The following is a 1084785-nucleotide window of genomic DNA, read 5'->3' on the forward strand; positions in this document are numbered from 1 at the left end:
GACTGGTCTTATTTAATCTAATTTACTGTGCACTAGGATGTCGTTCAGATTTTTATTTTTAGAATATGCAATTATAAGTTTCTGTGTGAATATTTTCGGGTGATTTTCTTGGAGACCAGTAAAGTGTTTTCTGATGATTTTGGATGCACTTGCTGCTGTTGCGCTAAATGGAACTACAAAAGGAGCTATTGCGCTCCTTAGTGACGAATCTCGATTCACTTTGAGATTTGCCGATGGCAGGGCCTGAGTGTACCGCAGACGAGGTGAACGTTACGCTCAAGTATGCGGCAGCGTCATGGTTTGGGGTTCTTTTTGTGCACATGGACGTTCTCCTCTTGTTGTTGTCCAAGGGAACTTAAATGCTGTCCAGTACAGGGATCAGATTTTGCAACCCGTTCCTCTTCCGTTTATGCAGAGACATGGGCCTGGACTAACGTTTCAACAAGACAATGCTCGACCCCATACAGCAATTGCTACCCAGAATTTTTTAAGAAATGCCGGTGTCCAAGTCCTGGATTGGCCGTCGCTTAGCCCCGACCTTAATCCTATTGAGCACATCTGGGACGAACTGGGTCGACGTGTTCGTCAGCAAGTGACTCCACCACTGACGTTGCAGGACCTTCAACATGCTCTTGCTGAGCAGTGGCGACGTCTTCCTCGGGTAGTGTTTACTAGTGTTCTGAGATCCATGAGAAGACGTTGTGTGGCAGTACGAGACGCTAGAGGAGGCCACAACCGTTACTAAACACTTTATTCCGGTTGTTCTCCAAGTCTGTTAATTTCATTTTGGGGGGTACTGTGACATCACGAACGTTATCAATGTCAAGGACTTTCGGCGAGACGTATTCTTGCTTTCTGTTGTTGTCAAGGTCGTCTGTGCACAACATAACACTAAAATAGTTGCCTTAAACCAAATATTAAAAATCTAGTCCCAAAAATCCCGAGTGTCAAGTTTTTAATTTGGCTGAGTATATATCTTTAATAACACAATAATATAGTATGATGATATATCTATCTGTCATTCATATAATAACACGTACACTACTATTACATCATTATACTAGCTAACATATCTATAATAACAATGATACAAATATATACATAGATATTGCTGTAACAATGAAACAAATATATGCATAGGTATGGCTGTAACTCACACCAAGAGTGTACAATAAAAGGACTGAAGCTGAAAAGAGCACGTGAATGTAAATAACACACGTGTTTTTAAAACAACGATTTATTTGCCATGTGAACATATCACATTAATTTGTTACATATTTAAACTCCTCCGATGACAAGTGGTGTCGGGTGTTTTTGATAGAGTATACATACATTGTCTCATGCACTACACCTGCCACAGTCTATAGCTAGCTTACTGTAGCATTGGTAAACCACGCAGTCCAACCGCGGTTGCTATTGACACAGGCTTCATTACCAAACTCATTACAGCGAACAGTTTAACAACAATTTGTTAGTTATTTAAATTCATCTGAAAGTGATGTAGAGTGTTCTAGAAAGAGTAGGCATACATTCTTTTCTGCACCACACCTGTCAAAGCCTATAGCAGTGCAACCGCGGTTGCTTATTGACACATGCTTCATTACCAAACTCAGTAAATCGTCCAAATTATCCTACGTGGCCATTTTTAGAATATTTGAACAAGATTACTTCTAGATAGTGTATCTCAAGAATTTCGACTTTCGATCAACAGCTAGAATGAAAATAAATGAAATGAAGTGGGGTTTAACGTATCAATATTCTGCAACTGGGATAGTGAGAGTTCGTGCCACGAGGGAGATATTGCTCAGACAGCAGTGTTGCCACCTACTCTGCCAAGTCGTTTTTGACGTACATGTCCACGTGTTAACGGCAAAACAGGAATGAAATGAAATGGGATTGAACGTCCTACTGTTCTGCTCCGACTCGGCTAATGGAGACGGGAATACCCCATACAGTTTGATATGAGGGAAATTTTGCCTGTGCAGCGGCACTATGGTCTACTCTTTTATAAAATTCTGACTGTCAAAGGATCTTTAACGTGTACGCCAATGTACACACAGGACCTCGGTTTTTTGTCCAATCCGAATGACTAGGCCCTCCTGATGATCGGTTTCACACCATCCACTGATGATCTACCGTGGATCTGAATGTGGTAACGGACTATTTATACTGAGTGGGAACCGGCTACTGTCCAATGCAACTTTCCCAGCGAATCATCTTTCGTGTTGTAAGTGGCGATATGCGCGGACATTCGCAGATGAAACTGGCGTATAGACAGACGATTTGACCATGTATGCCTCCTGACTTCACTATCTGGTTGGCTAATGAAAAACTTTCGCCCTGGGAAGAAATTTTTGAAATGTCTAATATTTTGTGGTGAAAATCACCAAAGACCGAAAATTCGGTATCAAAATTATTTTGTGGTCCAATATTTTGTCATAAATCACAACAGGTCCCGCGTAAGACTTGTGGGCACTGTGGGTGGGTCATGGGTCAGGCTAGGCCACCTCTAAAATTTGTAGCGCACTGTAGGCAGGTCATGGGTTAGGGTTTTTTTTTCAGACGGTAATAACTCCCGCTTACACCATCAGCACGGCATTTTTTATGAACTAGTTACAAAACATCCCAATGCAGGTTGTAAGCATTCTTCGAAGGCTTTTGTTCTTTTAATTTTTGGTGTTCAGCATTCCACCGACCGTCGATATGCCAGGTCTGAAAGTAACAAAGAAAAGGAGAGAAAAGTTCATCAAGTAAATTCCAGTATCCCCCCTGATGGTAAAAGTAAAAAAAAAACTGTTTTAAGCTGTAGCACGATTTACCCAAATTTCATCCAATTCTACCCAAAACCACCCAAAGCTACCCAAACCCACCAAGTACACCATTATTTCAACTGATATCACAATAATTTATATCGATATTTGATAATATACCGTTCTTTCTGTCAAATTGTCATTTTTAATTTAAAATCGTAGCGTTTTTGTGTCAGAATGTGATTTCCAAGTAACTTTGGAAGTCGTAACCAAGGACATAACTCCTCTAATACACAACTCTAACCAAAACAACAATATTATATCAACTCATATCACAATAATTATATCGACTTTTGATAATCTATCGTTCCTTTTGCCAAATTGTCATTTAAATTATCACGTTTTTGTGTCAAATTTGATTTCTAAGGAAATTTGGAAGTCGTAACAAAGTGACAAAACTCATGTTAAACACAAATCTACCCAAATTCACCATCATTTCGACAGTTTAAAATAGTTTAAAATCATAGCCTTTTTGTGTCAAAATCCGTTCTTGTTTGGGCAGAGTACGAAAGGGAAATAACTCGGGGACCGCATAACTCTATCCATAATTCTGAATGATATATGCCTTAACAGGGTGCGTTCTTCTTAAGCAAAAGTCATTTTACAATACATATATATGCATAGACCTAGTCATGCTTGCTTTGTAGGGCAAAGGTTGGCTCGTGGAAGAAGGGTAAAGTGTAGAAGGGGGGGGGGGGTAAGGGATCAATACTGCATTCATTGCAATAACTGGAAACGTTGGTTTCATTCCTCGTGTGCACATATTGCAGATCTACTACCTGGGGAAAGACAGGTTGTTTTTTGTCTGGACTCTGTGCCTTTAGTGGTGTCTTTACTTTCAACTACTTTCATTTGAAACTTTAGCTCTTGTAATCACCGAGTGAAAGTATCATGTATTAGCCATAACATTTAACGGTTCTGTGTCAAAATCTTATAGAGCAGCCCAAAAGACATATATGGCCGTTTCCGCGTTGATAGGAGGCACAGCTGTGGAAATATGTACTTTTAAAGTTACCCTACTCACCCTGATTTGAATTTTGGGCTCAATATTCAGGCGAATTGATCAACTTTCAAAATCAGCTTTGGCCTTAGTACATTGGATTATATGCAATAAGCTTATACCTCAAATTATTTATTTTTCTAATTTCTTCTGGAAGCGATTACACAATCGACAATCATTGGTGGACTGGGTTACACAGACCATCTGTGGTGAATTGGGAAACAGACCGTCAGATGTGGACTATGGCACAATAGGCCCTCAGTAGTAGAATAGATCACCTTCGGAAAGTGTTTACTAGGCTGCCGTTTAATAAACTGAAAATGTTTATTTCGTGTGTATGTGTATGAAGAAGGATGTAAAACGGGTTATATACGGATTACAAAATAGTGTACTGATAATATGGCGGCAATTCGGATCAGAGATCATTCTCATAGTATATAGTTCTCTGTGTGCATAATGGTTGTCATAACAACAATATCCACTATAATGTTACACACGTGTTGTGACTTACTGCAGCATTGAAATACATGATGTGCTAAAACATCATGTGTCGGTCGACCTTGGCACAGAGAGCAACTGGCGTTGCGGCAATTGAAAATGGGTCGACCTGAGCACCCATTACTAGGGTGACCCACCATAAATAAATATCTCCATATATCTCGACAATTACGCCACAATATTTATATATATGCCAAGCCTCAAATCAGTTTCACACAATTATAGTCACTAAAAAAACGATCATGTTGTACTTAATAAGCTATGACCATTAATCGTGTATAAATAATAGACTGAAAACTGGTTCCAAGAGTCGTCCATAACATCCAGACACTTTTGAGTAAAAGATAGGTTACGTGCCCTTGTTTTGAAATTAGTCCCGCTTAACCAGCCTATCGACCATTCTACGTCTGACTGACAGGTCGGGATAATCAAGACTACTTTTTTACGAAACATAACAGAAAGCTAGAACAAGAAATTGAATTTAGAAATAAGCACGTTAGGTAGCTCAACAATCGTTTTAAGAAGCTTGTAAAAGTAAAATGAAACTACTGCTAGTATCATGTTCCTGTCTAACCCGAGTGATTCAGAGATATTATTTGTACTAAACCAAAAGATGCCGCTCTTAACGGTACAGTTAATGATAAAGCGATTTAAAAAAATGAAACTAACGTAATTTCTAAATCTGCTGTAATAACCAAGAAGCTTAATTTTACTGCTATTCAAAATCGTCAACAATAAATTTTTTATGGCTGTAATAGTTGATAGATTTGTAGAGAATTGCACGTACCATGGCTATTTATAGTATCATACTGTCAGAAAGTGGGTCTCGGCACGGCGAATGTGCACGCTTCAGTGGTAGTCTCGAACTATCAGCGGTAGACTGTATTTCTGTGAGTACATGGGTCACCCTACCATTACAACTCGAAGCAACTAGTTGCTGTCCGTTGAAGCCTAGTTGTCCAGGTTAAAAGAGAGGGAGGGAGAGGTGGTTTGACGTCCACACCACACAAACTAGGTCATTTCGGGTTTGTCGTTAAATATTTGTATATCAGAGTCCAATTATTTGACATCGCAAAACAGAACATTTTTATCGCTCCCACTTTTAAACTTCACTAAGACCCCTTTATCTTTCAATAAATATCATTTCTCAACATCGATAGATCGCTCAATTTTTAATGTCTCTTTAAACATTTTTGTAACAACCGTGTCACATTTTTTCTCTGTTCTTCAAAATTATCGATGACATTAACTTTTAATCCGCGAATTATCACATCGGGTTGTTTTTGTTTTTTTGTTGGTTTTTTTTTGGACTCGTTCTCGAAATTATTAAATTTCTGTTGTAAATCAACAATCTGATCCGCTTACTTCTGATTTATTCTTTTGAATTCAACGATAGATTTTCTTAAAGCTTCTTGCCTTTTCTGTAAACAATTGACTTGATCGACTATGTTTTTAATCTCCTTCACGCCATTTTTCACTTCTTTCATGTCATCATACAGCGCTTTCACCATGTCAGCAATACTACAATCGTCAATCTAATTAACTTCATCCAAATCGTCCTTTCCTCTCCCCATACTTGCCCTACTGGGTCCAGGGTTACTTTCCTCGTCTCCGCACAGTAAAATTAATACCATAATATAAAATATTACGCTCATTTTGGAATATTTTGTGGAGACAACTTTCTTTCCGTCCACACTTGCCGCCATCTTGTCCGCCTCTTCATACACAGGACCTCGGATTTTCGTCGCATCCGAAAGACTGGACAGCTGTACTTGTCAGACCCTCCGTCCTGTACCAATGACAAGGGGAAACAACGCCTGAAAATCCCGATGAACTTTCTCGGCCAACACTGGGATCGAACCCGCGACCTCCAGAATAACGAACCGGCGTCTTACTCACTTAGTCACAGAGAGCAACTGGCGTTGCTGCAATTGAAAATGGCTCGACCTGAGCGCCTCTTACAACTCAAAGCAATTGAAACCTCCCCACTTGACTCAACGACAGACCTTATGATGTAACGCGCACCGGTTAACCATTCCGCCACCCAACCCGCTGATAATCTGAAGTGCACGCGTTGGACCGCTAGACATTGAGAGAGTGTTGATATTTTTTGATATCAAAAAAGACGAGTAGGAGATTTTATGTATCACCCAATCCTTTCTTACATGCACAAATAAATAAATATAATTCTTTGCTATAGATTTCACCACGGTGTAGTGATACATCATTTTTTGACAGCAATTCAACCATTGCAAAGTCCTTTATATTGACCCAATGTTTCCATCAAGGTCAATTAAATAAAAAATAATTCATTTTTTAATAAAATAAAACAAACGAAGTTACTTTTAATAAAACATGAACTGTTCTTTGAAAATAAAAAAAAAGTAGTTCCTTTTAACTGACCAATCAAATCCATGCAAATCGATATCTCCTAAGGGGAGTAGATTATGAAATTTATCACACTTGAGAACGACAAGAGGAACTTGTTGAAACGTAGTGTGAAACCCAGTGATTGTTTTTCATATAAATTTGTGTTTTATATCAAGCGATATCTACTGTAGAATGTATTATTTGAAAATAACAAAACGTAGTTCCTTTTTAATTGACCAATCAAATTCATGCAAAGCGATATCTCCTAGATAGATTATGAAATGTATCACACAAGCGAGATCTATTGTAGAATGTATTATTGGGTGATAAACAACGATATGATGAATTTGTCAATATTTGACATCCTCTGCATGTTATATATATATATAGACAAAAAACAGCACTAGCTTTTATCATAGCTACAGTCGTTTGATGGTCATTGGCCGAGAAAGTTCATCTAGATTTTCCGGCGTGGTTTTCCCTTGTCAGTGATGCAGGACGGATGGCCTGACAAGGGACGAAAATCCGAGGTCCCGTGTACACATTGGCGTGCACGTAAAAGATCCCTTGGCAGTTGGAATTCGATATAAGAGTAGGCCGTAGCGCCGCTGCCCGGGTAAAATTTCCCTTCTAGCACACTGAATGGCGTATGCCGTCTTCATTAGCCCAGTTTAGGAGCAGAACAGTAGGACGTTAAACCCCATTTCATTTCGTTTGATGGACCTCAGTTTAATCTCATTGGATCCAGAGAGAGGGAGAGAAATGGGGTTTAACGTCCTCTCGACACAAACTAGGTCATTTCGGGACTAACATATGGTTTTAATTTTATTTCAATAATTTGCTTGCGCGTAGGGGTCTTTAGCAGCGGGAGGACCCGGAGAAAACCCACGAGGCTGGACAGGCGACCCTACTCCTTGTCACGTACAACCGGGGATACTCATTGGATCCAAGCTAGGAGATTAATATACTGTGATATAAGATATCCATCACTTTGTGGCTTGACTTTTGGTTTACTAATTACCAGTTCTCAACAAAAGGCGTCATTAGTTGATTTTGCATTGCATAGTCGCAAGAGTTAATGCTCTTGCCAGATGTATTCTTCGTCTGCAGTAAAGGTTATATTTTCTCTTAATAATTTAGAAAATAGTTTTAGAATTTAGTTCGAAAATGAAAACAGTTTCAATTGAAAGCTACGGAAGCGTATAAGGGTCATGGAAATTTGTGTAGAAGTTCTCGAGATCCTGCCATCTTGTGATACTTTCTCGAATTCCATGATCACCTGGTAATTTTCTCGAGATCTCAAAATAATGTTCTCGAAATCCCCTAATAATTTTCTTCAGATAGTTCCATCCGCACTTAATGATCTCGAGAATTCGAGTAAATTTTCTCGATATTGACATCCTGTGTACATTTTCTCGAGTTAATATTGTCAAGATCCTGACGACATATATATCAACGCAGATAATAAAATGTTTTTGTTTGTGTTGATATATGCTTGGTACCGACTTTTAAAATCTTGTTGCAGTGAAATAATCAATAGTATTTGTTACCCATCAATATTATTTTATTTAATTTCTATTGTTCTTACTGTTGTCGGACATGTAAATCTAGACTACAAGCCCCATTCGGCAAACTTAGTTTGATTCTTTTGTCGTTATCATCGAGATTAATTTACAAAATTCAAAATCAATTTACAAAATTCAAAATTATTTTACAAAATTCAAAATTATTTTTCAAAATTATTTTACAAAAATTTAAAATTGATCTACAAAATTCAAAATCAATTTACAAAATTCAAAACTGATTTACAAAATTCAAAATTGATTTACAAAATTCAAAATTGATTTACAAACTTCGAAATTGATTTACAAAGTTCGAAATTAAAAACGGTGTTTTTGAGTAGTCATTAGAATCAATAACTAACATCATTATTTCTACAGTGGTTAAAGGACAATATTGGTGTCAGTCATTATTACATATGTGATAGAACTGGTTAAATACATTCCAAATATAATTTTAACACAGAGATCATTGCTACGGGAGATGTGTAACAAACACTCGAACAAACAGGAAGTGACGACAAACATGATGGATTGTTTCGACATAAAACATGGTTTTTTTTCTGATGGAATCTTCGATAGAAAAGACATTAACCGTGTTTTTTAGTTTTTTTTAAAGCCCTGTGGTATTTTTGATTAACATCATTATTGATATAATTGATCAATTAAATTATATTTATTACTGAACTTCCGTGTCCTTTTGTTCATAATTCAAGTCAATAAACACAGGAGTTTGTTTGAATAGTTCTGGGTTATTCGCAGAAAAAACCCCAACAACCAAGTAATTACTATAGCTATGTGTAAACCCATACGGAAGCGTATAGGGGTCATGCAAAATTTTGTAGAAGGTCTCGAGATCCTGCGATCCTGTGATACTTTCTCGAAATCCCGTGATCACCTGGTAATTTTCTCGAGATCTCAATTTAATGTTCTCGAAATCCCCTGATAATTTTCCTGAGATACTGACGTCCTGTGTAAATTTTCTCGAGAATTCGAGTTAATTTTCTCGAGATATTGACATCCTATGTAAATTTTCTTGAGATCCCGAGTTAATATGAAAACTTATATGATAGTGTCTCCACGTTGTGAAGCAACCATTGTCCCAATACTTTGCACCAAATTTGATAAAAAAAAAATACTCTAACATTTGTTACAAAGGCAAACTGCTAACTAATGAAAGAATATACGGACAATCGATAGGACACCCATGATTTACATTAAATTTGAAATATGATTAAAATCGATTGGGTTCATCGTCTTATGGCCCCAATACTTCACATCAAATATGAAATTCAAAACCCTACCACGTTAGCTTTAATGTGTAAAGCTTTGAATTACAGACTTGCTTGTTAAATTATTTCAATTGAATGTGTGGGCGACGTTTAATTGAAAATGTCATTTTTGTATGGTTTTCGGACCATATTTTGTTTTAGAATAAAGCTAGATATAGTGTTTATTGTCTTGTGGCACAAATGCTTCGGAGCAGATTTTAATAAAAAAAAATTGAAAAACTCTGGGCTCTAACGCGTTCACAAGGTTTACCGGAAAATAGGAATAACGCCATAACAAAATTTCAGGGAGCGCTGCAAATCAATAAGGTTCATTGTTCCGCCGAAAATAAATAGGGTTCCTCTGCTTGTGACACTAATGATTCAAGAGGAATTTGAACGATAGTCACGCAAAGTGTGGAGATACGCCCACGCAGCATCTATGCATCAACAGCAGATTATTCGTGTTCGCCTGCTTGTTATCTCTCTGGGACAGAAATCTTATATTGCTGAAAATTAACAGGGGTCATCCTTGTCGCGAAACACTGAATATCGAAAATCCGATAAAACACAAAATTTGAAACAAAACCGTTAAAACATGTAGGCTCTATCGTGCTATTAAGGTTTTCGGGAAAGTGTGTGTGGGGGGGGGGGGGTAAACTCCGAAACAACAGTTTGTGGGGCGCGGAGAATACGTTAAAACTACGCGCACACATAAAAATACCCGAGATCTCGAGAAAATTTACACAGGATGGCAAGATCCCGAGAACATTAACTCGAATTCTCGAGATCGTTAACGCAGGATGGGAGATTCTCGAGAAATTTATTAGGGGATTTCGAGAACATTAAATTGAGATCCCGAGAAAGTATCACAGGATCGCAGGATCTCGAGGCCTTCTACAAAATTTTGCATAACCCCTATACGCTTCCGTAAACCCAGACTCTTAACGTATTAAAGATGCATTATGTAAGATTTAGGTAATGAGCTGACAGTTTTCGCTATAATAGTTCAAAACAATGGAATATCTTGAAAATTGGTCAACAACAGATAATGCAAAATGAATATGTTCAAAGGTTCATTCAAATTACTTTATTCTGAATTTTTAACTACATAGTCTCGACCGTCAAGTACCCTTGCAACGATAATGCACAAATTATCTTATAAACCATTGTATGGATAACTTTTATATGGCGAGAGGGTTCTAATCCATTACATAAAATAGAGAGTTGATCATGGGCGTCGAGTGAATAAATGTTTACATAATAAATTTTATAACATTTGGAGACAGACAAAAGATCTTCAATAAGCAGATTTATCTGGTCCATAATGCATCTTTATAGGGCGTTTAACTCTATTCTTGGGAACCTTAGCATAGATGAAAATGACTCTAAAAGCACATATTAATGTTATATGGATGTATACATAAAGTAATTTATATTCAATTTTTAAAAACATAATTGTAATGGCCGAATGGTTAGCGCGTGCGCGTTTGGTCATAACGTCTGCCATTGAGTAGTCAAGTGGCGTATGTTTGATTCTCCACTTGTACGTGGCAAGGAATTGAGTCGCCTGTCCAAATTCGTGGGATTTCTCCGGGTCCTCCCACTGCTAAAAATCCCTACGCGCTAGCGAATTATTGAAATAAAGTTGGACCATATGTTAGTCCCGAAAAGACTTAGTTTGTGTCGAATGAACTTTAAACCAGATCTCTCCCCCTCCCTCTCTCCCTCTCTCTTTGTTCGTTATAAATGACACCCGAAATCATAGTCTACAAGACTCGTGTAGATATTGATTAACATGGACGAATCTTGAATTCTTACTAATTTCTGTTATTTATTTCGGATATGATGAACAATATTGAGTTACAGGTTTAGCTCCTTTAACGAAATGTCTATAGATATTTATTGTAGCCTGAAATGTCTCTTTTGTGATGATTATACGATCAATGCCGATTCCAGTAAAATGATGTAAACTAGACAATCCGATTATGTGCTGATAAACAAGACATATGTTTATCTGTTGCTGGGATTTAAAACTAGATTTAGGACCACGCTCTTAAACTTAAATACATAGTTAGAACACTGATATCTTCAAGAGCTCTTGAGTCAGAGATTGAAATGGCGGCTCAGTGGTGGCTTCAGTTTATTTGTATAATATGTGGTGTCTATTTGTCCAATTGTGAAATAATCTCTATAGGGGCAGGTTCGTCTTACAGAGAACTCAGGAACATTGAACATAAGCAATCGGAATTATTATGGATAAAGGGCAGCAAGGATGCAGTAATAGGATTATTTGAATCTACAAATATCTCTCGTGTGGTGTTTGAGTTGGTGATTGGGGGCTTCAATAACCAACGCACCATGGTGAGAGCAGCAGTTGGTACTGGCATCAAGGCAATAACGTTTGATACGCAATTCTTATTAATTCCTAACCAATATACACCATTTTGGATACAATGGACAAGTACTACTGTGCTTCTCAGACCGGGTACTATGGACTACTACGGACCTGTGCTACAATGGACACGTGACGATACTGTATCCGTCCGCTATATAGCATTTCGTACTGGATTTTACTCGGCCGTTAAGTATGCGATGAACTTGTCGTGCGCAAAGACTGATATTAATATTTAATTGAACGTTATAAGCAGACACCGTGCACACTAGGTTGGGGGCGTAGGAAACCCCAACAACACACATTCGCACACAGACACACACTTTCTTGACCAAATAACTATTTTTCCTGAATTATTTGAATAGATGAAAAACACGTTTTAAAAATGTCTTATGTCGTGTTAATCAAGTGCCGAGTTGAATAAAGTTCCGAGGGAAGGTGCTCCCTAAAATGCTCAGCCTCCTCAACTTTCTTTTTACACATCGTGATTTCACATCACGGAGGGGCCAAACTGATTACACAGCATGGGGGAGCCTAACTGATTACACATCATGGCGGAGCCAAATTGATTACACATCACGGAGGAGCCACACTGATTACACATCACGGAGGAGCCACACTGATTACACATCATGGAGAAGCCAAACTGTTTACACAGAGCGGAGGACCCAAACTGATTACACTTTATGAACGAGCCAAACTATTTAACGTCATGGAGGGGTCAAACTGTTTACACAGAGCGGAGGAGCCAAACTGATTACACAGCGCGCAGGGCTGCACTCATTACACAGCATGGCGGCGCCAAAATTAACCCAAATCGTGAAGGGGCTAAACTTATTACACATCGTGAAGGAGCTAAACTGATCACACATCGTGAAGGAGCTAAACTGATCACACATCATGGAGGAGCTAAACTGATTATACAGCATGGAGGGGCTAAACTGATTACACATCGTGTATCCGAAACGCGGTTTGACACGTAGGTTTTTCAAATAAAAGTGTCAAAATGTATCTTTGTGCATTGAGAACTTTGTTAATATTCGAACCTTTACAAATACACTAAGCAAATGTAATGAAATGAAATGAAATGGGGTTTAACGTCCTACTATTCGGGACTAACACATGGTTCAATTTAATTTCAATAATTCGCTGCGCGTAGGGGTCTTTAACAGTGGGTGGAAACCGGAGCACCCGGAGAAAATCCACGAGGTTGAACAGGCGACCCTACTACTTGTCACGTACAACCATCGATTCGAAATCACGCCAGTTGATTCAATGACAGACCTTATGATACAGCACGCACGTGCTAACCATTCGGCTATCCCCCCCATTACTTCAATGGGGGGGGGGGGGGTGGATGGCTGAATGGTTAGCGTGCCCGCGCTGTATCATAAAGTCTGTCATTGAGTCGACTGGCGTGGTTTCGAATACCCGGTTGTACGTGACAAGGAGTAGGGTCGCCTGTCCAACCTCGTGGGTTTTCTCCGGGTCCTCCGGTTTCTCCCACTGTTAAAGACCCCTACGCGCCAGCGAATTGCAAGCGAATTATTGAAATAAAATTAAACCATATGTTAGTCCCGAAATGACCTAGTTTGTGCCGAGTGGACGTTAAACCCCATTTCTCTCTCTCTCTCTCTCTCAATGACATTTAATAAAATATATAATTTATTATGTACATAAGTTTAGTATACTAATGAATAATTCATTGGTGACGGCCATTTGGAAGAGATACGTCGTCTTTAGTGATTTCTTTAAAATATCTTGAGATTTAGAGGCTTTTTTATACTGTCGGGTACATCATTATATTGTCCGCAAATGTTTTTCCTTTTGTAGGTAGGGCGAATAATGAATCGTGTCTAATATCGGTTAGAATTGACTTTAACTTTAGCAAATCAAGTACTGGGGAGCGAGATCGTAAATGCTATAGTTTATATAATCAGACTTAAAGATGCATTACGTAAGATATAGGTAACAGTTGAAAAACAGATAATGAAAATTAATATATAGAAAATTTCAGTCAGATTTACTTAGTTCTGACCAAAGTTATCGGTGTTTGAAGATTTAACTACAGTCTCGATTGTCTCGAGTATCATCGCTACTATAGTGAACAAAGACTTAATTATTCAATTTCGAATTAAATTATTAAGTATCAACACATCATATATAATGATTTAATATTATATTAGGGAGAATAAAGAAAAAGGGACCTACACAACCACTATTTTACTAATTATATGACAGTCATACATCTGAATGATTTGTGTTTAAAGGTCTGAAAATCTGATTAAAATACAGATCTGTATTTCGTTTCGTTTTTTTTTATATACTTTCGATGGAATCTTCTACATGAAGATCTGACCTGTTGTAATGGGAGGTCGCGTCAGGGGTTATACGAGCGGCTTTTGGCCCCATGACGTCAGACATTGATTAATCAATCAGTGTTGATGTTTTTAGTGGTTTACCCACAAAGCACATCAAGGGCGTCTTAATTGACCCTTGGAGACTTTTTGTCTGAAAGCATTAAGATATCTGATAAGTAAATAAGTAAATATTTATTAAGTTTTACTGTCAAATATTTTGCAACAAATTTCATTCAATATTTATTCACACTCAACACAGTGTACAACCTATGTTTGATTTTACAATCGTAATCCACTAATCAATGTGGAAACCTGCAAGTTAATGATTTATTGGAAAATACGTTGTATTGCATATGGTACTCCATAGAAAAGAATTTACCCTACAAAAAAATATATATTTATCAAACCCTCCAAATACTTATTATTCTAACATAAATGAATAATATTCTATCCATACTATAGAAACAGCCTTTTTTATAACATATACTCTTCAAAAAAAGTAGGGGATGTTCAGAAATAATACAAAACTGCGGAAATGCACTGCTGTGTATGTTGATAACAGGCCAATTGCCTACACATGAACATAAACAGTTCATATGGGCGGCTTATCTGACGGCTCCATTTCACTCGCAAAAAGATACACTGTCAAAAGTGAAAATGGGCGTTTTTGATTTTTGTCTTAATAATGAGTAATTCTCAGACATTCAGCAATTCGTCCTGGCTTGCTCCTAATCAACTGTCCAATCACGATTTGGGGTAATATGACCCACTTCTCTTGCAGTGCCACGGCCAATTCTTGCAGTGTTGTCCGTTGACGTTGACGTCGACGAACACGTCTCCCGATCAAATTAAACGTAACACACTAAAGCAAAGATACGCTAAACAGTAAATCTTATGCAAGAACCGATAGGAAAGCAAACATGGATAGATAAACCAGCACGTGGCAGTTTTCATCAACCCTTCCTTGAAGTGTCAAATTTGACAATGACCCCCCCCCCTCCGCCCCCACGTGTATGGCGCTATTGCGTGTCGCATGTGCAGCTAAGTTCTTCATCTGTGAACATACTCTCAAAGCATGTCAAGTGTCCATGACTATTTATCATACCACAACCTGCATAGGTATTTGCATTTCAGTATCCCCTACTTTTGTTTAAGGGAATATTTACCAACACTTGACAACTTGACTTAGATTTTGCAGTTCAGTTTTCAACAACCCCGCGAAACATGTAGGATACGTTGGTATCCGCCCAGGTTTCACAATTTCGATCGTGGTTACTACGATAAAAATGAAAACTAAGGTATTTCGATCGTGGTTACTACGATAAAAATGAAAACTAAGGTATTTCGATCGTGGTTACTACGATAAAAAATGAAAACTAAGGTATTTCGATCGTGGTTACTACGATAAAAATGAAAACTAAGGTATTTCGATCGTGGTTACTACGATAAAAATGAAAACTAAGGTATTTCGATCATGGTTACTACGATAAAAATGAAAACTAACGTATTGTGAAATATATTTCACGAGAGCAAATACAAAATTGCTGTATTCATTGATTATGAGGAGATCGCCAAGATAGCAGTCTACAGTTGCAATAGGTCCGTATAATTTCATTATTTTCAATAGTTAATATACTGTTTAGGATTTTTTTTTAAAAAAAACCATTTGAAATAATGTTTATGCAAAATACATGATGATGATATGAAATTGTAAAATTTGTATATATTGCATGAAGATAACTAATATCCATCCAGTTATTTGGTACAAAACTGAATACGAATTATTCGTCGTTGATCATAGGTTCACACTGTACAGTTGCTCTGAGTATGGCATCTTTTTAGATTCTGGCACAAGTTAGGGTTCCGTATGTTAAGAAACCATTGTATTGTGTAATATTAGTTTTAAACTAGTAATATACCCAAGGATTAAAACTCGTCCCTCCGTGTATGCTGAATAAAGTAAAACGTGAGGAAAGAAATCCGACAGATCTGGGCCGTACACCGACATCTGTTTGTTCTTATAATTACTTCACGAGGTTTTAATTTCAGTTAGGGCTGTACGATATTCTCAAAATAGTCATTTATCGCGATATGGTATTTTCAGACCCAACTACGATATCATGTAGCCAGGAACTGTTTTACATCATAAGATAAACTATCTTTAAGTCTTATATAATTTCAAGTTATGTGTTTACTATGTAACAAGATCCATCAATTAACTCTATGTACATTATGTAATACCATTTCATGTCACTATGCAAATAAGTTCCTATATGAATATCATAACAATTAAGGTGTTTTTTCAACACTCACTTTAAGCTCTTTGATGTCCAGAGACATATCTTATGGCTTCACCCATCACCTATGTTTTATGTTTTCATTAATTCCTCTTTACCCTTTGTCCGCTGTTGTTACTATACTATGTAGGGAGTTGGGGGTGCGTCATTTGCATACTTTGGCAGCAATATGTATCTCTTCAATGGTGCACTTCTTCAACAGTATCTTTATTCTGCTTTACTTGCCAATAATTACCTTTAATTTGCAGCTTCTGGGATTATTACTACTGTCATGTGTATTATTATGGCGTGTTCTACCAGGTTTTAAATCGAATTTCGACATTCTGATTACAGTATGTTTATATCGTCTGTTCACGTTTATTAAATATATATTTATTAACGTTATTGTTAACCAAACAATGAAGTACAAATGCAACCTGGTTTAAATGTAACACTAAAGCTACTGTCTGAACCTTCCTATTTTATAAACGGATTTCTTCGAATATGAACCAACTATTCAACTTACCTGTGTCTTTGAAATCAACTCCGGTTAATTAAAATCCATTGCACAATTAAATATCCCAATGAATACAAAAATTCTCTCTTGAAAAGTTTGACGTGTTTACTTATATTTTCTACAAAGTGGAAGAAAACATGGCTTTCGTCACGTATTGGGCGAAACCAATGAAGCTGTTGTGGGGGTGTTTAACTTTGACAGAGAGTTTGACAACCACGTGTTGCAATAAAAACAAACCGCAATTACATAGAAGATATAAATTGAAACCATCCACATGATGCCTCAGATGATACTTAAACAAAATGGATAGTACATGAATGTATTGAGGAATGCCCATTTGTAATATAGTCATTTGTGTATTGTTGTTTTCAGATAGAATGGAACCACAAATCAGAACTCGACCACGGCCAAGAAAACTTTACGCCTACAACCTATGATCTGCTTACCATCTAATCGGGAACGCCGTTTACCTCCTTCACGCTGATGTACCCCCTTCTAGCACAGTTAGTTACACACCTGCTAATTAACGACTGCTGTTTAACCTTTTTCTCCAACCTCGTGGGTTTCTTCCGGGTCCTCCCACTCCTAAAGACCCCTACGCCCAATTTCAACATTTAATTTAAATATACCACACCGAAACTGACATTTTATATTTAGATAATTGTTATCAGTAGATGAACTTAGGTAAATTTCATGTTAATGTACAGTTTTGGACATTTATGGCAGGGTTTGGGAGCTTTTGTGTGGAACTTTTCACCACCCTCAAACAGAAAGAAGGAACCAAAACATGTGAAAACCTGACAACTCTATACCACTATCTGATCACGGAACCACCGAACACGCAAGAGTCATCGAACCGGATCACTCAGTGACCCATGTCAACGCAAGTGACAAAATACATTGGACAGCCATTACTGCTGACAGACAATTCAACCACTGGCTTAGAGTTCTCTCTCTCTCTCTCTCTCTCTCTCTCTCTCTACAGCAGCTTAATACTTGATTATGAAATCGAATCTTCACACGGATTCAAATGTAACATGTGTTTATCATGTTTAGTTTAGATTGGTTCATTTTATTGACATATGACCCCACTGTATGACGCTAAAACAGTTAGGTGCTTACTTTAATTCTTCTATTGTTTTAATATCAATTTTTGGATTTAAATTTCGTTGTCTCACATTGTGCTGTTGAAATTGTATTTTCTAACAGCCAAAATATGTCTACCGTTCAAAATAAATTACGTATGTCACAATTTCCTGACAGCCAAAAATATGTTTACCGTTCAAAATGAATTATATGTGTTGCAATTTCCTGACAGCCAAACTATGTTAACCGTTTAAAATGAATTAAGTGTAATGACTGGACGAACGAGGCTAAACATATTCCACAAGGGAATACTAGTTTAGTAGACGGGCATAACCAGACGCCAAAGATTGCTATTCAATTTGCACTCTTCGTTTATATTAGAAACTACATTAAAAACAGAAACGATTAAATATTAATCAGTTATATATATTCATATTACATTATTATACGCTCTGAGATGCAGCATTTATGTCCATTGGTAGGTGCCAAAGTCGTACAATATGCCCGTTCTATTGTTCTTGTTGTTAATATGTCCGTTCTATCATTCTTGTTAATATGCCCGTTCTATTGTTCTTGATGATAATATGCCCGTTCTATTGTTCTTGTTGTTAATATGCCCGTTCTATTGTTCTTGTTGTTAATATGCCCGTTCTATTGTTCTTGTTGTTAATATGCCCGTTCTATTGTTCTTGTTGTTAATATGCCCGTTCTGTTGTTCTTGTTGTTAATATGCCCGTTCTGTTGTTCTTGATGATAATATGCCCGTTCTATCGCCATTGTTGATAAAAACAATAACAATGGCGTCGAATTTTCAGTTCAATTTGTCGACATAAATCTTTGTACTTTCACATTTCTTAAGTGAAAGGAACAGTGGGAAGTTAAACACCAATTCATTTCATTTCTTAAAGGGGAAGACCAACGATTTACAGCACTGTTTCCGTAAATTTGAAATATGTATTAAGATATAACCCCCGCCCCCTGTAACACAAGCAAAGAAAGTTTGTGAAAGCGAGAAATTCATGTAGCACAAAAAACATACAAAGTATACAAGCAGACAGCACACACCAATCTGTACGCTTACAAAAACTTCATTCTGAACATCTGAGACACGCTACCTGCGGAGAAGTATCTCAGACACAGTCAATAGCCATCTTATCCATATCACGTGATCTACACATCACAGGTCATGACATTGAGGTCAATTGGTCATGAGGTCAACAACACCTTACATTGTAAACAATAGGTTTATCTTCAGCATTGTGTCCTATATAATTCGTTCAGTCCCAACATGTTCTCTCTTCTTTCAATGATTTTTCACAAAAATAACATCTACAACTCATGGAATTGACGTCGTCTTCAGTGAAAGCGTCTGCGAATGGTTGTTCATAGAGGCTGCCATCTTGGCACTATTTTGTGCGTCGGTCGTGTCTATTTCAGATATAAACAATCAATTCTGTTGATGTTTTTAGCGTTGGGATTGACTAATAGTTAATTTATTTCAGTTCTAAAACAAATATTTTAAACTTTAACGTAAATTTAGAAAATAGCCAAATTCTGGCTGGGATTACTGAGCAAAATGGCCATTCACTGTATACGTGCGAAAATTAAAGCTAGCCACCAATTAATTTTCGTACGTTAGTTACGTACGACAAAAACTTATTTGCTTGTGTTAAAGGGGACGATTATTTCTAAATAAATATGTAAAATTGAAGGCATGGTTGTTGAACATCGTTGATCTTCCTCGTTAATAGTTGAATACTACATGCTGCGTTTAAAGCGAGAATTTCGTATTTTCTAAGAAAGTCAAAACATAATTCTATGTCTTTTGCTCAATAGGTTGTCAACTCAGTATTATACGATCATAGGTATCATTCTCACACTTAAAAATCATTCACACCGGAAATAATAACACAATTCCTATGTCAGTAAGCAGAACGCCGTTAAAGTTGCAATTTCATATTTTTAAGTTATATTTTTAAAATTTATTAAAATAAAGCCTTAAAATAGAGGCCTAAAGAAAGACCTGCAATAGACAGATTTGGCTCTTCCATAATGTATGTTTAATGGGATCCCAGACTGAAAATGTCACTGGCGTCCTTAAATCAACAGTGAAAAGTGGAAATATTCTGGTCATTGTCTGCGTCCCTCACATAAATGTAACTTGTAATATCAGTATTGTAGAAAGATAGATTTATGTGGCAAAAACATATTTTCAACAAAACGAGATTATCTGCTTTTTATTAAACAAAAGTTTAGAACTAATAGCCCGTTCATGCGCTTAAAAACCCCGGGGATCGTTAAACCAGTTTAACTTAAAGTTACAATTTCATATTTTTAAGTTATATTTTTAAAATGTATTAAAATAAAGTCCTAAAATAGATGATATCTATAAACAGTCCTACCTTGTTAAAGAATAATCCTATTAATCCTATAATGCACTATTGCCAGTTGAGTAATTGGCAAAAATATCATTTTCATCTTCAAATTCAAACGTTTGAAGATAACTACTCCATGGTGGAGAATAGAAAACAAGGGAGGTAATTGGGAGGTGATTGTGTTATTATTTCCGGTGTAAATGAGTTTTAAGTGTGAGAATGACACGCATGATCGTATAATAGCGAGTTGACAACCTATTGAGCAAAAGACATAGAAATAATTATATTTTGACTTTCTTTAGCAGTGGGGGAAAACCGGAGTACCCGGAGATAATCCACGAACATGGACAGGCAACCCTTCTTCTTGTAACATATAACAGGGGAATTTAACCCATGTAGTTGACTGAATGACAGACCTAATGACACAAGGCACACGCGCTAGCCATTCGCCCCCCCCCCCCCCTGCCTTTCCACATCGAGAGAGAGAGAAATGGGGTTTAACGTCCACTCGACACAAACTAGGTCATTTCGGGACTAACATATGGTTTAATTTTAATTCAATAATTCGCTTCGCGTAGGGGTCTTTAGCAGTGGGAGGAAACCGGAGGACCCGGAGAAAACCCACGAGGTTAGACAGGCGACCCTTCTCCTTGTCACGTACAACCGGGGATTCGAAACCACGCCAGTTGACTCAATGACAGGCTTTATGATACAGCACGCACGTGCTAACCATTCGGCCATCCAACCCCCCTTTTCCACATCGAGATTGAGTCTCTATTTGTTACAACTTTACATAACACTTATTGTGTCTTGTCCAGTTACAGACCCAGTCAGATTACTATGCTCAAATGGGTCAGAAGTCAGAAATAATGTCTTGAAATTTGGGACTAAATTCTAAAAATGGGTCAGCTATTCACCCGGATCATAGGTCATGTATTGTGTCTCTAAATCCAGATTCCCTACTACATCACAGCAGCGCCTATTTACTTGGCAATGTCTAATTATTTTTTGGCACATTCATATTCTATTTCCATCGACAATAATTTGGATATTACCTTGTAAAATCTATTGAAATCTATTTGAAAAGTAAAATAAGGTCCATCGTTTTTATACTGCTATTTATTGGAACAATACACATATACAGTAACGTCATATATATTTTTTGTTTTCTCGCAAGCAAAGACTACAATCTTACTTCTCTCTAAATTCAGGATATTGCATTGGATCCATCTTTGAATTTTCACGTAACATTTCCAAACTTGAAGAAAATCAATGGATGTGATTGTCAAAAAACAAGCATGCCAAGTACTTGAAATAACAGAGTCCTAGGCATTGCCCCAAGAAGAAGAATTAAACTACCAAGTGTATAGAACCAGTTCCTGATTAAAATAACAAATACTCGTATGTATGGTTCTTACATCTTGCCTGATTATCAAGTTCTGTGAGAAAAAGTTTCCACAATATCAATAGCCATTTTCAACTGTCTTGATCTTTCCGATGTAGGTTACTGAAAATGACTAACGACTAAGCTAATGAAGATGGGTATATGCCATAGTGTGCTGTGCTGTGCTATGAGGTAAATTTTGTCGGATACCGCGGCGCTAAGGCCTACACTTATATTGTGTTTCAACTGCCAGGGGATCTTTTTCGTCTTCCATTTTGTTGCTTTTTCACTTCTTTCATTATATGATCTTTCCCTGGTTGATATGCTATGGCATTATATAGTGAAACTGGAAAAAAATAAATACATGACATGTAATTAACTGATAAGGATACCTTACCATAAATACAAACTGTGGGATATGAAATTCAAACTAAAATATCTATCAAAAGTTTGTTTGTCATGTGACTGGACTGCCACGATTTACCCAATACTACCCAATACCACCCGAATACCACTCCAATATCACCACATACTACCCAATACAACAACATAATGGTGCAAAATGGGCATACTACTTGAGGTGATAATAATAAAATAAACCAAGTACGAACAATCCAAACCATTAGTCCTTAAAAAACGGTATAGGCAAAAGAGTGTAATAAGGCAAAATAGTGTAATCAATCAGCATATGGACTGTTCACCGTGTACAAAATACACGACAAACAGTGGTAACAGGTGTCCGGAAGAGTAAGCTTACCCTGCCTGACGCCACACCCGCCATAGCTGCATCCAAACTATTAGGCGAAATCCCGGTAAAATAGCGTGATTGGCCAATGGACTATGGGTGAGGTATATCGTGTGAAATGTACTTCAAATGTGATTACCGATGTCTGGCTGTTCCATTTGCCTCCCTATATCACTCAAATCAAGCAAATAATAACCCAATACTACCAAATACTTATCCAATATTATCCAATATAATACTGCCCAATATTATCAAATAACAACCTAATATCATCAATTAGCAGCACATTAGTATAATAATGGCAAAGCATATTCGATAAATTTGCAGAAAATTGAAATATTTACGCAGTTATCTCCCTTTACAACCGATAAATAGATTAATCATCTCATAGGGCTTTGCAGTTTGTTTCCAAGATGACGAAGTTAAAATTAGGAAAACAAGTTGTTATAGAGGCCCCCGCTATAGTTTATTCATAAAATATTACACGTTTAAAGCATATCAATATATAACATAACATAAAATAAAAAGAGGTTTAAAAGAAATTAACAAAGATTTAAAAATGCATTAAAATAAAATTAGTTTCTAAAATAAACAGCCAAACATCCAAATAAAAGAGTATTTAGAGGTTGATTTACAAATGTTTATTTAACGGTCTCGTGGCCTACTGTAAAAAAATCATTTGGGTATAATGTGTTAGGAAAGCACACGAATTTATCGTTATATCTGTGTTTTAATGACTTATTAACGCGTTTCCTTTGAACACCATAGACGCTGTAGTTTTTAATGGATCTTTTTCAAATTTGGTGCAAAGCACTGGAGTCTAGAGAAATATCGATATTCAGCGTTCAGCGTTTCTCCATTTCAGAGTTAACTTCAATTCCATCAATACCTTGAGCAAACGAGATAGGGGCTGTAGTTTTTGGGCCAAATGTAGTCAACGTTTGAAATAAGTCCTGCTACACCAGTCTACCGACCGTTCTCCGTCTTTTTTGACAGGTCAGGACAATCAAGACTATTTTCCTCATTCGTTAGACAACTCAACAATTATTTTGAGAGACTGGTAAAAACAAAAGGAAAAATACTATTAGTATTCTATTCGTGACCAACGAAGGAGCTTCGGTCATATTAATTATACTAAACCAACAAATGCCGCTTCTGACGGTACAGTTAATAATAAAGCAAATTTTAAAAAAAAAAAACAAGAAAACAAGTGTAATTTTCTATAGCTGCGCTAACAATCAAAAAGCAAAAAACTACTGTTATTCAGAATCGTTAACAGTAGATTTTTTTAACGGCTTTAATAGTTGATAGATGTGTAGAAAATTTATAGCCATATAGATTATTCTCGTGTCCCGCGTCTAGTATGTAATCACTTCGCAACTTGCCCTGCGGTGAGTCTAACTTTTAATAGAGCCCATTTTTGCGGGGCACCCTAGACGACAAGAGATTGGTGTGTTTTACAATAATCTACAACACAAATAACTATACGTCTTATCTATTTTAATACTAATTACATTGTAGGCCTGGAGCACACATATTTAGTACACAGTGTCACGTTCTTATGGAAGTCTATTGCGGGCATTTTATCATCTCGACTACTGTCTGCGAGACGTCGAGTATGGGGGAGTGAGAACCTGAGGTCGAGGGCATTAGAGTGCGTTGAAACAGGACTTCCCGCTCCCTCGTTCCTAGACTTCCCGTTTTAACGCGTTTCAAAATCCTGGATTTCTCACCCCACCGACATCTTGCTCCTTCTATGCACTTCTGCTCATTTATACTCCTAATGTTTACGAAACTTCGTTCGCGTCATTATATAATTTAAAACATAACCAGAACTTATTTCAAATTGATAAAAAGCAATGAAATTGGGTTGTTTAACGTCCTACTGTTCTGCACTGGTCCAGTGAAGACGGACGTACAATATGCAGTGTGCTATGAGGGAAATTGTGCCCGGACAGGGGCGATACGGCCTAATCTTATTTTTATAATCCCAACGGTCAATGGTATGTGTACATGGGATCCTGGGTTTTTATACTACCCATATGTGAACATATGTGGTTTGGAGATAGGGCGCCTTCTAAACCACAGAAAAGACTCATGAGTGCGCGCTAAGGACAATAAAATAAGACAACTTGTCTGCGATATCAGCCCCGGTGGAAACGGATGTTAAACACTAATACTGAATAGAAGAAAAAGAAGCGGGATTTATTTCACCCACACTCTCTTCTCGAGACAGCGAATTGTAACACCGTGTTTTAAAGTTACATTTTGATATACAAGAACTTTTTATGTTTTACCCATATTTTATTACTCCTTCGTATGTAAATAATTTAAAGATACATTATGTAAGATTTAGATTAAGAGCTGGCCATTCTTACTATAATAGTTCGAAAATAGATAATGCAAAATTAATTTATTTAAAATTTCATTCAAATTGCTCCATTGTGAGCGAGGATATTAGCTTTTGAAGGTTTGACAAGATGCGTGCATTAATTGCAACCACCGCACTGAGCCTCGCTTAACCACTTTAGATTAAATCAAAACATGGCTGAACCGTTTTAATCTACTTAATATCAGAGATATCCGATGATATCGAGAGTTGATTATGGTCTTGTCATGTTAATACAATGTTAATTAATAGTTTACATAACATTTCAGGCCTAAAGAAAGACCTCCAATAGGCAGATTGTATGTTTAATTAAACCAACCTGCCCATAATATCATGTATACTGTATTGGACTTTAAATTTGTAAAAAATAACCCAACATATCGACAATTGTATTTAATTCACATAAACAGCATAATCTGTGTTCAAAATCTACATTCATCCATCTCCCGTTGATATATTCTATGTCCCATACAAGTATATTTAAAATTATTCGGCAATTAAATATGACAGGTTATGATTTGAATTTCGTCTGATAAATTCTAAAATTAAGTGATTTATTCGATTTCTGAATATCAGATATATTGATCTTAAAGACGCTGTATCAATTCATATTTCAGTTTAACTGGATTTCTCGCCTGTTGGGAGTTCTAGACATAACTATATCCACATTCGTTAAGAGTATTTTTGACAGTTATTAGCTATTTAAAAGTACATACATCATTAATTAACAGTATATGAAAATACAAATATACATGTATTTAAATAGTTTAATAGTACATTGTCATAATATTCTGCTTGGGGGCATTTACGGTAGTTTGTTATCTGAAAAGCTTCAAAGCCATTTAACCATAGCGCAAATTAAAGATGGAACAGTTTTTAATAGAAAGGAATCTCCTATTGAATGTGTCATTGGGTGATAAATGTCAGTTTTACCGCTTATGTTGTTTTATCCAGAAACTCTGTGCTTAATATAAATACTTAAGTTTCGCTGTACAACACATTTAAAGGAGTTCTTTTTTAGGTTTCAAAAATATTATTTCTTAAGAAATTGTTACGGACAGTTTCTACGGGGGATAACTCTCTAAATCCTTATATTTCACAAAGGCATAATAATATCGGCAGTATAGTATAATGAAATAATGAAAAAGGTTAAGCTGATTGCATTGTGCTATGAGGAACATTTAGCCCGGACAGCGGCACCATGTCCTACTACTTCGAATTCCAGCTGTCCAGGGTTATTTTACGTGCATGCTAATATCCACCTCGTTGTTTTTTTTCAATCAGTTCTACAACACTGACAGGGGGTGGAGGACAAGCCTGAAAATCCCTATGTAGTTTCTCGGCCAACGCAGGGATCGAACACGGGACCTCCAGGTTAGCGAGATGTAACTAGCGTTCTGGTACAATCGTATTTTCATAATTCAAATCCAATAAATATCACACTATTAAAGGGGTATTCAAGTAAAAATACTGGTCTAAATACGAAATTCCAGATACCATGTTACGTATCACTGAACTAAACTAACCTTAAGATACGGGGCTTAATCAAAAATTCTCTATGTCCATACTAAAAATTGTATAGTCATTCCTCTCTTTAAATATATTATTTATTTGTTGGGCACAATGCTTATAGATGTATATTGGTTTTTTTAATGGATCAATATTAGTTAGGCTGTACTTAACTCTGTTTATAGAGAGACCGGAAAGAGTAGGGAGTTTAAAATATCAAAATACGGGTATTGTGTTATAAATTACTGGAAGGTATGTTTCTTTGGCTGTTTTAATCTATGAATTATTTCCTGGCACATTCAGGATCAATGGAAACGACATTGTCGCAGAGCATTTAATATTGGCAGCGATACCCTTCCATACTATATCTATATATATATATTTGTGACTGTCGTTTGTCTGTCTGTCTTTCTGTCTGTCTGTCTGTTCGGGGTTGGCGGCTACACTAGGTCTGCCCCGAGTCTGAAATTTGGGGTATAAGGTTATCTCGGACCGGGGAGTAACATAGGCCAGGGGGCGTTAGTCTACCACTTCCGGTTTCGGAATTATGACCCCCGAGCGAAGCCGGTCTGTTCGGGGTTGGCGGCTACACTAGGTCTGCCCCGAGTCTGAAATTTGGGGTATAGGGGTAGCTCGGATCGGGGAGTAGCATAGGACAGGTGGCGTTAGTCTACCACTTCCGGTTTCGGAGTTATGACCCCCGAGCGAAGTCTGTCTGTTCGGGGTTGGCGGCTACATCTGCCCCGAGTCTGAAATTTGGGGTATAGGGGTAACTCGGACCGGGGAGTAACATAGGCCAGGTGGCGTTAGTCTACCACTTCCGGTTTCGGAGTTATGACCCCCGAGCGAAGCCGGTCTGTTCGGGGTTGGCGGCTACACTAGGTCTGGCCCGAGTCTGAAATTTGGGGTATAGGGGTAGCTCGGACCGGGGAGTAATATAGGATAGGTGGCGTTAGTCTACCACTTCCGGTTTTGGAGTTATGACCCCCGAGCGACGCCGGTCTGTTCGGGGTTGGCGGCTACACTAGGTCTGGCCCGAGTCAGAAATTTAGGGTAAAGAGGTAGCTCGGACCGAGGAGTAACATAGGCCAGGTGGCGTTAGTGTACTACTTCCGGTTTAGGAGTTATAACCCCCGAGCGAAGTCTGTCTGTTCGGGGTTGGCGGCTACATTTGCCCCGAGTCTGAAATTAGGGCTATAGGGATAGCTCGGACCGGGGAGTAACATAGGCCAGGTGGTGTTAGTCTACCACTTTCGGTTTCGGAGTTATGAACCCCGAGCGAAGCCGGTCTGTTCGGGGTTGGCGGCTACACTAGGTCTGCCCCGAGTCCGAAATTTGGGGTATAGTGGTAGCACGGACCGGGGAGTAACATAGGCTAGGTGGCGTTAGTCTACCACTTCCGGTTTCGGAGTTATGACCCCGAGCGAAGTCTGTCTGTTAGGGGTTGGCGGCTACACTAGGTCTGCCCCGAGTCTGAAATTTGGGGTATAGGGGTAGCTCGGACCGGGGAGTAACATAGGCCAGGTGGCGTTAGTCTACCACTTCCGGTTTCGGAGTTATGACCCCCGAGCGAAGCCGGTCTGTTCGGGGTTGGCGGCTACACTAAGTCTGCCCCGAGTCTGAAATTTGGGGTATAGGGGTAGCTCGGATCGGGGAGTAACATAGGACAGGTGGCGTTAGTCTACCACTTCCAGTTTCGGAGTTATGACCCCCGGGCTGTTCGGGGTTGGCGGCTACTCTAGGTCTGCCCCGAGTCTGAAATTTGGGGTATAGGGGTAGCTCGGACCGGGGAGTAACATAGGCCAGGTGGCGTTAGTCTACCACTTCCGGTTTCGGGGTTATGACCCCCGAGCAAAGCCGGGCATTCTGCTAGTATATATATATAAATATAGTTTGAAAACCATGCAAAAAATGGCATTGTCAATAAAACGTCGCCTACACATTTAATTGAAATAATCTAACAAGCAAGTAGGATTTTGATTTTCAAATTTAATGTGAAGCATAGGGGCATAAGAGAATGAATGAGCCCTATCGATTGTTCGTTTATCCGTTTATTAGTTAGCAGTTTTTCCTTTGTAACAAATGCTCCAAATTATTTTACAAAATTCCAAATTATTTTACAAAATTTAAAACTGATTAACAAAATTTAAAATTAATTTACATAATTTAAAATTAATTTACATAATTTAAAATTAATTTACAAAATTTACAAAATTCTAAATTAATTTACAAAATTTACAAAATTCTAAATTAATTTACAAAATTCTAAATTAATTTACAAAATTTTAAATTAATTTACAAAATTCTAAATTAATTTACAAAATTCAAAATCAATTAACAAAATCAATTTACAAAATTATAGATTAATTCACAAAATTCAAAATCAATTTACAAAATTCAAAATTAATTTACAAAATTCAAAATTAATTTACAAAGTTCAAAATTAAAAATAAAACAACAATAACTTACAAAATTCAAAATAGAATTGAGAAATTATTTTACAAAATTCCAAAAAAAGAAATTGGAAATAAAAAATAAATTAGTTTCTTTATAGTAGGGTGAATTTGGACTCACTAGTAAATGTTTAATACGTCATGCTAATCCGCACAGTATTACATAATTCAGTCAATTATATTTTAATGGATCTTAATCCACCTTAATTACCCACCATTTATATCTACTTCATATTGTCTTATATATTTCATTAATCACCTGTCTCCAGTATTCTTTGTTTTAATCTTTAAATTGAGCTTATAAATTATAATTAACGTCAACGGGCTATAGCGTTTAGTTACCAGGGTATATTGTTTGTAGATTTATAGGATTAATGCCCTAGGCGATGCATGGGGATATATAGACCCAAAATGACAGAATTTGGGGAGAGCTGGCTACACACGTGTCTTGGGAGATCAACTTAGATCACATACCTAAGGACAGACGTTATTTACCTGTATTTGGAGACATAAGTTTATGTCAATTCCCATATCCACATTGGAGCTTATTTACTATTAAGCATTGGACCAATAATTGTTATATTAATTGTCTGTTGTGATATTTGTTGATTACTGTTTACCAAAGAATATAGAGAACTATTAACAACCATCAACAGTCTTGTCTTCTTTTAATCAACAACGAAGATTCCAGAGAATACACTAAAAGTGCACTTGTACAAATGGGGAGATTGCTTTGAGTGGCAAGATTTCGTTCGTACCTCAAACAGCCAAGCGAGAAGTTTAGAACGAGCTAGAACACCTTCCAACAATATAAATATGCAAGAAAGCAGAATTGGAAACCAACAGTCCCGAGGAAGAAGAAACCACAGCTACACTAACCCTAGATAAGCAAAAGCGGGAAGAAGTCGAAAATGTTTCTGTCATCTAATCCAAGATATCCAGACCATGGTGGAAATTCGTACAGTCAAGACTTTGGAATATTCAAGCCGACGTCATCAAATGGAGCTTTAGATAACAGAAGACAAAAAGGTATGTGGTCTTTTTATCAGGGTAATCGCCATGCGCCATCGAGTTATTGTCAGTTTAATTATCAAAATCATAGTCCTCGTGCTCTTGCTCCTAAACATGAGTATAAAGTCAAACGATCTGTTTCTTTAAATGTTCAAAGAAATAAAAATAAAACATCGGCTAAAACCGATCGCGACTCTAAAAGAAAACATGAATATGAAACGCGGAAATTCTTTATGAGGCAACTTCCATTTTCGCAAATTGGCATACGAGCATTTCATGAAATGCAAAATTTAAATGGCGTGATAAAGCAACAGTTAAAAGAAGTGATGAAAAAATTAGACGTTGCCCATACTATTAGGAACACGCCTGTTCAAAATCTAAGCCATGATAAATGTAACATTGAAGCTAATAAATTAAATAGGAAAATCTCTGAATTGACCTCGGAACTTGAAAGCGCGCATAAACATAAACTTGAGATGCACCTTGATCTCGACGAATTGTTACGGTCTAAAGAACAATTAGAAAAGACCCATGAAAACGCTATGCTCGAAATTGAAAGATTGGGCGTGAGGGAAAACTTTTTAGAGTCGAGTAAGAGTGACGTAATATGCGAGCTTATTGAACATCAGAAACAGATCGAAGACCTTAAAGAAGAAAATGAACATTTAAAACAAGATTTGGACGAATATTACGACTATGATGAAAACGATTTTTATGATGGTCCACCCAATACTTGGCCCTGTAATAACGGGGACGATTTTTATGATGGCCCACCCAATACTGGTCCATATGATAATGGTGGCAACGATTTTAATGATGGACCACCCAATACTTGGAAGTATAATAATGGAGATGATTTTTATGGGGGTCCATCGAATATGCCTCCATATGATAATGGAGTAAATTATTTTAATAATGGCCCACCAAATAATTGGCGAAATAACAGTGGACCAGTACATAAAAATAAATTTAGAAACAAATCTTTTAACAAGCGATTTTAATTATTTTATTTACGTGATAAAGACTGACAATACAATTACCTTGATAAGCCACATACCTATTCCAATTTATATTTATTAATATTTGTATTCTATATACTTAGTGTGTGTTTCATTATGATTTTTTATATTTCTGTTTTATAATTTTTATTAAACCGGGTGAGGGCACCCATATCCACTATATGTCGACTCCCATCCGCTTTACAGAATTTGTTAATTTTTATATTTGTACTTATATATGTTGATATTGATATGATGTATTATGATTGTTTTTATATGTTGCCGATTAATATTCGGGACGAATATTTTTTTTAAAATCTGGGAGTATTATAGTAGGGTGAATTTGGACTCAATAGTAAATGTTTAATACGTCATGCTAATCCGCACAGTATTACATAATTCAGTCAATTATATTTTAATGGATCTTAATCCACCTTAATTACCCACCATTTATATCTACTTCATATTGTCTTATATATTTCATTAATCACCTGTCTCCAGTATTCTTTGTTTTAAACTTTAAATTGAGCTTATAAATTATAATTAACGTCAACGGGCTATAGCGTTTAGTTACCAGGGTATATTGTTTGTAGATTTATAGGATTAATGCCCTAGGCGATGCATGGGGATATATAGACCCAAAATGACAGAATTTGGGGAGAGCTGGCTACACACGTGTCTTGGGAGATCAACTTAGATCACATACCTAAGGACAGACCTTATTTACCTGTATTTGGAGACATAAGTTTATGTCAATTCCCATATCCACATTGGAGCTTATTTACTATTAAGCATTGGACCAATAATTGTTATATTAATTGTCTGTTGTGATATTTGTTGATTACTGTTTACCAAAGAATATAGAGAACTATTAACAACCATCAACAGTCTTGTCTTCTTTTAATCAACAACGAAGATTCCAGAGAATACACTAAAAGTGCATAGACTACGGTGATGTTGAGTTATCAATAGACTTCATGACTGACATCATTATTTCTACAGTTGTTTATTTTTTGAGACCTAAAACATGTTTTTTTTTCTGATGGATTCTTCGATAGAAGAGACATATACCGTGTTTTTTGTTTTGTTTTGTTTTTTTTGTTTTGTTTTTTTTTTTGGGGGGGGGGGGGTTAAAGCAATGTGGTATTTTTGCTTAACATCATTAATGATATAATTGATCAATTAATTTGTATTTATCACTGAACTTCCGTGTTCTTTTGTTCACAACGCAATTCAATAAACACGGGAGTTTGTTTGAACAGCGCGTAGTGTTCTGGGTTATTCGCAACAAAAAAAACCAAGTAATTACTATAGCTATGTGTAAACCCAGACTCTTAACATATTAAAGATGCATTATGTAAGATTTAGATAATGAGCTGACAGTTTTCGCTATAATAGTTCAAAACAAGGGGATATCTTGAAAATTGGTCAACAACAGATAATGCAAAATGAATATATTTAAAGGTTCATTCAAATTACTTTATTCTGAAGTTTTAACTACATAGTCTCGACCGTCAAGTACCCTTGCAACGATAATGTACAAATTATCTTATAAACCATTGTATGGATAACTTTTAAATGGCGAGAGGGTTCTAATCCATTACATAACCTAGAGAGTTTATTATGGGCGTCGAGTGAATAAATGTCTAAATAATAAATTTTATAACATTTGGAGACAGACAAAGGATCTTCACTAAGCAGATTTATCTGGTACATAATGCATCTTTATAGGGCGTTTAACTCGATTCTTGAGAACCTTAGCATAGATGAAAATGACTGTAAAAGCACATTTATATTCAATTTTTTAAAAACATAATTGTAATGTTCAATCAATTAGGGAGGCTGGATAGCTGAATGGTTAGCGCGTGCGCGTTTGGTCATAAAGTCCATCATTGAAAAACCCTTATGCGCTAGCGAATTATTGAAATAAAGTTGAACAATATGTTAGTCCCGAAATGACCTAGTTTGTGTGGAGTGGGCGTTAAACAACGACAGATGTTTACGCCTACTTATTATTTTGTCGTTTCGTTATAAATGGCACCCAAAATCATAGACTACAAGACTCGTGTACATACTGATTTAAAATGTTCACTGTATCGGAAATATTGAATATTAGAATCGCATGTTTTATCGGCAAAAAAAATACCATCAATAGACCTATTGATTAAATTGGACAAATCTTGAATTCATACTAATTTCTGTTGTTTATTTCGGATATCATGAACAATATTGAGTTACAGGTTTAGCTCCTTTAAGGAAATGTCTATAGATATTTATTGTAGTCTGAATTGTCTCTGATGATAATACGATCAATGCCGATTCCAGTAAAATGCTGTAAACAAGACAATCCGGTTATGTGCTGATAAACAAGACATATGTTTATCTGTTGCTGGGATTTAAAACTGGATTTAGGACCCCGCTCTTAAACATAAATACATAGTTAGAATTTCAACACTGATATCTTCAAGCGCTCTTGAGTCAGAGATTGAAATGGCGGCTCAGTGGTGGCTTCAGTTTATTTGTATAATATGTGGTGTCTATTTGTGCAATTGTGAAATAATTTCTCTTGGAGCAGGTTCATCTTACAGAGAATTCAGGAACATTGAACATAAGCAATCAGAATTAGTGTGGATAAAGGGCAACAAGGATGCAGTAATAGGATTATTTGAATCTACAAATATTTCTAGTTTGGTTTTTGAGTTGGTGATTGGTGGCTTCAATAACCAACGCACCATGGTGAGAGCAGCAGTTGGTACTAGCCTCAAGGCAATAACGGTTGATACGCAATTCTTGTTAATTCCTAACCAATATACACCATTTTGGATACAATGGACAAGTACTACGGTGTATCTCAGACCAGGTACTATGGACTACAATGGACCTGTGCTAACATGGACACGTGACGATACTGTATCCGTCCGATATATGGCATTTCGTACCGGATTCTACTCGGCCGTTAAGTATGCGATGAACTTGTCGTGCGCAAAGATTGATATTGCTGTTTAATAGAATGTTAGCAGACAGCATGCACACGTGGAATTGCGGTGTGTGGGGGGGGGGGGGTAGGAAACCTCAACAACACACACTCGCACACAGACACAAACTTTCTTGACCAAATAACTTTTTTCCTAAATTATATGAGTAGAAGAGAAACACATTCTAAAAATGTCTTATGTCGTGTTAATCAAAACGTTAAAGTGCCGATTTGAATAAAGTTTCGAGGGAAGATGCTCCCTAGAATGCTCAGCCTCCACAACTTTCTTTTTACACATCATGGAGGAGCAAAACTGATTACACATCATGGAGGAGCAAAACTGTTTACACATCATGGAGGAGCCAAACTGATTACACACCATGGGGGAGCCTAACTGATTACACATCATGGAGAAGCAAAACTGATTACACGGCATGGAGGAGCCAAACTGATTACACATCATGGAGGAGCCCAACTGATTACACATCATGGGGGAGCAAAACTGATTACACGGCATGGAGGAGCCAAACTGATTACACGGCGCGGGGGAGCCAAACTGATTACACATCATGGAGGAGCCAAACTGATTACACATCATAGAGGAGCCAAACTGATTACACATCATGGAGGAGCCAAACTGATTATACATCGTGAAGGGGCTAAACTGATTATACATCGTGTATCCGGAACACGGCTTGACACGTAGGTTTTTCAAATAAAAGTGTCAAAATGTATCTTTGTGCATTGAGAACTTTGTTAATATTCGAACCTTTACAGAAACATTTAAGGAAATGAAATGAAATGTAATGAAATGAAATGAAATGGGGTTTAACGTCCTACTATCCCGACTAGCTTAATGAAGACGGGCGTATGTCATATACTGAGGGAAATTGTGCTACGACCTACCCCTATATCCAACTGCAAAAGGGGTCTTTTACATGCACGCCAGCGAATATACGTTGTCCCTTGATAGACCTTCGGTCCTGCAAAACTGACAAGGAGGAACTTTGCCGGAAAATCCCGATGAACTTTCTCGGTCAACGCAGGGATCGAACACGGGACCTCTAGGTTAGCGAGCCATCGTCTTACTCACTGAGCCACCGTGGTTCCCACACGTTTAAGACACAAATGGAAAAGTACAATAGGAGCAAACGAGAATATATCGTAAATCCAAACATTCATGTATAAATGTGAGCAAAAATTATGATCAGTATCTACAAGTCGATTTTGTAATCTGTGTTCCCGTTTGCCTCTGCTGCTACAGTTGCTAGCAAGGGCGTACATAACGATTTTGTTTGGGGGGGGGGGGGGTGTTAAGCGAAATTGCGACCGACTGATGCCCATACCTGTGACAAAGTGATTTATATTTCTCACCAAATTGAACAGTATCATTTAGGTACATAGAACTTAATGAACTCTGCTAGTTTTAACAATATATGAATTTTGACTTTCACCTCTATATAAACTTCTGTTAAGCATGAACTTATTAAACATCTAATTGATTCAGTATGATCTTTACAAACTACGTGTGGTCTTTGCGCACGCTCCGCTTTACTTCAAAGGAATATGCATTGGTCAGTAGGCATGCCGTGGCGAGATAAAATAGACAATTGTATGTATTACCATGTGTGCAAGGGTATATATTGAGGAGTTCACTGACAGTTAGCAGAGAGGAGCCGGGCGGAGAAGAAAGGCTTGGACGAGTGTATGGACTCACCTGAGTTCAGCCGCTGCCTTGGCAGACGGGCGGAATGGTAGATTCAATATGGTTAGATGTATTCCTGTCGTAGTAAAAGTTCCAGTATAGTCTAGTTTTTGTAGTGTTGATGTATTTATGTAGACGTTTGATATTCTGTTCCCGTTGTAAATAAACCATATATTTACGAAACTAACCTCTGTTTTCACTAAGAAAGTGTTACAGTGATTAGTAATTGGTGCCATCGACCAACAAGACCCCTGGGTGTGTTGTCGTGATAAAGAAGAAAATCCCGCGTGGCAGACAATGGATGTTTCACCGCTAGACAAATTTACAAAAATGCAGGACTGCAACGTTTATCTGTGAAACCGTGGGTGGCAGACGCGGTTTCAATAGAAAATAGTGTTACAGATGGACATTAAGAAAGAACCAAGAAATCATAAAAAAAAAGACTTTCAGATCAATGGCGGCGGAACTGCGGGGATCAGAAAAATGTGTGTGATTGTTGTTTTACAGTGAGTCATTTTGTTTTTAAAAGAATATAAATTATAATTGTTTGTTTTTGAACACATATTTTGGTTTTTAAAATTAGTGGTAACAAAGTAAGAGGTTTATGTTGAAAAGTAAAATATTTTGTGATTGTTTGGCTGGAATTGAGTTAAGTTCCTAATTAGGAAATTCTTGAATAGACGGTTGAATAGATATTTCATCGTCCATCGCTATATTTGTGGTGAAGATATTAACTCACAAACATTCACATAGTATTCACGGTTTTATCTCCTATGTTATTAAATGTGTGTTTTGTATATACCCCGACGTAACGGGTAGGGTTTTAAAGGGTTTTACCTCGTAAATTCGAGAGTTTTGTGTATTTTTGCCTCGTAAATTCGAGAGTTTTGTGTATTTCTATTAAGAGGAATCGGTTTTTATACCCTCAAGGAAGAAGGGTCGCGCTTAGGTTAGAAGCGTATGTGGTGTTTTGTTTTATTTAAGAAATAGAGAGATAAACCGTTGTTAATTTTGATAAGTTCTTTGAAAAATATCTTATTTAAGATTGGTAAAATGTGTTCAATTCATTCAATATCATTTATCTCAAGTAAAAAACAATATGACAAAATCCTATGCTAATTTTATTTTTCTATATATGTACATTTTCTATTTTATAAAATGTTTGCTATTTTTTTCTTCAAATTATATTTTGATTGTATGGGTTTCCTTCTAATAATGTTTAGAAATGACGTTTATATAATGAGTGCCGTTCTTATATCGTGTGTGATGTCACTTTCTTGTGTGTACCATCACGTAATACAGATGAAGCGGTGTCCCGCCTGTGGGAATTGTGTTAGTTATTTTAGTAAATAACTCAAGGGTGAGAAAGGAATGTGACAAAGTGATATATATTTCTCACCAAATTAAACAGTATCATTTAGGTACATAGAACTTAATGAACTCTGCTAGTTTTAACAATATATGAATTTTGACTTTCACCTCTATATAAACTTCTGTTAAGCACGAACTTATTAAACATCTAATTGATTCAGTATGATCTTTACAAACTACGTGTGGTCTTTGCGCACGCTCCGCTTTACTTCAAAGGAATATGCATTGGTCAGTAGGCATGCCGTGACGAGATAAAATAGACAATTGCATGTATGACCATGTGTGCAAGGGTATATATTGAGGAGTTCACTGACAGTTAGCAGAGAGGAGCCGGGCGGAGAAGAAAGGCTTGGACGAGTGTATGGACTCACCTGAGTTCAGCGGCTGCCTTGGCAGACGGGCGGAATGGTAGATTCAATATGGTTAGATGTAGTCCTGTCGTAGTAAAAGTTCCAGTATAGTCTAGTTTTTGTAGTGTTGATGTATTTATGTAGACGTTTGATATTCTGTTCCCGTTGTAAATAAACCATATATTTACGAAACTAACCTCTGTTTTCACTAAGAAAGTGTTACATACCCTAGTACGAGTGACGCAGTCAGGAACCGAGCACCACAGGTGCGAGTTTTGTAGGGGCCATGTGAAGTAGCGGATCTAGATAGGGGTGGGGGGGGTATAAAATCTAGGGCGCCACCTCAGCCATAATCCCACCCCAAAATGAAAGTCAACAAAATACTGGCTATAACATTGAGCGTCCCGGTAGAACATAGATGGTTTTGTATAATTATATAGTTGTTTGCCGATCGTTGTCTCGCTGGAAAGTAGTTTTATTTAAGTTGACATAAAGTTTATGTCATATATGATTGTGCCTATAACACTGAGCAACCTGAGAAAATTTTGAAAAATTGAGCCAATATCTTGGCATTTGAGGTCATTGCTGGGAGAAATTCTTGTGGACGAGGGGGCCAGAAATGTGAGTCATTTAGACAAAATCTCGAGATCTGCCCCTGTCAATTCCGCCTGTTTTGCAAGAGTTGACAGAACTTTTGTATAGTCTGACGCCCCACGACCCACACACCAGTGCCAGTGGTACTACTAACATAACTAGGCAGTTCAGTATAACCGTGAATATGATAGTGCTGAGACAGTATAAGACAACAGAGGAGTGGAAGAATGATGTTATAATGGAATAAAGCGCCGCAGCTGCGAAAAAATTTAAGATGTGTAACCGAGCTTTTAAGTTTTGGGACTGGGCCTGACAATTTTAGTCAATGTCATGGCAAATGGATCCAAATTCTCGTTAACGAGAGGATAAGGAATGGGACAGAATCTTGAGGCCTATCTGTCAATGTCGCCTGTTTTGTGAGAGTAGAACTAACAATTCTACAGTCTTTTGACCCACGACTCACTCACTAGTGGTACTACTAACTGGGCGATTCACTGAAAGTAAATATGATAGTGATGAGATAGAAAAAGTCAGAGAAGAAGTTGAAGAATGATGGCATAATGAAATTGAGCGCCGATATGTAACTGAGCTTTTAATTTTTGAGGACTGGGCCTGAGGGCACTTTACCTCAATGGGGCGCTTACTTGGTCTTTGAAATGCCCTGGACTTTGGGGAGAGATTTTGCAGAATTCTGATGGTCAGAAAACACCCCATTAATTCATTTAGTCTGAGACCAACTGCGGTGAGCACTTTTTTTTGAGACCGACTATTTTTTTGCCATGGGGTGTAGGTTATTTTATACTAAAGTTTTGCGTGAGTAGAGTGACGTGTGCAGTGAGCATTTATTTTGATACCGACTGCTCATATTTTGCGACCGACTTTGGGATCTATTCTGGCATTATTTGTTTACCTCATTAATTCAGTAAGACGGCGATGCATAATTTTGAGACCGACTGCAGTGACTGCACTTAATTTGAGACCGACTATTTTTCTCCCTGGGGGAAATTTTGTTCTTAGACCTACATACTCACAACAGAATAAGAGTGAAACACATTAAGTTGACAAGGTTTTTTTATACTAAAGTTTTACGGGAGTAGCGTGGCGTGTGCAGTCAGCAACCGACTGCACTGATTTTGCGACTGTACCACCCCCCCACACCCCCTCACATTTACGCCCCTGGTTGCTAGTAATAGAGTGTGGTCGTGGCCTATATTCACGTAAACCGACGAATCTGACCTGTTTAAATATTGAGAATTATACGTTTGAAATTTGCGCCATGTTGCTATCTCTGTGGCCATCAAATAATAACATTTATTTGTGATTTAATATTTCATACGTATAGATTAGGACACAGAACGCCATTTACATAAATGTTATTATTTGATGGCCAAAGAACGCAAATTTCAAACAAATAATTAAACTCTGCCCTGTTCACGTCGATAGCCATTGCTGATAATCAACTTTATACCTGGTAGTATTTGTTGATACAGTGGAAGATCGTACACTTTACCTTTCACAATCACCTGTTGATCGGGTTAAGTAATGAGACAGTTTGGTTGCTACCTTGCGCAATCAGGCCAGGAGCTAGATAACAACTGGGACAGTTGTGTTGTGTATTGTATTGAACAAATTGATCATTTATCGCTTTCAAATACAGAGGCAGCACAACTTTCACGGGTGAATCCAGTGACATTTGGATAGGATCCGTCGGATTTGCAATCATACATAAACTTATAATATTATGGTGATAATGTATGATGCTATATATATGTATGGCTGAATGGTTAGCACGTGCGCGCTGTATCATAAGGTCTGTCATTTAGTCAACAGGCGTGGTTTCGATTCCCCGGTTGTACGTGACAAGAAGTAGGGACGCGTGTACAACCTCGTGGGTTATCTCTGGGTCGCCCGGTTTCGTCCCACTGCTTAAGCCTCTACGCGCAAGTGACAGTCAATTCTATTTTTGAATTGTGAGATACCCTCTCACCGTCCGGTATAATAACTTTTCAACTTCAACGGAATTATCAGTGAAATGAAATTCGATCGTTTGTCTGTGATCGCTCGTTACTTCAGTCAGCTATATAGAAGGACAACTCGTGTTTGTCATGTTTGGCGTCACTTCCCGTTTCTTCGCGTGCTTGTTACACGTCTCCCGTAGCAATGATCTCTGTGTTAAAATTATATTTGGAATGTATTTAACCAGTTCTATCACATATGTAATAATGACTGACACCACCAATATTGTCCTTTAACTACAGTCTCGATTGTCGAGTAAACAAAGGCTTGATTATCCAATTTCGAATTAAATTATTAAGTGGCGATCGTGTTTCTGTCCATTAAAAATGACCTCATCACATGTACCATCAATTATAATATTAACATATCATATATAATGATTTATTTAATATTATATTAAGGGAAAACAGAACCATTATTTTACTAATATTGACAGTCATACATCTGTATAATTTGTGTTTAAAGGTCTGACAATCTGATTAAAATACAGATCTGTATTTCGTTTCGTTTTTTATACTTTCGATGGCCTCAACTACATGAAGATCTGACCAGTTGTAATGGGAGGTCGCGCTAGGGGTCATACGAGCAGCTTTTGACCCTATGACGTCAGACATTGATTAAGCAATCAGCTTTGATGCTTCTAGTGGTTTACCCACAGCTCCGCGCAGAGCACACCAAACGAGTGTGTAATGTGCAAAATAGCTCATACATGTCTCTCTTATAGTGTATTTTGTATTATTGAAAAGTGTATTCTGTATTTTAACACTATGACATTGGTATAGTACCTTTAGTGAAGCAATGGAAATTACAAATTGTAAAACATGACATAAGTATTTTAAACTGCTGACATATGCATTTTGGACCGTGGATATTGAAATAATAATGACAACGTTGTTCTTCCATAGTAAACAATATAACATGGAAAATCACCAAGTCTCACAGATATGCCTGAATATATACACAACAACCAATATATACACTGGAACCAACAAGGCTTCGAATTTTGAAAACTGTGTTTGTTTTAGCAAACCAAGCCCAGCATATAATCAAATTATTTTTTTCTTATATCTGACAAGTAAACAAGTAAATATTTATAAAGTTTTACAGTAAAATATTTTGCAACAAATTTTATTGAATATTTATTCACACCCCTCACAGCGTACAGCCAAAGTTTGATTTTACACTCGTAATCCACTAATCAATGTTTAAACCTGCAAGTTAATGATTTATTGGAAAATACGTTGTATTGCAAATATCGTTTCGTTCTTATAGTTCAAAATTTCGTTTTACATATCTTTACTACACTAGGATCTGGAAGAGTTGTTATCATTGACGTGTTCTGAATGGTGTGAGGAGTTAGCCAATGAAACGGTCTGTTACGGCGAGCTTTAGGCGTGTTTTGCACGGAACTGTGGGTAATCCACTAGTAACATCAATGCTGATTAGTTAATCAAAAGTCTGACGTCATAGGTCAAAAGTCGATCGTATGACCTCTGACGCGGCCTATCGCTACAACTTGTCAGATCTTTATGCAGTGTAGGCCATCGAAAGTATAAAAAAACGAAACGAAATATAGATCTGTATTTTAATTAGATTGTGACCCTACAAAAAAAATATATTTAGGTAACAAATAGTACTCCATAGAATAGAATTTGTCCTATGAACAAATGATATTTAGGTAACAAACTCTATATCAAACCTCTAAATACTTATTATTCTAACATAAATGAATAATAATCTATCCGCACTTTAGAAACAGCCTTCTTTATAACATATTTACCAACATTTGACAACTTGACTTGACAGTTCAGTTTTCAACAACCCCGTGAAACATGTAGGACACATTGGTATCCACCCAGGTTTCACAATTTCGATCGTGGTTACTACGATAAAATGAAAACTAAAGTATTGCGAAATATATATCACGAGAGCAAATACAAAATTGCTGTATTCATTGATTACGAGGGGATCGCCAAGATAGCAGTCTACAGTTGCAATAGGTCCGTATAATTTCTTTATTTTCATTATTTAATGTACATGTACACGGTAAATGAAATTGTGAAATTGGTATATAATGCATGAAGATAACTAATATCCATCCAGTTATTTGGTAAATATTCAGTCAAAACTCAATTCGAATTATTCGTCGTTGATCATGACTCCATACTGTACAGCTGCTCTGAGTATGGCTACTATTGAGATTCTGGCACTAGTTAGGGTTCCGTATGCTAAGAAACCATTCCAGAAAAAGTAAAAATATTAACATACTAATATTGTGTTGTGTAATATTAGTCTTAAACTAGCAATATACCTAAGGATTAAAACACGTTCCTCCGTGTATGCTGAATAAAGTAAAACGTGAGGAAAGAAATCCGACAGATCTGGGCCGTACACCGACATCAGTTTGTTCTTAGGATTACTTCACGAGGTTTTAATTTCAGTTAGGGCTGTACGATATTCTCAAAATAGTCATTTATCGCGATATGGTATTTTCAGACCCAACTACGATATCATGTAGCCAAAAATCGTCGATATAGTGGTTTATCGAATATCGTCAAAAACTTCAAATATCGAAAAAAATTATCATAAAAATAGATAATAAATACACTATACAGCAGTGGAAATTAGCCGACGGCAATGAATAAACTATAATAAAACTAATGTTTTGAGAATCGTTAAATATTGAAAACACTTGCGCAGTGTACGCAGCCGTTTTTTACTGCATCGTGTATGTGTTAGTTTTACTTTGTTTTTAGTCGACAATAATTTGTCAGTTGTTACTACATGTAAAGCTTAGGCCTACTAAACGCCTGAAATTTCCCACTACCGTGGCTAATTACCAGGCTATAAATAGATTGTCATATTTTTAAAAAACGAATATTTTTAGAAAACTCTACGAAACTTAATTTCTGAAAGCAAGAATAAAACGATCTATAAATAGATTACTGTCACGGTTCGGCCAAGAATACCGCAGTCGATCGAATGCTTGAATGGGAGATAGTCCGGATCATTTAGTATTTGTTAAACTGTTTGAACTTGAAATACAAGACTTGAAGGACGCATCTACTAACGTGATATTTGAGAATTTCTTTACACAAGGTCACAAGCAGACGCTTTTTAAACATCAGCGGTTGTATTTAATTAATTATTTGTACAGGCACAAGTAATGTCTCCTATTATTGTGTTAAAAAGCATTGAAACGTTTTTATCCAAAAAGGATGTTGTTTTGTTCATTTTAATAAATCTATATTATAAAAAAAGCAAAGTTTAAAGTGTATGAATAAAGCAATTCTTACCCAAAATTCTTAGTCACGCTGTAGTCAGCTTTAATGCATTTATATTTAATTTATTTAATAGCAAAGTGACATTATTATTAAATATCACGATATTTAACTATATCGTTGAAAAAAATGCCAATATCGATATCGTCCCTTTTTTCAATATCGTACAGCCCTAATTTCAGTGTACACAAAAGGGCCTCTTTGACCTTAAAACTGCTCAATAACTGGACCCATTTTCGGCTGTAAATTATTTAATGAACATATCAAACCGTGTTATTATGTAGAACATCAGACTAGTATTATATATGGAAGCCTTTAACTACCATTCATAATTTCTACTTTTCGCCTCTTCAGAACACGAAAGTCGAAAAGTAGAAGTTACGACAAAATGTGGGGCGACAAGACGGTATACAAGCCAAAATCAACTCGAAAATAGGAAATTAAGAAATAACACACCGCGATAATAGCGCCCCCCGTTTTTTCTTAATTTCTACTTTTCGACTTGCATTTTGGCTTGTATACCGTCTTGTCGACTTTCGACTTAGTCATATTTTTGTATTTATTGATGTCAGTAAGAAGGCGCCAACACGCTATACAAGCCAAAATGTAACTCGAAAAGTAGAAATTAGGAAATTAGCACACTGCGCTATTAGCGACCTATGTTCTGTTTTTGTAATGTTGGGTAGATCATTATATTGTCGTGAACTAGGTAGGATGAATAGTGAATCGTGTCGAATATCGGTTAGGATTAACTATAAGCAAATAAAGTACTGGGGAGCGATATCGTAGACGCTATAGTTTATATATTCAGACTTAAAGATACATTACTAGAGGAGCGATATCGTAGAAGCTATAGTTTATATATTGATATCGTAGAAGTCATAGTTTATATATTCAGACTTAATGATACATTACTTAAGATATAGATAACAGTTGAAAAACAGATATCGGTGTTTGAAGATTTAACTACAGTCTCGATTACCGAGTAAACAAAGACTTGATTATCCAATTTCGAATTAAATTATTAAGTGGCGATCGTGTTTCTGTCCATTAAAAATTACCTCACCATTAATATTATATTAAGGGAAAACAGAAACAGGGACCTACACAACCATTATTTTACTAATTATATGACAGTCATACATCTGTATAATTTGTGTTTAAAGGTCTGACAATCTGATTAAAATACAGATCTGTATTTCGTTTCGTTTTTTTATACTTTCGATGACCTCTACTACATGAAGATCTGACCTGTTGTAATGGGAGGTCGCGTCGGGGTTATACGAGCGGCTTTTGACCCTATGACGTCAGACATTGACTAATCAATCAGCGTCGATGTTTATAGTGGTTTACCCACAGCTCCGCGCAGAGCACACCAAACGAAATCTGTAATGCGCAAAATAGCTTATACATGACTCTCTTGTACTGTATTTTGTATTATTGAAAAGTGTATTCTGTATTTTAACACTATGACATTGTTATAGTACCTTGAGTAGAGCAATGGAAATTACAAATTGTAAAACTAAAATAAGTATTTTAAACTGCTGACATATGCATTTTGGACTGTGAACATTGAAATAATGATGACAACGTTACTCTTCCATAGAAAAACAACACAGCATGGAAAATCACCAAGTCTCACGGATATGCCTGAATATAAACACAACAACCATTAAGACTTCGAATTTTGAAAACTATTTTTATTTTAGCACACCAAGTCCAGCATATAATCCAGCTTTTGGGGTTTTTTTTCTTATATCCACCATTTTTTTCAAGGGACTACTTTTAGATTTGTTGTATGAAGTACCATCACAAACATCATCTGGATTCAATATTCAGGTTCTATATGGAAACTAGTAAATACAGCATCAAAATTTTCTTAAAACTGATTTTGTGTTCAGCTATTTTTGCATTGAATACACATTGTTAACATTTTGTGACTTCGTAATTGACCCTTGGAAACTTTTTGTCTGAAAGCATTATGATATCTGACAAGTAAACAAGTAAATATTTATTAAGTTTTACAGTAAAATATTTTGCAACAAATTTCATTCACTATTTATTCACACTCAACACAGCGTACAACCTATGACAGGCCTTTTGATACAGCGCGCACGTGCTAACCATTCGGACCACCCCCCCCCCCCATTGCAAATGTACTCCATAGAAAAGAATTTACCCGTCAAAAAAGTTATTATTTAGGTAACAAATTCTATATACTTATCAAATACTTATTATTCTAACATAAATGAATAATAATCTATCCACACTTTAGAAACAGCCTTCTTTATAACATATTTACCAACATTTAACAACTTGACTTGACAGTTCAGTTTTCAACAATCCCGTGAAACATGTAGGACACATTGGTATACGCCCAGATTTCACAATTTCGATCGTGGTTACTACGATAAAATGAAAACTAAAGTATTGCGAAATATATATCACGAGAACAAATACAAAACTGTTGTATTCATTGATTACGAGGGGATCGCCAAGATAGCAGTCTACTGTTGCAATAGGTCCGTATAATTTCTTTATTTTCATTTATTAATATACCGTTTTGGATTTTTAAAAGACATTTTAAATAATGTACATGTACATGATGAGATGAAATTGTGAACTTTGTATATAATGCATGAAGATAACTAATATCCATCCAGTTATTTGGTAAATATTCAGGCAAAACTCAATTCGAATTATTCGTCGTTGATCATGACTCCATACTGTACAGCTGCTCTGAGTATGGCTACTGTTGAGATTCTGGCACAAGTTAGGGTTCCGTATGTTAAGAAATCATTCCGGAAAAAGTAAAAATATTAACATACTAACATTGTATTGTGTTATATTTGTTTCAAATTGGTAATATACAGGACCGTAACTAGCTCAGAGCAACCTAGGGGACGGGAAGTGTTCTCGCCTCCCCACCTGCGCCCCCGCCCTTAAAACACGTCCCTCCGTGTATGCTGAATAAAGTAAAACGTGAGGAAAGAAATCAGACAGATCTGGGCCGTACACCGACATCTTTTTTGTTCTCAGGATTACTTCACTAGGTTTTAATTTCTTCAGCATACACGACATGGCCTGTTTTACCTTAAAACTGCTCAATAACTGGACCCATTTTCGGCTGTAAATTATTTAAAGAACATACCAAACCGTGTTATTATGTAGAACGTTAGACTAGTATTATAACCTATCGACCAAGTTTGCGCAATCTTACTTGTAACCCGATGCCGTTAGTAAATATTATGATACACTCCCAGTATTAATATGAGAACAGACAGCTAGCTTATATGATTGATTTAATGCGGAGGGCCTGACAAGGACAGCTATCTAGTCGTTCGGATGGGACGAAAAACCGAGGTCCCGTGTACACATTGGTGTGCACGTAAAAGATCCCTTGCCAGCTGGAATTCGATAAAAGAGTAGGTCGTAGTGCCGCTGTCCGGGCCAAATTACACTCATATCACACTGTATGTATGGCGTATGCCCGTCTTCATTAGCCCAGGTCCCGAGTTGACAAAGCATTCTCAGACTTAAGTTAAGAATTTACTCAACTTTCAATCACTGTTTATGAGAAATATCTTTGATTCAGAAACACAAAACTTTGCACATAGTTTCTTATTGATGTATTTGATACATTAAAACAACAAACGTTTTATAAAGGGCTATATTTTGGATAAAATAAGGGGAACAATTTTGAGTAAATTCTTAACTTAAGTCTGAGAATGCTTTATGAACTCTGGGCCTGTTCGGAGCAAAACAGTAGGACGTTAATGGCCTGGATAAGTTAATTCATGTCTACTTAATAATTTAAATAACATTTCGGGCCTAAAGATAGAACTGCAATAGGCAGATTTAGCTCTTTCATAGTGTATGTTTAGATACAAATTTAACAGCCTTCTGTCAACCGAGGCCCCGATAAAGAACCCTTGACAGTTGGAATTCGAAATAATAGACCGTAACGCCGCTGTCCGGACAAAGTTTCCATCATAGCCAGGTCGGGGCAGAACTATAGGACGTTAAGCCCTATCTCATTTTATTTGTCACAGTGTCTCTAAAAGTAGAACGTTGACTTTCAGAAGAAATAAACCCTGCTATGCACTATACTGATCCCTGGGTTAAGAGCCTCATTTGCAAGGGTCGCGATTAGTTAACTGAGAAGTCGATCTTAAATATTTCACTCCATCTGATTTCCGTTGTATCTCTGACAGATTGGGTGATTAAAACATGACTTGAAAGAGTTTTTCTAACATTCTATAGCAGTGGGTATAGCTCTAGAATGGAAGGCCTGATGCCTACCAAAGGGAAACCCATCCAGGAATTTTTGATCCTTAACACTTTGTTTAATTTTTATCGGACAAAAACTGTTGCCTCTGGATGATTCACCAACTCCATTCATATTTCCCATTTTGCGCGAAAGGCAGGGGGATAACCGGGCATAACCCCCAGAAAGGATCCCCACCAAACTTGAACTCATCCATGAACTAGTGATACTTAACACGTATTTTAAGTTTCATCGCAATCAGAAATCTAGAGGTACACAACCTTTGTATTACATACTTCAACACTATTAACGTAAAGGGTAGCGGCCATTCGACGGTAAGTTTCGATCGGACTTTCATGAACATTATGGTGTAACGGTTATATATTTGGACGGTTTTTACAATCATTAATAATTGTGACCTCTAGATGGTACCACAGACTGAAATAAGGGATTTTTCGTACTATCAGGGGCCATAATCCAAGACGTTACGGTCCGATATGGGCCAATATCGAAATGAATCGAGATCTTTTGGTTTTAAACATACATTGTAAGTTTCATCAAAATCGGATATAAATTGTGGTCTCTATAGGGTCCACAACCTTAGTAGTATTATGCATATATTTGTCCAGTTCAGCATCACAGGAAAGCACGATCGACTGTGGTGCTTTCATGGTAAGGGATTTAAAAAATAATTAAAACTTCACTTCATTGCTGAGTAATTTTACTTGCCAGAAATCGCTTAGATAGCGTCTCCGACGCCGGCCCTGGCACCACACACAACAGCTGTAAATATGCATGTACTTATTCAATCTGATTAAAACACAGATCCTATTTCGTTTCGTATTTTATAGTTCAAAATTTCGTATTACTTGTCTTTACAACACTAGGATCTGGAAGACTTGTTATCATTGACGTGTTCTGAATAGTGTGAGGTATTAGCCAATGAGACGGTCTGTTACGGCGAGCTTTAGGCGTGTTTTGCACGGAACTGTGGGTAATCCACTAGTAACACTAATGCTGATTGGTTAATCAAATGTCTGACGTCATAGGCTCACTTGCCGCGCGTATGACCTCTGACGTGACCTATCGCAACAACCGGCCAGATCTTCATGTAGTGTAGGCCATCGAAAGTAAAAAAAAACGAAACGAAATATAGATCTGTATGTTAATCAGTTTGGTACTTATTATTTAAAAATCTTTGTTTGAAGAGACGACTCCGTGATATGGAGAGAAGAGAGAGAGAGAGAGAGAGAGAGAGAGAGAGATGGGGTTTAACGTTCACTAGACACTAACTAGGTCATTTCGGGACTAACATATGGTTTAATTTTATTTCAATAATTCGCTTGCGCGTAGGGGTCTTTAGCTGTGGGACGTCATAGGTTGATGCAGACTGCTTTATCCCACTCAGAGATATAGAGTTCCTATATGTTAATAATACATTTATAGGGTCTAACATTGATAGTTTTTGAGATATTGACTGTTTTGTTCTGACTGGATCATTTTCTTGTGGGTTGTTGTAATTTTACGTACAACAGTAGCTGTATTTCCCATGCTATTAAAGAAATTGAATGAAAATTGTTTTGTGAATGATGGTATGTTAAAATTATGTGACCCGGGCCATTTGCAATATTATCATTATTCCAAATATATCTATATGTCGCAACAGATCTAATCAATGTTTGTTAATGTCGTGATTTCAAGTTAGGAGAGCTTGGCGGCTAGCCTAAGTTAAAATTGATTTTAGTTAAAATTGTTCCCAAAATGGTTTTGTGAAATGCCATTATTTTAAGTTAAGATAAACTTTTTACTTAAAAGAGTTAAATCGCTGATATTTGGGACCTAGAAATTGACACAAATGGTTGGCAACGCATATAATAATGTAATATGAATATTATTTTCGGCGAAATACGCCAGAGGTCTCAATCGAATGACAACCTCTAGCGTCTGGTTATTCCAGTCTACACTGATAGTATTTATTGTGCATGTTATCCAGATAAGAATATGAAGTCATCTTTTGACATGACTTGTGGAATATCTAGCCTCGTTCTTCGAGTCCCTTGTTAGAAATGGCACAGAAACGCATTTGTCTTAAATATTGGATGATCAGAAGCCTATCTTTTCCCGGTTAGATCGTGTTTTCAATGTCGACGATTTTGAGTGATATTGAGATAGAGACTTAGCTACTTTGAAATATTATTTTAGTCTATTTTATCTAAAAAATAATGCTTGAAATCGTTTTGTGAAACTCATCTATCTTAAGTTACGATGACATTTAATTTAAAACGATTTTAAGGACATTTAAATTTTTGTGAAGTAGGGCCCAGTATGTATCAATATATTTTATGTTTTATAATCTTATGTTATTTTCTAGCGATATTCACTAGTATGTATCGATACATTTCATGTTTTATAATATTATGTTATTTTCTACAGATATTCAACAGTATGTACAAACATGTTATATTTATAACATTCCTTCTGGTTTGCTTCATTTCACACACATTTACAGCTGATGGTGAGTTTTACACGTACATGGGTTATTTTGAATACATGTTAAAGGACAGTGTTGGTGTCGACCGTGTTAAAACTGTGTGGGAATCGTTGTCGTAGGCTTTGATATGTATCCATTTAGGTCAAAACATGTAACACGGTAGTCGGAAGAGAAATGGAAATGTTTTAGATGATGTAGACTGTATAACACGTGGTTTTCAGAAGCGTGAATAATCGCCTTTTAAAGGACGTATTGGCTTGGTCACATGGCATAAATATCAGCTATTCTGAAAGATGTCCTACTGATTAATAACTATCTCGACAGTTTCAACAGACGACAAATAATGACAGTTGGACCGAGAAGATACTTCAGTTGACAGGCTGACGCCCCCTGCGATGCTAACAACGAAAGTGTTCAAATTTTGCGGATCGTCTAGTCATGTACATATTTTGCTCGCGACTCGAAAGTTGAAAGAAAATAAATCCGAATTGTGATTTTTGACCATCAAGTACATGCAACTCCAGCATGCAAGCAGTACATAGTCTACTCTAGAAGAAAGTCTGAACACGAGAGCAATAAGCGGACGACTCTATAACACAGTCTGAACACGAAAGTACTAATTGGGTGCTGCGCAACACCTCAAGCCTCGAGGATGAGAAACAATATATCTTAAAGGCTGTTTTCTGTAGTAGAAACAAATTCATTTAACTGCAACAACTGTCCTGTAGGTTGCAAATCTTTTGACGTAGCTGAAATGAAAATTAATTGAAATGGGGTTTAGCGTCCTACTGTTCTGCTCCTACTCGAAAAATGAAGACGGACATATGCTTCACATTGTGCTATGAGGGAAATTGTGCCTGGACAGCGGCCGTATGGTCTACTTATATTTCGAATTCCAACTGTCTGGGGTTCTTTTACGTGCACGCCAATTTGGACACTGGACCCATCCGAACGACTATGCATTATCCCTAGCCAGGCCTTCCGTCCTACACCACTGGGGGAACCACGCCAGAACATCCCGATGAACTTCCACGCACAACACGGGATCTCTAGGCTATCGAGCGAAGGTCCTACTCACTGAGCCACCGTAGCTCCATGTGGCTTACCTAAGAACTGAAAGATCCCTATTAATGCCGTACTCCAGCACCCCTTACCGAGTAACGGATTTGTCTTAGATGGGCCAATCCGCTAGCGAAATTATCCATTTATTTCGCCTGTCCAACCTCGTGGGTTTTCTCCGGGGTCTCCGGTTTCCTCCCACTGCTAAAGACCCCTACGCGCAAGCGAATTATTGAAATAAAATTAAACCATATGTTAGTCCCGAAATGACCTAGTTTGTGTCGAGTGGACGTTAAACCCCATCTCTCTCTCTCTCTCTCTCTCTCTCTCTCTCTCTCTCTCTCCATTTATTTTCAGCGTTATATGTCAATTATTTACTTAACATTTTAGTCCGCTTAACAGACGGAAAGACAAAACATGACGGGGCAGTACAGGTGAAAATTGGAGGTGTCTGGAGGTATTTGTGTTCGTATATCACTACGGATGAGGAAGATTTAATCTGTCAAGAACTGGGATACATATCGGCGGGAAACCTTGTTTACAGGGTACAGACAGACAGTACATTGGGATATTGGAACACGATCTTCACTTGTGGTTCAAACGACACGGAACTATTAAAATGTAGTAATACAGGATTGTCACATTCAACCAGTTGTCCTAGCCACAGACTCAATGATGCTATTTACTGTCACGGAGAAGGTGAGGTTATGTTAAATTTGATAACAGAAAGACCCACTTGACACAAACTAGGCCATTTCGGGACTAACATGGTTAAATTTTGTGTCAATAATTCGATAGCTTGTAGGGGATTTTGTATAGGTGGGGGGGGGGGGGGGCGGGGGACCAGCAGAAAACCAAGGGGATGTACACGTGCTAAACCATTCACCCCCACAGCTGGTGTGGTTGGCGGTGTGGTTGGCGACTTTTTAGTTTTTAGTCTCGATCACTCCATTCAACCACTAAAGCCTCGATCATTATTACAAAATGGTCTCTGCTTCAATTTTTCAGCATCGACTGTGATCTATATATATATATATATATATGTGACTGTCGTTTGTCTGTCTGTCTGTCTGTTCGGGGTTGGCGGCTACACTAGGTCTGCCCCGAGTCTGAAATTTGGGGTATAGGGGTAGCTCGGACAGGGGAGTAACATAGGCCAGGTGGCGTTAGTCTACCACTTCCGGTTTCGGAGTTATACCCCCGAGCGAAGCCGGGTATCCTGCTAGTGATACTTATTTTCAATTTTAATTTTCATGGGGGGTTCTTTTACGTGCGCGACCATCGTTAACCATTGCACCACTGACAAGGGGGGGGAACGGCACTGGAAAATCCCGATAAACTTTCTCGGCCAACACTGGGATTGAACACTCACTACGTTTTTCGTCCCATCCGATCGACTAGAGGCACCACTGACATGGGGAAAATTCGGTTGGTGAATTCGGATGTCCTAGAAACAGTCTGAAAATGCATTCACTTCACACTGGGATGATTAATTTTGTTTAGCTCCATTTTAGATATTGCTGGAATCTGTATATTTTAATGAAATAATGTGCTTATGTAACTATTTGAGTTTTCTTATTTTATTGTTTCAGTGAAATTCGACGGCACATTTCGTCACTCAAGCGGTGTAATGTTGGTGTATGGTCACGACTCTGGATATGAGAAACTGTGTGGTGAGGACCTCACGAAGACAACAGCACAAGTGTTCTGTAGACAGTTGGGATTCCTATCAGGGGCTCCACATCAATCTGACTTTGTTTTAGATGACACCGGAGTCCGAAATGCGAAAATGAAGAACGTTTCTTATAATTGCATGGGTAGTGAGTCTCATCTTAGTGAATGCACAACAGTTCAAGCAAGTTCAAACTGTATGAATTCGTCGTCGGTGGCTAAAGTTTCTTGTGAGCAAGACCTGGAAGAGGCTGGTCATGGTGAGTATCGGGAATGAAATGAAATCAAATGGGGTTTAAAGCACTTCCTTTTTGCACCGACTGGCTTAATGGAGTCGGGCATAGTGTGCTATGAGGTACTACGGCCTAGTATTATTTCGAATTCCAACAGTCAGTGGGTTTTTCGTCCCATTCGAACCACTGTGGGCTGTCTCTCGCCAGACCCTCCGTCCTGTAATGTGGAACCTCGTCAGTAAAACATCGTCAGTATTCATCTACACTCATTCGACCCTCCTCCTTTTCCAAATATCCAATATAAAGAAATGAAATGAAATGGGGTTTAACGTCTTACTGTCCTGCTCCTAACTGAGCTAACGAAGCCGGGCATACGCCTAAAAGCGTGCTATGAGGGAAATTTTACCCGGACAGCGGCACTACTCTTATATCGAATTATAACTGCCAAGGGATCTTTTACGTGCACGCCAATGTGTACACGGGACCCCGGTTTTTCGTCAGACCCGAACGACTAGACAGTTGTCCTTGTCAGGCTCTCAATCCTGCATCACTGACAAGGGGGAACCACACCGAAAAATCTGGATGAACTTTCTCGGCCAATGCAGGGATCGAACACCCGACTTCCAAGCTAGCGAGCAAGCGTCTTACGCACTTAGCCACCGTGACCCCCCAATATAAAGGAAGTAAAGCCCGTTTTCCATTAACGCGTGTTCGCGTCGTTTCCACGTTACATGGAACGATGACACTGCATCTGCATTAGAATTAGAGCGAGCATCTCTATGGCGAAAACGCATACATCTAAAATGGGCTTTACGTTCGGCTTTAAATGAGTTTGTAAATAAACCAGCGTTACTTTGTTAATTCGGTTGAGCTGGAAGCCAAAAAGGGCAAGTTAGGATTTTACTCAAAAACAACTCTGAAATGCCTCATTAACTTCTAGGGATCACCCATCTCTATAGACCTAATCCTTGTATAGACATAATAAATATGAATATATACGCATTTGGTGGCCAAATTGTTTAGATCCCCTGCTTGTACGTGACAATGAGTAGGATCGACTGTCCTACCGCGTGACTTTTCTCCGGGTCCTCCGGTATCCTCTCATTCCTAAAGACCCCCTACGCACAAGCGAATTATTGAAATGAAATTACTTAGTTTGTGTCGAATGGACGTTAACCCCATTTCTCTCTCTCTCACTTTAGTTAAAAAATTGTATCTTGGATACGGTAAGGTTTGGGTTTATGACGACCAAGCTAATGAGAGGAATCTATGTGCTGATGGTTTTGATGACAATGTGGCGAAAGTGGTTTGTCGTGAACTGGGGTTTGGAGAGAATGGACGACGTCTACCCTCCACAGCGTATCCATACTATTCATTCACTGTATGGAACAAAACCTTCAGCTGTTCTGGTTCTGAGAAACGATTAAGCGACTGCAGTTCCTCTAACAGCTCAGCTTGTGAAACCCGAGAAGTGGCAGCTGTGGCTTGTGAGATCAGCACAGACTCTTCAGGTAGGAGAACTTAGACATTTCTTCACAACATGGTCACCATCGAGAACATAGTGCAAAAGGTATAACACATCTTTGGTGTCATGTGCTCTAAAAGCATACCCGGCCACGTACACGACATCTATTACTATTGATCTTTAACTGCAGCATCCCCGGATTTAGACCGATAATCTTTTATTCAAAGGTCACCAACAGGGAAAATGGTTTAATTACGACAAAATGTTACGGAATGCATAACAAAACGGAAATTTCATTTTTGATACTTTATCTGCAATAAATAATATATCAGGCGCGTGTCCAGGGGCGGGGGGGGGGCACTCCCCTCTCCCCCCCCCCCTGCCCATGCGGAGCTTATAGAGAAGAGACCCAGGAGGGGCCCTATTGGACAGCCTATAAAGGAGATACCGCTGATGACTGAGAAATGGCCTCAAATGCATGGAAATCGACTTCATATTTTCAAAAATACCACCCTCAAGGCTCCGCGCGGTCAGATACGCCGAAAAAGGGACTAAGAACCATGTTTCTGCAAACGCCCATGTATACGTAGGTTCCCTATAAAACCCACAAAATGTTGATGATATACCAGTTCCCCATTCAACTTTATTTTATTTTTCAGACGCCCATGTATACGTAGGTTCCCTATAAAACCCACAAAATGTTGATGATATACAACTTCCCCATTCAACTTTATTTTATTTTTCAGACGAAGGGGCAACAAGAATCTCTGCATCCCATCAAGTTGAAGTTTTCTACCATGGTATTTGGGGTTCTGTTTGTGGAACACACTGGAATGATAATGCGGCTAGAGTTGTTTGTGGAAATACGACTTACGCCAAGGCGGCGGTAGACGACAGCTTCACTGTGTCGCCCGTGTGGATATTTGATGTCAATTGCGCTGGTGATGAAGACAGTTTGACGTCTTGTCAGATTACTAAAGATGATTCGAATTTTAAATGTGATCAATTTAAACGCACATTGGCTTACTGTATTGATGACTGTAAGTCTAAAAATAAGATGTGACGCAATCCTTGGACGTTGACGTACAATTATTTCAAATAATGGCACGGGCAATGTGCTAAGTGTACATTATTTATACTAGTTGAAATATTGGACCCGCGTGACGTATTTCATTGAAATGCACGTGCTGGATAGTGTCTGTGGTTTAATGTGTAACGCAATATCAATATAATTAATTAAGGATACATTATGTAAGATTTAGATACAGAGAGCAGACCATTCTTGCTATAATGGTTCAAAAATAGATAATGTAAAATAAAATTATTGAAAATTTCATTCAAATTACTTTTATCACTGTTTGTAGTTTTGACAAGATGTGTGCATAATGGTAACCAGGGAACTGGTATATTCGAGGTTTAGCCTGGCTTTTTCATTTTTAAATTAAATTTTTAATTAATTAATGTCTAATTAATAATTTAGATAGTATATCAGGCCTAAAGAAAGACCTGTAATAAGCAGATTTAGCGCTTGTATAAAGTAGGGTTAATGTCTCGCCCTCGACCATTAAACTACATTTAAAATACAGACGTGAAGTCATTCTATGATTTTAGCGTACCATTATTTGAAATAATGATAATGACAACGTGCTAATCGTACATTATTTTATACTAGATGAATTATTGGACTCGCGTGACGATTTCGTTGAAATGCACGTGCCCGGATAGTTTCTATATTTGAAGCTGTTATGTCCCCTTGCAGTATTAATCTACTACTACTATCTAATTAATTGCCTATTGCAGATCTTTAGTTCTTCCTCAAATCTTATATACATGTAAATCATAAATAAGATATTTTATTTACATGTCTAGCCCATAATCAACTCTCTAGATCATCGGATGATTTTGATTTTCAACGGATTTACAAATGATTGCCAGTTAATAATTCAATTAAAAATAGCAATCCGTACTACACTGTTCTTCGAATGGAAATTACTCCGCCCGGAATGGAGTAATTTGACTGACAAATTCAATACGTTCTCTTTTCCCGTTTCATTATCTATTTGTTAACTATATTATAGAACACTGTCAGCTTTTTATCTAAATCTTACATACCGGTAATAATATTTAATGCCTCCATCTCAATCTGGGGCCGGATTCTCAAAACTAAGTTATTTTAACGATCCGTTAAACTCTAGCGGAACGTTATCTTGCTAATGTGTCTTTTGTTAACGGTCCGTTAAATTTCTGTTGCTGGAAAGTCAATTTCATTATCCGTTAGCTAACGGACTGATTAAAGTTAATCCATGAAAAGATTGTTTGTTCAATGTGCATGTATAATAACCTCATAGAAATTAGTATTAACATGAAACTGAAGATAGATGGACTGGGCAATCTGTTAACAAACTTGATTAATGATAAAAAGATAACTGTAGAATTTACTACAGAAAACACTATCCCATTGTATTTTAGAAAACAACACTGCAAAAACAACATAGCAAAAACACATATACATGTAGTTGACAAATGCGATTTCCGATACCTTCATATTTTTGCTTCAAAATGTCATGCATTTGCCATTCTATTATCGCAACACCAACAGTGTTAAATGCTATTTAAATAATTTTTTTAGCCAGTGGTGATAAATATGAATATTCTCTTGCTGGTGGTGGCTCAAACTATGGTTATGTTCAATTGACCAAGAATGGTGAAACAGGCTATGCAATAAGCTTGAAGCAAGAATCAAAGGGGAAGATAGCCGAAGCTGCGTGCAATAGCCTAGGGTTTCATGGAGGTGAACCTTATGACATGCCAGCTCTCGTGTCTAGACGTTGGTGGGACGTATCAATCAATACAGATTTTAAAGAGTTTCCACGCCTTCAACCATTAAACACACGAGCTTATTATTCAGGCAGTCAACAGAAATATATTTCTGTGTCTTGTTTCGGTGAAGGTAAGCAAAAGCACAATTCTAGTTTTATTTTATGATCGTTATATAGTACTGATGATAGTTATATAGTACTGATGATAGTTATATAATACTGATGATAGTTATATAATACTGATGATGGTTATGTAATACTGATGATAGTTATATAATACTGATGATGGTTATATAGTACTGATGATGGTTATGTAATACTGATGATAGTTATATAATACTGATGATGGTTATACAGTATTGATGATGGTTATATAATACTGATGATGGTTAAATAGTACTGATGATGGTTATGTAATACTGATGATGATTATATGATGCTGATGATAGTTATATAATACTGATGATGGTTATAAAGTACTGATGATGGTTATGTAATACTGATGATGGTTATATGATGATGATGATGGTTATATATTACTGATGATGGTTATATAATACTGATGATGGTTTTATAATACTAATGATGGTTATATAGTACTGGGGGGGTTGGATGGCTGAATGGTTAGCACGTGTGCGCACGTGTCATTGAGTCAACTGGCGTGGTTTCGAATCCCCGGTTGTACGTGACAAGGAGTAGGTCGCCTGTCCAACCTCGTGGGTTTTCTCCGGGTCCTCCGGTTTCCTCCCACTGCTAAAGACCCCTACGTGCAAGCGAATTATTGAAATAAAATTAAAAACCATATGTTAGTCCCGAAATGACATAGTTTGTGTCGAGTGGACGTTAAACCCCATTTCTCTCTCTATATATATATATAGTACTGATGGTGGTTTTATTGTATGGTGGTTATATAGTACTGATGGTGGTTTTGGTTATATAGTACTGATGATGGTTATATAGTACTGATGATAGTTATATAGTACTGATGATAGTTATATAGTACTGATGATAGTTATATAATACTGATGATGGTTATATAATACTGATGATGGTTATATAATACTGATGATGATTATATAGTATTGATGATGGTTATATAATACTGATGATGGTTATATAGTACTGATGCGGTACAGTGATTTAAAGCCATGTCAAGTTTTCTTAGTTGAGGAATGGAGGTTGGTCTAACTAGTTCGCTGTGGATCATACAACATTTTATCTCTGCAAGTCTGGGGTTCGAACTCACGAACAAGTAAGGTTTCATGTCCAACCACATGTCCTCCAGACACAACTTTGTATTGCCCATCCGTTTTTTGTTTCTTTTTCAGTGCGGCTTGCTGGAGGAACTAGTCGAAGTTCTGGCAATGTGTTGGGGTTTAAGTACAACAAATATTATGCTTATTGTGCTGATGGGTTCACCGACAGGGAACGAGACGCAGTGTGTAGAGAGTTGGGATTTGATTACCACGTAGATCTCGTCGGTCAATTTTTCTTTGATCTATCATATGTTGGATTTAACAATCTAAAATGTCCAGAGAAGGCTGAATCAACAGACAACTGTACTGCGGTTTTTACTGGGAGTGAAACTGGATGTTTATATGGAAAAGCGAGCGTATCCTGTCATGTTAATGCTGATAATGATAGTATTGATAAAAATGATAATAGTGGTAGTTATCAAGCAATTAAAGGTTTGTCAAATTTATTATTTGTCAATCAATCATACACATATAAAAATAGTTTAGGAATGCAATCCTTTCATTGACTTTGTACAAAATCTGTGCTCTGATTTTAAGACGGGTTAATTAAACATACATTATGCAAGAGCTAAACCTGCCCATTGCAGATCTTTCTTTATGCCTTAAATGTTATATAAAGTATTGATATGAAAAGAGCATAATCAACTCTGCATTCCATCTTATGTGTCCGATAGTCATTGGATTTGAATCGCCCATTAACTGCGAAAATGGATAATCGAGACATTGTTAATTTTCGTGATAGCGGTAACAATGACAATCGAGGCTACAGTGATTTTAAAATAAGGATTTCTCGGCTTAGAGTGAAGCAATTTGACTGAAATTTTCATTATATTCCCTTTACATTATCTAAGTTTTAACTATTATAGTGAGAACTACCAGCTCTTTATCTAATCTTCCATAATGTATGTTTAATTATTAAGTTGGTTGTTTTGCTGTGGTTTTTTTAGGGAGGTGGGGTGGGGGTGCGTCATTCGCATACTTTGGCAGCAATATGTCTCTCTTCAATGGTGCACTTCTTCAATACTATCTTGATTCTGCTTTACTGACCAATAATTATCTTTATTTTTCAGCTTCTGGGATTATTACTACTATCATGTGTATTATTATGGCGTGTTCTACCAGGTTTTAAAATTACAGTATGTATTTATCTTCTGTTCACTTTTATCACACGTATATTCCAAATAATGGAGTCCAAATTCAACTTGTTTTAAATGTAAAACCAAAGCTGTTTATTTTTTGTTTCCGTTTTTATTTTATTCAAATTTCTCGATTATCAAAGCATTTGAAAAGGTTTTGCGAAATGTTCTCTGTCATAGGTTTTGATTGGTATGTTGACCTGGCATCGACCAATCATAATTTGCGTATTACCCAACGTGCCTTTATATAGAAACTACTTTAGACTAAGTGGTGCAAAGAACGGTAAATTAAAGCTGAGAGAACTTGACTATAATTGTATTTCCACTTATACACGATATGCATAACATTCAAAGTCTAATGCTTCGATCCCTACATTGGCCGAGAAAGTTCATTCAGATTTTCCGGCGTGGTTTCCCCTTGTCAGTGATGCAGGATGGAGGGCCTGACAAGGACAGCTGTCTAGTCGTTGGGATGGGACAAAAAACCGAGTTCCCGTGTACACATTGGCGGGCACGTAAAAGATCCCTTGGCAGTTGGAATTCGATATAAGAGTAGGCCGTAGCGCCGCTGCCCGGGCAAAATTTCCCTCATAGCACACTGTATGGCGTATGCCCGTCTTCATTAGCCCAGACTAGGAGCAGAACAGTAGGACGTTAAACCCCATTTCATTTCATTTTCAAAGCTTAATGCACTATGCTGGTGTTTACTTCCCGTTGTGGTTTATGACTGGATGATCCACAATAAGGCCTACTTGCTGACAAGGAACTAAACAATCTGTGCTGGCGTCATAATTCGATGATAAAGTTCGGTTATTTTCTTTACTACGATTAGCTTTAATCCTTGAGTGGCATTTAGCGATTGGAGACATATCAAAACTAACACGGTAATGATACTTATCGAAACGTCGTGCTTGTGTATAATAAACCAGTGGTTGTTTTCCCATATAACCGTGTTAGTTCTGATACGATTAGATTTGCTTTACACACGTTTTGTTTTTTATATAAACAATATTTTATTTAACTTTAGGATTGTGAACCAGGCAAAGCCTATATAATATCCCTTCCCAAGATTTGAACATGTGAAGAAATAAGACAAAAGAAATGTGTACACAATTTACAATATAATACATAGTTATAACTACATTCAATCAATCAATCGAACGCACCTGTATTCAAAGTGGGCTAATAATATAAATATTACACACGTTAGATATCGACTTATCATAGATCAAATAATATATATATAGTGGTGTGTCAACAGTGGGTATTTAGTAGTGTGAGGAAATCGGGGGGATCCGGAGAAAACCCACGAGGTTGGACAGGCACCCTACTCCTTGTCATGTTCAAGTGGGCAATTGAAACCACTCAATTTTTACTTAATGACAGACCTCATGCTGCAACACGCACGCGTTAACCATTTGGCCACCTACCCCCACCCCTAATAACGGAAATAACCGGAATGTATCGATTGGTGCTGTTATTAATATACTCCATCCACATGATGCCTCAGAGGATATTTAAACAAAACGGGTAGTATCGGAATTTATCGAGGAATGCCCATTTGTAATATAGTCATTTGTTTATTGTTGTTTTCAGATAGAATGGAACCACAAATCAGAACTCGACCACGGCCAAGAAAACTTTACGCCTACAACCTATGATCTGCTTACCATTTAATCGGGAACGCCGTTAACCTCCTTCACGCTGATGTACCCCCTTCTAGCACAGTTAGTTACACACCTGCTAATTAACGACTACTGTTTAACCACTTTCTCCAACCTCGTGGGTTTTCTCCGGGTCCTCCCACTGCTAAAGACCCCTACGCCCACAACAAAATTGAAGCGTGCGTATTACATAGCGAGCCTGGGTGGTCAGCATTAACCAAAGATTGTTGTGTACATGTATATATTGTCTTGTCATATTTTCATATTTTATCATTGCTTGATATCGACTAGAGAAGCCTAGTCGAAACGTCGCTCAGTAATAAGCAGTAATTGTATTCCATAGAATTGTGACCCGTATAATATGTACTCAGGTTGATATTGTAAAATTTAATTAAGAAACTTAAGAAAACAAAATCAAATTGAACCATTTTTGGACCGATTTCCCTATTGCGGTAAGATGACGCAAAGAGACTTTAAATTATGTCTAATTTGATATATTATAATTATAAGTAGTATACGATGACGCAACGAGACTTTAAGTTATGTCTATTATATGGTATATTATAATTATAAGTAGCATACAACCAGACATAGCCATATGGCATAGAGGCAGTGGCGGCGCAAGCCGCTTGTGGTAGGCGGGGTAAAGCTGGGGCCTAAGTCCAAGGTTAAGGGTGCAAAGGCTCGAGCTTCAACAAGTAGAATAGGGGGCCTTCCCAGAAATTTTTGAAAAATTTACTTCCGGAAATGCAGCCTGGCAGTATTTCAGACACTGATCGTCGAGATAAATAGAGCTTAACTTACGACAAATCACTAGTTTATTCGACCAGAGAGGAAAGTGTCAAACGAACGGAGTGAGTGAATCAAGGTGAATGGATATTTTCGCGACGATATTTTCAGAAATAGATTGCCGGAAATGGAGCCTGGAAGTATTTCAAACACTGGTCGTCGAGATAAATAGAGCTGACCAGATACTGTCAGTTGCATCACCAGCTTATCCGAACAGAGAGGAAAGTGTCAAATGAATGGGGTGAGCGAATCAAAGCGAATCAATAGTGTTGCCGCGTTGAACCTATACCCCAAAATTTTACTGATTGGCACTCCTTTACGTATCACTACAAATTACAAAAAGTTCAAAATTCAGCAGCAAGGCTCATCACCGGAAGTAAATATGATGACCATATTACTCCTATTTTACACAAACTCCATTGGTTACCGATTATTTTTAGAATTGAATTTAAAATCCTCCTTTTAACTTTTAAATGTATAAATGATATGTCACCTTCTTATGTATCTTAACTTTTAGAAATGTACACACCGAGTCGCACTCTGCGCTCTTCATCTGATCAACAAGATTTTTATCTTTTGGAGATCGATCTTTTACCGGCCAGATACCCAAATTATGGAATTCTTTACCTTTTATCATAAGATGCTGCACAAATGTATTCTCTTTTAAGTCACTTCTTAAAAAAATTTGTTTAAGAAAGCCTTTAACTTATAATTCTTTTAAAACCTATTTGTGATATGAGATTTGATTCTACGCTACCATGTTATGTTTTACTTCTATAGTTGTATTTAGTTTTCCTAGATATATATTTCATTGTTATTACATGTTTTATTAAATTGTATTGTACAGCGCATCTGAACACGTTTTGTGGAAGATAGCGCTCTATAAATGTTAATAATAATAAAACGCACTTTTTAAGTGGTTCACGTGTCATTGTTTATATAGAGAATCTTCTACGAGTCATTTTTGATATCAAAAAATATCAACACAAGTTGATAAAGTGACAAAAACGAGGCTCTGACGAGTTGTTTTTACTTTATCAACGAGTGTTGATATTTTTTGATATCAAAAAAGACGAGTAGAAAATTTTATTTATCACCCAATCTTTTCTTACGGGCACAAATAAATAAATATAATTCTTTGCTATAGACTTCACTTTTACTGAACCTGATCACATTACGGAGTAGTGATAAATCATTTTTTGATAGCAATTCAACCACTGCAAAGTCCTTTATATTGACCCGGTGTTTCCATCAAAGTCAATTAAATAAAAATAATTCATTTTTATTAAAAAAAAAAAGGAGATACTTTTAATAAAAAATGTACTGTTCTTTGAAAATACAAAAAAGTAGTTCCTTTTTAACTGACCAATCAAATTTAAATTCAGTAGATTATGAAATTTATCACACAAGTGATATCTACTGTAGAATTTATTATTGGGTGATAAAATAGGTTTACAACAGTATGGGTTGGGCAAGAAATCGCTCGGACTCTACTCTAAATTATTGGGGGGGGGTGGGTGGTCAAACTGAGGACAAAGCTGATTTGGCGCCGCCACCGCATAGACGTCACTCGTATCATAAGAACACTTAAATGGTAACTTTACTTTCTTTTAAATCATCCTTACTTTATTGTAAAATGTGTTATGTAAATACTTCGCCCCGCCGCCACTAATTCTTTTAACCTGAACGGGTAAAATGTACATCTGACTATATATATTATATTTGTATCAATGCATATTATATATTATTTAATAAATTCTACTTAAAAACCACCCTGACTTTACTAACCTGGAAGGCTGGAGATCGATTACGGTGTTGGCCGAGAAATTCATCGGCGTATAAAGTCATGGATACTTCTTGTCGGTGGTGCAGGACGAATGGTCTGGCAAGGAACGGTGTCAAGTCGTTTGGATGGTACGAAAAATCGATTTGGCCTGCACGTAATAAAATTATTGATAGTTGGGGTCAAAATAAGAGAAGGTCACTATCCGGGAAAACTTTCCTCCTTTATTGTATGGTGACGTATTGTATGCAAGGTTGATTTCCGCTCATGTCGTCATAATACGCTCGTATTCCGGTTCGATGGATTCCGAGAAATGTTTTTGGAGAAATGTTTTTGGAGAAATGTTATTGAAGAAATGTTTTGCAAGATTTGTATTTGGCGATTTGTGTTTAGAAATTTGTTGTTCCAGATTTGTTTTTCGTTGTATTTCTCCGATGAAATGTGAATGTAGATTTTTTTTTTCGATTTACTAAAATAAATTTTATCCTTATATTAAAATAAAATTAAATTAAACAAAAATATATTTTACAAATCTGATATTACAAATGTCTGATTTGTAAATCAAATATTTATTTTGAACATACAAATGTTAATTTTAGTGCACAAATGTCGAAATACGACAACAAATGAAGAAATAAAAATTAAAGACTATGAATTAAGAAATAAGGACTAAGAACACTGAATAATGAGCTGTTTGGTTTTCCATATATATCGACATAAAATAACTCGGTGTATTTACTTAGATCAGTAAGGTCTGGCAAGGAACGGTGTCAAGTCGTTTGGATGGTACGAAAAATCGATTTGGCCTGCACGTAATAAAATTATTGATAGTTGGGGTCAAAATAAGAGAAGGTCACTATCCGGGAAAACTTTCCTCCTTTATTGTATGGTGACGTATTGTATGCAAGGTTGATTTCCGCTCATGTCGTCATAATACGCTCGTATTCCGGTTCGATGGATTCCGAGAAATGTTTTTGGAGAAATGTTATTGAAGAAATGTTTTGCAAGATTTGTATTTGGCGATTTGTGTTTAGAAATTTGTTGTTCCAGATTTGTTTTTCGTTGTATTTCTCCGATGAAATGTGAATGTAGATTTTTTTTTCGATTTACTAAAATAAATTTTATCCTTATATTAAAATAAAATTAAATTAAACAAAAATATATTTTACAAATCTGATATTACAAATGTCTGATTTGTAAATCAAATATTTATTTTGAACATACAAATGTTAATTTTAGTGCACAAATGTCGAAATACGACAACAAATGAAGAAATAAAAATTAAAGACTATGAATTAAGAAATAAGGACTAAGAACACTGAATAATGAGCTGTTTGGTTTTCCATATATATCGACATAAAATAACTCGGTGTATTTACTTAGATCAGTAAGTAAGACCGCCATTTATAGTGGCACGTTAAGTATATAAAGTATCAATTTACATTTATTTGAACATAATTTTATATTGTGAAACACGTACATATACTTGTGGTTTACAAACGCCGTGGGCGAGACATTGCGAAATCTACACTGCATGAGTGTTGTATGAAGGTTGCTATCTCTTGGTCGAGAATAAGCGACGTGATTTCGATTCCCTGCTTGTTTGTGACAAGGGCTAGATTCTCCTGTCCCCAACTTCGTGGGTTTCCTCCGGTTTTCTCCCACAGCTAAAGATACTTGCGCGCAATCGAAATAAAATTGAACCATCTATTAGTCGCAAAAATGATCTGGTTTGTGTCGAGTGGACGATGTACCCGACTGGAAGGAACGAAATCGGCTGAGTTAAAAATTTTCCTCCATTCTGTGTAAATAATGTATGGTTTAATCGACGTGAGCTTCGAACTGGAATAGGGTCTCCTGTCCAGCCTCGTGTGTTTCTATAGGTCTTACGGTTTCCTCCGTTAACGCTCTCTCTCTCTCAATCGGGTATACTATGTAAAACGTGAAACACTGCAATCATCTTAGAAAACTCTCAATATCGGAAGTTATTTGTTAAAGTCACTTGGGAATTCGGGGACTTGCTTCCTTAGCGTAAGGTATAATATAATAACCGATCTATTTGTAAGCCAATCTAGGCTATGGCGTATAAATCGAACCTATTTGTCTAAAATTATGATTCCAGCCTAATTCAGCTATATAAATATATGGTTTAAACAGTATTTTATTCAGGAGAACATTAGTATTTACAATTTATCATTTAAGAGAATATAAGTGAACAGGATGCAGTAACAAGCAAAACTGTTTATATAAAACTGTATATAACTGTACATAAAACTATACATAAGTCTATAGTTACACCACGATCAATTGACCAAGTAGGATCTCCAAAATTGCTGCACTGGCATTAATAATTGTTCATTAATCGTTGGTCGTTTAATTTTATAAACAATAGTTTTTATTCATATATGAATGGGATTTGTAATGAAATGGGGTTTAACGTCCTACTGTCCTGTTCCTACTGCTCTAGGGAACCACGGTGGCTAGGTGGTTAAAACACTGGCTCGTTAGCCTGGAGGTCGGGTGTTCAAGATTGCTGCTGCTATGAAAACTGCTGTTAATAGGGTGTGGTCGTGGCCTATCTAACCCCTCTCCTGTCCAGGTTGATACGTCATTGCTAATAATCAGCTTTATAAACTGATAATATTTGTTTACACAGTGAAAAATGATATAGGTATCACGTGATGTTTATAATTTACCTTGCGCAATCTCCTGTTGATAAGGCCAGGTAATGGGCAGTTTTTTTGCTACCTTACGCAGTCAGGTCAGGCGCTACATAATGACATGAACAGAAGGTTTTAAATCTAGAAACAGCACCTTTCTCCCAGGTAAATCCAGTGATAATTAGTGTCAGGTATTTATTGACTCGGATCTATCAGGTAAATCCAGTGATAATTAGTGTCAGGTATTTATTGACTCGGATCTATCAGGTAAGCAATCATACAATTAAATTACTGGGGGACGTTTCAGTAGTGATTGAGGGAGGTTGTATGGCCGAATGGTTAGCTGAATGGTTAGCACGTGCGCGCTGTATCATAAGGTCTGTCACTGAGTCAACTGGCGTGGTTTCGATTCCCTGGTTGTACGTGATAAGGAGTAGAGTCCTCCGGTGTCCTCCCACAGCTAAAGACCCCTATGTTAGTCCCGAAATAATCTAGCTTTTGTCGAGTGGACCTTAACACCCCCTCTCTCTCTAGGTCATTTCGGGACAAACATATAGTTTAATTTTATTTCAATAATTCGTTTGCGCGGGGGGTCTTTAGCAGTTAGAGGAAAGCGTCCTATTGTTCTGCTCCTAACCTGGGCTAATGAAGACGGGCATACGCCATATAGTGTGCTATGAGGGAAATATTTCCCGGGCAGCGGCGATACGGCCTACTCTTATATCGAATTCCAACTGCCAAGGGATCTTTTACGTGCACGCCAATGTGTTCACGGGACCTCGGTTTTTACTAGAAAATGATATCATACTATAATTAACGGTGGTGTCGGGGAGGGAGTGAGAAAGATCTTGGACTTTGTTATTTTGTTGTTGTTTTTGTTTTTGGCTTGTTTTTTTTTAATGTGTGATATTTATAAGTTTATTTATTATTTCGATAAATAAAACATCAGATCAAACTACAAAAATATTGATTTTTGTAACATTCCAAAAGTCTTCTCATATCAGACTTTTAAAATATTTAGACTAAATAAGTGACTTTAAACATCTGTCAATTTTCATCTAGATCGATTAAGATTTCTAAATTAAACAGTCGTGCTGATGGCACGAAACACCGAGGTCCCGTGTATACATTGGCATGCACGTAAAAGACCCCTTGGCAGTTGGAATTCGATATAAGAGTTGTTCGTAGTACCGCTATCCGGTACGGAAGACCGTTAGGGTCAATCAAATGAAAAAAAAATATTCTGAGTAGCTATCTTGTAATTACAAGATAACAAGATAACCATTTATATACCTATCTTGTAATTACAATATAAACATTTTATATAACTATCTTGTAATTACAATATAAACATTTATATAACAAGATAACCATTTTGTATAACTATCTTGTAATTGCAATATAACCATTTATATAACAAGATAACCATTTTATATAACTATCTTGTAATTGCAATATAACCATCTTGTAATTACAATATAACCATTTATATAACAAGATAACCATTTTGTATAACTATCTTGTAATTACAAGATAACCATTTATATAACTATCTTGTAATTACAATATAATCATTTAATATAACTATCTTGTAATTGCAATATAACCATTTTATATAACTATCTTGTGCCTAATATAGCCTAATTACAAGATAGTTACAAGAAAATTATCTTGTAATTACAAAATAGGCTATCTTGTAACTATTTTTTATTACAAGATACGGAGAAACCCATTAGGGTCAATCACGTGAAAAAAAAAGTGTTCTAACAAATTTATTTTCAAGGTCGCCCTACACTGATATATCGGATAGCTAGGCCAACGAAGAACTTTTTTATGTTACGGGATTGGCACTTTCAGGTCATGCTCTCATTAATATTATTAGTTATTTCATGCCCTCATGAAAAACCACTCATTAAGTTCATACTCACATTAACTTCATAGTCCCACCAACTTCATTACCCTCATTGATATCATTTATTAATGATTCATTGATTTCATGCTCTCCTTAAAGATACTTTTCCACGTACAAACTGTGTGATTTGATGATATATTTGGACTAAAAACATATTAAAACTAATTAATCAATCAAAAATATGCTTCACATCCCTCTCAAAACTTTATATTTGTCGGGAGACCGCAAGCTATAAATAAACTGTTGTTAGACGCCATGTCAGTCAGCTCATTTCATTAAGGGAGGGTCCATTTTTCTGACAAGGGACAGCGTATAGTCGTTCAGATGAGACGAAACAGACATTGGCGTGGACGTAAAAGATCCCTTGGCAGTTGGAAGTCGATATAAGAGTAGGCCGTAGCGGTGCTGTCCGGGCTAACTTTGCCTGATTGCACACTGCATTACGTATGCCCATTTTCATTAACCCAATGGGAGCAGAATAGTATGAGCTTAAACCCCATTTCATTGTAGCCCGTGGGTCATCTTACAAGAAGCCCCATCATGTAGTCTCGATTGTTCCACCCTAGCTTCAATATAAACTATAGGGGGTCGAATTGGATGTATCGATATATTTTTATTTTAATCTTATGTCATTTCATGTTTTATAATATTATGTTATTTTCTAGCGATATTCACCAGTATGTACAAACATGTTATATTTATAACATTCCTTCTGGTTTGCTTCATTTCACAAACATTTACAACTGATGGTGAGTTTAACACGTACATGGGTTATTTTGAATACAAAGGACAGTGTTGGTGTCGACCAATTTTACTGGTTAAACTCATTCGGAAGCCACAGTTGCTCAGTGAGTAAGGTCGTTGGCTCGCAAAGAGATACTGTCAAAAGTGAAAATTGGCGTTTTTGATTTTTGTCTTAAAAATGAGTAATTGCTCCACCAATCCTCAGACATTCAGCAATTCGTCGTGGCATGCTCCTAATCAACCGTCCAAACACGATTTGGGGCAATCTGACCCACTCCTCTTGCAGTGCCACGGCCAATTCTTGCAGTGCTGTCGGTGACGTTGACGTCGACGAACACGTCTCCCGATCAAATCAAACGTAACACACTAAGGCAAAGATACGCTAAGCAGTAAATCTTATGCAAGAACCGATAGGAAAGCAAACATGGATAGGATAAACCAGCAAGCGGCAGTTTTCATCAACCCTTCCTTGAAGTGTCAAATTTGACAATGAACCCCTCCCACGTGTATGGGTATTGCGTGTCGCACATGTAGCTCAGTGGTTCTGTTGGGGCGATAAGTTCTTCATCTTTGAACATACTCTCAAAGCATGTCAAGTGTCCATAACTATTTATCATATCACAGCCTGCATCATTATTTGCATTTCAATATCCCCAACGTTTTTTGAAGAGTATATTATAACTGCAAAATTTGTCCTGTAGATTACTAATGTTTTGGATTACGTATGAAACTTAAAGAACAGAACATTCATTAACAATGTTCTACACCCCAGCACCCCTTCTTCTCAAACAAGCTGACTTCGAATTCAGCCAGACAGGACCAGAGTAAGGGATTTTTCTTAAAGGTCCAATCCGCTAGCGTGACTCTTCGTTCAGAAATATTTGTCTTTTATTTATTTACATTTTAGTTCGTTTAACAGACGGTAAGAGAGAAAATGAAGGGGCAGTACAGGTGAAAATTGAAGGTGTCTGGAGGTATTTGTGTGCGTATATGACTTCGGGTAAGAGAGATTTAATCTGTCAAGAACTAGGATACATATCGTCTGGACGCCTTTATGGCATATTACAGAGAAACAATACAGTAAAATATTGGAGAACAGACCTCACTTGTGATTCAAACGACGCTGAACTATTAAAATGTAATAATACAGGATGGACATTATCCAACTATTGTCCAATACCCGTTGCTGTTTATTGTCACAGAGAAGGTGAGGTTATATTACATTTGGGGGGTTGGGTGGTCGAATGGTTAGCACGTGCGTGCTGTATCATAAGGCCTGTCATTGCGTGACAAGGAGTAGGCTCGCCTGTCCAACCTTGTGGGTTTTCTCCGGGTCCTCCGGTTTCCTCCCACTGCTAAAGACCCCTAAGCGCAAGCGAATTATAGACATAAAATTAAACCATATGTTAGTCTCGAAATGACCTGGTTTGTGTCGAGTAGACGTTAAACCCAATTTATCTCTATATATATATATATATATATATATTACATTTGACACTACTAATATCACGTGCAAGCGGAAAATGGAAACTCGCCATTGACAGGTCTTGTGATCTAACCCGCACGCGTAATCCATTTTGCCGCCAACCCGGCTACCTTTAATAAAAACACACTGCTAAATAAATAGTGTATCTCAACACGAAACAACGAAATTATTTGTTACACGTTTTGCCATCCTTTCTTCTACTCACAATTGGTCGTTTTTATTAATGATTTTTTTTTATTTCGTATTTTTCTTAGTGATGTATGTTCCGAAATTTCAGTCAACCTAACTCTAGTTAGCATATCTAGTTAATGAATGAATAACTTCGACACTGAATAGCATCAGCTGGTAAAGTTGGTGATTTTTTGTGTCAATCATTCCAGTCAAACACGATATCCTCGACCATTCCAACATGGTCTCTGCTTACATTTTTCTGCATCCACTGGACTAATAAAGACGGACAATTCCGCCTACTCTTATTTCGAATTTTTAACTGTCATGGGTTCTTTTCCGTGCAAAAGATATGCGTTGTCCCTTGCCTGGCCCACCGATCTGAACCACTGAATATCTGGATGAACTTTCTCGGCCAACACCGGGATGGAACACGGGACCTCCAGTTTAACAAGCCAGTGTCTTACTAGCCGAACCGCCGCGACGCCTAGTCTGGTCGAAAACCCGATAACTCGTGTACTTCTTAGCGCGTACCTAAAAGATCCCTTGACAGTTGGAATTAGAACAATGGCGCTGTCTGGGCTAAATTCTCTTATAGCATACTGCATTGTGTATAGGATGTCCAAGACACAGTCTGCTCATATGATTAATGTTTAGCTTCATTTTAGATATTGCTGGAATCTGTATTTTGGGATGGGATAATGTGCTTATAAAACTGTTTGAGTTTGTATGTCTTATTGTTTCAGTGAAATTCGACGCTTCATCTCATACCTCAGTGGGTGCCATATTTGTGTATGATAAAGAATATGGATATCAGAAACTGTGTGGTGAAGACCTCACGGAGGCAACGGCACAAGTGTTCTGTTGGCAGTTGGGATTCGCAACAGGCGATCCACGTTTTAACCGTATTATAGATGACACTGCAGTCCGAAATGCTAAAATGAAGAATGTTTCTTATTATTGTGTCGGTAATGAGTCTCGTCTGAGTGAATGCACGACAGTAAAAGCAAGTTCAAACTGTACGAATTATTCTGCACCTGCAGCTTCAGTTTCCTGTTACAATGAACTAGACAGGATTGGCAATCGTGAGTAGACTAAATGTAACGAAATGGAGGTTTAACGACCTATGCACCGACTGGGATAATGAAGAAGTGCACTGTGATATGAAAGAAAGTTTGCCTTGACAATTGGGGGGCCACTCGAGAACAATATCGTCAATGTTCATACACCCCTTCACTCCTCCGTTTCTAGCCCCCCCCCCCCTTCCGCCCTGGATAAAGAAATTAAAGCTAGTTCTCCATGTACCGACCTTTTTGCTGCGAACACGCTTTTAATAATCTGCTTTAATAAGTTTGTAAATAGACTTGCCTTATAGGGCTAATGAAAATGAAATGAAATGGTGTTTAACGTCCCAACTAATCTGCTCCGACTGGGCTAATGAAGACGGGCATACGCCATACAGTGTGCTATGAGGGAAATTTTGCCCGGACAGAGGCACTACGGCCTACTCTTATATCGAATTCTAACTGCCAAGGGATCTGTATACTCGGGTCCTCGGTTTTTCGTCCCATCCGAACGACTAGACAACTTTCCTTGTCAGGCCCTTCCTCCTTTTGACAAGGGGGAAACCACGTCGAAAAATCAGATGAACTTTCTCGGCGAATGCAGGAAGCGAACAGTCTAGCGCCAGCATCTTACCCACTCAGCCAACGTGGCTCCTACATGGTTAATCCGAATGAGCTAGTAGCAACACAAGTTAAGTCAAGGCTATTACTAAAAAAGCTCTTAAATACGTATGACCAATGTACTCTTTTGTTTCTTCACTTCCACATCAATGACAACTTCACGTTGTGGTTAAATATACTGCATCTTAAATGGTATGGTTAACCGGAACAACAAATACAACAGTCTCTTGACTACAGTTTTATATTAAGCACCCAACACATATGCTACAAGCATAGATTACAATACTATGCTTATTAAAACTAATTTGTCTTTCTCTCCACCACAAGGGGGGTTGGATGGCCGAATGGCTAGCACGTGCGCGCTGTATCATAAGGCCTGTCATTGAGTCATCTGGCGTGGTTTCGAATCTCCGGTTATACGTGACAAGGAGTAGGGTCGCCTGTCCAACCTCGTGGGTTTTCACCGGGTCCTCCGGTTTCCTCCCACTGCTAAAGACCCTTACGCGCAAGCGAATTATTGAAATAAAATTAAACCATATGTTAGTCCCGAAATGACCTGGTTTGTGTCGAGTGGACGTTAAACCCCATTTCTCACTCTCTCCCTCTCCACCACAACTCCTGTAAAAGTCTTACCAATCGTAGCTAGAATCAGGAAACCGCTAAAGAACCCAGGTGATGTCTAACACTAAGTCATTTTCATGATGTCTGTCGATCGGCCAGGTTTTCTACCCTTGGGTTTCGGCTTTCAATTATCTAATTGGTCAACTATGACGTAATTAATTATAATGATTGATTATTAAGCCAAATGATCGAATAGGAATTTGCCACCACGAGTGAGCTGGTGATATTTTGTTTTTCACATAGAACCAAAAACTTTTTTCACAAAAAACTACCGACTGTTCGCTCGCAGTTAAACAGTGGATGAAAGCGAACAAACTAAAGTTGAACGACGATAAAACCGAAGCTCTTTTAGTAGGCTCGTCACTACAACTAAAGTTACTAAAGTTAAAATCACCATTGGTAATTCAGAAATAATTTCTCCATTAGTGTATAAATGTCGCAATAATGCAGCTCCTCAAAACTTATTTGAACTATTATATGACTACAACCCTTTTATATGGGTATAGGTCTTTCAGTTCAGCTGGTCCTAGATTATGGAACGAACTTCCACAACAGATCAAGAATCAACAAACTTTTAATCAATTCAAATCCGCACTAAAGACTTTCCTGTTTCGACGGTTTTACCAGTAGATCCATTACTAGAAGCGTTTTGAGCATGTGTCAACATGGAGAAGACGCTATATAAAACCTCATTATTATTAATATTATTATTAACCAGCTATGTTTTTGTTTTATAAATCTATTTATGCGTCAATCCATCACTCATTCATTTGAGATATGACTTCTATACAATACATGTATGTGAACCCAATAATGTTATTAATTTAAAGAGCAGTAGTCTTACATTCCTCACTTTCTTAAGACGTTTTGTTCTGTATTAGGTAAAATATCCCTTGAAACCTTTACAAAGCCCATACCAACGTCTATGGGATTATATAAGTATACATGTAGCACACATTTCGCCATCGATATTATAACATCTTTGGGTCTTACATGAACTAATTTGACTGAAATTTTCAACATATTCCCCTTTCATTATCTAGGCTTTATCTGTCAACTCTTTATCTAAATCTTACATATTACATCTTTAAATACGAAAGTACAAAATTTAACTGGCAATTTGTTTTCGTTATCATATACGTAGGTTTAAAGGACTTTTATTTCCCTATAGAACATACACAATTTTGAAAATATACGGGTGGGACGATTTACCCAGTACTATCCAATACTACCCAATACCACCCAGTACCACCCAATACCATCTCAATACCATCTCAATATCACCACATACTACCCAATACTACAACATATAATGTAAAATAGAGATATCATTTGATTTTTGTTCAATAATAGAGAGTTATATCGAGGGAAATGTGCTTCAAATGCGATACCGATGTCTGGCTGTTCCATTTGCCTCCCTATACCACCCAAAATAAGCCATTGGAGCCATTCAACTTTATTTTATTTTTCAGACGAAGGGGAAACAAGAATCTCTGCTTCCCATCAAGTTGAAGTTTTCTACCATGGTATTTGGGGTTCTGTTTGTGGAACACACTGGGATGATAATGCAGCTAGAGTTGTTTGTGGAAATACGACTTACGCCAAGGCGGCGGAAGCCTACCGTTCACTGCCAGTGTGAATATTTGATGTAAAATGCGCTGGTGATGAACACAGTTTGACGTCTTGTCAGATTACTAAAGATGATTTACAAAAGTTAAAATGTGGTAAATCTAAACGCGCATTGGCTTACTGTATTGATGACTGTAAGTCTAATAATATCGTTTTATTATTTGATGATAGCATACAATTATTTTATACTAATTCATTGAAATGCGCGTGCGGGATAGTTTCTATATTTGAAGTTGTTATGTCCCCTTGCGGTATCTATATATTACTTGAAGATCCATTATGTAAGAGTTAAATCTACCTAATGCGGATATTTCGTTTCGCCTCAAATGTTATATAAATCACAAATGACATATTTACATGTCAAGCCCATACACACGATGTCCATGACTTTGTTTATTATCGTAACAACGGTGACAATAGCAATCGAGACTACACTGTTCTTTAACTGGAAATAATGCAGCCCAGAATGAAGTAATTTGACTGAATTTCTCAACATATTCCCTAGTCATTATCTATTTTTTAGCAATTTATGTTGTCCAGATTTTACCATTTTTCGTTGTCTCTAACTTTTGAGTCTGCACGTTTTAGGGCTATTTTGTCACCTCTACAGGTGCAACAATTGTGGTTCTGTCGCGCTTCCTTGTCCGTGCAATTGTATTTTAGAAAAGAAAACGCCACTGCAAAAACGCGAAAGTTAACAAATGCTTCAAAATGTCATCCATTTTCCATTCTATTATCGCACCGAATTTACGCTACACTCACAGTGTTGAATGCTATTTAATTCTAAGAATTTTAAATACTTGGTTTTTTTAGCCAGTGACTCTGAATATTCTCTTGTTGGTGGTGGCTCAAACTATGGTTATGTTCAGTTGACAATGAATGGTGAAACGGGCTATGCAATAAGCTTGAAGACAGAATCAATGGAGAAGATAGCCGAAGCTGCGTGCAATAGCCTAGGGTTTCATGGGGGTGAACCTTACGACATGCCAGCTCTTGTGTCTAAACGTTGGTGGGACGTATCCATCAATACACATTTTGAGGAGTTTCCACGCCTTCAACCATTAAACACACGAGCTTATTATGCAGGCAGTCAACAGAAATATATTTCCGTGTCTTGTTTCGGTGAAGGTAAGCACAATTCTAGTTTTATTCAATGATGGTTATATAATACTGATGATGGTTATACAGTATTGATGGTGGTTATATAGTACTGATGATGGTTATATAGTACTGATGATGGTTATATAATACTGATGATGATGGTTATATAATACTGATGATGGTTATATAATACTGATGATGGTTATATAGTACTGATGATGGTTATGTAATACTGATGATGATTATATGATGCTGATGATGGTTATATAATACTGATGATGGTTATAAAGTACTGATGATGGTTATGTAATACTGATGATGGTTATATGATGATGATGATGGTTATATATTACTGATGATGGTTATATAATACTGATGATGGTTTTATAATACTAATGATGGTTATATAGTACTGGGGGGGGGGGGGTTGGATGGCTGAATGGTTAGCACATGCGCGCTTTATCATAAAGCCTGTCATTGAGTCAACTGGCGTGGTTTCGAATCCCCGGTTGTACGTGACAAGGAGTAGGTCGCCTGTCCAACCTCGTGGGTTTTCTCCGGGTCCTCCGGTTTCCTCCCACTGCTAAAGACCCCTACGTGCAAGCGAATTATTGAAATAAAATTAAACCATGTGTTAGTCCCGAAATGACCTAGTTTGTGTCGAGTGGACGTTAAACCCCATTTCTCTCTATATATATATAGTACTGATGGTGGTTTTATTGTATGGTGGTTATATAGTACTGATGGTGGTTTTGGTTATATAGTACTGATGATGGTTATATAGTACTGATGATGGTTATATAGTACTGATGATGGTTACATAATACTGATGATGGTTATATAATACTGATGATGGTTATATAGTACTGACGATGGTTATATAATACTAATGATGGTTATATAGTACTGATGATGGTTATATAGTACTGATGATGGTTATATAATACTGATGATGGTTATATAATACTGATGACGGTTATATAGTACTGATGATGGTTATATAATACTGATGATGGTTATATAATACTGATGACGGTTATATAGTACTGATGATGGTTATATGATACTGATGGTGGTTATATAGTACTGATGATGGTTATATAGTACTGATGATGGTTATATAGTACTGATGATGGTTATATAATAATAATAATGGTTTCAAACCATATCTCCAATTAGCTATCAGTAGTGTTTCCTCGCTATAGAGCCTGATACAACCTACATATACCTAATATTTGCACATTACGTTATAACAATTCCTGAGTAGTAGTTAGTAGTATTGGCCATCCCCTCACTATCTCTGACATGTGTTTTTGTTTCTTTTTCAGTGCGGCTTGCTGGAGGAACTAGTCGAAGTTCTGGCAATGTCTTGGGGTTTAAGTACAACAAATATTATGCTTATTGTGCTGATGGGTTCACTGACAGGGAACGAGACGCAGTGTGTAGAGAGTTGGGGTTTGATGGCCAGGTAGATATCTTCCGTTCACGTTTCCTTGATGTAACATATATTGGATTTAATAATCTAACATGTCCAGAGAAGGCTAAATCAACAGACAACTGTACTGCAGTTTTTACTGGGAGTGAAACTGGATGTTTATATGGAAAAGCGACCGTATCCTGTGGTTTTTATGATAATAATAAAAATAATAGTGGTAGTGATCAAGCAATTAAAGGTTTGTCGAATTTATTATTTGTCGACCAATCATACACATATAAAAATAGTTTACGAATGCAACCCTTTCGTTGGCTTTGCACGAAATCCGTGCTCTGATTTTAAGGCAGTTTCAATAAACATACATTATGCAAGAGCTAAACCTGTCCATTGCAGGTCTTTATTTATGCCTTAAATGTTATATAAATTATTAATATGAAACGACCATAATCAACTCTGGATGCCATCTTATGTGTCCGATTTTCATTTGATTTGATTCCGATCTGCTGTTCAACGCTCATTGATGATTGACCGCAAAAATGAATAATCGAGACTTTGTTAATTTTCGTGACAGCGGTAACAGTGGCCAGCGAGCCTAAAATAAGTTTTTCACGGCTTAGAATGAAGCAATTTGACTGAATTTTTTTTAGCATATTCCCTTTACATTATCTAGGTTTTAACTATTATAGTGAGAACTGCCAGCTCTTTATCTAATCGTTCACAATGTATCTTTAATTATTACAGTTTGTTGGTTGTTTTGTTGTGGGTTTTTAGGCAGGTGGGTGGGGTGTGGGGTGCGCCATTTGCCTGATTTAATTTCACATAATTAAGTCAAAATATAGAGGGAAATTGGCAGCAATATGTCTCTCTTCAATGGTGCACTTCTTCAACAGTATTTTTATTATTACTACTGCAATCCGATGTTCTACAGAGTAAATATTATATTATTTGGCACCAAATAGGAAGAAAAAAAAAGCAGATTAAAAAATTTGAAAAATATTAAGAAGAAACCCCAGAAAATCATGAAAATATTTTGAAAAAATCACATAGGTGCACCATATAAAGGCGTGCCTGTCCCCATGTACCTGTGCTTTACTGACAAATAATTATCTTTAATTTTCAGCTTCTGGGATTATTACTAGTATCATGTGTATTATTATGGTGTGTTCTACCAGGTTTTAAAATTCACAGTATGTATTTATCTTCTCTTCATGTCTGAATAATTACACGTAATTTACATGTCTGAATAATTACACGCACTTTACGTGTACTTTTATTATACGTACATTTATTTACGTTAATGTTAACCAAACATTGGATTCTGGTCTAAATATTTATTTTTTTGGTTCACTTTCTGTCATTGAAATGTCGCGATTATCAAAGGAATGGAAAAAAATTCGCAAAATGTTTTGGTGGCGGCGAACCATAATTTGCAAGTTACCTAACGTCGCTATATATTGAAATGGCTATATTGAGCAGGATACCACTCAAATGTAACAGTTTATAAAAGCTATGCTAAAGCTTAAGCATTTTAAGTCATAAATAATACAGTTTCGGCCTCCTTCAACTTCGCTTAGCCACTGCAGCTAGCTTCTAAAAACGCTACATATTGTTCCTCTAAGGAACACCGAATGGTATCTGATTATACTACCTTCTTCCTCTTCTATTAGTGTTTAACATCCGCTTCTACCGAGGGTGATATCTTAGCGCATGCGCAGGGACCTTTCATGTAGGAGGAAACCGGAGTAGGCGGTGTAAACCCACGAGGTTGAGAAGGCACCCCTATCTCCATGCCACATACGCTCACACCAGGCAGGGAAACAATGACTGCAAGTCAGAGGTGACCGACCAGCTAGAGGTCAAAGCGTGATACTCTAGATCACTAGAATGTCCATTGGTACTCATCTAATAGTCATTTGTATTGTTATTGATTTCAGATTGAATGGGACGACAAATCAGAACTCAAGCACTACCTAGGAAACGTCGACAGACTAAGAACAGCTTACCTTTTAATTACAAATCCCTTCAAAATAACGTCCACTTCCACCGAAGGTGATATCGCAGACAAGCCTTATTTTTCATTTTTATTATCTTAGCGCACGCACAGAGGTCTGCCCTGTCGGAGGAAACCGGAGTACCCGGAGCAAACCCACGGGGTTGACACGGCGACCTTATCTCCAAACCACATATGCTCACACCAGGGATCGAAACCACAACCGCAGGCCAGAGGTGACCGGCCAGCTAGAGGTCAAAGCGCGGCACCTATAGACAACTCCCCCCCCCCCCCATACACGGCGTCTAGTACAGCTATTTATAGACCTGCTAATTAACGACTACAGTTCGTTTGTTTCGTTGGTTCGTGGAGTTTTACGCCCGCTTGCACCTAGAGTGATATCACAGATAGAACGACGACTATTGTTTAACCACTTTCTATATATACTAAATATTAGAGTAATGATAACGTATATTTACCAAATCTTGTATATGTAGAAGAAAATGAAGTTAAAGTTACAATTTCATATTTTTAAAATGTATTAAAATAAAGCCTTAAAATAGATTGTATCTATAAACAGTCCTACCTTGTTAAAGAATAATCCTATTAATCCTATAATTCACTATTGCCAGTTGAGAAATTGGCAAAAATATAATTTTCAAATTCAAATTCAAACGTTTGAAGATAGCTATTCCATGGTGGGGAATAGGAAAACAAGGGAGGTAATTGGGGGGTAATTGTGTTATTAGTTCCGGTGTGAAGATTTTTAACCTATGTGAGAAAGATAACCTATGATCGTATCTTAGTGAGTTTACAACCCATTGAGCAAAAGACATAGAAATAATTATGTTTTGACTTTCTTAGAAAATATGAAATTGTAACTTTAAAGTACTGATGCGTCATTTGCAGTGTTCACTAAAATTTCAAATTCCTCGCGGCTTCATGCACGTAATATGTACTTAAGTTGATTATCTAACATTTAATTAAGAAATCTAAATCAAAATAGGCCAATCATTTTTGTTTGTCCACAACAAAATGGCCGCGTGCTTATTACATGTACATAGCGAGCCGCATAGATCATTGAAATTTCAATTTAACCATCCATGATTTAACATGTAAGTACTGAACAGACCTGAACCATTTTGGGCGATATTTCTATTATAGATTTACCTATCACTATATTGCCGGTATTCCTATTGTGATAAAATGACGCAATGAAACTTTAAATTATGTTTAATTCTATATGTTATAATTATTATCAGTATTTAACCAATTGTAGCTATATGCCATAGATGTCACCCCTATCATAAGAACCCTTAAAGGGTAACGTTCTTTACTTTCTTTTAAATTATTGTAAATTCACATGCTATGCATATAATGCAATCACATTAAACTTTTAACAAGCATGACAAGGACTTTAACAATGTATTCATAAACAACATCGTCTTAAATGATAATGATAGTGCAGTTAAAGGGGAATAACTCTAATTAACGAAGGGCACCCGGGCTAAGTAGTGCGAGTTATAAATGGACAATTTTTTTCTCCACTCTTCCTGCCTTTTGGGTTGACTTTTTGGTCTAGAATTGGAGAAAAGGGGTCAAATTTTCAATTTCATAGCAGTTTTGGTAATGCAGATGATTTTACAGCGGAGGAATGGGGGTGTAAAGTGTCTGTCTGTAGACCAATCATTGTGTCGAAAGTGAGATTTTCACCGCAGTCAACATCAACTCCCCGTAGCAAAAAATCTAAACGGTCAACCCCCTACAAAATTATGATGAGATGAAGAGATTGCCAAATGTGGTCCCCAATGTGCCTATAAAGATTGGAACCAACGGAATGTTGAGCAAAACGTTACAGCCTGTGATGTTACAGCCATTTAACATTGAAGTCAATGGGCAAATAATTGCTAGTCTGTGCCCGGTTAAGTCTTGACAAACGTCTTTTGGGGACTAACATACATGTATGGTACAATTTCATTTTAAATAATTCGCTTGGGCATAAGAGTCTTTAATAGTGGGAAAAAACCGGAGGGCCCTGAGATTACCCACGATGTCAGGTAAGCGACCCTACTCACTTACAAATGTGGGGTCGAAACAATGCCACTTGACAGACCTTATGATCTAAAGTCCACAGGTTAGACCCTTCATCAAATAATCACCTCCCCCGAGTCATGTTTATAAAACCAATAGAGTTATCCGAGTCGATCATTTCGCTAGAATATTTCTATTTTTACAGTTATAAAGTTGTTCAGCTGAATTAATCCCAAATAATCAAGGATGTGTTTGCCTTGAAAACAAAAGAAAATAAACCTGCTTTAAATGGTTCAATGAATCTCTCTGAGATGTCATTACCCAAACTGAATTATAAATTAAACTCAACATATATTTTTTTTTTTTATTTCACATTTGTTACAATGAAGGACATTTAAAGGAAGAAAGAATAAAAATTGTATATGTTTATATTTATAATAAATGCAATCAGACTCTACAAAAAGCTAGAAGAAAAAAAATATAACAATAAAACATCATAACTTGATTTTAAAGAAGCTGATCTTAATACAATCAACATACAGGATATTTCTCTATTTCTCTTTACTTTAATAACCACCGATTCTTCTACAGTATACAGCACTAATAAACACAATTGTAATTAAAGAGACACTTCCATGAGAATTATCTCAACCTTAGCAAGCAATACACAAAAACACATACTTACGGAAAAAAACGGCTACTTATTTATTTGCACGATGTTTCGAAGAGCATTCTCTCGGTGTTATCAAGATCCTCTTCGAAACGTCCCCCAAATAATAAGTAGCTGGGGTTTTTTCCATAAGTATGTGTGTTTGTGCATTGCTCTATCCAGTTACTAAATGCCCCTAAAAGATTATTCTTATCAAGCAAATGCAAAATCTCAACGAAACGTCACTTAAATTAAAATAGTAATTGTGTTCCATATTATGTTTTTGTGTTTATTACGTGTGTCAGTTGCTAAATGTCACTCCAAAAAGCTGCCCAAAGAGTAAATAACACTGCTATACTAAATTAAACACACGAGTTCTATTGAAAACAATTACTGTAATTTTGATCGGAGCATGGAAACGACAAGAGATTAAAAATACAGTAATAATTTTCCATACAATTCTTGTGTTTAATTTAATGTGTTTAATTACTAAATGCTCTTTAAACAGAACACTGTTGTACAATTGTCAGTGCTAGACAATCCCGTGACAGGTGGTCGCCAGTTTTCCGATTTTCGATTCGAATTCCAAATACAATAGATTTTGTTTCCTTAACACCACCGAATAAATAACTGCATATTTATCATTAAACAATACATTCAAATCAGACACTATCGATAATGTGAACTCAACGTTCAAATAATAGATAATAATTGGTCTAACCTATAAACAATACTGAATACAGACAAGTTAAATATACAAACAGAGGACAATTTATAAACAAAATATTGTATTAAAGTTTGTTCATTCCAAAACCTTATTTTAAATTTCTCTCCATGAACTCTCTCAACACTTTTCCTTACAGAATTAAAATTTTCTGTATCTTTTATTTTTTTTCTTATAAATAGACAATTTTTCCCTTAATTTTTTTCTCCCCTCTTCCTGCATTTTTGGGTTGACTTTTATTTTTTTATTTTTTTTAAAGACAACATCAAAAAGCTAAAGATATCAAATATAATACATTAAAATACAAGTTAGACAATCGCCACACAATAAAACCTACCTCTACAATATATTGTATATCTGGAATGTCTACACATTAAAAGACAACTCACGTAATCTACGTGAGTTTAAGGAATCGGACACTTTTCCCGCGTACTAAAACCCAAATAAACTAAGCAGATACGCTCGACATTCTGCTTGTAATTTTGTTATCAATATATAAATATATAATGAAAAAGTGGAAGGGTTACCATAGTTACAAATAAAGCTTGAGTTATTATGAATATTATCTAAGAATAATAAAAACCCAAATATTCATGATTTTTTTTTTAATGGTACCCTAAAACTAGTACTAAATAAAATATTGGATATATATACAGAATAAAATTACCCTTAAAATTAATCATTATAATACCACAATATCATGCAAATTGTCATGGTCAAGCTTAAAAATAATATTCAAAATATCAAATAGAATATTCCTGATTTTCATCTAACAGAGTTATCTACCCTTGTCGATAGGCCTGCGGGCGTCTAGTTAGCCTCTTAACTCGCGGATGATTTTGTAACATGGGTCATAACTCTGCATTTTGAAAAGACTGACTATATAATTGTCAATAAACGATATTAAAAGACGCAATGCAAGAAATCAATGGTGCTCTTAACATGGAATTAAAACAAATGGGTACAATAAAATTAACTCTTAGCGTAGATAAGATTGGCGTCAGTATGATAAGAGAATTATTGATGGTGTACAACACAAAAGGGTTGGTATATAAAAATTGAGCAAACAATATAGCAAAAATATATATTTAAAAATGAAAACGATCTTAGAAAATGAAATCTGGTGATATTTAGGATTCCAGCAGACGACCTCATCTTGATCTTATTATATTTTATCTTTATTCAAAATCAAAATTCATTACAAACTTAATTATTAATATTACTTATTTTTATTTCTATTTAAAGGTGTCCATTTCTGTTCTCAAACAACTCATTACAGGGAGTAATTTTATTTAGAATACGAAATGTTAACAACAGTTGTGTATTACAGAATAAGCTGTTTATTACTTAATAAACATCAGTTGTGTGTTACATAATCAATAACAGTTGTGTATTACATAATAAATATGAATTGTGTATTACATAATCAACATCTGTTTATTACGTAATAAACACCAATTGTGTATTACACAATAAACACCAATTGTGTATTACACAATAAATACTAATTGTGTATTACATAATAAACACCAGTTGTGTGTTACACAATAAATACTAGTTGTGTATTACATAATAAACACCAGTTGTGTGTTACACAATAAATACTAGCTGTGTATTACATAATAAACACCAGTTGTGTGTTACACAATAAATACTAGTTGTGTATTACATAATAAACACAAGTTGTGTATTACATAATAAAAATCAGTTGTGTTTAATATAATAAACGTGTGTTTCATACTAAAATTGTATTGAAAATATGCTGATTTAAACTTTAGTAAGCTTAAAAACCTTTTTTGGAGATAACCACGCTGCTTTGAATTTGTACTACAATTACTACAATATCACCTATCACGGGACAAATTATAATGTATTATTAGGTTTGCCACCAACAGGAAAACCATGTCATTGCTATTCTGGCAAATGAAATAATTAACTCGTTATCATTAAAACTTTCCCCATAGTGTGTTTAATATTATCTTTACTATTGCATTACTTGTGACTGTGACCTTCACTTAACAAACTGTGTTTTCTCTGAATTAACAAATTATTTTGCTACTAAGCAACAGTGTAATATCACAATCTACCAGGTTACAATTCATAATAACCCATGGTTTTCTTCATAGGATAATTAAAACAATTCCTAAATTTTAAATCTATCCCACCAGAGACTAGACTAGTTAAAGCATGATTACCAGCATGTCTTACAACCAAAACAAACAAAACAAAAAAATAACCAGATGGATAATTGATAAAGCCAAATACACACTAAACCCGGTTTCCCATTGAAACGATCAATCGTCTAAAATTCAAACAAAAGGCACCAATAGATGGAAAAGGAGTGAATAAATTTGGATTATTGCTGCCTGATTTGTTGATATTTATAAGACATGATATGGTTCATTGCTCTCAGCTACTAATAATATGTGACATATTTGGAGTTTGCAAACCAACTCAAACATTTTGATGTAAAATTCAGATGCGACATTGAAATTGAAGTGTGTACCTGGCTTTACATGTATTCATCTTCAAATAAAATCATAAATTAAATATATGGTCTAAAGAACTGGTTGACCGAGACTAGCCACATCCAACAGGTCTTGTTATAAGGGACATATGTGTATTTCAAAACTTCTTGTTAACAAAATGCAGCATAAAATAATACTTATGTAAAAATAATATGGCACGCTTCTCCAGGTACAAATATAATAGGCAAACAGTTCCGGTTGCATATCCAGTACAGCCCACAGTTGTTTCTTGAGACAGCACTAATAATTATACCTGTAGACCCAGTTACATCCAGATAAAACAAACCCTTCAACTCAACATAAAATATATGGAATAATAGTACTCAAATGAACATTTATTGCTAAGACTAATTTGTGTCCTAAAAATAGTATCATTAATAACCCAAATACTCAAACCAAAATAAAAAATAAACTTCATAAAATATTTGGAAAACCCCAAAACAATGACTTAGCAAAGCTGTGCGCTAAGATTACTAACATGGCAAGATAAGGAACAAATAATACCCCAAAAAATAAATTAAAAATGGTCCCAAATATCATTAATTATGTATGTTTCTGTGGAAACAATGATGTGGAGCTTAAAATATATTGGTTGGTTTAAATAAACAATATTTTTTGCGAGATGATCCAGAAGTCGAGATGTAAACTGAACACCAATAGTTAAATATTGACTTGTAATATAAATATTTGTCTTTAGGCCAAGGGAGGGGGGTTGGGCGAGGGAGGGGGGGGGATTTTAGACACTATTTATGTACATAAAATTGGACAATGCATTATAATAATAATAAAAAAGAAAAACAAGCTCGGGTCTTCTTTAAACACCAATCCAATGCTATTTTTACTTCTAACCAGCGATAATTAGTCTTCGTCGCTCTCTCATGCTACAGGTTTATCGTCATGAGATTCAGCTTCCGGTGTTGCCGGGTTTACTATTATAGTAGCTTCTGATTGGGGGACCTGTCAATCGAAATAAAACGTAATAATCATTACAAAAATTCAACGACAATCCATAGAAAAAAAGTTTGCATACATCATTAGCGGTGACAATAAAGATATCAGAATAAACCCATTTTTAAGGACCCCTTGCGTTATTATAGCGCAATAGAAATCCCTTCCAAACCACAATATTGTCAAAGATGAATGGTTCAATTTCGTTCAGCATTTTAAAAGATATGTTGATCTAAAATATCACCAATCTATGCTGCTTGCTATGTAATAAGTCCGTCGTTTCTCTTTTTATTGCAAGAGCATCTTTATTGACCATTTTCGGCATTACAAGTTGGCATGTATATAATAAATTCATTTATGGCTTGACGCAGCCGAAGAGGGACAGTGTTGACTAAATATGATAAATACGCTTTGTGGGAACTCTAAATATATATTGTGGACCTATGCCATGTGTTGTGATGAATCTTCCCCCTGCAATAGAGACGTTGGGTGTCGCATGGTGTTTGCATGAGGGGTGAACAAAAACTCAAGAGAGCGCAAAAACTCAAAACCATGACGCAAAGCTCGTCATTGCGCCCTTCTCACTTAGCCCCTGCCTTGGTTAGAAAGAGTTTAGCAATAGACAATTAACAACAAAACTTACAATGGGGCTATCAGGTTTAATGGGCGAAGTGTCCGCCATTTCTGCGAATTGTTTCGCTTCTTTTTCATCTGGACTCATTTCTTCCATCACACCTTCTAGGGCCTCATTTTTCTTCTCTGGTACTTCCCTATGTAATATAATCAACATTAACTCATTTCATTTATACACCGTGTTATCAAACTGGTAAGCGAGAGAGAGAGAGAGAGAGAGATTCCGGAGAGAGGGACTAAAACAAGATATATCTGTCTTGAATATCATTACCTATCTGATGGAAGGGCAATTGAGAGAGAGAGAGAGAGAGAGAGAGAGAGAGAGAGAGAGAGGGAGAGAGAGAGAGAGAGATTCCGGAGAGAGGGACTAAAACATGATATATCTGTGAAGGGCAATTGAGAGAGAGAGAGAGAGAGAGAGAGAGAGAGAGAGAGAGAGAGAGAGAGAGAGAGATGGGGTTTAACGTCCACTCGACACAAACTAGGTCATTTCGGGACTAACACATGGTTCAATTTTATTTAAATAATTCGCTTGCGCGTTGGGGTATTTAGCAGTGGGAGGAAACCGGAGGACCCGACAAAACCCACGAGGTTGGACAGGCGACCCTACTGTCACCCTACATCTTGCCACGTACAACCGGGGATTCGAAACCACGCCAGTTGACTCAATGATAGACGTGATACAGCGCGCACGTGCTAACCATTCGGCCACCCAACCCCCCTCAAACTGGTTAGCAGTAAATATTCGCTTGGTCACTATCACTGAGAGGGTTGACATCTGGGTGAGTTACGTAGACCAATACTACACGTGACGTGAGTCGTGACCTTTAAGTTAACACTAAACTTAGGCTGCCTGTCTACAGTTACGTCCGCTTGAGAACAGGCACTAAGCTAGTTGACCGACATTTTGAGTCCTAAATCGATGATTTTAGTTTGAGTAATTACTCCGCTTCCATTTAATTAAACTGAAAATGTTTATTTAATCGCCGTGTTTATGACAGATGTGAAACGGAGTAGAGCCGCATTACAAAACATTATACTAATTTTTGGATATGGCGGCCATTCAGGGCAGAGATTTATTCTCGGAGTATGTTCTGGATTGTATAAAATATCTTTTTACCGGTATCTGAAATGATATTATCATGTTACATAATTGTCATTTTTATTTGAATTGCAAAAGTTCCAAATGCGTTAGTTGCTTTGTTATGATAGAAGTATAGACTAAAAATATTAAACAAAACAGGATGGGGTTAAATTTACTTTCGAACAGTAAACCATCTTTAATAGAAGGCTTGATCTCGCTTTAACTCCGTACATCTTATCAAGTCCTTTACGTAATATCCTGCATATTTCGGCACTAATTTCGATTGGGTGCTGACCCAGCTTGAGAGCTTATCAGTGTCCTCGATCATCGCGAATACCAAGTCTCGCGCTTTCCAACTAAAATGTCTACCTGTGATAATCGAGTTGCAAAGTTCAAGATTCGTTCAATGTCAAGGTTTCCATGTTTGATTTGAGTGTGTTTGTGTCACGTGTCTGTGGTAACGGGAGATAACGTAGCTATAAGTTCAGGAATTGCACAGCAGTGTAGCAACGTCTAGATGCTGTAAAACTCGCGGTCGTTGCTTTAGGGTCATGGGGGTAAACTAGACAAGCATAAATTAATTGTGCATCCATAAAACTGCACCTTGTGTTAATATGTTCAATTACTAAATGTCTATCAAAGAAGTTAGACAAACAATGTTGTTACAGACCCAACATACGACTTCTGAGAAAATGATGTAAGCCTATACTTACTCCTCGTTAACTTCCTCGGCCTTAGCTTCTGTTAACAATGGTTGTTTATTCTCCCTGAGATAAAAAATAAATAAATAAACGCATTTAATTTTAAATGTCATATTACATATTTAACTATATAATACTAATTGTGTAACGGCTATGAAGAATATACAGGTCACAATTCTATGGAATACAATTACTGCTTATTACTGAGAGACGTTTCGACTAGTCTTCTCTAGTCATTATCAAGCAATGATAAAATATGAATATATGACAAGACTAGTCGAAACGTCGCTCAGTAATAAGCAGTAATTGTATTCCATAGAATTGTGACCTGTATATTCCAGTTCAATTGTATGGAATACAATTACTGCTTACTACTGGGAGACGTTTCGACTAGGCTTCTCTAGTCATTATCAAGCAATGATAAAATATGAATATATGACAAGACTAGTCGAAACGTCGCTCAGTAATAAGCAGTAATTGTATTCCATAGAATTGTGACCTGTGTATTCCAATTCAATTACTAAATGACATTGAAACAATTTATCAAAGAAACGGTTTCAGAAAAACTGACAACCCTATTCCGATTTAATACGTTTTAACTTTTATTAAGCACTAGTAAAATGTCTATTTCATTAATAGAACTTTGTTTTTGGCTACATTGGGTTTATATGCATCTTATTTATATTTTAGCTCACGTTTTTAAGCTACATAAACTCAAGCCAGTTTAACTATTCTAATCTCCTCTGTTAGGGGTAACCCAGCATGGACACGTGCCGCAATTTTCAAAGGAAGATAACTCAGTGTCCATGTCCAAAGCTGACCGGTAAGGACAAAAACAAGATCTAGCTCTACATAAAACGAAATAAACTAGCATCCTTACTTGTCGCCTTCTTCCATGTCACGTGCACCATCACTTTCTCCCGGTGGTTTTCCCGCCAGTTTTTGTTGGAGAGTCCACAACACACCACACTGCTTGTTGAAGTAGAACGATACGTCGATAATGATGAACAGGATAATTAGAATAGCGATGATGGTTCCAATTATCGCCCCTGTTGCCATGCCAGCACCAGATACTGAATATGTGGAGTAAGAACGTTATATTATAATTTGTTATTCATTACTTATAGATGAATGTTAATAATCATAAATAGCATAATATAATGAAATGTATCCTTTTTTTATTTATATAAAGAGTGTTTTAGTTAAAAATGTTGAAAAAAGATCGAGGAACAGGCATGGCCGATACTACCCGTCTCCTCTTGCATATAGACGTTAATAATGAAAACATTTTTTAATAAGATAATATTGTACAAATCATGCAGTTACATTAAACAGTACAGAAGAGTTTTAAAGTTTTAAAATGTTTCTATACACAAACACATTTTTAAGCCGTTAAGCATGCGTCAAACTGTCTGCCGAAAAGGAGGGGGGGGGTATAAATATGAAGAAAAGAAAATATTTCATGGATTTGGAATTACAAGATTTTGTCTATAACTGTTTAGTTTAGGTGGATTGAAAATCTTACTGAAAACAAGTATTTTGAACAGGCCCGTAACTAGAGGGGCGCAGGGGGGGGGGGGGGGGGCTTTGCCCCCCTGCAAAAAGTTTCGCCCCCCCCCCCCCCCCCCCTGTGAAAAAATTTTCAACCATAAAAAAAATAGATATACATTGTCCCTCAATATTACAGCACCCCCGAGAACACTTCCCGCCCCCCTCGTTGCTCTGAGCTAGTTACGGCCCTGATTTTGAAGGTAATTACAATATTCTTAAGAGTAAATAACTTGAACTAAGAAAATTAATCTGATTAAAATACAGATGTTTACTTCGTTTCAGTTTTTTTTCGATGGTCTCTACATATTTCTATGGTGCAGACCACTCGGCAAACCTCGGCAGATTCCGGAACCTTACATCTAGCCTCGGATGTATGACAGTAAGTGATATGCACCTACGCCTATACATTTGCGATGCGGCACCGGTTTACTTATAAGGGAAACTTGACCGCGTCTAGAAAGAAGTTCTCAAAATTGCGTCGTTCGAAGAGTGTGAAGAATTTTCAGTGCAAATTTGTCCTTGTCTAAAGAAAATCGGATAAACTTGAAAGAAAAACAGCTTCAAACTTTGAAAATTTTGTATGATAAAACATTCTTCAAATACGTCGTCATCAATGACGTCATTAGTCGTCATGGACAACGCCATTGTAATCCGGGAACTTGAAAGTAGGTCTAATGGCGGACTTGGTCATACAGCCGAGATTAGATGTAGGGTACTGGAATCTGCTGAGGTTTGCCGAGTGTGGTGCAGACAAGCAAAACGAAATATTTGAACTATAAAAAAACGAAACGAAATAGGATCTGTATTTCAATCATATTGAATAAAAAGTCATGTATATCTTTGTATTTATGTGTTTATAAATTCAGTGAACAGAATCGTGTAATTCCCATACATAATCATTAATACATAGATGCTGATAAAGGGAAAATAGCCATGAAAGATCAGCGATACTTATAGCGGATGCATGGGCCCGTTTTGCGGTTTACTCGTGTCAAAAAATAGATAGCTTTGTGGTCTACAGAAATTCAATGAGAACATGCTAAGCGTTACCAACAATATTAGCAGGAAAATAGACAAAAAGAAGTGAGGAGAATTTAGAAAATTAATTTCATGCTTTTAGTTCAAAAAGAAAAATATGTTATATTTATTTTTTTTTAAAAAATCTAATAAAAACGGAAGAAAAACAAAGGGAAACACTAACTATACAATATGTTATATCTATTTTATTTTTTCTAAAAAAAAAAAAAAAAAAAAACAAACAAAAAACAAAATGGCAAAACCACCAATAAAATACCTACTTACAATTCAATCAGGTTAAAGGTTCATTAGCCAATCAGTAAAGCACATGAATTCCATTTGATCAATCACAGAGGATGATGCTAAATGTAACTTTGAGTGACCAATGGCAATAAAGCATAAATATAATACAGTAAACGGTCAAACGGAGAAGCGGAAGCACGGTTTTGCAAGCTGGTATAATTTGCAATCTTAGCAGCAATTTGCCTGTTGTTATTTTATCAATAGCATCGAATAAAATCATCGTCGGCGAAATGTGGTTCATAAAGGGGGTATACAAATAACAGTCCAACCGTCCAAATTCTTTGGATTTTAATAAAATATATATATATATATAAATATATAAAAAAAAATCTGAATGTTTTAATAGTATATAAAACATTTGTATATTTACAAGTTTGCTAGCTCGGTTTTAAATTGACAAATTTACAAACTACATGTAGCTCGGTTTTATATTTACTAGTTAGCTATGTTTTATATTTACTAGTTAGTTATGTTTTATATTTCCAAATTAGATATGTTTTATATTTATAGGTTAGCTCGGTTTTATATCTACTAGTTAGTTGTGTTTTATATTTACTAGTTAGCTATGTTTTATATTTACTAGCTATGTTTTATATTCATAGGTTGTTAGCTCGGTTTTATATTTATAGGTTAGCTATGTTTTGTATTTACAAGTTAGTTATGTTTTATATTTACTAGTTAACTATGTTTTATATTCATAGGTTAGCTATGTTTTATATTTATAGGATAGCTATGCTTTGTATTCACTAGTTAGCTATGTTTTATATTCATAGGTTAGCTATGTTTTATATTTACTAGTTAACTATGTTTTATATTCATAGGTTAGCTATGTTTTATATTTATAGGATAGCTATGTTTTGTATTCACTAGTTAGCTCTGTTTTATATTTACTAGTTAGCTATGTTTTATATTCATAGGTTATCTCTGTTTTATATTTACTAGTTAGCTATATTTATAGGTTAGTTCGGTTTTATATTAACAAGTCAGCTTTGTTTTATATTTAAAATTAGCTTGTTACAAGTTACCCATGTTTGATATTTATAAATTACCCATGTTTGATATTTACAAGTTACTCCATGTTTGATATTTACAAGTTACCCCATGTTTGATATTTATGTTAGTAGTGTTTTTATTTATTTACACCCCGTTCTTTTTTATATTTATTTACACCCTGTCCCTTTCGACATTTAAACCCGTGTAGGTTTTGTATTTAAACCCTGTCCCGTTCTACATTCACACCAGGGTAGGTTTTGTATATACACCCTGTTCCGTTTCACATCCTGATCTGTTTTCTATTTGCATTTGCGCCCTAGCCTGTTTTGTATTTACACCCGATATGTTTTAAATTAACACCCCCTCCTATTTTGTCCGTTTCGTACTTATAAACCCCCGAAATGTTTGATATTTACATCGATCAGTTGTGTAATTCATAAAAGAAACATCAAGGCGATTATTCTAAAGTAGTAAATATAAAGTGTATTGTGTATGTTTAGACAAAGCAGAATCATTATCATCTATAAAGTAGCGAATGGTTCAATATAAAAGAATACGATATGTTGCTAATAAATAAAGATATATCCATCCCACTGCAGTTTGTCTTCTTCAGTTTTATCTTGCGCCACCTGATCCTTCACGCTTGATTTCCTAAGTGAGTCTGGGCTAGAAAAGTACCACTCACACCATCACCCCAAACATGAATTATATATATTGTTACATTGAAATAAATCCATCTAATACAATATACGAATCACCCTAATAAACTTACATCTCTACCAGTCCATGTTTGTCTTGTGGGCTGATCAACTTCATCTGTACAAACATCAGTACTACCCAATTCAACATACCAAGATAAATTGGTTGAATTATAACCATTTTAGGAAAATAAATTTAAAATATGTAATCAGGTCTACATTTGTCCCTCACTTCTGGAGAATCGCCTTAGCTAAAATGGCTTGTAAGGTAGCCCATGCTCTTCACCCTAGCTATGCCAGTTCTATCAACATCTTAAACACTCTAATGTGCTAATTCAAATAAAGGAGAAAATCGTATGTTTATCGACCACAAACATTTCTAATTATAATATCTACCATTATGTTCTAACATGGGTTCAATGCAATATTGTAGCTAAACAAAACTCTCCAGCTTAGTCATGGCAGATCCATTAACATCTGAAACAACCCGGAGTGGTATTCATTCCAAACGCAATCGAAACTTTCAACATTACAAGTATGTATGATTATAATATTTTGAATGTTTCATGCACGACGAATATCACGTATGGTCACGTATGCGGTTACATCAGTGTCAATTGCAATGTAGCAGCACTTCTAGTAAAGAATGCAACAACGTTTGAATAAAAATGGATATTTATTTAAAACAGATGAGAAATGTAATAAAAACAGACAAACGACCAGTCAATGTATAAACACACAATGAAAATTATGACTAATTATATCCATCGAACAAATTTACATAATACCTAAATATTAGCACAAGTTAAATATCTTACAATAATAAATATTACTCTTTAATCTCGATCGTTGCTCTCTTTAATCTCATCTCACACCTACACAACATGCTGTATCTATAACAACACATAATATATTACAATATATCAAGTATGTGCACCAACTTCTATAGATATTCCAGCCAGTTTTCCATGAGAAACATTCAGTTGGCTTTTAAAATAATTATAGAATTCTATTCATTATCATGGTTGGAAAAATTGTGCGCAGTTTGCCTTTAACCTAAAATTCAATACCTTCTACACGTTTAAGGCAAGCTTTTTTCGCCCCTTCATCTTCCTAAAAGAATTGCAATTTTCACAAACTACTAATTGATATTTGGTAAAGTCTCTTCGAAGTATCGATCTAATTCAACTTTATGGAGTGTTTAATAACTGATGTTTGAGGTTAAAGTCGTGAGAACTGGGGCCTTTATTATATTTAACTTTGTGTTAATATTTCTAACTTCAAGTGAACACAAATTTTTTTTAGTGTCTAACAACAACATTAATATTTATACATAAATAGACATCGAACTACAAATAGGTCACAAGGTCAATTACTTTTTACATCCATATTACTCCGCCACATTATATCTAGCTAACTATTCAGGAGGATTGGCAATCAATATTCCACAAACACCATAAGACTAAAGGTTGTATTTAAAATTTACACCAGAAGCATTGATGTCTTGCAATTTACATACATTCAACAATATATATTTAAACAACGGCAAGTGAACAAAGCCTCGTACTGCATAATATAATATGTCAACATGAATTAACAAGACTGGATTTTATTTTTTCAAAAACAAAGTTTTCTTTGAAATATCCAATTAACTGCCTGTTAAATTGCAATAAAAACTAAGGAGCACTTGATTCAATGATACTAATTTTAAATCCGTTATTTTATTTAAAAAATCTGCAAGAGTGAACCTGATTTATTTTTCGTGCAACTCTTTTGCATAGGATTCGTATTAGGAACAAAACTTGTCACATATTTTTTTTTAACCTGAGAGTTAAAGTAATATTAGCTAGACACCAACTCCAACAACACCCTAGTTTATTTACCATTTGTTTCGAACTGAATATTATCTATAATCGCACAATTTTAAATCTATAATTTTAAGGGTTAATATCTGGTGAAACAAATCCTTTTTTTTTCTTTTCTAAATATGGAGTAAACATGATGATAAAATTAGCAACCTACCATGACGATTTAGAGCGGAGAGGGATAATAACTATTTAGGCGCCAAATTAGTTTGTAAAAATATACAATCGGTTGTGAAGCTTTATCTGTGGAGCATTTCTTTCCTTTGCATATTTCCACGAAGACATGCTTCAAAAGAAAGTTTAGCATGCTTCTTACACCGAAGGACAGGATTACAATCGTCTAACCATGGCTCCACGATCTTACAAGCCGTATTATTAAACGCCTGGTCCTATAGCTGTGCGGAATAGTAATTCTGCAATTCCTTTTTTTAAAAGGTATTATTCCAGTCTTTGCCCCACAGATATATTCTAATTTGACTACCTGGAGTGGATATAATGTAACAAGCACTATTAAACGAAGAAAGATGATGAAAAAAACTAAAACTACAATATACACATATATTACAGATTACATCATGCCTTATACATCATATACATGATATACAGACAGATGTTAATTAGACTAGATCATTGGGGAGGGTTACTCCTAGACACAATGTTATATCAGTATCACAATATCCCACGTATTCCCTTTATTACTCACTGTCCCTAAAACCCTAATATTAGTTGTTAGGATTGGACGTTAGCTCCCTAAAACACTAATATACACTATATATTTTAGGATTGGATGTCCCTAAAACCCCAATATACAATATTTCTGTTGGGATTGGATGTTATTTCCCAAAAAACTTAATATACATTACATTTTAGGATTGGATGTTAAAATAACTCACTGTCCCTAAAACCCTAATATACAATATTTCTATTGGAATTGGATGTTAGTTCCCGAAAAACTATATACTATATTTTAGGATTGGATGTTAGAATAACTCACTGTCCCTAAAATACAATATTTCTGTTGGGATTGGATATTAGTTCCCGAAAAACTACACACTATATATGGACTGAGTGTTAGGATATCTCACTTTCCCTAAACCCTAATATATACTGTTATGTTAAGAGTTGCTTCATTTTCATTCAGGTAGAGGACACGGGTATTAAACATCACTTGATCCATAGAAAAATGGTCAAGTTATTCATTCTTAATATATATATTAATATTTCCAAATGAGCATATCTTAGTAATGAGGGGTTGTGTTATATGGGAATACATAAATAAATGAGTCTTCAGGGACTTCTTTTCTTTATCATTCTAAAGTTTGATGGAAAATGTGAGTGTTGGAGAAAAAATTATTTGATCATGTTTAGTATTATGCTTAGGATTATTACATGATAAATTAATAAAGTAAAAAAAAAAAAATACAAAAAATACACCATTTTATGAAAGATTAAATCGGAATTCTTAGATGGACAGAATTTATAATATAACCTTGAATCCTTTCGGGGTCATTTCTTAACTTTTGAAGGGTTTAAGTGATTTTTCATTGATTATAAAAGTTAGACAGGTTCGCCCTTAGGATCATTTCTCAACTTTTGAAGGGTTTGAGTGATTTTTGAAGGGTTTGGGCGATTTTTGAAGGGTTTGAGTGAGTTTTCATTGATTATCTATGTTAGATAGTTTAGGCCTTGTGATCATTTCTCAACTTAGTAAGGGCTTAAAAGGTTTTTCATTGATTATCGATGTAGGTTATTAATTTGAGAGTGAAGGAGTATTAGTAAGGGAGACAGAAAGGTGTTAGTCTTTATACAAATGATATACATACAATTATAATAATAGAACTAATATACACAAAATAATCATAACTTTACACACAATTAGAATTTCCAATTCAACAGAAATAAAACAAAACTACGCTATTTTCATGTCAACTAAAATGATAATTTATAAAATTAGGAATAATATATTCTTGAATCAAATTCTTTGATTACTTGTCAAAAATTTCAGACAATAAAAACAGCACAAATTGGTAGCATGATTTCATAATTGATAACTAAACGAAACGATAACACAACCAATCTTTGGTCAAATAGAAATAAAAAACAAAACACAAATCGATGACTTTGCAGTAGCACCAAATCATTAGCAAAAGAAAACAATTACCTATTCAATTTCACAACCTAATCTTTAAATCTGATATTCCCAAATGTTCTGGATCTTTTTATTTAATTCAACTGTGGCAGTCTTAGTCAATGAAATATACCTTTGTTTGTTTTTGGTAAGAAATGTTAAAATAATAAAATGACACAAAAGCTATTCAGTTGGCACTATATATGTTACTAATGATGAGGTAAATATCAAACTACATGATTGCAGATAGCAAGTTATTATGACAATATCTAAAGCAATAATACATTTTTTTTTGATTTTAAGCTTTTCATGTCTAAAAATACAAAAAAGTTGATTATCGCCACAAAAAAAAAAAATATTGAATGATTAAGTCAAATGGAAGGGAGATAATTTGAACCATAAGGGGGAGATAATTTGGTCCCTATAAATTGTTATTTTCTCTTTACATTAGAGAGCCTATTTTCAAGATGACAAACGTTATGTTCAAATTAAGAGTATTGTGAGTAAACAGTGCTATAGTGTTATATATATAATTCAGACTCTTCAATATTTAAGTAGATTAAAGTTCGTGTCAAAAGGCTTTCATTAAAAAGGTACAGGAATTTTACTGGCTAATAGCTTCAAACTCCGGAATGACAAAATTACACAGGAATTTCACTTAAATAGACCTAAACAGAATATTCAATTGGTCACATTTTGTCTACTTTTACTTTAATATATAAACCATAAACCAAGATAGAACCATAGTGATTGGTCACATCTTGTCTACTTTTACTTTCACATAATATAGACTAAGATAGGGCCATTTTAATTGGTCACTTTTTGTTTTGTCTACTTTTACTTTCTTACCTGATCATACAAAACATATTGAAGTACTAAGCTTAATTCACGATCATGAGATTCACACATATTGTTCAAATATAAACACAAATTATGATTGATTAAAATCAATAGTATCAACAGATTGTTTGGAATGGTGTGGCTATTCTTCATAATAAAAACAAATCCTGGCAATATTTTCAATAAGGATATTTCAAATCACATAACTGAATCAATTAAATGCGTGAACTTGGTCAAAATATCCTACATATTCCTCGATACATTTGTAGATATTTTCGCGAAATTCATGAAAGTGTATATTCCTTCTTCCGTGTCTACGTAAAGTTCACAATTCAAACACTATCTGGTTATGTTCAACACAATTTGAGTCTTTGTTTTTAAAACACACATAAAAAGTTTAATATAGATAACACATTTAATGTTGACCAGGAACGTAAAACTTCCATCGTGCACCAGCCAATCAACCAATCAAACAGCAACACAGAAAATACTGAAGCGTAGTCTTCAACAGGGATATCATGACGATCACCAAATGAAGCATGCCATAGATACGATCACAGCAAGAATTATTGAAGAAACGGAGGCAGAGAGTGCAGGGGAAATGTTACCGCTAGTACTGCGATCCACTGAAAAGAGCGAAAAAGAAAATTTTGGTGAGTGATGACAAAAAAATTACAGTGAAATTTCTCAATTAAATTTTGACAAAAATATCAAGGTTGTGAAATAAATGTAAATAATAAACACTGATGAAATTATATTTAAGATTTTCATTTTTACCCTTATGAAAATCTTAAATAGAATTTCCATCAGGTTTGCTGTTTTCTCACGTAAAATGAGTATTTATGAAAAGTACAGGAGATGTTGTTAGCAAGGCACCCACTTTCTCGTATTCTCTTTCGCTGATCAATAAATTCATTCTTATTTTTTTTTTTCGATCTTCATAAAACCAAATATTTTGTAAATGTCTACAAAAATCCAATATTTGTAAACATCTACAAAAATTCAATATTTGTAAAGTCTACAAAAATCCAATATTTGTAAATGTCTACAAAAAATTTTATGAAGAGAATATTTCCAGACATCAAAACAAATTTTTGTTGAGGTCACAAGGTCACATTTGCAACAAGGTTTCACGAGGAAGTGGGACACAATTAAGGATGATGTAGCATATGAATAATAATAATAATAAAAAAAAAAGCTGTTGAAAAATGAAACAAAATTTTCTAAAAACAAAAACAAAGCATGCGAAGACAAAAAAAACCAAAACAAAAAAAACCAACAAAATAAACAGGATAAGTGTTACGTCATACATGCAAGTGCATACATTTATACATATAACATGCCAATTTGATGTTCCTGTTCCTGGTCAAATTATTCATTCTGAAATAAATTTCTTTAAAATTATTTATCTCTCTAAAAAAGAAAACTGCTACAAAAAAGATTTCAATAAAAAAAATCAATTCAATAGAAGACTTCAGTTTCAACATTTCAAAAATATTGAGAAAATAAAACTTTGATCATCCCAACAAATATCAACTTAAGATCAGACCAACCAAAAAAGAAAACACTTCATTCAATCATTCATCGACTACCGAACTAGACAGATTGTCAAGCTTATAGAAACAAAACCAAACCATAGAAACCATTTTAATACTTTTATCTGATATATTTTCTGTTTTTAAAAACAGAAGTACATGTACAACAAAAACTATTCAGCTATTGATCACCTCCATGAGAAGTGGTATCAGGCATTCTAGAGAGAGAGAGAGAGAGAGAGAGAGAGCTTGCCTTATGAACCACATCAAGTATAAGAAAACTGCTGAAGCAAATCTATTTTAAAAACTTGTAAACCACTGTATGAATTTGGATACTGAATGTTGTATTTTGTGTTTTTTAATGGCCGGAGTAAATGGTGCGGACTCACTAACAATTAACCTGGGGCCTTTTACACGTATAACTCCAATGGTTAAGATGTCAGCATTGAATCATTTTGATTCTCCGCTCCCTGTCCAACCTCGTGGGTTTTCTACCGGTACTCCGGTTTCTTCCCACTGCTAAAGACCCCTCACCTTCCCCTCGTCATTGGTTGAGCTTTAAAAATCCTAGTACAAATTTTAGCTCATGATCAATGAAACGAATAAATTCTTGAACTTTTTCCGACGTTGTTTCCCCTCGTCAGTAGTCCATGACGGAGGGCCTGTCAAGGGACAACGAATAGTCGTTCCGATGGACGTAAAACCGAGGTCCTGAGTACATATTGGCATGAATGTAAGAGAACCTGTGACAGTTGGAATTCGAATAAAAAGGGGGACGTGTTCTGACCAAATTTACCTTAACATACACTGCATGACGTATACCCATCTTCATTAGCACGGATGGAGTAGAAATGTAGGATGTTAAACCCTATTTTCATTTCATTTATGGTAATCAATTACATTTAAAGGACAATATTGGTGCCAGTCATTGTCACATATGTGATGGAACTGGTTAAACACGTTCCAGATATTATTTTATCACAGAGATCATTGCTACGATAGATGCATAATCAATGCTTCAACAGTCGGAATGCTTCAACAGTCGGAAGTGACGAACGCAAAAGGAAAACAAGAGTTATCCCTCTATATAACTGACTGAAATGATGAGTGATAACATACACAAGAGTATATATGACAATTCAAAAAAGTAATTGAATGTCATTATAAAAGAGAACATGAATAAAATAGCAATTAAATAGACTGGCATACGATGAGAATAAAATAAATTCAACAACCAACTAAAGTGGAAGGTTGGCTGGAGATCAGTTATAGAGACCACATTGGTTTCGTCTGTTTAAAAATACAGTATCAGTATAGTTATAAATTACAGTTTGTATTGCTAGTTGAATTTATTGTGATAAGGTGCTAAATAAGTAAAAATTAACAAGGTTTATAATCGGGTGCTACATGTAAATTGTAACAAGTTTCATAATCAAGTGCTTAATAACGAACTTCTGATTGGCCCGAATTGTAACAAATTTCATAATCATGTGCTTAATAACAAACTTCTGATTGGCCCAAATTGTAACAAATTTCATAATCATGTGCTTAATAATAAAATTCTGATTGGCCCAAATTATAACAAGTCTTAAAATTGGGTGCTTAATAACAAAATTCTGATTGGCCCAAATGTTAATAAGTTTTATAATCATGTGCTTAGTAACAAAATTCTGAATTGTAACAAGTTTTATAATTGGGTGCTATTCTGTAAACATGTTTTAAAAGATTAATCTATTTTATGTTTATTTGGGTGCTGTTTAACTATTATACCTCTACTTTCCGTATCAACAACATATTTCCCTAAAAAAATGAAAACATTATTGGAATTACATGTTGATGGGTGTATGTACATGTATACTATACAATGTATTAATATATACTGTTACAAAATTTTATTTCCTGTGATTAAAATATGATTGTGAGTCGTTTAATGTAGAAGGATTAGTGGGTATGCAATATGAATGTATTACATGAATAAATGAATGAATGGAAATGAGTTTTATGGTACATCACATGTATTATATCATTTTAATATGTTGTCCAGCGGGTTTTGTTAAAATAACACAAAGGAGTGTGTCGAATTATATTATGTTTAAAAAAAAAAAATGCAAGGACACATGGTAGGGTGACCCACCATAAATAAATATCTCCAAATATCTCGACAATTACGCCACAATATTTATATATATGCCAAGCCTCAAATCAGTTTCACACAATTATAGTCACTAAATAAACGATCATGTTGTACTTAATAAGCTATGACCATTAATCATCTATAAATAATAGACTGAAAACTGGTTCCAAGTTGCGTCTATAACATCCAGACACTTTTGAGTAAAAGATAGGTTACCTGCCCTTGTTTTGAAATTAGTCTCGCTTAACCAGTCTATCGACCATTCTACGTTTGATTGACAGGTCGGGATAATCAAGACTACTTTTTTACGAAACATAACAGAAAGCTAGAACAAGAAATTGAATTTAGAAATAAGCACTTTAGACAACTCAACAATTGTTTTAAAAAACTTGTAAAAGTAAAATGAAACTACTGCTAGTATCATGTTCCTGCTAAAGAAAGTGATTCAGAGATAGTATTTGTACTAAACCAAAAGATGCCGCTCTTAACGGTACAGTTAATGATAAAGCAATTTAAAAAATAAAACAAACGTAATTACTAAAGCTGCTGTAATAACCAAGAAGCTAAATTTTACTGCTATTCAAAATCGTCAACAATAGTTTTTTTACGGCTTTAATAGTTGATATATTTGTAGAGAATTGCACGTGCCATGGCTATTTATCGACTCAAAGCGAGTGCGGGGTAGTCAGAAATCAGTTCGAGACACGCAACTGAAGCGTGCACATTTAGCCGTGTCGAGACCAACTTTCTGTAAAGTGCACGGGTCATCCTACACATGGGGAAGATCTGTGTCTACATGTGTTATATTATTTTCATGTATTATACTATTTTAATATATCGTCTACCTTTCTTGTTAAAATAATACGAAGGGTGTCTGGTGAAGATCAGTGTGTAAACATGTATTATACTATTTTAATATGTTGAAAAAATAATACAAATGAACCTGGTGAATATAATATTTGCTGATAATTAAATATTTAAATATAAAAGGGAGATAACTCTATTTTATTTTTGAGAAAGTAAACCTGCTACTATTAAGGTCATGTATATCATAATGTACAAGGCATTCGAAGAAAAATTTATCTTAATTCTGAAAAAAAATTTAATGCTGACGAAAAGATGATGCAAACACTTGACCTCAGAAAGTATAGGCGGTAATTTTATGATAAGCAGAATCGCTTTGAGCTAGCGAACAGCTGAAGACAAGCAATAATCATAAAAATATAACGAAATAAAAATGAAAATAAAGCTGCTCGCTTTACAAACTGTCGAATTGTAGACAGAAACAAAAAGTAAAGATTAATTTTTTTTGTTTAAACTTTTCAAACTAAACAGTATACCTTCAGCCGGTTTTGTATCGGTATTGGGTGGGGCTGGGACTTCTTCGCTCAGTGGTTCTCCTTAAAAACATGTTAAAAATTTAGATATATGATGCTCCACATCTATACCTTATTCATACAGGTACTAACAGCACACTTTACCTTATTATTACAGGCACTTTTAAAAGTTTCCATTCGTTAATTGTAAAGTTATGTTAGTAATGAAACTCGAGAAATAAATGAATCATTTTAATTAATAATCCCTTGATTATTATTAATGAAAAATGATAACACTAGTTAATGAAAAAGAAGATAAAAATTGAATATAAAATTTCTATTTCAAAGAAATTTGATAAAGTTTAACAGACCATTAAAAAAAATATGAGGACAGTTTGGTTCCTGTTTTTGTATAAGATTAACAGATTTCTTTTTAGCAAACATTTTAAAATAAGGAAAGCATTGAGTCATAATATTCTGTCAAAAAACATTCCATTAATTGGTAAAAATTTAAAAATAAAGCTTTAAAGTTTTTGTCATTCATTTATTGAATTTGAGAATAAGAGATTAAGCATAGTCTGTAAAATGAGGGTGTGAATTTGTAGTAAGAATTGTCATTTAAATTAGCTTTTTTTTCTTTTTTTTGCACTGAACAAGTCTGAACTGACTTTGAATGGAGTCAATTATATAAAGTCTGTCATTAAGTCGAGTGTTGTAGGTTTCAATCCATGCTATGTTTTTATTCTTTACTGACTCTGGGTAGTCAATTATAAGGTCTGTCATCGAGTCAAGTATTGTGGTTTCAATCCAAGGCTGGTGGTCCGTAACAGCGAGTATTGAAATTGCGAAACACCATACGACAAGCCTGAAATGACAGTACGTTTCCTGGGCTTTAAATCTTTTTTCTTGGAATAAAATCTGTATACCGTAATTTTTCACCGACGCATGTCAAACTTTTGACAAAGTGAGAAATTATGACAATGAACATCAGATTGTGGACATGCTCGTCCAGTGTCTTTATATTGCAGACAGTATCATCCAGTGTCTTTAGATTGTGGATAGTCTTGTCCATTGTCATAAGATTGCAGACATGCTCATCCTTTGTCCTTAGATAGGCAACATGCTTGTCATGTGTCTTTAAATTGCAAACAGTCCTGTCCAATGTTTTTGGTTTGTAGACAGCATCATCCAGTGATCTGAGATTGTAGATAGTCTCGTCCAGTGTCATTAGATTTCTAAGAACAGTGCTAGTTAACGAGTACATCACAATTAAATCTGTGTGCTGGAGTTAAATCTATGATCAATTTCAACCAAAACATCTTTAGAATGTTAGCTTAATAAATAAAAAAACGTGAAATTTCTTGTCAAAGTTACGATAAGGAGAGCCTACTATAAGTATTGAATTGTAAGAAAGAGTATTTTATTTGTAGTTACAGCAGCCATTGTAAACATGCCCAGGTGACAGTTTATTAAAGTACGGTCTAGTCTTACCAGTTATAGGTTGATACGTTCCATCTGAAAATTTGTGATTTTTTTTAAAAAAAGAAAGAAATAAATATTGTCAAACAATGAGCAACATGAAATGAAAGAAAAAAGATAAAATGCCATAAGACTGTTTGTGACATGTTTTACAAATATTAAAAACAACAGCAAAATTACAAACAGTTTTTACAAGAAACCACCCCAAAAAAAAAAAAATCAAAAAAAAATCAGGTCTAGGATTAATTAGATGTTTCCACCCTTCTCAAAAACAACTTTTGAAAAAGCCTCTAGTGTATGCAATACAATCATTTCAAACATCTGAAATAGCCCCCAAGAACCCTCTTCTTCCAACCAAACCAAAATTTAACTTTGAAGAAATAAAATTGATAAAAAGAAATCTTTTGACATGAATCAAAATCCATTACCGAAAATTTGCTTAGAAATTACAAACATACAAAGAATCCGATTTAAATCAAATCTTCGTGACATTTTGTTTAAATCTAAAGTTTTGATATTCTACCATAATGACAGTCCTCCATCAAAGATCAACATGTTTGAAGAGGGTCTGTTGGGGTAAATTAATGCCCCAGGGTAATATTGACTCTCAAACCAGCTTTATAATGTTGTAACAGTATCCTATTGAACCCCCATCTGGACATAGCGTAACACCTGAAATTACCTTTGAACGGTAGCTTCGTGGCAATATATACGTAACCGAAGGGGATTTAGACTAGAGTTTCTACTTCAAAGGAGTTAATACAATTGTTTAGCGTTTTATATTGATATCAGACAAACTTATCTTTGAGATGGGAGGAGATTACTGGAAGATGGACTTAACAGTGACTGATTGGCTTTGGCCTACCAATGTAATTATTTTCCTGCCTTCATTAGCCCAGTTGCAGCAGAACAGTTGGACATTAAACCCCATTTCATTTCATAATAACTTAACCAAAATAAATAAAACTCTTTGGGTTGATAGAGGGTCAACAAAAATTTCAATTTAAAAAAAAAGAAGAGCGAAACTCTAATCTAATATTAAAAAGATTGCGTATTATATTTGGGTCGCTCCAGATCAAATTAAATAAAATAAAAAAAATTTGAAAAGTATGTGTTGTAAAATCATCTGAAACTAAATATATAAAGAAAAATAAAATTCACACACAACATACAAGATAAGTATTAGTTTATAACACCACGCTCTCAGAAATCAGCAACCTTTGTATCTCAGAAATCATGATTAATTTTAAACATTCAAATTTGTCAAATATTCTTTGCTTACATATTCACTAAACTTCAAATAATTAAGTCTCTGCTTTAGAAGAGACTTTTCAAAGTATTTGTAAAATAATTAGTTCCTGTTAACGGCATTTTTCTGAGCATTTAGAATATTCAGCATTTGTCTCAAGAAAGTAGTTATAGTGTCTACTAAAGACATAGTTACTTAAACATTGGATACATTTCTTTAATTACTGACAACTTTCAAGGAGACAGTTTTCAAATGGATCAAGAATTATTATCGCTACTGACATCTTTCATATAGCCTAAAATCACAAATACAATTTTCAAGTATCAAGAATCATCATCCTAAAAATTATATTTATTGTGATCTGGTTGGTCTCATCAATTTATTGATTAAGATTTGGGAAAATATTTAAAATCAACCTACCTCCTTTAGAAGTTTTAAAGATTTTTCCACGAGACTCTGATGCCCCGAGTTGATTAACTGCAGTAACTTCAACCTGATAGAATGTGTTTGGTACAAGTCCTGTTATTTTATAACTTGTCACATCTCTAGGGGCGTTTCTATTTTCCGGATCATACATTCGAACAACTTCCCAGCTATTCTCATCTTCACCTTTCACTTCCACCTGATCAAAACAAAATCAAATATCAACACACCATGAAATATTTCACATCAGCATCAGAGAGAGAGAGAGAGAGAGAGAGAGAGAGAGAGAGAGAGAGAGTAATGGGGTTTAAGGTCCATTCAACACAGATGAGGTCATTTCGGGACTAACACATGGTTCAATTTTATTTCCATAAATCACTTGTCATTTTCAGCAAATTGCCTTTACATTATCTAGTTTTTAACTATTATAGTGAGAACTGCCAACTCGTTATCGAATCTCCCATCATGTATCTTTAAGATTTACTGTCTCCATAGGGTGTTAATACATACCTTTCTATAAACAATCTTGTAACCAGTGAGAGGTTTACCACCAGTTAATGGTTTCTCCCAACTAACCATGTACGAATCACCATTATCTCCATATCCCTTAGAGTTGAAGGTCACAGGGTCGGGTTTACCTGTTATAGAAACAAATAAATCATATGAATTTGTTTGATTTTTGGGGTTTTTTTTAAAATTTATTAATACTGGTACTACAAAACTTTTATAGCACATGTGAACTGGACTACAATTCAACATCAATTTATCAAAACTTTTGTGTGTCTAATTGTGACCAGACAACATTCCAGACTAACATGGCAAACGCCAATACAGTAGAATCTGAATTAAGCAGTCAATCAAGGAAATTTTCATGACTGACCACTTAACAGGGGTTACCTCTTAATAAAATCTCAGTGTTTGTTAGCGCTGACATCAATTAAATTTTACGCTTGGCTGCATTGGGAGCAAACTTCAATATTTGCATCGGCAATTAAACTTGCTTGGAATGAAAATTCTTGGGACTCAAATCTCTGATATAACTTCAGTAAACGTGTCATTTTGTACCAACAATGATACTACTGTCTACCACTGTGATGTGTTCGATAATATCTATCCATTTTTGTGAAGAAAATCCTTGAATTAATTTTATTTTATCAAAAAAGTACATGTCCAAAAAACCATCACTAAATTTGTCACCGTTTTTTTGGGGGGTGTAACTCTGTAATACAGGAGGCGTTAAAACTTATTTAGCAACAAAGTGGCAAAGGAAAATAGATACTTTATTCAATCAGTATCAAATAATGTTTCATTACATATGAAAACAATGACCAGGGTTTATTGTTATTTTCACAGTTCTTTTTACCAGATGTGTGGGTGGCCAGATAATAAGCTATTAATCACAGGATTAGCAGAGGTGCTACGGAGAAGGACAAGATGGCATCATTCAACAATGGCTGTTACAGCGCTATTTTTCTAAATTTATTAGCAAAATAGTGACCGCTGGCCGCGTTAGGAGTGGCCTTTGATTACAGAGATGAAACAATAGAATTTCTAGGGGGGGGGGGGGGGAATTTATTGAGTGTGACTGCTTACAAGGAGATGTCGCTGTATAGGAGTGGCTGCTCGTACAGATTCTACTATACTATTATATTACTTATATTACTATACTTACGAACTTTAGGTGTTTGATCTGTCATAGTTTGAGGCTGTCCGTACCCAACTGCGTTTCTAGCACGCACTGTTACCATATAAACACTATCAGCCATTAAATCTGTTAATCTAGCTTTCGTTCTCTGATCCTGGGCATCTTGACCCGCTACAAATAAACAATCAAACAGTATCAATAAATGAACAAAGTTATCGTGGGACTAATAAACAGACCTCTTAATGACAAATATTCAAAAAATTTTGATGTTTAAATCAAAACCCAAATCAATAGCTAAATATTTGACAGCCAATTTTATTGTCTGAGTTATACAGACTGATTGCTTTTTTAATGCTTTATCAATCTGATTAAACCCATAGATACTATTTAGCTTATAGTTCAAAATTTCATTTTACTTGTCTTGACTACACTAGGATCTGGAAGAGTTGTTATATAACCCGCGTTCTGGTTGAAGTGAGGGATTAGCCTTACGAGTTCTTGGCGTGCGATGCACGGAAGTGTGGGTAAACCACTAGACATGTCAATGCTGACAGATTAATCAATGTCTGATATCATAGGGTCAAACGCCGCGTCTTACCCACTTAGCCACTGTGGCTCCTAGCCCTTGATGATTTGCTTATGTCTTTGAGTGTATGTAGTAACACGATTTGAGTTATATGACGGACTCATAACAATATCAACAGTTTACTTACGTCGTTGAGCGTAGGTAGTTTTAATGTCGGTGCTGCCTTGTAGATTATATTCTATCTTATAGTCAATAACGGGTTGTCCACCATCGTTACTGGGCGGGGTGATCAATACTTCGATAGATGTTGGTGTCGTTTTATCGGTAGACAGTAATACTGTACCAGGGGTTACTATAAAAATAGAAATAAAACATTTTGGTATTTTCAAATATATAATACTGTGTGTGCTTCTTATAAAATTATACATTTTGGTATTTTTAAATATATAATATTGTTTGTGCTACTTATAAAAATTATACATTTTGGTATTTTTAAATAGAAGAAGCTTGAATTTATTCTAAATTATTCCAGTTATTTCCCTTCTGAGGAAGTATGCTACAACTACCATTTGCAGCTCACCAAGTCATGAAGTCAAAATTTGCAGCTCACTACATGCAGCTGGTTTGTAGCTGACCAAGTTTCTAAGTGATGATTTGTAGTCCACCAAGTTATGAAGTCATGGTTCGGAGCTCACCAAGTCATGGTTCGTAGCTCACTGTGTCATGAAGTCATGGTTTGGAGATCACAAAGTCATAGTTTGAAGCTCACTGTGTCATGAAGCCATGGTTCGTAGCTCACTGTGTCATGAAGTCATGGTTTGGAGATCACAAAGTCATAGTTTGAAGCTCACTATGTCATGAAGTCACAGTTTTGAGGTAATAATCTTACCTGCTTTAGCCAGAGAGATAACTTGTGTTGACGCACCACGACCATTTTTAGCAGTGCACAGAAAATCTCCATAAATCCAATCCTCGTTTTCATTCTCAACAGAAACCTGGAAATATACCGGTATAAGAAAATTCAAACACAAGTACTTGAAATATTTATTTCATTTAACAGTTAATTTCTGTTTAAATGTCACAAGGCAAGGGAAGTGTCAAAAATGTGCTGCTTGGTAACTTTGGAGAGAATTTAACCATCCTGGGATAGTGTAGTTTGTGGGTGATTTTGTCATTGAAGAATTCATTTAAATAAACTGGGCGATATCTGGGCGATATCTCGGTATATTCGGTTTTTTTTATATATTTTTCCTGAAGACAGTATTTTTTTTTTTGACAGCTTTTATTTCTGTGACGTTTTTATATCAAAAAACAGACATATCGCCCAGCTCTAACCTGGTGTGGCAGAGAGAGGGAAAGGCTGTCATTTTGGGACTAACATATGGTTCAATTTTATTTCGATTATCCGCTTGCCTGTAGGGGTCTTTAGCAGTGGGAGGAAACCGGAGGACCAAGAGAAAGCCCACGAGGTTGGACAGGCGACCTTACTCCTTGTCATGAACAACCAAGGAATCGAACCCACGTCAGTTAACCTTTAATAATGGTGATTGTTTATTACTGGATATAAACAAATATTATTTTGGTAGTCAACCAATTTAAGAATTAAGAGTTTTCAAAAGTTGTATTTGACAAATATGGAAGTTTGTAAATAAAATGAGGTTTAACGTCCTACTGTTCTGATCTGACTGGGCTAATGAAAGACTTGATATGGCTGTTTTCAACCCCACAGAAAGACTGGACGTGGTTGTTTTTTACCCCAAGAAAAGACTGGACATGGTTGATTTTAACCTAACGGAAAGACTGGACATGGTTGATTTTAACCCCATTGAAAGACTTGACATGGTTGTTTTTAACCCAACGGAAAGACTGGACATGGTTGATTTTAACCCCATGGAAAGACTGGACATGGTTGATTTTTACCCCATGGAAAGACTGGACATCGTTGTTTTTTACCCCATGTAAAGACTGGACATCGCTGTTTTTTTACCCCAAGAAAAGACTGGACATGGTTGATTTTAACCCAATGGAAAGACTGGACATGGTTGATTTTAACCCCATGGAAAGACTGGACATGGTTGATTTTAACCCCATGGAAAGACTGGACATGGTTGATTTTAACCCCATGGAAAGACTGGACATGGTTGATTTTAACCCCATGGAAAGACTGGACATCGTTTTTTACCCTATGGAAAGACTGGACATGGTTGTTTTTTTACCACAAGAAAAGACTGGATGTGGTTGATTTTAACACCATGTTAAAAGACTGGACGTGGTTGTGGGTTTTTTTTGTTAATACTTCTAACTTACCATTAAATAACTAGCTACATATCCTTTGCCTAACTTGGACGATATTGTGTATGTTGCATTGTTTTCGGCGATAACTTCATCATTACGGCTCCATTCGATATAGGCTTGTGGTTCACCATTAGCTAAACATGTTACGTTAGTCTTGTGTGAGGCCCAGCCGTAGGTCTTGGTGTACGGCGTATTATCGAAGTTGGGTTTGACTGAAAACATAACAGATATTTCTAAAGTAAAAACATAGGTTGCCAGGCAATTAAAGATACAGCCACAGCAGTTGACAATGGGCATCCTCGCTAGAGATAAAAGTGCATAGTTTATAGGTGACACCCCAAGGAGACGGTCCCACGTGACCTCATTGTTTACCTTACAGCATTGTTCTCCTGTACATCCATTACGAACTGGTGAGCTGACAAACGTTATTTTATGTCGTTAATATGGAATTGAATCCCGATACTCCGAAATACGGTTCTCTTACCATAGGTCATGTGTAAATGAGTTCATACCAACGACACTTGGTGGGAATCAATTCATCGAGGACGCCAATTGCATCTAGCAACATATTTATGGTACACATAAGTTGACATAAACAGATGTTTAAAAAGCACCCTCAACAGTAGCATAAAAAACAGATGTTTTTTTACTACTGTTGAACAGGATTTTTAAATATCTATTATGTCTACTCTCTTTGCCGACCGGCATCCTAATTTGATCCAGCAGCTTTAATAGAGGGCTGCCACCCGAAAACACGTCCTGGAATAAATACTTTTAGACCATCTACACAGTCTTGTCAGTGTGTTGCTGCTGGCATCGTTTGTTCCAGTAGCTTTGATCAGAACATTTCTGGTTAAAAGACCTGCTATCAAATGATAAACTTACGAAGTTGACTAAATCACCTCCGAAACGTGTCCTGGAATAAATACTTTTAGACCATTGACACAGTCTTGTCAGTGTGTTGCTAGGGGATTTTATTTTAGTTTCAATTATTTAACTACTTACATTCTACAGTAAGTGTTGCATTCTCCATGGCAGTACCAGCTGTGTTGATAGCAGTACAAATATATGCGCCGGTATCACTGGGTTTCAGAGACGTAAACACGTATTTAGATGTGACTCTCTTATTACCAGACGGTAGTTCTTCAACAGTTGATTCTGCTACAGCATTCTGGGTGAGCTGGAAAAACAAGTCTACTGTTAACCATAATGTTTGGATAGTGGCTAGAAAGAGCCACTGGAAAGCTTGTGCATGAGAAAAAAGAGAGAATGGGGTTTAACGTCCACTCGACAAAAACTAGGTCATTTTGGGACTAACACATGGTTCAATTTTATTTCAATAATACACTTGTGCGTAGGGGTATTTGGCAGTGGGAGGAAACCAGAAGACCCAGAGAAAACCCACAAGGTTGGACAGGCGACCCTACTGCATGTACAAACGGGGAATCAAAACAACGCCAGTTGACTCAATGACAGACCTTATGATACAGCGCTAACCATTTGGCCATCCAACCCCCCTTGCCCATGTGAAACTTCAGAGAATGGATAAAAAGCTTGTCCTATGTCCCGATTCGGAACTTGCTACCGAATCCAGATAGCTTCCTATGTACAACCAGGTGAAGTTGTGGACGGGAGGGGCAGTGACTTAAGCCTAGAAAAGCGGGCAGGGAGACTGGGCTAAAGACCAGTCATTTTTTTGGGGGAAAATTTATGTTGGCGTCTTTTAATGTCAAAATAGGACGCGTTGATGTCATCTGACATCATGGAGTTGATTTTTGATATTTCTGACATGAATGAGACAGGTTTCTGTTGGCAATACATTTATAAGGCCCGAAAGTTCCAGAAAATGATCCGACAATCAATGGTACCAAGAAACCTTGTTGCAATTTGTTTACGGTTCCCCTAAATTTACTGTAGATTGCCTGGACTATATTAGGGTCACAACTCATGAAAATGAAAGTGTTCACAAGAATCAACAAAAGTAAAACAGGAAGCAAAAATGTGGAAGTGACCAGGCTTCGATGTTCGATGGACGCAATGGCAACATAAAATTCACTAACTGTTGAATCTACAGCAAATTTGGAATCTGTGCTAAATTTTTTCCATGTCACATCTGGTGCTGGATTGCCTTCAGCGACACATGTCAACTCTGCCTGGGTATCCATTAAACCAGATGCATCTTTGACACTCTGGATTTTTGAGGGAACTGAAAATAAACAGAAAACATAACATGGTCATTGCGGGACTAACACAAGAAATATCTGTCTTGAATATCTTTACCTATCTGATGGAAGGGCAATTGAGAGAGAGAGAAATGGGGTTTAATGTCCACTCGATACAAATTAGGTCATTTTGGGACTAACATATGGTTCAATTTTATTTCAATAATTCGTTTGTGCGTACGGGTCTTTAACAGTGGGAGGAAACCGGAGGACCCGGAGAAAACCCATGAGGTTGGACAGGCAACCCTACTTCTTGTCATGTACAACCGGGGAATCGAAACCATGCCAGTTGACTCAATGACAGACTTTACAGCGCGCACATGCTAACCATTTGGCCATGCAACCCCCCAAAGTGCAATTGAGGCACAGCATTTGATTATCTTGAGCTCTGTCACGACATTTCATTAAATTTGAATTCTTACTGATAAAAAGGGGAGTGAGAGAGAGAGAGAGAGAGAGGGGGGGGGGGTAAAATCCACTCTATGCAAACCAGGCCAGTTCGTGACTGACAAATGGTTCAGTTTTATTTTATTTGTCTTGAGCAGTGGGAGGAAACTGGGGGACAAGCGCCCCCTGTTCCATGTTACGTACAAGCGGGGAAACAAACCGGAGACAGGCTAGGAAAGGAAACAATGCCACCGGACGCAATGACAGACCTTATAATCATACATATGCATAAGACTATACAACCACCGAATACGCTGTATATAAATATCTATTCAACATACTTGTAATTAAATAATTTTCATTTCTTTTAACCCCATTATATGTGACATGCTTCCACGAAACAAGGGCACAAAAGCATAAACTGTATGCCTTCTTGTTGCCGTGAATGAGCTTAAAGCTCAACTCCAGATGATATGACAAATTTAAAACAAATTGTATTTTTGGAAAGCTTAGGCAGTGGACTATTCAAATATGTTGCCAGCTCTATTTTTATAAAAATGACCAAAAGCCTGGTTTTGTGGGAGCAACTCACATATTATTTCTGATACTGAACTTACTTTTGACGACAATATCCAACGTCTGTTGTTTTTGTCCACCGGTTGTTGTTCCTCGAACACCTTCAGCCTCGTTACTCGCCACACATTTATACTTTCCAGAATCAGTCTCTTCCATCAGCTCGGCTTCCATTTTACCGTTTGTTTTATCAACTTTAAACTTAGGCATATCCAGTGGGTTGGGATTATCATCCTGAAACAATACAAACAAAATATTGTATTAAAACCGGAGAGAGAGCAAGAGTCCAACTGTCCAGGATTCTTTTGATTTTGATACTGTTCCTGCAAGAACTCCCCTCACCCCCGACCAGGGAGATACCATGATAAAAAAATCTTGAGGGACTTTATCCCAACAGTGGGATAGAACAATAAAGCCTCTGGTTAATGAGCTAGTGCCTTACGCACAGAGCCACCGGGACCTTAGCTAGTGCCTTACTAATCGCCCAGGATCTCAGTTAGCTAGTGCCTTATGCACTGAGATATCGGCACCTCAGTTAGCTAGTGCCTTACGCACTGAGACATCGGCACCTCAGTTAGTTAGTGCCTTACGCACTGAGACATCGGCACCTCAGTTAGCTAGTGGCTTACGCACTGAGACATCGGCACCTCAGTTGGCTAGTGCCTTACGCACTGAAATGCTGAGACCTCAGTTAGCTAGTGCCTTACGCACTGAGAAACCGGCACCTCAATTAGCTAGTGTCTTACACACTGATCCACAAGGACCACAGTTAGCTAGTGCCTTACTCACTGATCCACCAGGACCTCAGTTAGCTAGTGCCTTACTAATCGCCCAGGACCTCAGCTAGTGCCTTACTCACTGATCCACCAGGACCTCAATTAGCTAGTGCCTTACTAATCGCCCAGGATCTCAGTTAGCTAGTGCCTTACACACTGAGACACCGGCACCTCAGTTAGCTAGTGCCTTATTTATCGAGCCACAGGGACCTCAGTTAGCTAGTGCCTTACGCACTGAGCCACTGGGACCTCAAATAGTGCCTTACGCACTGAGCCACAGGGACCTCCGTTAGCTAGTCGCATAATCACTGAGTCACTTGCGAAATATGATCTATCATACCTTTTGTTATAGCCACATGTTACAGACACTGTTCATAACGTAACTAGGGTCAACCTTCCTCCATGTGGTCACACTGGAAGTGCGGGTCTATCTGTCAAATCAACTTCCATTTCTGTTGTTTCCGATAGACCCCATTAATAAGCCTGTTCAAGTATTTCACAATAACAACAGGAAGCACATTTCATCGTCCCTTCCAAACCACTAGATGCTGTGCAGGCAAAGAAATAAATATACAAACCTTGAAGAACGTGAAGACTGGTGGAGGATTACCAGAAGCGTAACAACTCATTTCAAATCTTTTACCAACAATAGCATCTGTTGATGTAGCTGGTCGATCAAATTTAGGTGGAACTATTGAAAAAATAAAATAAACACAAATTACCTTGTAACCATGGTGTTTCAAATTCACAACCTGATTAGAGGTCGCCATTTTTTAAAAATACCATATTATTATAATTGTTAAATTTCTTGACATTCTAATTTATGTTGTTAATTGCCTTTCTTGACTATTAGAAACTTACTTGTGACTATTTTATTAGAAACTTACTTGTGACTATTCTAATAGAAACTTGTGACTATTTTATTTGAAACTTACTTGTGACTTGTACTGTAATATTATATTGTCTAAAATCACCCATTTCACCAACATTAATCAAACAATAATATATTCCGTTATCCTCTTCTGATATATTCTTTATGATCAAACCTTCCTTCTGTTGAACGAAACGACCTCCTGTAATATAAAACATGGCATTATTTATCATTATTTTAAAGAGAGAGAGAAATGGGGTTTAACTTCCACTTGACACAAAACTAAACATTTCGGAACTAACATGGTTCAATTTTACTTGTACATAGGTAGGGGTCTTTCGCAGTGTGAGGAAACCGGATGACACAGAGAAAACAAATGAGGTTGGACAGGCCACCCCACTCCTTGTCACGTACAAGTGGGGAAACCACACCATTAGACGCAATGACAGACTTTACTAAGCAACAAGCCCCCATGCTACCACTAGCACTGAAACCACCTAAGCCATGTGACTAACTGTGAACAATTTAAGTGAAATGAATTGAAAAGGGGTTTAAAATCCTTACTGTTCTGCTCTAATGAAGAATAACATACATGTATGCCAAAGAGAGTGCTATGAGGGAAATTTTGCCCAGGCAGTGGCACTACGCTTATATCAAATTCTAACTGCCAAGCGATCTTTTACATGCCCGCCAATGTGTACACAGGAACTCGTTTTTTTTCATAATATTCGAACGACTAGACAGCGGTCCTTGTCAGGCCCTCCGTCTTGCACCACTGACAAAGGGGGAACCACGCCGGGAAATCCTGATGAACTTTCTCAGCCAACACCAAGATCGAACCCGCGACCTCCAGAGTAGCGAGCCAACTTCTTACTCACTTAGAAATGAAATGAGGTTTAACGTCCTACTGTTCTGCTCCTATACTGGGCTAATGAAGGCGGGCATACACCATACAGTGTGCTATGAGGGAAATTTTGCCCGGGCAGTGGCACTATCACCTACTCTTATATCGAATTCCAACTGCCAAGGGATCTTTTACGTGCATTCCAATGTATACACAGGACCTCGGTTTTTCGCATCATCCGAAGGACTAGACAGTTGTCCTTGTCAGGCCCTCCGTCCTGCATCACTGACAAGGGGGAACCACGCCGGGAAATCTGGATGAACTTTCTCGGCCAATGCAGGGATCGAACACCGGACCTTCAGGCTAGCGATCCAGTGTCTTACCCACGTGATCCCCCCTTACTCACTTAGCCACCGTGCCTACCCCATTTCATTTCAGATAGTTCCGTTAGTGGATTCGTATCATACTAACCTGACGGAATGGGATCTTCATTAGCAAATGTCCAATGAACAGTGGGTACAGGATTAGCATCAGCATCACATTCAATAAAGGCATCAGTATTAACATTTGGTCGTTGGAGATGCGGAGATCCCTTTATGGTTATTCCCCCTAGAAACAAAAACAAAATACGTAATTAACCATTTTTACATTTAACGGACAACACAAATTTTTATTCATCTAACTCAAAGATAACCATATATTTCAGACATCAATTGACCCACAGACATCAATTGACCAGCATTAAGCAGTGCCAAAATCCCATGCCGGATTATACAAGGAGTAGTGTTGCCTGTCCAACCATTTTGAGGTTCCTCCCGGTTTCCTCCTACAGTTGAAGACCCCAACATGCAAGCAAATTATTGAAATATAATTCAACCATTTTAGTCCCAATATGACCTAGTTTGTGTTCAGTGGACTCTCTCTCGCCCCCCCCCCCCCCCCGAATTTCTAGTCTATTCCAGAGCCCTACCACCTGTCGATAACTACCCTCCTACATTGTCATGTAGGGTTGGGTAGTAGCACAGATATAAAAGGATAACGTGTATTTCAATACTAGAGACTATTTGATCACTGTCTTGGTTGTTTCAGAATATTCAATAGGGGAGAGAGAGAAATGGGGTTTAACGTCCACTCAACACAAACTAGGTCATTTCGGGACTAATATATTTCACTAATTTGCTTGCGCGTATTGGTCTTTAGCAGTGGGAGGAAACCAGAAGACCCAGAGAAAACCCACGAGGTTGGACTGGCGACCCTACTCCTTGTTATGTACAACCGGGGAATCGAAACCACGCCAGTTGATTCAAAGACAGGCCTTATGATACAGTGCACACTTGCTAACCATTCGGCCATCCAACCACCCCTAAATGTTTATTAATTGTTACCATTACAAGTACTTACTATATAATTGTATCTCTATATTTTTTTCTATGGGGTTACCACTAATAGTAGCTTTACAAGTATACTGGCCTTCGTCACCATCAATTAATTTACGGATTAATAATGTTAATTCATTGCTTGAAAATGACATAATTCTCAATCTGAAACAAACAATAAATTATTATTTTTACATGTACATGTATGAAGTCCAATAGGAAAGGTAGGTAATATACATGGATTAAAACATATACTACGTCCAATTCAACAACGTCATTATATACAGTACCCTGTGTGTATGTATGTACAGGTCACAATTCTATGGAATACAATTGCTGTCTATTATTGAGTCGAGCAGCTTCGACTAGAATTTTTTCGTCTTTATCAAGCAATACAATTACTACTTATTACTGAGCGAAGTTTCATCTAGACTTCTTTTGTCTTCATCAAGCCATGTCGATACCTCACTCAGTGATAAGCAACAATTTTAATCCATAGAATCGTGACCTGCATATTCCAGGCCCATGGTTTCACAAAACATTCTCAGACTTAATTTTAGAATTAACTCAAAATTGTTCGCCTTATTTTAGCTAAAATATAGTCCTTTGTAAAACTTTAGTTGTATGAATGGATCAAATACATGTACATCAAGATAATGTAACAATCTAATAATCCTTGTTCACCTAAATTTACGATGGCTGGCAGTTGGGAAGGAATGGCATATTAACATCCACTCGACACAAACTAGGTCATATCAGACAAACCTATGCTACAACTTTTATTTAGTGCAGTGAGAGGAAGCCACAAACTACATGTAGGTCATTTCGGGACTGACATGGTTCAATTTTATTTCAATAAGGAGCCGGAGAAAACTCACAAGGTTGGACAGGCACCCCACTCCTTGTCACGTACCACTGGGGAATCCAAACCATAATAATAATAATGCATAGCTCACCTTCCTGTTTTTGATGTTATCTGTTCACCAGTAGCTGAGAACCACTGTATACTTGGTGTCTCTGATTCCGTTAATCCCTCTACTGTACATTTTAATGACAACCCTTCATCAACTTTTTTTACTAACGTATCTTGTTTAGGTGATATAACTAATTCTTGACACGCTGAAAATATACAACAAACAGACCATTAAAGATACATTATGGGAGAATAGATAAAGAGTTGACAGTTCTCACTATAATAGTTAAAAACTAGATAATGTAAAGGCAATTTACTGAAAATTTCATTCAAATTGATCCACTATGAACCGAGATTTAAGCGATTGAAATTTCCGCCTAGTCTCGATCATCATTACTAAAGTCAGTATGATAAACAGCATACATGTAGTTTCGATTATCCATTTAATCATTAAATCGTGAAGGAAAGTTATGCAGTAAATCTGCTCATAATCCACTAAAGAACGCAGGCTAGTGATGCCATCCAGAGTTGATTATGTTCTGAATACATTAATTAATAGTGTATACATGTATAACATTTCAGGCCTAAAGAAAGACCTGCAATAGACAGATTTAGCTCTTGCATAATGTATGTTTAAATAAAACACATAAAATAAAACACATAGATCCATTGAATATACAACACACCCATCCATTTAATACAACTATACAAACAGACTGGGGAGCAATGGTGGCCAAGTGGATAAGGAGCTGGCTCGCTAGCCTAGAGGTTGCGTCTTCGATCCATGCATTGGGCGAGAAAGTTCATCATGTACAACCGGGTAATCAAAACCACGCAAGTTTACTAAATGAAAGACTTTACAGCGCGCACATGCTAACCATTCGGGCAGGGGTCACGGTGGCTAAGTGGGTAAGGAGCTGGCTCGCTAGCCTAGAGGTTGCGTGTTCGATCCATGCATTGGCCGAGAAAGTTCATCATGTACAACTGGGTAATCAAACCACGCAAGTTTACTAAATGAAAGACTTTACAGCGCGCACATGCTAACCATTTGGGCAGGGGTCACGGTGGCTAAGTGGGTAAGGAGCTGGCTCGCTAGCCTAGAAGTTGCGTCTTCAATCCATGCATTGGCCGAGAAAGTTCATCATGTACAACCAGGTAATCAAAACCACGCAAGTTTACTAAATGAAAGACTTTACAGCGCGCACATTCAGGCAGGGGTCACGGTGGCTAAGTGGGTAAGGAGCTGGCTAGCTAGCCTGGAGGTCGGGTGTTCGATCCCTGCATTGGTCCGAGAAAGTTCATCAGGATTTTCCTACGTAGTTTCCCCTTGTCAGTGGTGCAGGACGAAGGGCCTGACAAGGACAGCTGTCTAGTCGTTTGGATGGGACAAAAAGCTGAGGTTCCGTATATACATTGGCCAGCACGTAAAAGATCCCTTCACAAGCAGACAGTTTAAAAATACTCCTATGTAATAGTCAGACAAACTAAATTGGAAAACAATCTTTGTTCAGCGGCAATATGAAAACTTTATGACTTTGATCAGTAATTATAATATAATGTCCAAATTAGATAATTTCAATGCAATAAAATCAAAAACCATAAAAACATAAACAAAATTTGAAAATCTTTGTCCTGTTCTGTTCATAATGCCCAAATTAGACAATTCGGTCAAATCAAATACATTTATTTTATCAAATAGTCTCATGTTCCTAATATATATTCCCATCGCTATATTTTACGCAGCTTATTTTTATGTCAGTGTTTGTGTCTATCTAATATGGCAGAGGGAACCAATGTTTATCAATGATAGAAATTTACTATGAAATATTAAGGGGAGGCGACTCTGCCATCACTGTACGGTAGACGACCAACAAGTAGACTAAAATTAAATCAATTTAATGATTTTGTTTGTCCTTGGTTTTGTAATTCTATCAATATAAATATTTACTCGAGAGACTAGTATTGATATTATATTTATCTACAGGTAAATAGTCTCTTGACTTTATGTTTAATGTGTCTGGAAGTATAATAATATAATGATTTCATACAATCAAAATGTTTTCATGGTATTCTATCAATAAATATAACAAATAATGACCATAGAAAAGGTTCCGTATTTCTATTAAATGCTTTTATTTTTTTGTCAAGTTAATGATCATTTTGACGGCCATTTTGTTCTAGTAAATGCTATTATTTTTTTGTCAAGTTAATGATTATTCTGACGACCATTTTGTTCTGAATTTTTAGTAATGCTTTTATTTTTTTGTCAAGTTAATGATCCTTTTATGGCCATTTTGTTCTGTATTTTTAGTAATGCTTTTATTTTTTTGTCGAGTTATTAGTTTCACGACCTTTGTCATATAGTGATGTAGCAACAGATATTCAATTTGCTAAGAAATGAAATGGGGTTTCAGAACCAATTGGACTAAATAAGATGGGAGCAATGTGCTATGAGGAACATTTTGCCTGGACAGCTGCATTTCTGTCAACCAGCAGATCTTGTGGATTTTTTGTGTCCCATTCAAATGATGTTTTCCATGCTAGCATTGCCAGTTCCTCTGCCCTACCCCACGGCTAAATCTATTTGTCTGTGACCATTGACCAAACTTGAAATTGGCCTATCATAGACCTAACCCTACACCACTGGTATTGGAGAAACCTGGACGGAAAATGATGAGGATCGAACCAGACACTTCCTGGTAACAAAAGTCACGAGCCACTGATAAAACAGACGAATAGCATAAACATGACCGAATATAACCTGTGTTTTTACTGGTTAGTTACAAATATTGATTTCAAACCTCCAGACACATTAAATAGGTTTTATTGGTATTTTTATTCTCGTCACATGTATAAATGGGTTTATTGGTATTTTTTATAATTAGTCACACGTATATATACTGAACTAAATCGCATAATAATAATGTGTATACCACACAGCTGTTTAATTCAAATATTCAGACCTAGTCAAGCTCACCAATAATGAATGATGAGGACGTTAAAGGCCTGACTTAACAAAATACTTCAGTTTAATTTCAGTTTGTAAATTTTTCTAGGAAATGACATTAAATGCTTGACTCAACATAAGGATGTAATTCATTTTCAACTTGCAATGAAAGGGAGTTTATTGTCCTACTGTTCAACACCAACCTCGCTAATGAAGACGGGTATCTAAACTGTATGACAACTCCGGAACACATATCTATTGACGATTTTGTAATCAAATCAGGGATCACGGTGGCTTGGTTTGGTATGACGCTTGGTCGAGAGTTCGATCCCTGCATTGGCCAAGAAAGATCATCCAGATTTTCCAGCGTGGTTTCCTCCTTGTCAGTGATGCAGGACGGAGGGCCTGACAAAGACAGCTGTCTAGTCTTTCGAATGGGACGAAAAACAAAGGTCCCGTGTACACATTGGCGTGCACGTAAAAGATCCCTTGACAGTTGGAATTCGATATAAGAGTAAGCCATAGTGCCGCTGTCCGGGCAAAATTTCCATCATAGCACACTGTATGGCGTATGCCCGTCTTCGTTAGCCCAGTATAGGAGCAGAACAGTAGGACGTTAAACCCAATTTCATTTGTAATCTAATCAATGTCTACTACAAAATCTTATAAAAGCACTTAGACCAAATTTCAAAACTTGAGCCCAAAGGAGTAAGAAAATGTGGACAAATATTCGTCCACGATTCAATATTAAAATAACCAACATTTATATATCATTTATGTATGGTATCATTTTCTGTCCGCAATGTCATTTAACCCACCAACACTTACAATATGTATACCCGGTTGAGAGATTGAGAGTTATCCATGTTTTATTCGTTTGGATGTAAGGGATGAAAATTTAGGACAGTCCGTGAAGGTTATTCTATGTAAATGAACAAGATTAAAAGAATAAATAAAACTATAGGACGACAGGTTTGTCTAATGTTTTTGATGAACTGTGACCTTATGTGACCTAAAATGACCTTTTTGATGGGAGATTAATATATCAGTATGACTAGATAGTATTTAATCCTTGAATCGTTAAAAGATTGGTGTATAAGCAGGTCCATAAACCCTGGATCATACCAGTTTGGACTATTCTGGTTGATATAACCATTTACATGTATTTTATACAATAGTCTTGTCGACCAAGGGGCCTGTTTCACGAAATTTAAACTAAGATAAAATCCAAATTTTAGTAATTTGATTGGATAATATTAGATTGATTTTAGTGCTTAGCCAATCAAAATTGAAGTATCTACTAAAATCTGGATGTTATCTTTAGTTAAGATTTCGAGAAACTGGGCCCAGGTACATAAACCCTGGATGATACCACTATGGATTATTCTGATTGATATTATATTTTATATACAACAGTCTTGTAGACCAGACAGTCATCTTATAATACATGTATAGTCGAGGGACTATCTCTACATACAAAAATACAATCTGACAAAATCTGAATTTGTGCCCGACATTATCATTTACAGGCTTGAATAGAAGGATATCATTATTAAGGAGTCCAAAAATCTTTACAAATCTTCAAAGAGAGAGAGAGAGAGAGAGAGAGAGAAATGGGGTTTAATGTCCACTCGACACAAACTAGGTCATTTCGGGACTAACACAACGTTCAACTTTATTTCAAAAATTTGCTTGCGCGTAGTAGTCTTTAGCAGTGGGAGGAAACCGGAGGACCGGGTGAAAACCCACCAGGTTGGACAGGCGACCCTACTCCTTGTCAACAGGGGAATCGAAACCACGCCAGTTGACTCAATGAGATCTTATAATACAGCACGCACATGCTAACCATTCAGCCATCCAACCCCTAAATTCATCAAAACATCATTGTAACAAATATTGGTATGTACATATATTATCAATGTAATTGACCATACATGTAGCTTAACAACAAGTAAATATACATGTATATGTATACTACTCTATGGATATGGCTGCCATTCAGAGTATACACTGCATAAAAAAATAGAAATCTTCAAAACACATGGTGCTTATAGATAACTTAACATATCATAAATCATAGAAATCTTCAAAGCTCAAAACATTGTGTCAAATATTGGTATACACATAATAGATCAATATACATTCTAACATTTAATGAAATGAAATAAAATAAAATGGGGTTTATTAACGTCCTACTCCGACTTAGTCTCTATCATCCAGAAAAATATTCTACAAATATAACTCTGGACAGGTTGTCAACATTTGAGAAAAATTGGCTAGATAATCCGGTCTTTCACATTATCATAAACAATGTCCAAGGGGGGGTTACTCCTCTTAAACCAAGATGTTTACGCCCATGAAATTAATTTAAGAATGCCATTTCATAAAATCAATTTGATTGCATGCGAGTTCAATATCTAACACTCTTAATTTTTTTATTGTAAAATTTTTCTCTTCATGGGCCATATCTACATGTATGCTTTTGAAATTAATCCTAATTCGTCATCACGATTCATGTTTGTTTATATTAATGCAAGAATTATGGGATATATTGTGGAAAGGGGGCGCAACTCTTACGTGACTTGGCTAAAGAGACTGGATAATCAACCACATTAAAAACCAAACTCCCGGTTACGAATGGGCAATGGACTTTACGTCAAATATTGACAACCTTCCCAGACCCTCTGGGTGACCGAGACTAACTCCGACTGGGATACTAACAAGGCGAAGGCCGGGCGGACCCGAGTGAAATAGGAAAGCAGGAGTCCTCCAATAAATCAGTTGGACCAACGTTTGTGTCGAACACTGTATGAATGTAGAAGGTTTTGGTCACATTGATCTGATGATATTAAACTTTAATGACATTTCAACTAGAGTCTGGTATTTATATAGTTACTACTTTAATAAGAATTATATCTACAGATAACATTCCTTCATTTAATTCTCAACCCCAAACAACACTAGTTCAAACTGTGTAGAATTTCACAACACATAAAAAAATGTATATTACATGTACATGTAGTCTAGCTGAATAAATTCCTAAGATTCCAGTCAGGATATTAAAAATAAAAAAAACATTGAAAAATGAACAGACAATCAATAAGAAACACCAGTCTGAAGAATATGTTTTTTTGAAAGTTTGAAAAGTGAAATTGAAAATCTGGGCTTCTTCATTCCGACTCTTCCTCTCTCCCCCCCCCCCCACCCACACTGTCAACAAAAAGATTATTCAATCTGTTACCAGAGTGTACCAATTTCATTCTTAAGATGAGATTATCATTTTTAAAATCTTGGTTTGATCTGCATGAATCTAATTTCTACGAATTTAAACCTCCAACAAAGAAACGTTGTAAATGACCGACAAGTAACATATGATATGCATGTTTCTTTCATCAGGTCACCAGCTGTACAGATGACGAATTCATCTTTTTTTTACTCTTTAATCAATCAATAATATAAACCAATAGGACATGAAGTAATCTATTGATCTCCATCAATAACTTGTTAAAATTACATCATCAATCAATAACAAACAATCAACTTTTATTTTCTACATTCAAATCTCTTAATAACTTTTTATTTTATTTTGTTTGAGAAACATCTGTGATGTTGAATCAATTCTACTTATAAAAGACTCAAGCTGTTTCATTGGACAGTTTTTATTAAATTACATAATTTCCATACCTGCTTCCTCCATCTGACACGCAATTTTATTATTACTGTTTTAAGCCGTTATTTAATCATAATGATTTAGCCTTGGTTGAAAATAATATGATAGGACCTTAGTTTGAAATTAGAGAAAATAATGAATACAAAAATGAAATCATCAGGGCACACAACCTGTATTTATGTAGCTCTGTTCAAACCAACATCGTGGTTTGACTCAGTCATTACATAGGTTGAGAAAGTATCATTCAATTTGAGGTTTTGTTTTCACACGAAACCTATTTTCATTGTCTAACTATAACTACATGTACATGTAGGTACCTCTCGTTTGGACTGGTTCACTGGAAATCAAACGAAAAAGCATTATTTATGTATACTATTGCCTCTTTGTTTTCATAATGAATCTATTTTCATTGTCTTTATTACACTCTCAGCTGGAAGCCTGAGTTGTTTTCGAATTTACCAAACAAACCGGTTTAGTTCTTCTATAGACTCTGTAATGATGTCATCTACAGAACATCAAACCATCTGTCAATCAAAGTTTCCAAATAACATCTATCTCTATACAGTATAACGGGTCACAATTCTATGGAATACAATTACTGAGCGACATTTTGTCTAAGCTTCTCTAGTCATTATCAATCAATGATAAAATATAACGAGATAATATTTTCATTTTCAGTGCTCTGAGACCAGAATCCAGTTCTAAAATAATCAATTATACATGTAATGTGACTTTTTCAGTCAGAAATCCAGATGTGGAAGGAACGTGCGCCAGGTGCCCCCCCTCCCCAAACTAGATCCTCCCTTGTATATTATAACAGTTGACCTTTCATGTGTGTCTATTGTCTATATTATAATAAGATGAGTCATGATTTAGACAGAGAGAGAGATGATGATATAACATGCTATAACAAGAAGATCAGTAATCTGACTAGAACCGTGGGTTATAAACATATTCCACTGCATTCAGATCAATACACTTATAGCTACCATGTTCTTATTACTCTGTATCTCACTTGCTACCATTTACATGGCTACACACTTCAACAATTATAGCCTACTCCAAGCTGGCAGCAGTATCAGACATGCTAACTGCCACCAGCATTACATGCATCACTCTCAGTATAGTATCACCCTGGGCTGATCTGGCCTAAGATCGAACAATAATATTGGGACCAATTTTCGGACTGGGATAATCTGGTCTACGATGGTACAATAATACTGTAACCAATTCTCGGACTGGGATAATCTGGCCTACGATCATACAATAATACTGTAACCAATTCTCGGACTGGGATAATCTTGCCTACGATCGAACTATAATACTTTAACCAATTCTCGCACTGTGATAATCTGGCCTACGATCGTACAATAATACTGTAACCAATTTTCGCACTGGGATAATCTTGCCTACGATCGAACAATAATACTTTACCCAATTCTCACACTGGGATAATCTGGCCTATGATCGTATAATAATACTGTAACTAATTTTCGAATGGGATAATCTGGTCTACGATGCTACATGTACAATTATACTGTAACTAATTTTCGGAATGGGATAATCTGGCCTACGATAGAACAATAATACTGTAACAGATATTTCATCACATTGATCGACATCACTACTAAATCAATTTGGGTGTTTGGGTGTCCAAATGGTTTAACGTCCTACTGTTCTGCTCCTAAACTGGGCTAATGAAGACGGGCATACGCCATACAGTGTGCTATGAGGGAAATTTTACCCAGGCAGCGGCGCAACGGCCTATTATTATATCGAATTCCAACTGCCAAGGGATCTTTTACGTGCATTCTAATGTATACACGGGACCTCGTTTTTTTGTCTCATCCGAAGGACTAGATAGCTGTCCTTGTCAGGCCCTCCGTTCTGCACCGTTAGATAATAAGGTCTATCATTGAGTCAAGTGGCATGTAACACACAAGGAGAAGGGCTGCCTGTCCAAACTCATCAATTTTTTCCCGCGTACTCCAGTTTCCCCTCCCACAGCTAAAGACCCCTGAAATATATTTAAACCAAGTGTTAGTCTCGAAATGATCTAGTTTACGTCATGTGGAAGTTTTAAAAGCCCCATTCTTTCTTGCTCTCTGTTTGTTTACGGTAATATCAGATTGATGAACACTGCCTTACACTTGAGTTAAACTCTCCAGGCCATCATCCATGTCTGAGTCAAACTTTAACACAATACCATCCACACCCCTCCAGCAGTTAGACCTGCTTGGAAGAATATCAACAGGCTTTGATTAGTATCATCTTCTCCACTCAAACATTTTCCATATCTAACACGTTCAAACCCTTGACATTTTACTACTAGTATAACGATTATCACACCAAAAACCATCTAACTTCCAACTCTGGGCTCTATTTTTTATGCGACACGATATGCTGGGTTTGCAGAGAGTGAGAGAGAGAAATGTCCACTCGACACAAACTAGGTCATTTTGGGACTAACATATAGTTTTATTTTATTTCAATAATTTGCATGCTTGTAGGGGTCTTTATTAGTTGGAGGAAACCAGAGGAGAGGACCCAGAGAAAACCCACGAGGTTTGACAGGTGATTCTAATCCTTGTCACGTACAACCTGGGAATCGAAGCCATGCTGGACGTTTTTTTTAATAATAGTTTTAAAATAGATCATAAAAAAAATAAAAATATGACCTGCTATATGAATTGAAAATTTCATTCAAATTACTTTCTTCTGGGTGATGGTATGACTGTGGAAATTACCTAATACTAACAATTCAGGGTTTCCACAAATACATTGATATAGGCTACAGGACAACTATATCCTTGATACTAGTCTAGCCATTTATCACAGCCAACTCCCACTTAGAATAATTACTTAATTAATAGTCAATCATACTTAATCACCTCTAATTACATGCACTGAGGTTAAAGGTTAAATAAATATCACTTGACATGATTGGTCATTGATTAACTAGTGGCTCCCCCTAGTGTTGGTATAATTACTGTATGCAAGTGTAGTAGTAAGAAGTAGTGGGTGGGGATGAGGGTGGTTTAAATGTGTAATTTATATAACAATCATTATATCATATACTTGAGATATAATTATTAACAGTTAACTGTGTATACAATCTGTTTAATGGGCTTACATGTACAGATATATCAGTGTTGGGAGCTAGTGTTGAAGGGGGGAGAGAGAGAGAGAGAGAGAGAGAGAAATGGGGTTTAACGTCCACTCAACACAAACTAGGTCATTTCGGGACTAACATATGGTTTAACTTTATTTACATAATTCGCTTGCGCGTAGGGGTCTTTAGCAGTGGGAGGAAACCGGAGGCCCCGGAGAAAACCCACGAGGTTGGACAGGCGACCCTACTCCTTGCCACGTAGAACCGGGGATTCGAAACCACGCCAGTAGACTCAATGATACAGCGCGCGCTAACCATTCAGCCATCCAACCCCCCGGGGGGAGAGGGAGGGGTAACATCCATTTGACACAAACTAAGTCATTTTGAGACTAACAGTGTTGGTAGCTAGTGTTGAGAGAGAGAGAGAGAGAGAGAGTGTAACATCCCCTCAACACAAACTATGTCATTTCGGGACTAACATATGATTCAATTTTATTTCTATAAGTCACTTTTACCTTTAGCAGTGGGAGAAAATCGGAGGACCCAGAGAAAACCCATGAGGTTGGACAGGCGATCCTATTCTTTGTCATGTAGAAGTGGGGAATCGAAACCCTGTCACTTGACTCAAGTCAATGACAGACCTTATGATACAACGCATACGCGTTAACCATTAAGTCACCCAACCCTCCTGAGGCGCAATAGACGATGAATAATAATAAAGAATTAATCCGAGTAAATTTCAGTATGAATTAACAGGGTTCCCGCGGCTTCGTCAAACATTTTTTTAAGGATATTTAAGGATAAATATACGTCAAATTCAAGGATTTTCAAGGACATTTCTTAGCCTAAAGTTACAATTTTTCATCTTAAAAATAACCAAAACATTACCAACTATCGTTTTAATCTCATATTTAAAAGGAATTGAAGACATTTGAAACAAAATTAAGGATCTCAACTGAAATTCAAGGATATTTTCCTATTTCTGCAAAATTCAAGGATATTCAAGACCTTGAAAATGAAATTTTAAATTTAAGGATATTCAAGGATTTTCAAGGACCGCGGGAACCCTGATTAAGCTGGATTGCCTGAAAAACTGAAAATGACGATCAAAGCCAAGGCATAAGTCTACCATGATGATTAATATAAAATCTCGCAATCCTGTAACAACAGTTTTCAATCATGATCAGTTGGAAATGATAAAAACCGGACGCCAAAATAGAGGAATAAAAATATCAATAACTGCGGCTATACAGCGATATGAATAGCGCTAGTTAGTCTGATATAACTCGGTATTAATAATAACAGTACAGCACAACTATCGACCAATTATCTTGTATCGATCAGCGTTTGTCTGACTGTAGGAGCTGGGTTACCACATATTTAACGCTTATTTGTCTTAATTTGTGGGTGAAATGTGGTAGGTTTGTTCCAGGCCACGGTCAAATTAGATATCACAGTTAAAAAATCTAATAAAAAAGACTTCAATTCAATGATCATATGATCCAAGAAATAACAGAATGCTTTTACAATACAGTCTTTTTAACTGACATATGCCTTACTAGTACACAAGAGAATAGTGGTTGGTGGGGCTGTCTGGATATTGCCTTTAGATCTTCGTTAATGGGATGATCTAGCTCAAATGAAGCTTACAGATTTTACTGCACTACTGGTACTGGCAGACAGGCTTTAAACAAATTACTTGTACTTGCAGACAGCCTTGAAAATTGTGATTTTAGTTTTAAATGTATCAGACATTTTAATTTTATTTCTTTTAACTCCACATTCTTTTAAAATATGATATATCATTAAAAAAAAAACAGAAAAGAATTTATTACCGCCCTCTTTATAAACTTTAAATAACTTTAACTTTTCAGGAAAAACTTTTTTACCTTAAATCTACTCCAAACATTATCCTAAAAAAGCACCACAACCCTGGCCCCCACCCCATATTTAATATTATATGCATGCAGTGCGTCTCCATATTATAAGCATGTACATATTGTATATTTGTTAAAACATGTTACATCTATGTATTCAAACTTTCTGTTTTATGAATTTGCATATACTGTCAATACTGTATATAATCTTTTTAACTGATTTTGTATATTTTCCCCCCTCTTTTGTAAATTATATCTATTGTATATCTTATGTATTTTATGAGGGACGAGCTATTAGAAAGGCAATTATAGTCTAATTATCAACCATCTTAAATAAACTCATTATCATTATTTAATCTGAAATTGAGCCAATGTCAGAGTTCATACTTAACATTGTCAGTGACAAGTGGCATACATCCATGCTTGTAATGACGGCATTCAAGGATGCTGTCAAATATGTCTTTACAAACGTTAAAAAAACCCTAAAATTTGAAACTTAAAGCAAGACATCATTGGGTGCCATCGAACACATGCTGGCAAGAATCTGGGGGGAAAAACTTCAACCAGACATATTTCAATGACTTTAATACCTAAACAAAAACCATTCAGGATGTGATTGTATTCCACCAGGCCTGGGAACCTTTTTAATGTGGTATTTGTTTAAAAAGTCTGTGAGAAAAACTTTGTCCTGGCATTTTTACCCTAATTTGTATTAGGCCATTTACCCAATCTGATTAAAACACAAATCCTATTTCATTTCGTTTTTTATAGTTCAAAATTTCATTTTACTTGTCTTTACTACACTAGGATCTGCCAGAGTTGTTATATAAGCCGTGAGGGATTAGCCAATGAAACGGTCTGTTACAGCGAGTTCTTAGTGCGTGGTGCATGGAACTGTGGGTATCCCACTAGAAACATCTATGCTGATTGGTTAAACAACTGTATGAAGTCATAAGGTGAAAAGCCGCTCGTATGACCACTGACATGACCTCCCGCTACAATTGAACTTGTCAGATCTTCATTTAGTTCAGGCCATCGAAAGTATAAAAAAAAAACCCCGAGAAATATAGATCTGTATTTTAATCAGATTGGCCATGTCCGTGTACCATGCATAACAACATCCCTCAAAATTAAAAACATTTTTTCAACTACAGTACTTCATGTATAATGACCACATGAAACATACGCCATACAGTGTGCTATAACTTATAGTATAAGGGAAATTTTGCCCAGGCAGCGACACTATGGCCTACTCTTATATTGAATTCCAGTTGCCAAGGGATCTTTTACGTGCACATAAATGTATACATCAGGCTAGAGAGCCAGCGTCGTACCCACTTTGCCACCGTGGCTCCCCAAAATGCTGGTAGTTTATATTCTGATTTATTGACGTTTAGTTACTTATAGAAAAAAAACAAACTTAAAATTTCTACACCTCAAGTTTCCGCTACTTCCTATTCGTTTTACTAAATTATAAAATATGATTTAATTAATTTTCTACCCGAAGAATTTTCTAAGAACAACATTAATCAATTTTATAATTAATTTTTTTTAATAAATCACACCTTAATAGATCATCAAAAAAATAGTAAATACAGGGTAGCTGCCAGCCCTAGTCACTTCTTGATTCAATCTTAGAAGTATAATTATACCCAGAGCATTTTCGAAACAATTTTGAACTACGGGATAACTTACGGTAAATCAATTTTATAATTAATCAACAAATTTTTTTTTTTAAATAAACTAATCACACCTTAATGGATCATCAAAAAATTAGGAACATAGAGTAGCTGCTGGTCCTATCTGTTTTCTTGGTTTAACTTAAGGAGTGTAATTAATTTATACCCAAAGCATTTTCTTAAATTTAATGATTTAAACTTAGGGCAACTTCAATTAATTTCTTCATAATTAATGATCAAATTATATAAACTAATCACCCCCTTTATTGATCATCAAAAACAATAGTGATACAGAGGAAGATGCCTTGTTGGTTTAATATGAAGGAGTGTAATTATAACATCAAATGTTAAATCAACAAGATACTAATTGGTACTCAGAATCCGCGGAGAAATTCAGTTAAAAACCCTTTTTTTTTTCTCTATGGTTATTATCTTCAGTCTTTCTTTCCCCAGCATAACCTCAATCTCATGCTTTATCCTACACTTAATGTATAGAGATACATGTATATTTGTGTGAATAAAATTAGTCAATTTTTCAGAATGAAATGTAAACAGAGTTCAATGTCCTACTCTTCTGGACCAATAGGGTAATATACATGTAGACAGAGAGAGGGAGAAATGGGGTTTAATGTCCACTTGACACAAACTAGGTCATTTCGGGACTAACACATGGTTCAATTTATTTCAATAATTCACTTGCACGTAGGGGTTTTTAGCAGTCGAAGGAAACCGGAGGACCCAGAGAAAACCCACAAGGTTGGACAGACGACCCTACTCCTTGTCACTTACAACTGGGGAATCGAAACCCCGCCAGTTGACTCAATGACAGACCGTATGATACAGCGCACACATGCTAACCATCAGCCATCCAATCCCCCACATGTGGACAGACACAGGGTTTACAAGGGGGTTGTAGGAATATTATCTCTAGATAGGGGCTGTGTATCGAATTATACCAGTACTCTAACATTTACCAGTATAACACAAATACCCTGATTTATTTATCATATTCTTTTTTAATATTATCTGTTATTCTACCTTTTTCTAATCAACAATACAAAAATATAATAGCCTTGACTTTTGGGTTATTTGAATGTAAACACTGTAGACTTTTATAAACATGTATTATCACAAAATAAACAAAGTTTACATTTAATTTTTAATAGGACATAACAAATTTACACAAACTAAACAAATTTAACATTTAGCTTTTAGCTGACATTTTATACAAAATAAATGAATTTTTCATTAAACTTTTAATATGACATAACAAATTTAAACAATATATGTACAGTGTACATGTATATACATGTATAGATGTTGGAGTCTATTGTTTGCCGACTCTCTCTATACATTACACATTTAACTAATATACAATGTATCTATGAACAATATTGGTATAAGGTCAGGCATTGGACTAAGCTTATTGAAGCTACTACATCTAGGTTACTGTACTATCATCTTCTTGGCTGAAACGGTTTTCGAATTACATCACACAATAAAGAGACTATTTCAATCCAATCCACAAAAAGATAAAATCTCCTTAAATGAATAGAAACTCATGTACAATATAACTTTGAAATGTTTCTTTCAGTGAATTAGCCATTGTCAAAAACAAATTTCTGACTGTCGGAAAAAGTCTGGAAACTATGAACAATGTCATGTGTGGAATACAAGTGAAAAATTTCAAGTGCAACTTCAGCCGTGTCCGTCAGTTTGTCAAGTACAGACGTTAATAGAAGAGACAAAAGACTGGATGATTGTTCTACTACAGGTCTACAATCTTCCGTGAGATACGATCAACACATCAATATTTACCTATCCATTGTTTTATACTATATAAGGACATGTTTAATTGGCGTTTTAACGAGGACGTGGGAACAATGGTGTTACTTGTAGTCATTCCTAAAACGTAACAGAAACACTAACAAACTATCTACAAACCATCAGACAAGTGGTGCTACAGAAATACTTTTCATGTTTGCGTACAATCTCCCGGGTTAACGGCGTATTGATTTTCTACTCACATGAGTAAATAGATACATGCTGCCATGTTAGAAGTAGTTCTGACACAGGATCAATGTAAAATAGATGAGTTTCTGGTCATTAAAGGAGATTTTTTTTTTTTGTGGATTGGATTGAAAAGATCTCTCTATTGTCTGATGTAATTTGAAAAATGCTTCAGCCAAGAAGATCATAGTACAGTAACCTAGACTTGGTTAGATGTAGTATTAGCTTCACTCTGATTGTCCATTGTCTGACCTTATACCAATAAACATGATCAGGATAACAGAACATTAAAGGCCACAGATCATCACTTGGGCTTTTCAGACGATATCTCATTAATTAAGGCTTAATCCATAGCAAAAATGTACTTAATTTGAATATTTGACATTTAATTAAGAAAAACCTAACCAAAACATATCAACCATACAGAATCTCACTGCATGGATGTAATCATCAATGTACCATTTAAAGTCTTATTTACCATCTCTGTAAATACTTAACGGAAATTAGCTATTTTGGACCAATATTCCTTTTAACTTTTAGATTCCAGATTCCACATAAAAGAACCCTTGGCAGTTGGAATTTGATAAACATAGTAAGAGTAGGCTGTAGGACCGTAGTCCTGACAAAATTTCCCTCATAGCACAATGTACATCGAAACTACAACCGCAAACCAGAGGTGACCGGTCAGCTAGAGCTCAAAGCGAGACAATCTAGACAACTAGGCCATCCCCACAATGTATGGCATATGCCCGTCTTAAATAGCCCAGTTGGGGCCGAACAGTAGGATGTTAAACCCCATTTCATTTTCAGAGATTCTACTTTCACAATACTGTAGTTTGGAAGAGATTAAAAATCCCTCAATTGACATCATCAACCTGGAAATAAGGCACCTGTCACAGACAATGTCAGGCACAGATTCAGGCTTTGTCAGGCACTAAACCGCTGGTGCCTGTCATTTTGTCCGGCACTGATTTGTCTTTTTTTTTCTTCAATATTATTAATACATGTCTGGCACTAAGTTGAAAATGTAGGGACTATTTCATTAGTGCCTGACATTTTGTCAGGTAGATCTAAAACTGTTATTTCCAGGCCTGAACATCATATACTTTATTCAGAGATAATAACAGTTATGTACTAAATTTAATGATTGACCCCATGCTAATATTATGGTACAACCTATAAACACCACTATGTGTATGATAGAAATAGAATGACAATATAAACTGTTGATCTGAACTCTATATATTAAGTTACAACATATTATATCAACATGCACCATAAATCACAGTGTAAATTATATCTTTTTATATAGGCCAATAAATTTATTATATATATAATTAAAGTATTAATATATATAATTATTGTTAAATGTTTTTGTTTGACAATATGATTAATATCAGATTAAATAATCAATTTATCATTTTGTTTGATGCTGTTGCACATGTGCAAATGTAGTTCTACATGTATATTATATAATGGTTTCAGCATCTGCATTAGTCATGGAGACTCTGTGTTCGGCGCAGGCTCGCAAACCAGGCCTCAGGGTTTAATCCAGGCGTTGGGTTGGTTGAGAAGGTTCCTCAGGATTTTTCAGCTGGCAAGGACGGTGTCTAGTCGTCTGTATGGGACGAAAACAAAGGCCTCGTGTACACAATGACATGAACGTAAAAGAACCCTTGACAGTTGGAATTCATAAAAAGAGTTGGAAAGACAGAAAACTGGGGCATTTCAGGAGTAACCCATAGTTTAAATTTTATTTCAATAATTCGCTTAGCAGTGGGCAGAAACTGGAAGACCTGGAAAAAACCCATGAGGTTCGACAGGTATACAGTGTGGCATCAAAACCAGGCCACTTAATTAAAAAAAAACAACTTATGATCTAAATAAAAGAAAAGTGCTAGACCACCCAACCTCCCATTTATTGTAAAAATAGAGAGAGTGAGAGAGAGAGAGATCTGGTTTTCAGGACTAACATGTGGTTCAATTTTATTTCAATAATTCGCTTGCAGTGGGCCGAAACCAGAGGATCCAGAGAAAACCCACACAGGTTGGAAAGGTGACCCTACTCTTTGTCACAACCGGGGAATCAAAACCATGGCAGTTGACTCAATGACAGACCTTACGATACAGCGCACCCATGCTAACCATTCGGCCATCCCCTTCCCCCTAATGTTACCCCCCCCCCCCCCACATAATTGTTGAACGTTAAACCCCATTTCATTTAATGCACATTATTGCATGTTATTACAGTGAACAGAATGTTATTTCATCTAGCCATCAGTCATTATATATTATATATATATATATATTATCTACATATACATGTATAAAACAAAGGATGATTTTATTGGCTTTCTGTCAATCGATAATTCCAGGCCAGTAAAATAAAAATGGTTTATTTCTTCATCAGCACTTTTATACCAGGCTTCGATTAACAAATGCCTTAAATGCTGCATTTAGTGGTGGCAGTCTCGACAAGATCAAACCGACCTTATGTAACATCGACACGTTTTTTTTTTATCTACTAATTGATTTTAATTATCGCTTTACTGAACAACAATAAAATTACATTATCTGTGTACCAAATTACTTCACAATATATCCGTACACAACCTTTATGCTTGGTACATTTTTTACCTAGGAATCAATCGATTGAAACGTTAAACAGGGATTACGTCAAAACTAGTCTGGTTGCCGAGCGATCTCTGTTTCACATTCCTTCTTAACAATAGAAAGTGGCAGCCAACCATGCAGCAAGTTAGAAACGCATTTAAATTATTGAAATTCTATTCCGTACGTTTCTGGTTCATTTCAATTTTAAGTGCCTTATATCTTTACTGGTATTTTGAAATGATGAATTATGCACACGAACTACATCATGTGTGTGTTTTGTTTTTTTTAATAAACAACATTTTATTTTTAAGTTTAGGATTGGGAAACAGGCAAAGCCTATATAATCCCTCTCATGTTTTTTCTCATTTAAAATTTTACATGTACTGGTACAACGTAGATTAAGGGTTTAACGTCCTTATGTTCTGCTCCAACTTGGCTAATGAAGATGGGTATACGCCATACAGTGTGCTATGAGAGGAAATTTTGCTTGGACAGCGGCGCTACGGCCTACTCTTATATATTAAGTTTCAACTCCCCAGAATCTTTCATGAACACTTTAGTGTGTACACGGGACCTCGGTTTTTCGGCTCATCCGAATGACTAGACAGCTGTTCTCGTCAGGCACCACTGACAAGGGAAACCGTGCCAGAAAATTCAGTGAAAAAGAAGCAGGTTCACTTGGCAGAATTAAGTTGAGTTATGTCCCCTCACCGTGACTCATCTCCTTAGGTCTTCAAGTTGTCATAACTGCTGTGTTCGAGTCAAGTTTCGATAAATATTTTAAGTCAAGTTGCAAGTTGGGTCTTATGTCAGATTCGAGTTCACACCCCACCTTTGGATTCACGTTTACGCCTCTGATCTAGTGTTACATTTTTCATTTGAAGTGCCAGGGCTACATTGTACCTATGTAGTGTCGCATTTTCTCAATATTACGAATAATTTTAATCAATTACAGAACAATTTTTAATCAATGCAGACAAGTTTTTAATCAATGAAAACTCATGTTTAAAGAGAATTAAATATTTACTGAAGTTTTATTGACAGAGGTAACTAAATAAACGGAAATATAAATTAACGTATACTTTGAACACTGATGACAAGAAAATCGTATAATAAATCGTCCTAGTTACCAACATTCTAACCAATCATTAAGTAGTCATGTTAAATCAATAACCATGGTAACTTGTCCTACACATTGTGGGTCATATCTTTACCATAGAATGATTGACTATACACAATGTTGGACCACCATGGTTTATCCTGCAGTCATCTTCCACCACATCATCATGGTTATTCAAATAGACTGATACAAGTATTATGAATAATCATACATGATTTAAATGGACATCCTCAAGAGAGAGATAATCAGAAAATAACAGTAATTTGGGGATTTCTATATCATAGTATATAGATTTAATGTCCAATTGTAAAAATGTTTATCTTTAACACATTATTTTTTGAAATGAGATACATGTCCATTGGAAATAACTAGTATTCAAAGTTCATAATATGTGTTATCTTGTCAATGAAAGAGTTTCTCAATGCTACCATATAAATCTACTATGGTCATAAATAATCCCACAGACAGTCAAATTTTAAAATGTTATCTTTCATTCCTTCTGCAAGAGAGGTGGGGTTTTAACGTCCACTTCACACAAACTATTGAGTGTTTTAAGACAAACAGGTATATATTTATTTGATGCACTGACCATGCTATAAGTCTAGAATTAGAAATGAAATGAAATGGAGTTTAACGTCTTACTGTTTTGCTCCGAACTGGGCTAATGAAGATGGGCATACGCCATACAGTAGTATGAGGGAATACATGTATATCAAATTCCAACTGTCAAGGGATCTTTTACGTGCACTCAAATGTGTACAGGGGAACTCCGTTTATTGTCCCATACAAAAGTCTAGACAGCTGTATCTAGAATTAGAGCATAGCAGAAAAGTTGGGCGTTAAACACATTTTTTTTCATAAATGTACAAGTGTTGATATATTTTTATTTATTAGATCACATACAGAAAACTCTTCCAATTCAGAACCAGAGATGATTTCAGTTTTAAAAGTGGTTGCGGTACCTAGATGTATAGATGTTTTACAATAGAGTATTTAGAGGGGAAATCTACTACTATATTATAGTATATGTTTTATCACTATGAAACAGGAAATGAGTTTACAGTGAGTATAGAAACCCAACTACCAGATTTAATTAACATTTAATAAAAGGTCAAACAGTTAAACTTTGTCAACCATCTTTCATAGTCGTTTTTACTTCACATTTTGACTATGTTAACAGTAACTGTATTAACAAACTCTGTTCTACATTTTGACTATGTTAACAGTAACTGTATTAAACCCTGTTCTACATTTTACTACGCTAACAGTAACGGTACATGTAACAAACTCTGTTCTCCATTTTTACTAGATGTATGCTAAAAGAAATGGAATTAACAATTTCCGTGAGAGTACTCCATTTTTACAATCATCTTCCAAGAAATTAAATACATGTAGGCAGGGTATGCACCATTCCTTTCAAAAGGGCACTGATTAAGCTTTTCTCAATATTATAGTTTATGTCAAACAGAATCCCCAATTTACCATATACTGGGAACCATAGTAACGGTTAATGATCTGATAATGCTTGTGACTATTACTTGAGGAATACGACTCAATGATTACATGCACATGATCGTAAAGGACTATAGAATCACATTAAAAGTTTCTTCTTTGTTCTTAAAAACAACGTCCAGTGTACACAAATCTTTTCAAAATTCTATAAAACCGTTTTACTAAAACTAATAATACACGTGCAGGTGAAAGAGTGTAACCTACATAAAGGAAAAGTTCAAATTCAAAAATAATAGGTGGTATCGGGTGTGAGCGTATGTTGCTTGGAGATAGGGTCGCCTTCTCAACCTCGTTGGTTTACTCCGGGTACTCTGGTTTCCTCACACAGGAAAGACCCCCGCGCTTGCACTAAGATAATGAAAATGAAAAATAAGACCTGTCTGCGATATCGGTGGAAGCGGACGTTAAACACTAAGGACAATAACAAGTTCTAAAACTAATAATGTGCGCAACCTTATTATACATGTCATGTAGGTGAAAGAGTGTAACCTAGATAACACAAAAGTTCAACTTTGAAAATAACAGAATCAGAACACTCTCAGTCTGCCGCATGTACAACATGCAACTGTATCAATAATTCATTGTATTAAACAAGATCATTATGCTTGACCTTCAATGATTCTACAATCTCAAGTTTATAACTTGATGTAATCACCAGGCTTTGTAACCTGTCTAACCACAGGATTTTATAACAAGTTTGTTTAATACTACTAGAACTTGGTGCCAAATATAACTTTTTTCCTCTCTGTATGTATGACTCCTCGTTCTACAGATCAATATAACAGACCGGTTGTCTTCAAGTTAGTCTACCGACCATTTAACGCACCAATACCACCATCTATTATTCAGTATGAACTTTAGATTAAACACAACCATCTACATGTTTTAAATATTACCACTTAACGTTCTCGCTCCCAAATAGCTTTAAAGTGGCTAAGTCTCTAACTCAATATCATCCAAAGTCTTACACGTTGAAAACACGATTTGTCAATTCAAATCAACATTGATGTTGTGATCTTACCGGGAAAAGGTAGGCTTCTGATATCCAATATTTAAGACAAAATAAAGATTTTATCATTGGTACACGAATCGTGTACCATATCTTATCTGGAGAGCATGCGCAATAGACTGGAATAACCAGATGCTAGAAATTGTAACACCCGATACCATTTCTTATGTAAGGCGTACCATTGTGTATGTATACACAGAGAAACTTCTTTTGTACTTTTGTTTATGTATACATTGAGAAAGCCTGGACATACATGTAAGACACCTGTCACAGACCGGTGTTGTGATAATTTGTCTATGACAGGTACCTTACGTCCACGCTGAGAAACTGCTCTTGTACTTTCATGTGTAGGTCTACCATACATAAACAATAACAAACTTTTGTTGTACTTTCGTGTTTGTTTACACTACTAAGCTTAAAGTAGCTAAGTCTCTAACTCAATATCATCCAAAATCTTCGACATTGAAAACACGATTTATTTGTCGGTTGAAATCAACATTGATGTTGTGATCTTACCGGGAAAAGATGGCCTTCTGATATCCAATATTTAAGACAAAATAAACATTTTACAATTGGTACACGAATTGTGTACCATAATGCATTTCACTCAGCGCTATTTGTAATAAGGGACTCGAAAAACGAGGCTAGGTATATTCCACAAGTCATGTCAAACAGTGACGCTATATTCTTATGTTAGCGACTTAGCTCCTTTAAATATTGAGAATGAGGACACGTTTTTGAAAATAAAGAAATTTGAAAAATTTATCTAAGGCCATATGACTAAGATAGTCTTTGGCATCCCTTCCTGTATTTTTGAAACCTAACTAATGTTGACATTTAGCTAAACTTAACCCTGTATTCGTATATATTTCGCAATAAAAGAAATTTGTAACATGTACATGAGGGCATATGACTAAAATGGTTTATGACATTTAGTATAGCTTACATCTGTATTTTGAAAACTAATGTTATCATTAAGCAAAACCTACATCTGTATTTGTATACGTAATTAACGTTACGTAACCCAACAGCATCGGAAACGAAGATTTTAAATTCTAGACATATAGCACATTAAACTCAGAATTAAATAACTTACAACTGAATGAATTATTCTAAATATTGGCATCACGCAATCACCGTCTCAACGGGACACGGACATGAGACCTAATATCATAAAGACCTGAAGTTCTATGATTACGTTGAAGTCAAGATGATCCAGACATTTAAAGCAGTAATCATGCTTGACATGACATCTATATCTTCGAACAAATTAGTTAATCAATTTTGACATCAATGACTACTAAGAACATAGATCCATCTTGTAAGTACAAGAACCCATGACAGTTAAAACTGGATGTAGATTAGGCGAAAACACTGCATGACTTACATGTCTGCGTACTTTCAACAAAGTTGGAGCTTAATCAATCTAATTAAAATAAGATCTATATTTCGTTTCGTTTTTTATACTTTCGATGGCCTACACTACATGTAGATCTAACAAGTTATAGTGGGAGTTCACGTTCTATGACGTCAGGTACCAAGCAAGCGACATTTGACCCGATTACGTCAGTCATTCGATTAACCAATTAGCGACCGCCATGTATTTTTTATCTACTTTTGCTTTGTTTTGATTTCTATTGCCGCTACCCACAGTTTCGCGCAAAAAAGGTCAATCGCTCGATTCGACAGATCATTTGATATAACATTTCAGGCCTAAAGAAAGACCTGCAATAGGCAGATTTAGCTTTTGCATAATGCATGTTTAATGTATCAGATACATCAACAAGAAACTATGTGCAAAGTTTTGCGTTTCTGAATCAAAGATATTTCTCATAAACAGTGATTGAAAGCCGAGTTTGAGAATGCTTTGTTAACTCTGGGCCAGGTCCGTAGTACAGTGGTACTAGTTATACTCAGATGTGATCAATTACAAAATAACAAATGAATATTTTTGACTTTAAAATGATATGGAACGATCTGGTTTGTTGACGATGAGCGGTTTTAATCCACGGAAAACACACCTGTTCCATCCAATAAATCATCTTTCATTTCACCCAGAAAATCTGCGTATTATTTGATTATCCCCAGGTTACATTAACGTTGTCTGATGGAATTTGTAACACAAGATTAACTCCTCCAGTTTCTATTCAATCGATCATCAAATCCTTAAGGCATTCTTTTTATTTAATCACATCACAGCCTAACCTTCAAACGTTCCCATTGTTTCAAGGTCATATGAGACCGATCTCTCTTTATATAATCCATAGCGAACTCAATCAATGAATTCCTACCTCGTGTCCTCAGATCATTTTTTAACACAGCGATCAACTTTTTACATTATGGTATAATTCATTTTATGTCACACTGTGAATTGATAAATTGATAAATTGAAGCAAACATTTTATTTTTGGTGAAATTAATTTCATAGAGAGAAAAAGAATCAGTGAAAGATTTATTGGATATTGTATTAAAGTGTCCTGGACTTTATTTTATGTATAATTATTGAAAACCTGCTTCTTTTATCCAATCACTGTATATTCCCCCTGGGTTTTGATTTTAGTTCCAGTACGTGTAGGAGAGAAAAATAAGGTTTACATCCACTCGACACAAACTAGGTCATTTTGGGACTAACATACAGTTCAATTGTATTTCGATAATTCCCTTGCGTGTAGCAGTGGGAGGAAACATGACCCACGATGTAGGAGAAGTGACCTTACTCCTTGTCACATACAAGCAGGAAATCGAAACCACAAACTAGGTCATTTCGGGACTAACATACGGTTCAACTGTATTTCAATAATTCGCTTGCATGTAGGGGTCTTTAGGAGTGGGAGAAAACCCCTGAGGTAGAAGTGACCCTACTTCTTGTCACATACAAGTGGGGGATCAAAACCACGGCACTTGACTAAATGACAAGACCTTGTGATCCTGCGCACATGTGTTAAATCATTCGAATTTGTTTAACCAATCAGCCACCCAATCTCCAGTACATGTAGGAGCAACTTTATGTCCCATCTGCACTCCACAGTGATATTGGCCTGAAGTCAGAGCACTACACAATGCCGATAAGAAGATGAATGATGTTAAATTGAAAGTAGACATCTGAATTCTGACATCTGTTGTTATTCAATCTCCTCCTGTATCCTCTCCATTCCCCCCTCCGGGCTTTAAGTACCTCTAACATTCCTTCTCCATCTTATTCTATAGTAGAATTGTTTAAATCTCTTGTTGTGTTTGTCACATTCGATTGTTTTAATATAAACATACGAAACAAATCATTAATAATAGTGTTAGCCAGTGTGGGAAACAGAAAGATTGTCAAGCACCCGTATCTTTCTCACAACCATGTAATTTGAATTAAAAATCACCACCCGACTTGATCTCGAAAAATTTGTTGTGTAGTTTTTTTAACTCATAGCGTGCAATATTAAACAATGCCATTACATGTACTTTTCTATCTTTGTTTTGAAAATAAAAGAACAAGTCAGGCTTTGTCTTTTTACTTGAAGTCCACAACCATGTAATTTGAATTAAAAATCACCATCGGTTTTTAGCATGATCAACTCATCTTGTTCAAATTACCTTGCATGATAATCCTTTAGTAGCATTTAGCAATTGTAAAGCTAACAGAACTAACACAGTTTGTATACGAGACAACAATCACTGGTTTATTATACACAAGCACAACGTTTCGATAAATTGGCATTACCAAGCACAATGACATTTAGTAAATTGGAAGGTCTATTGTACTTAATTACAGATGATTTGAGGGGTTCATACATTTAACAAACATATTTAGGATACTTATCAAAATGTGGTGCTTGTGTTTAATAAAGTTAAAATTAAAGTTAAAGATTGAAGTGTTTTAATAATAAGCACAAGGAGGTTATTTCATGTGCACATGTATTTATCTCAGCATGATTCCATGCACCAGACTCAGCAAGAATCATAATTAGTGGTACACAAGATATTTTAACCCAGTCCACTCGACACAAACTAGGTCATTTCGGTACTAACATATGGTTCTAGGTCTTTAGCAGTGGGAGGAAACCGGAGGACCGGAAGAAAACCACCCCCCTCCCCCAACTAATGAAGACAAGCCTAGTAAATGCCATCTCAAATGTTACGAATGAAATGAAATAGTGAAATTTTTTAACATTCTACTTTTCTGCTCCAACCAGTCTAATGAAGATGCAGTGTGCTATGCCTAAAATTTCTGCCGGACAGCAATTAAATTCTAACGATTAAAAAAAAAAATCATTTACTGTACATGGACGCCAAGGTGTACACAGGACTTGTGTTTTTTCCGTCAAATCCCCGATATACTCGTAGTAGCACCATCTCAAGCAATACATGATACACAGAAACAAAGACCTGTCTTTATTAAGCTCATAGCATGCAACATTAAACAACATTAAACAACGCCATTACATGTATTTTTCTATCTTTGTTTTGATTATAAGAGAACAAGTCTGGCTTTGTCTTTTTATTTCAAGTTCAGACATTTTACACTGTAAGTCTGTTATGATAAACTTTGTACATGTGTAACATGTGTGTACGCGTGCGTGCTACATGCATCACATGATACTTCTATATGTTGTAATGTTTTATCTACATCACGATATAATGATTTACAGGTGTAACAGTTTTTACCTGATTTAAATACAGGTGACAATTTTACCTGTTAGTGTCAATTTCAGCCAGATATTTTATAATTACCTTTTAAATTACTTAATTTTTAAAATGAAAACTGAAATGAAATGAGGTTTAATATCCTACTTTTCTGCACGGACTAGGCCAATGAAGGCGGAAAAGAAAACAGAGTGGAAAAATACATTTTTACGGGAGGCTTGAAAGAAAACATTGGTACATTGGTATTTAAATGGAAGATTAAGATCTACAAGGTCTTCACAATGAACCAGTGGAAAAGAATATAATATCAATATGTACATGGGAGGTTACTGGAGAATGTAATGTGAAAAAAAGATTGTTTAACACAACTTTCCTGTAAAGTCATTCTGTCAAGCCTTTTTCCTGTAAAGTCATTCTGTCAAGCCTTTTTCCTCGTATACATGTTTCAGTGCTTGTTGGAAACCCATTACATTTGCAAACAGTTCCATTAAATTTGCACAAGATCAAATTTTTCACCAGTGAAAACACCTACATGTACATAGAGAGAGAATGGACCTTACATACATGTTAGTACACTGTATTGTTGTTCAAAAAGTTTACTACAATGCATTTCCCTGTGTAATTTTCTATTTCATGAGTATACATGTAACCGAGGTCATTCACATTAATAATAACTTTCCTTCTTACAAATATTTCTTATTATGTGCAGTAAATGCAACAAATTCCAGACTTTCTTAATTCCAGGTTTGCACAGTAGGTTGTTATTACTTGAGAATTTCTAATGCAAGAATTGTAGAGTAGATGTTGAGAGTAGATGTTGAGAATTGGGTATGGATAGGACATAGTTTATTTATCTAAACATCTAATATTTCATCATTTATTGCCAATAAACATTGTTTACAAAATCTCTACAAGTTTTCTACAGAAGGGCTTCCAGTCGAGTTGTTGGCAAGACAACAGACAAAATATTAAATAGGCAAAAGATGAAATCATCAAGTTTCTTACCTACATGTATGCGTAGGTCATTTCACATGTTATTACATGTATGATTCAATATAAGTCTAACAATAGGGGTTTTCATGGAGATCTAAATATGCCCATGACAAAGGAGATCTACATGTAAATACATTCCATGAAAAATATTAAATAGGCTAAAACAAGGTCTTACCTACACATAGGGTAATTTTTTATACATGTTATAACACATGCACATTATTAGATTCAATACTAAGCTAACAATACTGGTTTTTATGACAAAGGAGATCTAAATATGCTCACAAAAAATATTAAATAGGCTAAAACATGATATCATCCAGTAAAACATTACATTATCAAGGCCTCAACTACACATAGTTCTTTTTAATATATATATTATTAGATATTTAGATTAATCTAGCGATACTGGTTTTCGTGGAGTTCAAAATACATGTACACACATGAAAAATATCCAACTCTTAAAGATGTGTTATGTAAGATTTAAATAAAGAGCTGAGTTCTTGCTATAATAGTTAAAAAATATTTTTTTAAAAATCGATAATTGAAAGATAAGTTGAAAATTTCAGTCAAATTATTTCAGTTTGGGCGGAGTTATTCTCCTTAGAAGAACAGTGTAGTCTTGATTGTCATTGCAACTGTTGTTACAATAATAAACAAAGTCTTGATTATACATTTTTTAATTAAATTATTAACCTGCAATCATGTTTAAATCTGTTGAAGATCAAACGCATCTGATGGTCTAGAGCGTTAATTATGGGCTTGGCACGTGAATAAATGTCTAATTAATGACTTATAAAACATCTACTATGGTAGTCGAGAGTTAAAAAGTCTAAAAGTGGTTATTATCAATATGATTATGAACAGGGGTTTTGTATAATTACTGACATTTTATGTCTTTACTGAAATTGATCATGCCTCCTTGAAAAGGCTATATGTTTTGAACTTCTACATGTATATAGATGACAACTTGTATCAATGTGTGTTGCGACTAATTTGTGTCCATTTCTAAGTGATAAAGAATAGGGATTTAGCTCCTTTAAATCCTCAAATGACCTAGTTTGTGTCTCGTGGATGTTAAACTCCAACTCTCTCTGCATCTATCTCTCTAAAAGTCAAAATGCAACATTAAACCGTCTAATATTTTGTATTTCTATAGAGATGAGAACTATTACATGTAAATAGTGTCGATATTATTACACATGTAGGTATGAATCATCATGTGTTATTATATATTGATATTATAGGTAACATTCTTTGTATATAGCTCTATAAAACATGCCAATATCACCACAAATAGAATTGATTTCATCCTGCAACAACTGCTGCAGGTTATAACACCAGAATTGATCCATTGCTGTGAATAAAATGGCTTGAATACCAGTACATTTAATCTTCTAAATCCATGAAGCGTCTCAAATTAAATTATATGTGAAACTTAATTTGTTTATATTCAACTCAAATTATACTTTAAACTCAATGTTTTTTTCAATATTAAATCAAATTATTTTCAAACTCAATATTTGCAACATTTAAAAGATGAATACAGCAGATAAAAGTTAATCAGATGGCCTTCACACAAATCTCAATAAGACCAATGCTTCATAGCACTTTAAGTACATGTGCAAGGTAGTAGGCCTACATAAATTTACAACATTGAAACGGTTGCAGAAGCTAACCAAATGTTATTGATTGACTATTGGGCTGTTGTACTGGTACACCCAGTACAAGGTTGAAACTGGTTCTACATGTAGAAGTTAACCAAACTTTTGCCCCACCAGTTTAAAGATGGTACATTGTACTAAACAGGTTGAAATTGGTTTCAAAAGCCAAACTATTGCCCCACAAGTTGAAAGAAGGTACTTCACAGTGTTACAAGGTTAAAACTGGTTCCAGGAGCTAACCAAACTCTTGCCCCACCAGTTGAAAGATGAGACTATAAAGAAGTAAATCAAAGGTAGTTTTAGAAACCATGTGGAGATAAAGATTATATACCGACATATTTCAGTTACTACAAGACAAATTGTAAGTACATGTTGTACTCAAGATAACGTCTATTTTAATAAAATTCTTCAATTTGTTATCACTTAAAATTTTTATTTAAACACTATATTATAGGTGAGTAGGGAATAAAGAACAAAAGTACGTCACAGTCCTGACATTATCACATACAATGTGTTTGAACAAAACCTAAACATGTTTAACACTTATCATTATCAAGCACAAATGACAATTTAGTCAAGTGAAACTGAAAGATCCACATGTATAAATGCAGTTAACAATATTATTCAGAGGCATCATGTTTGGATAAGTATTGGCCTATTGTTGTTATCAAGCACAAAAGGACAATTAAGTAAATTAAACGGTCTACATGTTGTTCCCAATATTGGAACAAAGTACATGTTACAAGCCACCTGTCCTGTACTTTATGTATAGTGTATGTAGTTACATGTTCAACATGGGGCAATTGAACCCAGTTATTTTTATAATATACGATATGTCAGAACTAATACGTTATATGGGATACCAATCACTGGTTTATACATATAATTAAGATCATGGTCAATATAAAATTCATGTATGTACAATGTATCATGTATGTACAATGTATCATGTATATCATGTATGTACAATGTATCATGTATGTACAATGTATCATGTATGTACTATATGTGTGTACTATGTATCATGTACATGTTGATTGTTCAGTATGTACAATATGTCATGTATGCACAAAGGATCATGTACATGTATGTACAATGTGTCATGTACATGTATGCACAAAGGATCATGTACATGTATGTACAATTTGTCATGTATGCACAATGTGTCATGTGTGTACAATGTATCATGTGTGTACAATGTATTATGCATGTTAATAATAATATTTAAAGTAGCTAAGTCTCTAACTCAAAATCATACAAAGTATCACACGTTGAAAACACGAATTATTTGTCAATTCAAATCAACATTGATGCTGTAATCTTACCGGGAAAAGGTAGGCTTCTGATATCTAATATTTAAGACAAAATAAACATTTTACCATTGGTACACGAATCGTGTACCATAGTGCGTTTCATCGTCATTTGAAACAAGTGACCAGAAAGAGCGAGGCTAGACATATTCCACAAATCATATCATACGGCATGCAGAATAGACTGGAATAACCAGACGCTAGAAATTTCTATTCGGTTGAGACTCATACCGTATTTACATTCAATTGTTTCCGTTTTGACTCTAATTTCAAAACAGTTAGATCCAGCGAATGTAAATCAGTTCATATACAATCAGATTACATTATTATATGCGACCAATTTGGGTCAATTTCTAGGTCCCAAATATTAGCGATTTAGCTCCTTTAAATATAAAATTGTGTTTTAAGTTCAACTGTAAAAACATTAAAATCAGTTAATATCTTGGACTAAAATTTATAAAAGCCAACAAAGAGGCTAATGTAAAGTTCAGATATAACACTGACTCTGTACATGGCCTCCATAATATTCTATTTTTAAAGATTTTTTTGTGTCTTTTTTCATATAAATTACTAAACGACAAACAATTTAAATCTTAATTTAAATTTACGATATTGTTTGGGTTATTTTCCTTCCAATTTTATCATAAAACACAAGGCAATCTATTTTCCAATAACTAAATTTAGTAGAAGAGCGAATAAATGTAAAATGTATCGGCTTTTTATTCAAGTTATAATTTACATCCTATAATATAATGAATATTAGTAGCTCTCGACTAGGCAATTATCTGGTCTATTGTGAGATCACAGAACACCGCGGCGGAATACACTACATTAACGGAAGTAAAAATAGTTCAATCATTATTTCATAGATTGGTCTACTCATATTATAGTAGTCACATACACCAGGGTCAGTTGGCCAGTAACAAAAATCAATACATTGTACGCATTAATCATAGTCTTGAGCAATTAGTCCATTTGATTGTATATTTCATTATCGCTACATGTTGCCCTTTTATTAATTCAATGCAAGCCATTGTCAGGTATTCTTTGTTGTCCACTGCTGTTTAATTGGGTCAATCAGAATGTATTGTTTTCATATTCATCATCACATCTGACAGCTTATCATAAATTCTATAGGACAGATAGAATCCCATTAATAATGTTTCTGAGTTTTTCAATTGTCCTCATTAAAGCCCCAACATGCTAGAATAAAGGAAAGATGTTGTGTTCAAAATGACAACATTTTGGTCCCAAAATTATTGGTCATTTAAAGTCCTGATGGGCCAATTAAAGCAATCCAAATTGCTTGCAAACTACAATTTTGTGGAAGGACGAATTGGCTTTATTTAGTCTGTGCATTATCATTCTTTCAAACGTAGAAAAAAGATTAATTTCTAACTAACGTGATCTCGTAATGGATATTTACGAAATAGAACCAAGAAATTTATCTCACAAAAACAATAATTTCATCCCATTTCTTTGTGATGTAGATTCTACTCTGGTGTGTTTGTAATTTTATTAAATCAAAGTTTGATCCCAGTGGTTTTAATTAAACAAGTAAATTCGGTTATTTCTAGGAAAGTGGTTTCTATTATTATAATATGGATTCTACTAAACTCCCTGGTGTCTTGAACAATATCTATTGTCTTCGGGGAACTCCACCAACCCTTAGAATAGTCTGAAGACAGAAAGATAACGATATCTATTGTCTATAAGGATTCTTCCGACTCTATGGAATAGTTTGAAGACAGAAATATATCGATAGCTATTGTCTATAAGGGTTCTTTCCCCTCCCCTATCATTACCAACTGAGAGTACATTGATAAATTATTAGTATAATTATAACCTAGCAATAAATTAGGTCATTTGAGATGAGCAGAATAAAGGGAAGCAGAGTTTGTGATCTAGACAGATGGATGGCATCACAGTCATCTACAAATGTTCTCACATCCCTTGGGAGTTGTTGAGAACTCTGGCTATTTACAGATGAATTCAACCATGACAATTTATTTCTCTGTGCATCTGACAAGTCAAATTAGTTAGTATTAATGGCTGTACATTGGCCGATATTTTTTTGATTTTATCTCCTTGATAGTCCTCTAGAAATTATTGATTCTTTTTTTTTTCTTTTTAGAGAAAGCGTTTTTGGTTTGCAAATTACTATTTTTTGTATTGACCAGAAATTCACAATGGCTATAAAATTTACAAAGGGAAGAATTGTTTGCCTGACAAAGAGACAGGAACTAGATTACCATACAATGTACTAGTACTACAAGGAATAATTAGTCTAGAATTTTCTCTGAAAACAAACAAGACTTGACTGGACTGACTTTGTCTCGAAATATAATACATTGTATGACTGACTCTAAATCTTTTACACGGAAGCAAGTCAAATATTATATTCTTGTGATCGAACAAATAAATTCTCAGCTCGGAAGACGTAGGTCAAGGTTGTCAGATATTCTTGTGTTTGGATGGAAAGTTCAAATTATCCAAACTGTAAATCGTGTTCGGTTGCCCAGTAGCATCAGAGAGAGAGAGAGAGAGACAGAGAGAGAGAGACAGGGAGAGAGAGAGAGAGAGAGAGGGGGACTGAAAACTGAGGTCCCTTGTGTGCATGTACATTAAAAGAACTCTCCGACAGTTTGAATTCAAGATAAGAGCTGACTGTAGTACACAAAATTTCCCTCATAGCAGTAGCAAGAGAGAGAGAGAGAAATGTGGTTTTATGTCCAATCGACACAAACTAGGTCATTTCGGGACTAACACATGGTTCTTTAGCAGTGGAAGGAAACCGGAGGCCCCGGAGAAAACCCACGAGGTTGGACAGGCGACCCTACTCCTTGTCACGTACAACCGGGGAATCGAAACCCCGCCAGTTGACTCAATGACATACCGTATGATACAGCGCGTGCATGGTAAACATCCAACCCCCCCCCCCCCCCCAGTAGCAAGAGAGAAATGGGGTTTAAGTCCACTGGACAGAGTAGGTCATTCCGGGACTAACATATGATTCTTTTTTTTTTCAATAATTTGCATGCGTGTAGGGATCTTTAGCAGTGGGAGGAAACTAGAGGAGCCGGAGAAAACCCACAAAGTTGGACATTTGACCATCCAACTCCCCCCTAATTATCCAGACTGTAAATCATGAACCGTGTTATTTGGCCTGAAGCATCAGAAACCACATCAAGTATAGTACAAACTTATAACAATAGGTGCAGAAATATAGGACCCCTTATAGCCTTTAGACCCATTTTATAACAATAGGGCTAGACGTCATTAGACTATGGTGGGAGTAAATATCTGTATGTGACAGACAACTATGGTTAGACTATGTTTTTATTTACAATCATTGACCCGTAAACAGTTCACATAGAACACCCAGAATACAGGTACATGTAGTAGACCGGTTAAATGAGGTCTCTGTGTATTTGTTAGATATATTTCATGTATAATAATATTGTATCATTACCCCTTCATGACCCTTTAAATGACAATTTATAATCTCACGCCCTGTGGTCTGGACCTCTGATTTACAAATTCTCATTATGTATGACCTTATAGCAGGAATACACATGCAATAATTGACTTACTACACATCTTCAATAGTTACTAGCATTCGTTTATCATTCTGCAATGTACAGTTACAATCATGTACATGTATGAGAGAAAACGCTATACAATGTATGTAAATCTGTACTACATCCCTAAAAGAACATATGCAGCAAGTTAGAGAGAGATATACATGTAGAAAGAAATGGGGTTTAATGTCCATTCAAAACAAACTGTCATTGCAGGACTAACATATGATTCAATTTTATTTCAATAAATCGATCGCGCGTCAGCGTCTTTTGCAGCGAGAGGAAACCAGGGGACCAGGAGAAAACCCACGAGGTTGAACAGACGACCTACTCTTTGTCACGTACATGTACAAGCAGGGAATCGAAACCACGCCAGTTGACTCAATGATAGACCTTGTGATGTAAGGAACAAGTGTTGAACCATTCGGCCATATAACACCCCTCAGTAAGAACTGGGGGGTAGTACATGTAGGTATTTTTCGGTTATCCGTCAAGTCTGAAATAATGTTAGTGTTTACCAGTGAGTAAAGCCACCATACATGTTACAAAATGTGTTTACTATTCATTCACACCATGAAATAATTCAAGTATTTAATATAATAGTTTAAACGTCCTGACACACGACCAACAGCTACACAGTACTTGACATGTATAACTCATATCCTCATATCGGAACTACTTAAATACACCACAAGCAGATAATATCTCTTTCATTCAATAAACAATACAGTAAATACATGTAGAAATAACTTAATGTACCTTAATGTCTTTCATCACAAACACATGTATGTTGGTTAAAAAAAACTTGAAAAGGACAAGAACTGAGGAAGAGAGAAATAAAAGGAATGGGGACTTCAATTGAGGTTCTGCATTTACTGGGGCTAATAAAGAATGATGTTGGGTATAGAGTGTACTACGAGGAAAATTTTCTGCTGACAGCACTACAGCCAGCTCTTATACAGAATTCAAACTGTTGAAGAGTTCTTTTAATGTACGTATATGTGAACAGTGTACAAGTATACAAGAGACCTCAGTTTTCCATCTCATCCAAACAACTACATTGTATGTATAACATTGTCCATTGCCAGGATCTCTGTACTACCCAATGAACACCGGACCTCCGGGTTAGCGAGCCAACATCTCAAGTGAAGCTTATGTCGACCTTACAACTGAGAGCAACTGGCGTTTCCACAACTGGGAGCAACTAGCTTTGAACAACTGAATGCAACTGAAAATGGTCGACCTGAGCACCTGTTACAACTCAAAGCATCTTGTTCGTTCCAGTCAGAAGAAGCCAGTTGTCCATGTTTAACTTTCTGCAACTCGCTTCAACTTTACCCACCGAGCCACCGTGGCTCCTGTGATAAAGAATTTCAACAGGACAAGTGAAAGAGAGGAGAATCGAAAGATGACCACCAAAGTTCGGCTGTTACAATTATAATCTTTATTTCAGGGCCACACAAGACAAAATTTTCTTAAAATGTTTGATTTTGAGTTAATTAAGATATCATGCATGTGTCATGTATTTTATAACAAAATTCTCCATCAACATAAATTAACCTTCCTCAAACTCTGCAAGGAAGCGTTACACTAGAATTTCCACAGAATTTTTATGAAGACAAAACTGAAACAAGTAACACCATTTTCATAGAAAACAGATGATTCATGTATGGAACCCAGAAATGATTCAATAGTTTTCAATAGTTTTTACTTCCTGTTAAATGTCAGACTATATACCATGTTTCATCCTTTTGTTTGCAGAGAAGATACTTCTAGAAAATGAAATGAAATGGGTTTTAACGTCCTACTATTCTTCTCCGACTGGGCTAACAAGACGGGCATATGCTATACAGTGCACTATGAGGGATATTTTGCCCGACAGCCTACTCTTATATCGAATTCCAACTGCCATCCAAATGACAATGTTGTCCCTTGCCAGGCCCTCAGGTACTGACAGTTGGAATTCTAATATCGAGAGCAGACAGAAACAAAATTTCTCTCATATTCATAACCCAGTTTCTAGAGAAATGGGGTAAACATAATCTCAACCCAAATTGGTCATTCTGGGACTAACATATGGCTCAATTCTGTTTCAATAATTCGCTCGCAAGTAGGAATCTTTAGCCGTAGAAGGACCCCGGGGAAAATCCACGATGTTGGACAGGAGAACCTACTACTGGAAATCGAAACCACACTCAATGACCGATCTTATGATCTAACAAGCACTGGATGAATCAGATTCAAATGATTCATGTGTTTTACTTCCTTTTTCATCTCAATTTAAAACCAAGCGGAACCAAGCCTTCCCTTTACATGTATATCACCAATTGAAACAATTTCATTTTAATTGTTAATTTCTGGTTAGTATCATCATTTCTACAGGAAATAAATTCATAATGCACATTGAAACCTGGGTTGGAAGTAATTCACATATTAATATCATCATCCGACTCATTCTGTACATACATGTACATGTACTTTATATATGTAAGCTTATCTATTACTGGTTTCATGAATATTCATTTAAATTTATTGATTAGAACTCACACAGCGATCTAGATATAACTGAAATAGATACATGTATAAAGCTCCAACTTTTATTAGATCATTATCATTATAAATAAGCCAATATATTGATATTTCAGCATGGTTCATTAAATATTATTATTATTTTTGTTACTAACTATTCACCTACGGTGCTAAATAACAAGTTATAATACCCATTTCAAAGAGATTTTATCATAGACTCCATTATATCAGGTTTCTATTAACCATTCCATTATTTAATTACAATGTACATGTACATGTACATCATTAATACATTTACCAGCTGGTTAACAGATTTTTGTTGTCTTGTTTTTAGAAACATCATTATAATACGGGCCTGGCAAGGACAGCTGTCTAGTCCTTCGGATGACACGAAAAACCGAGGTCCCACGTATACATTAGAATGCACGTAAAAGATCCCTTGGAAGTTGGAATTCCATATAAGAGTAGGCGATAGTGCCGCTGCCTGGGCAAAATTTCCCTCATAGCACACTGTATGGCGTATGCCCGTCTTCAGTAGCCCAGCATAGGAGCAGAACAGTAGGACGTTATACCCCATTTCATTATAAAACACATTCTACACACCTAACATTACCACAAAACGACTAGACACTAAAAATAAGATGGTTGATTTCCTTACATTTCACATGTTTATTTTGTGGGGTGACAATCCCTTAAAATTATGCCTCTACAACTGTAGTACTGTACAGTAGTACTAGACAATGCCAGTGATGAGGAACAGGGTTCCACTATAAACTTACAGAGTGGAATGTACCCTACATGTATGTTAAAATTTACACTCAAAATTTGTAACCGAGCAGGCTTTCGACTTGATTGTTCAGCACAAATTTAATTGTACATTATATACATGTATGTATAGAGCTTGCCAAATCACTAATCGAAATAACACATCATTTGGTTCAGAGAAATCCACTTAATAATTTTAATTGTATATTTATAATGTAAATGTGGATCTTGTCATATTACAATTTTAAATAACACATCTGGGCCCTTATTCACGAAAACTTAAACTAAGATACAATCGAAATTTTAAGAAATACTGCAATTCGATTGGCTGACCAGTAAAATCAATTTGCATATATCCAATGAAGTTGCAGTATTTCTTAAAATTTTGGTTGTAACTTAGTTTAAGTTTTCGTGAATAAGGGCCCTGATTAACATGATTCTAATCGTAATTACTAACATAAATAATACAGATTCACCTATTTCAATACTATATTTTGACTTGAATCAAAAGCCATTAGGTCCTTTTTAAAATACCAATGTTAGATAGAACCAAAAAATAAATTGTCATCCACAGAAAAGAAGATTATCGATAATATTAATGTTTTATAGGAGGAGTTGGGTAAAGTCGCAAAATTTGAACACTTTTGTCCAAATGAATTACATGTACCTGCGGCGCGATCTCGACCCAAGCACCCCCAGAGTAAGAAAATGTTCAAATATATATTTCTGTTCATAATTCAACATTTAATATATTAACTTTCTATTCAAATCATCCAGTTTCTATGGTTATTCGTTACGATGCAGATGTTGAAATTTTGCCATGGTACCATATCTGATAATAGACTGTGATAACAGATTAACATACCTTCACAGGTATGTAATATTGACCTATAAATAATAAACCTTGACCTATGACCTGTACTACTCCTAAATATCTTACGCTCTACTAGATGTTATTCAGTATTATGTTATCAACTTTATCATAAACTATTTATAAACACGGGAATAACTAGGATAGAAGTGGGATAATTTATAAAAACAAACAATACAGAGTAAACTGGGGCAACAAGTAGGGCTGCAAGGATATACCTGTTCGGTTCACGGTACTTTAAGTTTCGTACCTCAGTTCAGTAAATATGATACAGAATTTTTAAACCGTCGATTTTCTTCCAAAACTCCACTATCATACAGAGTTACAATGTATATCCCCCTGTAGTTCATGTGACAAGGAGGCAAGATTGATCCACAGTATGGAACATTTTGAATTAAAAACGCCAGATAGAAAAACGTGGTTAATAATGTGATGTGTTGCCATTACATACATGTACCATGTACTTGTTTTTATTCTTTAGTATACAATTTGGAAAGAAAAAGTACCATGATATGTATAATTTTGTGGGGTCCATACCGTCATACGTATCGCATCATGAGGTTAGCGTATCTTTGCATCCCTAGTGACACGGGACACATCTGGCAAGAAATTAGACAATTGTTTCAACATAAACAGTAGCAGTACCGGTACACTATCATTATATTCATTTTGATCTCACTTTTACCATAAAATAATTTTTAGTTTCTTATTTCAACAGATTTCTAATAAGAAAGGTGAAAGCCAATTTCACCAAAACATAAGGAGAATTGTTGGGCAATTAAATTTTAAAATAAACTTTTCGCTTTTGTATGTCCCAACAAAGAATTTAAACTTGTTAGAGAAGCGACTGTTACTACATGTACATGGGACAAAAATCACTGGTTTACTATACACAAGCACGACGTTTCGATAAGTATCCTCTTCTCGTTAATATAATAAACCAGTGATTGTAATCCCATATAACTGTGTTAGTTCTGTAATGTTTCCAATCATTACAGGGGATCACGTGGCCAAGACGCTGGCTCGCTAGTCTGGAGGTCGGGTGTTCGATCCCTGCATTGGCCGAGAAAGTGCATACAGATTTTCCGGCGTGGTTCCCCCTTGTCAGTGATGCAGGACGGAGGGGCTGACAAGGACAGCTGTCTAGTCCTTCGGATGAGATGGAAAAACAAAGTCCCTTGTATACATTGGAATGCACGTAAAAGATCCCTTGGCAGTTGGAATTCGATATAAGAGTAGGCCGTAGTGCCGCTGCCCGCGCAAAATTTCCCTCATAGCACACTGTGTGGCGTATGCCCGTCTTCATTAGCCTAGGTTAGGAGCAGAACAGTAGGACGTTAAACCCCATTTCATTTCATTTCATTTCCAATCGTTTAAAGCCACTAAAGGATCATAGACTGTTACTATGAGGTGTGTCATACATGTAGACGACAGGAAGATTGAGTAATAATAATATTGATTAAGATAATAACAATAACTCTGATAAATCATCATCCATCAATCATACTATTGTTATTATTACATCATACAATGACATCATCACTGTCTCAACAACTAAATACTGTGCATCAATGTTTTTTTAATATAAAAAAAAAAACGCACACATTAACCGCTTATGTAAGCTTACGAGTACACTGGTGTCGCAGGTTTCAAAATATTTAATTTTCTCATCTAAATTTGTTATTTAAATTCTTAACATGATTTGTGTTTTTTTGTGGGTTTAAAACCCTGGAAATATAAGCAATGTATTTGAAATGCGGTCTGATAGTTTTACAGTGTTTGAATTTCACACAATTTTTGTTTTATTAACTGCTACATGTACATGTATAACAATCTGATCCAAAAAAAGAATAGATAATATTAAAATCCAAGATCGAAAACAAAAAACAGAGAGAACAAATTAAACTAAAATGGTTTCACCTCACACAACAATCATTTACAATGTATCTACATGTACATTGGACAACGTAAAGTTGTTTTATTTTTAAAATGGAATCATGTAAGCTTAAGACTGAAGAATTTCATTTGAAGGAGTATGAATCCACTGACAACTACGATATTATGTACATTTTTTCTCTAAATGGAATGTCAGTCTAAAATGGATCAATTCCGTTCAGTACCAGAAAAATACAATGTACATGTAAATGCATCTACCATTTAATTTTTGGTTTTGTTTTTTTAAAAATTAAATGCTTATCTACATGTATAATCCATTTTAGTGGAAATTAAGATGTGAAAAATTATGATAATCAGCCGCTGTAATGATGCTTACATGGTGTATACATGTACATGTTGAATTAAATTAAATGTTTAAATAATCAATTTTAGTGAGAATTACAGGTAAGCGGTGGAAAATGATAGTGATCAGAAGCAACTTTAATGAAGCTTATGTGTCAAGTCCAAGCTCCAAATTACAGGTATATGATACATGATGTAACAAGAGTTTCTACATGAGCAGTGTCAATACAGGTACCTGTTGGGTTACGGCTAGCATATGTTATATAGTTTACTGTACATGAGATAAGAACATCTCACTACACCGCAACAAAAAAACATGGTTCTCTTCTCTCATCCAACCCATTTTTTTTGGCAACCATTACCTATCTACAAATTCCATTATTTACCCTAATTACCTGTATGACAGAATTTTGGTAAAAGGCCACAAATTGGTTGGTACATTGTGTATTCCCTTCACATCAGTACATATACAGTACATGTATGTGAACTTACATGATGTCTAGTCTACAGAACAAAAGCAAGGAATCTTATATATTAATACATGTAGCTTACATGAACTGACAGACATGTCATGGGAAGTGTTAAAACTACATGTACGTGTACTTAAAACTATGCCATTGTTAGACCCAATCTGATCACCAGTAAATAATACATGTAGCTCGATCGCCAATATCACTTGACAGGGGTGTGACATCGGGGTGAGTTAATCAGCTCTCGATATACATGTAACCTTTATTTTTTTTTCTGCAAATTATATCAATTTTTTTAAATTATGGAGGAAAAAAAAGTCTATTTATATATGGATGGACTGGATGTGTAAAATGTGCAGATACTGTTCAAATCAAATTGTATTACTACGCCAGATGTAAACAATACACCGGTTATCAATGCTGTATTGCACAGTGTTAAAAGAAAGAAAATTAAATGGGGTTTAACGTTCTACTGTTCTGCTCCGACTGGGCTAATGAAGACGGGCATACACCATCCATCGTGCCATGAGGGAAATTTTGCCCTGACAGCGACGCTACGGCCTACTCTCATATCGAATTCCAACTGCCAAGGGATCTTTTACGTGCATATCATTGTGTACATGAGACCTCCAGTTTTTCACACCATCCAAAAGACTTCTAAAGACCACTGTCCTTGTCAGACCCTCCGCCCTGCACCACTGACAAGGGGAAACCACACCAGAAAATCCTGATGAAGTGTAAAAGAAGGCTTCCGCATGACCACTGTGAAACAATTTGTGAGACTTTGCTCCACTTGATTTCAATATTTTTGGGCTACAATTTGTTTTATTTTATTTTTCTACCTGAGGCAGATGATTTGCTTTCACTTCATATACGTACAATGTATTTGATTTCATATTTTCACACTTCTTATTTCATAACAGTATTTGATTTCATATTTTCACACTTCTTATTTCATAACAGCTGCATCCATCGTTTCATCCATTTCATAGTGTTTTTTTGTATTTTCTGATTTAAATATCAGAGTTCAGTAGATGGGGTGATATTGGTTTATGTTTAGGTTAGTAAAGTGCTTGAAACAAGTCTGTGAGAATTGCTAAAATCAAATTCGGGAGAGCTTTCTCTCAATGACCTTTCTTTATCACTCTCCTAATCTCGTGAGCTTGCATGGTTTTAATTTAATTAGCAAACAACTTTGTCCTAAAAAAGTATGGGATGTAATTCTGCAAGAGTCCTCAATAGAATAGCAATAGCATTATAGTAATGGAGTAATATACAAAATTATCACATGAAATTGACAGCCTTTTCAAGAGTGTGGTCTCATATCTGTGATGTTTTTTTTGTTTGTTTAGTTCTCCTGTCATTTATTCATTTCAAACATTGGATGAAGATGTCAACTGTGCACATCAAATTAATTTGTAGGCCATTTGAATTGCGTGATGGTACATGTATTACATGTATATACATACATGTATATTTTATTAGGATACTGATGACTGACATGGATCTTTACAGAGTGTTCAACCTAGATGAGTCAACTGGGGGATAGACTGGTTTTGGGGCCATGTTTTGTGCATTACCGGCGAATAAAAAAAATATACTGTAGGCCTACATGTATATTACAAGTATTAGGCAAAGATACAGAACTAGGATTTAACCAAATTGATAACCACTGGCTTTGGGGCCCATGTTTTATCCTATCCCTTGACAGTTGGAATTCGTGTAGTGCCACTGTCCGGGCAAAATGTCTCTCATCATAGCACTCTGTGTATGGCATATGCCCGTCTTCATTAGCCCAGTTCGAGGCAGAACAGTTGCTTGAGTAGGACGTTAAAACCCCCATTTCATTTCATTTTTTTATTTCAACAAAATAAACCAATATTCAGTAAAATTCTGTTTATTACTCATAATTTTTGTCTCTAACATGTACATGTTTTCATTAAATCATTCATTAATTTAACTTCGTAAAAACTGTACCAGGCATTACCGTATGCAAAATTTATCAGGAATAATTATGCCCATAATAATTACGTCTACAGTACAATATATAATGCAACACGTTTTTAACCATGTTCCAGGTCTAGTCACTAGTGTCGATGTCACTTTTAGGAAACAAAAGGGGTTTGTTAGTTAGGGGCCTGTCTGTGGGAGTTGGAATGAGTCAGAATTTATAATAATAGGAAATAATAAACGCCGTGTAGCAAGTAACACTAGTGTAATGCTGTATGACTGTGTGTAATGGCGCTGTTCGTTCAGCTTCTGCTCGCTAATAAACATAATGAGACGCTGTGTATTACCCCCACTTACTGTTCACCGTTTATAATGTCATCGCTAACAATTCTACATAATCTAGAGACAGTCCTACATTCAAATTTCATAGACACATTCGCGAAATTGCACGAGCCCTAAAAACATAAAATCGTCTGCATAATGAACGAATGAAATCACGTTGGCTAACAACGATAGGAAATGTTATTCGAACAAATTGAACGATCGACGCACTGACTTCGATGAATAATTTTATACTTACAGACGAATCCCAGTAAAGATACAGCTAGAATTAAATAGTTTAATCTCTCGTCCATGTTGACTAATCCAAAACAGTGTAAAAACACAGCCAGTTACAGTAAATTAGGTTTGTAAAACTTGAAGCATACGACAATTTCTTCTTCTCTTCAGCTTCGCTTTCAACTCGTTCAAATTGATCATTCAGTGAACAGGTGCCCTGTATCACTACGCTGAGAAAAATAGTTCATCATGTCACCGATCATTTTAGTTGAATGCCACGAACAATGATATATTAGGGTTAAATTACTTATTTTGCGACCTCTGAACTTTTAGTTTGATACTTTATGTAATTTTGGTAACCTATTTCTGTTTTTAGATTGGATACGCGCTGGCGGAAGGATTTGGGTAAAAGACACGGTATTATTAAGCTCGAGATGAGCGCGTGAGCATCAGTTCTTTGTATAATCAGAAAAGATGACAATTTGAGATGAATCCTGAAAATGTTGTGCGTCATTTTAATTTTCTCAATATCGGCAATCTGTAGTTAATTTTAGTGTCAGATAATCGGACTATTGGGCAAACATTGAAAAGCTTGCAGTGCGGAAATTGGACTTTTTATTACAGTTTACTGCCCATTTAGAAGTGGAATTAGCCAGAAATATTTTGATGAAATTCTATCGATCTCTGCTCAATAGGAATTCAAGTTGATTTGTTAGTTTGTGAATAAGATATAATTTGTGTTCAATAGATCAGTTTTTATTTACAACTCGACTAGAAACCAAAATTCAATACTTCAAAATTTATTTCACAATTAGTCTTTACGGAAATACCTCTTAATTTCCATTTTAAAAATATTTCACAAGTAACCGGCATTAAAGATTTTTTTCTTTAAAAAAAATTGTTGGGTTTTTTTTAGAAATAAAGTAAATTCATCATTCAAAAAAACAAAAAAAAAACAGCCCGCATTACTGAAATTGCTTGTTATCGATTTCATGATAATGGCGTGTTAGAAGTTTGCGCGGGAAAAGGCACGAGACATAATAATTATTATGTAAGCTTACAAAATTATGAAATTTATCCAGAGCCTTCGCAAAGCAAAAACAAAAAAAAACAAAACCAACTGTTTATTAGATTTACTACTTTTCGAAGGGGGGTGTTTTACGATTTCTTTTATCTGTTTTTCTTAGAATTTCAAATCTTTTTTCTCTATCTCTCGATTGTTATTGACCCGGGTTGTAGCGTAGCTAAATTAAAATCAATAATAAATAATTTGTGAGAATGGGTATTGCCTGGAGGTTGAATGGTTGGCTAGTGTTTATTGAGTCTAATAGTAAAATAATTATTAGCGTGTTTTATCAATTAATGTGCATTATGAATATTTTAGGAGCGGGGACTAATTTAGAAAACTATAGAAGCCATTTTGTCTTTGTGACTGGCCTGGAACTTTTATTGTTTCAACGTTTCTGTTAACCTATGTTTAGTGAATTGTCAGTGATGCAGGACGGAGGGCCTGACAAGGACAGCTGTCTAGTCGTTCAGATGGGTCCCGGGTACACATTGGCGTGCACGTAAAATATCCCTTGGCAGTTGGAATTCGATATAAGAGTAGGCCGTAGTGCCGCTGCCCGGGCGAAATTTTCCTCATAGCACACTGTATGGCCGTCTTCATTAGCCCAGTTTAGGAGCAGAACAGTAGGACGTTAAACCCCATTTCATTTCATTTCATTTCTTACAGTCAGGGGTTCTTGTACGTACACACCAGCGAGTACATGGGTTTTGTGTCCCATCCGAAAGACTAAACCTTTTCCTTGCCAGGTCGTCCGTGCTGCACTTCACAGTGTTAAGTGACGGGTCCAGGTAGGGATTCTATGTGCGAGCCCCAATCCGAAATAACAGTAATAAAATATTCATTTATTATTTTGATATGAAACGTATGAATTTTAGCTTTTTGTTGGTTGGGTGGTGTAAATGTAGCTGATGCAACTGAATGTTTTATTCGGGTTGAGAAATACGCAGCAAATCATCGATGACACTGCGATTATTGAAAATATCCTGCGTCCGCCATTGGATCCAAAGCTTTTAGTGTAGATGTATAAATATTTATAATATAAAACACCCATATATTTTACCGCAGTATATATAATCAGTGTATAACTCTCTAATGTTTTAATATCAACAAATCAAAATATTTTAAAGCAACGCTGTATACTTCTACCGTTCATTACACCTCTTTAAGGGGGGGGGGGCTGAATGGTTTAGACCATAAGGTCTGTCACTGACTTAGCTGATGTGGTTTCCAATCCTAGTTTGTACGTGACAAGAAGATAATTAATGTATAATATAAAATACAGCTTTTACGCAAGACTCCGATTAACACCAGGGGGTGTAATGCGTAAGATTCTTTAAAATGAAATGAAACGAAACGGGGTATAACGTTCTACTTGCTCTATCCCCATGTGCAGGACGAGGGGTCTGGCAAGGAAAGGTGTCTAGTTCTACGGGTGGAGCGACAATCTCAGATCCACCAGTAGAGCCCCTGGCGTTTGGAATTCGATGCAATGACATGAAATAGGGACTTACATCCTACTGTTTTACTCCGACTGGGCTAATGAAGACGGACATACGCCATACAGTGTGCTATGACGGAAATTTATGCCTACTCTTATATCGAATTCCAACTGCCAAGGGATCATTTATGTGCACGGGACCTCGGTTTTTCGTCCCATCCGAACGACTAGACAGCTTTCCTTGTCAGACCCCTTGTCATGCACATTCTCGGCCAACACCGGGAGCGAATTCGATGAAGAATAGACGGAAACGCAGCTCTCCAGACCCCAATAGCACCTTTTTTTTAAACCCTGTTTGTGCAGAAAAGTAAGTCCTTAAACTCATTTTATTTCATTCAGTTAGATATGGATTTATCCTGTAAACCACCCGCGACATTATCCGCAGATGTTTAATTCAATTTATTTGGTTGCACGTGATCTACATAAACTGTTTATTATGCATGGGGTATTATAACAATTATTTTATATTTTAACGGTAAAATATCTGCCTAGATACAATCTATATACATGTATTGTATGCGTAAATAATGAGAACAAAATTATTGATTGAGGAATAAAAAATATAGATAAACGTAATGCACATCATATGATTGTATAAAAATATGAACTTAATTATTTTATAAATGATAAAGAATTGTACACAATTCTCATGATGGCCTGCATATCAAAATCTATACATGTATTATGTGTTTAAATAATGACCAAATCATTGATTTGATGAATAAAAAATATAGATATACATATGATTGTATAAATATACGAACTTAATTATTTTATTATGATAAATAAATTCAAGTTTAAGTTCTTTTGCTACTTTGAGTATAAAACTCATCAGTATATAATTACGATATTTCCATAATCTACAGTATGTACGATATAAGAAAGTAAATAAGTGGAGGGTGAGAAATTAAGCTATAATACAAAAAGGGAATTTCTTAAATATCCACTATAATGTCATCAAAATTAGTGATTTGATATTACTGTTCAAATACAATATATATATATATATATATATATATATATATATATATATATATATATATATATATATATATATATATATAAAAATTAAAAAAAACATAATTGTACACAATGCTCATGATGGTCTACATATTTCACAATAATGAATATACTGGTCTAGATTTCAATTATTGTTGACAGATATGATTTTCCCATAGATTAATTGATTAATTATTTTCTCCTATCTCTTGACTTATCAAATCGTAAATCTAAATCTATTTGATTTGCCACTTGAGTTAATAGGTTTAAATTGGATCAATTATTAACACGGTTCACTGAACGTCATGTCGTCACCACGGTTCATGGACCACATTACACCCACTTGCATAATATGACGTCATGGATGTTTTATATGACACTTATATGACGTGTTAATAAAGTTAAGTAGAGGTCTTCCAGTACTTTCACTTTCATTAAGAAATCGTCCAGACATACCATGATCCCGTTCTTGTGTTAAACACCCAGATATTAAGTTATAATCGCAGACTTGACGAAACAATGCCTTACTTGTCTTGACAGGGAGTGAGACGGGAAAGAGCTTAACGTGTGTGTCGGCAAGTGAAATGAAAAGAAATGAGGTTTAACTTCCTACTTTTCGGCACCGACTGGGATAATGAAGACGGGCATACACCATGCATGCAGTGTGCCAAGAGGGGAATTTAGTCAGGAAAGCAGTGCCACGCCCTACTTTAATACCGGATTCCAACTGCCAAGGGTTCTTTTACGTGCACGCATTTGTGGCCTGGAGCCACGGTGGCCCACTAATCAGGCGTTCCGGGTTCGAACCCGGTGTTGCCCGAGAAAGTTCCTGGGGATTTTCCGTCGTGGTTTCCTGTAGTACATGAGGGAGGGCCAAGATAATGGTCTACAACCACAAACCACAAACCGGGCGTCGACCATCTTGTTTCTTTACAACTGAACGTGACACATCTGTTAAAAGCGTGGATTCAGCGAATCGACACAAACAAACGAACTTTAAATGTAACAAATTGTTTCACAGCAGCAATATTACGTGCTTCATATATATATATTATATTGGTTCAGAAACAGGATATACCCACAGAACATTCCTAAAACATAAATTGTCTTTTTTAAATAAACAGTTATTTCTTCATTCACAAAAGAGTCCTAACCTAACCGATACGGTAATATAAGAGAATAGAGTTACCTTTGCCAGGAAAGTGCCGTTTCGTCAGCTATTAAAGAATTAACATTTCTAATATACATTCGGCCACTGTGACGTCATTGGCGGGTTTGTAGGGGTTTTTTTTTTGGGGGGGGGGGGGTAAGAGTGTTTTCGATAAGTTGTTTTTACGAGAGGTCTATATTTCCGACTTTTAGTGAAGATGGCTCAATTAATTTTAATCAGATTAGTGTGAATTTGCCGCAAAGTGTATATAGTAACCACTGGCTGTTAGTACATAAAATTTTTCATGGCCATTTTATGTGCCCTTTTTAAGTGAGTTTGATTTGAGTGGCTTTAATCTAAAGTAGGTCAGTTCTAGAATTTTCTGTATAATTAGGACAGTTTAATGTCACATTGAATATGATATTATTCAAAATTAATTAGATACAATTGATAATTCCTCTTTATAAATGTTAAAACCTGATAATCAGGTCCGGATTAGGCGGTGGTCGGGGGGTCGGCTGTCTGAGCTGCAGCCAGGACCACCAACTTAGATCTAAACTTTTCTTTAATAAAAAAAGCGGATAATCTCCGAATTTTATGATTTTATTTATTTTGTTGAAAATATGTTTTTGCCACATAAATCTATCTTTCTACAATACTGATATTACAAGTTATATTATATTATTACATTTGTGTGAGGGACACAGACAATGACCAGAATATTTCCACTTGTCACTGTTGATTTAAGGACGCCAGTGACATTTTCAGTCTGGGATTCCATTAAACAAACATTATGCAAGAGCCAAATCTGCCTATTGCAGGTCTTTCTTTATTCCTGAAATGTTATCTAAATTATTAATTAGACATTTATTAACTGATCCAGACCATAATCAACTCTCGATGCCATCGATAGCCCGCGATATTTACTGGATTTGAATATAGTTTGTGATGGATGATTTAACGTCAAAATGGATAATCAAGACTTTGTTTTTTATCGTACCGACTTTAGTAATGATGATCGAGGCTAGACCTAAAATTCAATCGCTAATATCTCGGTTCAGAGTGGAGCAATTTGACTAAAATTTTCAACATATTATCTATTTTTTAACTATTACAGAGAGAACCGTCAGCTCTGTATCTAATCTCCCATAATGCCCTATTAAAACGTAATCCGACTCTGATGATAATGATAACGACAATAAACCATAAATAACGCACACAATACATATTTATACATCTGTCATAATGATATATAAATTATTGATTCTCGTGCAGTCAACAAAATTAATACCGTTAGTCGAATACCACAAATAGATCGTTTTGAATTATATTTTCAGGGACCGATAAAGGATATAAATACAGAACAAACGTCCCGGTAAACTGAGTTTACCTAGAAGAGCTCTTCTACAATAAACCAGGTTATATTGAAACTATGAGCCATGGTGACTCGGTGAGTAAGGCGTGAGGGAAGGAAATAGGTTTTACCGTTCACTCGACACAAACTAGGTCATTTCGTGACTAACATTGTTTAATTCTATTTCGATAATTTGCTTGTGCGTAGGGATCTTTAGAAGTGGGGGGACACCGGGGAACTGCGAAAAACCCACGAGGTTAGAAATGCGACCCCCCCCCCCCAAATGTCACGTACAAGTTTGAGCTTGAATCCCCGCCACTTGACTCAGTGAGAGACCATATGATTCACCCCACCCACCCAGGGTGCAAACACGGTGTTTATCGGGGAAAATTCCCTGGCTTTGGTGCAGGACAGACAGCCGTTACAAGGAACAATTCGTCTAGTCGTTTGGATGTTTAGAAAAACAGAGGTCCCGTGTACACGTTGGTGTGCACGTAAAAAATCCCTTGACAGACTGAATTAGTCTTGTCAGATAGAAGGCACGAAAACTGGAATATCCTAGAACATGGCGAATGTCCATCTTGATGCCCAAACGTATGACACCGAAGGTTATATCGTCGACAAGTTTTCTTAAAGTTGCAATTTCATATTTTTAAGTTATATTTTTAAAATTTATTAAAATAAAGCTTTAAAATAGACGGTATCTATAAACAGTCCTACCTTGTTAAAGAATAATCCTATTTATCCTATAATTCACTATTGCCAGTTGAGTAATTGGCAAAAATATCATTTTCATCTTCAAATTCCAACGTTTGAAGATAACTACTCCATGGTGGAGAATAAAAAACAAGGGACGTAATTGGGAGGTAATTGTGTTATTATTTCCGATGTAAATGAGTTTTAAGTGTGAGAATGACACCTATGATCGTATAATAGTGAGTTGACAACCTATTGAGCAAAAGACATAGAAATAATTATGTTTTGACTTTCTTAAAAAATATGAAATTGTAACTTTAAATTAGTATATTTAACACAAAGTGAAGTACCCCAGAGTAAATCCACAAAACCACGACCGCAGGACATTGGTGACCGGCGGCTAAATTTATTTGTTAAGGCCAGCTCAATTTTCGTCAAGGTCGCTAAGATGTAAATAAGGGTAGGGCACGTGATTGTTGGCGAGATGGTAGGCTAGAGTTAGAGTAAGCATTAGGGCTTGGTCCATGGTTAGGGGTAGGGTTCGAAAAATTGAGCTGGCCTTGTCATTTAGCACTAACCGTGACCGACCAGCTAGAGCTCAAAGCACGATACACTAGACCACGCAAACTCCTTATCATGAGACATTAAAGCCCATTTTATCTTATATTATAAATCAACATGCATGTATAAGCTGTACGGTAATTACTATCTTAATTAACCTAAAGCAGCTGATTTAACAAACAAACATACGGGTGTTGACTATTCAACTGATGCTGCGTGTACAATAGTCGACTCCACCCTCGTTTAAATCACGGAAATATGTAAACCAATATATTATCATAAAACACAGGGAAGTATCAACACTATACATCTGTTCATTTAAATATTATATTTCTATAGCATCTCTGTCTCTCTACTACAGGTCAGGTCATTATCTTATACTTGTAGCATCTTTTAAACACTGCATGCGCCAGTTGTTGCACTCTCACGCGTTTCTTCGTAGAGTTTGCACCTGCGATCGGGTTTAAATTCCGCTTCTATTACACATGATATCGCTGGGTTGGGGAACTAGTAAAACTTAAACTATCAAGAAGTTGACCCTCTGGTGAGAGACAAATAAAATTAATTGAAAATACAATATGATATTCCTATCAAAATCTTCCTAGCTTTACATAATTCAAGAGTAACTCTTATCTGACCGATTCCTTAAATTCCGTAATAAAATAAAATGATTAACTATGGAATAATGTTATTACATATAAAATGAGCGAGTCAAATTAGCATAGCTTAAAAACGTGAGTTTATTTAATCTTGTGTCATTTCTTTCAGTAATAATATGTAAAGAAACAACCACCCATGATCTCCGATAACTTGTTAAATTGCTGTGACATGTAGCTATTAACCTCAAAAGTTTTAATCTCTGCATTCAGGCCATTTCGCGAGATTGTGAAATTTCTGGTCGAACCAAACTGTGCTGTTGATATACTGCATTTCTATACAACGTTTCAAAGAGGATACTCTCGTTTTTATCAAGCAAATGACAAAATGATACAAATATTTGGATGGTATACAAATCTATACAAAGAACTTCTCACATGTATTCCGTATATTGTATATTGTGTATAATAATATGTTATTACTAAGTTAGCCTTTTTGGTCACAAAAGAGACGCATGGACCCGAGCCAAACGTTTGAAACTAGCCTTTATCTTCAGTGGAAACGCTATTATATGACTGCTAGAGAGTTTTTCAACCTCTCAACAATCCATCCAACTGGTGTATTATTTGTATAAATCTTTGATTTATTTATTTATATATCATTTCTTTGGTCTACTTATTTCTATTGAGTAATAATGGTAATAAAATATATTCTTAGGTCTATTGTATCAAAAGATATCATTAGGTATTTTCAGTAGTGTATATATTTTGTATGCAAATAAAAACAAGGTAAGGTCACCTTTTTTGTTATAGATAGAAATTTGGAACCCAGCCAAACCGCCAAACCGGAACTAGTGTAAAGTTAGCATTTGTCACTCTGTTCAGGTTTCTTTCAACGTTATCAAGCAAATATGAACCCTCAACGAAATGACGCTTTAATTAAAATAGTAATGGGTTCAATATTATGTTTTTAGCGAGAAACCACAACAAAATATCGATTTAATTAGGACAGCAATATTGTGTTTCATATTATGTTTTTAGAGAGAAATGTAGCTTTAATTAGGACAGTAATATTATGTTCTATATTATGATTTTGTGTTTATTTAGATGGATATAGTTTAAGCAGGCGCGGATCCAGAGGGGGGGGGGGGCTGCTCAGCTACATAAAATGTTTTGTAAAACAACCTTTTTTATGAGAAAATTGTCATACTTGTGCTTTATCCTTTAGCGTCAGAGGGTGCGACAGGATGGGCACTCAAAGCGCGAGATAATGATATAGACATATGTTATATCACAATTAATGCTTTGCATCAATAAAATTGAATCACAATGTCATCGTATTAATTCATAATAAAAATTGACGTCAAACAGGATGTTGGATTTCTCTGTTTAAAAAGCTCAATGCGTATGTATATACGCCAAAATGACGATAGAGACCATGTATTTCTCAAAAAATTTCAAGCCGAGGGGGGGGGGGGATACATTTTCTCAGGAACCTGGCAAAGCCCCGCCTGCAAAAATTCCTGGATCCGCCCCTGTTTAAGTGTATTGTAGAAGACGTTGGATGTGTTTGATGTGTTTGAATCAATATATAGAAGAGAGTGAGAGAGAGTATGTATTGATGTAGATGTATATTGCTGTAGGCTATATACACCTATAGAACGAGTAATAAGTAGTTTATATAGGAGCTGGTGTCAATAGATTAAACATCAGTTAATGATTCTCTCCTAGTGTTGATGACGGCACTACTTTCTTTCTCCCCTTTATAGTTCCATAAACAAAGAGATTTTAATAAAATCCACCGTGTTAATGTTCCATTTGTTTCTGTTGAATACGGTGGTCGTTGTAAACATAACTTACTTATATAGCATCAAAATGCTCTAATCCCCAAGTAGAGCAAAATTCCCTCTCTCTTTTTCGCCCCCCCCCCCCTCTCTCTCTCTCCCACTGTAACACTGGACTAATGAAAATGGGCGTACGCCATGGATCAGTGTGGTATGAGGGAAATTCTGCACAGACAGCGGCACCACGAACGAGTCTTATATCGAATTCCAACTGTCAAGTGTTCTTTATTATATGCCCACCAGCGTGTACACGGAACTTCGGTTTTTGAAGACTAGACGCTTTACTTGCTAGTCCTTTTGATCTGTGCAACGGACAAGATAAAACTTCGCTGGAAAATCCTGAACCTCTTGGTTCGTGGGCTAGCTTCTTACTCGATGCCCCCCCCCCTTTGCCCCCCCCCCCCCCCGTCTTCCTGGCATAAAAAAATAAATATAAAATCTCAAATGAATACTTAATATACATAATTCAATTTTATAATCAATGTTTTCCGATTCAACCTGACATTGCGTTGTTTATCGATATTTACAAATATTTGTGGGTTTTTTTTTAAAGTTATTCCGGTTTTGATATTAATTTCGCATATAAAATGTCTAAAAATGAATTCTATATACGGGAATCGTGGGATTTATAATTAAAAATTTCTATCAAATGAATTCTATATAAGGAAACTATGACGCTATATAGTATCATTCTTTGACAAAAGATATTATGAAGATCGGTTAATTACTTTTCAGTTACAATGACGTCTGTTGTTTTCTATTTTTAGCTCTTGTGTTTATACAAAACGTGTTAAATGTGTTATTATTGAATTGTCCAATCAGATGTCCCTATTTAAACAAGGCGTCTTTCATCGGCTTCTTTTGTTTGAGAAAATTATCTGGGGTTGGAACCTGATACTAGGAGACATGAAGAACGAGACTACTAATTAATAGTCGCGATCTCTGTGAACGAATAGCCATTAATTCGTGAAGTAGGGTACTGTGATTAGATGACATCATGGTAGTACCAATACTGAACAGATGTCGGAACTATAGACAAGTTGACCATGACCTTGTGTCACGTGATTTATAATATTGATCATGTGACAAGATGAGTGATGAGGCGTGCGATATGGAGGACAGTGGGACAAACAACTCATAATTATTCTTCGTTTTCTCGTTACAGCTAACATTTGTCATAATTTCTCCTGACATCTTAAAGATAGTAATCAAACAGTGGAACAGATGACAATGTCCCTTTAAAACAGAAATATTTTATATTCAACAGACATTATATTAAAATATATTCAATAATAATATAAATATTTCAAGTGAAATGAAATGGGGTTTAACGTCCTACTGTTCTGCTCCGAACTGGGCTAATGAAGACGGGCATACGCCATAGTGTGCTATGAGGGAAATTTTGCCCGGACAGCGGCACTGCGGCCTTCCTTTATATCGAATTCCAACTGTCAAGGGATCTTTTACGCGCACACCAATGTGTACACGGGGCCTTGGTTTTTCGTCCCATCCGAACGACTAGACAGCTGTCCTTGTCAGGCCCTCCATCCTGCATCACCGACAAGGGAGAACCACGCCGGATATTTCAAGTAAAGCCAGCTTATTATTGATATTTTACATAATTATAACAAAGACAATGTCGCTTTAAACATAAATATTTTATATTTTATAGAACTATTTCAAGTAACGCGAGCTTATTGATAATTTACATATTCATAAAAAAAGACATTATATTAAAATAATATTCAACAGAAATATTTCAAGTGAAGCCAGCTTATTAATATTTTACATAATTTATAACACAGACATTAATATATTTCATCAAAACAATATAATACCGATAAAACAATGGTTTACAACAATGGTGGACCAGAGCTCATATTCTTCGTTGTGTTTATTGTTACTCACCACGAGCTAATACTCTGACGTGAAATGAAATGGGGGTTGGATGGCTGAATGGTTAGCACGTGCTGTATCATAAGGTCTGGCGTGGTTTCCATTCCCCGTTTGTACGTGACAAGGAGTAGGGTGTCCAACCTCGTGGGTTTTCTCCGGGTCCTCCGGTTCCCTCCCACTGCTAAAGACCCCTACGCGCAAGCGAATTATTGAAATGAAATTGAACGATATGTTAGTCACGAAATGACCTAGTTTGTGTCGAGTGGACGTTAAAATCCATTTCTCCCTCTTCTCGGTCTGAAATGAAATGAAATGGAGTTTAACGTCCTACTGTTCTGCCCCGACTGGTCTAATGAAGACGGGCATGCGCCATACCGTGTGCTATGAGGGCAATTTTGCCCAGACAGCGACCCTACGGTCTACTCTTATATCGAATTCCAACTGTCAAGGGATCTTTCAACGTGCACGCAAATGTGTTTATGGGACCTCGGTTAATCTTCGTCCCATCCGAACGACTAGACAGCTGTCTATGTCAGGCCCTCCGTCCTGCACCACTGACAAGGAGAAACTACGTCGGAAAATTCCCGATGAACTTTCTCAGCCAACACCGGGAGTGAACCCGCGAGGCAGCGCCTTACTCACTTAGCCACCGTGGCTCCCCCCCCCCCCATACTCAGACAGAGTTTGATTATTAAACTAGCATCATCACAGCTCTCACCACCAAGAAAATGAAATGGGGGTTTAAGAAAGAAGTTTTGCCCTGACATCAGCGCTGCACTCCGCTCTCTTTTCAATTTCGAACTCTCGGGGGATCTTTAATATGCTGTCAATCGTACATGGCCTCTGTTTTTTTTTCGACTAGACGTTTTTCTTTAGCAAGCCTTCTGACAAATGCTTACAGACTGACAAATCCCAAGGACCCGTTTCGGTCAGCATCGTGATCAAATACTTGACTTCCGGGTTAGTCAGTCAGCACCTTATCCATCGAGCCACCCTGGCCCCAAAATAAATGTTATATATTGTCTGTAATGTACACGATAACCCTTTAGTGATAGAATTACTAAAATGTCTTTACAATGACCGACTTGGAGAAGGTTTTATTCACGAGCAATCGTTACAATGATTGAAACCCATTTAAAACCATGTACGACTTGTTAATTGAATCAGAGACTCGGTGGAAGATTTGTCTCGGGAATTCTGCATTCTATTTGATTGGAACACAAATTGAAATACCCAAGTGATGAGAGAGAGAGAGAGAGAGAGAGAGAGAGAACCTGGTCACGCCCATACCCACTGGATTCGTACGTGGAGCATACCTGCTGGAGAAATAGTAGTATACTGTTTGATATTCTTCGACTTAGATTTACTGTCGCAAATAACTTATATATATACTGTCGCAAATAAATTGCTGCTTATACTGTCACAAATAACTTACTGCTAATAAACACTGTCGAAATAACTTACTGCTAATAAACACTGTCGAAATAACCTACGACGTATTAATAATAACATTTACTCTTTTTTTATAAATAATTTAACCACAAACACCTGCTATGTTTATTAACCCACCTCGGTAATCCAGTCGGTTTAAAGAATGTATGACGTTAAACCACATTTCATTTCCCGGATATAAACCACTTAAAGGTTATTAATCTAATATTCTAAAATATAAAATTTCAGCTCTCCCCAACGGATACGTTCGCCCAACCCTTCCTCTCGAATTCCAGCCCCCCGATGTAGCCGACAGCGAAAACGAAGTTGCCATGTCGACCGGACCATATTGATAAGGGAATATTGTTAATGAAATGTTTCAGAGCTCACAGAAGAATGAATATGGGGTTAAAATTTGAAATGTGAACTCTTTTTATTTCGTTTAATCTTGACATATCCCTGTCGAAATTCCAGTCCCTAAAGAAGTGAATTTTCTCACGTAGTTTTGGTCCCCTTTTTAGCCTTGAGTTTACGTCTTTTTTGATGAACTGGCACGATAGCCATAGGCTAAATTTGCACATAAGCTGGAATCAGGGTTCTTTGGCCCCAAGGTCCGTCCCTGCACTGAGTTAACGTTTTCATTATTTCTAGAGTAAAACAACCACTGCCCTTAATCAGCATTCAAGAAGATGGCAGCTGTCTCAGATAACGATCAGCTGTAAAATTGGTTTCTAAAAATGTTTCTCCAGCAATCTTTTATAATATTTTTGGTTCTAATTGACGGACAAGTATTTGACATGCTATAATTTAACCTTTAAAAATGACAAGTTATTTATGTCCGACTAATAGATCGTATCTACTATAGAGTAAGTGGTATATTAGTAGGTAGTCTGGTAGACCGTGTCTATATAAAGTAGTCGAGCAGATGGTGAGTTGAGATTGACCAGTGGTCATGTGTGTATCAACATCTATAAACAAACACTTGTTATATTTTACACCTTACAGCTGGTTAATACACCACACACACCTTGTCTCAATTAGCAACAAATACAGACAATATCTTTACAAGTTTATAAGCCTTTTCACGCTATTATTTGTCTGAGAGGAATGTGTGAAGCAGCAGCTACTGCAAAGCCCCATACTTTCAAGCCCGGTTCTCACTTCTCAGGCGTGACGCTTGTGGAGCTAACACGTGTGCCTAGTCGTTCAGATAGGACGATAAACCGCGGGTTACCCGTGTACACATTGGCGTGCAGCTAAAGAACCCCTGGCAGTTGGAATACGAAGAAGTGTACGCGTAAACGCCACTGCCCGGACAAAACTCCCCACTCGCATTGCAAACGTGACCATAGAAATGTGTGTGTGTGTGTGGGGGGGGGGGGAATGGTTAACGGGTGCGCGTTAGATCATAGGGCCTTTCATTGAGTCAAGTAGAATGGTTTCCATTCTCCGCTCGTACGTGACAAGGAGTAGGATTGCCTGTCTAACCTCGTGGGGTTTCTCCGGGTCCTCTGGCTTCCTCCTACAGCTAACGAATTATTAAAATAAAATTAAATCATATATTAGTCCCGAAATGACATAGTTTGTGTCAAGTGGACGTTACCCCCCCCCCCTCTCTTTCTGTCAAAATGAACGAAGTATTGTGTTGGCGAGACGTTAAACCCTGTTCCAATCCACGTTAAAAGTGGCTGGAACAGAACACAATAGATAAGATATGGTAAAATGTTAACAAGGGTTGAGTCGTGACGAGACGATGTATTGTTGACGATAAAGATCATTATATTATGATCCTATTGTCGGTATACAGTAGTCAGTGACTTTCACTAACAATATAACACTCGATCTTCGTTTACCTTCCATTGATCAAATCTTCACATTTATTTATACAACGTGTTATCCCGACTTTATGATACAGTTTATTGTAGTCTTCTGATACATGACGCAATCTATTGTTATACATATCTAGACTGTCATACCCCAACATAAACAGTTGTAACATAGCGCTACACTGCCATACCTAACACAAACAGTTGTTATACATGTCTACATTTCCATACCCCGAAACAAATGTTATACACGCCTAGACTGTCATAGACCACACAGACTATTGTTATACGCTGTCACCCTTCACACAAACAGTTGTTATACACATATACACTGTCATACACCATACAAACAGTTGTTATACACATATATACACTGTCATACAACATACAAACAGTTGTTATACACTGTCATACTCCACACAAACAGTTGTTATACACTGTCATACACCACACAAACAGTTGTTATACACTGTCATACACCACACAAACAACTGTTATACACCTATACGCTGTCATACACCACACAAACAAGTGTTATACGCCTATACACTGTCACACACCACACAAACAATTGCTATACATCTATACACTGTCATACACCACACAAACAGTTGTTATACACACCTACATTGTCATACACAACACATAGAGTGGTTATACACATTTAGATTGTCATACACAACACATACAGTTGTTATTGTATTCTGTAAATACTGATTTCGCCCTTTGACTTCGGAGAGCAAAATCAAGTATACTCCTTTCATTACGTCTCATATCACATCCCCACTGAGCTGTCTGAGAGGGTTTTGGGATATCTGATATCGCTTTTATTGACCAAAGCAGCAGTTTGTGATTATATCTAGATAAAACAACACGAACTGATGGAGTTCCCACTGACCTATCTATTCTCTAGAGGTAAACTAAGAATCAATTTGTAAATGACCGGTGTGGTCAGTTACTTATACAGATGACCAATGGTCAGTATTCTACATTCAGTCAATAACAACTCAGAATAGCCACTTCTGTACTTCTTGTCTTGGATTACAACCATCGTCGTTTGAGATTTTGCGTGATGATGAACTGAATATCTATAATTTGCCTACTATGATTTATTGAAAACAAATTCTAGAGGTTTGATATTTGTAGGTAGTGGAATGTCATTTTGGTTTTGATACTTGTCAGACTTATAAACTTATTTAATGAAAACTGTGGTGTTTAACGTCCGCTTCCTCAATAGGGGGGTGCGGGTGGATGGCCGAATGGTTAACACGTGCACGCTGTATCACAAGGCCTGTCACTGAGTCAACTGGCGTGGTGTCGAATCCCCGGTTGTACGTGATAAGGAGTAGGATCGCCTGTCCAACCTCGTGGGTTTTCCCCGGGTCCTCCGGTTTCCTCCCGCTGCTAAAGACCCCTACGCGCAAGAGAATTATTGCAATAAAATTAAACCATATGTTAGTCCCGAAATGACCTAGTTTGTGTCGAGTGGACGTTAAACCTAATTTCTCTCTCTCACTTCCACAATAGTAATATCGCAGACAATGATTAACTGTGTATTATACGTATGAATAGATATATTTATTGCCAGCGTCCTCGGGGTTGATATCACAGACTGTACGTTGTCTGAATATTAAGATTTTATTAATGACCAATGTTAATCTGGAATATAAGTCATTTGATTATTTATTTGAATATGATGTCATTTCCAAATTGGACAAGTATCGAAGCATAAAATTAGTGTTATCGTGGGTTTGTATTGTGGAGAAAGTTAACCAAGGCTCAATCCCTGCGTTGGCCGAAAAAGTTCATCGGAGTTTTCCTGCGTGGTTCCCTCTTGTCAGTGGTGCAGGGCGGAGGGCCTGGCAAGGGACAACATGTTCGCATGGGATGTGAAACCGAGGTTCCGTGTACACGTGTGCGTGCATGCGCAAGTAAAAGATGCATTAGCAGTTAGTAATTCGATATAAGAGTAGGCCGTAGCGCCGCTGTTTGGGCAAAATTTCCCTTATAGCACACTGTATGGCGTATGCCCGTCTTCATTAGCCCAGTTGGAGCAGAACAGTAGGACGTTAAATCCCCAATTCATTTTATTTCTGTCTTACGAAAGTTAACCACGGCCCGTACCTTTAACTAAATCTAGCAATATATATTAACCCTCTACTCTATCTAATCAACGTATTGGTGTTTAATGTTTTATTGTGTTCACCCTGTAGACACGATTTCTTCCATTCTCGTTCTTAAAACTAGTTTCTATGGTTGTTATTTCAAGGCTGTAGACAACTACAGTAGTTGGGTTGTTGGGTGGTGGGCTGCTGATATCTGAATAGAATATTACCCGGGTAGTGGCAAACTGTAGGCCTACATAAAGGATGATGTCAATGTGAGAGAGAGAGAGAGAGAGAGAGAGAGAAATGGGGTTTAACGTCCACTCGACACAAACTAGGTCATTTCGGGACTAACACATGGTTCAACTTTTTATTTCAATAATTCGCTTGTGCGCAGAGGTCTTTAGCAGTGGGAGGAAACCGGAGGACCCGGAGAAAACCCACGAGGTTGGATGATGTCAATGATAGGAAATGAAATGAAATGCGTTTTAACGTCTGCTCTAATGTTTATTATTTCATCAAAAGGACTAGACATTATTCTGTAATTGTTATATTTGTTTTCATTGTACATCTGACCATCTTGTAATTAATGAGAATACTGAATGGACGGAGTCATTGCTTATGATCTTGTATTCTTGTATATATGGCTGGATAACCATTGCTATATTCTTGTATGTATGGGTGAATAACCATGGCTGTGGTATTGTATGTATGGCTGAATAACCATTGCTATGGTATTGTATGTATGCCAGAATAACCATTGCTATGGTATTCTATGCCTGGATGAATAACCATTGCTATGGTATGGCTGAATAACCATTGCTTACTAAAACGAAATGAAATGGAGTTTAACGCCCTACTGTTTTGCTCCGAACTGGGCTAATGAAGACGGGCATACAGTGTGCTATGAGGGAAATTTTGCCCGGACTGCAGCGGCACTACGGCCTACTCTTATATCGAATTCCAACTGTCAAGGGATCTTTTACGTGCACGCCAGTGTGCTAACTAAAACACTGACATTGTATATAACTATAGTTGTTTCAAGGTAACAATAAATGAATGTCTTTTAACAATGTCTGATATTAAATCAGGACCTGGAGAAGACACAGACCAATAACGGATATCCGATAAAGCTGTAATGATCGCATTTTGTAATTTATTTTAAAACTAAATTAAATCGCGCTCTTTCCGGTTTTTAAAATGAGTTTTTGTGGTTGGTATTTTAGTTGTTAAATTAAAGATTAAGAGACCAGACATCGAGCAATATAAAAGTTGTTACTTATTTATTTGGGCGATGGTTCGAATTTATTTGGGTGAAGAGAATTCTCACAATGTTTCCAGGGGATTTATACCACATATTTTATGGAAGAACAGTTGCCAGAATACTCTTCGCCCAAATAAATTCGTAACTGTTCTTCGATAAGTATGTGTTATTGTGTCCTTGAATATGTTGAATACCCTTCGAAACCCCGTGGGGGTGGGTTGGATGGCCGAATGGTTAGCGCGTGCGCGTTGTATCATAAGGGCTGTCATTGAGTCAACTGGCGTGGTTTCGATTCCCCGGTTGTTCGTGGCAAGGAGTAGGATCGCCTGTCCAACCTCGTGGGTTTTCTCCGGGTCCTCCGGTTTCCCCCCACTGCTAAAGACCCCTACGCGCAAAAGAATTATTGAAATAAAATTAAACTATGTGTTAGTCCCGAAATGACCTAGTTTGTGCAAGTGGACTTTAAACCCCATCTCTCTCCCCCCCCTCCCTCTCTCTCTCTGTCTCTCTTTGAACCTCGTGCTGAGAAAAACGTGTTGTCAGATGGGACGAAAATCTGAGGTGTGCACGTAACAGAACCCCTGGCAGTAACAATTCGATATAAAAATAGTCTCCGTTGGCCGAAAAGTACCACGTCTTCATTAGCTCAGTCGAAACAGAACAGCAGGACGTTAAACCCCCATTTCATTTCATTTTTCAGAAAAGTAGGGCGTTAAACCCATTTCATTTTCATTTCCTAATAAATTAGGACCTAACTTGTTATAAGATATTGCTCCATCCAGTTACTCAATGTCTCCAGAGGGTTAATGTAAATGTTGCCATTTAATAAAATAACGGACAAAGAGGTGGATTCTCTATGGAAACTTCCCGTGTTGTCTAATTGGGGGTCTTTTTTTTATTTTCTGCAACTTCCCTAAACTAATTTTACAGATTGCCATTCAATCAACATAATTGAATCACGTGTCTTAATTCCAGGGTCGTTATTCAAAATCTGCTCAGCCTTCTCTAAGAATTTCCATTATTAATTCCGTAAACCGGAAGTTATCGAGGATTCCGTTACGATGTCAAATCTCGTGTGATTTATCGGGAAATTAAGTTAACATGCAGATCTATAGATGTCAAGTTTCTGTGAACAAATGGATTAAAAGAACGCGGAAAGAACGTGACACATTCTTTTATCTTCTGACATCAGACGCACGAGTCCTGACGAGATTCAACGTCAAGGTGCCGCGAGGTCCCTGAACACGTGTCAAAACCCATAACTGAATAATCGCGGCTTTATACTCGATTAACCATTTGTAGATGATTGAGAATGTTAGCATATTTTCATGAAGATATCTGTATTAGGAATATTCATTTGATTGATGTCAGTCTTGTAAAACTTACCATGGTTACACGACGTGTCTGGAAGTTCCGACAATAGTGCGGTATAAACGTCTGGTTAATCAACACGAGTCTCCGGGGAACCTACTTCCGATGTAGGACTGGATGGTTTTTACATTGATTTCAGAGAGTAAGACGGATGAAGAATAAATTAATGAAAGACTTGTCGGAGCTGTTTTTATCGGCAGAAACATTAGTATTAAAGAAAAGATGCGTGAGTTGTATTTTTTGGAAAATATCAGATTGATTATTTAACATTTAATTAAGAAAACAAAATCAAAATACCAATGCTAGATAATCTCCCGACTGTAAAACAGACCCATCAATTTGGTTCAAGGCAAATAATAATGGTGGCGGATTTGTTACATTGGGAGCTGCATAGATCGATGGAATTTTCATATCTTTGTAAACACTAATAGAAGAAGAAATGAAATGGGGTTTAACGTTCTACTGTTCTGCTCCGACAGGGCTAATAAAGACGGGCATACGCCATACAGCGTGCTATGAGGGAAATTTTGCCCGGACAGCGGCATACTCTTATATCGAATTCCAACTGTCAAGTGATCTTTGACGAGCGCGCCAATGTGTACAAGGGACTTCGGTTTTTCGTCCTATCCGAACGACTAGACAGCTGTTCTTGTCAGGCCCTGAATCCTGCATCACTGACAAGAGGATACCACGCTTGAAAATCTGGATGCACTTTCTCGGCCAATGCAGGGATCGAACACCCGACCTCCAGGCTAGCGAGCTAGCGTCTTACCTACTTAGCCACCGTGACTCCCTCGTTAAATAGAAAAAAGCGCACTACTTCTAAGAGAGCAGATATAGTCTTTAAGGAGATCGACTCTAGACCCGAATTAAGTGGGCAGATGATTGTATGGTAGATTCAGATGTAGCTTCTGGTGTCTTGGACAATAATTGTTTATTTCGCTAATTAAATCAAAACAAAATGGACACGGAGCATTATTCTACATTAATTAAACATGTCTATGTTGAAAAAATAATGTATTATAAATAATATCGTTTTAGAAAGACACATCTCGATACATATATATTGCATCTTATTGTATATACTAGAGTTTTCCTTTCAATGTATAAAACACGTTCATTCTATGTGATTGGTAAGTTCTTAGAACGTTCTAATTGAGATATGTTAATCTTCTTTTGACGATCAAACGGGCCATTTCCATTCATTTTGACATTTTATTTGCATAGTTGGAATGTCTTTAAGAGACAAGGAGAGAGAGAGAGAGAGATAGAGAGAGATGGGGGAGAAATGCAGTGCCTGATTCACCTCGGCAGACTGAAGCATAGGCCGTGAAAAGCTAAGGTGCACCCGGCCAAGGTGTATAATATTTTAACACTTTTATCAGCCTTTATTATACGCACTGCAGTCTTAAACATCCAGACATCGTCTTCGGTTTTGGTCATTAGTGTTTAACACATACTTTCATCTCCCTCTGGTCGCGAGGGTGGGGGAATTGGGGTTATCTAAATCCGGCACTGGAGAAATGAAGTTTAACGTCCACTCAACACAAACCAGGTCAGTTTGGGACTAGCATATAAGGTACAATTTTATTTCAATATTTCGCAGGCGCGTATGATGTATTCAACAGTGAAAAGAACGTGAAGGACCCGGAGAAACCCACGAGGTCTGACAGGCGACCATAATCCCGGTCACATATAAGCTTAGGATCAGAACCAAGCCAACTGACTCAATCGCACGCGTTAATCTGCTCCAACTTCCTCCCATTTCTTTTAACAACACCCAAACAACACGTGCAGTCAAGTCACGTTTCTAGGAACCTGTTCTTATTTGTATAAAGATTTATAATGGTTTGCTTATATAATCTTTTATAGCCAATTAAAGTATTATAAACTGTAATACAAGATACCTGCATGACGTGTCATCATCCATCATATTTAGCTGCCAACAGAATCAGTTGTTAAGGTTAGAACCAATCAAACAAATTGGTTTGATATTCTTGCTTAATGATATCTGAAGCCAGTGGCTCGCTAACCAGGGGGTCTCAGGATTTCCCGGCGCGGTTTCCCCATGTCAGTGTCTAGTCGTTCAGATGGGACTAAAAATCGAGGTCCCGTGTACAACTGTCTTATTTAATTTGAATACAAAGATTATTTCGTCTATACTAATATTTGTGACTGTCGTTTGTTTGTCTGTCTGTTCATGGTTGACCGTTATACTAGGGCTGTCCTGAGGCTGAAATTTGGTTTATAGGGGTAGCTCGGACCGGGGAGTGATATAGGCCTGGTGGCGACGGACTACCACTTGGCTTATGCCCGTCTTCATTAGCCCAGTTTAGGAGCAGAACAGTAGGACGTTAAACCCCATTTCATTTCATTTTCCTTTTCGGGGATTAAGTGGGCAGATCATTGTCTGGCAGATTCAGATGTAGCTTCTGGTGTCTTGGACAACAATTGTTTATTTCGCTAATTAAATCAAAACAAAACGGACACGGGGCCTTATTCTACATTAATTAAATATGTCTATGTTGATAAAATAATGTATTATTAATAATATCGTTTTAGAAAGTTTCCCCCTTGTCAGTGATGCAGGATGGATGGCCTGACAAGGACAGCTGTCTAGTCGTTCGGATGGGACGAAAAACTGAGGTCCCGTGTACAGTAGGACGTTAAACCCCATTTCATTTCATTTCCCTTTTCGGAGTAATGTTACTTCCTTTTCATGCCTACACCCGTGGTAGACCGGGTCAACCGCTAGTCTGTAAAAATCTAAAATTTCTTCACCTCACACAACTCGGGTACTACTAGGCCCTATACTTGAATATTAAGAGGAATACAATCAAGTAGTTGGTCTTGTTCATCACCAAACGTCATTGTACACGCACAGAACTATCTACTTAGATAGACAGACAGCGTAAGTTTAGTATGTACCAAACCTCTGCATGCTATTGTTGGTACTATAACAATTATCTAGTACAGTAATTAGATAGCACTTGATGTTCGTGACATGTAATTATTTATTGAAGATGAGATTAATGAGTCATAATGATGTTTATGTTATTGAGTGTAGAAGATGATTTTATGTAAATAATATAAACATATTGATTGGATGATTCATGGTGTATCAGTATGAACTGTATACTATAAATACTCGTCACACAACTCGAAGGTACTTGGTCTCTTGTTTAACGGTTAAAAGCGACTATAGTCAGTTTGTAAATGAGACTATAGTCAGTTTGTAAATGAGACCATAGTTAGTTTGTAAATGAGACTATAGCCAGTTTGTAAATGAGACTATAGCCAGTTTGTAAATAAGACTATAGTTAGTTTGTAAATGAGACTATAGCCAGTTTGTAAATGAGACTATAGTCAGTTTGTAAATGAGTCGATAGTCAGTTTGTAAATGAGACTATAGCCAGTTTGTAAATGAGACGATAGTTAGTTTGTAAATGAGACGATAGTTAGTTTGTAAATGAGGCGATAGTTAGTTTGTAAAGGAGACTATAGTCAGTTTGTAAATGAGAATATAGTTAGTTTGTAAATGACACAATAGTTAGTTTGTAAATCAGACTACAGTCAGTTTGTAAATGAGAATATATTTAGTTTGTAAATGGGGCTATAGTTAGTTTGTAAATGGGGCTATAGTTAGTTTGTAAATGAGACTACAGTTTGTTTGTAAATGACACAATAGTTAGTTAGTAAATCAGACTACAGTTAGTTTGTAAATAAGGCTATAGTTAGTTTGTAAATGAGAATATAGTTAGTTTGTAAATGACACAATAGTTAGTTTGTAAATCAGACTACAGTCAGTTTGTAAATGAGAATATATTTAATTTGTAAATGGGGCTATAGTTAGTTTGTAAATGGGGCTATAGTTAGTTTGTAAATGAGACTACAGTTAGTTTGTAAATGGGGCAATAGTTAGTTTGTAAATCAGACTACAGTTAGTTTGTAAATGGGCTATAATTAGTTTGTAAATGAAACTTTAGATAGTTTGTAAATGCGACTACAGCCAGTTTGTAAATGGGACGATAGTTAGTTTGTAAATGAGACTATAGTTAGTTTGTAAAGGAGACGATAGTAAGTTTGTAAATGAGACTATAGCCAGTTTGTAAATGAGAATATAGTTAGTTTGTAAATAAGACGATAGTTAGTTTGTAAATGGGCTACAATTAGTTTGTAAATGAGACCATAGTTAGTTTGTAAATGAGACTATTGCCAGTTTGTAAATGTGACTATAATTAGTTTGTACATGGGACTAAAGTTAATTTGTAAATGTGACTATAATTAGTTTGTAAATGTGACTATAGTTAGTTAGTAAATGAGGCTATAAACAGTTTGTAAATCAGACTATAATCAGTTTGTAAATGAAGCTATAGTTTGTAAATGAGATTATAGTTAGTTTGTAAATGAGAGTTTTAAAATCAGACTACAGTTAAAGTAGCTAAGTCTCTAACTCAATATCATCCAAAATCTTCAATATTGAAAACACAAATTATTTGTCAATTTAAATCAACACTGATGCCGTGATCTTAACGGAAAAAGATGGGCTTCTGATATCCAATATTTAAGACAAAATAAACATTTTGTCATTGGTACACGAATCGTGTACCATAATGCGTTTCAGCCCCAGTTCTAGCAAGAGACTCGAGGAACGAGGCTAGACATATTGCACCAAACCAAACGGCGTATGTAGACTGGAATAACCAGGCCCTAGAAATTTGCATTCGATTAAGACTGCGGGCTTATTTCGCGGAACATAACTGATTTGAAATTAGAGTAAAGACGGAAACCATTGAATGTATATCAGTTTATATACATTCATATTACAGTATTATATGAGTTGCGACCCACTTGTGACAATTTCTAGGTCCCAAATGTTAGCGATTTAGCTCCTTTAATTTGTAAATCAGAGTACAGCTAGTTTGTAAATCAAAGTAGGCCCTATAGTTAATTTGTTAATGAGACTATAGTTAAATTCTAAATCAGACCATAGTTTGTAAAGGACAGTTACAGAGTTATGTAAAGACGCTTTAAAGAGAGAGAGAGAGAAATGGGGTTTAACGTCCACTCGATACAAACTAGGTCATTTCGGGACTAACATATGGTTTTTATTTTTATTTCAATAATTCGCTTGTGCATAGGGGTCTTTAGCAGTGGGAGGAAACCGGAGGACCCGGAGAAAACCCACGAGGTTGGACAGGCGACCCTACTCCTTGTCCCGTACAACCGGGGATTCGAAACCACGCTAGTCGACTCAATGACAGACTTTATGATACAGCGCGCGCACGCTAACCATTCAGCTATCCAACCCCCTAAGGACGCTTTAAAGCCAATACTAGGAATCAATATATATTTATGAATAAAAGGTTCGGGTATCTTTACTTCTATTCCTTTAGTCGACGGTTTACGGAAAATAATCATTTAGATTGGTAATCGTACGTGTCATCAACTGTCATTAACAATTACTGGATGCAACCTTTCAACATAGACGTTTGATGCAATAACCCTCTCCTTTGTTTACAAGGATTTCAACTTTGTGACCTTATCCAATAAAATCTCATTTTGATAATAGTCCATGGTCACGTGTTGTATAATAAAGGCTACAATAACATGGTTGTGTTGACGGTTGGTGCTAAATGACAAGGCCACCTCAAGAGATGTAAACAGGGCTAGTGCTAATCCCAACCCTAACACTACCTCTGGACTTAGACCCGGTGCTTACCATAACCCTAATCTACAATCTCGCCAACTATCACGTGCCCTAACCTTATTTACATCTCAACGACCGTAACAAAATTTGAGCTGGCCTTAACAAATAGATTAAGCCCTGTTTTTCGGACATGTGAGAAGGACTGCGTGGGTGGACATGCATCCGTGAAATGCTAAGTAGCATTTTCTCGGCCAACACCGGGATCCAACACGGGCATCCCGGTCTAACTCCCTGAGCCACCACGGCCCTCCGCTGTGTTATCATTAACGCACAATGAGTTTGATTACAATATTCTATAAGCAGGGTAAAATTAGCCAGCGTGTATGGTTTATATAAAACAATATGTATTATATTACAACCTAAACATCCACTAGTGTTCTTTATTAGCCGTTTATTTACTTTAAAAACAATCCTCGCACAGCTTTACCCAGATAACACACATACGTTACTCATGACGTTGGAGGTGAATGATATGAAACGTCCTACACAGGTCCACCCAGATAACACTCAAACGTTGCTCATGACGTTGGAGGAGAATGATATGAAACGTCACAGCTTTGTGCACCATCCGAGCTAATGAACACGAGAATACTCCATGCCGTGAGCTATCAGAGAGATTTTATCAGGACAGCGGCCATTCCAACCGCTCTCCATCTAATTCCAGTTGGTAAGCGTCATAGGCGTACGGGCTCGATGACAGTTAGGGGGGCAGAACCCGAAATGCCCGAAAAAAATTTGAGGTTTACAGACAGCGACGCAGGTCTTCCTCGAGAGGCGAAGAAGCGGAGCTTACCTTATATGCACCCCCCTCTCCCCCCAAAGACAATTTTGGAATATTTGACGGCCGCAAACGCGTTTTACTGCCATTCAAGCCCGTAAAATTAGTGTTTTATAGATTTCGGGTACTTTATTTTGCCAAGTACTGAGTAGATGAAATATTTTTTTTCACTTTACTCGTCTGCCCGAAAAGTCAGCTTGACCGAAAGTTAGAGGGGCAGCTGCCCCCCCCCCCCCTGGCTCGTACGCCTTATTTTCACTGCATGACCACGGGTACACGGGAATTAGAATTTCGTCCGAGTCAAACGAGACCCCTTCTTACTCAGTAAACAACCACGATTTCACCTTGAAGAGAACAGAATAGGGTTCTAGGTTTGTCGACAGTTTATCAAGGTCATTACGGGGTACGTTAGAAAAAACACCATAGAACGAAAACATTTCACTCCATCCAACTAGGTCATTTCGGAACTGGCTTCTTTTAACTTTTGATTTCCTTCAGAAATCTTTTGTAATGGAAAAAATCTACAATTTAGCGAAGAGCGTAGATCAATGAATTTTTAATTTGACGTATCCTTGTAATTACTGAACGGAATTGAACAATTTTTAGACAAATATTTCTATTCACTGTAGTTTACAAATGGTTCTATAGCCTAAAATGGTGTCTGAACGGCATATTATTACACTAAACTTACACGTAGTCTAGTTCTGTGAAATTCCTCCGATCGCCGAAACCGTTACTAATTATTGTTTATAAACTTACACGTAGTCTAGTTCTGTGAAATTTCTCCGATCGCCGAAACCGTTACTACTTATTGTTTATAAACTTACACGTAGTCTAGTTCTGTGAAATTTTTCCGATTATTTTAACCGTTACTTATTGTTGACACGGAACTGTTATTTGAACGGCTTACCACAATAATTCTATTGATGTTTTGCGTGCCTGATACAATCCTGTATGAAGAAGAAGAAGAAACTTTATTGCATAAAACAACCGTACAAGGTTATGTACATATACAAATAAACATAATAGAAAGATACATGAAACAAACAAAGGATACATACATTGACATAATTATACAAAGATACACAGCTTTACAAAGACATAAACGAATTGTATGATATAAAAGTAATTCTACTGATATGTATGATATAACGGTAATCTGGAGTAAGCTGTTTACCGTGTTATATTGGTGATTAGTTGATTAGTTGATGAGATGATGTCTATATTATACACAGATATATCATTATGTTAATTGAGGGTAATCATATCTACATGTATTATATTATATAAAACTATTAAACCAGTAGACGTATAATAACACTTCACTTTGAATTCAAGGAAGAGTGGGCGGAATTAACCCCTGACATTCGAAGAGTAGGGAGAACGCCGTTGTTCGGGCAATTACTCTCGTACTACACGACCCATCTTCATTAATCCGAATGGCGTGTACTTTCGAACCTTTTGACAGTTAGTATTCGAATTGTCGGGGCAATATTTCCCTCATAGCCCCATGTATGGCGTGTGCCCGTCTTCATTAGCCCGGTCGATGCAGAAAAGTAGGACGTTAAACCCCATTTTCTTTTATTTATCTATACTAATATTTGTGACTGTCGTTTGTCTGTCTGTTCAGGGTTGACGGCTATAATAGGGTTGTAGGTGGCGTTGCACTTTCGGTTTCGGAGTTATACTACTTTCAACTCGTACAGCGCCGGGTTATCCGCTAGTCTTATATAAAGTTATTTAAACAGTTTACTGACACTGTACCAGACCGACCTGTTTAACTATAAAACCAGTACAGTATTGTATATCTACAGTATATACATGTATTATATAAACTAGTATTAAAACAGGATAATAACACCAGATCGATTTAATGTAACTAATGCTGTGTGCAGAATGAGTTACAGAACGATATATTTAACTAATGTTCTAATGATGTCCGTACACCTGTCATAATCAGATAAATTACGTTTATTATAAACATCAGGTGTTAAACGAGATACACGATTTATTACTCTGGCATCCGATAATTATACCTGGATGGAAAGGAGAATGTAATTATCTACCTTGTTTCTCTGAAAATATATATCTGACCGGTTCCAATCTGATTAATATATATAGATCTAGATTTCGTTTCGTTTTTTTTTTACACTTTCGATGGCCTCCACTACCTGGTGAAATGACGACAGGTAAAACAAAATTTTGCAATATAAAAACGAAACGAAATAGGATATGTTTTAGCCAGAACAGATTATATTTCAAATTTAAAAGAAATACCGTGATTTTAAGAAATATATTGACAAATGATTGAGTTGATTGAGAAAAGGGTAATATTGCCAATAAGTTTTTTTTGTTATCTTAGCTCACACGCAGGGGTCTTTCACGTGAGAGAAAACCAGAGCCCACGGTGTAGACCCAGGAGGATGAGAAGGCGCTCCATTCTCCCAGACACATACGCTCACCCTACAACCGAAAGCCAGAAAGCCACAGGTGACCGGCTAGCTAGAGTTCGAAGTAACATTTCGTTCTCTTTTAGTACTCCTCGTGCAGACATTTCTTTAATATTTGCGACGTTCAGTTTAAAGCAGGTTAGGAATGTGGACTCCAAGCAACTTACCAACTAAAAAAAAACAGTGATGCAGAAAATGTCGTAATATCTTTTGAAAGATTTTTGTAATCCAGACTTTAATTTCCCGTCTAATCAAGATCATTCTGTTTACAAGGGGTTTTAGATGTCAATAAACAAATCGAAAAGTGATGATGTTGAGAAAATTATTGGTGGGTTTATTTGTGGGATTGTTTTCTCTTCACTTAATTTCAGCTTTTATAGTCTGTGCATTTCAGATTTATGTCATGAATAAACAATTGTAGGTTATCAGTGATGCTGGATTCGAACGGAACAGAACCTAACACAGGCCCTTGTGGAACTCCACATTTTGACACATTCTTAGTTTAGGATACGGATTTCGTTTGATATGCGTGAATCGAACCTCCTTTAGTGGTTACCGCTCATAGCATTCCAAAGTAGTAGATCTTATCCCTTTCGGTCGACAAATAGAGAGGCAGTGTCAGCCTTATTCGGTTGCAAATGGCCAGTACATTTCACGGGGTCCGCAACAAGGTAATAATTTATCAGAGACCGTTTGTGTAACACTCAGAAAATACAATAAACGTCCGCTTCCACTTAGTATGATATCGCAGACAGATGTATTCAAAGAACAATCGGCTGATGGGCCAGTCATGGTTGAGAAGCTAATCTGACATAGGATAGGAACATGGCAAGGGACCTAGTTGGCAAGAGACCTAGTACAGACCCTTAGGGGGAACGGGTTGAAAATGACATATCGATTACACCAAAGCGTTAAAATAAAGCTAGAAGAAGGTGTGGGTGGACTATTGTCTCTATATTGACACTCATAGTAAGAGTATTGACAACACAATTCAAAATTGTCTGTATACAATGTCTACGTTGATTTGGTTGATTTAGATGTTCAAACAGATTTATCTTTACTGCTTTTTCCAGAATTACTGTGTAGAAAGGAAGGTTTAAACCATATAAAAGTAAGGGTATTGAGATAGTCTGGAAATTTTAACTCCAATATTGAGCCGTACGCGTCGCCAGCTTTGTGTAACATTGTTATATAGCTCAGATCTGAATTCTGAGCCGAGTATTGGGGGTTGGGAGGCCAAACGTGGTCTATCATTGAGTCAAGTGGCGTGGTTTCGATTCTCTGCGTGTACGTAACAAGAGGCAAGACCGCCTGTCCAACCTTGTGGTTTTTCTCTGGTTCCTCCGATTTTGTCCCACAGCTAAAGACCCCTACGAAATAAAATTGAACCATACTTTAGTCCCGAAATCTCTCTCCCCCTTCTGTTATTTAGTAATAAATCGTATCCTTGCGTATCAATATTTTATCCCGATCCGTCACCTTCCAGAGTTTTTTGAGATGCGGATAAAAATAAAATGCAACTTACATAAGGAATGTGTACATTCAGCAACTTAATATTTAAACAGTTTCCCGTATCCAGAAAGGGGGCCACGGTGGCTCAGTAAGCAAAACTCTCTGGATTTCGTCGGGATTTCCCAGCACGGTTTCTCATTGTCAGTAGTGCAGGATGGACGGCATGGCAATTGGCAAGTGGGACAAAAAAAAGGAGCTGGCTGTAGCGCCGCTATCCGGTAAAATTCTCCCTCATTGCACAATACATGACGTATGGCCGTCTTCATTAGCTCAGTGGGTGCTGAGAAGCCAAAACATCGAAGTTGAGGACAATGGTCTTGTAAGTCATAAATCAAGGTGTTTTAAGTTTTTTTATTCCCTTGACTCTAAGCAAGGCCGCCATGACACACACGTGCTGTAATTGTGGGTGTGTTGATTTAGATAAGACTATAATATATATCATTCTCTCACGATATACAACAATATACCACAGTAATTAACATCTAACTTATCTTGTTATACCCCACCCACTAAATATACACCAACTAAAAACCTTTACCAATCTATAGTTTACTTCTGGAACCCGCGGTGGCTCAGTGAGTAAGGAGTTGACTCACTAACCAGGTGGTCTGGGGTTGGATTCCGGTTTTGGTCGAGAAAGTTCCTTTGAATTTTCTGTGTAAAAATTAGCGTGCACGTAAAAGAACACTGGATAGTTGGAATCCGATATAAGAGTAGGCCGTAGTGGCGCTGTCCGGGCAAACCTTCCCTCATAGCACACTGTATGTCGTATGCCTGTCTTCATTATCCCAGTTCTGTGCAGAAACAAAAAATAAATTAGGACGTTAAACCCCATTGCAAATTTTTTCACGTAAAAGAAATGAAGTGAAATGGGGTTTAATTTCCTATTGTTCTGACCGGGCAAATGAAGATGGGCATACGCGATAGGGCCTACAGTGTGTTATGAGGGGAGTTTTGCCCGGGCAGCGGCACTATGGCCTGCTCTGATATCTGCCAAGGGATCTTTTACGTGCCCGCCAATGTATACACGGGACCTCGGTTTTTCGTCCCATCCGAACGACTAGACAACTGTCCTTGTCAGGCCCTTAATTCGTCCTGCACGTCGGAAATTCCGATGAACTTTCTCGGCCAATGCAGGGATCAAACACTCGACCTCCAGGCTAGCGAGCCAGCGTCTTACCCACTTAGCCACCAAGGCTCCCGTGAACGTAAAAGAACCCCTGATGGTATACTATCGAAGAGGAGTAGGTGGAACAGCCACTCTCCGGGCAAACTTTTCATCCCTTTTGCACACTTGACCATACAGTAATAAAGCGTTCCCTCTCCACCCTCATCGGATCTATAAGCGAGCGAGAGAGATAAATGGGGTTTAACGTCCACTCGACACAACTAGGTCATTTCGGGACTAAAACATGGTTCAATTCTATTTCAATAATTAGCTTGCGATTTGGAGTCTTTAGCAGTGGGAGGAAACCGGAGAACCTGAAGAAAACCCACGAGGTTGGGCAGCCGACCCTACTCGTTGTCACGTACAACCGGGGAATCGAAACCACGCAAGTCGACTCAACGACAGACCTTATGATACAACACCCACGCGCTAACCACACGGCCATCGAACCCGTAATAAACGTCGTAATAAATAAATGTTGTGTCAGTCACCGCGGACTTGGCCATCCATATGCAGCCTTTGATTAAACATTCAAATGGCGCATTCATCTGTTCTGAAACGGCAGTAAAGCAACCATAAATAGTTCAGTTTGTTAATTTAAATGATTAGTTTGTATTCAAATCATGGAAACTTAAATTGCAGAAGGAAATCGGTTCGTGTAAATGTGTTTTTTTTGTAAATTAGATGAGATGTTTTAGTATCAATCTGATACTAGAAATAAAAACAAGAGATTATATGTCGAACTAACCTCCATGTTGACTGTAACCAATAACAACACAATCTGATGACCACATTTTATCAAAAGAACAATATCACGTGATCCGAAAATTTCAGTACCTAGAAATGGGGTTATATTTTCAGGGTTTGTAGCGAATATATAAGGGTTTATTTAATGCAAAAAATGAAATCAAATGGGGTTCTAATGGCCTACCTTGTTGTACCAACAATGTGCCATGCAGTGGGGTATTGCCCTGACAGGGGCGTTCCCGCCTACCCTATCTAAAATTCAAAATGTCATACCAACGAGTATACGATGGACCTCGGTTCTCTAGACCCATGTCTATATGGAATGGTTGTTTGTACACTGACACCACACCACACCCACCCAAACCACAACATAACCCTCGATGGATAGGATGGGTAGTGTACAAGATCTGTACTCGATAGATTACTTAAAGTAGCTAAGTCTCTAACTCAATATCATCCAAAGTCTTCGACATTGAAAACACAAATTATTTGTCAATTTAAATCAAAATTGATGTTGCGATCTTACCGGGGAATAATGGGCTTCTGATATCCAATATTTAAGACAAAATAAACATTTTACCAATGGTACATCGTGTACCATAATGCGTTTCAGCGTCATTTGAAACAAGGGACTCGAAGAATGAGGCTAGGCATATTCCATAATTCATTTCAAACGGTGACGTCATATTCTTATCTGAAGAGCATGGGCAATAAATACTACCGGTGTATACTGGAATAGCATAAAGCTAAAGATTGACATTCGATGATCGAGACTTCTGGCGTATTTCGCCGAATATAACTAATTAGAAGACAATAAAAACAGAAACGATTGAATGTAAATCAGTTTTTATACATACAGATAACATTATTATATGTGTTTCGACCCATTTTTATCATTTTCTAGATCCCAAATATTAGCGACTTAGCTTCTGTAAATTCACGGAACAACAACTAGAAAGAAAATCTTTAATTGTGCCAATTGATGATGATATTATTTTCACGTTTGGGCAATTTTTTGACGAATTTAATGTCTTTTTAATGCTGGATTTACCTCAAAAAGCTTGGCAATCTGAAGCTTCCGGACAAGGTGTATGATATTTTTGACACTGTCATAAGGCCTTCTTATCCTAAACACCATCATCATCCTCGGTTTTACTCAATTTTCTTGTGGTGCTCGGGGTGGGAGAATGGGAGGGGCCTAGCCCCACTTTTTATCATAAATCTGACACTGCATGTGTTCTGGTATCCAATCGGATGTTTCCGGTCTTGCCGTGTTATGCTCCAATCTGCTGAGTAAGTGAAAATTAGTGTTTCAATCTAAAACCCATCCATCATCCTCTAGTCCTCGGGGTAGGGGATTGGGAAGGGCCTAGGACCATGCTTCATCATAAATCTGACACTACTAGTGTTCTAGTATGTAACCGGATGTTCCCGGCCCTGTCGTGTTATGCTTCAATCTCTTGAGTAAGTGAGAATTATTGTTTTAATCTAAAACTCCACTGACTCTGGTTAGTTCCTTTACCTTTAGAAATCACGATCTCTGATCTGGTTAATCACGAAGCGAAACCTACTTCTATTCCAAACATGTGTGCTATGTCAATGATGTCACGGGTTACGGGGTTATCTATATGACGTATTGCACAGAGAACGCTCGAGTGACACCAAGTTTGTGGAATGCATTGTTTTTAACTGGAAACCAATTAATCTTCTGTCTTTCAACCAAGCATGGGTCAAAGTCGGGCGTTTTATTTCAAAAGAAAAACAGATTATTGCACTCTACAGAACAATGAAAACATTTATGTGTTTTTAAAACCCGACCAACTCCCTGTTGACTTTTTGTATGTATATATATTATATATGTATGTACTTTTAGTACAATGCCAGGTCAAATTAACCTGCCGTCAAAACAAATCATGTTATTCAACTGGACAAAGTATCGCCCACACCATTTAGCCGGAACTATTTTCCTGTCCATTTTGATGCCGGGGTGTTGGATGGCCTGTCATTGAGTCAACTGGCGTGACAAGGAGTAGGGTGCCTGTCCAACCTTGTGGGTTTTCTCTGGGTCCTCCGGTTTCTTCCAACTGTTAAAGTCCCCTACACGCAAGCGAATTATTAAAATAAAATTGAACCATATGTTAGTCCCGAAATGACCTAGTTTGTGTCGAGTGGACGTTAGGTCCCACCTCTCTCTCGGGGTTGCTGCAATTATCTCTGGGGCCTGTTTCACGAAATTTTAACTAAGATGAAATCCAAATGTTAGTAATTTGATTGAATAATATTAGATTGATTTTAGTGCTTAGCCAATCAAAATTGAAGTATCTACTAAAATTATGATTTTATCTTTAGCTAAGATATCGAGAAACAGGGCCCTGTTGTATTAGTGTATGCCATGAACGCATTTACCACCTACTTCGAAGCACTAGAAAAAACATTTTATCTCTATGGTTATGTGTGTACAATGCGAGCAAGAAGTCAGTCGGTGTCAATGGTTCTTGTGCGTGCATCTCCATGTGTAAACGGGTGGGTCGCGGAATTACACCCCACCCTACACATCCCTTGCCATTCCTTGTCAGCATTGGCGTACGGGGAAATTTTTGACTGGGGGGGGGGGGGGCGGTGGTGGTTGGTGCCCAAAAAATGTAGTTAGGTTCTTAGTATGTTACATAATAATAATAAATTCGCTGTTAAATTGGACACATTCAAGAACACAATATCTTTTTTTAAAACAACTTTTACAAAATACAATTGTGTGCCCAAATTTTCCCAGCATTTGGTGCCCAAAATGGGGGGGCGGCCGCCCCCTGCCCCCCCCCCAGCTCGTACGCCTATGCTTGTCAGCCAGGTGGGCGCCACCCCAGAATACCTTCTGGGCTAGAAAAATCCCGAGAATTCTTCTTGGCCTGTACCATGTGCCAAGCCCGCCCAGAGGGACGTAATGACGACCATTGCGTCATGGTTTAGAGTTTCTGCGCCCCCTTGAGTTTTTGGACCCCTCGCAAATGTTAAATAATCACGCGGTTTCAATGTGGTTTTCAATATTATAATCATAATCATAATGCTCAACCAGTGTCAAACATATACCGTGGGTCAGATATGTTACAAATGAAATCTAGCATGTTTCACACAGGTCAATATTACCAAGTGGCACTGGGCGGGGGGACTGCCACCCCGCCCCCTCCCTCGCACACACATATAAATATTGTTTTTTGAAGGTGGGGGCGGTATCTTGTTCCTCATGCAAAATCATGGGGCACCACGCCTCTGACCCGATTCAATGCTGACGGTAAACATTACCGTTTATATTACCTAATCCAGTGTATGTGACTTAATCCAGTATATATTACATAATCCGGTGTATAGCGGTGTATTTTATTTAATCCAGTTTATATTACTTAATCCAGTTTATATTACTTAATCCAGTTTATATTACTTAATCCAGTTTATATTACTTAATCCAGTTTATATTACTTAATCCATTTTGTTTTACTTAATCCGGTGTATTTTATTTAATCCTGTCTATATTACTTAACCCAGTGTATATTACTTAATCCGGTATTACTTAATCCAGTGTATATTACTTAATCCCGTGTATATTACTTAATCCCGTGTATATTATCTAATCCAATATATATATATCCAGTGTATATTACTTAATCCAGTGTATATTACTTATTCCAGTTTATAATACCTAATCCGGTGTATATTACCTAATCCAGTGTATATTACCTAATCCGGTGTACATTACCTAATCCAGTGCATATTACCTAATCCAGTGTATAATACTTAATCCCGTGTATAATACCTAATCCAGTGCATATTACCTAATCCCGTGTATAATACCTAATCCAGTGTATAATACCTAATCCAGTGTATATTACTTAATCCAGTGTATATAACTTATTCCAGTTTATAATGCCTAATCCAGTGTATAATACCTAATCCAGTGTATAAAACCTAATCCGGTGTATATTACTTAGTATATTACTTAATCCAGTGCATATAACTTAATCCAGTGCGGACAGTATGTATTACAATATGTTATTTGTTTGAATGCTTTCTGCTTTTAAGTAACCTCCATATACATATATAAAGAAACAATCCATTTTGTAGAGCCCTTCACGGCTCAGACATTATTATAGCTTACACTGTTTTTTATAATTAAAACATGACAGCCTAGAAAACTCCATTAAACTCAATTCACTTCATATCGATATGAAGAACACGAAAGCTGAAACTTTCAATCAATTTCATTCGATATTTTTAATACGTTCTTTGCATGGAATCGTCTCATATAGCTATGACATGTATAATTCGCGTCCGTTTGTGAATACCTCTCCAGATTTTATATTGATCCAAGGCTCACAAAGCGAAGCGAATAATAAAAATTACATAACTGGGAAACGGTTCTAGTTTACTTGAAATCGATCCGAGCCGGTGTTCGTCTGCTACTTAGTTAAATCCCGGTGTTGCTCGTTTTTATTCCACGACCATGGCGGACCGGCTAGCTGTTGATAGGTAAATTGATAGAATGGTTTTTAAAATGGCGTGTGTTTGACATGCTCGTAAATCTGTTGACATAAAAACCCTGCCTGCTAATAAAATATCGGTCTGGATAGAATAAAATTCGCGAGGAATCGGATTGGAATAAATTGAGGTTTGTAGTTTTATTGAGAAGTTGACAAGCCGCCATCTTGATGTAGAAAGTAATTGCGTTTTATTTACAGCTTGTGACGTCATTAAATACGGATAAAAGTAAAGCATCCCGCGTCTGAAAAAAAACGACAATTTCAAGGAAAATTTTGCTGGGAGAGAGGCGTTCCGACGAATTCAATTTGCGCGGGACCTCATTTGTCCTCGTCCCACCCGAACTACTAGACTTTGGGCGCCGGTCATTGCCAGAAGCTCCGTCCTGCACCACTGATAAGGGATACCACGCCGAAAAATACCTATCTGGTTGATGAATCAACAGCTTTCACACTGAGGGGATGGGGGGGGGCGAATGGCTTTATGTGTGCGCGTTAGATCATAAGGTGTGGTTTCGATTCCTTGCTTGTACGTGACAAGGAGTAAGGTCGCCTGTCCAAACTTGACAGGCGAATTATTGAAATAAAATTGAACCATGTGTTAGTCCCGAAATGACACAATTTAAGCCGAGTGGACGTTAAACCCCATTTCTCTCTCCCTTTCTCACTGAGCCACCATGGCTATCTATATAAACCAGAAGAAGTGAATACTAACCAGTAATGTACATACACTGTAAATAATTTATTATTAAGAGGCGAACTTGACGGTGGGTCAATATAACTGTTCATTGAGTATAATGAGTTAAGACGTGTTGTTTATAAAGAAATAAAAAACATTAAAACAAAATGAAATGAAATGAGGTCTAACGTCCTACCGTTCTGGACTAATGAAGACGGTCATGCGCCATACAGTGTGCTATGAGGGAAATGTTTCCAGCACAGTGGCACTGCGGTCTACTTTTATTTTGAATGCGGTTTTTCGTCCTATAAGAACGACTATACTTTGTCGTCCTGCATCACTGACAAGGGGGAATCACGGCCAACACCGGGATCGAACAAGGGACCCCCAAGGTTAACGAGTCCACGTCTTACTCACTGCTCCACCGTGGCTCACAGATTAAAACAGTATGGGTTAGATGATCCTATGACGTCCATATTAGCGGATGATACAAATCAAATATATTTCAAAAGATTGATCTTAAATTATATGTTGGTCTTTTATTTTGACTTAATTGTTTCGCCTATATCCTAAGGGGGAGGGGTGAGGCAGTTGGCGTACGTCTCAGTGGCACTTCTAAGGAGTGACACGTTTGGACCTGCTGCTTTGACAAAAACAAAACCGCTTGTGGTTTTGTTTCCTTGACACCTGATCCAATTTTATATTTCCATGGATATTTTCGACAATGGCGAGGATTGTGCTGTCTTGTATTTTTCACGAGGGTGGGGCAAATTCAATGATCACACAGGACAACATAAACTCTAGCTACGTGTTCATTGATAACGCATCTAATGTATTTCAAGTCAATAATCAAGATCATGTTGTTAGTCTAAATGATAAGGCCAGCTCAATTTTTCGTCATAGGTCACAAGATGTAAACAAGGCTAGCGCTAATCCCAACCACCATAACCCTAAACCCAATGATTACCCAAACCCTAACCCACAATCTCGCCAACAATCACGTGCCCTAACCTTATTTACATCTCAGCAACTTTGACAAAAACTGAGCCGGCCTTAACAAATAGATTTAGCCAAGATCATGTTATTTTGGAAGCTCCATAGACCATATAAATTTTGCATCCGTTATTAATGGAACACCAATTGAATTTAATTGAAGCAAATATAATGTTTATTATAGTCTGTCTATATAATCTATTAATATTTATTATAGTGAATATTCATACATATAAACTGAGTGTTTATTGATGTTTATTATAGTCTATAGAAGAATTATGTGGATATCAACTGAGTGTCTATTAATAAAGATCAGATTTACTCGATATAAATCAAGTACTCTTGAGAGAGAGAGAGAGAGAGAGAGAGAGATGGAGGTTAACGTCCACTCAACACAAAACAGGTCATTTCAGGACTAACACATGGTTGCGCGTAGGGGTCTTTAGCAGTGGGAGGAAACCGGAGGACCCGGAGAAAACCCACGAGGTTGGACTGGCGAGATTGTCCTTGTCACGTAAAACCGGGGAATCGAAACAACGCCAGTTGACTCAATGACAGACCTTATGATACAGCGCGCATGCGCTAACCATTCGGCCATCCACCCCGCTTGATACAGATTAAACTGGTTTTTATTTAAAACGATTTATCGGGTGATATCAAAGATCGATTACATGGAAAATAGTACACAAACTGATTGCTTTTATATTTCTCGTTCTCTTTCTGTCTCATTATTTCTGGATTAAAAACAAATCCACAACTTTAACCATAATTCTTCCAGCCACAATTCTTCTCCAACCACAGTGATCGAAAAACAAATCGTCTAGTCAAATATTAGCCCGTTAAAAACATGACCTCTACCTTTAGAATCCCAGCTCCATTTGGTTATTTTTATTTATCATATGACGAATTTAGAATCCCAGTTCTGTTTGGTTGTTTTTATTTATTGTTTTAATATCTCTGGTCATCATATGGCGGATTTAGTATCCCTTGAAATTTTAATCTCTAACGGGAATATCGGTCCAAACACAGTTTTAAGGGAGTTAAATCACTAATATTTGGTATCTAGAAATGGACATAGGTGGGTCGTAACGCATATAATAATGTATTATGAATGTATATAAACTGATTTACATTCAATCGTTTCTGTTTTTACTGTAAAATCTATGTTGTTCTTGACAATGATTACCTTGAAGTATGTGTTTTACTACACAATGAAATGATTATCTTGAAATCTGTGTTGTTCTAGACAATGATTATCTTAAAATCTATGTTTTCTAGACAATGATTATCTTAAAATCTGTGTTGTTCTAGACAATGATTATCTTGAAATCTGTGTTGTTCTAGACAATGATTATCTTAAAATCTGTGGTTGTTCATAGACATAATGAAATCTATGTTTTCTAGACAATTATTATCTTGAAATTTCTACAAATGTTAAGATGAATTAAATCTATTAAAATGGCCGACCGTGAACTATCTACAAAACACTAATAGCTGAATCGTTTACATCTTCAAAATAAAAAATAGACCTCGTTCAGAAAAAAAATGGGTTAATTCTGGTCATTTATCGCATTTGAAAAATCGATAACAATTAACGGCTAGAGGAAGACCAATTATTAAATTTCCCTTACGATTACCTCGACCCTTCTCTATTTCAATCGGTATGAACAGACAGATTACATGCTGAGAGGCGTGTTTAAATTAAATGGGTTTTAAAGACCTACTGTTTTGCTCCGACTGGGCTAATGAAGACGGGCATACGCAATACAGTGTGGAGTGACATAAATTTTTCCCGGCAAGTGGTGCTACGGCTTACTCGTGGATAGAATTCCAACTGTCAATGGTTCTGTTACGTGTACACCAATGTGTACGCGGGACATAGGTTTTTGTACCATCCGAACGACTATACGTTGTCCATTGCCAGGTACTCTGTCCTGCACCACTGACAATAGGGAACCACACCCTTTTAAGACAAGTTTATTCAACAAGAATATTAGTACAAATTCTCAAATAGCTTTAGAAATTAAATGGGGTTTAACGTCTGACTTTTCTGCACCAACCGGGATCATGAAGACGGACGTACATGCAATGTGTTTTGGACATTTAGTCCGGACAGCGACGTTTGCCCCTACTCTATATCGAATTCGAACTGGCAAGGAGTCCTTTAAACCCAGGTGTACATGGAGCCTTGGTTTATCGTCCCGTCCGGACGACAAGACGTTGTTCTTTGCCAACCATAGGAAACACGACCGGCTTAACAATCCCGCGGTAATTTGGCGGCCGGGGGGTTGGGTGGCCGAACAGTTAGCGTGCGTGCTGCATCATAAGGTCTGTCATTGAGTCAAGTGGTGTGGTTTCGATTCTCCGCTTGTACGTGGCAGGGAGTATGACCGCTCGTCCAACCGAGTCCTCCAGTTTCCTCCCACTGCTAAAGACCATTATGTTAGTCCTAAAATAACCTAGTTTGTGTCGAGTGGACGTTACCCCACCCCCACTCTCTCTCTCCCACTCTCTCCCTCTCTCTCTCTCTCTCTCGGTCAACACTTTGATAAATCCCGAGAATTGCTTGCCAGCGCCTTGCTCACTGAGTCACCGAGGCTCCCAAAATAGCCGATATATATTCAGCCCCCACCCCCTCTGTGTGACGCCCATGAACACGACATCAATTGCCTGTTATCAAACAGTTTGGGGGGTTTTGGTTTTTTTTCGTTAGTTTGTAAATCTGATTAATTCGCGAGGAGATCAGGTGTTTCTCATTAGCCGTTACGTTCATTAATTAAACAAAGGGCGATAATTAATTTGTAAAAACTATGATAGAAACATCGCCATTGCCACAGATGACATAATAAATTATATTTAATACTGGATAATCTGACAAATATCAGACATTGTGACTAGAACGTGATGACATCTAATATTGATAATCATTTATAGGCGTCTGATGAATTCGTCACTATATTCTGGTTATATAATTCACGTGGCCATGGTGGCTGGCTCGCTAGCCTGGAGGTCGGGTGTTCGATCCCTGCGTGATTCCCCCTTTTCAGTGATGCAGGACGTAGGGACGGACAAGGACAGCTGTCTAGTCGTTCGGATAGGACGAAAAACCGAGGTCCCGTGTACACATTGGCGTGCACGTAAAAGATCCCTTGACAGTTTGAATTCGATAAAAGAGTAGGCCGTAGTTCCGCTGTTAGGGCAAAATGTCCCTCATAGCATACTGTATGGCGTATGCCCTTCTTCATTAGGACAGTAGGACGTTAAACCCCATTTCATTTCATTTGGTTATATAATTCAAAGTTCATCGAGAATTTCAGGCGCGGTCGCCCCCTTGTCAGTGGCGTAGCACGTGCGCACTGTATCATAAGATCTGTCATTGAATGAACTGGCGTGGTTTCAATTCCCCGGTTGTACGTGACGAGGAGTAGGGTTGCCTGTCCAACCTCGTGGGTTTTCTCCGGGTCCTCCGGTTTCTTCCACTGCTAAAGACCCCTACGCGCAAGCGAATTATTGAAATAAAATTGAACCATATGTTAGTCCGGAAATGACCTAGTTTGTGTCGAGTGGATGTTAAACCCATCTCTCTCTCTCTCTCTCTCTCTCTCTCTCCACCTGGGCCCACCGCTGATTAAATATTTTGTTACTGTCTGAACATTGTTTTTATACGTTTTCGTAGTTTTACATTGGCCGTTCTGTTTCCTATTAAATCCTCTACTATGGAAGGTATTTATATGTCATCTGAGATATTGTCTGTGGTGGAAACTAACCTGAATAATATTCCATTTTCCCCGTAAAATTTGTCTCACATGACTCCCACGCTACTGATCATTTAGACATGCTAAATTGACCGTCTGTAACTCGCCTGGAAACGCGCCAAATTTAATGGAGCGATGCTTTACTACGATACGTATCGTAAAGACATCATATTTTACTTTATCAGGAACGATAGGAATTTTTACTATGGTAACACGTGCATCGTGTATCAGTATCGCTAGATACAGGTCACGGGTTATGGCTACTTAAACTTAATTGTTTTCACTTGTAACACAACATTTCTCAAACACCAGCATGGTCATTTCAAGATTTGTTGTTTCAAGACGGAGGTCAAAGGTTTTCAATGACACCATTTTAATGTCCATATTTAATCGAATTTATTGGTTTAAGGCACGTGGAGGCCATTAACGGAAGTTGTATGCGAAGATCGCGCCGACGATAAATCGCTATAGGTTCTTATAAACGACACATTTCTATTCAATAAGCTAATTAACCAGTGTAGCATTCAGACTGTCTTTTACAAAGCTCCAGGTTAACAGACGCGTGTTTATTATGACCTTATCAGATGCCATATTGTGGCGCCAAAAAGAAGCCAGGCGCGAGACTTTTGGCGGGTTTTTAAAGAGTTTTCTATTGTATTATCTTGTGCCGGCATCAACCCAGCATCAAACTACTTGTAAGAATATTGATTTGAAACAAGCCATAGTAAAAATCATTTATTTACATCAATGCGTGACTAATACAAACGTGCACCCTTATTTCTATTAAATTATCGATAGTGACGTAATATATGCAGTATCTGTCACATTCCCATTCAAGTCCATGACGTGATTAATGCTCCAGTACATGTTTTCTAAATAATACTTTCATTCTGATTGACCTTTTAGCCTACCCGAGATACGAAATAGAGAGCCCTTTGATAAAAATATTTCTCGGTGTCAAGATAGTCGACTACGTTCCACGATCTATTCCCAAATGACATTACCTTGACTTTCAGCGAAATATGCAGAATTATGCCATTAGTTTTTGGCCATTCCTGGTAAAAATATAATTGATGGCCAAAACAGTTGAGGTTTGGGAATATCAATTTAAGTACTTTACAGGACAGGATTAAGGCAGGGACTTTATAGGGGCTGTTGCTCTGGGACACCTAGAAAGTAATTTTAATCCATCAAAATAAAGACTAAATACAGATTTCAGTTTCATTAAATGGAAGCAGAATAAATACTTCTCAGAATTCTAGTATTTTTTTCGTCTAAACTCGTCGGTGCCGGAATTACAATGTCGGTCAACCAGTTTCGCGTCTGTTCTCAAGCGTAGACAAGCAGCGTGAGTTTCGTATGGTGTTAGTACTGACCATGTAAAACATTATAAATCTGGTCAGTATCCGCACACATCATTCTAATCTACGCATCGCGCGTATAAAGCATCTAATCACATGCCACCTGTCTATACTAAAGGTCACACGCTCACAAAGGTCAATTGATATACAAACCGGAAGTCATGGCTATCTTCTTACCACGCCCCCTTGTTATTGACCAATTAGATATCAATTAACGCTAGTGATTGACAGCTGGGTCAATTAGTTAGGACCATGTCTAGTAAATCAAGTCAGTCTGAAGATACTGGAAACCGACATTTAGTCACAGGGCCAGCCAGTTGGTCGTTCAGCCAGACAGTCTAAAGATAAGAGAGGTTAACATAATTAATTATGGTTCAGTTTTATTTAGGTGTCTTTGCAGTGGACAGGTGAATCGAAACCACGTCACTTGGCTCTATGACAGACCTTATGATCTAAAGCGCACGCGTTAGACCATTCGCCCCCCCCCCCCCACCCACCCTCACCCACCCACGATTAGTCGATTAGACGACACCAAGAACAGCTTACCTCATGGAATTTAAAAGAAGTGGTGGCGGTCATCACTTGACATAGTATACCCACTCTTCTCAGAATGTCTAATACCAAAAGAACTAAAGGGGGGGGGGGGCGTTCCTAGTTATCTAGATTTTCGCGCTTCCGCCTCAAGCTGGCCGGTCACCTCTGGTTTGCGGTTGTTGTTGTTTCGATTTTTTTTGTGATCGTATGTGCCTAGGAGGTAGGAGCGCCTTCTCAACCTCGTGGGTTTACTCCGGGTACACTGGTTTCCTTCGACAGTAAAGTTCCTGCGCGTGCGCTAAGGTATTAAAATGAAAATGAAACAACTTATCTATCACTAAGAACAACAACTACAGGAACTACATCCGGTCCTTCAGACAGGTAAACGAGGTTCCGTTTACCACGTTTGCGTGCAAATAACAGAACCCTTGGCATTTGGAATTCCATGATAGGTAGGCATTATCACCGCTGCCCAGGCAAAATTTCCGCCATCACGCTGGATGGCATATGTCCGTTTCCAGTAGCTAGGTTGTTGGAGCACTGTAGGATATTAAACCCCGTTTCACTACATTCTAAATGAAACTATACTACGCCTAGAGAGACTATTGAATACAAATCCTTTGGAAATTCAAATTGGTACAGGTTTTAATTCGTCCAACAAATGGTTCAATTTGTGCGATGTATTTATCCACCGTTTCATTATTCAAATTATAACCAAGGGGTCCGGGGTTCGACCCCAGTGTTGGTCGAGAAAGTTATCCGGGATTTCCCAGCGCGGTTTCCACTTTGTCAGTGGTGCCGGACAGAGGACCTTGATAAGGACATCTAATCGTTCGGATAGGACAAAAAAAAAAACGAGATCCCGTGTACAGGCTGGCGTGCATGTAAAGGAACCCTCATAGCACACTGTATGGCGTATGCTCAGCTTCATTAGCCCACTCAGAGCAGAACAGTAGGACGTTGAACCCCATTTTAATTCTTTTATTTTATTTTATTTAGCTTGGATAAAGCCTCTGGCATCTTACACTATATTATCACTTTAAATTGTATCCGTCATTATTTTAATAAAGAGAGGAAAATATATGCAAAACCAATCGATATCGTACTGAAATCTCTTTTGTATCGGCATTATTTATATTCATTTATTCAGCTTCTAGCATGATGCAATAAGTTCCTACTATACTGCTGGCAACATGATGTATTTACAAGTGGGTCTTGTAGAAAGAGACTAAGGCGATAAAGTTGATAACACGACGTTAACGACAACAATCACGCAATAATATCGTACATTTAGATTGCTGGGTCTCCGCCCGGATATTGTTGCGGTATAGGGTTATGGAATGGCTGTGACTGTTGTACATGACCACTATAAGTCACGATGTATCTACGCTTCTATGATGTAATGGTTTAATGCGTGGGGTTAGATCACAAGGTCCGTCATGGCTTGGTTTCGATTTCCCACTTGTACGTGTCAAGGAGTAGGGCCCCTGTCCAACCTCGTGGGTGTTCTCCGTGTCATCCGGTTTCCTCCCATACTGACAAGTGAATTATTGAAATAAAATTGAACCATGTTATTCCCGAAATAACCTAGTTTGTGTCGAGTGAACGCTAAAATCCCTCTCCTTTTCTCTTTCTTTCTATAGGACGGTTTGGGGAGGGGGGTGGCCGAATGGTTAGCAGGACGTGCGCGCTGTATCACAAGGTCTGTCAGTGACTCAACTGGCGTGGTTTCGATTCTCCGGTTGTACTTGACTAGGAGTATAATAGGGTCGCCTGTCCAACCTCATGGGGTTTCACCGGGTCCCTCGGTTACCTCCCACTGCTAAAGACCCCTACGCGCAAGCGATTTATTGAAATAAAATTGAACCATGTGTTAGTCCTGAAATAACTTAGTTTGTGTCGAGTGGACGGTAATACCATCTCTCTCTCTCTCTCTCTCTCTCTCTCTCTCTCAATTTATTCTATTGCATAATTGTATACGTCATCAGTTTCTTCGTAGTCATCTTCATTAATTTATCGTTCTTCAATTATTTTTAGATTAGTCGTCCCGATGGGACTAAAAACCAAGTCCCGTGTACAAATGTGCGTGCATGTAAAAGAACTCCTGACATTTCGAATTTGAAATAATAGAAGACCGCCCAATTTCCTTAATAGCACACCGTACGGCTCATTAGCCCAGTTGGAGCAGAACAGTTTTTATTCGGTTTAAAATAAGGTCGCCTTTCTGTATGGTATCTGATCAGTCATTGTCGCAGTATGTTTACATATTTGCCCGTATTAAAGAATTGAAGACGTGTTCGTTGAATATCCGGAGTTTTGCACTGCTAAATTACAATTCTACATGTAATTTAAGAGTGAAAGGAAATTCCTGTATAAATATTATTGTATAAACCTGCTTGACGTGCTTGGATCGAATGTTAATGTAATAACAATACAACTGTGTAATAAAATGTTGAATAAATGAGTTTGTACTGGTCAGGAGATTAATGTGAACCTAAACCCTGGGTTAAATAATCATTCGTTTATTGTCGCGTAGCGTAGCATGGTGTAACAGGATATAGTCCCGAAATGACATAGTTTGTGTCGAGTGGACACCCCCCCTCCTCTCTCTCTCTCTCTCTAACAGGGCAGTCATGGCTTCTGATTTTACATGAGGAGCAATATACAGCTGACAATGCATGATGCCATCATCGTCTCCACTCCAAATTACGTAAACATACACAATGAGATTTTTATAGAGAGGAATGGAATCCAACACCCCGTTTTATAATGAATTAATTCATTGATACAAAGCATTAATTGTGAAATCACATATGTCTATATAAATTATCTCGCACTTTGAATGCCCATCCCATCCCACCATCTGATGATTAAGAATAAAGTATACAACCGTGACACCTTTCTCGTAAAAAGTGTTGTTTTACTTTTTTTTTCTGTGGCTGAGCGAGGAGGTGGGGGCGTATCCCCCACCCCCTCCTTTATCCGGCCCTGTAAGGGTCACTCTCCCTGGCAATGAGAAATTTTGGGCTCTGTGGAACACGTAAGGGTCGATTTGTATTATTGTGAGCCACGATATACGATATAGACATGGGTTGAGAAATATGATTATAATTATGAATATAGCGATAGAGAGAGAGAGAGAGAGAGAGAGAGAGAGAGAGAGAGCTGGGGTTTAACGTCCACTCGAAACAAACTAGGTCATTTCGGAACTAACATATGGTTTAATTTTTTTATTTCAATAGTTCGCTTGCGCGTAGGGGTCTTTAGCAGTGGGAGGAAACCGGAGGACCCGGAGAAAACACACGAGGTTGGACAGGCGAGCCTATTCCTTGTCACGTACAACCGGGGAATCGAAACCCCGCCAGTTGACTCAATGACAGATCGTATGATACAGCGCGCGCGTGCTAACCATTCGGCCATCCAAACCCCCATGAATATAGCAATTCTCTAAAGATGGAGTTGAATTGAGTAGACCAAACAGACTGACTTCCGCTTGATATTAAAATTTGGAAACGAAATTTTCATCGAATAGACCTGGTGTCCATTACACGTCAGGTCAACTCAATTCAATACTTTATAAAAATCAAGACAACCATTGTATCCCGGTCCGTATATATTGAATTGTAACGGAAGCCGTGATTGGTGCGATTAGTAAACAACCATTGATTGGTGGAAAACAAAATGGATACAAAAATCAATTGCCATGACAGCAAGATTGATGACGTATGGAGCACAAATTACATGATTTAAATACCCTTCAGTCAGATGATATATCGTCTGGATGACATGGAAATTCATAACTGGGCAAATCTTGGAGTTTCATAACATGATTATGTTACTGTCGTTGATGGCACCACTCATAATTCACTAGATCATTTTTAGGATTCTAATAAGCCTCCATTACAACCATTTTACTGTTTCCTATCTTATCAGGATTTCATTCTCCGTTACTGGAACACAAGTTAGCTGTCTCTATACGCCGTGTTTAATTCTCCTGTATCGGGAACAGTTGTGTGTCTACGAAAGACAAGGGAGGGTGGGGAGGTCCCTTCAAATCTTATACCATTACTTTATTTCAATAAATGCAATTTGTGCAACGATCTTAGATCGCTTACTAGAAAGTATTCTCGCCATTCGGGAACACCATTCTGGTTCGGACATTCTGAAACCACATACGGGGTCTAATCTTGGCTCGCGCACTTTCATCCTCTTCTTTCTTTTATGTGCAGTTCGTTTGTCCCCAGGATCGATTGTTCATGGTCGTAACTTGACCTGTCACCGGAAACAACCTTTCATGACCACAATTTGATCAATTTCCCTAGAAACCACGGGGTTGTTCGTCTGGGTTATATAGCTACCACAACAAGGCCATCCAAGGCAGAAAAATGAGACAGTTAAACCCCATTTCATTTCATTTGTGAACACTGTCCGACAACTGTTGCAAAAAAGTTGGACGCTAAACCCCTGTTCATGCGGCGTGTTTATATTGATATCCCTACAACCAGATATAGGATCAGATCAGATCAACGTTTGTATTCACAAAGAAAGGGCTAGGCATAAACAGTCGAAGTCCACCGGGTAGCACAGTCCGTGTGATGTGCTACTGCTAAATATTAAATGATCTCTGACGAGACTAATATATAACGGTGTTGAAATACTATGTCAGCGAGAAGCCGGATGCCCATCAACATGGATTAAGGAATTGTTGCATAAACCCAAACTCTGGATCAAAATCCATCGTTTTACCATGAAGTTACCGTGAAATGAAACGGGGTTTAACGTCCTGCCCCATAATGTAAGCCCTGTCGCATAATCAATAACAATAGTACTAACGGTACTATTGTAGGATAGACTAGCCCAGCCTCATAATCAGTAACAATACTTTTGTAGGCTAGATTAGTCCAGCTTCCTAATCAGTAACAGTACAAAGTGAGAATAGCCCAGTCCCAGAACCAGTAACGGTACTATTGTAGGTTAGATTAGCCAAGCCTCACAATCAGTAACAGTACTATTGTAGGCTAGCCCAGCCCAGTCTCATAATCAGTAACAGTGCTATTGTAGACGTGATTAGCCCAGGTCAAGAATCAGTTTACGATACTATTATAGGCGAGCTTCACCCAGCCAAGGAATCGGTAACATAGGCGAAAAACCCCCAGTCTCAGAATCACTAAGGGTCACATTGTAGGCTAGATTAATCCAGCTTCGGAATCGCTTGCTGTACTATTGTAATGTAATTGTAATGCTGTAATGTAACGTCTGTTACTAACCTCGGTTGTGAACGCAATATCAGGCAGTTTACATCATACGCTAGATGCGTCAATATGACCTAATCAAATAAATAGATTGACTTTCATGGAAAAATACAATATAAAATGTATAACAGTATATAAAATAAATTGCAAACCTATACAGAATATGTCTCTAGACAATTCGTATATTGTTATACAATTGTTTTAACGTGTTTATAACCTCACTCGTTCCATTGCAGCTCCTCTATTCAGTCTATACAAGCCGTGTTTAATGTTGTCAATATCTACCATGATGCAATAGACCTGATTGATTCCCTGGTGTATATAGCACGCACTATAAACAATGATTTCATCCAACCTGTGTAATGTATATGATGAATGATTTATTCTCATAGAAAATGAAATGGGGTTTAAAGTTGCACTTTTGTGCACCAACCGGGCTGATATTGACTGACATACGCCATGCAGGGTGTTATGACGGGGATTTTGTCCATGCAGTGGTGTTTACGCCTGCATTACATTGAATTCCCAATCTGATTTAACACAGATCATATTTCGTTTCGTTTTTTTATAGTTCAAAATTTCGTTTTACTTGTCTGGGCCCTTATTCACGAAAACTTAAACTAAGATACAATCGAAATTTTAAGAAATACTGCAATTCGATTGGCTGACCAATATGCAAATTGGATATATGCAAATTGATTTTACTGGTCAGCCAATCGAATTGCAGTATTTCTTAAAATTTCGATTGTATCTTAGTTTAAGTTTTCGTGAATAAGGACCCTAGCAGAGTAGTTATATAACAGGCTTTCTGGTAGATGTGAGGATCTAGCCAATGAAACGTTCTGTTACGGCGAGTTCTTGGCATTCTGTGCACGGAACTGTGGGTAAACGACTAGAAACGTCAATGCTGATTGATTAATCAGAGTCATAGGGTCAAAAGCCGCTCGTGTGACCCCTGACACGACCTCCTACTACAACTAGTCAGATCGTCACGTAGTTACCAATGATCAGTCATGGTAAGTAACAAATGATAAGACAGTAGTTACCAATGATCAGCCATAATAAGTAACAAATGATAAGACAGTAGTTACCAATGATCAGTCATGGTAAGTAACAAATGATAAGACAGTAGTTACCAATGATCAGTCATGGTAAGTAACAAATGATAAGACAGTAGTTACCAATGATCCCGCTACAGCCATAACAAGTAAAAAATGATAAGACAGTAGTTAGCAATGATCAGCCATAATAAGTAACAAATGATAAAACAGTAGTTACCAATGATCAGCCATGGTAAATTGGTGGGTAACAAATTGCCAGAGATGATAACAAATGATTAGACAGTGGTTAGAAATATTTTCACGAGGTAACCAATCGCAACAAAATGATCAAACAGTAATAAATGATCGAGCATGACTGAATTCGATAGCTGGTCACAATAACATGATTGAAATACACAGAAGAATATTTTGCGTCGATATCCAACACTGTGACCTTCTAACAGATTAAGTGGGAGTATAAAATAATATTTGTTGTCACTGAAACTGTCATGTTGATATACAAATGCAAGTACATGATATCTCATAAGAGCTCTTAGTATTTAGTGCATGGAGACCATTAAGACAGTTTATTGCTCATCGAACCGGCCAATAAATCTGCCAGAACCTTCTCCATTGTAACACTGTCTGACCCATGAAATAAATTTTTAGAACTGTCATTGTACAATATAACTTCAGAACACTGGGTGTAAAGAATCCTTTGACATTTGTAATACGATGAAGAGAGTGTGTGTGTGTGTGTGTGTGGGGGGGGGGGGGGTAGGGTCGCTGTCTGGGCTAAATTCCCCTGGTAGCACGCCACCATCCTTCATTAGCCTAATTTGTGCCTAAAACATGGAAGTTAAACATACATTATGCAAGAGCTAAATCTGCCTATTGCAGTGATCTCTTTAGGTCTGAAATGTTTTCTAAAATTATACATTAATTAATTTATCCAGGCCATAATCAAATCTCGATGGCATCAGATTTATCCGATATTAAATTGATTAGAACGGTTTAGCCGTATTTTGATTTAAGCTAAAAACGGAGGAGCGAGACTTAGCTTCGAACAACCAGTACGGTGGTTGAAATTATTGCACACGTCGTGTCAAACCTTCAAAGACTAATATCTTCGCTCGCAATAGAGTAATTTTGATGAAATTTTCAAATTATTCATTTTACATTATCTTTTTTCGAACTATTATAGCAACTATTATCTAAATCTTACATAATGTATCTTTAAAGATGGGTTCCCAGAAAAGTATTTATCAGGTGGTTATTTCCAATACAAGTATGGCAATTTTGGTATATATGGAAAGTAGAGATATCCAATCTTACTAGAAAAATACTGGATTCCCCGAAAAACACTCATAGAGCGTATACAGGACAAAAATGTAAGGGTTCCCCTAATGAACAGCCCGACGATTAAGAACTTCTGCACGCGTGATGTCAAAGGTCACAAGCGAACATTGAGCGCTTGATGTACAAGTTGATAAAAGTTATGAAGAGTTAGACGTACAACACTTTCTGAGAAAAAAATGACGGAAAAAGACGCGGATAGTGGATAATCCGAGAATTTAATTAGGATTCGATATTTGTAATAAATAGTAAGCGATTAAAGACAACATCGTCTTATGTATGCAATGAATTCTCCTGTGATTTCCAAGACGTGACGTAAACATGACCTGGTTTGATCGAATTTTAATAGCAGGGCATTCCTTCGCAATTACAATGTTTGAGAAGGATTTGAAGCATAATTATGACAAATTAATTAGTTTGAATATGTTTTTAGTCCATAATATATATACCATTAAATCACCCAGTTTGTACGCGGGAACCCATCTTTAAGCCATATTTTATTTTGTATTGGGTAGGTATAAGATACTGTGAGACATGGTGTTTATATATAATGTGGGTGTGACTATTATACAAGATCAATATACTGGTCTAACATAATATACATTATACATGTATAATCACCTACATAGTCGCACACAGTCTATCACTGTCGGCTTCGTTCAGTAGCAGGGGGAGGTGGGGGGATCTCGAGACCCCAACCCTGGGTTATTGCGACCCCACCCCCATTCCCTTTAAATCCGAGCACCCCTTCAGATAGTGTTCCAAATTACGAAATTATGAAATGAAATGGGGTTTAACGTCCAACTGCTCTGCTAATGAAGATATGCCATACAGCACCCCTTCAGATAGTGTTCCAAATTACGAAATTATGAAATGAAATGGGGTTTAACGTCCAACTGCTCTGCTAATGAAGATATGCCATACAGCAGCCCTTCAGATAGTGTTCCAAATTATGAAATTATGAAATGGGGTTTAACGTCCAACTGCTCTGCTAATGAAGATATGCCATACAGCACCCCTTCAGATAGTGTTCCAAATTACGAAATTATGAAATGAAATGGGGTTTAACGTCCTACTGCTCTGCTAATGAAGATATGCCATACAGCAGCCCTTCAGATAGTGTTCCAAATTACGAAATTATGAAATGGGGTTTAACGTCCAACTGCTCTGCTAATGAAGATATGCCATACAGCACCCCTTCAGATAGTGTTCCAAATTATGAAATTATGAAATGAAATGGGGTTTAACGTCCAACTGCTCTGCTAATGAAGATATGCCATACAGCAGCCCTTCAGATAGTGTTCCAAATTACGAAATTATGAAATGGGGTTTAACGCCCAACTGCTCTGCTAATGAAGATATGCCATACAGCACCCCTTCAGATAGTGTTCCAAATTATGAAATTATGAAATGGGGTTTAACGTCCAACTGCTCTGCTAATGAAGATATGCCATACAGCACCCCTTCAGATAGTGTTCCAAATTACGAAATTATGAAATGAAATGGGGTTTAACGTCCTACTGCTCTGCTAATGAAGATACGCCATACAGTGTGCTATGGGAGACATATCCTACTCTTATATCGAGTTACAACTGCCAAGGGACCATTTACGTGCACGCCAATGTGCACACGGGACCTTGAGTTTTTGTCCCACCCGAATGACTAGACAGCTGTCCTTGTCAGGCTCTCTCCATCCTGCACCTCTGACAAGCCGGACAATCCCGGTCAACTTTCTCGGCCAACTCTAGGATGGAACCCGCGACCTTCAGACTAGCGAGCCAACTTCTTACTCACTTGGGGATCACGTGGCTAAGTGGGTAAGACGCTGGCTCGCTAGCCTGGAGGTCGGGTGTTCGATCCCTGCATTGGCCGAGAAAAGTTCATCCAGATTTTCCGGCGTGGTTCCCCCTTGTCAGTGATGCAGGACGGAGGGCCTGACAAGGACAGCTGTCTAGTCCTTCGGATGAGACGAAAAACCGAGGTCCCGTGTATACATTGGAATGCACGTAAAAGATCCTTTGGCAGTTGGAATTCGATATAAGAGTAGGCGATAGTACCGCTGCCCGGCAAAATTTCCCTCATAGCACACTGTATGGCGTATGCCCGTCTTCATTAGCCCAGTATAGGAGCAGAACAGTAGGACGTTAAACCCCATTTCATTTCATTTCTTACTCACTTAACCACCGTGGCTTCCCCCAAGTTATAATAACATTATCAGGGGTATTCCACCACAACCTATCAATAAGGCAGGATTTTTTGTGTGGGTTTCTTTGCCCAGGCGAACATGCATGCCTTCGATGGGAAGTCTAATGAGAGGGTTTGGGCACATGGGACCAAAACCCAGCAACACCCGTGGCCGGAGGAAAAATGTCCGTAATAATGTTACAGAATCATTTTGATGGTATCCGTAGCTACCTGCGACTATGGAGGTGTAGGTCTATTCCCAATGTATAAAATACTATTAGCCACCAATCGAAACCTGTCTTGATATCTAGCCTAGCCTACGCAGCCACCCTCAACCTTTGCATGATGAAAGTCTGCTCGACTGTGTCATATTTTGGTCTCCGGAGTCCATTGCCGAATTTACAGGGTAGGCTATCCCGTCTACAGTTGCAACATTTACAAAGGTACCATGGCAACCGACAATACAAACACCACTTACATTATACGGCCATATTTATGCATCAATATATATGTACAGGTGTTCTGTATCAAACCGCCGTACTCCTTTAATTCTACACAATTATTTCATTGAATTCGTGAAATCTCAGTTTCAACTACCCGGTATGGTATTTAATATATTATATAAAACAGATTATACGACAATGGACGTCCATGACAACAGTATCTGCTGTGAGTGTGCTTGACAACAGATTCTATGAATAGAAACATAATTCATTCAAGTTAATATATTTATTACTGCATATTCATTTGCATATTCACCTTCCGTGCAAATAGAGGCAGATACAATACAGGGGAGGTAATACAGTTTTATCACTAGAAAAAACTCGGTTGTTTCCCTTTAACCCATAACATCTCGCATTTTTATCTTTCGAAAAGATTATTTTTTCTCTCCGACGCCAAAATTGCATTCAGCTTCTACCCATGGCCTAAAGCACACATATTTCTGGGTATGTTCCAGAATTTTTATTTATATGATGAGCAACGTGAGGAAGTAGAATTCTCTCGGGGCGACAGTGTTTACCCCTCCTCCGGTTAGTACTAAATGATAAGGCCAGCTAAATTTTTCGTCATCTAGGTCACGCGATGTGAACAGGACTAGTGCTAATCCTAAACCTAACCCTGCACCTGGCCCCAATGCTTATACTTATACCCTAACCTATAATCTCGCCAACAATCACTGCCCAAACCTTATTTACACCTTAACGACCTTCACAAAAATTGAGCCGGCCTTAACAAATAGATTTAGCTTCCTCCTAGGCCTACTCTTCCTTCGATTGCCAACTGTCAATTGTTATATTTATATCTATAACCTAAGCCAATGATTGGCCTACACGGTAACACGATTTACCCAAACCTACCATTATTTCAACGTATTATAATTTATATCCGTATTTGATAATATACTGTTCTTTATGCCAAATTGTCATTTTTAATTTAAATTTTGTCCCTCATAATAAAATTTCCAAAGAAGCAATTTCGTACAATACACGAGTCATGCCCCTTGGTTACAATTTCCAAACCTGCTTCGAAATTGCATTTTGCGAGGCATTTTCAACAAACTAAAAAACGCTACAATTTTCAGTTAAATATGACAATTTAGCATAAATTACGGTATATTATAAAATATCGATATAAATTATTGTAATGGGAGTTAAATAATAGTGGATTTGGTTACAAGTTTCAAACTTCCCTGGAAATACCATTTTGAGGGGCATTTTGACACAAAAACCTTAAGGTTGTAAATTAAAATTGCCAATTTGGAATAAAGAACGGTATATCATCAAATATAGATTGATATATATACGAGTTGAAATAATGGTGGATTTGGGGGAGATTTGGGTAAATCATTCTACCCTTAATAATATCCATTAAAATCACTGAAAAAACAACCTCAGATCTGTGCCAGACAAGATGACCCGGGGAGAGGGAGGGGGGGTACCTGACAACAGTCTGCATTTATGCCTGACATTGTCGACATTAGAATTAAAATAACACAAAACAAAAACATTAACAACATCAATTTATCTGATATATAAAGATTACACAAACTTATTCTATACCCAGATAATAATAAACAATCACATGATCTGGTGTATTTCACTCTAGCACTACTCACATTTGAAGAGTCCCAGGGAAGAACGATCTAAGTCACTTTTTCAACGAACCCCAGTTAATGGCGCCATCTGGTAACAAATTGTATAAATTTTCTGTGGAACAATCAATTTCAGAGTCACATCGAACCAAAGCCCTTCAGAAATGGCCTCCCGGACAAATACGTCCATCGTACCCTTTATTTGACCTTAATTTGGCTGAAAAGTGGAAGTCAGTTGTTGTACTGGTAATTATGATTCGTATTAAACATCATTTTGAAGTTGTAATTAAACCCATTCGTTGTTCTGTTCGCATCAAGTATTCTCGTCTAAAAGTCTGTTTTGCCTTTTATGCGAAAAGACAAAAATGTGACTTATACCGTTCTTCCCCTGGACTCTTCATTTGTCTTACAGATAATAATAAACAATCACATGGTCTGGGATATTTCATTCTAGCACTACTCACTTTTGTCTTAAACATAATAATAATGGTCTAAGGTACATGTATTTCACTCTAGCGCTACTCACATATATCTTACAGATAGGAAGGTTGTATACAACTTGTACATTGTGGAAACATGGCATGTAAATACATTAATATAATTCGAATGAAATAACCATCTCAGGTTGACAATTTAGACAAGCCAACAGTAAATCTGACATACCCTGTCTCAATCCTAAAATAAATAGATGACATTCATTAAATACTTGCACATTTTCCTCTTTATAAAGTATAATAACGGTAGCAATTAACCTTGTCTGCGATAACACCTCGGCGGAAGCGGGCATTAAATAAAGCTATTTCACACACAGCAATTAACCTAAGCAGAAAATTCTCATCGTTCCAAGCACTGCTTTCTACAGTAAAGAGAGAGAGCAAAATGGGGTTTAACGTCCACTCTACACAAACTAAGTCATTTGGGACTAACATTTGTTCAATTTAGCAGTGGGAGAAAACCGAAGGACCCAGAGAAAATCCACAAGGTTGGACAGCCGACCCTAATCCTTGTCATGTACAACCAGGGAATTGAAACCCCGCCAGTTGATCCAAAGACAGACTTTATGATGCAGTGTGCACGCGTTAACCATTCGGCCACAGTAAAACAAGATAACCAACCGTATAGACCCAGTAACAAACAGTTACATACATTAACTATATCCATACATACATGTACATAACAGTATTTATCTCAGGCATGCAAATAAACAGACAGGTAGACAGGTACTAATCTCAATAGGGCAGGTGTTTTATATCTATCATGTGTAGATACCTCAAATCTTAAAATGGGGATAACTAGCAATTAAACAAAAATATTTACATCAACAATGAACAAACTATAATTAATACTGTTAATTATATATATATATATATATATATATATATATATATATATATATATATATATATATATATATATATATATATACCGGTATCTGCAATATACCATAGGTGGGAACTTGACTCCCACAACTTGGAGTCTAGTCTGACTTAAGACTCTAACTGGCCTTATTCGCCATGAATTGCAGACTGATTTGATGAACGTGACTTTGTGAAGACTTGCAACTCAACTCAGTACTAAAATTAGCAACTAGGACTCTACTCTGCCTCCTGGTCCGCTACTTGTTTCCAACTCTGTAATATACATGTTTACAATAATTGACAAACAGTTGTCTCTATCTATAATAATTAACAGTTGTCTCTGTTTACAATAATTGAAATGATTAACAGTTGTCTCTGTTTACAATAATTGAAATGATTAACAGTTGTCTGTTTACAATAATTAACAGTTGTCTGTTTACAATAATTAACAGTTGTCTCTGTTTACAATAACTGAAATGATTAACAGTTGTCTCTGTTTACAATAATTGAAATGATTAACAGTTGTCTCTGTTTACAATAATTAACAGTTGTCTCTGTTTACAATAATTAACAGTTGTCTCTATTTACAATAATCGAAATGATTAACAGTTGTCTCTGTTTACAATAATTGATTAACATCTGTCTCTATTAACAATAATTGACTAACATTTGTCTCTATTTACAATAATTGATTAACAGTTGTCTCCATTTACAATAATTGATTAACAATTGTCTCTGTCTCTATTTTTCCGTTACACAATTTTAAATGTTGTTTACGAGTCACATTGTGAGCAAATTTTTTACCACATTTTTCACATGAAAATGGTTTATCGCCTGTGTGAGTCCTCATGTGTATCCTGATATTGGAAGCCTGTCGAGACTGATGGCCGCATATTTCACACGTATACTGATTATCCTCACGATGTGTGGTCTTGTGACGTTTTAAATGACTCGGTCGTGCAAAGCGGGCAGGACATACATCACAGCCGAACAGTTTTTCAGTCACATGACATAGAAGATGTACCCGTAAACCACCAGGGCGGGGAAACTTTTTTCCGCAATGTTCACACTGATATTTACGGTCTTTTGAATGCATGATCAAAAAATGAGATCGCATGCTGGACTTTCTACAACATTTATAATCACAGAACTCACACGCTATGTTTTTGACGCCCGTATGTTTAAATAAATGTGATCTTAAACAGCCAGGATCCTTAAAAACTGATCCGCAATATTCACACACATATTGTCGCCTGTCTCCCGTGTGGATTTGCCGATGCTTCCTTAAACATTTCTGTGTCATGACTTTATTACAAATATCGCATTTGGTCTTCTCTCCTTTCAGGTGTGTCTTTTCGTGTCGGTTTAATAGGGCTTCGGTTTTAAATGGCTTGGAACAGGTAGAGCAGGAATATTTGAATTCTTTATTTCTATGGAATTCTTCATCGATTGTTGACCAATCACAATTCCAATGTTTGGCGTTTAAGTGTACTCTGTAAACTTTGACGGATTTAAATTTTCTCGTACAAAATTGACACTGTATTTCTTTACGACCTGATGGTCTTTCTGAAGTGATTTTCTTTTTTTTCGATGTTTCTTTTGGTTCTTTCACTTCTATCCAATCTGGATCATCATCTGCGTCATCATCAACATCATCAACCTCACTTCCCTGTGTTTCATCGTCATTTTTCAATTCTGTAAAATCATTTGTTGGAGAGTTATGTCCCTTATCATTGCAAGTTTCTTCGTTTGATTCACAGATATTTTTATGAATGTCTCTGGTAATTTCACTGGATGAAAGAGACATATCTGTTGATTGATTAACCAGTACTGGTAAGGACATCGTATTTGGTATAAATTCATCAGGTTCAAGGTTACATTTCATTGGAAGAGATTTTCGTGACCTCTTCTTCGCGATTTTCTGTGCATTGATTAAGTTATTCTGTGGTATTGTAACTTGAAATGGCTTTGAATCATTAGTTTGTTCTACCTCGCTATCCAAACTCGTTGTTGAACTGGCAAAAGATGGTTCAAGTCGTATATCGTCAACTTTGATTGGTGCAGGAATTTTATTTTCTTCACATTCTTGCCGTGTCTCTGATAAATCCAGGTGCGAAAATGACTGACAGATGTTGATGATAGCGTTACCACTGTTCAAGGAATCAGACAGAATCTGATGACAAAAAGACACTATTTGATTACAGTAAAATTCATATCCAAATATTTTAGAACAAAGGGAAACAATTTGTTCCACCGACTTATTTTGACCAGAAATGTAATTTTCACAAATATCAATAATCTTCATCAATCTGTCTTCAGAATGTCCTTCACTTTTGATTAATGTTTGAGCAGACAAATTTCTAGATAAAACTGAAATAGTTGCAGTTGAATCCATGGTCTATACTGTCAGCATTTGACTAGCTGTTTCATCTCAATAAAAACTGAAAATACGAAAACATAAATTTATTGCTTTTCTAGAAATTTGATGTCATTAATTTAAACGATCTTCTGGATATAGTGAATTAAGAATACTGTAATAAATAGATAGAACTCAATGACCATTGAATACTGCTCAGGTTATTCAATTGTTCATGAGAATGTATCCCTGCGCAAGTATTCCACAAGTGATACAATCGAGTATGGCTCACTCTTATTTCAAATTCCAGCTGTCAAGGGTTCTTTTACGTGCAGAGATTTATCATACCATCCGAACAACTAGACACTGTTGCTATGTGGCTCCTGGTTAGCAAGCTAGCTCCTTATACACTGAGCCAGCTGCAGAGCTCCAAATATTTTTAATGAATGAAAGAATTCCACGCACATGCTTAAGTATAAGTAATTTTCACAAATTACATTTCGGTGGAATTAGGTCATTTTGGACTAACAATAAGATATAACATACGATTACTATTTTTTCTATAGTTGAATGCTAGTTCAATACGAGAGAGAGAAAGAGAAAGAGAGAGAGAGAGTTTAACGTCCACTTGACACACACTAGGTCATTTCGGGACTAACATATGGTTCAACTTTATTTATAGGGGTCTTTAGCAGTGGGAGGAAAATGGAGGACCTACTCCTTGTCACATACAGCCAGGGAATTGAAACCACGCCAGTTGACTCATTGTCAATGACAGACCTTGCAGCTTATGATACACTGCGCTAATCGTTCGGCCATTCTCCCCCCCCCATCCCATCCGACCCCCCCTGCCTGAAATGCTAGAAGAGGACCACTTAGTGTACTACAGTGTTACCATGTTTATTTTTTGTCTCATCTGAGCGACTAGGCAACACTTTTCTTGACGATGCAGTAAAATAAGTTTAAAACCCAAACAGTTTTAATAAACAGTTGGGGGAGCCACAGTGGCTAAGTCAAGTGATAGTCTGGAGGTTGCGTGTTCAATCCCTGCATTGGGCGAGAAAATTCATCCAGGTTTTACAACGTGGTTTTCCCTTGTCAGTGGTGCAGGACGGAGGGCCTGACAAGGCCAGCTGTCTAGTCATTCGGATAAGATGAAAAGGCGATGTCCCGTGTAGGCCTAGGCAGGCCTATACATTGGCGTGCACGTAAAAGATCCCTTGGCAGTTGGAATTTGATATAAGAGTAAGACATAGTGCCGCTGCCCGGGCAAAATCTCCTTCATAGCACACTGTATGGCGTATTCCCGTCTTCATTAGCCTAGTCTGTTAAACCCCATTTCATTTCAATTAATTTCATTTAGTTTAGTTTGTCCGGTAGCAGACCAGACAAAGAAAGGGAAAGAATAAAGCACTCGGTAATTAGTGCAAGTCAACATAGGCAGCTAGAGTCTATAGTCAAGAATAAGTTCAGGATTTCTAAGATAATTTTTTATTTCTGAAAGACAGGTATCCATCAATAACAGTGCAATAAAAACAAATTTCCTCACCTTCGGTGAATTTCTAAGACTTGCACGCCATTGAATGCCGGATTATCCAGGTAGGTTGATAAAATGGTTTGCGTTTTTTGTGACCAGTTAGTCTAGTCTATATTTACCCAAGGGCAAATGACTCTATCCAGACTAAGAAAAATTACTTCAGGAAAGCACCGCCAATTAATGTCGAGAACTGTTTTATTTAGACGAATTGGATTTCATCGGTGGACATTTTTAGTACCGTACCTGATTTGTCCAAATTTCATAAAAAAAACTGCAGTAAGTGAAATAATTTGATTTTTTTTTTATTACGAATTTTACTTCATATAACCTACACAGGATAGAGAAAGAGAGAAATGGGGTTTAACATCCACTCTACACAAACTAGGTCATTTCGGGACTAACATATGGATCAATTTCATTTCAATAATTCGCTTGCATGTAGAGGTCTCTTAGACGTGTGAGGAACCTGGAGGACAGGTTGCACAGATGACCCTACTCCTTGTCAGACTTTGACTCAATGACACCCCTTATGATACAGCGAGCACGCTAACCATACGACCATCCTACCCCCCTCTGTTGGATAGAGGATCTAAATTATCATTTCTCTTGCCACTCCTAACAGTAAGAGCAAGTCAACAGCTCTGCATCTCAACCCGATTACATGTCATTTCAGTCCTGCGTCATTTCGGACTCCAAAAAATATGTCCTCGACATTTCGGACTCGGGTAGGTGACGTTTCGGACTCGGTCAGGCGACTTTTCGGACTCGAATATATTTGTATATTCTATGTATATATTTGTAATAACTGTTTTTTCTTTCGTTTCAGGTGAGGCTGAAAACAGACCATTCACAATAATAAAGAAATTAAACATTGTTAGTTGTGTTTTATTTATCCCATACAGACCTTAAGCCTGTCGTACACGAGCAAATTTTCTTTGACAAATGGAGATTTGTCAAATAAATTTGCTCGTGTACGAGAGGGAATTTGCCATATGAGATTTGACAAAAGCTGGCATGCATAGCTTTTCGTCAAATAAATGTGTCAAAGATTTGGAACTTATGCTCGTGTACGATAGGCCGTCAAATAAATTTGCCACAAATCTATGCACGCATCTAAATCTATTGATTTCACTTTCATTTTTCGACGCAGGGGCAAATTTATTTGCTGGCTTCGTACACGGTCAAAGAAAATTTGAAGAGACCGTCAAATAAAATTTGTTAAATTTTCTTTGATCGTGTACGACCAGCTTATTACGCACGTTATTTATCCCATACAGACCATACATTAATAACAACGGGAATATTTATTTGATGAAATAATAGCTTCAGTCGGGTATTCATTTATCTTATAAAATATACTTTTTTTCATTACGTACCGGAATCACAGGTACGATGTTGCCATAAATGACAAGCATCACACCGGAGGCCTTCTGACCGAGTCAGACCGAGTCCGAAATGACCGGGACCGAAATGACGGGCTACCCTCAACCCAAGTAACAATTAATGTTTTCTCATCTCATCTTTTCAACCGTGACCATCAATCAAATAGTTAATCCTGATCCATCTAGTCAGGGCAGCAGCGTTCCATTTTTCCAAATTTTCGGGTGGGGGGTCTAGAACCCTGTTGTGTGTGCTCTAGAGAGAGCTGAACCCATTTAAATTAAGAGAACATGGATCTAGTCTGAACCTTCTGTCTCAGAAGCAAGAGTTATTGTGTCCCAAAAAGTATGACAGGCAGAACCCATTTTAAGTCCCCCTCTTTCCCCAAATGGGGTTTAACATTCACTTGTCTGCACCGACTAGGCTAATGAAGATGGGTGTACACTGTACTATGAGGGGAGATGGTGCTCGGACAGTGGCGCTACGGCCTACTCTTATGAGAAGAGAGAGAAAAATGGGGTTTAACGTCCACTCAACACTAACTAGGTCATTTCGGGACTAACATGGTTCAATTTTATTTCAATAATTTGCTTGCGCGTAGGGGTCTTTAGCAGTGGGAGGAAACCAGAGAAAACCCACGAGGTTGGACAGGCGACCCTACTCCTTGTCACGTACAACCTGGGAATCGAAACCACGCCAGTTGACTCAGCGATAGACCTAATGCGCACACGCTAACCATTCGGCCATCCACGCTACTCTTATGGAGTATTCTGACTGTTATGGGTTCTTTACGTACACGCCATCGTGTAATGGGACCTCCTTTTTAAGACAATCAGAATGACTAGACACTGTGCTTGCTAGGCCCTCCATCTTACACCCACTGACAAGGAGAAACCATGCTGGAAAACTCCAGGAAACTTTCTCGACCACCAGCGTGATCAAATCCCATATCTGCTGGTTAGTGAGCCAGCACTTAACCACTGCAGCACCAGCAGGATATAAAACACAAAAAAACAACAACAAATATTTAAATGTTTTCATTATATGTGACTAATAATTAATAGTAATATCCTGTATATATTAAACATACATTATGCAAGAGCTAAATCTGCCTATTGCAGGTCTTTCTTTAGGCCTGAAATGTTATCTAAATTATTAATTAGACATTAATTTATATGACAAGCTCAAAATCAACTCTGTAGACCCTTGGATGGCTTGGATACAGCTTGGATTTAAACAGTCGCCCATTTAAAATTAAATCAATAAATGTCCGAGTAATCTAACATTCACCGTTCAGAATAAAGTAATTTGACTGAAATTTTCAATATTTTTCCTTTAAAACATCAATATTTTAATTATTATAGCAAGAATGGCCAACTTTTTAAGTAGTGTATCTTTAATATTGAATAAATCAAGTATAATCGATAAATAAGCATCAAATCATTTACACCTATATGTAATGATATTATTAACAAAGCGACAAGATCTTGACCTGTAATAATATCATTAACTAAACAACAAAATCTTGACCCCTAATAATATTACAACAAAATCTTGACCAGTAATAATTTTATTAACAAAACACCAAGATCTTGACTTGTAATAATATTATTAACAAAACAACAAGATCTTGACTTGTAATAATATTATTAACAAAACAACAAGATCTTTATCTTTTTTTGACCTGTAATAATATTATTAATAAAGCAACAAGATCTTGACCTCTAATAATATTTTTAATAAAGCAACAAGATCTTGACCTCTAATAATATTTTTTGACAAGTAATAATATTATTAACAAAACAACAAGATCTTGGCCTGTAATAATTGTATTAACAAAATAATTTTTTTTTGGACCTGTAATAATATTATTAACAAAGCAACAAGATCTTGACCTGTGACCTGTAATAATATTATTAACAAAACAACAAAATCTTGACCCTAGAAAAAACTACTGGCATTTTACACTACATAACAACATTTAAACATTCGTCTTATTGTGAAACAAGCAAATTATTGCAAAAAAAATGATCATGTTTCATTATTATTAAATGCAAATAAAGTTAATGAAAAACAACATGCCTAAATAAATAGATGACACATATTAATTGCACATTTATCTTTTAATAAGCATCAAGCTATCAAACTTAGCCTAAAACAAAAAATGCTCACGATAGAACTTGATCCAGGTCTGCTATTGTGAAATTGCACAAAATTTAATTGAAATGAGGTTTAATGTCCTACTATTCTGCTTCGACTGGGTTAATGAAGACGGACCTACACCATACAGTGTGCACTGAGGGAAATTTTGCCCGGACAGCGGCACTACGGCCTACTCTTATATCGAATTCTACCTGCCAAAGATTCTTTTACATATGCACGCCAATTTGTACATGTACATGAGACCTCATATTTTCATCCCAGATCAACAAATAAGAAGCGCTCTTTATGTCACTCAAGAAGACAGGCTGCCAGTTAGTGACACCCTTATATTTTGGTCTTGTGAGTGCCCCATGAGTGTTTTCCAGGAAATCCAGTATTTTTGTTGTGACATATAGTGTCTCAACTTTCCATACCAAATATGCCATACTTTATTGGAAATAACTACCCTATAAACACTTTAGTGGGAATGGGAGAGAGAGAGAGAGAGAGAGAGAGAGAGAGAGAGATGGGTTCAATGTCCACTTGGGACTAACATATATTTCAATTTTATTTCAGTGGGAGGAAACCGGAGGACTCGGAGAAAACCCACAATGTTGTACAGGCGACACTACTCCTTGTTACGTACGACCGGGGAATCAAAACCACGCCTGAGAAAACATTTATGTACATGCATCTAAGTCGGTACACATGTACATTATTACATAGTACATATACGAGGCTAGATTAATCTTAAGGGGAGGAGGGGGACAAGTCAATGGAGATGGGGAGGCTGAATTAAGATTTGGTGCATGCTGAGGTATCTTCTGGGTGAGTAGCAAAAGTTAAATATAGAAATATTCAATTCTCTCGATCATTTAATGGAACTTGTAATCTTGTACTCAACCCACCATGTAGAAATGAAATAAAATGGGGTTTAACGTCCTACTCCTAAACTGGGCTAATGAAGATGGGCATATGCCATACAATATGCTATGAGGGAAAATTTGCCCGGGCAGCGGCACTACGGCCTACTCTTATATCGAATTCCAACTGCCAAGGGATCTTTTACGGGCACACCAATGGTTTTTCGTCCCATCCGAATGACTAGACAGCTGTCCTTGTCAGGCCCTCCGTCCTGCATCACTGACAAGGGGAAACCACGCCGGAAAATCTGGATGAACTTTCTCGGCAAATGCAGGGATCGAACACCCGACCTCCAGGCTAGCGAGCCAGCGTCTTACCCACTTAGCCACGTGATCCCCCCACCATGTAGAGGGCCTGGTGTAGGTCGGTACTGGACATGTATTTAAAATGTAGGTTGAATCCTAAGTAAATATACTGTAATAAAAAAGCCATAAATGAATGGAAAAAAAAACAAGCACTGAGGGTTTTAACCAATATTATGTATCAATTGATTCATGAAGACCAGAACACCGTCGTCAAAACATTGAACGTTAATAATGTTATTCCATACATCTATATGTATGTAAATAAAATAAGGTCTATTACGTCATGCTTAAAAAGTTTGTTACAGCCTCTGTGTCGATTCTCTCTGTACAGTTGATTTTATGTTGCCGTAGTGATACATTATGAGCGAATTGTTTGCCACATTTTTCACAAGAGAAAGGTTTATGCCCTGTATGGGTTCGCATATGAACCACAATATTATATGGTTGATGCGATCGTTTACCACAGATTTCACAAGAATATGGCATTTCTTCCGTGTGAATTTTCCTGTGCTGAACCATGTGACTTCTCCTCGCAAAGCGTTTATCACACTGATCACAGGCGTGAGGTTTTGCCCCAGTATGAGAATTCATATGAATATTTAATGAGGTGCTGCGAGCGTACCTATTTCCGCATTCTGCGCATTGGTATTTCTTCTCGCTAGAATGACAGACCATGTGAAGTTTTAATCGTCGTTTACTCAGACAAGTATAGTCACAAAGTTCGCACGCCACCGATTTTGTGCCTATATGAATCAACTGATGAGATTTAAGACTTCCACTCTGAGCGAAACCTTTTCCACACAGTTCACAGATATAGGGCTTTTCGCCTGTATGGGTTCGTATATGTTCCGTGAGAGCTTTCTTAGTCACGGTTAAACGACCGCAATATTCACACGTCAACTCTTCTGCCGTAACTGGTATTTTACTACTCAGTCTGTTCACCCGATCCTTTTTCTCAAATTTTAAATCTTCAACGCTCACACCATGACCCTCCATGTGTTTTATGAACATTTTCTTCGTTTTATATGTCTTTTCACAAATGCTACACTTGTGAATTGTACGCCGAGTTATCTTTTCTTTGGGTTTAAATTCAGGATCGTCCGATTCTTGTGATTCGCCTTGATCGTGATCATCATCTTCATCTTCATCGTCCGAGTCAATTTTATCATCCACCTCCAGGAAATCTTCAGTATCGTGATGAGATGATTCAAGATCAGGAACTTTCTTGATCTTTGCATTTGAAAGTTTTACAGGGAAAGATTTTCTTGGTTTCTTTTTCAGATTTTTCGTCCCAGGGGATATTTCATCTTTTAATTCATTTATGGCAGAAACTGACGAAATATCAGAACATTTCTTTGGAACACAACTATCAGTTGAAGTGGACGGTTGAACGGTTTTAACCCTAATGTTAGTTTCTGCGGGATGTTTTAGGGTTAACGATTGTGTGTCACTTATATTCACTGATGCCTCCTTTGCCAGGTCAATATCTGTGAATGACTTACAAAGTTTTATTATTGTGTGGCTACTGTTTAAAGTCTCCGCAAAAATCTGATTACAAAAGGCCACGATCTGATTACAGTAAAATTCATAACCTGTTATTTTGGAACAAAGGGAGACAATTTCTTGAACAGATTTGGTTTGTCCTAAAATATGATTTTCACAAATATCCATTATATTTTTAAAACAAATTTCTGACACTTGAGTTGTCTTTTGTGTTTGATTTTCAGACAAATTTGAATTTGAAGAAGTCTGGGTATTTTTACGATCCAGATTAAATTTAACTGATAAACCTTCAAATTCATCCATTTTGTCCTGCACTTGAAATTAATTAAAATATACGGTCAGCTAAGCTAGGAAATGAAATGGGGTTGACAGTCCTACTTTTCTATACCGACTGTGCTAATGAGGACAGGCATACACCATGCAGTGTGCTATAAGGGAACTTTTGCTAAGGCCTACTCTTAATTCCAACTGTCAAGAGTTCTTTTACGGGCATGCCAATGTTTACACAGGAAGCTGAGCTAGGCCACATCTGTTTATAACAATTACAAGATCATCATTTCCTCCATTAATCACTAACAATTACTCAAGTCCTGAAATAAGAATGCACTAATTATAAAATCAATTTTAATTTTGTCATTAATTTCTTTTATACAAATTGTGTGTATGCTATGTGACATCACACTGATCAGCAGTGAATATTCGCTAGGCCGCTACAATCACTGATAAGGATGACATCGATGCGACTTAATAAGCCACAAATATTAACTTTTTCCTCCAACAAATTAAATTCTAAAACATTTTTTTTGATGTATTAGAAAAATAAAGACGTTTTAAGTACATGTATTTCTAGGTAAAAATTATTTCCTATTTGGTGTAAATGGGTATCAAAATGAGTAAAAGGCACCATTCTGCCCGAACTAGAACGTCTTACTAAACAATGATTGACGCCGTGTGATGAGACTTCATGTGTAGAAGGTAGTCATCTTTTACAGAGATATTAGAAGACTTCCATAATACTCTGTCTGAATTTAAAGAAGCTAAATCCCTTGGCACCTAGAAATGGACACAAATGGGTCGCAACATAATAATGTAATATGAATGTATAAAAACGCAAAGAGTCCAAATTGAATGGCAGTCCTTGGCGTCTGGTTATTCCTGTCTACACCAGTAGTATTCTCCTGTGAGATATGTTTGGCCGCGTTCATCGAGTCGTTTCATTATAAATGACACTCGAAAGTATTCTGGCACGTGATTCGGGTGCCAATTTTAAAATTTTCGTTATGTCTTAAATATTGGATATCAGAAGACCGGCCATCTTTTCACGGTAAGATAACAACATCAATGTTGATTTATATTGACCAATAAGTCGTGTTTGCAATGTCGAAGACTGTGTATGATATTGAGTTAAATATTTGCAGCTAGTGCTGGCACGATGAATGATATATCGTTGAAAAAATGTATCACGATTCACCTTCTCACCATTCGCGTATTCAATTGCGAGGTCCTGTTCGATGTATCACCATTTTTTTTTTATGTTTTTTTTTTTTGTTGCTTCAGAAAGTAAGCTGTCACTCTTAGTTATTCACGTCACACATTATCCATTGTTTTGGTCCTTATTATGATCCACATAATATCATGACTAAAATATCAATTATTCATTTATCCTGTTGTTTTCTTGGTAAATATTGACCTGGTTACGAACAGTGATACAGATCATATTATTGCACGTGAAACGCTATACGTACCTGTACATGTACTACATGTATCGTATCTTGACTGCAGTGGCAATAACCAGCACCCAGGGTAGCTAAAAGTTATTTTTATTGCCTCAAATTGAGCAAAATAGTGATAAACGTATTCTTATATATACTTCTGTTCAATAGTTAATAGTTGTGGTTTATCATTCACTTAATTTTTTATTTGTCATTTAATCATATATAATGTCAATAATTAAATGATGTGGAAATGCCATTAGTCCTTCAAGCTCTATATCTGACCCTGCCAACAACCAAATGCTTAATAAATTCACATGTCACTTTAAGGGGTTCGTGAACCCTTACTAAAATAAACTTAGAAATAAAATTGAGTTTGCTGAACTGTCAATTTTTTTATATCATTATTGTCTGTTCTTTTTTCGGAGCCACTCACTTTGACTTTGCTGAATTAGCTAGCAAGATACAAGCAATAAAAGATAATTGGTCTAGGTCTATAAAATTACCTAAACCCAGCCTCGTCATGTGAAGATATTAAACTAGCTTGCAGACAGAACTGTCAATTATATGGTCTCAATCTCAATAAATTATTTTATAAATTCTTCAATCAACTTCCGGTCTATGTAGACGTAATTATCCAGCTCGCATGATCCAATTAAAGGGAAGTAACTTCTGTATTTTAAGGAACACATCCACAATTCATATATTAAAAGATGTGACTGGGAATATTTTTTGTTATATCCATGCGAGATTTATCAGTTCTTGTATTTGATATAAACCACCAAGATACTATATCATGTGGATTGATTGGTGTAAAATCAAACCAGGGATATAACCTGTTGATTGATTGGTTTGAAATCCAAAAGGGATATAACCTGGTGATTGATTGGTGTGAAATCCAACAAGGGATATAACATGTTGATTGATTGGTGTGAAATCCAACAGGGGATATAACCTAGCTGTTGATTGATTGGTGTGAAACCCAACCAGAGATATAAGGTGTTGATTGATTGGTGTAAAACCAAACCAGGGAAATAAATGAAATGGGGTTTAACGTCCTACTGCTTTGCTCCGAACTGGGCTAATGAAGATGGGCATACGCCATACAGTGTGCTATGAGGGTAATTTTGCCCAGACAGCAGCACTATGGTCTACTCTTATATCTAATTCCAACTGTCAAGGGATCTTTTACGTGCATGCCAATGTGTACACGGGACCTCGGTTTTCCGTACCATCCGAATGACTAGACACTGACAAGGGGGAACCAGGCCGGAAAATCTGGATGAACTTTCCTGGATCAAACACCTGACCTCCATGCTAGCGAGCCAGCGTCTTACCCACTTAGCCACCGTGACCCCCACAAGGGATATAACCTGTTGATTGATTGGTGTGAATGGTGTTAAACCCAACAAGGGATATAACCTCTTGATTGATTGGTGTAAAACCCCTAGAGAGATTTAACATGTTGATTGATTGGTGTAAAACCCAACAAGCAGAGGCGTAGTCGTGAAATATATATTGGGGGGGTCCGCAAATGAAATTATATAAAATGTTGACAATCTGTGAAGCCGGAGGCACAAGGCTGCACAGCAGCCGATGTAGCGCGATAGGGAGAGTGTGGGAGGGTCACCCTCCCACTGGGGGGGGGGGGGGGGGTGCGCACCCCTATCAAAATTTTTTAAAGTTTAAGTCTTCTGTAAACACTGTTTTGACATATTTTACGGGGTTAAACTAAAACATTACACCAACATATTGGGATATGTACAGGTTTTATACAGATACATGTAGAATCTTAACTAATCCTAATAATTGTTGTAAATAAATAGGAGTTAGGGCCTACTATGTAAATTTTGGGTGGGTCCAAGTATATTTAGACCTGTTGATTGATTGGTTTAAAACCCAATGAGGGATATAACCTGTTGATTGATTGGTGTGAAACCCAACTAGGGATGTTAGCTCGCGATTGATTGGATTAAAATGCTTTCCTGCCTTTAAATAAAGAATGATCAAATTCCTATCCCAAAAAGGGTTGGGGGAGGGGGGGGCGATTTTCATTCTTCACTTATCCGTTCCCGCTTCAATCACAACTGGCTTCTCAGACAAGTTTCCTAGGAAGCATTGTCTGAGGTAGGACTCTAGGTTGAAGTGGAATTAAGCTGAGTGAATGAACAAACCTGCCTAACCATTGAATTTCATTTACCCACAGCACAATGTATTCTACACCAACTCCATGTTGATAAGATGTAAAATTGTTACTTTTACATGTCATAAATTACATGAATAATTTTATTGTGCATGATAAATAAACAATATCAACAATAAATATATCAAACTTTTTAAAGACCTGATTTTAAAATAAAATACCATCTATCAAAATTCAGTATTTTATACTGCAATATAAAACGTTTTGTCTGATTATTTATGGATGAGGGACTGGTTGCTACTCATCTTGTTGTTGTTCTTGAGGTGACGCTCTTCGAAAAAGCCTAAGGCTCTGTCAATTCAACTCCAATCGCCATGAAAATTGCCATGTTTTTTCTTTGAACAATTCTGCATCAATTTGGTGAATAAGATTTTTAAATTTCATCCAACAACATGGTCAGTGGTCAGTTCCTGGTCCATAGTACGATCGTACTTGTTTTATAAAGAATTCCTAGAGTATAATAAAGATAGATTGCCAGGCGACAAAACATGCTCACAGCAACTAAGGCATCTGAGCAATCCACATGGGTTGTCACATACATTTATTGTTTTGTAACAAAGTGGAGCAGGTAAACATCACTAAAAACTGAACAAGAATAACAATTCATTAAGTAATTAGAAGAAATAGTTGAAAAATTTGATTGGCTTCTAGTTCTTCAAGATCCTAACATTCATTATCCAAAACATTTAACGGTAACAATACTAAAAGTTTGAGTTCTCTGAAATCTTTGAAAATTCATATATGTAGGTTTTGGCACATGAAACACTGCATTAATTTCGATTCAAATCAATCAGAAAACAAGTTGAACCCTGAGAAGGTTCACAAGATTTTTTTTAAAGAGAATAAGATTGTTTAAAGTTATCAAGGGCAATAACCCTGACAGCAATTATTTGAAATCTTTGAAAATCAATAGATGTGTTAGCCGAGAAAGTTCATCAGAATTTTCCAGCTTGGTTTCTCCTTATCAGTGGTGCAGGACGGAGGGCCTGACAAAGACAGCTGTCTAGTCGTTAGGATGGGATAAAAAACTGAGGTCCTGTGTACACGTGGGCGTGCACCTAAAAGATCCCTTAGCAGTCAAAATTTGATATAGGAGTAAGCCGCTTCGCCGCTGTCTAGGCAAAATTTCCCAAATGCCATATGCCCGTCTTCATTAATCCAGTCGGAGCAGAACAGTAGGATGTTAACCCCTATTTCATTTCGTCTTATGACCTTAAACACTGTGTATCAATTTCATGTCCGATGTAAACTTTAACTTCTAACAGGTCAACAAAATTTTTCAAAATAATCAAGGGCCATAACTCTGGCAGTCATTATTGGAAATATACTTCTTTGTCTCATAACCGTAAACATTATGTCTAAATTTGAAGTCGATCGGATAATAATTTAACCTCTAGACCATCCACAAGCAATTGTGGATGTCGGACCTACGGATTGTTATCAAAATTTATAGTTTAAATGTTTACACTCGACACAAACTAGGTCATTTTGGGACTAAAATATGGTTCTATTTTATTTCAATAGTTTGGAGTCTATATCAGTGGGAGGAAACCAGAGGACCCAGAGAAAACCCATGAGGTTGGACAGGTGACCCTTTTCCTTGTCACATACAATCGGGGAATCAAAACCACACCAGTTGACTCAATGACAGACTTTATGATACAACGTGCACACATTAACCATTCGGCCGTCGAACCCCCGCATATTAAAAGAGTAGAAGCTTGAAACAATGATGATTGAACTAATAAATCTTGTGTATATAAATAAAAGTACAATAATGATAACATTTATACCCTTAACAAACAAATAGTTAATAATGCCCAATATTAGACATGTGCCCGGAATTTGGTAGACTTAATTGTCCAGGATTGCTTAAAGTTCCACTACTGGGTAAGTACTCTGTAACAACTTTACCAGTACATGTGTCTTTATGTGTGCGTAGTGATACGCTATGAGCAAACGTTTTACCACATGTTTCACAGGAGTAGGGTTTTTGGCCTGTGTGAGTTCGCATGTGCACGACGATGTTATACGACTGATGAGATCGTTTCCCACAAATCTCACATGAATATTTCATTTCATCCGTGTGAACTAATTTATGTTTGATCATGTGACATTTTCTAACGAATCGTTTATCACATTGATCACATGCCCACGGTTTGATACCCAAGTGTGTGTTCATATGAATACGCAAGGAGCCCCTGCGAGGATATCGTTTTCCGCACTCTGCACACTGATATTTCTTCTCATTTGAATGAACGACCATGTGACGTGTCAAGCGATCTTTACTCTGACATGTGTAATCGCAGAGTTCACAAGCTACATCCCTCGTCGTCATGTGAGTCAGCTGATGAGCTTTCAGGTGATAATTCTGACTGAATGTATTTCCGCAAACTTCACAAACGTAAGGCCGCTCCCCCGTATGAATTCTACGATGTTCACGAAGAATTGTTTTAGTTTTACAGATTTTCCCACAGAATTCACACGTTAAATCTGACGAAGTTGATGATTTTACGGGACTAGAATCAGGCGTCTCTGTTTGCTTTTTTGATGATTTTTTTGTTTTCTGCTTCAAAGGTTTTGCAACTTTCCATTCAGGGTCACTAGAATCTCCCAAGTCATCTTCAATCTCACTAACTTCTTCTTCTTCTTCTTCTTCTTCAATATCATAATCATCGAATGTATCATCATTGAGCAAAGTCTCTGATTCCTCGTTGTCTGATTCATCTTCATCAGTAAAGCCCAGATCTTCAGTTTCCTTGGCCTTGTGATTTGATCTTTTAACTGGACGTGACTTTCTTGATTTTTTTTTTACCTTTTTGTCATCTTTGTTTTTATTTTCACTTTTTGCACGACTTTCAGAGTTTTTGCTTTGATCCACTCTTTCATTTGATGGTAAAGGCAACTCATTTTTAATGGTAACAGTATCATCAGTTTTGGCAGTAGAAGGCGGTGTTGTTTTATTTAGGTCTGAGTTATCTTTCCCTTGTTTACTTGAATCATCAACCACTGACTTCAAATCTAATTTTTTGAATGATTTACACAGGTTTATAATGGTGTGACTGCTGTTGAGAGTCTCTGAAAAAATTTGATTACAAAACGTCACAATCTGATTACAGTAAAATTCATAACCTGTTATTTTTGAACAAAGGGTGACAATTTCTTGAACTGATTTTGTTTGCCCTACAACATGATTTTCACAAATGTCAACAATATTTTTCAACCCAATCTCAGCTACTCTAATGAACTGCTGATTCTCCGATGATGAATTATTTGAATATGATTGCTGATGATAATTGACTGGCAACCGCTCTTCCAAATCCATACTTTCTTGGATCACGTTAACATGTATCAATCTTCATCTGAAAAAACATTATAATACTTAATATATTAGGTCTAGTGGTTGCTAAATACCCATACGAAGTTCTGAGATTACTGGCAGATATACAGAAAGATAGGTAGCAGGTGCAATGCTCATACCAAAGGTGCAAGTTGTAGGTCAAATCATCAGTTTGTTAATTGGCAGGGTTTTGGGTTTGGAATCAGACTTTGACCGTACACTTGCTCCTAGTATTGACAGCTATTATTATGATTAAAATTCAGAATCTGCCCACCACAGAGCAATTCATTATTGAATATATAGCTAGCTGAGTTCTGGTTAGAAAAAAATTCTAGAATCGAAAATCATTGTAAATCTAAAAAGATTCTGTTCTCTTGATTTTTTTTAGATTATTTTCATCCACGATTGTTTGTTAGGTAATGTTCGTGTTACTGTTGTATGAGCCGTGGGTGATATGTCATCCAACATCCAAACAAGAAGACGTTGCCTTTTAAGACATGTTTCAATATTAATATCTGTTTTATATTTATTTGCGTTAAAAATTTACACATTCTATATTGTTGTATTTTAAATTAAACTGTATAATATTTATTATATATATATATATTATCTACCCGACGAGTCCCGACAAAGGGCAGCTCAATTCGATATTATCAACTTCCTCTGTAGATGAGATTAACCAGTCGATCGATTAGCGAAACAGAACTCATATATGAAGGTAATAACTTAAGAAAAAGTAAATTTAAACCTATCAATTACTGTTTCTTTATTTCTTATCGCTCAAGTGAATTCAAAATCTTAGTGTTAATGGGATTTTGTCAACACGGGATCGCATGTATAGGAAACACAAATAGAATGAAAAATAAAAGTAGACTACATTTAACCTCCTGTCTACCTATACATTTAAATAACTTAAAACTTGAAGGGCCATTCCCCTTATTGAGTATTCTATTTCCATGATCTAACCATATATATCAAAAACACACCTGAACATTCCAAATTTCAAAACTGACACAATTATATTTTTTTATGTGGTCTGAACCCAGATACCCACCTCTACACAAATTAGAGTTACGCCCCTTCGATATAAGATCCTGTAGAGATAACAACGTCGGTATTTGTGCGTTATTTATTTGGTATAACTATTTATTTATTTATCTGTATACGCTCTTTCATTTGGAAACATAATCACTTTTAGCGGTTGAACCAATCTGCTTTCATTTAAAACCGTAGGAAGTTTATTTCGATGTAAAATCTTTTTAGTTGTCGCCACCAATCCCCACCATGTTATCTTATCAATAATTATAATGCTAGACGCGATTGTCATGACATTACTATCTTTTTCAAAGTGACAGTCCTTCGAAAAGCTAAAATGTTAATTTGTTGATAGACTTAATTTTACCCGGAATTAAACTAAGGAAATTGCTGCTTGTGATTTAATTATCTTTCCACAACTGACCCAGCCCAAAATACTGGTAATAGCCTACAGGCTACAGGTAATTTGATTGGATATTGCCATTGCCAATTTCACTTCTAAAATCAAGTTCTGAAAAAGTGAAACCAAAGATCATACATAACGAGCTTATTACTTAGCAAAGTTTGAATCCTAATAACTTCCCATAACGGTACTAAGATTTCTTTAAAACATTTTTTTTATATGGAAATAGGGTTGCAGCAATATCTCAATTATGACATGGACCCTAATCATACTTTCAAATTGCATTGACACCATATGGCTCCAATTTATGACAATGTTATTATGTGTAATGTCATAATAGCTGTATCTGTATCAGTAGATATAGCAATAATGAGAATAATTTCTGATCAGTACATGCTCTTAACACTATCCTAATATGGCAACCTTGTAAACCTAGTTAATGTGATAGAGATGTGATAGAGGCAATAGTTTTTAACAAAATATTTCTGCTATAGTTTCTCACAGTAAGTTCTGGTGAAATATTTTGGATCTATTGTCATATAGAATCTCATACTATACCTTGTCATAAGGGGCCCCCCCCCACCAACCCCCATGTTTCAATGTTGTTTCAATGCCCCTGCAAAAAATTCACCCCCTCCGGTGAAAAAATTGTCGACCACAAAAACAATAGATATACAGCATGCCCTGAGAACACTTCCTGTCCCCCCCCCCCCCAACTCGTTGCTCTGAGCTAGTTACGGCCCTGTGTGCCCATGACCATTAAACAACTTAAAATACAATCAAAGTTCTGCATTTTCATTTCAATGAAATCATCACACGAGCCAGATAATTCATCTAGATAAATAATGTACAATTGGCACATTGCCACTACCATTATTTAAAATAATGGTACGTCGACATCAAGGGATGGCGTCACACATTGGTATTTTAATTCACATTAATAGATTTAGATAAACCATGATCTTTTTTCATACCTGATAAGCTTCTTAGATTATTTAAAGGAGCTAATTCTTTAATCTTTGGCACCTAGAAATGGATACAAATTGGTTGCAACGCATATAATAATGTAATGCGAATGTATATAAACTGATTTACATTCAATTGTTTCTGTTATTACTGTAATTCCTAATCAGTTATACTTTTCGGCAAAATACGCGAAGTGTCCGAATTGAGTAGCATTCTTTGACATCTGGCTATTTCAGCCTCATTCATCGAGTCGCATCATTACAAATGGCACTCAAAAGCATTCTGGCGCACGATTCGCGTGCCAATTGTAAAATGTTCAAAGTGTCTTAAATATTGAGTTTCAGAAGCCCATCTTTCCACGATAAGGTAACAACATCAATGCGGATCTAAATTGACTAATAAGTCATGTTTGCAATGTCGAAAACTGTGGATGATATTATGTTAAAGTCTTAGCTACATGTACATTAACGTTCTAATTTTTAAATTTTTTAGGTGAATGGAGAAAAAACATGGAACCGTTAGACAATATGGAAAACACCAGTTTGGCAGACCCAGTCAATATTTTGCTGTCGTTGCGACATGGCAACAATACATGTACAAACGACGGCAGTAACCTAATCAATAATCAGGCAGCTTTAAGCCATGCAGGTGGTATTAGCTATACCAGTCACAGTATGGCCAATCCTTTAAACAGCTCCATCACTTTAAGCCAAGCAGATAATTCTAATTTTACTGAGAACTCCTTGAGAAGTGCAATGAACAGTCCCCTATCTCCACTACATGCAGATAGAAGTTTTCATGGACAAAGTATGAGGGACCCATTGAACAGTCCCATGACGTTGCCTCCACCGGACAATGTAGCTTTTACTCCGAGAGACCAATTGAACAGTCCACTGCCTCAAAGACATTTGGATACAGATTTTGGCAGGCATAGCATGAGAGAGTCAATGAATAACCCATTAACATTAAGGCATCCAGACAGTGTGGCTGTAATGAACGCTAGAAATCATATGAACAGCCCAACATTGCCGCTAAGAAATACTGATGTTAGAAATTATGGTAACCCAATGAACACCGTCATGCCGTTGCATGAAACAAACTTCACCCAATCAAATGTCCAGGACCAAAACAACAGGCAGATGAGAGATGGAAGTTATGCTGAGTCGAGAGTTCGCGATCTTTTAACTAGACAGAAAGTCGATATTAGTTCCCTAGATTTGAATAAAAGACAAATTGGGGATGGAAGTTTCGCAGATCCAAGCATAAAGGACCAAATAGACCGAGCTTTGAGTGACTCGACTATCAGAGACCTGGTAAACAGACACAGAACTGATACAAGTTTTACAGATCAACTTGATCGAACCTCGACTGATATGACTTTCGCCACTACTAGTATCACGAAACATCAGGCAGCTAATGCTAATTACACAAATTTGCAGACCCAATCAAATATCTCAAAAGCTCATAAACTGTCAGGAAATCCGTTATCTTCATCGATACTTTCAGATAAAAAAACGGTGAGAGTTTCGGAAATTGGCTTGAAGAATATTGTAGAATTGTGTGAAAATCATGTCGTAGGTCAAACAAAATCAGTTCAAGAAATCGTTGAAATTTGTGCTAAAATGGTGGGTTGTGAATATTATTGTAATCAAATCGTGTCTTTCTGTAACCAGATTATATCCGAGACTTTGAACAGTAGTCACACGATTATAAATCTGTGTTCGTCATTTAAACAACTAGATTTAACCTGGAACCAGAAGGATGTCTCTGAGAAACCCAAGTACGTTGATAAAGGTACATCGACGTCGTCTCATGATATTCCTTCATCTGATAATCAACAAAAATCAACAGAAACGTTAAAAATTACACTGTCTACTAAAAAGCCCAAGACGCGGCGAAAATCTCATCCAGTCAAAATAGAACCAATAGTGGATCAGGCTACAAACGATGATGATGATGATGACGATGCAAATCTCGAGGAGGAAGATGTCGCTGATTTCGATTCCTCGTTTGAATCTAGAGACGAAGAAAAATTGGAAGAGACGTTTGATAAAGATCCAGAAGAGGAGCCTGAAAGTGAACCGGATTCCGAACCAGATTCTGAACCCGAAACGAAAACGAAGAAAAAATCACCGAAAAAGCGATTAAAGGGAAAAATAACATCGGTCAAAAAACGTCAGAAGAAAACATTTATTAAACCCTTTACTTGTTCCATTTGTAACAAGAATTACAAATCCAAAAAGTTATTCGTCAAACACGAGAAATTACATTCGGAGGAAGGTCGAGTCACGTGTAAAAAGACGCAGAAGATTGGTAAAAAATGTGAATTGTGCGACGTAGTGTGTTATCACCCGAGTGATATTAAACGTCACATGAGGAAACACACGGGGGAAAAACCCTACGTGTGTGAAGTCTGTGGTAAGGGTTTCTCGATATCACATAGTTTAAAGACACACCTTATGATACACAATGACTATAAACCCTTCTCCTGCGATCTCTGTGATTACGTTTGTCGTACAGAGAAAGTTCTAAAGCTACATTCCGTCATTCATTCAGGAGAGAAGAAATTCCAGTGTGACGAATGTGGCAAACAATTCGGGCGGAACGATTCACTGATTAATCATCTCAAAATTCACTCGGACGTCAAACCCTTCGCTTGTGATCATTGTCCCAAAAGATTCTCTCGGAAGTGGCATCTTAAGCAGCATGAAAAGATACACACAGATGTCATGCCATACTCCTGTGAAATTTGCGGCAAGCAATCACGACAGGCCTATAATATCGTGGTTCATATGAGGACACATACAAGACATAAACCTTTTACCTGTGAAGTTTGTGGTAAACAGTTTGCACATAGCGTGTCTCTACGGCAACATAGTAACATATGCAGAGATAATGGAGGAAACTTGAAAATGGTGCCCAGTTACACCAATAATATGCCCAGTTATAGTAAAAGTGTTTACTAAACTTTTGAATTTGAAAAGTTTTTTTTGTGAATTTGTCAAGAATTATGCAGCCAATAAAATGAAGGATTGAATATTGGGTTTTAATTTTAAGATGAAAAAATCTTTCCAGGACTTCACATAACAAGTCAACATACTTTTGGTATAATTTCATGTACATTTCCTCTAATGTAGAATGTACACTCAATGATTCATATTCCCGAACACATTATAAATTATTAAATATTTTGTCCATTGATGTTTTTTGATTTTTATAAACCATTTTGCTTTGTATTTAGATAGTATTTTCCAGATAGTATGCTCCATGCGGTTTTCCAGATACAGGCAGTATGCACTTTGTTGATTTACAGATATGCCCCATGCTGTTTTACAGATAATATGCATGCTTCATGCTGTTTTACAGATAGTACAAATAGTATGCTCCATACTGTTTTACAGAATATATGCTCCATACTGTGTTACATATAGTATGCTGCATGCTGTTTTACAGATAGTACAAATAGTATGCTCCATGCTGTTTTACAGAATATATGCTCCATGCTATTTTTATACGTCCACATTCATAATGTGAACGTATTATGCCGTCGCCCCTGTCTGTGTGTGTGTGTGTGTGTATGTATGTATGTGTGTGTGTGTGTGTGTGTGTGTGTGTGTGTGTGTGTCTGTGGTTCGCCTACAGGGCGCAATTCTTCATGGATTTTCTTCAAACTGGGTATACTTATTCCTTATACCCCAAGGAAGATCCCTATTGTTTTTGGTGCATGCCCGACCCCCCGGGGCAGAGCCACGCCCATTTCTAGTATTTGTTTGTTTGTCGTCTACAGGCCACATTTCTTAACTAATAATCTTGAAACTTTGCATACACATTCTTTGTACCCTAAGGAACATCCCTATCGTTTGGGGTGCATGCCCAACCCCCAGGGGCAGAGCCACGCCCATTTTCTTTTCGTGTGTCTTTGTGTCGCCTACAGGGCGCAATTCTTACTGGATTTTCTTCAAACTTGGTATACTTATTCCTTATACCCCAAGGAAGATCCCTATTGTTTTTGGTGCATGCCCGACCCCCAGGGGCAGAGCCACGCCCATTTCTAGTATTTGTTTGTTTGTCGTCTACAGGCCACATTTCTTAACTTATAATCTTGCATACACATTCTTTGTACCCTAAGGAACATCCCTATCGTTTGGGGTACATGCCCAACCCCCAGGGGCAGAGCCACGCCCATTTCCCATTTTCTTTTCGTGTGTCTTTGTGTCGCCTACAGGGCGCAATTCTTACTGGATTTTCTTCAAACTTGGTATACTTATTCCTTATACCCCAAGGAAGATCCCTATTGTTTTTGGTGCATGCCCGACCCCCAGGGGCAGAGCCACGCCCATTCCTTATATTTATTTATTTGTTTGTCATCTACAGACCGCATTTCTTAACGTATCAACTTTACATATTTATTCCTTATACCCTAAGGATGATCCCTATTGTTTTTAGTGCATGCTCGCCTCCCCGGGGCAGAGCCACGCCCATTTTTGTATTTGTTTGTTTGTCGTCTACAGGCCGCATTTCTTAACGTATCATCTTGAAACTTTGCATACTTATTCTTTGTACCCTCAGGAACATCCCTATCGTTTTGGGTGCATGCCCACCCCCCAGGGGCAAAGCCACGCCCATTTTCTTTTTCTATGTGTGTGTGTCGCCTACAGACCACAATTCTTAATCAATTGTCTTGAAATTTTTTCATATGAATTGCTTATACCCTAACGATGACCCCTATTGTTTTTTTACCCCCAGGGGCAGAGCCACGCCCATTTTCTTTTCTTTTTATGTCTGTGTGTCACCTACAGGCCACAATTCTTAATCAATCGTCTTGAAAATTTTTCATATGAATTGCTTATACCCTAAGTATGATCCCTATTGTTTTTGGTGCATGCCCGACCACCAGGGGTAGAGCCACGCCCATCCCTTATATTTATTTATTTGTTTGTCATCTACAGATCGCATTTCTTATCGTATCACCTTGAAACTTAGCATACATATTCCTTCTATCCTAAGGAACATCCCTATTAGTTGTGGTGAATACCCAACCCCCAGGGGCAGAGCTACGCCCATTTTCTTTTTTTATGTCTGTGTGTCACTTGCAGACCGCATTTCTTAATCGATCATCTTGAAATTTTTTTTAGACTTATTCCTTATAGCCTAAGGCTACGTTTTTACACTTATTCCTTAATCCTAAGGCTGGCCTCTATTATTATTTTTGGTGCATGCTCAACCCCTTGGGACAGAGTCACGCCTAATGTTTGTGTGTCTTGTGTTTTGCCTACAGGCCGCAATTCTTAACCGATCCTTTTGAAATGGGGATACCTATTCTAAACGTCATGCTTTTAGAATAAAGACATCGATTGTTTTAAAATAAAAATTGTGTTCTGTTAATGTGAACGAAACGTTAAACTGATAGCAGTCCTACAACCCAGTTTTATTTCACAGACCCTCAATGCAAACTGGACCATATCAAACAAAACAGGAATGTGGACGTATATTGCTGCGTTAGCGATGCTCTTGTACAAATAGTGTACTCCATACTGTGTTACATATAGTATGCTGCATGCTGTTTTACAGATAGTACAAATAGTATGCTCCACGCTGTTTTACAGAATATATGCTCCATACTGTGTTACAAATAGTATGCTCCATGCTGTTTTACAGATAGTATGCTGCTTGCTGTTGTACAGATAGTATGCTGCATGCTGTTTTACAGATAGTACATATAGTATGCTCCATGATGTTTTCTATTACATATAGTTATTGGGATCTTTTATTATTATTTATGTTATACGATTAGAATTTTTACCCATGATGCATTTTAAAACAGTGTTTGATAACCTTTGTACACAATATTGTTCCGGATGTGATTTTATGATTTTTTAAACTTTACATAGAATTATAATGTTGATAGAACATATAGTTTTATATACCAGTACACGTTTGTATGTTTTGGCATTAATGTTTATTTGAATCCTGGTTTTATTTCATATATATTTTAATATATATACTGGAGTTAAATGTATATATTGACTTATATAATATATATAGTATTAGAAGATTGTTGTAAGAATATGTTAAGATTATTGTTGTTAAAACTGAAATGGTGAAATACTGGTTAAAGCTATTCCTGCTCTCTAGGTTAAACAATGTTGAAAGCTGTTGCTGTCTTCTAGGTTAAACATTGTTTAAAGCTGTTCCTATCTTCTAGGTTAAACATTGTTTAAAACTGTTCCTGTCTTCTAGGTTAAACATTATTTAAAACCCCCACCCCATACCCCAAGTCTTTAGGTTAAACATTGTTTAAGGCCTCCCCCTGCCCTCTAGGCTATACACTGTAAAGGAATGACAAGCAGTTAATCACAATATACTTTATGTAAGAATCAGACCTAGCACTGAAATAAATCATGTTGCTCTGACATGTAATTAAATTAAAAACAATACTAACCTGTCAAAGAATTTTTTTTATTTCTGCAATGAAACAAAAGTGCTGACATCAAAATGTAATTTTTCTAGATTTTCTTAGTGTATTATATAGATATGATTTTATTTTTGTTACCAGTATGTATTTATTAAAGGGCCCCTTTTTGTGAGCCGTGCGGCATTATTTACACCATGGTAAATACAAACTTTATAGTGTATCATTTGGTTGCACGATGCCCTAAACCCATGCTTTATTTTACTTAATAGTTCATCTAGGGCTAGTGAAAATGTCATATGTTTAGGGCAAAGGTGGGAACGGGGGCAAGTTACCGTCCAAAGGAATGTTTTGAAGGTGGAGGGAGAGCAAAATGAGTCACTTCTTGTCCAAAATAAGCTCATCTATTGCAATAATCAAAGATATTTCTGTGATGTTACAAGCAATATTTAAAGGTAAAATTTCAGAATCCATCTGAACTTGATGGGCCCTTACACCAATGGAGACATTGTCATAAATGTTGGAAAATTTAAATTGTATCATTAAAAATTGTTGTTTGTGATGACCTGGTGGCCATCTAGTAGGTTGACAGTTTGATTTGTAACTCTGGTCATGTGAGCCATGTGTCCTTGTTATTAGCAGTGGTTAATGGGGGTTTAACTTCCTACTTTTCTGCACCGACTGGACTAATGAAGACCAGCATACGCCATACAGTGTGAAATAAGGGAAATTTTGCCCATACAGCGGCACTACAGCCTACTCTTATATTGAATTCCAACTGTCAAGGGTTCTTTTACATGTACACCAATGTGTACACAGGACTTTAATTTGAATTTTCGTCCGGTCTGAAAACTATATTGAAAACTTTCTTTCATATTGATGAATATGTTACATAATATGTTTTAATAGAATGACAATGTGAATAATTCATAAAGCTATAAAGAATAATTAATGAAGCTAAGAATAACTATTGAAGCTAAGAATAACTATTGAAGTTGTGAATAATTAATAATGATTTGTAAAATGAAAGTAGTATAACAGCTCAAGTACTATTTATTTAAATGTGATTTTAATTGTTTTTATGTTTATCATGTTTATTTTATGTTTTGTTTTTGTTAAGAACAGCTCTCGTTTGGTTAACCTCATCTTTATTAAAGGGAATGAAAAAGAAATCCCTATTGGAATCGGTCTCATCTCATAATATGAAATACCTTTACTGCATAAATGGACTTTGCTTGTTGCATTTTATATTTTATCATTGCTTGATATATATTGAGAAGTATCGCTCAGTAGTAAACAGTAATTGTATTCCATAGAATTTCACCTGTGTAACATTTAAAATATACCTGAATTTTAGGCTGGGCCAATAGCCTTATTTACCTAGTAATTTGGGCTTTTTGTGACATTATGTGAAGTATTTCAAAAGTCAACTAATGCTGCAATTCATTGGTGAACAAATGATTTCTGAGATGGCCGTGCAAATTGATATTAGACATATTGTTTGCAATTAAAGCCCCTTGCCAACAATTTTTCGGGAGTTAAAATGTAAATACAGTATACAAAAATTAATTATGGTGGTTGAGTTATCCATTTATCATAATATTTTGACATTCAGAAGATGACTATTGTATTAGCAAACAAGAAACTAAATTTGTTTCTTTTATTTAAGAAAGAGGTAATTGTTGTAAAAAAACTTAAATTAATATATTTCCTTTTATGTTATCATACTATTTAATTAATATATTCCTTATTATGTTATACTATTTCTAAGGTGTGGTTGTTGAAACTTTCTAAAATATCAGTGAAATGAAATGGGGTTAAACGTCCTACTGTGGAACATCGATTGGACATTCGCCATGCCCTGCGCTATGAGAGAAATTTTGCCCAGACAGTGGGGTACAACCTACACTTTATTTGATTTCCAGCTGTCAAGGGCTGGCATCCATCCCAAGACCTCCTGGTTGGTGAGCTAATGCCTTACCCACCTGTTTTTTTTTAAATAATATAATTTTTTTTGTTATTTACAAGATGATGATTTGATGAATAAATAATGATGCAATTCAGATGGTTGTTTTATTGTCCCTAAACTTGTCTTATACCCCCTGACATGCATCGTGTACCCCTTTTCCCACTTTTTCTTATACTCATTACCCCTTGTTACACTCATTACCCCTTGTTTTTACACCATCTTTACTTCTTCATGTCATGCTCGACATCATACCCATTCACATGCATTTACACCTTGACATGCATCTAAACATCTTTGACGCCCATGTGTCTTGTACCCCTTCATGCCATCATGTACCCCTCGACATCATACCCATTCACATGCATTTACACCTGCCTTGTACCCCTTGACATGCATCTAAACATCTTTGACACCCATATTTGACCCCTTCATGCCCTTCTTGTACCCCTTGACATGTTTACACCTTGCTTATAGCCTTGACATGCCTCTTGTACCTCTTGAGATGTGTCTAAACATCTTTGACACCCATCTAGTACCACTTCACGCTTTTCTTGTACCCTTGACATGTGTCTTGTACCCCTTGACATTGTACCCATTGACACGCATTTACACCTGCCTTGTACCCCATGACATGTGTCTAAACATCCTTCACGCCCCTCTAGACAACTTTGATGCCCATTTTATAACTTTGAGACCTGGGTACCTGATCACGCCCACCACACATTTGATGATTATTACTAAATATACCCTCGCCTCACTCTACCATCGCCTCGTTGCAACACGAACCGCGACTCATCGCTGAACCAACCTATCCTCCAGCATTGCTGTGTCCATACCCTGTGTGTCAGAACCCACTGAAGTCGGATTTGACGGTGAGGGCGTATGTCTGGCTAGAAATTGGGTTTCACGTAGGCGTTTACGGACTGTTTGGTCTGAGATCCTACGCCATCCAGTATAGGTCGCTGTTGTGAACCGTTTCCGCAAATGACGCAACCGGATGTGACGACCCAGAAACATTCAGCAGCCTGGCTACATCTGCCTCGGATTCACCGACTTGTGACCAACCGATAGCGATGTTCTTCGTTCAGATGTGGCATCACTTTGCTAGTTGAGTGTTTACATGTGCAACTGATTTTGAAACCGATTTACATTTCATGCGAAAAGCTTGCGAGGTTGTTAAACTCATGTGTCTTGGTGCAATCAAACGAAAACAAATTTCGGCAAAAATGATGACTAGTCACAATTAGTGACACACTAACACTATTTTATGGAATAACAATCACTGGTTTATTAACATGCAACGTTTCCACGATGATACTCTCGTCTTTATCATCATTTGCTTGATAAAAACGAGAGTATCATCGTCGAAACGTTCAATGTTAATAAACCAGTGATTGTTATTCCATAAATAGTGTTAGTGTGTTACTGTTCAATTACTAAATGACACTGAAAGAAGAACAATTAGTGACCTTACATTTAAAACCAATAATGAATTTCTTTTATCCTTACATAATGACATTAAAAAAAGTAAGATTTATGGAAACCACGATTCCATTCAAATAAAAAACCCAATGAAAACGGGATGCATTTCTTTTTTTGAAGAGTATATGTAAGTCACAAATAAAAATATTCAATGTATCAGAAAAAGTTTTATTCATCTTTCATAATAAACAATATTATTTTATAAATAAAGTCAATAACCACTGTATCCCCATCTTTAACACCTCAGCCATAAACATCATTAAATATACATTATACAAGAGCTAAATCTGCCTATTGCAGGTCTTTCTTTAGGCCGAATGGTTAGCACGTTCGCGTCTGTCATTGAGTCAACTGGTGTGGTTTTGATTCCCTGTAGGTGTCTTTAGCAGTAGGAGGACCCAGAGAAAACCCACGAGGTTGGACCGGAGAATCAAAACCACGCCAGTTGACTCAATGACAGACCTTATAATACAATACGCACGTGCTAACGATTCGGTCATCCAAACCCCCGAAATCTTACATAATTATTATTATTATTATTATTATTACAGCATATTTATAGTGCACCCTTTCATATAACATGTTCAGGGACACTTTACAAAGTCACAATGTAATCATAAATAAACAACAAGATTATGGACATGTTAACGATTGTATACAGAGTCAGTTAAAAGCATGATTAAATAAATGTGTTTTAAGTTGTTTTTTAAAAGAATATAGCGATGTACAACATCTTAAACTAAATGGTAGATTATTCCATAAAACAGGTGCTTGATAACTAAAAGAGCGCTGACCATAAGAGACTAGTTGAACAGTTTTGGGTTTTAAAAGTAGTTTATCTGATGTACGTAAAGTTCAGCCAGGTGTATAAAGTTCTAAAAGATCTGAGAGGTAAACAGGAGCTAAATTATTTAAACATTTAAAAGTAAGTAATAAAATCTTAAAATCAATTCGATATTTAACAGGTAACCAGTGTAAATTATATAAAACAGGAGTTATGTGGTCACATTTCTTAGTTAAAGTAACAAGTCTAGCCGCAGTAGTCTGTACTTTTTGTAATTTATCTATAGGCTTTAAAGGTAAACCAACTAAAAGTGAATTAGTTATCTAATCGAGAAGTGACCAGAGAATTAACAAGTGACCTCTACAGTTACACATTTACGTATTTTACCTATATTTCTAATATTAAAATAGCACAATTTACAAATATTATTTACTTGAGCTCTCATAAGCATAAAACTATCAAAGATAGCGCCAATATTACGAGCAGAATAAGATGAAAATACATGTATATCACAATTACCAATTACAACAGGCGGGTTATCATGTGCAGATTTACTTAATTGATGCCTTGAGCCTAATAACAAATATTCGGTTTTATCATCATTCAATTTTAGAAAGTTCTTTGACATCCATTTTCTAATTTCACTTTTGATAAATTGAAAGAAGATGGACAATTAGGTGTAAATGAAATATATAATTGAGTATCATCGGCATACAAATGAAAGCTGAGACCATATTTCCTGACAATATCGCCTAATGGTGATGTATAGAGGGTAAATAAAATCGGACCAAGAACAGAACCTTGGGGAACCCCAATGACAAAACAGATTCAGACGACGATTTACAATTAACTAAAATACACTGTTTTCTACCCACAAGATAGCTCTCTAAAAGATTTAATGCAGAGCCACAAATACCAAATTTAAATTGAAGTCTACGTAGAAGAATGGAAGGGTCCACCGTGTCGAAAGCAGCAGATAAATCTAATAAAATTAAAAATGTACATTTTCTATTATCAATTTCCATTAAAATATCATTTGAAACCCGGGTTAAAGCTGTTTGGGTACTGTGAAATTGTTTATAAGCACTTTGAAATGGTTCATACAAACAGTTATCATCTAGATGGGCCTTTATTTCTCCAATATTTTAGAAATAAAACTTAAGTTAGAGACTGGCCTGTAATTTTTAAAAAAATTAGGATCCAGTGTAGACTTTTTAATTAAAGGGGTAACATAAGCTCGTTTGAAAACGTTAGGAATAGTAGCGGATGATATACAAGAATTAATAATATTGGTAAAAACTGGAATAACTTCGTCTAGACAGTCCTTAAGAACAGAAGTCGGAACAGGATCTAATGAACAAGATTTAGGAGCAGACGATTTAATTAGCTTTAAAACAAAAGATTCACTAACCAAGTTAAAATTTTCTAAATAAACAGAATTTTCTAACTTATCAAAGTCATGAGCGTTAAAGTCAATAGTTTTATTTAAATCATCAAGTTCAGTTCGTATTTTCTGTATTTTTATTTGAAAGAAATCAGAGAATAAATTTGCAAGTTCAGTGTCATTATCATTGTCCGGGAGAATAGTAAGGCATCTTTAAAGTTATAAAGTACCAAAATCCAAAAGAACTAACGTCAGTAGCTCCTGGTTAGCTAGCCAACGCCTCATATAAAATAAATTCATCAGCAACATTATTGAGAGTTGTTCTTGCACTATTTATATACATGTATCTGTTCTATCATTACAGTCTTGTCCTTATTCGTCCAGAATTCACTGTTCCCATTTAAGCCACTTATCCAATACTAAGCAAGTACTACTGAACCTGATTCTTGTCAAAAATTGACAAAAACTGGGTCCTTTAGGGACTTACGTATGGTACCCAAAACCTTGTCACATACACATTTGTGATCGAAAACATAGCACTTGACTCAATGACAGACCTAATAATCTAAAGCAATCATACTTGTAAGACTACTCAACTACCGGTACTTCTATGTATGCACGATTCTTGTGTCAAGAGAGAGAAAAAAAGGAGTTTAACGTCCACTAGACACAAATTAGGTCATTTCGGGACTAACATATGGTTCAATTTTATTTCAATAATGTGCTTGCGAATAGGAGTCTTTAGCATTGGGAGAAAACCCACGAGGTTGGACAGGCAACCCTATCCCTTGACTCAATGACAAGCCTTATGATACAGAGCGCACGGGCTAACCATTTGGACATCCAACTCCCCTCTTATGTCAAGATGACTTCTTCTATGATCAGTGTACATTATTGTTGAGCCGATTTATTTTTATTTGTTGTATTGTTAATTCTCACTTGAATTCAAGACATTACAGGATACATGAGACATAACTCGTGTTAGATTCACCATTTTACTGAGTAAGCCATTTGAAGTTGATCTGTTGCCATCAACTGAAAATTAAAAATTGAAATTTAGTTTAAAAAAATTAGTAAATAGGCCTATCCCCAAAATAGAAGACTTAATGTCCCTTTATACAATGGTGGACTGTTTTAAAGTTCAAAATACTGTACGGAATTATTCCTATTGTGTGTTCGTTGAAAGAACGAAAAAATATAGATTGAGATACATGTACCATATTTCTAAAAATTCTGATATTTGTAAGATAAAGGTAGCTCAGTGTGCAAGGCTCTGGTTCATCAAACAGGAGGTCCCAGGTTCGTTCCTAGCATTAACCGATAAACTTCCTTGTCAGTGGTGCAGAACGGACGGGTCGGACAAGGAATAGTATCCAATCTGATTTAAATACAGATCTATATTTCGTTTCGTTTATTTATACATGTACTTTCAATGGCCTCTACTACATGAATATCTGACCAGTTGTAGTGGGAGGTTGTGTCAGGTGGTCATACAAACAAGCGGCTTTTGATCCTATGACATCAGACATTTGATTAACCAATCAGCATTGATGTTTCTACTTCTAGTGGGTTACCCACAGTTCCGTGCACCTCAAGCTAAAACCTTGCTGTAACAGATCGTCCTGGTGTAGTAAAGACAAGTAAAATGAAATTTTGAACTATAAAAACAAAACGAAATACATGTAGAATCTGTGTTTCAATCAGATTGAATAGTATACATGTAGATCTAGATATTCATTAGGATGGACGAAAACCAAGGTTCTACATGTATGTACATGTCAAAATGCACACCAAAGAACCTTTAGCAGTCGGAAATGAAATGAAATGGGGTTTGAAAGTCCTACTGTTTTGCTCCTACTGGGCTAATGAAGACGGGCTACGCCATACAGTATGCTACAAGGGAAATTTTGCCAGGGCAGCAGCACTACCGCCTACTCTTATATTGAATGACTAGACAGCTGTCCTTATAAGGCCCTCCCCGTCCTGCACCACTAACAAGAGGAAACCACATCGGAAATCCTGATGAACTTTCTCGGCCAATGCAGGTATCGAACACCTGACCTCCAGACTAATGAGCCAGCTTCTTTCCCACTTAGCCACGGTGGCTCCCCTTTAGCAGTTGGAAATGCTACCGACAGGGCAATGTTTCCCTTATAACACACTGCATGGCATATGTCCCTTTTCATCAGCCCCTGTTAGTGCAGAAACGTTTAGCCGGGAACCCTGTTTCATTCCTGAGATAATGTGAAAAAAAAAAGTGCTAAACAGTGTTTACATTACTCAAGAGATAAATTGTTGATAGTAGGCCTACTTGAGATAAATTGTTGTTAGTAGGCCTAATTGAGATAAATTGTTGATAGTGGGCCTAATTGAGAAAAATTGTTGATAGTAGGCCTACTTGAGATAAACTGTTGATGGTAAGCCTACTTGAGTGATAAATTGTTGATAGTGGGCCCAATTGAGAAAAATTGTTGATGGTAGGCCTACTTGAGTGATAAATTGTTGATAGTGGGCCTAATTGAGAAAAATTGTTGAATGATAGTGGGCCTAATTGAGATAAATTGTTAATAGTAGGCCTAATTGAGATAAATTGTTGAATGATAGTTGGCCTAATTAAGACAAATTGTTGATAGTGGGGCTAATTGAGTTAAATTGTTAATAGTAGGACTACTTGAGATAAATTGTTGATAGTAAACCTACTTGAGAACTGTTTAATCTTCTTCTTCGGAGTCATCCAACGATTCTTCCTCTTCTTCTTTCCCATCACATTTTTTACTGTGGGCATATTTCGCTGATTTATGTCGATATTTTTTTCCACAAGTTTCACAAGCGAATGGTTTTTCTCCCGTGTGGCGCCTCATGTGTGAATTTACGGCATCTTTTCTTTTGAAGACCTGGCCACAAACCATACACGAAAATCTCTTCGATTCACGATGCATTTCACTTTTATGATTATACAACGCACTCCGTTGTAAAAAGCGCTTTGGGCACATGTTACAGGCAAAGTGTTTTTCGGGGAATTGATGGATGAAAGAATGGCTTCGTAGGGTTTCTATTCGATTAAAACACTTTCCACACTCCTCGCACTGATGAATTCTCTCGCCAACATGTTTAATCAGGTGACTCTTCATGTAATTTTTTTTTACGCACCTGTAATCGCAGTATGGACAAGCCACGGGTTTATGATCCAGGTGGATTAACTTATGGTCCCGTAATCGGTCAAGTTTCTTGAAAATCTTCCCGCAAGTTTCACAGATAAAAGTTTGATTTTGTTTCCTGACCAATCGAGCAGCTTTATTTTCGTGTGATTTGTTGTGTCGTAGTAAAAAAGCTTTATGATCAAATGTTTTCGGGCAGAGATCACATTTATAACGTACGTGTGATTTGTTGTGTCGTAGTAAACCAGCTTTACTTTCAAATGATTTCGGACAGAGATCACAATTATATAGTATAATTTCATTGGTCTTTCTTGAATTATTTGGTGTAATTATAATCTCCTCGTATGCACTGTTATCGGCCGTTTTCAAATTGTCGAACAGATCTTTGGCATCAATACATACGACAGGGGGCTGATCTTTGGCATCAATACATACGACAGGGGGCTGACTTTCCTTGTATAGATTGGTAACATCGTTAAATTCCAATGACTCATCTCCATGCAAAACTAGTACAATATTACCTTCACCTCCCAAAGCAGTTAGGTCAAGGTCATTTTCTATTCTGATCTCAATGAGTGAGCTCTGACTCGATGTTCCATTGGTTTGACACATTGTATCATCTGATATAACAGACACATCATTACAAACTGTATCACTTGATGGAAGAGATACATCTCTATAAATTATATCACTGGATGGAAGAGATACATCTCTATAAATTACATCATCAACGGATGCAAGTTGCACAGAGTTATTTATAGGAACAGATACTGATGATGTCTTGAGAATGGTACACTCTGTATCACTGGATAAAAGAGGCACACCTTTAGACACTGTATCACTGGATGGCAAAGTAGCACCTTTACACACAGTTTCACTGGATAAAAGAGTCACACCTTTGCACATAGCATCACTGGATGTAAGAGACACATCAGAAGTATCTCCTGTAAAACAAACAGATGAAGTTGCCATTGGCAACTGGCCTGATGTTTCAAGGATTTGTGACTTCACGCTTGTGCACACTGTATTACTGGATGTAGGAGGCACAGTTTTACACACTGTATCATTGGATAAAAGAGGCACACTAGGAGAAGTGTTTACTAGTGGAGGTAATGATTCACTAAGCTCCTTATTTCTTTTGCGTTTTGGTCTTAAATTACACTGTAGCAAGTTGAAATCGGGTATATTGGCAGTGGCGTAGTTCTGGGGAAGGCCTATATTACTGATGGCTTCATCTGTTACTGTTTTAGTAGAAGTTCTCTGTGCTGGTTTAATGGATCCACTGGTTGCAATAGAAACTTTCTCTTGACTGGCTGCTATAGATAATTTCTGCTGACTGGTTGCTATGGGTAGTTCAAGATTACTTGTGGCTATTGGTATTTTTGGCTCCTTTGTTGCTTTGGGTAACGATGTGTTACTAGTTACCGTAGGCAATTCAGGTTTACTCACTTTTAACACAGATTTACTTGTTGTTACATGTATGGGTAATTCAGTTTTACTTGTTGCCATGGTTAATTTCGGCTTTGTTGCTACGGGTAACTGTAAATTTGATGGTGGCAAACTGTTCTTAAATATTTGACTGGCTTCAATCGCTTTTGTGATCATTTCCAAGGTAAGCGGATTACTTTGTCCGGTTGAGGTCGAACCTTTAGTAGCGTCATCATGATCGACCACCATGTAAACATCTTTTGGTTTTATTGAGTTACACACTGTTAATATCGTGTTGCTAGTGGTTACTGTGTCATGCAGGATCTGATTACAACAGTTCACAATCTGTTTACAGAAAAAATTATAACCCTTTATCTTGGAAAAAATGGAGATAATTTTTTGAACTGAAATCTTTTGTCTTATGATGAGGGTTTCACATGATTCTGTGATCGTTGTTAGGTCATTGTCTGAGATTGACAGATGAGCTTCTCCACCTTGGTTTACTGCAGATGTTGAACTCATGGTAGTTTATCCAAGATCTACCAAGTTCATCACCTATTGTAATTGGAGTATTCTGTTGTTGGTCGATGTCGTCTATAATGAACTGAAAATAACAAATACCGGTAGTAAAGATAAATAGTGGAACAAATTACAATTATTTTAAAAAGAGAGAAATCGGGTTTGACATCCACTCAATACAAACTACGTCCTTTCTGGACTAACATATAGATATATGGTACAATGTTATTTCAATAATTGGCTTGTGTGTAGGGCTCAGCTGAAAGAAACCAGAGGATCTGACGAAATTGAAATGAAATGAAGTTTAATGTCCTACATGGGCTAATGAGGACAGGCATATGTCATACAGTGCGCTACGAGGGAAATTTTGCCCAGGCAGCGGCACTAGGGCCTACTCTTATATCAAATTCTAACTGCCAAGGGATCGTTTACGTTCACGCCAATTTTTATACTTGAACTCGGTTTTTCATCCTATCTGAATGACGAAACAGCTGTCCTTGTAAGGTCTTCCGGCCTGCATCACAGTGGCTAAGATGCTGGCATGCTAGCCTGCAGGTTGGGAGTTCGATCCCTGCATTGACCGAGAAAATTCATCCAGAGTTTCGGGCGTGTTTCCCCCGTGTCTGTGATGCGGGTTGGAAGGCCTGACCCGGACAGCTGTCTTGTTGTTAGGATGGTATAAAAAACCAAAGTCCCATGTACACATTGACATAGACAAGAGCTATCGAGCTCATTTTTAAACAAATTGACACATTATTTATCACAAATTACTTAGAGGAGCTAAATCGCTAATATTTTGGGCCTAGAAATTGGCAGAAATGGGTCGCAACACATATAATAATGTAATATGAATTTATATAAACTGTTTTACATTCAATCGTTTCCGTTTTACTGTGAATTGTCATCAGTTATGTTCGGCGAAATACGCCAGCAGTCTCAACCGAAAGACAGTTTCTAGCATCTGGTTATTCCAGTCAACACAGATAGTATATATTGCGCACGCTCTCCAAATAAGAATATGGCATCACCGTTTGACATGATTTGTGGGATATGTCTAGCCTCATTCTTTGAGCACCTTGCTACAAATGGCGCTGAAACGCATTATGGTACACGATTTGTGTACCAATGGTAAAATGTTTATTTTGTCTTAAATATTGGATATCAGAAGCCCATATTTTCCAGGTAAGACCACAACACCAATGCTGATTTAAATTGCAAAAAAATTCGTGTTTTCAATGTCGAATATTTTGGGCGATATTGAGTTACGGACTTAGCTACTTTAAAATCAACAGATCATGTAAAGTCAGATAACTGTCTATTTGTTGTCGAGTAGACCAAGCTTCATTTTTCTGACGTGGCTAAACTTAGTTATCGTCTATCGTGGTGTTCAGACATTTCGCTTCGGTTCCGTTTTATTTACACCACTCAGTCTCAGTCACTGGCTAGGCCTACACAACTCACAAAACGCCCACGATCCTTTCTCCCATTTACTCATTGTTTAAGGGTGTCTCAAGACCACTGTCCTTATTAAAGTATACAAATTTACCTCTTTTTTTAATTGTAAAACCAATCTATGCCTTTGGTTAGTCCCAACATTTAATACAAAATTCCTGTTATGTTTATGGATAGTTGCATTTTCAGATTAACCAGTCTCTAATTAAAGGGAGCCTACTCGCATTGGTTACACTATAAAGAGGTCAGCCCACAATATCAACTGATTTTGAATTTTATGTTAAATTTTTAATCTTTTCATTTGTATGGAGTTTGAAGCTTTATATCATACATTTAATGTTCACCCATCCATTGGGTTACACCTTGAAAATACATCAGTGATCTGGAAGTAAATTCTATATGAATTTGAAATATACCATATTATTATGGCATAGGCTACACTCATACTCATATTAAGTCATATGTTCGTAGACTAATTATGAATAGTTATGTTATATCTGCCAGATTTGTTCCGCTACAGCGTAGCTTCTCCTTATGCCTTGTTTATCAAGGCAAAGTTTTGAAAATAAAGATGTGATTTAACCCATGCCCCATCTCTTGGAACGGGGGCAGTGGTGGCGTTGTACTGGCTCACTAGCCACTCCCAAAAAATTTAATAAAAAAGGGTTTAATGTCCTCTTGAGTCTTGTTCTGCTCCGACTGGGCTAATGAAGGTGGGCATACGTCATACAATTAGCTATGAGGGAAATTTTTCCCGGGCAGCAGCATTGTGGCCTAATCTTATATCGAATTCCATCTGCCAACGTGCATGCTAATGCATACACGGGTCCTCATGCCATCCGAATGACTAGACAGCTGTGCTTGTCAGGCCCTCCGTTCTGCACCACTGACAAGGGGAAACCACACTCAAAATCCCAATGAACTTCCTTGGCCAATGCTGGGATCGAACATGCAACCTCCAGGCTAGCAAGCCAGCATCTTACCCACTTTGCCACCATGGCTACCCCCACCCTTCGCTCTCATTTTTAACTGAGAAAGTTCCTCAGGAACTTCTGGCGTGGTTTCTTCTGGTCTGATGGTGAGACAAGGAACATTGTCTAGTTATTTCGATGACAAGAAAAAACAAGATCTCAAACAAACATTGACGTGCATGTAAAAGAACCCATAGAAGGCTGTAGTCCCCAAGACTACACTGTATAGGGATGCCTGTCTTTATTAAACCGGGTGCAGAAAAGTTGGATGTTGAAAACTCATTTAATTTTTAACCCTAACCCTTGACACGTACAATGGGGGAATCGAAAACCAGGCCAGTTGACTCAATGGCAGACCTTATGATACAACGCTCACATTCTCGTAAGCTATCTGCTTCAGTGACTTGGATTATCAGAACATTTGAGTTTTTGAGTTTGCAACAATTATTTGACAATCTTAGTTGCAATAAAATGCAAGTTACTTCCCTTCGTTTTGCTTTAAAAAAATTTATGATTGGTCAATAACATTAGTACAGTTATCAAGTGCAGATAATTTGATTATCTGTCTACCCTGTGAATGAACCCAGGGGGTTTGTGGAGTATAACGGAACTGGGAATACAGAGGATGGTAAGCTATCTGCTTCATGACAGATTATTTGACATAAAGATTTTTTTTTTTGTATATGGGAGGGAGGGACACGTTTAATTAATTGACGTTAATGATTACAATTCAACATTAAACTCAAACACTTTATTCATTAAATGCCTATAAATCTTCACCCAACATCGTCATCAGGCCCCGAGTTCACAAAGCATTCCCAGACTTAAGTTAAGAATTTACTCAACTTTCAATCCCTGTTTATTAAAAATATTTTTGATCCAGAAACACAAAAAGATAGGTTGCCAAGCAACCAAACATACTGTTGTGTTGGGATCTAAATCGTCCGGGCAGTCAACAAGTGTTGTCACATATTTTTACTTTTTTTGGTAATGAAACATTTATAATACACTAAAATCTGATTAAGAGTAACAACTCATGAAGTAATTATCAATCCACGTCAATCGGATGATAACTTTAGCCTCTAGAGCGTCACAAGATTTTTCAAAGTGATCAAGGGCCATAACTTGGGCAGTAATTATCGGAAATAGTTGAAAATCCATAGGATTCTTTGTCTCATAACCTCAAACACTGTGTATAAATTTAAAGTCAATCAAATATTAACTTTAGCCTCTAGAGCATCCACAAGATTTTTTTAAGAATCAAGGGCCATTACTCTGGCAGTAATTATCAGAATTTGCTGAAAATCAATAGGCTTCTTCGTCTTATGACCGTAAACACTGTGTATAAATTTAAAGTCAATCGAATATTGACTTTGGCCTCTAGAGCATCCACAAGATTTTTTGAAGTGATCAAGGGCCATAACTCTGGCAGTAATTATCAAAAGTCGCTGAAAATGAATAGACTTCTTCGTCTCATGACCTTAAACACTGTATAAATTTAAAGTCAATCGGATATTAACTTTAGCCTACAAGATTTTTCAAAGTGATCAAGGGCCATAATTCTGGCAGTAATTATCGGAAATCGCTGAAAATCAATAGGCTTCTTCGTCTCATGACATTAAACACTGTGTATAAATTTAAAGTCAATCGAATATTAACTTTAGCCTCGAGAGCGTAATCTAGAGCATCCAGCGCGTGGGGTCTTTAGCACTGGGAGGAAACTAGAGAAAACGACCCTACTCCTTGTCACATACAACCGGGGAATCGAAACCACACCATTTGCCTCAATGACAGACCTTGTGATACAATGTGCACATGCTAACCATTAGGGCATCTACCCCCCCCCCCCCTTCCCAGATACATTAAAACAACAAGAGTTTTATAAGGGCTATATTTTAGTTAAAATAAAGTGAACAATTTTGAGTAAATTCTTAACTTAAGTCTGAGAATGCTTCGTGAACTCCAGGCCTGAATTGTATAATTTTCCTTTCTCCACCATCATAGTTTTACTATGTTTTGGTTGCGACTTATTATGTTTATATTTTCTACCACAAATTTCACAAGTAAATCATATCTATGGTGTCGAATTGTGTTTTCTTATTTTTGCTTCTTATGGCAATGCACTTGATATTTTTGCACAAAGCAACCATATGACACAAAGAAAGTTTTATTCAGGGACATTGTGAATCAATTCATGAAACCTCAATGTGCGCAAGTGTGTAAAACATTTACCACATTGCGCACACTGCTGTTTTTTCTCTCCACTATGTTTTACCATGTGAATAGCTAAATAACGTTTACTAACACACCTATAGTCACAGTATCGACAGGCAACAGGCTTGTGACCTAGATGAATATGTTTATGTTCTCTCAAACGGTCACGTTTTTTCAATATTTTCCCACAAATTTCACAAATATATGTCAATCTACCCTCTCTACAGGCATGAAAGTTTGTATGTCGTATCAGAGATGAGTTGCGGTCAAATGATTTTGGACACAAGGAACATTGAAATCGATAACACCTTTTGGTGAATTTCTTATTTTGTTTGCTTGTTTGTAATGAATGAAGTACATCGGCATTGACGGCATTGTTTTGTAGTATATTATTGATGGCTGCAGTTTTTTCATTTTCAGTTGACTTTTTTAGTATTGGTGGAACAATTGTTGATGATTTAGTGTTGTTTTGGTTTGGTGATGTTGCTGTAGGTAAATCATGTTTACTTGTTGCTATGGGTAACTCGGTCATATTGGTTACTGTGGGGAATTCAGATTTACTTGTTGATATGAATAACTCAGGATCAGTTGCTATGGGCAACTCGGGCTTATCCGTTTCATTGAATTCAGATTTACTTGTTGATATAAATAACTGTGGTTTCCTTGTTACCAGATTTACATTGGGTTTATCTCTTATATATAATCTAGATTTACTTGTTGCTATGGATTTGTTGGGTTTACTCATTGGTATGGTTAGATCATTGTATAGATTTGTAACCTCATTAAATTCCAATGTCTCATCTCCCTCAATGATTACTAAAACCTGACCTTCACCTTCCAAAGCACTCAGGTTAAGGTCATCAACAGCTTGAAAGGTTTCTATTTTAGCCGCATGTTTTAGTGTTGGTTCAGGTTTCATTTGTGTTGATGTTTTCACATGTATGGGTAATTTCGTCTTTGCTGTCACTAACTCTGGCCTGTTGGTTACTATGGGGAATTCAGATATACTTCCTCCTACAGATAATTCAGGTGTCCTGGTTACTAGGGTGCAATTAGGATTATCGGCTGAATTGGGAAAATCAGGTAATTTACGCTCATTTGGAGCTATGTTTATTTGAGATTTATTATTTGTTATCAACAGATCAGTTTTGTCTTTTGCTATGGGTGATTTTAGTAGACTGGTTGCAATTTGTAATTTACCTTGACTGCTTGGCGGTTGAAATTTTAGATTACTTGATACTATGGATAATCCAGATTTACTTGTTGCCATGGGTAACATAGGGTTTCTTGTTACTGTTGGTAAATCAGGATTATTCATTGCTATGGGTGATTTTAGTAGACTGTGTTTACTTCTTTTTAGGGGCTGTCTTCTTGCTATATGTTGTTTTAAAATAGAAGGTAAAACATTATTTTGGTATAAACTAGTGACTTCACATGTCTTTGAAATTGTATTCTTGGCAATCTGGTTACTAGGTTTGACAGCTGTTGAACTTCCAGGACCTTCGCCATTACCGGCTGTCAAATCTATAGGTTTTAACGATTTACACACCTTTACTACAGTGTTGCTACTTGATACTGTCTTAGACAAGATCTGGTTACATAACAACACAATCTGTTCACAGTAAGAATCATAACCAGATATTTTAGAGAAAAGGGAGATAAGTTGTTTGATGGTTGTATTATGATTTATGACCAGACTGTCACAGGTTTGTATAATACTGTTTACATCTATCTTGGATATTAATAGATGAGTTTGTACCACTTGATTCATCATACATGTTGAAGTCATCTGACTCATCGAGAGAGAGAGAGAGAAATGGGGTTTAACGTCCACTCGACACAAACTAGGTGTGACTCATCGAGGCAACAGGGTCCACAACTGACCAGATGATCCGTCTTCTGTGTAGCTTATCCTGAAGAAAAAAATAGTAGAAATAATTTGGGTTAAATAAAAGATGTAGTTATGTCAAAAGCTTTCATACCTCTACAACATCTCGATATAAGGAAAGATTAGAAGAAAGGGGGGGGGGTGAGATTTATGGGTCGTGACTCGTCTGTCATCAACTAGTATATATGAATGAGGAAAGATTAGAAGAGTGGGGTGTGAGATTTATGGGTCGATTGTCGTGAACTAGTATATTAAACATGGAATCTGACAGGACATCGGAATAAAGAGAGAGCGACAAATGGGGTTTAACCTCGAATCGACACAAAGTAGGTTATTTCGGGACAACACATGGTTCAATTTTATTTCAATAATTCACTTGCGCGTAGGGGTTTTTAGCAGTGGGAGGAAACCGGAGGACCCGGAGAAAACCCCTGAGGTTGGACAGAAGACACTACTTCTTGTCACGTACAACCGGGGAACTCCCTGCTAGTGACTCAATGACAGGCCGTATGATACAGCGCGCACGTGCTAACCATTCGGCCATACACCCACCCACCCCCTCCCAAAATCGGAATAATAGATTGTCATACTAAGAGACAATCAAAACTACTGTCAATTAAACACAAGCAATACGGGAACATTTGGTTATCGAACTGTACCAATAAGGGGCGGTCCATCTGATTAAAATACTGATATTCCAGAAATAGCAAGCGAAATAGTCCATACATTCCCTTGTTTTTATTCATTCTATATGGTACTTAATAAAAACATGGTAATGAACAGACTTTTTTTTATTTTTTCCGTTTTCTCTTATCTAGTGACAGTCAATTTTTTTTATGAATTGTCAGATATCCTCCCAGTGTCATATCACAACTTTGGGTCTTCCAAGGAATTATGAATATGAGTGAGCAGAAATTTGCCCATGTATCCTTCACTTCAGTCAGTTACATAGAAGCGGCATTTCCGTTATTTTAAAATCTTCATTATGCATTTATCATGGCAATGATTTCTGTGTTAAAATTATATTTGGAACATGTCAGACCAGTTCTATCACATACAGTATGTGATAATGGCTGACACCAATATTGTCCTTTAAGTAGTTTAAGCATTTTAATCCTACCTGACACGAGTACAAATCATCTCTTATAAATTGTAGCGATAAATGGTTGGCTTTACCCGGGATTTTAAATTTGACATCTTTACGTCATGTGCACAGTCTTGATTAATGGCGGATCAATTCTCAAACGAATCTTATTCGTGTTTTTCAAAAGTTTTGGGATCGTTAAGTTCTACATGAAAATAACATTAGAATTGGATTATTATATAAATTTGTGGCAAGGATTCCTTTTGGCGAACAATGAAGAATCACACAGAAAAATAGGGGGTAAAGATTCCAAAATAGCTTTAGAACCTAGGTAGGGGAAAAGCCTTATTATTTTCATATTACTAATATTAGAAATAAGAATTAGGATCCGGCAGTGACGAGCATATGACAGAGTCTGATAAGAATCCGTTGCTAAAAAGTAACTATAGCGCATTAGTGAACATCGCTCGATATTATTGCCCTCTGTATATTGGGGTTGTTAACAATATAATCGGTGTTTTACCTAGTAAAGCAATAACAACAAACCCTTATGGGCCCAATAGGTTTGAAGTTTTACCGATGTACGGCGTTTCTTCAGGACGAGTTTCTCCTCAAAAACAGGTTGCAGTTTTAAGGTAACCAAATCTTTGTCAACGGTAAATACAAATTTTTACAATCGGCGATATAGACACGAAACGAAATAGTAAAATATATTTAAAACTAACTATTCAGAAAACTAATTTATGACGTTTGTTGTGAAAAGGGTTTACCTAAATAAAACATTAACCATGGTAATGCCAAAACCATTCCTGACACAATAAAATTATTCTTGCATAAATCAACTGTGAGTATTTAAAGGGACAATAACACTCTTGCTGGCTAATTGGCAGCTCCAGAAAATAAATAATAGCCTTATTCTAAGTATTAGATGTTTAAGTGTCCTACCTGTTGTGTAAATTATCCATTACATCCTATTTTACTTGTCCAGAGGGTTTGAAAATATTTTTAAATCCAAGTCAGATTTGTAAAGGTTTACGTTAGGCTTTTCAAATCATTTAGTTGAATTTTTCCAATTTTTTAAATTAGGTGTGTTAAGATGAAATTTGTATTATCAATTAATTGGAATATTGTAAAATAGTACAATTTCTTGACTAGAATAAAGATTGGGACATATTATTCAGTTACAACAAGAGTGGTATTGAGCCTTTAAAAGAAAATATTAGTGACCAATGTCACATCTTATTAAACAATGGTGATTTTTGTGTGATCTCCAACTATTACTTCCAAAAATTACAACCTAGTGCCAGATTTAACCACAGTAGCGCCACATCCATAATTACATAGAAGATAACCAATTTGAATAACCATTTTTTTTTTTAAAGATGATAATTTAAATTTTATGATAAAGTTGTCTATTTCTGTGCTTCCAAATCTATTGATAGAAAATATTAACATCTGGAGTGGAAATTAGCAACGGCAGCACCAAAATCCTATGCAAAGTTCTCTTCACGTGATCCAGTAAAGAACAAATATTTACTTTACAGAAAATTTTAATTGATATGTGATTTTTTGTTTATTTGTATTTTAAATATACATAAAGTTCAGTGATATTTGTTTTTAATTGTAAATTTCCTGTGATATTTGTTTTTACTGATGTGGGCAGTCGATTAGGGGAACCCTTACATTTTTGTCCTGTATATGCTCCACGAGTGTTTTTCGGGGAATCCAGTATTTTTTTCTAGTAAGATTGGATATCTCTACTTTCCATATATACCAAAATTGCCATACTTTTATTGGAAATAACCACTCGATAAATATTTTTCCGGGAACCCATCTTTAAAAGTTTTTTGGGTTTTTTTGTCCTGTATATGCTCCATGAGTGTTTTTCGGGGAATCCAGTATTTTTTTCTAGTAAGATTGGATATCTCTACTTTACATATATACCAAAATTGCCATACTTTTATGGGAAATAACCACCCGATAAATACTTTTCCGGGAACCCATCTTTAAAAGTTTTTTGGGTTTTTTTTTTACGATTTTAATGCAATTGGATCTATTGTGATAGATGAAAAATGAAGCCATGTATAAAGATACGATAATGCCCCCACCCCCTTTGGTAATGTTTAATTCCACGTTGCAGGCCATAGGCTCTTTTATTTATTGGCAAATTCTATCCGGAGAACAGGACAGTGTCGAAATTTCAGATTTAAGAGAAAGTCAATTTCAGTTTCAAGGGAAAGTCAATTTCAGTTTCAAGAGAAAGTCAATTTCAGTTTCAAAAGAAAGTCAATTCCAGATCATTTCCCTGTTTTATATCACATTGTACAAAAGAGAGCATGGGTCTAAGCTATTTTCGGACAAACAAACGGTTGTTTTATTTCAAGTCTTCAATCGGAGGACTTTTATTCTTGAAATGAAATGAAATGAAATGGGGCTTAACGTCCTACTGTTCTGCTCCTACACTGGGCTAATGAAGACGGGCATATGCCATACAGTGTGCTATGAGGGAAATTTTGCCCGGGCAGCGGCACTATCACCTACTCTTATATCGAATTCCAACTGCCAGGGGATCTTTTACGTGCATTCCAATATATACCGGTACACGGGACCTCGGTTTTTCGTATCATCCACAGGACTAGACAGCTGTCCTTGTCAGGCCCTCCGTCCTGCATCACTGACAAGGGGAAACCACGCCGGAAAATCTGGATGAACTTTCTTGGCCAATGCAGGGATCGAACACCCGACCTCTGGGCTAGCGAGTTAGCGTCTTACCCACTTAGCCCAGTGATCCCCCTTTTATTCTTGAAAACTTCAACTAATATATGTTAAGAATAAAGCCTTTTCATTGGCTTAGAACTAAAATTTGTACTAGGATTGTATCTCTCAACCAATGAAAAGACTGGATCCTTAAAGTATTTTTGTTTATGTTTTTAGTACAAGGTCCCTAGAGAAACTGACGAGGTTGGACAGACAACCCTTCTCCTTGTTACGTACAAGCAGTGAATCAAAACCATGCCACTAAACTCAATGACAGAATTCATGATCTAAGGCGCAACTGTTAAGCCATTCTGCCACCCACCCCCTTAGATTGTAAAAAGACTGATTACCACATCATACTATACACACCCAGAAAGTTTAAGCAATAAAATCGTAGAATTTTAATTGTTAAGTCATATAATCATATGAAATCAAAGACTTTATTCATTACATGACTATAAATGTTTGCCTGATTCGTCAGCGGAAGTCTTCATTTTTCATCTCACATATTGTACTATGTCTCACCATGAGCACATGTTGTACAATGTCTCACCACCGTCACATGAACTAGTCTCACCACCATCACATGTTGTACTATCTCTCACCAGCATCATATGTTATACAATGTCTCCCCAGCATCATATGTTGTACTATGTCTCACCACCATCACATGTTGTACAATGTCTCACCACCATCATATGTTATACTATGTCTCACCACCATCACATGTTGTACTATGTCTCACCACCATCATGTTTTGTACAATGTCTCACCAGCATCACATGTTGTACTACATGTATGTCTCACCAGCATCATATGTTACACTATGTCTCACCACCTTCACATGTTTTACTATGTTTTTTTTTCTTCTAGGCTGTGACCCATCGAGTGCTTATCCAAACAGTATTTTCGGCTTAAAGTTTTACCTCACACAGCCATTGAATTGTCTTATCGTGTGTATACAGTTTATGCTAATACCCATGTCCCAAAAGGATCACAGAGATATTTTTGTTTTTTAGTGACAGTGTGAGTCAATTCATGACGTCTCAGATTGGCCGTTCGAGTATAACATTTACCACATTTCTCACACTGGTAATTTTTCTCTCTGTTGTGTCTCTGCAGGTGAGCCGTCAAATAATTCTTACTAACACACCTGTAATCACAGTACGGACAGGCAACAGGTTTGTGATCCAGATGAGTGAGTTTATGTTTTTTCAAACTGCCACGTGTAAAGATTTTCTCACAAATATCACAAATAAATCTCTCGTATGGCTTTGGGTGACGCTCACTGATAAATACTTTATGCGAGCTTGTTGGTACTAAATGCTTGCTTTTTGGTACTAAATGCTTTCTTTTTGATACCAAATGAGATTGCAGTAAATTGGCATTGTTTTGGATTAATTTGTCAATGGCTTCAATTGTTTCACTATCAGTTGCATTTTTTAACGTTGGAACAATTGTTGATGATTTCCTGTTGGTTTGGTTTGATGATGTTGCTTTGGGTAACTCAGGCGTATTCTTTACTATGGGGAATTCAGATTTACTCGTTGATGTGGGTATTTCAGGATTACTCGTTGATGTGGCTATTTCAGGTTCACTTGTTGCCACGGTTATGTTGGATTTACTTCTCGTTAAAATGCTTGTTTTGGATTGGCTTGTTGCTATGAGTAATTCAGGTTCACTTGCTTCTATGAATATGTTGGGTTTACTTGGTTTGGTTTGACTTGTTTCTATGGGTAAATCATGCTGACCTGTTGCTATGAGTAATTCAGGTTGACTTGTTTCCATGGGTAATTCATGTTGCTGTGTGGCTATGGGTAATTCAGGTTGACTTGTTGCTATGGCTATGTTGGGTTGACTTGTTGCTACATGTATGGGTAATTCAGGTTGACCTATTTCTATGAATATTTCGGGTTGACTTGTTTCTATGGGTAATTCAGGTTGACCTGTTTCTATGATGAGTATCTCGGGTTGACTTGTTGCTATGGGTAATTCAAGTTGACCTGTTTCTATGATGAGTATCTCGGGTTGACTTGTTTCTATGGGTAATTCAGGTTGACCTGTTTCTATGAGTAATTCAGGTTGACTTGTTTCTATGGGTAATTCATGTTGATCTGTTGCTATGAGTAATTCAGGTTGACTTGTTGCTGTCATTATTTTGGGTTTATTTGTTGCTATGGGTAATTCAGGTTGACCTGTTTCTAGGAGTATCTTGGGTTGACTTGTTTCTATGGATAATTCATCTTGACTTGTTGCTATGAGTAATTCAGGTCTTGTTGTTGCTATGGGTAATTCAGGTTGACTTGTTGCTATGGTTATGCTGGGTTTACTTGTTGCTATGGTTATGCTGGGTTTACTTATTTTTAATATGGATGGTTTGTGTTTTCTTCTTGCTACATGTTGTTTTAAAATAGAAGGTGAGACATTGTTTTGGAAAAAACTTGTGGCTTCACATGCCTTTGAAATGGTTTCGTTAGCGATATGGTTACTAGGTTCAACAAATGTTGAACTTCCAGGAACTTTGCCATGATCGACTGCCAAATAAGTATCTGGCGACAAATCTATAGGTTTTAACGATTTACAGACATTTACTACAGTGTTGCAACTGTTTACCGTATCAGACAAGCTCTGGTTACATAAAGACACAATCTGTTCACAGTAAGAATCATAACCAGATATTTTAGAGAAAAGGGAGATAAGTTGTTTGATGGTTGTATTATGATTTATGACCAGACTGTCACAGGTTTGTATAATACTGTTTACATCTATCTTGGATATTAATAGATGAGTTTGTACCACTTGATTCATCACACATGTTGAACTCATTTTGACTCATAGAGGAAACAAGGTCCACAACCTATTTTTTGACTTGATATTCCTTCTTCTGTGTAGCTTATCCTGAAGAAAAAAATAGTAGAAATAATTTGGGTTAATAAAAAAATGTAATTATGTCAAAACAGTGAGGAAATGAGGAAAGATTAGAAGAACGGGGAACAGGGGCGGGGATTTATGGGTCGATTGTCATGACAGGATATCGGAATAATGGATTGTCGTACTAAGGAACAATCAGAACAACTACAGCTTGGTTATGTTTTCTGTGTTGTTTACTGTCAATCAAACACTCAGAATACAGGACCATTTGATTATCGACTCGTCACGTACTAAGGGGCCATCAGAGACTGTCAGACCACCCATCAAACAAACAATGGATGGTTTAAAGTGCCGACTCTAATGAAGTTATTATTGTTGGCAAGAAAGCTCAATGTGTAGGAAGTCGTCTTAGGTTCTTGATGTCCAAATCTAAGTAAAAAAGCAAAATGACAATCTGGGTCACAGGTGAAATCTTGGCAAAATATGAAAAATTAAAGGTCTGTAAAATAAGATCGAATCGGCTGAAATTTGGTGTGTGGCCATCATTTGACACATCCTCTAGTGCCATGCTGTTTAGTAGTTGGTCCAATTCCTACATCGTTTCCAAGCATAACTTTGTATGAAAATCAAAGAAGTGAATGACATAAAAATTGTTCTTTCCTGTGGCTGTAACATCCATAACTAAAAGGCTCAATACCACTCTTGTTGTAACTGAATAATATGTCCCAATCTTTATTCTGGTCAACAAATTGTACTATTTTAGAATATTTCAATTAATTGATGATACAAATTTCATCTTAACACACCTTATTTAAAAATTTTGAAAAATTCAACATAATGGTTTGAAACGTCTAACGTAAACCTTTCCAAATGAAACTTCGATTTAAAAATATTTTCGAACCCTCTGGACAAGTAAAATAGGATGTAATGGATAATTTACACAACATGTAGGACACTTAAACATCTAGTACTTAGATAGAGATATTATTTATTTTCTGGAGCTTTCAAGCCAGCAAGAGTGTTATTGTCCCTTTAATATGTAGGACTAGCCTGGAACATTGGATTGAACGTTCCAGAATTGAATTCTGTCAAACCCCAAAATAGTGACAATCGAGTGACAATGGTGATTTTGGGCTAGAATGCATGCACCGACTGCATGAGAAAATATCTCGACCATCCATGACAGCTGAAACATATTCGTTGTGTTTAATTACGTCACAATTCTACTCACACTACCTCCGTTGTCAGGACTGACAGAACTGTGACAGGACCGAATTCCGTGTCACTCGATGATTCCATCAATCATCGATTTGTCTTGTTTGTAAATATATATATTATTTGTATATTTTATAATATGTACCGGTAGGCCTACATGTTTATATTGTATGCAGTCATCAATGGATATTTCGATATTAATATAATCTTATCTTATAACATTCCGGTGTGATAGTTTGAGTTGACTCCTGGTGTGTGTTTTCTCCTGGGCACTTGCGCATGTCCGAAACTGATGTTTGCCTTAACAACGAAACTATATCTACTTCCTGCGGTGCGAGTTTGTTCCTGGTCAGTACAGGAAAAAGTATATCATGTACTTGATTAAGAGTTTTGTCATTAATAAACATACTTGTTATCGTGATTAGCTGTTGTTTTTGATAGATAGATAGATAGATTTTATTACATAAAACACCCTTTTCGGGCAGCATGTAAATTATACATTACAGTCAGCATGCTAAATACATTATAAAGTGGATGAAAAATAGTGATGAGTAGTTACACGATCAACGGATCTAAGTTGATTGGCTTGAAATTGATACTTCTATCGTTCGTGATTTGTTGCCGTTGTTTTTTTTTTAGTGATTAGTCGTTCTTCACACGTACGATCAGTGGAAACCATACAAATTGATGATTGGCTTGAAATTATCAATTAATTCACCTCCAAAGGAAGATTAAGGCCTTTGATATTTCGTGGCTTCATTTATCACAAATATAAAAGTATGGAATTTCTTATTCCGATTTCTTGAACATAAATATAAATTTATTATACCATCCCATACATGTACATTCAAACATGCATGTAGACAGCCCAAATACAAGAGAGAATATTCGCATTGTGGACGGGTATAATATATACTAAATAATAATAATAAAGATCGTCAATTTGCATCCTCTCGTGGTGGTAATACTGTAAATATTGGTACATAATAGTCTATATATTGATTTGACCGTAAGAAAATCTTAGGGGAAATCCTATCACGAGGAGTCAATGCACACCGCGACTGTAACGGTGTGAGTTGACTCCTACAACTACGCATGCGCCAAACGGTAATCACACACCAGGAACCATCTGAAACTGCCACACCGGACTGACAATCGCGCATCCCCAATTTGTTAGCATCATTCGGTGATAAAGACAGATTATAACTGAAATGGCAAGACACTGACCATCACATTTACATACCTACTACAGTACTAGTACTAACTGCTAGTAGCTAGGGCTGCATTTTTTGAAAGTTTTCTGGCCTGCTAACTCAATCTATTGTTTTGCATTTCTACTTCTAGGGCCTATCAGTTTTTCATAATTGGTACGGTGCGCCATTGGATAAATCGTCCTACCCTCCGTATATTGGATTGTTAACAATATAATAATGCGTGAAGTTGTAACAACAAACCCTTGTAAAGCATTGGTCCAGTAGGTTTAAAGTTTTACCGACGTACGGCGTTTCTTTAGGACGAGTTTATTCCCGCGGTCGGTTGTAATTTTACAGTTGCCGTATCTGGTCATACGGTAATTACAAATTTTGAACTTCAGCGATATAAACAAGAAACGAAATAGTAAAATATCAAAAATCTATTTAATAATTTATGACGTTCACGCCTGCTAAATTCCTATTTTTTGGCACCTAGAAATGGAAATGAAATGAAGTTTAACGTCCTACTGTTCTGCTCCTAACCTGGGCTAATGAAGACGGGCATACGCCATACAGTGTGCTATGAGGGAAATTTTGCCCGGACAGCGGCACTACGGCCTACTCTTATATCGAATTCCAACTGCCAAGGGATCTTTTACGTGCACGCCAATGTGTACACGGGACCTCGGTTTTTCATCCCATCCGAACGACTAGACAGCTTTCCTTGTCAGCCCCTCCGTCCTGCATCACTGACAAGGGAGAATCACGCCGGAAAATCTGGATGAACTTTCTCGGCCAATGCAGGGATCGAACACCCGACCTCCAGGCTAGACCTAGAAATGGACACAAATGTGTAGGAGCTGCAATATCTGTGAGCCGTGATAATTATTTGATGTAAGGCTACAATAATTATGGTTACAATACTCGAGGCTTTGCGCAAGTAAAATTAGGTTCAATTGCAAAATATTTTGAACACAGATCACCATTTAAATAGTGTATCAATTTCAGCCGTGGATAAGAATTGCCACGGCTTCAAATTGCAGCTAGTTGTAAGCCTTGCAGTCGTTGCTTCAACGACATAATTTTTATGCACCATTTCGCTCATTTAAAAGTATAATAATATTAAATATCATAAGAGTTGTCTTCGTGTGATCCAGCAAACGACACATTGTTACACAAAATTTGAATTGATATAATGTGATATAATTGATGGCAAATATTAACATCTCGAGTGGAAATTAACAACGGCAGCACCAAAATCCTATGCAGAGTTCTCTTCACGTGATCCAGCCAAGAACAAATATTTACAGAAATTTTTAACTGATACGTGATTTTTTTGTTCATTTGTATTTTAAATATATATACATAAAGTTTTGTGATATTTTTTTAAAATTTAAATTTACTGTAATATTTGTTTTTATTCATGTATTTTTTATATGTGTTTTTATTCATGTGATTATTTATATGTATTTTGTCTTGTATAAAACACCATATCTTTGGTTGAAGCTTATAATGTGATTGTTTTTAATTTTAAATTTACTGCTGTGGAGAAAAAGACAGGAAGGTCTGTCATTGAGTCAGTGACAATATGACACCCTAAAAAAATGAGGGGGGGGGGAGTTCTCCCGAGAAATGTTTTGAAATTCCCAAACTGAAATGGGAAATGGTGGTCTGTGGAGTATATCCCGGGCGGAAAGTCATATATTTAGTTCTAATAAGCAGTTAGTGTCGATCTAGATTAGTAATCAGAACGAAGTTGATGCAGATCATATTTCAAAATAGTGCAGAATTTGTTTCTTCAGGAATATACTCGGAGAATCCATTCAGGGTTCTGTTTCAGACCGAAGCCCCTTCAGGTCTCCCAACATAATAATTTTAAAACTCATCGAAAAAAGAGCACTGTGTTTCATGATTTTGGGTGGAAATGAGTCTTTATTATTTTTTTCTACAAGATAAAAAAAAAATTTGCCTCAGTTGTCCTTGCCGTGATCTGTCACTGCCATATTGAGTGCGCCTCAGATCATGAATTCTGTCATTGAGTCAATTGGCGTAGCTTTGATTCCCCGCCTGTCCAACCTGGTAGATTTTCACCGAGTTCAACCCACTGCTAAAGTCCCCGACATGCAAGCGAATTATTGAAATGAAATTGAACCAAATGCTAATCCCGAAATGACCTAGTTTGATGACCTAGTTTGTATCGAGTAACTTTGACCCCCCCCCCCCCCCGTCTCCCTCTCGCTTTACGTATAGATGTTTTTATGTGTCGAATTATCACTTAGTTTGTATCGCTAATATTTGGGACCCAAAAATTGACACAATTGGGTAGCAACGCATATAATAATGCAATATGAATGTATACATATAAACTGATTTACATTCAATCGTTTCTGTTTTTACTGTAATTTCTAATCAGTTATGTACAACGAAATACGTGACGAGTGCAAATTGAATGGCAGTCTTTGGCATCTGGTTATTCCAGTCTACTACAGTAGTCTTGCCTTGTGGGGTATTTTTAACATCGTTTATCCAGTCACCTCAATACAAATGGCAGGATATTCGTGCGCTAAGTTTAAAATTTTCGTTGTGTCTTAAATATTCGATAATCAAATGATTCTCTGTTCCTATTTTGATAGACAGTAAACGGCTGGTAAACGTTCAAACTTTAGTTGCTGAGATTTTCTTTTAGTACAACAATCCATTGTTCCGATGTCCTGTTTGAAATGAAATGGGGTTTAACATCCTACTGTTCTGCTCCTGACCGGGCTATTGAAGACAGGCATACGCCATACAGTGTGCGGGAGACTATGGCCAACTCATATATCGAATTCCAACTGCCAAGGGATCTTTTACGTGCACGCCAATGTGTACACGGGACCTCATTTTTTCGTCCCATCCAAACGACTATACATTGTCCCTTGCCAGGCCCTCTGTTCTGTACCACTGACATGAGAGAACCACGCAGGAAAATCCGGATGAACTTTCTCCGCTAATGCAGGGATCGAACACCAGACCTCCAGGTTAGCGAGCCTACGTCTTACCTGCCTAGCCACCGTGCCTCCCGTCCTGTCTGATATACTAGTTCATGACAGTCAACACATAAATCTTGCAGTCAAATTTTTTTCGGGCATTTCAGATCTGCCCCCTAACATTCATCGAGCCTGTACGCCTATGCTCGTTACTTCAGTCAGTTACATAGAAGGATAACTCGTGTTTGTCATTTTTTTTGCGTCACTTCCCGTTTCTTCAAATGTTCGTAACACTACTACCATAGCAATGATCTCGGTGTTAAATAATTATATTTGGAATGTGTTTAACCACTTGTCACATATGTAATAATGGCTGACACCAATAATATTGTCTTTTAAACTAGCGTAATAAAATTGCAGAATTTTAATTTTTAAGTCCTATAATCATATGGACTCAAAGACTTTATTCATAACATGACTATAAATGTTCGCTGATATGTCATGGGAATTCTTCATATTTCATCTCAAATATTTTACTGTCTCACCACCATCACATGTCTTAGTCTTACCATCACATGTACTAATTAAAGCCCAAACAACATCACATGTTGTACTATATCTCACCACCATCACATGTTGTTCTGTCTCACCACCATCACATGTTGTACAATGTCTCACCACATGTTGTACAATCTCTCACCACCATCACATGTTGTACTATGTCTCACCACCATCACATTTTGTACTATATCTTACCACCATCACATGTTGTACAAGGTCTCACTACTCACCACCATCACATGTTGTACAATGTCTCACCACATGTTGTACAATGTCTCACCACCATCACATGTTGTACTATGTCTCCCCACCATCACCTTTTGTACTATATCTCACCACCATTACATATTTTACTATCTCTCACCACTATCACATTTTTCTTTTGGTCACCACCATCACACGTTTTACTATGTTTCCGTTGAGAATCTTTCAGTTTATATTTTCTACCACAAATTTCACAAGTGAATCTTTCTTCTGCGTTGTGACGCATCGAGTGCATATCTAAACAGTGTTTTCGGCTAAAAGTCTTACTGCATACTGAACACGGCCATTGAATTGTTTTATCGTGTACGTATCTTTTATGGCTATATAACGTACCCTTGTCCCAAAAGCGGGATGGACATACGTCGCAGAGGTATTTTTTTTCAGTGACAGTGTGAGTCAAGTCATGAATTGTCAGATTGTTCTTTCGAAGAAAACATTTACCACATTTCGCACACTGGTAGTTTCTCTCGTTGCTATGTATTTTTAGATGATGTTTCAAATAACTGTTAGTGACACACCTGTAATCACAGTGCGGACAGGCAAACGGTTTCTGACCCAGATGTAAAAGTTTATGTCTATTCAAGCTGCCACGTGTTTTTGAAATTTTCCCACAGATTTCACAAATCAATTTCTCACATGGCTTTGGGTGTTTCTCACTCACAAATACTTTAGGCAAGCTTTTTGGATGACTCTCACTGACAGATACTTTATGCGAATCTGCTGTAACATTATCCATGAGATGAGAGCCTCTAACAACATCGTACACATCTGTAATATCGACAAATTCCAGAATCTCATCTCCCCCATCGGCATTGCTCTCTAGTAAATTATTGATGGCCTCCATTGTTTCAATATCAGTTGCATTTCTTTGCCTTGGTTTAACAATTGTTGATGAGTTAATGTTGTTTTCGATTGGTGATGTTGCTGTTGGTAAATCAGGTTTACTTGTTGCTATGGATAACTCGGTCATATTAGTTACTATGGAGAATTCAGATTTACTTGTTGATATCAATAATTCAGGTTCACTCGTTACTATAGATATGTCAGGTTTATCTGTTGTTAACTCAGGCTTGTTGGTTACTTTGGGCAATACTTGTTTCCTTGTACCTACATATGATTTAGGATAGATAGTTACTATGTTGCATTTGAGATTATTGTTTGATTTTGGAAATGCAGAGTTACTTCTACCCGTTCCTTTGAGTGTTTCTGGTTTACTTGTTGCTATAGGCAATTCACACTCATCTGTTGCTATGGTTTCTATACATACTTCAGATTTACTTGGTGCTTTAGGTGATTTTAATATACTGGTTGCTAATGGTAATTTACCGTGACTGCTTTGTGGGTGTAATTGTAGATTATTTGTTACTTTGAATGATTCAGATTTACTTGTTGCTATGGGTAACATAGGTTTATTTGTTACTATTGGTAAATCAGGATTAATCATTGCTATGGGTGGTTTCGGTAGAATGCAATGACTGCTTAGCAGATTTAATTGTGGATTACTTGTTATTTTGGATGACTCCGATTTACTTGTTACTACAGGCAATTTAGGATTACTGGTTGCTATAGGTATTTTTGGTTCACTTGATGCTATTTTTATGTTGGGTTTACTTCTTGTTAAAAGTTTTGGTTTGGATTGTCTTGTTGCTATGGGTAATTGAGGTTGACTTGTGGCTACGGATAATTGAGGTTGACTTGTTGCTATGGGTAAATCCGATTGACTTGTTGCTATGGGTAATTGAGGTTGACTTGTTTCCAAGAGTTGAGTTGTTGCTATGGTTATGTTGGGTTTACTTGTTGTTATGGGTTGTTCAGGTTGACCGGTTTCTAAGAGTAATTCAGGTTGACTTTTTTCTGTGGGTAATTTATGTTGACTTGTTGCTATGAGTAATTCAGGATGACTTGTTGCTATGAGTAACCCAGGATGACTTGCTGCTGTCATTATTTGGCGTTTATTTGTTGCTACGGGTAATTCAGGCCTTGTTGTTAGTATCGGTAATTCAGGTTGACTTGTTGCTATGGTTATGCTGGGTTTATTTGTTGCTATGGTTATTTTGGGTTTACTTTTTTTTAATATGGAAGATTTGTTTTTTCTTGTTGCTACATATTGTTTTAAAATAGAAGGTGAGACATTTTTTTGGTACAATCTGGTGGCTTGACATGCCTTAGAAATCGTTTCCTTAGCATTCTGGTTACTAGGTTTGAAAAATGTTGAACTTCCAGGACCTTCACCATTACCGACTGCCAAATAAGTATCTGGCTTATCTGGCGACAAAACTATAGGTCTTGACGATTTACAGACATTTATTACATCATTGCTACTGGTTACCGTATCAGGCAAGATCTGGTTACATAACGACACAATCTGTTCACAGTAAGAATCATAACCAGATATTTTACAGACATTTACTACAGTGTTGCAACTGGTTACCGTATCAGACAAGCTCTGGTTACATAAAGACACAATCTGTTCACAGTAAGAATCATAACCAGATATTTTAGAGAAAAGGGAGATAAGTTGTTTGATCGTTGTATTATGATTTATGACCAGACTGTGACAGGTTTGTATTATACTGTTGACATCTATCTTGGATATTAATAGATGAGTTTGTACCACTTGATTCATCACACATGTTGAGGTCATTGAAGTTTGAAGTAGGGTGTCCACAAATTATTCTTTGACTTGATAATTCTTCTTCCTTGCAGATTATCCTGGAGAAACAAATTGTAGAAATAATTTGGGTAAGTTAAAAGATGTAATTGTGTCATGAACTAGTATATCAAACACAGCATCTGACAGGACATCGGAATAATGGATTGTCGTACTAAGGAACAATCAGAACAACTACAGCTTGGTTAAGTTTTCTGTGTCAATCAAACACAAGGAATACAGGACCATTTGATTATCAACCTGTCACGTACTAAGCGGTCATCAGAGACTGTCAGACCACCCATCAAACAAACAAACAATGGATGGAATAAAGGGCCGACCCTAATGGAACTTATTATTATTTATTTTTATCTGTCCAGTGTTGGCAAGAAAGCCCAGTGTGTTGGAAGCCATCTTATGTTCTTGATGTCCAAATCTAAGTAAAAAAGCAAAATGACAATCTGGGTCACAAGTGAAATCTTGGCGAAATATGCAAAATGAAAAGTCTGTAAAATAAGATCGAATCGGCTGAAATTTGGTGTGTGGCCATCATTTGTCTCATCCTCTAGTGCCATGCTGTTTAGTAGTTGGTCCAATTCCTACATCGTTTCCAAGTGAATGACATAAAATTTGTTCTTTCCCGTGACTGTAACATCATAACTTAATATGTAGCCTGGAACGTTGGATTGAACGTTCCAGAAATAAATTCTGTCAAACCCAAAAATAGTGACAATCAAGTGACAATAAGGATTTTGGGCTAGGTACGTAGAACGCATGCATCGACTGCATGAGAAAATATCTCAACCATCCATGACAGCTGAAACATATTCATTGTGTTTAATTACGCCACGATTCTACTCACACCACCTTCGTTGTCGGGACTGACAGAACTGTGACAATTGTAATTCCATCAATTCGGAACGTTCTGAAATGGCAAGACATTGACCCTCATATTTACCATCTATACTATCTTGGGCTACATTTTTTGAAAGTTTTCTGCTAAATAACTCAATTTTGTTTTAAAAGTTTTCTGCTGTTTTGCATTTCTAGGGCCTATCAGTTTTTTATACAATGTCACAACAATGTAGTGTACGGTGCCCCATTGGCCATTGCCACATTGGATAAATCGTCCTATCCTCCGAATATTGGATTGTTAACAATATAATAATGCGTAAAGTTCTAACAACAAACCCCTGTAAAGCATTGGTCCAGTAGATTTGAAGTTTTACCGTTGAACGGCGTTTCTTTGGGACGAGTTTCTTCCCACGATCGGTTGCAGTTGCAATTTACAGTTGCCGTATCTGTGTCATACGGTAATTACAAATTTTGAGCTTCGGCGATATATACACGAAACGAAGTAGTAAAATATCAAACGTCTATTTAACAATTAATTTATGACGTTCACGCCTGCTAAATTCCTATTCATTGGCACCTAGAAATGGACACAAATGGGTAGGCCCATGATATTTGTGAGCTGTGATAATTGTCTTATTAACGGTTACACTTTTCGAGGATATCATATGCAAGTAAAATTAAATTCAATTGCAAAATTTTGAACACGTATATCATCATGGTCGCTATTTAACTCTCTAGCCCACATCTTCTCAAGCTAGATGCTGTAAACCACGCAGTCATTGCTTCAGGAACATATGCCCCATTTCACTCATTTAAAGATACATTATGTAAGATTTAGATAAAGAGCTAGACATTCTTGCTATAGTAGTCGAAAATAAATAATGTAAAATGAATAATTTAAAAATTTTATTCAAATCACTCTATCGCGAACAAAGATATTAGCCTTTGAAGGTTTGACAAGACGTGTGCAATAATTTCAACCACTGTACTGGTTGTTCGAAGCGAAGTCTCGCTCCTTCATTTTTAGCTTAAATCAAAATATGGCTAAACTGTTCTAATCTATTTAGTATCGGAGAAATCCGATGCCATTGAGAGTTTATTATGGCCTGGATAAGTTAATTAATGTCTAATTAATAATTTAGAAAACATTTCAGGCCTAAAGAAAGACCTGCAATAGACAGATTTAGCTCTTGCATAATGTATGTTTAAAAGTATAATAATGTTAAATTTCATACGAGTTGTCTTCATCATATATTTAAAATATACGTAAAGTTTTGTGATATTTGTTTTTATTTTAAATTAACTGCGATATTTGTTTTTATTCATGTGATTATTTATAGGTAGTTTGTCTTGTATAAAACATCATATCTTTGGTTGAAGCTTAATGTGATTGTTTTTAATTTAAAATTTACTGTGGAGAAAGAAACAAGAAGGTCTGTCATTGAGTCAGTGGTCTGTGGAGTATATGGTCTGTGGGAAGTCATATACTAATTAGTATCACATTGTACAAACACTGACTACTATATTGTACAAAAGAGAGAGAATGTGGTCTAACTAGGCCACTTCTGGAAAAACAAATGGTTCATTTTTATTTCAATTGGAGGTCCTGGGGTTTTATTCATGAAAACTTCAACTAAAATATTTTAAGAATGCAGCCTTTTCATTTGCTGAGAGCTAAAATTTGTACTAGGATTTTAGCTCTTAACCAATGAAAAGGCTAGACTCAATGACATAATGCATGATCTAAAGCGCATGTGTTAAGCCATTCCCCCACCAAACCCACCGCATATTGTATAAATAATTATTAACATATTGTACAACCAATGAAATGAAATGAAATGGGGTTTAACGTCCTACTGTTTTGCTCCGAACTGGGCTAACGAAGACGGGCATACGCCATACAGTGTGCTATGAGGGAAATTTTGCCCGGACAGCGGCACTACGGCCTACTCTTATATCGAATTGCAACTGTCAAGGGATCTTTTACGTGCACGCCAATGTGTACACGGGACCTTGGTTTTTCGTCTCATCTGAATGACTAGACAGCTGTCCTTGTCAGGCCCTCCATCCTGCATCACTGACAAGGGAGAATATCGCCGGAAAATCTGGGTGAACTTTCTCGGCCAATGCTGGGATCGAACACCCGACCTCTAGGCTAGCGAGCCAGCGTCTTACCCACCTGGCCACCGTAATCACCCATACAACCAATGACGACCACATTGTACAACAACTGAATAACATATATTGTTGACAATGACGACCACACTGTGCCACCATTGAATACCGTATTGTAAAAACACTTGACATAATTCAAGAATTTTAATTGTTAAGTCATATAATCATATGAACTAAAAGACTTTATTCATTACATGAGTATGACTATAAATGTTTGCCTGATTTGTCATGGGAATTCTTCATATTTCATCTCAAATATTTTACTCCCACCACCATCACATACAGAGGTCGCAGTGGATCAATTTCGAGTTGCGTAAAAATATGCAGACATTCCAAAATTTTGCATTTTTGCCCTCTACATCTGCGTGACTTAGAGCCTCTCAAAATACTCAATATAGAAGCATGTAAAGTCGTTTTGTGAACAACCCTATTTTAAGCGTCCTTTTTTCATTGATATGCCTACTGTATTTAGTCTAATGACGACTGGAGATTAACGGCATGTCTATGGTTGACAGCACAGTCATTTGAATCTTTCACTTCGACAGGACGTAAAGAGAAAATTATCGCTATGAAAGCCAACATTTAATTAGCTGAATGTAAACAGTATATTGTGTTCTAGCCAATCCCAAGTCTTGTATGAAATTTGCTTTATTGCTTCCAATAGGATAGTTATGTAGGCTTACTGCCATGAACTTATGAATGAAATAAGAGGAAATATAAAAAACTACGGAGACTACGTGCAGTAGGGGTGTGTAAATGCAGGGTGAAGCCCATAAATTGTATAAACTACGACATAGAATAATCTAATTATTCTCACGTCGGGGAAATTTTCTTTGTGTAAATTACGCAGCGTCCGTCAATATTTGCGTTTATTTTGAAACAAATGCGTGAAATACGCAGATTTTTGCGTGACTGCGACCTCTGATCACATATTTTACTATGTCTCACCATGAACACATGTTGTACTATGTCTCACCACCATCACATGTTGTACTATGTCTCACCACCATCACATGTTGTACTATGTCTCACCATCATCACATGTTGTACTATGTCTCACCATGACCACACGTTGTACTATGTCTCACCACGAGCACATGTTGTACCATGTCTCACCACCATCACATGTACTATGTCTCACCATCACATATTTTACTATATCTCACCACTATCACATGTTTTACTGTATCTCACCACCATCACGTTTTACTATCTCTCACCAATATCACATTTTTCTTTCGGTCACCACCATCACATGTTTTACTATGTTTCCGTTGAGAACCTTTCAGTTTATATTTTCTACCACATGTTGTACAATGTCTCACCACCATCACATGTTGTACTATGTCTCCCCACCATCACCTTTTGTACTATATCTCACCACCATTACATATTTTACTATCTCTCACCTATCACATTTTTCTTTTGGTCACCACCATCACACGTTTTACTATGTTTCCGTTGAGAATCTTTCAGTTTATATTTTCTACCACAAATTTTACAAGTGAATCTTTCTTCTGCGTTGTGACGCATCGAGTGCATATCTAAACAGTGTTTTCGGCTAAAAGTCTTACCGCATACTGAACACGGCCATTGAATTGTTTTATCGTGTACGTATCTTTTATGGCTATATAACGTACCCCTGTCCCAAAAGCGGGATGGACATACATCGCAGAGGTAGTTTTTTTCAGTGACAGTGTGTGTCAATTCATGAATTGTCAGATTTTTCTTTCGGATAAAACATTTACCACATTTCGCACACTGGTGGTTTCTCTCCTTGCTATGTATTTTTAGATGCTCTTTTAAATAACTGTTAGTGACACACCTGTAATCACAGTGCGGACAGGCAATCGGTTTCTGATCCAGATGTAAAAGTTTATGTATTTTCAAGATGCAACGTGTTTTATAAATTTTCCCACAGATTTCACAAATCAATTTCTCATATGGCTTTGGGTGTTTCTCACTCACAAATACTTTAGGCAAGCTTTTTGGATGACTCTCACTGACAGATACTTTATGCGAATCTGCTGTAACATTATCCATGAGATGAGAGCCTCTAACAACATCGTACACATCTGTAATATCGACAAATTCCAGAATCTCATCCCCCCCATCTGCATTGCTCTCTAGTAAATTATTGATGGCCTCCATTGTTTCAATATCAGTTGCATTTCTTTGCCTTGGTTTAACAATTGTTGATGAGTTAATGTTGTTTTCGATTGGTGATGTTGTTGTTGGTAAATCAGGTTTACTTGTTGCTATGGATAACTCGGTCATATTAGTTACTATGGAGAATTCAGATTTACTTGTTGATATCAATAATTCAGGTTCACTCGTTACTATAGATATGTCAGGTTTATCTGTTGTTAACTCAGGCTTGTTGGTTACTTTGGGCAATACTTGTTTCCTTGTACCTACATATGATTCAGGATAGATAGTTACTATGTTGCATTTGGGATTATTGTTTGATTTGGGAAATGCAGATTTACTTCTACTCGTTCCTTTGAGTGTTTCTGGTTTACTTGTTGCTATAGGCAATTCACACTCATCTGTTGCTATGGTTTCTATACATACTTCAGATTTACTTGGTGCTTTAGGTGATTGTAATATACTGGTTGCTAATGGTAATTTACCTTGACTGCTTTGTGGGTGTAATTGTAGATTATTTGTTACTTTGAATGATTCAGATTCACTTGTTCCTATGGGTAACATAGGTTTATTTGTTACTATTGGTAAATCAGGATTAATCGTTGCTATGGGTGGTTTCGGTAGAATGCAATGATTGCTTAGCAGATTTAATTGTGGATTACTTGTTATTTTGGATGACTCAGATTTACGTGTTACTACAAGTAATTTAGGATTACTGGTTGCTATGGGTATTTTTGGTTCACTTGATGCTATTGTTATGTTGGGTTTACTTCTTGTTAAAAGTTTTGGTTTGGATTGACTTGTTGCTATGGGTAATTGAGGTTGACTTGTGGCTATGGGTAATTGAGGTTGACTTGTTGCTATGGGTAATTCAAGTTGACTTGTTTCTATGGGTTGAGTTGTTGCTATGGTTATGATGGGTTTACTTCTTGTTAAAAGTTTTGGTTTGGATTGACTTGTTGCTATGGGTAATTGAGGTTGACTTGTGGCTACGGATAATTGAGGATTACTTGTTGCTATGGGTAAATCCGATTGACTTGTTGCTATGGGTAATTGAGGTTGACTTGTTTCCATGAGTTGAGTTGTTGCTATGGTTATGTTGGGTTTACTTGTTGTTCTGGGTCGTTCAGGTTGACCGGTTTTTAAGAGTAATTCAGGTTGACTTTTTTCTGTGGGTAATTTATGTTGACTTGTTGCTATGAGTAATTCAGGATGACTTGTTGCTATGAGTAACCCAGGATGACTTGCTGCTGTCATTATTTGGGGTTTATTTGTTGCTATGGGTAATTCAGGCCTTGTTGTTAGTATCGGTAATTCAGGTTGACTTGTTGCTATGGTTATGCTGGGTTTATTTGTTGCTATGGTTATTTTGGGTTTACTTTTTTTTAATATGGAAGGTTTGTTTTTTCTTGTTGCTACATATTGTTTTAAAATAGAAGGTGAGACATTGTTTTGGTACAATCCGGTGGCTTGACATGCCTTTGAACTCGTTTCCTTAGAGATCTGGTTACAAGGTTTGAAAAATGTTGAACTTCCAGGACCTTCGCCATTACCGACTTCCAAAAAAGTATCTGGCTTATCTGGCGACAAAACTATAGGTTTTAACGATTTACAGACATTTATTACATCGTTGCTACTGGTTACCGTATCAGACAAGATCTGGTTACATAACGAGACAATCTGTTCACAGTAAGAATCATAACCAGATATTTTTGTGAAAAGGGAGATAAGTTGTTTGATGGTTGTATGGTGATTCATGACCAGACTGTCACAGGTTTGTATAATACTGTTGACATCTATCTTGGAAATTAATAGATGAGTTTGTACCACTTGATTCATCACACATGTTGAGGTCATTGAAGTTTGAAGTAGGGTGCCCACAAATTATTCTTTGACTTGATAATTCTTCTTCTGTGTAGCTTATCCTGAAGAAACAAATTGTAGAAATAATTTGGGTTAGTTAAAAGATGTAATTGTGTCAGGAACCAGTATATCAAACACAGCATCTGACAGGACATCTGAATAATGGATTGTCGTACTAAGGAACAATCAGAACAACTACAGCTTGGAAGTATTCTGTGTCATTTACTATCAATTAAACACACAGAATACAGGACCTTTTGATTATCGACCTGTCACGTACTAAGGGGTCATCAGAGACTGTCAGACTACCCATCAAACAAACAAGCCATGGATGGAATAAATGGCCGACCCTAACGGAACTTATAATTTTTTTTTATCTGTACAGTGTTGGCAAGATAGCTCAGTGCGTAGGAAGCCATCTTATGTTCTTGATGTCCAAATCTAAGTAAAAAAGCAAAATGACAATCTGGGTCACAAGTGAAATCTTGACGAAATATGCAAAATGAAAAGTCTGTAAAATAAGATCGAATCGGCTGAAATTTGGTGTGTGGCCATCATTTGTCACATCCTCTAGTGCCATGCTGTTTAGTAGTTGGTCCAATTCCTACATCTTTTCCAAGCATAAATTTGTATGAAAACCAAAGAAGCGAATGACATAAAATTTGTTCTTTCCCGTGACTGTAACATCCATAACTTAATATGTAGCCTGGAATGTTGGATTGAACGTTCCAGAAATGAATTCTGTCAAACCCAAAAATAGTGACAATCAAGTGACAATAAGGATTTTGGGCTAGAACACATGCACCGACTGCATGAGAAAATATATCAACCATCCATTACAGCTGAAACATATTCGTTGTGTTTAATTATGCCACGATTCTACTCACACCACCTCCGTTGTCGGGACTGACAGAACTGTGACAATTGTAATTCCGTCAATTCGGAACGTTCTGAACGGTTAATCACGCGTCCCCTATTTCAATTTGTTAGTATTCGGTTATCAATAGAGATAACTGAAATGACAAGACATTGACCCTCACATTTACGATCTATACTATCTTGGGCTACATTTTTTGAAAGTTTTCTACTAAATAACTCAATTTTTTAAAAAAGTTTTCTGCTGTTTTGCATTTCTCGGGCCTATAATTGGTTTTTCATAACAATGTCACAATATGTGAAGGCGCTATTGCACTTTCGTACCTCTATCAGTTCCCGTGGTCGTAGGCACTTGAAATTATTAGAGGATGTTACGGGGGACTAGCAATGACCACACACCAAATTTCAGCCGAATCGATCAATAACTTTTTATTTTACCGACCTTTTAATTTCTAACGAGAGAGAACTTTATCTGTTTGACGCCATTTGCTTTGTTTACTATTTAGACTCGAATAACAAGACACTAAGACGGAAACCGACACACTGCACTAGCTGCCTATCTCTGCAGTTCATAAAAATTAATATAATTTTCGTATACTTTAATTTTTGCGCGAAGCCACCATGTTCTATAAAATACTATTTGGTGTTGATCAGTGGATTGGCCTTTAGGTGTGAATATTGCCGTGACCTTGATTTTGACCTTGAGTCTTAACTTCTCATCCATATCAGGGCCTTTGCGTTTATGATTGCCGTGGCCTTATTTCTTACTGTATTTTCAAAGTTAATGTTCGAGGTGAAAGCAGAGACGACGTCCTTCGGAAAAGATGATTGGGTCAAAGTCGTAGGTCAAGGTCATGTTACAGAAAACTAAACTCAAACTTTTCAATGTCATTTTTTGGACATTTGACCTTGACTTACGACCTTGACCCCTTGACCCCGTAACCATTTTCGAAGGCTATCACCATGGCTTGAACCATCGACGTTTACCCTGGCCCTGTCCCAAAAATGAAATATGGTCACGGCACGCATAAACGCAAAGGGTCCGAGATGGATGGGAAGTTCGGACTCTAGGTCAGGGTCAAGGTCACGGATGGTTAACGGTGACTAGTGGAGGTCACTACGACCTTTCACATTGACCACGCCCATTGACTTCCTTTCGGACACGGGCCCCTCTCCGTTTGACCCTTTTCTGACCGAGCAGTGTGTGACAGAACCAAGGTAAACGTCCATGATAATACAGTAAGAAATAGGGTCACGGCAAGCATAAACGAAAAGGGCCCGAGATTGATGGGAAGTTTGGACTCAAGGTCGAAGTCAAGGTCACGGATGGTTAAAGGTGACTAGTGGAGGTCACCACGAACTTTCACATTGACCACGCCCTTTGACGTTCTTTCGGACACGGGCCCCTCTGCGTTTGACCGTTTTCTGACCGAGCAGTGTGCGACAGGGCCAGGGTAAACGTCGATGGTTCAAGCCAAGATTATGGGCTTTGAAAATGGTTATGGGATCAAGGTCGTAAGTCAAGGTCAAATGTCCCATAACTGACTTTGAAAAGTTTGAGTTCAGTTTTCTGTAACATGACCTTGACCTACGACTTTGACCCATTTATCTTTTCTGAAGGACGTTGTCTCTGCTTTCACCTCAAGCATTACCTTTGATAATACAGTAAGAAATAGGGTCACGGCAAGCATAAACGAAAAGGGCCCGAGATGGATGGGAAGTTTGGACTCAAGGTCGAAGTCGAGGTCACGGATGGTTAAAGGTGACTAGTGAAGGTCACCACGAACTTTCACATTGACCACGCCCTTGACTTCCTTTCGGGCACGGGCCCCTCTGCGTTTGACCGTTTTCTGATCGAGCAGTGTGCCACAGGACCAAGGTAAACGCCCATGATTCAAGCCAAGTTGATAGCCTTCGAAAATGGTTACGGGGTCAAGGTCGTAAGTCAAGGTCAAATGTCCCAAAACTGACTTTGAAAGTTTGAGTTTAGTTTTCTGTAACATGACCTTGACCTACGACTTTGACCTTTTAACTTTTCTGAAGGACGTTGTCTCTGCTTTCACCTCAAGCATTAACTTTGATAATACAGTAAGAAATAGGGTCACGGCAAGCATAAACGAAAAGGGCCCGAGATGGATAGGAAGTTTGGACTCAAGGTCAAAGTCAAGGTCACAGATGGTTAAAGGTGACTAGTGGAGGTCACCACGACCTTTCACATTGACCACGCCCATTGACTTCCTTTCGGACACGGGCCCTTTGCGTTTGACCCTTTTCTGACCGAACAGTGTGCGACAGGACCAAAGTAAACGTCGATGGTTCAAGTCAAGGTGATAGCCTTCGAAAATGGTTACGAGGTCAAGGTCGTAAGTCAAGGTCAAATGTCCCAAAACTGACTTTGAAAAGTCCGAGTTTAGTTTTCTGTAAGATGACCTTGACCTACGACTTTGACCCAATTATCTTTTCTGGAGGACGTCGTCTCTGCTTTCACCTCGAACATTAACTTTGATAATACAGTAGGAAATAAGGTCACGGCAAGCATAAACGCAAAGGCCCCGATATGGATGGGAAGTTTGGCCTCAAGGTCAAAATCAAGGTCACGGCAATATTCACACCTAAAGGCCAATCCACTGATCAACACCAAATAGTATTTTATAGAAAATGGTGGCTTCGCGCAAAAATTAAAGTATACGAAAATTATATTAATTTTTATGAACTGCAGTGTTAGGCAGCTAGTGCAGTGTGTCGGTTTCCGTCTAAGTGTCTTGTTATTCGAGTCGGTTTCCGTCTTAGTGTCTTGTTATTCAAGTCTAATTAGTAAACAAAGCAAATGGCGTCAAACGGATGAAGTTCTCTCTCGTTAGAAATTAAAAGGTCGGTAAAATAAAAAGTTATTTATCGATTCGGCTGAAATTTGGTGTGTGGTCATTGCTAGCCCCCCTTAACATCCTCTGAAAATTTCAAGTGCCTACGACCACGGGAACTGGTAGAGGTACGAAAGTGCAATAGCGCCCAATGTGAATGTGGTGTGTACGGTACCGCATTGGCCATTGCCACATTGGATAAATTGTCCTATCCTCCGAATATTGGATTGTTAACAATATAATAATGCGTAAAGTTGTAACGACAAACCTTGTAAAGCATTGATCCAGTAGATTTGAAGTTTTACCGTTGTACGGCGTTTCTTTGGGATGAGTTTCTTCCCGCGATCGGTTGCAATTTACAGTTGCCGTATCTGTGTCATACGGTAATTACAAATTTTGAGCTTCGGCGATATATACACGAAACGAATTAGTAAAATATCAAACGTCTATTTAACAATTAATTTATGACGTTCACGCCTGCTAAATTCCTATTTATTGGCACCTAGAAATGGACACAAATGGGTTGGCCTATGATATTTGTGAGCTGTGATAATTGTCTTATTAACGGCTACAATTGTTACACTTTTGGAGGATATGATGCAAGTAAAATTAGGTTCAATTGCAAAATTTTGAACACGTATATTATCATGGTCTCTATTTAACTCTCTAGCCCACATCTTCTCAAGCTAGATGCTGTAAACCACGCAGTCATTGCTTCAGGAACATATGCCCCATTTCACTCATTTACAGATACATTATTTATGTAAGATTTATATAAAGAGCTAGCCATTCTTGCTATAGTAGTCGAAAATAGATAATGTAAAATGAATAATTTAAAAATTTCATTCAAATTACTCTATTGCGAACAAAGATATTAGCCTTTGAAGGTTTGACTAGACGTGTGCAATAATTTCAACCACTGTACTGGTTGTTCGAAGCTAAGTCTCGCTCCTCCATTTTTAGCTTAAATCAAAATATGGCTAAACTGTTCTAATCTATTTAGTATCGGAGAAATCCGATGCCATCGAGAGTTTATTATGACCTGGATAAGTTAATTAATGTCTAATTAATAATTTAGAAAAGATTTCAGGCCTAAAGAAAGACCTGCAATAGACAGATTTAGCTCTTGCATAATGCATGTTTAAAAGTATAATAATGTTAAATTTCACAAGAGTTGTCTTCATCATACATTTCAAATATACATAAAATTTTGTGATTTTTTTTTAAAGTTTTATTCATGTGATTATTTATATGTAGTTTGTCTTGTATAAAACACCATATCTTTGGTTGAAGCTTAATGTGATTCTTTTTAATTTTAAATTTACTGTGGAGAAAGAGACAGGAAGGTCTGTCATTGAGTCAGTGATGGATCATAAGGTAGTCTGTGGAGTATATCCCGGGCGGGAAGTCATATACTAATTAGTATCACATTGTACAAACACTGACTACTGTATTGTACAAAAGAGAGAGAATGTGGTCGAACTAGGAAATTTCTGGACAAACAAATGGTTCATTTTTATTTCAATTGGAGGTCCTGGGGTTTTATTCATGAAAACTTCAACTAAAATATTTTAAGAATGCAGCCTTGTCATTGGCTGAGAGCTAAAATTTGTACTAGGATTTTAGCTCTTAACCAATGAAATGGCTAGACTCAATGACATAATGCATAATCTAAAGCGCATGTGTTAAGCCATTCCACCACTAAAACCAACCACATATTGTATAAATAATTATTAACATTTTGTACAACCAATGAAATGAAATGGGGTTTAAAGTCCTAAATGTTTTGCTAAGAACTGGGCTAACGAAGACGGACATACGATATACAGTGTGCTATGAGGGAAATTTTGCCCGGACAGCGGCACTACGGCCTACACTCTTATATCGAATTCCAACTGTCCAGGGATCTTTTACTTGCACGCCAATGTGCATCACTGATAAGGTAGAACCACGCCGGAAAATCTGGGTGAATTTTCTCGGCCAGCGTCTTACCCACTTAGCCACCATAATCACCAATACAACCAATGACGACCACATTGTACAACAACTGAATACCATATATTTTTGACAATGACGACCACACTGTGCCACCATTGAATACCATATTGTAGAAACACTTGACAGAATTCAAGAATTTTAATTGTTAAGTCATATAATCATATGGACTCAAAGACTTTATTCATTACATGACTATAAATGTTTGCCTGATTCGTCATAAGAATTCTTCATATTTCATCTCACATATTTTACTATGTCTCACCATGAGCACATGTTGTACAATGTCTCACAACCATCACATGTTGTACTATGCCTCACCATCATCACATGTTGTACTATGTCTCACCATGAGCACATGTTGTACTATGTCTCACCACTATCACCATCACATGTTGTACTATGTCTCTACATCACATGTTGTACTATATCTAACTACTAGCACATGTTTTACGATAATCCTTATAAGACATATAGAAGTAGATTTCACATTTTAAAAACACTTATATGGACATACAGATATCGTTATCAAGCAAATAATATCTGTATCTGTATCAAAACGTAGCATTTTAATAAACTTAGAAGTAGTATATCCATATAAGTGTTTTTAGTTTTTAATATGATTTAAGATGTTTCCGTACATTTTCTACCACAGATTTCACAAGAAATTTCTTCTGCGTTGTGATGCACCAAGTGCTTATCCAAATACTGTTTTCGGCTAAAAGTCTTACCGCAGACCGGACAGGGCCATTGAATTGTCTTATCGTATATATTCTTTTTATGGCTAGATAACATACTCATGTCTTAAAAGCGTGACAGACATAAGTCACAGGCATATTTTTTTTCAATGACAGTGTCGGGGAATGTTCACTAGTCCGCAGGTTCACTAGTCAGCGGATTCATTAGTCCACTTTGAGAATAGATCTCTGCCCTAAATGGCCACCATATTCAAAAATTAGTATACTGTTTTGCAATGTGGTTCTGCTTTGTTTCACAACTGTCACACAAAAAGACAAAATAAACTTTTTCAATTTTATTAAATGGAAGCAGAATAAAAACGTCTCAAAGTTTACTCAGTGTTTTCTACTAAAATCGTCGATTTAGGACTTAAATGTCGGTCAGTTAGCTTAGCATCTGTTCTCAAGCGGAGCTAACTGTAGACAGGCAACCTAAGTTTAGTGTGTGTCAATGTGAGTCAATTCATGATTTCTCAGAGTGGTCTTTCGAGAAAAACATTTACCACATTTCGCACACTGGTGTTTTTTCTCTCTCTTGTGAGTCTGTAGGTGAACGTTCAGATAACTGTTATTAACACACCTGTAATCACAGTACGGACACTCAACAGGTTTGTGACCTAGATGAGTAATTTGATGTGATTTCAAACATTCACGTCTTTTCAAAAGTATCCCACAAATTTCACAAATAACCTTCTGGTATAGCCTTGGGCGTCTCTTTCTGACAAATACTTTATGCTTGCTTTTTGGTACTAAATGCTTGCTCTTTGGTACTGAATGAGATTGCAGTAAATTGGCATTGTTTTGGAGTATATTATTGATGGCTTCAATTCTTTCACTAGCAGTTGCATCTTTTAGCGTTGGAACAATTGTTGATGATTTTTTTGGGTTTGATGATGTTGCTATGGGTAACTCAGACTGGTTCGTTACTATGGGCAATCCATGTTTACTTGCTGCTACAGATGATTTAGGATAGATGGTTACTGTATCACTATCACCTTCTTTTTTTAGCACTGGTTTAACATTTGTTGATGATTTACTGTTGGTTTGGTTTGATGATGTTGCTATGGGTAACTCAGGCTGGTTCGTTACTATGGGCAATCCATGTTTACTTGCTGCTACAGATGATTTAGGATAGATGGTTACTGTATCACTATCACCTTCTTTTTTTAGCATTGGTTTAACATTTGTTGATGATTTACTGTTGGTTTGGTTTGATGATGTTGCTATGGGTAACTCAGGCTGGTTCGTTATTATGGGCAATCCATGTTTACTTGCTGCTACAGATGATTTAGGATAGATGGTTACTGTATCACTATCACCTTCTTTTTTTAGCATTGGTTTAACATTTGTTGATGATTTACTGTTGGTTTGGTTTGATGATGTTGCTATGGGTAACTCCGGCTTGTTCATTACTATGGGCAATTCATTTTCACTTGCTGCTACAAATGATTTAGGATAGATGGTTACTGTGTTGCATTTGGGATTGGTTGATTTGAGAAAAGCAGAATTACTTCCACTTCTTACAAAGAGTATTTCTGATTTACATGTTGCTATAGGCAATTCACACTCATCTGTTGCTAGGGTTGTTTGGAATTTAATATTTCCTTCATATAGTTCCGATTTACTTGTTGCTATAGGTGATTTTAATACATTTATTGCTAATTTACCTTGACTGCTTGGTAGGTGTAATTGTAGATTATTTGTTACTTTCAATGATTCAGATTTACTTGTTGCTATGGGTAACATAGCTATAGGTTTACTTGTTACAATTGGTAAATCAGGATTAATTGTTGTTATGGGTGATTTTGGAAGACTACATTGACTGCTAGTTACTATGGATTTACTTGCTGCTATGGATAACATACATGTAGGGTTACTTGTTACTACAGCTAATTTAGGATTACTTGTTGATATGGTTATTTTGGGTTGACTTGTTGCGATGGGTAATTCAGGTTGACTTGTTTTGGTGGTTATTTTGGGTTGACTTGTTGCTATGGGTAATTTACGTTGACCTGTTTCTATGAGTTGACTTGTTTCTTTGGGTAATTTATGTTGACTTGTTGCTATGAGAAACTCAGGTTGACTTGTTTGTATGGATAATCCATGTTTTGTTGTTGCTATTATAATTTTTGGTTTATTTGTTGTTGTGGGTAATTCAGAGCTTGGCAAATAAGTATATGGCTTATCTGGCGACAAATCTATAGGTTTTAACGATTTACACACATTTACTACAGCGTTGTTACTGGTTACTGTATTAAACAAGATCTGGTTACATAACGACACAATCTGTTTACAGTAAGAATCATAACCAGATATTTTAGAGAAAAGGGAGATAAGTTGTTTGATGGTTGTATTGTGATTCATGACCAGACTGTGACAGGTTTGTATAATACTGTTGACATCTATCTTGGATATTAATAGATGATTTTGTACCACTTGATTCAACACACTTGTTGAAGTCATTGTGACTCAACGAGGAAACAGGGTCCACAATCTTTTTTTTTGACTTGATATTCCTTCTTCTTTTCTTTATGACGAGATTGTCACATGTTTGTCTTGGATATTAATAGATGGGTGTGGACCACTTCATTCATCACACACTCTTCTAAATATGTAGCTTATCCTGAAAAAAAAAAATAGATTTGGTTAATTGTAATTTTATCAATGTCAAAGAAACTATTGTCTCTTCTTCAAGCCCTTTCGCACCTCTACAACATTCGTAACAAGGAAACATTTTTGACGAATGGACTGTGTTATGGGTAAACTGTGATTAAGTATTATTAATACTGATAGGTAACCAATGAAATTCTGAACTGCGAATCCTCAAAATGTATTCGAGATCTGCCAAGGGTGAAGAGAAGGGAAGCGAATCGTAACCCTTGGCTAGCGAAGATGCGGTATAATACATGCTAATATCGAAAGGAACTAAGACGTTTTGGAGAGAAACCTATATTTCAAGTTTCGTCACAATCGGAGAAATGGGGTTTAACGTCCACTCAACACAAACCAGGTCAGTTCGGCTTGCGCGTAGGCCGTAGGGGTCTATAGCAGTGGGAGGACTGGCGACCCTACTCCTTGTCACGTACACCCAGGGAATCGAAAACACACCAGTTGACTCAATGACAGATCTTATGATACAGTGTGCATGTTCTAATGAAGACGGGCAAATGCCATACAGTGTGCTATGAGGTAAATTTTGCCTGGGCATCGGCGCTACGCCTACGACCTACTCTTATATCAAATTCCAACTGCCAAGGGATCTTTTACGTGCACGCCAATATGTACACGCGACCTCGTTTTTTGTCCCATCCGAATGACTAGACAGCTGCCCTTGTCGGGCCTTCCATCTTACATTACTGGCAAGGGGAAACCATGCTGGAAAATCTGGATGAACTTTCTCGGCCAATGCAGGGATCGAACACCTGACCTCAAGGCTAGCGAGCCAGCATCTTACCCACTTAGCCACGTGATCCCCCAAAACTGTTGAATCTGGAAGTAATTTACGCTTTTAACAAGGTCTTACATTTTTCTTAGGCTTATAAATGCACCCAATATGCACTGTCATATTACAGTATTATATGTGTTGCGACCCACTTTTGTGAATTTCTAGGTCCCAAATGTTAGCGATTTAGCTCCTTAAAATGATCGAAATGGGTTGCGCTTTGTTTTGAATCTTATTGTATAACACTGATCTGTCAATGTTAAACCACCCAATTCCAAGCAACAACTTGATCATTGGTTTCAGCCTCGAGGTCGGGTGTTCGATCCCTGCATTGGCCGAGAAAGTTCATTCAGATTTTCCGGCGTGGTTCTCCCTTGTCAGTGATGCAGGACGGAGGGGCTGACAAGGAAAGCTGTCTAGTTGTTCGGATGGGACGAAAAACCGAGGTCCCGTGTACACATTGGCGTGCACGTAAAAGATCCCTTGGCAGTTGGAATTCGATATAAGAGTAGGCCGTAGTGCTGCTGTCCGGGCAAAATTTCCCTCATAGCACACTGTATGGCGTATGCCTGTCTTCATTAGCCCAGGTTAGGAGCAGAACAGTAGGACTTAAACTCCATTTCATTTCATTTCATTTGATGATCATTGGTTTCGCCCAAGTAAATACTAATAATAGTCAAATGTTTCAAGAGAGAACTTTTTTATTGGTTGGTATATTTAATTCAAATTGTGCAATGGATTTACGGTTCAGACAGTAGGCTAGGACTATAAAAGCTGTTCACAATAATAAGGGCCTGTCCTTCGTCTATGGGATTATACACAATATAATAATTAATTGGTGTTTTATCAAGTAAAGTGTTCGATCCCTGCATTGGCCGAGAAAGTTCATCCAGATTTTCCGGCGTGGTTATCCCTTGTCAGTGATGCAGGACGGAGGGGCTGACAAGAAAAGCTGTCTAGTCGTTTGGATGGGACGAAAAACCGAGGTCCCGTGTACACATTGGCGTGCACGTAAAAGATCCCTTGGCAGTTGGAATTCGATATAAGAGTAGGCCGTAGTGCCGCTGTCCGGGCAAAAATTTCCCTCATAGCACACTGTATGGCGTATGCCCGTCTTCATTAGCCCAGGTTAGGAGCAGAACAGTAGGACGTTAAACTCAATTTCATTTCATTTTATCAAGTAAAGCTATAATAACAAACCCTTGTATTGTATGAGTAGATTTGAAGTTGTGCCCTGTGCACGGCGTTTCTTTAGGACGAGTTTCTGCCTACGACAGTAAATACAAATTTTTACCATCGGCAATATAGTCACGAAACGAAATAGTAAAATATTTAAAAATCTATTCACCAACTAATACAAACAAATTGATGACGTTCACCCCTACATCAAAATTACTCATGGCAATGCCAAAATCATCTAACCTCATTTTAAAAAATTTATATTTCGTATAATGTATGATTTCAAAGTGTTAGGAAAAGCGTAGACCGTCATAGTCGTATATGTGGTGTTCCACATTTTTGGATCTCATTTTCATTTCTGACAATGTCATAATGGCATGTAATAATGGGACAATCAAATAAGACAATATATATGGATAACAATTATTATGTGAAGTTTAATGGCCGAGACATTAAATAATATATTGATATATCTATATATTACGCGATGTCTTGCATGAGACCATTAAAGAACTTAAAATACAGATCCTATCCAGCACGTGCATTTCAATGAAATACGTCACGCTGGTCTAATATACGTAACTTCCTGTAAATTAAGGGTGAGTGGTATTCAAAGGCAGTGTTAAGTATCGAAATTTCCCTTAAAGTTAAGCGATATTTAGAACAAAATGAAAAGTTTAAAATTAGCACACGAATCGTGTGCCAGAATGCTTTTGAGCGCCTGTTGTATGAAGCGACTTGATGAACGAGACTAAACATATAACACGTAGGAGAATACTACAGGTGTAAGACAGGAATAACCGGATGCCAAAGACTGCCATTCAATTCAGACCCTTCGCGTATTTCGCTGAACATAACAGATTAGAAATTACATTTAAAACAGAAACGACTGAATGTAAATTAAATCAATTTATGTACATTCATAAATTTCCTACCAACCGATATTTTGACTAAACTATACAATGCTATTGTTAAACAAATTGCAATCACATCTGATATATTATGGGGTTCTCAAATTGTTCAAAGCAAAAAATCGGATCTGAAAAAATCGGATAAATAAGACATAAATAAAATGACCATAAAAAATTGTAAAACCATTTTAGTGCAACCTACAAAGGCATCAAATATTGGTTGCTTAGCCGAAGCTCAAAATAATATTTCCTCTACAAGTTGATGTTTATCGTAGAATGCTATTATTTTTAAACATCTATCCATCCCACAACTCAGTACAACAATAACCCAATTCTTTTTGCTTTCTTTAAAAAAGATAGCACTTTAGCGTCCATTAACCCTAAACAATCATTAACCATTGCAGAATTGTTAAATACTTTTAATATATCATCTTTCATTCCACCATTAGATCAAATAACTAAATGCTTTGAAGGAATGTTCAATGAAGTTTATGCCAATCTATGCTCTTGAGCTAACCAGAAACTAAGAACATTTTATAGGTTTAAACAGAATATCTACGCTATGGTGTCATACCTGCGAAATTAAGTTGTTTAAAATCTTAAAACTAAAACCGCGATGTTCCGCCTTAGACTAAGCATACATTCCCTTGAAATAGAGAGAGGGAGACAAGAATATACCTGCAGATCTCCGTTTTTGCACAAACTGCACTCAACAGCAAGTTGAAAATGAGTATCATTTTCTCATTGAGTGCAACGGAGGAACACCGCAAGACAATTATTTATGGGGCATTTGAGATCCAAAACTATCCATTTTCTCTCGAAAACATGTTAAACCCGCCGTTTGCTGTGGCATTAAAAACAGTGTGCGTCCACTAATATATATAAGCCAAAAGAATATAAAATAATTCAAAGACTTCACGTTTAGTTCAAGCGACTATGACATATATTCAAAAACTTTGGTTTATATTTTGTAAATACTCCCTCAATGTATATAAATGTTTACTTCATCCACTTTTTATGTAATTTTCATTCGCTTTTTATGTATTTTTCATCCAATTTTCTTTATGTATTTATCAGGTATACCTAAAAGGGTGTTTTATGTAATAAAATACATTACTATATGCGTTGCAACCCATTTGTATCAATTTCTAGGTGCCAAAAAATAGCGATTTAGCTCCTTTAATATACACATAGATAACCACTCGTAAAATATTTTACAGACGTCACCGCAGGTAATTGTTAATCATAGATTATAGATGGAGCTTTATCTTGCATCTGCTATGTGTGGCCAGTATTGTTTTAGTACATTTTTCTACAAGAACCGTTCTTTACAAAAATAATATTTTTTTTTATTGAATTCGATGCATATTTCTCACTTTTTAGAAGTATGTGCCTCTAGTCTATGTTGTAGTGTATTCTGGTACATTCAGGTAATTGTTACTTTCGATTTTGATAAAACGTTCCCAACCCAATGTACTTAGAACTAGTGAGAAGATGACGTGTGTACGCCACAATTTGTATTTAAATCATTTTTGAATAATTTCGTTTCGTGTTATATCACCGGTGTAATAATTTGTATTTACCGTCTGGCACACATTCAGGTAACCTCTCGCAGGGCCCAAGAAATGGCGTACGGCATAGTCTTGCTGACGATCTGAAATCGAAGTATGTAAGGCCCACCAATCTTTTTTTACAGGGGATGCCATTGGAATTATTGTTAATAGCACAGTAGGAGATAAAGCATAGATTATTATAGTTAACATAAAATAGCAATACATCGGTCTGGTTAAATGAAAACTAGAGCTACCGTATCCATGACCACTCGGACCAAAGACAACTCGGACCAACTGATAGACCACTCGGACCAAACAAAGAGACTACTCGGACCATACAAAAAGACTACTCAAACCAATAATAAAGTGTAGCTAAAATAAATAGCTGCAATATTTGTATCTGGAAGACATCACTAGTGGAACCATTATGAAGCACATCAAAGAAAAACAATTAAATTGTTGATGTAATAAAGATGTCTATTTGCTAATATGTACTTACAAATCCGTAATGCACATCTAGTAACGAAGACATTGTTAAATTTACCTATAAATTATTCGCCTCTTTGTATTGTGATTTAATAATAAATAACATATTGTCTGTATTTTATTTTTAAAATAAATGTCAAGCCTTATAATATAATTTAATTGGTCCGAATGGTCTTACAATATGAATTAATTGGTTCGAGTGGTCTTTTCGTTTGGTCCGAGTAGTCTTTTGGGTTGGTCCGAGTGGTCTCTGTTTTGATCTGACTGATCTTTTTTTTGGTCCGATTGGTCTTGGTCCGAGTGGTCTTTGGTCCGACTGGTCTGGATACCGCCAAGAACTAGAAGGCGAATTTATATGTTTGTTTTCCCGTCTTCATTACTATTAGCCCAGTATAGGAGTAGGACGTTAAACCCCATTTCATTTCATTTCATTTATATGTTTGTTTTGTTAGTTATTTTATTGTTCATACAAATTTAAGATGAATGCTTGGTTTAGGATACAGATATTTCCATTTCTTACCCAAGAGAGAGAGAGAGAAATGGGGTTTAACATGGTTTAATTTTATTTCAATAATTCGCTTGCACATAGGTGTCTTTAGCAGTGGGAGGAAACCGGAGGACCCAGAGAAAACCCATGAGATTGGACAGGCAACCCTACTTGTCACGTACAACCGGGGATTCGAAACCACGCCAGTTGACTCAATGACAGGCCTTATGATACAGCATGCATGTGCTAACCATTCGACCAACCAACCCCCCTCTTTACCAACAACTTTATCTGTAAACAATTTTTTTGTTTCTTCAGGAGAAAGCCAGATTAAGAGGAAGAAATATCAAGTCAAAGACTAATTTGTGGACATTCTACTTCAATGAGTTCAACATGTGTGTTGAATCAAGTGGTACAAACTCATCTATTAATATCCAAGATAGATGTCAACAGTATTATACAAACCTGTCACAGTCTGGTCATAAATCATAATACAACCATCAAACAACTTATCTCCCTTTTCTCTAAAATATCTGGTATAAATGATTCTTACTGTGAACAGATTGTGTCGTTATGTAACCAGATCTTGTCTGATACGGTAACCAGTAGCAACACTGTAGTAAATGTGTGTAAATCATTAAAACCAATAGATTTGACACCAGATACTTATTTGGCAGGTGATCATGGTGAAGGTCATGGAAGTTCAACATGATCTGTCAACCAGATCGCTAAGGAAACGATTTCAAAGGCATGTGAAGCCACCAGATTATACCACAACAATGTCTCACCTTCTTTTTTAAAACAACCTGTAGCAAGCAGCAAACACGAACCATCCATATTAAAAATAAATAAAACCAAAATAACCATAACAAGTAAACCCCACATAACCATAGCAACAAGTCAACCTGAATTACCGATACTAACAACAAGACCTGAATTACCCATAGCAACAAGTAAATCTGAATCATCCAAAGTAACAAGTAATCTACAATTACACCCACCAAGCAGTCAAGGTGAATTACCATTAGCAACCAGTGTATTAAAATCACTTATAGCAACAAGGAAATCTGAACTTTGTATCAGGAGTATTAAATTACAAATAGCCCTAGCAACAGGTGAGTGTGAATTGCCTATAGCAACAAGTAAACAAGAAATACTCAAAGTAACAAGTAGTAGTAAATCTGCATTTCCCAAATCAACCAATAATCCTGATTGCAACACAGTAACCATCAATCCTAAATCATCTGTAACAGCAAGTAAACATGAATTGCCCATAGTAACGAATAATACGGAGTTATGCATAGCAACATCATCAAACCAAAACAGCCAAACCCTAAAAAATGCAGCAAATATTGAAACAGTTGAAGCCACCAATAATTTTCCCCCAAAACAAAGCCAGTTTTATGCTAACTCAGTCAGTACCAAAAAGTAAGCATTTAGTACCAAAATGCTCACATAAAGTAGCAACAAGCAATCAAAATAAGGTATTAACAATCAGGGATTATCCATTTCTATGTACCATGTGTCCAAAATCATTTGACCGCAACATATCTGTGAAAAAACTTACCAGACTCACTAAGAAGCCATGCGAGAGGGTTAATTGTGAAATTTGTGGGAAAAGTTTTAAAAACATTTACATATTGAAAAAACATAAACTTACTCATCTGGATCAGAAACCTTTTGCCTGTCTGCACTGTAATTACAGGTGTGCCTCTAACAGTTATTTGAAAGAACACCTGCAAATACATAGCAACGAGAGAAACTACCAGTGTGCGAAATGTGGTAAATGTTATAATCAAATCGGCCAAACTGAAAATTCATGAAAGGACTCACACTCGACGCACTGTCACTGAAAAAAAGTTTGTCTGTGACGTATGTCCGTCCCGCTTTCGAGAAAAGACTGCGTTATCTAGACATAAAAAGTACGTACATGATAAGACAATTCAATGGCTGTGCTCTGTGTGCGGTAAGACTTTTAGCCGAAAACACTGTTTAGATATGCACTCGATGTGTCACAATGCAGAAGAAAGATTTGTGGAAGAAAATATAAACTGAGGAATTCTCAACTGAAACATAGTAAAACATGTGATGGTGGTGAGGGAAAGAAAAACGTGATAGTGGTGCGAGATAGTAAAATATGTGATGGTGGTGAGACTTAGTAAAGTATGTGATGATGGAGGTAAGCGAATGTAAATTGTGATCGTAGTGAGACATAGTACAACATGTGATGATGGTGGTGAGACATTGTACAACATGTGATGGTGGTGAGACATAGTACAACATGTGGTGGTGAGACATTGTACATGTGATGGTGGTGAGACATAGTACAACATGTGATGGTGGTGAGACAATACAATATGTGATGGTGATGAGTAAATACAACAAATGGCATTGAGACAATACAACATGAGATGGTGTTTGTGCATAGTAAAATGTGTTGTGGTGAGACATAATATGTGATGATGGAGGTGAGACATGTTACAAGATGTATTGGGAGACATAGTACAACATGTGATGGTGGTGAGACATTGTACAACATGTGATGGCGATAGTGGTTAGACATAGTACAACATGTGGTGGTGAGACATAGTACAGCATGTGATGGTAGTGAGACAATACAACATGTGGTGGTGAGACAGTACAACATGTGATGGTAGTGAGGCATAGTACAACATGTGATGGTGGTGAGGCATAGTACAACATGTGATGCTGGTGAGACATAGAACAACATGTGCTAGTGGTGAGACATAGTAAATATGTGAGATGAAATATGAAGAATTCCCATGACTAATCAGGTGAACATTTATAGTCATGTAATGAATAAAGTCTTTGAGTTCATATGATTATATGACTTAACAATTAAAATTCTTGAATTCTGTCAAGAATTCCCATGACGAATCAGGCGAACATTTATAGTCATGTAATGAATAAAGTCTTTGAGTCTATTCAATTATATGATTTTTATTGTTTTAATTTCTAAAATCTATATCAGTGTTTGTACAGTATGAAGGGGGCGAGGGGGGGCAAATGGTTCAGCTTGTGCGCTTCAGATCGTGAGTCCTTTCATTGAGTCAAGGGGCATGATTTCAATTCCCTGCTTTGCTTGTACGTTACAAAGAGTAGATTCACCTGTCCAAACTGTGGTGTGACGCGTATACTATCTGCCTGATAATGTCTGTCTACTACATCGTTAACACTGTTCATCACGTGCATTTTGCATACGGATAGTTCATTGGCCAATCACGCTATTTTACCGAGATTTCGCCTAATAGTTTGGATCCAGCTATGGCGGGTGTGGCGCCAGGCAGGGTAAGCTTACTCTTCCGGACACCTGTTACCACTGTTTGTCGTGTATTTTGTACACAGTGAACAGTCCATATGCTGATTACACTATTTTGCCTTATTACACTATTTTGCCTATACCGTTTTTTTAGTACTTCGAATTTTGTCTAATGGTTTGGATTGTTCGTACTTGGTTTTATTTTATTTCCAGATCCTTCTGAATTCTTCCCACAGCTAAAGATTATTTGAGTAAATTGAATCATAGACCCCATTTTTCTCTCGTTTGTACAATATGGTAGTCGGTGTTTGTACAATGTGATATTAAACCGGGAAATAAAAAGATCAATTAAAAACTAAAGGTTTTCGGGAAAAGGGATCGACGTTGAATATTGATAGGATTCGTCCTCTCATGGCTCCAATGCGTCCCACCAAATTTGAAAGACGTCCGTTAAAAATTACAGCCTCCATTGTGTTCACGAGATTTTTAGCCTCTGCTGTACTAAGAACAGAAATTTGGGTCTTTGATAGTGTCTATCTTTATTGTTAAATCAAATCTCTCTCCAGTGGCGGCAGATACCGTTCGTCGCCTGATCACTAGTTTATCCGACTAGAGAACAAAATGTCAAACGAACGGACTTGCGAACCTCAAAGAATTCCCCTTGTGAGCGCCAAAGTAGCGAGTCCATTGGGGACCTCGCCAAGAAAATTTTCAAAAATAGACTGTCGGAAATGCTCTACAACATGCAAGTTTATGACTGAGTGGGGATGTGGGATTTATTCACCGTAGAAGGTATTGATTACCGAAACGTATCGCAAATACTTTTTTTTATTTTCTAAAATTATTGGGGGGGGGGGGCAAACAGAGGGCAGACCAGATTAATGGGGGGGGGGGAATGCCCCCCCCCCCCTGGCACCGCCACTGCTCTCCTCTCTCTTCCATCGTTGGAAGTCGTAGTCGGATTCTATTCAGTTTGTTGCAACAACAGATACATGCGTAACATGCCAGTCCAGAGCTTTATCTGAGGAATTCTCTAAAACGTCAGACAGTTGATTAAATATAAGAAAGATGGTGAAAATATTGTTCGTGTTCTGTGTGGTCCAAAATAGATTAACAGATTCTACGTCGGGTTTTCAACAATAACTCCGCTACGGAAAGTCGAAAAACACTGACTATCGATAGGGTTCATCCTTTCATGACCACGATGCTTCTTACATGTGTTTTATATACTGAGAGCCATGGAAAACGCATCACTTAGTTTTTCGTATAACAAAATGATCCTGTGAACATATCTTATTTATTTTGCTTCTTATTGTGAACAATGTTCAAATGGGAACACAGCAATAACAACACATTTGTACACTTATGGATGGTTAATCTGTAATCAAGGGTACAAAGTCAGAGGGGTCAAAACCAAAAGTATGACACAGATGTCAGTAGCGCGTGTGTCCTCCACGGGCCATCATCACGGTAGGCTACAGCATTAACGTGACACTATGGCTATGCTCATCTTCATCAAATGGTGCAGAAAAGTGGTATGATAAAGTAATAACGGAAAAGGCTATCAGGTGGTTTCACATAGGCCTAGATTTATTTTCACTGAAACGTCATCAACCCAAAAAATCAACAACAAAAAAATCCACGGGCCTGTATATTAAACCCCATATATAATAATATATGAGAATACAGTGGAATTAATATACTATTCAAAAAAAGTAGGGGATATTTGATTTTGGGGGCATAATACTAAAATATGCAAATGACTACGAAAAAAGTCACTATAGAACCTAACAGAAGAAACATTTCCAGTTACATGTGACGCCCAAACGCACCAATAGCTACCGCATGGAATGCAGGTGATGCTTGGGATCATCATGGGGGTCCAACCCAAGATTTGCACGACTCTGACTTTGAATGTTACAGTCATTGTGGCATTGAATTCCAGGGTGGAAACATCAGTTTAATTGTTTTAGTGACCAGAAAACAAATTTTGATATGCGTCGGCTTACCCAAAATGAAAGGTTACGTGCCCTTGGCATGCTACAGATCGGCACAACACAGGCGGTTGTGGCGCGGACGATGAATGTTTCTCAGTCTGTCATAAGCAGGCTATGGTCCAGATACCGTGATACACAATCTGTACAGGACAGACCACGCTCAGGTCGACCAAGGGCGACAACTCAAGCCCAGGATCGATTTATCCGTACCTTGGCCTTGAGAAATCGTGTCATCACAGCAAATCAGATCAGCGCTCGTCTTCAAACAGACACTGGTGTGAGAGTGAGTGGCCAGACGATTCGGAATCGACTGCATAGGGGTCACCTTCGCGCCCGACGTCCTCGCGTGATCCCTTGTTTGAGAGATCATCACATTCAGGCAAGACGTCGTTGGTGTAGGGATCGTCAACACTGGGATAATCGACGCTGGAGCAATGTGATGTTTTCAGATGAGTCAAGGTTCACTGTTGATTTTTTGGACAGACGTAGGAGGGTGCGGCGTCGTCGAAACGAGCGCTTCCAAGACGTTAACGTCATCAGACATGATCGATTTGGGGGTGGTTCTGTTATGGTGTGGGGAGGCATCACTGTTGCTGGAAGAACGGCTTTACATGTTGTTGCAGGGCGTGTTACAGGCCAGTACTACCGGGACAACATCTTGGCAGTCCATGTTGTGCCGTTCGCACGACGTCATGGCCGCCGTTTCATCTTCCAGGATGACAACGCAAGATGTCACAGGGCCAGGATCGTTACAGGTTACCTCCAACAACAGAACATCACCACATTACCTTTGCCAGCACTGAGTCCCGACCTCACCCCCATCGAGCATGTCTGGGACATGCTTGGACAGAGGTTACGTCAACGTCAACAACGTCCTGCCAATGTCCAAGAACTTGCTGCTGCGTTGCAACAGGAATGGGACAATCTGGACCAAAATGACCTTAGACGTCTCATTAGGAGTATGCCACGTCGGATCAATGCTTGTTTGGCAAACAGAGGAGGATTTACCCGTTACTGACTTGGTTGTGATGCTGTGGTAACTTTGCTGTTTGACCCCGGGTATCATTTTACCCTTATAATGGTCAGTCTGTGCCTTACTTAGTCTAATGATCATTTGGAATAAATCGATGAATGTGAACTTCATTTCATTTTGTCATTTGTTTCTTCGTCAGTTTCATTAGGTGACTTTAATAACACTTAAAAATCAAATATCCCCTACTTTTTTTGAATAGTATATTACTCCGTTTACAACAAGTTGTATGTTCAATTAACGTTTAGGTTTAAGAAAGATATAATTATTACAATTCACATAAAATATTCACAATACTACACAAGCCGAAATGAAATTGTTTTGCTTTTAATCAAATTAGCACGTGGGTCAATCAATAAACAAACCACCAGCCATTGTGCAAGAAGAAAATACGAGGTGAGAAGAGGAAAACTCTCCAAATGTGTTTGATGAAGGTGGGTACCACCGATTACAAAATGTGCAATGTATACACGTCTGATATTGTCAATTCTGTAACAGCAAAATGTTTAAATTGTAATACCGGTAATTGCGGTGTTCTATTTCAGCCACTTTCAGCGTCGCGTCGCTTTTTTTTCAACGTTAATAAGCTAAAGAGAAAAAAAATGACGTAGACCTTTTAGTAGTAAGTGCAGGAGGACCGCACTACACGCAAAACAAAAATCTACACGATAAATCTGTGGACAAGACAGAAAATAGACATCGCACCAAATAAACAAATATCAAATCAAGTGAATGGATGGCCAGCCGTAAGCGTCCACTGCGCTTTACATGACGTCGCGCTTCAAAAAGCAACGCGGGCCCTTGGCGTCGCTTTTCACAAAGCCGACTCTTAATAATAATAATAATAAGAAGAAGAATATCTTTATTAGGCTGACCTTAAAAATATCTTTGTTTCACCAAACCCGACCAACAATCGAGGAGAAGGGTCGGTAGGTCGGTTTTTTTTTCAGATTTTTTTTTTTAAAGTTAGAGAAATCAATACAGAAAACTTATTAGCTGTATACTACAGATTCATTAATTTTGTTTAATGAATTTGGGGTCTGACGTAAAAAGTAACGAACTGAAAGTCTTTTTATTAAACTTAAGAGCTAATTTGACAGCTTAATATAGAGCGAAGCTCTAAAGCACCGGATACACTGGGCAAAACAGGCAATGCGCATGTCAACTTACCAAATCTCGTCCAAGCGAGATCACGTAACTAACAAAAATAATTCTATCCACCAAATCTCGCCGAAGCGAGATTACGCGCCTCATAGAACTATTTCTATGACGCGTCTAATCAATGACGTCACATATTTTTTACGTCAATGAAAATAATTCTCACACTTTTTTGTTCTTTTTTTAAAAACAAAATTAATGTATAAAATTTAGATCTCAATAAAAACTAAATTATTTAATATTTTTTGTATCACTTGAGAAAATTAATTATGAATGAAGGTTTTATATTTGACAATAATCAGCTTCGCTCTACTCAGGCAATGCCTGTTACATATTAATTTTCCGGGTGGAAACATTCGTCTTCTTTATTCAATTGGCAAAAAAATCAATGACATCGGGAATTTTTCGTGATGCCCGACTCGCAAACGATTTGCCACGAACTTGAAGTGTGAAACTCCTTCAACACGTTTTTAAAGATAGTGCGGGTTGTGCCTTCATTTTTCTCGAAAACGGATATTGAAAATATCGTCGTTATGTTTAAAACTACGCACCACAGACATAGAAGCAGAATCATTTCGTGGGGATGGACGTGTATTCGTCTGCAACCATTTTGTTGAGAAGCGACACCTATGACGATTTCGTCTTGATCAACCAGTTTCAATAATGAATCAAACCATAGCCATAGTAAAGGGAAATAACTCTCGTGATATATTTCAGGTTGACACACAAAATAAAATAAAAAGATCGTGGAAAAGTGCAATAAAATAATTTAAGTCGGGGGTGGTTTTAGTTAGTCGGTCGCGTTAGGCGAAACAAAGATATTTTTAAGGTCAGCCTTAGGGTAAGAAATTAGGCCAGGCCTTTTTACAACGCGAGAAGTGGTCGTTTTAGAACACCAGGCATAATTCACGATTTCCGTATAAATTGTGGGCTATTTAAATACAAAATCTGCAAAGACTGCGGTTCACATTTAACCAAGTGGCTGGCATTGCTATGGGTACCGGTTATGCTTCTTATATCACCAATGTAGTTTTACCTGAAGTTATCCAAGGAATGGAAATTTATTTATTCAAGACAATCATTATCAATTAATCAACACGGGTTCATTTTTGACAAATTATTATTAGCTCTAACTTATGGGGCGCCGTTTGTAAATTAATTATTTAGCTTTTTATATAGCAAAAAAACCACTAGATTTAATTTATATATACAGTTAAATCTCGACTTTTGTGCAAATTTTTCACTTTTAATATTTAAACTAAAAATACAACAAAAACTCAATATTTAACATAATATATATAAATATTTCTTGATTTGTCTCTATTTTCATATTTAACATTTAGCATTGAATATTAAGACCAAAACAAGAGATTTGATGATATATAAATATTTAGCTAAATATTTAGTGAAATGTTTAAACATTTAGCTAAATATATATTTAGTGAAATGTTAAAATATTTAGTTAAACATTTATATATTTAGTTAAACATTTATATATTTAGCTAAATAAAATATATTTAGCTAAATAATATATATTTAGCAAAATATTTATATATTTAACTAAATAATTATATATTTAGCTAAATAATTATATATTTAGCTAAACATATAGTTAAATTTACAAAGAGCAACCGTACCACGCCGTTTGTAAAATAATTATTGTTCGTGGTCAGCTTCCATTTCTAATTGCTAGTAGGCCGATTGTGCCAAGGCTCACGTGTCGGGTACACGTCATCATTTTTTGTGTCGCTTACGATAATAGAAGTATTGGCGGGACCACAAATATATATTTAGTTAAATATTTATACATTTAGCTAAACATATATATTTAGCATGATATTTATATATTGAGTTAACTGTTTATATATTTAACTAAATATATTTAGTTAAATGTTTATATATTTAGTTAAATGTTTATATATTTAGTTAAATGTTTATATATTTAGTTAAATGTTTATATATTTAACTAAATATATTTATTTAGCTAAATGTTTATATATTTAGCTAAATGTTTATATATTTAGCTAAATGTTTATATATTTAGCTAAATGTTTATATATTTAGCTAAATATTTAACTTTAGATTTTTCAGTGATTTAGTATTTAGCATTTATACCTACAAAAAACAGCACCTTTAGCTATATATTTAACTAAGGATGTGAAATCAAGATATAACATTTAAAGTTTTTCATAGACCAAAAACTCGACTTTTAGCTACAATATTTTTTGATATTTACATATATGCCATTTTTGTTCTAATATTTATCTAAATATATATATTCGGAGTTAAATCTAATGTTTTTTGCTATAAAAAAAATTAAATAATTATTTTACAAACGGCGCCCCATACTAACTAGTCTAAATATATTATGTCCGTATTGAATATGCGTTTTATTTTTATTTTGACTTTGTGTTATGTTCCTTTGAGACTCGTCTTTGGGATCGAATTATACATATAATCCAGCTCCTCCCGTTTAAAATTATATTTCGTAAGGTGATAATCAGTTTTGTCCCTGTAAATAAATACGAAACCGTGGTAGTAGATGGAAGAAGGCTGGCTCTCGTCGATTGGTCGGAGTTACTTCCCTTGAATGGGTTGTAAATTTTGATGAAATTTATTTTGAGCAAACTGTGGATTAAGATCAATATTGCACATATTAGATTTAAAAGGGTGGAAACATATTGTTTTATACAGATGAACGTAATACATCTGCAACCAGATTATTGAAGAAATCACAGGTTTGTTTTGCGAACGGTCGCTGCCAGCGGAGTCAATTATATGCGCCCTTGTTGATGCCTATCACTTTATGTTTGAGAATCGGTGACTTCAGACCTCAGACATCTGTACCTATAACGTTCATTTAGACTTAAACATATATTATGGAAGAGCTAAATCTTCCTATTTCAGGTCTTTCTTTAGGACAGAAAAGTTATCTAAATTATTAATTAGACATTAATTAACTTATCCAGACCATAATCAACTCTACTCTAGATGGCAGTGCTAGCCTGCGATCTTTAGTGGATTGTAAGCCGATTTACTGCATAACTTTCCTTCTCGATTAAACGATTAAATGGATAATCGAGACTAGGCTGTTTTTCGTACTGACTTTAGTAATGATGACCGAGGCTTATTTGAATTTCAGTCGCTTAGTTCTCGGTTCATAGTGGATCAATTTGAATGAAATTTTCACCAAATCGCCTTTACATGTACATTATCTAGTTTTTAACTATTATAGTGAGAACTGCCAACTCGTTACCGAATCTCCCATAATGTATCTTTAAAATAATAAATTTAATTGTATGGTATTGATTTTGAGAAGATCTATAGATTCGGTGTCAAAAGCATCAATTTATCAAAAATTTATTAGCTGACCTACTTCTAGGACGTGCAGATCTTGTGTCAGAGGAGAGTGTAGTCTAGTTGTGTATTTCTTATTGCGTGGTTTCGATCCAACATTTATACGTGACAAAGAGTAGAACCACCGACAGCTGCCTAACCTTCTGGGTTTTCTCAGGGTCCTAAAGATTCCTATGCAGTAGGCACAAGTGAATTATTGAAATGAAATTGTATCATATCACAATCACAGTAACATACATGTATAGTCTGTGGGTGTCATTTAATTTTGCGTATTTAGTCTCTTTCACATTCATTCAATATCAAATCTTTTTTTGAAAATTCATAAAAATCCTTTAATTTTTACCAGTGGTCATTTTAATGCTGACTCTTTAATTTTGATTATGAGTGTCCAATTTACAAGTGTTTAATTTCATGATGCACTGCTCAAAAATAAAAAAAATAAACAACCCAATTAATTGGGACGTTTTATTTTGAGGTCCCGTGTACACATAACCGTTGACAGTTGCAATTCGAAGTAATAGCAGGCTATAGCAAGGCTCTCCGGGCAAAACTTCCTTCATAGCAAATGGTCTTACGTGTGCACTTTAAATCATAAGGTCTGTGAAGTGGTGTAGTTTTGATTCCTAGCTTGTACGTGACATGGAGTAGGGCTGTCTTTCAAACTTTGAGTTTGCTCCAGGTCTTCAAAATTCCTCCTGCTTCTAATGACTCCTATGTTCAAGGGAATTACTGACATAGAATTGTACCATCAGGGTTCCCCCGGTCCTTGAAAATCCTTGAATATCCTTAAATTTAAAATTTCATTATCAAGGTCTTGACTATCCTTGAATTTCGCGGAAATAGGAAAATATCCTTGAATTTCAGTTGAGATCCTTAATTTTGTTTCAAATGTCTTCAATTCCTTTTAAATATGAGATTATAACGATAGTTAGTAATGTTTTGGTTATTTTTAAGATGAAAAATTGTAACTTAGGCTAAAATATGTCCTTGAAAATCCTTGAATTTGACGTATATTTATCCTTGAATATCCTTGAAAAAATGTTTGACGAAGCCGCGGGAACCCTGACCATATATAAGTTACGAAATAATCTAGTGTATGTTGAGTCAACGTTAAGCCCCATTTCTCTTTTTAAGTTACTCTCTGTTTTTGTATTCTAGCAAGATGGAGAACATGCAGTTTCAAGAGAGTGGAATGATTGTTCCGGAAGGCAACAACCAAATGATGAGTTATGATTCCTACAATTATAAAAAATATCCTGATTTCTCTAAATTACATCATATTAAATCTTCCCAATCACAGAGTTCAGCCCACTACAAAATATCACACATGGGACTTAATAACATCATAGAAATCTGTGAAAATCATGTCATAGGTCAAACAAATTCTGTTCAAGAAATTGTCACACTCTGTTCAAAGATTTCTGGCTATGAATATTACTGTAATCAGATCGTGGCTTTTTGTAATCAGATTTTTTCTGAGACGCTAAACAGTAGCCACACCATAATTAGTCTGTGTAAATCCGTTTCACAAATAGATTCTTCTTCAGCTTCAACGTTGACAGATCCTGTGTATTCTAGTAGTAATAGTGGTCATAGTGCCGATACCTATAACAATAGTCAAATCATCTACGACGAACCAAGCACAAGCAGTCAAATTCAAACTACAGAAGACAAGGAGATATTCATAGGAAACATAGATTTAAAAACTGGTAAAACAAACATTAAAAAGAAGAGTCCGGTTTTAGATGAGAGTAAAACCGTTTCGACAGAGGTAAAGGAGGAAGACAGTCCCGTTCCCGTTCCTGATCCTGATCCAGTTGATCTGGAGAGTGATCTAGAGTTCCCGGATGATGACCTGAATGATCCGGATTTTGAAGAGGAACCCGTAAAGAAGCCACCGCTTGTAAAATTATCAATCTTCAAATGTCGCACATGTTCAAAGACATTTAAAACAGATAAAAAACTTGAAAAACACAAACAGTCACATGATAAGAAAAACAAAATTTGTCATTATTGTAGTCAGCAGTTTAAAGATTGTAAAACTCTTAAAGAACATCTGGCAACTCATGACTCTAAAAACCTCACTTGTGAAATTTGTGGAAAGACGTTAAAAAATAGTTACAGCTTAAAAAATCATGTGTTAACACACGGTGATAACAAACCGTTTGCATGTCCGCAGTGTGATTTTAAAGGTATTAATAAAGCGCGGTTGTCCCTTCACATGGTCATCCATTCTAACGAAAAGAAGTTCCAGTGCGATAAATGTGGTAATCAGTTCGCCCGTAAGAGTGATCTAAGAAGTCATATGCTGCAACATGTAACAGTCAAAGCTTTTCCGTGTGAATTATGTGAGTATCGAGGTCTGAGTCAGAAACATTTGGATAAACACATGGTGCGTCACTCGGATGAGAAGAACTATCAGTGCGACGAATGTGGTAAACGTTTTCCTCGTCCGGCATCATTGAGAAACCATCTTCGATCTCATGCTGGTATTAAATCGTATCATTGCGACCAGTGTCCGAAAACGTTTACACTTAGTCGTCATTTAGCTCGTCATAGAAAAGTTCATAAAGAGGACATGCCTTACGCGTGTGAAGTTTGTGGGAAACGATCGCGACAAGCATATAATATAACTGTTCACATGAGAACGCATAACGGACATAAACCATTCTCTTGTGAAATATGCGGCAAAAAATTTGCACATAATGTATCATTAAGACAGCACAGGAATTTGTGTGCGAATAAGATTGAAAATACTTCAAGGGTTGTTAGTGATTTTTTAAACATGAATTATTAAAGAAGAGATGCATTTATACTGAGTATTAGCCATTAGGTACAGCAACAAACGTTGACACTGGTGTTAAAGAAAGTATGGGAGGTAGGCTCCATTTATACTGAGTATTAGCCATTAGGTACAGCAACAAATGTTGACACTGGTGTTAAAGAAAGTATGGGAGGTAGGCTCCATTTATACTGAGTATTAGCCATTAGGTACAGCAACAAACATTGACACTGTGTTAAAGAAAGTATGGGAGGTAGGCTCCATTTATACTGAGTATTAGCCATTAGGTACAGCAACAAACGTTGACACTGGTGTTAAAGAAAGTATGGGAGGTAGGCTCCATTTATACTGAGTATTAGCCATTAGGTACAGCAACAAACGTTGACACTGGTTTTAAAGAAAGTATGGGAAGTAGGCTCCATTTATACTGAGTATTAGCCATTAGGTACAGCAACAAACATTGACACTGGTGTTAAAGAAAGTATGGGAAGTAGGCACCATTTGTGATATTTGTAGAAATATAAAACCTACGCATGTCGGTGTGTTCATAAAGGGGCAATGGAAACTGTAAATCTTTATTTGGAAATGTCATTGCTGTAAACACAAAATATATGGCACAGAATAAGCTTGAGCTCTGTGTAAATTCTAGGACTGCAACGATATACCGTGAGATAGTATACTGCGATATACATGCCACGGTTCGGTTTACAGTACTTAAAGTTTCGTATCATGGTTCGATAAAACGGTACAGATTTTTTTAACCGTCCATATTCTTCAGATACTCAACTATCATGCAGAGTTATGTCCCCCTGTAGTTCATGTAACAAAAGGAAGGATGGCTTCCGGCAATGAAACATTTGCCTCAAGCGAACCACAAATCACGAATATGGGAACATTTTGTATTAAAAACGCTAGATGGAAAAGCTGTGGCTACTTAAGTGGAATGTCGGCATTAAATATCAAGTACTTGTTTTCATTTTTTAAGTTAACTTAAATCACGGATATGGGAACATTTTGTATTAAAAACGCTAGATGGAAAAGCTGTGGCTAATTAAGTGGAATGTCGGCATTAAATATCAAGTACTTGTTTTCATTTTTAAGTAAACTTGGAAAGAAAAGGTCTGTGATGCATATCGTATCGTGAGGTCAATACCATGATACGTATCATGAGGTCCATACCGTGATACGTATCGTGAGGTCCATGCTGTGATACGTATCATGAGGTCCATACCATGATACATATCGTGAGGTCCATGCCGTGATGCGTATCGTGATTCGTGAGGTGCATATAGTGATACGTATCGTGAGGTCCATACCATGATACGTAACATGATTTCCATATCGTGATACGTATTGTGAGATCCATATCGTGATACATATCATATCGTGAGGTCCATACCGTGATACATGCAAATATTGTATCATGAATTTGGCGTATCGTAGCAGCCCTAGTAAATGCAGCAAATTTTATTGAAATTATAAATTATAGTATATGTGTAGTTTAAACTTAACACTAGAAGTGAGTTAACAGTATAACTCATATATACATCACCCATTATCTTACAATCAGCACATTCAAAAGTTTTTGTTAAAAGCATAATGAATTATTATTTAAACATTTATTAACATGACAAGCTTATGATCAAGCATCCTGATCATCGGATGGCTTTGATTAATTCAGTAGATTAAAACACAATCATCGCCATTTAATTAATTTATAAATGGATAATCAAGACTTTATTGTAGTGACAATACTTGACAATTGAGACTATTTTGTGAAAACTTCAAGCACTCATACCGGTAACTTTGCTAATAACTGCCAGCTCTTTATATCTTACAGAATGCATCTCTAAAAATTGTCAATGAATTATTGTTTGACACAAGGTACTATTTTATGGATACACAATTAATGAGTTTAATACTAAGCGATGTGGGGATCACGGTGGCTACGTGGGTAAGGCGCTGGCTCGCTAGCCTGGAGGTCGGGTGTTCGATCCCTGCATTGGCCGAGAAAGTTCATCCCGATTTTCCGGCGTGGTTCTCCCTTGTCAGTGATGCAGGACGGAGGGGCTGACAAGGACAGCTGTCTAGTCGTTCGGATGGGACGAAAAACCGAGGTCCCGTGTACTCATTGGCGTGCACGTAAAAGATCCCTTGACAGTTGGAATTCGATATAAGAGTAGGCCGTAGTGCCGCTGTCCGGGCAAAATTTCCCTCATAGCACACTGTATGGCGTATGCCCGTCTTCATTAGCCCAGTTCGGAGCAAAACAGTAGGACGTTAAACCCCATTTCATTTCATTTCATTTCACTAAGCGATGTTTCGACGAGGATACTCTCGGATGCTCTCGTCTTTATTAAGCAAATGATACAGATATGTGAATAGTAGGCCTATATATACAGAATATGTAACAAAGATAAGAATCAAATACAATTAAATCTTAACACCTAATTGTATTTGATTCTTATCTTTGTTACATATTCTGTATATATTTGCCTACTATTCACATACCTGTATCATTTGCTTGATAAAGAGGAGCGTATGTTCGTCAAAATGTCTCTTAGTATTAAACTCAGTGACTGTGTATCCATAAAATTGTACCTTGTGTTAATATGTTCAATTACTAAATGCCAATCAAAGAAGAATTATTGTTTGATGATTATTGAAGCTGGTATATAATTTTGTTTAGAAAACTGTAATTGTATGTACATGTACATGTATTATTTTTTGGAAATAGTTAGGTGTACTTGAAGTGGTTGTGTCAGGTAGTAGTACATCTAGGGTATTTCTTACCAAAATTCCAATTAAATTATGTTTAAGAATGCAGACTTCTCATTGGTTGAGAGTTGAAATCCTGGTACAAATTTGATCATATAGCCAATGAAAAGGCTTCATACTTAAAGTTTGTGAACAAAGTACCAGTTTGTGTTTGTATTACTGTTTGTATATGTACATGTATTTGTTTCTTCATCCCTGAAGCAGTTAGTATTTTTACTGGATAAAACAATGTTTTTTGATATTGTATTCTATTTATTATTGTATATTACTTTGAAATGTGATTGTATATTATTGTCACCCTCGTCTGTCATCCACAATTGGTTTTGGAACCCCTAGAGACTTACTTTAATATTCGATTGACTTTAGTTTACCGGGGTATATACAGAGTTTAAGATCATGTGACAAGGAAGCCTATTGATTGTCAACAATTTCCTATAATAACTGTGAGAGTTATGCCCCTTGATCACTTTGAAAAACCTTGTGGATTCCCTAGAGACGAAAGTTATCATCCGATTGACTTGAAATTTAACACAGTGTTTAAGATCATGAGGTGGAGAAACCTATTGATTTTCAATGATTTCCAATAAATTCAAATGATATTATTACTTAATGGGTTGTTACCCTTAATTAGTGTCTTGTTAATGCTTTCATAAGCCCTGTTTACACTTCACTTCAGTCGGCCAGATTGGCACCGTACCAGGCGCGACGTGCTTACGTTTGACCCGTTTACACTACAAAGAAGCGAAGCATGCCGTACCTGGTACGCTTAAAATTTGTAATGTATACAGGGTTATAAAAGTTGATGACAACCCTTGTAGACTGCTTGGACGACTTGGCTACTATTGGCATATGCTCGTTGCCTGGCATCCTATCTATTAATAATTTACGAAATCGCCAATATATAGTCAATAATATCAGAATCAAACGTAGATAAGGTATATGGATTAAATTTATAGATAGAAATGAAATGAAATGAAATGGGGTTTAACGTCCTACTGTTCTGCTCCTAAACTGGGCTAATGAAGACGGGCATACACCATACAGTGTGCTATGAGGGAAATTTTGCCCGGGCAGCGGCACTATCGCCTACTCTTATATCGAATTCCAACTGCCAAGGGATCTTTTACGTGCATTCCAATGTATACACGGGACCTCGGTTTTTCGTCTCATCCGTCCTGCATCACTGACAAGGGGGAACCACGCCGGATTTATAGATAAGAGTATTTAGATTGAATGTTAAATTGGAATAATAACAACCATATGTAACACACCCAGGGGTCAAATTTCCATGTCAATTACAACAGAAAAGGAGTTATATCCATATATATACATTATCTTGTGTTTTATTGTTGTGAATAAGTAATCATACTTCTAGTTGTTAACGAAGGCATTGAATCCAGGCCCTGAGTTAACAAAGCATTCTCAGACTTAAGTCAAGAATTTACTCAAAATTGCTCACCTTATTGTAACCAAAATATAGCCCATTATAAAACTGTTGTTGTTTTAATGTATCAAATAAGAAACTATGTGCAAAGTTTTGTGTTTCTGGATCAAAGATATTTCTTATGAACAGTGATTGAAAGTTGAGTAAATTTTCAACTTAAGTCTGAGAATGCTTTGTGAACTTGGGGCCAGGGCTATATTCAATATAAGGCCATATAATAAAAATATTATGGTTCTCAGACACTCTTGCGTCATTTAAAAAGAGACACATGACCTGTTTTTGTTTAAAGAAATAGAAATTAAAAACGGTCTGATTAATTATTACCGTTTTCTGGCGATGTTCCCTTTTGTCAGTGGTGCAGGACGGAGGAGGGCCTGACAAGGACAGCTGTGTAGTCGTTCCGATGGGATAAAAAACTGTGGTCCCGTGTGCACATTGGTATGCATGTTAAAGATCTTTCGGTAGTTGGAATTTGATATAAGAGTAGGCCATAGTGCTGCTGTCCCGGGCAAAATTTCCCTCGTAGCACACTATGGCGTATGTCTGTCTTCATTAGACCAGTCTGAGCAGAACAGTAGGACGTTAACCCCATTTCATTTTATTTCATTATTTACTGCTCGTAATTGTCTTCTCCTGGATACAGGGAGTAGCTCTTTTTAAAAAAATTAAAATCAATCGAGAAATGTACCGTAGGCTCAATGTTGTTCCATGTAATGAGATATTTATGAGAAGTCATTTATTTAGTCGAGTAGTGATCCTTTGACAAAATAAAAACAATAACCTCCCCCCCCCCCCCCCCACACACACAGCATATTTTTAGGAAGGACTGTCTAACAATCACATTTATTTTCTTGTTGAATGTTCTACTGCTTTTGTAAAAAACATGTTTAATATTGAATAATAAATGGGTTTTTTTTATATCTTGACAATATAATATAATGTATTTCATCTATAATTTATATACATTAATACTTTTGTAGTTTGTTAAAATGATATTTATATGAAACTTAATTGTAAATAGACTCTTTATGGTTTTAATTTATCTCATTTTGTTGGCAGTAATATGTTAATATTTTTAAATATTCTTTTATACGTAATATATTATTTATATCTAATATTTTACATACATGTAGTGTAGTGTATCGGTTAGTGAGTAATTGAAATATATAGGCCTATACAGTATATGTATGGTTTAATGATCGAGAGCGAGACATTAAGTAATATATTGATACTGCACAAGGCATTAGCCGAGTGTTGTTTCAATATATTACGAAATGTCTTAAGCTCGAGACCATTAAACAACTTAAAATACAGACACTATCCCGCACGTGCTTTTCAATGAAATACATCACGTGAGTCCAATATTTCATCTAGTATAGATAATGTATGATTGGCAAGTTGCCCGTACATTATTGGAAATAATGGTACTCCAACATCAAAAGATGACGTCACATATGTATATGAAAGCATTTTCATAATCTCTTTTTCACAATTTCTGAAATTATTAGGTATTGTTATATTCTGACTTTGAACCGCATTTTATCAGTGTAAAGTTTTTGTGAGTTATAGGATTGTTGTTGGAAACCACAAAAATGTACATGCCTGTATCTATAGGGGAAGGCTAGGTGGCGTGCAGATCAAAATAAAAGTACCGGTAGACAGTAGTGTCGCTGTTTGGAGCAAATGTCCCTCACTGTACGGTGTATGCCTGTCTTCCTGTCTTCATTAGCCTAGTCACTAGCAGTGTAGAAAAGTAGGATGTTAAAACCCATTTCATTTCAGTTTAGTTAGCCTGTATAGTTTTGATTTTCAGTAAAGAATTTGCAATAAAAAGAAAGATCAATCCCTGAAGTGATGGTAATGGACCATGTAGTCTAGAAATGTGTGGTATGTTCTAGAATGTTTCCTCATAGCATCCATAGTAACACATTTTTATCCAACCTCGTGGGTTTTCTCCGGGTCCTCCGGTTTCCTCCCACTGCTAAAGACCCCTACGCGCAAGCGAATTATTGAAATAAAATTAAAACCATATGTTAGTCCCGAAATGACCTAGTTTGTTTCGAGTGGACGTTAAACCCCATTTCTCTCTCTCTCTCTAACACATTTTTATACGCCCACATTAAAATGTGGTCGTATATTGTTGTCGCACCCGTCCGTCCCTTCTACTGTTCTGCTCCGATTGGGCTAATGGAGACAGGCACACATCATACAGTGTGATCTGAGGGAAATTTTGCCCAGACAGCGGCACTACAGCCCACTCTTATATCGAATTCCAACTGTCAAGGGATCTTTTATGCGCACGCCAATGTGTACACAGGACCTTGTTTTTTGGTCTTATCCGAACAACTATACATTGTTCCTTGCCAGTCCTGCTGTCCTGCACTCAAGACAAGGGGTAACCACCCTGGATAATCCGCCAGTTTAGCAATTCAACATCTTACTCACTGAGCGCCCCTTTTCCAATAGGGAACCCACAAAAACAACTCTCTTCTATATACCGGTATTTATATTAAATTAAATGTTAATGTATAGATATTTAATTAATATAACTTTTTAATTAAACTTTATATTTATAGATATATATATAGTTACCCAGTATTGGCTATGTGTGACTTTTGTTAGAAATATGTTTCTTTTAAAACTTTGTTATAGCTGTTATTGGTATTATTATTATTATGTGTAAATATATATATATAGCTGCTCAAATCAATGTGTGATTTAATAAAAATAGAATATCCTAATCTCTATTTGTTCACAATGTTTGTGGTATTGATAGGGGGGTGGGGGAGGGGGGTCGCCGAATGGTCAACGTATGCATGTTGGATCATAAGGTCTGTCATTGAATTAATTGGCGTCTGGCGTGGTTTTGATTCCTCACTTATCCGTGACAAGGAGTAGGGTCGCCTGTCTAACCTTGTGTGTTTTCTCCGGATCCTCCTGTTTCCTCCCACTGCTAAAGACCACCACGAACAAGCGAATTATTGAAATACCAGTGGTTTCCAGGCAAGATACACCCACATTTTGTAGGAGATGGATAGAGAACAAGCTAAAAACAAAAGCGATTTTGCGTACAATCAGGGGCCATAATCCAGAAAGTTATGGTCTGAAATGCGCAAATATCGAAAGGAACTGAGATCTTTGGGATATAAAGGCATATTTTAAGTTTTATCAAAATCAGATAAAAATTGTAACCTACAACCTTTGTATTGCATACTTTTACACAATTTGCGTACAAAGAGCGGTAATTTTGTCGGGCAGTTTTGTTCCGATTTTCCCGAAATTCAAATTCAACCTTCAGTTTCCTCCAACTGCTAAAGATCCCTACGGGCAAGCAAATTATTGAAATAAAATTGAACCATATGTTAGTCCCAAATTGACCTAGTTTGTGTCAGTGGACATCATTAAACTTCATTTCTCTCTCTCTCTCTCTTGGTCATGAGAGAGGGTGGACGGAGTGGGAGAAGCTTCACATTATTTGACAAGCTCGTAGCATGGAAAGCTTGCCAATCAAATCAATTATAGAAGGTTCTAATCAGGATTTGATTTCTACTGTTATGACCCGGTTTAAGAAAGCTGATCAAGAAAGACTGATTGACAAATATTGTGAATAAATGGCAGGTGAGTCTATAGCTCTATACCCAGTAGGCTACTCTATGCCTATGCTATTTTCAATTGATACTCTGCTACTTGTGAGAAGGTAAAAAGATAAATGGCATTCCTCATGGATAATGATTATAACCCCCCCCCCCCCCCCCCCCCCCGCCAACCAAGATAATGAAACGAAATGACCTTAGGTTTAACATCCCTTTTTTCTGCACCTACCGGATTAATGTGCTACTAGGGATATTTTGCCATAACAGCAATTAAAATCAAACTGTTAACACTGGCCCTTGTTTTTTTTTTTGTCCCATCTGAATGACTAAACACTTTCCTTGCCAGGCCCTCTGTCTTCCACTGCTAATAAATCCAGATGAATTTTCTTGATAAACACTGGGATAGAACATGGGACATCCACATTAGCATACCAGCATCAAACTCACTGAGCCAGCGTGGCTCCCAATTTGTCAGGAGAGAGAGAGGGAGAAATGGGGTTTAACCTCCACTCGACACAAACTAGGTCATTTCGGGATTAACATGGTTCAATTTTATTTCCATAATTCACTTGTGCGTAGGGGTTTTTAGCAGTGGAATAACTGGAGGGCCCGAGAGAAAACCCACAGGCGACCCTACTCCTTGTCACGTACAACCGGGAATCGAAACCACGCCAGTTGACTCCATGACCGACTTTATGATACAGCACGTGTGCTAATCATTCAGCCCCCCCACACACACACACACACCCAATTTGTCAGGAATAACGATGGTATACGACCATGAAGACAATGAATATCATTGTTTGCTTTCAGTGAATAAAAAGATTTAAACACAGCAAGAAATCAAATACCTAGTATTGGATTATTTTATTTTAAAATAATACAGGCCGAGTCCAAATTATAGATTTTAAAATCTGATTTTGATTAGAAAATTGGTTTTGGGAAAATTGTTGGTAATACAAAATTCGCCTCCTGAAGAATACATTTGGGTTGCTAGAAGGGCGTGACAGGATTACAAAACGGTCTTCCTTTAAGGAAAAATAAGATGCCCATCTGTTTTGGTTTACGACCGAAGGGAAATACCCAGATAAAGTCGGTCACTGGGTCAATATTACGTCATTTCATGCGGTAGTCTCCGGTATATTGCCATCTATTCGGGACTCTTCCGTTTTCAAAATGAAATGACTTTTGGATTGAATGGAAACAATTTCTATACATAACTATTACCAAAGGTGGCTATTTATCAAAATGCAGACCCCATTATTATATTATATTATGCAGGTGAATACGAAACTATGCAGACAACAAAAATAAACCGAGTTACGTCCCCTGAAGTTATTACATTTTTTTTATTAACCGAATCTACAGAAATAAATCTGTTTATGGAAGCTAACCCAACAAGATAAGGATCGTGACTTAGTACCAGAAGAAAATAAAAACAAGATAGAAAAGGTACCACCAACAGCCCACATGTAGAAGGTAAATTCATGCTTCTTGTTGGTTACATCATTAACTATTTATAATAATTCTAATCAACTCGCTCAAGCTTGAATCGCTACTTGAAATGAATGAGAGAGAGAAATGGGATTTTTAACGTCCACTGGACATAAACTAGGTCATTTCAGGACTAACAATTGGTTCACTTTTATTTCAATAATTCACTTGCGCGTAGGGGTCTTTAGCAGTGGGAGGTACCCGGAGAAAACCCACGAGGTTGGACAGGCGACCCTAGTCCTAATTGTCACGTTAGAATGGAAACCAGACCACTTAGTCTTAACTCAATGACAGATCTTAAGATGCAGAAATGAAATGAAATAGGGTTTAATGTCCTACTGTTCTGCTCCTAACCTGGGCTAATGAAGACGGGCATATACGCCATACAGTGTGCTATGAGGGAAATTTTGCCCGGGCAGCGGCGCTACGGCCTAATCTTATATCGAATTCCAACTGCCATTGGGCCAAGGGATCTTTTACGTGCACGCCAATGTGTACACGGGACCTCGGTTTTTCGTCCCATCCAAACGACTAGACAGCCAAGCCTGGAAATAAGGTACCTGTCACAGACAATGTCAGGCACAGTTTCAGGCTTTGTCAGGCACAAAACCTCTGGTGCCTTTCATTTTGTCCGGCACTGATTTGTCTTTTTTATTGATATTATTAATACATGTCCGGCACTTAGTTGAAAGTGTCAGGTAATATTTCATTTTGTCAGGTACATCTAAAACTGTTATTTCCAGGCATGTAGACAGCTGTCCTTGTCAGGCCCTCCATCCTGCATCACTGACAAGGGGAAACCACGCCGGAAAATCCGAATGAACTTTCTCGGCCAATGCAGGGATCGAACACCCGCGACCTCCAGGCTAGCGAGCCAGCGTCTTATCTACTTAGATGCAACACGCACACGTTAACCATTCGGCCACCCAACCCCCCTCAGCTTCAATGAAGGTGCTCATTATATTAAGTCATTTGTGAACATTTAGAAGTCTGTTTTATTTTATAATTTCTCCATACTGAAGACGAATATAATCCTTGAGTGGCATTTAGTGATTGAGCACATTGAAATATAACCGACCGACGATTTGATGACATTTTGGTCCTGCATAACACCGACAACATTTTGGATTAACATCATTTAAGGCTCAATGTCCTTGACATTTTCGTCCTCGGGTACACAACAATTAAGGTACCCGGTACGTGAATATTGCTAAAAGGAAAAAGAGAGAGAGAGAAATGGGGTTTAACGTCCACTCGACACAAACTAGGTCATTTCGGGACTAACATATGGTTTAATTTTATTTCAATGTTTCGCTTGCGCGTATGGGGTCTTTAGCAGTGGGAGGAAACCGGAGGACCCAGAGAAAACCCACGAGGTTGGACAGGCGACCCTACTCCTTGTCACGTACAACCGGGGATTTGAAACCACGCCAGTCGACTCAATGACAGACTTTATGATACAGCACGCGCACGCTATCCATTCAGCCATCCAACCCCCCGCTAAAAGGAAAAGTTGAAAACAAAAGTCGTATCAGTTTATAATAGCCCCCAAACGATTTTATAAAAATAACATGTAGATAAAATTTACTGTTCATAATTAGGTCAACCGAAACATCATGATACCCAACCAATGGCAGAAAAAGGGACACCAATGAAATATATAAACAATAATTGAACAGCTAGTCATTCTTGTAATCAAAATAATTTGTTTTTCTTTTTTAGTTACCGTACAGAAAATATTTGGGTAATGCCACCTTCCATTCGAAAATTTGAAACATTGTCTATCCTCAAATCAAGTGTGAAAACCTGGCTGTTTAGTGACTATAATTAACCAACGTGAACACTTTCATGCACCTAGAGCATCCCCAAGTGGAATGGATTGATGTACAATATAAATTGTGTTTTTATTATTATTATTATTATAAAATGGAGGATAAATGTTTCGATATCGTCTCACCTTTTCCATCTATCAATCAGGAAATTAGGGGATCGGCTAATACAAAAGCTATATCGCAGGAGTACCAAATGCCAGTAGGCCTTATGAATATTGTGGAAATTTGTGAAAATCATATAATCGGTCAAACCAAATCTGTTCAAGAAATCGTCACCGTTTGTTCGAAAATAACAGGTTATGAATTTTACTGTAATCAGATCGTGGCTTTTTGTAATCAGATTTTTGCGGAAACTTTAAACAGTAGCCACACCATTATCAGTTTGTGTAAATCTTTCAAACAAATAGATTTAACTACAACAAAATCAGTCAATCAAGATACAGCTATAAATGAATCTACTATTCAGACTACAGGAAGTTCTGTGGAACCAAATTTTAATGAAAACAAAGGACTAATCAAGGCGATTGAAAAGACAAAGAAAAAAAATAATTGTGTGTCTAAAAATAATGAAAGTGCATGTAGAAGGAAAGGTAAATCTAATTTACAGTATGATTCAATCCGAATAAAAGTAGATCCTGATGGCCATGGTAACCATAACGATCCTCATAACCTTGATAATCATAGGAACCATGGTAACCTAAACAAAACTGACAAATTTGATGACCTTGGTGATTATAGTAACCCAAACAACACTGATGACCATGGTAACCTAAGCAACACTGACGACCTTGAGGATCATGGTATCATAAGCAACACTGATGACCTTGAAGACCATGGTAACCTAAGCAACACTACTGATGAGCTCAATGACGAGCACAATGACCTGGATGATCCAGAATGGGAAGAAGACTTCGAAGAAAGAAAAAAATCGAGTCACATTTGCTCAGTTTGTTCAAAGATGTTTAAAACCAAAAAGCAACTGCAGAAACACAAACATTCACATGGCGTCGTGAACTGTGCATGTCCCTATTGCTGTCAAGAGTTTAAGAGTAAGTCAGATCTAAAAGAACACATGAAAACCCATGATAGTAAAGATATTGTTTGTGAAATATGTGGCAAAACTCTCAAAACTAAACTTAGTCTAAAAAATCATGTGTTGACCCATGGAAATAATAAACCTTTTGAATGTACATTGTGCGATTTTAAGGGAATAACCAAAGGACGATTAATTCGTCACATGGTCAGTCATTCTCCAGAGAAAAAATTTCAGTGCGATAAATGTGGCAATCGTTATTCTAGAACTGGTGACCTTCGAATTCATATGAAACAGCACAGCGGTGTGAAGGCCTTCCCATGCGAACTGTGTGATTATAAAGGCTACACAAAGAAACATTTAGATCGTCACATGGTTAGGCACTCGACAGAGAAAAAATACCAGTGTGAAGAGTGCGGAAAACGTTTCCCGCGACCAACAGCACTTAAAAACCATCTGCGATCACACGCTGGCATTCGCTCATATACATGTGATAAATGCCCGAAACGTTTCACACACAGCTGTCACTTAGCTCGTCATCTGAAAACACATAAGGATGAAATGCAGTATGCGTGTGAAGTTTGTGGAAAACGATCTCGACAAGCGTATAATATAACGGTACACATGAGAACGCATAACGGACATAAACCATTCTCTTGTGAAATATGCGGCAAAAAATTTGCCCATAATGTATCATTGAGACAACATAAAAGTATTTGTGGGGGTAAAATTGAAAGAGGACCCGTTACTGATTATTTTTGAATGACTCACACAAATGTACAATTGTGAAATCAAGACAAATGCACAATTATCAAATCAAGACAAATGCACTATTGTGAAATCTAATGCACTATTATCAAATTTATACAAATTCGTGCAAAATTAAAAATATATTATAAATATCAAGTAAATTATAATTGTTATTTTATTACAATTACATGTATATGTTGTGTTAGAATATTTATTATTAATTACATTATGTATGTAATATTTTCAAAAATAAATGAGTGTATTCCATGTTCATGTTCGATCCCTGCATTGGCCGAGAAAGTTCATCCAGATTTTCCCATGTGGTTCCCCCTTGTCAGTGATGCAGGACGGAGGGCATGACAAGGATAGCTGTCTAGTCGTTTGGATGGGACGAAAAAACAAGGTCCCGTGTACACATTGGCATGCACGTAAAAGATCCCTTGACAGTTGGAATTCGATCTAAGAGTAGGCCGTAGTGCCGCTGTCCGGGCAAAATTTCCCTCAAAGCACACTGTATGGCGTATGCCTGTCTTCATTAGCCCAGTTCGGAGCAGAACAGTAAGACGTTAAACCCCATTTCATTTCATTTCCATGTTCATGTAGACTCTAACATCATCAGTCTATTGAATTTAGTGGTGGTGGAGTACCTGAGTGACTGAGTAGTCTGTCATAATATAGAGAGAGAAATAGAAACATGGGTTTAACTAGGTCATTTTGAGACTAACATATGGTTTAATTTAGCAGTGGGAGGAAACCGGAGGACCTGGAGAAAACCTACCAGGTTGGACAGGCAACCCTTCTCCTTGTCACCTACAAGTAGGGCATCAAAATCACGGCACTTATAACTCAATGACAGACATTATGATTTTGTTAAAACACTAGACCCCCTCCCCCTGCTTGTTAAAGTCTGAACAGTAAGTAGTCCAGCAGCCCAGAGCATTTTGGTAAACGATTAACCTTGAGTATCGGAAAGTTTACTGAGGATCCTAACATATTCAGATATGAATGTCTGTCGGGGCCTAGTTGCTGCGTATGGCGCATTAAGCCAAAAAGAGGGTGCCCAAAAAATGGGCTGTGTTAATAAAGTCTGCCATTGATGCTTGTTTCACTAGTATGATATCTTGCTTATAGGCTTTCCTGAAATCTCTTGTTTCCTGTCACTACTACTACAGTCGAATTTCTGAAATAAAATATACATGTTAGTCCCAAAATGACCTATGTTTGGCTGTTGACTCTTATAGACTTATACAACCATACATACGAGAATTCAAAGCCATAACTAGCTCAGAGCAGCAAGGGGGCGGGAAGTGTTCCTGGGGGGGGGGGGGAGGCTGTAAAATTGACAGACAATGTATGTCTATGGTCAACAATTTTTTCACTGGGCGGGGGGCAAAATTTTGCATGGGGGGGGGGGGTGAGGCTGCGCCCCCCCCCCAGTTGTGGGCCTGCAAGAATTACTCCATTTAAATGTAAAGATACAATTCCAGGTGAACACTTTACACTGTCTACAGACTACATATAAATAATGAGGGGGGGGGGGTGGATGGACGAATGGTTAGCATGTGCATGCTGTATCATAAGGTCTGTCATTGAGTCAACTGGAATTGGATCGCCTGTCCAACCTCATGGGTTTTCTCCGGATCCTTCAGTTTCATCCCACTGCTAAAGACCCTAATAACATTACAAAATAAACATCGAGGATATTGATTAAAATTAATTACGATATGAATCCATCAAAGGGCTAATAAACAGAGCAGTAATAACATAACAAGATGAACATCAAAAATATTGATTAAGGATTAATTAATTAAGATATGAATCCATCTAAGGGGTAATAAACAGAGAAGTAATAACATTACAAAATAAACATCGAGGATATTGATTAAAAATTAATTAAAATTAATTAAGATATGAATCCTTCTAGGGGCTAATAAACAGAGCAGTAATAACATTACAAAATGAACATCAAAGTTATTAATTAAGGATTAATTAAGATATCATATCTCCTTGGGAGATACATGTATAATCCCTCGTCTCTGTTCAGTTCAGGTTTAAATCTTCTGATTTGAATGGCTTCTTGTTTTTTTTCAGACAACTAGTATCATTGTGTATAGCAGTCGTTGTAAAACTAACTCGGAGAGATTTTGATTTAACAGTTTTTGTGTATTTTTGAAACAGGCTTCGAAGCGTTTTGGTTCTGTTATGCAAGATCATTTTCGACGTTCGACCAACGGTGAATTTAGCAAGTTTACATTTTTATAATTTCTCCAAATTTCAAAATTTAATACCAAGTGACATTGTCCTTGTGATCAGTTTGGTGAAGCCTCATTTATTTTTGAGGATCAATTGATCAGAGATGGCTTCAAGCAAAGGGGTTCAAACTAGTTGTAATAAATTTATTTTAAATGCCATAGATAATTTGAATGCTCGTTTTGAAGAGAAGGGAGATGCTGTTGTATTAAGTAATTTTTGTAAAATATATGATGTAAATAGTAAGATAGATGTAGGATTTGTTGCTAATATTGAAGATTATGTGAATTTGTTGAAACTCGATACTTTTACCTTACCCGAAGAAGTTAATGGCATTTCGAAATTATGTTCAGTGTTCAATTGTCTGACTTAGGCGATGTTACTATTACTGCCATTTTTAAATTTGCCTTAACTAAAGATGATATATTCTCAAGTGTTTGTGATAACAGTAAGCGCTTGCTTACAATTCCTGTGGCAACTGCGGAGTGTGAAAGGGGATTTAGTAGGCAAAATATTATAAAAAAACAAGGGGAATTCGTTGATGTTCGCAAGTCCGTTCGTTTGACATTTTGTTCTCTAGTCGGATAAACTAGTGATCAGGCGACGGACGGTATCTGGTCAGATCTATTTATCTCGACGATCGGTGCCTGACACGATCGGTGGCGCCGCCACTGTGTGCGTATTGGAAAAGTGGTTATTCCTGACAGAATACTGACACTTTACCTCATCGATCAGTGCCTGTTTTTCAAAATGTTCTGGGGGAGGCCCCCTACCCCTAGTTAAAGCTTGTGCCTTTGCCCCCTTAACCTTTGACTTTGCCCCAGCTTTGCCCCTCCAATCACCGACGGCTGGCGCCGCCACTGTGTGCGTATTGGAAAAGTGGTTATTCCTGATTTAGAAAAAAGCTTTCAAAGAATGGGCCTCTGCAAAGCAGAGAAGAATATTGTAAATTGTAATATGTATATTGTATGTATTTATGTAGATAACCAGCGGCTGCCAGGCAGGATACGCCCACATTTTCGAGAGATGGATAGAAAACAAGCTAAAACGAAAGTGATTTTTCCTACAATCAAGGGCCATAATTCAGGAAATTACAATTCGATATGCGCAAATATCGCAAGGAACCGAGATCTTTGGGTTATAAACTTACATTTCAAGTTTCAACAAAATCGGATAAAAATTGTGACCTCTACAGTGTTCACAATCCAAAAACGTGATTTTTCGTACAATCAGGGGCCATAATCCATGAAGTTATGGTCCGATAGATGCCAATATCGAAATGAACCGATATCTTAGGGTGATAAACCTATATTTCAAGTTTCATTGAAATCGGATAAAAATTGTGATCTGTAGACTGTTCACAAACAATTGTGGACGGACGGACGGATGGACGGACAGGGGCGACGACAATATACGTCCACATGAAAATGTTTTAACAAATTTTTGGCGGAAGAATTATATATGGCTAATAAATTAAATTGAAAAATTGGCGGGAAAAAAAATGGAACCCAGAGTGAGCACTGATAAAAACCTATATAATTTTCACGATAATTTTTGTTACCTTACTGGCCACGCAGAAAAGGGTACGCCCATTTTGCATAAAAAATTATTCAAACCAGCTTTGGTGGCAAAATGTTTTTATTTCACAGAACCAATTGATGAATGAACTACTTGAATGCAAAATTCCAGAAGCCTCCTATTTTGGCTTTTCGAGATAATAACTCGGCCATATAAGATGAAACGAAATTTAGGTAAGTCTGGTGCGAAAAAATTGGCATTTTTGAAAGAATTTGATTGTAAATTATTGTAATTTAGCTAGGCAAAGCAATAAATCACTGAAGATTCTCAACATTTCAAAGATTTCATTTTTTTTTCTCCCAGGCTTACCTAAATTTCGTTTCATCTTATATGGCCGAGTTCTTAAATTTCTGCGTTACCCTTTCAATGATGTCCGCCAAGTCAGTTAGAAGACGGAGACGTATTTTTTAACAGCGTGTTGTGTCGCTCATACTGACTCTAGCCAGGTAAGCAAGGTCTTATTTTCTCCCTAAGATGTTCATTTATATTGTTCAGGCGTTCACAGGGACTGACACGCGACCGGTTAGCAGTAAAAAGTTGCCCAGTAAAATTGACTGGGAAGCGATTAGATTTTCGACAAGGATCCAATAGGACAGTCCCTGAACGTAGAGATCGAGTGTAAAATGAGACCTACGTTCAGAGCTGAACTAGGGCAGACTGGGCAATTTGACGCCTAAACGTTTTTTTTTGTTTCCTGGCCAACTTAACGCATGCATAGACTGGAGAGTTGGGCTCTTTATCTGTTTTGTTTGTCTTGGTTCCTACGCCAACTTAATGCATGGGCAAGCTGGGAATTTGACTCCTTAACCGGTTTGCCTTGCTTCCGAGGGCCAATTTAACGCATATGCAGTCTGGGCAGATTGACTCGTTATCTGATTTGTCTTGATTGTATGTGGTATTTTAAGCATGTCATGGCTCCTGGCTAGCCATGACTGAACCGGTGTCGCAGTTTGATTCCTTAACCGGTTACTAAAACCATGTGGGTCCGAAAATGTTCTAGTTGACATACCACATTCAGAAACTGATCAAAGCATTCGTGCTATTCTAAACACGACTGTGTCTGATCCTGTTCGGAACCTCCACTCTACAGAAATGGTTGGACAACTTGACTGTAAATGGGGTACTTTAAATTATGAACAAATTATCATGTGGCAATCTTACCAATTCATCAATCCAAATTCAAAACTAAAAAGAGTCTCAAAACTACGAGGGAACGTTATATTCTTTATGGGCCCTGGAGCCTACCATAGTCGCTGACCCCTTCCTTGAACTGGAGCCTGCCATTTTCGTTGACCCCTTCCCTGAACACATCCATGGTTTATAGATAGGCAAGACTGGAGCCTACCATACACTACCCCTTCCCTGAACACGTTCATAGTTTATAGATAGGCATGACTGGACCGGTGTAGCCTGGTTCATTACGCACGAGACTCGGATAAAACAGGATCCGTTACTTTGCTGTTTGGTTTCCGGTTTATAAAAACAATCGACCTGGTAGATAAACGGCATCAGATAATGTGGTCGATAAATGTTTTCTCTTTCATTTCGACATAGCCCATTCTTAATTCCTACGCTGGTTACCCTGGTGATATACCCATTAGAGTAGAGCAAAAATTGTTTGTAGTTTTTCTCTCCCTTTTGAATGACGATTTATGTTGACATTTTGGTGTATAATCGAAGAAAAGGGTGTGAAGATACATCCTCTGCCATGTTTTGGTGAATTTTCATGATTTCGAGGCGGACGGGTAAAAGAGGTTTGTGGCATTGAAATGTAGGGCGGACAGTTCCTTGTTTACTCTGTAATTAAGCATACTGCTCGCTTCAGGAATATGGAAGCTACTTCAAATTTGTGTATATCAAGATTTGCATGGTGAACTCGTACATGCTTTTCAGCAAGAGGTCGCCACAGGTTGCTCCGTTTGTGGTAGGACACGTTCAACCCAACGAAAATTTGGTGAAGAGCTGGAGCCAGGCAACGGACCAGAATTAACATTAAAGTCAATTGGGAAATTAATGGTTGTCTGCCTCATAGACATAATAATAATATAGACTGCTTCATCCAATGACGTCAATATGGACAATAGTGACGCCACAGGAAGTAGAAAATCCGCCATCTTCCGCTACCCCACATGACGCCATTGTTCAACGTTGCCGTATGTAGGTTTGCCGATAATGCCGTGTTATGTTGCATTCAAAAGCAGTTACAAACTTTCCATTGTGATTTTATCATTTCATACGTGAGTAAGTGGAGTAACAATCATATTTAGTCGAAAATATGGTGAGTTTAGCCACGTTTCACGTATTATTATTTGCTCACAAGACAAGACCGACGTTCACGTTGATTTAGAATTTAGGCCTACATCCGATTCCCAGCTTTTACAATTATTACATCGTAGAGCACAGGAATCTGACATTCTATCCGTATTATATACTATTCAAAAAAAGTAGGGGATATTTGATTTTGGGGGCATAATATTAAAATATGCAAATGACTACGAAAAAAGTCACTATAGAACCTAACAGAAGAAACATTTCCAGTTACATGTGACGCCCAAACGCACCAATAGCTACCGCATGGAATGCAGGTGATGCTTGGGATCATCATGGGGGTCCAACCCAAGATTTGCACGACTCTTGACTTTGAATGTTACAGTCATTGTGGCATTGAATTCCAGGGTGGAAACATCAGTTTAATTGTTTTAGTGACCAGAAAACAAATTTTGATATGCGTCGGCTTACCCAAAATGAAAGGTTACGTGCCCTTGGCATGCTACAGATCGGCACAACACAGGCGGTTGTGGCGCGGACGATGAATGTTTCTCAGTCTGTCATAAGCAGGCTATGGTCCAGATACCGTGATACACAATCTGTACAGGACAGACCACGCTCAGGTCGACCAAGGGCGACAACTCAAGCCCAGGATCGATTTATCCGTACCTTGGCCTTGAGAAATCGTGTCATCACAGCAAATCAGATCAGCGCTCGTCTTCAAACAGACACTGGTGTGAGAGTGAGTGGCCAGACGATTCGGAATCGACTGCACAGGGGTCACCTTCGCGCCCGACGTCCTCGCGTGATCCCTTGTTTGAGAGATCATCACATTCAGGCAAGACGTCGTTGGTGTAGGGATCGTCAACACTGGGATAATCGACGCTGGAGCAATGTGATGTTTTCAGATGAGTCAAGGTTCACTGTTGATTTTTTGGACAGACGTAGGAGGGTGTGGCGTCGTCGAAACGAGCGCTTCCAAGACGTTAACGTCATCAGACATGATCGATTTGGGGGTGGTTCTGTTATGGTGTGGGGAGGCATCACTGTTGCTGGAAGAACGGCTTTACATGTTGTTGCAGGGCGTGTTACAGGCCAGTACTACCGGGACAACATCTTGGCAGTCCATGTTGTGCCGTTCGCACGACGTCATGGCCGCCGTTTCATCTTCCAGGATGACAACGCAAGATGTCACAGGGCCAGGATCGTTACAGGTTACCTCCAACAACAGAACATCACCACAGTACCTTGGCCAGCACTGAGTCCCGACCTCTCCCCCATCGAGCATGTCTGGGACATGCTTGGACAGAGGTTACGTCAACGTCAACAACGTCCTGCCAATGTCCAAGAACTTGCTGCTGCGTTGCAACAGGAATGGGACAATCTGGACCAAAATGACCTTAGACGTCTCATTAGGAGTATGCCACGTCGGATCAATGCTTGTTTGGCAAACAGAGGAGGATTTACCCGTTACTGACTTGGTTGTGATGCTGTGGTAACTTTGCTGTTTGACCCCGGGTATCATTTTACCCTTATACTGGTCAGTCTATGCCTTACTTAGTCTAACGATCATTTGGAATAAATCGATGAATGTGAACTTCATTTCATTTTGTCATTTGTTTCTTCGTCAGTTTCATTAGGTGACTTTAATAACACTTAAAAATCAAATATCCCCTACTTTTTTTGAATAGTATATATGCATACACCACACTGAACTAGACAATATATAATTTATTATATATATATTGTCTAGTTCATTATGGTGTATGCATATATATACGATTAGAAGGTCAGGTTCCTGTGCGTAGAGGAAGAAATAAAGGAGAAAGAAATTAATGAATGAAAGGAATAGTCAAGGAAAACATACTTTACAGATTAAGGCCAAGCATAAAGCCATAGGCCTATTCTACTAAAAACCTATATGATGTTTGTGATGTATTTCTTGTACACGCCTATGTAAATGGCCTAAAATTAGGAAAACAAATGCTATAAAATTACAGACATAACAACCAGGGGCGTGCTGGCAGGGAGCTTAGGAGGACGGTGTCCTCCCAGGCCCCCATTAAACAATAAGTCCACCCGTATAAGCGGGCCCCCCTGAGAGCTCTAATTTTCACGCGGAATCCCCTCAAAAAATTGAGAGTGCGCACGCGACGTGCAAATGTCTGTCACCTTAAGGTGAAATGATCTTTGATACATGTATTCATGCCTCGATATGTATAAGATGCAATTTATTATTTGGATAGAAATACATTGTATTAGCATTATATTAAGCAGACCTGTCATGAGTGTCTTGTGTAGTACAGTAGTATGTCTTATAGTCAAAATAGCAGCATAAATTTGGAAAATATGATACCTAGATTTCTCCCAGAAGTGCTTGCAAAACGCGTTTCCCGTTGTCAAATTTCAAAAATTTTCGGTGGGGAGAACCCCCCCCCCAGACCCCCCTACCAGCGGCGCCCGACGGGCCTCTTCGGGGCCCGTCCCCCCGGGCCCCTTCGGTCGCCAGCACGCCCCTGATAACAACAATGTGCATTTTTCTCTTAAACAGAATTGGATTTAAGCCTAAATGTAAATATCGATAAGCTTATACATATGGATAGGAAAATTTGTCGATTATTTTGATCCGACAGCCTTTTTCCAACTTTTGATTTGTTTATCCCCCATTTATGATCAGGGTTAGGATTATATAGTGGAAATAGCGCTGATGAAAAAAGGTAGTCGGATCAAAGATAATCGCCAAAACTTGCATAGGATTATGTCAAATTTTCCTAGGCTCCCGGACCTATTCTCATATGTATAAGATTATCCATAGTTACAGTTTATTGCCGGTACTTTTTTATATAGATTAACGGCTCTAAATTATTTTACACTATGAGGTGACATGGAGTCACATACAATAAATGGCCTACATATATGTTTCTAAAAACAATTTGACATGGCCCTATATAAGGCCTAATTTAAAAAAAAAACCATTTAAAATAATATTGAAGAGATCATAACCAGCCTCCATATCTTGTGCTGTTGATACGTTAGAGATCATAATTTTTTATCCGATTTTGCTGAAAATTAAAATGTATGTTTATATCCCATAGATCTCGGGCCTGTCAATATTCGCGCATATCGGACCTTAACTTTATAGATTTAATATGGAAATCACGTTTTTAGCTTGTGGACCTTCTAGGTCACAATTTTTATTTGATTTTAAAAACCGTTCAAATATATCACTGTTGCCCGATAATGACTGTTGAGTTTGAATTTCGTGAAAATCGGGCCAAGACTGACAAATAGACCGCGCCCCATGTGATGATGCTAAGGGTGTGAACTCTCGATATTCATTGGTATGTACCGGACCGTAACTTTATGGATTATAGCCCCGGATTTTACGAAAGTTCACATTTTTAGCCTGTATAGATTCTCTAGAGGTCACAATTTTTATTCCATTTTGATGAAACTTAAAATATAATTTTATGTTTATACTCCAAAGACCTCCGTTGCTTTCTACATTGAAGCATGTCGGACCCTAACATCCTGGAGTGGATTATGACTCCTGACTGTACGAAAAATCACCTTATTAGGGTTTCACACTGCGTAGCCAGTGTGAAACACTATTGTTTTTATTAACTTCGCAGTGTGAAACACTATTGTTTTTGTTAAGATTATTAGGGTTTCACACTTCTTCTTCTTCTTCTTCTTCGTCTTCTTATTAAGCTTTCATATTACATATGAAAGCTTATTGTTTCTGTTAAGATTATTATTGTTATTTTTTTTTTGTGTTTTGTCCACAAATCGGATTTCTCAGAATATAACCATAGGATCGTTCTGAAACTTTTACCTATCCCCCCAAAAATGGGTGGTGGCTGTTGATTAAATATATTTTCAAAACGTTTTACGAATCCGAAATCACCGAATTTTACGAAGGAATGCATTTGACCTACAATGCTGTAACTCTGTGACTATTTGACCTATTTTACTAATTCTTTTTTCTTTGAGTATCTTGAAAAATTAACTTCAAATCTGCAATTTCGGATTTTGGCATTTCGAAAATTCGTCGCTGTCATTTCAAACCGGAAGTTATTACCAATTTGACAACTTCTTTAATAGTTGTGCGATTTTCGTGAAATTTAGAATGTTAGTAGATCTTGCCAATGCGACTTCAATGATGTCCTTGGAAATTTTCTAAATTATCTCCCCTTGGTGAAATTAAGGATCAAAGTTTTCAAAAAAATCGACGAAATATAGGTCAGATTGCCTTGAAATTTTTTTTCTGTACTAGCTAAGACAGTACTGATGAGTACACAAAATATGGAGTTTGTCGAGCAAACCGGAAGTGCCACCATCTCAAAATGTGAAAAGTCCATACGGCTTTTGCAATATTTTACTTAAAGACATAAGAGTTACATTTTCTGAATGCTTGAAGGAAAGCCTAAAAATCTATTGGTTTAGAATTTTGATTTAGGTCAACTGATGGACGCCATTTTGAAATGAAAATGAAAATTAGTGAAAAATCCACATTTATGGGCTTGAAAACATACACAATTGGTCGTGGCTTAGAGAATCTGTCTCCTATTACCGAAATTAATACATTTGAGGATAGCCTGGATCATGGTCAAATGTTTGGTATTTGAATATTTCAAAAATTCGAATTTCTCCTTTGATGTTTTCCGTGCCGACAAGGTTGTTTTCGAGTTTAGCTGGTTTTGATTTCGCGCATGCGCTACACAGGAACCAACGGTACCATGAGTACTAAATTCCGGCGAGCAACTTTTCACGTTGGTACCTAGGCACCCTGAAAATTTCAAGGTGATACCTGCATTCGTTCAAGTCGTTTGTTCTTGTCAATTTACGGCTTCCATGAGGGGAAAAAAGTGGAATTTCGCCGTGACACCGGCACCGATTGTCCGAAAACCATGAAATTTGGACACAATACGCCCATTACCACCCCGGACTCTGTGCTTTACCCCCATTTTGATCCCATTAAAAAAAAAGAGTTTTAGCAAAAAAACGATTTTCGGAATTTAATATTGGTTTTAACCCTGTAATACCCAGACATGATATATTATTATAATCCCTATGAAATATTTTAATTATTTACTGCTATAATATGAATTATCACTTATTCCCCGTTAAATAAATATCGGTCACCTGGTGCCGCTGTACAACTTAAAGGACACTGGCCTCAAGTCAATTTACGGAGAGAGAGAGAGAGAGAGAAATGGGGTTTAACGTCCACTCGACACAAACTAGGTCATTTCGGGACCAACATATGGTTTAATTTTATTTCAATAATTCGCTTGCGCGTAGGGGTCTTTAGCAGTGGGAGGAAACCGGAGGACCCGGAGAAAACCCACAAGGTTGGACAGGCGACCCTACTCCTTGCGTCAATTTACGGCTTCCATGAGGGGAAAAAAGTGGAATTTCGCCGTGACACCGGCACCGATTGTCCGAAAACCATGAAATTAGGACACAATACGCCCATTACCACCCCCGACTCTGTGCTTTACCCCCATTTTGATCACATTAAAAAGAAAAAAGTTTTAGCAAAAAAACGATTTTCGGAATTTAATATTGGTTTTAATTAATTTTGAAATTGGAAATGCAAAGAGATTTTATCGCCTCTTCCGTATGTGATAGGTATTGGTACTATACACATTATCCTTAAAAGACAATTTTTTAAACTGACCGTAACGATGCATCGACACTAGAAACCGAAATCGCCTATTTTGACCTATTTTGACTGCTGGGGTATCTTTCCGTACGTGACAAGGAGTGGGTCGCCCGTCCAACCTGTGTATTTTTTCAGGATCACCCGGTTTCCCCCCACTGCTAGACCCCTACGCGCAAGCGAATTATTGAAATAAAATTGAACCATACGTTAGTCCCGAAATGACCTAGTTTGTGTCGAGTGGTCGATCAACCCCATTTCGCTCTCTCAATTTTAGCACTCCTAACTCTAAAACTAAATGCAAGGAACGGGCCTATTTACAGAGGTCACAATTTTAACCTACATGCACACCTACATGATATACATATTATTATAATCCCTATGGGATATTTTAATTATTTACTGTTATAATATGAATTATCACTTATTCCCCGTTAAATAAATATCGGTCACCGGGTGCAGCTGTACAACTTCAAGGACCTTGGCCTCAAGTGCATGGGACCAACTCTACATTTTCTGAAATGTCAATAAAAGCCCTGGAATGATTTCATTTAAAAAAAATAATCAGAAAGTAAATCTAGTTTTATTTATATGCTATTTGTTGCCAGAAAATATATTTTGTTACGAGTCTAATTCAAATTTAAAAATAAACAATGGGTCTGAGGCATATTTTATTGATATATAGAAATTAATGCAGTGTTCTCATTATGTGATAAAAGAGTGCCAGAAATGTCTCGAAATTCAGCCATTTGTGTATTTAGTATATCAAGTATATGCGTGTATTACAAAGCTCTGATTTGTGTGATTTGTGTACACCCCGCTCCCCCCCCCCTCCTCGTGTCACTATCATGTACATATCAATTCTGCTGCCAACCCACCCACGCGAACATGACTAAATTATGAAACATTTTCTAGTCGTTTGTATGTTACGACAAAACGAGGCCAGCGTGGCTCATTTGCTGCAGAACGGAAGGCCTTGCAAGGATTAGTGTCTAGTCGTTTGGATGGTACGAAAACCCGAGGTCAAAGTGGTTCCCCGTTGGCAGTGGTGAAGTATGGAAGGCCTAGCAAGGATCTGTGTCTAGTCGTTTCGATGGGACGAAAAACGCCCGTCCCCTCGTCCATGGTACAAGGATAAGTGCCTAGTCGCTTGGATGGTATGCAAAACAGAGGTCCCCGTTCTCTCCCTTTGTCTGTGGTTCTTGACCGAAGGCCCGACAACTAACTTTGCGTGCAGTTTTTTTTAGGTAGGACGAAAAATCGAAATCCTGTGTGCATATTGGCGTGCACGAAAAATAACCCTTTGCATTTGGAATTTTATGCACCCACCCCACCCTCGAACAACGCTTAACATAACATTTTGTTTTCACTACCTACATTGTAAAATTTGTTTGATTTCAGATGACTTTGCCCCGGTTTTTCACAGTGAAAGATTTTGATGAAACTTGACATGCATGTTTATAACCCAAAGATATGGTTCCTTTCGATATTTGCGCATATCGAATCGTAACTTCATGAATTATGGTCCCTGATTGTAAGAAAAATCACTTTATATTTCGCGTGTTCTCTATCTCTCGGAAATGGAATATGGAAATACACAAGCTAGCTAGTGTATTACAGGTTGGTGGTGGTGGGGATGAGGTCTTCTATTTGCAATGATTTTTTGACTACAAAATATACGCTCTAACTCATTACTCAAACTACAGCAAAAAAAAAAGCGGAACGGAAACCCGATTTTATATATTCTTACAATAGCAACGCACTTCGGGATTAACTTAGAAATGGTTCCACTACTGATGTCTTCCGCCTTACTCCTGCCACAGTAGTGGCTTGTCCTACGGAGTTCCTTTCCGCAAGTTTTTTTTAGTCAAATGACTACAAAAAGGTTACTGGCCTATGTATAGCTCCCTTAATTTACACATAAACTGACCTAAAACTGCACTGCACATATAATAAACCAATTCCCATTGAAATAAAGGTGAAGCCGTACCGCATAATTATATGATTTGATGAAACCCAACTGCTACCTGAAGTTTCTCGCCTATCGAAGTTATAATATCCGCCGGTGTCATGGCGGCTCGCACATTATAAGAATCATTGCTTTGAAAATGTAGAACGCATTAACACAAAGAAAAACTGATGGGTAACTAGTTTAGTGGTCCAGTCTTCACTATAATTTGTGATAGAATTACTTATTTAAAAAAAACTGAATGATGTAAAAATAAAAATGGTTGGAGTGCCCAAGTTTAGATTTGTCGTTGATTTCATAAAGATGTTAGGATATAGAACGTTAAATACTGTGTGATTCAACATGGCGGCCGAGGGGTTTAATATGATATAAGTACGAAATACATGTACATGTAGTACCAAATGGTTTATATGTATGAGAGTCAAGGTTTGGACTAAATGTCTTGGGGAAGTAGGGGGCGACTAGCATGTGCCTCTCTTTAGTGGACCGATGTGAGATTGCCCATTGTATTAACTGGACGGGTAGGCCTATTCACCTTCAGTTATGTGTCAATGTCAAATAAGCGGCTTCGTATCAACACGGTCGGCTCTGGGCCGGTTTAATTCTACGTATCTCTCGTAGCTGAGAGAAAAAAGATTTTTTAGCCCAGAGAATATCTTCCGTCAGAGTGGTTGTTGATTCATAGATTCTAATAACCCCTTTTGAAGTTTATATGAAAGCTTTGATATCTGCTATGCAGATCTAGTTATTATTATTATTATTATTATTATTTTTCCATTTGAGCATATCTCAGAAACTACTTGTCGGATCGATTCGATGTCTTCGGTTTTATTGGGAACGTGGGTTTGACTTAAATTTTAAAGCTATTTCCAACGTTCTGCGACAATGCGAAATGTCCGAAATCACCGAAGTTGTCGTTTTTCGATATTTTGCCGTAATATTATCAATAATTGTCAGATTGTAATATTTGATACAATTTGACATAGCCAGAGACAAGGCACATAGCTAAGTTACTTTGGATTTTTTATTTTCGACGAATCTTCGGAGATATTAGGCGCCAAATTTTGAAAATTTAAATTTTTACAAAAAAATTTTTTATTAATGAATATTTTTATGTGGTATTTTACCAAGGGTTAAAGGGTCATCTGATTTGACAAAAAATGTCAACATTTTTTGTCACCGTATTTTTCCTTGACCCCCATTGGCTAATTCAGTTTTTCAGTCCTGGATTAATTATTTATTGCTCGATTTGTATAAAACAAAGTTCATATGCTCCGTAATAATAATAATAATAATAATAATAAAAACTTTATTTAATGAGGCAACGTATTTAGTTTGCAAAAAAAAAAAAAACTAATCTTCCATAGGTCCCTCCTAAACTACAAAGACATATATACATGTAATATCAGGATAAATTTAAAATCATTAGAAATGCAATAGCATTTTAAAGTGGGAAGTTTGATAAGTCACTCCCAAACTACAAAACATATACATTATACAAGTAGAATATAGGAAGAACACTATAATTACACACAAAATAAAATAGAATGCAGTTGCAAGTTAAAAATAATAAGTATGTCATCAGTTGAATATTATGGTTCCTTCAGTGTGCAAAATAAATGAGTTTTCAGTTTAATCTTAAAATTTTCAACATTTTTACACATCTTTATATCAAAAGGCAGATTGTTCCATAAAAGACATGCAGAATAATGAAAAGTACGTTTCATGGATTCCGTTTTGCATTTTTGAAGAAAAAGAGATTTACTGGTCTATGAACGGAGCAAGATATCCGTTTTGGAAACAAGAGATTTTTCAATAAAATGGAAATTTAGATAAAGTGGAGTATTAAATGTAATAATTTTGAATGATAAGACAATTTTATTGTAAAGAATCCTCTGTGTAAGGGTAAGCCAACCGAGTTTAGTAAATAAAGAGGTGGACGGAGTTTCAATCGGTGCATCAAGAATAGCTCTTGCTGCCCTCTTTTGTAATTTTAAAAGAATGTCTAATCTACTTTTGGTAGCATTTCCCCAAATAATAGAGCAATAATCAAATATTGGTAGTATGTAACTGTTATAAAACAAAATTCTTGTCTCGTAAGGTAAATGATCTTTTATCTTATTTAGGAGAAATATTTTTGATGCAAGTTTTTTAGACATATCTGCTATCTGTGTCTCCCAATTAAGGTCTTGGTCAATTTGAATTCCAAGTAATTTTGCGGTAGTAACCGTCTCAATTTTCTCACCATGGAGTGATAAAGTTAGGTTTTTCTGATTTCTTTTGTGTTTTGTTGAAATCAGCATTGATTTTGTTTTCGAAGGATTGATTACCATCCCATTGTTTTCACACCATTCAGCAACCAAATAGAGATCATTTTGGAGATGTTTGGCGATGGATAAAATATCTTTGTGTGAACAATGCAGGGTACTGTCATCAGCAAACAAATCTATCTGACTTGATTCAATATTGAGTGGGAGATCATTTATAAAAATTAGGAATAGGAGAGGACCCAGGATCGAACCTTGTGGAACCCCGCATTTGACTGTAGTAATTGAGGAGGTAATTGATCCTAAACATACTTTTTGCTTCCGTGAGTCAAGATATGATTCAATCAAAATTTGTGAATTATTATCAAATCGATAAAGATGTAGTTTTTCAATAATAAGCTTATGATCAATGAGATCAAATGCTTTGCTAAAATCAAGATACACTATACCACTCATCGCACCATTATCGATAGCATCAAGCCAATTATCTGTCATTCGGATCAGTACAGTAGCACATGAATGATTTGATCTAAATCCAGATTGGTAAGCATAAAGAACATTGAAGGTTTCCAAATAAGTTTGAATTTGAGTGCTCAAGTGCCTTTCGAATATTTTTGAAATTGTGGGGAGAATTGAGATTGGCCTATAATTGTTCGGCTCATCTTTAGCTCCCTTCTTATGTATAGGAATAATTTTAGCCAGTTTAAGGGCACTGGGGAACATGTTTTGAGAAATACAAAGATTAATGATATATGTCAAACTGCTACAAATTGTATACGCAGACAATTTTAAAATTTTGGGTCCAATACCATCACACCCAATGGCTTTGTTACTATTTAAACTCAATAAATGTTTTAATACCTCTGTGGTAGTAATACAATTAATAGAAAAGTTGTTATTTGGGGGAATCTTATCATTTACGTAATCTGATATCTTTCGTTTGCACTCTTGAGAAAGTGGTGTATAGGGGGGCTTAATGTCATCAGTTAAATTAGTGAAGTAATCATTCATCACATTAGCAATAGCATTTAGATCATTAACTGTTGTTTTTCCATATTTAATACTATTGGGATAAGGGCAATTATTGGGTTTATTTTGTATGTCACTAAAATATCTCCATATGTTTTTAGATTGCTCTTCCAAAATGTCATTTTTTTTTTACCGGTAAAGTTACCTTTCGATAACGGAAATGACGTAAATTTAGCAAAAACTACAATTTTGACAGTTCGGTACCACTTTTTGAAAGCAAATATTATTTTTTTCAAATCTGGTAAGACTGAAAGGGTGTGCCCTGATAAGGCGCAGAAATCATCGCGCTCAGTTTTTTTAATTTTTATTTCGTTTTCGGATCATTTCGTTTTAAAGGCGAAAAAAGGTGAAAAAATGAGCTATTCACAACCCATTCAGACTTTTCATATTTTAATATATTTTTTCGAAACTTTCATAAACTAGTAGCAATAATCCATACGAAGAGAATGTATGTGAAAATTAGTTTGTAATATGAGCAGTTGCCGAGAAATTGACAATTTTGCATGAGTCACCCTTTACGCTAGTTTGCCTTTAAAAGAGTCAATTATTATTCGATTTTCATAAAAGTGACACCATTTGATGCGTAATGTAAATTTTAACAAGGTCAAACCAATTTAACATTTCCAATGTCACCGGAAATGACGTAATTTGGGCAAAAATTGTATTTATAGCCTTCAAAACCAGTATTTTATTCAAATGAGTCGTATTTGTTATTTGTTTAAAATTTTGATATTTGATCCCAATCAACCAATAGAATGAACCCATACGATCATATAGGTATCACAAAATGGTTTCTAACTTGTTCAGTTGCGAAGAAATAGACGATTTTCAACAGGTAACTTTTCAAGGTTTTTGGTCCATAAAAGTGTCAATTATTATTCGATTTTCATAAATTTTCACCGTGTGATACCTAATGCCATTTACGATTTCATACCAGTAATTTAACACTTTTACTGTCACCGGAAGTAATGTCATTTTGGCAAAAACTGTATTTTTAGCCTTAAAAACAGATATTTTATTGAAATGAGTCTAATTTGTAATGTTTTTAAAATTATGATATTTGATTCTTATCAACAAATAGATGGAACCCATACGATCATACAGATACCCAAAAATGGTTTCTAACTTGTACGGTTTAGCAAAAACTACAATTTTGTCAGTTCGGTACCACTTTTTGAAAGCAAATATTATTTTTTTCAAATCTGGTATGACTGAAAGTGTGTGCCCTGTAAAGGCGCAGAAAACATCGGGCTCGTTTTCGGGTCATTTTGATTTAAAGGTGAAAAAAGGTGAAATAATGAGCTATTTACAACCCATTCAGGCTTTTCATATTTTAAAATATTTCTTCGCAACTTTCATAAACTTGTAGCATTAATCCATACGAAGAGAATCTATCTCAAAATTAGTTTGTAATATGAGCAGTTGCCGAGAAATGGTCAATTTTGCATGAGTCACTCTTTACGCTATTGTGTCTGTAAAAGAGTCAATTATTATTGGATTTTCATAAAAGTGACACCATTTGATGCATAATGTCAATTGTGACTAGTTCAACTCAATTTAACATTTTCCATGTCACCGGAAATGACGAAATTTGGGTAAAAACTGTATTTATAGCCTTAGAAACAAATAATTTATTGAAATGAGTCGTATTTGTTGTTTAATATTTTGATATTTGATTCTAATCAACTAATAGAATGAACCCATACGATCATATAGGTATCACAAAATGGTTTCTAACTTGTTCAGTTGTAGAGAAATAGGTAATTTTCAACAGGTCACTTTTCAAAGTTTTTTGTCCATAAAAGTGTCAATTATTATTCGATTTTCATGAAATTTTCACTATGTGATACCTAATGCCATTTACGATTTCATACAAGTAATTTAAGATTTTCATTATCATCGGAAGTAACGTCATTTTGGCAAAAACTGTATTTTTAGCTTTCAAAACAGATATTTTATTCAAATGAGTCTGAGTTGTTATGTTTTTAAAATTATGATATTTGATTCCAATCAACAAATAGAATAAACCCATACGATCATACAGATTCCAGAAAATGGTTTCTAACTTGTATGGTTGCAGAGGAATTGACGGTTTTCTACAAGTAACTTTTTAAGGTTTTTGGTCTATAAAAGTGGCAATTATTATTCGATTTACATAAAATTTTCACCATGTGATGCCTTATGCCATTTCTGATTTCACAAAACTAATTGAATATTTTCATTATCACCGGAAGTACTGTACACTTACATGTAACAAATATATAAAATGAATTGATATTGCTGGATTTGGTTGATTCGGCGTCCATTTTATTTGATGTGTGCAATGATGAGGTGGAAACCTGTTTAATGGTTTCATTGGTACCGGAAGTGACATATGTTTAGGGTAACGTGGCACCAGTGAAACCCGTCATTACTGCATCGCAGTTCTAGGGATGATTGTTTTTACCAAAAAAAACAATCATCCAACACGTTGGCCGTTTTATTTTCCACTTGAGCATATCTCAGAAACTACCCTTCGGATTGATCCGATATCTTTGGTTTTTCAAGAAAGATGGCATGACTTAGAGATTAAATATATTTCGAAAATTCTGCGAAAATGCGAAATGTTCGAAATCACCGAAGTTGCTTTTTTTTTTAAATATTGCCGTAATATTAACAATAATTCCCGGATTTTAAGGTTTGATACATTTTGACATAGCCAGAGACAAGGCAAATAGCTACGGTTCTTTAGATTTTTTATTTTCGATGAATCTTCTGAGATATTAAGCGCCAAATTTTGAAAATTTAAATTTTTACAAAAATTTTTTTATTAAAGAATATTTCGTTATGGTATTTTGTCCAAGGCTAAAGGGTCGTCTGATTTGAGCAAAAATGTCAACAATTTTTGTCTAGATAATTTTGCTTGACGTCCATTGGCTAATTCAGTTTTTCGCTCGTAGATTGATTTTTTATTGTTCAATTTGTTTAAAACCAAGTTCATATGCTCCTTTTTCCAAAATGTCATTTTTTTTGTTACCGATATAGTTATCTGTCGGCACCGGAAGTGGCATAATTTTAACAAAAACTATAATTTTGACAGTTCGGTACCAATTTTTGAAAGCAAATATAATTTTTTCAAAATTTGATATTACCAAAAGGATGCGCCATGCAAAGGCGCACAAAACATCGGACTCAGTTTTTTTAATTTCGATTTCGTTTTTGGGCTATTTCGATTAAAAGGTCAAAAACGGTGAAAAATTAAGCTATTTACAACCCATTCAGCGTCTTCATATTTTAAAATATGTCTTCGTAACTTTCATAAACTCGTAGCAATAATGCATACGAAGAGAATGTATGTGAAAATTAGTTTGTAATATGAGCAGTTGCCGAGAAATAGGCAATTTTGTACGCGTCACTTTTCACATTTGATGACTTTTGCCAATTTTGACTTGGTCAAACCAATTTAACATTTTCGCTGTCACCGGAAATGACATCATTTGGGCAAAAACTGTATTTTTAGCCTTAAAAAGCAATATTTTATTCAAATGATTCTCTTTTTGTAATGTTTTTAAAATTATTATATTTGATTCAAATAAACAAACAGCATAAACCCATTCGATCATACAAATACCACAAAATGGTTTCTAACTTGTACGGTAGTAGAGAAATAGACGATTTTCTACAAGTCACCATTCATGGTTTTTGGTCCATAAAAGTGTCAATTATTATCCGATTTTCATAAAATTTTCACCATGTGATACCTTAGGCCATTTATGATTTTATAGAACTAATTTAACATTTTCATTATCACTGAAATTAATGTCATTTTTGCAAAAGCTGTATTTTTAGCCTTCAAAACAAATATTTTTTTGTAGTGGGTTATGTTTATTATTTGTTTAACAATATGATATTTGACTCCAATGGACATATAGATTGAATCAATACGATCATATAGTTGTCTAAAAATTGCTTCTAGCATCTTCCCTTGTCGAGAAATAACCAATTTTGTCAGGATCAATTTTTCAGATTTTTTTCGCATTTTAATTTCCCATTAGAAAGTCAGCTTACTTAGCGGCAGGTCAGTAACAATTTTTGTCAGAATCACATTTTTGACTCATGTAACACATGGCAACAAATGTATAACTAGAACTGCGACGCAGTAATGACGGGTTTCACCGGTGCCACATTACCTTTGAACTTGCTCTATGCCAAATAGCCGATTATTACTTACAATATTATTATAAAACATTTGGGAAATATTCCTTATTGTATGTCTGTTTTTCATTTTGAGTAAGGGGGATGGATCATAAGGTCTGTAACTGAGTCAACTGGCGTGGTTTTGATTCCCCGGTTGTACCGTGATAAGGAGTAGCGTCGCCTGTCCAACCCCTTGAATTATTGAAATAAAATTGAACCATATTAGTCCCGAAATGACCTAGTTTGTGTCGAGTCGACGTTACACCCCCCTCTCTCTCTCTCTCTCTCTCTCTCTCTCATTTTTAGAAAAGTATTGGACTGGTGTGTATAACGTTTTTGTTCTTTGCACGTGTATGTGCTTATGTTAGGTATTTAAAGATCAACCTATGTGAATTCTGCCCTCTTATCCTTTAGTATAGATCATTATACTGTATATTATTATAATACATTGGATTGCTTCTTTAACTTTCTCCGGGTCCTCCGGTTTCCCCCCACTGCTAAAGACCCCTACGCGCAAGCGAATTATAGAAATAAAATTGAACAATATGTTAGTCCCAAAATGACCTAGTTTGTGTCGAGTGGACGTTAACCCCCATTTCTCTCTCTCTCTCTCTGCTTCTTTAACCTGAGACTGTATGTATAATACGTCCAATAGCTTGTTTTACCCGTGACTGTGTGATTTGGATTGTTGTTGGTAGCTCCAAGGACCTTTTTATCTGGAATTGGTGAATATTTGGTGAAAATTTGAATTCTTCGAAAATAGTTTAAAATACGACACATCAAAAATATTCAAACTTTTATCTTGGTAGAAACATTTGACGTGGATTCATTTAATAATAAATTTTACATGGCTTGAAATTGATTTTGTTTATTTGTACATATTTCTAGAGAATCAAACAATACACCAAATGTTTTAAAAACATGACAAACAAGCAACACTACAACATTTCTTTCACCATCCAACAAGTTATTGTATGACAGATATCTAGAAAACAATACATTTCTAACCAATAGCAATATCAATTCCATTTATACATGTGTTACCATGTGTTACATATGTCAAAAAAGTGATCCTGACAAAATTTGTTACTAACTTACCACTAAGTTAGCTGACTTTCTAATGGAAATTTCTCGACAAGGGAAGATGCTAGAAGCAATTTTTGGACATCTATATGATCTTATTGATCCAATCTATACGTCCAATGGAATAAAATATCATAATGTTAAACGAATGATAAATATAACTCACTTCAAGAAAATATTAGTTTTGAAGGCTAAAAAACAGATTTTACCAAAATGTCATTACTTCCGGTGATAATGAAAATGTTAAATTAGTTCTATAAAATCATAAATGGCATAAGGCATCACATGGTGACAATTTATGAAAATCTGATAATAATTGACATTTTTATGGGCCAAAAACCATGAAAACTGACTTGTAGAAAATCGTCTATTTCTCTGCAACCGTTCAAGTTAGAAACCATTTTGTGGTATCTGTATGATCGTATAGGTCTTTTCTATTTGTTGATTTTATCAAATATCATAATTTTAAAAACATTACAAATAATAATCATTTGAATAAAATATCTCTTTTTAAGACTAAAAATACAGTTTTTGCCCAAATGATGTCATTTCCGGTGACAGCGAAAATGTTAGATTGGTTTGACCTAGTCAAAATTGGCATAAGGCATCAAATAGTAAAAAAAACCCATGAAAGTCGAATAATAGTTAACTCCTTTACAGGCAAAATAACGTGAAAAGGGACGCATGCAAAATTGCCTACTTCTCTGCAACTGCTCATATTACAGACCAATTTTCACATACATTCTCTTCGTATGGATTATTGCTACGAGTTTATGATAGTTACGAAGAAATATTTTAAAATATGAAGACACTGAATGAGTTATAAATAGCTTAAGTTTACACCTTTTTTCACCTTTTAATCGAAATAGCCCGAAAACGAAATCGATGTTTTATGCGCCTTTGCATGGCGCATCCTTTTGTTAATATCAAATTTTGAAAAAATAATATTTGCTTTCAAAAAGTGGTACCGAACTGTCAAAATTATAGTTTTTGTTAAAATTATATCACTTCCGGTGCCAACGGATAACTCTATCGGTAAAAAAAAAATGACATTTTGGAAAAAGGAGCATATGAACTTTGTTTTAAACAAATTATTATTATTATTTTTCCATTTGAGCATATCTCATAAACTACTTGTCGGATCGATTTGATCTTTTCGGTTTTTCTGGGAAAGCGGGTTTGACTTAGATTTTAAAGCTATTTCTAACGTTCTGCGACAATGCAAAATGTCCGAAATCACCGAAGTTGTCGTTTTTCGAAATTTTGCCGTAATGTTATCAATAATTGTCGGATTGTAATATTTGATACATTTTGACATAGCTGGAGACAAGGCACATAGCTACAAGTCTTTAGATTTTTTTATTTTCGACGAATCTTCGGAGATATTAGGCGCCAAATTTTGAAAATTTAAATTTTTACGAAAAACTTTTTTATTAATGAATATTTTTATGTGGTATTTTACCTAGTGTTAGAGAGTCATCTGATTTGACCAAAAATGGCAACATTTGTTGTCACCGTATTTTTCCTTGGCCCCCATTGGCTAATTCAGTTTTTCAGTCCTGGATTAATTATTTATTGTTCGATTTGTATAAAACAAAGTTCATATGCTCCGTGGTCCAAAATGTCATTTATTTTGCTACCGGTACATTTTCTTTTCGGCAACGGAAGTGACGTAAATTTAGCAAAAACTGCAATTTTGACAGTTCGGTACCACTTTTTGAAAGCAAATATTATTTTTTTCAAATCTGGTATGACTGAAAGGGGTTGTCCTGTTAAGGCGCAGAAATCAACGCGCTCAGTTTTGTTAATTTTTATTTCGTTTTCGGATCATTTCAATTTAAAGGTGAAAAAAGGTGAAAAAATGAGCTATTCACAACCTATTCAGGCTTTTCATATTTTAAAATATTTCTTCGCAACTTTCATAAACTAGTAGCAATAATCCATACGAAGAGAATGTATGTGAAAAGTAGTTTGTAATATGAGCAGTTGCCGAGAAATGGTCAATTTTGCATGAGTCACTTTTTACGGTAGTTTGCCTGTAAAAGAGTCAATTATTCTTCGATTTTCATAAAAGTGACCCCATTTGATGCCTAATTTCAATTTTAACTAGGTCAAACCAATTAAACATTTTCAATGTCACCGGAAATGACGTAATTTGGGCAAAAATTGTATTTATAGCCTTCAGAACCAGTAATTTATTCAAATGAGTCGTATTTGTTATTTGTTTAAAATGTTGATATTTGATTCGAATCAACTAATAAAATGAACCCAAACGATCATATAGATATCACAAAATGGTTTCTAACTTGTTCAGTTGCGGAGAAATAGACTTTTTTTCAACAGGTCACTTTTCAAGGTTTTTGGTCCAAAAAAGTGTCAATTATTATTCGATTCTCATAAAATTTTCACTGTGTGATACCTAATGCTATTTACGATTTCATCGGAAGTAACGTCATTTTGGCAAAAACTGTATTTTTAGCCTTCAAAACAGATACTTTATTAAAATGAATCTGATTTGTAATGTTTTTGAAATTGATATTTGATTCCAATCAACTATCCAACACGATCAGGTCGGGTGTTCGATCCCTGCATTGGCCGAGAAAGTTCATCCAGATTTTCCGGCGTGGTTCTCCTTTGTCAGTGATGCAGGACGGAGGGGCTGACAAGGAAAGCTGTCTAGTCGTTCGGATGGGACGAAAAACCGAGGTCCCGTTTACACATTGGCGTGCACGTAAAAGATCCCTTGGCAGTTGGAATTCGATATAAGAGTAAGCCGTAGTGCCGCTGTCCGGGCAAAATTTCCCTCATAGCACACTGTATGGCGTATGCCCGTCTTCATTAGCCCAGGTTAGGAGCAGAACAGTAGGACGTTAAACTCCATTTCATTTCATTTCATTTTCCAACACGATCAAACAGATACGAAAAAAATGGTTTCTAACTTGTACGGTTGCAGAGAAATAGACGATTTTCTACAAGTCACTTTTCAAGTTTTTTGGTCTATAAAAGTGGCAATTATTATTCGATATACATAAAATTTTCACCATGTGATGCCTTATGCCATTTCTGATTTCATAAAACTAATTGAAAATTTTCATTATCACCGGAAGTAGTGTTCACTTACATGTAACAAATGTATAAAATGAATTGATTGCGCTGGATTTGGTTAATTCGGCGTCCATTTTATTTGATGTGTGCAATGCTTATGTGGAAACCTGTTTAATGGTTTCATTGGTACCGGAAGTGACATATGTTTAGGGTAACGTGGCACCGGTGAAACCCGTCATTACTGCTTCGCAGTTCTAGTTCTTCTTCTTATTATTTTTTTTTTCCAATTTGATTGTATCTCAGTAACTACGTGTCGGATCGATACGATTTCTTCGGTTTTATTGGGAAAGTGGGTGTGACTTAGAGATTAAAGCTATTTTGGGCATTTTGAGACAATGCGAAATGTCCGAAATCACCGAAGTTGTCGTTTTTTAATAAAATGCCATAGTATTAACAATAATCATTGAATTTTAACATATGATGCATTTTGACATAGCCGGAGACCAGGCACATAGCTGTGCTACTTTTGATTTTTGATTGTCGACGAATCTTCGAAGATATTAAGCGCCAAATTTCGAAAATTTAAAATTTTACAAAAAACTTTTTTATTTATAAATATTTTTATATGGCATTTTAACCAGGGTTGAAGAGTTATCCGATTTGACTAAAAATGTCAACATTTTTTGTGTCCGTAATTTTCCTTGGCCGCCATTGGCTAATTCAGTTTTTCAGTCCTAGATTAATTATTTATTATTCGATTTGTACAAAAGAAAGTTAATATGCTGCGTGGTCCAAAATGTCATTTTTTCTGTTACCGCTAAAGATTCGTGTCGGCACTGGAAGTGAAGTAAAATCAGCAAAAACTACAATTTTGACAGATTTTGACAGTTCGGTACAACTTTTTGAAAGCAAATATTATTTTTTCAAAATTTGATATTACCAAAAGTATACGCCATGCAAAGGCGCACAATTCATCGGACTCAGTTTTTTTAATTTCGATTTCGTTTTCGGGCTATTTCGATTAAAAGGTGAAAAAAGGTGTAAAATTAAGATACTTACAACCCATCCACCATCTTCATATTTTAAAATATTTCATCGTAACTTTCATAACCTCGTAGCAATAACCCATACAAAGAGAATGTATGTCAAAATTAGTTTGTAATATCAGCAGTTGTCGAGAAATAGGCAATTTTGCATGAGTCACATTTCGTGCTATGTTGCCTGTACAAGAATCAATTATTATTCAATTTTCTTTCACCATTTGATGCCGAATGCCACGTTTGACTAGATTAAACCATTTTAACACCTTTACTGTGACCGGAAGTGATGTCATTTGGGCCAAAACTGAATTTTAGCCTTCAAAACCGATATTTTTTTTCAAATGAGTCGTATATGTTATTTGTTTAAAAGTATGATATTTAATTTCAATCAACAAATGGAATGAACCCATACGACCATATAGATACCACAAAATGGGTTCTAACTTGTAAGGTTTCAGAGAAATAGACGATTTTCTACTAGTCACTTTTCAAGGTTTTTGGTCTATAACAGTGTTAAATATTATTCGATGTTAAATATTATGTCATTTCTGATTTCATAAAACTTATTTAACATTTTCATTATCACCGGAAGTAATGTCATTTTAGCAAAAACTGTATTTTTAGCCTTCAAAACAAATAATTTTTTAAGTGAGTTATATTTAGTATTCGTTTACCATTATGATATTTCATTCCAATGATAATATAGATTGGATCAATACGATCATAAATATGTCAAAAAATAGCTTCTAGCATCTTCTCTTGCAAAGAAATAACCAATTTCATCAGGATCACTTTTTAAGACTTTTCGCATTTTTTTTACAGTTTATGGGTTCTAAATTAATTATTTATTGCCTGATTTGTATAAAACAAAAGCTCATATACTCATTGGTGCAAATTCTCAACTTGTTTCTACCTATAAAGTTTTCTGTCGGCACCGGAAGTGACGTAATTTGACGGGTCGGGAGGTCTTTTCCTAAGGAAAAATCTTACTTTCTACAAATCTTATCAATGAAGATGAATGCTCCTACTACAGGCGCAAAATATGTCGGGCTTAGTTGTTTTTTTTTTGGGGGGGGGGGTATCAGTTTTGTATTTGCGCCTTTTGGATTTAAGGTTCTAAAAAGGAGTAAAAATCAGCTATTTACAACCCATTCATCGTCTTCATATTTTAAATTATTTCTACGCAACTTTCATAATTTTGTAGCATTAATCCATACAAGGACAATGTATGTCAAAATTAGATTGTAATATGCGCAGTTGCAAAGAAATAGGCAATTTTGCATGCGTCACTTTTCACGTTATTTTGCATGTAAAAGAGTCAATTATCGTTCGATTTTCAATTTTTGTTACCATGTGATGCCGCATGCCACCTTTGACTAGGTCAATCCAATTTAACATTTTCACTTTCACTGAAAATGACGACATTTGGGCAAAAACCCATACGACCATACAGATATCACAAAATGGTTTCTAATTTGTTCGGTTGCAGAGATATAGGTTTTGGTCTATAAAAGTGTCAATTATTAGTCGATTATCATAAAATTTTCACCATGTGAGGCCTTATGCCATTTATATTTTCATAGAATTAATGTAAAATTTGTATTATCACCGGAAGTAATGTAATTTTGGCAAAAACTGTATTATTAGCCTTCAAATTGTTTTGAAGTGAGTTATATTTATCATTCGTTTAACATTATGGTATTTGATTCCAATGGACATATAGATTGGATCAATACGATCATATAGCTGTCCAAAAATTGCTTCTAGCATCTTCCCTTGTCGAGAAATTTCCCATTAAAAAGTCTGCTAACTTAGCGGTAAGTTAGCAACAAATTTTGTAAGGATCACTTTTTTGACATATGTAACACATGGTAACAAATGTATAAATGGAATTGATGTCCTTGGATTTGGATGATTCTCTGTCTATTTTGTAACACGTATGCAATGCTTATGTGGAAACATGTTTAACGGTTTCATTGTTGCCGGAAGTGACATAACCCTAACCCTTTACTTCACTTTGTCTTATTAGCTGGAACACTCCTATACAAATTGATTATTATTATTATTAAATGTTAGGACAAATAACGTGGGAAGTCTTCTCTTTAAAACAAACGTATTGCTAAATGCCACTCCTATTGTACGGTGTATGTGAAGCTTGTAATGTATTACCAACTTCAAATCATTTCTAAAAACAATATATATTTTTTTAATTACAACGGTCCAATAGGCTTAGATGACTTTGACCAATTTTATATAATATGCAGATTTCGTTCTAAGTATAAGATGTTTAACACATAAGTATAAGTAAGTAAGTAGGCTTATCATCAAATATTGCGATCATTAGACGTGGTATATTGTCGATAGTTCATAAAAACTGCTTCTACTTTGATATATTAACCAGTTTTCGATTCTACGGGGTGATTGGATACATTACCCCGAATAAACTCCATATATATTTATTTATGTAAACAATAAAAACATAAAAACACACGAGAAAATCAATACAGCTGAGCACATGATAAATCAAAGATTTGGAAACCTTTTTTCACAATCTATTCTCTATCTTTTTGGTAAGTTTATTTTGAGGTTTAAATAAAATATTCACTGATTCGACATTATCATCGATTAACTATTTCAGTAATTCATAGGCTGGGTGGGAGGGGGGCGGGGGGGGGGGGGCTTGAGCGCTACTCAAAGTGTGAGACCATTATGCCATATTATTTAATGATTGATGCATTCTGAAAATTTGGGTCACAAAAGTGGCAATTATTATTCGATTTACATACAATTTTCACCATGTGATGTCTTATGTCATTTCTGATTACACAAAAATAATTTAAAATTTTCATTATCACCGGAAGTACTGTGAACTTACATGTAACAAATGTATAAAATGAATTGATATTGCTGGATTTGTTTGATTCTGCGTCCATTTTATTTGATGTGTGCAATGCTTATGTGGAAACCTGTTTAATGGTATCATTGGTACCGGAAGTGACATATGTTTAAGGGTAACGTGGCACCGGTGAAACCCGTCATCACTGCATCGCAGTTCTAGTTTACTTTCTTATCTGTCCATCTTTTGCTTGCGCGGAGGGGTCTTTAACAGTGGGAGGAGACCGGAGGACCGTGAGAAAATCCACGAGGTTGGACAGGCGACCCTACTCCTTGTCACGCACAACCGGGGAATCGAAACTACGCCAGTTGACTCAATGAACGACCTTATGATACAGCTCGCACGTGCTAACCATTCGGCCACCCCCCCACCCCCAACATGGCGGCAACATGTAGCACGATAGCCATTAATGTTACAATCTCCACCCAATACCTTGTTCAGGCAACTCTAGACAACAACCGATTTAATAAAATATGCAAATGATAATGGGACAAATGAGTATCAGTGCGAGTAAAACAGCGTTTTCATGGTTTCTAGAAGTTTCAAAATGACGATCGCGTAATGCTGCTGACATTGTAGTCGAATGATTCAACCAGGTATTGGGGTGAACAGCACGTGCAGCATGAAAATCATGGAGAACACATTGCCATCTCAGAAGTCAGGTTGCGTTTTTGAGAACATTTCCTGGGTTCAATTCTGTGTTGGGAAAGAAGCCTTGTTGCTCAGGTAAAGTTAAAGATGTGGTCACAAATATACAATAAAAACATTTGGCAATTTTTATGCAATGCGTCTATTCAGGGTAACATACCAACCTGACGTTTCTTTTGCTGCTTAGTATATATATTAGGCGTTTTTGTGAACCGATTAGATTGGACCGATTAGCTATTATACGCATTTGTGAAGCAAGTTGATTATGCTAATCGTTACATTTGTGAGACGATTTAACTCAACTGATTAGGCAAATCGACCTAATCGTCCCAGGAGGTGTTTAGGCGATTAGATTTGACGTTTTCAAAATGGCAGAATGTTCGACATCGCAAGTAATTTTTAATGCTTATTGTTGTTTTTCTCCATAAAAAATGTTTTTTTTAAAACGCATTTGATGTGTTTAAAGTAGCTAAGTCTCTAACTCAATATCATCCAAAATCTTCAACATTGAAAACACGATTTATTTGTCAAATTATATCAACATTCATGTTGTAATCTTAACGGGAAAAGATGGGCTTTTAAGACAAAATAAACATTTTACCATTGGTACACGAATCGTGTACCATAATGCGCTTCAGCCCTAGTTGTATCAAGAGACTCGAGGGACGAGGCTAGACACATTGCACCAAATCAAACGGCGTATGTAAACTGGAATAACCAGACGTGACGCTAGAAATTTGCACTCGCTTGAGACTGCTGGCTTATTTCGCCGAACATAACGGATTTGAAATTGGAGTAAAAACGGAAACCATTGAATGTAAATCAGTTTATATACATTCATATTACAGTATTATATGCATTGCGACCCACTTTTGTCAATTTCTAGGTCCCAAATGTAAGCGATTAAGCTCCTTTAATGTTAACTTTATAGTCCACAAGAATGTTAGATCACCTCTGGCTCTAAGCAATTTTAGGCCCTCTGGGTGCCAGCAGTGTCACTGTAATCTGTAGGTAACTTGGACTACACGTGAAACACACGCCCCCCTCGTCATGTTAGCAGAGACAATTTTTTTTCTGATCGGTGTCCCTGATGGCAGCCATCTTACCAAATCGTAATTATCTAATTTCACATTTGTGGACCATAGCTAATCAAATCGAAATCATACCAAATCGTACTAGCAAATCAAAACCTAATCAAATCGACTCACAAAAACGCCTTTTAAGTATCGCCAAAATCAAAACGTTTTTTGTACGAATTCAAACTTATAAAATTTACAACGATAATAAAAGGTCTATATTTCCTTGTAATAAGGAAGGCCCAACAAGAAATAAATTTTATGATCAAAGTTAAATCATATAATATCAGACATTATCGACAACACGTGTATCAAATTACGGAAGCTCGAACACGAAATATTTTTTTTTATTTCCTATTTTTATTTTTAATTTTATAAATAATTTTATAAATTAGTTTTAATTTGTCAAATAAGTTTTAATTTTGTGAAATAAGTTTTAATTTTGTAAAATAAGTTTTAATTTTGTGCTTATCCGGTTTTCACAGTCTAATTATACATATCTTGACTTTCCAATTTTACAGTCTGATAATATATGTCACATGTATTGATTTTCAGTTTATTAAATGAATATATTTACGGTTTCTCTCGTCCAGGTTTAGAGTCTAATTACATGTGTCATCTCTCATGATTTTCAGAATTAGCACATTTCAGTGCTTATCCAGTTTCATGGTCTAGTTATATATTTTACATATCTTGGTTCTCAGTTCTTATCCAGTTTTACAATCATATAATATATTTTATTGACTTTCAATTCATAGAATTAATATATTTACGGATCCCCCCGTCCAATTTTACAGTCTAATAATAAGTTATCTTTTATGATTTTCTGTTTATTGAATTAATATATTTTATATTTTTATTTTTTATTTATTATTAATTTTTCTTTACACCTGCATCAGCGATCACTCTTGTTCACTCATATTCCAATACGTACATACTTCTCTTTATATTATTGTTTATCTATAGCTCAGGTTAATTGGTTTCCCATTTTGTAAAATAATTGTTAATTTTGAAAATTTATACACTTACATCTTCCACAGTAATAGACCTAGTATTACTACTACTGGAATGGCCCGTCGCCATGGGAACGTCTTACTCACTTAACCACTGGCTCGCTAGCCTGGAGGTAGCTAGCTGCCGGTGGTGGCTGAGATAGTTCATCTCCCCTGTCGCCATTTTGTAAATACCAGACGCTTGTACATTCGGCAATGATATTTCCATTTGACCTCGGCTGCACACCTTCAAACGTTTCAATAATTCGCTTGCGCGTAGGGGTCTTTAGCAGTGGGAGGAAATCGGAGGACCCGGGGAAAACCCACGAGGTTAAACAGGTCAGTTGGCTCAATGACAGGCCTTATGATACAGACAGCACGTGCTAACCGTTCGGCCATCCAACCACCCATCCAAACTGGGGTTTGGGTTGTCTAGTGATTAAACACGTGTTTGTTAATTCATATGGTCTGTCATTGAGTTAGGTGGCGTGGTTTCGATTCTCCGCTTGTACGTGACAAATAGTAGGACCGCCTAACCAATTTCGTGGGTTTTCGTCCCACTGCTAAAGCGAATTATGGAACCATATATCTGTTAATAACCGTTAATAACTTCTCACTGTTGTTTTATAGGTATTGATTGAAAGCTTTCATTTTATTCCTAATTTTTATTTGATGTGTACCCTTTGTTATTGTATTTGCGCTATCGAGTAGATTTTAGGCACCTAATAAATGAATAAATTGATATTAATATTAATAAATACATATTTATTGTTACCTTACCAGTAATTTCTACGGAACCCGGTAAGGGACGCAAAAAAAAAAAAAAAAAAAAAATAATAATAACGGACGCGCGCCGGATAATAACGGGCGCGCGCCGGATAAATAACGGGCGCGCGCCGGATAAATAACGGGCGCGCGCCGGATAATTAACTGGCGCGCGCCGAATAAATAACTGGCGCGCGCCGAATAAATAACGGGCGCGCGCCGGATAATAACGGGCGCGCGCCGGATAAATAACGTGCGCGCGCCGAATAAATAACTGGCGCGCGCCGGATAATTTCCAATAAGAATTAGAATGAAATGGGGTTTAAAGTCTTACTGTTCTGCTCCTACTGGACTAATCAAGACGGGCATACGCCATATATAGTGCGTACTATGAGAAAAAGTTTGCCCTGGCAGCGGTACTACGGCTTACTCTTATATCATAATGAGTATATTTATAATGCGTTATATCCATAAACCAAGTTTATGCTCAAAGCGCTACACAATTTTTATCCCGGTCTCTAGGATACAGGTAAAGCCTGATTACCTCCCTTTACCCCTGAACTCTTAGAAAGAGCCCCAACATATGCTGCTTCAAGGAGCGCAACAGTTTTTTGTATAATACATACACCATCCTACCGGTACCCATTTACAGCTGGGTAGACTGGAATACAGGGATAAAGTGTCTTATCCAAGGACACAAGAACTCGGCGCACAATTCGGGTCTCGAACCTGCAACCATTCGGTCACAAATCCTACTCTCTAACCATTGCGCCAAATCCCTATCGAATTCCAAATGCCAGGGGATCATTTACGTGCATGCCAATGTGGACACCAGACCTCGGTATTTCGTCCCATCCCAACTACTGTACGTTGACCGCAGGCTCGCTATCCGGGAGACCCCTTGTTCCATCACTGCTTTGGCCGAGGAAGTTCATCGGCATTTTCCAGCGTGGTCCCTCCTGCACCATAGATTGACAAGGAGGAACCAAGCCGGAAAAACCCGAGGAACTTTCTCGGCCAACGCAGGGATGGAACACGGGATTCGAAACCACGTCAGTTGACTCAATGACAGGCTTTATGATACAGCACGCACGTGCTAACCATTCGCCTTTATGATACAGGCTTTATGATTCAGGCTTTATGATACAGCACGCACGTGCTAACCATTCCCCCCCCCCCCCCCTCCACAATTTTCAGTTGTAGTTTGAGTTGAAAAGCAATGTTTTGAGTTTTGACTTCGTGAGAAAAAACCGGATGAACCGGAGAAAACCTACATGTACAGCACAATTCCACCAACAGACAGGTGGGGTTTAACGTCTTCTCGACACAAACTAGGTCATTTCGGGACTAACATATGCTTCCAATGTATTTTGATAATTCTCTTGTGCGTAGGGGGATTAGCAGTGGGAGGAAACCGGAACACCCGAAAGAAAACGGTTGAACAGGCGACCCGACACCCCTCCTCCCCTTTTGTCACGTACAAGGCCGGAAGCAAAACCACGTCACTTGATTCAATGTCAGACCTTATTTGGCTACCCAACTCTTGTTATTGGAAAGGGGGCCACGTGGTTCAGTTAATAAGACGTTGGCTCGCTATCTGGGGGTCCCGTGTTCCATCCCTGCGTTGGTCGAGAAAGTTCATCATGATTATCCGGCGTGGTTCCTCCTTGTCAATCAATGGTGCAGGGGGAACTGAAATCCCGATAAACTTTCTCGGCCAAGGCAGGGATGGAACAAGCGGCCTCCTGGATAGCGAGCCTACGGTCAACGTACAGACGTTGGGGTGGGACGAAATACCTATGTCCGGTATACACATTGGCATGCACGTAAAAGATCCCTTGGCATTTGGAATTCGATATAAGAGTAGGCCGTAGTACCGCTGTCCGGACAAAATTTCCCTCATAGCACGCACTATATGGCGTATGCCCGTCTTCATTAGTACAGTCGGGGCAGAACAGTAGGACTTTAAACCCCATTTCATTCTATTTCTTATTGGAAATTATCCGGCGCGCGTCAGTTATTTGTCCGGCGCGCGCCAGTTATTTATCCGGCGCGCGCCAGTTATTATCCGGTGCGCGCCCGTTATTATCCGGCGCGCGCCGGTTATTATTATTATATTTATTTTTTTTTGCGTCCCTTACCGGGCTCCGTAAATTTCTCTCTTTACAATAAAACTAAAGATGTCATTCTTGGTTCCGATAAATCACTATCTAAATTTCTTTCTGAATCTGATAAAAATTGATTTAATACTCTAGCCCCGTCGAATCATGCTTGCAATAAAGGTGATATCATCGACAGCCAAATGACCATGATATTGGACAACTACGTAAATATATTTCAGTGATTCAGCAAAGTGTTTAGTACATGATCTGGTTACATCCCGTCTCGACAACCTTATCTCTTTTGACCGGTATTCCTGGTCGCGTATTGCATAAACTATACACAGAAAGGTCAGCGTTAGACCAAAACTTAACGAGACAGAACCCCAGGATGATTTATATACGAGATAGACCCCCACCCCCAATCGCTCCGGGTGATTCATAAACGAGGTAGACCCCTCCCACCCCCCACACACACCCCAGGGTGATTCATAAACGAGGTAGATTCCCCCCCCCCCCACACACACCCCAGGGTAATTCATAAACGAGGTAGAACCCCAGGGTGATTCATAGAGCCACGGAAAACAAAGGTGATGCGACGGGATTAATGAATTCTCAAATTATTTCCACTTAAAAAAAAAAGAATTCAATAGCTCACCCAAGTCCCAGTGCACACGAAACCGGTTAGGGCAGAAACCGGTTAGAGCAGAAAACGTAAAGCCACGAGAACACACCACAAGCTCAAACTATCTTAACAAAATCGATAAATGACGTGGATGTTTTTGTGTAAATTGTCAACGTGTATACATTCCAAAAACTTGTAACTGTTTTATTTCCGTAAAATATATTAGCAGCTGTCTACCTGTGAATTGTATATAAACACATATATCTCTGAATTAATCACTTAACATTCTGATTTCTCTACTCTGTGAAGTCGTGAGTCTGAAAATTTTTCAACATGCGTTTTTTGCTGACAGTTGTTCTCCTGGTTGCTGTAGTTATGACTGTTGTCGATGCACGTAGGCATGGTCGTCGTTGGCATAATCGTAATCATCGGCGTTATGGGAGACAAGGAGGAATGGTGTTGAGGAACGTCAGCTGTCGAAGGGTAAAGAATGCGGATGTTTGTGAGAGATGCTGTGGTAAGACATTTTTTATCCATATTATTAAAAACCACGAGAGTCCTGAAATATTATAGTTGTCTTACCACATTCTGGAGGTGGTCAGTTGTCGATTCGTACTATTCTTAAAACCTCAATGGTTTCTGGCGAGTCATGACTGATTCGGTGTCGCAGTTTGACTCTACAATCGGTTTGTCTTGCTTCCATTGACATCTTAACGAAGTGACAAGCTTGACAGGTTAACGCGTTATCCGGTTCTTCTTGGTTCCAGTTTCCGGCGTGATTTCCCCTTGTCAGTGATGCAGAAAGGAGGGCCTGACAAGGACAGCTGCTTAGTCGTTCGGATGGGACGAAAAACCGAGGTCCTGTGTACACATTGGCGTGCACGTAAAAGATCCCTTGGCAGTTGGAATTCGATATAAGAGTAGGCCGTAGCGCCGCTGCCCGGGCAACATTTCCCTCATAGCACACTGTATGGCCTATGCCCGTCTTCAATTAGCCCAGGTTAGGTGCAGAAGAGTAGGATGTTAAACCCCATTTCATTTCATTTCTTGGTTCCAGATTATATCCATCTGATTAAACTACAGATCTATATTTCGTTTCGTTTTTGTTCTACTTCGATGACCTACACTACATGAAGATCTGACCAGCTGTAGTGGGAGGTCGCGTCAGGGGTAATACGAGCGACTTCTGACCCTATGCCGTCAGTCATTGATTAATCAATCAGCGGTGACGTTTCTATGGGTTTACCCACAGTTCCGTGCAGAGCACACCAAGAACTCGCCGTAACTAGGACATCTGTTATATAATAACTCTTCCACAACCCAGTGTAGTAAACACAACCAGAAATGGTTGGACAACCTCTCTGTCAATTGGGTACTTTAGCTTATGAACAAATTTATCATGTGACCATCTTAAAAATTTATCATTCCAAAACTGAAAAGAGCATGACTTTTATAGATCCTACCATAGTCGATAACCCCTTCCCTGTTCATGGTTTATAAATAGGCATGACTAGATCCTTCCATAGTCGCTGACCCCTTCCCTGAACACATCCATGGTTTATAAATAGGCATGACTGGAGTCTTCCATACACGCTGACCCCTGCAAGGTTTTCGGCGAATATTCATGATTTTGAGGCGGATGGATAAGAGAGCTGGTTATGTTGAAAATGTAGTGCGGACATTTACATGCTTATTTGTAAGCTACTCCCAATTTGTGTATCTCCAAAGTCCTATGGTGAACCTCATACATGCTTTTGAGCAAGAGGTTGCCACATGTTGCTCTATTTGTGGTAGAAAGCGTCCAACCTAATGAACATTTGGGGAAATGTTGGAGCTAGGCAACGGATCAGAATTAACATTAAAGTCAACTGGGAAATTAATGGCGGCCTGCCTTCATTTAGTCAACAATCCGTAAGCGTTATCCACCAGAATACATTTCAAGAGGTTTGGGTTTTTATTTCACGCGACTTGTCACTTGAGAGCGCAAAATCAGTGGGGATGTTCGATTGTCCGCCCGGAACGTGCCGAATAAATACAGCTGCAATCGAGTAACGTGAAATTTAGTCATGCGTTGTAGCCGGAAATCCCCCGTTTAACTCGATTGTCGCTATTTTGGGGATTGTGAGAATCCAATTTCTGAACGTTCAATCGAGTATCCGTATTAAGTGTGTATCATGGTGGAAAGTCATGGTAAAACCAATTTATTTAAATGGTTATCATTCATTATAGAAGTTCATCCATCTATTTTTTAAAAACAAATTATATTTTAGATCCATGTAGAAACGTCGAGTGTACTGCGCCCCTAACCTGTGATGAGGGAGAGTGTAAATGCAACGGCAACGTCTGTGGCGATTATCAAACCTGCACTGAAACTGGTGGTGTTGCCAGTTGTATAGAAGGTAAGTACTATGTGTTAAAGACAGAGATTAGGGTCCACTTGAAAAGAGCTAGGTCATATCGGAACTAACATATATTTCAATAATTCGCTTGCGCGTACGGGAAATCACACGAAGTTGTACATGTGACCCAACTCCTTGTTATGTACAACTGTGTGATCGAAAATACACCACTTGACTCTGGCCTATTAAATTAAATTTTAAATTTTCTTTTTATATTTTAGAATGTCAGGAAATCGATTGTGTTCAGTTGGAATCGTGTTTTGAGGGAGAGTGTAGATGTAACGGCGTCACCTGTGTCAATGGGGAAAACTGCAGCTTTCTCTCTATAATCGGTCCAAAGTGTAGTGTAAGTAATTTGTTTGACATAGGGAGAGTGAATGGGTGAGAGAGAGGGACAGAAAGAGGGGTGGAGGTGGAGAAGGCGGGCGGAGGGAGAGAGAGAGAGAGAGAGAGAGAGATACTCGACCGCCCAGCCCACAAGGTTTTTTTGAGTAGGGATCAGTAAGCATATTCTTAAACACTATTGATGCCTACGAAAGGAACAAATACACATGGCGATTTATCTTTAACAACTATAAAATCTTTGGAAATGGCGGTTTTATTTGTTTCCTTCTTTGAACCCCTTGGGAGGTAACCCCACCTTTCTCTAGTCCTATACGTTAAACATACATTATGCAAGAGCTAAATTTTCCTATTGCAGGACTTTCTTTATTCCTGAAGTGTTATCATTCAGTCAACTGGCGTGGTTTCGAATCCCCGGTTGTACGTGACAAGGAGTAGGGTCGCCTGTCCAACCTCGTGGGTTTTCTGCGGGTCCTCCGGTTTCCTCCCACTGCTAAAGACCGCTACGCGCAAGCGAATTATTAAAATAAAATGAAACCATATGTTAGTCCCGAAATGACCTAGTTTGTGTCGAGTGGACGTTAAACCCAATTTCTCTCTCTCTCCTGAAGTGTTATCTAATTTATTAATTAGACATTAATTAACTCATCCAAACCATAATCAACTCTCGATGTCAACGCTAACCTGTGATATTTATTGGATTATGATCCAATTTGCTGCTGAACTTTCATTCATGATTTAATCATGTTTTTTTTTATCGTTCCGACTTTAGTATTGATGATCGAGACTAGTGGATCATATTAGATTAATTTGACTGAAATTTTCAGCAAATCGACTTTACATTATCTAGTTTTTAACTATTATAGTGAGAACTGCCAACTCTTTATCTAATCTCTCATAATGTATCTTTAAACAACCATTTTATTCTCCTCGGGGGGGGGGGGGGGGGCGAATTGTTAGCACGTGCGCGCTGTCATTGAGTCAACTGGAGTTGATGGGTCGCCTGTCCAACCTCGTTGGTTTTCTCCGGGTCCTTCGATTTCCCCCCACTGCTAAAGACCCTTACGCACAAGCGAATTGTTGAAATAAAACTGAACCTGTTTTAGTCCCGAAATGACCTAGTTTGTGTCGAGTGGACGTTCAGAGGCGGATCCAAGTGGGGGCGCGAGACGCCCCCCCCCCCCCCCCCAAAAAAAAAAAAAAAAATTTTTTTTTCGACAGTGCCCTTTTTTACTGCTGAAAGTGCCTTTTCTCAGACCCAAATATGTCCGTTCCCAACCCGTTGCAGGGATCCCAAATGACTCAAACCATCGACTCAAACACACCAGTCTGGTCTAATTAATGCTTCCACTTTCAAACGAATTATTGTTGTTTAGCTGACGGTGCCCTAATCCTATAGAGTGACTATAGACAGACATCAATGATAGCATCTTGTGGAATCGGCGGCGTATACACTCATGCCCATCACCGACGCGCATGAATGCAACTTGATGCAGCATTGTTTCATGTGTGGACAGTACACAGTACAAGTTACAAGACTTAAATAGATTCGTCTTTTTTCCCATCATAATGCCTCGCTCGCCTTGAAAATTTTCGAGTCGCATGCTCGATTTTAAGGCTCTTTTTCAACGATTTCCGAACGTTTACTTAGACGAAATTATCAGCCAAATAGCTCTTGGAATGGCTACAGATGCAAGGAAATGACGGATAATTTTCTTGGGGGGGGGGGTCTCAGCGGCGTGCGCCGTCTCCGCGGTCAGTGCCCTCATTTTTCGGCGCACTCCCCCCTTTTCAAAATTCCTAGATCCGCCAATGACGTTAACCACCATTTCTCCATCTCTCTTCTCCTCAGAGTTGATGAATAAAATAGATCGGAAAAACTAACTTTACGACCAACACCAGCTAGCATAGCTTATTCGGCCAATCAGGATTCATATGTAAATTGTTAATTATAATCAACTTTTTTATTCTCTTTCAGACTTGATGAATAAAATACATCGGAAAAACTAAAGTTTACGGCCAACAGCAGCTAGCGTAGCTTCTTCAGCCAAACTCGATTCAGAATTTACTTTACAATACTGTCTTGAAATAAACATGATGTATAATAAATCTTATTTTAATGTTTGTCTGTTGTTCCATTTTCTCAGAATTCCTATGTCAAATTCCAGCTGTCAAGGGTTCTTTTCCGTGCACAGAGATATATATACAGGGCCGTTTTTCTTCCTATCCGAACGACTATGCATGAAGTTGAAATCACCGGGACTTGGTTTAATTTGTGTATTAACATAATGATATTTAGATGTTTGGGCCGAACTGGCTCAGACCGTAAGGTGCTAGCCCTTCAACCACGACTTCACGGGTTCGGTGCGGATGTTGTCCGAAAAATTACTTTGGATTGTCCAACAGTATGCCCCTCCCCACTATAATATTAAACTAAAATTGAACCATTATGTTAATCCTAAAATGACCCACTTCGTATTGAGTGAACGTTACAACCTCCCCTCCCCTCCCCGAGGGGCAATGGATTTTCCCAACGACTCACGGAGAACGGCAGAAATCGCTAACGTTGAAATTTACCTGTGGCAGGTAATATTGACATTCGGGATCCTGTTATACTTATAGAAATGATATTTTGACATAATTACTTGCATTATTTAAACGATTTATGAAGCCTTTTCCGGTGACCTTTAAACGAAATACACGTTTTAAGACTTCTTGTAAATGCATGTCAGCGGACCTTCGTTTTTTCGTCTTATCCGAACGAATATTGGCACCCATGGGGAGTGAAGATTGGAAAACATAATACACTGTTTATGAATAGAAGAGAAATAAATTGTGGTTCAACATCCCCCACTTTTCTGCACCTTAGGGGCTAAAGATGACGGACGTGTGCCATTTTGCTTGGACAGTGGCGCTACGACCAACTGTTATATCGAATTCCAGTATTATTTTCCGTGCACCAATGTGTACACGTGACTTCGATTATTCGTCTCACCGAACGACTACCCGTTGGCCTTTGCCTGCTGGGCTAAAGACGGCTGACATACGCCATACAGTGTTCTGAGGGACAGCGCAGCTGCGGCCTACCCTTATATGGACAAGCGACCCTACCACTTGTCACGTACCAGCTGAGAATCGAAACCACTCCACTTGACCCAAATGACAGACCTTACGATCTAAAGCGCACGCGTTGAAAGATAATATAATTAGTTTTATCAGGAGTTTATTGGAAATAACTTATTATCCGCGAAAGATAAAGCATGAGACTGAGGTTATGCTAGGGAAAGGACTGAAGAAAATAACCCGAAAAAAAGAAAAACCGAGAAACATAGTTTGTTTCAGAAATACGTAAACAAATCTTTAAATTATGAAATGTTAAGGCAATCTATTGAACTTCTTGCATATGTCATCCCAGTAGAAATAAAAACGTATTTTCTGACCATCAGAATTCTGCAAAACCTTTCCCCAGACCCCGAAGTCCAGTAAATGGCATTTCAGAGACCAAATAAGCGCCCCAGTGTGACAAAGTCCCCTCAGGCCCAGTCCCCAAAAATTAAAAGCGCAGTTACATAATCTAATATCTGAAATTTTTTCGGGCCTGTGCCTCTAGATTCCATTATGACATCATTCTTCCACTCCTCTGTGGTCTTATACAGCCTCAACACATAATCTAATATCTGAAATTTTTTCGGACCTGTGCCACTAGATTCCATTATGACATCATTCTTCCACTCCTCTGTGGTCTTATACAGCTCAGTTACATAATCTAATATCTGAAATTTTTTCGGGCATGTGCCACTAGATTCCATTATGACATCATTCTTCCACTCCTCTGTGGTCTTATACAGCCTCAACACTATCATATTCACGGTTATAGTGAACTGCCCAGTTAGTAGTACCGCTGGTGCGTGGGTTGTGGGGCGTTGACTGTACAAATGTTCTGTCGACAACTCTTGCAAAACAGGCGGAATTGACAGGGGCAGATTTCGAGATTCTGTCCCGTTGACAGCTATTTCTGGTTCTCTTGTTCACAAGAATTTGCTCCCAGCAATGACCACAAATGCCAGGATATTGATTCAATTTTTCAAAAGTTTCTCAGTGTTATAGTTACTGCCCCTAAGGTTCACATAAATTTAATAACAAAATCAATAACAATCATCATATATTATATGTCATAAAGTTTATGTCAACTTGAATAACCGCTTTCCGACGAAAAAACAATCGCTGAACAACTATTATATAGGCAATACGATCTATGCTCTACCGGCCGGGACGCCCAGGGCCCTTATTCACGAAAACTTAACTGAGATAAAATCAAAATTTTAGTAATTTGATTGGATAATATTAGATTGATTTTAGTGCTTAGCCAATCAAAATTAAGGTATCTACTAAAATTTGGATTTTATCTTAAGTTAAAATTTCGTGAATCAGGGCCCAGTGTTATAATCATTATTTTGTTGACATTCATTGTGGGGTGTGATTTTGTCCGGTGTTCCATCCCTGCATTGGCCGAGAAAGTTCATCCAGATTTTCCGGCGTGGTTTCCCCCTGTCAGTGATGCAGGACGGAAGGCCTGACAAGGACAGCTGTCTAGTCGTTTGGATGGGGCGAAAAATCAAGATCCTGTGTACATATTGGCGTGCTTATAAAAGATCCCTTGGCAGTTGGAATTCGATATAAGAGTAGGCCGTAGCGCCGCTGCCCGGGCAAAATTTCCCTCATACTCATAGCTCACTGTATGGCGTATGCCCGTCTTCATTAGCCCATGCAGTTTAGGAGCAGAACAGTAGGACGTTAAACCCCATTTCATTTCATTTTCATTTGTGGATGGCAACCTAGATTTGGAACCAACCCCACACCCACACCCTATTCCCAGCTTCCAGATCAGCTACTGGCCCCTAGAAAACTATCATCTGTGGTGCTCGGCCCCTGACTGCGCCACTCGTTATCGTATTATTAGGGACATGTGCATCAGTCGTTCGCATTTTTGCTAAACAAAATCTTTATGTACGCACACCCCTGCGCTCATCACAGGACACGAGTCCGATTAGACATCGTTGCTAAATTCTAAAGTAAATATAGAATTCCCAGTTGCAGTATCGGTATTTTCAGTACTAGAATCCGAAGTATCAGAACTTTCAGAAGTGATCTTGCGAAATCTGCAACTGGCCTTTTGAAATAGATTTAACCGGTAGTAAATACGAAACTAAAATATATACTTCAAAATTGTTTTGGAGTTACTTCCCTTGTTCCTTTGTAAGATTTATTTCTTACAGTATCGATTGATTGAACCATAGATCGTTTATATTTACTGTTCTATGATTGAACGAATAATTTTATTACATGCATAAAGTTTTCAATTGAAATTGGTCTGTCCGGAGGGCCATTTTTATTGAGAAGAGTGAAGAACAAAGACAAAACATTATTATACGTCAAGTCAATACGGAACTTGTCAAATTGAAAAATGGCCGATGGCGATACTGATACTCATACATTTACATGTACTGTCACTGATCCACAACAGCAACAGCAACTTCCTAAACAACAAACGTCAAAACGTAAACGAAATGAACGAAGAAAACTTGTAAGCGACTGGGCGATTGAAAAGAAGAAAGAATATGACAAACAATACAATAAAAAAAGAAGAAAATCATCGATCAACATTGTGTCAGAAATTGATCGTTGGAACAGATTTAAATTGGAGACTAGTACATTGAATGATGAGGAGATGGCCCAAATACTGTTGGATCATTATGAACGGTAAGAAGAAAACGTTGTGTTCCACGAATTAAATTCATGATCTAACATTTACTATTTATGGATATGAACGGTTATGGGGGAGGGGTATGTATGCATATTCTCAAGGATAAATTATGCCAATTATATATGGGATTGATGTTTATAATTTGTGGTTTTTTTTATTATATTACAGAACACCCAGTATGCTGAATGGGACACCTGTATACGCAACACAGTTTACCAGTTTAAATAATGTCATTGAAATTTCTAAAAAACTGATTGAATCACAAACTAAATCAGCGAATGAAATTTCATCTCACTGTTCTGAAATATCTGGTTATGAATTTCACTGCAATAAAATTTTAGAATCTTGTAATCAGATTGTTTCAGAAACATTGAACACTAGCTATACTGTGATAAATCTCTGCCAGTTAGTTATTGCGGAAGCAGGCGTGTCGCCATCCTCCTTGAAAAACATAAATAATATTTCGGAAATTGCGAAAAGACAAGTTGGCGCTCCCACGAATAAACTATCAACCATGATCGATACAGCTTCCTTGATGAATCTTTACATTGATAATGCTGAAAGGGTGTCAACTTCTGCTGGAACTGTATCTGAAAATCGTGTAGAAGGAAATGATGTAGATGTAGATCTATCTAAAGTAAAAGTAGAAAAAGATGCTGTATCCTGTTCTGTTGACATGGCAACAGGACATTATAAAGAAGCAAGTGAGATGGAAAATCAAAATGAAATAGAAGAGAGACAGATCAGTTCAGAAGTAGAAGACCATACTGAGAACAAGACTGAAGATCATGACAATAGAGATGAGGAAAGTGAAAGTAGTGTTGAATTGTCTGATAATGATGCTTTAGAATATGATGATAATATAAATAATGATCCTGACTGGGACGTGGTAAAACAGTTAGAAGAAAATAAAGTTTGTACCGACCCCTTTAAAAAAGAGAAATCGTATAAAAGACGCAAACGATCGCATCAAAATGATTTTCTTTGTGAAGTTTGTGACAAACATTTTGACTTGAAAAAAGAACTGAGAAAACACATCTTTTCTCAAACTGATGAAAACCATCTTAAACTTCATAAGATGATGAGTCCGGTGAAAAAAAAAAGACAGTGTGAACTTTGTGGTCAAGTCTTTTCTTATGCTCATAATTTCAAAACTCATATGTTACGTCATAGCGGAGAAAAAAACTTTGCCTGTGATCAATGTGATTACAAAGGCTATACCAATAAACATTTAGCAAAACATATGATTTGCCACAAAGCAGTGAGGGAATATATATGTTATCATTGTGGCAAACAATTTTTGCGTAATGCAGGATTGACGAGACATCTCATATATCATACAGGTGTTAAATCATATCAATGCAATCTGTGCCCTAAAAAGTTTGTACAAAGTAGTCATTTGGCTCGTCATAAAAAAACTCATAAAGAGGACCTGCCATACGCGTGTGAAATTTGTGGAAAGCGTTCTCGTCAAGCGTATAATATAACTGTACATATGAGAACACACAATGGCCACAAACCATTTTCTTGTGAAATTTGTGGTAACAAGTTTGCACATAATGTTTCATTGAGACAACATAAGAAATCATGTCACGGTGAGATAATCAATAAGGCTGGTGGAGATGATTCAAATACTCTAAAAATATAATGTTAAATTTGTACAGACACACACATCTAATGTTGAAAGAACATAAAAAAAACCTTGGTGAAATAGTCAGCAAGACTGGTTAAGACTATGTGAAATAATTTAGAATAATTTTAAAATTTAAAGCTTAATGTGCACATGTGTATGTAGGCCTATTTTACATTAGAAAATTGTTGTCACTGTGAAATAGTCAGCATGGCTGGTGGAGATAATTTATAATAATCAGAAAATTTAAATTAAACATCATTGAATGAAATCGATTTATTTTTTCAAATTCATCAAATTCACAGCTCTGTCTATGGATAAAAAGAGTGGATGGTCGAATGGTCCTATGCATGGGCTTTAGGTAATAAGGTCTGTCATAGAGTTTCATGCCCACATGTATGTGATCAGGAGTGGGGTTGCTCCAAAGGTACCAAACTCGTGTTTTTGTTCCGATCTCCCAGTTGCCTCCCACAGCTATAGACCCCTACATATACTTTCAAGCGAATTATTGAAATACAATTTAACCATAATAATAGTAAATAAAATTTATATATAACATTGACAATTCAACTCAGCGAGCTGCTCTCCAGCGCTTCACATGTACATAACTACACCTTGTTTAAAAAATGACCTAGTTTGTGTTAAGTGGATGTTAAACCCAATTTCTCTGTGTATAAAACTTAAAAAATATTTACCTATTTAAAATGGAAATTATAAGACTAAAATCAAAGATTTTTAGATAAATTGAAATTCTTCATCTCTTATCATCTTAATTTAAAATTGATTGAAATGGTGTAGACTGGTGCTGAAGAATATAGGGGGGGGGGGGTTGGATGGCCGAATGGTTAGCGTCTGCACATTGTATCATAAGGGGTTGTACGTGACAAGGAGTAGGGTCACCTGTCAAGCCTCATGGGTTTTCTCCGGGTCCTCCGGTTTCCTCCCACTGCTAAAGACCCCTATGCGCAAGCGAATGATTGAAATAAAATTAAAGCATGTGTTAGTCTCGAAATGACCTAGTTTGTGTCGAGTGGACGTTAAACCCCATCTCTCTCTCTCTCTGTATCATAAGGTCTGTCACTGAGTCGACTGGCGTGGTTTCGATGCCCAAGTTGTACGTGACAAGGAGTAGGGTCGCCTGTCCAACCTTGTGAGTTTTCTCCGGTTTCCTTCCACTGCTAAAGACACCTACGTGCAAGCAAATTTGAAAATTAAATTGAACCATATGTTAGTGTCGAAATGACTTAGTTTAGGTCTAGTGGATGTTAAACCCCCTTTCTCTCTCTCTCTCGCTGTAGAAAATGGCTGTTCAACTTTCTTGAGAAAGATTTTGTTTAAGCTACAAGTACAACTACAGGCCCATCCATACACTGTTACGACCGAGTCAGTAGTCTATCATTATCTTTTCTGTCATGTATTTTTTTACTTGTAGTTTCACAACAGAGATATATAACAATTGGTACAAATTGTATCGTGACCTAGGACAATTTTAGAATACGAAACTAAAATATATCCTCCAAGACAATTTTGGAGTTACTCCCCTTCTTTTCTTCAAAGTTACTACCTTACTGATTGAATGAAAGTTGTCAAATGAAAGTGGTCCGTCGGGAGTAACTTTTAGTTGAGGATAGTTGATGAACAACAAAGCAAAACAAATCCCACAAGCACAGGTCTATGAAGAAGTAATTAAATATGGATGCCTCACAACAATCTCCAAAAAAAAGGAATAGAAGTAAAATGTCGGTTGAGAAAAAAAGGGAAAAAAGGATTCAATATCAGAAAAAATATAGAGAAAGATTAAAACAATCAATGATCAACATTCCGTCTGAAATAGATCGGTGGAATCGATTTAAACAGGAGACGTGTGCACTGAATGATGAGGTGATGGCCCGAAGGTTACTGGATAATTATGAACGGTAAGAAAATATTAATTTGGCGCTGTTTGGAGTGACTGAGGAGAGAGTAAAAACGTTGACTCCTAAACTGGAGATACATGTACCACATTTGATCCCAGAGTTGGCCTCGAAATTTTATTGGTTTCGTGGTGTGGTTCCCCCTTATCATTAGTTTAGCTCTGAATGTACGCTGTGTCTGTACATATGTAACATAATGTAAGTGTTGTTGTCACACTGACACTTGTCCTATTACTTTGTTAAAATTAAAATGTTTTGACCTACTAGTAAATTTTGCTGGGCCAACTTTTTACTTGTAAATGGTCACATGTCAGTCCCTGTGAACGCCTGTGCAATGTAAAGGAACATTTTAGTGAGAAAATTAGACCTCCTTGCTTGTATTTTTAACAGTGTGTTGTGTCACACATGGAGCCATGGTGGGTAAGATTTTCCTAAGTAGTTTCTGCTTGCCAGTGGTGCAGGATGGAGGGCCTGACAAGACAACTGTCTAGTCATTCGGATGGGAAGAACAACTACCACATGGTTCAGTTTCATTTCCATAATTTGCTTGCGTGTAGGGGTCTTTAGCAGTGGGGGGTACTCAAAGAAAACGGGATGTAGTCATAACGGCCCTATGCCATAAAGGCCAAAAACAGGTTTGGTCAAAACGACCCTACTTTAGTCATAACGGCCAAACTGTTTGGTTTTAACGGCCAAAAAATTTGGTCACAACGGCCAAAAAATTTGGTGATAACGGCCAAACATTTTTAATTTAATGAAAAACAATATATCTGAGCAAATATTGTTGTTGTTTGTTGTTGTTTATTAAAGATTTAACGTCCAATAATGATATTATGGACAGGTTGATTTAATTAAATTATTTACACTTAATTGGTTTAAAATTGGTAAAAACATACAATACAAACGTCCGTGTATATCAAAAGTCTCCTTAAAATTGGTTAACACACAAAATAAAAGGTCCTTGTATATTAAAAAGTCAATTTAAAGCACACTTATAAAATCACTGTTGTGAGAAGAGAGGGCGGGTCATCTTCTCCCTTTGTCATAATGAAAACACGTTAAAACAGGAGGTTCAGCTGAATGATGTTTGGCGCCATCAGTGCGTATAGAAAAAACCCTGTGGGGAAAAAGAATCCGCTTGCGTTACGTGGATGACATACATGTACATGTAAGCCACTCAAGAGCTGTGGATATTGCCTTTAATTCTACGGTATGGATGGAGCATCCTCCATCTGGTAGTCTTTTTGATATAACATTAAATTCAGGAATAACTACACCATCTTGGCCTCACCAGAATATGTATGGTGTGTGAACCAAGTTCAGGTACAACTGTACCAGAGTTTACAGTGGTATATATAGTGGGTCGCACAAAGGAAAAAATAAATTAGTAGATCAAAATGGATATACATACATGTATATGTCAAGAAGTCTTCAACTGAGAGACATGACAACAAAACATCAATGTGGTGCTACTGTTATACAAACCATGTGTCCTGAAGAATTTGTCAGGGGAAAAATAGCCCATTTAACCTCCCCATGCTGTAATTCAAAGGAAAGAGGTGGGTACTAATTAATCAACTGATTGGATAATCCCTAATTAGGTACTTCACACCCTCTGATCTGATTAGGTAATATGAGATAAACATTAACCATTTATTTTTTATCAAATAAAAGTAAAAGACATGGCCATCTCCAATCCATTAGTCCAGCCAGAGTAATATTTGAAGAAGTAGTGAATAAAATTTTAGAAGAAGATCAGCCAATTTACTTATGCCACTCCAATCTGCTCAAACAGGTATTTGATAAAAAAAAAAAAAAATTGAACAGAAAGACAAGATGAAATTTTCAATTCGTGGAACGAGTACAAAGAAGGTAGTATCAGTGTGTCGATACTGCTAGGGATATGTACCAGAGTTCATGGTCCAGTAGTGTAAATGAGATTTACAATGTAATATCTATATGAAATTTTTTTTTTAATGTATTAAATTAATGTTTACATGTATGTAATGTATGTATTTATATTATCTATTATGCAATAAATGTTTTTTTTATGTATTAAATTAATGTTTATGTAATGTTTGTATTTATATTATCTATTAGTATTACGCAATGTTTTTATACGCCCACATTTTCATGTGGACGTATATTGTCGTCGCCCCCGTCCGTCCACAATTGTTTGTGAACAGTCTACAGGTCACAATTTTTATCCGATTTCAATGAAACTTAAAATATAGGTTTATCACCCTAAGATCTCGGTTCCTTTCGTTATTGGCATGTATCGGACTGTAACTTCATGGATTATGGCCCCTGATTTTACGAAAAATCACGTTTTTAGCTTGTGAACACTGTAGAGGTCACATTTTTATCCGATTTATTTTAAACTTAAAATGTATGATTATAACCCAAAGATCTCGGTTCCTTTCGATATTCGCGCATATCTGAACATAACTTCCTGAATTATGGCCCCTAATTGTACGAAAAATCACGTTTTTAGCTTGTGGACCCTAATGAGGTCATAATTTTTATCCGATTTAAAAAAACGTATTATTATATCACCGTTAAACCCTAAGGACGGTTGAGTTTGAATTTCGTGAAAATCGGCCCAAAACTGACAGACAAAATGGCCGCCCCTCGTTCTCAAATAGCGTTAAAATATGGTATATGAAAAGACCATACATGTACATAATCAACTCTCGATGCCACCTTATGTGTCCGATTTTCATTGGTTTTTATAATGGAGACTGTTAATTATCGTGACGACTTTAACAATAACAATCGAGGCTACCATGATTTTAAAATAAGATTTTCTCTTTACACCATCTTGTTTTTAGCTATTACAGAGAGAGAACTGCCAGCTCTTTATCTGATCTTCCATAATGTATCTTTAATTTCTAATTCTTAAGCATGGAAATGTAGCCCTATGGGGACTAGAGGGTAAGAGGGGTACACACATGTACGTACAGTACATGTACACCTAATGTATGCACTTAGAGGGCTTGGATGGCTGAATGGTTAGCCTGCGCCATCTGTATCATAAAGTCTGTCATTGAGTCGACTGGCGTGGTTTCGAATCCCCGGTTGTATGTGACAAGGAGTAGGGTCGCCTGTCTAACCTCGTGGGTTTTCTCGGGTCCTCCAGTTTCCTCCCACTGCTAAAGACCCCTATGCACAAGCGAATTATTGAAATTCAAAATTAAACCATATGTTAGTCCCAAAATGACCTAGTTTGTGTGTGTGGAGGTTAAACCCCATTTCTCTCTCTCTCTCTTGTATGCACTTAAGGATAAATTAAGATAATGAAATTTTTCTTTTTTAAATTACAGAGGACCCGGTGATACAAAAATTATACAGAATGGGACAGACGTGACTAGATTAAATAAAATCATTGAAATATCTGAAAATTTGATGAAATCACAAACTAATTTGGTGAATAAAATTACCTCTCATTGTTCTGAAATATCTGATTACGAATTTCACTGCATTAAAATTTTAGAATCTTGTACTAAGATTGTTTCAGAAACGTTGAACAGTAGCTATACAGTGATAAATCTCTGTCAGTTAGTTATTGCGGAAGCGAACATGTCGCCATCGTCATCAAAAAACATAAATAAGATTTCCGAAATTGCGAAAAAACAAGTTTGCACTCCCTCGAATAATCTATCAACCGTAATCGATACAGCTTCCTTGATGAATCTTTACATTGATAATGCTGAAACGGTGTCAACTTCTGCTGGAATTGTGTCTGAAAATTGTGTAGAAGGAAATGATGTAAATTTGGATATAACTAAAGTAAAAGTAGAAAAAGATGCTGAATCCTGTTCTGTTGACAGGGCAACAGGACATTTTGAAGATGCGAGTGAGATGGAAAATCAAAATGAAATAGAAGGGAGACAGATCAGTTCAGAAGTTGAAGACAAGACTGAAGATCATGGTAATAGAGATGAGGAAAGTGAAAGTAGCTTTGAATTGTCTGATAATGATGCCTTTGAATATGATGATAATGTAGATGATGATCCTGATTGGGACGTGGTAAAACAGGTAGAAGAAACAAAAGATCATGATAATAGAGATGAGGAAAGTGAAAGTAGCCTTGAGTTGTCTGATAATGATATAGAATATAATGATAATGTAAATAATGATCCAGATTGGGGCGTGGATAAACAGTATAAAAAAAAGAAAGTTGATAACAAGCCATTTAAGAAAAAGAAATCATTTAAAATACGCGAAAGATCAAATCAAATGCAAACAAATGATTTTGTGTGTAATATTTGTGACGAACATTTTAACGCGAAACATCAACTGAGAAAACATGTCTTGGCTCAGACTGATGAAAATCATGTTAAACTTCATGCGAGGATGACTTTGGTAAAAAAAAAAAGCCAGTGTGAACTTTGTGGTAAATTCTTTAAATATTTTAGTTGTTTTAAAGTTCATATGTTACGCCATAGGGGAGAAAAGAACTTCGCATGTGATCAATGTGATTACAAAGGCTATACGAAAAGACACTTAGCAAAACATATGTTTTGTCACAAGACAGTGAAGGAATATACATGTTACCAATGTGGCAAACAATTTTTGCGAAATGAAGATTTGACGAAACATCTCATATTTCATACAGGTGTTAAATCATATCAATGCAACCTGTGCCCGAAAAAGTTTGTAGTTAGTAGTCTTTTGCACCGTCATAAAAAAACTCATAAACAGGACATGCCGCACGTGTGTGAAATTTGTGGAAAAGGATCTCGACAAAAATATAATATAACGGTTCATATGAGAACACACACCGGTCATAAACCGTTCTCTTGTGAAATTTGTGGTAACAAGTTTGCACATAATGTTTCATTGAGACAACATAAAAAATCTTGTCACGGTGAAATGGTCAACAAAGCTGGTGGAGATAATTCAAATAATTCAAATACTGGGTGCTCATAAAACTCAAAGTTAAATTTGGCAGGGCTGGGAATGGTAATGAATTGTAATCATTACACTTTTTAAGTAATGGCCATATAATGAGTAATGGAAGATTTCAAAAGTAATGAGTAATGGAAATGTAATTAATTAAATTTCAAAAATCATGTAAATGGTCAATTACATGTACATTTCAATTACTTTTCAATTACATTTTAAGGCCCATATAAATATTTCCAATATGACAAGCCTCTAGTCTTATACATGTACATGTAGCACCAAAAAAGTAAATTAAGTGTATATGACACAAAAATCCAATTCATTATAGATGTAATTATAGCTTTAAAAAAAGATTTAAATCAGTTTTAACAAATTATAATAAGAAGGCATTAAACATTTTCTTTTATTACTTTTTTATGTAGGGCCCTTTTTTTTTTTAGAAAAGTGGATTTCTGAAAAGATGTATGATTTGTGCTAATTTGCAGCAAATCACTCAATCATTCTATCAGTTACATGTAGATTAAAAAACAATAGTCTTAATATTGGTTTTAGAGTCATGTTGAAATACCAGTCATACCATGTATATTATAGACAGACTATTTGGACTGATTAAGAATTCTATAAAATTACTTAAAAGAAAATACAGAGTTACTTAACTATACTTTCGATTCATTTTTCAAGTTATACAGTGAAAACATCAGTTTTTAACACTCACCGCCCATCACTTGAAAATTTGCACGGATGTTATAATTTATAGAAATAACAATTTAATTTGCACACACATACACACACATATAAAATCTTGTCATGGTGATATAGTCAGCAAGGCTGGATGAGACTATGTATGTGAAATAATTTGTAATCATCTTAACTGCAACAGTTACTATGACGACAGTTAATTTTGAATTTAGTTTGTTCTCACACAAAAATTCCCACTTAATCCGAGAAATTTCTGAACATGGGTCAAATTTCTGTTCGTCCAGTCTCTGACTTCCAGGAACACCAGTTCATGATCAGATATCTCCAGGTTGAGAGTGAGACTACATGTATGTGAAATAATTTAGAATAATCTTCAAATTTAAAGTTAAATGTCATGTACACATACACAAGGGCGAATCCAGGATTTTCAGAAAGAGGGGGGGGGGCGTGCGAAGCCCGGCACTTGGTGGGCGAACTGACGGGCAATTAACCAACTCACCAACCGGCTTGTTTCGGAGTAAATTACGATTTCCAACTTAAACTGACTGTTAATTCGTTTAGCAACATGAGCATATGAGACAAAGGCGTACGCCGCCAAGTCTGCTTTAGATCTTCCCATATCACAATTTTTAACGCCTTACAAAGATTTTAAATCTGTTATAAATAATTTCATTTATGACCGCTGGCAACGGTCTTGGGATCTTGCAGGCTCCTATAGAACCAACAGGAGGGATGAAGTTGTTTTGTGTCGCTCTCGCATTGGTCATACTTTTTTAACTCACATTTTCATCTTGAAGCGAGAGCCTCAACCGGAATGTGAACACTGTCATGTTCCTTTGACAGTGAAGCACATCTTGATTGAGTGCAATCATCTCAAGAACATAAGATCGAAATATTACCGTTGCCAGTCTCTACGTCATCTGTTTGCCCAACCGGGTTTATATTGTAACATACTAGACTTTTTAAAAGAGACATGTTTTTATAATAAATTTTAATTGTATATTTATCATTTCATTTTTGTATTTTAAATATTAATATGCATAAAAGGTTTATTTCATTTTTAATTTTATTTACTGTTTTTATTTGTGCATATATTATTTTTTCTGTGATATTTATTTAACTTGTCTCACACGAATCACCATATGTTTGGCGCAATATAGCCCGGTGGGTGCTGACGTGCCATAAAACCACATTTCATTTCATTTCACCTTTTCTATGTCCCGTGATCAGATTTTCAAGGTAATGACTATGGCGTGCTTGCTCTGTGCTTTGGGTGCAGTTGTACAAAACCATCAGAGTCAGATTATGAACTCATTGATAAATTCTCTTGTCTTGGCAGATAGACATTTCTGGCAAACGGAAGGGCCACAAGGCCTATTGCTTTTAAATTACATGCAATAAACAAAGATCCGTGAGAGATTGTATGAGAGAAAAGACTCTCAGAATGCTTCTGTAAGATTTGATAGCTCCCTATTTCCATTGATCGAGGGGAACATTACACTAAATCTGATTATGTATTTTTCAGTGCATTCATTGAGAACATGAAATCAATCAATGGAATGTGTCCGCAAATCACGAACCTCTAATTTTAGGAAAATTCAGTTTTCATCTGACCAATGTATCTAATGTCTCTGCATCACGATTCAAGACATTTTCACTTAAACAACATGTTAATTGTTCCACTTTACAATCATGACCATACCCTGGACCTCGGTATAACAAGAGAGGATAGTGAATTCTCTCCTGCATAGCCTCCATGTTAAGAATAAATTAACATCTGATCATTTCCCTATATAACCTTCAACATACAGATTCCTAAACCTACTTATGACTCCAAAACAGGGATCTAAATAAAAATGTTTTTCTCTGTGCTCTTCCTAATCGTGGCTTCTGATATTCTGTTGAATGGTTAAGCGGCTGTTAGATGCCAAACGTCTCTGAGCATGTATGGTGTGAGTCGAATCTAACTGATCAAAATATATTAATAAACCTTACAGTCAAATTAAAAATATAATTCAAGATTTTAAGGAAAAATCATATTCTGACAAAATCGATTCCACTCAAAATCGCTACTCTCTGTTGAATCCTTCTCATGGTTAAACTGCACTTCCTGATACTGATTCAGTAGTAATAGCTATCCAAAAAATATTCCTACTATTACACTGATAAAATTGTTGATATTGTGAGATAACCCGTCGTTCGGCAAAATCATTATATTGCAGCTTTCGTCGAATTATTCAACTGAAGAAGTCTCAAAAGTTATTTTAAAGTCAGCAATGTGAACAAAAACTATCGGCCAGTATCAAACCGCATCTTCTTCTCGAAAATATTGGAGAGCATTTTTGCTGCACAAGTAACATCGTGTGTCGGTGAAAATAACTTCATGGAGGAATTTCATAGCACCCCAACTGCACTAGTACGTGTTCACTACGATGTCAATCTGTGCCTAGACAAACGTGAATGTGGCCTTCTGATCATTCTCGACCTGGGCAGTACCGGATCTAGTCCCGGGGGGGGGGGGGCACATTGGGACAAATGTCCCGGGACCCCACATTTAGGGGTCCCCCACAATTCTGGGTCATACTAATATTTTATCCCGGACGCCCCGGAGCCAACCAGTACCTGGGCTGAGGGGGCGAGGATTGGGTCCCTGGGCAGTAAGGGATATTGGGGGCCCCAGGCACTCAAGGGGGAGGAATACATACTAGTACGATCCGCGGTCAGTACAAACAATTTGAACAAACGACAATGGGCCCCCGCACAGTTGGTTTGTCCCGGGCCCCCCACAAGGTTAATCCGGCACTGGACCTGGGATCTGCATTCAATACTTTATTTTACTTAGACTTAGACGGTTGAATCTGGAATTGGGCATAACCGACACTGCATTGAAACTATTAGAATGTTACATCACTGATAGGAAACATAGTGTTTCTGTGAATGGCACTTTGTTGTCACAAAGATCCCTGGTGTTCCCCAAGGTTTCCATTCTCAGTTCTCCAATATTTAGTTTATATGCAAAACCACAGGGTGTAATTGTCATAAACTGCGATCTATACCATTCCACTTATTTGCGGAGGACATGCAACTTTATATTTAATAATATTGATCCAACAAAGTTGAAGCTATAGCGAAGCGTATTTTCGAGATTAAATCCAGAATGACATAACTTTTTAAAACTCAATGACGAAGAAACGAAATTCCTAGTTATTGGTTCAAAAATTAATTTACCGATATGCAATAATCTGTCTTATCAGTGTTGATAGCAGTTCAAGCCATTCTGTAGGCTACATACAGTTATAGGAACATAGCTGCCATATTTGATTCCAATGTTATGTCAATGGAAAGTCATTTCAATAATATTTGCAAATTAGCTGTTATCGTAATCTTCGAAATATTAGTAAAAAGGGAAATATATAACCACTAATGCTACTAGGACACTTGCCAATTTCATTGTCATTTCTCGTTTTGATAATTTTAATTCGCTGTAAAACACATTGGTAAACACCAAAAACTTCAAAATCATGCTGCTACAGATTGATAACAGGAGCTTTTTTTTAAGTGATCATATTACTCCTATCCTTTTTAATTTACACTGCATGGTTTCCTTCCATTTCAGAATTCAAAATAAGATTTTACTCTTAACTTTTAAATATATTCATAATCTAGCGCCATTGCATTCAGGGGCGTCGTGCAAAAAATTTTTTTAGGGGGGCCCAACTTTCTGCAAGTGTGTTCATGGTAAATTAAATTTACTGGCTGCGGAGAGTGTTGGCGGTAGCGCCGCCCACATCGAATGCAGTAGGCATGAGCATGCAAGGGGGGTACGGAAAATTTTTAAAATTAGAAGCCGGAAACGCCATTTCGATGGATTAGAGACAATAAAGTTATGATTGAAAAATGGTCGTTTTTTTTTAGTGATAATTATAATTTATCACTCGAAAACTGAATTTTATTCATCTCAACTTCGATTTAATTATTGAATGGACATTTCGAACAACTTCATGCATGGTCAAATACGTATTTAGATGTATTTGTATTTTAATAAAAAATACTTTCAGTCTTTATTTTTGACACCCGTATACATGTATGGATATTTTATCAAATACAACATACAATCATAAATAGGGATTTCCACAACAAGCACAAAATCAACTCTGTACGTAAACCCCCGGATGGCTTGGATTCGGCTTGGATTTAAACAGGATTTCATTGATTGATTAAATTTTTAAATGGCGACGAGAGCGGAGATTAACCGTTACGTTGACGTCATACTCCCGGAAATTTTAGATCGAGGCTAAATGATAGAGTGTACGAAGCGAGTTATATAGAAATAGCTCTATGGCGAGGCCTTAACAAATGATATCTACTAAACTAAAGTGCAATAAACTAAACACGGATAATGACAAATTATACAATTCCTGGAGACCATGTGATGACTAAAACAGACGGACAGGTCTTCTGTCTTAATAATATCAATAAAAATATTTTTATTTCCCTGAGAATTTGGGGGGGCCCAGCCCCCCCCCCCCCCAGGCCCCAATGGGCACGACGCCACTGATTGCATTATAATTATATCCCTTTTTTGGTAAATTTGGTTGTTTACGCTTCCATTCCCCATCTAGAAACTTACGGTCGATAGATTCTCAGTCCTATAATAAAGCTTTAATTTTTTAATTATCATATTTATTTAGACTTCTTATGGACCATACGTTTGTTTCTTTTAATAAATTCAAATAAATTATCAGGAAAATTTTAGAATACGAAACTAAAATAATTATATCCTTCAAGACAATTTCGGAGTTATCCCCCTTCCTCTTTTGTAAGAAATTGTTTAGAATTTTATTGATTAGATATAATAAGTTTATTAATTGTAAGCTGTCAAGTAAAAGGGGCGCGTCCGAGGTACCTTTTTGTAATGAGAAGAGTCCATGATCAAGATCAAAACAAAACATATCCCATAAATCAACGCAGAAGTAATTATAATGTCTGATCCACAACAAACGCCAAAAAGTAAAAGTAAATGCAATGCCGCGAGAAGAGAATATGATCGTAAATATCAGAAACAATATAGAAAAAAAATAAAACAATCAACGATCAACATTCCGTCTGAAATAGATCGGTGGAATCGATTTAAACAGGAGACGTGTGCATTAAATGATGAGGAGATGGCCCGGAGGTTACTGGATCATTATGAACGGTAAAAATGGTTTGGCACAAGCAATGAAGCATAGGCTACTACTAGTAGTACTGATACATGTACATGTAGCTCAGTCAGTCAGTGTGTAAGGTGTTGACTCACTTGACGTCCCATTTTCTATCCTGGTGTTGACCCAGAAAGTTCATTGCTTTCCAATAATGTGGTTCCCCCTTGTCAGTTGTCATTGTTACAGAATTCAAAATAGGTGTAGGCCTCAATGCCGCTGTCCAGACAAAATGTATTGAATTGCAGGACTGTCACCAAGGATAAATGGATAGTTGATTAGATGGGACAAAAAAATAAACAGTGCCCATACATGTATTGTGGGCCTACATTATGTTGCACAATGAAGAATTTTTGGAATAGCAGATGTATTGGCAAAAATTTCCCTCCAACATGTAGCACACTACCTGTCAAATTTCCTGTTTTGATTAACCATGGTGGTGCAAACAAGTAGGTCTACATTGTAGGACATTAAAGCTGAATTCACGCAATCGCCATGTTTGTTCTACAAATTGAAAACATGTACGATGATTGTTTATGGTGTTATCTTTTTTTCAATTATTTTTGTAGTCTTGTGATCAAAGTTCAGCTTTAAGTTACATACTAACTTAAACCCTGTAGTTTCACTCCAGTTGGTCAGAAAATCATATTTTAAAAACTCATGGATGCTAATTTGTCAAATAATTGGCTTCCTTAAATTATAAGAGAGCTACATGTACAACTAATGCTCTCAAAGATAAATTAAAATAATGAAAGTTTTTTTTTTAATTACAGAAGAACCGGTGATAACAGAAGTATACAGAATGGGACTGATGTGACTAGATTAAATACTGTTATTGAAATATCTGAAAATTTGATGGAATCACAAACTAATTTGGTGAATGAAATTACCTCTCATTGTTCTGAAATATCTGGTTACGAATTTCACTGCATTCAAATTTTAGAATCTTGTAATCAGATTGTTTCAGAAACGTTGAACAGTAGCTATACAGTGATAAATCTCTGCCAGTTAGTTATTGCGGAAGCGAACATGTCGCCATCCTCATCAAAAAACATAAATAAGATTTCGAAAATTGCGAAAAGACAAGTTTGTTCTCCCACAAATAAACTATCAGCTATGATCGATACAGCTTCGTTGGTGAATCTTTACATTGATAATGCTGAAAGGGTGTCAACTTCTGCTGGAATTGTATCTGAAAATCGTGTAGAAGGAAATGATGTAAATTTGGATATAACTAAAGTAAAAGTAGAAAAAGATGCTGAATCCTGTTCTGTTGACACGGCAACAAGACATTTTGAAGATGCGAGTGAGATGGAAAATCAAAATGAAGTAGAAGAGAGACAGATCAGTTCAGAAGTAGAAGACCATTCTGAAGACAAGACTGAAGATCATGGTAATAGAGATGAGGAAAGTGAAAGTAGCCTTGAATTGTCTGATAATGATGCTTTAGAATATGATGATAATGTAGATGATGATCCTGATTGGGACGTGGTAAAACAGTTAGAAGAAACAAAAGATCATGATAATAGAGATGAGGAAAGTGAAAGTAGCCTTGAGTTGTCTGATAATGATATAGAATATAATGATAATGTAAATAATGATCCAGATTGGGGCGTGGATAAACAGTATAAAAAAAAGAAAGTTGAAACCAAGCCATTTAAGAAAAAGAAATCATTTAAAATACGCGAACGATCAAATCAAATGCAAACAAATGATTTTGTGTGTAAAATTTGTGACGAACATTTTAACGCGAAACATCAACTGAGAAAACATGTCTTGGCTCAGACTGATGAAAATCATCTTAAACTTCATGAGAGGATGAATTTGATAAAGAAAAAAAGACAGTGTGAACTTTGTGGTAAATTCTTTAAATATTTTAGTGATTTTAAAGTTCATATGTTACGTCATAGGGGAGAAAAGAACTTCGCATGTGATCAATGTGATTATAAAGGCTATACGAAGAAACATTTAGCAAAACATATGTTTTGTCACAAGACAGTGAAGGATTATATATGTAATCATTGTGGCAAACAATTTTTGCGAAATGGAGAGTTGAAGAACCATCTCATATATCATAGTGGTGTTAAATCATTTCAATGCAACCTGTGCCCGAAAAGTTTTGCACTGAAAGGTCATTTGGACCGCCATAAAAAAACTCATAAAGCTGGGGATATGCCGTATGTGTGTGAAATTTGTGGAAAACGATCTCGACAGTCGTATAATATAACGGTTCATATGAGAACGCATACCGGTCATAAACCGTTCTCTTGTGAAATTTGTGGTAACAAGTTTGCACATAATGTATCATTGAGACAACATAAAAAATCTTGTCACGGTGTAATCGTCAAAAAAGTTGAAAAAGGAGTTGAAGTAGTGAATAAAGTTTGAAGATATAATGGGTTTTTTTATATCCCCATTTTTGAAGTAGGAATATTGTCATTAATTCATTTAGACAAACCACATCAAGCTTTGCATGGAGTTAAAACACACTATAATTATGGTCATCTACAAAGAAGACACTGGCTCGATAGTCTGGAAGTCTTGTTTTCGATCGCTGCATTGGCCGAGCAGGTTCATTTGGGTCAAGGTACAATTTTATGGATACACAATTACTGAGTTTAATACTAAGCGACGTTACGACAAGGATACTTTGATAATAACAGACAGCTTTATGGATGACATTCACTAGGTTTATTAACTGCAACGTTTCAACGAGGTCACTCTCACCGTTATCAATCTCACCGTTATCAATCAATGATACAATCAACATGTTACAGAAGGTTATATACAAACAGATAACAATAAACTAATTAACAAAATAAGGCCGAAGCCATTCAGATGAAATGAAATGAAATGATGAAATGAAATGGGGTTTAACGTCCTACTGTTCTGCTCCTATACTGGGCTAGTATTAAACTCAGTAATTGTGTATCCATAAAATTGTACCTTGAATAATATGTTCAATTATTAAATACTAATCAAAGAAGGTTCATTTGGATTTTCCGACATGGTTTCCCTTTGTCAGTGGTGATTAGTTGCGTGTATGGGAAATGGTTCTGAAGGGTTCATTCCTGGTTCCAGAAATGATGATAAACCCCCCTCCATTTTAAGGGGAGGAAGAAAAACCTCCCCTTGGTCGACATTGACTGAAGAATTTCTATAAGTTTCATTCAACTGTCATTAAGAAACATTGTAAGAAAATGAAATGAAATGGGGTTTAACATCCTACTGTTTTGCTCCAAACTGGGATAATGAGGACAGGCATACGGCATACAGTGTGCTATGAGGGAAATTTTGCCTGGACAGTGACACTATGGCCTACTCTTATATTGAATTCCAACTGTCAAGGGATCTTTTACGTGCACGCAAATGTGTACACGGGACCTTGGTTTATCGTCTCATCCGAACGACTAGACAGCTGTCCTTGTCAGGCCCTCCGTCCTGCATCACTGACAAGGGGTGAACTTTCTCGGCCAATGCAGGGATCGAACACCCCACCTCCAGGCCAGCGAGTCAGCGTGTTACTCTTAGCCACCGTGATTCCAAAGGTCTTGGTTATCAATTTTGATATTAAATTACTAAATGACGCTTAGGTTTTAATTCATTCAATATCACAGCCATCCAATGATTGAGAGATGATTGTTGGGTTGTCATGAAACCAAAAGCAAGACTTACATTAACAGATTTAGTACAGTATGATAAAAGGCTGACTGATTTCAACAAATCATTGTCACTTTGATGTCACCAATGTCGGTTTGTCTGTTATCCACAATTCGTGTTAACCCTCTGAATGTCTCATTTGTTACAGAAATTTAAATATTGTGTTTCACAACACAATATGGTTACAAAAGGCCATCACAAGACCAAATTAAATGGTACTACTACATGTACTTAAAAAGGTACCAGTCATGCAATTTTGGATAAAACTGACAGCCACATGTAACACTAGCTGAAGATCATTTACAGAGGCTAGCCCATGTATCACTATGATGAGGCTAGCCCATGTATCACTATGATGAGGCTAGTCAATGCATCACTATCACACACAGACTGGCCAATGTATCACTATGAGGAGGCTATAACATGTACCACTATGTACACACAAAGACTGGCCCACGTATCAATATGATACACAGATGTTAGTCTAGTAGTACACCTAATCGCTATAATCCCACAATGTATCACTATGACTCAGAAAGACTAGTAGTACACCTACAATGTAATGGCTATAATTCCCACAATGTGTCACTATGACTCAGAAAGACTGGCCCACTTATCACTATGGCACACTGAGTGAGGGTAGCCCATGTATCATTCTGACAAACGGAGGTTTGCCTCATAGTACATCTAGGCTATAATTCCCACAATGTATCACTATGACACACTGAAGTTAACCTAGTAGTACACCTGAATGGTTATAATTCCCACAATGAAATAGAGACACAATATCAACTCTTGACAAGGCTCCAAGAAAAAAACAATGTCACATGGTTTATAATTAACTCAAAGATATCTGGAATTGTTACCTAACTCTGTCTACTCAGTCGACAATTTTTTCACATGCGGGGTTGGGGGGTGAAACTTTTTGCAGCTCCCTGCGACCCCGCCCCCTAGTTACAGCCATGTTCCAAATAGCAAAATCCCTTGCAATGACCTTATTATAAAATTCTGCCTCCCTTGCTGCTATCGTTCCACCTTGCCAAGTCTCCCCTCCCCCATCCCCACTCTGGTGTGAACTATTTGTGTATATCAACTAGAGAATATTATGGAAATTGATGCAATTGCTAAATTTATCATAGCAATGCAGTATTTTACAAGTCACTTGATGTCCATGGCATGGTCAAAAGTGGTCTACATTTCACGTCAATACAAGTTTAAAGCAGGCCCGTAGCCAGCGGAGGGGTAGTTAAGTTTTAAAGGGGGGGGGGCACAGTCTACATGCAGTAGGTATTTTATGGACGTCAAATTTTTTTTTTGCAAAACATTTTTTCAGGGGGGCATTGCCCCCCCCCCCCTTGGCCCCCGCTGGCTACGGGCCTGGTTTGTAGATTAATGGGTGTATTGAATTACAGTCGCTTACGCCGACTTAGTCCATTCTACGTGATTTTTTAAATTATTTTGTCATTGGTGAATAAACTATTACTAATGACTCCTGTATTGTCTTGTGTTTTTCTGTGTTCATTACTACTAATATAAAAATATACAACTCGTATACTGATCTTAAAATGTTCATATTAGGATCCTACGTTTTCACAGCCAGATAACAACATCAATATTTATTGAAATGAACCAATATTGGGTTTTATGGAATATTGTGTTAGAGGTTTAGCTCCTTTAATTTTTCAGTTTTAAGACAAATATGGCTGTTCAGTAATACAGAGAAAGTTTGCTTGTGCGCTACTGTATTTATTATAAGTTTATTTGAGCCGTATGACAGAAACCGCATTTCCTCGATTTATGTCGTGCAGTTATAATGCAATATAATAGAGTTCTAATTTCACAAAAAATACCATAATTTACTATCTCTGTAATTATAGATCATCTTCAACAAATTTAGCAGCCAATCTATAAATACGAAACTAAACAATATCCTTCAAAATTTAGTTCTAGTTATCTCCCCTTCATATATCGGGAGAATTGTATTAATTTTATAATAAAATACTGCCTGCCTCAAGCTCTGCATGTCAGTCTGGGACATCAAACCAGATTTATATTTTATTTTGACATCCCCTGGATGTCAGACGGCAACTTAGGATTCCCACGCGTTATTTACACTGATCGGTCTATTGGCGTTGTCATCGCAGTTTGACAGGTAAAGAAAGAATGAATTATGCTGTACCGCGCGAATAGGTTTGCGACTGAGTTTGGGCGATTATGTTTGATCCGACTCCCTTTTTTCATTAACGATATTTCAACAGAGGCTTTTGTGACATGAACATCTATCTCATTCACTTTGATAACTATAATCCAAATAGGGAAATTATAACCTAACCCCTACTAATCTATTAGCAGTGGCGGATCAAGGTGTGGTGTCTGGAGGGGTCCCCAACCCCTGCTCAGCTACATGAAAAATTGTAAGATGTCCTCTCAACGTTACTGTTCGACCCTATTGAACTGCAATATGAAAATACTGCCCCCCCCCCCCCAAATCTGTTCTACAGCTATTTTGGAACCCTAACCTTCAATATTTCACTGTGAATTAATCTTCTTTGATCATCAAAAGCAATTATTTCTTGCCACATCTGGCACAAATTTATAATAATTCAACACTATTTTCAAGTAGAATTTTATTAAAAAACATAAAACAAACATGTTTGAACTGGTCGAACATGCGCAGATCACATGTTATTTTAAACACAAAATTCTATTTTAAGAAGTGTTGAATTATTGTAAATTTGTGTCAGATGTGGCGGTGAAAAATAGAGGTTAAGGATTCCAAAATAACCTTAGAACAGAGGTGGGGGGTAGAGTGGTATTTTCATATTGCAGTTTAATAGGAACGGTGAGAAGACATCATCTGATCCGAGACCATTCGTAAAGGAGCGAGCATGCATGACATTAGATAACAAACCTTAATCTCTCAACCCTCCGTGTTTCGAGTTAAGAACTGAGGCCATGACCTATAACGTTGCAGCTCCGGGAGCGATTCACACCCAGCATTTTTAAACAAAATTGACAATAGTTTTAATCAAAACAACGATTGATTATTGTTATTTATAATATTTCTACAACACCCAACTACAGTTAAGCATATAATCCTACCTGAAACGGGTACAAATCGTTGTATTTAAAATCAAGGCGTTAAGCCGTTACTAAGACCGCCATCTTTTTAAACAGCATATAGACCGTATAATATGTCATTTTGAAGGCGGGGCTAAATTAGGCTTTTATAACAGCCAATCAAAAAGGCAATTTTGGACCTGATAATAAATTGCAGACCTCAGGATATGGTAAAAAGGGCGTGTACTAAAGGAGTTTGCCACGTCAAACTGAAGGCTGCCAATCATAGCTAAAAACAAACACATCAGTATATCTCAACGTTTTTAGCTACGTTCTCGTAGCTAGCATGACATGTTAACTCGTCTTCATTAGTCTGGTTGGTGTAGGGGGGTTGGATGGCTGAATGGTTAGCATGAACGCGCTGTATCATAAAGTCTGTCATTGAGTCAACTGGCGTGGTTTCGATTCCCCGGTTGTAGGTGAAAAGGAATAGGGTTGCCTGTTCATCCTCGTGGGTTTTCTCCGGGTCCTCCGGTTAACTCCCACTGCTAAAGACCCCTATGCGCAAGCGAATTATGGAAATAAAATTGAACCATATGTTAGTCCCGAAATTACCTAGTTTGTGTTGAGTGGACATTAAACCCCATTTGTCTCTCTCTGGTTGGTGTAGAAAAGTAGGATGTTAAATCCCATTCCATTCATGACCAGTCCATTCATGACTGTCTCTCAGGCTTGTCTACATAAAGGAAAAAAAAATACATGTCTATTTAATTGTGTTTATCCTTTGAAATTGCATTTTTTTTTAGAGATTATGAGAACTTCTGTCTGTAGATAGAACCAACAAAATGAAGAAGTCTTCACCACATTCAAATCGGTCAGTACAAATATCTTTGTATAGATTGTAATGTAAAACTGGATTCCAGAAATTGTAAATCTTTCAAAGCAATGTAATTTCTTAAATCTTATTAAACATACATTATGCAAGAGCTAAATCTGCCTATTGCAGGTCTTTCTTTAGGCCTGAAATGTTTTCTAAATTATTAGACATTAATTAACTTATCCAGGCCATAATCAACTCTAGATGGCATCGGATTTCTCCGATATAAAATAGATTAGAACAGTTCAGCCATATTTTGATTTAAGCTAAAAATGGAGGAACGAGACTTAGCTTTGAACAACCAGTACGGTGGTTGAAATTATGCCACACGTCTTGTCAAACCTTCAAATGCTAATATTTTTGCTCGCAATAGAGTAATTTGAATGAAATTTTCAAATTATTCATTTTACATTATCTATTTTCGAACTATTATAGCACGAATGGCTAGCTCTTTATCTAAATCTTACATAATGTATCTTTAATATCACTAAATTCTGGTATATCGATCAGGTAAAGTGGGTTGACTTGACCACCATTGACATTTCATTTTCCTTAATGTATTATAAGGCCCATGGTTAAACCAATTAAAGATGGGTTCCCATAAAAGTATTTATCGGGTATTTATTTCCAATAAAAGTATGGCAGTTTTGGTATAAGGAAAGTAGAGATATCCAATCTTACTAGAAAAATACTGGATTCCCCGAAAAACACTCATGGAGCGTATACAGGACAAAAATGTAAGGGTTCCCCTAATCGACAGCCCAATGATTAGGAATTTCTGCACGCGTGATCTCAAAGGTCACACGCAAACATTGAGCGCTTGATGTACAAGTTGATAAACTTTATGAAGAGTTAGATGTACAACACTTTCTGAGATAAAAATAATGGAAAAAGACGCGGGTAGTGGATAATCTGAGAATTTAATTAGGATTCGATATTTGTAATAAATAGTAAGCGATTAAAGACAACATCGTCTTATGTATGCAATGAATTCTACTCTGACTTCCAAGAGAGGTAAGTCACGTGACGTAAACATGACCTGGTTTGATCAAATTTTTATAGCAGGGCATTCCTTCGCAATTACAATGTTTGAGAAGTATTTGAAGCAAAATTATGACAAATTAATTAGTTTGAATATTTTTTTAGTCCATATATACCATTAAATCACCCAGTTTGTACGTGGCAATATATCTTTAAATATCTAGGAGCCTTACAAAAATAAACAACAATAGTTGTGTTATTCTTTGATTAAAATATTAAAAAAATTTTTAAATGAGTAAAAATACTGTTTGCACCAGAAACTGTTCCCCAACCCTACTCATCTTGATGATATTGTTCTTGGGGCGGGCGAGGGGTTGGGGCTGAATGGTTAACATGTGCGTGTTGCATCATAAAGTCTCTCAATCGGTCAAGTGGTGTGGTTTCGATATTCCCCGCTTGTACATGACAAGCATAGTAGGGTCACCAGTCCAACCTCATGGGTTTTCTCCAGGTGCTCCAGTTTCCTGCCAGTGCTAAGACCGCTACGCGCAAGCGAATTATTGAAATAAAATTGAACCCTATTTTAGTCCCAAAATGACCTAGTTTGTGTCCAGTGGACTTAAACCCCACCTCTCTCTCTCTCTCTCTCTCTCCCTCTCTCTCTAGCTCTCTCTTTCTCTTGAGGGTAACATTCTTCGAAAAAAGCCCCAAGGCTCTGTGAATTCAAGTATGATGGACATTAAACTTGTACATCAATTGGCAGAATTTGATATTTGTTATGACATCATGCTAGATTTATCGTCGATAGTACGCTCATACAGTCGTATTTACACCCATACAGTCGTATTTACGTATTTATTTAATGAGATTAAATGTTGTTACAGGGTAACTTGACCATAAAACTATCCTTGTAACATGGTTAAATTTGTGATTTTTTTTACAAATTTAATTTCAGAACACCCAACGATACTTCAAGTTTACAGAATGTGACACCTATATACAGAACACACCTGACCAAACTAAATACTATTATTGAAATTTCTGAAAGACTGATCGAGTCACAAACCAAATCAATTAATGACATTGTCTCTAATTGTTCTAAGATATGCAGTGGTTGTGAATTTCACTGCATGAAAATCTTAGATACTTGTAATCAGATGGTGTCAGATACTTTAAATAGTAGCTACACTGTTATAAACATGTGTCAGGCGTTTAATATAGAATCAGACATGTCATCGTCTTCATCAAGAGACATAGATAATATTCCTAAGAGAGGAAGAAAACCTAAACCTGCTAAAAGGCATGTCAAGACTTCTGCAGCAAATCCATCGGTTTTAATAAACCCTGGTTCTGTGGTGGAACTTGGCAGGAATTCTGCTAGAATGGCATTTGATGTATGTGAACAAAATGTAATAATTGAACCAACTAAAATAAAAGTAGAAAAAAATGTAACTGAAGTAAAAGTAGACCAGAATGTAGCTAAAGTAAAAGTAGAAGACAATTTAACTAAAGTAAAAGTAGAAAAAGATCATTGTCCATCAAGTGAGGATGAAATCATTGATGTGGTGTCCGAAGAACCTCATTTAATGATGGAGAGAAATGAAATAGAAGGAAGACAGATCAGTTCAGAAGTGGAAAACCATTCTGAAGACAAGACTGAAGATCATGAAAATAGAGATGAGGAAAGTGAAAGTAGCTTTGAATTGTCTGATAGTGATGCTTTAGAATATGATGATAATGTAGATGATGATCCTGATTGGGACGCGGAAAAACAAGTAGAAGATGAAAATGATTCAGAGTTTACATGTTCAGTTTGTACCAAGACGTTTAACAATAAGAAATCGTATAAAAGACACAGACTGTCGCATCAAATACAAAACAATACCAAAGATTATGTATGTGAGGTTTGTGATGAACGTTTTGACATGAAACATAAACTGAAAACCCACATCTTGTCCGAAACAGATAAAGATCATTTTAAACTTCATGTGGCAAAGAATTCAGTGAAAGTTAAAAGACAGTGTGAAATATGCGGTAAGCAATACGGAGACATGCGTTATCTAGAACGACATCTAAAAATCCACAGCGGAGTGAAAGAATTTGCATGTGAACTCTGTGATTACAAGGGTTATTCGAATGAACACCTGTCGAAACATATGATCCGTCACACAGGGATAAAAAAATACATATGTCATCATTGTGGAAAGCGATTTCCCAGAAATGGAGAATTAATCAAACATCTTCGATCTCATACTGGTATTAGGGCCTTTAAGTGCGATCAGTGTCCGAAAAGTTTTGTTCAAAGTAACTATTTAGCCCGTCATAGAAAGGTTCATATTGTGGAGATGCCATACGCATGTGAAATTTGTGGGAAACGTTCTCGTCAAGCGTATAATATAACGGTTCATATGAGAACACATAATGGTCATAAACCGTTCTCTTGTGAACTTTGTGGTAACAAGTTTGCACATAATGTTTCATTGAGACAACATAAAAAATCTTGTCATGGTGAAATGGTCAACAAAGCTGGTGGAGACGTGTGAAATTTGTAGAAAGTGTATAATATAACTATATACACAAGAACACATACTTGTCATAAACCATTCTCTTGTGGACTTTGTGGTAATGTACCATTGTGACATGTGAATATTACACATCGTAACATAATATTAGGGATAGACATAAACATAAATTACACTCTTGACAGACATATGATATAACTGTTCATATGATAAAACATCATGAACATAAACCATGCTTTTTTGATATTTGTGGTAAAAAAATCTTGTCACGATGAAATAGTCAGCAAGGCTGGTTGAGCCCTTGGCATGTTGAAACAACATAAAAACCTTGTCATGGTGAAATAGTTAGCAAGGCTGGTGGAGACCTTGTCATTGTGAAATAGTCAGCAAGGCTGGTGGAGACGATGTGAAATAATTTGTATTCATCATAACTGCAACAGTTACTATGACGATAGTTAATTTGAATTTAGTTTGATCTCACACAAAAATTCCCACTTAATCCGAGAAATTTCTAAACATGGGTCAAATTTCTGTACTTCCAGGAAAACCGTTTCATGATCAGATATCTCCTGGGGCATCCTCTCTGGTTTTGTTTCTTTATTTACCAAGTTAGAGTATAGCAACCTTATCCCCTTCACCACCTATTTATTTTCCAAGTTGGAGTATAGTAACTCTTGCTATTTGCTTTTGCAGCATATGGTACTAAGATTCAGCAAATTTTCTAGACTGTATGTGATATTTATAGCAACTCTACCATCTTCAGCTTGCTATTTGTGCAGCATATGGTACTAAGATAATAAGCTTCAGATAGATTCAGCAAATTTTCAGGCCTGTAAACAATGACTTTAGTTATTTCTACTGACGTTTAAAAATTTCTGCAGGATGTGTAATCAAAATATCAATAAAAATATGAGAAAACAAAAACAATTTAGTGGTAGACAATTAAAAGGACAATCCCCAGAGGATGTCTCACCCCAATTGCAAACAAATATTATAGGATTTTGAAGATCGCAAATATAGGTGACACCAAAATATGGCCTTTTTAAAAACCGCAAAGTGTCATATTCCCACTTTCTTTTGGGCATTTAAAAAAATTTAAAGGACATTATGGGAGATTAGATAAAGAGCTGACAGTTCTCGCTATAATAGTTAAAAAATAGATACCGTAAAGAGAATATTCTGAAAATTTCAGTCAAATTACTTCAGTCTCAGCCGAGAAAACCGAATTTTAAAAACATTGTAGCCTCGGTTTTCATTGTTACCATTGTTACGATAATAAACAAAGTCTTGATTATCCATTTTTACGGTTAATCATGAAAAGCTGTTTGGATTCATAAGGAATTGCGGTTAATGATTTAAATAATAAATGGATACTGGAGACTTTCTTTACTATCGTAATGGTAGCAATTCAATTGAGACTCCGCTATTCTCCAAACAGCCTTAACATCGCTCAGAATGAAGTAATTTGACTGGAATTTTCAAGATATTCCCTTTTCATTATTTAGATTTTAAATATTATAGTGAGAACTGTCAGCTCTTTATCTAATCTTATACGTAATTCATCTTTAATAATGGTATTATTCAGATCAGTGCTAGTAGTAGTACCGGTAGTATTATATACATTATGTTGTATTAAAGAAATTTTTTGTTTTGTTACTTTTTTTTTTCAAGCAATCTTTACGTGAATGGTTAGCCCATGCATGTTGAATCATAAGGTCTGTCAAATGATGTAGTTTGAATTCCCTGGTTGTATGTCACCAGGAGTAGGGTTGCCTGTCCTACCTTGTGGGTTTTCTCCAGATCCTCGGGTTTCCTCCCACTGCTAAAAAAGCCCTACACGCAACCATATGTTAGTCCTGAAATGACCTAGTTTGTGTCGAGTGGACGTTAAACCCCATTCTCATCCATGTCTTGGGAGCCGCTGTGGGTCAGGTTCGCTCCCGTTGTTGGCCGAGAAAATTCCCCAGGACATTCCGGCATGGTTTCCCCTTGTCAGTTGTGTACGTAGGACAGAATGCCTCATAATGAACAGTCATTAGTTTTTCGGAAGGAATGAAAAACCAAGGTCCTGTGTGCTCATTGCGTGCATATATTATAAGAACCCTTGACACTTGGAATTCTAAATAAGAAAAAGCCGTAACACAGTTTTCCAGACAAATTGTCTCTCATACCATGCTTCATAGCGTATGCCCGTATTCATTAGCACACGGCACATCACCAATCAGAGGTACCGGTAGTTCACCATGGCAGTCAAATCGAAATCTCACCGATTTAGTTTAACAACAATTGTTATACATAATGAAATCATTTGTCTAAAAATCAATTGAATAGTTTCATGATTGGACTCCAATCCCAATCTGAGAAAACCGATGTTAATATGTGACCGGAAAACACGTATCTGACGACGTGATTAAAAGTTTGCAAATTTGTTTATGAGTTTTCACGAATTTCGCCGGAACATGGACACAGATAAAACCAACGGATGCATTGTACATCATAGCTCACGGTATATAAATGTATTGGTAAATGTTACCGGGGAAAAGTTTGGTATAATAATATAGGCTTCGTGACGCGGTCTGCAGGCTGGAGTCCAGCCATGAAACTATTTAATTGTTTTTTCAGACAACTAGTTTCATTATGTATAACAATCGCTGTGAAACTAAATCGGATAGATTTTGATTTGACAGTTTTTACGTATTTGTTAAACAGGTTTCGAAGTGTTTTGGTTCTGTTATGCGAGATCTTTTTCGACGTTCCAAAGTAAAAGTTTGGTGCTAAGACCACCTAAAGATAAATTTTAAATGTTCCTATTATTAATTAGAACAGGTTTGACTTTAGTTTTTATATTTTACTCTAACATTTATTGCTTTAAATCTTCCTAGTGCAAAAACGGAAAATTTGATCTTTTGACCTTCGGGGTCACAAAAGGTGAATTTAGCAAATTTACATTTTTATTGAAAGGGTGGTTACTTTCGATCACTTTCAGCTTGTTTTAATGATACAAGAATGGCTGCGTATCCACTTTCAGTGCAATTGACCTTTGACCCCGAATATCTCGAAAACGCCCCAACGGCGGACTAATTACCCCCCCCCCCCCCCCGCACTGAGCCTTCAGACTAATAATATTAATACAAGTTCCTCTAATGTTTACACGCGCCCTCATTGTTTTTTTGTCCCACCCGAAAAACTAAACACTACCCCACTGACAAGAGAAAACAGGTATCGAAAGCTGGATCTTCTGGTTAGTGAGCCACAGGATTGACTTCTCCCAACGAATACTAAAAAAAAAACAGGATGAAAAAAAAATGGTCCGCTTTGTGAACCTCCTACAAAAAATCATCTCTATCACAGATGTGAGAAGTGGTACCAGGTGTTAACAAAATAATCTACATTGTATTTATATAAAGCGCCGAATATCCAACTACAGAGTTGCTCAGTAGGGTGAATGCTCACTAGTCCGCGGGTTCATTAGTACACAGATATCTATTAGTAGGGGTTGGGTTAGGGTTAAGGTGCACTAGTACGCGAGTTCATTAGTCCACCGATATCTATTTTTAGGGTCAGTGTTCGGATTGGGTTTTTTGATACCCATATTTATAGTATTTCTTATAGCGGCGGACTAGTGAACTCCTCTCCTCAGGAGTATTCTCTACGGTAAAATTTTAAAAAAATAATATATCAAACACAACACATAATACAATTGAAATTCAAGGGATGTTCTACATAGAATAAAAATGAAATGAAATGGGGTTTAATGTCCCACTTTTCTGCACTGACTGGACTAATGAAAATGGGCTTGCACCTTACAGTGTGCCATAAGGGAAATTTTGCCCAGGCATCGGCACTTACAGCCTACTCTTATATTGAAATCCAGTTATCTACAGATATTTTAAGTGCACGCCAAAGTATACACATGACCTCGGTTTATCGTCCATCATAGAACAAAGAGTCTGGGTGTATAAAAGATAAACAAGGTAATAACAGATTTTAAAAGTTCAGACTTCAAAGATATCTTAAACATAGAAATGTTTGTTGAGTCTTTAATCCAGTTTGGAAATCTACTTGCATTACAGGAACCATGTCCCAAAGTCATCTCCCTACTTACAGTCAGTACCGAATCTCAGGAAGGCAAACTGTGACAAATGTCCGGTCCCCCTGCACTTTGAGTTGAGCGCAAGATCAAAAGTTCCATTAGATAACCAAGCCAGTTTTTTTTAGCAAATGTAAGTTACATTAGTGACCATTTGTCTTTAAAAAGGACTGGCTTGGAATTACATGTATACTTTAATTGAAATGAAATGGAATGGGGTTTAATGTTCAACTGTTACCTTGATTGAAGTTTACATCTTGTGTTGTAAAACCCCAAAAGTGTTAATTATTTCTAAATTATTTAACTTGTGTTACTCGCCCAGTATATACCCCAGAATGCACCAAATCAAATCTATTTTTTTAAAAACGTTCAAGGGGCTTCATGACTCACTGGACCCTACACTTTACTCTTAAATCCTCCACAAGTTTAATCCAGCCCTGCTTAAAGTTTTCACTTGAGGAAGCAATCACAGCCTCATGCACATTCACAGAAAAGATCGGTAATCAATAATCATGGTAAGCATCATAGCTATTGATCTAATTAATACAAACGCGAAACTCTTGTATAAACGTTTTTGGTGAAAGGTTTGAGCCAAGCCAAGAAATAGAAGTCAATTCCTGAAAATGTGGTGGTCTGATCCCATTTGAAGCGATGCTGGAGTTGTTTCCCCTGATTTTGGTGACTACATGTGCTCTTTTTCTTTAGAAATGTTTCATGGTTTTGTACAGCAATATTTGACAGGTATTGAGCAGCAGCTATTGTACAGGGTTTGTAACCCAGTGGTCAACATCTATCACAAAGTTAGTTGTATATGAGCAAGGTTTGATAAAGTAGATGGAAACACGTAGTACAGTAATAGCTATAATCTCTGTCAGCGTCATTGTTCTGGCACTGCAGTCCACCCGTCACCCTAACCTTGTCTGGCAACATTGGCATCAAACAGTCGTACGAGGAAAATAAGTGTAAAATCGACGATTATGTTTGGAGAGAGAAATGGGGTTTAACGTCCACTCGACACAAACTAGGTCATTTCGAGACTAACATATGGTTTAATTTTATTCAATAGGGGTCTTTAGCAGTGGGAGGAAACGAGAGGACCCAGAGAAAACTCACGAGGTTGGACAGGTGACCCTACTCCTTGTCAAGTACAACCGGGGATTTGAAACTGCGCCAGTTGACTCAATGACAGACCTTATGATACAGCGCGCACATGCTAACCATTCGCGCCAACCCCCATCCCTGATTATGTTTGGCCTGACTCCCTTTCCCTTTAATCCCCGCAAAATAAAGAACTTCCACTTGAACTTATATGCCCCCCCACCCCCCACAAAAAAAAAAAATATTCAGGAGGGTTAACATCCTACCGACCATTCTGCTGCGACTGGGCTGAAGAGGAGCATACACCATAGAGTGTGCTATGTGGGGAAACTTTGCCAGGCACTCCTTCCAGCACCACTGACAACGGGAAACCACGGGAGGAAATGTCCTGATGAACTTTCTTGGCCAACACTGGAAGCGAATCAGAGTCTTCCAGGCTAGTAAGCCAGGGTCTTACCCACTTAGCCACCATGGCTCCTGGTTAGAGTTCTAGTTACGTCACTCTTAAAACAGTCATTGTTTTTTAAGGCGAGTGATCGCTCTCGAGCGCCTGCTGCTCACCTGAATGTCGACGTAGGGGCCAGAAAAAAAGCCCTGCAATAGGCAGATTTAGCTTTTACATAATGCATCTTAATATAATGTGCAATAATTCCACCAACTCTTTTAATCAATAAATGATTAGGCCTATTCAGTTCAAACCCTAACTTTGTACATGGCACCTCAGTTTCCATCCCATCCAAAGGACTATACATTGTCCCTTGCCAGGCCCTTCGTGTTGGAAAATCCTGATGTACTTTCTCGGTCAAAACAGGGATCGAACACAAGACCTCCTGGTTAGCGTGCTAACGTCTTACTCACCGAGCCACCGTGACTCCCTACTCTTAAATGATAATCTATGAAAAAAATACTAAACATGATCAAAATTCTAGCACAGAAGATATAAAAAACCTCTAACAACTTCCAAGATGTTTTCTTCCTTGTAAACCTCTCATATCAGTGGAAGATAAAATTATGGCCTGCGTCTTCCAGCTAAATTAACATTAATGTCCATAATAAACGATGGAACTTTATTCTCAGTAACTTGTTGAAAATTAAATTCTTTTGATTATTTATGATTAAAGATTATACAAGAAATTCCATGTGGCATGCAAATATTTCTAGTTAATTTATTTTGTAACTTTCAAGACAAAAATTTGTCAGTTTCATGACAAGAAAACTCTATCTATATTTTCAGGAACAGAGAAGAACCAGCTTTATGCAAGAACAATCAAAATTATAAAATGGATGGTGCAATACCGGTAGACCTATACATACCACCAGGTAGGGAGCCTGAAATCCAGGGGATGACATATAGTATGACAGCACAAGCAAGAAAATTACCACTGGAACCAGGATTATCTTTTTATGGAATAAAAGACGAAGATAAAAACACTATTATTAAAATTTCAGAAAAACTGATCGAATCACATACTAAATCAGTGAATGAAATTGTGTCACATTGTTCTGAAATATCTGGTTATGGATTTCACAGCAATAAAATATTAGACCATTGTAATCAAATTGTTTCTGAAACTTTGAACTGTAGCTATATGGTGATAAGTCTGTGTCAGTCGTTTACAAAAATAGATTTAACATCATCACAGTTGGCTTCATTGATGAACAGAGAAAAATCTGACAATTTTTCGACAGAAGAGGATTTGTTGATATCCAAAGTAAAAGTAGAAAAGTGTATTTCCTCTTCAGCTGACGATGCACAGAATTCTATTGGCATGACAACCGTACAAAGTGATAAATTAAGTGATCCATACATGCGCTGTGTGTCTGTAAAAAAGAATCCTTTAACAATTTCAAGTTATAACAGACAGACATGTAACATTGTTAAAGAAAAGACCGAACCGTTTGATAATATGGCCGTAGAAGATTCTTCATCATCGAATGATGATCAATCAAGTATTGCTGGCATGGCAGAACCATCTTCACAAACTAATTCTGGTTCGGAACTTACGTGTTCAGTTTGTTCAAAGACATTTAAAACAGAAACGACATTTAAAAAACACAAACAATATCATAACAGGTACAACTTTGTATGTGAAGTCTGCAACGGACGTTTTGCAGGTAAATTAAAACTGAGAAAACATGTGTTGAGTCAAACAGATGAAGGACATGTCAAATTACGTATGACGCAGAATTCTTTTAGTCAAGTCGAGTCTTCAGATTTTATAAACCCAGGTTCTGTGGTGAAACTTGGCATGAATAATGGTGAAATGTTGTCAAGCTCTGCTGGAATGGCATTTAATGTATTGGAAGAAAATGAAACATTTGAACCAACTAAAGTAAAACTAGAAGACAATTTAACTAAAATAAAAGTAGAAAAAGACGATTGTCCATCGAGTGATGATGAAATCATTGATGTGGTGTCAGAAGAACCTGATAGAAGACAGATCAGTTCTGAGGTAGAAAACCATTCTGAAGACAAGACTGAAGATCATGATGGAAGTGATGAGGGAAGCCTTGCATTATCTGATAATGATGGTTTAGAATATAATGATAATGTAAATAATGATCCAGATTGGGATGAGGTTAAACAGGTAGATGATGAAAAAGTTTGTACGAACACAATTAAAAAAGACAAATCATATAAAAGACACAAACTGTCGCATCAAATACAAAACAATACCAAGGATTTTGTATGTGAGGTTTGTGACAAACGTTTTGACATGAAACATAAATTGAAAACCCACATCTTTTCCGAAACAGATAAAGAACATATTAAACTTCATGTGGGGAAGAATCCAGTGAAAGTTAAAAGACAGTGTGAAATATGCGGGAAGCAGTACGGAGACATGCGTTATCTAGAACGACATCTAAAAATACACAGCGGAGTGAAAGAATTCGCATGTGAACTCTGTGATTACAAGAGTTATTCGAATGAACACCTGAGGAAACACATGATCCGTCACACAGGGATAAAAAAATATATATGTCATCATTGTGGAAAGGGATTTCCCCGAAAGGGGGATTTAATCAAACATTTTCGGTCTCATACTGGTATTAGGGCCTTTCATTGTGATCAGTGTCCAAAAAGTTTTGTTCTAAGTACTAATTTAGCCCGTCATAGGAAAGTTCATATTGAGGAGCTGCCGTACGCGTGTGAAATTTGTGGAAAACGATCTCGACAAGCGTATAATATAACGGTTCATATGAGAACGCATAACGGACATAAACCATTCGCCTGTGAAATTTGTGGTAACAAGTTTGCACATAATGTTTCATTGAGACAACATAAAAAATCTTGTCATGGTGAAATGGTCAACAAGGCTGGTGGAGACGTGTGAAATTTGCGGAAAGCGTTCTCAATAAGCGTATATCAACTGTTAATATGAGAACACATAACAGACACAAACCATTTTGTTGTGATATTTGTAGTAAAAAATCTTGTCATGGTGAAATAGTCAGTAAGGCTGGTTGAGACAGTGTCATGGTGAAATAGTCAGCAAGGCTGGTTGAGACAGTGTCATGGTGAAATAGTCAGCAAGGCTGGTTGAGACAGTGTCATGGTGAAATAGTCAACAAGGCTGGTTAAGACAGTGTCATGGTGAAATAGTCAGCAAGGCTGGTTGAGACTATGTGAAATAATTTGTAAATATCTTAACACTGCAACCGTTACTATGACAACAGTTAATTTTGAATTGGGCCCTGTGCAAATTTCGGCCCCGGGAGGAGTTGAGTATCCTGCTAGTACTCTATAAATGTTAATACTTAGTATGTGTTTATCAAATTGATTAATAATAGTATAAATTATTCAAATCAGTGTACTGGTGGCACCGTTTCGCCTCCTTTCTACAGATGTGAGATCTGGAGTGAAAATATGTTGGAATTACTGTAGAAAGAAAGCGAAATTATCAAAAGGGGTAAAGCGTGGCGGGGCCAAAAAAAAAAGAAAAAAAACCCCAAAAACATACAACCGAAAACCTGAATATGCAATAGTTACTTTATAATCTACCCTCGCTTTATGGCTGTTGATGAATGGCGCATCCTGAAGATCCCGTGTTCCCATCTTCCGATCAGGGTTCAAAGGTACGAACAGTGCTAATAGTATATACACTATGTTGTATTAAAGAACTTTTTTGTTTTGTTATATTTTTTTTTTTCAACCAATCTTTACTGTCATATGAATATTTGGAAGTGTTTTATACATTGTACATTGTTGTCATCCAGGTCTTGAGAGCCGTGGTGACTCTAGGAGTAAGGTGCTGGCTCGCAAATCAGGAAGTCTTGGATTCGCTCCTGGTGTTTGCCGCAAATGTTCCTCAGTATTTTTCAGCATGTTTTCCCCTTTTCAGTGGTGCTGATAGGGAACAGTGTATAGTTTTTTGGAAGAGACAAAAAACTCAAGTCCTCCGTACTTTACAAAAAAAAACCCAAATGTACTATTATTAAAGATGCGTTATTTAAGAGCTAAATCTGCTTAATGCAGGTCTTTATTTTGGCTTCAGATGTTGAGAAAACTATTCTTTAGACATTTATTCACATGACAAGTCTATAATCTGATGGTGGAGATTTAAATGGATTGAAACATGATCACCATTTAATGATTCAATTTAAAAATGGTGAACCAAGGCTTAATCTCGATTAACAAGTACTGTCAGGATGATGATGAACAATCTATGCTACATCTTGTCAAAACATCAATAGTCCAACCGGCGCAAAAAAGTAGAATGTTAAACCCCATTCCATGATGCAGATCCCTTGACAGTTGGAATTTGATATAAGAGTAGGCTGTAGTGCTGCTGTCCGGGCAAAATATCCCTCCTGGCACACTGTATGGCGTATGCCCATCTTCATTAGCCCAGTTCGGAGCAGAACAGTAGGACGTCAAACCCTATTTCATTTCATTTAAAAACTTTCAAACAGTGGTAACATCGCTCAAAATAAAGTAGTTGGCATGAAATTTTTCAATATACATGTATTAAATATTTTGCATTATCTATTTTTGAACTATTATTGCAAGAATGGTCAGCTCTTTATCTAAATCTTATATTATGTATCTTTAAATGATATGTGAGATTGAGTCCGGGGATCATAAGCCTCACTGTCAGCTTGTTTTTGTTAAGAGTTAACTTGACTGAAATTTAAGGTTTTGCATTAATTATTTGTGGAGGTGTTTTCCTTGTCATCAAAACTGAACAGGTTAGTGATATTTTTCCGAAATCTGCTGGAAAATTCTGTGACTTAATTGCCTGTGGTCATATGTTTCGTTGCCTGGCAACCGTTCGTTATGATGGGAAATGAAATGAAATTGGTTTTAACGTCCTACTGTTCTGCTCCGAACTGGGCTAATGAAGAGGGGCATACGCCATACAGTGTGCTATGAGGGAAATTTTGCCCAGACAACGGCTCTACGGCCTACCCTTATATCGAATTCCAACTTTCAAGGGATCCTTTACGTACACACCAATCGTACACAGGACTTGGGTTTTCCATACCATCAAAAAGAACTAGACAGCTGTCCTTGTCAGGCCCTCCGTCCTGCATCGCTGACAAGGGCAAACCACGCCGGAAAATCTGGATGAACTTTCTCGGCCAATGCAGGGATCAAACACCTAACCAGCTTCTTACCCACTTAGCCACTGTGACTCCCTTCGGGAAATAAGATGACATTTAATCATGAAAATTATTTATAAGAAAAAATATTTCATTTTTGTGCAATTGTGGATATGTTTTTATACATAGATATGGCAATATTATTGATTATTTCATAGATGATTTAATTCTTTTGTTTATTGATCACCTTTGTTGGGATCAGCTGAAATTTTCTCAGCCTAATTAAACTGTTCTTTTGTTTCTTTTTGTTTTGTCACTGTGTTCAAATTGACACTACATGGCACAATACAAAATTAAAACACAAATTTGTTAGCTATGTAAACTTCACAACTGAAAACACAGAACACCACAGACAATCCAAAATATATCTATATAAATAAAATCAAAGTATGTATATATTATATGTGTGTATGGGTGTGTGTGCATGTATGTATGTATGTATGTATGTATGTTCGCCTGTCATGCTTAGTTGCTGCGATCCACCCCCACTCCGTGAAAGTTTTATACCATGGGCAAATTTGGGTCCTGGGCGAATTATCCCCTCTGTGAATTTGGGCCCTGGGCAAATTGGGCCCCAGTCTAATTTGGGCCACAGGCAAAGCCAGGTATCCTGCATGTTCCTGAAGCAATGACTGCGTGGTTTACAACATCTGGCCGTTGCTAGATTACTTCACAATTCCCGAACTTATAGCTACATTATCTACCGACACGTGAACAGTAGCGTCCAATCAGAGGAAACCATGACATTGAATGAACCTTGACCTTTGCAACTCGATTATCACATGTAGACATTTAGCTTAAAAGCGTGAGACTTGGTATTCACGAAGATCGAGGACTTTGATAGGCTCAAAAGCTGGGCATGTACCCATACGAAATTAGTGCCGAAATATGCAGGGTATTACGTGAAGGCCTTGATAAGATGTACGTAGTTAAAGCGAGATCAAGCCTTCTATTGAAGATGGGTATCCTGCTAGTAAGCAAATATTACAGAACAACAAAGATATAATGCACCAAGCAAATACAAATAAAATTGGGTTTTATATCCTACATTTCTCTACTAACTGGGCTAATGAAGATGTGTATATACCTTGCAGTGTGATTTAAGGAGAATTTTGCCCAGGCAGCGGCACTACTATTGCTTACTCTTAATTTTGAATTCCATCTCTCATGGGTTCTTTTATGTGCACGTCAATGGCATTTATTCGTTCCCATCCCAACAACTAAACACCGCACCCCTGACAACAGGAAACGGGTATCAAAAGCTCTGGTTAGAGCACCAGAGGTTTGGCTCCTCTCAACCAATACTCAAAAACTAAAAAACCAGGATGAAAACAAAATGCTCAGCTATGTGAACCTTCCACAAGACATCTTCTCTATCAAAGATGTGATACCAGGTGTTCATAAAATAATCTATAAAGCGCTGAATATATAAAATATTTAAAGATACATTATGGGAGATTAGATAAAGAGCTGGCAGTTCTCACTATAATAGTTAAAAACTACATAATGTAAAGGCATTTTGCTGAAAATTTCAGTCAGATTTTAGCAATTGGGTTTTACCTCCTACTTTTCTGCACCGACTGGGATCATGAAGATGGGCTTGCGTCATACAGTGTAGTGTGCTGTGAGGGACATTTGGCCTGGACAGCTGCAGTACAGTCTAGTCTTATCTTAAATTCCAAGAGATCTTTCAAGTGCACAGAACAAAGAGTCTGGGTGTATACTGGGCTAATGAAGACGGGCATACACCATACAGTGTGCTATGAGGGAAATTTTGCCCGGGCAGCGGCACTATCGCCTACTCTTATATCGAATTCCAACTGCCAGGGGATCTTTTACGTGCATTCCAATATATACACGGGACCTCGGTTTTTCGTCTCATCTGAAGGACTAGACAGCTGTCCTTGTCAGGCCCTCCGTCCTGCATGACTGACAAGGGGAAACCACGCCGGAAAATCTGGATGAACTTTCTTGGCCAATGCCGGGATCGAACACCCGACCTCCAGGCTAGCGAAACAGCGCCTTACCCACTTAGCCATGTGATCCCCTGGGTGTATAAAAGATAGACAAGGTAATAATAGATTTTAAAAGTTGAGACTTTAAAGATATCTTAAACGTATAAATGTTTGTTGAGTCTATAATCCAGTTTGGAAGTATATTATGTGCAAAAGTTATCTCGCCACTTATAGGTTCATTTCACTTCAGGTAGCAATCACAGCATCAAGAGCATTCACAGAAAAGATCGGTAATCAATAATCATGGTAAGCATCATAGCTATTGATCAAATTAATATACACGCGAAGTATTGTGTAAACGTTTTGAGGGAAAAGTTGGAGCCTAGGAAAGAAATAAAAGTCAAATCCTGAAAATTTAGTGGTTTGATTCCAGTTGAATCGATATTGGAGTTGTTTCCCCTGACTGAGGACTGTCGGTGCTCTTTTTCTTTAGAAATGGTTCATGTAGGCCTAATGGTTCATGGTTTTGTACAGCAATGTTTGACAGGTCTTGGACCTCGGCCCATGGACAGGGTTTGTAACACAGTGGACAACATCGATCACAAAGTTAGTTGTTTTTGACAAAGGTTGGGTAAGGGAGGAAGATGGAAACACTAGCCTACTGTCTGATAGCTAGTCTGCTGCTAATCGCTGTCACTACGTCTACTGTCAGTGTCATTCTGTCGCTGTCTAGTATGATACTATCACAACATATTTTATATTAAAAAAAAATTATCAAACTGGCCATTCATGATAATGTTAAAAAAATGAATAGGCCTCGACTCCTAATTAATAATAATATATTGAAATTTTCAGTAAAATCACTTTATTCTGTTCAAATGTTATGAGTGTTTGAAGTTTTGGCAACATATGTAGCAACGGTAGGCCTACTTAACAATCAGGGTGCCGTGTTCTAATAAACTTAAAATCAGAAGCATCCCATGGCCCACAGAGTTGATTATGGGCTTGTCATTAATAAATGTTTAATGATAATTTATATAACATTTGAAGCCAGAAAAAAGACCTGCAAAATTAACAGTAATGTCAACAAAAAAAAACCGATGGAACTTATATAATTCTCAATAACTTGTTGAAAATTAAAGGAGCTAAATCGCTAACATTTGGGACCTAGAAATTGACAAAAGTGGGTCGCAACGCATATAATACTGTAGTATGAATGTATATAAACTGATTTACATTCAATGGTTTCCGTTTTTACTCCAATTTCAAATCAGTTATGTTCGGCGAAATAAGCCAGCAGTCTCAAGCGAGTGCAAATTTCTAGCGTCTGGTTATTCCAGTCTATATACGCCGTTTGATTTGGTGCAATGTGTCTAGCCTCAGCCCTCGAGTCTCTCGATACAACTGGGGCTGAAGAGCATTATGGTACACGATTCGTGTACCAATGGTAAAATGTTTATTTTGTCTTAAATATTGGATATCAAAAGTCCATCTTTTTCCGGTAAGATCACAACATGAATGTTGATTTAATTTGACAAATAAATCGAGTTTTCAATGTTGAAGATTTTGGATGATATTGAGTTAGAGACTTAGCTACTTTAAATTCTTTTATAAACTTAAGCTTATACAAGTAATTGCATGTGGCATGCAAATATTTGTAGTACTGGTATGTAGGGCCTACATTAATTTTTTTTGTAACTTCCACGATAACAATTTGGCAGTTTTATTAAGAAATGAAATGGGGTTTAGCTTTCTACATTTCTGCACCAACATGGCTAATGAAGGCAGGCATATCCCAGGCAGTGTGTTATAAGGAAAATTTTGCCAGGACAATAGCATTTATTGCCTACTTGTCATCAATTCCAACTGTCAAGGGATCTTTTACATGCATGCAAACGTGTAGGCTACAAAGGACCTCAGCTCGGGGGGGGGGGGGGGGTGTGTCATGGTCGCTAAGCGGGTATATAGACGCTGGCTCGCTAGCCTGGATGGCGGGTATTCGATCCCTGGCAAAATTCGATCCCTGGCAAAATTTCCCTCATAGAACACTGTATGGTGTATGCCCGTCGTCATTAGCCCAGTTCGAAGCAGAACAGTAGGACGTTAAACCCCATTTCATTTCAGGACCTCAGGTTTTTCACCCCATCCAAATAGCTAGTCACAGTTTCTTGCTAGGTCCTCCATCCTGCAACACTGGCAAGGGAAAAGTAAGCAGAAAATTCTGACTAATATTCTCAGGCAATAACGAGATCAAATCTCAGATCTCCTGGTTAGTGAGGCACTATGGCTCCCTTCTTAAGAAAGAAAGAACAAGAGAGATCTAATTTGATCTCATGTCATTGCTTCAAAGTTTACCAGAATCAGATCTGATGACAAGACAACTCTGTCTTTTTTTTCAGGAACATTGCAGTACTGGTATCAGCGTTATGCAAGAACAATAGAAATTATAAAATGGATGAAGCAGGATCATCTTATTATGGAATAAAAGACAAAGATTTAAACACTATTATTAAAATTTCAGAAAAACTGATCGAATCACATACTAAATCAGTGAATGAAATTGTGTCACATTGTTCTGAAATATCTGGTTATGGATTTCATAGCAATAAAATATTAGACCATTGTAATCAAATTGTTTCTGAAACTTTGAACTGTAGCTATATGGTGATAAGTCTGTGTCAGTCGTTTACAAAAATAGATTTAACATCATCACAGTTGGCTTCATTGATGAACAGAGAAAAATCAGGCAGTTTTTCGACAGAAGAGGATATGTTGATATCCAAAGTGAAAGAAGAAAACAATTATTGCTCTTCAACTAATGATGCACAGCATTCTGTTGGCATGATAACCGTACAAAGTGATAAATTAAGTGATTCGTACATGCGTCATGTTTCTATAAAAAAGAATCCTTTAACAATTTCAAGTTATAACAGGCAGACTTGTAAAATTGTCAAAGAAAAGACCAAACCGTTGTATAATTTAGCAGTAGAAGGGTCATCATCGACTGATGATCCAGCAAGTATTGTTGACATGGCAACAGGACCTCATGAAGTAGTACTTGTCAGATATTCAGATCAGATTTCCAACACAATTAGAAATGACAAAGGAAAAAGCAGTACCGATTTACACGAAGTTAACACTTTAAAAATGGACGACATCTGCTCAAAGGACCCAGATTTTCCAGTTGAAGGTGAATGTAGGGGTGAATCTTCTAATAGTCTGGAAATAAATGTTCTGGATTGGGACAAAGGGATATCAGGACCATCTTCACAAACTAATTCTGGTTCAGAATTTACGTGTTCAGTTTGTTCAAAGACATTTAAAACAGAAACAACATTTAAAAAACATAAACAATATCATAACAGGTACAACTTTGTATGTGAAGTCTGCAACGGACGTTTTGCAGGTAAATTAAAACTGAGAAAACATGTGTTGAGTCAAACAGATGAAGGACATGTCAAATTACGTATGTCTTCAGTTTTCATACAGACAGGCTCTGCTGGAATGGTGTTTGATGTATTTGAAGAAAATGAAAGTTTCGAACCCACTAAAGTAAAATTAGAAGAAAATTTAACTAAAGGAAAAGTAGAAAAAGATGAGCGTCCTAATGATGATGAAATTATCGATGTGGTATCAGAAGAACCTGATTTCATGCTAAAGAGAAATGAAATAGAAGGAAGACAGACCAGTCCAGAAGTAGAAAACCAGACTTATTCTGATACTGATGCATTAGAATATGATGATAATGTAAATAATGATCCAGATTGGCACGAAGTTAAAGAGTTAGAAGATGAACAAGTTTGTACTAACACATTTAAAAAAGACAAACCATTTAAAAGACACAAACTATCACATCAAATACAAACAAATGATTTTGGTTGTGAAGTTTGTGACAAACATTTTGACACGAAAAATAAACTGAAAACCCACATTTCTAAATGCCATTCAAAGAATATCAAAACCAAAATCTTGACTGAAACAAATAAAGATCATGTTGTTAAACTTCCTGTGATGAAGAATTCAGTGAGGGTGAAACGACAGTGTGAAATATGCGGTAAGCAATACAAAAACTTGTGTCATTTAAGACATCATCTAAAAACTCACAGTGGAGTTAAAAGTTTCTCGTGTGAACTCTGCGATTACAAAGGTTATACTAATCAGCATCTGAGCAGACATATGAAATCTCATTCAACAGATAAAAACTACCAGTGCGATCAATGTGGAAAGAGATTCGCCACAAATAACAATCTGAAAAAACACATCACAACACATAATAACGTCAGATCATTTTCGTGTCATATGTGTTCCAAACGTTTTAATGACCATGGGGCTTTAACCCGTCACAGTAAAATACATAAACATGAACAACAGCATGTGTGTGAAATTTGTGGAAAGCGTTCTCGACAAGCGTATAACATAACTGTTCACATGAGAACACATAACGGGCATAAACCATTCTCTTGTGAAATATGCGGCAAAAAATTTGCACATAATGTGTCTCTAAGACAACATAAAAATTCGTGTGTAGGTAAAATTGAAAAGATTTAACAGAAGTGATCAATCAGATTTGTTTCATTTTTGACGATAATAAAGTTTTAAGGGTGATAGGTATCGGGAATCGAATCCGCGACTTAAGGCATGGAATCCACACACCTCTACCAAGTGAGCCATAGGGAATCAGGGGCGGATTGGGGCCTGGAACTGACCCGGGCTCCCGTATCGGAGCGGCCCCTTATACTGACAGTGGAGCCCAAACGGGGGGTCCGGGGGGGCTCTCCCCCATGAAAATTTTGAAAAATGAACCCCAAATATGCGATTTGGTGACCTATCTGATTATAGTCTCTGTCAAATTCAGCCAGCAGACCAGCTATCATCAAATTTTGCTGAGGCCTGTAGGGAATTCCCAATGACCAAGTCAATAGGAAGTAAATTGAAACAGGAGACAATGTGTATACTATACTAACTATAGAAGACATTTAAGAGTGCCTCGGAATCAATCACCACTTTCACGGAAAATATTCCCTAGGCTAAAAAATCTTTGTTCTCTCAGCTACGAGAGATACGTAGAATCAAACCGGTCCAGAGCCGACCAGGTTGATAAGAAGCCGCTCATTCAACATTGACACAGAACCGAAGGTGAACAGGCCTAACCGTCTAGTTAATACAACGGACAATCTCACTTCGGTCCACAAAAGAGAGACACATTTCCAAGGCATAGTCCAAACCTTGACTCTCATATAAATAAACCATTTGGTACTAATTCGTACCAACATCATATTAAACCCTTCGGGCGCCATGTTTCAATCCTAACTACTTTATGGAATCAACGACAAATCTAAACTTGGGCACTCCAACCATTTTTATTTTGGTTTTACAATACTATACTAACTAGTTAATAGGGGTATTTGTTAATGTTATTAGTAAAACTGATATCAGATACTGTTAGTAAATCTATCGGCCAGTACTGATAATGTGTATACTATACTAAATAGTTAATATGATTGTCATAATGTTATTAGTAAAACCGATATCAGATACTGTTAGTAAATCTATCGGCGGTACTGATAATGTGTATACTATACCCCCGTCAGACCTGGGTGGCGTCATTATTGCGCTGCTACGGCGACGAAAATTGGTCTCAGAGCGCGTCAACATCGCCATATGCACGGTAAAAAGCGTGGTGTAAATACCAGATATTGTGCTATGGTCTCTATGGTCGCCAATGATCGCCGAGTCACGGCGTTTGTTCAAAGCAAACGCCAAGGTTATGCGATCTGGCCTGGAAAGCTGTAAGAACTCGACTTTTTTCAAGTTTGTAATTTTTCGAAACATTTACTCGCGTTGTGTTCACGTTTGCCGGCGACCTTGTGCATTTTCTAGTCGCCATACGATCGCAGCAGTGCAGTAAGGACGCCACCCCCACCCGGTCTGATGGGGTTATAACTAGTTAATATGGTTGTTATAATGTTTGAAGCCGTGTCTGTAGTTCATACTTCGTACTGGTTGCGGAACCTTTTTACTGATAATATTTATACTCTATAATTGTTATTTAGTCATATTATATGTACCTTGTATAACATTCTTAATGTAACTTTTAGTAGCCTACTGTTGCATAGAGGTTCTTGTTCCATTAAATTCATAATGAAACTACAGTAGGTCTATTGTTATATTATGGTTATTGTATTGTCCCTTTAACTTAATAATTAAAATTTTATTACATGGTGGTATATTGTCCTTTATAAATTACAGTGACAAGGAGTAGGTTGTTATATTATGGTTATTGTATTGTCCCTTTAACTTAATAATTAAAATTTTATTACATGGTGGTATATTGTCCTTTATAAATTACAGTGACAAGGAGTAGGTTCGCCAGACTAACCTCTTGGGTTTTCTTCGCGTTCTCTGGTTTCCTCCCACTGCTAAAAAAACCCTATTCACAAGTGAATTATTGATATAAAATTGAACCATGTTAGTCCTAAAATGAACTAGTTTGTGTAAAGTGGATGTTAAACCCCAGTTCTCTCTCTTTCCTTTATACTCAGAAGTTAAAATAAAGAGGGTTATCAATTGTCCTTTAAACCTATACTTGAAAAACAGTCACCTACTTTAACAGGGGGTTATTTCCATGTTTTAACTTAAAATTAAACTACAGTTTGTTACATGGTAGTATATTGTGTCTTTAAAGGGCATATGGCTCTATTTTTTGGAATCATAAATGGGTCTAAAAGCACATATTAATGTAATTAATTGGGTGTATATCAAGTGATTTATATTCAATTTATAATTTAACTTCAGTACGTTACATGGTGTTATATTGTCCCTTTAATAATATTATGGGGGGGGGGGGGACACTCCCTAAGCCCCCTTACAAGAGTAGCAGAGGCTGGACAGGCTGGTAGATCTGTGCAGGGAGAGAGCAGGCATTGATAGATACATAAAAAGGGTCTGTTAAAATGAAATGAAATGGGGTTTAACGTCCTACTGTTCTGCTCTGAACTGGGCTAATAAAAACGGCCATATGCCATACAGTGTGCTATGATGGAAATCTTGCCCGGACAGCGGCACTACAGGCTACTCTTCTATCGATTTCCAATTGTCGGGGGATATTTTACGTGCACGCCAATGTGTACACAGGACCTTGGTTTTTTGTCCCATCCGAAACTAGACAGCTGTCCTTGTCAGGCCCACCGTCCTGCATCACTGACAAGGGGGAACCACGCAGGGAAATCTGGATGAACGTTCTTGGCCAATGCAGGGATCGAACACCCGACCTCAAGGCTAGCGAGCCAGCGTCTTACCCACTTAGCCACCATGATCCCCCTGTTAACTAGAAACGTTATGAAGGTGAATAAACCAACTCATTTCAACCCAAGTCTATTTTTGTATTGCTGTTGTACGGAGATTATTTTAAATATATATGATAATTAAAACACAGTATGTTACATAGTGGTATACATTGGTGCTTTAAATATATAATTGAAACACAGTATGTTGTATTTTCCCTTTTCAATTAATAATTGAACACAGTACGTTTACATGGTGGTATATTGTCCCTTTTAATTAATGATTATAGGGTAATGTGTTTGTGATGTTCTTTTCGGCAGATTTGTCTTCTGGTTTGTGTGTGTGTGTTGCGGTTTTCCTGCAATTATTATTGAAAATTGGCAGAGCAGTTACCACCTCCCCATATAAGATGTACATAATAATAGAATGTTAGAAAAACTCTGTTTTAATTAGCCAATCAGTCATAGATACAATATTTAAGATCGACTGCTCAGTGAAGTTAACTAATCGCGACCCTCGCAACTGGGGGGCGGGGGGTCTTTACCCAGGGATCAGTATAGAGCATATCAGGGTTTTTTTCTTCTGAAAGTCTACGTTTTACTTCTAGAAGTCTCACCTCTATGTTAAAAAATGGGGCCTGTTTCATGAAATTTTATCTTTAGTTAAGATTTCGTGAAATGGGGCCCAGGTCTCTTCCAGTTACGTCACTGTATCGAACTGAATAGTTACTTGCGCGCAATAACCTGGAGAAAAAGGTACTTGCGGGCCTGGTTTAGATGGTTAACGGGTGGGATTTCGGTTTCCCTATATAATGTTCAATACCCGTGTACTTTTTTTTATATACCCTGCTGACAACTTACCGGAGATGTGCCTTATATAGGGAAAATGCACCCATTCGACATCAAAAATATCAAAAAGATCGAGCGTGTTTTATGTGCTAGTTTTGTAAAAATTTAAGAAAATAGTTATTGGCTCACCATCGAAAAGGCCCTCAAAAGGCGATTTTCCTTTTTTGATATTTTTTATGACTAATGGGTGTACTTTCCCTATATAATGTTCAATACCCGTGTACCTGTTTTATACTCTCACCGGTGATGTGAAGGCTATATTAGAACACTTTTAAGTTGCTGTACTAAGGGCTGGAAAAAAACCCAGGAAAACGCGTTTGTGGTAGGCTGATGTTCAAATTTGTCTCGAGGAGCCTCTCATACATTCCGACCTAGCGTTTTGCATCTTCGGCGCCCGAGGGATACCGGCTTCGTAGGCCATGATGCCGTGTACTCTAATCGGGACTTTTTTCGGCATTTCATTTATATCCCTTCCTCCAAAAGTTGCTGTTTACTCACGGCTAATTTTAAATTGGACTTCGCTGGCGGACGACTCCAATGGAATTTATCGTCGGTCATTTCATCCCACCCCCCTTCCCCGCCCCTCTACCCTCCCAAAACTCATCGGGCTCGTTTGCCAATGTAAATATGTAAATGACGTCTCTAATATGGTTTAAAACCAATACCTTTTTAATGCTTCCAGTTCTTGCAAATCGTGTTAGATCAGGTCCAGCTATTAACAGCACTATATAGTGCACTGCTTTTCCCTGGGGCAACTACCTGCACAACCACTCACATGAATAAAATTATAATTCTATTTATTGTATTGGTACTTTCAACAGAATCAGCAGGTCACAACATATATAGATTATCATGGAGCCCTTATTATACTCGTGCCCCCTTCCCCGGGCCCCTACCTTGCCTGATAAGGCTTTCAGACAATCTGATTAAAATACAGATCTATATTTCGTTTCGTTTTGGGTTTTTTTATACTTTCGATGGTCTCCACTACATGAAGATCTGACCAGTTGTACTAGGAGGTCGCGTCAGGGGTCATAGCGCGGCTTTTGACCCTATGACGTCTGACGTTGATTAATCAATCAGCGTTGACGTTTCTTGGGGTTTACCCACAGTTTCGTGCAGAGTAAGCCAAGAACTCGCCGTGACAGACCGTTTCATTGGCTAATTCCTCACATCGACTAGAACTCCTGTTCTATAACAAGTCTTCCAGATCCTAGTGTTGTGAAGAAATTTTGAACTATAAAAAAAGAAACGAAATAGGATCTGTGTTTTAATCAGATTGGCGTTCAGATGGCCCTGTGTACGGTGGGGTCAATTGCCTGTATCCAAAGACCAACGATATCTCGTAAATAGCTTTCATACTATAGCGTCGACGTGTAATTGTAGTCAAATGCGTAAGTTATCAGTGGTAGCTCGTATGTGATTCAGAGGATCTTCTAAGTTCTACACTATAGTTCGGATGACATTGCTCTAAACAAACATTTTTTTTTCGACAAAATACTTTGCCATTATTTATATTGCCATATTGACTATATTACTTAAAACATCACATTTTTAAGGTGCCGATCGGGGTGCGGGGGAGGGGGGCGAAAACACCCACCACCCGTCACCCCTTACCACCGTCACACAGACCTCCACCCCACACATACACACACTGATCACGCTCAATAGTCGCAAATGGCACAAAAAGCTCCTCCGTCTTGCACCACTGACATGGGGAAACCGCACCGACTAGTTAAACAAAGAACCTTATTATTCGTTTCGATGTGTAAGAAAAGAGATGAGGTCAGTGACAGTGTGTTAAACTACGGCTGATATAGGTTTAATTAACAGGTAGATATGCCAATAAATATTTTATTGTTTTATAACAAGAAAATCTGATTGATTTCACAGTAATTTTATTTTTTTTACATAAAATGTTTACAGTATAAACACCTGTCTACTCGTAAATTAGTATAATAGACAGAGGTGTTTCTGAATTAATCAACTACCTTTCTGATTTCTCTATACTTAAAAGGTGAAAGATTTACCAATATGCGCTTCTTGTTAACGTCTGTTCTCTTGGTTGCTGTAGTTTTGATTGCTGTCGAGGCTCGCTGGGGTGGCAGGCACAGGTATGGACGTTACAGAAGAGCCAACAGACCAGCGCGGTATCCCTTACCCCTATTCTGGAACTTCAGACCTTTGCAGCAGAACTTGAACTGTCGTAGGGTAAGAGAATATGGTATTTGCGACAGATGCTGTGGTAAGATATGATTCTGTTTTTTCGTCCTAAACAGCGTGGTTCTAGAGGCGTCCTGGGTGGGTGCCCTCGAATTCCCGCATTAATGTCATCATATTCTCATTGCCCCAATGACAAAATTGTGCCCTCGGTTTTTTGCTGCCCTTCTTTTGTTCCAGCCAGAACCAGCGATACTACAATCCAATCGCGCTGAATGTACATACATGCACCATTAATAACTCCTTGCTGCTCGTTGGCTCCCAGCCATAGTGGGTCAGGAAGCCGGTCAGTGCTGCTGATGATCGACTGATAGTGGCTGGTATTCAATTTTCTCTGATTTCGGTTTCCATTTTTCAAAGTTCCCAGTTTGTACCCATTTTTGGTCCAATTTCTCAAAAAGATTGAGTAGTAATCCATCAACCAAGTGCCAAAGTATGGTATGCCACATCTTCAACAGAAGGCTTTTTAACCTCGCACATATTATCAAGCCCTTAGCGTAATACCCTACATTTGTCGTCACTTATTGGCCCAGATGGGGACCTCTCAGATTCATCGGTAGAAAATATTATCGAGAATACTAGGTCGCGCAGTTTCCAGCTGAAATGTCTAGCTGTGATAATCGAGATGCACAGTTCAAAGTTCGTTCAATGTCAAGTTTGTTGGAACATTCCGCTTTTTGGCTAATATTATTCTATTCTATGGCCTATTTCACATCTTAGTCCATTCCCCGTCTTCTTTAGCCCAGCCGGTTCAGAACAGTATAAACCCTACTTCGTTTTATTTTATTTCATTTTTTTTTCGTTCTTCCATTATGCTAGTAAGGTTAACTTAACTTAAAAAAGTTTTCAACGGCTGTAAGCGAATCTATTCCTCTAATTTGTTTGTATCACATGTCTGTGGTCAAGGGAGATAACGTACTTAAAAGTTTGGGAATTTCAAACCAATTTAGCAACGGCTAGATCGCAGTCGTTGCTTCAGGAACATGGGTATGCCATGGCTGAGATGTACGCCAAGTCGATCCTAGCATGTGCCACAGAGCCAAACATTGCTCGGCACCACCTAAAGTGCCCTAAGTTTGATCTGCCTACCCTACGTCGGAGGAGAGAGAGAGAAATGGGGTTTAACGTCCACTCGACACAAACCAGGTCATTTCGGAACTAACATATGGTTCAAATTTATTTCAATAATTAGCTTGCACGTAGGGGTCTTTAGCAGTGGAAGGAAACCGGAGGACTCGGAGAAAACCCACGAGGTTGGACAAGCGACACTACTCCTTGTCACGTACAACCGGGGAATCGAAACCAGGCCAGTTGACTCAATGACAGACCTTATGATTTAACCATTCGGCCACCCAACCCACCCTACGCCGGAGGCCCTTGTGGGTATCTGCATGGTTTCTCAAATATCACAGCTGTTCTGTCATATCAAATTCAAGACCTGGTCAGTTTATTGGGACTACTCTACACAAGGGCATGGATATGGCTAGAAAACCGAGTTTGCCTCGGTTCAACAGACATGGGATTCCGTTAAAATATGAATTGCCACCACCGTATAGCCTGTACTTGCCGTTTTTGTTGGCGATATCACTTCTGGAGAAATGTGAGAAAGGGAGACAATTTGATTATGTGAAAGCATTTGAAATAAACTTTGTTTTTAAAATTAAATAGAAATCAGCCACATTAATCGGTTCCGAAAATTCTTGATCGGACAATTTACACTAGTTCTTCACAGGCCGACTTACAGCAGTTCTTCATCCACCAATTCTCTTACGTTTTTTTTAAAAATTATATTCTAGATCCGTGTAGAAACGTTGATTGTTGTGCACCTCTAACATGTGATTGGGGTGTGTGTAAATGCAACGGCAACGTCTGCAGAGAGAATCAAACCTGCACCAAAACTGGTGGTGTTGCCCGCTGTGTCGACAAGTAAGTAAACTGATTTTTGGGGAAAAAGTAAAGATCGAAATTTCGAAGATAGGTTTCACATAGGGCTTGGCAATAATTTCAATAAATCAATATATCCCAATATGTAGCCTAAATTCTATTGACAGTAATATTTTGACCATTAAAAATGCGGCAATAATACAATATATCGATTGAGCCGATCACCGTTTCCCTAATAATATTCTTTGAAATATTATTGTATTTTATTGAAACTAGTAATTAAAATTTACATGCTTCTCTCTAGGATCTATTTAAGGGCATTTCCAACCTCTCTGAATTTGCTTTCTTGAAGTGCTATAATATTGGAATAATGGCAAAACAGAAATGGGGTTTAGCGTCCGACTGTTCTGCTTCGACTGTGCTAATAAGACAGGCGTACACCATACAGTGTGCCATGAGGGAAATGTTGCCGGACAGCGGGACTAAGGCCTACTCTTATATCGAATTTCAATTGTCAAAGGATCTTTAACCAGTGTGTACGGGGACCTCGGTTTTCACATTCCAATGACGATACGCTGTCCCTTGCCAGGCCACCTGTCCTGGACAATCATGACAAGCCTTCACATGGAATCCATACATAATGCTATCTTGTTAACGAATGGTCCTATAATTCAGTATGTTGTCAGTTGCGAAACTGCCAAGTTGAAACCAAAACCGCGCCCGTCTATAGCCTTACTATCGAGTTCATGAAACTGTGATCTTGAACGTAGATCAATTTTCCTGAAACGAAATGTTTTTATTTGATCATATTTTGAAAATCTTGAATTTTTATTTTGTTGGGTTAAGGTCAATGTGCCAAGCTGGTCAAGACTCATTTGTTAACCAGGTTCAGTAGTGGAGAAATTATTAAATTCTTGTGATGGAGGAGTTGTATTCGTATTAGTAAAGATGCATTATACAAGAGCTAAAGGTGCCCATTGCGGGTCTTTCTTTAAGCCTTAAAACATTTATTAACTTGCCAAGTTCATAGCTAACTCCCGATACCATCGGATACTTGAGATTTTCAACCTATTTAAATAAGATTGGCGGTTAAAGGTGCCCATTGCAGGTCTCTCTCTAAGCCTTAAAACATTTATTAACTTGCCAAGTTCATAACCAACTCGAGATTTTCAACCTATTTAAACAAGACTGGCGGTTAAAGATTTAATTAAAAAATGGATATTCGATACTTTGTTTACTATCATAACAATGGTAGCAAAGACAACCGAAACTCCGTTATTCCCCGAACGACCATAATGAAGCTCAGAAAGAAGTAATTTGACTGATATTTTCAAGATATTTTAGCTATTATATCAAGATCTATCAGTTCTTTATCTAAAAACTTACATAATACATCTTTAATACAAAACATGACATTTGTTAGTACTCTAACTAGTGGTGCCAAATTCCTGAAATAATTTGCCACCGAAATGGATTAAAGACTTGTACTAAACATTGTTTCTTTCAGCCCCGAAGCAACTTCTACAACTGCAGCACCCGGCACAACTGTGGCACCCGGCACGACTGCAGCACCCGTCACAACCGCGTCACCCGGCACAACTGCAGCGCCCGGCACAACTGCAGCACCCACGACAACTGTAGAACCCGGCACAACTGCAGCACCCGACACAACTGTAGCAACCGGCACAACTGCGGCACCCATGACAACTGCAGCACCCGACACAACTGCAGCACCCGCGACAACTGCAGCACCCGGCACAACTGTGGCACCCGGCACGACTGCAGCACCCGTCACAACCGCGTCACCCGGCACAACTGCAGCGCCCGGCACAACTGCAGCACCCACGACAACTGTAGAACCCGGCACAACTGCAGCACCCGACACAACTGTAGCAACCGGCACAACTGCGGCACCCATGACAACTGCAGCACCCGACACAACTGCAGCACCCGCGACAACTGCAGCACCCGGCACAACTGTGGCACCCGGCACGACTGCAGCACCCGTCACAACCGCGTCACCCGGCACAACTGCAGCGCCCGGCACAACTGCAGCACCCACGACAACTGTAGAACCCGGCACAACTGCAGCACCCGACACAACTGTAGCAACCGGCACAACTGCGGCACCCATGACAACTGCAGCACCCGACACAACTGCAGCACCCGCGACAACTGTCGCAACCGGCACAACTGCAGCAACAGCGACAACTGTGGCACCCGGCACAACTGCAGCACCCGCGACAACTGCAGCACCCGGCACAACTGTGGCACCCGGCACGACTGCAGCACCCGTCACAACTGCGGCACCCATGACAACTGCAGCACCCGACACAACTGCAGCACCCGCGACAACTGCAGCACCCGGCACAACTGTGGCACCCGGCACGACTGCAGCACCCGTCACAACCGCGTCACCCGGCACAACTGCAGCGCCCGGCACAACTGCAGCACCCACGACAACTGTAGAACCCGGCACAACTGCAGCACCCGACACAACTGTAGCAACCGGCACAACTGCGGCACCCATGACAACTGCAGCACCCGACACAACTGCAGCACCCGCGACAACTGCAGCACCCGGCACAACTGTGGCACCCGACACAACTGTAGCAACCGGCACAACTGCGGCACCCATGACAACTGCAGCACCCGACACAACTGCAGCACCCGCGACAACTGCAGCACCCCCGACAACTGTAGCCCCCGCGACAACTGCAGCACCCGCGACAACTGTAGCACCCGCGACAACTGCAGCACCCGCGACAACTGTAGCACCCGCGACAACTGTAGCACCCGGCACAACTGTAGCACCCGACACAACTGTAGCAACCGGCACAACTGCGGCACCCATGACAACTGCAGCACCCGACACAACTGCAGCACCCGCGACAACTGTCGCAACCGGCACAACTGCAGCAACAGCGACAACTGTGGCACCCGGCACGACTGCAGCACCCGTCACAACCGCGTCACCCGGCACAACTGCAGCACCCACGACAACTGTAGAACCCGGCACAACTGCAGCACCCGACACAACTGTAGCAACCGGCACAACTGCGGCACCCATGACAACTGCAGCACCCGACACAACTGCAGCACCCGCGACAACTGTAGCACCGGGCACAACTGCAGCTGAAGACGGGGACAACGATAGCAGCGGGAGCGGGGTTAGTGGCGATAGCAACGGGGGCGGCGATAGTGACGATAGCAACGGGAGCGGCGATAATGGTGATAGCAACGAGAGCGACGATAGTGGCGATAGCAATGGGAGCGACGATAGTGGCGTTAGCTACGGAAGCAGCGACAGTGGCGATAGCAATGGGGGCGACGATAGTGGCGATAGCAACGGGAGCGACGATAGTGGCGATAGCAATGGGGGCGACGATAGTGGCGATAGCAACGGGAGCAGCGATAGTGGCGATAGCAACGGGGGCGGTGAGAGTGGCGATAGCAACGGCAGCGGCGATAGTGGCGATAGCAACGGGAATGACGATAGTGGCGATACCAACGGGAGTGGTGATAGCAACGGGAGCGGCGATAGCAGCGGGAGCGGTGATAGCAACGGGAGCGACGATAGTGGCGATAGCAATGGGAGCGACGATAGTGGCGATAGCAACGGGAGCGGCGATAGCAACGGGAGCGACAATAGTGGCGATAGCAATGGGAGCGACGATAGTGGCGATAGCAACGGGAGCAGCGATAGTGGCGATAGCAACGGGGGCGGTGAGAGTGGCGATAGCAACGGGAGCGACGGGAATGACGATAGTGGCGATAGCAACGGGAGTGGTGATAGCAACGGGAGCGGCGATAGCAGCGGGAGCGGCGATAGCAACGGGGGTGACGATAGTGGCGATAGCAATGGGAGCGACGATAGTGGCGATAGCAACGGGGGCGGTGAGAGTGGCGATAGCAACGGGAGCGGCGATAGTGGCGATAGCAACGGGGGCGGTGATAGTGGCGATAGCCATGGGAGCGGCGATAGTGGCGATAGCAACGGGAATGACGATAGTGGCGATAGCAACGGGAGTGGTGATAGCAACGGGAGCGGCGATAGTGGCGATAGTGGCGATAGCAACGGGGGCGGTGATAGTGACGATAGTAACGGGAGCGGCGATAGTGGCGATAGCAACGGGAGCGGCGATAGTGGCGATAGCAACGGGAGCGGCGATAGTGGCGATAGCAACGGGAATGACGATAGTGGCGATAGCAACGGGAGTGGTGATAGCAACGGGAGTGGCGATAGCAATGGGAGCGACGATAGTGGCGATAGCAGTGGGAGTGACGATAGTGGCGATAGCAACGGGAGCAGCGATAGTGGCGATAGCAACGGGAGCAGCGATAGTGGCGATAGCAATGGGAGCGGCGATAGTGGCGATAGCAACGGGAGCGGCGATAGCAACGGGAATGACGATAGTGGTGATAGCAACGGGAGCGGCGATAGTGGCGATAGCAATGGGAGCGACGATAGTGGCGATAGCAATGGGGGCGACGATAGTGGCGATAGCAACGGGAGCAGCGATAGTGGTGATAGCAACGGGGGCGGTGAGAGTGGCGATAGCAACGGGAGCGGCGATAGTGGTGATAGCAACGGGAGTGGCGATAGCAACGAGAGCGACGATATTGGCGATAGCAACAATGACAACGATAGCAACGGGAGCAGCGATAGTGGCAATAACGACGATAGCAACGACAACAATAGCAACGGGAGTGTGGACGATAGCAACAAGAGCGACGATAGTGGCGATAGCAACGAAAACAATGATAGCAACGGTGGCAACAAGAGTGACGATGACTAGGACAACATTAGCAGCATTTCATAAATATTCAATACTGCAAACAATCCTTGCTTATATTAACATGTATTAAATAAGAGAACATGTAATTAAACGAAATTCACATTTTTAAAAAAACACTATTGCGGATGTTCGCTCGATTATGAGAAAGGTTGCAAAAAAAGATGTCCTAAAACATCTATTTTATTTTTTTGATTGGTCGAAAAAATGGCACAGTTATCAAGGGCAGATAATTTGAATACGTGTTTCCCCCCATGAATTAAACCAGGGGTTAGTAGAGTGGTGCGCAATGAGACCAGTGGGATACCGAGGGATGGGGACGTCGTGGAGGGCATTAATAGATAGAGTGGGCTCTCGTATCTCCTGAATAGTTTACGAAAATTGGATTCAAAATGGTGGTTGCATATCGCTATAAACAATTCAAAATGTTAAGGAACATGGGTCTCTCAGTCATTTTTAGTCTATCAATATAAATTAACAAAATGGAGAGGACTATTTGGAAAGCATTGATTAAGCTTTCAGAAAAACTCTATGGGAATCCAAACATGATCCGTCAAGAAATAATCGAGATATGGGCAATTTGAGATGTTTTCTCCTATACATAAAACAGAGCCTCGTCAAAGGATTTGGTCGTGCGCGGCAATGTCGGGCGAAGCCCCACCCACGAGCACCGTAGGTGCGAGCCGCGCGAACACCACAGGTGTGAGTTCGCGCGGGGGGTCTGGGGGGCCCTCGCCCAGAAAATTTTGAAAATTGACTCCCTTAGACTCGATTTCTGAGCACTTAAAAAATAGTTTCGAGGATTTGATACACATATTAGTTTTGGCATCTTGTTAACCCATGGATTGATTCTGTAGAATCGAGATCAAAACACTGCTGCGGCTGACCCGCCGACAGAAATATACCCATAAAACAATCAGAAAGACGATTTTGTAAACCTACTTTGTCCGGTGGACCGTTACCATCAGCCATACTGCCTAGCGAGGTCACATAAGAGGTAAAAACTATGTAAATACGATAAAAATACGATAGAAATATCGAAATAAAATTTTTTCCAAACTTCTGCTTTCATTTTCACTATTGATCGGATACCAGACATGAAACTGACAGGACACTCGTTCCAAAGTGAGGCCACGGGAACCTCGCTGCGCCGGCTGCTGACTGGTTCGGCCAGCCAGGGACATGACAGATTAACAGCCCTCATGCATGCTTGGCACATGGAAAAAACCTTGTCAGCGATTTTCACAACGTATGTACGTATGTTGCCGCCCAGTCTTCAACTTTTGGGCTCAGTAGGCGGCACAGTTTGGTCAGTGCGCGACGCCGGCGCCTTCTAGTGACCATGTTAAACGAGGCTCTGCCATAAAACATTTAGGAAATAGTTCAGCTGGGGCCAACAATATCTGCACTGTAACTTCTGACTACCCCCCCCCCCCCAAAAAAAAACAGTGTTTATTTGTAAGTTACATTAATAGCCATATAATTATGTACTAAACAAGAAAAACACGTCAGTACGATTTCAAAATCAGAGAGGCACTTTTAATCAAATCATTCTAGAAAACGACTTACTATATGGATCAAAGCAATTTTGAGCTAGTGATTAATTCTTCACAATTCCAAGACATTACGAGAACGTTTAGAATCTGTACACAGTCTATACATCAGTATGCGGTGTGTCCACCGCGAGTGTCAATAACAGCAGTGCAGCGTCTATACATGGAGTGGAAAAAATGAAATGAAATGGGGTTTAACGTCTTACTGGTCTGCTCCAACTGGGCTAATAAAGACGGGCATACGCCATACAGTGTGCTATGATTAAATATTTGCCCGGAGAGCGGCACTATGGCCTACTCTTAGATCGAATTCCAACTGTCAAGGGGTCTTTTACGTGCACGCCATTCTCAGCCCACTAGTGGGCGTTTGCGATTTCGATTAACCAATCTCGAAAGTTGAGCCAAGATGGTCAAACCTATTGAAGCACCTGACGAATTTATTTCACAAAATGATTCAAATGCGGAGACACAGACGGAAACAGTATTGTCTGTTTGTCAGATATGCAGTGAACCATTTGAATGACGAAAAAATAACGGGTTTTGGAGGCCGACAATAATGAGCCGATTGCGATACCAATTTTAATGGCAGAGAATTAAGGACAGAGTAAAACTTGGTGTAGAATCATGCCTAAGTTTGACAATGAGCCAAAGGCTTGCTAGGTCCTCCGAATGAGGGTAGGCAGACCAAAGTTAGGGCACTTTAGGAAGGGGGGGGGGGCAGTATAGGGATTTGACGTTTATGTGAATCATGACATACCATACATTGACACTTGGTTAAGGGACTATGAATAAGTTCTAAGGATCTGAAAATGAACATAGCTGCAGTCAAGAACTAAACGACCTGTGAGTAAAGAAAAACAAGCATCCAAAGGGACTTGTATTCCTGACAAAGGGTACCTGCCAAGATTCGTTCGATTAAGTTCCCTAATGAGCAGATGGTTAACGGGGGGGGGGGGGGGTAGAATTGAAAGTAGATTGACAACCACAAGAACAAGAAGATGGTCAAGATACACTTTAAGCCAAACCAAGGGAGTTACTGGTGACAGTTTAAATGTCAATTTCGTGGTGACGTATTGGCCCTGAGTATGCTAACCGACAAAAACTTTCCCGTTGCCCATGTTGAAATTTTCCTAAATTCATTTAGATAAATAAATAGAATTAAGACAAATTAGTTAATTCTGAATATTATGGAAATACTAATCCGGCTGTGAACCTGGCAAAACCACTCCTGCAAAAATTCCTGGATCCGCCCCTGTGTTTTCATTAGGGTGGGCCTCTCCTTGAGTATTTAAGGTAACTCTTGTCGAAATTCGAGGGCACATTTTCGGAAGAGAGGGCACATAGCCACCCCCGCTTCCTCCCCTATACTTTGGTCGGAAATCTCATCGAGCATTATCAACCATTTTCAATTTCTTTTGTTTTTGCATTTATGGGGGGGCAGGCGATTGACTACCTGTCCAGCGCGCCTCTGCAATGAGATTTTTTGCTTATGTTGATTTGTTAAATACAACTAGATTTATAATGTCCAGTCATCATTTGTCCTGTCTTGGCATGTCCAAAAAAATAGGTGTTGCGAGTTCTACTGTTTACTGTTGTAACAGAGTGCTAGTCATTCCTAAAGACCATGTAAAAGACAACAGTCCGCAAAAGTGAATTTTGGTACCGCAGACCGTCTAGACCTTGATACAGGCCCCTCCACTTCAATAACGTTACAACATTGTGCAATAACGGCGGGCTGTTCATTATCAAATTGTTCACTGCATATCTGATAAACAGACGATACTGTATCCATCTGTGTCTCAACATTTGAAGCATTCTGTGAAATAAATTCGCCACGGACGTGCTTCAAAAGGCGCGACCAGCCTCCGCAGTGACCTGGGAGTGGCCCAAGTGGACATACCCATACGCCGCTACCGCAGTGAGCTGGATGAATGTCGTTGTATTAGGTCTAAGGTAGGAGAATCATTAATCTCCAATCGGAAATCTAAATCCCTAATTGGAATTTCTCCTATATTGACACAGGGGAATTACTTAATCACCAAAATATGTACAAAAATGGATTCAGCTACCTCGAAAACATACGTGAATATTTTAACACCAAACTTGATCCTTGTGTAAAATTTGAATTTTCCCGCCAAAACTGACATCTTGAATATCCCCCAATATTGACTCAGGGATCATGGTGGCTAAGTGGGTAAGATGCTGGCTTGCTAGCCTGGAGGTCGGGTCGTCGATCCCTGCATTGGCCGAAAAAGTTCATCCAGATTTTCTGGTGTGCTTCCCCATTGTCAGTGATGCAGGACGGAGGGCTTGACAAGAACAGCTGTCTAGTTGTTTCGATGGGATGAAAAACCGAGGTCCCTGTGTACACATTGGGGTGCATGTAAAAGATCCCTTGACAGTTGGAATTCGATATAAGAGTAGTGCCACTGTTCAGGCAAAATTTCCCTCATAGCTCATAGCGTATGCCCGTCTCCATTAGCCCAGTTCGGAGCTGAACAGTAGGACGTTAAACCTCATTTCATTCATTTTATTTCATCCCATCCTAACCACTAGAGACTGTCCTGGGGAACAAATAACGGGAGCGAACATGAGACCGTCTGGTTAGCGAGCGAGCATCTTACTAACTTACCCACTACGACTGCCTTGAAATGTTGTGTCTTTATACAGGCATAATGAAAGAGCTAAATCTGCCCAGTGCCAGGTTTTCTTTAGGCCTGAAATGTTCTATAAACTATTAATTAGACCATAATCAACTCCTGATGCCATTGGGTAGTCTAGATTTTAAATAGATTTCAATACGATTTAACAGAAAAATGGATAATCGAGACATTGTTTATTATCATAACAACGGTAGCAATAACAATGCAGTCTACACTGTAATTTTATTGGTGATAACTCGGCTCAGAGTGAAGAACCGGTAAATTGACTGAAATTTTCAACATATTCCCTTTTCATTATCTATTTTCTAACTATTATAGCGATAACTGTCAGATCGTTATCTAATCTTAAATATAACGCCCCTTTAAATATTTACTGAATAAATAGTTAGGAAAGGAAAAATGGCCTCTGCCAAATGAAAATTTAACCATAAAGCTGGCTTTATCATAATAGAGAGAGAGAGAGAGAGAGAGAGAAAGAGAGAGAAATGGGGTTTAACGTCCACTCCACACAAACCAGGTCATTTCGGGACTAACATATGGTTCAATTTTATTTTCATAATTCGCTTGCGCGTAGGGGTCTTTAGCAGTGGGAGGAAACCGGAGGATCCGGTGAAAACCCACGAAGTTGGACAGGCGACCCTACTCCTTGTCACGTACAACCGAGGCTATCATAATAACAGTTTAAAATTTTGAAAGAAGTGATAGAAAATGCAATTGGGTTTAACGTCCTACTCTTCTGCTCAGATTCCTTTAATGAAGATGGACATATGCCATACAGTGTGCAATGAGGGAAAATTGGTCTGGACAGCGGCCATACGGTCTACGCTTATTATCTAATTCCAACTGTCAAGGCTTCTTTTACATGTATGCCAATGTGTACACGGGACCTTGATTTTTCGTCCCATTCAAACAAATATATACTGTCCTTTGCCAGGCCCTCCGCCCAGCACCTCTGGCAAGGGAGAACAACATCTGAAAATCCAGATTAACTTTCTCGACCATGGGACCTCAAGATTAGCGAACCAACGCCTTACTCACCGAGCCGCTGCGCTTCCATCCTGGCGATAGAGTTTCTTTATATATAATTATATCGTAACTACCAGTCCATGTGGCCATAGGGCTACTTTATATACACAAAGAAAAAAAGTTCAGCACCATATGTGTATTTTTCACAATCTCGGAGAAACATATAGAGTTTTTACAGTTTTGAGATTTTTATCATGATATTGAAAATAATTCCAAGATGGAGTCAGAATAAGTATGAAGGTACAGAGTCAGAAACATAATTCAACATTGCAATTGAAGATGAAAAATGTCATTGTAAAAAATACATAGGGTGCTTAACTTTTTTCTTTGTGTATATATAATAAATGTACTAATATCGGAACTACCAGTCCATATGGCGATAGGGTTTCTTTATATATATATGTACTAATATCGTAACTACCAGTCCATGTGGCCATAGGGCTTGTTTATATTTAATATATGTACTAATATCGTAACTACCAGTCCATGTGGCCATAGGGCTTGTTTATATTTAATATATGTACTAATATCGTAACTACCAGTCCATGTGGCCATAGGGCTTGTTTATATTTAATATATGTACTAATATCCTAACTACCAGTCCATGTGGCCATAGGGCTTGTTTACATTTAATATATGTACTAATATATCGTAACTACCAGTCCATGTGGCCATAGGGCTTGTTTATATTTAATATATGTACTAATATCGTAAGTACCAGTCCATGTGGCCATAGGGCTTGTTTATATTTAATATATGTACTAATATCGTAACTACCAGTCCATGTAGCCATAGGGCTTGTTTATATTTAATATATGTACTAATATCGTAACTACCAGTCCATGTGGCCATAGGGCTTGTTTATATTTAATATATGTACTAATATATCGTAACTACTAGTTCATGTGGTTAAGAAATAAATAAATTGATAAAATAAATAATACTACAAACTATGTGATACATGTATAACAGGGTCATATTAAATATATGTAATATAATGTTAAATATATCATTTTAAATGTTTTAAATATATTTTGTAATAGATTAAGACTAGAGAAACCACGCCCCAACCCTGCCCAGTAATAAACAGTAATTGTACGGTATTTCACAGAAATGTGTCCTGTCTAATAGTAAGTACAGGAAGATTGCACCACACATAAAGACAAACCCACGGACAAGCCTGCTTCAGACAAGACCGACAAAATACACAGACATTGCAAGTAATAAACAACAAACGGATATACATGTATATCAAATCAAATGAATGGATTTGGAGCCAAGTGGAAGCGTCCACTGCAATGTACAGTCCATGACCTATACGGATAAAGGCTTCACTCAAAATGAAAACTACAACCCATTTAAAACCTTCTCGGTCAGCGCCATGATTGAACCAGTGAACCAGTGTCTTACACACTGAGTCACAGCGGCTCCCCGACGAAATATATTTTTAAGTTTAACTTCCACCAAAAGAAGTAGAGGTTAATCACTAGTCTATTAGAAATGATAACTATGATGAATATTGCCACACCCACAACAGTAAATAAATTCAAAATATATAAACAAAACAAGTAAAATAACAACCATGGTATCTGAAGAGCTCTTGTACAAAATGTGATAAATACCATGTGATGCTCTTCAAAGCTATATTCCTGCTCTTTAATTAAACCTAGATCACATCATACTCATTAATTAATATCGGATCTGGGTTTAATTAATACTCCCTAATTAAAATGAAATGCAATGGTGTTTAACATCCTACTGTTCTGCACCAACTTATGAAGAGGGGCATACACTATACTATGAGGGAGTGATAAATAGCCCAGACAGCAATGCTTCAGCCTATTCCTATATCAGTTTTCATCCCATCCAAACGACTATATGTTGTCCCTTGCCAGACCCTCAGTCCTGCACCACTGACAAGGAGGAACCACGCAGGAAAATCCCAATGAACTTTCTTGGCCAATGCAGGGATCGAACATGTGACCTCTCCAGGTTATTCAGCCAACGTCGTACCCACTGAGCCATCGTGGCTACTGCTCCCTAATTAAACCTAGATCAAATATTTCATACTCCTTAATTAAACCAATATCAGATATTTTATACTCATTAACTAAACCCAGATCAGATATTTTATACTCATTACTTAAATCAACACCATATATTTTATACTCGTTAATTAAACCTAGATCAGTATTCTATACTTATGAATTAAACCAAGATCAGATATTTTATACTCATTAATTAAACCTACCGGTACACATGTAGATCAAGACATAGTATTCTATGATCATTAATTAAAACTAGATCACATATTTGATACTCATTAATTAAACCTAGATCACATTTTTTATACTTATTAATTAAACCTAGATCACATATTTCATACTTCTTAATTAAACCTAGATCACCTATTTTATACTCATTAATTAAACATAAATTAGATCAGATATCACATACTCATTACTTAAATCAACACCATATATTTTATACTCATTAATTACAATTAAACCTAGATCAAATATTTTAAACATAATAAATAAGTATTTATTTATAACTGCGCAAATGGAATATTGTTTTAACGTAATTGACATACAATTTAATAATTTTGCATTTGATATTTTCAATAACAGACAGCTTCAAGATGGGTTCCCGCGTACAAACTGGGTGATTTAATGGTATATATGGACTAAAAACATATTCAAACTAATTAATTTGTCATAATTATGCTTCAAATCCTTCTCAAACATTGTAATTGCGAAGGAATGCCCTGCTATTAAAACTCGATCAAACCAGGTCATGTTTACGTCACGTCTTGGAAATCAGAGGAGAATTCATTGCATACATAAGACGATGTTGTCTTTAATCGCTTACTATTTATTACAAATATCGAATCCTAATTAAATTCTCGGATTATCCACTACCCGCGTCTTTTTCTGTCATTTTTATCTCAGAAAGTGTTGTACGTCTAACTCTTCATAAAGTTTATCAACTTGTACATCAAGCGCTCAATGTTCGCGTGTGACCTTTGACATTACGCATGCAGAAATTCTTAATCGTCGGGCTGTTGATTAGGGGAACCCTTACATTTTTGTCCTGTATACGCTCCATGAGTGTTTTTCGGGGAATCCATTATTTTTCTAGTAAGATTGGATATCTCTCCTTTCCATATATACAGGGCTGCCGACAACCAGTATCGCAGCGCAATTTGCGATACATATGTTGTCCGTTGCTAACCAAAAATTAAAATCTAACGTTTTTCATTCGCAGTAACTGCGAATCATTAATATGCCTGTCAATTTTGATATTGACACAAGAATAATCCACATTTTGAAGACTAGAAGGCTTACTCAACACTTTCAACGTGTATAAAATGTTGAATAAAATTTTATAAACAAAACTGAATTCTCCGTGTGACATTTTCTTCTCGAACTACCCAGACACAATACTATATAACACAGGGACATAACTCTATGAATAGGGACTATTAAACCGGAAATAGGGAATCAAGTAGTACCACTCACATTGCGAGACATCAAGTAATTATATCATATTCATTTTGAAAGAAATAAATCCAGTGTATCCCCCACGCATTGTAAATAAAATATAAAAAAAAAAATACATGTTAACGTATTTTAAAATGATAAATCAAAGTAAAAATTCCCGTAAAATATTATTGTTTATAATGCGTGTGTCTAGTTAATCGAGGTGCGCCCGATTGAACAAAAATAGTAAACTAATACACGATAAAAAGCAGACAAATTGTTTTCTAACGAAGATTTCTAACGTGACAAAAAATAACAATTAAATTGAGTGGAGCTTCGGAAGTCACTGTCAAGAATTGGCTTCAGACATAAGACCTAACTAAATGTCTACATCACATTCACAAACTGTCACAAGTACTTGTGGCAGTGCTAAAAAATCTAAGAATTTAAAGAATAGTCAGAATGGAATCTAATCATATTTGTTATGAATTAAAGTAATATCTTGTTATTTAGGTGTTTTACGTTGAAACTGAAAAACTGCTAATCAAATTTGGCAAAATTGGACTTTTTGATTAGCAGTGCTGCTAATCAACTGTGAAAAATTACCGACAGCCCTGCATATATACCAAAATTGCCATACTTTTATTGGAAATAACCACCCGATAAATACTTTTCTGGGAACCCATCTTTAATGGATAAAATTTTATATTTTCATTTTAAAAAGTTCTTTTTACCATACAACTTGGGAATGGAGTATATTACATTTAGGAAAAGAGTTCCTTATACATGTACAAAGAAAAGCCTGGATATAAGGCACCCGTCACAGCCTTTGTCAGGCACAAATTATTGCACAAATTATTTGTGTCTGACGAAGTCTGTGACAGGTGCTTTGGGTCCAGTCTTGTATATAGGCCTACAAGAAACCTGACAGTAATAGAAATATAAATACCTTTTACATATAATATTTAACAACAAGGGATCACAAGTATAGGGGGAATACATAACTTATTATAGGTCAATCCAATTCAATTTTTAGTTTCTTTGAGATCTTCATAACTAGCCACTGACAAACTGTGAGAGATGTTTGTTGGATTTTTTTTCTTAAAATTTAAAAATTGATGCCAAGAATTTAGAAAAGAGCAAGTAAATGTTATTAATTGATCCTGAAGAACTGAAAACTGAAATTGGTGAGGCCTTTATCCATTAAAATCATACTTTATCATAACAAAAATATATATAGTAACAATTGTTAAGTGTAAAAAATTAAAAATCAGTGAATCGAAGTTTAGTTTTAGATATTTAAATTACATGTAATTTTTAGGGGTATACATTTACAATGTAACATCCTAATATACAACAAACAAATATTAATAAAGTTTATAAAGAAGGAATATTTCCATATAAATAATTTAAAGGGTTAAATGTAGACGATGGTCCATCTCCTCTTCCTGGTTGTCCTGACAACAAGTCTAATTTATCCTCTTGCTGTCCAGCAGGCAATCTCACTATTTTACTTGGTTGTCCAGTCATGATGTCTATATTTCTTGATTGACCAGTCAACATGTCCATTTTTCCTTGTAATCTGGACCCAGTATGTTGCCTTGGTAAATCAACTTTTGTTTGTTGTTGTCCTGACAACATATCACTACCTGGGCAGGTGTTCCGATGTTGCCGTAGTGATACATTATGGGCAAACTTTTTCCCGCACTTTTCACATGCAAACGGTTTGTGCCCAGTGTGTGTTCTCATATGTACAACAATATTATACGCTTGTCGCGACTGCTTTCCGCAAATCTCACATGAATACGGCATCTCGTCGTTGTGAATTGCTCGATGTTCTTTCAGATGATTATTTCGAGCAAAGCGCTTGCCACATTGTTCGCAAGCATAGTTTTTAACGCCAGAGTGGCCTAGTTTATGTCGTTTTAGATCGTCATTACGTGCGAATTGTTTGCCACATTCATCACACTGATATTTCTTCTCGTTAGAATGAACGATCATGTGATGCTTTAATTGTTTTTTACTTCGACATCTGTACGAACAAAGTTCACAAGCAACCGGTTTATTATCAGAATGAGTCAACTGGTGATTTTTCAGACTCTGGTTATCGGCGTAGGCGCTTCCACACACTTCACACACGAAAGGCTTCTCCCCCGTGTGTGAACGCATGTGACGTAAAAACGCTGCATTATACGGACAAACGAGACCACAGAGTTCACATTTATATTCTTTCTTTTCTGTCTTTTTACGAGGAAAATCTTGTTTCTCGTGAAGTAATTTATGTCGAAGCATGTTGTGTTTTAATCTGAATTTCTTGGAACAGAATGAACAATTGTACACCGGTTTGTCAGATTTTTTCTTTGGAATTGAGGATTTCTTTATAGACAGAACTATCGGATCACAAACATTTTTATTTGTTTTCTTGGTCGAGCTTAATCGTTTTGGGGATTTCTTTTCTGGGCTGGCAGTTGAACTGAGATCGGTCGTCCAGTCCGGATCACTGCTGTAATGTTCTGATTCCGATTCTTGGTCACTTAGTTCTTCAGCAGACGTCTCCTGTTCTACCGTCTGTAATTTCACGGGGTGAGATTTTCGTGGCTTTTTCTTAGAATTAGAACTCGTAAATGTCTTTTCAGAATCTAAAAAATCTGTGACAGATGTTTCTAACGATCCAAAAGGCTCAGCTATTTCTGAATTGTTACCTTCCTGTTCCACAACACTGTCCAATTTTTCTTCTGATGTCGAAGGTGCTTCTTCCTTGATATTACGGAGAACCAAGTCATTTTTTGAGACAGAATCTTTTACAGTTACAGTTAGATCTAAATGTGTAAATGATTTACACAAGTTAATTATTGTGTGACTAGAGGTTAGTGTCTCAGAGAAAATCTGGTTACAAAACGCCACGATTTGGTTACAGTAATATTCATAGCCGGCCATTTTTGAACAAATATTGACGATTTCTTGAACAGATCGTGTCTGACCTATCACATGATTTTCACAAATTTCCATAATTTTCTTTATGCCATTCTCAGATATGAGCGATGGTTGGGATATATCTGGTGATATTTCTACACTTGTGCAAGTTTTTCCAAAGGGAGGTAATCCTGGTAAAGGTGGAGGATGAACTGAGTCTGTTGTTAGGGATGGTGATTTGGTGTAAAACTCAAAATCCTCAGAACTCATATTTGAATGATGATTATTCATACTGTCTCAATTTATTTTCCTTTGTCGACTGAAACTAAATATAAAAGAAAGAAAAAGTATTAATTTAAGTTTGATGAATTACTTTACCCTACTAACAGGGTAGAAAAATAAGCTCATGTATTAAATTATAAACATTAAAGGACTTTAAATCCAGGCAAAAGACAGGCATACATCCATTCTTCACACAGATATTCATCTACTTCCTATTTCGAGAATAGATCTCTGACCAAAATGGCTGCCATATCCAAAAATTAGTATACTACTCCGTTTCACATCTGTCATATACAAAGACTAAATAAACTTTTTCAATTTCATTAAATGGTTCCAAGCAGAACAAATATTTAACAAGGGAGTTACTTCCCTTATAAGCAGACGAATTTGTTATCTTCTTGTTTGACAGATTAAAATTGTACTGTTTCTTCTTGAAATATTAGAGAAACTTGTGATTCTATACTAATTTGTGGCATGAAATTACTATTTATGAAAATGATATTCTATCTAAATCATTTCATATATGTATTGTATGGTGTATCTTCAGAGTTGTTTTTTAATGAGATGACTTTAAAATATAATTAAATGTGTACCAATATTTAACATACTGACGTGGATTTTTATGACGCTATTACGTCAAACATCTGAGTCACTCAAGAGTTGAAATGGATGGACCACCACGGCATCGGATAGGAACGGTCAGACTCATGCACAGGACTTAACTTCCATTCAAGGACCGTTCCAATAGGAACAAATGGATAATTATGAACAAATATGAAAATGGCCATTACTTAATTTGAAATCAATGAGCTGACAGACATTTGGGGCAAATTCTGGTTATGGATGAATTAGGCTTTGTCATGTCAAAAACAGGAATGGACCTTTACATGTTAAACCTAAAATTGAAAATAAGTGTCCTTGTTGATCGAGACTATAACATTTACCAGACAGACATTTAGAGAATTTCACCTTAGAATCGACTCCTTATTCATCAAATTGAAGTTATTGCTGTGCCCATGTAGCCGAATTGCAATGGGGAACTATGCATTCCATGCAATATCCATAAATACTCGATATTTGATGCAAAATTAACAATATTTCATCGCCTGTCAAAAAATAGAACCAACTTCCTGTCTGCTTTAGGGTACGGTTAACCAGACTTACTGTATTTCTGTGTACGGAGCATTTCAATGAATCAAGTTGCTCTTGTGGACAAATTTTTAGTTAAAGGGAGGTAAATCCAATAAATTGTTCGACATAATTTGGAGTCGGTCCAGTAATTACTTTACCGTCTAATCCTGTCAGTAATCATTCACGAGTTTGGAATTGATGAAAAGAGTTTGAATATTTATGTTGCGGCAATTTTATGTGAATATTATTAAAATGATTAGGGGTGAAGAATTAGATGGTAAACAGATGTCCATTTTCAGAATTCCCAATGGAAACTAATATTAGACCCCAATGTGAATGAAAAATACCATTAGACCCGCTCTTGGGGACCGGAGGATTACCCATGTGGTTACACAGTCGACCCTACTTCTTGTCATGTACAAGTGTGCGATCGAAACCATGCAACTTGACTCAATGATCTAAAGCTTAGACCACTCAACCTGCAACCATCCAACCACCCTTTTCTTGATTAGACTAACAGGCTGTAAAGGTCTACCGTTATGGGATTGTTTTATTCTTTTGAAATTCTCAACTAGACTCTATAGCTGGCTATATAAGGTGTGGGGGTTAGCTAAATCCTATAGCTAGCTATATAATGAGTGAGAGGTAACTAAAGCCTATAGCTGGCTATATTACGACACATTGATCAGCAGTGAATATTCGCTAGGCCGCTAAAATCACTGATAAAGATGACATCAACTAGACTCTATAGCTGGCTATATAAGGTGTGGGGGTTAGCTAAATCCTATAGCTAGCTATATAATGAGTGAGAGGTAACTAAAGCCTATAGCTGGCTATATAACGACACATTGATCAGCAGTGAATATTCGCTAGGCCGCTAAAATCACTGATAAAGATGACATCAATGCAACTTAATGAGTCTCAAATATTAACTTTTTTCCACCGACAAATTAAATTCTAAAACATTTTTTTGATGTATTCAAAAAATAAATAAAGACGTTTGACGTATTTGTAGGTAAAAATTATTTCCTATTTAGTGTAAATGGGTATTAAAATGACTTAAGTATACAATGCACGCGCCATTCAGCCAATGATTGACGCCGCGTGCTGTGACAACACGTGTTAAAGGCAGTCGTCTTTTACAGAGATATTAGAGAAGACTCGTAATTCTCTGTGAAACAGATTGATATAACGAGTGGGAGGTAGTTAAACCCTATAGTTGGCTATATAAGGAGAGAGAGAGAAATGGGGTTTAACGTCCACTCAACAAAAACTAGGTCATTTAGGGACTAACACATGGTTCAATTTTATTTCAATAATTCGCTTGCGCGTAGGGGTCTTTAGCAGTGGGAGGAAACCGGAGGACCCGAGGAAAACCCACGAGGTTGGACAGGCGACCCTACTCCTTGTCACGTACAAATGGGGAATCGAAACCCCGCCAGTTGACTCAATGACAGACCGTATGATACAGCGCAGCACTCACGTGCTAACCATTCCGCCATCCAAACCCCCTGAAGTAGTTAACCGCTAGAGCTGGCTATATAATGAGTGCGAGGTAGCTAAACCCTATAGCTGGCTATATAAGGAGTGGGAGGTAACTGCAACCTATAGCTGGCTATATAAACATACATTATGCAAGAGCTAAATCTGCCAATTGACAGTCTTTATTTAGGCTTGAAATGTTTTCTAAATTATTAAATAGACATTAATTAACTTATCCAGGCCAAAATCAGTTCTCGATGGAACAACCAGTACAGTGGTTGAAATTATTGCACAGGTCTTGTCAAACCTTCAGTCTTGTCAAAACTTCAAAGGCTAATATCTTCACTCGCAATAGAGTAATTTGAATGAAATTTTCAAATTATTCATTTTACATTATCTATTTTGGAACTATTATAGCAAGAATGGCTAGCTCTTTATCTAATTCTAACATAATGTATCTTAAGGAGTTGGAGGTAACTACATCCTATAGCTGGCTATATATCGAGTGGGAGGTAACTACATAAATTATATCAATTAATAATACACATTTTATAATACACATTTGAGTTTTATTCAACAGCAAATAAAATAAAACAGATATAATATATAGAGGATACACATAGCTAAGAATATAATATAATTTACAATATCCGCCATTTAATATCTTATGTAAAATGATTAGATCATTTTTACCGTTCTTGCAGTGAAATTTGCAAATACACCTGTCAGTTAAATTAAATGCAATAAAATTTGGTGTTTTAATGAATTCAACCATAAAACACAATAAATACAGTTAAATTGATAGTTTTTATACAGGTAAAAAAAAACAAAATTTGATTTATAAATTGAGATAATGCTCAAAATTGTTATATTCTTTGGAAAAAATGTCTTACTGGTCTAAAATAAACAAAATACACAACAAACAGACCCTAATATACAAAACGTATCACAATCTGATTAAAATACAGGTCCATATTTCATTTCGATTTTTTATACTTTCCATGAAGATCTGACCAGTTGTAGTGGAAGGTCGCGTCAGAGGTTATATGAACGGCTTTTGACCCTATCATGTAAGACAATTGATTAACCAATCAACGCTGATGTTTCTAGTGGGTTACCCACAGTTCCGAGCACCTCACGCCAAAAACTCACCGTAACAGACTGTTTCGTAGGCTAATCCCTCACATCATCCAGAATGCGGGTTATATAACAACTCTTCCAGATCCTAGTGTAGTAAAGACAAGTAAAATGAAAATTTGAAATATAAAAAACGAAAGAAATAGGATTTGTGTTTTAATCTGATTGAACGTATAAAATATAGGTAGTAAACGACAACGTCTTTATATATTTCTAGAGAAACTAACATGCAATAACTGGTAAATATAATGTATAAGCTTAATTATATATCAATATTGATCCATGACAACAAGTTGACTAAACTATATAAAATATAATAACAAATCTTTCACAAAACAAATACCAGTCAAATAACATCATGCTATATCCATTCAAACTATAGCTTCATTTAGTTATTTATATAAGTAGAAATGCGTTACACGCTTACTATTTCCAGAACACCTAATGACACTTTCCTGGAGTTCAATAGAAGTCAATGTAATGTTATGTTACATGTACCGAAAGACTGAAATTGGATTTAACATCCTATGTTTCCTAACCAACCGGGGAGTTGGGTAGCCGATTGGTTAAACGTGTGTGCTTTAGATCACAAGACCTGTCTTTGAGTGGGGGAGCCATGGTGGCTAGATGGTTATGACGCGGGCTCGCTAGCCTGGAGGTCGGATGTTCGATCCCTGCATTGGCCGAGAAAGTTCATGGAGATTTTCCGACGTGGCATTTTGGGGCGTGTCTATTAGGGGTAACCCATCGCACAAACTGTCTGGCAGTGGTCATTCATGATTCCTGTGGTCGTGCTGAACAACTCCAAAGCTGTTTTAGGTGGTACAGATTTCAGCTAATCTAGCCTAGCTGTGGACTGGAAATTACATAACTCTTGTCAGGGATACTCTACCACTACAAATGTCTGACAATTACATAGCTCTGTCAGGGGTAACCCACTTCTAGAAATGTCTGTTACAGTGTTTCTATAACATCTGAAGATGTACGGTACACTGCTGTACCATTTTCATGTGGTACACTTTTGAGCTAATCTAGCCTAGTTGGTGTGCATGACATTTTGGGCGTGGAATACCACACCCACCACCAGAAACCCGGTAGACTTACATTCTGATGATACCAGATATACATGCACTGATAACATAGGAAAAAATTGGTACACTTTTCAGCTAGGTTGGTCCCCTGGGCTCCCGGTCTAATCCTACTGGTCTGCTCCAACTGGGCTAATGAAAACGGGCATGTGCCATACAGTGTGCTATGAGGAAAATTTTGCCTGGGCAGCGGCACTACGGCCTACTCTTATATCGAATTCCACTTGCCAAGGGATCTTTTATGTGCATGCCAATGTTTTACGTCCCATCTGAACGACTAGACGGCTGTCCTTGTCAGGCATTCCGTCCTGCATCACTGACAAGAGGAAACCATGTCTGAAAAAATACAGGGATCGAACCAGGGACCTCCTGATTAGTGAACCAGCACCATCATGTACTTCACCAGGGCTTTACTCTTGAAATAAAATTTGCAACCTTCAGAAATGTTTATAATTGCTGAAAATTGAAATTTTGTTGAACGTTATAAGGTACAAAAGTTGGTTTTTGTACTTGTTTTAAACAATGCACAGTATGTTGTTGGGCACTTTGTTTATATGCAAAACATCGTCCGCAATTTTTACAATCAAACGGCTTATCCCCAGTGTGGACACGCATGTGGATCTTCTTGTTGTATTCTTGTCGAAACATTTTACCGCAAACTTCACACGAGAACGGCATCTCGCCTGAATGAAGCAGACGGTGTCGTTTAACATGCTTACGACACGAGAACCGTTTTCCGCATTCCTTACACAAGTACGGTTTAATGCCTGTGTGAGATCTCTCGTGGTATTTTAAACTCTGGGAACGAGCGAAACATCGTCCGCATTCTTTACACATATAGTTTTTTTCTCCCGTGTGAATTGTCATATGTTTGCGGAGCGAAGCGCGACACGAGAAAGCACTTTCACATAACGTACATTTATGTGGTTTATACCCCGTATGGATACGTTTATGCATGTTTAAGATGCTGCTCTGACTAAAAGCTTTACCACATGTGTCACAGACGTACGGCTTCTCACCCGTATGTGTTCGATGATGGGACGTCAGCGTACTCTTCTGACGAAATTGCTGACCGCAGAAATCGCACTGGAAGTTTTTCTCCGGTAAATGTAACAGATTATGTTTTTTCAGACTGTATGGTGTCTTGAACTTTTTGTCACAGAGTGTACATGGGTAGGGTTTTTCATCCGAGTGCGTTAACTCATGTTTATCGCGAACAGATATCGTCACAAATTTCTTATCGCACTGTGAACAAGCATACGGCAAATTTCCCGAATGACACATCTGATGATACTTCAATGATGTTTCGTTCTTAAACGTTTTGTCGCATTCCGTGCATTCGTATCTCTGATTTGCACTGTGACTTAATACATTGTGTTTGTTTAAGCTTGTCTCGGTTCGAAACATTTTAGGACAAGTTGGACATTTGAAAGGTCTTGTAATGTCGTGAGATCGCATGTGCAAGGAGTAGCGAAACTTTCGTCTGAACGAAAGTCCACATGTTTCACAAGTATAGATCTCCTCAGATACGGACGGACGCTGAGGAGATGTTTTTTGAGTTGCTGATTGGCTAGTTGAAGAAGGTTTGGTGGTCTGTGATTGGCTAACTGAACTGTGTGGAATAGGTTTTGACGATTTCGAGGATCTGACATGGAACGCTATATGTTGTTGTAAGCCATTGTTAGAATTAAAGGATCGATTACAAACATCGCACGTAAACTCTGGTATTTTATGATGAATTCGTTTGTGAAGAACCAAGAGACGCTGCGTTTTAAAAACCTTTTCACAAACTTCGCAACTCAACTGAGAGTTTTCTTTGAATGGCACAAAGTCTTCGTCATCCAGATCGGATTTACTTTCCGATGGAAGATCGCAATCTTCCTCTTCTGAAGTTTGATCAATATCTGAAAGATTGAGACTGTCTTTATATACTCTTGATTTCGATCGGCAACTTCTGAGGGATCTTTCTGATACTGCTGAGGGAGATTTATTTGTATCTTTTGAACCGTCTCGTCTCGATGGTGTATACGCTGAATCATCGGATTGACTGGATTTTTGCGGATTTGATTTGTTTCTAGAACTAGTACCAGAAAATCGCTTCAGCCATTCACTCTTTATGTCAAGAAAACTACCTTCAGATTTTTTACCCGAAGAAATGTCGTTAACTGATGATTGATTGCTGAAATGGATGTCCAGATTTGGGACAATATTATCGTATGTTGAATCGTGCTGCAGAGCGGCCATATTCATCATCTCCTCATCTTCGAAACTCAGTTTACCAGTCTTTCGTCTTTGTATCATATTTTTCTTCCAGACGTTAAGAAGTGCTTCAAACGGTCCCGACTGAGTGTTAGCTTGTTGGGATGTCATACTGTTCTTACATATTTCCGATATTGTGTGATTTAAATGTAACATTTCGCTGATCAGTCTATTACAAATATTCGAGAAATTCTCCTGTATTTCTCCATCTTCGGATAAATTCTGATTTAAATTCAACAAATCTTGGATCAGTTGTATATTCGAAGGGAAATTTTTTTCACACAAATTAAGAATTTGTTCATAACCAGATTTTTTATTTCTGATGGACTTCGCCAGAATATACTCTGGTTGGTTTTCTACACCTGTACCAGTTTTGATTTGTTCTATTGAGTCAACCAGGGTGGAATCCGCTTTAAGGTCAGATGCTTGTGGCACAGTCACGACATCAGTTTCTTCATCTAGATTAGAATCACTGTTTAGTTGAGTCGTATTACAGTCCGTTAAATGTACGTTTTGTATCGTAGCTGAAACTACTGGTCGTGGTTCCATTTGTCCCGAGCTTTCATTCAGCATAAACTCTTCATTTGAATGTGGTAAAATGTCTGTTTTTTGTTGAAGCATGATTTTATTATTATCTTTAATCAAATGAGAATTAGTATCAGTTGTAGGTTGAAGATCACAGGCATCTTTCACTGATGTACCGGGCAGAGTATTTCCAGTTGACGTTATATTTGAAACTGTGTTAAACGGAATCTCTTGATCTTGTTGGAGACTAGCGGGTGTGCTTGAATTATTTGACATCTTCCCCAGCTCTACGGCAAAATTTTGGATTGAGAAAACTTAAAACATGTATCCAGTTTATTTCCTTGAAGAAAAGCCTGTAAAAATAAAAACATTCATTATAATCTTAGAATTCGATACCACAATATATTATTAGCAATCTGGCTCTGTGATCTTAAAGAGAGAGAGAGAGAGAGAGAGAGATGGGGTATAACCTCCACTCCACACAAAGTAGTAGGTCATATGGTTCAATTTTATTTCAATAGGTCGATTGAGTGTAAGGGACTTTAGCAGTGGGAGGAAACCCACGAGGTTGGAAAGGCCACCCTACTCCATGTCATGTACAAGTGTGGAATTGAAACCACACATTAACGATTCAGCCACCCAATGCCCTAAAGAACAAGAAAAGTTGTGTCAGGTGTTCTGAAATAGTAAATTAAAGTTATTACTACCCACATTTGAAGTTATAGTTTGGATTTAGATTTGGGAGATCAGAAGCTAGGTGCTAGGAAGAATGTGAAAGAAAAATATGGTTTAACATTCGCTCAGCACAAACTGGGTCATTTCATGGACCTTATAATACAATGGTCATTTCAGGCCAGACATTGTGCAATTTATACATGTATTTCAATAATTTGCTTGTGCTTAGAGGAGATTATCAGTCTGAGGAAACTCACGAGGTTGGGCGGAGACTCTACTTCCAGTCAAGTACAAACCTGGGATCGGAACCACCCCGCTTGACTCAATGGCAGACATTCTGTGTGTGTGTGTGTGGCACCCTGGACCTTTTAATATTATAAGGTCCACAGCACCATAGATAATATCCTGTCATTTAAAGGACAATATTTGTGTCAGTCATTATCACATATGATAGAACTAATTAAACACGTTCCAAATATAATTTTAACACAGAGATCATTGCTACGATAGCTGAGTAATACAGGTTTCCTGAATCGGAAGTGACGAACGCCAAAGGAAAACACGAGTCATACCTCTATATAACTGACTGAAGTGATGAGTGATAACAGATACATGGGCAAATTTCTGCTCACTAATAATTCCTTCCAAGACCTAAAGTTGTTGTGTGAGACTGTGAGAGAATATCTGACAATTCATAAAAAGAATTGACTGCCACTAGATAAGAGAACACGAAAGAAAAACAGAAAAAGGTCTGTACATTACCATGTTTTTATAAGGTATAGAATGAATATAAACAAGGGAATGTACAAATATTTCTATATTTTTCTTGTGTTCTCTAATGACATTCATATACAGTCCCATATAACAACTTTTGGTCTTCGAAGGAATTATTAGTGAGCAGAAATTCGGCTTTGTATCTTTTATCACTCGTCACACCAGTCAGTTATAGAGGTATGACTCGTGTTTTCCTTTGGCATTCGTCACTTCCAGCTATCGTAGCAATGATCTCTGTGTTAAAATTATATTAGGAACGTGTTTAATTAGTTCTATCACATGTGATAATGACTGACACCAATATTGTCCTTTAAGTTTCAGAAGATGGTCTATTTTAAGGTCCATGGTATGGTGTCATTCAAGTTTCAGAAAATGGTGGAATTTGGTTAACTGAGTATTTTAATTTGCAATCTCCAGACCAGTAAGCGCCTACAGATGAAATTCCTGGAACCCAAAGAGGTGTCAACATGCAACTGTGATTGCAGAATCGTTTCATGAATTTTCTTTCCTCAATCATCAGAGCCATGATATATAGGCCTATAGGCCTAATGTAAAGGTAGGCTTCGTAGTCAACCAATAATTAATTAAAAGATAATTTATTTATTATTAAAACATGCTTAGCTGTACAACGGTAGCAATGCCAATGATGAAAGATTCTTGAAAATAATACATTTTTGTTTTGCGCAAGCAGAAGCTATTAATCCTGCTCAAATTATGTTCGGCTAATTACCTAGTGCCTGCACAAGAGAAATTATTATGCATGAATGAGTTTAATAATAATCAAAACGCGAGACGTTCTTCTGTTTTGTCTGGGCTCCACTTCCTGTTGACAATCGTGGTGTAAGGGGAATAACTCTTGTTTACGGCGGTTACCTCCCTTTCACAAAAAGTCCGGACATGCGCTCTGAAAAATCGTCAGTCCGACCTTGAATATCAACATGGCTCAAGCAGCACAGAAAGCCGGCGGTTTGGCCACGAGATTAGTGAACACAGCGAAAGGTATACGTCTAAATTCAACCAGAAATCTTTCTTGTTAAATGGTTCACTTTATAAGATGGGCATTTTGTAATTTCCGTGCGTGTTCTAAAAAAATTTTTCAAGAAGAAAGGCGTCTTGTTGTTGACACTAGGCTATTGAATGATACTACTTCAGTACTTGTGTAACTTAGTAGAAACCATTTTATGATTTATGATTTATTATTATATTTAATATTATTTATAACCATTAACCACTGCAGCACTGCATGCTACTACTGAGTGACAATGCCTATTCTACCCTAATAAAGATTTTGTTATTATTATTACCTGGCAACGGTACCTATTCTGTCGACAATCTGTGATTCGAGAAGACGTTTGGAGCTTCTGGTTCTATCTGCCAATAGCTACGGTATAATGTTTGTATCGTAAACTCGTGGACACATTAGCTGAATGATTCGGCCGAAGCAATCGCAAGATTGTAGGATTCATTAGCACATCACCACTCATATTGATGTCGCGTGTTCGATCCCTGCATTGGCAGAGAAAGTTCATCAGGATTTCCCGACGTGGTTTCCTGACAAGGACAGCTGTCTAGTTATGTGGATGGAACAAAGACCGAGATCCTGTGTATACATTGGCGTGTACGTAAAAGATCCATTGGCAGTTGGAATTCGATATAAGAGTAGACCAAAGTGTCGCTGCCAGGGCAAGATTTTCCTCATTGAACACTGCATGGCGTATGCCTGTCTTCATTAGCCCAGTCGGAGCAGAACAGTAGAACGTTAAACCCCATTTCATTTCATTTGTATATTGATCTGAATGAGCATGATAAATATTATAAGGTTGTGACTGTGATATTAGGTTGTTTTTGTTGGGGCAATAATACAGAAAAGTTGTTGGGTTTTTTCAGGGATTCAAAGTTACAGTACACCCAGATTACAGACATTCTGGAAATATGCTAAAGTAGAACTTCGACCACCAACTTTATCTGAAATGCCACAAGTTCAAGAGGGAATCAATAATATTATTGTATCAGCTAGGACTGGAAAGTGGAAGAAATTTACTGTTAAGGTATTATAAATAAAACTATAAATTTAATATTATCAGAGAATTAAGTTGCCCATTAAAATATTCTACTGAACAATTTCACAATGAATCTGTCCATTAAAGATACATTATGTAAGATTTAGATAAAGAGCTGACCATTCTTGCTATAATAGCTTAAAAATAGATAATGTAAAATGAAAATATTGAAATCACTTCATTCTGAGCCAAGTTATCACCGTTCACTTTCCCATTTTTAAGTTAAATTTTTAAATGGAGAACCTTTCTAACCTAGTTAAAATCTTGAGTATTCGATGCAATCGAGAGTTGATTATGGTTTGAATAAGTTAATTGATGTCTAATTAATAACTGAGATAACATTTCAGGGCTAAAGAAAGACCTGCAATAGGCAGATTTAGCTCTTGCATAATGTATGTTTAAATCTGTACTGCACCAAAGGCTCGATTTTAGAACGAATCTGTCTATAAAACCTGTAGGCCTACCTCCATCTACCAAGGGTTCTATTTCAATGTATACAGGAAGTTACATATACATGTATGTCTACATGATCAGCCCTGGTAAATAATGATTTTAGTACTTGTCATTTTATACTTGGTGTCAGATGTTTATTAAAAACACAGGAAATAGATAAGATGACAAGCAGCAGAGGGAATGTACCAGACAGCATGAAATTGTGCTTGACAATGTAACAGGTGCTTTTGTTTGGTTTCATGTGCTACGGTGACTAAGTGAGTAAGACGCTGACTCGTTAGCCTGGAGGTTCAATCCCGGTCTTTGCCGAGTGTTCCATTGGGATTTTCTGGTGTTGTTTCCCCTTGTCAGTTGTGCAGGACAGAGTGCCTGACAAGGACAGCTGTCTAGTCGTTTGCATGCAATGATAAACTGAAATCCTGTGTACGCATTGGCTTGCATGTCAAAGATCTATTGGCAGTTGGAATTCTGGATGTAAGAGTAGGCTGTAGCGCTGCTGTCCAGGAAAAAATTTCTATCCTTGCACACTCAATGGCATATACCCGTCTTCATTAGCCCAATCGGAGCATAACAGTAGGACGTTAAACCCCATTTCATTTCATGGGGCCCAGCTTTCTGACCTTTTGTTTATGGCATGTGCTTTATGATAAGTTTGAAAAAGTTAAAATTTGCCATACTACAGGGTACTACAGGGTATCTGTAACACTGGAGTCAACTTATCAATGAACATTCGAAAAGTAAATTCATTACTAAAAATCTGAAGTGGCAGCTGTAACTTCAGATAAGAGTGTTACCATAGTTACCACCCAGCAGTCTGCCCCTTTAAATTCATAGATTTTTGTACTGTACTGTAATATAAAGATTTCGTGAATGAGTGTATTTTACCTGTTCATTAACTAAGAGTTGCTCCCCTTGTATCATGGACTGACAGTGTTAAAAGACAAGCAAATGAAATGTGGATTAACGTCCTACCACTCTGCACTGACTTGGCTAATGAATATGGGGATACAACAGGTGAAACGTTAAACCCAATCTCTTGTCCCAGAAATTACGACTAGACACTTTTTTCCCTTCATTCTCCACCACCAACCAGGGCAAAGCTGGAAGAAAATGCCAAGTAATTTTCACTGTAAACACTGAAAGGTTATAGTAGTACAGAATAGGGTTAACTTGAAAAAATTAACAGAATGCTGATTAATGTCGGGATTATTTTGTATTTTTCAGTAATCCTTTATCAGAACTGTGATTTTCTAAAAGTTATTTTCTGTTTGATATTTTTCAGGAATCCCTCATCAACACTGTGATAGTTCTAGAATGCATTTTCTGTTTTACTCTGGGAGAAATCATTGGTAAACGTAGTGTGGTTGGTTATAATATACCCGGAGCTTTCTATCCATAAAACAACCAATCAGCAGACACCAACAACAAACACCATACCATTTTCGTTTCGCGGACTTTATCTATATATAGACTGTGTGGTGGAAAGAAAATCGTCAAATAGTCCGTTATATTGTACTGAATATTAGATTATAAAATAACTTAAACATATATCTCTTGGTTTGTATTCATTATAGAGTAGCAGTGGTTGAGTTGTATGGGCACTGCACCCCGAGTCGGATGTCTTGCGGGGGGGGGGGGATCTTGGGTCATGGATGGACTGAGAAGCAGCGTAACACCTGTATTGCTGACAAATAAAGTATTACACGAAGCCCGCCAAACTTTTCTCCGGTAACATATACCAATACGACATTTATATCCAGTGAGCTATTGCGTACGATGCATCCGTCGGTTTTATCTGTGTCCATGTTCGGGTCAAATTCATGAAAACTCATACAAAAATTTGCAATCAGGTTGTCTTATACATGTTTTCCGGTCACAGATTAACGTCGGTTTTCCCAGATTGGGCTTACCAGAAATCCACGCGGCATGTAGGCTGAAGTCCATCCATGAAACTATTTAATTGTTTTTCGGACAATTAGTTTCATTATATATAGCAATCATTGTGAAACTAAATCGGAGAGATTTTGTTATTCGGACAATTAGTTTCATTGTATATAGCAATCGTTGTGAAACTAAATCGGAGAGATTTTGATTTGACAGTTTTTATACACCCACATTTTCATGTGGACGTATATTGTCGTCGCCCTTGTCCCGGACGTCCGTCCGCCCACAATTTGTTTGTGGACTCTCTACAGGTCACAATTCTTGTCCGATTTTGACGAAACTTGAAATATAGGTTTATCCCCAAAAGATCTCGACTGCTTTCGATTTTGGCATGTATCGGATCGAAACATCATGGATTATGGCCGATGTTTTTACGAAAAATCACGTTTTTAGCTTGTGGACCCTATAGAGTTCACAATTTTTATCCGATTTTGTTGAAACTTGAAATATAAGTTTATAACCCAAAGATCTCGGTTCTTTTCGATATTCGCGCATATCAGACCGTAACTTCCTGAATTATGGCCCCTGATTGTACGAAAAATCGCGTTTTTAGCTTGTGGACCCTATAGAGGTCATAATTTTTATCCGATTTAAAAATAAAAACGTATTACATCACCGTTACACCCTAAGGACGGCCGAGTTTGAATTTCGTGAAAATCGGCCCAAAATTGACAGACAAATGGCCGCCGTTCGTTCTCAAACTGAAAAATATAGTATATCAAGGTTGTGGACCCTATCGAGGTCACAATTTTTATCCGATTTTGATGAAACTTGAAATACATATTTATAATCCAAAGATCTTGGCTCCTTTCGATATTCGCAGTAGGACGTTAAACCCCATTTCATTTCCTTTCGATATTCGCACATATTGGATCATAACTTCCTGAATTATGGGCCTTGGTTGTGCGAAAAGTCGCGATTTTAGGATGTGATCCCTCTAGATGTCACAATTTTTATCCGATTTAAAAAACGTTTGAATATATCACTGTTACACCCTTATGATGGATGAGTCTGAATTTCGTACAAATCGGACCAAAACTGCCGGACAAAATGGCAGCCCCTCGTACGCAAATATTGTAAATATATGGTATATCAAGGTTTTGGACCCTCTAGAGAGAGGACACAATTTTGATCCGATTTTGATGAAACTTGAAATACATCTTTATAACCCAAAGATCTTGGTTCCTTTCAATATTCATGCATATCGGATTGTAACTTCCTGAATTATGGTCCTTGATTTTACGAAAAATCACTTTTTTTTAGCTTGTTCTTTGTCCATCTCTTGCAAAATGTGGTCGTATCTTGCATGGCAACCGCTTGTTACATATTTTTGAAACAGTTTTTGAAGCGTTTTGGTCCTGTTCGACGTTTCAAAGTAAACGTACGGTGCCAAGACCACCTAAAGATAAATAATTTTAAATGTTCCTATTATTAATTAGAACAGATTTGGCTTTAGTTTTTATATTTTACACTGACAATTATTTCTTTAAATCTTCCTAGTGCAAAAACGGAAAATTTGACATTTTGAACTCCGGGTCATTTCTTATATCTATATTTTCTGGGGAACTTCTCAAATAATAATTTTAATTTTTCTATGAACGAACGGCGTAATAGGACTTCATTTGGGTTTTCAATTAGGATAACGAAATTAAATAAAATGGGGTTTAACGTCCTACTGTTCTGTTCCGACTGGGCTAATGAATACGGGCATACGCCATACAGTGTGCTATGGGGGGAATTTTGCCTGGAGAGCGGCGCTACGTCTTACTCTTATATCGCATTCCAACTGCCAATGGCTATTTTACGTGCACGTCAATGTGTACACGGAACCTCGTTTTTTTTTATCCCATCCGAACGACTAGACGTTGTCCCTTGCCAGGCCCTCTGTCCTGCATCGCTGATAGGAGGAACCACACAGGAAAATCCCGATGAACTTTCTCGGCCAACCCAGGGATCGAACACGGAATCTCAATGTTAGAGAGCCAGCGGCTTACACACTGAGCCACCGTAGATTCCAATTAGGATAACGCCCACTATAAATGGCGGAAACAATTGCGAGAAAGCTATCTTTGAAATAATTAGAAACAAATTTGTCTATTTTAATCGAACGGAATTGTGAATTGTTCAGGAAGATTACTGAGACATATTTATAATTATCTAATTAAAATTGGCGTATTGTTACACGCTTTCTGATTGGATCTGATTAAATTTTAATGAGGGATTCGTCTGGGTATTTATTTTCACGGAAACACGTCCATTAGCTTTTTGTTGTGGTAATAAAAACCTCCACAATATCTTGTCCACAATCTAGGTATAATTTAGCCGACGGGTTTTGTTTCACAGCTCGGGAAGTTATCGAAGAAGTAATTGCTCTAAATGTTATTAATGGCGTATTAGCTGTAAATGTTATTCATGACGTAACAACTCTAAATGTTATTCATGACGTAACAGTTGTAAATGTTATTAATGACGTAATGCGATAGACGGTTAATAGATGTTTTCCGTAATTTATATTTAACATAATTAATAAGTAAGGATTAAAAAGATGTTTCATTAGTCACGTGTAAAAATATTTACAATGCAAGGTCTTTATTATCAATTCTAATCTAAGGTACTAATATCAATTTTAACCTAAGATACTGATATCAATTTTAACCCAAGATACTGATATCAATTTTAACCTAAGATAAGAATATCAATTTTAACCTAAGATAATAATATCAATTTTAGACCTTAGATACTGTTATCAATTTTAACCTAAGATTCTAATATCAATTTAACTTAAGATACTGATACCAGTTTTGACCTACGATACTGATATCAATTTTAGACCTAAGATACTGATATCAATTTTAACCTAAGATTCTAATATCAATTTTAACCTAAGATACTAATATCAATTTTAACCTAAGATACTGATATCAATTTTAACCTAAGATTCTAATATCAATTTTAACTTAAGATACTAATATCAATTTTAATAAAAGATACTAATATCAATTTTAAGATACTAATATCAATTTTTAAGATACTAATATCAATTTTAAGATACTAATATCAATTTTTAAGATACTGATATCAATTTTAACCTAAGATACTGATATCAATTTTAAACCTAAACTACTAATCAATTTTAACTTCAGATACTAAAATGGACATTAGCCTGAAATATTATTATTATCAATTTTAATCTATTTAAGATATTTATAGCAATTTTAACCTAAGATATCAGTTATAATCTAGGATATTAACTTTTTGGTTACCATTTTAGTTCGAAATGAACTGCTGGGAAAGACAACTCTGCTTTGAGAGAATGCATAAGTATATAAATCAAATTTCAGCAAAATCGATGGAGGCCGGAGCGCAACTGTCCGAGCAAAATGTTCCTCATATATATAGCACACTGTATTGCGTACGCCAGTCTTCATTCGCCCGGCCGGTGCAGAAAAGTAGAAAATGAAATGGGGTTTAACGTCCAACTTTTCTGCTCCGAACTGGGCTAATGAAGACGGACATACGTCATACAGTGTGCTATGGGGGAAATTTTGCCCGAACAGCGGCACTGCGGCCTACTGTTATATCGAATTCCAACTGTCAATGGATCTTTTATGTGCACGCCAATAAGACCTCGGTTTTCGTCCCATCCGAATGACTAGACAGCTGTCCTTGTCAGGCTCTCCGTCCTGCATCACTGACCAATGGGAACCACGCCGGGAAATCTGGATGAGGAAAGTAGGACGTTAAACTCCATTTTATTTCATTTCACGTGTATCATATTTATAAACAGCACGATACAGTGTGGAAATATTAGAAGGGAGTTATGGATAAAGGTTGTTAGAAGATTTTATAATAGAAAGTTTTCATATATTTACAAAGACATAGATCTACACGACCTTAAAGGCTCAATACCACTCTTGTTGTAACTGAATAATATGTCCCAATCTTTATTCTGGTCAACAAATTGTACTCTTTTACAATATTCCAATTAATTGATGATACAAATTTCATCTTAACACACCTAATTTAAAAAATTGGAAAAATTCAACTAAATGATTTGAAAAGCCTGACGTAAAGCTTTTCAAATGTGACTTGGATTTAAAAATATTTTTGAACCCTTTGGACAAGTAAAATAGGATTTAATGGATAATTTACACAACAGGTAGGACACTAACACATCTAGTACTTAGAATAAGGCTATTTTTTTATTTTCTGGAGCTGTCAAGCCAACAGGAGTGTTATTGTCCCTTTAATGTATAAAAACACCCACACGTTCTACATTCGCCGGAGTCCATCATATAATATCATATTAATGACATTGTAGCACTTTGATGCTTTCATTGTCTTCTTTCAGAAATATAAGATCCTTGGATTCTTTTCGGTTTTAAAGATCTTTGTAAATTTCCAGATTGAGCTTTGGTAGCCATTGTGACTCGGTGAGTATGCCAGAGGAGAAAAGATATCTATACTTAATGGCCGCCATATCTAAATAATAGTATACTAATCGGTAATGCGGTTCTGCCGCGTTTTATATTTGTCATACACACAAAGACTAAATAAACTTTTTTTTTAATTTGATGGATGCGGAATAAATACTTCTCAAAATTCTCGAAATGTACTTAGTGTATTAGTTGATTTAAAAAATAAAATGTCGGTCTCATGGGGGGGGGGGGGCGGTGTCACGGTGGCTGAGCGGGTAAGACGCTGGCTCGCTAGCCTGCAGGTCGGGTGTTCGATCTCTGCATTGGCCGAGAAAGTTCATCCAGATTTTCCGGCGTGGTTCCCCCTTGTCAGTGATGTAGGACGGAGGGCCTGACAAGCACAGCTGTCTAGTCGTTCGGATGGGACGAACAACTGAGGTCCCGTGATCACATTGGCGTGCACATAAAAGATCCCTTGACAGTTGGAATTCGATATAAGAGTAGGCCGTAGTGCCGTTAGCCCAGTTCAGAGCAGAACAGTAGGAAGTTAAACCCCATTTCATTTCTTTTCATTTTCGCTCCATATAGGAAGTAGCATTGCAACTAGGGTGAAGAAGTGTCCACACAAGCATTCAGAGGCTTATCTGCTCCACGCGACAACGTTACACACCGTTCACTGTCAATATCGACCCTAAAGATAAGTTTACCCTTTGTTTAAATCTCCGGGATTCAGATTGGTTCACTGTATGATTGCCAGAGGTGGTGGACAACACGTTTTTAAGCCTTAATTGTTCCTGCGTTTCGCTGTAAAGTTGTTATAGCCTGCGTGGGATGTTGTTGTTGACATTTATTGTATCGGTTAATGACCATTCTACACTCATTTGAGATTTCCTTGTGTCTATGTATATTAGCTTGAAAGAAAAAAAGAAAAAGAACGCATTTATCAGCGAAATTAGCTCCCAATCGAATTCTGTGAAATTCAAATCGCCATGTTTTGACAAAGTTCGCAATAAAATATCGAACGTTTACTGAGTGTTTATTTTAGCGGGTTTTATATTTCAAAAACTGAAACTGTTTGTCCAGATTTTCACGGATAGAAGACCTGCGTCACTTACTTATAAGAGGTTCGTGAAACCGGAAGTACTATATCTCTGCGAAACGTGAAATGGCAGTGCAACGCCAACAGACCCACGTCTCTTAATATTTTCACGTGTATTGCTAATTTTGGTAATACCTACTGCTAATTTTGAATGCTCGTGTGCATGACTATCTTTTATCGTTCGTAAATTTGTTATTTGAGATTCAGTGTTGAGATAAGTAATATCAACTTAAAGGCCCGGTCCCACTGCACTTACGGATGCAAAGAGGATGTAAAACAGGGAAAAAACGTGCCCTCCGTTTGAAAACGCCATGCATCCGTTGTGTACTCATTGCATACGTGTTTCATACGCTCTATGCGTATGAGGGACATTTCTATGAGGGACATTTTGAACGGGCAGTGGTGCTACGGACTACTCTCATATGAAGACATTCCCTATGCAGTGTGCTTGGATGGGGGGCAGGTGTGGGCTGCTGCGCTACGGCCCACGATCAATCTGATTAAAATACACATCTATATTTCGTTTCGTTTTTTATACTTTTGATGGCCTCTACTACACGAAGATCTGACCGGTTTTAGTGGGAGGTCACGTCAGAGGTCAAACGAGCGATTTTTGACCCTATGACGTAAGACAGTTGATTAACCAATCTGTAGGATACCCACAAAAAATTCACCGTAACAGACCGTTTCATTGGCTAATCCCTGACATCAACCACAACGCGAAGTATATAACACCTCTTCCAGATCCTAGTGTAGTATAACGAAATTTTGAACTAAAGAAAACGAAACGAAATAGGATTTGTGTTTTAATCAGATTGGGCCCACGATTATTCCGAATTTCAACTGCCAAAGGTTCTTTTACGTGCACGCCAATGTGTACACGGGACCTCGGTATTTCGTCCCACCCGAACAACTATACGTTATCCCTTGTCAGAGCCTCTGTCCTGCATCACTGACAAGCAATAATTAACCAACTCCCACATGCAGGTTGACATTAGCTGTTCTCGAGCTTTGTACATACTCACGCAATAAAACTAAAAACTAAATGTCAAATCCATATCATTGGCGCAGTGGCAGAAGTTTTGTATAATAATTAACGAGTGTGTAGGAGTTCGGTCTGAACGTTTTTACTAAAGAAAACAAGCTGTTTCAAAATGATAGCCATAATAGCTTAACGACATTACGTAACTATGGTAAAATAAATTTTATTTTTGTTTACTGATATCCTAAGTGACCTAATAATCCCAACAATTACAAAGCGACTGGGGAAAACGCTTCTAAGAGTTTCTACCATAGAATTAACCCATTACACTCACGACCGGCGTTGGATCAGGCGGTCTGTCATTGAGCCAAGTGGCGTAGTTTGGAATCCTCGCTCGTACGTGACAAAGAGTAGGGTCGCCTGTCCAACTTCGTGGGTTTTCTCCGGGCCCTCCGGTTTCCGACTGAAGCACCCCTACGCACAAGCGAGTTATTGGAAAAAAATAGAACCATACGTTAGCTCAGAAGTGACCTAGTTTGTGTCGCGTGGACACAAATGGTTCCAAAAGTCCGGTTAACTTTCGCGTGGCTTGCAAGCCAGCGTTTACTTACTGAGCCACCGCGACTCCCCATATTAATCTGAACGCTAAGTAATGGACAACGTAAACGCAAGAGGGATCGAGGAAGAACGTATCGGTTAATGTTGTTTTAATTTATTGACTTGATGTGGAGTAGCTAATAATTCTGTATTGGGGAACCTTATTATAATATCCCGTCTTCATTAGCCCAATCGGAGTAGAACAGTAAGGACGTTCAACCCCATTTCATCCCACTTCATTATTATAAGATATCATAATAAGTAGGGGATATTGAAATGCAAATACCTATGCAGGTTGTCATATGATAAATAGTCATGGACACTTGACATGCTTTGAGAGTATGTTCACAGATGAAGAACTTATCTTCCCAACAGAACCACTGAGCTGCACATGCGACACGCAATAGCACCTATTCGTGGGAGGGGTTCATTGTCAAATTGGACACTTCAAGGAAGGGTTGATGAAAACTTCCGCTTGCTGGTTTATCCTATCCATGTTTGCTTTCCTATCGGTTCTTGCATAAGATTTACTGTTTAGCGTATATTTGCTTTAGTGTGTTACGTTTAATTTGATCGGGAGACCGTGGCACTGCAAGTGGAGTGGGTCAGATTGCCCCAAATCATGATTGGACGGTTGATTAGGAGGATGCCACGACGAATTGCTGAATGTTTGAGGACAAAAAACAAAAACGTCCATTTTCACTTTTGACATTTTCACTTGTATCTCTTTGCGAGTGAAATGGGGCTGTCAGATAAGCCGCCCATATGAACTGTTTATGTTCATGTGTAGGCAATTGGCCTGTTATTAACATACACTGGTTACCTCTAATAAAAACAGCAGTGCATTTCCGCAGTTTTGTATTGTTTCTGAATATCCCCTACTTTTTTTTTGAAGAATATATTATGTCCCGTCTTAATTAGCACAATCGGACCAGAACAGCAGGACGTTAAACCCCATCTCATTTCATATATATATATATATATATATATATATATATATATATATATATATATATATATATAAATGTCTAGTATTAGTTACAATCGGTGACAATCAACGTGTTCCTGATATTTGTCATACTAGTATTTTATGACATATTGCCTGAAGTAAAATAATACAAATTACCTACATCACAAACATATTAGACCGGCCTACATCAGGGCCCTTTTGGACTATATACCCATCCGTGCCACCAGACGATCAAAGCAAGGGCTATATTTGCTCTTCTTTGGATAGATTTTTTTGAATCTGGAAGTGGGCACCAAGCGCTACCCATCTTGTTGTTGTTGTCCTTTTTCTTCTTCTTCTGCGAAAAACGTCTAAGGCTCCGCCAATTCAAGAAGTACGATCGACATGGCATGTTGGTTGATCAATCGGTAAGTTATTGAGAAAGCACGGCCGGGTTAAAACCCATAGAGGCCCTTAGCAACGAAAAGACTATGGTGGGACTCCTGTGTCCTTGAGGCCATTAACACGTGCTTATAATTATTTTGCTTAAACATACATTATGCAAGAGCTAAATCTGCCGATTGCTGGTCTTTCTTTAGGCCTGAAATGTTATCTAAGTTAACTTACATGTACCAAGACCATTATCAACCCTCGATGTCATCGTTTACTCTAGATTTTTAACACTAACAGATGTAAATACGATTTGGGTTAAAATTTAATAAATTTTTTATTATCGTAACAACGGTAGCAATGAGGCACACTGTTATTGTAACGACAATAACCTGACCCAGAGTAAGGTAATTTGACGGAAATTTCAATATATTCCCTTTTTGTTATCTATTTTGTAACTATTATAGCGAGAACTGTCGGCTCTTTATCTAATCTTACATAATGTATCTTTAAATACTCCCAATGGGCATATTATATCGTGGATTAAGTCCGAGAAATGCAAACGACTACTTATTTAATATTCATAGACATAAGCCAAAGGTATCCATATTTAAATATATGTTAGATCACGATATTAATCTCCTGAACCTAGAAATGCACTGACCCCTAAAGGGCTGCGCACACTGAAAGGAACTAGTTTAGACTAACAAGGACTGGTTTAGAATGATGCTCAAAGCTCGGTACACACTGACCAAGAGTGGTTCAGAATTGCTCTTACTGGTGTGCGCGAGCACACTAAGGATTATTGGTCGCTGCTGGATTAACACTCAGTGCACGCTAAACCAATTTTCGCCACCGACGATTGTTCGTCGGAAGTAGCCTACGTTGTGCAAGAGAATTCCTCATGCCAAAAATTGCGTTTTTTTTTTCTTGGCTGCAGTAAAGGTCCCATGGCATAATGTATACTGTGTACGAGCCTATGTATCGCATGTGTACTACAATCGCGGTAAATGTAACATAAATGAGCCTTGAAGAGGTTGAATAGATAAAATAACTTGCCAAATTGCATAAAACTGACGAACAACATTCTTTTCTTTGAATATGACGTCAAAGTTTCAGCCAACCAGCGGCCGAATAGAAGTGCAATGGCTGTCAGTTGGAAAAAAAATTGCATATCGGGCAGTGTTCATCACTCAACATTTTATCAGTACATTAACCTGCGGAGGGATAAAACATCACAGGTAAGTTATTTCCTTTCGGGTCCAACAAAGGGAAATGAAATGGGCTTTAAATAACGTCCCGCATTCCCATTTTCCTTTACCAACCCTGCTAATGGGTGGCCTAGGTGCCAGTCACCATGGTTATAGATCTTAATGTTAAGGTCAACTGCAGATTTCGTCAAGCGTTAACCCTAACCCTAACACAAGACTTAGCCCTAAGAAACAATCGCCGGCAAACAAATCACGTGCCCTATAGCCCTGTTTCGTCCCACCCGTATGACTAGACGCAATTCCTTGTCAGCGATAAAGGCTTTTCCTCTTAAACAAACATTATACAAGAGCTAAATCTGCCTATTGCAGGTCTTTCTTTAGACCTGAAATGTTATCTAAATTATTAATTAGACATTAATTAACTTATCCAGACCATAATCAACCCTCGATCGCATCGCTAGCCTGCGATTTTTATTGGATTAGGTTCCAATTTTCTGCTCGACTTTCATTCATGATTTAATCATGAAATGGATAATCGAGACTATGTTTCTATCGTACCGACTTTGGTAATGATGATCGAGGCTAGGCCGAAAATTCAATCGCTAAAATCTCGGTTCAGAGTGGATCAATTTAATTGACATTTTCAGCAAATTCCCTTTACATTATCTAGTTTTTAACTATTATAGTGTAACTGACAGCTCTTTATCTAATCTCCCATAATACTAATATATCTTTAATTTACTCATCACCGAATTGTGATTGACAGTTTATAGTTATTAACCCATCTCGTGTATGTATTTATTTTTTTCGTGTTATTGAAAATATCATGCTATCGGACAAAACAAAAGATTTGTGGGTCGAACATGTGACCTAATTATTTAAAAAATTATTTAAAAAGAATACATTTTTATAATTAATATATGAACATAATAATTATTTAAGGGGATTAAATCTTTATAATCAACACAAAAAAGAATACATCTTTATAATCAACACGTGACCTAATTATTTAAGAAAAAGAATACGTCTTTTCTTATAATAAACTATAAATTAAAAGGTCGGTCATCGTCTGACTGTACTGTAACAAACAGACCCATCACATTATACTGTAAATCTATATCGGTTGACTGGAACACTTAAAATTAATGTACTGGAATTTTACCTGAATAGATACTTAAAAATAATCGCCCACCCTTTTGAATTTAATTACTCGTCATTTAAACCGAACCATTAACCATGTTCATTAACCATGTTAATTCAAGAATAGAATAAACTCAATTTCATTTATATTCAGCTTCAGTCGACTTAAATTTAAAGAGACCGGCTATAATTTCAATATATATACTTTCACACGCTTAATTTTTGCTCCTTCAAATTTATATCTACATCAGGCAAGTAGATCTACCAAGTATTTATTTATTTATTTATTTTTTTATTTATTTATTTATTTAATACTAAGGAATACTAATCAAATCTACAATATATTTGTCACTATCGTTTGTCCATTTCTTTATTTCTTAGTAGCTACACTAGGGCTGCCCCGATATTAAGATTTTGAGTATTACGGCTGTTCGAAACTGGGAAAAACATAGGCCTTGTGACGTTGCACTATCACTTCCGTTTTCGGAGTTACACTAGGATCGGTTTTACGAATTTCCACGAGGAAGCGTCACAGAACTCCACCCGTGCAACAGCTTAAAGAGGCTTCACAGTGTCCCACCGTGCAATATCCTATAAAGAATTTTCACGGGGCACGACCATGTAACATCCTATATAGACGCACAACGCTGTATAAATAGCTAATGTTTAATAATGATTAAAATGTATTTTCCAGATCTATACGACTCCGTAAATTTAAACATCGTGTGAAAGAGTCAACGAAGCCATGAAGGACTGGAATTGTATATCGAGGGGTCACGTCATTGATGTTCTTATTACGTATATTTTACATACACCGTTTGTTGTACTTTTTTGGCGAGGAACCTGGATGCTAGAGACCTACTATATATACCCTTCTAATGCCGAACTGAGTTGTTTGATCTGTATTGTTACTGGACTGATTATAAACGTCGTCATGTATGCAACCCAGTCTCTACAAGAGAGGTATTTCACGGGCTTGTCACCAGTACCGTATGTGATTACGTCACGTTTATATACGTACGTATTTGCCGTCTCTATCGTTAGTCATTGGCGCGGATTATGGACTCTTTTAGATCTGCATACAGAAATCAACTGGTTAAACGATGCGATAATTACTGGTGTCGCTGCCTTGGCTCTATTCCTACTTCGATCATATATCAATGTTTTGTGTGTTCCGATTATGATTGATGTAGATTTTTACAGATCACGATATTTCAAGGTTTCTACGCGATTCCATTCTAAAGTAAGTAAAATGACTTCTTTATGGTTTAATTATTAGCGACAGCCATCAATTTCAAATCATATCGTCGTGGTCACCATTGTCGCTATCATCATCATCATAGTCAACGTCTAAACAAATCACCCTTTTCATCAACTGACCGAATTCTTACACGAGATGATCAAATATAACATTCTCACATTCACGCTAATATACCGCCATGTCTGCGAAAGGGTAATGCAAAGTTCACTCATATATTTTATTTTTGTAGGCAGCAATCGATAAAGTTTTTGGACTGGCCTGGGTATGGTCTGTTGGAATAATTCAAAGACCATATTACAGTAATTTACAGAAAAACCCCAACTGTGGTCATTGTAGAAGAGTCACTGATCTCAGAAACATGTATGCTGGGGTGCCACAAGGATCGGTCTCCGGGACTTTATTCTTCTGTAACATTAGGATAGATGGTATGATATCTGGATACAAACCATCACGTAGTTTAGCTAAAACTAGCAATATGACGAGAAGAATGACGTAGTAAAATGATACCCCGTTTAACGCGTGCGTGTGCATTAGATCATAAAGTAATAGTATATCATTGTGGCGTGACCCCTACCAACAAGCGTGTTATTGAAATAAAACTGAACCACATGTTAGTCCCGAAATGACCTAGTTTGCGTGTCTTCCTCGACCCCTTTGTTCCTGAAGCAACTTTGCGCAATTCCCGAACTTATGGCTACGTTATCACCCGTTATAGCGGTCAAATGAACAGTAGCGTACAAGCAGAGAATGTGACACAAACCCGCTCAGATCAAACATGGCGACCTCCACGGAAACCTTGACATTGAAGATGCCCCCCCCTCCACCCCCGCCCCTATCTCTCTGTACAAGATACGTCCTGTACAAGATACTTATATTTGTGTATTACAGGTGAACATGCCATGGTTCGTATTAGATTCCATTTTTACAGCCACCATTATTCATTCTCTGATTATCGTCGTATGGAGAGGATTGTGGCATTTTCTAGATCTCGGTTTATTTCCGGATCAAATGTCAACCACTGCACTTTATTCTCTGGTGATAGGCTATGGCGTCGCGATAGCAACGATGAGTGTTCAGAATTATATAGCAAGGATCTCAAAATATGTAGAAAATCAGACTCTATGTAAAATTATTATGGAAGATTTGTTTATATTGATTGTTTGTGTGGCACCTGTGTCTTGTTGGCGTGGACTCTGGCTTCTCCAAGATCTGTATTTATTCCCTTCCTACGAACAGCTTAGTTACTGGACATCCCACGCTACGGGATTTTTAGGTCTGGTTATTCTAGGCTCGTCGAACTCTCTGTTGGTCCGGGGGTGCAAGCTAGACGGTGAGATGGAGGATGGCGAGGGTGTGAAAGCTGACCTCGAGTATTTTGCCCACTTCAAAATGCAGAAGACACCACAGACTGAGTCGCTTATCCAAAAAATAAAGGTAATAAAATCAAGCATACACAAATTTGGAGCCGTGGTGGCACAGTGAGAAAGACGCTGGCTCGTTCACCAGGAGGTCCCATGTACACATTGCGTGCACGTAAAAGAAACCTATATACAGTTGACCGTAGTCCAAGTGACCAGGCATTGCGTATGCCCGTCTTCTTTATCCGAGTCGGTGCAGACAAGTAGGACGTTAAACCCAATTTCATTTCATTTATATCAAGTCAGTTAACGACATTGGTTAAGCGTCAAATCTAATTGTTTTATAAGACGAGTCTGGTTGAGTCCAAGAACTCAGCGAACGATAATTACCTGTGTCATCTGTATAAGTAGGTCAGCGGGATGTTAATTAACATTTAAGCTGAGGTCTTGTCGTAGAAGTGCTGATATGAATAAAATAGAGAAGTTTTGGTGGTTTAGTAATTTTGGGTGGTCGCGGGTGGTAGGGGGCAGGAGGAGTGTATATTAATGTTCATTTGTAAAAGTTGGCGTAAAGCGTTTCTATTTTTAGAAAAGAATTGTCTTTTGTAATTAAACAAATTGAGTGAGATCTGAACAAAAAATTAGTGGTAGTGTTAGAGTTTGTGTCAGTAAAAGAAATAACCTGCCTGCTGCATTTAATCTGATATTCACCTTAGAAAAAAGATAAAAAGATTACTATGGAAAATATATTTATTTGAAATTAAAAATAGTGGTCATTTATAATAATTAGTTTGTTCTGTCTACATATCAGTAGATTATCAGTGGATATGATATAGGTGAGACACGCAGTTATAACTTAATTTTTATACGTTATACGCTCAGATTTTCATGTGGACGTATATTGTACGAAAAATCACGTGTTTAGCTTGTGGACCCTCTAGAAGTCATAATTTTGATCCGATTTTGATGAAACTTAAAATACATGTTTATAACCCAAAGATCCTGGCTCCCTTCGATATCTGAATTATGGCCCTTTATTGTACGCAAAATCGCGTTTTTAACTTGTGGTCCTCTAGAGCTAACAATTTTTATCTGTTTTAAAAAAAACCAAAAAAACGTTTGAATATATCACCGTTAAATTGTAATGAAAATCGGACTAAAAATGCCGGACAAAATGGCCGCCCCTCGTACGCAAATAGTGTAAATATCTGGTATATCAAGGTTGTGGGCCCTCTAGAGGCCATAATTTTGATCCGATTTTGATGAAACTTAAAGTACATGTTTATAACTCAAAGATCTTGGTTCCTATCGATATTCACGCATATCGGATCGTAATTTCCTGAATTATGGCCCTTCATTGTACGAAAAAACGCGTTTTTAGCACGTGGTCACTCTAGAGTCACATTTTTTATGGTTGAGTTCGAAACCGTAACCCTAACTCACGTTTCACCCGACCAGATTTACAACTTTCTTTTAGCGTTTAATTACTCAAGTGAAATGAACCCAACACTAATGTCACTCTAGTATTTCCCTAACCTCAGCTCTTAAAACTTTTCCTATTTTTTAAAACATGGAAAATAGTGTTATATAATTTTCACAAAATGCAATAATTGTTTTCTTCTATATAATATCATTTTAAAAGTACTTCAAAATTTATACAAAACACGCAAACTCTGAGATTTCATGGGATCAATTCTATGGAAATAAAGCAAGAAATTATCGAAGCTGGACAAGCGGAAGCCATGTTTAAATTTGTTACGGGTAACACTAATATGTTCTATTGTAATTTTCAGGATATAAATGGCGGCATAAATGATGATATAAATGGCGGCATAAATGATGATATAAATGGCGGCATAGGAGATAAACAGAAAGATAAAGCTTGTATAGAAATCGAACAGAAAATGATGATATTATAAATATGTATTTTTACTAGCATTTTATATTTTTTGAGAATACAATTCTGAGGGATACTTTTCATCACGTAAGAAACTGTAAATATATATTCAATCAATAATCCATACCACCGGTTGCCAGTCTTTCGTCCACTCGTGGACCCCTTGTGACATTTTACAAATCTCTGGGGACCCAAATGCTTTTCTGTTCTATCAGAATGGGGACGTACCATCAGGTTTCACATAAACCCTAACTAACATGGTTCATCGTAATCTGAAAACTTTAAGGATGCATTATCCTACAGCTAAATCTGATTATTGCAAGTCTTTGTTTATATATAGTTTATTAATTAGACTTTTATTAACTTGACAAGATCATAATCAACTCCGTATGCCATCGGATGCTCGTGATTGTCAACGGATTTAAGCACGATTGGTGGTTAATGCTTTATTTAAAAATTATATAATCGAGACTTTGTTTTCTATGTTAATAACGATAGTAATGGCAATCGAGACCCCGCTATTCTCCAAACAGCCCTAACTTCACTCAGAATAAAGTAATTTGTTTGAGATTTTCAAGATGTTCACTTTTCATTGTCTAGTTTTTAGCTATTATAGCAATCTATCTTTAATTATGAAACAAATATGCATTTCCTGCTGTTTGTGCACAATTCGCAATTCTGACCAATTACATATAGCACTATGCAGCGCAGTGCGTCGCTAGTCAGATGTGGAAAGCTAATAGGCCAAAAACTCCCGACATCTAACGTGTGACGCATACTTTTTTGAGCCTTGTGATCGTCTAGTATTTGTAATTCTCTTCTTACGGCTAGGACCAATTTTCAAGTTGTGTATTTTCTTCTTACTATTTCAGTGGTTTTAAGACGTTTATCTACCGGGAATAACACTGCAGCAGTTCGTTTCTACATTTTATATCAAGCATTGGATACATAGGTTACAAGCTCGGATTACATTACAAGACTTAAAATTAAGATGTCTTGCTCTCCACCCTTAATTCGCAGAACGAGTTTACTGACGGAAAGACAATATCATACGACTCTCCTACGACTTAACGGGGCATTCTGATCCAGATGGAGTCTCTTGAACCTCAACGGTATCTACATGGTATCTCCTCTCTCAATGCATATCTAGCGGCTGTCTAAAATCCATCGGACCTAAATTAGTCTTATATCATTCACGGTGTCCTTGAGACACCTGTCAATTATTTAATTATAATGATTGGTTACTAAGCTAATCATCCTATCACAAGTGTCCTGGTGATATTTTGTTTTCACATAGAACCAGCAATGTTTACCAAATTATAAATCTTTGTATGTGTCAACCCATCACTCATTCAATAAGTGCGTGAGATAATTATGACAACTCTACAATCTTTGAATCCAATAATTAGTTCAAGATACAATAATATTATTTAAAACATAGATATGACGTCACCCTTTGATGTTTTTAACCATTATATAGTAGAATGTACGCTTTTCTTAAACAATCGTCTATTATTTATAAAACTGTCCATTATTTTCAATAAATAATGGACAGTTTTATAGATAATGGACAGTTGTATAAATAATAGACGATTGTTTAAGAAAATAATACTAGACACGTATCTGAAAAATGAACATGTATTTTGTGATAATTTATTCTCTGAACAAATTAAATTACAGAACATGAAATTACTTTAAAACCTCATAGTTACCGAAATGTCACATGACCGAATGTTGATTTCACGTGTTTGTCTACATAAAGAATTCCACTTATCCGTTTAATAGTACGTTCGGCACTAGATCGATGATACGTTTTTATACGCCCACATTTTCACATCTTCTTTGTGGACACTCTACAGGTCATAACTTGAAATATATGTATATATCCCAAAGATCTCGGTTCCTTTCGATATTGGCTTGTATGGGACCGTAACTTCGTGGATTACGGCCCCTGACTGTACACACTAGAGGTCACAATTATTAGCCCATTAAGGTGAAACTGAACATGTGTGTTTATAATCCAAAGATATCGATTCCTTGCGATATTGGCGCATCGGACCGTAACTTCCTGGATTGCGGCCCCGGATTGAACAAAAAAAAACGTGTTTTGAGCCTGTGGAACCTATGCAGGTCACAATTTTTATCCGATTATAAAAAACGTTCAAATATATCACCATTACTAGGGTGACCCACCATAAATAAATATCTCCATATATCTCGAGAATTACGCCACAATATTTATATATATGCCAAGCCTCAAATCAGTTTCACACAATTATAGTCACTAAATAAACGATCATGTTGTACTTAATAAGCTATGACCATTAATCATGTATAAATAATAGACTGAAAACTGGTTCCAAGAGTCGTCTATAACATCCAGACACTTTTGAGTAAAAGATAGGTTACGTGCCCTTGTTTTGAAATTAGTCTCGCTTAACCAGTCTATCGACCATTCTACGTCTGATTGACAGGTCGGGATAATCAAGACTACTTTTTTACGAAACATAACAGTAAGCTAGAACAAGAAATTGAAATTAGAAATAAGCACGTTAGGTAGCTCAACAATCGTTTTAAGACGCTTGTAAAAGTAAAATGAAACTACTGCTAGTATCATGTTCCTGCCTAACCCGAGTGATTCAGAGATACTATTTGTACTAAACCAAAAGATGCCGCTCTTAACGGTACAGTTAATGATAAAGCGATTTAAAAAATGAAACGAACGTAATTTCTAAATCTGCTGTAATAACCAAGAAGCTTAATTTTACTGCTATTCAAAATCGACAACAATAATTTTTTTACGGCTGTAATAGTTGATAGATTTGTAGAGAATTGCACGTGCCATGGCTATTTATAGTATCATACTGTCAGAAAGTTGGTCTCGGCACGGCGAATGTGCACGCTTCAGTGGTAGTCTCGAACTATCAGCGGTGGACTGTATTTCTGTGAGTACATGGGCCACCCTACCATTACACCATAATGACAGTTGAGTTTGAATTTCGTGAATTGGTTTGTGCCTTTGATCCTGTGTCCTGTCACTTATATCAGAGTATATATTAAATTTTAAATCAAAATTGGGACGGCTAGTACCCTCCATAAAAACTACAGTATTAAGAAAATTATCAATATCTAAATCATTCTCTGAGCAGCCTTTCCATCACAACTTTTCCGGCTATTATCCCCACATCAAGAACATCACAATTGTTACGGCTATTATCTTCCATATCGAGTACATTACCAATGTAATCGGTATCCAAATGCTTATCACATAATATATTCTCATTATTAATATTTGTTTTCGACTGTGTTGTAAACATGTCGTCTCCATGTAGAATATTTTGGACTGTCTGTGTATGCTTGCTTTGTATGACTGGAGTGTTTTGTCACATGCATTCATGAGCATGTGCATGTTGTTTTAAGAATATATCCATTATTTTATGGCTTGTTGTTTTAGAAAACTATCCATTATTTGTATCTCTATGGTGCTATGTTTTAAGTTTGATAATAGCCTCAGACTGTCCATTATGTAAATACAAAGAAAAAATTTGGGGCTAACGCCCCTCAGTTGTTCTTTATATTTACATAATGGACAATCTTCGGCCATTATCCATCACACACAAGGCGCGGGGGAGGGGGTAAAGAGGGATAAATGGGGTTTAACATCATTAGGGGACTAACATATTTTATTTCAATAGTTCGCCCCCCCCCCCTCACATTCCTACGCTGGACCTACCTGCCTCTCAAACACTACTGGTTTATTTAGAAAGCTTCTTAAAAAAACATATGTCTGCGATATCACCCTCTGCGGAAGTTAAGGTCAATTTTTATTGGGTTCATAGGACTCGCACACGATTGACGGGGGGTTGATGTAAATTATGTAAATTGACAAGGCGAATTTTAAAGTCACGGGGATATTGATGTCAGTCACAGAAAGGCTTGAAATCAAGGGCGTGGATTTGTCATAACTTTGGGGGGGGGGGGGGCGGCACACACTGGAACCTGGAACATTTCATTACCAAACGAAATAAATAATTACGAACAGTTTACTGTACCAATTTTATTTCGATGAAGCCTGTAACTAGGGGTAATATGACGACACTATGGAAAAATTGACTACCTACATCAAAGCTGCATAAATATTAATTGTTCATGAAGTTAAGTGAATCGTCCAAAAACGTTCGTTCTACGATCAGGACTGTTCTTTTTGAATATCTTGGGGTTCATTATGCACCGCATACGCCATCAAGTGTTTCAGTCGGGTTTGCGTCATGGAGTTGTGCAGCCAAGATTTGATACGGCGCAGAGTGCTGAAGGATCGCTCGGCTGAGCAGGAACTAGCAGGTTTCAGCAGTGTGAGACGAGAAGAGATTCGACAGAAAGGAACATCTGCCTCACTTCAGGTGACATAATGAGGAACGCTTAGTGCACAAGTGAAATAGATTTGGCCGAAAACTGGCGCTTGAAGAATGGCAATTCTTGTTCCAAGTCCCGATTCAGTTCCAGATACCCCAAAACAAGCTCACCATCATGTGAATATAAACCTGAAAATCTGTCCTGGCGATCAAAATCATAAGGGGGGGGGGCAGAGACCTATTCGTCCCCCCTTCCGATTCTAAGGGGGGATGCGTCCCCCCTCGTCCCCCTAAATCTACGCCCATGCTTGAAATGGTCTGAGACTAGTAATGTAGTGCGAGTTATAAATAGATAATTTTTCCCTTAATTTTTTCTCCCCTCTTCCTGCATATTTTGGTTGACTTTTTGGTCTAGAATTAGAGAAAATGGATCAAATTTGCAATTTCATAGCAGTTTTGGGTAATACTGATCATAATTACAGCGGAGGGATAGGTGGGTTGTAAAGTGTCTTTCTGCAGAGCAATAGCAATCATTGTGTCGGAAGATTTTCACCCCAGTCAACATCAAATCCTCGTGGCAAAAAAACTAAACGGTCAACCCTCTACAAAATTAGGATGAGGAGATTGCCAAATGTGGTCCCATTGTGTCTATAAAAATTGGAACCAACGGAATGTTGAGCAAAAAGCTACAGCCTGTGATGTTACAGTCATTTAACATTGAAGTCAATGGGAAAATAATTGCTAGTTTGAGCCCAAATAAAGTTAATTAACGAGTTATATGCCCTTGTAATAGTTATCTGTTTTCACGTCACAGTGATATTGATGTCTGAGAAAAGTGAAGGCTTGAAATAAAGTTAATTGACTGGTTATCTGCCCCTGTAAAGATACAGATTAAGTAAACGTCAATGTTAATAGTTTAAATGATCAGATAGTGACAAGCAGGAAGTAATTATATATAGTTCTAATCGTCCATTATATCGATGTACGGCCTCTAACTTTAAACAACCCGCCCGTTCTATATCAACTAAAATAAACTAAAGTAAACAGTTGAAGCCAAACCTAAAAATACACGTGTCTACAGTCGGTCACGGCTTATTTTAAGGTCTTATAGTGGAAGCATAGTTTCCGGAGATTGTGGGCAGCCGTGGTGTTTCGGTGAGTAAGACGTTGGTTCGCTATCCTGGTAGATCCTGGTGTTGGTCAGAAAAGGTCAACGGAAGGTTCCGGCGTGGTTCCACCTTGGTGCAGGACCGAGGGTCTGGCAAGGAACAGCGTTTAGTCCTTCGGATGGGACAAAAGCCCAGGTCCCCTTTACATATTTGCCTGGACGTAAATGAACCCTTGACAGTTGGAATTCGAAATAAGAGTAGACCGTAGTGCTGCTGTATCGCACAGCACACTGCATGACGTATGCCCGTCTTCATTAGCCCAGTTGGAGCAGAACAGCAGGGCGTTAAACACCATTTCGTAGTTTGTAGAGGGAGGAGGGGAGATCGTTGAACTTTTTCACGGACTTCTATTGTTCATTAGATACCGCTTAAATCATTAGAAGTCGAGATGAATTCTAAGCAGCTATCTGTGTTTATCTCCTAGAATCTAAAATAAGACCAACGACCAAAATAAAGTGGAATAAAAACTCCAAGAATTATCAAGTTCAAAAAGTAGAAAATTAAAATAAAAGAAACCAATTCTTATATAAAAGAATATTTTTGTGAGGGGGGACCTGTGCATATTAACTGTTAACCCACTACTACTACTACTACTACTACTACTACTACCCAACTACTACTAACGCTACTACTACTAATACTACCACCACTACAACTACCGCTGGTACCACCACTACTACTACTACTACTACTACCACTACTACTACTACAACTACCACCACTACAACTACCGCTGTTACCACTACTACTAGTAGTAGTACAACTACCACCACTACAACTACCGCTGTTATCACTACTACTACTAGTAGTACTACTACCACTACTACTACCACTACTGCAACTACAGCTACTACTACTACCCAACTACAACTAACGCTACTACCACTACCACCACTACAACTACCGCTGTTACCACTACTACTACTACTACTATACTATTCAAAAAAAGTAGGGGATATTTGATTTTGGGGGCATAATACTAAAATATGCAAATGACTACGAAAAAAGTCACTATAGAACCTAACAGAAGAAACATTTCCAGTTACATGTGACGCCCAAACGCACCAATAGCTACCGCATGGAATGCAGGTGATGCTTGGGATCATCATGGGGGTCCAACCCAAGATTTGCACGACTCTGACTTTGAATGTTACAGTCATTGTGGCATTGAATTCCAGGGTGGAAACATCAGTTTAATTGTTTTAGTGACCAGAAAACAAATTTTGATATGCGTCGGCTTACCCAAAATGAAAGGTTACATGCCCTTGGCATGCTACAGATCGGCACAACACAGGCGGTTGTGGCGCGGACGAGGAATGTTTCTCAGTCTGTCATAAGCAGGCTATGGTCCAGATACCGTGATACACAATCTGTACAGGACAGACCACGCTCAGGTCGACCAAGGGCGACAACTCAAGCCCAGGATCGATTTATCCGTACCTTGGCCTTGAGAAATCGTGTCATCACAGCAAATCAGATCAGCGCTCGTCTTCAAACAGACACTGGTGTGAGAGTGAGTGGCCAGACGATTCGGAATCGACTGCATAGGGGTCACCTTTCGCGCCCGACGTCCTCGCGTGATCCCTTGTTTGAGAGATCATCACATTCAGGCAAGACGTCGTTGGTGTAGGGATCGTCAACACTGGGATAATCGACGCTGGAGCAATGTGATGTTTTCAGATGAGTCAAGGTTCACTGTTGATTTTTTGGACAGACGTAGGAGGGTGTGGCGTCGTCGAAACGAGCGCTTCCAAGACGTTAACGTCATCAGACATGATCGATTTGGGGGTGGTTCTGTTATGGTGTGGGGAGGCATCACTGTTGCTGGAAGAACGGCTTTACAGGTTGTTGCAGGGCGTGTTACAGGCCAGTACTACCGGGACAACATCTTGGCAGTCCATGTTGTGCCGTTCGCCCGACGTCATGGCCGCCGTTTCATCTTCCAGGATGACAACGCAAGATGTCACAGGGCCAGGATCGTTACAGGTTACCTCCAACAACAGAACATCACCACATTACCTTGGCCAGCACTGAGTCCCGACCTCTCCCCCATCGAGCATGTCTGGGACATGCTTGGACAGAGGTTACGTCAACGTCAACAACGTCCTGCCAATGTCCAAGAACTTGCTGCTGCGTTGCAACAGGAATGAGACAATCTGGACCAAAATGACCTTAGACGTCTCATTAGGAGTATGCCACTTCGGATCAATGCTTGTTTGGCAAACAGAGGAGGATTTACCCGTTACTGACTTGGTTGTGATGCTGTGGTAACTTTGCTGTTTGACCCCGGGTATCATTTTACCCTTATAATGGTCAGTCTGTGCCTTACTTAGTCTAACGATCATTTGGAATAAATCGATGAATGTGAACTTCATTTCATTTTGTCATTTGTTTCTTCGTCAGTTTCATTAGGTGACTTTAATAACACTTAAAAATCAAATATCCCCTACTTTTTTTGAATAGTATACTACCACTACCACTACTGCAACTACAGCTACTACTACTACCACACCTACAACTAACGCTACTACCACTACCACCACTACAACTACCGCTGCTACCACTACTACTACTAGTAGTACAACTACCACTACTGCAACTACCGCTGCTACCACTATTACTACTACTACTACCACTATTACTACTACTACTACTACTACTACCACTATTACTACTACTACTAGTAGTACAACTACCACTACTGCAACTACCGCTGCTACCACTATTACTATTACTACTACCACTATTACTACTACTGGCCATTTGATCCTTCTACTCACTCCCTCACATAATCCTATAATCATCCAGCACGATATGTCATAAACCAATGCAAAAAACTTACTTTAAAGACAAAAGCACCAACCAATCTTATAGAATAGTTTAAAGATAAATTGGTGTAATTTGGAAATAAAAGAAAAGTTTTAAATACAGCTGTTGGTTAACTCATCTATCGGGCATCAGGAAGGTCAGGTGAAATAACCTTTAATTATGTACCGTGGCTCTATAAAACTGCTATTCTGGTGATAATGATATGTTTGGTGGCACAGAAAAAATCCGACTAACGATTGAAATTAAACACGATCCTCGGGACACGTATTGTTTATGTGCAGATTAAATTTGAATAGATAGCGTGTGGTTTATACTGAATTGATATTAGACTTACAACAAAGGTTACTGAAATAGTTTGATTTTGAAATAAACTGTCCATAGTCTGAATATACAGTTCCACAAAGAAACAACTAACTATTCGTTGATAATTATCGTCAGTCGTTGCATTGTAGATCAAACTCAAATTAAAAAAGGAAACGGGAAAATATATATAATTAACTTTCAGTAAAATTTTTATCAAAATAACTCCACGTCCATCTTATTGAACCAGGGGCTGCCAGACAGGATATACGCCCACATTTTGCGAGAGATGGATAGAGAACAAGCTAAACACAAAAACGATTTTTTTTGTACAATCAGCGGCCATAATCCAGAAAGTTATGGTCTGAAATGCGCAAATATCAAAAGGGACTGAGATTGTTGGAATATAAAGATATGTTTTAAGTTTCATCAAAATCGGATAAATATTGTGACTCTAGAGGGTCCATAACCTTTGTATTACACACTTATACACAATTTGTGTACAAAAAGCGACCATTTTGTCGGGCAGTTTCATTTCGATTTTCCCGAAATTCCAATTCATCCTTCATTATGGTGGAATGGTGATATATCTAAACGGTTTTTAAAATCGGAAAAAAAACTGTGACCTCTAGAGCCACAAGCTAAATATGCGATTTTTCGACCATTCAGGGGCCATAATCCAGAAAGTTACGTTTGGATATGTGTGATGATCAACAGGAACCAAGATCTTTATGATAAAAACATATATTTAAAGTTTCATCCAAATCGGATAAAATCTGTGGCATCTAGAGCGTCGACAACCATATACCCTGTACCATATTTTTACACTATTTATGTACAAGGGGCGGCTATTATGTCCGTCAGTTTTTGTCCGATTTTCACAAAATTCGAACTCAACCACCATTAGTGTATAACTGTGATATATTCACACTTTGTTTTAAATCGGATAAAATTGTGACCTCTATAGGGACCACAAGCTCAAACCGCGATTTGTTTGTACCATCAAGGGCCATAATTCAGGACGTTACTATCAGGTCTCAGACTAGCAATTATTTGCCCATTGACTTCAATGTTAAATGACTGTAACATCACAGGCTGTAGCTTTTTGCTCAACATTCCGTTGGTTCCAATCTTTATAGGCACAATGGGGACAACATTTGGCAATCTCCTCATCATAATTTTGTAGGGGGTTGACCATTTAGATTTTTTGCTACGCGGATTTGAAGTTGACTGGGGTGAAAATCTCATTTCCGACACAATGATTGCTCTGCAGAAAGACACTTTACACCCCCTATCCCTCCGCTGTAATATCATCAGTATTACCCAAAACTGCTATGAAATTGCAAATTTGATCCCTTTTCTCCAATTCTAGACCAAAAAGTCAACCAAAAAATGCAGGAAGAGGGGAGAAAAAAATTAAGGGAAAAATTGTCTATTTATAACTCGCACTACATTCGTCTATCATGAAATAAGGGGAAATAATTACTAGTCTTAGTCCATCCGATATGCGCGAATATCGAAAAGAACCAAGATGTTTGGGTTATAAACATGCATTTCAAGTTTCATCAAAATCGGATAAAAATTGTGACCTCTAGGAGGTCCACTGCCTTGATATACCGGATGTTTACACTATTTGCGTACAAAGGGCGGCCATTTTCTCCGACAGTAGTGGTCCGTAAAGGTGATATATTAAAATGTTTTTTTTTAAATCGAATAAACATTGTGACCTCGAGATGGACCACAAACTAAAAGCGCGATTTTTCGTACAACCAGGGGCCATAATTCAGGAAGTTACATCCGATATGCGCGAATGTTGACAGGAACCAAGATCTTTGGGATATAAAAATAAATTCCAAGTTTCATCAAAATCGGATCAAAATTGTGACCTATAGAGGGCCCATGACCTTGATATACCATATTTTACACTATTTGCGTACAAGGGGCGGCCATTTTGTCCGGCAGTTTTGGTCCCATTTTCAGAAAATTCGAACTCAACAATCACTAGGGCGTAACGGTGATATACTAAAAGAAACATTTCACGTTTCATCTAAATCAGATCAAAATTGTGACCTTTAGAGTGTCCACAAGCTAAAAACGTGATCAGGGGCCATAATCCATGAAGTTATGGTCCGATACATGCCAATATCGAAAGGAATCGAGATCTTTGGGACATAGATCTATATTTCAAGTTTCGTCAAAATCGGATAATAATTGTGACCTGTAGAGTGTCCACAAACAAATTGTGGACGGACGGACAGGGGCGTATAAAAAGCACATGCATTTGTTACAGTTTTTGAACACCACACGGTATGAATGTAAGGCAAAACGCCAAATGGCTAGACAGACTGTATGCTTTCCACTGAGCGAGGAAGAGAGAGAGAAATGGGGTTTAACTCCCATTCGACACAAACTAGGTCATTTCGGGTCTAACACATGGTTCAGTTTTATTTCAATAATTCGCTTGAGGGCAGGGCTTTTTGTCACATACAAGCGGGGATTCGAAACCACGCCACTTGACTCAATAACAGGGCTGATGATCAAACGCGCACGCGTTAACCATTCGGCCCCACCCCACCTTTTCGACCGAATAGGTTACAGGGCAAGATCAACAATTTTGAACCAGATTTCTATATAATTTATATGAGCGGATTTTCATCCATACGACGATGTGTTAACATAATAGAGCGCTTAGCTTTCTATAGAGACCAACGAACGTGTTGAACCAATTACATCACTTCCGGTTTTAATAAAAAAAATTATATTCTCGCTTACAAAAACGTTATTGCTAGTGTTACATAGAGGACTATTTCTGAGTATTTAAGATTTATGGAAACCTTATTGAAGGTCTATCCCTTTAAGTAATAGGGGTTTTGCTTGCAAGAGGTGGGCGGTAGGGTGGTAGTTGTGATATGACGTTGAAAAATGTAATGGGGGTGGGATCCGGGCGGGGCGGGGACCGTATTTCAAAGGGGACATATCACTATTCGTGACGTACCCGTCTCGGTTAACCCGGTTAAAGTAGATACGTAATATAACTATAATATGAGAGACTTTTGGCAAGCGTAATTTCCTGGTCCGTATCGCGTATCCGTATGGATTTTGCGTGTGACGTCATCAATGTCTGTGTATTTCTCATACGTGATACGGTACACGGATACGGCAGCACGTATGGAACGGCTTTCATGCGGAAATGGTCCGTATAACACTGACGTCTTTTTACCGTCTTTTTGCTACTTTTAGACGCTAAAATGTTGCATCATAGCGTTTTTATGAATCTATGTGTATCCTAGAACACGAAGGTGTATATTTGACGTGATTTTAACAGTGATAACGACTGGAATTTAATCATTATTTTTGATGGGTTTTTCTCGGAATTTTCATATTTTTCCCGCCTGTCTGCATACTGGTTGATCTACGGGCTAAACTTTCTGAAATGATACATTAGTGAAACCAAAAATTGCTAAAATCTGCCAAAACTCTAAAACTACATTGACGCAACGTATCACGCATACGATACGGATACGGGATACGGATGGGAAAAATCCGCTTGCCAAAAGTCTCTATGGTGAATATTGACCAACGTGTTGTATTTTATTTAAAGGCTCAATACCACTCTTGTTGTAACTGAAATATATGTCCCAATCTTTATTCTGGTCAACAAATTGTACTATTTTAGAATATTTCAATTAATTGATGATACAAATTTCATCTTAACACACCTTATTTAAAAATTTTGAAAAATTCAACATAATGGTTTGAAACGTCTAACGTAAACCTTTTCAAATGAAACTTCGATTTAAAAATATTTTCGAACCCTCTGGACAAGTAAAATAGGATGTAATGGATAATTTACACAACAGGTAGGGCACTTAAACATCTAGTACTTAGATAGAGATATTATTTATTTTCTGGAGCTTTCAAGCCAGCAAGAGTGTTATTGTCCCTTTAAACTCTTATTTCTTTCAAGCCAGCAAGAGTGTTATTGTCCCTTTAAGAGAGGAGCTAGAAGTCCCGGGTTTCATTCACGTGTTGACCAAGAAAGTTTCTCTCGCCTTTTCAGCCTTGTCTGGCGTGCAGAAAGGAGGATCGGGCAAGAAAAGGTGCCTAGTCCTTCGTATGAGACATTTAAAAAACCGAGGTCGAAAACGCAGCTGTCCTTGCAAATTCCCCCCTTAGCAAACTGAATGTCGAATGCCCGTTTTATTATCCCACTCAGTGCTAAAACGTAGGAGGATAAACCCCATTTCATTCGTTTTCATGCATGCTAGCGTGACAGTTAATACATTATTTTATCGTAAATTTATTAAAAATAACTAAGATGCTTTTGAACGAGTTACTCGACTTTAACAACAAGCTTTAACATTTACATGTAGAAGTGAATCCGGTGGTTTTATTGGCATTGATTGAAAACATATAGTCACTAATTACACGGCACGATATAACCATGTTTAATAGGCTGCCGATTAAATCTCCATTAGTCGCCATTTTATGCACTGTACACGCCATCTAGTGGAATACTGAACCAACATGTTTAATGGCGTGGAACAAATGACAGGACATTTCAAACTCTTTATGATGTGTGTTAGTGTAAAGTACCAGGACATATCCGCTATTGTTTACTACTTATTTCAGGAATATGAATGAGGGAAAGATTCATTATGTAAGCTGGTCGTTATTGCTGTAGTAGTTTAAAATAGATAATGTAAAATGAATATATTGAAAATTTCATTCAAATTACTTTATTCTGAGCTAAGTTATCACTGTTTGTAGTTTTAACAAGATGTGTGCATTGATTGTTTATTATCGTAACGACCGTACTGGTATAATCTAAACATGGCCTCGCGTCTCCATTTTAAAATTAAATCATTAAATAGCCGAACTGTTCTAATCTACTTAGATTCGAAGTCATGCTATGATATAGAGAGTTGATTGTTGTCTTGCCATGTTAATAAATGTCTAATCAATAATTTATATAACATTTTAGGCCCACTGAAAGACCTGTCATAGGCAGATGAGACAACTATCTGTGGTTACGTGGGTGACGTGAGGGCGGTTATTTCGTCCAGATAAATACTTGTGGTTACTTGTACGACCGAATGACGACTATTTCGTCCAGATAGCGACGTGTCCACGAACTCGTGATGGGTTTTAAAAGTCTCGTCAAATTCAGTTAAAATACTTCGACCGTATTGAGACGGTGGTTACGTATACAACGCATGGGCGGTTATTTCACCATTATAGCGGTATTTCCGCCTACTCTCACTCCTTCAAATTCCAACTGCCAAGGGTTCGTTTCCGTGTACACGGGTAGAACCCGGTTTTCTGTCTAACCCGAACGACTAGTTAAACCGTGGCATACGTTCGTCTCGGAACATGTCCTGATTTAAAACAAATCTGTGCGTTGTTTGTTTCTTTTCCACAATCCTGCTAAACTAAATCTATTTGTTAAGGCCAGCTCAATTTTTGTCAAGGCCGTTGAGATGTAGGTTGGGGTTAGGGTAAGCATTGTGACTAGGGTAGGGTTAGGGTTGGGATTAGCGCTAGCCCTGTTTACATCGTGACCTATGACGAAAAATTAATCTGGCCTTATCATTAAGCTTTTACCAATAATGCTTAGATAAAGTATGTCAATGCCAACTCTTGACCCGACGTGTCTCGTGTTGAGAAAGGTGAAGTGTAAAGCTGATATCATTGGCTAATGAACAAAAAAACTTTAACAAATGAAAACAGACAAAAGTTATATCTAATAATGTCAATGGTATCGGGTAAACAGCTTCTCGTATTAATAATGTTCACAATTTTCAGGCATGTGTTGTTATGGAATTCTATATCTGAGGATCTTAAACTTTCGGTCGTCATTCACTTCCTTCTAATCAAGATCAGGACAACACGGCTATTCACGTGTAGTTTGAAGAAAATTTGTGTATATAAGGCCAACCAGTTTAATTTTGAGCTCTTTTGGGGATTTTCATCAATAAACGAACCACTCAATGGTTAGAGAGAGCGAGAGAGATGGGTTTATGGTCCACTCGACACAAACTAGGTCATTTTGTGACTAACATATGGTTCAGTTTAATTTTAATAATTCGCTTCCGCGTAGGGGTCTTTAGCAGTGGGAGGACCCGGAGAAAACCCACGAGGTTGGACAGGCGACCCTACGTACAACCGGCTTTATGATACAGCGCGCACGTGCTAACCATTCGGCCATCTATCCCCCCCCCCCCCCAATGGTTGGAACTAAAAGCCTTTGAGAAGAGAAACTAAGTAGGCTTACTTCCTTTTTAAAATTAGTGTTTTTCCTTAAGACCTTGGAGGCATCAGAGTATACATGCAGGTTCGATGGTTAGGGTACTAGACTAGTATAGGTGTTAAATTTCATTGTATGCACGATTAAAATATAAGTCACTGTGAGGTGGGGGGGGGGGGCTCAGTAGTCAGAGTATAATTCATTGTACGGACGGCTAAAATGGAGGAATAGGAGCCACTGTGGGGGGGGGGGGGGGCTAGACTAGTAACATAAATGGTTCCCCTACTGATGTCTTCCGTCTTGCTCCAGGCGCAAGTTTTGTAGTTATTTGACTACAAAAAAGTTACTGGCGAAATTTCTGTTCATTTTAAAATGGCCGCCGAACAAGAATCACGTGAGAGAGAGAGATGTCGTTTAACGTCCACTCGACACAGACTAGGTCATTTCGGGACTAACATATGGTTTAATTTTATTTCAAATTGCGCGTAGGTGTCTTTAGCAGTGGGAGGAAACCGGAGAAAATCCACGAGGTACAACCAGAGATTCGAAACCACGACGGTTGATTCAATGACAGGCCTCGTGATACAGCGCGCACGTGCTAACCATTCGGTCGGACATCTACCCCCCCCCCCCCACCTTCGAAAATACAGAAGAACGGCTCGGTAAGATACGATTAAGATTTCAGTGTTCCACTCTTCACTAGTTGTAACATAATTACTTATTTCCATGCAAACTATGATGATATGTGTTGAAAATTTGCAACAAAATCCTAATTTTACTTGCGCAAAGCCTCGAATAGTGTATCAATTGTAGCCGGGGATAAGACAGGGCACGGCTACAGTATTGTAGCTAGACTAGTAAAAGTGATAAATATGATAAATAGTGCCATTACAATACCATTGCTTCTGTGAATTTAGATGTATGCACTATCTTTTGCAAACGATCATGTTGCATAATTAAACATGCATTATGCAAGCGCAAAATCTGCTTATTACAAGTCTTTCTTTAGGCCTGAAATGTTATCTAAATTATAAATTAGACATTAATTAACTTATCTAGACCATAATCAACTCTCGATGTCAAGGCTAGCCTTCCATGTTGGCTGGATTAGATTCCTATATGCCGCTAACGGCCATTGATAATTAAATTTTAAAAAAGTGGATAATCGAGACTATACTGTTTATATTAATGATTTTAGTAATGATGACCGAAACCATGCAAAAATTTTCAGCAAATTACCTTTACACTATCTAGTTTTTAACTATTACAGCGAGAACTGTCATCTCTTTATCTTATCTCCCATAATGTATCTTTAAATAAAAAAAAGTGGATAATCGAGACTATGCTGTTTATATTAATGATTTTAGTAATGATGACCGAGACTATGCAAAAATTTCACCCGCTTCTTTCTCGGCTCATAGTGTATCAATTTGACTGAAATTTTCAGCAAATTACCTTTACACTATCTAGTTTTTAACTATTATAGCGAGAACTGCCATCTCTTTATCTTATCTCCCATAATGTATCTTTAATAAACGTGAGTTTGTTTCCATTTTGAATGAATCCCGGATCGTTGCTGGACTGCAAGTTACTTCAACTGTAATTTAAAACAAGCCAACAGTGAGGCTGATGTCCCCCGCCGAAATAGGAAAATAATTAGAGGACACATATAAATTTATCACAAATTATCTTTTACAAAGTATTGAACAATCAAACAGTATATCTTTACTTATAGTCTAACAATCAAAGTAGGAGAGTTATTGTTTTCCAAAGTCTCGACCAATCAAATTGCGTATCGCTCTGCTTACCCTGAGCAGAAAATGCTCATTATCAAACTTAGTCAAGGTATTACTGTAATGAAACTATACACCAAGTTTCATCAATCTCACTTAATTAGAACTAAAGTTATCGTGTCCCAAAGCATCAACCAATCAAATTGCTTATCTCTGCTTACCCTAAGCGGAAAATGCTCATCTTCGAACTCCATCAAGGCATTGACCTAATCAACACATACACCAAGTTTGAACATTCTAGCTCAATTAGGAAGAGAGTTATCGTGCCCCAAAGTATCAACCAATCAAATTGCTTATCTCTGCTTACCCTAAGCGGAAAATGCTCATCTTCGAACTCCATCAAGGCATTGACCTAATAAACACATACACCAAGTTTGAACATTCTAGCTCAATTAAAAGTTATCGTGTCCCAAAGCATCAACCAATCAAATTGCTTATCTCTGCTTACCCTAAGCGGAAAATGCTCATCTTCGAACTCCATCAAGGCATTGACCTAATCAACACATACACCAAGTTTGAACATTCTAGCCCAATTAGGAAGAGAGTTATCGTGTCCCAAAGCATCAACCAATCAAATTGCTTATCTCTGCTTACCCTAAGCGGAAAATGCTCATCTTCGAACTCCATCAAGGCATTGACCTAATAAACACATACACCAAGTTTGAACATTCTAGCTCAATTAGGAAGAGAGTTATTGTGTCCCAAAAAGTGTGACGGACAGACAGACGGACGGACAGACAGACAGACAGACGGACGAACCCATTTTAATAGTCCCCTGCTTTCTTCGAAAGGCGGGGGACAATTAATTAGCAAGCCTACACGCAAGAATTAAAAAAGACAGCCTCATAATCTCAGATAACGTTTGTCTTGGGAGGGCTTACGTCAAATGGTTTCTCAATGCCATCGGTGGAAAAGCTTAACTGAAGTTGGAGATTACGGAATCATCAATAATATAATGGTATACACGTGGAATTGAAAGTCAGTTATTTCGAGATTTCTTAGTCACAGTGTAACAATAAAGATGAAATGAAATTCGGTTTAACACACCCACCACCGTTTTTCATGGACAATATCATGTATCGCCTCATTGTCGTGTTCAATAGCTGTATAGGCTAGCTGAAACTATCGACAAGTAATTAATACAATGGTCAAAGTGATGACAAAACAAAAGTCAAACAATTACCCTAGCCATTAATTAGCCTATTAGTCCCGGGGCTCTAATTTGTTATGACCAATCTAATTAGTAGAGAGCGATGAACCGGGTGATTACATCGTTAGTGTCCTCAAATCATTATTTGACTCCAGTATATTAAAGGGAGGATACCATTCTAGAAACAATATTAAAGGGGGCATACCATTCACTAGTCCTCGATATTTTTTGTAATATGATATTTTAATACCTTGAGCGTATTACGAATGCGCAGTAAAAATTTCTAACATTTAGTTAATTTCTTCAGCGGAATCACACCACGGCTCGCTCTTCGGTAATGGCACGCTGTTTGAGGACATTCAAGATCAGGTTCCATGACCAAACGGGTGATTTTAAATTGAGTTCAGGGGCATGTTCTCCCGACAAAAGTTATAAATTGTTACTGACAATCAATGATTGCACTGGTATTTCAATACCATCGGCGTATTCAATACCGTTTATTTTGTACGGTCCGATAATTGTTATTTTGTGGCCTTAATTCTTTTATTTTACAGTTTATGGTCTGATACATTTTATAGTGTATGATCTGATACATTTTATTGTGTATGGGATGATACCTTTTATTGTGTATGGCCAATCATTTTTTATTGTGTATGTTTTGATACCCTTTATTGTGTTTGATCTGGTACTGTGTATGCCATGGAAGTCTACAGTTGCACAAAGTTGTAGATTATAACCATAGCAACTCAAGATATTCAGCATCACAGAAGGAATACGTGTTACAATTGACGTAAATCCTGTTTATTACAATTTAAGTGACGCGTTCTGTTCGTTGTAGATGAGGGAAATCTTGTTTATTACATCTGACGAGATTCGCGTGTATTACACCTGTCGGAAAGGCGGAAATCGTGTTGTTTCCAGGCCCGTAACTAAGTGTGGGGGGGGGGGGGGCGTGAAAACATTGTCGACCATAAAAAATAGATATACATTGTCCGTGAATTTTACAGTTTTACAGCATCCCTGAGAACACTTCCCTCAGCTAGTTACAGCAACGCAATACTGTGACTTTTGTCTCTTCGGATCGACTAGACACTGTGTACCTTACCAGGTAGTCCGTTCTAGGAAACGAGACTGGAAAATCCACAGGAATTTACTCGGTCAGCTCCGGGATCGAATCCATGAACACCATGTAAGTGAACGAGAACCACAACCACTGAGTCATCGTGGCTTCCCCCTCACGTTCAGGTTCTTTGCAAGCTTCCATCTTTGTTAGTTTCTTTGCTGCGACAGAATTCATTAGTCCCTCACTACCAAGATGTTTCAAATCAAATTTGACGAAAACAAAAAAGGTCAAAAACTGTTGCAACCGTTGCTCTAACCTGATTTTCTTCAAATGGGGAGATAACTCCATCACTGAATATCGTGTTCACGAGGTTTTTTGGCCCCGGAACGACCTCTCGTGACTAGTGGCGGCGCCGTTCGCCGGTGGTTGGAGGGGCAAAGCTGGGCAAAGTCCAAGATTAAGGAGGCAAAGGCACGAGCTTCAACTAGGGGTAGGGGGCCTCCCCAGAATTATTTGAAAACAGGCTGCCGGAAATGCAGAATGGCAGTATTTCAGGCACTGATCGTTGAGATAAATAGAGCTTACCAGATACCGTCTGTCGCCAAATCACTAGTTTATCCGAACAGAGAGGGAGGTGTCGAATGAACGGAGTGAGTGTATCAAGTGAATGCATATTCTCGCCGCGTTGAGCTATACCCAAAAACTTTGAGGATCTTAAAAAGCACTTCTCAAGTGGTTCACGTAGACCCTATTGCCTTCAAAATCACCTTGTTGACGGACAGATGGATGGAAAGGATGGCGACATAATACGCACCTATTAAAATATGTGGGCATATACAGAAAGTAGTCCTATTAATATTTAAAACTGATAAGGACTTGTTCAGTGTTTCCTTTACAATCAACTATTTATGAAATCACCCGAGTTTGAAATTGATAATAAGGGATCCTAGCTACTGAAACTAGATTGACTAGATATCAGTCGTGTTTTACTTGTCTATTTTAATAGTATAGTACCAAATCAAAATGTTCAGGTGAAATGGGGTTTAACGTCCTAGTGTTTAGTACCAAATCACAATTTTCAGGAGGAATGGGGTTTAACGTCCTACTGTTTTGTACCAAATCACAATTTTCAGGAGGAATGAGGTTTAACGTCATACTGTTTAGTACCAATTCAAAATTTGAATATCCATCCAATAATGGCTCAATTCCTTTCAGTAGGAATATGTTTAGTACCAAATCAAAATGTTCAGGTTGAATGGAATGAGGTTTAGCGTGTTACTTGCCCGCAATAAATCGGGCTAATGCAGGTGGGCATACGCCATGTAATGTGCTGTGAGTGACATTTTGTCCGGAGAGCGGCGCTACGACTCGCTCTTATATTGGATTCCAACCGCCAAGGGTTCATAACACAACGTGCACATGGAACCTCAATGTAAGTCCCATCCAAAGGACGAAACGCTCTTCTTTTGATGACAAACAGACCGAATTAGAAAGTTGGAGTACGATTAGGTTTATCGAGTGGATGACATAAAAGACCGAGAACAGAAGAAAAACGCACAATGCGATATCCAGGTAATCTCAACCTGTCATAATGCTGAATAAAACCATTATACACAAAACACATCAATATTACATCTATATAGATACATTTATATTATAAGCTTTAGGGTTTTTACTTTCGTAAATCCATTTTTCTTCCATTTAAATAGCGATAAATGTCTGTATTTTGTGGTTTATTAACAGAATATGCCATAAAAGCCGTCCAATATGGGAGATTAATTGTTGGGATTGAGAGACCTGTTCCATTAACAGATTAGAAGAATGACATTTCTATCAGGTGGTAAAAAGGCGCCAAATGTACATGTGAAATAAAAAACAAAACAAAAAACGGTCAACTACACAAACCAGTATTTAGAGATGGTTTCTTTGGTTGGTGATGATGATTACGGATAGGCTTGCAAACGTACTTGGCCATTTGATTCACAGCAACAGCTCTGGTGAGAAACACTGACACTTAAAGGGACAAGGTCAATAACCAAAGAATACATGTCGGCGATTTCCATTGAGACAACGCTACAGATTATTGATGGTGTACCGCTGCCTGTGCTGTGGTACCGACCGACAGATTATCAACGATGAATTCACCTGTAGGGTGGTACTGACCGACAAATTATCAATTATCGACTACTGTTTATTTAGCGACAAACCCGCAAGAAGGAATCAAATTAATATAAGCCCACTTGGCTTGTTTTTGCATCCTATTTTTTATGCCTTTATATTGTACAATATTTTCGAAATAAAATCAGATATTAATCTTGCACGTAATTGGTATCATTTCATATCATATAAATTACGAAATGTAGAGCCACATAAGGCATTTTTTAAAAATAATTTTTATAATTTGCCCATGGACCCGACGTTCTAACAATCACGACATGTACAACCATTCAGATGCCCTTAACAATAGTTAATTAATGACATTAAGTCTGAAGACTCTGTGGTTAACAATCTGGTTAAAAACTGATACACGATAGAACGCGGTCGTGTCCCTCAAATAATAGATCGTCTATCTGGATTCTACCGATATATAAATATTTACAGTTGTATTGAAAACGGAATAGCTCAGGATATAATGAAAAAACATGAAGTTATCCTATGAGATGACAATTTATAAACAAAATATAATTTTTCAAAGGCGAGGTGCAAAGTGGCTGAAATAGAACAAAATGAAACAGGGTTTAACGTCCTACTTTTCTGCATCGACTGGGCTAATGAAGACGGGCGTACGCGGTACAGTGCTTACGTAGCGTTTTCGTGTGCAAATGTGATTTCCACAATCTTCAATAAAAGGAAATCTTAAATGGCATTTAGTGATCGGAAACACATTAACAGAACACAGTTTTTATGGGATACAATCACTAGTTTTATTCTAAAAGCACGACGTTTCGACACATATCCTCTTATCGTTATCAAGCACAATGATAATGATAAGAGGATACTTGTCGAAACTTCGTGCTTTTAGAATAAAACTAGTGATTGTATCCAAAAAAACTGTGTTCTGTTCAATAGAAGGCTTGATCTCGCTTCAACCCCGTACATCTTATCAAGGCCTTCACATAATACCCTACATTTTTCAGCACTAATTTCGATTGGTTCCTGACCCACCCGGGGACCTCTCAGATTCTTCGATACAAAATTTTATTGCGAATATCAGGTCGCGCGCTTTCCAACTGAAATGTCTAGCTGTGATAATCGAGTTGCAAAGTCCAAGGTTCGTTCAATGTTAAGGTTGCTGGATCTTTTTGCTTTTCGGCTATGACCCACTTCACATCTTAGTCCAAACCTTTGTAATTTACTTTTTGTTCTTTCATTATGCTAGTAAGGTTGCTTTTATTTGGTTTTCAACGGTTGTCAACACGTATCTGCGGTAATGGGGGATAACTACCTAAAAGTTTGAGAATTTCAGACTGAGGAAGCAACGGCTAGGTATTGCAAAACTCGCAGCCTTTGTTTCAGAATCATGGATTTCCACACACGTTTGGATATCGTAACCAAAGGGCACCACTTGTGTATTGTGTCCCTTGGTTACAACTTCCAAACGTACGTGGAATTGCAATTTGTGGGGCATATTTCACACAAAAACGCTATGATGACAATTTGGTAGGCCATAATATCAAATATCGATATAAATTATTGTGATAAGAGTTGAAATAAAGGTGAAATAAAGATGGGTTTGGGTAGATTTGTGTAAATCGTGCTGTCCCTCTGATGAGACTTCCATGGTATGCCCTCTCTTTGCCCCCTCTGACGAGAGTTTCATGGTCTGTCCTCTCTTCGCCCGTCTGATGAGAGTTTCGTGATCTGTCCTCTCTTCGTCCCCTCTGATGAGAGTTCCATGGTTTGTCCTCTCTTTGAGCCCCTAGCTCTGACGAGAGTTCCATGGCCTGTCGTCTCTTCGCCCCCCCCTGATGAGGGTTTCATTTTATGTCGTCTCTTCGCCCCCTCTGATGAGAGTTCCGTGGTCTGTCTGACGTTATGTTTAGAATTATGGAAAAGAACAGAATTGGCTAATCAATGCTTTAAATAAATGCTGATACAGAATTGCGTATCAAAGACTATGTTTATGGTTACTCTACCCCCCCCCCCCCAAATAGGGTCGGAATTGTCTATTTTCTTCCATATGTAGCTTAATTTCTGAGATAAATGGGGTTTTAAACGTCCACTTGACACAAATTAGGTCATTTCGGGACCAACACATGGTTCAATTTTATTTCAATAATTCGCTTGCGCGTAGGGGTCTTTAGCAGCGGGAGGAAACCTGAGGACCCAGAGAAATCCCACGAGGTTGGAGAAATTATTTATAGAAATAAGTTTGCGAGAAACAAGGATGAGCATGTTGTAACATGTACACTACATGTTTATTTACATCAAAATATTCATTCAGAATGCAGAAATTAATAACAGAATAAACATACATCTTATCTAGAGTTAGTTACATGATGAATTAACATATGACCTAGTGCAGTGGTTCCTAACCTTTTGTTGGTGACTACACCATTCCGTAAACCATCATCAGGCCCCGAGTTCACAAAGCATTCTCAGACTTAAGTTAAGAATTTACTCAAACTTGTTCACCTTATTTTAACTAAAATATAGCCCTTTATAATAATTTTGTTGTTTGAATGTATCAGATACATTAATAATAAACTATGTGCAAAGTTTTGTGTTTCTGAATCAAAGATATTTCTCATAAACAGTGATTGAAAGTTGAGCAAATTCTCAACTTATGTCTGAGAATGGTTTGTGAACTTGGGGCCCGGTCACGACCCCTCACCTTATATTTTTACACCTTTATAAAACTTGAGGAAAGACGATTGGAAATGTGGCAAGAGGTGTATAGATCAGAGATTGATATGCTTTTCATGAAAATATAGCATTTTCTTTAAAAGTTTCAGTGTAGTCTGCCACCACCTCACGAAAGGTGCTATGGTGTAGCGACCCACAAGTTGGAAACCTAGGACCCAGTGTTATAAGTTGTCAATAAGAAGCTCAGCTTGAGAACTAAGCTACATGTAGTTGACCAAAATTTTGATTCCTAGAGGAATTTAGAGGAAAACACAGCTAAAGCATACTTGAAGAATTCTGTGAATTGTTTAATAAAATTGAAAAGGTTTATTAAGTCTTTGTGTGTATGACAGATATGAAACAGAGTAGAGCCACATTAGGAAATAGTACATGTATATTAATTTTGGGATATGCCGACCATTCAGAGCAGGGATCTATTCTGTAAGTAGATACATGTACGTCTCTGTATGCAGAATGTCAATTGAACACACAAATATAAAAGTTTATAAGCTCTGCATCCACAATTCGCAACCTTCTCACTGTTTTCATTCATGTTTTATTGCTAAAACAACACATTCAACTCAAAAGCAATTAAAACCTTTATACAAAGGCCTTTATGGTGATCAAAGACACTTCAACCACACTATTTTTAGTGTAATTACCGTATTCTTGATTGTAGCACCTTGAGATTGTCACCAATAATTCTTGGTGAAACATCATCTTACTAAATCGTAAGATTTCGTGGCACAATTCCTTAAACACTGTCTCTGAATCATCATCATCACCGCCTCCTCCATCACTAATAAAACAACAAGAACTTCATCTTAATCCAAGTCTTTTCTTCTCCTTCTCTTTCTTTCTCACTAATTCTATATTTCTATCTCTCCACGTACTTTTACGTAATTTAATTGGTCTGTTTCCTACATATTTACCTGAAAATAAACAAGCATTTAATTATTATCATGACTTCATATGCGAAAGACGGCATCAAATTTTCTAACCCAAGTCAGACAGATGTTGGCCTCCAATATCCCTCTCTGTAGCACAAGCAAACATGGGGGCTAGCTGGAGGTTTTAAAAAAGCACCTACTTGAAGAGGTAGCATACTTCCAAATTCCAACCAAATTGTTCAACAAGTCACCCGTCTATAAACATGTGACATTTATAAACATGTGACATTTATACACAAGTCACTCGTCTATAAACATGTGACATTTATAAACAAGTCACCCGTCTATAAATGAGATTTATTAACAGGCCAACCGTCTATAACCATGTGACATTTATAAACAGGCCAACTGTCTATAACCATGTGACATTTATAAACAAGCCACCAGTACAATAACTGTAACGCATGAACTTATGAAATGGGTACGTGACAAATTTCACGCGCCTAATGTCGGGGAAAAGATTATATTTTGATGACATATTCTCGGATTTATGATCATATTTTGAATGGGGTTTATGTTTTTAAATAAAGAAATAAGTACGCTAGGAAATGTTGACGAATATGTCGATAGGAATAGAGAGAGAGAGAGAGAAATGGGGTTTAACGTCCACTCGACACAAACTAGGTCATTTCGGGACTAACATATGGTTTAATTTTATTTACATAATTTTCTTTATTTCAATAATTCGCTTGCGTGTAGGGGTCTTTAGCAGTGGGAGGAAACCGGAGGACCCGGAGAAAACCCACGAGGTTGGACAGGCGACCCTACTCCTTGCCACGTACAACCGGGGATTCGAAACCACGCCAGTCGACTCAATGACAGACTTTATGGTACAGCGCGCGCACGCTAACCATTCAGCCATCCAACCCCCCCGATAGGAATAGTGTTAGTAGTTAATTGTTTTAGACGATAGCAGGTGCTAGAGTCGAATACGATTATTTGGCAGATGGTGTCACTCGCCCGTTGTGGTAGAGCGACGTTTACTGCCAAATAAATTTCGGGATGTCATTTTTTTTACCTTCCGAATATAAGTCGAAACGGAGTATAAGACGAATGCCAGACTTCATGTATCGACTTATGACCCGAAAAATACTCTAATTTTGGAGGAAATTGAAACAAGTATGGGTCAGCAGTAGGCGTCACGCTTTCATTCTATCGTATTACGACATCACGTAATTTTGTAGGAATATTACTGATATAAATTTGAATACCGTTCGGGAATCAAATATGAAAAATAACGAGGGGCACATATTTTTTTATTACGTACGAATTTGAATATTTTGTTGACACGTGATTTTTGTGTGTGGTCTAAAACTGCCTGCTTAAATAATTATAAAAGTTATGATCCTTTATTTTCGGTAAAAATGTCCGACAAGAAAAATTTTGAAATCCCATCACTGTTATAAACATGTGACATTTACAAAGCAAGTCACGGATCTATAAGCATGTCACATGTTCAAAACAAGTCACCCGTCTATAAACCCATGGTTGGGATTAGTAAAAGAACAAGAACCCAGTATTGTGAAACATTGACGCTGACATGCCATTAAAAATGAATGTCTTTCTCTATTTTAAACATTTTGAAAGACAACATGTCAAATAATTAACCCGGTTTTCTTTTGAAGTTGTTTTTATATTCTCTCTGTCTGTGACAAACCAGAATCTGAATGTATTTCAACATGTAATGAAAGAAAACAAATCTCCATAATAAAACAAATCTGGCGCCTGTTCAATGCTTAATGCAGATTTATATAAAAATAACAACAACCCTATGTTCCCTCGCTTCCAGACTTACACTATTGTTTGAAACAACATTGTGTAAGAGTGTCACATCATCAGTTACTGTCACCAAAAGAAACACAACAATGACTATAAACCAAGTATTGTTAAATTTGAGCAAAATAACGGATACATTATATTTTTTTTTTATCTCAGTTTTCAAAGTTATCGAATGGATGGATCCATAATAAACTATTCAGAATCGGATAATGACTAATGTCGATCATTAAAGAAATTCAATAATAGTGCAGGCTTTCAGGAACCTTTTATCATTTATTGTTAGTTATTAAAATCGACTGGAGACAGAGAGTTTCGTTAAAGATATATTTCAATTTCTCTTTCTTATGAAATATTGATTTCCATCAAAAGATGGGGCCAACATGGGAGTATTTCTTTAACTCCTCCACAGTTTCATACCCAGTCACAGATATCAATCATAGGGGATACAGACAAAAGGTTACTCGGGCTAAATCTATTTGTTAAGGCCAGCTCAATTTTTGTCAAGGTTGTTGAGATGTAAATAAGTTTAGGGCATGTGATTGTTGACAAGATTGTAGTTTAGGGTTTGGGTAACCATTGGGGCTAGGTTCAGGGTTAGGGTTAGGTTGGGATTAGCACTAGCCCTGTTTACATCTTGTGACCGGTTACCAGGCAATGGACTGAAAATTAATTTCCCCTTATTTCCTAGCTATGTGTTCATGACAAATTGTCAAAATTTTAATCTTGTTATCAAGAATAATAATTTATATATATTTTTTTTTTAACGCGGATACAGACAAAAGGTTACTAGGCAATGGAGTGACAAATATGTCACCCTAGCTCCCAAGTGTTTCCACCAATGACAAATTGCCAAATTTCAATTGTTTTTATCAAGAACAATAATTTATAAAATTTTATTGTCACTGCTTTATCTCCACACTCTGCTGGTTTATATAAATCACCGTGGATACAGACAAAAGGTTACCAGGCATTAGATGTAAAATATGTCACCCTAGCTCCCCAGTGTTCCTACTTCCTACCAATATGACAAATTGTCAAAATTTTCAATCTTGTTATGAAAAACAATAATTTATAAAATTTTATTGAACGAAGAATTCTGCTGGTTTATAGAAATCCTTCACGTTGCACTAGGTAAATTATTGATAGTTTTTTCTTAACAAATTACTACAGCCCCAGAGAGAGAGAGAGAGAGAGAGAAAGAGAGGGAGAGAGAGAGATGGGTTTAACGTCCACTCGACACAAAATAGTTCAATTTTACATCAATAATTTGCTTGTGTGTAGGAGTCTTTTAAGTTGAAGGAAACCTGACGACCCAGAGAAAACCCATGACTATATTCCACTTGACTCATTGACAGACCTTATGATCTAAAACGTACACTGTACATGTTAAACCATTTGGCCATTCAACACCCCAAATGAAATTTGTATAGGTGTCATCACATATAGATCTTGTCCCAAGTTGTCTTGCTATTTACCAGTCATATTCGGAACATCTCAAATTGACAGAATTGCATTCATGTACATTGTGTCAGTCCTAAAAGCAGAGAGGTGATGTGAGAAGAATCATGAAGTATAACAAGCGGTTGTTATGCAAGATATGCCCATATTTTGCAAGAGATGGACAGAAAACAAGCTTAAAAAAAAAAGTAATTTTTCGTACAATCAGGGGTTATAATGTGGGAATTTATGGTCCGATATGCACGAATATCAAGAGGAATCGAAATCTCTCGGATATAAACATATATTTCAAATTTCATCAAAATCAGATAAAAATTCTGGCCTTTGGAGGGTCCTCAACCTTGGTATTACATACTTTTACACTATTTGCATACAATGAGCGTCTGATATTAAATTGGATAATAATTGTGACCTCTTCGGGTATCACAAACTAAAAACAGAAAGTTGCGGTCCAATATGCGCAAATTGCGAAAGGAACCAATATCATTGGGTCATAAACAAACATTTCACGTTTCATCTAAATTGGATAAAAATTGTGACTTCTAGAGTGTCCACAAGATTTTCGTATAATCAAGGGCCATATCTATGAAATTTTGCTCCGATACATGCCAATATCGAAAGGAACCGAGATGTTTCAAGTTTCGTTAAAATCAGATAAGAATTGTGACCTGCAGAGTATTCACAAATTGTGAATACGTCCACATTTATGTTTCAACTATCATGATTGGTTGAGATATTTTCTCCCTTTTAACTCAATTATAACTACATTTTGGATTGAGAGATCACAATTCTGGAAAGTACAATTGAGTATCCCTAGAGCATTTGTCAAGGTCAGTAACTAAAATATTAAGTTAGTAATTGTACATGTACATCTGGGCCATTGACAGACTTTGATGTAATCACATATATAAAATATAAATAATATAAACTGCAATAATCAAGACCTCTGAGGGCTCACCAGAAATTGTGGATGACAGACAATGGACAGACGATATTTGAACATAGCTGATTAAAAGGATGAGTCTTATCTCCGCAGATTCATTTTGAAACATTTATCAATCCTACCTTTAGTTCATCGTCAATTTTTTTTACACCTGTGATGGAACGAAATCTGATATTGAATTCTTCCCAGGAAATAAAACATGTACATTATATGACAGGAAATGTAATGATATTATCACATGTAATAGATAACAAACCTCTGCGTAATAAACAGCTCAATAAAACATGTGAAAGGGATATCTTGAAATCAAAACTGGTAAAAGCCTGCCAGTAATGTTGACAGTTACTATTGGTAAAGTCCACGTACCACTGCACTAATTTGTCATGGTTGTGTTTATGGACTCAGAACTTGCAATTGATTGATGGTACTACGTTTTTTGGTGAAAATATCTATTTTATATCAAAAAGGAGTTTTACATAAAACACAGTAAATATTGACTTACATTATTTCAAAATAAACACACGTTCAAAACATTGCTACATTTACAAATAAATAGTGACATTGTGCACCAGACAGAGTGTCATCTGACACCACTTCTAAGTTCTCAGTACTTTTACATGTTGATCCCAATTAAAGTGGCATAATGTAAGATTTAGATAAATGGCTTACAGTAAATTCTCGCTATAATAGTTCAAAAATAGATAAGAAAAACAGAATATGCTGAAAATTTCAGTCAAATTGCTTCAATCCGAGCCTTGACAGTCATTGCTACTGTTGTTAAGATAATAAACAAAGTCTTGATTATCCACTTTTAAATTAAATCATTAAATGGCTGAACCACTCTAATTGGAGCCATCTGATAGGATCGAGAGATGATAATTTTCTTGTCATGTTGACTAATGGCAATTTAATAGTAGAACATTTAAGGCCTAAAGAAAGACCTGAAATAGGCAGATTTAGCTATTGAATAATGTATCTTTAAACAGGCATAATCACTTCCACCAAGAAAATAAATGTAAATGTGTGACTAATATTATCTACTTAAAAAAAATGTAAAAAAAGGAGACTAACTACTTATCGAAAATCTAATTCAGATAAATCAGGTGATTCTTAAATCGCCCCCTCACTGCTTAACATTAGATTTATACGTTAAGAAGATCAACAACAGATTGTACACCTTTAAATAAGCATCTTTGACTGAATCTATAAATCAATAAGAAAAACTTAATGTAGAATAACCCTTTGATGTACCATAAGGGTCAATATTGGGACCCTCTCTTCTCTTAAAGTCTCAATCTGGTTAAAACACAGATCCTATTTCGTTTCGTTTTTATAGTTCAAAATTTCGTTTTACTTGTCTTTACTACACTTGGATCTGGAAGACTTGTTATTTAACTCGTGTTCTGAATGGTGTCAGGGATAAGCCAATGAAACGGTCTGTTACGGCGAGCTTTAGGCGTGTTTTCCACGGAACTGTGGGTAATCCACTAGTAACATCAATGCTGATTGGTTAATCAAATGTCGGACGTCATAGGTCATAAGTCGGTCTTTTGACCCCTGACGTGACCTATGGCTATAACTTGTCAGATCTTCATGTAGTGTAGGCCATCGAAAGTATAAAAAAACGAAACGAAATATAGATGTGTATTTTAATCAGATTGTTAAAGTCTCAGAGTGTAATTTAAATCATGTAGGAATCTCTTGGAAACTAGGTTGAAAATTCGTCCACAAATGGTTCAATTCCATTCAGTACATGTAGAAATTAAATGAAATGGGGTTTAATGTCTTACTGTTTAGTACCAAATCAAAATGTTCAGGTGAAATGAAATGAAGTTTAACATGTTACTTTTCCGCAACCAATTGGGCTAATGAAGATGGGCATACCAGATACAGTGTGCTATGAGGAAAATTTCCGGGGTCCAAAATTGCCGCTTTATATAAATGAGAATTTGGGGAATGCTAACTCTAATCCCTAACCCTTTTTAGAAGACTGAACTTGGATCCAATTTACCTTATTTTACCCTTCTTAAAAGGGTTAGGGTTAGTATTCCCTAAAATACTCACTTACATCAAGTGTCCATTTTCAACCTGCATCTCCCATGTAAACAATCCCACCGCCATCTTTATGTATCGCTGCATTTAATTAATGGACCTGTTTTTAATTCCATTGAATCCAAGTTGAGAGATTATCTAGCGTTGACATTTTGATTTTGTTTTGTTAATTTCATGTTGAATATCAATATGAAGACCTATTAGTGTGGATTAAGTTGTCAGAATTTGATATTGTCTGAAAAGTGCAAATCCAACTCAGATCCTTTATACCACACTTTTCAGCAGTGAAGTTTCGCTAGGCTGCTAGAATCACTGATAAGGATGACATTGATGCGACTTAATGAGTCCAAAATATTAACTTTTTTCTGCCGTCAAATTAAATTCTAAAACATTTTTTTCATTTATTAGAAAAATAAATAAAGACGTTTGAATTGTTTGTAGGTAAAAATCATTTCCTATTAAGTGTAAATGGGTATTAAAATAAGTAAAATTCACCATTTGGCCCGAATCAGTAACGTCTTATGTATACAATGCACGTGCTATTGAGCCAATGATTGAAGCCGCGTGATGTGACGGCACGTGTCCAAACAGTCATCTGTAACAGAGATATTAAAAGATCTCTGTGAACAGTTTGCCTTTATACATGTATCAAGAAACTCTCTTACTCTTAAAAAAACCCAAATTAAAATGCACTGATTTGTTTCAATATTTATTTCGATCATAGCCGAAGTGCAAAGAAGTCATGTAATATTTTGACTCCTATTTCCACTCCTTCAGTTGGACAGCTTTTAACAAACAATTTCAACCACCTTTTTTATGTTTGGTTGACATTGCTTCATCACTTCCCAGATATGAGAGAGTTTTAACTTTGCTGCACTGATGAGTATCAGTGAAAACAAAAGACATTTGATGAATTAATCTAAGATATGACAGGTTTGTCTGAATTCAACCATCTATTAACCTTTTAAAACAAGTGGCCACTGGTCGACTAGACAATTGCTAATCACAATGAAATGACATTTAAAGTAAGATACAGCTTAAAGTGACGTTAGTAACCTCATTTAAGATTAAACTGACCTTCAGGGGAATATTTGGATTTTGATGATAAAATGAGAGAGAGAGAGAGAGAGAGAGAGAGAGAGAGAGAGAGAGGGGGGTTTAACCTCAACTCGACACAAACTAGGTCATTTCAGGACTAACACATGGTTAAATTTTTATTTTAATAATTTGCTTGAAGAAAACCCACAAGGCTGGACGGACCACACTACACCTACAAAAGGGAATTGAAACCACACCACTTGATTCAATGAAAGACCTTATGATGTAAACCATGTATTAAACCATGTGACCAACCAAACACTGTTTCATCTACTGAACACGTGACCTAAATGAAATTATGCACGATGGAACACAAATATAACAATGGTATTAACTAAATGAGTTGAACCATTTGTAATTAAGAGACAGTCGCAACATTTCAATCTCAACCCACCCACTCTCCATCCACACGAACAGAGTAAGAAAAAAAATCGACACATTTCTGTTATGATTTAAAATGTAATTCATCATTTTCTTTCCGTGATGTGGTTCAACCCACCCTCCCAGTTCCAAGGTTTATTCATTTGGATGCAAGTGTTGAAATTTTGTGATGGTCCCCAACACAGTCATAGGTGGTGTTTGCTATATTCAGATGTCTAGTATACACAGACTAATCTCAGGTGCCACTGTGGCTCAGCAAGAAAAGCACCTGCTTATTAACTAGGAGGATCCCCGTTCCACTGGATATTTCAGTGCAGCTTTTCCCATGTGAAAGTGCAGGACAGAGGGTCTGGCAAAGAACAACATTTATTCGAATAATGCCTACTGCTGTCTTATATATCATCTGAAACCTACCAGCATTATTTATACATCACTTGACACACCTACTAGTATAACTTTTATATACATGTACATCATCTGAAACCTACTAGTGTCTTATAGATTATCTGAAAACTACTGGTATCTTAAACATCATCTGAAACCAACTAGTGTCTTATACATCATCCTATACATCATCTGAAACCAACTAGTGTCTTATACATCATCTGAAACCTACTGGTATCTTATACATCATCTGAAACCAACTAGTGTCTTATACATCATCCTATACATCATCTGAAACCAACTAGTGTCTTATACATCATCCTATACATCATCTGAACCCTACTAGTGTCCTATACATCATCTGAAACCTACTAGTATCTTATACATCATCTGAAACCTACTAGTATCTTATACATCATCTGAAACCTTCTAGTATATTATACATCATCTGAAACCTTCTCATACATCATTTGAAATGGCATCAGTTTCGCTATTCAGAAATCATCAATAGTATAGTTTATTTCAATGAAACTTGCATCAATAGAGATGTCATGAATTGAACTCTCTAGGAAACAATATTAAGTCGTAATAACACATGCAGTAGAAATAACCTTGGGCAGGGTTTCTTGTGCGTGCCTTTAAGTTGAACTTGGAACCGAACCCAGGGGTAGTTAACTGATCAGATGTGCCGCTAGCAAAGGTTAATAAGCTAATAATTTTTGTAGCCATTGCTTGGAGCATGTGAACGGCATATACCTCTCAACAAAATTGATTGATTTGACAATGTACTAAGATCAAGACTTTTCCAAAGATTCATTCTCCGAAGACACATGTTTGAAATAACAAGAGCTGTTTGATTCAGTATAATACACTTTATTTCGGCCCAAATTAAAAAAGCTTTAAATATCCTTATACATAAATAATTCTAACAGAATGAGTCGGACTCGGACATCCGAGGAAATTCTATAATTAGCTGGGTGGGAATATCGTAACAGTGGTAGCAATGACAATCAAGATCAAGACTTCGCTCAGAAGGAAATAATTTGACTGGAATTTTTAAGATATTCCCTACTTTTGAATTTTTATAGCTTGGGTAGTCAACCTCTTGGTTGTGAACCCAGCTGGGGTCACCAAGCACTTTTTGTGGGGTTATGGCAGACTACACTGAAACTTTTTAAAAAAATGCTACATTTTCATGAAAAGCATATCAATCTCTGATCTACATACCTCTTGCCACATTGCCAATCGTGTTTGCTCAATTTTTATGAAGGTGTAAAATGTAATCAATAAGTTGTCAAATAACAAAAACAATAATGTAGATAATGTTTCAAAGTAAAACGTGATATGGTTCTTTGAAAGGTTTCAATTAGAAGCTGGTTTCTGAAATGGTGTCATAACCAACAAAAGCTTGGGGACCACTGTATTATGGCGACAACTGTCAGCTCTTTATATAAGGGGGTTGGATGGCCGAATGGTTTGCACGTGCGCGTTGTATCATAACGTCTGTCATTGAGTCAACTGGAGTGGTTTCGATTCCCCGGTTGTACATGACAAGGAGTAGGATCACCTGTCCAATCTTGTGGGTTTTCTCAGGGTTCTTCGGTTTCCTCCCCCTGCTAAAGACTCCTAACCCCTACGTGCAAGTGAATTATTGGAGTAAAAATGAACCATATGTTAGTCCCGAAATGACCTGGTTTGTGTTGAGTGGCCTCTCTCTCTCTCTCTCTCTCTCTCTCTCTCTCTCTCTCTCTCTCTCATAACGCATTTTTAAAGGCAAGAGTGATATAGTCTATTTAATCCCACATATTTAGATTGTGAACCATTTAGATAATCGTAGACACAGACAATTAACAGATAACAGATCTAAGGAAAGGATTTGATAGATTTTAATAATAAATGACATTCAATAAAGATTTTTTGGGGGGGTAAGAAACTACTGTATGCATTTTCAGCAATTAATAGATTAATATAATACCATATTATTTTCTTCAATTTATATTGTGTCTTTTAATCACCGGACTTAGCAAAGAACGAGGCTTTATTAATAATCTAATTGCTAGTACTGTATACAGATCGAAAGTGCTGCCAGTAAGTACATTCATTACCATATTTATTCTAAAAACATTCCGAAGTGGTTTCCACTTGTCAGTAGTGTAGGCCAGAGGCCCTGACAAGACAGCTGTCTAATCATTCGGATGGACCAAAAAACTGAGGCCAGATATTGGTGTGGCCGTAAATGAATCATTGACAGTTGAAATTTGATATAAGTGTAGGTTGTGGTGCAGTTGTGTGGGCAAAATTTTTCTCAAGCCACACTGCATTGCCCATGGCCATCATCATGGCCCAATCTGTGCAGAAAAGTAGGACGTTAAACTCCATTTCATATCATACAATAAACGATGATCAGGAGCGAGACATTAATGAAATAAAAGTTTTACCAGATACATTGGGGAAGAATATATACCCTGTTGTATGCTCTTTGGTGTAACCCAGGTTCAGTATTACAAAGTCTTCTGTTCTTAGTCTGGTAATGATGAAGTCCACCATGTATATGCCACATTAAATTAAATATCACTTGTGCAACCAGAACCAGCAAACTATTTTATGTCAACTAATTGGCTAGACTAACATTTAATTTTCAATAAAGCAAATCTGACTGAAATCATCATTTTTTTTTAAAGTAGACAAGTCTCTAACTTAATATCATCCAAAGTCTTCGACATTGCAAACAAGAATTATTGGTCAGTTGAAATCAACATTGATGTTGTTACCCCAGCCCCAGTAGTGACTAAGCCTTCTCTGCAGACATTAAAAGCAAGTCAACACCACCAAGAGTTGGGTAGAATCTTTTGATGAACCTCTGATTAAATCCAAGCCAAGAGATTAACTACTGTTGATATTTTAGTCTTTTAACGTCAAAGTTTAATAATTAATATTATAATTTGAGTAATTTGAGGACATTTCGCGACTTGTATAATAATCACGTGTCAGAATAATGCAAATTGTCTGCAATATCACCCTGGAAGTGGATGTAAAACCCCCAGAATGATCGAACAATAATGGAAATGACAATCAGCAACTTCCACAACATCAAACAACAATTACACATGTAATGACCATGTTAAAGTAGAGAATGATGGAAAAATAATTAATGATCCATGTCAATAGACACTTTATTGAAACATTGATCATAAAAGCTTCATTTGAAAAACAGGTTTATTATTGTCAGTAGCAGAGTTGGTGCCGCCAGGGGCAGTTGCTGAGTTTTCCATCACCCTTTTCCCTGTCACCCCCAGGACAAACCCACAATCCAATACACACAAATCATACTTTTAAGTAACATCCAAGGATGTTACAGGCTTCTTGTGTCATCCCCTACCCTCCATGAGTCAGACAGCTCAAACCCTTTCCCCTTAGCTATGATACTAGCATATCAGTGAAGAATTTAAGTGCAGTCTGAGGCCCTTCTCCCACCTATGATACTAGTTTGCTCAGTCTCATCCCCTGATATTTATCAGTGAAGACCATAAGCACCTTCCTCAAAAATTGCTGTCTGAGTCCCTTCTACCACCCACACTTGTTTATCAGTTTATTATGACGTGTACGGTAAGGTTGATGCAATGTGGACAAGTTTACCACCTACACATCTCTTGCTAGTATTATAATAGATAGATCACCAATATAAATACTATTCACTACACTTGTCACTACAACCAATCTCATGGTGCTATCAGATTATTGACCAAACTTTTATTAAAAACTTGGACTACTTTATTTTAAAAAAAACACAGATAAAGGTAAGTTAAACATAAACTAATTTCAAATTGATTTAAAAAATAATTAAAATTTACTAAAGCAATTTATAAATATTAAGAAAAGTAATTCATAAAAATTTTGAAAAGCGATTTATACAAATTTCAAAATGTAATTTATAAAATTTCAAAAAGTAATTTATAAAAATTTTGAAAAGTAATTTATAATAATTACGAAAAGCAATCTATCAAAATTAAGAAAATAATTAACCAAAATAAAGAAAATAATTAACTAAAATTGAACACTTAATAGAAATTCAAAAAATAATTTATAGAAATTAAAACTACCCCAAAAGACTGTAGAAAATTCCATATTTCAACTCTTGTTTTGTATCAAAATTCAAAAAGGGAGCCACGATGGCTAGGTGGTTAAGACGCTGGCTCACTAGCCTGGAGGTCGGGTGTTCGATCCCTGCATTGGCCGAGAAAGTTCATCCAGATTTTCCGACGTGGTTTCCCCTTGTCAGTGGTGCAGAACGGAGGGCCTGACAAGGACAGCTGTCTAGTCTTTCGGATGAGACGAAAAACCGAGGTCCCGTGTATACATTAAAATGCACGTAAAAGATCCCTTGGCAGTTGGAATTTGATATAAGAGTAGGCGATAGTGCCGCTGCCCGGGCAAAATTTCACTCATAGCACACTGTATGGCGTATGCCCGTCTTCATTAGCCCAGTATAGGAGCAGAACAGTAGGACGTTAAACCCCATTTCATTTCATTTCATTTCATTTCAACACTTTTTTTAAAATTCAAAACTGTTCAATATATACCTGTCTGTTATTCTATAGACTATATCCAAGAAATCTAAGAACATGCATATACTTGTCTATAACAAATAATTATGACTTTAAGGTAAATATATATGCATATACTTGTCTATAACAAATAATTATGACTTTACGGTGAATATATGCATATACTTGTCTATAACAAATAATTATGACTTTACGGTAAATATATGCATATACTTGTCTATAACAAATAATTATGACTCTACGGTGAATATATGCATATACTTGTCTATAACAAATAATTATGACTTTACGGTAAATATATGCATATACTGTACTTGTCTATAACAAGTAATTATGACTTTACGGTAAATATATATGCACATACTTGTCTATAACAAGCAATTATGAGTTTACGGTAAATATATGCAAATAAATACCTGAAAATCATAAATAATTATGACTTTACGATAAAAAACAAATCATGTTTCCATTAAAATTTCTTATTTCTATTCATGAAAATGTATATTGCTTTTTTTCCTAACTAAATCAATCATTGTTTTTATTTCATTAAATATCTACTTTGTATCACTTTTATATATCAAAATTTCAAATCAGAAATAAAAACTCTCCTCTTTTGATCAATTTTACTAACATAACAAGACAAATAAAAAAAGAATGCCAGCTTAATCCCATTTAATGTTATTTCTGTCTATGAAAATTCATCTTTTGATGAGTTTCCTTAAACTTAAATTAACAAGACAATTGTAAAAGAGAAGACCAGTTCTTTTCTGTTAATGAAAACGTATAGCTTATTGATTACAAAAGTTTACTTTTGTCCGGTAAGAATTACTTTTAGAATCATCGACATTGTACCATATACTTAAAGCAGTATTATGTAAGAATAAATAAAGAGCTGACAGTTTTTGCTCTAAAAGTTAAAAAATAGATAATGAAAAGGGAATATGTTGAAAATTTCAGTCAAATTACATCACTCTGAGTTTATAATTGGCAATACAATTATAGTCTAGCCTCAATTGTCATTGCTACCATTGTTACGATAATAAACAAAGCCTTGATTGTCCATATTTACGGGTATTTCATCAACTGCAAAACGTATCTAAATCTACTTAATAGTTAATTAATGTCTAATTAATAATTTATATAACATTTAAGGCCTAATGAAATACCTGCAATAGGCAAATTTACCTCTTGAATAATGCTTGTTTAATAAATGAAATGGAGTTCGGTTTAATGAAATGAAATGGGGTTTTCGTCCTACTGTTCTGCTCCGAACTGGGCTAATGAAGACGGGCAAGCCATACAGTGTGCTATGAGGAAAATTTTGCCCGGACAGCGGCACTACAGCCTACTCTTATATCAAATTCCAACTGTCAAGGGATCTTTTACGTGCATTCTAATGTGTACACGGGACCTCGTTTTTCCGTCCCATCCGAACGACTAGACAGTTGTCCTTGTCAGGCCCTTCGTCCTGCATCAAGTTCAGTTTAATGTTCTACTGTTCTGCACCAACCAGGCTAATGAGGACAGTATATACTTAATAAGAAAAGATGCACCTGTGATTTTTACAGCAAAAAAAAGCTGTCTCGATATTTCAGCATGAAGAACATCCTTCAATTAAAACTGAGACAGCTGACTATAGTAAAAAGAAATGATTTAAACATTCAATTACATCTACTGGAATTTCTATCAATTTAATTATATTTCATTGTAGAACATAAAAGGTCTTAAGGGGATTGAAAAGACATGTTTTAATTATATCCATCTCTCAATTTTCAGTTGTTTTTTTAAAAAAGAAACAACACAAAACAATTCCCATTTGTCGAGTTATTCTTGGTTTTGACTGTTTTTTTTACGTAGTTACTCCCAGTTTTGACTGCTTTCTTAAAACTATAAGTTATTCCCAGATTTGACTGTTTTTTTTAACTAGTTTACTAGTTATTCTCAGTTTTGAATGTTTTTTACATAGTTACTCTCAGTTTTGATCTTTTTTTTAAATAGTTATTCTCAGTTTTGACTGGGTTTTTTTAACTAGTTATTTTCAGTTTTCTAGTCATTCCCAGTTTTGACTGTTTTTTCCTTAGTTACTTCAAGTTTTGACTATTTTTAAACTTTATTCCCAGTTTTGATAATTTTTACCTTGTTATTCCCAGTTTTGACTTTTTCTTTTGGACTAACACAAGGTTCAATTTCAATACACTAATTTGCTTGTGCATGTAGGGGTCTTGAGTGGAGGAAAAGTGGAGGAACTGGAGAAGGTTAAACAGACGACCCTAATCCTTGTCATGTACAAGCTAGAAATCAAAACCATGCTACTTGACGCAATGACAGACCTTATGATCTATAGTTCACCTGTTAGATCCTTCCCCCAACTCCTCCTACTTCAGAGCAAGCATTACAAATTTGTTTTCTTTAATGCAGTGCCAAACCAAGTGACAGTTTCAGTAAGATTACAATATGATAGATTTTTCAAGAACCAAGGTTTAAGATGCATTATTCAAGAGCTAAATTTTTCATTTGGCCTCAAATGTTATATAAATAATCAATTTGACATTTATTTACATGCCAAGCCCATAATCAACTCTATATCATAACTTCAGACAGTATTGATTTTCAACAGATTTAATACGATTGTCAGTTACAAATTTGATTTAAAAATGGATAATCAAGATTTTATTCATTGTTTAAACAGTAGTAATGACAATAGAGACTACTCTGTATTCTCTCTTCTTTGAGCGGTGATAACTCCGCTCAGAATGATTAATTTAAAAATGGACTTCTTGTTAGTCGGTTGCGTAGTATGAAAAACTAAGGTCCGTATACACATTATCATGCCCGTAAAAGAACCTGTAACAATTGGAATTTGATATACATGTAAGAGGCGTTCGTCGGGTGGAACTTCTCACAGCACACTGAATGGAGTGTGTGTGTGTCTTCGTTAACCCATTCAGGGCACAATGGTAGGACATTAAACCCCATTTCTTTTTATTTCTGTGATATCACACCAGGATGTTATCTGTAAGTGGCATTTAATAATTATTGGGGCATTATGGAAGATAATAAATAAAAACTAGATAATGTAAAGGGAATATGCTGAGAATTTCCGTCAAATTGTTCCACTCTGCACTGAGATATTAGCGTCTAAATGTTAGACCTAGCCTCGATCATCATTACTAAAGTTGGTACAATAAAAAACATAGTCTCGATTATCCATTTTTGGATTAAATCATCAATGAGCGTTGAGCAACAAATCGGATTCAAATCCAGTGAAAATCCAACATATACATGTAAGATGGCATCGAGAGTTGATTAAAGTCTTTTCATGTTAATAAATGTCTAATTAATAGTTTACAGTGTACATAACATTTCAGGCCCAAAGAAAGACCTGCAATACATGCCTGGGGTACATGTATGTTTAACTGGATTGAGTAAAAGACCCATACTTATGGAAAACGGCTACATGTACTATTAATTTAAGGCGTCATTTCAACAAGTATTTTCTCAAAGTTATCAAGCTAATGTAAACTGAACAGAGTTCTATATTATCTCAACCATAAATAAATAATGCGAGCTGGCTGATAACTGTGTGAAATTTAACCGATCTCATTAAAATAATACAAGCTGGGCGATAACTGGGTGGAAGGTTACCGATCTCAATAAAACAATACAAACTGGGCGATAACTGGGTGGAAGGTTATTGAGTGAGAGAGAGAGAAATGGGGTTTAACGTCCACTCGACACAAACTAGGTCATTTCGGGACTAACATATGGTTTAATTTTTATTTCAATAATTCGCTTGCGCATAGGGGTCTTTAGCAGTGGGAGGAAACCCACGAGGTTGGACAGGCGACCCTACTCCTTGTCACGTACAACCGGGGAATCGAAACCCTGCCAGTTGACTCAATGACAGACCGTATGATACAGCGCGCGCGTGCTAACCATTCAGCCATCCACCCCCCCCCCCCCCTGGAAGGTTACCGATCTAATTAAAACAATACAAACTGGCCAATAACTGGGTGAAAGTTAACCGATCTAAATAAAACAATACAAACTGGGCGATAACTGGGTGGAAGATTACCGATCTCATTAAAATAATACAAGCTGGTCAATTATTGGGTGGAAGGCTCATGTAACTGATCTCATTAAAATTAGATTTTTATTTCATTTCTGATTTAATTTTTGTTGGCCTGAACTTCTAAGATCTAATTTTTCATATCTAATCGTTGTCTCTGTGATTTACTAAGATTATCTGTGTACAATGTATTAGATAAAGAGCTGGTCGTTCTTGCTATAATAATTCAAAAATATATAATGAAAAATCAATATAATGAAAATTTCATTCACATTATTTTGCCCTTTAAACTTTAAAGATGTAGCATAGGTCGGTTGTTATTGTAGAAACAGTACTTGGCCTCCATTTTAAAGCTTACATTCAAATCCATTTAATTCTCGGTCATCCGATGGTTGATAGATTATAGACCTGTCATGTGAAGTGATGTCTAATTAATAATTTATGTAAAATTTGAAACCAAGATATAGACCTACGTACAATAGTGTATCTTTAAGCCAAAATGCCATGTTAGATCAGTTGATCGTATTTTCTATTAAAATGTTTTTAGTCCTGAATGTAGTGTAGTGGGAGGTCATTTCGGGACCAACATGGTCTAAGTATATTTCAATAAATCATATCCACAGAATCTTTACAAATGAGAGCAAACAGGAACACCTCCCCCCCCTCCTCCACCACAACCTTGGCGGGGCACCCCCTACTCCATTCAACTATAAGCGTAGGATCATACCTGAATAGATGTCAGATCCTATAATCTCCATGAGTGCACACTTTAGATCACTCACTGGTCCTCCCACGCTCTTTAATTAGGCGAGACAATTACCATTACGCCTCTAGTGAAATAAAATTATCAAAGGATCATATCCTCTTCGTTCATATTCTATAACAGCAGGTTCTCTTACTGAAGAGTCATTATCAAGTTAATTAAAGACAAGACAGTTCGTACAAAGCCTCAAAACATTCAATTCACTAATATATTAATATACTAGACAAAATTAGAAATCTCGAAACAACTGATCAGATCTGATCAAAAAATCTTCTTTCAACTAAGTCCTTCAACAATACGAGTTTGAGGTCATTCAGGAACTATAGACTGCCCCAGGAATAACGGGAATACATGCTTATTAGAGCTAATTAAAACCAATTAATATCTTCAAAATAAAACCAGTGTAGATACATTTACTGACAACATGCATGAACAACAAAAAGGACTTCAAAGACAAAAAATCTTAACCATTAAATCAAAACATGAATGTTAGATACTGTCCTGAACTTGATGTTCTAGGACAGATTGGCCAAAACCAGTTTGGGGTCCTTTATGGATCATAGGCTTAAAACAAGCGAACAGTGAGGTCGAAATCCCAAAAAAATAAATGACACATACATGTATTAATTAAATGCACATTTATCTTTTCCAAAAGTTTCGGGCAATCAATTAAACTGATCATCTACACTAAGTTGAAGCATAAAATATTCCCGATCGAACTCAGTCAAGATTTTGAAGTAGCTGGAAGTGAAACTATACACTAAGTTTCTTTACTTTCCATCAGTTATCTTGTCTCAAAGCATCGACTAATGAAATTGCTTAGCTCTGCTTACATGTAGTATTAGCGGGAAATGTAAATCATTGAACTTAGTCAAAACATTCACCTCATAAACATCTACATGTACATCAATTTTAAACATTCTTCTACCTCAATTAAAAGCAGTGTTGTTAGTTCCCAAGTCTTGACCAATCAAATTTGCTTATTGCTTCTTAGCTGAAGCAAAAAATTCTCATCATCTATCTTGGTATTGATATAATGAATAAATACTTAGAGTTTCATCACTCTCACCCGATCAGAACCAAGTTATCTTGTTCCAAAGTTTCAACCAATCAAATTGCTTATCTCTGCTGAGCCTTAATGGAAAATGCGCATGATTTCAAGTTGTTTACTGACTTTGTCACTCTAAATTTTAAGATCAGCATAAAAAAAACCCCAAGGTTGAATGTTCTGATAAAATCAGTGTTTTAATTTGGAGCTTGACATTTCCCCCAAGGACCACACAGTATAATAATCTTGTAACAATCTACATTTCAAACCTATGATTAAAGATGGAGACAAAGTGGTTGACTCCAACTGGCCTAATTCTGGATTCAATCGACATAATGATCTTCTGCAACAACACTTATCTCGGAACTAAATTTTACTAAATAAATCCCCTGATTTGCGTCACCGCAGGCAGACGTTGAATGTTTAATAATATTAAATTCAGACTAATTTTGTTCTTATAGTTAAAAACAGAATTCTGTGACCATTTTGTAATAGACTTTGTGACTGTTTTGTAAGAAAAAATTATTTAAAAACACCAAAAGAGATCTGTGACCGTTTTGTAATTTTGTATTCAATTCAATTAATATTCTAAATATTCAAGTTAAATGTTTAGACTTGGTGACTATTTTTATTTAAATTATTTTAATGGGTGTCACTAACAATCTGAATCTTCATCCTAAGTGTCTGACTGTTTTCTTTGTTCTAGTTTTATGGTGGTTAAACATCATGGAACTGTCAGAAAGATATAGATCTGTTTTCTGAATCAACAAAGACTTCCAAGTTCTGTTTTTGTATGATTTTCCCACTAATTTCCATTAATTACATTAATTGAAAGCTATTTTATTCCAAAGACTTCTACAATTTGCATACTTTACATGTACATGTATGTCCAATGACCCAAACGAGGGGGGGGGGGGGGTTGGATGGCTGAATGGTTAGCGCGGGCGTGTTGTATCATAAGGTCTGTCATTGAGTCAACTGGCGTGGTTTTGATTCTCCGGTTATACATGACAAGAAGTAGGGTCACCTGTCCAATTTTGTGGGGTTTTCTCTGGGTCCTTCTGTTTCCTCCCACTGCATATGTTAGTCCCGAAATGACCTAGTTTGTGTCGAATGAAGGTTAAACCTCTCTCCCCCCCCCCCAAACATTTGCAATGCAATAGGTATTGTACTAATTATATAGTTTTGTAGAACATGCATGTACATATAACTTTAAGCAGGCTTTGTGGCATACTAAACATAAACTGACATTTTCAACTTAGTGACAGACATGTATTAATAATATCAATAAAAAAGACAAAGGCTTTGTGCCTGACAAAGCCTGAATCTGTGCCTGACATTGTCTGTGACAGGTGCCGTATTTCCAGGCTTGGATGTGTATGTGAAAGATGGCCATGGTGCATTACCCATTACAATATCCACTCAAATTGTAAGAGATTTCAAACTACATTAAATCAATTTATTCCTAAAGCCATTCACCTCATTTTCAGCCGTAATTACAAAGTAGCCATTTAGTTTATAAATATATGTTGAACTGTCCCCAGTGTAGATTAATTATCTACATTATAATTCTGTCTTAGTTTTAGTTGTCTAAACATGTTACAACATTTATATTGAGACTTTACCCAAGAGAGATGATCTCGTCTTTGTCTGACTACACTCACTGATTTATTGTCACATATAAAATATACATGTAAATTACAACGGACATAGTGACTAAATGAATGACCATATAAATTCTAAACAATTTCTTTTCTCCGTTTAAAAGGGAAAAAACTTTGACCGATTTATAAATTTGTTTTATTGTATTAATTTTTTTAAATCTTTCAATGAATAATTTCAAGTTAAACATGCATTATGCAAGAGCAAAATCTGCTTATTACAAGTCTTTCTTTAGGCCTGAAATGTTATTTAAATTATCAATTAGACATTAATTAACTTATCCAGACCATAATAAACTCTGGATGTCAAGGCTAGCTTTAGATGTTGGCTGGATTAGATTCCTATATGCAGCTAACGGCTATTGATAATTAAATCAGAAAAAGTGGATAATCGAGACTATGCTGTTTATATTAATGATTTTAGTAATGATGACCGAGACTATGCAAAAAATTCACCCGCTTCTCTCTCGGCTCATAGTGGATCAATTTGACTGAAATTTTCAGCAAATTACCTTTACACTATCTAGTTTTTAACTATTATAGCCAGAACTGCCATGTCTTTATCTTATCTCCCATAATGTATCTTTAATTTAATCTTCCAATTTAATCATTGTAGTAAAATTTCTAGCGAAAGTTGACTTAGTTTATATTTAAATTTGCCAAATGAAACAATTTGGAGTTTATTAACATCTTACATTTTTGCACAAAATGAAATGAAATGAAATGAAATGGAGTTTAATGTCCTACTGTTCTGCTCCTATACTGGTCTAATGAAGACGGGCATACGCCATACAATGTGCTATGAGGGAAATTTTGCCCGGGCAGCTGCACTATCGCGTACTCTTATATCGAATTCCAACTGCCAAGGGATCTTTTACGTGCATTCCAATGTTTACACGGGACCTCAGTTTTTCGTCTCATCCGAAGGACTAGACAGCTGTCCTTGTCAGGCCCTCCGTCCTGCATCACTGACAAGGGGAAACCATGTCGGAAAATCCGGATGAACTTTCTCGGCCAATGCAGGGATCGAACACACGACATCCAGGCTAGCGAGCCAGCGCCTTACCCATCTAACCACCTTGGCTCAACCAGGCTAAAGACGAGCATATGCCATACAGTGTGCTAGGAGGGAAATGTTGACATCAGTATTTACATCTACTCTTCTAACTGACAAGGCTTCGTTTACATGCACACAAACATGTACAAAGGACCTCAGGGTTTTTACTATCTTAATGTCCGGACACTGTACATGCATGTATACATGTACATGTAACTGACAAGGACAAGGGGGGGGAGGGGAGAGAGAGAGAGAGAGAGAGGAGTTGTTTAAGGTACAACCAGATAATCAAAACCACACTAGTTGACTCAGACAGACCTTATGATACAGCATGCACACACTATAACCATTCGGCCATGCACCCCGCCTAATAAGGGGAAACTCGTTCACAATTCCTAAAGAATTGTCTCGGAAAACATTTGGATGGAGCACCTATGGCTCCTAAATTTGAACAAGTTTTACCTTATCGGTGTAAATCAAAAGCCCTGCTTGTTCTCATCATCATTGTAATAATTTTGAAAATATGGCCGACTAGACAGCAAAATACAGGAGATGTATTTAATTCAAGGTGTGATGGTGGTTGTGGTGATTGTATTGTTAAAACTGTCTCCAAAGATTACAATCTGATTCAAATACAGATCTATATCTCATTTCATTATTTTATACTGTCGATGGCCTACACTACATGAAGATCTGACCAGTTGTTTTGAGAAGTCCTGTGAGAGGTCATATGAACGGCTTTTGACCCTATGACATCAGACATTTGATTAATCACTCAGCATTGATGTCTCTCGTGGATTACCCACAGTTCCGTGCACCTCACTCCAAATGACCGTTTAAATGGCTAATCCCTCACATCATCCAGAACATGTCAATGATAACAACTCTTCCAGATAATAGTGTAGTAAAACAAAATTTTGAACTAAAAAAAACGAAACGAAATAGGATCTGTGTTTTAATCAGATTGCAAAGAATATGTTTTAGGGCTGTTTATGAACTGGTCAGGTAACTTAGCTGCTTTGGTCAAATGTTTCTATCTATCTATGTTTAATGATATTTTTGTTTATTTCAGAATGTTGATGAAGCTGTGTAGATTATCAGTGTACAGTTTTATTTTAATTGTAATATTCATATCACTGGTCACGTGTGCTGCTTTCCCTCGTCAAAGAAGACAGAGTTTTTTCCAATGTAGTGGGTGGGGTGCTGGTTGTACGAACTCAGGGTACCCATCACAAAAATCATACAATGATAAGCCTAAAGATGATGGAGCCGGTAATAATCCAAGAGGTCATCCATCAACATATTTATTTACATCAGGTAGTTGAATATTTATATTTTAAATCCAGCCGACTTGAGGAAATTAAATGAAGTTTAACGCTGTACTCCGGATCGAAGTTAAATTAAAATTTTAAGTGATCTGTTTCCAGATCAGGAGATTTTGAATTTCGATCTCGGTGTTGGCTGAGAAAATTCCCTGAGATTTTCGGGCTTGTTTTTCCCTGGTCAGTGGTGCAGGATGGAAGGCATGGAAAGAGACATTGTTCATTAGTTAGGATGGGTTGAAAAACTCAGCTCATATAAGAACCCTTTAAAGTTGGAATTTGAAAAAAAAAGCAGGCTGTAGCTCTGTTGCCTGGACAAAAATTTCTCTCATAGCCTACTTGTTGCATACATTCGTCTTCATTATCCTGATTGGTGCAGAAAAGTCACATATTAAATCCCATTACATTTGTAATCTAACCTAAAGTCCTTGCAACCTAAAGTCATTGCCATCTAACCTAAAGTCCTTGCCATCATATCAATACAATGTCTTACTCCCGGTAAAAGTTTTATAAATTACAGCCAATCTAGTTCAAATAGCTACATGTATAACCGATCAGTATTACACTCATATTCGAAATTCCGATAATTAACCTCAGAACGGATCCCTGTATACCAATACAGATTATTTCACTGGTCAGTAAGTTAAGTCAGAGAACATGTCAGAAGTTAATAGTGTGAATAAAAAACATAACAAAACACAATGTCACCGTATGTTAATCAGAATTTGTCTTTATAAATTGGTTCATCCTATATTTTGTTAGGATCAGGAACAAACAGGTTTTGGCAGTATTGCGGCCTCTTATTAATACACCCACATGTTTGCTCGGAAACTGAATCACTATGTTACTCTAAATACAGAATCACCTACTGATACTACATGTTTACGAAGAAGTGTAAACTCAACCCATATAAAAACATGTCATAGTGGATCCCACACGTTTAAACATGAAATGAGGTCTAACATCCTACTTTTCTGTACGACAGGGGGGTGGGGGTGGGGGTGGGGGTGGGGTTAATGACCATGTAGTATGGTATGATGGAGATCTTGCACGGTGAGAAGTGATCCTGCTACTTTTAATCAAATTCCAATGGCCAAGGGTTCTTTTACATTTGTACCTCGGTTTTTCGCCCCATCTTAATGTCTAGACTATTTTACTTGGCAAGCGAGTAAACCTGGCAACCCTTGGTTAGTTTGCCTGTGCCTTATTCCCTCAGCCATCAGCCACCATGTCTCTCAAATCAAATATAAATTATTTTCAAAATTCCATAGTATCTAACCTGGGAGGGAGCTCCTAATAAGTTAGCAAGCGCCTTACTCCCTGAGCCATATTTAAAAATAAATTGGTTTTAAATTCCATAGTATCTTTATATATTCAGCTAGGAACTACATGTACTGGTACTTATCTTTGATTCCACTCTATTTTTGTTATTTTTAGGTTCATCATGGAGTGTTATAGGAAAACGGTTTCGACCTGCATGGAGCGCCAGTCCCCGTTTACGCAGAGTTCTCTCCCCTATCATCTTTTCTTCAGATATTTATGGTAAAAAGACAAAATACATTAGAACTTCTTCCTATTTAATCAAGGGTGTGTTCAGGAGATGGCGTGTCCGGGGTGGGGACAGTGTCAAGTTTGGCGTGAGATCTGGGGGACTGCTCAAGAATTTGATAAAATCTGATAGGCTGACGTTGTGTTATAAGCTAAACTGATGGCATTCATAAGTTTATACTTTCATTCAGAACAATCCTCCATGGAATATAGGATATAGGAATATTCTTTTCTAAAACTGAAGTACTAAGTTAATACTATTTGAGAGAGAGAGAGAGAGGGAGAGAGAGAGAGAGAGTTTAACATCCACTGGATGGATACAAACTAGGTCATTTCAATTTTATTTCAATAATGCGATTGAGCGTAGGGGTCCTCATCAGCAGCGGGAGGAAAACAGAATACCTGGAGAGAACCCACGAGGTTCGACGAGTGACCCTACTCCTTCTCACGTACAAGAGGGGAATCGAACCCACGCCAGTTGACTCAATGACAGACATTTTGATCCAACGTGCACACATTAACCATTCAGACACCCACCCCACAGCACTATTTGAACGACAGAGATGCAATTTGGAGTGATGTTGTCATAGATCCATATTGTTCAATACGATTTGAATTATTCCACTTTAAATAGTAAACTCGTTTTTTTCTCAGCCATTTGATATATACGAAATAACTGTTTTTGTTATTAAACGTTAATGTATATTTTCTTTTTTACAGAGAGGTTAATGAGGAAAATACTAGACAGTGACAGATTAACAAAATTGGCCAAATAAAAATATCCAACAACTGAACAGAATCATCCAGACCTAGTCAATTCAAAATGGCAAACAACTTCGCCAAAAAAACTAATCTTAAATATGACAGAGATTTGACTAAAAACGGAACAGAATCATCCAAACCTATAATTCAAAATGGCAAACAGCTTAGCCAAAAAACCCCTGAAAAGTGAACATCCTATATTTGAATAGAGAAGTCAAAACTTAATGCCTCGAAATTCTTATTTGATCAGTGAACATCTCAAATCAATAACAAACATGACATTAAAGGGATTATGAAAATCTGAAATCAACGACTGACAACTCAATCATCCAAAATAAAACTTAACATTATTCAACAACAGACTGTTTCAAAAGTGAACAAGTTGCTTCAAGTGTTTTATTAAAATTTATCTTTTCCAATTATTTCTATACACATTTACATGAACAGTGCAGTGAACTTTTAATTCTTTCATTGAACAACTGCTCTGATGCACAGTGAACTTTCAATTCTTTCAGTGAACAACTGCTCTGATATACAGTAAACATTTAACTCTTTCACAGTGAACAACTGCTCTGATGTACTGTAAACTTTTAACTCTTTCACACTGAACAACTGCTCTGATATACAGTGAACTTTCAACTCTTTCACACTGAACAAATGCTCTGATATACAGTAAAAATTTAACTCTTTCACAGCGAACAACTGCTCTGGTGTACAGCAAACATTTAACTCTTTCACAGTGAATAACTGTTCAGATTTTGATTTACAGTGAATGTTTTATTAGTAAATAATTTAACAGCAAACTGTTTATTTAATGTGCATTATTTCTTGACTATTTAACAGGGAACTTAGCTTTAAAGTGTAAATTAATTTACTCTGTGAAGATTAACATATCCAGTGAATACCATACTAAAACTGTACCTGTACAGTGAATAATTTATTTAATTATTTAATTCCATGTAATCTTTATTTCAAAATAATAAACACATTTCTTAATCAGAAAAAATTCTTCTTAATCATTATAAATCTAGAAGTGTCAATTTTGTTGATTTTTATAATTGTAATAAAATATTCTATGAAACTTATATTTATATTAAAGCTTACATCTGTTTTGTGGACAGATATGTGCTTAATGGCAGATAGACAGAAATGGGTTTAACGTTCATTCAACACAAACTAGGTCATTTCGGGACTAACATAATCTGTTCAATTTTATTTCAATAATTCGCTTGCCAATCTGATTAAAATACAGATCTATATTTCATTTCGTTTTTTTTTATACTTTCGATGGCTTCTACTACATGAAGATGTAGTGGATGGTCGCTTCAGAGGTCAAACAAGTGACTTTTTACCCTATAACGTCAGACATTTGATTAACCAGCGCTGACCTGGACCGTTTCATTGGCTAATCCCTCAGATCATCCACAACATGGATCATAAAACAACTCTTCCAGATCCTAGTGTAGTAATAATAAAATAAAACCAAGTACGAACAATCCAAACCATTAGACAAAATTCGAAGTCCTAAAAAAACGGTATAGGCAAAATAAGTGTAATAAGGCAAAATAGTGTAATCAGAAAGCCAAGTAAAATGAAATTTTGAACAATAAAAAACAAAATAAAACAGGATCTGTGATTGAATCAGACTGGGCCCCTCATCCATGCTGGTAAACCCTGGGCCAACACCTCCACCTGGTTAGTTAGTCAGTGCCCTACACGTTGACCCACCATCACTCCCTCTATTGGCGTAAAATGAAGAGGTATAAATTTTACCTTCCGTGTATTTACCAAAAGAAATGTCATTTCTGTCAGCACAGAAACTCAGTGAGTTAGACGTTGGCTTGCTAACTGCGGGGATCCCTTGTTTAATTCCTGTGTTAACAAAGAGAGTTCATCGTGATTTGCTGGCATAGTTCATCCTTCTCAGTCACGCAGGAATAGGGTCTGCAAATGGACAGTGTATAGTCTTTCGGATGGCACAAAAAACCAAGGTCCGGTGTACATTTGGTTCTAATTTGCTATCGTGTTAACAAAGAGAGTTGCTGGCATGGTTCATCCTTCGCAGTCATGCAGGAAGATGGCTTGCAAAGGGACAGTGTATAGTCGGAGAAGGACAATAAGACATTAAAATTCTTTTTATTTCATTTATCTAAGCAAAGAACAGAAAACTATTTAAATCTGTGAATCAAATCTTTTATCTGTGTCGACCCTTTAGAACTTATTTCAGATTTAACGTAATTACATGGTATGTGCATTTAAATCTGACCTTTTCACAACACAGATTTAAAATCCCTAGTGATCAAGACTATTATAAAAGAACGACCAGATCTACTGAGTCTTTAAAAATATAACAAATGCCATTATTCTCCATAGAGTTTATTAATTTGTATAGTTCTCTCCAATCTTTTATCTACTCCAATAAAAAGTACAGTTTGATTTCCCGAGTGTATAAAGAAACATTTATTTTCTATTCTTGAACTTAAACATGTTAATCCATCATAAGGAGAAATACTGTAAGCTTCAATTAGAAAAGTCTGAAGATCTGTCACGGGGATTGAAAATAAAAAATACATGTACGCAATAAATCCTAAATTGTGCTAAATATCACAGAACAGTATTAAAATACAATCAAAACCTGTACTATATATGGTAATTTGTCCTTAGAGTGTGTATACATGAATTTAGAATCACTTGCACACTATAACACTGTCAACGTTGAACCTTTAAACATAAATGTACATTATGCAAGAGGTAAATCTGCCTATTTTAGGTCGTTCTAAATTATTAATTAGACATTAATTAACTTATGCAGACCATAATCAACTCTCGATGCCATCACCAGCCTGTGATATTTAGCGGATTTGAATACATTTTTTGAAAAATAATTAAACGTAAAAATGGATAATCGAGACTATGTTTTTTATCGTACTGACTTTAGTAATGATGATCAAGGCTAGCCTATAATACAAAAGCTAATATCTCGGGGTTCAGAGTGAAGTAATTTGACTGAAATTTTCAGCATATTCTCTTTACGTTATCTATTTTTTAACTATTATAGCAAGAACTGTCAACTCTTTATCTTATCTCCCATACAGCCCCTTTAATAGGAACTGTCGACTCTTTATCTAATCTCCCATAATTTCCCTTTAATAGGAACTGTCGACTCTTTATCTAATCTCCCATACAGCCCCTTTAATAGGAACTGTCGACTCTTTATAATATCAGTCTAAAAATGATTCAATTCCATTCAGTTTTTACAATGGAAAATTCCATTGATCTATATATGCTGTTCCCTAGGTAACAAGACAACCACCATCTTTATTTGCTGTGAACCAAATTGATGGGTCTGCTTTAAATTGAAATAAGATTAAACAACATCCAGGCTTTGGTATTTTCATTTCGTTTTCTTAATCAAAAGTTAAATGATCAATCATATTATCGTGATAATGAAATGAAATGGGGTTTAACGTCCTACTGTTCTGCTCCGAACTGGGCTAATGAAAATAGCATACTCCATACAGTGTGCTATGAGGGAAATTTTGCACGGACAGCGGCACTACAGCCTAATCTTATATTGAATTCCAATTTGTCAAGGGATCTTTTACGTGCACACCAATGTGTACACGGGACCTCGGTTTTTGTCCCATCTGAACAACTAGACAGCTGTCTTTCATATCATGGATCAAGCTATGAGCATCGTTATTTAATCAGCTGAGTTTAAACAGGTTAAACCTTATATATATATATAAATAAATTAGAACATGGCAAAATAAAACTACATTTTTATGCTAACATTTTCACCGCGATAGCGGCTCTTCAGGCATTTATTAAACAATAATTGAATTATTGTTTAATAAATGCCTGAAGAGCCGCTATCGCGGTGAAAACATTAGCATAAAAATGTGTAGTATTATTTTGCCATCTTTAATTTCAATTATATATTACCAAAGAGCAGCTTTAATTAACTATTCTACTATACATAGATATATATATATATATACATGCATATATACTAATCAGGATAAATATATATATACATGTATATACACTAATCAGGAAAAGTCTGAAAAATGTTGGTTCAATATCAGCTTTTATATTAATCTGTATACCAATTTTCAAGAAAAAAAAGAGGTTAATAACCAGGAAATCTTCTTGACGTCATTTTTATTTGTGGGGAGATGTTCTTAAAATAAAAACGGTAAGATTACGCCAATCCACGTACGATCAACATAATTCATTTTATCCAATATATCAGATAAAATTTGGCATGCTTGTTGTTGATTTTTTTTGATTTTTTATGATGTTACAATTCTAAAAGGAAAAGGAAATAAAAATGGAGTTAACGTCCTACTGTTCTGCTCCAACTGGGCTAATGAAGACGGGCATACATGCATGTCATGCAGTGTGCTATGAGGGAAATTTTGCCCAGACAGCGGCGCTACGACCAACTCTTATTTTGAATTCCATCTGCCAAGGGAGCATTTACATTTACGTTCACACAAATTGTACACTGAACCTGTTTTTTGTTCCATCCAAATGACTATACACTGTTCCTTGTCAAGCCCGCTGTCCGACAACACTGACAAGGGGGAACCACGTGGAAAATTCTGATGAACTTACGGGGCAAACATAGGGATAGAACATGGGACCTCCAGGTTAGAGAGCCACTGAGTCACTACATGTATGAGAAATTGAGCATAACATGTAATAACATTATAGCAGGGTTCTCGTTTCAGTTATTTGACTGGCTAGCAGAGCATTTGACTGACTAGCAGACTGACTGATCACTAGCAGAGAATGAGTGGTTGGAGAATTTACCTATATCATTCTCAATTCTCATTTCATAAAATCAGAATTGCAAAGAATTTAACATTAAATGAAATAAAATGGGGTTTAACATCCTACTGTTCCGCTCCGAACTGCTCTAATGTAGACGGGCATACGCCATACAGTGTCTTATGAGGGAAATTTTGCCTGGACAGCTGCACTAATGCCTAATCTTGTATCGAATTCCAACTGTCAAGGGATCTTTTACGTGCACGCCAATGTGTACACAGGACCTTTTTGTACCATCCGAATGACTAGACAGCTGTCCTTGTCAGGCCCCCCGTCCTACATCACTGACAAGGGGGAACCACGCCAGAAAATCTAGATGGACTTTCTCAACCAATGCAGGTATCGAACATCCGACCTCCAGGTTAGCGAGCCAGCGTCTTACTCACTGAGCCACAGTGGCTCCCCCGAATTTAACATTAAAATACAATAAACAATTATCTGTGCCAGAAAAAATGACAGACACCATTAAAATGTGCCTGACATAGCCTGAACTTGTGCCTTACAGTGTCTGTAACAGGGGGCCTATTTGCAACCTTGTATTTTGGTTAAACATACATTATGCAAGAGCTAAATCTACTTATTGCAGGTCTTTCTTTAGGCCTGAATGTTATCTAATTTATTAATTAGACATTAATTAACTTATCCAGACCATAATCAACTCTCGATGTCATCGCTACTCTGCGATCTTTATTCAATTTTTATTCGACTTCCATTCCTGATTTAATCATGAAGAGGATAATCGAGACTATGTTTTTGATCGTACAGACTTTAGTAATGATGAACGAAGCTAGGCCCAAATATCAATGAGTAAATACTTGAATCAGGGTGGATCAATTTGTCTGAAATTTTCAGCATATTCCCATTAAATTAAGTAGTTTTTAACTATTACAGTGAGAACTACCAGCTCTTTATCTAATCTCGCATAATGTATCTTTAAGGGACTCATGTCGGCTCATTAAGTAAGACTGCCTCACTAACTAGGAGATTCAGGGTTCGATCCCCGTGTTATCCTAGAAAGTTCCCTGGTTTTTAGTGGAGCAAGTCATATGGCCAAGAAAGGAACAGAGTCTAATTTTTCAGATGGGACGAAAGAACCTGGTCCAGTGCACATAAAAGAACACTTAACATTTGGAATTCGATGACGATTTGGAAAATTTCACTCATGACACAACCCTGTCATCATTAGCCAAGTCAGTGCAGAAAAGTAGGTTGCTAAAAAAATATTTCATTTCTTTTCTGTTTATTCAGCTTGGGTGGTAAATATTTTAAAAACCTAAGAATTAATTTAAAATTAAAAAAAAAACAACTTCAAATGTCAGTCATCCTAATACTATCGTTAGTTGATCACAGTTGATCTATGCCCACACAGTCGAAAATGTAATCCAAGAATTTGGACATATTGTGGGTCTTCTTTTAGGCTTTCTATTAATCTTGTATTAGATCAGTACCGGATATGTGATATTTACACAAACAACCATAGATATTCAACAAACATGGTGATGTTGGCATCGATTTAAATGAATTACACTACAGAGGAGTTTAATTTCTTGTTAACTTCCATTCATTTGTGGGGTTAAAGGTGAGTAAAGTGCACAACTTGAGGGTGGGTCAGTGGATGACACAAGGTTAGTTAAGTGCACAATTTGAGAGTGTAGGATGTAACATACGGGTGGTTAAAGTGCTCAATTTAAGGGTGGGGGTGGAGTATGGGATACAAGTCTGAGTAAAGTGTACAATTTGAAGGTGGGGGCAGAGGATGACACAAGTGTGAGTAAAGTGCACAATTTGAGGGTGGGGTAGATTATGTGACGCGAGGGTGAGTAAAGTGTACAACTTGAGGGTAGGGGTGGAGGATGTGACATGAGGGTGAGAAAAGTGTACAATTTGAGGGTGGGGTGGAGGATGTGACATGAGGGTGGAGAATGTGACATAAGGGTGGAGAATGTGACATGAGGGTGAGTAAAGTGCACAATATAAGGGCGGGGGTGGAGGATGTGACATGTGGGTGAGTAAACTGTAAAGTGGAGTTTGAGGATGACCCAAGGGTGTGCAAAACTTGGGGGCGGAGGTGATAATTCTGTCAAGACAGCGATGGTACTCCAACTAAAAAGTGATCATAAAATTTAAGAGAAAGTGACCTTATTTGTATTTGTATTTAAATGGTTCTAAATATATATCTTACGCTGTCTAAGTGACTATAAATTTTTATAAATTGAATCTAATAATAATAATGTATATTTATATAGTGCCAATTCCATCCAAAATTACATGCTCAAGGCGCAGTCATGACACTCTGTACACTTTACACTATTTACACTAGCTTGATCACTCGTATTCTAGATTAAATAAATGAGTTTTCAATTTTGTCTTAAACAATTCAAGAGAACTTGACGTTTTAATGCTGTGTGGTAGGGAATTCCATACGATTGGTGCATAACATCTAAAAGATTTATAACCAAAGGATTGCAATTTGAATTTCACTATGTGTAAAAGGCACTGTTCTTGGGAACGAAGATTTCTTAATGGTTCATAAACTTGTAAAAGTTCAGTCAGATATTCTGGGCTGGATCCATGTAAGCATTTAAACACAAGACACAAGATTTTGAACGTTATTCTGAAATGTACTGGCAACCAGTGAAGTTCCTTCAGAATAGGTGTTATATGAGAGCGTCGTGATGTTTTACTTATTATTCTCGCAGCGGTGTTTTGAACAGCTTGTAATTTTGACATTAGTAATTAGTAATCTGTGACATTCTATTCTAGTGTGTCCACGTGACAACCACAGTTCCAAAGATAGTGAGAGAAACAAGTGAGAAATAGGGTTAATAGGAAAAACAAACAACTTAAACTTTATGCCTTCTTTGTTGATACTCGTGTCGATCCATTACACATTAACACAAACTAGGTCTTTTCGGAGCTAACACAATGTTGCACGTTGGGTTCTTTAGCAGTGGGAGGAAACCCACGAAGTTGGACAGGTGACTCTTCTCCTTGTCACGCACCACCGGGGAATTGAAACCCCACCAGTTGACTCAATGACAGACTTAATGATACAGCGCGCACATGCTAACTATTCGACCATTCATCCCCCCACCCCTTCACATTAAAAGCATATGCACATTAGAACAATTGTGTGTAAAATGTTGTATTATGACATGTGCATGTAGGCCTAGCTATATTATCATAATACATATTAAAACATATTCCTATCTTTAGTTTTTAAAGCCTCAATACCACTCTTGTTGTAACTGAATAATATGTCCCAATCTTTATTCTGGTCAACAAATTGTACTATTTTACAATATTCCAATTAATTGATGATACAAATTTCATCTTAACACACCTAATTTAAAAAATTGGAAAAATTCAACTAATTGATTTGAAAAGCCTGACGTAAAGCTTTTCAAATGTGACTTGGATTTAAAAATATTTTTGAACCCTTTGGACAAGTAAAATAGGATTTAATGGATAATTTACACAACAGGTAGGACACTAACACATCTAGTACTTAGAATAAGGCTATTTTTTTATTTTCTGGAGCTGTCAAGCCAGCCAGAGTGTTATTGTCCCTTTAAATTAGACTTTAATTGATTCTGTTTTTTCTATAAACAATATTTGTATTCGGTAAATATCTGAATTTGGATGTTGGGAAACAGATAATTAACTCTGTTAATTGTAAGGGAGGCAACTCTTTTTACCCAACTATTCTGGTGGTTTATGTAGTCCATGTTCAAATATTTCTATTTCAAAATTCTTTTGAATTCCTTACAAACTAGAAAGACTCTCTAAACAGTTAATGGAATATCAGTTTAACATTTACAAAGATATGATGAATTGTTAATTTGTAATAAATCATATAATTACATCTGACCATATTTAAACAATGTTTTAAATTCAGTGTACTCAATTTAAACATTGTTGTGTTTCATATTCCATGTGTTTGATACAGGTACATGTATGGTTAACTATTTCCATGGTTGAGTTAAACCATGAGCACTTGCATGGTCAGGTCTTCATGATCAAATGTGGGAAGAAATTGGAGGACCAGGAGATTACACAGCAGGATGGCCAGACGACCTTACTCATGTACAAGCGGGGATCGAAACCGTATGACAAATTAAACCATTTGCACCCTCCCCCTCACTGTCATCTACAATTTAGAGATGTATAGACTGCTGGGTTAAATTTGGTTAATGTGATGTGTTATTCCAATTACTAATCATCTCACCTTAACTAGAAATCAAATGAAATGGGGTTTAAAATCCTACTGTTCTGCTCCGACTGGGCTTATGAAGAAGGGCATATGCCATTCAATGTGCTATGTGGGAAATTTTGCTCGGGCAGCAGCACTATGGCCTACTCTTATATCGAATTCCAACTGTCTAGGGATCTTTTACGTGTATGTCAATGTATACATGGCACCTCGGTTTTTCGTCCCATCCGAACGACTAGACAGCTGTCTTTGTCAAGCCCTCCGCCCTGCACCATTGACAAGATGGAAACCATGCCGGGAAATCAAGATGAACTTTCTCGCCCAATGCAGGAATCGAACACCCGACCTCCAGGCTAGCGAGCCAGCGTCTTACCCACTTAGCCACCGTGACTGCTGATTTTGGACAGGACAATAATCGTTTTAAACGGCAAAATAAAAAATGTTACATCCCCAGGGCTGCCGACAACCAGTATCGCAGCGCAATTTGCGATACATATTTCGTCCGTTGCTAACCAAAAATTAAAATCTGACGTTTTTGATTCGCAGTTACTGCGAATCATTAATGTGCCTGTCATTTTGGATATTGTCACAAGAATAATCCACATTTTGAAGACTAGAAGGCTTACTCAACACTTTCAACGTGTATAAAATGTTGAATAAAATTTTATAAACAAAACTGAATTCTCCGTGTGACATTTTCTTCTCGAACTACCCAGACACAATACTATATAACACAGGGACATAACTCTATGAATAGGGACTATTAAACCGGAAATAGGGAATCAAGTAGTCGCACTCATGTTGCGAGACATCAAGTAATTATATTATATTCATTTTGAAATAAATAACTCCAGTGTATCGCACGTATTGTAAATAAAATATAAAAAAATAAATACATGTTAACGTATTGTAAAATGATAAATCAAAGTAAAAATTCCCGTAAAATATTATTGTTTATATCGCGTGTGTCTAGTTAATCGTGGTGCGCCCGATTGAACAAAAATAGTAATACACGATAAAAAGCAGACGAGATCGTTTTCTAACGAAGATTTCTAACGTAACAAAAAAATAACAATTAAAATGAGTGGGGCTTCGGAAGTCACTGTCAAGAATTGGCTTCAGACATAAGACCTAACTAAATGTCTACATCACATTTATAAACTGTCACAAGTACTTGTGGCAGTGCTAAAAAAATCTAAGAATAGTCAGAATGGAATCTAATCATATTTGTTATGAATTAAAGTAATATCTAGGTATTTACATTGAAACTGAAAAACTGCTAATCAATTTTTAAATTTGCTAATCAAATTTGGCAAAATTGGACTTTTTGATTAGCAGTGCTGCTAATCAACTGTGAAAAATTACCGACAGCCCTGTACATCCCAAATGAAGGCAGATAATTATGTATTAAATATCTTACAGATTAATTTGTGTGAAGGAGAATACTACCTGTAATATTAAGGCAGGCCTTATGACAAAAAAAATTACACAGACAATGTGAAATAAGAAAATCAACTCACCGTTCATTTCTCTCATGGCACGAGTAAAATCCCCAGGATCACTAAAACTAACGAAACCATATCCTTTAGATTTATTCGATCGTCTATCTCGTACTATTTTAGCTTTTAAAAACGACGGAAATTTAGAAAACGCTCGAGCTAGATGTTCATCGGTAACTTCATTACCCAAATCACCACAAAACATTCGAAAATCATCTGCAAAGAAAATATAATATAAGATAATCACAAGAGTTCCATGGATAAACAAGTACTGTATTTTAATCAGACCTAATTCTACTGTGTTTATCTTAATGTGTTCAATTACTAAATGCCATTCAAATAGTATAAAATATAATATAGATTAGATTATAGCTGGGGGTCTTTTTGTGTTTTATGGTTAGTGTTACATTCTTTGAAATAAGGTAATTTCAAGATACATGACTGTATTTTTTGTTGTTTAACGGTTAAACATATATTATTTAAAATACATTATGGGAGATTCGATAATGAGTTGGCAGTTCTCACTATAATAGTTACAAACTAGATAATGTAAAGGAAATTTGCTGAAAATTTCATTCAAATTGATCCACTATGAACCGAGAATTAAGCGAATGAAATTTCCGCCTAGCTTCGATCATCATTACTAAAGTCATTACGATAAACAGCATAGTCTTGATTATCCATTTAATTGTTAAATCTTGAAGGAAAATTATGCAGTAAATCGGCTCACAATCCAATAAAGATCGCAGGCTAGCGATGCCATCTAGAGTTGATTATGGTCTGGATAAATAATTAATGTCTAATTAATAATTTAGATAACATTTCAAGCCTAAAGAAAGACCTGCAATAGACAGATTTAGCTCTTGCATAATGTATGTTTAAGAGCTAAATCTGCCTATTGCAGATCTTTCTTTGCGCCTGAAATGTTATCTAAGCTATTAATTAGATATTGATTAACTTATCCAAACCATAATGAACTCTTGATGCCTGTGATTTTTACTGGATTTGAATACATTTTGTGATGGATAATTTAACGCAAAATTGGATAATCAACACTTTGTTTATCATACCAACGATAGTAATGACGACCGAGACTAGCCGGAAATTGAATCGTTAATATCTCAGAGTGAATCAATTTGACTGAAATTTTCAGCAAATTCCCTTTACATTATCTATTGTTTAACTATTATAGTGAGAACTGTCAGCTCTTTATTTAATCTTACCTAATGCCCCTTCAACCTTATTAATTTTATTAAACGAAAGCAGAATATATACTTCTCAAAATTCTTGAAATATATTTATAGTTTTCAACTAAAAACATCGATTTAGGACTTAAAATGTCAGTCACGTATTAGTGTTTGTTCTTGAGAGAAGCTAAATGTAGACAGACAGCTTAAGTTTAGTATGGCTGACAGTCAGTCAAGGCCAGCAAGTGAAACAATTGTCCTGGTTTCAAGCCATGGTATCGACACATACAAAACTCTACCAAATTTACAACATGAATATAAACTGTAATAAAATAAGTAACATTTCAAGACTATTGTTTCACAACAACACAGCGAATTGCTGAGGAGTGAATCGGGAAGTGATTGGTTAGAGAAGAGAATCTAATAAACAGGACAGTAATTGTTGGGAAGCAAAACATAATGAACAGGGCAATAAACTGTTACAGAGTCAAACCTAATCCTAATAAATAAAAATGTGATTGATTAGAGGGAAATCCTAAAAAACCCCAACAAATTCAATAACAGATAATACCAGCACTTACAAACAGATCTAGTTTTTCCATTTAGTTTCAATATATTCTGCTATTGATGTTAATGCAATGTCGAATATCTATCTTTTTACTTTTTACATCAACACATATTTAATGTCTATGAGTACTGACCTGATTCCCACTCGGCTAATGTTGGATCCTCCCACGTCGTACCAGCAGCTGTTCTCACATATTTCTTCTTTTTATCTTTTTTATCCTTCTTTGTCGTCATTTCTTGTTCAAATCCTTCAGGCATTTCTGTTGCCATGGGAACAGAAGGCATGGCTTCCCCGTCGATATCATAACCTCCCATGTCTGGCATCTCCGTTGGCTGATCGACATCCATGCTAGCAGTAGCTTCTGCTGTCTCTGCGACTTTCTGTTTCTTTTTCTTCTCCTTTTTAGGAACTGTCCTAACAGGTTCAGCTGAGTACACTACTTTTGGTTTCTCTATTTCAGCTGGAGTTGGCTCTGGAACTTGTGACCAACCTTGTTGCATATAGGGCCTCATCATTGGTGGTCTCATGCCTGGTCCTCCCATATGAGGATGCATTGGTCCATGTGGACCTCCCATCATCTGAGGACCTCCTTGAAATGGCATGGGTCCACCCGGGCCCATAGGTCCTCCCTGGCCCATTGGCCCACCAGGACCCATTGGCCCTCCAGGTCCCATTGGCCCTCCAGGTCCCATTGGCCCTCCAGGTCCCATTGGCCCTCCTGGACCCATTGGCCCTCCTGGTCCCATTGGCCCTCCTGGTCCCATAGGCCCACCTGGTCCCATAGGCCCACCTGGTCCTCCAGGTCCCATAGGACCACCTTGTCCCATAGGTCCGCCCTGATTCATGGGTCCTCCTTCACCTGTTGGTCCACCTGGTCCCTGAAACCTCATACCTTGATGCTGCATGGGAGGTCTCGCTGGTAAAGGCATTGGAGGACGGGGAGGAGGAGGAGGGCGATTACGCAACTGTGGTGGAACAAATGCTGGTCTCGGTGGAGGAGGTGGTGGCTGCACTGGAGGCTGTCCATTAGGAGCTTGTGTAAGGTTGGATGCAAGTGGAGGTGGAGGGGGAGGAGCTATCAGGGCTGAAATTAAAAGAAATATATCCTTGAATTGAATTTAATAAAATCATTCTGCATCTTTCTTATACACTTGTGGCTCTTGCACATGTACACTGGGAAACTATCATACTCATATTCAAACATCCTTTATACAATAATAAAGGTTAGTACAATTTCCTTCGAACTCAGATAGGAAACGAAATGAAATGAGTTTAATGTCCTGCTGTTCTGGTCCAACTGGACGAATGAAGATGGTAGAACTGAGCTTGGACAACCTGTTTAAAATTCAAAGCCACCAAAATCCTTTTTAATTAAATTTTGGTTTTGTTTTCTGCATTATAAACCTCGCTATTTTCCACATGGTGCACAGAGACATTTATAAATTAAATTATCAGTTTGAGTAATGTACATTTTATAAAGAGAGAAATGGGGTTTAACATCCACTCGATACACACCAGGTCATTCTGGGACTAACACATGGTTCGATTTTATTTTAATAATTCGCTTGCGCGTATGGGTCTTTAGCAGTGGGAGGAAACCGGAGGACTTGGAGAAAAGCTTAGCCTATGAGGTTGAAAAGGTGACTCTACTCCTTGTCATGTACAACCGAAGAATCAAAACCATGCCAGTTGACTCAATGACAGACCTTATGATTGATGGCTGAGGGAATAAGGTTCTGGCCAACTAACCGTTCGGCCATCCAACCCCCCCAGAAAATTGTTGAAAATTTAAACTAACCTGAAAGTGGTAATGTAGCTGGAGTATCTGATTGGTCATCTGCCTCGACTCCAGCCCGTATCGTCTTTAACTGGGCTTGTACAGCTTGAAACGTCCGCGAACCCAGAATAAATCGTTGATCAACAGACGGGCCTTCAATCTCCAACTCAAATCTATAAAAATAAACAAAATATATTACATGTACAACAATACTGGTAATAAGTATCCTAAAGACGCAAGTTGCCTTAGGAGAAAGGATGGCTCAGTGTTTTAGCCACAGCCACAGGCTCACTCGCCAGGACGTCCTAGATTCGAGAAAGTTCCTGGCTCATAATGGAGCCTACAGGGTCAGCCAAGGAATAGTTCCTTGGTGTTCTAATGGGACAAAAAAAAAAGAGTTCCTGTACATACGGTATTATAAAAAGAACACTTAACTCTTAAAATACAGTTGGAATTCGAAATAAAAGTAGGCCTAGGCTGTGAAACTGAACTAACCTGTTCATCTCCTCCTCCATCTCTTTCAACCTTTCTTCACTCAACGCCATTTTTATTATTCTATTAAGAGTTCTAACTCTTCTAGGACTGTCAAAAATTAATATATGCCAAGAACGAGTACCAGTCAATAAGTTATCCTAATTGATACACTATGTTAACTATGTAGCCAACTGCTATCGGGAACCGGTATCAGTCGAATCTTTTTTTATTATTTATATTGTTTTCTGATATCAACAAAACGTCACGTTACAATTGATTTTTTTTTAAAGAAAATTTGGTTAGTAATGTGTAAATCACAGTCACAATTACACGTTAATTGTCAAAGACTTGACCAAAGATCTGTAAAACATAATAAAATAACCCATTTTATTTACTCTTTTCTTCTCAAAATAAGAAAAACGCATTGAAACGCAAGTTTGTGGTATAAGGGAGGTAACCCTTGTTTACAAAACGCGGGCGTTTCCGGGGAAGTAACTCTAATTAGACCGGGTTCAGTGGGATGTTTCGCATCAAAACAAAGCCTAGAAGATCTTTCATGCCAATCTTAATGCGCAAGTCTTACTAGCGACCAAACGAATATTTTATGCTTTTCAATTTGGTTTCAGTCTTATGCAATAAAGATGAGTTGAGCCCCTCCAACATAAGTTTGCCCTTCCTTATAATGTCTCTACAAAAGTTGCATTTGGTTCTATTATACCCAGCTGTGTACCTAAAGGATGCATGTCTTTAATTGGAGTTATTTGATCCCTTTAACTGTATAATCGTTATTGTTTGGGACTATTTTGTTATGTATGAATCAATTTGGTTTCATGCAATAAAGATGAGTTGAGCCCCATCCAACATAAGTTTCCCCTTCCTTATAATGTCTCTACAAAAGTTGAATTTGGTTCTATTATATCCAGCTGTGTACCTAAAGGATGCATGTCTTTAACTGGAGTTATTTCCCATTAACTGTATAATCATTATTACTCGGGACTATTTTGTTGTGTATGAATATATTGTTAAAAAAGTAGTCTGCGCCATATGCTATGAAAATGTTTGACTGAAAATATAATGCGCTTGTCTACGATATCACCTCGGTGGAAGCGGACGTAAAATGCATCTAAATAAAATAAAACCAAGTAACGAACAATCCAAACCATAAGACAGAATTCGAAGTCCTAAAAAACGTTATATGCAAAATAGTGTATTCAAGCAAAATAGTGCAAGCAGCAAATGGACTGCTCCTCGTGTTCAAAATAGGCCTACACGACAAACAGTGGTAACAGGTGTCCGGAAGAGTAAGCTTACCCTGCCTGGGGCCACACCAGCCATAGCTGCATCCAAACTATTAGGCGAAATGTCGGTAAAATAGCGTGATTGGCCAATGAACTATCTAACTCACTCACAATATAATGCGTTGTGTTTTTTTTATTATTTACTACTATGCCTGCTACAATGTCAGACATCTACGATACCGGTACAACATTTTTGCGACGAGGTAAACTCTTTTGCTGCCAATACCTACGGAATCATGGCATCTTCTACGCCATATCGTTCGGAAAACCCGCCTGGTTCGCCGTTCGATCGGGATTTGTTTTCGCCACTTACGGTGATTGATGAAACTTCCATGCCTTTGCCTACGCTGTCACAGAATACACCATTTTTAGAATCGCCAGGAAAAACCTGTCATTGATTGGAGAATCTGGGAGAGAATATTTCTGAACTACATGGTTATGGTAGGCCTACATGGACGTTATTTCTGCCGAAAACCTTCCTGATTGCAAGAATAAAACTTTGCTTGTTCATGCGCTTGGAACAGAAGGTCAACGCATTATTACACCATACCAGTGCCTGGTGAAAGCTTTCAAGAATCCTTGCTTGCCTTACGTACCCATTTTCAACCCCAAGTGAATTTGGTTGCAGAACGTTACAAATTATTTCGTTCCAGAAGCCAACAGCCCGGTGAGACTGTTGATCAGTTTGTAATTGTAGCTACATGTGATTATGGTGCCTTCAGTGAAGAAATGATCGACGACCAGTTGATACAGAAAACTGTTGTCCCACGTATTCGTGAACGTTTACTGATAGCGGTTTTCCCTTACCCTGCAAAAACCATGAACAATTGCTCGTTCAACTGAAGCTGGTATACGAAAATCAAAACTGCTGAGTGGTTCGACATTCCACGGAGATGTTGATTCTGTAAGTGGTGCACGACCTAAGACACGTTTTGATGTTAAATGACCTTCAGTTACAAAACCAGAGAAATTTAAGAAGAAAATTCTCCTCCTACTCAGAATAAACCTACTGCCTGCTTCCGATGTAATTCCGTTAAGCATCTTGCTAATGACCCGGTCTGCCCTGCAAGGACTGTAGTATGTTCGAAATGTGGTAAAATTGGGCATTTAGCGAAGATTTGTATATCTGACAGTAAAGTTACTACAAAACATTGATGCAATATTATTGATACGGAATTGCTACCTACCAGTAACACATCTCAAGATGCATCAATCTTTTCTTTATTGATTTAAAGGATGCCTATCGTCAAATGTCGCTCGGTGATTCTAGCCGAAATCTTACTTGTTTTATTACACACGAAGGGATGTACAGTTATCGATCTCTACCCTTTGGACTTTGTTCTGCTGCTCCTTTTTCCAAAGATCAATATCGTCTGTGCTTAATAACTTACCTGGTATTAAATGTATTTTAGACGATATTGCTATTTATGGCCGTAATATAACTGAACACGATGAACACCTTACTACAGTGTTACAACGCTTAGAAACTGTTAACTTACAACTGAACCTTGACAAATGCAAATTACGTCAATCTAGTATCAACTTTTCTGGTCATGTGATTTCTGCCTCAGGAATTCCTCCTAAAGATGACCTTGTTCAGACTATTATTGCTGCACCTACACCCAAGGATGCTACTGCTGTTCGTTCTTTCCTTGGTACTGCTACTTATTACTCAAGATTTGTACCTAACTTTAGTTCTCTCACCAAACTTTTAAGACGCTTAGCACGTAATGGCACAAACTTTATTTGGGATCAATCTGCTGATGCCAGTTTTAAGAAACTAAAAGGACTCATTGCTGCTAGTCCTGTTCTTGCTTCTTACGATTCTACATTGCCTACGTATGTATCTACAGATGCTTCAAATTACGAACCAATAGCGAACATACTATCGCTTTTGCGTCCAGGCCATTATCTGATTGTGAACGCCGTTACTCTACTATCGAGGAGCTAGGCCCTAGCGTGTGTTTAGGTTTTAAAAAATGGCGTATGTTCTTATGGGGACGTAAATTTACTCTACCCACTGATCCTCAGCCTTTGAAGTATGCGTATTTGTAGATGGGCTGTGCGCCTAATGGTTTACACGTTTAACATTCAATTTCAAAAAGGAATTGACAACACAGTTACTGATTGCGTGTCTAGAATTCCTTTACCTAATTCCGATACGGATGAAGATCGTTTCGATGATTGCCTTAATTGCTATTGACCTACATGCTGTTTCTTTATCTGAATTAAAGAATGCAAGTACTGAGTGTCCGTTGTTTGCTACTGTACGACACAGGATTTTACATGGATGGCCTGCAAGTATAAGAAAGATGTGTCTGCTGACTTATTACTATTTTATAATGTTCGAAACCGCGTTGGTGTACCTGTTGCATTACAATGTCGCTTGATTGAGTTGGTCCATGAAAGTCACTAGGGAATCGTGAGTACGAAACAACGCCTTCGTTTACTTTATTGGTGGCCAAAGATGGATGCGTCTGTTGAACTTGCCATTCAATCGTGTGTTACTTGTCAAACTCATTATGAAACTGCCACACCACGTACTGCTTCTTTAACGCCAATATCTTACCCAAAAGGACCATGGAACCGTATTTCAATTGACATTGTGGGTCCATTTCAAACTGCTCCTTTACCTTGCCGGTATGCTGTTACCTCCTTGATTGATCATTATTCAAAATGGCCCGAAATAAGTTTTATGTCCACAATACAATATTACAACTGCTCACATAATTGAATTTTTAGATACCATTTTTGCTCGAGAGGGTTTCCCCAATAACTTGTTATGTGACAATGACGTACAATTTGTCTCTCGAGAGTTTGATGGGGATATTTATTTTCAAACGAGAGAGAGAGAGAGAGGGTGGGGGAGCCCCAATTCTCTTCTTCTTTCCCATATCTGTTCATCTACTTAATATGTGAATATATTTTTCTGTCATCCCCTGAGTTCGATCATACTATATAAATTGTTTTAGGACCATTTAATAACTTTTCGATTGTGGTTAAGGTGCCTTCGGTGGTCGTCAGAAACCAATAAAAGACGCACTAGACACCCACTTAAAGTAGCTAAGTCTCTAACACAATGTCATCCAAAGTCTTCGTCATTGCAACCACGAATTATTTGTCAATTTACATCAATATTGATGTTGTTATCTTACCGGGAAAAGATGGGCTTCTGACATTCAATATTTAAGACAAAGTAAACATTTTACTATTGGTACACGAATCGTGTATCATTATGCGTTTCAGCGCCATTTGTAACAAGAGACACATAGAACGAGGCTAGACATATTCCACATGTCATGTCAAACGGGACGCCATATTCTTATGATTGAGACTTCTGGCGTATTTTGCCGAACATGACTGATTTGGAGTAAAAACGGAAACGAATGAATGTGAATCAGTTTATATACATTCATATTACATTAAAATATATGCATTGCGGACCATTCGTGTCATTTTCTAGGTCCCAAATATTAGCGATTTAGCTCCTTTAAAGATTTGGGCCTCTCAAGTTGACAGAATGCAATATTTGTGTCAATTTCTTGGTCCCAAATATATATTAGCGATTTAGCTCCTTTAAAGATTTTGCGCCTCTCAAGTTGACAGCATGCAATCCAATCCAATTTGAACATCTCTAATAAAGTCTATGTCATGTCATATCTCGTCAAATCGAATATCACTTTATATTAACGGAAGAAGATACCTGACACATATACACACAAACAAAAGCAAACAAAAGCAAAAAGAAGCCCAAAGTATCTTTAGCAACAGAATAATAAAATATACTACTGTTAGTGCATTAATCTGTACACCAATCCCGTAACATACAGATCAAATGTGCACGTCACAATTCCATCCAGTATATTCCAGTTCAATAACTAAATTCCAATAAAACATTTATACAGATCAAAGTCACTGGTGCGAAACATCTTCTTAAGAAAAACAGCCTGATACGAAACGTCTTCCCTATTGCGCATGGGTGAGTGAAACATGGCTGCTCTTGGAAGGTTGTTTGGGAAAGTGGGGCCTAGTGCCTCTGTAATTTTGCAAAGAACATCATTTAGAAATGTTTCTCCAATTTACCAAGCCAGGTATTCAAATTTCTAAATGTAGAATTTAATAAAACTTTTAAAGTGCGCTTTTGCTCTTTGCTAGAGTTATTGTTTTCATGCAGTTAAAGTTGGAGCATTTCATAACTGAAAACGTCCTTGACTTGTCTTGGTTTCATAGCTTGAAGCTAATCACCCTATGTAATGAATATTATTAAAATTTTCAACCGTTTCTCATTATTTGATAAATAAAACTAAAAACCAGGATCTGTCAATCATTCACCAAATCTATGTTGCACTAGTTCTTGTAGGAATAGTTCTGCTCTGAACATTGGTCTCGTTACAGTCAGTAGAGTAGCTACGAGAACGTACATGTAACTAAAAACGCTGAGATATACTATAGGCCTACTGATGTGCTTGTTTTTAACTACGATTGGATGCTTTGACTTCCAAGTGGCAAACTCAATTTCTTTATTAATGCATGTACCATCTTAAAAATAAGTTAATTTTATACTATTAGTACTTATTACACATACACAGTCCAATCTACTGAAACAACATTCATTTATCAGCAAATATTGACAATATAGTAAACTAAGCGTTTTTTTTATCAAAATTAATTTGGACGTTCATAATTACGGCGTATTACTACTGCGCAACTCTGATCAGATTAGTACTTTGATTGGCTATTGCACACGAGGCCCTGCCTTTATGTGTTACAGACGTAAATTTAAAATGTCTGAAAAAGCAATCTACTGTCGCTTTGATTTAAAAAGAGGGGATTTGTACCTGTTTCAGATAGGATTATATGCTTAATTGTAGTTGGGTGTGGCAGAAATATTATAAATAACAATAATCAATCGTTGTTTTGATTTAAAATATTGTCAATTTTGTTTACAAATGCTGGGTGCGAATCGCTCCCGCATCTGCTACGTTGAAATTAATAGCACCATCTCTTATCTCGAAACACCGAAGGTTGAGAGATAAGGTTTGTTATCTATCAGTAGAGATGAGGCTTATCGTCCACTCAACACATATTACAATGTAGGTCATTTCGGTACTAACATATGGTAAAATTCTACCGCGTGCAGTATCAATATATTACTTAATTACTCTCACTCTTGACCATTAAACTATACATAATAAATGCGTGGAAATATTGGTCATGTGTCTGGAAAATGTGACTACTATGGCCGCGTCTTTCTAATGCTTTGTCTGATTGTAATATTCATGATTTTCGATATTAAATAAATTTTACAATGATCAAAACAATGCTCTAAGTTCGACATATATTACGTAATTAATCAAAACTGCCACTTTGCAAAACTGAAAGTTTGACATCGTGCGCTTACGTCTGTCTCGTATTCACAGCAATTTCTGCACAATAAAACATTATTAAATACTATTGTGAATGTTCAGAACAGGATGAATAAATAGGGCTTTTTCTACATGCATTTATGTAGTTAGTTACATGTATGTGTGATTTTAACCAAGGTGGACAAAATTACAGCAAGGTAATTCAGACCACGTGACATCAACATGAAAGATGTCGTCGGCGATTAGAATTTGTTTAGCACATGTACATGTAAAGGGTCGTAAATGAATGGTGTTGAAAATTTCATCCACAAAAGATTCATGCCGTGCTAGATCAGTAACGGCTCTTTTTCGGGCGTGCAAAATGACCGATGGGTCAGATCCAGTTATGGTCATTTTCCGTAGCCCTAGGTCTTGACCAGCATATACAGCCGACGTGGAACCCTTGCATTTAACCCTATTTAATTTTATATTTTTGTAGTCGTAATGGCAGTAAATGGTACCCAGATAAGGAACATTTTGAGATGTGGACTCAACCCGTCATGTATCCATGTGAAGAATCATCATATAGACAATCACCTGCACATAATGGTAGGATATATAATTCTCAAAATTATAACAAGAGTAGTGTTCTGCTTGAGGGCCTGAATTAATTCCTAAACAGATATTTAAATCCTTAAAGATTAACAAAACTGTTGTATTTCTCTGTCAATTTTTTTATCCAAATTGATAATATTTCGCCTGTTAGTGTTTATAATGTTGACTGAATTTCTTTTGTGAATGGTTCTTTTGAGCCGGTGAATTTCTAGTAGGCTATTAGATCTTTGCTATAAGATCTTGTGTGTCATTTGCATCCTTCACAAAAAATATCAAATTTTCCACTGCTTAATCAGCGATAAAATTTTACTTCGATTGAGCATTTACTTGTAACATTTAATTAAGAAATCAAAATATCAACTGTAGATTCAATTGATTTACACAGAGGCCCATCAAAAACATTGTAGCGAAGATTACAGCTGTCTACATAATAAGGCTGTGCAAAAATATCGATATAATCGATAATCGGTAGAAGTTATTTAGCGATACGATAATCGATATTGAAATTCAAATGACTGAACTTGCCGTAGTCTGGCATGCAGACGAATGAACGAATACACAACGTCAACACAACAACTATTTTCCCCCTCTGCTTACAAACTGGCACATTTTAAATATATATTATTGCAAAAAAACTAAACTTTAAGATTAAATACATTAGGCTGACCTTAAAAATATCTTTGTTTCACCAAACCCGACCCACAATCGAGGAGAAGGGTCGGTAGGTCGGTTTTTTTTTTCAGATTTTTTTTTTAAGAGCTAATTTGACAGCTTGATAATTTTCTGGGTGCAAACATTTGTCTTCTTTTATTGGCAAACAAATCAATGACATCGGGATTTTTCTTGATGCACGACTCGCACACAAATTGCCACAAACTCACGTTTGAAACTCCCTCAACACGTTTTTAACGATCGTGCGGGTTGTGCCTTCATTTTTCTCGAAAACGGATATTGAAAATATCGTCGTCATGTTTAAAACAACGCCCCACAGACATAGAGGCAGAATCATTTCGTGGGAATGGACGTGCTTTCGTCTGCAACCATTTTGTTGAGAAGCGACACCTATGACGCTTTCGTCTTGATCAACCAGTTTCAATAATGAATCAAACCACAGCCATAGTAAAGGGAAATAACTCTCGTGATATATTTCAGGTTGACACACAAAATAAAATAAAAAGATCGCGGAAAAGTGCAATAAAATAATTTAAGTCGGGGGTGGTTTTAGTTAGTCTGTCGCGTTAGTCGAAACAAAGATATTTTTAAGGTCAGCCTTATTTTAATATTTTCGTTGTTTTTGTTGTTATTACTAGTTGAAACTAAAATAGGTCACGCACTTTGTGAACAATGACAATCGCATGTGATATAGTAAAATTAGAATTATCTCCCTTCTTTGCTCTTGATTGATTTGTAGAGAAATCGTCTGCTTTCACGATAAAACTAATTGTATTATTAATGATCAACTCAGCTTTTATTACTAAATCATGTCAGATACAGCCCATACAAAACACGTTTTTGACTTCCCGGGAAAATATCTATATCTCTCGTAATTTCTTGGAAGAATTCTACTTTGGTTTTCGTCAAAATTAACCAATCATAAAAATTCTACTTTGAAAGCCGGTAATTATTTTTTTTATTGTCCAATCAATAGACGCCTTCTATTATATTTTATTCTATTATTAGTAGGACTGTGTGATCGCCAGTAACTTGCAAAGAGAAACCATGTATTGTCTTTGTATTTATTGGAGATATTGGAATAAAAAAAAGATTCAAATGAATCAAGAACAAAACTTAGAATAATACTCAAGTTAATCCTACATTTAGCAACTAATTATTTTACATTAATTAATTTTTTTACGTACATCGGCACAGTATTAGACTAGGATAATAACACTACTGTAACTCGATCAACACAAATAACAGGTTGGTAAAGTTCGGTTTTTCAGGAAGAATGATTGATAATCGATTATTATCGATAATCGCTGACAAATTCTTGCCGATAATCGATATTGAAATTTCATATCGATTCCCAGCCTTACTTCATAATATGTATTATCTCTCCCTCTCTTTCGTATATGTCTATATTGTCTGCAGGGGAAACTGCATGACGACAAATTCTTAATTGGTCAGATCTACATGTATGTAAATACGTAATGGAATTCCATCATTTTTAGACTGATACTGTTATTTCTTTTAGAGATTCAACTCTTACAATCCAATATTTGCAAGGAATTCGTCAATCACTCAAAATGACTTTTAAAAAATATTATTAAGATGTATCGTCAATGCAGTGTATGTATTTTTTTGTATCTTGTATATTTGAATAAACTTGTATTTTTAGAAAATGCTATCGTGACAGAGAAACATATTCAGAATATGGTGTTAAACTTTGGTCCACAACATCCAGCAGCTCATGGTGTACTACGTCTTGTACTTACTCTAGACGGAGAGGTAAACATAATATCATGGGTGGGGGGATATCATCTCATGTCAGGGGTGGGGTTCTCATTTTAAGGACATTGCTATCATATCAGGGTCTAGGCTTTAAGAGTGTATCCGCGAGAAGACCATGCAAAAATCGCAAAAAGTGCTAAGATGGGGGGTCGGAAGTTTTTGATCAAACTTATGGTATGACACCCCCTAGGGGCAAGAGGTAACATGCTGAAGTGGTTACAGGCTGATGTCGCTCTAAAGGACTGTACAGGAATTATTCATTTTATGGGTAAAATTGCGGTTTTCACATGTGTATTTATTACCCTTTTTAAGCACAGACTGCATTCTATGGTGGAATAGCAACCTTCTAATTTTGACCCTGTCTGATAAAGCGGGTGGTCAACTTCTACCCCAGCACTAATTTGGAAAAAAAAATCAGTACATACTAATTTTGTGTGGACTTGTTTTAGGGTACCATATTCACATTGTCCTTATAGTGCAGAAAAAAATACACTGTAACTTTTTCTTTCATGGTCGCAAGTAGACTTTCATTGGATGGTTTTAAAGTGCTAAGCACATAGTATCCATAGGTGTAAAAAAAATGACAGAATGCAACATACTTAAAATATACAGCTTATTGAAAAGTGCTAAAAATAAGCTTTTGTGATACATTTTTTTGCAAATTTAATTAGAGAAATAAATTTTTTGACTTTAATACGTTTTCATCATATCCATAGCCATTATTTGTACCATGTTGTACTCTATATAAGTGTGTATTTGTATTTATTGTATATTTGGTATTGTCGTATTGTCCCTTTAACATAGTTGTTGTATTGTCTCTTTAAGATTTCATTTTCAAACAAGTTACCGAAAATGGCTACAAAATGTTTAATTTCAGAGCATGTTTCCACTATTCATTTTGGGACACATCCACTGATTTCTACAATACAGAAATGTGGAAGCTTAAATATTAACGGCAACGAAGCCTAATTGCGTCGAAGTGGGTGACATTGAACAGTGTAGTATGGTAGCTACAGCTCTCGGGCACCATCAGCTGCACCTTCAGGGCCGGATTTAGAATAAGAGAAGCCCTAGGCAACCCCCCTGAACAGGGCCCACGGTGAGAGATTGGGTCGGGGGAAGTCATGGGGTTGGTGGTTCGAATCTCACTTTTAGGTGAATTTTTCATTTTCGTTGGATTATTTTATTTAAAATAATGTCTATTTGAGAGTAATGGATATGTTTGTTAAGATTGAGCACGTCGAAACTCCAATGGAAGGTCGTGGACAACTGCGGAAGTCAATTCCCGTCGACGCCAGATGAGCCATGAACGATTACAGGCCTTTGAAAGTATTTTTTTTCAAGATATTTTTATAAAACAGATACTAATGTATTTTAGGGCTGGTAGTAAACACCATATGAATGAAAAGGAAAATAAATTGTTAGTTTTTTTTTTATCTACTACGGTTAATTATCTCCAAAATAGGGAAATTACAGATTAATTTCGTGGGTTATTGTTTCCTTTACCTAGTTTTTGTCAAGTCGATTCCGATCATTTTTATTTTTTGTATCAAATGTTGGGAGGTTGCTTGTTCACGTGAGCATCAATTTTTTAAACCCACCCCAGGAAAGAAGTAGCTATAGGGCGTCAAACTTTGGGTGACGAAAAATGGGGAATTTAGACAAGCTTTGATATCCAGTCCGTATACAGATCTCGTTCGCCAGAATCGTCTGAAGTTAATATTGTGGTAACGGCACTGAGTCATCGATAAACTGTGTGAGTTTGGTCTTTCTGCTACGTATAGTAAAGGTGTAAGGACTTGCCAAAGTTGGTATTTGAGAAAAGACAGATTTTGGCAATTTCACCATATGAAAAATGTTTTTTCAATTTTCTCATACAGGAATTGAAAGATTTATCTAATATTGCACATTTATGTGTTTTGGGACTATTCCAACTTATAAACCAAATTTGGTCAAAATCTGTGTGTGATTGAAGCCTTAGCACCTTCTGCATGTTTTTCTTGCGGACACGCTCTTAATCTCATATTAAGGGTTGGGCTCTCATTAAGGACAGAGCTCTCACATCAGGTCCTGGTTTCTCCTATCATAGGCAGGACTCTTCTGAGGTAGGGATCTCAGAGGGGCTCTCATCTCTTATTAGGGGTGAGGTTCTCATCTCGTATCAGGGGTACATAAAGAACTATAAATCTGTGTTTATTATAGTTGAAGGTTAAATTTTGTAATTCTTAATTTTATGGCATGTAAATGGGTAACTTCTTGAATCTCCATTTCATTGCCATTCAGTCAAGACCAATAATTATGACATTAAAGGAGAACCTCCATGGCACATCCATATTGACTTTATTAGGTTTAAATGACAAGTACTTATGTAACATTTGTGTGAATTTGGCTAAGTACATGTAGGCCTTTTTGGTTATTTTTTTTTTTTTAGATAATTTTTGTTCCTCACGCCAGTCCATTTAATTAATGCTGCCACTAAATTGATCTTGATGGAAAAGCCTCAGTTGTCTTTTAATTACTTGGTGGTAAAATAGAAAAGGCAATTCAACTGTGGACCACATCTTCTAATTGTTTGGTCTCGCACAGGTGTATCTGTCTAAGCTATACACTGGTTGTCGAACACATCCACATCGTTTGACTCGGATTAGCTGCTTACTGGTACACTACGTTGTCAATTTACCTTTGGTCTTGGTCCTCCAGCCCCAGATTTCTCTGCTTCAATTACAACAAATATAGGTCTGGATAAAACAACATCAATGAATGATTCACAGTATAAGGTACAAGTAATTAGCTTATCATGTTGTATATTTTACAGACTGTTGTACGAGCTGATCCTCATATTGGTCTGCTACATCGTGCCACGGAGAAACTGATAGAATATAAAACATACCAGCAGGTAATATACATCTTCTTGTCATGTTAATGGTTCACAAGTTATTACTGTTTTTTGAGAGATGATGGATGGTTTAACGCATGCACACTAGATCATAAGGTCTGTCTTTGAGTCAAGTGACATTGTTTTGATTCCCCGCTTGTCTTGCCGCAAGATCTTTGACAGTGTGCTGCAAAATTTTGAAAGGCAAACTAAGGAAATGCGAAAAGCCACTGCATCCCAATTGAGTTTGCACTGGTGTCTACTGGTACATTTATAGCTGTGTTCTTCTTTATTTAGTTTGAGTCATTCTATGTTTCTATGACTAGTCTGTGTCTACGGTTGTATGCCATCAATGGATTTGCCATGTATTTATTTTGCAAAATTCAAATATTTTTCGTATATATTTAGCCAGGTGTGCCGCTATTTTTTCATGTGTTCCAAGGTGTGCCGTTGCCAAAAAAAGGTTGAGAACCACTGCTCTAGTACCTCAAACAGGGCGAGTCACATAAATGTCTTTACTAGTTCTAAGACTTTGACCATTTAGACAATGTATCTATGTTTCAGGCGTTACCATATTTCGATCGTTTAGACTATGTATCTATGATGTGTAATGAACAGTGCTATTCCCTAGCCGTGGAGAAACTACTAAATATTGAAATTCCTCTCCGAGCTAAATACATTAGAAGTAAGTGTTAACTTCCATTGTTCAGATATATAGTTGGGGATGGAAGGGATTGTTCCATTGAGCTCCATCCTGGCTGAGTTGTTTAAACACATGTTAATTTTGGAAAACGAGGAGGGGTACGGCAACACTCCCTTGAATAAGTAGAAAAGCTGGACAGGCTGGTACATCTGCGTAGGATCTGGATCAAAAAATGATGCCGGCGGGGCGGAGTAGTAGAATAGATAAAATTAAAGAATCCCCGCCAAACAGAACCAGCAACAGACTTGTAGATTTAAAAGATCTTTATATCAATCCAACTTTTCGGGTGCAATACCCTTTTTCAAGAATGATTTTTTGTGAATCCTGTGACGCCTTATATACAAACAAAAGAGATGACGTCACAGGATTTTTAAATTTATTAATGTACAATGATTGGTTTGAAAGAAAAGGATCGTTAAAATTAAGGATTGTTAAAAACGAGGATCGTTAAATTTATTTGTATGTACAAAAAGGTTTTTTAAAAATTCAATTAAAGATTGTTAAATAAGTAAAATTATTAATATAATTATAAAAATAAGTAAAGATTTAATATTTTAAAATAACAAAGAATAGGTCGATTATCGCGGATTTAAATAAAATAATTATCATTGATGTCTTCTAGGATGGCTGTGGCTACGGCTGTTTCTTCTTCTTTTTCTTTGCTGTTGTTGTTGGATGGAACTAAGAATGTTTATAGATTGATGATAATTATGGAGCGATTTAAAATGAATAGTAGATAATGTACTCCAGGATGGCTGAGGCGGTGGTTGTTTCATCTTCTTCTGTATTGATAGGATAAGTTGATACGTATAGTCTCGGTCATCCGGAACCTCCTAGTCTTCAAACGTGCAGAGGAGGAATAAAAGACTAGAATACGTAAGGGGTTTGTTACGATCGGACTGAAGGTTGTGTGGTTAGCGGAGTATAGAGTTAAAAGGAGTAATTACGTAGCTTTTGGATCGTGAAATCGGTGATAATGATGAGTGGTGGATCGTATTCAGGTTAAATAGATGGGTTGTTGGTCACCTCTATGAAATATAGTTTCTGTAGTTAGAGGGCCACGGGAGAAGGATATACTAAGTGAAGATAAGGTAGTTGAGGCTTAAAGGCGAGGTTGTACGAAAAACAGTTTATCTAGAATCTAGAGTATAAAATGAATGCTGTAGAATTAGGGTGTCGATTAGGTTTTAAATAGATATTCCTCGATCTGGTACGTATTGGTGATATTTATTCTTCTTCGGGAGGAAAATAGGTTTTCTAAATAAAATCCAAGTGTGTGTTGATTTATCTTCCATTCAATAATTGGCGAGGATTCTAGTTAGTACTTTTCAGAATTCTTGATGTGCGGCTTTCCAGAGTATAAGTTGTTTGGAGGGAAAAGTCGGAGTAAATTTATTCTGGCTTAATCCAAGTAGGTTTTTCTTTCTTTCCAATAGTTGGATAGGATTCTCGTGAGTGCTTTTCCGAAATCTTGATGTGCGGCTTCCCAAAGTATAAGATATTTGGAGGGAAAAGTGGGAGTCTGTGGAGTTAGTTTATTGTGGCTCAAACCCTTAGGTATGAAGCGATTGGTGATACATTTACTCTCTCCAGGCACGGCGAGCATCTTTTTTAGATCCACTCCTCTAGGAAATTTTTGAGCTTTTTTAGCCGCCTTCCATCTATTTAGTACTGCTAATGGACAACTTCAACAAAAAGAGAAAAACAGCCGATGAGCCAGATATTTTCGTCTCAACCACTAATTTCAACAACAAACGTCTTCCAGAAAACGCTATCCCGTACCTCAAAACTTACCGCAAAATTCGAACGGGTCTATTCAAATGCGAACAACAGATTTAATATTTAGAGAAATGTATCACCAATCGCTTCATACCTAAGGGTTTGAGCAACAATAAACTAACTCCACAGACTCCCACTTTTCCCTCCAAATATCTTATACTTTGGGAAGCCGCACATCAAGATTTCGGAAAAGCACTCACGAGAAGCCTATCCAACTATTGGAAAGAAAGAAAAACATACTTGGATTAAGCCAGAATAAATTTACTCCGACTTTTCCCTCCAAACAACTTATACTCTGGAAAGCCGCACATCAAGAATTCTGAAAAGTACTAACTAGAATCCTCGCCAATTATTGAAAGGAAGATAAATCAACACACACTTGGATTTTATTTAGAAAACATATTTTCCTCCCGAAGAAGAATAAATATCACCAATATGTACCAGATCGAGGAATATCTATTTAAAACCTACATGTAATCGACACCCTAATTCTACAGCATTCATTTTTTTACGCTAGATTCTAGATAAACTGTTTTTCGTACAACCTCGCCTTTAAGCCTCAACTACCTTATCTTCACTTAGTATATCCTTCTCCCGTGGCCCTCTAACTACAGAAACTATATTTCATAGAGGTGACCAACAACCCATCTATTTAACCTGAATATGATCCACCACTCATCATTATCACCGATTTCACGATCCAAAAGCTACGTAATTACTCCTTTTAACTCTATACTCCGCTAACCACACAACCTTCAGTCCGATCGTAGCAAACCCCTTACGTATTCTAGTCTTTTATTCCTCCTCTGCACGTTTGAAGACTAGGAGGTTCCGGATGACCGAGACTATACGTATCAACTTATCCTATCAATACAGAAGAAGATGAAACAACCACCGCCTCAGCCATCCTGGAGTACATTATCTACTATTCATTTTAAATCACTCCATAATTATCATCAATCTATAAACATTCTTAGTTCCATCCAACAACAACAGCAAAGAAAAAGAAGAAGAAACAGCCGTAGCCACAGCCATCCTAGAAGACATCAATGATAATTATTTTATTTAAATCCGCGATAATCGACCTATTCTTTGTTATTTTAAAATATTAAATCTTTACTTATTTTTATAATTATATTGATAATTTTACTTATTTAACAATCTTTAATTTAATTTTTAAAAATCCTTTTTGTACATACAAATAAATTTAACGATCCTCATTTTTAACAATCCTTAATTTTAACGATCCTTTTCTTTCAAACCAATCATTGTACATTAATAAATTTTAAAATCCTGTGACGTCATCTCTTTTGTTTGTATATAAGGCGTCACAGGATTCACAAAAAATCATTCTTGAAAAAGGGTATTGCACCCGAAACGTTGGATTGATATAAAGATCTTTTAAATCTACAAGTCTGTTGCTGGTTCTGTTTGGCGGGGATTCTTTAATTTTACACATGTTAATTTTGTAGATCATGTGGTCTGTGAACGAGTCGAGTGTCGTGGTGTCAATCCCATGCTTGTACATTACTGATGTGTTCCTCCCACTTCTAATGATCCCTACAATCTGCATAAATCCAGTAAAATATATTGCGCATATTAAAAGTAATCTTTGCTCACAGAAAGTGACATGTGCTGGTCTTGATGTACAAAACTCCAATCAAACAAAAATGTGCAAAAATAATCTAGATTTGATAGTCAGAGACAACTTTGATTTTAACTGAAGTGACTTTGTTCAACTATAGTCAGCATTATGAAGTCTCATATTTGAATTCTGACTTCAACTATAACTCACAGTATTCACTAATTTATCTGATCAGATGTCTCAGAGACCCGCTTCACCAAAGCTTAAACCTAAACATTTTAAGGATATTGATTGAAAGTTAGAAATATTGTCGCAATTGTAGCCCTTAGTCATTAGGGAGGCAGCATTCTTAATTGTTAGTCCGAAAATGACCTAGTTTATGTTGCGTAAAGTTGTTTTAGCAATATTGTTGTGTTATTTACAGCTTTATTTGGTGAGATTACTCGACTATTAAATCACATTATGTCTATTGGTACCCACGCCCTGGATGTTGGAGCCATGACACCTTTCTTCTGGTTATTTGAAGAAAGAGAAAAGGTAAGATATATCATTTTGATCAATACCGTATACTGAACACAGTTCTGTTGACATACTAAACTTATGCTGTCTGTAGGTGGTGGATGCTGAGCACGTGCGAGCTGTATCATATGGTCTATCATTGAGTCAACTGGCGTGGTTTCGATTTCCCAGTTGTACTTGACAAGGAGTAGGGTCGCCTGTCCAACCTCGTGGGTTTTCGCCTTGTCGTCCGGTTTCCTCCCACTGCTAAAGATCACACGTGCAAACGAATTATTGAAATAAAATTAAACCATATCTTAGTTCCCACATGACCTAGTTTGTGTCGAGTAGAAGTTAAACCCCATTTCTATACGCTGTCTGTCTACAATTTGTACCACTTGAGAACAGACACTAAGTTAGTTCACCGACATTTAATTTCTATATGCTGAGACTTTTAAGAAGTATTTATTCTGCTTCAATTCAATTAAAATCAACAGTTTTATTTAGTTTTTCTGTATATGACAGATGTGAAACAGAGTAAAACCACATTACAAAATAGTATAACAGTACTACAGGGCTTGCCACGAGACACGAGTAATTACTCGCGCGCACGCTACGCTCGCGTAAAACCAAATTTACGTGAGTGATTAAGTACTCGCGCAAATATAAAAAATAATTTAATCAGAAATAATTGAATATCGTAATATAAAAAGCTGTAAACAATTTGTATGCCTTCATATTGATGCACTATTGCGCACGCGGCGTGTCTTTCCAGTTCCAACTGTTGTTACTAAAAATACTTTGAGATGCGTACTGCCAGGCGGTTTTTAAGCGGATGTCCTTTGCTGTGTCTGGATAATCAAACATTGAGCGGATGTTGTCGTTTCTATTAATAGCAATTCTTTCGATCCCGCATCTTTTCTACAAATTGATGGGATTGAAATTGTTTTGCCTGTTCTTTTACCTTTCTAAGCTTTACCCGAATCCCCTCAGCACGCCAACGATGGCAAAGGGAAACCCAGTTTCCCTTGCAACGTTATTGTCATGGGAAGACGATTTACAGATAATATTACTGCCAAGGAAATAAAAGAGTATGCATTGCCTTTGTGTGTGAAATAGCTTTATTCAACGTCCGCTTCCACCGAAGTGACAAGAGCATTGACATTAGGCACATGAAATTTAAATGGCTACTCACGCACATCATTCTGCGTGAGTAAATACATGTACTCGCCTCACTCGCGCCAGTCTATATTTGCGTGAGTAGTCATCTACTCGCCTCCAATTTGCTCGTGGCAAGCCCTGGTACTAACTTTTTGATATTGATTAATTGATAGCACAAAAAATCTGTAACGTGAAAATTTATAACTATGAGTATTTGTAACTGTATGAAAATTATATGGTTAAACTATGAATTGTACAAGAGTGTAATGGTTGTTAAAGGGACAATAACACTCTTGCTGGCTTGAAAGCTCGAGAAAATAAATAATATCTCTATCTAAGTACTAGATGTTTAAGTGTTCTACCTGTTGTGTAAATTATCCATTACATCCTTTTTTACTTGTCCAGAGGGTTCGAAAATATTTTTAAATCGAAGTTTCATTTGAAAAGGTTTACGTTAGACGTTTCAAACCATTATGTTGAATTTTTCAAAATTCTTAAATAAGGTGTGTTAAGATGAAATTTGTATCATCAATTAATTGAAATATTCTAAAATAGTACAATTTGTTGACCAGAATAAAGATTGGGACATATTATTCAGTTACAACAAGAGTGGTATTGAGCCTTTAACTATATGAAAGTGTAATGACACTTTACTGTGCAAGAATGTAATGCCAGTATGCCAGTGTTATGACAGTTTACTGCACAAGAAGTTAGAGACTGTTAACTATACAAAAGTGTAACTAATGTTTGCTATACATGACAGTAATGTTTGTTTACTTTACAAGAGTGTAATGTTTGTTTGCTTTATAAGAGAGCAATGTTTGTTTGCTTTATAAGAGAGCAATGTTTGTTTACTTTACAGGAGAGAGTGTAATGTTTGTTTACTTTACAAGAGAGAGTGTAATGTTTGTTTACTTTACAAGAGAGAGTGTAATGTTTGTTTACTTTAGAAGACCGTAATGTTTGTTTACTGTATAAGAGTGTAATGTTTATTTGAAATTGTAGATGATGGAGTTCTATGAGAGAGTATCAGGAGCTAGAATGCACGCTGCTTACGTCAGACCAGGTGGTGTTTATCAGGTATACTTTGTGTTGTTTTTTTTTAATCAAAGAAAGTTGAATAAAGGAAAATTCAGTGCTGTTTATCAAATATAGGCATAAGTTATCTCCCCTTAGACCATAAATCTCACTACATCAGTTAACATTTTTCTGTCCCTTGGAAAATCTAAAGACAGTCTTTAACGTAGAGAAAACTTGATTAAAAAATGTTCTTATTGTTTAAATTATTTTTAACCTGTTGTACAATGAACACAATACCCTGATAGGACAGTTCATAAAGCATTTCTGTCCATTAGCCAGGTTGTTGTAGAAAAGTAGGATTGTTACACCTCCATTCAGGGATGTCATTAGAAGCCGGCAACTGGCAAATTTCGCCGTTTAAATTAGGCCAATTTCCGGCTACTTTTCAGCTAAAAAAATATCAGTAATTTAATTTTAATAAAATAATTTTGCGTAATATTAATTCCTAAACTAATTCCTAAGCGCCAAGTTTTGCATATCTACCTAGTATCGACACTTCGACAGTACGTCGATTGGCCCAGCTGCACGGCTACTTCACTAAATGTGTAATTTCTTTCATTCTTAATGTCAACAGTCTAATTTTAATTGTATACATTGTTTTATCTGTAACCATTTCCCTTCGTAGGAATCGACCACATGTTCCCAACTGGCACCCAATATTTTAATCCTTTTCGATTCACTGGACAACAAAATATTACTTAGGCTCTTATCATAGGAAAGATGTATCCATCCGATGCACGCACTGTTATCATACAATACACGCCAGTTTAATTTTTCTCTGTTTAACAAACTACTTCACGGCTAAAATGGCATTTCCCGCGAGCTCGCATTGCTTTCTAAATGCCTAACTAGGATGTTTCATCTTGGCGGGAAAAAGGGTGTCACGTGGGCAAATAACAATAACATGGCGAGCATGGCTGCATTGAGGCTGGCGTCGATGCTTCCCCGATGGAATTCTAAAATACTGTTTTATAAAGAAGACAAACGATGTTTCGACATCACTAACTATTCTCAACACGGACGTATTGCCTTCATGTTCTGTCGTCTAAACGAAGACATGTAATTTTGGAGAAATGTTTTGGCATGAATATGAAGCAGGTACAGGTCGGCCCGCTTTCTTTTTATAGTATTACGAAAAAACGTAATTTTGTAGGAATATTACAGGCACAAATTTGAATACCGTACGGGAATTAAATTTGAAAAATAGCGAGGTGCACCTATTTTTATTACGTACGATATTTTGTTGACAAGTGATTTTTTATTGTAGTCAGAATCCGTCTGCTTAAATAACGACAAAAGTTATATGCCCCTTTATTTTCGGTAAATGTGTCCGACAAGAACAATTTTGAAATAGCAACACTAGTTAATAGTCTTTAGTGTAATAACCTGGCCTTTTCTACATTGCTGTACATACTTGTTTTGGTTTAATTTTGGATATAACATTGGTCATCATGAATTCACATATTAATATTATTAACAAATAATAGGATATAAAAACAAGCAAAAGTTTATTTATTAAAATCATCTCCCTAGCATATAGGTATTTAACAATCTACAATAGAAATGTTCAGCATGCACCACAAGTTTTATTTTAGGCCTAATTTCTGAAAGAAAAAAAAACATCTTTCATGCTTCCGGCGCCATAACACAATCGCAACCCTTCGGTTTGCTCGCAGATTTGGGCATGCGGCCCTCAACAACATTTGCTGCCCCCTACTTTAGCAACATTTCCTGTTACTTGATATGTTAGTGACATCCCTGCCTCCATTTCATTGTATTTATATACCTTGTATTATTGTATTGTATAATCAGGATTTACCACTGGGTTTAATGGATGATATATATGAGTTTATCACCAAATTTGGTCAGAGAATAGATGAAACTGATGCTGTGTTAACGGAGAATAGAATCTGGAAAGCAAGAACCATCGACATCGGCGTCATTTCAGCTGAAGATGCTCTCAACTATGGTTTTAGGTACGAGTTGTCTCCCCCTAGACCACAAATTTCACTTCATCTGTCAATGAATTAACCTTTTTTTTATCCCATGAATAGTTTTAAGACAGCCTTCAAAAGAAGGAAAACTTGACTTAAAGATTTCATTATGTGTTAATTTTTTTTAACTTGAGCAATGTTTGATTTAATTTTGACAATACTGGTACCAGTTGATGTTTAAGACAATGTGATTGAGGTGGAACATACAAACATGTTTTTCTTTGTGGCTTTGGAATTACAATGTAAATATTCCTGGACACAATCTAAACCATGGATGCTACTTCGTCGGCATATTCTGGACATTCCAAACACGATTTTCCAAACATACGACCAGGAATATGCCCAATCATACGACCAGGAATATGCCCAATCATACAAAAAGATTGGGCATAATATTTTGACTGTACTGAGTGTATAAGTACTATAGGTTGTATTCCAAATGTAATACTGACATAATTCTGCTATACAAAGAATGCAATTCATTGGAACACAATTACTTTTTAGTTTATTTCTGACCTTTATATCTAATATTTGATAAAGAGCTGGTCGTTATTGCTATAATACACGTAGTTGAAAGATATATAATTAAAAAATGACAGTCAAAATACTTTATTCTGAGCGAAGTTATGACTGTTTGAAGATGTAGCATAGCTCATTTATTATCGTAAAATCTTTAAATAACAGGGGTGACAGTTGATTATAATCTTTTCGTGTGAATAAATGTCTAAATAATAATTTATATAACATTAAAGCTAGAAAAAAGATCTAGCTCTAGATTTAGCTCTTACATAATGCATCTTGAAATAAGATATTTTAATATAAAATATTGGTGGGTGTAGAATCAATATATTTCTTTATTTTTTTAGTGGTGTTATGTTGCGTGGTTCTGGTATAAAATGGGATCTACGTAAAACCCAACCCTATGATGCGTACCATCTGGTAGATTTTGATGTTCCTATTGGTACAAATGGTGATTGTTACGACAGGTTTGTTATTAGTGTATCAAACAGACATTTTGTAATGAATATTTGTTTTGTTGTGTGACTTGTATAGAGCAGGTCAAGAGGGAGAGGGATTTTACATAGGTAGGGTGACCCGTGCACTCTACAGAAAGTTGGTCTCGACACGGCTAGATGTGCACGTTTCAGTTGCGTGTGTCGAATTGATTTCTGACTACCCCGCATTCGCTTTGAGGCGATAAATAGCCATGGCACGTGCAATTCTCTACAAATATATCAACTATTACAGCCGTAAAAAATCTATTGTTGACGATTTTGAATAGCAGTAAATTTCATTTTACTTTTACAAGTTTCTTAAACAATTGTTGAGTTGTCTAAAGTGCTTATTTCTAAATTCAATTTCTTGTTCTAGCTTTCTGTTATGTTTCGTAAAAAAGTAGTCTTGATTATCCCGACCTGTCAATCAGACGTAGAATGGTCGATAGACTGGTTAAGCGAGACTAATTTCAAAACAAGGGCACGTAACCTATCTTTTACTCAAAAGTGTCTGGATGTTATGGACGACACTTGGAACCAGTTTTCAGTCTATTATTTATACATGATTAATGGTCATAGCTTATTAAGTACAACATGATCGTTTATTTAGTGACTATAATTGTGTTAAACTGATTTGAGGCTTGGCATATATATAAATATTGTGGCGTAATTGTCGAGATATTTGGAGATATTTATTTATGGTGGGTCACCCTAACATAGGCTAAACCCATTTAGATATCCTTAATAAAAATGTTATGTTAAAAAAAGGGGCACTGCTTTAATAATAAGTGCTGTAGGACCGCACTACATGCCAAATAACACCGATAAGAAAAACTAAACCGACATTGCAAAAAATAAACAAATACCGATTTAAGTGTGTTTGTGCCAAAGTCAGCAAAAGCTTTCTCAAATGCCTACAAACATTTTTGGGGAACACATTATTATTTGGTGTCTTTTATATACTGTGAAGACCATTTCGAATTATCAAAAATAACACTTTCTCAAAAAAAAATAATTCTATGAAATCGTCATGTTTCCCATTATCCCATTATTTTTGGTTTGTTTAGAAAATTTGTTATCTTCATTGAATTAATATTATTAAATATTTCCAGTAAGACATAAAAATTCAATTAGTTTAACTGACATTGGTTCACAAATACAAAAATATATTCTTGAAGAAAATGAAAAACTATGAGGAAATCAATTAGTTTGTGGGTATTTCTTTTGAAGATTTAAAAATAATTTTGAAAATCGATAAATAATTTTGAAAATCGATAAATAATTTTGAAGATTTAGAAATCATTTTGAAGATTTAGAAATCATTTTGAAGATTTAGAAATCATTTTGAAGATTTAGAAATCCTTTTGAAGATTGAGAAATCTTTTGAAGATTAAGAAATCATTAAGAAATCCTTTTGAGTACAGATTTCATGTTATTATTATTATTATATTTTGTAGATATTTGATCCGAATGGAAGAAATGCGACAGAGTTTAAGAATTATACATCAATGTTTAAATGATATGCCTGAAGGTGAAATTAAAGTTGATGATAATAAAATAGTTCCTCCTAAACGAGCGGAAATGAAGGTAGTTATATCATGTTTATTTACACTCTAAAATTGACTGGAACACTCAGTAATAAAATTACTAATATTTCGAGGATAGTATTGCTTTTGTTACGGGCTTGATAATATTTCCCATTGCCTTCACTTAAACATACATTATGCAAGAGCTAAATCTGCCTATTGCTGGTCTTTCTTTATGCCTGAAATGTTATATAAATTATTAATTAGACATTAATTAACTTATCTAGACCATAATCAACTCTCGATGCCATGGTATAGTCTAGATTTTCAATAGATTTAGATTCGTTTTGCGGTTGATGTGGTTACCCTAAGAATGGATATTCGAGACTTTGTTTATTATTTTAACAATGGTAGCAATGACAAACAAGGCTGCACTGTTCTTCTAACGATGATAACAAGGCTCTGAGTGAAGAAATTTGACTGAAATATTCAACAAATTACTTTTTTTATTATCTATTGCGAGAACTGTCAGCTCTCTATCTAATCTTGAATAATGTGCGTTTAAAAAATCAGGTTATTGCTTCATCAGATGAAACATGTATGTAGATATTCATGCTTCTAAGATGCTAACATTTAAAATGGTCTAGATGAGTAAAGCACTGCTAGGAATATATTTCAATATCAGGGCAGTGTTAATTAGCTCGGTTGATGCAGAAACATAAGACACTAAACCCCATTTTATTTCTACCATTACCATGTCTATATATTGGGCAGAAAATTGGTTATTGTGAAATTGGTGTTTTGTTTTATGTAAATTAAAATTAATCTATCCTGTACAGTGGTTCATAGACTATAAAAGATGTTTATTCAACATTTGAATTTTGAAAGCCTTCTGAGTTAACTGTTGAAATTATAAGGTTATGAAAATAGCACGAGTTATCTCCTCCTTGACCATAAATCCCACTTGATCTGTTTTAGAATTAAATATTTTATTTGGTTTTATATCCTACAATTATTATAATTTAATCCTAATAATTTCATTTATTATCATTTAATCATCTAATAATTTCATTTTTGATGTCGATAATAAAGCCAATCTTTACGCAAGAAAGTCTTGTTTAGTCAAAATAAGTTTTATTACCTATGGGCAAAAAATTAGTAGTTGATTTTAACTCGTATGATTTATTCATTTATTTCTTATGATCAGTTAAATATGGATATTAGCTTTATCGGTGGTTATTATCATTACTAGATTAAAAATATTTATATTAAAGTTGCATATTGTCATTTGAGGAATTGAAGAAATCCCTTGTAAATCACAATATTGTTAAAGATGAATCTCAAAAAGAAATATCAGTCTAAAAATAGTTCTATTCAGCTCAGTATTTACAAAGATAAATTGAAAACTAGTCAACAGACAGCGTTCCATGCAAATGACATTATGATCTAGTCAACACAAGTCAACCTACGATTTTCACTGAAATCTTTTCGGCCTCTTCTTTAATCCGAAAACCCACAGAGACTTTGAATCAAACCTAATTTCAAATTTTCCCTAATTTGGTCATGTATTTCTCTCTAGTTTACAGAATAATTGAATTGTTTTAATATCAGATGTTTTTGTTTTTATCAGGAATCTATGGAAGCTTTAATTCACCATTTTAAACTTTATACAGAAGGTTATCACGTACCCCCAGGATCTACATATACAGCTGTAGAGGCTCCTAAGGTAATGAATTAATACTCTTTACTCTAATATATCTGTTAATCATGGGGGGGGGGGGGGGACACACTGGGTGGTCTAGTGGTTTAATGCGTGCATGTGAAATCACAAGGTCTGTCATTGAGTCAAGTGGTGTGGTTTTGATTCCCTGCTTGTACGCAACAAGGAATTTGGGTCGACTGTCCGACCTCAAGAGGTTTTCTGCAGGTCCTCCGTTTACCTCCCTACGTGTAAGTGAATTATTGTAATAAAATTGAACCATATGTTAGTCCTGAAATAACCTAGTTTGTGTCGAGTGGGCATTAAATGCCATTTCTCTGTCTCTCTCTCTGTGTTGATCAGGAATTATTTACTCTGAACTTATTAACGATGCCGTTATACATGAAGCAATTACTGTAGTCATTTAAGGCATGCAGTAATTAGGCGGTTAAAATTATATTAGAAATCAATCAAGATGTACAGGGACATTGTTGAATACTTATGTACATTGTGAAAATGTAAATACATTTAAAACATTTCTATATCACGAACAATTCATATATTTGAACATGGTGTATTCGTGTAGTTCTAATACTGATGCTGGAACCGGAGAAATTAAACACTTGTAAATTGGACACTCATTATCAAAATTGAATGGTCATTTTTAAACTGGACACAAGTACAAATTAGATGATTTTTGGTGATTTTGAATTATTTATGCGAATTTTTTTAAACAAAGATTTAATATTGATTGAATGTTAAAATAATGAATGCTAAATACGCAAGATTAAACATGCATTATGCAAGAGCAAAATCTGCTTATTACAAGTCTTTCTTTAGGCCTGAAATGTTATCTAAATTAGCAATTAGACATTAATTAACTTATCCAGACCATAATAACTCGATGTCAAGGCTAGCCTTCGATGTTGGCTGTATTAGATTCCTATATGCCGCTAATGGCCGTTGATAATTAAATCAGAAAAAGTGGATAATCGAGACTATGCTGTTTATATTAATGATTTTAGTAATGATGACCGAGACTATGCAAAAATTTCACCCGCTTCTTTCTCGGCTCATAGTGGATCAATTTGACTGAAATTTTCAGCAAATTACCTTTACACTATCTAGTTTTTAACTATTATAGCGAGAACTGTCATCTCTTTATCTTATCTCCCATAATGTATCTTTAAATGATACTTGGGTTACAGTGTGAGCTCATGGTTAGAATATCATGAATTTGATAGTAGAGAAAAACCATTGGTGTTTGTCAATCTCAAATCCCAAATGTTAGTTTTCTGATGACCTCAGACATAATTTTTTTCCTGCTTTAAAGCAGAATTCTGCTTTTTGTCTGGTCCGATTTTGATTTTTTGTGATCGGTTCCGATTTTTGATAAAACTCTTGTTCCGTTATTGTTCCACTTTAATTCCAGCTCCTTGTTTCAAAAGCGTAATGAAAAGCTAGAGCTAATAAAATCAAAAATTGTTTATCTTTACTTGACGAATTTGTAACTCTTTCACCCCAAATACTATCCATTACATTAAAATCTGCTAACCGGATTTCCTTAATGTAAACAATAACAGTATCGTAGATTCACTCGAGATTGAACGAGATTGCCATGTCACTGTGTCTGTAAGGGAGCTGCTGTGGCTAAGTGAGTAAGATGCTGGCTCGCTACCCTGGAGGTCGCAGGTTTGATCCCGGTGTTGGTCGAGAAAGTTTATCAGGATTTTCCACCCCTGTTTCCCTTTGTCAGTGGTGCAGGGTGGAGGGTCTGACAAGGACAACTGTCAAGTCCTTAGGATAGGATGGAAAACCGAGGTCCCGTGTACACGTAGGGCGTAGCATCGCTGTCCGAGCAAAATTTCCCTCATAGCACGCTGTATGGTGTATGCCCATCTTCATTAGCCCAGTCGGAGCAGAACAGTTGGACATTAAACCCCATTTCATTTCATTAAATCACCATTTAATTTTGATTTGTATATGATATGTTTAATCCACATTTGACAGGGAAAAAATGCCATGTAACTAATTTGTCAATTGTAGGGAGAGTTTGGTGTATATTTATGTTTTGTATATTTTAGGGAGAGTTCGGTGTATATTTAGTATCAGATGGTACAAACAAACCATACAGATGTAAAATAAAGGCTCCAGGATTCGCTCATCTGGTAAATAACTACTTAATTATATTAACCCTTTGACCAACGAGTCCTAGAATGTTTCACAGCCTATACCCAGGGTTTCTTTGACTGGTGTTTCCTAGATGTCCAAAGTGAGGAAAGGTGTTTGGGTGGCCGATTGATTTAACACGGATGCGTTGCATCATAAAGTCTGTCATTGACAATGTTTCGATTCCCTGCTTGTACATGACAATGAGTAGGATCGCCTGTCCAACCTCATGGATTTTCCATGGGTCCTCCGGTTTCCTCCCACTGCTGAAGACCCCTATGATCGGTGTTTCCTAGATGTACAAAGTGAGGAAGAGGGATCGCCTGTCCAACCTCATGGATTTTCTCTGGGTCCTCCGGTTTCATCTCATTGCTGATGACCCCTATGCGCATGCAAATTATCGAAATAAAATTTTAGCCACGGTGGCTAAGTGATAAGACACTGGCTCGCTAGCCTGGAGGTCGCGTGTTCGATCCCTGCATTGATCGAGAAAGTTCATTGTGGTTTTCCGATGTGGTTTCCCCATGTCAATGGTGAAGGACGGGGGGCCTGACAAGGACAGCTGTCTAGTCATTCGGATGTGACAAAAAAACAAGGTCTCAAATATATTTTGGCATGCACGTAAAAGATCCCTTGGCAGTTGGAATTTGATATAAGATTAGGCCATAATGCTGCAGCCTGGACAAAATTTCCCTCATTGCACACTGTATGGTGGTGTATGCCTGTCTTCATTAGCCCAGTCGGAGCAGAACATATGTTAGTTCCTAACTGACCTGGGCCCTTATTCACGAAAACTTAAACTAAGATACAATTTGCATATATCTAATTTGCATATTGGTCAGCCAATCGAATTGCAGTATTTCTTAAAATTTCGATTGTATCTTAGTTTAAGTTTTCGTGAATAAGGGCCCAGGTTGTTGTCGAGTGACATTAAACCCCATTTCTCCCTCTTCGCAAATGTTGCTTTTTTTATCTCCAATATTTAACCTTTTGGTGCCACTATACTAAGAGTTTTTTTTCTGGACAATGCCTAGATATAAACAAATGAATGCTGATCAGTAAATTAAAGTGTAGTTAATGGCTGTGTTATATTAAATATAAACTAATGTGTTAATATTTTATTTACAGGCTGGGTTAGAGAAATTATCAACAAAACATATGTTAGCTGATGTTGTAGCTATTATTGGTAGGTTTTGTGTATATTTAATACTTATTTATCTATTGAAAAGGAGGGTTGGATGACCGAATGGTTAGCGTGTGTGCACTGTATCATAAGGTCTGTCATTGAGTCAACTGGCGTAGTTTTGATTTCCTGGCTGTACGTGACAATGAGTAGGGTCGCCTGTTCAACCTCGTGAGTTTTTTCCCGGTCCTCTAGTTTCCTCCCACTGCTAAAGACCCAAATGCAGAAGTGAATTGTTGAAATAAGATTGAACCATATGTTAGTCCCAAAATGATTTAGTTTGTGTCAAGTGGAAGTTAAACCCTATCTCTCACTTTTGAAAACAGAAGAAAAAAAAGAAAAAAAAAACCCCAAAAACCAGTATGGTAAGGCTGCATGTTAGTTTTTTGTTACTGACACAATTGGTACTTATTTGATTGAAAGGAAAAAATATCCCCGGAAGTTAATAATTACACAAGTATCTATTATTCAGTAAATCTGATAATAAATGTTGTTCCTGTTAAGAGATCTATTTATCAGGAACATGATGGGTTAATTACACACGATAATTGAGGATGCTGATCAAATAAAATATGAGTACTGGGTGGAAACTTCCATCATTGAACAGGAAGCATTTATAATTTTCATTGATATGAGGATTTAGTAAAATAGAATTGTCTGGTCTGCCAGGAAGATATGAGATCTAGCAAAGGATGTCATCATTTTGTGGTTTTCCAGGTTTATTGAGTATTGACCCACGAAAGGATTTTGTTGTCTTTTGCCCACAGGCACTTGTAAAATAGACAAGCTCTTTTTAAAATATTATAAAACTGAGTTTATGTCTAAATTCTATTACATTCAGTCCAATATAGCCCCAAACCTAAATAGGTGAACAAACAAAATGTTATTGATCCAATACAGTTCTTTGTCATCTTTTAGTCACAGGTAGCACTCTTAAAATGGGCAATTCCTTTAAAAATAATATAAAACTGTTTAAAGTCCACCACATTCAGCTGTACGTGTCCACTAAAGCCCCAAACCCAGATAGACTAACAAACAAAAAACATACACAAATATATATATATATGTATATAAAAATATGTTATTTTCCTGGTTATTGACCCATAACAGTTTTTGTCATTTTTTAGAGGTCCTTTTAACATTGGCGTGCACGTAAAAGATCACTTGGCAGTTGGAATTCAATATAAGAGTAGGCCGTAGCGCCGCTGCCTGGGCAAAATTTCCCTCATAGCACACTGTATGGTGTATGCCCATCTTCATTAGCCTAGTTTAGGAGCAGAACAGTAGGACGTTAAACCCTATTTCATTTCATTTCATTTTTAGTCACACAATTGTAAATTGGACAATCCATTCAAAAAAACCCATGAAACTGGGACTAATTATCTATTATATTCCACTGTACCCCCAAACCCAAATAGATATTTAAAGTTGAAACTGTAGAAAAAAAGGTTAAACATGCTTAAAGAAAGATTGTATAATTCTTTTGCCTTAGTACTTTCTTCGAATATTTTTAACCTTTTTTTCCTGTATAATTGATTCATTTAGATATAAGAACTGATATTATTTGTGTTTTTATTTTCTAGGAACTCTGGATATTGTATTTGGTGAGGTAGATAGATAAACTTGATGTGATAGAAATAAAAATCTGAACTAATAAAACAAGTGGAGTCTGTATCTAATAAAACCTGTTAAATCTACTAAAATTGATCCTAATTAAGGTCTCCTATATAATATATAGATTTTAAAATAGGATCAATTTTAAGTAGAGGATACAGGTCTGATAACAACTCAAGACAATAAGACAGAGACAAGTATGGAATATGGCATTTCGAATAAAAGACCAAATTTATCTGAATACAGTTCATATTTATTTAATTTAAGGAGAAAATTTATTTAGTGTTCGTATTAGTTTGTTTTCGGAATAAAATATCTAATAACTCACAAGAAAATATCTAATATGTTTAGCCATCCATTAAAAGTTGGTAGGCTAGAGATACAGTACCTACCAGTACAATGAAAATGGTTGTATCAAAATAAAGTATATTTTATTTGTTAGCTATCTTAGTAAACTTTGTTTCTATTATATAAGACCTGATGGAACTAACTGGTAAATTGTTGAAATGTAAATAGTTTGTATGATTGAACTGATGTATTTATACACAATAAAACATCATAAAGTGCTAATAATCTAGTTTTTTTTATAATCCCGGGGGGGGGGGGGGGGGTTGCCGAATGGTTAGCACTGTCACTGTATCATGAGGTCTGTCATTGAGTCAACTCGCGTGGTTTCGATTCCCCGGTGACAAGGAGTGGGATCGCCTGTCCAACCTCGTGAATTTTGTCCGGTTTCCTCCCACTGCTAAAGACACCTACGCGCAAGCGAATTATTGAAATAAAATTCAACCATGTGTTAGTCCCAAAATGACCTAGTTTGTTTCGAATGGATGTTAAACCCCATTTCTCTCTCTCTCCCCCTTTCTTATAAGCCCACATGGAAATGTGATGTATATTTGTCACCCTTTTTAGGGAGCCGCGGTGCCTCATTGAGTAATAGGTTAGTTAGCCTCGAGGTTCTGTGTTTGATCCCGGCGTTGACCGTGAAAGGTCATCAGGATTTCCAGTATGATCCCTTTTGTCAGTGGTGCAGGACAGATGGGAAAAAAAACAACAAAACATTGCGTGCACGTAAAAGAACTCTTGACATTTGGAATTTGAAATAAAGAATCGGTGCAGAAGAGTAGGACGTTAAACCCCATTTCTGTTCATGTCATATTTTGGCTCTGTCGGTCCGTTCGTCATGTTTGGTCATGTATTATCATCCAGAATTCTCATTAATACTCTTGAACTTCTGTTTTTATCGAATCTTTATAACCTATGTGTATCTTGCCTGACTGTTCTGCTCCGACTGGCCTATGAAGGAATATTTTCCCTGGCAGAGAATGCAGGTTATCAAGCCAAGATCCTACTCACTGAGCCGCAGTTGCTATCCTGGTTGTATGAGAGTGCAAAGCATATTGGTGAACATTCCAAAATTTTCATCCAATATTTTTGAAATGTGTGTATCTTGCCCGGCAATATTAGAGAGTGCGAAGCATATTGGTTTTCAAATGATTTCTGATGTCCCTTTGTTACAAAACCTTGTTAACACTCATACGGCTACAGTTATCATTCAGTCTTGTTTTAAATTTGCATAGCTTTCTAAACTATATCAAAGGTTGGTATCGTTGGATATTCAACAATTTTGGATTTTTGTTATGACACCTTGTTACCAACCTAGAGGCATCTGCGTTTGTGTCCTCTATGATCCCTCTCGTTAATCATTATAGACTTATTGTATAAATTAAAACTAGTATCGGACTCTTTTATACAGGCCTGTCATTCAGTCAACTGGCGTGGTTTTGAATCCCTGGTTGTACGTGACAAAGAGTAGGGTCGGCTGTCCAACCTCGTGGGTTTTCTCCGGGTCCTCTGGTTTCCTCCCACTGCTAAAGACTCCTATGCACAAGCGCATTATTGAAATAAAAAAAAATTAAACCATAAATGTGTCGAGTGGACGTTAAACCCCATTTCTCTCTCTCTCTTTTATACAGTTATAAAATGAAAATTATCTTTTCACAATCCGTTGAATTGCTCATGCAGAAAGTTTATGACTATGCACAAATATGACAAAAATATCCCGACTAGAAATCGACCATTACTGGTTCTTTTGTTGTGTTTCCATCAAAAATATGCTCTGATTATCGGACCTTGACTTCCCCGAGGTGGAATCGTAGTGGGCGCCATAAGGTATTCAGAGTCCGTTATATTAGAGATAAAATGAAATAGGGTTTTACATCATATTGTTCTGCTCCGACTGGGATAATGAAAATGAGCATACCATAGTATGACAGAAAAATTTGTCCGGACAATGGAACTATGGGCTACATATCGAACTCCGACTGTCAAGGGTTCGTTTGTGTGCACGCTAATGTGTACACCGGACCTGGGGTTTTCGTGACCATTGATGTGCTTAAATATGCAGTTAAAATTTTAAAATAATAAAGTAAAAAGCGGGCACTCTGCCCGGGCATGTGGGTTAATCAAGTACATAAATAACACACTGTAGTCTTAAAATTTTGTGTTTGCGGGAGACGAGTAGGCCACAGAATTGCTGCCCGGGCAAAATCCCCCCGTCGCTCTCCAGTACAGTGCTTGGCTTATGTTCGCCTTTATTAGCCCGGTTGCTACACAAAAGACGTTAAATCCTTTTTTCATTTGACACATTACTTTGTGTCTGATGCCGTTACCATAAGGGATTCACGCCATTTAAAGTTACTTGGAACTTTCAAGCTTGTTTCCGTGTGTCAGTGTTTCTGGGTGGAGTGTCTGACAAGGAATAGAATCTAATTGTTCGGAAGGGGCGCAAAATCGAGGTTCGATGTACATATTCGCGTGCACACAAACAAGTGTCGGAATTTGATGAAAATAAGGGCGAAACGCCGCTGTCCGGGCAAAGTTACCTTACAGGGATGGGGTGGGGGTAGTATTTACATGATCGGAACCCGCGGAGAGGAGGTGCGGTAGTAGTTACATGCATAATCAATACTTGAAACTCACGGGGACGGGGTGTGGGTAGTATTTACATGATCGGAACCCGCGGAGAGAGGGTGGGGTAGTATATACGTGCATACTTGAAACTCACAGAGATGGGGTGGGGGCATTACTTACATGCATAAGAGAAAATATACGAGGTTAGGCCGGTAACCCTACTCTTTGTAACATATGCCAGAGTCGTTTCAGCACCAACCGGGCCACATTAAGGGGCTTACGCCTTGCAGTGCGCTATATATTTGCCAGGACAGTGGCGCCTCCACCGATTCTTCATTGAATTTCAACTGCCATGGGTTCATTCACGTGCACTGGTAGACCTAGGATTTGAGTACCACCCGAACGACATGTCGCTTTTGTCACCCTCCAGTTATTCTCTTTTTTGGTCCTTTGATGAATGATTCCCAATTTAAGATGAGATAATTCGATTGAAAGAGAATGAATTCGAATTTATTTTGGAAATGTGGATGACACCCATTACGAAAATTAGACGAAATATATCCTGCTTGATGGCCATGACAGATTGGTGTAAATATAAATGAAATGAAATGAAATGGAGTTTAACGTCCTACTGTTCTGCTCCTAACCTGGGCTAATGAAGACGGGCATACGCCATACAGTGTGCTATGAGGGAAATTTTGCCCGGACAGCGGCACTACGGCCTACTCTTATATCGAATTCCAACTGCCAAGGGATCTTTTACGTGCATTCCAATGTATACACGGGACCTCGGTTTTTCGTCTCATCCGAAGGACTAGACAGCTGTCATTGTCAGCCCCCCCCCCCATCCTGCATCACTGACAAGGGGGAACCACGCCGGAAAATCTGGATGAACTTTCTCGGCCAATGGATCGAACACCCGACCTCCAGGCTAGCGAGCCAGCGTCTTCCGTGTAACCTCTAATAGCGATATTAACGCTGCCTTGGCATTATTCCATTCTATTAGAAATAATATAAATTCGTATCCCGTATGCTGAATATTTAATATTGCTTAATTCTGCACCAGATTAATGATTCAGAATAGACTATTTCATGTTTGTACGCGAATTCCTGAAGTGATATGCATGAAATGGAGTTCTGCTTTGACTGGGCAAATGAAGACGGGTAAACGCCATACAGTGTAGTTATGAGTTAAAATAATTTTGCCCGGGCAGCTGCACCACGGCCTACTCTTATATCGAATTCCAACTGACAAGAGTTATTTTACGTGCACGCCAATGTGTACACGGGACCTTAGGGGAATAAAGGACTGTATGTGAAACTTGTGATGAAGATGTTACTAGTTATTTAATCAAAACTCCGAATTTAACAAAATCAGAAGTGCATGATCTTATACAGAACACACCGAACGGAACAAAGTTCGTATGATTAGGCCTCTGTCCCCCCCCCACCCCCGTTCCTGGAAAATCTTTAAACTAAGCATCATATGCATACATTTATAAACATGTTAACTTTATAACCGGTTGTTAAATATTTAGCCATATTTAACGTACCTTTCATTTCTTGAAAATATGTTATTTTGGCCCTGGATATTTGCGGAATGTGGGGTGTTGTTTTTATTTTGTGGGGAGACGGCCGTCTTCTACACCTATGTGTACTTATATTCAGCAAAATTCTATTTATTTACACGAGTGATTTTCCTTTCAAAATTCGATTTTGTGGGGAGACGGCCGTCCTCTACACCTCTACTATTTCTTTTCATGAGTGATTTCCATTCAAAATCCGATTGTCATATCATTATCGTATATAAGAAGTTATGTCTGTACATGTATATTTATTTCCCACGAAATGTATTACTATCTGGGTTTTTAACTACCAGTTTTTTACAGGGAATTTTCTTGTTATCTTTGTATAATACAAGGTTTCAATGACTACATGCGTCACTACCCCACGACACAACTTGACCTAAATCATGCGGTCTACAGTTCGGCAAATTCGACCGGTTCCGTTTTCTATGATCTGCTAATTCACTTCCTTCTTAATAAACACCAAAAAATTTAATTCTGGCCTAAATAACAATTTTCTAGATAAAGTACCCGAACCAAATGATGCAAAACATCCCACTTTATAATATGTTGTGTTTAAATTTTAAAAATATAGCCACAACAAGTCGTAATCATCAAAATTTCTCAGCCGGTCACGCCTTCTTTTTGGTTCGAAGTTCGGCAATTCCTACTTCAGACGAGCATTTTACCTCTTGGTAATTGTCACAAGTGCACATATCAAACCAGGAAAGTTTAAAATCGTGTCAAGTGTTGATAAAATTAGTCCTATTTATGGATCCCATTATGCAGGGTACGGTGATCTTTGACACATCCGCGTTTTTGACTGCCTGTGAATATATTATATATTATATTACTGACATGACAAATGTGATTTATTTCATATCTAAGATAAGAGTTGAACATATTATTTCAATAACTTTTCTAGTTATTGAGTTTTTTTGTTAACTCGTAGAATAATGAGCTTTATATATTTATATTAATACAATTGGCTATTAGTAATGCTGATCTGGTGTGGAAAGTTTTCCCTTAAAAAGCCATATACGTACGTGTATGCAAACCAAGTACACCAATTTTTGATATTAAAAAAACTGCACAAAGAAATAGGCTCAAGGTGACCCTCTAATGTTGCATTTTACAGAAGACACCCGAATGCTAATCGAAAGATTTCAATACGGTCTCCATCTTTCAGAATAAATTTTATTATACTAAAAGACCATATAAAATATCATGTGATGTTGTGATAGTTTAATATAAACGTAAAATAGGTTAAAGAATAGAAGCAGGTGTTTATTCCCACGCTATGCGTTACCCTATTTAACTGTACAGGTATTATTCAGGTCAAGCTACAGGTATGTGTAAATACCTGTTTATAACAGACGAGGATTATAGTTGAAATATGATCACTAAAATCACCTTGATAATATCTGAGACATACACGTAATTAATATCTATATTTCAGTGGTGCACCACAGCATGACCATATTAGGCCTGCCAAAAACATAAAAAAAATCCCAAAAGCAATTAAATAGATTGTGCATTACAATCAAAACTTGGCATACTACCAAATTGAAATGAATAGGTTTATATAAATGAAATATGAATAAAGTTTCTAGAAGGATTAAACAATGGACAAGGAAGTTTTGCTGCTCGGAAACCGTGTATTTGTGTAACCTCGAGATCACGCGGTTCCCAGTTCGGCAGATATTGCACAACGCCTGTGTTCGCAAATTCTAATTTAGTTCCTTGATCGCGCGCAGGTTGGAACTGGTTCGAGGCATTGAACTTTAAACTTTGCATCACGTGATTAGAGGTGTGTTAAAACTAACCAATCAATTCGTTTTACTGTTTCGTTCCCAGAATGCAAATATAGGGTTTTACCACAGAGCTGAAGTCTCTAACTCCAAATGATCATGTCACTGTGACATTTCATAAAATGATTTTGCAAGTTTTTTCTCGGCAATGCGTTATGATTGGTCGTTGTGTTGACCAATGCTGTTAATAGGATAGATCACGTGATATAATAGATAACGCCCATCCTGGGTAACAGGTTGTTGATGTGTTGTAAACAGATAAACATAATATGCTTGAATATAACCGTTATCATGTTACAACTAGTGTTTTTTTTGTGTGTACATAATACAGATAAGATAAACACGCGCATAGAATGATTAATATATATTTTTTTTTATTAAAATAGAAACGCCTATACTGTGACATAAAGTCGCCAAGGTTTCCTGAATAATGGTTAATATGTAGTTAAAACCGTTATGTATATTTTATTTCACAATGAAATCGATGAGCAAACATGTTGAATAAATTTGTGCCAGGGCAACGTAAATCTATAGATAGATTTATATAATGATTCAGTGCAATGAATTCCAGAAGATCTTTTTTTCATACAGCTATACCTTTTCATAATAATACACATAAATACAAATACATCCCATCATTTACTTCGAACTTGCTTGGTTGACTTTTTAAAAATGATAATGACCTATACGTGTATTATAGCCCTATTAGTAGAACAACATACACATACTATATATAAATACACCTTCATTACTGCATTATTTACAATCCAGATATATATTGTCGCCGTTCGGATCGGATGAAAAACCGAGGCCCCGTATATACATTGGCGTGAACGTAAAAAATCCATTGACATTTGGACTTCGATATAAGAATATGTTGTAGCGTCGTTGTCCGGGCAAAATTTCCATTTCCATTAGCCCGGACCTTAGGACCTTAAAGTCCATCCATTTTTCATTTCATTTCTTTTTAAAACCAATAAATGCCTGTGGTTATATGAATACATTTTACCCCAGTCGTAGCAGAACATTTCATTTCATTTATATTAGTAAAATAGCAGATGCTTTATTGATAACATACTAGAGTGTGTCTATCAACGAATCTTACACAAATAAATGATGAATTGTTGTCCATGTTGTTATCTTTAAGATAATCTTCTTTAACAACAAATGCCAATTGGAGGACCTAAACATATAACAGATTTTGGTTCCCCCATATAATTCTATATATAATTCTAAATATAAACAAATATAAACTATAAAATAAATTTGTATTTTTTAAAATGACATTTTATACAAGTCATGATTAATTGAGACAAAGCACGTAAGGAGAAAGACAACGAAAATCTCATTAAAAGTTCCTAATTAATTTATAAATTACATATTTTAAGTTTGTTACCGAACAAAGCAGGTGGTGCCCAAACCCCCACCTTTTAATGACTTAAGCGCGTGCTTATTTTGCTTTATGGTTAATCCAGCCCTGTTTCAAATAATAATAAAAAAATGTACGAGTAAATTTAGATAAAGGCCCAATGACTGCAATGATTTGTTTCATTTAGAAGAAAATAAAACCTGATATCAATATTATTCATTTGGATTGTTCACATAGCTAACTCACATGCTGCAGCTAACAAATTAGTGTTGTATAACAAGAGCATATTGGAAATAAGCCCCAATTGAAATAAAATTGGAAGAATTGTATGTAGTTCGTTATATAATACATTATAACCTATATTTATCATGTGAGCATCACTAGCTTTAACAATACACCACTTTTATATCGTCATTTTAATAATAATTAAAAATTTTTGATATAATTTTTGTGCTGTAAGTGGAATTTGTTGTTTTTATGTGTTTTTTTAAGAGAAAAGGCCAAATGATGATAGACTTTAAATTTTTTTTTAAATATAATTTTTGAATTGTATGTGGATATATGTTGTTTCCTTTTCTACTAATTTTGGCCGGGGGGGGGGGGGTGTCAAACCATACTAGCTGTGAAACATATGACAATTTAACTTTGTTTCTTTATTTGGACGTTGGGGTAACAATGAATTTGGGTTTGAGTAAACATTATATGAGAGGATGTAAATATTCGTATGTAAACTAAATATAACATACCGTGTAGGAAGAGGATACTTGAAATATTACAGGAAGAGTTGTAAGTGGCACTTATCGACTTCCATATATAACACATTATTACATAGATGCATAGAATGCATCTCGCCTTTTATTGTAACAAGATCAAACAAGACTTTTTTCCTTAATATTTTTTTATTTTTTTTATTATTATTGTTCTCCTATGTTATAAAGAATCTATACAAAAAGGTTATGTCACCAATTTATGAAACGATAGGTATGAATAATCAAAAATATAAAATAAACATAACACCTATGTACATATTTACAGTTACAGCTTTTCTATTTTCGTAGCTTTAATAAAACTTCAATTGAACCTTCTAGAGATATCGAAGAACGTGTCGAAATTGTAGTTTCACCTAATAATGTCTATATTGAAATTAAGTTTGGGTTTAAACAAAATTTGAACTTTCACGTGAATGTAAAAGACCTATATAAAAAGATAATGATTGAAATATTTCAAAAATTATGATCGCGAACTAGGCTGTCTGAGATGTGCCTTAAAAATGTATGATGAAATATTTCAAAAATTATGATCGCGAACTAGGCTGTCTGAGATGTGCCTTAAAAATGTATGATCATTTAATTCACTACAGAAAAGTGAAGGCGACAATCTGTTTTGTTTTCTTATGTTTATTCAGTTTTTTTTATATTTAATATAATATAATTTTATATTTAATATAATAAAAAATTTATATTTAATATAATAAAAATTTATATTTGATATAATATAAATTTATATTTTATATAATATAAATTTATATTTTATATAATATAAATTTATATTTTATATAATATAAATTTATATTTTATATAATATAAATTTATATTTTATATAGAATATAAATTTATATTTAATATAATATAAATTTATATTTAATATGATTATATATTTAATATTTAATATAGTATTAATATAGTATTATTTTATATTTATATTTAATATAGCATAATTTTATATTTGAATATTTACAATATATTTTGTATCTATTTATTCACATTTTATTTTTAATATAATTTATGATTAACATAATATAATTTTATGTTTAACATAATATAATTTTATGTTTAACATAATATAATTTTATGTTAAACATAGTATACCATAATAGAATTCCACGTTTAACATAATATAATTTTATGTTTGATATAATATAATTTTATATTTAACATCATATAATTTATATTTAACATAATATAATTATATGTAACATAATATAATTATATTTAACGTATTAAGCATAATATTATTTTAATTTTGAATTTACTTAAAAAGAAGTTTGTTTTTTGCTTTTATTAACATATTTTTATTTTGCATGAAATATGACTATTTTTGAATGTGGTATAACTTATCTTTGTATTCAGTATACTTTTGTTTTGTACTTAATGTAATATGCAATTTTTTGTATTTAATTTTGTATTGTAGTTTATATTAGAATTCGAAGAAGTGTAGGAATTATCATCTCAAAATCCTCCTCCCTAAAATTGCACTCATTGAAGAGACGTTCCGTCATTTGCTTTTTGAGTAAAACATAATTAGGTAACATGGTTGTCTCACAGCGCAGTGGTAGTTTACGGCTGTACCTCTCGGCTCAATTCACTTGATTTGATATATGTGGCTTGCTATGTCTATGTATGCTCCATGTCTTGTCCCCAGGATTGATTTGTGGCTTTTGTTTGTATGTTGTGCGGTCGTTCCAATAAATGGGAAATTTTATAGCTATGACAACATTTAATTGGTCAATTTTATTGTAAGTGTATGTATTAGATTAAAAGAATAACAGAAACAATTCAATTATACGTTGAATGCCCAATACACACTTATGTTACACAGTAGTCAGCATAAATTGTTAATTCAATATGGCGGAGATATGTGTTTGCTTGGTTTGTTATATGATTCGGCAATGTAAACTATGTTGTCTATCACAGTAGCTGTGGTATTCGTATATATAATACGATATCTTTATTTAATCTATAGGTTAAACCACGCTGTCATCTTCCTAGTTGTATGACCTTCACCTGTAGATATATCTGCTGATTACAGGTACACAGCAATACAGGTAGTTATAATACATTGTTAAATATACATTGTAAAATATATCAGAATAATTCAGTGGATTGGATGATTCCTGAGTTATATTAGAAGGAATCAGATTACAAGCTTCCTGATCGATTTCAGAATGAAACGATTCACCAGCTTTTCAAGGGAGTTCCGAATAAATCAGTTTACCAACGTCCCGAAAGATGTCAGAATGACTTGGTTCACCAACTTCTTCCCGGACGAGTTCGGAATGACTCGGTTCACTAACTTGTCGAACGATTTCAGAATGACTCGGTTCAGCAACTGCCCAAACGAGTTCAGAATGAATCGGTTCACCAACATCCCGAACGATTTCAGAATGAATCGGTTCCTCAGTGTACCCGAACTCTAATCCCTGTTCACTGGGAGACAGACAGATTCCAAAAAGTCCTATTTGTAAAGTTTAACTTAAATGGCATGAAATGCGGTTTAATTTCCTATTTATCTACAAAACCCCGATTAATAAAGACGGGCATGATCGATGAGGGATATTTTGCCTGGGTTCGCTCCCGGTGTTGGCCGAGAAAGTTTATTTCGGATTTCCCCTTGTCAGTGGGCCTGGCAAAGACAGCTATTTTATAGTTCGGGTGGGACGAAAAACCTAGGCATGGCGGGCACGTAAAAGTTCCATTAGCAATTGGAATTCGATATACGAGTAGGCCATAGTGACGCTGCCCGGGCAAAATGGTCATCATAGCACACTGTATGACATATGCCCGTCTTCATTAGCCCAGTCGGGGCAGAACAGTAGGATGTTAAACCCTATTTCATTTCCATATTTACTGTTGGTTTAATTTTGGGGTGTTGGATGGCCGAATGGTTAGCACGTGCGCGCTGTATCATAAGGTCTGTCATTGGGTCGCCTATCAAACATCGAGGGTATTCTCCGGGTACTCCGGTTTCCTCTCACTGCTAAAGACCCATACGCGCAAGCAAATTATTGAAATAAAATTGAAGCATTTGTTAGTCCCGAAATGATATAGTTTGTTTCGAGTGGACGTTAAACCCAATTTCTCTTTGTCTCTCTGTCTCTCTCTGTCTTTCTCTCTCTGATTTAATTTTACAGTGTATCTAACCAAGCCTGTACATGTAATGTATCTCAATCATTATACAGTCAAATAATGTAGAAAAACGAATTATAATAGGGAAATATCGGGGGATTCCCCTTAAAATATAATATTACATTATATGTCTAGCTTACTGACATTTATTTTATAAAACATGGTCTGTGCTACACGCTGTGATAAAAAAATCCCAACAAAGCCACAGTTCTTCCATTCGTTACGCTGGGTGATTTTTGTAATTTTTTATATGAAATAACTAAGAAATAAATAAAGTTATTTTATAACATGTTTAAATTCTGTAATGATTTTAAAATTATGGGCGTCATATAGTTGTGTTACAACATATTCAACGTATATATGTCATTTAAAGATACACCTAAAATACTGACTTTAATGTTTCTCTGCCATCTTAAACATTACAATAAACTCTTTCGATTTCACCAGGGCAGAGCCACATCATACTTATTTAACTTCAGTGCTAAAGGTGAAATAAGTTGGCAATTTACATACATTTATATAGAATGTTCTTCTTCTTACTTGTACAAAACATAACTTCACAGACCTAAGGTATTAGTTTATAAATTAGGAAACTGAAAGGGTTGATTCTTAAACCACCGCAAAGCGCATATCATCTGTATCTTAGATTGTAGCAGGAACCAGCTTTTGGTTAATGATCTGTATCTTAGATTGTAGCAGGATCCAGGTTAATGACCATGTAACTAACCCTACAGCTAACGCCAAAAAAACTGAATAATTACATAATTTTTCTAACAATTTATAGTGTTAAGTTGATACTGCAAAACGAATCTCTGTTATTGAACAGCTTCGAGCCATGATTCGACCCCAACACTTGGTTGATAAATCCAGGCCGCCTCCTCAATTATCACATATTTTTACCAAAAACTTAGTTTTAGATAAATCCAGACCCCACCCCAGTCTACCACAAAACATGGTTGTTTAATCGGATCCCACTCCAGTCTACCAAAACTTTTGTTGATGAATCTAGACCCCACCCCAGTCTACCATCACATAAGGTACCAAACATTTGGTTGATGGATCCAGAACCCACCTTGACCATCACACAAGTTACCAAACACTTGGTGGAGGAATCCAGCCCCCCCCCCCCCATTTCATAATTTACCAACACTTAGTTGACGAATTCGAGTCCCCATTCCAGCTATCACATAATTTACCAACACTTGTTTGGTGAATTCAGACCCTACCACAGCCGTCACATAAGTTTCCAATCATTTGGTTGATGAATCCAGACCCCATCCCAGCCATCACATAATTTATCAAATACTAATCATTGTTGAATGTTACTAGGCATAATATTATATTTCATTATGAAAAAAAGATGACTATTTTGGTGTTCTGAGTCTGCAGAATGTTTACATTAATTGCTTCACGTTACTATATTATTTAATTGAGAAAACCCAAAGAAGAAAAGAGAAGGGTCTAAAAAAGGATATATCTGTTCCCCAATCCCTATTCAGGTATAAATGTGAATAAAATAATGTTTAAAAAGACGACAATCCCGACCTAATAAGCCAAGAACTTCAACAAAATACCTTTAACATCTTTACCAATTAATTTTATTGATTGTGATTTTAATACGTCACGCTTTATAAATAATCAATGATATGATGATGTCACAGTGACATTAAAACATCGGGACCATGTGTCAACAATGACATCATTGTAAAAAACCCGACTGACTCAGTACCTTATATTTAAATATTCGTCAAATCATTTCCCAACGTGACATCGACCAAACTAATGAATCAAAATTAAGTCGGCATCACCAAGAAGCAGTCTATGTTTCATTGATGACCTAATAGCATATATATATCTATATACAGACATTGATTACAATTATCACCATGACAACCGAACAATAACAAAGCAATCAACAGACATGGTATTACGTTAATCAGGTTACAGTGGTAGAATAGATAAATATTTAAGTCAATGTTTCAAATTTTGAAATCTCAGTAGAAAAACAATATTAGTTTTATTCAGTTCGTGATTTGAAAAACACAGTAAGTGATTTAAACGCTGCCTGTCCTAAATTTAGACCCCAATTATACGAAACTAACAAAAGTCTAATTAGATCTACGTTTATCCATTTGAACTTAGTAAGAGGGTGTACCATTCATCTTTGTAACAAAATGGTTGCTATATGTATAAATACACTGTAACCCACTAAAGTATATGCCGAAGTGATTATTACATGTACAATGCTGATCTCGGTCAAATGTCTCTATTCTATTCCGCTGCCTTGGTGAAATCATCTTCTATAGTATGATTGCCTGTCATCATTAGCCCTGTTAGAGCAGAAACGTATGGCATATTTGGCCGCAAGTACTGTTTTCTCCAGGTTATTGCACGCAAGTAATTATGCCGTTAGATACATCATCGTCTGATTTTAACATAGAAGCGAGACTTCTTCTGGAACGTAGATTTTCAGAAGAAAGCCCTGTTATGCTCTGTACAGATTCCTGAGTAAAGAGACGCCAAGTTGCGAGGGTCACGTTTAGTTAACTGAACAGTCGGTCTATATTCCACTTCCGTTGTATCTATGACAGATTAGTATTTTAAAAAAATCAAAAAACGACTGGATAGAGTTTTCTCACAAGCTTTCCCTGTGTCGAAACGTCGTGCTATACTTATAAACCAGTGATTGTATTTCCATATAAACTGTGTTGTGTTTTTTTCCCTGTGTCCCTAATTATTTATCAAATAATTCACTGCTATCAGTTATGACCTGTTTAAACAAGCAGTTGCCATGCAAAATACGTCCACAAGAAATGTATGGGGAAGAGGTACAATCAATAGGACCCAGCCTCTCATTCAAGATCTTTTGATTCTTAACATATATTTAAGTTTCATCAAAATGGGATAATAATTGTAGCCCCTCTGGAGGACCTAAACATAAAATTCGTACATATTTCACATGTTACGTAAAAAGCAAGGGCTATAGCTCTAGAATATAAAGTCTGGTGCGTACCAAAGTCGAACTCATCCCAGAACTTTTGATCTTCAACACATAGGTTAAGTTTCATCTCATGAATCGGACAAAACTTGTAGCCACGGGAAGATCCACAAACTTCATTTATATTTCACATTTTGCGTAAAAGGCAGGGGGCCAATGCGCACCAAAACTGAACTCATCCAAGAGCTAGTGATACCGTTTTAAGTTCATCTAAATCGGATAAAAATTCTGACCTCAAGATTGTCCACAATCTTGGCTTTACATGCTTTTATACTATTTGCGTAAATAGGGGAGTAGCCATTTGACTGAAAGTTTCGGTCCGATTTTTAGGCAATTGGGACTCAATCATACTCAACCATAATTATGATGTAACGGTGACATATGTGAACGGTTTTGAAAATAAGATAAAAAAAAATGCTGACCTCTAGAGTGTCCACAGACTCAAAACGTGATATTTCGTACAATCAGGGGTCGAAAGGAACCAACATTTTGGGATATATGGATAAAAATTCGAACCTCTGGATGGTTCCTCAGCCTGGGTATTACATGCTTTTAGTGTAGCGGCAATTTTGTCGGACAATTTCGGTCCGATTTTCACGAAATTTGAACTCAGCCGTAATTATGGTGTAACGGTGATATATTTGAACGGTTTTGACCATCGGATAAAAACTGTGAGGTATAGAAGGCCCACACTAGCTAAAAATGTCGAGATCCTTTAGAGTGCCCCCAACCTTGGTATTATTATGCATATATTTGTCAAGTTCGGCATCGCAGGAAACCACTATCGACTGTGTTTGCATAGTAAGGAATTTAACCAGAAAGCGTCCTAGGATGGCAGCCCCCCCCTCCCCCAATCAAGAATTGCTTCCGCCGCCCTGAAACCGAGTTCCTATGTACTGTACATGCTATGGGTGTGCCAAGTATCGCAATCTATTTCCTAAGCAACACTGATATTGTTATCAACAATATACAAGCCCGGATCTTTAGATTACCATATTCCTAAAGGTATTGCGAAACTATCAAATTGTTTCGCTCTTAAAGACGTTTATTCATAACCAAGCATGGTATCTATAGTGATCTAACAATAATAACATTCTTATTATAGCCGTTACTCAGTGAATAAGGTGTTGACTCACTAGTCAGGGTGGATCGGGTTCGATCCCGGTGTTGACCGAGAAATATACTAGGGCTTTGTCACCGTGGTTTCCCTTGTTATTGGTATAAGACGATGGGCCTGATGAGATGGGACGATAAATCAAGATTCTGTGTACATGTTTGCGTGCCCAGGGCAAAATTCCCCTCTTAGCACACTGCATGAGATCGGCGGCAGAACAGTAGGACGTTAAACCCCATTTCATTTCATTTTACACTGCATGAAGTATTTCATTATAACGTGGATATCAGCCATTGCGCAATCTTCGTATTATATCACGTTTAAGGACAACTGCGCTGTGGATGATATACAATAACAGTACAATATATCTGGGCGTGGTTCCAAGAATTCTATTATCAAGATTATCGTTTCTCTGAAATTAGCTTTGACAGGATAGGATCGTCGTCATGTTGATCGTATCTATATTAAACTTTATGTATCGATTTCGTCTTTTATTCTGAAATATATCACCTGAAAGATAAAGTATTGTTGTTTTATTTGATGTATAGGGGGGATTCATAAATCAGTTTGAAACTATTTATAGAAATTGAAAAAAAAAACAACTACGATCCGTTTCAAATAGGACTGCTCACCCCCATAGCCTTATATTATTTTTGTATAAATTGTTTAATTGGTCAGGCGTACTTAACTTTATGTAGTTGTTATATTATGACTGTGCATTCCTCGTGGATTTGTAAAGCATATTTGTCATTCAGACATTATTTATTATTAGAATGGTATTTGACAGCATATCTTCCTGGTTGCATATACAATAGAAATCACATTAAACATGTTTAACAAATCTACAAGTCAAATTCATTTAAATACCTTCTCTATAACGTCACTAAGTAATCTCCATATGTAATACAGAAATGAAATGAAGTGGGGTTTAACGTACAACTTTTCTGCACCGACTGGGCTAAGAAGACAGTGTGCTCAGAGGGACATTTTGCCCGGACAGTGGTGCTACGGCCTACTCTTATATCGCATACCAAATGCCAATGAATCTTTTACGGCAATGTGTACGCGGGATCTCGGTTTTTCGTCCCATCCAAATGACTATATGTTGTCCCTTGCCAGGCCCCCTGTCCTGTACCACCGACAAGGGGAAACCATGTATATTTAATACAGATGGGGGGGGGGGGGGGTCAATAGACTTACAACCTATACGGATTTAAAACAGAACTGATCTCTTTAAACATAATAAAACCTGTTACCTGTTTAATTCAGGTGACTTAAACCACGTATAAATCGATAACTTTACTCGATAAATTATGATTCAATCGTTTCGTTGTCATGGTTACTATTATGATATCAGGGCGAGGTTGGTATTGAATAACCAAGTATGTCGACATAATAAAAACCTTTAGATGACAATTTTAAAATAGATTATAACAAAAACCAACATGAATATTGCATGAGTCTTGAGTAGACAGTTTCTTCTTGAAAGTCAACACCAAGTTTCATCGTCTTGTTATATGTAGCACGGTCCAGGGCCCACCGAGTCCGACCCTTGGTGTTTCTAGCCCAAGTATAGCATGTGGCAATTTTATCAATTTATAAAAAAAACAAAACGACTTTCTTTAGGACTAAAAGCCCCCCCTCCCCCAACTAAGCGAAACATTAACTCTTTAGAGCCTACACCAGATTTTATGGTCTTGTAATTTGTAGTTATCAAGTTGTAAGATCGCATTAATTAATAGATAATGCTATACCAATTACCCTGGTCTGCTCTTTCACAGTCCGCTTCCACAAGAGTGATATCGCATACAATATCGGTTACAATACAATATCGGTTTATTTATAATGAATAAAGGACATGAGATTTCCCCACTGCTGGTTTAAGTAGAGTTTGTTTTAACTCAGCAGCTCGGTCGATAAATGTATGACATAAATACATAAGTAACACACACGCTGTGTGTTATAATCGTTAATGTTTATGTGTATGAAATGAAATAGGATTCAGCGTCCTACTATTTTCTACCAACTGGGCTAATGACGTCACGCAGCAAGCTATATTTACGTCTACTTGAATTCAAACTGTAAAGGGGCTTCGGATTTTCGTCTCATCCGAATAACGAGACACTGACCAGATACAAATCATGTAGGAAAATCCCATAGTACCTGCCCGGCGAACACCGGGTTCGAACCGTGACCTATAGGTTTGTGGAATGAATCCTTTGGAAGATTTGAAACCCTAACCCATCTCCCCAGAACCCATTTGACAGAACCCAAACAGGTCAGAGGAATATTGATGAATTTTGGGCTAATCACTGAAATGAAAGCATTATTAATTTAGGTTTGATGTATCAAGTATTCATTGATTATGATGCTATATTTAAGGGTGTGGCAGGTGATTATGTGAAACGTTATAACTTTCATATATTAAATAATTAAGATAATAATATAACACTGTTGATATTTCATCTAACGGAGATACGATCTGGGTGTGGCAACAACTGAGTAAAATAACAGATATGAAACAAATGATATTTGGTGTTACACTGCATGGGTCAGTATAAGAAGGACAGGGGTGGGTTTTCGTAAATTTTACCACTAATCTGTGATATTGCTTGACGATACCGGCTACCTGCTTATCGGGAAATTTTGAAACTGACCACGTACTTCTTTGGATATTTTAACACCGATCATATATTGAAGTTAATCATGTGCTGCTGATCGGGGAATGTTACCATATGTCATTCGGGAGCCACGGTGGCTGGGTGGTTAGGACGCTGGCTCGCTAGCCTGGAGGTCGGGTGTTCGATCCCTGCATTGGTCGAGAAAATTCATCGGGATTTTCCGACGTGGTTTCCCTTTGTCAGTTGTGCAGAAGGACAGCTGTCTAGTCCTTCGGATGAGACGAAAACCCGAGGTCCCGTGTATACATTGGAATACACGTAAAAGATCCCTTGGCAGTTGGAATTCAATATAAGAGTAGGCGATAGTGCCGCTACCCGAGCAAAATTTCCCTCATAGCAAACTGTATGGCGTATGCCCGTCTTCATTAGCCATGTATAGGACGTTAAACCCCATTTCATTTTATTTTATTTCATATGTCATTCTGGAAAATTGGGACACTGGTCTTGCTACTCTACAGATTTTACACCTGTCGGAAGATTTTGTCACTCATCACGGGCTTCAAGGGAGATTTTGACCTTTATCCCCCACTGCTCGAACAATTTTACACCAACCACGTGCTTATCAGGAGATTTGGCACTGACCATGTGCTTCTCGAAAGATTGGCACTGGTTTATATTTGTCTCAGGAGATTCGACACTGACTGCATGCTTCGCAAGAGATTTGATGTCCACTACGTGCTTCTCAGGAGATTTGACACTGACTAGCTTCTCGGGAGATTGTGGCATTGGCCAGATGCCAATCGAAAGATTGTAACATTGACTACGTGCTTCTCATGAGATTTGACACTGATTTCATTCTTCTGGAGTGATTTTACCACGTGCTTTTCGGGAGATTTGACACTGACTACATGCTTCTCGGGTGATTTGACACCGACTACGTGCTTACCAGGAGATTTGACACTGAATAGCCACTTTCGTAAAATTGTGACATTGACTGTGTGCTTCCCAGGGGATTTGACACTGATTATATGCTTCTCGGGAGATTTGACTACGTGCTTCTCGAGAGATATGACACTGACGATATGCTTGTCGGGAGATTTGACACCGACTATATGCTTCCCGGGAGATTTGACACCGACTTTTTGTTTCGCGGGAGATTTGACACTGAGTAGATGCCACTCAGGAGATTGACTACGTGCTCGTCAACAGATTGGATACTAACTACTTGCTTCGCTGGAGGTTTGACACGACTACATGTCTCTCGGGAGATTGTATCATTGACTGCATGCTTCTCGGGAGATTTGACACTGACCATATGCTTATCGGTATATTTGACACCTACTACATGCTTCTCGGGAGATTTGACACCGACTATTTGCTTCCCAGGAGATTTGACACTGAATAGCCACTTTCGTGACTGCGTGCTTCCCTTGGGATTTGACACTGACTATATCCTTCTCGGGAGATTTGACTACGAGCTTATCGAGGGATTTAACATTGACCATATGCTTCTTAGGAGATTTGACACGGACTACGTCTTCTCGGGAGATTTGACACTGACCATATGCTTCTCAGGAGATTTGACACCGACTACGTGTTTCTCCGGAGATTTGACACCGACTATTTGCTTCCCGGGAGATGCCTCTCGTGCGTGCTCGTCAACAAATTGGACACCAACTACTTGCTTCCCTGGAGGTTTGACACGACTACAGGTCTCTCGGGAGATTGTAACATTGACTGCATGCTTCTCGGGAGATTTGACAATGCCCATATGCTTCTCAGGATATTTGACACCGACTACGTGCTTCCTGGGTGATTTGACACCAACTATTTGCTTCCCAGGGGATTTGACACCGAGTAGATGCCCCTCAGGAGATTGTGACATTGACTGCGTGCTTTTCAACAGATTGGACACTGACTACTTGCTTCGCTGGAGGTTTGACACGACTACATGTCTCGCGGGAGACTGTAACATTGACTGCGCGCTTCTCGGAAGATTAAACACTGACTACAATCCTCTTGGGAGATCCAACACAAAAAGCATGCTTCTTGGGAGATTTAACACTGGCTACATGCCCCTCGGGAGATTTGACACCGACTACATGTCTCTCGGAGGATTGTGATATTGACTAGATGGGATTGGACACTGGCTAGATGCTTGAGAGAATGTGACATTGACTAGATGCCTCCAGGAGATTGTGACACTGACTACGTGCATCGCTGGAGACAGAGATTGACACTGGTACGTGGTTGTCGGGAGATTTGACACTGGTCACAAGCTTTCTAGGAGATTGCCGCTGGCTGGATGCTTTACGGGTGATCCGACACTGACTACAAGAATTTCTGGAGACTGACACTGGCTACGTGCTTCTCGGGAGAATTGGCATTGACTACATTATTCTCGAGACATTTGACACTGACAACGTGCTTCGCTGGAGATTAACAGTGACTAGAAGATTCTCGGGAGAACTGACGTCACACACTTGTCGAGATATTGAACACTGGCTACATACATCTCGCGAGATTTTACACTGACTACATTATTCTCGGGAGATTCGACACTGACGTTATTCGAGAGAGATTTGATACTGACTACATCCTTCAAATACACGAAGAGGGAATCAACAACAACTGAACAAAAATAATCAACTAAAATAAATTGTTTAACAATATTTATATAATATGAAACGGGACATAAAAAAACCCAACTGCTTAAGACGATTAAAAGACACAAATACTTAAAGCAGATAAACCAGGAACTTTTACCCCCCACCCCACCCACTCCTCATTTAATTAGAATTGCATCAAATACTTAATTAGACGGAAATGCACAGATGGACGGATGAAAGGTTGTATGATAAAAAAACTAAAGCGCCTGTTTATTCCATAACTATGTTTACAAGTTATGTGGCCGGGTGTTCCAATGCAAATGCTACAGCTCATAAGCTGTATCATCGATGCAGATTTCTTAGCGTCGATGCCAAGGTGTAAATTTTCATACCAAAGGATATGCGTGTGGTTACCCAACTCTGAAATGAAATGAAATGGGGTTTAACGTCCTACTCTTCTGCACCTAACCTGGGCTAATTGAAGACAGGACCAAACTCTGAAGTAAAGATATAGCGTGTTAGTCCCGGAGTGATATGCTTTTTGTGGAAGGGATGTTAACCCCTATTACCCTCTCAAACCTGTCAAACAGGAAGTCTCTAAGTTAGATTTGGGAAGGATATCATTTACATCCGAAAGTGCAGATTTTTACTAAATAAATTTCTAATCCAAAAAAAAATAATAAAATAAACTACAAACTAAAAACACGACATTTAAAATATATTACACTGTTTAAATACTTTAGATGATTATTTACACTGATAAAATACACGTCAAATGATACATACTATTTACAAAATACATCCCTCCCCTCCCAATAAAAATACAAAAAATCATTAAAAAAATATTTACAATTCTTTAAGCAAACATTCCAACTTATCTTCCATATTTGGCACATCAGAAATTAAACCTTTAACCAGAAATATTTATAATTTGCCAATTACAAAAATTATCAGACTTTGTTCACTTTATTTTAAATCATACGCATTCTAACTTTCCGTGATCTGTCTGTATCACGTATATTGTAATGCTGTGATTGAGACAGCCATTCTTGCCAGAATACTACACACCCTACGTAGAGCACGGACGAGATATATACCTTTACAAATAAATCAGTTATAATTAATTAATCACCCACTAAATTAAATTAAATTTATTTTAGACAGATTTATTAATAACACCCACATAAACACCGGTAAGCAATCACAATTGTATATTATGATGAATAACAATGGTTACAAAAATAAATTAAAATAAAACTAAGATAAACACAAAATCTATATGTTGAATGAAAATTATAATTTGCAAAGTTTCTATAAAATGAAAATACGTGTGACCAAAATTAAAATTATTTTCTAGTATCATGTTGGTGGATTTTGCCAGAGCAGCGGTGTTAATGCTCCATATTTACTGCGATTCGCATTCCTTTACCCAGGGTAGGAATATGTCTAAAATGTACCTTTACTTGAAATTATAATGGTAATAACTAACAGAACTAGACACTAAGGAAGAAATAAATAAATTTACTATACATATTATTAATATTATGAATTAGACTTAATAGGTGGTAATGGTTTACTTGAAATATTCGGTAGAGGGCGTGGTGTTTGCTTCAATTCAGGTAAAGGACGAGGTGTTTTATTTTGTTCAAATTTAGACGATGATTTAGGTGTTGGTAGCGGTCTGGCCGGGCTGTTTGTAGTTTTCTTCTCTGGTGGCTCAGGGCTTTGACCTACCTTTGGGCCCCTGAAAATAGAAGACAAACCCCCTGCAACTAACAATTAAAGTTTCCATTTGATTAAATTTTTTATAAATTGTTACGATTTATTATGAGACTGATATCTTTGTGACACATCAAGCTCTAGCTCTGTAGATTTTGGTCGTTGTTTCAATCCCTGGTGTCAGAATATGTGCTTTGCAGATAGGGGCTCCGTCTCAACCCCGTGGGTTCTCCCCGGGTACTCCCACATAAAAGCCCCATCCGAATGTACTAATTTAAAACAACTCGTCTGCGATATCTCCCTCGGTGGAGGGGACGATAAGCCAGAGTACGTATTTGAAATCTGGGACAAATTTTGATAGGTTATCACAATCCGAGCCTGAACTTCGCGTGAGGTGTCTGCAACGCCATCCTCTATTCAAAGTTCAACGGACCAAGAAATACAGATATAAAAATATATAAAATCTAACCAGTAAGTTTAATTTGTTTTTTCGGAAATAAATTTGGTTGATTTATGTAAATTGATATAAAATTATTATGACATATTATAAAAGATACTAGAATTAGAATGATATACATATTAAGATTTTTAGTTTTATTTAAAGATCTTTTAATAGTAATCTGTTACTAGGTCATAATATTGAAACGTGATATTGAAAAAAAAAACAAAAAAAAAAACAAACCAAAAATAAATAAAACACACTCGAATATTTTAAGCTGTTATAAGCTTATAGATGACGTATATTCGTGATAAGACGTGAAAAGAAATTAAAGGATATCCCTAGTCTTTAGGCAGTATGTTCTCTTGAACTGAACAACAGAATATAGAAATAACTACAGAAATATAAGTACTACTCTACTAACAGAATTATATATATAAATACATGCCATGAACCAAAGTGTCGATTTGTTAAAGCTAGCATACTTTATGGATATCATGATTTATAGGAAATATAATATTTGAAAGAAGTCGACTATACTACATTAGGATGTACCTTTAAGATCTTCTTACTGATGCGTTTTTATCAAACTGAAATTCAGAATGAAACATCTCATAGACTATATGATAGAAGCATTACTTTACATTACTATTATGCTTTAAACCTCATGAATTATTAAAAATTCCTCTGACAAATTGTAAGTTCATATTCTACAATTTTATCGTAAAAGATTTCTAGACTAATTTCATAAAATATTTCAATCTCTCAAGACAAATCAAACGGACACTTTGTTTATGGGCGTAATAATATATCTGTATATATTGATTTGAAAGATCTATATGTATATGATGATGATATATTTAGTAAATGCTTGGCTATGAGTATACATAGCGACAACCTATAACGGAGGGGGGATTCAGAATTTCTAAACAGAAGACAGTGGCTAGGGCAGGGGTAAATATTTCATCTTCAACTGACTGGTGGATAGTTAAAGGGGTGAGCAGGAGACATGACACATGTGAGCTGTTTTTTTTTCAGAATCAAAACATACGTTTGTCTTATAAAAAAGATAACCTATTCGGTAGATGTTAATAAAAAGAGCACAGAAATTGGTCAATGTCATGTGTTTTAGATTTACAATAGAAAAGACCACAAATTACTCTGGCATAGGTTTTTGTGTTTTGTGATATGGCCATTCTCTCTCACACCCATGCCAGTCGACTGGAGGAGAAGCAGTAATTTAGTTGCCTTGAGCTGGTGCATAAATTCAGAACTTCAAATCCTCAGGGAAGATGGCTTATCCAGACGAATCCGATCTAACATCTGCAACCTAAGACCGACGTGCACATACCATCCTGTGTTGAAGCTGTTGTTTAAATTATGAAAGTGGTTGTTTAAATTATAAAAGTGGTTATTTTAACTATAAAAGTTGTTGTTCTAATTATAAAAGTGTTTTCTTTAAAACTGAAGTAAGTGTATATGAATGAGGGAGATATAGAAAGGTGCTTTAAACGAACTGAACCTGTATGACCTATTCCATCGAACAATGAATTTTGTACCTTTGTATCATATTATTAAATCACAGGGGTCGATGAAAGAAAGAGAATAAAGTTGTTTGAGGTTGATTTTATTAGCATTAATTGTTTTAATAATGTTGGTAATTGGCACAGATTCTATATATGCTGTTGATTTAAAGATAAAACTACAGATTGAGTGTAAATCACAACACAATTTTACCTCTTAGATTCAGAGAAGCCTGAAATACAGTCGTAATGTAGTTGTAAGTATTAGTCGAGCAGTCCATAACTTTATGATTAAATATCTTCGACTATTAGTCCTAATTTTTGAGAATTGAACAGTGATTAAGATTAAAAAATTAATAGTTACCTGAATTTTTCTCGGGGTCATTGTTGCCCGATGGTCGTCTTTTTTTTAGAGCTATGGCGTTTGTTCCTGTCACTACAAAAAAGAAGTGTCATACAATCACAAACACACACATTAAACAATCGTACGCTATGATTGTTAGATAGTATGTCGGCAACCCGATTGTGGGTTGCTTCGAGATGTCTCGTTTGTTCCTGCCATCACAAAAATGAAGTATCATGCAATTACAAAACACAAAAAATAAACAATCGTTCGCTATACTTGTTAGACAGTATGTCGCCAAATATTTATATTAACTTCATAATTAAAAATCTTGCATTGTTAGTCCTATCTTTGGGAATTGAACAGTGATTAAGGGCCAACAGCGAGGGTGATGCCCCCCCCCCCCCACCGCAATCCAAAAATAAATAGACAGCACATACTAATTAATTGCATAATTATATTTTTGAAACATATTGAGTAATCAAACTGATTATCTGTACTTCGTCTCTAAGCAGACAATGTTCACAATCAAACTCATTCAAGGTTTTGAAGTACCTAGTAGTGAAACTATACACTAAGTTTTATCAGTTAGGATCGAAGTTATCTTTTCCCAAAGCATCAATCATTGAAATTGATTTATATGCTTAATGTTAATCATTGAACCCAGTACAGATATCCACCTAATGAACATCTACACGAAGTTTAAATATTATACCGCAATTAAAAGCAGAATTGTTATGTTCTAAAGTTTCGACCAATCTATATTCTGATGCCATGTTCGGTAGCATCAAAAATAATAATATAGAAAACAGGCTGAAAACAACATTACCATGTATAGAATATGCTGGCTGATGTGTCAATAGACTTCAAATAAGACATATGCAACTAAATCTTACCCATTGGTTTAACAGTAACAGGTGTATCCATAGTAACAGGTTGGCTTCTACCAACTTTATTTGTAGCACTTATTCGGAAATTGTATTCCTCTCCTTGCTCTAGATTTCTAACAACATGGCGGTTAACACCAGCATTGATATCAGCTACTGGATACCAATCTTTTAACTTGCTATCTTTGGCTTCAATGGCATATCCAGTTAATGGTGATCCACCATTGTCAAACGGTGTCCCCCATTCTAGTGTGACGGAGTCAGACATTATCTCACTACAACGGAGTGTACCAGATGGCCAAACAGGTACTTCTGTAAAAGAAATCAATATCGTATGATAGTTATTGAAATTAATAGTATGTGTTTCCCTAAAAAATAATTAAAACTATTTAAGAGAAGAATAGTTCTTACATTTTAAAAAGAATTAAAGTACTATATATCATACCTGATTTATTTCTGATTTTAACAGCTCCATCAGACACCAGGGGTTCACTGATGCCTTTACAACAATTTTCTGCAAAGACTCGGACCATGTAACTGTTGCCTACAGTAAGATTGCCAACAACACATGTAAATGTTTCAGCTTCTACAGTTGCTACCTTTATCCAGTCCTCTTCATTCACATCTCGACGACGTTCTATGATATAATGTTTAACAGGTAAACAACAACCATCTTTAGGTGGCTTCCAACCAATAGTAACTGATGTAGCATCTGATTTAACATTTTCTAGTGGACCCTCTGGAACTTAAACAATTAAAATACACAGAGATTACATTAACATTTAACTATTACCTGACTAAACAAGCCAACAGTGAGCCTGATGTCCCCCGCCAAGTCACAAAATAAACAGATGACACATATTGATTAATTGCACATTTATCTTTTTCAAATCAAACTGATTATCTATGCTTAGTCTAAGCATAAAATGTTCACGATCAAACTCAGTGAGGTTTTGAAGTACCTGGTAGTGAAACTATACACTAAGTTTCATCACACTCCATCAGCTAGAATCAAAGTTTTCTTGTCCTAAAGCATCGACCAATGAAATTGCTTAGCTCTGCTTAGCTTTAACGGGAAATATTAATCATTGAACCAAGTCAAGACATTCGCATAATCAACATCTATATCGCAATTAAAAGCGGAGTTGTTATGTTCTAAAGTCTCAACCAATCAAATTGCTTATCACACTGCTTTCGAAACTGCCCATTATCGAACTTAGTAAAAGTATTGATGTAATGAAACAACACAACAATTTTTATTAGAACCAAAGTTATTGTGTCCCAAAGCATTAACCAATCAAATTACTTATCCCTGCTTACCCTAAGCAGAACATGCTCACCTTCTCCATCCATCAAGGCATTCACCTAATAAACACCCACAACAAGTTTAAACATTCTAGCCTAATTAGAAGGAAAGTTATTGTTTCTCAAAATGTTTGACGGACAGACGGACGGACCCATTTTAATAGTCTCCTGCTTTCTTCGAAAGGCGGGGGACAAAAATGATTAATTACATAAATTTCGTACGTCGCCACTGTTGCCTACTTGTATAAGTGTTAGCATACAATCACAAAGAAACACAAAAATTAATCAATCATTCGTTATCATTGTTAGATAGTATATCACCAAATATTTATCAAATAAAGCGAGATATATATACTTACTTTTTTTCTTTCTGAAGTAACACCCTAAAACAAAAAAGAAATATTGTTTACATCCGACGTAGAAACACAAACTTGTCCGGGCAGAATTAAAGCCTTTTACACCTTCGCGTATTATTTTTGTACCCATTTACACTAAATAGGAAATATGTTTTATCCAGTGACGGTAACGGCCAAGCAAATAGTTACTGTAGATCAGTAATTAGATTATATCGAGAGTATATGCAACAGAAGAGCGAAAACGGGGGAATGTCCAAATGGTTGACAGTACTAAGGGGCGGGGGGGGGGGGGGGGCTGGGTAACTGCTTTCCAGGAGCCCCAAGGGCGATGAAGAATGCGGGACATGACAAACAAACGAAACTAGCTTGATTCACATTTTCCGCACCACAGTCATCGATCACTTTTCTCGCCGGATTAAGGCGATTATACTTTTCAGAGGATGCGAAGATGAAAAACATTTACATTTCATTTTGTTTCCAACCGGACCAAGTCCGCCCCTGCCCTTGTACTTACACACATTGCCCCTGTCCATATACGTTATATTATACGACCCTCATTACGAGGTGGACAAATGCATATGAATACCCACGAATTGGTAAGATGGAATCATTTCTGTCGGTTACTCGATAAATGAATAGCCCGATTTTGTATCATAGTGTCTGTATTGGTTTTCTTGATAAAAGGCGCACTCGGTAATAACATCAAAATTGTCTTCATGCACAATCTGATTAAAACACAAATCTCATTTCGTTTCGGTTTTTACAGTTCAAAATTTTGTTTACTTGTCTTCACTACACCAGAAGCCGGAAGAATTGTTCAATAACCCACATTCTGAATGATGGGAGGGATTAGCCAATCAAATGGACTGTTAAATCTGGGCCTTATCGAGTGGATATACAGTCGCAGGGATAGAAAACAAAACAAAGCAAAAGTTGTATTTCCCAATAGCCACCTTGAACACCGCACTAATAGGTTAATACAAAGACTGAAATGAAATGAAATGAAATGAGGTTTAACTGTTTAACGTCCTACTGTTCTGCTCCTAACCTGGGCTAATGAAGACGGGCATACGCCATATAGTGTGCTATGAGGGAAATTTTGTCCGGACAGCGGCACTATGGCCTACTCTTATATCGAATTCCAACTGCCAAGGGATCTTTTACGTGCACGCCAATGTGTACACGGGACCTCGGTTTTTTGTACCATCCGAACAACTAGACAGCTGTCCTTGCTAGGCCCTCCGTCCTGCATCACTGACAAGTGGAAACCACGCCGAAAAATCGGGATGAACTTTCTAGGCCAATGCAGGGATCGAACACCCGACCTCCAGGCTAGCGAGCCAGCGTCTTACCCACTTAGTCACGTGATCCCCCATACAAAGACTGACGTCAAACGTTAATGACATGACCCCTGACGCGCCCCCCCCCCCCCCACTACAACCGGACAGATATTCATATAAGGGAAGCCATCGAGAGTATAAAGAAACAAAACAAAATATTGAGCTGTATTTTAATCAGGGAATGGCGCTTTTTCAGTTTTTAAAATAGAACATTTGGGAAGTGTTTTCACAAAAAAGTGTACCATTCCCACAAATGTACTATTTCTGCAATGATAAGACAATAAAAAAATAATAGTATTTCAAAAAGTTTGTCGAATGGACACGTACGAGGTATAATATTTTCCATTGAAGTGAAAATTTGCATGAAATTAATAAAGCCGGTCTACATTACTTATAATAGAACCAGATTGTTCTAATTGCCGTTAATGTTTAATTCATATTTGAAACCTTGTAAAATGCACGAAATTCCCACTCCTACACAGTGAAACACCCCTTACTACTAATATTGATCGTGTAGAGAAGGATAACGTGATAATATAATATTATTTGTCATAACTTGGGGGGGGGGGGGGCGGACGAACCCTCGAACCTGGAACATTGCATTACTAAACCAAAATAATAATTACGAACAGTTTACTGTACCAGTGGTATTTCGACCAAAGCTGTAACTAGGGGTAATACGATGACAATATGGTTAAAATTGACTATCTACATCAAAGCTGCACAAATATTAATTGTTCATTCTACGATCAGGACTGTTCTCTATGATATCTTGGTGACATACTTTGGGTCCTGATCATGAAGAAGGTCATTATGCACCGCACACACCATCAGGTGGTTCAGTCGTTTTTGCGTCATGGAGTTGCGCAGCCAAGTTTTGATACGGCGCAGAGTGCTGAAGGATCGCTCGACTGAGCAAAAACTATCCGGGTTCAGCAGTGTGAGACGGAAAAGCGCTTCGACAGAAGGGAACATCTGGCCCACTTCAGGTGACATACTGAGGAACGCTTCGTGCAAAAGTGAAATAGATTTGGTCGAAAACTGTCCCGATTCAGTCAGTTCCGGATACGCAGAAACAAGCTCACTATCGTATTGTCCAGATACCAGCAGTTCCGTTAATTTACCGTAGTGGGCCAAGTCAAACCTGAAAATCTGTCCTGGGGATCTAAATCATGCCGGGGGGGGGGGGGGAGGAAGGGAGACCTATTGCCCCCCCCCCTTCCGATTCTAAGGGTGTGGGGACGCCGCCCCCCCCCCCCTAAATTCACGCCCATGCACGTAAATTCTCAGTAATGTTAGTATGATAATTTTTTCAAATTAATATCTAGCCATATATATTTTGTAAATAGTAACCAGATAACAATGAAAAATCAAACCCAAAACTAAATAATTTCTCCCGGAAAGGTAAGCTTTCTAAAACGTAACATTGATACATGTTTTATATACTAAGCAGCAAAAGAAACGTCAGGTTGGTATGTTACTCTGATCGCACTCTGTCAAGGCATTCACTTAATAGACACCTACACCAATTTAGAACATTCTACCTCAATTAGAATGAGAGTTACTGTGTTCCAAAGTGCCGACCAATCAGATTGGAGTCTCTACGCGGCAATACTATATACCGGAAAAGACCGGAAAACAACGGAAAACTCCATTTTATACTGAATACCGAAAACACCGGAAAAATACTAAATACCGGAACACATCCTAAATACCGGAAAACACCCTAAATAGGTAACCCGGAGCCTGGTCCTCTGTGTGCGGTTTTGGACCAAGTGAGCGCCGATGAAGGAAGGTCAAGGTCATTACGATGTTCGTTTTACAAATAGCCGCCCCCTCCCCCCCCCCCCAAAAAAAAAATTTCCGGTTTTTTTTTCTCCAAAATTTTTTTTACGAAAAAATTTTCTGTCACAAAAAAAAAAAAAAAAATCGAATTTTTCCGAAAAATTGGTTTTACAAAAAAACATTCCGTAGAAAATAATTTTACAGAGAAAAATACTGGGAAAAAATTTGATTTTTGTTTTGAGAGAAATTTGGGAGAAGAAATTGTTAAAAAAAATCTGAAAAGAAATTTTTCTTTGACCGTTAAGCGATCGCTCGCTTGTATGTTAATGAACTTATTTCATCGGCGCTCACTTGGTCCAAAACCGCACACAGAGGACCAGGCTCCGGGTTACCTATTTAGGGTGTTTTCCGGTATTTAGGATGTTTTCCGGTATTTAGTGTATTTCCGGTGTTTTCCGGTATTCAGTATAAAATGGTGGTTTCCGGTTGTTTTCCGGTATATAGTATGGCCCGTCTCTACTTTGGCTAAGCAGAAAATGCTCAGCATCGAACTTCGTAAAGGTATTGATGTAATGAAACTATACGCGACGTTTCACCAATATCACTCAATTAGAATCGAAGTTATCGAGCTCCAAAGTCTCAACCAATCAAATTGTTTATCGCTCTGCTTACCAAAATTGCTCATTATCACACTTAGTCAAGGTATTGATGTGATGAAACTACACACCAAGTTTCATCACCCCCACTTGATTAGAACCAAAGTTATTGTGTCCCAAAACATTAACCAATCAAATTGCTCATCTCTGCTTACCCTAAGCAGAAGATGATCACCTTCTACATCCATAAAGGCATTCATCTAATAAACACCTGTTACCTGATTGTCTTTTTTTCCTGATGTTTCGTGTCTTCTGCTGCCATTATAAGTGTTAACATACAATCACAAAGCAATACAACTCACAAAAATTAATCAATCATTCGTTATCATTGTAAGATATCACCAAATATTTGTCAAATTTTACTTTTAAATAAAGCGAGATATATATACTTACCTTTTGTATTTCTGAAGCAATAACCTAAAACAAACAATAAATATTGTTTACATCGGACGTAGTAACACAAACTGGTCCGGGCAAAATTAAAGCCTATTACTCATTTTACACCTTCGCGTAATATTTTATGTACCCATTTACACTAAATAGGAAATATGTTTATCCAGATAAACTTTCAACACATTTATTTTGTTTCTTAATAATTTGAAAACTTGTTTTAGAATTTAATTTGCAGAAGAAAAGGGGTTAATATTGCGAGCTAATTAACTTGTCGCTATGTCATCCCTGTCCGTGATAGTAGTGGTTAAATGAATATTTACTGTAGATCAGATTGCTACAACCAGTGTTGTTGCTATTATAGAAAATATGACAGAGATTCCATACATTTCTTTACAATTTGTCTCTCTCCCTTTCGTCTATAAATAATATATCAAATAAATTTAAAATAAACTTACAACCGCAACAATAGCACAGGTAAATGGTACCCCCAATAATCACCGCCACTACAACAACAACAGCAATTATTATTTGACACCAGACCGGGCAATCACTTGGTGTTGGAACAGTAGTTGGTATCGCTAATAAAACACAAGAAACATTGGTATGGTTAAGGTGAAACAAAGACGAGAAAGAGAGCTTTAGGTTGTTTCAAGATTATATGTAACAGTGGGACGAAACTGGACGAAGGCCCAATTGGCAAAAGGTTGTCAGTAGTAGTCTTGGATCTAAACCAAACTATTTGACTCAATGACAGACCTTACAGCTTAAAGCGTACTGCCACCAACGCCCCTCCTATGCCAACGATGACGACACCCGTGTTAACGTGAGCAAGATGACTGTTTTACCTATAAAAAACTAAAAAAATCATAATGCCGACCAAATAAAAACTACAAATGTCAATATTATATGACCTATAATATTTAAAATTAACTTATGAACTTGGTCGGATATCGATTTGTTCGGAGAAACTAGGAAACAAACTATGTAACGAAAAGAATGTCGTAAAGAATACGGGAAATGACAAATAAATAAAAAAATCTAGATTTCAATTTTTCCGTGTCTCCCTCATAGATCATTGTTGTACCGAGATTTAGACCATTATATTTTTCAGAGGATGCGAAGATCAGTTTATTTATTTTGAAAAACATATACATGTACATTTCATTTTGTTTCAAATCGGGTCCAGTCCACCCCTGCCCGTGTACTTACAAACATTGCTGCTGTCCATAAACATTATATTATATGACTCCATTACGACGTGGACGTATGCATATGCATAAAAATACACCCGATTAGATTTTATTACATACTTCGAGAAGGTATTTGTTGAGTAATAAAACCTTCTAGTAGTTTATCGAGGGCTGGCCGTCCTTACCGCACGGTTACAAATATTATCACCACTAGAAGCAACAAATTCCAGAACAAGCCAGAACTCATACCAAAATGGCCGCTTGATACAAATGAGTATTTAGGGGAATACTAACCCGAACCCTAACCCTTTTAAGAGAAGTAAAAACTAAATTAGACCCAAGTTCAGTCTTTTAAAAAGGGTTAGGGTTAGTTATCCCCAAAATTCTCATTTATATAAAGCGGCCATTTTGGACACCGGAAACACCCGAACGTCGATAAACTACTAGAAGGTTTTATTTGTACCGTGCGGTAAGGACGGCCAGCCCTCGATAAACTACTAGAAGGTTTTATTATTCAACAAATACCTTCTCGAAGTATGTAATAAAATCTAATCGGGTGAAAAATATGGATTGGTAAGATGCTATAATTTCTGTCGGTTTTCCCTACAGATTCTGTGTTCCGAATAAACGTCATTCGATAGATAGATGGCTTGATATTGTATCATAGTTTCTTATAAGTTATTTTGATTAAAGGCACACTCGGTAATAACATCAAATTGGCTTCGTGCTAAATCTGATTAAAACACAGATTCTTTCGTTCGTTCGTTTCTAGAGTTTTACGTCCACTTCCACCTAAGGTGATATCGTAGACAAAGATGTTTCCTAAGAAACTTACGGGAGGAAGCCGTAGGGATTAGGCTTGGTCCAGTTTAATTTGAGACACAGTGTCTTAGCAGGGAATGCCCAAGTTAAAAATCTCATCGAAAGGAGAGGAGAAAGTTTTGGGGGTAGAAAAGGAAGGATGGCGAGCGGGCGCAGTCTGGCCCGCTTGGCCATTAAAGCTACGGCCTTGATTTGGGTAGGTAGTCACACAGATCCTATTTCATTTCGGTTTTTATAGTTCAAAAGTTTGTTTTCACTACATCCTGACCTGGAACAGTTGTCACCGACGTTGATTGATTAATCGTATAACTGGCGTTATGGGGCTAAACCTTACTCGCATGACCCCTGACACGACCTCCAAGTACAACCGGCCAGGTCTTAGTGTAGCGGAAGCTATCGAAAGTATAAAGAAACGAAACAAAATATTGAGCTGTATTTTAATCAGAATAATAAACTGTTCGGAAGGGCGCCTTTCAGTCTTTAAAATATGAAAATATTACTGAAGACTGTAAAAATTATTAAATATTGCAAGAAACTAAAGGACATTTGGGAAATGTTTCACAAAAAGCGCTTAATTTATTTCGGAAAGTGTATTATGTCTACAAATTTACTACAACTCTAGCAATGAGAGACAATAAAAATAATAGTATGTCAACAAGTTTGTCGAATGGACGCGTATGAGATCTTTTATTTTTTTTTATTAAAGTGAAAATTTGCCTGAAATTAAAATTAAAACAAATGGTCTTCTAAAAACATTGCTCATAACATAACCTGATATTTTATACCAAATAAAATGTAGTTTCCACTTCTACATCGTGGCACACCCTTTCCTATCAATTGTGATCGGAAAGAAAATGATACGGTGGTACAATTTTCATTTCAGCCTTTCATAATACACGTGAATTCTCAATAATGTTAATATGATAATTTATTCAAATTAATATCTAGCCATATATAATTTGTAAATAGTAATAAAATAACAAAGGAAAATAAATCTCAAAAGTTCCAGTTTTAGATGAGGTTTGAATGGAATAAAATAACATTGACACCACATGTTTAATAAGTCAAGGACACTTCTACTTGATTAATACAATTTAAAACAGATACCCTTTAAAATAATATGACTTGTTATTATAATAGGGTCACTAAATGCTTCTAAAAATCAATGCATCTTAATTAGCTTTTATATAAAACTGCCGACGAGGACAACTACTGCCGGCCATTTTATTATATATTATTAATTTTTTTATTATAGTTTATAACTGTTGATTTTATTGCCAGTGATTTTATTTGTTCTTTTTAGTATAGTTTATTAAATGATACATGAAGCAACAGTTATAAACTATACTTAAGAAGATGTATATATGTAGTCATTATAAAAACATAACTATTAATCGTTTTAGTATAGTTTATTAATTGATGGATGTGCACAATATATATATGTAATCATTATCAAAACATAAATTAACAGTACAGAGACTGCAGAGCGTGTACATTGTCCGTAAGTTCAGCAGTCGCCATGTGTTGGACTATATTTATGTGGTACTGCACATATATTCACCCGTGATAACTTTGTGTCAGTGAGTGCTATAATACATAGTCAGTCACTTAAATCATTTTTTTTCATTTTGAGTGAAGCCTGTATTGTTACAGGCCCGGACTGTACAGCACAGTGGACGCTTACGGCTGGCCCTCAGAGCCATTTGTTTATTTTTTGCCATGTCTATATTCTGACCTGTCTGCAGGTTTATCTTGTAGATTTTTGTCTTGTGTGTAGTGCGGTCCTCCTGCACTTACTATTAGTGAGTGCTAATAAACTAAACCTGTGTGATAATTATAAAGAACATTTAATTATTAAGAATTGGTTTTAACAAAAAGGAGATAAATACAGAAAAACAAATATCATCGCCAGTTGTCCCGCCGGCAATTGTCCTACTCCCATAAAATTGTATATAAGAAGTACCGGATTGTTCATCGAAAGAAAGAGGTAACGGAACACTGTAATGGCGACAATCATACCATGGAACCTTTTTGAGATTAAGGTTTAACGTAATTTAAAGATACGTTACATAATATGCGAGACTTGATGGCGAAAATAATACCATGAAACCTTTTTGTGAATATGGTTTAACATAATTTAAAGAAATGTCACATAAAGTGAAAAGTGATATATAGTTCTTGAAGTTTAAATAAAAATAAAACTGCAGGGAAAAGATTATGTAATTATTTCAAATGCAATGTGATTGTGACTTTAATTCATATTATTATATGTCAAAGGGATGGTGGCACTATCGATTACCACGTCTCTAGAGTTCTAGTAAGTCAACTATATTAGGAAATTATTACTAATTATTAGAGTTTTCTCCACAACAAATTTTATTTTATAACATTACTAACTTCACCAAAGAGAGAATTAGTCATAATGGAAGCTTCAAGTTCTGTCTCTAAAATCTACCATGGCGCTAATGTTTTTACTTCTTGACGACTTTTGATACATAACAGTAGATGGATAATAGTCCAGATAGTGTCCGTATTGTGTTAGGTGGGCTCTGTTAAACTTGGGAGTTTTTCATGATAATTATATCCACCTAAACAGATGCGGCTTGGGTGGACAATGGCAATTATATCCTCTATGTGGTCAACATTCGAATGTAGTGACCTTTGAGATTGTCATGTCCGTTTCAGAACTACTATACAATATATGATGAAAAAAATGAAAACCACCAAATCAATACCACATCACTACAAGCGATAATAACAGCCGATAAGCCTTCCGGGGGGGGGGGTATTGCCATTCGGGAACCCCGCTGGGAGGAATATGAAGCTGATAATAATAAAGTTGAAGTTGATGAATCGTAATACATGGTTGTATATCTTTGTGAAAATATCGGGGAATCACAATGCTTTGTGAAAACGTACCGTGTTGCGACACAAAATGTCATTAAAGAATTATTTCATATTCATGTAAATAATTAGGAAGCGTTAGAATATATAACTATGTATGGAAGCTGGTATATCGCACACGGTTCTGGAATTCGAACAAGAAAGTCGTGTATGTTTAATGAAATATAGCCACACAAACACATTAACAGTTCGAGCGGTCATAGTGTGCTCTATCTATAATAACGATAATCCCCGGATCTCAACGGATAACCACCAGCATAAGGTCGGATATAATACTCCTGGTTCAAATCACTATTTCTGTCAACATAATTGTAGTTTTTATTTGGATCTCGATACTTGTCAGAACGTGGATCGCGTCGTGATGATGCATTGTGTTTAGTCGCAGATGACTTGTTTCGTGAAGACTGTTTATACTCCGATTTAGATGGATAGTTATGTAACTGATAGACCGGATAGTGCCCATGTGGACTCCCAGTTAGAGCAGGACCATGTAAATGATCTTGCCTTTGAAAGTCAGCAATGTTCATTTGACGAGGAGTATGCCTGCTCTGCTGATTACTCTCTGAAGAATGCATGTCAGGCCTTCGATTATAGTTGTATCCCTTATTGGAATAACTATGATCCCCAGGGTGTTGTACCTTTTGGGGATTCCTTTTCCGTTTCCGAATCACAACACAAAATACGATGAAAAAAATAATGACAACCAACAAAATAAAACCGACAACACTAGAAGCGATAATAACAGCCAACATCTCATCCGATAAGTCTTCGGGTGGTGGTGTATTGGAGGTTGTGCTAGCGCCATTCGTGGTAACCTGCTGGGATGTAGATGGTAAAGAAGATGAAGATAACGGAGTGGATGAAGATGAATCAGAGCTGGTAGTGGCACCGCTGGTGGATGTTTGACTAATGGATGATTGTGTCACAGTCGTATTTTCTATTGGGATAGTAGTAGGATCTAAAGAAGAAAAAACAAGACCTTTATGAGTTTTGTTGACGAAATATGTTGTTACTGTTAGTGTGGTTAGAATTAAATACATCGATTAGATAATAGAAGCACATATATGCATGATATAAATCTTTACGTTAAGTTCGGAGGAACGTCAAATCTGAATTAAAGGTTAACGAAGTTTTTTTTCTGAAACATGAATAAAACTTTCAAAGAATAAAGCCTGCAACACAAACAAAGAAAGCCAGGGCACCCGCACCATCAAATACAATGTAAACAGAGCTTAAATGGTTATTGCTGAGTTCGTATAGCATGGTCGTGCTTTTAGTTTGTTTGAGGTAATTTTAATATGTGTAGCCTGTAAACAAATTGCATGTCAGTGGATAGATTGTGGTTTCTGCTGTCTTAATCTTGAAAATCAGATGTATATTAAAAATACTGCTTTTGTAACGACTGGCGATTATTCCATAAACGGCACGCGTTTTCTGTGTGCGGATGTTGCAAGATAGTCGTCATGGGCGACACAAGACCGTACGTGTTCCGACCCTGTTTAGATCTACTACCATACTATTGTCTATTCCTCATCTATAGGGGGAGCCCACATATGTGGGAGCCCATATATTCTTTATCGCCGCTAGTCCGGACTTCCTACAGCCGAACGCACACGATGGAACATTTTAGCAGAACATTAATGAAAACATTGTTCCGATCAATTTGTTCACCATCTGCGGGTTTAAAAACACGAACAAAAATGTTCCCCAAAAAATATACGCGAAATCAAACGTGATAGATATTGTGAACCCAGTTCGTCGTCTGCGTTGAAGCCGAACATTCGCGGGACAGTTTTTCTATGCAGCACCAATCAGCGATCACATACATATCACATCACATTCACATTATGTTACGTCATTGAGCGGTTACCATGTGCGTTACCATGTGGTAATTTTATGTGGCGCTATACTGTGTTACCATGTTCGTCAACTGCGGACAAGAAAAGCAAAAAATATTCGTGGACATAAATGTTCCATCGACTGCATTCGGCTTAGCAGTTGGATTGATTGAAATTTCGGAACATACAAGATGTTAGAAACCACATGAAATACAAACAATATTAATACTTAAGCCGACATGCGCTAATTTAACCATAAAATATTCTGTGTATACTCATAATACTGACTGTGAATGTATGTGTCACGTGTGTGTGTGGGTATGTGTGCTGGTAAACATGTATTAGTGTGTACTATTTTACAATGTTGAAACAAAATTGTAATTAAATAAAGGAATACGAGAAATGAGCGAAACATCCCTCTCAGAATTGGCAAAGTGTCGCCAAATAAATCTTACAAATCATTTCCAGAAAACCACAATCAAAACCCCAGTTAGTCAATTCACCATCACGTTAATTAGGAAAGATGAAATCCACCACCACGATTTCCAGGAAAAGGGAAAACCGCCAAAACCAATTTGGAAACAGAATATTTGATAAAGATAATGAAACAGATATTTAGGGAAGATGAAATCCACCACCACGATTTCCGGGAAAAGGGAAAATCGCCCAAACCAATTTGGAAACAGAATATTTGATAAAGATAATGAAACAGATATGCCATGTCATGCTGAAAAACGATATGACAGGCCATGCCGAATAAATTAAATCACCAACCATATTATACACTGTAAGAATCAAGGCTACTGGGATGAGAAATAGAGAATTGTAGCTACACGTAGCAGCATTTCCTGTAAAAATAATCAATAACTACAAAATCGTCAACAAGTTGTTCTTAATAATCCAATAAAGATGACGGAGAGTAGACCATGTAATCTTAGTTTAAAAATAAACACACTTGTATGGATATACCTAGTTTGTGTCGAGTGGACGTTAAACCCCATTCTTTCTCTCTATCTCGCTCTCTTTTCGAACGAGCATTTCAATGAAATCGTCACTCGAGTGCAATATTTCATTAAGCATTAAATAATATACGACTTGCACATTGCCCATATCATTATTTCACATAATGGTACTCCAACACCAAATGATGACGTTGCATCTGTATTTTTGTATTTTAATGAGGATCTGTATTGTGTTTCAGCTGGGGGAATTGGGTGAAAAATTTCTCCAGAGTTCTTCAACAGCCCAACAATTAAAGTCAGAGGATGAAATTAAAAATCAATGCAAACTGTTTGACGGATACGCATTATATCATATAAATCTATTTGTGCCAAATAAATCTATCTATCTACCATAATGACATACAAATTGCATTTGCTTGAGCGTGGCGGAATGATCAGAATAATCCCTGTTGCGGCAAGGACTGCAGTGACATTTTCAGTCAGGGGCCCCATGCAAGTTTTATCTGACCCTGGCTTTATACAAAGAAAAATGCATTAAGCGAGGTTACCCCTACATTACAAGGCATTCTTGATTTGTCATCACAGATGAAATTCGGATGAGAGTGATTTACCACTTTCTGAGGATGGACGGACGACGGATGGGAAGTGATAACATACGCCATTAGAATGAAGTTGATTTATGGTCGAGAGCGAAACGTTATGCAATATATTGACACTGCACTTTGTCCGGGAGCTAGGCGGGTTTTGTTCAACATAGAATGTGATGAAGGTTTGGGATTTACCACTTTCTGAGGATGGACGGACGACGGATGGGAAGTGATAACATACGCCATTAGAATGAAGTTGATTTATGGTCGAGAGCGAAACGTTATGCAATATATTGATACTGCACTTTGTCCGGGAGCTAGGCGGGTTTTGTTCAACATAGAATGTGATGAAGGTTTGGGATGCTGGTGGTGTATGGCTGGGTTAGGAGATCCCAGAAACCCAATTCTTAAGTTGCGCCAGTGGTGGGTGTGGTATGAGGAGCAACCTATAGTACGCCCCAAAATTGGTTTATTCAACATGGAAGGTGCAAGTTCCACTTCAGTGGCATTTGATAGAGGAATGTGCCCTAAAGTAGGAAATGTAACTTGAGAATGGGATTTGTGGTGGAAAGGCCACTTAAGAATAGGCCAATTTGCAATTTTTCGATTTTACGCTGAACTAATTTGTGGTTATCTCGTGATCTATTCCAGGTATATATGTTATTGCAGACACCAATCAAGACTCAATCAACCAGAACCTTACTTAGGAAAGGCAACTGTCCTCGTTAGAGCTAGGAAGCAATGTCGAAGTCATCATCAGAGGTATCCTGATCAGATTCCTCAATGTCCTCCTTAACCAATTACTCCCGGAGTTCAAGACAGTTACCTCTCCTAAGTTCTGGTTGATTGGATCTTGATTGATGTCTACAATAACATGACATAGATCTATGTTTTAAATGACTCTTAGTATGAAAGCAGAGGGCAGAAAGTAAAGTATCACTATTAGTATCAGAGATCAAGAGGAACCTTAGCATTCCAGCCATATTTTACTGCTTGTCACTGATGTTGTATGGGTATTGTTGATCACATCTGCTGTTGTTAAGTTCATTTACTATCAAAATATTCATTCTTAAGTTAGTCGTTCTGAATCCTATGATCATTCCCAACATTTTATACTTTGTTCCAATGTCGCACCTTCCATGTTAATTAAATTTCTAATCAGGGGTCATTCGGTGCAAACCTGCATTATCCTCTTCTTAAGTACATTGACACCAGAAATGTCATTCTGAAGTTGACGATAATGATTTCTGATATCATTCCGTACAATTTAGGCTTGGTTTCACACTAGCACCTTTCATGTTGATTAAAAGTTTAATTACAGATGGGGCCAAGTGATATTTTCGTTATTTTTGAGACTATGTGATACTTATATCTAAAACTTCATTAATTTTATATTTTATATGTTTGCTCCTAGCAGTATAAAACATGTCGATGCAGTTGTTTGTTACATACCTGGAATAGATCACAAGATAACGAAAAAATAGTTCAGAGTAATATCGAAATATTGCAAATAATTTAGGGCACACTCCTCTATCAAATGTCATTGAAGTGGAACTTGCACCTTCCATGTTGAATAAACCAATGTTGGAGGTACTATGGGTGGCTCCCCCCACCACACCCACCACTGGCGCAACTTGTCTTTCTGGGGTCTCCTAACCCAGCCATACAATACCTGCATCCAAAAACTTCCGCACATTCGATCTTTCGATCTTACACAACATAAAAAGAGAGACACTAGCTCTACGGTGTTCAAGACGCTCTTTAGGGAGCTAAGGTCTAAGTATGGTGATTATACTCCCATTTATACAGATGGTTCGAAAGACGGCAATCGGGTAGCTTCAGCTACCGTCACACCATCCGAGACCATTTCTGGTCGTCTTCCACCTGCGGCTTCTATCTTTACTGCTGAGCTCCAGGCCATTCTTCAGGCTTTGGAGTTCATTGAATTATCATCACATCTAAAACATATAATCTTTTCTGATTCTTTGTCCTCTTTACAAGCAATAAATAATAAACAGCTTGAGCACCCATTAGTAGCAGACATTTATCGTCTGCTACTATCCTACGAGTTGTGCAGCCCCCAGTCATACTGATATAAAGGGAATGATCAAGCAGACTTGGCTGCCAAGCCTGCTTTAGATCTTCCCATATTTCAGTTTTTATTACCATATCATGATTTTAAATCTTGCATTAATCATTTCATTTATGGCCGCTGGCAACGGTCTTGGGATCTTGCAGACACAAATAAACTTCATCACATTAAGCCTCTCTTAGGAGATTTGCCCAACTCCTATTGAACCAACAGGAGGGATGAAGTTGTTTTGTGTCGCTCTCGCATTGGTCATACTTTTTAAATTCAAATTTTCATCTTGAAGCGAGAGCCTCAACCAGAATGTGAACACTGTCATGTTCCGTTGACGGTGAAGCACATTTTGATCGAGTGCAAGTATCTTGGAAATATTAGATCTAAATATTACCGTTGTCAGACATTACACCACTTATTTGCTCCACCAGAGATATATTGTAAGATATTAAACTTTTTAAAAGAGACAAAATTTTTAATTGTATATATGTAACCTGTCTTCTCTCATTTTAACTGTTTATATTCATAAGGTATTTGATATTTATTTTTAATTTTATATATTATCTGTGATATTTGTTTGTATTTATGGATGTAAATATATTTTTGTGATTTCTTTTATTTTGTCTCGAATAATTTCACCATATGTTTGGCGCAATATAGCCCGGTTGGAGCTGACGTGCCATAAAATCACATTTCATTTCATTTCTATATTGAACAAAATCTAACTTGCTCGCGGGCTAACTAGAACGTTCGTCTTGCTAGATACCGTTAAACAACTTGAAATAAAGACACTATCCCGCACGTTCATTTCAATGAAATACACGCGAGTCCATTATTTCAAGAATGTACCACTGGCACGTGGCCCGTGCGATAATTGAAATAAGAAACGCCAACACCAAAGGATGACGTCATATTCCTATTTTAAAATAAAATATTTTACCATCGATACAAAAACAAACCTATACAAATAGAGAAGGCCAAGTTAGTATAATACCACGTGGACTTGGTCATTATCAAGTGAGGGAGACCACTATCTCTAAAAACAAAGATAACTTGAATTCTCCTAATTGAACACTTGCAGGTATGACCTGATAAAAATATAGTTATGTCATAGTTAGTTGAATTCAGTTGTAAATGACAAAATTTAAGCTATTTAAATCAATTAGCTGTCTAAACAAAAATATATCTGCGGATATGCCTTGCCAAACGAATTTTAACTTTAAAATCTCGATTATATAAAATACCTAAAGTACATATAGCTTTTTAATATTATAATTTTTGGCTAATTAAAACTCGGTTCAAAAAGTAAAGACCGCGAAGGGGTGATAAATGTAAATGTATATTTGACATTGCATGTATACCATCGATATATACAATACAACTCAACCTTTCTCATCAATAATATATCAGACATGGCGTACTTGTACCAAAGAGTACCCCCCCACCCTTCCTCCCATAAAATATTTAGGAAGCTATGAACGGGAAAAAAAAGAGAAATAACATAATTTTTTTTCAGGAGCTGGTTTCCTCGGCGGCCCTGCTCCTGTGTCTTTAAAATACGATTAATCATATAATATAATAACAAGCGGTTGCCATGCACGATACACCCACATTTAGCCAGAGATGGGCAGAGGGCAAACTGGAAAAGCGATTTTTCGTATAATCAGGGGCTTAATCCATGAATCGAGATTGTTGGGATATAAACATATATGTTAAGCTCCATCAAAATCAGATAAAACTTTTGACCTCTAGAGGGCCCACAACATTTGTATTACATTCTTATTATACTATTTGCGTAAACGGAAGCGGCCATTTTGTCCGACAGTTTCCGTCCGTTTTTCACGACATTCTAACCCAACCGTAATTATGGTGTAACGGTGAACGTTTTTTTCAAAATCAAATAAAAATTGTGACCTCTAGAAGGTTCACAAGCTAAAAACCTGATTTTCCGTACAATCAGGAGCCATAATCAAGGAATGTAACGTTCCGATGTGCGCCAACATCGATGACAACCCAGATCTGTGGAATATAAACATATGTTTTAGGTATTAACAAAATCTGAAAAAATGTGTCCACAAACTTGGTATTATATACTGTTACTCTATTTGCGTCCGGGCGGATGCCATTTTGTCGGACACTTTCGGTCCGATTTTCACGAAATTTGAACTCAACGCAGCCACCATTAAGGGGTACTGGTGGTACATGTGAACGATTTTTAAAATGAAATAAAAATTGCGACATCTACAGGATCTATCCAAAAACGTGAATTTACTTACTATCAGTGGCCATAATCCAGGAGGTAATGATCCGATATGCGTTAATATAGAAAGGAACCGAGATCCGTGGCTTATAAACATACAGTTTAAGTTTTATTGAAATAGGATAAAAACTGTGACCTCTAGGGTGTCCACAAACTTAGTTCAGGGGATATAATCCATGCAGGTATGGCCCGATCCATCCTAATATCACGAGGAACTGAGATCTGAAGGATATAAACCTGTATTTCAAAATCAGATAAAAATTATGAGCCGTAGAATGTCCACAAACAAAATGTGAACGGACGGACAGAAGGGGGTGACGACAATTTACATCCACATGAAAATGTAGGCGTACTAAAATTTTGAACTGTGTGAACTGAAAACAGAGAATAGTTATTATAACAACATGTGCGGTATATAAGCTTTAAAGGAGCTAAATCGCTAGAAATTGACACAATTGGGTTGCAACGTATATCTTATAATGTAATATGAATGTATATAAACTGAGTTACATTCAACTGTTTCCGTTTTGACTCAAATTTCAATCAAATACGTCATAAGTCTCAATCGAATGGCAATCTATAGCGTCTGGTTATTCCAGTCTATTGCGCATGCTTTCCAGATAAGAATGGCTTCATCGTTTGACATGACTTGTGGAATATCTCTAGTCTCGTTCTTTCTTGTCCCTTGTTATAAATGGTGTTCAAACGCATTATGGTACACGATTCGTGTACCAAAGGTAAAATGTTTATCTTGTCTTAAATATTGGATATCAGAAGCCTATCTTATCCCGGTAAGACCACAACATCAACATTGACCAATAATTCGTGTTTTCAACGTGCCCGACTTTGGATGATATTGAGTTAGAGACTTAGCTACTTTAAACAATGATACACCCACCACCACCAGGATAAAGGGAGGAATAACTAAAGCTGTAACATAAATAGGGCTTAACAACACACAAACAAACAACAATACAAACTAGTTAATTAAACACAATGCAACATAACTTAGATGAAAGTAAAACTAACAAACAACAATACAAACTCGTTAATTAAATCCAATGCAACATAACTTGGTTGATAGTAAAAATCATACAGGAAGGATGATAAGGAAAGACAATTTAAGGAAGGCATCTATGGGGAAAATCTTAGGACTGTATCACAAAATATTTATGTAAAATTAATTACAATGAAATATAACTAAATGCGTTGTTTTATTCTGAATTGTGCAAAATATGCCGCTTTATTTAATTTGTTATAATTATTATTTTGTGATACTGGTACAGACAAAGCAGTATGTGAATAGATTTGATTATTAAACCTACCATGTTGTGTAGGGTTCGTGGAGATTGAAGTAATATCTGTTTGATAAATATAATACAATACAAATATACACGATTAGGATAAAGCCATTAAACTGTACATTTACGTAAGTAATATATAAAATAAAAAAAACGTATGGGGGTTCTTATTTGTAAAACAATTCATTTTAAAAAAAAAGATCTCAATGAACTATATATGCGCTCGTCTCGTGAGCTCAGACTAGGCAATCCCGAGCGCCCAGACGCCAGTCACAACCAAGCAATTGTCGACGAGAAAGATTAATTCAGTCAACATTTCGCGATATGTTAGTACCAGAACGTTATATAGAAAGAACTTGCTAGATTTGCTAGAGCGACGTGAAATCGTTGAACATCTATATGATCATGATGATGAGATATTTTGGGAAGCATCAATAATAAATGGCCTGAACAGTTAAATTGTATTTATCTATATTTACTTAATACTCTATTGTTCTGGGCCCAACATATAAAATAGTATCTGTCCTTTACTTGTTTCAACATACATAGATAAAACTATAGAAGAGAAAGGTTTAGTTATACGTTATATTTCCGAGAAAGACACAACACTTTAGAAAAGATATTATTACAATGTATAATATAAAAAAACAAGGTGTTGATAATGTTGGAGAGAGAGGTGTGAACGTTTCACTATTAATTATCACAAAATTAAATTAAGAAATTAGCCCATGTTTAAAATAAATAAATAAATAAATAAAATTCAAGATTATATTATTACAATTATTACTTTCTCCTAAAAAAAATCATTCAGATTTTCTCTAAAACAATTCAAACTACTGCATTGTAACAATATATTCATATAAGAAAAATGGCCAAATTGGAATGAAATACTGTCACTAGAAAATGTACAATGCAATAAAAGCAATTGTGACTTAAACTCACTGAGTAATAAAACGCCATTCTTAAAATACACATTGAGAGGTACAAATATGGACGAGCACTCCATGTTAAAGGTCAATATTGGCGTCACATGTGATAGAACCGGATAAAAACGTTCCAAATATAATTTTAACACAGAGATCATTGATACGATAGATGCGTAATGAGGATTTCAAGAAACGGAAGTAACGAAATCAAAAGGAAAACACGAGTTATCCTTCATAACTGACTAAAGTGACAAGTGATAACAGATACACGAGCGAATTTCTGCTCACTAACAATTCCTTCGAAGATCTTTTGAATTGAAATTTCTTTTTGCATATTATCTATCTGTTGTATGATTAAAATGTCCTGCCGACCTGGTCATAGAATCATAGAATAGCTGATTCAATATAAGTAGGAGACTATTATAAGTCGAAAAATTTTCTAAAAATATTGCCCTGACACATCAACGCGTAGATAGTATTAAACAATTCATAAAACAATTTCAGTTAAAAGATTCCGTAGACTTGTGACCAGAATGACTGGTCTGCCTATATGGACGTGTGAATTTTCCCGGCATTAGATGAAATTATATGAACTAATATGAGGTTTTACGTCCTGTACTTTTCTACACCGACTGGGCTAATGAAGACGGGCATAGGACATACGGTGTGCTATGAGCGAAATCCAAACTGTTAGGGGTTCTTTTACGTACAAGAATGTGTACACGGGACCGCGGTTTGTCGTATCCTCCGAAGGACTAGACAATGTTCCTTGTCAGCTCACCGTCCCCTGCACAACTGACAAGGAAAAAACACGCACGGAAAATCCAGAGGAACTGTTTTTTCCAAATCTGAGAGCGATGCCGAGATCGCTTGATTTGCGAACCAACATCTTACTCACTGAGCCACTACGCCCCTGGCTTTATCTGACAAACCTGGTATACCAGAAGTAAAGAATAAAGTATTGCAGCGAGTATAAACTCACCTGAAATCTTATGACAAAGAATTCCCACAATATATGTTTTAAAATACGGGGTAAAATGATAAAATGAGTTAAAGATAGTTTGCCTGGCAACGAAACATACGCCACAGCAGCTAAGTCGTCCACGCAGTCCATAATAATTATTACAAATGTATTCTTTTGTAGATGATGTGAGCATTCACAAGACTTTAAAAACATATCAAGATTAAAATCCCATGAAGTAAGTATTAAAAATATTTACAATTTGATTGGCGTCTAGTTCTTCTTGTGTTTAAACTTTAAGTCAACTTTAACTCGAGTCTTAAGAACGTTTACAAGATTTTCAAAATGATCAAGGGCGATAGCGGCAATATTAACCATCGGAAATTGGTGAAAATAGGAGTATTTATTAATACTGCGTATCATTTTCAAGTTAATCAGATAACTTTAGTGCTTAGAGTATCCGCAGCCAATAGCCCACGGACTGACGACCATTTGTGTATACATGTGTGCCTATAAATTCGTAAACGTTGTACTAGTTATTTGGAGCATTGTTTTAATTTTAATAGATTAAAGAAACTATAAATAGCGTATTAGCGTACCAGTTGGTATATCTGAGGTTAGTGGCGGTGATGTGGTGGCTCCTGTTGTTGTTAGGCGAAAGACCAAAGAAATTTATCGTTCAAGTTCGTTGCAACAACCTCTGTGGGGGACTTTAATTTTTTAAATTACACGTCTCTTTGTACTAATTTAAAAACCATGATCACCACACATTCAGCATGTGCCAGTATTTAATAATTATGTTTTAAAAATGGAATTCTTTTTAACCTAATCACCTAAAAAATAAACATTACACGCTGTAGGAATACGCACTATGATCAATGACGTAACGGCTAGTTCGGTCGATGTGCAATCGGCCTTGAACTCGACAGATAAATACTCATCCGGAAACTGCCGAAGTTTGTTGCTGAGTGCCATTTTTGGTTTTTAACGACAACACCTGGAAGCATTGTGTCGAATATTCAAAACAGTTGCAGACTTTGGATGGAGAAGAAAAAACATTGCAATCACGTATCGAGATGTGCTCGAAGGTATGTTTGTATGTTATTATTAGTTATTTTATTATTATTATTTTCTTAGTCTTAGTATTTAAATTTTTTCTAGCCTGTGAGTGTTCACGTTGGTTGTTGTTAAGAAATATATATAAAGTACTTGTTCACAATACATGGTATCACGCAAACCAGTGGTGGGCAAACTTTCAAGTTTTAAAACAAAACTGAAGCCTAAACTGGTGAAGGGCAAAACATTTTTATGAAACATAACTAACAAATTACATTAGTCATTAATTACAATGTCAAGGGTTATGAAATATCATTTTCAAAAAAGTAATATTAAAAATATGGAGTACAGCACATAATATTTAAAATTACATTCTTTCCTGTACAGATCTATGTGGATGTAAAGATGCCACACCTACACCCAGAGAGATGGCTATGGATGATGATGATGATGATGATGAAGAAGAATGTTGAATGTAAAAATAAATAAATATATATATTTCCATTATTACATCAACAAATATTTGTTTTAAAAGTATTATTATTTTTTCCTTTTCTTTAAAATGATTTTCTATCCCCAATTCTTTGTACACCTTTAACCTGGCATTACTAAAATTAAAGCAATATTTATATTCGTTTATATATAGGCCTATATCACTGCTATCAAACAACATTTCCAACCCTTCTCAAATTATCTTAATACTCGGAGCTGTGGTGGGACGTTAAACACGATGCATAAAAAAATTAATTCCACAGTGTCGTGTACTTTCTTAAGAATAATAAATTGATTCATCACATTTACACAGGCTACAAACAGCTTAAAATTTGTTGAGAGAGGACAAGCCTGTCAGGTATTACCGACAGCGGCTTCACGGGGGTAAGAGGGGTAAAGCTTGTCTGGTATCGGGGAAAACTGTCCGTCTGATGGGGTGGAGGGTCCGAAAACACGGCACATAATCGCCAAGTGGTAAGCAGCTGTCAGTTGGACACTACCCAATGAGTCATCACTGACCTAAATCTTTCACATTTATGCACTTATTACATGTTAGCCGACACCGGTAAATACCAGTATTAATAGCGCGCACTTTCTTTTCATTAGAAATATGATTTACAACGAGTTTGGCTAAAAGAATCGACCTAATTATATTATAACAAAACAACGACAGTGATCTATTAAATTCTCCTTAAGGTCACGTGTATTTACTGTTATTCGCTATTTACTAGATTTTCATTGGCTGAAAGCTCGCCGTCTCACTACTGTTATTATTGCGAAGACAAAAAATGCTGTCGTTTAGATTATTTGTTTAAAACGTTTCTGGCACATAAATTGGAGTGTGGCAGTTTTGTTTACAACACATTAGGGTTATTTCTCGAGAAATGAATATTAAAACTTTCCACAGCGGTGAGTTGCAACGACTTTTAAAAACTAAGCTAGTTAGAACTTCCCAGTCCTCCGCCTATGTAGGTTCTAAATGATATAATGAAGATTTGAAAATAATAATAGACGAATGAATACTCTAATATAGACGTGATAAAAACAACTAACAGTTCTACCACGGTGTTCATAACAATATTTCACCTAAATTTGTTAAAAAAATAATACGGGGAGTTGTAAATACACCTTAAATAATATATTACTTAAAAATCTAAAATATAGGTTGCCAGGCAAAGATAAATACGCCCACGGCAGTTAAGCCATCTGGGGAATCAACAGGGTTGTCGCATGTTTTCTTTTGCCAATAATGAAAACATCTACAAAACACTAAATCCTGTTTATATGAAGGCCCATTAGTGCCAAACAAAAAAAAATTATCAATCCGTTTGAACGAGTTAGTATCTGGTTTGAACGAATTAGTATCTCGTTTGAACGAATTGGTATCTCATTTGAACGAATAAGTATCTGGTTTGACCGAATTAGTATCTCGTTTGAACGAATTAAGTACCTCGTTTGAACGAATTAGTATGTCGTTTGAACGAATTAATATGTTGTTACTGTGGTTAGAATTAAATATATCGATTACATGATAATAGCACGTATATACATGATATAAATCTTTACGTTAAGTTCGGAGGAACGTCAAATCTGAATTAAAGGTTAACGAATTATTTTTCTGAAACATGAATAAAACTTTCAAAGAATAAAGCCTGCAACACAAACAAAGAAAGCTTCCTACAACCGAACGCACACGATGGAACATTTTAGCAGAAAATTCATGAAAACATTGTTCACCATTTGTTTGCCATCTGCGGGTTTAAAAAAAGACGAACAAAAATGTTCCAAAAAATGTTCGTGAAATCAAACGTGATAGATATTTTGAACTCAGTTCGTCGTCTGCGTTGAAGCCGAATATTCGCGGAATATTTTTTCTATGCAACACCATTCAGCGATCACATACATATCATATCACATTCAAATGTCATGTGATATGCCATTTTGAAATCACGTGATTTATGTTCCGTCATTTGGTCGGTAGATATTGTTCGAGCTAAATGATTCGTTCGTCAGCGTTACCATGTTCGTCTTCCATTGTGATTTTGTGTGGGCTCTAGACTTGTTGTTCGAACTATGACATTCGTTCGTCTGGGTTACAATGTTCGTCGTCTGCGGACAAGAAAAACAAAACTATTTGTTCGATGTTTTTGTTCGTGGACATAAATGTTGCATCGTCTGCGCTAGACTAACAGTTAGATTGACTGAAATTTCGGAACATAAAAGATGTTAGAAATCACATGAAATACAAACAATATTAATAGTAAGCCGACATGTGCTAATTCAACCATAAGATATTTTGTGTATACTCATAGTGCTGACTGTGATTGTATGTGTCAGGTATGTGTGTGTGCTGGTAAACATACATTAGTGTGAATTATTTTACAATGTTGAAACAAACTTGTAATTAAATAGAGAAATGAGCAAAAATCTTCTCTCAGAATAGGCACAGTGTCGCCAAATAAATCTTACAAATCATTTCCTGAAGACTACAATCAAAACCCCAGTTAGTCAATTAGCTGATAACATTCACCATCACGTTGTTCAGGAAAGATGAAAATTACCACCACGATTTCCAGGAAAAGGGAAAATCGCCAAAACTAATTTGTAAACAGATTATTTGACAAAAATAATGAACCACATATGCCATGCCATGCTGAATAACTTAAACCATGTTATAGACTGTAAGAATCAGGGCTACAGGGTTGAGAATTAGAGAATTGTAGCTACAAGTAGCACAATTTCCTGTTATAATAAGAGATAATGATCAATAACTACTATGTAGAAAATCTTCAACCTGTTGTTCTTAATAGTCCATTAAAGATGATGGAGCGTATACCATGTGTCCAATTTACAGTTTTATGTAATCCGCCTGTGTATTTTACTGTATTAATGTGTATTAGTTTGTTAAAGATGACAAAATATACGTCGGGTGTCTGGTTTACAGTATTATCCGCCCTGTGTTGTAATGGTCAAAATCGAGACATTCAGTAATACATTGATGCTGCATGAGGACGTTAGCCCGAGTGTTGTTTCAACATACAGGCACCATTCCGAACACGCATTACAATGAAATCGTCACGTGAGTCCAATATTTCATTAAGCGTTAAATAATATACGACTGGCACGTTGCCCGGTTATTTAAAATAATGGTACGCCAACGCCAACTAATGACATTAAATATGTATTTTAATGTGGATCTATGTTATGTGAAGTTGTCGAATATTTGTAGATTACAAATGTCACTCTTTGAGCGAAGGCAATTGTGTAGAACGTTTCTCCAGTGTTCTGCAACAACCTACAATTAAATTCTGAGGATGAATTCAATTAGTTCTGAAAAAGATTTTGTGCCACAAATAAATATGCTATCTACGTCAGATTTTAAGAATGGGGGTATGTGTAGATGTTTGTGCCAAATAATTCTATCGTTCTACCATACTGACATACGATTGCTTGAGTGTAGCGGAATCAGCGGAATATGCCCTGTTGATGCAAGGGTCCCAGTGAAATTTTCCACCAATGGCCCCTTGCAGGCTTCATTTGACCACCACATTAAAAAAAACCTTCCTAATTTGTTCTATCACAGATGAAATTCGGATGGGATTGAGAATGAATGGATGCCGGAAAAAAGTGCCCTTAGACTGAAGTTTGATGACATCAGAATATTTGGTTTAATGGTCGAGAGCGAGACAATAAGTAATATATTGATAATGCACGCGGACATTAGTAGCACCATACTAATAAATATATTAAATTATATATTATCCATGAAGTCTTATTTTCATATAATATAAGCAAATATTCCTTTCAATTAATTTGTTTGCTTTCAGAAATATCAAAACTATTGTTATACATTCTAGAAATATTATTTTTAATTCGGATAAAAAAAGTAATTCCCGCCACGTGTACGTGACAAGAAGTAGTGCCACCTGCCTAACACCTTGGACTTTCTCCAAGTCCTCCTGTTTCACCCCCATCTAAAGACCGATAAGTGAGAGAGAGAGAGAGAGAGGGGGTTTAACGTCCACTCGACACAAACTAGGTCATTACGGGACTAACATATGGTTTGATTTTATTTCAATAATTCGCTGACATGAAGGGGTCTTTAGCAGTGTGTGGGTTGGGGGGGGGGGGGGGCGGGGGACCCGGAAAAACCCCACGAGATTGAACCAATAAGTAAAAGCAGAGTTTTGAAATAATATGTAAGTCCCGAAATGGACTAGTATTTTTTGTGGACTTTAACCCCCCCCCCCCCCTAATAGGTCGCGTAATTAGCTCAACGTTTCTAATCAATAATATGTCAGACATTGTGAAGGTTCGGGGAACTCGATCGGTACAAAACAACTCAACGACTATATCCTCCCCCTCCCACACACAATATTTAAGAACCTGTGGACGAGGAACTGGCACAGCCTATGGACAGATAACATATTACTGTTTCAGGAGCTAGTTTAGTCGGTGTCCCTATTACTGAATGACTTGCTTATATCTATATAAAAAACGATTAATACTTATATATTAAAAAAATTGAAATGTGTGAACTGAATAAAGATAGTAGTTTCTACAACAAAATGCTGCTTTAAACACATGATACCACCACCAGTATAAAGGGAGGAATAACTAAAGTTGGAACATAAGTAGGGTTTAATACAACACAAACTTGGCAATTAAACACAAAGTAACACAGCTTAGTTAACAGTATCAAAACTCAAAAGAGAATGATAAAAAAAGCCAAAGTGGTTCTGAGTATGCATCGATGAAGGGAAGTTTTGCTAGGGTATTACAAAATAATTATGTAAAATCAATTATAATGAAATTTTAAACGCAGATAACTGCAAATAAATCAACTTGTTCTTTTCTGCATTTTGCAAATATGCCGCTTTATTTAGTTTGTTGTAATTATTATTTTGTAATACTGGTGCAGACAAAGCAGTGTGTGAATCAATTTGATAATTCAACCTACCAGTTGTAGTATTCGTTGGGTTTGGAGTAGTATCTGTATCTGTTTATAAAGAATAAAAGTACAAACATTTGTCGCTAAATTAGCTTGAAAACGTTGAGAGAATACTCTTCGAAACGTCGCGTAAAAAATAAGTAGCTGTTTTCCATATTTATGTTTATAGTTTATTTATCTGCCCAGTTACTAATGCCACTTAAAGAATAAGAACATCTTAAATCAGTTAATATTTATGTAACTGTGCTATCCTCTGTTTACCTCTCGATAACGTTGTTAATTGTATATAGTAGCTATTTTAAGGTTTACGATATAAGAGGTTTTTAATTCAGTAAGCTATAAATAGTCTTTCATGTTTTACACTATGCAAAGAATGGACATGATTTGAGTTTTACGGATTAAGTCTTTTCTAAATTTAGAAACTGCATAATAAATCTTTGAAGACATACAAAGAACGAATTCGTAGAATATTATGACTTTTATCTTAAACAAAATGTACCCCCCCCCCCCCTCCACACAACAAAACACCCAACAAAGAGATTACATTTCATTGTTTAGGTTAGTTTGGAATTAGTTTATAACAGATAACAGGTTGCAGTAACAATTTAGACAACATACAACATGGACAACATACCAGTTTGTCACTTCGTAGACAACAGTAGCAAGACCAGGAATATATATATCATAGGATTCCAGGGTTGACAATCAAAAAATGTCAAATACATTACCCTTGGATCGTTTATAACACGCTTGCAAATATTAATGATAATATGTAGAATACATAGTCATCAGGTATCCAGCTGAACATGGTTTACACACGCTTGTTTTTGTTTTAAACCAAAGAATCAGTTATCTGTTATTTTATTCTGAGGAAACATGATTCCCGATTCTACCTTTTAGAGGTTTCATCGTCGCATGAACATCTACGCATGTATCAATTTCAAGACAATAGACTTTAACATTTGGAGCGTTATAACGCTGATATCAGTTATCGTACATTGTTGGAATCACAGGAGGAAGAACAGAAGTTGTAACATGGGTTTGAAATAATCTGAGGGAACCCACAAAGCCAGTGGGTAAACGTCTACACGGGAAAATCGTGTTACGGCATCACAAAAATATACTGTGCGCCATGGAAAACGTATCACTTTTTTTCCCAAATATTTTATTACTAGGTGGTTTTGTATGTATAATATTATGCAATACTATGAACTATTGTTTCACACAATGCTCCCAAACGCAAAAAAAATAGGCCTGTGTGCACAAAAAAAATTACACGAGATGCACATGAAAAACCCAATATTCACGTGCAGCATTGTGTGTGAGCCCTTTAAAAGCATGTTTTCAACTTAATGTGCAGTACATGAACTGTGAAACGTCAATCGGTCGTAATTTGTTGTTGGACGTGTGAAGGAATCGAGCTAGAGATGCCGAGACTTACTGAAAATCAACGGAATGAAGCCATGGGAATGTCCAGGGCTGGCATGTCTACACGTGCTATTGCCAGACACTTCAATTGTCATCAGTCCACTATTGTAAGGTTGGTGGAACGTGTTCGAGTTGCTGGATCAACACATGACTGTCAACGTCCTGGTCCACAACGCGTTACAACCCAGGCTCAAGACCGCTACATCCGGGTCACTCATCTGCGTGACAGATTCTGCTCAGCGACTCGAACAGGTGCAGCAGTCGTCGGAAGACAAGGACCAGTAAGTGCCAACACCGTAAGACGTCGTCTAAGATAAGTAGGACTCCGTGCACGACGACCTTATGTTGGAGCTATCCTTAGGGATCATCACCGTCAGCGGCGCAAGGACACCAGACATGGAGAAGAGTAGACTGGCAAAGTGTGCTCTTCAGTGATGAGACTCGCTTTCATCTTTATCACGCTGATGGCCGTCAACGTGTGTGGAGACGTCTTGGGGAACGTCTTGCAGACTGCTGCGTCTTCGAAACGAATCGATGGGGTGGGGGAAGTGTAATGGTGTGGGGAGGCTTCACATTTCATCACCGGACCGCCCTACAGATTTGCAGGGGTCGCGTTAATGCCGTAGCCTACCATGATGATGTCTTGCAACCAATTGGTTTTCCGATGCTTCGAGCGCACCCACAACTTCAGCACTTCCAACAGGATAATGCACGTCCGCATACCGCCCGTTTTAGTATGGACCACCTGGCTGCTAACAACATCAATGTCTTGGACTGGCCAGCCATGTCTCCGGACATGGCACCGATAGAACATGTCTGGGATGAGATTGGACGCCGTCTGTATCGGAGACCACAGATGCACACCATTGCTGCCCCAGGCCTTCTTTCAAACATTGGTAAATTCCATGTGTCGTCGCTGCACAGCGTGCGTAAGAGCCCGTGGAGGACACACGCGCTACTGACATCTGTGTCGTACTTTTGGTTTTGACCCCTCTGACTTTGTACCGTTGATTACAGATTAAAAATCCATACGTGTACAAATGTGTTGTTATTGATGTGTTCCCAATTGAATATTGTTCACAATAAGAAGCAAAATAAATAAGATATGTTTACAGGATCATTTTGTTATACGAAAAACTAAGTGATGCGTTTTCCATGGCGCTCAGTTATGAAAAGGTAATTGTAATGAAATATAGATAACTGCAATTAAATAAATTAGAAATTGTTAATGTTATGTTTTTGTAATTTCGCTTGATTAATGTCATCTTTTAGATGGATTCAGTAACTGGATAGAGCAACACACAATAGCACATACTAATGGAAAAACAGCTACAGTAATACAAAATTATGTGGTAAATATATACAGGAAAACTTATTAAATCAAAACCGAAACGATACGCCATTTTCATCATGTTGTTGCCATGCATAGTTTCGGTTTTGTTGTAATATTTTTTACTGTATATATATTTGCCTCACAATTTTGTACTAATGTATTAGCTTGATTGATAACGCTGAGAGAATACTTTTCGAAACGTCGCCCAAATTAAATTCATCAATATAAATTTAGGAATTCACATTGCGAAAAGATAGGCTGGCACTGCCAGGCAGGATACGCCCACATTTTCGAGAGATGGATAGAGAACAATTAATACTGAAAGTGATTTTTCCTACAATCAAAGGCCATAATTCATTAAGTTACAATTTGATATGGGCAAATATTGAAAGGAATTAAGATCTTTGGGTTATAAACATGCATTTCAGTAGGCGTCAAATTCGAGTGGGGATCAAGTTGCTAAGTGGGTAAGACGCTGGCTCGGTAGCCTTGAGGTTGGGTGTTTGATCTTAAAAAAAGGCGATTTTTCGGACAATCAGGGGCCATAATTCAGGAAGTTATTTTACGATGGGCGCAAATATCGATAGGAACCAAGATCTTTGGGTTATAAACATGCATGTCAAGTTTCATCAATATCGGTTCAAAATTGTGACCGCTATAGAGTCCACAAGCCTAAAATGGTGATTTTTCGTACAATCAGGGGCCATAATCCATGAAGTTTCGATCCGATACATGCCCATATCGAAAGCAGCCGAGATCTTTTGGGGATAAACCTATATTGCAAGTTTCGTCAAAATCAGATAAGAATTGTGACCTGTAGAGGGTTCACAACCTTGATATACCATATTTTTACACTATTCGCGTACAAACGGCCGCCATTTTGTCCGGCAATTTTGGTCCGATTGTCACGAAATTCGAACTCAACCTTCCTTACGGTGTAACGGTGATATAATCAGACGGTTTTTCAAATCGGATAATAATTGTGACCTCCAGAGGGACCACAAGCTAAAAAATGCGATTTTTCGGACATCAGGGGCCATAATTCAGGAAGTTACGTTCCGATGGGCGCAATTATCGAAAGGAACCAAGATCTTTGGGTTATAAACATGCATGTTAAGTTTCATCAAAATCGTTTCAAAATTGTGACCTCTATAGGGTCCACAAGCTAAAAACGTGATTTTTCGTACAATCAGGGGCCATAATCCATGAAGTTTCGATCCGATACATGCCCATATCGAAAGCAGCCGAGATCTTTTGGGGATAAACCTATATTTCAAGTTTCGTCAAAATCAGATAAGAATTGTGACCTGTAGAGGGTTCACAACCTTGATATACCATATTTTTACACTATTCGCGTACAAACGGCCGCCATTTTGTCCGGTAATTTTGGTCTGATTGTCACGAAATTCGAACTCAACCTTCCTTACGGTGTAACGGTGATATAATCAGACGGTTTTTCAAATCGGATAATAATTGTGACCTCCAGAGGGACCACAAGCTAAAAATTGCGATTTTTCGGACAATCAGGGGGCCAAAATTCAAGAAGTTACGTTCCGATGGGCGCAATTATCGAAAGGGACCAAGATCTTTGGGTTATAAACATGCATGTTAAGTTTCATCAAAATCGTTTCAAAATTGTGACCTGTAAAGGGTCCACAAGCTAAAAACGTGATTTTTCGTACAATCAGGGGCCATAATCCATGAAGTTTCGATCCGATACATGCCCATATCGAAAGCAGCCGAGATCTTTTGGGGATAAACCTATATTTCAAGTTTCGTCAAAATCGGATAAGAATTGTGACCTGTAGAGGGTTCACAACCTTGATATACCATATTTTTACACTATTTGCGTACAAACGGCGGCCATTTTGTCCGGCAATTTTGGTCCGATTGTCACGAAATTCGAACTCAACCTTCCTTACGGTGTAACGGTGATATAATCAGACGGTTTTTCAAATCAGATAATAATTGTGACCTCCAGAGGGACCACAAGCTAAAAATTGCGATTTTTTGGACAATCAGGGGCCATAATTCAAGAAGTTACGTTCCGATGGGCGCAATTATCGAAAGGGACCAAGATCTTTGGGTTATAAACATGCATGTTAAGTTTCATCAAAATCGTTTCAAAATTGTGACCTGTAAAGGGTCCACAAGCTAAAAACGTGATTTTTCGTACAATCAGGGGCCATAATCCATGAAGTTTCGATCCGATACATGCCCATATCGAAAGCAGCCGAGATCTTTTGGGGATAAACCTATATTTCAAGTTTCGTCAAAATCGGATAAGAATTGTGACCTGTAGAGGGTCCTCAAACAATTGTGGACGGACGGACGTCCGGACGGACAGGGGCGACGGCATAATACGTCCACATAAAAATGTGGGCGTATAAAAACATGTTGCCTAGCATCTATACGCCTGTCTGATTTACTGAATATTCTGTACAGTTAGAGAACAGAAATAGTGTTTGTGGACCGACTGTGTAATCACACTCAGCGTTGGTGTAATCATGCACTTAACATAACTGATTATTGGTTCTCTGATAAAAAATAAAAACCGTACCATTAGATGTATTTGTGGTCAGTGGTGGTGATGATGATGTTTGGGATGGCGATGTGACATCTGTAGAATATAAATGATATAACAAATAATGAGGAGTTAAACAATGAAACTAAACTGGTTAATTTCATCCGCGATTATTTCACAAATGGGATTGAACGTCCAATCGACACAAACTAGGTCATTTCGGGACTAACATATGGTTTTAATTTTATTTCAATAATTCGCTTGCACGTAGGGTTCTTTAGCAGTTGGGGGGAAACTGGAGGACCCAGAGAAAACCCACAAGGCTAGACAGTCGACCCTTCTCCTTGTCACGTACAACCGGAAATTCGAAACCACGCCAGGCATTATGATACAGCACGCACGTACTAACCATTCGACCATCCAACCCCCTATTTGCAAAGGAAATAATTGCCCATTATATTATATATATAAACAGTAGGGCGTTAAACCCTATTTCATTTGATTTTCCCAATTTAGAAATGTTCTATATAAATTGTGAAATGAAATAGGCAATTATTTTCTTTGATTACCGTCTAAAAGCCTCCGCAAGAAAATTTAAGGGCCGTATAAACGCCTTTTCCTCCAATTCCAGCCTATGAATACCGAAACTGCAAAGTGGTGTAATAATAATATAGCCTAACGTAGGTGACATACCTCAATTCCAATCAACCAATTAATCTTTACAGTCCACGGAGACGCGACCGTCGGAAGCAAATTTTGAAAAATTAACGATGGCAAGCTCGTTTTCCTGCTATTCCAGCATCTAAATACAGCAGCTTCAATGTGGTCCAATATAGCCTAACTTAGGTGGCTGACTTGAATTCCAAACAACAAATCAATCCGTTAGTAAACAGAACCGCTTCACCAGCCTTCACGGAGTATGGGGCCGATAAAAATTTGGAATTTAAACGCAGCAAAATATAATATAATTATATCATAACATAATACAAATTTTGAGATGTTTGAAATGAAAAAAAATGATAGTTTCTACAACAATATGTGCAGAATTAAAGCTTTAAACACGTGATACCACCACGGGGGAGCATACGTTAAACATTAATAGAAGAAGATGCCACCACCACCACCAGAATAAAGCGAGGAACATAGTTGGAACATAAGTAGGGTTTAAAAGAAAATAAAGAAACAACAAAACAAACTCTTCAATTAAACACAATGTAACACAGCTTAGTTAACAGTATCAAAACTCACAAGAAGATGATAAAGAAAGCCAAAGTGGTTCTGTGCAAGCATCGATGAGGAGAAGTCGTGCTTGGTATTACAAAATAACTATGTAAAATTAATTATATTGATGAACTATTAAATGTAGATTAACTTTAAATAAATAAACTTGATCTGTTCTGAATTATGCAAATTTATTCTGGTTTATTTAGTTTATTGTGATTATTATTTTGTAATACTAGTGCAGACAAGGCAGTACGTGAATCAGTTTGATTATTCAACCTACCAGGTGCTGTAGTGCTTGTGGGATTTAGAGTAGTATCTGTTTGAGAAGAAAAATGACAATATAGTACAATGGGCACAATTAGAGAATACTATTTGACTGAAAATTTAATTAAGAAACATATAAACATATACGTATTTTACTTAATCTATATTTAGTCTAAGCATAAAATGTTCACCAATGTTTTGAAGTACCCGGTAGTGTTAATATACTTTAAGTTGCATCATTCTCCATCAGGTGGAATCAAACCTATATTGCCAAAAAGCACCGACTAATAAAATTACTTAGCTCTGCTTAGCTTTAGCGGAAATTTGAACTCAGTTAAGACATTCACTTAACGAACATCTCAACAAGTTTAACCATTCTACCTAAATTGAAAGCAGAGTTATTATGTTCCAATGGCTTGACAAATCAAATTGCTTATCTCTCTACTTAGCCTAAACAAAACATTCTCATCATCTCCTTAGTCAAGGCATAGATAATGAATACTCGGAACTTCATCACTCTCACCCAATTAGAAGCAAAGTTATTGTGTTCCAAAGTCTCAACCAATCAAATTACTTTGTGGAAAATTCGCATGAACGATCGCTCTCAAGACATTCGTCAAATAGACACTTTCACCAAACTTGAACATATTCTACCTCAATTAGGTATTGTGTATCAAAGTCTCGACCAATCAGATTGAAGTCTCTACTTTGCCCAAGCAGAATTGTGTTACGGTATTAATGTAATGAAACTATACACGAAGTTTCATCACTATCACTCACTTAAAATCAAAGTTGTCGAGCTCCAAAGTCTCGACCAATCAAATTGCTTATAGCTCGGCTCACCATGAGTAGAAAATAAACGCTCATTATCGAACATAGCCAGGGTATTGCTGTAATGAAACTATACGTCAAGTTTCATCATTCTCACTAAATTAGAATCAAAGTTATCATGTCCTAAGGGATCAACCAATCAAATTGCTTATCTCTGCTTAGCCTACGCAGAAAATGCTTATCTTCAAAATCCATCAAGGCATTCCCCATCTAAACGCATACATCATGTTTGAACATTCTACCTCGATTAGGAGAATTATTTAGTCCCAAAAAGTGTGATGGACAGACATATACAGGCGGACGGATAGACCCATTTTAATAGCGGATGCTTTCCTCGAAAGGCGGGGTAAAATATCGTGTACAATGGACTAAGCAGACGTAAAAATCTTTCGTTCAAATTGGACTGTTCATGTATTTCACCTAACCAATTTGACTAGAAATTACGAAAAATATTTCAAAGATCGAACATAAATCACTTTATATACATTCATATTATATTAAGACCATTTATGGTTCCGACAAATATGGTCATGCGCCCCTTAAAGCTAGGGGCTGAAATTAATGTAATCTAAATTATGTGACGTATACCTACACCCAAACATGCACCATTGCAAATAAAGTACCGTAATTTGTGAACTAACGAATTCAAAAGCAATAGACTATAATCGTAAACGCGTTCAAGAACCGGGTTGTTTTAAGTCAGAATAAGTGAACGACGAGGCGGGTGTGTGCTAGTGATATCACTGTATGTGCAATTACATTTGAATGTGGCGTTATAAAAGATTAACAAAAAGTACTTTTACAATTAAATACAGAACTTGATTAAATGCCCCCCCCCCACCCTCCAAACTGCACAGTACTGAGAAACAGGCAAACAGCGAGGCTACCCCCCCCCCCCACACCACACCTCAAAGAAATAGATAACGGCAACGCTTATTAATCAAGCACACCCATTGCTTGGCGCCCGGCTTAATCCGAGCATCAAAGTTCATTATCAGACTCAAGTCAAGATATTAGAATCAAATTCATCATGTTCCAAAGCACCGACAAATCAAATGGCTTATACAAAAAACCCGGTCAAGACATTAACATAATGAACATCTACACAAAGTTTAAACATTATACCCCTATGTTAGTTGTTAAAATTTTCAGACAGATTCGTAAAGTTTACTCAAGAAATTGAAAAATCGTCGCCTGAAAACCAAAGTGCTCCATGTCCACCTTTGGTAAAATTGGAGTTCTTGCCTTTTCCTGCCAAACGAGGATTTATTCTATCAGTTTATGTAATTTCTAGCCTTAAATAGAAGTGATCTCTCAACAATTAACAGTACTTTCTCCACTTTCTTAGTCCCTTTAAATTCTAGAGTGTAATTAGGGGGGTTAGATGGCCGAATGGTTAACGCGTGTGCGTTTTATCATAAGGTCTGTCATTAAGTCTCCTGGCGTGGTTCGGATTGCCCGGAATTACGTGACAAGTAGGGTCGTCTGTCCAACCTCGTGGGTTTTCTGCCAGATTTGTCACATGACAATATTTGGTTTTTCTTAAAAACTATCTGATGTTTCTAACACTTTCCATGCCTAGGAAATCCTTTTGATCTAAGGAATTGCACTGATATTTATATTTTAATTTACGTTAGAAAATGATACATGTTTAAATGATACATAGAGGAAGTGAAGTAAGAAGATATACTTAATAAGAGTGCAATACACATAGAACAATTATCATTCCTTTCATCTTGTATATCAATTAATCTATATTATTCCAGGTTGAACGTTAAACCCAAATTCATTTCATTTATATTTCAGGAACATTAAACTCAAGATGTCAGTTTTCTTCGACTTCAATGATGTTTTATCATGTTTTGTCAATGATAACAAAAGATGATGATGAACCAGAAGGTGATTTTTAAGCGGTTGGGCCAGTCCAGTTATAGAACTAGGCCTACATCCTTTAAAAGGGAATAAACAAAGTGATATAAGGATATTCCAAACTGAACCTCCTGATGAATCTCCAGTTTCAAGTTCATCTACCCAAACGGAGCATGCTAGAATAGAAAACTTTACTACTGATGAAAATTTAGATTTCCCGACCGATGTTTGTACCGATGAATGGGTTCCAAATGATGATGAAGAGAATTCTGGTTTTGTTAGCCATAAATCACAAAATAATGAAACTAATAGTACAGACAGAAATAAATGCGAAGAAAATATATGGTCAAGGAAAAGAAAGAAGGATATGGAGAGGTGGAAAAAAGTGAACGGAAGCGTCAAAGGGGAGAAACATATACAGGTTCTAGAGGTCAAGCTACTAGTCCGGTGGCTGAAGCGGGGGGGGGGGGGGGTCGCTACCCGAGCTGTGAATTTATGAGACCAAGTTTTTCTAGACCAGTTTTTTTGCGTAGATTCCGAATATGTGTGGTTATCAGGCGTTTGAGGGGGGGGGGGCAATGTCTAAATTGGGCGGGGGGGGGGGGGGGGGGTATTATGATAATCATGTTATATATTAATAAAACATATATTTCTAGGACTGTTCATCTCTAAATAAGTGTATATCATGTCCCTGAACAACTATTTTGATTTGTGGGGGAGTGGGGTAGGGGGCTGCATGTGTGCGTGTATGGAAGAGACTTCTTGTCTTCGAAGGAATTGTTAGTGAGCAGATATTCGCTCGTGTAACTGTTATCACTCGTCACTTCAGTCACTTATATAGAAGGATAACTCGTGTATTCCTTTTGTGTTCGTCACTGCCTTTTGTACAGACCTTCATTACTCATCTATCGTAGCAATGATCTCTGTGTTAAAATTATATTTGGAACGAGTTTAACGAGGTCTATCACATATGGGATTATGGCTGACACCGTGTACATTATTCATTTCCACAGTTCTTCAGTAATCACATATTTGTTGTGATGTATACCCAGAAGCCACTTTACCCAAAACTGGTCAAGTTTATTAGACTGTCCTGATTAGCTTTATGCGGCAAACGTACATACAAGTGTCTATATATGCGAGTTTTTCAACTTTTCAACTTAAACAAATGTTCAGGTTAAAAACAGATTCCACAATTGAAGATATATTACATTTTAAATTCGAAAAACATGCTTATTATATAATTACTTTGTTCTATTTACATGTAATCGCATTGTTAGTTAATAATCATTATTTTAAATAAATGTTAATCATAAAATTTAACTTAATTTGAATTTAGATCAACGAAATTGATAGCAATCGATTAACTATTGTTACATATCGACGAACATTCTTCCTCTAACACTGCTTTTGACTCCACCCAATGTGGGTTAAACATCACGCGGTTGCCACGCAAGATCCGCCCACATTTTGCAATTGATGGACAAAGAACAAGCTCAAAAAAGAAGCGATTTTTCGTACACAATCCAGGAAGTTACGGCCTGATATGCGTAAATATCTACAGCAACTGAGATCTTCGAGGGTCCACAACCTTGGTATTACATACTTTTACACTATTTGAGTACAAGGAGCGGCCATTTTGTCGGGTAGTTTCAGCCCGATTTTCACGAAATTCGAACTCAACTGACAATAGCGTGTAACGGTGATATATTTAAACGTTTTGTAAAACTGGATAAAAAATTGTGACCTTTGGAGGGTCCACAAGCGAAAAAGGAGATTTTTCGTACAATCAGGGGCCATAATCGATGAAGCTATGGTCCGATATGCGCGATTGTCGAAAGGAACCAGGATCTTTGGGCTATTTACATATATATTTAAGTTTAATCAAAATCTGATTAAAATTGTGACCCCTAAAGGGGCCACAACCTTGATATTACATACTTTAAACACTATCTGCGTGCAATGATCGACCATTTTGTCAGCCAATTTCGGTCCGATTTTCACGAAATTCGAACTCAATCTTTCTTATGGTGTAACGGTGATATATTTGAACGTTTTGTTTAAATCGAATAAAAATCGTGACCTTTAGAGTGTCACAAGCTAAAACGTGGTTTTTCGTACAATCAGTGTCGAACCGAGATCTTTGTGAGATGGACCTATATTTCAAGTTTCATCAAAATCGGATAAAAATAATGACCTGTAGAGCGTCCACGGATTATGGACGGACGGACGTTCAAGGGCAACAACAATATACGTCCACATTTATGTGGCAATTTCAACCTCTAATCAATGTGTTAATAAAGCCAAAGGTGACAAACGAATTAATACCGTGGTATTAAAGGAGAGTATTGTCGATATCCTTTCACAGTCTCACACAACAACTTTTGGTCTTCGAAGGAATTATTAGTTAACAGTCATTCGCCTATATATCTGTTATCAGTCGTCACTTCAGTTAGTTATATAGAGGGATAACTCGTGTTTTCCTTTTACGTTCGTCACTTTCGATTGTTGAAAGATTGATTACGCATCTATCGTAGCAATGATCTCTGTGATAAAATAATATTTAGAACGTGTTTAACCAGTTCTATCACATATGTGATAATGACTGGCACTAATATTGTCCTTTAAGGTTCTGGGAATTCTCTCGCCAGAAAATAAACAGCATGGCAACGATATGTACAAATATATTATTTAAGAAGCCTGAATGAAGACCAGCAGAGCCATGTTTAACCAGTCAGCCTATCTAACACACTATTTCATACGGAGACTTCTTCCTCCAGAATTACACACCTATTTCGTTAAATTTGATAAGGGTCATTTATCTCGTCAAGAAATCTGATCTCTATCATGTTTACAATCTTTTCCGGACACTTACTATATATCTGGAACAAGACGTCGTATGATTTATCAGGGTTCATCCTCTTCGACCCCAACGCTTAACGCCTAATATTAAAGTCAACAGGGTTCACATCCGAACACTTCGCATTATATATGAGAATGAAAATCTGTTAAAGACCGTAGCCTATATAGGAGGTTTCGGAACGCTGAATCGCGATAGGGTGTATCATCTCCCGACAGTGCTTCGCATAATATGTAAACGGTAGCCATAGCTATCTTATTTGTATTTGGTTTTCCGGAAAAGTGCTCCGTAGTTATATATGTAGACTATAAGGTGTAAGGTTTTGGTACCTACCGAATCGCTAGCAAATTCTATCGTTTTCTCGACACAGTCATTGCCTGTGAAATAGTTTGATATTTAATGTAAAGGTTTCAAATGCTGTGCAGGAGCAAGAAGAAAAGGGTAAACTCTATTTGGGGCATGTGATAGACTCTTAAGACTTTATAACAAATAGCACAATTCAGGTCTGAATTGTAACATAATGTGCATGTGATTATTTACATTTCATTTGAACGCTGGCATCATCATTTAACGTTAAAATAAGGCGTGGTGATGTCATGTTGATTTATGATAATTTCTGATTAGATAATCTGACTCACAGGGGTCATGTTTCTATCTGCAATACATTTATAACATGAAAACTCAATATTAAAGGAGTTATGAGGCTCCAAAGGTACATGTGGGAGCCATTTCAAATTAGGCCCATTGCTCGGCCCGAAAATATGAGAATTTTGGATATGTTATAAAGGATGAACCAACGAAGCACAATGGCACCAAGAAACATTCTGTTGCAAATTACTCTTAAATTTAAAATAGATTTACTGAACTAATTATATGTATCTGGTGGATAAATCATTAAGTTATCGGTGCTTATCACGAGTTTTGTCGTACCTAGTTTGTGTAAAAAGTTCGACATATATTCTCGATATACCCGTGTTTGGAATAAAGAGTCCGTGCCGACTTTTCCAAGGGAGATAATATTAGCGTCTTATTTCTCCATCATTAGTTAATTAGCAGGCAAGTTTGATTTAAAAATTACTTTATTAGAATATTTTATCCTTTCAAAATATTGTTTAAGTATTGTGTAAGCTATTGTTGGCCTAGTGCATGGAGTTATTTTATTTATTATGTGTCTGTTAGTTCAGTATTTCGCCTAGGATTTTGAGACTAAGTGAATTGTTAGGTTGAGTAACACTGACGATTTATAGGGTACGTGTTAGCATGCCCCAATTGCTTCCCATTGGACAACATGTAATATAAACTGCAGGCTCTGTCACGTTCACAAGCAACTTGGTGAAGGACGGATCAGTGGACAAGGCGATATTTAGATTGAAATATGTCATTTGAAATGAGATATATTTTTTACAACAATGTGTCCACATCATCCCCACCACCACAAAAATATACCTTGCAACTAAAACATACGCTCCCAGCAGCTAAGTAGTACATTAAGACCACCAAGGTTGTCGTATATATTATTTTGTGGGTAATGGCAGCATTTACAACCCAATTATCAGAAATAATTAAAATTTGATTGTTTTGGGTTTAAAACATGTTATCAGATTAAAAACGTCTTCGTCTCGTGAACATAAACGCTGTATATTTCTTAATTCAATTAGATAGTAACATTAGTCATTAGTGTGCCTATAATATTAAATATTATCAAGAGCAATAACTCTGAAAGAAAACTGATATCAGTTTCTTCATTTCAATTTAGCACCAGATTGGTCAAAGGCAATATTCCTTAGTAGTAATTATGCTAAATATCTAAAAAGTATCAGTAGTTCCACAGTAGTAATATCGTTAAAAGTTACAATAGGCTTAGATAGGGTCAACAAAGTTTTTCAAATTTATCGCTTTAGCTGCTCGAATGCCCACATGTAATAGTGAACGACGGGTGGACGAATTGTGGTGACATCATACGACATATTTCAATATACTCGTATAAAAAGGAGGAATAGCATAAATCATAACACAGGGTTTAACAGTGGATTGATAATACATCTAATGTAATGGCAATATAGACCCGTGGATTACACACAATACATTAGTTACTGTCTGAACCGTTGTAAATTTTAAACTGATTTCTTCGATTGTGAACAAACTACTGACTAATTGTTGTTAAAAACTTGCCTATGTGTTTGAAATCACCTCCCGTTAAATAAAATCCATTCCAACATTAAATATCCCAACGAATAAAATAGGACCTCTCTTGAAAAGTCAATGTGTTTGCTTGTATTTTCGACTGTGTTCATCACAACATTGTACATTTCACGTGATGAGCTAAACCATCGTAATAAGTTGAAGGGGGGTAACGGTTGACAAATTTTGACAATCACAGCAACGCACGACCTTTTCGATTGCAACTGAAGACAATAACATTAATTCGGAAATAATTCATTGTTCTACTAATTTTTATTCACAATGAATTTATATCACCGATTACACGAATACTCGTAAATATAATATTGCTTTTCACATCATCATCACCGCATAATTGTAAATACCCTGTATATTATATATATTTACATCCCTGTTAATTATAGGCAACTATGGGGCTAACATTTATAAATAAACACACTTTATTTCATAATTTTAATTGATCATATTTCATAACGGGGTCTAATCCCAATGCTCTTTGGTTATTAGTCCATTTTCAAAGTTTTATGATTACCAAAAAAATATGAAAAAAAGCCACTGCTTCTCAATAATTTCCATATTTAATTCACCTTCGGACTGTTCAAGTCAATAATATTCCAGATTATATTACTTTTTTTGTTTATTCGACAGATACTGAAATCGAAACATTCTTGATAAAAATAGTTCGGGATGTCTAAACATCGTTTATCGTCTTCATAAAAATGTATTCAAAACAAAAAATCACTTGTCAAAAGAGGCATCGCAGATTGCGTGTATTATTGGGTCTTTTGTGTTAATTATGCAGACGGTGGGAAAAATTCATCCAAGTTTTGTGCTCAATTTAACCATTTTCACTGCATCTGTGTAGCATGCAATAACTCATAGGTTTTACGGTAATATAATTCAAAGCATTGATTGGTTGAGTCATGAGTCATCTAAGAAATGCCATCCGAAAATTCCATTCTCCGTCGATTTCAAAATGGAATTTTACATGTGATTAATATATAACTAATAACTGAGAGTATAATCGCATGGATACATTGCCCCGTTAAGGTCAAAACGAAGCCGGAATTTTCGGAAATTGTGTTACCGAGACGCACAATTATAAAAGTCTGAACAGGTTTTGCACAACGGAAATAATATACGAAGAGAAATAGAAACACACGGAACTATCTGTCGATAATTAAACCGATGGGCGGTATGGCTGGTTGGTAATAATATTTGGTATTCTTAAAAGAAAAATAACATCATATTCAATGGCCTCGGTTATTAATATTGCCGAGGCAAATATAAAATACATCGGCATTTACGGCTTTACCTCGGCAACAGCAGATTGTCGAGGTTAATTCATAGGACTGCTTAATTAAGTTCATCAGGAAATATTAAAGATATTCAAGGGTGAAATTCTAGGCCCGTAAAACGAATGTCGTTCTTTTTGTTCTGCACCTGTGTTCAAAGAAATAATCCCACTCAACTCTCTAACCAAATAATTAATACAAGACGGAAACAAAATAACGGACTACGGGCGTATTTGTGTTTTTAAACGCCCAAACTCATTACTGGGTCCGAGAGCAATAGCTTATTCATATACACTATTTGAATTGTTGTAAAAGATAGGCATGCCTTGCCGCCACCCCTTTGTACTAAATTATCTATCCTGAAAAGTGACGTAATTAGCTTCAATTTTTGTGTTTATCGATGTCCAAGTTTGTGATGAGTTCAATTTTACAAGAGAGAACGTTTTTATTCGTTGGGATATTTAGTTGTACAACAGATTTTATTTAACGGGCGGTAAATTCAAACACACAGGTAAGTTTATAATAACCAAAGGCAAGTAGATTTTCATAATCAAATTTACGACGGTTCAGACAGTAATATTATCAGCACAGAAAAGGGAGGCAGTATGTAAAAAGATTTTGATTATTTAACTTACCAGGTGGTGTAGTGCTCATGGGTGTTGGCGTTGTAGGTTCTGTGTATGAAGAAAAGAAAATAGTACAAAACATATATCCACAAATGTCTGTAAATTTACTTGAGAAACAATATATAAAACATAAGAAACTAGAACTTTTTTTCTGGTTTCAAAAATATGCATTATTATTTAAACATTTATTCACTTGACAAGCTCAGCTCTCTAGAACATCGGATGGCTTAGATATTAAATTGGGTTTGAATATCCGTCCCATGTAATAATTTAGAGAGATTATATAGGCTTTGTCTATTTCCCAATCCTAGAATTAAATAAAATATATTAAAGATATTAATTTTTCATTATCTATTTTTGAACTATTATAACAAGAACGGCCAGTTCTATATTACAATTCTTCTATAATGCATCTTTAATAATTGTACCAGGGGCGCAGATTGCCAAAAATTAGTGGTGGGGACAGTCCATGCGCGAGCGACTATTAGTAAAGAGGGGGGTTAGGGGGTCCTCCCCCGAAATTCTTTGAAAACTAGACGCTCTAAAACGCACTTTCTGGGTATTTTCAGCCTCATTTTCTGGCAAACAATCCTAATCCCTGAGACAGCAATTGAAACGAAATCTAGATTAAATCTTCAAGCCACCGTTCACGATTTATTCTCTCATGTACAATACAAGAACTAGAAATATTTACACTGCTGAGATTCCAGCTCCGCCTCCATTCCCAGTAGTGTTCGATGACTACGTAAAGTCTTTGAGCAAAATGTGTATTCAATTGGATACACAAATGTACAGGGCCCTGTTTCACAAAAACTTAGACTAAAATCACTAAAATAGATTTGAACTAAAATCAAAATGAAATTTTGAATTTTATGCGTTTCACGAAGATCCATTGTAACTTAAAGCGGAAGTTGCAAATTTTCTAAGAAAGTCAAAACGTAATTATTTCTATGTCTTTTGCTCAATAGGTTGTCATCTCACAATTATACGATCATAGGTGTCATTCTCACACTTAAGATTCATTTACACAGGAAATAATAACACAATTACCTCCCTTGTTTTCTATTCTCCACCATGGAGTAGCGATATTCAAACGTTTGAAAATGAAGAGGAAAATGATATTTTTGCCAATTTCTCAGCTGGTAATAGTGAATTATAGGATTAATAGGATTATTCTTTAACAAAGTAGGACTGTTTATGGATACCATCTATTTTCAGGCTTTATTTTAATAAATTTTAAAAATATAACTTAAAAATTTGCAATTTCCGCTTTAAAATGCAATTTTAATAGATTTTAGTTAAAATATCTTGCGCTCGCGCAGTGCACAATTCCGGAGAGGGCACTTGGGTGTAAGCATACACGCTTCGAAACTGAAAATTGTTGTCAGGTTGAACTAACCGTTACAATACCAATGAGGAGAGTTTCATTCGTTGTAACAATGCCTGCACATGACCAGACAGTCGTAGAGAGATGAAATAAATAAGGTTATTGCGTATTATTTGTTTTGAAATGTATCAGTTGGTTGGCCTTGAATTTGCATGTCGCTTTCGTGACCTTGGCATTGGATTTACTCGCAGGCCTCAATGGAAATAATACGTATCGTTAAACTAAATGGCTTTAATTTCTTAGTTTTGTGGTATTTTGGATAAGAGAAACTATTGAGAAATTGTCACAAACATGTGATATTTCTGACTCAAACGATTAATCTAGACTAAAGTATTGTCGAATTTTAAACGTATTTAATAACTTTTAAACTAATACTACACGAAATAACCAATGTTCCGATGCCTAGATTTGAAATGTCAGTCCCATGGACCCTTTCAATAATAATTTGAAAATGCCACACTCCTTATTGGATAATGCCTATCTATCTTATTAAATTAAAATGATTTTTTTCACAATATAAAATACCCTTGGCTCCTATATAAATCATCATAACCCCAAAACCATAATTAATACTTTGCATATGGCGTATCTAGTATTATAGGACTGACGGGGTTTCGATTCCCCAGCTGTACGTGAAAATGAATGCGGTCGCCCGTCCAACCGCGTGGGTTTTCTCCGGTTCCTCCCACTACTAGAGACCCCATACGCGAATTATTCAAATAAAATTGAACCATGTGTTAGTCCCGAAATGACCTAGTGTGTGTCTAGTGGACGTTAAACCCCACCTCTCTCTCTCTCATTTTAAACACTATTGTAGGCATACAAAGATATTTCTAATAGATAGACATTAGATATGAAGTGGGTTTAGATTTTTTAGGGTTTTTTTTTGGGGTACATGTATATTAATTATTTGAGAGGGTTTTTGTTTGTTCTTGGGGTTTTAATTTGGGGCGTCATATAATTGCTTATTGACTTAACATAAAATAAACGGGTGAGCCGCAGCTATATTTCCCATGCAATGAAAAGAAATTGAATGAAAATTATTTTTTTATGAATGATAGTATGTTTAAATTATATAACCCGGGCCACTGGCAATATTATGATTCTTCCAAATATATCTATATGTCACAATAGATCTCACAACGTAGCTCTAATTAATGTTTGTTTATGTCGTGATTTTAAGTTAGGAGAGGGTGACGGCTCTCCTAAGTTACAATATTTTAGTTAAAATTGTCCCTAAAATAGTTTTGTGAAACGCCACTATTGTAAGTTCAGATAAAATTTTAGCTTACAATATTATTTTAGTGGATTTTACCTAATATGCTTAAATTCGTTTTGTGAAACGCGTCTATCTTAAGGATGGAATTTTAGTTTAAGACGATTTTAAGGAGATTTAAGTTTTTGTGAAACAGGGCCCAGGCCTACAAATATTTTAATTTATATAAACTAAAACAAGCCACACACACACACGGCTAAACATATCAATATTCAATCCCAATATTATTCATTGGTGATTAAAAATCCGATGGCAAAGGCCAATTTTCCCACGTAAAATTCAAAAATGGCGACCACATTGAAATAATAACTTTTCGCCTTTTTTAAAGTTAAATCTATCTGTTTCATAGCCATTTTAATGATTCACATAGTACCAGTTGCATTATATTATCTACATGTATTTTGAATGTGACAGTGGTGATGTTATGTTAGAAATTACATGTTTGGAATTTTATAATTTGCTCAAAGGTTTAAAGAGGCAATCACTTGTAGATGTGTCCTGAAAGAAGCCGATGTATCATAACAGCTATACAAGAACCAGAAAAGCAATCCGGATCACTTGTAACGTCCGAATACTTTTCGTCTTGTATCCGGATTGTTCTGTAAGAATTTTACACGATTCTTGGCTCAGCTTACTGTACTCCAAAAAATAGAGGGTTCGAGTCTTTTAGATTTAATTGCCTATATTCCACAGAGAGAGATATAAACCAGTCTTTAAAAATACGTATATAATTAGTATGGCAGCAAATCTTGCCATGAATCGTTCTCCTGATATACTTTAGTTAGGAGATTTATTATCCAGTATACCAGATAAAAACAAAATCTCAGTTATTCCTTAACCCTTTAATACCCAGCGTATCAGATATGCACACATACATGATATACATGAGTATTTCAATTATTTACTGTTATAATATGAATTATCACTTATTCCCTGTTAAATAAAAATCGGTCACCGAATGCAGCTGTACACTTTCAAGTACCCTGGCCTCAAGTGCCTGGGACCAATCGACACTTTCTGAAATGTCAATAAAAGCTCTGGAATGATTTCAATTTAAAAAAATAAACAGTAAGCAAAATATCAGAAATAAGTGGTGGGGACACAGTATATCATGTCCCCACCATTAAAAATATTGGTGGGGACGCGTCCCGGTGTCCCCACCCGGATCTGCGCCCATGGTACCCTGTGAGATTATCTGTAACATTACAACTAATCAATCCATTAAATGAACTAAATATTTGTTACTAGGAATTGGTGATTGTCCACGGTGAAGAATAAATACACGGTTAATAGTACTCTCGAAGCGTCAAATAAACAAATGTGACCGATTCATTTAAAGTTTCGCAATTTATTCGTGCAGGAACGCAACCTTTAAAAGGCTAAATGCTGTGAAAGCGTCTTTAGGGCTTTCCTTGATTTTATATAGCGCTCGAATAGATGCATCTGGAATAAAAGTTAGCTGTGATCATTATCGATAGTTTGAACCAGATTTTAATTACATAATAGCAACAAAAAGAGGAAATATAGATGGATAATGTTATGATCTAAATTTTATGAAAAGATAGGTTGTCAGGCAACGAAACATACGCCCACAGCAGCTAATTCGTCCGGGCAGTCAACAAGAGTTGTCGCATGAAACATTTATAATACATTACAATCGGATTAAGAGTAACAACTCATTAAGTAATTTTCAGAAAACTATTAGAATTTGTTTGGTTTTTACAAAGTTCTGCCCCATGCTAACGTTTAGTATACGAAACTTTTAACATCATGGATTTAGCTGTTCAAGTCATAAAAATTCATTGAAAATCAATATATATATACTTGTTCGTCTCAAGACCTTAAACTCTGTGTGTCAATCTGAAGTCTAGAGGGTCACAAGATTTTTCAAAGTGATCAAAGGCCATAACTTTGGCAGTAATTATCGAAAATCGTTTAAAATTGATATAATTGTTCGTCTCATGACCTAAAACACTGTGTATCAATTTAAAGTAAATATAATATTATAACTTTAGTCTATAGAGCATTTACAAGATTTTTTGAAGTGATCAAGGGCCATAACTCTAGCAGTAATTATCGAAAACCGCTGAAAATGATTAGAATTCTTCGTCTCATAACCTTTAACACTGTATAAATTTATTTAAAGTCAATGGGATATTAACTTTAGCTTCTAGAGCGTCCACAAGAATTTTCAAAGTGAACAAGGGCCATAATTCTGGCAGTAATTATCCGAAATTGCTGAAAATCAATTGGCTTCTTCGTCTCATGACCTTAAACACTGTGTATAAATTCAAAGTCAATCGGACATTAACTTTGGCCTCTAGAGCGTCCATAAGATTTTTCAAGGTGATCAAAGGCGATAACTCTGGCAGTAATTATCGGAAATCGCTGAAAATCAGTAGGCTTCTTCGTCTCATGGCCTTACACACTGTATAAATTTAAAGTCAATCGGGTATTAACTTTGACCTCTAGAATATCCACAAGATTTTTTGAAGTGTTCAAGGGCCATAACTCTGGAAGTAATTATCGGAAATCGCTGAAAATCAATAGGTTCCTTCGTCTCATGACCTTAAACACTGTATAAATTCAAAGCCAATCGGACATTCACTTTGGCCTCTAGAGCGTCCACAAGATTTTTCAAGGTGATCAAAGGCCATAACTCTGGCAGTAATTATCGGAAATCGCTGAAAATCAGTAGGCTTCTTCGTCTCATGGCCTTAAACACTGTATAAATTTAAAAGTCAATCGGGTATTTACATTGACCTTTAGAACATCCACAAGCAATTGCGTGGACGCCGGACCGACGGGGGCGACGACAATATATGTAAAAATGTAAACAAATACTAATACAAGCCAACAGTGAGGCTGATGTCCCCCGCCGAAATCCCCAAATAAATAGATGACACATATTAATTAATCGCATATCTATTTTTTTCAAAAGTATCGAGCAATCAACCTGGTTATCAACTGTACACTAAGTTTCATCACTCTCTATCAGATAGAATCAAAGTTATCTTGTCCCAAAGCATCGACCAAGGAAATTGCTCATCTCTGCTTAGCTTTAGCTCGATATGTTAATCATTGAACTCAGTCAAGAAGAACATCTACATCAAGTTTAAACATTCTACCTCAGTTAGAAGCAGAGTTGTTATGTTCCAAAGTCTTGACCAATCAAAATGCTTATTGCTCCTTAGCCTAAGCAGACAATTCTCATCATCGAACTTAGTCAAGGTATTGATGTAATGAAACTATACACCAAGTTTCATAACTCTCACTTAATTAGAACTAAAGTTATCGTGTCCCAAAGCATCAACCAATCAAATTGCTTATCTCTACTTACCATAAGCAGAAAATCACTCATAAACACCTACACCAAGTTTGAACATTCTAGCTCAATTAGAAGGAGAGTTATTGTGTTCCAAAGTCTCGGCCAATCAAATTGCTTATTGCACTGCTTACCCTGAGCAGAAAATGCTCAATATCGCACTTAGTCAAGGTATTGACGTAATGAAAATATACACCAAGTTTCATCACTCTCACTTAATTAGGACTAAAGTTATCGTGTCCCAAAGCATCAACCAATCAAATTGCTTATCTCTGCTTGCCCTAAGCAGAAAATGTTCATCTTCGAACTCCATCAAGGCATTGACCTAATAAACACCTACACCAAGTGTGAACATTCTAGGTCAATTAGAAGGAAGGTTGTTGTGTCCCAAAAAGTGGGACGGACAGACAGACAGACGGACGAACCCATTTTAATAGTCCCCAGCTTTCTTCGAAAGGCGGGGGACAATAAATGATAGCATCAATTTCAAGACAGCTCATTGAGTAATTATGTTGCCGATTTGGATTATTGGTAGATTCGCTTATAGCGAGCCCAGTCACAAATTAAGTCAATTGTTCAACAGAGACACCTACCACTTTAGAACCAGACATATCTACAATAAGTGCTCTGGGTCAAGAAATCCGAAATTGTACAGTGCCTTGTCCCTAGACAGTTTGTAAAACGCTTGCAAATATGAAGAATGATAATAATGTATGTATGGGAAATGGTACTGGTAGTAAAACTCTTAATCAATATTTAACGAATTTATAAAATCTTTGTTTTAAGAAAAAGTCCTACGCCTAACATCTGATATTATAATTGTAAAATTTGTTTCAAAATTTATAAATAAATATATTATATAATTAAAATTCCCGAAAGCTTTACAAATATGATACATAATATGAATACCACCACCACAGGAAGATGAGGAATACTAAAATCTGACTCAAAACAGAAAAAAATGTAACATAAATGAGTTGACAGTATCAACACTCAAAGGAAAGTCACACAGAAAACAAAAGGTGTTTGGGTAAGCATCTGAGGGAAGAAATGTTACGTAAAATTAATCATAATGTAAATAACTGCAAATAAATTAACTAGTTTAGCTTTGAATTATACAAATATATTGAAGAAGACAAGGGAAAGGTTGTGCAAATACATCTGATAAATCAACCTACCAGGCTGTGTAATGTTGGTGGGGTTTGGAGTAGTATCAGACGAATCTATTCGAGAAGAAAATTAGCAAATAGCACGATGCAAATTACTAAATTGTTAATATCACATTTCACACAAATAATATAATTTTGGCGAATTCACATAGCGAAAAAAAAATTATTGGCTAGGCTTAGTAATCAATCAATCACACGTTAAATTACGAGTAAAGTACACGCCATGTAGTACCATGAGCGTCTGTCAGACATAGTGAGCAGACCCACTTTCTAAAACCGGTCGCCACATCCTACGTATGACTTATGCACTCTTTTCTTACTACATATCTTAGTAGCCTTGTGAGCGTCTAGTATTTGTAATTGTACATTGACGTTTCAAATGCCCTTTTCATGTTGTGTAAGCTTACTCTTGCGGACACCTGTTACCACTGTTTGTCGTGTATTTTGTACACGGTGAACAGTCCATTTGCTGATTACACTATTTTGCCTATACTGTTCTTTTAGGGCTTCGAATTTTGTCTAATGGTTTGGATTTTATTTTATTTCTTCTTAGTTTTAAAAGACGTTATCTTCTCTTTAGTTAATACGTTTGCCTTACCAGGAATAACAATGCAACAGTCCATTTTGATATTTCATATATCAAGTTGGATACATATGGTACAATGCATAATATATTACAATAAAGTCATTCTCTCAACCCCAGACTCGTTGGGTCTGCTGATAGAAATTAGAATTGGAATCCAGCGGCTGCCTGACGAATGCTCAGAGATATGATAGTCTTGTAGCTTTGGGTTTGGACCTTCAATTATCGTCAAATATGACGTAATTATTTATAACGATTGGTTAATTAGAATAATGACGTGGAAAACCATCCTTATATGGACAGTGGAAACTTACCCCTGAAGTGTCACACGTGTTATTAATCTAGAATTAAATGTTTACGAAATTATGTCTTTTTTATGTATCAACTTATCAACCATTCATTTGAGTGCATGAGATCTGATTTCCTTACAATACATGTATGTGAAGAAACCAAGGCTAACCAAGGGAAGGAATAGTACTGTCAAAAATTGGTAAGATATTTTGTAATGGCCCCCAACTTATATTATATGTGTTATTGTTAGAGGAACGTACCTGTATATGTATTTGTGGTCAGTGATGTTGATGATGATGTTGGGGATGGTGATGTGACTTCTGGAGCATCTAAATGGTAGAACGAGAAGTTAAACAATGAGAGAATGCAGAAAACTGATTAGTTATATTCATGACTATTCGATGGAGAAGCCCAAGGACCACCCACCCCAACACATATACTCACCCTAAAAAACACCTACAAATTTATCAATTCGAAATGCATGTTATAAACCATTCGGAATAATATTAGTTTTATACGGTTAATTATATTATATTATAAATGCCTCTTATGAATTCAATTATTTATTTAACTGCAAATAGTGTGTCATGAAAACATCAGTATTATTACCAACATTACTGCAAATGCAATACATATAAATGTTCTACCTAAACGTTACTTTTTAATGTATGTAAATTTAAAGATGTAATTATTGAACAATTCCCTGGAATAATGTCAATAAAATGACCGGAGAATTTAGAATAAATTGTAAATAAATTTCAGTTCAACTTAGACAATAATTTCATCATATAAAACCAATTTTCACATTAAAAACTTTGCGAACGCGATAGAGGTTAAAGTTACTTATCTTTTGCAAATTGTGTTCGTATCTTACATGACAACCACTTGTTTAAAATATTGTCGCAATCATTCAATATTAACATTTGGTACATTTTTGAATAGTTATTCTGCATGCATAATTTGGAAAAGCGGGTAACCCCCCAAGCAGAGGCGGATTAAGCTCCACCAAGGCCTGAGGCGGCAGTTGCTGGAGGGCCTATTTAGTTTTTAAAGTTAGAGCCAAGGTAGTTGCTAACATTAAAAACGGGGTTCGTTACTGAGGTTATAATATTATTAAAATATTAGTTATAACTATTGAAATTTGTCGTACAAAATGCTTTGACAGCAGAAACGTCACCGGAAACCAACTGTACATACACCTATTTTCAAGGATAATATTTCCTCATGATGGGGTGTTTACATCGAAACTAGCGCAAGATCTTTTGCTAGATATTTTTTCTTAAGCCAAAGTCGTTTGATATTGGTAATGTAACTTTATATGCCCATAAATGACGTCACGTGGATACAATATATTAAGCAAGACATAACCGAAAACTTACAAGGGTTTAACGTACATTGTAGGCCTACGTTTAAAAAATAAGATCAGATCTCCAAACAATAGGGCCTATTTAAAATGGCGTGGGCCTAATTAATTTCGGGTGAGGGCCTGTGCTGATTCCCGTTGGGCCTAAACCACACCCCCCTAACATTCATTGTTTATGCGTTTTTAATCGTATCAGACAAGTCCTAAAAAAATTGTGTTTACAAAATCTTTGGGACTGAGGCTGCAGCCTCATCAGCCTCACTGATAATCCGCTACTGCCCCCAAGGCTGAAATTCGACCTCTCATAATCCCAATACTTCATACAGAATTTAAAAACAATTCAACCAAAAAAACCCTTGTTAACAAAGTGTTTCGATAAGGGGGATAAATCGGGAAAGGAGGGTCGTGTAGAGCTGTTAAAATTGTATCCTTTATCATTTCTTCAAGGTTTTTGAAAACGATATGTGGAGTGAGTTTGCGGAACGGAAAGTTGAATATCGATATACAACTATTCAAGCAATTCTTTGATACTCTTGATATGGGCCATCTTAATCTAGAAAGTTTAAAAGTAAGACGTAAAACCCTATTTAATTTCATTTAACAAGTTAATGCATAATTGACAAATAGAAAAATTGATGAGGACAATGTACTGATCATTTTGTAAACACTGATTGTTAATCCGAAAGACGTACTAATTGTATTGAAGATACATACAACAGTTATTCTATTCCATCTGAAGACAGAACTGGATTATACTGTTTCACTGTGAAAAATTTTATAGACAAATACTACCAGGATACCCGTCTTTACCCGGGACCCAAATTCTTCCCGGCCCAAATTTGTCAGGGACCCATATTCGATGGCCTAAAACATTCAAGGGGTCATGTCGATTAATTTGATACCACATGTAGACAAAGATTATTGTACTTGTTAGTAAAAATAACTATAAATAAGGAATGAGGTCTTTCTTTGAATGGTGCTATGTTTAGGTTCGTTTTTACTTTTACGAACCACAATAAATGAAACTAAAGTATTTTTCAAAGAAACCGATACACATCAATTATTGTTCAAGAGCTCCTTCCACCCCAAACATACCTTCTCTGGCTTCATAAAATCACAGATTCTCCGTTTTCATAGGGTATGTACTCAGAAGACCGACTTTGAGTCAGCATGTACGCTGGTATTTAGCAAACTAAGAGAACGGGGATACTCCAAACGCTATCTACGTCGTATTAAAAACAACAATCTAGCTGAACGTGGAGCCAAAGAAACAAATAATATGCTATCAGCAGTTACAACCAAAACTTGTGGCCATCCAAGATGTCAAACATGCAAAATCTTAAACATATCCGACCATTTCCATAACAAAACATCTGGCACACAATTCCCAATATTAGACCAACTTTCATGCAGTAGTTCAAATAAAATTTATCTAATTTCATGCAGACAATGTGACAAGCAATACGTAGGGGAGACTCAAAATGCACTTAGGGAAAGAATTAACGGTCACCGATCAGACATAGTCACCAAAAAAGAGAAACCGGTCTCAATTCATTTCAACCAAACAAATCATGACATTGCTGATTTCATTGTCACGCCAATAGAAAAGACCAAGAGCGACTTTGAAACTACAGAAGAAATTAAAACGTGTAGGCTAACAAGAGAAAAATTCTGGATTGACAAATTGAAAACAACAGCTCCCCTAGGTTTAAATATTCATACGGCTAGCGCAATAGCCCCTTTTGTAGTTCCATTTAGCGCAACAGCAGCAAGTGCATCCAAAATCATCAGAAAACACTATACTGATCTCCAAGAAAATCACCCGAAAATATTCACACAGAAACTTATAATTGCATATTCTAAAAATAAAAATCTGAACGATATCCTAGTGCACAGTGCACCAGTCTCCACCCTAACCCAAAACAAACCATATATCAAATCCTATCCCTAACCGTTAGTAAATAAAATCAACTAGATATAAGAATCCCTAGCCTTAACCCGGTGATGTGGAACAAACACGTTTTTTTTTTAGAAAATCCAATTCGTAGTAGGAAACACACTAATGTGGCTCTCCCCCGAGAGCCTCAAATTTATTCTTTTTTCTTCTTCAGAAACAAAAATACCAGAAGTACCATCCAAGGAAGACCATCAGCGCCACCAACACCAAAAACAGTGAAATCACTTTTGTAAATTAATCTTATATATTGTATGTATTTTTAATAAAACTAGGAAATATCACGAACTAACTTTTCGTCATCCTAGGACAGTGCTTATGTGGAGACTTAACCTCTCCCCAAATTCTTAAACCTAACCCAACCCTAACCAAATATATCGGTGGACTAATGAACCGTAACCCTTACCCAAGTATGACCCTAATAATAGATATCGGCGGACTAATGAACCCCAGGACTAGTGAGCATTCCTCCTTTGTTGAAATGGGGTAATTAGGATGACAGGACAAGGATAAAATATAAATCATTACTGACAATGTATGAACAGGTATGATTTTCGAAATATCAGACTAGTGTGTAGAAATGTCTGTTCGAGTGATGAGCTTCAACAAACATGCACACAATGTAAAACAGAACTAAACAACAGACAATATTGGTATTATCATATTTGTTTTTACTATTTGATTATCGTTTAATATTGCACAAATTTGAAGTTTCCTTGAATATGTTATGTTCGGATTTTTGTACTGGTTGCATAACTGCTAAGAGATAAACTGAAGCGACGGTATAATGAATGGCTTATAAAACCTGCAATATTTTTATATCATTACCAGTGCCAGTTAACATAATCACCTTGAGGAATGTATCATTTGTTATCGATTAAAGTTATACAAAGTTTAATATGTAGTATTTCCATACAATTTATGGAGGCAGTAAACTTTAGGTTAAAAGTTTCTACAATTTTCTCCTTTGCATATTTAATTGTAATTGCAGACAAATGGAAAACATGTTTTCCATAACAGCACAATGCTAGAAATCGGTGTTTTACAAATATATAAAATCATCATTTATATCAACATTATCTAATTTCGTGCTCTTTTAAGGCATTGTCCATCACACCCTCCCTTCTACAACTCACACCCTTTCAAAACTCACAAAGTAAGAAAGTTATCCGGGGGCATCCTATACACTTATTTACTGGAGATATACAATGCTAGAAATTAATGTTTTACAAATATGCCGTATGATATTCCGTATAAGATCAAGCGGATTAATATAATTAAATATAAAATTTTTGATTTACACCTCCCCTCCGGTGAAGCGGCAACAAAGACACAGAACCTTCTTATACAATTATCAACAAATCAGGTGACATATCTTCAAGATGCATTACGATAAAGAGCTGTAATAGTTAAACGATAGATAATGAAAAGTGAATATATTGAAAATTTCAGTCCAATTACTTAATTCTGAGATAATTTTGGGCCGTTTGACGAATAGAGCAGCCTCGATTGTCATTGCTATCCTTACGATAATAAACACAACTCGATTATTCATTGTTTAATTAAATTAATAATGTGCGATCGTGTTAAAATCAGTTGAAAATCACAGCCATCCAATAGCCCAGAGAGTTAATTATAGGCTTGACATGCAAATAAATGTCTAAGTCTAAGGCCAAACGAAAGATCTGCAATAGGCAGATCTAGCTGTTATATAATGCATCTTTTATATAATGTCTGTGAGTCAAATGCTGTTGTGTGGAGTATCATTTGCAACGCATATGTCTTCGGCCAATCACCCAGGGCAGGACATATTTTACACTCAATTAGCCCAATGTGAACTGTTTGTACCAAATCTAAAGAAGAAGTAAACACTGATTCCGTTACTCGAAGCCTTACTATAAAATGCCCATCACATATTTTGACAACAACTGTGCCAGATGTCTCTATGGTACCCATATAGAGTATTTTAAATAAAATTAGTTGAATAAGATCGGTGTACGTTTTGATAAATATAACATCGAAACCGAATAAAATATATTTTCGTTATGTCTACATAAAGCAATATTCAGATACTGTCACCTTTCCACTGGATGTAATATAAATGTAATAGATAATGAATGTACTTACCTGTCACATTTGTGGTTATAGTGAACTTGCCCGCCGATGTTTGACATTCCCAGTCTCCACCATCCCTGACCTTAGAAACATTAGCTACATTAATAGTGACATTGTTACTAGTTGCAATAACATTATAGTATAAGTTGTAGTCTGTAGAAGGATCAGGAGAAATACTACAGTCTGTAGATACAAAACAAGTAGTTATCTCTATACTATCTTTGGTAATTGTAGCAAACTGAGAAGTTTCACATGTTAAATTTGCGGAATAACCTTGTATCCATGGGTTGGGTTCTAATATAATATTACCTGTTACACCTGTAATATATAACATAAAAAGCACGTTATATAAACAGTGTTAAAGGATGCATTACAAATGAATTACAAATATTACGAAAGGACTGGAAATTCTGGTCTATTCTGAAACAGTTTAATCTTTCAGGTAAGCTAAAATAAAGTTTTGGTATAATTTATTTCGAATAAAAACAATTCGAAACTGTCATTTGGATACCAATTATTTGGTGGCCATTTGTTTTACTTTCTTCCTTTTCGATTTGTAAATATTTGTCCGATATATTTAAAGTTTGAATGTATGGGTCAATTATGCTAGCCAAAAGTACACTGACAAAAAAACTTGTGTTGAAACAACACAAACTTGTGTTAAAATTTATCAAACAACATAAACTTGTGTGAAAATCTACACATTACTTGTGTTGAAATTTCTGAAACTTGTGTATAACCACTAACAATAACTTGTGTTGTATTTTATCAATTTATACCCACTATAGCAACCTTTCCCATGCAACCCCTTCCATTTATTCTGTTTAAACTGTAATGTTTTATAAATGATATAACAATAATTTTGTTTGTTTAATTATTATTTAATTAAATTAAGGCCAAATTAATACTAAACAGACACCTCGAAGGTTAATATACGATGTTAATTCCAATACTAATAACATTGTGTTATACAATGAAAAAATACCCTCAATTGTTAAATAAAAAATAGCTATTTAAATTGAAAAAAACCCCAAGTACTGAGGCATTTGGAATATTAATAAACAAAGTTAATTCCAATACTAATAAAATTGTGTTCAATAATAACAAAATTCCCCACCCCCAATCACAAAATAAAACAAAAAGCTATTTAAATTTGTTTTACAGAACTTAGAATATTATTGATATGTTCACAATATCCCTACCCCATGCTCCCAAAACATACATTTTAAATATATCTAAATTTAATAACAACTAAACCAAGCACTTATATGCTCTAAATTGAAATACTTTTAAGAAGAAATATTCCCTTTAGCAGATTAGGAATTCAAAATTTTCTACAGTACGTAAAAGGAAACTAATAGATAAGGTACAGGACAAATAATTATATACAGATAAAATAAATGGAGAATTTTAAAAATTTGTAAAAGAAAAATTGCTGAATAAAACCATCTCATATAAAAGAGGCATTAACATTCGCAATGTTTAAAAATAAAGGTTGATTTCATCCCACAATAATATATTTTTATAATTATCGACTGTTACTATTAATTATTGATAATCCCTCTTTAATATTTCAACTTTTCAGGCCAAATTCTTAGTGTTTAGGATTACACTGCAGTCTACACAATGAAACAATATTTAGAGATGGATCTACACAATGAAACAATATTTAGAGATGGTTTGGTATTTGACATTAAAAAAACAAAAAAAGAGATTAAAACGGTAATGGTGACAAATAACTTTCCACAATAAGATCTATAAAAGAATTTGATGGTTTATATTCAGAACTTAGAGTTGTCTTCTTTCTTTGGTATTAATATTTTTTAAATACATGTACTTCTCCAAGGATGTTCAAGTCTCTGAAAAATATAAAGTGATGATTATAAATACACTTATAGACAAATTGGGTTTCGATTTGGTTTTTACTTGACATACCAGTCATGGGTACAGAGTTATTTAGTTGACATACCAGTAATGGGTACAGAGTTATTTAGAGTCATGGGGGGGGGGGGGCGGTGCAAAGAGCATAATTTAACAATAGATATTATTTTAAGACTCATATGTATGGCTACATGCGAATGCAAGTGGGAAAAGTATTTTAGTCAGGCAGCATTATTGCTTACTCCTCTTTTAAACTCAAATTACATGCATCACCAAGTTTCACATTGAATCAAATGGCCAGTTTGATGGCATTGTATGGGTCTAGAACCACACCAAGCAATTATCCAAATACCTATGATCATTTGAAGTTTACATCTGTTTCTGATGATTACACACCCGATTTTCTGTGAGCAAAATAACCTAATAGTAAGTGTATAAATGTGTTTTGTACAGTCTGTACATAGTAACATATCTGAGAACCATATTAAACCTATTAAGTTTAATATATGTATTTAAAAAGTCTTACCTTTTATTATCATTTCTGCTCAAGACTACCTGTGCCTTATAGTTTGCAGTGATACAAGGCAATTACCAATTTTTCATGTTCTTGGCCTAAAGAAATAAAATAATAAAAGCCAAGTTTTTATAATTATGCAATTGAATAAATACAATTCTCGGTGGTATTATTTGAATAAATACAACATATCATGAATATAACTGATTTGAAGTTTGAATTATTATTTGTCTAAGACAACTGGGCATTTACAAATGAATATAGGTCATGTCTGTTTTTCAAAATGGCGCCCAGAACACAAAACAAACATTGCAATTCAGGACTGGTGTCGAGGCCATATCCTATGTGATTTTTTGAATATTTAATAACACAGAAACACAATTATGCACATGCAGTTATGTATAAAATAGAATTAGCTTACCTCAAAATATACTGTTTGGTCAGTTTGTCCGCCGCCATTTTACTATTAGTCACACGTCCTTCGGCCAATTAATATGGGCGTATATTTTGTTTTAACCGAAACGAAAAATTTGCGTTATAAATACATTGTATTAAAAAACACAAAAATCACAAAACCTGATACTCTTACTTTCTGAACAAACTTTTTTCACAATAATATCACTTTTGGATTTCTAATCCAGGAAGGAATTACCACACTGCTTAATAATACAGTAAACTTTTGCAGTACCATAGGGGGCCCCCCATAGGGTTTAATATCGCAAAATACTGCAATAAATTTTTTTTTTGTAATTCATTTTGATTGGTCATTTACAGGTAAGAATAAATGTCCAATTCCGATTAATGAACCAATTAAATTAAATAAAAAGATTTAAAGATCCCTACGCGTAAGCGAAATTAAAATTGAACCATGTGTTAGTCCCGAAATGACCTGGTTTGTGTTGAGTGGACGTTAACCCCATCCCTATCTATCTCTCTCCTCACACACTCACAATGGCTTGCACGTACGGCCGCATTACATAGGCACAAATTCTCGTTGCAAAAATATTTTCGTTCCTACAAATCCGGTCTAGAAGAAATTTCATCAGTGTTTAGTTCAAGATACACTATGGGAGAATAGATAAAGAAGTGGGAGTTCTCACCATAATAGTTAACCAGTGGCTGCCAGGCAGGATACGCCCACATTTTGCAAGAGATGGATAGAGAACAAGCTAAAAACAAACGCGATTTTTGTAAAATCAGGGGCAATAATCAAGAAAGTTATTGTCTGAAATGTGCAAATATCAAAGGGGGGTTGGATGGCTGAATGGTAGCGTGCGCGCGCTGTATCATACAGTCTGTCATTGAGTCGACTGGCGTGGTTTCGAATCCCCGGTTGTACGTGGCAAGGAGTAGGGGCGCCTGTCTAACCTCGTGGGTTTTCTCCGGGTCCTCCGGTTTCCTCCCACTGCTAAAGACCCCTGTGCGCAAGCGAATTATGTAAATAAAATTAAACCCTATGTTAGTCCCGAAATGACCTAGTTTGTGTCGATTGGATACCGTCCCTTGGTCCACAAAGTCTACAGTTTGGCGACGAGGATACAGGAAGGTATTTAGAGCATTTCCTTGAAAACGAAAGCTTTTAAAATACAATAATGTTGGCGAATAACGACGTTGGTCAATTGTATCATTTTGACTGCAAAGACCGCACCGGAATTGCCGCCCGATGGCGAAGATGGATCCGAGCATTTGACCTTTACGTAACCAGCCGAGGAACCAAGGATCCAGCACAGAAAAGGGCCTTACTCCTACACACCGCTGGTATGGATGTGCAAGGTGTGTTTTACACCCTAGATGTCAGCGATGTTGCAGGAGAGGGAGAAGAAGACGTATACACGAAAGCAAAAGACGCACTCGACACGTGTTTCAACCCGCGAGGAAATGTGCCCTTTGAAAGATGTGTGTTCAGAAAATTAAAACAAGACGAAAATGAAACAGTGGAACAATTTATTACCAGACTTCGACAAAGTGTTGATGGATGTGAATTTGCAAATATTGATGACGAAATTCGAGACCAGATCATTACAAAATGTTCATCGAATGAACTTCGAAGAAAACTCTTAGAAAGGGGAGCAAATCTGAACCTCCAACGGACAATTGAGATAGCACGTGCAATGGAAGAATCTGTGAGACAGGCTAGCTCGATAGAAGGCCTCTCGTATGATGTAAAAAAATTAACAATGAAGGATCGACGTTCCAGACATAACAGTAACTTGAGTAACAGTAATAATAGTAACAGTAGACCGCATTATCCAGACAGAGAAATGCATCGAAAATGTTTTAATTGCGGATATGAGGGACATAGGCATTCTGATCCGAATTGCCCTGCTTTAAGAGAAAAATGTCGTAAATGCAAGAATTTTGGACATTATGAAAGAATGTGTAAGACTTTTGGACATTATGAAAGAATGTGTAAGACGAAAATACGCATGCCAGTCATATGACAGGAGAAATAGAGAAAATTACAGAAATGAAAACCCTGAAAACAGAAGAAATAAAAACAGAAGTAATAGATCACAAGTACGACAAATTAAAGAAAAAAGTGAAGAAAGAGAGTTTGACAGTGATAGCTAGTGATCCTGTTTATAGAGTTTCTAAAGTGCCGGACGACCGAGTAAATATAGACGTAGGCGGAACAGTCGTTTCGTTTATTGTTGATTCTGGGTCAGGTCCAAATATCATTGATTATTGTCAATGGAAAGTTTTGAAGGAAAATAATATAAACTTTCATTCTGTAAATGAGAACTCGACATAGAAACTTTACCCATATGCTAGTAAACAGCCAATTCGTATTTTGTTAGAATTTACGACAAATATTAAATTTAGTAACCGGGAGTTTGATGAGGTAGAATTTGTCGTCATTAACGAAGGACAATCGTTATTAGGCCGTGAAACCGCTATTAAATTAGGTATTTTAGAAATAAACTGTAACTCAGTAAATGTGATTGAAAATAATATTGATAAGATAACAGAGAAATATAAAAGTTGTTTTGAGGGGTTTGATACATCGCATTTTCCGCACAGGCACCCATTTTTCACAATTTTGTCAAAGTTTTGATACCTTTCTTGACTACTTCCGGTGATTAGAGGATTTTCATTTATAGTTCATGGACTGGGTTGGTCCTTCGACTTCATATTCCTGAAGTTTCAGAAAAATCGTTGGAGCCGTTTTAAAAAAATAAGAACTCTACGATTTGACCAAAATGCGAAAAAAAGTGAAAAATCAAATTTAACATTTCAGAAACAAAACTTATATTGTTGGAATCGGACTGATGTCAGCTATCCAAAAATATAACTAAAATTTCAAAATTCCTAAAAATAAAAATTTTAGAAAATTTTGTAAATTTTCCATTTTTCACCAAAAAAATGAGAGCGACAAAGTTTCTAAATTCCACAGTTTTGAACTGTTATCTGCTTGGAAATGTCTCCAGCTATCCAAAAATGTACATATCTGAGGAATCGATTGAGAATTAAGAGAATAATGGCCGATTTTCGTGCACGTTAAAGATTTGACACATTTCCGCTATGCGAACAAATTTCATTTTACCTCTATGCACTAACCACCACCCATTTTCACGGGAGAAAACCAAACTTCAGACCTTTATCTCTTATAGTTGCTGAGATCTAGCTTCCCCCATTAAAAAAAAATAACTAGAATTGCGCGCAATGCTGAAGGCTTTCACTGTCGCCAGGGCGTCACACGATCGCCAGATATATGACAAAAGACTATCCCCACCACTCCCCCACCCCCCAAAACACCCACACTCTAGCATAACTCAAATATTGACCCCTAAACATGCTCCAGCTCGTAAAAATACTCTGTTTTCAATTTTCGATCTCTTTTTTCGGCTACCCATGACAATTAGAAAAAATTGTACAAGGGTTTCAAACAATACACTACCCAGTAGAATCTCGATTGAGTAAGTTTGAAAAAAATCATTGGCGGCTTTTCCGAGAAACATGGGTTTAAACTTAGTCGAAATCGTAAATAACCTTTCAAAGTCCCATAAATTTTTTAGTTGGCAATAAAATCTTGTTGCTATAGCACCACCTTGTAGATAATTCACGTGGCTATCATACGACATAATACTTTAAGTACTCGGTAAACAACCAATTGATACATCGCATTTGGCGCACAGGCACCCATTTTTCAGAATTTTGTCAAATTTTGAATACCTTTCTTGACCACTTACGGTGATGAGAGGATTTTCATTTATAGTTCATGAACTGGTGTGGTGCGTCGAATTCATAGTCCCGACGTTTCAGAAATATCGGTAGGTGTCGTAGGTGTTCGTAGGGTCATTATATAACTGTTAAATTAAACAACTGATAACTCCTACATCTTAAAATGATTTATATAATCAGTAAATAATTATCATTATCTAATGATTGTTGTTTTGTGACATATATAGTGTAACCAATTTATACATTGTACTTTTATAATAAATATTATACTGTGTATTAGTCGTGTTTATGTTCTTATGATTTGAATTTCTTCATGTAATATTTGTAAATCGCCAGTAGGAATAAATGTCTCTTATATAGATACATTATGCTGGCTGGCATTTGCACGGTATGCTAGCCTTTGGGACTGCACTGTATCATACAGTCTGTCACTGAGTCAACTGAGGGTTTTCGATTACTCGGTTGTACGTGACAAGGAGTAGGGTCGCCTGTCCAACCTCGTGGGTTTTCTCCGGGTCCTCCGGTTTCTTCCCACTACTAAAGACCCCTACGTGCAAGCGAATTATTAAAATAAAAAAATAAACCATATGTTAGTCCCGAAATGACCTAGTTTGTGTCGAGTGGACGTTAAACCCCATTTCTCTCTCTCTCTCTCTCTCTCTCTCTCTGGGGGTTGGATGACTGAATGATTAGCGTGCGCGCGCTCTATCATAAAGTCTGTCATTGAGTCAACTGGCGTGGTTTCGAATCCCCGGTTGTACGTGGCAAGGAGTAGGGTCGCCAGTCCAACCTCGTGGGTTTTCTCCGGGTCCTCCGGTTTCCTCCCACTGCTAAAGACCCCTACGCGCAAGCGAATTATGTAAATAAAATTAAAACATATGTTAGTCCCAAAATCACCTAGTTTGTGTCGAGTGGACGTTAAACCCCTTCTCTCTCTCTCTCTCTCTCACTCTCTTTTCATACACATATATATCAATTAGTCTCTCTATAGAAGGAGTTATCCAAAAAATATTAGATTGCCTATTTGAAAAAAAAGACCTTTAAACATGCTCGTACAGCGGCGCTAGTCTTCTTTTATATAGAATTCCAACCACCAAGGGATCTTTTACGGTCACACCAATGTGTACACGGGACTTCGGAATCGCGTTCATGTCAGCTACTCAAATGTGTAACTGGTTCAAAAATTGATTGAATATTCAATGAAATATCGCCAATTTTCTGGTTTCGTGTACGTTAAAGATTTGACGTCACTAATAAAAATTTAATATTAATTACAGATAGAGTCAATGCTCAAACAGCGTCACGCCTTTTATCACAGGTGCAATATTCGATACTACTGTACGATACTAATGCAACCGCTGAACAAATTGGACTGTCTTATAAACAGCGCGAGCTGTCGATTTCTATCCAGATGATTACCGGTATAAGATAATTTTGACAAAGAAGCAACAATATTAATTCAAAGACTAATTATTACACACAGCTATCAACTATTTCTGTTACAGGGTCACTAAACCCATATTTTGGATAGAAGAAAACACTCATAGTTGAAATAATTTTAGTTCAAATATCATCACTGATAAAAGCACTCTTGAATTGGCTCTATACGTTGACAAAATTTAATAATAATTGAGGATAGAGTCCTTGCTCAAACAACGTCACGGCTTTTATCAGAGGTGCAATATTCGATACTTCTGTACGATACTTATCAAATTGGATTTGCTTATAAACAGCGCGAGCCGTCCATTTCTGTCTTGATGATTACGGTTATAAGATAATCTTGACAAAGAAACAACAATCAACTATTTCTGCTAAAGGGCCACTAAACCCATATTTTGGATAGAAGTAAACACTCATAGTTGAAATAATTTTAATTCAAAATATCGTCACTGTGAAAGAAAAAAAAAACACTCTTGAACAGGCTCTATACGTTGACAAAACGTACAGATTGTATCCATCCTATGTTTCGCTTAACAATGAAAGCTGCCGTTTTCAATATTCGATAACTCTGTTCTCCTACTCCTGACATTTGGGACTGTTGTACAATCGTTTTATGTATAACACTACCGATTCCAAAAAAGAATTATGTTGACTTTTCGAGAAGTAGGCCTCTAAAAATGCTCAAAATCGTAAAAATACGACGTTTTCGATTTTCGATCTCTTTTTTCGGCTACCCCTGACATTTCAAAAAATGTTACAGTGGTTTCACAAAACAGAGTACCTATTAGCCTCTCGATTGAGAAAGTTTTTAAAAAATCGTTGGGGGCGTTTCCAAGAAACATGCGTCCAAAGTTGCTCGAAATCGTAAAAAACGTTACTTTTCAAAGTCACATAAGTTTTAGTACCATCCGATAGACAATTCAATTGGCTATTTAACGATATAAAACTTTAACTAATCGACAAAACCACAATTGATGCATCGCATTTTCCGCACAGGCACCCATTTTTCACAATTTTGTCAAAGTTTGGGTACTTTTCTTGACTACTTCCGGTGATTAGAGGATTTTCATTTATAGTTCATGGACTGGTTTGGTCCTTCGACTTCATATTCCTGAAGTTTCAGAAAAATCGTTGGAGCCGTTTTAAAAAAATAAGAACTCTACGATTTGACCAAAATGCGAAAAAAAGTGAAAAATCAAAGTCAACATTTCAGAACAAAACTTATATTGTTGGAATTGGATTGATGTCAGCTATCCAAAAATATAACTGAAATTTCAAAATTCCAAAAAATAAAAATTTTAGAAAATTTTGAAAATTTTCCATTTTTCACCAAAAAAATGAGAGCGACAAAGTTTCTAAATTCCACAGTTTTGAACTGCTATTTGCTCAGAAATGTCTCCAACTATCCAAAAAGGTAAATATCTATTGAGAATTAAGAGAATTATGGCCGATTTTCAATTTTCGTGCACGTTAAAGATTTGACACATTTCCGCTATGCTCACAATTTTCGAAATAGCTTTAAGCAGTAGCTGCACACCACTTTTCCAATAGAAAATCAAACTTCAAACCTCTATCTCTTATAGTTGCTGAGATCTAGCTTCCCCCAATAAAAAAAAATAATAATCTTAGTAATAACAATAGTCTTTAAAGCCTAATAATTTTAGTAAAAACAATAGTCTTTCAGACAAAGTCTGAAAGCCTAATTACATTTGATTTACCAGTCTTCATTACCCCAGTTTAGGAGCAGAACAGTAGGACGTCAAACCCCATTTCATTTCTTGATTCGAAAAATATTTTTGATCACCTAAGATAAATAAAATACAATTTAATGGAGGATTTACACTAAGAGTAAGACACTAACTCATTTAGTAGTTAGAATAAGGCAACCGGTATTTGTTTCACTGGACTTATCAAAACAGCAAAAGTGTTATTGGGGCTTTAAATAAAATAATAAAAATGCTATTTTTATTTCGCACGGGACTAAATTGTCCCTCTTTTGTGTGGCCCCTGCTCGAACATACTTGGATTTTTTCTTGCAAATTATACAGATCTCTGATAAAACGGACTTCTTTAACTCTGATGAAGTAATAACAAGTACTGCACCATGATGTGATTCCTTTGGTGAGATTAATGAAGGAGTGCGGGTGAATGAGACACACTTTTAATTTTTAAAATTGTTGAAGTACTAGGCCTAGTAGTAGGGGTTATGGACATAAAGGCCCTAAACCAAAATGGCTCATGTATTTGGTCATAACGGTGAAACATGTTGGTCATAACTACATAACGGCCAAAACATTAGGGTCATAATGGCCAAAAAGAACATTTGAATTTTGATATATTATGTATCAAATGATATTTATTAATATAAATATTGCATAATGTAAATACCAATATTTCTTAATAGATAATATTTTCATATACATTTATTTAATACATAAATTTAAATTCACTGTAGACATTTATGAATACTTAAAGCAGCTAAATCACTAACATTTTGGACCTAGAAATTGACAAAAGTGGGTCGCAACGCATATAATACTGTAATATGAATGTATATAAACTGATTTACATTCAATGGTTTCCGTTTTTACTCCAATTTCAAATCAGTTATGTTTGGCGAAATAAGCCAGCAGTCTCAAGCGAGTGCAAATTTCTAGCGTCTGGTTATTCCAGTTGGATGATATATTTTTGCTGGTAAATAAAGCTTTTAAAATAATAATAATAAAAAAAAGATGTACACTATGTAATAGGTGAGCCCCATATTGATAGTGTGGGGGCTCCATCTGGTTCATTCGCAATTGCAGACAAAACCCATTTTTCTATATAGGAATGGAATTTGACAGATTTTAATTACAGTCAAGTTTTATTTGAATTCATATATCTATTGTAAGCTTATATATTGTAGATGCCAAATTTTATTTCTTCCATCTGGGCTATTCCCTGACAATTCTGAGCTAGTGATAATTATTTAAGCCTTTATTCTTAATATTTCTGCAACTTTTTAACAGTTCTTAACCTTTATTTCAAAGTATTTTTTTCCCTCCTTAATCTTAGCTATACACTATCCATGATCATATGAAGGCAGACCAGACATGTTATAACCATGTTGTTATGTAAAATGAATGATTTTATTAGAATTACACCTATAGAAACAGTGGTCTGGTTGTTATACTTGTAATCTCCCTTGATATAAAGGCATTTTTTTTTAGAACGTCCACTTTGACCAGCCCTAGTTGGTCTCATCAGATACATCATATTAGTTATGATATCTTTTTTGAAAGGTAAGAGTCCACTGGCAACTCCAGCCGTTTCTATATACAATTCCTCCACAAACTGTTTTTGCACCAAAGAGCAAGTTGCTTTAGGTTTTGGCAAGGTCATTACATTATGACTTTAGTCTGCAAGCACACAAGCAAAACTATTATATGTGATAATATAGACAAACATAGCTAAGTATATATAAAATGTTTATAGACAAAAAAATGTAACAGTAAAATGTTAGACAGGTCGTTAAACACTGAGAAAATAATCACATATGGAATTTGTAGAAATTTTACCGCCATCTTGGATTTCAGCCATTTTGGATTTTCAAATCTTAAATTTAACATCACCAATACACTCAGCGACCCCGAAACCCCTAATATAGAGTCATGATGGGGTTTACACAGGGAAAAAAATGAAGATTTTTAATGAAATCTAAATTATCGCCCTCAGTTTAACCCCTACTATCTTCAGGGGTGTGTACAGGGGTGTGTACAGGGGGCGGGCGGGGGGGGGGGCAGAAATAAATAAAAACCAGCGGCTGCCAGGCAGGATACGCCCACATTTTGCAAGAGATGGATAGAGAACAAGTTAAAAGCAAACGCGATTTTTTGTACAATCAGGGGCAATAATCCAGAAAGTTATGGCCTGATATGAGCAAATATCAAAGGGGACTGAGATCGTTAGGATATAAAGATATTTTAAGTTTCATCAAAATCGGATAAAAATTGTGACCTCTAGAGGATCCACAACCTTCGTATCACACTTCTACACAATTTGCGTACAGAGAGCGGCCATTTTGTCAGACAGTTTCATTTCGATTTTCCCGAAATACGAATTTAACCTTTATTATGGTGGAATAGTGATGTATTTAGAAATCAGAAAAAAAATTGTGACCGCTAGAGAATCCGCAAGTTAAAAATGCAATTTTTGCGAACAATCAGAGGCCATAATCAAGGAAGTTAAGTTCGGGTATCCGCGATTATCAAAATGAACCAAGATCTTAGTGTGTAATGGTGATATATTCACACGCTTTTTTTTAAATCGGATAAAATTGTGACCTCTACAGGGACCACAAGCTAAAAACGCGATGTTTCGTACAATCGGGGGCCATAATTCAGGAAGTTACGATTCGATATGTACGAATATCGAAAGGAACCGAGATCTGTGGGTTATGAACATGCATTTCAAGTTTCATCAAAATCAGATGAAAATTGTGACGTACAGAGGGTCCACCACCCTGATACACATTATTTGTATGGAGCGGAATTTCCACCATAATTCTAACTCCTATTTTGCGTATGCTAATATGCTTATGCATGTAACTTCTTACTAACACATGTTAAATTGGCTATTTACACATTTAAAAATGCTAATTTATATGACTTACTTTTTTAAATATTGCAGTTAGAATTTGTATTTTGTTCTATTTCCATTATTACTTTTAATTTATTGAAGGCGGTTTAGCTTCGTTAACATTTTGACATTTTACAAATGTTTCGCGGTAAAGGCGCCATAATTCTAAGCTCATTTTGGTAACAGACGGTGCTGTTTACAATTGTATGGTGGCTTATTGGGAACATAAAAAATTGACCAGACAGACATGACGACATTTTTTGTCAAAAATAATAAAAATATTTTACGTACAAAAGCAAACTATTCTAAACTATTTTCGATAAATAAATAGGCTTTTTTATCGTGCATTTTCACAAACAATGCACTGTCGATTGTTTTGGCCTATTTGTTTTCTAAAAGAATAATATATAGCAAGAACTCATTACGTCCTGCATGAAATTGAATACATAAATATAAATCGGTCATGCTTAGTTTAGCTTATCTCTTCCCCTTAAAATTATGAAATATTTTGCGCACACAAATAAAGAATTTATGATACCATTGCAGTAATCTATATCGGGCCAGGCTTCCAAATCATCGGGAGCCGCGGTGTCTCGGTGAGTAAGTTACTGGCACGGTTACCAGGAGGTCCCGAGTTCGCTCCCGGAGTTGGAAGAGAAAGTTTCTCAGTTTTTCCGGCGTGCTTTCCACAGTGTGTTAATGGGACGAAAACGCGATGGCGTGCACCAAGACTAGGCCATCGCGCCTCTGTCCGTACAAAATCCCCAGAAATTGCACACTTCATGATGTATGCACGTCTTCATTAGCACAGTTGGTGCATAACAGCAGGACGTTAAACTTTATTTCATTTCCAAATCACCGGTTTTGTGTTAGGATGTAGGAAGACTTTTGGGGATTGGGCGAATGATTCACCACCCTTTTTGAAGTCATTCTATAGGGTCATAACTAAACGAATTTAAAATTGGTATAGTTCTACATTGTTTACACTCTCTCATCAAAGTCCCATATTATGCTCCCGTTGAGGGGTTCTGGGGTAATTGTCACCACCACTACCTCTTATATTTTAATGTTTCCAAATGAAATGAAATGAAATGAAATGGAGTTTAACTGTTCTGCTCCGAACTGGGCTAATGAAGACGGGCATACGCTATACAGTGTGCTATGAGGGAAATTTTGCTCGGACAGCCGCACTACGGAAATAAATAAAAACCAGCGGCTGCCAGGCAGGATACGCCCACATTTTGCAAGAGATGGATAGAGAACAAGTTAAAAGCAAACGCGATTTTTTGTACAATCAGGGGCAATAATCCAGAAAGTTATGGCCTGATATGAGCAAATATCAAAGGGGACTGAGATCGTTAGGATATAAAGATATTTTAAGTTTCATCAAAATCGGATAAAAATTGTGACCTCTAGAGGATCCACAACCTTCGTATCACACTTCTACACAATTTGCGTACAGAGAGCGGCCATTTTGTCAGACAGTTTCATTTCGATTTTCCCGAAATACGAATTTAACCTTTATTATGGTGGAATAGTGATGTATTTAGAAATCAGAAAAAAAATTGTGACCGCTAGAGAATCCGCAAGTTAAAAATGCAATTTTTGCGAACAATCAGAGGCCATAATCAAGGAAGTTAAGTTCGGGTATCCGCGATTATCAAAATGAACCAAGATCTTAGTGTGTAATGGTGATATATTCACACGCTTTTTTTTAAATCGGATAAAATTGTGACCTCTACAGGGACCACAAGCTAAAAACGCGATGTTTCGTACAATCGGGGGCCATAATTCAGGAAGTTACGATTCGATATGTACGAATATCGAAAGGAACCGAGATCTGTGGGTTATGAACATGCATTTCAAGTTTCATCAAAATCAGATGAAAATTGTGACGTACAGAGGGTCCACCACCCTGATACACATTATTTGTATGGAGCGGAATTTCCACCATAATTCTAACTCCTATTTTGCGTATGCTAATATGCTTATGCATGTAACTTCTTACTAACACATGTTAAATTGGCTATTTACACATTTAAAAATGCTAATTTATATGACTTACTTTTTTAAATATTGCAGTTAGAATTTGTATTTTGTTCTATTTCCATTATTACTTTTAATTTATTGAAGGCGGTTTAGCTTCGTTAACATTTTGACATTTTACAAATGTTTCGCGGTAAAGGCGCCATAATTCTAAGCTCATTTTGGTAACAGACGGTGCTGTTTACAATTGTATGGTGGCTTATTGGGAACATAAAAAATTGACCAGACAGACATGACGACATTTTTTGTCAAAAATAATAAAAATATTTTACGTACAAAAGCAAACTATTCTAAACTATTTTCGATAAATAAATAGGCTTTTTTATCGTGCATTTTCACAAACAATGCACTGTCGATTGTTTTGGCCTATTTGTTTTCTAAAAGAATAATATATAGCAAGAACTCATTACGTCCTGCATGAAATTGAATACATAAATATAAATCGGTCATGCTTAGTTTAGCTTATCTCTTCCCCTTAAAATTATGAAATATTTTGCGCACACAAATAAAGAATTTATGATACCATTGCAGTAATCTATATCGGGCCAGGCTTCCAAATCATCGGGAGCCGCGGTGTCTCGGTGAGTAAGTTACTGGCACGGTTACCAGGAGGTCCCGAGTTCGCTCCCGGAGTTGGAAGAGAAAGTTTCTCAGTTTTTCCGGCGTGCTTTCCACAGTGTGTTAATGGGACGAAAACGCGATGGCGTGCACCAAGACTAGGCCATCGCGCCTCTGTCCGTACAAAATCCCCAGAAATTGCACACTTCATGATGTATGCACGTCTTCATTAGCACAGTTGGTGCATAACAGCAGGACGTTAAACTTTATTTCATTTCCAAATCACCGGTTTTGTGTTAGGATGTAGGAAGACTTTTGGGGATTGGGCGAATGATTCACCACCCTTTTTGAAGTCATTCTATAGGGTCATAACTAAACGAATTTAAAATTGGTATAGTTCTACATTGTTTACACTCTCTCATCAAAGTCCCATATTATGCTCCCGTTGAGGGGTTCTGGGGTAATTGTCACCACCACTACCTCTTATATTTTAATGTTTCCAAATGAAATGAAATGAAATGAAATGGAGTTTAACTGTTCTGCTCCGAACTGGGCTAATGAAGACGGGCATACGCTATACAGTGTGCTATGAGGGAAATTTTGCTCGGACAGCCGCACTACGGTCTACTCTTATATCGAATTTCAACTGTCAAGGGATCTTTTACGTGCACTCCAATGTGTACACGGGGCCTCGGTTTTTCGTTCCATCCGAACGACTAGACAACTGTCCTTGTCAGGCCCTCCGTCCTGCATCACTGACAAGGGGGAACCCCGCCGGAAAATCTGGATGAACATTCTCGGCCAATGCAGGGGTCGAACACCTGATCTCCAGGCTAGCGAGCCAGCGTCATACCTACTTAGCCACCGTGACCCACATTAATGTTTCCATAGGGTAGTATAGACAAATGTGGGTTCGATTTGGCACTTATCTTACCATAACATTTTGGATTATAGCTCCTGATCGTACGAAAATCGCACACATAGCTTGTAGGTCACAATTTTTATTCGATTTATTTTAAAACCAAAATTGTGTATTTGACCGTAATTTCCTGGATTTTAGCCCCTGGTTGAACGAAAATTGCGTACATAGCTTGTGCGCCCCAAAGAAATAATTTTGATTCTTTTCCAAAAATATTGTGAACGCGATACAGGATATAGTTTTAACAAATTGTTTTTTTTTTATCAAATTAGGTTATGGCCCCTTAGCCGAATACCCCTTCAATATTCAACCTTCTGTAAAATATAAAATATTATTTATAAACCAAAACAAACACAATAAAAACTTAAAATAATTTACTTTTACACGTAAAATACTTTGGTTTTTCTTTTAGAGAAAAAATAACCTATGTATGAAAGCAAAAATGTCGTGTTTTTGGATTATATAAAAAGGCACAACGTCACATGTCCTTAATGGACCACCATAAAATAAGCAGCTCCACCTGTTACCATAATGAGAGTTATAATTATGACTTATCATAACGGATTTAAAGGTAGTCATAATTTTAACGCACATTATGCTAACAGATGGCGCTGTTTATTATATAGTGGCTCATTGGGGACATGTAAAATCTCGCCCTTTTGATTACCCGTCAGACGTCAAAAATACTAAAATATTTTACGTACAAAAGCAAATTATTCTAGATATTTTTCAGATGAATAAATAGCTACCCTTTCGTGCATGTGCCCTAATACGGCCTTATCAATTGATGTAGCCTCTTTTTTTTTGCAATATTCATTCTCGATATTTTTGAGAGAAGGAATAGGCTATTTTTTTCTCTAAAGATAAATAGAATATATTACGTACAAAAGTAAATTATTCTGATAATATTTAAGTAATATAGAAATACACCAGTAGAACAAAGTTATTTTGTGTGTTTGTTTTGGTTTATAAAAAAAAATTTCTTATTTTATTTTTGATTGAATTGAGAAACAGGAAATGATAATTCAGATATAAAATTAAAGCAAAGCGCCCCCCCCCCCCACACACACCCACCAACCCAAATTCGTTTGGCCTTTATCCAATTAGTTATGACACCAAACTTTGGAATGAGATTAATAAGATCAATGCAAGCGGCTAATCCGATGATTTGGAAATTTAACATACATTATGCAAGAGCTGAATCTGCCTATTGCAGGTCTATCTTTAGGCCTGAAATGTTATCTAAATTATTAATTAGACATTAATTAACTTATCCAGACTATAATCAACTGCCGATGTCATCGCTAGCCTGCGATGTTTACTGGATTAGGATCTGATCTGCTGCTCAACGCTCATTCATAATTAAATAAAAAAATGGATAATCGAGATTATGTTTTTTTTTCGTACCGACTTTAGTAATGATGATCGAGGCTAGGCCCAAATTCAATCGCTAAATTCTCGGTTCAGAGTGGAACTGAAGTTTTCAGCAAATTCTCTTTACATTAGTCAGCTCTTTGAGCCTTTCTATTCTCCAATAATTTATCTTTAAATTAAATGAAATCGAGTTTAACATCCCGTCGTTCAGCATCAACTGTGCTATTCAAGACGGGAATACGCCATGAAGTGTGCAGTGTGAGGCGATTTTGCACGGACAGCGGCGCTACGGCCTACTCTTATTTCAAATCCCAACGTCCAGGGTTCTTTTACGTGCACGCTATAAGAACGACTAGACAGTGTTCCTTGTCAGGAACCACGTCTTGCATCACTGAAAAGGGGAAATCACGCCGGAAAACCCGAGGGACTTTCTCTTCCAACACCGGGAGCGAACCCGAGACCGAGTCAGGGACATACTCACCAAGCCACCGCGGCTCACGATGATTTGGAGAAAGTTAAAATAATATCAAAAATACTTTACATGTGTACGAAAAATATTTAATAAATTTGAGGGAAAAAGATACGCTAAACTTATCATTACCTATATATTTATTTATTCACTCCCGTGCATGACGTAATGAGTTCTTTCTATATATTTTATTGTTCTTTTAGAAACAAAATATGCCACATCAATCGATATAGCAGTATATTGGAAAATGCACGACAGCGAAGCCTATTTATATATTTTAAAAATATCTACAATATTTTGCTTTTGTACATAAAATATTTTATGATTTTTATCTGTCGGGTTATGAAAAAGGCGAGATTTTACATGTCCCTAATCAGCCCCCATACAATAAATAGCGCCATCTGTTACCAAAATGAGCTTAGAATTATGACGGCTTTACCGCGTAACATTTGTGAAATGTCAAAATGTTAACGAAAATATACAGACTACAATAAATTAAATGTAATAATGGAAATAGAACAAAATACAAATTCTAACTACATCATTTAAAAAATAAGTTATATAAATTAGCATTTTTACATGTCTAAATAACCAATTTAACATGTATTAGTAAGAACTTACATGTATAGAAGTAAGCATATTAGCATACGCATTACTAGGTTAGGAGTTAGAATTATGGGGGAAATCCCGCTCCATATATTTGCGAACGAGGGGCGGCCATTTTGTACGTCAGTTTCGGTCCGATTTTTACGAATTCGTACTCAACCAGCCTAAGGGTGTAACGGTGATATATTGTAACGTTTTTTAAATCGGATAAAAATTGTTACCTCTACAGTGTCCACAAGCTAAAAACGTGATTTTTCGTACAATCAGGGGTCATAATCCATGGAGTTACAGTCCGATACATGCAAATAACCGAGATCTTAGGGTAATAAACCTATATTTCAAGTTTCATTGAAATCGGATAAAAATTGTGACCTGTAGCGTGTTCACAAACAATTGTGGACGGACGGACGGACAGGGGCGACGGCAATATACGTCCACATGAAAAAAAGAACAATAGTCGTAAATTAAAATACATCCTAAATAATTCAAAAATTATAAATAGTCTAAAACAACCTCAAAATCTTAGAAGAATATTAACATCATCAAAGTTTGATTCTGATATTTCTGTACTCCGTGTATCCAACTGTGGGGACCTACGATGTATCACATGTTCCGATATATTAGAAGGAACATTTGTCCAAAATTACTAAAGATGTTAAATTCTATGTTAAACAAAATATGAATTGCAAATCGAAGTATGTAATTTACTTATTAATATGTAATGGTTGTAATGGCAAGTACATTGGAAAAAAATACTGATCAGTTGAATTTACGAATTAACCAACATTGTTCTAATATAAAACTCGCAAGAAATAGAGTTAGCGAACATTTGGATATTTGTGGTAAAGGTCAATTCAAGATTTTTCCTTTGTACAAACACAATATTATTGATAATGATCTCTTGGAAACAAAAGAAAGCAACTTTATCGCTAAATATAACCCGATTTTGAATGCTAAGGGGTGATTATTTTAATTATGTTTGATATTTAATTAATGTTATTTCGTTTTATTTTTTATACTTCACATAGTCATTGTGCTCTGTTATGACGTAACGTTATTGTAACAGCATAGTAACGCATTAAAATGGCCTGACGATTCGTTTGATAACGATGAAAGTACTAGCCAAAATTTTAATTGTTAGTGTTTTTTCTCTAAAAATTGAATTTAATTTACATATATATATATATATATATATATCAATAGATGTATGAAGTTAAAATCGTAGTAGTGTTAATATAGAAAAAAAGTACTATTGTTTAATTGTCTACATGTTTCGCCTGAGCTTGTCAAGACATACAAGAACAATAACAATGACGTGACGTCATGGAAGAATAAACATACAATAATATAATAATAATAGGTAGATAATAAGGGATCTTCCTTAAATTTGGTTCCCTGATATGTTGTCTATGAACCGTTACTCTGTTTTGTAACTTTTTCGTGCAGCCGATGTAGAGTTCGGCACAGCCACGAAATTTTATGACATATAATACATGAGTTACTTTACAGTTCATACTTTCATTGACAAAAAATTATTTTCCACTGTCAAATATAAATGATTTACCTTCAATTAAATATTTACACGTGCCGCAATTATCCCTTCCACATTTTACAACTTCCTTAATTGGACTGAATGATTCAAATTTAGCCCTAGTTAACAGTGATTTAAGGGCTTTAGCTTGTCTTTTTGACGGGATAAATGTTTGTGTGACAAATGCAATTACATTGTGATTTGTATCTTTTTGACGGGATAAATGTTTGTGTGACAAATGCAATTATATTGTGATTTGTATCTTTTATCTTTACCTGCCTTAATTCCGTTAACGGTATTTTGCTAGCCCTTTGAATTTCGTCATTAATTAATGTGGAGGGATATTTGCGGGCTAGCAGAAATTCTCTCAATTCCTGTAGTCTTTGAAATTCAGTTACCTTGTTAGACACGATGGTACAGATACGCCTAGCCAAATTATATAGTACAGCCGTTTTTATGTGTTTAGGGTGACACGAATTGAATTCGAGATACTGTTTAGTATCAGTATCTTTATAATATATATCAGATTCAATAATATCCCCGTTTTTGATTACCATTATGTCTAAAAATGGTATTCTATCTGTACTAGTTTCCATTGTAAATTGGATATTCGGATGAATATTATTGATTATGTTATAAAATAAAAGGAGATTATCAAATGATTGGAGCCAGATGAAGAAACAATCATCTAAGTATCGTTGCTACTGTTTTTCGAAATATATTCTGGTCTCCAAGTCAAATGTTTCTTCTACTTTCGTAGCAATGGTTAATTCTAAATATCCAAGGACTAAAATTGCCAGCGAGGGTGAGAATTTACTCCCCACTGCACAGCCAATAAGTTGTTTATAATAGTTAGAATCAAAATAAAAACAGTTGTTTTCTAATATAAAGTCGATGCTTTGTAATATAAATGACTCCGAAAAACATTCTTCTCTATCGTCTGGATATTTAGATAACCAGTACTTTACAGCAATCGGACATTGATGAATGAATACAAATATGTACTTACAAATAAATTTGATAATTAGAAACACACATGCTAAGCGTCGTAAAATCCCAGACATGATATGCCACAGTTTACAACAACTTGTTTTTTCCTAACACTATCCTCATGTGATGATGTAAAACCGCTATAACTTGTTATCGACAAAGCTTCAACATAATCGACAGTGTATTAATGCACGACAACACCAGCCAGATGTTAGCAGTTTTGCCTAGGATATTTTGTGTTCGCTGTGCCCTGTTCTTATCACGACTTCACGCCGTTTATAACTGACAATTTACTTCAGTTTGCACCAATCAACAACGTGAATGAGTTGTAACTAGTTATGGAAGGGATCTGTATTGTTTTTTTCGTGACATCATTTGGTAATGTATTATTATATTATATAATATTACGGTTTATAATCAACTGAAAACAGCGCAATACAGATTTATATATATTTATACTTTATTCTAATTCACTTCTGAAATAAGGTTTAAATTCTTATATATATATTTTACTCTTATTCACATTTGAAATCGGGTCTAACTTTTCTGCACCGCTCGGAGATTCACCATACAGTGAGGGGAAATTTTCTCGGACAGTGTCACTTTTAGTTCTAATTTAGTCCAGGGAATCTTTAACGTCAATAAAGCTAGCGTCCAGTCTATCGGACTACTTAGCTCCTATAATATTTCGTTATAGGGGTTATCTAAACGCGCTTATTCGATAATGTTTGTAGTTTAAATTAGAAATTCCAAACAGTAAGAAAAAAGCAATGACAAGTACATTTCAATATGCCGCTTCTTAATTCTGGACTACCACAAACTGAAACACGCGCCATCATGTTTTATTTGCAAAAAAGGAGAAAGTAAAACATGTCATATCTTTACTGTTATCCTAAGAATGTATGTTTATTTGCCATTTTTTTCTTTCTTTTTTGTTTGATTTTCCTCCTTGCTAAGCTTATATAATATGATGTATATGCACTTTGTAAATATTGTTACTGTGTAGTTGTTAGTTTTATGAAATAGGAGGGGCATGTTGAAACATCAGGAACCTGCCAATTCTGTACTAAATGGCGTGGTTCCCCTTGTCAGTGATGCAGGACGGAGGGCCTGACAAGGACAGCTGTCTAGTCGTCCGGATGGAACGAAAAACCGAGGTCATGTTTATAAAATTGTGCGGGAGCCATAAAAAGCTCCTGATACCTTGAATATATGCAGTTTAAAAGTAAACAAAAACTGAAAGTAGTTTATTAATCTCAATATTTAGGAGAGCGATTTAGCTAATTTGCAGGAGTCTTTAAGGTGTAGGACGAGGAAGTCCGGCAAGAGAAAACGTGTAGTCGTTCGGATCGAACGAAAAACCGAGGTCCCGCGTACACATTGGCGTGTACGTAAAAGATCCCTTGACAGTTGGAATTCGATATAAGAGTAGGCCATAGTTCAGCTGTCCGGACACAATTTCCCTAATAGCACACTGTATGGCGTATGCCCGTCTTCATTAGCCCAGTTCGGAGCAGAACAGTAGGACGTTAAACCCCATTTCATTTCATTTTCAAAATTATAAAATAATTTGATGGCTTAATATTCAAAAGGTACAGTCCTTCATGTTTATAAAATTGTGCGGGAGCCATAAAAAGCTCCTGATACCTTGAATATATGCAGTTTAAAAGTAAACAAAAACTGAAAGTAGTTTATTAATCTCAATATTTAGGAGAGCGATTTAGCTAATTTGCAGGAGTCTTTAAGGTGTAGGACGAGGAAGTCCGGCAAGAGAAAACGTGTAGTCGTTCGGATCGAACGAAAAACCGAGGTCCCGCGTACACATTGGCGTGTACGTAAAAGATCCCTTGACAGTTGGAATTCGATATAAGAGTAGGCCATAGTTCCGCTGTCCGGACACAATTTCCCTAATAGCACACTGTATGGCGTATGCCCGTCTTCATTAGCCCAGTTCGGAGCAGAACAGTAGGACGTTAAACCCCATTAAATTTCATTCCATTTCTGTTCTCTCAGAAATATAGTCATCCATATTATTATAGAATACACTACAATAACCTGTCATTTGCATCCTCCCCTACCCCACAAAAAAATCCTATACATAAAGTTTGAATTCGTTTCTTTGAAATTTGTTCTTATACATGTATGTATGTTTGTTCGGGTGGACGGAGGGGTCTCAAATATCGATATTTTGACCCAACTATCATTTATAAATTACGAATCCTTCTCTTGAACCCATATATGGGATTCAAACAACTGGTAGGTATGTCTTTTTAGCTGTTGCACACTAAATAATTAAAAGGCTAGAGTTGTCGATCTTTATTAATTGGGTTTCAACTGTATATTAAATTGGACAATAATTATACATTTACTGTTTCATTATTACAGTGGCTGTTAATCATATTTGTCAATCTTTGGAAGTTTGCGGACCTAGTAATAGAACAATATCACTGGTATACGAATATAATGAAACAAGAAACGCGGTAACATGGAGGAGAGGAGATAGGAGTTTTCTCGCTGTTGTATCTTATCCTGGTTGTGTATCATCTTTAAATGACACTAAATACACATTTTTATGTGAAAATGGTGGTCGAAAGTTTGTTCTAGAAGTCAACAACCCGGATGATGGAGAAGTCTATTATACAGTAAAAATAGCAGATAATAGAACTATTGTAATTCAAGGTAAACTGTTTATATATATTTATGGTTGAGATATAGAATCTCGTCATGTTTTACTACCAATAGTTATTACCTAAAATATTCAGTTAACCCTACTTCTACTAAGGTCCATCGAACATATTATATCTTACGCCTTATAGCATTCATATCGCTAGAAATTGGTTGTTAATTACTGAGGGGCAGGGCATATCTAGAGTTACAAAAAGGTAACACGGGGTACAATTGTATGGATACACAATTACTGAGGTTAACACTAATCGACGTTTCGACGGGGATACTCTCGTCTTTATCAAGCAAGTCATCATTTAGTTTTTAAGGGTTTTTTTTAAATGTGAAGGCAATGATTCACCAAAATGTTGAAATGAATCTGTTAAATTATGTAGTTTCTATCGTGTTCACACGGTTTTCGGCAATGGGGGAGGGGGGGGGGCTTATAATCGCAATAACTCTGTATAAGATGACTGACCTTTATAATTTCAAATAGGAATTTTTTTGATCCAGATATCAATACTTCTAAAAAAAGTTACAGAAGAAACAAAAACAATTGCTAGCTGAATAACCCGCACCCATGCCATCCCTCTCAGTGCCACCCCTCTCGTTCAAGAACGGGAAAATTGTCCAAATGCTTCGCTATTTTCGGCATAACTCCAGAACGGAATTTGCAGTACCTTCATGTCTACAATTTTTCACACCAAATTTGAAAAGAATTCGGTAGAAAGTGAAGCCTCTATCGCGAAACTGAATAGCAATGGGGTTCGCCCCTTACGACCACAAAGATTCTCACCAAAACCAGATATGGTGACGGCATAAGACAATGAAAAGAAAGCGCGTGTATTAAAATCTTTTAAATCTTTTACACCAGGTTTTATGAAAATTCGCCATGTTATAAATTAGAGAGTTTGGAAAGGGGCTCCGGGAATACAAGTTATCGATAAAGTTCGTCCCCGACGGATAAACTATAATATTCACTAATCAAAATTGGTGATTATATTGGCCCCTGTCCGCACTCAGCTTCCGGTCTAATATTTGCCATGTGTAGTTGAAGACTACTTTGTGGACATATTTCATACCATAATTCAATACCGCAACAATAAAGGTACATCGCTTAACATTTAAATACAGAACTGGCAGTTCTGGCTATAAAACTAATAGTTAAACAAGCCAACGGCGAGACTGATGTCCCCCGCCGAACTCCCAAAATAAATTGATGACACATATTTATTAATAGTACATTTATTTTTTTGAAAAGTATCAAGCAACCAAACTGATTATCAACTATACACTAAGTTTCATCACTCTCTATCAGATTGATTCTAGAATCAAAGTTATCTTGTCCCAAAGCAACGACCAATGAAATTGCTTAGCTCTGCTTAGCTTTAGCTCAAAATGTTTATCATTGAACTCAGTTAAGACATTCACCTAATGAACATCTACATCAAGTTTAAACATTTTTCCTCAATTAAAAGCAGAGTTGTTATGTTCCAAAGTTTTGACCGATCAAATTGCTTATCGTTCCTTATCCTAAGCAGAAAATTCTCATCACCAAACTTAATCAAGGTAATGATATAATGAATCTATACTCGGAATGTCATCACTCTCACGTAATTAAAACCAAAGTTATCGTGCTCCAAAGCATCAAGCAATCAGATTGCTTACCGTAAGCAGACAATGTATATCATCAAACTTCATCAAGGTATTCACCTAATGAAACGCCTGCACCAAGTTTGAACATTCTACCTCAATTAGAAGGAGAGTTATTGTGTTCCAAAATCTCCACCATCAAATTGCTTATCACTCTGCTTACCCTGAGCAGAAAATGCTCCTTATCGAACTAAGTCAAGGTATTGATGTGATAAAACTATATAGTCGGAGAGAAATAAAAAACTACCGAGAACAAATTGCAAAAGAATTTCTTTCACTGGATTCTAGTAAAGGGATGTCTAAAGGACTCCCAACTCAAAATTGTCCGCTGAAACCCTGTAATGTTTTTCATAATTAGCAAAAATCCAAGATGGCCGCCAATTGGACTTTCTGGCCTCCATATCTTGGAAACGGCTCGTTTTAGAGCAATAAATATATTATCATTAGATACAAAAGTGATATCAACGAATCGGAAAATAAAATTATCACAACGCCAGCAGGTTATGGTGTGACGCCCTGACGTCACACTGTCGTTATTTTGACGTCAAAACACTGTTTTGATACTGAATAAGCTGGTTTGACGTGAGTTCTGATGTCTTAGAGAAGTCAGAATAAGCGGGCTGTGACCTAGTTTGTTTTTGTGACACTGACTGACTGGACTGGAATCCAATCTGGGCCCAGTTGTTCAACTTGTGGTTAAATTTAACAATGTGGTTAAATAATTTAACGACATCGTTATATTTAACGACTGAAGAAGTCTGTTGTTCATCGTGTCGTTAAATTTAACGCATGGTTATGTCATCGTTAAAATGGTCCATATTTAATCCACCTAGCAGGGCATCGTTAAATGATTAAATTGTCGTTAAAGCAGTCAAGTTCTGTCAAGTTTACCACTTTAAACATGAAAAAAGAAGGAAATGAAATGAAACCGTTTAACATCCTACCGTTCCGCCCCGACTGCGCTAATAAAGACAGGCATACGCCATGCAGTGTGCTATGAGGGAAATTTTGCCTGGACAGCAGCGCTACGGCCTACTCTTATCTCGAATTCCATCTGCCAAGGGATCTTTTACGTGCATGCCAATGTGTACACAGGACCGTCCCAGGTCCTCCGTACCAAAATATTATGATGAACTTTCTTAGTAAACACCGGGAGCGAAAACGTGACTTCCAGGCTAGCAAGCCAGCGTCTAACTCACTGTGCCACTGTGGCTCCCGAAAAGAATGTATACAGGGGCACCTTTAATAAGTTCAAGTTCAAAAGATTCCTTCTGATTTAACATCTTGATACATGCTTGAAGAAAAAGTCATTTACCAATATATGTAATCGTCTTGACATTCACCTAAAAAACGCAACTAATAACCAAAGAAGTGAAGCAGCAAGTATTCATTGCCATGTGCTTTTATGCAAGTGGGTCCTTTCTCTAAATCAATGACATTGTGCACAAATAGCCCAGTTTCCCCATTGCTAGGTAATCGTGGCCCAATGACATCCGAACGAGTCGCTTTTAAAAAGAAAATAAACAGATTTCTTCAGCATAAATCAAATTTCACAAAGATAAGTAATTAATAATTTACATGCATTAGGATTTATTGTCAATATTGATGGTTTGGTACATGAATATTTAGAACTTTTTGATCTTTTGTATAATATAACCTCTGCCTTCTGTAATTCTATGTTAGAATCATGTAACTTCTTTATGTAGGCTATATGCAGTCTGTGTGTAAAGTTGGAAGTAGATCTTGGTTCACTTGAACATAGGCCTAGATGTCATGATACGTCTATGTCCTTTAAATATATAACTCCGGGTATCGTAGCACAAATCTGAAATTTCCTCAGTTCTCATTGATAGAAGAGTATGGTCGACTGGACAAAAACAACTGTTTCAACAAGGCAAATAACCACCTATCTAGGCATACAGATTTTCATGGTCATGGATCTTCGCCACCTCAAAAGTAGGCTAGGGTGACAAAAATCTTCAAGAAATTCTGCAAATGTCCATCACACTATTTTCAAATTTCATCTTATATGAAAACACATCCCTGAAACACATAAAACAGTAGAAAATCAGTCACAAATTAATTAAAACTATTTGGAGGCCTATCCTAATTAGGCACTGTCTTAGTATATATATACACAATTTTGTTCCGTTTTTTTTTGGCAGCATCACTAACTAAGCAAATTTTACTAGTTTTTATCACATTCCGACTACCACCTAATTAATAAAATCATTAGTGACAAGAAAGGACTTAATAAGATGAAAAGATGATTATGGCAGCTGAAATACGCTCATAATAAGGAATGCCAAAATTGACACTTCATTATCCATGTTTACATTCATTGACATCGCGTAGCAACCATTGTCCACTGAGGCATCACATAATTTTACAGGGCTTTTTGGTGGATGTAAGCCTCGAACGGGAACTAATAAGAATAGTGTCAAAATTCTGCAAATATGACTTTAAAAGCTAAAAAAAACCCAACTTACCACATTTTACAAGAGGGGAACTTTACAAGCGAAACAATTTTTGGCGCTATTGCACTTTCGTACCTCTACCAGTTCCCGTGGTCGTAGGAACTTGAAATTTTCAGAGGATGTTCAGGGGGACTAGCAATGACCACACACAAAATTTCAGCCGAATTGATCAATAACTTTTTATTTTACCGACCTTTTAATTTCTAACGAGAGAGAGCTTCATCCGTTTGACGCCATTTGCTTTGTTTACTATTTAGACTCGAATAACAAGACACTCAGACGGAAACAGACACACTGCACTAGCTGCCTAACACTGCAGTTCATAAAAATTAATATAATTTTCGTATACTTTAATTTTTGCGCGAAGCCACCATTTTCTATAAAATACTATTTGGTGTTGATCAGTGGATTGGCCTTTAGGTGTGAATATTGCCGTGACCTTGATTTTGACCTTGAGTCCAAACTTCCCATCCATATCGGGGCCTTTGCGTTTATGCTTGCCGTGGCCTTATTTCTTTCTGTATTGTATAAGTTAATGTTCGAGGTGAAAGCAGAGACGACGTCCTTCAGAAAAGATAATTGGGTCAAAGTCGTAGGTCAAGGTCACCTTACAGAAAACTAAACTCAAACTTTTCAAAGTCGTTTTAGGGACATTTGACCTTGACTTACGACCTTGACCCCGTAACCATTTTTGAAGGCTATCACCTTGGCTTGAATCATGGACGTTTACCTTGGTCCTGTCGCACACAGCTCGGTCAGAAAACGGTCAAACGCAGAGGGGCCCGTGTCCGAAAGAAAGTCAATGGGCGTGGTCAATGTGAAAGGTCGTGGTGACCACCACTAGTCACCTGTAACCATCCATGACCTTGACTTCGACCTTGAGTCCAAACTTCCCATCTATCTCGGGCTCTTTGCGTTTATGCTTGCCGTGGCCTTATTTCTAACTGTATTATCAAAGTTAATGTTTGAGGTTAAAGCAGAGACGACGTCCTCCAGAAAAGATAATTGGGTCAAAGTCGTAGGTCAAGGTCATCTTACAGAAAACTAAACTCAAACTTTTCAAAGTCAGTTTTGGGACATTTGACCTTGACTTACGACCTTGACCCCGTAACCATTTTCGAAGGCTATCAACTTGGCTTGAACCATCGACGTTTACTTTGATCCTGTCGCACACTGTTCGGTCAGAAAAGGGTCAAACGCAAAGGGCCCGTGTCCGAAAGGAAGTCAATGGGCGTGGTCAATGTGAAAGGTCGTGGTGACCTCCATTAGTCAAGGTCAAATGTCCCAAAACTGAAAAGTTTGAGTTTAGTTTTCTGTAAGATGACCTTGACCTACGACTTTGACCCAATTATCTTTTCTGGAGGACGTCGTCTCTGCTTTAACCTCAAACATTAACTTTGATAATACAGTTAGAAATAAGGCCACGGCAAGCATAAACGCAAAGGCCCCGATATGGATGGGACGTTTGGACTCAAGGTCAGAGTCATGGTTACGGATGGTTAACGGTGACTAGTGGAGGTCACCACGACCTTTCACATTGACCACGCCCATTGACTTCCTTTCGGACACGGGCCCTTTGCGTTTGACCCTTTTCTGACCGAGCAGTGTGCGACAGGATCAAGGTAAACGTCGATGGTTCAAGCCAAGTTGATAGCCTTCGAAAATTTTTACGGGGTCAAGGTCGTAAGTCAAGGTCAAATGTCCCAAAAATGACTTTGAAAAGTTTGAGTTTAATTTTCTGTAAGATGACCTTGACCTACGACTTTGACCCAATTATCTTTTCTGGAGGACGTCGTCTCTGCTTTAACCTCAAACATTAACTTTGATAATACAGTTAGAAATAAGGCCACGGCAAGCATAAACGCAAAGGCCCCGATATGGATGGGACGTTTGGACTCAAGGTCAGAGTCATGGTTACGGATGGTTAACGGTGACTAGTGGAGGTCACCACGACCTTTCACATTGACCACGCCCATTGACTTCCTTTCGGACACGGGCCCTTTGCGTTTGACCCTTTCCTGACCGAACAGTGTGCGACAGGATCAAAGTAAACGTCGATGGTTCAAGCCAAGTTGATAGCCTTCGAAAATGGTTACGGGGTCAAGGTCGTAAGTCAAGGTCAAATGTCCCAAAACTGACTTTGAAAAGTTTGAGTTTAGTTTTCTGTAAGATGACCTTGACCTACGACTTTGACCCAATTATCTTTTCTGGAGGACGTCGTCTCTGCTTTAACCTCGAACATTAACTTTGATAATACAGTTAGAAATAAGGCCACGGCAAGCATAAACGCAAAGGCCCCGATATGGGTGGGAAGTTTGGCCTCAAGGTCAAAATCAAGGTCACGGCAATATTTACACCTAACGGCCAATCCACTGATCAACACCAAATAGTATTTTATTGAAAATGGTGGCTTCGCGCAAAAATTAAAGTATACGAAAATTATATTAATTTTTATGAACTGCAGTGTTAGGCTGCTGGTGCACTGTGTCGGTTTCCGTCTAAGTGTCTTGTTATTCGAGTCGGTTTCCGTCTTAGTGTCTTGTTATTCGAGTCTAAATAGTAAACAAAGCAAATGGCGTCAAACGGATGAAGCTCTCTCTCGTTAGAAATTAAAAGGTCGGTAAAATAAAAAGTTATTGATCAATTCGGCTGAAATTTTGTGTGTGGTCATTGCTAGTCCCCCTGAACATCCTCTGAAAATTTCAAGTTCCTACGACCACGGGAACTGGTAGAGGTACGAAAGTGCAATAGCGCCCAATTTTTGTTGTCAAGAGTTACCCTTCTCCAGTCTCGATTAGCAGGCCACAACCATGTCATTGAAGATTGACAGTGCTGGCTAAAAACACCACATGAAGACTAATTTCCCATTCAGCTAAACATCTTTAAACATTAGAAAAATTTGATTGAGGATATCAATTGGTTTTCTTTTGCCCCCCACCCCCTGCAGTGTCATCCATCTTGAATTTGTTGCTAGTAAGGAGAATTATGGGATACTAGTTGAATGGTTAAATTTTAACCATATGGTTATCGAATGGTTAAATTTGAACCATATGGTTACATAACAACGTCGTTAAATGTAGTTGAACAACACAAATTTAACCACAGGTTACGTAACGATTAGTTAAATATATAACCCATGGTTAAACGTAACCACATGGTTAAATTTAACTAAAAGTTGAACAACCGGGCCCTGGTGATTGGCTTGGAATCCAGTAGACGTGGTACAAGGGTTAATCAGCGAACTGGATGTATGAGATGTGTTGTTGACGTTTGGGAAAGTAGGACGAGGGGAAATGTGTAGGGAGTGAAGTGCTGTAAAGGGATAGTTAGATGTATTATGAATGGTTAGAGTGGCTGTGGTGTTACGGTGAAATACTATGCCGCCACCGTAACACCACAACTTTATGATTTGTTAGACAGGAGTGATGTAATGGGTGTCAACAACTGGGTATGCTGGTACCGTCGCAACGTAGCCGTGAAATATATATTGTGGGGGGGGGGAAGGGCGGAAACGGAAAAATATACAATGTTGACAGTATGTGCCAAGCATGAGGCTGCGCAGACCGAGCGGCAGCTCGATAAGCAGTGAAAACACTATTTTGGCATTGTTTGCGGGGTTAAACCTAAAAATCACATTAATACACCTATTGCACGATATTGTGAAACTAGCTGACGAAGACAGCTCGGGCGGCGATTGTTTGACTCGGGGCTGCTCTGTCAGTATCTAACAAACGCATTTAGTTCGCGTACAACTTTTAAAAACCGAATGTCAGTATGGTATTTCTCACATAATTGGTTATCGCAAAAACAGAGAAAACTGAAAGCCAGTAATCTCGACTCAACCCTATAGTCTATAGCTTACTTACAGTACTACACTCGTCACTCGTCTTCCTATATTATTGTTTGTGGACGGTTTACTACTCAGTGATAAGCCTGCGCCGCAAAAAGAGGTCTCGCCTTTTATTATTAGTATAATGACTTCCTCATGTGCGGCAGGTTAGTTTGCTTCTAAAAACACTGTTTTCCGTTCCAAAAAATACAAAAGTAATTTTCTACCAGATGACCATGGTTCTTTTCACCGAGACTAGATAATTTCTCTCGGTGTAAGGATATAGCTATGGATAAGTTCATACAAGGTCAATAAATCCGCGGTCACTTCGGGTCACACTGTTGAGAAAATAAACCGATGGGTTTGTTTAGTAGCAAATCGAGCGTGAATCAACTGAGTTTGTACTGAAAAATTTTTGAGTGATATGTATGAACTGTCTTCACACATTCGGTTTATAATTAGCGATATACAGGTACAGTGGCAAGTGTTGTACTTCACAGACTGTTTACCTCCGAACTACCTCCGCACGAAATCCCCGATTTGGGTACTTGTTAAAAGAAAAAGAAATAGTACCTGTGCGCATGCCAGTAAAAAAAAAACCTAAGAGTTCGCGCATAAAAATGCCCGAACGTACCAGGCGCCAGGTCATCCAGTAGACGTGGTACAAGGGTTAATCAGCGAACTGGATGTATGAGATGTGTTGTTGACATTTGGGAAAGTAGGACGAGGGGAAATGTGTAGGGAGTGAAGTGCTGTTAAGGGGTAGTTAGATGTATTATGAATGGTTAGAGTGGCTGTGGTGTTACGGTGAAATACTATGCCGCCACCGTAACACCACAGCTTTATGATTTGTTAGACAGGAGTGATGTAATGGGTGTCAACAACTGGGTATGCTGGTACCGTCGCAACGTAGCCGTGAAATATATATTGTGGGGGGGAAGGGCGGAAACGGAAAAATATACAATGTTGACAGTATGTGCCAGGCATGAGGCTGCGCAGACCGAGCGGCAGCTCGATAGGGAGTGTGTGGGAGGGTCACCCTCATAAAAAAATTTTTTTTTAAATTTCAGTTTTCTGTAAGCAGTGAAAACACTATTTTGGCATTGTTTGCGGGGTTAAACCTAAAAATCACATTAATACACCTATTGCACGATATTGTGAAACTAGCTGACGAAGACAGCTCGGGCGGCGATTGTTCGACTCGGGGCTGCTCTGTCAGTATCTAACAAACGCATTTAGTTCGCGTACAACTTTTAAAAACCGAATGTCAGTATGGTATTTCTCACATAATTGGTTATCGCAAAAACAGAGTAAACTGAAAGCGAGTAATCTCGACTCAAACCTATAGTCTAGGCCTATAGCCTACTTTAGTACTTACTGCACTCGTCACTAAGCTTCCTATATTATTGTTTGTGGTAGGTTTACTACTCAGTGATAAGCCTGCGCCGCAAAAAGAGGTCTCGCCTTTTATTATTAGTATAATGACTTCCTCATGTGCGGCAGGTTAGTTTGCTTCTAAAAACACTGTTTTCCGTTCCCAAAAATACAAAAGTAATTTTCTACCAGATGACCATGGTTCTTTTCACCGAGACTAGATAATTTCTCTCGGTGTAAGGATATAGCTATGGATAAGTTCATACAAGGTCAATAAATCCGCGGTCACTTCGGGTCACACTGTTGAGAAAATAAACCGATGGGTTTGTTTAGTAGCAAATCGAGCGTGAATCAACTGAGTTTGTACTGAAAAATTTTTGAGTGATATGTATGAACTGTCTTCACACATTCGGTTTATAATTAGCGATATACAGGTACAGTGGCAAGTGTTGTACTTCACAGACTGTTTACCTCCGAACTACCTCCGCACGAAATCCCCGATTTGGGTACTTGTTAAAAGAAAAAGAAATAGTACCTGTGCGCATGCCAGTAAAAAAAAACCCTAAGAGTTCGCGCATAAAAATGCCCGAACGTACCAGGCGCCAGGTCATCCAGTAGACGTGGTACAAGGGTTAATCAGCGAACTGGATGTATGAGATGTGTTGTTGACATTTGGGAAAGTAGGACGAGGGGAAATGTGTAGGGAGTGAAGTGCTGTTAAGGGGAAGTTAGATGTAGTATGAATGGTTAGAGTGGCTGTGGTGTTACGGTGAAATACTATGCCGCCACCGTAACACCACAGCTTTATGATTTGTTAGACAGGAGTGATGTAATGGGTGTCAACAACTGGGTATGCTGGTACCGTCGCAACGTAGCCGTGAAATATATATTGTGGGGGTAAGGGCGGAAACGGAAAAATATACAATGTTGACAGTATGTGCCAGGCATGAGGCTGCGCAGACCGAGCGGCAGCTCGATAGGGAGTGTGTGGGAGGGTCACCCTCATAAAAATTTTTTTTTTTAAATTTCAGTTTTCTGTAAGCAGTGAAAACACTATTTTGGCATTGTTTGCGGTTTTAAACCTAAAAATCACATTAATACACCTATTGCACGATATTGTGAAACTAGCTGACGAAGACAGCTCGGGCGGCGATTGTTCGACTCGGGGCTGCTCTGTCAGTATCTAACAAACGCATTTATTTCGCGTACAACTTTTAAAAACCGAATGTCAGTATGGTATTTCTCACATAATTGGTTATCGCAAAAACAGAGTAAACTGAAAGCGAGTAATCTCGACTCAAACCTATAGTCTAGGCCTATAGCCTACTTTAGTACTTACTGCACTCGTCACTAAGCTTCCTATATTATTGTTTGTGGTAGGTTTACTACTCAGTGATAAGCCTGCGCCGCAAAAAGAGGTCTCGCCTTTTATTATTAGTATAATGACTTCCTCATGTGCGGCAGGTTAGTTTGCTTCTAAAAACACTGTTTTCCGTTCCCAAAAATACAAAAGTAATTTTCTACCAGATGACCATAGTTCTTTTCACCGAGACTAGATAATTTCTCTCGGTGTAAGGATATAGCTATGGATAAGTTCATACAATGTCAAGAAATCCGCGGTCACTTCTGGTCACACTGTTGAGAAAATAAACCGATGGGATTGTTTAGTAGCAAATCGAGCGGGAATCAACTGAGTTTGTACTGAAAAATTTTTGAGTGATATGTATGAACTGTCTTCACACATTCGGTTTATAATTAGCGATACACAGGTAAAGTGGCAAGTGTTGTACTTCACAGACTGTTTACCTCCGAACTACCTCCGCACGAAATCCCCGATTTGGGTACTTGTTAAAAGAAAAAGAAATAGTACCTGTGCGCATGCCAGTAAAAAAAACCCTAAGAGTTCGCGCATAAAAATGCCCGAACGTACCAGGCGCCAGGTCATCCAGTCTGGGTTTTCCCCAGATATTTGAAACTTTCTTTTGCTAATTTTGTGAAAAGAGTCGTATTTCGCTATGGATACGTGCAAAATTTGCGGCAATAACCTAAATAATGGTGGGAATGTTGTCAAGCTCTTGTGATTGGCTTGGAATCCAGTCTGGGTTTTCCCCAGATATTTGAAACTGTTTTTTGCTAATTTTGTGAAAAGAGTTGTATTTCGCCATGGATACGTGCATAACTTGCGACAATAACCTAAATAATGGTGGGGATGTTGTCAAGTTCACCACCAAGGGATCGAATGTAATCAATCAGGCTCTTCAGCTTCACCAGTTGGACATTTCGATCACCCCTAATGCTCATGTGCATGTACAGTGGAGATAGAATTTCACTCACCAGATTAGATTCCAGTCCAGTCAGTCAGTGTTACAAAAACAAACTAGTTCTCAGCCCGCTTATTCTTAGATCTCTAAGAGACCAGAGCTCACTTCAAACCCGCTTATTCGGTATCAAAGCAGTTAGTCCGGTCGTCAAACCTCAATATTTCGAGTGAAATTCAAGATGGCGTGCAAGACGGCCGCCATTTCAAATAATCCCCCATAACTCCCATAGTATTTATTCTAGGACGTTAATTTTGGTGTCTAAACGAATGTTACTCGGGTCAAGGAATACACTGAAATCAATCATTATGTTGTGGGGTGATAAGATGATAGTAAAATCTAAAATGCGAGCCAATATGGCCCTTTAACTCGTCAGCGGCGGCTGGGGGCCATTATTTCACCAAACCAAACTATATCTAGAGACAAACTACATATTTCAGGATAAAGGAGCATATGAGTGATGTGATACATACATCACATACATGCCTATTAGGGGCTCCAGGGCCACATGGGCCGGCCCTGAAAATGGGGACACAAGCTGTTTTGTGAACATTTAAACAAACAAATTCTACCAACAAAACACGAAAATAACCCCCATAAAACTAGACAATATTCAGTTTCATCCTTTGGTCGTATTTCTGGCTGCAACCTAAGGCAGTACAAGCACAGAATACTGTACATTCTAAGCCATCCGTAGTGCATCTACAAGCAAGCGTACTGCATGGGGTGTCATTCGTGTATCCGCATCTGATGACAGACCCCGGTTGTAGTGTTATCAATTTAGTATCCTTCGCCCAGCAATGGCTTGTTGATGAGCTCTTTTTACGTTCCCTGAGCAAGACTACCATGTTTGAGTGGGGATGATGACTTTTAGACGCCTGAAACACGCTGGAAGGTATAGGCATCCGAAACTGGAAATATATCGTCATAATCCACACTTAAATCATGTAGTCTTGCTCCAACGAATGATGCATTCTTATGGAAAGTAAAACGATGTCACCACCATGCTATTGTAATTGAGAACATTACAATCGGTCAAATTGCTCCTGTGTCTCATCAAATGGGGATGCACGGGTGACGCCCCAAATACTACGCTTGCTTGTAGCTGCAGTAGGGTGGCTTAGAATGTATAGTATTTTGCACCTGTGCTGTCGCAGGTTGCAACCAGACACATGACTAAAGGATTAAACTAAATATTACCTACTTTTGTGCGGGTATTTTCGTATTTTACGGCTGGAATTTGTTTTTTTAAATGATCAAAACACAGATTGTGTCCTTCTTTTCAGGGCCGTCGTTTCGCACCAATCATATGCTCCTGTGTCCATAAATATATACTTTGGTTCGGTGAAATAAATATTGTCCAAACCGCCGCTATCGAGTTAAAGGGCCATATTGTGTGGCATTTTGCATTTTACTATCATCTAATCACCCCACAACATAATGGATGATTTCGGTGTATTCCTTGGCCCCAAAAACATACGGTTAGACACCAAAAGTATCATCCTAGACAAAATAGTATGGGGGTTATAAGTAAAGTTATTATTTGAAATGACGGCCGTCGTGGACGCTATCTTGAATTTCTCAAAACGCTCAAGAGTGACCCAGGTTCAACCGACAGATTCTTAAAGAGGACATCATAGGCTACTAAAATCAATCAAAAAATAATCTTTGTTTACAACTTCCAGGTTCAGCCATAGTTCTGCCGGACTAAGTGTTTTGACGTCAAAATAACGTCAGTGTGACGTCATTACGTCACAATGCCGTCATGACGTCACACCATGACCTGCTGACGTCCTGATAACCTTTTTTCCGATTCGTTGGTATCACTTTTGTATCTAATGATACACATTTATATGCTCTAAAACGAGCCGTTTCCAAGATATGGAGGACAGAGAGTCCAATTGGCGGCCATCTTGGATTTATGTTAATTATGAAAAACGCTACAGGGTTTCAGCGGACAATTTTGAGTTGGGAGTCCTTAATACATCCCTTTACTAGATTCCAGTGAAAGAAATTCTTTTGCAATTTGTTCTCGGTATTTGACAAACAGAAATTATGTCTCTCCGTCTATTACCCTAAGCAGAAAATACCCATCTTCAAACTTATTGTGTTCCAAAGTGTCGGCCAATCAAATTGTTTATCGCTCTGCTTACCCTGTGCAGAAAATGCTCATTATCGAACTTAGTCAAGGTATTGATATAATGAAACTATACATCAAGTTTCATCACTCATCTCACTTAACTAGAACTAAAATTATCGTGTCCCAAAGCATCAACCAATCAAATTGCGTATCTCTGCTTACCCTAAGCAGAAAATGTTAATCTTCGATCTCCATGAAGGCATTGACCTAATAAACACCTACACCAAGTTTGAACATTCTAGCTCAATAAAAGAAGGAGAGTTATTGTGTCCCAAAAAATGTGACGGACAGACAGACACGCAGACAGACAGACAGACGGACGAACCCATTTTAATAGTCCCCTGCTTACTTCGAAAGGCGGGGGACACAAAAATAGATTCTGGTGATGAACCACGAAGGCATTCAAAATTTCCGCCAAACCATTTTAATTACGCCATTGTATTACAGAACATTAACGGCCGCTAGTCTTACTAGCTGTTTCCGTCATCACATGACATCTTTAATTTGCATATCAAAGTTACGGCGACGAGAAAGATGCTGTGTAGAAACCACTGTGCGAAATATCATATGTATAAATCGTACAAGGAAAACGGGATGTCACAAAGCGTGAATGTATTGGGTGATGGTTTCCACATTAAATGCGACTTTACACATATGACTTTGTTATTTAAGGTATTTTGACATTATCATGTTAGGCATTAGGACTTTGTACAATTTACTTTTTAAAAATTACTTATTACATATAACTTATTACATGTACATAGAACTTATTACATATAACTTACTACATATGACTTTGTCATTTGGCGTATTTTGACATCATTATCAGTATTATGATTTTGTACAATGTACTTTTTACATATTACTTATTACACTGTAAATAATATTTGTGTATTTTTACCGTAAATTGAATGGCAGCAAATTGCCAGTAAATTGACTGTATTTTAACACTGACTTGTAAATTTACACCTAAGTGGTAGATTTAGATTTACAAACAGTATGTAAATTTACAGTGATTTACTGCTAACTTTCTGCAAGTCATTTTACGGTAAAAATACAATTTGAAGGGTATATTTACTTGAAATATTTACTTGAATGTGTTTGTCCTGGCGAACACATACAATTTTGCGGACCTTTCAGCCGAGCATGCAAACCATCATTCGATAATTGAAAGAAATTAAATGAAATGGGGTTTGATGTCCTACTGTTCTGTTTCTTACATTGGAAAGGGTAGAAGGCATGACACGAAGCAAAATGTCCCACACAACCATATGTATAGCGTATCACTGTCTCCATACGCTAGATAGGTGCATTTAGATTTTGAATAACCTATTTCCCAAACATAGACTAATCTGACTGACAGAACTGTAAACATTTTGCACAAAATTCGATGTGTGGTCGAAGTGGAATAACCAACTTGAACACTATTTGACAGTAAATTTACAATTTGTTGTAAAAATACTTTTTCAAATGGCATTTCTGTTAATATACAGCTCACATAATGTAAACTGACACATGGTTCTATTTCTACATTAAGTTTGATCTAATCTTACATAAGCTTTGTATACATATGCATTTACATCGTTTTAAATGTAAGTAAACAAATCATGTGATATTACAAATCGGACACTGTGTTTAAAGGAGCTAAATCGCTAATATTTGGGACCTAGAAATTGACCCAAATGGGTCGCAACGCATATGATAATGTAATCTGATTGTATATAAACTGATTTACATTCAATTGTTTCCGTTTTGACTCTAATTTCAAATCAGTTATGTCCAGCGAAATACGGCGTGTGTCTCAACCCTATCCTTGTCCGGCCCCACGTCTGTCATCACTGACAAGGGGGAACCACGCCAGAAAATCTGGATGAACTTTATCGGCCAATGCAGGGATCGAACACTCCAGCGAGTCAGCGTCTTACCCACTTAACCACCGTGAACCCCTCATAAGTAGACTATAGTATAGACAAAAAGTAATGAAGCCTTAAAAGGTGTATCAGTGTTAAAGTGATGTACAATTACACGTTTTCTGTAATTGTACACAAATCCCGTATTTAAACATGTTTGAATAGTAGAATTACCCCAAAAAAACAGTTAAAGTACAGCTACATGTATTTTAACCAACATAGTTGGATCAATACAGATTCCATGTAATAAAAATACAATTCTAAACTACACTTTTATGGCTAATTTACCAATTGTTTTACTGTAGTCCCATGTTACCTCACTAATACAATAAATATATAGTATAAAAACATGCAGTGGTATTTTTACAGCGTTTCCTGTAATTATACATTTATTTTTAACAGTGTACATAGTACTTATTATGTATAACTTATTACATATAACTTATTACATTTGACTTTGTCATTTACGGATTCTGACATTATCATTATCGGTATTAGCACTCACTTTGTACAATTTACTGTTTCATATTTAATCACTCGGAAATGCATTTTAGTAGACCATATAATATTGGCAGTAATACTCTTCCATAGGTTACAACTTAGAATGAATTAATTATACTTCGATGTCTATCCTGCTTATTCTGTCAGATTGAATAGTGCGGTGTGGCATATAATTATAGACATCTGGGACATGAACACACCTGTTATTGCAGGTCATTATCAACCAAACGGAATGTCCGCCAGCACTATAATATCATTACATTTACAAGACATTTTGGCCGAGAATGTTCGTCTTCCTACAAATTCTCGGTATAGTACTAGTCACGGTTAACTGACGACTAACATACCAATATTCCCAGACTTTACATTTGGCGAGAGAGCCCAGACAATATATTTCTTGACAATTTAGACTGGAGAATATTTCAATATATATCGATTTCGAATAATAGTAGAGACGCGAAATTTAAACAAAAAAAAGAAGCCTGTCGCATCTCCTAGGTGGATGGCAAACATGAATCTTTGTTTTCAAAAATTTAACCCTTCCATCAAAATGTCACAGTTAAAGAAAAGTGAAATTAAAGGGTAGGGTATATATGAAGTGCCGCATCATGCTGATTATTGATCACATATTTACAAATCATAAATGATGTTGTGGCGTATTCATTTGACTATAAGATGTAACAATTCATTTTAAAATGCATGAAATCCTAGGGGTCCACATCTTTAGGTACACATGTATTCAATAGATAAATATTACCTTTTTTCAGATAAAGGATCGTTAAAGATAACCGTAAACGAAACACCGTTTTTGTGTCAGTTAACAGATACTGGTGTACAACTGGTGTGTAGTATAGGATGCAGTAAACCAGAACCAGAATTAACATGGAAATTTACATCTAATATGGTAACATGCATTTTACATTTTAACCATCGGACAGTTGTTATCCATCTTTGTTTGTACCATGTATCTATTTGACGCTAGCAGTAACGATTATATTTAATCTAACTATGGCAGTGGCTGGTTAACTATGGCAGTATATTAGAGTCAAAATTCTAACATGCTATCGTCTAATTTCTAACTTCTATTCATGTAATTTCTAAATTAAGACAATGTTTAATTCAACTTTTTTTTTGTTCAGTGTAAATTTGAATTCTGTTTCATCTTATTTCTATTATTAAGACGAAAAATGTCTACTTTGTTAAGCATGAAAGTCAAACAAATTTAGAATTTTGATACTTCTACTTAGCAACAATCATTATGACGTCGTTTGGTGTCGCCACCAAATAAAATTGAACCATATGTATATGTTAGTACCGAAATGGTCTAGTTTGTGTCGAGTGGTCATTGAACCCCATCTCTCTCTCTCTCTCTGAAATGAAATGGAGTTTAACGTCCTAGTGTTCGGTTCCGAACTGGGCTAATGAAGACGGGCATACGCCATATATACAGTGTGCTATAATGGACATTTTGCCCGGACAACGGCACTACGGCCAACTCTTATATTGAATTCCAACTGTCGGTGGATCTTTTACATACACGCAAATGTGTACACGGGACCTCGGTTTATCGTTCCATCCGATCGACTAGACAGCTGTCCTTTTCAGACCCTCCGTGTTGAAATTGAGAGATAGAGAGAGAGAGTTCAACGACCACTCGACACAAACTAGACCATTTCGTTACTAACATACATATGGTTCAATTTTATTTCAATAATTCGCTTGCGAGGAGGGGTCTAGCAGTGGGAGGAAACAGGAGGACCCGGAGAAAACCAACGAGGTTGGACAGGCCACACCACTCCTTGGCACGTACAATCGGGGAATCGATGCTGAAATTGAAAACACTATCGAACGTGAAATGGTTGGCAAATACTATTTTAAATACAAGCTAAACAACATTTGCGGTTTAGCTTATATTTGAAATAGTATTTCAGTTTGCAAACCATGTCACGTTCGATGTTGTTTTCAATTTCAACACTCCGCCAAACCATTCAACCTGACGAAGAGCGAGTCGTTGATATCAACATAATGGTCCCGATCATACGGTGGCGACACCAAACGACGTCATAATGATGGTTGCTAAGTAGAAGTATCAAAATTCTAAATTTGTTTGACTTTCATGCTTAACATGTAAAGCGACAACAAAGTAGACATTTTTCGTCTTAATAATAGAAATAAGATGAAACAGAATTAAAATTTACACTGAACAAAAAAAGAAGTTGGATTATACATTGTCTTAATTTAGAAATTACATGAATAGAAGTTAGAAATTACATGAATAGAAGTTAGAAATTATAATAAATTACATGAATAGAAGTTAGAAATTACATGAATAGAAGTTAGAAATTAGACGATAGCATGTTAGAATTTTGAACTCAAACCAAAGCCAACATATCCTTTAATAAAGCATCGAACTATTTATCACTCTGCTAGCCTGAGCGAATATGCCAATTATCGAACTTGGTTTAGGTAATGAAACTATACACCATGTTTCACGGGTCTCACTCAGAGTTTCAATAGAGCTTTTAATATTGGCAGTTATACCCGTCCACAGGTTTACAGCTTAGAATGAATTCATTACATGTACACTTCGATGTCTATGCTGTTGATCTTGAGTATTTATGTCAGATTGAAATATTATGGTGTGGTATATAATTGTTGATAATAACACATATTTTTGCATGTCATTATCAACCAAACAGCACTGTAATATCATTAAAATTAAAAGACATGTTGGCCGAGAAAATTTCTCTTCCCACAAGAGTTCATCATACATCCCAGTCAAGACATTCGCCCAACGAACGTGTACACGTTTTTTGAAAAAAAAAAATGATCCGTTATTCTTATAATCGGAAGCGTGGACATCAGGACATTTTAGCGATGATTCTTAGCACTGATAATTAATGTTATTTTGAAACGCACGTGCTTCATCTGTACAATCATAAAGAATGTGCATATAAACTACGCATCTCGAGATTTGTTTGCAGGTTAGATGCACTTGCCTGGAAAACAATATTATGTTCTGTAATATTGATCCTCTGTTAAACTCCATCAGTTGACTGACCAGGGCACATCTATGTTTATGTATCACCTGAAATAACGAAATTCTTTACTCCACATTTTTACAGGGCGGAGCACAACAAGATTTATCAGGAGAAGTGGAATCTGTTATTACAGGATGTTCACCTGGATACGTTTCTAAAACTAACACTATAACTATATCAAACAAAACACCAGTACTGGGTGGTCTGGATGGTTATACAATAATATGTGAGGCTTCTTATCCTGACTGTGATATACCTACAACAACTTATCAATTTAACACGTCTTGTTCTGGTATGTATTTAAAAATATATCGATTTACACTTGTTTGTATACACAGCTTTTGTGACGAACTTGAAATTTGCTCTGAATGCGTAGCTATGCATGCGGATGTAAATTTAGAGTTGGAGATCAGTTTGATGACTGTAATCGGACATTTGTTTATCACCGCGATCATATTTATCTGCTCTAAGTATAAGTTAGATTCAATTTTATTTGTCGAAGTGATTAAGAAAGAGGCGTTAAAGTGATATTTGTCATCAACAGTATGCAATTTATACACGAAACAATATCTGAATTTGCAAACCTTGAACTTTTAATGTCTATCTTGACAACTTTAAACTGCGTTGATAACATATCTGATGTCATTTGTTAAACTGTAGCAGAAAATTAGAAATATTAATCACAGACAGAAAAACTGTTCGGCCCAGACTTGAGAAAATTTCTCGGGATTGTCCAGATTGTTTGTAATGTAAGATGTGGATGTCTAGTCGTTCCGGTTTGACTAAAACCGCGGCCCGGTATACACTTTAACGTACACGTAAAAGAAACCTTGAATTCGATGACGAGTAAGCCGAAAGCTTTACGGACAAAATTTGCCCCATAGAAGACTGCGTGGCGTATGTCCATGTTCATTAATTCTTAGGACGACAAACTCTCTTTCATTTCACTTTTTCTCGTAAAAAAACATGATTTCGTTCGCAGAATGCACAGCAGCTATTCACTGAGTTACCGGCCCTTGCCGTAAGAGACAAGTGTCCCAACTGTTACTTTGTCTGAAACACTGCCATGCTGTACTTAATAAGCTATGACCATTTCATCATCCATAAATACTACACTGAAAGATGGTTACGAATGTCGGCCATAGCATCCCAGCACATGTGAGTAAAAATAGGTTAGGTGCCCTTGTTTTGAAAGTAGTCTTGCTTGACCAGTCTACCGACCATTCTACGTTTGATTGACAGGCCGGGATAATCAAGACTACTCTTTTACGAAATATAGAAAGCTGGAACAAGAAATTAAATTTAGAAACACGCACGTTGGGCAACTCAACAAATGTTTTAAGAACCTAGTAAAAGTAAAATGAAACTACTGCTAGTATTGTGATGATCCGAAATTTCTGTAACTAGTAATAGTACTACGTTTTCATGTATATTTGGCTTTAAATTTAATTACGGGTTTTCTTTTGGTTTCTAAAATTATCTCTTTGGCTTATTGTGTCTCACCTTGCCTACGACTTCGTCAGTTATTTATTTTTATATCTAATTTTAATGTCATCACTGTCCATTGTATTTGTTTTATCGGTAATCCTTGTATTTTTCTTATCATTCGCTGTATTGCCCTGTATTGTTTATAGTTAATCTAGTCTACTTCCGTTTCTTTTGTCTAAATGCGCTTGCGTGGCGTGCATTATTTAAGAGCGGACAAACAGTCTGTCAGGGGGGGCTTGTCTACGATATCACCTTAGGTGGAAGTGGACGTAAAACCCCAGAAACGAACGAACGAACGTCTGTCAGGGATTGTCTACGATATCACCTTAGGTGGAAGTGGACGTAAAACCCCAGAAACGAACGAACGAACGTCTGTCAGGGATTCAGATGTAGGATTTCACGGTGAGAGGTCTCGTGTTACTTATTGTGTCTGGATTCGGGACCATTTCTTGGGCCGTGTGCTTCAAGTTACCTTGACCATAACCTGGGCTTCTGCTCATACGTTGGTCGATACTTGTACGCCCTAGTGTCTCAGTGTTAACCAGTGTGTTCTATTGGAATACAGCGGGTGGCCGCGAACGTGTCTCGTGGGTCAAGCCATTTTCTTGGCCTCTCGTGCAACGCGCTTGACGTCGGCTGTGGATTGGTCGCATTTGTGGATTAGGGACTGTCCCTTCCCGTTTTTGCATAACTGATTTCCGCTCGTGTGTTAACTCTGAGCAAGCCTTTCATAGGTTTGGATTTGTGTCAACTTTAGGCCTCTATTGGATTGTAGTGAAGTGTCTTACTCATTTTATATTCCGTCCCAGTGTTTTTTTTACCAGTGGATTATTTGTATATGTTTCTATGCTCAAGGATTACCGGGATACCGATTGATTCATCGTTTATATTATTTGTTTTGTTATTACTTCATGCCTTTATATTTTAGTATATATAAAGTGTCACCTGGGATAAACTTGTATTGTTGTGTTATTGGAACTAGAACGAGAGAATTTGAACGTCAAGACATTGACATAAATTCAGGGTCTCGGGTCTGGCAGTATATGAGTATAATCACTTTTGAGCTGACACTTGCCCCCGTTTTATCCGAAGAGTAGCTGTGGTCCCAGGGTAGACCGAAAAACCTCATCCCTTGGATTTCCGTCCAGCGCCGAGCACACCCGCCCTTTCCATTGTATTGAGAGTTAGGCGGTAGAGTGGCCGAATCGGACCCCACAGTATCATGTTCTTGCCCAACGCAAGTATTTCAGAGATATTATTTGTACTAAACCAAAAGACGCCACTCCTAACGGTACAGTTAATCATAAAGCAATTTAAAAAATAAAACGAACGTAATTTCTAAAGCTGTCGTAATAAGCTAAATATTACTGCTATTCAGAATCGTCAACAATAGATATTTTACGGCTCTAATAGTTGATAGATGTGTAGAGAATTTCACGTGCGATGGCTATTTATAGTATCATAGACTCTACGGCTGAGTATTATCATACTGCGTACTAAGTGTGAGAGATCACTTCGAGAAAAGCCACTGAAGCGTGTACAATCGCCGTGTCGAGACCAACTTTCTGTACGGAAAATTTTGCTAAAATAAGCGCCAATCCCAGTTTGCTGCATTGGGTTTACTGTTATACATTCATAGAACCTCAAGGTAAGGCCAGTAGCGAGGACGCGGTCCCAAATCTAGGGTGCCATCCATAATCCCACTCCACAATGTATGTCAACAAAATACTAGCTATAACACCGAGCGTCCCGGTACAACATAGATCGCATTGCCTATATACTCAAGTTGACATAGAGTTCATGTCATATTATGATTATTATTGGTTAATTATTAATGTTTTGTGAACCTTAGGGGCAGTGGCTGAAGGGGAGAAAATCTGGAGTCAATATTCTGGCTTTTGAGATCATTGATGGAAACAAATTCCTGTGAACAAGGAGATCAGAAATGGCAGTCAATAGGACAGAATCTCAGGATCTGCCTGTCAATTCCGCTTGTTTTGTGAGCATTGACAGAACAGTAGTACAGGCTGTCGTGCCACGACCTACACACTAGTGATACTAACTGGGTGTTTGACTATAACCGTGAATATGATACTGATGAGATAGTAGAAAACCACAGATGAGTGGAAGAATGATGCCATGACAGAATTGAACGCCCTAGTCTCGAAAAAATATCAAATAGCAACGTATAGTATACATAAGAGCTTTTAATTATTTGGGAGTTGGCTTGAAAATTTTAGTAAATTCCCTGGCATTCGAGTTCAATGATTGGAGCAAATACTTGTGAACGAGAGGATAAGAAATGGGACACCTGGTTTGTGAGAGTTGACAGAACATTTGTACAGTCTGTTGCCCCACTCGCTAGTGGTACTAAATATGACAGTCATAAGATAGTATAAGACCATAAAGGAGTGGAAGCATGATGACATTATGGAATCGAGCGACGACGGAGCTAAAGAATATCAGACAGTGATAAGATAGTATTAGACCATAGAGGAGTGGATAAAAGATGATATTATGGAATCAAGCACCGCAGGCGTTAAAAAAATTCAGATAGCGACGTATAATAACTGAGCTTTTAATTTTTTTGCACTGGGCCTCGTCTCACGGAAACGCTAATTTGATCTAATGGAGCACCCCCCACCCACACATTAAATCTGCGCCTTGGTAACACCAAAGTTTAATACGTTATATGCTGCACAGACTATATGAAATAAGGATGTGGCTTTTCCATTTCTTTTCTACTGTATGGGAACCGCATTGTGTAATAATTCTTGGAAGTTTACATGCCAAATCGCATTCCATTTATGACTTAGTTTAATGGTAAAGCCAGCAGTTTAAAATATGAGATAGTATTGTTCTATAATGTTAATGGAGATTTTTATGTATCATATTGTACAACTACTGCCTGAAACGTGGTAAATTATAAACGGATTTCTTTGATTGTGAACAAACTACTGAATAATTGTTATTAAAAACTTGCCTATGTGTTTAAAATCACCTCCGACTGAATAAAATTCATTGCACAATTAAATATACCAACGGAAATAAAAGTTCTCTCTGAAAAGTCAATTTTTTGCTTGTATTTATGACCTAAACCATCGTAGTTGAAGGGGGTAAAGGTTGACATATTTTGACAATCACGTGTGTTGTAATCAAAACAGCACACGGCCTTTTCGATCGTTTGAGGTTGGGCAAAAAATAGCAAATAAAGACAATGACATTGATTTGGAAACAATTGATTGTCAGTCTACTAAATTTTATTCACACAATAAATATATCACGGATTATACGAATACTCGTAAATATAATATTGCTTTTCACTCCATAATTTCACCCCTAAAATATTGTCAGTCTAATAAATTTTATTCAACAATGAATGTATCACCGATTATACGAATACTCGTAAATATAATATTGCTTTTCACCCAACAATTTCACCACTGTATATAATATATATTTTTTTATAAAACCTATTACATCCCTGTCAATTATAGGTAACTTTGTGGCTAACATTTATAAATAAACACACTTTATTTCACAATTTTAATTGATCATATTTAATAACGCGGGGTCTAATCCCAATGCTCTGTGGTTATTAGTCCATTTTCAAAGTTTATGATTACCACAAAAAATATGAAAAAAGGCCACGGCTTCTCAATAATTTCCATATTTAATTCACGTTCCAACTGTTCATGTCAATAATATTCCTGATTACTTGTTTTGTTCATCCGACAGATACTGAAATCGAAACATTCTTGATAAGAACAGTTTGGGATGTCTAAACATCGTTTATCGTCTTTATAAAAATGTATTTAAAACAAAAAATCACTCGTCAAAAGAGGCATCGCAGATTGCGTGTATTATTGGTTTTTGTGTGTTAAGTATGCAGACCGTGGGAAAAACTCGTGCAATTTTCGCGGCGCTAAATTTAACCATTGTCACTGCATCTGTGTAGCATACAATAACTCATATGGCATGGTACCTTTTACGGTAATAGAATTCAAGCGTTGATTGGCTGAGGCATGATCGCGATCTACGGAATGCCAACGGTAAATTCCATTCTCCGTGGATTTCCAAATATTTAGGTAATAACTGAGAGTACAATCGTATGGATACATTGCCTTGTGAATTTCAAAACGAAGCAGGGAATTTCGGAAATTAATGGTGTTACCGAGACACACGATTATAAAATTCTGAACAGTTTTTGCATACCGGAAATAATATTATAATAATAATAATAATAATGATATTTGTATCGCGCAACTATTCAATCCACTAGGGAATGCACTAGGCGCTAGAAAATGTTCTTACTTTGGAGTGTTAGTGATGGTTAATAAACAACCAAGTTTTCACTTTGGATTTAAAAACCGACACAGATTCACATTGTCGGATATTTTCTGGAAATGTATTCCAAGCAATTGATGCGCTGTATCGAAAAGTTCTGGATCCAAAAGATTTCAAATTATAGGCAGGTACATCCAATAACAGTTTCCCTTCTGATCTTAATGATCGTTTAGGTTGATAAAGTGATACTAGATTTTGAAGGTAACCTGGCGCGGATTTGTTTATTGATGGATAGGTTAACGATACGATTTTAAAGTTGACCCTTTCTCGGACACGGAGCCAATGTAATTTTTTCAAGACTGGGGTGATGTGTGGTCTTGATTTAGTTTTTGTGACAATGTAAGCAGCGCGCTTTTGTAATCTTTGGAGTTTTGAAGTCTGTTCGTTCGTAATACCAGTGAGAACCGAATTACAATAGTCTATTCTGGACAGGACGAAGGATCGAGCTAAGGTTACAGCAGCGTCTTCTGTTAATAGATGACGAATGGACCGTATCCTTCGGAGATGGAAATGACATATTTTACAGATGTTGTTCACATGGTTTTCAAAACTGAGACGAGAATCGACAAGAATTCCAAGATTTCTTACAGTTCTAGACACAGGAATTTCGATGTTTCCAATGTTGATCGATCGAATGTCACATTTCTTAAGTCTGTTAGCAGGACCCACGAGAAGAAACTCAGTTTTTTCATCGTTGAGTTTAAACATATTGGATGACATCCATTTTATTTTTTGACATTATCGAGACACCCTTCCAGATTTTTGATGACATTTTGATCGATCGGAAGTTGTTTGAAGCTATCAAGGAGCTAAGAATCATCAGCATAAAAATGATATAGCAGATTGTGATCATGAATAAGTTTACCTAACGTCTTTGTATACATTGTGAAGATTATCGGACCCAAAACGGATTCTTGGGGAACACCAGATAAGAGTTGTTGATGACTTGATGAGGAGTTGTTAACTTTAACAAACTGAAATCGTCCAGTGAGATAGGATGAAAACCATTTTAGAACGGATCATGTTAGTCCATAATCTGATGACAGTCGATCCAGTAGGTTGCCGTGGTCAATAGTATAGAAAGCTGCTCATAAATCCAAAAAGACCAACAGTCCGATCTTTCCTTCATCAACAGATGATTTTATGGCAGAACTGTTTCAGTGCAGTGGCCGGAGCGATAAGCAGACTGTAACTCCTCAAGGAGTTGAAACTTTTCTAAATGACTAAGATGTTGCTGCTTAACAACCTTCTCCAGAACTTTGGACAGAAAGGTCAGATTTGATACTGGTCGATAATTTTTCAGTGGTTTGACTACTGCAGTTTTAAAACATTCCGGTACTATTCCAGACTGCAAACGCGTGTTTATGATGTTAGTAATAACGGGCAAAATTGCATCCAGAATTTTAAGCAGGAAATGTGTCGGTATGGCATCCAAAGAGCAAGATGTTGGTTTGGATTGACAGATTATCTACCTTCCTTATCTCCTCAGATGAAACTGGATTAAACGAATCAAACTGAATTGACGGAACTACAGACCTACTGTTATCACACCCCTGTGTGTTAATAGAGCCAAGGCCATGACGAATCTTATCGATTTTATCAATGAAATAATCACTGAAATTTTGAAGGATGATACTCTTTTCTTTTCCCAGTAAATAGTTTAGCGTTGAGAACAATAATTTCGGATTTCTTAAGCATGATGATATTTCCTTGTTGAAATACTGTGGTTTGGCATTTTTAACACATTTCATAAAACGTTTTTGACACTCTGTGTAAATTTGTTTATCTACCACTAACCCTGAATTAACGCCACTTCCTTTCAGCTGCCCGGCGTATTCGCTTAGCATCGTTTACAGAAGCATCATACCATGGTGTTTCTTTAAATGGTAAATGGTTTCGGTTTGGATGGGTGCATTTTTGTCAAGGAGGTTAAGTAATGTTTTAAGCTACCATGTAGTCAACATCATTAGAACATTGTGTGAATAGAGTGCTGCTCAGAGGATTGATATTCTTCAATATTGATGGATTTGAAGTTTCTATACAACGAAATGATCAGACATTAGCTTGTCAACGACATCAGTCTTATGAATAAGTTCATGATTACGGCAAACAACCCAGTCCAATGTGTGTCCTGATCGATATGTCGGCTGAGTAATGGTCTGTACCAGGTCGTAAACATCCAAAAGCTCACAGAGACGTTTTGTAAATTTGTTATTAGGAGAATCAAAATGCACGTTAAAATCTCCAGCAATTAGGATGTTATCATTGCAATCAAGACCTTCACAGAGATTATTGAAGTCATTTACGAAATCTGAATCAGTATATAGACTTGTTTTTTTCTTGATGGGGCGGTCTGTAGACACAGATCATCCTTAGGGGTTTTGATGCAGATGTTATGGTAAGTGATATATGTTCAAAAGACGAGTACGTTGTCGTTGTTTGAAGCCTCTGAAACCGCAAGTTTTTCTTGAAAATAACAGCTATACCCCCTCCTCTACCAGTTATTCGTGGAGCGTGAACACAAGTAAAACCCGGTAGTGTCATATCAGCACACCTGGCTTCGTCACCACTCTGATAGAACCATGGTTCGGCTATTAAAAAGACATCACATTCACATTCGGTTATGCAATCAAATATGTGGAGAGTTTTGTTTCTTTGTTTCTAACAGACTGAGCATTTCAAAGACCCTGGTCCAATCTATTTTTAAAATCCACAACAGGCCAATGGATAATGTAATATTTATTTAAATTAGAATAGACATCGAAAGGGAACGATTAAAAAACTATCTAAAAAATAAAAAATGGCCAAACAGAAATTTATCCCAGTTCGCTAGGTTTTGTGTATTTGTTCATTATACTATTGGATGAGTTTTCTAGCTAATGTTACTATTTCACAAACTATAAATCATTGAAACAACATTTATTTATTTATTGTTTTAACTATATGTATTTATCTTTTATAATTAACACGATGTTTCTTGCTGTTAATACAGTTCACACCTTAAAATGCATGGTCTGTTTTGACAATCACCGGGTTAGTATGTTGGGGTGTTCATCCATAAAAACACCTACTTTTCCTCAAATGATCACCTGTGCACGTGCTAAAACAACACATTACAGGTTGATCAGTAACTTGAACACCCGCGTCAGAACAAACGGTCCAGTGTGTAAGAACAGGTAAACACTAACATACATTAGTCAGCTTGAAATTTAATTAATCCTCTTAGTGAAAATCGAGTGAATTTCTCTTGAGTGAAAATCAAGGGAGTTCAAGTCTTCAACATAATCAAGATCACAGGGTGTTAAAATTTAAATTCCACTTCAAAACCAAAATTTGGAGGAATAATTTTATCACTTTACTTATCTAGAAAGTTAAAGGTACACACAGATTCAAAATTTAAGAATGTAAATCCAAGAAATTAGACACAAATTAACAAAATTTTTCAGAACTTTCTCATGTGGAGCCACAAGGGCGCCATCTTCTAGGAAACTCTTTGATATTCAAAGAGAAATAGAAATACATAGAACTATCTGCCGATAATTAAACCTATGTGCGGTTTGATTTGTTGATAATAATGTTTGGTATTTATGTGGTAGAGTGATTTTATTTAGTTTATGGGTATTTTAATATGATCACAATACTAATGTAATTTTAAGTAATATGTCACACATCAATGCATCTTTAAACTATCCTGTTCTGTACACTCTTCTAACCAGTGAGTTCGAGTTCATCATCTGGTCACTGGGATTCAATTTTCACCTTTGACCCAAAGGTTTCTTGGATTTGTATTTCCTATCTCCTTGGTCACTTACTTATAGAATCTTGTAGTGTGAGGTTGAATATTTCATTCAACCTTGGTAGTGATTTTATATTTAAAGTTTCAATAGTTATAATAATAGTTTCATTTATTCGTATCAATTGTGTGTATTTGGTATTGGAAGAATTATTATCTACAGATTTATTGTTTACAGTTTAAAGGTATGTGTGGCTATTTGTTTTATCAGTTTTATAAGTTTATATATATTTTATTTGTCTTTGTTAAAGTTGGCGGACATGTTGGTTTTAAGTAAAATTGTCAAATAAGTTAAAGTTAATCTGGTTTTTGTTAATTACATTCTGCAAATACAAGGCATACAGTTTATAATAGTAATAATAGTAACGCTATTTAAAGCATTTCGCTTTAATAATATAATTAATATCAAATACCCCATATTTTATTACAGACAGAGCTATAAGGTACTTCACCTTGTTCCAGACTCTGGTTACTTTAATAAAAACCCCTTCATGGGTAAGAACATTATTATTATTAGTAAGATTATTTAGATTATGCCTGTATATTTCATACGGGTTAACAGGAGGTAGTTTCCCTTTAAAGTATTTATATAGACTAAGTATATATAAAAGTAGTAGTTAGAATAGAGATTTTAGTGTTAATATGTAATATATTATTTTAATGAATATGAATGAATTGATTTTATATGTTGGATTATGTTATTTATACTGTAATTGTATAATTTCAGGGTTTTTATTATAAGGTAATAAATTGCTGTTTTACTGAACCCTTGGTGTGGTTATTTACTTCATATTTGACCCCCTACAACATTTGGAGCCCGATAAGGGACCCGACAGTTGAAACAACAAGGTGTGCAACGTTTGGAGTCCGGTAATGGTTAATGGTAAACAGAAAACAAACAACAGTACTGGTGTGAATTGATCAAACATCTCAAAATAACAGTGAGCTCACACGCGTGCGAGTTCGCGAGATCTTCAATTTCAACAGATAGTGGCAGTGCAGTGACATTAATTTTATTTGTGTATTCATTTCTGTGTTGTTTCATATGTGGATTATTATAAGGATGTCTATATATAAGGTTCGTTACAACTTATTTAATTTTCATATATATATATATGTATTGATGTGTGAATTATCTCCCTTCACAGTAAGCTTTATTATATTTTTATTTACTTAAGTTAGTTGAGATTTACTAGGTACCGGTAATTACTATATTAATTAGAATATATATAAATATAATATTTTCTGCTAGGTATATTCAGTAAACCTTTATTATTTGAACTCAAGTTCTATTTAGTGAAAATTAGAGAGCATTTGAAATTTTGGGTACATAAAACTTTGGCCATTTTGTTCACATTTTCAACTTCCTGTTGACATATTTATTTATAGCTACTTCCTGTTAACCTACATTAGATACTTTCTGTCCTGTTCACCTACATTTAGCAACTTCCTGTTTACCCATTTTATTCACTTCCTGTAAGTTTGCATACATATTTGTTTTAAAATAAAAACATTCTACATTTATATTAGGAAATAAACGTTAGTACACACTACAAACATTCAATAAATTTATACTATACTTATAAATTGGTGTTTTAAAATTAGTGATTGTTTTCAGAATTAATTTTGTTTTTTAGAATTAGTATTTTGTTTTCAGACTTTGTAAATTTAACTTTGGTCTTTACTTTCAATTTGTGGATTTTGATTTTCAGATTTTGGATTTTGATTTTCAGATTTTGGATTTTGATTTTCAGATTTTTGATTTTGACTTTTGAAATTGTAACTTCGAAAACTTTTCAGTATTTGAAATTGTGTTTGAGGTCAAAGGTTTTGTTTACATTTGAGTTCATTATCGATTGAAAGTTTTGTGTATTGAAGTTTGGGTTTGGTGTATTGAAGTTTGGACTTTAGTTTGTGGGAATTTATTTTCATGTTTTGATTTTCAGCATTCTTGTTGTGTTGATATTTCATCATCGTCTATTTTGTTTCGACTTTTCATTTTGTACTTAAACATTTGAAAAGTATATTTTCTTGTATTTATATGGAAGTTTTTGTCTTCTGAAGTATATATTCCACTCTGATCTGTATTTTTTTCCGTCTTCATTTCCGTCTTGTACCACTGCACTTAATCACTAACTAACAACCTGCACTTATATATTTATTTGATTTATATTGAGGGTTGGGATTGAATATTGATGTCATTATTGAAAAGTGTTTTGATTTGATTGTGGGATTTATTTGTCAGTTTAGTATTTCGAATTTTGTTTCGAAATTATTTTCAGTTTATACCGTTTTGATTTCATTGTGTTTTGTTGTTCTTAGTTGGTCGTTTGATTATCAACTGACGTATTTCACAGTGTGTACTATTAGCGAACAGATCCAGCATTAGTGTTTGTCGTTTCCTGATTCCAGTTTTAGTGTACTTCATACTTCAGGGAACAACGTGTTGTATATTTATTTGGATTGCATGTATCTTCATATTTTGCATTTTAGATTTTGATAACTTTGTGTTTTGCGTAAAGATGGCAACAGGTGGAACTCGCGAGTATCCTGATAACTCCTTGTCGGAACAGGAAAAACAGAATTTAATCGACGCATTTTCAAATATGGGTGTTAAGCCGAAAACAGAATCGCCAGAACACTTGATTGACTGGATGTTTGGATATCTGAAGTCACAGGGTAGGATTAAAGACGAAACACCTGAAGAACGAGTAGAACATCAACAAGATCAACTACCAACAAATTCATCACCACCAGCCGCAGACAGATTTAAGTTTGTTCCACAGCTGCCCAGAGTATCTACTTTCTCAGGAGATCCAACGACGAAGGGTGATACGTCATTTGATCTTTGGAGATTCGAAGTATTGAGTTTAATGAAGGACAGACAGCATTCATCAGATTCAATCAAGTTAGCGGTCATGAAATCTCTGAAAGGGGAAGCTGCTAGAGTGTCAATGCGACTGGGACACAGTGTTTCAACAAGAACTTTGTTAGATAAGCTACAGAGCATATTTGGAGAAGTTGGACAAGGCCAGTGTCTTCTTTCACAGTTTTACTCTGCTACCCAAGCACCTGGTGAGTCAGTTTCGAAGTGGGCCTGCAGAATCGAAGATTTATTGGATAAAGCCAAAGAAGAAGGTGAGGTTGACATCGAGACATTCGATACCAAGCTGAAATCAAAGTTCTGGAGCGGTTTACACCAAGATTTAAAAGACAGATCAGCTCACAAGTTTGACAGAATTATGGATTTTGATGATCTGCTAAGAGAAGTGCGCCGAATAGAACGGGATACTGCCGTAGCCTCATCGCCTACTCCTGCTAAGCCTCCTACCAGATCACACATGAAGATGGTACAGCAACCTGCAGAGGACGATTTGAGAACACTAGTGACTACTTTAACTGCGTCAGTGCAATCGCTACAGAAAGAGATGAAGGAGATGAAAAAGGAGAAGGAAAGACCATCAACATCATCATTTTTAACCTTCTCAGGCATCAACACCACTACCACCACGTCATACTCTATCACGAATGTCTACGCAGCGCCAACCTGTACCCGACAATTTCCGCTGTTACAGATGTGGACAACAGGGTCATATTGCTTTGGGTTGCCGGATGATTTTGCCTGGTGATTTAAACTAGGAAATGTCTCTGTCGAGGGACAGCCAGATGACATTTGTAGTTCCAGTCCCAAGAAAGTTATTGGACACAGCAACACGACTGTTATGGAGATAAACGATAGAGTGTGTTCCTCCTTATTGGATACAGGGTCTACCATCTCAACGGTGTGTCAGTCGTTTTACGAGAAATATCTACAGTCAGAAGATTGCGTGATGACTCCACTGGACCAGTTGCTTCTGATTGAAAGTGCCGGTGGCCATAGTTTACCATACCTAGGATGTATTTCAGTTACAGTCAAGATTCCCAGTTTAGAGTCAGAAGCCATCGACTGTTTGTTTCTTGTGGTTCCAGATACGTCGTTCCATGCTACAACACCAGCTCTTGTAGGAACCAATGTGCTTAAGCCCATGCTGAATCAACTTCTAGCAGTTCATGGCCACAACTACCTCAACCAGTCAGTGTTGCCGGAAATTTGGAATTTTACTTTTAGATGCATGCAAGTGCAGGAGAAACAATTGGATGGAAAAGTTGGAGTTGTAAGGTGCTCAGAAGAATTACCAATAAGGCTGGGCTGTAACAGACCATCTACATGCCCCTTGACCAACATTACCTCCAGTCAGCCACTTGAACTAGTCTGCATGGATTATATGTGCGTAGAAGAGTCGAAAGGAGGCTACGACAGTATCCTTGTCATCACTGACCATTTTACCAAGTATACTCAGGCAGTTCCAGTTCGAAACACCACCGCCAAGACAACGGCTAAAGCGTTCTTTGATTATTTCATTGTGCACTACGGGATTCCTCAACGCATACACAGTGACCAAGGTCAACAGTTTGAGGGAAAAGTGATCAAAGAATTATGCCAGCTGACTGGGATGGAGAAATCTAGAACAACACCGTATCATCCACAAGGGAATGGCCAATGTGAGCGTTTCAATCGGACTTTGCTCAACATGTTAGGTACTCTACATCCTGAGCAGAAGTCTGATTGGAAGTCTTACGTTGCGCCGCTGATTCATGCCTACAATTGTACCAGACACTCTTCAACAGGGTATTCTCCGTATGAGTTAATGTTTGGTAGGAAGCCAACATTAGCTGTTGATGTTATGCTCGGACTCGTACGGGATACAGAGGCCGCTAAGAGCTATCATTCATACGTTGAATCCCTGAAGGAGAGACTGGAACATGCGTATTTAACTGCCTCAGCCCTTGTGGATAATATGCACCAGAACCAACAAGATAAATACAACTTGACAGCTAGAACAAACACCCTGGAGCCTGGCGATACCGTTTTAGTTAGGCGATTGGCATTTAAGGAAGGAAGGCATAAGATTGCTGATAAGTGGGAGGATAAGCCATACAAGATCCTCAGAAGACCCAATCAAGACATTCCGGTGTACGAGTTGCAGGAATTAGGTGGAAACAGAAAGAGAACTCTACACCGTAACCACCTTTTGCCAATCAGCAGTCTTCCAGCCATCGAACCAATCCATCGTGGTCCAACACCAAAGCCGAGAAAATTACAACCACCAAAGGTGACAGAAATCACAGAACCGGAAGAGGCAGAAAGTGACGAGGAGGAGCTTGTTTATCTGGTGGAAAGTGCAGATTTCCTGCACCCAGCTAGCCCACCAGAGTTACAGGTCACAGAGGATGTGGTGGAATCTGAGCTTGATAATTCACATCAAGATGATGCAGACAGGCCTGATGCGTCAGCCTCAGATTCAGAGAAATCAGAGGAATCACACTTGCCAGAAGATCCTACTCCTAGAAGATCAGGAAGAGAGAGAAGACAACCAGCCCGGTATAACGACTACGTCATGTCGCAGCAACAACCAGTAGCTTCTACTCCACAGTTTCGTGCGGATTTGGCGAAGTCTCTTCTACCAACGGATTTCATGAGTTTGTCACCTGATCGGTTACAAGTTGTTTTAAATTCATTACCATCTTTGTGTAAGAGTCTGTTCCCGGATGTGTTTTACTATATAGTTTGATGGTTTAGTTTTAAATGTTAGGGACAACATTTTTCCAAAGGGAGGGAGTATGTGGTAGAGGGATTTTATTTAGTTTATGGGTATTTTAATATGATCACAATACTAATGTAATTTTAAGTAATATGTCACACATCAATGCATCTTTAAACTATCCTGTTCTGTACACTCTTCTAACCAGTGAGTTCGAGTTCATCATCTGGTCACTGGGATTCAATTTTCACCTTTGACCCAAAGGTTTCTTGGATTTGTATTTCCTATCTCCTTGGTCACTTACTTATAGAATCTTGTAGTGTGAGGTTGAATATTTCATTCAACCTTGGTAGTGATTTTATATTTAAAGTTTCAATAGTTATAATAATAGTTTCATTTATTCGTATCAATTGTGTGTATTTGGTATTGGAAGAATTATTATCTACAGATTTATTGTTTACAGTTTAAAGGTATGTGTGGCTATTTGTTTTATCAGTTTTATAAGTTTATATATATTTTATTTGTCTTTGTTAAAGTTGGCGGACATGTTGGTTTTAAGTAATATTGTCAAATAAGTTAAAGTTAATCTGGTTTTTGTTAATTACATTCTGCAAATACAAGGCATACAGTTTATAATAGTAATAATAGTAACGCTATTTAAAGCATTTCGCTTTAATAATATAATTAATATCAAATACCCCATATTTTATTACAGACAGAGCTATAAGGTACTTCACCTTGTTCCAGACTCTGGTTACTTTATTAAAAACCCCTTCATGGGTAAGAACATTATTATTATTAGTAAGATTATTTAGATTATGCCTGTATATTTCATACGGGTTAACAGGAGGTAGTTTCCCTTTAAAGTATTTATATAGACTAAGTATATATAAAAGTAGTAGTTAGAATAGAGATTTTAGTGTTAATATGTAATATATTATTTTAATGAATATGAATGAATTGATTTTATATGTTGGATTATGTTATTTATACTGTAATTGTATAATTTCAGGGTTTTTATTATAAGGTAATAAATTGCTGTTTTACTGAACCCTTGGTGTGGTTATGTACTTCATATTTGACCCCCTACAACATTTATATAAAAAAAAATAACGATTTATACCTGTTCAATGATTCAATGGCCTCGGCTATTAATTTTGCTGAGGCAAATGTAAAATACATCGGCATTTACCTCGGCTACAGCTGATTGCTGACGTTAACTGACTGGACTACTTATGTTCATCATGAAATATAAAAAATATTCAAGGGTGAGATTCAAGGCCAGTAATGTAGTTCAAAATACCGGACTACGGGCGTATTTATGTTTTTAAACGCCCAAACTCATTACTGGGTCTGAGAACAATAGCTTATTCATACACAAAATTTGAATTGTCGTAAAAGAGCCAAACATCGTTACGATAGACAAGCCAATTGCTTTGACCCCCTTATACGAAATGATCTATCCCGATAAGTGACACAATTAGCTTCCATTTTTGTATTTCTCGGTGCCAAAAGTTTGTGATGAGTTCAATTTTACAAGAGAGAACTTTTTTTTATTCGCTGGAATATATAGTTGTACAATGGATTTTGTATAACCGGAGGTAATTTCAAACACACAGGTAAGTTTATAATAACCAAAGTAGAGTAGTTTGTTCATAATCGAAGAAATCCGTTTATAATTTACCACGGTTCAGACAGTAGTTAAATTTTTAGCAATTATGAATATTAAGTTTACAAACACTTTTTCGGGTGATTGAGGTACCAAACTAGAAATAAGCGTCCTCTTCCATGTTGATATCAATACTTTAATTACATTATGAAATATTGACCACAAAAACATTACTTCAGATACCAAAGGTGCTATTTTATGATGAAACCGTGCAAGGTAAAGCCTATTCGTAAATGTGGGTTATAGGTCGCAGATTGCGTTTGGGTGGGTGGGTGTGTGTGTGTGTGTGCTTTTACCGCTTAAAGGGACCAGTGAACACCACAGCATATATCTTTAAATGAAAGAATGACCCCAAAAACATTAATTTACATGTGAAACGTCGCAGTGAAATAAACCATAGTAATTGTTATCTATAAATAGTGTGTTATTTGATGTTCATATTACACTTATCGCGTCTTAAGCCAAACGTAAAGGATTTTCTTGTACCTTGGTTTAGCGAATGTCGGCCATCCTGGATTTTACTATTTTTACCGCTTTAAGGGACCAGTTAATATTACTGGCTATATTGTCAAATGAAAGCATGACCCCCAAAAGCATTCATTTATATGTTCATAATACATTTATAGAATCATAAACCAAAGGTTATGTGTTTTCTTGTACATTGATTAGGTAAATGTCGGCCATCTTGTATTTTATCGCTTTCCGGTGTGCAAAATTTGGTAAACCTAAATAAATGCAAGAATGCATTAAAATGTTTTCTTGCAATTTTTGAGGGGTAAAATCGTAAATTGACTGGACTATAACAAGAGCTATCTAGTTTTCCGCTTGCAATTGTATAATTGAGGATGCCATAAAATGTAGAGCAAATAAAAGTAAAGTGGTGCCATTATAACATATTTTTTTTCATATACTTGGGATTTAGAATTTTAATTTTTTCAACTTTGAAAAATATATAGTAGGTTATATAGGAAACGGTCTTCTAATATATATTACGCGGGTTTATTTTGCTAAACCATTTCACTCCCATTGTCTTTGTCTTGGTTTAGAATGGTTGAATAGATTTTAAACCAGGTTTTGGAGAATATTAAAATGATTTCTATGCGGACATATAATCTATATAGAGTATAATAATTACTATGACGATGTTTTTATTTATATTCTAGTTCTGTACACATAGAACCATGTCTATATTTATATTCTAGTTCTGTATATATATAGAACCACCACCCAGTCTATATACAGTAAAATAAAGGCCATGACTATATTTATATTCTAGTTCTATAGATATGGAACCATCACCCAGTCTATATACAGTATAATAATTACTATGACTATATTTATATTCTAGTTCTGTACATATAGAAACCTCATCCAGTCTTTATACAGTATAATAATTACATATATATATTTATATTGCAGTTCGACCAGTTGTACATATAGAACCATCAACCAGTCCATTTAAAGTTGTAGTAGGGGGACCACTCGTGTTGACTTGTCAAGTAAGCAATTCTGATTTAGCAGTGCCATCTGATGTTTATAAATGGAATAAAAATAGTGTACAGATCCCAGTTCAGAGTTCATCTGTATATAGAATACAACCAGTACAGAGATCAGATACAGGAAGTTATACCTGTACAGGTAGTAATAGTGTTGGTACAGGTAGATCATCCACACCTGTACAACTTGATGTTTTATGTAAGTATTTCTAAGCATCTATGTATATAAATAAACTCATACTATAGTGGCTTTGGTACCACTTAAATGGACATTGAAATGATAATCGATCGGTGATCAATTTTCGTATAATCAGGATGATGCCTAAAACATGATCTTTGTTTATTGCAATGATAACTCTATCACCTGCCTCGGTCCTTTTTCTGTTTTCATGGTAACTGTATTATCTGACTTAATAACAGTAATTGTCTAATCTGACTGGACATTTATTTACTTTGTTTTTTAGTCGGTCCCATGGTAAATGTATCAGTTGATTCTGTAATTAAAACAGAGAATGACGACCTACAGTTGATCTGTACCGTTAAATCTAATCCATCACCAACAACGTTTAAATGGTATAAACCAGATGGTAGTAGTGTTAATGTATCTTCTAATGGACGGCTTAATATAACTAGAATTACCAGGAACCAGGGTGGTATATATAGATGTGAAGCTACTACTACTCTAGTACCAACTAATGGTAGTTCTATAACTAGATCTCACAATAAAACTATAGATGTTACTGTACTGTGTAAGTATATAGCAGTATCTTATAGTAAACCTATAACTAGATCTGATAATATAACTATAAATATAGGTGGTAATATAGATGTGAAGCTACTAAGTCACCCTTTAATGTTGGCGTACCATTATTTCAAATGATCATACGGGCAACTTGCCAATCGTACATTATTTATACTAGAGAAATAGTGGACTCGCGTGACGTATTTCACTGTAAAAGCACGTGCGAACCGTATGTATTTTAAGTCGTTTAATGGTCTCGAGCTTAAGACATTGCGTAATATATTGTAAACACACTCGGGCCTACGGCCCTCTTGTTACAAAATATTTCTTAATGGCTCGCTCTCGACCATTTAACAATACCTAACAGTACTACTATAAATATTACTGTTCTGTGTAAGTATAACTATATCTGATTTTAAACCTATAAATATTACTATTCTGTGTAAGTACAACTATAACTCATAGTACAACTATAAACATTACAGTATTGTATGAGTATTATAACTATATATGATAGAACTACTATAACTATTACTGTACTGTGTACGTATAACTATACTGTATCTGATAGTAAAACTATTATTGGTACTGTACTGTGTAAGTATACTTATATCTAATAGTTACCTTTACTTAGAGTACTACCAGGAATTACAGAGAGCCACGGTGACTAAGTGGGTAAGACACTGGCTCGCTAGCCTGGAGGTCGCGTTTTCGATCACTGCATTGGCCGAGAAAGTTCATTGGGATTTTCCGACGCGGTTTCCCCTTGTCAGTGGTACAGGAAGGAGTGTCTGACAAGAACAGATGTCTAGTCGTTCGGATGGGACGAACAACCGGGTCCTGTGTATACATTGGCCTGCACGTAAAAAATCCACTGTATGGCATGGGCCCGTCTCCATTAGCCCAGTAGGACAGTAGGATTTAAACCCCATTTCATTTCATTTCACTAGGAATTAGTGTGGTAGTGACGACTGAAGCACAATCGATACTAACCTTGCTGTGGTTAATATACAAAATCCAATGGCCGAATTCTGTAATTTCAAATAGTATATACCCACAACTGCCTGGCACATGAGAAATATAAAATTCGATATAAGAGTAGGATTTAAACCCCATTTCATTTCATTTCACTAGGAATTAGTGTGGTAGTGACGACTGAAGCACAATCGATACTAACCTTGCTGTGGTTAATATACAAAATCCAATGGCCGAATTCTGTAATTTCAAATAGTATATACCCACAACTGCCTGGCACATGAGAAATATAAAATTCGATATAAGAGTAGGCCATAGTGCGGCTGCCCGGGTAAAATTTCCCTCGTAGCACACTGTATGGCATGTGCCCGTCTTCATTAGCCCAGTCGGAGCAGAACAGTAGGATTTAAACCCCATTTCATTTCATTTCACTAGGAATTAGTGTGGTAGTGACGACTGAAGCACAATCGATACTAACCTTGCTGTAGCCAATATACAAAATCCAATGGCCGAATTCTGTAATTTCAAATAGTATATACCCACAACTGCCTGGCACATGAGAAATATAAACTAATTTTCCGACTGCCTATTAACATATTTACTGTCAATTGTCATGGATTCTAATCTGAAAACTTGATTCATCACAAATAATATTACATTTATTTTTTATTATATGAACTTTGATATTATTTACAGACCTTGATCCAATAACTTTATTACCAACTGGAGATAAACTGAAAGTAAATGAAGGAGATTCAACCAATATCACATGTTCTACTGACAGTAACCCTGTAGCCTTGATTGCCTGGTACAATGGTGTAAATAACATATCATCTAAACAAACCAACAGTAATACCTTTACTATAAAACAACCTACATGTCTGGATACTGGTGACTATACTTGCCACGCTACCAATAGTGAAATACCAAATGTTAAATACAACCAAACATTGAAAGTATTTATTAACTGTACGTATATAACTGATATAGTACAACATGTAACTATAAATATGATATCATTGAACTAAACACTTTTATTAATGAATACATATGACACAAACAGATCAAAGTTGTTATTATAATCTACACAATGTTTACACATTGGAGCCTTTGTTAGGATGGCCCGTGCAGCGAAAAGTTTCCTACAGAAAGTTGAACTCGTCTCGACGAATTCGCACTCTTCAGTGGCTTGTCTCGAAGTGATTTCTGGCTAATATAGCAGTGTAACAATACCCAGCAATTAACTGCACATCTATCAACTATTACAGCCGTAAAAAATCAATTGTTGACGATTCTGAATAGCAGTAATATTTAGCTTTTTGGTTATTACAGCAGCTTTAGATTTTTAAATTGCTTTATCATTAACTGTACCGTTAGGAGCGACATCTTTTGGTTTAGTACAAACAATATCTCTGAAACACTCGGGTTAGGCAAGAACATGATGCTAGTTTCATTTTACTTTTACATGGTTCTTAAAACAATTGTTGAGTTGCCTAACGTGCGTGTTTCTAAATTCAATTTCGTGTTCCTTATTTCATTATTAAAAGGCGTAGGTTCATAAGTCAACGGTATAAGTTTAATAGTGTATGGCGTATCCTTTATTTTATATTTTTATATACAGGTTCACCTAGACAAGATACTAGAGTTATAACAACATCTATAGTTAGTGGTAATATAACAGATATAGTACAACTGGTAGCTGATGTTATATCCTATCCACCACCAACCGTCACCTGGTATTATAATAACACTGGATATATTGAACCTATATATAACGACGACATCTTTGAATATATTGATAACCATACTTCTATCAACACTTATAGATCAACATTAAATATCAACATTACATCCAACATTTATTATACATCATATACAGTCAATGTATCTAATAATATTGGTTATACAGAACTAGAGTATGAAGTTGTAGCTCAATGTAAGTATAATATAACATATATTATACAATATATTCAGACAATGTATATAATAATATTGGTTATAACGTACAGTATTAGCATTATGAACTTAACAGTATCGATCCTAAATGACAAATTCTTGTAATTCAATTTTTACGTTTAAGATATTTAACATCACTGAGGAATCCCTTGCAGACAACAATAATGCTAATATGGTGCATGACATAGTTAGTGCGCGCGAAGCGACAACGTATAATCATTCGCACGAAAACCGATATTGGCGTGGACGTAAAATAAATATTGACAGCTGGAATTCGATTTGAGAATGTCCCTCATTCTAGCGAAAGTGTTTTGTATCTTCGGAGAGAGAGAGAGAGAGAGAGAAATGGATTTAACGTCCACTCGACACAAACTAGGTCTTTTCGGGACTAACATATGGTTTAATTTTATTTCAATAATTCGGTTGCGCGTAGGGGTCTTGAGCAGTGGAAGGAAACCGGAGGACCCGGAGAAAACCCCACTCCTTGTCACGTACAACCGGGGATTCGAACCACGCCAGTCGACTCAATGACAGACTTTATGATACAGCGCGCGCACGCTAACCATTCAGCCATCCAACCCCCCTGTATCTTCGGAAGGATCCGACGAGAGGATGCTGGAAGTCCATAGAATAAATCGCAATAGTCGACGCTTGAGGTTACTAAAGAGTTTACCATAAGTTTTGTGGAGTTTAAATCAAGATATTTTCTAACTTTACTTATCTGAATTTATTAATGGATGATATAAACTTGGGCATGTTCATATTGTCATTGAATATGCCTCCTAGATTGTGTTCTGATGTAACAGGATGGATTTTGTCACTTCCGACTGATATATGGGATTTTACTACCTCTGTTTAACAAGTTTACATGTCGAAATTGTTCTTGGTGTATTGTCCACGACGTAATAATCCACGCTAAAATGGATCCAAATTGTCTAATTGTTACACCACACCCTCTCATTAAGAGATTTTAGAGATGTAGGGCCGATAAGTAAATCCCGCAAAATTGCGAGATTTCACGAGAAATTGAACTTCCGGTGACATGTGTCAAAATCACGCGATTTTTTTAGCCTGATAACGGTGAAAGCAAGCGAGTGAATCGGGTTAAATATTTATTTATTTGTGCCTTACTCCAAACAGTGTTGTGATCTTCGCTCACCAGTAATTATTTATACGAAAAACAATGTCATAAAATATGCAAAAGGGAGAGTTGTGGAGATTTATTAGCTGTAAAAATGACGAAGCGACGATCGACTGACTGCCGTCTGCCTGCACGATTAAACTCCGTTGAGTCCTGCAAGCAGGTATGTTGAAAATCCATTATCATTAGTTAGGCCTATAATTTGTACAATCTAGTCATCGTTCCATTTATTTGAGAAAATATAAATCAAGCGATTGAATAATAATAATGTAGTGACTGGTTAATATATAAAGTTAAATACCGGGGACAATATTGTCGGCAAAACAGTACTGGCACTGGGCTTGGGCTGTCACATCGATCGAGCGGCTTACGCGTACATACCAAGCACTATTGTCTACTGTATTCATTCACGCATAATATATTACGGATTGTCTTTTGACTTAGAATAGTCATATACACATTCATCCACTTCCCAAACGACTGAACTTCGAAAAGTGTTTCTAAGTAATATATTGAAGTGAGCACCCTTATACTTATTATTTTACAAAGTTTTGGAATTAATAAAAAGGCAAAATAATAAGCTGTAGATTTAGCTGAGTATTTTGTTTTTAAATTAAATTTAAATAATTTTAACCAATTGGAGAATAATGTGCAGCTAAGCAGAATATCAGTGGAATTTGGAATATTATTTCTTTGTGAGAAGAATAACATTATAATGAATATCAGATTGATGTCATGAAAGGGGTGGATTTGTACATAAATTAGGGCCTTTTTGGGAAAATACAAAGATGCTGGTTGAAGCCTAAAGGAACTCTTTAAAAACCTTTATCAAAGTCTTGTACAAATTCGAACTACCTGAACTCGGTGGTACTTTCTTGGCATTGAGTTTGATTTGATTATAAACCAATCTGTAAAGTCGTAGCCTATGAAATCTGAGAACTGCCTTTAATTTAGGCATAACTTATAACAAAAACTGAATTTTTATTAATTCAGGTTCTCCCTTATCAGTGATGCAGGACGGAGGGGCTGAAAAGGAAAGCTGTCTAGTCGATCGGATGGGATGAAAAGCCGGGGTCCCGTGTACACATTGGCGTGCACATAAAAGATCCCTTGGCAGTTGGAATTCGATATAAGAGTAGGCCGTAGTGCCGCTGTCCAGGCAAAATTTCCCTCATAGCACACTGTATGGCGTATGCCCGTCTTCATTAGCCCAGTTCGAAGCAAAACAGTACGACGTTAAACCCCATTTCCTTTCATTTCATTTCCTAACTCGTGTTAGAATTCCGTCACAATTAGAACCGTATATGCCCACCTTTAACAGAAAACCAAGTTCTTTCTAATTCTGGTATAACCTGACACAAACGTTTTTCCCTTTTCCTTCACCTGGGGAAAAAAATGTAATAAATTAGACAAATGTGTTGCCATATAATTAAAAATCTTGCATATCGTGTGTCCTTATTTACTTTTTTTGATAGTTGATCACTGTTTTTTTTTTCACAAACTGCTGTGAGATATCCTGCCTGCATATTGTGACAGGGTTTTTTTGAGAGCTGATCACCATTTTTTTAGAAATATATAGGCCTATATATATCCCAAGGCCTAGTATTATTTTAAATTTAGTTTACAAATCTTCATAAAATGCCTGTATATTGTGACAGTGTTTTTTGACAGCTGATCACGGTTTTTAGAAACAGGTACATGTAGGCCTATATCATGAGGCCTAGTAGGCCTATATAATTTTAACTTTACAATTCCTCACAAAATGCAGAGAGATATTCTGCCTGCTTATCGGGACTTTTTTGAGAACTGATCATTTTTTTTTTAAAAAAAAAGGCAAGCCCTATATAGATCATGAGAAACTAATATTTAATTTTTAAACCTCACAAATCTTCACAAAATGAAAAATCTTCATGAGGCCTAGTATTATTTTTTTTTTTACAAATCTTCGGAAAATGCCGTGAGATCGGTCTGTCAAGTAAAACCATAAATTGCAAAAAGGTACTAAATTATACTGAATATAGGCCTAGACTAAGTAAAATTAAATATTTTAATTTTAATATTCGTCCATATTCTTTATTTGACAAATTACCTACTTCTTGAATCAGAACACAGTCCACGTGTGCTACGGCCGTTTTTCGCCCATCCTCTCTGCGCTAAAAACTTGAACATTTCCTCACCATCATATTATAATCCACCAATCTGCTAAAATAAAACACATCTAACTAAGTAAAGTTTTAACTTGTCGAAAAATTCAAGGGAGATCGTAATACGTGAGCGTATGTACTTGAGGGTTTTTTTTATTTTAAAACACAAGTAGGCCTACTATAATAACATATTTTCCAAATTGGCATTACCGGTACTTTTAATTATAACCCATGGGAATAATTCTTTTAACTTTATATAACAATCAAGAAATTAAAATTAAAATTTACGAAGCACTGAATGTGCAGGCGGAGGAATAATGCACTGGTAATGGGGTTTGTTTGTAAACAAATCTAACTCAGACCGCTACCTATCGAAAAAGGCTAAAACTGTAAAACCAAGGCTTGGGCCGTAGGGCCTACTATTTCGAGATTAAAATGAAATATTTTATTAAGATATATGTTTAAATAATTGATTTACATACCTTGATAAACAAACTAAAATATCTGTTATTTTTCTTTTGTAAAGCAAAAGTAATTGGTGCCGCAAACACATCATTGATTCACATTCAATGCTTTGCGAAGCATCGTATTTTCCGCCATGCGCGGTGCATGTCACCGGAAGTAGATTACCGAAGAAATCGTCGCGTGACTTAGCGGCCCTATTAAAGGTGGCCCTAGTCTGTCTACAGTAGATTTCGAATTTCAAAGTTTGACGTATTTTCAAATCATGGTTTCTTTGTAAATGCTAAACGAAAAGGAACCATAATATATATTACTTTTTATGGATTAGATTAAACCTTTATATTCCTCAATGACGTTCAGATAATTTAAACCTCAAATGTTTAATTTGGCATTGATGACCCAAGTGACCGCACATTGTAAAATGATCAGCATATAAACCGTATATGCTTGCTAAGCTTCATGCTTTTAACACAAACTGAACAATTTCAAAATATATAAACACATGCATTACGCATGTATTATATAGAGAATCTCCTACGAGTCTTTTTTGATATCAAAAAATATCAACACAAGTCGATAAAGTATAAAAAAAACGAGGCTGTAATATTTTTTGATATCAAAAAAGACAAGTGGGAGATTTATTTATCACTCAATCCTTTCTTACATGCACAAATAAATAAGTATAATTCGTTGCTATAGATTTCAATTTTACTGAACCCGACTGCATTACGGCGTAGTGATACATCACTTTCTGGCAGCAATTCAGTCACTGCAAAGTCCTTTATATTGACCAAGTGTTTCCATCAAAGTCAATTAAATAAAAATTATTCTTTTTTAATAAGAAAAAAGTTACTTTTAATAAAAAATGAACTGTTCTTTGAAAATAAAAAAAGTAGTTCCTTTTTAATTGACCAATCATAGGGTGACCCGTGCACTCTACAGAAAGTTGGTCTCGACACGGCTAATGTGCACGCTTCAGTGGTTGTCTCGAACTATCAGCGGTGGAGTGTATGGTCTATAAATAGCCATGGCACGTGCAATTCTCTACAAATCTATCAACTATTACAGCCGTAAAAAATCTATTGTTGACGATTTTGAATAGCAGTAAAATTTAGCTTCTTGGTTATTACAGCAGCTTTAAAAATTACGTTCGTTTTATTTTTTAAATTGCTTTATCATTAACTGTACCGTTGAGAGCGGCATCTTTTGGTTTAGTACAAATAATATCTCTGAATCACTTTCGTTAGCAGGAACATGATACTAGCAGTAGTTTCATTTTACATTTACAAGTTTCTTAAAACAATTGTTGAGCTGGCTAACGTGCGAGTTTCTAATTTCAATTTCTTGTTCCAGCATTCTGTTATGTTTCGTAAAAAAGTAGTCTTGATTATCCCGACCTGTCAATCAGACGTAGAATGGTCGGTACACTGGTTAAGCGAGACTAATTTCAAAACAAGGGCACGTAACCTATCTTTTACTCAAAAGTGTCTGGATGTTATGGACGAAACTTGAAACTAGTTTCAGTCTATTATTTATAGATGATTAAATGATCATAGCTTATTAAGTACATCATGATCGTTTATTTAGTGACTATAATTGTGTAAAACTGATTTAAGGCTTGGTATATATATAAATATTGTGGCGTAATTGTCGAGATATTAGCAGATATTTATTTATGGTGGGTCACCCTACAATCAAATTCATGTAAAACGATATCTCCTAAGGATATATCGCAGTAGATTATGAAATTTATCACACAAGCGATGTCTACTGTAGAATATATTATTGGGTGATAAAATGACATTAATCACTTGCTGAAAAATCAGTTTCAGCTAAACCTGATGTACCGTTTAATACCAACTCATCAGCGACACGTCATGACAGTATCTGTATTACATGGACACCAGGATTTGATGGTGGAGATCAACAGGAATTTATTGTTCAACATTCAGTAGATAATAAAACCTGGACTAGTTCTACACCTCTACCAGAATCTAAACCTGATTATTGTATAGAGAATCTACAAGCTGATACACCATATTATATTAGAGTTATAGCTAAAAATAATTATGGTGATAGTCAACCAGTTTATCTGATATCATCCGATGGTTCTTCTACAATACGCACTTTAAAGATAGGTAGGAAGACTAGATACAGAACAAACTATATTATATATAATCATTGATTAAATGTTTAATTATAATCAAAGTTTAAACATGAATTTTAATCGTTGATTACAAAAAATTATAGTCAAAGATTAGCTAATCTGACTTTTGAGAATACCAAACTTAGTCAACCACTAATCTCTAACTAGCTAGTTACTGATTAGACCTAATCACAGATTATTTTAGACACTGTTCGAAAATATGGGCCTAAGTAACTAAACTATAATTTCATGTTCACCGGAAAAATGGACAGTTTTTCAAATACTCACAATACCAAGGTATTTTATCCAAAATTAAATAGTCTCGTACAATGTCCTTTTATTTTTACTATTATAAAATCCTTATATTAACATAAATCCTTATATTAACACAAATCCTTATATTTCAGTAGACTCACCAGGACCAGGATCTAACTGGGGATTAATAGGTGGAATTATTGGAGGAGTTGTGGCAGCCATTCTGGTTGTTGTAGTTGTGGTTGTCCTTATCAAAAGACACAGAAAACAAAGTAAGTTTATCATGAAATCCAGTATATACGTTTTGAATTCCCAAATGTGGATAATGCTAATCATCTGGATTCTCACATTAGGGATTAACTTACAAATCATATAATTGTAGACGAACAAGTGCTAATTCAAATGGTATGTTAAGCTATATGATTCCACCACCAAGAAGAACTTTTATACCCACCAAATTGGAAATAAAGGAAAGAACCTGATATATTGTAATTAATGGTTAACATATTGAAAAACATTACAAAGGAATGCAAAAACTGCTAACATTTAGACATTACGTTTGTTGATGTCCAGGCTGCAATTTATAAATTAGTATGTAGCTATATAGTACACTGTCTGTGTATGCTTATGTTACAGATGACGATACAGAAAACAGACACAACGTGTAAGTAGTAGTTTTGTTTATACCAACACATTATATTATACACATTGCACATAACCTATACGCTTTCTTGTAGTTGAGAGACAACTCGTGTATCTTCAGAAGTTGCAGAATTCTGACACTGCAGTGTCATGACCAAGCCTCCTACCACATAATAATGCTTTCAAGTCTTCAACGATAACCAAAGATGATTCTAAAAAGGTTTACAGTGTGTTTTTCCGCTATGTCAATAGTTTGATAATTTGGTAGTCCATATCAATAAGCGGGTATCTACAAACATATATTATTATGTAATGCATGACGTTTGAATATATATGCCCGATAAATATTGTTTATTTCTACTTTTTGCATCCAGACGGATTATTTTATGGGGTAAGTTGTATTTTGTGTAAATGCAGTAACCAATCATGTAATTATGTTTTGTAATAATATCATGACCGCTGCTTAATATTGGTTGCAAACTCGTAAACAAGTTTTATTAGACAGAACATTACATGATATGCTACATGAATAGATAAATGAAATGGGGTTTAACGTCCTACTGTTCTGCTCCGAAGTGGGCTAATGAAGACTGGCATACGCTATACAGTGTGCTATGAGGTGAATTTTGCCCGGACAGCGACACTACGGTTTACTCTTATATATTTTACGTGCACGCCAATACGTACATGGGACCTCGGTTTTTCGTCCAATCCGAACGACTAGACAGCTGTTCTTGTCTGGCCCCCCCGTCCTGCATCACTGACATAGTGGGGAACAACGCCGGAAAATCTGGATGAACTTTCTCGGCCAATGGAAGGATTGAACAGCCGACCTCCAGGCTAGCGAGCCAGCGTCTTACCCACTTAGCCACCGTCATTTGGCCCCCCTTTGTTTAATCAAACTTCCCGGCGGAATGTACCGCCAGTGACGTAAAATATCTTTCTGGCCAAATGTGGAAATCTATCTCCATGTTAGGAATTAGTACCTTGGTCTCCCATCTCCATATTAGACATGAATTCTATGCATAATTCTCACATAAGTTAACCATGCTAATAACTCACTCATCCCATAGAGGCATAAACGAGACTAGAACAGATACTATTCATTTCGAAAAGACTATGACTTTGGTTCCAGTTTCATCAAGTCTTGTGCTAATTTCTATTATCCTAGCACAGTGAAGTTCAAGGTTTGCTTTGAATGACATTTTTCATTCAATATCAAGATGATACGCACAGACAGATAATAGCTAATTAACTTTTGTTGTACTTTGATATATAATTAATAATTCAAAATTCTTATTTTAGGCCCCTGGTAGAAGTTCCAAGTAGACAGCCAGGGAGAATGAGTAAATATTCTTTCTTTTTGTTCATAAAGCTTTTAATACCCTATCTATAACAACCGTTGATGTGGCCAATTCCAAATGTTAATGCCTGAACAACCTCCTAAAGACTTATTTCAGGATAAAGGACCTAAATATCGGTCAACATTCTGTGCATTACCCAATAGTTCATGTTATATACTTCCAGTAGAATGATTTGAGATTTTAGAGCCCCTGTGACCAAGGTAGAAAAACCGGATCAACAAACTTACTTTAAATTGTGCAAAACACTGCAGCAAGGATCGTCTGCAGATCAGACAGAAACTGTCTTATTACACATGTGTTACACTGGCTACCAATCACTCACAAAATTCATTTTCAACACCTTGTATGGACGACAAATCTTAAAACGGAACAGCACGCGGATATGTGGGCTCAATGCTACCGGAATATATCCCCAAACGCACCCAAAGGTCACAAAATTACCGCTTTCTAACGCAACGTTTAAAATCTCATATGTTTAAATCCTATTATATACAGTGAACTATAAAACTGAAGAGCCTATACAACCTGTGCCATGAGCATACCATATAAACGGAATGTGCACAATATAAATAATCATTATTAAGCTTTCATATTTTATATGAAAGCTTATTGTTTTTGTTAAGATTATTATTATTAAGCTTTATATTTTATATGAAAGCTTATTGTTTTTGTTAAGATTATTATTATTATTTTTTTTTGTGCACTTTTGCAAATCGGATCTCTCAGAATCTAACCATAGGATCTTTCTGAAACTCTGACCTACCCCCGCCAAAAATGGGTAGTAGATTTTGATTGAATATATTTTCAAAACTTTTCACGAATCCGAAATCACCGAATTTTACGAACGAAGAAATTGACTTACATACCCATAACTCTGTGACTATGTGACCTATTTTACTAATTCTTTTTTCTTTGAGATTCTTGAAGTATTTACTTTAAATCTGCTATTTCGGATTTTCGAATTTCGAAAATTACGTCGTTGACATTTCATCCCGGAAGTAAAACAGAATTGACAACTTCTTTAATATTGGTACGATTTTCATGAAATTTGGAATCTATGTAGATCTCATTGACCCAACTTCAACGATACCATTAAAAATTCCATAACTTATCTCCCCTTAGAGAAATAAAGGATTAAAGTTTTCCCAAAAATTGACTAAATATAGGTCAGATTGCCTTGATTTTTTTTTCTGTACTAGCTACGACACTTCTGATTCGTTAACAAAAATTGGAGTTTGTAGCCCAATCTGGAAGTGCCACCATCGTGAAATATCGCTAAGGTCTTTTTTGATATTTTACTTACAGACAAGGGAATTATATTTTTCGAATCCTTGAAGGAAATCCCGTAAAATGTAGCAAGTAGAATTTTGATTTCTGGCAAATGATGGACGCCATTTTGAATTGAAAATGAAAAATAGTGAAAAATCCACATTAATAGGCTTGAAAACATACACAATTGGTCGTGGCTTAGAGAATCTGTCTCCTATTACCGAAATTAATACATTTCAGGATAGCCAGGCTCATGATCGAATGTTTGGTATTTGAAAATTTTAAAAAATTGGAATTTCCCCTCTGATGTTTTCTTGTCGACAAGGATGTTTTCGCGTGTACGCGCGCGCACATCAACTTGACACTCACCAGGTACCTGGCCTATGGTCCCAAGCACAATTCCAAAAAATAAATTTTTGGGCCAGACCAATGGGGGGCAAGCGGTGGCTATGTTCCCGGGGGTACATAAAGTTAAACAAAAAATAGAGATGGAACTAGGTGTTCGATTTTAATTTTGAGACCATTTTTTAATGACCCGAGCTCGGAAATGGGGGGGGGGGGGGTACCCGAAGTTTCGAAGAGATGGGACCATTTTTTTAAAAATAAATCCACCATAACAACGTATTTAGCTGCTTTTGAGTTCGCGCATGTGCTACGCTGGAACCAAAGGTAGCATGAGTACCAAATTCCGGCGAGGAACTTTTCACGTTGATACCTAGGCGATACCTGCATTCCTTCAAGTCGTTTGTTCTTGGCACGACTCCAGGTCACTTTTTTTTCAAAGTCCAATTACGGCTTCTATAAGGAGAAAAAAGTCGAATTTCGCCACGACACCGGTACCGATCGTCCGAAAACCATGAAATTTGGACACAATACGCCCATTACCACCCGGACTCTGTGCTTTACTCCCATTTTGATCCGATTAAAAAAAAAGTTTTAGCAAAAAAAAAAAAAGAAACGATTTTCGGAATTTAATATTAGTTTTAATTAATTTTGAAATTGTAAATGCACAGGGATTTTATCGCCTCTTCCCTATGTGATAGGTATTAGTACTATACACATTATCCTTAAAAGACAATTTTTTAAAATGACCGGAACGATGTTTGCGACACTAAAATCCGAAATCGCCTTTTTTGACCTTTTTTGACTGCTGAGGCACCCTTCCGGTGGTCAAAATCTCTGGAATTTCTAGCGGTTGGCTGCGCCGCGATGATATTTATCACATATTAAAAGGAGAAAATGCTCAGATATCAAGAACAATAAAAAATCGATAAAATACGGCAATTTATTAAGCAAAAAAACATTGATGGGTGGGGGTGGGCTTCGAATTTATTTTCAACGTTCTCGGAATCCCACACTCTTTATTTTAAATATGTGATATTTAGAAACCCACGGTACATTATGTGCAAATTTGAAGGCAATCGGACCACCGGAACGATGCCTGTGCATTGAAAATCAACCCCGGTTGCAAAAGTTCTCCAACACTTGTTATTGTATTATGGCCGCCATCTTAGATCCACCCGACCTCACGGAAGCACCCGAAATCCCCCAAACCACTCCGAAATCCACCCAAAATCCACCGCAACTTCTTTTGACTTTGCGCATGCGCCACGCTGGACTACCAAATTCCGCGAGGAACTTTTCACGTTGGTACATAGGTGCCCTGAAAATTTCAAGGCGATACCTGCATTCGTTCAGGTCCTTTGTTCTTGACACGGTTCCTGCCGTTCGTCAATTTACGGCTAGACATGGGAGTTACATTTTCTGAATCCTTGAAGGAATGCCTAAAAATCTATCGGATTAGAATTTTGATTTAGGTCAATTGATGGTCACCATTTTGAACTGAATATGAGAAAAAGTGAAAAATCGACGATAACGGACATGAAAATGAAAACAATAGGCCGTAGTTTGAAGAATACGTCTCCTATTTTGAAAATGAATACATTTGTGGATAGCCGGGATCAGGGTCCAATTTATAGTATTTGAAAATGTCACAATTTCGAATTTTGCCTTTGACGTTTTTCGTGCCGACAGAGTTGTTTACGAGTGAAAAATCGCATTAACGTCGCCAGTTTTTGACCGATTTTAATTGTTTTTTTTTATCTTGTTGAGATTCTATATATGACCCTTGACATGTGACAGCAAATATGAAAGCTTTCATATCTGCTTAGCAGATCTAGTTCTTCTTCTTCTTATTATTATTATTATTTAATCGTAGTAATAGATGAGGTGGTGAACTACATCAGTGCTGATGAAATTAAGAAAGATGAAACTGCAAACTATGCACAAGTAAACAAAGACAATAAACCAACAGAAATAAAACCGAATCCAGAATCTCTTTATGCAACTGTAAATAAAACTAAGAACGGTAAGAGGATGAGCTTTAGATTCATCACTAATAATGTAGTAATTGATGGATAAAAGATGTATGACGATAGATACTGTAATTATTTATGAATAAACCCATAACTTGCTTCAGCAAATTGGAATCGCCCCTCTAATATTACCAGTGACGGCAGTTTTGTTAATACATTTTAGAAGTAAATCTGTAATTTTATGGGGAAATAAATACACAAAGCTGTGAAATTACGGTATTAGTACAGGCAGTAAAAACCTAAATCTGATGAAATCAAGTATTTAAAAATCAACTGCCATGTAGAAATACAGTAAATATTACTGACAGTCCCAGTACACACAGCATCATATAATATACCCTCAAACACAATTTTGACACATTATATATGGTATCTATTTTCACTGCTCCCATAATTACCTGTATTTAGCTGTCAAAATGGAGAACACCGAATGCAGTACCTTTATTTGAAAAAGTTTAGGCCAAAGTAAATATATTTATGATGACATGACAAAAACATTAAGTGACAATGCTCCTTCGTATAGTGCATACAGTGGTGTGCTGAATTTATAAGGGGAAAGGTCCGATCGCATTTTTGAAGTAACCATCCACGTTCTGGACAAAATAATACAGGACAGGCGAGTAACTGTTAGCACATAACATTAGCAAAACCAGGGGCGGATCTAGGAATTTTGAAAAGGGGGAGCGCTGCAAAATGAAGGCATTGACCGCGCAGACGGGGCACGCCGCTGAGGGGGGGGGGTCCCCAAGAAAATTATTCGTCATTTCCTTGCATCTGTAGCCATTCCAAGAGCTATTTCCCAGACTGGTGTGTTTGAGTCCATGGTTTGAGTCATTTGGGATCCCTACAACGGGTTGGGAACGGACATATTTGAGTCTGAGAAAAGGCACTTTCAGCAGTAAAAAAGGGCACTGTCGAAAATTAGGGGGGACATGGACACGTGGACAAATACTTTCTAAGAAATTCCAGTAATGATACTAATCTACCGTTTGATCACGGACGGAAACTGACACTATTAAAATAATACCTGCATATAATAGGTTATGTGCCTATTTTCATTTCTTCGATTTTTAGACGTTGGGCTCGGCACCTTGATAATCGGGCGTAAATACTGTGTATATCCCAACACTATAACCATTGTATTTCAGATGAAACAACGGAGTCTACCAAACCTGATGTCAAACCTAACCCACATGATAGCAAACCGAACAAAACGGATACCAAACCGAAAACAACTGATGTCAAACCTAAAATAACAAATACCAAACCTAAAGTACGGAATGGTAAAAACAAACAGCCAACAAACGACAAATCAAAAGGTAATAATTGATATATATATATATTTATTATGGTATAAATTTTTAAACTTCGAATCGTCAACGTAGATTCGCTTCCTGAAGTCAAAAATATCTAACTAAAAATATATGTCTTGATTCGTAAACAATAATAGAATATCGTTGCTATCATGGTAGATGTGAATTGAAGCAGAGCATGATGGGGTATTATGTGGTTGCAACTGTTGTATTATACAGGAGAGGTTTGGCAGGCGACAAATCTAGCCAAACTATTAAAAATGCTTGAAATTATGTATCTGCCCATTACGGGAAGTAATTACCCGAGAACAACTAAGATAGTTGCGAATTATGGATACTCGTTGCACAAAAGAAAAGACAAAAAAGAATGCCTTTTTATTTGGGGTTGGGGGGGGGGGCATTTTCTAATTTATCTAGTTATAGGAACGTAGAGGACTCAATATTCGAAATTTAGAGATCAAATAGGTGACTGGGTACATTACATGTTATTATGTTCTATAAATAATGTGAATCATATTATCATACCTGTGAAATTATGTAGCAGTGATGTTATGATATATATAAACATAAATTAGATATACAATGTATTCGGTTTCCCCGATTTTCACTTTCATTTTACCAATGTGAGATTGTGGATGGGTTTATTTACACAACGTAAACTCCAAAGTAGTGTTCATTGGCACGTAGTTAATTATGCAACCGACGGCTATTTTTGCTGCAGTAAAAGACGTTTCAATTATTGATTAAACATCCTAGAAATCCGTACTCAAATGGGGTAACTATTTAATATAGAGTATTTTAAAATAATTGATATTTTGCAGGAGAGGCTTATGAAAATGTGGGTATATTTGGTGACATCAATGGTATTAATACAAATGAATATGAAAACCATTCAATTAAGGTAGATAATTTGAAACTGTACATGATGCCTCCGTGAGTAATGCTCACCGACCAGAAGGTCCCGGGTTCTTTTATTTCCAAGCATGGTTTCTCCTTGTCAGTGTTGCAAGGGGGCGCGCGCTGTCAAGGAACAGCATCTAGTCGTTGGGATGAGACCCCGTATTAACATGCACTTTAAGGAACCATTGACAGGTAGATATTGGTGACGAATAGGCGGAAACGCCACGATCTATACACAATGTCTCTCATTGCACACCTGCATTGCTCATTAGGGCAGTTGGTGCATAACAGTACAATATTTGTGATAGACTAGGGTAAAGGGATTCCAAATTTGATATCTTTAACCTATTCTACCACAAAAATAAAAAGCCGTGGTTGATCGTAAATGTTGAATTAACTTAACTCTAATTCTAAAGCACACCAACTACCGATAGGAAACGGGGACCTTGTTATATGTTATATACATAACGATATTGACAGTAGCTATCGGGGTCAGTTGAATCTTATTATGGAACCGAATTGTTGACCTATTAAGAGAAAACAGGGTGACTAGTAATCACCACCCCGCGCCTTTGCACTTGTTGGGGAGGCACAAGGAAAAACAACTTCTTGGAATATCAATAGGAGTTGTCAGAAGATTCATACTCTGATCACAGGGTCATTACTCCCTGTAAGGTGTGCACAACAACATATGCCTACCTCAATCAGCTGCTGTATGTTAAACAATAAAATTATAAATCAGAAAATAAAATACTATATAATAAGTTGATGTTTGTACAAATGGTCAAAAGATTTCATGATCGAACGGTTAGTTAAATATGCCGCGGAAACGAAATCAGGACAGAAGTACGGTCATGAGAAAATAAAATAATAAGTTGATGTATAGTCCGATCCTTAATGTAAATCCGTCGGCTTTTCGGTAGCAATTGTGGAATAAGCTTTATTTTGAAGGTTTCGATTTTTAATGACAAAAAAACAAAAACAATGTTGACATTTTTTGGAGTACGTCTTCATCGTATGGGAGGCCATTATGTGAGGGTAGCCGTTTTCGATAATATTCCAACTTATTTTTTTTTATTTTCACCCTATAATCTTATCGACATATCAACTGTGATTTGGCACTGTAGTAGTATTTACAGGGGTCATGAATATATTTCAAATTTTTTCCCATCACTTCACGAAGATATTTCCAAGATGGCGGCCAGATTCCACTTTTTCTGGCCGCCGTACGGTGCCTGCAGCGCGTTAAGGACGCCACCCCGGTCTGACGGGGGCATTACAACTTTCCAGGTTAGATCGCAGAGACTTGGTGTTTGTTTTGGACATGCTTAAAACAAACGCGGTAACTAGGCGATCATTTACGACCATGGAGACCACAGCGCAATATCTGGCGTTTCCACCACGCTTTTACTGCGCTTATAGCGATCTTGACGCGCTCTGCGACCATTTTCCGTCGCCGTAGCGTCGCAGTAAGGACGCCACCCCAGTCTGTCGGGGGTATTAGTAGTAGTGTTTGGTATCAGTATATATGATTTCGGGGTCGTAGATTCACTTTCGGACATTTACAACCTTGTAAATTGATCACATGGTCACATACTTAGCATATTTCCAAGATGGCAGCCATTTTTGGCGGGAATTTGGACATGCCCAGATTTTGATTAAGTAGTAGTGTTTGGTGTCAATATAATATATCTGTTTACAGGGGCGCTGATTTCATTTCTGAAATTTACAACTATGTAAAATGATCACATGTTCACATATTTAGCATATTGTCAGAATGGGGTACGTTCTCACCACACTCCCGCGTACCAGGCGAAAGCTGCCTTTTCGCAGCGCCTATAGTGACTTCGCCGTGCTCACTTCGTCCTCATTCACTTTCAAAGCAGAGAACAAACAAACGTCAAGCAATCAAGAACATTTTTTAGTTTCTTGATGTTTTCTCTGATGGACGAGGCTCATTACCAAAATATCTCGCGGGGATTTTATGGACTTCACAGCCAGGAGGGCCGATCTGGGTGATTTTTTTACCAATGTTGCCATTTTTCAGGTCATTTTTGGTCAATTTTCAGACACCTTTTGTAGCGAGTCTAGGGTTTGGATGGAAATGTTGGTGGTTGGTGATGTTAGTGGGGGGTTAGTGTGAGGACCATAAAGTCGCATTTATTCTCTGGGAGTAATGACCAGCAAAATTTTAACATATGGCGACTAAAACAGAAAATATACACCTGCGAAAATTAGCTCTATTTTCTATGATGCGGGGGTAGGTCAAAATATCGAAATGGTTTTATGCACAGCTCGACACCCGCTATCGATATAAAAAATAAAATGTCTGTCACCTCTCTTCAATCAATGTAATTTATGCTGATGACACCCAACTGTACATCGTCTGTGGCTCGCGCACTGACACTTCTTGTACTGTCCATGTTGAGGCCTGTGTGGATGAGATTCGTCATTGGATGCGCGCAAATATGAAAGCATTGAATGACGACAAAACCGAACTTGTTTGGTTCTCATCTAAGTACAAGAAGGCTGCTGGGGTCTCGGGTGGTGTCCGGTGGGTGACATCACAGTTCATTCTTCCGAAACCGTTCGTGATTTGGGTGTAATGATTGATTCATGCGGTACCTTGGAGACTCACGTTGCCAGTCTGTGTAGGTCGGCATCCCATGCTCTGTGGCGAATAGGAAAACTTCGTAAGATATTGGACCTGCAGGCGACTGAAAAATTGATCCATGATTTTATGACATCTCGTTTAGATTATTGCAATAGTCTGCTTTTTGGCCTTTCTTCTAAGCAGATCAAGAAACTTCAACTTATTCAAAATTCTGCGGCTCGACTCGTGACCAGAACCAAAATGCGTGAACATATCACTCCTGTTCTGTACAGTCTTCATTGGCTCAGAGTCGATGCCCGTATCATCTTCAAAATTCTGTGCATCACATTCAAGGCAATACATGGAGGTGCACCGGCCTACCTGACCGAGCTCGTTGTAAGTAAAACATCCTTCTCCATCTTTAGAACATTACATAGCAATAAGTGAATTGAGAACCGAATGGTGGCCGATTTAATAATAATAATAATAATAATAATAATAATCGTTTTCTGTAGCGCTGAACATTCAGTCAGTCTGACTGCTCTGTGGCCCTTTACAATGTAGATATGATTATAAAAAACAAAACAAGCATACATGTATATACAAATAAACAAAAGAATACAAAGGAATAGTTACAATATACAAATGGAAAGTGAAGCATTTAAATTATTGTTTAAAAGTTTGGGTAACAAACAGAGTTTTTAAACGTCGTTTAAATATAGCTAAGTTTGGACTATTTTGGACTTCCAGAGGCAATTTGTTCCACTCTTTTGGTGCTGCGTACGCAAAAGCTCTCTCACCAAATTTTGACTTCTGTGCTGGGCATACAAGTTGTTTTTTATGAGATGGACGTAAGGAACGAGAAGGTGCATATTGTTTAATCAAATCGGATAAATAGGATGGTGCAAAAGGATCGTTTAAACAGTTGAAAGTGATTGTGTTAATTTTGAAAATGATGCGTTGATTAACCGGTAGCCAATGTAACTGTTTTAGAACAGGTGTAATATGATCAGATGGTTTGGTGAGAGATACAATTCGAGCTGCTTTATTCTTGATTTTTTGTAGCTGACTTACAAGAGTTTTAGGAAGAGAATACAATAATGAATTACAATAATCTAAAGATGACATAACAAAAGCGTTTATTAACATTTTAGTGGCATCAAGGTCAATATAGGATCGAATTTTGCCAATGTTATACAGGTGAAAGTTCGCCTTTTTGCACAGTCTTGATACATGGGTTTTCATATCTAAGGACGAGTCAAAGAACACACCAAGATTTCTGACACAGTTGGATGGGGTTATTGCTGTGCTTCCAATAGTCACATGGTTGATGTCAATGTTCTTGTTATTCCCGATTATTATATTTTCTGTCTTGTCATCGTTCAATTTCAAAAAATTGCAGTGCATCCACATTCTAATTCGGTCAATGCATGCTTCCAGTTCTGATGTAGTGGTATCTGGTGAAGGATCAAGTTCAACATATAATTGGGTATCATCCGCATAGAGGTGGTAATTAAGACCCATCTCATGGATGATATCGCCAATGGGTGCAGTGTATGCTGTGAACAAAATCGGTCCCAATACGGATCCCTGGGGAACACCAAAGTCAAGAACTTTAGGCATTGATTGACAATACTCTGCTGTCTTCCACTCAGATAGGACTCAAACCACTTCAGTGCATCTCCGGATATACCATATCGAGTTTCAAGTCTCCCGAGTAAGATTGATTGATCTATCGTATCAAATGCCGCACTCAAGTCCAATAAAACTAGCGACACTGGTTTCATCTGATCCAAGCTACATACGATATCATTGTGAACACGAATAAAACTAGCGACACTGGTTTCTTCTGATCCAAGCTACATACGATATCATTGTGAACACGAAGTAAGGCGGATTCCGTACTGTGCCGTTTTTTGTATGCTGATTGAAATTTTTCTTAGAGATTGTTTTCACACAAATGATATTTAAAACGATTAAGGACAATTTTTTCTATAGTTTTCGAAATGAAAGATAAATTCGACACAGGTCGATAATTTTTTAGCACATTAGGATCAAGGGTTGATTTTGTAATGAGGGGTGTCACATGGGCTGTTTTAAGCGTTTCACAAACTTCTGCGCCTACTAAAGACGTGTTCACGATTTGGGTGATCACTGGAATTAACTCCACTTCAGACTTCTTTAGTATCCATGTTGGCAGAGGATCGAGGGAACATGATTTTGAGGCTGATCTCTGAATTGTTTCTCTTATCTCATCTTCTGTTGCTAGACAAAAGCTCTCAAGCGTTCAACCTTCAAACTTTTTCTCATTGAATATGTTTGTTGGTTTATTTACACTGAGTCCTTGTCGAATGGTAGAGACTTTGTCGTGGAAAAATTCAGAAAATTGATCTGATAGGCTAGCATCATTTTGAACCGATGGCAGAACCTTTACTTCTCTTGGTTTTAGCAGACTGTTTGTAATTTTGTAGACTTCACGTGGATTATGCTTGTTTGATAACAGGCAGTCCTTAGTGAAGGATCGTTTAGCCAATTCAATTAAATTATTAGTGGTAGTTCGAGCCTTATTGTAAATTTGTCTGTGAATTTCCAGATTGGTTTTTCTCCATGTTTTCTCGGCCTTCCTGCGTTTAACCTTATGATCACGTATTTCGTCAGTGAACCATTGTTTATTAGGCCGAATAATGATTTCTTTTGTTTTCAGTGGGGCATGTTTTTCCAGTATTTTGGAAAGAACGTCATTATAAAGATCCACTTTTTGGTGGGTATCCGGCTTGGTGGCAATGGTACTCAGAAGTAATGAATTATTAATATCACTTCTAAATTTATCGATAGAAATGTTTTTTGTTTTTCTGAAACTTATTGTCCTCTTTATTGGTTCAGGTTTAGGAAATGAAAGATGGCAGAATAAACTGTAGTGATCAGATATCTGATGATCAACAACATCACATGCTTTAATAATGGAATCATGTTCTCTCGTTATCACGAGATCAAGAATATGATTATGTCTATGGGTTGGCACATCCACATGCTGTTTTAAACTAAATGCGTCTAACAATAGTAAAAATTTCTTAATGTTCGAATCATTGGCTTTATCAACATGAAGATTGAAATCTCCAAGAATTAGTAAATGTCCAGGTCTAGTATTCAGATTATTGACTAGTTCATGATCAGTAAATTCTGTCAGGAAATCCACAACACGTGTTGAAGGAGGGCGATATACTGACACTATTCTTACATGATTCTTGCCAAGGAGTACGTTTAATTGTAGTATTTCAAAAGTTGAAAATATGTTTTTTGTACTTACTCGGGAAACTTTTACAGACTTTTTGAAGAAACAAGCAATTCCACCTCCTTTAGAATGTTTTCTATTTTCAAATATTGAGTCAAAGTTGGTAGGAACTAATTTGTGTCTTCATTGCGAATCCACGACTCAGTTGCAATAAATAAATCCACATCATTATCAACAACATATTCATTTAGTTCATCAGTTTTATTTCGGACAGACCTGGTATTCAATATACATAAACTAAACTTTTCAGAATTTTTCTCATTTTTCACTTTCTTTGTTGGAGCACTTAGGGTCAGATCAATTAAGTTATTAAAATTAACACTTTGGTGGGTCTTGACAATAGGAACTCTTTCACTAATGACTGTCTTAATTGATCTTTGTTTATTCTTGCCAGCTCTACATCCCCTCGGTCTTAATTGACTGGACAAGAACAATGGTTGTGTTGACGAGTATATCATGTCACTATAGCAAATCTTGGTCCATGAAGAATTTTATTTCACAATAAAGTGAATATGAATAATAAAACTTACCAAAACTACCGTATGAATTAATCTTTTTCTGAATATTTTTCGCGAAAGTTGTTTCTTGTACCGTGATACAGCACCAGTCCAAAAATCACATAAATCCAAATCCTTGTTCACAACAATAATTAGCAAAAACACAGAGCAACATAAAACATGTGCTGCCCATAGGGCACTCTATACAGATTTCTAGACGAAGTGGGATTTTTGATCTTAATTCGTCGATTCTAGATGGAAAGGTGATATGTGCTGCCCATCGCTACCGCCTGGGTCTCAAATGGAATATTCCAAAAGGAATTTAACAATATGCTGTCAATAATGAGGAAATGGACTGTCAAAAGAGCCAAGTTCCTACACCGCCTCAGGTTAGTTCTTCAAATACATGATATGACATAGGGTAAAAAATTCAACTTCATCATAGTATCATTTCCAGAGCCTAAAATGAATCTTGCCAGGCACTGTAAAACTTAATTTGTATATGAAGGCCATTTCTATCAGGGGCCACCTCTCACGATGGACTGGTTGGTATCAGGGACCCCTGCAAATACTTAGAAAATAATTTTATTAAATTATTTTATGTGGTTTGGTTGTTTCAGGTTACTGCTGGAACTGATGACGTCCCTCCCGCTGCTACATCATCTGCAGCTTAATCAATATCAGAACACCGTCCCATTTCCATGCCAAACATGGTCACCATCTTGAAAATATGCAAAATAGATGAACATGTGATCATTTTACACATTTGTACCTGGGTGAAATGGAATCCGTGCCCCTGAAAAGATATATATTGACACCAAAGACGACCACTTAATCAATATCAGCACATCGTTCCATTTTCTCGCCAAAAAATGGCAACCATCTTCGAAATATGCAAAATGGGTCTACATGTAATCATTATACACAGTTGTAACTGGCAGAAATTGAATTTGTGACCCTGAAAATATATTTATTGACACCAAACGCTACGACGTAATCGAAATAAGCACATCGTCCAATTTTCCCGCCAAAAATGGCCGCCATCTTGGAAATATCTTCATGAAGTGATCGAAATATTGTCACGACCCCTGCCAATACTAATACATTGCCAAATCACAGTTGATAAATAGAAAAAAAATAAGTTGGAATATTATCGCAACATGGCTACCCTCAAATAATGGCCTCCCATACTATGAAGACCTACTAAGAAGAAATGTCATTAAGCATCAAAACCTTCAAAATAAAGCTTACTCCACGATTTCTACCCGAAAAGCCGACGGATGAGAATTATGTAACAAACCCAATCGGACTAGTATAATAATATAGAAGTGTTATAAATGTATCTTGAAGAGTTTCTAAAATAATAATTATATTTCCCACACTGCACACTGCATGGCGCATGTCCGTCTTCATTAGCACATAGATTCCAAATTTTATATTAATGAATGAGAGCTTTACCATATTCTATCACAAAAATAAAATCTGGGAACGTCGTAGTATGATCGTTAATGTTACATTAAGTTAACTCTTAATTATAAAGCACACCGACTATCGATAGGAAAGAACCATCGGATCTGTTATTAACATAATGATAATGACAGTAATTTTGGAAAATAATATAATTTGCAAAATTGCAAGCTTAACATAGTACAACTGCCCATGTCTATTAACACCGGGGAAATCACAACCGTATCAAATAAAAACTTCCTGCCAAAAGTTGCGAATGTAAATTTCAGGTATATTTTCTCACTCTCCAGTTTTCGTCTGTGCCAATTCACTGTAATCGTTTAAACTTTGTGTCTCTAATGTTTTTCAACTACCAAAATTTCACCAGCCCAACTAACCATGTTCAGATCAGGAAGAGGGCGGGGTGTTGACAATTTTCATCTTGGTATTAGCCCCATGTGTTAGGCTTACTGACCAAGTGGCAATTAACTAACTGTTGCTAAATTCGGATACTGCTACCGATTGTAGATTAAGTGTAACGAAACTTGGAACATGGAGTTACTAGTAAATTAAACATGTACTAAGGTGTGCCCCCAAAACACTTTAGACCTAACAACTTGGATAAACTGGACACCTCAAGATGAGTGTTCATCCTGTTATTCGTATCAACAAATATGACGTAAGAACAGTTAGTTCATGTTTTTGTGTATTTTGATTATATGGTTTGTATTTGGATTCTTCTCATTAAAGCCTGGTCCTACCGAAACAGTTTATGCCGATCTAGATTTTGATGGCCACCAACCAACTACAACCATACGAGGCCAGGAAGAAGCTGTAGAATATAGTGGTATTGATTATACTAAACGTGGACCAACTCAACCAACACCACCAGATAGTAGTGATGAGGAGGCGGACAATCGAGAGTAAGCAACATGGTTAGCACACCACTCCAACAATATTAGGACTAATACACTATTTTGAATAATAATTCTCTTTTTGATCTAGTTTCTGTGACAACCGATGTTGAAATTAATTTGCATTAAACATTTCGCGTGATGATATGAGTATATATAGTTAATTATTTAACAGAATATCGACAAGTAGATATCGTAGTTCAGAATTTTTACTTTGTTATGAAATGAGATATAAATATCATTTTAAAGTACAACCAGTGTTTTATATTTTAAGTTGTTAAGCAAGTAATATTACACCATAATAATTAAAAATTTGAAAAACGGCAATATTGCTACATTAAAAAGGTATTATGTAAGATTTAGGTAAAGAGTTGACCGTTCTCGTTATAATAGTTCAAAAATATATAATGCAAAATGAATATATTGAAAATCTCAATCAAATTACTTTATTCGGAGTAGTTGATTGTTTATTGTCGTAACCACAGTACTGGTATATTCGAGGCCTAGCCTCGATTCTCTATTTTTGAATGATTTCATTAAATCGCCGAACAGTTCTAATCTAATTTTAAGGAAATACATTTTAACCCTTTAAAATAGGAAAACTGGCCTAAATTGACGACAGTTTATCCAATGTTCGGATCTTTCATTGGTCTTCATTATCTGTCACATCGATTGATTCACTAGTTGTTATAGTAATACCCTTTTACAATTTCTGTGGTCTGGATACACGGTACTCCCTCCTCTCACATTATCCGTATATAGGGTTAGAAGTGATATAAAGTAATGTGTGTGCAAATATTCTGAAATGGAGCAGGTACACTGTTGATCGGTGAGGCTGTTGTAGGTTAAGTATTGTTTTAAATACAAGTTACGTCCTATCCCTGTCAGTAGATGGTAAGGAATTCGGATCTCACAAATCATATTAATGATTATTTAACTGCATCCTCCTGTAATATCATTTGTTTATAAACGCAACGAGGAGAAAAATCTGTGTTATTATAACCTTTCATTTTTCTGCCAAACAAAAAACAAAAAAATAAAAAAAGAAATAAAAAAATAGCTTGTTGCATTTGTATCATGTGACTCCCGTTGTAAAATTTATCAACACAACATATATTGGATATTCAACTAGATTACAGTTATTAATATAACTTGTATAGAGCAGTAACATTCTCATCACATGTATATATTTATGTTTGTTATCACTGATATGTACGGAAGACCATTAGGGTCAATCAAATGAAAACGTAGGACGTAGTAAAATTTCCCTCATAGCACACTGCCCGTCTTCATTAGCCCAATCGGAGTAAAACAGCAAGACGTTAAACCCAATTTCATTTCATTTCATTTGGAGCATGAAAATAACGAATGATATTAATGGGAGCATTATATGAATGTGCCGATTCTGTAACATAAAATAAAGTACGGCGTTGACCTAGTTATTCGATAAATCAGTATATGGCGACCTTGAAATAAATTACTCATGGGCTTCCATCTTGTATTTACAAGATAATTAGATTTTATTTTTCATTTGATTGACCTTAATGGTCTTTCTTAGGTATGTTTATTTTTGACTGTTGAAATGTATATAGATTATTTGTTTAGATAATATACGATTTGAAAGATATATTAGAGTATGATATAAAAATAATACATATTTGTTTGAAATAAATCATAACGTTTTGTATTCCCAAGTTGTAATAATATCCATCAATCATCCAACGTAAATACCGAGATTGAAATTATAAATTAGTAACCACATGCTGTGGTTTATCTTCCTATCTGAATGATTCAAATATCGACGTCTATCAATGTGCAGCTAAAGGAATAATTGCCGACCCAATCAATAATTGTTATCACGAACAATTGTTATGGATCGTACTTCCCATGATATTGTACACGTCATTCCCCCCCCTCACCCCCCCCCCCCACCCAAAAAAACCCAACAAAAACCCCTGCAGTTTTGATAAAAGCCGCTTTTAAATTTCGGGCTCCATATTTCCGCCCAATCAGACACAATGGAGTGTTCTGAGAGATTCCTTGTTGATTAAAATAGTCATGTGACGTGATTCGACCAATGAGGCGCTTCTGGATACCAACACGTAGGCCCTCAGTTCAATACCAAAAGTATCGAAGAAATGTATTATTCACATCGAATCAATGAGGATGAAGGTTCACAAGTCTTGAATACATTCAGATACGATAAATTTAGGATCATTGCTGCAGAGAGTGGCTGAAAAAAAAGACGGAAATGAAAAGGTTATGATCGACTATGATTCCAGATGATGCAGAATCTCAGACCATATTAATCATTTTCATGTAACGCTATGACGAATTTGAAAATAATATCAGGGATAAAGTGTATATACCCAATTGCTAACAGAAGAGATACAAAAATAGATTCTGATTACTAGGATCAGTATTTCATGAAGGGGTTACAGTTAGAAGACCAGAAGCTATTTGCCAAGGTAAGCAGTTAGCTGAAAAATAATGTTTAGAAAGTTTGTTAATAATTTACTAAATCTACGCTAACCACCTAGCCTTAAATATATTTACTAGAGCGAGTTTGTTACCACGTACTTTTTAAATATAGAAAGCTAATTTTGCGAACGATGTTAATTATGTGTTCCACTTGTGTTCATAGTGTAGTAATGTGGAAGGAAAGAATTTGTGCTTTGAAACATCTATGTAAAATAATATTAGGGTTTTGATTAATTATTCTCCATTGTCAAAATATTAGCTATGGTATAAGTTAATTCTGAAACGCAAATTAAAATTGGTTATGAATATTGTGACAATAACAAGACATGGGGCCTAAAGACAAGAATGTAGAAATATGATGGCTAGAACAATAGCGTTATCTTTCATATTATTGATTCTAACTTCATAACCACAGATATAGAAAGTATATGCCGGTTATTTTGATACGTTAACTGAGCTATAGATTAATGAGGATGTTGGTCATTCACATTTTTCTTTGTTATAAAACATATATCATATTTGTTGACCAAATAAGGTAACAATCCCTGGCGATGTTCAGTTTGGGGTGCATGTCCTTTCCATATTTAGAAGTTAGTTATTATCAGTCTTTAGATTAACACCTCGGACAAAGGAATAGGCACCTATAAAATAGGGTGGGGAAATAGCATTCGGCAGAGCTCACTCCGCCGGTCATACCAGCCGTTTAGTTATTTGGGAATAGGAAGAATTGTAACACTCCCAGTTTGTAGAAATAAAGTATTTAAGAAAAAGAACCTGAACTGTAGTTGTAACTTCGTCACGGAAGAAAATACAGCGTGAAGAATGAATATTGAAGATTGACCATCTGATAGTACTACAGTTAGATTTGGAGCCGTATACCAGGACAGATAGTATTAATTATTCTGTGAATATCTCTTTTTTGGTTTTCGCTAAATTCTATCTGAAACAATGGCTGAGGAAATTTTCAGAAATTTATGTACCCAATTGTCAGGCTTGTCTTTTTCAATTTCCACGAATACGGTCGCGAATATAATTGAACCATACAAAGGCGATCCGAAACAATTTAAGAAATGGGTTAAAAATATCGAAAAATATTCTCGCTGCAGTCCCGGAGAATAAGGTTAAGTAAATATCGCTTCAGTCAAGTAGGGGAGTGGTGAGTAATTTTATTCAAAGGCCGATGGTAGCGAATAAAAATGTGACGTGGGATGCATTCAAAACAGAATTAATTAATACTTTCTCAGAAAGTACGAATACCAACAAGCGTTGGCGTTACTACGGAAAATCAAACAAAAATCCGATGAAAATGTACAGGTTTTCGCGGAGAGGATTTTACCCTTAGCCGGTGAAGCCTTTCCAGATTATAGTGGACAGCCGGAATTTGATAGGCAATTGATTAGTTTTTTCGTTGACGGTCTTCAGCAAGAGTACATAAAAACAAAAATATTGCGTGAAGATCCACAAACATTTATCACAACAGTTGAGATGGCTAGACAGGAACAACATACTAGAAAAAGGTTCGCGTTGAGATTAGGAGCGCCGCATACCCAACCAGGTCAGAACAGTAGAGAACATGAACCCATGGATATTGGCCATATAAGACCCCGCACGTGTGGAATTTGTTATCGTCGTGGGATGTATGAAAATTGGTAAAACGTATGTTTCCTTAGATAATGATGCAATAATATCTTCTGTTTTGCGAGTAGCAAACGAAGTAATTTTAGAACCTCAGAGGAAGTATATCATTAACGCAAAATTGAAGAGACATAATTATGACAGTAGGCAGGACATTTTCATGATTGAACAAGCCACTAAAGTGTTTGTAAGTGACGAGCCAGGATTTATGGTGAGTCATTCGGTGTTCAGCATGAAACAGGTTAAACAGTTCGGTAGGTAAAATGATTCCAATTTGTATTGTAAATAGTACAAACAAAACGTTTCGATTAAACAAAGGGTGTGTTATTGGGAACGATATCGCTGAGATTGACAGTACAATGGCGTCAGTAGACCAAGTCTTACAGGAGACTTCACACGTGGCTAATGCCAATTTAAATGAACAATTTGCGAATATTAATGTACCAAATACTGAGCGATTTAAGTTACTTAATCTTTTGAAGGAAAATCATGATTTATTTGCGGTAAGGGACTCAGAGTTAGGACATACAGATACGGTAAAGATGACCATCGATACAGGTGATCATCTCCCGATTAAACAGCAGACGTATCGAACACCATTAACGTCTAGACCTGTTGTTGATGAGGCGATTCACGAGATGTTACGAAATAATATAATAAAAGAAAGCAACAGTCCTTGGTCGTTTCCTATTGTCTTAGTAGATAAGAAAGATGCAACAAAAAGATTGTGCGTTGATTTTCGAAAACTTAATAAAATCACAAAGCCAATGAGCTGGCCTTTGTCCCTCATAGATGATCTGTTGAGTCGATTAGACAATTCGAAATATTTTACAACTTTGGATATGAAATCAGGGTATTGGCAGGTTTCTGGTAGACGAAAAAGATAAAGAGAAGACAGCGTTTGTCTGCCATAGAGGGTTGTTTGAATTTAACGTTATGCCATTTGGAATTAACAATTGTCCAAGTATTTTCTCACATTTGATGGCACGCGTTCTTAAGGGGCTCGAAAATTTTGCAATAGCCTATATTGATAATATACTGATATACTCGCGTTCGAGGCAAGAACATTATGAACATATTAAGATTGTTTTTGATAGGTTAAGACAACATGGACTGAAATTAAAACCATCTAAATGTAATTTTTTTCCAAGAAGAAACAAGATATTTAGGATTTGTGATCACTCCTAAAGGAATTAAAACTGATGAAGATAAAGTTCGTGCGATACAAAATATGGATCAGCCTCGTACTGTAAAAGAAGTTAGGAGTTTTATGGGAATGTGTAGTTATTATAGACGATTTATACCAAATTTTTCGAAAATTGCTGAACCTATAATCAAATTAACAAAAAAAAAATGCAAAGTTTAAATGGACATCTGAATGTCAAACTGCTTTTGAATTTTTAAAAGAAAGTTTAACGACGATTCCATTGTTAGCTTATGCAGATCCAAATTTACCATATATACTTTACACAGACGCGAGTGATTCGGCGATAGGAGCAGGTTTAGTACAGGTACATGAGGATGAAAACAAAGAAAAAGTAGAACCGCCAATTTTCTTTTTATCACACAAACTGTCAAATTCACAAATGAAGTGGAGTGTAGTAGAACGTGAGGCATATGCAATTCATTACGCATTACAAAAGTTGGATTATGATCTACATAATGCTAAATTTACGATACGAACTGATCATAAGTTGTCCCCGAAATTAGGAAGTGTTAGATAAATTTCTATGGGATGTTTGATTTATGAATTGCATAAGACAAGGCCTGGCCAATCTGGAATTATATAACAATATTTATTGGCTGATCGTTTTTATTTTTTATTGGAATTGTATCTTGCTATAAACGCAACCCAAAATATAAAAATTTATGTCATTGTTTTGGAATGAAAAAAACTGTGGAAATCGAACAGAGACCAGTGCAGAGAAAACCTTGGCTGTTCCTGGAAAATGTGAGTTGAAAATTGATGGAGAAGAATTAGAACCCCTCTCGTCACATACTACCAGCTCTCTTTCAACACCTGAAATTGGTACCATCAATCAGTCACCAAGGACAACAACTGTTCCCATCCCTCTTTGTAACAGAATTCGGGAAGAACAGACACAGACCGGAATACAAGAGATGTTTAAGGCAGTAGCAAACTGGTTATCAACAGTGAATAACTGTGTGTAGAACTGGAAGAAAAGTCAATCACGAACGCTTAAAAGTTATGTTATATAGTCAAGTTAAAGAGAATTATCATAAGACATTGATGTGCATGGAAGAACTTTTGGGGAGCAAATGCATGCGATTATTGATTTTTGATTATGTGTCGTTCTTTGATGATTTTGTTTTATGATTTTATTGAATGGTTATCATATAGTAATCCTAAATAGTTGCATGTTGCATGAATGGTAATCGTATAGTAATCCTAAATAGTTGCATGTTGCATGAATACTTATATAATTATATGGATGTTGAATTAGAAAAAAAAATTGAAAATTTGCAAGGAGTCTCATAACTAATAAGTACCACAAATCCTAAAGCAGGGGAGGTAATGTAGTACTATGGAGGGAAAGAATTTGTGCTTTGAAACATCTATGTAAAATAATATTAGGGTTTTGATTAATTTTTCTCCATTGTCAAAATATTAGCTATGGTATAAGTTAATTCTGAAACGCAAATTAAAATTGGTTATGAATATTGTGACAATAACAAGACATGGGGTCTAATGACAAGAATGTAGAAATATGATGGCTAGAACAATAGCGTTATCTTTCATATTATTGATTCTAACTTCATAACCACAAATATAGAAAGTATATGCTGGTTATTTTGATACGTTAACTGAGCTATAGATTAATGAGCATGTTGGTCATTCACATTTTTCTTTGTTATAAAACATATATCATATTTGTTGACCAAATAAGGTAACAATCCCTTGCGATGTTCAGTTTCGGGTGCATGTCCTTTCCATATTTAGAACTTCGTTGTTATCAGTCTTTAGATTAACACCTCAGACAAAGGAATAGGCACCTATAAAATAGGGTGGGGAAATAGCATTCGGCAGAGCTCACTCCGCCGGTCATACCAGCCATTTAGTTATTTGAGACTAGGAAGAATTGTAACACTCCCAGTTTGTAGAAATAAAGTATTTAAGAAAAAGAACCTGAACTGTAGTTGTAACTTCGTCACGGAAGAAAACACAGCGTGAATATTGAATATTGAAGATTGACCATCTGATAGTACTACAATAGGCCATATTTACACTTTCTGTTAAAATAAATAGCAATATTTATATACGGTGTAACGCTTACTAAGCTCATTTAAAAACGACCCTACAGGGTATAATGGAACGTGGTATACTAAAGTACGAGAATGGTATGAAAGTACCACGCGTGATGGATAAAAAAATATAAAAATATTTTTAATAGAATCTAACGCTATTTCAACAGTTCCATGTATGATAGTTATAAACGTGGTACACCAGTATTCTAAAGTGTGAGATTAAGGTGAGAATTGCATATTTTCCAGGAAAGTCAAAACATAATCATTTCTAAATCTATTAATTAGGCTGTTTAACCACTACTATAAAATCATAGGAATCATTCTAGCACTTATAGAACATTCACATATAAATTTGAAAATTGTATCATTTCTTTTAACTGGATAACTAAGTCTACACAACAGAAGATAGTTGTCTCGATTGTCAAGATCTGTGGTTAAACAAATAAGGATGATGTCTGGTTGAACTAGTCTTTTCAAACGTACACACGTGACAATAACACCATAACATCAAACGTTGGACTTTAAAAGAGACTGAAAGATTTGATAATTTCTAATCTGACACAAGTGAATTATAGGATTTAGGATAATTCTTTAACAAGGTAGGACTGTGTGTGTAGATGCCATGTATTTTAAGGCTTTATTTTAACATGTTTTAAACATATGTCTTAAAAATATGCAATTCTCGCTTTAAAATATAGCTTAACAGTATCAGGTTTGATGAGTAAATATGGTATAATAGAATACAAGACAAATATTGAAATACAACGATAAAACACGTGATATAGTTGAATATACGGAAGATATAAAAGTACGACGCCTGATGATTAAAATGTGTTACGAGAGAATAATAGGCTGATATAGCAGTACAAGCTGGAGGGGGTATAACACAATATTATACGGCTAATAGCAGGAAACCGCGTTTGCGTACCTCGAATTGTCAAAATGTTCTCCGTTATGGCGGTATATTAGATTCAAAATTCTAACGTGCTTTCGTCTAACTTCTAACTTCTGTTCATGTAATTTTTAACTTCTATTCATGTAATTTCTAAATTAAGACAATGTATAATCCAAATAAAATTCGCCAAATCTTGCACTTGTCTTTAAAAAAATTAACAAATGTTGTTTAGCTTATATTTGAAATAGAAAATGAAATGAAATGAAATGGGGTTTAACGTCCTACTGTTCTGTTCCGAACTGGGCTAATGAAGACGGGCATACGCTATACAGTGTGCTATGAAGGCAATTTTGCCCGGACAGCGGCACTACGGCCTACTCTTATTTCGAATTCTAACTGTCAAGGGATCTTTTACGTGCACGATCCGAACGACTAGACCGCTGTACTTTTCAGGCCCTCAGTCCTGCATCACTGACAAGGGGGAACCACGCCGGAGAATCTGGATGAACTTTCTCGGCCAATGCAGGGATCGAACACCCGGCCTCCAGGCTAGCGAGCCAGCGTCTTACCCACCGTATTTGAAATAGTATTTGCAAACCATATATTATTATATATATCACGTTCAATGTTGCACGTGCGCGCTGTATCATAAGGTCTGCCATTGAGTCAACTGGTGTGGTTTCGATTTCCCGGTTGTACGTGACAAGGAATACACTGTAAAAAGTTTATGTGACAAAACACGAAATTACTGTGAAATAATACAAATTCACTTGTTAAAAAACATTGCGATGTAAATTTCCGCGATTATCCTGTTTTTTAACATTTTCGTGAAATTTCAACTTTTAACAGTCGTTAAAGTGTTAATTAACAGTAACTTAATGTGAAATAACAAGTTTGCTGTAATTTCACAGAAGGCTGTACTTTTACATGGAGAGGTAGATCTTTAGTCGATATGACAATTTAGTAGGCCCTATCTATTGTGCCTTTACCACGCAAAATAACCAAACAGGGAGGATCATAACGGTTTCTCACGAGAATATTTTTAAAGTATGCCAGGATCAAGCAATTATACTTTTATAAAATGTCAATACAATTAGAATGACTGGAAGTTAGAACATATTGACTTTTGACTAAATTCCCCCTTGGAATTTTTATCATACCTATAATATGTATGCACAAATAAAAATGACGGCAGTTCGGGCTTTTGAATAATACTCTGACCATAGAAAAGAGGGACATATTACAAATGATACTTAATTTGCAATGAATGGCGGCAACAGGGAAAGGGGGGGGGGTGTAGGAAAAATGTCACCGAAAAAAATAGCACCGGAAGACATGGCACCTGGAAAAAATGTCACCCGAAAAATAAAATAGAATCAAAAAAACATTGGATACAGAGATAAGTAATCGAGAGAGTCACGCCTGGCGGCGTTCCTACTCACTGTTATGTATGTATACACCCTTTTTCCGGTTGCGGCATTTTTCCGAATGCCATTTTTTCCGGGTGCCATTTTTTCCATATCATTTTTTTCCGGTGTCATTTTTCCGTACCCCATGAGTGGGGTGTTGTACATGAGCGTTGTACCGATTTTTTGGCTCAAAAACCCCAAAAGGGGACGATTTTCAGGCGTTGTACCGACTGTGTACCCCCACCCCCTCCCCGGGCCTCCCAACCTCAAACCCTCCAGTTGGCGACGCCCATGCTTCAGCCAAAAATAACAATGACGCAATCTAGTGGTCGTGCAAGTTCGCAACACGTGACTGAATTTCACGACATGAATTAGTCAACGTTAACGAGTGAAACTCATCTGAATATCAAAATCAGCTGTAGTTTTACACCTTATTTGATTCCTAAATAGATCAATAAATATAGCTTACTCATACTGCCGATAGAAATAAATAATCGGAATTTTTCGTTTTGCAGCCTTGACGCGACCATTTAACGGCAACCGTCTATTCGCGCCATTTCGCTAACATGGCCATAACCCAACTGTAAACATCAACATCAAATTCACAGTACCAGAGTAACCAGAATTACCTACCAGTCGGTAAGTCGTCCAAGCATAAGAATTTGATTGACGACGAATTCCTCTGAGCCTCTCACTTACATAAATTAGAACTGCTAGTGCCTGTCTGTATACTACAGAGTTGTCTTTGACTCTTTCCCCATCCCTCAAGATTTTTGAACGAAGACCGCATGGCAGATGGCTGACGCCATAATGATGATGAGGCAAGACCAGTTGGAATTGAATAGAAATAGTGTTTTAAATGTCCTATTTTTCTCTACCTTATGGGCTGGTGAAAACGGCTATATTAAATTTATATACGTACTGTAGAGGGTTCACATGAAATTTTTAGGGGCGTCAATATTTGTCAGTCTACAAACAGTCCAGACTGATGACACCCATTTTAGATTAACATTGCAATATGGTGGACTTGAGACTGCCTGCTGTTTGAAAAAAAAATATTATAAAATGGTAGGCCTACATAAGTTTTGTTATATACCGGTAGGCCCTACTCACATTTCGTACAAAAAATAAATAAAGTTTGAGTACGAAAAAAAGGTGGTATCAAGAATGTAAGTGGTATGAAATTATCCGTTTGCCATGTCAGCCGGCAAATTGTCACCCCAAAATTGGCAAATACCTCTAAAAGTAACTGAAATCTACACCAACTGTTTAGACCTTTTCCTTTTGTTATTATTTTGACTATTGATAGATGAATTTCAAACTTGAAATTTCAATATTTAAAAAAATTTGTTCTATAAACTGGTTTAACCCTTTCGGTCCTGAATTGTTTAAAACCAATGCAAGCTCCCGACCTGAATTAATTTTAGAATTGAGACCTAAAAATTTCAAATGAAACTTTAATACAGAAGCAATGATGCAAACCCCAAACATGAATTGAATTTATTTTAGCATTTAGTCTGATTTTTCAGAAAATGTAATTTGTTTTCATATTTACTCCCTTGAAGCCCGGTTGAACGGACCGGACCTCCACATTTTTCGCAAAAAGAGTAGCTGTGAATCTGTGGACTGTGCACCCATTACGCAGGATCAACAAGGTCTAGTACAGAGTTATTTATGACAAAATTACCGTCTGTTTATACTTCAAAATCCTTGTTATCCGATTCATTATCCATAATAATTTCACCCAAGTTTTCCTCTAGAGTCATGTACGCCATTGACGTAACGTCATCATAAACAATGCAGAAAATTCGAAGTTTTTAAACTGAAGTTTGCAAGTTAATTTTTCTTAATCTCGATAACTATAAATAGAACATAATATGTCGACCGGAAACAGGAGAAGCCAAGCTTGCTTACATAAATCATGGACTCAAATCATGAAAAAACAAAGGTTTTGTACAAGAGGGGTCATATCGATCTGGTTGCGAGAGAGGTTTTTGCGTCTGGTCCAAGAGAGTTAAATTGTTGTGAGGTTGATGGATTTCCAGTCTCAAGAATAATTGTGATATTGACATCCAGTCTTTTCGAAATTGAAAACGGCTAACTTGCAGAACAACTTTCTTTAAATATTGAAGTTAGGAAATTTTAATTTTGAAAATCATCTATCAACAGTCAAAGTAATAACAATTTTAAGGTCAAATCAGTTTTTGTAGATATCACTTACCTTTAGAAATATTTGCCAATTTTAGGGTGACACTTTGAAAAAATCAGACAATAAATAATGACTCTATGAGGCTAAATTCTTCTTTTTGATTTCTAGTCTCGGGACTGAAAATAAATTTCGGCCATTCCCAAAATATAGTGGTCGAAATCCGAGGAGATTTCTGTAATTAGAGGGGTGCTGACTTCAATCTGGTCCCCCCTCATCCTCATGAGGGCTTGTATGGAAAAACGTTCTAGTCCATTGGAGGGTGAACAGGGTAGGCATGTGCCGATGCCCTGGCGAAATTCATCCTCATTGCACATGCTTGGCAAATGTCCGTCTCTAAAAAGCTTTACAGTGCATAAAAATGGGGCGTTAAACTCCATTTCATTTCTATTTATAGACCTAATTACCCCCCCTTTAAGATATACTCTCTACATTAATTATGTCCCAAATCAAATATGACAGTCACAAAACCACAGAGATATATGGTACTAACACGAACCACAGATTTATATACCGTTTTATGCCATTATAGATATAAGATCCAGGGAATACTCTCGATTATCAAGACCATGCAAAAAAATAATGTCCCACACTATTCAACTTCGTGTTTAATCGTGAAGTTACCTATCGAGATCTCGGAAAGGTCAAAGGTCAGGTGAACCATTTCTGATACGAAGTTAGACCGCAACACACACAAATAGTTTCGTAAATATAGTTCACTTTCAATGGACGTCGATGAAAAGTTACTTTCTTACAAAAATTCAGGGGTTGGCAGTAGGGATTACTTGGATATGTTTTCTTGAGGTAAATTATAAGTAAATCTGATATGTACTATATATGTAGATCATTTGTGGCATTTTGTTTCCCGAGTTATTGCCCTCCGGAAGTTTGCATCAAAGCTACCTACACAAACGACAAATCTAGCAATTGAGAGTTAAAGATTTTGTTTTGTTACTTTTTAGTGATGGATGAAGTTATTACTTTCGTCGAGAAACTAATTCCTGATATATCTCAAACCCAGTTCAGTCTTTTAAGGTCTAGATTTGAAGACATAGGCATCTCAACTATTGAAAACTTAACATACTTGAATGTTGAGGATTTGACAGACATTTTGAAACTTGTTCCTGCGAGACGATTTATAGCTGAGGTTAAAAGGAGGCTTAATATTGGTAGGTATTAATGTTGTATTTTTTATGTAAAAGCAGGTCTGACTCCCCACTCTCATACTCTAATCACAAAATGCAGTAATATATTCTTTGCACCAGTATCCTTTCATCCAATTTTTACATACAACCAATTTGCATGAGAAATTGTGTACCAGTACTTAGATATAGACTTACATGTTTTAGTGTGACAGGCGTAAGTAAATACGTAATTCAATAATCACATTTGTGTCGCTAATAGTAAACAGAGGCCTTAGTAGGGTCAAAAGTAGTACTCACATGCCTATAGTAGCAAAATGCGACTGAAAATCAAGTTGGGCTGAAATTCCTTAACCGACCTGATAATAATATTAACATTAACCATATTTGGAAACCTTAATTTTCTAATTCCTAAATGGGAGTCGCGGTGGCTCAGTGAGTATGGGGCTTGCTTGCTAACCAGGAGATCGTGGGTTTGATCCCCGTCGGGGAAAGATCATCTAGATTTTCCAATCTGGCTTCCCCTTGTCAGTGGTGCAGACCCAAGTGGCAAGAAATAGCACCTAGTCGTTCGGATGGGACAAAAAACCGAGGTCCTGTGTGCTGCATAAGGGTGCACGTTAAATAACCCAGACAGTTGGAAATCGACTAAAGAGTAGGCGAGTACGAGTTATCGCCGGCTGTCCTGGCAAAATTTCCCTCATTGCACCCTGCATGGCATTGCCGTCTTCATTAGCCAATTAAATAAGTGCATAAAAGTAGGACGTTAAATTTTATTTCCAATTCATGAATGTCTTTTTGTCATGATCATGAGCGTACAAGGCTGTGGGACTGCAGCTCCCATGTCAAGTTGGCGAAACTCCATTACATCTGTGTACTAATCACATTCAAGAAATTACAGCCTTTACAAGGATGATTTACGGTATTCTAGCTTATAGAGTGCACTGAATCATTCAGGTCATGACCTGTTTATTGTCTGTCTGTCCATTGAAATAAAACATGCATACTGTATCTGTACAGTTAATAGCATGCAGGTCAAGCTCTCATCAAATAGTCAGATTAATACCCCCAATTACAAATTTTCTTTCTGTCTTTCAGCTGATGTTGGAAACTTGTCATCAGCCTCTGCAGAAAGTACTTATCAAACAGACCACAGTACATCAACATGGTTGTTGAATTCTTCTGCCACTGGCTGTGCAAGTAGTGCCAGTAGTTCTTTTTCTGATGACACAAGATCTGGTTCTCCATCAATTACACAATTATGGTCTCAGTCTTTTAATATTCCTTGGGAAAAGTTTTCCAAATCTTTTTTGGAAGATTGCGAAAAGAAAAAAAGACCTGATGAATCAATGCGTCGTGAGGCAATACGAATATTATGCCAAAGTATGAGAGAAGTATGTACAAAACCAAACTCCAAAGACATTCATGTGATCGCGGCAAAATTTGTAAATGAATACAAAGAATCATTGGGAGATATGATAATGGGAAAGATGATCGGTAATGGGTACTCCAGTGTCCTGTCTAGTATGACTGAACGTCTCAACAATTTGAATCGAAAAACAAGCAATGGGCCCAGCATTGAATATGATTCCAGTAAAGTGTCTTCGCAAAAGTATGGCTGTCTGTCAACATGGAGCATAGACATCGACTCTGAGGAAGAACAGGGTATGGTCGAAAAACGTGATTGGATGAAAAATGAATTTATGAAATCGAAAAATACTAGTTGCTTAAGCACGATCACAGAATACATGAAAGAAACCTATCCTCTTCAAAGAAAAACTATAAATACTGGTAGTACTGATGATGTACGGAAAGATTTCCCTTATTTGTTTGAAAAACAATTTATGGCTGTGCATTTTGAAAGACTCACGGGACACTCCTTGGATAATTATAAAAAGTCGGAGAAGAAGAAGTTTTCAGTTATTCATTTTTTACGAAAAGAAAAGTCTCCAGTCTTGAGAAAAGCAATTGCTGATATGGATTTTTACGTGAAAGAGACAAATCATCACATAAAGTTAATTGCGTTTGTAAAGTTATTGATGGTGTCTTTTAAGGAAGATGGCCTTTTGGAATTTTATCAGGTGTGTTAAATTTTATTTTGTGCATCCGTATGAATTCGGTGGAATTATGAATTATTTTTTTTGAAGTATAGCTACTGTGTGGGCATATCTTTAAATTATATATATCGTCAGTGAAGAGTCAAAAGGTCGTATATCAATAATTTGGTAAAAACTTTTTATTACATTTATGAATTCAAAATCAGAAGGCGCAACTTTTCATAGCCTGACATTTTATAGCCTTATTTTTATTGGCGGTAAAATACAAATGTGAATAGTCATACGGTTTCTCCTCAACAGAAACATTCATACTTTAATCAATTGTTAACAAAATGATTTTGAAGCATTATTGATAATCAGAGAATGTGAAATCTGCCTTTTTTCAAAATTTTATGAGATACGACAATTTGCTATTTAATATAATTACTTTTTAGGTAAATATGTCTGACATACGACATTTTGTATACCGCCCCACCCCCTTACAGGTAACAAAAAGTCGTATACCTGGTTTCATTTTCAATTTGTGCCAGTCAAAATGTTGTATCTCCGCTTTTTACAAAAGGCTTTGTTTGTTGTAAGGTCATTATTCTGTTGCACTTGTGTGAAAAACGTAAATCGGTTTTTAGTGTCTCCTGAAAAATTTGTAAAAACCGAGATAAGACATTTTAACTCTTCACCGACGATATGTAAATAATTGTTTTTTTATCCCTCAATAAAGTATTCGACACATGTAATCTGTATGATAACGTGTATATTCATTCTACTACACTAATGACAGCCTGCAGTCTTGTAGTGTATTGCAACAATATCTTATCGCAGTGTCTCAGTGAGTACAGTGTTTGCTCGCAAAAGATACTCTTGATTTTTCAATCTAGCTTTCCCTTGCCCAGGACCTTGTGTGCATCAGGTGCACAGATTAACAAGAAGAAGAAGAGTAGAGGAGTTATCGCTATCATTGCGTTTTCATTAGCCCATAAGGTGCATAAACATTAAACTCATTTCATTTTTTTTCTTCAGTAATATTAGTATTTAATTGAATTATAATATATACAGTATATTTTTATACGCCCGTCGCCCATGTCGGTCCGGCGTCCACAATTGGTTGTGAACGCAATAGAGACCACAATTTTTGTCACATGTTTATAAAATTTGGTGTGTAGGTTCATATCCACAAGATCTCGGACGAGTCGCCAAATATTTTTTGAGTTGCTGCCCTTGATATATAACGAAAATACGTTAAAAGTGGCTTGTGAACGCGATAGAGGCCACAGTTTTTGTCCAATGTTTATAAAATGTAGTGTGTAGGTTTATATCCACAAGATCTCGGACGAGTTCGAATTTGAACACGATTCGACAAATATTTCTGGAGTTACTGCCCTTGATATACCGAAAATACTTTAAAAATGGCTTGTGAACGCAATAGAGACCACAGTTTTTGTCCAATGTTTATAATATTTGGTGTGTAGGTTTATATCCACAAGATCTCGAATCTCAGCACGATTTGACAAATATTTATGGAGTTATTGCCCTTGATATACCGAAAATACGTTAAAAGTGGCTTGTGAACGCGATAGAGACCAAAGTTTTTGTCCGATGTTTATAAAATTTAGTGTGTAGGTTTATATCCACAAGATATCGGATGAGTTCGAATTTGAGCACAATTCGACAAATATTCCAAGAATTACTGCCCTTGATATACCGAAAATACGTTAAGAATGGCTTGGTGTGTAGGTTTATATCCACAAAATCTCGGAAGAGTTCAAATCTGAACATGGTTCGACAATTATTTCCAGAGTTTCTGCCCTTGATATACCGAAATTACGTTAAAAATGGCTTGTGAACACGATAGAGGCAAGAGGGTTTGATAGATTTTTATAAAATTTGGTGTGTAGGTTTATATCTACAAGATCTTGGACGATTCCGAATCTCAATAATATTTTCAGAGTTACTGCCCTTGACTTGTGCACATACAATAATTGTCAAAGATATAAAGCTACCGAGGGCGTATATCGCGTAGGTGACCGCTCTTTCCATCTTGTGATATTTTCTGTATCAACAAAAATATCCAATCTGCCAATGTTAAGTATTGATGTGACATATGGGATTATTTTCTTCAGCCTTGTATAGATACGAAACAAGTTGAAGCGGTGCAAAGAAAAGATGGTGCTCCTGTGATTGCAGTAATCGGTATGTATGATCGCATTCATCTGATTACTTGCGTGCATAAAAGTGGGACCCCATTTCATTTCAACTGATTACTAATGACTCTCACTTTAAGCACATGCTCTCATCAAGCGTGAACTCAAATGGAAACCTTCGACAGAATTCCAGAGAGGGGGTAGTAAGAGGGTCAGAATGCAGGGTTGGTGATTTATTTTATTTATCAATTGTTTACATACATACTTTGGAACTGTTGAAAAATGATATTTTTGCTGCAAAATGTCTCAATTAGTTCAATGATAAATTAGATTTGAATCCGCCAATCTAAATAAATTTATATCTTAATTTCGTTTCGTGTGTTTGGTTTGACTCCATTAAGATTAACGAGAGTTCATGTTCTGGGGTCATGTCAGTCAACCCTGACGTGTGACGTTTCAAAATTTACTGAGCCAATCAGAAGATTGCTCATAAATCGCACTGTTTGTTTTTTCTATTAGTTCTCCAGATGATTTCGTCCCTCAATGAATAAACGAAAATGAACACAAAATACATAATATTTCGTTTTAAATGCACACTTATTTTGGTGTAACTAGAAAAAATTTCATTTGATGTTTGATAAAGCTAATGTCACACCGAAAAGATGATAGCCGACGCGACGCAACTCGACGCTTATGTTGGGGAGAATAGGTTGATGTGAACACTTCTACGACTACGATTTCCAGTTTCCGTCCCGTCGCGAAGATTAAACATGTTTAATATTTGTCGGCCGTCGTCGGGTCCCGTCGGTTGGTGTGAACACTCAGTGCGACCCGACTGGACCAGACAATCTCCACCAGCCAATCAGATGACAGCGTTTTGTCAAGTGCAAATCTAAAATAAACATGGCAAACTTCTGGCACCTCAAAAATGAAGAGAAGCTTGGTTCAATGTGGGAGAGGGAGTACGAAGTAGAAGTGACGTCAATGAAGCTAGGTACTGCTTTTGTGTCAGCTCCATCACATTTCCCGACACTTCCTTCAGTTAGTTCATATCCTGCTCGCCAGGCTGCGCAGCGACACTCACGACTGTCAGTTGGTGAAAGTCGCGGTGGTGTGACCGATGTCGTCGTAGATACTGCGGACTGCTACGATTTTCCTCAACTCATAAAAATGTTGTGTCGGCTATCGTCTTTTCGGTGTGACATTAGCTTAAGATTTAGTGCATCATGCGATGATCCATGTCCGCTGATATTTTTTTCTACTCTAACTACTACTCTTTCTACTTCTACTCCAGCGATGATGTCACTAGAAAATACATATGCTACGAATTCCTCGCCGATTTACGATAACAAAATGCAAAGAATCTTTGAATGCTCAGTATTGCTTACAGATTCGCGTAGAATTGATGATTTTGGACATTGTCCACTTTTCATTGTCAACTTTAGATTAATTATGTTCTGCAAAACGAGATATCTGCCGTATAGAGACTAAGAATCGGGCTAGAGAATTTACTTTTAAATAATTTTAATTAAGTTTGCATAAAGTGGCTTCAGGGTGAAATCACTACTATTTTTTTTTTACAAAACCTGGATCTACAAAATGAAATTTATTTTACTGTACATGCCGGTATGTATCTCTGAAATTCATAGTATGATTTCCATTCCAGGTGATCTCTACAGTCCGGTATTGCATCATGTTGTTCTAGAAAATAAGATAGTTTCTACAGTTGACACAATAGATGATGCTGTAATGATAATGTTCGGTATTTACTATATCTTCAATTTAGAATACCATCCAAAAGCTACTCAAATATTAGAATTCATTCAAAGGTAAGATTTTTGATTTTTCTTTAAAAAATAATAGTATTAACCATTATGTACTACCATCTTGCTTCAGATAGAATATAAAAGATCATGCACAGATTCTGATTATACCCTTGCTTTCACAACTTAGTAGGATGTTAAACCCTTTTTTTTTCATTTCATTTGGTTATACCATGCTCTTACAAAAAAACTTGGGTCATACAAATTTGATAATTGTTCCACTGCAGACTTTTTTGACCCCCAAAATATAAAATAAATTTATTGCCACCACACACTAAAAATTCTACTTTTTTGCATAATTATTCCAATTGCTCAAATTCCAGTTCTTGTATACTGACAAACATTGTAAACTCCTGAAATCCCTAGTCGAGAAATCAAATTTACTGAGTAAAATATGATGATTAGATGTATTGTAATGTGAGAGTTAAACGTGGAATCTGCATGGCTAAAAATAGCATCAATTACTAATCATTATCATCCAGAAGTATGCCTCCCATAACAAAACAACAAGTGGTCTGAGAAGTCAATCATGATATTGTTTAGAGCTCTTATGATTCGGTCGTCCAGCCTCTCGTTTGATTTATTTTCCACTACTAAATCGGTCTGATCCAACTATAGTTGAGATCATCTTGGCAAATTTTATGTGGTAAATGCTTCCAGAAGTAAAATCCCCAGGTACTTTTTTGAAATAAGATGCTCGAGAAACAAATTAATCAACATTGTAAGGCCCTGTACTGGTATGTATCATTCAGAAGTTCTACTTCGATACGAGAGCCACGGTGGCTCAGTGAGTATGTTGGTTGCCAGTGGCGCGGGGCTTGCAAAGTAAACTAGTTGTTAAAGATCCCTAGACAGTTGGAAATCGAAGAAGAGTAGGCGTGTTATCGCTGGCTGTCCTAGTATAATTTTCCTCATTACACACTGCATGGTATATGCCTGTCTTCGTTATAGTCCAGAAGGTGCAGAAAGTAGGACATTAAGCTCCATTCATTTCCATTCTATTTTGGTATGATCAGAGACAAACTTATGGTATGGTACTTTGAGAATCCTAATTTTTGATCATATTTAATTTTATTTCAGAGTACTTATAGGAATCAATCCAGATTTTGGATCCAAAAAACCCAAGAAAAGTACAAAGAAAGGCTGTGTTTCTTCTAAAGTTATAACCTTGGCAAGTCATCTTGATGAAGTTGATGTAGACCAACATGATTACTGACTTGACGAAGTGCTCAGTTTTATAAAGTGATGTGTATTTTCATAAAACTGTGATAAACAAGTTATCTCAATTCTTCATTTGAATTGCAAACCCTGTTCAAGGTTATATTGTTTGAATTTTTATTTGTTTTTTTTTTAGTTAATTTGAACATCAGATGCATGTTGTCATTATTATGTTATTTAAGATTAAGAAATTACTCTTTCAGTTGTATTCATACATGTTATTTAGGTTATTGATTTAGGCCAAGAGTAAAACCACCCAATTTATATTGTTTTTCTTTAGGAATTCTAGTTGGAGACTCTGTTTATTCGGTAAAAATGTCAAACACACACCATTAGGATTATCCCTGGAATGAAAAATGGTGGTCTACAAATGTCAGTTTTGCACATTTGATCTTTTTTCTGTCAAAGAATATTTGAGTCACTATAAGCTGCATAATAATGTAAAAAACATAGTTTTCCCATGCTGTTTTGTCTTTTGTAAAAGGACTTTTGTTAGATTTACTTCTCTAAAATGTCATATGACCAGGGACCATTTACAATCGTTGTGCAGTATCTCCAATAGTTTGTGTGCACAATCTGTTCAAGACAAAATAGTAAATGATGATTTCATTTGTTGCGTTGATAGTTGCAAAAGGAAAGTAGGCAGTCTCAAGGATTTAATATCACATTGCAAACAGCACATATGTTTTGATCAACCAATGCCATGTCCTTATTTAAACTGTGATGGGCTTTTTACGAAACATTCATCATACAGATCTCATATATCTAGAAAACACGGATCGACAGGCAGCAGGTTTAAGGAATCTTTTAGGCCAAATAGTGTTATTATCAGTACAGTTCTGTCAGATGCCATTGAGACTGGTACGACAGAGTATTTTGCACGTCAACCACCAGAAAATGTAGTGTCTGATATTGAAGTAGATCATTCTAATGAGCAAAACTTATCAGAGGTTTTTAATAGGTCATTGGCTTTGTATTTCATGAAACTTGAAGCTGTCCAGCTTATACCAGTTAGCACAATCAATGTGATGATGTCTGATGTGAATGATTTACACGTTTTATCAATTGACATTATGTATAAAAAGATAAATTATGAGGTTAAACTTGAAAACTCTGAAACAAAGTCTAAAATTAATCATATTATGCACAGTGATGATTTCAAATCACTTCTGAGTGGTGATAGTGCTAAGTTTGATACAGATTTTAAAAGAAAGCGTTTTTTTAAACAACATTTTAAGTATATTGAGCCCATTGAACTATATTTAGGACTGGATGAAAATAACAAAAGATGTGTGTATCATTATGTTCCTTTAAAAGAAACATTGAAGTCTTTGCTTGAAGATGTAAGTGTTATGAATCAGATAAATAAGCCTTTAGCATGTGATAAAGATCTTTATATAGACATAACTGATGGATCAAGTTTCAAAACTAACAGGTATTTTCAACAGAATAAAGATGCATTAAAAATTATCTTGTATCAGGATGCATTCGAAGTTGTTAATCCGCTAGGATCTGCAAAAAAAACCTTTAAACTTATTGGATTTTATTTTAGTTTAGTGGATATTTATCCATATAACAGAGCCAAGATTGACCCTTTACAACTGGCTATATTGTGTCGTGAGAAGGATTTTCTTTATTTTGATAATGGACGAACAGTTCTTGAACGATTGGTTAGTGAAATTAAGGAACTTGCTGTTGGGCTTAATATTGATGGAAAATTGATTAAGGCAAATCTTGTTTGTGTCTTGGGTGATAATCTTGGCAGTCACTTTATTGGTGGGTTTTGTACCAATTTTTCGAATGGTCAATATTATTGTAGATATTGCCTCATGATGAAACTATCTTATGAAACTAATCCTTTGAATATCAGAAATGCTGAACTAAGAACAGTTGAAAATTTTGAACACTCCGTTAAATTTGTAGAGGAAAATAATGTCGAGCATCACAATGGTATAAAATGTAATAGCATTGTCAATGACATAAATGGTTTTCATGTTTGTAATCCAGCTCTGCCCCCCTGTCTGGGTCACGACTTGTTTGAAGGTGTTGTTAAATATGATTTGGCACTGTTCTTGAAAAATTTGATCAATGTCAAAAAGTGGTTTGATTTAAAGACTTTAAATTTCTGTATTTCATCATTTGCTTATAAAGGCCATGATTTAGATAACAAGCCTGTTCCAATAAAAGCAAAATGTGACAACATTGCAGGTCATGCTGTTCAAACCTGGACTTTTCTGCGACTTTTGCCAATAATTATTTCTGAACATGTTGCAAATTTTGAAGATGATGTTTGGAAAGCTATTTTACTATTACGAATAATTACAGAATATTTATGTTCGCCAAAAATATCAATCAATCAAGTTGGTATTGTACAGCACCTTTTAGATGACTATATAATAATGAGACAGACCCTGTTCCCGGGTGTGAATTTGAGACCAAAACACCATTATGTCCATCACTATCCCCATTTGATTACCCAATTTGGACCAATGCTCAGAGTGTGGACGATGAGATTTGAATCAAAACATACTTATTTTAAAAGATGTATTCGAAGTTCAAAAAATTTTAAAAATGTGACAAAAACTCTGTCTGAAAAACATCAGCTTCTTCAGTCTTATTATTCAGTGGGTAGTTTATTCAAGTCAGAAGAGGGACAATTTGAAGATGCTGAAAAATTTTCACCAAATTGTGTTGGGAAAGAAATATTTGACATAGTCCATGAAAAAGTTAACAATATTAACAATTTAAGATTTTCAAGATCTGTTTTGATACATGGTTATTCAATCAAAAGTGGTAATTGTGTAATTGTTGATAGTAAAAATGGATATATAGGTTTCGGTCAAATCCAATTTTTGCTATTTGATGAAGATTGCATTCCCCAGTTGCTCTGTAAATACATAAGTACAAGAAGAGCAAGGAATGGTTTATATGAGGTAGACTTTGATAAAGGGGACATTGTTTTGGTAGATTACAAAGCAATACTTGATTTATGCCCTCTGATTTTATATAATAATTCGATTGCTCTCAAAAATTATCCAGTCGACAAATGGAATTAGGTGTTTAGTTTTTTTTTATCCAATTAGGAGGCCATGGAGTATTTATACAGGCATTTTTCTAATCAAGTAACAAAGTTTTGTTCTTATGTAGATATACTGTAGATACTTGATATGATGCAGATCTTGTTTAGTTATTTTAAGAACTGTTCTAGCAAAATTAGAACTAAATTTTCATATTTATTTTTTAGATTACCATTAAAATTTCATTAGTAGATTTTAGTTGTTCAATAAAGAGGACATCATAGATTCTCGGATCTGTTTTCTGAAACTAAAGATAGAATTTTAGTATGTTTGACATATATTCTACAGTTATAAACTGTTCATTTTGACTATACATTAATTTGTATGGATTATATACATATCTTGTGTTTTCTGTTAAGACCTTTGAAGTTTTTGTAAGCTTATTTCACTTGATAATTTTTAATAAAATGTAATATTGAATGTATTTAGTTAGTTTTCTTTAACCTGAAGTTATATTTAATTTTACACCAGACACATGAGAGAAAAAGAACAGTAAGCTGATAATCAAGATGTATTATAGGCCTAATGAACAAGTGCTCCAGATGATAGTTACCATGAATTGTCTCAGACAACCCTTTTCTGGTGCAATTGGTTTAATACCTATGACTGATCAGATGTGAAACCAATAGCCTGTAAAGTTGGCTCATTTACAAGTATATATGATTTAACAAAATCATGTTAATGATTCTGAGCATTGCCATGTTAAAATACAAAACTATGTTAATTTACAGAAGTTCTGGCAACTTTTCTGCCAGGATTTTGCTGTAAAAAAACAAGAATAATTTCAGGTTCATTTACAAGTCAAATGTTATTTTACAAGTATATGTAATTTAACAAAATCTTGTTAATGATTCTGAACATTTTCATGTTAAAATACAACACAATGTTAATTTACAGAAGTTCTGTCAACTTTATTGCCAGGTTTTTCCTGTAAAATAACAGGAATAATTTCAGGTTCATTTACAAGTCAAATGTTATTTTACAAGTATATGTAATTTAACAAAACCTTGTTCATGATTCTGAACATTGCAATGTTAAAATACAACACAATGTTAATTTACAAGGAATCCTGGCAACTTTTCTGCCAGGATTTTCAGGTTAAAAAACAGAAATAATTTTTACAGTGTAGGGTCGCCTGTCCAACCTCGTGGGTTTTCTTAGGGTCTCCCGTTTCCTCCCACTGCTAAACACCCCTACGCGCAAGCGAATTATTGAAATTATTGAACCATGTTAATACCGAAATGACCTAGTTTGTGTCGGATGGACGTTAAACCCCATCTCTCTCTCTCTTTCTCTCTCTCTCTCTCTCTCTCTCGATGTTGTTTTCAATTCTAACACTCCACCAAACCATTCAACCTGACAAAGATGAAACAGAATTAAAATTTACACTGAACAAATAAAGATGTTGGATTATACATTGTCTTAAGTTAGAAATTACATGAATAGAAGTTAGAAATAGACGATAGCATGTTAGAATTTTGAATCTAATATACCGCCATACTCCGGCAGGCCGACCATACCCCGCGACCATATAGCGCTTCATGATTTCGGCGCTCGTGGGCCACCGGTTTTGCAGACTGCTGCTTCGTGGACTCGCTAAAGGGCCGTGTATACTGAGCGCGGTCCCGACCCGGATCGCGACATTTGATTGATTATCTACTATTTGAATGACGCGTGTGTAAAATAGCTTTATCTAACGTTCGCTTCCACCGAGATATCGCCGAACGTGAACACGGCCGAGGTTTTGACAACAGTTCGCCTGGAAGATTTTGAGAGATCTAAAGGCATGCATGTGCAAATTGTCAAATCGCCATTTTCACCTGCGAATTTCTACGCGTATCGCGTATCGCGCGTAAAATGGAAGTGGTCAGCATGGTCGCATTCGTGTTTAGTATACACGTGTTTACTGCTATTTTAGTCTCGCATTCGTTTAAACGCACAACAAAGTATAAAAAAAATCCTGTTTTGAATGTTTCTTAACATTTAAAATCTTGTATCAAGTCCGTTCTGCCAGTCATGGTGATTCCTCCCCACACCATAACAGACCCACGCCCGAATCTGTAATGCTGTCTGACGATAACGTTAGCATGACGCTCATTTACACGCCTCCAAACGCAAGCACGCCTATCGGTGAAATCCAGAGTAAATCTGGACTCATCTGTAAACATTACACGCGCCCATCGACGATTACCCCAATTTCTACGCTGCCTACACCATTGACGCCTGTTTGCCATGTGCTGGCGAGTTAATGGAGGCACAACACGCGGTCGTTGCGCATGCAAATGGGCTGCATGTAGCCGATAATCGTTTGGGGTGTAACTCGAATTCCTGTAACTTGGTACAAGTTTACAGAAAGCTGATTGGCCGTTTGTCCTCGATTTCGCAGGATCTGTGTACGAATGTATAGATCCTGGGCTTGTGTAGTGGCTCTAGGGCGACATGAACGAGGTTTATCACCAACATTGTGTGTTTGTTGGCACCGGTTCCACAGTCTGCTGATCACAGACTGTGACACATTAAGCATGTTGGCTACTGTTCGCTGTGCAGAACCCATTTGAAGCATGTCAATAGCACGTAGACGTTCATCATGTTGAAGAAGTCTCATTGTAAATTAAACATAACACACTAAAGCAAAGATACGGTACACAGTAAATCTTAAGCAAGAACCGATAGGAAAGCAAACATGGATAGGATAAACCAGCACGCGGCAGTTTTCATCAACCCTTCCTTGAAGTGTAAAATTTGACAATGAACTCCTCCCACGTGTATGGCGCTATTGCGTGTCGCATGTGCAGCTCAGTGGTTCTGTTGGGGCGATAAGTTCTTCATCTGTGAACATATTCTCAAAGCATGTCAAGTGGCCATGACTATTTATCATATCACAACCTGCATAGGTATTTGCTTTTCAATATCCCTTACTTTTTAAAGAGTATATTTATACTCTACTGTAATTCACTTCTAAAATAGTGTTTAACGTCTTATATTTATACTCTACTCTAATTCACTTCTAAAATAGTGTTTAACGTCTTATATTTATACTCTACTGTAATTCACTTCTAAAATAGTGTTTAACGTCTTATATTTATACTCTACTGTAATTCACTTCTAAAATAGTGTTTAACGTCTTATATTTATACTCTACTGTAATTCACTTCTAAAATAGTGTTTAACATCTTATATTTATACTCTACTCTAATTCCCTTCTAAAATAGGGTTTAACGTCTTATATTTATTCATTACTCTAATTCACATTTGAAATAGTGTTTAACGTCTTATATTTATTCATTACTCTAATTCACATTTGAAATAGTGTTTAACGTCTAACTTTTCTGCACCGCTCGGAGATTCACCATGCAGTGAGGGAAAGTTTTCTCGGACAGTGTCACGTTTAGTTCTAATTCCAACTGTTATGGGATCTTTAACGTTCTGCCATTGGTATACATGACGACATATTTGTGTAAACACACTAAAGACATCATTTTGCATCCAATATTTTTAAAATGGATATAATATACGTTAGTAAGGCGATGAAGTACATTAAATGTCCGTAATCAATAAACAGCTAATTAAAAGCAGCTTTTTAATGAAAAATCTAAGACGATATGTAATATTGTTTTCGATTATAAATTTGTTTTACAATTTAGGACTAACTCGTCTACGAAATTAGAAATCAGCCAAACTTTTAGAAAATTATTCAAAATGACATGCTATTTGGCAAAATAGACTGCAGCAATACTGGTTGCATACTGATTGTCATATTGTCAAAGCCCTATTTCTTTAGGCCTGAAATGTTATCTAAAATCAACTCTCGATGCAATCGCTAGCCTGCGATATTTAGCGGATTGGAATACATTTTATGAAGGAAAATTAAACGTAAAAATGGATTATGACGCCACAATGCCAAAGTTACATGATAAATTATACAGGCAATGGTAGTTACTCCGTAGCCTGCAGGCTACAAATATTCAATCCCACCACTGTCTTTACTTTATTTAATTTAATTATTCTCTTATTTAGAATTAAGTTTCGGGTGGTACTTTTGAATAAAATAGCTTTCTTTTGCCTTCAAGAGGTCGTTGTTTTTGGTATTAAGTCTACTTAAAGGAAAAACACTAAATTTATCCCCACCACACACTGAACGGGATCATCCTGTATTTTGGTTGAAGTATGTGCTGTCGATGGAGGTTCATACTCAACCTAAGCATAATTTGGGTCTTTCCTATATATCTTCCCTTGCATCCCGGACACCCTATAAAGTAAATTACATAGTTCGATTGGCAATTCATTGCATGTTTGACAAAAAGTGTATTATCATCATTAATTTTTATGGATGATCCTCCAACGATAATGTCACAGGTTTTACACTTTGAATTACAACATTTCGAAACTACTGGTATTGAAGCCACTGAATCATATTAAGAATATGTTACATTTTCTGGATGTGACAGTGACATTTAAGCTACACCAGAACGGCTCTATTAAAACTGATTTGTATTACAAGTAAACCGATACACATCAATATCTATTGTCACCCATCTCATACGAAACGAATCCATATAACCTGTGTCCAATCAAGATGTCAAAGTTCAGAGACTACCGGAACTAAAAGGTTTCTTATTAAAACAAAAATATCCAGGTAAATTAATAGACGATGCTAACCGAAGAACATTGAGTCTGATCAAAGCGTGTTAAGACAACCTAAAGTTCCTGTAAACCCTGATAAAGGGAACTTTGCGTTAGTTACTACATTTAATCCGTCTCAGGAAAATGGTAAATCTATCATTGAAAAAATTACACCTATAGCCAAACGATGTATACAATATTGAGAAAAACAAATATAATCAACAGTCTAAAGCATCCTTCCAATCTAGCTAGGATTATAATTTATAATCTCCCGTAATGCCCTTTACAAAGTGGGTGGGGTGGGGTGCTAATCCATAATTTATAATCTATAACATTCATATACATGTATCACCCTTTGTTAATTATTTTCCTATAGTTATTTGTTATTGTAAATCAGTATAGCCGAGAGAAATCCTGTGTATTCAAAAATAATACCTTGTCATTATCATCGGTTAAAACGGGTTGAAGTACATAGACACCTTAGGTATCGAGCATTGAAGAATGAATACAAGTATGTACTTACAAATAAACTTGATGATTAGATACACCTATGCTAAGCGTCCTATACTACCTGTCATGATATTCTACAGTTTACAATAACTTGCCATTTCCTAACACTATCGTCATATAATGATGTAAAACCGCTATAACTTGTCATCGGCAAAGCTTCATCAATACCGACAGTGTATTTATTAAAGCATGACGACACTAGCCATCGGTTAACAATGTCGCCTAGGACATTATGTGTTCGCTGTGCCCTGTTCTTACACGATTTCACGCCGTTTATAACTGACAGTGGACTTCAGCTTAAACCAACCAACAACGTGAATGGACTGTAACTAGTTATGGAAGGGGTCTGGATTGTTTATTTTGTGACATCATTTGGTAATGTATTATTATATTATATAAAGTTTCGGTTTATACATGAACTGAAAACAAGGCAATACGGATTTATACATTTATACTCTACTCTAATCCACTGCTAAATAGGGGTTAACGTCTTATATTTATACTCTAATTCACCTTGCAGTGAGGGAATATTTTCACAGACAGTGTCTTTTTTAGTTCTAATTCAGGAGATCTTTAACGTCAATAACTAGAATTTTGTGAACTCTCTGGCGATTAAAGTTATCGTCCAATCTACCATGTCGACTTGGCTCCCATTGGCGTATATATTTCGTTATTGAGTCGTATGGAAATGATATCAAAATAGTTTATAGGGGTAATCGAAGTGCTTATTCGATAATGTTTGTAACTTAAATTAGCAATTCTAAAAAGTAAGAAAAAGGCAATGGCGAGAACATTTCAATATACTGCTTCTTTATTCTGGAATTCCTAACACCAAACTGTGAAACATGCAACATGCAATTACTGCTGTTCTCTGAATGTATAGTTATTTGCCATTTTTTCTTTGTTGTTTGTTTGATTTTCCCCCTTTCTAAGCTTATATAACATGATATATATGCACTTTGTAAATATGTGTAAATATTGGTACTGTGTAGTTGTTAGATTTATGCAGTAGGAGGGGAGTAGTAAAATAGGGCACTTGGAGGGGGTATTTCCGGTAGGGTTATCTTCCCCTGTTTTGTTTACCTTAGCAACGTCTTATGGGCGTGGTTGTTGACCCTAGTTAAGATAGAATCACGTGACAACGAGATAATATGAACACCATGTCCGTTTAAATTTGAATTGTTGGGTGTGTGTGTTTGTAATGTTGTCCGCCTTTTTTTTAAAGGGGTGGGTTTTAACGGTTAATTGTAGTGCCGATGGAAACCCGTGGCAACTAGGTAATATGAAGTTGTGGATGGGGGGGGGTCACCATAATGAGCGTGCGTAGTTCACCTCGAACACGCGCACCGTCCGCCCGCCCTCGCCCGCCCTCGCCCGCCCAGCCCGCCTGCGGACGCTCTGATCATCTTTTTATTCAATGTATTATTGGTGGTGTGAAACAAAATGTTTTATTTGTACCGCGCATGGGCCCCGCCTCGCCACGCCCCAACGTCTTTTTCGTCGTCGCTTCAACCCAAAGACCAAAACATGTCCTAAAAGACATTCCCGTCAATTGTATAGTTAATTGTATTTGTTAATTGTATTTGTTAATTGTATTTGTTAATTGTATTTGTTAATTGTGTTTGTTCATTTAGTCTTGTTATTTCCTCATTTAGTTGATTATTTATAATCTAATTATTCATAATCTAATTACTTTTTTTTTTCATGAATTCTTTTTCATGAATTCTTTTTCATGAATTCTTTTTCATGAATTCTTTTTCATGAATTTCTTTTCATGAATTATTCATAATTCAGTTATTTTTTTCATTATTTTGTTTTATTAATTAATTTCTTTTCATTAATTTTTTTTTCATTTTTTTCATTAATTCTTTTTTTTTCATTTATTCTTTTTTTTTTTCATTAATTCTTTTTTTTTTCATTAATTCTTTTTTTTTCATTATTTTATTTTTTTTTAAAATTTATTTTTATTTATTTAAATTTGGTGAAATTATTTACTGGTCTGGCGGTAGTTCTCAATTTGATCTTTTGAATTTCACGACCAAAATTTGGTTTTAAATAAGAGAAATGAAACGAATTTTAACGTCCATACTGACTAATAGGGACTAGATTAATATTTTGGAACTTGAATATTCTCAGATGTCACCAATCAAATAATTGTAGTCATTTGTAGTATTAAGTAATATATTAATTAGTATATTAATTGTTTATATTAATTGAGGTTAATCAAACTCGTGTACTTGTTTTAAAAAATACAAATTGTACATCGTTAAGGTATGAGAAATGTTTTAAAATGATAATTGTAGTCATTATCGCATTAATTAATATGTTAATTAGTATATTAATTGTTTTATATTAATTTAGGTTAGTCTAACCCTAACGTACTTAAATGTTTTTATTTTAGCATTTGAAATATATTTAAGAAAAATAAAAGTGGTTAGTTCTTTAAAAACCAGGTTAATAATATTAATATTACATTATGTATTTTTCAGATGTTTTTCGGGGTAGTAGGTGAACTTTTGACCGATATTCTAAAAAAATGCCATGAACCTTTTTAAATAAACCAATAACCTATATTCCTTCTATGCCAGTTTTTTTTTGATTTTTTTTTTGCCGAGTTGTTAAAAAAACTACAAGCTGTATGCTGTTAACGCGTAAGAAAATGGCCTTAAAAAAACAAAAATGACCAGATAATTGTAGTAATTAACGTATTAATTAATGTGCGAATTAGTATATTAAATGTTTTAAAAGTAAAAGTAATATTAAGTAATAGGTTAATTAGTATATTAATTGTTTATATAAATTGCGGTTAATTAAACTCGTGTACTTGTTTAAATAAATACAAGCTGTACATCGTTAAGGTATGAGAAATGTTTTAAAATGATAATTGTAGTCATTATCGTATTAATTAATATGTTAATTAGTATATTAATTGTTTTATATTAATTTAGGTTAGTCTAACCCTAACTTACTTAAATGTTTTTATTTTAGCATTTAAAATATATTTAAGAAAAATAAAAGTGGTTAGTTCTTTAAAAAGCAGGTTAATAATATTAATATTACATTATGTATTTAACAGATGTTTTTCGGGGTAGTAGGTGAACTTTTGACCGATATTCTAATGCAATGGACCTTTTTAAATATGCCAATGACCTCTATATTCCTTCTAGGCCAGTTATTTTTATTTATTTTTTTTTTGCTGAGTTGTTAAAAAATTACAATCTCTATGCTGTTGACGCGTAAGAAAATGGCTTTAAAAAAACAAAAATGACCAGATAATTGTAGTAATTAACGTATTAATTAATATGCGAATTAATTATATTGTTTTATATTGATTAAGGTTAGTTAAAACCGACATACCTCAGTAAGATTTTTATTTTTTTATTTTAGCCTTTGAAATATATTTAACAAAAAATATAAGAGGTGACCTCTTTTAAAACAAACTGACGGCTAACACTAGATAATGTACTTAACAGATGTTCTAACCGATGGCTTTTGATTTTAAACTAGATAAAACATAATATCTTGCAGTAAAACATTCCATCCACATATATGTGTGTTACATACAGATGTGATCATGTGATCTGTTTAAAAAAAGGAGCGGCTTATTTAAAAGCTGATGACGAAGCACCATTCCTTTGTTCAATGCCAATCTTTCAGTCTTTCGCGTGGTGGGTGACCTTTGGACCGATATACTAAAACTTAATCTGGAACTATTTAAAATATGTCTATGAACTTTTGTAAACTTTTCCATTGACCTGCATTCATCTAAAATGCAAATGACTTGCGAAATACACAATTGTCATTGGTTTTCTAGGTCTTGCATGAAATGGAAATTCACCGAACATGGAAATAATTTGTGACATACACTCCCTCATTGGTTCTGTTAGATGAACTTTATGCCGTCTGATCCGTATATGTAAATGACTTTGTTTCTGTGGTATATAACCACGATTCCATGAGACCTTCTTACCATTTTTCAAACTTGTGTATCAAAGGAATCCCTTCTATCCTTATAGATTTTTCATTCATTAGTTGTTTTTTTTTCAATAAGTGATGTACATATGATTTATTTTAATTTGTTAAAATCATTTACCGATTATTTGTAGATATTTTTTTTTAATTTGATGGAAAGTTTGCTTCTGTAGTCAAATGTTTGAAATTTGAACAATATTTCATCTGCTGATAGTTTTATATTTAATGAAAGGTTTTAATAAAATGTGGTGGTATGATGAATCTGTTCCAATATTTGAATTATGAAAATAGTATGACCAAGTTTCTATGACCGAAATATGTTCTTTATATAAATGGGTTTTATTTTCGTTACACAGTATTTTAGATTCGATTTATATATTATAGCGGTGGTCACAGTTATCTTGTATGGAGTTATGACATGTTTTAGCACCATGTAATTTAATATCTTTGAAACTAAAGAAAATGTCTTCTGTAAAGGCAATTTGGTGACTATGTTTAATTAACTCCAGTCTTTTAGTTGTGACATATGTTTTAATCATCAAAATAAAAGTCAAGCACCTTGGTGTTATTTGATATTCTTGAGAACCAAAGAATATGTCTTTGGCGTGGGAAAGTTTGGCATGTGTTATATAACCAGTGTCTTAGCTGTGTCAGATGGTTTAGCTATCAAATTACAAGGCAACACGACTTTGGTGTCATCTGATATTCTTGAGAATTGAAGAATGCGTCTGTTGCGTGGCAAAGTTTGACAGGCGTTTTTATTGCCAGTGCCTTAGCTGTGCCAGATGTTTAAAATGTTTTCAAAGTATTTGCTTTTTTTGACAAAAGATTTTGGACAAAGAAAATTTGATTTTGCTTAAGTAAATCCATCTTAATAAATGATGACTCCCAACACACACACGCATGCACAAACACACACTCGGTTCCCAACATGCACACATACACAGATTCGCCAACCACACTCATAGGCTGCCACACCCACACACAACCCTCCCAACACACACACAGTGCTCAACATGCACACATACACAGACACACCCACTACACTCATGGACTGCCACACTTACACACAACCCTCCCACCACACACGCTCTAATTGACTGGGACACCGACACACAATCACCCACAAATCATCTTAACTGTCAAATATAGAGAATGTAATTCAATGTTAAAAAAAACGTACTTACCTATACGTGGCACGAATTATATACCCGTCATAAAATGTACACATTTCCCAGCGCTTGGAAATATATGACACCATACTACACTGAAAAAAAACTTGTGTTAAAACAACACAAACTTGTGTTGTTTTCAACACAAGTTAGGTGTCTCTATTTAACAACACAAACTTGTGTTGAAACAACACAAACTTGTGTTAAATGTTGAAACAACACAAGACTTGTGTTAAAATTTACCAAACAACACAAACTTTTGTTGAAACTTGTGTGAAAATCTACACAATACTTGTGTCGAAACTTGTGTTGAAATTTCTGAAACTTGTGTTGAAATTTCTGAAACTTGTGTTGAAATTTCTGAAACTTGTGTGGTTTCATAAAAACTTGTGTATAACCACCAACAAAAACTTGTGTTTTATTTTCCCTCAATTTAGCAATCTTTCCCATGCAGCCCCCCACCCCTTTTGCTCTGTTTAACCTGTAAAGTTTGATAAATGAGGTAACAATAATTTTATTTGTTAAATTATCATTTATTCATAAAATGATAGGAAAAAGTAAATTAACACTACCAAATCAAAACTAAATAGACATCATTTGAAATGTTAACAGAAAAACAGATATAATTCTAATACTAATAAAAATTTTGTTATACTTTGCCCCCCTCCCCCCCCCCCCCACATCACAAAATACAAAATAGCTATTTAATTTTTTCTTTACCCGAAAACAAGAACTGAGAAAAGAAAGATCCCTACCCCATACCCCCAAAATATATTATTCAAATATATCTAAATTTAATAACATCCAAACCAAGCCCTAATTAGATTAATTATGCACTAAATTGAAATACTTTCAGAAACTGAAAAGTGCTACAAAGTCATATTACAAGTGATTTGTGAGGCATCTAGAAATAACTAGCATACACAGAAATCTAACAAAAGAAAAATGCACTATTTTGCAGGAGTAATAAAATGATGTAGAACCTTTTCCTCAAACAAAATGAATATTTTGTACATAAAAGGAGCAAAGCATCAAGATTACAGGATTGAAAAATAAAAAAATATCAGAGAAAATCGCAAACATTAAATAATATGTACAAAATATATATAAATAATCACAAGTCAAAAGCAAGGAGGAGCCACTGTGGTTCAGTGAGTGCATTGGCCGAGAAATTTCAACTGGATTTTCCGACATAGTTCCCACACGTCAGTAGTGTAGGACATGGCAAGGGATAATTGGGTATAAGCCCAGAATTGAAACTACCCCCACTGCGTTTACTTTAAAGAACCCTTGACAATTGAATTATCTGACTCAATGACAGACCCTTCTGATCCAATGTGCGTGTGTTAACCATTCGGCCCTCCTGGGTTCCCTTTAAACAACCCTTGACAGTTGAAATATTTGATATAAGAGTAGGTTGTAGGGCAGAATCACCATAATAACACAGAAAAGTAGGATATTAAACCCTATTTCATTTCATAAGCAAGGGAAAGTCACCTTAATGTAGGTCAAGGTTTTTTGTAATTCTGGGTATATTTGATCTACATTTGGTTTCTAGACTATGCCTATTAAATACTTTATGATTTCCGACCAAATTCTAAGTGATTTATATGTCACTTTACATTCTATATTATACATAAATTTCTGTAGAGAATTAAAATCTAATTGTGTTTGGGATGAATATTTAACAGTAAAAACAAAAAAAAATATTCAAAAATTGGGTCAAATGCATTCTTTTCCAGAATTATAAAATAAATTGATGCTTGGGATCTCTTGTTGTTATCATACATCAAATAATCTTTCAGCCTAAAAAATAAAAAGTAGGCAATAAGAATACTTTCTTACTATTTATGGTTCACAATGTTTAAATAAACAATTTATTTTGCCACATCGAGACTGAGTCTCTATTTTGTTTCATCTTTGGGTAACACTTATTGTGTCTTGTCCAGTAACAGACCCAGGTAGATTATTATATTTTATTTCCATCGACAACAAATTGGATATTACCTATTAAAATCTATTTGAAAAGTAAAATATTGTCCATTTTTATACTGCTATTTACTGTAAAAATACACATAGGGTCTATCACAACTTGAAGAAAATCAATGGATGTGATTGTCAAAAATCAAGAATGCCAAGACTTGAATAGGAGAGTCCTAGGCATTGCCCCAAGAAGAATAACTAGATTACCAATCAAGTGTATAGAACTAGTTGATGATTAAAAATACAAATATGTATGTTACTTACATTTTACCTGATTATCAAGCTCTATGAGAAAAAGTTTCCATAATATGAATAGCCATTTCCAACTGTCTTGATCTTTCTGATGTAGTTAACTGAGAAAAAAAACATACTATGTTTTAGTTGACTTAAATCGATTCAATATTTAAATAGACGAAAGTTTTAATTTAATTAAATTGTATTGTAATGTGTTGGTTTGCTTTGTCACAGATGAGACAAAATGAAAAAGGACAGCTGTCTAGTCATTCAGATTGAACAAAAAAACGTGGTCCCGTGTACACATAGGTGTGCATGTAAAAGATCCCCTGGCAGTTAGAATTTGATACAAGAGAAGGCCTTAAGGTCACGGTAACCGGCAAAATTTATCTCGTAGCACACTGTATGGCATATGCCCAACTTCATTAGCCCAGTCCTCCGTACTGCAATGTCTTACTGCAAACCCGCGACCTTAAAATATGCGAGCCAGTGTCTAACCCACTTGGCCACCGTGGTCCCCCACAGATGAGACAGTCATATCTACATGTATCTGGACATAAGTAAGATTCTGTTTGTGCACATACATGTACGTGTACAAATTTACTATACTAAACTGAATTTTAAATTTCAAAACAATAAAATGAAATGGAGGTTTATGTCACATCAGCTCCAACCGGGATATATTGTGCCAAACACATTATGGTGAGATTCTAAAATACCATAACAACAATCTTTTCTATTAGAATTGAACACTCACCCTCCAAAAACACCTATGAGAAAGCATAGGTGCTCAAATCACCATTTCTTCAGCTCTTTCTTTTTCCATATTTGGGTTTTTTGACTTATTTTATTATATGATCTTTGATTTGCTATGGCATCTAATATGGAAACTGAAAAATATGAATATGTGACATGTAATAAACATGTAAGATACCTTACCATATACAAACTGTGTGATATCTAAAACCATTTGAATCCCGAAGATCTCACCCAAGCCTTGAAAATCTGTTTTAATAACCCTTGTTTGTCATGTGACTGGACTGTCACAGTAATTAGAAGAGAGTCATGTGGTACCCGGGAGGTTGCGGGTTCGCTCCCAGTGTTGACCGAGAAAGCTCATTTGAATTTTTCAGCATGGATTCCATGCCTAGTCGTCATGGTGGCTAAGTGGGTAAGACGCTGGCTCGCTAGCCTGGAGGTCGGGTGTTCGATCCCTGCATTGGCCAAGAAAGTTCACCCAGATTTCCCGGCGTGGTTCCCCCTTGTCAGTGATGCAGGACGGAGGACCTGACAAGGACAGCTGTCTAGTCATTCGGATGAAATGAAAAATCGAGGTCCCGTGTACACGTTGGCGTGCACGTAAAAGATCCCTTGACAGTTGGAATTCGATACACCTCATAGCACACTGTGTGGTGTATGCCTGTCTTCATTAGCCCAGTTCGGAGCAAAACAGTAGGACGTTAAACCCCATTTCATTTCTAGTCGTTTCAATGGAACACAAAACCTGAGGTCCCATTGGCGTACATTTAAGCCGATAGTATGGTAGTTGGAATTTGTTGGCTGTAGCACCCGTGTCACAGTTCGACTGCTAGTTTGCGATACCCACTCGATATGAATGAGTGGTGATTGGCTAATGAATTCTAAAATCAGACGAATGCTTCGGCGAAGCGGACACACCACTCAAATACAATTCGGCCAAATATATCAAACATGTTTGATTCGGGCGTATGTCAGTGGATAAACTAGGTGAAGTTTAGCGCCAATTGATTCAGCCAAATCCTTTGGCTAGTTTATCCAGCACTGACGATTTAAGTTTGTACTTTCTTTATATGCAAATATCACATTTGAAAGAGGCTGTAAGCCTACTTTCTTTATATGCAAATATCTTATTTGAAATAGGCCATTATTATGTGATTCCCCACTTGAATGTGACTAGGAATAGGGTCGCCTGTCCAGCCTTGTGGGTTTTCTCCGGGTCCTCCGGTTTCCTCCCTTTGCTAAATACCCCTAGGGTGTATTCGAAACAGTGTTCCGGTGCAGAGAACGGACGGAGAATGGGTTCTTGTCGGACTTGAGCAGTCTGGAATGCGTTCACGAACACATTCCCGGTCTCAAATCCCACAGTACCTCATAGCTGGTGTGAGGGAGAACAAACATGGTCGACGTATCGATAACTGCTGAGAAAACAGCATCATGGGTGCATTTATTAATTTAAAAGTTTAATACCGTTCGAAAATTGGATGTAGTATGTGGCCAGTATAACATCAAGTAAGTTAGGTTGCCAGGCAACGAAACATATGCCCACAGCAGTTTAATCGTTTGCGCAGTCAACAGGGATTTTCGCATATTCATTCTTTTGTAGGTAATGTGGGCATTTACAAGAAAATTTCATACAAGATTATAATTTTCGTCGTTTGTGGGTTTACAAAGGTCGACGCATCGATAACTGCTGAGAAAACAGCATCATGGGTGCATTTATTAATTTAGAAGTTTAATACCGTTCGAAAATTGGATGTAGTATGTGGCCAGTATAACATGAAGTAAGTTAGGTTGCCAGGCAACGAAACATATGCCCACAGCAGTTTAATCGTTTGCGCAGTCAACAGGGATTGTCGCATATTCATTCTTTTGTAGGTAATGTGGGCATTTACAAGAAAATTTCATACAAGATTATAATTTTCGTCGTTTGTGGGTTTACAAAGGTTCTACAAACTGAAACAAGGGCCTTAATTGTTGAAATTTGACAGATTTTTTAGTTTTGTGTTTTACTAATTTAAATAATGCATACAATTTTCATACAAATCGGATGATAATTTTGTTGTTCGAGCGTTCACAAGGTTCGAAAAAGTGAAACAAGGGCCACAACTCTAGACATAATTCACAGAAATCGCAGAAATTTAATAGACGTCTTCGTTTCACTAATTTAAAAGATTCAAATGAATTTCACAAAGTGAAACAAGGGCCATAACTCCAGAAGAAACTAACAGAAATTATTGAAATTAAATAGGATTCATCTCATTAAAATAAACAACATATCAATTTTAAAATAATCAGTTCTGTAGACGACGGACAAACCTACGGACGAGGGCGTATCAAAAGGTGATGTAATCGTCATCCAAAGAATTGAAAAGGAGTAAAACGGTGTCATAATTTATCAAAATTATGCTTAATAGCGAAGTAAATACTAAACAAGTTATCGTAACAGATTGTATAAATTTAATTCATCTTGTTACCATGGATACCGTTCTCTCATGTTCGAGACTCATGAAAGTGTTTTCATGTTCTTCAGCCATTCTCGAACCTGCGCAAACACTGTTTCTAAAACACTCCTACGGTACGCGCAAGCAAATCATTCAAATAAAATTGAACAATATTAGCCTCGAAATTACCTAGCGCCAGTAAGTATAAAGGATCTATCCGACAAACACTAACAACAACTCTAGGTTGATTACATGTCATTTGGGACTCACGTCATTTGGGACTCAAAAAAATATGACCACGACATTTGGGACTCCGGTATACGACGTTTGGGACTTTGGTATACGTCGTTTGGGACTCGGGTTAACGACGTTTGGGACTCGGGATAATTTATTAGAAATAGGCCAATTCAAACAAAACACGAAAGAAAATATTTATTAACATGAAACACGTGGTTAGTAAAAGGCTCAACCAAACGATAAAACATTAGTTGCACTTACGGTTCTTTGATAATCATCGTTTCTCATAAAAGTTTTATATTTATTTAAAACGAATAATATGCTGATGAATTTATTTGAAAATGACCTACACAAAAAACAAAATAAATATTTACACGACATGCAATCTTTTTTTACAAGCCCCTAGAAATTGTTAACGATAATCCGTGAGCTGCACGTTGACATGCTTGTCGTAGATGGCAATACCAATTGATAAATTAGTGCGTACAAGGCAAAGTTTTTTTGTGGAAAATATAAGAAATGGCAACGATCAAAGCGGGATAATTAAAGCTGATTAACTGATAATCCCAATGTTATTACAGTATGTTCAAAGAAACCTAACGGTTCTTTGGTGGATGAGGAAAAATGTGAGTTGTCAATCATCGAGAATGGCGGCCGTGTGTTGATTGCAGTTATACCGTTTCACGAAAAAACATTAGCAGTGGTCGGTCAATCAAGCTCGTTTACTATTTATAACGCAAATTTTTCGTTTCGGTTAAAACAAAATATACGTCCATTTTAATTGGCCGAAGGATGTGTGATTAATAGAAATATGGCGGGCGGACAAACTGACCAAACAGTATATTTCGAGGTATTTGAGGTAAGCTAATTTAATATTATATCATAACTGCATGTGCATACTTGTGTTTCTGTGTGATTAAATATTCAAAAAATCATTCTTAGGATACAGCCTCGACACCAGTCAGCCCTGAATTGCAATGTTTGTTTTGTGTTCTGGGCGCCATTTTGAAAAAAACTGACATGACCTATATAATACAATCCAGCGATAGTGCAGTCAATTTCCTTTAAAAGGGAATCCGAATTTGTTAATTTTCTGCAATATCACTTTGGTGGTAGCGGACGTTAAATAAAGCTATTTCACGTACAAAGACCTACAATAAAATCCAGGTGAATTGGGAAAAATATTCATGTATTTTCTTGATGAAGAGTAGCTATTTCAATTTGTAAATGCCCAGTCATCTTAGACAAATAATAATTCCAACTTCAAATCAGTTGTATTTATTCAAATCATACTATGAATAATTGTATTTTTCCACTTGCATAATAATAAAAACTTGACTTTTATTATTTTATTTCTTCAGGCCAAGAACATGGAAAATTGGTAATTGCCTTGTATCACTGCTAACTACAAGGCACAGGGAGCCTTGGGCAGAAATGATAATAATATGGTTCTCAGATATGTTACTGTGTACAGACTGAACAAAAAATATATATACACTTGCTATTACATGTACATTATATCATTGGCAATAATAAGATCCAATTTTAGTTTTTAGTTACACACTGTTAACCACCAATAGATGAAAATAAATCATAAAATGTATTCAGCTCGACGTAAGACTTAATTAAATAGATACAGTTGGTTTAACTTGAATAGAAGTTTTAATTATCTATGCTGCATATATGCATATATCACCTTGCAGCTGAGTTGTGAAACGCACCGTCGGGGGATTTGTTGGGGCCTGTCTCCCCCAGAAAAATTTCTAGAAATTTCAAGTCGGTCTTGCCTGGCCGTGAATACGGCAACCTGAAAGTGGTCGATTTTAATGTAGACATCTGAACTCCAATCAACAAATCAATCAACCAGGCTGTTGTCGTTGCATTCACATGACACCACACGTGTCACCGATGAAACAAATATGCCTGAAACAAATGTCGCTGTTAGTGCGACCCATTTGTGACAATTTCAAGGTCCCAAATAATAGTCCTTTTTTACTATTAATAGTAATTCAATCAGTAAGTGCTATTTACCTTATAATAGTCGTCTTGGCTTTTACCCGACATTACACAAAACACCAATGGTAACTGTCGGGTGGTCTCTCCAGTCTTAATGAAGGCGTGTATGGACAACAGCTGAGACCATGGCTTGTTCACCACCCGAAAAGTTGCATCCATATACCAAGTTTTTGCGCGTGCGAGTAGTTGCATCGTCTATCAGTACAAAAAATGTGATGGCGCCTTTCCCCAACTTTTACTCTTTTTTGATAAAATCCCGGTGCACTATGATCGATGAAATCTTCGTCAAGCTAAAACAAAAAATAAATAAAAAAGTACATTTAAGTACATGTTAATAAATAAATAAAATTGTACATTTAATTACATGTTAATAAATTCTTATATACATGGGTATTTAATTGCATGAGTACTTACGCTTGACGACACGTCAGTGGGATCTTTTGGTCGCAGAGTCTGTCGGGTTCTTTATAGCGACCTTACAAGTGCTGCAATGGGTGGTCTGCTATGAATGGGTTCTTCTGCAGAACAGACACTGGATAAAACTCTCTCCGCTATTGAGGAACATGCCTTGGTAAAAACATTTCCTTTGGCTTCATGCTTTGCCTGTAATGATAAGATAAAACATATTAAACTACAAATATATTATTGGTTTATTTATATTTTATTTATTTATTTATATATTAAATTCATTTATTATTATAGAGTTAACTAGGTTAACTAGAGTTAATTATGCAGAATTAATATAACACAACATACACAGATGGCAATAGAATGAGACAGTATTCAGAAAAAGGGCGGAAGAAGACTACCTGTCCTACTTGATTCTAGGACATATATATAGCATGGACCTACTTGATTCGACCAATTTAATACAAGGAAATGAATGGCATAGTTTGTGTCAAGTGAATTTAGTGAACTTTAAACCCCATTTAGTATTTACTCGCCCTCTCTCTACAGAGATAAATACTTTTCGTGTTACATACAATAACAATTATTGGCCATTATTAAAAAAATATATTAAAAGGAAATGAAATTCTGTTACCTGTTTTTCTTTGTGTAGTACATGCTAACATCAATGACTGGAAAAAAAAATAACGAAACTGTAGAGAAACTTCTGAATCATTGAAAGTCTAATATTAGGCCTACACATTGATGACATTGATATAAAAAAAGGCTGATTTGTTTGTTGTTGTTTTTTTCTTTTACAGAAATAAGATTACATTTCAACTAAACAACTAACACAAAAGTTAGTATCTAGCTATAGTCCATGTCTGGATATACATTTCTCCTTTTGCCCGAACGTCTATAAAAATCAAAGATGGCGGCCAATAATTGCAACCGGGTATTACTATAAAATCAAGACAGATTCTTACCTGCGGGTCCTAGTCGGGGGTTTCTTGCAATTATAAGTATTTGAACAACGGTGTAGCGCCGATTAGCTAATAATAATTAAGCACGATTTCAGAAAAATTAAGACAGATTCATTAGATTGCTGAATTAGCGGAACACTTTTAGAACACATCAAAAAAATTTTCTTTGTGGCGCCATTATATAAATAGACTTCCGGTGCAGTCAGTGGCAGTAGTTCTAAATCTGACTGTTTTAAACGAAACGAATTATTATATACATAGAAGCAATATATACATGCTAAATTAAATACACGGTTTTATTTTTTGTAAAAATTTACAAACCTGCGGTCTGGTATTCTATGTGACCATTATTATTTTTTTTAAAATATCACGGCTAAAGCACCCTGTTGATGCTAACTTCACTACATCCATCTAACTGAATGTCGCTGATATAATATCAAAGAAAGAATTTGTCGCAATGACTAAAGTATAGATACTTCTTCTTAGTTAGTTGTATTTTACGTCCGCTTCCACCGAAGTGATATCGCAGACAAAATGTATAGATAACTTGGAGAACCATTATATCAATAAGTCGATTATGAGATACACGTGGATGATCAATTAAATTTGATTGGTTACTTTTCAGTTAACCAATACCGTCCAATTTCGATTACATCAACCAATTACATTATTAAGAGTTTTACTCATTTTTTTTGTTCATTGTACATTGAATCAATTTTCGAAAACACCAGGGTGCTGAAAATCACATGTACACTATATATTCATTTGATCTATCAGTTTATTGGGTCAATAAAAAAAGACAGACATTTTAACTTTACAGACAACTTAACATCAATTAACATTCAAGTCTGTCTGGCAATTGTCTGATTAATTGGTACTCACACCCTTCCAGTGAAGAACAGCATGTGATTTTCGAGATGTGAATTAAGCCCTTTATTACTTTTCTTAAAACTTGACGACTCCCGAATTCAGACTTTGTATGGAGTTTTTTTTTTTAAAAAGAAAACAAATCTTGGAAGGTACACATTACTTGTGTTAATGATATGAAAAAAACACAAGATTTTATAAATCGACACAAGTTTGTGTTAATGCAATGCAAAACAACACATAACTTGTGTAGATTAGTTTTAACACAAGTACTTGTGTTGAGATCCAACACAAGTGTTTTTTCAGTGTATAACAGATGTGCTTTAACTTTTTTCCTTTTTTCTTTTTTTTTTTTTTTTTTTTTTTGCTGTGTTCGAACTGTTAAAAAATTATGCCGTTAACGTATAAGAAATGTTATTTAAAATAAAAAGATAATTATAGCCAATTTTGTATTAAATAATATGTTAGCGTATTGATTGTTTTAAATAATAATAATGAGTATATTTATAATGCGCTATATCCATAAACCAAGTTTATGCTCAAAGCGCTTACAATTATTATCCCGGTCTCTAGGATACAGGTAAAGCCTGATTACCTATTTGAATATGTCAATATGAACTGTATATTCATACTCGACAGCTCCCATGCACACAGACCCACACACTGCCATACCAACGCACAGATGTTGGCACAGCATTTTTACAGTGAAATATAGAGGACGTAATTCTAATTGAGCAAAATGTAATAACTTTTGCTTTCTTTTCTATCGTCGTTTTACAGGTCGAATATATTTCCTCAAATACATACATATACATTTACGGGACGGAACAATGTATGCTGAACCCAACATGTAACACTCATCTAGAGTGTCTACCGGTGGTATAATCATGTTATAAGGGAGCACGAATCTTTACCAAATGACCCCACTACAACACATGGCGCGAATTATATCGTTTAAAATTACCCGTCACAAAATTTACACATTTGTCTTTGCTTTGAAAAATCTAACCAATCATAAACATGTATCCTACACGCATTATACGAATTATATGTTATCTCTTGAAATATGTAACCAATCATACATTTTTCTTGTAAATATGAATAAATTAATCAATAAATAAAATATACAAATTAGTTCAAGTCGGCAATTAGTATAATTCAAAAAGTTAGATGCCTTTCAGGACTTACATACTTAATTGATGATAACAGGTAGATTATAGATTTGCTTAAACGTAACATAGTTCGTATCACCAAATCGACTAATGATGACACACACCCCTTTCACACACACCAATCAACCAAAATATACAGCCTCACAAACACCCACCCACATCGCAGTGCACTTATTCACACATTATTTGTACATGTCAATCCCTTTGGCTGTATTACATTTTAACATATTCAATATCACAACACGATAATTGGTTTTATTGCTTATCTTTTGTAGTCGCCGCTGCAGTTTACTAACATTTTTTTCAATTTCAATTCTGTAATAAGACGAGAGAAAGTGCGACAGACACTTAGTCTGTGTCGTTTTACTAGTAACAGTGTGTGGATTCGGAGGTATAAAAAACTAACACAATATATATTTTCAAAGATATCTTTATATTATTCTATACATTACAGTCACAGAAATATAATGATAATAATGTACATTTGTAGAGCGCCTAATCCATCCAAAAGTACGCTAAAAGCGCAATGAGACAATAGTTATATACACAGTGAACAGAGAGTTCAATTCTCATTGCATTCTCGAAATAAGTGAGTCTTCAGCTGTGATTTAAAAGTAGTCAAAATATCACAGTTTGTGAGGTTTTCAGTGGTAAATCAACAAATATACAAAGAAAGAAGTCGTTAAAATGTTGAAACACAAATGATCATCGAATTAAAATTAAATTTAAAATAATATATATTTCGAAAACATCACAAAGAATACAGAATGGCAAAGTGTTTTTGTTATTTGTTGGTTTCGTCAAGTTTGATACCTATTAGTATTAGATAGAGTTTTTTTCAAGGGGTTTCGTAACGGACTTTGTTATCTTTCAATGACTTGTTGGCGAAGAATCTGCATTTTAAGCTTGTGTTCGTTTACGATCGAGTCTATTTTTGCATTTAACAGGTTCAACCGCAGGTTCTGCTCTGTCGTTACTTCACGTACACTCACTGGTTCGGAAATGACCGAGGGTGGGTAATGTTTGATTACATTCAAATCTGCGTTACACTCTGTATTTTTAGGGTAGCCACCTTCGTTACTGTCATTGTTCTGGATAGTTTCTGAAAAGAAGGATACATACAAATAAATTAATAAGAAATGGACAAACCAGCGTGTACACAATACGAATAATCTTGTTGTTGCAATGTATTATGAAGATAAAACGTTTCTATTGCTACCGATTGAGAATGGTCACAGACCCCAAAGATAATATAAATAAGCATGTTCGAGTCTATACGATACAAAAAATCAGTTTAAGTCTATATGATGATTGTTTTTAAACAGGCAACTTAAAATCTTTCATGTACAAACAAATATACACCGATCCGCCCAACAAACATTCCTTGGTTGTTGACTGTCATCTTATCATATTTTAAATCGTCGTTAATTACTTACCAAAAGATGCACCATTTTCTACTCGCTCAGTCAACCTTGGTTTCTTTCTTTTAATTGGCGTTTTCGTTAACTTCATTTCGTTTCTTTTAAGATAATGCCAGTAATTTTTTAAGTGAGCCCGCGTTCTAACAGTGAAAATTGGCTGTGCACAGAAACGTTTTTCAATTTCCTCCCAAGCCTGTTCTTTAAGAGCCACTGAATGTGTGTCCCTTCTGTTAGTACCAAGTATATGAAGGAATTCTTTTACTTCGTCCAGCAGGAATTTTTTCTCTAAAACTGTCATTGACGGTGCGCGTTTTCTTTTTTCAGCCATCACGTACAAATTATGTCTGTGTACTGAGAAAACTATCACAATTCAATTTTTTATATATAAATAAAATACTTACAGCAACATGACTCAATAGAACGAAATGACCAAAAAGCGAGTTTTCAACAAATGTTGTCCAAAGTTTAGTACAAACGGTAGCTGTATATAATATACGGTCAAAATCGGCAAGATTGCATTTGTTCATAGTTTCACTATATTTACGTACAAAGCACGACGTGTTTATCTGTGTGTCATTTTATATTTCAAAAGGAAATAATTGTTTTTATTAGTTATTACATGTACTCACACTACATTACGATTCATTACTGGGCGTACATGGACCCCAAGTTAAGTGAAGCAAGATTTGGGTATTATGGGGATAATGATCGCGTGCAGTGTTTTAGTTGTAAATTAATATTGAAGGATTGAGAGAAATTCGACGATCCATTCCACGAGCATGCTAAATATCAACGAATTTGCCAATATATGACCATGATTAAATTGTCTTTGAGTGGTGGATACTGTTGGGAATACAATGGAATACTAGCTTGTGTTGTACAAGTCTAAAGCTGAATCTATTGACGCTGCTAAGAAAGTCAATTGATAGTATAGGTAGACCCTATTTATTCCTAACCGAGTGGAATTTCAAAGAAGATAAAGTCAAACAATGGAATATAGACAATATGCCAATCATAACACTAGATTTTGAAGCCTATTTCTTAAACCAATGACGTTCTATCATCTCGGTCATTTCCGAACCAGTGAACGCGGGCTCACTTAAAAAATTACTGGCATTATCTTAAAAGAAACGAAATGAAGTTAACGAAAACGCCAATTAAAAGAAAGAAACCAAGGTTGACTGAGCGAGTAGAAAATGGTGCATCTTTTGGTAAGTAATTAACGACGATTTAAAATATGATAAGATGACAGTCAACAACCAAGGAATGTTTGTTGGGCGGATCGGTGTATATTTGTTTGTACATGAAAGATTTTAAGTTGCCTGTTTAAAAACAATCATCATATAGACTTAAACTGATTTTTTGTATCGTATAGACTCGAACATGCTTATTTATATTATCTTTGGGGTCTGTGACCATTCTCAATCGGTAGCAATAGAAACGTTTTATCTTCATAATACATTGCAACAACAAGATTATTCGTATTGTGTACACGCTGGTTTGTCCATTTCTTATTAATTTATTTGTATGTATCCTTCTTTTCAGAAACTATCCAGAACAATGACAGTAACGAAGGTGGCTACCCTAAAAATACAGAGTGTAACGCAGATTTGAATGTAATCAAACATTACCCACCCTCGGTCATTTCCGAACCAGTGAGTGTACGTGAAGTAACGACAGAGCAGAACCTGCGGTTGAACCTGTTAAATGCAAAAATAGACTCGATCGTAAACGAACACAAGCTTAAAATGCAGATTCTTCGCCAACAAGTCATTGAAAGATAACAAAGTCCGTTACGAAACCCCTTGAAAAAAACTCTATCTAATACTAATAGGTATCAAACTTGACGAAACCAACAAATAACAAAAACACTTTGCCATTCTGTATTCTTTGTGATGTTTTCGAAATATATATTATTTTAAATTTAATTTTAATTCGATGATCATTTGTGTTTCAACATTTTAACGACTTCTTTCTTTGTATATTTGTTGATTTACCACTGAAAACCTCACAAACTGTGATATTTTGACTACTTTTAAATCACAGCTGAAGACTCACTTATTTCGAGAATGCAATGAGAATTGAACTCTCTGTTCACTGTGTATATAACTATTGTCTCATTGCGCTTTTAGCGTACTTTTGGATGGATTAGGCGCTCTACATATGTACATTATTATCATTATATTTCTGTGACTGTAATGTATAGAATAATATAAAGATATCTTTGAAAATATATATTGTGTTAGTTTTTTATACCTCCGAATCCACACACTGTTACTAGTAAAACGACACAGACTAAGTGTCTGTCGCACTTTCTCTCGTCTTATTACAGAATTGAAATTGAAAAAAATGTTAGTAAACTGCAGCGGCGACTACAAAAGATAAGCAATAAAACCAATTATCGTGTTGTGATATTGAATATGTTAAAATGTAATACAGCCAAAGGGATTGACATGTACAAATAATGTGTGAATAAGTGCACTGCGATGTGGGTGGATGTTTGTGAGGTTGTATATTTTGGTTAATTGGTGTGTGTGAAAGGGGTGTGTGTCATCATTAGTCGATTTGGAGATACGAACTATGTTACGTTTAAGCAAATCTATAATCTACCTGTTATCATCAATTAAGTATGTAAGTCCTGAAAGGCATCTAACTTTTTGAATTATACTAATTGCCGACTTGAACTAATTTGTATATTTTATTTATTGATTAATTTATTCATATTTACAAGAAAAATGTATGATTGGTAACATATTTCAAGAGATAACATATAATTCGTATAATGCGTGTAGGATACATGTTTATGATTGGTTAGATTTTTCAAAGCAAAGACAAATGTGTAAAGTTTGTGACGGGTAATTTTAAACAATATAATTCGCGCCATGTGTTGTAGTGGGGTCATTTGGTAAAGATTCGTGCTCCCTTATAACATGATTATACCACCGGTAGACACTCTAGATGAGTGTTACATGTTGGGTTCAGCATACATTGTTCCGTCCCGTCAATGTATATGTATGTATTTGAGGAAATATATTCGACCTGTAAAACGACGATAGAAAAGAAAGCAAAAGTTATTACATTTTGCTCAATTAGAATTACGTCCTCTATATTTCACTGTAAAAATGCTGTGCCAACATCTGTGCGTTGGTATGACAGTGTGTGGGTCTGTGTGCATGGGAGCTGTCGAGTATGAATATACAGTTCATATTGACATATTCAAATAGGTCACATATATTTTAAGTATATCATTCAAATGATCACCCACGACACGATAAAAACATCTGTTAAAACATCTTGTTAAGTACATAATGCAATGTCAGCCTTGTTTTCAAAGAGCTAACCACTTTTGTTTTTCTTAAATATATATATATTTCAAATACTAGAATAGAAACATCCTTATTCAAGTAAGTTGGTAAGTTGGGGTTGTACTAACCTCGAGTAACATAAAACTTGGCGCAATGGTTAGAGAGTAGGATTTGTGACCGAATGGTTGCAGGTTCGAGACCCGAATTGTGCGCCGAGTTCTTGTGTCCTTGAATAAGACACTTTATCCCTGTATTTCCAGTCTACCCAGCTGTAAATGGGTACCGGTAGGATGGTGTATGTATTATACAAAAAACTGTTGCGCTCCTTGAAGCAGCATATGTTGGGTCTCTTTCTAAGAGTTCAGGGGTAAAGGGAGGTAATCAGGCTTTACCTGTATCCTAGAGACCGGGATAATAATTGTAAGCGCTTTGAGCATAAACTTGGTTTATGGATATAGCGCATTATAAATATACTCATTATTATTATTTAAAACAATCAATACGCTAACATATTATTTAATACAAAATTGGCTATAATTATCTTTTTATTTTAAATAACATTTCTTATACGTTAACGGCATAATTTTTTAACAGTTCGAAGACAGCAAAAAAAAAAAAAAAAAAAAAAGGAAAAAAGTTAAAGCACATCTGTTATAGTATGGTGTCATATATTTCCAAGCGCTGGGAAATGTATACATTTTATGACGGGTATATAATTCGTGCCACGTATAGGTAAGTACGTTTTTTTAACATTGAATTACATTCTCTATATTTGACAGTTAAGATGATTTGTGGGTGATTGTGTGTCGGTGTCCCAGTCAATTAGAGCGTGTGTGGTGGGAGGGTTGTGTGTAAGTGTGGCAGTCCATGAGTGTAGTGGGTGTGTCTGTGTATGTGTGCATGTTGAGCACTGTGTGTGTGTTGGGAGGGTTGTGTGTGGGTGTGGCAGCCTATGAGTGTGGTTGGCGAATCTGTGTATGTGTGCATGTTGGGAACCGAGTGTGTGTTTGTGCATGCGTGTGTGTGTTGGGAGTCATCATTTATTAAGATGGATTTACTTAAGCAAAATCAAATTTTCTTTGTCCAAAATCTTTTGTCAAAAAAAGCAAATACTTTGAAAACATTTTAAACATCTGGCACAGCTAAGGCACTGGCAATAAAAACGCCTGTCAAACTTTGCCACGCAACAGACGCATTCTTCAATTCTCAAGAATATCAGATGACACCAACGTCGTGTTGCCTTGTAATTTGATAGCTAAACCATCTGACACAGCTAAGACACTGGTTATATAACACATGCCAAACTTTCCCACGCCAAAGACATATTCTTTGGTTCTCAAGAATATCAAATAACACCAAGTTGCTTGACTTTTATTTTGATGATTAAAATATATGTCACAACTAAAAGACTGGAGTTAATTAAACATAGTCACCAAATTGCCTTTACAGAAGACAATTTCTTTAGTTCTCAAAGATATTAAATTACATGGTGCTAAAACATGTCATAACTCCATACAAGATAACTGTGACCACCGCTATAATATATAAATCGAATCTAAAATAATGTGTAACGAAAATAAAACCCATTTATATAAAGAACATATTTCGGTCATAGAAACTTGGTCATACTATTTTCATAATTCAAATATTGGAACAGATTCATCATACCACCACATTTTATTAAAACCTTTCATTAAATATAAAACTATCAGCAGATGAAATATTGTTCAAATTTCGAACATTTGACTACAGAAGCAAACTTTCCATCAAATTAAAAAAACATATCTACAAATAATCGGTAAATGATTTTAACAAATTAAAATAAATCATTTGTACATCACTTATTGAAAAAACAACAACTAATGAATGAAAAATCTATAAGGATAGAAGGGATTCCTTTGATACACAAGTTTGAAAAATGGTAAGAAGGTCTTATGGAATCGTGGTTATATACCACAGAAACAAAGTCATTTACATATACGGATCAGACGGCATAAAGTTCATCTAACAGAACCAATGAGGGAGTGTATGTCACAAATTATTTGCATGTTCGGTGAATTTCCATTTCATGCAAGACCTAGAAAACCAATGACAATTGTGTATTTCGCAAGTCATTTGCATTTTAGATGAATTCAGGTCAATGGAAAAGTTTACAAAAGTTCATAGACATATTTTAAATAGTTCCAGATTAAGTTTTAGTATATCGGTCCAAAGGTCACCCACCACGCGAAAGACTGAAAGCTTGGCATTGAACAAATGAATGGTGCTTCGTCATCAGCTTTTAAATAAGCCGCTCCTTTTTTTAAACAGATCACATGATCACATCTGTATGTAACACACATATATGTGGATGGAATGTTTTATCTAGTTTAAAATCAAAAGCCATCGGTTAGAACATCTGTTAAGTACATTATCTAGTGTTAGCCGTCAGTTTGTTTTAAAAGAGGTCACCTCTTATATTTTTTGTTAAATATATTTCAAAGGCTAAAATAAAAAAATAAAAATCTTACTGAAGTATGTCGGTTTTAACTAACCTTAATCAATATAAAACAATATAATTAATTCGCATATTAATTAATACGTTAATTACTACAATTATCTGGTCATTTTTGTTTTTTTAAAGCCATTTTCTTACGCGTCAACAGCATAGAGATTGTAATTTTTTAACAACTCAGCAAAAAAAAAAAAAAAAAAAAATAACTGGCCTAGAAGGAATATAGAGGTTATTGGCATATTTAAAAAGGTCCATTGCATTAGAATATCGGTCAAAAGTTCACCTACTACCCCGAAAAACATCTGTTAAATACATAATGTAATATTAATATTATTAACCTGGTTTTTAAAGAACTAACCACTTTTATTTTTCTTAAATATATTTTAAATGCTAAAATAAAAACATTTAAGTAAGTTAGGGTTAGACTAACCTAAATTAATATAAAACAATTAATATACTAATTAACATATTATTTAATACGATAATGACTACAATTATCATTTTAAAACATTTCTCATACCTTAACGATGTACAGTTTGTATTTATTTAAACAAGTACACGAGTTTAATTAACCGCAATTTATATAAACAATTAATATACTAATTAACATATTACTTAATACTACTTTTACTTTTAAAACATTTTCTCATCTGTTAACGACATACAGCTTGTAATCTTTTAACAAGTACGTGAGTTTAATTAACCTCGATTAATATAAAACAATTAATATACTAATTCGCACATTAATTAATACGTTAATTACTACAATTATCTGGTCATTTTTGTTTTTTTAAGGCCATTTTCTTACGCGTTAACAGCATACAGCTTGTAGTTTTTTTAACAACTCGGCAAAAAAACCCCAAAAAAAACTGGCATAGAAGGAATATAGGTTATTGGTTTATTTAAAAAGGTTCATGGCATTTTTTTAGAATATCGGTCAAAAGTTCACCTACTACCCCGAAAAACATCTGAAAAATACATAATGTAATATTAATATTATTAACCTGGTTTTTAAAGAACTAACCACTTTTATTTTTCTTAAATATATTTCAAATGCTAAAATAAAAAAGAATTCATGAAAAAGAATTCATGAAAAAAAAAAGTAATTAGATTATGAATAATTAATAATTAACAAATACAATTAACAAATACAATTAACAAATACAATTAACAAAAACAATTAACTATACAATTGACGGGAATGTCTTTTAGGACATGTTTTGGTCTTTGGGTTGAAGCGACGACGAAAAATACGTTGGGGCGTGGCGAGGCGGGGCCCATGCGCGGTACAAATAAAACATTTTGTTTCACACCACCAATAATACATTGAATAAAAAGATGATCAGAGCGTCCGCGGGCGGGCTGGGCGGGCGAGGGCGGGCGAGGGCGGGCGGACGGTGCGCGGGTTCGAGGTGAACTACGCACGCTCATTACGGTGACCCCCCATCCACAATTCAATTTTAAACTCACAACTTCATATTACCTAGTTGCCACGGGTTTCCATCGGCACTACAATTAACCGTTAAAACCCACCCCTTTAAAAAAAGGCGGACAACATTACAAACACACACACCCAACAATTCAAATTTAAACGGACATGGTGTTCATATTACGTCGTTGTCACGTGATTCTATCGTAACTAGGGTCAACAACCACGCCCATAAGACGTTGCTAAGGTAAACAAAACAGGGGAAGATAACCCTACCGGAAATACCCCCTCCAAGTGCCCTATTTTACTACTGAGGGGCATGTTGAAACATCAAGAACCTTTCAATTCTGTACTAAATATGTTCCCTCAGAAAATATAATCATCATAGTTATCATATTATTATGAATACACAACAATAACCTGCCAATTCCTTTTTTTTGACCCCCTCACACACAAAAACCACAACAAATCCTAGACATAATGTTTCAATTGGGTTCTTTGAAATTTTATATACATGTATGTATATGTTTGTTCGATGGACGGAAGGGTCTCAAATATCAATATTTTCCCTTTTGGCCCAACTATCATTTATAAATTACGAATTCTTCTCTTTAACCAATCTATGTGATTCAAACAACTGGTAGGTATGTTTTGTTAGCTGGTGTACACTACATAAATAAAAGGCTACAGTTATCGATCTTGATTAGTTGGGTTTAAATGGACAACAATTATTAATTATTACAGTGGCTGTTAATCATCTTAGTCAATCTGTGATGGTTTGTGGACCAATTAATAGAACAATATCACTGGCATACGAATATGCTGAACCAAGAAATTCATTTACTATCAATAGAAAAGATATGGGTTTTCTCGCTGCTGTGTCTTATGGTAATGATACTTGCGTATCAACTTTAAATGGCCCTAAATACAATATTTTATGTGAAAATGGTGGACGAAAGTATGTTCTAGAAGTCAACAATCCAGTTGATGGAGAAGTATATTATACAACAAACACAGCAGAAAATAGAACTATTGTAATTCAAGGTAAATTGTTTATATCTGTTGATGGTTGAGGTGAGAAATGTTGCACAAATCGAATCTCGTCACGCTTTTAATAACCTTCTATTTAATAACCTTATTAACTATATAAGGTTGATCCCAATCTTATTTCTAAAATACAATTATTCAGTTGCTCCCAATGCTACTTCTAAAATACAATTATCGTAATACTAATGTTAGGGTGACCCGTACACCGTGCAGAAAGTTGTTCTCGACACGGCGAATGTACAAGCTTCAGTGGCTTATCTTGAAGTGATTTCTCGCATACACTACGCACTATGATAACACTCAGAGGCTAGAGTCTATGATACTATACTATTCAAAAAAAGTAGGGGATATTTGCTTTTGGGGGCATAATACTAAAATATGCAAATGACTACGAAAAAAGTAACTATAGAACCTAACAGAAGAAACATTTCCAGTTACATGTGACGCCCAAACGCACCAATAGCTACCGCATGGAATGCAGGTGATGCTTGGGATCATCATGGGGGTCCAACCCAAGATTTGCACGACTCTGACTTTGAATGTTACAGTCATTGTGGCATTGAATTCCAGGGTGGAAACATCAGTTTAATTGTTTTAGTGACCAGAAAACAAACTTTGATATGCGTCGGCTTACCCAAAATGAAAGGTTACGTGCCCTTGGCATGCTACAGATCGGCACAACACAGGCGGTTGTGGCGCGGACGATGAATGTTTCTCAGTCTGTCATAAGCAGGCTATGGTCCAGATACCGTGATACACAATCTGTACAGGACAGACCACGCTCAGGTCGACCAAGGGCGACAACTCAAGCCCAGGATCGATTTATCCGTACCTTGGCCTTGAGAAATCGTGTCATCACAGCAAATCAGATCAGCACTCGTCTTCAAACAGACACTGGTGTGAGAGTGAGTGGCCAGACGATTCGGAATCGACTGCATAGGGGTCACCTTCGCGCCCGACGTCCTCGCGTGATCCCTTGTTTGAGAGATCATCACATTCAGGCAAGACGTCGTTGGTGTAGGGATCGTCAACACTGGGATAATCGACGCTGGAGCAATGTGATGTTTTCAGATGAGTCATGGTTCACTGTTGATTTTTTGGACAGACGTAGGAGGGCGTGGCGTCGTCGAAACGAGCGCTTCCAAGACGTTAACGTCATCAGACATGATCGATTTGGGGGTGGTTCTGTTATGGTGTGGGGAGGCATCACTGTTGCTGGAAGAACGGCTTTACATGTTGTTGCAGGGCGTGTTACAGGCCAGTACTACCGGGACAACATCTTGGCAGTCCATGTTGTGCCGTTCGCACGACGTCATGGCCGCCGTTTCATCTTCCAGGATGACAACGCAAGATGTCACAGGGCCAGGATCGTTACAGGTTACCTCCAACAACAGAACATCACCACATTACCTTGGCCAGCACTGAGTCCCGACCTCTCCCCCATCGAGCATGTCTGGGACATGCTTGGACAGAGGTTACGTCAACGTCAACAACGTCCTGCCAATGTCCAAGAACTTGCTGCTGCGTTGCAACAGGAATGGGACAATCTGGACCAAAATGACCTTAGACGTCTCATTAGGAGTATGCCACGTCGGATCAATGCTTGTTTGGCAAACAGAGGAGGATTTAGCCGTTACTGACTTGGTTGTGATGCTGTGGTAACTTTGCTGTTTGACCCCGGGTATCATTTTACCCTTATAATGGTCAGTCTGTGCCTTACTTAGTCTAACGATCATTTGGAATAAATCGATGAATGTGAACTTCATTTCATTTTGTCATTTGTTTCTTCGTCAGTTTCATTAGGTGACTTTAATAACACTTAAAAATCAAATATCCCCTACTTTTTTTGAATAGTATATAAACAGCCATCGCATGTGCTATTCTCTACACATCCATCAACTATTACAGCTGTAAAATATTTATTGTTGACGATTCCGAATAGCAGTAATATTTAGCTTATTAGTTATTACAGCAGCTTTAGAAATTACATTCGTTTTATTTTTTAAATTGCTTTATCATTAACTGAACCATTAGAAGCTGCATCTTTTGGTTTAGTACAAATAATATCTTTGAAATACTTGCATTAGGCAAGATCATGATACTAGCAGTAGTTTCATTTTACTTTTACATGGTTCTTAGCACAATTATTGAGTTGCCCAAAGTGCGTGTTTCTAAATTCAATTTATTGTTCCAGCTTTCTGTTATGTTTCCTAAAAAAGTAGTCTTGATTATCCCGGCCTGTTAATCAAACGTAGAATGGTCGGTAGACCGGTTAAGCGAGACTACTTTCTAAACAAGGGCACGTAACCTATTTTTTACTCAATGTTATGGTAGACACTCGGAACCATCTTTCAGTGTATTATCTATGGATGATTAAATGGTGATAGCTTAATAAGTACAACATGGCCGTTTATTTAGTGACTATAAATGTTCCAAACAGATTTAAGGATTGGTATATATATATAAATATTGTAATGTAATTGTCGAGATATTTGGAGATATTTATCTATGGTGGGGCACCCTACTAATGTTACCTACAATATCCATTTGATCCTAATCCTACTTCTAAAATATAATTATCGTATTACTAATGTAACCTACCTACAATATTCAGTTAATCCTAATCCTAGAGAAAGTTGAATCAATAATATTGCATTTGGTGTGGCTACAGTGCTACTTCGGACTAAGGAACTGTGGGGCACCTATGGTAGGGAAAACACAAACCCTAGAACTTTCTATTATGAAATAAATTAGCTGCTATCTAGAATATTTAGGTATTTGATTATATTGAGCGGAATTTCCCCCATTATTCTAACTCCTAACCTAGTAATGCGTATGCTAATATGCTTACTTCTATACATGTAAGTTCTTACTAACAAATGTTAAATTGGCTATTTACACATGTAAAAATGCTAATTTATATGATTATTTTTTTAAATATTACAGCTAGAATTTGTATTTTGTTCTGTTTCCATAATAACTTTTAATTTATTGTAGTCTGTTTAGTTTCGTTAACAAGGGGGTGGGGGGAGGCCTAATGGTTAGCACGTGCGTGCTGTATCATAAGGTCTGTCATTGAGTCAACTGGCGTGGTTTCAAATCCCCGGTTGTACGTAACAAGGCGTAGGGTCGCCTGTCCAACCGCGTGGGTTTTCTCCCACTGCGGAAGACCCCTACGCGCAAGCGAATTATTAAAATAAAATTAAACCACATATTAGTCCCGAAATGACCTAGTTTGTGTTGAGTGGACGTTAAACCCGATTTCTCTCTCTCTCTTAGTTTCGTTAACATTTTGACATTTCACAAATGTTACGCGATAAAGCCGTCATAATTATAAGCTCATTTTGGTAACAGATGGCGTTATTCACAATTGTATAGGGACATGTAAAATCCCGCCCTTTTCATAACCCGGCAGATGAAAATCATAAAATATTTTATGTACAAAAGCAAACTATTGTAGATATTTTTAAAAAAAAAATATAAATGGGCTTCCCTGTCGTGCATTTTCCCTAATACTGCTGTATCGATTGATTTGGCATATTTTGTTTCTAAAAGAACAATACAATATATAGAAAGAACTCATTGCGTCATGCACGGGAGTGAATAAATGAATAGAAATAGGTAATGATTAGTTTAACGTATCTTTTCCCCCTAAAATTTATGAAATATTTTACGCACATTTTTGATAGTGAGCCGCGGTGGCTCGGTGAGTATGTTCCTGACTCGGTCTCAGGTTCGCTCCTTGTGTTGGAAGAGAAAGTCCCTCGGGTTTTCCGGCGTGATTTTCCCCTTTTCAGTGATGCAAGACGGGGTTCCTGAGAAGGAACACTGTCTAGTCGTTCTAATGGGGTGTACGTAAAAGAACCCTTGACGTTGGAATTTGAAATAAGAGTAGGCCGTAGAACCGCTGTCCGTGCAAAATAACCTCACATTGCACACTTAATGGAGTATTCCCGTCTTGATTAGCACAGTTGATGCTGAACGACGGGACGTTAAACTCGATTAAATTTAATTTAAAGATAAATTATGTGAGAATAGATGGGCCCATAGAGCTGACTAATGTAAAGGGAATTAGCTGAAAATTTCAGTTCCACTCTGAACCGAGAATTTAGCGATTGAATTTATATGAATTATAATTTCCTGTTTCTCATTTCAATCTAAAATAAAATAAGATATTGTTCATAAACCAAAACAACCACACAAAATAACTTTGTTCTACTGGTGTATTTCTATATTACTTAAAAATTATCAGAATAATTTACTTTTGTACGTAACATATATTATTTAAATAGCCTATTCGAGAACGTATATTGACAAAAAAGAGGCTAAATCAATCGATAAGGCCGTATTAGGGCAAATGCGACAAAGTAGCCTATTTATTCATCTGAAAAATATCTATAATAATTTGCTTTTGTACGTAAAATATTTTAGTATTTTTAACAGAAAAATGTCGTCATATCTGACGGGTAATGAAAAGGGGGAGATTTTAGATGTCACCAATGAACCACCATATAGTAAACAGCGCCATTATGGTAAGTCATAATTCCAATTACCCCTAAGTACCACTAGGATTTCCAGTCAATAAACTCGGTCGATGGTTGTGCTAAAATTTGGGAATAGTTTGTTTGACTGAAATAAAAAAACGCACTAACTCAAATATGATTACATCGTTTTTTGTCTATTTTGTTTATTTTCCCCCAAGTTCAAATCTGACAGTTGAAATCAAAACTGTATTGAGATTTTCCTTCAATAGCAATCTCCTAAACAACCTGTTGACCTCTCCTTGCGAGTAAGGTCGTCATTTAGGGTTAAGGGTTAACGACTGAGGTCATCGACTGAAAACAATAGCCGTACTATAAACAACTTGTGTTTAGTCTGTGTCCGATACATAAAACTGATGACAGCATCGTATCCGGCAATACTATATACCGGAAAACACCGGAAAACAACCGGAAAACACCATTTTATACTGAATACCGGAAAACACCGGAAAAACACTAAATACCGGAAAACACCCTAAATACCGGAAACACCCAAAATAGGTAACCCGGAGCCTGGTCCTCTGTGTGCGGTTTTGGACCAAGTGAGCGCCGATGAAGGAAGGTCAAGGTCATTACGATGTTCATTTTAAAAATAGCACCTCCCACCCCACAAAAAAAAAAAATCCGATTTGTTTTTCTCTAAAAAAATTTTGCCGAAAAAAATTTTCTGTCTCAAAAAAAAAATTCGAATTTTTCCGAAAAATTGGTTTTACAAAAAAATATTCCGTAGAAAAAAATTTTACAGAGAAAAATACTGGAAAAAAAATTGAATTTTTTTTGAGAGAAATTTGGGGGAAGAAATTTTTAAAAAAAATCTGAAAATAAATTTTTCTTTGACCGTCGGCGATCGCTCGCTTGTATGTTAATGAACTTATTTCATCAGCGCTCACCTGGTCCAAAACCACAAACAAGGACCAAACTCCGGGTTTCTAAATAGCTACCGGAAAACTTAGAAGATAAACTGTGCCCGAGATTTTTTTAGAGAGCGCGCCGCGCCGCTCCGGGAGGGATCATCGTCTGGGTGGGACGGGGGTGGAATTGTCCAGTCACGTGACGAACATAGATCTCCCGTTCCTCAACCCATATTATTTCCACAGTCATTGTCATTAATCACAAATTACGGGATGATATACGAAAATGCAAGTTTACTTTGAAATAGTACAAATGATACTTTTCCATCTACAATCTTCAGATAAAAGGATGCAAGTTCTTACACAGTGCAGCATAATTTGTGCAACAGAAGACATCTCGAATATCGATTGTCTGAAAAAACATTTTCTCGGGGACATATTTTTCCGAATACGCATTCGGTGTAAGTCTTCAGCCACCAGGAAGTGGTTAACATAGTAATTTTTTATTACGATAGTAATACATAAAACAAATTGGTTGCCTGAGGTTCTCGGGGGGAAAGTAGCCTCATCGGCTAGAGTCCTCTATTTCACAAACAAAAAAAACAATTGCTTCCTTGAAAATGTATCGATCAACCCTTTTCACAGACGTCCAGCTTACCACTTCCCGTCAATGCAGTAAGATCGAATATGTAGTTTTCTCATGGACAATTGGGCGAAAGTTGGGGTTTTCTCAAGGAAAACTGGTCAACAAGTTGGGGAAAAAAGCTCGAAAAGTAATCCAGAAAAAAATCCTGTGTGCGGCCCTCGGAATATGATGGAATATGTTGAATATTATTATGGTTCAAGTGATTATATTTGACCCTGGAATGAAAGTAAGCTCAGAAACAAGTAGATTTTTAGCCCTTCCAACGAGATGGATAGCTCTTGGAAAGGATAGACACTTTTCAGATTACAGCCTGTCCGAGAATTGCGTGGCATCCATTTCGTTTGGTGATTAGGACACATAGCGGTTAAACCTGGAACTTCAACTCGAACTATTTAGAGATTTATTAACTCGCTTTTGATGATACTTGCTGTTTTATGATGCGATTTTTTGTTACCAAGGGAGGAGTTGTCCTAGTCGTGCCTCCCTGATGCCAGCGTTACTGGTAAGAATCAGGAGACCGGCGCAACCGGCATATAATGGGGCCCTCCGAGGGCAGTGTTTAATCTATTGAAATACTGAAACACTGAAATCTACTGAAAACTAAAATTAAAATACAAAATAAAATATTATCAATGATGGAGGTAGACTGATTGCGTCTTTAAAAACATTCAAAACATAATAGGCATCAACAAAGTTTTGGAGAAACAAAATCGGATTTTTTTATTTTTTTTTGGGGGGGGGGGGGGTATTTGTAAAACCAACATCGTAATGACCTTGACCTTCCTTCATCCGCGCTCACTTGGTCCAAAACCGCACACAGAGGACCAGGCTCCGGGTTACCTATTTATTAGGGCTGCAACGATTCATCGATGAATCGATGAACCGCGATAGTTTAAAAATCCACGATGCACGATACAATCAATGTCCGTATTGCGATTCGTTATCCAAAATTAAAAAAGAAAATCGACTGACATTCTGTCGTTGAAATATCCTAACGAGGAATGCCTAAATAAGTCTATGAGTAAAATAACTTTTTTTACTTTCAGCGAGTACGTGTTAACTCGCTTTCGTCACGTGAATAATTCGAGACTTTCAGCTATTTCGTCAAGAATAAAAAAAATATCAGTCTGGATAAGCAAGTCATGCATGAAATTAGGTTACTTGCAAATTACACACTTGAATAATATGCGGAAAAAACATACAACATATTATTATAAATACGTCAGTAATATGCGATTTGTAATAAGACTACTGTGCAAGAATGGTGATAGGTGCATACAATGATCAGCACAATTATCTTTTCTATATTTTCAATGTATAATAATATTTTAACATTCAAATTTCGTATTGTTATTTTCTTTGCCATTCTCTCATCTACGACTGACCTGACAACGAGAAAGCTTTCCATTGGCTGAAATTGTTGTAGCAATACGAGCCAGCCATTGAATTGATTCAGCAACAGAATATTTTTAATAATGATGCATTCGTCAACAAATTCAGGTCGTACGGGCGACAAAAATAATGTAGAAATTGAAAATCCCTCTGCTAAGTATAAGTCACAAGTATGGGAGTTTTTTGGATTTCCCGTAAATTATGACAATAATGGAATTCGTTCAGTGGACCGAGAAAACACCATATGCAGACGATGTTATCAAAAAATCAAATATAACGGGAATACTACAAACATGATAACACACTTAAGTCGACACCATGCTGTTCTAGACGTAACAACAAAACGAAAACCTGTCAATATGACGTTTGTGTCTGTTCCTACAGATGAAACTGGGAGGGAATCGCCTGGTGAAGTTCCAATGGTTGGTCAGTTGCGTATGCAGTCCTTTTTACAATCTCCATTAGCCCCTAATAGTGCTCGTGCACTAGCAATTACACACAGTATTGCACTTTTCATTGCCTTAGATCTGAGACCACTGTGTGTTGTGAATAATCGAGGTTTTCAGAACATGGTACATCAACTTGAGCCACGTTATCATATCCCGTCACGAACTCACTTTACCAACAATGTAATACCTCAAATTTACGCCCAGACAAAGGAAATAGTAAATCAAAAATTAAATGAGGCTGATTTTGTTAGTATCACCACAGATGGCTGGACATCGAGATCCACGCAGAGTTTCATAACTGTCACTGCCCATTTTGTTGATAGCAAATGGAATATTCAGAGTTTTGTCCTGCAGACTAGAGTACTGAATGAATCGCATACAAGTGGAATACTTGCAGACCTTCTTATAGAATGCGCACGAGAATGGAAGCTTACGCGTCCAGGGACAAATATACTTGTTACTACAGACAATGCTCGAAATGTTGTTAATTCAGTGAGAGATGCTAAAGGGTTTGGACCAAATGTGCGATGTTTTGCACATACGATTAACTTAGCCTGCCAAAAAAGTCTTCAAACAACAACCTTATCTCGACTTCTAGGAAAAATTCGTAAGGTGGTCACCTATTTTCACCACAGTTGCTATGGTGCTGAAGTTTTAAAATCCAAACAAGCAATCCTTGAGTTACCTCGTCACAGTCTTATCATCGATGTTTCCACTCGGTGGAATTCTACCTATGAAATGCCAGAACGGTATTATGAACAGCACGAGGCAGTGTTGTTATCAACTTTAGACATTAAAAAGAAGAACAAAGACCTTGTCACACTCACTGATGATGATCTCAATAATGTCAAGTCTGTAGCAGAAATTCTCAAACCATTGCAGACAGTTACCACACTGTTATGTTCAGAGCAAACACCTACAATTTCTATAATACTTCCATTAAAGAAAAAAATCATTGAATCTGTAGAACCTGTGGAAACTGACACAAAGATATTACAAGAGGTTAAGTCTGCAATTTTAGAAGATTTGAAACCACGTTACACAGAGCCAGGATTGCTTAAATTTCTGGAAGAAAGTACTGTAGCAGAAATTCTCAAACCATTGCAGACAGTTACCACACTGTTATGTTCAGAGCAAACACCTACAATTTCTATAATACTTCCATTAAAGAAAAAAATCATTGAATCTGTAGAACCTGTGGAAACTGACACAAAGATATTACAAGAGGTTAAGTCTGCAATTTTAGAAGATTTGAAACCACGTTACACAGAGCCAGGATTGCTTAAATTTCTGGAAGAAAGTACTGCACTTGATCCTCGGTTTAGATCCCTGCCTTTTTCAGAATATGAGAATACCAATTTTGCTGTTTACTCAAGAATAATGGCAAAATGTTTGCAGTACTCTAAAGATTGTAAGGTAAATGGGATTTTAAAAATAAACAAGTACCAGTTTTAAAAATATTTTCATTTGTGATGTCAAATAGCTTTAATTAAAAGTAGTTTAGCTAGTGTTCTTGAAGAGTAAGCCTAGTTTGGGATGCTGTCTGGACTGGTTAAATAGAATTTTTAAAACACCAAGTGAATTGCTTTCAGTAGAAAAGTGTATTTTAGGTCATGTGATCTAATGAAATTTTCGTTTTTATATTTGCAGGTGTGTGATGATAATGAAACGGAAAGCATTGCTTTGTTGACTGATGGGTTAGACAGTGAAGAACCGCCAAAAAAGAAAACAGCTCTTGAAGAATTACTTGGAGATACTTTTTCCAAATCTACTACGAGCACTAGTCAGTTAGATGATCTGCAGCATGAAATAAAAACCTATCAGGAAGGCATCAAAACACCATTGGACTCTAGCCCTTTATTGTGGTGGGCAGCTAATGAATCTCAATTTCCTCAACTCAGTTTACAAGCGAGAAAATACTTAGGCATTCCCGGTACCTCAGTGCCTAGTGAGCGAGTGTTTTCGACTGCTGGAGATATAGTCTCTGCTCAAAGAAATTGTTTACACCCTGATAATGTGGATATCCTCATCTTTTTGAAAAATAACTTTAATTTATCATAACTTTCATTAACTAGCAAATGTGTTGACTTGTTGGGTTATTGTTTTGTTTTGTTATGCTCAATAATTTACATGAAAATCAGAAGATATTTAATTGCTGAATATGACAAAAATATCACAGAATTATGTGGGAAAAATTACGTTAGCTGATTAAATATACCTGAATTCCATTGGTCCTATTTGAATCACATTTGGGGTGACTGTCTAATTTTAACATGATTGTTTTGAAAAACTTTTTGGATGCTTATGTTACATGGTGTAAAGGAAAAGTATTAGATGTTTGATAATTGCTTGATTGATAGAAGTTAGGGGGAGAAATACATGTACTGTGGTGTAGTTATGATATTCATTCTTGTACTGTAAAGCTGTTAAGGATCTAGACTACTGCAAGCTTATAAATAACATGTAGATTTAATCATTTAAAGTAAATCATACAAATAGGCCTTACTTAACCCTTCCTTATGTTCACAGTGAAAGATTTGAACTTTGCTATTGAAGGAATGAAAGTAGAGTGGGTTCCTGTCAAGTTGATAATTATAATAATTATTGATATGTGATAAAGGGTTTATCACACACATTATACAAACCTTTGAAAAAGGTGATAATATTATGTTTAAAGTAAAAAAATAAAGACTTTTAAAATTGAACAGCAGTTTTTAAATTGACTTCCTGCATCGCGATATTAATCGTATCGTGGGGTATGAATCGTGATACGCATCGTATCGTGGCCTGGTGTATCGTTGCAGCCCTACTATTTATGGTGTTTTCCGGTATTTAGGATGTTTTCCGGTATTTAATGTTTTTCCGGTGTTTTCCGGTATTCAGTATAAAATGGTGTTTTCCGTGTTTTCCGGTTGTTTTCCGGTGTTTTCCTGTGTTTTCCGGTATATAGTATGGCCCTTAGTATCTAGTCGCTTCGGAATAAAAACAACGATGTGGAGGGATTTATAAAGGAGTAGGCTACATGTTGTAATCTTAGTTACTGCCACCACTGCTTAATAAAGTCAAACTTTACGTTTTTCCTCGTCATATTGAGCGACTGAATTATTCAACTGGATTATTCGACTGAAATATCTGCCTGTTTTTTCGACTGAATTATTTGACTGTTTTTTTCGACTATCCCCGGCCCAAAATACCTAATTATCAGCCCACTTTTGCCCCATAAATCGAACTTGAAACTATTTGGCAGAGGAGTTGGGGGGGGGGGGGGGGTAAAGCCCCGGGCGCTATTACAGCATCGCTATGGGTATGAATGGACTACTCGATATTATCTTAGTTCACTGCCATTGCTACTTATTATTGAGCGACTGTTTTTATCGACTAGGATATTCGACTGGGCGCTGTGGAAAGAAAACTTCTCATCATATAACTGGCAAAAGCACATTGTCAACTTAATCTGGGATGAAGTCCATGTGTGTGGATTTATCTAAAGACAACTGTGCTACATTTTACTATCTTAGTTTACTCCCATCAGAGTAGGCCTATTGTTTTTAGTTTTTCACCATCAGGTTCAGTGACAGGTTTTATCGACTGTGATATTCGACTGGTTTTATCGACTGAGATATTCAACTGGTTTTATCGACTGTAATACTCGACTGGTTTTATCGACTGAGGCATCGACTTGTTTTATCAACTGAGATATTCTACTGGTTTTATCGACTGAGATATTCGACTGGTTTTATCGACTGAGATATTCGACTTATTTTAACGACTGAGATATTCGACTGGTTTTAGCGACTGAATTTTTTGACTGGTTTTATTGACCGAGATATTTGACTGGCTTTATTGTCTGGATGAGTCCACAAGAAAATATTTGACTTTTTTCGACAATAAAATCAGTCAAATAATTCAGTTGACAGAACTAGTCAAATAATTCAGTCAACAAAACCAGTTGAATAATCCAGTCGAAAAAAAACCAGTCAAATAATCCAGTCGATAAAACCATTTGAATAATCCGGGCGAAAATACAGTCAAATATCCCAGTCGATAAAACCAGTCGCTCAATATTAAGCACTGGTGGCAGTGAACGAAGGTAATATAGAATAACCCAATCATGCTCGTAGTCAGAGGCTTTACCCCCCCCCCCCCCCCCGCCCCTCCCAACTACTATAAATTCAGATTTTTCGGGCAAAAGTAGTCTTATGATCTAGGTATTTAGGTGATACATGTACTTAACTGGAGAGTAATGTTTTTGGCCCCGTCATCTAAGTGAATAGAATCCTACATAGGCCTGTAGTCGGGGGCTGGGGTATTGGACGAGTCAGGGTTTTTTTGTGATCTCAAGTCGAATATTTCAGTGTATATTTCAGTCGAAAAAAGCAGTTGCTTGAATTGATGGTGGAGAACCATACTTTATGAAGCATTAATGGGAGTGAACTAAGATAACAATAAGTAGCCTGGAGCCACGGTGGCTAAGTAAGTAAGACGCTGGCTTGCTAGCCTGGAGGTCGCGGGTTCGTTCCTGGTATTGGCCGAAACAGTGCCTCAGGATTTTCCGAGTGGTTTCCCCTTGTCATCGGGGCAGTACGGAGGGCCTGACAACAAGGACAGCTGTCTAGTCATTCGGATGGGATGAAAAACCAAGGTCCCATGTACACATTGGCATGCATGTAAAAGATCCCCTGCCAGTTGGAATTCGATATATAAGAGTAGGACACTGTATGGCGTATGCCCGACTTTATTAGCCCATTCGGTGCACAACAGTAGGACGTTAAAATTAAAGCCCATTTCATTTCATTGAGTAACCCTTTCATGCTCATAACACGGTTCGACTTTCAGGGAATGTATCTCGTCGAGTGTGTTCTCTAAGTATCGGAAATAAATACAGATTCTTCGAATAGATCTTCAACACTTTATTTCAAGAGCAAATAAATAACAGCAACAAGTAAACAACTTATAACTTCCTATAAATCGGTCCTCCAACTAGTATATAGGTTCCCTAAGCTGGTCTCTCCAACTATAATTCATCTTACATACATTTGTCTTTTTATATAAATTAGTTACTATGAAAGTGTTGACATAAACATATAATTATTGAAGGATTAAGGCATTTAAACAATAGTAAAAGAAACTTAACAGATCAACCACTTTAGTTACAAGTCTGTCATAATTTAAATCGACTGACAAATTAATTGCTGTCTGCTTCTAATGACTAACCAAGCACTGTAAAGCACTAATAGGACTGAACTAAGATAACAATAAGTAGCCTGGAGCAACGGTGGCTAAGTGAGTAAGGCGCTGGTTTGCTAGCCTGGAGGTCGCAGGTTCGTTCTCGGTATTGGCCGAGACAGTTCCTCAGGATTTTATCCAGGTCCGTAGGGCAGGACGGATGGTGTGACAAAAAGGACAGCTGTCTGGTCTTTCGGATGGGAAGAAAAACCGAGGTTCCATGTACACATTGGCATACATGTAAAAGATCCCTTGGCAGTTGGAATTCAATATATAAGAGTAGGCTGTAGCGCTTCTGTCGGGGCAAAATTTCTTTGTAGCACACTGTATGGCGCATGCCCGTCTTCATTAGCCCAGTCGGTGCACAACAGCAGGATGTTAAACTCCATTTCACTTCATTAAGTAGCGGGAGTTTACGGTGGTTAAGTGGTTAAGACGCTGGCTCGCTAGTCTGGAGGTTACATGTAGGTGTTCGATCCCTGCATTGGCCGAAAGTGTTCATCCAGTTTTTCCGGCGTGATTCCCCTTTGTCAGTGATGCAAGACAGAGGGCCTGACAAGGTTAGCTGTGTTATCGTTCGGATGAGATGAAAAACCGAGGTCCTATGTACACATTGGAGTGAACGTAAAAGATTCCTTGACAGTTGGAATTCAATATAAGAGTAGGCCGTAGTGCGCTGTCCAGGCAAAATTTCCCTCATAGCACACTGTATGGCGTATGTCCGTCTTCATTAGCCCAACAGTGACAAATTTATATCGAGTGACAAATTAATTGTCGCCTGCTTCTAATGATTCACCAAGCATTAATGAATATTAAAATATAGATCTGAAATTAAAAATATAATTAAACATTAATAAAATAACATATGACCTATAATTAGTCATGTGTATCCACCTTACTCCAAACAAAAACATGTCCCCATGTTTTAATCATTAATACAATGAAAATCCTTATTTTTCCATTAATCAAAATAACATAATCTATAACTAGTTTCACGAAAATAGTTTCTATTTCTGTACAAATGATTCCTACTGTAAGGCCTAAAATGTCTAAGGACTTTTTCGGACACTTGTACGGGTGGATCTGCATATCTGTGATCTTGAGTCTTGATTGCTGGTGCTTTTGGCACTAAAACTTGAAACATCTTGCATAGCTGCAACCTATATCATGGCAATTGGCAGGATGACATATTGTTCTCTTAGGATCAGAAATGAATACAGATTCTTGGAATGGATCTTCAACACTTTATTTCAGGAGCAAATGCATAACAGCAACAATTAAACAACTTATAACTTCCTATAAATCGGACCCCCAACTAATATATAGGTTTCCTTAGCCTACCTTCTCCATGTAATGATTCATCTTACATATATCTGACATTTTAATGTGGCTTGGTCCAGACGATAAAATCCCCCACATATCTCAGTCGATTAAATCAGTCAAATAGTTCAGTCGATGAAACCAGTCGGAAAAAAAAACAACCTAACAGTGAACTAAGATAATAATGCTCGTGGCCATAGCTGTAGGAGCTGAGGGCTTGGGGTGGGGTTTTTGTCCTCACCCGTCGCAGGCGCTACATGTACTTAAGAAGATACTAATATTGTCTGCCCCCACCTCGAAAAGAATAGAGTCCCTATATATGGCCATAGAAAGGGGGTGCGGGTGGGATGGGAGGGGGCGAAAATACTAGTATCTATACTTAAGTGCATGCATCACCTCCCGCACCCCCTCCCCCGTCCCTACCGAGCCTCTGGCTCCTTCAATCATGGCTTAACTATCGCCTGAATACATTACTTATCAAACTTCTTTTGCCCGTAAAATCGAACTTGAACTTGAAACTATATAGTTGGGAAGCCCCCCGGCCCCTACCCCATGCCCCCGGCTCCTTCAGCTATGGCTACGAGGATGATTTGTTACTATATTGTCTTAGTCCACTGCCACCGCTGCTTAATATTGAGCGACTTGTTTATTCGACTGAAGTCTTCGACTGAACTTTTCGACTGAATTATTCGACTGGTTTATTCCAGAGGCGAAATTGCTAGCTGGACACGATTTTTGAAAAAAGATTTATCTATGACGTCATTTTCGGTTAGGGTTTATCTGATTTCAAAAATGGCCGCCAAAATTTGAAGAAAAATGAATTTCCAGATAGGATGGGTGATTATCACGCAAGGTATGGCTTGTAATATATCAGATATAAGGTTTTTGTTGTAATTGAACTGAAAAATAATCTCTAAAGCTAATTTCCCCAAATCCACGATGGCGGAAATTCAAAATGGCGACCAAAATATACCCAAAATGGCCGATTGGTCAGATTAAAGTCATTTCACTGTTTGATTTGGTTTGTAATATATAATTTAAAGGGTTTACAGTGTCACTGAACTTAAAATTAATCTAAAGAAAGAAATAGTTTCCAAACTCCAAAATAGCGGAAATTCAAAATGGCAACCAACATTTATCTAAAATGGCCGATTTGTCAGATAAAAGTCATTTCACTCTTTGATATGGTTTGCAATATGTAATATACTATTCAAAAAAAGTAGGGGATATTTGATTTGGGGGGCATAATACTAAAATATGCAAATGACTACGAAAAAAGTCACTATAGAACCTAACAGAAGAAACATTTCCAGTTACATGTGACGCCCAAACGCACCAATAGCTACCGCATGGAATGCAGGTGATGCTTGGGATCATCATGGGGGTCCAACCCAAGATTTGCACGACTCTGACTTTGAATGTTACAGTCATTGTGGCATTGAATTCCAGGGTGGAAAAATCAGTTTAATTGTTTTAGTGACCAGAAAACAAATTTTGATATGCGTCGGCTTACCCAAAATGAAAGGTTACGTGCCCTTGGCATGCTACAGATCGGCACAACACAGGCGGTTGTGGCGCGGACGATGAATGTTTCTCAGTCTGTCATAAGCAGGCTATGGTCCAGATACCGTGATACACAATCTGTACAGGACAGACCACGCTCAGGTTGACCAAGGGCGACAACTCAAGCCCAGGATCGATTTATCCGTACCTTGGCCTTGAGAAATCATGTCATCACAGCAAATCAGATCAGCGCTCGTCTTCAAACAGACACTGGTGTGAGAGTGAGTGGCCAGACGATTCGGAATCGACTGCATAGGGGTCACCTTCGCGCCCGACGTCCTCGCGTGATCCCTTGTTTGAGAGATCATCACATTCAGGCAAGACGTCGTTGGTGTAGGGATCGTCAACACTGGGATAATCGACGCTGGAGCATTGTGATGTTTTCAGATGAGTCAAGGTTCACTGTTGATTTTTTGGACAGACGTAGGAGGGTGTGGCGTCGTCGAAACGAGCGCTTCCAAGACGTTAACGTCATCAGACATGATCGATTTGGGGGTGGTTCTGTTATGGTGTGGGGAGGCATCACTGTTGCTGGAAGAACGGCTTTACATGTTGTTGCAGGGTGTGTTACAGGCCAGTACTACCGGGACAACATCTTGGCAGTCCATGTTGTGCCGTTCGCACGACGTCATGGCCGCCGTTTCATCTTCCAGGATGACAACGCAAGATGTCACAGGGCCAGGATCGTTACAGGTTACCTCCAACAACAGAACATCACCACATTACCTTGGCCAGCACTGAGTCCCGACCTCTCCCCCATCGAGCATGTCTGGGACATGCTTGGACAGAGGTTACGTCAACGTCAACAACGTCCTGCCAATGTCCAAGAACTTGCTGCTGCGTTGCAACAGGAATGGGACAATCTGGACCAAAATGACCTTAGACGTCTCATTAGGAGTATGCCACGTCGGATCAATGCTTGTTTGGCAAACAGAGGAGGATTTACCCGTTACTGACTTGGTTGTGATGCTGTGGTAACTTTGCTGTTTGACCCCGGGTAACATTTTTCCCTTATAATGGTCAGTCTGTGCCTTACTTAGTCTAACGATCATTTGGAATAAATCGATGAATGTGAACTTCATTTCATTTTGTCATTTGTTTCTTCGTCAGTTTCATTAGGTGACTTTAATAACACTTAAAAATCAAATATCCCCTACTTTTTTTGAATAGTATATATAAAGGGTTTTCAAAGTCATTGAACTTAAAATCAATCTAAAAAAAGAGTTTCCAAAATCCAAGATGACGGAAATTCAAAATGGCGGCCAGAATTTCCCTAAAATGATCAAATTTTAAGATAATCGTCAATTTTCTGTTTGATGTTGCTTGTAATAGGTCCTCTATTAATTTTTCAGAGTCGCTGAATTTGATAATTGTAAATGATTGGTCCAGAAAAAAAGGGACAATCATCAATCTTTCTATTGGATTGGTTTATAATAGCAAAATGTAATAGTTGTTTGAGGGCAACTGAAATTGACCGGACTCAGGAATCTACCTGTCAGTCAATTAACCATGTGCAGAACTTACCAGTAAGCTAATTAGGATTTCAAAGAATTTAACCTTAAGACACAATAAATGTAGTTTAACTTTTTTATGCATAAAAACATATGATGCTAATGATAATGTTAAGAATTGACACATTCTTTGGAGAAAATATCTGGTTATTCCGACCCTCCACCCCCACCCCATAACAATACAACGGGGCCAACTGAGGCATTTTTAATATCATCTCCTTTGTCCTTGCACCATTTTACCGGAGTGAGAATCATTTATGGTATATGCAGTTGTTAAGAATTTAAGTTCTCCTATTCGTTCAGAAATGGCAAGGTGATCTGTTTCTGCGTCGAAGACTCTGTGTCCAGTAACTTTTGTGGTAGAGTCTAGATGTGGTATCCACAGGTCATTTTCGTCAGTGACGTATTTCACAACACGTTCTACATGTAAGAACAACACATTAGAAAAGAGGTAATCGTGGGGGATGACCTTTGGGATACCTAAAATGCATTTCAAATTATATTTAAACTTAGAACTTGGTGTGCAATACATTACAGACGAAAATGATCTGTGGATACCATATTTAGACTATACCACAAAAGTTGCCGGTTAGAGAGACTTTGATGATTCATTTAACACTTTTCACTTTGTGAAATACATGACTGACAAATATGAATCCATCTGTCTAGATGATACCACAAACGGTTTCCGGACATAAGTCTTCTGAACTAGAAATGATGCAATGGTGTTTAATGTCCTACTGCTCTGTACTAACAAAGTTAATGAATATTGTTATTCGTCAAGCAGTGTGCTATGAGGAAAATTGGTCCAGGCAGTGGTGCTATGGCCTACTCTCATTTCAAATTCCAACTGTTTAGGGTTCTTTCATGCGCACGTCAACGTGTAATTATAAACCAACAAAACGACATGTCCACTTGATCCAATACCTTCCAAGCTACTCATTCAACTGCTAGACATTCTACTTCCTGTTATTACTCTATTAGTCAACTTAAGTTTAAGTACTGGATGTTTCCCATCGGTGTTCAAACAGGCGGTGGTGAGACCACTAATCAAAAAGGAGTCTCTTGATCCCAATATTCTCAAAAACTATAGACCTGTGTCTAACTTGTCATTCCTTTCCAAAATTGTGGAAAGAGCTGTAAATCTCCGTCTTCAATCCCATATCTCGAAATATGAGTTGTTGGATAAGTTTCAGTCTGCTTACAGACCCCACCATGGCACTGAGACCACTGTGTTGAGGGTCCTCAACGACCTACAGTGTGCAGTGGATACAGGGAACGTAGCATCTTTGACTCTTTTGGATTTATCTGCAGCGTTCGACACTGTGGACCATCAGATTCTATACAATAGACTTAAAAACCAGTTTTGGATTTCCGGTACACCGCTTTTATGGATCACATCATATCTTAGTAATAGACATCAAACAGTTCTACTTGGTGAGGCTAAATCTCTACCGTTTAAACTTGACTGTGGCGTACCGCAAGGCAGTGTTTTAGGACCCATTTTCTTTGTTCTTTATACAACCGCTTTAGGGTCTGTGATCGATGGCTATGATCAGAGGCACTACTCTTACGCCGATGATACTCAACTCATTGGTGTGTCTAGTCCTATGCTAATCAGAAATGCCTTACAAAAACTACTGACTGTTCGCTGGCAGTTAAACAGTGGATGAAAGCGAACAAACTAACATTGAACGACGATAAAACAGAGGCTCTTTTAGTAGGTTCATCACAACAACTCAAGTTACTACCTGATCTTAAAATCACCATTGGTAATTCAGAAATAAATTTCTCCAAAAATGTTCGAAACCTTGGAGTGATATTTGATCCTTCTCTGACAATGGACGCTCAGGTTGATATGGTATGCCGTACATGCTAATATCATCTACGCTGTATATGCAACATCAGAAACTATCTCACTGCTGACGCTTGTAAACTACTTGTGAGATCACTTATTTTATCAAGGATTGATTATTGTAATAGTTTACTCTATGGAATCCCACAAGCATTTCTAGCCAAGATCCAAAAGGTTCTTAATACTGCAGCCCGAATAGTAACAAGGACGCATAAGTTTGATCACATCCAGAATGTGCTGGCTTCTTTACATTGGTTACCTGCTGAGGCGCGAGTCAAATACAAAATACTAACATTAGTGTATAAATGTCGCAATAATGCAGCTCCTCAATACTTATCTGAACTCTTATATGACTACAACCCTATTAGATCACTTCGCTCTCAAAATAAACAGTCACTAGTTGTTCCAAGATATAATTTGAAGTCATATGGGTATAGGTCTTTCAGTTCAGCTGGTCCTAGATTATGGAACGAACTTCCACAACAGATCCAGTAGACGTGGTACAAGGGTTAATCAGCGAACTGGATGTATGAGATGTGTTGTTGACGTTTGGGAAAGTAGGACGAGGGGAAATGTGTAGGGAGTGAAGTGCTGTAAAGGGATAGTTAGATGTATTATGAATGGTTAGAGTGGCTGTGGTGTTACGGTGAAATACTATGCCGCCACCGTAACACCACAGCTTTATGATTTGTTAGACAGGAGTGATGTAATGGGTGTCAACAACTGGGTATGCTGGTACCGTCGCAACGTAGCCGTGAAATATATATTGTAGGGGGGAAGGGCGGAAACGGAAAACTATACAATGTTGACAGTATGTGCCAGGCATGAGGCTGCGCAGACCGAGCGGCAGCTCGATAGGGAGTGTGTGGGAGGGTCACCCTCATAAAAATTTTTTTTTTTAAATTTCAGTTTTCTGTAAGCAGTGAAAACACTATTTTGGCATTGTTTGCGGGGTTAAACCTAAAAATCACATTAATACACCTATTGCACGATATTGTGAAACTAGCTGACGAAGACAGCTCGGGCGGCGATTGTTCGACGCATTTAGTTCGCGTACAACTTTTAAAAACCGAATGTCAGTATGGTATTTCTCACATAATTGGTTATCGCAAAAACAGAGTAACATGAAAGCGAGTAATCTCGACTCAAACCTATAGTCTATAGCCTACTTACAGTACTACACTCGTCACTAGGCTTCCTATATTATTGTTTGTGGACGGTTTACTACTCAGTGATAAGCCTGCGCCGCAAAAAGAGGTCTCGCCTTTTATTATTAGTATAATGACTTCCTCATGTGCGGCAGGTTAGTTTGCTTCTAAAAACACTGTTTTCCGTTCCAAAAAATACAAAAGTAATTTTCTACCAGATGACCATGGTTCTTTTCACCGAGACTAGATAATTTCTCTCGGTGTAAGGATATAGCTATGGATAAGTTCATACAAGGTCAATAAATCCGCGGTCACTTCGGGTCACACTGTTGAGAAAATAAACCGATGGGTTTGTTTAGTAGCAAATCGAGCGTGAATCAACTGAGTTTGTACTGAAAAATTTTTGAGTGATATGTATGAACTGTCTTCACACATTCGGTTTATAATTAGCGATATACAGGTACAGTGGCAAGTGTTGTACTTCACAGACTGTTTACCTCCGAACTACCTCCACACGAAATCCCCGATTTGGGTACTTGTTAAAAAAGAAATAGTACCTGTGCGCATGCCAGTAAAAAAAACCTAAGAGTTCGCGCATAAAAATGCCCGAACGTACCAGGCGCCAGGTCATCAAGAATCAACAAACTTTTAATCAATTTAAATCCGCACTAAAGACTTTCCTGTTTCAACAGTTTTACCAGTAGAGCCATTACAAAAAGCGTTTTGAGCATGTGTCAACATGGAGAAGACGCTATATAAAACTTCATTATTATTATTATTATTATTATTCTTGAAAAGCCCCGTGCTGCGTCCTGGAAAATCCTGAGGTACTTTTTCAGCAAACATAGGGATCGAACCCCTGACCTCGTTCTTGGCGATTCTTACTCACTGAACCACTGCTTCGAACCATTTCTGAATAAGCAATAGATAAATTCGTAACAACTGGATATATATGCCCCACTGTTTTGCTGGTGCTGGAATAATATTAAATCTTGTTTATGTGAGACCCAGTATAACAATTCCAGTTACCATCAAAATAACTACTACTCTTTGCTATTACAAGCCAATCCAAGAAGAAAATTAACAATTGTCCCTTTTTATTTTTAAGCAATCATCTACCATCTTCAAAATTGATTTTTGATGTAATATTGATTTTCAAAATTGATTTTTGTGATAATCTTCATTTTCAAAATTCATTTCTGAGGTTATTTTCAAGTTCATTGACTTTGAAAACCTAATAAAGGACATTATTACAAACCATACAAAACCGAAAAATGACAATTATCTGAAAAATCTTTCATTTTAGGGAAATTCTAATCGCCATTTTGGATTTTGAACCATCTTGGATTTTGGAAACTATTCTTTTGAGGTTGTATTTAAGTTCAGTGACACAGAAAACCCTTTAAATCGCATCATTAGCCATATTAAACTTAAAAATAACGATTATCCAAAAAATCGACCATTTTAGGGAAATTCTGGCCGACATTTTGAATTTCCGCCATCTTGGATTTTGGAAACTTTACATTTAGATTCATTTTATGTTCAGTGACATTGAAAACACTTTAAATTACATATTTTATAAACCATATCAAAGAGTGAAATGAGCTTGAAAAATTATTTCCAATATTTATTTATTTTTAAGTTTAAACAAAATATGCTTTTAATTCATTTTGAATTTGGTGTTTGACGTAATTGATTATATCTTATGTTTTTGTGTCCGCTGCCTTGGTTGACTTTAGAGCAATACATTTAGACACCTAGATCATGGTTCTACAATGTATACTTCTAAAGATATATATGTTTTTCAATAAATTGGCGGCCATTTTGAGCAAAATCGCCGTAACGACAACCAGGGGGGGCTGCTGTGGTGGATCCACATCCTAAAATATGCTGTAGGGTTGATGCCATCTATGTGCCAAGTTTCATGCTTTTAACCCAAAATGCACGATTCTACCAAAAATTCTTCCTTAACCGCCCCACTATCTGGCTCTTATAGTTATGGCATAACTATCGCCTGAATACCTTACTTATCAAACTACTTTTGCCCGTAAAATCGAACTTGAAACTAGTTGGGAAGCCCCCCGGTCCCCACCCCATGCCCCCGGCTACTTCAGCTACGAGCATGATTTGCTACTATATTATCTTAGTCCACTGCCATCGCTGCTTAATATTGAGCGACTTGTTTATTCGACTGAATTATTCGACTGAAGTATTCGACTGAACTTTTCGACTGGATTATTCGACTGAACTATTTGACTGATGATATCGACTGAACTAAATGACTGATTTTATCGACTGGACGAGGCCACATGAAAATGTCAAATACCATAAAGTTTTACTTTGAACAATCAAATTTGAACATGAGGGAACGTAAAAAATAAACAAAAACAATGATAAAAGATATTGGAATTAGTGCGTTTTTTCTTTAATTTATACTGATTACAAACTATTCCAAAATTTTAATAAGCCATCGACCGGTTTATTCGACTGACTATTTGATTTGGACTTATAGGGTCGACTCCATAATTCTAACTACATTATGGTAACAGTTGGCGCTGTTTACTATATGGTGGCCCATTGAGGACATGTGAAAATGTGCCTTTTTATATAACCCCAAAACACGACATTTTTGCTTTCAATCATAGGTAAAAATGTAAGTCATTCTCGACAATTTTGAAAGAAAAATAAGGCTATTTTTTTCTAAAGTAAACTATTCCAGTTTTTATTGCGTTTGTTTTGGTTTATAAACAATATTTTATATTTTACAGAAGGTTGAATATTGAAGGGGTTTTCGCCTAAAACCTAATTCCATAAAAAAAACTCTTAAAATCTATAGTCTGTATTGCGTTGAAAGAAAAATTAGGCTATTTTTTTTCTCTAAAAATAAATAAAGTATTTTCCGTGCAAAAGTAAAATATTCTAGGTTTTTATTGTGTTTGTTTTGGTTTATAAACAATATTTTATATTTTACAGAAGGTTGAATATTGAAGGGGTTTTCGGCTAAGGGGCCATAACTTAATTCGATAAAAAAAATCTGTTATAAACTATAGCCTGTATCGCGTTCACAATGTTTTCGGAAAAGGAGAGTAACTCCGATGGTCACCAAATTCAAACCAATCCAGGATATTTCGATCCCTAACATATATTTTAAGTTTCATCTAAAATTGGACCAGAAACCAAAGATGCTGCAGTCCGATGTAGATGCGCATACCAGATGCGTCGACCTTCGACGCATATTTTAAGTGTCATCTAAAATTTGGTATATGTATTACATGCTTTGCCACTGCATGTATTTGCGTAAAGGGGCGGAGCAATTTTAACGGGAAGTTACGGACCGATTTCCTCCAATATCGAATTCATCAGTGATTGTTGTGTATTAAACATAGCTAATCAAAATTACCCTCACGCAAATGAAGTGATGACGCCATCCATATGAAGTGTGGGTGACACTAAACCGAGACGTGCTCGAAGTGAAATATTTGATATCTGAAGTGTTCATTTCTACCACACTTCCGTAACAACAATAAAAAAAAGAAGGCAGAAATGATGTTGAAGTGAGGAAGAAGCCATGCCAAATATGCAAATTAGGCTTCAACGAAGTGTTCACTTCAACCAAGTGCTTAGCGGGTGTTATTCTCACTTCAACTCAGTGCTTATCGGGTGTTTTTCTCACTTCAACTCAGTGCTTATCGAGTGTATTGCTCACTTCAACCCAGCGCTTATTGAGTGTTTTATTCACTTCAACTCGGTGCTTATCGAGTGTTTTGCTCACTTCAAACCGGTGCTTTTCTCACTTCAACCCAGTGCTTTCGGCGTATAAAAAAGATCCGGGGAGCGACATTTAAAGTTAACTGGGGATTTTTTATCAGACTACATAAACAATTCCACCTATATGACTTAATTATCCGACAAAGCAAAATTGATGCAATTTGTACATTTGGGCAATCAGTTTCACTTTCAGGCAAGTGAAATCATTGAACTACTTGCCCTAAGAAGTTGATGTTGAGTTAGGAATGTGTCATGTTGTATTTTCCAGCAACAATCCCAAGCATAATAATTTAATGTCTACTTTTATGCACCCACCGGACTAATGAATACAGATATATGTCATACAGTGACCTATAAGGGAAATTTAGCCCGGAACCACTCCGCTAAAACCTACTATATCGAATTCTGTCAAGGGTTCTTTTACACCAATGTTTACACTGGACCTTGTGTTTTTTGTACCATCTGTTTCCGAACAAGTGGATACTGTCCTTGCCAGGCCCTCCCAGTCCCACCACGCTGACAAGGGAAAACCGCTCCAGAAAATCTGGAGGAACTTTCTTGGCAAACCAAAGACCTCTTGGTTAGGGTGCCTGCGTCTTACTAAGCCTAATCATTTACAAAGTTCTAGGCTAAATTTGACCTGTGAAGAAAGTTTTCTTAAAAATCAATTTAAATATTACCTACACATGTATAAGGTAATGAGTGTTTCGCATCATGTCATACAAGTCGTTGAATTCTTTACTTTAAAATTGGAATTTTTCTGAAAAAAAAAGGAAAATGAGGTTGAATGAAGACGAACATACGCTATGCAGTGGCCTATGACCATGAGGGTTTCTGTTGCTTTAAGGGAAGTTTTGTTTGGACAGCAGAGTTGCAGCCTTTTATAACAAATTCCAACTGCCAAGGGTTCTTTTATGTGTCCTCCATCATGTCCAAGAGACTCTGGTTTTCTTTCTATCTGAATCTGACAAGGAGAAAGCATGCCAGGAAATTCTGAGGAACTTACTTGGCAACACTGGGATCGAACCCTGAACTGTAGCAGTGGCGAGGGTGGATTCCATGTGATTTCTACTTGAGAAATTATTCAATATTGGGGCCATGGGAATAAAAGGTTGAAAGATTTAAATTTACGGGCCATTAGCTGCCTTTAAACTACAAGGAATTAGGGAACGTATGATTATTGATAATCTTTAAGTGGCATTGTGCTTATAACGATAAGAGGATACTTGTCGAAACGTCGTGCTATTAGAATAAAACCAGTGATTGTTTCCCATAAAAATTGTGTTCTGTTAGTATGATTATTGGACAGCAGTATAACTGACTTTCAGATTTTCAGGACGCCCAACCATGTATCAACCTCAAGAACCATTGAACTAACGGATTTCAGATCATCGGCCCATGTATGGAATAACAGACATGTAGGGTGACAGAATAAGTTTACTTCAATTTACCATTTTGTCTAGACACATTTTTCACATACCGGCGCTGGTGGATTATTAATTTACAACCTCGGAAAAAAAATAAAGACAAAATAAATTCACCTTTTTTCAAGTACCGGTACAGTGTACCGCAGTTTAAATTTACCGAAAACTACTTTAATCATTCAAAATGAATGCCAGTTAACTCGTCCACACAAAAAGTCTACTTATGTCGTCCACAAATATCAAAATACATGTACACTGGTTAGTCGTTGACACGGCATTGGTCAACTCGTCCACACACCAATGGTAGGGTGACCCGTGCACTCTACAGAAAGTTGGTCCCGACACGGCTAATGTGCACTCTTCAGTGGTTGTGTCTCGATTTATCAGCGGTGGAGTGTATGATACTATAAATATCCATGGCACGTGAAATTCTCTACAAATCTATCAACTATACAGCCGTAAATAATCTATTGTTGATGATTTTGAATAGCAGTAAAATTTAGCTTCTTTAGCTTACAGCAGTTTTAGAAATTACGTTCGTTTTATTTTTTAAATGGCTTTATCATTAACTGTCCCGTTAAGAGCAGCATCTTTTGGTTAAGTACAAATAATATCTCCGAACCACTTTAGTTAGCTGGAATATAATACTAGCAGTAGTTTCATTTTACTTTTACAAGCTTCTTAAAACAATTGTTGAGCTGGTTAACGTGCGTGTTTCTAAATTCAATTTCTTGTTCCAGCTTTCTGTTATGTTTCGTAAAAAGGTAGTCTTGATTATCCCGACCTGTCAAGGTTGTCTTGATTATCCCGACCGTTCAATCAGACGTAGAATGGTCGGTAGGCTGGTTAAGCGAGACTAATTTCAAAACAAGGGCACGTAACCTATCTTTTACTCAAAAGTGTCTGGATGTTATGGACAAAACTTGGAACCAGTTTCAGTCTATTATTTATAGATGATTAAACGGTCATAGCTTATTAAGTACAACATGATCGATTATTTAGTGACTATAATTGTGTGAAACTGATTTAAGGCTTGGTATATATATAAATATTGTGGCGTAATTGTCGAGATATTTGGAGATATTTATTTATGGTGGGTCACCCTACCCATGGCGCCTCAATTCGACAATCACAATGGCAATGATATGCCATGATCTGCATAGATCTAGTTCAAATTAAACTGAAGAATTTTCTGGGACAAATCGTCAAATTATAAATAATTCGGTGTTCTTCATCAATCAATGAAATTGGCATTTCGACGCCATGCATAATGCATGACACCAAATCCAAATTGTGTGCGAGTCATCATCACACTAAACTTATTTTTACGCAATTTTCAGCAACTTTTTGTTAGTGATAAATTGTAACTAATCATTAAATTGGCTAGCTATAACAAAATCCTGGTCTTTACAACAGTTAAAACTTTGAGAAATATTACAATAACTTACCTTAAATTGTTTTCATCAGTATCAATCAAGTTAGCGAAAAAAAAAGATGGCGGCCATAACATGAGACGAAGGCTACGATTAGATTAAATTTCACTTACGTCATTGTTGACCAATCCTAGCGATCTTTAGAAAATACGAGTAAAAACAAAAATAGAAAGTTAAAAATCATTTTTTACTACCGGTATCATTAACAGAAATTCTTTTGTTTATGTGTGGTTATAAATCTATTTTCTAAAAAAATGTTGATTTATGTATCAAAACATTGTTTTCCAATATCTTAACAACTCTCATGAACTAGGCTATAGGCCTATTTCGCTTGAGACTTGTAATGTATTAATTATCTCACATCTGGGTAACAGTAACACCCACACACTCACAAAAATAAATAGGTCAACAATATTTTTAAATACTTGATCGCCATTTTGATAATACTAATAGGCTAATTTAATTACAACTAGACCTACAATTAAAAATTTAGTTTAAGATGTTGTAGGCCTACATCTCTATATATTTATTTTAAAAAAAACAACTTAAAAGCACATATTTAAACAGGATTCTAACTGACCCTGTTGTATTAATAGTAGCCTATACCATGGACCTTATAATATAACTGGTTATAACAATAACATTGTTTTTTTTTTTTGTATTGTCACTCTATAAATATGCTGTAATAATAATGATAGTGTAATATTAATAAACAGAAATAATAATAATAAGCAAATTTTAGCAATGTCTAAATGTCAACATTTTTTGTAATCTTTTTACATTTCTTCCAAAGCAAATGTCAATTATTGTATCAAAACATTTTTGTTCAGTATTTTAACTTTTCATGAATTATAGTTTCTGAAATTTCGATGTCATTGAAAATATGATAGGTGTAGGGACTACGTAGGCCTAGGACTGTTTTTTTTTAAATGACAGATTCTCGCAATTTTAATATAGACTATAGACATACTTATTGTCTTTTTGAGACTAACATGTGGTTCAATTTTATTTCAAGATGAGTTTTACATAAGACTCGCCATTCACTTGTGTACATTTTGAAGTGTTATAGGTAGCCTGATAAACTAAAGGCCGACCATAAATCTCGACCATTCGGGAATCGTCGCTAATCGCTATATAACGCCTACCACCCATGGTGGCAGTATAATTTGAAATAATATAATGTCAAATAAGGCAGGCATGCTTGCATTCCGTGTGTTCAAAGCCACTTAAGGTTCTAATGAAATTCAACTATCAAAACATTCAATTCTCGTCGGCCATTTTGATTATAGTCTATGCCTATTAGAGCGTACCGGTATCCTATACATGACCTAGATACAGGACGCCGCCATGTTGGTGGACAACAACACACAATCTCTCCGTAAACATGGTGATAGATTTTAGACCATTCAACATTGATTGTTTTACAAAGTAAATAAATATAAATGCGCCAGAAAATAATTTACATATTTGAAAAGACCAAAGAACGTGCTTTTCAGTGATACGTAATATGACATCTGGATTTTTATACGCCCACTTTGAAATGTGGTCGTATATTGTCGTCGGCCCTGTCCGTCCGTCTAGAGGCTACAGTTAATATCCGATTGACTTTAAATTTATACACAGTGTTTAAGGTCATGGGATGAAGAAGCCTATTGATTTTCAGCGATTTCCGATAATTACTGCCAGGGTTATGGCCCTTGATCACTTCAAAAAAATCTTGTGGACGCTCTAGAGGTCAAAATTAATATCAGATTGACTTTAAATTTATACACAGTGTTTAAGGTCATAAGACGAAGAATCCTATTGATTTTCAACGATTTCCGATAATTACTGCCAGAGTTATGGCCCTTTATCACTTCAAAAAATCTTGTGGACGCTCTAGAGGTCAAAGTTAATATCCGATTGACTTTAAATTTATACACAATGTTTAAGGTCATGAGACGAAGAAGCCTATCGATTTTCAACGATTTCCGATAATCACTGCCAGAGTTATGGCTCTTGATCACTTCAAAAAAAATTCTTGCGGACGCTTTAGAGGTCAAAGTTAATAACCGATTGACTTTAAATTTATACACAGTGTTTAAGGTCATGAGATGGGGAATCCTATTGATTTTCAGCGATTTCCGATAATTACTGCCAGAGTTATGGCCCTTGATCACTTCAAAAAAATCGTGCGGGCGCTCTAGAGGTCAAAGTTAATATCAGATTGACTTTAAATTTATACACAGTGTTTAAGTTCATAAGACGAAGAATCCTATTGATTTTCAGAGATTTCCGATAATTACTGCCAGAGTTATGGCCCTTGATCACTTTAAAAAATCTTGTGGACGCTCTAGAGGTCAAAGTTAATATCCGATTAACTTTAAATTTATACACAATGTTTAAGGTCATGACACGAAGAAGCCTATTGATTTTCAACGATTTCCGATAATTTCCGAAAAATCTTGTGACGTTCTAGAGGCTAAAGTTATCATCCGATTGATTTCAGATTGATAATTACTTAATGAGTTGTTACTCTTAATCAGATTTTAGTGTATTATAAATGTTTCATTACCAAAAAAAGTAAAAATATGCGACAATACTTGTTGATTGCCCGGACGATTCAGCTGCTGTGGGCGTATGTTTCGTTGCCTGGCAACCTATCTTTGTATTAAGACCCACATTTTTTTAAATTTAAATACCCGGCCATATCCCCGTCAAATAATACGAGTTCCGTACCACTGGACTTTAGACGAAGCGAAACAGTGAATAACCACCAATTTGATTAATTATTATGTGTAAATAATGAATACAGGATTACATTTCCCCGACACAGAAAGGGGGGATATATAATAAGCTGCGTATCTCGTACTTGGACTCCGTGACGAGCAAACCCCGCTAATGACCTATTTTTAGACAGACGCCATATTTCAATACATTCACTTATTTGTTTTAATCTAGTAGGCTAATGAATATGGATTTTAAAACAGTTCAGGTGGTATATATGGTGGCTGTTAGCGGCCATTCAAATGAATTTGAATCGCCGACTTGTGAAGAAGGCGACAAGTCGACAAAATCAACCCGCCGACACGACAAAATGAAGGCGACGATCGTCGGGTTATTTTGTCGTGTCGGCGTGTTGATTTTGTCGACTTGTGGCCTTCGACTTATTCACAACCCGACAAGGCGAAAAGTCGCCAAAATACAATTATTTCGACTTGTCGTGCGGCGACGTGTCGCCTCGGAAGTCAAACTCGAGCTTGCGCATTTGCTAATTGGATAACTTGCATGTGTACAGATTAACTTCCCAGACGACAAGTCGCCGCACGACAAGTCAAAATAATTGTATTTCGTCGACTTGTCGGGTTGTGAATAAGTCGAAGGCGACAAGTCGACAAAATCAACCCGCCGACACGACAAAATAACCCGACGATCGTCGTTTTCATTTTGTCGTGTTGGTGGGTTGATTTCGTCGACTTGTGGCCTTCGACTTATTCACAACCCGACAAGGTGACAAGATGACGAAATCAACCCGCCGACACGACAAAATGAAGGCGACGATCGTCGGGTTATTTTGTTGTGTCGGCGGGGTGATTTTGTCGACTAGACGCCTTCGACTTATTCACAACCCGACAAGTCGAAATAATTGTATTTTGTCGACTTGTCGTGTCGGTGGGTTGTGAATAAGTCGAAGTCGACAAGTCGACAAAATCAACCCGCCGACATGACAAAATAACCTGTGTCGGCGGGTTGATTTCGTCGACTTGTCGACTTCTTCATAAGATGGCCGCTAACAGCCACCATAGGTATATATACATTCTTCCTTTTTTTGTTAATGAGCGGAGCGGAGCCGGGCGATGGGGGTAGGGTGCAGGGCGGTCAGGCGGGGGGGAGGGGGAACACTGCTGCGCGACATTTTATTTCATCATTTATCTCATCAATTTTTGAAAGTGTGAATGAAATGATCGTTTTTTTAATAGTCTTTCAGAAGTGACGATGAAATGATCATCTATTTTCACTATCTCCCAGAAGTGTTAATGACATGCAGTTGTATATAGACTATCTTTCAGAAGTGACGATGAAATGATCATCTATATGATCTATCTCACAGAAGTGTGAATGAAATGATCGTTTTTTGAATAGTCTTTCAGAAGTGACAATGAAATGATCATCTATTTTCACTATCTAACAGAAGTGTTAATGGCATATAGTTGTATAAAGACTATCTCCCAGAAGTGTGAATGACATGCTGTGAAAAAAGACAATCTTTCAGAAGTGATGATGAAATGTTGTGAAAACAGGCCATCTTTTGGAAGTGTGCTAGAAATGAACATTTCGGTGGAGTTTTTTTAACACTTCGTGTGAAGTGTCTATAGAAGTGTGTTGGAAATGAACACTTCCGAGGAAGTGTACACTTCATTTCGGTACGGGTATGATCTCTTCGGGGCGCACAAGCTATGTTTTCGTTCAACTAAGGGCTAAAATCCAGGAAATTACGGTTCAATATGTGCCAAAATTGAACCTATTCGAGTTCTTTCGGATATAACAACCAAGGGCTAAAATCCAGGAAACATGTGCCAAAATTGAACCTATTCGAGTTCCTTCGGATATAACATAGTTTTAAAAGAAATTGAATAAAAATTGTGGTCTACAAGCTATGTGTGCGACTTTTGTACGATCAGGAGCTATAATCTGAAATGTTTTATTGAGGTAAGTGACAAAATCGAACCCATCCAAGATCTTTGGGATATCAACATATAGTTTAAATTTATCAAAGTCGCATAACAAATTGTGATCTGTAGACACACGCACGTACAAGGGGGTGGCATAATACGTGCATATGAAAATATGAGTGGATGAAAACTCTTGAAAGCATAATATTTGTCTATACTACCCCATAGAAACATTAATGGGGGGGGGGGGTCACGGTGGCTAAGTAGGTAAGACGCTGGTTCGCTAGCCTGGAGATCGGGTGTTCGATCCCTGCATTGGCCGAGAAAGTTCATAAATTTATCCGGCGTTGTTCCCACTTGTCAACGATGCAGGACGGAGGGCCTAACAAAGACAGCTGTCGAGTCGTTTGGATGGGACGAAAAACCGAGGTCCCGTGTACACATTGGCGTGTACGTAAACGATCCCTTGACAGTTGAAATTCATAGAAGAGTAGGCCGTAGTGCCGCTGTCCGAGCAAATTTTCCCTCATAGCACACTGTATGGCGTATGCCAGTCTTCATAAGCCCAGTTCGGAGCAGAACAGTAGGACGTTAAACCCCATTTCATTTCATTTCATTTCATTTTTCTTTGTGGGGGGGGGGGGGCTGAATGGTTAGCGTGCGCGCGGTGTATCATAAAGTCCGTCATTGAGTCGACTGGCGTGGTTTCGAATCCCCGGTTGTACGTGACAAGGATTAGGGTCGCCTGTCCAACCTCGTGGGTTTTCTCCGGGTCCTCCGGTTTCCTCCCACTGCTAAATACCCCTACCGAAATGATCTGGTTTGTGTCGAGTGGACGTTAAACTCTCTCATTTCATTTCATTTCATTTGGGGGGTGGGGGTGGCTGAATGGTTAGCGCTCGCGCGCTGTATCATAAAGTCTGTCATTGAGTCGACTGGCGTGGTTTCGAATCCCCGGTTGTACGTGACAAAGATTAGGGTCGCCTGTCCAACCTCGTGGGTTTTCTCCGGGTCCTCCGGTTTCCTCCCACTGCTAAAGACCCCTACGCGCAAGCGAATAATTGAAATAAAATTAAACCATATGTTAGTCCTGAAATGACCTAGTTTGTGTCGAGTGGACGTTAAACCCCATTTCTATCTCTCTCTCATTTCATTTGGAAACATTAAATTAAGAGGGGAGGAAGGGTGGTGACAATTATCCCGGAACACCTCAACGGTAGCATAATAAGGGACTTTGAGACGGAGAGGGTGTAAGCAATGTAGAACTATACCAATTTTAAATTCGTTAAGTAATGACACCAAACTATAGAATGGGATCAATAAGGGCGGTGAATCGTTCGCCCAATCCCAAAAAGTCCTCCAACCTCATAACACAAAACCCGTGATTTGGAAATGAAATAAAAAACGCCCTGCTGTATAATGCACCGATTGTGCTAATGAAGAAGGGCATACGTCATGAAGTGTGCAATTTCTAGGGATTTTGTACGGACAGGGGCGCTATGACCTACTCTTGGTGCACGCCATCACGTTTTCGTCCCATTAAGACACTATTCCTTGTCAGACACTGACAGGTACAAAGCACGCCGGAAAACCTGAGGAACTTTCTCTTCCAACTCCGAGAGCGAACCCGGGACCCCCTGGTTACCGAGCCAGTGACTTACTCACCGAGACACCGCGGCTCCCGATGATTTGGAAGCTTCACCCGATATAGATTACTTCAATGATATAATAAATACTTTATTTGTGTGCGTAAAACATTGCATAATTTTGAGGGGAAGAGATAAGCTAAACTAAGTATAACCGATTTATATTTATAATGTATTCACTTTCATGCATTACGTAATGAGTTCTTACTATATCAATCAATCAATCAATCAACACAGCGCAAACAATACTTTGATAAAGTTCCTAATGCGCTTATAAGTTTTTTGGGGATTCTTTTAGTGTTTATTTTCATCGAATAGATGTGTCTTCAAACGTGACTTGAAGATGTCTAGAGTTTTTGATTCTTTGATGTCGAAGGGTAGAGAATTCCAGAGAAAAGGTGCTGCAAAGTGAAAAGATCGTTTCGTCCGTTGAAGTTTGACAGCAGGAGTAACTAATAATGACTGGTTCTGAGATCTTAAGGTTCTACTGGATTCATATGGAGTAAGCAGATCTTGAATGTATTGTGGCGCTTGATTGTTGAGTGCTTTAAACGTCAGTAAAAGTATTTTGAATTTGATTCGCTGATTTATGGGTAACCAATGGAGGGTTCTTAATGATGGTTTAATGTGATCCCTTTTCCTGGTTCCAGTGATGAGTCGAGCTGAAGCATTCTGAACATATTGAAGCTTCTGCAGCTGCCACTGTGGTAGACCATACAATAAAGCATTATGGTAGTCAAGCCTTGAAGAGATCAAAGCATGAACGAGGATTTTTAGATTTTCACATGTTAGATACTTCTTTATCTTTGCTTATTTGTAAATCTGGTAAAAAGCCGAAGAACAGATCGATTTGATGTGGGTCTCAAAAGATAACGTGGAATCAATGATAGCACCGATTTTCTTTGCCTTGTTTGTTGGTTGAATTAACTCCCCAGCAATCGAAAGGCTCCCTCTTTTTACTTTGTTGAGTTGTTGTTTTGTACCGATGTAAAGAACTTCAGTCTTGTCTGGATTTAATTTTAAAAAATAAAAAATGAAATAAAAAACGCCCTGCTGTATAATGCACCGATTGTGCTAATGAAGATGGGCATACGTCATGAAGTGTGCAATTTCTAGGGATTTTGTACGGACAGGGGCGCTATGACCTACTCTTGGTGCACGCCATCGCGTTTTCGTCCCATTAAGACACTATTCCTTGTCAGACACTGACAGGTACAAAGCACGCCGGAAAACCTGAGGAACTTTCTCTTCCAACTCCGAGAGCGAACCCGGGACCCCCTGGTTACCGAGCCAGTGACTTACTCACCGAGACACCGCGGCTCCCGATGATTTGGAAGCTTCACCCGATATAGATTACTTCAATGATATAATAAATACTTTATTTGTGTGCGTAAAACATTGCATAATTTTGAGGGGAAGAGATAAGCTAAACTAAGTATAACCGATTTATATTTATAATGTATTCACTTTCATGCATTACGTAATGAGTTCTTACTATATCAATCAATCAATTAATCAACACAGCGCAAACAATACTTTGATAAAGTTCCTAATGCGCTTATAAGTTTTTTGGGGATTCTTTTAGTGTTTATTTTCATCGAATAGATGTGTCTTCAAACGTGACTTGAAGATGTCTAGAGTTTTTGATTCTTTGATGTCGAAGGGTAGAGAATTCCAGAGAAAAGGTGCTGCAAAGTGAAAAGATCGTTTCGTCCGTTGAAGTTTGACAGCAGGAGTAACTAATAATGACTTGTTCTGAGATCTTAAGGTTCTACTGGATTCATATGGAGTAAGCAGATCTTGAATGTATTGTGGCGCTTGATTGTTGAGTGCTTTAAACGTCAGTAAAAGTATTTTGAATTTGATTCGCTGATTTATGGGTAACCAATGGAGGGTTCTTAATGATGGTTTAATGTGATCCCTTTTCCTGGTTCCAGTGATGAGTCGAGCTGAAGCATTCTGAAAATATTGAAGCTTCTGCAGCTGCCACTGTGGTAGACCATACAATAAAGCATTATGGTAGTCAAGCCTTGAAGAGATCAAAGCATGAACGAGGATTTTTAGATTTTCACATCTTAGATACTTCTTTATCTTTGCTTATTTGTAAATCTGGTAAAAAGCTGAAGAACAGATCGATTTGATGTGGGTCTCAAAAGATAACGTGGAATCAATGATAGCACCGATTTTCTTTGCCTTGTTTGTTGGTTGAATTAACTCCCCAGCAATCGAAAGGCTCCCTCTTTTTACTTTGTTGAGTTGTTGTTTTGTACCGATGTAAAGAACTTCAGTCTTGTCTGGATTTAATTTTAAAAAATGAAGAGTCATCCAGTTGTGAATTTCATCTAAACACTTCTCGACATCATGCACAATGGTAGTTTCAGATGAATGATCAAAGCTGATGTATAACTGTGTATGGTCTGCGAACAAGTGGACACAAAGTCCATATTTCTGGGCTATTGCATTAAGTGGTCTTGTGAATATTATAAATAAGACAGGCCCCATGACTGATCCTTGAGGCACTCCGCAGATCATTGAAACAAAGTCTGAGGAAGTCCCGTGAATGCACACAGCTTGCCTTCTGTTGGTTAAGTAAGATCGGAACCAGTTGAACACATTGTTACGCAAGCCAATTTCAACCCATAGTGTGTCTGGGAGATCACTGATGTCGAGAGTATCAAATGCAGCAGATAGGTCCAGCAAAATCAGCAATACGCTCTCTTGTTGATCAATGCACTTGTCGATATCATCAACAATTTTTATGAGAGCAGTTTCCGTAATATGGAACTGCTAGTACGCCGATTGAAGAGGATTATCAAGAGCACTCTGACGAATATGCACATTAAGACGCTGTAGCACACATTTCACAATGAGTTTTGATATGTAGCTCAGGTTACTCACAGGCCTGTAGTTCTTCAGCAGATCAGCATCTAAGGATGGTTTCTTGATCAGAGGTGTGACCATGGCTTGCTTCAGGGTACTTGAAAAGACTCCGTCTAGAAGCGACTTGTTGACAATGACTAAAAGGATTGGTAGAAAAGTATCAAAATTGTGTTTTAGAAGCCATGTTGGAAGTGGGTCTAACTGGCAAGACTTCGTCTTGGATTTAAGCACAACACTTTTAAGTTCCTCTAAGCTGTATGGTGTAAATTCTGCTAGCAGATGTAGAGTGGGAACTTTGTAAGACGGACATTGGGTTTGGTCAATAAGGGAGGTCTTTGTGATGGTGTCATCTCTAATTTGCACAATTGTTTGATTAAAATATGTTGCAAATTTATCAGCAAGGTTGGAAAGAGATTCATGATCTGGTAGAGTTTTTTGTCTTTGAGTTCAGTAACTCATTTGATAAATTAAATAATTTCTTTTGATCAGAAGCACAGTCGACGACTTTAGTATTGCAGTACTCCGTTTTTTAGATTCAACTAACTTTGCTACATATTTTACTTCAGTTATGTAGATTTGTTTGTGGACAGATAGACCCGTCCTCACCCAGGTGCGTTCAGCTTTTCTCCTGACTTTCCTGGCATCCCGAATTGTATCACAGAGTTCTATTGGATGAGATGGAAAGCGTTAGCACCGCCTCCTTAAATTTATCTTTATTGATATTTCTGAATTTTCTGTATTCCACATTACAAGGTGGTGAAGTAGTCTGTGGTTTAAACGGCACAATAAAGTGGACAGCAGAATGATCACTGAGCTGTGGGTCAATTACAATAACTTGCGAGATGACCGATTCATCAGCCTTGGTCAGGATAAGATTTAGGGTGTGGCCAAGACGATGTGTTGGGTTATCAACATGTTGGACCAGTCCGAAAGAGTGGAACAAATCCTTGAATTGAGAGCTGTGTGTATCTGTGACACTGTCGACATGGATGTTGAAATCACCAGCAATCACAAATTTACCCCCTTTTGAGATAATAGTTTCATAGTAAGTAGCGAATTCAGAGAAAAATTCAGACATAGGAATTCTTACATTGTTCTGTTTGTAACAGGTGGACGGTAAACTACACATAGTCGAAGTGTCTCTTTGGCAGACTTGCATAGAACCTCAATATTTTCAAACGTCTGGTATTCTGGGCACTTTTAGACTTGAGTTGCAATGCCTAGCTTAGAGAGAACACCAACACCACCACCCCTGCCCTTGCGGGGGGACATGATGTAAATTATAGCCAAGGGATTTGAGTTCACTAACTGTGGAACAACATGTATTTGAATTTAGCCATGTTTCAGTGATAAGTCCAATATCACAATTTTGATCAGTTAAATATTCAGTCAATGTTATACATTATTTGTGTTTTTCTATCATAGCATGGTTATATAGTATAGTAATCATTTTTATTTGCCTGTTGCGTGAATAATTAGTTAGAATATCTATATTTTATATATATTCTTAAAGAGGGAATGCTGTAGCAATATTGTCGTTGTGACATTGTTTTCAATTTATAGGCAAAGAATAGAGAAATAAGATGGCATTATATTTCATTGATTAATATCTTTGGTGGCAAGTTATTAAATTCACATATATGTAGAATTGTACTAAAGTCAACTTAGTGAGTAAGTGACAGTTGACACATAAAAAGAGTTATATATAGTTGGGTATAGGTGGTTTCTCTATGACAAAAACCTGCTAAAGCGATTAAGCTTGGGTGCCGCTCCACTAGAGGGCCAAATTCAAAATGACTGCCAGATTTGGCGGGAAAATATAAAATTATGTAATATAGGCTTCCGGGGTGTCTATTCGTATGTTCTAAGGGTGTCTGAATCGAAATATTGTAATTAAAAATCCACGTGGCAACTAGTTTTGCCAATATGGCCGAATAAAGCAAGATGACCACCATTTTTTGCCTGGAAAATAGTTTTGTCAACTATACTCCAAATTGTATGTTTTCGGTGTCCAGGTATTCAATTATGATGAATTTGTGTCGATATATGCAACCAGCAATAAGAGTGCAAGAGATGAAGGTACTCACCGATATTTACAAACTGATATACTCTGTAATCAGTTGATTTTAATTTAATCAACCCTTGATAATGGATCCATGTAATATTTAATCATGCACGATAATCGACATCATCAACTTATCCACTTAAGTTAAAGTGTTACTCCTCAGAATCACAGTCACCCGATTCAAAAGATAGATCCAATTCTATTTGTTCAGATTCAGATTGTTCCTCCGAAGTTGAAGTTTCGTCGGAATCGTCATCACTTGCGCTATCGCTGCCATGAACAAGTAAATCACTGACACGCACTGTCCAGATTGGAGCAGTTTCCAACCATTACCAATGGGAGAGTGTGTGATCTTAGACTTTGAGTAAATAAGCATTAAATATGCCCGAAAAGTAGCTCTGGTGAGTTTAAGTTTGTAATACTCCTCAGGAGTTGGTAGCCGGTGAAGTTTTTTCCGTTTTATGCTTCACCATTTCCTGGCTCTCGCTTCTGTCATTGATATGCTTTGAAGGTGGTTTCTGTATAAAAAAAACAACAAAACCTGACGCGATTAAGCTTAGATGTCTCTGTCCAAAACGCTTTCGGAATCCGCTAGAGTGTTAAATTCTAAATAGAGGCCAAATTTTGCGCTAAAAATATAAAATATCTAATATAAGCTTCTGAGTTGACTAATCATATGTTTTAAGGGTCAGGGAATCGAAATATACAAAAGTCCATCGGTCACTAGTTTGGCCAATATGGTCGAAAAATGCAAGATGGCCGCAATTTCTTGCTGGGATATTTTTTTTTCAATTATGCTCAAGTTTCGTGTCAAATTGTATGTTTTCAGTGTCGAGGAATTCAATTTTGACTCGTTTTCGTTGATTGGAGTGATAGTTACAAATTAAGAGCTACAGTGAGGGTGTTCACATCAAATGACCCGCAGCTAAAGAATACGGTTTCATAGCTGCCTCCTGTATGATTATTTAGACATAGGAATTCTTACATTGTTCTGTTTGGTAACAGGTGGACGGTAAACTACACATAGTCGAAGTGTCTCTTTGGCAGACTTGCATAGAACCTCAATATTTTCAAACGTCTGGTATTCTGGGCACTTTTTGACTTGAGTTGCAATGCCTAGCATAGAGAGAACACCAACACCACCACCCCCACCCCTGGCCTTGCAGGGGACATGGTGTAAATTATAGCCAAGGGATTTGAGTTCAGTAACTGTGGAACCGCATGTATTTGAATTTAGCCATGTTTCAGTGATAAGTCCAATATCACAATTTTGGTCAGTTAAATATTCAATCAATGTTATACATTTATCAGGTAGTGGTCTGATATTGATCAAACAAAGGTGCAGTCCTTGTGCGTAATGGTGAGTTTTAACTTGGGTTTCTGAGTTATTGTTAACATTGTGATTAAAAGGTTTAGATTTCCTGCCTGCTCGAGTACCTCACTTGGTTTTGTTTCTAATAAAAATGTTCAGTCCCTTGAGTGTGTTGATTAGTGAATAGTCGACTGTTTTGCACTGGCCAATATTAAGTGAGTGAAGTCTGGGACCTGAGTACCCATTGTTATCCAGCATGGTGAATTAAAACTCACTGAATAAATATACTCCAAATCACAAAGAACATAGGAGAAAATGAGAAATATCCATTATGTTATCACAACTTTTGCAAATTCCTGATCTTGAAACTATAAGAAACTTTCAAATCCAAAATTCTTTGAGAAACACTTTGAATTTATGAAGAAATCCACAAAAGCGCAAGGGAGATCACTCATCCATATATATTATTCTTTTAGAAAACAAACAGGCCAAAACAATCGATAGTGCATTATTTGTGAAAATGCACGATAAAATAGCCAATATATTTATCGAAGATAAAAATATATCTAGAATAGTATGCTTTTGTACGTTAAATATTTTTATTATTTTGGACAGAAAAATGTCGCCATGTCTGTCTGGTCAATTTTACATGTTCCCAATGAGACACCATACAATTGTAAACAGCGCCGTCTGTTACCAAAATGAGCTTAGAATTATGAAGCCCTACCGCGAAACATTCATAAAATGTCAAAATGTTTAAACTGCCTACAATAAATTAAAAGTAATAATGGAAATAGAACAAAATACAAATTTTAACTGCAATATTTAAAAAAAAATTCATATAAATTAGCATTTTTGAATGTATAAATAGCCAATTTAACATGTGTTAGTAAGAGAGTTACATGCATACAAGTAAGCATACTAGCATACGCATTACTATCATCAATCCAACATAGCTGCACGTTAACGGATATCCATTTGTCGTCGACTTTCCAGGCTACTTTGCTACTTGTCCTATTAACACAATCACGATGACACAGAATCAATAAATAAATATTGTCAAATGATGGGTATTAGTTTCAATCAAAATGGGAATAGTCAACTGTTTTTTTATTTCTATATAATCGTGTAAAGTAGATTAATAAGCGGTTGTCATACAATAGACGCCTACTTCTTGAAAAAAAACCCCAAGGAAAAGCGATCGGGCTCACCCTTTCATTGTCCCAATGCTTTACTCAAGATTTTCGGTAGATCTCCGAAACGGAAGGGAAAGAAGCCGAAAATTGAATACTGATAGCGTTCCTCTTCTCATGACATCAATGTTTCACACCAAATTTGAAGCGAATCCGGTAAAATGGGGCTTAACTCTGGCACGCGAGGTCGCGGAACTCCGAATAGCGACAGGGTTCGTCCCTTTCTGACCACAATGGTTCTCACCAAATTTAAAAAGAAACCGTTAAAAACTATAGTCTCTACGTCGTTCACAAACTGTAGCAATATTGTCGTTGCGACATTGTTTTCAATTTATAGGCAAGGAATAGAGAAATAAGATGGCATTATATTTAATTAATTAATATCTTTTGGTGGCAAGTTATTAAATTCACATATATGTAGAATTGTACTAAAGTCAACTTATTGAGTAAGTGACAGTTGACACATAAAAATAGTTATATAGCCAAAACATAACTGTGTCTGTTTGTCAATAAAATACCACGAGATTACACGAGTAAGGAAATTTACGATTGCATCATTTGGCTTAATTTAACCAATCATATCGTTAATTGCACAGGTTCAGGGTCATGATCACACTTGGCTGTGCATGATATTCATATGCCTATAAAAGAAACCGTGGTACTCTGTTAGACAGACTTCCATTAGATTCCGGAGAATTTAAAATCTGAGTTCCTGGACAGCAGCTTGGTTCTAGAAGGGAAAAGATGTAGTTTCTATTCAGCAGACTCGCCCATATCGAGTCTGGCTGAATAGGGTTTGAGAGAATGACTTTATTCTATTATGCTTGTATCCAGTTGATATATAAAATGTAAAAACGAACTGTTGCATTGTTATTCCTGGTAAGACAACCGTCTTAAGAAAACTGTAAGATGTAAATACACAACGTGAAGTAGAAGCAGAGGACACCTAAAGACTAATTCTAGACGATCACAAGGCTACTAAGATATGTAGTAAGAAAAGATGCATGGGTCATACGTAGGATGTGGCGACCGGTTTCCATCGCCCGCACTCCACGTCTGACAGAAGACCCATGGTGCTACATATTAGATTTGGCGCCGTGACGAAATTTCGACCTTTAGGGTAAGAAGAAGAATACATATTTGATTTGGCTCCGTGACTAAAAGATCGGGTACCCTGGACGACGTTAAGAAAAAGAAAACCTGTACAATCCAGGAATAATAATGATAAGGAAACGGAATAGGGGATAAAGTAAGGAACTAATGTTGTCTCAGGATCGCAGTAGGAAGACAGCAGAGCTAAGGATGAAATTTGTTTCCAAGTTTTCGTTGATTGGAGTGATAGTTACAAATAAGGAGCTACAGTGAGGGTGTTCACATCAAATGACCCACAGCTAAAGAATACGGTTTCATAGCTGCTTCCTAGATGATTAAACTTGCACCATATTGTATCGTTTTGCTTGGAATTCCCCGGGTGTCATTGCATCGACGGTGCTCCACGCTGATAGGCCCTGATATAGTCACCAGGCCTCTTTCTTGTTCCAGGGTTGTGGATAATGGCACAAGAATGAGGCTTGGTGAATGTATCAGGGCCTTTTAGCGTGGGGCACCGTTGATGCAATGACGCTTGAGGAATTCCAAGCCAATAAAAACAATATGGTGGAAGTTTAATCAGGCTAAAAAACAGTTATGGAACAGTATTCTTTGGCTCAGGGCCATTTGACGGGAACACCCTCACTGTGGCTCTTTATTTTTTAACTACATGTATCACTCCAATCAAAGAGAACGAGTCAAATTGGAATTCCTCGACACTTGAGCATAGTTGAAAGAAAATCCCAGTAAGAAATGGCGGCCATCTTGATTTTTCGGCCATATTGGCCCAACTGGTGACCGGATGAATTTTTGATATATTTCGGTTCAGAGGCCCTTAAACCATAGGAATAGCCACCTCAGAAGCCTATATTAAATATTTTATATCTTTTTAAAATATGGCACTCTAGCGGATTCCGCAAGCATTTTAGACAGAGACACCCAAGCTTAATCGCTTCAGAAGGTTTTTTTTTTTTAATTCAGAAACCACCTTCAAAGCATATCACTGACAGAAGCGAGAGCCAGGAAATGGTCAAGCATAAAACGAAAAAAACCTTCCGCCGGCTACCACCTGTTGAGGAGTCTTGCAAACTTAAACTCACCAGAGCTACTTTTCGGCCACATTTAATGCTTAATTACTCAAAGTCTAAGATCAAAAACTCTCCCATTGGTAATGGTTGGAAACTGCCCCAATCTGGACAGCGTGTGTCAATTAGATAAGAGAATAAAGCAACATTACTAGGATGTTTAAGCGACTTACTTGTTCATGGCAGTGATAATGCAAGTGATGACGATTCCGACGTAACTTCACCTTCGGAGGAACAATCTGAATCTGAATAATCAGAACTGGATCGATCTTAAATTTAAATCTGGTGACTGTGATACTGACGAGTAACACTTTGACTTTAAGTGGATAATTTGACGTCGATTATCGTGCGTAATTAAATATTACATGGATCCATTATTAAGCGTTGATTAAATTAAAATCAGTTGGCTACAGAGTATAATATGAGGTTGTAAATATCGGTCAGTCCCTTCATTTCTTGCACTCTTATTGCTGGTTGTCATATATCGACACAGATTCATCAAAATTGAATACCTCGACCCCGAAAACATACCACTTGGGTATACAAATGTAGTTGACAAAACTATTTTCCAGATCAAAAATGGCGGCCATCTTGGATTGTTCGGCCATATTGGCAAAACTAGTGGCCTGATGGATTTTAGACTATGATATTTCGTTTCAGAGACCCTTAAAACATACAAATAGACACCTCAGAAGCCTATATTAAATAATTTTATATTTTCCCGCGAAATCTGGCCGCCATTTTGAATTTAGCCCTCTAGCGGATTCCGCCAGCGTTTTAGAGAGAGGCACCCAAGCTTAATCGCTTCAACAGGTTTTTGTCATATAGAAACCACCTTCAAAACAATTTCCCCGAAAATTGGTCACGGATTTTAGGTCTCGTACCCAACTAATAGCCAAAACATAACTGTTTCTGTGTGTCAATAAAATACCACGAGATTACACGCGCAAGGAAATTTACGATTGCATCATTTGGCTTAATTTAACCAATCATATCGTTAATTGCACAGGTTCAGGGTCATGATCACACTTGGCTGTGCATGATATTCATATGCCTATAAAAGAAACCGTGGGACTCTGTAAGGCAGACTTTCATTAGATTCCGGAGAGTTTACTATCTGAGTTCATAGACAGCAGCTTGGTTCTAGAAGGGAAAATATGTAGAAGTTTCTATTTAGCAGACTCGCCCATATCGAATCTGGCTGGCTAGGGTTTGAGAGAATGACTTTATTCTATTATGCTTGTATCCAATGTATCCAGCTGATATATAAAATGTAAAAAACGAACTGATGCATTGTTATTCCTGGCAGGACAACCGTCTTAAGAAACCTGTAAGAAGTAAATACACAATGTGAAACAGAAGTAGAAGACAGCTAGAGACTAATTCTAGACGATCACACGGCTACTAAGATATGTAGAAAGAAAAGATTTATGGGTCATACGTAGGATGTGGCGACCGGTTTCCATCCCCCGCTCTCCACGCCTGACAGAAGACCCATGGTGCTACAAAATCAATTGTTGCCGGAATGGTATAAGTCAATGAAATGTGGATGTATTAAAATCTACTAAAAAAAACTATGGCTGTTATCGCTTTCACCAGATTTTATGAAAATGGGACACAACTTCGGAACGGAAGGTCGTGGAACGTCGGATGTCGACAGGGTTCGCTATCTGGTGAAGCCAATGTTTCACCAGAATGTTGAAATGAATCTGTTAAATGTTGTAGCTTCTATCGCGTTCACATGGTTTTCGGCAGTAGGGTGGGGTGGGGCGGGGGGTGGGGGTGGGGGGTATTCGGGAATTGTAATCACAATAAAGCTGTATAAGATGACTGACCTTTATAACTTCAAATAGGAAATTATTTTCTTTTTATCCAGATTTTAATACTTCAAAAAAATGTTTTAGAATTTTATTTACAGAAAAAAAAATGCTAGCCAAATAACCCGCACCGATGTCATCCCTCTCAGTGAGACAATATTCACTGCAAAATGCGAAATACACCCCACTTGGTTCAAGAATAAGGGAAATCGATTGGACTCACCCAATCATTGTCCAAATGCTTCGTTATTTTCGGCATAACTCAAGAGCGGTAGTTGCAGGACTTTCATGACTATAATGTTTCACACCAAATTTGATAAAAATCCGATAATAAGTGTAGACTCTATCGCGATCACAAGCTTTTAGGATTATGAGTTCGCGGAACTCTGAATATCGATAGGGTTCGTCCCCTTCTTTTGTCACAATGCTTCTCACCAAATTTAAAAACACTCCGTTAAAAACTAGAGCCTCTACATCGCCCATAAACCGACATGATGACGTCATAAGACAATGAACATCGGATGCCTTGAAGTCTGTTAATACAGGTTTTATGAAAATTGGCCATGTTGAAATAATGTTAAAAGCTGTAGCTTCTATAGCGTTCATACGGGAATACAGGTAATCGATAAAGTTCGTCCCCGACGGACATACTACGGAAAGAATTGTATTGTAGTTGAAGATTACTTATGACACATTCCATATCATAATTGAATACCGCCACAATAAAGGTGCATCGTGTAAGATTTAAGTACAGAACTGGCAGTTCCTGCTATAAAACTAATAGTTCAAAAATAGATACTGATAATGAACAACGTAGACATTCAAAATTTCCGCCAAACCATTTTATTCTGAACGAAGTTGTAAGTGTTTGAAGTTTAGGGCAGGAAATAAATGGTTGTCAAATACCATATCCTTGATAATAAATGAAGTCTCTCCTGATGTCCTTTTTAATTCTAACCGATTGTATGGCGCGAATAGTCTAATCCATTTAATATTTCAGGTATCCGATGTTCTACAGAGTTGATTATGGATTTGTCATGTGGATGTCTAAATAGTAGTTTTAATAATATTTGAAGCCATACAAAGACTCTTTCTCTCGCCTTTATTGTTTTTATCATGAATTGTTCGTTTCTGACAATCGATTGTTATCACTCTGTTAGTCAATAACGATAACTTATTTTGCGTCACTTCCGATTCTTCAAACCGTAGCAAATCGTCCATAGATTTACCTAAAACAACTTCCATTGCCACAAAACAACCACAATCACGTGTGTAAAATTGCACGTGCTTGACAGAACATTAGCGGCTTTTTCAGCATTTGCACATTAAAGTTACGGCGACGAGAAAGATGCTATGTAGAAAACACTGTGCGAAATATCATATGTATAAATCGTACAAGGAAAATTGGATGTCACAAAGCTCGAATGTATTGGATGATGTTTTTCACAATAAATTCGACGTTACACATATGACTTTGTCATTTGAGGTATTTTGACATTATGATGTTAGGCATACTTCGATGTATGTTGCTGATTCTGTCAAATTGAAAAAGTATGATGTGGCATATGATTGTTAATAATATCTGGGGCATAAACACACCTGTTATTGCATGCCATTATCAACCAAACGGGATGTCCGCCCATCAATATAGAATCATTACATTTACAAAACATGTTGGCCGAGAATGTTCCTGTTCCCACAAATTCTCGGTATAGTGCCATTCACGGTTAACTGACGACTAACATACCAATTTTCCAGATCCCAGACAATATATTTCTTGACAATTTAGACTGAAAAATATTTCAATATATATCGATTTGTAATAATAGTAGAGACGCGAAATTTAATAAAAAGAAGTCCGGATACAGCTTTAAAAACCATATCATTTTAGGGACAAATGCTGCAAGGTAGATCATGATGAGTCGCATCTCCCTAGGTGGATGGCAAACGTGAATCTTTGTTTTCCAAAATTTTCCAAAATTCCATCAAAATGTCACAGTTAAAGAAAAGTGAAATAACTAGGGTGGGATATATCTGAAGTGCCACATCATATTGATTATTGATCACATAGTTACAAATCATAAATGATGTTGTTGCGTATTCATTTGACTATAAAATGTATTAGTTCGTTTTGACATGCATGAAATCCAAGGGGTCAACATCTTTAAGTACACATGTATTCAATAAGATAAATATTACCTTTTTCAGATAAAGGATCATTAAACATAAACGTAAACGAAGAACTATTTTTGTGTCAGCTAACAGATACCGGTGTACAGCTGGTGTGTAGTATAGGATGCAGTAAACCAGAACCAAAATTAACATGGAAATTTACATCTAATATGGTAACATGCATTTTACATTTTAACCTTCTGACAGTGGTTATCCACCTTTTTTTGTACCATGTACCTATTTGACGCTAACGGTAATGGTTATATGGTAACTAAGTTTAAGCACCATATAGCGACGCTGAATGTAATTTAACTATGACGGTGGCTGGGCAGGTGTCTATGGGACTGGCTAGTCAGTTAGTTTTGAAGTGTAGGCCTTTTTAGCTTTAACAATTTACATTACCCAATTAATTCTGGCGTTTATAATTTTTTTCCTATTGGAATTTAGGCCAAGTTAACCATGTATTGATCAGACTTACTTTATGACAAATCACTATCTTATAGGAATAGAGATATAAGCATTATGGTTATTTCAATGTGCAGGTTTAGTAAGTCAAATATGATTTGAAAGATTACTCTAGTTAGTTTTTATATAACAAACATTGACTGTAAATTAAAAAAAAATCAATCCATCAAGTACTTATAATTTCGAAGGTAATTAGTGAGCCAGGGGATATGATTTAGAATTTAAGTTCGAGAAGGTCTCTCCTTGTGACCAAACAAACAGTCCCTGCGAATTTGAACACAAACCAAAGCCAACAGTGGGGTGAGATGGTCCCCGCTTCTGTCTTAAAACAAATAAATGACTATATGAATTACTAGGGCATATCCTTTGATAAAGCATCGAACTATTTATCACCTGAGCGGAAATGCCCATTATCAAAGTTGGTTTAGGTGATGGTGTAATGAAACTATACACCATGTTTCACGGGTCTCACTCAGAGTTTCAACAGAGCATTTAATATTTGTAGTTATACCCGTCCATAGGTTACAGCTTAGAATGAATTAATTACATGTACACTTCGATGCCTATGCAGCTGATCGTGGGTTTGTCAGATTGAAATATTGTGGTGTGGCATATAATTGTTGATAATAACACATGTTTTTGCATGTCATTATCAACCAAACAGCACTGTAATATCATTACAATTACAAGACATAATGGTCGAGAAAGTTCTCTTCCCACAAGAGCTCATCATACATCAAAGTCAAGACATTCACTCAACGAACGTATACACCAGGTGTGAATATTTTACCTTATTTCCCTGACTGGCATCCGTTTGAAAAAAACAAACGATTCGTTATTTTTATAATCATGGCATTTTAGCGATGATTCTTAGTAGCGATGAAATGTTATTTGAAACGTGCGTGCTTTATTTGTACAGTCATAATGAATTTGCATATATGCAATGTCTATATTTGTTTGCAGGTTAGATGCACTTGGCTCAAGAACACTATTATGTTCTGTAGTATTGATCTTCTGTTAAACTCCATCAGTTGACTGACCAGGGCACATTTATGTTTATGTATCGCCTGAAATAACGAAATTGTTTATTCTACATTTTTACAGGGTGGAACACTACAAGACTTGTCAGGGGGAGTGGAATCTGTTATTACAGGATGTTCACCTGGATACGTTTCTAAAACTAGCACTATAACTATATCAAATACAACACCTGTACTGGGTGGACTAGATGGTTATACAATAATATGTGAGGCTTCTTATCCTGGCTGTGATATACCTACAACAACTGATCAATTTAACACGTCTTGTTCTGGTATGTATTTTAAAATGTTATAACGATTTACAGAAATCCCTCCCTACCTCTGTCTCTGCTTTGTAAACCCAGCTTTTGTGACAATCTTATTTCAAACTTGAAAGTTGAAGATCAGTTTGATGACTGTAATCGGCCATTGTTTTTATCACCGCGATCATTTTTATCTGCACTACGTATCAGTTAGATTCAATATTTACTTGTATAAGTGATTAAGAAAGAGGCGTTAAAGTGATATTTTTCATCAACAGTATGCAATTTGTAAACGAAACAATATCTGAATTTGCAAACCTTGAACTTTTAATGTCAGTCTTGACAACTTTTAACTGCGTTGAAAACATATGTGATGTAATTGGTGAAAACTGTAGCAGAATTAGAAATAATAATCACAGACAGAAAAAACTTTTCGGCCCAGGCTTGAGAAAATTTCTCGGGATTGTACAGAGTAGTTTTCTCTTGTTAGTAAATTATCCCCATAGAAGACTGCGTGGCGTATGTCGATGTTCATTCTTAGGACGACAAACTCTCTTTCATTTCACTTTTTCTCGTAAAAAAACATGATTCGTTCGCAAAATGCACAACAACTATGACTAAACTGCAAAGTCGATTATCTATCGAATTCACACATAATTGTGGAACCGATCTGATTCCAATGCAAAGGGGTTAATCGTCTCATAATAGATGCTTCTCACGAATTTTTAAAACAAAATTGTTTAAAAACTCACAAATCTCTAGCACGCTAACAGGGCTATCAGAAGGCCGAAGGGTCTGGGTTGTCATATTTTAACTACTGTTTTAAGAAATGTGTTTCGCATTGCTCGGCTGGTCGTTTATACATAAAAAGATACAGTGTGGGTTATATTGACCTGTTGGAACACATAAATATATATTCTTTAACTTACTCCTGATTCGTAAATATATTACATGTATATAAAATGTTTTAAAATCTCAATAGTAACAATCAACATGTCCTTTATTATATTAAAACGTAGAATATGTATCAAGATTCGAAGAGCTAGAAATTTTTTATTTGGCTGGGTGCGCTCGAGGTTCTTTCGTATTGTGACCACGTTGTTTCTGGTCTTATAAAATTAAGACTAAGTCCAAGTAACCTCTATGTGATTTATTAAACATAGATAAATCAACAAATATTTACAAGGAGAGAGAGATCTATGGTGGCCTAGCGTTATCATTCAGGATTTAACAAAATTTCTTTAAAAACTTAAATAAAATGAAATGAAAATGAAAAATAAAAATAAAAGTAAAACCAAAATGTAAATTAAAATCAAAACACAAATGAAAACTAAAATCATTTTTAAACGTAATTTGAAAAGTTCAACCAAAAGCAAAAGTTAAATCAAAACTAAAAATTAAATCAAAAGCAAAAATAAAAATAAAAGTAAAAGTAAAACCAAAATGTAAATTAAAATCAGAACACAAATGAAAACTAAAATCATTTTTAAAAGTAATTTGAAATGTAAAACAAAAGTAAAAGTAAAAAGCAAAATAAAAATATTTGTCGGCCTATCGCTATCATTCAACTTTTTTTCACGCAAAAGGAAAATAAAAATATTTGGTCGGCCTATCGCTATCATTCAACGTCCTTGACCCTAATCGGTAACCGTCGGCTATTTCCGACCGCTTCGACTCGACGGTTTGTTCTCCCGCGGTACATGAAATGAAATGGAGTTTAACCTGGGCCAATGAAGACGGTCATACGCCATACAGTGTGCTATGAGGGAGATTTTGCCCGGACTGCGGCACTACGGCCTACTTTTATATCGAATTCAACTGCCAAGGGATCTTTTACGTGCACGCCAATGTGTACACGGGACCTCGTTTTTCGTCCCATCCTAACGACTAGACAGCTTTCCTTGTCAGCCCCTCCGTCCTGCATCACTGACAAGGGAGAACCACGCCGGAAAATCTGGATGAACTTTCTCGGTCAATGCAGGGATCGAACACCCGACCTCCAGGCTAGCGAGCTAGCGTCTTACCCACTTAGCCACGTGATCCCCCTCCCGCGGTACAAATAAAACTGAATCAGAACAGTATTTTCTTATGGAATGCGAAAAGTATAAACATTTGGGCAAACAATGTGACAAGATACAGACAGACAATACAAACCATACATACAGTATACATAATATAGAAAATAAAAACAGGACAAAAAAACAACATGCCCGCTTAAAATAGATACGGGTAATATAATTAATACTATGTAGACATATAAATCACAAATTCTGCAACACTGATCGGGACAATGATGCTTGATGGATTGAAGAGATTATTAAAACATAAGGTTTGATTAGTAATGTTTACGGTTGAATATATGTATATATATATATTGTGTTCGCAAATCTTTATAGTTTTCGCATTCCATAAGAAAATACTGTTCTGATTCAGTTTTATTTGTACCGCGGGAGAACAAACGTCGAGTCGAACCGGTCGGAAATAGCCGACGGTTACCGATTGGGGTCAAGGACGTTGAATGATAACGATAGGCCGACCAAATATTTTTATTTTCCTTTTGCGTGAAAAAAAGTTGAATGATAGCGATAGGCCGACAAATATTTTTATTTTGCTTTTTACTTTTACTTTTGTTTTACATTTCAAATTACTTTTAAAAATGATTTTAGTTTTCATTTGTGTTTGGATTTTAATTTACATTTTGGTTTTAATTTTATTTTTATTTTTTCTTTTGATTTAATTTTTAATTTTGATTTAACTTTTGGTTTTGGTTGAACTTTTGCTTTTAATTTACTTTTGATTTTGCTTTTCATTTTCATTTCATTTTATTTAAGTTTTTAAAGAAATTTTGTTAAATCCTGAATGATAACCATAGGCCACCATAGAGATCCGACGGCAATACTATATACCGAAACACAGGAAAACAACCGGAAAACACCGGAAAACAACCGGAAAACACCATTTTATATCGAATACCGGAAAACACCGGAAAAACACTAAATACCGGAAAACACCGGAAAAACACTAAATACCGGAAAACACCCTAAATACCGGAAACACCAAGTGAGCGCCGATGAAGGAAGGTCAAGGTCATTACGATGTTCGTTTTACAAATAGCCCCCCACCCCCCCAAAAAAAATTTCCGATTTTTTTTTCTCCAAAAATTTGTTGACGAAAAAAAATTTGTCAAAAAAAAAAAATTCTAATTTTTCCGAAAAATTTGTCAAAAAAAAAACATTCCGTAGAAAATAATTTTACAGAGAAAAATACTGGAAAAAAAATTTTGAATTTTTTTTTGAGAGAAATTTGGGAGAAGAAATTGTTAAAAAAAATCTGAAAGAAATTTTTCTTTGACCGTAGGCGATCGCTCGCTTGTATGTTAATAAACTTATTTTATCAGCGCTCACCTGGTCCAAAACGACACACGAGGACCAAACACCGGGTTACTAAATATCTACCGGAAAACTTAGAAGAGTAAACTGTTCCCGAGATTTTTTTAGAGAGCGCGCCGCGCTGCGCCGCTCCGGGGGGGGGGGGGGTCATCGTCAGGGTGGGACGGGGGTGGAATTGTCCAGTCACGTGACGAACATAGATCTTCCGTTCCTCAACCCATATTATTTCCACAGTCATTGTCATTAATTACAAATTACGGGATGATATACGAAAATGCAGGTTTACTTTGAAATAGTGCAAATGATACTTTTCCATCTACAATCTTCAGATCAAAGGATGCAAGTTCTTACACAGTGCAGCATAATTTGTGCAACAGAAGACATCTCGAATATCGATTGTCTGAAAAAACATTTTCTCGGGGACATTTATTTCCGAATACGCATTCGGTGTAAGTCTTCGGCCACCAGGAAGTGGTTAACATAAAACAAATTGGTTGCCTGGGGTTCTCGGGGGGAAAGTAGCCTCATCGGCTAGAGTCCTCTATTTCACAAACAAAAACAACAATTGCTTCCTTAAAAATTTATCGATCAACCCTTTTCACAGACGTCCAGCTTACCACTTCCCGTCAATGCAGTAAGATAGAATATGTAGTTTTCTCATGGACAATTGGGCGAAAGTTGGGTTTTTTTCAAGGAAAACTAGTCAACAAGTTGGGGAAAAAAGCTCGAAAAGTAATCCAGAAAAAAATCCTGTGTGCGGCCCTCGGAATATGATGGAATATGTTGAATATTATTATGGTTCAAGTGATTATATTTGACCCTGGAATGATGGAATATGTTGAATATTATATTGGTTCAAGTGATTATATTTGACCCTGGAATGAAAGTAAGCTCAGAAACAAGTAGATTTTAAGCCCTTCCAACGAGATGGATAGCTCTTGGAAAGGATAGACACTTTTCAGATTACAGCCTGTCCGAGAATTTTGTTTGGTGATTAGGATACATAGCGGTTAAACCTGGAACTTCAACTCGAACTATTCAGAGATTTATTAACTCGCTTTTGATGATACTTGCTGTTTTATGATGCGATTTTTTGTTACCTAGGGAGGGGGTAGCCTAGTCGTGCCTTCCACTAATTCGTACCACCCTGATGCCAGCGTTACTGGTAAGAATCAGGAGACCGGCCCAACCGGCATATAATGGGGCCCTCCGAGGGCAGTGTTTAATCTACTGAAATACTGAAACACTGAAATCTACTGAAATTTACTGAAAACTAAAATTAAAATACAAAATAAAATATGGTCAATGATGGAGGTAGACTGATTGCGTCTTTTAAAACATTCAAAACATAATAGGCATCAACAAAATTTTGGAGAAAAAAAATCGGAATTTCTTTTTGGGAGGGGGGCGGCTATTTGTAAAACCAACATCGTAATGACCTTGACCTTCCTTCATCGGCGCTCACTTGGTCCAAAACCGCACACAAAGGACCAGGCTCCGGGTTACCTATTTAGGGAGTTTTCCGGTTTTTAGGATGTTTTCAGGTATTTAGTGTTTTTCCGGTGTTTTCCGGGTTGTTTTCCGGTGTTTTCCGGTATATAGTATGGCCCAGATCCGATCTGTTCTAAACCATAGCTCACTCTATCTTTGAAATACAATTCTACAAAATATTGCTTCTAAGTTGAAATCTAAAACAATAGTTCGTTTTATAGAGAGTTTGGTTAATGACCAATACTTAATCCCTCCATTGTTTAGACTGTAATGCTTCGTCAAAATTATATCTGGCGTAATAGCCAGTGGCTGGTTTAATAAGGTTCTATAACCCAGCGGCCAGTTGATATTTGGTTGTAAAGAGTTAATTGACGATGTGTTTTTATAAGAACAATATATCACTCATGCCAGTGTCTGTTTAATTCAACACGTATCTTACTTGAGAAATAATTAGGTAAATAAAATATATTTAAAATATATTAATGTTGTCAAAGATATGTTTACCAAAATGGGAAACAAAACATTGGTTTTTAATATATAGAAATCATATGACTTATGTCGGTCATAGTATCTATAATTTCGTTGCCGAGAATGACGGGTGTTTCCAAATATCGTTAAGAAATCAAAACTGTGGTACGGACAATATTGTGCGAACATATGAAACGGTATAATACTATATATATACTGTAGAGGTTATTTAAGTTCTCTAAATGATGCTCTGTTTAATGTATTGAAGTCGTAGCTAGTACACGTGACAACGAGAACTGACGTAATAAGATATACTTTGTAGATTAAAATCGGGCATTGACATCATAACCGAGTTGTCCAAATATGGTATCACATGCCTTAGAAAAGTGGTGCCATATTAGAACATTGTGTTGAAATCCAGGGTAGCTTCTAGGCAGCTGACCAATCAGATAAAGGAAGTACCTAGCCAATTTCCCGGGGTTAGTCTATGACTCACCCACTCATCCTTCTTATAAGAAAGAACGGGGTATAGACATTATTTCAGACATCATAGGGAAAATATCATAGAGCGGTCCTAGAGCTACGTTTGGCTGTCTCAGCTTAAGAGGCCGGGATACCGACATCATGCAGGGTTCTTAGAAGGATGTACTCTCAGCCTTTGGTTCGAGGCCGGGATAGAGACAATATGTAATGTTTCAGCCGTCAGGTCTGCGTTCTAGCCTTGTTAAACTCAGACTGTAGATGTTACAATAACTCATAATGTACTATCAACATAGTTATAAAACCACAGTGTTCCAGGGTTAATTCCTAATTGATCATGGTGTCACAACAGAAATAACCAGCGGCTGCCAGGCAGGATACGCCCACATTTTCGAGAGATGGATAGAACCAAGCTAAAAAGAAAGTGATTTTTCCTACAATCAAGGGCCATAATTCAGGAAATATTTTTACGCTATTTGGGAACGAGGGCCGGCCATTGTGTCTGTCAGTTTTGGGTCGATTTTCACGAAATTCGAACTCAACCGTCCTTAGGGTGTAACGGTGATATAAATCGGATAAAAATTATGACCTCTATAGGGTCCACAAGCTAAAAACGCGATTTTTCGTACAATCAGGGGCCATAATTCAGGAAGTTACGGTACGATATGCGCGAATATCGAAAGGAACCGAGATCGTTGGGTTATAAACTTACATTTCAAGTTTCAACAACATCGGATAAAAATAGTGACCTCTATAGTGTCTACAACCTTGATATACCATATTTTTTACGCTATTTGAGAACGAACGGCGGCCATTTTGTCTGTCAGTTTTGGCCCGATTTTCACGAAATTCGAACTCAGCCGTTCTTAGGGTTTAACGGTGATATAATAATACGTTTTTTTTTTAAATCGGATAACAATTATGACCGTTATAGGGTCCACGAGCTAAAAACGCGATTTTTCGTACAATCAGGGGTCATAGTTCATGCAGTTACGGTCTGATATGCGCGAATATCGAAAGGAACCGAGATCTTTGGGTTATAAACTTACATTTCAAGTTTCAACAAAATCGGATGAAAATTGTGACCTCTATAGGGTCCACAACTTTGATATACCATATATTTACTCTATTTGAGAACGAAGGGCGGCCATTTTGTCTGTCAGTTTTGGGCCGATTTTCACGAAATTCGAACTCAGGCATCCTTAGGGTGTAACGATTTTAAATGTGATAAAAATTATGACCTCTATAGGGGCCACAGGCTAAAAACGCGATTTTTCGTACAATTCGAAGTCATAATTCAGGAAGTTACGTTCCGATATGCGCGAATATCGAAAGGAACCGAGATCTTTGGGTTATAAGCCTACATTTCAAGTTTAAACCAAATCGGATAAAAATTGTGACCTCTACAGTGTTCACAATCTAAAAACGTGATTTGTCGTACAATCAGGGGTCATAATCCATGAAGTTACAGTCCGATACCTGCGAATATCGAAAGGAACCGAGATCTTAGGGTGATAAACCTATATTTCAAGTTTCATTAAAATTGGATAAAAATTGTGACCTGTAGACTGTTCACAAACAATTGTGGACGGACGGACGGACAGGGGCGACGACAATATACGTCCACATAAAAATGTGGGCGTATAAAAATGTCACAAACTGTTTATATGTAAAATGCATATGTTTTTGCCCACTTTGCCAGGGTTTTTTTTCTCTTGAAAAAATCGCAAGAAAAGGTCCAAAAGATTTTGTGAATTAACTGATTTGTAGAAAATGTTATAAAATCTGAAAAGTATATTTTGTATAAATAAAGTTTCAAAGAGCTAGAATGAATTTATTTGGCTGGATCCGCTCGGGTTTCTTTCTTTTCTTATATCCATTTGTCGTGAATGTCGGAAATAAGAATGTCACAAACTTTTTAAACGTAACATTGCTCTTTTAGATCACTTGTCATAAATTTATGGTATGAAAAGGATGGACCTATCCTTTCAAAATTCCTGTTTCTACCTCTGATATGGTAATGCAATATGACTATGAAATGAAATGAAATGAAATGGGGTTTAACGTCCTACTGTTCTGCTCCTATACTGGGCTAATGAAGACGGGCATACGCCATACAGTGTGCTATGAGGGACATTTTGCCCGGGCAGCGGCACTATCGCCTACTCTTATATCGAATTCCAACTGTCAAGGGATCTTTTACGTGCATTCCAATGTATACACTGGACCTCGGTTTTTCGTCTCATCCGAAGGACTAGACAGCTGTCTTTGTCAGGCCCTCCGTCCTGCATCACTGACAAGGGGGAACCACGCCGGAAAATCTGGATGAACTTTCTCGGCCAATGCAGGGATCGACCACCCAACCTCAAGGCTAGCGAGCCAGCGTCTTACCCACCTAGCCACGTGATCCCCCACAACGTTACTGAAACGGCACTGTTACAAAGCCTAATTACAGTGATCCAAATTCTCATTGTCGTGGATATGACAGCCGAGATCTATTTAATTTTCCGTTTGCAATTTTAATAAAAAACAATTTATTTAACTATCGTCATTTAATATAATAGTCCAGTCAATTTATGACAAAAAGGGGGTCAACCCCCAAAACATCGCAAGAAAAGGTTTTTTGGTGGTTTGTGGTAGCGTTGGGTGTACTGAATGACATCCTAAAAGTTTACCAGAAGAGTACCGGAAAGTTCCAAATTTTAAGGGTAAAGTTCAGGTTTTTAAGTCATTTTCCTTAAGAGAAACACATGAAACTGACATCATGCATTAGGCTGTCGGGGTCAAACTTTTATGTGGCATGGTTTTCATAGATATCCGGTGCCTCTCTTGAGCCATTTTCTGGAATTTCACTTCCTCAGAATCTTTCTGCCCTGAATCAACATTTATAAAGGGGCATAACTCTGCACTGTTTTATCATTAACTAGCAATGGGTCTCTAATTAATGTTTTTGGGCCATTGTTTCATTTGAAGATATGCCCAGTGGTGTTTAGTGGTTCCTTATATCATTTTCATTGAATCCCCTACCGCATTACATGTTGATGCGAACCCTCACTTAATGGCATATTTGGTATGTACATGTTTTGGAGTCCCTACCCACAAAAACCTGATGTCCTGAACGTGCGTAAAGCAAGACACGAAAAAGATATGCAAGAAATTATTTACCAATTTGTTCTTCATAGAATGAAGCGTGATGCCGCCTTTATGATTTCTAAGACACGTGAGGTTTTTTTTTCATTAACTGAGCAACTTTTGCTAAAATAAGCGCCAATCTCAGTTCGCTACATTGAGTTTACTGTTATACATTCATCGAACCTCAGGATAAGGCCGGTAGCATCCAAATCAAGGGTAGCATCCATAATCTCACTCCACAATGAATACTGGCTATAACATCGAGCGTCCCGGTACAACATAGATCGCATTGCTCATATATAGTCGCCGGAAAGCAGGACCCTGTTTCACAAAAACTTAAATCTCCTTAAAATCGTCTTAAACTAAAATTCCACCCTAACTTAAAATAGATGCGTTTCACAACACGATTTTAAGCATTTTAGATAAAATCCACTAAAACAATATTGTAAGTTAAAATTGTATCTTAACTTAAAATAGTGGCGTTTCACAAAACTATTTCAGGGACAATTTTAACTAAAATCAATTTTAACTTAGGAGAGCCGTTGTTAGAGAGCTACGTTGTTAGATCTATTGCGACATATAGATATTTGGAATAATGATAACATTGCCAATGGCCGGGGTTATATAAATTAAATATATTATCATTCACCAAAATAATTTTCATTCAATTTCTTTTCATTGCATGGGAAATATAGCCGCGGCCGACCCGTTTATTTTATTGTAAGGCAATATAAGCAATTAGATGACGCCCCAAATTAAAACCCCAAGAACAAAAAAACCCCTCAAAACCCCAGGAAACAAAACTCATTCTTACTATTTTATATATTACCATATGATTCAAGTATAAATTATACTATTTTCAAATAATTAATAGACCAAAAAAAAACCTTAAAAAAATCTAAATCCACTTCATGTCTAATGTCTATAAAAAAATCTTTGTAGGCCTACAATTGTTTAAAATGAGAGAAAGAGAGAGAGGGGGAGATGGGGTTTAACGTCCACTAGACACAAACTAGTTCATTTCGGGACTAACACATGTTTCAATTTTATTTGATTAATTCGCTTGCGCGTATGTGTCTTTAGTTGGGGGAGGAAACCGGAGGACCCGGGGAAAACCCACGTACAACCGGACAATCGAAACCCCGTCAGTCCTATAATACTAGAGATAGGCCATATGCAAAGTATTTATTATGGTTTTAGGATTATGATGATATATGAGCCAAGAATATTTTATATTGGGAAAAAATCATTTTAATTTAATAAGGAGTGTGGCACTTTGGCATTTTCAAATTATTATTGAAAGTGTCCATGGGACTGACATTTCAAATCTAGGCATCGGAACATTGGTTATTTCGTGCATTAGTTTAAAAATTATTAAATACTTTTAAAATTCGACAATACTTTAGTCTAGATTAAACGTTTAAGTCAGAAATATCACATTTTTGTGACAATTTCTCAATAGTTTTTGTTATCCCAAATACCATAAAACTACGAAATTCAAGCGATTTAGTTTATCGATACGCATTATTTCCATTGTAGCCTGCGAGTAAATCAAATGCCAAGGTCACGAAAGCGACATGCAAGTTCAAAACGAATAACACGTAATATACAACGTATGAAACTCTCCTCATTGGTATAGTAACGGTTAGTTTAACCTGGCAACAGTTTCAGTTCCGAAGCGTGTATGCTTACACCCTAAGTGCCCTCGCCGGAATTGTGCACTGTGCGAGCGCAAACAGTTTTAACTAAAATCTATTAAAAATGCATTTTAAGTTACAATCGATCTTCGTGGAACGCATAAAATCTATTATAGTGATTTTAGTTTAAGTTTTTGTGAAACAGGGCCCAGTTTTACTCAAGTTGACATAGAATTTATGTCATATTATGATTGTTATTGATTTTAGTATTGATTTTTTGTGAACCTTAGGGGCAGTATTATGACGAATGTTAAATAAAGTGTTTTTAATAAAATTGCAAGCGGAAAACTAGATAGCTCTTGTTACAGTCCAGTCAATTTACGTTTTTACCCCCCCCCCCCAAAACAAAATAAATAAAATAAAATTGCAAGAAAACGTTTTTATGCATTTTTACATTTATTTAGGCGTACTTTATAAAATCCACATTTTGCGCCTGTTTTGTGAGAATTGATATTCTTGTAAACGAGAGGATCAGAAATTGCAGTCAATGGGACAGAATCTCAGAATCTGCCTGTCAATTCCGCCTGTTTTCTGAGAATTGACAGAGCAGTAGTACAGGATGTCGCCCCACGACTCACTTACTAGTGATACTAACTGGGCGGTTCAATATAACCGTGAATATGATAGTGATGAGGTAGTAGAAGACCACAGAGGAGTAGAAGAATGATGCCATGAAAGAATTGAACGCCCTAGTCGCGAAAAAATATCAGACAGCAACGTATAGTATATATAAGAGCTTTTAATGATTTGGGAGTTGGCCTGAAAGTTTTAGTCAATTCCCCGGAATTTGAGTTCAATGATTGGAGCAAATGCTTGTGAACTAGAGGATAAGAAATGCGACACCTGGTTTGTGAGAGTTGACATAACATTTGTACAGTCGTCACCCCAAGACCCGCTCATGATCACTATAGTGGTATAATTGGGGATTCACTTTAACCGTAAATTTGATAGTAATGAGATAGTATAAGACCATAGGGGAGTGGAAGAATGATGACATTATGGAATCGAGCGACGTCAGCGCTAAAGAATATCAGATAGTGGAAAGATAGTATGGAATCGAGTGCCGCAGTCGTTAAAAAACAAAATTGACATAGTGACGCATAATAACTGACCTTATAATTTTTTGAGACTGGACTTGAGGAGGCTTTGTCCCACGGAGGCGCTTACTAAAGACTTGGTCTCATGGGGCATCCGCCATCTGCGCCTGGGTAATACCAAAGTTCAATACATTACGCTGAATTATGCTGAACAGGCTTATGAATTAAGGATGTGGCTTTTTCATTTCTTTTGCACTTTATGTGAACCTCACTGTGTAATAATTTTTGAAAGTTTACATGCCAAATCGCATTCCATTTATGACTTAATTTGTATGGCACACAGTAAAGCCTGCAGTTTAAAATATGAGATATTATTGTTCTATAATGTTTTTTATTGATTTTTTTTATGTATCATATTGTACAACTAGTTAAATTTTTAACAATTATGAATTTTAAGTTTACCAACACTTGTTCCTGTGATCTGAGGTACCAAACTTAAGTGTCCTCTTGTATGTTGATATCATTACCATTGTTGATACATTATAAAATCGTAGACCCCAAAAACATTACTTCACATACCAAAGGTGCTATTTTATGATGAAACAGTCCAGGGTAAAGCCTATTCGTACATGTGGGTTATCGATCGGAGAATGTGTGTGTGTGTGTGTGTGTGTGTGATTTACCGCTTAAAGAGATCGATGAACACCACAAGATATATCTTCAAATGGCAGAATGACCCCCCCAAATCATTAATTTACATGTTCATATTACACTTATAGCGTCTTAAACCAAACGTTTAGAACTGTCGGCCATCCTAGATTTTACTATTTTTACCGTTTTAAGGGACCAGTTAACATTACCAGGCGATACGTTTCAAGTCAGTAGCTTGAAGCGTATATATGGTATTAGTGTCAGTGGCCTGTGGCACGAAGTAACAGTATATTGTCGCATACATAATATATTGTGTCAACGCTTGGGCGATATAATATATTATGTCAACGCTTGGAACTAGGATGGAGGTGACTAGGCATGAACAAAAAACAAGATGGCACCGATAACAATTGTAAAAGATTATATTGTTAATATTAGAAAATAGTAGGCCTATAATCAACCGTCACGTGTGAAATTAAAATTATATAAACCATTTCTGGGATACGTGTGTAAACTTTCTTTCAGCTTTCAGATAGGAACAGCTCGAGCCTAACCCTAACCCTAACCCTAACCCTGCCCTAGCGTCAACACAATATATTATGTCGCCCAAGCGACATCTTTAACATTCGTCTTTTAATATAACAAGTGGTTATTTTAAACTAGGTTTTGTAGCATTTGATAATAATAAATGATATTTTGCCTAGTAATAACTTTAGCAGTATGCATTGTATTCGTTGGAACCTTTTACGAAATCAGAAAGTCAGAGTAATTGGGGATGCCATACCATGTATAGCAATTAAAAGTAAAGTGGTGCCATTATAATATATTTTTGTCATATACTTGGGATTTAGAATTTTAATTTTCAATTGTGAAAAATATATAGTGGGGTATATACGAAACGCAGGGGCGGATCCAGGAATCTTTGCAGGAGGGGGTTTGCCAGGTTCATGTGACATTGTATCTCCCCCCACCCTCCTCTCGCATGGTGTTTATCGTCATTTTGGCGAATATACATACACAGAAAAATTCAACACCTCGTTTGACGTCAATTTTTATTATAAATTAATACTATGACATTGTGATTCAATTTCATACATGCAAAGCATTAATTGTGATATCACAAAATGTCTATATCATTATCTCGTGCTTTGAGTGACCATCCTGAACCACATCTGACGATAAAGGATAAAACACACGGCCGATCCGCCCCTGAAACGACCTACTAATATATGTTACGCGAGTTTATTTTGCTAAACCTTTTCACCCCCATTGTCTATGTCTTGGTTTAGAATTGTTAAACAGATTTTAACTCAGGTTTTGGTGAAACTTAAAAATGATTTCTTGGCGGAAATATAATCTATATGGCTATTATTTATATTCTAGATCGAGAAGTACAAATAGAACCATCAACTTATATATAATAATTACTATGGCTTTATTTATATTTTAGTTCTGTCACATCTGTGCATATAGAACCATCACCCAATCTATATACAGTATAATAAAGACCATGACTATATTTATACTCTAGTTATGTACATATAGAACCATCATCCAGTCTTTATACAGTATAATAATTACTATGACTATATTTACATTCTAGTTCTGTATATATAGAACCATCACCCAGTCATTCACGATATAATAATTACTATGCATATATATATTTATATTGCAGTGCGACCAGTCGTACATATAGAACCGTCAACCAGTCCATATAAAGTCATAGATGGGGAACATCTCGTGTTGACTTGTCAAGTCAATAATTCTGATTTAGCAGTACCATCTAATGTTTATAAATGGAATAAGAATGATGTACAGATCACAGGTCAAAATTCATCTATGTATACAATAGAATCAGTAGAGAGATCAGATACAGGCAATAATTATACCTGTACAGGTAGTAATAGTGCTGGATCAGGTAGATCATCTATACCTGTACAACTTGATGTTTTATGTAAGTATTTGTAACCGTCTATTTATATTAATAACCTCCTATAGTGGCTTTGGTACCACTGAAATGGTCATAGGTTGGTGATCAATTTTGGTATAACTAGGACGATGCCTAAAATATCAGACATGTTCTTTGTTTATTGCAATGATAACCCCATCACCTGCCTAGATCCTTGTTACTGTTTTCATCATAACTGTATTATCTGACTTAATATCCTTAACTGTCTCATCTGACTGGCCGTTATATTTATATACGGGGGATTGAATGACCGAATGGTTAGCACGTGCGTGCTGTATCATACGGCCTGCCATTGAGTCAACTGGCGTGGTTTCGAATCCCCGGTTGTACGTGACAGGGAGTAGGGTCGCCTGTCCAACCTCGTGGGTTTTCTCCGGGTCCTCCGGTTTCCTCCCACTGCTAAAGATCCCTACGCGCATGCAAATTAATGAAATAAAATTAACCATATGTTGGTCCCGAAATGACCTAGTTTGTGTCGAGTGGATGTTAAACCCCATCTCTCTCTCTCTCTCTCTCTCTCTCTATATATATATATATATATATATATATATATATATATATACATATATATATATAATGACGCTACATAATGACGTAACGCCATTATCTATTATTGCCTTGAAAACCTAACGGCGAAACATGTAGGCATTTAAAGCTGCACTACACTATCTATCTATCTATCTATCTATCTATCTATCTATCTATATATATATATTGTAGTGCAGCTTTACGGTTGTGCTAATATTTCTGGATATGTATATCTATATACTTTGTTTTTTAGTCGGTCCTATAGTAAATGTATCAGTTGATTCTGTAAGTAAAACAGAGAATGATGACCTTCAGTTGATCTGTAGTGTTGAATCAAATCCACCACCAACTACCTTTGAATGGTATAAACCAGATGGTAGCAGTGTTGATGTATCTTCTAATGGACGACTTGATATATCTAATATCACCAGGAATCAGGGTGGTATATATAGATGTGAAGCTACTACTACTCTAGAACCAACTAATGGTAGTTCTATAACTAGATCTCACAATAAAACTATAGATGTTACTGTACTGTGTAAGTATATAGCAGTATCTTATAATAAACCTATAACTAGATGTAAAGCTATTACTGCTCTATAACAATATCTGATAGTACACAGTACAGTAATAGTACACAGTAAAGTAATAGTTATATACTAAACAGCACAAAAAAAACCCCAAACTTCTCGAGTAACCCTGACGGTGTGGGCACGGGCGTTGTCATGCTGGAAAACGTTGTTTCGATGACGTGCGAAATGTGGTATGACCTGGGGTTTGAGAGCTTTATCTATGTAGCGCACTGCTGTGATGCCGCCACCTCTTCCTCGACCAAGATTTTGGAACACCACAGGACCCACTCTCTGGTTCAGCCCAATTCCATCCCAAACCATTATGCTTGGACCTCCCCATGAGTCTCGTTCCATGACACATTGGTCAGAATAACGCTGGCCACGTCGACGCCATATTCTGGTCCTGCCATCTGCAGTTCTCCATTGCCTGTGTCGCCATTGCGTGTGTTGTTGGGCAAACTGTAGACGTTCACGTCGATGGCGAGGGGTGAGGATCGGTCTACGGTAAGGTCTACGGCAATGGATGTTCTCTCTGGTAAGACGTCGGCACTGTATCGGTACTGATTGATCTTCCGTGTGTTCCCACTGTCTGACGTGCTGTTACAGATGCCTGCGTGAAGGGATTCTGCATGTGCTGTCGCACAACATGGCGGTCTTGTCGCCTTGTGGTAACCCTTTGTCTACCAGTTCGGGGTCGATCATAAGTTGGTGGCCTGAAAGCGTTGCCGAAGCCTGTAGATGGTCCGAACATTGACCTAGAAGTTAATTGGCAACGGCTTGGGCAATGTCGCCAGCGTCGAGTATTCCAAGCGCCTGGATCCTCTGAGCTGTTTTGAGTCGCGGCATGCTGCTTACGTTGTAGTGTGAACAGCATGTGCAGCATGCGTTACATGAAAATCATGGAGAACACATTACCATCTCAGAAGTCTGGTTGCGTTTTTGAGAAAATTTCATGGTTCCAATTCTGTGTTTGGGAAGGAGCCTTATTACTCTGGTAAATATGGAGATGTTGTAACAAATATACAATAAAAACATTTGGCAGGTTTCATATGCGTCTATTCAGAGTAACATACCAACCTGACGTTTCTTTTGCTGCTTAGTATAGTATACCTGTAACCAGTTATAGGAATCACAGGGAGCCACAGTGGCTAAGTGGGTAAGACGCTGGTTCGCAAGTTCCATCCCTGCATTGGCCGAGAAAGTTCATCGGGATTTTCCGGCGTAGTTTCCCCTTATCAGTGGTGCAGGGAGTTGGTCCTGACAAGGACAGCTGTCTAGTCGCTCGGATTCGAAGAATAATCAAGTTCCCATGTATAGATTGGTGTGCACGTAAAAGATCCCTTGGCAGTTGGAATCGGATATAAGAGTTGGCCATAGTGCGGCTGCACGGGAAGCATTTCTCTCATAGCATACTGTATGGCGTATGCCCGTCTTCATTAGCCCAGTCGGAGCAGAACAGTAGGACGTTAAACCCCATTTCATTTCGATACCTACTTTCCTGTAGTCAATATACCCACAACTGCCATGCACATGAAAAATATAAACTGATTTTTCCACTGCCTATTAACATATTTACTGTCAATTGTCATGAATTATAATCTGAAAACTTGATTCATCACAAATAATATTGTATGAACTTGTATATTTTTTAACAGATCTGGATCCAGTAACTTTATTACCAACTGGAGATAAACTGACCGTAAATGAAGGAGATTCAACCAACATCACGTGTTCTACTAACAGTAACCCTGTAGCCTTGATTACCTGGCACAATGGTACAACTAACATATCCCCTAAACAAACCAACAGTAATACCTTTACTATAAAACAACCTACATGTCTGGATACTGGTGACTATACTTGCCACGCTACCAATAGTGAAATACCAAATGTTAAATACAACCAAACATTGAAAGTATTTATTAACTGTACGTATATAACTGATATAGTACAACATGTAACTATAAATATGATATCATTGAACAAAACACTTTTATTAATGAACTAGCAGGATACCCGGCTTCGCTCGGGGGTCATAACTCCGAAACCGGAAATGCTAGACTAACGCCACCTGGCCTATGTTACTCCCCGGTCCGAGCTACCCTTTTACCCCAAATTTCAGACTCGGGGCAGACCTAGTGTAGCCGCCAACCCCGAACAGACAGACAGACAGACAGACAGACAAACGGACACACAAACGACAGTCACAAATATTAGTATATATATATATATATAGAAGATACATATGACACAAACAGATCAAAGTTGTTATTATAATGTACACAATGTTTACACATTAGATCCGTGCAGCGAAAAGTTTCCCTACAGAAAGTTGAACTCGTCTCGGCGAATGCGCACTCTTCAGCGGCTTGTCCCGAAGTGATTTGTTGGCTAATCACGCAGTGCAATAATACCCAGCAATTATCTACACATCTATCAACTATTACAGCTGTAAAAAATCAATTGCTGACGATTCTGAATAGCCAGTAATATTTAGCTTTTTAGTTATTACAACAGCTTTAGATGTTTAAATTGCTTTATCATTAACTGTACCGTTAGGAGCGACATCTTTTGGTTTAGTACAAACAATATCTCTGAAACACTCGGGTTAGGCAAGAACATGATACTAGTTTCATTTTACTTTTACAAGGTTCTTAAAACAATTGTTGAGTTGCCTAACGTGCGTGTTTCTAAATTCAATTTCGTGTTCCATATTACATTATTAAAAGAGCTGGGTTCATAGGTCAACGGTATCAGTTTAATAGTGTATGACGTATCCTATCTTTAATATTTGTATATACAGGTTCACCTAGACAAAATACTAAAGCTATACTATTCAAAAAAAGTAGGGGATATTTGATTTTGGGGGCATAATACTAAAATATGCAAATGACTACGAAAAAAGTCACTATAGAACCTAACAGAAGAAACATTTCCAGTTACATGTGACGCCCAAACGCACCAATAGCTACCGCATGGAATGCAGGTGATGCTTGGGATCATCATGGGGGTCCAACCCAAGATTTGCACGACTCTGACGTTGAATGTTACAGTCATTGTGGCATTGAATTCCAGGGTGGAAACATCAGTTTAATTGTTTTAGTGACCAGAAAACAAATTTTGATATGCGTCGGTTTACCCAAAATGAAAGGTTACGTGCCCTTGGCATGCTACAGATCGGCACAACACAGGCCGTTGTGGCGCGGACGATGAATGTTTCTCAGTCTGTCATAAGCAGGCTATGGTCCAGATACCGTGATACACAATCTGTACAGGACAGACCACGCTCAGGTCGACCAAGGGCGACAACTCAAGCCCAGGATCGATTTATCCGTACCTTGGCCTTGAGAAATCGTGTCATCACAGCAAATCAGATCAGCGTTCGTCTTCAAACAGACACTGGTGTGAGAGTGAGTGGCCAGACGATTCGGAATCGACTGCATAGGGGTCACCTTCGCGCCCGACGTCCTCGCGTGATCCCTTGTTTGAGAGATCATCACATTCAGGCAAGACGTCGTTGGTGTAGGGATCGTCAACACTGGGATAATCGACGCTGGAGCAATGTGATGTTTTCAGATGAGTCAAGGTTCACTGTTGATTTTTTGGACAGACGTAGGAGGGTGTGGCGTCGTCGAAACGAGCGCTTCCAAGACGTTAACGTCATCAGACATGATCGATTTGGGGTGGTTCTGTTATGGTGTGGGGAGGCATCACTGTTGCTGGAAGAACGGCTTTACATGTTGTTGCAGGGCGTGTTACAGTACTACCGGGACAACATCTTGGCAGTCCATGTTGTGCCGTTCGCACGACGTCATGGCCGCCGTTTCATCTTCCAGGATGACAACGCAAGATGTCACAGGGCCAGGATCGTTACAGGTTACCTCCAACAACAGAACATCACCACATTACCTTGGCCAGCACTGAGTCCCGACCTCTCCCCCATCGAGCATGTCTGGGACATGCTTGGACAGAGGTTACGTCAACGTCAACAACGTCCTGCCAATGTCCAAGAACTTGCTGCTGCGTTGCAACAGGAATGGGACAATCTGGACCAAAATGACCTTAGACGTCTCATTAGGAGTATGCCACGTCGGATCAATGCTTGTTTGGCAAACAGAGGAGGATTTACCCGTTACTGACTTGGTTGTGATGCTGTGGTAACTTTGCTGTTTGACCCCGGGTATCATTTTACCCTTATAATGGTCAGTCTGTGCCTTACTTAGTCTAACGATCATTTGGAATAAATCGATGAATGTGAACTTCATTTCATTTTGTCATTTGTTTCTTCGTCAGTTTCATTAGGTGACTTTAATAACACTTAAAAATCAAATATCCCCTACTTTTTTTGAATAGTATATAACAATATCTATAGTTAGTGGTAATATAACAGATATAGTACAGCTGGTAACTGATGTTATATCTATAATATTGTTATAATACACATGTTCAGCTAGACAAGATACTAGAGTTATAACAACATCTATAGTTAGTGGTGATATAACATATAATACAACTGGTAGCTGATGTTATATCTATAATAATGTTATATACAGGTTCACCAAGACATGATACTAGAGTTATAACAACATCTATAGTTAGTGGTAATATAACAGATATATTACAATTGGTAGCTAATGTTATATCCTATTATAATATTGTTATATACAGGTTCACCTAGACAAGATACTAGAATTATAACAACATCTATAGTTAGTGGTAATATAACAGATATAGTACAACTGGTAGCTGATGTTATATCCTATCCACCACCAACCGTCACCTGGTATTATAATAATAAAACTACTGGAGATATTGAACCTATCTATAACGACGACATCTTTGAATATATTGATAACCATACTTCTATCAACACTTATAGATCAACATTAAATATCAACATTACATCCAACATTTATTATACATCATATACAGTCAATGTATCTAATAATATTGGTTATACAGAACTAGAGTATGAAGTTGTAGCTCAATGTAAGTATAATATAACATATATTATACAATATATTCAGACAATGTATATAATAATATTGGTTATAACGTACAGTATTAGCATTATGAACTTAACAGTATCGATCCTAAATGACAAATTCTTGTAATTCAATTTTTACGTTTAAGATATTTAACATCACTGAGGAATCCCTTGCAGACAACAATAATGCTAATATGGTGCATGACATAGTTAGTGCGCGCGAAGCGACAACGTATAATCATTCGCACGAAAACCGATATTGGCGTGGACGTAAAATAAATATTGACAGCTGGAATTCGATTTGAGAATGTCCCTCATTCTAGCGAAAGTGTTTTGTATCTTCGGAGAGAGAGAGAGAGAGAGAAATGGATTTAACGTCCACTCGACACAAACTAGGTCTTTTCGGGACTAACATATGGTTTAATTTTATTTCAATAATTCGGTTGCGCGTAGGGGTCTTGAGCAGTGGAAGGAAACCGGAGGACCCGGAGAAAACCCCACTCCTTGTCACGTACAACCGGGGATTCGAACCACGCCAGTCGACTCAATGACAGACTTTATGATTCAGCCATCCAACCCCCCTGTATCTTCGGAAGGATCCGACGAGAGGATGCTGGAAGTCCATAGAATAAATCGCAATAGTCGACGCTTGAGGTTACTAAAGAGTTTACCATAAGTTTTGTGGAGTTTAAATCAAGATATTTTCTAACTTTACTTATCTGAATTTATTAATGGATGATATAAACTTGGGCATGTTCATATTGTCATTGAATATGCCTCCTAGATTGTGTTCTGATGTAACAGGATGGATTTTGTCACTTCCGACTGATATATGGGATTTTACTACCTCTGTTTAACAAGTTTACATGTCGAAATTGTTCTTGGTGTATTGTCCACGACGTAATAATCCACGCTAAAATGGATCCAAATTGTCTAATTGTTACACCACACCCTCTCATTAAGAGATTTTAGAGATGTAGGGCCGATAAGTAAATCCCGCAAAATTGCGAGATTTCACGAGAAATTGAACTTCCGGTGACATGTGTCAAAATCACGCGATTTTTTTAGCCTGATAACGGTGAAAGCAAGCGAGTGAATCGGGTTAAATATTTATTTATTTGTGCCTTACTCCAAACAGTGTTGTGATCTTCGCTCACCAGTAATTATTTATACGAAAAACAATGTCATAAAATATGCAAAAGGGAGAGTTGTGGAGATTTATTAGCTGTAAAAATGACGAAGCGACGATCGACTGACTGCCGTCTGCCTGCACGATTAAACTCCGTTGAGTCCTGCAAGCAGGTATGTTGAAAATCCATTATCATTAGTTAGGCCTATAATTTGTACAATCTAGTCATCGTTCCATTTATTTGAGAAAATATAAATCAAGCGATTGAATAATAATAATGTAGTGACTGGTTAATATATAAAGTTAAATACCGGGGACAATATTGTCGGCAAAACAGTACTGGCACTGGGCTTGGGCTGTCACATCGATCGAGCGGCTTACGCGTACATACCAAGCACTATTGTCTACTGTATTCATTCACGCATAATATATTACGGATTGTCTTTTGACTTAGAATAGTCATATACACATTCATCCACTTCCCAAACGACTGAACTTCGAAAAGTGTTTCTAAGTAATATATTGAAGTGAGCACCCTTATACTTATTATTTTACAAAGTTTTGGAATTAATAAAAAGGCAAAATAATAAGCTGTAGATTTAGCTGAGTATTTTGTTTTTAAATTAAATTTAAATAATTTTAACCAATTGGAGAATAATGTGCAGCTAAGCAGAATATCAGTGGAATTTGGAATATTATTTCTTTGTGAGAAGAATAACATTATAATGAATATCAGATTGATGTCATGAAAGGGGTGGATTTGTACATAAATTAGGGCCTTTTTGGGAAAATACAAAGATGCTGGTTGAAGCCTAAAGGAACTCTTTAAAAACCTTTATCAAAGTCTTGTACAAATTCGAACTACCTGAACTCGGTGGTACTTTCTTGGCATTGAGTTTGATTTGATTATAAACCAATCTGTAAAGTCGTAGCCTATGAAATCTGAGAACTGCCTTTAATTTAGGCATAACTTATAACAAAAACTGAATTTTTATTAATTCAGGTTCTCCCTTATCAGTGATGCAGGACGGAGGGGCTGAAAAGGAAAGCTGTCTAGTCGATCGGATGGGATGAAAAGCCGGGGTCCCGTGTACACATTGGCGTGCACATAAATGATCCCTTGGCAGTTGGAATTCGATATAAGAGTAGGCCGTAGTGCCGCTGTCCAGGCAAAATTTCCCTCATAGCACACTGTATGGCGTATGCCCGTCTTCATTAGCCCAGTTCGAAGCAAAACAGTACGACGTTAAACCCCATTTCCTTTCATTTCATTTCCTAACTCGTGTTAGAATTCCGTCACAATTAGAACCGTATATGCCCACCTTTAACAGAAAACCAAGTTCTTTCTAATTCTGGTATAACCTGACACAAACGTTTTTCCCTTTTCCTTCACCTGGGGAAAAAAATGTAATAAATTAGACAAATGTGTTGCCATATAATTAAAAATCTTGCATATCGTGTGTCCTTATTTACTTTTTTTGATAGTTGATCACTGTTTTTTTTTTCACAAACTGCTGTGAGATATCCTGCCTGCATATTGTGACAGGGTTTTTTTGAGAGCTGATCACCATTTTTTTAGAAATATATAGGCCTATATATATCCCAAGGCCTAGTATTATTTTAAATTTAGTTTACAAATCTTCATAAAATGCCTGTATATTGTGACAGTGTTTTTTGACAGCTGATCACGGTTTTTAGAAACAGGTACATGTAGGCCTATATCATGAGGCCTAGTAGGCCTATATAATTTTAACTTTACAATTCCTCACAAAATGCAGAGAGATATTCTGCCTGCTTATCGGGACTTTTTTGAGAACTGATCATTTTTTTTTTTAAAAAAAAGGCAAGCCCTATATAGATCATGAGAAACTAATATTTAATTTTTAAACCTCACAAATCTTCACAAAATGAAAAATCTTCATGAGGCCTAGTATTATTTTTTTTTTTACAAATCTTCGGAAAATGCCGTGAGATCGGTCTGTCAAGTAAAACCATAAATTGCAAAAAGGTACTAAATTATACTGAATATAGGCCTAGACTAAGTAAAATTAAATATTTTAATTTTAATATTCGTCCATATTCTTTATTTGACAAATTACCTACTTCTTGAATCAGAACACAGTCCACGTGTGCTACGGCCGTTTTTCGCCCATCCTCTCTGCGCTAAAAACTTGAACATTTCATCACCATCATATTATAATCCACCAATCTGCTAAAATAAAACACATCTAACTAAGTAAAGTTTTAACTTGTCGAAAAATTCAAGGGAGATCGTAATACGTGAGCGTATGTACTTGAGGTTTTTTTTTATTTTAAAACACAAGTAGGCCTACTATAATAACATATTTTCCAAATTGGCATTACCGGTACTTTTAATTATAACCCATGGGAATAATTCTTTTAACTTTATATAACAATCAAGAAATTAAAATTTAAATTTACGAAGCACTGAATGTGCAGGCGGAGGAATAATGCACTGGTAATGGGGTTTGTTTGTAAACAAATCTAACTCAGACCGCTACCTATCGAAAAAGGCTAAAACTGTAAAACCAAGGCTTGGGCCGTAGGGCCTACTATTTCGAGATTAAAATGAAATATTTTATTAAGATATATGTTTAAATAATTGATTTACATACCTTGATAAACAAACTAAAATATCTGTTATTTTTCTTTTGTAAAACAAAAGTAATTGGTGCCGCAAACACATCATTGATTCACATTCAATGCTTTGCGAAGCATCGTATTTTCCGCCATGCGCGGTGCATGTCACCGGAAGTAGATTACCGAAGAAATCGTCGCGTGACTTAGCGGCCCTATTAAAGGTGGCCCTAGTCTGTCTACAGTAGATTTCGAATTTCAAAGTTTGACGTATTTTCAAATCATGGTTTCTTTGTAAATGCTAAACGAAAAGGAACCATAATATATATTACTTTTTATGGATTAGATTAAACCTTTATATTCCTCAATGACGTTCAGATAATTTAAACCTCAAATGTTTAATTTGGCATTGATGACCCAAGTGACCGCACATTGTAAAATGATCAGCATATAAACCGTATATGCTTGCCAAGCTTCATGCTTTTAACACAAACTGAACAATTTCAAAATATATAAACACATGCATTACGCATGTATTATATAGAGAATCTCCTACGAGTCTTTTTTGATATCAAAAAATATCAACACAAGTCGATAAAGTATAAAAAAAACGAGGCTGTAATATTTTTTGATATCAAAAAAGACAAGTGGGAGATTTATTTATCACTCAATCCTTTCTTACATGCACAAATAAATAAGTATAATTCGTTGCTATAGATTTCAATTTTACTGAACCTGACTGCATTACGGCGTAGTGATACATCACTTTCTGGCAGCAATTCAGTCACTGCAAAGTCCTTTATATTGACCAAGTGTTTCCATCAAAGTCAATTAAATAAAAATTATTCTTTTTTAATAAGAAAAAAGTTACTTTTAATAAAAAATGAACTGTTCTTTGAAAATAAAAAAAGTAGTTCCTTTTTAATTGACCAATCATAGGGTGACCCGTGCACTCTACAGAAAGTTGGTCTCGACACGGCTAATGTGCACGCTTCAGTGGTTGTCTCGAACTATCAGCGGTGGAGTGTATGGTCTATAAATAGCCATGGCACGTGCAATTCTCTACAAATCTATCAACTATTACAGCCGTAAAAAATCTATTGTTGACGATTTTGAATAGCAGTAAAATTTAGCTTCTTGGTTATTACAGCAGCTTTAAAAATTACGTTCGTTTTATTTTTTAAATTGCTTTATCATTAACTGTACCGTTGAGAGCGGCATCTTTTGGTTTAGTACATATAATATCTCTGAATCACTTTCGTTAGCAGGAACATGATACTAGCAGTAGTTTCATTTTACATTTACAAGTTTCTTAAAACAATTGTTGAGCTGGCTAACGTGCGAGTTTCTAATTTCAATTTCTTGTTCCAGCATTCTGTTATGTTTCGTAAAAAAGTAGTCTTGATTATCCCGACCTGTCAATCAGACGTAGAATGGTCGGTACACTGGTTAAGCGAGACTAATTTCAAAACAAGGGCACGTAACCTATCTTTTACTCAAAAGTGTCTGGATGTTATGGACGAAACTTGGAACTAGTTTCAGTCTATTATTTATAGATGATTAAATGATCATAGCTTATTAAGTACATCATGATCGTTTATTTAGTGACTATAATTGTGTAAAACTGATTTAAGGCCTGGTATATATATAAATATTGTGGCGTAATTGTCGAGATATTTAGAGATATTTATTTATGGTGGGTCACCCTACAATCAAATTCATGTAAAGCGATATCTCCTAAGGATATATCGCAGTAGATTATGAAATTTATCACACAAGCGATGTCTACTGTAGAATGTATTATTGGGTGATAAAATGACATTAATCACTTGCTGAAAAATCAGTTTCAGCTAAACCTGATGTACCGTTTAATACCAACTCATCAGCGACACGTCATGACAGTATCTGTATTACATGGACACCAGGATTTGATGGTGGAGATCAACAGGAATTTATTGTTGAACATTCAGTAGATAATAAAACCTGGACTAGTTCTACACCTCTACCAGAATCTAAACCTGATTATTGTATAGAGAATCTACAAGCTGATACACCATATTATATTAGAGTTATAGCTAGAAATAATTATGGTGATAGTCAACCAGTTTATCTGATATCACCCGATGGCTCTTCTACAATACGCACTTTAAAGATAGGTAGGTAGACTAGATACAGAACAAACTATATTATATATAATCATTGATTAAATGTTTAATTATAATCAAAGTTTAAACATGAATTTTAATCGTTGATTACAAAAAATTATAGTCAAAGATTAGCTAATCTGACTTTTGAGAATACCAAACTTAATCAACCACTAATCTCTAACTAGCTAGTTACTGATTAGACCTAATCACAGATTATTTTAGACACTGTTCGAAAATATGGGCCTAAGTAACTAAACTATAATTTCATGTTCACCGGAAAAATGGACAGTTTTTCAAATACTCACAATACCAAGGTATTTTATCCAAAATTAAATAGTCTCGTACAATGTCCTTTTATTTTTACTATTATAAAATCCTTATATTAACATAAATCCTTATATTAACACAAATCCTTATATTTCAGTAGACTCACCAGGACCAGGATCTAACTGGGGATTAATAGGTGGAATTATTGGAGGAGTTGTGGCAGCCATTCTGGTTATTGTAGTTGTGGTTGTCCTTATCAAAAGACACAGAAAACAAAGTAAGTTTATCATGAAATCCAGTATATACGTTTTGAATTCCCAAATGTGGATAATGCTAATCATCTGGATTCTCACATTAGGGATTAAGTTACAAATCATATAATTGTAGACGAACAAGTGCTAATTCAAATGGTATGTTAAGCTATATGATTCCACCACCAAGAAGAACTTTTATACCCACCAAATTGGAAATAAAGGAAAGAACCTGATATATTGTAATTAATGGTTAACATATTGAAAAACATTACAAAGGAATGCAAAAACTGCTAACATTTAGACATTACGTTTGTTGATGTCCAGGCTGCAATTTATAAATTAGTATGTAGCTATATAGTACACTGTCTGTGTATGCTTATGTTACAGATGACGATACAGAAAACAGACACAACGTGTAAGTAGTAGTTTTGTTTATACCAACACATTATATTATACACATTACACATAACCTATACGCTTTCTTGTAGTTGAGAGACAACTCGTGTATCTTCAGAAGTTGCAGAATTCTGACACTGCAGTGTCATGACCAAGCCTCCTACCACATAATAATGCTTGCAAGTCTTCAACGATAACCAAAGATGATTCTAAAAAGGTTTACAGTGTGTTTTTTCCGCTATGTCAATAGTTTGATAATTTGGTAGTCCATATCAATAAGCGGGTATCTACAAACATATATCATTATGTAATGCATGACGTTTGACTATATATGCCCGATAAATATTGTTTATTTCTACTTTTTGCATCCAGACGGATTATTTTATGGGGTAAGTTGTATTTTGTGTAAATGCAGTAACCAATCATATAATTATGTTTTGTAATAATATCATGACCGCTGCTTAATATTGGTTGCAAACTCGTAAACAAGTTTTATTAGACAGAACATTACATGATATGCTACATGAATAGATAAATGAAATGGGGTTTAACGTCCTACTGTTCTGCTCCGAAGTGGGCTAATGAAGACTGGCATACGCTATACAGTGTGCTATGAGGTGAATTTTGCCCGGACAGCGACACTACGGTTTACTCTTATATATTTTACGTGCACGCCAATACGTACATGGGACCTCGGTTTTTCGTCCAATCCGAACGACTAGACAGCTGTCCTTGTCTGGCCCCCCGTCCTGCATCACTGACATAGTGGGGAACAACGCCGGAAAATCTGGATGAACTTTCTCGGCTAATGGAAGGATTGAACAGCCGACCTCCAGGCTAGCGAGCCAGCGTCTTACCCACTTAGCCACCGTCATTTGGCCCCCCTTTGTTTAATCAAACTTCCCGGCGGAATGTACCGCCAGTGACGTAAAATATCTTTCTGGCCAAATGTGGAAATCTATCTCCATGTTAGGAATTAGTACCTTGGTCTCCCATCTCCATATTAGACATGAATTCTATGCATAATTCTCACATAAGTTAACCATGCTAATAACTCACTCATCCCATAGAGGCATAAACGAGACTAGAACAGATACTATTCATTTCGAAAAGACTATGACTTTGGTTCCAGTTTCATCAAGTCTTGTGCTAATTTGTATTATCCTAGCACAGTGAAGTTCAAGGTTTGCTTTGAATGACATTTTTCATTCAATATCAAGATGATACGCACAGACAGATAATAGCTAATTAACTTTTGTTGTACTTTGATATATAATTAATAATTCAAAATTCTTATTTTAGGCCCCTGGTAGAAGTTCCAAGTAGACAGCCAGGGAGAATGAGTAAATATTCTTTCTTTTTGTTCATAAAGCTTTTAATACCCTATCTATAACAACCGTTGATGTGGCCAATTCCAAATGTTAATGCCTGAACAACCTCCTAAAGACTTATTTCAGGATAAAGGACCTAAATATCGGTCAACATTCTGTGCATTACCCAATAGTTCATGTTATATACTTCCAGTAGAATGATCTGAGATTTTAGAGCCCCTGTGACCAAGGTAGAAAAACCGGATCAACAAACTTACTTTAAATTGTGCAAAACACTGCAGCAAGGATCGTCTGCAGATCAGACAGAAACTGTCTTATTACACATGTGTTACACTGGCTACCAATCACTCACAAAATTCATTTTCAACACCTTGTATGGACGACAAATCTTAAAACGGAACAGCACGCGGATATGTGGGCTCAATGCTACCGGAATATATCCCCAAACGCACCCAAAGGTCACAAAATTACCGCTTTCTAACGCAACGTTTAAAATCTCATATGTTTAAATCCTATTATATACAGTGAACTATAAAACTGAAGAGCCTATACAACCTGTGCCATGAGCATACCATATAAACGGAATGTGCACAATATAAATAATCATTATTAAGCTTTCATATTTTATATGAAAGCTTATTGTTTTTGTTAAGATTATTATTATTATTTTTTTTTGTGCACTTTTGCAAATCGGATCTCTCAGAATCTAACCATAGGATCTTTCTGAAACTCTGACCTACCCCCGCCAAAAATGGGTAGTAGATTTTGATTGAATATATTTTCAAAACTTTTCACGAATCCGAAATCACCGAATTTTACGAACGAAGAAATTGACTTACATACCCATAACTCTGTGACTATGTGACCTATTTTACTAATTCTTTTTTCTTTGAGATTCTTGAAGTATTTACTTTAAATCTGCTATTTCGGATTTTCGAATTTCGAAAATTACGTCATTGACATTTCGTCCCGGAAGTAAAACAGAATTGACAACTTCTTTATTATTGGTACGATTTTCATGAAATTTGGAATCTATGTAGATCTCATTGACCCAACTTCAACGATACCATTAAAAATTCCATAACTTATCTCCCCTTAGAGAAATAAAGGATTAAAGTTTTCTCAAAAATTGACTAAATATAGGTCAGATTGCCTTGATTTTTTTTTCTGTACTAGCTACGACACTTCTGATTCGTTAACAAAAATTGGAGTTTGTAGCCCAATCTGGAAGTGCCACCATCTTGAAATGTGAAATATCGCTAAGGTCTTTTTTGATATTTTACTTACAGACAAGGGAATTATATTTTTCGAATCCTTGAAGGAAATCCCGTAAAATGTAGGAAGTAGAATTTTGATTTCTGGCAAATGATGGACGCCATTTTGAATTGAAAATGAAAAATAGTGAAAAATCCACATTAATAGGCTTGAAAACATACACAATTGGTCGTGGCTTAGAGAATCTGTCTCCTATTACCGAAATTAATACATTTCAGGATAGCCAGGCTCATGATCGAATGTTTGGTATTTGAAAATTTTAAAAAATTGGAATTTCGCCTCTGATGTTTTCCTGTCGACAAGGATGTTTTCGCGTGTACGCGCGCGCACATCAACTTGACACTCACCAGGTACCTGGCCTATGGTCCCAAGCACAATTCCAAAAAATAAATTTTTGGGCCAGACCAATGGGGGGCAAGCGGTGGCTATGTTCCCGGGGGTACATAAAGTTAAACAAAAAATAGAGATGGAACTAGGTGTTCGATTTTAATTTTGAGACCATTTTTTAATGACCCGAGCTCGGAAATGGGGGGGGGGGTACCCGAAGTTTCGAAGAGATGGGACCATTTTTTAAAAAATAAATCCACCATAACAACGTATTTAGCTGCTTTTGAGTTCGCGCATGCGCTACGCTGGAACCAAAGGTAGCATGAGTACCAAATTCCGGCGAGGAACTTTTCACGTTGATACCTAGGCGATACCTGCATTCCTTCAAGTTCTTGGCACGACTCCAGGTCACTTTTTTTTCAAAGTCCAATTACGGCTTCTATAAGGGGAAAAAAGTCGAATTTCGCCACGACACCGGTACCGATCGTCCGAAAACCATGAAATTTGGACACAATACGCCCATTACCACCCGGACTCTGTGCTTTACTCCCATTTTGATCCGATTAAAAAAAAAGTTTTAGCAAAAAAAAAAAAGAAACGATTTTCGGAATTTAATTTTAGTTTTAATTAATTTTGAAATTGTAAATGCACAGGGATTTTATCGCCTCTTCCCTATGTGATAGGTATTAGTACTATACACATTATCCTTAAAAGACAATTTTTTAAAATGACCGGAACGATGTTTGCGACACTAAAATCCGAAATCGCCTTTTTTGACCTTTTTTGACTGCTGAGGCACCCTTCCGGTGGTCAAAATCTCTGGAATTTCTAGCGGTTGGCTGCGCCGCGATGATATTTATCACATATTAAAAGGAGAAAATGCTCAGATATCAAGAACAATAAAAAATCGATAAAATACGGCAATTTATTAAGCAAAAAAACATTGATGGGTGGGGGTGGGCTTCGAATTTATTTTCAACGTTCTCGGAATCCCACACTCTTCTATTTTGAATATGTGATATTTAGAAACCCACGGTACATTATGTGCAAATTTGAAGGCAATCGGACCACCGGAACGATGCCTGTGCATTGAAAATCAACCCCGGTTGCAAAAGTTCTCCAACACTTGTTATTGTATTATGGCCGCCATCTTAGATCCACCCGACCTCACGGAAGCACCCGAAATCCCCCAAACCACTCCGAAATCCACCCAAAATCCACCGCAACTTCTTTTGACTTCGCGCATGCGCCACGCTGGACTACCAAATTCCGCGAGGAACTTTTCACGTTGGTACATAGGTGCCCTGAAAATTTCAAGGCGATACCTGCATTCGTTCAGGTCCTTTGTTCTTGACACGGTTCCTGCCGTTCGTCAATTTACGGCTAGACATGGGAGTTACATTTTCTGAATCCTTGAAGGAATGCCTAAAAATCTATCGGATTAGAATTTTGATTTAGGTCAATTGATGGTCACCATTTTGAACTGAATATGAGAAAAAGTGAAAAATCGACGATAACGGACATGAAAATGAAAACAATAGGCCGTAGTTTGAAGAATACGTCTCCTATTTTGAAAATGAATACATTTGTGGATAGCCGGGATCAGGGTCCAATTTATGGTATTTGAAAATGTCACAATTTCGAATTTTGCCTTTGACGTTTTTCGTGCCGACAGAGTTGTTTACGAGTGAAAAATCGCATTAACGTCGCCAGTTTTTGACCGATTTTAATTGTTTTTTTTTATCTTGTTGAGATTCTATATATGACCCTTGACATGTGACAGCAAATATGAAAGCTTTCATATCTGCTTAGCAGATCTAGTTCTTCTTCTTCTTCTTATTATTATTATTTAATCGTAGTAATAGAGGAGGTGGTGAACTACATCAGTGCTGATGAAATTAAGAAAGATGAAACTGCAAACTATGCACAAGTAAACAAAGACAATAAACCAACAGAAATAAAACCGAATCCAGAATCTCTTTATGCAACTGTAAATAAAACTAAGAACGGTAAGAGGATGAGCTTTAGATTCAACACTAATAATGTAGTAATTGATGGATAAAAGATGGATGACGATAGATACTGTAATTATTTATGAATAAACCTATAACTTGCTTCAGCAAATTGGAATCGCCCCTCTAATATTACCAGTGACGGCAGTTTTGTTATTACATTTTAGAAGTAAATCTGTAATTTTATGGGGAAATAAATACACAAAGCTGTGAAATTACGGTATTAGTACAGGCAGTAAAAACCTAAATCTGATGAAATCAAGTATTTAAAAATCAACTGCCATGTAGAAATACAGTAAATATTACTGACAGTCCCAGTACACACAGCATCATATAATATACCCTCAAACACAATTTTGACACATTATATATGGTATCTATTTTCACTGCTCCCATAATTACCTGTATATAGCTGTCAAAATGGAGAACATCGAATGCAGTACCTTTATTTGAAAAAGTTTAGGCCAAAGTAAATATATTTATGATGACATGACAAAAACATTAAGTGACAATGCTCCTTCGTATAGTACATACAGTGGTGTGCTGAATTTATAAGGGGAAAGGTCCGATCGCATTTTTGAAGTAACCATCCACGTTCTGGACAAAATAATACAGGACAGGCGAGTAACTGTTAGCACATAATATTAGCAAAACCAGGGGCGGATCTAGGAATTTTGAAAAGGGGGAGCGCTGCAAAATGAAGGCACGCCGCTGAGGGGAGGGGGGGGGGGGCCCAAGAAAATTATCCGTCATTTCCTTGAATCTGTAGCCATTCCAAGAGCTATTTCCCAGACTGGTGTGTTTGAGTCCATGGTTTGAGTCATTTGGGATCCCTACAACGGGATGGGAACGGACATATTTGAGTCTGAGAAAAGGCACTTTCAGCAGTAAAAAAGGGCACTGTCGAAAATTAGGGGGGCGCGCGCCTCTGAAAACATACCATTGTTTTAGACACCTACTCAAGAAGTAAGGACATGGGCACGTGGACAAATACTTTCTAAGAAATTTCAGTAATGATACTAATCTACCGTTTGATCACGGACGGAAACTGACACTATTAAAATAATACCTGCATATAATAGGTTATGTGCCTATGTTCATTTCTTCGATTTTTAGACGTTGGGCTCGGCACCTTGATAATCGGGCGTAAATACTGTGTATATCCCAACACTATAGCCATTGTATTTCAGATGAAACAACGGAGTCTACCAAACCTGATGTCAAACCTAAACCACATGATAGCAAACCGAACAAAACGGATACCAAACCGAAAACAACTGATGTCAAACCTAAAATAACAAATACCAAACCTAAAGTACGGAATGTTAAAAACAAACAGCCAACAAACGACAAATCAAAAGGTAATAATTGATATATATATATATATTTATTATGGTATAAATTTTTGAACTTCGAATCGTCAACGTAGATTCGCTTCCTGAAGTCAAAAATATCTAACTAAAAATATATGTCTTGATTCGTAAACAATAATAGAATATCGTTGCTATCATGGTAGATGTGAATTGAAGCAGAGCATGATGGGGTATTATGTGGTTGCAACTGTTGTATTATACAGGAGAGGTTTGGCAGGCGACAAATCTAGCCAAACTATTAAAAATGCTTGAAATTATTTATCTGCCCATTACGGGAAGCAATTACCCGAGAACAACTAAGATAGTTGCGAATTATGGATAATCGTTGCACAAAAGAAAAGACAAAAAAGAATGCCTTTTTATTTGGGGTTGGGGGGGGGGGGCATTTTCTAATTTATCTAGTTATAGGAACGTAGAGGACTCAATATTCGAAATTTAGAGATCAAATAGGTGACTGGGTACATTACATGTTATTATGTTCTATAAATAATGTGAATCATATTATCATACCTGTGAAATTATGTAGCAGTGATGTTATGATATATATAAACATAAATTAGATATACAATGTATTCGGTTTCCCCGATTTTCACTTTCATTTTACCAATGTGAGATTGTGGATGGGTTTATTTACACAACGCAAACTCCAAAGTAGTGTTCATTGGCACGTAGTTAATTATGCCACCGACGGCTATTTTTGCGGCAGTAAAAGACGTTTCAATTATTGATTAAACATCCTAGAAATCCGTACTCAAATGGGGTAACTATTTAATAAAATTTTACTTTTTGAAAACGCAATTAGTATAGAGTATTTTAAAATAATTGATATTTTGCAGGAGAGGCTTATGAAAATGTGGGTATATTTGGTGACATCAATGGTATTAATACAAATGAATATGAAAACCATTCAATTAAGGTAGATAATTCGAAACTGTACATGGTGCCTCCGTGAGTAATGCTCACCGACCAGAAGGTCCCGGGTTCTTTTATTTCCAAGCATGGTTTCTCCTTGACAGTGTTGCAGGAGGGGGCACGCGCTGTCAAGGAACAGCATCTAGTCGTTGGGATGAGACCCCGTATTAACATGCACTTTAAGGAACCATTGACAGGTAGATATTGGTGACGAATAGGCGGAAACGCCACGATCTATACACAATGTCTCTCATTGCACACCTGCATTGCTCATTAGGGCAGTTGGTGCATAACAGTACAATATTTGTGATAGACTAGGGTAAAGGGATTCCAAATTTGATATCTTTAACCTATTCTACCACAAAAATAAAAAGCCGTGGTTGATCGTAAATGTTGAATTAACTTAACTCTAATTCTAAAGCACACCAACTACCGATAGGAAACGGGGACCTTGTTATATGTTATATACATAACGATATTGACAGTAGCTATCGGGGTCAGTTGAATCTTATTATGGAACCGAATTGTTGACCTATTAAGAGAAAACAGGGTGACTAGTAATCATCACCCCTCGCCTTTGCACTTGTTGGGGAGGCACAAGGAAAAACAACTTCTTGGAATATCAATAGGAGTAGTCAGAAGATTCATACTCTGATCACAGGGTCATTACTCCCTGTAAGGTGTGCACAACAACATATGCCTACCTCAATCAGCTGCTGTATGTTAAACAATAAAATTATAAATCAGAAAATAAAATACTATATAATAAGTTGATGTTTGTACAAATGGTCAAAATATTTCATGATCGAACGGTTAGTTAAATATGCCGCGGAAACGAAATCAGGACAGAAGTACGGTCATGAGAAAATAAAATAACAAGTTGATGTATAGTCCGATCCTTAATGTAAATCCGTCGGCTTTTCGGTAGCAATTGTGGAATAAGCTTTATTTTGAAGGTTTCGATTTTTAATGACAAAAAAACAAAAACAATGTTGACATTTTTTGGAGTACGTCTTCATGGTATGGGAGGCCATTATGTGAGGGTAGCCGTTTTCGATAATATTCCAACTTATTTTTTTTTTATTTTCACCCTATAATCTTATCGACATATCAACTGTGATTTGGCACTGTAGTAGTATTTACAGGGGTCATGACTATATTTCAAATTTTTTCCCATCACTTCACGAAGATATTTCCAAGATGGCGGCCAGATTCCACTTTTTCTGGCCGCCGTACGGTGGCTGCAGCGCGTTAAGGACGCCACCCCGGTCTGACGGGGGCATTACAACTTTCCAGGTTAGATCGCAGAGACTTGGCGTTTGTTTTGGACATGCTTAAAACAAACGCGGTAACTAGGCGATCATTTACGACCATGGAGACCACAGCGCAATATCTGGCGTTTCCACCACGCTTTTACTGCGCTTATAGCGATCTTGACGCGCTCTGCGACCATTTTCCGTCGCCGTAGCGTCGCAGTAAGGACGCCACCCCAGTCTGTCGGGGGTATTAGTAGTAGTGTTTGGTATCAGTATATACGTTTTCGGGGTCGTAGATTCAATTTCGGACATTTACAACCTTGTAAATTGATCACATGGTCACATACTTAGCATATTTCCAAGATGGCAGCCATTTTTGGCGGGAATTTGGACATGCCCAGATTTTGATTAAGTAGTAGTGTTTGGTGTCAATATAATATATCTGTTTACAGGGGCGCTGATTTCATTTCTGAAATTTACAACTATGTAAAATGATCACATGTTCACATATTTAGCATATTGTCAATATTGCTGCCACTTGTGGCGGAAACATCGGAAGATTTGCTGATTTTCTTTAAGTAGTTGTCTTTGGTGTCAATATATATGTTTCCGGTGGCGTAAATTTCATTTCTGCCATATACAACTGCGTAAAATGATTATATGTTCACCAATTTAGCATATTTTCAAGACGGGGGAAAGTTTTTTAAAACGCATTATTATCATATATTTACTGGTCGTTGTTATTTACACGTTTCTGCGTCCAATTCTGCTACGTAGGCTATTAGCTTGTAGCATATTCCTGAAAGTCGGTACCGTTTCGTACCCATTTGGTATATTATCCAACGATGAAAATTACTGATCCGAGATGACCACTGATCTGATATCGATTTTCCTGGGAAAGACAAGGCTATTCACTTGGTCTCCTGCCATGAAGAGAGCGTATCGGCAGCGTGGAGCATGCACCACATTGTTACGCACCCACCATGCTCCTACCATTACCACACCAAGCGCTTTCTACGCCCAGCGCGCTCAAGATCTTATACGCTCAAGATCTTATACAAGCCCTGGCTACGTGCACCGTGTTCCCATCATGCTCTCGCGGTTAGCAGTCAGAATGGGGTACGTTCTCACCACACTCCCGCGTACCAGGCGAAAGCTGCCTTTTCGCAGCGCCTATTGTGACTTCGCCGTGCTCACTTCGTCCCCATTCACTTTCAAAGCAGAGAACAAACAAACGTCAAGCAATCAAGAACATTTTTTAGTTTCTTGATGTTTTCTCTGATGGACGAGGCTCAGTACCAAAATATCTCGCGGGGATTTTATGGACTCCTCAAGACTACTTCACAGCCAGGAGGGCCGATCTCAGGTCATTTTTGGTCAATTTTCAGACACCTTTTGTAGCGAGTCTAGGGTTTGGATGGAAATGTTGGTGGTTGGTGATGTTAGTGGGGGGTTAGTGTGAAGACCATAAAGTCGCATTTATTCTCTGGGAGTAATGACCAGCAAAATTTTAACATATGGCGACTAAAACAGAAAATATACACCTGCGAAAATTAGCTCTATTTTCTATGATGCGGGGGTAGGTCAAAATATCGAAATGGTTTTATGCACAGATCGACACCCGCTATCGATATAAAAAATAAAATGTCTGTCACCTCTCTTCAATCATTGTAATTTATGCTGATGACACCCAACTGTACATCGTCTGTGGCCCTTTACAATGTAGATATGATTATAAAAAACAAAACAAGCATACATGTATATACAAATAAACAAAAGAATACAAAGGAATAGTTACAATATACAAATGGAAAGTGAAGCATTTAAATTATTGTTTAAAAGTTTGGGTAACAAACAGGGTTTTTAAACGTCGTTTAAATATAGCTAAGTTTGGACTATTTTGGACTTCCAGAGGCAATTTGTTCCACTCTTTTGGTGCTGCGTACGCAAAAGCTCTCTCACCAAATTTTGACTTCTGTACTGGGCATACAAGTTGTTTTTTATGAGATGGACGTAAGGAACGAGAAGGTGCATATTGTTTAATCAAATCGGATAAATAGGATGGTGCAAAAGGATCGTTTAAACAGTTGAAAGTGATTGTGTTAATTTTGAAAATGATGCGTTGATTAACCGGTAGCCAATGTAACTGTTTTAGAACAGGTGTAATATGATCAGATGGTTTGGTGAGAGATACAATTCGAGCTGCTTTATTCTTGATTTTTTGTAGCTGACTTACAAGAGTTTTAGGAAGAGAATACAATAATGAATTACAATAATCTAAAGATGACATAACAAAAGCGTTTATTAACATTTTAGTGGCATCAAGGTCAATATAGGATCGAATTTTGCCAATGTTATACAGGTGAAAGTTCGCCTTTTTGCACAGTCTTGATACATGGGTTTTCATATCTAAGGACGAGTCAAAGAACAGGTGTAATATGATCAGATGGTTTGGTGAGAGATAAAATTCGAGCTGCTTTATTCTTGATTTTTTGTAGCTGACTTACAAGAGTTTTAGGAAGAGAATACAATACTGAATAACAATAATCTAAAGATGACATAACAAAAGCGTTTATTAACATTTTAGTGGCATCAAGGTCAGTATAGGATCGAATTTTGCCAATGTTATACAGGTGAAAGTTCGCCTTTTTGCACAGTCTTGATACATGGGTTTTCATATCTAAGGACGAGTCAAAGAACACACCAAGATTTCTGACACAGTTGGATGGGGTTATTGCTGTGCTTCCAATAGTCACATGGTTGATGTCAATGTTCTTGTTATTCCCGATTATTATATTTTCTGTCTTGTCATCGTTCAATTTCAAAAAATTGCAGTGCATCCACATTCTAATTCGTTCAATGCATGCTTCCAGTTCTGATGTAGTGGTATCTGGTGAAGGATCAAGTTCAACATATAACTGGGTATCATCCGCATAGAGGTGGTAATTAAGACCCATCTCATGGATGATATCGCCAATGGGTGCAGTGTATGCTGTGAACAAAATCGGTCCCAATACGGATCCCTGGGGAACACCAAAGTCAAGAACTTCAGGCATTGATTGACATGCGTCAATAACAATACTCTGCTGTCTTCCACTCAGATAAGACTCAAACCACTTCAGTGCATCTCCGGATATACCATATCGAGTTTCAAGTCTCCCGAGTAAGATTGATTGATCTATCGTATCAAATGCCGCACTCAAGTCCAATAAAACTAGCGACACTGGTTTCATCTGATCCAAGCTACATACGATATCATTGTGAACACGAATAAAACTAGCGACACTGGTTTCTTCTGATCCAAGCTACATACGATATCATTGTGAACACGAAGTAAGGCGGATTCCGTACTGTGCCGTTTTTTGTATGCTGATTGAAATTTTTCTTGGAGATTGTTTTCACACAAATGATATTTAAAACGATTAAGGACAATTTTTTCTATAGTTTTCGAAATGAAAGATAAATTCGACACAGGTCAATAATTTTTTAGCACATTAGGATCAAGGGTTGATTTTGTAATGAGGGGTGTCACATGGGCTGTTTTAAGCGTTTCACAAACTTCTGCGCCTACTAAAGACGTGTTCACGATTTGGGTGATCACTGGAATTACCTCCACTTCAGACTTCTTTAGTATCCATGTTGGCAGAGGATCGAGGGAACATGATTTTGAGGCTGATCTCTGAATTGTTTCTCTTATCTCATCTTCTGTTGCTAGACAAAAGCTCTCAAGCGTTCAACCTTCAAACTTTTTCTCATTGAATATGTTTGTTGGTTTATTTACACTGAGTCCTTGTCGAATGGTAGAGACTTTGTCGTGGAAAAATTCAGAAAATTGATCTGATAGGCTAGCATCATTTTGAACCGATGGCAGAACCTTTACTTCTCTTGGTTTTAGCAGACTGTTTGTAATTTTGTAGACTTCACGTGGATTATGCTTGTTTGATAACAGGCAGTCCTTAGTGAAGGATCGTTTAGCCAATTCAATTAAATTATTAGTGGTAGTTCGAGCCTTATTGTAAATTTGTCTGTGAATTTCCAGATTGGTTTTTCTCCATGTTTTCTCGGCCTTCCTGCGTTTAACCTTATGATCACGTATTTCGTCAGTGAACCATTGTTTATTAGGCCGAATAATGATTTCTTTTGTTTTCAGTGGGGCATGTTTTTCCAGTATTTTGGAAAGAACGTCATTATAAACATCCACTTGTTGGTGGGTATCCGGCATGGTGGCAATGGTACTCAGAAGTAATGAATTATTAATATCACTTCTAAATTTATCGATAGAAATGTTTTTTGTTTTTCTGAAACTTATTGTCCTCTTTATTGGTTCAGGTTTAGGAAATGAAAGATGGCAGAATAAACTGTAGTGATCATATATCTGATGATCAACAACATCACATGCTTGAATAATGGAATCATGTTCTCTCGTTATCACGAGATCAAGAATATGATTATGTCTATGGGTTGGCACATCCACATGCTGTTTTAAACTAAATGCGTCTAACAATAGTAAAAATTTCTTAATGTTCGAATCATTGGCTTTATCAACATGGAGATTGAAATCTCCAAGAATTAGTAAATGTTCAGGTCCAGTATTCAGATTATTGACTAGTTCATGATCAGTAAATTCTGTCAGGAAATCCACAACACGTGTTGAAGGAGGGCGATATACTGACACTATTCTTACATGATTCTTGCCAAGGAGTACGTTTAATTGTAGTATTTCAAAAGTTGAAAATATGTTTTTTGTACTTACTCGGGAAACTTTTACAGACTTTTTGAAGAAACAAGCAATTCCACCTCCTTTAGAATGTTTTCTATTTTCAAATATTGAGTCAAAGTTGGTAGGAACTAATTTGTGTCTTCATTGCGAATCCACGACTCAGTTGCAATAAATAAATCCACATCATTATCAACAACATATTCATTCAGTTCATCAGTTTTATTTCGGACAGACCTGGTATTCAATATACATAAACTAAACTTTTCAGAATTTTTCTCATTTTTCACTTTCTTTGTTGGAGCACTTAGGGTCAGATCAATTAAGTTATTAAAATTAACACTTTGGTTGGTCTTCACAATAGGAACTCTTTCACTAATGACTGTCTTAATTGATCTTTGTTTATTCTTGCCAGCTCTACATCCCCTCGGTCTTAATTGACTGGACAAAAACAATGGTTGTGTTGACGAGTATATCATGTCACTGTAGCAAATCTACAATAAAGTGAATATGAATAATAAAAGTTAACAAAACTACCGTATGAATTAATCTTTTTCTGAATTTGTTTCGCGAAAGTTGTTTCTTGTACCGTGATACAGCACCAGTCCAAAAATCACATAAATCCAAATCCTTGTTCACAACAATAATTAGCAAAAACACAGAGCAACATAAAACATGTGCTGCCCTTAGGGCGCTCTATACAGATTTCTAGACGAAGTGGGATTTTTGATCTTAATTCGTCGATTCTAGATGGAAAGGTGATATGTGCTGCCCATCGCTACCGCCTGGGTCTCAAATGGAATATTCCAAAAGGAATTTAACAATATGCTGTCAATAATGAGGAAATGGACTGTCAAAAGAGCCAAGTTCCTACACCGCCTCAGGTTAGTTCTTCAAATACATGATATGACATAGGGTAAAAAATTCAACTTCATCATAGTATCATTTTCAGAGCCTAAAATGGATCTTGCCAGGCCCTGTAAAACTTAATTTGTATATGAAGGCCATTTCTATCAGGGGCCACCTCTCACGATGGACTGGTTGGTATCAGGGACCCCTGCAAATACTTAGAAAATAATTTTAGTAAATTATTTTATGTGGTTTGGTTGTTTCAGGTTACTGCTGGAACTGATGACGTCCCTCTCGCTGCTACATCATCTGCAGCTTAATCAATATCAGAACACCGTCCCATTTCCATGCCAAACATGGTCACCATCTTGAAAATATGCAAAATAGATGAACATGCGATCATTTTACACATTTGTACCTGGGAGAAATGGAATCTGAAATATTGTCACGACCCCTGCCAATACTAATACATTGCCAAATCACAGTTGATAAATAGAAAAAAAATAAGTTGGAATATTATCGCAACATGGCTACCCTCAAATAATGGCCTCCCATACTATGAAGACCTACTAAGAAAAAATGTCATTAAACATCAAAACCTTCAAAATAAAGCTTACTCCACGATTTCTACCCGAAAAGCCGACGGATGAGAATTATGTAACAAACCCAATCGGACTAGTATAATAATATAGAAGTGTTATAAATGTATCTTGAACAGTTTCTAGAATAATAATTATATTTCCCACACTGCACACTGCATGGCGCATGTCCGTCTTCATTAGCACATAGATTCCAAATTTTATATTAATGAATGAGAGCTTTAGCATATTCTATTACAAAAATAAAATCTGGGAACGTCGTAGTATGATCGTTAATGTTACATTAAGTTAACTCTTAATTATAAAGCACACCGACTATCGATAGGAAAGAACCATCGGATCTGTTATTAACATAATGATAATGACAGTAATTTTGGAAAATAATATAATTTGCAAAATTGCAAGCTTAACATAGTACAACTGCCCATGTCTATTAACACCGGGGAAATCACAATCGTATAAAAAAAAACTTCCTGCCAAAAGTTGCGAATGTAAATGTCAGGTATATTTTCTCACTCTCCAGTTTTCGTCTGTGCCAATTCACTGTAATCGTTTAAACTTTGTGTCTCTAATGTTTTTCAACTACCAAAATTTCACCAGTCCAACTAACCATGTTCAGATCAGGAAGAGGGCGGGGTGTTGACAATTTTCATCTTGGTATTAGCCCCATGTGTTAGGCTTACTGACCAAGTGGCAATTAACTAACTGTTGCTAAATTCGGATACTGCTACCGATTGTAGATTAAGTGTAACGAAACTTGGAACATGGAGTTACTAGTAAATTAAACATGTACTAAGGTGTGCCCCCAAAACACTTTAGACCTAACAACTTGGATAAACTGGACACCTCAAGATGAGTGTTCATCCTGTTATTCGTATCAACAAATATGACGTAAGAACAGTTAGTTCATGTTTTTGTGTATTTTGATTATATGGTTTGTATTTGGATTCTTCTCATTAAAGCCTGGTCCTACCGAAACGGTTTATGCCGATCTAGATTTTGATGGCCACCAACCAACTACAACCATACGAGGTCAGGACGATGTTGTAGAATACAGTGGTATTGATTATACTAAACGTGGACCACCTCAACAAACACCACCAAATAGTAGTGATGAGGAATCAGACAATCGAGAGTAAGCAACATTGTTAGCACACCACTCCAATAGTAATAGGAATAATACAATATTTTGAATAATAATTCTCTTTTTGATCTAGTTTCTGTGACAACCGATGTTGAAATAAGTTTGCATTAAACATTTCGCTTGATTATATGAGTATATATAGTTAATTATTTAACATAATATCGATAAGTAGATATTGTAGTTTATTTTGTTATGAAATGTAATATAAATATAAATGTAAAGTGCAAACAGTGTTTTATATTCTAAGTTGTTAAGCAAGTAATATTACAACATTGAACATTTGAAAAACGGCAATATTGCTACATTAAAGAGGTATTATTTAAGATTTAGGTAAAGAGTTGACCGTTCTCGTTATAATAGTTCAAAAATATATAATGGAAAATGAATATATTGAAAATCTCATTCAAATTACTTTATTCGGAGTAGTTTATTGTTGATTGTTTATTGTCGTAACCACGGTACTGGTATATTCGAGGCCTAACCTCGCTTCTCCATTTTTAAATTATTTCATTAAATCGCCGAACAGTTCTAATCTAATTTTAAGGAAATACATTTTAACCCTTTAAAATAGGACAACTAGCCCAAATTGACGACAGTTTATCCAATTGGTCTTCATTCTCTGTCACATCGATTGATTCACTAGTTGTAGGTTAAGTATTGCTTTAAAATACAAGTTACGTCCTATCCCTATGAGTAGATGGTAAAGAATTCGGATATCACAAATCATATTAATGATTATTAAGTTGCATCTTCCTGTAATATCATTTGTTTATAAACGCAACGAGGAGAAAAATATGTGTTATTATAACCTTTCATTTTTCTGCCAAACAACAAACAAAAAAAACAAAAAAAAGAAATAAAAAAATAGCTTGTTGCATTTGTATCATGTGACTCCAGTTCTAAAATTTGTCGACACAACATATATTGGATATTCAACTAGATTACAGTTATTAATATAACTTGTATAGAGCAGTAACATTCTCATCACATGTATATGTTTATGTTTGTTATCACTGATATGTACGGAAGACCATTAGGGTCAATCAAAAGAAAAAGTAGGCCGTAGTGCCCCTGTCCGGGCAAAATTTTCCTCATAGCACACTGTCCGTCTTCATTAGCCCAATCGGAGCAGAACAGTAGGACGTTAAACCCCATTTCATTTGGAGCATGAAAATAAAGAATGATATTAATGGGAGCATGGCATGAATGTGCCAATTTTGTAACATAAAATAAAGTACGGCGTTGACCTAGTTATTCGATAAATCAGTTTATGGCGACCTTGAAATAAATTACTCATGGGCTTCAATCTTGTATTTACAAGATAATTAGATTTTTTCATTTGATTGACCCCAATGGGGTTTCGTAGGTATGTTTATTTTTTACTGTTGAAATGTATATAGATTATTTGTTTAGATAATGTACGATTTGAAACATATAATTAGAGTATGATATAAAAATAATACATGTTTGTTTGAAATAAATTATAACGTTTTGTATTCCTAAGTTGTAATAATATCCATCCAACGTCCAACGTAAATACCGAGATTGAAATTATAAATTAGCTTCCTAACTGAATGATTCAAATATCGACGTATATGTGCTGCTAAAGAAATAATTGCCGACCCAAACAATAATAGTTATCACCAACAATTGTTATGGATCGTACTTCCCATGATATCGTACACGTCATTGCGCCCCCCCCCCCCCCAAAAAAAAAACAATAAAAAAACTCTTTACCATGTTTAGCTAAAATAAGGGAAACTATGAACCGTAGCGCTTAGAAAGGTTTCGGGGGGGGGGGGAGGGAGAGAGAGAGAGAGAGAAAGAAAACCCAGAACTGAGATTTACATAGAAGTCTGAAGGAATCCCTTGTGATGTATGTCTACGGATGCCGAAAACCTGGGGCAGGGTTCTTGCATGATTGGTCACTTATATCGAATTCCAACTGCCAAGGGATATTTTACGTGCATTCCAATGTATACACGGGACCTCGGTTTTTCGTCTCACCCAAAGGACTAGGCAGCTGTCCTTGTCAGGCCCTCGGTTCTGCACTACTGACAAGGGGAAACCACGTCGGTAAATCCCGGTGAAATTTCTCGGCCAATGCAGGGATCGAACACCCGACCTCCAGGCTAACGAGCCAACGTCTTAACCACCTAGCCACCGTGGCTCCCAGCTGGCATCGAATATCTTGCCACCTTTGCTCAAGCAAAAAGCAATTTAAAATTTTAGTTAAAAAATGTTTTAAATATATCATTCTCATTTCAAAAATCAAAGTCCTTTGAAAAATACCCTGCAGTTTTGATAAAAGCCGCTTTTCAATTTCGCGCTGCATATCTCCGCCCAATCAGACACAATGGAGTGTTTTGAGAGGTTCCTTGTTGGTTAAAATAGTCATGTGACGTGATTCGACCAATGAGGTGCTTCTGGATACCAACCCGTAGGCCCTCATGAGTACAATAACAAAAGTAACGAAGAAATGTATTATTCACATTGAATCAATGAGGATGAAGGTCCACAAGTCTTGAATACATTCAGATAGGACAAATTTAGGATCATTGCTGCAGAGAGTGGCTGAAAAAGACGGAAATGAAAAGGTTATGTCTATGGTTCCAGATGATGGCGAATCTCAGACCATATTAATCATTTTCATGTAACGCTACGACGAATTTGAAAATAATATCAGGGATAAAGTGTTTTCACCCAATTTGCTAACAGAAAAGATACAAAAATAAATTCTGATTACTAGGATCAGTATTTCATGAAATGGTTACAGTTAGAAGACCAGAAGCTATTTGCCAAGGTAAGCAGTTAGCTGAAAAATAATGTTTAGAAAGTTTGTTAATAATTTACTAAATCTACGCTAACCACCTAGCCTTAAATATATTTACGACAGCGAGTTTGTTACCACGTACTTTTTACCTTATAGAAAGTTAATTTTGCGAACGATGTTAATTATGTGTTCGACTTGTGTTTATAGGCCATATTTACACTTTCTGTTAAAATAAATAGCAATACTAGGGTGACCCATGCACTCTACAGAAATACAGTCCACCGCTGATAGTTCGAGACTACCACTGAAGCGTGCACATTCGCCGTGTCGAGACAAACTTTCTGACAGTATGATACTATAAATAGCAATGGCACGTGCAATTCTCTACAAATCTATCAACTATTACTGCCGTAAAAAAATTATTGTTGACAATTTCGAATAGCAGTAAAATTAAGCTTCTTGGTTATTACAGCAGATTTAGAAATTACGTTCGTTTCATTTTTTAAATCGCTTTATCATTAACTGTACCGTTAAGAGCGGCATCTTTTGGTTTAGTACAAATAATATCTCTGTAACACTCGGGTTAGACAGGAACATGATACTAGCAGTAGTTTCATTTTACTTTTACAAGCTTCTTAAAACAATTGTTGAGCTACCTAACGTGCTTATTTCTAAATTCATTTTCTTGTTCTAGCTTTCTGTTATGTTTCGTAAAAAAGTAGTCTTGATTATCCCGACCTGTCAATCAGACGTAGAATGGTCGATAGACTGGTTAAGCGAGACTAATTTCAAAACAAGGGCACGTAATTGTCGAGATATTTATTTATGGTGGGTCACCCTAGATACATGTATTTATATACGGTGTAAAGCTTACTAAGCCCATTTAAAAACGACCCAACGTGGTATAATGGAACGTGGCAGCCTATACCTCGAATTGTCAAAATGTTCTCCGGGAGGCCGACCATACCCCGCGACATATAGCGCTTCATGATTTCGGACTCTCTAAAGGGCCATGTATACTGAGCGCGGTCCCGACCCGAATCGCGGCATTTGATTGATTATCTACTATTTGACTGAAGTCGTTTATACCGACAGCTAACGCGTTTGTGAAATAGCTTTATTTAACGTTCGCTTCCACCGAGATATCGCCAATCGTGTACACGGCCGAAGTTTTGACAACAGTTCGCCTGGAAGATTTTGATTATGCAATCAGAGTGCGAGATCAAAAGGCATGCATGATCAAACTGTCAAATCGCCATTTTCATCTGCCAATTTCTGCGCGTATCGCTTATCGCGCGTAAATTCGAAGTGGTCAGCATGGTCGCATTCGTGTTTAGTATACACGTGTTTACTGTTATTTTAGTCTCGTATTCGTTTAAACGCACAACAAAGTATACAAACAAATCCTGTTTTGAAAGTTTCTTAACATTTAACATTCAAGTCCATTCTGCCAGTCATGGTGATTCCTCCCCACACCATAACAGACCCACGCCAAAATCTGTCATGCTGTCTGACGTTAACGTTAGCATGACTCTCATTTGCACGCCTCCAAACGCAAGCACGCCTATCGGTGAAATCCAAAGTAAATCTGGACTCATCTGAGAACATTACACGCGCCCATCGACGATTACCCCAATTTCTACGCTGCCTACACCATTGACGCCTGAAGGCACAACACGCGGTACAACACGCATGGGGTGTAACTCGAATTCCTGTAACAATTGGTACAAGTTTACAGAAAGCTGATTGGACGTTTGTCCTCGATTTCGCAGGACCTGTGTACGAATGTATCGATCCTGGGCTTGTGTAGTGGCTCTAGGGCGACCTGAAGGAAGTCTATCATCAACATTGTGTGTTTTTGACCTGAAGGAAGTCTATCATCAACATTGTGTGTTTTTGGCACCGGTTCCACGGTCTGCTGATAAGTCTGACAATGAACCCCTCCCACGTGTATGGCGCTATTGCTAGGATTATAACATATATAATCTCCCGTAATGCCCTTTAAAAAGGGGGTGGGTGGTGGGGGGTACTAATCCATAACATTCATATACATGTATTACCCTTTTTTTAATTCTTTTCCTATATAGTTATTTGTTATTATAAATCAGTATAGCCAAGTGTTATTAGTGGAATCCGGTGTATCAAAAAATAATACCCTGTCTTAATCATCGATTAAAGGATATACACATTATAAATCAGACATTGATGAATGAATACAAGTATGTACTTACAAATAAACTTGATAATTAGAAACACCCATGCTAAGCGTCGTAAAATCCCAGACATGATATTCCACAATTTACAACAACTTGCCTTTTCCTAACACTATCCTCATATAATGATGTAAAACCGCTATAACGTGTTAACGACAAAGCTTCAACAAGACCGACAGTGTATTAAAGCATGACGACACCACGACTTCACGCCGTTTATAACTGACAGTTTACTTCAGCTTGAACAAATCAACAACCTTAATGTGTTGTAACTAGCTATGGAAGGGATCTGGATTGTCTTTTTTGTGACATCATTTGGTAATGTATCATTATATTATATAATGTTTCATTTTATACATGAACTGAAAACAAGGCATTACGGATTTATACATTTGTACTCTATTCTAATTCACTTCTAAAATAGTGTTTAACGTCTTATATTTATACTCTACTGTAATTCACATGTGAAATAATGTTTAACTTCTTATATTTATACTCTAATTCACTTCTAAAATAGGGTCTTATATTTATACTCTACTGTAAAATAGTGTTTAACATCTTATATTTATACATTAATTCACTTCTGAAATAGGGTTTAACGTCTTATACTTTATTCTTATTCGCTGCAGTGAGGGAATATTTTCCCGGACAGTGTCTTTTTTAGTTCTAATTCCACCGGTCAGGAAATCTTTAACGTCAATAACTAGAATTTTGTGAACTTTCTGGCGATTAAAGTTATCGTCCAATCTACCATGACGACTTGGTTCCCATTGGCGTATATATTTCGTTATTGAGTCGTATTGAAATGATATCAAAACAGTTTATTTCTATTTAAACAATATTTTATTCATTTAAATTTACAAAATTCATATAATAAATATGGGATACGATAACAAGCTTATAGGGGTTATCGAAAAGCGCTTATTCGATAATGTTTGTAACTTAAATTAGCAATTCTAACAAGTAAAAAAAGGCAACGACGAGAACATTTTAATATGCCACTTCTTTATCCTGGAATTCCTAACACCAAACTGTGAAACATGCAACATGCAATTACTACTGTTCTCAGCATGTATGTTTATTTATTTGCCATTTTTTTCTTTCTTGTTTGTTTGATTTTCCTCCTTGCTAAGCTTATATTATATGATATATATGCAGTTTGTAAATATGTGTAAATATTGGTACTGTGTAGTTGTTAGTTTTATGGAATAGGAGGGGCATCTTGAAACATCATGAACCTGCTAATTCTGTACTAAATATGTTCCCTCATCAATATTATTATATTATTATAGAATACACAACAATAACCTGCCAATTCTGTTTTTTGCCCCCCCCCCCCCCAGTTAACATTCATGGTTAGATTTACGTAAAGTTTACGTCATTATGGTTAGATTTTGGTTAGCGTCCAATAATGGTAAAATTCTTTGGTTAAATTTACGTTACTTTTACGTCATAATGGTTATGGTTACTTTTACGTCAGAAAATGACGTAAATGTAACGTAAACTTTATGACGGATTACTAACCAATTTTTTTCCCTTTGAATACTTCTTGATTAAATAACATTACAAGTGTGTGCACATTCTAACAATTGATATATAGTCGGAATTCAGACATAATAATTATATATGTATTATTGGTTATAATTCTAACGTTAATCTAACGTAAATTTTACATCAGGTTTCTAACCGTTAGTTTATGGTTAGTTTTCTGACGTAAATCTAACGTTAGTTTTCTGACGTAAATCTAACGTTAGTTTTCTGACGTAAATCTAACGTTAGTTTTCTAACGTTAATATAATGTTAGTTTTCTAACGTTAATGTAATGTTAGTTTTATGTCATAATTTTAACCGTTAATTTAACGTTAGTTTTCTAACGTAAATCTAATGTTAATTTTATAACATAAATCTAACTTTAGTTTTCTAACATAAATCTAACGTTAGTTTTCTAACATAAATCTGATATTAGTTGTAAAACGTAAAACAAATGTCAGTTTAATGTCATGATACTAACAATTAAGGGCCTGACAAGACAGCTGTCTAGTCATTAAATTGGGTAAGACCCTGGCTCGCTAGCCTGGAGGTCGGGTGTTCGATCCCTGCATTGGCCGAGAAAGTTCATCCAGATTTCCGGCGTGGTTTCCCCTTGTCAGTGATGCAGGACGGAGAGCCTGACAAGGACAGCTGTCTAGTTGTTCAGATGGGATAAAAAAAAACAAGGTCCTGTGTACACATTGGCATGCATATAAAAGATCCCTTGACAGTTGGAATTCGATATAAGAGTAGGCCGTAGTGCCACTGTCGGGGCAAAATTTCCCTCATAACACACTGTATGGTGTATGGCCATCTTCATTAGCCCAGTTCGGAGCAGAACAGTTGGACGTTAAACCCCATTTCATTTCATTACATTTTGTATCCATTTCTAAGTGCCCAAGAATAGAGATCTAGCTCCTTTAATAGTTGCGGTCTGTAGGTGACACACAAAGAGAAAACGAATGAATGAATGATCTACTCTCAATTCAAATTCCAAATGTCAAGGGTTCTTTTACGTGCACACCTACGTGATGGACTAGACACTGTTTTTTTGAGGTCCTCTGTCCTACACCACTACTAACAAAGGGAACTTTCTCAACCAACATGGGGATCACGTTGGCTAAGTGGGTAAGACGCTGACTCGCTAGCCTGGAGGTCGGGTGTTCGATCCCTGCATTGGCTGAGAAAGTTCATCCAGATTTTTCTGCATGTTTTCCCCTTGTCAGTGATACAGGACGGAGGGCCTGACAAGAACAGCTGTCTAGTCAGGGATGAAAAACTGAGGTCACGTGTACACACAGGAGTGCACATGAAAGATCCCTTGGTAGTTGGAACTTGATATAAGAGTAGGCCATAGCGCCGCTGCCTGGGCAAAATTTCCTTCATAGCATACTGTATGGCGTATGCTCGTCTTCATTAGCTCAGTTTAGGAGCAGAACAGTAGGACGTTAAACCCGATTTCATTTCATTTTTCTCGACCAACACGGAAATTGAACCCCTCATTTGCTAGCCAGTGTGTTACTAATTACTAGAGAGAGAGAGAGAGAGAGAGAAATGGGGTTTAACATCTACTCGACACAAACTAGGTCATTTCGGGACTAACATATGGTTTAATTTTTATTTACATAATTCGCTTGCGCGTAGGGGTCTTTAGCAGTGGGAGAAAACCGGAGGTTGGACAGGCGACCCTACTCCTTGTCACGTACAACCGGGGATTCGAAACCACGCCAGTCAACTCAATGACAGACTTTATGATATAGCGCCCGCACGCTAACCATTCAGCCTTCCAACCCCCCGTTACTAATTACTAAGTTTGTGAAATTAAGTTTTTTCCTCATGTAGGTTTGTCCTGATGAAATCGGTTTATTGTCCTACTGTTCTGCTCCGACTGGGCTAATGAAGACAGGTACATACCATACAATGTGCTATGAGGGAAATTTTGCCAAGGGATCTTTTCGTGCAAGCCAATGTATACATGGTACCTCGGTTTTTTGTCCCATCTGAGTGACTAGACTACTGTCCTTGTTCCTGCACCTCTGACAAGGGGAAACCATGTCGGAAAATCCTGATGAGCTTTCTCCACCAATGCAGGGATCGAACACGTGCCCTCCGGATTACCGAGCCAGCATCTTACGCACTTAGCCACCATGGCTTTATCAAAATTAGTAATGAAGATGTGCTATGACAGAAATTTTGCCTGGACAGCAGCATTACCGCACTTACTAATGAAGAAGTGCTAGGAAAGACATTTTGCCTGGAGAGCAGCATTTCCGCATATAGTCATTACCAATAGTTCTAAGTGCACGCCAACCTGTAAAACAGGTCTTTACACACTTTTCCATCATTACCAATTACTAGTCTGCGGGTTCACTAGTCTGTGGGTGCACTAATCCGTGCATTCACTAGTCCACTAGTCTGACTCTATAAAATACTATAAATATGAGTATTAAAGAAACCCAGTAGATATGGTGACTGATATCACCCTTCGTAAGGCGATAACCCAACATCACGGAATTTTAACCCGAAATCACAACATTTTAACCATTATAGCATATGCCCTTCTTCATTAGCCCACTTGGAACAAAATAGTAGGATCTTCAAACCCCATTTAAAATTCATTTTTATACTTTTCTGAACCAATCGGACTATTGAAGATAGTCATACGCAATGCAGAGTGGTATGACGGAAATTTTCTATGGACTGTGGCAGGGCGGAGGATCTGGCAAGGGATAAGGTATAGTTGTTCGGGTCATACGAAAAATCAAGTCCTCGTGTACATATTGGCATGCACGTAAAAGACACTCCGACAGTTGTAATTCAATATCAGAGTAGGCCATAGTGCCGCTATCCGTGCAAAGTTTCCGTCATAGTACACTGTATATAGTGTATGCCTGTCTTCATTAGCTCACTCAGAGCAAAACAGTAGGATGTTTAATCTCATTTAATTTTATTTAATTTTCCTACTTTTCTGCACCAATGGGACTATAAATGATAGGCTGGCAAGCAGACGAGTGCACCCATTGACTATTGAGCATCATTTACTTGGAAACGTTGAGAGAACCCTCAACGAAATGTCGCTTTAATTAAAATAGTAATTGTGTTTTTTGTTGTATCATCGTGTCAAGTGAACGTTAAACCCCACTTCTCTCTCTCTCTCTCTCAATTTTGATACCCAAAAATTTGACAAAACAAATAATGATTGATTGTCGGAAACTGTTTCATAAAGCAAAGTTGTTCTCTACTAAAAGGTTATCACTGTCCAAATGTTCGGAGTAGTCCACACCTAGGCCGACTATGCATGAAGTGTTTTTATAATTAAATTTATTAAATATAGTACCTTGCATCAGTAAATATAAAATTAATGATCCTTTCACCAGTAAATATAAAATGCATGATCATTATTTATATAAGGCCTTAATGTATGTTTGTACAAGTGTACATTCTTGGAATTGTATTACCATTAACAATATGGAGATCAATTATAATAACCTTTGGCCTTGTTCATGAATCCTTAAATTTTTGAAAATTTAGTTCTTAATATGAAACTATCTAAATAAAATATTGCTTAAATCAATGTGTGTTGTTAATGTCATTCAAAATGGCGGCTGTCTACATATACAATATATAAAATAGGTCATGAGTCGATTGTTGCCGTTTTTTTATTTCGAATTTAAAAGTTCAACACTTAATTATATAAGTTGTAAAACCATATAAAAATAAAGGTTGGACCAAGACTAGTTCCATTTTTTTAAGTTATGAATCTGAAAAATAGATAATAATGACCCAGTCAATTAACATAGAGATCTACTCTAGCTATGAGTCCATATATTTATCGTCTCTCGATAAAAGACCTATCTCTGAAAATTAAAATTACCCGATTTGATTATTCTTTTAATATAACGTAATCATGTAACCTCATATAAAATATGGTAGAGCGTATACAAACAAATAATATGAATAGATTCATTATCAGAAATATTACAGGCCTTTCAAACGAACAGTCGCCATTTTTAGACTTACATACATGTAGATATACAAATATATTTTTATCGTCTCGGGCAAGGTCAAGGTCACGATCTGTTCACGGTTGATGATTGTGTTTAAATCGGTTTATATCATATTATTTCTATTCACATTACAATATTTTTTTATAGGTTACGGTTATTATTGTTATTTATCAAAATTGCTTCAATTATTTATTAAATATTTTTTGTTTGTTCGTTTGACCGGAACGTACGGAATTCTGGGATTTAAAATGGCGTTATTATTTTTCCCCAAAGAAGAAATGATGCCGTGATTTAAAGTTAAATAAAGCTATTCCACACATACACACATGATTTTGGATTCAGCAAAGTAAAGTTGAAGGTAAGTGCACTTTTTATGCGAACTTCCGTTGACAGTATACCGATAGATCTAATGTTGATAAAAAAATAATCTGGCCGTGGAAAAAGTTTGCACGCAACTTTGTATATCAGACAGTCAGTATTTGTTTTTAACACGATGCAGTTACATTGTCCGTAAACCATACTATTCATAAACAAAATCAACATTGCTTTAAGTTATCGAAAGTAATACTGGTTCCAAAATTGTTTTTAAAAAATCTGGATCCAAAAATTATCAAACACATAACGAATTTATTAATGATGTAGAGTGTTAAAATTCAGGCTGTGCTAATTATAATATAAGTACATAAGTACTCCCCTGCTTATTTTTTCTTGTGGTGGCCAAGAAAGTTCATCAGGATTTTCTGGCATGGTTCCTCTTTTAACTGGTGCAAGACAGAGGGGCTGGTAAGGGCTAATGTACAGTTGTTCGGATAGGACAAAAAACCAAGCTCTTTTGTACACACGGTCCAGTCAAAATTTTCATCATAGCACACTTTCAAGCATTTGTCCAACTTCTTTAGCCCAGTTTGAGCAGCACAGTATGATGTTGAACCCCATTTCATTACAGATCCACAGTAGGTTGGCTGTCAGCCCAGTTGGAGCTGAACAGTAGGCCGTTTAACCCAATATCGTTTTTTTTGGGAGTATAAAGTTGCTTTTTATTTATTTTTTTTTTTTTACAGATCCTACATGTATATTTGAGCACCCGTGGTGGCAGTAATGACAAAGAAGTTCTAAAAAGATTTATATGGGCTTTATAATGAAAGTTAGACAACACTACTACTTGCCAAACACTACTACTTGTCACATAATGTAATGATATAAATATATATGTATCTATGGTAGCACAAATATCATCAGAATGTAGGCCAAAGCTTTACAAGCATTGTAGGCCTAAAATACTTTCTGTCTGAACTTTTGACAGTCAATTCTTTGATGACTAGTTAGTTTAGAGCAGATATCCTGTCACAGTATTATATAACAGCTCTTTGGCTTAAAATTTAAACTGAGTTGTATCAGTGAGTTGAAAATCATCTGTGTTCCTGTTATTGCTCCCTGCTGCAGCCAGTAAACAATAACCTTTTGCGTTCCTTACAAATCTTCCAATTTTTACTGATAGATCAACCATAGCAAAGATCTCTATTAAGATTATATTTGTAATGTGTGTAACAAATTCTATGACATAGGTATAATATTGGTGTAGTTAAGTATATACCATATTTATGCACACATTTCAATATTGGCATATTATTAGTCTCTATCATCTAGAAAAAAATATTCTATATTCTACGAATATTAGTGTGGTTGCGTTGTCAACATTTGAGAATAATCGGTCATAGGCTAGATTATCCGGTCTTTTACATTATCATAAACAAAGTCTAAGGGAGGTAACTAGTCCTAAAACAAGATGTTGACGCCCATGAAATTTATATAAGAATGCCATTTCCGAAAATCCATTTGATTGCATTGTCAGTTCAATATCCAACACTCTTAATTTTTTTTATTGTAAAATTTCTCTCTTCATGGGCCATATCTATGTTGTTTTTTTTATTGAATCCTAATTCGTCATCACTATTCATGTTTGTTTATAAATGCAAGTGTTATTGACAACTGTCCCAGACCCTCATTATTTATATGGCCCAACTTTTCTTCGGGGTACACCGGCACGGTATTAGACTAGGATAAACATTAGTCTTATATACCGCCTCTACTTAATTATGGATGTAGGTCGGAAAAATGTAAAATTTGGCAATTTGACTTATACTCAACATCGACTTATGCTATAACTGTTTCAAATGACAAGTGCTAAATGAAGTATTTATGTGGTCTTTGGTGAAAGAAATGAAATGAAATGAAATGGGGTTTAACGTCCTACTGTTCTGCTCCTAACCTGGGCTAATGAAGACGAGCATATGCCATACAGTGTGCTATGAGGGAAATTTTGCCTGGGCAGCGGGGCTACGGCCTACTCTTATATCGAATTCCAACTGCCAAGGGATCTTTTACGTGCACGCCAATGTCTACACGGGACCCCGTTTTTTTGTCCCATAACGACTAGACAGCTGTCCTTGTCAGTCCCTCCGTCCTGCATCACTGACAAGGGAAACCACGCCGGAAAATCAGGATGAACTTTCTCGGCCAATACAGGGATCAAACACCCGATCTCCAGGCTAGCGAGTCAGCGTCTAACCCACTTAGCCACTTGATCCCCCCCTTTGGTGAAAGAGAGAGAGAGAGAGAAATGGGGTTTACTGTCCACTGGACACAAACTAGGTCATTTTGGGACTAACATGGTTTAATTTTTTATTTACATAATTCGCTTGTGCGTAGGGGTCTTTAGCAGGGGGAGGAAACCGGACGACCCGGAGAAAACCCACGAGGTTGGACAGGCGACCCTACTCCTTGCCACGTACAACCGGGGATTCGAAACCACGCCAGTCGACTCAATGACAGACTTTATGATACAGCGCGCGCGCGCTAACCATTCAGCCATCCACCCCCCCCCCTTTGGTGAAAGAAGAAAAGAGAGCTGTGGCTAGTGAAATGAAAGTTTAACGTCCTACTGTTTTGCTCTGAACTGGGCTAATGAAGATGGGCATACGCCATACAGTGTGCTATGTGGGAAATTTTGCCCGGACAGTGGCACTACGGCCTTCTGTTATATCGAATTCTAACTTCAAGGGCTCTTGTACGTGCACGCCAATGTGTACATGGGACCTCATTTTTTTGTCCCATTTTAATGACTAGATAGCTGTCTTGTCTAGCCCTCTGTCCTGCATCACTGACAAGGGAGAACCACGCCGGAAAATCTGGAGTAACTTTCTCGGCCAATGCAGGGATCGAACACCCGACCTCCAGACTAGATAGCCAGTGTCTTACCGACTTAACCAACGTGATCCCCGTTGTGGCTACAATTCCTGGATTTGAAGGTCAGGTATGATATGAAACGAATATTTTGAACCGGTTCACCAATGCAACCAATCTGTGACGGGTTAACTGATAGAGGGTTACATCCTTGATATAAATATACTTGTCACAGGTTTTAAAAATAGAAAGATATATATAAAGGTAGCTCAAAATTCATCTCTACATGTACATAGGCCAAGGGGGATCATGTGGCTAAGTGGGTAAGACGCTGACTCGCTAGCCTTGAGGTTGGGTGTTCGATCCCTGCATTGGCCGAGAAAGTTCATCCTGATTTTCCGGTGTGGTTTCTCATTGTCAGTGATGCAGGACGGAGGGCCTGACGAGGACAGCTGTCTAGTCGTTTGGATGGGACAAAAAAAACAAGGTCCAGTGTACACATTGGCATGCACATAAAAGATCCCCTGGCAGTTGGAATTCGATACAAGAGTAGGCCATAGCGCTGCTGCCCGGGCAAAGTTTCCCTCATAGCACACTGTATGGCGTAACCTTTTGCGTCTCTTCAAAATATTTCAAATCTTTTGTCATGGATCAACCATTGCAAATATCCGTGTTACAATTATATTTGAAATGTGTTAAACCAATTCTGCAACACATGTAATATTGGTGTAGTATATATCTTTGTTTATACACCCACATATCAATTTTGGCCCTGTTTGTCCGTACACTGGGTGTGAAATGTGAATCATTCCGATTGTGAGAGGACAAGCATTATCAATATACAGCTTTTGAGGACTTTGCCTTCCTTGGTTAATTCTCCTTTTTTCAAATGCAATAGATGCTGTGTTTATTCTTAATTGATCTTTTTCAAATTTGTGTTACACACTGGAATCATGAGAGGACGAAACCTATCAATATTCAGTATTCCACAACATTCCATTCCAGTGTCGGCCGAGAAAGTTCTTCGTGATTTCCAGACTTGGTTTCCTCCCCTTGTCAGAGGTGCAGGACAGAGGGCCTGACAAGGAGGAACAGCTGTCTAGTCGTTTGGATGGTACGAATGACCGAGGTCCTGTGCACACATTGGTTCGCACGTGAAAGATCCCTTGGCAGTTTGAATTCGATATAAGAGTAGGCTTTAGCGCCGCTGTCTGGATAAAATTCCATAATAGGACACTGTATAGCATATTTCCATGTCATTAGCCCTGTCGGAATAGGACATTAAACCCCATTTCATTTCACTCATTCCAAAGTTAACTCCTATTCCATCAATACCTTGAGCAAATAAGATAGAGGCTATAGGTTTTGGCCCAATTTGGTCAATATCCCAGTTTTTTCTTTCTTATATGCATATCAACACTTTCATAGCGCTAATGTAGACCTTTTTCTTGAACATTTTCCCTTGTCAGTGATGCCGGAGAGAGGACCTGACATGGATGGCTGACTAGTCATACGGAAGGGACAAAAAAAAAAACCAAGGTACAGTGTAAACTCAAGTGTGTGTGTGTGAAAGATCCCTTGGCAGTTGGAATTTTATATAAGAGTACGCCATAGCTCTGCACACTGTGTGGCATATGCCCGTCTTCATTTCTCAAACAGCTGTGGATAAAAACTGTTAATATTTAAATGTGTATTTTGTATTTTATAACATTATATTTTTGTCTTTTAAATAAAGTATATGTATACATACTTGTAGTATATTTTGTCATATAATTCTGCTAGATTTTTAACTTTTCTGTGCAATACATTTAGAATTCTGACTGGTTATGGGTAGATAGAGAGCAATGGGGTAAAACATCCAATAGACATAAACTGTCCTTTGGGACTAAGTGATTCAATTCAAGTTGAATAATTCATCCGCACCAGGAATCTTTAGTAGTAGGAGGACCCAGAGAAAACCCATGTTCAAGTTGGGTGTGGAAAGAAACCACTCGACTCAATGACAGACCTTATGATCTGAAGCGCACACGTTGGACCACTCAACTTTTAGCCTCACCCACGGGTCAGGAAAATTTGATTATTGGTTGAATGTACTTCCCATTTCCTGCGGCAAATAATGAATAATTTTGAAGGTTTTAATGCTCATCAAAATTTGACATTAGAATTGCATCCGTAAATGATGTTAATTTAATGTTAGATTTACGTTATAATGGTCGGTTAGATATCCATCATTTTGCTCATCCTTTTAACGACAATTTAACGTCAGGAAATGACGTTAATCTAGCGTAAAGTTTACGTCATTTTTATGTTATATTTACATCATTTTCTGACGTAAATCTAACGTAAAGTTTACGCCATTTTCTGACGTAAATCTAACGAAAATGACGTAAACTTTACGCAAATTTTACGTTAGATTTACGTCAGAAAATGACGTAAAGTTTACGTTAGATTTACGTCAGAAAATGACGTAAATATACTATTCAAAAAAAGTAGGGGATATTTGATTTTTAAGTGTTATTAAAGTCACCTAATGAAACTGACGAAGAAACAAATGACAAAATGAAATGAAGTTCACATTCATCGATTTATTCCAAATGATCGTTAGACTAAGTAAGGCACAGACTGACCATTATAAGGGTAAAATGATACCCGGGGTCAAACAGCAAAGTTACCACAGCATCACAACCAAGTCAGTAACGGGTAAATCCTCCTCTGTTTGCCAAACAAGCATTGATCCGACGTGGCATACTCCTAATGAGACGTCTAAGGTCATTTTGGTCCAGATTGTCCCATTCCTGTTGCAACGCAGCAGCAAGTTCTTGGACATTGGCAGGACGTTGTTGACGTTGACGTAACCTCTGTCCAAGCATGTCCCAGACATGCTCGATGGGGGAGAGGTCGGGACTCAGTGCTGGCCAAGGTAATGTGGTGATGTTCTGTTGTTGGAGGTAACCTGTAACGATCCTGGCCCTGTGACATCTTGCGTTGTCATCCTGGAAGATGAAACGGCGGCCATGACGTCGTGCGAACGGCACAACATGGACTGCCAAGATGTTGTCCCGGTAGTACTGGCCTGTAACACGCCCTGCAACAACATGTAAAGCCGTTCTTCCAGCAACAGTGATGCCTCCCCACACCATAACAGAACCACCCCCAAATCGATCATGTCTGATGACGTTAACGTCTTGGAAGCGCTCGTTTCGACGACGCCACGCCCTCCTACGTCTGTCCAAAAAATCAACAGTGAACCTTGACTCATCTGAAAACATCACATTGCTCCAGCGTCGATTATCCCAGTGTTGACGATCCCTACACCAACGACGTCTTGCCTGAATGTGATGATCTCTCAAACAAGGGATCACGCGAGGACGTCGGGCGCAAAGGTGACCCCTATGCAGTCGATTCCGAATCGTCTGGCCACTCACTCTCACACCAGTGTCTGTTTGAAGACGAGCGCTGATCTGATTTGCTGTGATGACACGATTTCTCAAGGCCAAGGTACGGATAAATCGATCCTGGGCTTGAGTTGTCGCCCTTGGTCGACCTGAGCGTGGTCTGTCCTGTACAGATTGTGTATCACGGTATCTGGACCATAGCCTGCTTATGACAGACTGAGAAACATTCATCGTCCGCGCCACAACCGCCTGTGTTGTGCCGATCTGTAGCATGCCAAGGGCACGTAACCTTTCATTTTGGGTAAGCCGACGCATATCAAAATTTGTTTTCTGGTCACTAAAACAATTAAACTGATGTTTCCACCCTGGAATTCAATGCCACAATGACTGTAACATTCAAAGTCAGAGTCGTGCAAATCTTGGGTTGGACCCCCATGATGATCCCAAGCATCACCTGCATTCCATGCGGTAGCTATTGGTGCGTTTGGGCGTCACATGTAACTGGAAATGTTTCTTCTGTTAAGTTCTATAGTGACTTTTTTCGTAGTCATTTGCATATTTTAGTATTATGCACCCAAAATCAAATATCCCCTACTTTTTTTGAATAGTATATAACGTAAAAATGACGTAAAGTTTGCGTTAGATTAACGTCATTTCCTGACGTAAAATTATCGTTACAAAAGATGAGCAAAATGATGGTAAACTGACTGACCATTTTTACGTAAATGTAACGTAAAATTAACATCATATTGTTATGTGGGCCCTCACACACAAAAACCACAACAAATCCTAGACATAATGTTTCAATTGGTTTCTTTGAAATTTGTTATACATGTATGTATATGTTTGTTCGGTGGACGGAAGGGTCTCAAATATCAATATTTTCCCTTTTGGCCTAACTATCATTTATAAATTACGAATTCTTCTCTTTAACCAATCTATGTGATTCAAACAACTGGTAGGTATGTTTTGTTAGCTGGTGTACACTACATAAATAAAAGGCTACAGTTATCGATCTTGAATAGTTGGGTTTAAATGGACAACAATTATTAATATACTGTTTAATTATTACAGTGGCTGTTAATCATCTTAGTCAATCTGTGATGGTTTGTGGACCAATTAATAGAACAATATCACTGGTATATGAATATCCTGAACCAAGAAATTCATTTACATGGAAAAGAAAAGACACTGGTTTTCTCACTGCTTTGTCTTATGTTAATGATAATTGCGTATCAACTTTAAGTAACCCTAAATTCAATTTTTTATGTGAAAATGGTGGACGAAAGTTTGTCCTAGAAGTCAACAACCCAGTTGATGGAGAAGTCTATTATTCGATAAGCATAGCAGATAATAGAACTATTGTAATTCAAGGTAAATTGTTTATATCTGTTGATGGTTGAGATGAGAAATGTTGCACAAATCTAATCTGGTCACGCTTTTAATAACCTTCTATTTAATAACCTTATTACCTATATAAGGTTGATCTCAATCTTATTTCTAAAATACAATTATCCTATTTCTTATGCTACCTAAAATATTCAGTTGCTCCCAATGCTACTTCTAAAATACAATTATCGTAATACTAATGTTAGGGTGACCCGTACACCGTGCAGAAAGTTGATCTCAACACGGCAAATGTACACGCTTCAGTGGCTTATCTTGAAGTGATTTCTCGCATACACTACGCACTATGATAACACTCAGAGGCTAGAGTATATGATACTATAAACAGCCATCGCACGTGCAATTCTCTACACATCTATCAACTATTACAGCTGTAAAATATTTATTGTTGACGATTTTGAATAGCAGTAATATTTAGCTTATTAGTTATTACTGCAGCTTTAGAAATTACGTTCGTTTTATTTTTTAAATTGCTTTATCATTAACTGAACCATTAGAAGCTGCATCTTTTGGTTTAGTACAAATAATATCTCTGAAATACTTGCATTAGGCAAGATCATGATACTAGCAGTAGTTTCATTTTACTTTTACATGGTTCTTAACACAATTGTTGAGTTGCCCAAAGTGCGTGTTTCTAAATTCAATTTATTGTTCTAGCTTTCTGTTATGCTTCGTAAAAAAGTAGTCTTGATTATCCCGGCCTGCTAATCAAACGTAGAATAGTCGGTAGACCGGTTAAGCGAGACTACTTTCAAAACACGAGCACGTAACCTATTTTTTACTCAATGTTATGGCCGACACTCGGAACCATCTTTCAGTGTATTATCTATGGATGATTAAATGGTGATAGCTTAATAAGTACAACATGGTAGGGTGACCCGAGCCGAAAAAAATCTCGAAAACTATTTACAGTTATGGCACTATATTTATATAAATAACAACCCTAGATGATCCTTTATTATAAACTGCCAAGAAACTGTACCTGCGTGCTATATTTCACAAGATATATCCATTCGACTGCATTGTAAAATACACTGCTTTTGTGCACCATCCGCGGACATATTTATTTTGGGTTTTCAATGTTGACGGAGTTATGTTCTCTTGGTTATTTCAAATTATTGATTTATTTTCCGATAAGAATGAACCATCACTACCATTCGGGACTATTCGTTTAATTCGTAATTTGCTATCTGATGAAATTGGCCCCATGCTTCGATTGAATTTAAGATTTTCGAGCATGCGCAACGCAGCTCAGTTTTGGATCGGCCATTCCCGTGTGCTTAATTTTGATGTGTGCAGTCCAATTTAAATTTAAGTTTTTGTAGATATATTAGACCAATCTATTTATATTTTCTGTATACCCATAGAAACATAGGTCTGTTTATATTGGTATTTATATGTGAATGTGCCTTTGTAAATTAATATTTGATATCCCATTTAAGAAATAATGTTCGGAAAGTATGTATATTGACGAAAAGTTTCATGGAGTAATTAGAGTATTAAATAAATAATGACAGACTATTTTAATCAATCTAAATGAAAAATATGCAATAGCTGATCAAGTTATGTACAGATTTGAGATGTACATTGACATTTTGTAGTTGGGTTTGAATAAGTGAATACAAACTAGAAGATACATAATTAAGAACAAATTCAAATTCGGGAGGACGTTCCTTCTTGTATGATAGCTTTTACACAAGAATAAATATGCTGATTATTTTAATATGTATTTCCTATAACTTTATAGGGACTGAAAGCGATCGATAACATTAACAAAAACACATCTCATCGTGACCAACGCCCTCTGAATCAACATGCCTGTATGTTAGATCAGGTGTACTCACTTTATCAAACAAAGCGTAACTCAAATCTTATCCAAAAACACGATCTGTTACGACATTTCACAAATCAATTTATAATAAATAATACATAGTCATTATTTACCAAACACAGATATGTAATTTAGAACTAATCTGTAATAAACATATATTCCAAATTGTTCCCCTTGGGACAAAATAAAAAGTTAAGTTTTACTTAGAGTATCTCAAGGGCAACTTTTCAAGCACGATATCAAAGCAGATGTACAGTAGTAGGCGTATTTTGTAACATAAATTGCTATCTGAAAATCAACCGATTGGTTTAAAGAAAACAGTTATTAAATAATGAATTGTTAAAATACTGTGAGAAGTGTCGGAATGTCGGTCTGCTGGGACGTCTGGATTGACAAATAAAATGGTTTTAGAAACGAAGAATGAAGAAATTGTATTTTTTTATAACCGCTAAAAAGGGGCATTGAAAGTTTCTTCCGGTTAGGTAGGATCAGCCAGGTCAATTAATTTTTGTAAATTTTCTTTTAAAACTGAAATCGAGTGTTCCTTACCGGCGACAGAAAAATAAAATATAGACTTATTGGAAACTTGCTGATTTAAAACATACCTACGAAACCGGAGCTGTGCCTTCAGTGCCTCTTTTATTTGCCTATCTGTAAGTTGTAAAAGCCCATTTTCCATACCCTCTTTACTTTTCCAAAGACCCACCCCGATAATTTCTGTTGTTAGGCGCTCTTTTTTCCTAATCTCACGTTTCCCCTTTTGTACTAATTCATTCTTTTTTGCCAAAAGAACCGCTAGCTTTTCTTTTCGATTTCTTCCCGTCTTTGCCTAAATTTAAAAAGTTGATTTTTAGTTATCGTTTGAGCATCCATTAAGACCAAATTACGTTTATCAGGTGAAAGATTTTTTTAGCCATTCATCAGATTTATTCATTTTACATAAAATGGACGCTTCGTTTCCAAAAATATTAGACGAGGGCGCGATTAATCTATCGAGATGACTGAACACGGTTTCCGGTAATTTGTTGTGAGGCATGGCATAACTCGAACACGAAGGATTAAAGTCATCTCGATACTCAAGTAAAATTTTTGCAATGTACTTTCTAAACTCAGCAAAGAGGACTTCCAAAATATGGATCAGGGTTGAATTAAAAGTTAAATCAGAATCAAATTTCGTCAGGTTAGCAAGGACCGAATCATTTTCAATTTTAATTAGAGATTCAAATGGATGTGATTTACCTTCAACAAAGTTTTCAATATTAGGGTTTTCCAAAAAATCATGTAATTCCTGATAAATAGTTTTCATGTCAAGTGCATTAATGCCGCTTTCTAGTATGCGCCACAGTGGAGCTGTAATTAATTTATCTATCAAGCCCAAAGCCTGGCACTCAATATGAAATAACGGAATTTTAATATCCAAAAATATGCTTTGGGTCAATCTATTTTCTGTTCCAAAATCACCAAGAAAATTTGTTATATGCTTGGCCATATAATTTACAATTGCGACAATGTGGAAAATAATATTAAACCGGTTATCATAAAATGGCGTTAGCGGTAATTTTGAAATCCCAAGGGACTTAAGATACAACTTAAAAGGCAAATAACAACCCGACTTTTCGTCCCCACCCTTTGTAAAGGCTTTACAGATGGTCCGAACCAATCGAACACACCCAGGTTCGTTTGGCAAAAATGAAGAAGCGGTTTTAAACGTTTGGGCCGAATACATTTTAAAATACATTTCCTCAAATTTCTTCAATTCAGACGCACTTTTATCGGCCAAACCAGTTAATAGATGAAGACCGCAAAAGAAATGATTTATATTTAGGTGAATATTTCGCTCTGAATCTGATAAATCAGACCAGTTTTCTACTAATTTAGAACAAATATTGCATCTGTACTGTGTAAATACATTGTTAAAAAGCTTTTCGGTGCTGGCTCTGTCTGACATCGTATTTCTAATTTCGAAAATTACGGATTTACTAATGGGCCCAGCTATATCATCAAGATCTGCCAAAATTTCATTTAAAGTTGCAAGAGTAGTTTGCGCAGATTTATCAGCCATATTCCGAAGACCAATAATAATTGGCGTGTGAGTCGAGTCAGCGGTTAGTGCATATGTACCGAATTAGGAGCCAAATTTTGTAGTGTCGTCCCTATATAAAGTGGTGTTTTTTGCTGACTTTAAGGTTTCCGAAACATGCTTTAAAGATACACCAAGCGCTCACATGATATTCTTTAAACTATAGTTCTTTTGGGGGCATGATTAGATTTCAGTCCCGCGACAGCCAAACATGCGGTTATAACCGCGTTGACGTTCTTTTCGGAAATGTTGAGGTTTTTTAGTTGCATGACCAAATTATGGCATTCTGGAGTGTATCTTTGATTTTTGACATACAAAATTACTTCTTCGCCACGAGGTTGGGACTTACAACCAGTTTTTTTATTTGCCAAAACTTTATTATTATTAGCCTTCGCGCGAATCAATTCTTTTGAGGTCTTCCTTAGTCGATTTTTTAAACGGAATTTTTTTTTTGTACGTATTGACCCTTCTTAATAAATTCTTATTTTTCCTATTTAATTTGGTCAAAGTCGCAGCATCGACAGATGTCTGTGTCTCTCTATTTATTAAATGTACCGTGCTGGTATCTGCCGATGGTGTCTTGTCCCCGGGGAAAAAAGGACTGTCGAGATAATCGTCATATAATTTTAAAGCGTTATTAGAATTATTTTTATTTTTACCCAGCTTTCTAGTCTTTGTCTTCAGTCTGGCCAGCCTACTTTGAATACCTTTGTTATCAAACGTCACGCAGTCGTCATGTAAAGCAGTAATTATAGACCGGTGCTCCGTATTGGTCGGAAATTTATTAATAATGCCTAGTACTAGCCTATTTGTAATTCTTGCGAAGTGAAGATTAGTTATTGTACTGAGATCTTAGTCATCGCCCAAACCAATGCTGGATAGTAATTCATCGTTGGACGTCATGCTTGCTAATTGAATGGGTTGACAACAAATTAAAACAAGTCAGTCGGTCAATTCCTAAACAAATTAAAAAGATTTGTTTCCCTTTAACCCTAAAAGCCAATAGTCTCGAACAGTAAATATAGTCAACCGAGACTATTGTGCGTTTCGATTAATTCCCGGTAGCAAATTTAAGATACGAAACAATTTGTTTATTTTCTAACTTGACACCAGTCGTCTTAGCGATTCCACGAAGATTTTAGGAACCTTTAAAAAATTAAAAGATAACTACGGCTTTTTTTCTTATCCCGTCTAAAACAAGTTCTACGGAGATGTGAAATCGCCGAAACTAAATGACAACACTCTGTAGATAAATAGCGAATTGAAAAATAAAAACGACAATAATTTTTAGAATTTTGAACGTAGTTTGCGATCAAATAATTTCTCAAGACAAACGCGTGATGAAATAAATGTTAACTTGTCTTTATCTACCATCTGATGTTGTGACAATACCACGTGCATGGCCATATATAGTGGATATTTGCTGCGATGAATTACTCGCACGTGCTCCCAGCGGACCCGGCGGTGTTTTGTCATCATTCAGAAATTCGTCGTTGGACAGTCAACAACTCTCCAGGTAAGACCGAATTTCTTAGCGGATAATTATTGTTGCATGGGTCACCCTAAACATGGCCGTTTATTTAGTGACTATAAATGTGCCAAACAGATTTAAGGATTGGTATATATATATAAATATTGTAGTATAATTGTCGAGATATTTGGAGATATTTATCTATGGTGGGGCACCCTACTAATGTTACCTACAATATTCATTTGATCCTAATCCTACTTCTAAAATATAATTATCGTATTACTATTGGAACCTACAATATTCAGTTAATCCTAGAGAAAGTGTAATTAATAATATTTCCTTTGGCGTGGCTATAGTGGTACTTCAGACTAAGGAACTGTGGGGCACCCGTGGTAGGGAAAACACAAACCCTAGAACTCCCCATTATGAAATAAATTAGCTGCCATCTAGAATATTAAGGTATTTGATTATATTGAGCGGAATTTCCCCAATAATTCTAACTCCTAACCTAGTAATGCGTATGCTAATATGCTTACTTCTATACATGTAAGTTCTTACTATTGTAACAGAGTTGTGTTTTATGACTCTCTCAATTGATGTTGGTAATGAATGTCCTGGCCAATGTCTTTGTTATTTGAAGTTTTTAATTAGTGAGTTTATAGATTTGGTTGTGAGCTAATATAAATTAGTGAAGATGTTTCTGGTGGTGGATTTTCTATTGTAAGGGTCGGGAATTATATTGTCCGGATTATGGTTTATTTTATTTTAGTGTTTGAAATGTCTTAGTTCTTATATGGGTTTAGTTTTAATATTTTTGGGTAGTTGAAAGGATAACTTGTTGGAGTCTTTCAGTTATGAAGGTGGTCTCTTTCTGAAAATGTTGTTTATCAGGTGATCTGGGATTCTTTGTCCTGGTTGGTTATTCGTAGGTATAGCTGGGACAAAACTAAAATACATACATGCATCATTACCACATGTTACAGAATAGTGAAGGTCAACACCGGCTCTTTTCCACAAATGGGGCCAACTTGCCAAACATAAATATATTTTGTGTTATAGTTATGTGTAATGCCAACAGAATTGGTGTTTAATGGTCATGGATATATGAGATACATGTAGATCAACCAGCATCGACTACGCTCTTTTGTGTTGTATTTTGTTTTAACTGTATCATGTGTCATTTGTGGACTATATAAACTTTTCAATCAAGAAATCTATTTCCCCGAACTAAGCAGGATTAATTTACCAACTTTACCACACCATTGCAGGTGATGGAAGGAGTAGGTTACCCCCCCCCCCCCCACATTTACGCCCCTGGTTTCAATCATAGGTAAAAAAGTAAGTCTTTCTCGACAATTTTGAAAGTAAAATTAGGCTATTTTTTTCTCTAAGTTTTTATTGTGTTTGTTTTGGTTTATAAACAATATTTTATATTTTACAGAAGGTTGAATATTGAAGGGGTTTTCGCCTTAGGAGCCATAACCTAATTCCATAAAAAAAACCTGTTAAAATCTATATACAGCCTTTATTGCTTTGAAAGAAAAATTAGGCTATTTTTTTCTCTAAAAATAAAAAAAGGATTTTACGTGCAAAAGTAAAATATTCTAGGTTTTTATTGTGTTTGTTTTGGTTTATAAACAATATTTTATATTTTACAGAAGGTTGAATATTGAAGGGGTTTTCGGCTAAGGGGCCATAACCTAATTCGATAAAAAAAAATCTGTTATAAACTATAGCCTGTATCGCGTTCACAATGTTTTCGGAAAAGGAGGGTAACTCCGATAGTCACAATTCAAACCAATCCAGGATAATTCGATCCCTAACAAATATTTTAAGTTCCATCTAAAATTGGGCCAGAAACCCAAGATGCTGCAGTCCGATGTAGATGCGCATACCAGATCCGTCGACCTTCGACGCATATGTTTAGTGTCATCTAAAATTTGGTATATGTATTACATGCTTTACCACTGCATGTATTTGCGTAAAGGGGCGGAGCAATTTTAACGGGAAGTTACGGACCAATTTCCTCCAAAATCGAATTCATCAGTGATTGTTGTCTATTAAACATATAGCTAATCAAAATCATGATCTCTTCGGGAAGCACAAGCTATGTTTTCGTTCAACCAAGGGCTCAAATTCAGGAAATTACGGTCCAATATATGCCAAAATTGAATCTATTCGAGTTCTTTCGGATATAACATACAATTTTAGTTTTAAAATAAATTGAATAAAAATTGTGATCTACAAGCTATGTGTGTGACTTTCGTACGATCAGGAGCTATAATCCAAAATGTTATCTTGAGGTAAGTGACAAAATCGAACCCATCCAAGATCTTTGGGATATCAACATATAGTTTAAATTTCATCAAAGTCGCATAACAAATTGTGATCTGAAGACACACGCACGTACAAGGGTGGTGGCATAATACGTGCATATGAAAATATGAGTGGATGCAAACTCTTGAAGGCATAATATTTGTCTATACTACCCCATGGAAACATTAATGGGGGGGGGGGTCACGATGGCTAAATAGGTAAGACGCTGGTTCGCTAGCCTGGAGATCGGGTGTTCGATCCCTGCATTGGCCGAGAAAGTTCATCGAAATTTTCCGGCATGGTTCTCCCTTGTCAGCGATGCAGGACGGAGGGCCTAATAAAGACAGCTGTCTAGTCGTTTGGATGGGACGAAAAACCGAGGTCCCGTGTACACATTGGCGTGTACGTAAAAGATCTCTTAGATAGAAGAGTAGGCCGTAGTGCCGCAGTCCGAGCAAAATTTCCCTCATAGCACCAAACTATAGAATGGGATCAATAAGGGCGGTGAATCGTTCTCCCAATCCCCAAATGTCCTCCTGCCTCCTAACACAAAACCGGTGATTTGGAAATGAAATAAAGTGTAACGTCCTGCTGTAATGCACCGATTGTGCTAATGAAGATGGGCATACGTCACGAAGTGTGCAATTTCTGGGGATTTTGTACGGACAGGGGGGCTATGACCTACTCTTGGTGCACGCCATCATGTTTTTGTCCCATTAAGACACTGTTCCTTGTCAGGCACTGACAGGTACAAAGCACGCCGGAAAACCTGGGGAACTTTCTCTTCCAACTCCAGGAGCGAACCCGGGCCCTCCGGGTTACCGAGCCAGTGACTTACTCACCGAGACACCGCGGCTCCCGATGATTTGGAATGATATAATACTTTATATTACTTCAATGATATAATAAATACTTTATTTGTGTATATTTATGTATTCACTTTCATGCATGAAGTAATGAGTTCTTACTATATATTATTCTTTTAGAAAACAAATAGGCCAACACAATCGATAGTGCATTATTTGTGAAAATGCACGATAAAATAGCCTATTTATTTATTGAAAAAAAATATATCTAGAACAGTATGTTTTTGTACGTAAAATATTTGTATTATTTTTGACAGAAAAATGTCGTCATGCCTGTCGGGTGTCAATTTTACATGTTCCCAAATGAGACACCATACAATTGTAAACAGCGCCGTCTGTTACAAAATGAGCTTAGAATTAGGGCGCCTTTACCGCGAACTATGCAGGACGGAGGGCCTGACAAGGACAGCTGTCTAGTCCTTCGGATGAGACGAAAAACCGAGGTCCCGTGTAAACATTGGAATGCACGTAAAAGATCCATTGGCAGTTGGAATTCGATATATGGGTAGGCGATAGTGCCGCTGCCCGGGCAAAACTTCCCTCATAGCACACTGTATGGCGTATGCCCGTCTTCATTAGCCCAGTATAGGAGCAGAACAGTAGGACGTTAAACCCCATTTCATTTCATTTCATTTTTACCGCGAACCATTTATAAAATGTCAAAATGTTAACGAAGCTAAACTGCCTACAATAAATTAAAAGTAATAATGGAAATAGAACAAAATACAAATTTTAACTGCAGTGTTTAAAAAATAATTCATATAAATTAGCATTTTTAAATGTATAAATAGCCAATTTAACATGTGTTAGTAAGAGAGTTACATGCATAGAAGTAAGCATACTAGCATACGCATTACTAGGTTAGGAGTAAGAATTATTGGGGAAATCCCGCTCCATATGATTAAGCGAGAGTGTGTGTTGTCTTCTAATTTGCATTCATGCTCTTAATTATGTCATAAGCTGGATGACTACACAATGTTTTTCTCACCATAGCGGAAGCTCCTTTCACTTGCAACGTTACCTCTTGGTCTTGTATCACAAAGTCTTGAACATTTTCGTCCTGGAATTTTGGATGTTTTTGCGTTATACTTGTGGGCGTATTTTAGGTCCTTACTCAAGCTTTCTTCCTAAATGTCAAGTTGTGACCCCAAATTCAGTGGCTAATTGATGAAACCGTTTCAAACAGGATTCAAATTTAAGAATTGAAAGACATAATGAATTTGAAGCATAGGAACAGATTGCTGGCCAACTTCAATCCAAAATAGCTGCACGTTAACAGATATCCATTTGTCGTCGACTTTCCAGGCTACTTTGATACTTGTCCTATTCACACAATCATGATGACACAGAATCAATAAAAAATACTGTCAAATAATGGGTATTACTTTCAATCAAAATGGGAATAGTCAACTGTTTTTTTATTGCTATATAATCGTGTAAAATAGATTAATAAGCGGTTGTCATACAATAGACGCCTGCTTCTTGAAAAAAAAACCCCAAGGAAAATCGATCGGGCTCACCCTTTCATTGTCCCAATGCTTTACTCAAGATTTTCGGTAGAACTCCGGAACGGAACGGAAAGAAGCCGAACATTGAATACTGATAGCGTTCCTCTTCTCATGACATCAATGTTTCACACCAAATTTGAAGCGAATCCGGTAAAAAGTTAGCCTATATCGCATTCAAAAGCTTGTCGGAAAAGGGGGCTTAACTCGGGCACGCGAGGTCGCGGAACTCCTAATAGCGACAGGGTTCGTCCCTATCTGACCACAATGTTTCCCACCAAATTTAAAAAGAAACCGTTAAAAACTATAGTCTCTACGTCGTTCACAAACCAATTGTTGTCGGAATGACATAAGTCAATGAAATGTGGATGTATTAAAATCTACTAAAAACTATGACTGTTTCACCAGATTTTATGAAAATGGGACACAACGTCGGAACGAAAGGTCGCGGAACGTCGGATGTCGACAGGGATCGCTATCTGGTGAAGCCAATGATTCACCAGAATATTGAAATGAATCTGTTAAATGTTGTAGCTTTTATCGCGTTCACATGGTTTTCGGCAATGGGGAGAAGGGAGGGGGCTCCGAGAATTGTAATCACAATAACGCTGTATAAGATGACTGACCTTTATAATTTCAAATAGGAAGCTATTTTCTTTTTATCCAGATATTAATACTTCAAAAAATGTTTTAGAATTTTATTTACAGAAGAAAAAAAAAGCTAGCGAAATAACCCGCACCAATGTCATCCCTCTCAGTGAGACAATATTCACTGCTAAATGCGAAATACACCCCACCTCGTTCAAGAACAAGGGAAAACGATGGGACTCGCCCAATCATTGTCCAAATGCTTCGTTATTTTCGGCATAACTCAAGAACGGTAGTTGTAGGACTTTCATGACTATAATGTTTCACACCAAATTTGATAAAAATACGATAGAAAGTGTAGACTCTATCGCGCTCACAAGGTTTTAGGAACAGGAGTTCGCGGAACTCTGAATATCGATAGTGTTCGTCCCCTTATGGTCACAATGCTTCTCACCAAATTTAAAAGGCAACGCGAAGTTGGCACGTTATTCGGTATTCGGCAATAACGAATAACGAATAACGAGCCAGCACGTTATTCGGGATTCGGGATTCGCCACTAAAACAGAACGATCTATCTTGCATCCGACCATTTCCTCGTTGGGTGACCGATTAGCACGGAGACGACCGTTTCTCAAGCGAGTAGGGTGCTGACTGGTTTGTTATAGTGCACAGGGTAGTCATCTCCAGCAATCACCTGTTTTATTGCCGAATCCCGAATAACGTGCTGGCTCGTTATTCGTTATTCGTTATTGCCGAATAACGAGCCAGCACGTAATTCGGGATTCGGGATTCGCCACTAAAAGAGAATGATCTATCTTGCATCCGACTATTTCCGCGTTGGGTGACCGATTAGCAGGGAGACGACCGTTTCTCAAGCGAGTAGGGTGCTGACTGGTTTGTTAGAGTGCACCAACTGGCATGGCGAATAACGAACCAGCACGGTATTCGGGATTTGGCAATAAAACAGGTGATTGCTGGAGATGACTGTCCCGTGCACTTAAACAAACCAGTCAGCACCCTACTCGCTTGAGAAACGGTCGTCTCCGTGCTAATCAATAATTTTCGTCCCCGACGGACAAACTAATCAAAGAATTGTATACTGGTGATTATATTGTAGTTGAAGATTATTTATGACACATTTCATACCATAATTCAATACCGCCACAATAAAGGTGCATCGTGTAAGATTTAAATTCAGAACTGGCAGTTCTTGCTATAAAACTAATAGTTCAAAAATAGATACTGATAATGAACAACGTAGACATTCAAAATTTCCGCCAAACCATTTTATTCTGAGCGAAGTTGCAAGTGTTTGAAGTTTTGGCAGGAAAAAGATGGTTGTCAAATACCGTATCCATGATAATAAATGAAGTCTCGCCTGATTTCCTTTTTAATTTTAACCGATTGTATGGCGCGAATAGTCTACAGAGTTGATTATGGATTTGTCATGTGAATGTCTAAATAATAGTTTTAAAACATTTGAAGCCATAAAAAGACTCTTTCTCTCGCTTTTATTGTTTTTATCATGAATTGTTCGTTTCTGACAATCGACTGTTATCACTGCGTCACTTCCGATACTTCAAACCTTTGAACCGTAGCAAATCGTACATAGATTTACCTAAAACAACTTTAATTGCCACAAAACAACCACAAGCACGTGCGTAAGATTGCACGTGCTTGACAGAACATTAACGGCTTTTTCAGCATTTGCATATTAAAGTTACGGCGACGAGAAAGGTGCAGTGTAGAAACCAATGTGCGAAATATCATATGTATAAATCGTACAAGGAAAATGGGATTTCACAAAGCGCGAATGTACTCGGTGATGGTTTCCATAATAAATTCGATTTTACACATATGACTTTGTCATTTGAGGTATTTTGACATTATGATGTTAGGCAGTATGACTTTGTACAATTTGCTTTTTAAAAAATACTTCTTACATATAACTTATTACATGTAACTTATTACATAGAACTTATTACATTTGACTTTGTCACTTGACGTATTCTGACATTATCATTATCGGTATTAGTACTTTGTACAATTTACTGTTTTATATTTAATCACTGGAAAATGTATTTTAGTAGAGCATATAATATTGGCAGTAATACTCTTCCATAGGTTACAACTTAGAATGAATTAATTATACTTCGATGTCTATGTTGCTGATTCTGATATGGCATATAATTGTTAATAATATCTGGGGCATAAACACACCTGTTATTGCATGCCATTATAAACCAAACGGGATGTCCGCCCATCAATATAGAATCATTACATTTACAAGACATGTTGGCCGAGAATGTTCATGCTGATTACTGATCACATAGTTACAAATCATAAATGATGTTGTGGCGTATTCATTTTACTATAAAATGTATAAGTTCGTTTTGACATGCATGAAATCCAAGGGGTCAACATCGTTAAGTACACATATATTCAATAAGATAAATATTGCCTTTTTTTCAGATAAAGGAAAGTTAAACATAAACGTAAACGAAGAACCGTTTATGTGTCAGTTAACAGATACTGGTGTACAACTGGTGTGTAGTATAGGATGCAGTAAACCAGAACCAAAATTAACATGGAAATTTACATCTAATATGGTAACATAACATATTTATTGCACCATGTACCTATTTGACGCTAGCAGTAACGATTATATGGAAACTAAGTTTAAAGTTACAATTTCATATTTTTAAGTTATATTTTTAAAATGTATTAAAATAAAGCCATAAAATAGATGGTATCTATAAACAGTCCTACCTTGTTAAAGAATAATCGTATTAATCCTATAATTCACAATTGCCAGTTGAGAAACTGGCAAAACTATCATTTTAAACTTCAAATTCAAACGTTCGAAGATAGCTATTCTATGGTGGGGAATAAGAAAACAAGGGAGGTAATTTTGTTATTATTTCCGGTGTGAAGATTTTTAAGTGTGAGAAAGATAACCTATGATCGTATAATTGTGAGTTGACAACCTATTGAGCAAAAGACATCGAAATAATTATGTTTTAACTTCCTTAGACAATATGAAACTAACTGTATCTTTAAGCGCCAAAAAGCGAAGCTAATTGTAATTTAATCATGTCGGTGGCGGGGCAGGTAACTCTCATTGTTAACTTGTCTATGGTTAGTCAGTTTTGAAGTGCCGGCCTTATTTAGCTTTAACAATTTACATTACTCAATTAATTCCGACGTTTATGAATTTTTTCCCATTGGAATTTAGGCCAAGTTAACCATGTATTGATCAGACTTACTTTATGACAAATCACTATCTTATAGGAATAGAGATATAAGCATTATGGTTATTTCAATGTGCAGGTTTAGTAAGTCAAATATGATTTGAAAGATTACTCTAGTTAGTTTTTATATAATAAACATTGACTGTAAATTTAAAAAAAAACCAATCCATCAAGTACTTATAATTTCGAAGGTAAATAATGAGCCAGGGGATATGATTTAGAATTCAAGTTTGTGACCAAACAAACAATCCCTGCGAATTTGAACACAAACCAAAGCCAACAGTGGGATGAGATGGTCCCCGCTTCTGTCTTAAAACAAATAAATGACTATATGAATTACTAGGGCATATCCTTTGATAAAGCATCGAACTATTTATCCCTCTTCTTAACCTGAGCGGAAATGCCCATTATCAAAGTTGGTTTAGGTGTTGGTGTAATGAAACTATACACCATGTTTCACGGGTCTCACTCAGAGTTTCAACAGAGCATTTAATATTTGTAGTTATACCCGTTCATAGGTTACAGCTTAGAATGAATTAATTACATGTACACTTCGATGTCTATGCTGCTGATCGTGGGTCTGTCAGATTGAAATATTGTGGTGTGGCATATAATCAGGACATTTTAGCGATGATTCTTAGTAGCGATGAAATGTTATTTTTGAAACGTGCGTGCTTTATTTGTACAGTCATAATGAATTTGCATATATGCAATGTCTAGATTTGTTTGCAGATTAGATGCACTTGGATCAAAAACACTATTATGTTCTGTAATATTGATCTTCTGTTAAACTCCATCAGTTGACTGACCCGGGCACATCTATGTTTATGTATCACCTGAAATAACGAAATTGTTTAATCTACATTTTTACAGGGTGGAACACTACAAGACTTGTCAGGGGGAGTGGAATCTGTTATTACAGGATGTTCACCTGGATACGTTTCTAAAACTAACACTATAACTATATCAAATAAATCACCTGTACTGGGTGGTCTAGATGGTTATACAATAATATGTGAGGCTTCTTATCCTGGCTGTGATATACCTACAACAACTGATCAATTTAACACGTCTTGTTCCGGTATGTATTTAAAAATATTATATCGATATAGAAAAATCCGTCCCTGTGTCTGTCTCTTGTTTGTAAACACAGCTTTTGTGACGATCTTATTTCAAACTTGAAATTTGCTCTGATTGCGTAGCTATACATGCAGATGCAAATTTAGAGTTGAAGATCAGTTTGATGACTGTAATCGGCCATTGTTTTTATCAACGCGATCATTTTTATCTGCACTATGTATAAGTTATTAGTTTAATATTTACTTGTCTAAGTGATTAAGAAAGAGGCGTTAAAGTGATATTCTTCATCAACAGTATGCAATTTGTACACGAAACAATATCTGAATTTGCAAACCTTGAACTTTTAATGTCTGTCTTGACAACTTTAAACTGCGTTGAAAACATATCTGATGTAATTTGTGAAAACTGTAGCAGAAAATTAGAAATAGTAATCACAGACAGAAAAAACTCTTCAGTCCAGGCATTGCTTGAGACAATTCCTAGGGATTGTCCATCGTAGTTTTTTCTTGTTAGTAATGCAAGATGTGGATGTCTAGTCGTTCCGATTTGACGAAAACCGCGGCCCCGTATACACTTTAACGTGCACGTAAAAGAAACCTAGAATTGGATGACGAGTAAGCCGAAAGCTTTTCGGACACAATGTCCTCCACAGAAGACTGCGTGGCGTAAGAGCTACCAAAATCATGCAGGGTTCATAGACGGACGTACTCTCATATCAAGCAGGGTTCTTAGAAGGATGTACTCTCAGCCTCTGTTTCGAGGCTGGGATAGAGACAATGTAATGTTTCAGCCGTTAGGTCTGAGTTCTAGGCTTGTTACAATAGATGTTACAATAACTCATAATGCACTATTATAGATGTTGTAGTTTCCTGTATTTCATAATCATATATCAACATAGTTATAAAAACACAGTGTTCCAGAGTTAATTCCTAATAATTGATCAAAGTGTCTCAACGGAAATAGGAATGTCACAAACTGTTTATATGTAAAATGCACTTGTTTTTGTTCACTTTGCCACGTGTTTTTTCTCTCTGTAAATCGCAAGACAAGGTCAAAAAGATTTTGTGAATTAACTTACAACTGATTTGTAGGAAATGCTATAAAATCTGAAAAGGTAAAATCAACATAAAAACGTGAAAGGTATATTGTAATGCAATATGACTATAGATTATAATATATTTAAGTCAAGGATCACAACGTTACTGAAACGACACTGTTACAAATCCGATTAGATGCCGTCTAAAAGGATACTGCAACATTATTTCAGGTGCATATCTAATAAACCGTTCAAGATGTATTTTTTGACATTGCACCTATGATACTATTTTCTGTATATCTTAAAACATGTGCATTGCTAGTATTTCATTTCCAACAACAAAGAGATTGCCTGTCCATGTACTTTCCAAAACAAAGTTAGGGCGCGGGATTCAGCACTGATGAATATAGATCGGTGTTAATATCTAGATACATGTTATTCGAAGAATGAAAGCTTAAATTGACGAATTGCCTCCATCTTACCACACGGTTAACATTCGATGTATGTTAAAATTAAAGGTCTTATAATTATTATTATGAAATTCATATTGTGTATTCTAGCCCTTTTTAGCCAGGGATATCAAAATTAGTGATCCAAATTCTCATTGTCGTGGATATGACAGCCGAGATATATTTAATTTTCCGTTTGCAATTTTAATAAAAACAATATATTCAACAATCGTCATTTAATATAATAGTCCAGTCAGTCTATGAAAAAAAGGGGGTCAACCCCCAAAACATTGCAAGAAAAGTTTATTTGATGGTTTTTGGTAGCGTTGGGTGTTGTACTGAATGACATCCTAAAAGTTTACCCAAATTGGAGTACTGGAAAGTTCCAATTTTTCAGGATAAAGTTCGGGTTTTTAAGCCATTTTATATTAAAAAGTACAACTTCAGACAAACACAAATTCGTCAATTTCTTAAGAGAAACAAGTGAATTTGACGCCATGCATTAGGCTGTCGGGGTCAAACCTTTATGTGCCATGGTTTTCATAGCTGTCCGGTGCTCTCTTGGGCCATTTTCGGGAATTTCATTATCCCAGAAACTTTCTGCCCTAAATCCAAATTTATAAAGTGGCATAACTCTGCACCGTTTTATCATAAACTAGCAATGGGTCTTTAAATTAATGTTTCGGGGCCATTATTTCATTTGAAGATATGCCCAGTGGTGTTAAGTGTTCCTTATACCATTTTCATGGAATCCCCTACCGCATAACATGTTGACGCGAACCCAAATTTACGTTTATTCATAACTCTGATCTACGTCATCACTTAATTGCATATTTGATATTTACATGTTTCGGAGTCCCTACCCACAAAAACCTGATGTCCTGAACGTGCGTAAAGCAAGACACGAAAAAGATATGCAAGAAATTATTTACCAATTTGTTCTTCATAGAATGAAGCGTGATGCCGCCTTTATGATTTCTAAGACACGTGAGTTTTTTTTTTCATTAACTGAGCAACTTTTGCTAAAATAAGCGCCAATCTCAGTTCGCTACATTGAGATTACTGTTATACATTCATCGAACCTCAGGATAAGGCCGGTAGCGGGGGACGCGGTCCAAATCAAGGGTAGCATCCATAATCTCACTCCACAATGAATACTGGCTATAACATCGAGCGTCCCGGTACAACATAGATCGCATTGCTCATATATAGTCGCCGGAAAGCAGGACCCTGTTTCACAAAAACTTAAATCTAATTAAAATCGTCTTAAACTAAAATTCCACCCTAACTTAAAATAGATGCGTTTCACAACACGATTTTAAGCATTTTAGATAAAATCCACTAAAACAATATTGTAAGTTAAAATTGTATCTTAACTTAAAATAGTGGCGTTTCACAAAACTATTTCAGGGACAATTTTAACTTAGGACAGCCGTTGTTAGAGAGCTACGTTGTTAGATCTATTGCGACATATAGATATTTGGAATAATGATAATATTGCCAATGGCCGGGGTTATATAAATTAAATATATTATCATTCACCAAAATTATTTTACATTCAATTTCTTTTTATTGCATGGGAAATATAGCCGCGGCCCACCCGTTTATTTTATTGTAAGGCAATATAAGCAATTAGATGACGCCCCAAATTAAAACCTCAAGAACAAAAAACCCCTCAAAACCCCAGGAAACAAAACTCGTTCTTACTATTTTATATATTACCATATTATTCAAGTATAAATTATACTATTTTCAAATAATTAATAGACCAAAAAAAAAACCTTAAAAAAATCTAAATCCACTTCATGTCTAATGTCTATAAAAAAATCTTTGTAGGCCTACAATTGTTTAAAATGAGAGAAAGAGAGAGAGGGGGAGAGGGGGAGATGGGGTTTAACGTCCACTAGACACAAACTAGTTCATTTCGGGACTAACACATGTTTCAATTATATTTGATTAATTCGCTTGCGCGTATGTGTCTTTAGTTGGGGGAGGAAACCGGAGGACCCGGGGAAAACCCACGTACAACCGGACAATCGAAACCCCGTCAGTCCTATAATACTAGAGATAGGCCATATGCAAAGTATTTATTATGGTTTTAGGATTATGATGATATATGAGCCAAGAATATTTTATATTGGGAAAAAATCATTTTAATTTAATATTGAAAGTGTCCATGGGACTGACATTTCAAATCTAGGCATCGGAACATTGGTTATTTCGTGCATTAGTTTAAAAATTATTAAATACTTTTAAAATTCGACAATACTTTAGTCTAGATTAAACGTTTGAGTCAGAAATATCACATGTTTGTGACAATTTCTCAATAGTTTTTGTTATCCAAAATACCATAAAACTACGAAATTCAAGCGATTTAGTTTATCGATACGCATTATTTCCATTGTAGCCTGCGAGTAAATCAAATGCCAAGGTAACGTAACCGACATGCAGGTTCAAAACGAATAACACGTAATATACAACGTATGAAACTCTCCTCATTGGTATAGTAACGGTTAGTTTAACCTGGCAACAGTTTCAGTTCCGAAGCGTGTATGCTTACACCCTAAGTGCCCTCGCCGGAATTGTGCACTGTGCGAGCGCAAACAGTTTTAACTAAAATCTATTAAAAATGCATTTTAAGTTACAATCGATCTTCGTGGAACGCATAAAATCTATTATAGTGATTTTAGTTTAAGTGTTTGTGAAACAGGGCCCAGTTTTACTCAAGTTGACATAGAATTTATGTCATATTATGATTGTTATTGATTTTAGTATTGATTTTTTGTGAACCTTAGGGGCAGTATTATGACGAATGTTAAATAAAGTGTTTTTAATAAAATTGCAAGCGGAAAACTAGATAGCTCTTGTTACAGTCCAGTCAATTTACGTTTTTACCCCCCCCCCCCCCAAAAAAAAAAAAAAAAAAATTAAATAAAATTGCAAGAAAACGTTTTTATGCATTTTTACATTTATTTAGGCGTACTTTATAAAATCCCGAAAGTTGACCACATTTTGCGCCTGTTTTGTGAGAATTGATATTCTTGTAAACGAGAGGATCAGAAATTGCAGTCAATGGGACAGAATCTCAGAATCTGCCTGTCAATTCCGCCTGTTTTCTGAGAATTGACAGAGCAGTAGTACAGGATGTCGCCCCACGACTCACTTACTAGTGATACTAACTGGTCGGTTCAATATAACCGTGAATATGATAGTGATGAGGTAGTAGAAGACCACAGAGGAGTAGAAGAATGATGCCATGAAAGAATTGAACGCCCTAGTCGCGAAAAAATATCAGACAGCAACGTATAGTATATATAAGAGCTTTTAATTATTTGGGAGTTGGCCTGAAAGTTTTAGTCAATTCCCCGGAATTTGAGTTCAATGATTGGAGCAAATGCTTGTGAACTAGAGGATAAGAAATGCGACACCTGGTTTGTGAGAGTTGACATAACATTTGTACAGTCGTCACCCCAAGACCCGCTCATGATCACTATAGTGGTATAATTGGGGTTTCACTATAACCGTAAATTTGATAGTAATGAGATAGTATAAGACCATAGGGGAGTGGAAGAATGATGACATTATGGAATCGAGCGACGTCAGCGCTAAAGAATATCAGATAGTGGAAAGATAGTATGGAATCGAGTGCCGCAGTCGTTAAAAAACAAAATTGACATAGTGACGCATAATAACTGACCTTATAATTTTTTGAGACTGGACTTGAGGAGGCTTTGTCCCACGGAGGCGCTTACTAAAGACTTGGTCTCATGGGGCATCCGCCATCTGCGCCTGGGTAATACCAAAGTTCAATACATTACGCTGAATTATGCTGAACAGGCTTATGAATTAAGGATGTGGCTTTTTCATTTCTTTTGCACTTTATGTGAACCTCACTGTGTAATAATTTTTGGAAGTTTACATGCCAAATCGCATTCCATTTATGACTTAATTTGTATGGCACACAGTAAAGCCTGCAGTTTAAAATATGAGATATTATTGTTCTATAATGTTTTTTATTGATTTTTTTTTATATATCATATTGTACAACTAGTTAAATTTTTAACAATTATGAATTTTAAGTTTACCAACACTTTTTCCTGTGATCTGAGGTACCAAACTTAAGTGTCCTCTTGTATGTTGATATCAATACCATTGTTGATACATTATAAAATCTTAGACCCCAAAAACATTACTTCACATACCAAAGGTGCTATTTTATGATGAAACAGTCCAGGGTAAAGCCTATTCGTACATGTGGGTTATCGATCGGAGAATGTGTGTGTGTGTGTGTGTGTGTGTGTGTGATTTACCGCTTAAAGAGATCGATGAACACCACAAGATATATCTTCAAATGGCAGAATGACCCCCCCAAATCATTAATTTACATGTTCATATTACACTTATAGCGTCTTAAACCAAACGTTTAGAACTTTCTTGTACCTTGATTTGACGACTGTCGGCCATCCTGGATTTTACTATTTTTACCGTTTTAAGGGACCAGTTAACATTACTGGCTATATCGTCAAATGAAAACATGATCACCAAAACCATTACCGTATATGTGCATAATACATTTATAGGGTCCTAAACCAACAGTTCTTGTACATTGGTTAGGCGAATGTCGGCTATTTTGGATTTTACCGCTTTCCGGTGCGCAAAATTTGGTAAACTTTGGGGATATGATAAAGTACACTTACATAAATGCAAAAATTCATAAAAACGTGTTCTTGCAATTTGGGGGGGGGGGGGGGGGGGGTAAAATCGTAAATTGACTGGACTATATAAAGAGCTATCTAGTTTTCCGCTTGCCATTTTATTAGAAACAATTTATTTAAAGATGGGTTCCCAGAAAAGTATTTATCGGGTGGTTATTTCCAATAAAAGTATGGTAATTTTGGAAAATACTGGATTCCCCGAAAAACACTCATGGAGCGTATACAGGACAAAAATGTAAGGGTTCCCCTAATCAACAGCCCGACGATTAAGAATTTCTGCACGCGTGATGTCAAAGGTCACACGCGAACATTGAGCGCTTGATGTACAAGTTGATAAACTTTTTGAAGAGTTAGACGTACAACACTTTCTGAGATAAAAATGACGGAAAAAGACGCGGGTAGTGGATAATCCGAGAATTTAATTAGGATTCGATATTTGTAATAAATAGTAAGCGATTAAAGACAACATCGTCTTATGTATACAATGAATTCTCCTCTGATTTCCAAGAAGTGACGTAAACATGACCTGGTTTGATCGAATTTTAATAGCAGGGCATTCCTTCGCAATTACAATGTTTGAGAGGGATTTAAAACATAATTATGACAAATTAATTAGTTTGAATATGTTTTTAGTCCATATATACCATTAAATCACCCAGTTTGTACGCGGGAACCCATCTTTAACATTCGTCTTTTAATATAACAAGTGGTTATTTTAAACTAGGTTTTGTAGCATTTGATAATAATAAATGATATTTTGCCAAGTAATAACTTTAGCAGTATGCATTGTATTCGTTGGAACCTTTTACGAAATCAGAAAGTCAGAAAGAAGAGTAATTGGGGATGCCATACCATGTATAGCAATTAAAAGTAAAGTGGTGCCATTATAATATATTTTTGTCATATACTTGGGATTTAGAATTTTAATTTTCAATTGTGAAAAATATATAGTGGGGTATATACGAAACGCAGGGGCGGATCCAGGAATCTTTGCAGGAGGGGGTTTGCCAGGTTCATGTGACATTGTATCTCCCCCCACCCCCCCTCTCGCATGGTGTTTATCGTCATTTTGGCGAATATACATACACAGAAAAATTCAACACCTCGTTTGACGTCAATTTTTATTATAAATTAATACTATGACATTGTGATTCAATTTCATACATGCAAAGCATTAATTGTGATATCACAAAATGTCTATATCATTATCTCGTGCTTTGAGTGACCATCCTGAACCACATCTGACGATTAAGGATAGAACACGGCCGATCCGCCCCTGAAACGACCTACTAATATATGTTACGCGAGTTTATTTTGCTAAACCTTTTCACCCCCATTGTCTATGTCTTGGTTAAGAATTGTTAAACAGATTTTAACTCAGGTTTTGGTGAAACTTAAAAATGATTTCTTGGCGGAAATATAATCTATATGGCTATTATTTATATTCTAGATCGAGAAGTACAAATAGAACCATCAACTTATATATAATAATTACTATGGCTTTATTTATATTTTAGTTCTGTCACATCTGTGCATATAGAACCATCACCCAATCTATATACAGTATAATAAAGACCATGACTATATTTATACTCTAGTTCTGTACATATAGAACCATCATCCAGTCTTTATACAGTATAATAATTACTATGACTATATTTACATTCTAGTTCTGTATATATATAGAACCATCACCCAGTCATTCACGATATACTAATTACTATGCATATATATATTTATATTTCAGTGCGACCAGTCGTACATATAGAACCGTCAACTAGTCCATATAAAGTCATAGATGGGGAACATCTCGTGTTGACTTGTCAAGTCAATAATTCTGATTTAGCAGTACCATCTAATGTTTATAAATGGAATAAGAATGATGTACAGATCACAGGTCAAAATTCATCTATGTATAAAATAGAATCAGTAGAGCGATCAGATACAGGCAATAATTATACCTGTACAGGTAGTAATAGTGCTGGATCAGGTAGATCATCTATACCTGTACAACTTGATGTTTTATGTAAGTATTTGTAACCGTCTATTTATATTAATAACCTCCTATAGTGGCTTTGGTACCACTGAAATGGTCATCGGTTGGTGATCAATTTTGGTATAACTAGGACGATGCCTAAAATATCAGACATGTTCTTTGTTTATTGCAACCCCATCACCTGCCTAGATCCTTGTTACTGTTTTCATCGTAACTGTATTATCTGACTTAATATCCTTAACTGTCTCATCTGACTGGCCGTTATATTTATATACGGGGGATTGAATGACCGAATGGTTAGCACGTGGTTTCGAATCCCCGGTTGTACGTGACAGGGGGTAGGGTCGCCTGTCCAACCTCGTGGGTTTTCTCCGGGTCCTCCGGTTTCCTCCCACTGCTAAAGATCCCTACGCGCATGCGAATTAATGAAATAAAACTAACCATATGTTGGTCCCGAAATGACCTAGTTTGTGTCGAGTGGATGTTAAACCCATCTCTCTCTCTCTCTCTCTCTCTCTCTCTATATATATATATATAGATAATGGCGTTACGTCATTATGTAGCGTCATTATATATATATATATATATATATATATATATATATATATATAATAGATAATGGCGTTACGTCATTATGTAGCGTCATTATATATATATATATATATATATATATATATATATATATATATATATATATATATATATATAATGACGCTACAGCGTCATTATATATATATATATATATATATATATATATATATATATATATATAATGACGCTACATAATGACGTAGCGTTATTATATATATATAATGACGCTACATAATGACGTAACGCCATTATCTATTATTACCTTGAAAACCTAACGGCGAAACATGTAGGCATTTAAAGCTGCACTACACTATCTATCTATCTATCTATCTATCTATCTATCTATATTGTAGTGCAGCTTTACGGTTGTGCTAATATTTCTGGATATGTATATCTATATACTTTGTTTTTTAGTCGGTCCTATAGTAAATGTATCAGTTGATTCTGTAAGTAAAACAGAGAATGATGACCTTCAGTTGATCTGTAGTGTTGAATCAAATCCACCACCAACTACCTTTAAATGGTATAAACCAGATGGTAGCAGTGTTGATGTATCTTCTAATGGACGACTTGATATATCTAATATCACCAGGAATCAGGGTGGTATATATAGCTGTGAAGCTACTACTACTCTAGTACAAACTGATGGCAGTTCTATAACTAGATCTCACAATAAAACTATAGATGTTACTGTACTGTGTAAGTATATAGCAGTATCTTATAATAAACCTATAACTAGATGTAAAGCTATTACTGCTCTATAACAATATCTGATAGTACACAGTACAGTAATAGTACATAGTAAAGTAATAGTTATATACTAAACAGCAAAAAAAAACCCCCAAACTTCTCGAGTAACCCTGACGGTGTGGGCACGGGCGTTGTCATGCTGGAAAACGTTGTTTCGATGACGTGCGAAATGTGGTATGACCTGGGGTTTGAGAGCTTTATCGATGTAGCGCACTGCTGTGATGCCGCCACCTCTTCCTGGACCAAGATTTTGGAACACCACAGGACCCACTCTCTGGTTCAGCCCGATTCCATCCCAAACCATTATGCTTGGACCTCCCCATGAGTCTCGTTCCATGACACATTGGTCAGAATAACGCTGGACACGTCGACGCCATATTCTGGTCCTGCCATCTGCAGTTCTCCATTGCCTGTGTCGCCATTGCTTGTGTTGTTGGGCAAACTGTAGACGTTCACGTCGATGGCGAGGGGTGAGGATCGGTCTACGGTAAGGTCTACGGCAATGGATGTTCTCTCTGGTAAGACGTCGGCACTGTATCGGTACTGATTGATCTTCCGTGTGTTCCCACTGTCTGACGTGCTGTTACAGATGCCTGCGTGAAGGGATTCTGCATGTGCTGTCGCACAACATGGCGGTCTTGTCGCCTTGTGGTAACCCTTTGTCTACCAGTTCGGGGTCGATCATAAGTTGGTGGCCTGAAAGCGTTGCCAAAGCCTGTAGATGGTCCGAACATTGACCTAGAAGTTAATTGGCAACGGCTTGGGCAATGTCGCCAGCGTCGAGTATTCCAAGCGCCTGGATCCTCTGAGCTGTTTTGAGTCGCGGCATGCTGCTTACGTTGTAGTGTGAACAGCATGTGCAGCATGCGTAACATGAAAATCATGGAGAACACATTACCATCTCAGAAGTCTGGTTGCGTTTTTGAGAAAATTTCATGGTTCCAATTCTGTGTTTCGGAAGGAGCATTATTACTCTGGTAAATATGGAGATGTTGTAACAAATATACAATAAAAACATTTGGCAGGTTTCATATGCGTCTATTCAGAGTAACATACCAACCTGACGTTTCTTTTGCTGCTTAGTATAGTATACCTGTAACCAGTTATAGGAATCACAGGGAGCCACAGTGGCTAAGTGGGTAAGACGCTGGTTCGCAAGTTCCATCCCTGCATTGGCCGAGAAAGTTCATCGGGATTTTCCGGCGTAGTTTCCCCTTATCAGTGGTGCAGGGAGTTGGTCCTGACAAGGACAGCTGTCTAGTCGCTCGGATGGGACGAATAATCAAGTCCCCATGTATAGATTGGTGTGCACGTAAAAGATCCCTTGGCAGTTGGAATCGGATATAAGAGTTGGCCATAGTGCGGCTGCACGGGAAGCATTTCTCTCATAGCATACAGTATGGCGTATGCCCGTCTTCATTAGCCCAGTCGGAGCAGAACAGTAGGACGTTAAACCCCATTTCATTTCGATACCTACTTTCCTGTAGTCAATATACCCACAACTGCCATGCACATGAAAAATATAAACTGATTTTTCCACTGCCTATTAACATATTTACTGTCAATTGTCATGAATTATAATCTGAAAACTTGATTCATCACAAATAATATTGTATGAACTTGTATATTTTTTAACAGATCTGGATCCAGTAACTTTATTACCAACTGGAGATAAACTGACCGTAAATGAAGGCGATTCAACCAACATCACGTGTTCTACTAACAGTAACCCTGTAGCCTTGATTACCTGGCACAATGGTACAACTAACATATTCTCTAAACAAACCAACATAGATACCTTTACTATACAACAAGCTACATGTCTGGATACTGGTAACTATACCTGTCACGCTACCAATACTGAAATACCAAATGTTCAATACAGCAAAACATTGAAAGTATTTATTAACTGTACGTATATACATATCACTGTAAATTTGATATCGTTGAACAAAACACTTTTATACCTGAAAATATACGTTTCAAATAAAAGTAGGGGATATTGAAATGCCAATACCTATGCAGGTTGTGATATGATAAATAGTCTTGGACACTTGACATGCTTTGAGAGTTTGTTCACAGATGAAGAACTTATCGCCCCAACAGAACCACTGAGCTGCACATGCGACACGCAATAGCGCCATACACGTGGGAGAGGTTCATTGTCAAATTTGACACTTCAAGGAAGGGTTGATGAAAACTGCCGCGTGCTGGTTTATGCTATCCCTGTTTGCTTTCCTATCGGTTATTGCATAAGATTTACTGTTTAGCGTATCTTTGCTTTAGTGTGTTACGGTAATGTGCAATGAGACGTTTTCAACATGATGAACGTCTACGTGCAATTGGCATGCTTCAAATGGGTTCTACACAGCGAGCAGTAGCCAACATGCTTAATGTGTCACAAACACATGATGTTGATGATAGACCTCGTTCTGGTCGTCCTAGAGCCACTACACAAGCCCAGGATCGATACATTTGTACACAGGTCCTGCGAAATAGAGGATAACGGGCCAGTTACACCCCACACGATTAGAACTCGGCTACATGCAGCCCATTTGCATGCGCAACGACCGCGTGATGTGCCTCCATTAACTCGCCAGCACACGACAAACAGGCTTCATTGGTGTAGGCAGTGTTAAATTGGGGTAATCGTCGATGGGCGCGTGTAATGTTCTCAGATGAGTCCAGTTTTACTCTGGATTTCACTGATAGGCATGCTGGCTTTTGGAGGCATTTTAATCAGCGTCATGCTAACGTTAACGTTAGACAGTATGACAGATTCCAGCGTGGGTCTGTTATGGTGTAGGGAGAAATCACCGTGACTGGCAGAATGGACTTGCATATTGTTCAAGGAAGGGTCACTGGTGTGTACTTCCGTGACCACATCCTGGCACCGATAGTTCTGCCTTTTTCTCAACGTACAGGTTGCCGTTTCGTCTTTCAAGATGATAATGCCCATGCCCACCGCGCTCGTGTCGTGAATGACTACCTCCAGCGTCACCATATTGTCCATATGCCTTGGCCAGCCAGGAGTCCTGACCTTTCCCCTATAGAGCATGCCTGGAGACGTGTTCGTCGACGTCAACGTCAACGTCAACCCACAACACTGCAAGAATTGGCCGTGGCACTTCAAGAGGAGTGGGTCAGATTGCCCAAAATCGTGATTGGACTTTTGCTTTTGATTGGGAGCATGCCACGACGAATTGCTGAATGTCTGAGGATTGGTGAAGCAATTACTCATTATTAAGACAAAAAACAAAAACGTCCATTTTCACTTTTGACAGTGTATCTCTCTCTTTGAGAGTGAGATAAGCCGCCCATATGAGCTGTTTATGTGCATGGCCTCTTGGCCTGTTATTAACATACACTGTTTACCTCTAATAAAAACAGCAGTGCATTTCCGCAGTTATGTATTGTTTCTGAATATCCCCTACTATTTTTGAAGAGTATATATGACACAAACAGATCAAAGTTGTTATTATAATGTACACAATAAAATAAAACCAAGTACGAACAATCCCAACCATAAGACAGAATTCTAAGTCCTAAACAATGTTTACACATTTGACCCTTTGTTCTGACTCGAGTGTTCAAGCTACAGATCAACTTGTAATGTGTTGTTTTAGCACGGGCACAGGTGATCATTTGAGGAAAAGTAGGTTTTCATATAGAGCATACATATGCGTGCGCTGTATTAGAAAAAACAAGATACACCGTGTTGTAGTCCGGTGGCTGAAGTGGGGGGGGGGGGGGTGCCACCCGAGCTGTGAATTTATGAGACCAAGTTTTTCTAGATTCCGAATCTGGGTGGGGATCAGGCGTTTGAGGGGGCGTTTTCGAGATATGGGGATCCAATGTCTACAATTGGGGGAAAATGAGATTATGTTGACATAAACGATTATCATGTTATATATTAATAAAACATAAATTTCTAATTTCGCTGCACATCTTTAAATATGTGTATAAGATTCCCATTATATGGGGGGGGGGGAGGCGCAAAATGTATTTTGGGGGACAGAAACCACTTGGTTCACTTCAAAATTGACCTGAAAAGTAGTTTTTCATTAGCTTTTTTTCGTTCAGTACCAATTTCGTCATTCAAAATATTAAATTATAATTCAATCTGATTAAAACACAGATCCTATTTCGTTCCGTTTTTATAGTTCAAAATTTCGTCTTCATTACACTAGCATTTGGAAGAGTTGTTACATAAGCCGCGAGTTAATGTCAACGCTGGTTGATAAATCAATGTCTGATGTCATAGGGTAAAAACCGCTCGTATGATCTCTGACACCACCTCCCACTACAACCGGTCAAATCTTCATGTAGTGTATGCCATCGAAAGTATAAAAAAACGAAACGAAATATAGATCTGTATTTTAATCAGATTGATTATAAGAGTACTTTTCAAGATATCTGGAAATGTAAATAAAAAAACCCCAACAGTAAACAAGAGACATGTTTAGATGTTAGTTTATTCTATTCTTCATCAGAAGATTTAAAATCAAAGTTCATAATATGAGCGTGATAAATACCTTCTTTATGGGTGATCAACAGCTCGCATATAATATCCTTTGGATATGCTTCAGATACCCATCCACGTAGTAAATCTTCATTCCGGCCTTGTATTGTATCGCAAGGTCATCTTGTTCGATCATAGTCATTACCACTGAAAGCATGCAGGCCGAGATATTCCTCGACACTTATATCAAGATTAGTTTTGAAAGTGTCGAGAATTTTCTAGAACTGACAACAAACCACGAGGACACCAAACTAGCTTACCTACTCCTCTTCGCATTGCAAATTGATGGAGGCGCTGAAACAAATTGTATTTTGTGTTCTTGCTCGGGCGAAATATACATCCCAATCGTTCTCCTCGCAAACGATGATTCAAAATGACACATTTTGATCAATAATGAGACGGTCAAAGGTAGAAAATATCGCGGAAGGCGACTGACATCAGTAGATGACGCTAATGACGCTAGGAGAAAGATTTTCTGGGTGAAAAAAAAAAATTTGCAATGTGAACTGGCTTTCGAAGCAAATCTAAAGGATATATGCCAGCTGTTGGTAAGCAACCAAGAAGATATTTATCTCGCTCATATTTTGAACTTTTGATTTTGAATCTTCTGATGAAGACTAAGAATAAACTAATATCTAACCATGTCTCTGATAAACTGTGTTTTTGATTTACATTTCCAGATGAAAAGTACTATGATAATTTAATATTTAGAATGACCAAATATAGCACTGAACGAAAAGCTATCGAGAAACCACTTTTAAGGTCAATATTGAACCAAATGATTTCTGTCTACAAAAACACATGTTGCCCCCGCCCCCCCCCATGAACGCCCATCCCGACGCCCCCCCCCCACCCCATGAGCAGCCCCCCCACACACAATGGTCGTATACACATATTTATAGAGTTATTTCATCACGTTCTAAGAAAACCATCATTTGAATCAACGTGAACTCATTTCCCGCCAATTTTACCCCCCCCCCCCCTTACACACACGCACACCTGCAATCCCATTTCGCCACAAATCAAAACAGTTGTCCGGGGGCATCATAAACACTTATTTAAAAATGGACAGTCCTAGAAATTTATGTTTTATTTATATATAACATGATCACCATTTATGTCAACATCATCACATTTTCCCCCAATTGTAGACATTGGAACCCCCATATCTCGAAAACGCCCCCCCCCCCCCGCCCCCAACACCTGATCACCACCCAGATTCGGAATCTACGCAAAAAACTGGTGAAAAACTTGGACTTATAAATTCCACCCCCACCCCTCTTCAGCCACCGGACTATTGATTAAAAACGATAAATATTTTTCAGTGTAGATTGCGAAATACTATAAGTAACAAATACAAAAAATCTAGCGAACTGGGATAAATTTCTTTTTGGTAATTTTTTAAGATAATTTTAATCTTTCCTTTTAGATGTCTATTCTAACTAAAATACCATTCTCACATCATCGCACATGCTATTTTTTTCACATCCGTATATGGTTAGTTTATTCTGTGATGGATGTAAAACGCGTTCCAGCCAATGCAGCATACCCCGTTCCCCCAAAATTAATATTACAATATCCATTGGCCTGTTGTGGATTTTAAAGATAGGTTGCCAGGCAACAAAACATATACACCCACAACAGCTAAGTCGTCCGGGCAGTCAACTGGTAGCTGATGTTATATCTTTAATATTGTTATATACAGGTTCACCTAGACAAGATACTAGAGTTAAAGCAACATCTATAGTTAGTGGTTATATAACAGATATGGTACAACTGGTAGCTGATGTTATATCCTATCCACCACCAACCTTCACCTGGTATTATAATAATATAACTACTGGAGATGTTGAACCTATCTATAATGATGATGTATTTAAACAGATTGATACCAGTATCTCTATCAACACTTATAGATCAACATTAAACATCAACATTACATCCAACATCTTCTATACATCATATACAGTCAATGTATCTAATAATATTGGTTATACAGAACTAGAGTATCAAGTTGTAGCTCAGTGTAAGTATTATATAATCATAATATTGGTTATAAACAACTAGCGTATCAAGTTAAAGCTCAAGGTCAGTATAGAAATATTAACCAACCCTTAAATTAAATCGACCCTTCAATTAAAAGTCAACAATGATTGGATAATTGCTCGATAGTTTCCGCCTAATAACGAAAATTACCGAATTAATCACGTCAATCCATTGTTTATACCGTCGCCATTTTGGAGTGGATATAAGTGCAATTGAATTGAAAGCAAAAACAAAATAGATAGTAATACGTTTTCGGACGAATAATCAATTATTTTTAGCCAAAAGATTGACGGTGGAATAGATGTGAATGCAAATTCCGACGAGGGTCTGCTGCTAGTCAAAAGCTGAAGAAAATTTGGATCAAAAGGCAGTCTTTTTTCGGTATGTTCTGAGAAGGATTTGAAAGACTGTTAAGTGGACTGTACCCAAAAATACTTTACATAGGAACTCTTGGGCTATAAATACTTTCAAGTCTTAGAGTGTGTCGAGAAATAATCCAAATGTGGACGAAAAGAAAGATATCTTTGCCATGGATAACCATCTAATTATGCAGATAAGTACGCCGTCTACTTCGGTGCTGAATGCTACAAACGGTAAATACTTGTCAAAAGAATAAAAGTTTATTTCTGTGTTCTTTGTATTATTTCCATCATCAACGTCATCAGCGGTTGATATGAACCGAATATATCAACCTGAGATGTAATTCAATTTTTACGCTTAAGATATGGAACATCATTGAGGAATCCCTGAACCGAATATATCAACCTGGGATGTAATTCAATTTTTACGTTTAAGCTATTGAACATCATTGAGGAATTCCTTGCAGACAACAATGCAATCAATAGAGTGCGTGCGCGGCAAGCGACAACGTATAATCATTCGCACGAAAACTGATGTTGGCGTAGACGTAAAATAAATATTTACAGTTGGAATTCGATATGAGAATGTTCCTCATTCTAGAGAAAGTGTTTTGTATCTTCGGAAGGATCCGACGAGAGGATGCTGGAAGTCCATAGAATAAATCGCAATAGTCGATGCTTGATGTTACTAAATAGTTTACCAGAAGTTTTGCCGAGTTTGAATCAAGATATTTTCTAATTTTACTTATCTGAATTTATTAATAGATGATATAAAGTTGGACATCTCCATATTGTCATTGCATATGCCTCCTGATGTAACAGGATGAATTTTATCACTTTCCACTGATATTTGGGATTTTGCTACCTCTGTTTAACAAGTTTACATCGTCTAAATTGTTCTTGGTGTATTGTCCACGACGTAATAATCCAGACTAAAATGGATCCAGATTGTGTAATTCACCCCCCCCCCCACCTCTATTTTGGAGATATTAAAGGTGGCCCTAGCCTGTCCACAGTAGATTTCGAATTTCGAATGTTGACATATTTTCAAATCATGATTTCTTTGTAAATGCTAAACGAAAATGAACCATATTATATATTACTCTTTATGGATTAGATTAAACGTTTATATTCTATAATGACGTTCAGATAATTTAAACCTCAAATGTTTCTTTTGGCATTGATGACCCAAGTGATCGCACATTGTAAAATGATCAGCATATAAACCGTATATGCTTGCCAAGCTTCATGCTTTTAACACAAACTGAACAATTTCAAAATATATAAACACATACATTACGCATGTATTATAATATGACATTAATCACTTGCTGGAAAATCACTTTCAGCTAAACCTGGTATACCGTCTAACATCAACTCATCACCACCAAGTGACGACAGTATCTGTATTACATGGACACCAGGATTTAATGGTGGAGATCAACAGGAATTTATTGTTCAACATTCAGTAAATAATAAAACCTGGACTAGGTCTACACCTCTACCAGAATCTAAACCCGATTATTGTATAAAGAATCTACAAGCTGATACATCATATTATATTAGAGTTATTGCTAGAAATAAATATGGCGATAGTCAACCTGTTTATCTGATATCACCCGATGGTTCTTCTACAATACAGACGTTACAGATAGGTAAGTAGACTAGATACAAAACAAACTTTAAAGATAGGTAGGTAGACTAGATACAATACAAACTTTAAAGATAGGTAGACTAGATACAAAAGAAAGGTAGGTAGGTAGGTAGACTAGATACACACAAAACAAACTTTAAAGATAGGTAGGTAGACTAGATACAATACAAACTTTAAAAATAGGTATGTAGACTACATACAATACACACTTTAAAGATAGGAAGGTAGACTACATACAATACAAACTTTGAAGATAGGTAGGTAGAGTACGTTAAAGACAGGTAGGTGTACATGATACAAAATAAAATTTAAAGATGGGCAGGGTAAACTATAAGTAAGTAGGTCATTTAATGTTTACTGGAAAATGGACAGTTTTTCAAATACTCACAATACCTAGGTATTTTATCCAAAATTAAATAGTCTCGTACAATGTCCATTTACTATTAAAATCCTTTATTAACATAAATCCTTATATTAACACAAATCCTTATATTAACATAAATCCTTATGTTTCAGTAGACCCACCATCTAACTGGGGATTAATAGGTGGAATTATTGGAGGATTTGTGGCAGCCATTCTGGTTGTTGTAGTTGTGGTTGTCCTTATCAAAAGACGCAGAAAACAAAGTAAGTTTATCATGAAATCCAGTATATACGTTTTGAATTCCCAAATGTGGATAATGCAAATCATCTGGTATCGCACATTAGAGATTAAGTTACAAATCATTTAATTGTAGACGAACAAGATGTAATTCAAATGGAATGTTAAGCTATACGATTCCCCCACGAAGAACTATCATACCAACCAAATTGGAAATAAAAGAAAGGACCTGATATATTGTAATCAATGATTAACATATTGAAACACATTACAGAAACAATTAACAAAGGTGTTGATCTGGAGGAATACAAAAACTACTAACATTTACACATTACGTTTGTTGATGTCCAGACTGCAATTTATAAATTAGTATGTAGCTATATAGTACACTGTCTATATATGATTATGTTACAGATGACGATACAGAAAACAGACACATCGTGTAAGTAGTAGTTTTGTTTATCCTAACACCATATATTAAACACATTGCACATAACCTATATAGTTTCTTGTAGTTGAGAGACAGCTCGTGTATCTTCAGAAGTTGCTGAATTCTGACACTGTAGTGTCATGACCAAGCCACCTAATAATGCTTCCACGTCGTCAACGATAACCAAATAAGATTCTAAAACGATGACAGTGTGTTTTTCTGCTATGTCAATAGTTTGATAATTTGGTAGTTAACATCAATAAGCGGGTATCTATATACATAGATTATTATGTATTGCATGCTTGAATATATATGCCCGATAAATATTGTTTATTTCTACTTTTTGCACCCAGAAGGATTATTTTATGGGGTAAGTTGTAGTTTGTGTAAATGCAGGAGCCAATCAAGTAATTATGTTTTGTAATAATATCATGACCCCAGCCTAATATTGGTTGCAAACTGGTAAACACGTTTTATTAGATTGAACATTACATGATATGCTACAAGATAGATAAATGAAATGAAATGAAATGGGGTTTAACGTCCTACTGTTCTGCTCCGAACTGGGCTAATGAAGACGGACAATGTGTACACGGGACCTCGGTTTTTCGTGCCATCCGAACGACTAGACAGCTGCCCTTGTCTGACTCTCCGTCCTGCATCACTGACAAGGTAGGGAACCACGCCGGAAAATCTGGATGAACTCTCCCGGCCAATGTAGGGATTGAACAGGAGCAGAACAGTAGGCCGTTAAACCCCATTTCATTTCATTTCGATATATAATTAATAATTTAAAATGTTTATTTTAGGCCCCTGGTAGATGTTCCAAGTAGACAACAAGGTGGAATGAGTAAATATTCTTTTTTTTGTTCATAAACCTTTTAATACCCTATCAATAACAACTAGTGCAGCTGGCAGTTGGTACTGCCAGTTCCAAATATTAATGCCTGAACAACCTCCTAAAGACTTATTTCAGGATAAAGGACCTAACAATCGGTGAACATTCTGTGCATTACCCAATAGTTCATGTTATATACTTCCAGTAGAATGATTTGAGATTTTAGAGCCCCTGTAACCAAGGTAGAAGAACCCGATAAACAAACTTACTTTAAATTGTGCAAAACACTGCAACAAGGATCTTCTGCAGATCAGATAGAAACTGTCATATTACACCTGTCTTAAACTAGCTGTACTGGCCACCAATCACTCACAAAATTCATGTCAAACACCTGTGTATGGCCCATAAATCTTAAAACGGAACAACACACGGATATCTTGGCTCAATGCTACCGGAATGTGCACAATATAAATAATTATTATTATTATTATTATTATTTAATCATAGTAATAGATGAGGTGGTCAACTATATCAGTGCTGATGAAATTAAGAAAGATGAAAATGCAACGTATGCACGAGTAAACAAACAAAATAAACCAACAGAAATAAAACCGAATCCAGAATCTCTTTATGCAACTGTTAATAAAACTAAAAACGGTAAGAGGATGAGCTTTTAGATTCAGCAATAATTGTAATTGATGGATATAGGACACTAACAGTGTCAATGATGATAGAAACCATAAATATGTATGAATAAACGCATAAATGGCTTCAGAAAATTGGAATCGCCTCACTAACATTATCGGTGACGGAAGCTATGTCATAACATTTTTTAGAAGTAAATCTGTAATTTTATGGAGAAATAAATACACAAAGCTGTGAAAATACGGTATATGTACAGGCAGTAAAACTTACATCTTATGAAATCAAGTATGTAAAAATCAACTGCCATGTAGAAATACAGTAAATATTACTGACAGTCCCAGTACACACAGCATCATATAATATACCCTCAAACACAATTTTGACAGATTATATATGGTATATATTTTCACTGCTCCCATATTTACCTGTATATAGCTGTCAAAATGGAGAATACCAAATGTATAGTACCTTTATTTGAAAAAGTTTAGGCCAAAGTAAATATATTCATGATGACATGACAAAAACATTAAGTGACAATGCTCCTTCGTATAGTACATACAGTGGTGTGCTGAATTTATAAGGGGCCAGGTCTGATCGCATTTTTGAAGTAACCATCCACGTTCTCGACAAAATAACACAGGACAGGCGAGTAACTGTTAGCCAGTTAATTAATTACTGCACATAACATTAGCAAAACATACCATTGTTTTAGACACCTACTTATGCTTAAAAGGTTAACAACTCATGATGCTACTTTCTAAGAAATTCCAGTAATGATACTAGTCTACCGTTTGATCACGGACGGAAACTGGCACTATTTATATTGACATAATACCTGCATTTAATAGGTTATGTGACTATTTTAATTTTTTCGATTTTTAGACGTTGGGCCCGGGCCTTAATAATCGGGCGTAAATACTGTGCATATCCCAAAACTATAGCCATTGTATTTCAGATGAAACAACGGAGTCTACCAAACCTGATGTCAAACCTAAACCATATGATAGCAAACCGAACAAAACGGATACCAAACCGAAAATAACTGATGTCAAACCTAAAATAACAAATACCAAACCTAAAGTACGGAATGTTAAAAACAAACAGCCAACAAACGACAAATCAAAAGGTAATAATTGATATATATATATATATATATTTATTATGGTATAAATTTCTGAACTTCGAATCGTCGACGTGCATTCGTTCCCTGAAGTCAAAAGTATCTAACGAAAAATACATGTCTTGATTTTAAATAGAATATCGTTGCTAGCATGGTAGATGCGAACTAGAAGAAGATGGGATATTATGTGGTTGCTAATGTTGGATTATACAGGAGAGGTCAGGCAGGCGACAAAACTAGCCAAACTCCTATAAACATACTTGAAATTATTTATCTGCCCATTACGGGAAGCTATTACCCGAGAACAACTAAGATAGTTGCGAATTATGGATTATCGTTGCACAAAAAAAAAAAGAATTAAAAACTAGAACTGCGATGCGGTAATGACGGGTTTCACCGGTGCCACATTACCCTTAAACATGTGTCACTTCCGATACCAATGAAACCATTAAACAGATTCCCACATAAACATTGCACACATCAAATAAAATGGACGCAGAATCAACCAAATCCAGCAATATCAATTCATTTTATACATTTGTTACATGTAAGTGTACAGTACTTCCGGTGATAATGAAAATGTTCAATTAGTTTTATGAAATCAGAAATGGCATAAGGCATCACATGGTGAAAATTGTAAGTAAATCGAATGATAATTTCCACTTTTATAGAACAAAAACCTTGAAAAGTGACTTGTAGAAAATCGTCTATTTCTCTGCAACCGTAAAAGTTAGAAACCATTTTTTTGGTATCTGTATGATCGTGTGGGTTCAATCGATTTGTTGATTGGGATCAAATATCATAATTTTAAAAACAATACAAATCAGACTCATTTGAAAATAAAATATCTGTTTTGAAGGCTAAAAATACCGTTTTTGCCAAAATGACGTTACTTCCGGTGACAGTAAAAGTTTTAAATTACTTTTATGAAATCATAAATGGCATTAGGTATCACACACTGGACATTTTATGAAAATCGAATAATAATTGACACTTTTATGGACCAAAAACCTTGAAAAGTTACCCATTCAAAATCATCTATTTCTCCGCAACTGAACAAGTTAGAAACCATTTTGTGATATCTATATGATCGTATGGGTTCATTCTATTATTGGGATCAAATATCAAAATTTTAAACAAATAACAAATACGTCTCATTTGAATAAATTACTGGTTTTGAAGGCTATAAATACAATTTATGCCCAAATTACGTCATTTCCGGTGACATTGAAAATATTAAATTTGTTTGACCTAGTTAAAATTGACATTACACATCAAATGGTGTCACTTTTATGAAAATCGAAAAATAATTGACTCTCTTACAGGCAAACTAGCGTAAAAAGTGGCTCATGCAAAATTGCCCATTTCTCGGCAATTGCTCATATTTCAAACTAATTTTCACATACATTCTCTTCGTATGGATTATTGCTACTAGTTTATGAAAGTTGTGAATAGCTCATTTTTTCACTTTTAAATCGAAATGATCCGAAAACGAAAATAAAAATTAAAAAAACTGAGCGCGATGATTTCTGCGCCTTAACAGGGCACACCCTTTCAGTCATATTTGCTTTCAAAAAGTGGTACCGAACTGTCAAAATTGCAGTTTTTGCTAAATTTACGTCACTTCCATTGCCGAAAGGAAAATGTACCGGTAACAAAACAAAAATGACATTTTGGACCACGGAACATATGATCTTTGTTTTATACAAATCCAACAATAAATAATTAATACAGGACTGAAAAACTGAATTAGCCAATGGGGGCCAAGGAAAAATACGGTGACAAAAATTGTTGCCATTTTCGTTCAAATCAGATGACTCTTTAACCCTAGATTAAATACCACATAAAAATATTCATTAATAAAAAAGTTTTTCGTAAAAATTTAAATTTTCAAAATTTGGCGCCTAATATCTCCGAAAATTTCTCGAAAATAAAAAATCTAAAGAATTGTAGCTATGTGCCTTGTCTCCAGCTATGTCAAAATGTATCAAATATTACAATCGGACAATTATTGATAACATTACGGCAAAATTTCGAAAAACGACAACTTCGGTGATTTCGGACATTTCGCATTGTCGCAGAACGTTAGAAATAGCTTTAAAATTTAAGTCAAACCCACTTTCCCTGTAAAACCGAAGTAGTTTCTGAGATATGCTCAAATGGAAAAATAATAATAAGAAGAATAATAAGAAGAATAATAATCCGAACAAAAACAATAGAGTTTCACACAAGCTACGCAGTGTGAAACCCTAAAAAAAAATGCCTTTTTTATTTGGGGTGGGGGGGGGGGGCATTTTCTAATTTATCTAGTTATAGGAACGCAGAGAAGTCAATATTCGAAATTTACATTACATTTTATTATTTTCTATAAATAATGTGAACCATATTATCGATCATACCTGTGAAATTATGTAGTATAGTGATGTTATGATGTATATAAACATAGATTAGATCTATTCGGTTTTCCAGAGTTTCACTTTCATTTTACCAATGTGAGATTGTGGATGGGTTTATTTACACAACGTAAAGCCCAAAGTGGTGTCCATTGGCCCATGTTAATTGTGCCACCAACGGCTATTTTTGCTGCAGTAAAAGACGTTTCAATTATTGATTAAACATCCTAAAAATCTATACTCAAATGGGGTAATATTTAATAACATTTTACTTTTTGAAAACGCAAGTAGTATAGAGTATTTTAAAATAATTGATATTTTACAGGAGAGGCTTTTGAAAATGTGGGTATATTTGGTGACATCAATGGAATTAATATAAATGAATATGAAAACCATTCAATTAAGGTATGTGATTGGAATCTGTAATGATACCTCTCTGAGTAATGCTCAACGACCAGAAGGTCCCGGGTTCTTTTATTTCCAAGCATGGCTTCTCCGTGACAGTGTTACAGGACGGGGGCACAGGCTGTCAAGGAACAGCATCTAGTTGTTGGGATGAGACGAAAAGCAGAGACCCCGTATTAACATGCACTTTAAAGAACCATTGGCAGGTAGAGGTTGGTGACGAATAGGCGGAAACGCCGCGGTATATGCACAGTGTTCCTCATTGCACACTGCATTGCTCATTAGGGTAGTTGGTGCATAACAGAAATATATTTGTGATAGGCTAGGGTAAAGAGATTCCAAATTTGATATCTTTAGCCTATTCTATCACAAAAATAAAAGGCCGTGGTTGATCGTAAATGTTGAATTAACTTAACTCTAATTCTAAAGCACACCAACTACCGATAGGAAACGGTGACCTTGTTATATGTTATATACATAACGATATTGACAGTAGCTATCGGGATCAGTTGAATCTTATTATGGAACCGAATTCTTGACCGGTTTGTCGGTAGCAATCGTGGAATAAGCTTTATTTTTAAGGTTTCGATTTTTAATGACAAAAAACCCCCAATGTTGACATTTTTTTTTGAGTAGGTCTTCGTGGTATGGGAGGCCATTATGTGAGGGTAGCCATTTTCGATAATATTCCACAATATTCTTTTTATTTTCACCCTATTTATAATGTTATCGACATATCAACTGTGATTTGGCACTGTATTAGTATTCACAGGGGTCATGACTATAATTATTTCAATTTTTTTCCCATCACTTCACGAAGATATTTTCAAGATGGCGGCCATTTTAGTAGGAAAATGGGACGATGTGAAGATTTTGTTTAAGATTAGTGTTTGGTGTCAGTATATATGTTTTCTGGGTCGCAGATTCTATTTCTGACATTTACAAACTTGTAAAATGATCACATGTTCACAAAATTAATAAGCATATTCCCAAGATGGCTGTCATTTTTGCCGGGGAAAATGGGTCGATGTGAAGATAAAAATTGTGACCTCTATTGGGTCCACAACCTTGATATACCATATTTTTACGCTATTTGAGAACGAGGGGCTGCCATTTTGTCTGTTTTATCCGATTTTGTTGAAACTTGAAATGTATGTTTATAACCCAAAGATCTCAGCTCCTTTCGATATTCGCGCATATCGGACCGTAACTTCCTGAATTATGACCCCTGATTGTACGACAAATCGCGTTTTTAGCTTGTGGTCCCTATAGAGGTCATAATTTTTATCTGATTTAAAAAATCGTATTATTATATCACTGTTACACCCTAAGGACGGCTGAGTTCGAATTTCGTGAAAATCTGCCCAAAACTGATAGACAAAATGGCCGCCCCTCGTACTCAAGTCGCGTAAAAATATGGTATATCAAGGTTGTGGACACTATAGAGGTCATAATTTTTATCTGATTTTGTTGAAACTTGAAATGTAAGTTTATAACCCAAAGATCTTGGTTCCTTTCGATATTCGCGCATATCGGACCGTAACTTCCTGAATTATGGCCCCTGATTGTACGAAAAATCGCGTTTTTAGCTTGTGGACCCTATAGAGGTCATAATGTTTATCCGATTTAAAAAAACGTATTATTATATCAATACACGCTAAGGACGGCTGAGTTCGAATTTCGTGAAAATCGGCCCAAAACTGACAGACTAAATGGCCGCCCCTCGTTCTCATATAGCGTAAAAATATGGTATATCAAGGTTGTGGACCCTATAGAGGTCACAATTTTTATCCGATTTTGTTGAAACTTGACATGTAAGTTTATAACCCAAAGATCTCGGTTCCTTTCGATATTTGCGGATATCGAATTGTAATTTCCTGATTTATGGCCCTTGATTGTAGGAAAAATCACTTTCTTTTTAGCTTGTTCTCTATCCATCTCCCGAAAATCTCAAAATTTCACCGTTATTGAGAAACAGCCTCTGGGTGATTTTTTGGCCAATGTTGCCATTTTTCAGGTCATTTTTGGTCAATTTTCAGACACCTATGGTAGCGAGTCTAGGGTTTGGATGGAAATGGTGGTGGTTGGTGATGTTAGTGGGGGTTAGTGGGGGGTGTCCCAGTGTGAAGACCATAAAGTCGCATTTATTCTCTGGGAGTAAAACAGAAAATATACACCTGCGAAATTAGCTCTATTTTCTATGATGCGGGGGTAGGTCAAAATATCGAAATGGTTTTATGCACAGCTCGACACCCTCTATCGATATAAAAAATAAAATCTCTGTCACCTCTCTTCAATCAATGTAAAAACTAAGTCAAAGTTGGTGAATTTTCCCTATTGTAAATTTCTCATTCTCTATGGAATGGCCAAATACTGCCATTGTAAGTAAGCCATCCTTGTCCATTTCTTCACCAAATCATACGCCCGTGCTCGCTGGTAGCAGCTTGAAACCCGCTCGAGCAAAACTAGTCTCTTTGATGAGGATTGGTATCCAGTCCACGATGACCGGGCCCGAGACTGCAGAAAATTGTGTTGTTTCTTCAATATTGGCCATAGAATGTGGTACACATCCCGGATATGAGCAATAAAATGACTTCATAGATTGAAAGAGTGTAATAAGGACATCAAGGCACATTCTTTAGCACATTACATAGCAATAAGTGAATTGAGAACCGAATGGGGCCGATTTCTAGACGAAGAGGGATTTTTGATCTAATTCGTCGATTCTAGATGGAAAGGTGATGTGTGCTGCCCATCGCTACCGTTTGGGTCTCAAATATAATATTCCAAAAGGATGTAAACAATATGCTGCCAATAATGAGGAAATGGACTGTCAAAAGAGCCAAGTTCCTACACCGCCTTATGTTAGTTCAAATAAATGATTTAACATAGGGTTAAAAATTCAACTTCATCATAGTATCATTTTCAGAGCCCAAAATGGATCTTGCCAGGCCCTGTAAAACTTAATTTGTATATGAAGGACATTTCTATCAGGGGCCACCTCTCACAATGGATTGGTTGGTAACATGGACCCCTGCAAATACTTAGAAAATAATTTTAGTAAATTATATTATGTGGTTTGGTTGTTTCAGGTTACTGCTGGAACTGATGACATCCCTCCCGCTGCTACATCATCTGCAGCTACTGGTAGTGCTGCTTACATCTACTGCTACTATGTCATCTGCAGCTATGGATAATGGAACTGCCATGCTACTTTCCCCTTTTGTAACAGCTATTGGTAGCGACACCAATGCCAGTAATGACTTAGAACTACCAATAATAGGCCTAGATCAGGTCAGTTCCGTTACCCATAGTTGCAGATGACGTAGTAGCAGTAGATTGATGATGGATGCAAGCAGCACTACCAGTAGCTGCAGATGATGTAGCAGTGGGAGAGATGTCATCAGTTCCAACAGTAACCTAGAACAACCAAACCACATAAAATAATTTACTAAACTTATTTTCTAGGTATTTGCAAGGTGCAACATTTGTACAATTTTCTGAAATCAAGTCTACGATTGATTGACTGGCCTGGTCCCAGTTTCCAGCCAATTAATCATCCGGAGACTAGATACAATATATTTTTCAATTGCCTATATACGTTGGGGTTGATATTAGGAATATTTTGAGAGGTGGCCCCTGATAGAAATGTCTTTATGTACAAATTCAGTTTTAAAAGGCTCAGTAAGATTCATTTTGGGCTCCGAAAATGATCATACGATGAAGATGAATTTTTGACCCTATGCCATTTTATTTATTTGAGGAACTAACCTGGGGCGGTGTAGGAACTTGAGACTTTTGACAGCCTATTTCCTCATTTTGGGCAGCATAATATTTCCGGCATATACATAGAATAGAAGAACAAAATTCTAAAATTAACAAGAATTTTTTAATGCTGCGAAAGTTAATAAAAAAGCAGAGAGCTGGCCATTAGTAAAGGTGTTACAGCTATATCAGACTCAATGCAGCTGGTTTGAGGACTTCTGAAGCCCATCGCTTAACTCAGTCAACTGGAGTATCACCGCACAACTGTTTTCTGCTAATTTGATTTTGGCCAAGCACACATGGCGCATGTCCGTCTTTATTTGCACATAGATTCCAAATTTTATATTAATAAATGAGAGCTTTAGCATATTCTATCACAAAAATAAAATCTGGGAACGTCGTGGTATGATCGTTAATGTTACATTAAGTTAACTCTTAATTATAAAGCACACCGACTATCGATAGCAAAGATCCATTGGATCTGTTATAAACATAATGATAATGACAGTAATTTTGGAAATTAAAATAACATAATTTGCAAAATTGCAAGCTTATCATAGTACAACTGCCCATGTCTATTAACACCGGGGAAATCACAATCGTATAAAAAAAAACTTCTTGCCAAAAGTTGCGAATGTAAATGTCAGGTATATTTTCTCACTCTCCAGTTTTCGTCTGTGCCAATTCACTGTAATCGTTTAAACTTTGTGTCTCTAATGTTTTTCAACTACCAAAATTTCACCAGTCCAACTAACCATGTTCAGATCAGGAAGAGGGCGGGATGTTGACAATTTTCATCTTCGTATTAGCCCCATGTGCTAGGCTTACTGACCAAGTGGCAATTAACTTTTGCTGAATTTAAAGCGGATCTGAATTCGGATACTGCTACAGATTGTAGATTAAGTGTAACGAAACTTGGAACATAGAGTTACTAGTAAATTAAACATGTACTAAGGTGTTACCCAAAACACTTTACACCTAACAACTTGGATAAACTGGACACTTCAAGAAGCGTGTTCATCCTGTTTTCGTATCAACAAATATGACGTAAGAAGAGTTAATTCATGATGCTGTGTATTTTGATTATATTGTTTGTGTATGGATTCTTCTCATTAAAGCCTGGTCCTACCGAAACTGTTTATGCCGATCTAGATTTTGATGGTCACCAATCAACTACAACTGTACGAGGTAAGGACGATGTTGTAGAATACAGTGGTATTGGTTATACTAAACGTGGACCAACTCAACCAACACCACCAGATAGTAGTGATGAAGATGATGCTGACAATCGAGAGTAAGCAACATTGTTAGCACACCACTCCAACAATATTAGGAATAATACAATATTTTGAATAATAATTCTCTTTTTGGTCTAGTTTCTGTGACAACCGATGTTGAAATTAATTTGCATTAAACATTTCGCTTGATTATATGAGTATATATAGTTAATTATTTAACATAATATCGATAAGTAGATATTGTAGTTCAGAAAGTTTATTTTGTTATGAAATGTAATATAAATATAAATGTAAAGTGCAACCAGTGTTTTATATTTTAAGTTAAGCAAGTTACAAAACTGAAAATTTGAAAATCGTCCATATATTGCTACATTAAAGAGGTATTATGTAACATTTAGGTAAAGAGCTGACCGTTCTCGTTATAATAGTTCAAAAATAGATAATGCAAAATGAATATATTGAAAATTTCTTTATTCGGAGTAGTTTTGTAGTATTGACAAGATGTGTTCGTTGATTGTTTATTATCGTAACCACGGCAGCTGACCACCCCCCTTGGAAAATTCGGCGCCCTTTGTCCATTGAGGAAAAATCGGCTGCCCCAATGTTGGCCAAAGGCGCCCTTCAAATTGGACGCAATACGAGGCCAACGACCAATGTTCCGATATCAGTATGGGCGCCACGTAAATCCAAGTGACATTGGTTGGGCGCCCCCCACCCCCAATCTGGTCGTGGGCGCCCAACCAATGTCACTTGGTTTTATGGGCGCCTCGCCAATTATGTAGTTATATATGATGAGCCCCTCAAATGGTGATATTAAAACCACAACTGATGGGGCGCCCAAAACGGCTGGGTCTGTGGGGTGCTGTATCCCGGAGAGACGCCCATAATGACATGATTGGTGGGGAGCCATATAATGACAATATATGATTGTCGGGCCGCACATAATGCATAATGCCGATTAAGATTGGTTGGGCGCCCACGACTTAATCAATGGTGCGATCAAAACGGCATGATTTGTGGGGTACCACATCCCGGAGGGGCGCTCATAATGCCGAGATTGGTGGCCGCCCACGACGAGATCATGGGCGCCCATAATATAATTGGCGGGGCGCCCACAAGGCTATTGAGATTGATTAGGCGCCCACGAATAAATTGGGCATCCAAAACTGCGAAGTCGCACTCTAACCCGATTCCGCACTTTCCATTTCTCTCATAAATTATTATAGGTACGTTAAAGTCGTAATCCTTCCTTCAAATTTTTATAATGTTCATATCAAAATATCATATACGCTAATATCGCAAATTCAGCCTCAAAATTAAAATTTTCCATCATTTTCAGGTGCAAGCACTATTTTCCAAATTTTCGTGGGGGAGAGCACCATTTTCGGGCAGACGGTTAAACTGAAAACAAAAATATTATTTCATCTAGTTGACAAAATCAAGTGCCCGAAATCTAATAAAACGCTAATTTTACATTTCTTTTAATTGAAGACCGCGAATTTGTATTGAATTGACTATGGATTAAAACATTTTGTCTGGAGTCACTCTACTTTGTGCCACATTTTTGGGGCATCGATTATTATTGGTGAAAGCTGCAACAGTCCGATTGGATTGTTGGGATTCAGGTCGGCATAGAGTGGGATTTCGTTTACAAAACGATTGGAAACTTTGAAGTTGCTTAACTCATGGGTTAGAATAGCATATGCGGCAGTTAAATTTTCACAAATTTTCCTGGGAGCCCGAGGCCCCCATACCCCACCTCGATCGATTGGTTGTATGGGATTCAGGTAAGTCACCTAAGGTAGATTATATTGGACCACATTTAAGTTGCCGTATTCACGGGCTTGAATAGCATGAAAACACGTTTGCGACAGTTAAATTTTCAAAATTTGCTCCCGACGGTCCCGTCTCCGTGGACTATATACGATTGATTGATTGATTGGAATTCGACTCAGCCACAGTTAGGCTATATCAGACCACTTACTATATTCAGGGACTGTAATAGCAAGAACACGCATTTGCGGTCGTCAAATTTTCCAAATTTTCGGGTGGGGGGGGGCATTTCAGGTTCTGCCCCCCCTAACTTTAAGCTAGCCCGTACGCCTATGGAGAGCACCCTAGACCCTTCTCTAAAGGAAGGCGCCCCCAGAAGACCCATCGGCGAAAACCCCCAACAATTTTGGGCTAGCTACGGGCCTGGTATCATGTGGCTCCCGTTGTTTAATTTGTCGACACAACATGTGTTGGATATTCAATTACATGTATATTACAGTTATTAATATAACTTGTATAGAGCAATAACGTTTACATTCTCATCACATGTATATATTTATGTTTGTTATCACTGATATGTACGGAAGACCATTAGGGTCAATAAAATGAAAACGTAGGCCGTAGTAAAATTTCCCTCATAGCACAATGCCCGTCTTCATTAGCCCAATCGGAGTAAAACAGTAGGACGTTAAACCCCATTTCATTTCATCTCATTTGGAGCATGACATGAATGTGCCGATTCTGTAACATAAAATGAAGTACGGCGTTGGCGACCTTGAAATAAATTACTCATGGGGTTCTCCGTATCTTGTAATTTCAAGATACTCAGATTTTTTTTTCATTTGATTGACATTAATGGTCTTTCGTAGGTATGTTTATTTTTGACTGTTGAAATGTATATAGATTATTTGTTTAGATAATATACGATTTGAAAGATATATTAGAGTATGATATAAAAATGATAAATATTTGTTTGGAATAAATTATAACGTGCTGTATTCCTAAGCTGTAATAATATCCATCCATCGTCCAACGTAAATACCGAGATTGAAATTATAAATTACTTAATTTCTCTTCAATAAGGGAACAGTAACCATGTATGATTCAAATATCGGCGTCTCTATCAATGTGCTGCTAAAGGAATAATTGCCGACCCGAACAATACTTGTTATCACGAACAATTGTTATGGATCGTGCTTCCCATGATATTGTACACGTCTTTGCCCCCCCCCCCCCCCCGAAACAAAATAAAATCAATAAAAAAAAATCATTGCCATGCATAGGGGCCTTAGCTGTGGGAGGAAACTGGAGGACGCGTTGAAAACCCAGAACTGAGATCTCTATTAGCGATTGGTAGGAGTGAACGCTGCCTTCAAAGGATCTACATAGAAGTCTGAAGGAATCCTTTGTGATGTATGTCTACGGATAACGAAATCCCGGGCAGGGTTCTTGCTTGATTGGTCACTTGCGAAAGTGCTATCCTAATATGGAATCTGACGGGGACGAAGGAAGAGTGCCACATATAACAAAGTATGGATTACCGAAAGCACCAAGATACATGAAGCCACTGTCCGGTGCAATTACAATACTCAGTCTATGTCGACCCTGAAACACAAAGTTGAACTTGTATGCTCTTAGATAACCCATAACCACTCAACATTCTTATATAGACGGCTTTACTTTCCATGCAAACGCATGGACGCTGTTCTATGTTAGGTCATCCGTCCGACATCCCTGACAAGGATAAACCACGCTGGGGAATCCCAATGAACTTTATCGGCTAACACTTGTAACACTATCTTAGTGATAACAGAGATTAGTTTAGTAAATATATGATTTATTTACATCGAAACAGGATATCAAACAGTTACATAGATACAACATGAACTAAACTACACCGGGGACTAGACTACGACAGGAACACATATAACTATATTAAATCCACCATTCTGCCCCTCTGCCAAGGCAGCGGTTGATCGCGGGTGAGTCCATACGCCGGTCTCTGCGCCTCTCTCCTCCCCGCTCTGTCTTGTATCTGCGTCTCGTTTGAAGTCATTATCAGATCATGGAATGATTACTGACCAGTGCGTATTCCTTTGAAGTCGTGTGGAGCCTGTACACAGATCATATGTAGTTTGTAAATGACATATGGGATTAATTACATGTTTAATTAGATCATAGCCAGTCCGTGTCTTAAGAGAAGTTATACATAGTTGAAAGGTCAATATCATTTATTATCAAAAACCAGCTGAGGTCATAAAGTTCTAAGCACCTAAATGGTCGTTTAATTTGATAAAAGTTATAGAGTCTGCGTCTCTCCTCCTCCCCGCTCTGTCTCGTGTCTGCGTCTCTTTATATAGCCCCGAATTGTGTGCGTATTTCCTTTGAAGTCATTATCAGATCGTGGAATGATTTCTGACCAGTGCGTATTCTAGTTTGTACAAGGGGTGATTGATAAGTACTGAATCTAACACAGAAAGAAACAAGAAATTCAAAATCAAATGCATATATTTTTCAACATAGTCCCCCTTCAATGTAATACACCTCTGTCATCGTTGTTGCAGAACCTTTATTCCAGTTCTGTAGAAGTCTTCCACAGCGGCAATGACGTCATCGTCAGACGGGAAATGCCTACCGGGAAGACATTTCTTCAGAGCAGGAAACAGATAGAAGTCTGAGGGAGCTAAATCAGGAGAGTAGGGTGGATGCTGAAGAAGATGAAAACCACAGTCATGGATTGCAACAGCTGATTTGTGCACTGGCGCATTGTCCTGGTGGAAAATCACACCTTTGGTCAGCTTTCCTCGTCTTTTGGTCGTAATTTCTTGCCTCAACTGCCTTATAAGTGCTGCATGGTATCTACCGTTAATTGTTTGACCCTTCTGGAGGTAATCCAGCGTGAGAACACCCTCAGAATCCCAGAATACTGAGGCCATCACCTTTCCTGCCAATGAAACAGTCTTTGCTTTCTTTGGGGTCGGTGACGTCACGTGTTTCCACTGTTTTGACTGCTCTTTTGTTTCTGGCTGAAAGTGATGGTCCCAAGTTTCATCCATAGTAACAATTGAAGTGGCCAGGATCGGTTTCAAATAAGGCTAGATTCTCTTCTGACATGATGTGTCTTGAACGCTTTTGATCAGGCGTCAAAAGCTTTGGCACCAATTTCAGTGGTAATAGAATGAACTCTCTCCTGGCTAATACCAACTACCCCAGCTATGAATCGTTCAGTAACTCGCCGGTCATTCATTATCAGATCATGGACTTTTTGTACCATTTCAGGTGTTGACACAGTTTTTGGTCGACCAGGGCGGGGTTCGTCTTCAATGATGTCTCAGTCACGCTTGAATTCAGCTGACCACCTTTTAATTGTGGCATATGAAGGAGCATCATAATGTCTCAACCATATCATAATGTATGGCTTTCGGTGTTAGACCCTTTTTATGCAGATACTTAATCACAGCTCTCGCCTCGATATGGTCCATTTTCTGATAACAACATACCTTACTTGATTGGTATGACCAGTCACAACCAAACAGTTGTGCACAGATTCCGAGGAACATAATAGTGCACGTGCAAAACGTGGTATCATTGTGTTGCACGGTTTTCCAATCGAGGCTCACTACTTATCAATCACCACTCGTAAATGACATATGGGATTAATTACATGCTTAATTAGATCATAGCCAGTCCGTGCCATAACAGGATAGAGTTGAAAAGACAATATCATATATTATCAAACAACAGCTGAGGTCAAAGTTCTACGCACCTAAATGATCGATTAATTTGAGCAAATGTATAGAGTACTTTGTTACACACTAGGGCTTATGTCTTTTTCTTCTTTTGTTCACGCGTCTTTTTAAATTCTGGGGCATCTTTTAATGATTTTCCCTAGGAACCAGATTCAATAACTGGGAATCACAATTTTTCAATTAGTGTTTCACAAGATAAATAAATAAAAAAATAACTTACGGTCTCCAAAAATGGATAAAGGCCGTATAAAAATGAAGTCATAATGAAAACCCGGCATTACCAGCTATTTACTTCAAAACCATTAAATACGCAATGCCAAATTCAAAGTGTATTTACTGCAACAACTTTTAACAAATGTACATAACAATTGACAAAATTGAGATAACAAGCATCTGTGGATAATTTCATGAAGGAATACACTACAAATGCACAAAACCGAAACGTCAGAGAACCATGAATCAAAGCAGAATTCAGCTGAAGTCAATATCGGGTATGTCCACCCTGAGCTCTTGCACATTCCTGAAGTCGCCTTGGCATGGACTGGCACAGATGTCTCACTACAAGCTGTGGGATTGTTTCCCAATGATTTTGAAGTGCATGTGCCAACTCTGCAACAGTTCGTGGTGGCACGGCTTAAGTTCGAACCCGTCGTCCATGTTCATCCCAAAGGTGTTCGCTCGGGTTCATGTCGGGAGACATAGCTTGCCAATCCATAACACGGACATGGTGAATGTTCAGAAAGTCACCTAACAGTGTGGGGTCGGGCGTTGTCATGCTGGAAAACCATCTGTCGATGGACGCCATGTTGAGCCAGAAATGGAAGCAACACCGCCCGAAGGATGGCGTCAACATAATGTTGAGCGTTGAGATTGCCTTTGACCACCATCCAACTGGGACCGGAAATTAATGTTGCTAGAGGCCCAAACCATGAGGACACCTCCCCCGAAACGATCGCAGTTTGCTCGCAGTTACGAGCAAAGATAACATGTCGACGTCGATAGATACGGTGACGTCCATCAGGAAAACTGTGGTTGAATGGGAATTCATCCGAGAAGATGACATTTCGCCATGGTGTGTTGTGCAGATACTCCTGATTTGCGGCCCATTGCTGTCTAGCAAGTCGATGATTTTACCTTGGCAAGGTCGACGGCAGCGTAACCCAAGAGCAGCCAGGCGCCTTCGGACTGTTTGAGGGCTGATCTGACTTTGCCGTGTTCCAAGTTCCCTGACAGTAGCAGTAGCTGAAGTCGGAGGTGGCGATCTTGAGCAGCGGTTGTTACAGGTGGTGCTCCAGGACGGGGTCGATCGGCAACTCTTCCAGTGGCGTGGAAGCGTTGTCTGAGGCGAGCAATGGCCGATGGGTGGACATCAGAGTGTTTGGTGACGGCTACCTGTGAATCCCCCTGATCCAGCATACCAATAGCTTTGTTCCCGTTTTCTTGTGTAAGGCGTGGCATTTTTCCGAAGTGGTGAATGTTGAAATTTGACCTGTATTTAAAGGGCCAGAGTGCAGGGAATGCACGTGCAAAAAGTGTGACATGGAACTGCTTAAAATCGTGAAAAAAGACAAGTGTTGCGTTTGCACGAACAAACTTCATTACCGAGAACTGATATTGGGTTCAAACCCAGAACTCCACAAAAAGAGACCCATCACAAGTTTCACCTATGTGCCATAAGATAGGAAAGCCCAAGAAAACGTTTGCCAGAAATATTTCACGAATTAAGCATTGCGCTTTTAATTGCTGTGAGTGTAAATGCAATATGTACTGTGCTCTAGGCCAATTTGAAAAAACATTTTTATTTATTCTGCTAATTTAAAAATTCAACGTCTTAGCTAATATCTCCGTAAAAAAATTGGAGTAGTTGCTTTTATACCTGTTATAATATTCCTAAAAGTCATCTTCATTCGGATCTATTGGGAACGGTTCCCACTTACATTTTGCATGGCATCTGACATTCATTTCTATAATCGAATATAGGTGTTTTAATTGACCTTTTCTCCAGTTAGAATCCCGTCTCCTGGACGACGTCTTGGTTCCCTTACTGGTCCACGCGATCTCTCGAGGAGATTATCGAAAAACAACTAGCTCGTTTTTCGATATTGGTGAATGTCGGAAAACGAGCTACTCGTTTTTCAATATTCAAACTTGAATCTCGTAAAAGCAGATTTAATGGATGTATATCTACATAATATCTCCAAAAACATTTGATTAAATAAGTTTTCTAAAACGAACTAAATATATCCTATATGAGGATGCCTAAACAGTAGATTCACCTAAAAAATGCCCTTTCTCCTTATTTTTTGATATTGGCGAATGTCGAAAAACGAGCTGCTCGATTTCGATATTCAAACTTGAATCTCAAAAAAGCAGATTTAATGGATGTATATGTACAGAATGTCTCCAAAACACATTTGATTAAATAAGTATGCTAAAACGAACTGAAGATATCATAAAATGAGGATGCCTAGGCATCTAATGGATGTATATATACAGAATGTCGCCAAAATACATTTGATTAAATCAGCTTTCTATAACGAACTAAAGATATCAGTGGATTCACATAAGAACTGCTCTTTCTCCTAGTTTTTTTTATATTGACGAATCTCGACAAAAGAGCTATCCGTTTTTCGATATTCAAACTTGAATCGCAAAAAAAGCAGATTTTAGTGATGTATATCTACAGAATGTCTCCAAAACACATTTGTTTAAATCAGTTTTCTAAAACAAACTTAGGATATCATAAATGAAGATGCCTGAGCATTGGATTCACATAAAACATGCTCTTTCGACTTGTTTTTTGATATTGGCGAATGCCGAAAAACGAGCTTCTCTGATATTTTACTCTGACTACGTACCTCTCGGATTTGACATTGACTACGTGCTTCTTGGGAGATTTAACATTGACTACAAGGTTCTCGTGAGATCTGACACTGACTTCATGCTTCTCAGCACACTGGCTACATACGTCTCGGGAGATTTGACACTGACTACGTGCTTTTTGGGAGATTTGATACTGACGACGTGCTTCCCGGAAGACTGACACTGGCTACGTGTTTCTCGCGAAATTTGACACTAAGTTATTTGTGGGAGATTTGACACTAAATACGCTATTTCGGAAGATAAGACACTACGTGCTTCTCGGAGGATTGGACATTGACTGTGTTCTTCTCCGGAGATCTGACTTCAAGGATGTCGGGAGGTTGGACACTGACTGCGTGCTTCTCTGGAGATTTGACACTGACTACATGCTTCTCGGGTAACACGGACTACAGGGATTATTTGACGCGGTTCGCCAATTATCGGTTTGTTGGTGTGAAAACATGTGCTACACGGGGGATTTATAAATTGGCCGACCAAATGCTACCTTTTAATCGGGTGTTTTATTGGATAATCACGGGCTATTTTGGAGGTTAATTTTGGCCCGGACAAAGTGGTTCGGAAGAGCTTTTGCTCCCTGACTCACGCAACTGCCAATACGGACATTTGTCGTTGATCACGATTGTTTTGGCAGCTTTTTGACTCTAACCTGACATGCATCAGGAGATGATATCTGGCATGTATTTCCTACTACAAATCTTTGCGCAATTTTAGGAATGATCACACACTTTTCATTGCTAAACATTTTCGTTTTTTTACTGGACACAAACTAAAGATGTCTTCAAATAATAAAGACTTCGCAAGATATTTTAGATCCACAGTTCTAGAATACAAGACACAACTTAATAATCTGAATTTGATTTTTGCCTAAAATATATGGAAAGGGAATCAATAACTCCTAAACAATATTTTATTTAATATTAAAGGTGCATCAGAAGTGCATCAAATACCACTTAATTAGATGGAAAATGAACAAATTGACGGATGAAAGGTCGTACGATAATAAAATAGAGCGCGTGTTTGTTCCATAACTATGTTTAAAATACAGATGTGACGTCACCCTTTGATGTTGGCGTACCATTATTTCAAATAATCGTACGGGCAACTTGCCAATAGTACTTTATTCATACCAGTGAGATATTGGACTAGTGTGACGTAAAAGCTCGTGCGGAGTGTCAGTATTTTAAGATGTGTAATGGTCTCGAGCTTACGACAGTGCGTAATATATTGTCTCGCTCTCGACCATTAAACAATACTTAATGGTTGAGTGGCCGGATGGCAGGGTTGTCAATATTTAATGCTATAGCTCTTACACCCAATTAGAGACAGCAAACAACATTATTGACGTTTTACATTTAATTGTACTTTTTACATCTAATCAATCGAAAAGACATTTTAGCAGGCAATTTAATATTGACAGCGGTACCATTCCATAGCTTTGTCTCAATTAATTATGATTTGTATGATAGCTCGATCATTTAGAAAAATACAAATTTATTGTATGGTTTATTATTGTTTATATTTGGAATTACATATAGGCCTACGTTGGGGCACCAACATCTGTTAAGTGCTGTACATAGCGATCGCTGCCCTGGCATTATTCCATTCAGAAAAAAAAAAAATTCTAAAACTCATGTGTGTATATTCCCGGTGTGTTCCCACTTAGCCGGCAGACTGTTAATCCTTTGATTGCTCTTAAAACTATAGTCTGTTTAAAGGTAGTCACTCAAGAACTGTTCACTAGTGTTCAGCGTTAATGAGCTCTTAATCCCTCTTAATATAATTTATTTACCAACTAATTAATGACATTTTGAACACTGTTCATGCCGGCGTTATGATTTCAAACATGAATTCAATTCACTATATTAATATAAATAGGCCTCGCGTTAAGAAATATCGACAACTTGTTATAAAATGGCTCTTTAAGTGTAAATCGGTATGGAACAAATATTTCCTATTTAGTGGGGCTGTAAAATGATTGTTATGTTGTAAGGCATTTATTTATAAATTATATAATGCTATTTAATAAAAGTTAAATGTGTAAATTGTAATGCATTTTTATATGTGTAAATCATTTAATGTTATTTAATAAATATTAAATTTGTTAAAATCAATATATTTTTATATGTGTAAGCTATTTAATGTTATTTAATAAAAGTTAAATTTGTTAAAATCAATACAGTTTTAGTCTTAAAAAAGATATGGACTATAGTTTATAACACCATTGTTCTAGGATTAACTCTGGATTAGCGGCAAAATTTGACATCAAAGCCTGCCGGGTAAGTGGGAACACCCCGTATTCCCACGACGGCGGCGGCGTTACAGAGCGTGACCAAATTTAATCCTTCCCGCGATGGCGCAGATATCGACTTGTCGGCTTTCGTTTGAAGAGGGGCATGTTGTTATTAGGACCCAATTAACGGTGTTAAAGATGTTATGTTCACTCTGAAATTTATTTACCAATTGGCAACTAATGATGAATATCACCAAATCATCCAAGTAGTATTCACTCTGGAAGGATGGCATTCAAGGATCAAGAAGCTAGTTGTTAAAGCTCAGCCGAATGTTTTTGAAATGATCGCACTTTTACAACAAGGGCAAAATATTAATGAAATTAGAATTGTGCAGTATGCCGGGGGACAGGAACCACCAAGGAAGGGGCATAAATATGTGCGAATCAAAAGCCAGCTCCAGGAACTAAAAAAGAAGACACGAAGAAGAGGAATTAACTTTAGTCGAGTATTTAGACAGGGTGTCTTATTTGGTGAAATTGAATTAAATTGCTTTTATTTCTTAAAGTCCTATGCCAAACATGTTAAAATGTTAGTTAATTAGTCATATTAGGGATTATGAAAGTGTAAATTCTTATCATGCAGGCGCGGATTCAGGAATATTTGCAGGAGGGGGTTTGCTAGGTTCCTGAGGCAATGTATCTCCCCCGCCCTCCCGCATGGTCTCTATGGTCATTTTGGCGTATATACATACACATTGAGCTTTTAAAACAGAGAAATTCAACACCATGGTTGATGTCAATTTTTATTATGAATTAATACAATGACTTTGTCATTCAATTTCATGGATGCAAAGCATTAATTGTGATATCACATAATGACTATATCATTATCTCGTGCTTTGAGTGCCCATCCTGTGCCACATCTGACGATAAAGGATAAAGCACACGGCCGAGAAACTTTTCTCATAAAAAGTACTGATTTACAAAAAAAATATGTAGCTGAGCGGGGGGAGGGGGCGACCCCCCCCCCCTCTGGATCCGCCCCTGTCATGACAATCTATAACTCCATTGTTACATTTTTAATCCATTTTAAGCTGGAGTCCCACGAAGGTGTCGAAAACGACCTCCTTTAATCCATTACGGTCAATAACTGCGCCTTCGTGGGAATAAACCAATTCTTGTCCTGTATGCGTGATATTACTTGCCGTGATATTAATGACCCAGTATAGGTCAATACATGTTTTTACTTGAATCTTGAAGACGATGCTTTATAATGATATGATATGAAATGGGGTTTAACGTCCTACTGTTCTGCTCCGAACTGGGCTAATGGAGACAGGCATGAAGGAAAATTTTGCCCGGACAGCGGCACTACGGCCTACACTCATATCGAATTTCATCTGTTAAGGGTTCGTTTACGTCCTCACCAGTGTGTACACGGGACCTGGGTTTTTCGCCCCATTCTACCAACTATACGTTGTTAAACCAAGGAATTAACAAAATCAAATCAGACGTACAACATCGTATATACAATTCGCCCTTCGGAACAATATTCATTTGAGTTTGAGGGTGTAGAGGGAAACTTTGGTTATGGGGGCTTCGTTCTAGAAATTCTGTAAGCCAAGGCACATTATATTAACACATACGTGAACTTATAATATTCGGTTAATTGCAACACATTAGTTTTACACATGGGAATTGCCCTTTCAAAATTCGATTTTCATACTATTATCACATATAGGAAGTTGGGTCTGTGGTGTATATTTATTTCCCAAATTCGCCCGGTTCCTTTTTCTATGATCTGCTAATTCACGTCCTTGTTAATAAACACCCAAAAATTTAATTAGTAACAGTTTTCCAGATAACGTTCTCAGCCAGGCACGATTTCTTATTGTTTTGAAATTAGGCAATTCTTACTTCAAACGAGCATTTTATTTTCTAGTAAGTGTCATAAGTGCATATATCGATATATATCTGAACCAAGAAAATTTGAAATCGTGTCACGTGTTGATAAAATTCGTCCTTATTATGGACTATAATATTCACCGACCTTTGACATATCCGTGTTTTAAATGCCAGTGAATATATTCAATAATATATATATATATATATATATATATATATATATTATATGTATTATATTACTGATATGACTAATCCTATCTGTTTCATATCTAAGATAATACTGTCTACAAACATAACATATTTATTTATTTCAGCAACTTTTGTCAACTCGTAGAACAATGAGCTGATTTATATTAATACAATTGACTGTATAGGAGTGGAACGTGTCCCTAATAGCCATGTACTTACTGGTACGCAAACCACGTATTGCAGTTTTCGATATTAAAAATGCACAAATAAAATGACCCAAGATGACCCTAATTCTGCATTTTGCAGACGAATGCCAATCAATAGATTTCAATACGGTATCCATCTTTTAAAAGACCACGTATACAATATCATGGGATGTTATAATAGTTTAGAATATAAAACTAGCCAAAGAATAATCTTTTAGAGGCATTTAGTAACTGGATAGAGCAATACACAAAAACACATACTTTTGGAAAACAGCTAATTATTTATTTAGCCAAAGAATAGAAGCATGTGTTTATTCCCACGCTATTCAGCGCGTTACCCTATTTAACTGTACAGGTATTATTCAGGTCAAGCTACAGGTATGTGTAAATACCTGTGTATAACAGACGAGGACAATAGTTGAAATAAGATAACTAAAATCACCTTGATAATATCTGAGTCATACACGTAATTAATATCTTCGTTTCAATAGTGCACCATGTTAGGCCTGCCAAAAAAAACCATAAAAAATCCTATAAGCAATAAAATATAGATTGTGCACTTACAGAACAATTAACAAAACCTGGCATACTACCAAATTGAAATGAATAGGTTTATATAAATGAAATATGAATATAGTTTCGAAAACAATTAAACAATGAACAAGGAAGTTTTGCTGCTCGGAAACCGGGTATTTGTTTAACCTCGAGATCACGCGGTTCCCAGTTCTGCAGATATTGCACAGCACCTTTGTTCGGAAATTCTAATAAAGTTCCTTGATCGCGCGCAGGTTGGAACTGGTTCGAGGCATTGAACTTTAAACATTGCATCACGTGATAAGAGTTGTGTTAGAACTAACCAATCAATTAGTTTTACTGTTTCGTTCCCAGAATGCAAATTTAGGGTTTTCCCTACAGAACTGATCAGAATTCCTCAGCGCCAAATGATCATGTCACTGTGACATTTAATGATGTGATTTTACAAGTTGTTTCTCTGAAATGCGTATGATTTGTATTGCAATAATTGTAATTCAATTCATTTTTACATACAATAAATTTGCCATCTAATTTTAATTTATACTTGATATAATATTATCAAACAATACCACTGAAAACATGATTAAAAGTCGTCAACGAGTTTGGAGAAATTATCAAAATGGAATGTCAACCCCTATTGCAATCATTGATATTTAAATAAACGTGAAGTAGTTCTCTGAAAAAAACTGTAGTCTGAGGATTTTGGTCATCTTTTCCGTGTGTATATCAGATAAAATAACCCAACCGATACTATTTTTTTAAATCCTTCTCTATACTTAGACACATTTATTACAATAGGGGTTGATATTACAATAGGGGTTACACGGTATAAACTCTATTGTAATAAAATTTCTCTTAACCCCTCTTGTACCAATTGTAATAAATATGTTTTGCCATACCAATTAAATCGACACCAAACTTTAGAAGTGTATGGCTTTTGATCACCATTTATGTATGTACATAAGAGTACGTTTATTTAAATACCACTGATTACAACAGGTTTTGACATTTCATTTTAATAATTTCTCCAAACTAGTTAACGGCCTTTAACTATGTTTCCTAATATATACTATGCCGTATAAACGCATACCGTTACTCCTATGTCATATGGAAATGGTGATCAAAATTAATAGACTTAAATTTAGATGTCTATTTTATTCTATGGTAAAATACATTAATTACAATTATTACAATAAGGGTTGATATTACAATAGGGGTTAAGTGAAATTATATTACAATTATTACATTTATTACAATAGGGGTTGTTGTTATAATAGGGGTTGTAACAATGCGCTATTAATAACTCTTATTTACTAGAGCGTGTCTATAAACGAACCTAACACAAATAAATGATGAATTGTTGTCCATTGTTATCTTTATGATAATCATATTTAACAATAAAGGCCAAAAAGTAATAAAAAAAAAGTGTAATTTAAAAGAGGACTTTTAAGTACAGTAAATTTTGTTAGAGGATCAATGACTATTATGATTTGCTTCTATTTGGAGGAAATAGATGTTAATTTTACTCATTTGGGTTGTTCACATAGCTATTGTTGCATATATTCTTATATAAACATATAATAAAACTGTAAGAATTGTAAGTGGTGCGTTATATAATACATTATAACCAATATGTATCATGGGAGTATCACTGACTTCAACAATACACCACTTTTATATCATCGTTTTAATAATAATTTAAAATCTTTCTTAAATATGACGTCGGAGTGACAATTAATATGAGTTTGAGTAAACATTGTATGTGAGGATGGAAATATTCGTATGTTTCAAAGAAGTTATGTCAAGAAGAGATAGCTATGAATAATCAAAAATAGAAAATAAACATAATAGCTATGTACAGTTTCAGGTTTTCTATATCCACACGAAAGGCGACAGAATGAATCGTACCGAACGAATTCAGAATGAATCGGTTCACCAGCTTCCCGCACTATTCAGAATGAATGGGTTCACCAACATCCCGAACCATGTCAAAATGACTCGGTTCACCAACTTCCCGAACGATTTCAGAATAAATTGGTTCACCAGCTTACCCGAACTCAATTCCTTGTTCACTGGCAGACAGCCAGATCTCAAAACGCGTTATTTTTGCAAATAAACTGAAATGAAGAATGTGGTTTACGGGATAGTAATGGGTTTATTTCGGTGAGTGCAAATGTAAAGCAGTTGTTGATTACATTTGTGTCGCTCGCGATTGTCTTAAAAAGTGTTCCAATTTTTATTATTACTTCCCCTGAATCTATTGTTAAAGGTTAACAGCTACCATCGCTACAAAATTCAAGGTCACGATTACCAGACCATTACTTGCTAAAACTTGTCTATCAATTAACACCTGAAATAGAACTCACAGACCATATAACAACGACGACTACTAAATTTCTCAATGACAAAAGGTTTAAACTGAAACAAATATCGCCTTATTGTCTAGAATCCTAGAATCCGAGTCACTACGGTTGGTTTTTCTTGATATTAAAACTATATGCAAAAACAGGATAATGTGGACAATACATATTCTCGGTTTTGTGAAACAATGTACTTTGAAATGGACAAACATATACCCAAATTCGACTGTTCCAAGCGTACTCAGAAACGATATAAGAACAATAAACCCTTTTGGAATAACGAATTAACTTCTCTGTGGAAAGGTGTCCAGCACAATGAGGGACCCAAATTAGAACGAAATATACTACGTGAAAAGTTCAAAGCTGCTCAACAAATATATGATCGCACTTTAAGGCGAAGGGCTCGTCAAAGGACCCCGCATTCCAACAAATCATCGAAGCATAAAACTGTAATCATGTGTGAGCAAACTATATTCATGCGTAGAGCATGTATTCGTAACCAACCCTATCATTCAAACACGGATATTAAATAAACAGCATTCGTTTTCCCCTTTCATTGACATTCAAAGAGTGAGTCAGACATCAGTTTCGTTTCCTTGTTCATCTGGAGTTCGTCAAGGCGATAATTTGTCCCCAACATTATTTAATTTATACATTAACGACTTGGCAAAAGGTTTAAACGAGCTTAATAATTGCATTGATATTGGTGGTCAGAAAGTTTGTGTTTTACTCTACGTCGATGATATTATTTTGCTAGCATCCACGATATCGCATTTACAGCTGAGTGGTGTAAGAAGTGGGGGTTGTCCATAATAACTCTAAAACAATGTTAGACTTGTGAAATCTTGTTGAAACTTCACATTGAAATAAACTATATTAATTGTTATCCATAGATATTGTTTTATTTGATGTTGAACGCATATTTTTTTTTATTTACAGTTACACCTGAAATACTGGCTTTGATGTATCAATTTCGCCAGGTCAACGTCAAATCATAGTTTTTACATTTTATTTTTAATTTCCGTAGTTGAATGAAATAACGTTTGAATTTTACAGGGTATGCACCACCTCAACCATCACTCAATTTGTCAAATACTTAGTGGATGAATCCAGACCCACCCCCAGCTATCACATAATTTACCAAAAGGTCGATGGTGTATCCAGACTCCACCTCTCACATAATTTATCAAACACTTGGTTGATGAATCCAGACCCCACCCCAACCATTATATACGTTTCCAAACATTTGGTTGATGAGTTGTGCGTAAACTAACTGTGGAGTTGGAACAAACCTTTTCGAATAAAATGACCATTTTCAGTTTCTCTGCTCGAAGAAATCACTTCAGCATGGAACTTCTAACCATACCATGATTTTGATTGAAAACTTCCAACCCTCCACCATAGCACCTTTTTTGATTTTTGCCTGCTTCTTTGGTGGATTCGTTCTTAATACCTAAGTTTACGTAACACCCAGAACATCAATTAGGGATAACAGAGATCAGTTTCGTAAATATAGGATTTATTTACATCGGGAACAGCTACAGTGATTGAACTTAGGTGAGTCCATACGCTTGTGTTCACAAGTCAACGATATCAGTGATATTACATTAATATGTGCTTTTAGAACCATTTTTGCCCATTTCAAGGTTAAACAAGATAGAGCCAAACGCCCGTTAACACATTAGAGGCTACAATTATAATCTGCAAACTATAACACATGTTTATAGAAAACAGCTGCTATTTATTTTGGGCGACGTTTCGAAGAGTATTCTCTCAATGTTAGGAGGGCCTGACAATGACAACTGTCTAGTCGTTCAGATGGGACGAAAACATTGGTGTGCACGTAAAAGATCCCTTGGAAAAGGGGACGTGGATGGCTGAATGGTTAGCGTGTGCGCGCTGTATCATAAAGTCTGTCATGAGTCGACTGGCGTGGTTTCGAATCCCCGGTTGTACGTGACAAGGAGTAGGGTCGCCTGTCCAACCTCGTGGGTTTTCTCCGCGTCCTCCTGTTTCCTCCCACTCCTAAAGACCCCTACGCGCATGCGAATTATTGAAATAAAATTAAACCATTTGTTAGTCCCGAAAAAGTCGAGTGGCCTATAAACTCCATTTCTCTCTCTCTCCCTTGGAAAATTCCCTCATAACACACTGCATGGCGTATGCCCGTCTTCATTAGCCCAGTCGGACCAGAATAGTAGGACGTTAAACTCCATTTCATTTCATTTATAACCAGTCTTTGGGTAAACAAATCTCTTTTAAAAAAGGCTGCTCGGGCCAGGAAATTCCACCTCTTAAATATAATGATAAGATATACTTTGAAAACAGTGACAAAGCTAAAATCCTAAACGATTTTTTTTGTCTCACAGGAAACTCTAGATGCAGGCCAAGACGACCTTCCTGACTTACCTTTCTCTAGTTAACATAGAAATGCCTTCCCTGAAAATAACCCCCCACTTAGTCGAAGATGTTCTTTGTCTTTAACTACTAAAAACATGTGGACATGACAATCTAAACAACTTTGTTTTCAAAATACTCCATAAACCCATAGCAACTCCACTGATTTTTGATTGGTTCGTAGAATCAAACTACGATCAATTTGAAATCGTGAAAAACCAATGGACGGACGCAGAGGTTAGCGGAATAGAACGGAATGTTACCACTGGGGATACCGGAAATGGATTCACGTGTTTTATAGACGAACATACCGTACAAATGATTCTTGCTTTTAACGAAAGGGTACAACTGCGGGATAAAAATTCACCAAAATCGCCCTTGGGCTAAAAATGTTGCAGTCGTACTGGTTGCTGTTGTTTGGGTTAGTACACAAATGTCTTAATTAGCAATATGACTACTGACACTATTGAGTCAACGTAAGAGCGCCAATCAATTCAAAATCATACCAAATAGGTCTATATTTTGTGTTTCAACTGATATTTGAATTCAATAATATCAATACATTTACGTCTAGTTAATATTGTGTGACTTGAAATGAAATGAAATGGATTGGGGTTTAACGTCCTACTGTTCTGCTCCGAACGGGGCTAATGAAGACGGATATTGTGTGACACTGCACTTGGCTTTAATAGGGGGTCAACACGGATTACATATTTCTTCATAGCTACGATGCACGGTTTACCTGTTCAGGTATTATAATCATTATTTAGGTCAACTCGATCTTTTATAATAGACGTACGCCAGAGTTGATAATATCTAGGACATTTTTACTAAATGACATCACAATTTCAATACAATTATATTCTTTCTTTCCCAGAAGGCAGGTATAGGATTTTCCTGTAGAGCTCAACTCCCCAACACTAACTGATTATGTCACTGTGACAAATGAGTTTAGATTGGTTAAATTTTATATGACATATTTCGAGGATGGGGGGGGGGTACATTTTGGAGGGTATATTGAAGTTTGTCATCTTCCATTAAACTTTGTTCAGGGAGTCTTTTCTCTTTCAATTTATTGCACACAATGATGTCATGATTAACGGTCAAATTGTGGCTACATTCGCACTTATTACACACAATGATGTCATGATTAACGGTCAAATTGTGGCCACATTTGCACTTCACTGGGTCAAATTTATGGTCGGTAATAAAATCCTTAATTCTTAGTCTTGTGATTAACCCACACATTTTACGCGATGGGTGATTGATCTCCGTCTTTACAACAGTCTTTAAATTGAACGGTCTCGCAGATGCCTGCTATGCCAACATGGGATGGTATCCATGTCAATTCTACTTTGTTGTTTTTATGTTTTGGAGGGAATAAACACTTGCTCGAATATTTTTTTGTCATGTATTATTGAATTTATACTGCTAAGGGAATCTGACACAATGACTGCTCTTTGAACGGTGGATGACACGAGCCACTCAAGGGCAGTGGATCTTGCCTTTCATTCTACTGTATAGAGTTAATGTACAAATTAAATAATGTTGGGGACAAATTATCGCTTTGACGAACTCCTGATGAACAAGGAAACGAAACTGATGTCTGACTATTTATCCACACATATACTGAGGTGTTTGGGTACATTGATTTAAACGAATTATAGAAATTACCGTCAACATTATTAACAAAGAGCTTATAGAACAACGACTCTCTGTCAATACAATCAAAAGTTTTTTGAAAGTCAATGAAAGCGGAAAACGAATGCTGTTTATTTAATATCAGTGTTCGAATTATAGGGGTGGTTACGAATACATATAGACACGAATATAGTTTGCTTCCACATGATAACAGGTTTATGCTTCGATGATTTGTTGGAATGTGGGGGTCCTTTGACGGGTCCTTCGCCTTAAAGTGCGATCAGATATTTGTTGAGCAGCTTTGAACTTTTCACGTAGTATATTTCGTTCTGATTTGGGTCCCTTGAGCTTCACAAACTGTCCCTCATTGTGCTGGACACCTTTCCACAGAGAGGTTAATTCGTTATTCCAAAAGGGTTTATTGTTCTTATATCGTTTCTTAGTACGCTTGGAACAGTCGAATTTGGGTATATGTTTGTCCATTTCAAAGTACATTGTTTCACAAAACCGAGAATATGTATTGTCCACATTATCCTGTTTTTGCATATAGTTTTAATATCAAGAAAAACCAACCGTAGTGACTCGGATTCTAGGATTCTTGACAATAAGGCGATATTTGTTTCAGTTTAAACCTTTTGTCATTGAGAAATTTAGTAGTCGTCGTTGTTATATGGTCTGTGAGTTCTATTTCAGAATTGGTAGACAAGTTTTAGCAAGTAATGGTCTGGTAATCGTGACCTTGATTTTTGTAGCGATGGTAGCTGTTCACCTTTAACAATAGATTCAGGGGAAGTAATAATAAAAATTGGAACACTTTTTAAGACAATCGCGAGCGACACAAATGTAATCAACGACTGCTTTACATTTGCACTCACCGAAATAAACCCACTACTATCCCGTAAACCACATTCTTCATTTCAGTTTATTTGCAAAAATAACGCGTTTTGAGATCTGTCTGTCTGCCAGTGAACAAGGATTAGAGTTCGGGTACGCTGGTGAACCAATTTATTCTGAAATCGTTCGGGAAGTTGGTGAACCGAGTCATTTTGACATGGTTCGGGACGTTGGTGGACCCCTTCATTCTGAAAAGTGAGGGAAGCTGGTGAACCGATTCATTCTGAATTCGTTCGGTACTATTCATTCTGTCACCCTTCGTCTGGATATATAAAACCTGAAACTGTAAATATGTACATAGCTATTATGTTTATTTTCTGTTTTTGATTATTCATATCTATCTCTTCTTGACATAACTTCTTTGAAACATAGATTGCATATTGCATGGGATGTTGGTGAACCCATTCATTCTGAATAGTGCGGGAAGCTGGTGAACCGATTCATTCTGAATTCGTTCGGTACGATTCATTCTGTCACCTTTCGTGTGGATATAGAAAACCTGAAACTGTAAATATGTACATAGCTATTATGTTTATTTTCTATTTTTGATTATTCATAGCTATCTCTTCTTGACATAACTTCTTTGAAACATACGAATATTTCCATCCTCACATACAATGTTTACTCAAACTCATATTAATTGTCACTCCGACGTCATATTTAAGAAAATTTTAAAATTATTATTAAAACGAAGATATAAAAGTGGTGTATTGTTGAAGTCAGTGATACTCCCGTGATAAATATTGGTTATAATGTATTATATAACGCACCACTTACAATTCTTACAGTTTTATTATATGTTTATATAAGAATATATGCAACAAAAAATTGTTAGCTACAGCATGTATGTTAGCTATGTGAACAACCCAAATGAGTAAAATTAATGAGTCCCATAATCTATTGCGTACCCACCGAATTTTTATCATTCGGATGTCATAAGATCGTCCATTATTCCGGCTATCTAATGTCACTTTAGTTGTTTTGATACGGTGAAGTCTTGCGTAGTAATCATTTTTTTCGCAAGAGCACCATTTTTTTTTACTTTTTACGTTTTCTTTTCAAAATATCGGATATTTTTTCAACTAATTCCGGTTTTTGGATCATTGTCGGGATAGTTTTAACAATTTGTTTGGATACTGAACTTTCTGTACCAAAAGTTTTAGAAACATCTATTGACCTTTTTTCAAAGAAAATTTTAACGATTTTTCAACTTTTTTCAAAGATTGAGGTGCTATTTGGACCACTTATATTATTTTAATGCTTTCATTTTTGGATTCAGACCCTAGACCACCGATAAGACTCTGAGTAAGAAAAGTTTAAGACAAATCGTAGATGTCGTTTTCGAGAATATGGCGTCTCAAAAAGATCTAAAACGAAAAATACTAGATTTTCTGTGTACCATAATTTATTTTCTAACCATCGAAATCGTATCATTTAGATGTCACATGATCGTCCATCAACAGGTCTATCCAACGACATTTTAATTCTTTTGGTCCGGTAATATCTGACGGAGAAATCAAGTTTTTCGCAAGAACGCCATTTTTTTTAACCCTTTTCTTCATTTTTTGAATACCTCCGGTATGGAAATCATTGTAGGGATAGTTTTGATAACCAGTTTACCCAAATAAGTAGTCGCAGTGCTCTATAATGATATATTACATTATCTGATCAGATGAAATCACCATGAGGAAAAAATGTCAAAATATCGAAAATTAAATTGCAATAACTCAATACATATTCTACATCGTTAGAATCGTAATTACGTCAATTATGTGAATGTATAAACCTTTTTTTTTTTGAAAATCTGTTAAAATAAAAAAAAATATAGAGCATTTTCCAAAATTCACCGTATCAAAACAACTAAAGTGACATTAGATAACCGGAATAATGGACGATCTTATGATATCTGAATGATACAATTGCGGTGGTTACGCAATGGATTATGGACGCTGAAAATCTAGTAATTTCCTATCTGTGGTCTAGAGTGTGAATCCAAATTTAAAAGCCTCAGTATGATATAAAGGGTCCAAAATGTCCTCAATCTTTGAAAAAAGTCGAAAAGTCGTTAAATTACAGGAAATGCTCTTCTAATTTTCTTTTTTTTAAAACTGCTCAATGGATGTTTCTTAAACATCTGGTACAGGAAATTAAGTTGTTAAATCTATCCTGACACTGATCTGTAAACCGGAAGAAGTCAAAAAAATATTCGATATTTTGAAGAAAAAAAACCCAGTAAAAAATAGGTGCTCTATTTCTCCATCTGGTGTCACCGGATCAAAACAATGAATGGGGTATTGTATGACACTCTTCCTGTCGGATTCATAAAAGCCGGTTCAGTGCTGCTTGCAGGTCTAATTATTATTAGGCTTTCAGACTTTCGTCTGAAAGACTATTGTTTTTACTAAAATTATTATTAATATTATTATTTTATGCTGCGGGAGCCTATTTCTCCATGATCGGAAACAGATATTGATCTGGAACCAAATTTTCTATCGGGGAAACCATGTGGTGGCTACTGGATAAACTATTTTTGAAACTTCAGCGCATACCGGAAGTAACCGAACTTTGTACTTTTTCCCGGAATTGAAAATCGGCCGTGGTTTCGTCAATTCTTTACCTATTTTCAAACAAATGACATTTTTGGAAACCCCGAATCTTTTCTGAGATAATTTCTATCTCACATTTTTCAATTTCGAACATTCGTGGGGGATCACGTGGCTAAGTGTGTAAGACGCTGGCTCGCTAGCCTGGGGGTCGGTTGTTCGATCCCTGCATTGGCCGAGAAAGTTCATCCCGATTTTCCAGCGTGGTTTCCCCTTGTCAGTGATGCAGGACGGAGGGCCTGACAAGGACAGCTGTCTAGTCGTTCGGATGGGACGAAACACCGAGGTTCTGTGTACACATTGGCGTGCACGTAAAAGATCCCTTGGTAGTTGGAATTCGATATAAGAGTAGGCCGTAGTGCCGCCGCCCGGGGAAAATTTCCCTCATAGCACATTGTATGGCGTATGCCCGTCTTCATTAGCCCAGTGTAGGAGCAGAACAGTAGGACGTTAAACCCCATTTCATTTCATTTCGAACATTCGTCTATGACTACTATCGTTCGAAAATTGAAAACACGTTGTTTTCGAGACGATTTTTGTTATTTTTCAAAATTTTCAAATTTGACCTACATTTTTTGATACCTGATGTCCATCCGATTCCAGTAATATAGGTTTCATTCAGAGTTATCGCCCTTTATTTTTCGAATTTTCTACCCATTTTCCAACCCTTATATTTTTGGGAAAGCATCAATCGATCTTTCTGAAGCCCCTGCGCAGCATAAAGCCATATGGTCAGACCGTTGGATAAAGCAATTTCAACAACGATCCGTAAACAGGAAGTAGTCGAAATAATGCTCGACATTTTGGAAAAAAAAAACACGCAAAAAATGGGTGCTTTTTGGGGAAAAACAAGATTTCTCCGTCCAATTTTAACGGATTAAACGAATTAATGTATCGTTGGGTGGCACGATGATTGTTCTGTCGTATGATACCCAATTCATGCGGATACTATGACCAGGCAGCAAACTATGGCACGCTGAAAATCAAGTATTTTCTGATTTGGAGCGTTTTTGGACGCCTTTATCTCGAAAACTGCTCAAAGGATTTTTCTTAAACTTTCTCTATCGAGAGTCCTTTCGGTAGTCTTTTGCATGAAATCATCCAGTAAGAATTTGAAATGTCTGGAATAGGATAAAAAAGGGACTGAAAATTGAAAAAAGTCGAAAAATCGTGAAATTTTGGAAAATGCTCTATTATTTGTTTATTTTAACAGATTTTCAAAAAAAAAAGTTATAAATTGAAAAAACTGACCTAAAAGCGATTCTAACCATGTATAATATGTAGTCAGTTATTGAAATTTTATTTTCGATATTTTGACATTTTTGGCACTTCTGAACATAGGATTTATCAGGGGGATTTTATGTGAACGGATAATGTAGTATATCATTATAAAGCCCTGTTCCCATTCAAGTTCCAAAACTGGATGTTAAAACTACTTGACAAAGATTCGTATACAGGAAGTAGTTTAAAAATTGAAAAAAAAAGTAAAAAAGGTAAAACAAATTGGCGCTCTTGTTAAAAACTCGAATTCTCCGTCAGATATTAGCGGACCAAAACAATTAAAGTGTAGTCGGATAGTCCTACAAATAGACTATCTTTTGACGTCTAAATGATTCGAATTCGATGGTTAGGAAATAAATTATGGTACGCGGAAAATCTAGTAGTTTCCGTTTTGGTACTTTCTGTCCATTCTGAGACGCCCTAGGGTGTGAATCTAAAAATAAAAGCATTCAAATAATATAGGTGGTCCAAAAATGGCCTCAATCTTTGAAAAAAGTTGAAAAATCGTTAAATTATTGAAAATGGTCTTTTGTTATCTTTTTTTCGAAAACTAATCAATGGCTGTTTCTGACATTTCTTGCACAGGAAGTTAAGTATCTATGCAACTTGTTAAAGCTATCCCGACAGTGATCCAAAAAGGTAGTCGAAAAAATATCCGACATTTTGAAAAAAATGCAAATAATGAAGATTTTTGCCAAAAACGCGATTTTGCCCTTGGATATTACCAGATCATAAGAGCTAAAGTATCGTTCGATAGCCCAGTGAATGAACTTTCGTATGCTTCCTTCGGGTATGTTGCCTGAAAGCCGATTCAGCACTGCCATCCAGGTCTAGTTATTATTATTTTCCCCCGGGAGCCTATTTCTCAGTGCCTGTAACAGATACCGATCTGGGACCTAATTGTCTTTTTGGAAACCACGTGGTGGTTACTTGATCAACCACTTTTAAAACTTTTGCGCAGACAGAAAGTGGTCGAATTTGGTAAAAAATCAGAAACCGGCCGTAGTTTTGTCAATTATTTCTCGATCGAAAAAGTTTAAGAAAAATCGCGAGAGCAGTTTTCCGGATACAGACGTCCAAGAACGCTCCAAATCAGAAAATGCTTGATTTTCAGCGTGCCATAATTTGCTGTGTGATCACTGTATCTGTATGAATTGGGTATCACACTATAGTCCATTCATCGGACCACTCACCGCTACATTAATTTGTTTGGTCGGAGAAATCGCTCTTTCACCAAAAGCATCCATTTGTTGCGTTGTTTTCAACATATCGGACATTATTTCGACTACTTCCGGTCTACGGATCATTGTTAAAATTGCTTTATTCGTTGCTATGGTCATATGACGTCATACTCCAGAAGTTTCAGAAACATCGATTTGGTAGTGAAGAGAAAAAAGTAGGATACAAATGGGTACAAAATTCTAAAAAATCGAAAAAAGGGCGATAACTCTGAATGAAACTTATATTACTGGAATCGGATTGACTTCTTGTATCCAAAAATATAGGTCAAATTTGAATATTTTGAAAATTAACAAAAATTGTCACGTAAACGACATGGTTGCAATTTTCGAACCAAAGAAGTCTCGAAATTTCGAAATATTCAACTGCAGGGTTTCCGGTAATGTCATTTGTTTGAAAATAGGGAAATAATTGACAAAACAATCGGTATCTGTTACACGCACTGAGAAATAGGCTCCCGGGGAAATAATACTACTAATAATAATAGTTTTAGTAATCGCAATAGGCTTTCAGACGAAACCTTATAATTTTAGTAATCACAATGAGCTTTCAGACTAATAATAATCTTAACAAAATCAATAGTGTTTCACACAAGCTACGCAGTGTGAAACCCCAATAAAAACACTTACAGAAACAATACATAATGAATGAAATGTACTTTTTATGGTATGTCAGCTTCAAATGGGCTATATGGTGCCAAACACATGATTATCTTATCGCGAATAAGAAAATTGATACATCAAGTGTTTTAAACATAATTATAAAATTCACAAATTATCAAATAACAACATGATATAAAACCTCCATAACATTTTTTCATCGACATAGCTTTAACTATATTATGTGGTGTATTCATGTATAACTTGGTTGGTTAGCGTTTTGATATATTACGTACATGCTATTATGTCCTGTTTGTAAATGACGGTTTACTTCAGCTTGAACAAATGAACAACGTACATGGCGTATGATTAATTATGGGAGAATTTCTGACTAGTTTGCTTGTAATATCGTATGGTAATATACTATTCAAAAAAAGTAGGGGATATTTGATTTTTAAGTGTTATTATAGTCACCTAATGAAACTGACGAAGAAACAAATGACAAAATGAAATGAAGTTCACATTCATCGATTTATTCCAAATGATCGTTAGACTAAGTAAGGCACAGACTGACCATTATAAGGGTAAAATGATACCCGGGGTCAAACAGCAAAGTTACCACAGCATCACAACCAAGTCAGTAACGGGTAAATCCTCCTCTGTTTGCCAAACAAGCATTGATCCGACGTGGCATACTCCTAATGAGACGTCTAAGGTCATTTTGGTCCAGATTGTCCCATTCCTGTTGCAACGCAGCAGCAAGTTCTTGGACATTGGCAGGACGTTGTTGACATTGACGTAACCTCTGTCCAAGCATGTCCCAGACATGCTCGATGGGGGAGAGGTCGGGACTCAGTGCTGGCCAAGGTAATGTGGTGATGTTCTGTTGTTGGAGGTAACCTGTAACGATCCTGGCCCTGTGACATCTTGCGTTGTCATCCTGGAAGATGAAACGGCGGCCATGACGTCGTGCGAACGGCACAACATGGACTGCCAAGATGTTGTCCCGGCAGTACTGGCCTGTAACACGCCCTGCAACAACATGTAAAGCCGTTCTTCCAGCAACAGTGATGCCTCCCCACACCATAACAGAACCACCCCCAAATCGATCATGTCTGATGACGTTAACGTCTTGGAAGCGCTCGTTTCGACGACGCCACACCCTCCTACGTCTGTCCAAAAAATCAACAGTGAACCTTGACTCATCTGAAAACATCACATTGCTCCAGCGTCGATTATCCCAGTGTTGACGAACCCTACACTAACGACGTCTTGCCTGAATGTGATGATCTCTCAAACAAGGGATCACGCGAGGACGTCGGGCGCGAAGGTGACCCCTATGCAGTCGATTCCGAATCGTCTGGCCACTCACTCTCACACCAGTGTCTGTTTGAAGACGAGCGCTGATCTGATTTGCTGTGATGACACGATTTCTCAAGGCCAAGGTACGGATAAATCGATCCTGGGCTTGAGTTGTCGCCCTTGGTCGACCTGAGCGTGGTCTGTCCTGTACAGATTGTGTATCACGGTATCTGGACCATAGCCTGCTTATGACAGACTGAGAAACATTCATCGTCCGCGCCACAACCGCCTGTGTTGTGCCGATCTGTAGCATGCAAAGGGCACGTAACCTTTCATTTTGGGTAAGCCGACGCATATCAAAATTTGTTTTCTGGTCACTAAAACAATTAAACTGGTGTTTCCACCCTGGAATTCAATGCCACAATGACTGTAACATTCAAAGTCAGAGTCGTGCAAATCTTGGGTTGGACCCCCATGATGATCCCAAGCATCACCTGCATTCCATGCGGTAGCTATTGGTGCGTTTGGGCGTCACATGTAACTGGAAATGTTTCTTCTGTTAGGTTCTATAGTGACTTTTTTCGTAGTCATTTGCATATTTTAGTATTATGCCCCCAAAATCAAATATCCCCTACTTTTTTTGAATAGTATATATTATATAAACTTTTAATGTATATTATAATTTTACGTTTTTATACATTTAATGAAAATAACTCAATATATACGCATTTATAGGTTTCTTTATTTCACTTCTTGGTCTTTATTATTGTATGTTTTATTTGCACCTAGGAACAGTAAATATCAAAATATCATGATGAGTATAATTCAATACAAACTTTAACCACTGTAGCATTGACATTATTAACGAAAACTAAATGTCGAATTGCTTACATACATCCAGACGTGAAATAAAATAGAGTTAAAAATTTTACTGTTCTACTCCAACTGGGCTAATGAAGGTGTACATATGCCCTATAGCGCTATGATGGAAATTATTTCCGGACAGTGGTGTAACAGACTACTCTTATATCGAATTCTTTTACGTGCATGAGACCCCGGTTTCTTGTCCCATACGAACGACTATACGTTGTCATTTGCCAGACACTATGTCCTGCATACCCTTAAACTGTCTCGGCCAACACCAGGATCGAACACGAGACCTCACTGAGCCACCGCGGCTCCCTAATACATCTTCAAATCAATATTATACGCCCACATTTTCATGTGGACGTATATTGTCGTCGGTCCTGCCCGCCCTGACATCCGTTCGTCCGTCTGTCCGTCCACAATTTGCTTGTGGACACTCTACAGGTCACAATTCTTATCCGAATGTGACGAATATCCCTAAATGATCTCGGTTCTATTCGATATTGGCATGTATCGGATCGGAACTTCATGGAACTAGAGGTAACACTTTTTATCTGATTTTGATGAAACTTGTGCATAACCCAATAAAACTTGGTTCCTTTCGATATTTGCGCATATCAGTTCGTAACTTCCTGAATTATGGCCCCTGATTATACGAAAAATCGCCTTTTTAGCTTGTGGTCCCTCAAGAGATCATAAGTATTATCTGATTTACAAAAACGTTCGAATATATCACCGTGACACCGTAATGTTAGTTGAGTTCGAATTTTGTGAAAATCTGAGGAAAATTGCCAGACAAAATGGCCACACCTCTACGCAAATAGTGTAAACGTCTGGTATATCAAGGTTGCGGATCCTTTAGAGGTCACAATTTTGATCCGATTTTGATAAAACTTGAAATGCATGTTTATAACCCAACGATGTTGGTTGCTGTCGATATTTTTGCGCATCAATTCGTAACTTCCTGAATTATGGCCCCTGATTGTACAAAAATCACGTTTTTAGCCTGTGGTCCCTCTAGAGGTCATAATTATTATCTGATTTACAAAAACGTTCGACTATATCACCGTTACACCGTAATGTTGGTTGAGTTCGAATTTCGTGAAAATTGGACCAAAACTGTCGGGACAAAATGGCCGCCCCTCGTACACAAATAATAATAATAATAATAAAAAAAACTTTATTTAATGAGGCAACGTATTTAGTTTGCAAAAAAAACCTTACATAAGTCCCTCCTAAACTACAAAGACATATATACATGTAATATCAGGATAAATTCAAAATCATTTGAAAGGCAATAGCTTTTTAAAGTGGGATGTTTGGGAAGTCATTCCTAAACCACAAAACATATACATTATACAAGAAGAATATAGGAAGAACACTATAATTACACACAAAATAAGACAGAATGCAGTTGCAAGTTAAAAATAATAAGTATGTCATCAGTTGAATATTATGGTTTCTTCAGTGCTCAACATAAATGAGTTTTCAGTTTAATCTTAAAATTTTCAACATTTTTACACATCTTTATATCAAAAGGCAGATTTTTCCATAAATGACATGCAGAATAATGAAAAGAACGTTTCATGGATTCCGTTTTGAATTTTTGACGAAAAAGAGATTTACTTGTCTGTGAACGAAGCAAGATATCCGTTTTGGAAACAAGAGATTTTTCAATAAAATAGGAACTTAGATAAAGTGGAGTATCATTAAATGTAATAATTTTAAATGATAAGACAATTTTATTATAAAGAATCCTCTGTGTGAGGGTAAGCCAACCGAGTTTAGTAAGTAAAGAGGTGGACGGAGTTTCAATTGGTGCATCAAGAATAATTCTTGCCGCTCTCTTTTGTAATTTTAAAAGAATGTCTAATCTACTTTTGGTAGCATTCCCCCAAATAATAGAGCAATAATCAAATATAGGTAGTATGTAACTGTTATAGAACAACTTTCTTGTCTCGTAAGGTAATTGATCTTTTATCTTATTTACGAGAAATACTTTAGATGCAAGTTTCGAAGGATTGATTACCATCCCATTGTTTCCACACCATTTAGCAGGCAAATAGAGATCATTTTGGAGATTATTGGCGATGGATAAAATATCTTTGTGTGAACAATGCAGGGTACTGTCATCAGCAAACAAATCTATCTTACTTGATTCAATATTGTGTGGGAGATCATTTATAAAAATAAGGAATGGGAGTGGACCCAGGAGCGAACCTTGTGGAACCCCGCATTTCACAGTAGTAATTGAGGAGGTAATTGATCCTAAACGGACTTTTTGCTTCCGCGAGTCACGATATGATTCAATCAAAATTTGTGAATTATTATCAAATCGATAAAGATGTAGTTTTTTGATAATAAGCTTGTGATCAATAAGATCAAATGCTTTGCTAAAATCAAGATACACCATACCACTCATCGCACCATTATCGGTAGGCATCAAGTCAATTATCTGTCATTCGGCTCAGTGCAGTAGCACGTGAATGATTTGATCTAAATTCAGATTGGTACGTATAAAGAACATTGAATGTTTCCAAATAGGTTTGAATTTGAGTGCTCGGGTGCCTTTGGAATATTTTTGAAATTGTGGGGAGAATTGAGATTGGCCTATAATTGTTAGGATCATCTTTAGCTCCCTTTTTATGTATAGGAATAATTTTAGCAAGTTTAAGGGCACTGGGGAACATGTTTTGAGAAATACAAAGATTAATGATATATGTCAAACTGCTACAAATTGTATACGCAGACAATTTTAAAATTTTGGGTCCAATACCATCACACCCCACGACTTTGTTACTATTTAAACTCAATAAATGATTTAATACCTCTGTGGTAGTAATACAATTAATAGGAAAGTTGTTATTTGGGGAATCTTATCAATTACGTAATCTGATATCTGTTGTTTGCACTTTTGAAAAAGTGGTGTATAGGTGGGCTTAATGACATCAGTTAATTTAGTGAAGTAATCATTCATCACATGAGCAATAGCATTTAGATCATTAACTGTTGTTTTACCTTATTTAATACTATAAGGATAAGGGTAATTATTGGGTTTATTCTATATGTCACTAAAATATCTCAATATGTTTTTAGATTGCACTTCATTTTCGATAGAGTCCTTGATAAAGTTTCTTTTGGCTTTAGTAATGAGCTTTTTGGTTTTGTTTCTCCATATTCTATAGTCGTCACCCCTCTTGGAGGCTTTAAAGAAGTCCCTGAACTTTCGCACTTTATTTATTTCCTCATTAAACCACTTCGGTTAATAGTATCGTTTCACTCTTTTTCGCTTTTGCGGAGCACGGCAGCCTATAACACATATAAAAAGGTTATACCAAGTATCAAGCGCAGTATCAAAAATGGAATTTTAGCGAGACCATTAATAAAATTAGAATCATCAAAGTTTTTGTAATTCCTGTATAGAATTTCCCAGCGGTTATGTTTAGTGATTTTTCTCTTGCGGTTTCCAGTGACAAAAATAATCGGAAAATGGTCACTATTGAGGAACTTTAATTTCAACAATATTATCGGGTGATGTAATCCCTGCATATTGATTATGTATTCCCATCGTTTTGGAACTGTAGTTGAATAATCTATATTAAAATATCTTATTACATAATAAATAGATTGACCAGAATTTATGGAATTTAAACTAGTTTCAAAATCATCAAACCAAACTGCACATGAAGAAGGTGGTCTATATACAATACATAATAAAAATTATTGTCCATATTCTGGATGGAGTTCAATCCAAATGGATTCAAAATTTTGATGTTCATAATCAAGTTTTCTTGAATATTTTAGATCTGAATTTACATATAAGATAAGGTCTCCGCCACTTTTGCTCAATCGATCTTTTCTGATTAGATCATAACCAAAGATATTAATAAATTTATCGTCAATTTCAGAATGTAAAAATGTTTCAGAGACGCCCATGACATTAAAATTTTCATTATCTTGCAAAATTAAACCCCTTACTTCATCAATTTTACCAAAAAGTCTATTTATATTTAAATGACCTATTTTAAAACTTTTACATTTGGTTGAAAATAATGTGGAAACAGAGGGATCATCAATGGATTGTAATGAATCGCGAGCTACATGACTGTTGAGGTTGGATCATTCATTTTATGATCTTCAAAAATCAGACTATTATTATTAGTACTAACAGGATTATCAAAGGAAGTTTCAGTATCATTAGTAGTGCTACTACTTGAAAGAGTTACATTGGTGAAACAGTGGATCATCAATCAATGGTTCAATAGAATAATCAAAACTATTAGTGGTGTTAGTCATATATTGCATAAAACTATTATAATCAATTTAATGAGAATCATATGTAGATTTTCCGGCTTCAAAAAAATTGCCTTTATCATATGGTATATCAAGGTTGTGGTTCATTTATGGGTCAGAACTTTGATCCGATTTTGATAAAACTTGAAATACATGTTTATAACTCGATATTTGCGCATATAGGATCGTAACTTCCTGAATTACGACCCTTGATTGTAGAAAATTTAGAGGTCACAATTTTTATCCGATTTTATCTTACATACCAAGATCTTGGTTCCTTTTGATAATCGCGCATATCCGAACGTAACTTCTTGGATTATGGCCCCTGATTGTTCAAAATATCACATTTTTAGCTTGCGGATTCTCTAGAGATCACAATTTTTATCTGATTTTAAAAACCGTTTAAATATATCACCATTCCACCTTAATGAAGGTTTAATTCGAATTTCGGGAAAATTGAAATGGAACTGCTCAACACAATTGCCGCTCTTTGGTCGCAAATTGTTTAAAAGTATGGAGGTTGTGGACCCTCTACAGGTCACAATTTTATCCGATTTTAATGAAACTTGAAATGTCTGTTCATAACCTTAAGATCCCGTTTCCTTTCGATATTCGCGCATATCGAATCATATCTTCCTGGATTATGGCCCCTGATTGTACAAAAAAATCACATTAACTTTTTAGCTCGTTCTCTGTCGATCTCTTGCAAAATGTGAGCGTATCTTGCATGTGACAGGGATGTGACAAAGTGGTGTGCAACAGTATAGTCACCACACATTTCACAAAGTGGTGTGCAACAGTATAGTCACCACACATTTCACAAAATCGGTTTGAACAACAGGCAAAATAAGCCTTTATTTTCTTGGCTGTTTTTTGGTGTCGGGGATTTGGTCTTTAGTGCGCCGGTCTCCAAGTGTTTCTCTCTCTATTGGTCCTGGTTAAACATGCATTATGCAAGAGCTAAATCTGCCTATTGCGGGTCTTTCTTTAGGCCTGAAATGTTTTCTAAATTATTAATTAGACATTAATTAACTTATCCAGACCATAATTAACTCTCGATGTCATCGCTAGCTTGAGATATTTACTGGATTAGGATCCGATTTGCTGCTCTACTTTCATTCATGATTTAATCATGAAATGGATAATCTCGACTATTATTTTTTTATCGTATCGACTTTAGTAATGATGATTGAGGCTAGGTCGAAACTTAAATTCTCAGTTCAGAGTGAATCAATTTGAATAAAATATTCAGCAAAATTCCTTTACTTTATATAGTTTTTAACTATTATAGTGAGTGCTGCCAGCTTTTTATCTAATCTCCCATAATGTATCTTTAAAGGCGTTAACCATTTTGCATTATTTAATTGGGTTGATTTGATATGTTATTTCAATTAAAGATGTATACACATTCTTGTTTTGGGTTTGATTTATGGCGTCGACAGTGGAACGCAAAATCTTAACACTGGAGATTTGTATTTTGCAAAGGGTTGACATGTCATTGATATGGATTTACCTTTGGTGAAATAAGTGTTTGTTTCCGCCAACTGAAATAATTATTCTTGTTACAAGTGAATAAATCTGTAAATAATTTATTGATATCTACCGAATATTTTGTATAAAGGGAACGGGGTTGTTGCATAATTTTCGTCTTTATATAATTACATGTATTTGAATGTTTGTGGATGAATAAAATAAAACATGACTCCTGTTGATCGTTGATATTTTTATAATTTTGGTTAACAATCACGGTTCATATTGTACAGCCCACAATTAATCTTAGCAATCTTGGTACAAATGCTAAATGACATATGAGCTCTAATATATAAAGTTTGTTCTTAGGAATGCCATGACCGACTCGACTCGTTTTGATCTCTAAATGACGACCCATTACCTATAGAATTAATCGGTTTATTCCCGCGAAGGCGCAGTTATTGACCGTAACGGATTAAAAAAGATCGTTTTCGACGACTTCGCGGGAATCCAGTCCTAAGGATTAAAATGGATTAAAAACGTAACAATGGTGTTATAGCTAGATTGTTATGATAATAATTTACACTTTCATAATCCCCACTGTAACTAATTAACCAACATTTTAGCATCAGATAAGAAATAAAAAACATAACTATACATAACTATACTATAACAAAAATTAATTTAATTTCGTCAAATAAATAAAAAACATAACTATACTATAACAAAAATTAATTTAACTTCGCCAATAAAACAACTATAATATAACAAAAATAGTTCAATTTCGCCAAATACGAGTCCCTGTCTAAATACTCGACTAATGTCAATTCATCTTGCTGGTGTCTTCGTTTCAATTCCTCGAACTGGCTTTGAATTGTTGCTGGTATTTTGGGATATATTGATCGTCTGGCGCGATACAGGCTATTTTTCGTAGATGCAAGGTTGGAAAGTTGGAAAGTACCATTTTAGAATCACCTGTCCATTCACCGCCACGAAGCTTACCCAGTTCTTCGTCCTTGAGGTTTGAAAGTGTAGTTTTAACCTGAATAAATAAGAAAACAATTATAATACACACAATAAACAAACAAATTAATATTATGATATATGTTAAGAAGTTTAACTCAAAATTAAAACAATTAGAGGAAGGAACTGGGGTGTTGTAAAATAGCCGTTTTTTATGTCCGTTTCCACCCGAGTAATATCGCAGACAAAGGAGCTGAGGAATTGTGACTTACCTTTATATCATTCATCACAAGTTCATGATTGTGGTTATTGTTTAGCTTTACTAGAATGTCGTTTACTGTTATCGCTGTAGTATTACAATTCTTGGTGCTGCATTTCCAAATAGTAGTTTCATGAGCAAAGATATCGTCCTCCGCGATTTGTAGGTACAAATGTGAATTCAAGTTGTGCGTTTGCCATTGTAGAATATTATCTGAATTTCGGATAGTGTAACGGGATTTTATATTTTTAAAAATGACACTGATTGTGTGAGTGAGCGAATAGGTGAACACTACTTGGGTGATTTGATGATATTCATCATTAGTTGTCAATTGGTGAACATAAATTCATAAAATCTTTAACACCATTAATTGGGTCCTGATAACAACATGTCTCCCTTCAAACGAAAGCCGACACGTCGATATCTGCGCCTTCGCGGGAAGATTTAATTTTGGTCGCGCTCTGTAACTGCGCCTTCGCAGGAATACACCCACTAATCCTATTACTTAGCGTCTATACAAACAATATAGTAACTATTGACGTTAATAACAATTTAAAAAAAATGTACAGGTGTAAACAAAGAATATTGGAGACAGACGATTAGGGAAATAATAAAGATAATATGAAATACATTCAGATAAAGATCCATTACAATATTGCTCACTGAAGTAAGTAACCTTTATTAATGGACTGAAGTTTTTATTTGTGAGAATAATAATTATTTTGATCTAACTTTCCTTTCATAGATATGACTATAGCTACATGACTACTATTACCTAAACGTTATGGGGTTTCCCCTTCATATGTACGCCAACAATTGCATGGGTACCATTACCTAAATACTTCATGGGGTTTTCCCCTTCATAGGTATGCCAATAGCGACACTAATACCATAACTAAATATTATGGTTGTTTTCCCTTTCAAAGGCATGTCAATAGCTACATGGGTATCTTTACACCTTAACGACCTGGAACATACAGCTGTTTGTCGGACATATTTATACCAACTGGGAACCAAATTGCATTATATAATAACTGTCACGGCCTATAGACTACAAATGCTATGACACAAATTTCATGGTGATCAAGGAACCAATTTCATGGAATTAGACACATTTGTTCATAATAGTAAATGCAGGATTGACTGTGTCGAAGGAAGATATTCGTTTGAATTAACAACAAATATTTAATTATACTGTTTAATTATTACAGTGGCTGTTAATCATCTTGGTCAATCTGTGAAGGTTTGTGGACCCAATAATAGAACAATATCACTGGTATACGAATATCCTGAAGCAAGAAATTCATTTACATGGAGTAGAAAAGACACGGGTTTTCTCGCTGCCGTGTCTTATTTTACTGATAATTGCGTTTCAACTTTAAATGACCCTAAATACAATATATTATGTGAAAATGGTGGACGAAAGTTTGTTCTAGAAGTCAACAACCCAGATGATGGAGAAGTCTATTATACAACAACTATAGCAGATAATAGAACTATTGTAATTCAAGGTAAATTGTTTATATTTATTTATGGCTGAGATGTATAATCTCGCCATGCTTTAATCGCACTCTTTTTAATTATCTTATAGCTAATGTCACCTAAAATATTCAGTTGATCCCAATCACACATTTAATTATAAATATTACCTAAAATATCCAGTTAATCCCTGAAATGAGAAATGTTGTACACATGTTATCCCGTCATGCTTTAATCCTATTTAATTATCATACTACTATTGTTACCTAAACTATTCAGTTAATCCTAATCCTACTTCCAACATCCATCGAACAGATTAACGTATATATTTAACGGTGCGTAGAATTTCAATCAACGAATATACTTCTGATGTTAGGGAGAGGAGATTTTGAAAATCTTGTGGAATGTAGTACCACAGATAGATAGGGGTTCGATAACATCTCGTGGCACTATTGTGATGAAAAACACCACCGATAGGAAGTAGTGTAGATTGTGGTACCATACACAGAGATAGTGAAGACAGTTTTGGTGAACATTTTCTAAGGCCACAGGAAAAGATGATTTTGACATCGGTAATTGATTTTATAAATGTCAAAGGGGTGAGGAAATCCTTTTTATATTCAAAACAAATTTTACAGATCAATGAATATTGCAAACCCGTATTCAATATGGGGCGTAAAGGGTTGACACTCGTTGTAGGCCGTCACCGATGTCAGCAAGGGTTTATAAACGGTTCTACTGCACATCGTCTCACTATAGTCATGGCATATTTGGTTTATCTTACAGTTCACAAAATTACAAACTTAAAACGGATATTCGATATTCGTTTTCATATCAAACCATATCTGACCGTCAAACGAAGGGATTGTAATTTCTTTAAAATCACATATATATTATGTCTTTAAATGACTGACCAAAATTTTGGTTTAGATTATTATAGCATCCTGTGACGATCTGCCCTAATACCTACCGCTAGGTATGAGATAGCCTCAACCATACGGTTTTGACAAATTATTTTACAGTATGTATTAAGCTCGTCACTATATAAACACAGACTGAAAAAAAAGAAATATATAGGCGGAAACATGTAAAAAGTGGAATGTTGTGTAATTATGTTAAGATGATAGTAACATTATCTATAGTATCACTGTCGTGCGATACGCGTGAATGGTACCACCATACATTTGACTAGCAAAACGAACAAGTGTAGTAAATTCCTTGGAATAGACTACCACTGATAAATATTCTAATTACAACTAACACTGGCAGGTATTAAACTGTTCAAGTCAAAGGGACAGGGTCCAAGATGCAAAGACATGGGGAATATTTTCTATACAGGCTTTACTAAGTATAAAACCACCAGGTAAATAAAATATAAGTGGAAAATAGCATACAAAGAATATAATTACATAAATCATTCAACGCTTTTAAGAAGTCTGACAGTTCAAAAAGTAATTAAAGGGAGACAACTAGCTTTAAGTGATCAGTGTAAACAGCGGCAGACCACCATTAATTTCCCCATTGACTTCAATGTTAATTCTGGCCTCTTTGCCCACCTCCAACTTTTCCCCAAATTTTTGTTGGGCTGAATGCTTTTCACTACAGACAGAGGAACAAATGGTCATGTCTTTGCACTAAAATTTGTATGAGGTTGACCACCAAAATTTTGAGATACACAAACTTGAAGAAGCATACTAAAAACATGTAACTAGTTGCCGTACATATCGCCTTAGCTAACCTGATAACCCTCTTATCCTTCCGCCTCAAAATCATGAATATTTACCAAAACCTGGCAGAAAATGTTAATTCAAACCCTCTTCGTCCATTCTAGACCAAAAAATCAACACAAATGGGCATGCAAAAGGGGAGAAAAGAGAGAGAGAGAGAGAGAGAGAATTGCTATAAATAGACGAACTACAATTCGTGGGTACCCAGATGATGAAATTTAATGGTGGTCTGCCTCCTATATGGTTTTATAAGTTCATATATCATCAAAATTCTTTTCTTTATAGCTTCACATTTATTTTTGCAACATTATTATAATACAGAATTTAGAACATCTCCAAGCTGCTTTGTATACATGGTAAATAAAACAGGTCCTAAAACAGAAGCTTGAGGAACACCACACACTAGCGGAACACATTCTGATTTGTCTGAGTTGACAATTACAGTTTGATTTCGAGATGACAGTGCCATTAATACCAAAGTCTTTCTGAAGACGGAAAAGCAGCTTTTCGTGGTCTATTGTGTCGAACGCTGCCGAAAGATCTAACAATATCAGCAGTGAAACACGTCCCTTATCGACACACATCTTAAGGTCGTTTACAAGTTTATTTAAGGCTGTTTCAGTTCCATGATGAGGTCTATAAGCTGATTGAAACTCACAAAACAAGTTGTTTTTTTCAAGATGATCAAATAACCGGGTTTTGACTGCTTTTTCCAGAATCTTGGATAAAAAGGACAGATTGGAAACCGTCCTGTAATTTTTAAGAATATTTGGATCAAGAGATGGTTTCTTAAGTAAAGGTTTTACCACAGCTGATTTGAAGAGTGCTGGAACAGTACCAGTCACAAGGCTCTTATTGATAATGCTGGTGATGGTTGGCAGTTGAATGTCCAGATATGTTAGAAAAATGCTAGTCGGAATTGGATCAAGCTCGCATGATGTTGGTTTTGAGGATTGCACTAGTTTCTGAATTTCATCATCCGTAAAAGGTGTAAAAGCTCCCAGTAAAGTACCTGAATAACCAGGATTGTTAAATGCAAGACTAGAGTAATCGTGTTTATTTATCGACTGCTGGATTGTGACAATCTTATCATGGAAAAAGTTACTGAATTTGGTTGCGAGGGATTCAGTATCATTATCAACCACAGGAAGCTTCCCTTCATCACGCTTGCCCATTAAAGAAAACATAAAAGAGTAAAGGGCTTTAGAATTACCAGTGTTTGACTCGATCTGCTCTTTACAATATTTGGCCTTTGCAGACTTAAGGAGATTATTAACATCATTTCTGCAGCTGACATAGATTTGTCGATGGATCTCTAAACGAGATTTTCGCCAATGTCTCTCTGCTTTCCTTCGCACATTTTTTGTACCGTTGATTACAGATTAAACATCCATAAGTGTACAAATGTGTTGTTATTGATGTGTTCCCATTTGAATATTGTTCACAATAAGAAGCAAAATAAATACGATATGTTTACAGGATCATTTTGTTATACGAAAATCTAAGTGATGCGTTTTCCATGGCGCTCAGTATATATTGCAAACCCTATTCAATATAGGGCGTAAATGGTTGATACTCGTTGTAGGCCGTCACCAATGTCAGCAAGGGTTTATAAATGGTTTTGGTGGTTCTCTTCTACTGCACATTTTTATTACTATAGCCATGGAATATTTTGGTTTATCTTATACTTCACAAAATTACGAAGTTAGAAACGGATATTCGATATTCGTTTTCATATCAAAATCATAAACACAGACTGAAAAAAAGAAACAAAAAGGCGGTAACACGTAAAAAGTGTGATGATATGTAAATATGTTAAGATAGACAGGATAGTAAAAGTATCTATATTATCACTCTTGTGTGATACGGGTGAATGGTACTACCATACATCTGGCTAGCAAATAGAACACGTTTAGCAGATTCCTTGGAAATACCCGACATGTTAAATATTCAAAATTATTTTGCATTTAATACTCAGAGGGTAGTCAAATATCTTGTGGAACATTTCTCTGGTGAAAACGCCATAGACTAAATAAGTTATCAAGCTTATTCTAAGTCGCCAAGAATATTTTTTGCCCAAGTCCACTATATTGGGGTTTCTTGTGGTGGTAAAATATTCCACACAAAAACCCCCAACAAACCTTGCATTTTCATAGTACTCCAATATTCCACTGAAAACTATATTGTTGAGAGAGCCATGTCCTAGCTCGGCTAGGCACGAGTGTGCCAACTCCCAACTAAATTACATTACATGGCCGCTGTCCGGTCTTAACTCCAGACCTGCGTGGCCTGTCCTGGCCGGACCTGTCTGTCTATTTGTTTCTTAATCTGGGTTTATAAACCCTTCCAAACAAAGGATCTTTTTAGGCGTCTGGCTAATGTATCATATCAAGTTTAACATTCGATACATGCTAATCAGACAAAGAAGGTTTAAATAAAACATGCCAGCAAGTTAACGTTTACATAATCATTACATAATCACATAGACCAAGAACTCCAGGCATGTCGATAACGAACAGGTGTCAAGTTGGCAGGAAGCGTCTTTAACATCAGATAATCTGATTATGTAACAGATATGCAGACAAAGTTGTTGTCTTGTGAACAAAACACTTTTATAAATGAATATATGTGACACAAACAGATCAAGGTAGTATTGTAATAGTCCGGCAAAAGTCATTAAGGTGTTAAAACCGTGACTATTAAATACCATACACAACAATTGGTTAGATTTGTATATTCATTAGTGATGGGTATTAGGAATAGTCACACTGTCACAATAAAAATGGGGGGATCACGTGGCTAAGTGGGTAAGACGCTGGCTCGCTAGTCTGGAGGTCGGGTGTTCGATCCCTGCATTGTCCAAGAAAATTCATTCAGATTTTCCAGCGTGGTTTCCCCTTGTCAGTGATGCAGGATGGGGGGCCTGACAAGGGTAGATGTCTAGTCGTTCGGATGGGACGAAAAATCGAGGTCCCGTGTACACATTGGCGTGCACGTAAAAGATCCCCTGGCAGTTGGAATTCGATATAAGAGTAGGCCGTACCACCGCTTGTCATACAATATCATTTGGGATCTAAATTTTTATATTGTATTTTGAATTCATACTTTAATTCATATTTTTTATTTCTATCTCATTTTGGACATATACTTAAACGTGGCAGATTAATTGTAAAATTTAATCTGCATCAGGTGTGGGGTGTTGACATAATATTATGTAAGATGTAATGGGTTTGTCAAACTTGTATACTCGGAGTGTCTATATGATATAAGATTTAGGCTTAACACGTATCGACAACTTTTGTCAAAAGATAAGATGTGTGATTCTTAATAATTAGTTTTCATTGTTCTGATTACCAATGCTATTTACTATGGCGTGCCTATCTGACGCGACAGATATTGCTGCGCCTTATAAAAAGCCTAGTTGAGAATTAGCGTTCGCCCTGTTAACACCTGCTGCTCCAGTGATCCAGTGTTCCAGTTATCCAGTCTTCCAGTTATCCAGTATTCCAGTTTTTCCAGTCTTCCAGTTATCCAGTTACCCATTCACCATGGACCCGATAGTAAAAACCTACCAAGTGCCAGAAGAAGAAACAAGCCGCATATCATACCACGTGGTCAGCAGCACGGAGAGATTAACCGACAGGGGAATCTTGAAGTGCCTGATCGACCTGCTTGGCAAGCGGGAAGATATCTTGACCATCTACCTAAAAGACGGCGAGTGGTACGTCCATGTAAGAACCAAAGAAGTGAAAACTAAACTCCGATGACTATTAGAAATTATGGGTGACATCGGATATGTAAGAACTTCCCAAGACCAACAACTCCCGGGCTCCAATGTTTACAAAAGAGTAAGAGAAGTTGAAATAGAGATCCAGAATAAAAAAATTAAAGATATACCCCAACTAATAATATTAAAAGCCCATTACGGAGATGTACGAGTAGCCACGCCAGGCCAACCTTCTCCATGCTTCAGATGCGAGAGGTTTGGCCATTCACGAAGTGAGTGCCCTCTCCGGGCCCCTGAAAAAGACAAGAAAAAGAAGACAGCTACAATAGTTCCAACAGTCCCACCTACCACAGTAAAGACAGTCCAAGACAGCAAGCCAACAGTCCCAGAAAGTAAAACACCAGTAACACAGTCTCCGCCAGTTGAACCCAAAGTTCCAAAAAGAAGAAGAGAGGGAGAAGCTAAATCCTCAACATTAGAAACATCAAATGCAAAGAATTTCACTAAACCTAGAATTCCATCACTAAAGATCTACGAAACTAGTTTCAATATCACAGAATGCAGCTACGATCCTTCAACATCAACCCCAAACGACATTTACGACGCCGGAGATCTATTCGATTGTTTCATGAAATAATATATAACACGTGATTGTCTGCGATATCACTTCGGTGGAAGCGGACGTAAAATACAACTATTTTCATCATCATCATCAGACCTAGGCAGACCTGGAGAGAGACGGGAGAGACATGTAGAGACCTCGAGGGAATTCGGCCCGGACCTCGGGAGAGGGCCTGCCCTCGACCCCAGAGCAGAGAGGTCCTGTGAGGCCTAGGGGAAGCAGCTATAATAGATAGACGTTACTATACCCAACCAAATGATGTCCATATGCAGAATTGTACCTGTAAATATGTTATCCTGTATTAAAATATCTTTTTAATAAAGAGTTATGTATTGTATCACATACCCTTAAGTGGTGCCTTGATCGACGAACCCGAGGTTATGATATATTACATACTCTTAATGGGTTCCGTATACAGGACCAACTTTTTCGAAGTCCTGACCACTAGAAGATCGAAGCATTTTATTATGGCCACGGTTCATGCTGATATTAGCATTATGTTTAATAATTTAACTGTCGAAATAAGCGGTTTGTCTTCAACGCTTAAACATTATGTAGTAACTCAATTAGCTCAACCATTTTCTAGTATTAAGAAATATGACCCTTCATCTGCTGTATCTTATTCAAAAATTAAATATATTGCTAGTAGTGGAACAGTACTCAACTATTTGTATGAACATTACTAAAACAAACATATCTATTTTGTTTGTTTTACAATGAGTTATGTTGATTTTTTTAAATAATACGGTATTTAAATGATAATTGTTTGTTTTGAACACATATTTTGGCTTAAAATTAGTAGTAACTATTAAATGCCTATAATTCGAAGTGAAATGTTTTACGGTTTTATCTCTTATATTTTTGTTTTGTTTTGTCTATATATATTTTTGCCCCGGGTTTACGGGATTCCCCGATATGTTACGGGAGATATTTTATTTGTGTTAACCCCAATAATATGCGATTGGGATGCCCGAGATGATACGGGAGAGGTTTTATGTGAAATTCTTATAAGGCGGAATTGGTTTCACCCCAGGCGGGTCTTGCTCGGAATTAAGAGCGAATGTGATGTATTGTTATGTGTTTTGTTTAAAAATTATAGAGATAAAACCACTGTTAATTTTGATAGGTTCTTTCCAAATATCTTATTTAAGTTTAGTGAAATGTGTTCAGATCATTCATTATAATTTAGCCTGTGGTAAAGAAATATGACCTCCTACTTTCAATTTGGTTTATGTCAATTCTAATGTAAATATTTTAAAATAGTCTGTTCCACTTACTAATTTGATTAAAAGTTAATTGAGTTCACTCCATGATATAATAAGCAGATGATAAAACTTGGGCATGGATGGCAGTTATAATATTTTTCATGACACGACATGTCATAAGCCCCGTTTGGCCAGGCGGTATGGAAAGGAAAAAGACTAACCGACAAGAATAATAGCGGCCAATAAATAAACAAAGAAGGTGGCGATACCGAGTATAGAGTGTTGAAGAAGATGGTGACGGCTAAAAGCCACAAGCGCCAGTAATCTTGAAAAGAGAGAAAATACCCATTCACCATACATCGACAAAACAGAGCATATATAGTCACTAACATTGGTGGATACTGTGTGCATAATTGGTGGAAAATATATACATACATTGTATATACTATATACATAATTGGTGGATAAGATATCCATATATCGATAATTAATGGAGAATATTTCCAACAGAGATTATAGACTATCCGTTCCAGCTAATGCAAGGAGTTCTCATTTTTGGATTCCCAAATTTGGATTGTAGTGATTGTGATTATGTGGGTGTGTTTCATTTATCATTTACATGACAGATTAATTGTAAAATTTAATCTGCATCAGGTGTGGGGTGTTGACATAATATTATGTAAGATGTAATGGGTTTGTCAAACTTGTATACTCGGAGTGTCTATATGATATAAGATTTAGGCTTAACACGTATCGACACCTTTTGTCTAAAGATAAGAATTAGTTTTCATTGTTCTGATTACTAATGCTATTAACTATGGCGTGCCTATCTCACGCGACAGATATTGTTGCACCTTATAAAAAGCCTACTTGAAAATCAGACCTAGGCAGACCTGGAGAGAGACCTGTAGAGACCTCGAGGGAATTCGGCTCGGACCTCGGGAGAGGGCCTGCCCTCGACCCCGGAGCAGAGAGGTCCTGTGAGGCCTAGGGGGAGCAGCTATAGATAGACGTTACTATACCCAACCAAATGATGTTCATACGTAGAATTGTACCTGTATATATGTTATCCAGTATTAAAATATCCTTCTAATCAAAAGGAGTTATGTATTGTATCACACGCTGTATGGCGTATGCCCGTCTTCATTAGCGCTGGCTAGGAGCAGAACAGTAGGACGTTAAACCCTATTTCATTTCATTTCACAATACAAATGACATCTGCCACAGCTACTTTACACCCCTGCTAATATACTTTTCAAAAAAAGTAGAGGAGATTTTAATGCAGGTTCTGATATGATAAATAGTCATGGACACTTGACATGCTTTTAGAGTATGTTCACAGATGGGGCCGTCAGATACACCGCCCATATGAACTGTTTATGTCCATGTGTAGGCAATTGGCCTGTTATTAACATACACTGGTTACCTGTAATAAAAACAGTAGTATATTTATTCAGTTTTGTATTGTTTCTGAATATCCCCTACTTTTTTTAAGAGTATATTCAACCTCTTCCTATACATAATAAACAGACATTTTCACTTTCTATGAATTAATGACAAATATATATATTTATTACTAAAAGACCTATGTTCAAAAGCAATTGGTAACAGTTTAACAATTTATGTTATATCATATTTTCAACATTGTTATATACAGGTTCACCTAGACAAGATGCTAGAGTTATAACAACATCCATAGTTAGTGGTAATATAAGAGATATAGTACGACTGGAAGCTGACGTAATATCCTATCCACGACCAGCCTTCACCTGGTATTATAATAATATAACTACTGGAGATGTTGAACCTATCTATAATGATGATATATTTAAACAGATTGATACCAGTACTTCTATCAATACTTATAGATCAACATTAAATATCAACATTACATCCAACATCTATTATACATCATATACAGTCAATGTATCTAATAATATTGGTTATACAGAATTAGAGTATCAAGTTGTAGCTCAGTGTAAGTATAATATAACATCTACTATACATTATATACAGACAATGTATTTAATAATATTGGTTATATAGAACTAGAGTATCCAGTTACACACCAAATAAGTATAATATGGCATCTGCTCTACATCATAGTACAGCTATTAAATGAATTAACTGTCACTAGATAAAAGAAAACTAAAGCAAAGTCCGTGCATTACCATGTTTTATTAAGTAGAGAATGAATAAAAAGAAGGAAATGCACGGACCTTTTCTATTTTTCTCGTTTTCTCTTATCTGGAGACAGTCAATTCTTTTTTTTAATTGTCAGATATCCTCTCACAGGTTCGTATAACAACAAATTCATCTTCAAATCTTCTAGGGAATTATCAGTGTGCTGAAATTCGACCGTGTATCTGTTATCGCTCGTTACTTCAGTCAGCTATATAAAAGGATAATTCGTGTTTTCCATTTTTGTGTCAAATCTTCAAATCTTCGTTACACGAATCTGTCGTAACAATGATCTCTGTGCTGAAATTATATCTGAAATGTGTTTAACCAGTTCTATCACATATGTGATAATGGATGATACCAACATTGTCCTTTAAAATAACTATACATCTGTTCACGTTATCTATTTAGCTCCCCCCAACCGACCAACTGACGTTATCGCATCACCACCAAGTGACAACAGTATCTGTATTACATGGACACCGGGATTTAATGGTGGAGATCAACAGAAATTTATTGTTCAACATTCAGTAGATAATAAAACCTGGACTAGTTCTACACCTCTACCAGAATCTAAACCTGATTACTGTATAAAGAATCTACAAGCTGATACACCATATTATATTAGAGTTATAGCTAGAAATAAATATGGTGATAGTCAACCAGTTTATCTGACAATTTGGGTAATGTCAACCTCAATACGGACACTGAAGGCGGGTAAATATGGCAATTGAAGTTTAAATTTACAATATGGTAAAGTGACACAATCTTGGCTCATCAGCTAAACAAAAGTATTTGAAAATCAATAACTATGGCCAATAGATACAAAAGACAAACCTAAAAATACTTACAGACCTTTTTGTTACTGGTAGTGGCCCTTTAAGCTGATCTTGTGATCACTGAATACTTTTAACACTGAACATTTACGCCATCGTATGAACAACAATATTATACGTATCTTTATTTTATTCTGTAGTGCTACAGAACGTGGTTCGTTTTTCGAGATCCAAATAAAATTATTATTTTTACTAGAAATTTCAAATCATTATTGTCCATGGGTCAAGTAACTTATTTTTATATTTAATTGATTCGTTATTCAAGTTAGAAAAACAAAATGGACCGTTTAATGGCATGTAAGTGAAAAGAGGGTATTACTGCTGAGGTACCCTTTTTTTTTAATCAATTGGAGTCACGGTGGCTCAGTGAGTGAGACGTTGACCGACAAAGCTCATTTTTCGGTGTGGTTATCTCTTGTGAGTGGGGGAGGACGGAGGTCTTGCCAATTGACAACGTATAGTTCTTCGGATGGGACGAAAAACACAGGATCCCGTTTAGGTAAATAACCCGTGACATTAGAGACGTTTGCCAACCGTAAATTCCTGGTCCGTATCGCGTATCCGTGCCGATTTTGCGTGTGGCGTCATCAATGTGTGTGTATTTCTCATACGTGTCACAGTATGCGGATACGGCAACACGTATCAAACAGCTTTCACACGGCAAAGGCCCTTATAACATATTCATCTTTTTTTGCTACCTTTAGGCGTTCAAATGTTGTACTATGGCGTTTTTATGAATCTATGTATATCCTGGGTGTGTTAGATGTGATTTTAACCATTATAAAGACTTGAATTTAATTATTATTTTTGATGTGCTTTTCTCTGAATTTTCATTTTTTTCCTGTCTGTCTGCATGCTGGTTTATCTACGTGCTAAATTTAAGGAGTGCAATTTGCAAATCTGTAAATGATGTGATTTTATGGCAAAGGGGTATAAACTTTCTGAAATGACACATTAGTGAAACCAAAAATTTTTGTCGAGTCGAAGTCGAAGATTTTTTAATAAGATTCAACAATATTTTTTTAATAGCTCAGGGACAATAATTCGTAGACTAGGCATTTGACTAGCTCTGATGGTAATCATACTGTTATAGAATTAAGCTCAGCTCAGCTACTCATTTATTCGGATAGGACAAATTCCGCTTGCCAAAAGTCTCTATTATGCGGGACCTATTTTGCGATCCATGACCAAGCTAGAGCGTTCCACTATATATGGGTGACCTAGCGTGACACATTGCCAACCTAGAGTATTCAACCATTTTTATGCGTGACCTGGAGTTGGCAACAATTTTTTTTGCGTCGCCTAGCCTGCCCATGACCCAGGGTTTTTCGGTAATTAGTGTTGTATTTTTCGGTATTTAATGATTTTTTAGTATTTAGGGGTCTTCGGTGTTTTTCGGTAATTAGTACCGAAAAACTTGTTTCGGTGTTTTTTCGCTTTTTTCCCGAGAATTGATAATAAAATCGCCTTATAGCCGTTTAAGTCTCGTTTACAAGAGCTTTCAATATATCAAGGCGGATTTGTGATTTATAATCCACGTGACGGAGAGTAATTGCCAAAATAAAACAAGTAATAATAATATGACTTTATACAGCTTCCTGAAAAGCTAAACTGATCGCTTAAAAGTCAAGATTTAATTAAAACTAGGTATTGAGTTGATTTTAAATGGACATGTACTCAAATCTCACTATAATGATTTTGTCGATAGTCTAATAGTGGAAACGCATTTGTGATGCACAAATATATTCTCAGCCTGCCGAAACGTGTGAAGGAAAGTGAGAACAATTTCCATTCAGCTCGATTTTAGAAATAGGATGGAGACGAAAACCAGTACGCCTGAAATTTTGTTGCCCAAGACCGATTCGGTGGATTTTTGTCCCGCAGTTGAACTCCCATAGACCTTTTATAAAAAGCAAGAATAATTTGTTAAGGATTTTTTGTTCTCAGCTGAAGTGAATCTGAAGTTCTCCCACCAGCCTAATTATTTAGTCATGAACGTCTTCATTAACCAAGTAGGAGCAGAACAGTGGGACACTAGTGATCGAGTTCCCCCGCTTTATTTTGTATTTCACCATGATTATTGTAACTGCGCTTTAGAAGAATCGGTGGGGGTACTTTTTCTCAATTTAACATACAGTTTGTATTTCACAATAAAATGAATTTGTCTAGGCGGCGGGCCTGAGGGTAGTTCTTACAAATTTAAATCTAACATATATTTTGCCAATCAATTTTATTTTATGTATGGATAAGGTTTTACGAACAATGTTTCTAACGAAGGACCAGATGAAGTGGTTGTTGGTCTTGCGGTGATGTTGACCATTGTCATCATTTTAGCAATGTTATCTGTTTTATCTGCTCTATATTACCGACGAAAATATCTACAACTACAAAAAGGTACACACTGTAAAATTTACATTACAATAATTACTATATGTATAATACAACTGGGGAACACGGTGGCTAAGTGGTTAAGACACTGCCTCGCTAGCCTGGGGCGTCGGGTGTTCGATCCCTGCACACATTGGCGTGCACGTAAAAGATCCCTTGACAGTTGGAATTTGATATAAGAGTAGCCCAGTTCGGAGCCGAACAGTAGGACGTTAAACCCCATTTCATTTCTCTATAATAAAACTGTGTCTGTGCGTTAATAGAAACTCTTGTCACTGACGCCACAGACGGTGATTGCAGGGAAGCTACTGGACGAAAATTTGTCGGAGTCAGGCTGGTTGATCGCACAGAAACACTGGTTAGGCGATCGATAGCAGAAACTCCGATAATCTGCACTGGCTAACGGTACCTCCTCCATCGATATCCCTCATAGAAATATACAGTATCCATAGTTTACGTGTATCAAGAGTCAGTGAATTTTGTATTGAAATGTTGTCAGCACCCGGCATATTAACTGTACTTGGATATTTGCATTCCTACCCACGAACACAGTTATTCTGAAATGTGAATGTTTGTCTTGATTTGTAGTTTCCGGTATTTGAATTCAAACTAACTTCAAATCTCCAAGAATTCTTGCAATGGGTATTTGTTTAATTCAATAAACGGTTGTATCTTATATATCGTACTTATTTTATTTTGCAAGAGACTGATTTGTAAAATTATTTCAGGAAGCGATCAGCAATCTACAAGGTAATAACCATATTTTTTTGTATACGCTCACCCTTAATACGGACGTATTTTGTTCCCATCTTCGTCCGCCCTCTTATAGAATAATGAAATACTCCTGCAAGTAAATAATTTCTGGGTGGTACAGACTCGTTCATGCAATACCAGAAACATGATGATATCAGCTCTTTGCGTCTAACAGATTACTTGGACGATAATTTAGTAACATTAGTTGTATAGACTCCTTCATCTCCACGGGTAGCGGTATGAAGTTGTACGATGCTTACTAATCAAGTGTAATTAATAGCAACTTGGCAGTTAATTACTCTGATGTTTTAATCACGTAATTGCCACGGTATCATTGGCAATTTTTATGGTGGAGACATAATTACATTTTTAGTATTAGGCTACAGAGTTCACTAAAAAGGTAAAGAATTAAAATTGTCAATATAGTATACATTTGTACTTACATGACTTCCAGATCGTAATGATGCAGTAGTGAGCGTAGCTCCCCCTTTATAACGGCTTCCAGTCTGACTTTCATCCCTCCTTTGAAACGTCGGATCTGAATACGGAACAGTTGTTGCCCCCACCCCTACCCTCTCATAATGCTGCTCCAATGTTTTGTACAAAAAATGCAGAAAGACAGACATTCCTATATATTGTGACAATGGTTCATAATATACCCTATTAAGGCCAGTGTATATACTCAATTTTAAAGCAAAGTGAAGCGGGTTGGTACATGTGACGGGTGCTTTGTGTTTAAGTATTGCTGTCCCTCATAAATGATTGTATGGGCGATCATTAAATTTATTATCATCATCATGGCATAAGCTCAGTCGGTTTCCTTACCAATTTACGGTGAACTACATTGTAGTATAATTTAATTGAAATTTTCTATTTAAGATGAAGTATGGTGTACATAAATATATAATAATTAAAGTATAAAATATATAATATACAGTATATACTATATATTATACAGTATAATATTATCATGTATAACTATTTCAGGCTCCCCACCACTACCGGTTATGACAATAATGGTTCAAGTACGTATTAATTTGTATTATAGACTTTTGTTTCATGATGTTACTTTTGTTCAGGTGCAATATGTTTATGCAAATCAGAATAATGTGTCCCCCATTAATCGGTCCTTATATGTGTAGCGGGGTTTCTATTCAAGGACGAAACGAAACACCTGGTCGTAGGTTCAATTATGAATCTTCTCTCAAAATACCAATTAGTATGGAGACATGTTTTAACAAGCATATGTATATTTATTTACAACCCGTCCTTGTAAATTATAATTATTAATGCCCAACTTCATTGTCCCAGTCGGTGCAGAACAGTAGGTTGACACGAAGCCCCATTTCATTTATTTTAATTTTGAATGCAAACAAGGGTTATTCAGTGTATTGCCAACTGATAAAACAAAATCGATGTCCAAAATCTTATTAGGATACAGTAAACTGCTAAGATTGAATATGATTTTGTTTAATGTTAAATGTAGCTTTAACAAAACCAGTGTTATTTAAGTTTACAATATGGAAGCCTATAACTACCATTCATAATTTCTACTTTTCGCCTCTTCAAAACACGAAAGTCGAGAATGTGAGGCGACAACACGCTATACAAGCCAAAATCAACTCGAAAATAGGAAATTAAGAAATAACACACAGCGATAATAGCGCCCCTCGTTTTTTCCTAATTTCTTATTTTCGACTTGCCTTTTGGCTTGTATACCGTATTGTCGACTTTCGACTTAGTCATATTTTTGTATTTATTGATGCCAGTAAGAAGGCGCCAACACGGATACCAAGCCAAAATGCAACTCGAAGAGTAGAAAATAGGAAATTAACACACCACGCTATTAGCGACTTTTCGCCTCGGATGTTGTTGTAGTCTCAGTTTTCAAGGTCGCATTTGAATACGTGCAATCAGGGCTCACACTGTATTTCATTCTTTTCCGTCAATTTTCCCGTACCGACATATACAATATACACCAACATACATGGGGATTGGGTGGTCTAGTGGTTAACACGTGCGCGTGAAATCACAAGGTCTGACATTGATTCAAGTGGTGTGATTTCGATTCCCCGCTTAAACATGACAAGGGAGTAGGGTCGTTTGTCCAACCTTGTGGGTTTTCTCCGGATACCCCAGCTTCTATCCACTGCTAAAGACCCCTACGTGCTAACGAATTATTAAAATGATTTAGTTTGCAACGAGTGGATGTTAAGCCAGCCTGGAGGTCGGGTGTTCGATCCCTGCATTGGCCGAGACAAGGACAACTGTCTAATTGTTCGGATGGGACCAAAATAACCGAGGTTCCGTGTACGCATTGGCGTGCACGTAAAATATCCATTGACAGGTGGGATTCGATATCAGAGTAGGCCGTATTGCCGCTGTCCGGGCAAAATTTCCCTTATAGCACACTGTATGGCGAATGCCCGTCTTCATTAGCCCAGTTCGGAGCAGAACAGTAGGACGTTGATTTCTCTTTCTCTCTCTCTCATCGCCAATTTTTAAAATAAAATCGCACCATGTTGGTCACTGAATAACTCTTAGTTTGTGTTGAGTGGACGTTACCCCCTCCAACCCCCAACCCCCTACAGAAAAATATATATTCAGCCTCTACACGCCAGTCTCATCCAAGGATTTCCCTTTTTAACGTTTTGCATGTACAATAGGCCTATTCTTAATTGCAGGTACCGTAATGACTCAGAATCTGAATCCTCATAGAAATTTCAATTTTATTTGTAAGACATGCTTACTTAATCATTAGAGAATTTTGGCGGCGGTACTGAAACGTCACTATTCGACTCGTTCTTACACTTCCTACCCATATAATTTGAAACAAAATAATAATATACAATCTGGAAAACCCATTTATTTTATATGCGGTATGAAACCACAGTAGGCCTAAATGAAATTCAATTATCAATGCGCGTATTCTAATGTGACCTTGAAAGTAGAGACTACATCAACTTCCGAGGCGAAAAGTCGACAGCACGACAGTAAGCCAAAATCAAAGGTCGCTAATATCGCCTTCAATACTAGACTTTATCATACAGACTATTTTGTTAACGCAAATTGCATGTATTAAAATGCGACCTGGCAAATTGTGACTACAACCACTTCCGAGGCGAAACTCGAAAAGTCGCCAGTACGACAGCAAGCCAAAATGATAGGTCGCTAATAGCGCGAGTGTTTATTTCCTAATTTCTACTTTTCGAGTTGCATTGTGGCTTGGTATGCGACAGTTGTCCTTGTCAGCCCCCCCCCCCCCCCCGTCCTGCATCACCGACAAGGGGGAATCCGCCGGAAAATCTGGATGAACTTCCTCGGCCAATGCAGGGATAGAACACCCGACCTCCACGTCCTGCATCACTGACAAGGGGGAGTCCGCCGGAAAATCTGGATGAACTTCCTCGGCCAATGCAGGGATAGAACACCCGACCTCCACGTCCTGCATCACTGACAAGGGGGAGTCCGCCGGAAAATCTGGATGAACTTTCTCGACCAATGCAGGGATCGAACACCCGACCTCCAGGCTAGCTTAACATCCACTAGTTGCAAACTAAATCATTTCAATAATTCGTTTTGCACGTAGGGGTCTTTAGCAGTGGATAGAAACTGGGGTATCCGGAGAAAACCCACAAGGTTGGACAAGCAATCCTACTCCCTTGTCATGTTTAAGCGGGGAATGGAAACCACACCAATGGAATCAATGTCACACCTTGTGATTTCACGCGCACGTGTTAAACCACCAAACCACCCAATCCCCATGTATGTTGTTGTATATTGTATATATCGGTACGGGAAATTTGTTTTATAATAGGCCTATATAATAAATTTAATTGTTGTAGCCTAAGGTGTGTTTTTTTTTATCAGACATTTTTGGCAGATAAAATATCATGAACATGTTTTTTATATAAAAAATTATTTTCCATTTTGACGGAAAAGAATGAAATACAGTGTGAGCCCTGATTGCACGTATTCGAATGCGACCTGGAAAACTGAGACTACAACAACTTCCGAGGCGAAAAGTCGAAAAGTCGCTAATAGCGTGGTGTGTCAATTTCCTAATTTCTACTTTTCGAGTTGCATTTTGGCTTGGTATGCGTGTTGGCGCCTTCTTACTGACATCAATAAATACAAAAATATGACTTAGTCGAAAGTCGACAAGACGGTATATACAAGCCAAAATGCAAGTCGAAAATAAGAAATTAGGAAAAAACGAGGGGCGCTATTATCGCTGTGTGTTATTTCTTAATTTCCTATTTTCGAGTTGATTTTGGCTTGTATAGCGTGTTGTCGCCTCACATTTTGTCGTAACTTCTACTTTTCGACTTTCGTGTTTTGAAGAGGCGAAAAGTAGAAATTATGAATGGTAGTTATAGGCTTCCATATTACAATGATCAACTGTTGTGTTATATGTTGACTGTTATCAATGTTTAATTAGCTTATGAAGGTTTAGAATTTAGTGATAGAAATACAAGTGAAGGAACATATCAAGGGTTGGTTCAGTATGAGAATCTACAGAATACTACTAATACTGATGGTGCTGGTCTGTCAAGTAATGGTAGAATAGAAGAACGGGAATGTTCAACAGATAATATTACTGATATAACAAATCACACTACGAACCAATCAGAGGGTATGTTATTAAATATTTAAACTTGTTATAGTGGATATATACAAGTATTTCTGTTCGTGTTACCTATTACGCTGACCAACATTCCTAGCGGTGCATAAATCAGGCCCCGGGTTCACAAAGCATTCTCAGACTTAAGTAAACAATTTACTCAAAATTATTCGCCTTATTTTAACTAAAATATAGCCTTTTATAAAACTGTTGTTCTCGTATTAAAGCGAGGTCATCATCTACCACCTGTTGTTGTTCCTGTAGTTCTACCCGTCTTTCTTCCTGGCGATAAAACGCTGTATTGTCTGAATAATCATCATCTTCGTCCTAAAACCAATGTTCATTCAAATATAATAAGGCCCTACAATAAAAATATTCAGGCCCCGAGTTCACAAAGCATTCTCAGATGTAAGTTAAGAATTTACTCAAAATTGTTCGCCTTATTTTAAAAAACTTATGTTGTTTTAATGTATCAAATAAATCAATAAGAAACTATGTGCAAAGTTTTGTTTTTCTGGATCAAAGATATTTCTCATAACCAGTCCGAGAATGCTTCGTCAACTCGGGAAATGACCTTTTGTTTGGTTAAGCCGGTTATGGTAGGCGATAGTTTTCAATACAGGCACTATCTTGTTATGTAATTAAGCATTTTGAGAGAGAGGCATTGGGTTTCACGTCCACTCGACACAAACTAAGTCATTTCGGGACTAACATATGGTTCTATTTTATTTCAATAATTCGCTTGTGCATAGGGTTCTTTAGAACAGGGAGGATACCGGAGGACCCGAGGATCCGGAGAAAACCCTCGAGGTTGGACAGGCGACCATTCTCCTTGTCATGTACAACAAGGGAATCGAAACAATGCCAGTTGACTCAATGACAGACCTTATGACACAATGCACACGCGCTAACGCATGGAAGTAAAGCTTCGCGAAGACTCGGCTGGTTTGTTCAAAACTGATAGGAACATAAAAAGATAAAATATAAACGTTATGAATTTAACTTTAGTCCAGCATGTTTGTGTTTAACTAGTGTGTGTAACTTTGTTTTCGATACATGAAAATATTATATTTAAAATTTCTATATTCCAGATCCAACTTACACGAATACCAGAACCAGAATATAGTTAGTTAATTGTTCAAATGTGTTTAAAACTGTTTATTAAAGCCTCGCAATGTTGATAACATAATAATATTTTATAACAATATCATAGATTAATCGCTTGTAAATTATTGAAAATTTTTGTTTATCACATAAGTCAGTTAGTGGCCTAAGTAAAGGATTGCATGGAATTCGAACATCAATTACTTGAAGTAAGAGAAAGCTAGTCCCATCTGGCCATGGACATCTAATGATTGAGAGCAAGTGACATGTATGCAGATTCGATTGAATAGTAGTAATGGTAATTCCCCAAAACCTGCATTGTCAATTATCATCATATGTTCAATGTATTTCTAGAATCTAATAATATGGTGGAGGAATTATTTCAGGGTTAATATCAAGTCATGTCTCGATCCTTATCCTCAGAGTATCCTGGATCGTGGGAGACCGTTTCCAAATTGAGTTATCGGAATTGTGAACACAAAGTCAACAAAACAATAATCACCTTATAAAAAGGTAAATGATTCGTCTGTCATAACGTACTAAGATGAACTAATAAACTGGAATTTGTTATCACAATTTGGTTGAAATATGTTTGCATCACATGTCCTAAATTTGTAAAAGCAATATTTACTATTATAATGGATGAATAAAAGCTACTTAAAAAAAACACTGTCAACGGCAAAACAATGGAAGGACTGGTGAAATGATGAACAGCCGTAATCTGAATTTGGAATAAAATCCGAACTCCTTTCGCCAGTAATAATAGTTTTACATTTGCATCAAATGGTCCATTGTCTTCATGTAGCTAAATTTGTGAATACAATATTCACTATTACAACGGCTAAAATTAAAACTACGTATAAAAAACACTGCCTATGACATATAACAGAAAGACTTTAAAACACAATTCCAAAACCTTTTATGAACTATGGTTATGATAATACGGTCAAGATTACTAGGCATACCATGTGTACTTCTTTCATTTGTAGATTTAGGGACCACAGTGACCAGGTTTGTAAGACGCTGAGTCGTTTTCAAAGAAGTTTCGGGTTGGCTCCGCGTGTTGACCCAGAAAGTCCTCGGGATTTTCTGGTGTGGTCCATAGGACGGATGGCCTGACAAGGAACGGTATCTAGTCGTTCAGATGTGACAAATAACCGAAATGAAATGAAATGAAATGGGGTTTAACGTCCTACTGTTCTGCTCCTATATGGGCTAATGAAGACGGGCATACACCATACAGTGTGCTATGAGGAAATTTTGCCCGGGCAGCGGCACTATAACCTACTCTTATATCGAATTCCAACTGCCAGGGGATCTTTTACGTGCATTCCAATATATAGACGGGACCTCGATTTTTCGTCTCATCCGAAGGACTAGACAGCTGTCCTCGTCAGGCCCTCCGTCCTGCATCACTGACAAGGGGGAACCACGCTGGAAAATCTGGATGAACTTTCTCGGCCAATGCAGGGATCGAACACCCGACCTCCAGGCTAGCGAGCCAGCGTCTTACCCACTTAGCCACGTGATCCCCGACGAATAACCGAGGTTCCATGTATAAATTAGAGTGCACATAAAAGAACCTTTGACAGTTGGAATTCGACGTGATAAATAGAATGTAACAAATATCACCCTCATTCCACCAAGATAGTTTTGCGTTTTTGTTACCAATAGGCCGACGTTTAATACAGTGTTAATTAGCATACAGTGGGGCATAACCGAAACGTTGACAATCCAGTTTTCTTCCTTTCATAATCCCCAACAAATGAAAGTGTCAAAACCACCTGATGCAGTCTCAAGATGGTGAATCAATGTAATATAATATTATTAAAATGTGAAGTCAACACTAAATCTAACACATTATGACCCTTTATCTTACAAACTCTTGATTAGGTTACATGTAATATTTCGTTGTAATGAAGAGTACCAAATGTTGTTAAACAAAATAAATAGTACTACCTTACAGTATATACCGATGGTAACAACGGCCTCTGAATATTAAATCAAGTATCATTGAATATAACAATATCATTAGCTTCCAGAAACATATAATATATTGAAATATATATTTTTAATGTCGATTACAGATTTGAATTGATATCAAAGGGGAATTACAATTGTTTGGGATAATAATAGATCACACAGGCGTATTAAAAATATATGTCTTAATTGGCAAAATGACTACTGACGCCTTTGTGTCAACGTAAAATCGTACCAAATAGGTCTATATGTTGTGTATGAAGGTATTATAATCATTATTTAGGTCAACTAAATCTTTTATAATAGTTGTACGTCACAGTTGATAATATCTGGGCCATTTATATTAAGAGATTTCAATATAATTATATATCATTGTTTCGTTCCCAGCAGACAGGATTAGGATTTTCCAGTAGAGCTCAACTCCTCAACTCTAACTGATTATGTCACTGTGACAAATGAGTTTTGATTTGTTATCATATTGAACAGTAAGAAATGATCAGGCTATAAATGGACGGGGTGACTGATCACTACACATTGTCTGCGACGTCATCCAAGGTGGAAACGGGCGTAAAACCCTACGGGAGAGAGAAATGGGGTTTAACGTCCACTCGACACAAACTAGGTCATTTCGGCACGAACATATGGTTTAATTTTATTTCAAGAATTCGCTTGCGCGTAGGGGTCTTTAGCAGTGGGAGGAAGCCGGAGGACCCGGAGAAAACCCACGAGGTTGGACAGGCGACCCTACTCCTTGCCACGTACAACTGGGGATTCGAAACCACGCCAGTTGACTCAATGACAAAAAAAACCCCTACGGACGAACGATCACCACAGACATAGAGCGAGTGAGATAGACGTTAATTCTTGCAAGCACAGAAGAGTTGTCTAACGATTGTATTGTAGATCATCTAGTATCGACTCAATTGTCAAAGCCATGCTTTCGCGTGGCAATGAGTAGTCATTCGTCAAACCTCAGCAGACTCCAGTATCCTACATCTAGCCTAGGCAGTATGACGAAGTCCGCCACTGGAACCACTTTCAAATTCCTGGATTACCAACGGAGTCGCCCATGACGACGCCTTTGAAGAATGTTTTATCATACAAAGCCTTCAAGTTTATGCGATTTTCTTTAAACAAGGACAACTTTGCCTATTATTGACTATTGTTGAATAAACCAAATCCTTAAAGCCAGGAAATCATTTTAGTGTTAACTAGTAAAACACTACGTCAACTACATGCACAATGATAATCTATATCTATCGTGTATTCATGTATGGGTTGGTTGGTTAGCGTTTTGATATATTTTCTACGACTATCATATGTTCTGTTTGTATATGACAGTGTACTTCAGCTTGAATAAATGAACAACATGCATGGTGTATTTTAGTTATGGGAAAATATTTGGCTGTTTTTGTTGTAATATCATTTGGTAGTATATTATATAAACTTATAATGTATATTTTAATTTTAATGTTTTTATAAATTAAATGATAATAATGCAATATATACGCATTCATACGTTTCTTTAATTCACTTCCTGGTCTTTTTATACTAGTGATACATGTATGTATGTTTTATTTACACCCAGTAACAAAATAAACTAGACCAAACGAATTGTCTTACACCATTTTGAGTTCAGATAATCATATAGAGATATAGAGACGAAATACTGCAAAATTATTAACATTCCTTTACAGTTGTAATTACGATGATTATAATTCGAAACAAACTTTAACAACTGCAGTATACATCAAAGCTACGAGAATTAAGTACTGAAATACAGGTTAAAGTTCTCTATTTCTGGGAGCTTAGCCTGAAATCAATTTCAATTTTGAGTTGGAATTAGTCACGGATGCGTCCAAACTCTCTGCAACAGTAAAGTCACCACCTAATTACTTAAATCTAAATAAAATATAGAAGGCAAATAGACAGGGCCTATACATGTATGTTCTTAAAATAGTCTGTGTTTTGTGTAATTCAGACCAATAGATAGCGGACATTACGAAGGACCGGGTTTAGAAACCGTCATAACTAAATAATATCATTGATACATCCCGATCAATTTTATACGTTTTTGTATTTGAGAATCAACGTAAATTTTGTTAAATTAATTAGCAATATAACAATAATTTCAAAAGTCCACTGTAGGCCTCTGTTTTCATTTTTTCAGATGGTTCGAAGCCTTTCGCATATTGATTGTATAATAAAGTTAGTTCACTTGATACAGCTGCACACACTTAATTGGACGCTGATGGAATGTGTTAAATGATTTTTTCAACTGGATCATATTATAGCATGCCGTGCCCTCGACTGTGTTAAAATTAGGTTACCGTGGCCACATATGCTGGAGTGTAGTAAAACATGTATGGTGTCTCAAACACGCTAAGTATTGCATTGATGATAATATTAATTGGTGTGGTGGGGGGGGGGGTGAAAATGTATAACCAATCTTTTCGTATGCACTTGGTTTATTTGACAAATATATAGGAGATCTGTTGTTTGGGTGGTGCTAACTTTGATGTTTGTCAATTCACTTCAATACCATTAGCTAAATATTATGGGGCTTTCCCTTTCATAGGTATGTCAACAACTGCATGAATACCATTACCTTAATATTATGGGTTATTCCCTTTCTTAAGTATGCCAATAGCTACAAGATTTGCTAAATATTATTGGTTTTTGTTCTTTTCACAGGTACGTGAATACCATTATATCCTAACGACCTGAAAATATAGTTTGTTGTAGGGCATATTAATAGCAACCATGAACCAAATTACACTAATTCGTAACTGCTGTGTCCCAGTGACAAAAAAAGGATATCACACAAATTTTGTAGTAATATAGAACACAAGTTCATGCAATTAGACAAAATGGTCCATAATAGTATGCATTTTGAAATACAGGAATGACCATGCCGAACGGAGATGTTCGTTTGACTAAACAACAATTATTTAACTACTGTTTCATTATTACAGTGGCTGTTAATCATCTTGGTCAATCTGTGAAGGTTTGTGGATCAATTAATAGAACAATATCACTGTTATATGAATATCCTGAACCAAGAAATTCATTTACATTGAGTAGAAAAGACATGGGTTTTCTCGCTGCTGTGTCTTATGTTAATGATATTTGCCTTTCAACTTTAAATGACCCTAAATACAACGCTTTATGTGAAAATGGTGGACGAAAATTTGTTCTAGAAGTCAACAACCCTGTTGATGGAGAAGTCTATTATACAACAAGTATAGCAGATAATAGAACTATTGTAATTCAAGGTAAATTATTTATATTTGTTTATAGTTGAGGTATGTAATCTCGTCCCTCCGTTTAATTATATTATTACTAGTGTTACCTAAAATATTTAGTTATTCCTAATCCTAATCCTTCTTCCAATATCCATCAAACAGAATAACGTAAATATTTAACGGTGGGTAGAATTTCAATCAACGAATATATTTCTGACGTTGTTGACAGGAGATTTTGAAAATCTTATGGAATATCGTACCAAAGATAGAGAGATAGTGGTTCGATAACATCTCGTGGCACTCTTGTGGTGAAAAACACCACCGATTTAACAGCATACCAATAGGAAGTATTATTGTAGATTTTGGTACCATACACAGAGATAGTGATGGCAGTTTTGAAGAAAATTTTCTAAGACCACAACAAAAGATAATTTTGACATCGGGAATTGGTTTTAAACATTTTAAGGAGAAGGGGGGGGGGGGCTTTTTATATTAAAAACAAATTTTCAATGAAAATTGCCTACCATCAATATGATGCGCTGTTTTGTTAACAGAAAAACAAGGAAATGCCAACTTTTTACAAACACTCATTTTCATCGCATTAAATATATATTGCAAACCCGTATTCAATATGGGGCGTAAAGGGTTGATACTCGTTGTAGGCCGTCACCAATGTCAGCAAGGGTTTATAAACGGTTTTGGTGGTTCTCTTCTACTGCACATTTTTATTACTATAGCCATGGAATATTTTGGTTTATCTTATACTTCACAAAATTACGAAGTTAGAAACGGATAATCGATATTCGTTTTCATATCAAAATCATAAACACAGACTGAAAAAAGAAACAAAAAGGCGGTAACACGTAAAAAGTGTGATGATATGTCAATATGTTAAGATAGACAGGATAGTAAACGTATCTATATTATCACTCTTTTGTGATACGGGTGAATGGTACTACCATACATCTGGCTAGCAAATAGAAAACGTTTAGCAGATTCCTTAGAAATAGCCGACATGTTAAATATTCAAAATTATTTTGCATTTAATACTCAGAGGGTAGTCAAATATCTTGTGGAACATTTCTCTGGTAAAACGCCATAGACTAAATAAGTTATCAAGCTTATTCTAAGTCGCCAAGAATATTTTTTACCCATGTCCACTATATTGGGGTTTCTTGTGGTGGTAAAATATTCCACACAAAAAACCCAACAAACCTTGCGTATTCATAGTACTCAAATATTACACTGAAAACTATATTGTTATCACAAGGTTCAACGGAAACTGTCTCCGCAGATAAATGTACATTATACACCACAAGCACACGTGATTAAATTCTTAGCAATACAGAATCTGCCCACCAATGTATTCGAAAACTGCGTGCTTGCCTGTTGCGAGCCCATCAATTGTAGGGATTAATAACTAACCCAAAGACTTGTTCGATAACATATGACATACGTTTCAATGGATATAGGCTATATAACAAACAATCTCAGAATAGTAACGCCTACGTTCATATTCATTAAATAAAATGAAAATCAAATGGGGTTTAACGTCCTACTGTTCTGCTCCTATTGGACTAATGAAGACGGCATATTCATTAAACATGGGACTATAATCAATTAATTATTTGACGTAAGCGATTGTAGACATGAACAATATTAACCACTATAATAATATCAAATAAAATTAGCTTAGAAAGTGATATAGGTTAAAAATCAACTTCGAGCCGACATCGATCAGCTGTTCTATATGTTACACAATTGAGCAAATATCAATTTACACCCTCCATGTACATTAGCAATCTTATCAGATTAACAAAAGACGAGTAACAGCTGACACTGACTTGACACGTCGAACAGCTGTGCGAAAGTCGTTAACAGAAGTCATTAATCACCACAGCTGACCCGAGTTACGGAAGGTCTTTGAATGATAAAGCAACCTGTACAGGAAGCTTAATCTGTTTATTATATAATGACCAGCTGTAATCTCCGGCCATAATTGAATCTGAAATATAATACCTGGCCATAGCGGATTGGTCAACGACTATCTGTCCGTTTGGTGTATTAACCCAACCCAGAATGAATACTGACCAATCAGGTCACGGTGCATGGGTGTGGTGCATGTGGACATAGATTCGGCCGTAATATATAAACCCAGACGGTCTAGAGTGTCACGATATCACCTCGGTGGAAGCGGACGTAAAATACAACTAACCCATCATCAGAGTGTCACGCTTCGACCTCTAGTTGGCCGGTCACCTCTGGCTTGCGGCTGTGGTTTCAATCCCAGGTGTGAGCGTATGTGGCTTGGAGATAGGGGCGCCTTCTCAACCTCGTGGGTTTACTCCGGGTACTCCGGTTTCCTCCCACAGCAAAGACCCCTGCGCGTGCGCTAAGATCATTAAAAAAAATGAACTTGTCTGCGATATCACCTTCGGTGGAAGCGGACGTTAAACGCTAAGAACAACAACAACAACAACCTCACGTGGATAATTTTAAAAAGTCATCGTAAACTCGACTGTTTAACTAGCGAAAATTAGTGAGTAGTGACACTGGTTGAGTGAATCTACAGTAGTGAACTTAATGATCCCAATTATTTAATTCCAATCCGTTTCTCAATTTGGTATTATTATATCTACTGAAAGAGAATTGGTTTCAGACGAGTTATTTGCCCCTGAGTTGAAAATCGGAATCAGACCAGTTTGATGATCTCTCTTACGAACATGGACTTAATAGACTTTAGACCTTATACTTAGCTATAGCTTAATGTTATTTTTGAAATATTGTTCACGTTACAGGCGCCCGTGTGCTTATCCCCTATCAAGTATTACATCAAAATTCAACGAATGGGTGTACCTTCCGGATGATAATAAGTTATGTTTCTATTTTTCTTTACTCGGTTTGTCATGATTGATGTCCGTACGTTGTGTAAAGAACCGTAACTCTTGATACCTATTTAAGTCAATTCCTACCATATAACTAACCATAAATAACCGATGATCTGATAACCAAAGATCTCAAGTCTTAATAATGACTATATTTACATTTTAGTTCTATGCATATAGGACCATCGTCCAGTCGTTACACCATATAATAATTACGGGTTGTGTTATTTATACCACATTGTGATATTTTGTTATTTTTGGGTAACCAATGACATAAATGGAACCTGTATTTTTTTCAGATAAAGGATCGTTAAACATAAACTTAAATGAAGAACCGTTTTTGTGTCAGTTAACAGATACTGGTGTACAACTGGTGTGTAGTATAGGATGCAGTAAACCAGAACCAAAATTAACATGGAAATTTACATCTAATATGGTAACATGTATTTATTGTAATGACATTATTGAAATTACTTGAACAATAATTGGATATTGTTGTCATGAACGACCGAAAGGATAATAATTTACAACATAACACATTAAGTAAACTATCATTGTTTCTGCTATTGGAAAGTCTTTGAATACATATTACCTAGAACAATTTAATAGAAAAAAAACAATTATTGTTGAAATTGATACTCTCTCTTTAATCAATCAAACATGATTATATACTCTTCAAAATAAGTAGGGGATATAGAAATGCAAGTTGTGATATGATAAATAGTCATGGACACTTGACATGCTTTGAGAGTATGTTCACAGATGAAGAACTTATCGCCTAAACAGAACCACTGGGCTGCATTTGCGACACGCAATAGCATTATACACGTGGGAGTGGTTCATTGTCAAATTTGACATTTCGAGGGAGATTTGATGAAACCTGCCGTTTGCTGGATTATCCTATCCATGTTTGCTTTCCTATCGGTTCTTGCATAGGATTTACTGTTAAGCGTATCTTTGCTTTAGTGTGTTACGTTTAATTTGATCGGAAGACGTGTTCGTCGACGTCAACGTCAACCGACAACACTGCAAGAATTGGCCGTGGCACTGCATGGGGAGTTGGTCAGATTGCCCCAAATCGTGATTGAATGGTTGATTAGGAGCATGCCACGACGAATTGCTGAATATCTGAGGATTGGTGGAGCAATTATTCATTATTAAGACAAAAATCAAAAACGTCCATTTTCAGTTTTAACGGTGCATCTCTTTGCGAGTGAAATGGGGCCGTCAGATAAGCCGCCCATACGAACCGTTCATGTGTGTAAGCAATTGGGCTGTTATTAACATACACTGGTTACCTCTAATAAAAACAGCAGTGCATTTCCGTAGTTTTGTATTGTTTCCGAATATCCCCTACTTGTTTTGAAGAGTATATATCCGTGAAATAATGAAATTGTATTTCACATTTTTACAGGGTGGAACACTACAAGATTTATCAGGAGGAGTGGAATCTGTTATTACAGGTTGTTCACCTGGATACGTTTCTAAAACTAGCACTATAACTATATCAAACAAAACACCTGTACTGGGTGGTCTAGATGGCTATACAATAATATGTGAGGCTTCTTATCCTGATTGTAATATACCTACAACAACTGATCAATTTAACACGTCTTGTTCTGGTATGTATTTGAAAATATTATAACGATTTACAGAAATCCGCCTCTACGTCTATCCATCCGCAATTGTTTGTAAACACCACGAGGCCATCATTCTATAACATCAAAAACATTTTTATTAAAATAATTTTTGAAAATTCGAAAGTCGTCATAACACCAGTAACCCATATTAACTGTCTCGGCCAACGAACGGATCAAATAGGGGCCATTGTAGCGAGCCACCGTAGCTCCCATATTTATTATAAACACTTCATCCAATTACACACCAATCTGGCTAAAGTTATTCGATATATGACCGTTCATGTGACAGACCCTCCGAACGCTCCTTAAGTTTTCAAAAAACGTCCTAATCTTATAACTGAATACACAAGCTGATGTGGATTGACGGAGCGCTTCAATACGTCCTATAGCTGTACAAATCGTTACTTAATGTTATAAAAAGAAATCTATATACGGTTGAAACGTTCTTAACAACCAGCTAGTATTGTTACAGAGCCAACGTCCTACGCATTTGAGCCATTCCTGCAAAATAATAATTACTATGGCTATATTTATATTCTAGTTCTATAGATATAGAACCATCACCCAATCTATATACAGTATAATAATTACTATACACAGTATCATGATTATCAATATATTTATATTGTAGTTCGACCGGTTGTACATATAGAACCATCAACCAGTCCATATAAAGTCATAGAAGGGGGACCACTCGTGTTGACTTGTCAAGTAAGCAATTCTGATTTAGCAGTGCCATCTGTTGTTTATAAATGGAATAAGAATGGTGTACAGATCTCAGCTCAAAGTTCATCTATATATAGAGTAGAATCAGTACAGAGATCACAAACAGGAAGTTATACCTGTACAGGTAGTAATAGCGGTGGATCAGGTAGATCATCTACACCTGTACAACTTGATGTTTTATGTAAGTATTTGTAAGCATCTATTTATATCTATGCTCCTACTCATGGAGTTGGCACCGCTGAAATGTTTTTTCGTGCAATTAGTATCGAGGCTAAAATTCAATACCGTGTGATCTGATATAGGTGTCTTGTTTTATTGCACCCGACTAAATCATTATAACTGTTGTCATGGTAACTGTATCATCCGACTGGCCGTTAGATCTATATTCTTTGTTTTTTTAGTCGGTCCCATGGTAAATGTATCAGTTTATTCTGTAACTAAAACAGAGAATGATGACCTTCAGTTGATCTGTACCGTTGAATCTAATCCATCACCATCAACGTTTAAATGGTATAAACCAGATGGTAACAGTGTTAATGTATCTCCTAATAGACGACTTGATATATCTAGAATTACCAGGAATCAGGGTGGTATATATAGATGTGAAGCTACTACTACTCTAGTACCAAATAATGGTAGTCCTATAACTAGATCTCACAATAAAACTATAGATGTTACTGTACTGTGTAAGCATAACTATATCCCACAATTATACTATAAATATTACTGTACTGTGTTACTATATCCGATAGTAAAACTATATATATTACTGTACTGTGTAGGTATAACTATATCTGATAGTAAAACTATGATTATTACAGTACTGTGTAAAAATAACTATATCTGATAGCCCAACTATGAATATTTATTTAGAGTAATACGATTACCAGTGTGATAAAAAACGACCGAAGGCCAATCGGTACTAACCTTCCTGTATATAAAATCCAAGTGTCGAATTACGCAATATCATCTCATACCCACAACTGCCAGACACACGAGAAAAATAAACTGATTTTCCCACTGAAAACTTGATTCATCACAAATAATATTATATGAACTTTGATATTATTTACAGACCTCGATCCAGTAACTTTAATACCAACTGGAGATAAACTGACTATAAATGAAGGAGATTCAACCAATATCACGTGTTCTACTAACAGTAGCCCTGTAGCCTTGATTACCTGGTACAAAGGTACAATCCAAATATCATCTAAACAAACCATCATAGATACCTTTACTATACAACAAAGTACATGTCTGGATACTGGTGACTATACTTGTCACGCTACCAATACTGAGATACCAAGGGTTCAATACAACCAAACATTGAATGTATTTATTAACTGTAAGTGTATAACTGATACAGCAGAACATAACACTGTAAATTTGAACAAAACAACTTTTATAAATGAATACATATGACACAAACATAATGTGCATTAGCCGTTAAAAAGTGTAATAGTCCGGCAGTGGTCATTAAGGTACTAAAACCGTGACTATTGAATACCATACACAACAATTGGTTAGGTTTGTGTATTCATTAGTGATGGGTATTAGGAAAAATGACATCTGCCACAGCTACTTTATGCTCCTGCTATATAATATTCAACCTCTTCCTATACATAATAAACCTCCATTTTCACTTTCTAAGAATTAATGACAAATATACATTTATTACTAAAAGGCCTATGTTCAAAAGCAATTGGTAACAGTTTAACAGTGTGTGTTATATGATATTTTCAATATTGTTATATACAGGTTCACCAAGACAAGATACTAGAGTTATAACAACATCTATAGTTAGTGGTAATATAAGAGATATAGTACAACTGGTAGCTGATGTTATATCCTATCCACCACCAACCTTCACCTGGTATTATAATAATATAACTACTGGAGATGTTGAACCTATCTATAATGACGATGTCTTTAAACAGATTGATACCAATATCTCTATCAATACTTATAGATCAACATTAAATATCAACATTACATCCAACATCTACTATACATCATATACAGTCAATATATCTAATAATATTGGTTATACAGAACTAGAGTATCACGTTACAGGTCAATGTAAGTATAATATAACATATTGTATATCATATACATTCAATGTAACTAATATTGGTTATACAGATAACCACCATATCAGTGTAAGTATACTATACCATGTACTATACATCATATAGTTAATGTATCAAATAATATTGATTATTCAGATAACCATTGCAATGAAAATTATACTATATGTAAGTCTCAAAATGATTGGCATAATGTGCGAACAAGACCCATTCCATTGTACTGTAACTGTGTGGGTGAATGCTTGAATGATTAAATGAACATTACCACGTTAGTGTAGAGATGTCAGAAAATTCTCGTACGACATTTCGATGACATAAATTAGATACGTTTTGCGCTTAGTGTATTTTGGCCCAATAATGTATATTCTGACAAATTTAAGTGAGTGGGAAGTGGTAACTATTTACTAAGGGTGATAGCTATTACTAAGTGATCGATCCCCTTTTGGTTGAGACACAACTACTTAATCTGCCTTCATTGGCTTCCTTAATCTACGTGGTTGTTAAAATTAGTCAAAGATTATTACTTCTTGATTTGGAAATCAACCAACTTGTATGCTAACCGTAACAATTCAGGATCAAATTAGTGCAGTCGGAGCAGAACAGTAGGACCTTAAACTCCATTAAAAAATGCTACATAACATAAACAATATTTGTAGATGAAGTCTATAAAGTATATGGAAGTGTATTTCCCTAAGCTGATAAACGACTTCTGGTGACCTAGTGTTCTATAGTACCCATTAACAATAAGAGTTGTCCGAATTATTTATTTAAACAACGCTGTACATTAAACCCTAATGACTGCCTTTTGTTTAATAAAATTATAATTGTATATAACTTCCAGCTAAACCTGATGTACCCTCTAACATCAACTCATCAGTACCGAGTCATGACATTATCTGTATTACATGGATACCAGGATTTAATGGTGGAGATCAACAGGAATTTATTGTTGAACATTCAGTAGATAATAATACCTGGACTAGTTCTACACCTCTACCAGAATCTAAACCTGATTATTGTATAAATAATCTACAAGCTGATACATCATATTATATTAGAGTTATAGCTAGAAATAAATATGGTGATAGTCAACCAGTTTATCTGATATCACCTAATGGTTCTTCTACAGTACGGACTATGAAGATAGGTAAGAATGATCTGCCTATTGCAAGTCTTTCTTTAGGCCTGAAATGTTATCCAAATTATTAATTAAATTATCCAGACCCACCTGCATAGAAAGCTAGCTACTATTTAATTTCTGTGCGTTAGATACGTACATGATCCAGACCATAACCAACTCCCGATGCCGTCGCTAACCTGAGATGTTTACTGGATTTGAATACCTTTTATGATGGATAATTTAACGTCAAAATGGATAATCGAGACTTTGGTTTGTATTGTACCGACTTTAGTAATGATGATCTAGACTAGGCCTAAAATTCAATGGCTAATATCTCGGTTCAGAGTGAAGCTATTTTCAGCATTTTCTCTGTACGCTATCTATTTTTTGAACTGTTATAGCAAGAACTGTCAGCTCTTTCCACGTGTTAAATTCTTAAAAGTTTGTCTACCGTTGAATAATTTTTAATATTGTGTAACTATTTTATTGTCTCCTGGATAAGTTTCCTCAGACAGTGATGTTAAAAACGAAAGTCCAGATGGTGTTGTGGTTGGTTTATCGGTGGTGTTGGCTCTTGTAATCATCTTGTTAATATTAGCTGTTCTATCTACTATATATTACCGACGGCAAAATCAGCAGCTACTAAAAGGTATTTTTAACGTAGAATATTTCTGACTAGTGTAACATCTATGATTAGAGGTAGTTGTTTTATATGTCGATGAAAATACAGATAAGAATTAAATTTTGAAATAAATGTTATCACTTTTTAGATTGCGAACAATAACATTATTAATACGATGACATTAAAGCCATCAGTGAATATACATTATGTATATTTTTTATGGTATATACTATAATGATTTAATATGAATAATTTCAGGTAGTGAAATCTCAACTGCCAGGTAAGACATTCTATGACAATTCTACCTGACACCAAAGTTTTATAATTGCTTATTAATTAACTGTATACGATAAAACGTTAGAATATTTTGTATGAAAGAAATGCATATCCATGGATAGGAATATCATCTCAAGTAGTCTAAATATATACACTCACGTGTATTAACTTATATTTGTATGAAAGAAATGCATATCCTTGGAAAGGACTTTCATCTAAATATATACACTCACGTGTATTAACATATATTCACCACGTTTTGTTGAAAAGCCTATTGGTCATAATGAGGAACTCTTTATATCAAACTGTTGGCTTAACTACTAATATAATGAATTGTAGAAAAAATATATAAAAATGTGACATATTCCTGTTTCAGACAACCAAACATTACTGGTTTTGATAATAATGGTTTAAGTAAGTATATTGATAATTAAAATACATGTAGCATTATCTCCAGGGTTCGTTGGCCCCGCTAAATCTGTGACATTTTTATTCCGGATTCCCATTACTTATGATGACAAGTCAAAATGTTACACACTAACCCTATAAATATATTTCATAGTCGCGTCCTAAATGCATATTAACAGACGATTATAATAACAAACCAAACTAGAAAGGAAAACAAAGTGTAACGCTCTAATACAGATAGGACCGTCAGAATGAGGGGCGGTGATTTATAATAAGTAAATTGTTTAATGTCTTGTGGAATTATTTGAGAAGTTCACATAACTAACATATGATTTGCGTTTTCTTGTCAATACAAATGTTACTTGTTGCTACAAACTTTGTTTAGAGGTTTAAATTTAACAGATGAACCAAAAAACAATTGAATTTAATGGTATGGGATGATGCTTGATTAAATCGAAAACAAATAGACACACGACATATAATATAATATGAAGATGCTTACAGATGTGTCATTCAATAAATATTTTTGTCCCCCGCCTTTCGAAGAAAGCAGGGGCTATTAAAATGGGTTCGTCAGTCTGTCTGTCTTTCTGTCCGTCCGTCTGTCTGTCTGTCTGTCCGTCTGTCCGTCACACATTTTGGGACACAATAACTCTCCTTCTAATTGAGCTAGAATGTTCAAACTTGGTGTGCGTGTTTATTAGGCAAATGCCTTGATGGAGTTCAAAGATGAGAATTTTCTACTTAGGGTAAGCAAAGATAAGCAATTTGATTGGTTGATGATTTGGGACACAATAACTTTAGTTCTTATTAAGTGAGAGTGATGAAACTTAGTGTAAATTTTCATTACATTAATACCATGACGTAGTTCGATAATGAGCATTTTCTGCTCAGGGTAAGCAGAGCGTTAAGCAATTGGATTGGCTGAGACTTTGGAACATGATAACTCTCTTTCTAATTGAGCATTTTCTGCTTAGGGTAAGCAGAGATAAGCAATTTGATTGGCTGATGCTTTGGGACATGTTAAGTGAGAGTGATGAAATTTGGAGTATAGTTTTATTACATCAATAACTTGACTAAGTTGAATAATGAGAATTGTCTGCTTAGGCCAAGGAGCGATAAGCAATTTGATTGGTCAAGACTTTGGAACATAACAACTCTGCTCTTTTATTATGGTAGAATGTTTAAACTTGATATAGATGTTCAATAGGTAAATGATTAACATTTCGAGCTAAAGCTAAGCAAAGCTAAGAAATTTCATTGGTCGATGCTTTGGGAGAAGATAAATTTAATTCTATCTGATAGAGAGTGATGAAACTTAGTGTATAGTTGATAATCAGTTTGATTGCTTGATACTTTTGAAAATATACGTCCACTTGAAACTGTGGGCGTATACAAATTAAAGGTGCGATTAATTAATATGTGTCATCTATTTATTTTGGTTATTCGGCGGGGGACACCAGCCTCACTGTTGGATTGTTCTATAAATAGTGTCGACATATGATGGTCTAGAATTTAGTGAAAGAAATCCAACTGAAGGAACATACCAAGAATTGATTCAGAATTCTACTAATGTTGATAACACAGCAAGTAACAGAATGGAAGGTAATGTGCGTTGAGTAAATATAGGAGGGGGATTCGGTGGTCGAATGGTCTTTTATTAAGTTCGATCCCTTATAGTGTCGCCTGTCTAACATCGTGTGTTTCCCCTGTGACCTCCGTGTTTCTCTGACTGCTAAAGAAAGAACCCTACATGCAGGCGAATTATTGAAATTCAATTGAACCGCATGTTAGTATCGAACTGACTTAGTTTGTATCGATTTCTCTCTCCTTCTCGTTCTGTAAATAACTATCTTTTGTTTTTATCCGTGATTATCCAGACAAAATGACAAGGTGTAATAGGAGACTAATGTCCAACCCCACATGGCAACTGAGAATTTATATTTCTTCTTCAAAGTATTAAACACCTTCAGATAGCTGTACTGTGTAGAATAACGGTAATCAATAAGCTTAAAACGTCCATTTAAAAACTAGAATATATCGGACTGGTCCTCTTGTAATATCTGGGCTAACCCTTACTATCTAATTATTCTTTGAAAACTACCGGAATGTATCGAAGAATGCCGAGAGGTGTTCTAGGGATTATACAGAAATCCCGTCGAAGGAGTAATACCACCCGGTCGGGATCCATTTGGTTATTCCAAATTTTAAATTAGCTTTTGAAATATACCCCGTAATATGTAGTTAGTAGTTTGTTTAGCTATCCAGATAAAACAACCACCAATAATTATTTACAAAGTCCACATTTTGTATAAAATTTTATTTTGTAATTAAACATTCGATATTTCAGATCCCACCTTTATAAATACCAGAACCAGAATATAGTTTGTTTCAATTTGGTGGTAGGAGGTGGAATGAAGAATTCTGTAGCTGGTTGTGTATAATAGACAGTATACAATTACATCACCTTTGTGATCACCAGTTATTTAACTTTAGTTTATCTCAATAGTCCTATATAAAGCATTATCAGAGTATATGTCTTGTATTAACATTGCGTAGGTTATAATGAATTATCCCTGTATATTTCTTGTATTAATCATTTAACATTACGTAGGTTATAATGGATTATCCCAGTATATGTCTTTAACATTGAGTAGGTTATAGAATAACTCTATAACTGATTTAATGAACTCAATGTTATGATATAATTACGTCACATATTTACATATAAATAAAATAAAACCAAATACGAACAATACAAACCATTAGACGAAATTTGAAGTCCTAAAAAACGGTATAGACAAAATAGTGTAAAAAGGCAAAATAGATTAATCAGCATATGGACTGTTCACCGTGTACAAAATACACGACAAACAGGGGTAACAGGTGTCCGGAAGAGTAAGCTTACCCTGCCTGGCGCAACACCCGCCATAGCTGCATCCAAACTATTAGGCGAAATCTCGGTAAAATAGCGTGATTGGCCAATGGACTTTCGGTATGCAAAATGCACGTGATGAACAGTGTTAACGATGTAGTAGACAGACATTATCAGGGAGATAGTATACGCGTCAATTAAATTATACGCGTCAATTAAATATATCTAGAATAATAGCCGAGAGAGGCATGTTATATTTACCAATCAAGTCAATATGACGGCCATAAAACTTTTTAAAGGTTTTAATAAGTTTAGTTCGCAAGTATCCCTGTAGTTGAAGCTTAGATGACAAATGCCTCGATCTACTTAGAAAAAAATCAGAATAAAATGAACAAGCTCTAGTTGAGACACAAACACTCCATAAGCTGGTGATATTGGAATGTTACTACTAATAAATGGAAAGTTAACAATCGGAAAATCAAAGTCATCACGTTTATCGTACAATTTAACTCTAAGTTTATGGCTATTGTCAAAAACGAGACGCAGATCCAAGTAGGAAACGTAATTGTCACTGTCAGTAGTGTTTTTAATTTCGAGCTCATCAGGATATATGAATTCTACATAATCACTAAATTTAGGATTTTTAAGTGATAGAACGTCATCGATATATCGATAAGTGAAATTAAAAAGTCTGACTGATCGTTTATTAGTTTTTACGAGCGTCTGTATGTAATTGGCTTCGTACGAATAGAGAAACAAATCAGCAAGCAAAGGTGCACAGTTGGTGCCCATGGGGATACCTACCACTTGCTGATAAATTTCCCCTCCAAATTCAACAAAGATATTATCAATTAAAAAATCCAACATCTGAATTATCTTTTTGGCGGTGAATTTATTTTTGGGATCACTATGGTTCTTAACAAAATATGTGGAATTGTAATTAACAACTAAATATTGATATCTAACATTTCCCGATTTTGATGAAAAGACACTGTGAATAATGTCTTTTGTCGACCACCAGTGGTATGCTTTAGTTTATCTTACTATTCCTTATCAATTATCCCGATATATATCTTGTATATGGTATAGTGTGATTACCACGTACAATACAACCTTTTTATTGGTGCCAAACAGCTAACACCACACCGTGGGGAGCACCAGTGTATGAATCTAGTATTTTGTTTTCTGCGAAATTTGATCAACGATGCTATACTGAAAACAAACACAGAAAGAATGATAATCTTACCTCATATAAGTACGTTTAATTTCCTATGTTTAGTTTCTTACTTGAAATTGCGCAATTGTCTGAAAATTATTAATTAGTAAATTTAATTGAATGTTTTGATCATATTTTCACTGTGCTTATATTCCACCATAACACTTGTAATAAAATCATTAACTATTGTTTGTTTTAACAATATATTTTATTCAATAAATGTCAGTTGTAATTCAAATTTACGAATATAGCGAAACAATTAGCAGTCTTTTTATTTATTAAAGATGCATAATGTAAAAAATAGATTAAAAGCTGGACGTTCTTATTATAATAGTTCAAATATAGATAATGAAAAAATACTAAATTGAAAATTTCATTCATTTTACTTTATTCATGGCGAAGTTATGATGTTTGAACATTTAGCATAGGTCGTTCATCATCGTAAAAACGGTACTTGGCAACCGAATGTGCTCTTAATCCTTAAATTTTAAGATCTCGCGCATGTTTAAATCCGTTTAAATCTAGACCATACCAGGAATATTTACGAACCTATAAGTCTGTAAAGATATCACATATCAGGAACAGCCTGTTCTGTACAACGTAGAATTCATTCATATCTCGCGATATAAATAGTATTTATAAAAAGAAGAACATTGATACAAAAAAGACAAATTGATAGACAAATATAAAATATGATTTTATCATAGTGTATTTACTGGAAACAAATTCATTCAGAAAGATTATGTTGATTATAACATTAAAAGAGTTTTCATTGACACAATAAATTAATGTATTATTTCATATATCAATCCCCCAAACAGTATTAATATCAATTTCACAGTCATTAAATACGCCGTAAAATGTCCTATAAGATCATTTATAAAATTGCTTATTGTACCGATGCGTCATTTGAATCTTATAGAATCACTTGAAAACTAAAATAATAGTTCAGTTCCGTTCTGTAATTTCCAAATATAAGTTTCATTAAAATTGGATCGATCTGTGCTGCTTGCTTTGCAAAAAGTCTGACCCAATTTTGTTGTCCACGACAATTGATCGATAGGTATTTTTATTATTCGATTGAATCCAAGCCAGGACACTAACGTTGGTAATGTTAAACATACATTATGCAAGAGCTAAATCTTCCTATTGAAAGTCTTTATTTAAGCTTCAGATGTTATAGAAATTATTAATTAGGCCTTTATTTACACGACAAGTTCAAAATCAACTCTGTAGACCCACGGATGGCTTGGATACAGTTTAGATTTAAACAGTAGTCCATTTAAAATTAAATCAATAGATCGCGGACCAAGCTAACGTTTACCGTCAGTCGCTGATGTCACTACCGGAAACTGGTGATGAAAGGCCTGCCAAGCGAGGCTACCATAGCCATTACGAGAATATGGTGGTGGAGTTATCGTTTGTCAATTCTCGTAGACGGTGCAGACACAATTGATGCCTTTTTCTAGCCCAAACATCCAACAGTGACAAAGTGATCTGACTGAAATTTTAATGATTATAGCAAGAATGGACAACTCTTTATAAAACCATTTACTAATGTATCTTTAAATAATCAATCTGAGTACATATTCACGTGCAATAAGCACAGTATATAACGTTAACAATTCAATAGGATAAGTGGTGGAATAATGAGGAATGAAGCACCGTATAATGCGCCAGATCTGTAATACACACGCTCACGGGGGCCAAAACGCACTGAAGTAAACTGTGGTCACCCAGCTCCTCCTCTAGAATAGGGTAAGTTTATACCGAGATTGAATTACATAAACAATATTATTGATTTATTTATGGAAAAGGTAGATAAACAGATAAGTAAAATCCCATTGTAATATGTAATTGTTGTTCAGTAAACTTCTATCAAACCAGTACAACTTCAATGTTCAAGATATATAGAAAAGGGTTTAACGTATATTGGTTCAATTCTATCGCAAGTGTCTTTATCAGAAACTAGAGGATCGCCTCTCAACTAAAAAGGTTTTAACACCGGGTTTCAGCATTCCGTGACTTAATCCCCCTTTGCCGAAAACCTTGGGGGACGCTCGGTTGTCAGTCCAGAACGTCCCGAATTAAAAGAAATGCAATCAAGTGACGCGGAATCCTGGGGTAATTAAACACAACAAATATAACTTCAACAGTGTAGGGCCTAGCTCACAAACCATGTGGGGGTGGGGCGGGGGTGGGCTATATTTGATCCCAGTGTCGGTGATGAAAGTTACTCTATCCTCCCAGGATTTTCTGCACCGTTCGCCTGATCAGTGGATCTAGGGCCTGGCAAAGGAAAGTGTTTGGTTGTGATAGTGATGGGGCTGAAAAGCCAAAGTTCCATGTAGAAATTGTCGTTGACATGGAATTCGGTCCTGTCACAGTTCTGTCAGTCCCGACAACGGAGGTGGTGTGAGTAGAATCGCGGGGTAATTAAACACAAAAAATATGTTTCGGCTGCATGCTATTTTGCAGATATTTTCTTATTCAGTCGACGCATGCGTTGTAGCCCGAGATACCCCTTTCATTCGATTTTCACTATTTTTGGGATTGAGAGAATTCAATTCTTTAACGTTCAATCGAATACCCCACCATTAGAACGTGCCAGAGTATACAGTTTTAACGGATACTTTTCAAATTTGGTTTAAACATTGGGTGGATATTCAACGTTCCAGGACTTTCAAGTTAGAAGTTCTGTCAAAAACTCAATACTTCCCATAAAATTTGAAAATAAAATATCTGCAAAAAAAGTATAGGCGCTATCGCGTTCACCGGGTTGTTGGGAGAGGGGCATATCTCCAAATCAGAATGCCTTGGAATGCTGAATGTCGATAGGGTTCTTCCGCTCACAACCCAAATGTTTCCAACCAAAACTGAAACAACTCCGATAGAACTTGTAGCCTCTACCGCTTTCACGACAAAAGTTAATTGTTCCTCGTGTGACCCCAGGGTTTGTCACCAATTTTGAAACCAATATCCATGAACAAGTTACAACAGTGTTCTAGTAAATAAAGCGGCGGTACGATTTAACCAATATACCCAATACCACCCAATACTACCCGAATATCACTACGTACTACCCAATACTACAATGAGCATATTACTTCATTTTGTTTTCAAAAATAGTGAGATATATCGTGGGAAATGTACTTCAAATAATGTGATTACCGATGTCTCGCTGTCTCATTTGCTTCCCTATATCACCCAAATCAAGCAAATACTACCCCAATACTACCAAATACTAATCAAATACTGCCAAATACTACCCAATATTATAAAATAACAACCTAATATCGTCAATTAGCAGCACATCAGTATAATAATTGCAACTAATATTCGACAATTAGCAGGAAATTGAAATATTTACAGTAATATTCGTTGCAGTAATTATACTAATAAGCTGTTATTTGACAATATTAGGTAGTATTGGGTAGTATTTGATGAGTATTTGGTAGTATTGGGTTATCATTGGCTTGTTTTGGATGGTATAGCAAGGCAAATGGAACTGCCAGACATCGGTATCGAATTTGAAGTACATTTCCCGCTCCAATGTTATGTCTATATTGCATCATTATGTTGTAGTATTGGGTAGTTTGTGGTGATATTGGGATAGTATTGTGGTGGTATTGGGTGATATTGGGTAGTATTGGGTAGTACTGGGTAAATCGTCCCACCTTAAATAAAGTTCTAAACGAGTACATATGTTGAGTTCATATGGTGATGAAGTGTTTAGTGGTGACCTTGCTCAAATAAATCAATTAAGAAGTGTGGTAACAATCGAAAATCTGTATTTGTATTATATATCAAAGGGGGATTATAATTATTTGGGATAAATTGTACTTCCGTTTAGAATCCAACACTGATCAAATATTTGTTTAATCGCTACAATGTACGGATTACCTGTGTAGGTATTATAATCAATATTTAGGTCAACTCAATCTTATATAATAGACGTACGTCACAGGTGATAATATTTAGGCCAGTAATACTTATCACTATTTCAATACAACATCATATATCATTGTTTCCTTCCCAGAAGACAGGATTAGGATTTTCCAGTAGAGCTCAACTCCTCAGCTCTAACTTATTATGTCACTGTAACAAATGAGTTTAGATTGGTTATTATATTGACTAGTAAGGTTCTGAAATGATCAATCTATAAAGGTGCAGAGCAAGTGACCACTACAGATACAGGCGTTAATTCCTGCAAGCAAAGAAGGGTGATCTAACGCTTGTAATGTAGATCATCTATCGACTCAATTGTTGTGATTTTAAATCCATGCTTTCACGTGGCAGAGTAGCATAGTCGGTCTAAGATCATGTTCTCTGGTTCACCGACTGGGTCAAGACAAAATTATTGACCATGTGTTAGTCCCTAAATGTCGGTTTGCATTGAGCCAGCGTTAAACATACCACAGATCCGATAATACAACAGTTTACAATAATCTGTCTTTTATTGAATAAACAAAATCTCTCAGGAAATCATTTTACTGTTAGCTGGTAAAACACTACATCAACTACATGACATGATGACCTTCGCGAATCTGTGTTCTCCAAGAGAAAACGATTTTATTTAAATTTTAATTAATGTCACTTAAAACATCCCTCGATGAATGAATGAATGAATGAATGAAAATATAATGAAAGCAATGTAGTTTTTTGGCATGTCAGCTCCAAACATACTATTATCTTATCGAGACAAGAATTAAAATAAACAAATCAAGTGTGTTAAACATATAGTCTATTATATAAAACATGTCTATTCTAAAATTCACAAATCACTCAATATAAAACCTGCATAACGTGTTTTCAACGACACAGCTTTAACTATATCTGTCGTATATTCATGCGTGACTTGGTTGGTTATATGTCGTATAGGCTATTATTATCATATGTTCTGTTTGTATATGACAACATACTTCAGCTTGAATAAATGAACAACGTGAATGGTGTATTTTTAGTTATGGGAGAATTTCTGGCTGTTTTTCTTGTAATAGCATTTGGTAGTATATTATATAGACTTATAATGTATATTTTATTTTTAATGTTTTTATAAATTACATGAAAATAATGCTACATATACGCATTTATACTTTTCTTTAATTCACTTCCTGGTCTTGTATACTAGTAATATGTATGTATGTTATATTTACACCCAGGAAACAAATAAACTTGGCCAAATTATTTTTAGTAGAATAATAAACATTTAAGCAATAGTTTTCCAAAACACAGTCAATTTGATATGCTTACATCTTGAGTTTAGGCGATCATTGAGAGAAATAGAGAGAAAAACTGCAAAATTAGTAACATTATTTTACAGTCATATTTATGATGATTATAATTTGATACAAACTTTAACCAGTGCGGTATACATCAAAGTAGTGAGAATTAAATGTTGAATTAGTTAAATACATGCTGAGGTGAATGCTGTACGCAGTTGTCTTTTTTTCGGAGCTTGCAATCAATTTCAGTTTTGAGTTGGGATTAGTCGTGGATGCACCAAACGGTGTGTAACAGTATAGTCACAACACATGTCACTTAAAACTAGAAAGAATAACGATGGCAGGGTTTTGAAGAGAACAAATTACAGTGGATAGTCGGGTTTAGAAACCGTTACAATTAAAATATATCAATGTAAGATCAGGATTAAAGGACAATATTGGTGCCAGTCATTATCTCATTAAATACATGCTGTAGTCAATGCTCTATGCAGTTGAAGAGAACAAATTACAGCGGATAGTCGGGTTAAGAAACCGTCACAATTTAAATATATCAATGTAAGATGAGGATTAAGTTAATCTATTGTTATCATAGATATTTTATAGGCCTCCGTTTACAGTTTATCAGATTGATCAATATAAAGTCAGTGTACTTGAACAAGCTCAATGTTGTAAAGCCAAATGATGACTTAGGGTTGCTCCTCCATTTTTAAATTAAATCATTAAATGACGATTGTATTTAAATCCGATTATATCTGCGGCATCCAGTAGATACACGAATTCCATTACCTCCAATCGACCAGGTAATATAACTGTTTGTCCGACATATTATTAATAACTAAGAACCAAATTGCACTAATAATATTAATTGGTGTTATGGCCTAGTAAAAACAAATTCTATGACACAAATGTCATTGAATTAGACAAAACAATTCATATTAGTATGTATTTTTAATATAATAATTATTAATTCAGTGTTTCATTATTACAGTGACTGGCAATCATATTGGTCAATCAATCAAGGTCTGTGGACCCATTAATAGCACAATATCACTGGTATACAAATATTCTGAACCAAGAGGAACAATAGCATGGAGGAGAGAAGATGGGAGTATTCTCGCTATTATAACTGCTTCTAATTGTGGATCTTCAAATGACCCTAAATACAGTTTCGTATGTGAAAATGGTGGGCTAAAGTATGTTCTAGAAGTTAACAACCCAGATGATGGAGAAGTCTATTATACAGTAGATATAGCAGATAATAGATCTGTTGTAATTCAAGGTAAATTCTTTATATTTATTTATGGTTGACATACATAATCTCGTCATTCTTTAATCCTACTCTTATATTTCATTATTTTGTTACCACCTGTTACCTAAAATATTCAGTAATTCCTAATCCTACTTCTAACATTTAATTATCTTATTACTGATGTTATCTGAAATGTTCAGTTAATCCTAATCCCACTTCTAACATTGAATAATCTTATTGCTAATGTTACCAAAATATTCAGTTAATCCTAATCCTACCATTTAATATCTTATGACTAACATGTTCGGTGAATCCTAAACCTACCTCTAGAATAGTCTAACATCAATCGAACAGATTAACAGATATGTAACGACGAAAAGAATTTCAAACAACTAATATACTTTTTAGGCCATAAATCAAAGATTCTGACGTTGTTGAGAGGAGATTTTTGAAAATGTTATGGAATGTAGTACCACATATAGCGATAAGGTCTCTCATATATTTTTTAATATCATGTGGCACTCAATATCGACAGGCATGTTTGTAGAATATGATATCACGCACGGAAGTAGGCGACCGAAAAGAAAGTTTTCAACGAAAAATGTTTTGTTGAAAGAGTAGGATGTAACCAATGAGAGGAAGGGGGTTTATAAACAGTTTTGATGGCTCTCTTCTGTTGCATATTTGATATTATATTTTCACTTCAGTCATGGCATACTTTGGTTTCTCTCACAAAATTACGAACGGATTTTCGATATTCGTTTTCATATATATCTGACCTTGTGTCCTTTCACCAAAAACCTCATACCTGTACTTATCAATTCTCATAAATCACCGATTAAAATTATGTTTACTTTTTTAGCTCTCTGGGACCAAAAGCCAAGAAACTTGTCGCTATGACCTAGGGTCCCGCGCTGCTAGGGGCCTAACCTATGTAAACCAATGCAACACATGCAGTGTATAATGTACATACATATTTTGTATTTGATGGATAGGGGGATGCCTGTGTAATAGGCTCCATGAAATATTTTGGCATAGGGCCCCACTCAAAAGGAAACAAAAAGACTGAAACATATAACTCGTTTGATGTTAAACAATAATATTAAGATAGACAGGATAGTATTTTCTGTTTATATTGTATCTCTAGTGTGATAAAATATGGCATACGATTCACTGATACTACCATACATAATGGCTAGTAAAACGAACGTCTAGAAAATTCTATGAAAATGAAGTAACACAGACAGATTTTTTAAATTACATTTTTATCCATGTTCAATATATTGGCTAATCCTCAATCGTGCTTTTCGATTACAATGAAAAGGATCTGTAACTTTTGAATATAAACTACAGCAGACACTAGACACCTGATTGCGTTTATTGTACAACTCTTATACTAAAACAACATGTCGATACCTAGTGTAAAGAACCGTAACTCTTGATGCCTATTAACATATACCATATCGTAAATATGCTTAAACCTGATGCCTATTAAGCCGATTTCTAACAGGCAATGTGAAGTTGGCACGCTATTCGGGATTCGAATAACGAATAATGCGCCAGCACGTTATTCGGGATTCGGGATTCGCCACTAAAACAGACCGGTCTACCTTCTATCCGACCATTTATTCGCTACCTCCGACCCTAGGCTTAAGTGAACATCGGCTGTCCGACTAGTATGGAGACGGCAGCTTCTCAAGCGAGTAGGGAGCTGACTGGTTTGTTGGAGTGCACGGGGTAGTTAGTGAACGTTATGTGACCGATTAGCAATGAGACGACCGTTTGTGGAGCGAACAGGGTGTTGATTGGTTTGTTGGCGTGCACTGAGCAGTTGTCGAATCCCGAGTAACGTGCTGGCGGCTTTGTTGGAGTGTATCGGGCAGTCCTCTCCAGCAATCATCTGTTTTATTGCCGAATCCCGAATAACGAACAAGCGAGGAAATGGTCGGATGGAATGTAGAACGATCTTGTTTCACTTCCGAATCCCGAATAACATACTGTCTCGTCATTCGGGATTCGACAATAAAACAGGTGAGTGCAGGAAAGGACTGCCCAGTGCACACCCAACAAACCAATCAACACCCTATTCGCTCGCCAAACGGTCGTCTCCTTGTTAGTCGGTCACCCAAAGTTCACTTACCCCTACGGTTGGGGGTAGCAAGGAAATGGTCGGATGCAAGGTAGGTCGGTCTGTTTAAGTGGCGAATCCCGAATCCCGAATAAAGATATTCGGGATACGGCAATAAACCAGGTGATTGCTGGAGATGAATGCCACGTGCACTCTAACAAACCAGTCAGCACTCTATTCGTTTGAACAGTCGTATCCGTGCTAGTCGGCCACCCAACGAGGAAATGGTCGGATGCAAGGTAGATCGTTCTGTTTTAGTGGCGAATCCTGAATAACGTGCTGGCTCATTATTTGCGAATTCGGCAATAAAACATGTCATTGCTGGAAAGGACTGCCCCGTACACTCTAACAAACCAGTTATCACCCTATTCGCATAACAAAAGGTCGTCTATGTGCTAGTCAGCCACGCAACGTTCACTTATCCCTACAGTCGGAGGTAGCGAGGAAATGGGCGGGTGGAAGGTAGACCGGTCTTGTTTTACTTCCGAATCCCGAATAACGTACTGGCGCGTCATTCGGGATTCGACAATAAAACAGGTGAGTGCAGGAGAGAACTGCCCAGTGCACACCAACAAACCAGTCAACACCCTATTCGCTCGACAAACGGTCGTCTCCTTCCTTGCTAATCGGTCACCCAGCGTTCACTTACTGTCCCGTGCACTCATACAAACCAGTCAGCAACCTACTCGCTTGAGAAGCTGCCGTCTCCGTGCTAGTCGGAGGTAACGAGGAAATTGTCGGATGGAAGGTTGACCGGTCGGTTTTAGTGACGAATCCCGAATAACGTGCTGTGGTTATACGTCATTGGCGAATCCCGAATAACGAGCCAGCACGGGATTCGAGCTGAATAACATGCCAACTTCACGTTGTGTCCTAACGTATACCACATACGACCTCCTAAATATGCTTAAACCTGGTGTGCTGTGTTATTTATACCACATTGTGAACTGTTGTTATATTTAGGTGGCCAATAACATAAATGAGACCTATATTATATTTTTCAGATAAAAGATCGTTAAACATAACCGTAAATGATGAACCGTTTTTATGTCAGTTAACAGATACTGGTGTACAACTGGTGTGTAGTATAGGATGCAGTAAACCAGAACCAAAACTAACATGGAAATTTACATCTAATATGGTAACATTTATTTATGGTAATGTTGAAACCCGGTTGCTCCGTCAATATTTTTTAACAGATCTTTTCACAATAGGTTTCAAGCATTGGGGTCATCAGGGGACGTTTTTTATACTCTTTAAAAAAGTAGGGGATATTGAAATGCAAATACCTATGCAGGTTGTGATATGATAAATAGTCCTGGACACTTGACATGCTTTGAGATTATGTTCACAGATGAACCACTGAGCTGCACATGCGACACGCAATAGCGCCATACACGTGGGCGGGGTTTATTGTCAAATTTGACAAGGAAGGGTTGATGCCGCTTGCTGGTTTATCCTATCCATGTTTGCTTTCCCATCAGTTCTTGCATAACATTTACTGTTTAGCGTAACTTTGCTTTAGTGTGTTACGTTTAATTTGATCGGGAGACGTGTTCGTCGACGTCAACGTCAACCGACAACACTGAGTTATCCGTACCCACTATGCCGTAAGCCCTTTAAACGTGATAAGAGGTACAATTTTTAAAAGATGGTTCTAAGGTATGGTTTAAAGCATTTTAGTCGTCATTGGCCGCATCCGATCGCTTTTCTTGTTGCGTAGAGTTATAATCTCCTTTTCCGCACATCTTGTGAACGCTATAGAGGTTATGCAAATTGAAGTACAATCGGATGGGTCTCTACACGAGTTTAAGCTTTCTGTGTACGCATTTTCTGGAGTTACACCCCCTTTTCCAAAAACCGTGTGATTGTGACAGATGCTAGTCTTTGATGGATTTCATTCAAATTTGGTATTATGCTTTGGGGTCAAGAAAGGGCCCTGTAGTTTTGATTTTTTTCAACAATCTACAACCTTCGGATTGGGAACGCGACTTATTCAAATGTAGTGAGCATCATTAGAGGATAAACTCTATAGCCGTTGGATGTATCCTGTTGATTTTCAAATTTGGTGCGAAGACTTAGAATCAGAAAAGATGAACCCCAATGATTTCAGTTGGTAAACTTCTTGAATGCAAAAAGATTTTTTTTTTATCAAATTTTTTCTACATTCAAGTTTTTTTTCCAGATAATCTGCTATCGTTTTATCCCGATATATCTGATGGGTGTGGTCACCCATTTCCACTCACGGTCAATCCGGATACGTTGGTACTAATTTCATATGCTAACATTCATTCACCAATGGTGTCTATGCTGGCATATGTTAACATTTTCTTTAAAACGTCTAAGAAAAATAGAAAATTGTTTTTGTAAAATATTGTGTATATGGATTTATAAGATATACCATTGGGAAGGGATTTATTAGCACTTTATTGCACAAAAGCAGGGAAAATAAATTGTAAATGTACTTCAGTTAACATTTGGATAATCGCCATTGGAATTACTTTACATCAATATACATTCTGCTATTGAAATGTATTTAAATATACGAGATGATTTCTGTTTTTCTGACAAAATCAAACACTGCTAACCGTGAATGTGTATGAGACGAGATTTTCATAATCCGCATGGCATTACCGAAAGCAAGTTTTATATTCAGTGTGCAATGAGTTGAAAAATAAAACCCATAAAACCCCCAAAACAACCAATTGTTGATGAAATTAATACCCGCTCTTTAATTATTCAAACATGATTATGTATCCGTGAAATAATGAAATTGTTTACTCCACATTTTTACAGGGTGGAACACTACAAGATTTATCAGGAGGAGTGGAATCTATTATTACAGGATGTTCACCTGGATACGTATCTAAAACTAGCACTATAACTATATCAAATACAACACCTGTACTGGGTGGTCTTGATGGCTATACAATAATATGTGAGGCTTCTTATCCTGATTGTGATATACCTACAACAACTGATCAATTTAACACGTCTTGTTCTGGTATGTATTTAAACATATTATAACGATTTACAGAAATCCGTAACTTTGTCTGTCCGTCCGCACTTGTTGATAAACACAGCGAGGCCAACATACTCAAATGACAAATCAACTATGCCTAACATCAAATACATTTTCTTTAAATAAAAAATCTTGAAAATTGTAAAATCATCATAACACCAGTTAATCTCGATTTATCCATTATTACGGATCAACCGTTAAAAAACATATCAAATGCCCATATGAAAGTTGTATGTCGGTATTTATTATCGAATGAAATGAAATCGGGATTGACGTCAAACTTTCCTGTTCCCGCTTGGCTTATGAAGACGGGCATATGCCATGCACTGTGCTATGAGGAAAATTTTGCCTAGACAGCGGCTGTATGACCTACAGTTTCTTTCCTCATAGCACAGTGTATGACGTCAAACCCCATTTCATTTTATTTTTCTGGAAGTTCCTGTACAGACACAGTTTCTGGAAATTTAGTGACGCCATAATTTGAATCAATACGTGTATTTGATACTCTGAATAATTCTTTTAGTCTGTTTTGCCCACCGATACGAGTGTGGTGTTAGTCCTTATCGCCCTTATTAATTTTAACTAAGGTTTTGATGAATATTAATGATTTGGAGGCGGAAAGTTAACCTATGTACTATGGAAAACCAAACAGCTCTTTATTCGGTGTTTTTAATTCTTAGTTCTTATTCTTATTTCTTAATTCATAGTCTTTATATAATTCTTATTTCATCCTTTGATGTCGTATTTTGACATTTGTATACAACAATTTGTATCCTAAGCTCAATATTTGTTTTACAAATCAGACATTTGTCATTTCACATTTGCAAATTGTATCTTGTACGGTCTATACACAGTATAATAATTACTATGACTAAATTTATAGTTTTGTACATATGCAACCTTCATCCCATCGTTACAATGATTATATTTATATTCTAGTTCTGTACATACAGAGCCATCACCAAGTCTATATATAGTTTAATAATAATTGCTATGACAATATCTATATTTTAGGACTATCACCCAGTCTATACAGTTTAATAACTGCTATGACTATATCTATATTTTAGAACCATGACCCAGTCTAGATACATATAGAATCATCATCCCATTGTTACGTAGTATAATAATTACTATGACTGTATTCTAGTTCTGTACATATAGAACCATCAACCGGTCTATATACAGTTTAATAACGATTATGACTCTATTTATATTCCAGTTAGACCAATCGTACATATAGAACCCTCAACCAGTCCATATAAAGTTATAGAAGGAGGACAACTCGTGTTGACTTGTGCAGTAACCAATTCTGATTTAGCAGTGCCGTCTGGTGTTTATAAATGGACTAAGAATGGTGTACAGATAACAGGTCAACATTCATCTATATATAGAATGCAACCAGTACAGAGATCAGATACAGGCAGTTATTATACCTGTACAGGTAGTAATAGTGCTGGCCCAGGTAGATCATCTACACCTGTACAACTTGAGGTTTTATGTAAGTAGTTTTTAGTATATATTTATATTGCTGGTGATCAATTTTCGTATAATTAGGAAGTTGGCCAAAATTCAATGTGATCTGATATAATAGTCGTGTCTCAGAATAACTTCTAACTTTGTTTATTGCAATGATAACTCTATCATCTGACAAGATCATTATAACTATTGTCATGATATCTGTATCACGCGCGCCACAATTCGCCCATGGCCCAAATTCGGTGGCCTAAAACATTTACGGGGCCATAACCTATTAGTTTGTTACCACATTGGTGGACATCCGCGACGAAGCGTGATGGGCGAGCATACATCTTTGATTTCAACTATATAGATCGTTTGTTTTGTACTCGATCCCATGGTAACTGTATCATCTGACTTTAACTATATTCTTATAGCTGTTTCCATGGTAATTGTGAACCGTGGTATCCCCAGTGGCATAGTTCCGTCCTACTGCACTCAAACATATGGCCTTCAGTGTCCACGTAGGTTTATTCTACGAATCAATCAGAAACAGTTTACATACCAGTCTTGTTTAGCCTCACAACAGTACAGCAGTGTGTATGTTCAATTGTGAGAAGGTTTGCTAGACATTTAATATTAAAGAAGTATCATACACACTAACATATGTCCTAAAATATTTTGATAAAGTTAATTTTGATACAGCTATTCGGCGTTCTTAGTTGCAACAAAATACGAGTTACTTCTCTTCCCCCACGCGCTTTGTATTCATGGAATTTTTTAATTGGTCGATAAAAATAGCACAATTATGAACAGCGGATAATTTGAATATGTGTCGCCTCCTTGATTGGACCCATGGGTAGGTGGAGTGGAACAGAATGGTACAACTGGGGAAATCAAGGATGGGTAATTGTATCATCTATATTCTTTTTTTTATAGTCGGTCCCATGGTAACTGTATCAGTTGATTCTGTAACTAAAACAGAGAATGACGACCTTCAGTTGATCTGTACCGTTGAATCTAATCCATCACTAACTACCTTTAAATGGTATAAACCAGATGGTAGTAGTGTTGATGTAACTCCTAATGGACGACTTGATATAACTAGAATTACCAGGAACCAGGGTGGTATATATAGATGTGAAGCTAGTACTAATCTGTTACCAACTAATGGTAGATCTATAACTAGATCGCACAATAAAACTATAGACGTTACTGTACTGTGTAAGTATAACTAGATCTCACAATAAAACTATAGATGTTACTCTACTGTGTAAGTATAACTAGATCTCATAGTGAAACTATACATATAACTGTATTGTGTAAGTATAACTATATCTGATAATATAAAGATAAACATATATTTGGAGTATTACCAGGAATCCGGGAGTAAGTAGACGACTGAGACACATTACTAACCGTCCTGTGGTCAATATACAAAATCCAATGGTCGAAATCGGCAATATCAAATAGCATAATAACTTTTCATTCCCACAACAACCACGCACACTGACAACATATTTACTGTTAATTGTTGATTAATTGTTATGAATTATAATCTGAAAACTTGATTCATCACAAAAATATTATATGAACTTTGATATTATTTACAGACTTCGATCCAATAACTTTAATACCAACTGGAGATAAACTGACAGTAAATGAAGGAGATTCAACCAATATCACGTGTTCTACTAACAGTGACCCTGTAGCCTTGGTTACCTGGTACAGTGGTACAACTAATATATCATCTAAACGAACGAACAGTAATACCTTTACTATACAAGAACCTACATGTCTGGATACTGGTGACTATACTTGTCACGCTACCAATACTGAAATACCAAATGTTCAATACAACCAATCATTGAAAGTATTTATTAACTGTACGTATATAACTGATACACTACTGTTGACTTGTGAACAGAAAACTTTTATCAATGAAAATATATGACACAGACAGATCCGTACATAGCAACTAAATTCCTTCCATCTCGAATAACCGGTCTTTTTGACAGCTGCCGATACCGAAAAATGGTTCCATTGTCGGACTAAGATCTCATATTAATTTTCAAAAAATACCGAGACAGGAGCAGCAGCCTACTCAATACTAATTCATGATATTTTAACCAAATATCTACAAATATCATTACTTATTTTTATTACACAAATAAGTCACGATTCGAAGATACCCTTTTTTGAAAACCAAAGAAGAGGATGAAGATATCCAAGTTCTAATTTACCGGTTTTAATAAAGTTGATGTCAAATTGAAACCTACATTCCGAAAAACATTTCTACGGGACAAATGGTGAAACATATTTTATTCCAGGTCAGTTTACATAACGATATTTAATTTTTTTGATAGTAATTTGGGCATTTTTATTGGCCCAATGAAACTACACCTCCGTCATTTTATAGAGGACTAGTGTAACTATTTGCATACCAAAAATCATTCGATTCTATCACAAAAGTGTGAAAACTTCTTAGATTTATGACGAAAATTGACCATTTTTAAATACATTCCATTTCAACATTGAATACTTTTCTAACCATAGTTTGGACACATATCTCTCGTGGTTAGAAAAGTATTCAATGTTGATATGGAATGGGTTAGAAAAGTATATATATATATTAAATCATAGGTCCGATATGGCAACGCCGTTAGGGTGTTAAAACCTTGATTATCGAAAGATATATGCCACTATTGATTAGGTTTGTATATTCAGTAGCGATAGGTATAATTAGAAATAATAACGCTGTTACAATATATGACCTCTTCTACAACCAGCCAGTTTACATCCCTGCTAATAAATGACTGCTTGCTATACATACTAAACATTAGTTTAGAATAATGATCACTTATTAATGACAGAATATTGCATTACTAAAAGGCATAGGTTCATGAGCCAACAGTATCAGTTTGATAGTGTATGTTATATCCTATCCTTAATATTGTTATAACAGGTACACCTAGACAAGATACTAGAGTTATAACAACATCTATAGTTAGTGGTAATATAAGAGATATTGTACAACTGGTATCTAATGTTATATCCTATCTATTGTTATATATACAGGTTCACCTAGACAAGATGCTAGAGTTATAACAACATCTATAGTTAGTGATAATATAAGAGATATAGTACAGCTGGTAGCTGATGTTATATCCTATCCACCACCAACCTTCACCTGGTATTATAATAAAATAACTACTGGAGATGTTGAACATATCTATAATGATGATATATTTAAACAGAATGATACCAGTATATCTATCAACACTTATAGATCAACATTAATTATCAACATAACCTCTAACAACTTCTATACATCATATACAGTCAATGTATCTAATAATATTGGTTATACAGAACTAGAGTATCGAGTTACAGATCAATGTAAGTATGACATCTACTATACTTTATATACAATATGTAATAATATTGGTTATACAGTTAACCACCATATCAAGTTGTAGCTCAGTGTAAGTATACTATAACATATACTAAATATCATATAGTCAATGTATCAAATAATATTGATTATTCAGATAACCGTTGCAATGAAAATTATACTATATGTTGGTCTCAAAATGACTGGCATAATGTGCGAACAAGATCCCATTTAATTGTACTGTAACTGTGTGGGTGAATGCTTGAATGATTAAATGAACATTACCTAGTAAGTGTAAAGATGTCACAAAATTCTCATACGACATGTAGATGACATAAATTTGATATGTTTTTTGCTCAGTGTATTTTGGCCCAATAATGCAATAATGTATATTCTGACAAATACAAGTGAGTGGGAAGTGGTAAACATTCACTAAACAGTGCTAGGACTATCTAGGAAAAAGTGCTAAATTTTGGATGTTTGGGTTTGGTCCGGTTCACTGATTTTAATTGCTTGGTATGCTGATCTAAACAACATGTCCGTCTTGAGTAGCATTGCCCTAATATAAATTACATAAGCGTTGACAACTATGAACCGGCCAGTGGGAGTATCAAATAACTTAACATTTTAATTTCTAAAATAAAAATCTCATTTTATATAGTCTTTGATATCAGTTGTTTAGTCTTTCAAAAACCAAGTTTTATCATGCTGAGCTATTTTTGTACGCCCATATTTTCAAGTGGACGTGTATTGAGTTGCCCCTGTCAGCCCACAATTTATTTGTGGACACGCGGTTCCTTTCTATATTGGCATTTTATCCAATATTAAAAGCTGTTCTAACATATCACCATTCCACCCTAATGATGGTTGAGTTCGAATTTCATGAAAATCGGATCGAAACTGCCCGCTCCTCGTTCGCAAATAGTGTAAAAGTATATAATACCAAGGTTGTGGACACTGTTGAATTCAAAATTTTTTTATCCGATTTTGATCAAACTTAAAAAATATGTCTATATTCCACGGATTTTTGTTTCTTTCCATATTCGCACATATCGGTCCGTAACCTCCTAGATTATGGACCCTGGGTGTACCAAAAATTACAGTTTATACCCGATTTTAAAAAACGTTTAAATATACACCGTTACACCCTGGGTTTGAATTTCGTGATAATCGGATCGAAGGCTGTGGTCCCTCTAACGATTTGTATCCGGTTTTGAAAAAAACTTAATATTATATGTTAATGTATCAAAGATCTCGGTTTGATGTTCGCGTATATCGGGCCTAACTTCTTGCCTTGTGGCCCCTATTGTACGAGAAATTGTAAGAATAATACTACGAGTTCTTGATGTGGAAATTTACACGGAAATATTTATTTATGGCTAGGGATATGATATCATATCTTTCTTATCTAAATTAGATCCTGCTTATATATCAACAATAAGCAGGATGTAATTTAGATAAGAAAGATATGATATCATATCCCTAGCCATAAATAAATATTTCCGTGTAAATTTCCACATCAAGAACTCTGTGGTGACAGAGAATATAAGTAATATTGTTATAATACGTTATGAAAGGTGTACTGTTTTGTTGACATTGACAATAAATTCGCGTTAACAAAATAGTTTATAAAGTCTAGTATTGAAGCGATATTAGCGACCTTTGATTTTGGCTTGCTGTCGTACTGTTGTCTTTTCGCCTCGGAAGTTGATGTAGTCTCTACTTTCAAGGTCACTTTTCGACTTTCGTGTTTTGAAGGGGCGAAAAGTAGAAATTATGAATGGTAGTTATAGGCTTCCATAAAATTGTAAGACAAAATAAACATTTTACCATTGGTTCACGAATGCCTTTAAGTGCCATTTATAACAAGGGACTCGAAGGACGGGGCTAGATATATTCCACAAGTAACTCAAACGGTTACGTCATATTCCTACCTGGAGAGCATGCGCAATAAATACTAAATCAGTTTATGTACATTCATATTACATTATTATTTGTGTTGCGAACCATTTGTGTCAATTTCTAGGTCCTAAATATTAGCGATTTACCTCCTTTAAATAACAAATACATGTAGATTGTTTTGGGGTGACCTTTTCCCTGTATGTGAATAATCAGTAAATGTTCATATTTTTGCACCAAATTAGATAATTTTGGATCAAATTTTCTTTTACTGATAATTGATAAGTTCGTAAATAGTATTGTACGATGGATCAATAGGCCATTAATATTTCGATATTGACCCCTTTCTATAGAAATCAATATATACTTGGCAAGAGTTATACAATCGTAATGTGCTCAACATCCCTTGTTTTACTTATGAATATTTATCTCCACAAGAAAAAAAAGTTCCAAAATCATTTAATTGGTCAATATCAATTCAAAGTATATGAGTAAAATAATGTAAGATATTTTATACCCTGGCTTAGACAAGCTGCTGTAGATATTACATCAAATTAATAAGCTTATTATTACATTATGTAATATTTGAATCATTTTTTTTATTTATTTTATTAAATTGTTATTAAATTTGTCTATTTCTGTGTTTAATTTGATTAGTTTTTCTTATTCTCTTATTCAAATTTCATAGAATCTGATTCCAAACCCATCTAGCTTTAGTTTTACATTCTAAATATAGAGCAGTGTAATATGACACTTATACAATACACCATCTGAATAGATAATAATTGGGCTACAATTTATTGTCTTTGAGAGGATGATGACAGGATTCTCTTCAACAAACCTTTGAGGTCACATTCCCAAACTTGAAGAAATCTGACTGATTTCTAGTTGGTCTTAAGACTGTAAAGGGGATAGCTATTACTAAGTGATCGATCCCCTTTTGGTTGAGGCACCCACTTTAATATGGAATAACTACTTAATCAGCCTTCATTGGCTTCCTTAATCTACGCGGTTTCTTTTGTAGCTTAATCGTTAAAACGATTCGTGGTTTGTCCAGTGTTGGACATGTTAATCCCTTTGATGTCGGACGACAAGATGTTAGAATTAGTCAAAGATTATTACTTCTTGATTAGGAAATCAACCAACTTGTATGCTAAACTTTAACAATTCAGGATCCATTAGCCCAGTCGGAACGGAACAGTCGGACGTTAAACCCCATTAAAAAAATGCTACATAACATAAACAATATTTGTAGATGAAGTCTATTAAAGGAAATGGAAGTTTATTTCCCTAAGCTGATAAACGACCTAGTTCTGCTACCCATTAACAATAAGAGTTTAAACAACGCTGTACATTAAACCATAATGAATGTCTTTTATAATAATAAATTATATTTGTATATAACTTCCAGCTAAACCTGATAAACCTACTAAGATCAACTCAATACCACCAAGTGACGACAGTATCTGTATTACATGGACACCAGGATTTAATGGTGGAGATCAACAGGAATTTATTGTTCAACATTCAGTAGATAATAAAACCTGGACTAGTTCTACACCTCTACCAGAATCTAAACCTGATTATTGTATAAATAATCTACAAGCTGATACAGCATATTATATTAGAGTTATAGCTAGAAATAAATATGGTGATAGTCAACCAGTTTATCTGAGAGTAATTGTGGACTCAGTACGAACTATGAAGAAAGGTTGGAATGGTTAAACATACATTATGCAAGAGCTACATCTGCCTATTGCAGTTCTTTCGTTAGGCCAGAAATGTTATCCAAATTATAAATTAACTTATCCAGACCCAACCTGAACGACAGTCCCATCCTACCTGCAGAGAAAGCTAGCTACTATTTAATTTTCGTACGTTAGTTACGTACGATCCAGATCGATGTCATTGCTAATCTGAGATGTTTACTGGATTTGAATACATTTTATGATGTACCATTTTACGTCAAAATGAATAATCGAGACTTTGGTTTTTATTGTACCAACTTTAGTAATGATGTTCAAGTCTAGCCCTAAAATTCAATGGCTATATCTCAGTTCAGAGTGAAACAATTTTCAGGATATTCTCTGTACGCTATCTATTTGTTTAACTATTATAGCGAGAACTGTCAGCTCTTTATCTAATCTCCCATAATGCCCCTTTAAGATATTTAAATGAATTAAAATCGAACGAAATTACTGCTGTTGATTTTCACTCACGCAATTGTAATTCAATATATAACATAAAACCATATCTAAATAGCAAATGTCCATCAGTTGTATTTTCCACTTGTGAAATTCTTAAAAGTTTGTCTACCGTTGAATAATTTTGTATAACTATTTTATTTTCTTCTGGATCAGTTTCCCCAGACAGTGATGTTAAAAACGAAAGTCCAGATGGTCTTGTTGTTGGTTTATCGGTGATGTTGGCACTTGTAATCATCTTGCTAATATTAGCTGTTCTATCTACCATATATTACCGACGGCAAAATCAGAAACTTCTAAAAGGTAAAACGATTTTTACAGTTATTTTTAACGTAAGAATATTGCTTACTAGTGTAACATCCAGATACAAAATAAATTTAAGCTATGAAATAAATGTGGAAATATCACTTTTTAGAGCGCGAACAATAACATTATTAAAGCCATCAGTGAATATACATTATGTATAATTTTTATGGTATACACTATAATGATTTAATATGAATAATTTCAGGTAGTGAAATCCCAACTACCAGGTAAGTCATTCTATGATAATTCTACCTGACACCAAAGTTTTATAATTGCTTAAATACGATAAAACGTTAGAATATTTTGTATCAAAGAAATGCATATCCATGGATAGGAATATCATCTAAATATATTCACTCACGTGTATTAAAGATACATTATGTAAGATTTAGATAAAGAACTAGCCAATCTTGCTATAATAATTCGAAAGTAGATGATGTAAACGGAATAATTTGAAAATTTCATTCAAATTACTCTATTGCAAGCGAAGATATTAGCCTTTGAAGGTTTGACAGACGTGTGCAATAATTTCAACCACCGTACTGGTTGATCGAAGCTAAGTCTCGGTCCTCCATATTTGATTAAATCAAAGTATCGCAGAACCATTCTAATCTATTTAATATCGGAGAAATCTGATGCCATCGAGAGTTGATTAAGGCCTGGATCAGTTAATTAATGTCTAATTAATACTTTAGAAAACATTTCAGGCCTAAAGAAAGACCTGTAATAGGCAGATTTAGCTCTTGCATAATGCATGTTTAACATCTATTCACCACGTTTTGTTGAAAAGCCCATTGGTCATAATGAGGAACTCTTTATACTGAACTATTAGCTTAACTATTAATATAATGAATTGTAGAAAATAAATATATAAAAATGTCACATATTCCTGTTTCAGACAACCAACCATTACTGGTTTTGATAATAATGGTTTAAGTAAGTATACACGTAGCAGTATCTCCAGGGTTCGTAGGCCCCGCTAAATCTTTGACATTTTTATTCCGGATTCCCATTGTTGATGATGACAAGTCAAAATGTTACACACTGTCCCTAAACATATATTTCATGGGCGCATCCTAAATACATATTAACAGACCATTATAAAAGCAAACCAAACTAGAAAGAAAAAAGATCGTGTAATGCTCTGAGAGAGATAGGGCCGTCAGACTGGGGGTGGCGATTTATAATAAGTAAATTGTTTAATGTCTTGTGGAATTATTTGAGGAGTTCACATAACTAACATATGATTTGCGTTTTCTTGTCAATACTTTGTTTAGAGGTTTAAACAGATGAACCAAAAACAGTTAAATTTAATGGTATGTGATGATGCTTGATAAAATCGAAAACAAATATAGAGATGTGTCATTCATTCAGTATTTTTCTATAAATAGTGTCGACATATGATGGTCTAGAATTTAGTGAAAGAAATCCAACTGAAGGAACATATCAAGAATTGATTCAGAATTCTACTAATGTTGATAACACAGCTAGTAACAGAATGGGAGGTAATGTGTGTTGAGTAATTATAGGAGGAGGATTCGGTAGTCGAATGGTCTGTCAATAAGTTCGATCCCAAATAGGGTCGCCTGCCTATAACATCGTGTATTTTCCCCGGAACCTCCGTGTTTCTCCAACTGCTAAAGAACCCTGCATGCAAGCGAAAGTATTGAAATAAAATTGAACTGCATGTTAGTATCAAACTGACCTAGTTGGTATCGATTTCTCTCTCCTTCGCGTTCTGTAAATAACTATGTTTTGTATTTACTCGTGACTATCGCAAGTATATAGATATGATTATCCGAAAAAAAATGACATTGTGGAATAGCAGACTGCTTTCCAATCCCACTGTGTAGAATCCATAAGCTTAAAATGTCCATTTAAAAACTAGAATATATTGGACCGGTCATCTTGTAATAGCTGGGCTAACCCTTACTATCTATCTAATTATTCTTTGAAAACTACCGGAATGTATCGAAGAATGTCGAGAGGTGTTCTAGGGAGTATACAGTTTAAATTAGATTTGGAAATATAACCCGTAATATGTAGTTAGTAGTTTGTTTATCAATCCAGATAAAACAACCACCAATAATTATTTACAAAGTAAACATTTTTTAACATTTTATTTTGTATTTAAACATTCGATATTTCAGATCCAACCTATATAAATACCAGAACCAGAATTTAGATGGTTTTAATTTGTTGGTATATGGTTGACTGATATTGTATAATATCCAGTATACAATTACATCACCTTTGTATCTACCAGTTATTTAACTTTAGTTTATCTCAATAGTCCTATATAAAGCATTATCAGAGTATATGTCTTGTATTAATCATTTAACTCATTGAGTAGGTTATAATGAATAATCCGAGTATATGTCTTTTACATTGAGTAGGTTATAGAATAACTCTGTAATTGATTTTATGATTGTATTGTTTAAATCAATACCCTGTATATAATTACGTCACATATTTTACATCAAATTATCAACTACCCGATATACAATTATCCCGATATACATCTTGTATATATATATGTATAGTGTGATTACCACGTTCAATACAACATTTTTTTTATTGGTGCCAAACAGCTAACACCACACTGTGGGGACCTCTATTGTATAAATCTATTATTTTGTTTTCTGCGAAATTTTATCAACGATGCTATACTGAAAACAAACACAGAAAGAATGATAATCTTACTTCATATAGGTACGTTTAATTCTCTTTGCTTAGTTTCTTGCTTGAAATCGCGCACTTGTCTGAAAATTATTAATTAGTAACTTTAATTGAATGTTTTGATTATATTTTCACTGTACTTTATATTCCATCATAACAATTGTAATAAAATCATTAACTATTGTTTGTTTTTAACAATATATTTTATTAAATAAATGTTAGGTGTAATTCAAATTTACGAATATAGCAAAACAATTGGCAGACTTTTTAAAAATTAAAGATGCATTATGTAAGATTTAGATTAAAGCTAGACGTTCTTGTTATAATAGTTCAAATATATATAATGAAAAATTACTAAATTGAAAATTTCATTCATTTTACTTTATTAATGGCGAAGTTATGACTGTTTGAACATTTAGCATAGGTCGTTCATCATCGTAAAAACGGTACTTGGAAAACGATTGTGCCCTTTATCCTTAAATTTTAAAATCTCGCGCATGTTTAAATCCGTTTAAATCTAGGCCAGTCTGTAAAGATATCACATACCAGGAAGATCTACGAGCTTATAAGTCTGTAAAGATATCGAATATGAAGGAACAACCTGTTCTGTACAACGTACAACGTAGAATTCATTCATATCTCGCGATATAAATAGTTTTTATAAAAAAAGAACATTGGCACAATAAAAGACAAATTGAAGTGATAGAAAGTGTAAAATATGATTTTATCATAGTGTATTTACTGGAAACAAATTCATACAGAATGATTATGTTGATTATAACATTAAAGGAGTTTTCATTGACACAATAAATTAATTTATTATTTCATATATCAATCCCCATACAGTATTAATATCAATTTTACAGTCAATAAATACATCGTAAAATGTCGTACAAAATCATTTATAAAATTGATTATTGTACTGATGCCTTTTAAAATCACTTGAAAACTAAAACATTGTGAAAGGTCCAACAATAGTTCAGTTCCGTTCAGTTATTGACAAATTTAAGTTAAATCAAAATTGGTTCGATCTGTGCTGCTTGCTTTGCAAAACGTCTGACCCAATTTTGTTGTCCACGACAATTTATCGATAGGTATTTTTATAATTCAAGTGAATCCAAGTCAGGACGTTGGTAATGTTAAACATACATTATGCAAGAGCTAAATCTGCCTATTGCAAGTCTTTATTTAGGCTTCAGATGTTATAGAAATTATTAGTTAGGCCTTTATTTACACGACAAATTCAAAATCAACGGATGGCTTGGATACAGTTTCGATTTAAACAGTCTAAGCTAATGTTTACCGTCAGTCACAGATGTAACTACCGGAAACTGGTGATGAGAGGCCTGCCAAGCGAAACTACCATAGCCATTGAGCATGTCACTTTATAATCGAGAATATGTGGGTGGAGTTATCGTTTGTCAATCAAACAATCGCCAATTCTTATAGACGGTGCAGACAAAATTGATGCCTATTTCTAGTCCAAACTTCCAACAGTGACAATTCCGTTCAGAACAAAGTGATCTGACTGAAATTTTCAACATTTTCTTTTTTTATCATCTATTTTTGAATTATTATAGCAAGAATGGGCATATCTTTATAAAACTATTAACTAATGTATCTTTAAATAATCAATCTGAGTACATATTAACGTGCAATAAGCCGTGGAAGTTTGATAGTTTAACAGTATATAACGTTAACTATACAATACGATAAGTTGTGGAATAATGAGGAATGAAGCACCGTATAATGCGCCAGATCTGTAATACACAAAATATACTCCATTAAGCATTAAGACCACGGGTGCCAAAACACACTGAAGTAAACTGTGATCACCAACCCAGGTTAAGTTTATATCGAGATTGAATTACATAAACAATATTATTGATTTATGTATGTATAAGGTAGATAAACAGATAAGTAAAATCTCATTGTAATATCTAATTGTTGTTCAGTAAACTTCTATATTGATTCAATTCTATCAGTGGGAGGACACTGGAGGATCACCTCTCAACTACAAAAGTTTTAAAACCGATTTTCAGCATTCCGTGAGTTAACCCCCCTTTGCCGGAAACCTTGGGGGATGCTTGATTGTCAGTCCAGAACGTCTCGAATTAAAAGAATTGCAATCGAGTGACGTGGAATTCAGTCCCGACAACGGAGGCGATGTGAGTAAAATCGTGGGGTAATTAAACACAACAAATATGTTTCGGCTGCATGGTATTTTTCAGATATTTAGTCGACGCATGCGTTGTAACCCGAGATACCCCTTTCATTCGATTGTCACTATTTTTGGGATCGAGAGAATTTAATTCTTTAACGTTCAATCGAATACCCGACCTTTAGAACGTACCAGAGTATACAATGGGTGGATATTCAACGTTGCAGAACTTTCAAGTTCGAAGTTCTGTCAAAAACTCAATACTTCCCATAATATTTGAAAATAAAATATCTGCAAAAAAGTGTTGGCTCTATCGCGTTCACCGGGTTTTTGGAAGAGGGGCATATCTCCAGACCAGAATGCCTTGACATGCTGAATGTCGATAGGGTTCTTCCGGTCACAACCCATGCTTCTATCCAAAACTGAAACAAATGCGATAAAAATTGTAGCCTCTATCGTTTTCACGACAAAGGTTAATTGCTCCTCTCATGACCCCAGTGTTTCTCACCAAGTTTGAAGCCAATAACCATGAGCAAGTTACAACAGTCTTCTAGTAAATAAAGCGGCGGGACGATTTACCCATTACTACCCGAATATCACCACATACTACCCAATAATACAACATAATGTTACAAAATGAGCATAATATTTAGGTTTTTTTTTTTCAAAAATAGTGAGATATATCGTGGGAAATGTACTTCAAATAATGTGATTACCGATGGCTCGCTGTCCAATTTGCTTCACTATATTACCCAAATCAAGCAAATACTTATCAAATACTACCAAATACTACCCAATGTTATAAAATAGAAACCCAATATCGTCAATTAGCAGCACATCAGTATACTAGTAATAATTGCAACTAATATTCGATAATTGGCAGGAAATTGAAATATTTACAGTAATATTCGTTGCGGTAATTATACTAATGAGCTGTTATTTGACAATATTAGGGTTTTTTTTATCATATTGGGTAGTATTTGGCAGTATTTGATGAGTATTTGATAGTATTGGGTTATTATTTGCTTGTTTTGGGTGGTATAGCAAGGCAAATGGAAAAAACAGACATTGGTATCGAATTTGAAGCACATTTCCCGCATTATAACTATCTAATTTTTGAAGAAAAACCCAATGGTATATGTTTATTTTGCATCATTATTTTGTAGTATTGGGCAGTATGTGATGATATTGAGGTAGTATTGGGGTGGTATTGGGTGATATCGGGTAGTATTAGGTAGTACTGGGTAAATCGTCCCACCCTAAATAAAGTTCTAAACGAGTACATATGTTGAGTTCATTTGGTGATGAAGTGTTTAGTGATGACCTTGCTCAAATAAATAAACCAATTCAAAATCATCCTTGCTCAAAATAAAAAAATAAAACTTTGAAACTAATTCTTAATCAATTAACTAGTGTTGTAACAATCGAAAATCTGTATTTGTATGATATATCAAAGGGGTTGGGTTAAATTGTAGTTCCCTTTAGAATTCAACACTGATTAAATATTTGTTTATTCGCTACAATGTACAGGTTACCTGTCGAGGTATTATAAACAATATTTAGGTCAACTCAATCTTATATAATAGAAGTACGTCACAGTTGATAATATTTAGCTGTCAGTAATACTTATCACTATTTGAATACAACATCATATATCATTGTTTCCTTCACAGAAGACAGGATTAGGATTTTCCAGTAGAGCTCAACTCCTCATCTCTAACTTATTATGTCATCGTGACAAATGGGTTTAGATTGGTTATTATATTGACTAGTAAGGTTCTGAAATGATCAATCTATAAAGGTGCAGATCAAGTTACCACTACAGACAGAGACGTTCTCTGGCAATCGACGAAGAGTTGTCTAACGCTTGTATTGTAGACCATCTATCGACTCAAGTGTTGTGATAGATCATGTTCTCTGGTTCACCGGATCAATACAAAAAATTATTGACCATGTGTTAGTCCCTAAATGGCGGTATGTATTGAGGTATCGTTAAACATAACACAGATAAGTTAATACAACAGTTTACAATAATCTCTCTATTGTTGAATAAACAAAACCACCCCGATACTAAGAAACCATTTTACTGTTAACTAGTTAAACACTAAATGAACTACATATAAGTTCTGCAGTCTGGAGATCCAAAGTTGCTCTGGTGCCAATCAACCAAGAGATTCTAAATAGTTCTCTAAGACAAAACGATTTTCATTAAATTTTAATAAATGCCACTTAAAACCCACCCCTCAATGAAAGAATGAATGAATGAATGCAAATAGAATGAAAGAAATGTAGTTTTATGGCATGTCAGCTCCAAACATACGATTATCTTATCGAGACAAGAATTAAAATAAACAAATCAAGTGTTTTAAACAGTCTATTATATAAAACATGTCTATTCTAAAATTCACAAATCACCCAATATAAAACCTGCATAGCGTGTTTTCATTGACGCAGCTTTAACTATATCTATCGTATATTCATTTCGTATAGGCTATTATTATCTATGTTCTGTTTGCAAATAACACTCTACTTCAGCTTGAACAAACGAACAACGTGAATGATGCATTATTAGTTATGGGAGAATTTCTGGCTGTTTTTCTTGTAATAACATTTGGTAGTATATTATATTGACTTATGATGTATATTTTATTTTTAATGTTTTTATAAATTAAATGAAAATAATGCTATATATACGCATTTATACGTTTCTTTAATTCACTTCCTGGTCTTGTATACAAGTAATATGTATGTATGTTATATTTACACCCAGGAACAAAATAAACTTGGCCAAATTATTTTTCGTAGTCAATTTGAAACGCTTGCATCTTGAGTTTAGGCGATCATTGAGAGAAATAGAGAGAAAAGCTGCAAAATTATTAACATTATTTTACAGTCATATTTATGATGATTATAAATTGATACAAACTTTAACCAGTACGGTATACACCACAGCAGTGAGAATTAAATGTTGAATTAGTTAAATATACAGACTGAAGCCAATTTTGTACGCAGTTGTCTATTTCTCGGAGCTTGCACTCAATTTTAGTTTTGAGATTGAATTAGTCATGTATGCACCAAAACAGTATAATAGTCACCACATAAATCATTTAAAACTAGAAAGAATAACGATGGCAGGGTTTTGAAGAGAACAAATTACAGTGGATAGTCGGGTTTAGAAACCGTCACAATTAAAATATATCAATGTAAGATCAGGATTAAAGGACAATATTGGTGCCAGTCATTATCTCATTAAATACCATCTGTAGTCAATGCTCTATGCAGTTGAAGAGAACAAATTACAGCGGATAGTCGGGTTTAGAAACCGTCACAATTTAAATATATCAATGTAAGATGAGGATTAAGTTAATCTATTGTTATCATAGATATTTTATAGGCCTCCGTTTACAGTTTATCAGATTGATCAATATAAAGTCAGTGTACTTGAACAAGCTCAATGTTGTAAAGCCAAATGATGACTCAGGGTTGCTCCTCCATTTTTAAATTAAATCATTAAATGACGATTGTATTTAAATCCGATTATATCTGCGGCATCCAGTAAATACACGAATTCCATTACCTCCAATCGACCAGGTAATATAACTGTTTGTCCGACATATTAATAATAACTAAGAACCAAATTGCACTAATAATATTAATTGGTGTTATGGCCTAATAAAAACAAATTCTATGACACAAATGTCATTGAATTATACAAAACAATTCATATTAGTATGTTTTTTTAATACATTAATTATTAATTCAGTGTTTTGTTATTGTTACAGTGACTGTTAATCATATTGGTCAATCTGTGAAGGTCTGTGGACCCAATAATAGTACAATATCACTGGTATACGAATATCCTGAACCAAGAGGAACAGTAGTATGGAGGAGAGAAAATGGGAGTATTTTCGCTGTTATAACTCAAGCTAAGTGTGGATCTTCGGATGAACCTAAATACAAATTTTTATGTGAAAATGGTGGACGAAAACATGTTCTAGAAGTTAACAACCCAGATGATGGAGAAGTCTATTATACAGTAGATATAGCAGATAATAGATCTGTTGTAATTCAAGGTAAATTCTTTATATTTATTTATGGTTGACATACATAATCTCGTCATTCTTTAATCCTACTCTTATATTTCATTATTTTGTTACCACCTGTTACCTAAAATATTCAGTAATTCCTAATCCTACTTCTAACATTTAATTATCTTATTACTGATGTTATCTGAAATGTTCAGTTAATCCTAATCCCACTTCTAACATTGAATAATCTTATTGCTAATGTTACCAAAATATTCAGTTAATCCTAATCCTACCATTTAATATCTTATGACTAACATGTTCGGTGAATCCTAAACCTACCTCTAGAATAGTCTAACATCAATCGAACAGATTAACAGATATGTAACGACGAAAAGAATTTCAAACAACTAATATACTTTTTAGGCCATAAATCAAAGATTCTGACGTTGTTGAGAGGAGATTTTTGAAAATGTTATGGAATGTAGTACCACATATAGCGATAAGGTCTCTCATATATTTTTTAATATCATGTGGCACTCAATATCGACAGGCATGTTTGTAGAATATGATATCACGCACGGAAGTAGGCGACCGAAAAGAAAGTTTTCAACGAAAAATGTTTTGTTGAAAGAGTAGGATGTAACCAATGAGAGGAAGGGGGTTTATAAACAGTTTTGGTGGCTCTCTTCTGTTACATACTTGATATTATCCATTCACTTTAGTCATGGCATACTTTGGTTTCTCTCACAAAATTACGAACGGATTTTCGATATTCGTTTTCATATATCATATCTGACCTTGTGTCCTTTCAACAAAAACCTCATACCTGTACTTATCAATTCTCATAAATCACCGATTAAAATTATGTTTACTTTTTTAGCTCTCTGTGACCAAAAGCCAAGAAACTTGTCGCTATAACCTAGGGTCCCGCGCTGCTAGGGGCCTAACCTATGTAAACCAATGCAACACATGCAGTGTATAATGTACATATATATTTTGTATTTGATGGATAGGGGGATGCCTGTGTAATAGGCCCCGTGGTATATTTTGGCATAGGGCCCCACTCAAAAGGAAACAAAAAGAATGAAACATGTAACTCGTTTGATTTTATACAATAATTTTAAGATAGACAGGATAGTCTTTTCTTTTTATATTGTCTCTCTAGTGTGATAAAATATGGCATACGATTCACTGATACTACCATACATAATGGCTAGTAAAACGAACGTCTAGTAAATTCTATGAAAATGAAGTATCCCAGACAGATTTTTTAAAGAACATTTGTATCCATGTCCAATATATTGGGGAATCATTACCATAAAATGCGTCTCAATAGTGCCATGATATTCCCCTGAAAAAAGGAAACTGAATAGAGAAATAAATGTAAATTATAAACCATGTTTAGTGTACTGCAATGTATGCTATCTAATACTTATGCATTGCACGTGTAATACATGTTCCAGTGTACTTTAATATATTTAACTGAAATAATTCGGGTTATCATTTAACACACACTGCAGTGATAGTAACATGGCCAAAGATTACTATACAAATTCAGATTTTATGATAGTAACATGGCCAATGTTCACTAACTGAAAGGATATTCATTGTTTGCGGTTGAATTGGAGAATGTTTATTAATCGACAGCATTCAACTGTGCGTAATTCCACTATCAAGTATTCCCACTATCAAATATTCCTTCAAACATTCAACGGATGGATTACCTTACGGGTGATAATAAGTTATGTTTCTATTTTCCTTTATTACTTTACTCGGTTTATCATGATTAAAGTTGGATAGATTCAACATCGACAATTTGACGTTTAATTATGTAATGAAGCCACAAGTTAACAATAAAATATTTGGACCTTTCCCATTAATACTGCTTTTCGATTACAATGGAAAGGATCTATAACTTTTGAATATATACTACAGCAGACACTAGACACCTGATTGTATTTATTGTACAACTATTATACTAAAACAACATGTCGATACCGAGTGTAAAGAACCGTAACTCTTGATGCCTATTAAGTCGATTCCTAACATATACCACATCTAAAATATGCTTAAACCTGATGTGCTGTAAAAAATAATAACATCTCAAGTCTTGTGTTATTTATACCACATTGTGACATTTTGTTATATTAATGCTAATGAGACATCTTTCCTTTTTTCAGATAAAGGATCGTTAAACGTAACCGTAAATGAAGAACCGTTTTTGTGTCAGCTAACAGATACTGGTGTACAACTGGTGTGTAGTATAGGATGCAGTAAACCAGCACCAAAATTAATATGGAAATTTACATCTAATATGGTAACATTTTTTTTATGGTAATGACGTCATCCGTTTGTTCCGTCAACAGTTTTTAACGAATCTTTTCATTTTTGGTGTGAAGCATTGGGGTCACCAGGTGACTATTCTATTTTCAGCGTTCTGCGACCTTCCACTCTTGAGTTAACACAAACCACTATGTTGTAAACCTTTTGAACGTGATAAGAGGTACAATTCAGGGGCGGATCTAGGAATTTTGAAAAGGGGGGGGGGGCGCTGCAAAATGAAGGCATTGACCGCGGAGACGGGGCACGCCGCTGTGGGGGGGGGGGGTCCCTAAGAAAATTATCCGTCATTTCCTTGCATCTGTAGCCATTCCAAGAGCTATTTCCCAGACTGGTGTGTTTGAGTCGATGGTTCGAGTCATTTGGGATCCCTACAACGGGTTGGGAACGGACATATTTGAGTCTGAGAAAAGGCACTTTCAGCAGTAAAAAAGGGCACTGTCGAAAATTAGGGGGGGGGGGTGCGGGGCGCGCGCCCCTCGCGCCACCCCCATTGAATCCGCCTCTGAAATTTTTAAACAGATGGTTCTAAGATCTGGTTTAAAGCATGTTAGTCATCAATGGATGCACCCGTTCGCTTTTTTTCAAAGTTCCACGACCTCCTATACTCGATATCTCCTTTTCCGCAAATCTTGTTTTCAAATTTTAGTACAGCCGGATAAACCTCGACACGAGTTTAAGCTTTCCGTGGTAGCCCTTTCTGAAGTTGTGTCCCCTTTTCCGATAACTTGGCGAATGCGATAGGTGTTAGTCATGGATGAATTTTTTTGAAATTGGGTGTGAAGCTTTAGGGTCATAAGAGGATGAAACCTATCGATTTGATTTTTTTAAAACCCTGTAACCTTCCGGTTGGGAGTAAGACCGCCGTTTCCGAACACTTTGTAAACGCGAGAGAGATTTCAGTTTTAAACGACGTACTTACTCAAATTTAGTGTATATCATTAGGGGATTAAACCTATAGCCGTTGGATGTATCCTACTGATTTTCGAATTTACTGTGAAGCCTTGGAATCAGAAAATCCCCACTGATTTCAGTTGCAGAGATATATTACACGTGTCGAGAAAAGTTTGTAAAAGGGATAGAGATCAGATTTCTTTAAGGCAAAAAGATTCTTATCAATTTTGATCTACAACCAATTTTATTTTCGGAAAATCTACTATCGTTTTATCGCGACATAGCTGATGTATGTGATCACGTCTAATCCGGATACGTTGGTGCCATTTTCATATGACAACATCCAATCAACAATGGTGTCTGTGTCAACAAATATTAACATTTTCTCCAAGAGAAATAGGAAATTGATTTGTTTTAGAGAAATAGAAAATTGTTTTAGTTTTTTTCAAAATACATTGGGCATGTGGATCTATGAGATATACGATTTAGATGGGATTCGTTAATTACTTATTGGACAGAAGCCTGAAATATATTGTAAATGTAGTTCAGTCAACATTTGTATAATCACCATTGAAATTACGTGAACAATAATGGGATGTTGTGGTCATGAACGAAAGAAAGGATGATAATTTACAACAATAAACATTAAGTAAACTAACATTGTTTCTGCTATTGAAATATATTTGAATACATTCTTATAGTATTACCGAGAACAATTTAATAAAAAAAAACCAAATATTGTTGTAATTGATACACTCTCTTTAATCAATCAAACATGATTATATATCCGTGAAATAACGAAATTCTGTCTTCCACATGTTTACAGGGTGGAACACTACAAGATTTATCAGGTGGAGTGGAATCTGTTATTACAGGATGTTCACCTGGATACGTTTCTAAAACTAACACTATAACTATATCAAATACAACACCTATACTGGGTGGTCTAGATGGTTATACAATAATATGTGAGGCTTCTTATCCTGGCTGTGATAACACGGTAACACCTGATCAATTGAACAAGTCTTGTTCTGGTATGTATTTAAACATGTTTTAACGGTTTACAGACACCCGTCCCTCTCTCTGTCCATCTGCACTTGTTGATAAACACAGCGAGGCCAACATATTCAAATGACAAATCAACTATGCCTAACATCAAATACATTTTCTTTAAATAAACAATCTTAAAAATTATAAAGTCATCTTAACACCAGTTAAAGTCGATTTATCCATTATTACGGATCAACCGGGTTTTTTTTAATATTTAAAGAACACGAAAGTTATATGTATTTGAAGTAAGTAATAATTATCGAATGAAATGAAATGGGGTTTAACGTCCTACGGTCGTACTCCCACTTGGCTAATGAAGACGGGCATATGCCATGTAATGTGCTATGAGTGACATGTTGCCCAGACAGCGGCGGTATGACCTACAATTATTTCGAATTCCAACTGTCAAGGTTTCTCTTACATGCAGGGCTCTGTTTCCCTCCCTGTCCTACATCACTGACAAGGAATAACCGCGCTGGAAAATTCCGATGAACATTCTCGACCAACGCAGGGAACGAATACGGGACCCCCAGGTTAGCAAGCCAACATCCTACTCACTGAGCCACCGTGGCTCCCGTATTTATGATTAACAATGTATCCGATTACACACCAATCTGTCTACAATTATTCGATATATAACCGTTATGTGTCAAATTCTCTAAACACTTCTCAATATGTGCGATAACAGTCTTATTCCAGTTGATTATCGCGTAACGTCATATTTGGGATGAAAATTAATATCAAGGTCAGTCTAGGACGTACATAAATTAAGGGGTTATAAGAGAATGTTGAGCGAGACTGATAAGAGCTCACTCAGATATTCCGACAATCTATCGTCTATAGTTTAATAATGACTACGACTCTATTTATATTCCAGTTCGACCAGTCGTACATATAGAACCCTCAACCAGTCCATATAAAGTTATAGAAGGGGGACAACTCGTGTTGACTTGTCAAGTAACCAATTCAGATTTGGCAGTACCATCTGATATTTATAAATGGACTAAGAATGGTGTACAGATAACAGGTCAAAATTCATCTATATATAGAATGCAACCAGTAGAGAGATCAGATACAGGCAGTTATTATACCTGTACAGGTAGTAATACTGCTGGCCCAGGTAGATCATCTACACCTGTACAACTTGAGGTTTTATGTAAGTAATTGTAAGAAACTATTTATATTTACCATCTACTACTGAAATGTTTATCGGTTGATGATCAATTGTCTTATAATTAGGAAGTTGGCCAAAATTCAATGTGATGTGATTAATAGTCGTGTCTCAGAATAACTTCTAACTTGGTTTATTGCAATGATAACTTTATCATCTGACTAGATGATTATAACTGTTGTCATTGTCACTATATCATCTGACTTTATAATTACATATTTATAGCTGTTATCATGGCAACTGTATCATCTCACTTTATAACTAAATCTTTAGTATACTAGCAGGATACTGGGCCAAATTCACTGGAGGCCCAATTACCTCGGCGCATAAATTCACAAGCGCCCAATTCGCCCATCGCCCAAATTCCGTGGCCAAAAATATTTACGGGGTCATGTTGGTTAGTTTGATAACATTGGTGGACAACCGCGACGAAGCGTGAAAGGCGAACATAATCCTTGGTTTCATCTATATAGATTGTTGTTTTGTTCTCGATCCCATGATCCGTATCATCAGACTTTAGCTATATCTTTATAGCTGTTTCCATGGTAATTGTCATCCGTGGTATCTCCAGTGGCATACCCCTGTGTTCATTCATAGGGAATTCACGAATTCAAATGTATTGCACTCCAGTGGTCACGTAGGTTAATTCTACGAGTCAATCAAAAACAGTTTACATACCAGTCTTGTTTACGTTCACAACAATACAGCAGTATGTACGTTCAATTCTGAAGTTTGTTAGACATTTAATATTAAAGAAGCATAATACACACAAACATATCTCCTAAAATATATTGACAAAGTTAACAACAGCTATTCGGAGATCTTAGTTGCAACAAAATACGAGTTACTTCCCTTCGCCCACTCACAATGGAATTTTTTAATTGGTCGATAAAAATAGCACAATTATGAATGGTGGATAATTTGTCGCCGCCTTGATTGGACCGAGGGGTTAGTGGAGTGGTACGGAATGGTACCATGGGTAACTGTATCATCTGACTGGTTGTTATATCTATATTCATTGTTTTTAGTCGGTCCCATGGTAACTGTATCAGTTGATTCTGTAGCTAAAACAGAAAATGACGACCTTCAGTTGATCTGTACCGTTGAATCTAATCCACCACCAACAACGTTTAAATGGTATAAACCAGATGGTAGTAGTGTTGATGTATCTTCTAATAGACGACTTGATATATCTAATATTACCAGGAATCAGGGTGGTATATATAGATGTGAAGCTACTACTACTCTAGTACCAACTAATGGTAGCCCTATAACTAGATCTCACAATAAAACTATAGATGTTACTGTACTATGTAAGTATAACTAGATCGTACAATAAAACTATAGATGTTACTGTACTGTGTAAGTATGTACTCTAGTACCAACTAACGGTAGTCCTATAACTAGATCCCACAATAAAACTATAGACGTTACTGTACTGTGTAAGTATAGATGTATAACTTCATCTGATAGTATTTGCACGATTACCAGGAACCACGGAGGAAGTAGATGACTGAGACACAATACTAACCATCCTGTGGTCAATATACAAAATCCAGTGGTCGAAGTCGGCAATATCAAATAACATAACAGCTTCTCTTAACCACAACAACCTGACACACGAGAAACATAAACTAATATTTTCACACTGACAATTAACTATCCATTGTTGAGTAATTGTTATGAATTATAATCTGAAAATTTTATTATCACAAATAATATTATATGAACTTTAATATTTATTTACAGACCTCGATCCAGTAACTTTAATACCAACTGGAGATAAACTGATAGTAAATGAAGGATATCCAACCAGTTTCACGTGTTCTGCTGACAGTAACCCTGTAGCCTTGATTACCTGGTACAGTGGTACAACTCAAATATCATCTACACAAAGCAACATAGATACATTTACAATACAACAACCTTCATGTCTGGATACTGGTGACTATACTTGCCACGCTACCAATACAGAAATACCAAATGTTCAATACAACCAATCATTGAAAGTATTTATTAACTGTACGTATATATGTGATGCCGTATAACATATCACTGTAAACTTGATATTGTTGACTTGTGAACTAGACTCGATGGAATTTCATCGATCTCGAATAAATGGTCATTTTGACAGCTGGCGATACCGAAAAAATGGCCCCATTCGTTTTCTTTGTTTTGTGGGACTAAGATCTCATATTAATTTTCAAAAAATACCGAGACAGATAGCAGCAGTCTACTCAATACTAATTCATAATATTATTTTAACCAAATATCTACAAATAGCATTACTTAATTATTACACGAATAAGTCACGATTAAAAGATACCCTTTTTTTTAAAAAACAAAGAAGACGATGAAAGTATCCAAGTTCTTATTCATCGATTTTAATAAAGTTGATGTCAAATTGAAACCTACATTCAGAAAAACATTTCTACGGGACAAATGGTGAAACATATTTTATTCCAGGCCAGTTTACATAACGATATTTGATTTTTTTTATTTTCAGTAAATTTGGGCATTGTTATTGACCCAATGAAACTACACTTCCATCATTTTATAGAGGACTAGCGTAACTATTTGCATACCAAAAATCATTCGATTCGTATCAGAAAAATCGGAAAACTTCTTAGATTTATTACGAAAATTTAAATTTTTTAAACCTATTTCAACACTGAATACTTTTCTAACCACGAGAGATATGTGTCCAAACTATGTTTTAATTAAATCGCAGCTTGAAATATATATTTACCGAGTTCGAAAAACGAATATATAACTAATTTCGAAGTTACCATAGGTCCGATATGGCACCACCGTTAGATTGTTAAAACCTTGATTATTGAAAGATATATACCACTATTGGTTAGGTTTGTATATTCAGTAGAGATAGGTATAATTAGAAATAGTCACGCTGTTACAATATATGACCTCTTCTACAACCAGCCAGTTTACATCCCTGCTAATAAATGACTACTTGCTATACATACTAAACATTAGTGTAGAATACTGATCACTTATTAATGACAGAATATTGCATTACTAAAAGACATAGGTTTCATGAGCCAACAGTATCAGTTTGATAGTATATGTTATATCCTATCCTTAATATTGTTATAACAGGTACACCTAGACATGATACTAGAGTTATAACAACAACTATAGTTAGTGGTAATATAACAGATATAGTACTACTGGTAGCTGATGTTATATCTATAATATTGTTATATACAGGTTCACCTAGACAAGATACCAGAGTTATAACAACATCTATAGTTAGTAGTAATATAAGAGATATAGTACAACTGGTATCTGATGTTATATCCTATCCACTACCAACCTTCACCTGGTATTATAATAATATAACTACTGGAGATGTTGAACCTATCTATAATGATGATGTCTTTAATCAGAATGATACCAGTATATCTATCAACACTTATAGATCAACATTAAATATCAACATTGCCTCCAACATCTACTATACATCATATACAGTCAATGTATCTAATAATATTGGTTATACAGAACTAGAGTATCAAGTTACAGCTCAATGTAAGTACAATATAACATATACTATACATCATATACAGTCAATGCATGTATCATTGAAAGGGTCTATGGGGCTTGCATTTCAAATCTAGGCATCGGAACATTGCTAATTGGCTGTTTGGTGTATTGGTTTCAAAGTTGTTAAGTACTTTTAAAAATCGACAACAATTTATAGTTTAGATTAGTCGTTTGAGTCACAAATATCATATGTTATTGACAATTCTCAATAATTTCTGGGTTTTTTTTTATCGTTTAGGCATTATTAAATACTTCAATTTAAATTTTACATTACTTTTATTATAGTCTGGAGGCTCAGCGCGGGGGGGGGGGGAGTCCATCAAATGGGCACAAAACCAGACCCAACTTTTCTAGGGTGATATTTTGCGTAGAATACGATGCCGAGTGGTAACCAGTCCGCCATTGTTGCGTTTTCGAGATATTCGGGGTCAAATGGTTCATTTGCACTGAAAGTGAACCGCAGTCATTTTTGTATCATGAAAATATGCTAAATTCACCTTTAGTCTTAGTGACCCTGGAGGTCAAAAGGTAAAATTTACAGTTTTTGCACTAGGGAAATTTAAAGCAATAAAATGTCAACGTAAAATATAAAAACTAAAGCGAAACCTGTTCTAATTATTAATGGGAACATTTAAAATGTATCTTTAGGTGGTCTTAGAACAGAACTTTTACTTTGGAACGTCGAAAATGATCTTGCATAACAGAACCAACATATTTTGAAACCTTTTTCAAAAATACGTAAAAACTGTCAAATCGAAATCTCTCCAATTTATTTTCACAGCGATTGTTATAAATAATGATACTAGTTATCTGAAAAAAAAATTGAATAGATTTAGTGTTGGACTCTAGCCTGCAGGTCGCGTGGATTTCCGAGAATCCCAGTCTAGGAAAACTGATGTTAATCTGTGACAGAAAACACTTATTTGACTTGGAGATTAAATGTTTGCAAATTTTTTATGAGTTTTTATGAATTTCGCCGGAACATGGACGCAGATAAAACCGACGAATGCATTGTACATAGTAGTTCACAGGATATGTCGTAATGGTAAATGTTAGCGGGAAAATTTTGGCAGGCTTTGTGACGCGGCCTGCAGGCTGGAGTCCAGCCATGGAATTATTCAATTGTATTTTTCAGACAACTATATCATTATGTATAGCATTCGTTGTAAAACTAATTCGGAGAGATTTTGATTTAACAGTTTTTACGTATTTTTGAAACAGGCTCCGAAGCGTTTTGGTTCTGTTATGCAAGATCATTTTCGACGTTCCAAATTAAAAGTTCTGTGCTAAGACCACCTAAAGATAAATTTTAAATGTTCCTATTTTTAATTAAAACAGGTTTCGCGTTAGTTTTTATATTTTACGCTGACATTTATTACTTTAAATCTTCCTAGTGCTACAACGGAAAATGTGACCTTTTGACCTCTGGGATCACAAAGAACAAAGGTGAATCTAGCAAGTTTACATTTTTATTGAAAGTGTGATTACCTTTGATCATTTTCAGCTTCTTTTCATAATACAAGAATGACTACGCATTCACTTTCAGTACAAATGAACTCATTTGACCTTTGACCCCGAATATCTCGAAAACGCCCCAACGGCGGACTTATTACCACTTGGCATCGTATTCTACGCAAAATTTCAAACTAGAAAAGTTGGGTCTGGTTTTTTGCCCATTTGATGGCCCCCCCCCCCCCCCGCGCTGAGCCTCCGGTCTATTATACATTTTCCTGTGGACGTAAATTGTCGTCGCCCATGTTTGTCGGTATGTCCGTGTATCAGTTCAAATGTGTTTGTGGACAATTTTTATTCCATTTTTACGAAACTTGAAATATAGATCTATCTCCGAAAGATCTTGGTATGTATCTGACCGTAACTTCATGTGTTATTACCCTTGATTGTACGAAAAATCACGTTTTAGCTTGTGGACACTCCAGATGTTACAATTTTCATCCGATTTTAATGAAACTTGACATGTATGTTTATAACCGAAAAATCTTGGTTTCTTACGATATTCGCGCATGTCGGATCATAACTTCCTGGATTATGGCCCCTGATTTTAAGGAAAACCAATTTAACCAATTTTACATTACTTTTATTATACATTTTCATGTGGACGTATATTGTCGTCGCCCATGTCTGTCCGTATGTCCGTGTATCCGTTCAAATGTGTTTGTGGACAATTTTTATTCCATTTTTACGAAACTTGAAATATAGGTCTATCTCCGAAAGATCTTGGTATGTATCTGACCGTAACTTCATGTATTGTTACCCTTGATTGTACGAAAAATCACGTTTTTAGCTTGTAGACACTCCAGATGTTACAATTTTCATCCGATTTTAATGAAACTTGAAATGTATGTTTATAACCCAAAATTCTTGGTTTCTTACGATATTCGCGCATGTCGGATCATAACTTCCTGGATTATGGCCCCTGATTCTAAGGAAAACCAATTTAACCGATTTAAATATCCATTCTAATATATCACCGTTACACCATAATGACGGTTGGGTTCGAATTTCGTGAACGTCCGACAATAACTGCCGAACAAAATGGCTGCCACTCGTACGTAAATAGTATAAAAGTATGGCATGTCAAGGTTCTGGACACAATTTTGATCCGATTTTGATGAAACTTTACATTTATGTTGATATCACAAGGATCTCGGATCCCGTCGATATTTGCGCATATCGCTCTGTAACTGTCTGGAATTTTTACCCTGATTTTACGAAAAAATCTTAGCTTATGGACCCTCTCGAGGTCTGAATTTTTATTCAAGCATATGATAATATTGGTTATATAGAACTAGAGTTTCAAGTTGTAGCCCTGTATAAGTAGTATAACATCTACTATATATCAGATTGTATTATATAGAAGGTGGTGTTATATCACCTGTCCTGGCATTATGGGTCTACATGACGCCTAATATTGTATTAAAACATTTTGAGAGTGATGTGAAGCAAACCTTTGATATATAAATTAGGTTAAACATGTTTTTGTCCAAATATATCATCATATCGCATAGTTTTTGCGCCGGAAGCTAAATCTGGTCGACTCACCAGGAAAAAATATAAATTATTGTTCAATATTTGTATATAATTTGTGTATAACTTCCAGCTAAACCTGGTGTACCTTCTAATATCAATACATCAGCACCAAGTCATGACAGTATCTGTATTACATGGACACCAGGATTTAATGGTGGAGATCAACAGGAATTTATTGTTCAACATTCAATAGATAATAAAACCTGGACTAGTTCTACACCTCTAGCAGAATCTAAACCTGATTATTGCATAAAGAATCTACAAGCTGATACACCATATTATATTAGAGTTATAGCTAGAAATAAATATGGTGATAGTCAACCGGTTTATCTGAGAGTAATTGCCGACTCAGTACGAACTATGAAGAAATGTAAGAATGGTTGAACATGCATTATGCAAGACCTAAATCTGTCTATTGCAGGTCTTTCTTAAGGCCTGAAATGTTATCCAAATTATTAATTAGCTTATCCAGACCCAACCTGCATAGAAAGCTAGCTACTATTTCATTTCTGTACGTTAGTTACGTATGATCCAGATCATAATCAACTCTCGATGCCATCGCTAACCTGAGATGTTTACTGGATTTGAATACATTTTATGATGGATAACTTAAAGTCACAATGGATAATCGAGACTTTGGTTTTTATTGTACCGACTTTGGTAATGATGATCGAGACAAGGCCTAAAATTCAATCGCTAATATCTCGGTTCAGAGTGGAGCTATTTTCAGCATTTTCTCTGTACGCTATCTATTTTTTAAACTATTATAGCGAGAACTGTCAGTTCTTTATCTAATCGCCCATAATGCCCCTTTAAGATATTTAAATTAATTAAAATCGAACGAAATTACTGCTGTTGATTTTCACTCAAGCAATTGTAATTCGTAATTCAATATATACCATGAAACCATATCTAAATAGCAAATGGAAATCGGTTGTATTTGTAAATTCTTAAAAGTTTTGTCTACCGTTGAATAATTTTTAATAATGTATACCTATTTTATTTTCTCTTCTATAAGTTTCCTCAGACAGTGATGTTAAAAACGAAAGTCCAGATGGTGTTGTTGTTGGTGTATCGGTGATGTTGGTTCTTGTAACCATCGTGTCAATATTAGCTGTTCTATCTACCATATATTACCGACGGAAATATCAACAGATACTACAAGGTAAAACGATTTTTACAATTATTGTTTAACGTAGAATATTGCTGACTAGTGTAACATCTATGATTAGAGGTAGTTGTTTTACATGTCGATGAAAATACAGATACAAAATAAATTTTAGCTATGAAATGAATGTGGAAATATCACTTTTTAGAGTGCGAACAATAACATTATTAAAATGAAGACATTAAAGCCATCAATGAATATACATTATGTATAATTTTTATGGTATATACTATAATTATTTAATATGAATAATTTCAGGTAGTGAAATCCCAACTATCAGGTAAGACATTCTGTCATAATTCTACCTGACACCAAAGTTTTATAATTGCTTATTAATTAACTGTATACGATAAAACGCTAGAATATTTTCTATGAAAGAAATGCATATCCATGGATAGGAATATCATCTCAAGTAGTCTAAATATATACACCCACGTGTATTAACTTATATTTGTATGAAAGAAATGCATATCCTTGGAAAGGACTTTCATCTAAATATATACACTCACGTGTATTAACATATATTCACCACGTTTTGTTGAAAAGCCCATTGGTCATAATGAGGAACTCTTTATATCAAACTGTTGGCTTAACTACTAATATAATGAATTGTAGAAAAAATATATAAAAATGTGACATATTCCTGTTTCAGACAACCAAACATTACTGGTTTTGATAATAATGGTTTAAGTAAGTATATTGATAATTAAAATACATGTAGCAGTTTCTCCAGGGTTCGTGGGCCCCGCTAAATCTAAGGCCTTTTTATTCCCGATTCCTATTGTTTATGATGACAAGTCAAAATGTTACACACTGACTCTAAAAATATATTTCCTGGCCGCGTCCTGAATACATATTAACAGACGATTATAATAACAAACCAAACTAGAAAGAAAAACATCGGGTAATGCTTTAAGAGAGATAGGGCCGCCAGACTGAGGGGTGACGATTTATAATAAGTAAATTGTTTAATGTCTTGTGGAATTATTTGAAAAGTTAACATAACTAACATATGATTTGCGTTTTCTTGTCAATACAAATGTTACTTGTTGCTACAAACTTTGTTTAAAGGTTTAAACAGATGAACCAAAAACAGTTAAATTTAATGGTATGGGATGATGCTTGATAAAATCGAAAACAAATATAGAGATGTGTCATTCATTCAATAAATATTTTTCTATAAATAGTGTCGACATATGATGGTCTAGAATTTAGTGAAAGAAGACCAACTGAAGGAACATATCAAGAATTGATTCAGAATTCTACTAATGTTGACGATACATCTAGTAACAGAATGGGAGGTAATGTGTGTTGAGTAATTATAGGAGGAGGATTCGGTGGTCTAATGGTCTGTTATTAAGTTTGATCCCAAATAGGGACGCCTGTCTACCCCCCAGTATCGATTTCTCTCCTTCGCGTTCTGTAAATAACCATCTTTTGTATTTACCCGTGACCATGGCAAGTAAAAAATGACATTGTGTAATAGAAACCTAATTTCCAACCCCACATGGCAACTGAGAGTTTATATTTCTTCGACAAAGAATTAAACACCTTCAGATATCTGTACTGTGTAGAATAACGTTAATCCATGAGCTTAAAATGTCCATTCAAAAAAAAGAATATATTGGCTCTTGTAATATCTGGGCTAACCTTTACTATCTAATTATTCTTTGAAAACCACCGGATTATGTCGAAGGAGTAATACCACCTGTAAGGGATCCATTTGGTAATTCCAAATTTTAAATTAGCTTTGGAAATATAACCCGTAATATGTAGTTAGTAGTTTACCATTCCAGATAACACAACAACCAATAATTATTTACAAAGTAAACATTCTTTAAAGCATTTTATTTTGTAATTAAACATTCGATATTTCAGATCCAACCTATATAAATACAAGAACCAGAATATAGTTGGTTTCAATTTGTTGGTATGTTTATAGAGGTTATAGAAGAAGTATGTATCCCAAGTAACTATATACAAAATAAATATTCCTTATAACATTTTATTTTGTGCTTTAATATTCGATATTTCAGATCCAACCTATATAAATACCAGATTCAGAATATAGTTGGTTTCAATTTGTTGGTATGTGGTTGAATGACATTGTATAATATCCAGTATACAATTACATCACCTTTGTATCTACCAGTTATTTAACTTTAAAATACAGATGTGACGTCATCCTTTGATGTTGGAGTACCATTATTTCAAATAATCGTACGGGCAATGTGCCAAGCGTAACTTGATAAAATATTGAACTCGAGTGACGTATTTCATTGCAAAGCACGTGCAAGTGTCTGTATTTTAAGTTGTTTAATGGTCTCGAGCTTAAGACATTGCGTAATATATTGTAAAAACATTCGGGCCTCACGGCCCTCATGTTGTTACAATATATTACTTAATGTCTCGCTCTCGACCATTAAACCACACTTAGTTCATCTCAATAGTCCTATATAAAGCATTATCAGAGTATATGTCTTGTATTAACATTGCGTAGATTATAATGAATTATCCATGTATATGTCTTGTATTAATTATTTAACATTGAGTAGGTTATGGAATAACTCTGTAACTGATTTTATGATTGTATTGTTTAAATCAATATCCTGTATATAATTACGTCACATATTTTACATCAAATTGTGGTATGCTTTAGTTTATCTTGTGATTACCACGTTCAGTACAACTTTTTTATTGGTGCCAAACAGCTAACACCACACCGTGGGGACCTCCAGTGTATAAATCTAGTATTTTGTTTTCTGCGAAATTTTATCAACGATGCTATACAGAAAACCAACATCGAAATAATAATAATATTACCTCATATTCATATAAGTACGTTTAATTCCCTATGCTTAGATTCTTACTTGAAATCGCGTAATTGTCTGAAAATTATTAATCAGTAACATTAATTTAATGATCATATTTTCACTGTACTTTATATTCCACCATATAATAACACTTGTAATATAAAACATTAACTATTGTTTGTTTTTAACATTATATTTTATTCAATAAATGTCAGGTGGGATTCAAGTTTACGAATATAGCGAAAAAATTAGCAGTCTTTTTATTTATTAAAGATGCATAATGTAAAATTTAGATTAAAAGCTGGACGTTCTTGTTATAATAGTTCAAATATAGATCATGAGAAATTACTAAATTGAAAATTTCATTCATTTTCCTTTATTAATGGCGAAGTTATGACTGTTTGAACATTTAGCATAGGTCGTTCATCATCGTAAAAACGGTACTTGTCAACCGATTGTGCCTTTTATCCTTAAATTTTAAAATCTCGCGCATGTTTAAATCCGTTTAAATCTAGGCCAGTCTGTAAAGATATCACATACCAGGAAGATCTACGAACCTATAAGTCTGTAAAGATATCACATATCAGGAACAACCTGTTCTGTCGCTGATGTCACTACCGGAAACTGGTGATGAAAGGACTGTCAAGCGAGGCTACCATAGCCATTGAGCATGTTACTTGATAATCGAGAATATGTGGGTGGAGTTATTGTTTGTCAATGAAAGGATCGCCAATTATCATAGACGGTGCAGACACAATTGATGCCTATTTCTAGTCCAAAATTCCAAAAGTGACAATTCCGATGAGAACAAAGTGATCTGACTGAAATTTTTATTATTATAGCAAGATTTTTATTATTATAGCAAGAATGGACAACTCTTTATAAACTTATTAACTAATGTATCGTTAAATAATGAATCTGAGTACATATTCACGTGCAATAAGTTTATCATTATATTATTTTTTATTATTTTTATTTTTATTAAGGATTTAGGTCAAAGACCCATAGATCCAAATCATAATACAATAAAGTGGTCAGATCAGACAGTGGTATGGTATGGATTGGTAATAATACATAGATATATATATATATATATATATGTAACTATAACAATATAATAAATGATACGTGCAGGTAGATTACTTTTCAACAGCCTTGGTGTATAGAAATGGTGAGATAGTCAGTAAATAGGATTTAGGACTGGGTTTTTAACAATTTGTTTCTTAATACCCATACCCTATCTATAAAAGTAGATAATTGTAACAAACGGTTTTCATCGCATGTTAATAATAAATTATAGAACCCATTCTCTTCGTTAATGGAGTCGCTCAAATATTGCACTCGTAGTTCATGATATGTCTTACACACAATAAATATATGGTACAAATCTTCAATTATATTGGGTGTACAAAACATGCAATTCGGATGCTTGGATAGTTTTCTCTTATATAAATTTGCTCCTGTGGAGAAGAGATTTAACCTTAATTTTGTGACATTTCTCTTTGCCTGCTTAGGGATTTGTGCAGACAAGTATTTTTCATGACACAGATTCAGTTTATAATTCTTATAGACTTCAAGGCTTTCAGAATTACTAATTCTCTCAGACCAGTCTTGCCTATTAATATCCGACAGTCTTAGTTTTAGAAATAAAATAAATAACTTTACATTACCAACAGACTGAGAATACCATATATAAGCGTAACCTAGAGAACTTAACAAAATTCTTATTTTGGTTGCCCAGGTGTCTCTACCTAATTCATCTAGTTTGCATAGCATAAGATAAACCTGTTTTGGATATCTGTTATGGGACATACCAATTAACTTGATCCAGTACTTTATACAGGATATCATGTATGAAAAAGACAAGTCAAGGCGGCCACATTCGCCCAAGGCTCCGGGTGTAGTGGAGCTCTTATGGATTCCTAGTGCATACTTGACAAACTTGGAGTGAACACGTTCAATATCATAGCGGAACTCGAATCCCCAAACCTGTGAGCCATAAAGTAGTATTGGTTTGATAATTGCGTCAAAAATTTTGAAAGAGAGTTCGATGGATGGATTTGTTTTCTGAAATAAACATTTGATAGGGATTAATGCCTTTTCAGCCTTCACTGACAAATTGTACAGAGCCTTGCTCCATGACAACCTTGATGAGAACAATATGCCTAAATAGTTATAGTACGTGACACACTCTAACAAATTGTTTCCCAGGAAAAACCTTTCATTATTCCTTAGTGCTCCCCCATTCCTAAATACAACAACCTTGGTTTTTGTGGTGTTCACAGATAAATTAAATTCAGTACAAAACTTATCCAAAATATTGATTTTTCTCTGCAAATTACCAACTGAGTCACCTAAAATACCAAGGTCATCTGCATATAGCAACATAAGGATATCATCAATGTCTTGAGTGGTAAAAATGCCTCTTACATCCCCATTTTCCATAATATTAACCAACTGGTTTATATAAAAACAAAACAAAATAGGACTAAGAGTACATCCCTGTTTTACGCCAGACACACATTCAAAAAAGGGACTGAAGTGCAATAAACATTTTCCCACCAAGACCATTTTGTAAGAGTAGGGACAACAGTTTGGACCGATTAATCGAATCAAATGCCCTGGAAAAATCGACAAACAGTGTATAGAAGCGCCCCCTGGGTTTGGACATATATTTCTGTGCGAGACCAAACAATGTGAAGATATGGTCTACAGTTGAATGACCTTTTCTGTAGCCAGCTTGAGTCTCTTTGTATTTGTTTTCCGATTCGCACCATTTTTGAAGCCTGCAATTGAGAACAGCACTATACAATTTACCGATACAGTCAAGCAGTGAAATTCCTCTGTAATTGTTTGTATCGTTTTTTTTTTTAACCTTTTTTATGTAATGGTGCGATAAGTGCCTTAGACCACGAGTCGGGAAAACATCCTTCATCAAAGACCTTATTGAATAATAAAGTAATAGCCGGAATGAGGATATCAATGCCAACTTTGTAAAAATCAATACCGATTCCATCCGGACCGGGCGAGGTTCCTGGCTTCATGTTCTTGACACATTGCTTGACTTCTGACTCAGAAATTGGTTTGTTAAGAATACAGTTATTTACTACATTTGTTTGAGTTTCAGAATTTGAAATAAATTTAGAATATGATACACCCTCTTGTAACCCGAAACATGGATTCAAAATTGATTTGAAATGTTCAACCCAATTTCCCGGAGTAATTGCGTCAGAGATTTGTGATTTGGGTCGGAAAAATTTAACAGTTTTCCAGAATTCATCTGGGTCATGAAGATTTCTTTGAAGTGTGTCATAAAGCGTGTGTTCATATTCTATTTTCTTGTTTTTACAAAGATTTTTAAACTCATTTTTACATGTATTGTAAGCACTTAAGTGTGATTTACAGTTGCATTTTCTGAATTTATTTAATAAATCGAACTTATGTTTCTTTATATAACGTTAACAATACAATACGATAAGTGGTTGAATAATGAGGAATGAAGCACCGTATAATGCGTCAGATCTGTAATACATATACCCACGGGTGCCAAAACGCACTGAAGTAAACTGTGGTCACCCAGCTCCTCCTCTAGAATAGGTTAAATTTATATCGAGATTGAATTACATAAACAATATTATTGATTTATTTATGGATAAGGTAGATAAACAGATAAGTAAAATCTCATTGTAATATCTAATTGTTGTTCAGTATACTTCTATCAAACCAGTACAACTTCAATGTTCAAGATATACAGAAAAGGGGTTTAACGTATATTGGTTCAATTCTATTGCAAGTGTCTTTATCAGTGAGAGAACTGACAAAGGGTTTAACATTATATTGATTCAATTCTATCAGTGGGAAAACACTGGAGGATCGCCTCTCAACTTAAAAAAGTTTTAATACTGATTTTTATCAATCCGTGAGTTAACCCCCCTTTGCCGAAAAACTTGGGGGATGCTCGATTCTCAGTCCAGAACGTCCCGAATTAAAAGAATTGCAATCGAGTGACGCGGAATTCAGTCCCGACAACGGAGGTGGTGTGAACAGAATAGTGGGGTAATTAAACACAACGAATATGTTTCGGCTGCATGGTATTTTTCAGAAATTTCCTAAATCAGTCGACGCATGCGTTGTAGACCGAAATACCCCTTTCATTCGATTGTCACTATTTTTGGGATTGAGAGAATTCAATTCTTTAACGTTCAATCGAATACCTCACCTTTAGAACGTTCCAGAGTATACAGTTTTAACGGATACTTTTCAAATTTAGTTTAAACATTGGGTGGATATTCAACGTTCCAGGACTTTCAAGTTTGATGTTCTGTCATAAACTCAATACTTCCCATAAAATTGGAAAATGAAATATCTGCAAAAAACTTTAGGCTCTATCGCGTTCACCGGGTTTTCGGACGAGGGGCACATCTCCAGTACAGAATGCCTTGAAATTTTGAATGTCGATAGGGTTCTCCTGCTCATAACCCAAATTCTTCCAACCAAAACTGAAACAAATCCGATAGAACTTGTAGCCCCTATCGCTTTCACGACAAAGGTTATTTGCTCCTCGCGTGACCTCAGTGTTTTTCAACAAGTTTGAAACCAATAACCATGAGCAAGTTACAACAGTAAATAAAGCGGCGGTACGATTTACCCAATACTACCCAATACAAACCAATACCATCCGAATATCACCACATACTACCCAATACTAAAACAAAATGGTACAAAATGAGCATATTACTTCATTTTTTTTCAAAAATAGTAAGATATATCGTGGGAAATATACTTCAAATAATGTGATTACCGATGTCTCGCTGTCCCATTCGCCGCCCTATATCTCGCTAGCTTGGAGGTTGGGTGTTCGATCCCTGCATAGGCCGAGAAAGTTCATCCAGATTTTCCGGTGTGGTTCCCCCTTGTCCTACTTTTAGTAGAATATTTGCTCGAGAAATAACATATATGCATAGCATGTGATATGTACTTAAAATACTTAAATCAACTTAGGGTTTGAATGACATATTTTGATATAAAAACACTTGTAGAGCCATAACATAACTGGTTCTATGTCAACAACATGTTAACAGATATCTCATGAGAATATTCTTCAGTAAAATTCCATTCCACCATATAAGGGTGGGTTGTCGACGTCATTGGGCTCAATTAACCAATCTCTATAATTATTTACATCATATTTGACCAATTAGATAATTGAACGTCCAAAACCCACAGCTACAAAACTATCATACTTGTGAGAATTCGTCAGACGTCCATTAGATTTCAGAGAGGGACCATCTGAGTTCTTAGACAGCCGCGAGTCTGGCTAGAGTGGAGAAATGGTTTTAGCTATATAGTATTGTAATTTGTGCTATGCTTGTATACCTGTATTCAGCTATGCTATATAAAATGTAGAAGCAAACTGTTGCATTGTTATTCCTAGTAAGACACACGTCTTAAGAATATGTAAGAAGTAAATACACAACGTGAAGCAGAAGTAAAGACAGTTAGAGGCAAATTCTAGACGATCACAAGGCTACAGAAATATGTAGTAAGAAAAGATGCATGGGTCGTATGTAATATGTGACGACCGGTTCCCCTTACCCGCTCTCCACGTCAGACAAAAGACCTATGGTGCTACACTAGTCATTAGGATGAGACGAAAACCGAGGTCCTGTGTACACATTGGCGTGCACGTAAAAGATTCCTTGACAGTTGGAATTCGATATAAGAGTAGGCCGTAGTGCCGCTGTCCGGGCAAAATTTCCCTCATAGCACACTGTATGGCGTATGCCCGTCTTCATTAGCTCAGTTCGGAGAAAAACAGTAGGAAGTTAAATCCCATTTCATTTCATTTCGTGCACCCCTATATCACCCAAATCAAGCAAATACTACCCAATACTACCAAATACTGCAAAATACTACCCAATATTATAAAATACCAACCTCATATCGTCAATTAGCAGCACATCAGTATAATAATTGCAACTAATATTCGATAATTTGCAGAAAATTGAAATATTTACAATAATATTCGATGCAATCATTATACTAATGAGCTGTTATTTGACAATATTAGGTTGTTTTTTGATCATATTGGGTAGTATTTGGTAGTATTTGATGAGTATTTGGTAGTATTGGGTTATTATTGGCTTGTTTTGGGTGGTATAGGAAGGCAAATGGAACAGCCGGACATCGGTATCGCATTTGAAGTATATTTCCCGCGATATAACTCTCTATTTTTGAAAAAAAAATCAAATGATATGTCTTGTTTTTTTTTATCATATTGGGTAGTATTTGGTAGTATTTGATGAGTATTTGGTAGTATTGGGTTATTATTGGGCTGTTTTGGGTGGTATAGGAAGGCAAATGGAACAGCTAAACATCGGTATCGCATTTGAAGTACATTTCCAGCCATATAACTCTATTTTTGAAAACTAAAATCCAATGATATGTCTATTTTGCATCATTATGTTGTAGTATTGGGTAGTATGTGGTGATTGGTGATATTGAGGTAGTATTGGGGTGGTTTTGGGTGATATTGGGTAGTATTGGGTAGTACTGGGTAAATCGTCCCACCCTAAATAAAATTCTAAAAGAACGCATATGCCGAGTTCATTTGGTGATGAAGTGTTTAGTGGTGATCTTGCTCAAATAAATCAATTAAGAAGTGTGGTAACAATCGAAAATCTGTATTTGTATTATATATCAAACGGGGATTAAAATTATTTGGGTTAAACTGTACTTTCCTTTAGAATCCAACACTGATCAAATATGTGTTTATTCGCTACAATGTACAGTTTACCTGTGTAGGTATTATAATCAATATTTAGGTCAACTCAATCTTATATAATATACTATTCAAAAAAAGTAGGGGATATTTGATTTTTAAGTGTTATTAAAGTCACCTAATGAAACTGACGAAGAAACAAATGACAAAATGAAATGAAGTTCACATTCATCGATTTATTCCAAATGATCGTTAGACTAAGTAAGGCACAGACTGACCATTATAAGGGTAAAATGATACCCGGGGTCAAACAGCAAAGTTACCACAGCATCACAACCAAGTCAGTAACGGGTAAATCCTCCTCTGTTTGCCAAACAAGCATTGATCCGACGTGGCATACTCCTAATGAGACGTCTAAGGTCATTTTGGTCCAGATTGTCCCATTCCTGTTGCAACGCAGCAGCAAGTTCTTGGACATTGGCAGGACGTTGTTGACGTTGACGTAACCTCTGTCCAAGCATGTCCCAGACATGCTCGATGGGGGAGAGGTCGGGACTCAGTGCTGGCCAAGGTAATGTGGTGATGTTCTGTTGTTGGAGGTAAACTGTAACGATCCTGGCCCTGTGACATCTTGCGTTGTCATCCTGGAAGATGAAACGGCGGCCATGACGTCGTGCGAACGGCACAACATGGACTGCCAAGATGTTGTCCCGGTAGTACTGGCCTGTAACACGCCCTGCAACAACATGTAAAGCCGTTCTTCCAGCAACAGTGATGCCTCCCCACACCATAACAGAACCACCCCCAAATCGATCATGTCTGATGACGTTAACGTCTTGGAAGCGCTCGTTTCGACGACGCCACACCCTCCTACGTCTGTCCAAAAAATCAACAGTGAACCTTGACTCATCTGAAAACATCACATTGCTCCAGCGTCGATTATCCCAGTGTTGACGATCCCTACACCAACGACGTCTTTCCTGAAAGTGATGATCTCTCAAACAAGGGATCACGCGAGGACGTCGGGCGCGAAGGTGACCCCTATGCAGTCGATTCCGAATCGTCTGGCCACTCACTCTCACACCAGTGTCTGTTTGAAGACGAGCGCTGATCTGATTTGCTGTGATGACACGATTTCTCAAGGCCAAGGTACGGATAAATCGATCCTGGGCTTGAGTTGTCGCCCTTGGTCGACCTGAGCGTGGTCTGTCCTGTACAGATTGTGTATCACGGTATCTGGACCATAGCCTGCTTATGACAGACTGAGAAACATTCATCGTCCGCGCCACAACCGCCTGTGTTGTGCCGATCTGTAGCATGCCAAGGGCACGTAACCTTTCATTTTGGGTAAGCCGACGCATATCAAAATTTGTTTTCTGGTCACTAAAACAATTAAACTGATGTTTCCACCCTGGAATTCAATGCCACAATGACTGTAACATTCAAAGTCAGAGTCGTGCAAATCTTGGGTTGGACCCCCATGATGATCCCAAGCATCACCTGCATTCCATGCGGTAGCTATTGGTGCGTTTGGGCGTCACATGTAACTGGAAATGTTTCTTCTGTTAGGTTCTATAGTGACTTTTTTCGTAGTCATTTGCATATTTTAGTATTATGCCCCCAAAATCAAATATCCCCTACTTTTTTTGAATAGTATAGAAGTACGTCACAGTTGATAATATTTAGCTGTCAGTAATGCTTATCACTATTTCAATACAACATTATATATCATTGTTTCCTTCACAGAAGACAGGATTTGGATTTCCAGTAGAGCTCAATGTGACAAATATGGGTTTAGATTGGTTATTATATTGACTAGTTAGGTTTTGAAATGATCAAGCTATAAAGGTGCAGATCAAGTTACCACTACAGGCAAAGATTTGTCTAACGCTTGTATTGTAGATCAACTATCGACTCAAGTGTTGTGATATCAAACCCATGCTTTCACGTAGTTGGTCTAAGATCATGTTCTCTGGTTCACCGACTGGATCAAGACAAAATTATTGACCATGTGTTAGTCCCTAAATGGCGGTTTGTATTGAGCCAGCGTTAAACATACCACAGATCAGATAATACAACAGTTTACAATAATCTCTCTATTATTGAATAAACCAAATCTTTCTAAAGTCAGGAAATCATTTTACTGGAAACTGGTAAAACAGTACATCAACTACATGACAATGATGAAAATCGTCAATCTGTATTCTCCAAGAGAAAACGATTTTCATTAAATTTTAATTAATGTCACTTTAAACATCCCTCAATGAAAGAATGAATGAATAAATGAATGAATTGAAATAGAATGAAAGAAATGTAGTTTTATGGCATGTCAGCTTCAAACATAATATTATCTTATCGAGACAAGAATTAAAATAAACAAATCAAGTGTTTTAAAGAAATAGTCTATTATATAAAAATTGTCTATTTTAAAATTCACACATCACTCAATATAAAACCTGCATAACGTGTTTTCATTGACACAGCTTTAACTATATCTGTCGTATATTCATGCATGACTTCGTTAGTTATATTTCGTATAGGCTATTATTATCATATTTTCTGTTTATAAATGACAACCTACTTCAGCTTAAATAAACGAACAACGTGTATGGTGTATTATTAGTAATGGGAACATTTCTGGCTGTTTTTCTTGTAATATCATTTGGTAGTATATTATATATACTTATAATGTATATTTTATTTTTAATGTTTTTATAAATTAAATGAAAATAATGCTATATATACGCATTTATACGTTTCTTTAATTCACTTCCCGGTCTTGTATACTAGTAATATGTATGTATGTTGTATTTACACCCACGGAAAAATAATGTCTTTAATTCCCTGATTAAAATTATGTTTACGTTTTAGCGCTCTGTGACCAAACGCCCAAACTCCCAGAAACTTGTCGCTATGACCTAGGGTCCCGCTCTGCTAGGGACCTATCTTATGTAAACTAATGCAACACATGCAGTGTATAATGTACATACATATACCACTGTTATTTCTTTTGATATGTTGTATTTGATTGATTAATGGATGCCTGTGTAATAGGCCCCATGAAATATTTTGGCATAGGGCCCCACTGACTGAAACATGTAACTCGTTTGATGTTAAACAATAATATTAAGATAGACAGGATAGCCCGATACAATATGGTGGCATGCACGTTATCTAATACTTATGCATTGCACGTGTATTGTATGTTTCAGTGTAATTGAATATATTTAACTGAAATAACTCGGGTTATCATTTAACACACATTGCAGTAGTAACATGGCCAATGATTACTATACAAATTCAGATTTTATGATAGTAACATGGCCAATGATTACTAACTAAACGGATATTCATTGTTTACCTTTCGGGTGATAATAAGTTATGTTTCTATTTTCCTTTATTACTTTACTCGATTTATCATGATTAAAGTTGGATAGATTCAACATTAACAATTTAACGTTTAATTATGTAATGAAGCCACAAGTTAACAATCAAATATTTGGACCTTTCTCTCAATCGTGCTTTTCGATTACAATGAAAAGAATCTATAACTTTTGAATATAAACTACAGCAGACACCCGATTTCAGTTATTGTACAACTATTATACTAAAACAACATGTTGATACCTAGTGTAAAGAGCCGTGACTCTTGATGCCTATTAATTCGATTCCTAACATATACCACACCGTAAAAATGCTTAAACCTGATGTGCTGTCAAGAACGAATAAAATCTCAAGTCTTGTGTTATTTATACCACATTGTGACATTTTGTTATATTAATACTAATGAGACCTATATTATATTTTTCAGATAAAGGATCGTTAAACATAAACGTAAATGATGAACCGTTTTTGTGTCAGTTAACAGATACTGGTGTACAACTGGTGTGTAGTATAGGATGCAGTAAACCAGAACCAAAATTAACATGGAAATTTACATCTAATATGGTAACATTTATTTATGGCAATGTCGAAACCCAGTTGCTCCGTCAATATTTTTTAACGGATCTTTTCAAGATAGGTTACAAGCATTGGGGTCATCAGGGGACGTATTCTATTTTCAGCGTGCTGCGACCCTCGGCCCCTGATTTAGCCCAATTCACAATGGCGTTAACCTTTTGAACGTGACAAGAGGTACAATTTTTAAACAGATGGTTCTAAGCTCTGATTTAAAGCATGTATAGTCATCATTGGATGCATCCGTTCGCTTTTTAACGTTCCGTGACCTTCTGTTACGCAGAGTTATACTCTCCTTTTCCGCAAATCTTGTGAACTCTATAGAGGCTACGGATGGTTTGCAAATTGTAGTACAAGCGGATGAACCTCAACACGATTTTAAGCTTTTCGTGTCCACCCTTTCTGGAGTTCTACCCCCTTTCAAAAAGTGTTAGACTTGGATGGATTTATCTGAAATTTGATGTGAAGCTTGGGATCATGAGAGGACCGTATCGATTTGATTTTTTAACACCCTGCAACACTGCAACACTGCCGTTTCCGCAAACTTTGAAAAGGCGACAGAGATTTCAGATTTCAACGGACTTATTCAAATTTAGTGTGCATCATGTATCCTACCGATTTTTGAATTTGCCGTGAAGCTTGGAATCAGTAAAACCTTAATGAGATATATTTCACATGTCGAGAACAGTTTGTAAACAGGATAGAGATCAGATTTTTTAAATTTTTGTCTACATTCAAGGTTTTTTTTTCGGATAACTTACTATCGTTTTGCCTCGACATAGCTGATGTGTGTGATCACCAAGTGAACTCACGTTTAATTCGGATACGTTGGTGCCATTTTCATATGCCAACATCCAATCCACAATGGTGTCCGTGGCAACACATGTTAACATTTTCTCTAAAACGTCTAAGAGAAATATAAAATGGTTTTTATTTAAATACCTTGGGTATATAGATTTATGAGATATACAATTTATACGGGATTTGTTAATTATTTATTGGACAAAAGCTGAGAAAATAAATTGTAAATGTATTTCAGTTAGCATTTGTATAATCGCCATTGAAAGTATTTGAACAATAATTGGACAGACATTGTGGTTATGAACGAACGAAAGGATAATAATTTACAAGAATACACGTCAAAACATTCTGCTATTGAAATGTGTTTAAATATAGGAGATGATTTCTGGTTTTTTTCTGACAAAGTCAAACACTGCTAACAATGAATGTATATAAGACGACATTTTCATAATACTCAGCAATTTTACATTTATTGTGGGAAATGAATTGAAAAGAAAAAAAATATTGTTGAAATTAATACTCGCTCTTTAATTAACAAAACATGATTATATATCCGTGAAATAATGAAATTGTTTATTCCACATTTATACAGAGTGTAACGCTACAAGATTTATCAGGAGGAGTGGAATCTATTATTACAGGACGTTCACCTGTACTGGGTGATTTAGATATGTGAGGCTTCTTATCCTGGCTGTGATATACCTACAACAACAGACCAATTTAACAGGTCTTGTTCTGGTAAGTATTTAAAATCCGTAACTGTGTCTGTCCATCCGCGATTGTTTGTAAACACACCTTTTGAGACTATGGAGATGTTAGTATGATATTTATCATCAACAAAATACAATTTGTACACCAAACAGATTTGCAAATCTCGAACTTCTAATACCTATCTTAGCAATGTTGCAAAATATTTCTGATGTAATCTGTGAAAACTCTTGCAGAATATTAGAAATAATAATCATTGGTTTTATAACACTTCAAAATCTTCGGAAATAGATTCTAACAAGCTTTTTTCTACCTGAATAATCAGCTGTTTCATATTGACGAATAACGAACAATTAAACATACATAACGCAAGAGCTAAATAAGCCTATTTCAGGTCTTTCTTAAGGCATGACATGTTATCTAACTTATTAATTAGACATTAATTAACTTATCCAGACCATAATCAACTCTCGATGTCATCGTTAGCCTGCGATATTTACTGGATTAAAATCCGATCTTCTCCTCAACGCACGTTGATGATTAAATCAAAAAATGGATAATCGAGGCTATGTCTTTATCGTACCGACATTAGTAATGATGATCGAGACTAGACCTAAAATTCAATCGCTAAATGCTCTGTTCAAAGTGGACCAATGTGACTGAAATTTTCAGCAAATTCCCTTTACACGATCTAGTTTTTAACTATTATAGTGAGAACTGCCAGCTCTTTATTACGGAAGCGTAATAGGGCCACATATTTTTTTTTATTATTCTATTTTCAATTTTTCAAGTTACTAACTTGAATTTTCAAGATACTAACTTGAATTTTCAAGATACTAACTTGAATTTTCAAGATACTAACTTGAAGTTACTAGTTACTTTTATCCGTTACATATCCGTTACATTTCTGGTATTTGTGTCAAGGCTGCTATGTGGGCGTATATTATCTTTCTTGTATGGCCTTTTACTACCCGGAATTTTCAAGTTATTGACTTACAGGCTTTAAAATTTAGAAAAGAATAAGTTAATGGCCCTATTACGCTTACGGGGAAAGAGTATTGCGTTTATACTCAGCTCTGATAAAAAAAAAACATGTCTTCTCTTCATAAACTGGCAGTATTGACCTAAATAAATGAATGAGTGAATGTTGTTTATAGCACGTCGACACCGTAAATCATGTCAATCTACGTGTTATCGCCGATAATCTGCTTATGTTTTGGGAGTATCCCTAAGTGATCGGATAGGCTGCTCCCACACCTTGTCACTAAGATAGCAGAGAATGGGACTCGAACCCTCGACACCATTGATGGCAGACCAAGGCGTAGCCTATCGGCCACCCGACCCTCTCCCCAAGACTCGCCTTCTAGGACACGCTAGGAAGGGGCGATGGACACATTCTACTATCTAACTCTGTACTATTGACCTGTAAAATAATGCACTGTAAAAAATGTATATTTATTTTACATTGTTTCTTGAAGTACCTCGTAACGTCCAGGGTTCTAAAGGGTGGGGGTGGGGGTGGCAGAGATGTCCTAGGGGGCAGATGTTCCAGAGGAAAAATGTCCGGGGGGGAGGGGAAACTCTGGGGGTAGATGTCCTAGGGGGGGCTTAGGTGTCCCATGGGGGCAGATGTCCTGGGGGGCAAATGTCCGGTGAGTAATTCAAGTTAGTATCTTGAAAATTCAAGTTAGTATCTTGAAAATTCAAGTTAGTATCTTGAAAATTCAAGTTAGTATCTTGAAAATTCAAGTTAGTATCTTGAAAATTCAAGTTAGTATCTTGAAAATTCAAGTTAGTAAGTTGAGAATTCAAGTTAGTAAGTTGAGAATTCAAGTTAGTAACTTGAAAATTCAAGTTAGTGTCTTGAAAATTCAAGTTACTAACTTGAAAATTCAAGTTACTAACTTGAAAATTCAAGTTAGTAACTTGAAAAATTGAAAATAGAATAATAATAAAAAATATGTGGCCCTATTACGCTTCCGTACTTTATCTAATCTCCCATTGTTCTGAATAAAGATCAAATCATTGGAAGACCGTAATCGTCGACGAGTTTCATACAAACATAAAAGGTGCAATGTTATTTATACATTTAAAAACTAATAATACAATCTTATATTCAATTCTAAAAATAACAAGAAGCCATTATGATCCATGTATAATGTTCTTGAAATATGGCGAGTAACTGATTTTTGCATTTTTTCAAGCTGTTTGAGGGATATATCGAAAAGGACAGAATTAAAAGAAATCTATCCGAGAAGTAACTGATGAGTTTATTACTGTGACATCCACTGACAAATATTTACGTATTTTATTTATATTTCTTAAATAAAATAACTTATTTTACATATATTCTTTATATGATTTTCCATAGAAAAATTTGAATCAAAAATTACACCAATATTACTGGTTGACCGGGAATGGACAATTTTGACATTTGTATAGGCTACAAACCTTTGTATCTTAAACTCAATATTTGGTTTACAAATCAGACATTTGTCATTTCAGATCTGTAAATTGTATCTTGTAAAGTGTATACACAGAAAAATAATCACTATGACTGCATTGATATTCTAGTTCTGTACATATAAAACCTTCATATAGAACCATCACCCAGTCTATATACAGCAAAATAATTACCCTGACTATATTTATATTCTAGCTCTGTACATATAGAACCATCACCCAGTCTATATACAGCAAAATAATTACCCTGACTATATTTATATTCTAGCTCTGTACATATAGAACCATCACCCACACTATATACATTTTAATAACTGCTATGACTACATCTATATTATAGAACCATCACCCAGTCTATATACAGTTTAATAACTGCTATGACTATATCTATATTTTAGAACCATCACCCAGTCTATATACAGTTTAATAACTGCTATGTCGATATCTATATTATAGAACCCTCACCCAGTCTATATACAGTTTAATAACTGCTATGACTTTATCTATATTTTAGAATCATCACCACGTCTATACAGTTTAATAACGACTATGACTCTATTTATATTCCAGTTCGACCAATCGTTCATATAGAACCCTCAACCAGTCCATATAAAGTTATAGAAGGGGGACAACTCGTGTTGACTTGTCAAGTAACCAATTCAGATTTAGCAGTGCTGTCTGGTATTTATAAATGGAATAAGAATGGTGTACTACAGATACCAGGTCAAAGTTCATCTATATATAGAATGCAACCAGTAGAGAGATCAGATACAGGCAATAATTATACCTGTACAGGTAGTAATAGTGCTGGCCCAGGTAGATCATCTACACCTGTACAACTTGATGTTTTATGTAAGTAATTGTAAGAAACTATTTATATTTACCATCTATTACTGAAATGTTTATCGGCTGGTGATCAATTGTCGTATAATTAGGAAGTTGGCTAAAATTCAAAGTGATCTGGTATAATAGTGGTGTCTCAGAATAGCTTCTAACTTTGTTTATTGCATTGATAACTTTATCATCTGACTTGATCATTATAACTGTTGTCATTGTCACTATATCATCTGAAATTACATATTTATAGCTGTTCTCATGGCAACTGTATCATTTGACTTTATAACTACATCTTTAGTATACTAGTAGGATGCGTGGCTTAGCCCGGAGTCTAAATTCGCCCATGGGCCAAATTCGCCCTGGACCAAATTCACAGGTGCCCCAATTTTCGTCCATGGCCCAAATTCAGTGGTCTAAAACATTCACGGAGTCGGACTGGTTAGTTTGTTACCACATGGGTGGAGATCGGCGACGAAGCTTGATAAGCGAACATACACAGACATCTTTGATTTCATTTATATAGATTGTTTGTTTTGTTCTCGATCCAATGGAAACCGTATCATCTGACTTTAACTATATCTTTATAGCTGTTTCCATGGTAACTGTTATCCACTGTATCGCATAGTTCCGTCCTACTGCACTAAAATATATGTCCTTCAGTGGCCACGGAGGTTGATTCTACGAATCAATCAAAAAACGGTTTACATACCTGTCTTGTTTACGTTCAGCACAATACATCAGTATGTACGTTCATTTGTGAGAAAGTTTGCTAGACATTTAATATTAAAGAAGTGTCATACATTGACAAAGTTAACAACGGCTATTTGGTGATCTTAGTTGCAACAAAATACGAGTTACTTCCCTTCGCCCACTCACTTTGTATTAATTGAATTTTTTAATAGGTCAATAAAAATAGCACAATTATGAACGTTGGATAATTTGAATATGCGTCGCCTCCTTGATTGGGCCCAGAGGTTAGTGGAGTGGTACGGAATGGTACCATGGGTAATTGTGGACTGGCTGTTATATCTATATTCTTTGTTTGCAGTGGGTCCTATAGTAACGGTATCAGTTGATTCTGTAACTAAAACAGAGAATGACGACCTACAGTTGATCTGTACCGTTGAATCAAATCCACCACCAACAACCTTTAAATGGTATAAACCAGGTGGTAGTAGTGTTGATGTATCTTCTAATGGACGACTTGATATAACTAGAATTACCAGGAATCAGGGTGGTATATATAGATGAGAAGCCACTACTACTCTAGTACCAACTGATGGTAGTCCTATAACCAGATCTGATAATAAAACTATAAATGTTACTGTACTGTGTAAGTATAACTAGATCTCACAATAAAACTATAGATATTACTGTACTGTGTAAGTATAACTATATCTGATAATAAAACATATATTTGGAGTATTACCAGGAACCCGGGAGGAAGTAGACGACTGAGACACAATACTATCCGTCCTGTGGTCAATATACAAAATCCACTGGTCGAAGTCGGCAATATCAACTAGCATAATAACTTCTCATTCCCACCGAGCGGAATCTCTCACCCGTATTCCAGCACCCGGATTCGAGATCAAGTTATCACACATATTCTCTCACCTTATTCCAGCACCCGGATTCGAGATCAAGTTAGCCCACATATTCCTAGCACCAAGTAAAACTTAGATATAATTATCACGAAAATAATTGTTGTTGGTTTATCGGTGATGTTGGCTCTTGTAACCACCGTGTCAATATTAGCTGTTTTATCTACCATATATTACCGACGGCAAAATCAGCAGCTACTAAAAGGTGAAACGATTTTTAGTTGTTTTATATGTCGATGAAAATAAAGATAAGAAATAAATTTTAGCTATGAAATAAATGTGGAAATATCAGTTTTGAGAGAGCAAACAATAACATTATTAAACATGCATTATGCAAGAGCAAAATCTGCTTATTACAAGTCTTTCTTTAGGCCTGAAATGTTATCTAAATTATCAATTAAACATTAATTAACTTATCCAGGACTACTCTTATATCGAATTCCAACTTTCAAGGGATCTTTTACGTGCACGCCAATGTGTACACGGGACCTCGGTTTTTTGTCTCATCCGAATGACTAGACAGCTGTCCTTTTCAGGCCCTCCGTCCTGCATCACTGACAAGGGGAAACCACGCCGGAAAACCTGGATGAACCTTCTTGGCCAATACAGGCACTGAAAAGGGAAGGAAATGAAATGGGGTTTAAAGTCTTACTGTTCTGCTCCGAACTGGGCTAATGAATACGGGCATACGCCATACAGTGTGCTATGAGGGAATATTTGCCCGGACAGTGGCACTATGGCCTACTCTTATATCGAATTCCAACTGTCAAGGAATCTTTTACGTGCACACCAATGTGTACACGGGACCTCGTTTTTTCGTCCAATCCGAACGACTAGACAACTGTAATTTTCAGGCCCTCTGTCCTGCATCACTGACAAGGGAGAACCACGCCGAACAATCTGCACTGAAAAAGGATGGCATCGATGCGACTTAATGAGCCACAAATATTAACTTTTTTCCTCCGACAAATTAAATTCTAAAACATGTTTTTATGTATTAGAAAAATAAATAACGACGTTTGGAGTATCGGTAGGTAAATATTATTTCCTATTTAGTGTAAATGGCCCGAACTAGTAACGTCTTATGTAAACCATGCATGCGCCATTCAGCCAATGATTGACGCCGCGTGCTGGGACGTCACGTGTTGAAGGCAGTCATCTTTTACAGAGATATTAGATTTTTTGTGACATAATACAGATAACACGCATATAACAGAATGATTAAAATAGAAAGAAACAAAAAACATTTACTAATACAGAAACGCCTACAATGTGACATATAGTCGCAAAGGTTTCCTGAATAATAATTAATATATAGTTAAAATAGTTGTATATATTTTTTTTTTCTAACCTATATTTATATTTTTTATTTCCCAATGAAATCGATTAGCGAACATGCTAAAAAAACAATTTTGCCAGAGCAACTGAAACCTAGAGTTAAATAATAAATCTTTTTTTTTCATGTATATACAAATACATCTTCATCTCTTACAGTCATGTATACATTTCTCTTTTACGGCGACACTTTGGATTTTCCTGTTCTATATGTTGCGACGCTTGAAAAAAAAACCTGGGTAGCACTCCCAGACCAAGTACATTTTTTGGGCCAATTTAATGATAAATGACTTGACGCCAGTCGGCAAAAATAGCAAAATTCAGTTTTCTTGGAATAATTCAAGAGTTAGCAGCATTTGATTTAAATGGAACATTTATTTATCATGTTTAGACATAACTAACATGTTTAAAACACAGTTCAACGTTCACCATCAACAACTGTCATTTTCAGCAGAAAATGCACTATTTAGCCAAATTGTACACAAACAAAGTAGCTCAAAATCCGACAACCTCACATACCCCCAATTTTGTAGATAAAGCAACCAAATTTGGTCAGGAGTTTTTGTATAAAGATCTTTAACAATTCCAGGTATCGTTTTTATCATTACGGAATCGCAGAATTTTGGAAGATAAACCTATATTTCAAGTTTCCTTAAAATCGAAAGAAATAATACCTGTAGACTGTTCACAAACAAATCGTCGACCGACGGACAGGGGCGAGGACAATATACGTACACATAAAAATGTGGGTGTATACAAACAATGATTATCTTTTTGTCATGTCTGCATAATATTATCCAGATACTGTCACCTTTCGACTGGTGGTAATATAAATGCAATAGATAATGCACTTACCTGTCAGATTTATGGTTATATTGACCGGGAGTGCCGGTGTTTGACATTTCCACACACCATTGTCCCTGTCTTTAGATACATTAGCTATATTAATAGTGACTCTGTTACTAGTTGTACTAACTGTATAGTATCTGTTGTAGTTGTATTTGGTAGGGGATGTAGTTGAATCAGGAGTAATAACACAGTTTGACGATACAACACAAGTAGTTATCTCTACACCATGCTTACTAATTACAGCATAATTAGAAGTCATACATGTTAAATTTGAAGAACCACCTTGTATCCATGGATCGGGATCTATTGTTATTTCACCTGTTACACCTTTAATATATAACATAATAAGCAGACTATTCATGCAGTATTAACGGATGCATACACAAATTACAAATATTACGAAAGGCATGGTAGTTCTGGTCTACTCTGAAGATGTTTATGGGGTTTAACGTCCACTCGACACAAACTAGGGCATTTCGGGACTAACATGGTTCGATTTTATTTCAATAATTCGCTACCGCGTAGGGTTCTTTAGCTTTGGGAGGACCCAAAGAAAACCCACAAGATTGGACCGGCAACCCTACTCCTTGTCACGTATAAGAGAGGAATCGAAACCAAGCCACATGACTCAATGACAGACCTTATAAAATAATAAAAACACGTGAACTATTCAGTCACCAAACTCATCAACTTTTGGATTTTGCATGCCGACGTCGTGGTATATTTTCTTCTAATATGAACTTTTGATATAATTTATTTCGCATGAAAAAATTTGAAATTGTCTTTCGGGTCAATTATTTGTAGTCGTTTGTTTTACATTCTACCTTTTCGATCAGTAAGTATTTCGCCGTAACTTTGACTCGGACATTGTTTAACCCTATTGTCAATCTGGTGGGTAGTTGATGTCCCGTTCGCATAACACCCGAAAACAGTCCAGTTGATTGTGAACTACATGAAGAGCACTGGGGAAGAACGATCTAAGTCACTGTTTCAACGAACCCCAGTTAATGGCGACATCTCGTAGCAAATTGTATAAGCTTTCTGTGGAACAATCAATTTCAGGTAAAAACGATCGGATCAGTCACATCGAACCAATTAAAGGCCCTTCTGAAATGGCCTCCCGGACAAATACGTCCATCATACCCTTTATTTGACCTTAATTTGGCCGTAACATTTAAGTCAGTTGTTGTACTGGCAATTATGATTCGTATCATTTTGAAGTTGTAATTAAACCTTCTCTTTGTTGTCGTCCAAAAGTCTGTTTTGCCTTTTATGCGATAAAGATAAAAATGTGACTTAGATCGTTCTTCCCCTGGAAACTTCACATGTAAACTGTAGCTAAAAATGGCACAAAATGTGCATTTTCTTATAAGGTTTACCATCCAAAAATTTGAAAACGTCACTAGACAATTGTACCAGTGGTTGCCAGGCCAGATACGCCCACATTTCTCCCGTGATCTGGAAAAACCTAGTAAGTCAGTCGAACATGAATTTGAGAAAACGAAGGAAAACTGTTTTGGTCCAGGATTAAGCTGCTGTAAAGCAGATAAATTTGAGTTTGGCTTTTCATGTGTACATGATATGAAGTAATTCCAGTGCATTAGTTTTTATCAAAATTACCTGCATAATCTGGTTATATAACGACTTACTAGGTTGATGTACAACCAAGAATTTTCATCAACAACAACCTAGTTACCTAGTTTGATATTCACTATGTCTTTATTGCTAAAATCAAGAATAGAATTCAACAGAATCAGATAGGAACTACAATACTAATGAACGAATCTGACTGGTTCATACCTAGCAACAACCTAGTAAAGCCTAGCAAGTTGACTTGCTATGTTTTTTTTGGATAAATTTGCATGAATTGCTTGAAACTTGCTGACTTACTGGGTTCTGTCAGATGCGTAACTGACAATATTGAAGAGTTTCACACACTTTAACTTAATAAAAAGTTGGGGTAAAGCCTAGAAAGTCCAAATTTGTGACTAACTAAATTTTCACCAAATATCGATTTACTAGGTTTTTCCAGATCACGGGAGATTTCGCAAGAGATGGACAGAGATCAAGCTAAAAATAATGGGTTTTTGTGCAATCAGGGGCCGAATGCATGACTATCAGATAAAAATTGTGACTTCTAGATGGTCCACAACTTTGGTATTACATACTTTTACAATATTTGCGTACTATACTATCAATTATCTGGTATCCATTTGTTTTACTTTTTTGATTTGTAAATATTTCGCAGTTACTTTGACCCAGTGAATACGTATTATACTTTGACAATATTTAATAATTAATTGATTGATCTATATTTAAGGTTTACTTGTATTTGTAAATCAATATAGGCGAGTGTGATTGGTGGCATCCTGTTTATTCAACTATCATCGGTTAAACGGAATAAAGTACATAGACACATTAGGAATCGAGCATTGAAGATTGAATACAAAATGTACTTACAAATAAACTTGATAATTAGTAACACCGACGTAAAGCGTCGTGTAATTCCTGCCATTATATTCCACAGATTACACTTGCCTTTTCCCAATCTTATCCTAGTTTAATGTAAAACCGCTATAACTTGCTACCGACAAAGCTTCAACAAGATCGAAAGTGTATCTATGCGTGACAACAATGACTAGCTTTTGTCTGATAGGGACAAAGGGTGTTTTATCTCTTCTAAATCATGTAATAATGAATGCGTCAGGGATTAAGTAAAATATTGAAAGGG

At 36.6% G+C, this 1084785-nt stretch overlaps 31 protein-coding genes and 7 long non-coding RNA genes across 65 annotated transcripts; 24 read left to right on the plus strand and 14 right to left on the minus strand.

The window, feature by feature from the left end:
* Positions 1-44497: 44497 nt before the first annotated feature.
* LOC126830957 (zinc finger protein 816) lies at positions 44498-447039 on the minus strand. 3 transcript variants are annotated; one of them, XR_008788963.1, is made up of 3 exons: positions 446931-447039; positions 440757-445104; positions 44498-44545 (listed from the first exon to the last, which is right to left on the minus strand). XR_008788963.1 is itself a non-coding variant. In XM_050561517.2 (2 exons), the coding sequence occupies exon 2, from the start codon at positions 445025-445027 to the stop codon at positions 442415-442417; it is 2613 nt and encodes an 870-aa protein (XP_050417474.2). In that variant the 5' UTR covers positions 445028-445104; positions 446931-447039; the 3' UTR covers positions 440312-442414. The 3 variants fall into 3 exon arrangements, 1 of the variants encoding a protein (XP_050417474.2); XR_007684049.2 differs by lacking the exon at positions 44498-44545 and having other exon boundaries at positions 440312-442149; positions 442230-445104; XM_050561517.2 differs by lacking the exon at positions 44498-44545 and having other exon boundaries at positions 440312-445104.
* Positions 51514-55634, plus strand: LOC126830978 (scavenger receptor cysteine-rich domain superfamily protein). Its single transcript, XM_050561579.1, has 4 exons — positions 51514-51810; positions 52704-53042; positions 54218-54526; positions 55227-55634. The coding sequence occupies exons 2-4, from the start codon at positions 52742-52744 to the stop codon at positions 55541-55543; spliced, it is 927 nt and encodes a 308-aa protein (XP_050417536.1). The 5' UTR covers positions 51514-51810; positions 52704-52741; the 3' UTR covers positions 55544-55634.
* On the minus strand, positions 81734-161932 carry LOC126830954 (fasciclin-2). Of its 8 annotated transcripts, XM_050561506.2 has the most exons (21): positions 161748-161932; positions 118659-118821; positions 117728-117867; positions 116798-116935; positions 115547-115684; positions 115190-115302; positions 113880-114069; positions 112714-112859; positions 111659-111833; positions 110666-110865; positions 109248-109353; positions 108546-108710; positions 107860-108003; positions 106698-106825; positions 106185-106386; positions 104528-104551; positions 103061-103120; positions 89537-89729; positions 88669-88722; positions 86882-87008; positions 81734-86247 (listed from the first exon to the last, which is right to left on the minus strand). In XM_050561506.2, the coding sequence occupies exons 1-21, from the start codon at positions 161800-161802 to the stop codon at positions 86167-86169; spliced, it is 2742 nt and encodes a 913-aa protein (XP_050417463.1). In that variant the 5' UTR covers positions 161803-161932; the 3' UTR covers positions 81734-86166. The 8 variants fall into 8 exon arrangements, with proteins under 8 accessions (XP_050417463.1, XP_050417464.1, XP_050417465.1 ...); XM_050561507.2 differs by lacking the exon at positions 104528-104551; XM_050561508.2 differs by lacking the exon at positions 103061-103120.
* LOC126830975 (zinc finger protein 626) lies at positions 218953-222850 on the minus strand. The gene is made up of 2 exons (XM_050561577.2): positions 222786-222850; positions 218953-221321 (listed from the first exon to the last, which is right to left on the minus strand). Exon 2 carries the CDS (start codon positions 221273-221275, stop codon positions 219590-219592), a length of 1686 nt encoding a protein of 561 aa, XP_050417534.1. The 5' UTR covers positions 221276-221321; positions 222786-222850; the 3' UTR covers positions 218953-219589.
* Positions 225194-231357, minus strand: LOC126830981 (zinc finger protein 37 homolog). Of its 3 annotated transcripts, none has more exons than XM_050561590.2 (2): positions 231246-231357; positions 225194-229617 (listed from the first exon to the last, which is right to left on the minus strand). In XM_050561590.2, the coding sequence occupies exon 2, from the start codon at positions 229328-229330 to the stop codon at positions 227801-227803; it is 1530 nt and encodes a 509-aa protein (XP_050417547.1). In that variant the 5' UTR covers positions 229331-229617; positions 231246-231357; the 3' UTR covers positions 225194-227800. The 3 variants fall into 3 exon arrangements, with proteins under 3 accessions (XP_050417547.1, XP_050417549.1, XP_050417550.1); XM_050561592.2 differs by having other exon boundaries at positions 231176-231341; XM_050561593.2 differs by lacking the exon at positions 231246-231357 and adding an exon at positions 230773-231151.
* LOC130013991 (zinc finger protein 37-like) lies at positions 233061-236956 on the minus strand. Its single transcript, XM_056102673.1, has 2 exons — positions 236897-236956; positions 233061-236304 (listed from the first exon to the last, which is right to left on the minus strand). The coding sequence occupies exon 2, from the start codon at positions 236265-236267 to the stop codon at positions 234753-234755; it is 1515 nt and encodes a 504-aa protein (XP_055958648.1). The 5' UTR covers positions 236268-236304; positions 236897-236956; the 3' UTR covers positions 233061-234752.
* On the plus strand, positions 237343-241723 carry LOC126830961 (uncharacterized). 2 transcript variants are annotated; one of them, XM_050561546.1, is made up of 2 exons: positions 237343-237418; positions 239179-241723. In XM_050561546.1, exon 2 carries the CDS (start codon positions 239196-239198, stop codon positions 241650-241652), a length of 2457 nt encoding a protein of 818 aa, XP_050417503.1. In that variant the 5' UTR covers positions 237343-237418; positions 239179-239195; the 3' UTR covers positions 241653-241723. The 2 variants fall into 2 exon arrangements, with proteins under 2 accessions (XP_050417503.1, XP_050417504.1); XM_050561547.2 differs by lacking the exon at positions 237343-237418 and adding an exon at positions 237497-237778.
* LOC126830962 (zinc finger protein 333) lies at positions 248704-257457 on the minus strand. Its single transcript, XM_050561548.1, has 3 exons — positions 257369-257457; positions 253418-255907; positions 248704-251752 (listed from the first exon to the last, which is right to left on the minus strand). The coding sequence occupies exon 2, from the start codon at positions 255823-255825 to the stop codon at positions 253429-253431; it is 2397 nt and encodes a 798-aa protein (XP_050417505.1). The 5' UTR covers positions 255826-255907; positions 257369-257457; the 3' UTR covers positions 248704-251752; positions 253418-253428.
* LOC126830958 (zinc finger E-box-binding homeobox 1) lies at positions 258982-264081 on the minus strand. The gene is made up of 2 exons (XM_050561518.2): positions 263955-264081; positions 258982-262372 (listed from the first exon to the last, which is right to left on the minus strand). Exon 2 carries the CDS (start codon positions 262255-262257, stop codon positions 260413-260415), a length of 1845 nt encoding a protein of 614 aa, XP_050417475.1. The 5' UTR covers positions 262258-262372; positions 263955-264081; the 3' UTR covers positions 258982-260412.
* LOC126830959 (zinc finger E-box-binding homeobox 1) lies at positions 266566-289062 on the minus strand. Of its 8 annotated transcripts, none has more exons than XM_056102666.1 (3): positions 285837-285902; positions 281887-285011; positions 266566-269086 (listed from the first exon to the last, which is right to left on the minus strand). In XM_056102666.1, the coding sequence occupies exon 3, from the start codon at positions 269012-269014 to the stop codon at positions 267155-267157; it is 1860 nt and encodes a 619-aa protein (XP_055958641.1). In that variant the 5' UTR covers positions 269015-269086; positions 281887-285011; positions 285837-285902; the 3' UTR covers positions 266566-267154. The 8 variants fall into 8 exon arrangements, 7 of the variants coding, with proteins under 7 accessions (XP_055958641.1, XP_055958642.1, XP_050417479.1 ...); XR_008788964.1 differs by having other exon boundaries at positions 267837-269086; positions 285837-285922; XM_056102667.1 differs by lacking the exons at positions 281887-285011; positions 285837-285902 and adding an exon at positions 274506-274642.
* On the minus strand, positions 275320-279341 carry LOC130013990 (hunchback-like protein). The gene is made up of 2 exons (XM_056102668.1): positions 279100-279341; positions 275320-277970 (listed from the first exon to the last, which is right to left on the minus strand). The coding sequence occupies exon 2, from the start codon at positions 277900-277902 to the stop codon at positions 275320-275322; it is 2583 nt and encodes an 860-aa protein (XP_055958643.1). The 5' UTR covers positions 277903-277970; positions 279100-279341.
* On the minus strand, positions 291702-296128 carry LOC126830969 (zinc finger E-box-binding homeobox 1). Its single transcript, XM_050561566.1, has 2 exons — positions 296061-296128; positions 291702-294041 (listed from the first exon to the last, which is right to left on the minus strand). Exon 2 carries the CDS (start codon positions 293879-293881, stop codon positions 291857-291859), a length of 2025 nt encoding a protein of 674 aa, XP_050417523.1. The 5' UTR covers positions 293882-294041; positions 296061-296128; the 3' UTR covers positions 291702-291856.
* Positions 309549-315394, plus strand: LOC126830979 (myoneurin). Its single transcript, XM_056102671.1, has 2 exons — positions 309549-309679; positions 311457-315394. Exon 2 carries the CDS (start codon positions 311461-311463, stop codon positions 313093-313095), a length of 1635 nt encoding a protein of 544 aa, XP_055958646.1. The 5' UTR covers positions 309549-309679; positions 311457-311460; the 3' UTR covers positions 313096-315394.
* On the plus strand, positions 322197-326097 carry LOC126830973 (zinc finger protein draculin). Its single transcript, XM_050561575.2, has 2 exons — positions 322197-322374; positions 324112-326097. The coding sequence occupies exon 2, from the start codon at positions 324238-324240 to the stop codon at positions 326014-326016; it is 1779 nt and encodes a 592-aa protein (XP_050417532.1). The 5' UTR covers positions 322197-322374; positions 324112-324237; the 3' UTR covers positions 326017-326097.
* On the plus strand, positions 361734-364212 carry LOC130013992 (uncharacterized). The gene is made up of 3 exons (XR_008788966.1): positions 361734-361992; positions 363746-363874; positions 364096-364212. It is a non-coding gene; the product is annotated as an uncharacterized LOC130013992 (long non-coding RNA).
* LOC126830974 (zinc finger protein 665) lies at positions 369476-371881 on the plus strand. Its single transcript, XM_050561576.2, has 2 exons — positions 369476-369976; positions 370149-371881. The coding sequence occupies exons 1-2, from the start codon at positions 369681-369683 to the stop codon at positions 371626-371628; spliced, it is 1776 nt and encodes a 591-aa protein (XP_050417533.1). The 5' UTR covers positions 369476-369680; the 3' UTR covers positions 371629-371881.
* On the plus strand, positions 372837-380188 carry LOC130010345 (zinc finger protein 287-like). The gene is made up of 2 exons (XM_050561558.2): positions 372837-373526; positions 376847-380188. The coding sequence occupies exons 1-2, from the start codon at positions 373303-373305 to the stop codon at positions 378453-378455; spliced, it is 1833 nt and encodes a 610-aa protein (XP_050417515.2). The 5' UTR covers positions 372837-373302; the 3' UTR covers positions 378456-380188.
* On the plus strand, positions 383950-386758 carry LOC130010344 (zinc finger protein 2-like). Its single transcript, XM_050561559.2, has 2 exons — positions 383950-384327; positions 385105-386758. Exons 1-2 carry the CDS (start codon positions 384113-384115, stop codon positions 386717-386719), a joined length of 1830 nt encoding a protein of 609 aa, XP_050417516.2. The 5' UTR covers positions 383950-384112; the 3' UTR covers positions 386720-386758.
* LOC126830966 (zinc finger protein 184) lies at positions 389967-397087 on the plus strand. Its single transcript, XM_056102672.1, has 3 exons — positions 389967-390143; positions 391858-391925; positions 393865-397087. Exons 2-3 carry the CDS (start codon positions 391897-391899, stop codon positions 395450-395452), a joined length of 1617 nt encoding a protein of 538 aa, XP_055958647.1. The 5' UTR covers positions 389967-390143; positions 391858-391896; the 3' UTR covers positions 395453-397087.
* LOC130010343 (zinc finger protein 235-like) lies at positions 400190-404752 on the plus strand. 3 transcript variants are annotated; one of them, XM_050561553.2, is made up of 2 exons: positions 400190-400262; positions 401854-404752. In XM_050561553.2, the coding sequence occupies exon 2, from the start codon at positions 401900-401902 to the stop codon at positions 403952-403954; it is 2055 nt and encodes a 684-aa protein (XP_050417510.2). In that variant the 5' UTR covers positions 400190-400262; positions 401854-401899; the 3' UTR covers positions 403955-404752. The 3 variants fall into 3 exon arrangements, with proteins under 3 accessions (XP_050417510.2, XP_050417509.2, XP_050417512.2); XM_050561552.2 differs by having other exon boundaries at positions 400205-400321; XM_050561555.2 differs by having other exon boundaries at positions 400213-400325.
* On the plus strand, positions 408653-415664 carry LOC126830965 (zinc finger protein 493). 2 transcript variants are annotated; one of them, XM_056102669.1, is made up of 3 exons: positions 408653-408784; positions 410578-414440; positions 414543-415664. In XM_056102669.1, exon 2 carries the CDS (start codon positions 410630-410632, stop codon positions 412724-412726), a length of 2097 nt encoding a protein of 698 aa, XP_055958644.1. In that variant the 5' UTR covers positions 408653-408784; positions 410578-410629; the 3' UTR covers positions 412727-414440; positions 414543-415664. The 2 variants fall into 2 exon arrangements, with proteins under 2 accessions (XP_055958644.1, XP_055958645.1); XM_056102670.1 differs by having other exon boundaries at positions 408659-408809.
* On the plus strand, positions 419525-425213 carry LOC126830579 (mucin-1-like). Its single transcript, XM_050560979.2, has 2 exons — positions 419525-419535; positions 421922-425213. Exons 1-2 carry the CDS (start codon positions 419525-419527, stop codon positions 425211-425213), a joined length of 3303 nt encoding a protein of 1100 aa, XP_050416936.2.
* LOC126830971 (zinc finger protein 595) lies at positions 434153-438266 on the minus strand. Its single transcript, XM_050561572.2, has 2 exons — positions 438099-438266; positions 434153-437172 (listed from the first exon to the last, which is right to left on the minus strand). Exon 2 carries the CDS (start codon positions 437136-437138, stop codon positions 435312-435314), a length of 1827 nt encoding a protein of 608 aa, XP_050417529.2. The 5' UTR covers positions 437139-437172; positions 438099-438266; the 3' UTR covers positions 434153-435311.
* A 20-nt stretch (positions 447040-447059) lies between the features above and the next one.
* LOC130013993 (ATP synthase subunit g, mitochondrial-like) lies at positions 447060-450261 on the plus strand. The gene is made up of 3 exons (XM_056102674.1): positions 447060-447199; positions 448088-448248; positions 449996-450261. The coding sequence occupies exons 1-3, from the start codon at positions 447139-447141 to the stop codon at positions 450110-450112; spliced, it is 339 nt and encodes a 112-aa protein (XP_055958649.1). The 5' UTR covers positions 447060-447138; the 3' UTR covers positions 450113-450261.
* A 9789-nt stretch (positions 450262-460050) lies between these two features.
* Positions 460051-466546, plus strand: LOC126830999 (uncharacterized). The gene is made up of 4 exons (XM_050561616.2): positions 460051-460333; positions 462138-462686; positions 463593-464138; positions 465856-466546. The coding sequence occupies exons 2-4, from the start codon at positions 462189-462191 to the stop codon at positions 465979-465981; spliced, it is 1170 nt and encodes a 389-aa protein (XP_050417573.2). The 5' UTR covers positions 460051-460333; positions 462138-462188; the 3' UTR covers positions 465982-466546.
* Positions 466547-489258: 22712 nt separating this feature from the next.
* Positions 489259-530527, minus strand: LOC126830988 (RNA-binding protein 42). The gene is made up of 5 exons (XM_050561598.2): positions 530123-530527; positions 529649-529800; positions 527984-528934; positions 526117-526311; positions 489259-490639 (listed from the first exon to the last, which is right to left on the minus strand). The coding sequence occupies exons 1-5, from the start codon at positions 530170-530172 to the stop codon at positions 490527-490529; spliced, it is 1461 nt and encodes a 486-aa protein (XP_050417555.2). The 5' UTR covers positions 530173-530527; the 3' UTR covers positions 489259-490526.
* A 4842-nt stretch (positions 530528-535369) lies between these two features.
* LOC126830991 (NADH-ubiquinone oxidoreductase 49 kDa subunit) lies at positions 535370-561244 on the plus strand. The gene is made up of 14 exons (XM_050561605.2): positions 535370-535490; positions 537244-537353; positions 539698-539807; positions 542626-542706; positions 543250-543370; positions 547177-547289; positions 549417-549491; positions 551304-551467; positions 552352-552471; positions 553938-554067; positions 555637-555732; positions 557790-557873; positions 559003-559060; positions 560641-561244. The coding sequence occupies exons 1-14, from the start codon at positions 535390-535392 to the stop codon at positions 560676-560678; spliced, it is 1401 nt and encodes a 466-aa protein (XP_050417562.1). The 5' UTR covers positions 535370-535389; the 3' UTR covers positions 560679-561244.
* A 20409-nt stretch (positions 561245-581653) lies between these two features.
* LOC126831003 (twitchin) lies at positions 581654-665854 on the minus strand. Of its 2 annotated transcripts, XM_056102705.1 has the most exons (8): positions 631100-631123; positions 592778-592900; positions 592323-592346; positions 588152-588175; positions 586933-587232; positions 586497-586799; positions 585622-585693; positions 581654-583342 (listed from the first exon to the last, which is right to left on the minus strand). In XM_056102705.1, the coding sequence occupies exons 1-8, from the start codon at positions 631116-631118 to the stop codon at positions 583119-583121; spliced, it is 1089 nt and encodes a 362-aa protein (XP_055958680.1). In that variant the 5' UTR covers positions 631119-631123; the 3' UTR covers positions 581654-583118. The 2 variants fall into 2 exon arrangements, with proteins under 2 accessions (XP_055958680.1, XP_055958682.1); XM_056102707.1 differs by lacking the exons at positions 581654-583342; positions 585622-585693; positions 586497-586799; ... (2 more) ...; positions 592323-592346; positions 592778-592900 and adding exons at positions 595245-598196; positions 644566-644871; positions 665700-665854 and having other exon boundaries at positions 631100-631138.
* Positions 665855-715941: 50087 nt separating this feature from the next.
* Positions 715942-733993, plus strand: LOC130014103 (uncharacterized). Its single transcript, XR_008789080.1, has 6 exons — positions 715942-716055; positions 716420-716447; positions 717731-717771; positions 721277-721426; positions 723568-723647; positions 732225-733993. It is a non-coding gene; the product is annotated as an uncharacterized LOC130014103 (long non-coding RNA).
* Positions 733994-744921: 10928 nt separating this feature from the next.
* LOC126813677 (uncharacterized) lies at positions 744922-747513 on the plus strand. Its single transcript, XM_050539169.2, has 2 exons — positions 744922-745450; positions 746522-747513. The coding sequence occupies exons 1-2, from the start codon at positions 745246-745248 to the stop codon at positions 747511-747513; spliced, it is 1197 nt and encodes a 398-aa protein (XP_050395126.2). The 5' UTR covers positions 744922-745245.
* Positions 747514-768285: 20772 nt separating this feature from the next.
* LOC130014147 (uncharacterized) lies at positions 768286-773799 on the minus strand. Its single transcript, XR_008789162.1, has 3 exons — positions 773699-773799; positions 768988-769120; positions 768286-768349 (listed from the first exon to the last, which is right to left on the minus strand). It is a non-coding gene; the product is annotated as an uncharacterized LOC130014147 (long non-coding RNA).
* A 20988-nt stretch (positions 773800-794787) lies between these two features.
* LOC130014025 (uncharacterized) lies at positions 794788-796728 on the plus strand. The gene is made up of 3 exons (XM_056102811.1): positions 794788-794982; positions 795760-795864; positions 796624-796728. The coding sequence occupies exons 1-3, from the start codon at positions 794788-794790 to the stop codon at positions 796726-796728; spliced, it is 405 nt and encodes a 134-aa protein (XP_055958786.1).
* A 55961-nt stretch (positions 796729-852689) lies between these two features.
* On the plus strand, positions 852690-880059 carry LOC130010469 (uncharacterized). Its single transcript, XR_007684069.2, has 10 exons — positions 852690-852918; positions 855659-855979; positions 861549-861860; positions 862276-862395; positions 862760-862787; positions 864071-864111; positions 867561-867710; positions 868904-869074; positions 869923-870002; positions 878382-880059. It is a non-coding gene; the product is annotated as an uncharacterized LOC130010469 (long non-coding RNA).
* Positions 880060-931978: 51919 nt separating this feature from the next.
* Positions 931979-941755, plus strand: LOC126831035 (uncharacterized). The gene is made up of 5 exons (XR_007684108.2): positions 931979-932058; positions 932554-932703; positions 933647-933817; positions 936530-936609; positions 941493-941755. It is a non-coding gene; the product is annotated as an uncharacterized LOC126831035 (long non-coding RNA).
* A 36925-nt stretch (positions 941756-978680) lies between these two features.
* Positions 978681-1011671, plus strand: LOC130014003 (hemicentin-1-like). 2 transcript variants are annotated; one of them, XM_056102713.1, is made up of 8 exons: positions 978681-978760; positions 1006305-1006441; positions 1007420-1007627; positions 1008277-1008552; positions 1008773-1009057; positions 1009447-1009719; positions 1010133-1010453; positions 1011303-1011671. In XM_056102713.1, exons 2-8 carry the CDS (start codon positions 1006439-1006441, stop codon positions 1011668-1011670), a joined length of 1734 nt encoding a protein of 577 aa, XP_055958688.1. In that variant the 5' UTR covers positions 978681-978760; positions 1006305-1006438; the 3' UTR covers position 1011671. The 2 variants fall into 2 exon arrangements, with proteins under 2 accessions (XP_055958688.1, XP_055958689.1); XM_056102714.1 differs by lacking the exon at positions 978681-978760 and adding an exon at positions 1003048-1003150.
* Positions 1011672-1012092: 421 nt separating this feature from the next.
* On the plus strand, positions 1012093-1017160 carry LOC126831032 (uncharacterized). Its single transcript, XR_007684105.2, has 5 exons — positions 1012093-1012230; positions 1012462-1012483; positions 1012856-1012893; positions 1014379-1014492; positions 1015238-1017160. It is a non-coding gene; the product is annotated as an uncharacterized LOC126831032 (long non-coding RNA).
* A 6227-nt stretch (positions 1017161-1023387) lies between these two features.
* LOC126830960 (hemicentin-1) lies at positions 1023388-1063730 on the plus strand. 4 transcript variants are annotated; one of them, XM_056102716.1, is made up of 14 exons: positions 1045233-1045317; positions 1046486-1046776; positions 1048912-1049048; positions 1050792-1050999; positions 1051893-1052171; positions 1053215-1053499; positions 1053936-1054208; positions 1055415-1055735; positions 1058869-1059168; positions 1059817-1059963; positions 1060225-1060246; positions 1060619-1060656; positions 1061154-1061267; positions 1062003-1063730. In XM_056102716.1, exons 1-14 carry the CDS (start codon positions 1045278-1045280, stop codon positions 1062035-1062037), a joined length of 2490 nt encoding a protein of 829 aa, XP_055958691.1. In that variant the 5' UTR covers positions 1045233-1045277; the 3' UTR covers positions 1062038-1063730. The 4 variants fall into 4 exon arrangements, with proteins under 4 accessions (XP_055958693.1, XP_055958691.1, XP_055958690.1 ...); XM_056102715.1 differs by lacking the exon at positions 1062003-1063730 and adding an exon at positions 1061845-1061996; XM_056102718.1 differs by lacking the exons at positions 1045233-1045317; positions 1046486-1046776; positions 1048912-1049048; ... (9 more) ...; positions 1061154-1061267; positions 1062003-1063730 and adding exons at positions 1023388-1023482; positions 1026585-1026721; positions 1028377-1028584; ... (8 more) ...; positions 1039255-1039368; positions 1040014-1040725.
* An 11196-nt stretch (positions 1063731-1074926) lies between these two features.
* Positions 1074927-1079593, plus strand: LOC130010514 (uncharacterized). Its single transcript, XR_007684067.2, has 3 exons — positions 1074927-1074996; positions 1078000-1078281; positions 1079315-1079593. It is a non-coding gene; the product is annotated as an uncharacterized LOC130010514 (long non-coding RNA).
* Positions 1079594-1084785: the final 5192 nt, after the last annotated feature.

Source organism: Patella vulgata, chromosome 8, assembly GCF_932274485.2.
Source record: "Patella vulgata chromosome 8, xgPatVulg1.2, whole genome shotgun sequence".
NCBI lineage: Eukaryota > Metazoa > Mollusca > Gastropoda > Patellidae > Patella > Patella vulgata.

Bases quoted from the DNA above. Each gene is read 5' to 3' on its own strand.
- LOC126830978 (XM_050561579.1), top strand. From the start codon at position 52,742: ATGTTGGTGTATGGTCACGACTCTGGATATGAGAAACTGTGTGGTGAG. The intron at 53,043-54,217 runs GTGAGTATCGGG...CTCTCACTTTAG, and splicing joins CCTGGAAGAGGCTGGTCATG to TTAAAAAATTGTATCTTGGA. The intron at 54,527-55,226 runs GTAGGAGAACTT...TTTATTTTTCAG, and splicing joins GATCAGCACAGACTCTTCAG to ACGAAGGGGCAACAAGAATC.
- LOC126830954 (XM_050561506.2), bottom strand. From the start codon at position 161,802: ATGGACGAGAGATTAAACTATTTAATTCTAGCTGTATCTTTACTGGGA. The intron at 115,685-116,797 runs GTTAGTATGATA...TTTATATTACAG, and splicing joins TGAAGATCCCATTCCGTCAG to GAGGTCGTTTCGTTCAACAG. The intron at 88,723-89,536 runs GTAAGGATGCTA...TTTTTATCTCAG, and splicing joins GACATGGAAGAAGGCGACAA to GGAGAATAAACAACCATTGT.
- LOC126830975 (XM_050561577.2), bottom strand. From the start codon at position 221,275: ATGGATTCAACTGCAACTATTTCAGTTTTATCTAGAAATTTGTCTGCT.
- LOC126830981 (XM_050561590.2), bottom strand. From the start codon at position 229,330: ATGGATGAATTTGAAGGTTTATCAGTTAAATTTAATCTGGATCGTAAA.
- LOC130013991 (XM_056102673.1), bottom strand. From the start codon at position 236,267: ATGGATTTGGAAGAGCGGTTGCCAGTCAATTATCATCAGCAATCATAT.
- LOC126830961 (XM_050561546.1), top strand. From the start codon at position 239,196: ATGGAACCGTTAGACAATATGGAAAACACCAGTTTGGCAGACCCAGTC.
- LOC126830962 (XM_050561548.1), bottom strand. From the start codon at position 255,825: ATGAGTTCAACATCTGCAGTAAACCAAGGTGGAGAAGCTCATCTGTCA.
- LOC126830958 (XM_050561518.2), bottom strand. From the start codon at position 262,257: ATGAGTCAGATGACTTCAACATGTATGATGAATCAAGTGGTACAAACT.
- LOC130013990 (XM_056102668.1), bottom strand. From the start codon at position 277,902: ATGACCTCAACATGTGTGATGAATCAAGTGGTACAAACTCATCTATTA.
- LOC126830959 (XM_056102663.1), bottom strand. From the start codon at position 284,943: ATGACCTCAACATGTGTGATGAATCAAGTGGTACAAACTCATCTATTA.
- LOC126830969 (XM_050561566.1), bottom strand. From the start codon at position 293,881: ATGACTTCAACAAGTGTGTTGAATCAAGTGGTACAAAATCATCTATTA.
- LOC126830979 (XM_056102671.1), top strand. From the start codon at position 311,461: ATGGAGAACATGCAGTTTCAAGAGAGTGGAATGATTGTTCCGGAAGGC.
- LOC126830973 (XM_050561575.2), top strand. From the start codon at position 324,238: ATGCACCTAGAGCATCCCCAAGTGGAATGGATTGATGTACAATATAAA.
- LOC126830974 (XM_050561576.2), top strand. From the start codon at position 369,681: ATGGCCGATGGCGATACTGATACTCATACATTTACATGTACTGTCACT. The intron at 369,977-370,148 runs GTAAGAAGAAAA...ATTATATTACAG, and splicing joins CTGTTGGATCATTATGAACG to AACACCCAGTATGCTGAATG.
- LOC130010345 (XM_050561558.2), top strand. From the start codon at position 373,303: ATGGATGCCTCACAACAATCTCCAAAAAAAAGGAATAGAAGTAAAATG. The intron at 373,527-376,846 runs GTAAGAAAATAT...TTTAAATTACAG, and splicing joins TTACTGGATAATTATGAACG to AGGACCCGGTGATACAAAAA.
- LOC130010344 (XM_050561559.2), top strand. From the start codon at position 384,113: ATGTCTGATCCACAACAAACGCCAAAAAGTAAAAGTAAATGCAATGCC. The intron at 384,328-385,104 runs GTAAAAATGGTT...TTTTAATTACAG, and splicing joins TTACTGGATCATTATGAACG to AAGAACCGGTGATAACAGAA.
- LOC126830966 (XM_056102672.1), top strand. From the start codon at position 391,897: ATGAAGAAGTCTTCACCACATTCAAATCG. The intron at 391,926-393,864 runs GTCAGTACAAAT...ATTTAATTTCAG, and splicing joins TCTTCACCACATTCAAATCG to AACACCCAACGATACTTCAA.
- LOC130010343 (XM_050561553.2), top strand. From the start codon at position 401,900: ATGGATGGTGCAATACCGGTAGACCTATACATACCACCAGGTAGGGAG.
- LOC126830965 (XM_056102669.1), top strand. From the start codon at position 410,630: ATGGATGAAGCAGGATCATCTTATTATGGAATAAAAGACAAAGATTTA.
- LOC126830971 (XM_050561572.2), bottom strand. From the start codon at position 437,138: ATGAATAATCATCATTCAAATATGAGTTCTGAGGATTTTGAGTTTTAC.
- LOC126830957 (XM_050561517.2), bottom strand. From the start codon at position 445,027: ATGTCAAATAATTCAAGCACACCCGCTAGTCTCCAACAAGATCAAGAG.
- LOC130013993 (XM_056102674.1), top strand. From the start codon at position 447,139: ATGGCTCAAGCAGCACAGAAAGCCGGCGGTTTGGCCACGAGATTAGTG. The intron at 447,200-448,087 runs GTATACGTCTAA...GGGTTTTTTCAG, and splicing joins ATTAGTGAACACAGCGAAAG to GGATTCAAAGTTACAGTACA. The intron at 448,249-449,995 runs GTATTATAAATA...GATATTTTTCAG, and splicing joins GGAAGAAATTTACTGTTAAG to GAATCCCTCATCAACACTGT.
- LOC126830999 (XM_050561616.2), top strand. From the start codon at position 462,189: ATGAAGGACTGGAATTGTATATCGAGGGGTCACGTCATTGATGTTCTT. The intron at 462,687-463,592 runs GTAAGTAAAATG...TGTGTATTACAG, and splicing joins CTACGCGATTCCATTCTAAA to GTGAACATGCCATGGTTCGT. The intron at 464,139-465,855 runs GTAATAAAATCA...TGTAATTTTCAG, and splicing joins CGCTTATCCAAAAAATAAAG to GATATAAATGGCGGCATAAA.
- LOC126830988 (XM_050561598.2), bottom strand. From the start codon at position 530,172: ATGGCGTTGAGTGAAGAAAGGTTGAAAGAGATGGAGGAGGAGATGAAC. The intron at 529,801-530,122 runs GTTAGTTCAGTT...TTATTTTTATAG, and splicing joins ATGGAGGAGGAGATGAACAG to ATTTGAGTTGGAGATTGAAG. The intron at 490,640-526,116 runs GTGAGTTGATTT...GTTTATTTTCAG, and splicing joins TGCCATGAGAGAAATGAACG to GTAAATATGTAGGAAACAGA.
- LOC126830991 (XM_050561605.2), top strand. From the start codon at position 535,390: ATGGCTGCTCTTGGAAGGTTGTTTGGGAAAGTGGGGCCTAGTGCCTCT. The intron at 551,468-552,351 runs GTACGAGTTGTC...TTATTTTTTTAG, and splicing joins GCTCTCAACTATGGTTTTAG to TGGTGTTATGTTGCGTGGTT. The intron at 557,874-559,002 runs GTAAATAACTAC...TTTTATTTACAG, and splicing joins CTCCAGGATTCGCTCATCTG to GCTGGGTTAGAGAAATTATC.
- LOC126831003 (XM_056102707.1), bottom strand. From the start codon at position 665,754: ATGTCTGGGATTTTACGACGCTTAGCATGTGTGTTTCTAATTATCAAA. The intron at 631,139-644,565 runs GTAAGTACATTC...CTTCATACACAG, and splicing joins TATAACCACAAATGTGACAG to AACCTACAACGCCAACACCC. The intron at 598,197-631,099 runs GTAAGTTAAATA...TTTCTTCTTTAG, and splicing joins CATGAGCACTACACCACCTG to ATCCTACTACTATCCCAATA.
- LOC126813677 (XM_050539169.2), top strand. From the start codon at position 745,246: ATGGATGAAGTTATTACTTTCGTCGAGAAACTAATTCCTGATATATCT. The intron at 745,451-746,521 runs GTAGGTATTAAT...TCTGTCTTTCAG, and splicing joins TAAAAGGAGGCTTAATATTG to CTGATGTTGGAAACTTGTCA.
- LOC130014025 (XM_056102811.1), top strand. From the start codon at position 794,788: ATGGTACATCAACTTGAGCCACGTTATCATATCCCGTCACGAACTCAC. The intron at 794,983-795,759 runs GTTGATAGCAAA...GTAGCAGAAATT, and splicing joins TAACTGTCACTGCCCATTTT to CTCAAACCATTGCAGACAGT. The intron at 795,865-796,623 runs GTGGAAACTGAC...CCTAGTGAGCGA, and splicing joins TCATTGAATCTGTAGAACCT to GTGTTTTCGACTGCTGGAGA.
- LOC130014003 (XM_056102713.1), top strand. The intron at 1,007,628-1,008,276 runs GTATGTATTTGA...TTTATATTGTAG, and splicing joins ATTTAACACGTCTTGTTCTG to TTCGACCGGTTGTACATATA. The intron at 1,010,454-1,011,302 runs GTAAGTATAATA...TATAACTTCCAG, and splicing joins GTATCACGTTACAGGTCAAT to CTAAACCTGATGTACCCTCT.
- LOC126830960 (XM_056102716.1), top strand. From the start codon at position 1,045,278: ATGGGAGAATTTCTGGCTGTTTTTCTTGTAATAACATTTG. The intron at 1,046,777-1,048,911 runs GTAAATTCTTTA...TCCTTTTTTCAG, and splicing joins TAGATCTGTTGTAATTCAAG to ATAAAGGATCGTTAAACGTA. The intron at 1,052,172-1,053,214 runs GTAAGTAATTGT...CATTGTTTTTAG, and splicing joins TGTACAACTTGAGGTTTTAT to TCGGTCCCATGGTAACTGTA.